Consider the following 1,153,433-nt stretch of genomic DNA (forward strand, 5'->3'; position numbering starts at 1 on the left):
GCCAAGGTGACAGAGAGCAAAAAAACAACCACATAGACAACTACTGAGACAGACAGACAGCAGTCAATGAGACAGACAGACAGTGTGCAAGCAGATACACACACACACAAAAAAAAAAAGACAGGGCGGCAGACATACACAAAGAGAGGAGGCAGAGAGAGAGAAAAAAAATAGATGTTTCACTTCAGTATTTTAAATTGTACCTATATCTATCTCCCACTCCCACAAAGCCCCTGGTACCTTCCATATCACAGGGAACTAAAACAGAATTGTCAAGCCCTGGAACGGAAATAGAAAAAATCGAAATCCCCCTCAGACAAACAATCCTGGCGAGACAACATCAAGTGCTATAACACAATACTAAAAAAAGCAAGAAAGAATTTCTATGGAGATAAAATCACCAGATCAAAAAATCAAAATAGTACTCTCTTCCACATCTGGCGAAACTTAACCTCAAAAAACGACTCCACCTCTCCCCTCCTTCCGCAAACGACTTAGCCAAATTTTTCAATGAAAAGATTTCCACCATAAGGAGCTCTTTCCCCTCAGCAGTCTCTTACAATTCTCTTCCTCCCAATGACTCAAACCCTATCCCAGCGGATAGATCCTGGACGACATTTGAACCCATATCTGAACCCCAGATCTCTAAACTCTGCCTCAGACTGAAATCCTGCAAATGCATCTTAGATCCTTTCCCATCCCACCTTTATGAAAACATTCCTGCACAGGCCATCTCCTCCCTTACGAGACTCATTAACTCTGCTCTACTATCAGGCTTGTTCTCCATAAAAATGGGCCACATTGCCTTGTTACCTATTCTGAAAAAAGCCGATCTCGACCCCTCCCTACCATCAAACTACCGTCCCATATCAAATATCCCTCTACTTACCAAACTTCTAGAAACCATAGTTGCTACCCAGCTCTCCTCCTATCTCGAGAGATTCTCCATTCTTCACCCCTACGAACATGGCTTCAGACCCTGCTTTAGCACTGAATCCCTCCTAGTTTCCCTAATTTCAAAGGTACAACAACTACACTCACGTAACAAATTCGCTGTCCTACTACAATTCGATCTTTCCGCTGCTTTTGATGTCGTCCATCACGACATACTACTTTACCAACTTTCCGAGATTGGAATCGACTCCACCGTCCTAATGTGGTTCTCAAACTTCTTACGCTCCCGTTCCTACACCGTCAACACAAATGACACCATGTCCACTCCTTGGACTCCATCTTGCGGTGTCCCTCAAGGATCACCCCTTTCCCCTATTCTCTTTAACATCTACATGTCCTCCCTGAAACTCTTTCAACTATCCCCCCTGGAAACAATCTACACTTATGCAGATGACATCCTTGTCCTCCTTGAGACTGACCAGAACCTCACCAACCTCCACGAAAACATTACAGCTTGCATAATGAGACTCCGTGCCTGGTCCCTCTCGGTACAGATGAAACTAAACGAATCTAAAACAAAACTACTCTGGCTCGGCCCAAAATTCGAACACCTGCCCACACTTTTCACACTACCCACAGGCGTTACACTACAGCTCGAGTTCTCATGCAAGGTCCTTGGTATCACTATCGATTCCTCTCTCTCCCTCAATGACCACCTCAACTCCTTGGCAAAATCATGCTTTTTCAGCCTTCACATGCTGAGGAAAGCTAGATCCTACTTCAGCCAACAACACTTTGCCATCCTTGTCCAATCCATCATCCTCTCCAAACTAGATTACTGCAACGCCATCTACTTAAATCTATCAAAAAAGTATTCTAAGACTCCAGCTAATCCAGAATACTGCAGCCAAACTGATCTTCTCAAAACGCAAGTCTGACCATGCCTCCCCACTCCTTGCCAAACTTCATTGGCTCCCAATAATCTCCAGAATCCATTTCAAATGTTCCTGCCTGGCTTTCAAGATCATTCACGGAATCCTGCCTCCTCTTATCCCACTGTCTTTCAACTCCTCCAGTCCCGACTCCTCCAGAACTGCCCAAAGGCTTAAACTAGCCTTCCCCTCTCCACGCGGCATCCACTATTCAGGCAAATTGGGAAAATCCCTTCTCTTCAAAATCACAGGTCTTTGGAATGACCTCACCACCCCGCTGCGGAACCTGAGCTCCCTTCAGTTATTCCGCAAACAACTGAAAACCTGGCTTTTCAGCAAATTGTAGCTCTATCCTTCCCCCCTTTCTCTTCCCCTTCTACACATAAGTTCATGTAATCCTTTTTCTTCTTCTCTACCCACTATTTTAAGTTCTTGTAAACCGTGTCGAGCTCCATTCTCATGGAGATGATGTGGTATATAAACTTAAGGTTTAGATTAGATTAGATTATATGCCCCAGTGTCAAACAGATCTGTGGAAAAAAATAGGAAATCAAAAAATTTCATAAGCCCACAACATGCAACAACAAATAGGAAAAACAGAACAACTTATAATACATAAACCATACAATGGATATTAAATTTCTCATGGTAAGTTTTCATTAAATTGTTTTAAATCTTAAGTCTGCACATATATTCTAGCACCTGTTAATCTAACGGGCTTAAACACTAGTAGTAATATATAATAATAAGAGAGCTGAATCAATCGGTTATGTCAAGAGTGGACTAAAGGGTGGAGGGTTCGGGTTCCCAGCATACATAGGTCAAATAACATGATGAGCTCTTGGGGCTCCAACAAGGAAAGCTGGGGAATGTGAAGAAAGTGGAGGAAATCCAGGCTTGCCAACTGGTATTGATTACAGGCAACAATTTAGTACATCAAAAATTGGAATTGAGAACTTTAACTGACATTTGAATTTAAGGTTTATTAATTTCTCCTAGTCATCTATGATTTCTGCACTTGATATTAATAAGTAGTTTGAGCAAATTCTTCAGATATCTAAAGACTCTTTTCCATCTTTTTACCAAATCTTTTCTGTATGGACACTGGAATGGAAGGGAGCCCAGAGAGTGGAAGGAGGGTTGAACTAGATAGTTTGGATATGATGGGTTTTTGGGTTTGTTTGTTTTTTTGCAAGGTTGTCAGTCTATTATTTCAACTAAGACTACCATAATTGTAATTTTCACCCTTGAGCTCAATAGAAATTGGATTCTTCATTTGTAGTTTTGATTTAAATATTATAGCTTATATGGCTTTAACGCAATTGTTTTTCCTAATTTTGCCCAGGGCCAGATGGAATAAATGCAAGGACCTTTTGGCCTAGTGTACTTATATGTTAGCTCTATGTGTAACGTATTTCCTGCAAGTTCCTAACAAATGTTTCATAAGATATCAAGGGACTAGTTATGTGTTTGTAGACCTATTACATTAATAGAATTTTCTGGTTGCTAGATTTGCACCAGTCCGCCTTGTTTTTTTCTCCCCCAGTGTGTGTACAGTGCTTTAATTAGGCTTCCTTAAAATGGAGTATCATTAATGCTTTCTTTTCCCTTTGTGGTATTTTCTTTGATGGAGAAATTATTCTCATTATTCTCTTTTTTTTTTCTTTTCTGATTTTTCCCCAGGCATTTCTGTATTGCGTTTCCTTTTACTACTGTACAGTGTTTATATAGCAAAACTAGAAAATGTATAGACAAGGGCAACAAAAATGTTAGAGGATGAGTTGGTTTTCCTATGAGAAAAGACTAAAGAATTTGGCTTTTCAGCTTGGAGAATAGATGGCTGAGGGGAGATATGATAGAGATATATAAAATACTGATTGGAGTGGAATGGACAGATGTAAATTGTTTGTATACTCTTTCCGAAAGTTTAAGGGACACACAATGAAACTAAAGACTCATTTCTATAGGAATCACTGATCAAGTTCTGGAATGGTTTCACTCTTATTTCTCAGATCACTCCTCCAAGGTCATCTTCAATAACACATCATCCGATTCTGACGCTAACAAACATGGTATACCGAAAGTTCCATCTTATCTCCCCTTCTATTCAACATTTAAAAACAGGAATTACTGGAGAGCAAATTGGAAGCAAAAGCCTAGAGGCAGTGTGGTGAGCCCCGAAGAGCACAAGACTCCCCTGGCCTAGAACAGGTGCATCACTGGAAGGTGAGAAGGATGCCATGGATGCTGCTGTGATTACATGCATAGACAGTTGTTTTAGATGGCAACTTCAGCTCAGAACATCGTTGCATGATTGGTATGGACAATGGTGAATGGGTTGGTGATGTGGTTCCCACAATGACGATCAAAGGTAGTGTCTCTTCTACTGGGATGGATCTGTGGTAACCTTTTTGAACAGGAAGATATAGAAGGCAGATGGACAAAATTGGCTGAAGCAATTGAATATTTTTACTGCTATAATTGTCAACTGCTTATGTTTGACTTATTCATGCTGTACGTTACATTAAGTGAATTCCTTCAAAAGGCGGTAAATAAATCCTAATAAATAATAGTAATATATAATAATAAGAGACCTGAATCAATGGATAATGTCAAGAGTGGACTAAAGGGTGGAGGGTTCGGGTTCCCAGCATACATAGGTCAAATAACATGATGAGTTCTTGGGGCTCCAACAAGGAAAGCTGGGGAATGTGAAGAAAGTGGAGGAAATCCAGGCTTGCCAACTGGTATTGATCAAAGGCAACAATTTAGTACATCAAAAATTGGAATTGAGAACTTTAACTGACATTTGAATTTAAGGTTTATTAATTTCTCCTAGTCATCTATGATTTCTGCACTTGATATTAATAAGTAGTTTGAGCAAATTCTTCAGATATCTAAAGACTCTTTTCCATCTTTTTACCAAATCTTTTCTGTGTGGACACTGGAATGGAAGGGAGCCCAGAGAGTGGAAGGAGGGTTGAACTAGATAGCTTGGATATGATGGGTTGATGATACTGGGTAATCTATTGGATTTTCGATTTACAGTATTTTTTTGCTCCTTAAGACGCACCTGACCATAAGACGCACCCACCTCTAGAGGAGGAAAAAACAAGAAAAAAAATTCTGAACCAAATGGTGTGCCCTGTACCCTGTCCCCCCTCTGGTGGTCTAGTAGTAGGCTGGGACAGGGTACAGGGCACATCTAGTGGTGGGCACATCAAATGGTAGGCATGTCTAGTGGCAGCCAGCCAGCCATCCAGCTCCCAAACCTCCAGCCAGTGCCAAGCCAGCCAGCCCCAAGGCAGCCAGCCAACCAGCCAACCCACCCCCAAGCCAGTCAGCCAACCAGCCAACCCCAAGCCAGCCATCCAGTCCCAGCCAGCCAGTCAGTCCCAAGCCAGCCAGCCAGCCCAAAGGCAACCAGCCAACCCACCCCAAGCCAGCCAGCCAGTCCCAAGCCAGCCAGCCATTCAGAGTGCAGGGAGGGACCACGCAGGCACGCAAAAAGCGCGTGCAAGCCTCCTGCACCACTGTGCTGCTGACGCTGCTAGAAGATATCAGAGGAATCCAGGCAGTAACGCGGAAATCACGCTGGACCGCTGGGATGATAAAAGGAGGTATGGGTTTTATTTGGGGGATTTTTACATTCGTTCCTTAAGACGTACCCTTATTTCCACCCCCTTTTTGGGGGTGGAAAAAGTGCGTCTTATGGAGTGAAAAACACGGTATGCTTCTGCTGATGATATCCAGCTTCTGCATCCATTAGATCCTGACAACCCCAATGGCATAATTAACATCAATTTGAAAATTGAAAAAATAAATCAAAAATGATAATATGCTGGCCCTGAATATTCTTAAGACTAAAACTATGGGCCTGTTTTACAAAGTCGCGCAGTAACAGCCCTGACGCCCATAGAAATTTATAAGGCTTTGGGGCTGTTGCCACGCAGCAGCACTAGTGCGGCTTTGTAAAAAAACAGGCCCTATGCTTTTTCCATGGAAAGATGGATTAACTTTTCCTCCCCTATCGGTCTCAAAGGCACTCCATCACAAATAGTTACATCCATTAAAATTCTAGGTGTCATTTTCGACTACAAGCTAACCTATCACTATCAGATCAGTGCTGTTTTAAAAACAGCTTTTATAGGGGGGGAAAACCAAGATGGCGACAGAGTAGTACGCGTTTTTTGTAAGTTGCTTAGAAGGTTTTTCCAATAGGTGATGTTGTTGTTTGTTTATATTCCGCCTTGAACTTAAGAAATAAGAATAGCCTTTCTGGGTTAGACCAATGGTCCATCAAGCCCAGTAGCCCATTCTCACAGTGGCCAATCCAGGTCTCTAGTACCTGGCCAAGACCCAAGGAGTAGCAACGTTCCATGCTATTGATCCAGGGCAAGCAGCGGCTTCCCCCATGTCATTCTTAATAACAGACTATGGACTTTTCCTCCAGGAAATTGTCCAAACCTTTCTTAAAACCATCTAAAATAATAACAAAATATACAGCACTTAAACCAAAATCCATCACATCCACGAAGCTGGATAGTTTCATATTCTTTTCCACACTATATATCAGTACACCAGGCACAGCATGATTTTAAAAGAAAATCCCAGATCAACCTGCATACATCAAGAGGCAAAGCAGGTGTCTTTTCAGCAATTTTTTTTTTTAATTCTTTATTGATTTTTAATCAAAAACAGTGTCATACAAATGAAAGAACAAAAGATATTCCACATATTCCACTATTATCTATACAGGTATATCATTCAATAATTTCATTTTCCTGCATATAATAATATCATAATATATCCTAATATACAATACAAATAAATAATAAAGTTACCCAAATATCACTATCAATATTTATTCCCCTCCCTCCAACCCCCCACCCCCCATGGATGTGTAAAGATAAATAAACCAAAGAAAAGAAGAGATATGATGAAAATATATTATTATGTTTTTACAAATTTAGTCAATGGGCTCCAAATTTTATTAAATACCTCATTAAAACCCCTACATTCTGCGTTAATTCATTCATATCTGTATGTAGTATACACATTCACCCACCAAAATGTATAATTAATTCTATCATGGTTTTTCCAATTACTTGTATTCAACTATACCTGTTAGGATCATAAATAGACGACTCTTATATTTATCTACAGTGGGTTTCACATGCAAAATTGTTCCACAAATTATAGCCTCATATGACATTGGAACATTTGAATCTAGTACTAAATTTATTTGTCCCCAAATTGACTTCCAATATATTAATATAAACAGACAAAAATACAACAGATGATCCAAAGTCCCTATACCAGTATGACAATGCCAGCATCTATTAGACTTAGAACTATCTATTTTATTTAATCGAACTGGGGTCCAGAAAATCCTATGTGACAAAAATAACCATGTTTGTCTCATAGATGCTGACGCTGTACATTTCAATCTCCATGTCCAAATTCATGGCCAACGAGACACAGAAATATACTGTTTTATCTCGATGCTCCAGATGTCTCTGAGACTATTTTTTGGCTTTTTATTCAAAAATCCAGAAATCAATTTGTACCACTGAGCAGCCTGATGACCTACTAAATCAGTTTGGTAGCAAAGGATTTGCAGGCTAAAATATGATTTAAAATTTTTCCATTCAGGGAACCCACTCTGAATAGCCTGCTTCAACTGCAACCACCTATATTGTTGAGATTTTAAAATTCCAAATGACTGCTGCAATTGTGAAAAATCAAGCAGATTTCCACTAGTCATCTAATGTCCGAATATCTGCCTGCATCCAATTCTTCCAAGCGATCCCAGCACCGCCTATTTGAATCTTTGAGTTTAAGCATAAGGACTGCAAAGTAGACTTTACAATGGGAACATCTGTTAACTTATCAATAAATTTAATTGTTTTCCATGTGTCCAATAAAATCACATTATCCTTAGCGTATCTAGGTATTTTAATACTTAATATATGAGACAGTATCAGCATTTTTTTTTTTTTAATTACCCCACCTTTCCTTGCTTCTTAATATAGGATGGAAGTTTATTTTATTCTTCAGGGGCAGAACAGGAGAAAACCCCTGTCCTGACTGCCTGCAATCTGACCTCTCTCCTTGCTGGTATCATCAGGTCACCCTGTGTTGAACAGCGTAATTGAATTAAGGAAATATATGAGGTTACACACTGGACCAGGTAACTAGGGGCACAACCCTGTATGCTCAGATAGGTCAAAAGTAAGAGTTTATATCTGGTCTGAAACTCAATTTTCCTTTTTAATATATGTTTATTGAGAATGGCAAATGGCCCAGACAAGAAAACACAATCGGCAAAGGAACAATACAAGAAGAGGGTAAATAACAATATAAGATCTAGCTGTTACAAACCTCCCCAGAAAGGGAGTCCAGCAGTGAGCAGGCCTTGTAGGGGTGGTATGCATGGGTGGATTGTTTGAGCTGGATGTAATATGCTTGCTCTTTGTCTGTTGTGTGGCTTGGGGTGTATGGAATTGAGCTTGTTTGTCTGTGGGCTGGTGGGTTTCCTAAAGCAAAAATGTTATGGCTGATGGTCTAGTGTGGAGATGTCCTGTTGTAGATCTGGGTTGGCTTGATGTTTCAATTTTCAACCAGTACAGCCAGGTTGTACTTTAGATGAAAAGAGGCTCTAGGCTATTCCACTTATGAGGCCCTTTCACCTCCCATTTTTAAGTTTGTAAATTACATGAGAGATAATAAAATACATCATTACTGTGATATATATCAATATGTTAAATGAAACATGTTGTTATTGGTACTAACCTTTATAAAAATTGTGACACGGATAATAAATAAAAAAAAGTCAAGAACACTTATTTGGACATTTATTCTCAGCACCATATATAGTACTTGTAACAATAACTAATCAAACATAACACACAACATTGCCCCTTCCTATGTCTATAGTGCCCCCAGTGCGTCCTTCCTCACCTCACCCCCCTCCGATGCCCGCCTTCCTCCCATCCCCCTTCCATTGAACACCCCCCATGCCATTCTGCCTGCCTGCCTTCCATTAAACCCCCCCACCCCCCTCCGATGCCATCCTGCCTGCCTCCCATCCCCCTTCCACTGAAACCCCCCACCCCACCCCACCCCCGATGCCAGTCTGTGCCGCCCTGTCCTGACGGATCCACGTTTTGCCTCTCTCCCCGCGGGGCTGGGCTTTGCCCAGCTGTTTCCGGACTGACGTCTTTCCCTCCCCGATCCTCCTCCCAGGGCGAGAAAAAGAAAGGGAGAAGCCGAGTTGGCACCCCGTTGCGGCCGGAGCCGGTTCCGATCCCGAAGCGTAGAATTTCTCCTTATTTTCAGTTCAGTGTTTTAGTGTTCACTGTTTTTAGAATAGTGTAATTTTAATTTTGCTAACAATTTGAATGTAGGCCCCTCTTGATCTTGAGGCCCTAGGCTGAAGCCTAGTTAGCCTATAGGAAAATCCGGCCCTGAGTACAGCTAATAATAGAACTCATTTCCTGATAAACAGTTCAGGGTGAAAATATCAAACAAAGAGAAACCAGAAAAGGTATTGGATATAATGAAACAAACTGGCTCCAATGAAAACAAGTCTGTAAAGTGTGACTCAATGTGGCTTGTAAAAAAGCTCAGAGATATGAAAGTCTGAAGGGAAGGCTGTTAAACCTCCCTGAGAAAAGAGTTCAACTTCCAGTCATAGCAGCTTGACAAGTCCATAGGGTACAGTTAAAGACTCAAAAAAACATGGCAGTTGGAAAGTTTGTCAGACGTCAGTCTTCAGAATCAAAAATCTAGATACAGCCGTGACATAACTGAACATCACGATATGTAAAAATATTCAACCAATGAAGAACTGCAGATTAACACCCATGCTTACATCCGTTACTCTCTGAAAACTATTGATATCAGGTCTCCTGAAGCAGAGATCGAAACGGGGCCGCGTTGGGACCCCCAAAGCAGTATACAGAGCTAAGTGACTATAATGGTGGCAGTTCTTATGTTAACCAAGCGAAGATATTCACCTCACAAAGTGGAAAGACTTTAAGAACTTTGATTTTTTAAACATGTTTTTTTGAGTCTTTAACTGTGCCCTATGGACTTGTCATGCTGCTATGACTGGAAGGTGAACTCTTTTCTCAGGGAGGTTTAACAGCCTTCCCTTCAGAGTTTCATATCTCTGAGCTTTTTTTATAAGCCACATTGGGTCACACTTTACAGACTTGTTTTCATTGAAGCCAGTTTGTTTCATTATAATAATAGAACTCAGACACATGATCATGGGGTTTTTTTTCAACCTAAACATAGTTTTAATGATAGAATTCTGGGCTACCTGTAAAGCAGTTAAGCTGAATAAAAGTTGAAACATATGCTTATGTTCTTATGTTTCTTTTATGTATTATATCTGGAGCAATAAAACACCCCTTTTTGCAAACCTACGTTATGAATTCTACCAGCTGCGTTATGAATTCTACAAGTATCGGAGCTAATACTGCCATGGCCGGCAATAAAAGAAAAACCTAACTCAGCTTTGTAAAAAAAAAAAAGGGGGGGAAAAAAAGTATTTAATAACCTTTGTATTTAATTTGGTGTGGGTCCCATTGACATCTTTTATTGTGTTCATATAGTTGTCATTTCTTTTCAAATGTTGTTTTATTTCCTTACACATCCAGGGTGGGAGGGGTGGGATAGTACAAATATTTTAATTAATACTAGGTTATCAGAAGATTATATGCATTGGTATTTTTGATTAATTAAGGGGGGAAATGATTGCTTTTGAATATTAGTAAGTTTAAAGTGCTGTTCTTGATGGTTATATGATCAGTTATATGTGTACTGCACTGTTTATTTTTGAAAATAAAGTTTATTTTAAAAAAAAAAAAAAGGGGGGGAGGGTAAACCTTTACTGTGGTCAGGTGTTGACTTGATTTATTTTCTGGAAAATTTCTGAAAACTTGACTGGTCCAGTGGCCTTCTCCCACTCCTCCCCGCACCCCCCTTCCCCACCTCTAGTTGTCCACTACCATGAGCAACAACTTCAACGTGCTCATTGTGACCATGTCATCTCTCCCGCTGACATCACTTCCAGGAAGTGACATCAGAGGGAGAGCACGTTGAAGTTCTTGTTGCTCGTGGCGGTCAGCAACTGGAGGTATGGAGGAAGGGAAGGAGTGGGGGGGGAGGGATGAGGGTGGGGGAGGGGTGCCACCGTCCTGGGCACCTCGCACCCTCGCTACGTCACTGTCTGGCTCTATGATTGCTGGGAACTCATTCAATTGAATCAAGAGAGGCCCTGTGAGAAGCTAATGGCTCCCAACAACAATAACAATAACAACAAAAAAGGTATTAGTGTTTATGTTTTAAGTTGGTTAATGATTTGTTATACAGAAGGATGCATTTTACTTGTTTACATTATAATTTGCATTAAATAGTGCATAAATGATTATCTTAAAAAAGACAATAAAAACCTAATTGAAAAGTAGTAGAGTTTTACAAACTGCACCAAGATTAGAAAACAACCAGTTAAAGAAAGAAGGAAAAGATATTCTTCCAAATTAAAGACAGTTAATATATCTAATACAGGGATAATGTCTGGGCTCTGAATTGTTATGTTCCCCTAATGGGATCAGGCAGAAGAATGACTCCATGTAATGATTCCCTGCTCTCTTCCTATTACAGTGCAATCTAAAGCGCCAGGAAAACAAAGGGCAAAAAACTTTTAAATTGTTTTCCTACCATTTCAAAAAGAATGTTTGTTTTGCTCTGGAAACTTCTGCTTGCTCCTTTGGGTTTGCTGTGCAGTTAGTGTTGCCTCCTACTATCGGGAATACAATGCAACAGCCTTCATTTGCATTTATCCAATCTTATTACCCCCCCTTTTTTTTTTTTTAATCTAGCTCCCCTCCCCCTCATGTAGCCCAGTTGCCGAGGTGACAATCCTTAACCAGGGGCCATAGGCTGAGACTCTCTCTATCCATATCTGCCCAGCACAATGCTGCCATGGAGTGATAACACTGGAGCCCCTCCAGGAAGTACTCAATGCTGCCTTTGCAGTGATTGCTAAATCCTTCCAAACCAAGGAGCAGGAAATAGATTTCCTGCAATGTAACATAGCTGCTGCTGAGAAATAGAACATAAGAACATAAGAATTGTCACTGCTGGATCAGACCAGTGGTCCATCATGCCCAGCAGTCCGCTCACGCGGTGGCCCTCTGGTCAAAGACAAGCACCCTAACCGAGACTAGCCCTAACAGCGCACGTTCTTGTTCAGCAGGAACTTGTCTAACTTTGTCTTGAATCCCTGGAGGGTGTTTTCCCCTATAACAGCCTCCGGAAGAGTGTTCCAGATTTCTACCACTCTCTAGATGAAGAAGAACTTCTTTACATTTGTACGGAATCTATCCCCTTTCAAATTTAGAGAGTGCCCTCTCGTTCTCCCTACCTTGGAGAGGGTGAACAACCTGTCCTTATCTACTAAGTCTATCCCCTTCAGTACCTTGAATGTTTCGATCATGTCCCTTCTCAATCTCCTCTGTTCGAGGGAGAAAAGGCCCAGTTTCTCTAATCTTTCGCTGACGGCAATTCCTCCAACCCCTTAACCATCTTAGTCGCTCTTCTCTGGCGTTGCACTTTTGAATAAAACTTAACCAATTTAGGTTTTTTTTGCTGTATAAATGACAGCAGATAAAGGCCTATCCAGTCTACCCATCCATGCCATCTACTATCCTTTCCTCTCCATTGGAGATTTTAAGTACTTACTCTAAGCTTGCTTGAATTTAAAAACAGCCTTCATCTCCAGTACTTCCACTGAGAGGCCCGTTGCCAAGAATTCATCACACATTCCATGAAGTATTTCCTCAGGTTATTCCTGATCTGTCCCCTTTCATCTTCATCCTAGGACCACAAATTCCAAAACATCCTTGTAAGCAAAAGAGGCACACCTTCTGTGCATTTATGGCATGGATGGAAGTATGTAAACATCTTAATTATGTCTCCCCCTTTCTTCCAGAGTCTACAAATTGAGATCTTTTAAATCTGTCCCCATATGCTCTGGATTGACAACCATCCTGTTTATATCTTTTGAAAGATGTGCTCTCCAGAAAGCACAGTTACTTACCGTAACAAGTGTTATCCAGGGACAGCAGGCAGATATTCTTAACGCATGGGTGACGTTACCGACGGAGCCCCGGTACGGACCTTTTTAACTAGAAAGTTCTAGTTGGCCGCACTGCGCATGCGCGAGTGCCTTCCCGCCCGATGGAGGAGAGCGTGGTCCCCAGTTAAGATAAGCCAGCTAAGAAGCCAACCCGGGGAGGAGGGTGGGACGTAAGAATATCTGCCTGCTGTCCCTGGATAACACCTGTTATGGTAAGTAACTGTGCTTTATCCCAGGACAAGCAGGCAGCTTATTCTTAACGCATGGGTGACCTCCAAGCTAACAGAGAGGGAGGAGGGATGGTTGGCCATTAGGAAAATAAATTTTGTAACACAGATTGACCGAAGTGTCCATCCCGTCTGGAGAAGGCATCCAGACAGTAGTGAGTAGTGAACGTGTGAACTGAGGGCCAAGTGGCAGCCTTGCAGATTTCCTCGATGGGCGTGGAACGGAGGAAAGCCACAGAAGCAGCCATAGCTCTGACCCTGTGGGCCGTGACAGCACCTTCCAGTGAGAGACCGGCCCGAGCATAACAGAACGCAATACAGGCAGCAAGTTGGAAAGCGTCCGTTTAGAGACAGGACGACCTAGACGGTTAGGATCGAAGGTCAGAAAGAGCTGAGGGGACGAGCGGTGAGCCCTGGTACGGTCAAGGTAGTATGCAAGGGCACGCTTACAATCCAGCGTGTGCAACGCCTGTTCCCCAGGATGAGAATGGGGTTTAGGGAAAAAGACAGGCAACACAATGGACTGGTTGAGATGAAAAGCCGAGACCACCTTGGGAAGGAATTTAGGATGGGTACGCAGAACCACCTTGTCATGGTGAAAAACAGTGAACGGTGGATCGGCGACCAGTGCATGCATCTCACTAACCCTCCTGGCAGAGGTGATGGCAATGAGGAAAAGCACCTTCCATGTTAGAAGTTTGAGCGAAGTTGTGGCAAGAGGCTCAAAAGGGGGTTTCATGAGGGCTGATAAAACCACATTCAGGTCCCAGACGACAGGAGGAGGCTTCAGAGGTGGTTTGACATTGAAGAGGCCTCTCATGAACCGGGAAACCAGTGGATGAGCCGTGAGAGGTTTTCCGAGGATAGGCTCATGAAACGCAGTGATGGCACTGAGGTGGACTCTGATTGAGGTAGACTTGAGGCCAGCATCGGACAGAGAGAGCAAATAGTCCAGTACAGGTTCCACCGCTAATGAGGTGGGATCGTGATGATGCAGTAGACACCAAGAGGAGAACCTGGTCCACTTCTGATGGTAACATTGGAGGGTGGCCGGTTTCCTGGAGGCATCCAAAATGCGACGGACAGGCTGAGACAGATTCTCTGGAGAGGTCAGCCCGAGAAAAACCAAGCTGTCAGGTGGAGTGAAGACAGATTGGGATGCAGTAGAGACTGACGTTGCTGCGTAAGTAGAGTAGGAAACACAGGAAGAGGAATGGGCTCCCTGGAGCTGAGCTTAAGCAGGAGGGAGAACCAGTGTTGGCGAGGCCACCGAGGAGCGATGAGAATCATGGTGGCCCTGTCCCTGCGGAGTTTGGATAACGTCCGCAACATCAGAGGTAGTGGAGGAAAGGCATAGAGGAACCGATCCGTCCAGGCGAGCAGGAATGCATCTGGGGTCAGACGATGAGGAGAGAAGAGTCTGGAACAGAACTGGGGCAGCTGATGGTTGTGAGGCGCTGCAAAGAGGTCCACCTGCGGAGTGCCCCAGCGAGCGAAGATGGAGTGGAGTGTTGAAGGGTCCAGAGTCCACTCGTGAGGTTGAAGGATGCGGCTGAGATTGTCGGCCAGGGAGTTCTGTTCGCCCTGGATATAGACAGCCTTGAGGAAGAGATTGCGGGCCATGGCCCAGGTCCAGATGCTGAGAGCCTCCTGACAAAGGAGGCGAGATCCGGTGCCGCCTTGCTTGTTTATGTAGTACATGGCGACTTGATTGTCTGTGCACAGGAGAAGAACCTGAGGGCAGAGAAGGTGCTGGAAGGCCTTGAGAGCATAGAACATGGCTCTGAGTTCCAGGAAATTGATGTGATGTTGACGCTCCTGTGAGGTCCAGAGTCCCTGGGTGCGTAGATCTCCCAGGTGAGCTCCCCACGCATAGGGGGAGGCATCCGTGGTTATGATCATGGAGTGAGGGGGTAGATGAAAGAGTAGACCCCTGGAAAGATTTGAGGAGTTCAACCACCATTGAAGAGATTGCTGAAGAGACGATGTCACAGAGATGGGATGAGAAAGAAGATACGTGGTCTGTGACCATTGGTTGGCAAGAGTCCATTGAGGTGTCCTGAGGTGGAGTCGCGCCAGAGGAAGCACATGGACCGTCGAGGCCATGTGGCCCAGGAGGACCATCATCTGTCGGGCAGGAATGGAGTGATGAAGGAGCACCTGACGACAGAGGTGGAGCAGGGTCCGTTGACGGTCGGAGGGGAGAAACGCCCTCATTAGTGTGGTGTCGAGAACTGCTCCAATGAACTGAAGTCGCTGTGTGGGAAGCAGATGCGACTTGGGGTAGTTGATCTCGAACCCCAGGAGATGGAGGAAAGAGATGGTGTGATGAGTGGCTTGTAGCATAAGTGGAGACATAGGTGCTTTCACTAACCAATCGTCCAAGTAGGGGAACACCTGGAGGTTGTGAGACCTGAGGGAGGCCGCCACCACAATAAGGCACTTGGTGAACACCCTGGGCGATGAAGCGAGGCCAAAAGGTAGCACGTTGTACTGATAGTGACGGTGCTGTATCTGAAACCGTAGGTAGCGACGTGAAGTCGGATTGATTGGGATGTGAGTGTAGGCCTCTTTGAGGTCCAGGGAACATAGCCAGTCGTGTTGAGAGAGAAGAGGGTAAAGCGTGGCAAGGGAGAGCATTTTGAACTTCTCCTTGACCAGACACTTGTTGAGGTCCCTGAGATCGAGGATGGGACGAAGGTCTCCTGTCTTCTTGGGAACCAGAAAGTAGCAGGAGTAGAATCCCTGACCCCTTTGGTCCGGAGGCACCTCTTCGATGGCATTGAGAAGAAGGAGGGATTGGACCTCCCTCAGGAGGAGGGGGGTTTGGGAGGAGTGAGAAGCAGACTCTATGGGAGGATTGTCTGGTGGAAGAGTCTGGAAGTTGAGAGAGTAGCCGTGGCGAATGATGTTGAGGACCCATTGGTCTGATGTGATGACCTCCCAACGGCTGAGGAAGATTTGGAGGCGACCTCCAATAGGCTGAGGAAGAGGCAATGATGATGGGAGACTGGCTATGCCCTGGAGGAAAAAGTCAAAAGGGCTGAGATGGTTTTGACGGAGGGAGAGGCTTGGCAGGTTGGTGAGACTGTGAGCAAGCCTGAGATTGATGCTGTTGATGAGGTCGGCGAGGCTGCTGTTGAGGCGGGTTGAGAGGTCTGGCCGAGAACCTGCGCTGGTAGGAAGATTGCTGTCTGTAGGTGCGAGCAGGTGGAGTCTTCTTTTTAGGTTTAATCAGAGTGTCCCACCTGGTCTCATGTGCTGAGAGTTTCTGGGTTGTTGAATCCAGGGACTCTCCGAAGAGTTCATCACCCAGACAAGGTGCGTTAGCCAGGCGGTCCTGGTGGTTAATGTCCAGGTCAGAGACTCTCAGCCATGCCAAACGTCGCATGGCCACCACCATGGCAGATGCGCGAGAGGTCAGCTCAAATGAGTCGTAGATGGAGCGAACCATGAATTTCCTGAGTTGGAGGAGGCTGGAAATATGTTGCTGGAAAAGAGGGACCTTATGTTTAGGAAGGTATTTCTGTAAGGAGGAGAGCTGTTGCACCAGATGCTTCATGTAGAAGGAGAAGTGGAAGGTGTAGTTGTTGGCTCTATTGGCTAACATAGCATTTTGGAAAAGGCGCTTACCAAATTTATCCATGGTTTTTCCCTCTCTGCCAGGAGGGGTGGAGGCATATATACTGGAACCCTGAGATTTTTTCAAAGTAGATTCCACCAGGAGGGACTCGTGGGGCAATTGAGGTTTATCAAATCCTGGGATTGGAATAACCCGGTACAAGCTATCCAATTTACGAGGGGCTCCAGGAACCGTGAGGGGAGCTTCCCAATTTTTATAGAAAGTTTCCCGTAAGATGTCGTGGACGGGCAACTTCAGAAATTCTTTGGGAGGTTGCTCAAAGTCTAGGGCATCGAGGAAAGCCTGAGACTTTTTAGAGTCGGACTCTAAGGGAATGGAAAGAGCTGCTGACATCTCCCTAAGGAATTTGGAGAAAGAGGATTGCTCTGGTTTGGAGACGGTGTCGGTCATGGAGGGTGCTTCATCGGTTGATGAAGCGTCCTCCTCGGTACCGTGAGGGGAGTCTTCCCACAAATCTGGGTCCCTAACGTCGGGGTGCGTACGTTTGGACATCGGTGTGGAGGGCTCGGCATGGCGGGTCTTTGAAAGAGATTTGCCTGAGCGCACCGAGGCGGTACCGGGTGAGGAAGACCGATGTCGTTCCTGGGACCGGACAGGGTCGGCAGCATCACGGGTACGTACTGTAGGTGTTTCTGCCAAGAGCACCGGCATGGAAGTATTAATCGGTACCAAGGGGGTCGACACCGATGGGACAGTGTGAGGCTCGGACCGGTCCTGTACCGGAAGGTGCGGTGCCAGCAACGCCGGCAACAGTTGTTGGAGCTGTTGTTGCAGCTGCTCCTGTAACTGTGTTTGGAGTATGGCCGCGATGCGGTCGTCCAGGGGAGGCACCGGTACCGCTTTTTTATTCTTCGGTACCATAGGTGCTGCTCTACGCTCCGGCGATGAGGAGGCCGATGATGAGGCACTCACCGAGATCAGAGCGGAGCGTTTGCGGGGCCGGTGTCGCAACCGTGGCAGGAGGGCGCTCAAGGGAAGTGGGAGGCTTCTTAGCCGGCTTACCTGGGCCCAATGACCCCGAGGAAGGGTCCGGTGGTGTCGGTGCCGACTTTTGTGGTGCCGTCGACGTCGCAGCCGGTTCCATGGCAGATCCGGTACCAAACAAAATATTTTGCTGGATCTGCCGATTTTTCAAAGTACGCTTTTTAAGCGTAGCACAGCGGGTGCAGGTGTCAGCCCGATGCTCTGGACCCAAGCACTGGAGGCACCAATTGTGTGGGTCGGTGAGGGAGATCGGGCGTGCACACCGCTGGCACTTCTTAAAACCCGGTTGAGGGGGCATGAAGGGAAACACGGCCTCCGCAAAATTGAATCCGGAGGCCTGTATGGTGGCAACAGGCTCCGCCGGGGCCGGCCTGAAAAAATAAAGAAAACTCGACGAGTTTTTTTTTTTAAACAAAAATAAAGGGAATCCGATAAGAAAAAAGGAAAAAAGAGAGAAAATACGCGAGCGGGAAGGCAAAAATTAGTTTTTCAACGGCCGTTGAAAACACATGCATCTTCTTCGCTCCGCGGAAACGAAGAAACTGGGGACCACGCTCTCCTCCGTCGGGCGGGAAGGCACTCGCGCATGCGCGGTGCGGCCAACTAGAACTTTCTAGTTAAAAAGGTCCGTACCGGGGCTCCGTCGGTGACGTCACCCATGCGTTAAGAATATGCTGCCTGCTTGTCCTGGGATAACTACAGTATACATAGTAGTCTAAATGACAACTCACCAGAGACTTACACAGAAGTATTACCACCTCCTTTATCCTTCTGGCCATTCGTCTCCCTATGCACCCAAGCATCCTTCTAGCTCTCATCATTGAATTTTCTACCTGTTTGGCAACCTTAATCTCATCACATATGATCACACACAAGTTCTGCTCCTCCTTCGTGTACAGAAGTACTTCATCCCCTAAACCATATTGTTCCTTCAGGATTTTGTATTCCAAATGTACAACCCTCTATTTTTTATTTTCATTAAATCTTAGCTGTCAGATTCTGGACCATTCTTCAAGCCTTACTAGGTCCCTTCTCGGGTTATCAACACTATTATGGGTGTCTATCCTATTCCAGATGTTGGTATCATCTGCAGAGGGGCAAACCTTACCAGACTGCCCTTCCACAATATAGCTTACAAAAATGTTAAAAAGAATCAGACCAAGAACAAAACCTTGTGGCATACTACTGGTAACATCCCTTTCCAAAGACTTGAGTTCCATTTACCACCTTCCACTAAATAAGTTCCTAACTCAGTCTGTCACTTTACGACCCACACCGAGGATTTATTTATAAGTCATTTATGCGCGTCAAAGGCTTTGCTAATATCTAAATGCACCACATCTGGTGCTTTCTCTCGGTCCAACTCACTGATCACCCAATCAAAGAAATTACTGTAATCAGATTTGTCTTTCAAGACCTGACTAGTGTTTTTTATGCCTTAAATTTTATTTTCAAAAGAACAAATGCTATATTAATTATTCTGCTAAAATGGTATGCTCAATGATAAATATTTGAATGACAGCCTCCAGGGTCAGGGCTCATTATAGACCTAAAATGTTTCCTCAGGGCTGTACCAAGGGCTTTCTGTGTGGTGTGGCAATACAGGGACCAAGTGAGTGGTGGTGGTGTCAATATTGCTTAAGATTGCTATACTAGGACAGAACAATGGTCCATCAAGCCTGTTTCCAACAGTGGCCAACCCAGGTCCCAAGTACCTAGCTGAAACTCAAAGAATAGCAACATTCCAGAACTCAGATTGTGATGTCATAATGCCTCATTCCACCAATGCCTAAGAGCAAAACTCAGGAGTGATGTCACAGTGACTTGATTGTTCTATACTTGGGCTCACCTAAGAACATAAGAGCTGCCTTAATGGGACAGAACGAAGGTCCATCAAGCCCAGTATCTTGTTTCCAACAGTGGCCAATCCAGGTCCCAAGTACCTATAATAATAATAATAATAATTATAAAAACAGTTTATATACCGCAGGACCGTGAAGTTCTATGCGGTTTACAATGATTAGAAATGTTACAGATTGAGTGAATAAACAAAGTACAGATTTAGCGACAGGTAGTTCTTGCGCTCGGTTGTTAAAGACTAAGATTGAATAGGCTGGTTTCCTAAGTATTTCAGGAATAGATGTGTTTTCAGGCGTTTCCTGAATTCTCCATAGGTAGTAGGCACAAGCAATTGTTCAAGGTCTTTACCCCATAATGCTGCTTGATGTGCGAGAAGGTGTTGATGATGACTTTTAAATTTACAACCTATCTATATCCCAAGTAGTAAAACATATTTTATGCTGCTTGTCCTAGGAATAAGCAATGGATTTCCCCAAGTCATCTCAATAATGGCCGATGGACTTCTCTTTAGGGAAATTATCCAAACCTTTTTTAAACCCCACTAAGCTAACTGATTTCACCACATTCTCCAGCAACAAATCCCAGAGTTTAGTTATACTTATAATAATAATTTATTTTTATATACCTCCAAACCATCAGTTCATGGCAGTTTACATAATGGAATTACACTAGGGAATAGAAATACAAAGTCATGAAACAATTTTTAAAATAGAAGAAAACACAATTGTGTGAAGCAATATTTTCTCCGGTTTGATTTAAATCTACTATCCATTAACTTCAATTAATGACAGAAGCATAGTGGGTAGGGAAGGAGTGTCAGAGAGCATGCCCTCTGTTTCCTAAACAGCCAGCAGCCAAAGGTCACTGGTTTAGCCAAGGTGAACCTCTACAGGCCCAACTGAACTAACAAGAAGGTGATACTTATGTTATATTAATGAGTCCTGCTAGGCCACTATGAAAGGCTGTTCTACTGATCTCTGCTCATGAAGTGGTTACAGTAGAAATTCAGAACCCGCAAGGCCTTCAGCCAGGTTACTGTCCATACAAGTACCTGGTGATCAGTACACTGTCTGGCTGATGTTCAAAACTATTTAACTGGCCAGGAGATGCGGATATTCAGTGGGAGATGGCTGGCTATCTCTTACTGAATATTTGTGGTTAGCAGCTAGCTGTTAATCAGCTATACCATCTGACAAAAGCTGGTTAGGCATGGATATTTAGTGCCAAACTGGCTAAGCTTAGTGAATAAATATATATAGTAGGTCTATCCTTAACCGTTAAGCACTTAACCAATTAGCGCTAAATATTGGCTTAACCAGTTAAATTGTAGAGATTATAAGTGAAACTGGATATTCAGTGCCAGTCACTGGAAATGGCTTGGCATTGAATATCAGGTTGAATGCCAGCAGCAGATAGTCAAATCACTGCCCGCCGGCAGCTGAATATCAGACCTGTATGCCCATCTATAACAACGTCTCTGAGCTGTCTGAACTACTGTATGGGCAGAGAGCAGCAAACTGGACACTTCCATCTGTGTTCAGAAAATATCCTGCAAGAACCCAGTTTCCTGGTCCCTGCTCCATTGGGCTGCCTCACATCCCTCTTCTCCCTTGAAAAGAGGAGATTGAGAGGGGACATGATCGAAACATTCAAGATAATGAAGGGAAAAGACTTAGTAGGTAAAGGCAGGTTGTTCACCCTCTCCAAAGTAGAGAGAATGAGAGGGCACTCTCTAAAGTTAAAAGGAGATAGATTCCATACATACGTTAAGGAAGTTCTTCTTCACCCAGAGAGTGGTAGAAATCTGGAACGCTCTTCCAGAGGCTGTTATAGGGGAAAACACCCTCCAGGGATTCAAGACAAAGTTAGACAAGTTCCTGATGAACCAGAACGTATGCAGGTGAGGCTAGACTCAATTAGGGCACTGGTCTTTGACCTAAGGGCCGCCATGGGAGTGGACTGCTGGGCACGATGGACCACTGGTCTGACCCAGCAGCGGCAATTCTTATGTTCTCTTCCTCTGGGCCACAGACTGACCAAACTGGCTTGAGTGCATGCTGCTAGATAAACTCCATCCTTCCATGCTTCAGGTCTGTAGTACCTAAAGATTGGAGGATGGCCATTGATGGGCCAATTTTTTAAAAAAGGTTCCAGGGAAGTGCTAGGAAATTACAGACCAGTAAGCTTGACTTCCATGCCAGGCAAATTAGTGGAAACAATTATAAAAAATTAAACTGTGGAACACATAGAAAAACATGATTTAATGGGACAGAATCAGCCTCACCAGATTGCTTGAATTCTTTGAAGGTATGAATAAACATGTGGATAAAGGTGAGCCGGTTGATGTAGTGTATCTACATTTTCAGAAAGCATTTGATAAAGTTCCTCATGAGAGGCTCCTGAGAAATTTAAAGAGTCATGGGATAGGAGGCAATGTTAAGTTGTGGATTAGTTGGGACCAGTGCTATTTAACTTATTTATAAATGATCTGGAAATTGGAACGATGAGTGAGATGATTAGTGCTGGCTTTTACTGAGTGGTGTTAGAACATTTTACCTGGTGAGGTAAATGCTCTGACTCTCATAGGAATTCAATGAGTGTCGGAGCTCTTACCTCACCAGCCCATGGTAAAATGCTCTAATGCCAATTAGTAAAAGGAGCCCAAAATTGGCAGATGACACTAAACTGTTCAAAGTTGTTAAAATACATACAGATTGTGGAAAAATTGCAGGCAGACCTTAGGATATTGAAAAACTGGGCGTCCAAATGGCAGATGAAATTTAATGTGGAAAAATGATGCACACTGGGAAAAATAACCCAAATCATAGTTACTAAATGCTAGGGTCTACCTTGGGGGTTAGTGCCCAAGAAAAAAGATCTGGGTCTCATTGTAGACAACATGATGAAACCTTCCACCCAATGTGCAGTGCTGGCCCAAAAAGATGCTGGGAATTATTTAAAAAGGGGTGGTTAACAAGACTAAGGGCAGGATTCACTAAAATCAGCAATCGTTGCTAAACCTGTTTTCAGACATGGACGGAGCCACTGCTTGCCCTGGATCAATAGCATGGAATGTTGCTATTCTTTGGGTTTTTGCCAGGTACTAGTGACCTGGATTGGCCACCATGAAGATGGGCTACTGGGCTAGATTGACCATTGGTCTGACCCAGTAAAGCTATTCTTATGTTCTGTCAGTTCCATCTTCCGAACCCCTTTGATGGTAGTGGCTCACCTCACCTTTCTCCTGACCTCTCTTTTTTGCAGGTTAGGCCCTCTCTCTCTTCGTGCTGCCTGGCTTTTTCTCTCAGCAAACAGAACCTGGCATGGCCAAGCTGGTTGCACCTGGAGTTCTTACTAATGTTACTATTTACTGGTCTATGTTTCACCACTGTGTCCACAAGGCTTTTTCCTGCCAGTTTTAAAAAGAGTAGTTCAGTAGGGACATGCATTCTTTAATCCACATTCAGTTCATTTGGTCAGCTTAAAAATTTTAGAGTGTGTAAACTCAATTGTGCACATGTACTCCGGTGAATTAATGTGTATACAATATGCTTGCATGCATTAAAAAGTTAATAAAGCGATGTTTGAAGCAAGCCATAAAATACCCCAAAATTGGAAAAACTTTTTTTAAAAAAAATTTCAAATGGAATAAAAATGTCTTGGCTGCACACATCCCAATATCTTAGGGAGCCCTTATAGAATTGTAGCTGTCTTGGACAGACTGAGAGAAACTCTGGGTAGTTGATGGAGGGCTGTTTTTTTTTCCACAAAATAGTTTATTTTTGCTATTGCTCCTTTGTTGCTTTACAATAGCTAATAATATATCTTTGTAAAGGTCCACAGAGGGTAAAAAACCAGCAGTGCATGGTTTGTTTCTCTACTTATAAACCATCATCAGAGCACTATAAAATAAATGAGGTTTAGATTAACAAGTAATAAAACCACAAATAACAAAGACCTTACAGTTACGTAAAGGCAACAGTAAGATACATACTGATAGGAAAGTCCCATAACTCTACTGAAAATATTACCACATGTATGCTGTATACATATACCAAAATAAACCAATTCTATAGAGCACAGTTTTTCAACCTAGTCCTGAAGCATTACCCAATTAGTTTGGTTTTCCGTACATCCACAAAGAATATGCATGATATGCATTTGCTAATATTCATCCATAAGAGTTGCTCAGACCAAATGGCCGCCTAGCCCAGTACAATACTCCTCTGAAATTTGCGGGGGCTTCCGTTCCAGGAAACCTCGTGAATTTTGAAAATATGCAAATATGGTTTTTATAGGCAGGAGAGGACAGCTGGGGTGCCGAGGCAGGAGAGAGCAGCTGGGGTGCCGGCGGGTGAAAAATCACTCGCGGTGTCTTCCAACCGCCTCTTCCTGTTGCTAAAGTCAGGCTACACCAATCAGGAGCTGCTTTGACATGCAGCTCCTGATTGGTGTAGCCTGAATTTAGTACAGGAAGAGGCGGTCAGAGAACACCGTGAATTAGTGAGTCCATGATTCGCGAACCGCGAATTTGAGGAGGAACACTGTATACTATTCTAAGGGTAGCCAATCCAAGTCACAAGTATCTGGCAGAATCCCAAAGTAGTAAAAAAAAAAAAAAAGGGCAGATCAGTTGGAAAAGTCCTTTAAACAGATATTTATTAAGGAACTATACTTAAAATAAACAGTAGCCCATCACGACCATGTTTTGCACCCTCCAGGAACTGTGTCAGGGGCTAGAAGAACTGTCAATAAACATATAGATAAAACAATGTTAATTTAAAAATCATGAAAACGTGCAAAAGTCTAAAACCATTAATTGCAAATATAAATAAATATTACCACAGACTAAACATATAAAGTTAAGAGCACCAAAAGTCAAATATAAAACATAGGGATAACCATATAACTATATAAAAGCAAATATATCGATAAAAGGAGGTAGAATAATCAATACATTCCCACTTCCTTTTATTGATATATCTGCTTTTATGTAGTTATATGGTTGTCCCTATTCCCCCCCGCGCTTTTTTTTTAAAAACTGTGATAGCGGTTTTTAGAGCACGCCAGCATGCTGAATGTTCTACGCTGCTCCTGACACTCATAGAATTCCTATGAGCATCGGGAGTAGTGCAGAGCATTCAACGCACTGGCCTGCGCTAACAACTGTTATTGCGGTTTTGTAAAAAAAAAAAAAAAAAAAAAAGGGGGGTATGTATTTGACTTTTCCAACTGATCGGCCTCTTGCGGATCAGCTGCCCTGATGCTTTTTTAGAATCCCAAAAGTGGCAAGGTTCCATGCTACTCAACCTCAGGAATTGTTAGCAGCTTTCCCCAGGACTACTTTAATAACAGTTTATGGATTTTTCCTCCAGGAATTTGTCCACACATTAATTGCTTTTGCCACTTGCTCCACCAATGACTTCCAGAGTTTAACTATATGTTGAGTGAAAAAAATTATTTCTCCTATTTGTTTTAAATGTGCTACTTTGTAACTTCCTGGAGTGTCCCCGAGTCTGTACTTTATGAAAGAGTAAACAATCGATTTATGCTTCCTTGTTCCACTCAGGATTTTAAGGACCTTTCTCTGCCACCTCTTCTCCAAGCTGAAAAGCCCTAACTAGCCTTTCCTCATATGAGTGTCGTTCCATCCCCTTAATAATTTTGGTTGCCCTTCTCTGAATCTTTTCAAGCTCCACTATATCTTTTTTGAAATGCAGCAATCAGAATTGCACACAATGCTCAAACTGTGATCTCACCATGGCATGATAGTCTCTGATTTATTCTCTATTCCTTTCCTAATAACTCCTAACATTCTGCTTGTGATTTTTGACTGCCATCACATGCTGAATGAAAGATTTCAATGCATTGGCCACAATGACATCTAGATCCTTTTTTCTAGGTGATAACTCAATGTTGCACCTAGGATCATGTACTTGTTTACATTAAATTTCATCTGTCATTTTTGGATGTCCAGCCTTCTGCCTTCCAAGGTCCTCATGCAATTTATCACAATCCTAATATGATTTAAATAATTGTTGAGGCCACGAGCACGCCACCACTAACATAGCAGTTGCTATGGAGTGAACCCAGCCGGCACAGGCTCCTCCCCTTCTCCCAGCACTCCCTGCCCTGAGGCAACATCAGTAGTAACATCAGTGGGGAATCCTGAGCTGGATTGGCTGAGTGTTGGAGAAGGGGTGGAGCAAGCCCCTGCTGGTGCGAACTTGACTTTAAAGAACCATCGGAGCTCAAGCTCACCCTCTTTTCTCCTGATGGCTTGATCTTTTAATAATTTTGTCTTCTCTGCAAATCTGATCACCTCACTCATTCCCATTTCCAGATAATTTAAACATAAGTTAGAAAGCACCAAACACAAATCCACTGAGTTCACACCAGACCTCCATATATCTTTCTGGCCCAGGTCACATAAATGTTGATGGTCCTTTTGTTTCCTCATATAGAAAAATAAAAAAACAACAACCCCAAAACAAATGTAAGACACACTGGTGCACAGCCTTAGCAGATGGATGCCATCTTGCATTTCACTAAGCCTAGTTGAGAAGATCTCACTTATATAATATCCTGTACAGAAAGTTCACCTTGCCCAGTGGTGTAAAGCTTGAAGCTGGAACTGGCCTAAGTGGATTGAAGGGAAAAGAAAGTGTCATTTCAGGTCTCTGTTCTGGCAAACAATACTGTGGATCAACTACAGAGCTTAGAAGTGACAACATCCAGTGGGGAGCAGCTCAACCAGTAAATTCTAGGTGCAGCTGGAGAATTAAGAATGAAGAACTGCTTTACTGCCTGTAATTCTAAGAAGCAATCTCTGATTTAGTTAAAACTATGCTCCTAGTAGTGAACTCTTTAACTTCTCAAGTTAAGGAATTGGAACAAAAATATCCCAACAAGAGAATGAGATATCAAAGATTATCTTTTGGGAAACCAAATGAGGAACTTCGCAATGTTCATTTATGCAATGCCAAGAGGTTTGAGTGGTACTGGTTAAAGATATATTTGGTGTTAGAACAAAATTGGAAACAATAGAAAATTATAGCAAAAGTATGAACAAGCTTTATTAACAGTTCTTGAATGTCAAGATTATCACTCAAGGAGATGGCTATGAGATATGCTTCTGATATGAACTGCCACCTATCTTGTTGGACTATTAATTACCATCTATACGATGTGGGTTTTCAGAGATGGAGAGATACAATGGATTATTTGGATTCAACTGTAGAATGTGTGACTCAGATTTATCCTGGGCAACACTGTTAGTTTCTTTTGTTGATAGCTTTGATAGAAACTGGATGCTTAAACAATAACAAGAGAGGGAAGCCATTTTTGATTTGATGTATTATTGATTTGATGGTATTTTTTGATGTGTGTGTCGAGAGACATAAAAGAGAGAAGCATTTTTTTTCTCTATCTTGGTGTTCTCCAACTTGAACATAAGAATAGCCTTACTGGGTCAGACCAATGGTCCATCAAAGCCCAGTAGCCCGTCCTCACAGTGGCCAATCCAGGTCACTAGTACCTGGCCAAAACCCAAGGTGTAGCACTATTCCATGCTATCAATACAGGGCAAGCAGTGGCTTTCCCCATGTCTATCTCAATAACAGACTATGGACTTTTCCTCCAGGAACTTGGTGAACATTCTTTTACAGGGGTGGACAATTAGTTTCCTTGAGGGTTACAACTCAGCTGACATTTATAGATTTCCACAATGAAAACGAATGAGATCTGTTTGCAAAGGTTAATATGAATTAAATTGATTTAATATGCACTGAAATTTTTAAGGCACATTAATGAACCTTATGTATGCTCTGAATGCACATCCCTACTAGCTAGAGTGCAGGAATGTGAGCTTAAGAAGCAATGGAGAGAGAGTGGGGGAGAGAGTGGCCTCCCCTCCAGCACTGTCAGTATTAACAGCTAGCACTTTCTCCCTTTCCTGTATCTACTCCCCCAGGATAAGCTTGCAAGGCACATAAGGCCATGCTTTCCTTTAGTTGGGAGCTGAGATCTTTCTTCCCCCCCTCCACAAAAACAATCTGTATATAAATTTCAATCACATGGCACCTTCCAGAGTCCATCAAGGTCAGAGATTCTTTGGCACACTGGGCACACAAGGCTGCAATCTGGCCAGACCTGGCCAAGATTGCTTAGCATTTCCTGTTCTGCCCTGCCCACCAACTAGCATACCTACTGAATGGATACTCTTAAGCACGGGACATTATTCTGAAAGACTGGCTGGGAGGTCTTTCACTGTTTTTCAATGACCTCACACCAACAACCCAATTACTGTAGAAAATATATATTTAATAATAATCAAAAGACAGCTTAGATTGAGATAGCATCCAATAGGATAGAATAACAGCAGTTGGGCCAAACAGAGGGGAAAACCAGAGTACCGGCACGTCTGTGCTCACCTATTCCGTTCTAGCTATACATAGGTCTCCTTGTTTTTTTTATGTCCTAGCCCTTAGCCTGGAAGACTGGGGCACTACCTAGCTACTGATTACACATTGCATAGCTATTAGTTACATAATTATATTATAATTAGTTATCATAATTTGAAATTCAATGATTGGCTGTTGTACAAATAACTGAATTATTACAAGGCTCCTCCTTGGTGTCAAATGTGACTTCCCTATTCCCCATGACAGTGCGTTCTTAGTACTAAAGGTCAATGATCCCTTGAACATGTGCCCCCTCTCTCCTCCACTGACCATTCCTTCTTCTGTTTTAGCTCCATTGCAATTGTCAGCAGTTCCAGAGTGTAATGCATGTCATGTTGACCTGTTATTGCGGCTTGGCTTGTAACCCACGCACTTCATGGAAATTCTCTCAATAGATTGTTGGTAATTGTCAGCATCAGCAAATATAACTGGTAGTTGTTAACCCATTTTTAAGTTTGGCCTGTTGTATTGTAGTTCAGGTATTGCAGATTTTATACAGTGAGCACCGTTCTTGTTCACTCTCTCTCAGTTCATAGCTGGTACCAGAGTTAGTCTTCATTAAGACGGAACTCTCTGCTGGGATTTTCTGGTTTCCTGGGTAAGTTGTGGGTAGGAAGACTAAGCACACAATTATTTTTCAAATGTTTGGGGATTTCCTAACCATTTTTTTTGAGGGGGGGGGGAATCAGTGGAACCGATAAAGTGTAGTTACTTACCTGTAACGTAGGTTCTCCGTGGACAGCAGGATAGTCAGCCTGCTGTCCACGGAGAACCTACGTTACAGGTAAGTAACTACACTCTCTCTGCTGGGATTTTCTGGTTTCCTGAGTAAGTTGTGAGTAGGAAGACTAAGCACACAATTATTTTTCAAATGTTTGGGGATTTCCTAACCATTTTTTTTGAGGGGGGGGGATCAGTGGAACCGATAAAGTGTAGTTACTTACCTGTAACGTAGGTTCTCCGTGGACAGCAGGTTAGTCAGCCTGCTGTCCACGGAGAACCTACGTTACAGGTAAGTAACTACATTCTCTCTGCTGGGATTTTCTGGTTTCCTGGGTAAGTTGTGGGTTGGAAGACTAAGCACACAATTATTTTTCAAATGTTTGGGGATTTCCTAAACATTTTTTTTGAGGGGGGGGGGGGAATCAGTGGAACCGATAACCACATTTTCTGTCTTTAATTCTCTCTTAAAAAAAAAAAAAAAAAATTTAGATTCTGCATATCCTTCAATTCTATGTGGATTACTAATTATTCAGGTACTAAAGCATTTTTCCCTAACTGTCCCGGTGGGCTCCCACTCTATCTAACGTACCTGGGGCCAAGGGGATTAAAGGCTCCTTTTACAAAGGTGCGCTAGCGGTTTTAGCGCATGCTAATGCCACGCGCGCTAGCTGCTACTGCCTCCTTTTAAGCAGGCGGTAATTTTTCAGCTAGCACGTGTGCTAAAAATGCTAGCGCACCTTCGTAAAAAGAGCCCTAAGTGACTTGCCTAGGGTCACAAGAAGCCGTGCAGGATTTGAACCCACAACCTCAGGGTGCTGAGGCTGAAGCTCTAACCACTGCACCACACACTGCCTGCCCCTCCCCCCCTTTTGCTGTTGCTGCCTTGCCACTTTCTTGGTTCCACTGGGACGTTCTGAATCCTATTTGGATACCTTGTGGTCTTTCTCCCATTTAGCTATTGTTGCTGCCGCCCCCTGTTCTTGCTGCCTACTGCTCTTTTGACTCACTGCTGTGCTGCGTTGTTGCTGCCTTGCTGCTATTGCAGGCTGACCTGCCCTTACTGCTTCACTTGGCTTCAAATGAGTGGTTTGCGGCTCAGGTATAACAAAGAAAGCATTACATAAACTTCTCTCCCCCTTCCATTCTCATACCTTGAGTTGTTTATGATACTGTGCTCTGATTTGTCCCTGTTTTGGTGTCCTACCTACCTAGGCAATACAGTATGGCGGAAAGTGTGCCTGATGCATGGCTCTGAAACACTAGCCTGGGGGAACAGGCAGTTTAGAACAGTCATTTTACCCTATCAGAAACATGCACAGTGAAAAATGGTTATAAAGCAGCTTGTGAAGGATCAGCAACATTATTCCTTTCATGAAGGATTGCAATAGATTTTGGTAGAAAGTGATCTGAAAAAACCTATGCATGGTCATTTTGAAGCCTTGACAATTGGTTCTCTTGCTTTTTTGTGTGCTGCCCAATGTTCCATACATGAGTGAGATAGGTCATGGGGATATTTATAATATTTCTTAAATAACGGCACATTTGCAAGGTCTGCAATTTATTGTTTCATTTAGCATAGGTCCTTTGGGAAGGGTGATGAGGGCTCATAAAATGTGTTGCACGTGTGCACCTCTTTAGTAAATAAAACTTAGATCTCAAGGGGGGTATGAAAAATGAATTATGCCCCGCTTGCCTGACTGAACATATCATGAGTTCGTGCAACAGGCTACAGTAAAAGAACAAATTCTTCTGCACGAATTTTAAAATCTAGTTTCTCACATTATAATTTGCAGTTCTATGTTAAAAAAAAAAAAAAAAAATGATTTCACACTCTGATACCATAACCGTGACGGTGGCAAGCCTATGTATGCTGTTATGTTTACCGTAGCAGGCGGTCAGGGGTTGTTTTGGGACCAGGTGCGTCAGAGGCAAACAGCAGCCCGGAACTCCACAAACGCGCGGCCAGGGTTCAGCGGGAGTCCGCGAGCGGCGCGCGCCGGCTCCTTAACATTCCATTCCACGTGTTGCATTGTTGTGGGCGCTACAGGTTGGGTTTTTTTTGTTGTTTTCTTGCCACCTGCGCTCCAGCTGCCGGGAGGTGCGCGTGGCGTCACTCGGGGAGGAGTGACCGGGTCGGCCGCCTGCTGCCATAGGAAAGGGCCTAGGCTTCCTCCCCACCCCCCTCAACTCCCTTCTGCAAGACCTCCCCTCCTCTCAGCGAGGAAATAGTCCGGGCTGGCAGAAAAAACTCGACGTGTCCGCCCAGGTGCTCCGACTTTTCTCTTCGCCTCGCCACAGAGAGAAGCCACTCTTCCAGCTGTCTTCTCCCCCCCCCCCCCAATAACCGAAACCCGGCTACAGCGGAAGAAATTGTCCCCCCCCCCCCCCGACTTTTCCTGAAGAAGAAGAAAGTGAAGCCCCTGACATGTTGGACCCGTCGTCCAGCGAAGAGGAGTCGGACGGGCTGGTGGAAGAGGAGCGGCGCGACGTGCTGGTGGCGGCGGCCGGGGGCTCGCAGAGGTCTTTGCCGCCCTCCGGCCGGGACTGCCGCGAGCAGGCGGGCAGACCGGCCAGCCCCAGCCCGTCGGTGGGCGGCGGCAGCAGCAGCGACGGCCGCGAGGAGCAGGAGCGCTTGCAGCGGGAGGAGAGGGAGCGCCGGGTCCGCCTGCAGCTCTATGTGTTCGCCATGAGGTGCATCGCCTATCCCTTCAACGCCAAGCAGCCCACGGACATGGCCCGCAGGCAGCAGAAGGTGAGTTCGGGCCACCTTTTTTTGCAGCGAGCGCCTGGCTTGTTTGGAGAGGGAGGGGGAGGGGGGGCGGTGACACCAGTTGCGCGGCAGCTGTTCGGTCAAAAAGACGTTCCGCCTGCTTTGGGGTTTTCTGCCTCGATTTTGCTGGGGAATCTTTCGGCTAGAGAGGTGCGCGTTTCGGAGGGGCTGCCCCTCCCCTCCTCGTAAGGAATGTACGCGGAGCTCTCGTTTGGAGTTTACGCGTCTCCTCTGTGCGAAAGTGGCGATAGGCTCATTGAGAACGTTTGTACATGCCGAGGGATCGCTCGCGTTCCACTCTGGAGGCGCAAAGAAATCAACAGGTCTCCCCCTCCCCCCCTAGTGGCGTTTGTTTCAGTGCTTTTAGCGCCACACACTTGAGAAAATCCGTTCGTTCAACAGGTTACATTTCTTTACTTAAATAAATAAGTTGAGGGAATCTATTGTGCGCTGTGCTGTGGTCCAACCGACACAGGTACCTGACTTACTGAGCAAACATTCCTATTGTGTGACTTGACAGAATGATCTGGAGGCCCCTCTGGCAGAGAATAATTGACCACATTTGCAATTTTCCAGAGCTTCCCTGCAGGAATTATTATTTAACGTGGGATCTGATAACGTGTTTTGGAACGGGTTCATAAATCTATCCAAATTAGTAAGGATCACGTGATGACACCATAGTGCTACATAGGTGCTGCAGAGGGAAACGTTTATCTTGTACAAAAGAAATCCAAAGTTGTGAGGTTTTGATTTTTTTTTTTTGGGGGTGTGGTTTATTTGAATGGAGGAGACAGCAAAAAGACAAGATATTGAAGGAGAACTTAAAAAAAAAAAATTCTGTATGCGATGTATCCAGGTATTACAGTGCTTGTATTTCTTTCTGCGGCGAATGCTGTTTAGATATTTGCTGTCAAGAGCAAAGTGGAAATGACCAATCAGATTGGTGCACAAAAAAGTGTCTTTCAACTCATCTGATAAATCATTTCCACTTTGCTCTTGCCTGTTTGATTTTGTGGAATTGCTTCCCCTGTTTTATTGTGTAGATATTTGCTGTGAAATTCCCTACTGTGCTTTAAAAAGAAACATTTCAATCTCCATAGCTAACTCCAAAGGGAGAGAGCATGACACGCTCAACAGACGACCACACCTTCTAGTTTTTAATTGTGAATTGGTGCTGGGTGTCATCAGGAAAACACTTTTTTAACACCTGCAGAGAAAGCTGAATATACACAAATGTGCTTCATATTTGCCATACAATACATATAAATATGAAAGAATACATATATATGTAATATGTAATATATGTAATACATATAAATATGAAAGAATGAATGTGGAATGCTTGGGTCTTAGCAATACATTTAATAAAGTATGGAGCCCATTGACTGCATTTGTAAACATACAATAATAGAGATATATCTTTTTATTTCTTAGATTTCCTGACACATCCAGGGTGGGGGGAGGGGAAAGTATTTGGAAGAGTTTAAAAATATTTAAATATAATATTGTAATAAATAATATGATTTAATATATTAATAATTGGGAGGTGGGGGGAAGAAATTGATGTTTTCTTTAATAATGTGTGTAATATGGTCTAATTTATGCAATCTGTTAAAGTTATATTAATTGTAATACACTGTCAAAGCTTGCAAATTAATAAAGAATTATTAAAAAAAAAAGGAAAACACTTTTTTTTCCTAGTAAAGATTTAAGTGCTACTGTATTGCTCTCTTATGGGCACTGCAGGCAGATGTGCCAGAAAGTCTGAAACAGGTTCTTAAGGCTACTTGCCCAGTCCATCGTTTCCTCCCCCAATAAATTGGGTCTAGATAAGTACAGAAACCTTGCCAGATTTCTGTGCGTGCTTTTCAATTTTTTTCTCATGTTGTCAAATGCAGAATTCCACATCAATTATTTTTCAAAATCAAATATAGCAATACCTAGCACAGTTGCTGAGGACATGAGATGGAAAATAGTGAAACGGGTCAAAGTGTTGTCACACATTTCCTATTTTCCAGTTGCTGTCAACTGTGCAGAAGTAGAAAGCATGTTGGACTTTGCAAAGATATTAGATGAAAAGATGTTACCTGGAATGCGATTGTAAGTAAGTGAATGATATATATATTTAGAGAGTCCACAATTAATGTTAGTACAGGTCATCTTGATCCTTAAGTACTTTGTGCTATTACCGTAGTTATCCCAAACAGGAGATCAGTTGAAAAGAAACGGGTTTTGCAGTTCATCAGAGAGGATTAACTAGAGTGAATGAATTAACGAACATTAGTATATGAAAAACTGGGCAAGACATTTGCCATAGATAAATGCAAGTGCAGGATCAGGATGTGATGAAATTTCACACAAAATTACTTGGGGGAGCTTAACAGAGCACAGTCTCAAACCAGGTAACTTCTGAACATCAGCCAAACTGTAGTGTGTAAAAAAAGAGAGGTTTTCAAAGCAAACAAACATCAGAAAGAAAAAAAAAGGCCTGTGTTCCATGCAAACATCGAGAAACTCCAAAGACAAAACAAAAGGCTCCTTTTACAAATGCGCGCTAGCGAGGTTAACGGGCGCAACTTATCACGCGTTAATCCCCGCGCTGGCCAAAAACTACCGCTCGCTTAAAAGGAGGCAGTAGCGGCTAGCGCATCCGGTGGTTTAGCGTGCGATATTACGCGCATTAAACCGCTAATGCGCGTTCGTAAAAGGAGCCCAAACTGGAACTGTCGCAGATGAAACAAATGAATGTAAAGTTTATTAGATATGTTTAAAACTTCTGAGGTTTTGGCATTAGTAATGGAAGAAGAGACAAAACTTTTTCAAAAAGAAGGAAGAGTAAAATGACCTTAGGATGGTCTCAAGAGCCAATCAAATCCTGTTAGATTATCTCTAGAGGACTGAAAATGCCAAAATGCTGCTGGTATTGTATACTAGAATTTTGACAAAGCTGCGGAAGTGAGGCTGCCGCGGTAAATACAAGGAAGCCCATTCAGTTCCTATTAACACAGCAGCGTTGCTACCGTGGCTTTGTGAGAGTAGCCCCTAGTGGTTAGAGCACCTGGGCTGACGACCAGGAAGCCCAGTGTTAATATTGGGCAAGTCGCATAACTTTATATTGCCTCAAGTACAGATTTTAGTGCTGAAGTGAGCAGTGCCAGCCCTCCAGTGCTGAAAGCTAATGGCATTCAAATTATCCACGCCTTCTACGAAACCGTGCTAGTGGTTTGTATCGCAGAGAGCTGCGCTGAATGGCCCACGCTCATTGAGTTCCTATGAGCATCGGGAGCAGTGCGGGCCATTCAGCGCGGCTTCCTGTCTCGAAGACGTTCACAGGCCGATAGAAAAATTAAAACCTGACAAATCACCGGGCCCAGATGGAATCCACCCTAGGGTACTAAAAGAACTGAAGGAGGAGATAGCGGAACTACTACAGCAAGTCTGTAATCTATCCCTAAAAACAGGCGTGATCCCGGAGGATTGGAAGATAGCCAATGTTACGCCAATCTTTTAAAAAGGGATCGAGAGGTAACCCGGGGAACTACAGACCGGCAAGTCTGACCTCGGTTCCTGGGAAAATGACGGAAGCGCTGATAAAAGAAAGCATCGAGGAACATCTAGAAAGGAATAAACTTATGATAACAAGCCAACATGGCTTCTGCAAGGGAAGATCGTGCCTGACGAACTTATTGCACTTCTTCGAAGAAATTAATAAACAGAGGAACAAAGGGGACCCCATAGACATCGTATATTTAGACTTCCAAAAAGCATTTGACAAGGTACCCCATGAATGCCTACTTCGGAAACTGAAGTACCATGGGGTAGAAGGAGACGTACACAGATGGATCAGGAATTGGTTGGCGGGTAGGAAGCAGAGGGTAGGAGTGAAGGGCCACTACTCGGACTGGAGGAGGGTCACGAGTGGTGTTCTGCAAGGGTTGGTGCTTGAACCGCTGCTGTTCAATGTATTTATAAATGATCTAGAAACAGGGACGAAGAGCGAAGTAATAAAATTTGCAGACGACACCAAACTATTTAATGGGGCTAGGACTAAAGAAGACTGCGAAGATTTACAAAGGGACCTGAACACGCTAGTGGAGTGGGCAACGAGATGGCAGATGAAGTTTAATGTAGAGAAATGTAAAGTCTTGCACGTAGGAAACAGAAACCCAAGGTACAGCTACACGATGGGAGGGCTGTTACTGAGTGAGAGTACCCAAGAAAGGGACTTGGGGGTAATAGTGGACAAGACCATGAAGACGTCAGCACAGTGCGCAGCGGCCGTTAAGAAAGCGAATAGAATGCTAGGTATAATCAAGAAGGATATTACAACCAGAACGAAAGAAGTTATCGTCCCGTTGTATCGGGCGATGGTGCACCCGCATCTGGAGTACTGCGTCCAATATTGGTCGCCGTACCTAAAGAAGGATATGGCAATACTCGAGAGGGTTCAGAAGAGAGTGACACGTTTGATAAAAGGTATGGAAAACCTTTCATACGCTGAAAGATTGGAGAAACTGAGGCTCTTTTCCCTGGAGAAGCGGAGATTTCATTGGAGAAGAGGAGACTTAGAGGGGATACGATAGAGACTTACAAAATCATGAAGGGCATAGAGAAAATGGAGAGGTACAGATTCTTCAAGCTTTCGAAAACTACAAGAACGAGAGGGCATTCAGAAAAATTAAAAGGGGACAGATTCAGAACCAATTTTAGGAAGTTCTTCTTCACCCAATAGATGGTGGACACCTGGAATGCGCTTCCAGATGGCGTGATAGGACAGGGTACGGTATTGGAGTTCAAGAAGGGATTGGACAATTTCCTGAAGGAAAAGGGGATAGAAGGGTATAGATAGAGAGTTACTATACTGGTGGGCTGCCGTGTGACCGAACTGCTGGGCATGACGGACCCCTGGTCTGTCCCAGCAGAGGCACTGCTTATGTTCTTAAACTGCTAGCACAGTTTCTTAAAAGAGGGGGGTATAGGTGCGTTTTAAAAACAAAATCAAGGGGGAGGAATATACTTGGTGCATGTGCAGATGAGATTTGCAGTAAGCGCAGTTCTTGTCCACGTGTGCCGGGCAAACCTGAAAGCCTTTTTAATTATAAGTTTTTCAATTATTTTTCTCACTTGAACAGCTTATAGTTAGGTGCTGAAAAAAGCACTAATGTTTGCTTTCACTTTCAGATATGTTCAGACGCGCCCACATTTGTGTTTCAGTACCGGTGCTTAGAGGCTTGCGCAGGCTTCCTTATGCTTCCAAAATAAATTAAAACTGCCAGATTCTAAACAAAAAAATCATAAGAAATCCTCTCAACCCCCCCTTCCCCCCCTTGCCAGCTACAAGTTAGTATTATTTTTCAGCAGTAAGAACAGGGTTTGCAGGTGTGCAGACTCTTATTTGTGTTGATTTACCACTTTTCCTTACCGGATCGAAGCGGTTTACAAACAAGTACAATAAATATACAGGAACTCCATTAAAGACGGGACAGACCTAACCCAAGAACTCATTCGATCTGGACAGACATATATCCCTGAACTGTAAAAGGAGCCCCTAGCCAACTGTTCAAAGTTGTTAAAACGCATGTAGATTGTGAAAAATTGCAGGCAGACCTTAGGAAACTGCAAGACTGGGCATCCAAATGACAGATGATTGCAAATGGAGAAATGCAAAGTGATGCACATTGGGAAGAATAACCCAAATCATCGGAAAGAAAAATCTGGGTGTCATTGTAGACAATACTTGCCAAATGTGTGCTGGTGGCCAAAAAAAGCCCAAAAGATGCTAGAAATTATTTTTAAAAAGGGATGGTAAGCAAGACTAAGAACCTTATAATGCTTTTGTATTGCTCCTTGGTGCGACCTCACCTTGAGTATTGAGTTCAATTTTGGTAGCCTTATTTCAAAAAAAGATATAGCAGAACTAGAAAAGATTCAAAGAAGAGGAACAAGGTTCAACATTGAGTTATCACCCAGATAAAGGATCAAGATGATAAAGGGGTTGGATCTCCTCTCGTATGAGGAAAGACTAGAGGTTAGGGCTCTTCAGCTTGTAAAAAAGATGGCTGATGGGAAATGTTTGAAGTCTACAAAATCCTGAGTGGTGTAGAATGGGTACAAGTGGATTGAATTTTTTTTTTTTTTTTACTCCCAATAAAATATTACAAAGACTAGGGGATACTCGAAGTTACAGGGAGATATTTTTAAAATCAATAAGAGGAAATATTTTTTTCACTCGGAGAAATAGTTAAGCTTTGGAATGCATTGTCAGAGGTTGTGGTAAGAGTGGTTAACATAGCAGGTTTAAAAAAAGGTTTGGACAAGTTCCCGGAGGAAAAGTCCATAGTCTACTATTGAGACAGACATGGGGGAAGCCACTGCTTGCCCTGAATTGGCAGCATGGAATGTTGCTACTATTTGGGGTTTTGCCAAGTACTTGTGATCTGGATTGACCACCCTGAATCTGGGATACTGGGCTTGATGGACCATTGGTCTGACCCAGTAAGGCTATTCTTATGTTAGATTCTCATTTATTCTAATACCTGATAGGGAAAGCGAACTACATCTAATCCTTTAAATATTCCCAAGCATGCTTCACATTTCCCACCCATTTATGGTCACAACAATCCAAAAGTCAATTTAAAAAGATGAGTCTTCAATAAAATCTTAAGCCTCCTCTATCATTGTATTTCTTCACCCGCTTCCCTTTCGGTTCTGATTTTGTTTTGTGATTTGTCTGTTATTGGTACAATCTCCCTGAATTTGGTGATGTATTATGTTTTTTTAGATTTATTCATCACTTTGTATTAAGATTAAGCAATTCAAATTTTAAATAAAATTTGAAAACTTGAAATTCTGATCTAATCTCTTTTGGTAGGTCATTCCTCATTGTGAGTGCTCACTCTCAGGTGATGGCCCATTGTACTTTTGAAAAGCGGGTCCTTGATAGTTTATAATCCTGCATAGATCTAAGGCAGGGGTAGGCAATTCCGGTCCTTGAGAGCCGGAGCCAGGTCAGGTTTTCAGGATATGCACAATGAATATGTAAGAGATGGATTTGCATGCACTGCCTCCTTGAGATGCAAATCTATCTCGTGCATATTTATTGTGGATATCCTGAAAACCTGACCTGGCTCCGGCTCTCGAGGACCGGAATTGCCTACCCCTGATCTAAGGCAATGAGTAGGTGTATAGAGCAATGTCAGCCTACTTAAGTATGTTTGCTCCTTTTCCCACAATGCTTTGTGAACAATACAAAGTAATTTAAATGTACTTCTAAAAGTGACCAATAGTCAATGATATTTCAAAGTGTAGAGATTTACTAATTGGACAACTAGATGTGCAAATACATAGGGCTCCTTTTATCAAGCCGCGCTAGCGGTTTAATGTGCGTAATAGCGCGCGTTAAATCGCCAGCCATGCTAGCCGCTACCGCCTCCCTTGAGCAGGCGGTAGTTTTTAGGCCAGCGCGGGGGTTAGCGCATGATGAAAAGTTGTGCGCGCTAACCCCACTAGTGCGGCTTGATAAAAGGAGCCCGTAGTATACATGAAATACTAACTAGGGAGAATTACATATAGTGGGGGTAATAGTGGACAAGACAATGAAGCCGTCGGCACAGTGCGCAGCGGCCTCTAAGAAGGCGAATACAATGCTAGGTATTATCAGGAAAGGTATTACAACCAGAATGAAAGAAGTTAGCCTGCCGTTGTATCGGGCGATGGTGTGCCCCCATCTGGAGTACTGTGTCCAATATTGGTCGCCGTACCTTAAGAAGGCGACACTCGAGAGGGTTCAGAAAAGAGCTACACGATTGATAAAAGGTATGGAAAACCTTTCATATGCTGAAAGATTGGAGAAACTGGAGCTCTTTTCCCTAGAGAAGCGGAGACTTAGAGGGGACATGATAGAGACCTACAAGATCATGAAGGGCATAGAGAAAGTAGAGAGGGACAGATTCTTCAAACTCTCGAAAACTACAAGATACAAGAGGGCATTCGGAAAAAAATGAGAGGGGACAGATTCAGAACCATTGCTAGAAAGTTCTTCTTCACCCAAAGGGTGGTGGACATCTGGAATGTGCTTCTGGAGGTTGTAATAGGACAGAGTACGGTATTGGGGTTCAAGAAGGGATTAGATAACTTCCTGAAGGAAAAGAGGATAGAAGGGTATAGTTAGAGGATCACTATACAGGTCTTGGACCTGATGGGCCGCCATGTGAGTGGACTGCTGGGCATGATGGACCTCTGGTCTGACCTAGCAGAGGCACTGCTTATGTTATTATGGTTCATTTATTTAAAGAGCTTTCAAAGTTTCTATCTTCCCCAACATGACATGAGGATAACATTTTTTTTCTCATTTGCTTCACAGAATATTTTTTTAGGTGCTAAATAGTATCTTATTATAGAGAGGAGCATGATTGTGGTGGGTCATATGAATTCTCTAAAAAAAAAAAAAAACCACCCCAACATCTCTCCCTGTTTTAATTTATTTTTAGGTAATCCATCAACTGCATCTGAGTACCTATCTATGATATGTCATATTTCATCTTGCTTAAGAATTTGTATCCTGATGCCCACTGCTGTATTCCCAGTCAGACACTGAAAGCATTCCTTCGCTATTTTTTCATCTATGTGGTGTCAGATATATACGAGGGTAAATCAAAAAAGTAAAGGCAAAATACATGTAATGGCTTTAATAGAAGCAACTATGTACAATTGAACATATCACTTTTCCAAATAGCCTCCCATGCAAGACGATCCATTTGTTGTATTGTTCAACTAGCTTCTGCATTCATGCAGAAAAGTTTTTTGGCTGTTTCTGAAGCCAGGTGAGCACTTCTTCCTTTACTTCATTATGCTTTGTCTTTTGCTCTCCGGGTTGCAGTGATGCATGCATGTCTTGCCGCTGTAGATAATTCTCTCCAGAATACTCGTATCTTCTTCATACTGTCTCAGGAGCTGGGTCGCAACCTCCACACGCTGTTGCTTGTGCAGATCAGTAAGCATTGTGTGCAGACTTTCCTGTAGCCTAAATCATCATGCATTATGGCAAATGCAGATCAAATAGCTGATATCCAAATCTGCAGCCAATTCAGACACCGTTATCTAATCAAGGTATCCACCCTGTCAATGTGCTCTTGTGTAGAGAGTGACACAGTAATGGTTACCACAGTAATTCCTGCAGGACTGGGAAACAGTTGTCCATTTTGCCTGGTATTACTGCGGTAACAGAAGACCAGTGGTCTCAATCTCAAACCCTTTGCAGGGCCACATTTTGGATTTGTAGGTACTTGGAGCGCCTCAGAAAAATAGTTAATGTCTTATTAAAGAAATGACAATTTTGCATGAAGTAAAACTTTTTATAGTTTATAAATCTTTCCTTTTGGCTAAGTAATATAATAAATCTTAATAATAATATTGTAATTTATAGCTAAAGAGACATATGATCAAGAAACTGTTTTATTTTACTTTTGTGATTATGATAAACATACCGAGGGCCTCAAAGTAGGACCTGACGGGCCGCATATGGCCCCCAGGCTGCGAGTTTGAGACCACTGCAGTAGACCATCCTATTATAGTGCCTTGGGATTGGGAACTGCTGCCATAGTAATACCGCAGCAATGGAGACCCAGAGAACCCTCCCCAAGCCTACCTTTTTAATGTCCCTAGTGGTCTAGTGGCTTCTTTCCTCCCTTCCTGCTCTGCCTGCCATCTGTCCATCCATCTCACCCTCCCGCCTAACTCCACGTGGTGCAACCCCGATGCCGAACCGGCACCACCTGTGCCTTACCTTATCATTCCTGGTGGTCTAGAGCAGTGTTCTTTAACCTTTTACACCTATAGACCGATGGAAATAAAATAATTATTTTGAGACCAGCGCCGGTCCATGGACTGGCGGATGAAGAACACTGGGCTAAATCGTTGGCCAGCCTTCACCCATCTCAGCTCAATCAACGCCCCAGACCCTGCCCCCATAATAGTACTAATTGTAACACTATTTTTTCCATTCATTTTTCTTATATACACACAATATACTTTTATATTAACAACATTACATTAGGGATTTCTATTCCGCCATTACCTTGCAGTTCAAGGCGGATTACAAAAGAATTATCCAAGATGTATTACAACAAGAACTTACAAAAAAAAAAAAAAAATTGGTCATTTTCAAAAAGAGTGAGAAATGGGTAAGGTTATTTGTTTGGGGTAGTTGGCTTTAGTGAGAGGTGGAGTTTGAGACTTGCAGTATTATTTCTTTTTTCAGAGTTTTCTTGAAGAGTATGGTCTTTATTTCTTTTCTAAAAGTCTTGTAGTCGAGGGATGCCGTCAGTAGATTGGCGATTTGGTTGTCTAGTTTGGCTGCTTGAGTGGCCAGGAGGCCATGATATAGATTTTTTCCGTTTGACCTCCTTAATTGGGGGGTATGAGAATGGGGTATGAGTTTTCCTATGTCTGGTTGCGGTGTTGTGGATGAGGCAGTTATTCAGGTAGTTTGGACTGTCTCCGTATAAAGTCTTAAATAGTAGGCAGTAGAATTTAAATTGTATTCTTGCTGGGATCGGAAGCCAGTGCGATTGGAGATATGCTTCTGTAATGTGATCATGTTTTTTTAATGAGTAGATGAGTTTTAGTGCTGAGTTTTGGATAGATTGTAGTTGTTTTGTTATGGTTGTAGGGCATGGGAGGTAGAGGATATTACAGTAGTCAAGTAGGCCTAGTATTAAGGACTGAACTATGAGCTAGAATTGAGTTTTCTCGAAGAATTTCCGAACTTGTCTTAAGTTTCTCATGACTAAGAATGACTTTTGTATTGTTTTATTGATTTGCGGTTGCATGGTGCAGCATCTGTCGATAGCAGTTTTAGGGTGGTTTGTATGGGGTAGTTGATTGCGTTGATTTCAATGTTGGTTATGGTTGGTATTTTGTTGTTTTCTAGGAGGATGAATTTCGTTTTATCTGGGTTCAATTTCAGTTTGTGATCTTTCATCCAAGTTGCTACTGATTTTAGTGTTTGGTATATTGTGTTCGTCATGGAGAGTTCAGGTTGATCGAAGGGTATGAGAATGGTAATGTCATCGGCATAGCTGTAGGAGATTATGCCTTGTTTGTCCAGGTGAGAGCTGAGGGAGGCTATATAGAGATTGAAGAGAGTTGGGGATAGAGGGGATCCTTGGGGAACTCCGCAGGGGTTTGACCAAGGTTCAGATTTTTGTTTTTCTGATTTTACTCTATAGGTTCTTGATTTAAGGAATCCTTCAAACCATGTGTATACTTTATCTGTGATACCTATTGTATCCAGGATTTGTAGTAGAATGTTATGGTCCACCAAGTTGAATGCAGCGGTAAGGTCTAGTTGTATGAGCATCATTTTTTTTTCCTGTGCTGAGATGTTGTCTGGCTGTGTCCAAGAGAGAGATCCTAGTAGTGTTTCTGTGCTGAAGTTGTTTCTGAAGCCGGATTGTGTGGGATGGAGTATGTTATGGTTTTCTAGTTAATTGGAGAGGAATTTGGCAACTAGTCCTTCTATTATTTTGACGTAGAGTGGAGTAGAGGCAGAGTAGTTGGCTGTTTGGTCTATCGGTCCTTTGGGATCTTTGAGGATCGGGGTGATGATGATTTCACTGAGGTTGGTAGGGTAGTGGCCGTTTATTAGCGAGATAAGAATTGCCGCTGCTGGGTCAAACCAGTGGTACATCATGCCCAGCAGTCTGCTCACTCGGCAGCCCTTAGGTCAAAGACCAGTGCTCTAAATGAGTCCAGCCTCACCTGTGTACGTTCAGTTTAGCAGGAACTTGACCAACTTTGTCTTGAATCCTTAGAGGGTGTTTTCCCCTATAATAGACTCCGGAAGAGCGTTCCAATTTTCTACCATTCTCTGGGTGAAGAAGAACTTCTTTATGTTTGTACGGAATCTGTCCCCTTTCAACTTTAGAGAGTGCACTCTCGTTCTCCCTACCTTGAAGAGGGTGAACAACCTGTCTTTATCTACTAAGTCTATTCCCTTCATTATCTTGAATGTTTCGATCATGTCCCATCTTTTCAAGGGAGAAGAGGCCCAGTTTCTCTTAATCTCTCGCTGCACGGCAACTCCTCCAACCCCTTAACCATTTTAGTCGTTCTTCTCTGGAACCTTTTGAGTAGTACCGTATCCTTGACCAGTGCTGGCCACAGTACTCCAGCTGAGTGCGCACCGTGGTCCGGTATAGCGATATGATAACCTTCTCCGATCTGTTCGTGATTCCCTTCTTTATCATTCCTAGCATTCTGTTGGCCCATTTTGCCGCCGCTGCGCATTGCGTGGACGGCTTCATTGACTTGTTGATCAGAAATCCCAAGTCTCTTTCCTGGAAAGGTCTCTCCAATTACCGCCCCAGCCATCCTGTATTCATGTTAGAGATTTTTGTTACTGACATGCATCACTTTACACTTATCCACGTTGAACCTCATTTGCATATAACAGAGGTGGCAGGAATGCAAATGTGCCTCATGCATATTCATTAGGGATATCTTGAAAATGTGACTGGCTGGGGGTCCCCCAGGATAGGTTTAAGAACAACTGTCCTAGCCTCACTCTCATGCCCTGAGTGATCCTTGAGCCCCAGTGGTCACAAATTCCATCCTTCAACAAAATAATATGCAATCTTTATTTTATTCACCTCCTTCTCGTTTTACCAGTTAGTGGCATGCAGAAAGGTAGAAAGAGTTACTACTAAAGCTACAGCTGTTCTTTAGGACAAGGCATGTGATGGCATAAACATCTGCTCCCTCTCTTCCTTTTCCTGGAAGATGGCCTGTTCTCCTTGGAGCAACGCAAGCAGCTGATTCTTCTCAGGGGTGAAATAATTGGATCAGTCCATTCTCTTGGCAGTGGAGGGGACGGGTATCAACCCAGGCTGACCAATCTCATTGGAAGTAGATTCTACCTGTGCAGCCACATTTTAATTCTTTGGGACCTGGATCCTGGTCTTGGGCAGTGCTTCACTGGTGATTGGGTCTGCTGGCTGTTTAGCTTTATTTATGTTCTGCTTCATTGCTTTGCTTCATAGGATGGAGTTAGTTCAGAGGGAGGCCACCAAAAAGGCCAGTAATACAGATGGAGAGGGATGTCAGATAAAGTTTGCGTAGCATAAAGGATGTTAGGAGAGACTTTATCAATGTTTATCTGGGTTAAGAACATAGGAATAACCTTACTGGGTCAGACCAATAGTCCATCAAGCCCAGTAGCCCGTTCTCATGGTGGCCAATCCAGGTCACTAGAACCTGGCTAAAACCCAAGGAGTAGCAACATTCCATGCTACCAATACAGGGCAAGCAGTGGCTTCCCCCATGTCTTTCTCCATAACAGACTATGGACTTTTCCTCCAGGAACTTGTCCAAACCTTTCTTAAAACAGCTACGCTATCCACTCTTACCACATCCTCTGGCAACGTGTTTCAGAGCTTAACTTATTCTCTGAGTGAAAAAAAAATTTCCTCCTATTGGTTTTAAAAAGTATTTCCCTGTAACTTCATTGAGTGTCCCCTAGTCTTTATAATTTTTGATGGAGTGAAAAATCGATCCACTTGTACCCATTCTACTCCACTCAGGATTTTGTAGACTTCAATCATCTCTCCCCTCAGCCGTCTCTTTTCCAAGCTGAGAAGCCCTAACCGTTTTAGTCTTTCCTCATGCGAGAGGAGTTCCATCCTCTTTACCATCTTGGTCGCTGTTCTATGATCCTTTTCTAGTGCCACTATATCTTTCTTGAGATAAGGAGACCAGAATTGAATGGAATACTCCAGATGAGGCTGCACCATGGAGCGATACAGGGGCATTATGACATTCTTAGTCTTGTTAACCATCCCTTTTTTAATAATTCCCAGCATCCTGTTTGCTTTTTTAGAAAGTGTCACATTGTTCAGGGAAGCTTCAGGAAAGCCCACGTCTCCCCATGGAACCTGCCACAGCTCTGATTATTTAGGTGGGAACAGCAGCCATTTTGCCACCAGTCAAAGGTGATGAAAACTGAATCTTCAACCAAAATTCGCTGCTCAGTTTTGGTCAGCCCCCCCAAACAGATAGCGCTCCCCCCAGCAGAGAGCCCTCTCCCAACCACAAACACCACCCGTAGGCCCTCCCGAAGCCTACCTTAAAAGCTCTGATGGTCTAGTGGCCTTGTTGGGGCAGGAGCAATCACTCCTACCCATGCAAAATGGCTGCCAAGACTACCATGGGAGTTTGCAGCAATCTTTTTCAGATTAGAATTAGCATGGGCAGAAGCAATCCCTAGTCACTCCTGCCTTTGCCGGCTCTAGTTTCAAAGTGGCTGCCATTTTGATTGAGGAGCTTTCATATTTGTTTATTTAGCTTGATGTACCACTAAGATCTAACAGGTCATAGCGATAAATTCCCATGCTCCTACCCACCAAAAGTACTGGCAGCAGACAGGCAGTGTAGTGCGTTCAAAGATAAGACCTATGCAAGAAAAAAGTTAGATCTGACCAGTCTTTCTCCATCTTCAAGGCAAAACTGTATTCATCTTGCCTTCCTAGGAATGACCAACCAATTACAGTAGACTCTCAGTTAACCAGCACCTATGGGGATTGATAAATGCTGGATAAATATAGTTTCTGGTTGCTTGAGAATTACTATTAAAAATAGGCCTAACTAATACTATACCATACTGTGCCATACCATAAACTGTTCCAGACAAACTACCGGTTATGTGGTAGGAAAAACGTGGGCATACTTAGGCGTGGTGTGCCAAGTGTACACTTAAATTTCCGCCAGAAATTGATTTTATTTTCATTTTTATTTTAAGTTTTTAAAGTATTCCTTAATTTTTTTTATTTTTTGATTGCTTAAGAGTTCTACTTAATTGAGTTCTGGTTAACAGTCTACTGTATATTCAATTTAATAAGCTCAAAAATGTGTTTCACAGCACATTACACTGGAACTTTCATCAGTATTTAATTTAAATTCATGAGTCAGAGATATCAGTTTAAAAAAAAAAAAGAAGGCAACATAAAAAATTCAGGAGTATTTGAATATTCAAAGTGACAACAGTAGATTGCGATGAAAATGTGAACAGATACTATTGAAAGAAAATAACAATGTCTACCTATCATGTAATCAAAGCCAGACAAAAAGCCTGTCAGCATATAAGTTTCTAGGAAGTGAATCAGACAGCACACAAGACCGAACAGTGTGATGACAAGTCGAATGCAGTATGTATTTCGGGCTTCAACATCAAAGAATGACAGCCTTTCATTCTCTAAATGTGTGACAGATGATTGCGTCCAAAAAAGATATTGTTAGCAGTTCTGCAGATTAAAATGTGCATTGGAAAACATTTTTTAACCTGCTTGTGAAGAGAATGCTATTATGATTCCACTGGAGATGGTAACAAAGTTGCTTGTGAAAGATCCCTACACTGACTTTAAGGGGGGATGGGGTGGGGGCAATAAGGCAAACGCTAAGAAAATGGGTGCTGACCACACCAATAGTGTTTGGTGCTGTGTTTTCCTAAGTAGAAACATGATGGCAGATAAAGGCCAAATGGCCCATCTAGTCTGCCCATCCGCAGTAACCATTATCTCTTTCTCTCTCCAAGAGATCCCATGCGCCTATCCCAGGCCCTTTTGAATTCAGACACAGTCTCTGTCTCCACCACCTCTTGCGGGAGACTGTTCCATGCATTTACCACCCTTTCTGTAAAAAAAAGTATTTCCTTAGGAGCCTATCATCTCTTAACTTCATCCTATGCCCTCTCATTGCAGAGTTTCCTTTCAAATGAAAGAGACTCGACTCATGCGCATTTACATTACGTACGTCTCTTATCGTATCGCCCCTCTCCCGCCTTTCCTCCAAAATATGCAGATTGAGAGGAACAGACTGGAGAGGAACAGAAGCAGAAGGGAACTGGGGAAGGTGGGTTGGAGAGGAACAGACGCTGAAGGGAACTGGGGAAGGTGGGGTGGAGAGGAACAGACGCTGAAGGGGGAACTGGGGAAGGTGTGCTGGGGAGGAACAGACGCTGAAGAGAACTGGGGAAGGTGTGCTGGGGAGGAACAGACGCTGAAGAGAACTGGGGAAGGTGTGCTGGGGAGGAACAGACGCTGAAGAGAACTGGGGAAGGTGGGGTAGAAAGGACCAGACGCTGAAGAGGGAACTGGGGAAGGTGGGCTGAAGAGGAACAGACGCTGAAGGGAACTAGGGAAGGTGGGCTGGAGAGGAACAGACGCTGAAGGGAACTGGGGAAGGTGGGCTGGAGAGGAACAGACGCTGAAGGGAACTGGGGAAAGTGGGCTGAAGAGGAACAGACGCTGAAGGGAACTGGGGAAGGTGGGCTGGAGAGGAACAGACGCTGAAGGGAACTGGGGAAGGTGGGGTGGAAAGGAACAGACGCTGAAGGGAACTGGGGAAGGTGGGCTGAAGAGGAACAGATGCTGAAGGGAACTGGGGAAGGTGGGGTGGAGAGGAACAGATGCTGAAGGGAACTGGGGAAGGTGGGGTGGAGAGGAACAAACGCTGAAGGGGGAACTGGGGAAGGTGTGCTGGGGAGGAACAGACGCTGAAGGGGGAACTGGGGAAGGTGTGCTGGGGAGGAACAGACGCTGAAGAGAACTGGGGTAGGTGGGGTGGGGAGGAACAGACGCTAAAGGGAAATGGGGAAGAGAGAGATTCCAGACTATGGGGGGAGTGAGGGAAGAAGATGGGTGGCAGACCAATTGGGGTGGGAGTGGAGGGAGAGATGGAAGGGAGAGGCACAGAAACAGAGCATATGGAAGAGACAAAGAAGGCAGACAGTGGATGGAAGAAAATGAATGAGGAGAAGATGAGGAAAACAAACCAGACAACAAAGGTAGAAAAAAAAATATTTATTTTATTTTTTTTTAACTTTAGGATAAAGTAGTATATTAGTTGTATTGATAAAAATTTATAAACAAAGCCCTGCCAGCTGAACATCACTTTCTCTAGTTCAGCAGCCAGAACTTTGATTTATAAGAAAGGAATAAGCTAAATATTGCAGTACTGAGGTTTGTATGGATGCTACGGGGATGGGGCGGGGACAGGGTCGGTGGTCACAGGGAAGGGGTAGTGGCACGGACAAATTTTCCCCCATGTCATTCTCTAATGCTAACCTTTAATGCTTCCTCAGACTTTGCATTTAAATGCGCTGTATGCTGATGTCTATGCAAGGCTTTGTGTACAATTAGCTTGCATGCAAACTTATTTATTTATTTTTTTGCCTTGTGCACCCACAAAATTGTGCATTAATGTAGAGTGTACTGGTGTGCAAAGCCTAACATACTTTTTCTGCATCAGCCCATAGATAGAGAGGGTTGCTCACTTCTATAGCATTTATATGTAGGCTGACGGTGGTATTTGCCTTCCAGTTCATTTTCATCATCTTTGGCTGGTGTTCACTTTCAGCCCAAGCTTTTGAGCTATCTCAGTCAATCTCTTGCCTTTCCATGCTTTTCTGACAGGCTGAAAGCAGACTGAAGTAATCGGCATAGTCCAGATTTTCCATAATGAGTTGGAGGGGGGAGGGGCACTGTGTTTTCTTTCTTAGTTTAGCCCTCGTCGGCAATGAAAAGAAATGGGTACAAAACATACTCTTGCCTGACTCATGTGATAAAGCTGAATTATTCTCGGAGATCATCCTTAACATGTAACTTTTGCATTCAGAGTGTCTATATAAGTTCTATACAATTCACCATCTTCTGAGGGATTCCATATGAAAAGCAGATTTTTACAAAAGATGTCGCCTGGCTTTTTAAAATCTATCAAATTGATGCACATAGTGGTTTTCCTTTTGGCTATCTGTTTAAATAGCATTGTATGTAGGTCTGAGGCAGAAACACTACAAATATTTTACACATTTAGCAGGTCATTATTCAAGTTTAGAGCTTATCAATCACAGTATTATACTCCTGGCAGATTTCTGTGCAAAAATTTTGAAAATTGTGCACAAAATATTTCAAAATTCTGCAAAGTTTATTTGTAGTGTTTTGTGTAGAATTCTCCTATCCTGAGGCCTGAAATTCCTTTTTGCCTTTTCCTCTCTTAGGTTCTATCCTCCTCAGTTTCTTTTCTCACTCCAATTGTGGTTCTGTCTCACTCTAAATCCCACGCCTCTCTCACTTGCACCCTGAAACCCCTCCTTGGCCCTCATAGTCTGGCATCTCTCTCTCTCCATTTCTCCACTGGCTAAGAATCTCTTCCTCCTTTCTGGTCACTCTTCTTCTCTCTACCACCCACCAGCCCCCCCCTTGCAGGTCCAGCATCCATGTCCCTTCACCCCACTCAGCACCTCTCTCGCTTGCACCCTGAATACCTTCCCACTCCCCATGGTCTGGTATCTCTCTCTACAATCGAGCATCTCTGCCTTCCCACCCCCCCTTTCTTGCCTGGGTTTCATTCTCAGTCCCTTCCTCTCTACTTACTGGTCCATCATGCATATCCCCTCTCCCTGCAGGTTTTAGCATCCATGTCGCCTTCTCCTCCCCATTTGCAGTCCAGCATCCATGTCCCCTCCTCTACCACTCCCATCTTGCAATCCAACCTCCATCTTTTCTTGACCCCTCTTTCCTCCCCCTGGGCCTAGCATCTATGTTTCCTTCTCTACAAATTGTAGTCTAGCGTCCCCTCCCCCTCCCGGGTCTGGCCTCTCTCCTAGTGACTGACTGACCACTCCATAAGGTCTAACATACCTGCGGGCCTCCTAGAGCAGCAGTAGCAGTGACAGCTGGCCAGCGGAGGCAGTGCTGTGAAGAGGCTGCTCACAGTTGCCCCTGCCAGTGCTTTCTCTCTGTTGTGCCATCCATCTACAGGAAGTGATGTGGCAGAGGAAGGGCCCTGGCTGCAAGTTCACAATGCTGCCTTTGTCTGCTGGCTGCTGCCACTGCTGCTTCTTTGGGAGGATGCAGATATGTCAGATCTCATGGCGGGTGGTCGATTTGAGGGAGTGAGTTTAGACCCGCTGGGGGAAGGGGGTCGGAAACAGGAGCAGAAGGGAAGGATTGTAGAGAATTTTGCATAGCATGTGCAAAAGTTTGCATGGTTATTCTGTGCTGCATAGTTGCACAGAATTCCGCCAGGAGTAGTGTTAGTAGAAAATACCGTACTTTTCGCTCTTGACCATAAGATGCACCTTATATTTAGAGGAGGAAACCCCCCCCAAAAAATATTCTGAACCAAATTGTGCCTCTGAACCCAGCCCCCTAGAAAAATAGACAAATATACTGCAACAGACAGATTTCGATCACTAAATTGAAATCCTACCTTTGTTGTCTAGTGATTTCTGGTTGCACTAGATAGTTCTTTCTTTCTTTTCTTCCTTACTTCCTCAGGCCCAACAATTGTCTCTTTCTATTCCTTCCCTCCCTCCCTCCTTCCTTCCTTCCTATGTTCTGAGTTCTTGCCCTTTCCCCCTCACTGCCTTCCAGCCTTTGTCCTTCCTCCCTCCCTCCTGCACCAAAGCCTGCCTGTCTTCCTCCCTGCCACGCCGATTCCTCTTCCCTGTTCTGCCGCTTGCCCACTGCTGCCGCAACTGCACAAAGCCTGCCTTCCTCCCTGGTCCGCCAACAGGCACTGCCACTGCTGCAGAACGATCCCTCCGAGCACCCCCAACCCTCCCTCCCCTGGAACCAGACTTTTTAGCAGGTGCCATAAGGAACACAAAAAAACCCTTCACCAAACCCTGGTAAACCCCAACCTACCAACACCCCATTACCCCAAATAACCAGAGGCTCACCTCCCAGGCCATGCCCCACCAGTGCCCGGAGCCCGCACTTGGTGCCCGCACCAAGCTCCCCCCCCACACAAACACATACACAGCCCCACTGAACTTGCCAGAGGGTCAGGCTGTCAAGATCCTTAAGGTCATACCGCAGGAAATGGAGCACTGCCGACGTCCCAGGAGCCCAAAAATCCCGTGAGAGATCCCTTGACTGAAGTCCAAACAGCCCGCTCCTCTGACCAAAATGAGGCACCTGCACTCCTGGACCGCAGTGCACTCAATGTGCACACCCAACACAGCCGACACGGCAAAGCGGCTGACTCCTGCTGCCACAACTCCACGAAGGGAAGGGTTGGCGGTGTGCAATCGGGCCTACAAGCCTTCCTCCAATGTCAATTCTGACGTCGGAGATAAGGTCTGGGCCTGCGATTGGCTGTCCCGGATCTTCTCTCAGATGTGAGAATTGACGTCAGGGCAAGACTTGTGGGCCCAATTGCACGCCACCGGCCCTTCTTTTCTCTGCGGCGGCGAGTGGGTAAGAGGGTGGTGAGCAGCAGGGGGGGGGGGGGTGACGAGCAGCAGCAGAATGCTGGGGCGGAGGTGTATTCGCTCCATAAGACGCACTCCCTTTTCCAACCCCTTTTTGGAGGTGAAAAAAGTGCGTCTTATGGAGTGAAAAATAAGGTAATTTAAGAAACAGTCCATTATTGAGGGAGAAGCATGCTTATAATACGATACACAGTAACTGATAAGCTTGCCCAGCTCCTTAGACCTGAAAGCAAGCAAAACAGGGGTAAAGCATGTTTCAGTACCCAGTCTTGAGCAATATAAAAAAATAGTTCTGAAAATGTTCAACTTGCAAGAAAAGATTTGCTCACTTTTTAAAGTGGGTGATTTGACATTCTGCTTTCTTGACGTTTTAAAGCAGTTTTATGCAGAATTATCACAAGCTTATAACCTCATTACTGTGTAATTAAGGACTTGAATAATGTTCACAGTTGACTGGGCCTGGATCAGTTATTAGTTATGTTAGAATTGCCATGTGTATGGGTAGATTCAAGGAAGAATGCCAAAATGTAGATGCCAGGATGACACCCACTAAATATGAATTCTATAATAGTAGATCTGCACAGAATTGCCATTATAGAATACTAGTGTGTGTCTGCAGTTTCACACCCAACTTTTAAGTGCAAGCATTTATGCCATGTCAAAGGATGTGCTCATGTATAACTCCTAATATTCCATAACTTGTGCACCTAACTCCTAGGCATACCCCTGACCTGCCTATGCCTCTCCCATGTCCATGCTCCCTAGAAGTTATGCACAATAGACTGTTGCTCCTGGCGGAATTCTGCACACCTGCACAATGCTGAATTTCCACAGAATTCCTGCACAGAATCTCGACTGTGTCTGGCATCTTTGGGTCATGGTATCGGCAGCAATTCCCATATGCTGCCTATCGCCAACCCAAAAGTCTCTCCATGGCAGGGGGAGACTTCTGGGTTAGTGGCAGGCAGCATGTGAGAGTCACTGCTGATACTATGACCTGAAGAAGCAAGCTTTAGAATACAGGGGAGAAGAGGAAAGAAAGTTGGTGTCAAAAGGGGAGAGGAGGGGTGAGAGGAAGGAATGTTGGTGGCACAGGGGGGAGGGGCGAAAGGAAGGAAAGTTGGTGGCACAGGGGGAGGGGAGGGGAAGAGGAAGGAAAGTTGATGTCACAGGGGGACAGTGAGAGGAAGGAAAGTTGGTGTCACGGGGAGGGAAGGGTAAGAGGAAGGAAAGTTGGTGGCACAGGGGGAGGAGAAGGAGACATGCATGGTGAGGGGAAGGGATGAAATTGCACATAATGGAGGTGAGGAAGGGAGAGATGGTGCATGGAGGGGGATAGAGAGATTTGGCACAAGGAAGGGAGAAAGAGAGGTGGTGGACATGAGGGTGGATGAGAAGGGAGGGAGAAGATACACAGGAGGTGGAGGGGAAGAAGGAGGGAGATGTTGTTGGATCCAGGAGCAGAATGGAGGGATGCCTGGCAATGGGAGTGAGGGAAGAGAATGGGAGAAATGCTGGACCATGGGGTACAGTGCCTCAGGGAAGAGATAGGGAGATTCAGGCTACGAGAGTGAGGAGGAAAGGAAGAGAGAACAGATGTTGGGCTATAAAGATGGAGGAAGAACATAAGATTGCCGCTGCAGGGTCAGACCAGTGGTCCATCATGCCCAGCAGTCCGCTCACGTGGCGGCCCTACGGTCAAAGACCGGTGCCCTAACTGAGACTAGCCCTACCTGCGCACGTTCTTGTTCAGCAGAAACTTGACTAACTTTGTCTTGAATCCCTGGAGGGTGTTTTCCCTTATGACAGATTCCGGAAGAGCGTACCAGTTTTCTACCACTCTCTGGGTGAAGAAGAACTTCCTTACGTTTGTACAGAATCTATCTCCTTTCAACTTTAGAGAGTGTCCTCTCGTTCTCCCTACCTTGGAGAGAGTGAACAAGCTGTCTTATCTACTAAGTCTATCCCCTTTAGTACCTTGAATGTTTCGATCATGTCCCCTTTCAATCTCCTCTGTTCGAGGGAGAAGAGGCCCAGTTTCTCTAATCTTTGCTGTATGGCAGCTCCTCCAACCCCTTAACCATCTTTGTCGCTCTTCTCTGGATCCTTTTGAGTAATACCGTGTCCTTCTTCATGTACGGCGACCAGTACTCTATGCAGTATTCCAGGTAAGGGCACACCATGACCTGGTACAGCGGCATGATAACCTTCTCCGATCTGTTCATGATCCCCTTCTTTAGCATTCCTAGCATTCTGTTCGCCCTTTTTGCCGCCGCCGCACATTGCGTGGACGGCTTCATCGACTTGTCGATCAGAACTCCCAAGTCCCTTCCTTGGGATGTCTTTACAAGTACTGCCCCTGACATCCTGTATTCGTGCAGGAGATTTTTGTTACCGACTTCTGAAAATGGTAGAACCCTGAGAGGAAGGAGAGGGTGGAAAGGAAACAGATGAGAGGATAGATATGGTAATGGAGGTACATTGAAGATGAAAGGGAATGGAGGGATGAGGAAGGTATGGGAGAGAAGATTGAAATTTGATAGGTAGCTGAAATGTGAAAAGGAGGAGAAGGGTAAAAAGCAGAAAAGAGCTAAAATGGAACGATCAATATGTCTGAGGCAGGTGTAGTGAGGTGCATCCGCTTCCGAGGTGCATGACCTTACATTTCTTCAATGCTAAGAAATGTAAGGTCATGCACCTCGGAAGCGGAAATCCATGCAGGACGTACTTCTTGAACGGAGAAACTTTAACTAGGACTTCAGCAGAACGAGATTTAGGAGTAATCATCAGTGCAGACATGAAAACTGCCAATCAAGTGGAGAAGGCTTCATCTAAGGCAAGGCAGATATTGGGTTGTATCAATAGAAGTTTTGTCAGCCGAAAGCCTGAAGTCATAATGCCGTTGTACAGGGCCATGGTGAGACCTCATCTGGAGTACTGTGTGCAATTCTGGAGGCCACATTACAGTAAAGATGTGCGCAGAATTGAATCGGTTCAACGGACGGCCACCAGGATGATCTCGGGGCTCAAGGGTCTCTCATACGAAGAGAGACTGAACAAATTGCAGCTCTACACTCTTGAGGAACGTAGGAAGAGGGGAGACATGATCGAAACATTTAAGTACCTCACGGGACGTGTCGAAGTGGAAGATGATATTTTCTTTCTCAAGGGACCCTCGGCCACAAGAGGGCACCCGCTCAAATTCAGGGGCGGAAAATTTCATGGTGACACCAGAAAGTATTTCTTCACAGAGAGAGTGGTTGATCATTGGAACAAGCTTCCAGTGCAGGTGATCGAGGCAGACAGCGTGCCAGACTTTAAGAATAAATGGGATACCCATGTGGGATCCCTACGAGGGTCAAGATAAGGAAATTGGGTCATTAGGGCATAGACAGGGGGTGGGTAAGTAGAGTGGGCAGACTTGATGGGCTGTAGCCCTTTTCTGCTGTCATCTTCTATGTTTCTATGAGAGGGTAAAAAAAACAATTGGATAGTAGCCATTTAAAGGAGAATTAGCAGATGACAGGAAAGCAGAAAAAAGAAACTGGAACCAACATGACTGAAAAATAAAGCATCCAGACAGCAAATGTAGAAGAAGAAAAATTATTTTTAATGTTTTAAATGGAATATGGATAATAATTAACAAAAATATTGTTTAAATTTTGAGAATTATTGTAGATTTTGCTAATTTTATGCACTAATATTTTAATCTTTTTGCGCAGAATTCTGCCAGGAGTAATGTATGCACAGCTTCTTTAATAGTGACTAAGGACAATTGTGCTTACAAATGCTAATTGGTGCCAATTAGCACCAATTAAATCCAATCATTAGCTGTTAACTCCAAATAACAGCCGAGCATGCAACTGACGTTTTGTATAAATTGTATTTGCAAATTTGCATTGTAAGCCTAAATGTGGGCGCACACATGTATAGAATTATGATGATAATGCGTGTGACAGTGCCTGTATGTTCCTAATACAGATTTGCTTCAATCATTCCTCAGGCTCTAGGTTAGTCAAAGATATGTGCTTCCAAACAGGGTCAACAGACAAGTGGATCTTGTCTTGAGAGGGATTTCTTTTAGGGTAGGGTTTCCAAACCTGTACAGGGGTGTCCCATACAGTCGGATTTTGAGGATGTCTTCTGTGAATATACATGAAATGAGGATGATGGCATTGGAGACCCAGAATGTGCAGACTTATCTCGTGCATATTAATTGTGGATATCTTGAAACTCTGATCAAGATTTGGTAGAGCAAATGCTACTTTTCATTCTTCTGGAGTCTCAAGGGTCAAAAGTAGCATTTGCTTTCTCAAACCTAAGTATAACTGTTAATTTCTATAAGTGCTACAAGACATACATAAACACATAAGGGACAGTCCCTGCTTTAAAGAGCTTAATTATGAAAACTAATGGAAAGCATATTTTTTGCGTTGGTGGACTTCGAATGTTTTAATGTGTCTTCTGAATGAATGCCATTTTTAATGGCATTCTATTTTCATTTTATTGAATTGAGCTTGCAACTAAGGCAGTAAATCAACTTTTAATAAACGTTAAACAAATAAGGGATTAGGGAGTTATACGTATTCATTGCTACAGTGAGAATGTTGCATGCATGCTTCAGATTTCACATTCAGTGCTGCCCCTGTTTCAGTGAAAGCCTCGGTTCTATGCCTTGTACGAGAATGTCATCATGGCTAAGCATTTTTGCTCTGTGAAGCTGGTTTGCTGCAAAGATATTAAAATTACCAGAGCTGTCATTAGTGGAGCTTTCAAGCTGAGGGAGTCGACATGATCTCCATCATGTTTTAGCTTCATCGCATGCCGTCATGCTCTGGTGGATCCTGCAGCCTTCTGTGCAGTGGTTAGTCACAGCTGTGCCAAAGGCAGAATAATTTATTTTCTGTGGATTAAGATCTACCACAATCGTCATGTGTCCACGGCTGTCATCTGGGTGATTGAATGCTAAATTTTCTGAAGCACCGTTGCTGTATTCCTGTTTTGATGGTGTGTTCGCAGATTCCATGCACTGGCAAGAGATACCTTTTCATTCTGAGCACAGCACGTTGGTATCCTTACTCGCTCACTGTGGTTACGGAAGTACACCTAACATCCAGCTACCTTCTGCCCAATTACTAGGTGTGTTTTTTTTTTGTTTTTTTTTGGGGGGGAGGGTTTAGTCCTTTCTGACACACTCAATGGCTCACTCTCTGGCTATGACAGCAACAAAGGTCTTGTTGGAAGACCTGGCCAAGTGTTCACTTGTGAAAGTGAAAATATTTGCAATAATCTGTTGTGTCTGATATATATATGAAAATGAGTCGGAAGCATTAGGAAATATTAAGACCCATTCCTCAGGTACTGTAGAACCACGTCCCACCTGTTAACAAGTATTTTTCCTAAGCAGGCTAACGTGCCAAATAAACGTCTAGGATTACTTCTGGGAAGAAGAATTTTGCCATTCCCATAGAAATACTATTAAACAGAAATCATCTGTGCTAATTTTATGAAGAATAGGAGAATGTATAACAGTGTACACTGTATTAGTTGTATATGCTTTCCTATTTAAACAGAAAGAAAGCAAAACAAAAGAATCTTCTTTGAAAAGTCATATGTTCTCCTTTAGATTATTTTTCTGCATTCAGGGTACTCTAAATCCGTGATTCCCAACCCTATCCTGGAGGACCACCAGGCCCATCGGGTTTTCGGGATAGCCCTAAGGAATATGCATGGAGCAGTTTTGCATGCCCGTCACACTTCCTTTATATGCAAATCTCTCTCATGCATATTCCTTAGGGCTAGCCTGAAAACCCGATGGGCCTGATGGTCCTCCAGGACAGGGTTGGGGACCACTGCTCTAAATGGGCAAAGAATAAAGCCATATTGTAAAAGAGCTGCAAGAGAAAAACATTAACTATTTGCATGTTTAAGACTTGTTTCCTTTCCTTGATTGTTGCTTAAAGTGCATTTATTTATTTATTGAATGTGTTTTCTATCCCGTTGTCCCCAAAGAACTCAGTACAGGTTACAGGTTAAACATATATAATTTCAGTACAAGTTTACGATACAAGTTTTTATCCTAACTTGACACATACTAGGGGTCTAATAATAATAATAATAATAATTTATATACCGCAGGACTGTGAAGTTCTATGCGGTTTACAATGATTAAAGATGTTACAGATTGAGTGGAATAAACAAAGTACAGACTTAGTGATTAACAGTTCTAGAGATCGTTTGTTGAGAACTAAGATTGTATAGGTTGGTTTCCTAAGTATTTCAGGAACAGATGTGTTTTAGGCGTTTCCTTAATTCCCTATAAGTAGTAGGCACGAGTAATTGTCGATCTTTACCCTATAGTGCTGTTTGATGTGAGAGAAGATGTTGGTGATGACTTTTAAATTTACAACCTCTAACCGGTGGAGAATCAAAGTTAGGGTGTGAGCTTCGCCTATGTCTGTTGGTTGTGAAAGAGAAAAGGTCTGTTATATATTTAGGGGCTGCCGCTAAGCCATAAAGTACCTTGAAACAAAAACAACCAAACTTGAATTTCACACGTGCCTCCATCGGCAGCCAGTGTAGAAGTCGATAGGATGGTGTTACTTGATCAAACTTCTTCAATCCACAAAGTAGTCTAACCGCTGCATTTTGTACCAGTTGCAATCGCTGCATATTCTTCTGGGGGAGTGCCAAGTAGGCGATGTTACAATAATCGAGTTGACTCAGTATAAGGGATTGTACCAGAATTCGAAATGATGAGACATCGAAGTAAGCTCTGATGGAACAAAGCTTCCAAAGGGTGAGAAAGATTTTTCTAATCAAGGAGTCTACCTGGTCTTTCATGGTCTAGTGTTACTCCCAGTACCTTCATAGTGGGTTGAATGGGTTAACTAAGGTTATTGATGCACATTGATGCTTTAGTGTCAAGTGGGTGTGGCGATGCTATGAAAAATTTTTTTTTCTGAGTTTAGTTTTAGTCTGAATTCAGTCATCCATTGCTCCATCCGATTTAGGAAATTGTCCAAACATTTCTTAAAACCAGCTATACTACAGTGTTCTCCCCAGCGCTTTTCAGCCGGGTGCTCCGCCCAGCAAATTTACATTACCGCCCGGCAGTCATCTGCCGAATCCTGCTGCCATCACTGCTTAACGCGCAGCCTGAAGAGCTGCCGAAAGACTCCCGCCGGACTTTAAACAAAACAAACCCCAGCAAGCGACTCGAACCCGGCTTCCCTCCGAAACCGGAAGTTACGTCGGGGAGGGGGGGGTAGGGAAGAGAAGCCGGAACTGACCATTAGAGCCCCAGAGCATGCGGGAGATAGGCCAGCCACATAGGGAAGCTTACTTGCTCTTGCTTACTTCGGGCCTTTCTCGCTGCCGGGTCCTGCCTACTTTCTGTTTCCGCGAAGGCAGGACCCAGCAACGAGAAAGGCCCGAAGTAAACAAGAGCAGCAAGTTGTAAGCTTCCCTCTGTCGCTGACCTTTGGGAGATAGGTCAGCGACGAAGGGAAACTTGCAACTTGCCTTTATCTGTAGCGAATCTTCCAGGTGTGTGAAACGGGAGGAGAAATGCTGCTTTACCCAATTAGAGGGGGAGGGGGAAAAGAAATGCTGGTGCTTCTGCTGTACCCAATTGGGGGGGGGGGGTTAAGAGAAATGCTGATGATGATGCTGCTGTACCCAATAGGGGGAGGGGGAAGAGTCATGCTGCTGCACCCAATTAGGGGGGAGGGTGAAAAGAAATGCTACTTCTGCTGTACCAAATTGGGGGGAGGAAAGAGAAATGCTGATGATACTGCTGTACCCAATGGGGGGAGGGGAAGAGAAATGCTGCTGCACCCAATTGGGGAGAGAGAGGGAAGGAGGGAGAAGGAAGATCAGGAAAAGGAGGAAAGAGATGCAAAGACCATGGGAGGGAGGGAAAGGAGATACCATACCATGGAGTGGAAGAGAGAGATATCAGGGCATATGGGGGGGAGAAAGCAGGGCCGGATTAAAGGATAGGCCCAGTAGGCACAGGCCTAGGGCCTGAAATGGTCAGGGGGGCCCGCCAGTGCTGTGCTTTGGGGCCTCACCCTTGCTGGATTCGCTAGCAGCAGCAGCAGCCTCATCATCATCCCGGGCGCCTCCCCAAACCCGTTCCGACCCTCCTATCTCTCCCTCCTTCCCTCATCAGTGACATGCCAGAGGGAATCACGGCAGGAGAAAGCACTGAAACAGCCTGCTTAGAGTAGAGCAGTGCTGTTTAGAGTCTCATGATGGGAGGGAGGGAGAGATAGGAGGGTCGTGGGGGGAGAAGAGTAGCAGTCTGCCCCGGGTGCTCGGCCTGGCGTCATGAACTTCTTTGGCTAGTAGCAGCATTTACAATTCACTGCTGTTGCCAGCTTCAGGCCTTCCTCTCTGCTGGGTCCTGCCTACTTCTGTTTCTATGAAGGCAGGACCCGACAGAGAAGAAGGCCCGAAGCTGGCAACAGCAGCAAATTGTGAATGCTGCTGCCTGAAGAAGTACATGACGCCAGGCCTTGGGTGACAGAAGGAGGAAAGGGAGCAGAGGGGGAGAGACTTGCTGCACACAACTGGAGGGAGAAAGAAGATGAGGGAGGGAATGAAACAAGATGCCAGGGATTGGAGGGAAGGAGGAAAGTATGCCAGACCAAGGGAAAAGGAAGGAGAAGATGTCAGAGCATGGAGGGGGAGGGAGAGATGGAAGAAAAGGAAAGAAGTGAGATGCCAGAGAATCAGGGAAGGGAAGATACCAGACTGTGGGGTGTGAAGGAAAGAAAGGAGAAGAGAAACTTGCCAGACCATAGGGGACGGGGTGTTGACAGAGAGAGAAAAATGGAGAGGTGGCAGAGCTGAAATCAATCATGTTCAAAGGAGAAGAGAAGGGGCACAGGATAGACAGTTTATTGAAGGAGCATAAAAAGAGGGAAGATGCCATATGGAACGGGGAGAGGGCGGACAGTGGATGGAAGGGGCTGATGCTGCATGGAAGAACGGACTAGAAAGAAGAGTGAAGACAAGATGATTAAAGCAGAAACGACAAAAGGTAGAAAAAATTTTTTTTGTTGCTTTACGTAGAATCAAGTAGTATTGTATCTATTGATTAAAGTTTATAAATAGGAAATGGAAATAAGGCAGTTTTTTGGGGACTAAACCCCTTTCCTCAGGTCAGGACAGGATACCATAACAGCAGGGGTGCCCAAATGGTCGAGCGCGATCGACCAGTAGATCGCAAAGACAATGTGAGTCGATCGCGTTGCCTTGGCAATCTTTTTCTTCCTGCCTCCCTGAGCCAGGCCAGGCACGTACAAGCGCCGGACTCACAAGACTTCACCTCCGACATCAATTCTGACGTCAGAGAGGAAGTTCTGGGCCAGCCAATCGCTGCCTGGCTGGCTTGGAACTTCCTCTCTGACGTAAGAATTGACATCAGAGGTGAAGTCTTGTGAGTCCAGCGCTTGTACATTCCTGGTCTGGCTCGTGGAAGCAGGGAGAAATCGGCATGGTGGCTTAGGGGGTAGGGAAAGAATCGGGGAAGTGGAGAAATTGGCGCGATGGCTTGGGGGGGCAGGGGGAGAGAGAAAGAAAGAGAGACAGAAAGAAAAGGGGAGGGGCAGAAAGAAAAAAATATTGGATTTACAGTCAGAAGAAGGAAGTGCAAAAAGAGACTCATGAAATCACCAGACAAAAAGGTAGGAAAAATGATTTTATTTTCAGTTTAGTGATCAAAATGTGTCTGTTTTAAGAATATATCTGCTGTCTATATTTTGCATTATGGCCCCCTTTTACTAAACCGTAATAGCGGTTTTTAGCGCAGGGAGCCTATGAGCATCAAGAGCAGCGCAGGGCATTCAGTGCATCTCCCTGCTCTAAAAACCAGTATTACAATTTAGTAAAAAGGGAGGGGGTATATTTGTCTATTTTTGTATAGTTGTTCCTGAGGTGACATTGCATAGAATCGTTTGCCTTGACCTCTTTGAAAACCCACGGAATATAAATGATAATTAACATTTTCTCTGCATACAGTATGCTTTGTGGGTTTTTTTTTAAATTTTATTGTTGGTAGATCATTTTGACTTGGTCATTTTAAAAGTAGCTCGCAAGCCCAAAAAGTGTGGACACCCCTGCTGTACAGTCATTTCTTGTATGACTGGATGAGCTATATTTATCTTTTTATTTTAGTTGTTTAAATTCATGCAGAAATAAATGGCTAGATTGAACCTAATGACTTCATTAATGCCTTTCCCTTTTTTAGACCTCTATACCATTTGAAAGAGGGCAAATACTTCTTAAATTTAGTAAAAATATTCTGGCACAAGTGTCAAACCTTAAAAAAGGAAGTCATATTGAGCAATGGAAAATAATAATAATAATTAACTAATAAAAATAGTATACATTTAGGGCTCCTTTTACTAAGTTCCGATAGTGGTTTTAGTGTGCGCTTAGCGCGCGGAGGAATTGCCATGCGCGCTAGATGCTAACGCCAGCATTGAGTTGGCGCTAGTTTTCCCACGTAGCGAAGGGGTTTGCGCGTGCTAAAAATGCTAGCGCACCTTAGTAAAAGAGGGGGTTAATTTTCCCCATCACCAAATTTCCCCATCCCGTCCCACCCGGCTACTTTATCATGCCACCCGGCTGGAAAAAATTTCTGGGGAGAACACTGTACTATCTGCTCTTACCACAACATAGAAACATACGTGGAGGTGAACCCAGTAAATAAAGGCCAAATGGCCCATCTAGTCTGCCCATCCACAGTAACCATTATCTCTTTCTCTCTCTCAGAGATCCAACGTGCCTATCCCAGGCACTCTTGAATTCAAACACAGACTCTGTTTCCACCACCTCTTCCGGGAGACTGTTCCATGCATCCTCTGGCAATGTGTTCCAAAGCTTAACTATTCTTTGATTGAAAAAAAAAAAAATTCCTTCTATTGGTTTTAAAAGCATATCCCTATAACTTCATTATCTTCTGTTTTGGACTATCTTTTGCACTTATCTAATTCTGGCCTCAAGTCTACATCTATCTGAGTCCATTTCAGTGCAATTGCGGCTTTCCATCAGCCTATTGAAGGGAAACCCCTCTCTGCTCATCTGGTGGTTTCCAGATTCATGAAAGGACTTTTCAATGTCAAACCTCCTCTCAAACCGCCTCCTGTGGTTTGGGACCTCAATGTTGTTCTTGCTCAACTGATGAAGCCTCCATTTGAACCAATTGATAAGGCTCATCTGAAGTATCTCATTTGGAAAGTGGTGTTTCTCATAGCCCTCACTTCTGCTCGACGAGTCAGTGAGCTGCAAGCTTTAGTTGCTGATCCACCTTTTACGGTGTTCCATCATGACAAGATGGTTCTTTGTACTCATCCTAAATTCCTCCCTAAAGTGGTCTCGGAATTTCATCTCAACCAGTCCATTTTTCTTCCAGTTTTTTTTCCAAAGCCTCATTCTCATCCTGGAGAAGTAGCTCTTCATACTCTGGACAGTAAAAGTGCTTTGGCCTTCTATTTGGAACACACTAAACCACACAGAACTGCTCCTCAACTTTTTGTCTCCTTCGATCCAAATAAGTTGGGACATCCTATCTCTAAGCGTACCATCTCCAACTGGATGCCTGCTTTTATCTCATTCTGCTTTGCCCAGGCTGGATTACTCCTACACAGTAGAGTCACAGCCCATAAAGTCAGAGCAATGGCAGCTTCAGTGGCTTTCCTCAGATCTACACCTATTGAGGAAATTTGTAAGGCTGCTACTTGGTCCTCGGTTCATACTAGAGGTCTGCACGGGAACGGGGATCGCGGGGATCCCGCGGGTCCCGCGGGGATCCCGCGGGTTCCCCCCCTGGCCCACGGGACTCCCACGGGGACGCCCCCTGGCCCACGGGACTCCCACGGGGATGCCCCCCTGACCCACGGGACTCCCACGGGGACGCCCCCTTGCCCACGGGACTCCCACGGGGATGAAAACAACCTACCTAAATTCTGGCGATGCAAGTCTGGCGTCGCGTCGGGAAATAGCCATGTTGAGCAGTGAGCTCAGCACGTACACAGATGAAAGCCTTGCTTGCTGATTGGTCCGGCGGCCCCGCCCCACCGTGCCGCCGGACCAATCAGCAAGCAAGGCTTTCATCTGTGTACGTGCTGAGCTCACTGCTCAGCATGGCTATTTCCCGACGCGGGCATTAGGCTGTTTTTTGTCATTTCGGGTGGGGGATGGTAGCGGCAGCAGCAGCCTGAAAAAGAAATCATCCTGGCCGGGTTCGGTGTCATGCTCCGGAGCTTCTACAGCCTTCCTATCTCCCTCTCCCTTCTACCTGCGGCTCTCTTCGGCAACTTAGCAGCAACGATCGACACAAGCTTCTGGCGTCGGGGCCTACCCTCTGCGAGTCCCGCTTGTTTCAACTTCCTTTTTCCACAAAGGTGGGACTCGTAGAGGGAAGGCCTCGATGTCGGCAGCTTGTCTTGATCACCGCTGCTGACGAGTTGCTTAAGAGAGCAGGGGGGTGTTGCCAGGTGCAGGTAGAAGGGAGAGGGCCAGATGCAGGACTCGTGGGTGAGGGAGGAGAAGAGAGAGGGGAGAGAAACAAAAGGAAATATTTCATACTGGGCTGGGCCGGAGTGGAGAGAGGGTGGAAAGATTCTGGCTACAGGGTGCATTAACAAAGGAAAAAGGGGGAAAGCTGAAAATGGAGATAGTGACACAAAGAAGAGAAAGGGTAAGCAGGACCTTCTGAATAAGGATAGAGATACAGAGGGGACATGAAGAGGAGGTGAAATAGAGACATAGAAGTAATGCTGAAAAAGTGTGTGTGGGGGGGGGGAGATAAAGACATTGAAAGGGCAAATGGTGAATATGGGGTAAAGACAAGGACAGAGACAAATGAAGATTCTGAAAAAGTGGTGAGATAGGGATATAGGTGAGATGGACACAAAGAAGGGTGATGCTGGAAAATAGGTGGAATGGTAATTCTGACAGACACAGAAGGGAAATGCTGGATCAAGGAGAGATGGGGCTCAGGCTGGATGGAATGAGGAGAAATGCCTTGTTGGCCCGGAACTTCCTCTCCTACGTCAGAATTGACGTCAGGGAGCGGAATGCTGGTCAGCGCGACGCTTCTGCAGGGAAAGCTTGGGACAGCGGTGGCTTGGGGACTATTCCCCGATGGCGGTGGCAGCAAACCGAGTGGCTTTGGGGGAGGGCACGGAGAAAGAAAGAAAGGGGGCAGACAGAGAGACAGAAAGAAGGGGGAACAGGGAGACAGAAAGAAAAAGTTGGGGGAGAGAATGAGGTCTGGAGGAGAGGAAACATACAGGAGGCTGAAAGAAAGGAAGAAAGATTGGATGCACAGTCAGAAGAAGAAAGTGCAACCAGAGACTCATGAAATCACCAAACAGCAAAGGTAGGAAAAATGATTTTATTTTCAATTTAGTGATCAAAATGTGTCTGTTTTGAGAATTTATATCTGTTGTCTATATTTTGCACTATGGCTCCCTTTTACTAAACCGCAATATTGTTTTTTAGCGCAGGGAGCCTATGAGCATTGAGAGCAGCGCGAGGCATTCAGCGTAACTCCCTGTGCTAAAACCTACTATTGTGGTTTAGTAAAAAGGGAGGGGGTGTATTTGTCTATTTTTGTATTTTGTTACCGAGGTGACATTGCATAGAGTCATCTGCCTTGGGAAATGTATATGGCAGATATCTTTGTTTTGTGTTCAAAAGAAAAGGAAATGCATTTCTGGTTTTATTTCTACAGTGTTGAAGTACTTGTTGGCCCTTGCTGTGACTGGTGGGGATCCCCAAGCACCGCCAGCAGAGGACCTCCTCTAGAGATGGTCAGAACTCCCCTCCACCAAGCGCAGCAGTCGCTGGCAGCATCCATGAGCCACTGAGGTGCCAGCATCTGTGACTCAGGGACGCTACTGCTGCCTGCCAAGCTTGGCAAAAGGGACCCCAGGCCAACTGCAAAGGAAGTCCTCAGCTGACAGTTTGTGGGTTCTCATCAGCTGAGTATTTATATTTTATATTTACATTAGAGGTTCTGGTAGAAACCCATTTACAAAGTATGTATTCTTCCCAATTAATATTTCCAAATTAATAGTCTCTTTGCTTATTTGTAAATGGGTCTCTACCAGAGCCTTTAATTCAGTAGCATAATTAAATAAAATAACTATTTCTGAAGTTTATAGGGAAGGATGGTGACGGAGGGGATTCCTCGCGGGGACGGGTGGGGACGGAGGGGATTCCTCGCGGGGACGGGTGGGGACGGAGGGGATTCCTCGCGGGGACGGGTGGGGACGGAGGGATTCCTCACGGGGACGGGTGGGGACGGAGGGATTCCTCACGGGGACGGGTGGGGATGGGTGGGATTTTGGCGGGGACGGGTGGGGACGGGTGGGATTTCTGTCCCCGCGCAACTCTCTAGTTCATACATTCATTTCTCACTATTGTCTGGATATTTTTTCCAGACGGGATGGACAGTTTGGCCAAACAGTATTACAAAATTTATTCTCCTAAATTGCCAACACTCCCACCATCCCATTCTGGTTAGCTTGGAGGTCACCCACATGTGAGAATAGGCTGCCTGCTTGTCCTGGGATAAAGCATACTTACTTACCATAACAGGTGTTATCCAGGGACAGCAGGCAGCTATTCTCACAACCCACCCACCTCCCCTGGTTGGCTTCTCTGCTAGCTATCTGAACTGAGGAGACGTGCCCTATGCTGGGCGGGAAGGCACTCGTGCATGCGCGGTGCGGTCGACTCAAAACTTCTGTTTTTTTCAAGCAAGTCTGCTTGTGAGGCATCTGCATCCGGGCTCCGTCGATGACATCACCCACATGTGAAAATAGCTGCCTGCTGTCCCTGGATAATACCTGTTACGGTAAGTAACTGTGCTTTCCCGCTAGCCGTACCTGCACACAGGCTGCAAAGCACTCCAAGTTCCTCCAACTCAGCTGCTGATCCTCGGTCCCCTTCTGTTTCATGGTGTTCTGCACCATCACGCCAGGGCTCCCGATCCAGCACGTGGCACATGTGGTGTTGGTGGGGGGCTATGCCCTTCCCCCACTCCTACCCATTAGCACTCCACCTCGATCCAGCATGTGGCATGTTGAACTTGTTCCAAATTGAAAGGGTTGCACTTAACTAGTACTGCGATGAAAAGGCCGAGCTGAACTGGGGGCTCTTAAACGGCCATGATGAATTGTCCCATTTCGATTCACATGCCCCTTTGTGATGATCTACTTCGGATACCACCTTTTATAGAGTTGCCTCCTACATTTCTCCATTAATACTGTTTCAAATGCCTCTGATGAATTTAATGATGGGATTGCCTCATCTAAATGGAAATATACTCAATCTAATTGCCGTCAACACCATTTCTGTCCCACTCACAGATACAAATCCAGTTTGTCCAAAGTCTAAAAAGCTCATTAACCTCCAGAAAAATTCCTACCTGCATATGAACTTTTCTCTTCACTCTCTAGTACCAGCTTCCGCTTCTCAAACTTTTAATTCTTGTGAAGCCTTGAAACACCAAATGCTTCTTCTGAAGCGATCCCCATCCTAATGTTTTACTACTCCTATTAATTTAACTTCGATGTTTTTAAACAACATTTCCCTCCCCAGCTTCCCTTTCGTTCCATGTATGTCAATGTGAATCTCTAGTATTTTTAATATTTGACAAAATATTGCTTTTATTTACCTATTTTAATTGTTTTCTACAATCTTTTCATATTGTACACCGTTTAGACACTTGTTTTGATAAACGGTATGTCAAAAATAAAGAAACTTGAAACTTGTCAATTTTCTTGGAGGGATTTCTTCTCCTTTTTTTTCAAAATGGGTGAAACAACTGTTTCCTTCAAATATTGAGGTACTCCCCTTACTGTAATGATACATTAAATCTAAAATCTTCCCCATTATACCTTTTGAATATAATTTAAATAATGCTTTAAGAATGGGATCTAATGAGAAGAGAAGAAATTAATTTAAGAGAAGAAATTAATATTGATAAATTTAAGACTAATTTAAAAACATTCCTTTTTAAAGATGCTTTTGAGCAATAATTCTTAATCTTGAACTTACTAATAAGGTTGTAATTGACCATCCATCTTAAATCCCTAACCTTGTGTTTTTACCTGACCACCTTTACTATAATAATTTGTAGTTCAAATCCCCTTTGCCTTTTGTTCTTGTTTAAGTTTGTATAGAGTCTAGTTTATTTTATTGTTTATGTTTAAATACTGTATTATTTTTAATATTGTAATTTTAATTGTTTTTTTTATGTATGTTCATCGCTTTGAAGTACGATTAAGCGATTAATCAAAAACTTTAATAAACTTGAAACTTGGTTTGTGATTTTACTAACTGAAGAAGCTATCCATTACAGTTGGATTAAATGTCTCTGATTTCTCACACTTCTCTTATATATTTTGAGAACATTACTTAATGTAATAAACTGGTATTCCAGTTCTTTGTTCACCTCAAGTTTCAGGTTTATTGGATACTTGAAATACCGTCTGTCAGGGTTTTACAATAAAATCACCAGGTGCCTCGAGCTGCGACCACTACGTTTAGTACGCCACAGCTCAAGAAAGTTTGCAGGACACTGCTCTATGGGGTCTATATTCAAAGCAGTTTAACCAGGCAGGAGAGCTTACAGCCCAGTTAATTGCATGTTCTACCTATCTGCAGCTATTCAGTGGCACTTAACCGATTAATGCCAGGGGCAGAGCTTGGGCAGAGCCAGCACTAAACAGCAAATAGGCTGTCTTAACTGTCTGCCAAGCTAACTGCTCACTGATCTGAAATCAGCTGGAATGTAAGGTGTGCGGGAACAGACTTAATGATCTCAATATATATATATATACTTTGGAGGAAAGACAGGAGAGGGGAGATATGATAGAGACGTTTAAATACCTACGTGGCATAAATATGCATGGGGGTAAGTATCTTTCAATTTAAAGGAGACTCCAGAATGAGAGGGCATAGAATGAGGTTAAGAGGTGATAGGGCCAGGAATAATCTAAAGAAATACTTTTTTTTTTTTTAACAGAAAGGGTGGTAGATACGTGGAGGTGAACCCAGTGGGGGTGGTAGAGATGAGGACTGTGTCTGAATTCAAGAAAGCTTTTGACAGTCATGTGGGATTTCTTAGGGAAAGGAGGGGATAATGGATACTACGGAAGGGCAGACTGGATGGGCCTGGTCTTGTTTCAATGTGGTTAACTTCGTCTGGCTGCTGTAACTAGATGTTCAGTGCTGGAGCCTGGACATGGCCCAGCATTGAATATCTGAGATCAATTCAAACCACGGCTGTCGATGGGTTAAAAACCACTACTGTTATGGGCTTGAATATACCCTTTATTTCTAGATTTCAACCAAATCATCTCCAATTTCTTTTTTTCTTTTTTTTTTTTTGCATTTTCAAAGCCTCAGTATGTTTGTTTGGTTCATGAGACAAACCACTTTTGTTCTTAATAGGGTCACCTCCTCCAGTATCTCTTCCATTCATTTATACTACTCCTTAGTTTGTTCCTCTACTTGTGCTGTCTTATCATATTTCCTCTTCTCTACCTAAAAGCATTTTGTGCCTCTCAGTTGGAGTAATTGTCTCTGATTTTTAAAGCATTGCTTTTTGTTACTTTTTCCATGGTGGAATTCAGTGTAAAAGCTTTTCAGTAACACAAAGTAATTAGTGCAGTATTGCCAGGATTCTATATCAGGGTCACCGTCTCTCACTGGGTCAATTTCTCTCCTCACTCCCCAACCTTTGCTCAGGGATGGCACAATTTAATATGATCCTTGTGTTTGCACTCAATCTGTTTCTAACCCCGTCAGTCATTTTAGGGCTCCATACCAAGGGCCCTATGCAAAACCATGTCAAAGGCTTTGCTGAAATCTGAGTACACCTGGCTCACTGTTAAGGCTTAGGGCTTATTTTCAAAGCACTTAGACATCTCAAAATGGCACCCCCACCCACCCAAACTGTCCATCTGCCTAAAATGTCCAAATTGTGATTTTGGAAAGGCAGAATTTGGACATCCTACACTGCAATTTATCCAGATAGCAAGGGGGCGTGTTATAGGCATGTTTTGCGTGGGATTAAGGAAGGCCCAAAATTGGGACATCCAACAGCAATAATCAAACTGAAAGAAACATCCAAGTCTAAATAGAAAGATGTTTTTATTTGGACAAATCCTCTAATACAGGGATCTCAAAGTCCCTCCTTGAGGGCTGCAATCCAGTCGGGTTTTCAGGATATGCATTGAAAGCAGTGCATGCATATAGATCTCATGCATATTCATTGGGGAAATCCTGAAAACCCGACTGGATTACGGCCCTCAAGGAGGGACTTTGAGACCCCTGCTCTAATAGCTGTTGTCCCCCTCCTCCTCCCTGGAAAAAGGACAGACAGGAAAAAAAGGCTTGATTACCTGAATAAATTCATGTAAACCGTTCTGAGTTCCCCTAGGAGAACGGTATAGAAAACTGAATAAATAAAATAAATACTTTTCTGGCTCTTGAGGGCTTGCAATCTGAGTTTATATATGAGGCAATGGAGGGTTTAGAGACTTGTCTAAGATCACAAGGTACTGTTGTAGGATTTAAACCAGGCTCCCCCCTGCTTCTCAGCTTAACACTCTAGCCACTAGGCTACTTCTTTTGGCTGACTTTGGTGCAAGTCAGTTTCTTGTATTTCAGCTACTCTAAATGGATCCTTCAGTGATGGTCTGGGGTTAGGAAAAAGAGAGAGAGAGAGAGGTAATATTTCAAATGACCTGGAAGAAGTAATTAAATTGTCTAACAAGTGAGTTTTGGTTATAGTAATAGACAGGCAACCTATATGCTTCATGTCTGCATGCCAGGGCTTGCAGGATGAAATCAGCCCAAGGAACTCGTTGTTACAGTGGTGATTAATCCTTCTTGACAGCCTGCTGATTTTCTTGCCTGCTTGCCTGTCATATTGCAAGAACTGAAGTGCAGTGTGCAGCAAAAGGGATTTTTAAAAATATTTTCTGCAAATTTCACCTTGTTAGAATAGATTCCTAAGCAAATTTGTGGAGGGAGTGGGTGGTTGGCAAGGACCATTCAATGCTCCTGTGCTAAATCAGCCTACACAAGCCCATAGAAGGGAGTGGTATCACTTGGGGATGTGAGCTAGAAGACTAGGGGGCAGTATCTGCAGCACTTGTGCCAAGGTCCCATGGTGAGTGAGGGTCAAGTGGATCGATTTTTCACTCTGTCAGAAATTACAAAGACTAGGGGACATTCGATGAAGTTACAAGGAACTACTTTTAAAACCAATAGGAGGAAATTTTTTTTTACTCAGAGAATAGTTAAGCTGGGGAACGCATTGTCAGAGGTTGTGGTAAGAGTGGATAGCGTAGCTGATTTTAAGAAAGGTTTGGACACTTTCCTGGAGGAAAAGTCCATAGTCGGTTATTGGGAAAGACATAGGGGAAGCTACTGCTTGCCCTGGATTGGTGGCATGGAATGTTGCTACTCCTTGGGTTTTGGCCCGGTACAAGTGACCTGGATTGGCCACCGTGAGAATGGGCTACCGGGCTTGATGAACCTTTGGTCTGATCCTGTAAGGCTATTCTTATGCTCTTAAGCAGGTGTTGCAGTACTGTATCCTGTTTGATCTTCACAGGACATGGAGCATGCTCAGTGCTGCAAGTCTCCATAGACGTTGTTGTCCTCTATTCAAACATCCCTTGTGTCTAAGGAAAACTATGGGTAGGGAGAAGAGGGGCTGCAAGGATTTAGAAGCACTGCACATACCTAGAAGTGTTGTGGTTTCACCCAGGCAACCTATGCTGCTTGCTATGGGGGAGGTAAGGAGGGGTGAAGGGAGGATTGATGTGGAAGGGAGAAGAAGTGGAGGAGGATGGAGGAGAGAGATGGGAAATGGAGAGGGTATGATAAATAGATTTGAAAAGGAGAGGATGAGAGAGAAGGAAATATGAAAGTAGAGTAAGAGAGGGTGGGTGTGAGGGTGATGGTGGAGGGGAAGGAGAGAGAGAGAGATAGGAGGTGAGTGTGAACGGAAATAGAAAGAGAGAATAGACAAGATGGAGGGGAGAAAGATGAGGGAAGGATGATGATGAGAGAAGGGGGTGGAGGAGAAGGAGGGCAATATTTTAAGAGGTAGGGAAGAGCAAACCCTCTCAGACTTTTCCTACACAAGCAGTCAGTACCTCAGGAGTTTTCCTCAGTACAAGAGCTCTGGCGGGAGAATCGGCATAGCCAAAAGCCTTGTTCTCGCTCCTCCCTTCTCTTTTATGCCAGGGTTTCTCAATTCAGCCCTGGAGTACCCCCTTGCCAGTCAAGTTTTCAAGATATCCACAATGAATATTCATGAAAGGAATTTGCATATAATAGAGGCAGTGCATGCAAATCAAGTTTATGCATATTCATTGTGGATATCCTGAAAACCTGACTGGCAAAGGGGTACTCCAGGACCGAGTTGAGAAGCTGTTTTATACTGTTCCCCCTTCCACTCATGCAAGGGGGCCTCTAACTCATCCCACAATGTTCTACTGTAGCAGAGGCATTCTCTTTTTTTTTTTGGTGGTGGGGGGGAGGGTGGTGTCACATGATTGAAGGGTCGTTTTCAGCCTGGGGAATTTACTCAACTAGCTATTAAGTTTTCTGGACAAATTCCTCTGAACACTGTCCTAATATTGCCTTCTCTCTGTCTATATTCTTTCACAAACCCAGAGAAAGTGAATTTCTTTTTTTAAATTTTGCTCCTTCTATTTGTGAAGTTTTTCTCGCACATAAAGCTTTGTAAATATATTTATTTATTTTATTTTTAGTATTTATATACCACTTATAGCCTAAGTGGTTTACATTCAGGTTTGAGTTTGTGTAGGTGTATGATTATGGTTTGGATAGAAGATTGGCCATATCTGGTGTGGTAATCTCGACATTACAGGTTCTGGTGTGAGTATCACTTTCATGGTTTGTGGGGTGATGGGGGTATTTAGAGAGCTTGATTATCAAGATGGGAGGGGTGGTTTGTGTCTTGTTTGGTTTCTTTTGGTTGTTACTTGTGTAGCTTGTTGTTTGGTGGGGTGGGGGAGGGGTTAAGATATTTTCTAGATGGGTTTTTAGGATATGTGGTCTGTCCATTCTTGATACAATGATTGTTTCCGGCACGATGTAACTCGGACGTGTGAAACAAATTTTTAGTTCTGCTTGTCCAAAAGCATAACTGTATCGCAGTTTGCCAGAAACACATCAGTTCCAACCCTTTGCAAAACTGCTCTCCTGCTTTCATTTTGATCTTGTATTCAGACAGAGAATAAATACAACATCTCAAGAACTTTATCTGCATATTTCCTCTAGGCAAACAAAATTTCTGTCATTATCTCAAGGAAAGTGGAGTTCATCCCGAAATCAGCACATTAAGATTTCAGTGCATCTGAATAGCCAGTGAAACTGTTATCTACTAGGAAGTGTAAGCAGAAATAATTCCTAGAAGCAAATATAGGATGTGTGTGTGCATCCTCTGTTTATCTCTAGGAGACTTGGAAGTGGATTCCTTATATTTTTTACCTGGTTAATCTGAGGTATTTACTGTGGCAGCTTGCCTGACTCTCTAACAAGGAGAGTGCTTTCATAGACTACATAATTAGCTCTGTTACTTGGGTTCTTTCATTCTTCCACCTTTAGCTGTGAGACATATTTTCATCATCACAGCGGAGCAGATGTAAAAAGACATGCTGCTTATGTTGCAAATAATATACTGTAGGCATTGAAGTTTGTTGGCTTTTTTTTGTATCTTCCTTCTGTGTATCCAGTTTAATGTAATATATGCAAGAAGAAAAATGGCAAATGTTTTATAGTTGAGCATTTCTGTAAGACACAGAATATAAAGGGTCAATTTGTGGCCAGCGCAAAGTTATCTACATCACTGTAGATCAGGAGTAGGGAACTCTAGTCCTCGAGAGCCATATTCCAGTCGGGGTTTCAGGATTTCCCCAATGAATATGCATGAGATCTATTTGCATGCACTGCTTTCAATGCATATTCATTGGGGAAATCCTGAAACCCTGACTGGAATACGGCTCTCGAGGACCGGAGTCCCTACCCCTGCTATAGCGTACTAGGGTTTTGTTGAAGGTTTTTGGCCTGTTTAGTAACTGCTTGTTTAAAAAACAGGTGTTGCCTCTTCCCTTTCAGTAAAATACAAATTAGAAAAAAAAGAAGTCTCTCTATTACCTCTGATATTCTAGTATTCAGAGGGAGAGAAGATTATAAACATAACTTCAGATGGTCCCTTTTTCCATCAATTCTTTGTGGACATCCCTGTCACTTTCAGGCAGATACTATCAAACTGAAAACATAGACTGGGACAGTTTAGGAAGCCTTATTATAGGTGGTATGCCCTTAAGAAAGGTCTTAGCTGTAGGAGAAAGCCTGCCATTGAATGACTGAGGTGTTTTTTTTTATAGACTTCACGTCTTTTATATATTTATTAAGTTTTCTATATTTTTCTCCCAAGGGAGCTCAGAACGGTTTACATGAATTTATTCAGGTACTCAAGCATTTTTCTCTGTCTGTCCTGGAGGGCTCACGATCTATCTAATGTACCTGGGTTAACAGGGGGTGGTGGAATTAAGTGGAATTGGCCACGGTCACAAGGAGCAGCGTGGATTTGAACCCACAACCTCCTGGTGCTGGGGCTGTAGCTTTAACCACTACGTCACACTCTCCCCTGCAGATATTCCTTTCATTCAGCAATTTCTTCTTGCTCATTTGGACTTTCAGGACTGAAATCTGGCACCACAAATCTTCACTCACAACTGTCCTGAGGATTTTTCCTATTTTATATCCTCTTCTTTGATACAGGTGTTGACATGACAATCCTTGGCTGAGATTCATGCATCAGGGCTCCTTCCAGAACTCTGTAATCAGGGGCATTAAATTCAGCAACTAGTTTAATTATGCTTCCTCTCCCCCTCCTACCCCCATCCAGGGCTGTGAAAGCTGGCTCTATATTAGAGATATGCATTTGTTTGAAATGAAATGGGAATTTCTCATATCATTTTGTGTGAGGGGTTTTGCCCAAAATGAGAGGATCTCCCCCATTTCCAGGTGTTTTACTGTCATAAATAGTGTGCACTAATAAACATTACTGCTTCCAAAAAGAAAATATTTAAAACATAAACTGAACAAAAAAACAACAACATGGAAAACAAAACAAAATGACAGTTTTGGTTAGCCTAGGTAGTAGAAAACATGAAGTGAGACTTGAACTGTTGTTCCTGTCACATAATAGCATGCCACTTCTGGGAGAATGGTCTGACTATGACCACCTTGGTAATAGGAATCCAGTGGTCACGTCGTGGGTGACTAGTTTCACATAAGGGATTGTAGCCCTGAAGAAACCCTCCCAGGGTGAAACATGTCGGCGCATTTATCCCTTAGAATGTGAATTATCTATTAAGTTTTACTGATTAAATGTGGACAAATGCAAAGTGATTCACATTGAGAAGAATAACCCAAATCATAGTTGCCAAATGCTAGGGTCCACCTTGGAAGTTAGCATCCAAGAAAAAAAAATCTGGATGTCATTGTAGACAATACGATGAAACCTTCCATCCAATGTGTGGCAGCAGCCAAAAAAGCAAACAAGATGCTAGGAATTATTAAAAAGGGATGGTTAACAAGACTAAGAATGTTATAATGCCTCTTTATCGCTCCATGGTGCGACCTTACCTGGATAATTGTATTAAATTCTGGTTGCCTTATCTCAAGAAAGATATAGCGACACTAGAAAAGGTTCAAACAAGAGCGACAAGATGATAAAGGGGATGGAACTCCTCTTGTATGAGGAAAGACTAAAAAGGGTTAGGGCTCTTCAGTTTGGAAAAGAGACAGCTAAGGAAGGATATGATTGAAGTCTACAAAATCCTGAGTAGTGTAAAATGGGCACAAGTGGATCACTATTTTACTCTTGACAAAAATTACAAAGACTAGGGAACACGTGATGAAGTTACAGGGAAATACCTTTAAAACCAATAGGAGGAAATATATTTTTCACTCAGAGAATAGTTAAGCTCTGGAGCGCTTTGCCAGAGGTTGTAGTAAGAGCGATTAACATAGCTGGTTTTTAGAAAGGTTTGGGCAATTTCCTGGAAGAAAAGTCCATAGTCTGTTATTGAGACAGACATTGGGGAAAGCCACTGTTTCTCCTGGATCGGTAGCATGGAATGTTGCTACTATTTGGGTTTTTGCCAGGTACTAGTGACTTGGTTTGTCCACCATGAGGATGGGCTACTGGGCCAGATGGAGCATTAGTCTGACTCAGTAAGGCTATTCTTTTGTTGCAGTGGTAAGTTTTGGGTTTGTATGGTTGTTTTTTTTGTTTGTTTGTTTGTTTTAAATTTTATTTCCATTTTCTTCTAGCATTTTCTAGTGGCTGAGAATGAAAGCAACTTCTCCAGGCTGTAGGGCCACCTTTTGACCAGGGGGTGTTGCAAAGCAGTATGAACTATTCTTTCCTTCTACCTTAGGGCCTGGAACATCATCGCTGTTACTTTCATTCCCAGCCAACTGAACAGGCTAGATCCACATAACTTTTACAATCTGTTCCTTCCATATAGAGATGCTAATTATTGGCCATTGGGTTAGTATAGATATTTCTGTAAACAATTTGTCCCCTATTAAAATGCTGGTCAGGTAAGTGTATTGGTTCTAGGCTGTGAAATCCTTGAAAGGGTGTTAGTCAAAGCCCCCCCCCCCTCCCCCCCTGTCTCCTGTGATTTTTGTGGCTTCAGATTCTTCCTGTAATGATTTTTCCTGTATAGTTCACAGGAGATGAAGCTGGGTCAAAAGACAGAAGCAGCTGCAGTATCAACTGTGCAACTCTGTGCAAACTGCTTGCTTACCCAGCTGTGATTTTAAAAGCAGCAGCAGCAATGCCTTCTATTGTTCGATATTGGATTTTTAACTATGCAGTGCAAAGTGCATCACCTTGCCACTCCGACCTTAGTCTATAGGAGAAGAGAAAGCACCAGGAGGCACTGCTGTTTTTAGGTTACTGAACACTGGAGATGGAGAGTCGAGAAGATATCGGCAGGAGGGAGATAATGAGGAAAGGAGGCGAAAGAGGATCTACAAGGAGATATTTTATTTAAGGGAGTAAAGGAATTGTAGGGGATTTGTTACGTGAGGGGATTCATGTGATTTTAGGTTGTGAGAGAGGGTATGAGTTATATGCCTGTGATTTATGGGCCGATGCCTGTGCTAAAGGCAATTTTGAGTAGTGTCGGCACTAGTGTGTCACCCAACACTCTAATGGTTTCAGTATGAGTTTTTCCCTTATTTGGTTATTAGATCACACCCAGTGCATCCCAGAATGCACTGGGCAGGGTGGGGGTGACACCATTTTGAGGATGCCGCCCAGGAGGTTTGGATGCCTACTCCCTAGTATTTGAAGGTTTGTTAGGGCTGTGGGGGTGGGCTAGGACCACTGCTAGGCCATCAGGGAGACCCCAAGGGGTAGCCAGGCCAGGCCAGGGGTACCACTGGATCACTAGGGCTTTGGCTTGGTTTTTAGGGTCTGGGTCTTTTGGACCATTAGGGTCTTTTGTGAGGTGGGGCCCATGAGGGGTCAACTGGACCACCAGGGAGTTTGTTTTTTTTAAAGGCGGGAAGGATGGTCTCCCGATGTTCGGGGGGAAGGAGAGGTAGAATTCAGACCTGATGTTCAGGGGGAATTTGGGCCAGGGCAGTGGTGTACCTAGCATATGTGACACCCGGGCCCATCATTTTTTGACCGCCCCCCCATCTATATGAAAAATATGATTTTTAGTAACAATCCACATATCGCACAACAAGTGTACCTAGGAAAAGGCAGCATCGTAAACACTGCAATGAGCACTAGAACACCAACACATACATTGTAAAACTAAACAAGCCAGATCCTGCACAGTCAATTGATCCTGTATAGTCGATGCTATCAGAAAGCCATGTCCTTTTCATACACACAGACAGATACACCCGCGCCCAATATGGAATAATCACAAACTAAAAATAGAAATATGTAGACAAAAGTTAAACTGAACTGCCAAGAAACCAGACTGCATACAATGCAACACCACAAAAACAGTAATACATGTCCTGTAATACTGTGCAAAATATAAAGACAGTAGATGTAAATTTGAAAAAACTGATACATAACAATCACCACTTTACAAATTAACAAATAAAAATAAAACAAATAATGAGAAATAAGAAAATACCATTTTATTGGACTAATCCCCGTAAGCTCGGTCTCCATCCCCACAAACTACCTGATTCCATCCACACAAGCCTTGAATTGTTTTATATTGAACTTATTATATTAAAGTATAAAAAGAAACAATATTCTGTCCAATTGTCAATTTATAAATCAGCGTCTTCTCCCCATTCTCTCTTCCCCCATTTCCCTTCAGCATCCTCAGCCCACTCTCTCTCCACTTTCCTTCAGCGCACGCACATAAAAACAAGCAAGTAATTTTATATAATTTTCATTCTATTCATTCATAGAAATTAAAGTCTAAATAATGCCAGTCACATAACAAAACATGATTTTACAAAAATAATTCCCTGCACAGTCAAGCCTGCAAGGATTACTAGATGTCTTTCAGCAGCTCCCCTCCCTCCCTCCCCCTTACCTTTGTGGCCAAGTCAAAATGATCTATCAACAATAAAATTTTAAAAACACAAAGCACACTGTATGCAGAGAAAATGTTAATTATTTATATTCCGCGGGTTTTCAAAGAGGTCAAGGCAGATGACTTTATGCAATGTCACCTCAGTAACAACTATACAAAAATAGACAAATATACCCCCTCCCTTTTTACTAAACCACGATAGCGTTTTTTAGCGCAGGGAGCTGTGCTAAAAGGCCCACGCCGCTCTCGACGCTCATAGGCTCCCTGCGCTAAAAACCGCTATTGCGGTTTAGTAAAAGGGAGCCATAGTGCAAAATATAGACAGCATATTTAAATTCTCAAAATGGACACATTTTGATCACTAAATAGAAAATAAAATAATTTTTCCTACCTTTGTTTGGTAATTTCATCAGTCTCTAGTTGCACTTTATTCTTCTGACTGCATCCAATAGTTCTTCCCTTCTTTCAGCCTCCTGTATGCTTCCTCTCCTCCAGACCTCATTCCCTTCCCCAACTTTTTCTTTGTTTCACCCTGCCCCCTTCTTTCTTTCTCTGTCCGTGCCCCATTTCTTTCTTTCATCCTGCCCCTTCTTTCTTTCTCTCGCCCCATGCCCCCTTTCTTTCTCTGTTTGTCTTTCTTTCTCTCTCTCTCTCCGTGCCCCATTTCTTTCTTTCACCCTGCCCCCTTCTTTCTCTCTTCCCATGCCCCCTTTCTTTCTCTGTTTGTCTTTCTCTCTCATTCTCTCCATGCCCCATTTCTTTCTTTCTTTCTCTCACCCTTCCCATGCTCCCTTTCTTTCTCTGTTTGTCTTTCTCTCTCACTCTGTCCGTGCCCCATTTCTTTCTTTCTTTCTCTCACCCTTCCCATGCTCCCTTTCTTTCTCTGTTTGTCTTTCTCTCTCTCACTCTGTCCGTGCCTCATTTCTTTCTTTCTTTCACCCTGCCCCCTTCTTTCTCTCTTCCCATTCCCCCTTTCTTTCTCTCTTTGTCTTTCTCTCTCTCTGTGCCCCATTTCTTTCTTTCACCCTGCCCCTTCTTTCTCTCTACCCATGCTGTCTTTCTCTCTCTCTCTGTGCCCCTTTCTTTCTTTCACCATGCCCCCTTCTTTCTTTCTCCACATGCCCCCTTTCTTTCTCTGTTTGTCTCTCTCTCTCTCTATGCCCCATTTCTTTCTTCTTTCACCCTGCTCCTTCTTTCTCTCTCCCCATGCCCCCTTTCTTTCTCTGTTTGTCTTTCTCTCTCTCTCTCTCCCCGTGCCCCATTTTTTTCTTTCTTTCTTTGTTTCACCCTGCCCCCTTTCTTTCTTTCTGGGTCCCTGTCTCCCCCCCTTTCTTTCTTTCTCCCTGCCCTCCCCCCACACCACCGCCATTGGGAAACATGCTGCCACCGCCGCCGGGGAAAGGCTGCCACTGGCCATCGGGAACAGGCCGGCGCAGAGTTCGCCCTGCTTCTCTTCCTCGCGGGGCCGACCAACTCTCACCGCCCGACGTCAATTCTAACATCGGAGAGGACGTTCCAGGCCAGCCAGGATTGATGTCGGGTGGCGAGAATTGGTCGGCCCGCGGGGAAGAGAAGCAGGGCGAACTCGGCGCCGGCTTGTTCCCGATAGCCAGTGGCAGCCTTTTCCCGGCGGCATCCAGCTGTGCACCCCTTTGGGGCGTGCACCCAGGGCGGACCACCCCCTCCGCTCCCCCCCCCTTAGTATGTCACTGGCCTGTGGCTTTTTTTTTTTTTTTTTTTTTAAATTGTCAGCATTCATATGGGCCTGAGTCAAACAATCACTGACAGGAAAATTAGCGCAGAATAGTCAGCAGCCAGTTAATACTATGATTTTAACGTGGCATTAATTTGCATGCTCTTTATTCTGAGCATGTCATGCTAATTTGGTTGCACAAGATTCACAGTAGAATTTGATTCAACTGCAAACCTATGAGCATCAACCCATTAGGGGGCTAAATTGAGGAGTGAGGCAGGGAAGTGAAGAAAGGGATTGGAAGGAGAATCCATGTAAATAAAGGCATTAGTGATGGGAAAACAGATGTAAGAAAGTGGATTTCCTCACATTCTTGATTATCCATTGCATTCTATGCCCTCCTTCCCACCCTCAGAAAAAGTGCAACATTAATTATCTAAATGAATTAAAAATGTCAGCAAATGGGTTTTATTTTTATAAAGTAAAAAAATGTAAATTATCCATTATATAATAAGCAACTTTATGCAAACTACCATTTAATATATGTTACCCATCTGTAAATTACAGATTATATGCTGATGATGTACAATTCCTTGTTTCAACAGAAAAATCAATGAATGATACTATTGATTTTATATCCTCTGTATGAGATTGATCAGTGCTTGGTAGAAAGCCAACCATACTTTATTGAAGATGAAAAAGACATTCTAATTTTTTCTTTTTTTTTCTACTTATACCATACCATGCATTTTTTTCTATACCACAAGTTTTGACAAGGATTCAATGTGGTTTACAACAAGATTTCTAATCAGTGGTCATGAACAATAAATCTCAGGTTTGAAGAAGTAGAAATGTCTACATTTTGAATTATAGGCGTGAAGAGAAGTTGTAATATATGTCCGGTTGATGCAGGTGTTGTGGGAGGCTATTCCAAATTTTGGGGTCTTGGAATGGAATGCAAAAATGGATTTGTATAACTTCTTTTGAGGTACACACGAAGGTAAAGGGAAAGCTAGCTTAAAGTGTTGCATCAATCTCAAGTTGAAAAAAGAGTTTGTAGATGAAAAAAGAGTTTGTAGACTGCCTCCCTGTAACTTCATTGATTGTCCCCTAGTCTTTGTAATTTCTGATAGAGCGAAAAATCGATCCACTTGACCCTCACTCACCATGGGACCTTGGCACAAGTGCTGCAGATACTGCCCCCTAGTCTTCCAGCTCACACCCAAGTGATACCACTCCCTTCTATGGGCTTGTGTAGGCTGATTTAGCACAGGAGTATTGTGTGGTCCTTGCCAACCACCCACTCCCTCCACAAATCTGCTTTTCAGTGTTGGTACAGTCTATTGTGCTCGCCCAGTTGGATTATTGTAATTCTGTTTATCTAAGTATCAAACAGGGTAGCTTAAGAAGACTCCAATTAATACAGAATATAGCAGCCAAACTCATCTTTGGGAAGATAAAGTATGATCATGTTTCCCCTCTGTTAAGAGAGCTTCATTGGCTCCCAATCCATTTTAGGATCCAGTTTAAATGTGCATATGTCGCTTTTAAACTTCTTTACAGAATATTCGGCCCTCTGGTCCCTTTATATTGGAATACCCTTAGATCTTGCTATTTGAGGAATACACAGAGATATAAACTATTGTTTCCTTCCTTTAAAGGAATTAAACTGAGTCAATCTTTTGCTTATAAACTGGTAACGCGGCAGAGTGAATTCACGGACGGACAAGGCCGAAGCAGCCTTTTTAGAGTGCTGCCGGCCCGACTGCTTAGGGAGGTGTGTACTAGGGCTCACTCGTGGTCTGTGGGGTTCAGATGGGGGTTCGGCTGCACGGCAGGTGTGGGTTGCGGTACTTGCCAAGAGTTCTGCTGCACAAGTGATAGGAGGGAGGGAAGGTTAACTTCTGGCAAATCCTAGGGCTTATTTTTGGGGTAGGGATTATATTAAGACTGATCCCGAAAATCCTGCTAGGGCTTATTTTGGGGGTAGGTCTTATTTTCTGGGAAACATGGTATCGCACAATCAACCCTAACTGACAAACATTCTACAGTACCTCTGTACAGAGATTGCATGTAGCCCAATGATCAGTCCAAGATTACACAAAACTTGATCCATGACGGAACCAATGATAGAGTTTGGTTGTCCATGTCAGCACTGCCGCCTCGGTCCATAGCCACGATGTCCACCGAGTTGTCCACAATGGGTTTCAAGACTGACTGTGTGGACACTTGTGGTCTAGTGAGCTCCCAATGAACAGTACAGTCTGTCATGAATACTCTTAATTGCCATGCCAAGCACAATTCACAGAGATCAAGAAAAAGGCAGTTACTAGTAGAACACTGCCAGATCTTTAATGTATTTGCAAGGATTTAACATAGTTGCAAAACTTCACTTGCTCCATGTATAGAACAGTCTTATTGTGTATCTTAATCTTCAAATGAGCTTTGTCTGTATTTTGCTCCAAGTTCCTAATGGTGGTTGTAGTGAAAAGAATCCTCTCTGCCTAGTTGATGTTTTGGCTAGGTTCTAGGACCACAAGAATTTCCATGTCATGGGTGCCTTAGCCACAATAGGCTGCTGATGCTTAGAAAATGCCAGCTCTCCCCCCTCTGTTTTGAGTGGAGCGCCAAAAACAACATTTTGCAACCGTGAGAGCAATCTCTGCCCTCTGCGCCTTCAACCACTCCCAAAATTTGTACATTATTTTCCCTATGATTGAAGAGGTCTTCAAAAACTCTTATAGGTTTTTGAATCACAGCCTTATACCCTGTAATTTGCAGTACAGCTTGCTCCAACTGTGTACTTCGAATGACTTGGTCCTTGATATATGACTGTGAAGATTGCAGTTGCATATTAAGGGTTTCCATCTCTTTTTGCACCCCTTGCTTAGCCTCTATTTGTCCTGCATCATAACCTTAAGAAAATGAAATTCTTGCTGCATGTTAAAATCTATAGGTTTTCTAAACATGGGCTTGACAAATCCCAGGTGCCAGGTTGCTATGGCTCCCCAAAATTGTACCCTGGTACCTTGAATTCAATACCTCTGAATTCTAGTGTTTGGGTTATCTTTTTATAATACAACAGGGCATGGATTTTTAAATTTCTGCTCTGTGATTCGGCTGTCCATGTCAGCTTGAGCCGAATGGTGCAGGAAGCTTGGGAGCCTCATAGGACTTATAACTGCAAGTCTAGTCCGAACTTGCTGTACTGCGTGGCTGGAATTTACATGAGAGCTGAATCACGACAGGTGCCTCTGAGCTGAGGGGAATAGGTAGCAGTGTTAGAGTAAGGGCTCAGGGGAGGTTGGGGGATGGCCACGTGCGAGTCAGAGACTGGGGAATGGCATGTTCAAGTGAGAGATTGGATGAAGGCTGGGGACAAGTATAGTACTCCCTTGATATATGCGGGTGTTCCGTTCAGCATGAGAAAGGGAAGAATTGACCATTCATCTTCTGCAGAGAAAGAGATTAAATGAATTCTATAAAATTGACTCCTAATGGTTTCTTATGGGCAACCTCTGTAAATGAGGTTTAGAAAACCTGTAGTTCTTTAACTGGCTTTTGAGTTCAAAACTCTTTAACTTTCAAGCAGTAAACCTCTTGTTCAAGTGCATCCGCTATACTGAACTGAATTCGCAGTCTGAATTATCTTTTGGGTTTGGTAGAGTCACTTGAGATACAAGAATGAGAACATTAAACAGGTTCAAAGAATATTAGAACTGTTTATCTCTGTGAACGTAGATTAGAAAACAAAGAAAGTAAGAAGAAAGGCATTTAGTTTCCTTTTTAGCCTGCATTAATAGCTATGATCTTCTCAAGAATGGCCCCTACTTTAATAAATGAATAAATTTAATTTTGCAACATAACTGAAGAAGCCAATTGGAATCTAAGATAATAATACCCTTAACGCACAAGCGCACTTCAATTTTTGTGACTCCGTGCGTCCGTCGCTCTGTGGTTGGCAGAGAAATGTTGCAGAGTTTGGCGCGTGTGCGGCGCATGTGCACATTGGGAGCCGACATCGGGGAGAGAAGGAGGCGGTGGCGGCGACCGAGCTACGGAGCTAGGGGAGTAAAGGCCACAACTACTGCCGCTCCGTGGTCGCACAGCCTTCTCCTCTGCCTCCACTCTTCCCTCTGGGTGAATTTCCGGGTCGAGGATGAGGATTTGTTGGAGGCTAGTGGCGCTGCCACAGAGGGGGTGGGATGGGCTGGGGGGGGCAGTCAAAGGAAGGGGAACGGGAGAGAGGGAAGGAAAGAGACAGACAAGACAGCGGCCAAGGAGAAAGAAAGAGATAGAAAGACAGACAGCGGCCAAACAGAGAGAGAGACAGAAAGACACACAGGCAGCGGCCAAGGAAAGAGAGAGAGAAAAAGACAAAAACATACTCAGACAGCAGCCAAGGAGAGAAAGAGATAGAAAGACAGACAGACACACAGACAGCGGCCAAGGAGATAGAGAGACAGACAGCAGCCAACGAGAGAGAAAGAGACAAAAAGACAGACAGACAGACAGCGGCCAATGAGAAAGAGACAGAAAGGCACATAAACAGTGGCCAAGGAGAAAGAGAGAGAAAAAGACAGAAACATACATAGACAGCAGCCAAGGAGAGAAAGAGATAGAAAGACAGACAGACACACAGACAACGGCCAATGAGAGAGAGAGAGAAAGAGACAGAAAGGCACATAAACAGTGGCCAAGGAGAAAGAGAGAAAAAGACAGAAACATACACAGACAGCAGCCAAGGAGAGAAAGAGATAGAAAGACAGACAGACTTAAAACCGCTTAGAACCTAACGGATATAGCGGTATACAAGAAATAAATTACATTACATTACATTACATTACATTACACACAGACAGCGGCCAAGGAGAGAGAGACAGAAAGACACACAGAAAGACAGGCAGACAGAAGCCAAGGAGAGAGAGAGAAAGAGACAGAAATCCTAAGTAGCAACATTCTAGAGCTCAGATTGTGATGTCATAATGCCTCATTCTACCAATTCCTAAGCTCTGTCCTCATCTGCACAAGCCTCAAACACTTTAAAATCCTAAGTAGCAACATTCTAGAGCTCAGATTGTGATGTCATAATGCCTCATTCCACCAATGCCTAAGCTCTGTCCTCATCTGCACAAGCCTCAAACACTTTAAAATCCTAAGTAGCAACATTCTAGAGCTCAGATTGTGATGTCATAATGCCTCGTTCAACCAATGCCTAAGCTCCGTCCTCATCTGCACAAGCCTCAAACACTTTAAAATCATAAGCGTTCAAGGCTTGTGTGGTTAAGGCAGAGCTTACTGGAATGGGGCATGGACAGCGACAAAACTCGCAGAAACGGGGAGGGGAAATTGAGTTCCTGTGGGGACAGGGACAAAATTGTCCCTCGTGTCATTCTCTAATCCAAACCCTAATCATACCCAGTTTTAGGTAGGCACATTGGACTAGGCACCAGCCACTTTGTGCTACGCACCTACCAAGGTGTGCACCTAACTTTCAATTAAATCCAATTAACATCAGTTATGAGTTAATTGCCAATTATCTGTGCCAATTAAGCTTGTTAATTGATCTAGCTTTAGGCGGACTTCATAGAATTTGGGGATTGGTGCCTAGCATCATAGAATTGCCCTGCATATTTTTCTTAGTGAAGTTGTAATATAACTGCACACTTATTTCTTATCTGTTAATCACCACACACATTCCACTGTAAAGTTTAAAGAGACTCTCCATTTGAGTGCATGTGTGTTGTGCTTTGTGTATTCACCACGCTAAGAAAATTATCATAGAAGTAATTTTAGGATTAATCTTTGATAACCTAAGGTTTTCCTTGATTGCTTTGTGGAACCTGGGGTTCCTTCTGAAATCTTAACGGTTGACTAATATTTTAATAGTGGTTTACGTATGTAGGCTTTCTCTTTCATCTTTCAACAAAGGCGATAACGAGACACCGTTAGACGCAATTAACTAGCCCTTTCTGATAAGATAATAACTTCTGATTAGGTATCCGCCTTGATGATAAACCTTCACTACGACGTCTTTCTAGATAACAGCTGACACTAATGGCTTTGCATCAGATAAGCCTAAGAATTCTCACAGTGATAATTTGAAAAGTATAGTTACTGTCCTTAGCACAGTTTTATTTAAAAGTTCATCAGTCTTTACATAGAAATAGAAAGCTGTAAAACTGTTAGTACAAATATGAAAATTTTTGTGTAACTGAGAAACCCAAAGAGCCTCTACAACAATGGTTCCCAACCTTGGGGGACCCCCAGCCAGTTGGGTTTTCAAGATATCCCTAATGAATATGCATGAGAGAGATTTGCATATAATGGAAGTGTGTTCCCGCTAAGCTGCGCTGGCGTGCGCTGGCGCACAAAATATTACATCGCAGCGCACAAGTTTCTCGTCACAGCGCACACACGCGTCGCAAAGGTAAGGGGAGGCTGGGGGAGGAATCGGACGTCGGGGTGGGGGTTTGGTTTCCGACCCTGGCGGTGGAGACATCTAACCTCGGCCTGCCCCGGAACTCTTACTGCAACAGTGACTTCCTGTTCCTGCCTAGACGGGCAGCTGCTGCAGTAAGAGTTCCGGGGCAGGCCGAGGTTAGACGTCTCCACTGATGGATACAGCGCCGCCGCTATAACATTTAAAATAATAGCGATCGGGGGGGGGGGGGGGGAAGGTGCGGGGAAGTCCGGAGCTGCAGGGCCGGCGTTAGAGGGAGTAAGAGTTGATGGTGCTGCAGGGTCCCGCGGGGGGAGGGAGGAAGAAAAAAGAGGAACCGAAGCATGGCAATTTTGGGGGAGCAGGTGTGGGGAAGTCCCGCGATGACTCGTCTGCTGGCTCTGCTCTGGAAGAAGTAAGTTACGTCGGAGGGGGTGGACCCGGCAGACACAATCATTGCGGGACTTTGCCGCAACTCCCTGTGTCTGCCGGGCCCACCCCCTCCAACGTAACTTACTTCTTCCAGAGCAGAGCCAGCAGACGAGTCATCGTGGGCCCTTCCAGCATGCAGCTGCTGAGTCCGCTCTAGAGCAAGTACGTCAGAGTGGGGTGGATTGGCAGCAGGCAGCTACAATCATCGCGGGACCTTGCTGCATGAAGGGAGAGAAAGGAGCAGGACTGCTGGAATGGAAGAGTGGTGGAGGGAAAGAAAGGGGGCAGGGTGGTATGGAAGGGTGGTGCTGATGGAATTGATGTACAGAGAAAGGAGAGAGACATAAGGGGGAAGGATATTGGAGGGAAAGAAAGGGGGAAGATGCTGATTGAAGAGGGGTGGATGGAGGGAGAAAGGGCAGACATTGGATGGTAGTGGGGAACCTATGCTGGATGGAAGTGCAGATGGGAGAGATAAGGGAGCAAATGCCAGAAGGAAATGGGAGGAGAGAAAGAGGGGAGCAGATGCTGGATGATAAGTGGACAGAGAGAGGAGAAGGTACTAGATGGAAGGGTTGGAGAAAGAGGGTATATGATGGAAGGAGGGGATAAATAAAAGGAGGACACATGATGGGGAGAAAAGGATTGAGTTAGGGAAACACTGGAGGGGTGAGGGAAAGAGGTGGCAAGCTTTAGGTAGACAGTAAAAAAGAACATTGATGAGAGAGTAGTAAGAACATAATCTAGACAGATGCAGAAAATAAATTGAAAAGGGAAATGAGGGAAAAAAGGGAAAGGGATTGCAGAGGAGAGGTGTGGGAGAGGGAAGGAGAGGAGAGAGATGCCAGACCAATGGGGGTGAAAGGAGAGATGGAAGGGGGAGGCATACAGTTTCTGGAAGGGGCATAGAAGGAGAGAAGATGCCATATAGGGGAAAAGAGACGGCAGACAGTGGATGGAAGGAAGAGAGTTACAAGAAGATGAGGAAAGCAGAAACCACAGAAGACAAAGGTAGAAAAAAATTTCTATTTATTTATTGCTTTAGGAGACATGTGTCACTGTTTCTGTGAAGCATTGTATGCAGAGTCCAGCTTCTTGCTGGTTCAATTTAACCTTTGTCTATGGGAGGGGTTAGTTTGTGATTACATATTCCATACTAGGCGAAGGTGTGTTCTGTGTGTTCGAAAGACATAGTTTTCTGTTAGGATTGACGGTGTAGGATTGATCTGTGTTGGTCTGGCTTGTTTAGTTTTACAATGGGTGTATTGATGTACTGTTCACTGCAATATGTAAGATGCTGCCTTTTCCTAGGTGACGTGTGACGTGTGGCTTGTTACTAAAAATCATGTTTTTCGTACAGATGGGGGGGGGGGGTGCCAAAAAATGATGGGCCCCGGGTGTTACATATGCTAGGTACACCACTGCATTATGTAAAGATACCAGAAAGCTGGAGAAGCAAAAACTTTAAGTAAATTGTTATTCTTCTAAGTTTTGAGTATTTAACCCTCCCACAATCTCATGGGCACTCATTTCAAGTTTCAAGTTTATTGAGATTTTGATTTAAACGCAATATCAAATATTTTCAATGTGTATAACAAAAATAAATTTTGGGAAATAAATAAAACCATTTGAACAATAAACATACAAACATATCCATAGATGATTAAAAATACATAAGGAGTACAAGGATAAACTACATTTGTTTACAAATGCGTCCTCCGTGCCTGCTCATAAATTTGTGGAATATGTAACTTGTCGCTCATGCATATTTTTTTTTGCACACACCTCATCAATCCTTAGAGGGAACATTGGAAGTGACAGGTATGCAAATCTCTCTCATGCATATTCATTAGGGATATCTTGGAAACCCGACTGGCTGGAGGTCCCTCAGGCCAGGGTGGGGAACCACTGCTCTACAATGAAAGCAGCAAAGCAGACAAAGGAGTCGTGAGGAAGAGATGTCAAATACTCGGCTGTGGGTTATTCAAGATACTCTTTATTGGGAGTGTGTGGTGCATTGGTTACCCATAACTCGCAGAATCTCTTATAAATTAGCATTACTAACTCATAAAATACTAACAAATAAATCACCCCCATTTCTAGAAAGATATTTGATTCCTTATGCTCCCAATAGATCTCTAAGATCAGAGGATAAAAACCTTTCAGTCCCTTCTCTAAGATTCATCAACACTAGGAGAAATACAATCTTTTCTGTCATGGCTCCGCAAACATGGAACTTGCTACCGACTTATATTAGGGGAGAAAAAATACTTAACAGGTTCAAAGGACTATTAAAAGCTGGTATTACAAGGACACATTCGAATCTTGAAATTCGAGTTTATACGGACACATTTGAACCCTGTTATCATCTGAGGCCACTTATTTCTAAGAAAAAAAAATTAATGGTTAACAATTCCCGTCCTTATTGTTCTAACCCTCGATGTTTCTCTTTATCTTAAATTTACTGTTGTTCAACCCGCCTACCCTATGATCGTCTGGTATTGTCTGAGTCTAGTGTGACTCTTGACAAAGGGTTTTATGCCAAAACACTGTCAGTGGAGTCAACGTCTGCATTTATCAATAAAAAGTATCCTGAATAATCCACGGCTGAGTATTTGACATCTCTTCCTCATGCCTTGTTGATTTGCCTTGCAGTATGTGTTGTACACCATTTAATTCAATTATACAATAGATTGTTTTGTATTGATTGAGGTCCATATTCAAGCTGCCAAGCAAGAGAATTTCAAATTTGCATTTTATCTGATATACCGCTTTCTGGAACAGACCATTAAAGGAGTTTACAATAACAAAAGATTAACCTCCTCTTTTTTTAAAGCTGTATTAGGCTTTTTTCCTCACCGGCCGCGGCGGTATTTCCTCTGACGCTCAAAGGAATTCTGTGAGTGTTGGAGCTCATACCACTGCAGCCGGCGATGAAAAAGCCCAACGCAGCTTCTTAAAAAGGGGGTAATGTAGTTAAAGGTAGAATAGATATAGGAGAGGGGGAAAGCATAGAAAAAGAGCACTGTGCAATACCTCCAACATGCCTTACATTATAATGCATTACTTTACAAGAATATTTATATTTTACCAGTGCCCAAAAAGAGTTCATGGCAGATTACAATAAAATAGTAGACTACTGGTAACAGATCCAGTTAAACAAAAAAAATAACAAATAGCAGATTACATATGAACTGAATGAATATGCTTTATGTATGTTTGTGTATGTGTGTGTGTATATATATATGTATGTGTATATATATAAAAATTTCATATAATCATTTTCTGCTTTTATTAGTGAAGGAAAATCATTTCAGATCAAAAAGGCCTGGTGAGAGAGAGGTATTTCAATGTCATAATTTGAGATTGAGGGGTGGTAAATTCAAGAGCAATGTTAGGAAATTCTACTTTACGGAGAGGGTGGTGGATGCCTGGAATGCGCTCCAGAGAGAGGTGATGGAGAGGAAAACGGTGACTAAGTTCAAAGAAGCGTGGGATGAACACAGAGGATCTAGAATCAAAAAATAATATTAAATATTGAATAAGGCCAGTACTGGGCAGACTTGCACGGTTTGTGTCTGTATATGGCCGTTTGGGGGAGGATGGGCTGGAGAGGGCTTCAATGGCTGGGAGGGTTTAGATGGGATGGAGTAGGTTTTAACGGAGTTTTCGGCAGTAGGAACCCAAGCACTGTACCGGGTAGAGATTTGGATTCTTGCCCAGAAATAGCTATGAAGAAAAAATTTAAATTGAATCAGGTTGGGCAGACTGGATGGACCATTCGGGTCTTTATCTGCCGTCATCTACTATGTTACTATCTAACTTTTTCAATAGACTTTGGAGATGGAAACTGGATAAAAAATTGACTGCAGAAATAATACCCTTATCTTCCCATCAATAAAATGATAAAATCCATCAGATGAGAAGGAGCTAAACCATACAGGATTTTAAAAACTAAAACACCAAGGCCTCCTTTTACAAAACTGCGATAGCAGTTTCTAGCGTGGGGAGCTGCGCTGAATGGCCCGTGCTGCTCCCGCCGCTCATTGAGTTCCTACGAGTGTCGAGAGCAGCGCGGCTCCCCACGCTAGAAACTGCTATTGCAGTTTCGTAAAAGAGGGGGTTAGTTTAAAATAAATTCTAGCTATCACTGGGAGGCAGTGCAATTTTACAATATAAGGCATCATTTGTTCCCAAAAACTTTACGAAAGAGGTAAATCTTGAGACATTTTAAATTGTTGCAGTGTGGGAATGAGGAATTATGCATATACGAGACAGAAGAGAAATTCTACAGGGTGAGATTAGTAACAAATAAATGCTTTATCTCTAAAGGTGTCTAGAAAGATCTGGCAGAAATTGCTGACTACACGAGGATTCTGTTGTAGGGAATGAAGCGTATGAGAAAGAAATAGTGGTTGACCTGCATGAAAGACTTTATGAACCAAAATCAAAATTTTATAGATTATATGAGATTCAACTGATAGCCAGTATTCTATTTTCAGAAGTGGAATGACACGGTTCAATTTCTGATCACAAGTGACAAGTTTTACTGCAGTGTTTTGTATAAGTTGAAGAGGCTTGATTGAGTTAACTGGACAATTTTATTTGATTAATTTCAGGATATTTGGTATCTGTGTATGCTGAATAAGCAGTCTAAAGCTAATTAAAGAAGGCTGTCTGGTTAACTTAAAAGCAAGCTGTTCGACTCAATAGAATTATTTGAATAACTTTGGCTAATCAATACTGCGTTCCACATGGGAAAGCCATTGCTTATCCATGGAAATAAGCTATAAAAAGAACTCTGTTCTGTCAAGCTCAACAGTCAGCATCAGTGTTTTTGAGCTCCTGATGCTGACAGTTCTGGGGTGCCATTATCAGTGGATCAGGGATGCTGGTGTTGATTGCCAAACTTGCTAAAAGGAAGTTCTTCAGCTGGTTGTACTAGGAAATTTTCACCCACTAAGGTACCGGAACTCAAGCAACCAGTAAAAAAACTAAAAATTAAAAAAAAAATCAAAGAAATACTGTAATACTTTAAATAAAAATAAAAATAAAATCAATTTCTGGCAGAAATTTAAGTGTAAACTTGGCACGCCACACCTGAGTATGCTCATGCATTGCTTACCATATGTGTGGTAGTTTTTTGGAACAGTTTATGGTAAGGCATAGTGTGGGGTATAGTATTAGTTAGGCCTGTTTTTAATACTCTCAAGCATCCAGAAACTACATTTATCCAGCATCTACCAATTAGTGCTGCCAGATTTCCGATTCAAATCGATTCACCTCGGGAGAATCGATTTGATTAAAAAAAAAAAAAAAGAAAAATCGGCCTAGCCGATCCTCTCCCCCTGTGCCTTCCCAAAGCAGAAGCGGCAGCACTGCCTCTTGCTGGCCTGCCGCTGCTGCTCCTGCTTGAGGGGGGAGGGTCAGTCGGGAAGAGCTGCAAAAATGCTGGTTCTACCTTGTTCCATGCTTTGGCGCTCTTTCCTGCATCCTCCGGCTTCTCCCCCCCCCCCCCCGGGCCTCCCACTCTTACCGCAGCCTGCAGAGAGGATCTCTGGTGCTCTAAGCAATTCTTGCAGGCTGCCACAGTCCTCAGAAGCACGTTCCTTCTGACGTGATCTTGCCCCTGATATCAGAGGGAATGTGCTTCTGAGGACTGTGGCAGCCTACAAGGATCGCGTAGAGCACCGGCGATCCTCTCCGCAGGCTGTGGTAAGAGTGGGAGGCCAGGGGGAAGCTGGCAGACCTTCAAAGAAGGGGGGCAGGCTAGGCCTTTGGGGGAGGGTGGCCCTGGTCTAGAAGTACATGGAGGGAGGGAAGGGAGAAGGGGAACTGCTGGAGAGGGGCAGCAATGAAGGGAAGGGGTACTGCTGGACAGTGGGGAGGTAAAAGGAAGGAAGAAAAGATGCTGCTGAACCTGGCAGAAAGGGAGGGAAAGGAAAGGTGCTACACACTGGAGGGGAGGGTGAGATGGTGCATGGGGAGTGAGCATGTTGGGTTGGGGGTGGGAAGGAGGGTTACCACTTGAGGGAAGAGGCAAGGACAGAGAGAGAAAGTGTGTAGGAAGCAGAAAGTATTGGACTCATGGAGAGGGTTAGATGGATGGGGAGGCAAAAAGAAGGGAAGGAGAAATGTTACACTGGGGAAGGAGGAAGAGATGTTTGATGAAAGAGTAGTTGAGAAAAGGAGAGATGGTGGATCTGGGGATGGTGGGGGTCCATCGCTGCAGCTACATGTATGGAGATGAAAAAAGGGAAGGTACCAGACCTCCGGGAGAGGGAAGGGAAACGGAAGGGGGGGGGGGGGGGACGGACAGATATGGAAGATGGATGGTTAGCACTAAGAAAGAAGGAGACCTTGGCAAGCAAGTTAGCAGAAGACAACCAGAGCCTGGGACAAACAAGATTTGAATAATGACCAGACAACAAAAGGTAGCAAAAATAATTTTATTTTTTGTTTTGTGATTAGACTATGTCAGATTTGAAATGTGTATCCTGCCAGAGCTGGTGTTAGACCGCAAATGTGAGCTAGGATTTAACAGAGAAAGGAAAAGCCTTTTTTGTTTGTGGGTAGGAGAGGGCAAAGGGGGTGAAGAGACTATAAAATAAACCCAGCAGGATGTTTGAAAAAAACACCCACTTGGGCAGGAAAATTGAATTGAATCGAAAATTCAGTTCAATAGGCTGAATCAAATCAAAATTTTTTTATCCTGAATCGGACAGCACTACTACCAATTCCCATGAATGCCGGTTAATTGAGAGTCTACTGTATTTTTGAGTTAGAAGGCACTGGGGGTGGAGCAAAGTGTGGATGGAAGGGCAGAGTGAAAATTTTGTGCCCATCTGTTTTTGGCCCAGGTCCACTCAAAATTATCTCTCTGGCTGTTCCAGTGTTTAGAACAGAGACAGATAGTATAAGTAAGTATAACTGGGTTTATTTGTAGACTTTGGATTAGAAGTAAACAGTTAAGTGCCAGGCAGGTTAAGGTCTCAAATATTCTTGCTGAAGGGTTTTAATTTTGTTTCCAGGAAGTCTGCAGCTCGCCTGGTATGTTCCTCCTTCTCTGCCTTTTCCATCTGCCTTATTGTTGCTGCTTCTTTATTTTTTATTGCCCTGTTGCTTCTTTTGAAGTAGAAACACCTCTCCCTGTGACTTGACAGATTTCTTTTTCCTTTTAACGTGTCTGTCTGCATTCATTGTGGTATGTTTTCTTGTAAGGAGGCCTTGTTCCTTTCTTCTCCCAGTCACTTATACAAATATGTTAGGCCAAAGAAGTGCATTAAAGTATGAGACAGTTTTTCTTTTTGGTGGGCGAGTTTATGTTTAAGCTATAGGTATGAGAAAATGAATACCGACATAGTAGGGCATTCTAAGATATTTAACTTAGTTTGGGGTCCATTAACTTCTTTTGTACAATTGTTATAGTTCTTTTATCCTTCTTTTTGTTGGTATAATTCAGACACATCCAGGGGTGGAGGGATATATCTTTAGTATGATTCCTTGATGTAATTGTGGGGTGGGGGGGGGGGGGGCTTACCGTATATTGTTGTATTACTACTGATTGAATTTAAGTGCTTATTTGTTATTGTTACTGATATGAACATTGTGTTGCATTTTTTTGTTAGTAATGGAAAATCAATAAAGATTAAAAAAAAAAGTATGAGACGGGAAAGGATGGTAGAGATTAATATTTGGTATGAATGGGCATACTGGATAGGCTACATGGCCAATCACAAAACAGAAGAGAAGACCAAGTCGTCAAGCTGAAGAGCACACTTTAGTGGGAACATATATGCAATGCAGAGGCTCATTTTTATTGTACATTGCATATATGTTCACATTAAAGTGTGATCTTCAGCTTGACGACTTGGTCTTCTCTGCTGTTTTGTACTTGGTTTGATTTTTGTGCTGAGTTTTCTTCTTTTTTGGCATTTAGGCTTTATGGTCTGCATCTGCTGTCGTCATCTATGTTTTTTTAATTTCCAGTCAAGTGAAGTTTGGGAATGACAGTTTAAGCTATCTTTACAACCAAGTTTGCATCACGTGGTGTAAATTAATTTCTCTCTTCTTGGGATTTTGCCAGGTACTTGTGACCTGGGTTGGCTACTGTTGGAAACAGGAAAAACGGGCTTGATAGATCTTCAAACTGTCCCAGCTCTAAGATCAATGGCACATTTTGCACAACAAATGTGAGGAGCCCAAGGTTTGTCTTGATCACCAATCTTGCAACTGAAGTACAGCTTATATGCTTTATTAACTAGTTGAGTCATGGTGCGTCTTTGAGACTTAAGCGTGTACTCGCCACAAATATAGCAGAATATATCACAGCAGTTGCAACATCGGCAAGACATTTCTACTGTCACAAATCGTCCTATAGCAATTAATAATTAACTGACATTAAATAAGTTACTTACATAGACAATACTATGCCTTGAAACATCAAAATACACCTGAACTGACAGACACGTAATGAAGATTATCCCTGTATGTGAACTGCTTTTATATAGCCTTTTCAGGCAGCATCCATCAAGCCCATGTACAAACATGCTTAGACTGCTTCATTTCCATGGACGTTATGCAACCTGCCCTGAATGTACGCCTGGAATGCCCACATTATATCTAGCAAGGTATAACGCTAGCAATCGGTCTATATTAAGAATTAGGCTAAGAATTAATTGCATTAGCCTGAAAGTATAATAATAAATTGTAAAAATGTACTTTTTTGTTAAAATGATACATGGTAATGCAATTTAAATGTGATTTTCATAATCAGCAGCCAAAAATCTGTAAGATGCACTCAAAAGTGTTGAAGAAGCAAAAACTTTGTTGTTCTGTGTATTTTGGAGTTCCTTTCTTCTTTTTTTAATCTTATCAAGTTTTGTAAACCACCGTAATCCATGTCAGCTTGGCAGTATTATCAAGTTTTAATAGTAAGAGGGCAATTTGTGTTACTGGGTACTTATTCTGAGAAGTTTCTCTTTATTATGTTTTATTAATACATTGAAATAATCAAGAACAGAAAGTGTGGAACCAGATCCTGGACTTCCAAGAGTAAAAATTGAATAGTTTATTGATGCCTTTACCAAATACAATATCAAAAATATTAAAAATATAATAAAAGCCAAACACAATACAGAAAGATGTAAAATGTGTTGTATATGGCTGTATTCTAGTGGTCTGACCCTACATGGGCCGTGTTTCGGCAGTATTCTGCCTTCCTCAGGGGTCCTTTGTACACAGCTAAAAAACAGCAGCATCACAGAAACATCTGGTGTCTTCTGGCCTAAAAGGGATGAGATCTGCAAAGGGACAGATAATGAGTGTTCCCCCGGTCATTCGCGGTCCCGGTCATTCATGGTATTTTCTGACTGCAAACCGCCAACAAGGAGAGGACAGCTGGAGAGGCAGGAGAGAGCAGCCAGAGCGCTGGCGAGTGCAGGAAATCACTCGCTGTATGCTCCAACCGCCTCTTCCTGCACTAAATCGGGCCTTACCAATCAGGAGCTGCTTTGACACGCAGCTCCTGTTTGGTAAGGCCCGACTTAGTACAGGAAGAGGTGGTTGGAGCATATGGTAAGTGATTTCCTGCACTCGCCGGCACTCCGGCTGCTCTCTCCTGCCTCTCCTGCTGCCCTCTCCAGTCTCCCCCACGAAAAACCGTATTTGCGGTTTTTCAAGATTCACGGGGGTTCCTGGAACGGAACCCCCGCGAATATCGGGGGAGTACTGTATTGCTCTAGACCTCTGTGGCTGAGAGTTGCATCTAGAAGGGAATTATGCCAGTTTCTGTCTTTTGAGCAGTGCTGGATCCCTTTTTTCTCTGGAAATAGGTTCTCTCCACTTCACTCCACTCTGTACCTTCTCCAGTAGTGGACTTAGGTTTTGCTGACTGTTGTTTCTTTCTATTTAGGGGCTTAGGGCTCCTTTTACAAAGCTGCGGTAGAGGTTTCTACCGTGGTCCAGTAAGGTAAATGCTCTGAAAGAATTCAAAACAAAAACAAACCAACCAAAAACAAAGATCTGAGACAAAGTTTACAAGTGAAAGTGACGAAGCCAAGAAACAGGCAATTTTGAGTTTGTTTTTCCAGGAATATGTCCAGTTTTGCTGCTTTAACAAACTGATAAGAAGCTTGGCCAAAGGATTTTGGATGCTGCTTAAAATGTATTTTTTTTTTTTTTTTTTTTAAATTTGTACATTTTAGATAAAGCGTCAAAGTAAACACATTGTCTTGTGGGAGGGAGACTTGGGGAGATTTTTTGTTCTGGGAAATATCCCAAGTTTTGTCTTCAGACTTGGCAGGTGGACAGGCTACAGTATATCTCAATTAGCGCCAGCACTGTATCGCATGCTCTTGGCTTTGAAGATAAGCTTCAAGGCTAAACAAGAGCTCCCTGAAAAAAAGAAAAAAAAAAAAAAAGAATTGATCCCTTCAGATAGGAAAGCACAGTCTTGCTTGTTTTGTTTACAATAAGCAGGGGAGTGTTGGCATTTTATAAATTAATGACTGTCGGTTTCATTGTTTGCCAGTAATAGCTGGCAATTGTACGGTGCTTAGCCGATGACACACAGCATTAGTTACCGTTTGTGATACATGTGAGAAATACACTGTCCAAGGGAGTAAATCAAATCTGTATATCGTTTGAATATTGCTACTTGTCTGAAAACAGATCCAGACATTTTTATTTTATGCCTTGTGTTTTTGCTCCCGCCCCCCCCCAACCAGCAGCTTTTCTTTGCTCCTGATCATGAACATTCTAACCCCTCCCCTATTTTCTAACCCCTCCCTCCCTAAATATGCTTAGCCTGTTCATTATAATGACAGTCCTCAGCTGGTGCTCCTGGAGCCCTGCAGTCATGGGATTAAGTATTAGAACTGTAAAGCATGTATTTTTTTCAGTCTCTACTGAATAGTACAGAGGTAACACATTTAGCTGCAAACCATAAAGTGTTCTGCAAAAATTAGCACTTTTCCCCTCCATCCTCTCCTTATTTCTCTTCGCTTTATACCTCCTTCCATGTCTTTCTCATCTTGCCCATCCTTTTCTCCCAACTTCCACCACAGGTAGGGTTACCAGATATCTGGATTTATCCAGACATGTCTTTTTTTTTTAGGTGTCCAGATGAGTTTTCAAAACCTGGCAGTTTGTCCGGGTTTTCAAAACCATTGAGCTCAGGGCCACGTCTGCAAGGCATCTGCGCGCGATGCAAATGACATCACATGCATGTGTGTGACATCATCATGTCACATCTGTGGCCCCGAAGACATGAGGTTTGTGTTTGGGCAGGGCTGTGGGCAGAATGGGGTGGGGCCATGCATCCTTTTAAAAAATTTTTTTTTAAGTACAAAATTTGGTAACCCTAACTACAGGCCAACCTCTTTCTTTTTTTTTTTTTTTTTTTTTTTATTATTTATAAATTTATTCATTTATTACAACAAGGCCACTCTCTTTCTCCCAGAGTACCTATAGGTCTTAGGGTTAGTCTCTCCCATTATTGAGCACAGCAAATTACCCCACCCTCCAGCCTACAGGCTTTGCCAGTACCTAGAGAGCAGTGTTCTCAAACTCAAAACCTTTGCAGGGCCACATTTTGGATTTGTTGGTACTTGTAGGGCCTCAGAAAAAAATAGTTAATGTCTTATTAAAGAAATGACAATTTTGCATGAGGTAAAACTCTTTATAGTTTATAAATCTTTCCGTTTGGCTACGTCTTAATGTAACCCCCTCCTTCTCAAACTGAGGTAAAAGGTATCCCTCTTGAAATAAGATTTATTTTGTGGTCGTGAACACCGAGGGTTAAATTGATACCTTTCCCCAGGAGAAAGAGTGAATTACATAAAAAAAATAATAATCAATGTAATAATAAAATGTAATATAACCTGGAAATAAAAATATTTATTAAACATATAATAAAATAAATATAAAGAAGCACTAAGGATTCAAAATTGAATATAGAAATAAAATTTAATAAACAAATGCTGTATATCAAATCTAAACAAAGAGATTCTACTTCCCCTCTGTAAAGTTCTTCTTGGAGGTTTTTCAGGTTAGGGTATTTTAGGCTTTATATCTTTTCTATATAGGGGTACCACGTTGGCACGCTGTTGCTAGCAGACTCTCTCTTCCTTTAATGGCATAAAGTTTATCCTGCAGCTGATAAGCATAGTCTCTAATAGACTCTCCTATTTTCTGCCGTCGTTCAAAAAATTCCTTAATTCTTAGGCCTAAGTGTACTCTGTCTCCATATACTTGTTGCAAAGTATCAAACAGCATTTCCAAAGTACCTCCCACCCGAGGTAATGAAAATTTAATTGTTTCTCTGACCTGGCCCTTAATACTGTATGTGTTTCACAGTATCAAATTGATCCTCTGGTGACACATGACAAATCCTAAGCGCTGTTCTTGTATTTTCTGTCCATTCTTCTATTTCTGGTTCTCCAGCTCCTCCAACTCCCCAAAAATCCTGTATTTTATTTTCATTTGGAATCATTAATTGATTTATCACTTGAGGAACACTCTGAGTACTGGTACTTGGATTTTTAGTTTGTTGCTGTAGCTTCCGTCCCATTTCTTGCAGTTGTTTTTGTAACTTAGCTACCTGTCTTTGCAATGGGTTATCCATGTTCTCTAAATTCATTGGGTTTTGATTCTGAAAACAAATTTAAGCAGCCAATACTCCACAAATATAAATACCACACTTTTCTCTAATTTCTGAAATTCAAAATATTCCCAAATATTAAAATTTTATACCATTAATCACAACAATGTACATGCCACATAGGTTCTTTTATAGATCTCAAGATTTTTAGGAATATGAACCCCAAAAATCTTGTTAGATGTCACAATCAAAAATCTATCCTGCAGTAGACTTCGCCATTTTAATGTAACCCCCTCCTTCTCAGACTGAGGTAAAAGGTATCCCTCTTGAAATAAGATTTGTTTTGTAGTTGTGCACACCGAGGGTTAAATTTATACCTTTCCCCAGGAGAAGGGGTGAATTACATAAACAAAATAATAATTTATAATAATATGGTATAATCTTGGAATAGGAGAACAAACAAAAACTGCAGACAATGTACACGATGCAGGCAAAAATTTATTATCCCAAAATAAAATGCAGTAATATAAAAACCTTATGACCCAACACGGTCCGTGTTTCGGACAAACACCTTCATCAGGGGTCCTAATAAATAAAATACAATACTGAAATAATATAAACAATATTGGCAATATTTAAAAACTTATAAACACTAAAAGAATATATGGTGATTAAAAAATAATAAAAATTATATAAAATAAACTAAAAGGATGGTGTTGTCATGCCATGCCTAAGAGAAGTGTGATGATGTGACAAAGAGAAGAGGAGATAAATACATGAAAAACATATTGAAAGTAATAGACATAAGTTAATAAAGCAAAATGATTTACTAAACACAAGGAAAGAAACGTGCAGTGAAACAAGGTTGATGAGAAATAAAAGTGAAAGTTAAAGGAAGAAAAACAGAAAGACGTGACACAGAGGCAAACAAATGAGTCACAGTTTACAAAAAGTGCTGGATTCGTAACATTGTTTTGTGATGAGAGGGCACCTACCATGGTAAATAAGGTATAAAGTATACCGCAAAAAATGAAGATAACTGTCATAAAAAACATAAAGACATCAAATAAAACCATAACATCATATAAAGACGTATAGAGGCATTGTATAAATATATGACTAATAGTTAAAAACTTACAATAAAATAAAACCATCCTGAAAAAAATGATGATGGGGGTGACAGCTATCATGAAAGGCATTAGACATAACAGTATATGAAAAGTGTAAATCTTGGAATAAAAATAGTTATTAAACATAAGAAAATAAATATAAAGAGGCACTAAGGATTCAAAATTGAATATAGAAATAAAATTTAATAAACAAATGCTGTAAATCAAATCTAAACAAAGAGATTCTACTTCCCCTCTATAAAGTTCTTCTTTTTCCTCAGATTTGGGTATTTGAAGCTTTATGTTCTTTCTATGTAGGGGTACCACGTAGGCGCGCTGTTGCTAGCAGAATCTCTTTTGCTGGAACCAACCTACTACTCTGACTTAAACAAACTAATAAGGGAAAACCCTATCCTAATCTAATAACCCCAAAATTTTCTAAAATAATTCCTAAGCTAGAAAAAAAACAGATAACTGATATTCCCTTTACTTTTCCCTCCCTATAATTTCCTATATCTCAAAACACAAATAAAACCCAATTCTCAATAGATTTTACAAAAAAAAAAATTCCAAAACAGTTTATCGACTTTTCACCAATATTCCCTCACAACATTACACAGAAATCTCACAGACTATTTCTAACACCCAATAGTCTCACAGATAAAACAATTCGCCAGAAAGAAATGTTGCAACCTTGGAAATTACCAGAATCTATGAATCAAACAACTTCAACCACAACCTACAATTCCTATTCAAAATTCAATAAAATCAACTATAATTACCTTCACAAGAGCCACACAAGCCAAAACACCTCCTCACAGAACCAAGTCACCCTCCCAACTGTCAAATCTAACAGTTAGAATATTCACCCAGCTGATGCTGATCTCTGCACGAGGATAGCAAACCTGTGCAAGAGATCAGCAACAACAAACCTCAAAATTACAGGAAAGCATGAAAGAAACAAACCAAACAATAAAATAAATAAAATAAACCAACATTCTTACCTGAAAGAAGATTTTCAAACTTTTAAAATCTTCTTAAAACTTATTTTTTTTCACTTCAAGAATGTCCAGCATGAGCCAGCTGACAGCTCGAGCCATCACCATGACAGCACTGATGCTGTCAGCTGCCCGCGTGCCACTTGCAACCAAAATAACAAACCGGAAGAAGAAATCTTCAGGAGAGGCTCTTCGAAGCCTCTCCCCATGGCCCAAACTTCCTCTGTTCTTCGGCGACACCGCCATTAAACGTTTAAAAGTTTAAGTAAAACAAAAAATTTGCCTGGGTGCATCTCGTGCCGGTCGCTGCACTGCGCATGCACCAGCACATGAGACGTCATCACCACGCAAGCGTGATGACGTCTTTCACATGTGCAGTGCCAGTGATCCGGCTCCAAACAACCCCTGACATCCTAACAGGCCCATACCGGCCCTACCTCCTCTTTGCGGCCCGACTCGCTGCAGAACAAAACCCCGGAGCTCTAAATTAAAGCTCCGGGACTTCTTCCTCTTCAGGCTGACTTTGGGCCCACCGTGCATGTGCAAATTTCATGATGTCATCACGCACGTGCATGATGACATCATACGCACATGTAGCACCCGGGAATCGGCTTCCCTCAGTCCTGGCTCCTCCTGCCCGACAATAAACAGGGCTGCAAGACCGGCAGCCCGAAACAGGCCTAAAACTTCTTGTTGGCCCAACACCTGCTACCAGCACCTGTCTGCAGGCCCGATGCAACCCAAATTTCGACAGCCACAATCGGGACCCTGAATGACTCACCCAATACATGGATCCGGTGCAATCCCGGATTCAAACTCCGGTTCCAAACCTCCCGGATCCCAGGTAAAATGTTTTAATTTTTAATTTAACCTGGTTACATTAATAATAATATTGTAATTTATAGCTAAAGAAACATATGATCAAGAAACTTTTATTTTACTTTTGTGGTTATGATAAACATACCGAGGGCCTCAAAATAGTACCTGGCGGGCCGCATGTGACCCCCGGGCCGTGAGTTTGAGACCACTGCTATAGAGTATGTGCAATTTAAATGCTCCCTGATGACCTTTGGCAAAGTAGTAGTGACAAGAGGGCTGCAATGTTATCTATACAAACATCAACCAGCAACTCCTGAGTAAAAAAGGAGTAAATCAAAAGACTTTTATGCTATTTTAATAGCAATAGGGAGGCAGTCTGTATTTGAATGAATAACTGAAAATAGCGGCTATGAATTCTGTCTGGGCCATAACTATTATAGGTGTATATTAAAAAAAAAACAACAAAATTCTGGACTGTATGTTGTCAAGGGGTGTTTCCATTGTCTGTCCTTTCACAAAAGAGTTTGTACATGGCCACACGTGACACGAAGATGCAAGTAGCATTGTGGTCAACCCTCTGCTAGCAGCAGTAGGATGTTTGTGGTAGGATGAGTTGGTAGAGCAGTGTGAAGCCAATCAACCACTAATGGTGGGTGGAGGGGGGGGAGAGGAGATGGTAAAGGAAAGAATCTCAGAGAGGTAAGTCAGCCAAAATGTGCCCAAATGCTGTTTATTTACTCTGCTTCATATACCACTCATGTTAAATAGGAGCTCAGAACAGTTTACATGAATTTATTCAGGTACTTCATCATTTTTCCCTGTCTGTCCTAGTGGGTTCACAATAGGTCTAATGCGGATGGGGCAATGTAATGTAATGTAATTTATTTCTTATATACCGCTACATCCGTTAGGTTCTAAGCGGTTTACAGAAAATATACATTAAGATTAGAAATAAGAAAGGTACTTGAAAATTTCCCTTACTGTCCCGAAGGCTCACAATCTAACTAAAGTACCTGGAGGGTAATAGAGAAGTGAAAAGTAGAGTTAGAGGAAAAATAAAAATAAAATAAACATTTTAACAAGACAGCATTGATCTAAATACTTTGGAAGGTAGAAGAGAGGAGAGAAAGGAATAGAAGCAGAAGGGGGAGCCGTTGAACAGTAGAATTCTGGAGAAATTTAAATGATAGAAATAGAACAAAACAAAGACAAAAGGCAGAACAATAGATAAGATTAAAGATAAATCATAAGCTGGAAAGAAAAATAAAATAAATGGGAGTGGGAAAAAAGTGACTTGCCCAGGGTCACAAGAAGCAGCATGGGTTTGAACCCACAATCTCAGGATGCTGAAGCGTGTAGCTTTAACCACTGCACCACACTCTCTTCTCTCTAAAGAGCATACAGTTTATAAATACAGTCAAAGGACATTTATTCATCAGAAGTATAGATAAAACAATAATACAGTAGACTTACCGTATTTTTCATTCCACAAGACGCACCTGGCCATAAGATGCACCCTAGATTTAGATGAGGAAAATAAGAAAAAACATTCTGAACCAAATTCTCCCTGCCAGGCTCTGCACCTAACCCCACACTTCTTGCCCAGGCTCTGCACCCTGTCTCCCTTTCCTGCCAGGCTCTGTACCCTGTCTCCCCTCTGGTGGTCTAGTGGTAGGCCGGGACAGGGCACAGATGTTAAGGCAGATGATTTTTTAAAATATGCAATGTCCACTTCAGTAACAACTATAGAAAAATAGACAAATATAGTGCAAAATATAGACAGCAGATATAAATTCTCAAAACTGACACATTCTGATCACTAAATTGAAAATAAAATCATTTTTCCTACTTTTATTGTCTGGTGATTTCTTTCCTTCCTCAGGCCCAATTGTTCCTTCCTCCCTCCCTCCTTCCTATGTCCCCCTCAATGCCTTCCAGCCTTTGTCCTCTTGCTCCCCCTCCCCCCCCCCCGGTTGTCTGGTGATTTATTTCTTTCCTTCCTCAGGGCAACAATTGTCCCTCCCTCCCTCCTGTTCCCCTCACTGTCTTCCACCTCTGTCCTTTTCTTCCCTCTCCCAAGCTGATTTAATTACCTCCCGCTGCTGCTGGGGAGTACACGTCGACGAAGCAGCAGCGGGAGGGGGGGTGTCAACTCCTGGCTCAGCAGCGCAGCACCTGGAACAAAAGGAATTCCTGGGAAGCCCAGAAGCCTTACCCCTGACGTCAATTCTGGCCCGGACCTTCTCGCCGACGTCAGAATTGATGTAAGGGGTAAAGCTTCTGGGCCAGTGGTGTGCAATCGCTGCACCCGCCTGGCCTTTCCCTTCTTCTACTTTTGGCGGCAGTGAGCAACCAGCGGCAGGCAAGGTAATGGGAGGGGGGGGAATTTGGGTATTCGCTCCATAGGACGCACTCTTTTTTTCCCACCCACTTTTTTTGGGGGGGAAAAGTGTGTCTTATGGAGCAAAAAATACAGTAGTTAACTGGCACCCATGGGGATTGATAGATGCTTGAGAGTTACTATTAAAAAAATAGGCCTGACTAATACTATATCCCATACTATGCCAAACCATAAACTGTTCCAGACAAACTACCGGACATGTGGTAGGCAAAATGTGAGCGTACTCAGTTGTGGCGTGCCAAGTTTACACTTAAATTTGTGCCAGAAATTGATTTTATTTTAATTTTTATTTAAAATATTACAGTATTTCTTAGATTTTTTTTTTCTGGTTGCTTGAGTTCCAGTTAACAGAGAGTCTACGATTCAGGCAAAATGTTACAATAAAAAAAGAAGCTGAAAAAAATTAATTACGGAAGACAACTATAGCTTCCAAGAGTGCCAGAATTAACATTAAATATCCTCCAAGTTCTTCGCCATAACTCATCCATAAGCTTCACAAAAAAGCCAGGTTTTAAGCACTAACTGTGACTCTGGCACATTCCTTTTAGCTTTAGTTTTTCCTTAGAGAGAATCCTATCCCAAATTAGTATTTATTAGAGAGTGTAATCTTTTTTTATATTATCATAAATAGAATTGTTTTCTTTCCTATATATTCACTAGTGACCTATTTTATTTTGGACTACTACACCAGCCTCTTTTTTTTTTTTTTTTCCTTCTCATTTTCAGTTATAATTTTACTTCATGGATTAATGGTTTGGTTTGTAATGTTTTCACTGGATTTTAAGTCTTGTTTGTCATAACTCTGGTGTTCCCTAGCCAGAAGAAATCTCTAAGAACAAGTGTCTGGAGGTAATACAGAGTATTGCAAACGTAATTTTAATTTCTTCCAGGTATACGAGTTCCTGGGAACTTTCGGAGAATTATGATCAAACAATAGAGTTCTTTCAGTTAAGAAGCTTTGGACTGTACGCATAATTATTCATTTGAAGCTGTAGGGGTAGAAATGAGTGGTAATTATGCTCTAGAATTGTAATTTGTACATTGTTTTCTGTGGAACTGTATTAATAAAATGATTCACACTCACTTGAGATGATCATGCCAAATTCCTTGGAGTAAACATTTGTTTTAATTAGAGAAATGTTACTTGATCATGTGTGCCTTGGCTAGCTATCAAACCAATTGATGGCAGGAGCAGAGGATATTCTAAATTTGATTTAAATTGCTGAAGTGATGTTGACCAAATGCTATCAACTGCATCAGAATTAGGCCTTCTTTTGCTGCTAATGCATATATGTAAATAACTAATCGAGAGGCTCTGTTGCACTAGTCCAGAGATGAGCATAGCTGAAAAAGAAAGATTATACTAGACTTCATTCTGATTTACCTGTATATACTCGAATATAAACCTATACATATAAACTGAGGTAAGCTTTTTTCCCTAAAAAGAAGGAAAAAAAAGGCCAGGTATAAACCAAACTAGTTTCAAGTATATTAAAAAAAAAATTTATACCGCTTGATCAAATTTCTAGGCGGTGTACAGAAATAAAAAGTATCTTAAAAACAAGTTAAAGTTAAGTTACTAAACAGAACCAGGTTAGGTTAGTAAACACATACAAACATATATACTAATTACACACAATTAGGAAAGAAGGGCGAGAACTACAATCTTTGAGAAAAAGAGCACAATTAAGGGAAAAACAATAGGTAAGGGTAAAAAGCTATAAAACTTGTTTTAGTCCTTAAAAGGACAGTTGTTATCCAAAAGCATCTTGGAACAAGAATGTTTTTAATTTTGCTTTAAATTGCTTTAGCACGGATTCGATTCGTAAATGATTAGGCAGCGAATTCCAGAGAGAAGGTGCAGTGACAGCGAAATTGTTGTATCTCAGCGTGTTGATTAATTTTTTTTTTTCCAATCCTTTATTCATTTTCAAACTAATAATAAGTGTGATAATATATCCAAACAAATAACCATAACTATATCACTTAATAATCAACAAAGATACATATGATATTCTCTTATCTCCCACCCTACCCACCCTTACCTATCATATAATCAATACTTATACAACATGTAACAATAAAAATACCCCCCTCCCTCTCCACAATTGATTAATTTTAATGATGGTACAACAAAGAGATTCTGTGATGTAGAACGAAGCGATTTAGTGGGACTATAAGGAATTGGGAGTCTATCAATGAACTCTGGTTGATTGTTTGAGCGAGTTGTAAAATTTTGTAGCTAACTTAACGGTAGTCTCACAAGGTTATTGTGAAAACTTGTGGCATCCATTCTGAGTAGTGAGACTTCATGGGGCAGGAGCATAGGAGGATTGCTCTTGCCTCGGCTTACCACTGGACCAGCAGAGTTTAAGGTAGATCTGGGCAGAGGCCTGAGATAGGTCTATGTTTATTTTATCATTCCCTCTGTGAGAATTTCCCTAACCCTTATTTATTCTGTTTGCCTTTCTTAATGACATTATAAGCTCTATTGAGCAGGGATTATTTCTTACATGTTTAATGTACAATGCTGTGTACTGTGCATCTAGCAGCACTATAGAAATTTTAAATTGTATGACTCGAATATAAACCGAGACCCCCATTTTTGAGCCATTTATTTTTGCCCCAAAATCTAGGTTTATATTCGAGTATATACAGTAGTTGAGGGTTTATTAAGGAAATAGCCAAGCTACAATAAGCTACTATAAAGCATACTCAACATACAAGGAAGGTTACATGATTCCTAACACTGAACTGGTCTTGCAGGCATAGAAGTGAGCAAGGCCAGGGTGGTTTGCCGTTCATGTAAAATGCAACTTGTATCCAGGGATATCTTAAATGCCATTGCAGTACTCTGTAACCGCTTGTAAAGAGGATCTCTTTTGGGACATAGGCGGTCACTGGGAAGGTGCCCCTTGGGAAAAACAGAGTGCAACAGGCAGATAGACAAGGGTGACCCAGTCGACATTGTATATCTGGATTTTCAGAAGGCGTTCAACAAGGTCCCGCACGAACGACTACTTTGAAAAATTGCGAGCCGTGGAATCGAGGGTGAAAATCTCATGTGGATTAAAAACAAGTTGACGGATAGGAAATGGAGAGTGGGGGTAAATGGACAATTCTCGGACTGGAAAAGCGTCACAAGTGGAGTGCCGAAGGGTTCGGTGCTTGGACCCGTGCTCTTCAACATATTTAGAAACGACCTGGAAATTGGTACAATGAGCAAGGTGATTAAATTTGCAGACGATATGAAGTTATTCAGAATAATGAAGACACAGAAGGATTGTGAAGACCTGCAATGTGACATAAACACGCTTGAGAAATGGATCGCAACATGGCAAATGAGGTTTAACGTGGATAAGCATAAGGCGATGCATGTCGGTAACAAAATCTTATACACGAATACAGGATGTCTGATGCAGTACTTAGAGAGACCCCCCCAGGAAAGAGACTTGGGAGTACTGGTCGACAAGTCAATGAGGCCATCCGCGCAATGTGCGGTAGCAGTGAAAAGGGCGAACAGAATGCTAGGAATGATTAAGAAGAGGATCACGAACAGATTGGAGAAGGTTATCATGAGGTTGTACTGTGCCATAGTATGCCCCCATCTGGAATACTGCATCCAGCACTGGTTGCCATACACGAAGAAGGACACAGTACTACTCGCAAGGGTCCAGAGAAGAGCGACTAAAATGGTTAAGGGGCTGGAGGAGTTGCCGTACAGTGAGAGATAGAGAAACTGGGCCTCTTCTCCCTTGAAAAGAGGAGACTGAGAGGGGACACGATCGAAACATTCAAGATAATGAAGGGAATAGACTTAGTAGATAAAGACAGGCTGTTCACCCTCTCCAAGGTAGAGAGAACGAGAGGGCACTCTCTAAAGTTAAAAGGGGATAGATCCGTACAAACGTAAGGAAGTTATTCTCCACCCAGAGAGTGGTAGAAAACTGGAACGCTCTTCCGGAGTCTGTTATAGGGGAAAACACTCTCCAGGGATTCAAGACAAAGTTAGACAAGTTCCTGCTGAACCAGAACGGGCTCAGGTAGGGCTAGTCTCAGTTAGGGCACTGGTTGGGAGCAGACTGCTGGGCATGATGGACCACTGGTCTGACCCAGCAGTGGCAATTTAAAAAAAAAAACTGAGTAAAAGGCGTGTTTTATTAGTACTATCGTTATTGCAAGGACCAAGTTTGAAACAGCACTAACCCCTGCACATGTACAAAGCAGGAATCCCAAACCAAACAAGACATAAGGGACATGAAAAACAGGACAAGACTGGAACAAGGATTTGGCATAGGAGCAGGAATGGAGCAAGAAGGCTGAACCTGACAAGAAGCTAGCCATGTGTCAGGATACAAGTCAGGAAATAGCCCAGAAGCAGAGTTGACAAGACTCCAGTTTTTTGGGTTGGCTCCAGCAGGGCCATTCAGGCAAGGCACACCCATTCAGTAGAGGACACAAAGACAGGAAGACAGTTCTCTTTCAACCAGAGGAAGAAAGACAGGAAAACAGCTCCTCTTATAGGAGCAGAGGCAAATGTCCAGCTGCAGCAGCCAAGTACAGCTCTCTACAGACCCTAACCCATTTACAGTGATATCTCTGGTTTCACCAGGGCTTATTGCAAGAAATCCACAGTAGCACATTTTACTTTTATTAATGCAACCAACAGATATTATATGCATTGCCTGCCAGCTGTGTGAAACCTAACAATTTTCTGAACAGTTTTGTGCCTCATCTATCATACAGCAGAATCTTTTCATCAGCATATAATAAGAGAAAGGGAATAACTTTTTTTTAACGCAGAATACAATATTTGGAGGGAGATATATTTCTGTGCCTACACGCTTTGAGTGCATTTATATTTTCAAAGTCTGTATTGTGGCAAATTGAAATGCTTTCATTGCAGAACTGGTAGTTCTCCTGCTGATATGCCAATATACCTTAAATAAAAAATGAACCACAGTGCGACTGATTGCGTGATTGTTTTAGTAGATTGTACAGTTATAATTGGTTCTTTGACAAATAACAATAGCTGATCAGATACAGCATTTTCTTACACGAGAACAATGGATTATAATAGATATAATATCACAGTCTAATAGAACAATTATTTTCACATGCCCAAATCAAAATCAGAAATAGTGTGGGAGATCTGTTACTAAAAATATTTTGCTGAAACAATAAGTGAGGAACCAGTTTTAAACTCATCACAGTTACCGGATGCTGGGGCCCACTTTGGGGGTTAGCTCCCAAGAAAAGGATCTGGGTTTCATCGTAGATGATATGATGAAACCTTCCGCCCAGTGTGAGGCGGCGCCAAAAAAAAGCAAACAGGATGTTAGGAATTATTAAAAAAGGGATGGTTTCCCTTCAGCGTCTTCTCCCCTCTCTCTCTTCCCCATTTCCCTTCAGCATCTTCTCCCCACTCTGTCTTCCTCATTTCCCTTCAGTGTCTGTTCCTCTCTTCCACCACCCTTCCCTCTCGCCACTTCACCACCCTTCGGCACCCTTTGCGCAGCCCCCTTCCCTCCTTCCTACTTACCCAAATCTATCTATCTCTCTCCCTCCCTCCCTTTTACCTTCGCGGCACGTTTTGAGTAACTTCTTCAAAGCTGTCGGAGCCTGCAAGCAGTAGTGTGTGTGTGTGGGGGGGGGGGCGGAAGCTTCTCTTCTGACAGTCATCTGGCACCTCTCCTCTTCCCCAGTGTACCACGGCACACTGGTGTGCGATACACTGCTCTAGACAAATGTATTATAAGTGGCTGCAATACTGGCAATGATCACAAGGTGTCAGTGCTCTTATATGATGAGAAGATACTGCCACCTTGGACAGTTGTGCATTTATAGTGCACAAGAAGCAATCATTTTTCAATGGGAAAGAAGTTATAGCACTGAGAACATGAAGATCCAAGGTGGTAGACTACAGAATGATGTTGGAAAATAATATTTTCAGTAAAATGATAGTAGATGTCTGGAACACTCACCCAGAAGAGTTGTGGAGAGACCGATGCTGGATAAGGGGTTCTTAAATTTTTTAGCTCCTGCACCTCTTTAATTGATCAATGAAACTTTCACATCTCCTTCCTAAACCACTTGTCCACTAGTGACCACTGATAGATACATAAGTCTCTATTAGCTACTAAAAGTAATAAATGCTAACATCTTTCTAAAATAACAGTAGTACACACTCATACTACTAGTAGGGTTACCATATTTTGTGAAAGAAAATTCTGGATGCATGGCCCCATCCCATTCTGCCCTGCCCTGTTCCGCCCCCAGCCCCATTCCCACAGCCTCATCTCGTCATTCCTGACCTCCAGGCTGGGTCTGGAAGGACTCTGAGCATAAATGAATGCATGTGACATCATCTGTGCGTGCTCAGAGGCCCTCCAGATGCAGCTGGAGCTTGGGACTTTCCAAAACCCAGACAAACTGCTGGGTTTTGGAAAGTCCATCCGGGCACCCGGAGAGCCCTTTTAAAAGAGGACATGTCTGAGTTTTCCCGGACATCTGGTAAGCCTAACTACTAGTACCGTATTTTTCGCTCCATAAGACGCACTTTTTTTTCCCCAAAACGTGGGTGGAAATAAGGGTGTGTCTTATGGAGCGAATACAACAAACCCCCCCCACCCCCACCGCGGTAACCCTGCCCCGCTTGACAGGATTGGGTTACCGCCGTTTTCCACTGCAGTTCTCCAAGTGCTTCTCAGCTCCACTTTCGCTTTCGCTGCTCGGCTCCGCCTCCCTCCCCGGCTGCTCTGGCACCAAGCTGCTGGTGAACTGCAGCCACCGGGGATTGAGCCGTGTCCCCGCTGATTCTCCCTTTGCAAGGGGGGAAGAAAACTTTTGCTTTCTGTCTCCAAGTGCTGCTCGACTCTTGCCTCCCTCCCCTGCTGCTCTGGCACCAAGCTGCTGGTGAACTGTAGCCACCTGGGACTGAGCTACATCCCCGCCGATCTCCCTGGCTAGGCAGTGTTCGTTTAAATGCTGCAAAAGCCTTCTCTCGTTTCTCTGTCACTACGGTAAGTTGCAAGGGGGGAAGAAAAACTTTTGCTGCCTGTCTTCCCCCTCCCCAAGTTACTTGAATGATGCTCTGTGCTGCATTTTGCTTTACTTTGACAGCATGCATATTGTTTATTAACTTTTGCCTTTGACCACTTTAGTTTTGATTTGTAGAGTGAGTTTGTGTTGCTGGGAGTGGTAAATGTGCTCTTGTTCTTTTTCTGGGCTGTGATCGGTGTAATATCTAACTTAAGATTATCGGTTGCTTCCTTTTTGCATTAAAGATACCAAAATGAAAGGATTTGGTAAATGGGGAGAGAAGAGATGTTGCTCTAAAGAGCCCAAATGATCTGTCTGAGATACAGTAGGTTATCACATTTTACAGTACATCTTAATAACCCTGTACTTTAAATTATGCCAAGTTTTCTGGAAGAAAGATAGAATAGGTTTTAAACACCTGCACTGCTAACTGCCTCTTTTACAAAGCTGCGCTAGCGGCTGCCGCCCCGAAGCCCTTCAAATCTCTATGGGCTTCAGGGCCATTAGCACAGAGCAGCCGCTAGCACGGCTTGGTAAAAGAGGCCGTAAATGGTTTTTGTTTTGTTTTAAAAATATAATGAATGTGGGACATTATCCTACAGTTTTACAATACTGAGTTCTATTTTATTTTTTTTTTTTTTTTTGGGGGGGGGCTGCTTGCTTTCTTGCTTGCCTGCCCTTTGCCCTGTCCCAGCCTACCACCAGACCACAAGAGGGGGAACAGGGCAGGGTAGTGGGACAGGGTACACCATTTGGTTCAGAATTTTTTTTTCTTGGTTTTTCCTCCTCTACAGGTCTTATAGAGCGAAAAATACAGTGACTGTTCTATTACTGCCTTCACACTGTCTAGACTAGATAGTCTCAATATATTGCCTCAGATTTCAAGACCTTTCTCTGCACCATTGTAACCTCTTTCCGTATTTCTTGGGTGTGTGGACACCACTGATTGAGATCCCTTGACAGAGATGATCCTTAGACTCAGAAGGAAGGAAGTAAAGGGCCTTCAGGAAGTAGCAGTTAACAACCCATTTACAACCTAAAACAAGAAACTACTTAGGAATGACCTGATCAGAGGAGCATTTGCAATCCTCAATGGTAGTGGTACAACTGAATAGGTTGAGTAAAGGATGGGGGAGAAGAAAAATTAAGTTAGGTATTCAGTATGTGAATTTGTGAACATATCTATCTCAAGTAGCAAATCACTGCTGGGCAGATTGCTTGGGCCATTTAGGTCTTTTTCTGTTACTATACTTGCATCATTTTCATGGCCAGTACAGTATTAGTTATGTTTTTGTTTACTTGTTATATAGTTTGGCCCGGATTCTCTAAACGGCACCGTTGGAAGCAGCCACCAAACGCATGTCAATCACACAGTGGCACAGTGTAGAGAATCGCGCCTCCTGCAAAGGTAGGCGCCAGAAATGTAGGCCAGGATTTTCAAGGCCTACATTTCTGGTGCCTACTTTTGACATGAATTGTGCATACCTAGGCATTTTATGGCACCAACGCCACTTCCGGCATTAGCCGTGTCTACAGTGGCATTAGATTTCATGAAGTGGCTCAGGAGATACCATTCTGGTAGCATTTTTTTAGGCGCTGATAGGCACCTTGAAATTTCTTTTAAGTCCTCTTTTAAATGGAATTTTGGACTTAACTTAGGTGCTGGTAGGGCGCCATTTAGAGAATATGGGTCTTTGTTTATATTTAGACTGGAAAGAGAGAAGGCAAGAAGGACCAAGTTAGAGGAATGTGAAAAACTCTTGAGTTCTTTTAAGATCCAGAAACCTGTGTTTGTTTTCTCTAAGTCTCATAAAATAGAGTGTTGAAGTACTTTACTGCTCTCTCATATTAAGCATTCCAGCAAATAAGGTTGTCAGCTGGGAGAACCATTTAAAGTGATATGCGGCCTGCAGGGGACTGTGAAAGAATGAAAGAATAGAATGGCCTTAAACCTTTCAATAAAATTGATGCATCAGGCAACACCTGGGTGGTATAAATCAAGCATAAGGGAATGAAACTTTGGCATCTCGACTTCTTTACCCATTCTTGGCCATAGTGCACAGTTGCTTCTGCAGTCCAAAAATATTGCAATTTTGGATAAGAGCAAAGACAAAGTTGCCTTGGGGGGGATGGGGAGGAAGAGGAGGACTTAGCAAGGGCTATCAACAGGGTCTGGTTTGCAGGATAAGCCACAATGAATATTCATCGGATGCATTTGCATATATATGCAACAAAGTCAATTTGTATAGCTTACAGACATGGAGGATGAGAATTGAGAAGCCTGTGGCTACTGGTAGTATGTTGGTGAATATTCTAGACACAACAAAACAAAATAAAGGGACAGTGAACAAAATAAAAATCCTTATAACCGAGAAGGTGCTCAGAACCAATAGATGGTAAGAAAATCACCAAACCGGGGACGAACCCCTGTAAGTGCTTTCAAGAGTCTATCATTACATCATCTTCAACCGGTAGAAAGGTTTTAAATAGTGTGTAATAATTGTATAATTTGAAGTGTCCATTCCTTAGTAAAACTATTTTCTTCAAAATAATAAAATGTGAGCTTATTTGAAAAACTTAACTTTAAGTGGTTAGGAAGTTGTCTCACTCCAGCGGGTCCTGTCGGGTCCTGACGCGTTTCGCCAGTGGCTTCTTCCTCACGCTGGTTGTAACAATGAGTCAAACTCCTTCCTCACTCTTCGCCCATAATTACTACACTTCCTTTTGCTTGAACTTTACCCAGTAGTTGCATTGGTGAATATTCTAGGACAGAGCTGCCCAGATCTGATCCTTGAGGGCTGCAAATTAGTTTATATTTGTTTGTTAGTGGCTTTAATCTACTACATTTTGTAATACAACATCATGCATGAGATATTTGCTTACTGTGGTAGCAAACCATCTAACATATCCCTTAACATATTTGTGAAAAATAAAATCTTGAAACCCATACTATTTTTTGGTCTTTGAGGTCTAAGGCTGGGTTTTACTAAATGGTGCTAGAGGTTTTTAGTGCGGGCTGGAGAGGTAAATGCTTCAGTGATCATGGGAATTCTATGAGCGTTGGAGCATTTATCTCGCTGGCCCACGCTAAAAACATCTTTTGCCATTTAGTAAAAGAAACCCTAAATTTGGAGATTCCTGTTCTGGTAACTTAAAGCATTCCATCTGTTTCTTAAATCTCTCCTCCTCTGTCTGTTTTGTAGAGGGGGGGGGTGAAACAGCCTAAAATAACCTTAATATTTATTATTTGTTCTTGGTAGATGTGACATGCACCTGGCCCTCTGTATATATGGGAAATTTAGAGAGCAACTTTTGTCTGTATATATGGGAAATTTAGAGAGCAACTTTTGAAAATCTCTGTGGGACTTCACGTTCTTTTCCAAATAGGAATTTCTCGTTCCAAATAGGAATTTCACGTTCTTTTCCAAATAGGAATTTCTCTTAGAAAATCTACTACTACTGCTACTATTAATTATTTCTATAGCGCTACCAAATGTACTCAGCGCTGTACAGAGTCACAAAGGAGACAGTCCCAGCTCGAAGGAGCTTACAATCTACACAAGATGGACAAACAGCCGGCTAGGGTAGTGGGGAGTAGGTTTATGGATTGAAGGCTACATTAAAAAGGTGGGTTTTCCAAATGGGAACGCTTTATGGAATTTATTTTAGAAATTATGGCTGACAAATAGATGTTAAATAATAATGGAGAAAGTGGAGAGCAACGAGATTACACTCCATTGCCAACTATACCGTCATGAATTCACCTTCTTGGTTCACCTTAGGTGCTGAATAATATCTCACTTGACTAGGCAAGAGATAGTCAGCTGCATGAACCTGGATATTCAGTACAGGTGTCTGGACATTATACAAATCTTGAACATGGACATTTCTATGCTGCCACAAAGACATCCGTGTTTGCAGGTACAGTCAGTATTTTTCTGTCCCTGGAGGGTTGACAATTTAGAATAAAATTTTCACGAAGAACTGAAGTGGGATTTGAACTTGTGTCCTTTGGTTCTCAGCTTGCTGCACTAACCATTAGGCTACTTCTCAACTCTGCATGGAGGTCTATTAAGAAATTAATTTTTAAAAATATTTTAATACCATGAATGCTCTTAGTTCCTGATCCTGTCTTAGAGGCCAGTATCCCTTGATGGTTTCAAATTGGGGTGGGGTGGGGGGTGGACAGCAACCAGTAGGGAATTATGGAGGTGACTTGCCTTAATCTCTTAGAAGACAGCTGCTCATTTGGAATGCCTTTCTGTAACCTGAATGGGCCAAGCACTAGGTTTTAAATAACAATGTTCATCTTTTTGGACATGGGCTGTCTTGAGTGAAATGATGTGGCAGCCGTGTTAGTCCACTCTTAAAGATAATATGTAGAAATAAAACAAAAAGAACCCAAGTGATACCTTTTTTTATTGAACTAACTAGAGCATGGTTAGATTAACTTTCGAAGTTAATCTGAAGAAGAAGGATTACCTTTGAAAGCTAATCTAACCATGCTCTAGTTAGTCCAATAAAAAACATATCACTTTGGATTATTTTTGTTTCGTTTTATTTCTACATATTACTTTTCCCTTCTTAAGAGAGATGTTTTCAGTAATTTACAGAACTTTATATAAGAAGGTTCCGTTCTCAGAGCCACTGGGAGAGCAATCTAGAGCAGTGGTTCCCAACCCTGTCCTGGAGGACCACCAGGCCAATCGGGTTTTCAGGATAGCCCTAATGAATAAGCATGGAGCCTCTCACTTCCATTATATGCAAATCTCTCTCATGCATATTCATTAGGGCTAGCCTGAAAACCCGATTGGCCTGGTGGTCCTCCAGGACAGGGTTGGGAACTACTGATCTAGAGTTTAACAGCTTGATATATCGCTTGACGTGAAATTTTCAAGCAGATAGAAATAAAATTTGCAAATCTTTTGAGACACGATTACTCTTTGACAATTCTAAAGCAGTCAAATCCTTCATGGGTGCCATCCTATTGAAGATTTGGAAGACAGCTGTACACATTTTAAATTTACATCAAGCATGAATTGGTATCCAGTGGAGTTTTGTGTGAAATAAGGGGTAAACCCCCCCCATAAATTTAGCTGCTATATTCTGCAGTAATTGAAGGCAATTTAAACAACCTTCAGAACAGCCAGCATTCAAAAGGTTGCCATAATCAAGGGAGGACAATATAATTGCCTGCACCAAGAGAGTCAGATGTTCAAGCAAAAAAAGAACATAAGAATTGCCGCTGCTGGGTAAGACCAGTGGTCCATCGTGCCCAGCAGTCCGTTCACGCAATAGCCTCCAGGTCAAAGACCAGTGCTCTAAATGAGTCCAGCCTCACCTGAGTACGTTCCAGTTTAGCAGGAACTTGTCCAACTTTGTCTTGAATCCCCCCAATAACAGACTCCGGAAGAGCATTCCAGTTTTCTACCACTCTCTGGGTGAAGAAGAATTTCCTTACGTTTGTATGGAATCTATCCCCTTTCAACTTTAGAGAGTGTCCTCTCGTTCTCCCTACCTTGGAGAGGGTGAACAATCTGTCATTGCTGTTGGCATCAAGGAACATGTTGAACATTTAAAAGGCACTTATTTTCCTGTTCGTCTACTACATTGTGTTGGTTCTTTTCTACACCCATGTCTGAAAGACCATCCAATTATCTTCCCATATAAAAACAAAGGCAGCCAAATCTTTGGGAAAGCTGTATAAAAACCAGATCGAAATGGAATACTTTATTTGTGATTTGCAAACAGCTGAACAGAGTACCTAATTCATCTCAATTTTTTCAGTCTATTAAATACCATTTGAACTAGTTTGTTTACTTGCTTTCTCATAGATAGCTGTAAGTCTAGAATAATTCCCAGAATTTGGAGTCTGCATGGCAGTCTCGGCGCTGACTTTGGTTAATTCCACATTAAGATAAGTGCTACCTTCTTTGTTTCTATTATGGTAACATCCTACATAAAAAAAACTTATGTTTTATATAACGCTCAAGGGCTAAGTTGAAGAGGTTTCACCACCATAAAGATTTATGAACATTCATATTAATGTTTAGATAGTAGCACACACTTTTGACTTGATTAAAAAACAGAGCACAGGATGCGGACCTAAAATGATATCTAGATCATGGTTCATAGACAAAAGCGCGTGATGACAACCCAGCGCAGACAACTGAGTGCAAGGCGGAAGCGCGCTGAAGAAAAACAGTATTTTAAGGGGCTCCGACGGGGGGTGTGAAGGGGAACCCCCCACTTTACTTAACAGAGACCTCCCCTCTGCAACATTAACAGGCTTTTAGTGTTGCAGAGGGGAGGTTTGTTGTCCATATGGGGTTCTGATTTAGAGGTAATATAATTGGAGTTTAACTGACCCTTTTCCTGAGAGTATATGTATTAGGGGGATGTAACCCCCCACATTCTGAAAACTTCACTTTTTCCCTAAAAAAGAGGGAAAAAGTTAAGTTTCCAGTAAATGAGGGGGGTTACAATCCCCCAAACCCCCCACAACGCCGGCGCGATCTCTGTTAAGTAAAGTGTGGGGGGGTTCCCCTCACACCCCCCTTCAGAGCCCCTTAAAATACTGTTTTTCTTCTGTGTGCTTCTGCCTTGCGCTCAGTTGTCTGCGCTGGGTTGTCGGCATGCCTTTGTTGTCGCACACTTTTGACCTGTCACCCTAGATCATAGGAGATCCTATGATCTGAGTTCTTCAAATTTATGACATGCTCAATCCCTATAGTATTTTCAATGTTTGCAAAATCAACGTATAGCATGTTAAGATTTTGATAAACATTTAAAGGATTTTTTTGAAAGGAACAATGTTCCGTGTATTATGATGGAAATCTGAGATATATTCACATATTTTCATGATCATCTTATTTCCCTTCTTTTTTCCTATAATGATTTTATATTAAGGGTGAGATGTTAGTTTGAGGGCCTATGTCTAACTATTCTATATATGGCATGTGCCTTATATAGAATTGAGCTAAGTGCCATTCTAGTTGGTCCATATATAGAATATGGCCCAAAGTGTACTTTTAATATATTTTCTGCCTGTTACCATGAGTTTGTTGTTTGTAGTAAGAATATAAATGTTTGATTTTTGAATTTTCATGGAATAAACCTATTTTTTAGATGCTAATTATTATTATTTTTACTTTTAGCTCAATAAGCAGCAACTACAGATAATAAAGGAACGATTTCAGGCCTTTTTGAATGGGGAGACACAAATTGTAGCAGATGAAGCTTTCTGCAATGCAGTTCGAAGTTACTATCAGGTGAGTTGGGTTTTGTTTTTTTTTAAATGAAGGCATGGTGTTCTTCCTTCTAACTTTGAGACACATTTGTGTTACATTTCAAGGTTTTAAATGCTCACAGTACACCTGTTATGCTGGGCTTTTTTTAAATTTAAATAATTTGAAAGCTGAAAATCCAGCCGCCTGAACAGAGGAGATAAACAGAATTGGAAAATATCCACTTGTTTAAAAGGACCCTGGCACAAAAGAAAAATTTGACACTTTTTTGATATGGCTGGCAATTGTTATCTTTTTCACCATATGTTTTAAGTGAATTCTTTAATAGCAGCTAAAACACTGGTTATTCTTTTGTGAGATTGCATTTACAAGGAACGTTTTCTAATCCCTTTTAATAAATTACTTTTCTGTGCAAACTTTGCAGTACATTAGGCATTATTCCCATAGTCAGATCAATTTAATCCTCTTTGAAAATGGTGCTAAAGTAGAATATGTTAATGTAATGATGTTCTTCATCCATGCTAGACCAGTCCGGACCAGTGAGAAATATACCCTTCTTCCAATAGGGAGTGACAGAGCAAATTGCTGGTTCCTCCACTATATATGCCAATGCATATATAGTCTGAAAGTATTTCTTCGTCTCTAGTAGACCAGGTAAAGAAAGAGAACTAAAAGCTCTGGTAGCTTTTGGTTTTGCTATTGGCTGCCTGTGGCTTGATCCTTTCACTGTCTTTGACAGATCCTTTCACTGTCTTCGACAGAAAACAATTCCAGCTCTTGGTCCAGTCCCTAGTCCTAGGTCTCCTTAACTCCTAGGTCCTTGACTCTGCTGGGTCCTGGCAGGACCCAGCAGAGACAAAGGCCTGATGCCAGCAGAGCAGTGAATTGTGAATGCTGCCACTTCTGGAAGAAGTTCACACACTGCACCTGGGGCACACTATTCCCCTCCCCCCCTTAGTATGCACTGCTGTTCTGGCCAGCTCCTCCTTCCCAGCCACACTTCTTTTCACAGATACGCAGTCATGGTTCCTACACATGGCCTGCGGCTGACCCGGAAGTCTTCCCTGTGACCTCAAACAGAAGGCTTCTGGGTCAGCTACGGGCGGCATGTAGGAGCCGCTGCTTGCAGCTTTGTGACGAGAAGTGCAGCTGGCCAGGATGAGGAAGGGAAAAAAACAAAAGGAATTGACCCCAAAATATTCACAAAGAAGAAAATCCAGAGAAAACCAAAAAAAAAACAACTCTGTGGAGTGACGATGTTCCTAAATGGACTCTATTTGAAAGTATCAAAGTTCCAAAGGTACACTAAAATCATCCACATAAAATAATTCCATCCACATAAAAGCCCTTTAAGGCTCTTATGTGGATGATTTACTTTTATGTGGATGGAATTATTTTATGTGGATGATTTTAGTGTACCTTTGGAACTTTGATACTTTCAAATAAAGTCCATTTAGGAACATCGTCACTCCACAGAGTTTTTTTTTGTTTTCTCAGGATGAGGAAGGGTGCATTGGGACACAAAAGGAGAGGTAGGATCCCGTTTCATAAGTATGAGTCCAATGTAAGTTGGACGTTTGTAACCCGGGGACTGCATGTTTATCAAATATGGAAAAAAAAGTTTTTGCAGTTTTCTAAAATTCTACTAATTAAAATGGTTTGATTTAATTTGCCTAAATGAATTGTTGAACGAAAATTCATGTAGATTATTAAAATGAGTTATTAGGTAAGGCGTATTTATACTAGAACAGTTTTATATTTTGTTGTATGCAGTTTATCCATTTCTGGTACTTAAGGTCAGATTCTATATATGGCACTCAAAATTGCACATGCAAATTTGGCATATGCCCAATTTGTGCATGCAATTCAATTGGTTAATGAGATAATTAGTGCTAATTGGGCCCTAACAATTTATGAACAGGCCAAGCAGTCACCTCCCATTACTTCGCCACCACCAGGTTCTTCTGTTCTTTTTTTCCTTCCTCCACCAGGTTCTTCTACACAGTTCACCACTCTATGCTTTCCTAAAAACACGACCAGGCTCCTCCGAACACACTTCTCTGGTTACTCTGACCACCAAAGATCACTCTAGACTTCACCAGACTCTCTGGTTATGACCGGGTATCTTCAACCTTTACACGGCTTCTGGTACCATTACCAGACCCTCTGCCGGTCACTCACCAGTCACCATCAGTCAAGGGTTTCTGTTTCTTCAGGCTGCTTCAAGTATCTTTACTAGTCTCTTCACTGGTTGCCAACAATCCCGACAGTCCTTCTGCCAGTCACCATCAGCCAGGATACCACTGGTCCCCCATGGACTTTCCTGTTACTGGTCACTCCCTGAGAACACTCCTGGTCACTCGGGCTCTACTTGAGGACTCTTGTTCACTCGAACACACTCCACCAATCACGGCCAGTCGTCAAGCTTGAGTACTCTCCAGTCACCCCAGTTCTATTGGTCACAGGCCAAAAGTCAGGCTTACCAAGGGTTAGGCTTTCACCAGCATTCCTCCCCTCACAAGTCACCTGAGCTCCAGAAGGAGTTCTTGCTTTCCCAGCTCTTTGTTCTGGAATTCTTGTTTTCAAATTCCTTTTTCACTCAGGGTGAATAGAGAGCTCCCAGTTGTCTTTGCAGCATATAAATTCATATGAGCTCCTTCTAATGCTGAAACTTCCCTCTGCTGGATGGTTATGGGATATACACCCTATCACATTTCCTTCCCCTCAAAACCGGGCATGTAAGGACAACATCCTGTGTCGACCAGTTCCTTGTCTTGAGAGGTTAGGTTTAGTAACCACTCTCTCAGGGTTTTGCCTGTTTGTCAGGTGATTGTAGTTTAAGCTCACAGAAAATAAAATCCTGCTTGTCCAGCACTGAATAAACCTCTTCAGGTATCTGATGAGGTGAAGCTAATTTTTCTTAGCCCACAGCCTCTCCCTTGCCTCCTCACGTGGGGGTGTTTGTTATTCTTCCTGGATTCCTCTTAGTTGGTTTTGGCAACCCACCACTGACACATATTGTAAATGTTCCTCTGGTCTTCTTTTCCTTCCATCAGCAACTTCTTTCTTGCCATCAAAGATTGCTCCTGTCTCCACCGGTACCTCTGGTCACCAGTGAGTCCTCTTCAACCCTCACAGGACTTCTGGCTTCTTTCAGTACCATTACCAGTCCCTCCACTGGTCACTCAATGGTCACCATCAGCCAGGAAACCATAGATACTGTTGTTACCAGTCACTCCGTGAGGATACTCCTGATCACTCTGTCTCCCTGAATATTCTCCTGGTCATTTGGACACCCTCCACCGGTCATGACTGGTTGTCAAGCTTGAGTACTCAAAGCTATATCAGTCACAGGCTGGTCAAGGTCAGGCTTACCGAAGGTTAGGCTTTTGTCAGTATTCTACCCCTGGCTCTTGCTTTTCCTAGGTCTTTGTTCTGGAACTCTTGTTTTCAAATTCCTTTTTCACTCAGGGTGAGTAGAGAGCTCCCAGGTGTCTTTGTAACATCTTTATTCAAATGAGCTCCTTCTTCTAAAGGGCTTCCGAACTTCAGGAAAGCAATTAAAAACGTACCTCTTCCCATAAATCCAATCACTCCCTTCCAACTATATGTATTCTAATGTATGCTGAACTAGATCCACTCTTGTTTGTTAACTGAAGATGTAAATAACCGTTTGTTAACTTAAAAAGACCAAATTATATACTAAACTTGACTGTATATCTGACGTTAGTGTACACATGTAAATTCATAATTTGTATGTCTATACATTATGTATGTCAACCTCGTTACCTGTTCTGAGCTCATTGGAGAGGGTGGGATATAAAACCAACCAAATAAATAAATAATGCTGAGACTTCCCTCTGCTGGCTGGTGACAGAATAAATACCCTGTCACACAATTATTATTTGCATTTTTTGGGGGATGTGTTTTTTTTCTAAAATGGTTCCAAGAGATAGACACACTGAGGACAAGCACATGTAAGAAATGGCCATTTTTGAAACAAAAAAGATAGACTTTTCCTGTTTTGGAAATGGTCATGTTCGCTGCTGGATTTTTGTGCGTGTTCCACAAAAGGTCTAGACTTTGATTTGGACATCATATCGAAATATCCCTCTATCAACTGGCTCACCATTATCAATCAGGATTTCCTTGGCTGAATCTGTGTTGATTCTGTCCCATTAACCGTGTTTGTCTGTGTGTTCGGTAATTATGTTTTACGATCATTTTGCCCAGACTTGTAGTAGGCATGTGTTTATATGCTTTTAGATTTTATGTAGGACTTTGGCGTTTCATATAGCTTGCACTCAAATTATGCATTGCTATTTATTAATTAGATACAATCTGCTACATTTGTCTGACAATACAAATGGTAATCCACTGCTTTTCTTAGCTAAAGGTATTTTTTCCACCCACTTCCATTCTGAATCTTCCCCTTAATAAATTCTTATTCCAGTCAAGCCATCCTGCTTTTTCATAAGTGGTATCATAGTAGTAATTTATATAACAACATCAGAGTACCCGGTATTGTACTAAATAATTCAGATGGTTGGGGAATCAAAATTTCTTCAAAGTCTCTTACCATATGTTCTTTCTCCCTTTTTCCCCACTAAATATCTCTTGCTTCTCACCATCTTCTCCTCTATTTTTGCCTAGCCCTCCCTGATGCAGCTGTCTCATTATTCTTCTCCCTGCACACTACCATGGGGCTATTTCTCACAGTTGCACCAGCTACAGTTACCCAGTTGCAGCAGGGAGACTTCTTGTCAATCCTGGTTTTGATCTTGCTTTTGATCTTGCATCCTAAAACAATGTCTTTTTTTTTTTTTTTTTTGTAGCCTTTGATTCTACTTTTTTTAAAATCAGAGCTGTATACCCATAATGCTTCAAGATGAGGTTGTCAGAAATCCAGAACTGGACTAATCATATGCTCTATGCTTAGAGCATGAGTCCACTGCTAATCCAAATCTGAATTCCAGGAGTCAAAAGCCACTGGCTTAAAGTGAGTGGATTTTCAGAACCCTATAGGCCAGTGGTTTTCAATGCAAGGTCTGCAGACAATAGCAGTCCTTAGAGACCTCTTGGTGGCTCCTGCCATCATTTTGGGGGTTTTTGTGTGTCTCTGCTCCCACTCTCCACAGATCTGCACCTTCAAAAAGATATAAAAAGGAACTGGACAACTTTTTGGGGGAAGAACAAGCTCTTCAGGAGGGACGGACAACACCTGAGCAAGGCAGGAACGAGACTGCTAGCAAACAACGTCAAGAGAGGAATTGAGCAGGCTTTAAACTGAGAAGAAGGGGAAAGCCGATAGTCGACCTGACGTCGACGGTTCGGACAAGAGTATCCAAAGAAGATACTGAGTGGGAAAAATGCTGGGAACAGGCAAGAGACGAACAACAGAAGCTGTTGACCAACAAAAAGGGCAAACAGATAAAATTAGAGGAACAGGAGAGATCAGGAAATCAGGTTGCAGACGAAAAAGATACACCAAAAAATGAGGAAGAAAGGAACAGAAAAGATACACCAAAAAATAAGGAAGAAAGGAACAGAAATGAGGGACTGGCAGCCCAAATAGGGGATGGTAAGAGGAGCAAAACACATGTAAAACCAGCAGAGAAAAGAAACGACCAGGACTTAAATTGCTTGTACGCTAATGCAAGGAGCCTAAAGTCCAAAATGGGAGAATTAAAAGCCATAGCCAAAAAAGAAAACCTAGACATCATTGGAATCACAGAAACATGGTGGAACGAGGATAACCAATGGGACGTAGTGCTACCAGGGTACAAACTCTATAGAAGAGACAGGACCCACAAGAAGGGTGGAGGAATAGCACTATACATAAGACACCATTCCCTCGTCCGGAGTGGATATAGAACCAAAGGCGGAAGGACTGGAGTCATTATGGGTCAAATTACCAGGAAAAAGTGGCTTTGACATAAGATTGGGTCTATACTATCGTCCACCTGGACAAACGGAAGCAAACGACAAAGATCTGGCAGCAGAATTGAGGCGGGAAGGCAAAAACAGGAATGTGACAGTAATGGGAGATTTTAACTGGAATATTGGAAACTCAAACTGTGCAAGGGAAACAGAATTCTTAGAGGCTGTGAGGCACTGCTTTATGGATCAGCTTGTCAAGGAACCAACAAGAGGATATGCCACTCTTGACCTAATCCTCAACGGAATAGGGGGACCTGCAAAAGAAGTGGAAGTAGTAGGGCCACTAGGAAACAGCGATCACAACATGATCCAGTACAAATTAGGAGTAAGTACAGCAAAAGGGAAGAAAACCACAGTGACAACATTCAACTTCAAGAAAGGGAACTATGATGCTATGCGAGCAATGGTAAGAAAAAAACTTAGAAACAGCTCAAGGAAAACAGAAACTGTAGAGCAAGCCTGGTCTCTATTCAAGGGCACAGTGCAAGAAGCACAACATATGTACATCCCCAGATTTAGACAAGGGTGCAAAAAAAAACCGAACAAAAGACCCCGCATGGATAAACAATGAGGTGAAGAAAGCGATAGGAGACAAGAAAAAATCATTCCGGAAATGGAAAAAGGACCAAACGGGGGAAAACTGGAATGAACACAGGAAACGCCAAAGAGAATGTCATCAAGTGGTTAGGAGAGCGAAAAGAGAATACGAAGAGAGACTGGCCAGGGAGGCAAAAAACTTCAAATCATTCTTCAGATATGTTAAGGGGAAGAAACCGGCGAGGGAGGAAGTAGGACCGTTGGATGATGGAGACAAAAAGGGAGTGATAAAGGAGCAAAAAGAGGTAGCCGACAGGTTAAACAAATTCTTCTCGTCAGTCTTCACAAGCGAGGACACAATCAGTGTACCGGAACCCGACGTGATCTTCCATGGTGACCAAGAAGAAAAACTGTCAGCAATAGAGGTGAGCCATGAAGATGTCCTCCAACAGATAGATAGATTGAAAAGCGACAAATCACCAGGCCCGGACGGAATCCACCCTAGGATACTAAAAGAACTAAGAAATGAGATAGCGGGATTACTCCAACGAGTTTGCAACCTATCCTTGAAAACTGGAGAGATTCTGGAGGACTGGAAGATAGCAAATGTTACACCTATCTTTAAAAAGGGGTCAAGAGGAGACCCGGGAAACTATAGGCCGGTAAGTTTGACATCGGTTCCAGGCAAGATGGTAGAAGCACTGATAAAGGACAGCATCTGTGAGCACATCGAAAAAAATGGGCTGATGAAAGCGAGCCAACATGGCTTCTGCAAGGAAAGATCGTGCCAAACAAACTTACTGCACTTCTTTGAGGGGGTAAACAGCCAGTTGGACAAAGGGGAACCTGTAGACATCATTTACCTTGACTTCCAAAAGGCCTTTGACAAGGTACCCCATGAGCGGCTACTTAGGAAGCTGTGAAACCACGGGGTGGAAGGGGACGTACACAGATGGATCAAACACTGGTTGACAGGCAGGAGACAGAGGGTTGGAGTGAAGGGTCACTACTTGGGCTGGAGGAAAGTCACGAGCGGAGATCCGCAGGGGTTTATACTTGGACCGCTGCTGTTCAATATATTTATTAATGACCTGGAAACGGGGACGAAATGTGAAGTTATAAAATTTGCAGACGACACTAAACTCTGTAGAAGGGTTAGAACTACGGAAGAGTGTGAGGACCTACAAAGGGACCTAAACAAACTGGAGGAGTGGGCGAATAAATGGCAGATGAAATTCAATGTAGGGAAATGCAAGGTCATGCATATAGGGAGAAAGAATCTGATGTTCAGTTACCAAATGGGCGGATTAGTATTAGAGGGAAGTAACCTTGAAAGAGATTTGGGTGTACTGGTGGATACAACAATGAAGTCAACGGCGCAATGCGCAGCAGCCGCGAAGAAGGCAAACAGAATGTTGGGTATTATTAAAAATGGTATTACGACCAGAACAAAAGAAGTCATCCTGCCGTTGTATCGGGCAATGGTGCGCCCGCACCTGGAATACTGTGTTCAGTATTGGTCACCTTACCTTAAGAAGGATATGGCAATACATGAGAGGGTCCAGAGGAGAGCGACACGAATGATTAAGGGCATGGAAAACCTTTCATACACTGAAAGATTGGAGAGGCTGGAGCTCTTCTCCCTGGAAAAGCGGAGACTCAGAGGAGACATGATAGAGACCTACAAGATCATGAAGGGCATAGAGAAAGTAGAGAGAGATAGATTCTTCAAATTTTCAAAACATAAAAGAACAAGAGGGCATTCGGAAAAATTGGAAGGGGATAGATTCAAAACAAATGCTAGGAAGTTTTTCTTTACTCAGCGGGTGGTGGACACCTGGAATGCGCTTCCAGAGGACGTAATAGGGCAGAGTACGGTACTGGGGTTTAAGAAAGGATTGGACAATTTCCTGTTGGAAAAGGGGATAGAGGGGTATAGATAGAGGATTACTGCACAGGTCCTGGACTTGTTGGGCCGCCGCATGAGCGGACTGCTGGGCACGATGGACCTCAGGTCTGACCCGGCAGAGGCATTGCTTATGTTCTTATGTTCTTATGGAGTCGGTCCAGAGAAAGGCTACTAAAATGATGCTTGGTTTTCGTCATAAGGCGTATGGGGACAGACTTAAAGATCTAGGTATGTATACTTTGGAGGAAAGTGGGAGAGGGGAGATAGGATAGAGATGTTTAAATACCTATGTGATGTAAAAGCGCATGAGTCGAGTTTCTCTCATTTGAAAGGAAGCTCTGGAATGAGAGGGCATAGGATGATGTTAAGCGGTGATAGGCTCCAGAGTAATCTAAGGAAATACTTTTTTATGGAAAGGGTGGTAGATGTGTGGAACAGTCTCCCAGAAGAGGTGGTGGAGACAGAGACTGTCTGATTTCAAAAGGGCCTGGGATAGGCATGTGGGATCTCTCGGAGAGAGAAAGAGATAATGGTTACTGCGGATGGGAAGCATTTGGCCTTTATCTGCCATCATGTTACAATGTTTCTATAACCATAAAGTTCTATGACATCACAATGCAGGTGTAAAGAGCCTTAGCCTGTAAGACGAGGAGATGCAAATGTTAAGAGCCTTAGCCAATAGGGAAAGAGATAATGGTTACTGCGGATGGGCAGACTAGATGGGCCATTTGGCCTTTTTCTGCCATCATGTTTCTATGATTTCTCCTACCTCCCCCCCCAACCAAGTGTTGTAAATTTGTGACTCTACGTCGAAGATTAAGGCAGTCTGACATTAGACAGCCGGGGGCCTTCTCTCACCTTCTCTGACAGCATCATCCCGTTGCCGTGCAGGCAGGACTGGTGAAAGGAAGGCTTCAGGACTGCCTGCTGTGGGTCTGCATTAATTGCCGATGAAGACCATGTGTTTACAGCACCGGGGGGGGGGGGGGGGGGGGAAGTTAGGAAAACCTGCCTGACCCAAGGGAGGAGAAATGGAAGGGGGGAAAGGCATAAGAGTGAAATGGTGGCTGAGATGTTTACTCAGGGGAGGGAATTATAGGGGGGGAGAGAGAGATGCTTGCTCTGGGGATGGGGGATAGTGGAGGGAGATAAGCTTGGAGAAGAAAGGATAGGGTGGAGAGAGAGGGATGCTTGTTCAGGGGAGGGGGATGGGCGAAAGATGCTTAATCAAGAGAGGGGGATAGGGGATTGAGAGATGCTTGCTGTGGGGGGGATAATAGAGAGGGATCTTTGATTAAGGGAGGAGGATATAGGGGGAGAGAGATGCTTGCTCTAGGGAGAGGGAATAGTGGAAAGAGAGAGAAAAAGGGGTGCTTGATCAGGAGAGGGAGATAGGGGAGAGAACTTAAGAATAGCCTTACTGGGTCAGACCAATGGTCCATCAAACCCAGTAGTCTGTTCTCACGGTGGCTAATCCAGGTCACTAGTACCTGGCCAAAACCCAAGGAGTAGCAATATTCCATGCTACTGATACAGGGCAAGCAGTGGCTTCCCCCATGCTTTCTCAATAACAGAGAGGGATGCTTGATCAGGGGAGGGGATATAGGGGGAAAAGGTGCTTGCTCTGGAGAAGGGGGATAGGGGAAAGATGATTGCTCGGGGGAGGGGGATAGGGAAGAGATATGCCTTTGGGGAGGGGGGATAGGGGAGAGAGATGCTCTGGGGAAGGGAGATAGGAGAGAGATATACATGCTCTGGGAAGAGAGGGATAGTGGGGGGTAGTGGAGAGAGAGAGAGAGCGAGATGCTTGCTTTGGGGAGGGGGATAGTGGGGAGAGAGATGCTTAGGGAAGGGGAGGATAGGGGAGATAGAGAGAGGGATGCTCAATCTGGGAAGGTGATAAGGGAGGGGGTTACAGGGGAGAGAAAGGGATGATTGATAAGGGGAGGGGAAAATGATAACCACGAGTTTGATTGATTACTGGAGTTACTGGAGTGATATCTATAGCCAAAACTTTGGATTAAGAGACTAAGCATTCATATTCACTAACTGTCTAGTCAGCTGACCATGGAAGTAGTCTCCGCACAGATACTGCTACAGACAGCATTTTTCTTCTAAATGCCAATGATTTCATCCCAAATCAAACATGCTGAATGTCAAATAATACCAATTCACCAAAATCATTCATTCAATGTATATCGGAGAAAAAGGACAAAAAAAACTCTTATCCTTCCCCCAAATATTTGTTCTGGTAAATGGAGAAAATAGATCTCAGTTTCTCCAGGGATATAGATCAACTAATATCTCCCGGATACATTCATTTTAGTTTTCTCTGGCATATATTGAGTGAATGTTTTTTGGTGAAATGATTTCATTTCTACATTTGAGCCGTCACCATGCTCTGTGAATGTGCCTGAGAATTTAGGGACAATTCCAAAAATAATTCTTCAGGAAATAACAAGGGATGGTGATCGAGGCATTAAAAGCAAAGATGACATATATTCTGGTTGCTGGTAATGAACATGACGTAACATAAAATTTATTTATTTATTTCGATTTTTATCCCATTCTCCCAGAAGCTCAGAACGGGTTACAAGTAGACATTCACAATCATTTGAAAACAGACTAGTCATGACAACAAATAAGTTACAGTAGACAATAACAGAGCTTATTCTAGAGAACAGACTGGTCATAGCGAAGAGTACTAGGAGAAGTATATTGAGAAGGCACTTTTTAATGGCCCGATTGGCGGAAGAGGAAGGTCTTTGGCTGCCGATGAAGGCACACGTAAAGTTCAAATTTGCCTGTTTCTGCTTTAAAGCATTACACGGACTTGCCCCCAAATACATTACTGACCTTTTCTCCTTCTCAACCAACAGACACAAGAGAAGTTCACATTCCAACTTCGTTTCCCCCCCAGTGAGAGGTTGCAAACTGAAAAAACACCATGAATTCCTTCTCTCACACCAAGCAGCATCATTGGGTAAAGGCCTAGAACAATTACTTTCGCCCTCTACTTATGAGGAATTTAGGAAACGTCTAAAAACACACCTGTTCCTAAAACATCTTGACAACTGATCCACTTATCTCTTTCCTCTCAATAGCGACCTACTGTCCTTTTGATCACTTTTCTCCTCAACAATGAATTTCCTGTCTAATTACTTCTCTTTCTTCTTCCCCTCTTGAAGTCAGTCAATTTGTACCTTTGCTTAATCTTTTGTAAACCGCATAGAACTTCACGGTATTGCGGTATATAAGCTGTTATTATTATTATTATTTACTGCTCTGCGGAAGGTCATTATGAGTCTAGCGATCTGATCTGTGTGGGTAGTCGGTTCCATAGCTGAGGTAGGAAACGGCTGTAGGATCGTTTGTACGCCGTACTCAATATATATCACAATACCTTGCCGATCAGTACGTTTAACAAAATAAGTGGTCCTTTTATTAAGGTACGCTCAACGGTTTAGTGCGCACCAAAGATTAGCGTATGCTAAATGCTAAGATGCCCTTAGGAATATAATGGATGTCTTAGTATTTAGTGCGTGCTAAATCGGTTAGCTCACCTTAATAAAAGGACTCCTAAAACAGGACCGAGTAATTCACAGCAAAATACAAATCGCCAATTTTCCAAAAATTTAACTTTATTAGGATTTTTATATACCGCCTATCAAGGTTATCTAAGTGGTTTTACAATCAGGTACTCAAGCATTTTCCCTATCTGTCCCGGTGGGCTCACAATCTATCTAACGTACCTGGGGCTATGGAGGATTAAGTGACTTGCCCAGGGTCACAAGGAGCAGCGTGGGGTTTGAACCCACAACCCCAGGGTGCTGAGGCGGTAGCTTCAACCACTGCGCCACACACTCCTCAATAAATTAGCTTTCAATATTCAAAATTTAGCTTTCAGTAATTTCCTAAAATGCAAATAAAAATTTGAATTATCTAATAATCGATGAAAGTCGGCATCCCAACTAGCTGCTTGAAGTGAAAGTAAACAGTGGAAGTATTGTTTAAATTAAAAGCCTTTTACAGAAGGAAATGCAAATAAAGTCCCGGTTATGCAACGAACGTCCAGATCTTGTAAAAGTAAAATGGTCAGCAAGGTAATTAGGTGTCCCCTGCTCAAAAAATTAGCGAAGACCACTCCTGTAGGATGTTATTATCCTAGCTCATGAAAACAAGTATATGTATGGTGGATTTGTGAATCAAATCAGAATTTTCAGGCTTGTAGCTCAGTGTTGCAAATCACTAGACATCACTGTCAAGTGAGGGTTGACAATCTTTTCTATTTTTATTTTTTTTTGGCTGGTGAGCTTTTTAAACTTTAGCTTGCTTGTTCACTTTTTACATTTACCTTACTGTAGCAACCTTATGTTTCTTTTGCCTGAGGGCAAAGGAGTAGTTTCCAGCATAGTTCCTCTTCACATGTACCACCTTCTCATCCGTTGTACAGTAGGATGCTAGGATCTGCAGTAGCTGTGTTCTGTATTTTTAAAATGCATTAGCTCCTTTCATCAAATTTGTAGCTATATCTTTTGACTGCAGATTATAAAGAGAGATTCCATTTTAATTCTCCATTTCCATTCTTAAGTCTGCCAGCACAAAGTGCTGTCATGCCCTAAGCCTATCTTCGTTGAGCTGCCATCTCCGCTTGATTTCTGAGGTCTGTACTAAATCCAGATTACTTGCAGGGAAGTGCACTTCTGTCATCTCAGACCCCTAACGGGCCTCTAATTCACATTCTGTGATAAAGAAGTCAATCATATTTAGGGAAGACTGTAGTCGGTGATAGTTTATATGTCAAATTACGACATCAGTGAATCATTGCTTTGGTACAGAACAAAAAAAAATAACCCGTACTGCCTGAAGGCTGAATTGCTTAACAAATATTTCTGTTTTGTGTTCACAGCTGAAGCACCAGGAGTGGGACAGCAAAAGACAAATGTGAATAGGGATGGATGATTGGTAGACCCTGATCGATTTTCAGAGGGTTGTGTTCGTGAGGAGTTAGCTAAATTAAGAGCAGTTGGAGCGATGGGGTCGGATGATGTATATCCAAGGATGCTGAAAACTTTGGGAAGTTGTGGTGGCTAACTGACATTTTCAGTGCTTCTCTTGAGTTGGGAGTGGTATTGGAGGACTGGAAAAGAGCAGATGGAGGTCCCTCTACACCAGGGGTGTCAAAGTCCCTCCTCAAGGGCCACAATCCAGTTGGGGTTTCAGGATTTCCCCAATGAATATGCATGAGCTCTATTTGCATGCACTGCTTTCTTGGTATGTAATAGATCACATGCATATTCATTGGGGAAATCCTGAAAACCTGACTGGATTGCTGCCCTCGAGGAGGGACTTTGACACCCCTGCTCTACACAAAAATGGAAGTAAATAAGAAGTAGAGAATTACAAGTCGGTAAGTCTGACTTCTGTGGTAAGCAAATTAATGGAAACACTTTTAAAACAGAGAATGGTGAAATTTCTGGAATCTGGTGGATTACAGGACCGGAGGCAACGTGGATTCACTAGAGGTAGGTCTTGTCAGACAAATCTGATCAGTTTCTTTGACCGTGTGACCAGATAACTGGATAGAGGGAGTGCGCTAGATGTGGTCTATTTAGATTTTAGCAAAGGCATTGACAGTGTTCCACATAGGTGTCTAATAAATGTGACGGGCTGGTTCAGGAACTGGTTGAGTGGAAGACAAGAGGGTAGTGGTCAAAGGAGGAAAGGGATGTTACCAGTGGTGTGCCTCATGGCTCTGTTCTTGGGCCTGATCTTTTTAACATTTTTATAAGCGATATTGCTGAAGAGCTGTTGGACAAGATTTGCCTCTTTGCGGAAAATATCAAAATCTGCAATAGAGTAAACACTCCGGATGGTGTGAATAATATGAAAAAGGACCTAGCAAAGCTTAAAGAATGGTCTGAAATTTGGCAGCTAAAATTTAATGCTGAGAAATGCAAGGTCATGGGTTTGGGCTGCAAAAACCCAAAGGAACAGTACAGTTTAGGGGTGAAGAACTTATGTACACGACAAAAGAGTAGGACTTGGGTGTGATTGTATGTGATGATCTTAAGGTGGCCAAACAGATTGAAAAGGTGATGGTGAAAGCTATAAAGAAGAGGTATTGCCAGTAGGAAAAAGGAGGTATTGATGCCTCTGTATAAGACTCTGGTGAGACCTCATTTAGAATTCTGGAGGCCGCACCTTCAAAAAGACATAAAAAGGATGAAGTCAGTCCAGAGGAAGACTACTAAAATGGTTTGTGGTCTTCTATCATAAGGCGTATGGGGACAGACTTAAAGATCTCAATATGTATACTTTGAAGGAAAGGTAGGAGAGGGGAGATATGATAGAGATGTTTAAATACCTACGTGGCATAAATGCGAATGAGTCGAGTCTCTTTCATTTGAAAGGAAGTTCTGTAATGAGAGAGTATAGGATGATGATAAGAGGTGATAGGCTCAGAAGTAATCTAAGGAAATACATTTGTACAGAAAGGGTGATAGAAGCATGGAACAGTCTCCTGGAAGAAGTGGTGGAGACAGAGACTGTCTGAATTCAAGAAGGCATGGGATAGGCACTTAGGATCTCTTAGAGAGCGAGGAAGAGATAATGGTTACTGTATATGGGCAGGCTGGATGGGCTATTTGGCCTTTTTCTGCCCTCAAGTTTCAATGTTAAAATAAATGTGTTTTATCCTCTGCATTCTTTTGTTCCAGATATTTTGGATTGTGGGCAAGATGGTTAGACAAAGAGCTGGAATTTGCTCCTTTGAAGGATCAGTTGACTGCTATGTCCTGTTTTAGAGGTCTAGTGAAAGGAAAGAACTTGGCTTTACATCCAAACATGGTACATTTTTCCCATGGGCTAAACTTATCAAGCTACTGCGTCATCTGTTGATTCCCCCCTGAGATTTAGCTTTAGTCATGTCTATCTTATTTCTTCCTCCATGTGAACCTCTGGATTCCGCAACTTTAAAAGTTATCACCCTTAAAACTGTTTTTCTTGTAGCTATTTGTTCAGCTAGTTGAATTTCAGAATTTCAAGACTTGTACTGCGGAGAACCTTTTTTGTCTGTAGGGAAGATAAGGTGGTACTTAGGCCACTAACATCCTTCTTGCCCAAAGTGGCATTCTCCTTCCTTCTGTATTTGGACGTTTTCTTTATCTGTTTTACAGGATCTTAAAAATGAGAGGAGTGCGGTAAGGCAGATCAAATTGAATGTTGAACTATCTGAAGAGTATAGAGGCTTAAGGGAATCGGATAAGCTCCCTATTCGTTTCGGTGGAACCTGGAAAGGAAATGGGATTTAATATACTGCCTTTCTGTGGGTACAATCAAGTAGTTTACGGTACATATTATATACAGATACTTTTTTTTTGTACCTGTGTCAATGGAGGGTAAGTGACTTGCCCAGAGTCACAGGGAGCTGTGGTGGGAATTGAACCCAGTTCCACAGGCCACTTTACTATCCATTAGGCTACTGCTAAAGAAAAGCAGCATTCAGATACTTGTGACCTGGATTGGCCACTTTTGGAAACAAGGATTCTGGGCTTGATGGACCATTGGTCTGATCCTGTATGCCTGTTCTCGTGTTTTTATGTGGCAATTACTCAGAGTTTAAAAGGCTGTTTTTTCTGCATATATTCTCTTTGGTTATCCAATCCCAGAAGTTTAATTAGTTCCTTCTTATGAAATTTGCAAAGTAACAATCTGGAAATCTGTCACTACACATTGGATGTTCAACCTCAAAGTGATGTGGCCTATGGGCCACAATGTTAGTGACAGGAATTTCAGTGTCCCACCCTTTGTAACTACTGCTTTGGTACCTTCTGTTGAAGATTTCCTGAAATTTACAGGTGTGATAGGTGTCACAGATGATATCAAAACTGAGATTGTGAATCGATCAAAATTAAGTGAATATATTAAAATTTAGGGAATTTAAAATGAGGTCTAGTGAAAAAGCCTGAGACATTGTAATTAAAGATTGATGTTTAAATTGCTGTATCTGCATTCTAGCTAAGTTAAGGAAGTTTAGTTTGACTCTGTGGCTCTTTAAGACAAGGGTAAATGTATGTACCATTGTTCATAAGGTTCTCAGAGGAGCAGGAAACTTGGGTTTTTTACAGAGAGAATCTGTTCCTTATAGATTAGAACATACCTTTTACTGACATGATTGGTGTCTGAAAAGGTCAGAGAACAAAAGTGACTCATTAATAAATGATACAAAGCTAAACTAGTTATTTAATATAATAAAACCCTAAGCGCGCATGCGCACTGTTACCTGCGTGTTCTGTTTTCCGTGAGCTGTAGGTCTCCGGCAGTTAGGAGTGCGCATGCGCGCTTAGGGTTCTGTTTTCTGTGCTGTTGTTCGGTCTGGCCTGTTCCCTGCTCGCCTTGCCGTACTGTATTTTTAAGTTGAAAGACGCGGCGGTGGTTTTTCCGTGCTGTTGCTCGTTCTGGCCTGCTCCCTGCTCGCCTTGCCGTATTGTATTTTTAAATTGAAAGACACAGCGGTGGCTCCTCTCACGATCCCTGCCTGCGTCGGTGTTGCACAAGGTTCTTAAGGGATGACATCATAGCTCAGTAATTCTCAGTCTCTCTCTGCTGGCAGGATAGCACAAACTTAAACGTCTGGAGGGACTCAAGGATAGAAAATTAGCAGGTATGAACTACTTTAATCTATTCTTTGAGCTGATTCGTGTGAAATGTATACAATTTGAGAATTTCAGATCTAGAGGTAGGCTCTTTACTGGCCAGGTTCATGTGTTACAGTTTACAGGACTTGTATTTTGTTAACACTGTAATGCCTCTGGACAATGTGAAAAATCTTTCTGAGGTTTCTTGTGAAATGTTATGAGCATGCAGAGAATTTGTTCAAGTATTACAAGCCTATTTGAAAGGCTTGCAGATATGTACTGATGCACAATCAGTGAGTTTAGCCAACACCCTATTAACTTTCATAGACAATATGGAGCAAAAGATATGAGAGCACACGAAATTGAGGAACTTGTGGAGTTCATTTTTGATTTAGGTTCCACAAAAATTATTAGCCGATGTTCTTCTTGCAATTCTGAGAAAGATACAAGCCAAATAGCTAAGATGGATTACTTGGAGGAACAGAATCACTTCATATTGCTGAAATTGATCAAGCCAGAGTAATGAGAAGGTAATTCTGTTTTAAAGAGTGCTCTTTATCTAGTCTGAATTATATGGACAGTCTGACTTAATTTGAATCATCTTTAATTATTTAGAAGTAACAGGGGGGCAATCCATTTCAGAGCTGGCTCAAATTACTGAGTAGAAAATTAAAATGTGAGACCTAGGAACACCTTCTAGAGATGATTGTTTGTTTTTCTGAGTGAAAATGGATGCTAATACTAAATGTGGATGAATGTTTATGATGAATAATTGATTGCACGCTTGTTAAATATTAAGGCAATATAACTGAAAGGTGAATAGCATATATTTAATGTATTTCTAAATACTTATTGAATTTGGGTTTACTATTAACCATAAGCTTTACATCAGTTTTCCTTTTTGGTGGGAGACACTTTGCCTTTATCTATATATATAAAATCGGAGGTATGTATGTGTGTATGTATGTATGTGCCGCAATCACGCAAAAACGGCTTGACCAATTTGAACAAAACTTGGTATGCAGATCCCTCACTACCTGGGGTGATATGTTCTGGGGGTCTCGTGGCCCACCTGCACACGTGGGCGGAGCTACAAACAGAAAATCAGATTTCACCCATTCATGTCAATGGAAAAAATGTAAAAAGCTGCCTTTCTCACAGTAATTCCAACTACCTGGGGTGATATGTTCTGGGGGTCTCGCGGCCCACCAGCACACGTGGGCGGAGCTACAAACATAACATCAGATTTCACCCATTCATGTCAATGGAACAAATGTAAAAAGCTGCCATTCTCGTAGTAATTCAAAACCGGCTTGACCGATTTGAACGAAACTTGGTATGCAGATCCCTCACTACCTGGGGTGATATGTTCTGGGGGTCTCGCGGCCCACCTGCACAAGTGGGCGGAGCTACAAACAGAGCATCAGATTTCACCCATTCATGTCAATGGAAAAAATGTAAAAAGCTGCCATTCTCTCAGTAATTCAAAAACGGCTTGACCGATTTGAACGCAACTTGGTATGCAGATCCCTCACTACCTGGGGTGATATGTTCTGGGGGTCTCGCTGCCCACCTGCACACGTTGGCGGAGCTACAAACAGAAAATCAGATTTCATCCATTCATGTAAATGGAAAGGATGTAAAAAGCTGCCATTCTCACCGTAATTCCAACTATAAAACACTTTCTATGACACTATAACCACTAGGGACATCGTTTCTATTCTACCACGGACACCATACATATAGAGTTTGTATGTTCTAACTGTGTTTGTAACTGTTTCCTTCATGCACCCCAGTTCATAATGTTATTACATTACATGAGTACTCACATATGCTGAACTAGGAACACAGGTTCCATTCTGAACCGGGAAACAACTGCATGGAGTTTCTTTTCAACCTGAGTTTCCACATATTGAGTTATTTAAATCAATACTGGAACTTTTGGATGCCACTTATTCCAACAGATCTTCATTTTCAGTTTAAGAGATTGTAAATTCCACTGAGACTTGCATTCTCTATCACAATCAACAAATCACAGGGACAGACTATTACATACTGTGGAGTGGATTTAAGATCCCCCTGTTTTTCCCATGGACAACTCTATGTTGCTTGCTCAAGGGTGGGTTCACCCAAGAATTTATATGTTCTTGCTCCTGGAGGTGAAACTAAAAATGTTGTTTATAATTAAGTTTTGTGTTAGTTGTATTGTATTCATTTTGTCAAATATTTCACATTATAATTTGAATATTGTACTTTTTATAAAGCTGTAAAAAAATAATTTCATTCACCACTATAAAGTATCTTTATTTGAATCCATTTACAGTGTTATTGCTATAATTAAATACCCGTGCAACGCCGGGCCATCAGCTAGTTATAGATATGAAAGAATTCTTGCAGAACAAAAAAGTGATTTCCTTAAGCAGATTTGGAGTCCGATGGATTTGTTCATTAAAAATATTTAAGTTTTAAATAGTCATTGAATTAAAGAAATTCCAATTCCTAGGGAGTTTCATTGTTTTATGCACATCCGGGTTTGGGTAGGGGGTAGTGAAAAGTATTCTTAATGGAATTTCTTTTATATGTTTTGTGAAATCATTTAATATTTAAGTGGTAAGAGTAATTTAGATAGGGGGAGGGAAGGGTAGGGTATATCTTATGGATTTATTTTTTAACAGTACTCAAGTGCTTTTCCATAATATTATTGCGTTAAGATTCTGTGACATTTGCTGCAATTTGTTTATAAAAATTAATAAAAAATATTCAAACAGTTTTCAAAGGGGAAAGCATATTTATATTTTTGCTTTGAAAACTAAAGTTGGAGAAACTTTACTAATTGAAGTTTTTCCCATGAATTTGTATGGGCTCGATCACAAAATATGTTTTTTGTACAATTTTTTTTAGGCCCATCCTGGGATTGCTCAAAGTCAATGAATATTAGCACCACCAAATTCTGGTTTTTTCCCCTTAAAATTGACTGATAATTTTGCACTAAACAACTGAAAATACTATCATTATGCTATGGACGTAGATTAAACGTGTAAATATAAATAAATCTGACATTAGAAATATGTGAAAGAATGCCACGCTCTTGGTATTACCAATGAATGGTTGGCAAAGCCAGTGGACAGGTGGCCTGAAGATCCAAACTTCCATACTGCTGAACAGTTTGTCAACACAGTGAAGGTGGTTAATGATACAGCTGAGTGAGGTGTTGAAACTGATAACTAGGCATCACCAAAGACCCAGTGCTTCGTGAGGCCTTGTTGGAAGGATTTGAACAGCATTGCAGGCTTTTATCATGACTATATCAAGAAGACATTCAATGCTTGAGTGTTTGGAAACACTATTGGTAGATGACTATAGCAAAGTGTACGCGTTTAGCTATTAGCGAAATATGTTTAATTGGTGTTAAATTCCACAATAAAGTGCAGATATAAAGTGCAGGTTCATTTAATAAAAATACTGCTAGATTTTTTTTTTTTGCATAAAATGTCTTTATCAATGTATCATTGCTGAGTGTGAAAACATAAAAGTTATAGCTATAATACAAAGATAGTTGCTCCATTAAGCAAAAATAATAGCAGATTTTAAGAAAAATGAGCTTTATATAATCAGTGGCTTTGAGTGACCCCAGGATGAGCTTTAAAAATTATTTTCTGATCAAGCACAATCAAATTAATGGGAAAAACTTCAATTCGCAGTTTTTCCAACTTTAGGTTTTTCTGGACAACCCTACTGCTTGGTGTATGTAATACCTGCGAACACTGTAGCTGCATTGCCCACGGATGCATTTTTTCATGGAAAATAATTCAGGTAGCATTAAAAATGCCATCTACATGATGTATTTCTAGCTCCTGAACCTAGCACATCTTCAGAAATGCCTTCTCTCAAAGCACTAACCCCCCTCCTTTACAAAGCCGTGCTAGCGTTTTTAGCGTTGGCCACCGCCGTAACAGCTCTGAAGCTCATAGAATTTCTATGAGCGTCCAAACTGTTACTGCTGCGGTTAGCGCTAAAAATGCTTTGTAAAGGAGGGGGGAAAATATCCACATTAAAGAAGAACACATGTATTTTCAGATGAATTGAGGGAAGGCAGTTTTTCAAACAGCTGATGAAGAAGAATTGTTAATAAGAGGCATAACACAATTTTGGCTAAATAATATGCCTTAAATGATTTGGGCCCTAGATATTTCTTTTTGTGGATTATTGGATTGAACTTTTAATAAAGCCTGCATCTTGATCATCTTCTCCACACTGTCTTTGGTTTTACCTTAAATGACAGAGTCATTATTTGGAAGCTTGATCTTTAGTGGTAATACCGCAAGACTACCTTTAGGAACTGATGGGTCACTTTGAACCAATGTATCTGCTGACAGGGCAGGAGCAAGTGTGGATTGCTCTTGTTCCACGTGCTAGAAACCAGGAAAATCCTCTGGTAAGTGCCTGGGATGGGGGGGGGGGAGTTAGGATATAACCCTTTATAGGTGCTGGGGTTAGAGCAAGGATGCTGAGGTAGGGCCCTGGAGGGTAAGAATGATGCTGAGATGGAGTTGGTGACTTATAAATGACCCCTTTAGAAGATAGTGGGCCTAACTTAAGTTTCCAAGTTAATTTATAATTTAATATACCGACCATGTACATCAGGGATCTCAAAGTCCCTCCTTGAGGGCCGCAATCCAGTTGGGTTTTCAGGATTTCCCCAATGAATATGCATTGAATGCAGTGCATGCACATAGATCTCATGCATATTCATTGGGGAAATCCTGAAAACCCGACTGGATTGCGGCCCTCAAGGAGGGATTTTGAGACCCCCTGATCTACATTTATCTGACCGGTTTACAAAGTGAAAAGTATAAAAAATAAATGTAAAGCGGGAAACAAGAAATATTAAACAAAATGAGGTCTAAGACTTTGACAAAGTGGACATGGTAGGAGCTGGAGGTGAGGAAGTGCTACTGCTCCATGCATTCTGCCATGCTTTCTTCTCTGTCTAACATCTAAATGTTAGGATGCTGAGCACTGCCTAAGCACTATTCTATAATGGGTGCCTAGGGGCTCCTTTTACGAAGGTGCGCTAGCGTTTTTAGCGCATGGACCGGATTAGCGCACGCTATAGCATGCGCTAGCCGAAAAACTACCGCCTGCTCAAGAGGAGGCGGTAGCGGCTAGCATGCATGGCATTTTAGCTTGCGCTATTCCGCGCATTAAGACACTAACGCGCCTTCTTTAAAAGAAGCCCTAAGTGTTTTAGAATCAGAGCCGATATAAGCACTTAACTGTAGGTGGATTTTATAGAATCAGGGCCATTGTGCCCATTACTAGCAGCATGTGTAATTCTCATATTGAGCTTTGGAAGTCCCTAAGTCAGCTGAGCAAACCTGACTAGCTCTTGCCCTGTGGGGGTTTCCTGCCAGCTCTTGACTGCAGATTGGTGTGGAGCTCCAAATTTTCTTTCCTTAGTACACTACCAGCTGCTCAGAGTTCCTCAAGGGTCCTTAAGCTTCGGTTTCTATCCCTCAGGAGTTATCTGTCCCTGAGGTTCAGGTCATTGAAGAGAAAGCAAATGAGAATTTTGGATTTGTGGCAGATCTCTGCCCATACTGCGCAGTTACGTAATTTTCATTCGTGTTACTGCAGCTAAATTTAATGATTTGGAGATTAGAGCTGCTGCTACTGAGGCTTGAATGTAATTTTGGGAAACTCAAATTGGTGTGCTTCAACAGGCTGGAACCTCAGCAATTAAGGATAATTTGAATATTCATTATAAGATGGAGATTCTTGAAAATCTTGCTTTAAGGGGAAAAACTTGCATTTTTTCGGAAATTTCCTATTCACTTTCTCCAGACTATCTGCTTAGGAAGCAATTTAAAGAGATTCTTGCTCTACCAATTCTGTTGTTGTTGAGATGTGTAATTAATACTATGTGTCAATGCAGTGCAGAAGGCAGGTGCGAGCTTTTTGCTTCCTGCCTTGTCCCGTGCTGAGGAAGGTCCCTGAGGGGAGGGAGCTGAAGAGAGATGTTAGCTTCGCCGGCTCGTTCCCAGTCCCGATGCGGTCGGCGGGAGCCCTCGCGTTTCAAGCAGCCACTGTGAAGAAAAAATGTCCATCGGCAGTGGCGATATTTAACCTCTGCACCGTCAGAGGTCCTTCTCCCTTTTGTACAGTGTCGCTGGAGCTGAAAACTTTTTTTTTTTTTCCCTGTGGCGATGTATTCTGCTGCCATACCCCTCCGGTGCCGAAAACAGGGAGCTGAAGAGACGTGCTTCAGCAACTCTTCCTCCGTGCCGGCGTGGAGCAGCGCTAAGGGTAAGCTTGTAGACAGCGGTGACTACATAGAGGGAGTCAGCTGAAGGAAAGGGCGGGAACCTGAAAGCTCCTGCCCTACAGTGCTGGACCGCCAAAGGAATTAAGGTGGGGGGGGGGAGGGGTATTCGCTCTCTATAAGACACACCCTTATTTCCAACCAATTTTTTTTTTTTAATTACGTCTTATAAAGCGAAAAATATGGTACTTTTGGAGTAAAATGGCTGATTTTTCTTTATATTTTTTAAAATTAACAGCCATGCACTAATTTTCCCATTAGAGCATGAACCCCTATGTCTACCTATTTTGTAAGCGGTAGGGATTCAGGCAGTAAACCTGCACTAATTAGGGGCATATTTTCAAAGCACTTACAAAGTTACTATGGAACTTTGTAAGTCTAAGGGCTCCTTTTACGTAGCCGTGTTAGCGGTTTAACGCGCGTAATAGCGTGCGCTAATTTGCCGGCCGCGCTAGCCGCTACTGCCTCTTCATGAGCAGGCGGTAGTTTTTCGGCTAGCGCGGGGGTTAGCGCTCGCTAAAAAGGTGCGTGCGCTAAAGCCGTTAACGCGGCTTCGTAAAAGGAGCCCTAAGTGCTTTTAAAATAAACCCCTAATTGATTAGTGCAGCTTTACTGCTTAAGTGCTTTAAAAATTAGCCCCTTAGCGTGCGCACATCCCAAAATTACTACAGGACATCTCATTGCCTCCCATGGTGAGCCATACGTTAGTTCTTATTGCAGCTTTGTGAAAAGGCCCTTTAAAGTCTGATATTCTTTTACTTTATACCGTTTTCTGGATTTCAAAGAAGGGTTCATTGTTTAAATTTTACTGCATGGTTTTTTTTTTGGGGGGAGGGGGTTGATTAGATGTTTTAATATCACTTGATCTTATTATTTATTTCCTAGATATTTCTTGTCCTCCTTGTAATTTGGGCTAATGTCTTTGTATTTTTTTTCTCTTCTATAGAATTGCCCAACGTAAATTTGGTGTCTTTGTGTCTTATTTTGAGTTGTAAAGACTTAACACAAACCAAAACTGCACAACATATTCACCATGGTCCTATCAAACCTACTGTACATATAGCAGAGTTTTTATTTTCTTTTGAAAATCCACATACTGTAGCTCAGCTTCACTCACAAGGCTTGTAGTAATTCATGTCACACCTTGAAATCTTGTGGAGGGTAGGTGTGAACCCCAGATGCTCTTGCCTTGTGGCTGGTCTGGGTACAAAATTGCAGCTCTAATGTAGAGGTCTAGCGCCCTTATTTGGTATCTTGATTCCCTAGTGGTAGCACCAGAAAACTACTGCCAGGGATCAAAGCTGCTATTTTGTACCCACAGTGCAACGGGGCAGGAATGCTTGGGGTTTGCTCCTGCCTCTCCACTAACCCAGCAAGGACCCTCGTTGAAGTGAGGATCTGTTTGTTTGTTTTTTTCCCCTCCTATGCAATAGTCCTATGCACCCGTGCTGTTGGCAACCATATCATAGTAACATAGTAGATGACGACAGATAAATAATAATAATAATAATAACTTTATTTTTGTATACCGCAATACCACAAAACAGTTCAGAGCGGTTTACAGGAGAAGAGACTGTACATATACAGCGAAGTTACAGAGTATCAGAAAAACAGTTCAGAGTAGTTTACAGGAGATAAGAGCTGTAATTATGCAATGAAGGTACAGAGAATTAGTTATCAAGTGTATGGTATAAACCAGTGGCCAATTACAGAATGATCCGATAACTGTTTCACGGGGGGGGGGGGGGTGCGAACAATAACCGTGGAAGAGGGGGGGAAGGGTAAGGAGGGAGGCGAGGTTGAGATTAGTAGTTTGGTTGGGAGGGCGGGAGTTAAAGGAATTTATCAAAGAGGTATGATTTGAGAGATTTCCTGAAGGACAGGTAGGTTGGGGCAAGAGAGATGAGGGTGGTCAAGCAATCATTCCATTTGCCTGCTTGGAAAGAGAGGGTTTTGTCCAAGAATCTTTTGTAGATGCATCCTTTTGGGGAGGGATAGGCAAACAGGTGGACATTGCGTGTTCGGTTAGATCCTGGGAAGACGAAGTGGTGTGACAGGTATATCGGGGCTGAGCCAGATAGGGTTTTGAAGCAGAGGCAGGCGAATTTGAAGATGACCCTTGCTTCAAACGGTAGCCAATGAAGTTTTCTATAGAAGGGGCTGATGTGGTCTGACTTTTTAAGCCCATAGATGAGGCGGACGGCGGTGTTCTGGATGAATCTTAGTCGTTTAATGGTTTTCTTGTAGGAGCCCAGGTATATGATGTTACAGTAGTCCAGGGTATTTAGGATTAGGGATTGGACCAGCAAACTGAAGGTGGGGAAATCAAAGTAATGTTTGATGGAACGGAGTTTCCAAAGGATGGAAAAGCATTTTTTGACCTGGGCATTGGTGTGATCTTCCAAAGTGAGGCATCGGTCCAAGATGACTACGAGAATTTTTATAGTGGAATTGATTGGATACGTTAGACCATTGAGATGCAGGGTGGTGGTCGTTAGTTTGTGGTTGGGACTTGCAAGGAAGAACTTGGTTTTTTCTGGGTTTAGTTTCAATTTGAAGCGTGTGGTCCAGTTTTCTACCATGGTGAGGATGGTTGAGATATATTGTTCTGTCTCATGTGACAGTGAGGTGATAGGTATGATGATTGTAATGTCATCTGTGTAGATATAGGATTTCAGGTTATGGTTCGATAACAAGTGTCCCAGTGATGCCATATAGACTTTGAATAGTGACGGGGATAGGGGGGAGCCTTGGGGAACTCCGCAGGGGTTGCTCCAGATATGGGAGAATGTTCCGTCGTTATGGACTTGGTAGGTTCGGTTTTTTAGGAAACCTGTGAGCCAGGTTAGTATTTGTCCGAAAATGCCAATGGAGTCGAGGCAACTAATCAGAATGTCATGGTCAACTAGGTCGAACGCACTGCTGAGGTCAAACTGGAGTAACAGTGTACTGTTTCCCAGTGAGAATAGTTGGAGGAGGTGATTGGTTAGTGAGGCAAGAACGGTTTCCGTACTGTAGTTAGTGCGGAATCCAGACTGGGAGTCGTGGAGGATGTTAAATTTCTCTAGGTGTGACTTGAGATTGTAATTTACAAGTCCTTCCATGATTTTAAGAAAAAGTGGGATATTGGCGATGGGTCTGTAGTTGGAGGCTACAGAGGGAGACTCTTTGGGGTTTTTGATTATTGGAGATACGAGGATGTGGCCAAGTTCCTTTGGGAAGTGGCTAGTAGACAGGCAGAAGGTGACCCAGTTGAAGAGTTCAGCTTTGAAGGGGAGGGGGGCAGTTTTCATGATGGATGGAGGGCAGTTATCTAGTAGGCAGTTTGATTTGGAATATTTTGAGTATAGCTTGAGAAATAGGTTCCATTCTGGGTTTTTGAAGTGAGACCTGGTCATGTCAGCAGGTGAGCCATCGTTTTCTGGAGAAGGTAGGTGGATATATGGGTAGGTGCTAGTTGTGATCGTTGTTTTCAAGTTAAGAATTTTGTTGGCGAAGTGGTCGGCTAGATTTGTCAGGGAGGGTGGTAGATCTGTGGGGGAGCTTTTATGTGGGGCGGTGTCAAATAAGGAGTTAACTAGTCTGAATAGTTTATTGGTGTTCAGGGATGGGGTGTTGATAGATTGGGAGTAGTGTTTGTGGCGCTTTTCTTTGATCATGGTCCATCTAGTCTGCCCAACCTGATTCAGTCTAAAAATTTGTTGTTTTTTTGTGTTTCCTCCTCTTCTTAGCTATCAATCCATTATATTCAAATCACATTCTTCAGATGTTAAGTGTTTCTGCATGAAATTATTTGATATCTTAATTACAATTGCCCAGAAGCTAATTCTTTCCAATTGGAAAGCCTCACATATTCTTAATACCAGTGTATGGTAGAATTCAATTCTTTTTCACCAGAGATGTGAAATGGCGATAGCAGAAAAACTGGGAACATCTAGAACAGTTCACAAATATTGGTCCCTTTTATCTATATTTTGTGACCTTTCTCTATCATCACAGAGTTAATTTTGTAGTTCTTCTGGGTTATACCAATCTTTCTCTATGAAATTTAAATTTTTCTTTTTATATGCACTGTGCTTCCATATTTTGTATTATTTATCGTAATATTTTCTCATACTGTATATAATGTTCAAATATGTTGTATTTTTTGTTCATATTTTTTCAATAAAATATCTTGGGGGGGGGAAGAATTAGCATGCAGTAAAGTACCTTATTTCAAATGCAATATGTAGTCTACACACATTCTTCACCCATAACCCAACAAATTCCTGCCCCATAACATGGCATGCAACTAGCACACAAGTTAACGCACACTGTCTTGCCTGTGAAATAAGTGATCTAATTCACACGCTAACTGCTTAGCAGTTAAGTAAACAGACAGCAAAATTCATTTAAGTTTAAGATCTTCATCTTTTATTTATAAACTGTTCTACGAAAACCAACAATTCCAAGTAGAGCTGTGTAAAGTTTATTTATTTTTAATGAAAATACTTTTAGAAAACAAAGCAGATGCGTTGCAAAAATTAAATGGTAAAAGCCTTGAGATCATTGTATTACACAGGGTTCAAAATTAAAAGTCAATCTTATGTCTTTCTAATGTCATGTAATGCCATGTGCTTTTGCAAAAAGTGTTATTTTTCATTCATTTCCTTCCTTCCTTTTGAAATAATTCAGCCAACCCTTTGACTAATTATATAATGTAGATTATTCTGTTCCACTGCTTACCTTCTTTCATCAGAGACAATATTATCTGATCCAGACTGTTCCATTGTTTCTAGTATTAAAAATATTTGACTTTTGAAGCTTAACTGAAGGATAGTTTTTTAGAATTGTATACTATTATTTATTTTTAGTATTTATATACCACATATAGGGCTCTTTTTACTAAGGTGCGCTAGCGTTTTTAGCGCACGCAGGAAATTACTGCGTGCTACACCGCACGCTATGCTTTTAGAACTAACGCCAGCTCAATGCTGGTGTTAAGGTCTAGTGCGCGCGGCAACGTAGCGCACGCTAAAGCCCTAGCACACCTTCATAAAAGGATCCCGTAGCCTAAGTGGTTCACATTCAGGTACTGAAGCATTTTTCCATATGTCCCAGTGGGCTTACACTCAATCTAATGTATCTGGGACAATGGGAGATTAAGTGACTTGCTCAGGATCACATGGAGCAGCGTGGGATTTGAACCCACAACCTCAGGGTGCTGAGACTGTAGCTCTAACCACTGCGCCACACGTTGGTAAAGCTGAAACCCTCATTGAGACATCTTCCATAAATATTATAAAGCAGTTTTTGAGCCCTTATAGTAAATTGTGTTGTGCTTTGGTCTCAATGTGCTATCAAGTGGATCTTTAACATGTTAGAAGTCTAAAACTAATGCTGCATCAAGAATGGGAATGCTCACTATTTTTTTATTGTAGGGTCTTCGTTAAATTCAGGCAATGTGACACTCCTATTTGTCAGTAGCAAGAAGTGGCACTGGAGACGTCACAACCAGCATGAGAGCTCAAGTCTTTTATTGAAGTAAAATCATTAAAAAAAATGTGAAATCCCAATCCTATTTGTGTCATTAGAGAACTAGCTCCCTGACCACTCTTATTTGTAGTAACCATGATGTAGCTGGGAGAGGGTTTTCCCCCCACAGGCAGCATTTCGCATTCAAGTATTTGTGCCTCAGAAGCAGCATGCTTGTGTGGCAGCCATGTTTCTCCCACGTGCAGTTTAAATGGATGGTGATTCTGACAGAAGTTGCTAAGAGGTGTTTTTGTTTTGGGAATCATCAAACTAATTCAGAACACCGTCATTTTTTTTTGCTATGGGGGTCTTTCCTTCCACCTCTTCTGTTTGTGAGAGCTCTGCAAAGAAGTTGCTTTCTTTTCAGTCCAGTAAGCCGAAGTCTGCAAAATTTGACTGGAGAGTGTTGAGCAATTGCTTTTAACTCCTGTGCCTCTTCTTCAGGTTTCTTTGCCTGCTCAGATTTTACAAGTAGAGCCTATCCATTACAATGGAAGCTTCTCCCCCAGCAGGCTATAAGAGATTTTTTTTTCCCCTCTGGAATGCATACTTCCTCTTCAGGAAGCCTTTCTTCTGTAATACTCTCAAGGTTTAGCAAGAAACATGAATCAGGGGAGTGTCCCATATTGTAGGACTCCTCTTTATCTAAGAGATCAAGACTTGGACTTCGAGGGCCTTAGACTCTTGTTCTCTCATGTCTGAAGATTTGGTTTCAGATGGATGTATAGTTAACCGGCACCCATGGAGATTGATAGATGCTGGATAAATGTAGTTTCTGGTTGCTTTTGCGTTACTACTAAAAGTAGGCCTAACCATATCATAAACTGTTCCAGACAAACTACCTGACATGTGGTAGACAAAGCGTGGGCGTACTCAGGTGCGGCGTGCCAAGTTTACACTTAAATTTCTGCCAGAAATTGATTCTATTTTCATTTTTATTTAAAGTATTACAGTATTTCTTAGATTTTTTTTCTGGTTGCTTGAGAGTTCTGGATAATTGAGTTCCGTTGACAGAGAGTCTACTGTAGTGTTATATAGCAAAAAGGGCTTTGAGTGAGCCTTTAGAGCAGGGGTGTCAAACTCAATCACGTCAGGAGCCGAAATCTGAAAAAAAGGCTAAGTCGCGGGCCAAATTTTTTATTAAGAGACTTAGGGGTCCTTTTATTAAGGTACGCTAACTGATTTAGCGCGCGCTAAATGCACACCTTAATAAAAGGACCCCTAAGTGACTAAAGCTTAGTTCCAGCAGAAATATAGGGTTACATTGTCTCCAACCCCTAAGTGACTAAGGCTTAGTTCTAGCAGAAATATAGGGTTACATTGTCTCCCAACACCGGCTCTGTGGTGTAAACAAAATAAATAGTGCAATCACAAAACAGAAAATAAAATTATTTTTTCTACCTTTTGTTGGTCCCAGGCTCTGGTTGTCTTCTGATAACTTGCTTGCCAGGGTCTCCTGCCCATTTGTCGTTTTCTTCTTTCTCCGTGCTAAACATCCATCTTCCATCTCTGTCCTCCCCTTCTGTTTCCCCCGTCCCCCGGAGGTCTGGCATCTTTCCTTTTTTTCATGTCCATATTTGCAGCTGCAGCTCCTGATTGGTGAGGCCCGACTTTAGTACAGGAAGAGGCGGTCGGAGCATACCTCGAGTGATTTTCTTCACTCGCCAGCGCTCCAGCTAGGGGGATGAGACAGGATTGCCCCTTATCGCCGTTGTTTGTGCTTACATTGGACCCCCTAATTCGGGATATTTATGCGATGCCATCTATAAAGGGAATTGACATCGGAGCTACCTCTTTTAAGTTATCGGCCTTTGCGGATGATATTTTAGTACATCTTACAGATCCTTTGCCTTCTTTGACAGCCTTACTGGACTTGATAAAAGAATATGGTGAATATGCAGGGTTTCGCTTAAATGTGGATAGATCGGAGGCATTAGCATCCTCTGCAGCGGTTCAGGCCCTATGGTGGAATGGATTTCCGTTGACATGGGCGCCTGGGCAGTTTGTGTATTTGGGGACTTTGATGACTATGCAGATTCCCCGTTTGTATCGTCTTAATGTGGCAAAGCTTCAGCAACAGACGGAACTCTTGCTGGAGACATGGAAGGCATTGCCCCTTTCTCTGTTGGGGTGCATTTGTTTGGTTAAGATGTTCATCTTTCCCAAATGGCTGTATGTTTTGCAGACTCTGCCGTTGTGCTTGCTAAAGAAAGATTTACACATTCTTTATAAAGGGGTTACTCGTTTTTGTTGGGCGGCTAAGACACCTAAATTGAAGGTGTCTCAGTTGTTGGGGAATTGGCATAGGGGAGGATTAGGATTACCGGATGTGCGGATTTATAATTATGCGTGTCTGCTTCATCATTTGGGAGATTGGGTGAATATGGCTAGCAATTATACCCCTCTTCTGATGGAATGTGAGTTTTTTGCTCCCTATGATGTGTTTGCATTACTGCATAGTTCTCGGAGGGCGCTGCCCCCTTCTATCATATCCAGTGTATTATTTAGCGCATTGCAAGTGGCTTGGTGTTGGCTTGTGCATGCCTTGGGAGGAGATCTGATAGTCACTGATCTCTTGCCCTTCAAGAGAATATCTGTCCTGAAGAGCAAAAGGAGTTACAAGTTTCGAACATATTTTGGGGGATGATGGGGAGCTGTTGGTATGTGCAGATTTACTAGCTAAGGTGGGGGAGACCTGGGGAGCGCAGTTTGCATGTCATCAAGTAAAACGCTATGTGAGATTCCTTGACAGAGCACAATTGAGTTTGCACTTGAGGGCCAGGCTGCAGGAGTTGTTTGCTCGAGAGGAGGGGACGTCTCTTACGGTCTCTAGCATTTATGCTAGTTTGCAAGATTTACATCCTGCCAGGGACTACCAGAGCATCAAGGGTAAATGGGAAAAGGAATTACAGATTAATCTGGGACATTGGGATGTAGCCCGTACTTTGAAGGCAACGCCTGGGGTGACCCCATGTGCTTGGTTGTGGGAAACGTATTATAGGGTGACCTTAAGTGCTTATTAAACTCATACACAGATGTATTATAGTGGAGGTCTTCCTACACCACTATGTCATAAGTGTGGCACGGGGTTCATACTTTGGGACATGCCTTTTGGTTCTGCCCCATTATTCAGCGCTTCTGGAGGCGTATAATCTCTTATATGTCAGAGTTAATTGGGAGAGTCTTACGTAGTACCCCGGACCACCTTGTGGTCATTTACCTAGGGGGCATCGAGCTTTGTGCAGGAAGATGAGTTTACTGGCCAAGAAATGTATTCTTCATTGCTGGATGGTTCCGGACCCTCCGGCATATTGGCATTGGCGGAACCAATTTCATCAGTTGGTCATTTGGGAGGCACAAGATACCGGAGGGTCTAGGAAACGAAAGATGTTATTTTTGAATATATGGGAGCCTTATCTGTAAGTCTTACATCCTAAGGGTTGCAGTGCAGTTTTAAGATGGGTGTCCTAATTTGTTAGTTAGTTGAGTTGGGAGAGTAATGGTGAGTACTGGTAGGCACATTTGAAGTGGACTCTGGAGATTATCGGGAGCCAGTAGAGCTTGGACAAAAGTGGTGAGACATGGTTGAATTTCCTTTTTGCGAAGATAAGCTTAGCAGCGGCATTTTGAATCCGCTGGAGTCTTTGAAGGTTTTTCTTTGTTAGGCTTAGGTAGACAGAGTTGCAATAGTCCAGTCTGGAAAGGATGGTGGATTGGACAAGGACGGCAAAGTATTTTTGATGGAAACAGGTTCTCACTTTCCTTAGCATGTGAAGGCTGAAGAAACATTTTTTTATTAGGGAGTTGAGGTGATCGTTGAAGGAAAGTGTAGAGTCAATGATGACTCCCAGAATTTTACTTGAGTATTCAAAATGCAGGGTGGGGCCAGAGGACAGTGGGATGGAGGTGGGCAGTTGGTCCAGTTTTGGGCCAAGCCAGAGAAGTTTTGTTTTGGATTCGTTCAGTTTCATCTGCACAGTGTGGGCCCGGGATTGAAGGTTCGATATACATGAGGATATGTTCGCAGAGAGGTTGGTGAGGTTCCGGTCGGTCTCGAGGAGAACAAAGATGTCATCTGCGTAAGTGTAAAGTGTTTCAAGTGGGGAGAGATGGAGGAGTTTAAGGGAGGACATGTAAATGTTGAAGAGGATAGGAGAGAGAGGTGAGCCTTATGGGACTCCACATATCAGGTTCCAGGGGGAGGAAGAAGTGCCCTTCATGTTGACTGTGTAAGAGCGGGAACATAAGAACTTCGAGAACCAGTCAAGGACTGTGGAGTTAATGCCTATCTCGGTGAATTGGTAAATTAGGATATCATGATGGATGACATCAAAAGCTGCAGAGAGGTCGAATTGAAGAAGGATGGCGAACTTGTTGCGAGAATGGAGATGTTGAACTTTTGAGATTAAGGAGGTCAGAAGGGATTCGGTGCTGAAGTTGGGACGGAAGCCGTATTGGTAGGGTAGAAGAATGGTGAATTTTTCAAGGTAGGAAGATAGTTGAGTGGATATGATGGATTCTAGCATCTTAGTAAGGAGAGGAATGTTTGCTATTGGACGGTAGCTGGATGGTGTGGAGGGGGTCTAGATCAGGTTTTTTCAGTAGTGGGGTTAAGGAGATATGGCCCATTTCTGGGGAGAATAGACCCGAATGGAGGGCGGAATTTATGAGAATGGTAAGAGATGAGATGGCCTGAGAGGGAGTGTTCTCGTAAAGGTAGGAGGGGAATGGATCCAAGGTACAGTTGCAGGATTTCAATTTGAGGCAGAGATTATGGACCAGGGATTCAGAAACTAGTTCGAAGGAAGACCAGGATCTGTCGGCTGGGATGTGGTAGGAGTCTATTGGGATAGGGTTGGGGTCGATTGGAATCAAAGATTTGTAGGAGATTGCAGGTGGGAAGGAGCGCCTCAAGGTGGAGACCTTATCGCTGAAGAACTTTGCTAGAGAATCGGCTGAGGGGGAGGAGAGGAGGATGGAGTCATTTTTGGAGGTTAAAGAACGCCAAATGTTAAATAATGTGCTACTCTGGTTGTTGGATTTAGAGATTTTGTCACCGTAGAAGTTTTTCCTTGCTTTTTTTAGAACAGTATTATAGAATTTAATATTGACTCTCCAGGAGTGTCTGTCTGTTGGGGATTTAGATTTTTTCCATTTTTGTTCCAGAGCTCGGCATTTCTGTTTCAGTTCTCTGTGGTATGGGAGGTACCAAGGGGCCTTACGGGAATAGGAAATGGTTTTAGTGGAGAAAGGGGCGAGGGAACGGAAGGTGGACTCGGAGAGGGCGACCCAGTTTTGCCAGTTAGTTTCTGGTTCTGCTGGTTTAGGGATGGGGGAAAATTTGTCAAGAAAATTGGTCCAGTACAGATTGCTCTAGATTTTTTTTCGGAAGGTAATAGAATTTGAGGTGTGGGATGGGGGCCCAAAATGTGACATGAAGATTGAGAGACAGAAAGCCCCTAGGAAGTGGTCGGACCAGGGGACGATTTCCCAGCGAATGTCGTTGATTGAGGTTTTGTGGGTAGTAAGATCTAGAAAATTGATGATGTCTAGTGTGTGGCCTTTTTTGTGGGTTGGGGAGAGTGTGGTGGGGGAAAGCCTAAAGAGGAGAGGAAGCTATTAAATTCAATTGCATCCTTGCTGGTGACATCATCAAGGTGGAGATTGATGTCTCTGATGATCAATAATCTTTGAAATTTGAGAAAGGCGTTTGTTCGGAGGAATTGTTCCAAGGGGTAGGTGGGCGGTATAGGAGCAGGATACCCAGTGGATGAGGGTGGAGTTCATCGTTAACTGAGGCTAACATGTATTCTAATGAGGAGAGGCTGCTAACATGTATTCTAATGAGGAGAGGCTGCCCTTTTCAAGGAGCTGGACATCGAAGAATGATTTGAAAAAGAAAGCCAGGCCGCCTCCTTTTCGGCTAGGTTTGGGAGAGAAGAGGCCTTGGTATCCGTGGGAGCAAAATTCGTTTTGAGTAAATTGGTCATCTTTTGTGATCCAAGATTCTGTGATGGAATCCGGGGTCTGAGTCCTCGAGTCCTTTAAGATTTTAATCTTATTACAAGCGGATCTGGCATTGCAATAAAGTGTCGGGACTGGGGTGAGAGAATCAGTGAGTGGGTGAGTGAAAACATTTTTTTTCTGCACCAGTTTTTAACAAATTCACAAGTGAGCTGCTCTGTGTAGTTTGGTGCCTTGGAAGTGTATTATTTATGAATTGAAATAAATGTTCATATGTAGCAGATTATGGACATGTTTTTATAAGGCTTGAACAATATTTCTATGTATAAATAGCTGGTTTACAGATGTAAATAGCCCTTTGCCTTTGGGTAGCAATTTTGGAAAAGCCGCTTCTTGCACCTGTAAACCCATAAAGTTTTGAAGGGTGCTTATGCTGGGCATGGTTTAGGTTGCTCCAGAAAGTATGTTGTATATATTCTAGTTTGTAATGAAACACATGCACTTCAAAAAATTGACCGAGGGCATTTGCATCTGCTCTGAGTCATGTTGTCACTTAACTGCTAGTTTGAACCTAGATTTATTAGGAATGATTGAAAGAGAGAGCAGGTGAACATATAAGGTTTTCTGAGCAGGCTCTCCCTTTTTTTTTTTTTTACTTTACAAAATATAGAGAACAAAAGGAAGGTAGCGTTGAATTTCTTATTTCTTTAACAAGGAGAGCGAAAGCCATGGCATGCTCTGCCTGACTGTTGTTAAAACGATCACTTCTAATAAATTAACCTGTCAACATTTGCATTTAAAGGTCTGTGTCAGATGAATTAATGTGCAGTGGTTGATTTATTTATTATAGATTAACATTCCTTCTGATGATAAAGACTTTAGAGAACTCATTTTGATACTGAGGCACTAAACCAGTCTGAGAGTAAGTTAAATGTTTCTAATGAAGTAATGAAGCGGTAATAAATTGGCAGATGGAAATTGGAAGATTGTAAACTAGGGAGAAGAAGGATTTGATGAAGTAACATAGGGAAGATTGGAGAAATTCCTAGGGGGGGAACAGATAACAAAAGAGAGCAAAGTAGAGAAACAGTTTGGAAAGATGCATCTACAAATGCTGATGTTCTTGAAGTCCAATCCACTGAGAGGGCACACAGTACCAGCAGCAAGCCCAAAGTCAGAGGCAAAGGACCGAGGTTCCACAACACAAAACACACTGAAAACTCCTGAACAGCGAAAACGGAAAGAAGAACGGGAGTTTTCTGTGTACTTGGGGGGGGGGGGGCAAAGCCATGCAGGAAGCATCGCAGGGCCAGGCTGGAGATCGAAAAGATCACTCCTGCCCTGCACCGCTGGCCGTGAGATTCCAGGAGGCAGCCGTCCGCCATCCAGCGAGGGAGGTAAGGGGGAGGGGGATGATTTTAAAAGCCAGTATAGGCCGCCCCAGTTATGCAAGCCGCACCCACTGGGAAATACGGTACACACAAGTAACATACAATAATGTATTTTTCCATTCAATGAAATTCATTCATTTAAACACCTCCCCATCCAATAATGTTAATATCTCCATAAAATAGTAATTCTTTCATTTAAACACCTCCACAAAAAGAGTTGTTTTAAGTATTTTCTTAAACTTATGTAGATCCAGAAGTGCTCTCAGTGGCCCTGTCAATTTATTCCATAATAACACCCCTGCTATGGAAATTGCAGATACCCTTGTACTTTCATAATGTACTTGTGAAAACTCGTTCAGTGACAATCATATTGCTCCTTCCGTCCTTAAGGATCTAGAGGGCCGATAGTGTCATTACTTGTGTTAAATATTGGGGAATATAGAGCAAGTGGGGAGTGGGATAGAACACATCAAACTTGAGACAAACAATCTTTTATTTCTTTAAACTCAAAATAAAATACATGCAAAAACACATGAATAAAAAGTCCTATAAATGTAATGTCCAATGCTGGGAATCCGAACTTTGAAAGTAAAACTGGTAACATGTTGGATTCTAAAACGTATGTAGGACTCGTAAAGAAGCCAAAAGCACAAAAACAGGGCACTCAAAGGTCTCTGGGGATTCCCAGCATTGGAGTGACACCTAGTGGACTAATAAGCACACCCCTGTGGCAGGCCTCTACCTGGAGGCCGAAACATGGACCGTGTCGGATCTTCAACTGGATCCTTCCACAATAAGGACATTACGTTTATAAGACTTTTTATTCAGGTGTTTTTGCATGTATTTTATTTTGAGTTTAAAGAAATAAAAGATTGTTTGTCTCAAAGTTGACGTTTTCTATCCCACTCCCCACTTGCTCTATTTTCGTTGGATTTTAAGTGGGGTTTCTGTTTCCTTTCCTTTGTTCCACAAATACCAGGGAATGCCATGGTGAATAACTTTAAACACCAAAACAAGAATTTTAAAGATAATTCAGAATTTAACAGTCAGCCAATGAAGTGGTTCTTAACTTTTAGTCACTCTTGCTCACTCACCCCCCCCAAATGACTCTTAACTGTTTGTACTCTATGTATTGTTTTGTATTTGTATTGTACTGATTTCATTTGTACGCTAACATCCTATGTATGGTCTTTAGATAATTTTTGTTAACTGCATCGAACCTCACGGTATATCACGGTATACAGATAACATTTTATGTTATGTTATATGTGCCAACTTTTCAAAACGATTTGGGGTATACAGCACAAGTTATACCTCCTGGACACAGTAAAAGAACTTGCTCAATATTGGGGGTGCTCAGCTGGCATTTATTATTTGCAAAGGTGAAATGGTTGCTTGATAATGCATAAATAAAATCTTTAAACAAATTCTGGTTTGTTCAAAGGAATATTTTTGGGAGAATTTGGAAAATAGGTTAACTATATCAGGGGACTTAACATTTTTTTGGTTCCTACACCTCTTTAACTGATCAATGAAATCCTCACACCCTCTTCCTAAACCATGTGTCCACTAGTGACAGTTACACATATTGCTAATGTCACTAAAATTACAGTAGTACACAGTTATACTACCAAGAACTATTCTAATAACTGCCTTTTCTCTGCCTAGAAAATTTCAATAAATTGCTTCATTTGAAGATCCTTCCATATACTATTTGACTGCCTCCTGGACCCCTTAGAAGTGCAGTTACCACTTTTTAAGAACCCTGATCTAGATCAATGGTAAGAATTAAAATTGGTGTCTTATTCTTTTTTAAAATTCCATTAACACTCAAATAAGTTATGGAGGCAAAGCAATCAAGGATTTTATGTTTTATATACTAGTAAGAATTCCAGACTTCCAGTCCAGCAGGGTTTCTTCCAAAATCCATACTGTTAGTTTCAACACATTTTACAAATTTCATCTTTTAACTAACGTGTCCCAAGATCCATAGGCAGGCAAAGGCCAGCAGAGACCATTTCCAGGATATTTAATTGCTGTAGTTTTACTAGGACAGTGAACGTGTCCTCTGATAACCTGACTAGTTCCGAACTGGAACACATTTAGACTTACAACTGAGATTAAACCTGCCCGGAGCTCTTTTTGAGTCCGGATAATTTGTCCATGCTCTTGTTCTCAAATTATTTTTTATTACTGTCATTCGTATAGCACCCCACCAGATGTGTGTGGTGCTTTACAGACACATTTATACTAGATAGTCTCTGCATCTTGACGCTTACAGACAAATAAAAACAGATGTATAACACAGACAGAACTTAGGAAAAGGGGAGGGAAAGTTTGTCTTTGAATTTAAAAGTGAGATCAGTTATAGTGATATCGCCTGAATATCTCAGGGCCGGGATACTGAGTCTGAATAGTGGTGAGCCCAATGGAAAAGTGAAGTTACTTACCTGTAACAGGTGTTATCCAAAGATATTAGGCAGATATTCTCATATGTGGATGATGTCTGTACGGAGAGTCTAAAAGTATACTGTCACTTTAAAAACTTCAAACATTTGAAGGCCATCCATACCGTGCATGTGTGAGTGCCTTCCTGCCCAATGCTGGCTCGCGGCTCTTTCAGTTCAGTAATAAAGCTAACAAGCCAACTAGGGAAGGTGGTAGGGTTGTGATAATATCTTCCTGTTGTCTTTGAATAATACCAGTTACAGGTAAGTAACTTCACTTTGTTTCATGACAAGCAGGCAGCATATTCTACATGTGGGACTCCCTAGCTGCCAGGATCATGCTTCTGAGAAGAGGGTTATTGACAATTACCATGAGCCTGGTAAAACCAACAGGGTTGGAGAGAAGTTGGCTTCTAAGTGGAAAATAAATTTTGTAGGATTGCTTGGCCAAACTGGCTATCTTGACTAGAATAATTTTCTAAACAGCATTGAGACAGGTATGTATTGAGGACCAGGAAGCTGTGTTACAAATGTCCTCAATAGGAATGAAACATAGATGGGCTATTGAAGTTGCTATTGCTCGAACTTTATGTGCAATGACATGTCCTTCTAGTGTCATCCCAGCCCAGTGTCTGCCAGAAATATGGAGATGGAGCTCCTGTCACTAAGAGAACTAAGTCTGTTCAGATCAAATGGCAGGAAGAGTTGAAGTCCTTTAAGATTTGGTCTGATTCATGGAACAGGCAAGAGCATATTTACAATATAATGTGTGGGGCGCTGCTTTACCAGGATGTGGTTCTGGATAGAAGACAGGAAGAAATATAGACTGATTCAGAAGGAATTCCAAGATGACTTTCGGAATGAATTTAGGATGACTGTGAAGAATCACTTTGTCAAGGTAAAATGTTGTATAAGATAGATCTGATATCACTGCTTGAAGTTCACTGACTATTCTTGCAGAAGTAAGAGCTATGAGGTAGACTACTTTCCAAGTGAGATGCTTGCGAGATGAAGTCAAGAGAAGGTTCAGATGAAGGCTTCATCAGAGTGGAAAGCACAATCTTAAGGTCCCAAGGAACCAAAGGAGCTTGATAGGTTTCTTGGTATGGTACAGGCCTTTCATGAATCTGATTACCAATGGATGTACAGACAATGCTTTTTTGTCTAGTGGTGCATGAAAAGTGCTAATAGCACTGAGATGAACTCTGACTGAAGTAGTTTTAAGACCAGAGTCAGAAAGGTGCAGAAGATAGTCCAGATCTGATGGGAGAGGACAAGAGTCTGGGTCTAGTGAGTATAGATTACTGTGTAGAAGGTTTTCTAGAAGCTTCAATGATGGCCGACACTGGTGCAGAAATTGCAAAAGCATCTACTCATTGGGAGATATCATGCTGTGAGTTTCAGAATGTAGGTTGGAATGCAGAAGAAAGCCCTTGTTCTGTGTCAGCAACATTGTAAAGATTGGTAATTTGATGGGTTCTTTTCTGTTAAGTTGTAACAGGAGAGTGAACCATGGTTGATGTGGCCACTGAGGTGCTATGAGGATTATGATGGCCTGATCTTGGCAAAATTTAAATAGAGTGTTCCCAAGTAAAGGAATTGGAGGGAAAGCATAAAAGGAACTTGTTTCTCCAGTCGAGGAGAAAGGCATCTGATTCCAGATGATTGGGAGTGCATAGTCTGGAACAGAAGAGATGAGGTCTCGTACCTAGTCAAGGAGAAAAAAAAAGCATTTCTCTCATACAAACGCACAGGGGAAAAAGAAGCTACCATTGAATACAGGACAAAGTCTGCAGCGGTCAAAACAGCAGTCAGGGAGGCCAAACTTCGAACGGAAGAAACTCTAGCGAAGAACATTAAGAAAGGGGACAAATCTTTCTTCAGATACATTAGCGACAGGAAAAAGAACGCAAACGGGATAGTACGCCTTAGAACGCCAAATGGGAATTATGCGGAAACAGATTCCGATAAAGCCAAAATACTGAATGATTACTTCTGTTCAGTCTTTACATGCGAGGCGCCGGGACAAGGGCCACAGCTGGAAGCAAAGCAAAGCATGGAAGACCCATTTCAGAATTTTGAGTTCACACCAGCTGATGTTTACAGAGAATTGTCAGGACTCAAGGTGAACAAAGCCATGGGACCGGACAATTTGCACCCAAGAGTGCTCAGAGAGCTATGCGATATTTTGGCGGAACCGTTAGCCGTACTCTTCAATCTCTCCCTGAGAACGGGGAGAGTCCCCCTAGACTGGAAAACTGCCAACGTTGTTCCTCTACACAAGAAGGGTTGCAGAGCAGAGGCTGCGAATTACAGACCAGTGAGCCTCACATCAATAGTGTGTAAACTCATGGAAACCCTACTTAAAGGCAAACTAGACACAATACTGGATGAGGGGAATCTGAGGGATCCCTGCCAACATGGATTCACTAGGGGCAGGTCATGCCAGTCCAATCTTATCAGCTTCTTTGACTGGGTGACAGGAAAGCTGGACTTGGGAGAGTCTCTGGACATAGTGTACTTGGATTTCAGTAAAGCCTTTGACAGTGTCCCACACCGTAGACTATTAAACAAGATGAAATCAATGGGGTTAGGTGAGAAACTAACTACATGGGTCAAGGAGTGGCTGAGTGGAAGACTTCAGAGGGTGGTGGTCAATGGCACCCTCTCTGAGACATCGGAAGTGACTAGCGGAGTGCCGCAGGGCTCAGTCCTGGGACCATCCCTTTTCAACATATTCATAAGGGACTTGACCCGAGGACTACAGGGTAAAGTAGCACTGTTTGCCGACGACGCCAAACTGTGTAATATAGTAGGTGAAAGCAATCTCAAAGATAGTATGATGCAGGATCTGATCACATTGGAAAACTGGTCCTCAACATGGCAGCTGGGCTTCAACGCTAAGAAGTGTAAGGTCATGCATCTCGGTAGCAGAAATCCATGCAGAACATACACCTTGAATGGAGAAACACTAGCTAAGACTTCAGAAGAACGGGACTTGGGAGTGATCATCAGCGCAGACATGAAGGCTGCCAAACAAGTAGAGAAGGCCTCATCCAAGGCAAGACAAATGATGGGATGTATCAATAGAAGCTTCGTCAGCCGCAAACCTGAAGTCATAATGCCACTCTACAGAACCATGGTGAGACCTCATCTGGAATACTGTGTGCAATTCTGGAGGCCACATTACCGGAAAGATGTGCTTCGAGCTGAGTCGGTCCAACGGATGGCCACTAGGAAGGTCGCTGGACTCAAGGGTCTCTCATACGAAGAAAGACTGGGCAAGCTGCAACTCTATACCCTAGAGGAGCGCAGGGAAAGGGGTGACATGATCGAGACATTCAAGTACGTCACAGGTCGTGTAGAGGTAGAAAACGATATATTCTTTCCCAAGGGACCCTCGGTCACAAGGGGGCACCCGCTCAAACTCAGAGGAGGGAAATTTAGTGGTGACATCAGGAAGTATTTCTTCACAGAAAGGGTGATAGATCACTGGAACAAACTTCCGGTGCAGGTGATCAAGGCCACCAGTGTGCTCGACTTTAAGAATAAATGGGACATCCACGTGGGATCCCTGCGACGGTCGAGTTAAGGAACTAAGTCATTAGCACTCAGACTTAATAGGGTGGGTAAATGGAGTGGGCAGACTTGATGGGCAGTGGCCCTTTTCTGCCGTCATCTTTCTATGTTTCTATGTTTCTATGTAAGAGGAAGCAAAGAGGTCTACTTCTGGTGTTCCCCAATCCGCACATATCTGATGTAGAGTGGTGGAATTAAACATCTACTCGTGTGGATGTAACATTTTACTCAATTTATCTGCCAAGATATTCTGTTTTCCTACCAGGTAGATTGTTTTCAGGAAAATGTTGAGTAGTCGCCCAGAACCAGATCTGCATGGCCTCCTTGTAAAGATGGTGAAAGCCTGACACCCCCCCCCTTGCTTGTTCACGTAGTACATGGCTACTTGGTTGTCTGTCCCACTTCAGCTCCTTGTGACTCTGGGTAAGTCACTAAACCCTCCATTGCCCCAGGTGCAAAACATGTAAACAGTGGCATGGTGGTTGGGGCTGTGGCCTCTGCGCCCTGGGGTTCTGGGTTTGGGCCCACATTGTTCCTTGTGACCTTGGGCAAGTCATTTAATCCCCCCATTGCCCCAGATACATTAGATAGATTGTGAGCCCACTGGGACAGACAGGGAAAAATGCCTGAGTACCTGAACAAATTCATGTAAACCATTCTGAGCTCCCTTGAGAGAATGGTCTAGAAAGTGGAATAAATAAATAAATTTAATTGTAACCATAAAAGGTGGTATATCAAATCCCATCACCTTTCCTTTCCCTTACGCAGGGGTGTCCAACCTGCGGCCCCGTGAACTATTTTGTGCGGCCCCGGTCGAGGGTGATGCAGTATTTTCCTCTGCTTCCCTGGGTGTTTACTGTCTTGCCGGCTCCTTCCTCTGTCTTGCTGCAGCGTTTCCGTGGCCCCAGAAACATTTTTTCGGCCAATGCAGCCCAGGAAAGCCAAAAGGCTGGACACCCCTGCCTTACAGTATCACATCATCCAGATTACAACCTCCAGAAACCTCCAGTTTTCTTCAGAACCAATATGGCTATTAGAAATCTACATTATTTTAATAATATAAGGGTTATCAATTTTGTAAACAATATATTGGAACAGAATTATTTAAGCCACAGGTACTACAGATCATCTGGTGAATTATTTTATAATAATAAGCCTACAAAACTTTCCAATAGCTGCTTTTCTTATGTAGGGGAGGGGGAAGAGATTTAGATTTAATTCAGTGGTCTCAAACCTAAACCTTTTTGCAGGGACATATTTTGGATTTGTAAGTACTTGGAAGGTCTCAGAAAAAAATAGTTAATGTCTTATTAAAGAAATGACAATTTTGCATGAGGTAAAACTCTATAGTTTATAAATCTTTCCTTTTGGCTAAGTCTTAATAATAATATTGTCATTTATAGCTAGAGTCATATGATCAAGAAACTGTTTTATTTTACTTTTGTGATTATGATAAACATACCAAGGGCCTCAAAATAGTACCTGGCGGGCTGCATGTGGCTCCCCGGGCCTCGGATTTGAGACCACTGATTTAACTCATACCTTTTTCAGTTCTACCTCAGGTAAATTATATTCAGATACGGCAGGTATTTTCCTGTCCCTTCTGACTGTTTGTTAATCAGATCTATAGTGAGACACTATTAAAATAAATTTTACAATTATTCTCTACCTTGGTTCCAACTTCATTTGAGATTTTAGACCAAAAGCATACTAACAGAGCTCAAATTGCACCCATATTTCAACTTTCCTTATTTTAGAGCACTATCAGCTCTAGGCTTTTTCAATAAACCATTGAGTAATTTCCCTTTTCAAGTCATCCAAGAAGCAATAAATACAGTTTGTAAACTCACAGCTTAAAGACAGTTCATGAGATCCTCTTTGCAAAAACCAACATTCACCTTTTTTTCACAGTTCCAAAAGACAGTTCATAAAATGTTCTTCACATGAAGCAGCAAAAGTCCTGGAACCCTCCATCTTACTCGTCTTTAGATGCTACGTCCCCAAAACCAAGTGACTACCTTATGTGGCTCTCAAGGTTGCTGGGAAATGTGATCTACTTCCTGTCTTCTGTCTTGATGAGCCTTCTGTTAAAAGCACAGTAGAACATCAGCTTTAAAGACCCCACAGGCTCCTTCTGATATGCCCATATATCACAGTATTTCTTTTGCTGGCCACTTTGAAATGCATCACACTGTGCAGAGCTTCTAGTTATAATAGTATAGAACTATCAATAATGAAACTAAAGCTTAATGTTTAACTCCTTACGAGCTGCAAGTGGTGTTAATATTCTATTGCATTATGGTTGGTGGAAATGGAAATGCATTTCACACCACAAAATGTATTTATGATTTGAAAATGTAAGCAGGGTTACAGGTTTATTTATTTGATAACCAATTAATTCACTATACAAGGACATATAAGTGGTGTACAATATATATTAAAAAAAAAAAAAAAAAACCACCCATAAGATATGAACACCATCAAATGAATAAAGGGCCTGATTATAGTAATAGTGCTTTAACTTAGGCCACCTAACTTACCCCCCTTTTTACAAAATCGTAGTGTAGTTTATAGCCCCAGCCATGGCGGTAACAATTCTAACGCTTATAGAATTCCTATGAGCGTCAGAGCTGTTACCGCTGCAGCAGGCACTAAAAACCACAGTACAATTTTGTGTAAAAAAAAAAAAAAAAGGGGGTGTTAATTGACTGTATCGTTTAAAATCAATTTAAGTCTATAAAAAAAAATGTTGGCACCCATAGGCGCCTACAAAAAAGGACACCATAATTGCATCTACAGAGGTGCTTAATAGCACCCAAGGTCATGGTAGGAGAGGTTTATGCTGAAAATGACCTCATATTCCTCTGTAGATGCAATTCACATCAAACAGAGGCGCTGGTAATTTAGGCCTGCAAAACCCTGTCCTAAATTGCCGGTGCCTATGTTACACGTAAGCCACGATTCTCTGCCTATGTGTTATTGGCGTGCTGCTGGGTATTGTTTTTTTGAGGTGCTGGCCGATGTAGGCCCTGCTACTAGAATCGGGCCCAAAGTGGATGTGTATATTTACTTATCTTTTGTAATTGCGATTGCTTTTATGTTTTTTTTTGTTTTTTTTGCATGTAGATTTTTCTCAAGAGCGATCGTGTTGCCAGAATGGTCCACAGCGGAGGGTGCTCTGCAAATGATTTCAGAGACGTTTTCAAGAAAAACATAGAAAAAAGAGTCCGAAGTTTACCAGAAATTGATGGATTAAGCAAAGAGACTGTTCTGAGCTCCTGGATAGCCAAGTATGATGCCATTTACAGAGGAGAAGAGGACCTGCGCAAACAACCGAACAGAATGGCATTAAGTGCTGTGTCGGAATTAATTCTTAGTAAAGACCAGCTTTATGAAATGTTTCAACAGATTCTGGGGATCAAAAAATTCGAACATCAGTTGCTTTATAATGCCTGTCAGGTAAGTTCTCCATTTCTCTAATATTTTCACAAACATTCATTTTTTTTTTTTTTTTTGGGGGGGGGCATTTATGAACAATTAGCATGTGGTAACATTAGCATATGCATGCGCATGCTATGTGAAATGGCTTAGCATGTGCTAAGCCATTTGTCATAGGACCCATGGGAATAAAATGTGTCCTGTGACAGATGATGTGGGCCAACTCCTTTATGTTTATAAGGATTAATTTTAACTAGAGTCTCTGAATGAAAGGTTTATTTCCAAAATCCACCACATCCATATTAGTTGCAGTAGTCTTAGATGGTTTTAGAAATATGCATTTCAATTGCCAGTTCCGTGTTTTGTATTTATTTGTATTTCTATTCCTGCACAAAATCAACCTATCTTCAAATAAGAAAATACTTTACTAGTCAATGGTGGCTAAATGTGGCTCATGAGTACCCTGACAGGTTGTGAAACTAGCCACACTAGCCACAACATAACACTTTCACCAAATATGGTGCAATAGATGGAAACTTCACTGTAATCTAACAATTGTAAACCAATCCAACTTGGTCTGCACAAGTTAATTGGAATTTAAATAAGGAGGAAAAAGCCTCTGAAAATGCAGCACAAGTCAGCCACTGCAGCGGCTCAAGGCCTGCCCCAACAAACTCTGTGCAATGCAAAGAATGATAAACTAGGTAGTTTTGTCTATTATCTATCTTATGCAGAGGATCGGCACACCAGTGATGGCCAGCGTTTCACAATTCCATGCTGCCTCGATGTAACTGCCAATCGATCCTCTTCAGGGAGCTCAAACATAATGTCTCTCCCTGCAGCATGGAACTATGAAACGCTGGCCATTGTTGGTGTGCCGATCCTCTGCATAAGATAAATATTTTTGCACTGTTTTCAGTTTGGATGAGAATTTAGTTCCTTTGGGAAGGATATTTTTTGAGGTCTTCCTTCCTCTAGTGGTCTTAAAGCGTTGGCATGTCCCACTTGTTTGGAGTGGTTCAACAGGATGATAAAAAAGGTGAATTTTATCCTTGCCCACCAATTTCATTTCTTTGATTGCTGCTATGTCAGTGCATCACCTGCCTGGGAAGATGAAGGCTAATCGGGACATACCCATCAGCTTCGTTCAGCAAGTTGACTTTGATCCCACTTGAGCAGATTGTTTCTCAACCCTGTTGAATTTGGGTTTGGTGAACGTTTCACAGATGTGTTTTATTCTTTTGTGTTTTGCTTTGTCAATACTATTATGGCAAGTTCCAGACCATTACCACTTGTTATACTGGTGATGTTATCACTAGAAATCAGGGTCCTCTACATCCATTTGCTTCTTAGGGAGCACAACTTGTTTGGACTGGTCTAGCAAGAATCAAGGAAGGAAATTAGCAGGTAAGAGAATGATTAAAAAAAAAAATGCATGCATGACCTAAAACAATAGATATTTTTAAAGCCTTTGTAATTTGTATCAATTTCCTCTTAATATTCAAGGGGAAAGTTATTTTGAATTTAAATGAAGATGAAAGTGTAAAGAGCCACTGTAGTGTGAACATAACATGTTCACTCTTGTAGTGTCCCATTTTTTTTTGTATGTTAATGATGATGGACAGGTGAAGAGGAGTCTGCATCGAAATTTATTCATGGAGCTTTTCTGCAGGCAGAATCTAAATGAGATCTTTAGACCTAAATGGGGAAAATGCAAAATCATTACACTTTTTTGAATTAATGAATGAGCAAAACATTTCTATTTACATGCTTGCACTAAGCAATTACATAATTAAAACTACTTTTTGCTTCCTGAAAATATGCATAAAGATATATACTCAGAAAGAAGAGTGGCTTAGAAATAAAACCCGGAGAAGTTACAATAGAGCAAAACATGTAGGCAGGTAGAATCTGCTAAAATTCTAGCTGGTTCTGCTTGTAACCTTAACAGAGGACCTAGGTGTCAGAATGGGGCAGTGATGCTATAAGGGGGAATGGGACTTGTATACCACCTTTTTGTGGTTACACATTCAAAGTGGTTTACATATATATACAGGTACAGTCAAACCTCGGTTTGCGAGTAACCCGGTTTGCGAGTGTTTTGCAAGACAAGCAAAACACTCAAGCAAACTGTGACTCGCAAACCGAGTGTTGCCTCGGTAAACGAGCACTTACGCGCCACTCGTGAGCCTCTGACGGTTGGTGTCTACTCTTCCTTTCTGTCTGCAGCAACTCTAGCCCGAGGCCGTGCTAACAGGGCACAGAAGGCAAAGGCTGCATAAGTGGAGACACCGGCACCATATCCGCCGCCGACTCAAACATTGCCGGAGTCTGAGAATGCCAGGGCAATTGCGCGGATGCCCGTCCTCCCGCACATGCGTCTATTCGGCTGCTTCCCTCCCAACTGCGGGGCACCAGCAACCGAAACCGAGCTCGGGGCCGCTGCTGTTTCACCATACGGGCAATCCTCCGCTCAACTCATTTTCCCGAAATCAGGCGGGCGTTGAGTTGCTAAAAAGGTGACTGCTGACTAGAAAGGACCCCGCTGGAGGACCTGTGGCTGTTAGAGGTGGAAACGATGGCAGCTGACTAGTGGGTGATGCTTGATGTAGGACTTCGCAGGTGACAGTGGTGCTCCCGATGCTGAAGGAGCTGGAAGTGAAGGAGGTGAGCCAGGCGATGAGGGAGGTAGAATAGTTGGTCTTCTCGTTTGTTCCGGCTCCTTTTGGCTTGGCTAAGGAATTGGGTTTAATGTCCTCTGAAGCTCCTTGTGACTCTGGGCAAAGTCACTTAACCCTCCCTCTTCTGCGTCTTACTTACTACCGGTACAAGTTTTGGGGATGTGGAACGAATCATCCGAGCTTCCATTGTTTGCTATGGGGAAATGTGCTTTGATATACGAGTACCTTGGATTACGAGCATGCTTCTGGAACGAATTATGCTCGCAAACCAAGGTCCCACTGTACTTATTTTATACCTGGGGCAATGGAGGATTAAGTGACTTGCCCAGAGTCGCAAGGGGCAGCACTGGAATTGATTCCACAACCTCAGAGTGCTGAGGCAACAGCTCTACCACTAGGCCACGCCTCACCTCTTGCTATAGACCTCTTGCAGCCAGCCATTGTGGGGCCTTGAACATGCACACGGTGGATAGAGAAGTGAGAAGAGGTGGGAGGTGGACAGGATGAGGGGTCCTCTTCAAGATGGTGCCCGGGGTGGACCGCCCCCCACCTTTACTACACCACTGAACAGATTGGCAAAATATTGATTCATTTTTGTCATATTTCTTTTTTGTCAGTCTCCATGTTAAAAAAAAAAACAACATAAAACAAAATCCATCTGGAGACCCTGCTCCCAAGAGAAACCAACAGAGATACAGTCCCAAGTGGGGTTCCAGACAAAAAGAACAAGAGGTAGCCTCCAGAACCTGACAAATTTAATTCTAACAAGTCTACTTCTCCAGTCTCACCTTGCTTACGATGTCTAGCCAGTGTGACCTCAATTAGCTGATGAATTTTTTTAACTAGAATTTCACGAGTTCCTGAATGTTGTGCTGAAAATTTATCGTTATAAATTAGGGGTAAGAGCTTGAAATGTATTTTTATTAGTTATTTGAAGTATAATTTCCTAAGGGGCATATATTTCATGTCTGTAGAGAACATCTTTTTCCTCTTCCCTCCTCTATTACTCGGAACTGTAAGTAGTTTTAACTTTTACTTCCAAACTGAACTAATATCGAAGTAGATCAGATGATGTCTTTAAACAATAATGATTTGCTTTGTGTTTGTTAACTGTGATAATGCATAATGAGGTTTATTTTATTTGGCAAAGAAATATTTTTAAAAAACTGTAATTAACCATCAATTAAGGTACTGTGAAGTGTTAACATTTTTAGATTGATAGCTGATTGTGGCAGCCAAAGAAATTTATTTGGCGGAAGTTATTACTGTGACATTCAAGATGCCATTTATCTACTGCAAACAACATTTGTTGGCATTAATTGCCTTAATTTCATTCCTCTGTTTTGGATTTAAAATTCAAAAGGCAGTGCAGTCTATAGTTCTTTGAGACAAACCTGAAAATTAAACTTATATTTCCAGTAAACTTATTTACTCAACATCCTATAGACAACAATTGAAAACGTGGCTTTTTCAAAAAATATTTAAGGTTGGACTGAATAAATGTGAATAATTACCTTTCAAGAAGTTTTTAGAGGACTTGTAATGGAATGTATAGAATTATTTGACTCTGTTCATAATTTAGGGGTCCTTTTATCAAGCCACGCTAACGGGGTTAGCGTGTCGGACATTTCATCACGCGCTAACCCCCGCGGCCGGCTAAAAAAACTAACGCCTGCTCAATGCGGCTAGCGCGGCAGGCGGTTTAAAGCGCGGTATTACACGCGTTAAATCCCTACCGCAGCTTGATAAAAGGACCCCTTAATTAATTTATTTTTTTATTCTGTGATCTGCCTTGAACTGAAAGGTAAAGCAGAATAGAAATGCATATGTAAATGTTAATCACATCAGAGTAGTTGGATGAAAGCCCTCAGTATTTACACTGATTTCTAGAATTAAATGTACATTAAGATAAAAGATGTCAAAGGTTAACTGCCTAGCTTTTTTAGGTGTAACTGGCTCTATCCCAGAGGATCCCTGTCAGCATAAACTCATCGAGCCAGTAGCCTGGTAATATTATCAGACTGGACTCTGTGGCATAGATGCACTAAAGAGGATTGGAAAGACGGTGTGGGACTCTCCGATCTGACTTTGGCCGATTCAAAAAGAGCTATTGATGCACTAAAAAGTTTGCTTGCAAATGATTCACACGGAGGTTCGTTGTAATCCCCATCTCTCTTGTCTGACTGATGGCTGTGAGAGTGACTCTCACATGTGCAGAGCTGGTAGGGAAAGCCTGAACAGCTGAGAGGAAGGGGAAGCCCCGAAAGCAGCCTCCTGCCACTCAGCTGTTCAGGGCAGGAAACTTTTTTTTTTTCTCTTTTTTGTAATGGACACAGATGCCATGGCGACTCCCCCCCCCCCCCCATGAGAGAAAATTGGCAGGAGGCCCCACCCGAACCATCCTCTACCCTCCCCCCCAAAAAGATAGGAGGGGATGCACCATTGCTTTGTCTACCAGTTAGGATTCATTAGGATGCTTTGCCACCGCCTAACTTTCAGCGGCCCTACGAGAATCAGAATCATAGGGCCGGATTCTGCAACCGATGCTGGTATTGGTCACCACCTCCAAAACTTATGCTGAAAGGCACGTGGGATCTCTTAGAGAGAGGAAGAGATAATGGTTACTGTGGATGGGCAGACTGGATGTGCCATTTGGCCTTTATCTGCCATCATGTTTCTATATACCAATGCTGGTTGCAGAATCGCCATGTGTAAAGTATGCGCCGGAAATGTAGGCCAAGGGGTTTACTGGCCTACATTTCTGGCACCTACTTTACACAAGAATCATGTCCATAGGGGCTCCTGCTGGCACCTAAGGTCACTTCTGGCACAAGCCATGCCCACTTTGACCGTAGGCGCCGGTGGCCTGTTCTGCAGGCATCTACATTTTTTTTTTTTTTAAATTAGTTTTTAATTGGTTTTAAACAACATGGTCAATTACCGCATTGTTTAATGCCAATTAAACCAATTAAGTTAGGCGGCAGTAGGACGCCTACCTCCACCTAATCTTTGGCATCTCTATGAGAATCGGGGCCATAATGTTTACAAAATAGTCTCAACATATGCATCCTCCCACACGGGAGGAGTGTGTGGCGCAGTGGTTGGATCTACAGCCTCAGCACTCTGGGGTTGTGGGTTCAAACCCCGCGCTGCTCCTTGTGACCCTGGGCAAGTCACTTATGTTTATTTTATTTTTATTTTTCCTCTAACTCTACTTTTCACTTCTCTATTACCCTCCAGGTACTTTAGTTAGATTGTGAGCCTTCGGGACAGTAAGGGAATTTTTCAAGTACCTTTCTTATTTCTAATCTTAATGTATATTTTCTGTAAACCGCTTAGAACCTAACGGATGTAGCGGTATATAAGAAATAAATTACATTACATTACATTACTTAGTCCTCCATAGCACCAGGTACGTTAGATAGATTGTGAGCCCACCAGGACAGATAGGGAAAATGCTTGAGTACCTGATTGTTAAACCGCTTAGATAACCTTGATAGGCGGTATATAAAAACCTAATAAACTTGAAACTTGAATCTTTGTACCTTCACAGCCTGGGGACCTGTTATAAAATCATCCTTTAAATTTACTAAAAATGAAGGCATTTTCTCATGTTCTGTGTAGCTCACCAGCTCACCTCTGATGCCCTCATTTCATTTTTGGTGTTCTTGAAGTTCATAATATGATGAGAAGGAGTCTGATGAGGAAATCTGAGAGAAGACAAAAGATGAACATCTTAAGATGAATAGAATCATCAAACAAAAGAGAAAGGACTGAAAGTCAGAGTTAACTTTTGCAGCTGGTGCTACAGTTCAAAATAAGCAGATGCAAAGTCATAACGTGGAGCAAGAAAAGACCATCGTAAACTTCAGGGGCATTATTTAGCCTGCAAGAGTAAAGATTTTTTTTTTTTTAAAGGCTGACTACAATGGGTTGAATTAGGCCCAGGTATTCAGTGCCGGGCCTAATAGTGGGTACTGGTAACACAAATTCAAGACTTTCACAGCTGCCAGAAGTTATCTCTGTCTGGCTGATCCTCGGTGCTGGTAGTTATCTGGGCATCAGCACTGAATATCAGTGGTGTTCACATAACTTCTGGCTCTGCCCTGGCACTAATTGGAGTGCCACAGCAGTTGGAGGAAATATTCAGTGGCACACTCTGATTAAATGCACCTGGCTGGTGGGCTTGGTTTTACCAGATAGGAGTCAAAGCCACAGATCAGCAGAAATTCAGCTCCTTGGCGCCCTGCTAGACCATTCTAGACCGATGGGTGGAGACTTGAAGATTCTGATGACATCATCAGTTTCACAGGTAGAACAGCCAGGAATATTCCTGGTGTTTCTCTGCATCCAGGAGATGGTACAGATCGACTAGTGCGGCAGGTGTTCTACTGAACAGGTCTCTTCACCAAGGTGCAGTCTATAGCTTGCAGCTTTTGGGGTTGAGCAGTGATGTAGGCATTGCTCCCCGGGACCTGTCCAGGTTCTGTTATCGGACAGAGGTATTTTTTCCCTCTGGAGCCTCAAGCTCTAGCCTACAGACTTCACTTGTGAAGCCAGTTGGCAGTGATCCTAAGGAGCTTGATCAGGTGAGGTGAGTCATATTGACCTTCCCTCTAACCAAACCCTGTTTTATCTTCTGGGACCCGCTCCTCACAAACCTAAAAAAAATAAAGAAAAACAACAAGGAGTTGAAGCAATGTATACTTTTTTTCAGCTTTGCCTGCCTGTTTCAAGTTAAAAAAATATAAAAATAAAAAGCAGAGTGTCACTTGTTAATTCAGTGGAACAGCATGCAGGGATATGACTTGGGTAAGCCTATGATAGGCTCCCAGACCTTTTCTAATTATTTTCTCCTCCATAGGGTTCTTTGATAGGCAACTGAGGCAGTGTTGATGCAAGGAGGCAGACTGTACGGGCCATGTGGGAGCCAGCATGTTAGTAATAAGGCCAGCTCCTACTACTCTGTTTGAGGGGGGGGGGGGGCAAGCAAATTTCTTCAGCAGCTAACCCCACAGTCCTCTTGGATGTAGTGAGACCACTTGGGGAAGTTGAGCAACAGGCTTCTGTGGCTCCTTTTGAGGAAACAATTTTAGTGGGAACTTTGACCATTTTGTTAGTGGAGCACTAGAATCAGTCCTCTGGGGCTGGATGCTCTCTACCTTCCCCTTGAGTCTCCATCTCCACCACCCCTCCCCAGTAGTAGGAAAAGTCCCTCTAGGGGCTTGAGGCCCCATTTGTTTCAGGCTCAAACCAGATGCATTTAAGGGTTCAGCTTTAGGGCCTTCAGGGGTCTCCCTAAAGACCAAGATATTCTTGAGGGAAGTCTGACCTTTTCTAGGGGCCCAGCCTATGTTTTTAGGTTGGCCAGGCTGCACAGTGAGGGCTTTAGCTATGAATAGCAACTAATCCTGCCTTTGTCCTCTGCAGAGTACATCTAGGGTGTAGATGACTTAGAGAATGATGGTTTCCTCTTGCAGGATGCCATTCTGCAAGGTGCAGAGCTGTCCTGTGGAGGATGAAAACTCTAGTGTTAGGATATTCCACAGGGAAGAGCTTACTTCTTAAACTGAGCAAGTCTCTTCAGATCTCTGCATTTCTGCACTCATCTGGGTGAAGTTAAGGATGGGAATCCTATTCTATAAGGTCTCTGTGAGCCTTCTAGGGCTTTCCTTTTTCATTGTGCCCTCTCCCAAATAGTATCAGTAGAGTGGAAGTTGCTGGATGGGGTTCTGAGGGCACTAAACTCATTTCTGCAGGAGGAGCACCACAGGTTTTCCTGCCTCCATATAGTAAATTCTCTGGTGATACCTAAAATGTCTATATGATGATATCCTTGACTGGAACGCATTGCCAGAGATTGTGGTAAGAGTGGATAGCATAGCTGGTTTTAAGAAAGGTTTGGACAAGTTCCTGGAGGAAAAGTCCATAGTCTGTTATTGAGAAAGACATGGGGGGAAGCCACTGCTTGCCCTGAATTGTTAGCATGGAATGTTGCTACTCTTTGAAATTATAGAATCTTGTTACTCTTTGGGATTCCAGAATCTTGCTTACTCTGAGATGCTGGAATGTTGCTACTCTTTGGGTCTTGGTCAGGTACTAATGATCTGGATTGGCCATCGTGAGAACAGGCTACTGGGCTTGATTGACCATTGTTCTTAGGGCATTGAAGTTATCTTTTCAAGAAGGTACGAGAAGGTTTGGGTTTTCCCTGATGTGGCTAAGGCCACACAGGTGATGCATGGACAGTTACTATTAGGGCATTCAGTTGTTTCTTTAACTTCTGTATTTAAATGCTTAGTAAACAAAATAAAGAAAAGAAAATAGCTTTCAATATTTCCAGACCTTCAGGAAGGTATCCCAATCATTGTATGAATTATCATGGATTTTCTTTTTCCAGAGAATGAAAAACCTGTTGATCAGTCTGAGTATAAGCATTTTTATCTAGAAATAAAAAATAATAATAATTTGTCAGAATTTGCAGACTTGTATGTCATTGATGTGGTGAATGCTGGCTAATATCTCATTTTAAAGTAATTAGGGTTTCTTCTGCTGATGTGTTTAATAAAGACTTCACGAAATCAGTGACAAGAACATTTGGAAGGTCAAATGAATTGTTCTTGCTCTGGTAGCTAACACAAGTATAAGCATCTTATGGAGCTTATTATCTTTGAAAGCTAAGTCTTGCTGAGTTTTTCAAATAAACAATAAAAGTTTCTGCATTTGCTATTTCTTGACACTTTAATTGCTAGATAATTTGCTGCATTGTTTTGGTCTGATCAAGAATGACATTCTGGAGAATAAAGGTCTTTCACTTATGGGCCTGTAGAATTCTATTTCATTAAAGTTGGACTTTTGCCCACTGTTTCTCCCAGTCACGATTTGTGAACATTTTCAGTGATTCTAATAACACTAACGGTGGTAGTCTGATAACTCTAATTGACATTTGCTTAAATATCGGCTATAATATAAGCTATATGAGGTTTTTATGCCGATGATGTGATTTACCCTCTCTAGTTATTTAATCTTCATTAATTGATCATCAGCTTGTATATTACACTTGTAAATAGTGGCGTTCCCAAGGGGTCTGTGCTCGGACTGCTGCTTATTAACATATTTATCAACGATCTAGAGGTGGGAATAACTAGTGAGATAATTAAATTTTCTGATGACACAAAGTTTTTAAATCGCAAGAAGATTTGTGAAAAATTGCAAGAGGACCTTGGGAGACTGGGCATCAAAATGGCAGATGACGTTTAGGGTTCCTTTTATGAAGGTGTGCTAGGGTTTTTAGCGCACACACAAAATTATTGTGCGGTAGCCGAAAATCTACTGCCTCTTAAAAAGGAGGTGGTAGCGGCTAGCGCGCTCGGGAATTTAACACGCGGTATTGCGCACGTTAAGGCCCTAGCACACCTTTGTAAAAGGAGCCCTTAATGTCGCTGCCCAGGAAAAGGATCTAGGTAACTTCATTGAGGATCCGTTGAAACCCTCAGCTCCAATGTGTGGTGGCAGCTAAGAAAGCAAGTAGGAATTATTAGGAAAGGAATGGAAAATAAACATGAAAATGTTATTAATGGCCATGTATTGCTCTATGGTATGGCCGCAACTCGAAAACTGTGTGCAATTCTATTCGCCTTATCTGAAAAAAGATATAGCAGAATTAGAAAAAGTACAGAGAAGGGCGATGAAAATGATAAAAGGGATGGTTCGACTTCCCTATGAGGAATAGCTAAAGTGACTAATGCTCTTCAGCTTGGAGAAGAAACGGCTCAGGTAAAATGGCAGAGGTCTATAAAATACTGAGTGGAGTGGAAAGGGTAGATGTGAATTGCTTGTTTACTCTTTCCAAAAATACTAGGACTAGCTACTAGGAAGCTACCAAGTAATAGAAATATTTCTTCACACATTGCTGGAGAATGTGATAGCTTAGCAGGGTTTAAAAAAGGTTTGGATAATTCCCTAAAAGAGATGTCCAAAGGCCATTATTGAGATGGCTTGGGGAAATCCAGTGCTTATTCCTAGGATAAGCAGCATAAAATCTGTTTTACTAATTGGGATCTAGCTAGGTACTTTGTACCTGGGTTGGCCAGTGTTGGAAACAGGATACTGGGATTGATGGGTCTTTGGTCTGTCCCAGTATGGCAATTCTTATGTGAGCCAAGTATAGGACAATCAAGCTATTGTGACATCACTGATGAGTTTCACTCTTAGGCATTGGTGGAATGAGGCTTTATGCCATCATAATCTCAGCTCTGGAATGTTGCTACTCTTTGGGTTCCTGCCAGGTATTGGGATCTGGGTTGGCCACTGCTGGAAACAGGACACTGGGCTTGATGGAACTTCGGTCTGTCCCAGTATGGCAATTCTTATGTTCTGATACAGTGAGTCCTCAAACCCGATTGACTTGGGTTGTGTATTATGTTATAACTATCCTATTAGCTATCCATCCTGAAGGAAACTCGAGTACTGAAATAGTTCAGTCTGGCAGGTGACCTATGAGGTTGGGTAGTCAGACAACGGCTGTACTAGTAATGCTAGCCTTTTAATATTATTTCAGAAGTTGAAAGGAGAGGTACGGGGTGTGAAATTTGTGTGTGTGTGTGGGGGGGAGGGGGGTTATATGATTGTCAACCAAAGCTGGTAGAATACAAAAAATGAAAACTTCAAAAACTCTGCCTGAAAGCTGAAATGTATCCACAGCAATGAGGCCAAGAATAATGAGGCTGATTGGTCTTTTCTGCCTTTATCTATTGTGCTGCTATGTGGCAGTATTGATCTTTTTGCTAATGGAAGAAAGAAGTTGATACCAACATAAAGCGAGATGAATTTTGATTTCAAATAAGCAGGAGAGTTGCAAAATCTCAGTAATACTTATTAAATGTATGTGGTTTAATCACATCTCTGGAGGTCATGGACCAATTGAGCAGGTGATAAGAGGACAGTTGCAGAATAGTGATCTTAATCTAATCAGGAGTCAGTGAGGAAAATCAGATAAATTACTTTCTGATGGCATCAAAACCAAAGGAGCATGAAATCATTTGGGAGGCGCATGCTATTAAGACATTGACTATATAATTTTGTGAAAAGTTGCTATCCAGAAAAGCTTCTTGCTTTGGTATTTTAAAGAAAAGTCAGTTGCAGTTGTGTCCAAAATATTAATTTTTATATTATCCCTGACAGTGGTAACTGACTCAATTTAAAAAAGAAACACTTAATTATTAAAGTGAGGCTTTTACACGGTGAATTCTGCGCAACAGCACAACGTAGAATTTGTACTGAATTCCCCACCTGTACAGAATTCTGTGCAGGAAGTGGCAATGGTTTGGCGGTTCTGCTTTCACCCCTACCGTGATCAAAAGGAGAAGGAGTATGGCTCACGTGTTGCATTTTGTTCTCGACTGTTCCTTTACACCATGAGGCTGTATGGAGGCTAGCGCAGTTCAAAAGATCAGTCAGGTCCAGGATGGCGAAAGAGGAAGATGTGGCTTAATATGCAGCCATGCACGGTTTCTTTCCGCACCGTTAGGGGAGGAAAAGGGGGTGGAAAAAGATGTGTGTGCCATAGGATCATAGGCATTGGGGGGACTTGGAGAAAGGTGAATAGTGTGTATATGTCACAAGAGCGGGGAGGGCTGAAGAAGGTGGATGAAATATACATGCAGTGGAGGGGGTTTCGATGGGATGTTATTTGCCATTCATGTGTGTGTGTGGGGGGGGGGTGGTGAGCAAAAGATGCAGGAAGAGAAACCTTGGAGCTAGAATTGGGGTCTTGCTGGGAAAATGAATTGGGGAGGTGGGGGACAGTAGGGAGCAGTGAATACAAAGGAGTTGGGGGGGAGAACTGCAAAAGGAAGGGAGCTGGTCAGGTGTGGGGAGAAAATGGATTGAACCTAAAGAAAGGGCTGAAAAGCTGTGGACTGATAGGGAAGGATACAAGTTAAGAGAGAATTGGAGAAGGTGGAACTTGAGGAGGGGAATAAAGCTGTGGTGCTGGTAAATTTGACACTTGGGGGTGGAGTCATCCCTTATTATTTAGCATTGCTAACTATAACATATGTGCCCTCGTGTTCTTCGTGCTTATTAAATGATCAAAGATTGGTTCCCCCCCCTCCAAGTACGCAAGATGGGAAGAGTTAAGAAATTCTGCTTGCTTTTTTCTTGCTCCCTACCTTATGGAATAGTCTGTTTTTATACTTAAAGAATGGAAAAAGGATCCAAATGAAAATAAGAAGAGACATAAGCACTTTCAAGTTAGATGCAAAGCATTGATAAAGAAAGTTAAACAAGAATATGAAGAACAACTTGCCAACCAGGCAAAAATAGTAACAATTTTTTTAGGTACACCAAAGCAGAAAACCTGTAAGGGAATCAGTGGGACCTTTGGATGATCAAGGAGTAAAAGGTGCGCTCAGGGAGGATAAAGTCATAGCGGGGAGACTGAATGAATTCTTTACTTTGGTCTTTACAGAAAAAGATGTAAGAAATCTACCTGAACTGGAAACGTTTTTCAAGAGTGATGAGGCGGAGGAATTGAACGAAATCTCTATGAATCTTGAAGACATATTAAGCCAAATTGACAAGTTAAAGAGTGATAAATCACCTGGACCGGATGGTATACATCCGAGGGTACTAAAAGAACTCAAACATGAAATTGCTGATCTGCTGTTAGTGATCTGTAACCTGTCATCAAAATTGTCTAGTACCTGAAGTTTGGAAGGTGGCCAATGTTACACCAATTTTTAAAAGGGTTCCAGGAGAGATTCGGGAAATTACAGACCAGTAAGCCTGACCTTGGTGCTGAGTAAAAAATTGTGGAACATAAAGACAAACATGATTTATTGAGACAGAGTCGTGATAGGTTCAGCTGAGGGAGGTCTTGCCTCACCAGTTTGCTTAACTTCTTTAAAGGTGTGAATAAACATGTGGATAAAGGCGAGCCGGTTGAAGTAGTACCTGAAAATTAGAGGGTGGCCAATGTTACGCTGATTTTTAAGAAGGGTTCCAGGGGAGATCTAGGAAATTATAGACTGGTAAGCATGACTTTACTGCTAGGCAAAATAGTGGAAATAATTATAAAATTTAAAATTGTGGAACACATAGACAAGGGGATAGAATCAGCATGGGTTCAGCCAAGGAAGGTCTTGCCTCGCCAATTTGCTTGACCTCCTTGAAAATGTGAATAAACATGTGGATAAAGATGAGCCAGTTGAGTAGTGGATCTAGATTTTCAGAGAGGTTTTGACAAAGTTTCTCATGAGACTCTTGAGAAAATTAAAAAGTCACAGGATAGGAGGCAATATTCAGTTGTGAATTAGGAATTGGTTATTGGGCAGAAAACAGAGGGTAGGGTTAAATGGCCATTTTTCTCAGTGGAAACTGGGAAATAGTGGAGTGCTGTAGGGATCTGTACTGGGATCCTATGCTATATAACTTATTTATATATGATCTGGAAATTGGAACGACAAATGAAGTGATTATTAATCCCCAAATGCATTACTCTGCATTTCTTTGCATTGAATTTTAGTTGCCATTCCTCTAACTTTTGCAGATCCTTTTTCATATTTTCCACTCCCTCTTCGGTGTCTACTCTGTTACAAATCTTGGTATCACCTGCAAAAAGGCACACTTTTCCTTCTAACCCTTCAGCAATGTCACTCACAAACATATTGAACAGGATTGGCCCCAGCACCGAACCCTGAGGGACTCCACTAGTCACCTTTCCTTCCTTCGAGCGACTTCCATTAACCACCACCCTCTGGCGTCTGTCCGACATCCAGTTTCTGACCCAGTTCACCACTTTGGGTCCTAACTTCAGCCCTTCAAGTTTGTTCAACAGCCTCCTATGAGGAACTGTATCAAAGGCTTTGCTGAAATCCAAGTAAATTACATCTAGCATATGTCCTCGATCCAGCTCTCTGGTCACCCAATCAAAAAATTCAATCAGGTTCGTTTGGCACGATTTACCTTTTGTAAAGCCATGTTGCCTCGGATCCTGTAACCCATTAGATACACTATCCTTTCTTTCAGCAACACTTCCATTATTTTTCCAACAACTGAAGTGAGGCTCACCGGCCTGTAGTTTCCTGCTTCATCCCTGTGACCACTTTTATGAATAATGACCACATCCGCTCTCCTCCAATCCCCAGGAATCACTCCCGTCTCCAGAGATTTGTTGAACAAGTCTTTAATAGGACTCGCCAGAACCTCTCTGAGCTCCCTTAGTATCCTGGGATGGATCCCGTCTGGTCCCATCGCTTTGTCCACCTTCAGTTTTTCAAGTTGCTCATAAACACCCTCCTCCGTGAACAGCGCAGAATCTACTCCATTTTCTCGTGTAACTTTGCCAGACAATCTCGGTCCTTCTCCAGGATTTTCTTCTGTGAACACAGAACAGAAGTATTTGTTTAGCACATTTGCTTTCTCCTCATCACTCTCCACATATTTGTTCCCAGCATCTTTTAGTCTAGCAATTCCATTTTTTATCTTCCTCCTTTCACTAATATATCTGAAAAAATTTTTATCTCCCTTTTTTACATTTTTAGCCATTTGTTCTTCCGCCTGTGCCTTCGCCAAACGTATCTCTCTCTTGGCTTCTTTCAGTTTCACTCTGTAGTCCTTTCTGCTCTCCTCTTCTTGGGTTTTTTTATATTTCATGAACGCCAACTCTTTCGCCTTTATTTTCTCAGCCACTAGGTTGGAGAACCATATCGGCTTCCTTTTTCTCTTGTTTTTATTGATTTTCTTCACATAAAGGTCCGTAGCCATTTTTATCGCTCCTTTCAGCTTAGACCACTGTCTTTCCACTTCTCTTATGTCCTCCCATCCTAACAGCTCTTTCTTCAGGTACTTTCCCATTGCATTAAAGTCCATACGTTTGAAATCTAGGACTTTAAGTATCGTGCGGCCGCTCTCCACTTTAGCCGTTATATCAAACCAAACCGTTTGATGATCGCTACTACCCAGGTGAGCACCCACTCGAACATTAGAGATACTCTCTCCATTTGTGAGAACCAGATCCAATATCGCTTTTTCCCTTGTGGGTTCCGTCACCATTTGTCTGAGCAGAGCCTCTTGAAAGGCATCCACAATCTCCCTACTTCTCTACATTACAATCCACACCATTTAGGGGGGAGAACTTCCCATGTATATCCCAAATGCACCGCTTATACAAATTGTAGTTATCCCCTTTTTCCTATTCGTCCAGTTAGTCAATTGAAGTATCTGTATTTTGTCATGTCTTACAGGATTACTTGTTTCCCCCTAATTTAACTATAAATCGCTTAGAATTTTATGTAAAGCGATTAATCAAATTTTGATAAACTTGAAACTCGGTATCCTGGAAATCATATTGATTTGATTTGGGAAGCCCTGCAGTGAATGACAGTCTGCTTAGCTTTTGCCATTTCTGCTTTTACTTTGTATAAACAGAAGAAGCTCGTGTTTTCTGTTTAAGCTTTCAGGCATGCTTTGTGCCCCGTCAGTATCAAAGATTAAGAGTGCAGATATAATTAAAATATAAATATTTCAGGAAGCGGTGGACTCCAAAAGGAAAACTAAGTCAAAGATGACAGTTCTTCAACTTGAAGCACTTTGTTACTCCTGTGGGAACAAATAATAATAAAAATTCCACACAAAACTTTTGAATATTCTGCATGCCTTCCTAGACTCTCACTGGCTACCTATGCAAGCACGAATTCAATTCAAATTCTACTGTCTCTTATTCAAAGCATTAAACAGCTCCGCCCCCCCCCCTATCTAAACAACCACCTAAACCAGATCCTCACCTCAAGACAAAGAAGAACTCCGAACCCTTTTGCCTTCCCTCCACTCAAGGGCACTCAGCGCAAAAAGATGTTTGATAACCTTCTGGCGACGCAAGCAGCAAAACTTAACCACTCCATCTCCAACCTGTTGACGGCAACGGGCGACTTTAAAACTTTTCGAAAAGAAATCAAAACCCTACTTTTCAAAAAATTTATCCAGATATCTTAACCCAACCCTTCCCCCTCCTCCTAGATAAATTCTCTCCCAAAAACCTCCACTTAAATAATCTCTTCCTCCCCAAAACACCAACCAAGAATTCAGATCCCTGAAATGTAACGTAATCTTATTTGTACTCTAACTGTAATCTATTTGTTATATCACACAGTAACGTACAGTCAATTCAATATCCAATTTGCAAGTTCTTCCGGAATTAATCCAGGTACCTCTCCTCCCTTGTAACCAAAAAAAACCAAAAAAAACCCCCCAAAACTGTTGTAACTTCACTGGAAATGTCCAGTTAGCTCTTTTGTAATCCGCCTTGAACTGCAAGGTATAGGCGGAATAGAGGTTCATAGACAGTAACGCGGAAGACAAAGGCGCGCGCCGACAACTGAGCGCAAGATGGAGGCGCGCGCCGAAAAAAGGACTGTTTTTAGGGGCTGTGACAGGGGGTTTTGTTGGGGAGCCCCCCCCCCACTTTACTTAATACATATCGTGGAGGCGTTGTGGGGGGTTTGGGGGGTTGTAACCCCCCACATTTTATTGAAAACGTAACTTTTTCCCTAAAAACAGGGAAAAAGTTAAGTTTTCTGTAAAATGTGGGGGGTTACAACCCCCCACAACGCCCCCACAATTCGGCGCGATCTGTATTAAGTAAAGTGGGGGGATTCCCCCCCACACCCCCCGTCGTAGCCCCTAAAAACAGTCTTTTTCTTCGGTGCGCGCCTCCGGTCTGCTCGTGTCTTTGTCCCAGCGCGCTTTTGACCTGACACCGGAATAGAAGTCCCTAATGTAATGTAATATAACATTTTAAATATGACACATAGTTTATTTGTAATATCATAAGGTCTGGTGCCACTCTGCCATAGGCCTGACCCTACTTTTCTTAGTTTTCTTCCTCTTTAGGCTCCACCATCACCAACTCTCTCTTTAACTTAACCTGAACTCCTTTCTAGGCCTGATTTTTTTTTTTTTCCTCCGTTCCTCCTGCCCAGCAGGTTCAATCCCCCAGCCTTTTCTGCCCCTTTTCTAAGGTAGAGGACCCTCTTTGTCTCGTAATCTTTCTTCCCCATCTCCAACTTTCTTCCTTCTTTCTGCTCCCTGCTCTCCATCCCTCCCTCCCTAACATCAGAAAGCACCCCATTTCTCTTTCTGCCCCTCCCCCCCTCAGCTATCACATTCTTTTTTTTCTCTCATATCTGATACCAGGGCACATAGACCCAACTTTTTCTCATTCCCATTCCTGCCCCAGAGCACACATTTCCAGCTCTCTCTCTCTCTCTCTCTCTCCTCCCCTTGCTACATGGCAAGAGGGGGCAGTGGCCACATGTTGGGCCATATTTTCATCTTCTGCCATCTGGGATGCTGTATAGCCATACAATTCAAATTAGTAATTGGATTTCAGATAGCAGAGGAGCATGGGATGGGGAAAGGGGCTCAATGCAAGCCACTACCAGTTTCTGATCCCTGTGCAAAACTCTGTTCAGCATGGAGGGGAATTCTCTGCCAATGTGCAATGTAGAATTGTAGCAGAATTCCCTGAGGAATTCTGATGGACAATTGGTGATTCAATCTGCTAAAAATAATATGTAGAAATAGAAATAAAACAACTAACTAGAGTATGGTTAGATTAGCTTTTTAAGGTAATTCTTCTTCTGAAGGATGCAGGACACCTGAGAGAATTTGGTTAAAATTCTGCATTGCACATTGGCATGGAACTCCCCTCCATGCTGCACAGAATTTTGCACAGGGACCAGAAACTGGTAGTGGCTTCTGAAGAAGAAGGATTACCTTCAAAAGCTAATCTAACCATACTCTAGTTCAGGGGTGTCAAAGTCCCTCCTCGAGGGCCGGAATCCAGTCGGGTTTTCTGGATTTCCCCAATGAATATGCATTGAAAGCAGTGCATGCAAATAGATCTCATGCAGATTCATTGGGGAAATCCTGAAAACCCGACTGGATTCTGGCCCTCGAGGACCGACTTTGACACCTGTGCTCTAGTTAGTGCCATAGGTGCCATTGACTTGTGATCGAGTACTAGCGACTTAATGAACATCAATAAAGTTTTCGTGGTGGAATACAGAAGTAGATTGCTGGGCCTTTCTTCTGTGCAGTATAAATTTAATGTTGTCATCCATTGTCACATCAAACGCGATCCTCTGCGTCTTAACACTGCCCATCTGCTACTGCCAAGATGAATTGGGTCATCGTTAAGTCTGACATCTTTTATGAAACCTGTCCGCCTTGGGAGGCCCTGCTGATAGTGAAACTACCAACGGCATGGTTTTCAGCTTTTCAGATACACATAAGCCCCAGTGGCACGACAAGCCTATGTGCCATGACTGTAAATAGTTCTTAAACTGATTCTCAGAAAAGGAATATATTTTTGATAATTGGAATTTTATGAGAGCTCTCGTGGGTACAAATTGTTAAATATTTGTTTGTTTCAAAGGCAATGATATATTAATTCAGTGGTTCTAAGTACCTTTCTTTGGGCTTTCTTCCTGATAGGTTGTACTCTAAGGTTGTGGGTTCAAACCCCATGCTACTCCTTATGACCTTTGCCCCAGGTACATTAGATAGAGTGTGAGCCTGCCAGGACAGAGAGGGAAAAATGCTTGGATATCTGAATGTAAAACCACTTAGACTATAAGTGGTATATAAATACTATAAATAAAATAAATATTTAAGAGTGACAAGATGATTAATGAATCTAAAAATTCTTCCAAATGCCTCTTCAAAATCTACAACTCACTAATCTCCACAAAAGGTATAACGGAAGGTCTAGCATCACAGCAACCAGACGTAGACAATCTAGCACATTACTTTCAAGAAAAAAGTCAGAATAGTGAGGACGTCATTCACACAAGACAAAGGAGATAACACAGACCATTACCCAACCAAAAACAACGGGGACGAAGTAATCCCAGCTGACAAATGCTGGTCAAAATTCACTGCGGTTAGCATACAAGAGATCTCAGACTGGCTGAAGAGAATATCCAGAAAATACTGCTACTTGGATAAATGTCCAGCTAGCCTGTTAACCCCTTTAACTTTCTGCTATGGTTGACAGACTTAATAAACAAATTCATAGAAAATGGGCTCTACCCCAAAACAATTTCAACCACAGCGTTGACACCCATATCCAAAGGCACAAACCTTGATCTGACCAAAGTAGAAATTTTTAGGCCAATAGCAGGGATTCCATGGCCTGCAAAACTAGAATTCTGTGTAATCACTCAACTAGCTAACTTCATAGACTAAACAGATGGATTTAAATCAATACCTCACAACTTTATTGAGCATGTCTTAATACCCTATGCTCCCACCTGATCACTCAGATCTAATAACCAACACTTGTTGGTCGTTCCTACTCTCTGAAATCTATCAGACCCCACAGGGGTCAGTGCTGGGACCGCTGCTGTTCAATATATTCATTAATGACCTGGAAACAGGGACGAAGTGCGAAGTTATAAAATTCACTGACGACACAAAACTCTCAAGTAGGGTCAGAACTGTTGAGGAATGCAAAGAACTGCAGAGTGACCTGAACAAACTGGGCAAAAAGATGGCAGATGAGCTTCAATGTAGAGAAATGTGAAGTCTTGCACATAGGGAAAAGGAACCAGATGTACAGCTGTATGATGGGAGGGAGGGTACTGGGGGAAGGCAACCTAGAAAAAGACTTGGGGGTATTGGTGGATACAACGATGAAGCCAGCGGTAAAATGTGCAGAGGCCTCAAAGAAAGCAAACAGAATGTTGGGCATTATCAAAAAAGGCATCACTACCAGAACGAAGGAAGTTATCCTGCTGCTGTATCGAGTGATGGTGCACCCGCATCTGGAGTACTGCGTCCAATACTGGTCGCCATACCTTAAGAAGAATATGGCGATACTCAAGAGGGTCCAGAGAAAAGCAACAAAGATGGTAAAGGGCATGGAAAACCTTTCATATGCTGAAAGGCTAGAGAAGCTGGGGCTCTTTACCCTGTAAAAGCGGAGACTTAGAGGGGACATGATAGATACTTATAAAATCGTGAAAGGCATAGAGAAGGTTGAGAGGGACAGATTCTTCAGACTAGCGGGGACATCAAAAACAAGAGGGCATTCAGAAAAACTGAAAGGAGACAGATTCAAAATGAATGCTAGGAAGTTCTTCTTCACTCAGTGGTGGACACCTGGAATGTGCTTCCAGGAGAGGTGATAGGAGAGGAGAGTACAATATTGGGTTTCAAAAAGGGATTGGATGACTTCCTGAAGGAGAAAGGGATTACAGGGTATAGATAGAGGGTTACTATACAGGTTACTTCAGGATTAGGGTATAAACAAATTAGGTGGACATGGACCTGGGGGGGGCCGCCGCGGGAGCGGACTGCTGGGCACGATGGACCCCTGGTATGACCTGGCAGAGGCAATGCTTATCAATACCTGAAGGCAATATATTTTTTCTGTCGTTGCTCCACAACTATGAAATTAATTACCAATACATATAAGGGAAGATCGTCTTATCAACAGTTTCAAAAGCAAGTTAAAATGTTTTCTTTTTAAAGATGCGTTTAACTGCTAATTTTTTCTCTCTTTTCTTAAAACATTAGTATCTTGTTAATATCAGCCAGACTGTTGGTGCTGCCATTCCCCTCCCTATCGTTCTTTCCCTTTTCGTCTTTCTTTCCTATCACATATTGTATTTCTGGTTCCTCTGGTTCTGTTCATGTCCCCCTGAATTGCAGAATGTTTTTAGACTTGTACATCGCTTTGCATTACGATTTAGCGATTCATCAAACTTAATAATACTTGAAACTTGATTTCACAAATCGCAACATGGCTTCAGGCCAAGGCACAGGACCGAATCCGTGTTGTTTGAATAAAATGAGAAATCAACTCAACAGAGATAAACAATCTATACTATTGCAATTTAATATCTCTGCAGCATTTGAAGCAGTAGACCACTCTCTTTTACGCCTCGGATTAAATGACCTAGGAGTATAAGGCATGATGTTACAATGGTTTTCACAGTTCTTAAGAAATAGAACATATTAAGTCTGGAAGGAAGACAAAAAAATCCCAATCGTGGAAGGCCAATTGGGGTGTCACCCAAGGCTCACCAATATCACCTGTGCTATTCAACATCTATCTAGGTGCACAGGGAAATAACCTACTCTTAACCCAGTTTTATGTCTTCTGCGCAGATGATATCTTCATTCTCTGTATAGCCAAAGAATCCTTCACTACGACCCTAGAGTACCAGATAACCACCGAATGATGATGAGAACAGGTTGAGGGGGCGGGGCTGGGGCATGATGTGGCGTAATGGGGCGGGGTTATGGATCCGGATTTTATTTAACTAAAATCTGGTAACCTTATATTGGACTAACATGGCTGCTAAAAACAAAACACTTTTTATAGCAACACTTGTATTCTCTTCCAGAAATGCCCTGTCCCTCAAAGAAATTATGAACTGGAATTAAAATTAACTAATTTTTTTTTCCTGTGTGTGGGGGGAATATATGTAGGCAGGCAATGGACTATAGAAAACAGAAAACATACCTTATTTTGTGTGGTGTTTTGTCTACCATAGTTGGACAATGCAGATGAGCAGGCAGCTCAGATCCGCCGGGAACTGGATGGCCGTTTGCAGCTGGCCGAACAGATGACAAAGGTAGGGCCATCTTCCATATCTGTATTCATTTCTGCAACAGTGGATTCTTTAAATGTTTATAACAGTGAAGCTACTGATGCTGTTAGCAGGGGAGGGAACATTTTCTGAAATATAAAAGTGCTACGTGATGCCCTAGTACATGTTTTGAAGTAACAAAGCTTCAACAAATGCTGTGTTAATATTTATCAAACTGAACCTTGCCTACTGTATGAAAGGAAATTCTACTACTAATGGGACTGTTCTTGTTCATTTTATGGTTTGATGTCACAGTCTACTTGGCAGGTAAATTGACTGATTGAGTCTACTGAGAACTTGCAGCCCGCGAACAGCTGTCTGTGTTCACAACTGTTCAAGTTGGAATTTGGAAGAGTAATATAGTGGAAGCTGTAGATAGCTTTATACATGTACTACTATTATTTCTATAGCGCTAACAGTCGCATGCAGCGCTGCACAGATCACAAAGAAGAAGAAAACAGTCCCTGCTCGAAAGAGCTTACAATCTAAACAGCCAAGGCAGACAAACAGGATGTCATGGATACAAGTAAGGGAAACTGTTAATCAGCTGGCTGGGTTGGAGAGCAGAGGAGTAGGGTTAAAGATTGAAAGCTATATCAAAAAGGGTGGGTATTCAGTCTGCTTTTAAACATGGGAAGGGAAGGGAATTGACGGACAAACTCGGGTAATTTATTCCAGGCACACCAGTTTTGCATTGCTGTTATTTTCATGTCTAATTGCTGCAGGATGCACAGATTCCGTGTGTTCCGGATGTGGTTTAGGTGAGAATATGCAAATATTGAAAATAAAATTCCCATCAGCTCTTGCACCTCTTCGGAGTCATGAATAAATGACAAGCAAAATACACATTCCCACCAGGATTTTAGAAAAGTAATTGATGAGACAATTGCGCTTAGAATTTTGGTGTGTTAAATGACCTTAAAAATATCTTTTAGAAGCTTATCTCCATAAGTGGCTGCTCATATAGAAATATAGAAACATGATGACAGATAAAGGCCAAATGGCCCATCTAGTCTACCCATCCACAGTAACCATTATCTCTCTCTCTCTCTCAGAGATCCCACGTGACTATCCCAGGCCCTTTTGAATTCAGACAGTCTCTGTTTCCACCACCTCTTCCAGGAGACTGTTCCACACATCTACCACCCTTTCTGTAAAATAGTATTTCCTCAGATTACTCTGGAGCCAATCACCTCTTAACTTGATCCTATGCCCTCTCATTGCAGAGTTTCCTTTCAAATGAAAGAGACTCGACTCATGCACATTTATATTACGTAGCTATTTATACGACTCTCAAGAACAAAAATAATAACAAAATATAATTAAAAAAATTAGAAAAATGATATTAGCCAAGTTGTGGAAGTACCCACTGAAAACCATTTACTTAAAGTGGAGAAAAATCCTCAGCCATAATATACAGATGGCAACCCAATGAGTTGGTGTTTCGTTTTTTGGGGTTTTTTAAAACATATTTTTATTGACAGTAAAAAAGTCACAACCATACAGAGTACAAGCTCAACATCAAAAATACAAAAATGATCAAATACAAGTGATAGTCGACAAGAATGGCAAGCCCATCAACATAACCCAGCCCAGTTCTCGAAAATACAGGAGAGCAAAAAATGCTATAATGCACCTTCTTGTCCTATTGAGTCCCCCCTAGCCAATGAGGTTTTTAGCCGTTCTAATTCTGTATCGTAGGCAAAAAAAACTCCACAATTATCAAAAATGTAATTTTCAAAACAGGGAAACATCCCACCTCTGTGTACAGGGAAAAAAGAAGAAGAGACAAAAATATAGTACAGTGGTACCTCGGTTTACGAGTGCACCGGTTTGTGAGTGTTTTCTAAGACGAGCAAAACATTTGCAAAATCGGCGCCTCGGAAACCGAGCACGCCTCGATTTGCGAGCGCCCCCCCCCCCCCGCGATCCGGCATCCCCACACGGTGACCTGAGGTCCCCCTAACCCACCCAAACCCTCTTCTTACTTTGGTGTAGCCTCCGCACTGGCATCGGCATGTCCTGTGCGTTGGTGCCAGTGCCCAAAGATCTGCCTCCTGTGCTGGGCCTTGAGCATGTGCGAGTTTCCATTATTTCCTATGGGGAAACTCGCTTTGATAAACGAGGATTTTGGATTACGAGAATGCTCCTATCCAAGGTAATGCTCGTAATCCAAGGTACCACTGTACTTAACAGATGATACATTACTCAGCCCAATGCAACAATGTTCCTGCTATAGCATACACAGCATTGGAGTGAAGATAAGAAAATCTAATTTCCAACAAGCCTTGTTTTGAAAATTACATTTTTGATAATTGTGGAGTTTTTTTGCCTATGATACAGAATTAGAAAGGCTAAAAAACTCATTGGGTTGCCATCTGTATATTATTTATGGTTGAAGCTTTTTCTCCACTTTAAGTAAATGTTTTTCAGTGGGTACTTCCACCACTTGGCTATTAACGTTTTTCTAATTGTCATATCTCCCCTCTCCCGCATTTCCTCCAAAGTATATAGATTGAGATCTTTAAGTCTGTCCCCATATGCCTTATCATGAAGACCACACAGCATTTTAGTAGCCTTCCTCTGGACCGACTCCATCCTTTTTATATCTTTTTGAAGGTGCGGCCTCCAGAATTGTACACAGTATTCTAAATAATAATAATAATAATAATAATAATAATAACTTTATTCTTCTATACCGCCAACAATCAAATAACTTCTAGGCGGTTTACACAGAAGAGAAACTGGTCAATCTGCGAAGTACAAAGTATTGAGAAAAGAAGTACAGCATGTTATCTAAAGTACAGGCAGATTAAAAGTATTGTTATAATGAGACTTCAGTTAAGAAATGAATTTATCAAATAGTGCAGTCTTAATCCCTTTTCGAAATGCAATGTAAGATTGCATGGTTCCGTTGAAATAATTGCCCAATCAGGATTGTTGTTTATTTGCATGGAATGCTAGCATTCTGTCAAAAAAAGACTTGTATTGACAGCCAATGATCCTGGGTTAGGTAAATAAATTGCAGTTCATGGTTATCCTGGTAGGGTTTAATAGCACGACAGGAGGTAACAGGTAATTAGGGGTCAGTCTCCAGACCAATTTAAAACAAATACAAGAGAACTTAAATATTACTCGTGTTTCTACTGGCAACCAGTGTAATAATGGATAATAGGGACTGACGTGATCATTTTTCCTCAGCCCAAATATCAGGAGACAGCCGTATTTTGCACTATTCTCAGTTTTCTCAATAGTTTCTTTGGTGCTCCCAGATATACTATGTTGCAATAGTCCAGTATAGTTAATACTAGTGCTTGCACCAATAGTCTAAAGGATGGAGGGTCAAAATAATTTTTTATGGTTTTTAATTTCCATAGGGCAAAAAAGCATTTTTTTTACCACTAGATTTGTGTGTTCTACCATTGTTAGGTGGGAGTCTAAAGTGACTCCTAAAATTTTGATCGTTTTTGAAATTGGGTAATCATGACCGTTTAAATCAGGGGTGTCCATCCTGTGGCCCGAGGGCCGCATACGGCCCCGTGAAGTATTTTTGTGTGGCCCTGGTCGAGGGCAATGCAGTGTTTTCCTCTGCTGCCCTCGGGTGTTTACCTTCTTGCCGGCTCCCTCCTCTGTCTTGCTGCAGCATTTGTGCGTTTGTGCGGCCCCAGAAACATTTTTTTCAGCCAATGCGGCCCAGGGAAGTCAAAAGGTTGGACACCCCTGGAAATGAAGCGATTGTTCAGTTATTTTATCGTTTGGACTTGCTAGAAAGATTTTTGTCTTTTCTGTATTTAATTTCAGTCTGAAATTGGTTGTCCATTGTTCTATTTCGGTCATAATTTGAGAGATTTGTTCTAAAATTTCGTTAGTTATGTTGTTTAGAGGAAGTAAAATGGAGATATCATCTGCATATATATAAAAGTATAAGTTCAACTTCTGTAGTAGATGTTAGGGATGAAATGTAGTCCTAGGGATGTAATGTAGATGTTAAACAATGTGGGAGATAACGGGGAACCTTGTGGTACCCCAGATGGATTGCTCCATGTATGAGAGTATTTTCCTTCGCTAATCACTCAATAGGTTCTTTTCATCAGGAAACCCTGAAACCAATTCCAGACTCTTCCCGAGAGTCCCATTGCATCCAGGCAATGAAGCATTGTTTCGTGGTCAACCAAATCGATGAGGTCTCACCAGAGTCTTATACAGAGGAATCAATACCTTCTTTTTCCTACTGACCATACCTAGCATCCTTCTAGCTTTTGCCGTCACCTTTTCAACCTGTTTGGCCACCTTAAGATCATCACATACAATCACACCCAAGTCCCACTCTTCCGTCGTGCACATAAGTTTTTCACCCCCTAAACTGTACCGTTCCTTCTGGTTTTTGTAGCCCAAATGCATGACCTTGCATTTCTTAGCATTAAATTTTAGCTGCCAAATTTCAGACCATTCTTCAAGCTTCGCCAGGTCTTTCTTCATGTTAATCACACCATCCGGCATGTCTACTCTATTGCAGATTTTGGTATCATCCGCAAAGAAGCAAATCTTACCTGATAGCTGTTCAGCAATATCATTTATAAAAATGTTAAAAAGAACAGACCCAAGAACAGAACCTTGAGGCACACCACTGGTAACATCCCTTTCCTCAAAGCGATCTCCATTGATCACTACCCTCTGTAGCCTTCCACTCAACCAGTTCCTGGCCCAGCCCGTCTCTTTGGGACCCATCCCAAGGGCACTCAGTTTATTTATTAGATGTCTGTGTGGAACACTGTCAAAGGCTTTGCTATAATCGAAATAGACCACATCTAGCACAAATCCTTTATCCAGTTATCTGGTCACGTAGTCAAAGAAACTGATCAGATTTTTCTGACAAGACCTACCTCTAGTGAATCCATGTTGCCTCCGTTCCTGTAATCCACCAGTTTTCAGAAATTTCACCAATCTCTGTTTTAAAAGCGTTTCCATTAATTTGCTTACCACAGAAGTTAGACTTACCGGCCTATAATTCCCTACTTCTTCCTTACTTCCACTTTTGTGGAGAGGGACTACACCCACCTTTCTCCAGTCCTCCGGTACCACTCCCGACTCTAGAGACTCATTGAAAAGAACAGTCAGCGGAGCTACCAGAACTTTCCTAAGTTCCTTCAGCTTTGTCTACTTTTATTTTAGCTGGCTCCTTATGAACAATAAACCTCCTTACGAACATATTACTCCTCCATCCCTATTCACGTTTTTCTTCTGTGATCCCGCTCCTGGCGTTCAGCCGTGAACACAGAACAGAATTAATTGTTAAGCAATTCGGCCTTTTCTTTATCAGCTTCTACATATTCTTCCTCTTCACCTTTGAGTCTCACACTTTTGCACTTCTCTCTATCACTAATATATCTAAAAAAATGTCTTATCTCCCCATTTTACCGTGTCAGCTATTTTTTCTTCCATTTTCATCTTTGCTTTCCTGACTACATGACCAGCCTCTCTTAAATTTTCCAGATATTTTTGCCTGTCTTCCTCTTTCTGCGATCTTTTGTAATTTATGAAAGCTAACCTTTTATTCATTACCTTCCCAGCTACTACTTTTGAGAACCAAAGTGGCCTTTTTTCCCTCTTACTTTTACTTACTTGCCTTTTCTGGTATATGTTTCCTATATGTTTAAGATGGGCACTTAACTCTTGTAAATGCTGGCGTGTGTACATACAAGGTGCTGAGAGATGCCACTCATTCTGTAAACATGTTTGGGGGTTTGTTTGTTTTTTTGCAAGTATCTTTATTGTATGCTAGAAGACCCACCTCTTCAAAATGGTGGACCTTCCTCTTCCCGATGCACCAGCATAGGAGAGGCCTTAGGCACCTGGGCCAATCAGAGCCTTAGGTATACTTCCTGGTGTATCCTGGGATGCAGAGGGAGTGGCCTAAGACTCCAATTGGTCAGATACCTAAAGCTTGCCATCTCAGCTGATCAGGGATTCCCTTGCCACGATCAGGCGTGATTTTGTAACCGGCGCTGGTTATAGAATCAGCGATGGGGGTGGGGGGGGTAAGGCTGTTTTTACAGGCGGAGGCAATTCTGTATAGGACGCTGGTGTGCGATTCTCAGCCGCTTCTTAGGCAGCTGCTGAGATTGGTGTGTCCTATATAGAATCTGCTCCTTAATTTTGGAAAGTCTGGTGCTTATATGTGTAAGATGTTAAATTGCTATTTACCTATGTAAGTTCTGCCACTCATTATTTCAACAGTTTTTCTCTAAAATGGCTGTTGGTGGATGTGCCGGCACTTACTCATGAATTTTTCCGGTGTCCTTACACTTTTTTTTTATAAACACAAAAGTGAGCCTTTTGTAAAATACTTGAGGAATTCTGGACTTCCCAATCCATTCCTATGTGCCTTATTCAAAACAGAGATTGTTTAGCATTTTATATAACATACAGTATACTTCAACAGTATCTGACCAGTAATTCTTGTAAATATTTCTTAAGCTGATTCTAAGAAAAGAAATATGTTTTTGATAATTTGAATTTTATGAACGCTCTCTTGGGTAAAATGGTTAAATATTTGTTTCAAATGGGAACGATTTATTAATTAAGTAGTTCTAAGTACCTTTTGGGGAGGTTTTCTCCCTGATAGGTTGTTTGTCAGGGCTGCTACTAATATGAAAATTACATTGGCTAAAATTAATATTCTTTCTGGAGATCTGAAATCCAGGCTTGATATAAGGAGCCTGGGGAGCAGAACTGAGAATTACTGTCTGGTTTCACTAAACAAAGCATAACTAAAAGGGGATTAATTTCACCTGCAGAAAATGAGAGAGAGCGAGAACAAATTTCTAAGCTCCCTAGATAGTGATGTTCCAAGTAGAATTGGGCATGAGTGTTCATCTCCCTTCATTTTTCTCTGTTTCTATGTAAATTCTGTATTTATCAAAATAGTACAGTCATCTCTTTGAGTACTAATTTTTTTTTAATGTGATTCAATATATTTTTATTGAGCACAAAAAAAACCAACAGTAAAAGCAGATACACCAAACACAGAAAGATAAGCTCAACTTTTTCCAAAAGCAACTAAGACCCCCATCCCCCCCACCTAAAGTCCTCCGAGTAGTCCCAGCAAAGAGGGTGCCAAAAGAAAGAGATACAAGAAACCAGGTAGGTACAAGTAGTCCCAGGACGAAGCCAAAGCAGCAGCATGAACCAGACTAACAGTTCAATATGCGGCTCCGGGCCACCGGCGTCATCGTATTCCAAAAGGGTTCCCAGGTTCTCTGACAGGTCCGTCCAATCAAAGAAGAAAGATCCAGTACTTCTCTGCGTTCCCACGTCATGAGCGTGATCAGCCTAGAACGCCAGAGGGTGTAATCGGGAGCCTCCACGTCCATCCATTTAAGCAAGATGCACTTAATAGCCATCAGTCCAGTCCAGCATAAGAAAGCTGCTGCTCCTGGTCGATGAGGGTGAAAATGAGGAGATACACCAAACAGCAGGAGAGGAGAACGCTGCACAGTAATGTTCCAGGTACAATCAACAAAATGAAAAATAGAGTCCCAAAAATATTGAACAGAAGGACAAGTCTAGAACATATGGCCTAATGTAGCTTCAGGAGCATTGCAACGAAGACAAGAAGCAGAGGGGCGAAGCCCTGCCAGATGGGCTCATGTGGGCGAGATATACAGGCGGAGTAATAATTTATAGTGTTGTTCCCAAAATACAGTGTATTTACAAAATACAGGCAGCTTTTTAATCACTTTCAATATCACATCATCAGGCAGAGCTACATTAAGATCACGGGCCCAAGCATCATGCAAGTGGAGAGTCAAGCAGGGGGGACTCATCCTTTAAGTGTTGAAATTTCAAAGGCACAGGCAGCTGTGAGCCAAAGGTAAAAGCAGTAGACAACAGCTGCTTACAGGAAGCCGTAAGGTTATAACGGGGTAAAGAGGAAATATAGTGATGAATCTGCATATAAGCAAAACCATCCATAGGAGGCAGAGAATATTCTTCGCTCAATTGGGCAAAGGACTTAATCCGTCCCTCATCATCCAATAAATGAAATAAGTAGTGAATCCCCCCTGCTTCCCACCGCAGAAAGCTGGCCCCATCCACCCCAGGCTGAAAGTTCTCATTAAGCCGGAGAGGCAAAAAAGGAGAGATAGTAGGACTTAGCAAATGAAATTTACAGACCCAGTGCCAGACCCGTCGCAGGGGGCCATGTAACAGGGCACTAGAGAGAGGCCTCCATTTAGAGAACAAAGCAGAATGGAGAAAAGCACTAAAGTGAGTAATAGTGAAACAGGAAAGCTCTAAGGAGGTATTAGTAAAAGTGGATGTACCACAAAAAAGGTCATTAATATGACGCATTCCACAGCCAATCGTCAGAAATTGGAGATTTAACAATCCTAAACCCCCTTTATACCATGGGGAAGCCGCTCATCGATAAGGTATACGAGCACGTTTGCCCGCCCAAAGAAACCGTTGCACCAGTCGTTCAAGCCTCTTTTCATCCTTTGGAGACAGAAAAAGAGGAAGAAACTGGAAGACGTATAACCAATGCGGAACAACAAGCATATTATAAAGACTCACCCACCCCAGAAACCTGCAACCAGGATCAAATCTGAAACAGAAACCCCCATACACACTACACACCAGACCAACCATATCACTCACTCACTCACTTAGCCGCCCAATAAAATCCCATGACAACAAAATATCTTAAGAAACAGTGAACAAGGGCGCAGCTTCTCTAAAAGACCTCCAGAGAGCGCCATAGCCCTCCCAATGGAGTGACTAAAGATGGATTCCAATCCCCACAAGCAGTCACCCCCCCAAACCCCCCCCCAACAATCAACATGCATGCGGTACCCGAACAGTCAGTCCCAAAACAATGCACTCTGAAACAGATCACAGATGCAATTAAATGACCTCTCGCAAGCAAATAGATACTCTCCCCCCAAGAAGAACCAGACCCCTACCAACCATACCCAAGCAATCAAACCCGAAATGCAACAAAAACCCCCACTTTCATTCCATATGCACTCGGAAAATAACAAACTGAAGATATTGGGTAGACAAGGACCCATAGGGAGGAGAACAACCAGCGATTAGACTCCAGAGGACTAGGCCATAAGAATCAAAACTGCCAGCCACAGTGTCATCAGAATCATGGTGCGGAGGAAGGACCAGGCAGAGCATCCAGGAAAGCCTGGGCATCCTCGACGGTAGCATAACTCTTCCACCTGGCGCTTGTCCAAATCTTCAGATGTACCGGATAGAGCAACATAAAACGCTGCATGCGATCAAAAAGAGCAGAGCACACCTGGAAAAATCGGCGCCGGCGTTCCTGTAAGGCTGGGGAATAATCCTGAAAGATCTTGATTGGAGATCCTTCATAGCAGAGAGTGTTGCGCATTTGCCTGTAGCGTCACATAAGTTCAGCTTTGTGGGCAGAGTTATGAACCTTCAAGAAGGTGACTTGGGCGCAGGTGTGGTTGTCCTGTCGCCGGCCTAAGCAGTGTGCTCTGTCCAGGTGCAGGGGCCCCATGCCATCTGACAGCGGAAATTCATTCTGGAGCCAAGACTCTAAGGTGGGTAAAAGACGCGAATCAGGAACCGCCTCAGGGAAGCCAAGCAGCCGTAAATTATCTCTCCGTGAACGGTTTTCCATATCCTCAATCTTGTCGGCCTGACGCTACAGCTGTTCCTTTAAAATTCTATCTACTTAAGCCTAACAAAGAAAAGCCTCCATAGACTCCAACTAGTCCAGAACATGGCGGCTAAGCATATCTTCTCAAAAAGTAAATTTGACCATGTCTCACCACTCCTGTCCAAGCTCCACTGGCTTCCTGTTATCTCCAGGGTCCACTTTAAATGTTCCTGCCTAACCTTCAAGATCCTACACGGCATCCTTCCTCCTTTTATTCCACTATCCTGGAATTCCTCAAATCCAATTTCCACCAGATCCACCCAAAAACTAAAATTATCCTTCCCCTCCTTAAAAGGCATATCCCATGTTGGTAAACTAGGGTCTTCCCTCCCCTGCAGAATCACTCAGCTCTGGAATAATCTTACTTCCCCTCTTCGTAACTTGAGTTCCCTTCAACTATTCCGTAAGCATCTGAAAACTTGGCTATTCTCCAAAATGTAACCTTCTTCCCCTCTCTGGTACTCTAAGCCCTAACCTCTCTTTATACTTATTTCTATAATTCCATTGGAGTTCCGTTCCATCCCAACTCCTGTAAACCGTGCCGAGCTCCACATTGTGGAGAAGATGCAATATATAAACCCAAGATTTAGTTTAGTTTAGTTTAAAAAGAAGAGATCCGCTGCTGAAGCAACGCCACCCTTGTCTCGAGTTCTCTGGTGCGCCTAGTAGTCTCTGTGAGTACAGCTTCTACAGAGGTAAGCTGCCCTCAAAGGTGCTCAAAACGGGAATCCAAGTCCCGCACCACGGACGCCGATAGCGCCTCGATGTGCACTTCCAATAGGGATCGTGTGGAACCCGACTCTGCCGCCGCCATCTTAGGATTGATTTTCGGAGGCTGTGCATCTCTTTCTTTTTCCTTTCTAGTCACCCTCCCAGTCATAGCCGGGCTGGTGTGCTGGACAAACCTGTCCATGCACGGCTCCTAGCCCAAGTGCTCTGTTCCAGATGCAAGTAAAGGCCAGGCAAGGCGGGAAAGGACCCGGGGCCCTGGAGTTTGAGCAAGGCATGTCTTGCTCTGCTCAGCACATCACGTGACTCCTAATTATTATTTTTTTTTAATATAAATCTTTAATTTTCAAATGTTAACAGTGCCATACAATGAATTTAAACATTAACACTACACAGAACGCACTTTAAATACAAAAATAATTAAAAACAATCATTTTCTCCCCCCCTCCTCTCCATAATTAATAGAAGAAGAAGTACATATTTAATTTTAATAATATAGATAATTAAGTATAGCAAACAATAATACTTCCCCTCCCCCCACTCACCCACCCTGGATGTGGAAGGAAGTCAAATAAAAGGAAAGGTACATGACAGTTATTGTGACTCAATAAATGCAGTCAATGGGCTCCACACCATTTTGAATGCATTACTATATCCCAAACATTCCGCGTTCATTCTTTCATACTTGTAACTGGAACATAGGTTTGCCCACCAGAAAGTGTAATTCAGTCGATCATAACTCTTCCAGTTACGTGTAACCATCTGGATGGCTATTCCCATCATTATCAAGAAATGCCGGCTTTTATGTCGATCCAAAGAAGGGTTAATATTCAAAGGAGGTTTAAATTATGGCTTTATAAGTCATTGGTAGCGATGATCCAAGTACAACATTGATTTGTTGCCAAACTGACTTCCAAAAATTAAGTATCAATGGACAAGAGAATAGATGATCCAACGTCCCTATATTAACATGACAATGCCAGCATCTATTAGACTTAGAACTGTCTATCTTTTGTAAACGAACTGGGGTCCAAAAAATCCTATACAACAAGAAAAAACAAGTTTGTCTCATAGATGCTAATAGAGTACTAATTAATTAAAACATCAAAAGAAAAAAATTAAAGCTAATGCTAGAAAATTAACTTTTTGGTGCAGAATTCCTTAGAAGTACATTACTAGTGTTCTTCATAGCTAAGGCTTCAGATGTTCAGCGATTTTTCATTGAACCAGGGGGAGTTTTGAGCTGCACGCTTTGCTATACTGTTTTGGTTTTGCCTGGGAGATTGCTTTTCAGATATTGGGCTCTGTTTCTCCTCTATTTTTATTTTCTCATCTGATCCCACACTCTCCTAGAAGAGAGCTGCGTTCCTCCAATCAATCCTTACTGACCATCCCATAAATTAGGCAGCTTTTTCTAGACATTTACAGAGATTCTAGTTTCTCTGTAATGGCTCTGGATTTCCCTTCTGCTATATCTGTGCACAGAAAAATTTCTTAAATCATATTTGAAAGCTTATTATTTCAAGCTGATGTTTGACCCTAGTTCTCTTAACACTTCAGTTTAGTTCTTCCTTTGCGTTCTTCTTCTCGCATTTTTTTCTTTCCCTATCCTCCTGTTCTTACCTCTTGATATCTAACCGTCCAATCGGATTGCACAATTTTTTTAAAAAAATGCTCCCCAGGCAGGCCGCCATAAATTGAAGGCGCCTCCGGTAGCCTAGGGAGGCCCGCAAAACTGCCTAAGCTCGCTTAAGGCTAGGCATAGCCTTAGGTGAACCTAGGCGGCTGTACGTGTCTCCCTAGGTCAGTGGGAGACGCGTACAATGTAGGCCAGTAAAATGCTGCTACACTTATCTTGACAAGGGATCTCCCTCCTGCGATGAGTATAGCAGCTGTGGCTGCCAGTAAATGGCTGCTACACTTATCTTGACAAGGGATCTCCCTCCTGCGATGAGTATAGCAGCTGTGGCTGCCAGTCCCCCCCCCCTGAATGATCGCGGCAGGAGGGAACCCAACTCCTTTTGCCCAAAGACCGACCCCCCCCCCTGAACGATCACAGCAGGAGGGAGCCCAACCTCTCCAGCCTGAAGACTGGACATGACCCCCCCCACCCCAAAGATCATGGCAGGAGGGAGCCCAATCCCTCCTTCCTGAAGGCCGCCCGCCTCCACCCGAAGGTCATGGCAGGAGGGAGCCCAACCCCTCCTGCCCGAAGACCCGAACCCCCCACCCTGAAGATCGCCGGCAGGAGAGTGCTCATTCCCCCTTGCCAGACCCCCCCAAAATTCCCCCTTCCTGAAGGTCACCGGCAGGAGGGTGCTCAATCCCTCCTGCCGGACCCCAACAAAACCACTCACCCCTCCCCAAAGATCGCTGGCAGGAGGGTGCCCAACCCTCCCAACGAAACCCCCCCAACCCTTCTCCCCAGACCACCCAACAAAACCCCCTCCCTGGAACCCCTTGAACATTGGCTGGATGGGTTTTTCCACCGGCCGGCAGGCCCGCCTCCGTCAAAATGAGGCGGGCCCGCCCCTCTCCAGCCCATCCCACCAGAGCCTAAGACCCCCTCCTATGGGCCCATGTACCTTTGATTTTTATCTATTGTTAACCACTTTGATTTGCCTTTTTTTGTTGTTGTTAATACTGGCGGTATATGAAATAAAATAACTGAAAACTGAAATGTGGCCAAAAATATGTATGGTTTTTACGATGCACAGACTTTTTTCCTGTTGTGAAAAAAGAAAGGAGTGTTCCTTTGGGAAAATAGCATATGCAGATGACATTTTGAAAATCTTATGTGGTATTTTCTCCCTCCTGGAAGCACAAACTAAAGAGCAGCCACAAGTTCACAGGTGGTTTTATCATCTACACTTTGCTCTGATTTTCAAAGGGGAGCTATGTGGTTTCCCTACATACATTCAAACTGCCTGTTGAACTCACATCTCTGTCAGCCATTTCAAAATTGCTCTGTACACAATCACCTGACTCCTTTTAAAGTTATGAAATGTGAAATAATATGTGACCTTTGTGTTTCAAATTTGTTTTCTAGGAAAGAAAGTTTCCAAAGTTTGTAGTGAAAGAAATGGAGAACATGTATATAGAAGAGCTTCGTTCTTCGGTGAACTTACTTATGGCCAATTTAGAAAGTCTTCCAGTGTCAAGAGGTGGCCCGGAATTTAAACTGCAGAAGTTAAAGCGGTCACAGAACTCTGCTTTCTTGGATATTGGAGATGAGAATGAGATTCAGTTATCAAAATCAGATGTGGTGTTGTCATTTACTTTAGAGGTAGGTGATGGCACCACTTGTATAGAATCCATTCTCAATTTACAAGTCTGATTTCATATGTCAGATTTCTGGAATATTTTTTTTTCCATATTTTTCTGGATCCATAAAGGGGAAGTGTCATCCGCCCATGGTTTCTAACATATACCTTAGTCAAAGATGAAATTAAAAGGTGTTTTTTTTTTTCTTTGCTATTGACATCTTTCAAAAAGTTGCTTTGTTTCTAATGCAATAGGTTTTCCTTGTGTCACCTAGGCATACGTGGATAGTGGATATACCCTACACATAAACAGTATAGGGCTCAAGAAAAATACATCTAAAAACCCGCCCAAGTCGGTACTTGGATGACTTAAAAGACAGGTCATTCAAGTGCCAATAATCGAAACCAAGTTTTTAGACACATCCAGAGACTTTTTAGGCCTCTGAATCCCAAGTGCACCCAGAGCTGAAAGGGGTGTTTTTGAAGGAATGGTTAGGGTGGGATGTGGGCTGACCTAGACTTAGTTGTACTGCTGGGATAATCGAAAGTTTGATGAGACTGCCAGATGGAACTTATATGTTCTTACTTAGGAGATCTAAAACCAGGTCTAATTGCCCAGAAGGTATCCAAAGTGACCAGATAAGCACTGCAGACACAAAGTACAGACCCCCCCCAACACACACACTCTCCCAGTGATCACTGATCCCTCCACACTGCCATAAAAATCGGAATAAAAACATACATACCTGCCTCCAGAACATCAGCACCTGGCATAGGAAAGCCTAGTAGAGCTGCACTAAGGTGGCTTAAGTAGTCTGGGGGGAGGGCTAGTGAACCATAGAGAGGAGGACCCAAGCCCATAAACCACTCTAAACACTGCATTCATGGTGAATAATGAGTGCCCACCAACCCCCCAGCCCTACTGTACTGCATTATAGGTGCCACCTGAAGCCATAAGAGCTATTGGGGTTGTTGACAGGTGTATAGTAGGTTTTGGGGGGGCTCACCTTGACCTATAAGGGAGTTCTGGTGAGATGTTTATGTGCACCCTTTTTGTGAAGTTCACAGCAGTGCCCTGTAAGGTGCCCCACTGCTCTCTTGCTATGTCTGGGTGGCCAGTCCATCACATTGATGGCCCCTCCCACATCCAAAAGGTCTTGTTCTGGGCGTTTGGGACTTGGACAAATATTTGGATGAGAATATGGTACTAGAGGTCTGGACGATCAAACACCTGGATGTACATTAAAACACCTGATAGAACATTTAAAAAATCTATATATATTTGGACGTACTTTTCGAGAATGGACATTTTTGTGCTGCTGACTTTGGGCGATTAGTGCCCTATGTCCAAATGGGACTTAGATGTTTCTTTTGATTATGCCCCTTCACGTATTAATTTGGAGCTAGTTGGGGACTGCTGTACCAGGAGACTGATAAGCAACTTCTCTCAGACTTTTTATTCAATTCACTCACTCAGTAAATACTACTACTGCATATCACTCACTCAGTAACTGAAATGTTACCACTACTTATCACTTGTATAGCTCTGAAAGGCGTACACAGCGCTGTACATTTTGATATTTATAGATGGTCCCTGCTTGGAATAGTTTACAATCTAACTTGGACAGACAGACATGACATATAGGGTTGGGGATTCAGAACCCAAGGCCAGAGGAGTTAGGAGTCGAAAGCACTCTCAAAGAGGTGGCCTTTTAACTGGGCCTTGAACACTGCCAGAGATTGAGCCTGCCAAAGGGATTCGGGCAGCTTGTTCCAAGCATAGAGTGCAGTAAGGCAAAAGGGACGGAGTCTGGAGTTAGCAGTTGAAGAGAAGGGCACAAATAGGAGGGACTTACCAGCCGAGCGGGGGAGATAAATAAAGAGAGATAGTCAGGGACAGCTGAGTGAGTGTATTTGTAGGTCAGTAAGAGGAGTTTGAATTGTATTCTGAAACAAATGATAAGCCAATGAAATGACTTTAGAAGAGGGGTAACGTGACTCAAAAGCTGCTGTTCTGAATCAACTATTTACTGCGTTCACTTTCTCATCAGTCACTGTGGCAGAAGCAGTAGGCACAATGACAAAAGCAAGAGTAGCAAGCGAAGTATAGAAAGTCACGTAGAAAAGTATAGAAAAGTCAACTTTACTTTCATAGAATAGTCCCAGACTCCTAATCTTACTTCCTAGTGTTGAGGGTAGCAGGTGGTACACATAGTTCATTTGGATTGGCTTAAGAACCCAGTTAATGATTGTCCCACATATTCTGTTTTCCTTTCCTGTCTCTTTCTTCCCGCTCATCTCCTTTCCTTCTTTGTTTTTCCCTTTTCCAGTATTGGACTCACAGACTGGAAAGAAACAAATTACTTGTTGGGGTAGAGATAGTGGATGTGATGCTATGTCCTGGGGGTCCCTAAAGGGTAGAGGATGCTCCTTGGTTTATCTAATATAATAAAAGCCTAAGCGCAAATGCACACTCTTACCAGCGTGTTCCGTTTTCCGTGCACTGTAGGTCCCCGCAGGTAGGAGTGCGCATGCGCGCTTACCACACGCATCTCTCTCTCTCTCCTGAGACGGATGTCGGCCGCGGCGGCTGTCGGCGTCTGCAGGCCGTGGCGGCTGTCGGCATCTGCATGCCGCGTGGCGGCTGTCGGCAGAGGGCACACACGAGGTAAGGGGTGCTGCTGGACAGGGGAAGAGATGGGGGGGAGAAAAAGGAAGGGAGGTCTACTGCTGGATGGGGGAACAGGAAAAAGGTGCTGATGGACAGGGGAAGAGATAGGGTGGGAAGAAAAAGGAAGAGAGGCCTACTGCTGGACAGGGGCATAGGAAAGAGGTGCTGTTGGAAAAGGGGGAGATTAAAAAAATGGAGAAGGGCTGCTGCTGGATAAGGGGAGCATGAAGGGGTGGTGGTGGACACAGGGAAGGTAAAAAGGAGGGAGAATGGGTGGACAGCCGAGGAAAAAGAAAGACAGAAATACAGAAAGCGGCTAAGGAGAGAGAAAGAAATAAAGACAGACACACACACATATATTCTAGCACCCGTTAATGTAACGGGCTATAAGACTAGTTTTTGAATTTTATACAATTGAAGACAGAGTGGAGTTTCTTCAGCTATAATCAGCTTGTGAAAGCAATAGAAGTCAAAACAATTCTGTTTTGATTTTTTAAAAAATTTGAGATGTTCTCAGATTAAACATAATAAAGAAAATGGTTGTTCCAGTTAACATGTATGTTAAAACTTTGACAAATCTTGTATACAGAATAAGTTAATGAGCGTGCACTAGCTTCCACTGAGTCTGCACTCATGTGCATTTTCCTCTGCATTAGCTAGGGATATGCGCAGGAAAAAAAAAAGATTGGGTCCATGTATAGATCATTTTCATTTTGCATTGGCTGGTTTTCATATTTTTACGATTCATTTCAGAAATGTATGTCAAATTTGATTAAAGCATATACCTTTTTTAATGTGCATATGGAATGCTTTAGTCAAGTGCATTCCGTGTTAGACTTTTTTGCCGTGTTAGATGTGCATTAGCATCTAACACCGCTTGTTAAAAGGACACCAAACTATTCTGAACTACTTGTGCAAACCCAAAGAACGTTCCTAGCATTTGCACTTGAGCATCATAATCAAATTGAAATCTTTTTCCAGGTTTCAAGGTTGTGCATTAGACTTTTGCAAGCAAGGTGGCTGAAATGAGGATAGATTTTATTGATTGGTGGGATGTGCTCAATGAAGGTGCATTGCTTATTTTTCATTGCCATGCTCCTGTTGCATACTTGAGTTTGAGTCGGCAGAATGAGCACAGGCAGTCAGACATTGCTCCTCAAAAGCCTTTCACTGCTCTATCATCCCCAAGTTTTCATTCACAATCTTTTACTCTGTTATCCTCCCACCTTCATTCCCTGAGTCATATCCTCCTTCTGCTTCTGCACTCTAAAGCAGTGTTTCTCGACTCAATCCTGGAGTACCCCCTTGCCAGTCAGGTTTTCAGGATATCCACAGGAGAAGGAGAGGGAATAATTTGGGAGGGGTTGGGGCATTGCTCCCCCCCAAAAATAAAAATAAAAAAATTTGCTTCAGCCAGATTATAAATTTTTTTTAGGGGGGGGAGTTTAGTTCCATCATCCCCGGACAATGCATCGCAGCCGTTTCTTTCATGGGACAATTCAACACTGAAACAGCCGCAATGAACTGGCTGCGATGAAATAGCCACAATGAATCGTTCTAGACCCCTTAGAATTACCCCCCATGATATTAAGGCATTTTGTAATGGTATTCATATGCGCTTTTGGAAGGTGCAGAGACGATCTGTAATGATATTGAAACAGGGCTGTGGCTGAGGGAGGTTCTAGATAACTAAGGGCATTTCCCTGCATATTTCCCTTTGAATATCAACCCAGTGTGTTTGTGTCTTAATAAGCAATGATGATCTTGCTAGTTTTTTACAGTGTTTAATTTATTAAAACTTAGATACTGCCCTAGGGTCCAAAAGTCAATTTTAAGATTTCTCTTTTTTTTTTTTGGGGGGGGGAGGGGGAAATTTTCTGAGATGTAGCATGTATAGCATTGTAATGTACTATATTCTGTTATTTAGATTGTTATCATGGAAGTACAAGGTTTAAAGTCGGTGGCACCCAATCGCATTGTTTACTGCACAATGGAAGTAGAGGGAGGTGAAAAACTGCAGACAGACCAAGCAGAAGCCTCGAGACCACAGTAAGTATTTTATTACCTTTTATTTCATTATTTTATCTGTCTGTTTATTTATAGGGGGGTGTTTCTTTTATCCAGATGATAATAAATTTGCTTATAAACAAGTTCAGTCTGGCCACCTCTGATGTACTCCCAGATTTGGAGAGGAGGTGGTCTATCATGGTCCTATGTGATAACATTACTGGAAATGAGATTGTGGTAGTTTTTTGTAGTGTGCTTTTTTTTAAATAATAAGAGAATAAGAACATAAGAATAGCCTTATTGAGTCAGACCAATGGTCCATCAAGCCTAGTAGCCCGTTCTCACGGTGGCCAATCCAGGTCACTAGTACCTGGCCAAAACCCAAGAAGTAGCAATATTCCATGCTACCGATACAGGGCAAGAAGTGGCTTCCCCATATCTTTCTCAATAACAGACTATGGACTTTTCCTCCAGGAACTTGTCCAAACCTTTCTTAAAACCAGCTACGCTATCCGCTCTTACCACATCCTCTGACAAATGCGTTCCAGAGCTTAACTATTTCTGAGTGAAAAAAAATGCCCTCCTATTGGTTTTAAAAGTATTTCATAAGAACATAAGAAGTTGCCTCCACCGGGTCAGACCAGAGGTCCATCGCGCCCAGCGGTCCGCACCCGCGGCGGCCCATCAGGTCCATGACCTGTCAAGTGGTTCCTGCCTCATCCTAAAAATCCTATCACTACTTCTATCCGTATCCCTCAATCCCCTTATCCTTCAGGAATTTATCCAAACCTTCTTTGAATCCCTGTAGTGTCTTCTGCCCTATCACAACCTCCGGTAGTTTGTTCCATGTGTCCACTACTCTCTGGGTGAAGAAGAACTTCCTGGCATTGGTTCTAAACCTGTCCCCTGTAACTTCATCGAGCGTCCCCATGTCTTTGTAATTTTTGACGGAGTGAAAAATCGATCCACTTGTACCCATTCTACTCCACTCAGGATTTTGTAGACTTCAATTGTATCTCCCTTCAGCTATCTCTTTTCTAAGCTGAAGAGCTCTAACTGTTTTAGTCTTTCCTCATATGAGAGGAGTTCCATCCCCTTTATCATCTTGGTCGCTCTTCTTTAAACCTTTTCTATATCTTTCTTGAGATAAGGAGACCAGAATTGAATGCAAAACTACAGATGAGGTCGCACCATGGAGCGATTCAGGGGCATTATAACATTCTTAATCTTGTTAACCATCCCTTTTTTTATTAATTTCTAGCATCCTGTTTGCTTTTTGGCAGCCGATGCACATTGTCTATGATGATACCCAGATCCTTTTCTTGGGCGCTAATCCCCAATATGCAGCGATTACGCATAATTCAGAATGCCGCGGTCAGATTGATTTTTAGACTGAAGAAGTATGACCATATAACGCCTTTTTTTTTTTTTCTTTCAAGAATTGCACTGGCTGCCGATGGAGGCGCGGGTGAAGTTTAAGTTTGTTTGTTTTTGTTATAGGGTTTTGTTTGGTCTTACCCCTAAATATTTAACTTATCTTTTTCTCTTGCCACTAATAAACATATGAGAAGCTCGCATTTGAACTTTGTCTTTCTGCCTATAAGTGGTTGTAAACTTAAAAAAAAAAATCACCAACATCTTTTGTCTTATCAGGTGGCTCTATGGGGTAAGGATTTGGATCGATTGATCATGACTTCCAGTTCCTACTTAGAATTTAAAACATAGCTATTCGCCAAATATTTGGATAACTAATTTTTTCATTCAATTGTACGTCTTATTTTTTGTAAACCACATAGAATTCGAAGTGAAAACCAAACATTTGCATAACATAACAATCGGCTTATCTAACGCAGGACCGTGAAAAGTGTAAAGCATTTTTACACATGGAAGCCAGCTGTGATAAAATGAAGCAGATGTATTGACACCCAAAACGTAATTCAGATTCTAGCGCTTGCTATTAGCCTAGCTGCACACAGCTGCTCCTAGGGGGCATAGTTTAGTTTATCAATTTACCCCCGCTTTTACAAAGCCCAATAGCGTGGGGCTGCTGCGGTAACTGCCCCAAAGCCCATAGGGATTTAAAGAGCTTTGGGGCTTTTGCCGTACAGCTTTGTAAAAGGTGGGGAGAGGCTAGTTTACTGATAATTCAAAATGGTTTACAAAAATAAAATATATTCATAGAAAACAGAATGGATCTAAAATGTGCAATAGGATAGATATGCATTCATCCCAAATTCTAAAAATTTACAGTGTACGACTGTACTTTATAAATTATGCAAAGAGTATCTGTATGCATAGTTTATAAAGTACAGATATGCATTATAACTATTCCCCTGGGAACAGCTGTACACAGCAAGCATGAAAATAAGCAGTAGAGATTGAATTACTTTAAAGGTGTGAATAACCCTACTCAACTTTATCATAGCTGTCTTCCATGTGGAAAATATGCATTAAAGTGTGCACTTTCCACCTTTTTAAAAAAAAAAATATTAATTTGAAGGCATTAGGCCTTTGATCTGCTGCTGGGGAGTGGAATTTCTATACCATCTACCCAGCACTCCCTGTTTCTCACCTTAACCCCCCTACCCTATTCCTGTGAAACTGTCATTACAATGCTTTTATATTTTACTTATAACACTGAGAACTGGAAAAAAAAACCCCACCAAAATGTTTTTTTTGTCGTATCTTCCACAGAACTTGGCCGAGTCTTATGAAATTTAGTGTGTCGTGTCCTGAATGAAGTTGATATAAAATGTTGTAAATATTTCCCACTGCACCACAACACTACCTTGTGAAAATGAATCGTTGCTGTGGGATACACGCAGAAGCAGACGACAGTTTGTAAACAGTCTCTGTAGCAGAACGTGACTTGGGGGTGATCATTAGCGAAGACATGAAGACTGCCAATCAAGTGGAGAAAGCTTCATCCAGGGCTAGACAAATCATGAGCTGTATCCATAGAAGTTTTGTCAGCCGTAAGCCCGAGGTCATAATGCCGTTGTACAGATCCATGGTGAGACCCCATCTGGAATACTGTGTACAATTCTGGAGGCCGCATTATCAAAAAGATGTGTGGAGAGTTGAGTCGGTTCAGCGAATGGCCACCAGGATGGTCTCAGGACTCAAGGATCTCCCATATGAGGAACGACTGGGTAAGTTGCAGCTGTACTCACTCAAGGAACGCAGAGAGAGGGGAGACATGATCGAGACGTTCAAATATGTCACAGGCCGTATCGAGGTGGAAGAGGATCTCTTTTTCCTTAAAGGACAACAAGAGGGCAACAAGAGGGCATCCGTTGAAAATCAGGGGTGGGAAATTTCATGGCGACACCAGAAAATATTTCTTCACCGAAAGGGTGGTTGATCGCTGGAATAATCTTCCACAACAGGTAATTGAGGCAAGCAGCGTGCCAAATTTTAAGAAAAGATGGGATTGGCATGTGGGATCTCTTCATGGAGGTAGTTAGGGGGTGGGCCATTAGTGTGGGCAGACTAGATGGGCCGTGGCCCTTTTCTGCCGTCATGTTCTATGTTTCTTTGTATCAAAATGGTTTTCACTGCAGAAGACCAAATTCTGATAAAGTACTGCTAAAAAGATTACAGCAGTCAAAGATTGTTGAAAGAGTTCCCACAGAAGGGTTGGAACAAAAACGGCCTTGACACGCTGCTACATAAGATCCGAGCAACGGGCGCTGTGGATGATGAGCCAGGCAGCGGACGACCTCGCTCAATTCGCACATAACGCAATGACGTACACGATCTTGCACTAAGCCAGGGGGATGGCGCAGCAAACACACCGACAAACTTGACAAATAGCAAGAGAATCGGGAATAAGCCAGGCAACTGTGCTTAGGATAATTCATGACAGTGTGAAATTAAAGTGTCTCAAAAAGCGCCGTGCCCAAGAGTTAATTTTACACAACAAAAACACGCGCCTGAAACGATGCAAGCAGCTTTTGACCAAGTACCCAGAGCAGTTCACAATGTATATTCACAAGGTAGTTTTGTGGTGGGAAATATTTACAACATTTTATATCAATTTCATTCAGGACATAGCACACTAAGGACTCCTTTTACTAAGGTGCGCTAGTGTTTTTAGCGCACGCAGGATTTTAGCGCGCGCTAAACCCGCGCTACGTGGCTAAGAACTAACGCCAGCTCAATGCTGGCGTTAGTGTCTAGTGCGCGCAGCATTGTAGTGCGCGCTATTCCAAGCGTTAATGCCCTAACGCAGCTTAGTAAAAGGAGCCCTAAATTTCATAAGAATTGGCCGAGTTTTGTGGAAGATAAGACAAAAAAGCATTTTGTCGTGGGGTTTTTTTCCCCCCCTGTTCACAGTGTATGTACTGATATTTATCAACATTTGCTTATTCATGATCTGAAAAAGAAGGGTTACCTTTGAAAGCTAATCAAAAAATGTATTAAGTTACCTCTTATTTCCTTACGTTTTATTCTATGTAGACATAATTTGTATAGAAATAAAAATCCAATGAAAAATATTAACAAATTAGAATGTAAAGGAGCATTTTGGAAAATCAAATCATTCTATTGCTTTTTTGCTGCTTCTGAAAAATCAGCTTTGCTGTAAATTCACTCGAGATATTTGAATCTTTTCTTGGTTAATATAGACTAGGCAGCCTTAATGGGGATCAGTGAGAGGGGTAGTAGAGAATCAATGCACAGTAGCCTGTGTTGACAAAATTCTGCCACCTGCTTGGGGTAAGTCATGGTAAAATATAGCACTGGCTGCTTTCAATTAATATTCGGTTCCTACCTTCGATAAACCAGCTGGTACGGGGAAAACATCACACTATCTATTTTGAAGCGGACATGCAGGAAGAAAAATCACCAGGTGTTTCCTTGATTTCTTTCATCTGCAGATTGTGTATTGATTTCAAAAGCTTGTTTCTTCTCTACTAAAATGCCTTTTAGGACCCTTTGGCAAAATGCTGTGACTTTAAACCAGCAGGTTGGTTTTGCTTTATTTTGTGTTGAGGGAAAAATGCTTTCAGGAAAATCTTATCTGGCTAAAAAATTGGATTATATTATTAAAGATATGCATGTTGGCATTGTGCAGTACAATAGCTTATGGCTTGGCATTACAAAATTCCCATGCAAAACCATTACAAACTGGTGAATTTGCCTCTGGTTTGGGGGAGTATAGCGTGCAAACAGAACAATTGCCCTGGACCCTGTTGCATAGTAGGGGGGGGGCAGACTGCCCAGGGCGCTAAAATGGTGGTGGCGCCGGCACCTATCCACACCCCCCATGACACGCTCGCGCCCTCCTTACCTGGTGCCCTCTGAAATCACTTCCGGGTCGCTGGGGCCAGGAAGTGACGTCAGAGCGAAAACCGGTGCGAGCAGCGGGCTGGAGAAGCTTCTCCCGCTGGTGATGATTTAAAGAAGCATGGTGTGGAAAGGGACGGCACAAGTGTGGTGTGGGCAGGAGGAACAGAAGGAGCAGGGGGCAGAAGGAACAGGGGGGTACCCTTGCTATGCCATTGCCTGGATCCTCATGTTGCATGTGCCCCCCCCCCAAGCCTGCCTGAAGCTGTAAAAGATACAGCCTGCTGGTGGAATTTCGGGCATGTTTAATACCAGCCCTATTGTCTTCAAGTATTGTTAGCTTATAATAATAATAAATAATTTTATTCTTATATCTCCAAACCATGAATGGTTCTAGGCGGTTCACAGCAGATAAGACTGAACATCCAGTGAATATTCAGTTCAAAAAGATATATCAATTTCTAGAATGTACACAATACATGTATTTAAAAGGATTAGGAAGCTTGGGTTACAAATTTGTCAAACAGTTGTGTCTTTAATAGTTGTCTAAAAAAAAAATAATAATAATAATAGGATGAGACTCCTGGCATGATTTTGCCAAACCAGAAGTTCATTTTGGCTGCCTGGAAAGAGAGAGTTCTCTCGAGAAATCTCTTCAAACAACACGATTTGACAGTAGGATATGTGAATAACTGGACTCTACGTGTGGACTTATTGGAGTGATTTAAAGAGAAATGGGAAACAAGGTAACCTGGGGACTACCGAAGATTGATTTGAAGCAAATACATGCAAATTTGAATAAAACTCTAGCCTCAGTCGGTAGCCAGTGTAATTTTTGGTAACAAGGACTAATATGCTCCCATTTTTTCAGACCGAATATCAGTCGGACAGCAGTGTTTTGAAGCACTCTTAGTTTTTTGAAGATTTTCTTATAGGCGTCCAGGTAGATTATATTACAGTAATCAAGAATACTCAGAATCAATGACTGAACTAACAAACGAAAGGAAGCTGTATCAAAATATTTCTTAATGGTTCGGAGTTTCCAAAGAACTGAGAAACATTTCCTGAGTAACAAACTTGTGTGTTGTTCTAAGGTAAGGTGTCTGTGATATTAGCAAAGTTGCTGTAAAATTTCTTAGAAATTGAAAACTATTCTAAAATGTATTTAAAGAAAATTCAAGTCTGAGAAAACTATTGCTGAAATGATGTCAATACCAAAGCAGATGAAATATGAATGAGGTGATTAAAAATAAAGGCACGTGCATTTAGAAAGAGAGAAGAAGACAACTGTGCCTGTGGGGGAAAAATGATGATGTAATAAATTGTAATAAATAAATTGTAATAAATAAAATAAATTGTAATAAATAAAAATAAAATACTATTGTGAGACTATAAGAGTCAATAAAATGGATTAGGTAGATCATAGCCCCTTCATTCAAAATATCTTGAAGATACTGAGGTATACCTGAAGTATATCTGTTTTGCTGCTTGGGCCACTTTTGGAAACAGGATACTGGGCTTGATGGACCTTCGGTCTGTCCCAGTATGACAATTCTTATGTCCTTATGTGAGCCAAGTATAGGACATTCAAGCCATTGTGACATCACTGATGAGTTTAACTCTTAGGCATTGGTGGAATAAGTCTTTATGACATCACAGTCCCAGCTCTGGAATGTTGCTATTATTTGGGTTCTGCCAGGTACTTGGGATCTAGATTGGCCACTGTTGGAAACAGGATACTGGGCTTGATGGACCTTTGGTCTGTCCCAGTATGGCAATCCTTAAGGTCTTACTGGAGCAGCTTCTAATCAATATTGCTTCTTTAAAAAAAAAAAAAAAAAACAACAACAAAAAAACAACAAGTATCATTATTTTCCATTGTCTGTCCCTGGGACGTTAGGCTGTATGACACAATAACAGTGTGAGGCACAGTGGTAAAAGCTACAGTCTCAGCACTCTGGGGTTGTGGGATCAAACCCAAGCTGCTCTCCTTGTGACCCTGGGCAAGTCACTTAATCCCCCCCATTGCCCCAGGTACATTAGGTAGATTCTGAGCCCTCTGGGACAGACAGGGAAAAATGCTTGAGTAAATTAATGCAAACCGTTCTGAGATCCCTTGGGAGAACGGAATAGAAAATTGAATAAATAAATAAATATAAGTGTTTGGACTCAGTTAAATGGAATCTACATAGACTAATGAGAAAACTGCAAGGGCAGTATGTTAAAAGGACTAAAATAGAAATTGTTTAACTAAAAATTGCAAAGTATGGCTACAAATGTTTATTTCGTATTGTTTAAAAAAATAAGTCCATTTTATGCATATTTTGAGTTTTTGAAAATTTTCTATTTTTTTTTTTTTCTTCACCGGGAACTTTATTCAAAATAAAGTAGATAAAAATTAATGGGTGTGAATGGGGAACATCCAGGGATGCTGTACTGTTTCTGTCTACCACTGAACATCATCGCAGGTACTCCATATGTTGGGAAATTGGGAAATATCATGGAAATATCATGGAAACTGGAATAGGGGTGTCCAACCTTAGCCCTTGCCAGGTCGGGTTTTAAGGATTTCCCAAATGAATATGGATGAGGTCTATTAGTATACAATGGATGAAGTTCATGCAATTAAATCTCATGCAAATTCATTGGTAAAATCCTGACTGGATTGCGGCCCTCGAGGACCGACGTTGGCCAACCCTGCCAAAGAGCAACCAGACCTACATTGAACTTTTTTTGTTGAACAGGCAAACAGCATAGCAGTCTGTTTCTTTCACAGACTTGGGGCTTAACCTGGCAACAGTCACGTTAACAATGGCTTCTCCTCTCTTCAGCAGGCCTATCCCGTCTTGCTTCTATAGCATAGATCTAGTTACATATGCATAAATCCAGGCTTGTCTCTAGTTAGAAAGCCCAGGTCTGAGTTTTCACAAATAATGAAATATACTGCTTACCTTTTCAGTCTTTTATTCCTTCTCTTGTAATCCCTTGCTATTTACTCTTTCTCCAAGGACAAGCAGGCATAATATCCTCACATTTGGGTGACGTCAACCACGGAACCCGGTATGGAGACTGCCATACTTTAGGCAGTGCCCGTACTGCATACATGCCAGTGCCCTCCCACCCATTGTCAGCTTGTGGGACCATCAGTTCTTAGTTTTCTGTGGAGCCGAGAATCTTTGTCTTTGGTTTCTCCTCAGTGCGTTCAACTTCAAACTTGTTTTTTGTTCCTTCCCAATATTAGTTTTTTGTCTTTTTCCACATAATTCTTCAACTTTATTGTTTTTCTGCACATTTCTCATGAGATTGGTTCAGTTTGGTCAATTTTTTGGCCTTTGAGCTACTTCAAGACCTTTATCACCTCATGCATTGTCGAAGATTCTTGTGCCCTTTGACTTCACTTTGGCCACTTTTCCTTCCATGCCAAAGAAAGTACCAAGTGGCTTCAAGAAATGTACTCAATGTAATCGGACCATTTCAAACTCTGATCCCTATAACTGGTGTGCCCTCTGTCTCCATATTCAAAAGAGGACACTGAAAACACGACAACTTTAGTGTGAAAAACTTTTTGTTTCAGCATCAACATCGAGCATGGCAGGAGATTCAGGAGTTGACACACAGCCTGCATCAACACCAGTGTTGGTATTGTCACTGCGTGTACTGATACCAAGTAGAGAGCATTGACCATCGAACTCTCTTTAGAGAACAGGACTCAACATCCTTTTCCTCCATGACTCATCATGTAAGAAAACTAAGAAGCACAAACATCCTTTCCTTCTAGGCATGGCACGACGTCGTCATATACATCCACCTCCTCAACCCATCGATGCAGATTATGCCTAAAGATTTAAAGTGACAGTGTACTTGGAAGCGTCTGTGGGTCTGGATTCTGTGGATAACGTCATGTGAGAATATATTCCTGCTGTCCTCGAAGAACATCTGCTATAGAAAAGTATCTTTGCAGATGCAAACCTTGCACCTGCACCTGCACTTTGCAGGTGCAGACCAGGTGCAAACCTTGGGAATAGGGCCACTTCTTGCTTCCCTGGGTCTCCTTCATAGGTATTACAACCCAACCAGCACATTGGGAAGATTCCATCACTCTTGGCTCTCCTCTAGGCCTCATTTCTCGAGGCCTTCCTGATTTCCTCTGCTTCAGGGCATTAAATAAACTCCTGGCCTGAGTCCTGCCCCTTTGACAAGTCAGGTTAGTGCCACCTGCTGTAAAGTGGCTTAACTGCAACATCAGTGAGGAAGTAATTTCAGGGACACCTACTATTATACCACTCACTGCCCTCATATGAGCTCTCTCTCGAGATCATGTTACACTTTAACCCCTAGTATCGTTGAGGTACTGCCACTTAAGTGTGTTTGGAATATTATTAAATAACCGTGCTCATTCTCATTGTAACTGCAGTTAAGACTTGTACCACTTTGTATATTAGTTTTCCTCTTGATGTAGCAAATTGCTTCCCTTCTCAAGTAAATCTCTTTGACATATGAAAAATAAATTGTGGTAGGCTGTATACACTCATTAACATTTAAATTCTAAAATAATAAGCTACAGTGTGTTTATCTCTAGCTTCCTGCTTTTTATTGCTTCAAAGTAGCCCACCTACCTAGCTAGTGACATTTCTGCCCAAGCCTAGTTAATAAAATCTTCAGAACCACATCCTACCCTACCATGCCACCAACAATTGCCACTGCTGTGCTGTACCAAGCTGAGCCTGACCTTGATACTGTGATTCCAGGGGGTTTAGTCTTTGCCTGCCATATTGACAATTTAACAGCTGACTATTCCATCGTTTTGCCTCTGTGACTAATTTTCCATGAGCCCCAACAATTTATGCATCCATTCCTACAAATTCTATGCATCTGAATTCTGTTAATTAATATTGCATTATATTAGTCCTGTGTCTGTTTTTGTTTTATTACAACACTTTCCAGGAATTCATAATAATTTCAAAATGTTAAATATTGGTGAAAAACAATAGGAATAATAGATGATGTCTGCAGAAAAGGAGCATTTGGTCAGTCCAGACTGGCTTGGTCACATGCCTGCCTTGAGCTGTCTTCCTGCCCTCCAGCACTAAGAACCCTTTGCATCTATCTCATGAATGCTTGAATTCTACCACTGTTTTGGCTGCTATAGTCTTCACTAGAAGTCTGTATACAGTACCCCCTCCAAATCCAAGGTTTCAGTACCATCGGATTCGGTTATTCATGATCTTTTTTTTTTTTTTTTTAAGAAACGCTGCATCCCTGACCTTACTTGGTGGTCTAGTGGCGATGCGGGGCAAGAGCGATCTTTGTACGCTCCTGCCCCGTGCAGAGCCATCATCAAAATGGCTGCTGTGAGTTCCTGTTGTTGTCTTGAGACTACAGAGGGAACTCACGGCAGCCATTTTGATGATGGCTCTGCACGGGCAGGAGTGTACGAAGATTGCTCTTGCCCCACATCACTGCTAGACCAGCAGGTAAGGTCTGGGGAAGGTCCGGGATGCGGGGGTGGGTTAGAGCAGGCCCTGAAAATTATCCGCAATATTTCAATATTCACGGGCCGGCTCTGCCCCTAACCCCTGTGAATATCGAGGGTCTGCTGTATTCACATTCTGATGTCACCTTGTGATGGAGTGTATCAACCTCTCCCTCTAGTGGACACTAACTGCAGAGTCAGAGAATTCCTCAGCAAGCCCTACCTCTCCCTCTAGGGGGGCACTTCCCTACAAGCATACCTGGAGGAAAAGGAAATAAACAGGAATAAAAAGGGCAGAGCAAGAGAGGAGGACATGTGCCTGTGCCCAGAGCAGGCCGTACCCCCAACCCCACCCCACCTTACTCCGCCACTGGTACCAACCCATACATTAGATGTCACTTCCCACCCAGATTTCACCCACTCCTGTGTTTAACCAGCTAATACAGATTTTGATCACAGCAGGTACCTTTTTAATGCAGAAGACATTACACGGGACTATGCTACTGTTTACCATTTATTTTATTTATTTAATTCGATTCTATTCCATTCTCCCGGGGGCTCAGAACAGGTTACAATTGACATTCACAAAAAATTACAGGATAAAGACATTCCTAGGAGAGACAGGAGAGAGACAAGGAGAGAGAGAAGGGGAGGGGGAGCATAAGAGGCAGGGAGGAGGAGGGGGACTGAGGAGGAGAGCAGGAAGTAGGCTGACCATTGGCACTGTTCAGGTGAAGAGATGGGTCTTCAGCGTTTTCCGGAAGGTCATCAGCGAGACTTGAGATCTTAGCTGGGTAGGCAACTGATTCCATTAGCTGCTTAACATAACCCCCCCCTTCCCTTTTACAAAACTGTAGTATGGTTTTTAACTCCGGCCGTGGCAGTAACAATACCAACGCACATAGAATTCCTATGAGCGTCGGAGCTGATAATGCCGCAGCCGGCGCTAAAAACCACACTATGGTTTTGTAAAAGGGCCCCATAGTTTTTAGAACAATTCTGTGATCTGTTGGCAAGAATAAAATGTAGTAGAATTATAGAATGCTGAAGCAGACTCTCCCTAAACGCATTGGTTATTTATGCTGTCTGAGGAGGGCTATAACATTAATAGATATGAATAATTTTTAGTCTGGCTTGTATGAGTTGCTTTTATTGCCCTTCCAATTTGACTATGGTGAAGGGCCGAAATAAGCAGCAGTTATCTGTTGTACAGTCAAGCTCACTGCATTGCTAATAAAATAGATATATTATTTCTGTTTATTTAGTTGGTATACATCATCTTAAAAGCCTACTTGAAAATTGGAATTTAAAGTAGTGATCCATATCAAATTATTATTTATTACTTTTAAACTATTAGTATTTTTGTGTTGCATCAAGATCTCATTTCCCCTAGAGCAGAGCTTCCAAACATGTCCTGGTGTGCCCTCCCCCCCTCTCCTCCACAGCCAGTGAAGAGTTTCAAGATAGCTGCCATGGATGTGCATGATTTAAATGTGCATATACTGAGTCTTTTATAAAGGCATATGTATCTTATGGATATCATATAGAAATAGATTGTGGGAAATAACTTTCTACAGCTAGATCTTCAGGGATGTTTACTAGGATGGTTGGAGGATACAATAGAACAATCTTTTGTCAAACAGCTCTCAATGTGCTACGTAGCAGCAAGATGTGAAATGGCATGTAATAAATCCAGTCTCCTGCTGCTCTAGAGCATTGGCGGGGAAGGATTCACTATTTACTTTCAATGGAATCTTATGCAAGGCGCAAGAAAAATGATAATTTCAGACACAATGGTAACAATTGTGTATATACAGTATATTTGTTTTATTAAATGAGGAGGATAAATAAAAGGTATAGAGAGGGGAGTTATCTTGGTGAGATAAATAGGATCTTTACAGTTTATTTGTACCCTTGGGGAGACTTTGGGGTTTGGAAACAGGAATGTACTGGGAAGTCTGCAATTGCAATTTGTTCACCATGTGCTGGTTTGAATTGTGATTTTAATGAGATCTACATTTGAAATTTTTTCTTGAAAACCTCAATAAAAAGTAAAATAAAAATGGAGAGAGAAAAAAAGATATTAATTAGATAAATGAAAAACTAGCTAATCGGCTATTTGCCCTTCACATGAGGGAGAATCAGGGTAAGACTTTCATGAAAATGTAGGTGAAGACCCCTATGAGACTCCCAGATGATATTTTTAAGAGAGACATTGTGCTATTGAATGTAGGTTTCTGAATAATGAAAAAAAAAACATCTCTCTCCCTGTCAGCAGAAACAATATGCTTATGTAAGAGGTTCATCTTTGCTCTAGTAGCTAGAAAATATTTGCTGACTGTAACAGCATTGGATATTTCAGGACTTCCCAAGAAGACAAACCCAAACAAGATGTCCTACCAATAGTTATCTGCACTGCTGACAGAGCAACAATGAAGCTCAGGAAGGAGGGGGCCCACTCTCGGAAATTATTGAACTTAGTATTAAGAATGCATTGTCAGGGGAAATAGAGAGGTCAAATTTGACACTAGGCGATATCATGCTTCAATATGGCTCTGAGATACGTACGCAGACTGTACAATCAATAGATATGATAGATGTGTCAACCCAATAGAAAGTGAGTATGTAATCTGTAACTAGGTAGTACTCTAGGCTACTGAACTAAAATATATAAGTAGCATACCAGTTGGCTTAAGCTTCAGGATAGATCCATATCAGAAACCGGCTACTCTGTATGTTATCCATTGGCTCAATCTGCTGTACTGTTGTTCCATGTAAGCTGACTTTTGTCACACGCTATTTCACAGATTCCCTCAACATCCGGTTACCAAAAACACAACATCAAATCAATTAAGAATTCTATGAGCATCTGAGCTTTTACCATAGTGGTCGGCGATTTAACAAAACCAAACCCTAACACGTCTTGATAAGAGGTCCTTAATTATTTAAAAACTTCATAATTGGCTTAAATGAAAATAAATTAGGTGGTAGGTGCTCACTAGTAAGTAAGCATGGTTAGGGACATGGGTGTGTTTTGCGTGTAGGCACTTAAAGAGTACTTATGTGTCAGTATTTAGGCCAAGAAAATCCTGGCATGAATATGGTGCACCTAAGATTCAGGTACCTATTTGTGTTTAAGTCAACTTTTAGGCACATTAGGCATGATTCTATAAATGGCACCTAACATGAGAATGAGAGGCGCTAAGTGCTACATTCCAAGGTGCCTATAATTTAGGTGCCAATTATAGAATTGGGGCCTAAGGCCTCACACATCAATCCAGTTGCTAATCAGCATGTGGTAATGTAGATGTGCAAACTGATTAGTGCAGAAATAAGAATATAAGAACATAAGAATAGCCTTACTGGGTCAGACCAATGGCCATCCAGCCCAGTATCCCATCTTTGCAGAGGCCAATCCAAGTCACAAGTACCTGGCAAAAACCCAAATAATATCAGCATTCCATGCTACTGTCCCATGTCTGTCTCAACGGCAGACTATGGACTTTTCCTCCAGAAATTTGTCCAAACCTTTTTTAAAATCAGCTACATTAACCGCTCTTACCACATCCTCTGCCAACACGTTCCAGAGCTTAACTATTTTCTGTACGAAAAAATATTTCCTCATATTGGTTTTAAAAGTATTACTCTGTAACTTCGAGTGTCCCCTAGTCTTTGTAAATCTAGATGTAGTAAAAAAAATCGATCCACTTACACCCGTTCTACACCACTCAGGATTTTGTAGATTTTGATCATATCTTCCCTCAGCCATCTCTTTTCCAAGCTAAAGAGCCCTAACCTCTTTAGTCTTTCCTTGTACGAGAGGAGTTCCATCCCTTTTATCATCTTGGTCGCTCTTCTTTGAACTTGTTCTAGTGCTGCTAAATCTTTTTTTAAATAAGGAGACCAGAACTTAACGCAATACTCAACTCAGACATGCCCTTTCTCAGAAAATATTAAATTTTCTAGCATGTGGTTTGTGCACATAGATCCAGAACTTACTGTAGGATACCTGATCATGTGCTGTGCTAAGCCATTATTTTAATTTATAGAAAATTAAATAATTAAACAGTCAAGAAAATTCTTGTACAGAAAAGCTCAACCCATACATAATATATTACAATACAGTTTATCAAGCCAAAGGTAAATGAAACATTATGAGTTTAAGCTAAAATCCACTATGTAGAAGAGAGTGGGTCAGAAAATTATATAAGAAAAATTGTTTTAATACCAATAATCAAAGGGATTATAAAGAAAGGTCAGTGAAGTCCTTCTAATTAAATCTCATATAGTACCTTCAACAACAGGAGACAAAGGAGGAGCAGGAATCAAAGACTTCTTTGCAATAAAAAAATGGTTAGATATATAAATACAGTATATAACGTACAGATTTGTACTTCACAGTGCATTTACAAGGAAATTTTAAGAAATACAATGTTTCTAACTGTAGGGTTACCAGATTTTCCCGAATTTTTTTTTTTTTTTTAAACTGCATCAAGATTTACAAAGACTAGGGGACACTCTATGAAGTTACAGAGTAATGCTTTTAAAACCAATAGGAAGACATATTTTTTCACTTGGAGAATAGTTAAGCTCTCGAGCGCATTGCCAGAAGATGTGATGAGAGTAGTTAATGTAGCTGTTTTTAAAAAAAAGGTTTGGACAAATTCCTGGAGGAAAAGTCCATAGTCTGCTGTTGAGACAGACATGGGACGGTAGCATAGAAAGCTGCTGTTATTTGGATTTTTGCCAGGTACTTGTGATGTAGATTGACCTCCGCGAAGACGGGATACTGGGTTAGATGGACCATTGGTCTGACCCATTAAGGCTGTTCTTATGTTCTTACGAACACCAGATCCCATGTTTTCAGTGACTGAGCTATATCCTCATTTGTGCTTACAGTAAGTGTGTACTAGCACCACCAGGGAATGCATCAGCTTATCTGCAGAACTACAGCTATATTGAATAAAGCATTGCCGAAACACTGCAATAAACTGGAGCAACATTTCACTCTGATTGGGAACTTGACAGTACAGCAGCCAGAAGTATTCCAGCCAGAGTAATAAAAGTGAAAACCAATAGAGCTGTAGAAACCTATTGGTTAATAGAATATGTGGGTCATTTACAGTCCCTGCACCTCAATTCCATTAGCTGGATCTCTAAGAGAATTTGATTGACTTCAGCAAACAGACATGAGTGGGAGGACATCTCAACAGCCTCCTGAAAACTTAACCCTTTGTGCAACTTATTAGCCTTAAAACGTAGGACGAATAGGGGTGGCAGCAGAAGCCATTACAACCATCTTAAATGCTGCTTGCCAAAGGTGGCTTCTACTGGTGGTCTACAGTTATTCAAGCATGCAATCTAAGGTACAAATTAAGTGACACCGGAGTGCATACCAGCTGACAGTCTTGACATGGATGTCAACTCTATTTTTTTGTCACCATCAAATTCAAACTGAAGGAGCAAAAGCCTCAGAGCATACTAGTGTGAGCACACTTTATATTTATTGAGATTTAAGATTCACCCAAAATGATTTACAATTGAATAGTATCATGTACTCTTAAGTATTTTTCCCTACCTGTCATGGCAGGTTCACAGTGTAACTGGGGTACCTGGGACAGTGGAGTGCTAAGTGACTTTCCCAGAGTCACAAGGAGCATAAGAACATAAGAATTGCTGCTGCTGGGTCAGACTAGTGGTCCATCGTGCCCATCAGTCCGCTCCCGCGGCGGCCCTTAAGTCAAAGACCATATAAGAACATAAGCAGTGCCTCTGCTGGGTCAGACCAGGGGTCCATCGTGCCCAGCAATCCGCTCACGCGGCGGCCCAACAGGTCCCGGACCTGTGCAGCAATCCTTTATCTATACCCCTCTATCCCCTTTTCCTTCAGAAAATTGACAATCGCTTCTTGAACCGCAGTACCGTACTCTGTCCTTTCACGCCCTCTTGAAGCGCATTCCAGGTGTCCACTAGAGAATGACACGGTGACAAAATTCATCACCGTTCCCGTCCCTGCAGATAACCACAGGAAACCATCTTCATGTCATTCTTTAAGGAAAGAGGGAAGAATCGGAGTATGAATGAGCACACCCACTGACCCTCAAGCTTTGCTTTGAAGAATGCTGGTGTAGAAGGACTGAGGTTGAAATAGACACTAGAAAATGACATAGGACTATTTCCCGCGGTTATCCGCGGGGACGGGAACGGTGATGAATTTTGTCATTGTGTCATTCTCTAGTGTCCACCACCCGTTAGGTGAAGAAGAACTTCCTAGCATTCATTTTGAATCTGTCCCCTTTCAAGTTTTCCGAATGCCCTCTCGTTTTTGTAGTATTCGAGAGTTTGAAGAATCTATCCCTCTCCACTTTCTCTATACCCTTCATGATCTTATAGGTCTCAATCATATCCCCTCTAAGTCTCTGCTTTTCCAGGGAAAAGAGCCCCAATTTCTCCAATCTTTCAGTGTATGAAAGGTTTTCCATACCTTTTATCAAACGTGTCGCTCACTTCTGAACCCTCTCGAGTATCGCCATATCCTTTTTAAGGTACAGTGACCAATATTGGACGCAGTACTCTAGATGCGGACGTACCATCACCCGATACAACGGCAGGATAACTTCTTCCATTCTGGTTGTAATACCTTTCTTGATTATACCTAGCATTCTATTCGCCTTCTTAGCGGCCGCTGCGCACTGCGCCAACGGCTCCATTTTCTCATCCACCATTACCCCCAAGTCCCTTTCTTGGGTACTCTCACCCAATAACAGCCCTCCCATCGTATAGTTGTACTTTGGGTTTCTACGTCGTACATGCAAGACTTTACATTTCTCTACATTAAACTTCATCTGCCATCTTGTCGCCCACTCCCCTAGTTTGTTCAGGTCCCTTTGTAAATCTTCACAGTCCTCTTTAGTCCTAACCCCACTAAATAGTTTGGTGTCGTCTGCAAATTTTATTATTTCGCACTTCGTCCCTGTTTCTAGATCATTTATGAATACATTGAATAGTAGCGGTCTGAGCACCGGCCCCTGCGGAACACCACTCGTGACCCTCCTCCAGTCCAAGTAGTGGCCCTTCACTCCTACCCTCTGCTTCCTACCCGCCAACCAATTCCTGATCCATCTATGTACGTCTCCTTCCACCCCATGGTTCTTTAGTTTCCGAAGTAGGCTTTCATGGGGTACCTTGCCAAAGGCTTTCTGGAAATCTAAGTATACAATGTCTATGGAGTCCCCTTTGTCCATCCGCTTTTTAATTCCTTCGAAAGAAGTGCAATACGTTCGTTAGGCACGATCTTCCCTTGCAGAAGCCATGTTGGCTTGTTATCAGAAGTTTATTTCTTTCTAGATGCTCATCGATGCTGTCCTTTATCAGTGCTTCCGCCATTTTCACCGGAATCAAGGTCAGACTTACCGGTCTGTAGTTTCCCGGGTCACCCTAGCCTTACCTGCTTACGTTCTGGTTTAGTAGGAATTTGTCTAACTTTGTCTTGAATCCCTGGAGGGTGTTTTCCCCTATAACAGACTCCGGAAGAGCATTCCGGTTTTCCACCACTCTCTGGGTGAAGAACTTCTTTACATTTGTACGGAATCTGTCCCCTTTTAACTTTAGAGAATGCCCTTTCGTTTTCTCTACCTTGGAGAGGGTGAACAACCTGTCTTTATTTACTAAGTCTATTCCCTTCATTATCTTGAACGTTTCGATCATGTCCCTTCTCAGTCTCCTCTTTTTAAGGGCGAAGAGGCCCAGTTTCTCTAATCTCTCACTGTACGACAACTCCTCCAGCCCCTTAACCATTTTAGTTGCTCTTCTCTGGACCCTTTCAAGTAGTACTGTGTCCTTCTTCAAGTACGGCGACCAGTGCTGGTCACAGTATTCCAGGTGAGAGCATACCATGGCCCAGTACAGCGGCATGATAACCTTCTCCAATCTATTCGTGACCCCCTTCTTAGTCATTCCTAGCATTCTGTTTGCCCTTTTCGATGACATATTATTTTTTGTAAAGGTTTAAAGAGCTACTTTTTTGATAAAAGCTATTCTTTTTTTTTTTTTTTAGTTCAAAGATTTTATTGATTTTAATATACAATAAGTACAAAAAGAGAAATGTTAACCAGGCAAGATACAGCCAAGTTGTACAAAGAACAAATAATCATACAATAATATTCATGTAATACTATTCTTGATATTTTATCTTTTTCTGCAATAATTTTTAAGTATATGTGTTCTACTTAGCATAGGGTTCTTGTTTTCCGCTCTGAATCTGAATTAAAAAATAGCATAATATAAGAAAATTTAAAAAGTCTAAATCTGTTTTACAATTCAGCTATCATTCACTGGGTTTTACTAAATGGCACTAGAGGTTTTTAGCTTGTGCTGGTGAAGCAAATGCTCCGACGCTCATACGAATTTTCTGAGCGTTGGAACATTTACCTCGCCGACCTGCACTAAAAACCATTTAGTAAAAGGAGACCATTATGTCCTCCTCAAAGTCTATATTGTTTTTAAATAAGTATAGTATACATAGTAATTCTTTATGCAAGTTATAAATCGGTAAAATTCTCAAAGCTTCCATACAATGAAAAATTAGACGGCAGATATAAAGCCTAAAAATAAATTGCTTTTGCCATCTATTAAATATGCAGTCTGACCTTTTGTTCATATTCAGCAATACAACTGAAAGTTTATGGGAAGGTATTTTTGCTCTGAATATTTAATGTTGTGTCTTGTGGTTCAGAGATGATTGAATGTCTTTGTGTTTGAGAAGAGAAGATCCCTGGTACTCCATTGGTGGCATACATAAAGGCGGTAGCTGGTGAAGATTTATCTTCAGGCAGCCTAATGTTCATAAATTTTAAATTGGTAGAAAGCTTAATGTTTGTTTGATCTAAAAATATTGAACACAATGCTTTTTTTTCTCTCTGGTCGCTGCATGAAGTTTGATCAGAAGACAACATTGCTGTTTGCTGAAGTTATATTTATTTCTAAAGCTGCTTAAACTAATGAGCAAATAAAGCTCAGGTTTTATTAAACAGAAAAAAAAAATAAAGGTTAATGAGCAATTGTACAAAATGATAAAATACATTTTTAATGGGCTAATTTTACACATTTTTTTCACCAGCTTTCTGAAGCTGAGCCCCCCTTCCTCGGGACTGAAAACAAGAATGAGCGACATTACCAGAAAATACAAGTGAATCGTGAAATGATCCTGAAAGCATCTAACATTTTAAGGCCAAAACCACATTAAGCACATGGCTGTGAGGTCTAGGAAACTGGGGATATCTATTGGAGTGACTTGCCTGATGCTGGCGTTAGCGTCTAGTGCGCGTGCTAAAACCACTAACGCAGCTTAGTAAAAGGAGCTCTTAGTAATAGCACTAGCACCAGATAAAGAATGGATAATGAGATTATTCTTTAAAAATAAATCTTTAAAGAATTCTTAGGACAAAAAATACTGATATTTCCTGATGTCTTTAAAGAAACTCAAAAAAGAAGGTGCCAATTTTTGTTAATGAGACCTGCAGTAACCTCAATTGGAGGAGTATTTTTCCTCAGATATCCATGCAAGTGCATAATTAGATATAAATCCTTCAAATATGTTTTCTTTGATTCATCGCAGTTGTTTTTCTATCTCTAAGATGCCTTGATAAAGAAGAAATTGCAACAATCTCTAATGACTAGAATTAGACCGGGGATCTCAAAGTCCCTCCTTGAGGGCCGCAATACAGTCGGGTTTTCAGGATTTCCCCCAATGAATATGTATTGAAAGCAGTGCATGCACATAGATCTCATGCATAAGTTATAAGTGTAGTGGGGAGGTTCCTTCCCACATTCCCCCTCAGGCGTAAAAGCGGTGGAACCGGAGGCATGCATTTGTCCTGCGTGCAGGTGTCTGCACGCGGTTGTTGGCGCACCAGCGTCCTGCGTGCTTTTAACGTGTTGCTGAAAAAAGTCTTGGCACTTGCAGTGAATAAAGTTTAAAAGCACCTGGTAACCGTAAGCGCATAATCAGTGCTCGGTGCAATAATATTTTAAGGTGTAAGAAATTTCTAATTTGTGTAAAGGCTTCATAAGGCCTGTGGTTTTACTAATTGAAACACCATTTCTTAATATATCTGCTGAGCTCTGGGAAGACATATTATGACGCACACAAAAAAAAAAAATATCCAACAGAATCTGCAGTAAACAAACAGCAAGCAAAAACCAACACAAAAACTGCAGACCATGTGCAAGATGCAGGCGCTGTTTATTACAATATTAATGCAGTATGGTGAATATACCACCTTATTACCAACCAGGGGACCCAACATGGTCTGTGTTTTGGACAACACCTTCCTCAGGGGTCCGTGGTGGATAAGGTATATACAGACTGCAATGAACGAATCAAACATTGATGCAACTTCTTCCCTTCTGTAGCATATCACCCCCTTTTTATGACAACTACTTTGCCATGAAAAGAATGAATTTCATATGTGTAAGTCACTTGCTACTATTTTTGATTGGTATATTAATATAAACCAGAATTTTTAAACTGAGCAAAATTTCAACTCATAATTTCAATTACTGGCACATAAGACGCACCCCATATTTTAAGTGTATTTTGAGGGGAAAAAAGTGTGTCCTATATGCCGGCAAATACAGTACTAGTTCTGTACAGCACTCCTGTTATAGAATTGGTACTCAGCATGCATCATCCTGGCACCTAAATTTCTTCACTATTTCTTAAAAATTCCCCCTTTGTGTTCCTCTCCTTTAAGCCCATCCTGTATCTGAAAATGGTGCTTTCCATTACCTAATTATTTATGTACTAGTTGTTTAGCCCGTTACATTAACGGGTGCTAGCAGCCCTTCTCCCTTACTTTTACCTCCTCCCTGTCCAGCAGCACCTCCACCCATTCCCTGCTCCCCCTATATAGCAGTAGCCCTTCTCCTTTTATCTCCCCCTGTTCGGCATCACCCCATTTCCAGCTCCCCATATCCAGCAGTAGCTCTTCTCCTTTGCAGGAGCCCTTCTCCCTTCCTTTTACCTCCCCCCCCCACCCCCCCCCCCCCCCCCCCCGTCTAGCAGCACCTCTTCCCTGCTTCCCCTATCCAGCAGTAGGCCTCCCTTCCTGTTACCTCCCCCCCTGTCCAGAATCACCTCTTCCCTGCTCCTCCTGTACTGCAGCACCCCCTTACCTGCTCCCCCTGTCCAGTCCGGTGATCTCCAGCCATCAGGCTGGCTCCTGCAGGGAGTCTAGTTCCTCTCCGGTCCCCGCCAGGCGTGCGAGCCTGCTCCGCCCCCTCCCGACCTGCCGATAGTATTTTAATTAGACCCAACGGTTCCTGTTGAGGGAAGCACTCCTCACCAGACTCAGCGGTGAACTCCAGCCATCGGGCCGACATCCGCCTTGTTTTTTGTTTTTTTTTAGTTGAAAGACGTGGCGGTGGCTCCTCTCATGATCCCCACCTGCGTCGGAAGTCCGACGCAGGCGGGGATCGTGAGAGCAGCCACCGCCGCGTCTTTCAAAGAATCGTAAGCCGCGCATGCGCACTTCCTATGTGTCGCTACAGCTCACGGAAAACCGGCACACACTTAGGAAGTGTGCATGCGCGGCTTACCATTTTATTATATTAGATTCATTCAGTTTTCTAGACTATTCTCCCAAGGGAGCTCAGAATAGTTTACATGGATTTATTAAGGTACTCAAGCATTTTTCCCTGTCTGTCCCGGTAATGTTATCTGGGGCAGTGGGGTGGGGGGGATTAAATGTCTTGTCCAGGGTCACAAGAAGCAGCATGGATTTGAACACACAACTTCAGGGTGCTGAGGCTGTAGCTTTAACCACTGAACTACACTCCCCCCCCCCATACACCTTATCAGAAAAGACATCATTGTACCATGAAGGAAAACTTCATAGGATGGTGATGTTTGTCTCCGTCATGTGGGAAGGTTTTAAAATTAAACAGAGGGTTGAAAATGCTTTTATTTTTGTGGTGGGTAGCCAGTTGCGGACATTCATATGTTTTAAAAAAATTTTTTAAATAGAGACAGACATAGAAATGCGAGTATGCAGCTAGTTTGGTGGGAAGGATTTGATATTAGATGATATAATTTGCTTCACATGATGCATAGACAGATTTCCCTTTGGCTATAAAATGTATGGATTTTAAGTGGCTGATATTGGATTTACTTCTGTGTTGCTCTTGATGCAAATTAATTAATGAGAATTGTATATTTTCCTGGGGCAACGACTGTGCGCTGAAAAACAGAGATCCATGATCGTGTTGCTGCGATTAAGACCTTGACACAAAGGACTCCTTTTACTATAGTGCGCTGGGGCTTTAACGCGCGGGATAGCGCGTGCTACATTGCCGCATGTGCTAGACCTTAACGCCAGCATTGAGCTGGTGTTAGTTTTAGAAGCGTAGCGCGCAGTAATTTCCTGCGTGCGCTAAAAACGCTAGCGCACCTTAGTAAAAGGAGCCCTAAGTATGTATCATTTATGTAAATAGATTTTCATACCAGAAAACCTTAAACCCAGCCGCCTCTCTGCTCTCTTCCCTTGTACTTCTTTAACGTTTGCGGCATGAGCAGCAACCCTAACCTGCTGCTCCCACCAGCGTCGGATCTTCCTGTACCCAAGCCTAGGAAGTGATATCGGGAACATTAAAGAAGTACTCAGAAGGGAAGGGGCACGCCCCCATCCGACGACACAGTTCGCTAGGTAACAATCCCCACGCATACGCAGACCATCTACTTTGCCTGTAGATGGTCTGCGCATGCTTACCAGAGCTGCCTGAGCGTGCGATGGGGTGGGGGTGCCCGCGAGCAGAGCAGGGAGGATTTTGAAATGGAAGTCTGTGCCGCCCCGACTCTCCTGTTCTCTGCCGCCTTCCCTGGAACACGCCGTAGTGCAGCCCCGCATTAACCCGCGGGCTCGCCCTGCAGAGAAGGCGGCAGAGAGCAGGAGAGTCGGGGCGGCAGAGATCAATCTAGGTGGCAGAGAGCGGGGGGAGTTTGGATTTCAGGGCTGCAGGACCAGAGTAGGGTGGAGATTTGGGGCAGAGAGCAGGGCGGCGAGAGGAGAAGTCGGGGTGGCAAGGCAGGAGACGTCGGGGCTGAAAGGCAGGAGAAGTCAGCAGAGAGCAGGAAAGGTCGTGAGCGACCGGTCCCCACCAGTTGCTTCTTTTTGGATTGGCCAGCCCAGTCGGTGTGGCTGAAAAAGTTTAGTGAATCGCGTCCTTCCTGCTTTGCATGCTGCTTATCCTCATGTGCGGTTCGGAATCGGATCGGCCACGAGGTTAGTGAATCGGGTTGGGGTCGCAAACCTATCGGTGCACGATCGATTTGCTTAGTGAATTTAGCCCTAGGTGTCTAACCTCTGGTGCTATTTATGGCATCTGGGCCCAATTTTTTAATCAAGCTGTATCCTTGTTTTTCGTTTTTTGTTTTTTTTTTAAACATCTTTGATGTCTTATCTATTGCAGATGGGGCACCCAAGGAGATTTCACTACCACACATCCTCGTCCTATTGTCAAAGTTAAACTGTTTACAGAGAGCACTGGTGTACTAGCGCTTGAAGATAAAGAGCTAGGAAGAGTAAGTATTATGATCAAATTGCAGCCTGCGAGTGCAGTGTACTCTGAATGTAAGAGTCAGAAATACAGTCATGGTTACGACTCTTATTTTAGAAACCCTGTTTGTGACTTGCTTGTGTAAATAACAACATATGGTTTATGGTTTATTAATCTTGATATGCTCTCTTTATGGGTGTATAATAAAAGTGGTTTACAATTTAAGCCCTCTTTTACTAAGCCGCGGTTGAGGTTTCTACCGTGGCCTGGGACAGGGCAGGAGAAGGTAGAGAGAGTAGGTGGCACTTCACCGTGCTGCCATCTTCAGGCTAGCAGTGGAGGTACGCTCCAGATGGTAGTCATCATCCCCTTCCAATGATGCAGCTCAGCTCCAAGAACCCTGACAGCAGTCCAAATTTGTATCTTCATCTCGGATTTTTTTATTTAAAATATAATCGGCTTAAAAGCCTAAGCGGTTCACAATAAAACATACATGATAATAAAACAAAACACAGCAATCAGAATAAGCAAAATCAATTTAAAAAAAATACGCAGCTAAGCTTATATTCGGGAAGCGAAAGTACGATCATGTTTCTCCTTTGTTGAGAAAGCTTCACTGGCTTCCAGTCCGCTTCAGGATTCAATTTAAATGTGCATGTATTATCTTTAAGCTTCTCTATGGAATATTTGATCCTTTAGTTCCCTTATATTGGAACCCCTTCAGATTTTGCCATTTGAGGAATACACAGAGATATAAACTATCTTTCCCTTCTTTTAAGGGTATTAAATCTATAGGAAAGCTTAGTCAATCCTTTGCCTTCAAGCTGGTAGAGATGTGGAATGGACTTCCTGACTCCATTAGAACGAATTACTGCAAAGTGTAAGGGTTTTAGTGAAGTTTTTATTAAAGTTTGGAGCCCATTGACTAAATTTGTAAAAATATAATAATATATATTTATTATATCTTTTCTTTGGTTCATTTATTTTACACATCCAGGGGGGTGGGGAGTAAATATTGATAGCGACATTTGGGTAACTTTATTCTTCATTTGTATTAGATATTAGGATATATTCTGCTATTATTATATGTAAAAAACTGAAATTATTGAATGATATTTATGTTACCTGTAAGGATTTTAGTGTAATGTATGTAATACATACTGTTCTGTCATTTGTATGACACTGTTTTTGATTAAAAATCAATAAAGAATTAAAAAAAAAAAAAAGACTAAGAGGCCAGCTACAACAATTTTGTAAAGCCCTGAAAACTCTGCTGTTTACACAAAACTTAAATGGCTAAACTATAGTATCAAAGAACTGACGATAATCCAACTTTTTTCCTCTATGTTCTCTTTTTTATGTACTCTAGTCTTAATTACATGTGAACCGAGTTGAGCTCCATTGGGAGATGACCCGGTATATAAATTGAAGACTATATTAGATTAGAATAGTTTAGATTCTATCCAATTTGATCTTAGTCTCTTCTCCAAGGTCTTACTTCACCATCACTTGACTATCGTGAAGTTTTTGTTTTTTTTAACCTCAACCAAAAGCTTTAACAAAGAAATGTGTTTTAAGTAATTTCCTAAATTGTAATATTTTTACAGAATCTGATTACTCCCGATATCTCATTCCATAAGATTGGGATTTTTTTTAGTTCTAATGTACTTTACTTTTTCTCTTTTTCATATATCTAACAACATACAGTATTCTGGTCTTAATGACCTACTTGGTCAATATAGCCATAGAGGGTTTAATTCCGTTCCATAAGTGGATGCTATCTATGGAGCCTGTTAGGTTTTGTTTGCAATAATTGTTAGCAATAGATGTTCTTCATGCAGGAATTACCCTTATACAATCCCTAAACAATAAACAGCTAGACCTGTTTAGCTGTCATGAATGGGAAATTTTATTATAGACAAAGCTACTCTCTTCTAATGCCAGGAGAGGAAAAGCAACCAAAATTCAACAGAACTAGAAACAGATGGAGAAGAAATACCTCAGTTAAAGCCATGAATGACTAGGAAACCACTGTTATAGCTAACAAGAAACTTGTCAATGCAAATACAGTGGACCCATAACGATTATAGGTCTAAGAAAAAAAAACCTCCATCTTTTTCCACAAAAACAGTTGATCAATTGATCTCTCCCCAAACATTAGTTAAACACAAAAAGTCAGATTGGAGAGGCACTGCTCCATAGAATATCCGGTCCAGGCACAGCAATCAACATTACAGAAAAAATGATCTTTTATATTTCTTAACTGCGCCTGCTGATATGAAATCCCAACAGGAGTACCCCATTTCGCTAATAGTCTCCTCAGGGGAAAAAACAGCAGTAAAACTCCATCGTTGCCCTTAAGCCTGGAATAAATTAACTGAGTTTGTTCACCAAGCCCCTTCCTCCATCTTTTTTATATAGCCTTCAGTCCATAACCCTACTCCCCCACTACTCAACCATTCCCCTTAATTGTATCCATGACATCCTGTTTATCTGTTTAGATTGTAAGCTCTTTCGAGCAGGGACTGCTTTCTTTGTGACTCCATACAGTGCTGTGTATGTCTGGTAGCGATATAGAAATAATTAATAGTAGTAGTTCCAATCTCTGAAATATAGCATTAGCTGTTTGCAGATTTCCGAGAGCTTCAGGTCTCAATTATTCTTCTTGTTAGTATATCATCTATTTGGCAGGGCTATGAACTAGGTGCTAGTATTTATGTGTGCACATAAATGTTAATTTTTTTTTATTTATTGGGACTTATTAGCTGCTTTTTTCATGATGAGATTCACCCAAAGCGATTTACAATATATTTATTCAATTTTTTTTCTATACCATTCTCCTAGGGGAGCTCAGAATGGTTTACATTAATTTGTTCAGGTACTCAATCATTTTCCCTGTCTGTCCTGGTGGACTCACAATCTATCTACTATACCTGGGGCAATGGGGGGGGGATTAAATGACTTGCCCAGGGTCACAAGGAGCAGTGTGGATTTGAACCCATAACCTCAGGTTGCTGAGGCTATGAGGGTCACAAGGAGCAGTGTGGGTTTGAACCCACAACCTCAGGTTTCTGAGGCTATGAAGGTCACAAGGAGTAGAGTGGGTTTGAACCCACAACCTCAGGTTGCTGAGGTTATGAGGGTCACAAGGAGTAGAGTGGGTTTGAACCCACAACCTCAGGTTGCTGAGGCTATGAGGGTCACAAGGAGCAGTGTGGGTTTGAACCCACAACCTCAGGTTGCTGAAGCCATGAGGGTCACAAGGAGCAGTGTGGGTTTGAACCCACAACCTCAGGTTGCTGAGGCTATGAGGGTCACAAGGAGCAGTGTGGGTTTGAACCCACAACCTCAGGTTGCTGAGGCTATGGCTTTAACCTATCTGTCCCCAGCAGGCTCAGAATCTAACTGTGATACCTGGGGCAATGGAGGGATCGAGTGACTGGCCCAGAGTCACAAGGAGCAGGCTGGGATTGAACTCACAACCTCAGAGTGCCGAGATAGCAGTTCTAACCCCTAGGAAACACCTCCACTCCATTTATGCTCATAAATGGTTACTGCGGATGGGCAGATTGGATGGGCCATGTGGCCTTTATCTGCCATCATGTTTCTATAATTCTGTAAGTGTGCACCTGTACATGCAAAAGCAAACATGCTGCCTAAGTGCTATTTGCAAGGTATTGAGCGTGGGCATGGGCTCCTATTTATGCATGTAACCTACAAATACTGTAAGTTGAGTGAGTTGCTGCCACCACACTTAGGTATTAAGTGTTAGGCATACAAATATCCAGCTATGCTAGTATTTTATAAAGGAATGTAGGCAATACATGCATGCCCTTTATGCACCTAAATCTAATCTCTCTGTTAAAAAATTGCCCCCTTCTGTGTTCAGCACACCTACCATCCTATGTAACTCAGCTCATTGCCCTTCTCAGCCCAGCTGCAAAAGGCATCCTATGTTGCAGGTTTCCTATTGAGATAAAGATTTCACTTCCCTGAAGCAAGCTATCAATTTTATAAGTGAATAGAGAAAATGGATTTCTTGTCCATCATGGAGGCCCTGATGGTCTACATTCTTATCTATCAAAGCCATCAAAGCCTTCAGATATGAAAGTTCCAGAAAGATTGTTATAACTTATTAACTTTGCCAAATAGCACGGAGAAAGTGGTTTTTGGTTTTGGGGGTTTTTTTTGAGGGGGGGGCGGATAAATGGTTATAGTTCCACTCCACATCTAATATGAAAGCTGAGCATAAAAAGCAGATCTATACAAGTTCTCTTCAGTCTCTACCTCGAGATCTGATTTGATTCCTCCTGCCAGTACTATACCGCAGTTAGTATGTAGAGGTCTTGCGTGTTATACTAATTTTTCAGACGTATCTTCTGCCATAAAAAGGCCCCAAAACACTCTTACATGTTGACATTGCAGATTTGTGCTGCCACTGGATCCTGATTAGCAAGGCTGACTCAGGGCAAGTCGTCATTGTTAAAACCAAATTCATGCATTATCTGATGCACCCCCCTTCCTGTAGCACTGAATGAGCAACAAAGCAACAGGTATGGATATCGTACTAGATGCTATAGTTGCATACCTGCATGCAGTGAAGGGTATCCTGTCATTCCTTGATTGAAACTTGAGCATGGCACCTCCATGGCTTTCTGATGGTGTATATCATCGTACTAGTTATGCTTGACTTAAAGAATCTAGAAAAATGCCCCGAACATCCCTTACTTTATATGCTTATTTTATTTTAGAAGTTCTATTTTTGTTTTAGACATCCGAAAAAATGGCATTTAGGCATCCATATCACATGGACGTTCAGATTGCAAAGGCTAGATATGGATGTCTAACACTGCATTACGTTCCTGCGGCAATGGAGAGTGGTATGAGTATGTGCTCGGTGGGGCTAGGGAGGGTTCAAAATATGGGCATCCAAGTCTAAAAAGATGAATGTCCATTTTTAGACCTGGTACATGTCATGCCAGGTTACAGAAAGGTGCTCTGATTGAACAGTTATCCACTGAATGGAGATGAAGAAAGTCACAGTAGGTATTTTTTCTATCCCTGGAATGCTCACAAATTAAAAGAAAAATATTGCAAAAGGTTGCAGTGGGACTTGAACCAGCCACCTCTGGATCTCTACGCTGGCCACAAGGACCCTCAGCCACAAGAGGGCATCCGCTCAAACTCAGGGGAGGGAAATTTTGTGGAGACGCCAGGAAGTACTTCTTCACGGAAAGAGTGATTGATCATTGGAACAAGCTTCCAGTGCAGGTGATCGAGGTCAGCAGCATCCCAGACTTTAAGAATAAATGGGATACCTATGTGGGATCCCTACGAGGGTCAAGTCAAGGAATAGGGTCACAAGGGTATAGACTTGAAAGAGCGGGTCAGTAGAGTGGCAGTATACTTAAGGGGGTCAGTAGACTTAAAGGGGTGGGTCAATAGAGTGGGCAGACTTGATGGGCTATAGCCCTTTTCTGCCGTCATCTTTCTATGTTTCTATGGCTTCAACAGGCTACTTTAAACCATGAGGCTACTCCTGGACATGGCTGGCTGTGTGGCCATTTCATTATAGGCCAATGACTTCAGCAGCTAACCTCAGGTAAATACTCCATAACCAGGAGGAATCACTTAGCCAACCTCTTCGTCAATCCTTATAGATTATGCTGTGTAAATTTACCTTTTTTTTTCCAAATTATTTAAATTTTCATAGCTTCCAACTATATTGTTCAGCTGATTGGTTGGTCATGTGGAATCAGCTGTTTGGATATTTAAACACTGAAAATACAAACTGTTGCCATCTTCATGATGAATGTTTATTGAAGGTATTCAGTGTGCAGATAAAGTATATTTCTTTGAGTTTGATTGGGTCAATGTTTTCAATAAACAATATCTTTTCTTAATAATGACAGGAATAGCAATGCAGATGATTACACGCAATTGGAAGAGTTATCATAAACTTAATTATATTTTTTGGTGGGCAAACTTATGTTGCAGTTACAAATATGAAAGAATGAATGCTGAATTTTGGGGATATAGTAATGCATTTAGAAGGGTGTGGAGCTTGTTGACATCATTTGTTGAATCACATTAGTTGTCATGTACCTTTTCTTTTTAGTTAATTCCTTACACATCCAGATGGTGGGAAGGCATTATTATTTCTTGTATTTAGTTTATTGAAATTCTATATGTGGTTATACTTTTATGGATGGGAGGAAGGGGGGAGAAAATGATTGATTTCAGAATGTTTGTATATTTAAAGTGCTTTTCCTGATTTGTTTATGTTTAAAATTTTTGCAATGCACAGTTAATATTTGAAAATTAATAAAGATTTAAACAAAAAACCACAACAAACAATATTTTATAAAGTCACATAGCTAACTATGTCTTTATAAAATGGGCTCAAAATAATCTCTCTCTCTCTCTCTCTCTCTCTCTCTCTCTCTCTCTCTCTCTCTCTCTCTCTCTCTCTCTCTCTCTCTCTCTCTCTCTCTCTCTCTCTCTCTATATATATATATGTATATATATATATATATATATATATATATATATATATATATATATTTAATTTTTTTTTTTTTTTTTTTTTTTTTTTTTTTCATGATGCTGACATACTTATGCTTCCTTAAACTTTTTTATTTTTTGCTTTAATTGGGCTTCCTACTATACAGAGAGATTCAAATGTGTTGCTGCTTAGTATCTGTATTTAGTATTGGTAAATGAGTTACAAAATATATGTTCATTGTGAGAGTATTCTGTTCATAATAAGATGGTTGCATCTTGTTTCCAGTAGGCATTGTGCCTGCAGAATTTTGAGTGTTGTAGGGTTCTAGCTGATGGCTTAATATGTTAAACTATTATTTCTTAGCTGTCTCTCCTACTTGTTCTTGTTGAACCATTAATCCTGTTTGAAATGACACATAAGGGAAACTTGTTAACCAATAATATGAAAATACTCATTTGTCAGAAAATAAATGAGTCTACATTAAAAGTACATCTGCAATGACAAGACGCAATCAAGGGGTCTATTAACATTGTCTTTGACTTTGATGGTTTATTTTTCAACTGGAGAAGAAAGTAAAGCCATTAGCCATTGTTAGCAGGTAGAAGGTTCTTGGTTTTGTGAGAAATAAAATATCTCGTCTTTGTCATTTACAGGTAATATTAACCCCAACATCCAATAGTTCAAAGTCACCTGAGTTGCATAAAATGGTAGTCCCTAAAAACAGCCAAGATTCTGATTTGAAAATCAGGTTGGCAGTGAGAATGGATAAGCCACCACACATGAAACACAGTGGGTAAGTTTGATGTTTATATTCTGTCCATAAGGTTTGTCTAATTGTTTGCTTTGTACTTTGCTCTGCACATTGAATTTGAAAATTTATAAAGTCCGAGGCAAGAAAAAGATGAATAACTTTTTGCTCCTGTTCATTTCAAAATAGCTGTGTGTATAGGAAAATAAAGCTTACTAAAAATCAGGCCGTTAAAGTAAAATCGATTTTATGATCAAACAATTTTTATTGATGCAAAAAACAAATATAATCACCAATGGCAAATTTGGGAATATAGCTAATACAAAGAACATCTAAAGTCCTGCATCAATTTTAAATTGTAACATCAGAAGACAGAATAATACAGAAATATTGACACTGCAAGAATGAAAACACAATAGTGAAAAGTACATAATATAACAACATTCCTATCCCCCCCCACAACCTCAAGAAATGTGAACAATAAAGAGATTAGGCCATGACTATACAAAAAGAATAAATAACTCTTTGATAAGCCCAACAGAGGAATAACCCAAAGGAACATTATAACACACCAGGACTCTGGATTATTATGAACCCCAGTGAAACCCCTTATTAAACCATTAATTCCCAGCCCTCCCAAACCCTCGCCCACCTACCCAAACCCACCTTCCCCCAGTCATGCAGTAAAAAAGAAAGAGAGAAGCATGAAAGTGTGTGTGCGTGCACCAGTCAGAACCACTATATCAAATCCCCCAATAGGAGGAACAGCCGCATCCCCCAAGCTATTGAGGAGAGAGCTGCGCACACTATGAGGCAGCAATTTGTATATAGGGGCCCCATACAGAATAAAAAAGTTTTGATTTCCTAAAAGTCAAATGAAGATCCCAGAATTCCCATAACAATAACTCATGAAGACGATTGCACCAATGCCAGAAGGAAGGAGAATGTCTCCTGTGTCCAATGTTGTAAGATGCACTTTCCCTACAATACAAGATTTGAGAACCCATCGATGAGGACCCTTACCCTGGACAGAGAAACCTGCCCCAGAAAAAGACCTAAGGGATGTAGCTGAAGTGGTTGCTGGAGGATATCTGCAAGATACCGAAAAAGAGCCCGCCAATGTTGAACAAGCTGGGGACAGGTCCAAAAAGAATGTATGAAAGTATTTGAGGCTTGATGACACCGATGACAAAGATCCGAGGAAATACCTCCCATCAAAAAGAGACCATGTTGGGAAACATAAGCACAACATAAGACACAATATTGGCACTCCCACAGAACCAACCCAGGAGGGAATAAACTGCAAGACTTGAAAGAAGTGTTCCTCTCAAATATCCTTAGCCAAATCTTTGCCCCATCGAGCTAAAATGGATGCAATCGATTTAGCTGGAAGACATTGCACCAACCTCAGGTGAAAATACGCAATAGACAGGAATTTCTCAGTATCAGGAGCAAAAAGATCATCCAAACGTTGAGCTACATCCATTGATAAGGAAGCAGCAGTCAATAACTTTACATAATGACTTAATTGCCCATAAGCAAAAAGCTTTCTCCATTTCCTCCCCTCCCCCCAAGACCTTCCAGGGAAGTCAAAGGTATCAGCCGACCCTTAGATGTAAGAAAATGCCTGAGCTGAACCAATCCCAAAGACCCCCATCTGCAGTAAGTAGAACTCCCCATCCCATTGCAAGGAATCCCCATTCCCTTTCAATGGCAAATAGCAAGTACAATGAGCACTAAAACGACCCCAACGAGCCAAGGCTTTCCATAAACTCCAGGCTGCCTGGAACAAGACAGAAGAATTAATATGTAGTGGTAGAGCTCCCGGTCGAGCATGGAGTACATAGAGGATGAAGAGTGGTGCACCAAATACATTCTATAGCAAAGGGAGTATGAATCTCCATAGAGTCGAACCAATCACCTAGATGTCTAAGAAGAGTGATATCGATTTTAAATATGATCTTGAAATGTTTGCTTGACGTTATCATTTGCTTACTGCCTAGAACTGGAGGTAGTGTGGGATATAAGTTGTAAATACATAATTTAAAAAAATATATTGGGACAATGTTTAATGGGTTTCTTCACATTTGTTTTAATATCTGAAGAAAATTAAAAAAAACTCCTACAGTTCACTCAGCCTGGTAGTGGGTGAAAGAAATTCCATTATAGCTAACAGTTTGTTTAAAGAGAGTATTTTGAAAATTGTTTAACAGATGTTTGTTTTGCTTTGCACCATAATTAGGAGGTGTGGTCTGTACCTATTTGACAGTGTGGTTGCTTGCAGTTAATGTTTTTTCATTCCTGCATGTGTGGTTCCATCCATTATAATTTGGTATCATCTTAATGATGCTGGCTTCTCAAATGTGATCTGTGGACCCCCAAAGCCTGTCAGGCTTCCAGGAATTTGAATATACTGTATTGGGTTTCCAGTTTTATATTAGTGCTAAGATGTCATTTATTTAAGCCAGAATTTGACCTGCCATGATTTGTTTGTGTCTCTCTGACACTTTTTCTTGATGCCCTTCTGTTTGTTTATTAGTTATATTTTTAATTGTATATGTTGTTTTGTTACCTGCCTTGGATAATGGTGGGCTATAAATGAAGAAATATAAAAATAAACATTCAAATTTATCCCATGTGTATTCATTATAGGTAGTTTTAAAACTCATCTGATTATGAGGTTACCAGGAAAGGCGTCTCACCTGCCCTTTATCCAAATTCTCCTCCTGAGCATGTATATTCTAAAGACACATACAAAGGATCTCTAATTAAAATAAACAAATGATATAAATTAAAGAACTAAGGCCGTACAGTTTGTGTTCCTTATATGGTGATTCAGTGTAGGACAGGCTGGGGAGGGCATCAGTGGGAAAACTCTACTAACTTGGAACATGAGGACATTAACTGGCCAGATTTTACAGTAGATATCATGCAAACAATGGGGTGGTTGGATAGGCTGGAGTGAGCTTACATGGCAACTTCAGCAGTTGGAACCTAGGACGTTACCAGGTGAACTTTAGTCTATGGCCCAGAAATATCAAGGAAGATGACTTAATCATGTATTTCTAATGAGAACAACTAATGAGCAGACTGGATGGACCATTCAGATCTTTATCTGATGTCATTTACTATGTTATTATGAGATGTTTAAATACAGTACCTCCAAGGCATAAATTCACAGGAGCCAAGTCTCTCTCAATTGAAAGGAAGCTCTGGAATGAGGGGGCATAAGGATGAAGGCTAAACAGGAGTAACCGGAGTAAATACTTCACAAAAGGGTGGTACGTAAATTTGTGGAGCAACCTCTCTGTGGAGGTGGTGGAGATGATGTATCTGAATCCAAGAAAGTTGGGAACAAGTACATAGGATCTCTAGGGGAGAGGAAGGGATGGTAGATGTTATAACTCACTATATAAAGGTCTGCTTCTATAAACTTCGCATCATCAGATCATTAATATCCATTCTAAATACTGATTCTATTACTATATTAACCCACTCTTTAGTAATTTCTCACTTAGACTACTGCAACTCGCTCCTCAATGGCCTTCCGCAAAAAGAATTACGACGCCTTCAACTGATACAAAATACCGCAATAAAACTTATCTACAAAAAAACCAAATACGATCATGTCACTCCTCTCTTAAAGGAAGCCCACTGGCTTCCAATTTCTTATCGTATCACTTACAAAATTATTCTACTCACTTTCAAAATCAAACTCTTACATCAACCTACATTCCTCGATAAACTTCTTATTCCTCAAAGTTCCACTCGTACATTAAGATCATCTGACCAAAAACTTCTCTATATTCCATCTCTTAAAGATTTTTATTATACTCGCAAAACAAACTTCGCTATAACAGCCCCTACCTTATGGAACTCACTTCCACAACACCTCCGCGACGAACAACAACTAGTCAAATTCAAGATCAATCTAAAGACTTTCTTATTTCGAGATGCTTTTAATCAAACCTAAAAGCATCTTCTCTCCCTTCCTTCGGCCAGCAAACTTCCATTATCTTAATGTTCCCCTCCCTTTTGTTCAATCCTCCCCCCCACTCTCTCCTTTTCATCTATACAATGTAACTTTTTCCCCTTCCACATTTACTGCCCTCACGCTCCAGTTCGTCAAGTCTTTGTCATTTATGTTTAACTTAAGACATCTTTTTGCACATACTGCTACATTTAACGCTTTTTTTATAATTTTATTGTAAACCGGCCAGACAATTGTTTGATGGTCGGGATATTAAAAACCAATAAACTTGGAAACTATATCCCCGATCACCGAATGGCCAACCATTAACAAAAAAGTTGAGATTATAACAGAAGTAAAAACAAGCAAATAAAAAAAGTCCTTTATGGTGTGGATGGGCTGACTGGATAGGCCAAGTGTTGATCTGCCTTCATTTTTCTGCATTTCTCTATGTAATTTCAAAAGAGGCGTTTTGCATGTGTATTTTCTAAAGGGAATTCACTAGGGAGTTTCCCTTTGGAAATGTGGTTGAAGTCCTTCATGTTCTTTTGGTATTAATGGCTCATTAAATACCTAATTTGGCATATTACATGTTATGACAAGGCATTAACACGCATTTAATCATGATGAAAACTCAAAATACTGTATTTCTGTTAACACAAGAAAATATGAATGGGTTGTATAAGCTCATTATTATTAAACTATTGCAAATTATATAATACTATGCAATTTGTTTTAATTTCTAATCCAAGAAATTATAATCAGATCTCAGGAAGGATAGTTAACCTTTTTTTTTTTTTTTTTTTGCATTATAATTTTTTATACCTTTTTTTGAAAGCACAACCAGCTAACACATCTATTGACTTCATCAGCCCTGACCCACTACTCTCCACCAACACCTCACCCAAAATAATTTTCTACCAACCCTGCGGGAGCACACTCCAACAAAGTCTGGAGACCTTCCTCCAAAGGTACCAATAGATTCTGAAATCTTATGTCTTCTGTCTTTCATGGAGCTATTTTAAAATGGCTTGGAGCTTCCACATTCTGCTATCCATCTACCCCAGTTTCCACCCTTTTCATGTAAAGGACCACAGTGTGAATACAAGAAAGATCTGAGAGCCACCAAAAAATCACTACATTTGATTTTTAACAGTGACAAATTCCATAAATAAGACACCTGAGTAACATACTTAAGAAATTGTTTGTAGTTACTATACCAAGTGGACAATATTGAAATTAATGTATTTACAGAATTTGAAGAGCATTTCAGCCCATTGTTTGAGGGCTGCAAAGGAGGACTTTAGGGGCCACGCATTGGAGACCACTAATCTACCCTCTCCAAAGTAGTGAAAATGGCCCCATGTACTCCAAAGCATCTAATGATGCCAATTGACATTCATGCGCTTCATGTGCAACTAAATGGAATGTTATACCATTTGATTCATTGGGGGTAAGTAGAACTCTTTACAACATGACTCAGCTTTCTACCTGTTGTAACACACTTTGGTTAGAGCTGTTGACTCAGCACCCTGAGCTTTCAGGTTCAATATTCAGCTGCTCCATGTGACTCTGGGCAAGTCACTTAACACTCCATTGTCCCAGGTACAAAATAAGTTCCTGTCTAAAATATATAAACCGCTTTGATTGTAACCACAGAAAAGGTGGTATATCTCAAGTCCCATCCCCTTTACCCTCTCTTGATAAAATAAACAATAATGGTTGTTCATTTCATCCACCTTTTTAACACCATTTCAGATAGGATAAAAGGGGGCTCCAGAGACTGGGAATTCCCCTCAAAGTTTCACAACCTCGGACTCCTTCAGATTTCCAGAAGTTGTGCTCATGTCAAAGAAGAGGGTGATTTACTCTGGGTATGAAAAGTCCTTTGTGGACTCAAGGTGGCATTACTGTGGTTGGTTACGTATTACAGGTGGCACAAACACATGCATTTCTGCTGTACATTATGCACATTATTGGTCCTGGTAAAACCAGGTTAATGTGGTATTTACTAAAGTCTTATTTATTTATTTTATTATTTATATATAGGGATACCAGATTTTCCATCTGGAAAACCCAGACCCCCTAGACCCGCCCCCCCAGTCCAGTTCCACCCATCTCTGCCCTGGTTCTGCCCTCAATCCCACCCTGGTCCCAGCCCCACCTCCAATCTCGCCCCCCCACGCTGCCTGCTCTCATTGGGCAAGACATCCACGCATGTGCGGATGCATCGTGATGATGTCATGCGCAAGTGTGTGTGCACGTGACATCATAGCGCTGTATGCGCAGACGTTCTGCTTCACGAAGGAAAGCTTTTTAAAAACCGGACAAAGTGCCGGGTTTTGAAAAGCTGTCCAGGAGGACATGTCCGGGGAAATCCGGACGTCTGGTAACCCTATTTATATACCACTTATGTCCTAAGTGGTTTACATTCAGGCACTTTATCATATTTCCCTATCTTTTCCTGGTGGGCTCAAGCTCTATCTAGTGTAGCTGGGGCAATGAAGGGATTAAGTGACTTGCCCAGGTTCCACAAGGAGCAGCGAGGGATTTGAACCCACAACCTCGGTGCTGAGGCTGTGGCTCTAACCCCAGCGCCACACACTCCCACAACCCAGTCTTGATGCCCTTTACTGAATACTGTGTTAAAAATGTGTTGATGCACGTTTTTAATATATAGTGTAGGACCTAAAAAGGGAGCAAGGTATGATGGTCTGGCCTATACTGTGATATGCAGGCTGTGCCTGCTAGGTCTGGCCCTAGAGTAAGACCCATTTCTAAAGCAGACCAAACTCAGCCTGGCCATGTTAAAACTCAGACTGTTAGGTTGCCTGATTTCCCTTCCTTTGCCAGTAGAGGGAGGCAGGGAGCCGAGCTACAGTTTTCCCCTCCCCCACGCAGTCCTAGAGTAACTAACAGGATATCCTCTGCACCTGGGAGTTTGGGGTGTGGCTGCAGGCTTCTAAACCTGCAGACTGATCTGTTAGAGAGGCAGAGGAAAAAGCAGAGGGAAGAGAAGCAGTTGCAGGAGGAGTCCTGGCAACAACGCTCAGGGCTGAGAGCTCCGAAGGGCAGTCCACAGCTAACAGGAGCCGGAGCAGAACTCTCTCCTTACCTGTCTGAAAATCCTCAAGACATGGAACTGGATCCGGAGCCTACTGCTGAGCTGCAGAACGGAGTCCAACCCATGGAAGTGCGCTGGTCCAAAGGCAAGTAGTGAAAACTGCCTATGTGGATTATTAATTCCTATGTTTTGTTTTTGGACTATTTTTGAAGTTGACAATTGATGACCCTGTTGAGTCTAAAGCAGGGTGGGAATATTTATAAGAACTGTGGAGGACTTTTGCTAATTGGGGTTTTTTTTTCTCTTTTTCCTTGTGGGAGTTGAACTGTTTCAAGCCAAGGAGGTGGGGTTTGCCCCGCGTTCAAAGAGGTGGGATTGAGGGCCTAATTGTGGCAATTGTATCACCAAGCGGAGCACACCACCTGGCCAGCATCGTTGCTGCTGGGAAGACCAGTGCCGTAGCACTGGATCAAGCCAGGCTCAACTACATAAAGGGAAGACTGTTTGATTATTGTTTTGTTTTTGAAACCTTCTAAGCTGGGACTACTAGTTTAATGTGGAGCACTAACAGCTTATGAATAAGGTTTGCATGTTGGTGAGTTTAGAACCACCTGAAGTTACCTGCAACCCAGAGACTGTGGAGTTATGCAAGGTTGATGTTTTGGGACTATGTTTATTTTTCAAGAATCCTGGCGAGTTGGTTTTTGTTCTATGATTGGTTTGTGGACAGATCAGTGAAGTAGCCTGTTTCTTTTGATTTAAGAAATAAATCCAGTCCTTTATTTGACAATTACTTACCTAGCGTGTTGGTGAATCCTTTCACTAAACCTTTATTTTCTTTTTCTTTCTTGTGCCGCCCGCTGCGACGCACAAGAGTACTTTTCCTTGTCCCGGTGGCCCGGGACCCATTGCCCTGAGGCTGCCGGTGACAATATATTCTGTTCAAGGCTTGGAAATTGGGAGGATTATAGATAACATGAGAGGAATCCACCACAGTAGAAGTAGTTTCTGAGATCTAAGGATTCTAGTAGTCCAACTGGTCAAAACTGGAACCCTGATAGTTTGTGTGGGAGAATGGGCACCATGAAAAACTGATTGTTTTCTACTTTGGTGGGTATGGCTCAGTGGCATAGTGACTCCACGTACATCTCCACACACATGGGGCTAGATTCACGAAGCCCACCGATCATGTCCCGACCACTTTGCGACCCTGACCCAATTCACTAACCTTCCCCCCCGTATCTGCACCTGATCCGATCTGCTCATGCAATTGAGGGGAAACGGCATGCAGAGTAGGAAGGGCCTCGATTCACGAAACAAATTCAGGCACACCGACTGGGCCGGCCGATCCAAAAGCAAGCGACGGCTGAGGACCAGTCGCTTGTGCAAAAACCCTGCTCTCTGCTGCCCTGCTCTCTGCCCTGACTCTCCTGCTCTTGCCGCCCCAACTCCGTGGGTTTAACCCGCGGGTTTAAAGCGGGGCTGCATTATGGCGTGTTCTGTTAAGTTCCAGAACACGCCGCAGTGCAGCCCCGCTTTAAACCCGCAGGTTAAAATTATGGGCTGGCAAGTAAAAAAAAATTGCACCGAGAGCAAAAAAAAACCAAAAACATGGAGAGAAAGCGCATGCGCAGACCATCTACAGGCAAAGAAGATGGTCTGTGCATGCATCAGGATCACTCTTCAGCGATTCGTGTGGTCGGTTAGGGGCGTCCCTCCGATCGACCTAATTTGTCTGCGGACGTATGGTGAATCGGGTGCCCGGCCACCTCACGGATCCAATTGCCATCGGATCCGTGAGGTTAGTGAATCTAAGCCTACGTTGCTACATCCTGCAGCAGACGTGTCTTCACCTATACAATTGTGCCTCGGAAACAGGATTGCCAATTGTCACCTATTTTCCCATAAATTGACACCCTGTTTTGCTGCTGGGAGAAGTGAGAATCTTGCTAGAGCAGGGGTGCCCACACTTTTTTGATTCGTGAGCTACTTTTAAAATGACCAAGTTAAAATGATCTACCAACAATAAAATTTTAAAAAAACACAACGCACACTGTACGCATAGAATTGTTAATTATCATTCCTATTCCGGGGTTTTTTCAAAGAGGTCAAAGCAGATGACTCTATGCACTGTCACCTCAGTAATAACCATACAAAAATAGACAAATACCCACCCCCCTCCCTTTTTACTAAACCACAATAGCAGTTTTTAGCGTAGGGAGCTGCGCTGAATGCCCAGTGCTGCTCTCAACGCTCATAGGCTCCCTGCGCTAAAAACCACTATTGCGATTTAGTAAAAGGGGACCATATTGTAAAATATAGACAGTAGATATAAATTCAGACACATTTTGATCACTAAATTTAAAATAAAATAATTTTTCCTACCTTGTCTGGTGATTTCATGAGTCTCTGGTTGCACTTTCTTCTTCTGACTGTGCATCCAATCTTTCTTTCATCCTGTATGCTTCCTCTCCTCCACACCTCATTCCCTCCCCCAACTTTTTCTTCCTCTCTCCCTGACCTTTCTTTCTTTCTCTCTTCATGCCCCCTTTCTTTTTTTCTGTTTCTCTTTTTTCTTTCTGTCTCCCTGCCTGCCCCCTTTCTTTCTCCTTGCCCTTCCCCAAGCCACTGCCACTGCCGCTGCCATCGGGGAACAGGACCCAAACTGCCACCAATGGATAGCAGGCCCCAAAGCCGATGCCGCCCCATGCTCTCCCTGCTTCGGGCCGACCAGCATTCCTCTCCCCGACGTCAATTCTGCCGTCGGAGAGGAAGTTCCACCCAGCCAGGCAGCGATTGGGTGGCCCGAACTTCCTCTCCGACGGCAGAATTGACGTCGGGGAGAGGAAGACTGATTGGCCTGATAGATCACCAAGGCAAAGTGAGTCCTGGGTGATCGACTCACTTTGCCTTGGCGAGCAACCCATCTATCGCGATCGACCTATTGGGCACCCCTGTGCTAGAGGATAATGCTGGGGCTACTTGCCATAGTATAAGGACTGAGATTAACTGTTAGGAGAGTGATTGACCAGTCAATAGTGGTTTACTGGTTGGTGATCACTGATTGTTAGGAAGTAACAGTGAGCTGAAGCCTTAGAACTAGAAAAGACCTTTTAAAATGTCTTGGATGGAGTAGCCTTACAATTTTTCAAGATCTCAGCTTACAGTTCGATGAACTTTAGAACTTAAGAATTGCCATACTGGGTCAGTCCAAAGGTCCATCAAGCCCAGTATCCTATTGTCAACAGTGGCCAATCCAGATCTCAAGTAGCAAAACAGATTCTATGCTGTTTATCCTAGGAATAAGCAGTGGATTTCCCCAAGCCATCTCAATAATGGCCTATGGACTTCTCTTTGAGGAAATTATCCAAACCTTTTTTAAACCCCGCTAAGCTAACCGATTTCACCATATTCTCCAGCAACAAATTCCAGAGTTTAATTACACGTTGAGTGAAAAAATATTTTCTCTGGTTTGTTTTAAATGTACTACCTTGCAGCTTCATCGCAGGCCCTCTAGTCCTGGTATTTTTGGAAAGAGTAAACAAGCGATTCACATTTACCCGTTCCACTCCACTCAGTATGTTATAGACCTCTAACATATTTCCCCTGAGCCTTCTCTTCTCCAGGCTGAAGAGCCCTAGCCTCTCCTCATAAGGAAGTAGTCCCATCACTTTTACCATTTATATTCCCATTCTCTATACCCTTTTCTAATTCCAAGATATCTTTTTTTGTGATGCAGCAGATATCATGCATTTAATTTGAGACTGCATTTATAATATGGTGCTTTCCAATAAGTTTCAAAGCAGATAACAGTTGGAATACAATTAATACCTCACAATTTGCCTCTTGAGATGTCATCTGAAGACATTCTTTGGGGGCTCAATAAATCATGCACTAAAGTGGTTTTTTTTTGGGGGGGGGCTATGTCTTTAAAAGGGTATCACAGATTTCCAGGACTTCTGTTGTTTAGGGGTAATATGGCTACCACTCCACACATTAGTTTGTTAATAATAGCACACATACATTTATTTTATTCTTGCTAGTTTTATAATTCAAATTCTAAGCTGTTTTATCCTCATTATAAGTTTGGTAGAGTGACTGAAAAGATCATTCTTGCAGTAATGAGTGTTTAGGTTAGACCAGTGGTCTCAAACTCAAACCCTTTGCAGGGCCACATTTTGGATTTGTGGGTACTTGGAGGGCCTCAGAAAAAATAGTTATTGTCTTATTAAAGAAATGACAATTTTGCATGAGATAAAACTCTTTATAGTTTATAAATCTTTCCTTTTGGTTACATTTTAATAATAATATTGTCATTTATAGCTAAAGAGACATATGATCAGGAAACTGTTTTATTTTACTTTTGTGATTATGATAAACATACCGAGGGCCTCAAAATAGTACCTGGTGGGCCGCATGTGGCCCCCGGGCTGCGAGTTTGAGACCACTGGGTTAGACAGTTTGGTAAGAATGTATAAGTTTGAAAGTGGTATATCATTTATCAGTTGTGCTTGCTCTAGGAGCCCATATTGAAAAATGAATCATTGATTAATGTTCTGTCATGCAGCCCTTCATCAACCAATAACTCTGCATGGTTTCCTATAATATTTTAATAAGCTGTGTGTATTTTATTAAAAACAGCAAGAAGTCTTCTCTGTCAGTCATACCAATCTGGTACTATTTTTAATAGTTATTTCAGGATAAATGGTTTTGCAGAGCTGATGTTTACTGCTGTAAAATGTAATTATGTCTTATCAGAAGCTTTAAAGGTAGACACTCAGGGGTTGATTCTATAAATGGCGCCTACATTGGCCGTTGCCGAGAAAAATGGCGCCAGCCACGTGTCGATCACACTTAGGCGCCGTTTACGGAATCGTGGCTAGAAGCACCTATGTAAAAACTTAGGCGCCTGAAATGCAGGCGAGGGTTTTAAAGAACTACATTTCAGGCACTTAAGTTTTTGGAGAATCTGGCTCAGCAGCGCCTAAGTCATGCTCCAGCCATAGAAACACCCACTTAAGAGTTAGGCGTCACTAAGCACCATGCGATAGGCACCTGTCTTTTATAGAATCAGGTGCCTATCGCCCAATTAAATTTCTTTTCACCAATTATTGAAGCTATTAAGGGTATTTCGACAATTAAGTTAAGTGCCTTTTATAAAATCAGCCCCTCCCAGTATTTTTTTTTCTTCTTCTTCTTCTGTCTATACCATACTTTCTACTAGGAGTATGTATTCATTAGCAAATATTGGCTTCCTCGGTGTAGCTTCAAAATTTTTACCCCCCCCCCCCCCATTACAAAACTGTACCTCAGATTTTAGCGCCGGCCGTGGCGGTAACAGCTCCAATGCTCATTGAATTCCTATGAACGTTGGCGCTGTTACCGCCATGGCCGGTGCGAAAATCTGCGCTACAGTTTTGTAAAAGGGAGGGTTAGTACACGATGAATTGATTTTAATACCTGCTAACCTATGAGTTAAGACACACATGATTGATTAACACACATTTCAATTTGTTCCTTATTATACAGAATGTGTGAAACAAGCTGAAAGCCCAACTGTCAGGAACATTTTAAAAAGGAACCAGAATTTTTTTTTTTTAATATTCTTTATTCATTTTGAAAACTTACAGCAAGCGTACAGGAATATATCATTAGTAACAACAATAACACTTGTAATTCTCATATAATTCTACAAACATAAAAATTATATCCCGTCCCACCCACCTTCTTTCAAATATTATAATCAATTATATCATAAATATAATATAAACACATAGTGAAATTTCCAGAAAAACTCCCTCCCACCCCCCAATGTGTACCGTATTTTCATGCATATACCGTGCACCCGTGTAAAACGCGCACACGGGTATAGCGCGCGGGAAACCTAAATATATGTAAACAAATTTTTATATAGCGCGCACACGCGTATACCGCGCATGCTGCTCCATGAATTTAAATCTCCTTCTGCTGTCCCGACTCTCCTCTCGCCGCCCTGCCCTCTGCCCCAAGTCTCCTCTGGTCCCGACTCTCCTTTCGCCGCCCTGCCCTCTGCCCTGAGTCTCCTCTGGTCCCGACTCTCCTTTCGCCCCCCTTGAAGGTCTGCCTGTCCCCCCTTGAAGTCCTGTCCCCCCTTGAAGTCCTGTCCCCACCCTGAAAGCCTGATGCCCCCCCGGCGTCCGATTCACCCCCACCCCCAACTCGCACCCCCACCCCAAAGGACCGCTCGCACTCCCACCCCGAAAGATTGCTCGCACCCCCACCCTGAAGGACCGCTCGCACCCCCCAACCTCCCCCCCGGCATGGAGAAGCTGCCTACCGTTGTTTCCCTGATGCCAGTGAGCCCTGCTGCTTCCTCTGCCGGTGGTCCTGCCCCTTCTCTGAGCCCTGCGCTGCTTCCTCTGCTGCAGTCCCGCCCCTTCTCTGATGTCAGAGAAAGGGCGGGACCGCCGGTAGAGGAAGCAGCGCAGGGCTCAGTGAAGGGGCGGGACCGCCAGCAGAGGAAGCAGCAGGGCTCACTAGCATCGGGAAACAACGGTAGGCAGCTTCTCTGTGCGTGGGGGGGTTGGGGGGGTGCGAGCGGTCTTTCTGGGTGATGAATCGGACGTCGGGGGGGGGGGGGTGGGAACTATGTAAAAAAAAAATTTGTACAACGCGCTCGCACATATAACGCGCATGGTTATACTCGGTTTGTAAAATCGTGTATAACGCGCGCGTTATATGCGTGAAAATACGGTACATATATTCATCCAAGGAAAATGATGTTTACTCCTTACAATATCATTCCAATGGCCCCCAGATCTTTATAAAATTATTATAGTTCCCTTTCTGTATTGCAATTGCTCTTTCTATCTTAAAAATATGGCATACCGAATTCCACCAAAATGTATAATTAAGATTAGTATAATTTTTCCAGTTATTGGTGATATGCTGAATAGAAACCCCAGTCAAGATTAATAATAGTTTGTTATTATGTGCTGATATTTGACTTTTTTTCCTCATAGTCATGCCAAACAGAATAGTATCATAGGATAATGCAACATGGTTTTTGCTTGTGCACATCCTTATGTCCTACCATATTCCAATCTCTCTTTCTTCCCCCAAGTTTTTCTGCTTTTAGAGTTTTACTGTAGTACAGAAATGTATAAAGCCCAAAATATCTTGTTTTTAAAATCACCTTAATTTTACTTGTATTCTAAATGCAATGAAAGCACACCCATGTCTGGAAATATGTTTATTGTGCAAAAATTTCAATAACATTTTGAAACTTAAAAAAAAAAGCAAGAACACTCGTGTGTAACAACTCAGAGACTAGTGGTTCCTTATAGACCAACAGAGGGACTAAAGCAATCCACTAAGCTGACCCTGGCCCAGATGTCATTAATTGACTATCATTAGCAAACAACTTTAAGAAGATCTATTTGAGGTTTTACTTTCCTCTACATTATGGATTTCCTCAGGTATTAAAACATTTGGGATGTGTAAAGACGGGTTGGGTGACAACCCTGTCAGTCAATGAATCAAAAAAGAGAAGATGTGTGTATTACATCAAATGATAGCCCTACTGAAACAGAATAAATGAATGGTGTTCTAGAAACCTTTAAAGGTACCGCTCCACTGAGCTGGGAAGAGGGATTTTTGGCAGGGAATAGAATGCTAGGTATAATCAAGAAGGGTATTACAACCAGAACGAAAGAAGTTATCCTGCTGTTGTATCGGGCGATGGTGCGCCCGCATCTGGAGTACTGCATCCAGTATTGGTCGCCGTACCTTAAGAAGGATATGGCGTTACTCGAGAGGGTTCAGAGGAGAGCGACATGTCTGATAAAAGGTATGGAAAACCTTTCATACGCTGAGAGATTGGAGAAGCTGGGTCTCTTTTCCCTGGAGAAGAAAAGACTTAGAGGGGATATGATAGAGACTTACAAGATCATGAAGGGCAAAGAGAGAGTGGAGAGGGACAGATTCTTCAAACTCTCGAAAAATAAAAGAACAAGAGGGCATTCGGAAAAGTTGAAAGGGGACAGATTCAAAACGAATGCTGGGAAGTTTTTCTTTACCCAACATGTGGTGGACACCTGGAATGCGCTAATAGGGAAGAGTACGGTACTGGGGTTTAAGAAAGGATTGGACAATTTCCTGCTGGAAAAGGGGATAGAGGGATATAGATAGAGGATTACTGCACAGGTCCTGGACCTGTTGAGCCGCCGCGTGAGCGGACTGCTGGGAACGATGGACCTCAGGTCTGACCCAGCGGAGGCATTGCTTTTGTTCTTATGTTCTTATTCCATTACCAGCTTCTCATCCTTACTTACATTCACTATTTTTCATTTTCTTTTCAGCTTTTTCTTGCTAATGCATTTTCAATAAATGGTCTTCCTATTTTTCACATTTATCTTCTCAGATTTTTTTTTTTCTACTCTCGTCGTCAACTGACCACTGGATTCTCATCTGCCTTCTTTTATTTACCCGTCACTTATGCATTCTCCCACATTGGAAGGAAATTTTCAAATGCATTTCCATGCACAAAATTGCCTTTTTTGAAAATTGCACATCCCTTATGCATGTAACCTTGTACACATAGGGAGTAATTTTATATGGGTATGTAAAATGCCAAAATTCTGCTTTTCTGTAAATATGCACATGTTCCTCTGCATGGAATTATATAATATTGCGACTGAACTACTGAGCTGGTCAATTTTATTTATTTTTCTCTTTCATTAAAATTGCATTGACTGTGGTTGGACTACCTGGTGCACTGTGTAATCATTTGAGTGCCTCAAGCCAAGTCACACTGTGCTTGTATCAGCCTACAATATATTTTTTTTTTTAGCACGGCAGAATGTTGAGCTCCCGCTGCTGACAATGTGGTAAAAAGGCATGGCTACGTGCCACTTAGTGCATGCACTTATGCAGAAGAAACGCTTTTCCAAGAGTCCAATTATTTGTGGTGCAGGGTCGAACAACTAGTAGTCAATCAAAGCCCCAGCACAATTCATAATCTTTTAAACTTTCAAACTTATGAGTGAAACCTTCACATTGTGAGTGAAACATTCACATATCACTTTCCAGCATTTAGAAATCCTCTGGGATTCAAACACAACCACCCATTTCTTCATTGGATTTTTGCTTTAACTGTGATTATAGCTGGGATAGCACCACCAGTCGGTGCTTATTCCCTGATATTCTCTGTTGGCCAGTTTCGCAATACTGGGTGCTGAAAATCCAGCATTTTTAAAATATGCTGACCGCCACAGCTTAGTATCAATTCTATACTTTCCTCCTGGTCATCCTTCACACAGCAGAGCATTGTTGGGAACTTATACAGAAGTGCTGTCTATGTACTATGCACTCTGTAAATCCTTAATAAGTGACCCGACAGCATAGGACCATGATTAGAGAACGTGTATCTCGCAGCTTGTTTGTGTTTTGATTTGTAGAACACAGGAGTCAGTAAATCTGTCTTTATCTTTGCATTTCTTGGCTATATTGAATTGTGCATTCTTTTGACTGGCACTGGCATTGTGGAACACAGTAAGTTACCCATCTCCTTAGGAGAAGAACTATCTTATAAAAGAATCAGAATAATTTTAAAAGCTCATTTATTACTTGTGCCTTTTCTGGGGCTCTAATATGAGACCAAAAGAAATTACTTGGAAGGAAGGTTTTCTATAATTCTTTACTATAGATTCTCATTATGAATGTGTTGGCAAGGATGTTTCTTATTTTAGCATTGTTTGTATATTTGATTCTTTTACTTTCCTCTTATGAAATAAGTTCCTTTCCTGCTTTTCATTGGATTCCATATAAACTCCGAGACCTATATTTTGGATTAGGCAGTATAACAAATTTCAATCCGCAGGAGTTTCGTCAGCCTGAGGTCATCATGCCGTTATACAGAACCATGGTGAGACCACATCTGGAATACTGTGTGCAATTCTGGAGGCCACATTACCGTAAAGATGTGCTAAGAGCAGAGTCAGTTCAGCGGATGGCCACCAGGATGGTCTCGGGGCTCAAGGATCTCTCATACGAAGAGAGGCTGAACAAGCTGCGGCTCTACTCTCTCGAGGAACGTAGGGAGAGGGGAGACATGATTGAGACATTTAAATACATCTCTGGACGTATCGAGGTGGAAGAAGATATTTTCCTCCTCCAGGGACCCTCAGCCACAAGAGGGCATCCGCTTAAACTCAGGGGCGGGAAATTTCATGGGGACACCAGAAAGTATTTCTTCACCGAAAGAGTGGTTGATCATTGGAACAAGCTTCCAATACAGGTAATCGAGGCCAACAGCGTGCCAGATTTTAAGGGTAAATGGGATGCCCATGTGGGATCCTTAAGAGGGTGGAGTTAAGGATGGGTCATTAGGAGAGGGATCTCCAGGAGAGCAGACTCAGGGGGGTGGGTCTGTAAAGTGGGCAGACTTGATGGGCTATGGCCCTTATCTGCCGTCATTTTTCTATGTTTCTATGATTTGATTAAATGCTTCACCATGTTAGCTCAGACAAGTACAGAGGGTATTTTTTCCAACCCTAGTGGGCTCACAGTCTAAATTTGTACTTGAAGCAATGGAAGGTGAAGTAACTTGTCTAAAATCACAAGGAGCCATAGTGAGATATGATGCTGATGGTTTCATTTGTATTTATAAGATTGGCTTTAAACTAATGGCGTAATTTTTCATGTTTGCACACAGTATTGATCTTGCTGAAATAGTAGAACCAAGATATCATATAGAGTACTAGCACCCTCTAGCTTCAAATGTTATTATATATGTCGACTGAAAATTGTACCAACAAATTCTTTTTCAGGCAGATGGCTGAATGTTCTCTCAGTGTTTCCGCAGCTGGCATTGTGCTTTTTGCAGGTTTCCGGGTCTTGCTGCGTCTTGTCAGGTAGAAACCGCCAAAATTCAAATTGATGGACTGCCCTGTTCCCAAACAGGTCAGTGAACCCACTATTTACAAAGACAAACTGCTGACTTCACAGCATACCCTGAAGAAAACCACAGCATGGCGGCTGAAACGTCAGTTTCTACTTGACAAGACGCAGCGAGACCCAGAAACCTGCAACAAGCACAATGCCAGCTGTGGAAACCCTGAAGAGAACATGTAACTAAGTTCCACAGGGAGAACATCTTTAAACCTACCAGAGACTTTTCCATTCTATAGAAAAAAGAGACCAACTGACTTTCACAACAAAATTCAAATTTCTAACCAACTGACTTTCCCGCCAAAATTCTAATTGGTGGACTACTCTGTTCCCAATCAGGGCAGTGAACCCACTATTTACAAAGACAAACTGCAGACCTCACAGCATACCCTGAAGAAAGACACAGCATGGTGGCAACTGCTTGAGTACCTGAATAAATGAATATAAACCGTTCTGAGTTCCCCTGAGAGAACGGTATAGAAAATTGAATGAATAAATAAATGAACATCGATTTCTACCTGACATGACGCAGCGAGATCCAGAAACCTGCAACAAGAACAATGCCAGCTGTGGAAACCCTGAGAGAACATGTAACCCAGTTCCGGGGAGAACATCTTTAAACCCACCAGAGACTTTTACATTCTATGGAAAAAGAGAGCAACTAACTTTCACAACAAAATTCAAATTTCTGACCAACTGACTTTTCCGCCAAAATTCAAATTGGTGGACTGCCCTGTTCCCAATTGAGTCAGTGAACCCACTATTTATGAAGACAAACTGCAGACCTCACAGCATACCCTGAAGAAAGCCACAGCATGGTGGCTGAAACATCAGTTTCTACCTGACAACATAGATCGAGACCTGGAAACCTTCATCCTCCTAGAAAACAACAAAAACCCAGCCTTGACTAACCTAGTAATTAACTCGATCTCATACCCCATTCAACCCAAAGTAAAACTCCTAGGAGTGCTGATAGACAGATGCTGTACCATGCAACCACAAATCAACAAAATAATAAAAACATCATTTGCAACTAAGAGAAACCTAAGACAAGTCCGAAAATTCTTCGACAGAAAACAATTCCAACTCATGGTTCAATCACTAATCCTAGGCCTAATAGACTACTGCAACATACTATATCTCCCCTGCCCTGCAACCACGATAAAATAACTACAAACAATACAAAATACAGCCCTAAGACTCATCTATTTGCTGAAAAAATACGATCACATCACAGAGGCATACCATGACTCACACTGGCTCCCAATACAAGCCAGAGTACACTTCAAATTCTACTGTCTACTATTTAAAGCTATAAATGGAGACAGCCCAACCTACTGGAACAATCGACTAATTCAATCTACCTCAACCAGACACAGGAGAACCCACACAATATTCATACTCCCGCCAACCAAAAACGTCAAACGAAGAAAATTGTATGACAACCTATTCTAATGTAATCCATCTTGAACCGCAAGGAATAGAAATCACTAATGTAATGTAATGTAATGTAAAACCTCCAACAAGCAGATGGCTAGATTATTGGCCCATCCTCTGATATCATGTAAAGGCAACTGGCTCCTGAAACTATACCATTTACCCTATATCAAAATCCAAAGGTAAAACGATTAGCCTGGAAGACGTTAAAATTTAATCAGCAAAAAGGGGTGGCCTAGAGAACTTTGTATAACTGAAGAGAGATCTTGGTCTTTGTATGCCTTTTCAAAGGCAAGTTACTTAACAGGTCCAATGGCTATTTCACTGTCCCTATAAGGCTTAGGATTTAATGAGTCCTTTTACTAAGTTGTGCTGTTCTAAGCTCTAGAGTGCACTTACCACAGCTTAAAATGGCTTTATTTATTTATTTCATTTTCTGTCCCGTTTTCTCCAAAGAGCTTTGAATGGGTTACAGGTTAAACATACATAATGTACAGTTTAAAGGTTACAATTTTCCATAGTTATAGCGCAGGATTTTTCAATACAGTTTTCCTAATGTGACATACAACCAGGTTACAGAACCAATATACATTTCTTTGTAATTCATCGGTCATGGGCAGGGGAGTTTGGTGAAGAGGCATGTTTTTATTGCTTTCCTAAAGTTGAGGAGTCCTGTGCTAAGTTCCAAAACTGCATGCTCCGCTCACCCACCAGAAGATATTTTTAAATTTTTCATTGGTGGGGGGCATGTCTGGTGGGTGGAGAATAGGCATTCCTTTGCTAATCAATTAGCAGGTCCACTTTACCATGCACTAACTGGTGGGTGCAGAATTATTGCATGAGCTCTTAGGACCTGATTCTATGAAAGATGTCTACAGTTTGGCTAGGCATGCCGATCTAGTTGCCTATCTAGGAGCCTAACTTAATTTTTTAATTGGCGCTCTTAATTGAAGTATGGCAAGTATGATGTAGGCATCTGCACCAAAGCGCCTAATTAAAAAGTGGGTGTGACTAGGGGTGGGGTTTGGCCTAATATACCAGTGTCTAAGTTTCAGATGCTTAGTGGTACTTAACTTGATTTAGGCGCTGCTAGGCATGATTCTATAAATGGTGATGAACGTTTGAATGACGTGGTAGGTGCTCTTTTCCTAGGTGCCTACTGATAGGCACCGTTTATAAATTTGGACCCCTCTCATGAGATCTCTTGTAGGAAGCTTCAGTTGCATACTTTTGCGCCTCCTCTCTTACCTCTGGACAGCCCTCCAATTCCTCAGTGTGTAACAAAGCAGACAGTCATTCCTGTAGAGGACACAAAAAAGGGAGGGGTACAGGAAAACTCCCTGAGAAACATGTCTAATCTGCTCATAGTATAAAACATCACAACAAATAATCAAACATTTGGCAAATAGAATAAACAATTGAGCAGTCGAACCATGAGAGCTCAGCCTGCACTGACAGTGTGGATCATATAACTGGTAGACCCCATGGAGTCTACCAAGGTGATATTCACAGATGGTATTCTTGCTAAGGTTGGACAAAAAAAAGAAGTCCAATTTATCGGTACTGATTGAGGTAGATAGCAGGTGAATCAGAATCTCCCAGGGCAGGCTTCAGGATTAGAGCATGTGTTCACAAGAAAGAAGATTAATGAGGTAAGAACCTAGTCTTTCCTTCATGTACAACCCCTCTCTATTCCTGAACTCTCGGAATGTAACAGAGTAGTCCCTCCAATATAGGGTGGGACCAATGAGCCTGCCAACAGGATCAAAAATGCAAATGCGGAATCCCACTTGGCCGCTACATCTATTCTATAAAACTTTGTGAATGTTTGCAAAGACCGAATGACGGCCATACAAATCTTTTCCGGGGAAACTGCTGAAGATTTTACTCATGAGGAAGCAATGCCTCACATGGAGTGGGCTTTCACCAAGATAGGAGGGCACTGTTCAGCTCTGATATAAGCTGAAGAAATGGCCATACAAATCTATATGGAAATTGATACCTTCGATGCCGGTCAGCCTTTTTGGACCACACCAACCAGTAGAAATAGATATCAGACACACAAAACTCATTTGTAACTTCCAAATATCTCAGCAAAAGCCTGCGCACGTCTAGAGATTTCAACACCCTTTCATGTTTCCTTGAACCCGAAGGCACGTATGCTGGCAGATGCACCTCCTGATGGATGTAGAAGCTTGAGACCACGTTTGGCAGGAAAGAGGAGACAATGCGCAGAGTCACACTAGAGTCCGTAATTCTAAGGAAGGAACCTCTACAGGACAAAGCCTGAAGCTTGGACACCCTCTGGGTGGAGGTAATGACCATCAACAAAACCATCTGGATAGCGAGATCTATTAAAGAAACGTAGACTCCATCCCTTTTATCGTGCTGTGCTGTATGCATGAAACAGACTTCTTGAGTCATTACATCAGGCTCCATCTTTTGCAGTATTCAAATCTAAGCTAAAAGCCCACTTTTCCGAGGCTGCTATCAACCCCTAACTCCCACTCGCCATAAAATTAATATGTCCTTCCTATCATTCTCTCTGCAAGGAACTCCCCTACCCCTATATGTGCTGTCTGTCTGTCCAAACTAGATTGTGAGCTCTTCATAGCAGGGACTGTCTATTACATGTCAAATGTACAGCGTTGTATATATCTTTCAGTACTTTCGAAGTGTTAAATAGTAGTAATAAGCAGGTGAAGGATAAATCCCTGGATGGGTGAAATAGTCCCTGACAGAGATGAGAAGATGGCACTCAAAAATGTGACTGCTTGCAACCTTCAACTCCCTTCCCCAACTGGGAGCCCATCCTAGCCTTCAACCCCATCTGGGATTTGCAGATGTAGGGAGCTTCTCCAATTTGTATCGACAACACCCCACTCAACGCTTACATCTGTGAAAATCTTAGGCGTGATTATTGACCACAAATTAAGTTACCAGAAACAAACCAGCACAGTGGTAAAATAACAGTTTTTACTGATGGAGAATGATCAGATCCCTGGCAAATTTCTTTGACATATCTTCCTTGAATATCCTGATTCACTCTCTTGTAATATCCAAACTTGACTACTGTAACTCTTTATATAAAGGTATTTTGCAGAAGGAACTCAGATGACTCCAAACAATCCAAAACACTGCTATCAAAATGATCACAAAATCCAGAAAATTTGACCACGTCACCCTCCTTTTGAAAAAAGCTCACTTGCTCCCAATTTTGTGTAGAATAACCTACAAAATAACTAGATGTCAAAATCTACTGCCCAAAGTCTACCATTTGTGCCCTCTTTAAAGGTAATTATCACACGTTGCATGACCATATTTTCAGTTGCTGCACCCCTTACCTGGAACTCTTTACCTATCCAGTTAAGGGAGGATAAAAACCTTAACGAATTGAAAGAAACACAAAAAACTTTCTATACAAAAACGCCTTTGAATTATAATAACAACGTCCCCTTCCTTTTGTTCTAACCATACAGTATATGTCCTCTTTTCTCTATTTATTGTAGTTCATCCCTCTTTCCTTTTGTTCCAAGTATGTCTTATTTTATTTGTTATATTTTTCATTTTTTAAAATTATGTCTTCCCCCATATTTTATTGTACATCACCTAGAAACTTTGATAAGCGATCAATCAAACTTTTAATAAACTTGAAACTTGATGAAGGTTTAGAATCCAGTCTCCTCATGACCAGCTGTCCTCGAGGGAGAGCTATGGATCAGACTGACTACTTTGAAGAATGTGGCAACACTTCAGTTTCTGATTTCAGGCTCCAGGGACAGCTGATTGACAGAGTGGTAGCCCCTTCATAGTTTAACTACTCCTATGTCTTTCATAACCCTTTGTTCAGGGAGCTAAACTCCTGGTAGGTCCCTGGGAGATGTTTCGCACTCACTGCTCCTCTATACCCTTAGCTGGGCTCCCTCCTGGAAGGAAAGACTTGGCTCCTTCATTGTAACTGGTTTTTTATACTTCCTTCCAAATCTGCAGTTTGAATCTTATTGGATCAGAATCTCTTGAGTGTACCACCTACTTTTATCCTTTGAAATTGGCAGTTATTTTCTTGAGCAAGGGCCAGCATACAAGCTACATTTCGATGAGGTTGAACTAAGTAGGGAACCTTCAATACTCAGTTACACTTTGTTGTCATATTTAACCACAAAATTGTGATAATTAGTGTTGAGTGGCAGTTGCCTGAACATATGGTCTCCTTGATTTCCGGGTCTTTCCAAACAGTAACCTATCGCCAACAGCCAGCTGCATGGTACTAACTGGTTTCTGGGAAGTTACCCTTTACAATGCATTTTCTTTTCATCTTTTATTTTCTCAGGTCGTAGCCTACAAGTACCAACTCAAGCCATGGCTTTGTGACATTGCTAGATCATGCTTCTACCATGTCATTGACATTTCCGAACCTGGGACCGCTACTTTTTAACATATGTATCAATGATCTAGAGATGGAAATAACTAATGAGATAGTTAAATTTGCCGATGACACAAAGTCATTCAAAGTTGCTAAATTGCAAGAGGATTCTGGAAAATTGCAAGAGGACCTTGTGAGACTGGAAGACTGGGCGTCAAAATGGCAGATGACGTTTAATGTGAGCAAAAGGATCTAGGTATCATTGTTGAGGATATATTGAAACCCTCAGCCCAATGTGCGGTGACTGCTAAGAAAGCAAATAGAATGTTAGGAATTATCAGGAAAGGAATGGAACACAAAGATGAAAATGTTATAATGCTCTTGTATTACTCTATGGTATGGCCGCATCTCGAATACTGTGTGCAGTTCTGGTCGCCGTGTTTCAAAAAAGATATAGCTGAATTAGAAAAGGTACAGAGAAGGGTGGCAAAAATGATAAAAGGGATGCAACGACTTCCCTATGAGGAGAGGCTAAAGCGGCTAGGGCTCTTCAGCTTGGAGAAGAGACGGCTCAGGGGTGATATGATAAGAGGTCTATAAAGTAATGAGTGGAATGGAAAGGATAGATGTGAGTCGCTTCTTCACTCTTTCCAAAAATACTAGGACTAGGGGACATGCGATGAAGCTACTAAATAGTAGATTTAAAATAAACCGGATAAAATAATTCTTCATACAACATTGCCAGAGAATGTGGTGAAATTAGCTTAGCGGGGTTTAAAAAAGGTTTGGCTAATTTCCTAAAAGACCATTATTGAGATGGATTGGGGAAATCCACTGCATGTTCCTAGGATAAGCAGCATAGAATCTGTTTGCTACTTGGGATCTAGCTAGGTACTTGGGTCCTGGGTTGGCTGCTGTTGGAAACAGGATACTGGGTTTGATGGCTCTTCGGTCTGTCCCAGTATGGCAATTCTTATGTTCTTAGAGTCCTCTAGACCAGTGATTCCCAACCCTGTCCTGGAGGAACACCAGGCCAATCGGGTTTTCAGGCTAGCCCTAATGAATATGCATGAGAGAGATTTGCATATGATGGAAGTGATAGGCATGCAAATTTGCTCCATGCATATTCATTAGGGCTAGCCTGAAAACCCAATTGGCCTGGTGTTCCTCCAGGACAGGGTTGGGAACCACTGCTTTAGACATATCATACGACCTTGATATATGCTATTGTTTTAGCCTCTTCCACCTGACTCTACCCTTTGTTCTAGATCTTTCTGTTGAAAAAGATTACTCCCCATATATTAATATTATCTTACAGGTGTGTGAATCTGTCATATCTGCTCTGTCACTCCACTCCTTTCATCCAGTGTGTACATATTTATCATTTTTCTTTTTCCTTCTTATACCGGCGCCTAAGTTTCAGCACTGTCTAGGGCATATCCCCCATATCAACAACAGTCATTCACGTTAAACGGGGGGGGGGGGAGGGAGAGAGAATCTAGATATGCTAAAAATATGACACATAAAATGAAAGCTTTAATGAAGACCCAAGTTTACACAGAAGATTGGTCTGCTAAGAAGACACAAAACCACTTCTCCCTTGGTCCTGTCCTCAGAGAACAGATTAGCACTATGAGTTCACTTTTAGTATTTTGTACAATAATTGCAAGTGAGGCGGCATGGGGGAATCTTAAGGAAACTAATAGCATGTCTCTGCCACTTCAATTGCCAAGAGAAGCATCGCTAATTAAGCTGTCGTTTTGCACTCATTTTGAAGTAATTAGTTGGAAATGTTTGTGAAAGCTGAGAGATAAGATTTAGATTGAAATCTACCCACTCACTCTTGGTGCTGTGTACATTAAAATAATGTATACTTAAGCAAAATAAATGATACAGCTAGCAGTGTCACTCTTCCTAATGGCACATGGTGTCAAATAGTGTCATTTCTGTTTTTTCCTTCCCTTTATACAACACAAATATCAGAATTAAGAATTGTTTTCAGTCTTAAAAGATTATGAAGATAATGTTCATGTTATTACCAACTTCTGCAGCCCAACCTTTTCCTATTATTCTCTGTCTTTAGAACATAAGAGCATAAGAATAGCCATACTAGCTCAGACCAATGGTCCATCTAGCCAGGTATACTGTTCCCTCAGTGGCCAATCCAGATTCTATAAATGGTGCCTAACTGTGCCTACACTGTAGGCAGTTGGCGTGGTTGTCAATCAATGGCTAGGTGCTGCTTATAGAATCCCACCTAGTAGCACTTAGGCGTGCTTAGGCATTGCTAAGCGTCCTAGATGTAGTATTTAAAGCAGGGGTGTCCAACCTGCAGCCCAAGGGCCGCATGCAGCCCCATGAAGTATTTTGTGCGGCTCCGGTCGAGGGCGATGCAGTGTTTTCCTCTGCTGCCCCCGGGTATTTACCGACCTGCCGGCTCCCTCCTCTGTTTTGCTGCAGCGTTTGCGTGGCCCCAGAAACATTTTTTTTCAGCCAATGCGGCCCAGGGAATCCAAAAGGTTGGACACCCCTGATTTAAAGGATCCACTGGCCCTGGTATCTGAGCCCCCTACCTGGAAACCTAAAGACTCTGGAAGCCCATTAGCCTTTTGCCATCATCCCCAAACATTGTGAAAGTGTACCTCATCTTCACCTCATGTACCTACACTTGCCCCCTAATGAAAGAAATAGAACTTAAAATCAATGTGCAATTAAACTCTGGAATTCATTGCCAGAGAATGTGGTGAAAGCAGATAGCTTAGCAGGGTTTAAAAAAGGTTTTGGTAATTTGCTGAAAGAAAAGTCCATAAGCCATCATCAAGATGGACTTGGGAAGATCCACTGCTTGTTTCTTTCTGATTTACTCTTCTGGGGATCTTGCCAGGTATCTGTGACCTGGATTAGCCACTGTTCGAAACAGGATACTGGGCAAGATGGACTTTTGGTCTGTCCCAGTATGGCAGTTCTTATGTTATCATTTGTTCTGTTCCCATTCACTTCCTAATGCATGTCCACTCCAGACTGTCGATGATTGAGCTAATAATACTTAACCTGTCTAAGGATGTCTTCTCTGGTATCCTCTTCTAACATGGTAGCTGTCCAGCTGATCTCAATGATGTCAACTTTGTGACTTTGTAGTCAAGAGCTGATACTGAATGGAGATTGACTTATTTGCTCTCAGGGGGAAGTTCTACAACCGTGCCTAACCTTAGGTGCTGGTAAATGCTCTACTGGCGCCTAAGTTAAGTGAAAAACATAATTTTAAATGGCATTTCACCACACTTTCAAAGCACCTACCAGTGCCTAACAAAAGGCACCGGAATTGCGCCTCTGGCCTAACACTGGAAGTGCTCTTAGGTTCCGGTAGGCACCACTGGAGGCTTGATTCACATCAAAGATAGGTGCTGGAAATATAGGCCTGGAAAACTCTTGCCAACATTTCCAGCGCCTGTCTTTGCCAAGGGATCCCAACAATTGGTAGGGCGACAATTGGTAGGATCTTCCTACCAATTGCCATACACAATTGTCCTACATCTACCAAATGTCCTATCCTGTCATAAATGTCAACATTCAAAATCTAAATAGTCCATGACTTGCCATCAGCTGATTACAGCAAGGGAATCCTCAGTAGCTGAGCCGTCAAGACTCCCCCTGCCGGCTCAGATGATTGGGGATTTCCCTGCCACCATTAGCTGATGGCAAGGTGTAGACTATTTACATTTTTAATTTTGACATTTCTGACAGGGTAGGACATTTGGTAGATGTAGGACGACAGTTGGTAGGAAGGATCCTACCAATTGTCATAGATCCCTTTGCCAGAGTTGCAATTCTCTAACCGGCACTGTCGAGGTGCTATTTCCTAACCGGTACTGTTGGCATCATTGACACGTGATTGGTGGCTATTTTTAAGGCAACCACCGACTTTGGTGCCAGTTAAAGAATCCAGGCCTCAGTGAATAAGAGAGTCCATGCTGCATCCCAGGAAGGTCAAGAGGGAGGCATCAGCAATCAGGCATCCCTTCTCCCCCCACCTCCACAGACTGGTGTGGCCATCAGGTATTTCCCTATGCATCTTGCTGCAGCCATAGCCTCTCAAGCCCGTTTTGTTATACCACTGCAAGCTTGCTGTTGAGTCCAAAATAAGCTTCCCCATTGATGTCTTTTATCCCACCAATACCTTTCAGTTCTAAGCGGTTTACAAAAGAATTGTCCTGGGCATTCCCAGGGAGATTACAAGGTTGATAGTTGGAAAATGCATTAGGGTCTGGGGAGTCGGGAAGGTTTAGTTAGATCAATAGACACATTTCTTGATTAGCATGGTTTTCAATTCTTTCCTGAAGGTTTTGTAGTTGGGCCTTGTGGTCATCATATTGGAGAGGTGGTGGTCTAGTCTTGCTGCTTGGGTTGCTAATAGTCCGTCGTATAGTTTTTTGCTTTGTATGCCTTTGACTTGGGGGGGGGGGGGGGTGTAAAGTGTGCCTTTGTTCTCCTGAAAATGATGTGAACTAAAAATTTTCTACAGGCACATCTCTAATGAAATACCTACTGTATCAGAATCTGTACCACTTTGATTGCTTTTGGATATGCAGGTACTATATAAAAAAAATGGAATGAATAAATATGTGCTAGTAGTACACTTTAACAAATAGGCCTATTCAGTATCATGTAATCTACGTTAAAATCTGCTGTTAGCGCAATCAATTTTTAACACAGCTTAATTAATTGTCCCCCAAGTAAGCATTTCAAAGATACCTGAGATTAAAAAACAATAATTCAGAAATCCTTGTTAAAATATGCTGTTAGTACAGTCACTTTTTAACACAGCTTAATTAATTGTCCTCTAAGTAAGCATTTCAAAGATACCTGAGATTTAAAATGCAATAATTTAGAAGTCCGATGCTTTGCAAGCAGATTCAGTTATTTCCCCGGAGAGCTCTTCGTGAATAATTTAGTACTGCAACTTCCTTTTCCTAAACATGGTCTGGTGTTGGAAACAGCCGATTTTTTTGAGGATCTTAACATGACATGTAGAAAGAGCTTCAGATTAAAGATGTTAACGATAAACATTGACAACGAACCCTGATGCATAAAAATTAAAATAGGTATTTTTTGGATAACACCTGAAAAACACCACCTCCCCTAGTATTCTTTCACACTTCGCGTGCCTTGTTTTGTATCCCCCCCCCACCCCACACACACCTCAGCTTTTAGCTTTTTCTTCACTGACGATTAACAAGTGTGCATATTTTAAATGGCATTTCGCTACACTTTCTTTTTTTTTTTTAATAAATCTTTATTGATTTTTAAACTTTGACAATGCAATACAATTATCTGAACATAAATATTTCATAAAACGCATTATTAAACATACAATTTATACTTAGAACAATCATTTTCCCCCCCTTACCAAGTTACTACAATAAGACAAATTATGTAATTATAATATTATAATTAAGTATTTTAATAAGCAAAATATATTTCCCCCCCCCCTCCCTCGCCTGGATGTGTAAGGAATTCTACCAACCTCAAAAAAAATATAAATAAATACATTACAATTATTATGATGTTACAAATATAGTCAGTGGACTCCACACTCTATTAAATGTACTGATAAACCCCAAACACTCTGCATTCATTTTTTTATATTTATACGTGGTACAAACATTTGTCCACCAAAACGTGTCATTTAGTCTGTCATACCTCTTCCAATTTCAAAGCGCCTACCAGCACTTAAACAAAACGCACCGGAATTGCGCCTCTGGAGGCACCCACGGGTACCTTATGCCACTCTAGGTGTGCCTAACATCGGAAGTAGGCACCTCTGGAGGCGTGATTCACGTCAAAGATAGGCGCTGGAAACGTAGGCCTGGAAAACCCTGGCCTACATTTCTGGCGGCATTTCACTACACTTTCAAATGTGCATATTTGATTCCAGCGAGTGTTTTCGCTCGCTGCCACCAGCCAAACTAGACCTGAATTTTCAATGTCTGGCTATGTCCAGACACAAGCATTGAACATCCAGTCCAGTGGCACTATCTGGAAGTTATATGGGTACATTCGATGTTCAGTTCCGCACCCGCATAAAAGGACATTTTTTTTTTTAAAAAAAAGGTCTAAGTCCGATTTGGATGCAAAAAAAAAATGGCCATTTTCGAAAGCCGAACTGCTTGATGTCCAAATATTTTTTTTTTCTTTTGTCGGCTACTTGGATGTCCAGACCGCAAAAATGTCCGTTATACTCTATTTTCGACCAATAAAATATCCAAGTTGGAAACATCCAAATGGTCTGTATTCGGGTGTGGGAGTGGCCAGTAATGTAATGGACTAGCCACCTAGACATACCAGCAGAGCAGTGTGGCACCTTAAAAGACACTGCTGTGAACTTCAAATAAATTTATGGTGAGCCTCCCCAAAACCCACTATACCCACTTGTCTACCATCTCAATAACCCTAATGGCTGCAGGTGCCACCTATATGGCATTAGAGTAGGGTTTGGGGTTTTTTTTTGATGGGCTTACAATTTCCACCATAAATTGTCTGGTTAGAGTGCCTTATAGTCTGGGTCCTCCTCTCTTTGGTTCACTAACCCATCCACCAGGTTATTTAAGATACCTGTGTGATACTCTAGTACAGTGGTTCCCAACCCTGTCCTGGGGGACCCCCCAGGTCAGTCAGGTTTTCAGGATAGCCCTAATGAATATGCATGAGAGCGATCTGCATATAATGGAGGTGCCAGGCATGCAAATCTGCTCCATGAATATTCATTAGGGCTATCCTGAAACCCCGACTGGCCTGGTGGTCTCCCAGGACAGGGTTGGGAACCACTGCTCTAGTAGACTTTCCCATAGCAAATGCTGCTGTTCTACAGACAGGTATGCATTTTTTCATTTGTGGGGTGAGAGGGGGGTCTGTGAGTGGGGGAGTGTTGGGGGGGTTCAATATTTAATCTTTCTAGTCGTCATCTGGTCAGTTTAGATAATGTTTTAGCACTTAGATGCTTCTAAACCAGCCCAAAACATCTAAGTTCTGTCTAGGACACGGGTGTCAAAGTCCCTCCTTGAGAGCCGCAATCCAGTCGGGTTTTCAGGATTTCCCCAATGAATATGCATGAGATCTATTTGCATGCACAGCTTTCATTGTATGCTAATAGATCTCATGCATATTCATAAGAACATAAGAATTGCCACTGCTGAGTCAGACCAGTGGTCCATCATGCCCAGCAGTCCGCTCACGCGGCGGCCCTCTGGTCCAAGACCAGCACCCTAACTGAGACTAGCCCCACCAGCGCACGTTCCTGTTCAGCAAAAACTTGTCTAACTTTGTCTTGAATCCCTGGAGGGTGTTTTCTCCTATAACAGCTTCCGGAAGAGCGCTCCAGCTTTCTACCACTCTCTGGGTGAAGAAGAACTTCCTTACGTTTGTACGGAATCTATCCCCTTTAAACTTTAGAGAGTGCCCTCTTGTTCTCCCTACCTTGGAGAGGGTGAACAACCTGTCCTTATCTACTAAGTCTATCCCCTTCAGTACCTTGAATGTTTCGATCATGTCCCCTCTTAATCTCCTCTGTGCGAGGGAGAAGAGGCCCAGCTTCTCTAATCTTTCACTGTACGGCAGCTCCTCCAGCCCCTTAACCATCTTAGTCGTTCTTCTCTGGACCCTTTCGAGTAGTACCGTGTCCTTCTTCATGTACGGAGACCAGTGCTGGACGCAGTGCTCCAGGTGAGGGCGTACCATGGCCCGGTACAGCGGCATGATAACCTTCTCTAATCTGTTCGTGATCCTCTTCTTTATCATTCCTAGCATTCTGTTTGCCCTTTTTGCTGCCACCGCACATTGTGTGGACGGCTTCATCAACTTGTCGATCAGAATGCCCAAGTCCCTTTCCTGGGAGGTCTCTCCAAGTACCGCCCCGGACATTCTGTGCATGAGATTTTTGTTACCAATATGCATCACTTTACACTTATTCACGTTGAACCTCATCTGCCATGTCGCCCATTCCTTGAGCTTGATTATGTCACATTGCAGATCTTCACAATCCCCCTGTGTCTTTACTTCTCTGAATAACTTCATATCATCCGTAAATTTAATCACCTCGCTCGTCGTACTTATGTCCAGATCATTTATAAAGATGTTAAAGAGCACGGGTCCAAGCACCAAGCCCTGCGGCATCCCACTGGTGACGCTCTTCCAGTCCGAGTATTGTCCATTTACCCACACTCTCTGTTTCCTATGCTCCAGCCAGTTTTTAATCCACATGAATATTTCACCCTCAATTCCATGGCTTGCAATTTTCCGAAGTAGTCGTTCTTGCGGAACCTTGTCAAACGCTTTTTGAAAATCCAGATATACAATGTCGACCGGATCGCCCTTGTCTATCTGTCTGTTTACTCCCTCAAAGAAGTGCAGCAAGTTCGTCAAACACGATCTGCCTTTGCTAAAACCGTGCTGACTGGTCCTCATCAGCCCGTGTCCGTCAAGGTGATCAATGATGCTGTCCTTTATCAGTGACTCTACCATCTTTCCCGGTATCGAGGTCAGACTCACCGGTCTGTAGTTCCCCAGATCTCCCCTCGAACCTTTCTTGAAGATCGGTGTAACATTCGCCACCTTCCAGTCTTCCGGAATTTTTCCCGATTTGATTGACAGATTGGCTATTAGTTGAAGCAGTTCAGCTATGGTCCCTTTCATTTTCCTTGATGACCCTCGGATGGATGCCATCCGGTCCCGGGGATTTATCGCTCTTAAGCCTATCAATTTGCCTACATACTTCCTCTAGACTGACCGTCAATCCTGTCAGCTTTCCATCTTCGTTTCCAGCATATAACCTGATGGGATCCGGTATGCTGTGTACATCTTCTTTGGTAAATACAGATGCAAAAAATGTGTTCAGTTTGTCAGCGATTGCTTTGTCCTCCTTTAACGCTCCCTTCATTCCATGGTCATCTAACGGTCCCACCACTTCCTTTACGGGTCATTTCCCTTCATTGGGGAAATCCTGAAAACCCAACTGGATTGTGGCCCTCGAGGAGGGACTTTGACACCTCCAATCTAGGATGTCTCAGCAAAGATTCCATTAGCTGTACACCGCATTGGGTGAATCGCTTCATAAAGGCAGTTAATAATAAATAAATAAATAAATAAAACCTTTTGAATATCTAGCCCACAGATTTGTGTACCCTTAAAGAACACTCAATTAGCTGGAAAATAAACACTTAAATTTGCTGTTCATAAGTGCTTAAGAAAAGACCTAATTCTATAGATGTACCTTTAAGGTGAATTAGTCGGAAATTTGTCATCGAAATAAGAACATGGGACATAAGAGTTACCATATTGGGGCAGACTGATGGTCTATCAAGATCAGTATCCTGTTTCCAACCCAGGCCACAATTACCTGGCAAGATCCCAAAGAGTAAAACAGATTAGAAAAGGTACAGAGAAGGATAACAAAAATGATAAAAGGGATTCAACGATTTCCCTATGAGGAAAGGCTAAAGTGGTTAGGGCTCTTCAGCTTGGAGAAGAGACGGCTCAGGGGTGATATGATAGAAGTCTATAAAATAATGAGTGGAGTGGAAAGGAAAGTGATGTGAATCACTTGTTCACTCTTTCCAAAAGTACTAGGACTAGGGGACATGCAATGAAGCTACTGAGTAGTAGATTTAAAACAAACCAGAGAAAATATTTCTTCACACAACATATAATTAAATTATGGAATTCGTTGCTAGAGAATGTGATGAAATCAGTTAGCTTAGCGGGGTTTAAAAAAGATTTGGATAATTTTCTATAAGAGGAGTCCATAGGCCATTATTGAGATGTCTTGGGGAAATCCACTGCTTATTCCTAGGATAAGCAACATAGAATCTCCTTTTGTTACTTGGGATCTAGCTAGGTGCTTGGGATCTGGGTTGGCCACTATTGACAACAGGATACTGGGCTTGATGGGCCTTCAGTCTGTCCCAGTATGGCAATTCTTATGTAATTCATTTAAATCCTCAGCATGGCTCATTAAGGGGTCCTTTTACTAAAGCTTTTTGTGTTCTAAATACTAAACTTCCATAGATATAAAATGGGTGTGCTAAGAATTAGTAAAATAACCCATAAATGCTTTATTTAAATTATAAGATGTATATTAGTACATTTTGTTTTCACAAGTTTTTTAAAAATTATTTTGGTTTACAAAAAACTGGCCTTAAATACCATCTTAAAATGTTTTTTTTTTTAGAGAGAATAATAAATAGCAGGCTGTCTTCATAATCTTCCTAGTGAGAAGAATTCCATCACTAAATTTACACCGATGTTGCTGTCATTCCCAGGCCTCGTTGACATTGATGTAATGAGTTTTAGCACTCCTGTTGATGCTGCAAGGCTGTGGTCTAGAACCATTCTTTTGACTGCTACGTTGGGATAAAATAAACGTGTTCTTTATTACCAGATTAATAATAATAAATAGATTAAACTTAACATTTCAATTTGTGAGAGCCCCACTAATCGAATGAAGGAAACATTTTTATTTTTAACCTTTGATTAAAGTAAGTGGCTGGTTAAAATTATAGATAGATTTCAGTGAGTGTTAATATTAATGAGTTGATTACAACTGTATCAGTCAGTTGAAATACAGCTTGTAAATTTAGCTAAACTGAATTGTTTATATTATTTCATAGGATAACATGCCTTCTTAATGTAAAATTAATCAGAGAAATGAACAGTACTGCATAGACCAGGGGTAAGCAATTCTGGTCCTCGAGAGCCACAGGCAGGTCAGGTTTTCAGAATATCCACAATAAATATGCATAAGATAGATTTGCATCTCAAGGAGGCAGCGCATGCAAATCCATCTCATACATATTCATTCTGGATATCCTGAACACCTGACCTACCTGTGATTCTCGAGGACCAGAATTGCCTACCCCTGGCATGGACCTATAGCTATATGAGGGATCTCAAAGTCCCTCCTTGAGAGCTGTATTCCAGTCGGGTTTTCAGGATTTCCCCAATGAATATGCATTGAAAGCAGTGCATGCACATAGATCTCATGCATATTCATTGGGGAAATCCTGAAAACCCGACTGGATTGCGGCTCTCAAGGAGGGACTTTGAGACCCCTGAGCTATATAGTTACACTCTGTGTAACTTGCCCACTTTACTCCTGCCAATGAGAGGAGATGTGGGCTGGGAGCACTTTTTGCCTCTCCATATTTGGGTCCTTTGTGGCCTCATCACTTAAAAAAGCCCTTGGTTTGGCTTTGGGGTAAAGCAAATAATATAAAGTCATATTTTTCCTTAGCTTTGTATTATTACCTTGTAGAACAATTTTGGTTTCTTTCCTCTTTGTGTTCTGACTTTACCTCTCGTAATTTTTAACTGTCGTATAAGGAGGTTTTAGTTGAGAAATACATCAGTTTCCTGTAGTGCCTCTCTTTTTAACATATATCTGAAAAAGTTCTTCAGGTGTCGTAGCAGCTTTGTCTTACTACTTTTAGAAGATATCTTTCAAAAGTTAGTTAGCCAAGTAAACGGGTTAGTTGGCAACTGCCCATCTTCTAGGCAGTTAAATATATATTTTGGAACAACATGCACACTTCTGTTAGTTCAGTAATTAAAAATTGCATTTCTCCCTCTTTCTCTTTCTCCTGCTTTACCTTTCTTTTTTCTTTTACTTCATCCTCACTTTCTTTTTTCTTTTACTTCATCCTCTCTGCTTATCTACCCTTTCTATTTCTTTTCTTAGCAGTTTCAAATACTCTGAATTCTTCTTAATAATTTGTTATATGCAAATGAATGCAATTACGGTTTCTTTTGTTTCTACATCACTATTTCTTATTCAATTTTCATGTACTTGAACTGCTTTCTGTATATTATTTATAATATTCAATAAAATTATTGAACTCAAAAAAAAAAAATTGCATTTCTGATCACTCGATTTTGAATCCCACTTTCCTGTCTAAGACTACCAAAATAATTGTCAAAAGTTTCAGCATTTTGTTGAGGAAACCAGTAATCTCCAGTATTGTTACTCTGTGTAAAAAAAAAATCAAGTACAGTGTGATCTTGTTATAACGGACTTCAAGGGACCTGGAAAAATGGTTCGTTATATCCAGAGTTGCATTTTTTAAAAACTTTATTTAAGGCAACATGAAACAACGTAAATCGATGAACAACAGTCACTGCACAAGCATATCGGCAACATCAATAACAAAACTCAGCAAAATATTGGTATGGCACGAAATGATTGCAAACCAGAACACTGTACTGGAAAGAAATATACTCTGTCATTTTTTTTTTCTGGGCTGCATTTTGATACTATATCAATGGCATGCCACGTGTCTTGTAGGCGGGGCCTGTATGTCCATTATAGCCAAATAAAACTACAGCTAAAAGCGGCTCTGGGGACCAAAATAGTTGTCCGTTATATCCGAAAGTCCATTATATGCGAGTCCGCTATATCCGATGATTTCTGTATGTTTATAATAGCGCTCGGCCGGGACCAACGGACCTTGTCTGCTATGGGTGAGGTTCCATTATAAGCGAGACCGTTATAACGAGATTATACTGTATCAAGCTTTTGGAACTCTTATTATTAAAGTTAAGATGTGAATATGATGATTTGAAATTCAGAAAATCGTTAACGTTTTGGTACTAACAATTATTTAATTTTTTGTTTCTAGTTTGATTTTTGGTGTGTTTACTCGTATCTATTTATGATATAAACAACATTCATTCTTTTGTGAACCATCCAGAGCTGTGAGGATGAGACAGTGTAGAAAATGTTTATTAGATGTTGTTATTAGTTGTTATTCAGATCAGTTTTTATTAGAGAGACTACTTTAACCTCTTTGTTCAGTATTATTCTAGCAGCCGTGGTTTGTGGAAGGACAGCCCTCCTAGAGACCCTGGATTTAAGCTAGGCATTTTGACTGAGTTGGTCTTCAGCTACTACTGCCTCGGCCCTCTGCCATTGACCTCCATAGAGAGGTACTTAACTAGTTTACCTCTTGGCTAGATTCCAGATCCTCCCAAGTATCCTTCAGCATTATGCTATCTGTGTATTTTCAGTCTAACCTGTGGGACATCCCAGAGATCAATCCTTGTGCTGATTTTGTTCAATATTTTCCTGAGCCCTCTAGCTGCTTTGATTCAAAGTCACAGTGTTGATGGGTGTTACTATGCCGATGATATCGAGCTGGTCTGTTATGTAGACCCTTAAAGACCTGGTTGTAATCCACTCGGCGCTTGTTCAGTTTTCCATTGCCTTTTGGATGGAAAATAATATGCTAAAGTTTAATCCAAACAAAATAAAATGTACAGCACTGCGAACACCTTTTCAGTGCTATAGAATTCATTAAAACCTTGTTTGTTATTTCTGGTGACTTTAGTCGTCTTTTCCCAGAGATGGTTACATATATTTAGACTTTTACTTTCAGTAACATTATAGTAATGGAGATTATACAATGGAGAAAAAGCAGAAAGGGGAAAATATGATACATACGTCCAAGGTGTAAATACACAGGAGTCCAGCTTTATCAATGGAAAGGAACCTCCGGAACGGGGAGTCATTGGATGAGGAGAAGAGGTCTAGGCTGAGGAGATATCTAAGGATATATTTCTATGCATGAAGGGTTTGTGGGTGCCTGAAAGAGACTCCAGAGGAGCTGATGGCATCAAGGACAGTATCAGAATTAAAGAAACCATGGGAGCAGTGGTGCAGCAAGGGTAAGTGGCCCCCCTCCCCCACCCTCTTCTCTGCCCTCTGCTTCTTCCCACCCCCCACTGCCATGCGCATGCCCCTCTTCCCTTCTCCCATACCTTTTTAATTTTCCAGGCGAGAGCATCGGCATGAACTTCCTGCCTGCGTCATGTCGGCCATCCCTCTGGGGCCCAGAAATGACATCGGAGAGAGGCAACACCGATGTGGGCAGCAAGTTCGTAATGCTGTTCGTGCATGAAAAATTAAAGAGATACGAAGGAAGGGAAGGGGAGTGCACACGCGGCAGGGGGGATTGGGAAGGAGCGGAGAGGACGGGTGCCTGTGCCTAGGGCAGACCACCCCCCACGCACCAGTGCATGGGAGGAGTGCCAGTGATCTCTGAGGGAGAGAAGAAGGGCACATTCTCTGGCAACAAATTCCAGAGTTTAATTGCATGTGTGAAGAAATATTTTCTCTGCTTTGTTTTAAATCATTTAGCTTAGTGGGGTTTAAAAAAGGTTTAGATAAATTCTTAAAAGGGAAATCCTAGACCATTATTGAGAGGGCTTGGGAAAATCCACTGCTTACTCTTAGGATAAGCTACATAAAATCTGTTTCATTACTTGGGATCTACTGTGTTTCCCTGAAAATAAGACAGACCCCGAAAATAGCCCTAGCAGGATTTTCGGGCTAGGTCATAATATAAGCCCTTCCCCCCAAATAAGCCTTAGTCCCAGGATTCGCCAGCAGTTTCCCTTTCCTTCCTCCCATCCCTTGTGCAGCAGAACCGTTGAGCGATCACTGTCCCACCCCACCGAGCACCTGCACCCGCTGTGCAGCCAAATCCCCATCCTTCCCTCCCTCCCATCGGAACCCCGCCGCGAGCCCTACTTACCTCCCTAAGCAGTGTTGGGCCGGCAAAACTCTACCACGGCAGAGTGAATTCATAAGCAGACAAGGCTGAAGCAGCCTATTTAGAGTGCTGCCGGCCTGACGCTGCTTAGGGAGGTAAGTAGGGCTCACCACGGGGTTCCGATAGGAGAGAAGGAAGGATGGGGATTTGGCTGCGTGGGGGGGGGGGGGGGCGGTGCTTGCTCAAGGGTCCTGCTGCACAAGGGATGGGAGGGAGGGAAGGGAAGCTGGGCAAGGGTCCTGCTGCAAGAGGGATGGGAGGGAAAGGAGGATAGAAGCTGGGCAAGAGTCCTGCAGCACGAAGGATGAGAGGGAGGGGAGGAAGGAAAGAGGAAGAATTGGGGTGAAGGAGAGGAAGGAAGAGATGATCATGTACATACCCCGAAAATAATTTTTGGGCCTAAAATTAATATAAGACACTGTTCTTATTTTCGGGGAAACATGGTAGCTAGGTACTTGGGACCTGGGTTGGCCACTGTTGAAAACAGGATACTGGGCTTGATGGACCTTTGGTCTATCCCAGTATGGCAATTCTTATGTGAGCCAAGTATAGGACAGTCAAATCATTGTGACTTCACTGATGAGTTTGACTCTTAGGCATTGGTGGAATGAGGCATTGTGACTTCACTGATGAGTTTGACTCTTAGGTATTGGTGGAATGAGGCTTTGTGACATCACAGTCCCAGCTCTGGAATGTTGCTACTACTGTATTTGGGTTCTGCCAGGTACTTGGGACCTGGGTTGGCCATTGTTGGAAACTGAATATTGGGGTTGATTGACCTATGGTCTGTCCTAGTATGGCAATTCTTATGTTCTTGGCTTGGCAGGCTGGATTAGTTTATATGGTCTTTTTTCTTCCATCATTTGTTGTGTTTCTATTTAAATTCTCATTAGAGGTATATGAATATTACAAATGCTAGCCCGATAAAGAATTGGGCCTGCTTATAGTATACAAAATATGCAGTACAGTGTGTAGAATGTTTTTTATTGTCTTGCACTGCACATTATTGCCCACTTGAGGGCAGTCTTGTTAACTGAAAGAGAAAGAAAGTCAACCTAAGCAAAAATGCTTTAAATTATAAATAAAAATAATATATAAATAAAAATATATAAATAAAAATAATGTTCTGTTAATTTCAAAAGATGACACTATAGCAATTTCAAATTAAATACTGTAACTGTCAAATCACTTTTTTTTCGTGCAGTTTTATATTTATGTAATTAAATTTTTTTTTTTATATCAGCCCAATGTTCTCTGAAAACTTTGGGCCAGATCCTGTAAACAGCATCTAAATCGGCAGCTGCCTACAAAAACAGCACCGGCTGCGTATCAGTCATGCTTAGGAGCCGTTTACAGAATCAAAGCTAACAGCACCTACCAGAAAGCTTAGACGTCTGCAATGTAGGCCTGGGTTTTGCTGGCTTACCGTATTTTCACGCATATAACGCGCGCGTTATACGTGGTTTTTACAAACCGCGCATAACCTTGCGCGTTGTACAAAATTTTTTTTACTTAGTCCCCCCCCCCCCCCGACGCCCCATTCATCACCCGGAAGGAGCGCTCACACTCCCACCCCCACCCGAAGGACCGCTCGCACCCCCACAGCCTCCCCCGTCCCCCATGGAGAAGCTGTCTACCTTGTTTCCGAATGCCAGCCCAGCTGCTTCCTCTGCCGGCGGTCCTGCCCCTTCTCAAAGCCCTGTGCTGCGCTGCTTCCTCTTCAGGCGGTCCCGCCCTTTCTCTGATGTCAGAGAAAGGGCGGGACCACCGGAAGAGGAAGCAGCGCAGCAGGGCTCAGAGAAGGGGCGGGACCGCCGGCAGAGGAAACAGCTGGGCTCGCTGGCATCCGGAAACAAGGTAGACAGGTTCTCCATGGGGGAGGTGGGGAGGCTGTGGGGGTGCGAGCGGTCCTTCGGGGTGGGAGTGCGAGCGTTCCTTCGGGGTGGGAGTGCGAGCGTTCCTTCGGGGTGGGGGTGCGAGCGTTCCTTCGGGGTGGGGGTGCGAGCGGTCCTTCGGGGTGGGGGTGCGAGCGGTCCTGCAGGGGGGTGAATCGGACGTCGGGGGGGGGGGGCATCAGGCTTTCAGGGTGGGAACAGGACTTCAAGGGGAAGAGGAGAATCGGGGCGGGCGAAAGGAGAGTCGGGGTGGCCAGAGGAGAGTCGGGGCGGGCGAAAGGAGAGTCGGGCAGCGATGGGAGAGTCGGGGCGGCATGCATGGTACACAGGTGTGCGCGGTATATAAAAATTTCTGTACATAAATTTGTGTTTTCCGCGCGCTATACCCGTGTCCGCGTTTTACACGGGTGCGCGTTATCTACGTGAAAATACGGTACATTGCAGATACTTAAGTTCTTTAGTAAATAGTGGTGCTTAAGTCCTTCCCCACCCCTAACCATGCTCACTTGGCATAAGGCACTGTTAGGCGACCTACTAGACACAACTACAACGCCTCCTGACACCTACTTTTTAATTTTTTAATTTTAATTGATTTTAAATGACGCGGTCAATTACCGTGCCAATTTAAAAAAATTTATTTAGTCAGTGGTAGGGTGCAGTTATTTGAGCACATAAAACACTACTATACAGACTTAAGTTGTTTATAAAATTTCCCTTATAGAGAGTAACACTATAAAAGGGGCACCTATGTTCAGGCGCATATTGTAGCTGGCAAATGGGTTGATCTATAGGCATTTACGTGAGTTTTTGCCACATAATTCATGATGGCAGATAAAGGCCAAGTGGCCCATCCAGTCTGCCCATCTGCAGCATCCACTATCTCCTCCTCTCATTATAGGCTAAGGCTCTTTACACCTTCATTGTGAGGTCATAGAGCATTATTGTTATAAGCTAAGGCTCGTAACACTTGCATTGTGAGGTCATAGAGCTTTATGGTTATAGAAAGATGATGGCAGATAAAGGTCAAATGGCCCATCCAGTCTGCCCATCTGCAGCATCCACTATCTCCTCCTCTCATTATAGGCTAAGGCTCTTTTCACCTTAATTGTGAGGTCATAGAGCATTATTGTTATAAGCTAAGGCTCGTAATACTTGCATTGTGAGGTCATAGAGCTTTATGGTTATAGAAAGATGATGGCAGATAAAGGCCAAATGGCCCATCCAGTCTACCCATCCGCAGCATCCACTGTCTCCTCCTCTCCCTAAGAGATCCCACGTGCCTGTCCCACACTTTCTTAAATTCAGACACAGTTTTTACTTCCACCACCTCTACCAGGAGACTATTCCACACATACTACTACTATTTATTATTTCTATAGCGCTGAAAGGCATACACAGCACTGTACATTTTAACATGCAATAGACAGTCCCTGCTCAGAAGTGCTTACAGTCTAATTTAGACAGGACATTTCAGGATTGGGGAGGTTATAGTGCGTATAGGTATCTGACAGCAGCAGGGTTGGGGAGGTATCTGACAACAGTGAGGGGGAGTTAAGAGTGGAAAGCAGTTTCAGAAAAGTGGGCCTTACTAGGGCACGGGCAGTGTGTCTGGGAGGGAATGCATGGATGGGAGAACATCGCAGAGGAGGAGACATAGGCATCCTGGGACTGTCTGCCAAGTCTCTTCCCTGAAGAAGCCCTTTCTGGAAACGTCAATCGCTCCTCCTAAACTTACTTGCTCCACTTCATCACTGACGCTGAAACCGTAGATTGAAGACAAAGTTTTATTTTATTTTTCTTTCCAGCTTATGATTTATCTTTAATCTTATCTATTGTTTTGCCTTTTGTCTTTGTTTTGTTCTATTTCTATCATTTAAATTTCTCCAGAATTCTACTGTTCAACGGCTCCCCCTTCTGCTTCTATTCCTTTCTCTCCTCTCTTCTCCCTTCCAAAGTATTTAGATCAATGCTGTCTTGTTAAAATGTTTATTTTATTTTTATTTTTCCTCTAATTCTACTTTTCACTTCTCTATTACCCTCCAGGTACTTTAGTTAGATTGTGAGCCTTCGGGACAGTAAGGGAATTTTTCAAGTACCTTTCTTATTTCTAATCTTAATGTATATTTTCTGTAAACCGCTTAGAACCTAACGGATGTAGCGGTATATAAGAAATAAATTACATTACATTACATTAACCTACACTTACATGACCCTTGTATATGTAAATTTATAGAATAGTAGCTCTTACTCATGAAAGCATGTCAGTGCAAGGGAGGTGTACATTGGGACGGAGCATAGGCAGAGCTTTTAATTAGGTGGATGGAAATATCCACAGCACAGCTCCGCCCCTCCCCCGATCCAGCAGGGTTCTATACCATACTAGATATCGGATCTGAGAATGGTGGCAGCTGACCGTTTATTGCAGCTGATGCACCGAGATGATAGTGGCGGTTGTCTGGCTGTTGCAGAGGTCATCTGACCCAAATGACATGCCTGCATTTTAGCATTGCATTGACTCTGATCTAAATGACTAGCCTGTATTTTGGCACTCATTACTACTTCCTGGGAAACCTCATGGCTGAAATATTGTGTGTTGGCTTGGCTGCATACGTCAGGGCTTAAGGAGCATACCAGCTTTCGCTCCTTGGCATATCGTCTTTATGAACTTCTAACATCAGATCCTATTGTCTGACTGGAAATTTCCTTTATTTTATTTTTATTTATTGTTTTCTCAGGTACTTTAGCTAGATTGTGAGCCTTCGGGACAGCTAGGGAAATCCAAAGTACCATTTTTATTTATTTTATTTTAATGTATCTTTAATATATCTTCATTGTAAACCGCTTTGAACCTCACGGTATAGCGGTATATAAGAAATAAAATCAAATCAAATATGGGAATCTCTCCTACAACTTATGTTTGTTGGTTTGTTTAATAGTTACTCTGGATACTTAAGTGTTGAGCCACTTCATTCCCTTCCTTTTGTTCCTGTTATGTCTAGTCTTTATTTTATTTTGCCATTCAGCTATTATGTTCCATATCGCATCCCCGTTTAGTATATGTCTTTGATGTCATTCTTTGGGAAGGTGATACAGCTTTGGCTGCTTGAAATGATTTCATGGGTGTCTGAGGTCTTCTCCCCTCTTTTTGTGCATAAACCTAAAGCCAGGAAATATAGCTATTTACTTAATTTATTGTACCACAGATGTGATTATTTGCCACAGGGGTGTACTTCAACTCTACTTTTGATGTTTATCTATTATTAAACTTAGCCATCTCTAAGTCGTATAACAGCCTTATTCTAGGCAGCATTGATGACTTGAACAGATTGTTACGCTCAGCTGATTGCGGCTCCGGAGCCACGATGAAGATGAGCCAGCAGTAGTAGCGGCATGAGAGCCAGCAAAACGTATGGAGCTGACAGAGAGGGATGGAGGGGAAGGAGCTATACCTAGTGATGTGCTCTTCTGAGCAGGCACTAGGCACAGTTCCTCCTCCCTTTACCGGGGTTGTTCCATATAAATAGCATGCATATAATTTGCATGCTATTGTGCTGAGCATCGCCCAGTTAAAAATATTGGCTCCCAAAATGGTATTTAATACCATGTTGTCTGAGCATTGAGAATAGGGTCCCAAGTGCAAATTCTACCCCCAGAACACACCCTAAATAGCTGGTTTTGAGTTTAGTGCTAGCAGGTTAAGTGCAATTGAGGTAACTGGCTAGGAACCAGTTCTGGACAGTTAAATCGCATTAAATATTGACCACATAGAATGCTAATCCTGTCTTTTGAGAACTATGTTATATGTGCTGCTCCCAGTAACCTTCCCTGCCAGTCGTAGGAAGCTCGCATACAAATAAAAATACATTTCCTGTAGTGTTTCCTGCTTTCTATTGGTACCCCAAAAGGCTGTCGTGCACTGAATTATATAAGGAACTTGTGTGGCTTACTAAAGGACCCAAGAGGGTTGTCAACCCTGCTGCTGGGACTAGGTAAAAAAAAGACCTCTTGGCTCGATAACACAAACCATGGCATCCATTCTGCCACCTTTTATGCCTTTATTTTCCTATGAGTCAGGCAACAAGCATGATGACAGCCTGTTAACAGAAAATAAAATCTTTGCTGTTCATTTGCAAACCCACTAGGTCTGAAGATCCTTTCAGAGGAAATTCCCCCATCCCCCCCACCCAAAAAGAATCTGCTCAAATCTAAATTCTTCTTTTAGAGATTCTTATTTGTCAGAACATCCATTGGAGGTGGGGTGATAGAGGGGATGAAGAGAGTACACTTTTTGGATGATTAAAATTATCCGACCTTCTTCCAGATATCACAGTTCACTCGCGGTAGTCCTAGCCTTCATTTGCTAACTGATTTAAAACCATACAGGGCAATTCTATTAATTGTTGCCTCAAAGCTGTGCAATTAGCCACAATTCCTTAAATCACGTCTTGATAGCAAGATTCAGTTACAGAATATTAGCGTAGGTCCATTGTTTAGATGTGCCTTCTTAAGCCATGTGAATGGCAGGTGTATTGTAAGGTGAATGGCAGGTGTATTGCGACATGCCTTGAAGCGCTAAGTGAGGTGCAAAATGTATGGTATTCTACAAACATGCACATAACTAGGAGAGATGCCCATGTCCCTCCCCCCCCCTCCTTCATGCAAAGATTCACCCAAAGCGGTTTTCTTTAAGTATTTTCCCTATCTGTCCTGGCAGGCTCAGAATCTAACTGGGGCAATGGAGGGTTAAGTTACTTGCCCCCCCCCCAAAATCAAAGGAGGAGGCTGGGATTGAACTCGCAACCTCGGGCTGCTGAGGCAGCAGCTGTAACCACTAGGCCACCGCTCTACCTTTCACACCCATTAGGTGCTAGCGCGTAGAATTGCCCAGAAGACACTTTGGTGCGCAGCTAGGTATTTGGAATTGATAGAAGAAATGATGGGGTTCAATATTCAAAATGATTTAAATGGCCCTGGATGTTTGAAATTGCTTGTCTGGGGCTCACCGGGCATATGCAACAGAACTTAACCAGAGAGGGTGGGGTGCAGTGGTTAGACCAACAGCCTCAGCACCCCGAGGTTGTGGGTTCAAATCCCATGCTGCTCCTTGTGACTTTGGGCAAGTCACTTAATCCCCCCATTGCCCCTGGTACATTAGGTAGCGTGTGAGCCCACTGGGACAGATAGGAAAAATGCTTGAGTACCTGAATGCAAACCAGTTAGGCTATAAGTGGTATAGAAATACTTAAATAATACTGTTGAATTAGTTTGTGGGCATTCCGGGGATGGAAGCAGCACTTAACCAGTTAAGCATGGATATTCAGAACATAACTGGATAAATCTCTTCATTGTAAACCGCCTAGAAGTCGCAAGATTGTTGGCGGTATATAAGAATAAAGTTATTATTATTATTATTAGTTATTATTAGAATACAATCCTAACGTTAATCAGTTTAACTTATCCGGTTAAATGCTGACTGTCGCACTTAACTGAATAAGTTCTACCTGGCCGTTTAAACCTGGATATTCAGTGCCACTGTCCTGACCTGGCCCGGCATTGTATACTCAAGGATAATACAGGCAGTAGCCATTAAAACACCGATCTCCCACCAGCTGAAATTTAGCCGACTTTTCCATTTGTAGCAAGAATATCGCTTGTAAGAAAAGCCTTTTAAGGAGCTCATTTTAGAAGCATGCACATCTGTAAATAGCAGCATGTAAACTGCCAATGCTATGGAATAAACTTTCTTGGCACCTCAGATTTTGTCCTGCATTGCAACAGTTTAAAAAATATTTAAAGACCCATTTGTTTCTGCAGACTTTTCCCTCTACGTAAATGATGATGTTTCAAGAGAGACAGGTGATATTTTCAGCATGTGATTTGGAAAGCAGATAAAATTGTTACTCATTTTGTGGGAAAATTTTTGTGTGTGTGTGTGGGGGGGTTGAAATCTTTTTTTTTTTTTTTTTTTTTTTTTTTAAATTTTGCATGTTTTTGATTTCGTAAGCTGCTTAGTTGTAGGAAAGATATAAGTTTTAAAAATAAATAGTAATTTCAGAAGGCTGTTTTTCTGCCCGTGTACAGTAGATAGCTGGGATGCTACAGTGTTAAAGGGCATGTGTTTATAAGTTTGGTTTTACCCTTGAATTCCCCAATTTGCAATGGGAATATGTATATGCCAAATAATTTAATTAGCTTTTGCACCTGCAGTGAAGTGAGTGCAAGATTTATAAAAGTACTCATTTTGATCAGGGCTTTATGGGGGTCTTTTACTAAGGGCCTCTTCTGCTAAACCGCGCTAGTGGTTTTAGCGCGGGGTGCCGTGTTGAATGGCCCGCGCTGCTCCCGACGCTCCTAAGAACTTTATGACTGTTGGGAGCAGCGCGGGCCATTCAGCGTGGCTCCCCGCGCTAAAACCACTAGCCGTGGTTTAGTAGAAGAGGGGGGCAAGGTGCGCTAGCCGATTCAGCACACGCTAAATGCTAACACACCCATTATATTCTATGGATGTGTTAGCATTTAGCACGCGCTAAATCAGCTAGCGCACCTTAATAAAGGACCCCCCATATGAGGAATTGAAGGGGTTTATCCCATATGTGCCATTGTTGACTTTTAAGCCTTTCAAGTTACAAAGAAAAACAAAACAACAAACCAAACAAACACTTTTTCAGCCTGACTTGTTAATTGGTGAAACTTGTATGTTTTTAAAATCGTGGAGGCTGCCAAGTGACGCAGCTTTTTTCTAAAAAGACATTTTCTCCTACCATGTGTATTTGCTGGCTTCCTATGTATTTTGCATATTTAATTTGAATTTCCCAGCCTAGCCATTTTATTTCCTCCCTCAATATTGTTTCTAAAATGGACCATCGCATCACTGCACTTTTTGTTTTAACTTGATATGTACTTTGGTGAAAAACATAATCACTAGGTGCTTTAATTTTTTATATTAAAAATATAGTGCAGCATATTATACATTCTGCCCAGATGTCTATGCGGTAAAATACAAGTTTCATCTTAAATGTCAAAGCTGTGCATCATACTTAGCCTCGTGCTCTGCAGATACCAATCTTGTGTAATAATACACATTGTCCAGTAGATGGCTCTAAAAGTCACAATATAAGCTGACCTCTATTTGCCAGTTTATGTGCATGCTATATATTGAGTGCAGATCTGGGTAGCTGCAAAGGATACTGCATATTGCTGAATTTGTGCATCCTACACCTTCCATATGCTGTTTAATTTATGAAGAGAGATGAAAGGTCATAGGCAGATTATTGTAGCTTATTTCTGGATATATTCTTGCAAAAGTTAACAACCATCAAATGAGGACTATGTTTAAAGAGGGGAATATGCTAGTTATTTATTTAATTTTTTTTTTTATTCCATTGTCCCCAAAGAGCTCTGAAAGGGTTACAGGTTAAACTTACATATTATATAGTTAACAGGTTACGATTTGCACTGGATTTGCCATAATTGCAGTACAAGTTTATGGTACAAGTTTTCATCTTTGTAATTCATCGGTCATGGGCAGGAGAGTTAGGTGAAGAGATATGTGTTTATTGCTTTCATAAAGTTGAGGAGTCCTTCAAGGGTTCTGATCTGTGGGGGCAGTCGATTCCAGAGGCTCGGTATGAACTGGGAGCACTATGCGACCTCAGTCCTACCTCTCATAGTTTTCTGGTTCTAATATGTAAAAACACACTTAGCACTATGAGTGCAATGCTATAACAGAGTAAAGAATGACACGGGGACAGATTTATCCCCGGCCCCTCAGGAACTCAATTTCCCTGTCCCCGTAAGTTATGTTGCTGTGCCATTCCTGTAAGCTCTGCCTGAACCGCACAAGCCTTGAACACTCATGATTTAGAGTTTGAGGCTTGTGCAGATGAGGATGGAGCTCAAGCATTGGTGGAATGAGGCATTATGACATCACAGTCTGAGCTCTAGAATGTTGCTACTTAAGATTTTAAAGTGTCTGAGGCTTGTGCAGATGAGGACAGAACTTAGGCATTGGTGGAATGAGGCATTATGACATCACAGTCTGAGCTCTAGAATGTTGCTACTTATGATTTTAAAATGCTTGAGGCTTGTGCAGATGAGGACGTTGCTTGCAGGAATGGGGCAGGGACAGAAAAAGAACCCATCGGGATGGGAAAATGAGTTCCCGCGAGGACATGGAAAAAATTGTCCCCATGTCTTTCTCTATAACAGAGCACTTACTTTCAGGTACCCAAAGTGTGTCCATGTGATAACACATTCTATAAAGAAGAAAAGGGCCTAGATTCTACAAAAGACTCTTATGGTTAGGTGCCTCGATTGGCATGCCCAGCCAATCTAGGCACCTAACTTAGGGCTCCTTTTACAAAGCCATGGTATAGGCTGCTGCTACGGTAAACACTCTTGACGCCAATAGAGATTGAATTGGCATAGAGTTCGCTATGTGGCAGCCACTACTGTGGCTGTGTGAAAAAAAAATAGCAGGGGGGATTAATTATTTAAAAAGCTTAATTGGTGTCAATAACAAGCAATTGGCACCTCATAATTGACTTAATTAAAATTAATTGGCTGGTTAGGCTTCTAAGGAAATGGTGCTTACCACATGTCATTCAAATGTAGGCGCTGTTTATAGAACCACGCCTACTGGTGCCTAAATAGTTAGGTGTCAGTATATTATTTGAAGAAGCAATGTAGGCCTCCTCCGGGCCTACCTTAGCCACTGGTGGTCCAGCGGGGTGAGTCAGGGCAGGAACTTGCGGCAGCCATTTTTTCATCGAGACTACACGGGCAGGAATGTAAGAGGATCACTTCTGCCCCATCTCACCCCACTGGACCACCTGTGGCTAAATTAAGCTGGGGGGGGGGGGTCTATGCTGCTTCTCTGCAACAGGGGGGGAGGGGGGGCTCTCAATGATTCTACTGCTGGCTGACAGCTGGTACAGGACCTAAAAACTCATCTCAGGGGAGGGAGGGATCATTCCTGACTCAGCTCCACCAGAATTTAAGGTGGACCCATGGAGAGGCCAGCACTGGGTTCGGGAGGGGGCAGGTGGGTGCACAGCTGGGCAGCAATTGTATGTAAACCATGGGTTTATATTCGAGTTAACATTTTCCTAAAAAAAAAAAAAAAAGGAGGTGGGGGGGAAATGTTATCTTGGTTTATATCTGAGAATATATGATATTTTGTAGGAAAGACAGGAGAGTGGAGATATGATAAAGACATTTAAATACCTATGTGGCATAAATATACATAAGGGCAAGAGGGCAATTTCTTCTTCACGGGGTAGAAGATGAAAAAAGCCCTTTCACTGGCAATGTGCAGACCTGCCTCTTAGCAGTTCTAGGAATAGACTGAGGGAAAAGGATGTGTGATGAAGCTTGTGTGGCAAAGAATCGTGAAAACACTGCCGCTGATCCAGAGGCATGGTGGTCGGTGTTTCTTCTGCGCCAGGAGCCAACGCTCGAAAACACACCCGCTGGAAGCGGGAAAGAGCATCAGCAGCGTCATTATGGTGGCCAGGCACATGCCTAGCGCCCAATTTCAAATTCATCTGCAGACGAACCAATGCCACCCACCAAACATAGCAACTCAACTGAAAGCGGGCAGCGCGCTCTCTGCTAGTTCACGGTCTGAGCTACCACAGAGTCATCAGAAAGCAAAATCACCCTCCCATGCTGCATATGCTCACCCCCACGATTCCAAGTGCCATCCATACCGGGAAAAATTCCAACACTACCACATTCGTATGTCATCCCATGCCCCCCCTCCCCCATCAATCCAGCCAACTTTGGACACACCAAGATCCCTGAAAATAAATGCTAAAACCAAAACCCCTGGCAGCATCAGTAAACAAACGCAGATCCGTAGCCGAAATGAGAGGTTGAGGCTGGACACGTTGAAAACCACCATGGGGCTGATGCTGGAGGACCTTTCCAGACCAGCACAAAGCTGATTTATTTTTAGAACCGCAATTCCTCCAAGGGGGTCTTTTTACTAAGGTGCGCTATCCATTTTAGCGTGCGCTAAACGCTAACGCGTCCGTTATAGTCTGTGGACACATTAGGGTTTTGCGCACGCTAAAACGTCCAGCGCGCCTTAGTAAAAAGGCCCCCCCCCCAAGCCGCTTGGACCTGAACATGAGTCAGTGACACCTAACAACATCAACAAAGCTGATCTTGTGTGCATATTTTGTAATATGGTATGTTGTATGATTTGATCTGTCCTTTGAGATCTTCAGATTCAGACTAGAGAATGACACGGTGACAAAATTCATCACCGTTCCCGTCCCCGCGGATAACCGCGGGAAATAACCCATGTCATTTTCTAGTGTCTATTTCAACCTCAGTCCTTCTACACCAGCATTCTTCAAAGCAAAGCTTGCGGGACAGTGGTTGTAGCCATTCATACTCTGATTCTTATGTGAGCCAAGGATAATGAAGCCATTGTGACATCACTGATGTGATTGGTTCTTAGGCACTGGTGGAATGAGGCATTATGACATCACAATATCTGCTCTGGATACCAGAGACTGTCATTCTGTAGTGTCTATTTCAACCTCAGTCCTTCTACGCCAGCATTCTTCAAAGCAAAGCTTGTGGGTCAGTGGTTGTGGCCATTCATACTCTGATTCTTATGTGAGCCAAGGATAATGAAGCCATTGTGACATCACTGATGTGATTGGTTCTTAGGCACTGGTGGAATGAGGCATTATGACATCACAATATCTGCTCTGGATACCAGAGACTGTCATTCTGTAGTGTCTGTTTCAACCTCAGTCCTTCTACACCAGCATTCTTCAAAGCAAAGCTTGTGGGTCAGTGGTTGTGGCCATTCATACTCTGATTCTTCCCTCTCTCCTTAAAGATTGACATGAAGATGGTTTCCCGCAGTTATCCGCGGGGACGGGAACGGTGATGAATTTTGTCACCGTGTCATTCTCTAATTCAGACATATCATCAGATCTGATTTAATTTAATTCATGAATTTCTATTTCACTTAGTGGCTCAAGGCAGAATACAAAAAAAACCAAGAAGTTAATAAAATCAGATCTAATCTAATCTAAACCTTAGGTTTGTATACCGCATCATCTCTACATTCTTAAAGCTCGACACGGTTAACAAGAGTTAGGGTAGAAAGGAACTCCAGTGGAGGGAAGAGGCAAAATCAAAAATATTAAAACAAGACAAAATGAATCATCATTAAAATACTTCCTGAAGAACCAAGTTTAAAACATATGGCAAAACTGTACGTACATGGTGAGTGAGAAGGAGTTCCACATCTCTGGCTTAATACCATCTCTACATCATATTTTTTTGGACATATGCAATGTAGAATTACTAACAGCGGGGAATGTAACTCTATATTGACTAGCCGAGCACAGCTGTCAGGATGGAACATACCAGGTTACTCAAGTACTCGTGTAATTAGGGACCAAACCATGTAATACCTTGAACAAAAAGAGCAGCAGCTCAAATTAAACCCTAGCCTTAATAGGCAAGCAAAGAAGTGAATTCAAATAAGGAGCTACCTCCCTATCTGGTCTTTGATCCTGTAAATATCAGCTTTGCTGCCAGGTGTTGTAAGCGTGAAATAAAATAGGATAAATTTAAAACATTTAAAAAAAAAGATCCTGGAATTATTCATATCCTCTACTTTTTTGTGTTCAATCTGTTTTATTGCTTTTTTTTATTTTAACATATGAAAAGAACATCAAAATATTTAAACAATAGGTTTACAGGAAGCAAATTTGCAGTAAAAGTAATACGTAACATAATTAGCTCCAGATTTTAGACCAATACACACAGCATGTAAGATATACATAGTATGTTACCCAGTCTTGTAGTAAGGATTGTGTTAAGGTAGATTAACTCAAGTGTGAGACATCGCCCAATAACCCCTGACCATACCTTATTAAATGATAGTAATATGTTTGTTTTTTTCCGCTACAGTTTTTTTTCCCGCTACTTTGATAAAATCTATAGGTGCACTAAGGGGAGAATTTATCAATGTGTGCTACCTTTAAGGCGGGTTATTTTACCACAAGTTGGTAAAAAGGGCCCCTTTGCATGACTTGTGGTAAAATAACCCATCTTAACAGTAGCACACGCTGATTAATTTCCCCCTAGGCTTCAAAGAGAAAAGTAAACATATTTTTGTTTAAAACTTGCTGCTGGTTTAAAATACTTGCAGGCTTTTGCATCTGCTTTGTGTGCAAATAGATTTTCTGTGCCAAATAGCGTGTGTAGACTTTAGGTTTTAGGATTCAGTTAGGTTCTGTCCTTTTTTTTGTTTTGTTTTGTTTTTTTCAATGTGCCTGTAGAAAATTGAAAACAGGAATTTTAATGCCCGTTTCGGAACTGATGGAGATACATCTAGGTCAGTGGTCTCAAACTCAAACCCTTTGCAGGGTTTTGGATTTGTAGGTACTTGGAGGGCCTCAGAAAAATGTCTTATTAAAGAAATGACAATTTTGCATGAAGTAAAACTCTTTATAGTTTATAAATCTTTCCTTTTGGTTAAGTCTTAATAATAATATTGTCAATTATAGCTAATTATATATTATCAAGAAACTTTTATTTTACTTTTGTGATTATGATAAAAATACTGAGGGCCTGGCGGGCCGCATGTGGCCCCCAGGCCGCGAGTTTGAGACCACTGATTTAGGTGAAAAGGTAGCGAGTAAGTTATGATGCGTTATGAAACGTATGAAAAACAATAATGGTCCCAATATTTATGGTGAAAGGCCTTAATTAAGGAAAATAAAGTCGTACTGCATGACCGTATAGTAGCAGCGATTCATTTGAACACAACTTTATTAATCCTTGTGAATTCGGCTGAAATTGGCAGAGGTTGTGCATCCTTGCTGAATCATGCTGCTTAGGTTGCTTGCCATTTCCCCCCCCCCCCCCCCTGAATTTCAAAGGTATTTCCTCAACATTGGCAAGTCTTATGTTTGATTTCTTTATCTGCCCTTGTATGTTGGAGGGTTTTTTTTTTTCGCTGTCTTACTGAAGAGAGAAGGGAGAGCTGAAATCAGTCCAAGAGCGTTTGCTGCTAGGCTTCTGATGACCCAGGCCTTATTTGTACTCTTGCTTTGGTTGCTTTTGTCATCCCTCGCTGAAGACATTTAAAAAAAAAAAAAGAGCCAAACCTTGTAGAGCTAAATGAAAGGAGGAATGCAGACTAAAGCAGGCTCCTTTTATGCAAGCAAAGGAGAATAAACCGATAACTGAAAGTGCCTGTGGGCATTTGATCCCTATTGGTTCTCACTTCGAAATGCTACGATGCCCACAGGTAGCCTGTATTGTTGTCAGTTAAATGGGATCATGAGTGTCTGAAAGGTGTTTGAGAATGAACTGAAAATCATTTTCACAAGTGGATGATTACTTCTGCCACATGTTAACCGAACTCCATCAGAATGGCCCAGATTTTGAGACCGCATTAATTGCTCTTTCAACCTTGACTGAGGTTCGTCTTTAAAGAAAGCCCTTTCCCGGACTAAGCTGCTACATGTATTGAATTTTCTCTCTTATTCCACCCCCCCCCCCCCCTATTGTCTGAGCTAAGTAAAGCCCTGTAAAAAGGAATAAAATAAATAATTTATCATTCAGGATGCAGATTGCTTCATTCCTTAGAATGAAAAGCCGGACTCAAAACTGGTCCATGCAAAACTAATAGCTGCCCTTTTCCTTTTTTTTTTTTTTTTGGGGGGGGGGGGGTAGTGAATAGTTCTAGCCTTCAATACACAATTATGTTTTTCAACTCTTCATTAGTGCTGATTTTTCATCTTGCAGTAGAATCATGAACTCTCACAGTTTGAGCTCAACGCAAATAAATTGCCATATTCTTTCTCTATGTCCTCATTATACCTTGAACGAAGCTATAGTATTTTTACCCAGTGCTTTGAGAATACTGTACAGAGAACAAAATATGTCTGCAGAAGTCCCTTATTTCTATGTCGTAGTAGAGACAGTAAAAGCATTGAATGCCAGACATGCATTTACCTAAGATATATCCCTAACTGCTCCAATAACATCGTTAAAGAAACTGTACTATTTTTACACGGGAAGGCATATTAATAGAAACTCTGAATTATGAATAAAAATGTCAACTGAGAGCATATTATTTTTCAGTAGAATAAGTGAGAGAGAAAAAGCTATTAAAGTGTCTTCCTTTTTCTGTTAAATTAGTTAAAGTGAATTGATACATTAAAGAAGTAATTTTTAAAAAGGGGATTTCTGCGAGCGCAAAACAGTTTTATAAATGTGTCTGAACTGTATGCATATAAGAAGAGATGTATACAAGCCTGTATGCACATAGGTTTATCCAACTGCATCTTGCACCTGCTGCTCGCACCAGCCTTGGCTCCGTTCTGACGTCGCGTCCTAGTCCCACAACCAGATGTGATGTCAGAAGGGAGCTGAGGCTGGTATGAGCAGCAGGTGGAAAATACTGCTTGCACCGCAAACATTTCAAAAGGTGCACTGGGGGGGGGGGGCAGAGGAGGGGTGCTGGCACCCCTCCTCCCCCAAAGACAGTGCCTGGGATAGTCTGCCCCCCCCGCCCCCTTACCATGCCACCGAATATGCAACAGAATAAATTTATAAACATCCAAACCTTATTTTGCTCTCATTTTGTTTTGTTACCATGCTCTCTCTCCCATCTCTGTATTTATAGTCATTACAGTAGGTCTCTCTCATTTTATGCTATGCTACCTCATTTTTTTTCCTCTGTCCCATTCCTCTTCTGGTCTCACGCTTTCTCTTCCTAATCCCCATAGCAGTAGTCTCCACAGGATTACCTAGAATTCATGCTACCAAATAAGGGAGTACGCTTTTATTTGGTAGCACTGACCCCTCGCAATAGAACCACAAAGTCCACTGATAGGGAGCTGAAACTGCATTTTAAGACCATGGAGATGCCTGTTAGGTGAGATGGGGGGGGGGGGGGGAGTGGAGAGGATTAGGTATGGGTACTTCCAAAGGGGTTTGGAGTGGGGGATTCTTTTGTCAAACATTATCCTCTTTAAATGGCTCTCTGGGAGTATCAGGCTACGTGTTAGCAGCCCGATAATGATGATACCTCTCAAGGTACTGTTAACTCTTCATGAGTAGCATAGTTTATGAGGTTTCATGCAAGTTGCATGATTGATTTTTGCTTAATAATGATCTAATCTGCATGCTTTGAATATCGTTATTAATGTGCACTGAACTTTAAAAAAAAAAATTCATTTGTTAAGGAAGGATAATGAACATTTTTGTCATTAACAATACATTATTTGGCAAATAATATGCATTATATCACTAACATGCTTTTAATCACTTCTTCGGTGGAGCTTCTGGAGCTTTGTTATTGCTTTGCTTTATCACCAGCCTCGTTCTGAGCCCCTGTCACTTCACCCCTCCTATATTTATTTGAATATTGTTACAAAATTTGAGCGTGACTAGTTGAACCAGTCAGAAAAGGCCTGCTGAAATGTATTTGCATGTTTATATTTCATTCACATAATCTTCACTAGTAGTTCAAGTTACGTTACATTCAGATACAGTAGATATTTTCCTAACTCTAGAGGGCTTGCAATCAGTTTGTACCTAAGGCAGTAGAGGGATGAATGACTTGCTCAAGATAACAAGGAGCAGTAGTGGAATTTAAATTAGACAATGACTCGGGGACAGATTTGACCTCATCCCCGCAGGAACTCAATTTCTCCATCCCATCCCCGTGAGTTTTGTTGCTGTCCTTGTCCCTGCCCCATTCATAAGAACATAAGAATAACCATACTTGATCAGACCAAGGGTCCAATGAGCCCTGTAGCCCATTCTCACGGTGGCCAATCCAGGTCACTAGTACCTGGCCAAAACCCAAGGAGTAGCAATATTTCATGCTACCAATCCAGGGCAATCAGTGGCTTCCCATGTCTTTCTCAATAACAGACTATGGACTTTTCCTCCAGGAACTTGTCCAAACCTTTCTTAAAATCAGCTACGCTGGTTACCACAACCTCTGGGAATGCGTTCCAGAGCTTAACTATTCTCTGAGTGAAAAAACATTTCCATCTATTGGTTTTAAAAGTATTTCCCTGTAACTTTATCGAGTGCCCTCTAGCCTTTGTAATTTTTGACAGAGTGAAAAATCGATCCACTTGTAATCATTCTACTTCACTCAGTAAAAGGAGCCCTTAGTAAATGAAAAATTTTTAACTTCTTGGCAGGCAAAGTGTGGCATAAATCTTTACATGTCATCAATTATCCTCCCTAGTAAGAAAAACAAAATGAAAACCTAAGATACTGTCTGTACAGATTTATCTTTTAGAAAACTTCGACTGGACTGGGTCTGAGAAGACATATTTATTGCTTGTATATGAGACAAGGCAATTTTAAAAATTGGCCTGAAAATTGGCCTAAAAATTTTAAAAATAGGCCTAAGCGCTAGGAATTGCTTCCTTTTGAATTGAGTCTATTTAGAGACATCGGGGAAAATCATCACTTGTTGGCCATAAATAGAGCTTGTTTTTTAGTAAAAGGCTTTTTAATTTTTTTCCAGGTCCTGCGCTCATTTTTCCATTAGGGGACAGTAAGAGGAAAATTTATTAATGTCTGCTACTATTAAGACGGGTTATTTTACCACACGTCATGCTATTTTAGCGCGAGATCTCACTGCATAAAATGGGCTTCTGTGCTGAAATAATCTATCTTAACGTGTCTTAACACATTAGGACATTGTGTTAAAATAGCACGATATGGTAAAAATAAGCCATGTTATCAATAGCACACGTTGATAAATTCTCCCCTAAGTGCTCCTGTGTTCAGTCGGCATTATATAGTAAACTCCTGATGATATGAACACGCTAGAATTAGGAGTAATCTAAGGAAATACTTTTTTTGTAACAGAAAGACTGGTAGATGAATGGAACAGTCTCCCGGTAGAGATGGTGGAGACAAAGAAAGCTTGGGACAGGCATGTGGGATTTCTTAGGGAGAGGAGGAGATAGTGGATGCTACAAATGGGCAGAATGGATGGGCTGTTTGGCCTTAATCTACCACCACGTTTCTATGTTCTAACACTTCTGTGGTGTCTGAAAAAAAAAAACCAAAAAACTATTGATTGTCTGAGGGAAGCAATCAAAAACAAGATCACTGTGCAATGAAATAGCACATGATATGTAATTATAAGGGGAGAATTCAGTAATGGGAGCCAGCCCACTAAGAAAGGATATGCTCCAACTGGAAGTATCTCAAATCAAGTACTCATAATTCAAGCACCCTATGAGTTCGCAGCCATACGTCATTTTATTCACCCCATTTTTTTTCTTATATATGTGCTGCTACAATCCCTAGCTTGATTTTTTTTTTTTTCTTTAAAAACTTAGACTCACAACAATGAAGCCAAGTTTATTTATTTATTTATATATTCATTTATTTAGCCCATCCTCCCAAAAGAGCCCAGCATGGGTTCCAAGAGTACATTCACAATATACAGTACTTGACATAAATGATCATACAGTTCTTGACGGACATAGCAGTTGATAATGCAGCATCTTTGTTACAGACATAACATAGACAATAGTACGGCTTCTGCGTTACAGGCCTAAACATGGTTGATAGTATAGTATCTGTGTTACAGTAGGTTGCACCCTTGAGTTATACTAGGAGTGGCATTTGAGTTATAATAGGTAGCACATTTAAATTATATTAGGAGTGGCCATTACGTTAGATATCTTATTTGAGTTATACTAGGAATAGTATTTGAGTTGCAGGAGGAAGCAATTTAAAGTTATACTAGGGGTTGCATTTGAGTTCCAACAGTCAGGTAGTGGAGGTACTAAGTCACTGAGATGCAGTCAATACGGCGCTGGGTTAGTAAAGAGGAAGGTTTTCATGGCCTTCCTGAAGGTCCATAGTCTGTCTAGCGATCTAATGGATGGGGGGGATGATGTGCCATAATCTAGGTATGAATTGCGAGTAGGAGTGTTTGCAGGCTATTTCAGTCTTGAGAGAGCAACCAGGCAGTAGGGTCAATCGTCTTTCTATTTGGGATCTCAGTAATCGGCTGGAGATGTAAATTTGTAGTTTTGACGGCATATAGTTTGGTATCATCGTGTGGAAGGTTTTGAAGGCAAAAACCAGAGCTGTGAAGTTTAGGATTTCAAACTATTTTAGCTATGTCTTTAGTTTTGATATCGGTTTATTAGATTGTGTGCTTTGGTTTTTTTTATTTGTGTGTTTTCACTATATTTCGGGTCGGTATTTTGGATTGTTCAGGAGTGTGATATACGAGTGGATTAATTCTTAGACACTATTTAAAAGCATTCAGATATTTCAATGGACTTGCATATCTAAATCCCTTAAAAATTTGAAGACTTAAAGAAAAGAATTTTAAAAAATAATCAAGCTAGAGATTATAGCAGCACATATATAGGGAAAAAAATGGGGTGAATAAAATGATGTATGGCTATGGACTCATAGAGTGCTTGAATTATGAGCACTTGATTTGCGATATTGCCAGTTGGAGCATATCCTTTCATAGTGGGCTGGCTCCCATTACTGAATTCTCCCCTTATAATTACATATCATGTGCTATTTTATTGCAAAGTGATCTTGTTTTGGATTGTTCCCCTCAGACAATCAATATTTTTCCTGCTGGTTTGTTCAGACATCTTATTTTACAATTTTGCTGGCAGTGTTTGGGTTTGGTTTTTTTTAAATTACAGTTTTGTGAAATATACTAACACTTCTATGCCCATGACATGCCCCCTCCTGAAAAATATTTTTAAAAATAAATAGCAATTAACATGCACTGACAGTCAACTTACCACGAAGCATTTTAATGTTTCTTTTTCCCCACCATGTAAAGTGCATATCGCTTAAAGTAATTCAGTAAAAAGGCCTCAATATATATTTTCTGCATTACTACGATGATAATGCCCATTAGTAAATCTAGCCCCTTGTGTATGTAAAATTTCAGTTTGGTAATTTAGAATAAAAATTACAAATGCAAAAAAGTACGACCCCGTAACACCCATTTTTCCCCCCAAATATATTTTATTGCTCAAATACACAACTAAATAGACAAAATTTGCCAACAATCTTCTGCCACAATACAGTGCAAGAGCAAGAAAAATGCAAACAGTTGAGCAAACAATTTCAATATTTTCTCCTTCCCCCCAACAATACATACGAACATAGCACTATGCGAACTTCAGCTCCAAACAGGACAGTCACAAATTCAGCAGTCGACTTCTAGCAGTAGATGTCAGGGAATTCCAAAATGGTTCCCACATACTTTGCAACCTTCTTCCCTGTGGAGTGTCTAAATTCGGAGCGCACAGTCTTTCCAATTGTAAATAATGGATGAGCAAAGCCCTCCACTGGGACAACGAAGAAGCTTCTGGGGTTAGCCACAGTAGCAAAATAGTCTTAACCCCCAGAAGAAATGCGATTTTATGAAAATCTCATAAGCCCTTAGGCACTGAAGCGACGATTGGGCATCTGGAAAACAAAATCAAAAGAGTCAGGGTACATCGCACCCGCCAAAGATCAGAAATCCTGCAAAATCCTCTTCCAGATATGATGTATAATCGGGCAGGAGTAGAGCATATGTCCCTAAGTTGCAGTATGATAATGACATTTCGGGCAATTCGAGTCCTGACAAATGGCCATTTTGTGAGCCCGGGCAGGCGAGGTATAAAGGTTCAAAGCCAATTTATAACAGATTTCCCATAGAGGAACGGACAAGTACTGGTAGGACATTACAATAAGATACCGTTGAAGCTGCCTCTTAGGCAATGACACTCCCAGGTCACTGGACCAATGGAGCGTCAGCCTAGAATAATCATATTCTGGCTGAAGGTCCTGTAAACTTCAATGATAAAACCATAATGGGATGTCAGACTGGGCCTCTAGGCAAAGGACTTCCTGGAACTGTAAGTCTTCTGTCCACGTGGCATGCGGCAAAGAATTGAGATAATGGTGAAGTTGCCAATATGCATAGATATCCAAGGATGGGAGCCCAAACTCAGTTTGAAGATAGACCCATCATCAGCAAGGGTATGAAACAAATAACAAAGGCCCCAGAGTTGTCAATGATGAAACATCAAGGAAGTTCTCCTGGATTCAAAGGCAGGATTACCACAAATGGAAAGACACCCCTTTTACAAAAAGCACATTGGCTACCGATCAGTCATAGAATCTTTTTAAGATCATATTATTATCATTCAAAGCACTATTATCAAAGGAGCCACAATTTATAAATAATCTGACTTATTCCTTGCATCCCGTCATGTGCACTTCATTCAGTGGACCAACATTTATTGACTGTTCCATCATTAAAGATAATAGGGTACGCGTCAAGACATTTTCTCGGTAATCGCTCTGAAGGTTTGGAATGTCCTGCCACTATACCTAAGGAAAGAAAAGAACATGGACCACTTCAAAAGCAACCTGAAATGTTTCCTATTTAAGGACGCTTACGATCTTTAAGTCTTTTTTGACACAAATTTTAATTTTATACATTAAATCTCCTCCTTACCATTTTTGCCTTAAAGGTTCCTTTTGTGCCAGTTATACTATGTCTCTGTGTTCTCTTAATATCTATAATTTGTTTTAAAATGTACCCTTTTTTTATTACATTACATAGATTCTTATACATCGCAACGACCTCACGGTTCTGTGCGGTTTACAAGTCAAGTATTACTAACAATGCAGTAGATCACAATCGATCATAAAGTTTACCAGAGATTATATTTCCAATTATCTAAAAGCTGAAATGTAATAAATACAGTAAATTAGTCATGTTTACCAAAAAGATATGTTTTTCAACATTTTTCTAAAGGCTGAATAAGATGTGAGAAATGATATATGAATACCAATTTCTTTTTCCCATAAGGCTGCCTGAAATGCCAACATTTTACCAAAGAAACATATCCCTTTACTGATGGAAAATCAAAGAGGTGTACTTTACGTAAATATTTCCTATTGACAAATTTGAAAGAATCAAAGAGATATCTAGGCAGCAATCCATTCAAAGCCTCAAAACATAAACAGCCTAATTTGAAAATCACTCTAGCCACAACTGTCAACCAATGCAATGTGTTCCCCCGCGAATTTGCAATTCCTGGACTCAGTTATTCATAGTATTTTCTGACTACCTCTTCCGGTCAGAAAATACAGGGAATGAGTCCGCAAATCAGCCTTCTGCATAGCCAGTTCCTCCTCCTCTCCCCCCCCCCCCCCACCTGTACAGCCAGTCAGCGTTCTGCACAGCCGATTCCTCCTCCTCTCCCCCCGGAGCATACCAGGTATGATTTACTGCGCCCCAGCTGCCCTTTCCTGCCTTTTTACAGACTCAAAACCGCACTTGCGGTTTTTTGAAATTTGCGGGGGTTCCTGGAATGGAGCCCCTGCAAATTTTGGGGGAGTACTATACTGCAAAACATGGTCTGTTCATTTCAATCCAAAGATCAACCTTACCGCAGTATTTTGGATGATCTGCATCCTTTTTATATTTTGCTTAGAGATCAAAAGATAAAGGTTATTACAATAATCCAGCAAACTCAGAATAAGAGATTGTACCGCCAGTCTAAATGCAGCGAAATCAAAATAAGGCTTTACCGTTCTTAATTTCCATAAAAGGAAATAAGATTTTTAAATCAGAGTTGTAATATGAAAATCAAAAGATAATTTACGATCAAGATGGACTCCCAAAATTTTTATAGTCGGTATGATGGAATAAATGTTACCGTTCAAATTTAGAGAGTCCTCCTTGATTGTATCAGATGGAAATGCCCCTCAAAATCTTGTCTTATCAGAGTTACGTTATAGCCTAAAGTCACTCATCCAGGCTTCCACAGCTTCAAGTACCGATTGAATAAGAGATAGTGTCATTTGAGAAAGCAGTCAGTGGAATGATTATTGTACTATCATCTGCGTAGCTATGCAACTTCACACCCTAAGAGGACATTCGTTAACTAATGTAGGAGACAAAGGTGAGTCTTGAGGGACTCCACATGCATTCTTCCATTTATGAGATAAAGAATTGTCTACATCAGGGGTCTCAAAGTCCCTCCTTGAAGGCCGCAATCCTTCAAGGAGGGACTTTGGGGTTTTCAGGATTTCCCCAATGAATATGCATGAAATCTATGTGCATGCACTGCTTTCAATGCATATTCATTGGGGAAATCCTGAAAACCCGACTGGATTGCGGCCTTCAAGGAGGGACTTTGAGATCCCTGGTCTACATGTACTTGATAAGAACGGCAAATCACTAAACCAGTTCCAACACATTACCTGACACTCTTATAGCTCCCAAACAGTGTAACAAAATTTGATGATCTTCTAGCAGATCAAAAGCACTACTGAGGTCAGATTCCATAATTAAAGCACTTGTGCCTACACTAAACAACTGGTAGAGATAGCCTAATAAAGAGGCTAACTCTGTCTCAGTACTATAATGGGGACATAACTCTGATTGTGTAAGATGTAAGATGTTAAAATGATCTAAATACTCATTAAGCGCTAAGTTCACTAGACCCTCAGTAAGTTTGGTTAGAAAAGGAATTCCTACAATTGGTCTATTGCTACTTACAAGTGATATGAGACTTTTATGATCTTTAATAATAATTGGAGTTATCATAATGTGACCCAAGCATGATGGAAATTTACCATGGTTCAATTGTGTATGAAATCAGGTGAATATTTCAGCCTTAAAATATGCAGGAGCTGATTTAAATAGACCTGCTGGGCAGCTATCTAATAAACAACAGAAGAAAACAATTCTAAATCGTTAAGATCTTTACCTTTCAAGGTGGCTCTAAAGTTTTGAATTTTATTGAAAAAACTAGTGTTTAAGCCCATTACATTCGTTACAGTAATGGGTGCCAGAATAGCTCCACCTATCCCTGGCCCAGACCCTGCCGCCCACTGATCCCAGTCCCAGCATCTCACCTTTCACCATTTCCTTAGTCCTCTGTACCCTTTTGGCCCTCATCGATCCTGTACTGCATTTATCACATTTTCAGTCCCAGCTCCAGTCCTTTTTTTATTTTTTATTTTTTTTGTAAATAATTTTTATTAACAAATGCAACACAGAAGATACAGAAATCCAACGGTACAAGGACACAAGGTCCAAAAAGAGGGAATATAAATCGAACTGTAAAACGAGCAGGCAATCACATAAAAGAAAAATGAGCCGGACGAGCTCTGTACCCTCCAGTCGCAATCCGCAAATTTTTGATTTAAATAAAGAACAGGAGCAACCCCCCCAATCATACCATAAATGCACTAACTCCAGACACTCCATACGATCCACAACAAACGCTCCACATACACCCCCTCACACACATACCAACACACACCTTTCATAGTGAACTGCACCAAAAGCCCCTAAACAGGAAGAAAGAGAGAAAGAGAGAAGAACGAGAAAAGAAAGAGAAAAAGAGAGGAGAAAGAGAAGGAACTGTGGATTCAAGAGGGAGTATCCAGCTGTGCCACCGATTCCCCAGGACATAGCAACAAGGCTGCCTTCCAGAACCCCACATAGCAGCGAAGGTCAATCCCCCCCCCCCCTTGGGAGTGCGATGAATTTCAAAGTGGGCTACCTGAGCAAGCCGATGTAGCCAATGATTAAAGGGAGCCGCCTGATCAGACACCCAATATTGCAAGAGGAGTTTTTTCACCAAGAGGAAGGCTAAATAAAGAAATTTCCGCTGAGGAAATGAAAAACCAGCCTCCTCCAACACTCTCTGGTCGCCCAATAAGAGCATGCCATAGTCACATGGAATAGGATGGTGCACAATTTGCTCCAAAAAAGGGAGAACCTTCAACCACAAATCAGTGGATGGGCATTCCAAAAAATGATGAACCAAGGTCCCAGCTGAGCGGCGACACCTAGTAAAGACAGCCCCCTCCCAGAGGCCCATAAGAGCCCCGTGCTGCCTAGAGATATACGCCCTGTGTAATATCCCCAGCTCCAGTCCTATCTATCCTTCCTTCCATTGCCTCCAAGGCCATTTTTCCTGTCCCTATATTCCACCCCCACCCAGCTTTTCTTCCTTTTTTACCAATTTCTCTGTTGTCTCTCCCTTGCCCTTCCCACGGTAATGCAACTGTCCCCCTCCCCATTCCAACATGTGCCACTTTAACCCTCTTCACCCAACCGCACCCCAACACCAGAGCCTGCACCAATTGAAACCCTACCCCCCAATGGTATCCTCAGACCTCTCTCTGTAACACCATGATATGACATGAACCCGCTTCATACTGAAAACTGAGTGAAGCTGTAAACAGGAAAACCCAGTTGGGGTCAGGAGTATAAGGAGGGCTGCCAGCAAGTAGGTAACAGCATTGACTCTTGCAAGTAGAGGTGGGGATAAAGGAGATTTGGCTAAGATATGGATTAGATTCCATATGGACAGGTGTGGGAAGAGGTGGGTGAAATCGCTTTCCCCCTTTAACTCTCAATTTCCAAGCACAGACAGCCTGGGTAGAATCCCATCCCGCATTCCCTCAGTTTTACCTTTTTACCTTTCTTTGCCTCATTTTCCGTGTTTGCTACCACAGGCCCCGGAGACATCACTGCGAGTAAGAAGGGGGACACTTTTTTCACCTTTACAAAGTCCTCCACACTGAGAATATGCCACACCCACTATAACGCGGCAGCCAGACCGGAGGAGCAGAAACTTTCTCTCCCATCCCTCCCCCCATCCGCTCCGCACACACGTCCCCTACAGCCCATACCACATCAACTCCAGTGGCCTACAGCCGCCGCGGCCGACATCGTCGCTCTCCACCAGCGATCCCAGCATCTTATTAAAGAGTGTCGAGCGGTGATGGAGGCGACGGGGAACGGAGAACAGGTTCAGGGCTGCCAGGGGGGGAGGGAAGAGGGGAGGAGTGAGCCTGGCTGAGACTGGCAGGAAGAGGAAGGCGGGGCAGGTGAGGCTATCAGGCAAGGGAGAGAGGGGATGCCAGGTGTGAGGCTGGGCAGTCAATGGAGATGGGGGGGGGGGGTCATGGTTGAGACGCAGGCAATGGGAGGAGAAAACAGCCGCTGTGGCCGACATCCGCCTCGGGGGAAAGAGAGACAGAGATTCACACGCATGCGCACTCCTATCTGCAGTGCCCTACAGCGCACGGAAAACGGAACACGCAGATGGGAGTGCGCATGCGCGAGTAGGCTTTTATTATATTAGATAATGAGCCAGTTCAGTAGACCTAGGACAATTATCTTGCGGAGCTTGTTTTAAATGAGTGACATCAAAAAGAGTATTGACTAGACTAAATAATTCCTTGGTATCCAGTGTTTTCATACCTATTTTGGAAGAATAATATTTACGTCTTTTATCTTTTTTTAAATTGTATTTCGCTTAGTAAATCAAGTTAAGCAATCAAATCAAATTTTAATAAAACTTTTGAGAGTGGTTTTAGTACGTAGTTTCATAAAATGTCTGCATGAAATCTTTTAACCATAGAAACAATAGTTATATGTGTACCATTCACTTTTCAGAGTGATTAGCTTTTTTATTTTTTTTTGTACACACATATCAACAGTCTAATGTGGCATAGATAAGAAATGACACATCCATGGTGCTGAAATCCCCCTTGCCTTTAGCGCTCCACTCTGCCACGCCAGAGCTCTTCATTATTTTTCGCAATGCCAGAAAATTAAATTTAGATTGTTGAAGGGGCAGTCTGTCTTCTCACACAAATTGTAGCTCTATCACCTTGGTCCCTTATCCCTGGAGATTTCAGAAGCTCAACAGGATCAGGCCTGGTCAATAAATGGATATGAAACTACCTAGAAAATACTGCATAGGACTAGAAGTCATGCTAGATCAGTAGGAAGCATTTTCCCACTGGGCCATTTCTTAATCTGTAGCTGTGCACAGATGTTTAGAGAGTAGAACTGCACAAGGTGCTGTCTTTCAGGTGAACGTTAAAGCAACACTTCATCTGTGATATAGTGCCTGGCCTTTTGATGTTGAGAGTAAACTTTCAATTAATGATTTTTTTGATTTTTTTTTTTTTTTTTATATCTTTATTCATTTTGAAACCCTAAATAAATGCAACATATTATACAATCATATTACATTATAAAAGCACTTAAATTCAATTAAAATTGTAATCTATGACAAATAGATATATCACCCCCCCCATACTCATATTCAAAAATTACACTCAAATTAAAGAATTAAAAATATTTTCCAACCCACCCACCTTGGACGTCCATGATCAAAGGGCAAAATCAACCATCACTCATTGCAAAATTTTGTCAATGGCTCCCAAATCTCCAGAAACTTCTTATAATGTCCCTGTTGTTAATGAGATGGCCAGTGGTGGTGGGCGCAGGTGAGATGTATTGGAAAAAGTATAAATGCTGCAATTTCTGTTTTCCATTTCCAATCTCTCTGGTTTTCCTTTTAGACTTCTGCGGGTGAAGTCGGTGAAAATGGAAATCTGGGAGAAGAAAGGGCATGTCATCCTCAGCCCCTCAAAGGCTTGATTAGCTGTGCTTTTTCCCTATGGACACAGAATTTTGAAAATGAGTCACATAATTGTTTTTATGAGCAGAAAGCCTGACTTTTGCAATTCTACTGAAAATATTCTGGGGAACTGGATTCCAATTCCCACTGCAACCTAATGGTAGTGGGCTGAAAACCTAGGAAACTGGGTTTGATTCCCACTGCAGCTACTTGTGTCCCTGGCCAAGTCACATTGCCCCAGGTACTTAACTTAGATTGTGAGCCCACTAAAGACACAAAAAGAACCTGAATATACTGTATGTAAACCGCTTTGACAGTGCCCACAGAAAGGCGGTGTATCAGATCCTTCACTTATAGAGATGTTGATCTTTCAGCACTGATGCAGCCCATCAGCGTATCCTACCACTAGGTAGATATTTAGGGGGGAAATTATCGACATGGGCTACCATTAGGACAGGTTATTTTACCACGATCCGTGCTATTTTAGCACAGATTCCATTTTATGCAATGAGACCTAGGGCTCCTTTTACTAAGGTGCGCTAGCGTTTTTAGCGCACGCACAAGATTAGCGCACGCCAGATGAAAAATTACCGCCTGCTTAAAAAGGAGGTGGTAGCGACTAGCGCGCGGGGCATTTTAGCGTGTGCTAAAACTGCTAGCGCATCTTTATAAAAGGAGGCCCTAGTTACCTAGCCCCTAGTTACCTAGTTTGGATTGGTTAAATATAAACTAAGATAACATTTCCCTCCCCCCCTTTTAAAGGGAAAAATGTTAACTCGAATATAAACCGAGGGTTTATATTCAGGTGCCACCCAGCTGTGCACCCACCTGCTCCCTCCCCCTCTCCCTAACCCAGCACTGGCCTCTCCACAGGTCCACCTTTAATCCTGGTGGTCCAGTGATGAGCTGATCCACGACGGGAGCAATCCCTCCCTTCCCCGAGGTGAGCTGTCGGGTCCTGTCCCAGCTGCCAGCCGGCTGTAGAATCACAGTGCGCTCCCTCCCTTCCCTCTTGTCTCTGAGAAGCAGCGTAGGCCTCCTCTCAAGCCTACCTTAGTCACTGGTGATCCAGTGAGGTGAGTCATAGCAGGAGCGATCCTCTTACACTCTTCCCCATATAGTCTCATTGGAAAAAAAAATGGCTGCCGTGAGTTCCCACGCAACCTTGCAAATTTCTTTTTATTTTATAAAAGGCCATTTACATGCTTATGTGGCCATAGGCACAGTTCAAGTATTGTTTAAGAATACTTTCATTATGTATGTTGCTATGTGGCCAATATGGGGGTAATTTTGTAAAGTAGGTGCTAACATTTATGCACCAGTTATTTGCATAAATATTCTGAATATAGCATATACCTGCATATGTTTTCACATACCATATACATGCTGGATATGACCCTGACTCTATAAAAAGTGCCCACCGTTAGACGCCTGGATCAGCTCCCCTAGCCAATCTAGGCGCCTATCTTAATTTTTTAATTGGTTCAGTCAGCCCTGTTAATTGGACAGTGCTATTAAAAGCCAATTTAAAAAAAATAATTTTCGGATAGGTGCCTAACTTGATAGGTGCCATGTAGGCATCTGTAGACATGAGGCACCTGACCGGTGCCTAGCCGAAAAATAGGCATGGTTAGGGGTAGAGTTTAGGCATGGATTGTCTTAGGCGCCGGTAAATTAGGCCAAGAAAACCATGGTCTAATATACTGGCACCTAATATGATACCTACTGGTGCGTAAGATCAGTTAGACACCGCTGTGTGCGATTCTACAAATAGCACCAACTGGCACCTAGCTGCTAGGTTTGTTTATAGAATCTGGCCCATATGCCTATGCACTATTCTATAACTATGTGAATATCTTGCATATTGCATGTTTTACAGGTAAGCTTGCACATGGGCACCTCTAGACAGAAGGTGCATAAGTTATATTCATATCACCAGCACTTAATGCACACCCTTCTGCCAACTCTGTGGATGGCCAATGTGTTCACACCTAAGTGTAGGTAACATAACATAAAATTTCTTATATACTGCCTCACGGTTCTGTGCGGTTAACAAAAATTAAAATACCAGTATACACGGCATAAACACAATTAAAATATTTACCAAATGGATTAGTCTTCATAAATTTTCTAAATGCAAAATAAGAAGTAGAGATAGAAAGATACATACTAATTTGTTTATCCCATAATGCTGCCTGATATGCTAAGATCTTACTAAAGAAGCGTTTATACACACATCCTTTTACAGAAGTAAAATCAAAGAGCCAAAGATCACGTAGATGTTTTCTATTGGCAAAATATAAAATGATCCATGAGATAACTGGGTAATAACCCGGTGAGAGCCTTGAAACAGAAACAGCCGAACTTAAAAATCACTCTTGCATAACATAATAACATATTTCTAGACCGCATAACCCTAAGTTCATTTCGGTTAACAAAAATTATGCTATGAGAAAATACAAAAATAATGTAATACACGGAGATTTAGTTAGCCAAAAATTTGGAGAAAAGAAAAGTCTTCAGAAGTTTTCTATAATATGTATAAGATGTAGATCTAATCAATAATGGTTAAAAATCTTTGTCGTAATAGGCTGCTTGATAAGAAAGGGAATGCCCATGATGTTTCTTACTCTTGGCAACCAGTGCAGCTTATGGTAATACTGCATCATGTGATCGGATTGTTTTAGTCCAAAAATCAAATGCACAGCAGTATTCTGGATAATCTGCAGCCTTTTTAGATTTTTCTTGGATATCGAAAGATAGAGCACATTACAATAATCCAATAGGCATCTATTTTCTTTAATATATAGGCGTTCTCTACCATGGTTAAATGTGTATATTTTGTAAATGTTTCATGATAATCCTAGTGCTAGGTTTCTGTGTGCTGATTCTAATTTTACCTCATTTAAACCCACTCCCCCCATTTCACTAAGCCGCTAAATGCTGTGAAACTCAAAGAATTCCTATGAGTGTTGGAGCATTTAGCGCTCTGGGCCTGCGGTAGAAACCTCTACCGCAGCTTAGTAAAAAGGGGGTGGGGAGATTATTGTATTTATGTTTATATTTGGTCAATTTACTATTATTATGTTTGGTGAATCTCTTCATAAAGGCAGTTAATAAAGCCCAATAAATAAATTTTAATTAATTACCCCCAAATATGTGTGTATCTTCTGTAGAAATTCGATACAGGAACTGAATTAGATTTAGAAATGGCATTGGGTAGCAAATGTTCCGAACTATAAAACGAATCATATCTACAAATATTCATGAACATAGATTGTGCTTTTCTTTCATAGGTATCTGTATGCTGTAGGACAGAAGGTTTGGAAACGATGGAAAAGGCGATACTTTGTTTTGGTCCAGGTTAGTATATTGATTTTATGATTTATACTGAAATTTATATCCTAGTTCAGACATGGGCAACTCCGGTCCTCGAGGGCTGGAATCCAATCGGGTTTTCAGGATTTCCCCAATGAATATGCATATAAGATCTATTTGCATGCACTGCTTTCAATGCATATTCATTGGGGAAATCCTGTCCTAGTTTCTGGCTTAACTCTAAAGTAGGTGACTTTGTTTTATTGAACTTTGATTAAATTAATTTCAGGAACTTTGGGCTGATATTGAACTGCAGTGGTTAGCAATTTGGTAAAAATTTCAGCTAATGTGGTTGAAGTGAAACCCAGTGTTAATAAACTACCAGCTGCTGCTGGTATTGAATATCTGGTTTCAGCACTGACCTGGATAATAGTTGGGATAGCCTTTTTGCTGTCCTAACTTTATTTGGATAGCTGTCAGATTAGCGTTCTATGAGAACATTGCATTGTGTAAGACGGGGAAGGGATTGTGTTACATGGGGAAGCTGCAGAGAACATCCATGATTCTGTTCAAGGGCAGGCGTATACATTTGGGGAAGTCTGTTTCTGCTGCACCTAAATTCATTATGCACACCTGTGGTTCTCTAGTTCAGGCCTTTCCTCTGTCAACCCAACCAGAAGGGCCAAGAACACCCAATGAGATTCAGTGGGTCTCTTCAATGGTGGAACCAGTGGGACGTAGGTTTTGCCTGTTTTACCAGCACTACATCCTCATCACCTCTAATCAATGGGATGCTGGAGGTAGTTCAGATGGGCTACACGCTGGCCTTCATCAGGGTCTCTAGGGGTTTGAGACCTGGTGCTCTGGCTGGAGGTATCCCCCTGGTGGGCAGATATTCCTCTCACCTTGTCATTTTTATAGGGCTTAATAAATAATAATCAAATGAGAGTAATCACATACAAAATTGTATTAAATTAAAAATCACAATTAGCACTCAAAAGTTAATCCTGCAACCTTTTGGAGATTGGATTTTTTTGAAGCAGTAAGGGTGGAAACTATATATTCAGTTGATATCAATGGTGATCAACACAAGACTGACATCTCAGATAAGATGTTATACTGTATTTATAGTCTCAATTTATGATCAGGTATGCTAAGATAAAATAGCTACAATAACTGATATGTGCAATGATTAGAAAAGAGTAACCAGAAATTTTAATTCAAAGGCACATTGTTTTCTGAGCATGTTCATCACGAATTATGGATGTTATTTCATTTTTATTTTTTCATTATAAGTTGACTATTATAATATATACAAAATTGAGGGTGGGGTGGGGGTTCATGAGGTAATTACCTGGATTATTTTTTTGTGCTATTCTTACAGGGTGCTTTGGATCCAGGCCTCGTGTTTAATTCACTAAAGGTCTAGGTGGCAGTACTCGCCTCATAGGCAAAGTTGGCAGGGCTTCTCTTGCAGCCCAGCCAAATGTTGTACTTGTTTTATGGACAGTTAAGTTGATTTGATCACCGCTGTGGGTGTTTTTGCCCCCAGTAGTGATGTCAATAGTGATGTGTTTTTGCCCCCAGTTTGGTGATGTCAGCTCTTACCAGGCTCCCCTTTTGAACCCGTTCAATGGCCTCTGTGAAAGATCTCACTGTTAAAATAGACCTTTTTTTGTGATGCTGTTTCACTTTGTACTGTTTCATCCTTTCTGCTGAGGATGGTTTCTATTTTTCATTTCATCAAAATGATTTTTTTGAGGTTCTCAGTGTCAGGACCATCAGACGCTCCATAAGCTGACTGTTCATAAAGTGCTTCTCTGCTCATCCTTTTTAAATGTCAGATCTTCTCTGCCTTCTTTTATGGACCTTGTGAGAGATGTCTGGCCTTGAAGTGTCTGATTGCATGCTGGATTAAATTGACTATTAGGTCAGCCTATAATCTTTAAGGCTTCAAGGTTCATTCTACTAAGTCACATGCTGTATTCTGGGCTGACTCCGGAACCAATGCCTTAGAAAGTGTTTATAGGGTTGCAACTTGGGTGTGATTGTATGTCAAACATTATAAGCTTGATGTTTGTGCTAGGCAGAACAGTGCCTTTCGTAGAGCAGTCCTGGAAGTTGTTGTCCTTCTCCCTCCCTGTAGGCTAAAAGCTGTGGTATGTCTCATAGGAGTGGACCGGTTTAGCAAGATGATAAGGAGTGTAAGGTGTGTTCTTAGTTTATTTCATTTCCTTGAGTTCTGCTAGACTTGTCCAGCACCTGCCCAAGAAAGCTGAGGTGTTCCATTGATTCCTGTGTCCTAAGTCTGCTACCAGTCTATGTTATAATTAGTTTTGCTGAGGTAGTGTTTGGAGTTCAGTTTGGTTCTCTTTGTTTTTCTGTTCTTAATTGTTTTTGTCTCTGTTGAGTGGCTTTGTGTTGTTGGCATTAGCGTACTGAAATTTGGATCATGTGTAAATCAGAAGGGGGTGTGGCCATGGACGGGTCACAGGTGTTAAAAGATGCAAGCACTATTACAAAACAGTGGGGATGCTTGCTCAATTTGCATGCCAGGATTTATACCTGATTTCAGCTCAAAGCTGATCTTGCGCCTGTTCTTAACATTTTTATAAATGATATTGCTGAAGGGTTGTTTGGTAAGATTTGCCTCTTTGCGGATGATGCCAAAATCTGCAATGGAGTAGACAAACCGGATGGTGTGAATAACATGAAGAAAGACCTGGCGAAGCTTGAAGAATGGTCTGAAATTTGGCAGCTAAAATTTAATGCTTAGAAATGCAAGGTCATGCATTTGGGCTGCAAAAACCCGAGGGAATGGTACAGTTTAGGGGGTGAAGAACTTATGTGCGTGCATGACAAAAGAGCGGAACTTTGGTGTGATTGTATGTGATGATCTTAAGGTGGCCAAATAGGTTGAAAAATTGACAGTGAAAGCTAGAAGGATGCTAGGTTGCATAGGGAGAGGTCTGGCCAGTAGGAAAAGGAGGTATTGATGCCCCTGTATAAGACTTTGGTGAGACCTCATTTAGAAAATTGTGTACAATTCTGGAGGCCGCACCTTCAAAAAGATATAAATAGGATGGAGTCGGTCCAGAGGAAGACTACCAAAATGGTGTGTGATCTTTGTGATAAGGCATATGGGGACAGACTTAAAATTGTTTAAACCTAAAATATGTAATGTCACTTCAGTAACAACTATACAAAAATAGACAAATATATCCCCTCCCCTTTTACTAAACCACAATAGCTGTTTTTAGCGCAGGGAGCTGCGCTGAATGCCCAGCGCTGCTCCTGATGCTCATAGGCTCCCTACTTTAAAAACTGCCATAGTGCAAAATATAGACAGCAGGTATAAATTCTCAAAACGGGCACATTTTGATCACTAAATTGAAAATAATATCATTTTTCCTACCTTTGTTGTCTGGTGATTTCATGAGTCTCTGGTTGCACTTCCTTCTGACTGTGCATCCAATATTTCTTCCCTTCTTTCTGCCTCCTGCATGTTTCCTCTCCTCCAGATCTCATTCCATTTCGCAACCAACATCTCTCTCTGTCTCTTCATGAGTCCAACTTTTTCTTCCTCTCTCCCTGTCTGCCCCCTGCCACCCGACACACTCCATTCCCTCCATTTTCTCTCTCCCTGCTCCCCAAGCCATCACCACCAATTTAAGCCTGCTTCCCTGATGCCGCAAAAGCCAGGCTTGTGCAAGCACCGGGCCCAGAAGCCTTCCCCCCCCCCTAACATCAATTCTGACATCGGAAAGAAAGTTTGGGGCCAGCCAGGCAGCGATTGACTTGTGGGCCTGGCGCTTGTGCAGTGGCTGCAGGCGCCTGGCTTTTGTGGCATCAGGGAAGCAAGGGAAGCAGGGAGAATGCAAAGGCAATATGAGTCTATCACGGAGCCCAGGATGGACGTCGCGATGGACTTGCATTGCCCTCGCGATTGTCTTTTTGGGCACTCTACCTGGTAGAGTGTATCTGGAGGGACAAAGGTGATAGATGGAGGGACAAGAGTGTTTCTGTGGAGGAACTTGGAAAAATGGAGCAGTATCTGAAAGAAGGGTATAGAAACTTAGTCAATGAGGGCAGATGATGGTTAGATAATGATCTTATGGCTTATCTGGCCTGCCAACTCATTCTTGTCTTGTTTTTTTGAATTCAGATAGTCTTTGCCTCCACAACCACCACTGAGTTTCAATTCCATGTATCCACCACCCTTTCTGGAAAGAATTATTTCCTCAGGTTGCTCAAGTTTGTCCCCTTTTACCATCATCCTATGCTTCCTCATTCCAGAAGCTTCCTTTCCATTATGTTTATGCTATTTTTTTTTTTTATTTGATATAGCACTTTTCCTCCACAGATATCAATGAGATTTACAATATATTGAATAGTAATCGGGTACTCTAAGCATTTTCCCTAGCTCCGGTTTCAAGTCTAGGCTAAAATTTCTTAATAATAATTTATATTCCTAATAATAATTTATATTCCGCATATCCTGCAATTCTGTGCGGATGAAGTGGTTTTCCCTAACTGTCCCGATAGGCTCCCACTCTATCTAATGTTCATGTATTCAAAGTTGTATTTAACTCCTAACTCCCATTCTGTTGTAAAGTACACATGTCTGTTCTGTGAGAATTTCCCTATCCCCTATTTGTCCTTTTTGTTTTTAAATAGATTGTAAGCTCTACTGAGCAGGGATTGTAGAAATGATAATTAGTAGTAGTAGTAATAGTATCTGTCCCAGCAGGCTCACAATCTAACTATACCTGGGGCAATGGAGGGTGAAGTGACTTGCCCAGGATCACGTTTATGCCACAGAGTTATCTAAATATTTCTTTCATATTTCTCACGTGTTTCTTCTAAAATGTTCCTATTGAGATCTATAAGTCTATCCCCATTCTCTTTATGATGAAGAGCACTGACCCTTTTAGTAGCTAAGGTACCCTCTGGAACAACTTCATTCTGTTTATATCCTTTAGATTGCGCACGGTATTATAAATAGGATTCCAACAGAGACTTATACAGAAACACTACTATATCTTTTGTTTTCCTGCTGCCCATTCCTCTCCGAATCCTTCTGTCTTTTGCTGTTGCCTTTTACCTGTTTGGCCACTTTAGGATCATCTGATTTGACCACCCCCACTCTTCTTTTATGTGCCAAAGCACTTTACCCTCTATATTGTACCACTCCCTTGGGTTTTTTGCAGCCCATATCAATCTTAGCTACCAAGTTTTAGACCACTCTTCAAGCTCCACTAGATCTCTCTTCCTGCTATGTATTCCATCCAAGATGCCTGCCCTATTGCAGATTTTGGAATCTTCCACAAAGAAGCAAATCTTACCTGACAGACCTTCTGCAATATCCCTCACAAAAATGTTAAAAGGAGTTGAGCTCAGGACCAATTCTTGTGGCAACACCACTAGTAACAACCTTTCCTCCCAAGTGAACTCCATTTACAACTACCTGTTGTTGCCTTCTACTCAACCAGTTTCCACCCCTTTTACTAAGCTGTGCTAAAAAGTGACCTGCACTATGACTAGAGTATAGGTTCCCGTGTGCTGAGGCAGTCGAGTGAATGTAAAATGACCACACAGTAATTTCCCAATTAGCATGTGGCCATTGGTGCAGGAACCCTTTACTAACACCTACAAGTTATTAACACCTCGTATTTTATAGACGGTATGAGCTCCTGTGCCAATTGCTCAGCATGTGATGATGTAGCTATGCTGACCGATTAATCCTAGGCATACCTACTCTCCACCCCAAAACACCCCATAACACTAAAAAATAATTAAAGTATTTTTTTAGGGCATGGGAAGCATTTGCAGATCTGAAAACTACTTCAGGGCACCTGAGCACGCCCCACAGTAGTGGATTTTAAACTGTGGCAAGCATGCATTAATGCTTACCACAGCTTAGTAAAAGGGTCCCTTGGTCAATTTAGGATCCATACATAGGGCACTCAGTTTATTAATGTCGTGTATGCAGAACTATGTTGAAGGCTTTGCTATAATTTAGGTACACTACATCTAGCACTATCCCTTGATCAAACTGTCTGGTCATCCAGTTTATTCCTGAACCATATCACAACTCAGGAATGCTTCACCTCAAAGTACGCTCCGGCTTTTTCTAAACTGACGGATGGCAGTTTTGGAAGTTTTGAAAACTAGCCTTCAAATGTTAATATTTTGAGCATATTTTTTTTTTTTTTTTTTAAAACCTAGATCAAATTATCCTAGAAGATTAAAAAAGAGAGAGTACAAGTATTAATTTTTTTACACTTTGCAATTTGAAATCTTTCCTTTAAGTTTAATTGGTAAACAAGAAGAAGAAAAAAAAAGAAATTTGCTGACTGAATTCTCATAAACGCTGCCAAATTAATCTAATACAAGGAAACAGAAGCCTACAGATAAATATAGAAAGTAAGTTGACTTTTTATGTTAGATGGGCAGTTTTTAAGTTGTTAATTTACTGACCATTATTCTTGCATTAGTTGTAGGGTATTAAGTAAACAAAAGATCATAACTATGACAGACTGTCCTGGCACGCTGAAGGTTGAGTGTTTCAGGAGAATTAACACCTCTCAATTTTCTTCTCTGGAAGATTGAAGTGTTACCCAGTGCACCAAGATATTTCATGGTACTCTAGTTTGTCCTTTCATTAGGGAATATGATAGTTAAGTAGAGAATCTGTACATGTCACCTCAAAATCATATCAAGCATAATGAACTTATAGGAGCCTAGACTAATGCGAAAACTTTACAGTAGTAATAGAAAAGTTACCTTCCTTGAAGAATTTGCCTTTTTTAAAATCTTTATTTCTTAGGTAATGTGCTTCTCGCCTCCTGCAGTGCAGTTAATCATCACTTTCATAAAATGGCATTTTATTGGCCCTAGGAATCAACCAGGCTGGAAGAAAATTCATCTCATGTTCATTATATTTTATTATTCTATCTTTCCATGGACATAGCATGGTTTTAACACTCTGCATGTTATGCACTGAGTCTGGTAAGAAGACAGCCTGAGAAGTTAGGTGTTGCTAACAATTTGAGAGCGCAAGGGGGGCATTCAGCTGGGTTGCTTGCCCACACCCCTGACCTCTTAAGTCCTGTCAATAGTGCCAGTCATAGAGTGATTACAGCTGGACTCTCCCATCCCAGGGTTTAAAGGAACTATTTTGTACAACTGTTTTTAAATTTAAAGTAAAAACATATTGTGTATCATTTAAAGTATAGAATCCAAGGTTGGTACTTGGATTGAATGTTGAGTTTTTAATACTTTCAGTAGATGAAAGCATAAGACCTCCATAACATAGAAACATAGAAACATGACAGCAGATAAAGGCCAAATGGCCCATCTAGTCTGCCCATCCACAATAGACATTATCTCTTTCTCTTTTTGAGAGAACCCACGTGCCTATCCCATGCCCTCTTGAATTCAGACACAGTCTCTGTTTCCACCACCTCTTCTATGAGACTGTTCTATGCATCTACTACCCTTTCCGTAAAAAAGTATTTCCTCAGATTACTCGGAGCCTGTCACTTCTTAACTTCATCCTATGCCCTCTCATTGCAGTGTTTCCTTTCAAATGGAAGAGACTCGACTCATGCACATTAATATTATGTAGGTATTTAAACGACTCTATCATATCTTCCCTTTCCAACCTTTCCTCCAAAGTATACAGATTGAGATCTTTAAGTCTGTCCACATAAACCTTATCACGAAGACCACACACCATTTTAAAAGCCTTCCTCTGGACCTACTCCATCCTTTTTATATCTTTTGGAATGTGCGGCCTCCAGAATTGTGCACAATATTCTAAATGAGGTCTCACCAGAAACTTATACAGAGGCATCATTACCTCCTTTTTCCTACTGGCCAGACCTCTCCCTATGCAACCTAGCATCCTTCTGGCTTTCACTGTCACCTTTTCAACCTGTTTTGCCACCTTAAGATCATCACATACAATCACACCCAAGTCTCGCTCTTCCGTCATGCACATAAGTTCTTCACCCCCTAAATTGTACCGTTCCTTCTTGTTTTTGCAGCCCAAATGCATGACCTTGCATTTCTTAGCATTAAATGTTAGCTGCAAAATTTCAGACCATTCTTCAAGCTTCACCAGGTCTTCATGTTATTCCGGTGTGTCTACTCTATTGCAGATTTTGGTATCATCCGCAAAGAGGCAAATCTTACCCAACAACCCTGCAGCAATATCATTTTAAAAAATGTTTAAAAAAACAGGCCCAAGAACAGAACCTTGAGGCACACCACTGGTAACATCCCTTTCCTCTGAGAGATCTCCATTGATCACTACCCTCTGTTGCCTTCCACTCAACCAGTTCCTGACCCAGCCCATCACTTTGTGATCCATCCAAAGGGCACTCAGATTATTTATTAGACATCTGTGTTGAACACTGTCAAAGGCTTTGCTAAAATTTAAATATACCATATCTAGCACACATCCTCTATCCAATTCTCTGGTCACCCAGTCAAAAAAATTGATCAGATTTGTCCGACAAGACCTACCTCTAGTAAATCCATGTTGCCGCCAGTCCTGAAATCCACAGGATTCCAGAAACTTGACCATTCTCTGTTTTAAAAGCGCTTCCATTAATTTGCTTACCACAGAAGTTAAACTTACCAGCCTGTAATTCCCTACTTCTTCCTTACTTCCACTTTTGTGGAGAGGGATCACATCCCTTCTCCAGCCCTTCTCCAGTTCTCCGGTACCACTCCCGACTCTAGAGACTCATTGAAAAGGTCAGTCAGTAGAGCTACCAGAACTTCCCTAAGTTCCTTCAGCACCCTTGGATGTACACCATCCGGGACCATCGCTTTGTCTACCTTTATTTTAGCTAGCTCCTCACGAACACAACCCTCTGAAGATCTACTAGCCCTAGTGTTCTTATATTTTGGGGGGATAATTGTGAGTAGCTTGTATGCAGGTATTGTTACTACACAAAAAGCCTTATTAACTTGTTGAGGTAGGAATTGGGACATCCATGATTCTCCATGTATTTTATAAAAGGTCTACCAAATTCTAGTAAAATAGGTGTATGGGTGTCAATAAATACAGGTGCATTTGCTGGAATATACAGCTGAAGCATCAACTTTAGAAAAAAAAAGAATGGGATTTCTTGGTGTCTTCCATGTGTAAATACTTCCAAGAAAATTCGACCATGTTTCTCCCTTACTGTACAAAGCACATTGGCTTCCAGCAGAACACAGAATCAGTTACAAAATCCTGCTATTAACATTTAAAACTCATCAAAATAATCAACCTGAATTTACAGACAGACCCCTTATTCCCTATAACTCCTCTAGAACTCTTCGCTCCATGACTCAGAATCTGCTCTCGGTTCCATCCCTCAAGCTTATAAACACAATGAGATCGAGAAGCCCTGAATATGTATACCCTAGAGCAGTGGTTCCCAACCCTGTCCTGGAGGACCACCAGGCCAATCGGGTTTTCAGGCTAGCCCTAATGAATATGCATGACAGAGATTTGCATATAATGGAAGTGATAGGCATGCATATCTGCTCCATGCATATTCATTAGGGCTAGCCTGAAAACCCGATTGGCCTGGTGGTCCTCCAGGACAGGGTTGGGAACCACTGCCCTAGAGGAAAGGAGGGACAGGGGAGATATGATTCAAACATTCAAATACTTGAAGGGTATTAACGTAGAACAAAATCTTTTCCAGAGAAAGGAAAATGGTAAAACCAGAGGACATAATTTGAGGTTTAGGGGTAGTAGATTCAAGAGCAATGTTAGGAAATTCTATTTTACGGAGAGGGTGATGGATGCCTGGAATGCGCTCCCGAGAGAGGTGATGGAGAGGAAAAATGTGACTGAGTTCAAAGAAGCGTGGGATGAACACAGAGGATCTAGAATCAGAAAATAATATTGAACTAAGGCCAGTACTGGGCAGACTTCCACGGTCTGTGTCTGTATATGGCCGTTTGGGGGAGGATGGGCTGGAGAGGGCTTCAAAGGCTGGGAGGGTGTAGATGGGTTGGAGTAGGTTTTGACGGAGATTTCGGCAGTTGGAACCCAAACACAGTACTGGGTAGAGCTTTGGATTCTTGCCCAGAAAGCCATTTTTGCAGCTGTCCTAAAAATGATCTTAGCATGCAGGAAAAACCCATGTAAGGGCATTCTAAGTTCACTTTCTACCACGGTTTAGTAAAAAGGCCTCTGTGTGCTCACTTGGGAGCACTGCTGAAAAAAGCTCTCTTTGAATAATGATAGCTGTTTCTCTGAACAGTGTTCTTCAGTGCTTGTCCTGGGGTCCAGTAAAGTCCCCATCATTCTGAGTTTTTCTCTTCTCTCTGCCTTTCTATCCAAGATCACAGGAAAAAGTGGGAAATGGATGCAGTGGCGTACCAAGGGAGGGGCGGTCTGCCCCGGGTGCCAGCCCTGAGAGGGGTGCTCCCGGCCTTGCCGTTCATTCCCCCCCCAACCCCGAAGGACTGCTCACCCCACTGACCTTCCTGCACCACCTATGAAGCAGCCGCAGCAGAATCGCGACGTCAGCGATCCCTGCGCTGCTTCCTTCGCCGCGGTCCCGCCCCTCCTCTGCCTTTTCTATTAACCAGGATGATAATTTAATTTAATCCAACTGTTTGATCTCCTAATTTAATTTGAATGAATATTTCTTGAAAAACCAACTTCCCTTGGAGGTGTAGGATTCTCTCTCCCTAGTTTGTGGACTATGAACTTAGTTAAATTTGTGAAATCTTTGATTTATAATTTATGTTTCTTCTTAAATGTTTATTTCTATTACATTGTTGTTTAACAATTTGTAAAACTATAAACAAATAAGATTTGGACAAATTCCTGGAGGAAAAGTCCATAATCTGTTATTAAGACATGGGGGAAGAGTCTGCTTGCCCTGGATCGGTAGCATGGAATGTTGCTACTCTTTGGGTTTTGACCAGGTATTAGTGTCCTGGATTGGCTACCATGAGAATGGGCTACTGGGCATGATGGACCATTGTTCTGACCCAGTTAGGCTATTCTTATGTTATGTTCTCATCTGTAGGGGCCTTTGTTTTCACTTCTTATTTTAATGTATTTTTTTTCTGGGAACTTATCAGTGTTTTTTATAATGGGAACAAAAATGGAAGAGAATTAATGTGTGTGGGATGAGGGGGTAACTAATTTCTTCAGCTAAATAATTCAATCCACTTCAAACAGACATAGGAGAACTCACGCACCATTCACACACCCTCCAACCAAAAATGTCAAAAGAAAAAAACTGTTCGACAACCTCCTAGCCATTCGAGCTGCAACACTCGACCCCCAACCCTACAACCAATTGACATCGACCACATACTGCAAAACCTTCAAAAAGAAATAAAAACCCTTCTATTCAAAAAACACATAAAACCGAACTAACACAATCAGAACTGTCCCAAGCATCACCTGCAACTACTCCATATGTACTTCTGATGTCATGACAATTCAGACATAATTTATGTTATGTTATGTTTGGAATATAAGAAAATTTTCACTGCCTGTTTCTATTCTGACCATTTATTCCGTTTCATAGTCATTACAAAAAATATTTTTTTACATGGGGGGGGTGTGTCAAAAAATGATGGGCCCCGGGTGCCACATACCCTAGGTACACCACTGAATGGGTGGGCACTGCAAGATGCATATGCTTGAAGGAATAGGCATTTGTCAGTAGAAGAAGAGAATGCATTTGGTGGGCTAATGGTGTATATGACATTTGATGCACACCAGTCAGAAGTGTTGTGGCTTTACATGGGAAGATATTTGATGGTTGTTAGCTCATTGGGATCCAAAATGTCCCCCAAAATTGGTGAAGGCTGCTGCTCTAAAGGGACAGAATAAATTAGCCTCTGAAACAAGACAACATATAAAATTTGTTAGACATATTCATATTAGCATGCATATCTTCTCATGTTAAAGCTAATATGGCATCTCTCTGACTATATTACTGTATGGAGACATCTTTTGCATTTGTTTCGTCCTAGTGGTCAATGCAAACAGCATGCACAATTTGTGCTAAACCAGGTGCTTCTTGCTCTCATGTCAGAAATAGAATGTAGAGGAGCGAGGCATCAAGCACGTGCACTCACCTGAGAGTTGGAGCAGGGTGGTTGGAGAAAATGAGTAAAGCACATCCACCTGAGCTGAAAAAAATTCATGGACAAGAAACTATCTTTGAAGTTAAATGGTGCAGACATGTCCAAGGAATCCTGGTGGGGGGGGGGGTGAGGGGGTGGGGGGGTTGATCCTTTCATGAATCTTGTAATAGATGAATGTGTAGAAATGGCACCAGGTGGACAGCAGCACAGCATTAGAATGGTGGTAATAAAAGAAATAGCATCATCATGCTAGAAGCCTTGGAACGAGTATAGTTGACACATCAACAAACTTGCAGGTTGAGCAGAAGGATCAAGGTTCAAGTTTTATTTAAAATTTGATTAATTGTTTAATCATACTTCAAAGTGATATACATAGTTAAAAGCTGTACATACCCGAGGTGTTTTCTTTTTATTAAAGCTTTTGATTAATAATAATAACAAAAAAGAAATAGATTGTAAGTCAAATTTTCATTGTTCCTAAAGGTAGTAATCCTTCAGTGTAGCATAACTCCCACTTATTTCAGAAGTAACCAGGTATATCTTAAGAGCTTTTCATAATTGTGCAAGCTGAGTTTGGGTGAATGAGGGGGGGGGGGGTTGGAACAATTATTTTCACGTTTTCCTACACCGCATAGTGGTGTTAAAAGAGGCTCAGTATAAAGTGGTGTGATCATTTTTTTACTTTAAGAGTAAATTTGGTCTGGACAACAATCCTTTCGTAAAATAGTTGGAAATCTCAATTTTGACCTAGATTTCCTAATTTAAAAAAACTGGTGCGTTCTAACAGTATTGAAGTGATGATAAAATAGAACTTGAAGTTGTGATATTGCAAAAGAAAGGGGAAATGAGTGGATTTGATGGGTCTCGCAGTCATTCTCACCTGCCATGTTCTATGTTTCTTGTATTTCATTGCATGGCAAATGCTAACTTATTAAAATAGGGCCTACTGTCTTTTGGTTTTATCCCTTGCTCTACCCTTCATTGTTTTCACTTTTGTCATTTTGATGTGTTTTATTCTTAATGTCTTTTCAGTCAAATTTTAAGTGTGGTGATAGTGGTGGTGGTGAGGGGGGGGGGGGGGGTCGTAATAACCTCACAAATTGAATCTGTGTGGTTTAACTCAACAGGTCTATCTACCGTGTGGCTCACTGGTAGAGCTGCTGCCTCTGCACCCAGAAATTGTGAGAACAAATCCCAGAGCTGCTCTTTGTGGCCCTGAACAATAGTAACTTAATCCTCCTATGCCTACCGCTTTGAATGTCCACTTTGCAATGCCAAAGCCACAAAAAGGTGGTATACAAGTCCCCACTCCCTTCCTCTCCCCTACTAAAGTAGGATTCATGCATTCCTCCTCCCCTATGCGTACGATGATGACCAAAGCTGCCACGTCTGAAAACTTTCACCCAAAACTGCAGCCAAAACTCATTGCTTGGTTTCGGCCAAAGTCAAAAAACAAAACTCAAATTTTGTTGTGTGAATGTGGCTGGTGAGGGCCACTGTGGATCATCAGTGCTTTGCACTCTGCATCCCTCTGCTGAATCCACAGTATCCAAGCTTAGACTATAATGATTAAAGAATATATTTACAATCGAGCAAGGTGGCTTTCATGGACCACAGCTGAAAGCTGAAACTAAAAACCACAGTGGCTGACTTTGAGTCACACTCAGAGTGACAGCTGACATCATAACTCCATAGAGAAGCTAATTCCCAAGGTCTTTTTTTTTTTTTTTATGTTGAAATATGTTTATTGGTTTTAACAAAGTTAACAGTAAATATCATTCCAAACAAGTAGAGTCCCCCTCCTCCCCCTCCCTGCCCTCTTCCCCCCCCCCCCAACCTCCTAAACGAACAAGATTCCATCCTCCATCAGTTCAATTATTACGGGTTCAATAGGTTACTTCGAGCTTTATGAGTCAGTGTTAACCAGAAAGGTTCCCAAATAGAACTAAATGTTCGTCCTGTGGGGGTATCCAATGAAGTCAAGGATAATCGCTCCATTGATGCTTGACGAAGCATCAAGATTCTCCAGAGTGATACTGTCGGCGGATCTGATGTTATCCAACAGTGTAATATTGTTTTCTTACCCAAAAGGAATGTTCGGGTCATAAAACCTCGAAATCCCTTCGGTGAGAACCGAGGAATGGAGTCCATTGAGAATAACAGTTCAGGACAATTAACATAGCCATGGTGCCACATGGAAGCGATGTGTTGTTGTAATTGTTTCCAGAAGCCCTGTACCAGGGGGCAAGTCCAAAATTGGTGTCCCAAAGAAGCTCCTGGTTGGGCACATTTAGCACACGTGTCCGTCGCACTGATTTTAGCACGATATAGATATGTCGGTGCTCTATAGAGTCGTAGGTAGAATTTATAATTCAATTCAATAAGGGTCACTTGTCCCGTTATTTTAAAGATTGCTTGAAGACCCTGTTGGATATGCTGTCCAGTCACCTCACAATGTATATCCCCTGACCAACGGGCTGCATAGTTGTCGTAGGAAATGGGCTCCAAACTCTCTCTCAAAAAACGTAAATGGAATTTCAATGGGATATGAGTCTGGGCCGTCAGGCATAGCGCTTCCGAGATAACTTCCTGACTATGACTTGTAAGTCCTGCCGGTGGTAGTGATTTAACATAAGATGTCATCTGTGCATAAGCTAACCAGTCCCTAGAAGTCCAGTTATATTCAGCCATCATAACAGTGAATGATGGCACCAGTCCCTGTGCTGTTATCACCTGTGAAATATATTGTAGGTGAGAAGTTCTCCACACCGAAGTAGGAAATCTCGAGGTCCCAGGTTGAAAATCATTGTTATCTATAAATGGCAAATATGCTGTGGCTGTAGGATTTATCTTTAATTGTCTGCATAAACGCCTCCACACCTGACGCAGCGGTTGATATAATAGTTTGCCAACTGGTGGTGGTCCCCCTGGAATACGTAAGGTGTGCAATAAGTAGCTGAAGTGGTATGGGTAGCATAATGCCAGTTCCGCAGGAGTAGCCGAAAAATGACTCGTCCCTCTGAACCAGTCATTCAAGTGGCGCATTTGGCACGCCTGAGAAAACATTCGGAGGTTATGCAGTCCCAATCCTCCCTGCTGTTTTGGCAACATCAGAATAGACAGGGAAATTCTTGCCTTTTTACCATTCCACAAGTATGATGCTAAACATTTCCTAATTTCTTTCTCATGTTTAGAGGACAACAAGAGTGGGAGCATTTGAAATATATATAGCCACTTGGGAAGCAACACCATGTTGTATAATGCAATTTTACCCATTAACGATATAGGAAAGTCCCTCCAAATTGACAATTTCTGTCTCGTAATAGTGATGAGCGGTAGGACATTCAAGGAATATAAACTAGCTAGATTCATAGGTATGTGTATTCCTAAATAAGACAGTGACGTGGTTGCCCATTGCAATGGAAACGGTCCCCTCCAATTATTTGGGACATCTCGGGATAAAGGAAGTACCAATGATTTTTGCAAATTGAGAACCATTCCTGAATATAGACTAAATTCATCCAGTATCGCTAAAGCTCTGGTCAGAGAGGCCTGGGGGTCCGCCAATGTCAGTAGCATGTCATCAGCATACGCTAGTACGCATAATTGAGAGTTCCCTTCCGGGAGGCCCTGCAAGCCATCATCCTTCTGCAGTGTTCTCAGAAATGGGTCTAAATATAGCAAGAATAACAAAGGGGAGAGAGGACTACCCTGCCTCGTTCCCCGTGCAATCGGGAACGGGGGAGTCCGTGTCCCGTTTACCAATATGCTAGCTGTGGGTGATGTGTATAATAACCTAATCATGTCGGAAAACCAACCTGTAATTCCCATATATGTTAACACTGAAAATAGGTATTTCCAGTTAACCTTGTCAAAGGCTTTAGCCGCGTCTAGGCTTACTAATATTCCCTCCTGTCCCTCTAGTTGAGCTCTGTGTACAGCCGTCAATAATCTCCGAACATTTAGGACCGAATGTCGTTGCTTTACAAAGCCTACCTGCTCTGGGACAATCAATTGGGGAAGCAGTGTCGCCAACCTATTGGACAATACTTTATCTAAAATTTTAATGTCTACATTTAGTAGGGATATTGGTCTGTATGATTCTATATCCGTTTCTCGTTTCCCAGGTTTCGGAATTAGTGTAATGTATGCATGATTGGATCCCTCCGGAAACGTTCCCCCCTCGTCTGCTGCGTGATAATACGCCTCTAATGGTCCACATAATTGCGATATGAGGAGTTTGTAAAACTCCGGAGTAAACCCATCCGGGCCCGGGGATGTTCTATTTTTTAGTTGTTTTATCGCTAGTTGTATTTCCTTCCCCTGGATAGGTCTATTTAGTGTGTCCCGCATAGTGGATGTCAATTTGGGCATCCCCGCATCCTCCAGAAAATCCACAGAGTCTGGTCCCCCAACATCCTCTACCGAGGAGTAAAATCTTTTATAATAACTAAAGAATTTTTCCGATATTTCCCCTGTTTTCGTCACTTTCGTGCCATCCGGCATATGTAGACAAGAAATATACCTATCTGGCCGTCTCAACTTAGTTAGAGAGGCAAGCAATCTGCCCTGTTTGTTCCCGTATCTATAGTATTTGTGTTGTAGGAAGTAGAGATGTTTTTTTGTGCGTTCATGAATCAAAGCGTTCAGTGCAATCTGTGCTGATGTCAATTGTTCATTTGAGCGGGGCGTCGGATGTGCTAGGTGTCGTTTTTTAAGAAGTAAGCATTGCCGTTCTAAATGTATGATGCCCTGTGCCAACCTCTTTCTGTGGGCCACTACATATGATATAATATCTCCTCTAAGGACTGATTTGGCCGCCTCCCAAAACAGAAGGGGTGTGTCTCTATGTTGAGCATTAAAGCGAAGATAATCTTCCCATTTTTCCATTAAATAATTTTTGAATTCTTGATTATCAATTAAATAAGAAGGGAACCGCCACCCTCCCAAATTCTGAGATATCCCAGTAAACAGATCCAACCATATCGGACAGTGGTCAGATATAGAGAGAGGACCAATTTCAGCTGTCTCAACATGAGAAAAGAAGGAAGTTGACGCTAATATGTAATCTATTCTGGAAAAAGATTGGTGGGCCCGAGATTGATGTGTAAAATCTTTCTCTCGAGGGTGCAATAACCTCCAGGGGTCCACCAAGTCTAGGGCGTCACACAAATAAGGTATGCCCCTGTGTGGTGCTGAAGAATGAGTCATTCCTGGTCCAGTACGGTCCTGCACCGGGTCCATGACCTGATTAAAATCCCCCAAAAGTAGCAATGATATTGTTGGGTCATGTTGGCCTAGTTTAACCAAACCTTGGAAAAATTTATGATCATACTGATTAGGGCCATATACCATCAGAAGGTGAAATTTCTGATCTGGTGTGGTCACCCTACAAAGCAAAGATCTCCCCATAGGGTCAGCATATATTTGTTCAACCTTCCCTTGAAATCCTCTACGCACCAGTAGTGCCACTCCTGCATGTTTATTAGGAGAGGAGGCCGAACAAATCTGTCCCACCCACCCTCGTTGTAATTTGGCATGTTCGGTCACAGTCAGCCGGGTTTCCTGAATACAAGCAAGATCTGCCTTGTGATGTTTCAATCTGGCAAGGATCTTAGTCCTTTTCATAGGTGATGTTATTCCCCCTACATTCCAGGACAATATTCTAAGCGTCCTACCGCTCATCATAACCTGAGGTACATGCATAACGCAACATTATTAACAGGAGAACCCCAGGCGCCCAGCCTACACCTGAGGGATCCTCAGTGCTCAGTCCTTTCCTGAACCCGCACAATGCGATGAATTCTCTTTGATATACTACATAAGAGGATGAATCTAACAATACATAACAATCAACATGTGTATTCTTCCCCTCCCTTACCAATATCCCCCCCACCTTCCCCTGAATCCCCTGTTCCTGAACTTCCCCCCCAATACAGAGACCCATCCTGTAGCACTAGGATACAGGAAGGCAGAGCACGTCTCTGATGCTTGGAAACTCGTCCCCCTCATTTAGTAAGCTGAAAAAGAATCAGTATGGGAGAAACAGCAAATGCATAGTTATACAGTGAGATATCATATAGAGTTCTGGTGAGCTTTCCATTAGTCAAGTTGTTGAAGGTCCTGGATTCCCCAGCCTATTTATGAATTCCCCTGCCAGTACGTCTGATTCAAACACATGCCATTTGCCTTCCAATTGGATTTTCAGTATAGCTGGATACAGAAAAAGGAATCGGTATTTAAGATCAGCCAACTTCCTGCACAGAGGGTAAAATACTTTCCTCTTTTCTGTCAAGGCAACAGAATAATCTTGTCCAATTCGAATGGGTATGGATTCATAATTCAAGGACTCCCTTTTTAGGCGAAATTCTTTAAGTATCTCCATTTTGTGCCTGTAGTTATGCAATTTTCCAATTACCACCCTTGGTCTTTGATCAGTTCCTGGTCTTGGTCCCACGCGGTGTACCCTTTCAAAGCGCACTGGGCCTATGTTAGCAGGCATTTGCATTTCACTAGCTAGCCATGTTTCCAACACATTTATAAGAGATGAATCTGCAATTGTCTCTGGGAACCCCATAAATCTTAAGTTCCCCCTACGAGACCTATTTTCTAGGTCCTCCAACTTAGCTTGTTGTTGGTCTATCTGTGTTTTCAGGCTGGCCAGGTCAGACGTTACACTGTGGGTTTCATCTTCCACTGCAGACACTCGTTCCTCCAGCTCAGTCACCCTCGCTGAGTGGTCCTCCATTATTCCTTCGAGTTTTGTAAGTTGGGCAGACAGTTGCTCCATGCTGGGGGATAATGCCTGGGTGACTATACTTTTCAGCTCCGCCAGCGTCTCTGGCGTGAATTGTCTCAGGACCCCGCATGCTGCTTCCGCCATTTTGTCCTCCGCAGGTTTGCCTCTCTCCTTGTCTTTCTTGGCCGATTTAGTGGACATGATTTGTTGCGGTTGTATAAGAAATCTGTCCATATACTTCTCCACTAGAAGCGCCGAGTTTTGTTTTAAGTGTATTTTCGCCGTTCGTCCCGTTTCGCGGCAAATGCGGGGAACGAGCTCCGGAGCTGGCTGAGCTGCGTGCACGCCGGCTCACGTCATCACGTGACTCCTCCTCCCAAGGTCTTTTTATTATCCCAAACTTACAGACTTAAATTCCTGCTAAAATTTTGTATCAAAAGCATTTATTTGGAGCACTCTATAGTCCATATAAATTATTGTGCAAGATCATCAGCATATTGCTTGCAATCAAACTACAAAAAAAAAAGGGGGGATACAAAGAGCAGCCCCTCCCCCAGGACCACCTTACAATCCCTGTGGTCTTGTGGTATAGTCAGTGGAGGTATCTGTCTTGACTAGATTGTAAGCTCTTTTGCGCAAGGATCGTCGTATATCTAGTAGTGCTATAGAAAGGATAAGTAGTAGTTGTAGCAATGCCCCAGTCATGGCAGCCATTTTGATAGCAGAGCCGGAATGGGGAAGAGTAACCGGGGATCGTTCCATCCTGAACTACAGTGCTAGATCACCAGAGATTGTAAGATGGACCCAAGGGGCCTATAGGTGGAGGAGAAGCAACTCTTCTTTGGAGGGGAGGAGAAAGGGATTCAAATGAGACAAAGCACAAATTTTTCAGCTTTCTCCAAAAACATGCGTAAATAGGTTTGAAAGTGGATAAGGACAGATTCTTCAAACTGTGGGGAACCACAAGCACTAGGGGTCACTCGGGGAAATTAATAGGGGACAGATTTAGAACAAATGCTAGGAAGTACTTTTTTACCCAGAGGGTGGTAGACACATGGAATGCTCTTCCAGAGGTTGTGATAGGCCAGAGCATAGTACAGGGGTTCAAGGAAGGTTTGGATAGGTTCCTAAAAGATAAGGGGATTGAGGGGTACAGATAGAACCAGAGGTAGGTTATAAAAATGGTCAGGAACCACTTCACAGGTCATGGACCTGATGGGCCGCCGCGGGAGCGGACCGCTGGGCACGATGGACCTCTGGTCTGACCCAGTGGAGGCAACTTCTTATGTTCTTACGTATGCATAGTTCTACCAATGATGATTGTTCTGTCCTATTTTATGACTTATATATTATATTTGACGGGCTGATTTCAAAGCACTTAGGTAACCAATGGCACTTTGTCTAAGGCCCTCTTTTACAAAGGCGCGCTAAGCGTTTTAACGCGCGCTAAATCAAGGCGTCCGTAGGATAACATGCACGCATTAGCATTTAGCGTGTGTTTAGCGCACACTAATATTTAGCGCGTGCCAAACAGCTTAGCACGCCTTTGTAAAAGAGGGGGGTAAATGCTTTGAAAATGAGCCCCTAAATCTTATTAGTACACATTTGTGTGTAAGTGACCTAGTTCACAGAAATTAATGAACTCTAATATTTTTATTTTCTGAATAAATTAAGTCAAGATGGAAAATTTGGAAAAATACAGAATCCTTCTTTTGAGGATGTGACTACTTAGTAAAAATTGCTAAATACTGTTTGTCCAAAGTATTATATTATATTTAAATAAAATTTGTATCTTCCCCCCCCCTCCCCTCTCCACCTCTAGATTTATTCATGGTGGATTACTGATTGCAAATGAGCAATTATTCTATTTGCATTTTCATGTCTTATTCTAAAGTAAAGTTAGGTTCTAAAATAACCAGTTTCCCATTTCTAAATCTATCTCCTTGTGTAGGTGAGCCAGTACACCTTTGCAATGTGCAGTTATCGAGAAAAGAAATCTGAGCCACAGGAGCTAATGCAACTCGAAGGATACACTGTGGATTATACAGATCCTCAGCCAGGTGAATATGAGGGGAAATTCTATAACTAACTAATTCTATATCTAAGCTCCTGCAGTTATGCACCCCTTGTGCATGTTAATACAGGAATAATTAGCATTTACAAGGGGGTGCTGAAAAGTTCTCAGCCTAACCAAGATGAGGATGACGTGGATACGGTTCAATCAATGATCTGAAACCATGTTATTGGGGAAATCCTGAAAACCCGACTGGATTGTGGCCCTCAAGGAGGGACTTTGAGATCCTATATATGCAACTGAGGTACTAACTTAGATTGTGAGTCCACTAGGGACAGGAAAAAACATAATGTGCGCTAATATTGGGTTATACAGTACTAGTATTCTATAATGACTCCTGATCTCCTGGGTGTCCTTATAGAATGTTTATTAAAACATTTGCTGTACCACCTTTAAAAAAAACATCAGAGTGATTTACAGACTAATGCCTTCTTTTACTAAGCCAGGTAGAGTTTCTACCGTGACCTGAAGCGCTAAATGCTCCGACATTGCTGCAACATTCATAGAATTCCTATGAGTGTCGGAGAATTTAGCGCTCTGGGCCATGGTAGAAACCTCTGTCGTTGCTTAGTAAAATGGGGTAAAACTGCAAAATTGACAATATAACAAGTACAAAAACATTTCTTTACGTACCTACTGGGGCATGTAAATGGAGGCATTCTGTTATAGAATTGCCCCAAAAATGCCTGGTGGTGGGAGAATCCACATAAGAGAAATTGTACTATACTCTCACCAGTCTTACTCCAGGATTGATATGTGATGGGTGGGCAAGGAAGAAATGTGAAAGTTACACAAGTGTGAACATGGGGAATTCTAATTTTGGATCATTCACCAGTTTCTTTTACTCTACTATGAGATGGGGAAGATGGTGTTTGAATGAGTTGGTTTTGCACAATTAAAAGATTCGGAGCTCTAGTGAAGAAAAATATAAATGAGCTACTGGAGAAGGATATTAAAATATAGCATGCAGAGAAAGCAACTTTGTGTGTGTATGTATGGGGAGGGTGGTCTTGCACAAGAAAATGGAAGAGAGGAAATAAAATCAAGGAACTAGATTTGATTAAAGAAAATGGGAGAATGCATGAAGTTCTCTAGGAAGTAGTACCTCTCAGAAAGTTATTTGGGTTGGAGCCCCACAATTAGAAACCTGTTTCTTCTGAGACTGTAATGGGCAGCCATAATCCCATCCTTCAGAGACCATGAGGGGGTTTACGTCAAGGAATTATTGTCTGGATGGGAACGTCTGGAAGGAGTAGAAATGCGGTGGACAAAACTGAAAGGAGCGATTGTAAGGGCAACAAACCTTTTTGTGAGGCAAGTAAATAATAGTAGGAGGAAAAGAAGGCCACTTTGGTACTCAAAAGTAGTAGCTGAGAAGGTAAGGAATAAGAGGTTAGCTTTCAAAAACTGCAAAATATAGCAGAAAGAGGAAGACAGGCAAAAATATCTGGAAAAGTTAAGAGAGGCTTGTCTTGTAGTCAGGAAAGCAAAGATGCAAATGGAAGAAAAAATAGCTGACACAGTAAAGCGAGAAGACAAGACATTTTTTAGATATATTAGTGATAGGAAGAAGTGCAAAAGTGGCATTGTGAGACTCAAAGGTGAAGGGGAGGAATATGTAGAAGCTGATAAAGAAAAGGCCGAATTGCTTAACAGATATTTCTGTTATGTTTTCACGGCTGAAGCACTGGGAGCGGGACCGCAGAAGACAAATGTGAATAGGTATGGAGGAGTAATAGACCCTGATCGATTTTCAGACAGTTGTGTTCGTGAGGAGCTAGCTAAAATAAAGACAAAGCAATGAGGCCGGATGGTGTACTTCCTAGAGTGCAGAAAGATCTTAGGAAAGTTCTGGTAGCTTCACTGATTGACCTTTTCAATGAGTCTCTAGAGTCAGGAGTGGTACCAGAGGAAGGGTGGATGTGGTCCCTCTCCACAAAACTGGAAGTAAGGCAGAAGTAGGGAATTACAGGCCAGTAATTCTGACTTCTGTGATGACCAAATTAATGGAAACACTTTTAAAACAGAGAATGGTCAAGTTTCTGGAATCCTGTAGATTACAGGACCAGAGGCAACATGGATTCACTAGAGGTAGGTCTTGTCAGACAAATCTGATCAATTTCTTTGACTGGGTGACCAGAGAATTGGATAGAGGATGTGCGCTAGATGCGGTATATTTAGATTTTAGCAAAGCCTTTGACAAGTTTTCCATACAGATATCTAATAAATAAACTGACCGCCCCTGGGATGGGTCCCAAAGTGCTCTAACCACTAGGCCACTCATCCACTTAATAATTAAATTGTACATGGAATTTGGGCATGTTCCCAAAGTTCTGTGTGCAGTTTTGAACACCATATATACAATTAGTGCCTGACCATGCTAACAGTTATTGGGATGGCTTGACATTTAGTATTCCTGTATTAACCGCATAGTGTAAAATGGAAAAGGCAATGAGCATGCACTGCACCTTACTGAATGTGACTATTAATACAGGAGATAATGTAGATCACTTAACTCTTCCTCAGTAGGTGACTTTAAGTGCATCAGCACTGTCTGCTATGCGCTTGACACATAAGTGTGTGTTGCCTCTGTGTTGTCTCTGGGCATGCCACCAACAGTTAACATTGAGCACTGCATGGTAACTGCAAAATTTTATTTAGTAAAAATACTCAAACAAAATTGTTGAATCATGCCCAATGAAAGGTCATACACTAGACTTACTTAACATCGAAAAATGCACGGAGAAAAAAAAGCCCCCCGGCTAACGTGACAGCACCATATATACAGTGCTATATAGCTATCATGAATACTATCGTTAGCATAAAAACAACCTCCACCAGCGTATGTTTTAAAGTTTCAAAGTGAAGAAGAAAACTTTTATGTGCATCATTGCTCAAACTTGTCTGGTGACACCGGCAACATCAACTTTTCTCCAAAAGTGCAATCTTCACAGCAAAAAACGGCTTTCGGTGTCCATTCAGTCCAACCGGTTCGCATCATCCAGGAGTACAGAACATCCCGAAAAGGGTTCCTTGTTTCGTCAAACTGTGGCTGCCCTCCCTCCCCCCCCTAAAAAAATTATCTGTGCGCTGACATTAATAGCTGCATAGAACACTGAAACCGTCTGCAGTTATGTATTTTTTTAAAAAGCCACTCAAATTTTCAGTTCTTATCTCAATACATCAATTCTGGAAACAGCACATGCATGCCATTCAGTTCTCTGATTTAGCCCAAAGGGCCACACAGTGTCAAGTTCAGAAATCCAGCACTGCTGTTTTTGTTGAAGCTTCCGCTTAATAAGGACATAAGAATAGCCTTACTGGGTCAGACCAATGATCCATCATGCCCAGTAGCCTGTTCTCATGGTGATCAATCTAGGTTACTAGTACCTGGCCAAAACCCAAGGAGTAGCATTATTCCATACTATCAAAGCAGTGGCTTCCCCCATGTCTTTCTCAATAACAGACTATGGACTTTTCCTCCAGGAACTTGTCCAAATCTTTCTTAAAACCTACTACGCTATCCGCTCTTACCACAACCTCTGGCAATGCGTTCCAGAGCTTAACTATTCTCTGAGTGAAAATTTTTTCCTGCTATTGGTTTTAAGAGTATTTCCCTGTAACTTCATCAAGTGTCCCCTAGTTTTTGTAATTTTTGACGGAGTGAAAAATCGATCCACTTGTACCTGTTCTACTCCCCTCAGCCGTTTCTTTTCCAAGCTGAAGAGCCCTAACCATTTTAGTCTTTCCTCATACAAGAGGAGTTCCATCCCCTTTACCATCTTGGTTGTTCTTCTTTGAACCTTTTCTAGTTCCACTATATCTTTCTTGAGATAAAGAGACCAGAATTGAATGCAATACTCCAGATGAGGTCGCACCATAGAACAATGCAGAGGGATAATAACATTCTTAGTCTTGTTAACCATCCCTTTTTTAATAATTCCTAGCATCCTGTTTGCTTTTTTGGCAACCGCTGCACATTGAGCGGAATGTTTCATTGTATTGTCTACTATGATACCCAGATTCTTTTCTTGAGTGCTAACCTCCAAGATGGACACTAGCATCCGGTAACTGTGATTCAGGTTATTCTTCCCAATGTGCATCACTTTGCATTTGTGCACATTAAATTTTATCTGCCATTTGGAAACCCAGTCTTCCAATTTCCTAAGGTCCGCCTGCAATTTTTCACAATCCGCATGTGTTTTAACAACTTTAAACAGTTTAGTGTCATCTGCAAATTTAATCACCTCACTTGTCATTCCAATTTACAGATCATTTATAAATAAGTTAAAAAGCACCGGTCCCGGTAAAGACCCCTGAGGCACTCCACTGAGAAAAATGACCATTTAACCCTACCCTCTTTTTTATATCTGATAAACAATTCCTAATCCACAACTGAACTTTGCCACCTATCCCATGACACTTAAATTTTCTCAGGAGCCTCTCGTGAGGAACTTTATCAAAAGCTTTCTGAAAATCTAGATACACTATATCAACTGGCTCACAATTATCCACATGTTTATTCACACCTTCAAAGAAGTCAAGCAAATTGATGAGGCAAGATCTCCCTCGACTGAACCCATGCTGACTCCGTCTCATTAAATCATATTTGTCTACGTCAGGGGTCCCCAAAGTCCCTCCTTGAGAGCTGAATCCAGTCGGGTTTTCAGGATTTCCCCAATGAATATGCATTGAAAGCAGAGCATGCACATAGATCTCATGCATATTCATTGGGGAAATCCTGAAAACCTGACTGGATTCGGCTCTCAAAGAAGGACTTTGGGGACCCCTGGTCTGCGTGTTCCACAATTTTATTTTTTATAATTGTTTCTACCATTTTGCCCAGCACTAAAGTGAGGCTTACCAGTCTGTAATTTCCCAGATCTCCCCTGGAGCCCTTTTTAAAAATTGGTGTAACATTGGCCACCCTCCAATCTTCAGGTACTACAGACGATCAATAAACAAACAACAACAACAAAAAAGCAGGCTTTGTGTAATCCCAGAGAACAGTTACAACATACAATACAGAGGTAAAGGACTTGAAAACAAAAACAGGATTCCTTGGGTCATAAATGAGGTTTATAACTTAGTTAATACAAAAAAAAAACATTCAATTGAATAAACTCCATTATGGTATCATTCTGGCCCCCACTGTGATTCATGATCTCCCTGCGTTTTTTGATGTTAAGTAAGTCTCTGGTGTATGACCTTTCATTGGACATGATTTAACAATTTTGTTTGAGCATTTTTGCTAAATTAAGTGAATTGTTATCCTCATTGTGGTTGTGTGAAACTGCAAAATGTTACCACAGTTTATTCAAAGAGCACTTAAGGAAGTTATCATGTTAAGTTGGTCAATTCTTTGAAACTTTGTACTCTGTAAATGTAAACATTTCTTAAGGGAGGGGGGGACATGAAATTGCCCCTCTAATGAAATTTTATATTCCAGGAGCTTTTTATTGAATTCACACATTTCTAGTTTGGTGTACAGCAGTATCTCGCAAACTTTTTCGAGCCGGGTCACACTAAACCTAGTGTCCCCGGCTCGAGACACCTGGAAGTGCACTGGCGTCCGTGTGATGACGTCATGCACATGCGTGAATTCGGTGCATGCACAAAGGCCCTTCAATCGGGCCTTGCGCCGAGAGGAGTGAAGAGCTGGAGAGAAGGGCCGGCAGAGAGAAGAGGTGCCAGTGTCGGGAGATTGCTTACAGGACGTGCCACTCTTCGCGAGAGGCACGTCCTGTAGACAGTCAGCTGGAGCCGGCATCTCTCCTCTTCCCCAGTGTACCGCAGCACACCTGAAATCTCAGGAGGCAAACTGTTTGCGATACACTGGTGTACAGCTTATGCCGCCTTAAGCAGTCTAGGATGTGACAGACCCATTGATGATGATCTGCCAGGTTTCACAGAGCATTAAGGGGCCTTTTTGTTAAGCAAAGTTAAAAGTTTACAGTTACTGTGGCTTAATGTATGACTTTACCACACAGTAACTGCAAATTTTAAGTGACACATAGTGGAAGTGTCTCTAGAATTTTCTTATTTAGGCCTGCGTTAATGTTCCCAATGGTACTTCCATCAGTTAACAAGGAAGCAGTAAGTGGTCCTTCATTAACTGCACGTTAGCCAGTTAGCATGTGGTAAGTGCAGTATGCTACCTGGATAATGCTGCCCATTTTCCATCCTTGCCGCACCCCTTAGGATAAGAGCCCTTAACCGCGTGGTAGCTGCTAGAATATGGGAAAACACATATCACAGTTGTATACTAGCAATTGCAACAGTAAAACGCACATTAAAGGCCCAGTTCTATAAAGGGTGCCTAAAACTTAGGTGCCGAATATTGTGGCACTTAGGTGCAATTCTATAAAGTTAGGCACACTTAATAGAATTGTACCTAAAGTGGACTTAGGCATTAATAGGCATCCTAATCTTAGGTGCACCATATTTATGGCAACGTTTTTATTTCAAGATGCATTCCACAGTTTCTAAATTTCTCATTCCCAAAGTCTGCCAACCGCTTTTAAGAAGCGACCCAATTCCTAATGTTACATCCCTTCTCCCTTCCTCTTCTTTGTACCAACAAGAACCGCTTTCTTTAAAGCGCCCCTCTCCATTATGTTTTATCCTTACCCCACTATCTCCATTTTCTTCTCAAATATGAAACTTCACCCTCCCTTCCCTCTTATCCTCACGGTCTAGTTCGTCTTGTGATGTTATATGTATATACACAATGCCTCTTTTTTTTATTTTTTATTTTTAGTTCTGATTAGTTTCTCTTTCTTTTAAACATATTGTTAACCTGCCAGATATTAACTTGATGGTTGGTATATCAAAATTAATAAAACTTGAAACTTAATTAATTTTTTTTTCCCTCTCTTTATTATTTTTAACAATGTAATTATTTACCCCCTCTTCTCCCGATACCCCCACTTTCATGTTTGTCTTTGTAAAACATCTTTAATGTTCACTCCTTCCCCTTCTATAAGTATTATTTTAATTTTTTATTTTATCTTAGCACTGTAAACCGGCTAGATACTTGTCGATAGTCGGTATATTAAAAATAATGAAACTTTTCATACTTCTAGATCAGCTTCTAGTCTACATAGTATATTCTTCCTTCTCCATAGAGCCCAATGGACTCCCCTCAAATCGCATAGGATCAATTCCTCTTTTCCACAATTCTGTTGGACCTGTAATTCTGAACCTGGATCCCTTTGGCACTTACTCTTTAGCTGCCCCTCTAGCAGTGCTTTCTGGAACTCTGTTTGGACTACGATTTCTTCCATCTTTCACATTAATATCTCCTTAACTTACCAGATGCTTTTATTGAAATCTTCTGCATTTGCTGACCAATTATCTATGGATGATGCTCACTTGCTGGATATACTTTTAACCTTGGCGTTGAAAACTCTTCTTGGCTCCTGGAAAGACTTATCTAAAGTTTCCCATTCCCAATGGTGGCATCTGATTTGCCTGACTTATAGGTATGAAGCGTACTTAGCCAAATCCTATAATTGCTACTCTCGTTTCCAGTATATTGGAACTCCCTCAAATTGTATTTACAAAGCTCCACTCTTTAATCTTTACTCTTCACTTTTGTTTTCTCCTCCATCCTTCTTTCTATTATGTTCTCTGTATTTTATTATTTGTATTCATGCTTTAGTGTATTTAGCCGATACGGCTCATTTTTTCGAAAGTTGCACTCTCGTTTTGTGCATTCATAATGGTTCTTATATATCTGTTTCTAGATTATGTACAAGTTTTGTACCGTACTGTGTGATCTTCAATATGCAGTTCATTTGTATGCATCTTGTTGTAATTTCAAAAATTTAATAAATATACATTGACTTAAAAAAAAAAATAATGAAACTTGAACTTGACCTAAATGAGTGTGCCTAAGTTATGACCTAGCTATACCTAAGCGTAAAACAGGCGCCTACATGTAAAACATGCCCACGATTTTCCACCTAACCACACCTACTTTCTGGTAGGTACCTACCTCAAAGTGGTAGACGCCTATCATCTCAATAAGTGCAATTGATGTCAATTACAAGTTGTTTATTGTCAATTATCGATGCCAATTAAGCTTAGGCACATAGCATTAGAAACATAGAAACATAGAAGATGATGGCAGAAAAGGGCTACAGCCCATCAAGTCTGCCCACTCTGCTTACCCACCCCCTGTCTATACCCTAATGACCCAATTTCCTTATCTTGACCCTCGTAGGGATCCCACATGGGTATCCCATTTATTCTTAAAGTCTGGCACGCTGTCTGCCTCGATCACCTGCACTGGAAGCTTGTTCCAATGATCAACCACTCTCTCTGTGAAGAAATACTTTCTGGTGTCACCATGAAATTTTCCGCCCCTGAGTTTGAGCGGGTGCCCTCTTGTGGCCGAGGGACCCTTGAGAAAGAAAATATCATCTTCCACTTCGACACGTCCCGTGAGGTACTTAAATGTTTCGATCATGTCTCCCCTCTCCCTACGTTCCTCAAGAATGTAGAGCTGCAATTTGTTCAGTCTCTCTTCGTACGAGAGACCCTTGAGCCCCGAGATCATCCTGGTGGCTGTCCGTTGAACCGATTCAATTCTGCGCACATCATTTATAGAATCTGAGCTTAAGCGCTTAACCCACTTTACTAAATGACCCCCAAGGTGTCATTTAGGTGCTCTGACACAATGTTCTAACATGCCACAAAAGTATGTTGTTCACCAGGTTTTGCAATGTACCTGGTAGATTCCTTCAATCATAAGGCATTATCAAATCTCAGTCTGTCTTAGGGGTCCTTTTACCTAGGTGCACTTATGGATTTGGCAGCACTAAAAGCCATGCAGCCCAATATATGCCTATGGGCTACATGGCATTTAGCACACACTAATTTTTAGCTCACCTCAGCAAAATAAGTCATTCGTCTGATTCAAACAGAAAGTTGACTGAAAAGAACATAACTGCACAGTTGAAATTTCAATATTTTTTTTTTCCAAGGACTATCTTCAGGAAGAAGCTCCTACTGATGTGTTTTTAAAAAAATAAATTTTATCTTCTGATACGAAGCATGTTCTTGATATGCTAATCAAGTAGTTAAACAATGAGCAATGCGAACGTTGACTCAAGAATGTTCCTGCCAGACAGAAGTGGCAGTTATTAATTTATATGTATGACCTGTTTTAAGTCAGAGGTAGTTATTCTCTCTCTATTTTTTTTGTTAATTAAGCTGTAATTTTGTGATGCGTTTTTATTAATTTAATTTAATTTAATTCTTATATACCGCTAATAACCGTGAGGTTTCTAAGCGGTTTACAAAAATGATGCATTAAAGATACAATAAATAAAAACTAAATAAATAAGATAGGTACTTGGAAATTCCCTAACTGTCCCAAAGGCTCACAATCTAACTAAAGTACCTGAAGAAACAGTATGAAAAATAAAAATAAAAAGACAGAGGTAGAGATAGAGATAGAAATGAAATATTCCAACAAGTAATGAATAAATATTAACTTATATCTGCAGGTTTTCAGGGTGGTCGAATGTTCTTCAATGCTGTGAAAGAAGGAGATACGGTCACATTTGCCAGTGATGATGAGCAAGATAGGACATTATGGGTACAGGCCATGTACAGAGCAACAGGCCAGTCATACAAGCCGATCCCTTCAAACAAAGCACAGAAGCTGAACCCTAAAGGAGCACATAACCAGATAGATGTGTCACAACTTTGTAAGGACTATTACATTATGCTTATTTTAAATATTACAACATTTATTAGTTGTTTTGTCAGTGAGTTTTAAAGTATTTGTCAAAAAAACGGGTTGCTTATTTCAAGAGGATTAGAATGTTGTAGATATAAATATATATCAACGCTGTCTTGCTGAGGGGGCCGGCCCTTCTTCACCCCCCCACGCCATGCTCGCGCCCTCCCTTCCCTGCCCCCCCCATTACCTATTTAAAAATCTGAGAGCAACTACTTCTAGCCTGCTGCTCGCGCTAACCTGGCTCCTTCTAAAATCACTTCCAGGTCGCGGGGCCAGGAAGTGACATCAGAGGGAAAGCCAGCGCAAGCAGCAGGCTGGAGAAGCTGCTTGCGCTAGTGAAGGGGGTGGGAAGGGAGGACACGAGTGTTGTGCAGGAGGAGGGGGTGGGGGGGCAGAGAGGAGAGCGCGTCCTCACTATGCAACTGTTTACAGAAATTCATGTATTGTAACGCCATCACAGAAGCTCAAGTAAACCACTCTGAATTGACTCCCCAGTCATTAGTAGCAGTATAGAAACTTTCAATAAACCATAAACAATTTAGATGCAACCACTTATACCAGCCCCATAGCTGGTATAAATGCCTGTGCCGAAGGTCTGTGGGAAAACATGTGTAAATTAGAGTACAGTAAAACTTGGATTGCGAGCATAATTCGTTCCAGAAACATGCTTGTAATCCATTAGCTCACAGTAGTAAAAGGAGCCTTAATAAACTGCATTAAGAGTTAGTGTATATTTGATGACAAACACAAAGGTCTCTCTATGGCAGTGGTTCCCAAACCTGTCCTGGAGGACCCCCAAGCCAGTCGGGTTTTCAAGATAGCCCTAATGAATATGCATGACAGAGATTTGCATATAATGGAGATGCCAGGAATGAAGATCTGCTCCATGTATATTTATTTAGGGCTATCTTGAAAACCCGACTGGCCTGGGGGTCCTCCAGGACAGGTTTGGGAACCACTGCTCTATGTGCTTAAATAGTATTACGCTGTTTTGAATAAAGGATGGAAAGCTTTTCATATTCCCTCTGATTCTCTATATCTTATATTCCACATCAAGGATAATGGGTATGTTTGCTAAAACTGTAGAATGATATTTATCTTTCATTACCAGCAAAATCTAATAATTTTAACATACAATACTAATCTAAATAGAATGGCTCAATAATAATTAAGCATAATTGATTCTATATGAAGTGCTTATAGGATAAAATTAGCAAGAAGTGGTAAAACTGTAAAAAGCTCATGCTTCATTGAAAATGGAATTACTACATTTGAAAACGTTATTAAATTGTATTTATTGTTATTCCCTGCTTACCTATAGCTGGAAAAGGTACGTGATTTCCATAATAAACTCTACTAATTTTCTAATGTGTAGTAAAATTATTAACACTTTGGGGCCCTTTTACTAAAATATGCTTGAAAACTGGGCTTAACACATTGTAACGCAGGATATTACTGCATGCTAGGCCCAGATTAAATGCAGCATCTTTTGGGGGCATGCCCTATATATTTTTTTAAATTGCAGGTTGTGGGTTGATATAAGCATTTGTACACAGTACTTGCAGGAAGTTAACATTGGACTACTTATCACCTCCTATTTATGTTGCTAGGTGCTTCTGTATTAACTTCATTAGCCGGTTAGCACACATCAGGGGCATAGCCAGCAGTCAGTTGTAGGATGGACTCACAGGTGCACAGGGGTTGGGGGAGGATCCATTTCCTCTTTGCTCTCTGACCACCTGCTTTAAAAATATGCTTGCTCTCTCCCCCTTCCTCCCTACTATGCAGGATTGGCATTTCTCTCTTGACATCTCCCACTCCCACACAAACACACTCCAGAGTCCCTACCAGCACAAGCAGTAAAACAGACTAGTAGCCAGTCCTGCCAGGGTCTTTCCTGTGTCGCATCTGCCCACAGGAAGTTTCATAATAAGAGGTGGGATGTGATTCAGGAAAGACCCCAGAAGGACTTGCTGCAGAAGTCATTTTCACCGCCTGTGCCAGAACTCTAGAGTTCCAGGGGGAGGGGGACGAGAGGGCACAGAGAGATGTTGAACCCATGTGTAGGGGTAGGGAGAGGAAGTCAATAAGGAAGAGTGATACCAGATAATGTTAATGCTCACATTCAAATCTCTTCTTTATAAAACTCCTGCTTTCATTTATAAATTATTAATTCCCTACACTTCTAATAGAACATTGAGATCTAATGAACAGCATTTGCTGACGATCCCGTCTCTTAAAATTATCAATACTAGACGGCAATTTATTTTTTCTATCACTGCCCCCCAAACATGGAATTCGCTTCCTATCTACTTGAGGGAAGAAAACAACTTGGAAAGATTCAAGAGTAAATTAAAGAGCTTTATTTTTAAAGATGCCTTTGATATTTAACAAGCTAGTTTCCTAGCCAATTTTAACCTTACTGTATAATCTTATTGTAGAATTTTAAATTCCCCTTTCCTCATGTACTCCCCCTGAATGTCTTGTTTTCTTTCAAATAACTTGTAGTTCTTTTCCCTTCCTCTCCTTGTGTTCTTAGTTTTGTCAAGTCTGTCTGTAGTCCTACTGGACTTAGCTTTTGTTAGTATTGTATTGTTTCCCAAACTTTGTAATTTTATTATCATGTACATCGCTTAGAATTATGATTAAGCGATTAATCAAAACCTCATTAAACTTGAAACTACCATGCCCACTCTCTGTCCGTACCATGCCCCCTCCGAGAATAATTCTGAAAACTTTATAACACATGGTTTAACATGAGGTAACAGGCTACTGCACAACCATTTAATGCATTTGTACAGTATAGCCTGTTACCACATGCATTGACCTCTGAATTCTATAAAAGAATCCTAAATTTGGATGCCCAAAATTGTGCGCAGATCCCAGGTCGGTGCCCAAAATAATTAGTTAATGGACTTCAGTGATTTAATTATTAGAGTTAACAAGCACTTAATTGACACTAATTATGATCTGTGTGCCAATCTGATTGTGCACTATTCTGTAACAGTGGATGCCTGAATTGGATTTCACACAACTCAAAAGGGGCTGTGGCCATGGAAGGGGGATCTTGCAAGGTATTTGTGACTTGGATTGGCCACTATTGGAAACAGGATACTGGGCTTGATGGACCTTCAGTCTGTCCCAGTATGGCAATTCTTATGTGAGCCAAGTATAGGACAATCAAGCCATTGTGACATCACTGATGAGTTTGACTCTTAGGCCTTGGTGGATTGAGGCTTTATGACATCATAGTCTCAACTCTGGAATGTTGCTATTATATGGGTTCTGTCAGGTACCTGGGTTGGCTACTGTTGGAAACAGGATACTGGGCTTGATGGACTCTATGGTCTGTCCCAGTATGGTAGCTCTTGTGTTTTTATGGGTGGGTCAGGGGCATTTACAAAAGATGAACGCAGTGCTACAGAATAGTGGGGGGCCAGCCCCAAATTGTGCTCATAAATACTCAAACCCAACATTGACCTATTTTATAAAGCACGCTCACCTAAGAGCACCCCCTATAGAATAACATTGGGCATCGATTTATTTTTTTTTTATGACTAATTTGTGGTGTCATTTATAGAATTTGTCCCCATATGTTTAATGCCATTTAGTAAAAGAGCCCCTTTTAAGTCAGTAGAAATATTGTCTTTTGTAATACATTTCTCTTTGTTTGCTTGAAAAGATAGAAATAATAGGCTTGATATTCAAATTCATTGGGCGCTAACTGAATGAGTGTTTTTCTGAAAATCTGCAACCTCCTATACAAATATCTTTTGTGTTATACTCATATAAGTCATTGTTGGAATCATTTTCAAAAGGTTTTTCAAATGTAAAGTCTGATTTATATTCAGAAAAATGCTCTTACAGAATTAGGTGACTGCATAAACTCAATATACATAGGCCCTCTTTTACAAAGGCGTGCTAAGCGTTTTAGCCCGGATTTAGCGCGTGCTAAATCAACGCGTGCGCTAACGCGGCCATAGGATGCACGCGTTAGCATTTAGCGCATTTTAAAAAGCTTAGTGCACCTTTGTAAAAGAGGGGGATAGTTGCACAGCAAGGGCCAGATTCTATAAAAGACGCCATGCCGCCGATTAGCTTAATTGCTTTAATCGGTGTGGTAATTGACCGTGCCATTAAAAAACAATTAAAAACTTGTTTAATTTTTAAAAAGCATGTGCCGGTAGCTGCCTATGAAGGTAGACATTGTAATCATGTCTAAGGAGGCGTCTAACAGTACCTAAGGTCAAAGTAGGCACATTCTTTGGATTAGATTCTATAAATGGTGCCTACATTGGCAGTCGCCTACAAAAACAGCGCCGGCAGCGTTGCTTAGGCGTCATTTAAATACTCGCCACTAATGGTGCCTACCAGAAAACGTAGGCATTTGCTACGTAGGCCAGGATTTTACTGACCTACATTGCAGACAAGTTCTTTTGGGAATCATGTCTTAACGGCACCCAAGGTCACCCAAGGTGGTTAGGGGTAGAGGTGACCTTGGGTGCCGTTAGACATGATTCCCAAAAGAACTTGTCTGCAATGTAGGTCAGTAAAACCCTGGCCTACGTTGCAAATGCCTACGTTTTCTGGTAGGCACCATTAGTGGCGATTATTTAAATGATGCCTAAGCAACGCTGCCGGCGCTGTTTTTGTAGGCGACTGCCAATGTAGGCACCATTTATAGAATCTAATCCAAAGAATGTGCCTTTTTTTATTGTAATCTATTCATAGATTTTCCTGGAATATACACCATCAATCCACAACGGCATATAATAAACTTCAAAGTGCCTAATTTCTAAGTGATCTTTTTTTCAGATAATACCTTTCTAAGTACCTCTATGGTCTTCAGTTCCAGCCAACTACCAGCCAAATTATTTGAAGGCTTGTTTCTGGCTTTTATTCATCATCAGACCTTAGTTTTTTTTTTAAAGTGCTTGTGCTCTATTTTCTATGTTTTGTGCAAATCGATAAAATTTTCCTATACAACTTTAAAACTTTTGTACTTAGCTTTAGCTATTTCTTCATTCTTTTTTTAAACTTCGGGAAGGACCTTAAGGTTCAACCAGTTTCGCCCAAAGGCTTTTTCAGGAACGGGACCCCCCTTTTGTTTTGCTCCACAGCATCCCGACGTGTGTTCTTCTATGCTAAGATCAGGAGGCACAGTTTGGACAAAGCAGCGGTGGAATCGTTATACATATGTCGAGCACTTGTGTACATCTGTACTTTTTTCAGAGCAGGGATAAATTTATATGTAGGTATTTTTTTGTGCTGGTTCTGCGTGTTTGTTTAATAAAAGCATCTAGGCACTTTTGGTGCCTTTATAAAATTGCTATCTACGTGGTCCATGTTATCTGTTTTAAATTGGGGCAGGATTTGGCGGGTGTTCTGGGATTGGATCTAAAGGTTATATGGAGAGTGACAAAATTCAGCCAATCTCTAATTTAGGGATCCTTTTACAAAGCTGCAGTAAAACTTGTCCTTAGTGTGCTCTTACATGGGCCTTTTCCATGCGCTAATGCCATTTTTACCCTGGCACTAAAAACCCCAGTTATCTATTATTATTTTTTCCACTAAAGGGCCATGCATTAATATTGCCATTGGCTTGCGGCCATTTTTAAAAACTAATCGCGGGAGCATTTACCACTTCCAGTTTTATAAGTAGTAAGGGCTCCTGCATTATTCCTGTGCTAACTGTTTAGCATATGGTAATTTAGATGTGATGTTTGTTTCAGGAATTGTGCACTCTCTGCTTGCCATGCCCCCATAAATATATATATATATATATATATATAAATTATTTAGCATGCACTTAGCACGCACATATTCAGAAACTACTGCATGATACGGTAGCAGATCCTACAGTAGGCCATTTTTCACTGGGATAGGCACAAGTTAGCACCTAACACAGTGTAGTGGAAGGTCCCCTTAGGGCAGGGGTGTCAAAGTCCCTCCTCGAGGGCCGCAATCCAGTCGGGTTTTCAGGATTTCCCCAATGAATATGCATGAAATCTATTAGCATACAATGAAAGCAGTGCATGCAAACAGATCTAATGCATATTCATTGGGGGAAATCCTGAAAACCCGACTGGATTGTGGCCCTCGAGGGAGTGGCTTTGATACCCCTGCCTTAGGGTAAGAATATGACTTGTTTATATAACCTCCTCCTTTAAAATGCCACGCAAGCGTTTTTAGCACCAGCCTTGACGGTAACAGCTCCTACGTTCATAGAATTCCTTTTTAAAAAGGGGGGGGGTTAAATTAATCATCCTACTGAATAATGACCCTGGCAATTTTATGAAAATACATAATACAGATTTTGCTTTCAGAATGTGTTAGCAAATCTGGAAATAGCAGACCCATTTTGATTTTGGAATTCAGAGAATTTTTATATTTATTTAAGAGAATGTGGTGATTATATTAGTAATACCAGTAATTGCAGATAATTTCAATTTTGGAATTCAGAAAATTATAACCATTTGAAAGAATGTGGCTACATTCTCAATCCCAGTAGTTATGCAGTATTGTAATACAGTATACTGTATATTTATTTATTAAATTTTTCTGTACCGTTCCCCCAAGGGAACTCAGAACAGTTTACCCCATCTGTCCTGGCAGGCTCACAATCTATCTACCGTATTTTCACGCATATAACGCGCGCGTTATACGCGTTTTTACCTACCGCGCATACCCCTCGCGCGTTATATGCGTGAGCGCGGTATACGAAAGTTTTCAAACATAGTTCCCACCCCGCCCGACGCCCGATTCACCCCCCCAGCAGGACCACTCGCACCCCCACCCCGAACGACCACTCGCACGCGCTCCCACCGCACCCGCATCCACGATCGGAGCAAGAGGGAGCCCAAGCCCTCTTGCCCGGCCGACTCCCGACGTCCGATACATCCCCCCCCCCCCGGCAGGACCACTCGCACCCCCACCCCGAAGGACCGCCGACTTCCCGACATATCGGGCCAGAAGGGAGCCCAAACCCTCCTGGCCACGGCGACCCCCTAACCCCACCCCCGCACTACATTACGGGCAGGAGGGATCCCAGGCCCTCCTGCCCTCGACGCAAACCCCCCTCCTCCCCAACGACCGTCCCCCCCCAAGAACCTCCGACCGCCCCCCCAGCCGACCCGCGACCCCCCTGGCCGACCCCACGACCCCCCCACCCCCCTTCCCCGTACCTTTGGAAGTTGGCCGGACAGACGGGAGCCAAACCCGCCTGTCCGGCAGGCAGCCAACGAAGGAATGAGGCCGGATTGGCCCATCCGTCCTAAAGCTCCGCCTACTGGTGGGGCCTAAGGCGCGTGGGCCAATCAGAATAGGCCCTGGAGCCTTAGGTCCCACCTGGGGGCGCGGCCTGAGGCACATGGTCGGGTTGGGCCCATGTGCCTCAGGCCGCGCCCCCAGGTGGGACCTAAGGCTCCAGGGCCTATTCTGATTGGCCCACGCGCCTTAGGCCCCACCAGTAGGCGGAGCTTTAGGACGGATGGGCCAATCCGGCCTCATTCCTTCGTTGGCTGCCTGCCGGACAGGCGGGTTTGGCTCCCGTCTGTCCGGCCAACTTCCAAAGGTACGGGGAAGGGGGGTGGGGGGGTCGTGGGGGTCGCCAGGGGGGTCGCGGGTCGGCTGGGGGAGCGGTCGGAGGTTCTTGGGGGGGGCGGTCGTTGGGGGGGAGGGGGGTTTGCGTCGAGGGCAGGAGGGCCTGGGATCCCTCCTGCCCGTAATGTAGTGCGGGGTGGGGTTAGGGGGTCGCCGTGGCCAGGAGGGTTTGGGCTCCCCTTCTGGCCCAACTACCAAAGGTACGGGGAAGGGGGGTGGGGGGGTCGCGGGGGGTCACCAGGGGGGGTCGCGGGTCAGCTGGGGGAGCGGTCGGAGGTTCTTGGGGGGGGCGGTCGTTGGGGGGGAGGGGGGTTTGCGTCGAGGGCAGGAGGGCCTGGGATCCCTCCTGCCCGTAATGTAGTGCGGGGTGGGGGTAGGGGGTCGCCGTGGCCAGGAGGGTTTGGGCTCCCTCCTGGCCCGATATTGTCGGGGAGTCGGCGGTCCTTCGGGGTGGGGGTGCGAATGGTCCTGCCGGGGGGGGGATGAATCGGACGTCGGGGGGGGGTGAACGGAGAGTCGGGACAGCGCACGGAGAGGCGGGGCAGTGCACGGAAGTCAGGGGGGTGAACGGAGAGTCGGGACAGCGCACGGAAAGTCAGGGCAGTGCACGGAAGTCAGGGGGGGTGAACGGAGAGTCGGGACAGCGCACGGAAAGTCAGGGCAGTGCATGGAAGTCAGGGGGGGGTGAACGGAGAGTCGGGACAGCGCACGGAGAGGCGGGGCAGTGCACGGAAGTCAGGGGGGTGAACGGAGAGTCGGGACAGCGCACGGAGAGGCGGGGCAGTGCACGGAAGTCAGGGGGGTGAACGGAGAGTCGGGCAGCATGCGCGGTATAATCGTGAGCGCGTTATACCAAAGTTTTTGTGCTTATCATCGTGATTTCTGCGCGCTATACACGTGTGCGCGTTTTATACGGGTGCGTGTTATTTGCGTGAAAATACGGTAATTACTGAAATGTCCTACTTTAATGGTTAGATTTTTTGTTTGTTTTTTTAGAGTGGGGGGGGTAAATATATATTTATTTACCAAGTGCAACAGCAAAAAATACATCAATGCTGAAAGTACAAACCCGGTACATCCAGGAAGGGGCCTGAGGCTCTGATTGGCCCATGTTGTTTGAGTCCCATAGGAGGGGCCTTAAACAGCCTGGGCCAATCGGATCCGCAGGCCCCTTCCCGGTGCATCCCAGAATGTACCGGAGAGGGGATGGCCCGCCATTTTGAAGAGACGGGCCTGCTGGCAGAAGGGAGTAGACATCCCTCCAGCCAGCCATCTAAGTAAAGTAAGGGGGAGAGAGCGGAGGGTCATAGGAAACACAGAGAGGGGGGAGGGGGGTTGTGTGGAAGCGTGAGAGAGTGGGTATCTCTCCCGCTGTCCAGGTGGGTGTTGTTTAGTGGCGGGTGGGCATCTCTCTCACTGCCATTGGGAGGAGGGTTGCTTGATTGTGGTGGCTCAATTTGTTGAGGTTTTTTGTTTTGCATTTATTTTGCGCATGTGCCCATTGCTTTCACCAGCGATGGACACATACAAATTTATCGAATCTTTGCTACTCTCCATCAACCTCATTAGAATGAGCATTTTTTGGAGAATGACACACTTTTTTAAAATCGCTGTGGCCCATCGGTTTTTAACACAAGTTTTTAGGAGTTTAGCCCTTAATTTTAGATTTTGGAAGCAAGTTTCAAACAGAGATAAAGCACAGTTGCCAATTCATTCACTCCTGCAGACTCCAGGCCCAGATGAGTAGTTAACTGGCACTTACATGTGCTTCAGACCAGATTGTAAATGCAATGGTCTAGATTTTTTTTTAAGTGTGCACATATTGCAGTCACAAAATTGAAAATATGCATGTATTTGCCTGGACCTCCTGAAACATGTCCTTTTGAAAACTGTGTACTCAGGTCATACTTGGATAAATAGTGGCTTTTCTTAAGTGTACATGCAAATGCCACACAAACCTTCTAAAATGACTAAACTAAACTAAACCTTGGGTTTATATACCGTACCATCTCCACGAATTCGGAGCTCGGCACGGTTTACAGGAAGAAGGATGAGAGAGGAACTACAGTGGAGAGATTAAAGAGTTAGGTGTAAAGGGGAAGGTGAGAGGCCTAAGAGGGGGGAAGTGTTACCGTTTTGAGAATAGCCAGGTTTTTAGGTGTTTGCGGAAGAGTTGGAGGGAGCTTGAGGTTCGGAGTAGGGAGGTGATTGTCATTACAGTAGATATTATACAATTTAGATTATGAATAGAAAATTATTTATTGAATAACATTATAATAACTGGAGAGAGTAGACTAAATAGTGATGTAAACATTTGGGGGACAATTTTATAAATATATTTTTGTGTGTAAAGGGGATTTTATAAAATTACCCAGGGGTTTTATGTGTAAAACTATGTGTGGTGTAAAGAAGGCACTTTTATGCAACCTGCCTATAGGCATGTTCTGGGGTGAAGTTTGGATGCAGTGTGTGGATGGAGTCATGATTTTTGCACCTGTTTATAATACTACACACATTCTTTACATGCAAACATTTTTGCCTAATCCTGAGCAATTACTTTGGGCTCCTTTTACTAAGGTGCGCTAAAGAAATTAGCACATACACAAAATTACCGCACGCTATGCTTCTAGAACTAACGCCAACTCAATGCTGGCGTTAAGGTCTAGCGCGCGTGGCAATTCAGCCCTTAAAGCCCTAACGCACCTTTGTAAAAGGAACCCTTTGTTCCTAGTATTTTATGAAGACAAATAAGTGCTTATATGCCCAGTGGCGTAGCGAGGGTACGAGGCGCCCGGGGTCATGACACCCCTCCCCCACCCTCTTCTCCCCCCACTTCCACACACTCCTTCCCTGCCCCCTCCTGCCGTGCGCAAACCGCTTCCCTTCCCCATACCTCTGTAACATTCCTGGTGCAAGCAGCAACTCCTCCCCAACCTGCTGTTGTGCCAGCGTCGGCTCTTCCTCTGATGTCACTTCCTAGGCCGCAGGAAGTGACTTCAGAGGAAGAGCAAACACTGGTGCAACAGCAGGTTGGGGGTGGCTGCTAGTGCCAGAAACTTTACAGAGGTACGGGGGAAGGGAAGTGACGCGCATGCGTGGCAGTGGGGAGTGGCAGGGAATGAGCAGGAGGGGGAGAGGAGGACGGGTACCTGCATCCTCACCAACACGGCACCTGGGGCGAACCACCCTCCCAGCCCCCCCCCCTTACTATGCCACTGTATGTGCCTTTCTGAAACAGGCTTTAAATAGGTGCCTACATGTCCTCCACACATACTGTAGGTGACCTGCTATTCCCCTCTCAAGACCCACATTTTTATAAGTAGCTTAATGCTTTGAAAGCTTATTTATGTTGTTAATATGACCATAAGAATAGCCATACTGGGTCAGACCAATGGTCCATCTAGCCCAGTATCCTGTTTTTATAGTGGCCAATCCAGGTCACAAGTACCTGTCAAAAAAAACAAATAGTAGCAACATTCCTTGCTACCGACCCCCAGGGTAACCTTCTTTAAAACCAGCTACGATAACCGTTGTTATCGCATCTCTGCGCAAAAAAAATATTCCTCCTATTGGTTTTAAAAGCATTTCCCTGTAACTTCGAGTGTCCCCTAGTCTTTATAATTTTTGATGGAGAAAGCAATTGATTCACTTGTACCTGTTCTAGGCCACTCAGGATTTTGTGGACTTCAATCGTATCTCCCCTCAGCTGTCTCTTTTCCAAGCTGAGAAGCCCTAACCTCTTTAGTTTTTCCTCATATGAAAGGAGTTCTATCCCTTTTGTCATCTTGGTCGCTCTTCTTTGAACCTTTTCTAATTCTGCCATATGTTTTTTGAGGTACAGCGACCAAAACAGAACACAATACTCAAGGTGAAGTCACACCATGGAGTGATACAGAGGCATTATAACACTTAAGTCTTATTTACCATCCCTTTTCTAATAATTCCCAGCATCTTGTTTGGTTTTTAGACCGCCACCACACATTGGGCATCAGGTTTCAGCGTATTATATACAATGACACCAAGATCTTTTTCTTGGGCGCTGACCCCTAAGGTGGGACCCTAGCATCTGGTAACTATGATTTGGGTTTTCTGTTGGCCCTAGAATTCAAATGATAGCGCAACATCAAACAGTTTGTTTCTGAATGGACATTTGAATGCTTGTACATATGACATATTGGACATATGAATGAAAACAAATTTATATCTAGTTGATGACGCGATGAGTGCAGTCGTCTTAAGGATAATTGAAGATTAGTATTCAGTCCTTCAGACTACTGCTTTAGAGATTGCTTTAGGAAATGTGTATAAATAAATCCTTGTACCTTGACCCATCAGTGTTTTGTCGAGCTATTTATATACTGCCTCCACCTTTGTGAAATCTGTCACATAGATATGACTCTTGCTTTGACAGTGCAAATCCAAGTGGTTCAAATTAGCCTGTGTGTCTTTTCAAGACATGATGCTGTAGATCTTTCAGCTTGAATTAAATAATTCTCCCATGCACCAATGCAGCTGAAAGTTGATCTTGACATGGATCAATATGGTCTGAGACTAGATTTCTCAGTCTGACTGATTATGTTAGCATCATGCCCACAGATCAGTATTGAGTTTTATTATGAACCTGACTGCATAATTGACTTTAATCAATAAGCTTTTGTCTTCTTTTCTTCAGACATTTTGCATTTGTATTATGCTGTCCCTCAAAATTACTTTTAAGATACAGTTAGGATGGTATACATTTAGTAAAGAGCATAAAAGGACCTATATTTGAATTTAAAGGAACAAAAGGGTCTAAGCCAGTATTTTTGCTACAAAAGCCAGTTTTTCGGTTCATAGTACATTGTTCATCCAACGTAGATTATAGGACATGACTAGCCCTTTTAGGCACTGTCAAGGTTTTTCTGTGTATACTTGGTAAATAATTCACATAGAGAGTTTTGTCAAAATGTACCATTAATAAAAGCAATCAGTAGAGCTCGTCTTTAGATAGAGCCGCAGGGTCTAAAGGCGTTGAAAGATGCATCTGTGAAGAACAATAAATATAGGTCTTTCATTGACATGCCACTTGAGATGGGGATGCTTGATACATATATGTAGACAAAAACACAGCTCCTCTTTTCTGTTTATTGCTGGAAGGATAAAGCTTATCTTTTCACGTGTTTTTGTTGTCACATTAAGGATTGTCTCATTAAAAGCTGAGCGTAGAACAAAGGCTGGAAATGACTCAAGTCAAGCTAAGTGCATTTTTGCTGCTGTTTGCTACCTGAAAAGAGGCAGTGCGATCTATTCTTATGAATGGATGGCTGGAGCTGCCTTGGACTTGTTCCTCAAAGGGGAGAAAAATAAAAATAAACATCAAGGTCTTAAATGTATTTATTTTATCCAGATAGATAAGAAGATGGCAGAAATGACTGATAAACTAAAATGCTTAAGCTTTTCAGGCAATAACAAAAGATGTTTTGTTCATGCCAACAGAATAGTCGGAATAAAATTGTTTATAATATAGTACTAGATCAGTTTGCCATCCTGCCAGGGCTGTGGAGTCGGTAGATAAATCCTACGACTCCTCAGTTTATGGTACCCACGACTCCGACTCCAGGTACCCACAATTGTCTCCGAGTCCGACTCCACAGCCCTGCATCCAGCTCTAATGAAAACTATTCTCCAAATAAAATTTTATTTGAAGACCAAGATTTATAATTAAGAGGAAAAATCTACCTGGTAGATTTCTTCTTATTTTTATATTTAAACTCTGGTACTTTTTATTAGATAAACATGGCTTTTCAGGCACTAACAGGTTTTTAACCACTTTTATTCATCTTAAATGAGGAAGTAATATGGCCACCTATTTCTTTTTTTAATTTTAAAGATCTTATTATATATAATATATATTATTGTCTATATTCTGCAAATGCATATATTATATCTGTATTTTTTTTTCTGACTTCATATAAACAGATGCAGATCGTGCTCAAAAACATGGCATGGATGAGTTTATTTCAGCTAATCCGTGCAGATTTGACCATGCTTCCCTCTTCAAAGTACTTCAGAGGCGCACCTTGGATCACAGGCTGAACGGTTCCTATTCTTGTCTGGTAAGTGCAAGCTGGAATAGAAAAAAAAATGAATAAGTGAGAAATAGTTGTTAAAAAGTGGTCTTTTCTTTCTGACTCTTAATAACTGTGCTTAGTGTTGGGATAAAGGGTAGCAATCGATTGGCTTCAAATTTGAAAATTATACACTTGAAGACTGCTGCTGTGCCACTCAATAGAGAAGTGAATAGACTCAAACTGACCCTGAGCTGTGGTTTATCAGCTCCTCTAGGGAGGGCTGAATAAAAACAGAAGGCTTTAATAAAGGTGGAAAGCTCTGTGAGAGGATTTGCTAACACCTGTACAGGCATTTTAAGGTATAGACTCTATTCTCCAGATGGCAGACATGATGTCATCTATCTTGTGCTCTTCGAAGAAAAACCTAAAAATAATTATGCCAAACCACATGAGAGAGAGAAAAATATAGATTTTGGTGTTTTGTTTTCGGCTGAAACAAGTTCCATGAAACTGGGATGCATATGATACGTGTGTAATTTGAATGCAGTTTACTGTGCGATGGAATGAGTAAATGGCTATTTAAATATATATTTTGTAGGCGCCTACCACAAAGATACATAAGAATGCTAGAGAATGGGAATTTGAACGGAGAAAAACAAGAAATTATTATTAAGGAAAATAATGCTAGTCAGCTAGTGAGGACATCTATTTTTCTATACTCCTTCTTTCTTTTCCTTCTCGAGCCGAGAAAGAGATAGGAAGGATGTCAGCTGGTAAGGCTCAAAGAAAACATATTGGATCCTATGTGGACTTGAGCTGAATTAAGTTTAATTAAGTATCTTTGAATTTATAATATTATTGTGATTTTATTTTTCTTGACTTAACAGCTTTCTGTACAAGTAAATCTTGAATTGTATTTTTGAAAATTGAATAAAGAAATAATAAATAAAAAAAAAAGAGAATGGGAATTTGAGCTAAATGAATGTTTGAGCTGTAGATTAAATTGTTGCCCATTTTCCACAATAAAAAGAGAGAGAGAGCATTGATATTGTTCTTATTAAGCGTCTGGGCTTTCTGCCCGTTGTTTCAGGTGGCCTGTGCTGATGTGTTACTGTGAGCACTTATGCAAGACATGTTAGTGGTATCGATGCACACGTCCTCTACAATTTTGATTTTCAGTCAGGTTTCTAAACAATTCACCAAAGATGAAACATTTGAGTTGTTTAATTTTATTTTATCCAATCTGCACTTGAAAGTTTTCATGCGAGTATTAATGGCCTTTAATGTTAATCAGTTTCCATCACATTATGAATGCCAATTCAGTGGTATCTTATAAATACAATTTAAAGGCTACTTTCTAATCTATACGTTGTAAAATTGCAAGAAAAGCTTGGAGGATAGATAATTGCCACTTGAAGGGTAGGTGCTTAGCTTTCCAGGGTCAAAAAAAAATCATTTCTTCTTAACAATGCACTAAGGCACTTAATATAACCTTGGAATAACTTTTAAAAGAATTTATGTGAAATATGCAATGCTAAAGCAACCATGACTTGATTACATGTCTAATCCGACTTCTTTTATTTTGGCTTTTTAATAAACTTATATTCATATAATACACAATTGTTTTGTTTTGGGTTTTTTTCTCCAGAAGCAAATGCTGGAAAAGCAATCAATTACTCATAAGCATTGCTCTTTCTTGTCAAAATCTAGCATGAGAGTAATTTATATAAAAATGTATCCTTATACCTTGGCGTAGTCCATTACATGATTTAATGTTGGCTTCCTATAAATGTTTCAGAGAATTTATAATAAAATAAGGGCTCCTTTTACAAAGGTGCGCTAGCGTTTTTAGCGTACGCACAAGATTAGCGCACGCTAGCTGAAAAATTACTGCCTGCTTAAAAGGAGGCAGTAGCAGCTAGCTTGTGCTTTGTAAAAGAAGCCCGAAACATAGAAACATAGAAGATGACGGCAGAAAAGGGCTACAGCCCATCAAGTCTGCCCACTCTGCTTACCCACCCCCCTGTCTATGCCCTAATGACCCAATTTCCTTATCTTGGCCCTCGTAGGGATCCCACATGGGTATCCCATTTATTCTTAAAGTCTGGCACGCTGTCTGCCTCGATCACCTGCACTGGAAATGTTTTATGATTTTGAAATATGAACAGCCTGAAGTCTTTCTGATGCTTAAAATTCGGGAAAATCATTAATGAACTAATCTAGCAGCTTTGAGATCTGCTGCATTTACTGAACTATAAAAAATAAATACCAGTAGACTAAATAAATAGCAGTTTAAAATATTACTCTATTTTTGTCTCTATATATATATTTAACTTACACTGAGTGCAATTCAGTTCTGCAGATGTGTGTATTACCCTCAGAAATAGGCTTTGATAAGAGTTATTATCCTATGTGCAAGTTTTAAGTACGTTCATAGAGACTACACTTCCTCCTCCGTATTCGCGGTGATAGGGGAACAGCATGGCCACGAATACACAAAAAACGCAAATAACTTTTTGTATGCTATTCGCAGGTTTTCTGTAAAAAAAAAAAAATTGAAAAGGCACAAAACCGCGAATAACCTGACCTGTTTCTGTGCGGCTGTAAAGGAAAGTGTGGGCCTGGGTCCTGAGAACCGCTTCCAGAACTACCAGGGCTACCACTGCGCGAGGGAGAGAGCAGTAACCTGCTGTGGTTTGGCGGGGGACTTCGGGATCAGACTGTGCGCTTGGCGCTGGCAAATGCCAGGTACAGAGTCAGCGCGTGCCCGCTGAGTTGCAGGGGCGTGCGCGCTCGGTGGCGGGCCGTGGCCTCTGGGAACAGCGCTGGATCCTGCAGGTTTTGGGCGATTCCTCCAATTTCCTGTGACATAAATTTGGGGGCGGAGACTACGTTCAAAAAACCATGAATAACTGAAACCGCGGATAATGAAATCGCGAATACGGAGGGGGGAAGTGTGTTTATACACATGATACGTTATCTGCATTTTGAAGAGCCATTCCTGGATATAGAGTAAACTTCCGCACATACTTTTGAAATTTCAGCAGCATGAAGCTAATTTTATAAAGGCTTTTTACACATGAATGACAGAAAGCTTGTGTTTTTCCTTTGTTTTGCTTTCCCTTAACAAATGTATTTCAATACCCTTCTTACCTTATGTAATGCAAATATGTATTTCCCAACGTAATTATTTATAGTTTGTACTGTTTGTTTTTATTGACTATCGTTTTAATATGTACATCGCTTTGAATTTGATTAAGCGATTAATTAAGAAAAATAATAAACTTGAAACTTTTTCTAAAATCCCCCTGTATGTAAAAGGATGTGCCATGACAAGAACATATGTACTTTTACTTGATGGAAATGTAGATGCATTCAGGGCCAGAGTTTGAGTCAGACACAGATAGTTGTGATTTATACACGTGGAATAAGTTTTTTTTTTAGAAAAGACGTACAAATTGAAATTGAGATATCCAGGCTGATTACATGGAACAGAAACATCCATTTTACACGCGTGAATGTCTAAACTGTCGATGGGGTCAACATGGTAGCATAAATGTATAGGAGCTGGTATATATACAAGCATGTTCCTCCTGCACATACATGTTTAGGTTCTGAAATATCAACTTACATGTGTATGTCGGCCATTTTAGAAATTTCCATATGTGGATGTGGGGGGCAGGACAAAAAACAATTGAGATTAACCCTCCATAGGGTGTTGCATAAAAGCAGCAACATTCATTTAGGTGTTCCCAAAAGCAGGTAGTGATGTCACTGGAATATGCAAATGCATTCCCCTTCTGTAACTGGTTAATATGTGAACTTCTTTTCAGCCCACCGTAGACATGCCCATAACATGCCCATGTCTTGTCCCTTGCCAAATTCATGTATTCAGATTTATGTTCTGGCTTTTGAAAATCGTGAGTAGACATGTATCCAAGTGCTGGTTTATGCATTGCTAAAATGTAAATAGTGCTTCGAAAATGACTACCATAGTTTATAAAATAAGTACATATGCAAGTGTAAATGTATGCAGGCTCATTTTACTTGCGATTTCTGCTAGTATTTTATAAAAACACATGGGTGCTTATGCATCTTTATAAAACCGATTTGAAATAGGTGCATACTTACTCTTCATTCAAAGACAACGGTTATAAAACTGCCCTCTATTCACATTTTACCTAATAAAAAATGTTCACTCAGGTATAAATGCGTGTGGTGTTCTCAAAGTGAGAGTGCATGCATGCTTTCACTTGAAAAGGTGAGATGGGTCATTCAGCTTGTGGTTGCAAAAAGCCGACTTCACTTGAAAATCCATTAGACTCTATGTAGTAAGAAGTACATAAATGCTTTGCACTAATAAGAATTGCTATACTGGGACACACCAAAGGTCCATCAAGCCCAGTATCCTGTTTTCAACAGTGGCCAATCTAGATCCCAAGTACCTAGCTAGATCCCATGTAGTAAAACAGATTTTATGCTGCTTATCCTAGAAATAAGCAGTGAATTTTCCCAAGCCATCTCAATAATGGCCTTTGGACTTCTCTTTTAGGAGATTATCCAGAACTTCTTTAAACCCTGCTAAGCTAGCTGATTTCACCACATTCTTCAGCAACGAATTACAGAGTTTAATTACAGTTATAAAATTATTCCTGTGTATAGAGCATACCTTACTTGCAGAAAAGGGATCTTATAAGTATGTGGCCGAGTATACATGTTTTAAGTGTGCATTCTGACAAGATTTATCCAAGATGATACATAGCACCCCTGACCTTGACTGATTTTCCAAAGACTATTTTTTTGAGGAACTAATTAAACTAAAGGTAGACAAAGTAATGGAGCCAAATCAGATACATCTGAAGTTACTAAAGGAACTTATGGAAAGTTCTGGTGGCTCTGCTCTCTTACCTTTCCAATGCTTTCTTAGAGTTGAGAGTAGTCCCGGACGATTGGAGAAAGGTGGATATAGTCCCTCTCCATAAAAGCAAAGGAGCAGTCCACTCATGGTGGGGGGGGGAGTTAGATCATATGGGATTGTGCCATTGGAGGCAAGAGAGGGGGGGATCAATTTTATACGGGGGCAGGAGGTTTGAAGAGTTGAGGGTGGAGCAGAAGGGAGGAAGGATCAGCTTTAGGTCACTACCCAGTAGTTATGCATGTGCCAGTCAGTATTCCATAGCTAACTGGGCACATTTAAGATTGTTTTTTATACAGTCCTACACGCTGGCACCTAAATAATCCCTTTCTGTTCCGCGACTTCAGCTCCACCACACCCGTCTCCTGTCCAGTTTTTAGAAGGTTGGTTAGCGCTGATATTTAACTGTGCTGCAGAATATTGGCGGCTAGCTCACTTGGCGCGATTTAAGTGAGCAGCAGCTTCTCCTGCCTTCTGGAGTTGCTTTGAATTTTGGGCCCTCAGTTTTCTATTATTTATATGTCACCTAATGGAGGAGGGAGAAGTCAGCAAAATAAATTAGAAGTTTATAATATATTCACACACTTGTGTTTGTACATAAAGGTGTTGAATTTATAGGAGTGCATCATAGGATTCATCTTCATGTCTTACATTATAAGCTGCTTGTCGTATGAGTAGAGAACACTCTGATGAGAAGTGCCTTGTGATGCTCCCTAGATGTAATTATTTCATGATAACCAACACCCCTGCTGTGTTCTAAGGATTGAGTGGAATGATTTTCTTCCTCTAGGTTCATCACATTTTCCATTTCTTATTAAATAATAGGTCTTATGAAATCTCTTCCCCCCCCCCAGCACTTTCTAGTATAAAAAGACTAAAACATGGCAAATCTGATGATTAATTGAAAAATGCTATGTTTTCCTGACCTGGATTTTTTTTCCTCGGCTATATGATACTGTTACACTTCCTATTTCCTCCTCTGTTTTCAGGAGCTATTTAAACACCTTTTAATTCGAGGCAGAAAATTTGACATGTTCCATTCTCTTAAGCAGGGGTACCCACACTTTTTTGGCTTGTGAGCTACTTTTAAAACGACCAAGTCAAAATGATCTACCAAGAATAAAATTATAAAAAAAATAACAAAGCACACTGTATGCAGAGAAAATGTTAATTATCATTTATATTCGGGGGGTTTTCAAAGAGATCAAGGCAGATGACTTTAAAATATGCAATGTCACCTCAGTAACAACTATACTAAACTGTGATAGCGGTTTTTAGCGCAGGGAGCAGCGCTAAATGCCCCGCGCTGTTCTCGACACTCATAGGCTCCCTGCACTAAAATCCGCTATCACAGTTTAGTAAAAGGGGCCATAGTGCAAAATAGAGAGAGCAGATATAAATTCTCAAAACGGACACATTTTGATCAATAAATTGAAAATAAAATAATTTTTCCTACCTTTGTTGTCTGGTGATTTCATGAGTCTCTGGTTGCACTTCCTTCTGACTGTGCATCCACTATTTCTTTCTTTCTGTCTCCTGCATATTTAATCTCCGGACCTCATCCCTTCCTCAACCAACATCTCTCTCTGTCCCTCCATGAATCCAACTTTTCTTCCTCTCTTCTTCACCCCTATTGGCAACAGTTCTTCCTCTCTCATCTCCTGGATCATGTGCAGCATTTTACACCACCCACCAGTCCCATTCCCTTTTCTCCTTTGATCACCCCTCTCCACCATATCTCTCCCTCATAATGGCAACTCCTTCCTCTTCCACCTCCTCTGACTCAGGGTGTCAAAATTTGATTTCTGCTATTTTTAATTCTTTGATTTTCCATTCCCAATGGTATGTGAATTGTTTCTTTCTTTATTGAGGACTATTCAAAAGTTTTATGTATTAAAATTTGCAAATGAGGTATTTCTTTATAATTGTAAACTGGGAAAACTTTTGTTTTGTTCAATGAGTTTATATTATTTAAATTATGATGAATGATTAAATAAAATAAATAAAAATAAATAAATACATTGAAAATAAAATCATTTTTTATACCTTTGTTGTCTGGTGATTTCATGAGTCTGGTTGCACTTTCTTCTTCTGACTGTCCAACTTTTTCTTCCTCTTCCCCTGCCTGCCCCCTGCCATACTCCATTCCCTCCCCCAACTTTTTCTTTCTCTCTCCCTGCCCCCTACCCTTTCTGTCTCCCTGTCTGTCTTTCTGTACCTGTCTGTCTTTCTGTCTGTTCTTTCTTTCTCCTCAAGCCACCGCCATCATCTGAGAACAGGCCACCAAGCCACGGTTGCTGCAGAGTTCACCCTGCTCTCTGATGCTGTAACAGGCCAGCAGCCTTCCTCCCGACGTCAATTCTGACATCGGAGAGGAAGTTCCGAGCCAGCCAGGCAACTATTGGCTGGTCCGGAATTTCCTCTCCGATGTCAAAATTGACGTTGTGGGGGGGGGGGGGGAGGGGTAAGGCAGGTGTGCCCGGCGGTTCTACAGTCTGGCCTGTTACAGTGTCAAGGAACGGGGAGAACGCAAAGGCAATGTGAGTCTATCGCGGAGCCCGGGATGGGCTCCACGATCGACTCGCGTTGCCTTTGCGATCTACTGGTCGATCGCGATCGACCTTTTGGTCACCCCTGCTGTAAAGCAAGCCTCATGTTTCCTTGCCCTTCCAAATGCAGCGACATCCCAGTCTCAACTTGAATGATTCAAATCTGCTTTAAGAAGTCTTATTTCCCTATCCAAACTTCCAGGTTTTCTTGTCAAAATGATGTAGTTTGCTACAGGTGAAGAATAGATTGTTTTAACCCTATTTAAATGATTTCCTGTTTCCTGAATAAGTCAACATGCATGATGGGGAAGACCGTTGTTTCTGAAAGTTTTGCAGTCAAAATAATGCTACTGATTGTGGCAGAATTGCAGAAGTGCCCATTTTACTTGGTGCATTTGATTAGAATTTGGAATCCAGGTCGGGATGTGCTCAGTTCAAGTGGCATTTTATAAAAATGTCTAAAGGACAAGCAGGAGAGCACATTTCTTTGCCAACAAGCACAGCAGGATCGGCTATTTTACTAATACACATATGGAAAAAATAAACAGCACAGACCAAGTGATTTCACAGTCCTCATGTGCCAGTGGCACTTCTTCTACATGTAGGTGTCCCATGTTACAAATCTACATATGTAAGTAGTGCCATTAAAATGCATTTATTTTCTTCATTTTAAAGGCACAAATAAAAGAGAGCGACCCTTAACCTCTGATGTAATGCGCAGGCATTTGCTGTTGCAGGACACTTCTTTGCGAAGCACAGTGAGAGATTTTTGAATTGGTTTTCTTATTTTTACTGGTATCATTTAATGTTTACACGCAGTGGCGTAGTAAGAGGCGTACGAGGGGGTGGTCCACCCTGGGCGCGGACTTCCTCGGGGTGCTGGCACCCCTCCTCCTCACTGCCCCCTTCCCACTCCTCCCCTGCCACATGCGCACACCCGCAGCTTTTTAATTTCAGCGCGAGCGGTGACAAACTTGCTGCTCGCATCGACTTAGGCGCTTTCTCCAACATCACTTTCGGGAGGAAGTGACATCAGAGAGAGCATTGAAGCTGATGCGGGCAGCAAGTTTGCTGCTCGCGCCAAAGTTTAAAAGGTGCAGGGAAAGGGCATGAGTGTGCGCAGCGGGTTGGGGGGAGAGGAGTGCTACTACCCCAGGCGCCAGTCACCCTCGCTACGCCATTGTTTACATCAGGGGTGTCCAATGTCGGTCCTCGAGGGCCGCAATCCAGTCGGGTTTTCAGGATTTCCCCCAATGAATATGCATTGAAAGCAGTGCATGCAAATAGATCTCATGCATATTCATTGGGGAAATCCTGAAAACCCGACTGGACTGCGGCCCTCGAGGACTGACATTGGACACCCCTGGTTTACATGATATAATCATTTCCAACTCCTGATGCAGGCGGGTGTCCGTGTCGAGTCTTGGTTTGAATAAATTTTGCATTGGGATAAAAAAGAGGCTTGGTTTGATTAAATTTTACATTGGCTGGAAGAAATTTTGTTGGACCCCTACTCCTTTGCTTTTTTGCTGGCTTAAATGAACACCATTTAAACATGCATGTTTGCATTTGAGCTGGTTTAAAATCCAATGGGGAAGCTTTTTTTCCTCATAAATATGTTCTCCCTTTGTAAAATGGAGATTATGGGGCTCATAATAAAAAAAAAAAAAAAGTCTAAAAAGTGGCCTAAATCGGTACTTGGATGATCAAAAAGCCAGTTCGTCCAAGTACCGATAATCAAAGCTGGTTGTAGACGTATCTAAAACCAGCTTAGGCCTTTCCCCTGCATCTAAATGCATAGAGTGAAAAGAGTCATTTTTAGAGGCGGGGAAAGGGCGGGAAGTGGGCCCACCTAGACTTAGTCGTACAGCAGGTATAACCAAAAGTTTGAACAGGTTGCCTAGTTGGCACTTATATACATTTTGTCTTAGAACAAGTCAAACAGGAATAAGTGCTGAAAAGGGGCCGCTGAGCTGATCGCGGATGCCTCATCTCCTCTGCTGTGATCCTCCCCCCAAAGTGCCGCGGTTCGGGGGGGGGGGGATCGCCCTTGCCGAGGAGAGATAGCCAATCTCTCCTGCTGATATGCGACCCCCCCCCCCCCGATCCAGGCAGGAGGTATCCCAACCCCCTCCTGCCCATAATGAACCCCGCCCCCCCCCCCGAAACCCCAATCGCCACCCCCGATTGGCCTCCTCCAACATGCGACTCCATGACACACCTCCGACACCTCCCTCCCTTACCTAAAATCATTTGGACGGATGGATGGGTCCCAAGCCCATCCGCCCAGCAGGCCCATGGGGCCTTAGGCACATGGGGCCAACCCCTCCTGTCCAGATTGGACCGGGGGGGTGGGGGGAGATCACCGGTGCAGGAGGGGTTGGTCTCCTTCCTGTCCGGATCGGGGGGTGGGGTCGCTGGGGCAGGAGGAGTTGGGCTCCCTCCTGCCCGGATCGGATCGGGGGTGGGGAGGGTCGCTGGGGCAGGAGGGGTTGGGCTCCCTCCAGATCGGATCAGTGGGAGGAGGCTGGATCGCAGCAGGAGAGATTGGGCATCTCTCCTGCAGCAATCGCGATCACCCCTCTACCCAAACTGCCACGAACTGCGGCAGGAGAGATTGGGCATCTCTCTTGCCACAGGTTGCGACAGTTCGGAGGTGGGCCAATCGCCATTGCGGCAGGGAAGATCAGCCATTTCTCCTAATTGTTAGCACACGCTAAAACGGCTACTGCACCTTAGTAAAAGGACTAATAAAAAATATTGTTGATAATTATTCTTTTATTACTCTTCCTTTTAAGGTTTGTTTATTTGTTTGTTTTATTCATTTATAACCCACTTTTTACAAAGTGGCTCATAATAATATTTCATACTGCAAAACAAATGTGTCTTCAGCAATTTCATGACAACACACAAATTTCCCTGCTGTCGTATATAAAATGGTATTCCATTCCATTCCTGAGGACCTAAGCAAGAGAACCTGCTAGTTCTAGAGCTCACCAGCCTCAGGCATTTAACCGGAGGAATGTACAGCTCTGCCTGATTTGCAGAACGTAATTTTAGTAAATGGGTCATAAGGTAGAATGGAACTCATCGAACTTTATTTATTGGGATTTAGTAACCGACTTTATGAAGAGATTCACCCAAGGCGGTGTACACCAGGGTTCTTACTGGTCACACTAGAACAGTGTCTCTCAAACCTTTTATAGATCTGGCATACTAAACGGAGCAAATGTTTTTCAGAGCACATTATAACTGAAATTATAAAATTGCAAAACCAACAAAAAATTAAATCTGAAAGTTATTTAAAGTTCTTTAAACTATGTATGGGTAATTGTAACAACGGTGAAACTAAAGTAGAGAGAATAGAATTGCTAATCAATGTGATGGATGTGCTTGTTTTTGATTGCAAATTAACGCAAAACGTATCTTGATAGTTGACAAGCAAACATGCATTTCATCATCCTCCCTCTACAGCCATTTTCTTTTTTGATTTAATTTCTGTTAGAGCTGAAAATCCAAGTTCACAAAGATAAGAAGATCCAAATGGTAATAAAAGCCTTGATTGCTTTGTTGCTCAAATTAGAATAACTACTGCATAAAAAATAAAATTACTTGCTGTTAGTTTTCAAGGACCAATCACATCAAAGAATGGTACTTGTCTGGGTTGTATCCTTACATACACAGATGTTCATAACATTGACAGACTCTTGAATACGTGACATACATGTCATCTATTCTAGTGTATACTTAGGAAGGGGGGATATATGTAATATGATGAGATATATTTGTTGTGCATTAATGTATATAATAAAATGAAAAAAGAGTTTGAGGAAGAAAGGGTGGGGGGAGGGATAAGTTAAAGTATGATTAATTGTATTATGGATGAGGGATGTCTAAGTATGTATATGTTTGGATAGATTATTTTATTGATATGGGAAGGGATGGGAGGTGGGTGGGGGGGGAATTAAAAAAAATATTGTTTAAGAATGTCAAGTGCGTTATGTGAATTAATTGTAATAATATTGTACACTTGTTGAGAGAAATAAAAAGGAATAAAGATTAAAAAATAAATAAATAAATAAAGTAAAATTCTGGAATCTCTTCAGGGCACACCTCTGTACCTTGGCACACAGTTTGAGATACACTGCGCTAGAAGCTCTCTTTCCCTGTGAGCTGCAGAGAGAGCAATGAAAACAGCTTGTATACATGGTAAATGCTAAAGTGGTGTGGCATGCTGAGGAGCATGAAAGGGAACTATTTGGGTGATTTTGTGTGCTGTCTGGATAGAGGTGCATATATCATCCCTTATAATAATAATAATTTATTTTTATATACTCCCTAACCAGCAGTTCATAGCGGTTTACACAATAGGTGCCTGGCATACAATATAATAATAACATCATACATAATAAAATTCTAAGTAACTAATTCAAGCATTAAAACTAATGAATAAAAAAAACCACAATATAAACTAAAATAAGTATAGATAAAAAGATTTAAAAGTACATTATAACTACATGATAATATGAAAATCAGTAATGTATATTATATTGTTTAAATAAGTGGGTTTTAAGATCTTTTTGAAAATGATAAGTAAGAAATGGAGAAACGAGAAGATTCAAACATGAATTCATTAATCCTGCTTGGAATGCTAAGGTCCTGCTCAAAAATTTTTTGTAACGACATGCATTTGCTGAAGGAAAATAAGACCAACCATATCTATGAATATTTTTCTTAGAAAAAAAAAACTAAAATGAGAAACATGGTAAGCCGGCACTAAGCCAAATAAAACTTTAAAACAAATGCATCCAAATTTAAATAACACCCTAGCCTCAAACGGTAGCCAATGAAGCTTTTGATAACATATACTGATATGATCATGTTTTTTCAGATTAAAAATCAAACGAATAGCTGTATTTTGTATGATTTTTAGTCGGCTAGTAGTTATTTTATACAATCCCAGATAAATAACATTACAATAATCCAATATTGAAAGGATTGAAGATTGAACCAGGATTTTAAATGATATAAAATCAAAATATTTCCTAATAGTACGCAGTTTCCAGAAGACAATAAAACATCTCTTAACCAGAGAATCTGTATGGCCCTAAAAAGATAAGCTCCTAAGAATCCATGGGCCTCTTTTACAAAAGCACGCTAAGCGTTTTAGCGTGGAATTTAGCGTGCGCTGAATCAATGCGTGCACTAACCGCTAACAGTAATTTAGAGTGTCCATAGGATAACATGCACGTGTTAGCGTTTAGCGCGTGATGATATTTAGCGCATTGCTAAGAAGCATAGCGCACCTTTGTAAAAGAGGGGGCTAGTTTTGGAGCAGTATGCTTTATGAAGCTTTGGTAAGGTCAGAATGGAGGATGAAAAAAAATTGGCAACTCTTAGTCACAGGTGATAAAGAGTATTTATTTCAAATTCCTTCTAACTCAGTATTGTCCAAGTTGCAGTCACTGAGTTCTCGTTTCCGATTCTCATATTTGGAGTGGCTGCTCTTAAGAATCCTCTAGATAAGTATGAGTCCAAATTACTCAAATGCTTTTTGCTTATTCCAATTAAAACAATATTACTAAAGTGGAGACCTTTGAGGTTGATAATCTATATTACATCTCAAGAGACTCCAAGGAAAAGGTAGATGAAGGTGGAATGGATAGAATAGTGTTACCTGATAGTTTGAATGTATCACAGTTTTTGGAGTCATCTAAAGACATAATTGATAAACGAGCAACTCTTCTCGTGACCTTTAAGACAGAGCTTGAAAAACAAGATATTTTGAAATTATATTTCCTGAAAAAACAAGAAATGTTTTGTGGTCAACGGGTGACAATTTTTCCAGATGTCTCTAGACAAACTCAGTTCAAGAGGAAACAGTTCCTTCAGCTAAAGCCAAAGGTTTTGGCAGTCGGAGCTACTTTCTTTTTGAAATTTCCATGTAAATACTTGATTTCATATGGAAGTGATAAATATGTGTTTTTTGATCCAGTCCAGGTGGAAGATTTTATTAAAGATAAACCTTTGTTGAAAGTTTAATTTCTAATATTGAGTTTACTTTTGGAGGATGATGTATAATATATATAAAAGCCATTTGCCTGTTCCCAGATAGTAAACAAAAAGATTTGATTTGATGTTTTATTTTAAAATACTGGCTACCAGCAATAATGTGGACTAGGATATGGTTGATTAGTTTCCTTATATATTTTTGTTGTTCCTTGTATGGAATTTACATTTGCAATTTTTGTGTCCATTCATGAATGTTTGTTACTAAGGTATTGTAATGAATAATCCAATAAATAAAGATTAAAAAAAAAAACCCCACGATATTGTCTAGCTGGAGAGACTTTTCCTCTCTTAATATTAATGTGTGGTGGAATACAGTCATTCTGTATTCTAAGTATGAACGCATTGCTGCTGAGAAAACTAATTCCTCTCATTCTTGCAGTAGAGTATGAGCATCTGTCTTGGCTTAGTGTAAACAAAGAGAGAGTTGACAATTTTAATATACCCTCTTTACTATTTGATTTGATGGCTTACCCTCTAATCCTTGCAAGAATGCACTTTATCAGTTTAATACTATGAGTGTCAGTTTGTAAATGACCAGTCTATTGCAAATCTACTTACATCATTGTTGTTGTCTAACTGCATGACACAGTTTACTGTTTGAGTGTTTTTATGTCTTTTTAAATTCAATAAAAAAAAGATTGAACCCACAAAAAAGGAGATGGGCATAAAATTCTAACAGGATATTAACTTCCTGTTTTTTTTATCAGACGGGTTTAAGAAAACTGTAAGATCAAGTGTCTAAATTGTCTGTCCTTTACTTTTTAGGGTTGGTTTAGCCCTGGCCAGGTGTTTGTGCTGGATGAATACTGTGCTCGTTACGGAGTCCGAGGCTGCCACCGACATCTTTCCTACCTTACAGAGTTAATGGAACATGCAGAAAGTGGTTCTGTGATTGATCCAACCCTCCTTCACTACAGCTTTGCCTTCTGTGCATCCCATGTTCATGGCAACAGGTACACAAATGTAAGGGAAAGGAAGTGCTCGGTAACGGAATTAATTATTTCTACTCTTACATGATGCTTTTGCCCAGGGTACCTTACATCCAGACCAAATTAAAATGATTGCAAAACAAAACAAGTACCTAACGATAAATACTCATACCTGTAAGCATCAGGACTTAAACCAGGAGCTGAAGAGAGAAAGTTTTGTTCTCTTCTATAACTCAATGAAAAGCACATTCCATAGACGAGAGGTTGGAATAAGGGTGTCAGGTCAAAGGCGCGCCCAGACAATTGAGCGCAGCGCGCGCCGCCGCACCACTCTAAATTACTGTTTTTAGTGCTCCAACGGGGGGGCGTGGGGGGAACCCCCCACTTTACTTAATAGACATTGCGCCACGTTGTGGGGGCGGTGTGGGGGGTTGTAACCCCCCACATTTTACTGAAAACTTCACTTTTTCCCTGTTTTTAGGGAAAAAGTTCAGTTTACAGTAAAATGTGGAGGGTTACAACCCCCCAAACCCCCCGTAACGCCGGCGCATTGTCTATTAAGTAAACTGGGGGGGTTCCCCAACAAAACTCCCCGTCGGAGCCCCTAAAAACTGTAATTTAGAGCGGTGCGGCGGCGCGCGCTTTTGTCTTTTGCGCCGTTGTCTATGAACCTGGAATAAGAGTTGCTTTGTGTGGGGAATACAGAGATGGGTAAGATTGCAAATAATAAAGAATACGAGACATGATTCTGTGCCTAGCTGAGTATATTATAGCTTTGGAAGAGCGGAGAATTTCCTTGTTACAGAAGTTAAGCATTGTCATTTGGAGATAGCCTAAAAACCTAGGGCTCCTTTTACTAAGGTGCGCAATGCTTTTTAATGCACGCTAAACGCTAACGCATGCATGTTAATCTATGGATGCGTTGGCGGTGAGCGCACACGTAGATGTAGCGTGCGCTGAAACGCTTAGCGCCTCTTAGTAAAACAGGGAGGCTAGTGGTTGTGTTTGTTCCTTGTAAAAGAAGAGACACACAATTCCCTTCCATCTCCCTTATACGTTGGGACTGGAAAGGGGAGCTCAGATAACAGTCCCAGCTCTAAGATGAGAGATGGTACCGTTGTAGTATTTTTGTGATCGCAGTGCTTATGTATTTATCAATCCACTGTGTATCGGCATTACTTAACAGTTTGCACAGTTTTTGCTTAAGATTTGTGACACCAAGATGCTTCAGAGTAGCAGTCAGGTCCCAGGTGACAGAGAAGCAGAATGTAGCTAGGTGTGCTGTCTCTTCTGTCACCCTTTTTCTGCCACCTCATCGAATCGAGGGTGTTTCAGAAAGGAGGCTGGAGGGGGAAGTTTATGTGGATGAGGTACTGGGGGAGTTGTTTGAAAGATGGGCTAAAGAAATAGGGTTCTGTGATTAGAGGATGGGGTTATATGTGGGGAATAGGCACCTGAAATGGTAATGGAAGGAGGACCAGGATGGCAAGAAGAATGCATAGCGGCAGGGATAGGGAGAGAAAGTTAGGTGGGGTTTTGAGAGGCTCTGGACTGGAACCATGGGATGGAGGGGGGAGAGGATATGAGAGAGAACAGAGTTAAAGCCAGGGGAAGGACAATTCCCCCTTTCTGTGGATTCTATATCTACTTCATCCAGTCTCGATATCGGAATCTGTTTTCCCCTCCTTCTCTCCCACCCATGATCATTTCACGTTACTGTACCCGTTCCTCCTCACTTTCCCCCATCTCTGAGGTGTTTCTCTTGTCCCTGCTTCAGTATCTGAAATTCTCCGTGCTTAAAATTTCCAAAGGAACCAAAGATTGGAAAATCATTTTTTTTTGTATGCAAACATAAGTTTATATGTAATATAGAACACAATTTATGCAAATATGATAACGAGATGCATAATTGCCTCAGAATTTCAGAGGCTGGCACAATGTTTTCCAATTCCTTTCTCAGAATCTGCTATAGCAAACTGGGGTTTGAGCGTGTCAGTAGCATGGGGAATTTGAATTTTTATATTAAAATCTTTATAAATTTATTAGTAAATATGTTGAATGTTTTAGTCCTCGTTCTCAATAGATTGGTAATTATGAAGTTGTCCAATTAGAGGCTTATTTGGAAGATTAATTGGTCTTGTGTATCTACTATACAGCTGGAGTGGTGGTCTGTAATTGTTATACTGTATAATCAAACTCCTGACTTCATGGAGGTGTGAAATCCCTTTCACAATAGAACTAAATCTGTATACTGGGTTTAATTAATTACTTGGAGTTTTTTTTTTTTTCTAAATCTGGGCAAAGTTCTGAAGCCACTGTTCTAGTATATGTGATTAAGCATCTGCTGTGTGCTGTCTTTGTTAAAATGTGTGTAATGAGAAGACTTTCCAGTTTTAAATCACACTTCACGTTAGTTTATGTATTTTAAGAAATTGATACTAGAACCTGGAACATAAAGAGTGTTTTCTTATGCTGGGATGAGCATATAAAACAGAACTTCCCAAGCTTGGGGCTGGGACCCCAAATGGAGGTCACAAAATCCACATTTGGGCTTGCAACCTGGGTTGGCTCTCCATAGGTGCATCATCATTCTACATTGCCAGGGAGTTGCACAATTTTATTTGGCCATGACCATGGGGGTCAGAGCCACAAAAAAAATTGATAAGCACTGATTTAAAAGGGCAATTCTATAATTGAGTGCCTGCAATTTCATGCACTTGAGTGCATAAGTGTACCTGCACTTTTTGCAAATAAGTAGCAGCAAAGCAGTTAAGCTTTATTTATTTCATATAACAGTTTTAGTGAATATGTTTTAGAAATGTTAATTTCTTTGATGCTCTCAGGCTCTGCCAGTGCTGGATCTGTGCAGTGGGCTGTGCCAGGAGTTGTATTAAGACCTGCACTAAAATATGACTGTTTGCTATCAGGCCGTTTCAGAGACTTTTCTATCTCTTAAATTTGTTTTATTTTAAATTTTCTATTTCTTTGATTTTTGATCTTGGAAATGTACTATATGTTGTTATTACTTATTTTTAGTTTGTCAGGTACTTTAACTAAATTGTAAGTCTTCGGGACAGATAGGGTAGTTTTTCTCAAGTACCTAATTTCATTTTAGTTTGATACATTGTAAATGACTTAAGTCAGTAAAATATAACCACTATTCTCTAAGGGGCATAGCATATAAGAACATAAAAAGCGCCATCTCCAGATCAGACCTTCGGTCCATCAAGTCCGGCGATCCGCACACGCGAAGGCCCAGCCAGGTGTACACCTGGCATAATTTTTAGTCACCCATATCCCTCTATGCCTCTCGTAAGGAGATGTGCATCTAGTTTGCTTTTAAATCCTAGGACGGTCGATTCTGCGATAACCTCCTCCGGGAGAGCATTCCAGGTGTCAACCACTCTTTGTGTGAAGCAGAACTTTCTGACATTTGTCCTGGACATAGTAACATAGTAGATGACGGCAGATAAAGACCCGAATGGTCCATCCAGTCTGCCCAACCTGATTCAATTTAAATTTTTTTTTTTTTCTTCTTCTTAGCTATTTCTGGGCGAGAATCCAAAGCTTTACCCGGTACTGTGCTTGGGTTCCAACTGCCAAAATCTCTGTTAAGACTTACTCCAGCCCATCTACACCCTCCCAGCCATTGAAGCCCTCCCCTGCCCATCCTCCACCAAACGGCCATACACAGACACAGACCATGCAAGTCTGCCCAGTAACTGGCCTAGTTCAATATTTAATATTATTTTCTGATTCTAAATCTTCTGTGTTCATCCCACGCTTCTTTGAACTCAGTCTTCTTTGACTTGTCCCCCCTTAGCTTCAGTCCATGTCCTCTTGTCCGTGTCACATTGGACATTGTAAATAATTTTTTTTCCTGCTCTATTTTGTCGATTCCTTTCAGTATTTTGAAGGTCTCGATCATATCCCCTCGCAGTCTCCTTTTCTCAAGGGAGTACAATCCCAATCTCTTAAGTCGTTCCTCATATTCCAGTTTCTCCATATCTTTTACTAGCTTCGTTGCTCGTCTCTGCACTCTCTCCAGCAGTTTTATATCCTTCTTTAGGTTGGGAGACCAGTGTTGGACACAGTATTCCAAGTGTGGTCTGACCATTGCTCTATAAAGCGGCATTATAACCCCCTCCGATCTACTCGTGATTCCCTTCTTTATCACACTTAACATTCTATTTGCTTTCTTTGCCGCCGCCGCACATTGTGCCGACGGTTTCAGTGTCCTATCTATCAGTACACCCAGGTCCTTTTCTTGTTCGCTCTTACTCAGAGTTACTCCTGACATTCTATACTCGTGTTCTTTGTTCTTTCTGCCTAAATGCATTACTTTGCACTTTTCCACATTAAACTTCATCTGCCATTTCTCCGCCCATTTCTCTAACTGACACAAGTCGCTTTGGAGTTCCTCGCTATCCTTCTGCGATCTGATTGTCCGGCATAGCTTTGTGTCATCTGCAAACTTGATGATCTCACTGGATATTCCTACCTCTAGGTCATTGATGAAAATATTAAATAAGATTGGCCCAAGTACCGAGCCCTGGGGTACACAGCTAGTCACTTTCTTCCAGTCTGAGAAATTCCTATTTATGCCCACTATCTGCTTTCTGTTCTCCAGCCATTTGCCTATCCATCTTTGTATATCCCCCTCTATTCCATGGCTTTATAGTTTCCTGAGAAGTCTTTCATGTGGAACCTTGTTGAACACTTTCTGGAAGTCCAAGTATATTATGTCCACTGGTTCTCCACTATCAATTTGTTTGTTCACGGTCTCAAAAAATTGAAGTAAATTCGTCAAACATGATTTCCCTTTCCTGAAACCATGTTGACTGGCTTTCATCAGGTCGTGTGTATCCAAGTGCCGGACTATGCTATCTTTAATCAGTGCTTCAACCATCTTTCCAGGGACAGACGTAAGACTCACAGGTCTGTAGTTGCCCGGTTCTCCTCTTGATCCTTTTTTGAAAATTGGCGTGACATTCGCTATCTTCCAGTCGTCCGGTATCTGTCCAGTTCTAATTGACAGGTTGGCAAGTTTTTGCAATAGTTCTCTGATTTCAACCTTCAGTTCTTTTAAGACTCTTGGGTGAAGTCCATCCGATCCAGGGGATTTGTCACTTTTAAGTTTGTATATCTGGGCCAAGTCCATTTCTACTGTGGTGAGGCTGTCTTCTATTTATCCTTTGAACACGTCCACTGCTTCTGGCATTGTTGCAGTGTCCTCCTTCGTAAAGACAGACGCAAAGAAGGAATTTAGTCTGTCTGCAATTTTTTTGTCTTCCTTGATGTACCCTTTTCTTCCCTGGTCGTCCAATGGTCCCACAGCTTCTTTGCGGGGTTTTTCCCTTTTAGCAGGTAACCATGGCTCACATGGGTGGAGTTTGGGTGGTAGTGCCAAGTACACAAGCAGTTTAATAGAATACTGTAATTTATATACTCCATTGCTGCAGTTAGGCACCCGCAATGATACCATGAATATGCCTAAATTTTAGTCACCCTGATGCTGGAATGAAATATAGGTACCCAGATGCCACTTTTGAATAGGCTCTCATCAAGTAGCATCAGGCATTTGTTTATACAAATGCCCTATTTACCTTCAGTTTGCACCATAAGTGCTGGTGAGCGAAGATACAATCAGGTGATGAGATCTAGGCAAATTAGTCTAGCCCCCTCTTTTACTACGGTGCGCTAACCGAATTAGCGCGCTCTAAACGCCAACGCGTGCATGTTAGTCTATGGACGCGTTAGCGTTTAGTGTGCGATAATTCGATTAGCGCGCACTAAATCAGTTTGCGTGCGCTAAATCGGTTGGTGCACCTTATTAAAAGAGAGGGGGTAGATCTTTGGATCCAAATGAACTGAAGGAGAGCTGCCAGATGTCTTCCCACGCAAAGCTGCAACATTACTGACTCCAGTATGTGTCAACCTACCAATCCACCTTCAAACATTTTATTGAGGGTATCCTCAAGGTGAGCATTCCCAGATGCATTCTTTTCATCTACTGAGAAATATGTACTTTGTTTTTCAAGTATGTAACTTCCCCCCCCCCCCATCCACTTTCCCCTTTCAGTTATGAGCTTGATTAGAGTGGCAAAGAGTAGCAGAAAAAAAGGCAGAATGATGATGAGGGCTGACCACAGATCTCCAAGGGCCCCGGGCCTTGCATTGAAGAGCACTGCCATAGGTGATAAAAGTTACAAGGGATATATGTTCCATTCTTTAAGAGGCTATTCACATAAGAAAGACTTGCCTTATCATATTCATAAGTCCATACTCTATTATTGAGACAGACGTGGGGGAAGCCACTGTTTGCCCTAGATCGGTAGCATGGAATTTATTTATTTTAAATATTTATAGACCACTTATAGACTAAGGGCTCCTTTTACGAAGGCGTTTTAGGGCCTTAACGCGTGGAATAGCGCGTGCTAAAATGCTAAGCACGCTAGCCGCTACTGCCTCCTCTTGAGCAGGCGGTAGTTTTTTAGCTAGCATGCGCTATAGCTCGCACTAATCCGGTGCGGGTGGTAAAAACGCTAGCGCACCTTCATAAAAGGAGCCCTAAGTGGTTTACATTTAGGTACTCAAGTATTTCTCCCTATCTGTCCCGGTGGACTCACAATCTGACTAAATGTTTGGGTTTTGGCCAGGTACTAGTGACCTGGATTGGCCACTGTGAAGACGGGCTACTGAGCTAGGTGGACCATTAGTCTGCCCCAGTAAGGTTATTCTTATGATGTTATGTTTTTATAACCAAACCCTGTGTATGTTGTTTACAATTTGTGCATGCCTTTTGATTTCTGGATAGGTTTGCTAATGTAACACTTTTAATATTAACATAGTAAAATGGTATGAGTAAATGATAGAAACATGATGGCAGATAAAAGGCAAATGGCCCTTCCAGTCTGCCCATCTGCAGCATCCACTATCTCCTCCTCTCCCTATTGGCTAAGGCTTTTAACATTTGCATCTCCTCTTCCTATAGGCTAAGGCTCTCTGCAACTGCATTGTGAGGTCATAGAGCTGCCCATCCGCAGTAACCATTATCTCTTTCTCTCTCTGAGAGATCCCACGTGCCTATCCCAGGCCCTCTTGAATTCAGACACAGTCTCTACCACCTCTAACAGCGGAAGCTGGAGCGGCCCGCTTCCCTAATGCATACACTTCCTAACCTTCAAATCCCTATCCAACCCCCAAAAAGACACGTAGACCTGAGTGGAGAAACCTGGCCGCAGCCCTGTTTATTGTAAAATAAACACATTTAAATAACATTTACATATAATAAACAACATATACAAACAGCATTAAATAACAGTTTATCTAATTAAACCAGCACAATGATATCATCATTGTGACTCTGATCCCGAGCTACCAACTCAGATGTAAATGGCCCCCGACCCTGCCGTCTAAGCAAGGGTCCGAGGGGTGGCATGTCCCCACATGCCCCATTATCCAGGGTCATCTGACCCACCAGGCACGGCTCCCAGCCAGCCCACCGCTCATCCCATGATGAAACCAGCCGCCAGTAGCTCGGGATACTACCAACAGAAACCCAACACTTCACCCCGTAGAACTAGCGGGCGGGAGGGCGGGAAAGCTGCCTCGGAGGACCGGAAACACTACCCTGCGGCCCCGACTCTGCCCTAACGGAGGTCATTCCCACGGCGGGAAAGACCTCCTCCCTTAGATTTTTGAATTCCCTGACTACCTAACCACCCCCCCCTAACGCTTATCCGAAGGGCGGCCCCGCGGGTCTCCCAGCTCCGCATTAGAGCCGCCCGTCGAGACAAGCTCTCGGGCTTTTTATTCCGGTAGACTGTTCCATGCATCTACCACCCTTTCTGTAAAAAAGTAATTCCTTAGATTACTCCGGAGCCTATCATCTCTTAAACTCATCTTATGCCCTCTAATTGCAGAGTTTCCTTTTAAATGAAAGAGACTTGACTCATGGACATTTATATTACGTAGATATTTAAACGTCTCTATATTGCCTCTCTTCCGCCTTTCCTCCAAAGCATACAGATTGAGTATGCTTTAAGTCTTTCCCTATACGCCTTATCACAAAGACCACACACCAGTTTAGTAGCCTTCCTCTGGACCAACTCCATTCTTTTTATATCTTTTTGAAGGTATGGCCTCCAGAATTGTACACAATATTCTAAATAAGGTCTCACCAGAGTCTTATACAGAGGCATCAACACCTCCTTTTTCCTACTGGTCATACCTCTCCCTAAGCAACCTTCTAGCTTTCGCCGTCACCTTTTCAACCTGTTTGGCCACCTTTAGATAAAGACCAGTATTGCCCAGAAATATAACCAGGGTTCTATCTGTAACTCTGTGTGGGTTACTCTCCCTTTATCTTTAGGGTTGTAACTGATACCCGGTGCAGTCTACCCGCTTTGCCTTTTGCTCTTCTGCCAAATTATTTTTATAGGAACTGAGAAGACCTGTAATAAGATTAAATATGCATTAATAATCTTTATAACACTGACTAGTCTAGATTCATGTTATAGCCTGTTCTCTTAAGCAACCATGTGTGCAAAAATTGCATTTTTTTAAACCATGCTGGTATTCTTACTGCTACTGAAAGATCTTAATCAGTTTGAACTTTTTTGAGGTGGTAACCAGCAAAGAATTTTCTTTTTTTTTTTTAATTTTAAAATAAATAATTTGTGAATGCCCAGTATTAAAAGGAGTTTGTCCATTCTCTTCATTTAGTAACTGCAAAGACATCATGAAACTAGTTTGTTGGCTATTACTCTGTATCATTCTAGAATATTTTGCACTGATTATATTTTTTTGGAAAGCCAGGAAGATCCCTCTACTATGTGCTAGGTGTTTTTACCCTCTGGACTCATGTTGGCTTGGCACTGAACCTTATTTTTGTACCACCATAGAAGAAATACTTGAAATAAGCAACGGCGACACCCTATCATACGCCAAGAATACAGAAATTAATGTAAGCAAAGTTGCCATAACAGTGCATCACTCCACAACAGTATAACACCTTCTGTTAGGTTTTGTTGGGAGAAGGCAGCCAGGAAAACTGCTTAAAACAGACAATAGCTTTTCTACCAGCCATACATAATCAAGTTGCTTTATAGATGTTCTTTTTTTTTTTTGCTAAAAGAACTTAATGGTATTATTTCTGAATAATGTAGGCGGTGCTCAGGATTCAGCATAAGAAAAAAATTGAAAACAATTTTGCATGCTTTGAATCGGCAGTAATGAAGCCCACAAATAAAAGCCCTCTGGTTAATTAATGCAGGATACGTTAAATTAATCCAGGATTCCAGTGTTTCAGCTCCAAGCAATTGAACCTTTCTCTTTTGATTGGTTGAAAATCCTGGATTAATAAAAACCATTTCCATATTAATTAATTGGTGTGCCAAATCTTGCCTTAAAAATGATGACTCACTGTGTAATCCCATACAAATGCGACTGTATAATTATAGATTTGAAGTAAGCCTAATTCTCTTTTTATAATTAAAGATCTGGGTTATTGTTTTTTAGTTCTTTTTTTTTTTTTTTTGTCTAGAGAAACTAAATTGCACATATCTGATGATTGCTTTGACAGTATTTAGTACTAAAACCAGGATTTTATTTCCCAAGGATAAAACAGGTTAACCACCTAAATGAAATTCAAGCTTGGGAAGAGGGGATCCAATACATTAATCGTAGCCAGATTACTTTAAATGTATTATCAAGACAAACCACAAAATAAACAAATAAATAAGATGGAATCCTAATAAGAAATATGAATGTGAAATGCAATTTCTGGAAAATAGACATACTTATTCCAACTCTACAGCTAGTGTAAGTGCCTGTAACTAATGGGGAAATTCTATAGCCAGTGCCATATGCAGTTCAATACCAGAGAAAGAGAAACAGCACTCTACACTTTGCAATCTAAAAAGAAAGCAGTGCAAATTTATGATAAAACTGCATTTTTTTTGTTCATGAAATTAAAAATAAAATTATTTTTTTCTACCTTTGTTGTATGGCCATTTTATTCATATTTTTCTCAGTTTCTGCTTTCTTCTATCTTAATTTTCTTTCCAGGGTCTGCAGCCTATCTGCCTCTTCTCTCATTCCTGTCTTTACTTTCTCTCTTACATTCATCTCTGACTTTAACCTTTTCCTTTCAGTTTTCTCTACCTGCTTATATTTTTCCAGGTTTTGGGGTTTGTTTGTTTTTTTTTTTTTGCTAACTCTTCCCTCTCCCTTCCAGCATCTTTTCTTTCTCTCTCATTCCCCCTTTATTTTCACTCTTCTAACCAGTATCTACTGCCTTGCCTCCTCCATCCAGCATATCCTCTCCCCTTTTTCCTCCAAATCCTCATTTCTCTCTCTCTCTCGGTCTCCACCTACATCCAAGATCTCTCCCCATCACCTTTTACCCTTTGCTTCTTCCAACAGAGTCGCGGGTCAGATGCAAAAACTCATGGTAACAATTTTTTTAGGTACATCAGAAGCAGAAAACCTGTGAGGGAATCCGTAGAACTGTCGGATGATCAAGGAGCAAAATGGGTCACTTAGGGAGGATAAGGTCATAGAAAAGAGACTGAAAGCGAAAAAACAGTGTGACAAGGCAGTAGCTGCTGCCAGAAGGATGCTGGGCTGTATAAATAGAGGCATAGCCAGTAGAAGGAAGAAGGTGTTGATGCCCCTGCACAAGTCTTTGGTAAGGCCCCACTTGGAGTACTGTGTTCAGTTTTGGAGACCTATATGGCAAAGGACATAAGAAGACTTGAAGCGGTCCAGAGGAGGGCGACGAAAATGATAGGAGGCTTGCGCCAGAAGACGTATGAGGAGAGACTGGAAGCCCTGAATATGTATACCCTAGAGCAGTGGTTCCCAACCCTGTCCTGGAGAAACACCAGGCCAATTGGGTTTTCAGGCTAGCCCTAATGAATATGCATGAAGCAAATTTGCATGCCTATCACTTCCATCATATGCAAATCTCTCTCATGCATATTCATTAGGGCTAGCCTGAAAACCCGATTGGCCTGGTGTTCCTCCAGGACAGGGTTGGGAATCACTGCCCTAGAGGAAAGGAGGGACAGGGGAGATATGATTCAGAAGTTCAAATGCTTGAAGGGTATTAACGTAGAACAAAATCTTTTCCAGAGAAAGGAAAATTGTAAAACCAGAGGACATAATTTGAGGTTGAGGGGTGGTAGATTCAGGGGCAATGTTAGGAAGTTCTACTTTACGGAGAGGGTGGTGGATGCCTGGAATGCGCTTCCGAGAGAGGTGGTGGAGAGTAAAACTGTGACTGAGTTCAAAGAAGCGTGGGATGAACACAGAGGATCTAGAATCAGAAAATAATATTTAATATTGAACTAAGGCCAGTACTGGGCAGACTTGCACGGTCTGTGTCTGTGTATGGCCATTTGGTGGGGGATGGGCTGGGGAGGGCTTCAATGGCTGGGAGGGTGTAGATGGGCTGAAGTAGGTTTTAACAGAGATTTCGGCAGTTGGAACCCAAGCAGTAGAGCTTTGGATTCTTGCCCAGAAATAGCTAAGAAAAAAAATTAAAAAATTGAAATTGAATCAGGTTGGGCAGACGGGATGGACCATTCGGGTCTTTATCTGCTGTCATCTACTATGTTACTATGAATGAATTCTTTGCTTCAGTCTTTAAGGAAGAAGATGTAAGAGATCTACCTGAATCAGAAGTGTCCCCTGGGTTTTGTACTTTTTGAAAGGGTGAAAAATCAATTGTTGGACAATTCTGATAAATTTCTTTGACCTGGTGACCAAAGAATTGGATAGAGGGAGAGCACTAGATGTAGAATATTTAGATTTTAGCAAAGCCTTTGACAATGTTCTACATGAGCGTCTAATAAATAAACTGAGTGTCCTCAGTATGGGCCCCAAAGTGATGGACTGGGTCAGGAACTGGTTGAGTGGAAAGTGACAGATGGTAATGGTCAATGGCGATCACTTTGAGGAAAGGAATGTTACAAGTGGTGTGCCTCAAGGTATGGTTCATGGGAATGTTTTTTGTTTTGTATTTTAACATTCTTTTAAGCAGTATTAATGAAAGTCTGACTGGTATGATTTGCCTCTTTGCAGATGATACCAAAATCTGCAATAGAGTATTGTGGAAAACATGATGAAGGACCTAGTGAAGCCTGAGGAATATTCTGAAATTTTGGTAGCTAGGATTTAATGCTAAGCAATGCAAGATCATTCATTCGGGCTGCAAAACCTTAAGGGAACGGTACAGTTTAGGGGGGGTGAGGAACTTTTGTGTATGAAAGAGGAGTGGGATTTGGGTATAATAATAGTATGTGATGATCACAAGGAAAGGCAGGAGAGGGGAGACAGACGTATATATACTAGTGTTTAAGCCCGTTACATTAACGGGTGCTAGAATATATGGCTGTCTGTCTTTCTTTCTTTATGTCTCTCTCCCTGCTCCTGTTTCTTTCTTCCTTTCTTTCTGTCTTTCTCCCTCCTGCAATTTTTTTTCTCTCTCTCCCTGGCACCCTTTGCCTGTCTGTCTTTATTTCTGTGTCTCTCTGGTCCCCTGTCTGTCTTTATTTCTGTCTGTCTCTCTCCCTAGCCTCCTTTGTCTGTCTGTATTTCTTTCTGTGTCTCCCCCCCCCCCTTTCCTTTGCAGAAGCAGCAGTGCTTTTTCCCTTCCCCTCCAGATCCCTGTGAAGTAGTAGCAGCATTTCCCCCCACCCACCCCCCATTCCCTTCTCTCCCCCCCCCACTTTCCTTTGCAGAAGCAGCAGCGGTATTTCTCTTTCCCTCCAGGTCCTTGCTGAAGCAGTAGCAGCATTTTCCCCCACCCCCATTCCCTTCTCTCCCCCCCACTTTATTTTGCAGAAGCAGCTGTGATATTTCCCTTCCCCTCCAGATCTCTGAGAAGTAGTAGCAGCATTTTCCCCCACCCACTCCCCATTCCCTTCTCTCCCCAACCACCACTTTCCTTTGCAGAAGCAGCAGCGGTTTTCCCTTCCCCTCCAGGTCCCTGCTGAGTAGTAGAAACATTTCCCCCCACCCCCCATTCCATTCTTACCTTGAGCTGCCCTGCTCCGTTCGGCCCCTCCCCCTTCCCTTCCCGTGTGCTGGCCTGCTGCGGCTGAAGGTTTTTTTCGGCGACTCCTCCTATTAAAACTCCCCCCCCTCCCGCAACCGCTCCTGTTCAAAGCGGCCTGCTGAGGTTCGCGGCCGCTGTAACGAACCTCGCAGGCCGCTCTCCAACTCGGTAGCATGTTCCCTCTGACGCGATTGCGTCAGAGGGAACGTGCTACCATGTGGAGAGCGGCCTGCGAGGTTCGTTACAGCGGCCGCGAACCTCAGCAGGCCGCTTTGAACAGGAGCGGTAGCGGCTGTTGCAGGAGGATTGGGGGGGGGGGGAATTCGTGAGCGGCGGCAGGACCATGAGGCGGGATTGAGTTTTTCGGCTTACCCTATCTGGGGAAACCGCCGTGCCAATTTCAAAGCAGCTGCTTTTAACATAGGCGTAGCTGAACTGTACCTGATGGAGGAAGGGAAGGAACGGTGGGGCAAATTTCGTCAACGGCAGTCCTTGTGCGGTTCGAGAGGGGGGGGGGGGTGGAGTCGGCGACTTGCAGCTTCGCGTGCCTCCCACCCCCCCTTCCCTCCGGCTCCGCCGCCGATAGTCTCCACCTGCATTGCCCCTGGCGCAGCACTCACCGGCCCGTCGGGCGGGGAACGGAGGAACAGGTTCAGGGCTGCCAGGGGGGGAGGATTGAGTCCGGCTGAGACTGGCAGGAAGAGGAAGGCAGAGCAGATGAGCCGGCACCGAAAAAAACTTTAAAGAGCCAGCCAGACCGTGAGTGCGAGCTGTTGTAAGTTTGCATGTGCACTCTTGCCGGCCACGGACATACGGATCACGGAAGCACGCGGATTAGACTGCGCATGCGCCGCCTACGGTTTTATTATATAGATATATATGGCATAAATACATATGAAAAATCAAAAAAATAACCAACAAATATTCAGAATAAAGCTGCTAATAGTGGAAGGAAACAGGCTGAAAGGCAAGTAACTAACATGGAGAAAAAGACCTCAGTGTTTCAAGGAAACAACCAAGAAACTATATGTTCAGTTATAAACTGCCATACAAAACACATCCCAGGTCAAAAAACTCCATAGAATAGATTCATAAAGATACAGTTTAAAATTCACAAGTTAAACTGCAAAAAAACAGCAAAAAACTGTAAAAACTTGCACTTATCTTCCATTCATCTCCCACAAGCAGTGGAAATAAATATCCGTTGCTCCAATACAGAACCAGACACACTTTTCAAAGAATGAATATTGGAGTATTGGAGCAACAGATATTTATTTCCACTGCTTGTGGGAGATGAATGGAAGATAAGTGCAAGTTTTTACAGTTTTTTGCTGTTTTTTTGCATTTTAACTTGTGTATTTTAAACTGTATCTTTATGAATCTTTTCCATGAAGTTTTTTGACCTGGGATGTGTTTTGTATGGCAGTTTATAACTGAACATATAGTTTCTTGGTTGTTTCCTTGAAACACTGAGGTCTTTTTCTCCATGTTAGTTACTTGCCTTTCAGCCTGTTTCCTTCCACTATTAGCAGCTTTATTCTGAATATTTGTTGGTTATTTTTTTTGATTTTTTTGGATATTCAGCTTGTATACTTTTTGATAAATACATATGACCCACAAAGAGGCAGAGATAGTCAAAAGGTTCAGAGAGTGATCGCTTAAGGCAAAATACCTGAAAGAACACAATGCAAAATAGTGCATGATAAACTTAAATCAGTGGTTCCCAACCCTGTCCTGGAGGAACACCAGGCCAATTGGGTTTTCAGGCTAGCCCTAATGAATATGCATGAAGCAAATTTGCATGCCTATCACTTCCATCATATGCAAATCTCTCTCATGCATATTCATTAGGGCTAGCCTGAAAACCCGATTGGCCTGGTGTTCCTCCAGGACAGGGTTGGGAATCACTGACTTAAATAATGTGACGGTTGTAAAGCTGGCTCAGACTCCCACAGTGACTTTGTAATCATGGGTTCCTGAAGAAGGGATTGTGTTCCCGAAACCAGGCTGGTTGGACCTGGTATTCTGTGGCGTTTTTGCCCTTTGGATGACTTTGTTACATCACACAGCTAAGTCCGATGCTTTTTTGATTTTTGGGGGGGGGAGTTGGCTGGGGGGGGTTCAGTGAGTGGTCGCTCAGTGGCTTTACCTGTTATTCACTTTTTGATTTGTGATTATTTCACTATTGATTATTGCACATACTAGGTGCCCAGTGATGGTGTGCGGGTGGAGGTATATTACCTCTACCTGAATCTGTGAAGCGTTGGAGTATTGTCTCCCTTCGCTGTTCCTTCACACTGAGGGCACCTTTACAACCGTCACATTATTTAAGTTTTTCACGCACTATTTTGCGTTGTGTTCTTTCAGGTATTTTGCCTTAAGCGATCACTCTCTGAACCTTTTGACTATCTCTGCCTCTTTGTTTAGGTTTGGTGGCAGTTTTGGGGCTTTTTTCTTGTGTATAAATACATATGAGGCAAGTCTTTTTTAGTTGAAAGGAAATTTCAGAATGAGAGGGCATAGGATGAAGTTAAGAGCTGATAGGGTTTAGGTGTAAGCTAAAGAAATATTTTTTTACAGAAAGGGTAGTAGATGTGTGGAACAGTCTTTTGGTATAGATGGTGGAGACAGACTGTGCCTGAATTTAAGAAAGCATGGGACAGGTATGTGGAATCTCTTAGGGAGAGGAGGAGATAGTGAATGCTGTGGCCTTTATCTGCCATCATGTTTCTGTTTCTCTATATTACTGAGCTATTTAATTAAACCTTGTTAAGGTACCATTAGACTAGTATAAAGAGCCTTAGGATTATATTGTGTGCTTTATTTAGTTTTTGATTCTTAGCAAGTAATGAAATGTAATAAGAGTCTGTAATAAATACTTGTCCTGTTAGCCTGATTAGAATAATTGAGAATAAATTCAGACTATAAATGAACACATGTGCTAGGGGTGGGCGGGAATGGGGGAGGCTGGGCTGGCAAGAAGGCTGAGCTAGGTCCTGTTGTACCTTCTAGTGCAGGGGTGTCGAAGTCCCTCCTCGAGGGCCGCAATCCAGTCGGGTTTTCAGGATTTCACCAGTGAGATCTTATTAGCTTACAATGAAAGCAGCGCATGCAAATAAATCTCATGCATATTCATTGGGGAAATCCTGAAAACCCGACTGGATTGCGGCCCTCGAGGAGGGACTTCGACACCCCTGTTCTAGAGGCTGTTAAACGCTGTAGCCTATGACAGTAAAGTTTCTCGCTCTACCAGAAAGTTCAAGTTTAAAACTATGGAGAAAAGGCTTTTATACTGTTGAAGCTATCTAATAAGTAAGGTTTGCTCTTTTACAATTTAAACTATCTTTATAAAGGAACCTACAATTTGTCTTTTATCTCAAAATGATTAAAGCATGGAGCAAAATAATGTTCACTTACCCAAAGTCATGTCCTCTTCTCCTCTCCTCCCAGAACTCCTCAGAAAGGTCACTGCTGGGATGTTTCTAACGGGGAGAATCTATATCCCATCCTCACACACATTAGTATCTTGTAGCCGTTAATTACCTGTCTTTTCAAATCTGAGCTCAAGGCAAGTTACATTGTTGTGCCCTGTAATTATTTCCTTGCTCAAGGGAGCTTACAGACTAAGTAGTACCTGGAGCGGTAAAGAGTGAAGCGACTTGCCTAAGGTCACCAGGAGTGTCGATGAGATTCGAACACTACTTTCCCTGACTTTTAACCTGCTGCGCTAAGCATTAAGCTACCCCCTAAGAGCATCTTGGTTCCATTTCCCCTGCCCGTTTCTGCAGCATACATACACACACACACAAGGATGGTTTGAAAAGTTCGGTAAAAAAAAGTAAGTTAAACAACATAATCTCCTTTGAGGGCTATACATTTAGTTCAGTGATTTTCCAGTTTATTCTTAAGCTATTTTTCCTACGATATGAAAAAACTGGAAACTCCCTAGACTGACCCCCTCCCCCCCCCCTTTTAAGAAGCCACATCGCAGCGGTAAAAGCTCCGATGTTCATGAAATTCCTATGAGTGTCGGAACTTTTATTGCCGTGGCTGGTGATAAAAAAAAATGCCAACGTGACTTCATAAAAAAGGGTGTATAGCCTGTGATGGAGAGTACATTGTTTAACTTGCATTTTTATCAAATATTTCAAGCCACCCTTATATATATATATATATATATATATATATATATATATATATATATATATATATATATATACACACACACCCACAGATTCACACCTGTATAAAATCTGTGAGTTAGACTTTGTTCATTTCCACATATAACAGATTTTGTTGGATTGATAACAAAACCCCAAAGCCTGAGTGAGCTGAGCTTTCCTGCCAATAGGCACAGGTAAGAGAGTAGGTAAAGTGAGAAGGGCATTGGATAAACTTTGGGCTAGATTCACTAAGGGCATGGATCCGATCCGTGTTCGGAGGGCAGATTCATGAATTGCCCTCATGCAAATGAGGGTGATCGGAATCACGCCCCCAACCGCCTGCCCAGATCGCTCTATAGCGATCCCAGCGCAAGCGCAGACCATGCGTAGAAGGTCTGCGCATGCGCTGGCCCTACGAGCCCGGCAGAGAATTATATTTTTTTAAACTGTTTTTAACTTCTTTTGCGAGTCCGTGGCTTTAACCTGCTTTAAGCCTGCGGGTTAAAACCATGGGCGTGCACTACGGGGAAGGGCAGGAGAGTCGGGGCGGCAGGAGAGATTCAGGGCGAGAACAGGGCGGCCAGTCGGGGCAGCAGGAGAGATTCGGGGTAAGAGCAGGAGATCGGGGCAAGCAGGAGATAGGGGCTGAGAGCAGAGAATCAGGGCGGCAGAAGGCAGGGCAGTCGGAAATGTCCTCAGTGACTGGTCCTCAGCAGTCGCTTATTTTTGGATCGGCCAGCCCAGTTGGTGTTGCTTTTTTATTTTAATGAATCGCTTCCTGCCTACATTTGAATACCATTCCCCCTCATTTGCATGCGTGGATCGGAGGATGATCAGGACAGGGGTTAATGAATCGGGTCGGAGGGAAATTGGGTCGTAAAGGGGTCGCTAAGTGGTCGAAAGTTGATCGGTGGACTTAGTGAATCTAGCCCTTAGAAGCTAGATCAGTGGTTCCTAAACCTATCCTGGAGGACCCCCATTGAGTCAGGCTTTTGGGGTATCTGCAATTAATATGCATATTGTGGCTTCAGTGCCTGTAACAAAAAGTTAAAACTGGTATGGAAGTAAGAGAAGACAAAAGAAAGAAGCCCAGAAGTCCAGAGACAGAACAGTCTTGCAGAAAAACGAAATGTAGGAGTGAAGGTGCTGAAAATAGAAATAGGAGAAAGGGGATGGCTGTACCAGCTCACTCCCCCCCTCCCCCCCCCCAATTTCAGCAGAGATCAGTCTGTAGTTAAAAATAATGCTGACAGATGTTTTAACATGTAGGATGCGGCGGTTCTCACATGAACATCTGGGATACTAGTGGATTAACTGATGTCGACAATCCCTTCTGGGATCCTATCATAGATGTAAGCAGCATTTATGAATATGTGTGCAGATAAAATTTCTTAGTGGGCATGCAAAATAGTATTGTGATATTTCATACCCTGGAGAGCAGTAGCACAAATGGGATTTAAGGTGATATATTTTTTTTATAAAACCAGTTTTAAAGACATTTGTCTCCTTGTCAGGGTTAAAAGGCACAGTGATGAGCATACTGAAGGAAAATAAGAGAAAATGTGACTTACAATAGAAATAATAGAAGAAAGAGTAGCAAAAAGGAGGGTGTTAAAACTGTTGAAGGTACAGGAGATTGAGGAAGTACTCAGATGCTAGGGAGTATAATAGATAGAGATAACCAAGCCAGCCAAGTACAAGAGTGAAAAAAAGGATTGGTATTGAGTGAAAAGTAAGTGATTCTATATATAAAAGTAAGTGTAAAGGTTACTGCACCCTAGTAAAAGGACCCCTAAATGTTTAAGGAAACCTGTGAAATCTCTTTCGTATGACAAATTTGGCTAAAGAAACCCAACCATGCAAGTTACATAATTCCATTTGTATTTCATCTGCGTCTGGCAGATTTTCTTTGTATAGCGGGTTGTAAATAAATTATTATTATTAAAAGGAATGCATTGTATCATTAGCCATCTTTATTATAAATATAATAAAGATGGTTGGGTTTCTTTAGCCAAATTTGTCATACGAAAGAGATTTCACAGGTTTCCTTAAACATTTAGGGGTCCTTTTACTAAGGCGCAGTAACCAATTTAGCACGCCCATAGAATATAATGGCACGTTAGCATGTAGCCCGTGCTAATCTTTAGCACATGCTAAATTGGTTAGCACGCCTTAGTCAAAGGACCCCTTAGTAAGGGAAAGAATTCACAAATAGAGGTTTCTCAAACAAATTTGTCATACAAATAAGATTTCCTAAACATTTGATAAGATAATTAATTCATAAATAGGGCACTTAAGATTTTGCTCCAGACACTAGCCTGATAAGCTAAAGTTTTGTCCAGGAATCTTTTTACAATACATCCTTTTAGTGTAGGAAAAGAGAATAGAGAAATTCTCCGCATGGGTCGAAGGTTTGTAGAGAATACAAAGTGGTCGACAAGATAAATGGGAGCAAGTTCTGCCAATGTTTTATAGCACAAATATTTAAGTTTGAAAATAATTCTGGCCTCCACTGGCAGCCAGTGTAATTTCCTGTAGTATGGGGTAACGTGATCTGATTTTTTTCAACCCAAATATCAAACATACTGCAGCATTTTGAATGATTTTCAATCTCCTGATAGTTTTTTTTGAATGATCCTAAATAAATGATGTTACAGTAGTCCAAAGATTGAACCAACAATCTAAAGGATGAAAAATCAAAATAAGGTTTTAATGTATGTAATTTCCTAAAAATATAGTAACATTTTTTAATCAAGATGTCAGTATGGGTTTCGAAAGTTAAAGACTGGTCTAATGTAATGCCTAGAATTTTTATTGTGGGACTGATAGTAGTTTGTTCCATTTATCAAAAGAGAAAATTCCGAGATTTTGTTAGATGGACTTGCAAGGAATATATTTGCTTTTTCTGAATTCAATTTAAGTTTGAAATCTTTAGCCCATTGTTCAATGAGATTGAATATAAATGTTATATAAACCTTTGTTTCTTATGAGAACGTGATAAAAGGAACAACGATTGTGATGTCGTAAGTGTAAATATGTGTTTGTAAGTTTATCTTAGATAGGTTTTTTTACCCCAGAGAGGCCATATAAAGGTTAACGAGAGGAGAGAGTGGCCACAGGGTTAGTCCACTTTTTGGAATATACTTCCTTACTAAAAACTTGATATGTGCGGTTTTTTAGGAAACTCTTGAACCAATTCAGAACTTGACCAGAAATTCCTATGGTGTCTAAGCATTCAAGCGAGATGTCATGATCAACCAAATCGAGTGCCCTGCTTAGATCAAATTGTAAAATCAGTGCATTCTTTCCCACAGTGAATAGTTGAAAGATATAGTAAATTAGTCTCTTGTATCTGTGTTTACTAAGGAGGAAAAACATTAAAAGAGTCTTCTATAGCTTGCTAAAAGTCTGGAGGAGACATATAGCCACCATCTGTGACATAACTTCCTGTTGGTGATGACATTGAAACTGCACCATACACTTGGACTCCAACGTTCCATCTTGCTTTTTCCTTTCTCAACATGGTGGCAGGAACAGGGTAGGAGAAGATGTTGGCCCATAGAGAAGAAGAGTAAGAAGGATTGGCAGCTCCTGTCTAATCAGAGAAGAGACAGGAGATGCTAGAGTTGGCCAGCAAGGGAGGGGGGGGGAATAAGGTTCTTGGCCACTTGGAGGGAGGAGAAAGTGTGGCAATCCTGGGTTACAAGGGGAATGAGAGAGCATGTGAAGATGTTGGGCTGTAAGACATTGTGAATGTCTTATTGTAAGCTGTTCTGAGTTTCTGGGAGGACGGGATAAAAATCTAAATAAATAAAAAGAGAATGTAGAGATCCTGGGCTGCAAGGAGGAGAGGTGTGGCATAGTAGTTAGAGCTACAGCCTCAGCACCCTGAGATTGTGAGTTCAAACCCCACGCTGCTCCCTGTGACCCTGGGCAAGTCACTTAATCCTCCACTGTCCCAGGTACAGTAGATAGACTGAGAGCCCACAAGGACAGACAGGGAAAAATGTTAGTTATCTGTATGTAAACCACTTTGAATGTGGTTGTATAACTACAATAAGGTGGTATACAAGTCCCAATCCCTTGTGTGTGGAGATGCTGGGCCATAAGATGAGGTCAGGGGATGGAGTTGAAAGATGCTGGCTAGAGAGGAGAAGAGGGAGAGAGGTACAAGGAGTCTTCAGAGATTTGCCACTGGTGGGTGGGCTTGAACCTGTCCTTGGCTACACCACTGGATGAAATGGGAAGGATGAGGCAGGGTTGGGGGGGCAACTTGAGAAAGAAGGACAATACTGGACATGATGGAACTATATGGGAAAGCCAATAGTGCATTGGTAAGCAGATAATGAATACAGGGTGTTGATTACAGAGGGTAGAAATGTAATAAGGAATGGGTGAAAGTCATAAGGAAAATAAGAAGGGAAATGGGAGAGCTTTAGAAAATGGGCTGGGTAAGAGATGAGAGAAAGAGATGGAAAGTTTGATAGGTAAAAAGTTGAAGTAGAGAAGGAGGGTAAAAAAGAGAGGCCAAAAAAAAATAAATAAATAGAAGAAGGAGATAAAAAGACAAAATCAATATACTCGCCACAAATACTTCCAGGAGAGTGAATCAAAAGATTAGTCAATATCAAAGTTAATCAGCCCTCCTTAGCATTTCAAGCGCAGAATCTCTTGAATAGCTGCTATCACACTTCGAACATTAACAATCACGTTTCTACCTAAAACAAATCCATTATTGAGATGGCTTGGGGAAATCCACTGCTTATTCCTAGGATAAGCAGCATAAAATCTGTTTTACCACTTAGAATCTAGCTGGGTACTTGGGACCTGGTTTGGCCACTGTTGGAAACAGGATGCTGGGCTCAATGGACCTTCGGTCTGTCCCAGTATGGCAACTCTTATGTTCATAGGTTAACTTGTTGCTCTCTCTACTCAAATTTATTAGTGATAACCGTAGCATAAATAGTTTTATCCACATCTATCAAAAAGATGGGTGTATAGAGGTCCACCAAAACAGGATCTTTCCTAGGCTCAAATATGACTGTTATTAAAACTTCATTAGAACGAAAGAAGTTATCCTGCCGTTGTATCGGGCAATGGTGCGCCCGCATTTGGAGTACTGCATCCAATATTGGTCACCGTACCTTAAGAAGGATATGGCGTTAGTCGAGAGGGTTCAGAGGAGAGCGACACGTCTGATAAAAGGTATAGAAAACCTGTCATACGCTGAAAGATTGGAGAAGCTGGGTCTCTTTTCCCTGGAGAAGAGGAGACTTAGAGGGGATATGATAGAGACTTATAAGATCATGAAGGGCATAGAGAGAGTAGAGAGGGACAGATTCTTCAAACTTTAGAATAATAAAAGAACAAGAGGGCATTCAGAAAAGGGGACAGATTCAAAACGAATACTAGGAAGTTCTTCTTTACCCAACGTGTGGTGGACACCTGGAAAGCGCTTCCAGAGGATGTTATAGGGCAGAGTACGGTACTGGGATTCAAGAAAGGATGGGACAATTTCCTGCTGGAAAAGGGGATAGAGGGGTATAGATAGAGGATTACTGCACAGGTCCTGGACCTGTTGGGCCACCACGTGAGCGGACTGCTGGGCACGATGGACCTCGGGTCTGACCCAGCAGAGGCATTTCTTATGTTCTAGACGAAGTAGGGATAGTCCCCTGTTCAGCGTAGTCCCCAAAGACTGTTGCCAATGGAGGGACAACACGGTACCCTAAAATGTTGTAAAAAGGGTCCTTCCATGACAAATTTTCCTGGATGGCCCAATAGAAAATTTTGCAGTGCTTTGCACACTTGATTAATCTTAAATTTGTGCAAACCCATTGTTTCAGTGCAGTCCAAATGAGTAGCATGGAATGGGAATCCTTTGTTATATATAATTGTATTTTTATGTTCAATATTTTTATTGGTTTTACAGAAGAAACAATAACAGGAAAAAGTTAGACAAACAGTATTAGGTATGACAAGCTTGAATATACATAAGGAAATGTAAGGATATATACACATATAATTGTATTTTTAATATACGTTGAACACGTCTTTGGTGTTTATGCGTTGCCTTGGCCTGTTTTGATTTAGCTCTCACCTTTTTTTGTTGCTAGGTCAAGGCAAGTTACATTTTGTGAGAAATTATTCTGAAATCGTCCAACTTTTCGTTTATGTTCTCTTTCCCAATTGTTTCAGCTTTTTTTTTTTTTTTTTAACCTAGCATTTTTCTCCTCCTCCTCTGTTTATTCCTGGGGGAATTCTCTGCAACTGCATAGTGCTAAATTTGCATAGAATATCCTTTTCGTGGATTCCACATGAAGCTCAGAAGTTGTCAGCACCCAACTGCCTGCGGTAGGAGGAAGTATCAGCCTTCACAACTAAAAGGAGGTAGCAGTAGCAAGACCACTAATAGACCCCCACTTTCTCCCACTTAATTTTCCTTTTTACTCATTTATCTGCTGATTTATGTTGGGAGATGTTCCAAATAATTTATCCAAACTGAGTAATCATAATGAAAGCTGAGAAGTAATCAAGACATGCAAAAACAGCTCAATTAACCTGACGCAAATGAAAGGTTATACTAACTGGCCTAAATAAATAGCAAAAGATAAAATTATAAAAATGCATGATTAATTATGGCCCTGTACACTTAACAGTTTAACTTAAGCAAATCTAATTTCATACTCACTAAAAATGCATTTAAAGTTTTAATTTGAAATGAGTGATCTGGTCTCCCATTTCATGAATTTCAAGAATATACTGCATTGAAATGATTTCTGTTCTGTGTGAATGAAATGGTGAGGGTGACTTGTTTAAACAAAATGTAATTTGAAATGAAATATGAACTGTCATTAACTTTGTATTATTTGTAGCAATTAATGAGTTGCAGAGGTTCATTGTATAACCTTTCTTTGCATATTTGCTTTATTCCAAGTGCCCCCTTCCACCTCCCAAAATAGGAATCTGATTTCAAAAAGCACTACCTTTGTGGGCTGTAATTTAGGTCACTTCATAAGCAGAAAAGAGTGAGTCGATGTCAAGAAAATTAATTTCAAATTATGTATTCACCAATACCGTATTTTCGCGGATATAACGCGCGCGTTATACGCGTTTTTACCTACCGCGCATACCCCTCGCGCGCTATATGCCTGAGCGCGGTATACAAAAGTTTTTAAACATAGTTCCCACCCCGCCCGACGCCCGATTCACCCCCCCAGCAGGACCGCTCGCACCCCCACCCCGAACGACCGCTCGCACGCGCTCCCACCCGCACCCGCATCCACGATCAGAGCAAGAGGGAGCCCAAGCCCTCTTGCCCGGCCGACTCCCCGATGTCCGATACATCCCCCCCCCCGGCAGGACCACTCGCACCCCCACCCCGAACGACCGCTCGCACGCGCTCCCACCCGCACCCGCATCCACGATCGGAGCAAGAGGGAGCCCAAGCCCTCTTGCCCGGCCGACTCCCCGACGTCCGATACATCCCCCCCCGGCAGGACCACTCGCACCCCCACCCCGAAGGACCGCCGACTTCCCGACAATATCGGGCCAGAAGGGAGCCCAAACCCTCCTGGCCACGGCGACCCCCTAACCCCACCCCGCACTACATTACGGGCAGGAGGGATCCCAGGCCCTCCTGCCCTCGACGCAAACCCCCCTCCCCCCCCAACGACCGCCCCCCCAGCCGACCCGCGACCCCCCTGGCCGACCCCCACGACCCCCCCACCCCCCTCCCCCGTACCTTTGGTAGTTGGCCGGACAGACGGGAGCCAAACCCGCCTGTCCAGCAGGCAGCCAACGAAGGAATGAGGCCGGATTGGCCCATCCGTCCTAAAGCTCCGCCTACTGGTGGGGCCTAAGGCGCGTGGGCCAATCAGAATAGGCCCTGGAGCCTTAGGTCCCACCTGGGGGCGCGGCCTGAGGCACAAGGGCCCAACCCGACCATGTGCCTCAGGCCGCGCCCCCAGGTGGGACCTAAGGCTCCAGGGCCTATTCTGATTGGCCCACGCGCCTTAGGCCCCACCAGTAGGCGGAGCTTTAGGACGGATGGGCCAATCCGGCCTCATTCCTTCGTTGGCTGCCTGCCGGACAGGCGGGTTTGGCTCCCGTCTGTCCGGCCAACTACCAAAGGTACGGGGAAGGGGGGTGTGGGGGTCGCGGGTCTGCTGGGGGGGCGGTCGGAGGTTCTTGGGGGGGGCGGTCGTTGGGGGGGAGGGGGGTTTGCGTCGAGGGCAGGAGGGCCTGGGATCCCTCCTGCCCGTAATGTAGTGCGGGGGGGGGTTAGGGGGTCGCCGTGGCCAGGAGGGTTTGGGCTCCCTTCTGGCCCAACTACACAAAGGTACGGGGAAGGCGGGTGGGGGTCGGCCAGGGGGGCCGCGGGTCGGCTGGGGGACGGGCGGAGGTTCTTGGGGGGGGGCGGGCGGTGGGGGGGGGGGGTTTGCGTCGAGGGCAGGAGGGCCTGGGATCCCTCCTGCCCGTAATGTAGTGCGGGGTGGGGTTAGGGGGTCGCCGTGGCCAGGAGGGTTTGGGCTCCCTTCTGGCCCAACTACACAAAGGTACGGGGAAGGCGGGTGGGGGTCGGCCAGGGGGGTCGCGGGTCGGCTGGGGGACGGGCGGAGGTTCTTGGGGGGGGGCGGTCGTTGGGGGGAGGGGGTTTGCGTCGAGGGCAGGAGGGCCTGGGATCCCTCCTGCCCGTAATGTAGTGCGGGGTGGGGTTAGGGGGTCGCCGTGGCCAGGAGGGTTTGGGCTCCCTCCTGGCCCGATATTGTTGGGGAGTCGGCGGTCCTTCGGGGTGGGGGTGCGAGTGGTCCTGCCGGGGGGGGGGATGTATCGGACGTCGGGGGGGGGCATCAGGCTTTCAGGATGGGGACAGACCTTCAAGGGGGGACAGGACTTCAAGGGGGGGACAGTGCACGGAAAGTCAGGGGGGGTGAACGGAGAGTCGGGACAGCGCACGGAAAGTCAGGGCGGGCGAAAGGAGCGTCGGGCATCATGCGCGGTATACCCGTGAGCGCGGTATACAAAAGTTTTTGTACATATCATCATGATTTCTGCGCGCTATACCCGTGTGCGCGTTTTACACGGGTGCGCGTTATATCCGCGAAAATACGGTATGTTGCACCCTAGAAAGGAAAGAAACAAGAGAAGATGGGATTTGGTTTCATATATTTGTTTGAAAGAGATTTGTCAAAATATAATCTAATCTAATCTAGTCTTCAGTTGATATACCGGGTCATCTCTCACCAGACCTCAACTCGGTTTACAAGTAGTCAGGAGGCCAGAATATACATAAAATAAGGAGAAGTAAGGATAGTAGAAATTCATTTAGTCTAACGTAAAAGTAGATCTTGCAGTGTTAGCGATTAGTAGAGTTTGCAGGTAAACTATTTAGGTATTGTGAGAATAGCAGGGTTTTTAAGGTTTTCTGAAACAATTTCAATTGGTCTATTCTAATAGAACCAGGAAGTCCGTTCCAAATCTCTACCAACTTGAAAGCATAGGACTGACAAAGTTTCCCAACTGATTTAATTCCCTTGAAAGAGAATATACATGCACAGTTTACATGTTTTTCACTCATTCCAAGTTTGTTGAAACACCTTTGCTTTTTTTCTTTATATACAACATTCATACTTCTATGTAAGCCCATCAGGAATGGTGTTCTGAAAACTTTCAGGTACTGCAGATATGATGATGTAGGATTTTGTGGTAATGATGAACATTTTTTGCTTGGCAAGAGATAACTTCCTTTCCTATAGGATGTAACATCTAAAATGTTTAGGTGAAAATAGTGTCCTTTCCTCCTTCCCAGTTGAAGGCCTGGGCAGCAGGTTCCCAACCCTGTCCTGTAGGGTTTTCAGGATTGCCCTAATGAATATGCATGAGAGAGCTCTGCATATAATGGAGGTGCCAGGCATGGAAATCTGCTCCATGCATATTCATTAGGGCTATCCTGAAAACCCAACTGGCCTGGGGGTCCTCCGGGACAGGGTTGGGAACCACTGATCTAGAACCTCTCATGAGCCTGATTTCACTAAACTTGTTTTCCCCATAGATGCAGAATGGGAGAAAAACCTTACTAAATCAGGTCAATAATCTGTGCTTCTGTTTATTTCTTCCCAGGGATATGTGTAGCAAAATCCTAGCACATAGGTACCTGAGGGGATACCATTACACACATCTACAAGTGTCTAAAATTTTGGAATCTGTGTATATGATATGTCATCATTGTTTCTGAATTGATGGACCCAGTTAGTCAAGTGACAGGGTTTCTGAAGGCAAGTGACTGTAGCCTTAGACCAGGTTGACAGATGTGCCATTATTCTGGTTCACCTTTCTCACTTGTCATTGCTAAAGCCCTGGCTTTTTCCTGTCATGTAGTTGACATGCCCCAGAGAGGTTTAATATGACAGCTATTTGCTCTACCACTATGGACCACTATATATTCTGACAACCCACCAGCATGGTGAAATTTACTCAGCTAGGGCCATCTTACATCTGTCAGCACACTTGAGTAAAGTGTTACAGCTTTCTTTAAAGGAGGAAAAAGTAAGTTTCTTCTTCCTTCACCTCAAACTGGTAAAACACTGTTGGGATATATAGTTCTACAGTTAATGGTAACTGATTGCCTGGCTGCCTTTATAGTAATTTATAAAGTTCACCTATCATCTCCTTTTTGACCTGGCAGGTTACAAATAAATGATTCAGTTTAAGGAGAAAACAAAATTGTTTTCTTTTGATTTCATGGGAGATTGTGTCATGACCAGAGGCAACATGCACCCAGTAGGCTTAACCTCCGCAGATAAGAGTTAAACCACATTAGTTTTGCCTGTTAACATGTCATGACCTACTTTGGTGCTTGGTCAATGTTATTTCATGGAGAAAATTCACTTTTGATTTGGGTTTAATGTTCTAAAACCAGTTTTTCAAAGGTTTTACTATTGTGGTTTTTTTTTAATGCTATTTTGAGTTTTAAAGTTAGGACAGCAGTATTGATTGTATTATTATTTTTGGTTTTTTTAAGATAAATTTACTTCTAGAGAATGTCAAAAGTTTGCCTATACAAAGGAAGCAAGACGTCCTCAATGTGCTCATAACATTATTTCACTAATTTTTGAACCTCTTAATCAGATGGCAGTTTTCAGCAGACCTACAAGTGTTTATTGAAAAAGAAACTTCCTGTCTACTAGAGAAATGTTTTTCCCTGCACACTTTGCAGGTACAAAGCTATTCAGGGAAAATAAGGAGAAAGCAGGCAAGAGCAGGGCAGTGGATCATCTTTCTGGGTGAAGGGGCCCAATAAACCAATCTATGGCCCTGTCCCCAGGCTTTCTAGTTGCTGATGTTGTTTAGGGACACGTATCAATGAGGCCCACCCCATTCCACTGCCAATGGGTATGAGGGACTTCAAAATAGAATTTCCATGCTTATTTTCAGCAGCCCAACTCTGCCCCTCACTTTCCCTGCAGGGAAAACTACCAAACATACTCAAATATAAGCTGACCCAAATATAAACTGAGGTAACCTTTTTCCCCCCCAAAGGAGGAAAAAATGTTGACTTGAATACAGACCAGGGGGATTAATATTCAAGTACCCTGCTCTGCACCCAGCCCTACTCTCTCCTCTGCCCTTCCAGGCTCTCTGCACACAGTCACCCCCTCTCTTCCTACCATGCCAGGCTCTGCACCTAGTTCCCCCTCCCTTCCTGCCCTGTCAAGCTCTACCCCCCCCCCCCATGATGTCTTGCAGGTATCTGCTGGGCCTGCCATAAGACCTAGTGGGCCAGGACAGGAGGCATCCCTCCCGCCTCTTGTCCCTGCTGATTGTGCCTTCCTTTACCTCTCTCCCACCTCCTCCACATACTTTTTATAATCCCCAGTGGTCCAGTGGTGAGCCGGAGCAGAAGCGGCCTTCCCGAGCTCCTGCCCCATGGAGAGCCGATTGGCTGCCACAAATTTAATGTAAGAGCTAAAGATGGACAGTGGGCACACAAAACTTAAAAAGTCCTGGATTTCAAGCATACTATAAAATGAGAGTATTTCTGAAGAAAGAACTGGTGGGTTGAGAGGATATAAGGGAAGTTGAAAAGCTGTGGTCCAAGCTGAAAGGAGCTATAAAAATGGCAACTGTAAGGAAAGTTAAGAAAAGCAAGAGGAAAAGGAAGCCATTGTAGTTTTCTAAACATGTGGCTGAAAAAATAAAGGCAAAAGAAAGAAGAAAGAAAGAGGCGGCATTCAAGACATACGAAGGAACTTAAGAAAAGTACAGAAAAAAATACTGGATAAAACTCAAAGAAGTGAAGAGAAAAATAGGATTGGTGAGAGTGCAGGTGGAATAAAAAATAGCTAGAGATGTAAAACGAGGAGACGACTTTTTTCAGGTTTATTGGAGAAAGGAGGAAGACTAGAAATGGAATTATGAGACTAAAAGATCTTGAGAATTGTTACATGGAAAGCGATGAGGAAAAAGTAGTTTTACTAAACAAATACTTTTGTTCTGTGCTCATGGTAGAAAAGTCTGGAGAAGGGCCGCCATTTGTTGGCCAAGTTATAAATGAGAATGGAGCGGATACCACATGGATGCCATTGGTGGAAAAAAGTGCTTATGAACAACTTGAAAAACTGAAGGTGGACAAAGCCATGGTACCAGATGGGATCCATGCCAGGATATTGGAGCTCAGAGAGGTTCTGGTGGGGACTCTTAAAGATTTGTTCAATAAATCCTTGGTGATGGGAGAGGTTCCATGGGATCAGAGAAGAGTGGATGTGGTCCTGCTTCACAAAAGTGGGCTCAGAGATGAAGTGGGACATTATAGGCTGGTAAGCCTCACTTTGGTTATTGGAAATATAATGGAAGCATTGATGAAGGAAAGGAGATAGATTTCCTAGAGTCTTGTAAGATCCGAGGTAGCATGGTTTTACTAAGGTAAATTGTGCCAAACGAATCTGATTGAATTCTTTGACTGGGTGACCAGAGAATTGGATTGAGTGTGTGTAATTTACTTAGATTTCAGCAAAGCTTTTGACACTGTTCCTTATAGGGCTGATGAAACCGGTTGACTGATAGGCGCCAGAGGGTGGTAGTTAATGGAATTTGCTTGGAGGAAGGACATTTGAGTAGTGGAGTGCCTCAAGGATTGGTGCTGGGGATGATTCTATTCAATACGTTTGTGAGTGATATTGGCCAAATGGCTTTAATTGAAGAACATGGGCCAGTACTAGGCAGACTTTCATGGTCTGTGCCCCTTATATAGCAGTTTGGCTTAGGCTGGGCTTGTTTCCAGCCCATGATTAACTCTGTCAGCAGGCCTCTTGCTGAACCCTCTGCCCCTTCTTGTTCCTTTCCTACCCTTTTGGTTTGTCCTCCGCCTCTTTTTTTTTTTTTTTTACCGTTCTTCCATATGTATCCATCTTTATCCTTTAGTATGTCCTTTTTATTTATCTCCCTTTTTATTTTTTATTTTTCTTATGTCATTACGTTTGAAGCATTTGTACAAATGTTTCCATTTTATGTAAACTGCCTGGGTCAGGATTTCCCCAATGAATATGCATGAGATCTATTTGCATGCACTGCTTTCAATGCATATTCACTGGGGAAATCCTGAAAACCCGACTGAATTCCAGCCCTCGAGGACTGGAGTTGTCCACCCCTGGCCTAGGTACATAGACAGTATATCAAATAGAATAAACTTGAAACTTCAGAATATGAGGAAGGTGCTCGGCAGATGTTTATGGTCTGTGTCCCGCAAATGATGTGATGGTTTGGATAGGCTGGAGTGAGCCTCGTCAGTAGTTCCAGGTCAACTTCTGCAGTCTAACACTCTATAATATCAAAGAAAAAAAGACGATTCAATTTAAAGCATGAATTTATGATGAGTGCAACTGTTGGGCAGACTGGATGGACCATTCAGATCTTTATCTGCCGTCATTTATTATGCTGCTATGTTGTTGTATTTTTTGTATTCATTCATTCAGAGTTGGTCCTCAAGGGCCGCAATCCAGTTGGGTTTTCAGGATTTCTCCAATGAATATGCATTGAAAGCAGCGAATGCAAATATATCTCATACATGTTCACTGAGGAAATTCTGAAAACCTGACTGGATTGCGGCCCTCGAGGACCGACTTTGATGCAAAGGATACATAATTTAACAGCTAAAAGCACATCCCTTTTTTGTGTCATAAGCAAAAATGTGTATATCCTTAACACAAACAAGCAAGAAAAGGTGTAAAATTTTATATAGATTTTAGCATTTCAGTTCTCTTTGAAGAGGCTCTTATAGCCCTCAAGAGTGCTCACAGAGCCCAGCAATCATTATGTCCCAGGTAATTGCAATAGCAGTTGCTCACTTGGTGCAGACATCATGCCAAGATCTCCATGAGAGGGACAAGAAAATCCCCCAAATGGTTCTTTGCCATTTGGCCTCTGTATTTATGTGATTGACTTTAATGTGTGTGATGAATGTTGCTACAATTTTCTGTAGATCCATCATCTGATATAATAAGACTTTTTTTCCAAACTTAGATCACAGCATATCATCAGCACCTGGCAACAGAGCTACTCAAATCTGTAGACACTAGTGGTTGACACTTAATCAGAAAGTCACCACAGTCTGTCTGTTGGTGTAACCCTTTTTGAACGTCTCTAGAAAGGTGAAGAATGAGCAATCTTACTTGCAAACTCTTTATAACTTGGTTTTTTTAAAAATAATTTATAATCCGGGATATTATAAGAAGTTTCTAAAGATTGAACTGGAAACACAAATTAGGAAACTACCAGACCCCCAAACCCTGTCCTTGCTTTCTCACTTCTAAACATTCACTGTAGCACTATAATTTCTGTTACTGCTGTAAGGAACCCTGGCTTAGAGCATCCTATAGAAATAATTAAAAAGTTGGACATCCAGACTTATTCACTGAAGTTTCTAAATCAGTAAGCTTTCACTGTTTCTATAAATTAGGCTGATTGTTCTTACTAATTTGTACGCTGTATGCATTTTAATTGATACTCCACAAATGTTACAGGCCTGATGGAATTGGAACTTTAACAGTTGAAGAGAAAGAAAGATTTGAAGAGATAAAAGGCAGAGTTTCTACCCTTCTAGAAAACCAGATAAGCCACTTCAGGTACATGTAATATTTATTCAACATCTACAGATTGCCAAAGAAAAACTGGGAGCCTGTGGAGCTACCTGGGATGTCCACAGATTGGCCACCAATTGCTTGCGGGAATTTGCAATTCTTAACGCCTTGCACTGTAGATCAATATAAAAGGGAAATCTGTTTGTACATACATTGATTTTTTCTTCTGTGATTTTAATTGATGAGAGGTGTACCATAGTGTGTATGCTTATGTATGTGTTTCCAGCTGCTGGATGGACAGCTCAGTGAAGGCAATAAATTTAAAAAAAAAAAAAAATTTGATCAGCAAATAATCACTCCAGTGTGCTATATTTTTTCTGGCTGTGCATTAAAGAGAATTGAGGAAGTATCACAGCTAAGACTGGATTTTATTTAAACATGAACTAAATAAAATGGAATGAATACTGATTATAGCTACGGTAATTTGTTCATTTTGTAAGGAGTTGCTGGGATATCTTTTGTCAATATTTGAATGAGTCCCTTACTAGATTAGAAGTCAGGAATTTTCCCTTGATTTCTGCTTAAATATTAATGCTTTGGCTTAGGACATAGGACATAATGCATTAATAGATTGCTATAGAAGATAGCTGTTATCGGTTATAATTCCCATTGTCCTGTAATTGTAACTTGCTTTCTGGTAGAATTATAATTCAGTCAAACAAAAATAGAAATGCATTGGGAACAGTTACAAAAAAATATCCCACACTAAAATCAGTGGTAAACTCACTTTAAACCTAAGGAAATGCAGTAAATACATTAACGTATGGATCTGGAATGGCCAAGTTGTTGCCCCTCCCCCCAGACACCCCGCCTCCCCATCACCCCCTTACCTTCTTGTTCATTCCTGCTTATCAAATCTCGTATGCCTTCAACAATAATGGAACCGATAAATAAACCACAGACACTTTATTGATGGTAATAACCAGGCCGCAGCTTTGTTTATTAACAATTGCTTTACCTCCCGAGCTGCAAAACATTGCAATTTGACAAACCAAAATTATATTCCACCTGACCCCGCCATTACATCAAGAGCCTAAGGGGTGGCATGGATCTCGATGCCCCTCTTCCGTGCCACGTGCCTAAAAGCATATTAGCTCCCCTGAGCTCACTTCCCCCGAACGGCGCATCCCTGGATGAGCCTGTGGGATAGGCATGTACCTCCATTCCAGGTCACATGACTCAAGATGTCACCACTCAGCTGATCACACTACCCCATAACTGCTCAGTTAGGGCTCTGGTCTTTGACCTGGGGGCCGCCGTGGGAGCGGACTGCTGGGCACAATGGACCACTGGTATGACCCAGCAGCGGCAAATTCTTATGTTCTTATGTTTTCTGATGAGCCAAACCTTGTAGCTCGGGATCACCGCCACAGGCCTGTAACCAATCAGACCCCCCCCCCCACCCCAAAACAAAGCTGCAGCCACATGCGCTCGAGGAACGGAAGTATCCCCATCCCATCACAGCAACTAATCAACACTCTAGGCAGTCTCCCCAACCGAAAGGGAGCTGCCAAACATGCCACCAACCGCAGGCAAGCACCCCCCTACCAAAGTGACCAAACTCAAGCCGCCCACTGTGAAATTACCGCCCACCGGTGTCTCCACCGAATCCCAGGCACGTCCCCTTGGACTCCCCGCTTCCCAGGACCCGGAAGAAGCGCTTACCTACCAGATTGGGCACCAGGATGGCCAGAAGTACATCCTGCCCTCCAGTACGAGGCCAGCCCCTGGTGCCCCAAGTATCAACCACCACCTTACTGCACAACCAACTTGCACTCTGACGTGCCTGCACCCCAGAAATCCCTCAGAAGGAACCGCCCAATGCCGCTTCACAAATAGTCCTCTCACCACCCAATCCCCCCAAATGCCCACCTATCCAAACGCCTACCGGAAAACCCTCACCTGAACACACAACACCCCGCAGGCATACCTGCCTACCATCCACGAGAGGAAAACACCCCGCCGCCCTACCACAAGAGCTTGCTACCAAGAAGGAGCCTCCAAAGCACCCACTCCAGGACCAGTCCAAACTGAGCTGTCCGAAACCCAGGCCCAGCCCACACCAGAGGACCCTAGCGGACAAGGCACAAACCGCATCACACGCCCGCGGGCCCCCACGAGCGAACATGCTGGGACCCACCCCCTGCCAAGGCGGACTAGGGGGCCCCCAAACAATGGCCATAACGCACCCCACCGCCAGACCAGCCATAGCACTCAAAGATATGCCCGAAACATGCTGACCCCCTCGCCCCCCCGCACACAAACTAAGGAACCCCTCGAGCCACTCCGCTAAGCCCATGCCGAGACAAACCAAGTCAGCATCTCTGGGACCACCCAACCACCAGAACAGCTCCACCCCATCCATCCAACACCTGACAGCCACACGAGGCACTGTCCCACAGGCTGACCAACATAGCAATCACGAATGACCGGCCGGAAGACACTGCAAAACGAAACCATGGATAAACCCCCTGCCATGTGCAGCCATCCCACCCCTTTCTTACTCGTAAGTGAGACACGAGGCATAAGGGGACCTAACTCGCACGCACCAGACAAGCGACTACCAGGGCACCGCACTGCCCTGGCCAAATACCCTCATCCCTGCCATCAACTACACACCCAAAGGCCGTTGAGAAAACTCCTTGCCCATGTCAGTCCCCTGTATCCTGAAAAAACCATCCAACTATTGTGCCAACCCAAAAAGACCGTGCCTCCGCCCCCCCCCCCCCCCGGCACAGCCCCCCAACCACAGCCCGGGCCCACACCAAACCACCCTGGTCCAGCCCTATGACACAGCCACATGCCACACCAGGCACATTGCATGCCGCCCGGAAACAAAAGGAGGGGGGCAGTTGTGAACCCGTGGTGTCCTGATAGCAGCCACGCAGCCTGCTCCAGCCCTTTAACCCCTGGCACCATGGGTCTGCCCCCGGATAACCGATATAACTACCCGGCCCCACCTTAAGACACCGCAGACCCCTCAGCCCTGCCAACCCATCGCAGCCACAGTACAGTCCCCTCATTCTGCAGCATGCCGGCCAACGTGGGGAAGGGGAGTCATGGGCTCGAGGCGTCATGAGAGCAACCCCACAACCCGCTACAGCTACCAGCATGCCCTCGTGCTGCCTGGTTCCCCCCCCCCCCCTCAAGAACCAGCACATCCAGCCACAGCCGCAGAACAGTCCCCACGCTCGGAGCATACCAGCCGGGGGGGGGGGGGGGGGGTTATGGACTCGAGGTGCCCTGACAGCAACCCCGCAGTTCACTCCAGCCACTGGCATGCCTCGCACAGCCTGGTACCCCCCAATAACTAACAGAAACACCCGGTCCTGCCACAACCAGCCACTGCTGCATCCACAGGACAGCCCCCATGTTCAATGGCATGCAACGAAGGGGGGGTGCAGGGGCCCATGGCACCCTACAATCAGCCATGCTCCCCCTCCCCCCTGAATGTCCACTAAACCACTGGACATGCGACAAAGCCAGAATCACCCTGCCCTGTCCCTGACAACCACAGACTCCCCTAGCCGACTCAAGACATCCCTGAACCACCCTGTCCAGCCCACAGACGTGGCATAGCATATCCCCAATCCCAACTCCCACCATTGACATGCCATCTGCCCTGCCGAATCCCACTCCCAGAGAACCACCAAAATCCCTACGGAGAGCCCAGCGAATCTCAGGGAAGAAGACTACTCCCTAGGCAACCTGAACTGACTGCAGTGGACTGTAGACACAACCCTAGAGGAGACTGAACGCCACCGTGAGCCCTGCTACACCCAGGGCAGGATTAATTTGTCGAGGGTCCTAGGCACACAAGTACACTGGGCCCCCTGCCCCGCCCCGCCCCACCATGAGCCCAGGCGGAAACAGGAAGCTGCGTCAGAGTGAAGCTTTGGGCAAGCAGCACCGCTTGCACATTTACAGTTCCCGTTGCCTTTCTTACCCCCGTTGCTTGCTTGTCTTACTTTCCATCGATGGGGTGGGGCCTGCGTTGCCGATTGGGGGGGCCCGCGTTGCCGATCAATGCTGGAGGGGCCCATCGCCGTTTGGAAAAAACAATGTTGATGCCCTCCTTCATCGGGCCCCCCTGACCATTTCAGGCCCTAGGCACGTGCCTACTTGGCCTATTAGTTAATCCTGCCCTGGCCACACCCGCCAAGGCCTAATGGCAATCCCAAGTTACCCAGCCGCTGTGCGGGGCCCCCCAGCCCCACACTTAACCTGAGTCAACCAACCTAGGCCTTCCCCGGAGGAACCCCGGACCTTCCAGACCCATCTCCCCAGGGATACTGCTGCACCTCCACATCGTGCCCCCATGGAGTCCACAGCACTACACCCCGTTCCTACTCCCCCTCTTGGAAGACCACAGAACTGTCCCGGTCCTACCTCCCCCAGGGAGACCACAAAAATGCCATGGATATGCCCCCCCCCAGGATGTCCGCCATACCCCCCAGTCCTGCCCCCCCCCCGGGAATCCACAGAACCGCCCTGGCCCTGCCCCCCCCCCCGGTAGCCCACTGAGCCATGCCCCCACCAAGCACATTTTGCTGCCGCAGAACAGCCCCCACATCCTGCGGCCAGCAGGCAAAAGGGCATGCCACCCTGTCCCTGCCAATCCTAGTACCTGAAGCAAGAATGGCACCATCCACAGCAACCATCATGTCAGCCTATCCCTGCAATATGCTGCTCTGTCCAGGGTCACTGGCACCAGCGGTTTCTGATATTCAGGGCCGTTGCCTGGCAGTGAATCAGTGAGGATCCACCGAGACTGCCGCAACCGGACCTGAAACAAAAAAACCAGAAAGAACAGCAGCAACTGGCCAGTAGTGCCCCAGACCTGCCCCCCGAGGACACACACCAGTTGGAACACCCTTGTCCCAGCTCTGGACTTACTGCTCCTCCCCCTTTCCTGGCCATCCCATGCTTCATCTGATCTCCCCACCCCTTTGAAATAGGAAATTGTGCTGAGGTATCCAGCCAGCAATGGAATCTGAAGATGGAAACAATACCATAAACCACAGAGCCACAGGTGCTTTCTCCCCCGCCCACCCTAGTGTCAACAACCCTATCAGGAAGGCCCCCACCGCTCCTGCCCCATTCTACACACAGCCCACAGATCCAACAATGCTTGTGTAGGAGCCACATGCAGTGATCTTCGCCGCAACCATTCGCCCGTCCCCCTTTTTTTTCCATACTTGAGCGAAAAGTCTGCCGCAGGGTCGTTCCCCCCTCCCCCCCGCCACGAGGCCCAAGAGCTGCTGGAGAGGCACACAAGGCAGCGGCCTCGCCCCTCCTCCACCCGGCTCCGCAACCCCGCACAGTGCAAACTGTGGCCAAAGAGCTCCTTTACTCCTGCTGCACAGTAATCCGTGACCCGATATGAAGGGCCTGGACACCACAACCACCCCTCAGCCGCCGCACACCCATGCGACCCTACACATGCGCCGCAGGCAATCGTGCATAATACTGCAGCCTACCAAGACAGCAGCATGAAAGGCACCCCGCCGCTGGGACCAGAAAGCCCCAGGGCTGCCAAAGAACCACACCCAGCTGCCCCACAATTCCCCCATAGCAAGCGTCCAAAGGGGAGCCACACCACAGAACCCCGCAGACTAATTACACAAAGGATCAGGACATGGTCGCACGCGCGAGCCCCTCAAAGCCACCACCCAACCGAGGACTCTGGCATCCCCCAACCCTGGGCAGATAACCTATGCACATCCCGAACCGCACACCTGGGAACGCAAGCCAAAGCCTCCGAACCCGTGACAACCAAAGAGATCCACAAATCCCAGTCATTTCCCTTTCCTCCTTTACCATAGTGTACTCCTGCCCACCAGACCTCCAAGTCAGCCAGAGTCCCCCCAAATAGACCAAGGCCTCGCACTCTCACCCATTGACCAACCCCACCAAAGCTGCCTCCGAGGGACAGGAAAGGACTCTGAACCTCAAAGGCACGTACTATATCCCTCTCCCATCATGCCCTGATTTTCCTCCACCATACCTCCTCCCCCTTTCCCTCTCACTTATGAGCTGCTTCTCCATGGGCGACCAACCTGGGCCATCCAGCCCATTGTTATAGTTGCCCATCGAGACCAGCTCTTTCGAGCTCTTTTTTTTTTAATGGAACAGGAGGAAAATTTTCAGAGCACAGTCCAGAACTTTTGCAATGTTCTCACAAACTTACTCTCCTAATTCCTATAAAACCTCCTTTCCTAATTCCTTTAAAAGTATATTGAGCAAGGATTTTGTAAATAAAGTCCTTTTAAATAAAAAAGAAACGTATCTGAGTTATTTGCAGGTTCTTGTTATGACTATAGAGACAACTCACACAAGCAACCTCTTTGGCCCAATATTCCTCATTAAAATTAATACCTGTATTATTTTTCTTAGCTCTAATGAGTAAATATTACATTTGGCATTACTGTTGTCCTGTATTTTCCAGGTCAGTGCAAAGTCTATGGCAAGAATTGCTTCAAATAGATTATCCTTTTGCTAAATATGGAATAATTGTACATGTTAATTAGAGTCCTGCTTTTGCCCATTTTGATTCAGGAACACATGCACATTACAAGTGTTACATTATTTACATATCATATGAAGTTAATAACACTTCAGAACATACCCAGTGGGACCTCTTGATCTGAAATCCTAAGTGTAATCTTTGGATCCGTGACATTCATTCATAAACTCTGTCACCTACAGGTTAATAGGAGTATAAAAAGGGAGAGATAATACAAGGATTATGCAAATATTGGAGAAGAATTAGGCAGGAGGAAAGAAATACAAAGGCCAAACTTGGATTTTATTTAAAATGGATTAAGGATAAAGAGGTACAAGCTGATTAAGTCTATTTTGCTAATTTGCTAATGCCCCCAAGGGGCTGCTGCTAACGCAACAGACCAGTAAATGAGAAAGCAGCACAGCAAAGCAGAAGGTAGTATACCAGAGCTACACATGCAGGCATACAGATTTATCTAACCTGGTTCTTCGAGCTTCAGATTGTTTAATCCTTTCATTAATGGCTAGGACTGTAGGAGACAATGAAGCCTATATATCCATATTAAATAAGCTAAAGTCCAGTTTATTATATATTTTTTAACCTTGTAAAAAATGGTCTGTCTTAGAGAAGACAATTATCTTTTTCTTTTAAGGAAGGCTCGAAGAGTGAAGACATTGATAGAAAACCAGGCTTTGCATATACAGGGTTTTTTTTGTTTTTTTTAAATCTGCCAAAGAAATGGCCTTGTAATATGAAAAGAGACTTGCTGTGTAACCAGCATACTCAAGATCCCTTATTCGCTTTTGTGGTTACTTCCCAAAGATTTCATTTTTATTGGTTGCAAGAATGTTAACACATTGCCTCATTTTGTTTCAAGGGCACTGAGACAATGTGATATCAAACAGCCCTTTAGAAATTGGGTTTTACATTTGTTTTGGGGGTTTTTGTTTGTTTGTTCTCCAAGGACAAGAAGGCATAATATTCTCACATGTAGGGGACATCTCCCATGGAACCTGGTACGGACACTACCAAGTCACTTTAAATTTTTTGGGCAGTGCCCCTACCACGTGCGTGCTGGTGCCCTCCCACCCGATGTTGGCTTGTGGGACCATCAGTTCTCAAGGCACCGAGAAGCTGTGTCTTTGGTTCTTTCTTCAGTGCATCAAACCTTTATCCTTATTTTATGCCTTCCTGTATTTACTTTTTATTAATTTCCTTATAGTTCATTGCTTTCATCATATTCCAGCATTTTACCTGACTTTGGTTCATTTTCATCAATTTTAATTTTTTGACTTTCAGGTTACTCCAGGCCCTGTTGTTCTCCTCTTGGGAGCATCAACTATTTTCAGTGTCCTAACTCATAGTTGAGCTCCCTGGGCTATTGAGCCCTTGGATTTTGCATTGGCCATTTTTCACTCCATGTCAAAAAGGGTACCGAATATCGGGACATTAGCTGTGTCCTCTGCCTCCATATACAAAAGAGGTCACTCAAAGCCCCAAATCATCAGTTCGAAAAACTTTTCGGTACAGCATCAGCATCGACATTGAGTATGGCGGGGGACTCGGAACCCGACACTCGATATTCTATGACTCAGTAATCAGCATCGGTGCCGAGGGCATCAACACAGCATCCAGAACGTCAAGCTCCTTACAAAGGCAAGACTACATTTGCTGTTTCTGATTTCATTCCCTTTCCCAGTGGATCTCGAGGCTATAGATGCAACACAAGAGGAATCCCTCACAAAATACGGCAGTGGGATATTATTTATCTTTGTAACACTACTGCTTACATCTACTAGCTGGAGTCCACAAGGTTAGTGCCCTGGGGCAATTCTACAGATATATTCTACCACCCTATATTGTGGAAAAGGAACATTATTAGGAGTAGAATGAAGGCAGGCAAAAAAAATTATATATTCATCAATGAAGTTAATCCACAGAACATATAAACAGATAAACAGTTGGTCTAAGTTGTAAACATATGAGTGGCTGCCCAAATTTCAAAGCAGCAGATATGATGAGTATAACTGGCACTGAAAATATACATAACTTTATAAAGCCAGTTATACCTTTACATTTTTGATTGCGGTCTCCCTGCTAAATGTTTGGCATAAGTATCAATTCTTAATCTTGATGTCCACTAAAAAATAATTGTCCTTTTCAGGCAGAAAGTTATTTTTTGTGGCATAAAGGAAAGACCTAAAGCACACCTATTGCATAGCAATAAAGCTAAAAAAAAAAAAAAAGACTGAAATTAGCAGCAGCAACTGGCAGAGGGTCTTGTATTGTTTCTGCTTTAAAGATAAAATAGATCATTTATGAATGGTGTGTACCATTTGCCTCTGTGGGTCTTGTAGTAGATACATCGCATTAGTCAATAGTCCACATTAGCCGTGAAGTTCAATGTGGCTTACAGTTGAAATGCAGTTTACAGACTGTAATAGTCAATCAAATGCTTCTAGCATAAAAGAAGAAGATAAAAATCAAAACATACTATGAGCATTTCAAAAACTTATAAAATAAAAAAAGTTTTCAGCTTTCTTGGGAACAGAATGTACCTTTCCTGACATCTATTTTCTAAACCGATTCCACTATTTGACAGCCTGATAGGCAAACAGAGCAGAATTAATAGCCTTATACCTTGTTACATGTAGGGAAATGAAGAATTAAAAACTCCCTAGACTGCGGTTAAGCATCCCATTTCAATATTAAACCCTGCATTTAACTTGGAGCAGCGGCATATAGAATTCAATGAACCAAAGAACAAATTTTTTTTTTTTAAAAAGACTGAGCTTCAACCGGCAACCAATGCAATCTAATCGATAGAGGTATTGCTCTCTCTAATATCTGACCCCCCCCCCAAAAAAAAAAAAAGCTGCCGTAGATACTTGAAAGTCACAAAAGGGTGCAACAAATGCCAATATTTCCAAGGAGCAGTGCTGCAGGAACGAAAATAATGTAATAATACATTTTTGAATTATGTAGTGTATCCTCAGAGTGAGGTAGTAAGCTCCGAGAAGCCAAGTTCAAATAAACACTGAAACTTCGATGCTTTACCGAACCCGGGATTTTCGGGTGTGAGAAACCGCTCACGTTTTTAGCCACCCATTAACAATAAGCTGGTGCCCCATTTTCAAATAATGGTAGTTTTACACTACAAACATTTTTGAATGCGTGTAAATCGCTGGGTCATGCTAAAAAGGCTGTAACTTTGCTGTGCTTAATTTATAACATTTTATTGAAGGAATCAAGTAAATACACAATAATATAATACAAAGAGATATTCATTACAATTAGATTCACAATTGTGATAATTCCATACCTATTTCTATCATTCCTCCAAAATATATTTCCATTTGACCTATTTGCTGTGCTTAAAGATAATCTCATTCCTCTCAGCACATTACTTTAGATAGTAACAACAAATAAAGCTGTAAAATCTCTCTGTGAAATTCCAAGCGGTTGCTGAGAAAATAGCAATAAACTCTAGGGGGGGTTACTTTTTTTGCCTCACCTTGTAAATACTTAGCACATAAACCAGGGGTGGGCAACTCCGGTCCTCGAGGGCCGGAATCAAGTCGGGTTTTCAGGATTTCCCCAAGGACTATGCATGAGATCTATTTGCATGCACTTCTTTCCTTGGGGAAATCCTGAAAACCAGACTGGATTCCGGAATTGCCCACCCCTGACATAAACGCTGAGCAGGCTCCTGATCTCCGCCCCCGCTCCACCCTCCCACCCCATCCCCAAGCCACTCTTCCATCCACACCATTAATTTTCTGTGCCGTTTTAACTAATTAACCTCCTTTTATACGAACAAGTAGCATGGAATTTAACACTGGCAGAAGCAGTAACTGCTCCGTTGCTCGTAGAATTCCTATGAGCGTCTGAGCAGTTGCCGGCGCGAAAACCCACAGTACGCATTTGTAAAAGGAGGGGTAAGTACAGTTTCATGCACAGCTGCAAATTAGTGTCAAATAGCGCCAACTAACTCCAATTATCAGCGCCAATTAGTGACTAATTTACCAATTAACCTATATGCATAACTGTCTGTTCAATAACTGTGCAATTAATTTGCGTGCTAAACATGAAAATGTGCATGCAGGATTATAGAATGAAGTATATTTGCAGTTAGCATGCATGCACTTAACAGTCTTCTATTTTGGAGGCCATAAGTGGATGCATTCTAACTGCGCACGTGACAGGACATTGTAAAGTACCATGCACTAAATTTACTGAGCAGTCCATGCTCATTCTTCACCCATAATCTGCCCGTTTCCTGCCTGTGACATGTGAATTAGCGCACGCTGTTATGCTTACTTGCTAACAGCTAACATGCTAATTCATGTGCTGGCCATGGCCAGATCAGGTTTTCTACAATGAGAATACTCATGAGATCTGTTTGCATGCAATGGAGGCAGTGCGTGCAGAGAGATCTCGTGCATATTATTGGGGAAATCCTGGAAACCCGACTGGATTGTGGCCCTCAAGGAGCAAGGTTGGACACCCCTATATGGTACACCGTCAATAGCATGCAGGACAATTGTGCCTCGACAATTCTGCTCCGCCAAATGCACGCACCAACAAGTGCACGTATGAAGGGATTGGGATTTTCGGGGCACAATTGTAAGTGTAGTGGGGGGGGGGTTTTTGCAGCAATCTTCAGATTGAGAGTGTGTCGACATCCCTCTGAAGGAGATCATGATTGTAGTTGGGGGGGGGTGTTTGCCCCACACACACCTTCAGCGGAAGAGCGGAAACGGGAAGGCTTCAGGAGGAGAGCGCGGCTTCAGGGGCATAAAAAGTACCAATCGGATCTAAAATCCGGCCATTTCCAACTTGGGCTTCGGTGTAACACATTTATAAGTTGGTCAAGGTCAGAATTTAGAAACAATTGATAATTTGTATGTCCCTGAAGCAGCCCTAAACGAAACATGATCATGTTGGGCATCTGTTTTTAACAAGCTGGAGCCATCGTAACGAGCAAAGAAACGTTTTGTTCTCGGCTTACTACTGTTTTCATTTATGCTTTTATGTACATTTATAACAGGGAGAGTTTACATTTCCCTTTGAAATTATATATTTTGTCTGATCATCTCATATTTATTTTGTATTGGTAGCTGTGTTTCATGATAAGACCCATTCTGTTTTGTTTTTATAACACTCTGAATGAAGCTTCTGTCATGAACCAGTACAAAGGCATAGACTGTGAATTGTGGGTACTTAAATGAATTTTTTTTTCTTTTTTAAAGATACTGTTTTCCTTTTGGGCGGCCTGAAGGTGCTTTAAAAGCCACATTGTCCTTACTTGAAAGGGTATGTTTTTTCTTTCTACTCTGGCATTCATTTTCTGTATTAATATTTTGATGTTAAACAAGATAGACTATCACAGTGTGTATCGTAAAGGGTTTGATATACTGCTATTCTGTGGTACAATCAAAGCGTTTTATATATATATATATTATAGAGGTTTTTTGGTCTGGAAAGATAGTAATCCAATAAGCAGTGATGTATCCTATAATCAGGGGTCTCAAAGTCCTTCCTTGAGGGCCGCAATCCAGTCGGGTTTTCAGGATTTCCCCAATGAATATGCATTGAAAGCAGTGCATGTACATAGAACTCATGCATATTCATTGGGGAAATCCTGAAAACCTGACTGGATTGCGGCCCTCAAGGAAGGACTTTGAGACCCCTGATTATAGGATACATCACTGCTTATTGGATTACTACCTTTCCGGACCAAAAAACCTCAGGAAAAAGTTCAAGTCAAAAAATGTGAATAGTTTAATGAATATATCTACAGTTAGCAGATACCAGGATCACAGCAACCATGCTGGCCCTTTAAATAGGTGTAACACACAAATCCTAGCTTTGCCAGGTGCTCTCCTGCCAAGGTGATAAATCTTTCTGCCGCAATATCGAGAATCCAGTTCAGAGCCAACTAATGAGGACTTTTCAATCAATTAATTATTATAAAGACTTAAACAAGTCTTTCTAGCCCATCCTGGTTCTTGCTGCTGCTGCTCCAAAATACAGTAGACTCTCAAGTAACCGGCACCCATGGGAATTGATAGATGCCGGATAAATGTAGTTTCTAGTTGTTTGAGAGTTGCTATTAAAATTAGGTCTAACTAATACTATACCCCATACTATGCCATACCATAAGCTGCTCCAGACAAACTACCGGACATGTGGTAGGCAAAGCGTGGGCGTACTCAGGTGTGGCGTGCCAAGTTTACACTTAAATTTCCACCAGAAATTGATTTTATTTTCATTTTTATTTAAAGTATTACAGTATTTCTTTGATTTTATTTGCTGGTTGCTTGAGAGTTCTGGTTAACAGAGAGTCTACTGTATTTCTTTTCAGCATCAAACAAAAGTGCTTTCCCTCAAGTGAACTTTATTCTTCTCAGAATGATAAGAACGAAACACTCCCCAAATGAGAGAGTTCATGCCGCTCTTCCTTTCATCCTGCCTGTGGAAGATAATTATCCAAGATGTTACTCCATGCAGGAGGTAATTAATTAGGCCCGGATTTTTATGCGCCCAAACTTAGTAAAAAAAAATGCCATTGGTTTTTTTATTTATTTAAAACATTTATAATCCTCTTTAAACCAAAGCAACTCACAATAAACATACATAGTATGGAATACATCACATTTCCACAATAATCTTAAAACAATAAAAAAACCTAAACCAGTAAAAACATAGAAGGCAAAGAAGAATACTACTCATGTCTTTATAAAGAGGAGGACGTTATCCAGATACCTGCAATTAGTCTAATCTTCTCATGTCAAGAAAATAACTTGTACAATGAGATGAGTTTTCAGTAATTTTTTAAACTGCAATAAATTTCCACAGAATCTCGGAATTCCTGACAAGGCATTCTACAAATCAGGCCTAGCAATGGAGAAACAAGATTTCCGTCAAAGCGCCTAAAAAATCAGCCCAGAATCATGCCTCCATAGTCTCTTTAAGCTGCCTAACACCACTGTGGGCTTGGCTAGTGCTGTAAGTGGCTTTAGGTGGCCTAAGACACCCATGGAAGCACAATTTACATAATAGGTAGGCACCAGAAATGTAGGCCAGGGAAACCTTGGCCTGTATTTGCATTGCCTACCTTTGCCGGAGGTGCATTTCTGTACCCGGCGCTATTGCGTGATTGACACGTGATTGGCGGCCGCCAACAGCAGCACTGGTTACAGAGTCCCAGGCCTTAGGGAACAACAGTTGTGTGTAGAGGCTGACTGAATGTCAATTTCATTTATGGATTCTACGCTGAAACCAGCTCGATATCCGGGTTTGGGTTTTGGTCACAAATGCCAGTGCATTTTCAGCTGAAAACAAAACTCTTCCTCCTCCCCCCACAATCACTCTTGTCTTGCCCCCCCCCCCCCCCCCATCCCTGGCCACCTATCCGTGCTTTGCCACATGCATGATAAAGTGGACACTTATCCTTGAAAGCTCATGCCTCTATATATTGGTTGGTCTATAAAGTGGCATCAACTTCTGTGTTGTTTTTCTTTCTACTTTCTTTTGGATCTAGAGCAAAGAGTGGAATAGTTCAGGGAGGGGTGGGAGCTAATACTTGAAATGTTTGAAATCAAGTAGGCAACCTCGCTGCTCAGTGGCAATGCTGTACGCTGCTATGCAGTAGACCTGGATTTGATTCCCAATCCTGGTTTATGTTCCTTAGACTAGCTGGAGATGCTATAGAACAGTGGTCTCAAACTCAAGCCCTATGCAGGGCCACATTTTGGATTTGTAGGTACTTGGAGGGCCCCAGAAAAAATAGTTAATGTCTTATTAAAGAAATGACAATTTTGCATGAGGTAAAACTCTTTATAGTTTATAAATCTGAACTTTTGGCTATGTCTTAATAATAATTGTAATTTATAGCTAAAGAGACATATGATCAAGAAACTGTTTTATTTTACTTTTGTGATTATGATAAACATACCGAGGGCCTCAAAATAGTACCTGTTGGGCCGCATGTGGCCCCCGGGCCGCGAGTTTGAGACCACTGCTATAGAAGCAGCATTTGCAGCCCTTCTCCCCACCCCCACTTATTTTCTAATCAAGCACAATCAAATTCATGGGAAAAACTTCGATTTGCACCGTTTTTCCAACTTTAGGTTTTTCTGGACAACCCCTAGTGTATGCATGTTTAAAAAAAGAGAAGCCAGTAAGTTAACTCTGTGGACTTGTTTCATGCATAGGTATTAATGAAAGATATTGCCACACCCATAGCGGCAGAAGAAGTGAAGAAAGTGGTTCGAAAGTGTCTGGAGAAGGCTGCCTTGATCAATTATACACGGCTTACAGAATATGCCAAAATAGAAGGTTGGTAGACTGAGAAACTGTTGAAGTGTCTTTTAAGAGCTAACAGTGCTTATTAACGGAATATTCCCTTTCCCTCTTCTGAACAAACTTGTGCCAGGGCAAGGGGAAATGTCTCATTAAAATCTCAGCTGGTGAACTGCACCGCTTTTCCCCTTTCTTATTCACTGCTTTAATATGCCTCCTGGGACCCCGCTTGAATGAAAGCCTCAAGATTAAGTTTTCCCTTGTCATTGCTTTTTTTCAGATCCAGTAAAGCAAAAGTTTTTCTTTTTTTTTCAAATAAGATTTCAATTAACATACTATTTTTTTTTTTTTTATATCTATAGTTTTTTGTTTTTTTTAATGTATCTTACAACTTCTTTTAGTTGTTCTAGCTGTTCCCTGATGCATTTCTGCTCATGGTGAGATTACTAAAACTGAGAAAATTATTTGTGATGAGGCTGTGAAATGTTAAATGAGGAGAAAACCTACTTGGTAACTCATAAATGCAGTAGCAAAAAATATCATGATGCAATAAATTTTAGTGTGCATGCTAAAATGGCAACCTATGCAGTAAGGTACATATTAAAGGTGCCCCCAAAAGCATTAGCATGAGTATGCATGTGCAAAGGAAGGAAATGGTATGTGCAAATGAGGGGTTACCAAGCTCTCTATATTAAATAGTATATGTTCTTAGCCTTTGTGCTATTTGAGGAAGCTCACTAACTGGTTGCTATTTAATGTCTGCTAGAATCTGGTGTTAATTTACTAATCTGAATATGTTATTTACCAAGGGCAAACTAAAAAGCATGGTCACACTGAATTGAGAAAACTCTTGAGGGAGCTCAGCTTGCTGGAAACAGAGGGCCTAGACTAGGGAATGATGTCCCCGTCCCCGCAGGAACTCAATTTCCCTGTCCCCGTGAGTTTTGTTGGTGTCAGGTCAAAAGCGCGCCGGGACAAAGGCACGCCCAGACAATTGAGCGCAGCGTGGAGGCGCGCCACGAAAATTACTGTTTTTACAGCTCCGACAGAGGGGGCATGGGGGGGAACCCCCCCACTTTACTTAATAGAGATCACGCTGCTTTGTGGGGGCGTTGTGGGGGGGTGTGGGGGTTGTAACCCCCCACATTTTACTGAAAACTTCACTTTTTCCCTGTTTTTAGGGAAAAAGTTAAGTTTACAGTAAAATGTGGAGGGTTACAACCCCCTAAACCCCCCACAACGCCGGCGCAATCTCTATTAAGTAAACTGGGGGGGCTCCCCAACAAAACCCCCCGTCGGAGCCCCTAAAAACTGTAATTTTCTTTGGCACGCGCTTCCATCTTGCGCTCAGTTGTTGGCGCGCGCCTTTGTCTTTCGCGGGGTTGTGTATGAACCAGTTTTGTCACTGTCGCTGTCACTATCCCTGTAAGCTCTGCCTTAACAGCCCAAGTCTCAAACACTTATGATTTTAAAGTTTTTGAGGCTTCTGCAGATGAGGACAGAGCTTGAAGGAACGGGGCAGGGATAGGAAAAGAGCTCGCCGGGATGGGAAAATGAATTCTCCCAGGGGCAGGGAAAATTTTGTCCCCGTGTCATTCTCTAGCCTAGACACTGAAGCCAGGGATAGGGGAAGAACTTGTTCAGTTTTATCTGTAGTCCCTTAGGAGTGAATACATTTATTGTTTTTTTCTCTTTACCAAAATAGAACACAGCTAGCATACATTTTTGACCAAGGCTAAAGTTTAAATAAGGACAGCGATTCCCAAATCTGTACTGGGGCTTCCCAGCCAGTTAGGGTTTCAGGATGTTGATATCCTAAAACCCTGTTGATGGAGAATATTCATGCCGTGGAGGCAGTATGTGCAAATCTCTGTCATGAACATTCGTTGTAGATATCCTAGAAACCTGAATAGCTGAGGAGTAGAGAATGACACGGTGACAAAATTCATCACCGTTCCCGTCCCCGCGGATAACCGCGGGAAATAATCCCATGTCATTTTTTAGTGTCTATTTCAACCTCAGTCCTTCTACACCAGCATTCTTCAAAGCAAAGCTTGAGGGTCAGTGGTTAGGCCATTAATACTCTGATTCTTCCCTCTCTCCTTAAAGAATGACATGAAGATTGTTTACTGCGGTTATCCGCGGGGACGGGAACGGTGATGAATTTTGTCACTGTGTCATTCTCTACTGAGGAACCCCTAGGACAGGTTTGGGAATCACTGGATTAGGATATGAATAGACAGGAGAAGAGATAGGGGTTTCCTCCCCCCCCCAAAAAAAAAATTAGAGAACAGCCAGGGTTTTAAGGAATAAGTCCTAGTTGGTGTCTTCAAAATTTGGCAGCTTAGACTTCTGCCAGTGTTTTACACAGTCATACCACAAATACATCTTCTCAAATAGAAATGTGATGCATCACAGAGACTCTTCAATCATTGTTCCATAGAGGCTTTTTGAATTAAAATGGAAATTGAAAAGCTCCATATTAGTGGCATAAATATTAGGATCGTTGCTATCATTGTGTGATTAGAACTGCCACCAAACAGTGCAGGCATTGAGAGGCTTCATCTTGACAACTTGTCCAGGAACCCCCCCCCCTCCACCTCAGATACTTAGAAGGGGGGGGTCTCGCTTCAAGGAAGTTCTTATGCAGCTAATAAGCATCTCAAATTCTTCCTCGCCCCAAAGTAATTGAAGACATCTTTCAAATGGTACAAACAAAGCATGGAAGACCTGGAGGAGAAAGAGAGAAGGAAGTGTCGGTATAGATTTCAAGACTTCAACTTCTGTGGAGTAAAGGAATGTGTTAGAAAAACATCCCAGGAAGTTCCATGTAGAAATAATGGAGTCTATTTTCTGACACATGCAGACAAACATGGAACCCCTCAGAAGTAACCCATCAGGATCTTAAAATGTTGTGTGGATTGGACACCAAACATACTAGTTAGATATTAGGTAGGGATATGCAGACATACACACACAAGCTTGACAGTTTTCAAAGCCACTTTCCCTTTGGAAGGAAAGATAACAAGAAGAAAATGTATAACTGTGAATTTAATAACATCAAAATACTTTTCTGCCTTTACGCTGGGTTTTACTAAACATATTACATATTACAAAATATTAGATATGGAAAATAGCTCCAGAAACAGCCACTTTTAACACTGTATACTCAATTTTCCATATGCATTATCTAGTCTAGTCAAGCTTACTCACAGACATTAGTTAACCAGCTTTGCAAGTCTTTACAAGAAACAAAAAGACCATTTTGTCACCATAGCAACCAATATTATATCACAGGAATAACAACATGAAAACTCCTTAGTGACCATTTTACTATCATTAATTATACTGTATTAAGGCAGAGATAACAAATATTATTTTTACTCTTTTTTTTGCTTACAAATACAGTATTCACCTTAATTTTTGTGGCTGGAAGTGTTTAAACCAGCTTGTCTCTCAAATAAAACAAAAGCATATTGCCTTTCATAAAGGCCTTTACACAATTATTTTTTATACTAAAAATAAAATTATAAAGTACCTTATCTAGATATATATATAGAGAGAGAGAGATGTATTTAAAATTTAGAAAAAACAGGACTTAAGAATCCTTTATCCTTCTTGTAAATAAACCTAACTGACAGTATAATTGATAGGACCAAATTGTCATTTGAGGTGTCTCTTGCTTTCACAGCTAGATAAGGTACTTGCAAGACTCGCAGGTAAAAAATGACTAAGATGGTCATTTTCTGACAGCATGTTGTGTCAGCTCAGCACTGGCTTATCCGTGCTAGACAGGCTAATGTTGGGTGGACGTCTAAGGTCTGTGCCCCAATTATGGCTAGAGAGGTTTGGAAGGGCTGAAGTTGAGCTTCAATGAAACTTTCAGTAGCTGGACAATAAGGATAGAGCTGGGCAGACTTCTACCGTCTGTGCCCTCAAAATGGCAAGGACAAATCAAGGTCAAGTATGTATAGCATCTTACTTATGCTATGAGTTTTATCTTCTTGGGCTGACTGGATGGACCAGACCATTCAAGTCTTTATCTGCCATCATCTGCTGCGTTAACTATGTTTTTCCTTAAAAAAAACAATCAGATTTTAACATTTTCATATGCTAGTTTTTGTCCACTGTGCTATTTCTCTTTGACTAGTGATTAAACGTGATCATACAGTTTTGTCAATAAACCTTCAGAAAATTAATGTCTTGCATCTGTATGTCATCTTTTGTTTACTTTATTTATTTTTCCCCCTTTAATCTCTTTCCTTCAATTTTAGCTTCTGCCGAAAAGGAAACAGGTGATTACATATACCTGTATGCATGGATGTAGTGTGGTTTTCATTGTGTTAAATTTACACTTTGGAGTGGGGGGAGGCAATTATATTAGACAGAGCCTATGTCAAAGTAACAAAAAAAGGTGGTTATTTTATTAAGGCAAAATGGAACCTACAAGCCCCAATAATGCACAGATTTACACCTGAAGATTGCAAAAAATATGTGAATGTATTCTGTGCATGTACCTGTTCATATTTTTTTAAAATATGCATGTATATCACAAGCCCAGTCCTGCTCCACCTGATTCAACCTTTGCTATCCGCATACAAGTAGTCACTGAGTTTCCAGCATATGTACTTATGTGCATATATGGGCATGCAGCTTTATAAAAGCCATTATCTACCTGATTTGACTTAACATATTTCCGCCTTAATGTCTACATTTTGGCTATAGCAACAGTACCCTTAAATTAGCATTTTGGGGGCACTGCATCTTTCCAGATCACTTGCCCTCTCATATATGTGTGTGAATTGTCAATCAGTGTAGTATACAAAGTGGTAAAGCTTCCACTGTGAATTAACAGTTCTCATTAAAAGTATAAATATGAATTCTGGTGAACTTGAAGTGATATGCAAAAACCATGAGACCATTATGCTTGGGATTTTTATCATAGCAACAAAAAAGCATTTCTACATGTAAAGTGGTGCTTTTTTATATGCAGAAATGGACTCTTATAAAATTGCCCAAACTGAGCAGAGGCATTTTCATGGGTGCAGTCTATTCTTATACTTACTATTGAACATCCACACCTAAAATAACCCAGAAAATGTGAGCATGAAGAGGAACATGTGCAAACATATTCATGTATAATCTGTTCTCTTTATTCACATGTTCCTGATGCATGATTTCACATAGCCGCAGTTGCATCAATTGCTATCAATGTTCCCCATTTGTGCAGCTGTATTTGCATATTCACAGAATGGATCTTTAAAAACAGCTTTCTTTGCTTTCACTTTCACTTTCACTTTGCAGTCAGGCTTTGCTTCCAGATATGGCCCACAGGCATCTGGAGAGTAAATTACAGGTACTTTGAGTGCTGTCCCATGCAAGAACCTAACTCTTTTTTCCCAATAGGATCTATTCTTCACTTTCTGTGGTTTTGAGGCACAACATGTACTGCTAGGTCCTAACCTCTATTTTCCCATAGACTCAGCATTTAGTTATTCACAATTTCGTGGTTGTGAACATTTTCGGGAACCATACTACCATGAGTAACGAGAACAGATTGTAATTCATTCCAATTTGAAAATTTGTGATAGCCCATTTCAGAAAAAGTATCCAGTACGATTTACGCATTTTCTTTCTTACAAATTTATTTTTAAAAACCCAATAAGATATGCAAATATATAAATATCTGCACACACAGCATCTGCTGCAACTCAGTTGATTTATTTATCATAATATTGGATATCATTTTTGGATCTGTATAACCCACTTTTTTGTTTTTAGTATGCTTATTTCATTATTTTGATTTTTACTGTGCCATATTTGGTGATTATACCTACTTTTCCATGAAGAGTTTTGGATATAAAGGAACAGTCTCCTAATAGTGGGAGTGAAGACAAAAACAGTAACAGAATTTAAGAAAGCATGGGATAAGAGTTGGTCATCTTTAATGTCAGATCAAGTGGGGTTTATGATATATATGGCCAAGGAAAGCAAAGTAGGTAGAATTAGGTAAGCAATAAAATTTCTTGGTCCTTCCCCACCCAAACCACTTTTCATAGTCAAACATATCATCTTCCCTTTTTCCCCAAAAAACTTACCTGCAGAGGTGAGTCCACAGAAGGGCCCAAATTTATTTATTTGAAGTTAGCTCCTGCCTTTTCACTAGTAGCTTGGGACAAATTACACCTACGTTAGAACATAAGAATTAGCGTATTAAGTCAGAATCGCCGAACATCCTTCTGGTGACAGTGGCCAATCCAAGTCGCAAGTACTGACAGGATCCCAAAAAGTAGCAAGATTCCTCAGGTCTTCCTTAATAGCGTATGGACTTTTCTTCCAGGAACTTGTCCAAATCTTTTTTTTTTTTTTTTTTTCACCCAGCTACACCAGCTGCTTTTATGAGTGCAACATCTACCAGTAACAAGTTCCAGCACTTAAATATGTTTTACATGAAAAAATATTTTCTACTATTTGTTTTAAATGTACTATTTTTATAACTTCATGCTTTCTGAGGACAGGCAGGCATAATATTCTCACTGAACCTGGTAAGGACAATGCAAAGTAAACTTATCACTTTAAATCTCTAGGCAGTGCTCATACTGCTTGCATGCTGGTGACATCCTAACTGACCAGTGGCTTGCGGGACCATCAGTTCTTAGTTTTCTACAACTGAGAAATGTTGTCTTTGCTTTCTCCTCAGCATGTCGAACGTAGATATATTTTTGTGCCTTTCTGTTTAATTTTATTGTAGTTTTCTTCTTAATTCTTTAGTTTTTCAGTCATTCCCTCAAATTTGGTTAAATTTTCTTCATATATTTTTATTTTTTTTTTGGCCTTCGGGCCACTTCGAGACTTTATTCACTCCAGGGAGCATTGATGGTTTTCAGTATTTATTTTTTTGTACTGGAGCTCCCTGAGCCATGATACTTTTGACATCATGTCGGCCATTTTTCTCTCCATGTCAGAAGGTACTAAACGACTTCAAGAAATATACTCATTGTAATCAGACCATTTCAGGCTCTGACCTCTAAAATTGGTGTGCTTAGTTTCTAGTCCTGACCATTGGGACATTCACTGTGACCTCTGTCTGCATATGCAAAAGAGGACACTTAAGCCTGACAAGTTATATGCTTAGCTTATCATGTAACCCAATAGCACGATAAGCTAAGTATGTCATTTATTTGAACACTTTTAAATAGAATAATCTCAAGGAAACTTCTAAAAAGAGACAGTGGATAAAAAAGTTTAAAAGTTTTTTAAAAAGTTTACTTAAATAATTTCAAAAAAAGAATGTGAGCCAATGAGGAATGAAAACACCGGTATTCCCACCAATATTGAACACTACTAAGGGTGGAGAAGGTATACTTGAGGCCACATTTTATTACATTTGAAATATATGAGAGTATGTTTAACAATTTGTAATTCTACGGAGGGGAACGTTGGATATTTTGGAGGTTGGGTAAAACATTGGAGAACAGTGCAAAATATAGACATCAGATATAAATTCTCCAAAACTGACACATTTCATTCAGTAAATTGAAAATAAAATCATATTCCCTATCTTTGTTGTTGTCTGGTGATCCAATCATCTTTTCCCACTTCTTTTTGTCTGTGTTCTTGCGTTTCCATGGCCTTCTTATCCATTTGCTGTTTTTCTCTCCTTCTTCACTTTCTGCCCTACATTCATCTTTGGTGTTAACTTTTAACATTCAACTTTCTTACATTTTTCTGCTTTCTTCTCAAAATCTACTTTTCCGTGTCTTCCCTTCCCATCTATCCATGTGTATCATCTTCTCTCTCTTTCTTCTCCCCTATTCCCATCTTTTCCATAAAAAGCATTTCTTCTGTCTCTCCTCCCTGCCACACTTATTGCTGTGCACCATCTCCTCCCTCTCTCTTCCCCCTTCCCCTCCATCCCTGTGCACCATCTTCTCCCTCTCTCTCCAGTGGTCTGACATCAGTCTTCCCTCTTATACCCTTATATGTTCTGGCATCTTTTTCCTCGCTCATTGTCTGGCATCTCTCTCCTTCCCTCCCTTTTCCCATGGTCTAATATCTCTCTCCTCTCCTTCCCATAGTCTGGTATCTCTTTCTTCTTCCTTTATCTGGTCTGGCATCTCAATTTTCCCTTCCAGTTGTCTGACAACTCTGTCCTTCCATCACCCTTCTCCAGAATTTGACATTTCTCACTTCTTTGAGTCATCCCTCCCAGTGTAATATTTTTCTTTCCCTCCTCCCCACCACTATCATGTCTAACAATTCTCCCTCTTCTTCCTTTCCCCATCTCTCTTTCCCTCCCACTCCATGCACCTATGCATAACAATTTTCTTTTTCTTTTTCTCTTCCCTTCCCCACTGGCAGCATCTCTCTTTCCCTCACTTCCCAGCATCCCAACCCCCTCCCAGCCTGTGCAACCTCTGTCCTTCCCTGTCTCCCCCCAGCCAGTGCAGAATCTGTCCTTCCAACCCCCTCCCAGCCCATGCAACATATGTCCTTCCCTGCCTTCCAACCTGCCCTCCCATGCCATATCTCTCCCTTTCCAACTATCCTATCCTCCTATTCTATACATCTCCCTCTACACCACCCCCAGGTCCACCTTCTCTGCCTTTCTCTTTCCATCTTCCCTTCAAGTATCTCATTCCCCTTTACTTCACAGCACCCCACCTCCAACTACTCTCTTTTTCTATCCCTCCAGACCATTGCCCACTAGTTTCCCATGTTTCTAGCCCTATAAGTCCTTCCCCTTCACTCCCCACCTGGCACATCTTTGCAACCCATTCTACTTAAAAAAAAAAAAAAAACTAGTTCTGTGGGCTTCCTGGTCTGGCATGTCCTCTCTCCCTTCACCTCTGCTCACGTTTTTGGTAAAGGGGAAAGCCGGCTGCAGCAATGATTCTGAAACACAGCCTGTGGCCTCCCTCCCCACATTCCTTGTGCCGCGGTCAGTTCAGGCTGAAAAAGGAAGTTGCCTCACTGGGGTGGAACGAAACGCAAGGAATACAGGGAGGGAGGCCGCAGGCTGCAGTTTCATTGTCAGTGTTGAAGGCAATGTTGGATTAGCACGCATAACTGCCCTGTTCACACACACCCTCCCTAACGCCGGCCCTGCTGCTCCAGACTTCCCCACACCTGCCCTCCCCCGGATCGCTATTGTTTTTAAATGTATGGCAGGCACGGCGCTGAATCCACCAGAGGAGACTTCTGCTGTCGTCCTGCCCCGGAACTCTTCATGCAGCAGCAGCAGCCGCCCGCCTAGGCGGGAATAGGAATTCGCTGCTGCATAAAGAGTTCCGGGGCAGGCCAACGACAGAAATCTCATCTGGTGGATGTTGTGCCGCGGCTGCTGGAACATTTAAAATAATAGCGATCCGGGGTGGGGGCAGGCAGGTGGGGGGAAGTCCGGAGCTGATGGTGCCGCAGGGGCCCGCTGGGGGGGAGGGAGGAAGGAAGGAAGAGGAGGAACCGAAGCATTGGCAATTTTTGGGGAGGCCATGGCCCCCTGTGGCCACCCCCATTCTGACGCCTATGAATTTGATTACAAATTAGGTATTTCTCTGGCATCTTAAGTGACCTGTCCAAAGTCAAAAGGAGCATTGCTGGGATTTGAACCCTGGTTTCTCTGATTCTCATCCTGTTTGTCAAACCACAAGACTACACCCCCACCCTTTGCTCCATCACAACGTGGATTTATATCTTTCAAAATATAATTTCCTTTATTTGCTGTGTAAGGGAAGCACAGCATTTATAGCATTACCCTCACACTTTGCAGCTAGAGAGACGTGCAACTGTTAAAACGAAGGTTTTTTTTCCCCCCAATTATTGACCTGTGGATTTTTTTTTTTTGCTTGTAGATCAAGTACATAGCTTGCTAATAATAGAACTTGTAGGAGAAAATTATACAAAAGATTCCTTAGAGATAAACTGCAAACTCCAAATGCTGTGTAAATCCTTATGAGCTGCGTTGTTGCCAGGTACAACACCCAGGTGCTTTCATTTTTACAGTGTCTCCATTGAGTTACATTCTAAGTACTTTCCCAGAGGATCTTGATTGCTTGCTTTGTGTAATTGTAGAAGCTTATCAATGCAACCAAGATTTTACAGGAGCAAAGTTTATATTTTTCATAAATCAAGTTTTTGCAGTCATCTGTTTTTTGTGTGTGTGTGGGGGGGGGTTTAACAGAGATTATGACATAACAATATTCAACCTGATATTCAAAGTCATGCATTCACCAGTGACTAGTGGATAGTTACCCCACTGACCATGTGTTTTAAGCCACTATAGGAGCAATCCTAGAACTGGATGCCTCCATTAGAAGCATATTCTCTAAAGCAGGGGTGTCCACCCTTTTGGCTTCCCTGGGCCGCATTGGCCAAAAAAAATGTTTCCTGAGGCCACACAAACGCTGCAGCAAGACAGAGGAGGGAGATGGCAAGACGGTAAACACCCGGGGGCAGCAGAGGAAAACACTGCATCGCCCTTGACCGGGGCTGCACAAATACTTCACGGGGCCACAGGTTGGACACCCCTGCTCTAAAGGAATCTAAGTACTTAGGTTCCATTATAGAATACTAGTATAACCAGCTCTCAACATGTCTAAAATTCTGGTTGCGCTGAGAACTTTTTAGCGGTCACTTGTATTCCCCTTTATGCATTTTTCTTGAGAGGTCTAAGAGAAGATGTACAATTCACCATAGTTATGATAAGTAATCCTTATTGAAAACTGTAGACTGCAGTCATGAATAAAACCTCATTAGCTATCCTTTGATCATTTTAATTCCACCTACCTAAACTTAATTTAATTTTTTTTTTTTTTTTTTTGCATATTTTTTTTTGGACTGAAAATGGCATATTTTGCTCTCTGGAGCAGTTCTGGTGACCTTGCTTATAGTTTAATGAGAGGGTTAATGCCTCTGAGCAATTTCTCATTATAAGTGACATCTCTCAAATTCAACCAAAATGTACCTGCTGTTATCACACTTTTTTTATTACTGTAAATTGTCATTTGAAATGGTAAATCATGAAGCTGCCATTTTGTTCTCCCTCTATCATTTTTGATCTTTATCTGACCTTTATTCTAATGAAAAATCATTTACTGCTTTTTCTTAAGGCATTCTATAAGGTGGCATTTACTTTTGATAATTGTTTCATGTTATGATCTTATTCACACTGTAAGGTTTCTGGAGAATTATACGGTCATAAAATAAGAATGCCCACAATTAGATAATCCAGGGACCAGTAAATCTCAGTGAAATATGGATGCCTCTTGCAAGCAAAGAAGCACTAAACATTTTACTCTAGTGACTAATTTTAATTTTTTTTTAAATAGCAAAATAAAGGGACCCTTTTACTAAGCAGGTTTTGTCATGTGTTAAATGTTAGTGTAGGCTTACACTAATGTCTAAATCACGTTAAAATTGCCAGCCAGGGATCGCTTCCATCCTAACACCTCAGGCGCACTGACATCCATCCACATGCAGAGCACCCCACACTTGGCCACCAACAGAGCAGTGTACAGAAAACGCCAGTGCTCCAAACCCAAGCCCTGATCTAGCACCTCCCCCTCACAGCCCAACACAAGGAGTAAATAAGGCCACTGAAAGGGCACACCCACTATGCGGGCCAGGAAACCCATTCCAATAAGTACCCAATATCGGACACTCTGTGAACATATGCAAAAGGGTGCCTTTCATAGGCTGACATTTAACACAGATATCCGAGTCCCAGAGACCCGTCCGTACCCCCCGGTCCCTGGTAAAATAAGTACAATGTAACAATTTGAACTGTATTTCCTGCAGTTGAGCGTTCCGGGCCCCCTTAGGTATTTCAGCTTAATAAAAATTATTTCAAACAAAAAAAAAAAAAATTGCCAGCATGGGGAAAAATCCATGCTAGCTGCTTAATGCAAGGAGGTGAGGTGGAGGAGTAGCTAATAGTGAGAACTAGCATGGCTGCGTTAATGACAGCTCAAGAGTTATCTTAAATAGAAAACCAAGGCCACAAACTTAGCTAGAGGTTCATCGTGTTAGTGGGGCAACAAGGTCTAAGCTACAAGGTATAATTTGGCAGTGAAGTAAGGAACAAAGCTGTAGGGATGAATGTTGACAGATAAGAACAGGAGCTAAATTGCAAACACTGAGCACAGTATACTGAGCTTTGAGCTAGATACTGAAGGGCCAAAAATGCACAAGGAACCAGATAAAAGGTGATTCTACAAATGGGCACCTGGGATTTTGTGTGCTTTGCACTCCATTATCTTCTATATGATAGTGCATAAGTTCAAAAGCACGTAGCTGTAAAGAGGACATAACATATGGGTGGGCCATGTGAGACTCATAAGCATGTCTCCATTTTATGCACATAACCTATAGAATACAGTAAGTTACATATGTTGTACTTACAGTAGGTGCACACATTTATGCCTGCCATTGACCTGGGTTAAATTTAGGTTCCTTTTTTGAATTGTATGGTTAGCTTTTTTGTGTAATTAGTAGAGTGGAGATTTTTTTTTGTATAAAGTTATATAGAAGAGTACTATTCCCAGAGATATATTTTTCCTAAATTTAGGTAAGCCTAATTTTTCTATAAGAGAATCTGGGCACCCAGATGATGTTATAGAAAAGGTGCTTCCTAATCTAATCTAATCTTCTATTTCTGCATCGCTCATACCTAGGCAGGTTCAAGGCGACTTATAGAGAGGGCAAGGATGGGGAAGAGGGGAGGGAGAAGAGAAGAGGTAGGTAGGAGGGGGATAGGGAGAGGGGTGGAGGGGAAGGAGAGAATACAGGTGATTAAGTGTCAAATAGATGAATTTTCAGTTTCTTCTGGAATATGGTGTGGTTAGGTTCTGTTCAGGTCATTTCTGTAAGGTCATTCCAAGTTTTTACTCCTAGAAAGGTGAGCATAGAGAGGAAAACACGTTTGTATTGAAGATTTTTTGTGGAAGGGAGATTTAAAAGTATTCTGTTCAGGGCTCTGCGGGAAGTAGGCCATGCCTTGGAGAAGAGCTGGATGAGAGGAGCCGCTGAGTTTCCGTAAAGTATGCGATGAATGATGCATGAAGTTTTGAAGGTTATTCGAGATGGAATGGGTAGCCAGTGCAGTTGCCTGGTGAAGGTTGTAATGGAGTCATATTTTCTCAGGTTGAAGATTAGTCTAACAGCAGTGTTTTGGATGAGTTGCATTTTGTGGATTAGAGTGGTGTTTATTCCCATGTAGATGCAGTTGCAGTAGTCAGTTGTGGTAGTATCATCAGTTGTACAATTAAGGCGAAGTGGTGTTGGTGAAAGTATGGACTGATTAATTTTAGTTGTCTCAAGGTGTAGAAAGATTTCTTTTGGAGACTGGAGATTTGTGGTTCCATGCTAAGTGTAGAGTCCAGTATGCAACTTAGGATTTTGGAGGATTCTTCTACAGGGAGGGTCTTGCCCGATCGAAGAGTGATGCTTGTTGGTGCCGTCTGTTGAGGTATGTAGAAATATAGAACTTTGGTTAAATAGTTGTGTTTAATTTTAGTTTGTTGGTAGTTGCCCAGATTTGGATTCTTTCAATATTCTGTGAGACTTTGTTGGTGATGTCCGAGTGATTGTTGGTTATGGGAATAAGGAGAAAAATGTTATCTTCGTAGGACAATATGCTTTCGTCTTCAAATTTGATGTTACCAAGAGAGCTCATGAAGAGGTTGAATAGGATGGGGGAGAGTGGAGATCCTCCAGAGGTTGGGGATCTCTCCGTTCATTTTGACTATGTATTCCCTGTTTTGTAGGAAATCTGAGAACCATCTTAGCACTGTGCCTGTTATGCCGATTTCTGACAGTTTTGTTAGTAGTAGGTAGTGGTCTACTGAATCAAAGGCTGCTGAGATGTCAAATTGGAGGAGTATTGCTTGACATCCTATACTGAGCAGTTGTTTGGTTTTTGTGATCAAAGTGAGGAGGAGAAGCTCTGCTGTGTTGTTGACAGAATCCGAATTGGGATGGGTGGAGGCATGAGTGTTGTTAGTACTGGGACATATAAATAGGGGTACCTTGTTATAGAATTGCCACCAGTGTGTTCTAAAGGGGCTGAGTGCAAAGGCTATAACCATGTGCCAATGAAATCCATGACTGAAGGTGTAGAAGGTGCAGGTTAGGGCAGTGTCTCAAAAACTTTGTGAAGCTGCGGCACACCAATTATGGTGGCCGCAGCTTGAGGGCATCCAGAAGTACGCGGACATCGATGTGATGATGTCATGTGCATGCGTGGCGGCGTCGCCTTGACGTCCTCGCATGCTTGAAAGCCGTGAGAGGCACATCCTCTCCTCCTCCCCAGCATCGTCACAGCACACCTGGAATCTAGTGTACCAATGGGGGGGGGGAGGTCTGCCCCGGGTGCACGGCCTAACGGGGTGCACAGCTGGCCACTCACCGGGGAATAGGCTACCGCCGGGGAAAGGCTGCTACTGCCGTCATCAGGAACAAGCCGGTGCCGAATTCTCCCTCCCTGCTTTTCTTCCCCGCGAGCCGACCAACTCTAGCCGTCCGACCGTCAATTCTGACATTGGAGAGTATATTCTAGAACAGCCAATCCTGCCTGGCTGGGCCGGAACGTCCTCTCGAAATTAGAATTGACTTCGGGCAGCGAGAGTTGGTCGGCCCGCGGGGAAGAGAAGCAGGGTGAACTCGGTGCTGGCCTGTTTCCGATGGCCAGTGGCAGCCTTTCCCCGGTGGTGGTGGTGGCAGCAGCATGCTTCCCAATGACGGTGGCATGGGGGAGGACAGGGAGAAAGAAAGAAAGGGGAGGGGGAGACAGGGAGCCAGAAAAAAAGAAAGGGGGGGACAGGGATCCAGAAAGAAAGAAAGGGGGCAGGGTGAAACAAAGAAAGAAAGAAAAAAAATGGGGCATGGGGAGAGAGAGAGAGAGAAAGACAGACGTAGAGAAAGAAAGGGGGCATGGAGAGAGAAAGAAAGAAGGGGGCAGGGTAAACGAAAGAACGAAATGGGGCTCAAAGAGAGAGAAAGACAGAAAGAAAGGGGGCATGGGGAGAGAGAAAGAAAGAAGGGGCAAGGTAAAAAAAAGAAATGGGGCACGGAGAGAGAGAGAAAGACAGACACAGAAAGAAAGGGGGCATGGAGAGAAAAAGAAAGAAGGGGACAGGATGAAACAAAGAAAAAGTTGGGGGAGGGAATGAGGTCTGGAGGAGAGGAAGCATACAGGAGGCTGAAAGAAGGGAAGAAATATTGGATGCACAGTCAGAAGAATAAAGTGCAACAACAGACTGATGAAATTACTAAACAAAGGTAGGAAAAATGATTTTATTTTCAATTTAGTGATCAAAATGTGTCCGTTTTAAGAATTTATATATGCTGTCTATATTTTGCACTATGGCCCCCTTTTACTAAACCGCAATAGCAGTTTTTAGCATAGGGAGCCTATGAGTGTCAAGAGCAGTGTGGGGCATTCAGCATGGCTCCCTGTGCTAAAAAACGTTATCGTGGTTTAGTAAAAAGGGAGGGGGTATATTTGTCTATTTTTGTATAGTTGTTACTGAGGTGACATTGCATAAAGTCATCTGCCTTGACTCTTTGAAAACCCGTGGAATATAAATGATAATTAACATTTTATCTGCGTACAGTGTGCTTTGTGTTTTAAAAATTTTATTGTTGGTAGATCATTTTGACTTGGCCACAAAGGTAAGGGGGTGGGGAGGGAGGGGAGCTGCTGAAATATATCTAGTAATCCTTGCAGGCTTGACTGTGCAGGGAACTATTTTTGTAAAATCATGTTTTGTTATGTGATTGGCATTATTTAGACTTTAATTTCTGTGAATGAATAGAAAGAAAATGATATAAAATTACTTGCTTATTTTTATGTGCATACGCTGAAGGAAAGTGGAGAGAGAGTGGGCTGAGGACGCTGAAGGGAAATGGGGAAGAGAGAGTGGGGAGAAGACGCTGATTTATAAATTGACAATTGTACAGAATATTATTTCTTTTTATACTTTAATATAATAAGTTCAATATAAAAAAATTCAAGGCTTGTGTGGATGGAATCAGGTGGTTTGCGGGGATGGGGACCAAGCTTAAGGGGATTAGTCCAAAAAAATGGTATTTTCTTATTTCTCATTATTTGTTTTATTTTTATTTGTTAATTTGTAAATTAACAAATTATGTATCAGTTTTTTCAAATTTACATCTGCTGTCTTTATATTTTGCACAGTATTAGAAGACATGTGTTACTGTTTCTGTGGTGTTGTGGTGATGCATTGTATGCAGGGTCTGGTTTCTTGGCGGTTCAGTTTAACTTTTGTCTACATATTTCTATTTTTAGTTTGTGATTATTCCATATTGGGCAAGGGTGTATCTGTCTGTGTGTATGAAAGGGACATGGCTTTCTGATAGCATCGACTGTACAGGATCAATTGACTGTGCAGGATCTGGCTTGTTTAGTTTTACAATGTATTTGTTGGTGTTCTAGAGCTCACTGCAGTGTTTAAGATGCTGCCTTTTCCTAGGTACACTCTTGTGCAATATGTGGATTGTTACTAAATATCATATTTTTCATATAGATGTGGGGGGTGTCAAAAAATAAGGAGCCCCGGGTGTCACATATGCTAGGTACGCCACTGGTATAGCATCATATTTTCATACAGAACAGCATGTTGTCCTTTAGCCAAAAGGAAACCTGATGTAGATCAGAGTTAAGCTTGGCCACATCCCTAGTGTTAGAAGAAAGGCTATTGGATAATCTGAATATTGTCTGCATAGCAATAAAGGCTGCAGCCCTGAGACTAAAATTAGGGTAATTAGTTTCAAGTTTATTAAAGTTTTGATTTGAACACAATATCAAGTAATTTCAATGCGTATAACAATAATAATTTGGGGGGACAAATAAAAACCATTTAAAACAATAAACGTACAATCTTATTCATAATTATTTAAAAATACATAAGGAATACAAGGATAAATTACATTTGATTAAAAATAAAAAATCCAAAGAGAAAAACATTTAGGGAAGAACAACATCAGGAGGGGTATTAAAAGATTTTTGGTGAAACTTGGTCTAAAAGTAATTGTTTGTTTGTTTTTTTTAATAAAAAAAGGCTTAATCTAAATGAGAATAGAAAAAAATCAAGAAAGATTGTCTGATCTAAGCTTCATATGCATCTTTATATAGATGGCTTTTTAGATTACTTTTAAATTTTTTTAAGGAAGTTTCAGCGCGCAGAAAAGTAGGAAGTTTGTTCCAAAGCTGGGGTCCCAAGATAGAAAAAGTTGTGGTTCTTCTAGTGCCAATTACTTTCAATGATGGAATGGTCAGCAAATATTGATCAACTGATCTAAGAGATATAGCTGGGGAATATGGTATTAAATATTGATATAAGAATATAGGTGTATTGGTTTTCTGAATTTTGAATGTTAACAATGCGATTTTATATATTATTCTGTGTGAAATCGGTAGCCAGTGTGCTTCTTGCAAAAGAGGAGTGACATGAACGTATTTTTTAGAATTAGTAATAATTTTTATTGCTGTGTTTTGTATGATTTGTAATCTTCGTATTTCTTTCTGTGTTATACCTTGGTATAGTGTGTTACAGTAATCCAGCCTAGAGATTATCAAAGAATGCATTAAGACATTAAGGGCTTTAGGTTCTAAAACTTTGGCTAAAGATCTAATAAGACGTAATTTATAAAAACAATTTTTAACTACAGAACTGATCTGATCATGGTAGGATAGCTCGCGGTCCAATAGTATTCCTAATATTTTAGTCGTCGTTACTTGTTGTAGTGGAAAGTTGTCCAAAAAAATTTGTGCTGCAAATGAGATGTCTTTTTTCCATGGCAAAGAACATTATTGAAGATTTAGATGGATTCAGGGCTAGCATATTGTCTTTTAACCATTGACTAATTTGTTTTAACTTATTATTTATGTTCGTTATCTCATTAGGATCCGCAGTATTTACTGGATGTAAAAGCTGGATATCATCAGCGTAAGCATAAACAGAAAATCCTATAGATTGGTTTAATGTGAGAAGTGGAGCAAGGAAGATATTGAATAAGAGAGGAGACAGGCTTGAACCTTGAGGGATACCATATGAATTTATATAATTACTTTATGATGTATCATTGAAAATAACTTTAGATGACCTGTCCTGAAAATATGACTTAAACCAATTTAAGACTTGGTCCGAAATACCAATTGCAGATAGTCTATTAAGGAGTAGATGGTGATCGATGGTATCAAATGCTGCCGATAGGTCAAGGGAAATCAAAAGGACCAATTTATGATGATCTAAATAATATTAAATGTTGGTTGTAAGACCTATCATTGAATATTCTGTTGAATAGTTGGCTCTAAAGCCTGTCTGGTTGGGATGTAGTGTGTGAGTTTTTTCAATGAAATTGCTTATATGGTTGAAAACAACTTTTTCTATTAACTTAGTGAGAAATTGAGTGAGAGACTGCACCTTTGATTTTGATACTTTGTAGCAATTGTTTGAGGACCTCTAAAGAAGGTATTTGAAAAGTGGTACATTTGGTAATGGGTAAAGTTGGAGTTGGTTCCAAATCTACATTATAGTTATTTTTTGGGTAAATGCTATCTCTAATTTTATGAATTTTGTTTACAAAGTAATTTGCTAGGGTTTGTGCTTTTGGTTTGTCTACTAATTCTGGGTTTTCTATTCTTTTTGGAACTGTAAGATTTTTAAAAATAGCGAAAAGGGCAGAAGAGTTTTTAGCGTTTTCAATCTTTTTAGAGTAGAAGGATGTTTTTGCTAAATTTATTTTGGTTTTATAATATGATAATTGATCTTTATATCTTTTCAAATTCTCTTGTGATTTGTTTCTTCTCCATTTCCATTCTAATGCCCTAAGTTGTTTTTTAATTAGATTAAGTTCTTCTGTGTACCAAGGGTTTCTTCTTTTCTTATGACTAATAGTTTTTGTACATAATTGGGCTAATTTTTCCATTAAGTCTTCCGTAGCTGTGGACCAAGCTTTAATTTGTTCACTGATTGGTAAAAGACAAAAGTTTTCTATTTTAGGGGTTGCAATGGAAATATTAAACAATGTGGGGGCAAGAGTGGATAATCTGTGTAGATTCAACAAGCTGCTACTTATCAGAATCATGAATTAAGAGTAAAAAGTTCCAACGAGACAAGGAGACGATGAGGTCATTTCTCATTCTTTAAGCATTCTGTTACGTATGACTGATTTGTACCTGCTTGTTAGCTACTTTGTAACTCTGCCATGATGCCTGTGAAAGGCTCTGCTTTGTAAATGAATAGTGTAAATAACCCCTTGTCCCTGTTGGCCTGTTTCTTCAAATGTTAGAGAAATCTTGAATGTATATTTCTGAGCATCCTATTCATGTAATAACATCTCAGGAATTTTCACCTTTTTATCCCACAAGATAAAGCTTAGCATTTCCACTAATGCTTTCTTTTTGTTCTTCTGAAGGTTTATAGATTTTTAACATTGGTTAACAATAACATAAATAAGATGGAGTCAGTCCAAAGGGCTGCTACAAAATTGGTTAGTGGTCTTTGTTATAAAGCGTATAGGGACAGATTTGAGACCTAAATATATATATATATTGTGGAAGAAAAGCAGGAGAAAGGGGATATGATAGGCATTTAAATATCTCCATGGCATTAATGTACAGTAGGTGAGCCTTTTTCAAATGAAGGAAAACTCTTAAATGAGAGGGCATAGGATGACGCTGTTGATCACCTCCTACTCCTTGATACGCTGTCCTCACTTAGATTTCAGGGCTCTGTTTTTTCTTGGTTTTCTTATCTCTCCCGTATGTTCTGGTGGATCCTCCTCCATTTCTATCCCATTATAGGTCAACGTACCTCAGAGCTCTGTCTGAGATGGTCCATTTGGCCTTTATCTGCCATCATGTTTCTATGTCTTGGGACCTCCTCTTTTTTCCATCTGTATTCATTCCCTTGGTGGTCCGATCTCCTCCCGTGGTTTTCAGTATCACCTTTATGCTGATGACTCCCAGATCTGTCTGTCAACTCCCGAAATTTCCAAGTCTCAGTCTACCTGTCTGACATTGCTGCCTAGATGTCTCACCTCCATTTAAAACTGAACGTGGCCAGACTGAGCTTCTTCTCTTTCCACCTAAACCCACCTCTCCTCTTCCCCCCATTCTCTGTTTATGTGGATAATATTCTCATCCTACCTGTCTCATCAGCTCACAACCTTGGGTTCATCTTTGACTCCTCTCTTTCTCTGCACAAATCCAACAGACCCCTAAAGTCTGTTTTTTTTTCTTCTTCTTCTTCTATAATATCAGCAAAATCCAACCTTTCCTTTCTGAGCACACTACCAGAACCCTTATCCACACCCTTATCACCTCTCACCTAGATTACTGCAACTTGCTTCTCACAGGTCTTCCACTAAACCACAGGTGTCAAAGTCGGTCCTCGAGGGCCAGAATCCAGTCGGGTTTTCAGGATTTCCCCAATGAATCTGCATGAGATCTATTTGCATGCACTGCTTTCAATGCATATTCATTGGGGAAATCCAGAAAACCCGACTGGATTCCGGCCCTCGAGGAGGGACTTTGACACCCCTGCACTAAACCATCTCTTTTCTTCAATCCGTTCAAAATTTTGCTGCAACACTTACTGTATATTCTGTCAGTGTCACTATGCTCACATTACCCCTCTCCTCTAGTCATTCAGTTGGCTCCCTATCCATTTCAACATACAGTTCAAGCTCCTCTTATTGACTTACAAGTGCATTCACTCTGCAGCTCCTCTGTATCTCTCCCTATACTCTTCCCTGGGAGCTCCATTCATCAGGTAAGTGTTTCTTATCTATACCCTTCTCTACTGCCAACTTCAGGCTCCATCCCTTCTGGCTTGCTGCACCTTGTGCCTGGAACAGACTATCTGAGTCAGTACGTCCAGCTCTGTCTCTAGTAGTGTTCAAATCTAGGCCAAAAGACCATTTTTCAAGGCTGCTTTTAACGTCTAACTCTTACCAACTTAATGGCTGATTCCTCTGTGACAAATTCCCTAACCCTTATTTGTTCCATTTGTCTGTTTTGATTAGATTGTAAGCTCTATCAAGCAGGGATTGTCTCTTACCTGTTTAATGTACAATGCTGCACACATCTGGCAGCACTATAGAAATTATTAATAGTTGTGAGAGATGATAGGCTCAGGAGTAATCTAAGGAAATACTTTTTTAGAGAAAGGGTGGTAGATGCATGGAATAGTCTCCCTGTAGAGGTGGTGGAGACAACAACTGTGTCTAAATTCAAGAGTGTATGGTACGGGCACGTAGGATCTCATAGGGAGAGAAGGAAATAGTGGATGGGCAGACTGGATGGTCAATTTGGCCTTTATCTGCTATCGTGTTTCTATGTTTCTAGTTCTTGTCTGTTTAATCACAAGTGAGTCGAGGGATAACCAGAAGTTTCTTTGTCAAAGAAATATTTGTGGCATGGGTTTCCTTAGCCTATTGACTAGAGCAGGGGTGCCCAATAGGTTGATCGCGATCGACCGGTAGATCGCCAAGGCAAAGTGAGTCGATCGCGGAGCCCATCGCTGGCTCTGTGATAGACTCACTTTGCCTTGGTGATCTACCGGGCCGATCAGCCTTCCTCTCCCCGACGTCAATTCTGCCATCGGAGAGAAAGTTCAGGCCAGCCAATCGCTGCCTGGCTGGGCCGGAACTTCCTCTCCGACGGCAGAATTGACGTCGGGGAGAGGAATGTTGATCGGCCCGATGCAGGGAAGCAGGGAGAGCTTGGGGCGGTGGCGGCTTTGGGGGCCTGTTCCCCGATGGCAGTGGCAGTGCTTGGGGAGGGCAGGGAGAAAGAAAGGGGGCAGGCAGGGAGACAGAAGGAAAGAAGGGAAACAGAAAAAAAGAAAGGGGGCATAAAGAGAGAAAAAAGAAAGGGAGGCAGGGAGAAAGAAAGGGCAGGGATAGAGGAAGAAAAAGTTGGGGGAGGGAATGAGGTCTTGAGGAGAGAAAGCATGCAGGCTGAAAGAAGGGAAGAAAGATTGGATGCACTGTCAGAAGAAGAAAGTGCAACCAGAGACTCATGAAATCACCAGACAGCAAAGGTAGGAAAAATGATTTTATTTTAAATTTAATGATCAAAATGTGTCTGAATTTTATATCTGCTGTCTATATTTTGCACTATGGCCCCCTTTTACTAAACCACAATAGCGGTTTTTAGCACAGGAAGTGAGAGCAGCGCTGGGCATTCAGCGCAGCTCTCTGCGCTAAAAACTGCTATTGTGGTTTAGTTAAAAAGGGAGGGGGGTGTAGTTGTCTATTTTTGTATGGTTGTTACTTAGGTGACAGTGCATAGAGTCATCTGCCTTGACCTCTTTGAAAAAACCCCGGAATAGGAATGATAATTGACATTTTCTCTGTGTACAGTGCGCTTTGTGTTTTTTTTTGTTTTTTTTTTGTTTTGTTTTTTGTTGGTAGATCATTTTGATTTGGTCATTTTAAAAGTAGCTCGCAAGCCCAAAAAGTGTAGGCACCCCTGGACTAGAGTAGGCTATTGCTCCTGCTGTTGTACTGTTTTAGTTATCTAGTAACCTGTTCAGTCATACCTTAAAGTTCAAAATTCTGGTGCAAGATAAAAATATAGAATTGCACCATTCTGTATTTCTGACCTGAAAAAGAAGGTGTTTCATTCAAAAGCTAATTAAAAAAATGTGGTGTTAATCCAACAAAAAATTTCTATTTAATACCATTCTAGTTAAATGATAACACATTCTATATTTTAATACTACTGGTAACCATCCCTCGGGTTCTATAAACATGCACATCCAACTATACTTAGTGCAGAAAATTGCATGCCCAAAGCACATAATAAAGTCAGTTGCATGCATAAATTAATTTAATAGCAAACTGATAATTGGTGTTAATGAGGAAAAAAAAGGCTAAAATGGTCTTAATTGGCATCTGTTATCAGTTATGCATACAACTGCCCTTAGACTGCATTCTACAGCAGTGATTCCCAACCCTGTCCTGGAGGGACCACCAGCCAGTCGGGTTTTCAGAATAACCCTAATGAACATGCATGAGAGAGAGTTGCATATAATGGAGGTGACAGACATGTAAATCTGCTCCATGCATATTCATTAGGGCTATCCTGAAAACCTGACTGGCTGGTGGTCCTCCAGGACAGGGTTGGGAATCCCTGTTCTACAGTAGAGCATTCATGCACAAATCCTGTTGAAACACCAACTGGGAGGGGGGAGGGGGTTAGGGGCGTGCCTATCAGTTACTTGCATTTATGCATTTGCGAGGGGCCCCTGAAAAGTTCTCAGCCCAACCAAGAAGAGAATGATGTGGAACCATAAAACTTAGAAGTTATTCCACACTTTTCTTGACACTTGTTGTTTCATTTCACATCAGTGAAACGAAGTGTCCAGAAAAATGTAGAATAATGTAATAACTTGTAAGTTTCATGGCGGTACATCATTCTCTCCTTGACTGGGCTGAGAACTTTTCAGCAGCCCCTCGTATTGTGATGTCATAATGCCTCATTCCACCATTGCCGAAGTGCCAATCCCATTGGTGATGTCACAATGGCATGGTTTCCCTATACTTGTGTCCATGTGCTAGATGCATTTGCCTCATTGAAATGAAAAGTGTCAAGAAGTGGGAGAGTGTGGCGCATTGGTTTAAAGCTACAGCCCCAGCACCCTGCGGTCGTGGGTTCAAACCCACACTGCTCCTTGTGACCCTGGGAAGTCACTTAATCCTACCATTGCCCCAGGTGCATTAGATAGATTGTGAGCCCGCCAGGACAGACAGGGAAAAATGTTTTGAGTACCTAAATGTAAACCGATCTGAGCTCCACTGGGAGGAGGGTATAGAAAATTGAATAAATAAATAAGAAAAGTATGGAATAACGTGTAAGTCTCATGGCTCCACATCATTCTCTTCTTGGTTGGGCTGAGAACTTTTCAGCGGCCCCTTGTAACTGCCTGCAGTTCGGCACAAGCACCTACACCAGCTTTTGACATGGCATAACTGCTCGTGCGTAAAGGTAGGCGCATATATACTGGCTTACGCTAGCATTCTGTAATGGCAATTGTATGCATAATTGTCGTTATAGAATCTGTGCATTGCATGTTGTATTCCAGCTCCTAAATTTAGGCTCACTGTCTTGACTCTACCCTATATTCTATGACATTGGAGCCAACTTTTCAAAATGATTGGAGGTGCTAAACTCAATGGAAATTACCCCTCCTTAGACACAGCCAAAAGGTTTACTCAATATTGGGGGTGCTCAAGCACCCATAGAGCTGACTCCTATGTTATTTAATATTTCTGGATGAAACAATTTATATATATATATATATATATTTTTTTTTTTTCTTCTCAAGAGATCTTGAGCCAAGCAACTCCCGCTAAAAAGTTGGAAGACATTCTTCATTTAGCTGAACTCTGCATGGAAGTATTGCAGCAGAATGAAGAGCACCATTCAGAGGTAAGAACTATTAGGCTAATGGGTCACTTGTCATTCCCAAGCCAGATTCTCCATGATGTGCAGTCGGGGAGCATTCTTGCCTGAGTTTTTGGATGTGTTTGAAGTGGCCCAAATTCACAGCGAAACGAACTTTCGGGGGACAGATATTCAAAGGCACTTGTACGTTTAGTTGGTAATTCTGTAAAGTCTTTGCATACAGTTAACATGTCGATTGCACACGTAACTCATTAGAATAATGTCATAGACCCATATATATATATGTGCACATACATGCTTATAGGCTGAAAATCCACCTAAGCTCTATTCTGTAAATGTGCATATATCTAACATAGCATGTATTTTCAGATAGAAACATAGAAAAAAATGACGGCAGAAAAGGGCCATAGCCCATCTAGTCTGCCCACACTAAAGATCCCCTTCCCTAAATTTATTCTCCCAGATATCCTATATCTCATCAAGTCTGCCTATTCTGATGACTCTCCCCCCACTATTACCCTCTTAGAGATCCCACATGCGCATCCCATTTATTCGTAAAATCTGGCACGCTGCTGGCCTTGACCACCTGCACAGGAAGTCTATTCCAATGATCAACCACTCTTTCGGTGAAGAAATACTTCCTGAAATCGCCATGAAATTTCCCGCCCCCGATTCTTAGCGGATGCCTCCTTGTGGCCGAGGGTCCTTTAAGAAAGAAAATATCATCTTCCTCCTCGATACGACCGGTGATATACTTAAATGTCTCAATCATGTCTCCCCTCTCCCTACGTTCCTCGAGAACGCCATTTATTCAGCCTCTCTTCGTATGAGAGATCCTTGAGCCCTGGGTGTAGGGACATCCCGATCCAGAATCGTACCCGGTGTGACATGTCCCAACCCTGGTCACCAGAGGGGAGATTACGGATGGGAAGCTATTTTTTTTGCACCCCGTCTCCCTTGTGCCCTGTCCAGCTGCACTGCGTAAGAGGAGTGCAAGTGGAACATAGGCAGAGTCTCACACTTGTGTAACTACTATAAATTACACACGTATCGTTGCAATTAAGTGCCCGCACCCCACCCTATGGCTGGTATATGTGCTCGTGCTTAATTTATAGGTGTGTATTTACTCGGTAATGCTAGCATTCTACAAAGGAAGTAGGCACATATGTTCCTTTATCGAATAGGCTCCTGCCAGGGCCCCCTGGGCACCTGTTTGTAAATGACTCAGTTATAGAATTACCTCTCTTGGTGATGGCCACTGAATCTTCAGGGTTCATAGACAACGGCGCAAAAGACAAAAGTGTGCGCCGACAATTGAGCGCAACCCGCGCCACTCTAAATTACAGTTTTTAGGTGCTCCGACGGGGGGTTTTGTTGGGGAACCCCCCCAGTTTACTTAATAGACATTGCGCCGGCGTTATGGGGGGGTTGGGGGGTTGTAACCCTCCACATTTTACTGTAAACTGAACTTTTTCCCTAAAAACAGGGAAAAAGTGAAGTTTTCAGTAAAATGTGGGGGTTACAACCCTCCCCCACAACGCCCCCACAACGCCGCGCAATGTCTATTAATTAAGTGGGGGGTTCCCCCCCCAGGCCCCCCCCCCGTCGGAGCACTAAAAACAGTAATTTAGAGCGGTGCGGCGGCGCATGCTGCGTTCAATTGTCTGGGCGCGCCTTTGTCCCGGCGCGCTTTTGACCTGACACCAATCTTCAGCAGCACTAATCAGAACCTTCTGCTGTGTATCATTATAATACCAGATTGGAGCGAAAGCATTCTCTCTCGCTTTATGGAAAGCAGTGATAGTCATACATTATCTGTATAGCTAATGAGCGTAAGTTAGAAAAGAACTGACAGTATTCTAAAAGCTTGGCATGTAACGGCTTGGCATGCCCTCTCCCCCCCCCCCCGTCTACACCCATCTCACAATTATTCTACATTGTTAGCGTTTTAAGTTCTTTATTGCATATCATCTAAGTAGTTGCATGTGTGACTTCCAAATTAGGTCCAGTTTGCGTCGATTATTGGTTGCTGGTGTCGGTTCCCACTTATTAAGTTGCACGCGCCGCGGTGATATTCTGTAACCGTGTGCGTGCAATTTTGAATGCCAAGTGCAAAAATGTGCTGGCGAGGAGGTTATAGAGCCAAGGGACTGAATATTGCTGCTCTCTATAGAGCTCAAACACTATAGGGGGCGGTTTCTATAACTTGATGCCTCAAATTTGCGGTAGGCGTTCTGATGCCATGTGCTCAGCACCAATTCTGTAAATGGCGTCGGTATGCCAAGAGGCCATTTTTGAACAGTAGCATGAGCACTGTTGCTATTTTATTTTGTCAAAGAAATTGCAACTCTTCTTCTCCATTATTTTCAGTTTATAAACCTCCCCGATTGTCTACATAAGGGAGATACTACTGCTGCTGTTATTAATTATTTCTAGAGCGCTACCAGACACACGCAGCGCCGCACAGAGTCACAAAGAAGAAGGAAACAGTCCCTGCTCAGAAGAGCTTACAATCTAAACGGCCATGACAGACAAACAGGATGTCATGGATACCGTTAAGGGGAAAGGTTAATCAGCTGGCTGGGTTGGAAGGCAGAGGAGTAGGGTTAAGGATTGAAGGTAGAGAAAGAAATGAATAAACAATAACCCCAAACTTGTGCACCTACACAACTAGGTGTTCTATTGAATATAAGTTGGAGAAATACCCTTTCCATACTCCACCAAAATGTACACCCCTTGTACTTGTGGACTAAGGCACTTACCCTCTGTTTTACTAAGGTGTGCTAAGCGGTTTAGCACGAGCTAAATCTACGCGCGAGCTAACCGCTAATGCATCTATAGACTAACATGCACGCGTTAGCGTTTAGTGCATGGTTAGCGTGTGCTAAAAAGCATAGTGCACCTTTGTAAAAGGAGCTCTAAGTCTAGTGGAATAATACAGGTAGGAGCCTATTATGCCACTTAGGCTGTCTTTTACTAAGCTGTGGTAAAGGTTTCTACCATGGCCCTGGGCGCTAAATGCTCTGATGCTTATAGAAATTCTATGAGCGACATAGCAGCGTCGGAGCATTTAGCTCTGGGCAACAGTATAAGCCTCTACCCAGTGGAGTAGTGAGAGTAGGGGGGCACCTGGGACGGTGGCACCCCCGTGCCCTCCTCTCTACCTCCCATGCCACACTTGCACCCTCTCTTTCCCCCGTACCGCTTTACATTTTCACCAGCACAAGCAGCTTCTCTAGCCTGCTGCCCACGTCGGCCTGGGATCCTCTCTGAAATCACTTCCTGGTTGCGGGGCCAGGAAGTGACATCAGAGGGAAATCCAATGCTGACACGAGCAGCAGACCGAAGAAGTTGCCCGCGCTGGCAATAATTTAAAGAGGTACTGGGGGGGATGGAAGGTGCTGGTGCTCCTACCAAGATGGCACCTGGGGTGGTGTCCCCCCCTCACTATGCCACTGCCTCTGCCATGGCTTAGTAAAAAGGGGAGTTAATGTGCATAAGGCACATGTAATTCCTGGTGCCTTGTTATGGAATTACCTTGCCCATATAGACAGATGTGTTTTCAGTTTATAGCTATGCTAAATATATGTGCATGGCTTAAAAATTCAAGTTAAAACCCTTTGGCTTTAAGAGTTGACCTATCAGTAGCCTATAAGAATATGTTTATAAAATGGCAACTGGTTGCCCTTGAATGGTTTCTGGTTGAAAATGAAACTTAAATGGTACGAATCAAAAACGTTGAGAGATACCTGTTTGTGACTGGAGTGATGAAATAGCATGGAAAAGCTCTGTAACCTAGTATAATTGAACAAACCCTTGTATCTTTCTAGCCAGCTGTTTCCCCTCTTGTTTTCAGGTAGAAGTTCACACTGAGCAACCCCACTGCATTGCAAATTGACCCAATTTTGTGAATATTCAACAGAAATTATTGGGCTAAATTTGCTCCGTCAAACTTTGTGCGAGTAGATTTAGGCCAAGCATTAGTGGAACAGAGCTGTCGGACACAAATCTCTCTCCAATTTAAAAAACCTGCACCGATGAGGCTCCAATGTTGCCCCTGTCTTACCCAGCTCTATTTGTGTAAGAGTGATTGCAGCTGTACAGATTTAGCCTGGGAAATGGAGAAAAGCTGGGTAATCTCTTTAACATTCTCTTAATACATACTGTATTTGTTTTCACATTGAATAAAAAGCAACAGACCTTTAATTACAGTTTGCATTTGAGATAATATTTGTTCTTTTACACCTCTACTAATTTTTTTATTTTTATAAATTATTAATTTTCAATTCGAGATCAGTGCATTAAATAGACACATGCAATTAACGTCATAGACAGCACTTGCAATCGATCAATGAATAAAACAAAATATATTACTCCCCCTCCCCACCCCCACCCTCCCTGGATGTGCAAATCAAATAGGAAATAAAGGCATAATCCAACTAATCAGAGTTCACAAAACTCGTCAATGAACCCCATGTTAATTTAAATAGTTTATTATGACACGATATTTCTGAATTCAGTTTTTCATATTTGATATTTTTAAGAAATATCTAGACTAGGGGCTCCTTTTACTAAGCTGCAGTAAGTGCCAGTGCATGATTACCACAATTTAAAAGGGCTTTCTAGGCGGTCGAGCTGAGGCATCCAGCGGTAAAAGCCCAATGTATGCAGACAAGCGGCACAGTAAAAAATGTTTCTTTATTTTTCTTGGGGGGGAGGGGACCTGTGTGGGATTGGAGAGTGGGTATAACAATACAACTCAGCCACACCACCACACGCGCTAACTGATTCGTGTGGGATTAGAATGTGAGCCATACCGCCTATAAAATTAGTGGCTCGCGTCAGTTTTTTTTTTTTGCTAAGGAATACAAGGGCCTGTGGAAGAGTTCCTTTTCCTGATGCAGCGTTAAGTCGCGAAATGAGAGGCCCTTGTTGAGGGATTAGAAGTCTCTGCCTGCTATTTACAAGTGAGGGATAATAATAATAATAATAATTTTATTCTTATATACTGCCATACCCAGCGAGTTCTAGGCGGTTTACATTAATTAGATTAGGATCCGCATAGACATGTAGATTTACAACAAATTTATCGGATTTACAATAAATTTAGCCAAACTTGGCAGATGAAGAAGGAAGATTTACAACAAATTTAGCCAAACTTGGCAGATGAAGAGAGAAGATTTACAACAAATTTATCAAATTTACAACAAATTTAGCCAAACTTGGCAGATGAAGAAGGAAGAGGGTAGAAGAAGCAGGGGGAGATAGGAGCTATCAAGAAGGAGGAGATGAGCCGAAGCTCAACTCTGCATAGGGGTCCTTATACTAAGGCGCGCTAACGATGGACGTGGTAGTATTTGGCGCGCCTTAGTAAAAGGGCCCCTATATTTGGTGCCATTTGGGATTATAAGCATGAGGACTGGAGCCTTCAGACATGGAGCTTGCAAGCTAAAGCTCCCTTAGCTATCATGACCAAATTAGTTCATTGGTAAGAACTTGTTTTTACAGGTTAAGATTGATTAGATCAATGTTTTTCAACCTTTTTACACCTATGGACCGGCAGAAATAAAAGAATTATTCTGTGGACCGGCATCGGTCCGTGGACCGGCGGTTGAAGAACACTGGGCTAAGTCGTGGGCCAGACCCCGCCCATCTCTACCCAATCTCCACCCCAGACTCCGCCCCCATAATAGTACCAATTGCACCTTGCACATCCCGTGCCTCATCTGGAAGCCTTCCCTCTGACGTTGCAACGTCAAGAGAGAAGGCTTCCGGTTCAGGCGCAGGATGCCCGTAGCAGCCACTGCCCATGGCTTTGTGCACTGAATCAGTTAGGAAGAGGGAGCTGGCTCAAAGATAACGCCGCATCGATCGCACCGTGGATCGGCGGTAGAAGAACACTGTTTTGGGCCTGATGCACGTGCTGGCCCTGTGGACCAGCAGGAAATTTCTATGGACCGGCACTGGTCCATGGACTGGTGGTTGAAGAACACTGGATTAGATCACTTTCTGCATTCCTCGACAAATCGTCACTAAATATCGTAATACATTCTTTAGTCATCTCTAAAATTGACTATTGTAACACGCTATACAAAGGGATTACCTTAGAAGAAACACGTAGACTACAGATTATCCAAAACACCACAATAAAAATTATCATGAATAGAAAAAAATTTGATCATTAACCCCATTGTTAAAGGAAAATCACTGGTTACCGGTAAACTACAGAATCACTTATAAAATTGCCTTACTGACACATAAGATATTAGTAAACAAAGCCCCAGTACTTTTAGAAAGATTTTTAATACCATACACTCCTGTAAGATCTCTTAGATCAGAAGAAAAATCGCTGCTGGTAACTTCCTCACTAAAAATTATTTATTTAAGGAGGGATTCGATCTTTTCTGTTACAGCTCCCCGAATTTGGAACTCTCTTCTTCTCAATATAAGAGAAGAAAAATGACCTACTGAATTTAAAGGCCTACTAAAAAGCTGGCTGTTTAAGGACGCCTTTAACTGACCCTTTTCATAATCACATTATCTCATTCCCTGGAATTTATCTGGACAAGGAACACTGTTAAGTAGAAATTAAGTGGGTACCGTTCCCCATCCTTTTGTTTCCTTACCCTTCCTTTTTATTTATTTTTGAATTGTATTTAATCCATTTTTCCCCCCTCCTCTTCATCAGTGTTTTTACGTCATAATTGTCTTTAATGTCCTGTTTGTTGGAAATTTTTTATTTTTTCTATTTTTAATTTTGTAAATTGCATTGGATTTGGATACTGAGATTATATCAAATACAGTGATACCTTGGATTACGAGCATAATCCGTTCCAGGAGCATGCTCGTAATCCAAAATGCTCGTTTATCAAAGCGAGTTTCCCCATAGGAAATAATGGAAACTCACTTTGATACGTTCCCACCCCCCCACCCCCCGAGGCCAGGGCGCTGCTCCCCCCCCACTCATGATCCGGCACCCCCCATGAGAACAGGCACCCCCCGCCCAACCAACTTTAACTCACATACCCCACCCCCCGTCTGGCACCGGCACGAGAACTGCTCCTCCCCGCTCGCAAAGCCCCCCCCCCCCCCGCTCGAATCGGCACCCCACCGCGAGAACAGGAACCCCCCGCCCGACCAACTTTAACTCACCCCCCATTTGGCACCGGCACGCAGCCCACAGGTGCCGGTGCCGCTTGAAGATCTTCTTCTTCCCAGTCTCTGCCGGCTTTGAGCATGCATCTGCGCATGCTCAAGCCCTTCTAATTCTCCCTCTTGCCGAGATTCTCGAGATTCTTGGCGAGAGGGAGAATTAGAAGGGCTTGAGCATGCGCAGATGCATGCTCAAAGCCGGCAGAGACTGGGAAGAAGATTTTCAAGCTGCACCGGCACTTGTGGGCTGCCTGCCGGTGCCAAAGGGGGGGGGTGAGTTAAAGTTGGTCGGGCAGGGGTTTCCTGTTCTCGCGGGTGGGGGGGGTGCCGATTCGAGCGGAAGGGGGCCCTTTGCGAGCAGGGGGAGCGATGCCGGTTATCAGGGGGTGCTCGCAAATCGAGTCAACACTCGGTTTGCGAGACACGTTTTGCGAGAATGTTTTGCTCGTCTTGCAAAACACTCGCAAACCGAGGTTTGACTGTATTTTTCAAGTTTATTTAACTTAGGCTTTTTTATCACCTGTGTCCGAGCTAATACTGCTGCAGCCAGCAATTAAAAAAAAAAATAAATAAAAAAAGCCTAATGCAGCTTTATAAAAGGGGAGTATGGTTCCCCCCCCCCCTTATTTTTTTGAACTATGAAAATAACATCTTTGGAACTGTTTCTAGCTACCTTCCTAGATTTATTCCTTTGGGGTGTGGTAGGGTTGGGTTTTTGTAGTACAGTCTTGTCTCACAGAGTGGAATTTTTTTTTTTAACTGTGCTATTTTTCCCATTTTAAGGAAGAAGCCAATGCTAAGAATAGGTCTATGTGGATTTAGGGCAGTTTTGGTGCTGCAAGTTGGAGACCGCTATTGAATGTTTGAAGCTTCTATTATTTAATAACTGGCGTTTAATAACTGCTTTGCACACCCCTTGGGAACTTTAGCAAACTGTTTGTATTTCGTTCTTAGTATAGGGTTTGCTTCCCCTGTTTGTGGAAATATTAGTGCATGGCCATGAATTTAGAAATGGAAAATCGGCCATTTTTCGGCTGCCGTAAAAAAAGTAGCCTTAACGCACAGCAAAAAAAACCCACATAAGGAATGCTAAGGCCTCACTTTTTACTGCAGCTTAGGGCTCCTTTTACTAAGCCGCGTTAGGGCTTTAACGCGCGGAATAGCGCACGCTGCATTGCCGGGCGTGCTAGACCTTAACGCCAGCATTGAGCTGGCGTTAGTTCTAGAAGCGTAGCGCGCGGTAATTTCCTGCGTGCGCAAAAAACGCTAGCACCCCTTAGTAAAAGGAGCCCTTAGTTAAAGGACCCCCTAGGTTAGATATACAGGTCTTCTCTTAAAAAAAAAATTGTGAAAGTGAGAACCTTACTTTTCTCAGGATTTTAGAAATTGGTATAGTTAGAAAGGGAAAAAAACCTTTATTTTGTGGATAGTTTCTCACTATCCCCCCTCTTTCACTAAGGCGCGCTAACTGATTTATCGTGCACTAAATGCTAATGCGTCCATAGAATATAATGGGCGCGCTAAATCGGCCAGCGCCCCTTACTAAAAGACCCCATGTGTGTTTCATTTGAAGTCCATCAAAAGAGGTTTTTTCCTTCAAGCACTTGTATAATTATCCAATAGGAAGAGGGTTAAAGGGCTCCTTTTATCAAGGTGCGGTAGGCGATTAATGCGCGTTCAACCGCCTGCCGTGCTAGTCGCTAACGCCTCCATTGACGAGGCATTCACTTTTTGGCTTGCCGCGGGGGTTAGCGCGTGATGTAATGTCCAACGCGCTAACCCCCGTAGCGCACCTTGATAAAAGGAGCCCAAAGTTGTTTCATTTCTACAGTTTTTATAGTTTATTGCAAAACCAGGGCATTTTTGCTTTGAAAAGTTTGAATATGAAGAGAGCGAGTCTACTTCTGCTTTAGATGCATGGAACTTTTTTGTATTTATTTTGCTTCCCAATTGAATTCAAACTACTGCTTGCATCAAGCACTCTTAGATTTGAAACCCATTGGTTATTGATGGTATATTAATAGAAAGCAGCCACACGGATTTTTTTCCTCTGCACTATTTCCATGGTGATTTGATAAGAGACGCATCAAATGGGAGCACATCTAATTTTAATGCTTCTGATCTCTGAAATGTTGAAAGATGCCAGATAGGGTTTTTGAAGAAGTCATAGAATAATTTATATGAAATATTGCACAGGGGCAAAACTGAGGTGTATAATACATATTGTTATAAATATGACACTTCAAAACATCTGCTTTTAGCTCACACAACAGAATCTAGTTTTTTAGCTCGCATCTGTCATGTGTGAACCTGCTACGGATATTTTATTTTAACGTGAAGAAACAGCTGTCTCAATAATGTGAAATGAATTCCCCAGAGGGTTATCTTCTATACCAGGATTATCACTGTAAATAATTATTTATTAATACTTTTTTTTTTTTTAAAGACTGATTTACTCATGCGGGGAAAGATGTGCTAGAGTTCAGAAATTTCTGTTTCTAATTGAAAATAAGGGCCAACTATCATCGCTGCCCTGAAATTACTTTCTTTAATGATTTTGTCTAAATATACTCTTGCTTCTTAAAGGGCTCCTTTTACGAAGGTGCGCTTGGGTTTTTAACGCACGTACCGGATTAGCGCACGCTAGCTGAAAAACTACCGTCTACTCAAGAGGAGGTGGTAGCAGTTAGCGCGCGTGGCATTTCACGCGTTAAGGCCCTAATGCGCCTTCATAAAAGGAGCCCATAGTGCGCTTAAACTCACTTATGGGGCTAATTTCATAAAGCATTTTGGATCCCTTATATATACCCTTAACACGCAAAAACAGGCTGCTGCACATATGCATTAAAGTGTTATGCTACATTTTGCCTGTTTTTATGCTGGGGTCAAATTATAAAAAAAAATATTTTGGGGAGAGGATATGACATGGGCAGAGAATGTCCATTTTGCATTAACCAGTTAGTGCATTATGATTAGCAGGCGCTAACTGGTTAACACAGGAGCAGTTAGCACCTCCTAAATACCGTGTTTCCCCGAAAATAAGACCTAGCATGATTTTCGGGGTAGGTCTTAATATAAGCCCTACTCCAAAAATAAGCCTTAGTCTCTGGATTCGCCAGCAGCAGTGCTTCCCCTCTCCCCCACTCCCCCTGCCTCCGCCCCTGCTGACTCCCATCTCTCCCTCCCATCCAAAACCCGCCGACCCTCCGACTGCGAGACCTACTACCTCCCTCCTCAGAGCAGCGTTGGCAGCACTCGAAACGGACTGCTTCACGGCCTTCTGCCGCCAGGGCATTCCTTCTGCCACATCACTGATGATGTCATCAACAATGCGGCGCTTGGAAGGCCCCGATGGGAGAAGGCCGTGAAGCAGCCTGTTTAGAGTGCTGCTGATGCTGCTCTGTGGAGGGAGGTATGTAGGTCTCGCGGTTGGCAGGGGACAGATGGGAGGGAGAGATGGAAGGATGGGACGGTCAGCAGGGGTTCGGCTGCGCGGTGGGGGGCTGCTTAAGGGTTCTGCTGCAGCTGCGTGGAAGGGAGGGATAGAAGCTGGGCAAGGGTTCTGCTGCACAGGGAGATGGGAGGGAGGGAGGGATAGAAAGATTCTGCAGAGGGAAGGCACAAGGGGATGGGTGAGAGGGGAGGAAAGATGCTGCGCATGGGGGGGAGGGGGGGAGAAAAGAAAGAGGAAGAATTGGGGTGGAGGAGAGGAAGGGAGAGATGATCATTGTACATGAAAAAAATAAGACCTACCCTGAAAATAAGACAGTGTCTTATATTAATTTTGGGCCCCAAAAACGCACAAGGTCTTATTTTCAGGGAAACACAGTAGGAAGGGCTAAGTAAGTATTCTTGCATTAAGATTTTGTAGGTCTTGCTCACTAATGTTGATATTAGGGTATGATCTGCAAAAATAAAAGGGTAAATGCCCTGGGGGGGAACCCCCCCAAAAAAAAAACACTAACTTGCAAATTTTAGCACATTTTAGTAAAAGGACCCCTTTGCTCATAAAGAGCATTTTTTCACACACAGAGAAAATAGCTATTATAACATTGTTTGGGCATGCATGTTCATAAAAAATATAACCATCACTGAAAGGTAACAGCAGATTTTTTTTTTTGCAGTCGGGCCCAGATTCTATAGGAGTCGCCTAAAGTGAGGCGCCTAGATCAACATGCCAAGGCCATCTAAGCATTTAACTTAGGGCCCCTTTTATCAAACTGCACTAGAGGTTTTTAGCATGGGTAAATGCTTCAACGCTCATAGAATTCCTATGAGCGTCAGAGCACTTACCTCACCACCCCACACTAAAAACCTCGAGTGCAGCTTGATAGTAATGATTTGAAAAGCTAAGGAAGTCCCTGATTGGCTCAGATGCCTCAGGCCCCTTCCATGATGCACCGGGGCGAGGACTAAGGCCCAGTGTCGTCGGAAGAAAGGAGGAGCAGGAGGTGTTTTGAGTACCTCTTGCACCCAACGTTTTTACCCTTAAGTGTTTTCTTTTCTCTCTATTAATTGGAGTTCCTATCCCTTCTTTCCCCTTGTTCCTGTTCGTCTTTGTCCTTGAATTGTTCTTTTCCCTTGGTCTGTTTTAGATTAAATTATACTTTTACTGGTATATTATTATGACTTGTTTGTACGCCGCCTAGAAGTCTCCAGTAGGCCGTATAGTAAATTTTAAATAAACTTGATGGGGGTGGGAAGGGGGGCCTCTGGAGGCAGGAGGGAGTGGACATCCCTCCTGCCTTTTTCTTCGTGGGAGGTGGGAGGTCTTGCAGGGCAGGAGGGAATGGGTATCCCTCCTGCTGTATTTTTCGGGGGAGGTGGAGAGTGAGCAGGCACTTTCATGGCAGGAGGGAGTGAGCATCCCTCCTGCCTTTTTCTTCAGGGGAGGGGGCATCCCTCTTGCCATTTTTTTTTTGGGGGGGGGGGATTCGGTGGCTCGGGGTGCTAGTGCAGGGGAGGGAGGCTTTTTTAATGGGACAGATGGTGTGTGTGTAAGTTGCGCAGAATATCTCTTCCTTTTTTTTTTTTTTTTTTAAAGCAGAAGCCGTGACAGGAGGCTGCTTTCACTGTCACTACTGTTAGGGCTCTGCACATGTATCAATCGCTCATTGAGCGATTGAGTCGGTGGATTTGCACGCAAATGATTTGCACCTCCATGGAAATCATTTGCATGCAAACTTATTAGTGAATCAATCGCTGTTGGAAAATCGGCCAACAGCGATTTGAGTTGCTGTTGTTTGTGAATCTAATCCAGGGGTGTCCAACCTGCGGCCCGAGGACCACATGCGGCCCCGTGAAGTATTTTGTGCGGCCCCGGTCGAGGGCGATGCGGTGTTTTCCTCCGCTGCCCCCGGGTGTTTACCGTCTTGCCGGCTCCCTCCTCTCTCTTGCTGCAGCGTTTGCACGTTTGTGCGGCCCCAGAAACATTTTTTTCGGCCAATGTGGCCCAGGGAAGCCAAAAGGTTGGACACCCCTGATCTAGTCCATAGAGTGGAGCAGGATCGAATCTGCAATGTATAACGTGTTACGTAATAAATATATGCAGGGTATGCAAACACATCTATACCTTCTGAGCAGGTGCGGATTTATGTGCTACTCAAGATCATTTGGGGAGCCTGTTTTATAAAGGCACATAGGTGTCTATGCTATTTTTATGAAATTAGCAAAAAAAAAACCCAAAACATGTTTTTCAAATATGTTTAGATACTCTCTTATATGAACCTATCCCCATATTGCCTTCTGACTTCTGTTTGGGTAGAAGACCATCTTAAAACTGACATTTTATTTATTCCTCCATAGCTGAAATAGAATATCTGAACCAAGGGGAAATCGTGCTCAGCAAACACACACACAAAAAAATCTTTCCAGATAAGCTGGCACAAAATAATTTCATCCGTCTTAGATTTTGCTGATATTAAAGAACTGATCACATGGTTTTTCACTTTGATAGAAGAGGAGGAAATAAAACTCTTGTTCTGTAACAAAACTGTGACATGAAATTTGTGTTATAACATCAAAACTTTTTTTTTTTTTTCCTTATTCTGCAACACTTACAAATTTATGGATTTCCCACAGGGAAGAGAGGTATGTTGTTCGCCATAAACAAAGCAGTCTTGCTTTTCCCCATTCGTAGCAGAGACCTGTCACTGTGCCTTCACCGGGTGGCATAAATTATTCTGATCATTTCTGGTTCATTTTGCCACATCTGTTTCTCTTGCTCAAGAAACTAAGAAATGCTTATTGTCTTTATTCAGATCATCATCATCATTTTCTTCCTTTTGTTACATTGAAACGCACTGAAACAAATATTGTTCTGTAAGGTTTGTTTTGCTGTACTACTTTGATTGTTAAAATGCAATTTTGTATCTTGTTAACTTTTTTTATTTGACAGTGCCATTCTTTCAGTTGTAATGGATTGTTCCCGCACGGGTCTGTAGGTATAAATTTTGACGGGGTTAGGGGGAGCTTTGGAAGCAGGGTTACCAATCACAGAAATACAAGGAATAGAGAATGACATAGGAATTAATTTTTTCCCCGTCCCCATGGGAACTCAATTTCCCCATCCTGTTCCCGCAAGTTTTGTCACTGTCCCTGCCCCATTCCTGTAAGCTCTGCCTTAACTGCACTTATTGTTTTAAAGTATTTGAGGTTTGTGCAGATGAGGACGGAGCTTAGGCATTGGTGGAATGAGGCATTATGACATCACAGTCTGAGCTCTAGAATGTTGCTACTTAGGATTTTAAAGTGTTTGAGGCTTGTGCAGATGAGGAGAGAGCTTGCAGGAATGGGGCAGGGACAGGAAAAGAATTCTCCGGAATGGAATGGGAAAATGGGAAAATAAGTTGCTGCAGGGATGGGGAAAAATTTATTCCCGTGTCATTCTCCAACAAGGAAAGGAATCTACGGAGAACAGTGCACTTTGAGGATGTATTTCAATATGATTTTTATGTGTGAATTGGTGGCCTGAAAATGTCTGCAGTGGGGGCAGGAATGGGGTTCTTGGAGTGCATACCTTTACATGCATTTAGATTTCCAGGAGATGATCTGAAAATAAAGGCCCAGATTCTAAAACCAGCACCGTTAGGAAGGCAGACTTTATAGAATCAGAGCCTGAGTGCATAGCTCGCACTTACATAAATACTCTATATAAGTGCACTTGTGCTAGTATTCAATAATAAATGCATTCAAATGGTGTTAAGAGATAGCTGCCCTTTTCTGAACTATCATAGTTATTCAGTGCATCTGTGCAGTCAACTTGGACATATTTTATTGTCTTGCTAAAAGGAAAGGTCTTCTTCCTCATTCTACTTACCGCCAAGCTTAGAATTAAGACATTCAAGAGGAAGAAAACCACATGAAGGGTCAGAACATTGGAGAAGAATCATGATTATTAAAATAATGAGAAGTCGAGGGTTGGATTGGAGAGGTCAAGTTCAGCCTCTCGTTCTTATGTACAGTTTATCTTTATACTTAGTTTTTGGAAGGAGAGGGGGAGGACTGGGGGGGGATAAAAGGTCAGTGAAAAGAGCAAGGGAGAGTTGTGTCTACTGAGTTTTTAATAACTTGGAGCAGATGGTGTTTAAATTGTACAGTTGTTTTGCTCTGTCTTAGAAGTCTGTACATCCTTAATTAACATTGTATCGCTTTCCTTGCATGAGATGTCTTTCTTCTGCTCACTCACAGTGCTTAGAGGTTTTGTTGTTTTGTTTTGGTTTTGTTTTTTTTTTGGGGGGGAGGGGAGAGAATTGAGAAAGGGCGTTTTAGGAATTGAGTTTATCCATACTGTGTTTTGTTAAAAGCACTTGGAATTGTTGTACATTTGAACTGAATGTTTATTGAAGTTCTTAATAGAACAGATTTAACATAAAATGATGGGAAATATTAATAACAATATTTGCTTTGGTTTAGCTCACACCTTTTGTATGTATCAGCTTTTATGTGAAGATTGGGGTATTCTATGAAGAGCTGATTGCATGATGTATGTTTTTATATTTTGTATATTAGTTGTACACTGATTTGGTTTATTTTTTATTTTTTTGGGAAATCATTTTTATTAGAAAGAGTTCAACAAGATAACAGGAACATTTCTCTGCTTACGTATGCTGGATGAGGCTAGTTTCCCTCTGATTCTCTACTGTAACTGTATCATCTCTGTGGACTTCTCCTGGGGTGCAGTTCTTGTTTATACTTCGCTGATTTGGTTTAAAGCGGTATATAGATTTTTAAATAACTAAAAAATAAAATAGTAGCTCGAGGTGAGTTAAGTTCTTGTACATAAGGTATTTCCTGTCCCCAGAGAGCTTACAATTTAAGTTTGGACCCGAGGCAATGGAGGGATAAGTGATTTGCCTGAGATCACAGGGAGCAGCAGTGGGATTTGAACCTGGCTTTGCTGGTTATCAGCCTGATGCTCTAACCATGAGGTTACGCCTCTACTTCATAGCACTTTCATACATCGCATTTCATACATCATACATGCTCACGCAGACTGCATTAGCACAAATGGCCTGACAGCACATGTTCAGTGGTTACCAGTAGACTACAGTTTCTGCTAATAACAATAAGATTATTATTAATATAAATGCAGGTAATGTAGATGGTGATTTACCCAAAATCACAAGTAGCTCTAGCATTTGAGTTTATATGAATTTGTCAAAAACATCAAAGACTCGTGATACGTGTTCCATATATGGTGGAGAGGTGAATATAGGACAATCACTATAAGTTAAGTGAGGTTCCTTAAAGTATATTTTAGATACATTTAAAAAGTAATAAACACATAAAAAAATACAGATTAAGCACTAATAAAGGCTGGACCGATGAAGATTATAAGCAACTGGCTGTGTTGGTCTGATTGTTTTCTGAAGGCCCATATTTGTAATGAAGATCCATAATGTATTGAAAGTTTGACATCATCAGTGAATACGAGTTTAGTTGGACTTTCAGCCTTGGTCATGATACTATAATAATAACATAGATGACAGAATATATGATTTAATTGATGATACAACAGTAGTATTTATATAATGTTTCATATATGTTGGAAACAGATTTGAACAAGTTAAAACCAAGTCTGAGAAAACTCCACTGGTTTCCTGTCAAATTTTGTATTGTTTTCAAGGTTCTGGTATTAACTTTTAAAGTAATTCGCTTTAAGATCCCTTAGGGCTCCTTTTACGAAAGTGCGCTAGGGCCTTAATGCGTGGAATAGCACATGCTAGCCGCTACCGCCTCTTCTTGAGCAGGCGGTAGTTTTTCAGCTAGCGTGCGCTGTAGCACGCACTAATCCAGTGCGTGCGCTAAAAACGCTAGCGCACCTCCGTAAAAGGAGCCTTTAGTATCTAACACAGTTGATGAGGCTTTGTCAACTGTCTAGCTGTGTTTCTCAAGTCGGTCCTGGAGTGGCTTCCTTGCCAGTCAGGTTTTCAGGATATCACAATGAATATGCATGGAAAAGATTTGCATAAAATGGAGGCATTGTATGCAAACCAATCTCATGCCTATTCATTATGGATATTCTGAAAACCTGACTGGCAAGGAGGCACTCCAGGACCGACTTGAGAAACATTGGTCTAGAGATCATTAAGATCAGAGGGAAAGTTACGACTATTACCAAGATGGATTAGCAAATGTGCATTACGCCAATATGAAAACAACTATAATATCAGTTGAAGGTGTTTTTATGTCTAGCAGGACAGCTGAGGTTGCTTTTTGATATTCGAAAATTCAAGAAACTATGAAAACAACTTTGTTAGTGGAGGCATTCTCTTGATTGACTTAGGATCTTGACTGAAGATGTTTCAGATATGTTTGTTACATAATGATTTTGACCGTGTTAGGTCCTGTATCCCTAGCGGACTAGGTCCTTTAAGGCTCTTATGTGGATGATTTATTTTTATGTGGATGAAATTATTTTATGTGGATGATTTCAGTGTACCTTTGGAACTTTGACACTTTCAAATAAAGTCCATTTAGAAACATCGTCACTCCACAGAGTTTTTTTGGTTTCAAAATAATGATTCATTACATGATGATTATGTGTGTATTTTTGTAAACCACTAAGGTCTAGGCGGGTTAGAAATGTAATAAATAAATAAAATAATTAAATGATCTGGCATTTCCACTGCACATGCTTGCTGCATGAATGATCAAGGCAGGCATGTTGGGATCTTGGATTTTCGAGTTATTCACCTTTCCAAATTCAACTTCAAGGTGAATAATAAAAAGACTCATAAAGGGTGTTTCCCCCTTTCTTTCATATCTTTATTGGCATTTTTCAAAAACCTTTCCTACCAACACTTTAAAAAATTAGGAGCTCCTTTTACAAACCCGCAGTAGCGGGTAATTGCTACGGTAATTGCTCCAACGCCCATAGGGATTTAATGGGCATCGGAGCATTTGCTGTATGGCAGCAGCTACTGCATTTTTGCAAAAGGGGGTGGTGGGTGGGAGGTAAAGTAATGAATATATAATTCAATTTTCAGATCATGGTATGGAGTGAAATACTAGTCTGGCCTTGTAAAGCAGAAATAATTTTCGATTAGCTGAGAAATCAGTGGAATGTATTTTTTTTTTCTCGTCATTCTCTTTGTTCTGAGAACATTTCAGAAGGCAAGAAGGCTCTTTTTCTGCAGCTTCCTAACAGTATGAGATTAAAATAACTGTAGTGTGCGTTTTTTTCTAAAGAATGTGCTTAGACCTTTCATGCCTGCTTTAGCGTCTGCTAGTTTAACAGCTGTATTCAACAGGACTGTATTCATTGTGAAAAAAAAAAAAGAAAATGGCCTTCACCACAAATATCGGTTCTTACTTTTTTTTTTTTTTTTTTTTATAATTCTTTTGGTTTTGTGTGATCACTTTAGTGATGTTTTTGTTTAATAAGAAATATTTCCTGATTATGTATTTTTTTCCTTTTGTGGGATGTTGACACGTTCTTTGTTAGCCTGATTATATAGGTTTCATTGTCACCTTTCCATATATGCGCGAATAACCCTTAGCCACGGAAAAGGGAGCAAAAAGTGTGGATATTACAGTCCCTCTAGGAGATGCTCATTTTGGGTGGCAAAACTTCTTGGTCTATAAATGTCTATTTATGTGCTTAATGCTGGGTGAGAGGAGGGTTAGTAAGATCATGCAGCATAAACACTCATGTTTTATGGCTGGGCTGAGGCGATGGTGCAAGATCGATCACAGTAGAATAAATATAATTGGGTGGGCTGGAGTCAGTATCCTAGTAAGCAGGTTAGCTTCAGAGATCAGGCAAATGAAATGTGATCTTTTACTTAACATTGATCACTTACAGGTCATTGACCTGGGGGGCCGCTGCGGGAGCGGACTGCTGGGCACGATGGACCTGTGGTCTGACTCAGCAGAGGCAGTGCTTATGTGCTTATGACGCTAATGCTTTTCTGTAATACAGCTTATTCTATAGCTGAGGGGTCAAATGCATATATTAAATGGGAGCAAGATGGGTCATATCTATCTTATTTGAATATTCTGATTTGTGCTTATTACATGCTTCATAAGTATTATGGCTCCCTTTTAGGACGTATTATATCTCTCTCATTTGAATTTCAGTGCTCTTAAGTATATATTTGAAATTGTTTTATGGTAATCCTATTATTAAGTTTCAATTTGCTGATTTTACTTCTACCTCATTCACTGTATTTATGTTTATATTTGGTCTTTTTAATATTGTTATGCTGTTAACAAAATTGTAAGTTTTATATTGAATTATAGCTGCTGTACACCATCTTGGTTTATAAAGGTGGTTAATAAATCCCAATAAATAAGTTGCATGCACAGTTGATCTTAGTTAGTATTCTATACCATGTGTGCACAAAATCCATAACGTGCAGTTTCAAGCAGGGCATGTGTGGCTTATGGGCATGCCCAGGCTATGCGTATACATGTTAACAGAATACTGTACATGCAATTATGCATCTAATTACATTTAAGTGTGAACATTTGCACCGGCCTTTGAGCATAAGTGCTTCCGCCTAAAATTAGGCACATCAACGCAGACTTACATGAGTGTCCTCACGGAACTGCTGTTATAAAATTAAGGTTTACTCCCGGATTCAATGCATGGTGTTCAAAGCTGTACATATAAATAAATTGAATAATGAGCTTTGAAACATCAGTAAATGGGTGCTAACTAATTATTTTTGTTAATTGGCACTTATTAAAATTGGAACATTCATCTGGACGCGAGCTACTCTATAAGTCACAGTGGTTAACTCCCATGGCACGCATCTGAAAAGGGGGCATGGCTGTGGGCATCTCTGGGGTATTCTGAAAAGTTGCATGTGGAATTACAAAATATTGACTAGCAGTTAGTCAATATTCTGTAATTCCACATGCAACTTGTCAGAATTCAGTATTTACACTGGGTTTTAGCAGTGACAGGTGTTAACTGCGAGAGGCTGTAAAAACTCGATTTCAAAATGACGTCATTCAGGAAGTGACCATTAAGATCTGTTTTAGCAAAATGTCATTTAGCAAAGAAAATTAAGTTGCAATTAAACTTTTAGCAACAAAATAAGGCATACGGTATAAAGCGGTTTGCAAAGGGAATTTCCTAATAAAGTTTGGACTAATGCATTTTCAAAGGTCATACTAAATGTTGAAACTATTTAAAGTTGTCCTGCTTTCTCCGGACGCCATATAGGTGATCTACCCAGATAGTGGCTGTATATTGCTCCTAGAGAATGACATGGGGAAAATCTTTTCCTCGTCCTCATGTGGAATCATTTTCCTATCCCATCCCCGCGAGTTCTTTTCCTGTCCCTGCCCCATTCTTGCAAGCTCTGTCCTCATCTGCACAAGCCTCAAACACTTTAAAGTCATAAGTAGCAACATTCTAGACTCAGATTGTGATGTCATAATGCTTCATTCCACCAATGCCTAAGCTCCGTCCTCATCTGCACAAGCCTCAAACACTTTAGAATAATAAGTAGCAACATTCTAGAGCTCAGATTGTGATGTCATAATGCCTCTTTCCACCAATGCCTAAGCTCTATCCTCATTTGCACAAGCCTCAAACACTTTAAAATCATACATGTTCAAGGTTTGTGTGGTTAGGACAGAGCTTACAGGAATGGGGCAAGGACGGTGACAAAACTCGCGGGGACGGGAAATTGAGTTCCTGCCGGGATGGGGAAAAATTTGTCCCCATGTCATTCTCTAATTTCTGCTACCCAGATAATACTGGGCATTCATCACAGTACAGGCAGTCCCCGGGATATGAATGAGTTACATTTTTAAAGCTGTTCTTAAGTCGGATTTGTATGTAACTCAGAACTTGTAGATTTTAAGATTCTTGCTGCTTACCTCTGCTCCCAGCTGACAAAAGGGCCAACTGTCCCTAGTACCAGTGATCCCTCTAAGGTAGAGTATACACAACCACAAGCTGTTCTTAATGTGGCCATGCATCATTCCTGAATCTGCTACAGGGAAAGTGAAAGGGATTAGGACTTGTATTCCGCCTTTTTGTAGTTTTACCACCACACTCAAAGCGGTTTATACACAGGTTCATCAAGCGTTTTCCATATCTGCCCCAATGAGCTCCCAATCTATTTAATGTACCTGGGGCAGTGGAGGATTAAGTGACTTGCCCAGGGTCACAGGGAGCAGCGCAGGGTTTGAACCCTCAACCTCAGGGTGCTGAGGCTGTAGCTCTAACCACTGCGCCACTGTGTAGGAGTCTGCGCCACTGGAAATACCGCTCGGTGAAATCAAATGAAGCCGCAACCGCGTCCTTAAGTACAAGTCATACTTAAGTTGGGCGTCCGTAACTTGGGGGACTGTCTGTATTCAAATTTTTGGCATCAGCCATTATCTGGGTGCTACCACTGAATATCTGGATGTTTTTTGCCTGCAGCGACTGTCATTTTTTTAAAAAAACGCTGGTCACAGCAGACTGAATATCAGGGATTTGTTCTCATAGCCATTATCGGTATAGCGCTGCCTTTTATGTATGTAAAGTTTGATATCTGCTGATCAGTCACATTTTTAAGGTGCTTATTTTGTTTGGAATCTTGATGGCAATTGGAAAAAAAAAAAAAAAAGACATGAAACGATGAAATCACTGCATGTATGGAATTTTCATTTGTACCGTTTTTAACTAATATACCTACATTGCATCATAGGCATTTGCTTGGTGGCCAGATTTAATGGCGGAACATGCAGAAATATTTTGGTCCCTCTTCTCTGTTGATATGGATGCAGCACTGGAAGCACAATCGCAAGATTCCTGGGATAGCTTTCCACTTTTCCAGCTTTTAAATAATTTCCTAAGGAATGACCGTAAGAATTTCCTTTTATAATTTTATCATCTAAATTGCATACGTAATCCCAGATGGTTTTTGTAATCACAGAACACGGAAGGAAAGTCATCAGCAGTGGCATAAGTTCAGATTCCAAACTTCTCATGTAGTGGAAGATCTAAGAATAGCTGGGGGCAGGAGTGGAGTTTGTTTATAAATATAACTTGATATGCTACTTTTTCTGGCTGTGCTCCTTCTCTTGACAATCCAGAAGTCCACTAGGAGTTGGGCTAGTCAGTCTACACGTTTTGCAGTGGCGTACTTGGGGGGGGGGTGGAGAGGGAGAGATCTGCCCAGGGTGGAGACCATAAGGAGGTGCTCCCGGGGTCGGCATTATTCAGGAACTTCACTGCTCTGCCAGCATCGGGCCTTCCTCTCTGCTGTGCCCTGCCTTGGCGGAAGAAGGAGGAAGGCCTGATAGCGGCAGAGCAACAAATTAAGGCTGCCAACAATGAGAGAACACTCTGAACAGGCTTCTTATGACCCACCAGGGCCTTCTCTTTGCTGCATCACTGATGATGCCACTGATGAAGTGGCAGGAAGAAGCCCTGGCGGAGCAGGCCACAAAGAATCTCATGGTGGGGATTGGTCGGGTCCAGAAGTGCTGCATAGGGGGATGGGAGGGAAGGATGGAAAACTGCTACACAGGGGGATAGGAGGGAGGAATGGAAAGCTGCTGTACGGAGGAGAGGAGAGAGGAAGCATTGTTGGACATGGTGTGGAGGAGAGGAAGGGGGTGCAAGAAAGAGGTAGAAAGGGGTGAGAGGGAGAAATCTTGCATATGGTGGAGAGAAAGAGAAATGTTGGCCATAGGGTGAAGGGCAGGGAGAGGTGGTGCATGGGGAGAGAGAAAGAAATGTTGCACATGATAATGGAGGGGAGGAAGAGAGAGTTGCTGCATGGAGAGGAATAGAGAGGTTTGACCCAGGGCACAAGGCAGGGAGAAAGAGATAGAAGATGGTACACAATGGGAAAGAAACAGAAATGTTGAACATGGCAGTGGAAAGAAGGTACAGAGATTGATGGTGAGCACAGAAAAAGAAGAAAACATCAAGTGGGCAGGAGATCCTGGTGAGAGAGTTAACAGAAGGCAAACAGAAACCAGAGCCTTGGACCAACATGATTTGAACAATAAAATGACCAGACAACAAAAGGTAGTAAAAAAAAATAATTTTATTTTCTATTTTGATATTACAATATGTCAGATTTGAAATGTGTTTCCTGGCAGAGCTGGTGTTAGACAACAAGCATGGGCTAGGACTTATCTTATTTACACCTCAGTGCCTGCATAGGGTTGAAGAGGTTGTAACCTTATGTAATGTTATGTTGTAGCATTGTGAATCTTAAACTATAACCTGTTCTGAGCTCTCTGGGAAGGATGGGATATAAAACTAAATAAATAAACAAAATTACTTAAAATATTTTTTATAATAATTTTATTTTTATATACCGCCCTACCATATAGTTCTAGGCAGTTCACATACATAAAAATTATACAATCAATGAATAAAATACAATTTGCTAAAATACTTTAAGATCCAATAAAACGTGCTAGCTATAAAATCAATGAACATTTACCTATCAATTCTGAAACATCAGTTTATAAATTTATCAAATAAATCAGTTATATTGGGAGGGGGGAGTAAAAAAAAAATGATCGGCCCTGGTTGTCACATTCCCTAGGTACTCCACTAACTTTCTGAATACATTATTCTTTCTCCTCTTCCTCACCCCCATAGCTTTTCCTGTTTCCTTATCCCACTCTATCAGATCCTTTGCTGGCCTTCACTCGGTTGTTCCTGGCTTAAGCACAAAGAGGGTCCAGTGGTCATGTACCATAGAGTTACTAAACCAGAGTCAGTATCCCACCGCTTGCCTTGGATCGGTAGCATGGAATGTTGCTACTCTCTGGGATTCTAGAATCTTGCCACTCTTTGGGGATTCTGAATGGAATGTTGCTACTATTTGGGGTTCTGGAATCTTGCTTACTCTGAGATAATGGAATATTGCTACTCCTTGGGTTTTGGCCAGGTACTAGTGACCTGGATTGGTCACTGAGAAAACGTGGTACTGGCCTTGATGGACCATTGGTCTGACCCAGGAAGGCTATTCTTATGATCTTTCAGAAGCAGTATTGAAAGAGAGCCAGCAATGGGGCCTGTGGCCAGAGTGTGCACTCGACCACCCTCCTCAGCCTCCCGCAGTGGTCTTCCTGTAACCTAGAAAACCCACGCAGGCCTGTGAGCATGTGTGCCCTCTCATAGTCTTTCTGCTAGCTTTCTCTCATTATTGCAGTAGAAATAGCACCATGGGAGAATCGGATCTGCTTCAGGGATTCCAGAGCAGAGAACCATTGGACCGCCCGTGCTGTGAGAGCTGCTTTGGCTAGGGTTACCAGGCGTCCGGGAAAACCCGGACATGTCCTCTTTTTAGTGGACATGTCCAGGCGCCCGGAGGGATTTCCAAAACCCAGGAGTTTGTCTGGGTTATGGAAATCCTGAGCTTGGAGGCCACATATGGAAGCCTTTGCGCAGCCGTCACCATGATGACATCATACGCGTGCGTGCATGGGTGTGATATCATTGTGTCGACGTCCCTGCATGCACGAAGACTTCCAAACGCGGCCTTTGAACTCGGGGAGCTTCGTGTGGGGGCAGGGCTAGGGAGGAATGGGGTGGAACCAGTGGCGGGATGAGGCGGGGCCAAGCATCCTCTTTTTTTCCAAAGAGGAAATCTGGCAGAATGTACAGCAGAAGTAATCAATCTTTAGGAGAACTATAAACACCTGTATTGTCTGAGAATATAGCAATGGGCTTGCCCAGCCAAAATACATTAAAGTTTTCTACTCACTGGTTGGGCTGCTGCCTCTGCACCCAGAGGTTGTGAGATCAAATCCCAGTGCTGCTCCTTGTGACCCCGTGCAAGTCACTTAATCCTCCAATGCCCACTTCTTTGAATGTCAGCTTTGAAAAGGTGACAAAAAGGTGGTATACAAGTCTCCTTTCCCTTACTGTCTGAGATTTTAGGCCAACTTGGTTCACAGACTCTCATGGGTGGGATATAGCTATACCGGCATACAACTCATTTCGTCAGGACAGAGAGGGAAAGTCAGGGAGAGGGGTGGCACTATACATTAAAGACGACATCAAAACTACCAGAATCACAGATGTGAAGTACACCGGGGAATCCCTCTGGGTGAACCTGGCTAGAGGCAGGGAAAAATGCCTGTATCTTGGTGTAGTATAAAGACCTCCAAGACAACTGGAAGACAAAGACTCCGAATTAATTGAAGACATAGAGAATATCACTCTTCGGGGAGACGCTGTTCTGCTAAGGGACTTCAACATGCCTGACACAGATTAGAACTCATACTCAGCAACAACCAGTGGCAGTTAACATCCATAAAGGGAGCACGACTCAAACAAATGGTATTGGAACCCACTAGGGCCCAGGCGATCCTGGACCTAGTACTCACCAACGGGGATAGCGTTTCGAAGGTCTCGGTAGGAGATATGCTAGCCTCCAGCGACCACAACATGGTGTGGTTCTACCTCAGGAAAGGTTTCCCTAGATCAAACACGAAAACAAAAGTACTCAACTTCCGAGGCACTGACTTCAAACGCATGGGAGATTTCGTCCATCAGACACTGTAGAACCAAGCTACGACCGATGATGTGGAAGCTATGTGGTCATCCCTGAAATCTACCATACATGAAGCGACAATCCTCTACATTAAATCAGTACACAAACGGCGGAGAAACAACAAACCCCAATGGTACTCCGCAGAAATCTCGCACCTCGTCAAGGAGAAGAAAAAAGCATTTATTTCCTACAAACGAACAAAGACTAGGGAAGCTAAACTAGAACATAGGGCGAGATCTGCAGCGGTCAAAACGGCAGTCAGGGAGGCCAAACTTCGAGTGGAAGAGACTCTGGCAAAGAACATGAAGAAAGGGAATAAATCCTTCTTCAGGTATATTAATGATAAGAAAAAGAACACAGACGGGATAGTACGCCTTAGAAAACCAGATGGAAACTGCACAGAATCAGATTCCGATAAAGCAGAACTACTGAATGAATACTTCTGCTCGGTCTTCACCTGCGAGGCACCGGGGCACGATCCGCAGTTGCAGGCAAGGCCCAGCGTGGAAGACCCGTTTCAGAATTTCGAATTCACACCTGGCGACGTCTACTATGAACTGGCAAGACTCCAGGTGAACAAAGCCATGGGACCGGACAATCTACACCCTAAGGTGCTCAGTGAGCTGCTTGATGTCCTGGCAGAACCGCTATCAGGACTCTTCAATCTCTCCCTAAGTTCGGGGAGAGCCCCCATAGACTGGAAAACAGCTAACGTCATTCCACTGCACAAAAAGGGTTGCAGGGCAGAGGCTGCAAACTACAGACCGGTGAGTCTCACATCAATAGTATGCAAATTCATGGAAACACTAATCAAACGTAAATTAGACGCAATCTTGGATGAGGAGAATCTACGGGATCCCAGTCAACACGGATTCACCAAGGGTAGGTCCTGCCAATCCAGTCTCATCAGGTTCTTTGACTGGGTAACAAAACAGCTAGACTTGGGAGAATCCATGGACGTCATATACCTAGACTTCAGCAAAGCTTTCGATAGTGTCCCGCATCACAGGTTGTTGAGCAAGATGAAATCAATGGGGCTGGGAGAAACACTAACTGCATGGGTCAATGACTAGCTGAGTGGCAGACTTCAGAGGGTCTTCAGTAGTTAATGGTACCCTCTCTAAAACATCGGAGGTGACCAGTGGAGTACCGCAGGGCTCAGTCTTGGGCCCGCTCCTTTTCAACATATTCATAGGGGACCTAACTAAGGGGCTTCAAGATAAGATAACGTTATTCGCTGACGACGCCAAACTATGCAATATAGTGAGAGACGGCAATTCACCTGATAGTATGACACAGGACCTACATTTGTTAGAGCTTTGGCAGCTGGGCTTCAATGCTAAGAAAGGCAAGATCATGCACCTCGGCAGCAGAAATCCGTGCAGAACTTACACCTTGAATGGTGAGACCTTAGCTAGAACTTCAACAGAACGAGACTTGGGAGTGATCATCAGCGCAGACATGAAAACTGCTGATCATGTGGAGAAGGCTTCATCTAAGGCAAGACAGTTGTTAGGTTGCATCCGCAGGAGTTTCGTCAGCCGGAAGCCTGAAGTCATAATGCCATTATACAGAACCATGGTGAGACCTCATTTGGAATACTGTGTGCAATTCTGGAGACCACACTACCGAAAAGATGTGCTGAGAGTAGAGTCGGTGCAACGGATGGCCACCTGGATGGTCTCGGAGCTCAAGGATCTATCATACGAGGAAAGGCTGAAAAATTTGCAGCAGTACTCACTCAAGGAACGTAGGGAGAGAGGAGACATGATCGAGACGTTTAAGTATATTACCGGCCTTATCGAGATGGAAGAAGAGATTCTCTTTCTCAAAGGACCCTCAGCCACAAGAGGGCATCCACTCAAACTCAGGGGCGGGAAATTTCATGGCGACACCAGGAAATATTTCTTCACCGAGAGAGTGGTTGATCCTTGGAACGAGCTCCCGGTGCAGGTGATCGAAGCAAACAGCGTGCAAGAATTTAAGAGCAAATGGGATGCCCATGTGGGATCCCTTAGAGGGTTAATCCAAGGGAACCTGTCACCAGGAGTGGGATCCCTAGGATAGTAGACTTGGGAGTGGGTCAGTAGAGTGGGCAGACCTGATGGGCTATGGCCCTTATCTGCCGTCATCTTCTATGTTTCTATAATCCAGTTGACCTGGAAAGTGAAATTCTGTGTCCTAGTGATTCTGTCATTGAGGATATCTTTCCCTCCCCACCCCCAACTCTTTTTTTTTTTTTTTTTTTTAAGTCAAAACCATCTTACACAATCTTTCTTCACTCCAAATATCAAAAATATTTTCTACAGTTGGACAAACATTATGTACCAGTCCAGAATTAATTGGACTGGGTTGCATACTTGAGATCCATATTGCATACTTGAGATTCATATTTTCCTCTTATCTATTTCTTGTGTAATAAGTTGTACCCTCACTTCTTGTATTCTGTAATTCGCTGATTGTCCAGCCCTCTTTGATGTCAATCGCCTAGAAGTCATCTGACTCTGGCGGTATAGAAGAATAAAGTTATTATTATTATTAACTCGAGTTATTCACTGAATTGATGTTTTGATTCCTGCCTGGTACTTTCATTGACCATATCCCAAAAACCTGATTAGCAAAGGTGTTCCCCAGGATAGATTTGGGAGCCATTGATATAAAATAGGAACAAAGCAAACGATTTTGCTTTGTTTGCTTTGCTTAATTCAATTGCAATTTTGGTTACAGTGTCCTTGAAGTTACATAAAATCATATTTTGATTTCTGGTGACTGCTAGATAACATTCTCAACCTAGCCAGTTAAATTTTCAGGATAGTTATAATGAATATGCATGAAATAAATTTGCTTATGGAGTAATTTTGTAAAGTATGTTCTGTGTTTAAAAAAAAAACATTTCTGCACACAGAGAGGCCAATGTAGTAAGCAGTGTGTTACCATGGGAACTCAAACTGAGATAGTGATGAGAAAGTCTGGGTTTGACTAAAATTGGTTAGGCAATTGAAGTCATATTTGAGGCCTCAAGATTTTCAGATAGCTGACCAATTAACACTTTTGAATCATTTGGACTACTGTAATGTGGTGTATTTAGGAGTGTCACAAAGAGTGCTAGTAATGCTTCAGCAGGCCCCAAACTGCAGCTACGGTGATAATACATAGTAGATGTGATAGAATGACTTCACTGTCACATGTCCTACATTGGCTCCCACTGAAGCTTAGAATTAAATTTAAATTTGTCTAACCTTCAAGGCCTTTCAAAATATTGGGCCAAAATAATTGAATGAAAGAGTGACTTGATGTGTTCCAGCAAGAGCCCATGGATTCTAGGGAGTCTCTTCATGAAATGATCTTCATTAGAACTAATTTTTCTGCAGCGGTTCTGGTAATCTGGAATGGCATTGACGTGTATTTGACTGTTTACAATTTGGGAGACAGGAAGAGTTGGGTTTTTTTTAAAGCCTACTTTAATACTAAGGGCTCCTTATACTAAGATGCAATAATGGAGTTAGCACATGCTTAGGCCCCGGATTCTATGAACGGCTTTGCGATCGGCAGCCGCCGACAAAAGCGGTGCTGATCTCATGTGTCAATCATCTGATGGCACCATGTATAGAATTGTGACTACGCCACAGATAGAAGCCGGATATGTAAGACAGGGTTTTCAAGGCCTATATTTCTAGTGCCTATCTGTGATGAGAATCACAACTACGGAGGTAGCTACTGATGCATAAGGGTACATCCAGCATTAACCACGCCTATTATACACCGGTAAGCGCCTCCGTAGTCGAGCTCAGGTGCCGTTTGTGGAGGCACCATCTTTTTTAATGGCATTTTAATTGTTTTTAAATGACGCAATCAATTCTCACGTCAATTAAGGGCAATTAAACCAATTAAAACCGGCACCTAACAGCATCTAACTAGTGGTACCGTTTATAGAATTTGGGTCTAAATGTTAAGATGCCCATTTTATTCCTATGAGCTTCTTAGCATAGTTAAGCTCTGGAACGCATTGCCAGAGGTTCTGGTAAGAGCAGATAACGTAGCTGGTTTTATGAAAAGTCCATAGTCTGTTGTTGAGAGAGATATGGGGGAAGCCACTGCTTGCCCTCAATCAGTAGCATGGAATGTTGCTACTCTTTGGGGTTCTGGAATCTTGCTTACTCTGAGATAATGGAATGTTGCTACTCTGGGTTTTGGCCAGGTACTAGGGATCTAGATTGGCCACCGTGAGGACAGACTACCGGGCTAGATGGACCATTGGTCTGACCCAGTAAGGCTATTCTTATGTTCTTTTGTGTACTAATGACTAGCATGCAAATAAATCCATTAGTGCACTTTATTAAAAGGAGCCCAGCTTTGTGAAAGATAGGCGCTGGAAATGTAGAACAGGGTTTTAAATGCCTATATGTCCAGCACCTATCTTTCACATGAATTGCAACTAAGGAGGCACTTTATGATGCCTTACGCCACTTACAATGTTAACCGCATCTGCAGCGGCATTAAGCATTGTAAAGTGCCTCCGTGGCTGCAATGAAGGCGCTGTTTTTCTAGGCAGCAACATTTTTCTTTCAATTATTTTAATCTTGTTTCCAGTGTGTCTTTCTAGACAAGCGGGTTATCTCTCCCAGGCCGCAAGCCTCTGCAGAAGGAATCCACTCCAGATTTTTTTTCCTCTAACCCTCCTAATTCACAGAGAGCTCTAATGCCATCTACAGTTTTTACTTCTGCATGCAAGCCAGAAGGAGTGTTTCTGTTCTGCTCTGTTTTTTCCTTTGACTTATTTTCAGATTTATTCATTTTTTTCATGCTTGTAGCTTACCTGTTTGTGGGTCTAATTCTACCTGCATGGAGAAAAAGCAGACGGTGGTCTACAGCTGTCAGGCCAATCCCTTGTGGTACCTTTTAGCACCTGCAGAAGCATTTTCGGAGCTCAGGGACGTTCCTGGTTAGCGTGTCTCACCTACTGCTTGGTAGGGGTTTGAGCGCAGGATGTCAAGCATTCGTAGGAAGCTCAGCAGTCTCACAGGGTGCCAGCTGCATTTTCACCTCCCCTCCTTCTGGTTGTGCATCCATCAGTCCACGGGGGTAGGGTTCAGTCAGACACCGTGTCTGATTGTCAGCTCAACAATTCAGCATTGTAGAGACAATCTGGATGAGGCAGTGATTTCTACTCCATTTCCAACTACTGTTCAGAGCTGAGGCAGGCCGCAGCACATTCTCAGCACAGATCACAGTGTGTAAGGCTGTTACAGTTTGTGAGATGAATCGAGGGGTGTCAGAAATTGCAATTTTCTGTGATCTGCTCTTGTTTCCCAATGTCCCTCCTTCCCAAAAGTCCTAATTTTGCTGGTTTTTGCATTTAATTTTGCTGTTTTTCCAATTTTTTTTGCATCAAAATCCTGATGGTAGCCATCTTGAATTTTAGCAGTCTAAATTTTCCTGCAGCTTCAAATCTGCAAGTTTTGCCTCAAAACCTATTGGGATGGAATCTTTGGGTTCTTTGACCAATAATCCATGCCAAGAATGCACAAATTGTATATCTCAGGTTTGTCCTTGTGCCACACGCTGTGCTGCACGTGTAGGAGAGGCGGGAGCATCTGGCTTAGCCTCTCCTTTGCGTTAATGGGCTGAGAAAAAGGCAGCTAGCCCGGTGGTTCAGGCAATTATCTTTTCTGGCCCTAGAGACAGTGTCCGTCCTGTGCGAAAGGGCGCAGAAGCCGCAAAGCCAAAGAGATGCAAATTGGTCATCTTTAGGTGACCCGGTGCTACCCGATACGCCTTTTTCTCTGAATTCATCAATTTAATGTGGAAAGCCTTTCAGGGGAGCTGTCCTTCCAAGGCAAAGGCGAGCTGCACTTCAGAGAACTCGGCACGGGAGGACTCGGCCCCTCTGAGTGCATTTACCCCCTCAGTCTTTCACTGCTCAATGCATCGGAGATGGTATGGATGGGGACAAGGATGATGATGGATCTCTCACTGTTCACTTATTGTCTCAGGTTGCACCTCGTGTTTTGGATGATGCAGGCCCGCAGTCTGGCGCTTTGGATCCTGGGAATGATCCCCCCACCCTGTGCATTTGTGTTTGTGTGTGTATATATATTTATTAAAAAAAAAAAACATTTATATCCCTGAAGACTTATTAAACCATTCTATGCACTAAGCCCCTTATATATATATATATATATATATTTATAATTTCATAGGTCATAGTAATAGATAATTGAGAGATTTCAGAATGAATAGCAACAAGAAGAGCACCGTATTCACTGAGTCTAATACCCCATTAATACTGAGAATGTATAGGAATAGTTCGTTCATGCCCAGCTTAATCTTCCTGGGTGTCTTTATTTCCTAGTTATTGTTTATATAGTATATTATGGAAAAATCAACGGCCTTCTTAATACCATAGGGTATATAACTATAAAACCAGAAACCATTGAATGTTTTAAAGTCCCCGCTGTGGTTTTTTATTTCCTGAAAGTCTTTTCATAACAAGTGACCATTCCTGACAAAGTGAACGCCATCTGGAAAATTGTGCAGATTTATTTCCTTCAGCCCCGTGGAGCAGGAAACCCTGGGCGCTACCTGACTTGTAGTCTGTGCAGGATGTGCGAGCAAGTGGCAAGTGACCATTCTTTTGGGAACGGCTTCCCCCGTGAAACGCATCTCGGCACTTATGCTTTAATTAACAGCCTTTTACACTGCTTGCGCATTAAAGCCAGCAGAAATAACACCCCTGCTTCTACCATAAATATCACAAACTCGGTTTAAATGGATAATAAAGGTTCAGACTGAACGCTAAATGTAAACCTATTTCTGAAGACTTTCACTCTTTTTAAAGATGGACATAAAATCCAAAGAGTGTGTGTGTGTGTGGGGAGGGGGGATGGATTGTGGCCTCATGAGGATAAAAAGGCTAGTGTTAATAATTAACACGGAGAGTGAAGTGAAGTTAAATTAGCCATAATAGAGCCCAGAGTGACTGGCAAAGTCAGCTCTCATTATCAGGAAAAAAAAACTCGAGAATTGAAGAGGTGGAATCCCCACTGGGTTATTCTCTCACCACAGCTTCATCAGATTATTTTTCAGATTTATTTTCAGATGAGGAACGGTTAGATCACCATATTGCCTATTAGGTTAATCTGCAAGCTTTAAAATTTGGAGGACTTCTGACATCTGGATGTTATTCTATCTCTAGTGCTGGGTAAGAGCTCTGAATCAGAGATGCAAGTACAGTATCTGTTTTCATGTACAGAACGTTGCAGACATAGGGAGCCCACAAGGAGGACAGAGAATATTTTTATTATTATTATTTTTTTATCTTTTCCATTACTTTATAAAACACAATGAAATTTACATTTGAAAAACATATCTCAAGGTAATATGCTTCATGCAGAAGGAAGGTTAATTATGTTTAACTCTTGATGCTTTTTAAGCCTTCTTTCTAGTACTTCATGAATTTGAAATGCTGCTGATTACCTTGATCCAAAGGACTGGTATTCCTTCCAGACCTATTGAAATTATCTGCTAGGTATGTTTCTTCCTCCCTGACCTAAATAACAAGGAACGCCAGAAGTACATACAAAAAGATCCCCCACAAATTGATTATTCATTTAAACATAGAAACATAGAAATAGACGGCAGATAAGGGCCATGGCCCATCTAGTCTGCCCACCCTAGTGACCTAGCCTACCTTTGCTTAGCGAATAGAACCCACGTGTCGATCCCATTTGGCCTTAAAATCAGGCACGCTGCTGGCCTCAATCACCTGCAGTGGAAGACTATTCCAACGATCAACCACCCTTTCAGTGAAAAAGAATTTCCTGGTGTCACCTCGTAGTTTCCCGCCTCTGATTTTCCACGGATGCCCTCTTGTTGCCGTGGGTCCCTTGAAAAAGAAGATATCTTCTTCCGCTTCTTCCGCAAAATGTTTGAAAAAAATCCCCCCCCCCCCCTCTTTTCACACATTATGTGACTTGCTTGCCATTTTGGCTAAAACCCAGTGCTTGGCTAATATCTAAGTAATCAGTTTGGGAGGATATCATCTGTCATGTGCTGCCTGGGGTAAGTAAGATATTTTTCCTGTATTTGTGGGTAAGTTCATCACGTATACAATTTGCATGGCGCTTCTTACCAGTCTGCTCAGGGCTTCCTGTGTATTTCCACAGTTTCATTTGTTTTCCTGTGGAAAGTTGGGGCTTCTCTTTCTATTGCCATTTTGTGCCATCTGCCTTCCTACAAAGTTGACTGAGCACTCAGGCAGAGTCTATGTACTTGGTGGTGTAGCCAATAGGAAGCCACAACGTCAGTGGAGAAACCAATAAAGAAGGCTTTTCCCTAGTAGAGGAACTAGTGGTTTAAAACAAGGTGGTCAAGTTTGAAGGCCAGAGAAGGAAGAGGGGGTTATTTCCTGTTTCATTTCATACAGCACCCCTTCTGTGAGTACTCAGGATGGTTTGCAAAACTACTACTTATAACATAATATATACTATATAGTCACAAATAAATATCAACAGCAGAGTAACATCTAGCCTATCCAGGAAAAACTGCATTAATCAGATGAAAATAAAATGGTCCTAGAATATCTTGTTGTAGAGCCATTGCTGTGACTCAGCCACAGATTCCAGAAAAGAGGGTTGTGTGGGGACAGAAATCCTGCCCATCCTCACCAGTATCCCGCCTGTCCCCGCCCATCCCTGCCAGAATTTCCTCTGTCCCCGTGAGAAACCTCCTCCGTCCCCGCCCAACCCCGTGAGGAATCCCCTCCATCCCCCCATAAAAAGCAGCAATTACTTCTGACAGTTTTGATTTTTTTTTTTTTTAAAGGCTTAGTTTATTTAAACCAACAATAAAATACAATATAAACAAATAACAGTGAACAGAGATAAGAGATGCATACATCACCGGAAAGAATTAGAATAGACAGGTCATGTGACTGTAGGGTCAACCATTTCTTGTTAAAAGAAATGAGTTAGATTTTTTGGCAATATAAAGCTCATATCTGTAGAGCAAACAAATCTGGTTTCACCATCTAGCATAGGTAACTTGTGAGAGGTTCTTCCAAGATCCACAAATGATTTTTTTTTTAAAATATAAATCTTTATTAATTTTCAAAACCAACACAAAGTGCCATGAATTATATAAACATTAATAATCAACATAAGCACTTAAATTCCATCAATAACAATACAGAAAAAAAACTGTTCCTCCCCTCCCTTCCATCAATTTAATCAAGAAATATACCCAAAAACAAACAATAATATCCCCCCACCCACCCACCCCGTCCTCGATATGTATAAAAATAAACAGAAAATTAAATAAAGACAATTATGTTGAAGTAACAAAGGATGTCAACGGGCCCCAAACCAAATTTTAAAAAATTGCTATGCTCCAACATATCTGCATTCATCTTTTCATATTTGTAACTTAAACATACTCTAGCCCAGTGGTTCCCAACCCTGTCCTGGAGGAACACCAGGCCAATTGGGTTTTCAGGCCTAATGAATATGCATGAAGAAAATTTGCATGCCTATCACTTCCATCATATTCAAATCTCTCTCATGCATATTCATTAGGACTAGCCTGAAAACCCGATTGGCCTGGTGTTCCTCCAGGACAGGGTTGGGAATCACTGCTCTAGCCCACCAAAACTGAAAGTTGAGGAGGTCGCAATTTTTCCAATTGCAGGTTACCATTTGCATAGCGATCCCTGTCATTATTAGGAAGAGCCTACCTTTGTAGCGATCCATGGGAGGCTTAATATGCAGCAATGTTCCACATATAATTGCCTCATACGTTAAAAGGATTGTTGATTCCAGTATGAGGTTAATCTGTCTTCCAGAAGCTGAGTATCAAAGGGCACAACAGATGATCCAGTGTCTAAATGACAATGCCACAAATGATTTTTAATGCAGCAATGAGTAAAGAATCAAACAATAAAGCATCAAAATCATTTAAACCAGAATTGAGAGAGGCACTTTTCAGGACAATGGTTGCATAAGAAAAATGTGCCAAAGCTGAACTGGAAACCCCAAAACAAACTCAGCAAGTACTTCATTTTGTATTAAACACAATTGGTGGCATAACCATGAGAGGGGTCTGGGCCTCCCACTTTGAACGTAGACCCCTCCCCTCAAAATGAATATCTCCTTTGCTGTAGCTGGTGGGACATTTTGTTTTTCCATCATCTTGGTCCCAGTTTTTGCTTTTGTTTATCTTCTACTAATTCTCTTTCCAAGCCTCGGGAACCCCGGTTCTATCCTCATGGGAGTCCTGTGAGTCTTGGGGGGAGGGGTTCCCCGTGGGAGTCCTGTAGACCTGGAGAGATCCCTGTGGGGGCCCGCAGGATTCCCGCAATCCCCGTTCCCGTGCAGACCTCTATTCCAGACCCAGAATGGTGTACTATATCAAAGCAGACTTCATATTTCCTCTTTACATACTTAAGAAATATAAATTTTAAACAAAGGGAAATAAGATTATCCCTTTTTATTGGACTAACAATACATTTTTTGAGTAACATTTGGAAGCCAGAGCCACCGTCCTCAAGAGTCAGCAGATGCAATGCAAAATGGCAGATTCTAGCAGAGCAGGAGGGCTCTAAGGAAGACCTTTGCTGTTCTGCAGTCTATCTCATAGGACCAGGGCTTTTTTTTTTCTTCATTTTATTCCATCATTTGCTTGAAACAACCAAAGTTGGGCTGTGTTGTGAATAGGAGGAGGACATTTAAAATATTGTAATTAGACAGATAGCTAAAAAATGAACGTGGCATTTATATCCAATATATCCAAGAATGATCTTTTCCCGTGGCAGAGAACCTATGACACGGGCAAGGGGGAGAGCAGGGGGCATCTAGATGTGCCTTTAACATAGCTTGAATTGATATGACATAAAATATCATTAACGTTCCTGTCATTCTACAAATAGAGGTATTTGTTTGATTAGGTTGAGCGCGTTAGCAGTTTATAATAAGACTTCCATTTTTTTTTTTTTTTTGTTCAAAGTGTTAATGTATTGTATTTCTTTTACACTTGCAAAATATCTTCATGCTTTTTTAGTGGAGGGTATTTATAGATAAGTTGAATGTTTAGAAGAACAGATATGCCAAGTTACATGTTTTAGGCTTCCATCTCCAGCTGATATACTGAAGAACTCTTCTTTCACACAGTGTATCCTGCTTCTGTTCCTTGCTTCCCCCCCCCCCCCATTCTAACAGTTCAGCATCGCTTCCTTTTTTTCCCTGCAGTCCTCCAAATTTGTAGTTGTCATCAGAAGCAGCAGCGGCAGAATCAGGCTGCTTCCAGCTGGCCCTAGAGCAGGGGTGGGCAACTCCGGTCCTCGAGGGCCGGAATCCAGTCGGGTCTTTGGGATTTCCCCAATGAATATGCATGAGATTTATTTGCATGCACTGCTTTCAATGCATATTCATTGGGGAAATCCTGAAAACCCGACTGGATTCTGGCCCTCGAGGACCGGAGTTGCCCAACTCTGCCCTAGAGCCTTCTCTCTACCACATACTGCCCACACAGAAATAGGAATTTGCTCAGAGGGTAGGACGTGGTAGAGGGAATGTCATGGTGCTGTTTGGAGGCATTCTGTCTTAATCACTGCTAGTGGTGAACCTGCCAATTTGGAGGATTGAAGGGAGAGGGAGGGAGAAATGCTGGAACCCACAGGGAGCAGAGAAGAGGAAAGGGAAGGGAGTAAGACAAATAAAGATAAAAATGTAGGACCTATACAGAAGCAGGGGGAGGGGAAAGGGAGAGACACCAGACTAGGGAGGGAGAGATGTTGAAGCCACTTAGGGATGGAGGGGTGCAGGTTTTGTAGTCTGTGGTCGAAGTCAGCAGGTTGGTGAGTTATATACTAAAACAGAACAAGAGAGGAATTTCAAAATCATTGCAAGTTGTAGGTGAATGGACTAGGGAGGGGAGGAAATGGAAGTACCAGAAATGATAGGGAAAAGGGGTATAAAGAGGAAAATGGACAGAAAACGCTGAAAGAGTGTTAGGAAAAAATACGGTGCCTCACACAACGAACTTAATTGGTTCCAGGAGCAAGTTTGTTATGCGAAAAGTTCGTTATGTGAAACGCGTTTTCCCATAACAATACATGTTAAAAAAAATAATTCGTTCTGTAGCATAAAATATGCTAAGATGACATAAAAAAAGATAAATTTTTTGTTATTATTTTTATTTAGATACATCTAAAAACATACATCTCCCTGTCCTTTTACTTCCACTATCTTCCTATCCCATCTCTATTCCCTTTTGTCCCTCTCCCCATGATCAATCATCTCACCACCTCTCTCTGCCCTCACCCTCAGGGTTCAAGATTGCTTCCACTCTTTTTCCTGTTGTTCTCTCTGCCTGTCACCCAATGATTTAGCATCCCTTCTGCCCTTGTCCAATATTTCCCCTTCTCTCCCTCCCTCTCATCCCCTGCTCCAACATGTGCTTTCAGCGGCCTTCTCCCCCCTTAAGCGTCTTTTCTTCTCCACTCCACCTTTCCTCCCTCCCTGCCTCCACCTTTGTGGCGCTTTTGCACCCGACCGACAACAGAACAGGCCCGGTCGGACAAATCTCCCTGTCCTGTAGCCGCGAATCTAAATTACCTTCTTACAGCAGCTGGATTATTGAAGCTGCTGTAAGAGGTAATTTAGATTCGCGGCTACAGGGCAGGGAGGTTTGTCGGCCGGGCCTGTTGTCGGTCGATCGGGGGACCTGACCAGCTGTGCACATTCTTCGGGGCGGACCGCCCCCTCCCCCCTCTTTCGTTCGCCATTGCCTTCTTCCTACCTGCCCTGCCGCAGCCGCACACAGCCGACCGGAAGTCTTCCTGATGTCAGCGCTGACGTCGGAGGAAGGGAGGGCTTTGCTTAAGCCCTCCCTCCGACGTCAGCGCTGACATCGGGAAGATTTCCGTTCGGCTGTGTGCTGCGACAGGGCAGGTAAGGAGAAGGAGACTACCCTCGCGGCTCGACCAACCCCGCTGCGATCCAACCCCGCAGGAACCCCGGAAGGATGCAGCTCGGGCGACTTCGTTGTGTGAAACGAAGTCCGTTGTACGAATCAAGACATAAAGTTCGTTGTGCGCAGCGTTCGCTGTGCGAGGCGGCCGTTATGCGAGGCACCACTGTACAAAGAAAAGAAACACTGGGACCAAAGTGAAAGGGGGGAAAAGCTACTCAAGACAACAAAGGTATAAATTATTTTCATTTGAATATATTTATTTAAAACATTTTTAATCTGCCTATATCCAAGGCGGTTCACGGTATTGCGTGTTTCAGGATTTGCACAATATAAAGATCCCATTCATCAGCAAAAAATCATAAGATTATACCATCTCAACCGCTCATTTACTACATTACTTCAATCAAGATGCATAAACCTAATAACCTGCAAAAAAAGATGATTTTCAGAAAGTAAAATATTAGCTCGAGAAGCAGAATATTAGCTTAAAAGACCTTGAACAAACAAATGGGCCTTGAACAACTTTCTAAATTGCAATAGATTTCTACATAACTGTAAGGGCTCCTTTTACTAAGCTGCACTAGCGGTTTTAGCGCGCACGCGCTAGACGCTAACGCCTCCATAGAGCCGGCGTTAGTTTTTCCACGTAGCGCAGGGGTTAGCGTGCGCTAATCTCCAGCATGCGCTAAAAACGCTACCGCAGCTTAGTAAAAGGAGCCCTAAGAACAGAAGAACACAGTACTGGACAAATGCATTCCACATAAATGGTCCATTTATAGAGAATATACTCTATTTAATGGAATATGCCTGCTTTTCGAAAAGTGTATCTCATGCCTTTGCAAGTCAATTTCCCTAATATTATAGCTGTATGTGCAGTATTCTGCTAGCATGTAGGGAGGGGGGTTCCCCAGAAATAAGAAGCAGTCCCATTTGTTCTGTTTTCTCACTGGGTGGTGTACTGATGTTTTAGGGCTTGGTGTAATATTTACAATGCTGCATTTTCACAGATAAGGGAGTTGCCCTTTGAGTCCTGGAAGTTAGCACCGTTATGGTATGGTGAGGTTCTGTGTGTTCTTTACACAAGTTTGTGCATAGTGTTTTACAGTGGAAGGACTGATGTTTTGGCCTTTCTGAAGTGACATAAAAAACTTTAATGTCTTTTTAGTTTGTAATAATACTAGAGGAGGCTTTAGAACATTTTGTAAGATCTGCTGTATGTTGAGGTGGTTGGTCTTTATACTGTAGCAGACTTGTAACTGATCAGTTTTACCTTATGAAGCACTGACTACTACAGGACCTTTAAATAAAGTTGAATTGTTTTCATAGATGTGTATGTGGTTTAGTGTTGTTAAGTGCTTGAAATAATTGAGTTCAAAATTTGTAAAGTGTCACCCATGGTGCAGAAATCTATTTTTAGGTGCACAAACATGAAGGCATTACTTGTCAATAAGAGTAGCCGGCAGCCCTTCCTCAGGCCTCAGTTCCTTCACCAATACACAAAATTTATACACAGAATGCACCACGAGAAAAACATCAATGATTGGCCTTCACTCTCACTCGTTAAAGTGGTAAATGTCACTCTCGCTCGTTAAGGTGGTAAATGTTTGGGATGGACCACCCTTGACACGGCTGAAAAAGCCAGGAACACTAGATAAAGCAGGAATATTAATTTTCTAGACAGCTCAGCTAAAACATGCAGAAACAATCATTCCCCTGTACTGTTCTGATTTTCTGTTTTTCTTGAGTGGATGTTAAATGTTTAAGGATTTTTCTAGTCTTTTCCACTGTGAGACTGAGCAGATGGAGCAGCATAGAAATGTAAGATAAAAATAAACAAACCTAAGTGAATCTGCTTGCTATTGCACTGCTCAGCATGAAGTGTGCAAAACAGGGGCATAGCCAGCCTTCAAATTTGGGGGCATCTAGGGGTGGACTGGAGGGTTAACACATTCCCCTCCCTCCCCCCCCCCCATACACTCTAAAGATATATATGCTAGCAGGAATGCCGAAGCCCTACAAGCTACTTCCTGAGCCTTTCCCCTCCTCCTGGCGCTGCTTCTTTAATGCACAAGTCAGAGACACGACTCCAGCCGCTTCCGGAACGTCTGGTGTATACTCTAATCCAGGGGTCCCCAAAGTCCCTCCTTGAGGGCCGAATCCAGTCGGGTTTTCAGGATTTCCCCAATGAATATGCATTGAAAGCAGTGCATGCACATAGATCTCATGCACATTCATTGGGGAAATCCTGAAAACCTGACTGGACTTTGGGGACCCCTGCTCTAATCTAAGCCAATACCGTATCATCTCCTGAAGTAGGGGCTCGATTTGGTTTACATAAGACTTCAATAAACAGGGAAATCAGTTTAACTAACTTGTGAATTACTAAACAAAAAAGACAATTAACACTCCTTAGTACCATTTCCAAAAAACTGTTGAAATAGCATTGTTTTCATCGATTTACAAAAAATCCGGAGAGAGAGCAAAGAGTTCTAATATAACTAGGAATTTCTTTCCAAATCGTTGTAAACCTAAACGAAAAGGAACGAGAGATATTACCAACAAGCTTTATCCCTTTCACTGAAGGAAATGAGAGTTTGTACTTTTAAGAATTCCTTGAAACAACAGACCGAAGAGAATTCCATGTTAGAGGGACTATAGGCAAAAATAGACCATGGATAATTTTGAATATCATACAAGTGCATTTAAATCAAATTCTAAGATGAACAGGGAGCCGGTGAAGATTTCTCAATAATGGAAATACATGATCAAATTTCCTTTTTCAGCAAGGACTTTACAGGAGAGATTACAGTAGTCGTTCTCCGTAATCTCATGTAGTCTAAAACGAAACCAAATTAAAATTGCAACCTCAGAACTTAATTGGCAGCAATTTCACAGGTATGTTTGTAAAATGGAATAGTTACACGTGGAAGTTGCGAAATCACCATTTCCACTGATGCGTCATTGCCTCCAGGTGGAAGCTATGGGGCTTGTGCCATTAATTTTTCTAAAGGATATATTTCTAAAATGGCTCTCCCGTTGTATGTGCTGACAAATTTATTAACTCTTGTAAGTATCGTAGAGCAGATCTTTTTCTAATGCGTCCGGAACTAAGCACTTCTCAACCTGGACATGTTAAGTCCAGTCTCTATGTAAAATGAGGCTCAACTTTTGCTTTGCCGCATATTCCCAGCATTCAGGGTGGTTTAGGATTGCTAGATATCCGTATCTACCATGTAGTTCATCTTTTCCATCTGACTCAGGATTGGATTGAAGATAGTGAGTTGTTTTGTAATCTGACCTTGGAAAAGTAGCTAAGCAAGCCCTATAGCTTGGCATATGTTTTGAATGCCCCACACTGCTTGTTTCCACCTTCTGTAAATCATAATTTGCTTTTCCATTTGGTATAGTGGGTACAGCGTCACATAAGATTATGGCGGTATAGAAAAATAAAGTTATTATTATTATAATTCAGTCTCTGGGAGGGAGAGGAAGATGGTATGGAATGGTGCATTTTATTCAGGTCTTAAAGATACTTGATTTCAGGAGTGGAGTAAGTAAGTTATCTGTTAGTTATAACATGTGCTTGATGAGAGAGCCACAGAGATCACCCTGAAGTGTTCGCCCTGAAGTCCCCAGGGTGCCAGGCTGGACTCGGTTCAAACCCCGCCTCCGATCCTCGGCAATGATAAAGTCTGCTGAATGTACTACTATCTCTACAGGGATCCCTGTCGTGGCTCAGCAGTCAGAGTGCTCGCCCTAAAAAGTCCCCAGGGTCCCAGGCTGGACCCGGTTCAAACCCTGGCTCCGCCAGTGAAATTCAAGGGGGTGGGAAAAAAAAAACAATCGCACCGGAGCCTCGGCAATAATAAAGTCTGCTGAATGTACTACCTCTACAGGGACCCCTGTTGTGGCTCAGCAGTCAGAGTGCTTTCCCTGAAGTCCCCAGGGTCCCAGGCTGGACCCAGTTCAAACCCCACCTCCGATCCTCAGCAATGATAAAGTCTGCTGAATGTACTACCTCTACAGGGACCCCTGCCATAGTTCAGCAGTCAGATGCTCGCCCTGAAGGTCCCAGGCTGGACCCGGTTCAAACCCCAGCTCCGCCAGTGAAATTCAAGGGGGTGAAAAAAAAACCAATCACCTCCGAGCCTCGGCAATGATAAAGTCCACTGAATGAATCTTTTGAAGTGTTGTCTAGCTAGACATGAGAACATAAGAATAGCCATACTGGGTCAGACCAATGGTATGTCTAGTCCAGTATCCTGTTCCAATAGTGGCCAATCCAGGTCCCGATTCCCCTCATTTGCATGCACAGATCGGGATTGGATCGGAGAAGAGGTTAGTGAATCAGTTCGGAGGGAAATCGGGTCACAAAAGGGCTCGCAAATCGATCGGTACACGATTGGTTTGCTTAGTGAATCTAGCCCTATGCATACAGAATTTGGGCCTTAGCACATGAATCAAATCAATGCAAAATAAATGGACATCAAAATGGACAGGGGGCTCTCTCTCAAATACTGTAGAATGAGTTCATTTATTGGCCAGTTAGGAAAGTGAGCTCATAGTAGTTGGAATGCCTTAGTGATGAGAAGACAGCCATTATGTGGTTTTCCAACCGATATTTTTACAGAAAAATCAAAATGCAGACTTTAAGGCAGAACTGTCAGTTATTACTGAAGAGACAGTTGCAGTCTTAGGACTATTGTCAGGCATCTCAGAAGCCTCCATGTCATTATGCATCTTAAAGATTCCTAAGTGTAATTTGGACAATATTCTTACAGTTACTATAAATTGACAGCATTTGATTTATGTGTGTGTATATGTACATATATATATATAGAGAGAGAGAGAGAGAGATTTATAGATTATTTATACAGTATATACAGAGAGATAGATAGATATAAATTAGAAGCAGTAAATCTTGTGGCAGAATTGATCTTTCAGACCCTTTCCTTCTGATTGTAATGTCTTTATCTATTTTCCACTGTAAAGCTGTTAATATACGGTAATAAATATCTCATATATAGTTAAACAAGAATATATACTTTATGTATAAACATTTAGCCTTATTCAAAATATGTTCCTTATTTTGTGCCTATGGAGAATAACAGTGGGAGCCAGAAAATTATTGTTTTGTGTAATTTCCCATGTCCTTTCCTGGAATTTTCATTTTATTCAGGTTTTTCTAGTCATTTTGTCATTACAGGAGCAATGCATTTAAGAGAATGCCCTCTTTCCTGAAAGTAGGTGCTTATGCGATGGTTTGCATGCATGAAGTATAGGGAAAGAATACAAACTCTTTCTAAAAGTGTGCCCTCTTTGCAAATAGTGTGCACTGTTATTGACAAATGAAAAAATCATAAGACGTCAAGATTTTTCCACTCATTTTCATTTACCACCCCTACTCCTTTTACAAAACTGCAGAAGCCACAGGCTGTCATGCTGATTTCTTTGGGCTGCTCCTGATGCTCATAGGAACTCTGAGTGTTGGGCACAGAGTATTCAGCGCACTGACCTGTGCTAAAAACCACTTCCATGGTTTTGTAAAAGGTGGAGGAGCGGAGGGCATTAATGGCATAGAAATATGTCATTGCCTATAACAGTCCAAAAATATTTTTATGGAGTAGATAGAATCTATTACTTCATGTTTTTTCCTTAATTGTTCTTTTCTTTTTTCTTTTTTTTTCCAAAATCTTTATTCATTTTTACATCTCACAACAAGTGTACAATAATAAAACAATTGATTCATATAGAACACTTGAAAATCTTTCTTATTATCAACATAAATGTATAAATTGAAGACCCTTCCCCCACCCTCCCTTTTCTTCAAAATCAATCAATCAATCAATCAATCATATTATACATATATTATGTTCAAAGATATTGCAGAATCAATAATAAATCTATACATCCCCCCTTCCCAATCTTATATCTACTTTAAGTGCAGAAAATGTGTCTAATCATTACAATATTCTGTCAATGGCCCCCAAATCTTTTTGAAATTATTATAGTTCCCCTTTTGTATGGCAATAATTCTTTCCATTTTATATATATGACAGAGCGAATTCCACCAATCAGGTGGAACTAAGTCTGGTGTAATCTTTCCAATTGCTAGTAATATGCTGAATGGCAACAATTGTTCTTTTCTTTTAAAAATTTTAGTTCTACCCTTTTCTCCTCCGTTTCCAAGTATGGTGTCTATAGTTAGTCCATTGTATGTCTCAATAGGTATAATTTTTTTATGTACATCGCTTTGAATTAATTATAAAAGCGTATTTTATCAAATTTTAATAAAACCTGAAACCTGAAAAACCTGTATTACTTTATCTGAAACACAGATGAGTTTAAATATGTTTTTTTTTTTTGTTTGTTTTGAAGCTCTTATGTGCAATGGAAAGTTTCATAAACATCTGCAGGATACGTTTGTTCCCCTGGTTATCCGCTATATTGACCTTATGGAGTCCTCAATTGCCCAGTCCATTCACAGAGGGCTTGAACAAGAGACCTGGCAGCCAGTCAAGTAAGTAAACTCTCCTCCTGACCATGATTCACTTGAGTGGGACAGAGAAAAGGTTTAACAAAATGGCTGACTGCATTTCTGTTGAAAGTCTAACTAATGCAATCATAGAGGTCACATGTGATAGCTTAACACTAGGGCTGTACTTCAATTAAAATTTTTAATCGGACAATTAAACACATAAAATGCTGACACATCCTAATTTGTATTGGCTCCATTTGTTTTTTTGTTTTAATTCCTTATGTTCCTGAAATGTTTGTTCTTTTCGCAGGAGCATCACCAACAGTCTTCCTAATGTACCTCTTCCAAAAGTTCCAAGTCTGACTCTTAATCTTCCACAGATACCTAGCTTTTCTGCACCATCCTGGATGGCTTCTTTATATGATTCCACGTGTGTATTCCTGACTGTGCTTCAGGTTGCATGCCAGCTCTGCATGACCCTGCCTGAAAACCTTTTCATGTTGTCGTTGGCTTGCCTAGTGATATTTGTTTTTACGTCTGGTCGTTTTAGTTGCCCCTATTTTTACAGTAAGGAGCCTTGTGGAAATGTAGTTGTGCTTTTCTAGTGTTTGCCGTTAGCACATTCATCGTCGTCGTTGTTGTTATCTGCAAGTACCACCAACCTACAGGTCTACAGGAGAACTGGTTGGTGCAGGCTTTGGATTTTCATGACTTTTTAGCATTCTGTATATTAAATGGATGGTGTGAAATGACTTAAGTTGGGTGAAATAAGTAAGATTTACAACCTGACAAAAGAAAAGGTTGACACAATAGGTTAGAAGATGCCATCACAACCCATTTACATTACAAGATATTGCACCTGGTGAAGCAGGATGAAATGCAAAAGTATTTATATCTGTTGTGCCTAATATTGCTGGCTTGGTTTCTATATACTTCTTATTTTTACCCATGGACAAGGATCTTAATGACTTGTGTCTTAGATAAGATGACAAGCAAATACTGCTTCGAGTGTATTCTCAAAAATAAGGCCACTGCAGGGAAAATTAGAAAATGACTACCCTTGTTAAATTTTTTCTTTTGGTTGTTTTACCAAATAGCAATGATTGGTTGTTACAAAGTTAACAGGGAGGAGGTTGATGACCTGAGTGGATATGGGTTCCATTATTCTACCAAAGGTTAGAATGAAAAGAGAAAGCTCCTGAAATAATGATGAACTCTTTAGCTTCCAATATCCAGATGTTGGAGGAGTGAGACAGATAGATAAGAGAGGTTCCCAGAGGCTTGAAGCAGGTGGACATCTTTGCTTTCAAGCCCAGTGAGAAGACTTGTCCTGAGCATCCTCATTATAGGGGGATGGGGTGAGACACATCTTGCCTTACAATGGTGCGGGTGCTAGGGCAGACTGAGAAGCTGGACCTAGCCAGCCGATTTTGGAGAGGCACCTTGAGCAAGGACCTAGCTAACATTGGTAGTTGTGTGTGTGTGAGAGGGGGGGAGGAAGATGAAGAAGATTGAGTGATAGGGGAACTTAACCGGAGGCAGAGTAATGTAAGCCTGAGTGGTATTAAAAGGTCTCCCACTGAATGTTTTTAAACTGTGTGCAGTGGAAAATTTGGCACATATTGGTTGGTCAAAATTTCTTTCATGGGCAGAAGTGCAAAAACTTACTTATCAGAGCACTTCCAAATCACATTTCTTGCTTCTCTTCAGAGAATTGTTCATTGAAAGCTTCTATACCGCTACTGACGACTGGTGAAGTCAATTCAGAGCAGTTTTCATGAGCTTCTGTAATGGTGTTACAATACATGAGCTTCTGTAAAGGTGTTATAATACAGAGTTAGTATTTTCTGAGATGCTTTTAAATACAGACAGCTTCCCCTCCAATCTCACCCTTTATTGGATCATTATTAATCATAATTTGAAGTCATTCTGCCTTTAGCGGGGTCATGTTCTAATAGTTTGTCACACATGGAGGGGGGAGCAACCCAAGCTAAATTGTTCAATTCTGTAGGATGGCTTTGTCAGAGTTCTCATTTTCTCCAGGATATGATTATTAGGTTTCATATTCAGTAGGTTTTGACCTGGAATCATAACACGGAGGTCCATGCCAACCCAACAAGCTCCAACTGAGCGTGGTGGGCATTTAGGGCGGTTTTCAATTATTTTTGTGCTAAGTGGCCTTCCTAGCTGTTGATGGCAGGGAGCTCATTGCTCTATACTTTAGGAAACTATGCATGGTTAGCTTTGTAATATTAAGTTTTACTAATGCTTTCCAGTAAAGAAAGCTGTGGCCATTTTATTCCAATTCACGGCAACAAATGTCATTCTCTGAACCAAGCATTGTTTAAGAGGGGGAGTTGCTATGTTGTATTTGGCTACCTTGGAGGTAGGAAGTGGTCTGAAATCCCCTGTTAGTGTCAATAACAAGTTTCATTCTGTTTCTTAGTCTTCCATACCCAGTGCTACCTTTGTGCATTTGCTTACAAAAAGTCACAGCAGATTTTAAACAAGGAGCGTCAGCCATTGGCAGTCGTTTGTGTTCAAGTTTAGTGATGGCTGGTCACATTCTAATTCTGCATCTCTTCTCATCCTTCAGATTCCCTAGCGGTAACTTTCTATGCGGTATCTCTTCCTTACCCAGCACTCCCTCCTCTTTTTAAGCGTGGTGCCTTGAGACCCAGATGATCATTCTTGCAATAGCTGTGGTCTCTTGGTATAGTGAGCCATCATCATAGTCAAAAAGTGTATAACACAATTCACAGTCACGGGCACCAGCTGGAAGAGGTCTTTCTCTATAGAGGTTATCACCATTGGACTGCTTGGCAGCGTGCCCAGAGATAAAGATACTTAAGGGACTGAATGGTAATGTTTTGATACAGGCACGAATGTCAGTAACAAATGAAAGTGGTTATAGTGCTGATGATTTAATAGTAGGAAGCGCTTTTCGTGTTTATGTAAGCAAAGAAATAAACTTACCCAGGACATTCTTAGATTTTCATTATATATTTAGGATATTTCTTAGTGTATAACTACTTGATTATGCAGTAAATGCCAACAGAGATCTAATTATTCTTTACCTATAGTTTATGAGTTATCCAAAGGGAGAGCATTTTTGGAAACTTTTTCTGTAAGGAAATAAAGGCTTTATTCACAGAAATTGACTGTTTATGCTTAAATTTCCCAGACTGTGAAGCAGTGTTCCTAGGAGTGGGATTGAAGGGGGGGGGGTTGCATTTATGTCCACATTTTTCAAAATATGCTTGTATTGCACATAAATTTACCTGCGGAATATATTCACATTCAGAAGGTGGTGTAAATGGGGCCATTTTCAGAACAGAAATCTTTGCATACTTTGGTTTTGAAAATCCACCAGTATTTATGCAGAGGAAAGTATGAGTGTTCTAATTATACAGTATATGTGCTTGAATGTAAAATGAGTTCCCTGAAATGTACAATATGTGTGCACATTTCTGTGAACAGTGACTCCCATTTTTGCTGTTTTGCAAGCGTTTATGTTACATTTCAGTACAGAGATTATGAGAAAACATGGAACATTTTAGCCATCTATATGAGTTTGCAGTAATTCCTCTTTAGTTGGAGAAATATGCTGTTTTCAGAAACTATGCTGAACAAATTGGAGTTTCCAGTGGCAGTGGTCTAATTAAAGCACATTTCAGCTGATTTATATTTTTAATATAGGCTCTAAATCAGGGGTGTCAAAGTCCCGCCTCGAGGACCGCAATCCAGTCGGGTTTTCAGGATTTCCACAATGAATATGCATGGGATCTATTTGCATGCACTGCTTTCATTGTATGCTAATAGATCTCATGCATATTCATTGGGGAAAACCCGACCGGATTGCAACCCTTGAGGAGGGACTTTGCCACCCCTGCTCCAAATAGTGTGAGACTAATGCATGCACTACAGTGGATTTCTTACAAGCCATTCATGGGGACCTAAGTAATAGTCTGAATTAAAATTGTAATGTATGCAAACTGCAGGTTGAAAGAAACAAGTGTATGTGCGCCTGTGTTAGTGAGTACTAACACCATTAATGCTTGTCAGTAATCAGGGGTTCTCAACCCAGTTCATGGGATGCACCTAGCTAATCTGGTTTGCAGGATATCCTCAATGAGACAGAGTTGCATGTACTGCCTCCATTGTATGCAAATCTATCTCATGCATATTCATTGTGGGTATCCTGAAAACCCGACTGGCTGGGTATGTCCCAAGGACTGGGTTGAGAAAGCCAGCATTGCTTAAATGACGATCAAATAACTTGCACTAGCAAGCACTAATACAGTGGCACGTGTTAGTAGCTTTAGCCATTAACTGGAAACCGCCAAATGACGTTCCTACTCCCATTTCACACCAAGCCACTGGAATCAACTGCCCCCATAGATCAGATCCCTTGAAGGACTCCTCAACTTTAGGAAAGCAATAAAAACATACCTCTTCACCTAACTCCCCTGCCCTTGACCGTTGGATTACAAAGCAATGCATATTGGTACCAGATCCCAGTGTGTGTCACGTTAGGAAAACTTGTATTGAAAAATCTTGCACTGTAACTATGGTAAATTTAACCTGTAAACTGTCTTAAGTGTGTAAAGTTCAGAAAAAACTTGTGCTATAAGGATTACTATGACAAATTATAACCTGTAAACTGTACGTTGTATATATTAGCATTAGACACCCCCCCCCTAGTATTTGTCAAATTAGGATTAAAAAACTTGTAAACTTGTACTGAAATTACACTTCCCCCTCCGTATTCGCAGCTTTGTTAACCGCAGTTTCGGTTATTCGCGGTTTTTCGTTCCCAGGCTCCGCCCCCAAATTTACATCATAGGAAATCGCTGCTCCCAGCATTGTACGGAGAAAATCGCTAGACTTGCAGGTCAGGTTATTCTTGGTTTTGTGTCTTTTTTTAGGCTTTTGTTTTGTTTTTTTTACAGAAAAAGCGCGAATAATATACGGAAAGTTATTCGCGGTTTTTCTGTATTCGCTGCCATGCTGTTCCCCTATCACTGTGAATGTGGAGGGGGAAGTGGCAAATCCCGTGCAAACTGTAACCTGTTAAATGTATATTATGTATATTTAACCTGTAACCCATTCTGATCTCTCTTGGGGAAACGGGATAGAAAATGAATTAAATAAATAATACAGAAATTCCTGTTGGGGGCAGAGACTGTCTTGCAGATAATGCGGAAGTCATCACAATGCAAGGTGTAGCTAACTGCATTCCACATAATTATCCATACCAGTAATGACTGTTGCTCCTTGTTAACTGCATGGCGGCCTTCACTAGAGTCCCGGGAATGCTTTCAACAGTTAACAGGGAGGTTTCACCCTAGCGCAATATTTCTCAACGTGTTCCCGGAGTACCCCTTTGCCGGTCAGGGTTTTCAGGATATCCACAATGAATATGCATGAAAGAAATTTGTATATAATGGAGGCAGTGTATGCAAATCAAGTTTATGCATTTTCATTGTGGATATCCTGAAAATCTGACTGGCAAGGGGGTATTCCAGGAATAGGGTTACGAGACGTCCGGATTTCCCCGGACATGTCCTTCTTTTGAGGATATGTCCGGGGGGGAGAGGGGTCTGGATGGCTTTTCAAAACCCGGCACTTTGGGTTTGGAAAGAAATTGCGTCGAACGCGGGTGCCTTCTCGCCTGATGAACAGGCAGCGGGGGCAGGGCTGGAGGCGTACCAGGGCGGGAATGGGTGGAACTGGCTGGGCCTGAGGTTGGTTCTAGAGGTCGGATTTTACTGACATAAAATCAGGAACGATTTAAGAAACAGTGCCCTAGCGCACACCTTAGCTTTGTTTACACATACCAGATGCAGACCCGTAGTGTGTCTTAGTATCGCGGCCCCATAGTACATTACCGCTGAATATTTAGAATTTAGTGTGCTATAAAGGTATTTACTCAATTAGATTCATAACTGTTCAGATCGCCTCTTAAATCCCACCTTCATGCATGGGTAGTTAGTCTTAGAGCCTAAAAGGAAATGTAGATTTCCATGCTTGCTTCAGGCTTCCGTAGTCTCTTTGTTACTGTGTTGTCAGTTGTTTTCACTGGTCTGTGTCTTTTAATGGTACATTTGGGGCATTGTATAGTAAGGTTTGGGAAATGTAAGAAGAGCAAAGTGCTCTGTGCAGTATCCAGTGTTTTTCTGTGATTGGTCCCTTGAGAAGTTAACTCAAAGGACATCTTGGCTAGACGTGAAGAGCTCTGTAAATTATTGGCAGATTTGAGTGAAGAAGGCATACAGGAGGGATGGCAGGGCTGGGACACCTTGTTGAGAAGAAAATGCTTTTAATTAGCCAAGATGGGAGTTTTTCTTCCAAAGTACTTAATTAATGTGCATTCTATATTTTCTCTTTCATTGCATTTAAAAATTTTCTGCTAATTTTTAAAGATGAATGTGGTGTCTGTGCCCATTGTACTTTTGAATTTTATTTTTCTGTTTACTTTATCAATTCAATAATTATTCCAGTCCAGGTACATATAAGGCATTTTAAAACTCATTAAAATCAATTTGTGCGTTTGAGCCAAAAGGTACTATTATGGAACTGACAAATTATATTGAGTACACTTTACCATATATCAGATTTGGAAGTGTCTTAAGTGCAGAGCAATGAAAAATCAAAGCTATCATACGTAGAGGTTTCCAAAGAGAAATGCTGTTCTACTAATTAGCTTGTCATGCTAGTGGAAAGAACAGTCTCCAAATTAATTTACAGTGTCATTAATCTGAAGTGCACTAAAGCAATAATTTTTATTTATTTATATTTTTTAGTTTTCAAATGTAACTACAAACATTATAATGATATGTCAATGTATAATATATCAAAGCAACAAAGCACACATTATAATATTATAATCATTATAAATGTAAATATTATAACAATACAATACTAAAATATAATCAACCCCCTCCCTCCCTCCTCTCTCCCAGAACTGCTAAAAAAAAAATTAATAAATAATGATCAAGGAGCAGAGCGTTTAGGGAAACAACATAAAACTCAGTACTATCTTCAGATTTACAAACATCGACAGCATTTTTATAACTTGCAACTAAATAAAAGGCTAAAAGCTTACTTTTCTAAGCAGAATATAAGAACATATACATTGCCCTACTGGGTCAGACTAAAGGTCCATCAAGCCCAGTATCCTGTTTTCAATAGTGGCCAACCCAGGTCACAGGTACCTGGCAAGATCCCAAGGAATAAAACAGATTTCATACTGCTTATCCTAGGAATAAGTAGTGGATTTCTCCAAGTCATCTCAATAATGACCTATGGACTTCTCTTTTAGGAAATTATCAAAACCTTTTTTTTTAAATATTTTTATTGAAAAAATTTGTATATTACAAATATACACTCCAAACAGAATAACAGTACAAAGTCAACAGTAGACAATGCAAGGACCTCCATGTGATCCTTCACGGAGGCCTAAAACACAAACAAACAAAACCTTTTTTAAACCCTGCTATGCTAACTGATTTTACCACATTCTCTGGCAACAAATTCCAGAGTTTAATTACATGTTGAGTAAAGAAATATTTTCTCTACTCAACATGTAATTAAAAAGTAATGTTTTAAATCTATTACTTAGTAGCTTCATCGCATGCCCCGTAGTCCTAGTAATTTTGGAAGCATCAAACAAACGATTCACATCTACCTTTTCCACTCCACTAAGTATTTTACAGACCTCTGTCATATCCCCCCTGAGCTGTCTCTTCTCCAAGCTGAAGAGCCCTAGCCACTTTAGCTTTTCCTCATAAGGAAGTCGTCCCATCTCTTTTATCATTTTTGCTGCTCTTCTCTATACCTTTTCTAATTCCGTTATATCTTTTTTGCGATATGGCAACCAGAATTGCACATAGTATTCGAGGTACGGACATCCTAAGAATGACACAAAGGCATTATAACATTTTCATCTCTGTTTTCCATTCTTTTCCTGATAATTTCTAACATTCTATTTGCTTTCTTAGCTGCCGTTGCACACTGAGCTGAGAGTTTCAGTGTATCCTCAATGATGACACCTAGTTCCTTTTCCTGGGCGGTGACTCGTAACATGGAACCCTGGATCACATAGCTATAGTTCAGGTTCCTCTTTCGCACATGCTTCACTTTGCACTTACTCAAACATCATGTGGCATTTTAATGCCCAGTCTCACAAGGTCCTTTTGCAATTTTTCACAATCCTCTTGTGATTTAACAACTTTGAACAACTTTGTGTCATCAGCAAATTTAATTATCTCACTAGTTATTCCTTTCTCTAGATCATTGATAAATATGTTAAAAAGCAGTGGTCCCAGCACAGACCCTAGGGAACCCCACTATTTACCCTTTTCCATTGAAAATATTGACCATTTAAACCTGCTCTTTGTTTTCTGTCTTTCAACCAGTTCTTAATCCATAAGAAGACATTACCTCCTATCCCATGACTTTCTAATTTCCTCAGAAGTCTTTCATGAGGTACTTTGTCAAATGTCTTTTGAAAATCAAAATATACAATATCAGCTGGCTCACCTTTATCCACATGTTTATTCACCCCATCAAAGAAATGTAGTAGATTGGGGAAGCAAGATTTCCCTTGACTAACTCCATGTTGGCTTTCTCTCATTATTCTAAGCTCATGCATATGTTCTGTCATTTTGTTCTTTATAAAAATCTCTATCATTTTCCCCAGCACCGACATCAGACTCACCAGTCTACAATTTCCTGGATAACCTCTGAAACCCTTTTTAAAAATTGGTGTCACTTTGGCCACCCTCCAGTCTTCTGTTACTATGCTGAATTTTAAAGATAAATTACAAATTACTAACAATAGCTCTGCAAGTTCATTTTTCAATTCTATCAGTACTCTGGAATGTATACCATCTGGTCCAGGTGATTTGCTACTGTTCAATTTGTCAAATTGACCCTTTACATCTTCCAGTGTTACAGAGATTTGTTTGAGTTTCTCTGATTCATCAGCATTGAATATCATTTCTGGCACCAGAATCTCCCCCACATCTTCCTCAGTGAAGACCGAAGCAAATAATTCATTAAATCTCTCCACTATGGCCTTGTCTTTTCTGATAGCCCCTTTTACCCCTTGGTTGTTTAGCGGTCCAATTGATTGTTCAAAGAAGAGTGACTAAGATGATAAAGGTGATGGAACTCCTCTCATATGAGGAAAGACTAAAAAGGTTAGGGCTCTTCAGCTTCGAAAAGAGATGGCTGAGGGGAGATATGATTGAACTCTACAAAATCCCGAGTGGAGTAGAACAGGAACACGTGGATCGATTTTTCACTCCATCAAAAATTACAAAGACTAGGGACACTTGCTGAAGTTACAGGGAAATACTTTTAAAACCAATAGGAGGAAATATTTTTTCACTCAGAGAATAGTTAAGCTGTGGAACGCATTGCCAGAGGTTGTGATAAGAGTGGATAGCGTAGCTGGTTTTAAGAAAGGTTTGGCCAATTTCCTGGAGGAAAAGTCCATAGTCCGTTATTGAGAAAGACATGAGAGAAGCCACTGCTTGCCCTGGATTAGTAGCATGGAATATTGCTACTCCTTAGGTTTTGGCCAGGTACTAGGGACCTGGATTGGCCACTGTGAAAACGGGCTACTGGGCTTGATGGACCTTTGGTCTGACCCAGTAACCAAACTAACTAGGTTAATTAATGCGTCTCTTCTCCCTTCTACCAACACATTAGCTCAATTTTTCACTTGTAAAAATACAGACTTTGAAAGCTGGTATTGTAGCAAATTCCTTTTGCCAGCAAACCACTTTAGCAGCTCCAAGATCAGCTTGGGATGCGTTTCAACATACCATCAAAAGACATCTCAAAAATACTTTCATAAATACACACAACATACTCCAAGTTGGACTTAATCCCTTCCTATTGATATAAACTATCCAGCCTTGAATTACTTTCCGTCACATCACCGCCTTACAGACTTCAGTCTTAAGGGAGGGCAAAATACCAGATCTCTTTAAAAAAAAGGCAATAATTCATCCAAATCTGAAGAAATGTACAACAGATACCACTGTCCCTTCTAACTACCACCCAATATCAAACTTGCTTTTCCTTGTTGAGGTAATCGAGAAAGTAATCTTTACTCAAACTTCAAAACCATCTAGAATCCGTGTTGATTTTTCACCCACATCAATCGGGTTTTAGTTCCAGCTACAGTATAGACACTGTCCTAACAACCATGATAAGAAACCACAAGAACAAGGGGACACTCGATGAAATTGAAGGGGGACAGGTTTAGAACAAACGCAAGGAAATTTTTTTTCACACAGAGGGTGGTGGACACATGGAACACCCTTCCGGAAGCCGTGATAGGAAATAGCACAGTACAGGGTTTCAAGGAAGACCTGGATAGGTTCCTGGAGGACAAAGGGATTGAGGGGTACAGATAAGAGCAGTGGAAGGTTTAGAGATAAGTGTAGAGGTAGGCATAAAATTAGTCAGGGACTGCTGCTCAGGCAATATGCCTGATGGGCCGCCGCGTGAGCGGACCGCTGGGCAGGATGGACCTCTGGTCTGCCCCGGCGGAGGCGACTACTTATGTTCTTATGTTCTTAAGTGAGGTCTATGGTGACCCGTCAAATGCGCGCAGGACAAATGTGCTGACAATTGCACCCCAACATGACAAATGTGCACACTTAATGGGCATTCTGCCCTGACGGGATACTATTTTGTCTTTTTGAGGGTTACAAAGTAACCTTCTTTGTGAGGGGGGGTGGGTGGACCTCCCTCCCCCCCCACCCACTAAACTTAAAATATTTATTTCCTATCTAGTGTTAGGGTTAGGTTTACAGCATGATTATGGGAACCCTTTTAGTGGCTATCTGGAAGGGGACGGGACCTGAGGAGTCTTAGCAAATCAGGGCTTTCCAGATATCCTTCACAGGCCGTAAATTTTGTCCCATGTACTCAATTGTCAGGGCACATTTGTCGGAGCGGAATTGTCCTGCGCGGATTTGTCGGTGTACCTAGGTCTACTCTACGGTAAACTTGATGAAGGTTATGTAGCATTGGCGGTCTTGTTAGACCTTTCAACTGCCTTTGATGCGATTGGTCATTCTCTCCTGCTCTCCCAATTGTCAGCGGTGGGGGTATACCTGGGACCTTACGGCGTTGAGTGAAAGCTTTTCTCTGTTCCAGAGGATCTTAAAGCCCTGAAGCAGCCTGTTCCCCTTGAAGGCCTGCCCCCCCTGAAGGCCTGTCCCCCCCTTGAAGGCCTGCACCCCCCCGAAGGCCTGCACCCCCCACCGAAGGCCTGTCCCCCCCTTGAAGGCCTGCCTGCCTGTTCCCTTTGAAGGCCTGCCCCCCCTTGAAGGCCTGCCCCCCCCCCCCCCCGAAGGCCTGTCCCCCCCTTGAAGGCCTGCACCCCCCCGAAGGCCTGCACCCCCCACCGAAGGCCTGTCCCCCCCTTGAAGGCCTGCCTGCCTGTTCCCTTTGAAGGCCTGCCCCCCCTTGAAGGCCTGCACCCCCCCCCCGAAGGCCTGTCCCCCCCTTGAAGGCCTGCACCCCCCCGAAGGCCTGCACCCCCCCCCGAAGGCCTGTCCCCCCCTTGAAGGCCTGCCTGCCTGTTCCCTTTGAAGGCCTGCCCCCCCTTGAAGGCCTGCACCCCCCCCCCCCCGAAGGCCTGCTCCCTCCCCGAAGACCTACACCCCCCTCGAAGGCCTGTCCCCCCCTTGAAGGCCTGCCTGCCTGTCCCCCCCCTTGAAGGCCTGTGCCCTCCCTTGAAGGCCTGTCCCCCCCGAAGGCCTGCAACCCCCCCGATGGCCTGTCACCCCCCCCGAAGGCCTGCCTGTCCCCCTGAAGGCCTGTCTCCCCCTCCTCCACAAGGTCTGCTTGCCCGCCCCACCCTGAATGCCTGCTGCCCCCCCCCCCCCCCCACTACCTCGAAGGACCGCTCGGCCCCACCACCATCACCACGAAGCACTGCTCATTCCTCCGCCCTCCCCGCTTCATTTCCCTGGGGAAACAGCCTACAGCAAGATCGCACGATGCCAGCGATCTTTGCTTGCTTCGGCTGTTTCCTCCGCCGCGGTCCCGCCCCTCCTCTGACATCAGAGGAGGGGTGGGACCATGGCGGAGGAAACAGCCGAAGCAGGCAAAGATCGCTGGCATCGCGATCTTGCTGCAGGCTGTTTCCAGACGCGACACCCGGCGTGGGGGGGGGGGGGAACCGGACCGGGAGCACCCCATCAGGGCTTGGCACCTGGGGCGGACCACGCCCCCCCTTGGTACGCCACTATTTGAAGCTTACGAGTAACTGTTTGTGATTGCTCTTTTGTAGGATCAGCAGCTCTGCCCAATATTAACATTTTTCAGCATATAAGCATTGTCTATGACTGCCATTTTTTTGTCTGCGGGTCTGAATATTATATGATGAAGGGTTTTTTGCCTATGATAGATGGCATGAAGCAGAACTGGAGAATCTCAGCTCACTTCATCAGGCACATTAGAAATGGTTCGGAGTGACTTTCTCTGTGATTATTAGTACATATGTGTATACAAATTTACTGGATTATGGTTTATTATCTTACAATTGTATCTATCTCCAGTCCTTCCTTAGTTTATATTATAACAGGTTTAGTACACAAAGGGTTCAATTCATAACTTTTGTAATTGATCATTTAAAGTTATTTCTACTGGCTGCCAGCCAGACTCGCTCATTTTTTTATTTTTACTTGCCACTGCTCTCATTTGGAGCTGAGTGTCGGAGTTTTTACTGCTGCGGCCGGCGCTAAAAGCCGCACTACAGTTTTATAAAAGAGGAGGAAGGGGGTAAATGAAAATATTTAGGTGTTTACATTGATTCAAACTTAACTTTCTCTGATCAGGTTTCCTTTGTGCAAGATTTATTGCTCTTCGAAAAATTAAATTAAATCCATCCAAGCATACCTAGATTTCAAGAGACTTCACGCTCTGATTAATACGTTTACATCAGGGGTGTCAAATGTCAGTCCTCGAGGGCCGCAATCCAGTCGGGTTTTCAGGATTTCCCCAATGAATATGCATGAGATCTATTAGCATACTATGAAAGCAGTGCATGCAAATAGATCTCATGCATATTCATTGGGGAAATCCTGAAAACCCGACTGGATTGCGGCCCTTGAGGACCGACATTTGACACCTCTGGTTTACAGGATAACACATTGACTATTGTAAAATAGTCTATTCTGAAATTTAAAAACAGCTGAATTAAAAAGACTCCAAACAATTCAGAACACCATGGCGTGATTACTCTGTAGTGCAGGCAGACATGACCGCGTATCTCTGTTATTGTCTAAACTCCATTGGATGCCTTGTCGAATACTGGGTGCAAATTAAAATCCTGATATTAACCTTTAATGCACAACCCACCAGTATCCCAGATTGCCTAGCTTCTCTTGCTGTTGCTTATATTGAACCATGCTCCCTCCGTTCCCTCAATGATCATAAGTTAGTATTGCCTGGTCCAAAGAAAGCCTACTGGGAATGCACCCAAAAAAATACTTTTTATTTTATAGCTCCATTCCTCTGGAGCTCATTACCAGGCTACCTTAAAGCAGAGACATATTGTTGAAAATTTTAAAATTAGACTTAAAACTTATTTCTTTAGCTTGGCATTCAGAGGAACCATGGGAAATAATACCTAGAGAATGAGATGGGGACAAACTTGTCCCCGTCCCCGCAGGAACGCAATTGTCCCTGTCCCTGCCCCATTCCTGCAAGCTCTGCCTTAACCGCACAAGCCTCAAACACTTACGGTATGATTTTAAAGTGTTTGAGGCTTGTGCAGATGAGTACAGAGCTGAGGCATTGGTGGAATGAGGCATTATGACATCAAAATCTGAGCTCTAGAATGTTGCTACTTATGATTTTAAAGTGTTTGAGGCTTGTGCAGATGAGGACGGAGCTTAGGCATTGGTGAAATGAGGGATTATGACATCACAATCTGAGCTCTAGAATGTTGCTACTTATGATTTTAGTGTTTGAGGCTTATGCAGATGAGGACGGAGCTTAGGAATTGGTGGAATGAGGCATTATGACATCACAATCTGAGCTCTAGAATGTTGCTACTTATGATTTTAAAGGGTCTGAGGCTTGTGCAGATGAGGACGGAGCTTGCAGGAATGGGGCAGGGACAGGAAAAGAACTTGCCAGACGGGAAAATGAGTTCCCGTGGGGATGGGTAAAAATTTTGTTCCTGTATCATTCTCTAGTAATACCCTCTCATAGGGGTTGCATGGGGTAATTCTGTACAAGAGTCAAAACAAGTAGATTGTTTAAATATAGTGTGCGTGTATGAAAGGACTCTTGCCTAGCACGACTTTGGCATTCTTTTCCATTAATTTTATTAATTTTATTATATTGTATTGTACTTCGCTTTGACTTGCTCTAGTAAAAAAGGTGAACCTAGCAAATTTTAATAAACGATAAATGAATAGTAGTGCAAGGATAAATCATACTGCCGTTTTAAGGAAATTGAAAGTAAGGGGCCCCAAATACATAATATAAAAACATCGGTTCTGAATCTCTTCTGGATACCGTTACAGAAAAGGATATAGTTATGAATAACAGTATTGTTTCAAAAGAAGATATATAGTTGCCATTTTTATTGAAAATTCCAAGTAGGAATTGTTGGATTTATCTCATTTCTTTTCAACGGTGGTTCAAGGTGAACTGCATTCAGCTACAGTTACTATGAACACACTAGAACCATTTGCATTATTATTTCTTCATTCAATAAAGCTTTCTTTAATAGATACCTACTAGCAAATGTGCCTTAGAAGATCTCACCGACATGAGCCTTTTCAAACTTAGGTGTCTTAAAAGAATAAACATAGAAACGATAGAATGATTTCTAAGTAAATTAATGGTAATTGAGGGTAATTTTATAACCGGGCACCAAAGTAAAAATTAAAAATTACATCTTTTATTTCTCTTTTTTAAAGGTATCCTACACAAATATATACTGCATGGAGGTAATGTTTAAAAGGATTTAACATGTATAAAGGACTTTTATAATGTTACCCCAAGGGTTATGCATATTAAAGTATGGGTGGTACCTGGAAGGTACTTTACATCAGGGCTGCTCAAGTCCGGTCCTTGAGATCTACTGGCAGGCCAGGTTTTCTGGATATCTGCAATGAATATGCATGAGAGAGATTTGCCTGCACTGCCTTTGTATGCAAATCTCTTTCATGCATGTTCCTTGTGGATATCCAGAAAACCTGGCCTGCCAGTAGATCTCGAGGACCGGACTTGGGCAGCCCTGCTTTACATGATCAATGTGTTTTCCTGTTCTGGGGAAGAATGCAGGTGTAAATATATCTGTAACTTCAGACTAAGTGCAATTTCTGCTACTTTACTAGCAGTATTTTATAAAGATAGATACCTGAGTTTGTCCGTCAAGCCCCCTTCCTTGTTTAAAAGCAGACTGAAAGCCCACCTTTTTTATTTAGCCTTCAATCCATAACCCTACTTCTCACTGGCCACCAACCCAGCCAGCAGATTAACCGTTTCCCCTTAACTGTATCCATGACATCCTGTTTGTCTGTCTTGGCTGTTTAGATTGTAAGCTCTATCGAGAAGGGACTGTTTCTTCTTCTTTGTGGCTCTGTGCAGTGCTGCAGTGAGTCTGGTAGTGCTAAAGAAATAACAGTAGTACGCTTCTCCCTCCGTATCCGCGGATTCGCTTATTCACGATTTTTCGGATGCTGACTCCGCCCCCCTAATTTTTGGGTTCATAGACAACGGCGCGAAAGACAAAAGCGCGCGCTGACAATTGAGCGCAGCGCGCACCGCCGCGCTGCTCTAAATTATAGTTTTTAGGAGCTCCGACGGGGGGTTTTGTTGGGGAACCCCCCCAGTTTACTTAATAGACATCGCGCCGGCGTTAGGGGGGTTTGGGGGGTTGTAACCCTCCACATTTTACTGTAAGCTGAACTTTTCCCCTAAAAACAGGGAAAAAGTGAAGTTTTCAGTAAAATGTGGGGGTTACAACCCCCCACAACGCGGCGCGATGTCTATTAAGTAAAGTGGGGGGGTTCCCCCCCACGCCCCCCCGTCGGAGCGCTAAAAACAGTAATTTAGAGTGATGTGGCGGCGCGTGCTGCGCTCAAATGTCTGGGCGCGCCTTTGTCCCGGCGCGCTTTTGACCTGACACCAATTTTTGTCACTGAACCCAGCGTTTCACATTGGAAATCGCTTCTCCCGGTGCTTCATGGAGGAAATCGCTGCTCCCGGCGTTGTACGGAGCAAATCGCAGGACGGGTTATTCACGGTTTATTATCTTTTTCAGGTCTATTTTACCGAAAAAGCCGCGAATAACATGCAAAAAGTTATTTGCGGTTTTTCGGTATTCACGGCTTTGTTCTGCCCGCATCCCCCATGAATATGGAGGGAGAAGTGTAGTAATCGTGTGAGGAGTTTCAGTCTTTGGGAAGCAGAGCTGAGATTGTGATGTCATAATGCCTCATTCCACCAATAAAAGCCAACCTCATCAGTGATATCACAGTGATTGTCCTGTACTCCCCTCTGCCCTCCAACCCAGCCAGCTGATTAACCATTCCCCTTAAATGACATCCTGTTTGTTTGTGTTGGCTGTTTAGATTGTAAGCTCTTTCATGCAGGGACTGTTTCTTCTTCTTTGTGACTCTCTGCAGTGCTGCTTGAGTCTGATAGTGCTATAAAAATAATAGTAGTAGTAGTTCTTAAATATAAACTGAACATGGTCTTCACACATAAGCAACCCCTTATAACATTATCTCCATGTGGGTATGTAAGTATTTTATACAACAGGTGCATACACAAGACTCTACTCAAACAGTGCCCCTTGGAATGTCTACATGCAATTTTTTGGTAGATAGATATTTGCACAATTTGATAAAAATGAATTTTCTATGCGTAAATCAGGCTGTACATGCAGAAAAGCCTTCATAAAAATATTCTCTTTTGTGGAAAAAAGAAACATAGAAACATGACAGCAGATGAAGGTCAAATGGCCCATCTAGTCTGCCCAGCCGCAGTAACCATTATCTCTTTCTCTCTCCGATAGATCCCACATGCCTATCCCAGGCCCTCTTGAATTCAGACACAGTCTCTGTTTCCACCACCTCTTCCAGGAGACTGTTCCATGCATCTACCACCCTTTCCGTAAAAAAGTATTTCCTCCGATTACTCCAGAGCCTATCACCTCTAAATTCATCCTATGCCCTCTCATTGCAGAGTTTCCTTTCAAATGAAAGAGACTCGACTCATGCACATTTATATTACGTAGATATTTAAACGTCTCTATGATATCGCCTCTCCCGCCTTTCCTCCAAAGTATACAGATTGAGGTCTTTAAATCCGCCCCATACACCTTATCACGAAGACCACACACCGACTCCATCCTTTTTATATCTTTTTGAAGGTGTGGCCTCCAGAATTGTACACAATATTCTCAATGAGGTCTCACCAGAGTCTTACACAGAGGCATTAATACCTCCTTTTTCCTACTGGCCATATCTCTCCCTATGCAACCTAGCATCCTTCTAGCTTTCGCCGTCACCTTTTCAACCTGTTTGGCCACCTTAAGATCATCACTAAATATGTCACAATGGACTAAGTCCTCAAACTTAGAAAGCAAACGGATTCAACAGGACTTATTACGAATAATTGTAGTCAAAAAATTCCCCGCTGAAATCTCTTTAGCTCTCAGATGCCTGAACTGATTATAAATCAGTCAAAGCAGGGAGATGGTATCTTTCATCGAGCTGAGAATTATTTAGGTGTTTTTTTTTTTGTAAAGTGCTCTGTGCTTAAATTAAATCTTAAAGTGCTAATATATAATGCAACTATGTGGCAAGAAGTCCAGCACTTATCTTTTTTGCTTTAATCTTTAGCCGGTGCTCCTGCTCAAAGGACGTAGCTGTTATAGCTGGTAGCCCTACGGGACCCGTTTCGCCTTTAAAACGGCTTCATCAGGGGTCGAATATTCAAGCTACGAAACAAGCAAAAAATGCTTATATTATATAATTTTTTTTTTTATTTTTTTTTATTATATTTTTATTATTTTCAACTTAAATTTCAAGTATTACACTTGTACAGAAAGCAAGAATAGAATGGATATCAAATACAATAGTAATATAATTCCTAAGTTAACAATTATACTATTTATGCTCAAGTCCACAAATTAAGATCCAAGAATTAAAGAAACTTGGCGAAGAAAAAAAAAAGAACAGTAATAATAACAGAAAACTGAGAGCTATAGCATTGAGATAGGGGTCACAATATCTAAATTATAGGGCTCAAAGATTGTTAACATTCAGACGAGACATAGCCACGAAGTTAGTCAGTTGTGATGGTTCAAAAAACACATATTTAAACGTACGATAATATACAATACACTTACACGGATGTCTCAAATAAAAAGTTGCCCCCAAAGATAAAACCCCAGGTTTCAAAAGAAGAAATTCACGGCGGCGCCTTTGCGTCTCCCGTGCCAGATCTGGGAACATTAATATTTTATAACCAAGAAAGCTTTTTTGTCTATTTTTAAAGTAAAGTTTTAACAACCATGTTTTGTCAATTGGCAAAGCTAAGGTGATAATCATAGTGGCTGGTGATGCTAAATCCTTCTCAGATGTTTCTAAAACCTGTGAAATATTTAAAGGTTCTTGATCTGAAGATTTTACTTTTGGTTGTTGATTTTGTTCTTTATCAGGCAAGTAATAAACCCTTGAAAATGGTGGTAATGAATCCTCGGATATCTCTAAATTTTCCATTAGATATCTCTTAAGCATATCTCTAGGAGTTACTAACTCGAGTTTTGGAAAATTAATTAACCTTAAATTATTGCTACGTGAGTTATTCTCAAGCATTTCAATCTTCTTCCTTAGGTTAATATTGTCTTTAACTAAGATCTCTTGAATTTGTTTCGATGATTCAATTTCTTTTTCTATTTTTTGAGTTGATGAATTAAAAGTATTTGTTTCTTCTCTTAAGTTCTTCAGTTCCTTATCATGTTCCTTAATTTTCTCTTCAATTTGTTGAAATGTAGGAGTTATATTTTTAACAAAACCAGCCATTAAGTCCCAAATAGAGTCTAAAGTCACTACTGCAGGTTTAATCAGTACAATTGGAGTTTGTGTAAGTGTATCTTTCATCGAGCTGAGAATTATTTAGGTGTTTTTTTTTTTTGTAAAGTGCTCTGTGCTTAAATTAAATCTTAAAGTGCTAATATATAATGCAACTATGTGGCAAGAAGTCCAGCACTTATCTTTTTTGCTTTAATCTTTAGCCGGTGCTCCTGCTCAAAGGACGTAGCTGTTATAGCTGGTAGCCCTACGGGACCCGTTTCGCCTTTAAAACGGCTTCATCAGGGGTCGAATATTCAAGCTACGAAACAAGCAAAAAATGCTTATATTATATAATTTTATAACTTATTATCATACAATTATTGTTACGTTAAACAAAGGATACTCATTGTGCAGCTAGCTTCAATTAAGAAGCAAAATGGCACTGGAGTATACCGAACGCCGAGCATGCGCTGTTATACTCTACTACTCTGATGTCATTCTTATTGGAGCACATGCGTATTCAACCAATGTATTAAAATATTTAAATAATCTTGTGAGACAATTCGGAAACTAAATTAATATTTAAAAAAAAAAAACAATTTATGTTACTAAAATAACTGCAATAAATAATGAATGATGAAGAAAAACTTTTCAAAAAACTTTTTCAAAAAAACGAGCACCAATCCACTGAAGTATTTAGACCCGTGGAGGGGCATAATCCAAAAAAATGTCTAAGTCCCCTTTTGGCCTAAGGCCTTAAACATTGAAAGAAGCAGGGAAAATGTCCATTATCAAAAAAACGGGGCCTTAAGCACATGGGCTGGGTTGGGTCCATGTGCTGAAGGCTCCGCCCACAGGAGGAGCCTAAGGCTCCTGGGCCTATTCTGGTTGGCCCAGGTGCCTCAGGCCCCACCTGTGGGCTGGGTTAGAGCTGCCTGGGCCAATCCGGCCCCATTCCTGCGTTGGCTGACCTGCCGGAGGTATGCGGAAGGGGGGGTGGGTTGGGGGGGTCGTGGGGTCGGTGGGTGGGTCACGGGTTGGCGGGGGGGGCGATCAGGGGTTCGGGGAGGGCAGTCATTGGGGGGTTTGTGTTGAGGGCAGGAGGGCCTGGGATCCCTCCTGCCCGTATTTTAAGGGGGGGTGGGGATTAGAGAGGGTCACGGGCCAGGAGGGATTGGGCTCCCTTCTGGTCCCAACGGATTCGGCCGGGGGGGGGGGGGATTGAGGATTGCGGGGCAGGAGGGCTTGGGCTCCCTCCTGCCCTGATCCTGTCGGGGAGTTCAGGGGTGCCTAGGGCAGGAGGGCTTGGGCTCCCTCCTGCCCCAATTCTGTTGGGAAGTTCGGGGGTGCCTGGGGCAGGAGGGCTTGGGCTCCCTCTTGCCCTGATCGTTGTCGGGGAGTCGGGATGCTGCCGGGGCAAGAGGGCTTGGGCTCCCTCTTGCCCTGATCGTTGTTGGTGAGGGGAAGGGTGGATCGCGGCAGGGGAGATGAGCCATCTCTCCTGCCGCAATCATTGCTGTAGGGGGTAGGCAGGTTGCTGGGGCCGCTGAGCTGATCGCAGCAGCCACGATCAACTCAGTGGCCCCTTTTTGGCACTTATACCTGTTTTGACTTGGTCTAAGTCAAAACGTATAAGTGCCAACTAGGCAACCTGCCTAAGGTTTTGGTTATACCTGCTGCACGCCTAGGTCTAGGTCGGCCCACCTCCCACCCACCGCCCGCCCTTTCCCCTCCTCTAAACATGCCTCTTTTCTCTCTGTGCATTTAGAGGTAGGGGAAAGGCCTAAGCTGGTTTTAGATACGTCTAAAACTAGCTTTGATTATGGGTACTTGGACGATCAGGCTTTTTGATCATCCATTTAGGCCACTTTTTAGACGTTTTTTTTCGTTTGATTATGAGCCCCATAGGTTTTAAGGTCCCTAGTTTATAAATCCAACGAGATTCTCTTTGATGTAAAAGTCGCTGTCTGTCACCTCCCCTGATGTTTAAAACTTCTTTATCAATACAAAAGCATTTCAGATCTGAAAATTTGTGCTTCTTCAAGATACAATGCTCTACTAAAGGGGTATTCCGTTTTTCACATTTTAAACTTGACTTATGTTCGGCCATTCTGGTTTTAAACGGTCTAGTTGACATTCCAACATACCATTTTTTACATGGACAGGAGATCACATAGATGATATGGTCAGACGTACAGGTTAAAAAATGTTTGATTTTATATGTCTTCCCATCAATCGGATTGACAAAATTCTTTCTGAGATATCGTGATTTGACAAATGTTGCATCTTCCACATTTAAAAAAAACCCTTGTGGTAAAATCTGAGTTTGTTTGTCCATATCGTAGATGGTAGGCGAAAGAATGTCTTTCAAGTTCCGATCGCGTGTAAAAGCTATACGTAAATGAGAGACTTCAAAAATGGAGTTGGTTTGTATAATTCTTCAATTCTCTCTTAGAATGTTGGCTATTTCATTTCCTTGCGCTGAATAACGAAGGACACACGTAAAGATATCATTGTTCTGGGCTTCTTCATTCTTTTCTCTTTTTTTGTAGTAACCAATCCCTTTGGTAATGTTTAGTGCGTTTCATGGCATTTTTTTTAAACGTTTAAAAAATGTTTACTTAAATAATTGCAAAAAAAGAATGTGAGCCAATGAGGAATGAAAACACTGGTATTCCCACCGATATTGAACTAAGGGTGAAGGAGGTGTACCTGAGGCCACATTTTGTTACATTTGAAATATATGAGAGTATGTTTAACAATTTGTAATTCTACGGAGGGGAACGCTGGATATTTTGGAGGTTGGGTAAAGTATAGGAGAGGCATGATATTCTGGGACATAAATTAGCTACAAGTCAGTTCTGATCATTTTATTTATTGTTATTATGTGCCTTTGTTCTTGTAACAATTGAATTCTAAAGTAGTTGTGCGATAATGACTTTGGAATATATTAAGTGGTGTTGGAGTGCATCAGCCCTTTTGCAGAGTATCACAACCCTCGTCGTTATTGCAATGTGTGGTAGTTGCATGAATGGATTTTTCCATTTATTGTCTCTCTTACTAATTGCAGATTACTAAAGTAGCCCCCAGCCAATGTAGCTGATTGCTGGAAATTGGAAAAAAAAGCTCTATACTGTAACGAAACTGAAATAGTGAGGACTAATTTTGTGGCAAGAAGAGATGATTGAATATCAAGAAGCTAAAATGCAGGACTCCCGGTCTGGCATTGTATACTACTCCCCTGAGATTTATTATAATAATGACTGACAAACTTCCTGGTACTTAATGCCTGATGGGAGGAATTAAGGGTTTACAAGTTTGCCTCAGGCTGTTAATTCACCAGTGCCCCAGATCTGAGTTGACTACTACTATTATAGATCTCCAATGAGGAAGTTATTTATTTTGGTTACTTAGACATCAAGAAAGCCCTCGGTATTTCATATCCAAACTTATAAAAATCGCACATGCATTTAACAATTCAAGCATTAAAAGTAAATTCAAATTAAATAAAACAGAAGAGAAAAAAAAAAGAATTAAGTGAGAACTTGGAAAAACAAATGAGTGTTAACTAGTTTTCTTGAAATATAGTCAGTCAGCACTAAGTTATGTGTATTTTTGGTTTTGCTCAGTTTCATTCCATTTTTAAATGCGCTGTTTTTAGTGTGCAGTAAATTGTCATGCACAAAACGAAATAGCTCCCTCTAATGCAAAACGGCATGCACCATTTCATGGTAATGCATGCCGTTTCAATTTTTTTTTTGCAAGCCAACATGAAAACAGTGTGTGATAAAACCAAGCTAGAGATGCTGGAAGGGCGAGGAAGCGAAATATGTTGTTTATGCAAATATGGGATCCATATTTGCAAGCCTTATATCCTAAAGGCCGTAGTGCAGTTTTAAGATGGGTGTCCTAACTGAGCTTTTATTTAATATGATTGAGATTGAGGTGGGGTAGAGAGTACCATTGGATGGGGAAGGGAAGGGAGGGTTTGGGGAGGGAAGGTAGAGGGTATTAAAAGATTCAAACGTGTAGTCGTACATAGATCAAGTGGGGTTTGATGGGGGATGAAGGCATTCTCTAGGTTTATATGGGATGTGGTCTGGGGATGCCTTCTCTCCTTTTTAATCGTCAAGTAATGAATAAGTAAGGGGAGTTAATTTGATATAATGTTTTATTTATAAATGTTTATTATATTATGTTTATCATATTATTTTATTTGATGCTTCATTATTGTACTAAGCGCCTTGGTGTTGTATGTGATATTGACTGCATCAATATGTTTATCTTATTATTGTATTTGATGCATCATTATTGTTCTACACGCTTTGATGTTGTATTTGTTGTTGTTTGCATCAATAAAAATTGTTTGAACCTAAAACCAAGGGGCCTTTATGCTAGGGCCTTAAACACTTAGGAGGGAATTCTGTAAATGGTGCCTGGACAAATCCGCTCCAAGCATGGTTCTAAAAAGAATGTTCCGTGCATACAATGTAGCACAGATTCCCACACCCAGCTCTGGGCATGAGGAATTATGCCTGCTGAAGCCTGGCGTAAAACCTGGTATTGTATAACATTGGGGTCCTTTTACTAAGGCACGCGCTAAACGCTAACGCGTCTATAGAATATAATGGATGTGTTAGCATTTAGCGCACAGTAATGTTTAGTGAGCGCTAAAACGGCTAGCATGCCTTAGTAAAAGGGGCCCATTGTGACTAAATATTCAGAACACCCATGGCCCTACCATTTTTTTGGGTTGTACATGAGATACTTTGGGCGCACCACATTTTAGAACAGTGCGCATGCAATTGCCTACCTAATCCAAATTAGGACCAATTAAGTGCCAATTAACTCTAATTAATACTAATAATTGGTTGTTAGCACCCAATTGACTAATTTATTAATGCTTGCATATGGCCTTTGTGTCCAAATTTGGATGCCTAATTTTGAATGACCTATTACATTACATTACATTACATTAGGGACTTCTATTCCGCCTATACCTTGCAGTTCAAGGCGGATTACAAAAGAGCTAACTGGACATTTCCAGTGAAGTTACAACAGTTTGGGGGGTTTTCGGGGTTTTTTTGGTTACAAGGGAGGAAAGGTACCTGGATTAATTCTGGAAGAACTTGCAAATTGGATATTAAATTGACTGTACTTTACTGTGTGATATAACAAATAGATTACAGTTAGAGTACAAATAAGACTACGTAACATTTCAGGGATCTGAATACTTGGTTGGTGTTTTGGGGGAGGAAGAGATTATTTAATCCAGAATCTGGAGGTTAATGCACGGTTAAAATTAATATGCAGAAATGAGCTACCATGCAACTGCATTAAGGGATTTTGTGATAGTTTCTGCACACCATCATAGGGTACACTAGTGTGCTCGTGATTATTAAGCGCACCCAAAAATTAAATAATGTGATATCAAGTGGTGCAACACACTTCCCCATTCCAAGCCTCCCCAAATGCAGTTATTACAAAATTGCCAAGGTGGCTTGAACACAAAGGCTTAGTGAAATCAAACGGGAGCCGCATTGCTCTACGGCAGCTCCTGATGGTTTGACCCAGCTTGGTATCCATTTCCATGCCTTGTGACGTGGAGGCTGGGGTGGAGAGACAGAGTGAAACACACCACTTTTAAAGTAGGCCTAATGACGTCAGGATTTAAATGGACCAGAGCAGAACTGCTTGGTGCACAGGTCCGAAAAACCTGGAGAAAGGCCAAAACAACCATCAATACAATGGACCCTCTCGAAGCTGTCCAAAGAATACTGGATATATAATCAGCAGGGGAATCTGATGAGCTCTAAAATTTCAGCAACTTTTGCTTAATAAATTAGCGTCAGGATCCTAAGGAAGGGGTTCTTTGTCCCTGAAACCAAGCCTGGCCGAAACGTCAGAGGACAGGAGCTGCCGTAGAGCAACATGGCTCCCAATTGATTTCACTACGCCTTCGTGATCAAGCGTGGACAAACATTAAACAAGCTAAGTACCACCTTGGCCATTTTGTAATAGCTTTATTTGGGGAGGCTTGGAATGGGGAAGAGTGTTACACCATTTGATATCACATTATTTAATTTTTGGGTACGTTTAATAATCACAAGCACACTAGTGTACCCTATAATGGTATGCAGTCAAATGATGATCTCGGAATATATACTTCCAGTGAAGACTGGCATTAGCCCAGGTGAGAATGCTGAAACACTGTCACTACCATGCCTATTTTGAATATATTTATTGAGGATCTTTCTCATCGTGTTAGCTCAGAGCCTGCAAGTTTAAGTTTCAAGTTTTTTGTGGATTTGATTAATCGCTTATTCAAAATTCTAAGCGATGTACAAAACAGAAAAAATACAAGTTTTTAGGGAAAACAAACCAAATAAATACGGCTGACCCGACAAGACATATAATACGAAAGGGAAAAAAGGGGAAAGAAATACAAGTTATTGATAGTAAATAAGACGAGTAAGGGAAAGAACACTGGGAGAGGGGAGAGAAGTGAACTTAAAATAAATTGGGAAATAAAATTCAGTTGATGCTCCTAATCTAATTTTCTAGTTGTCAAATGCATCTTTAAAAAGAAAGCATTTTAGCTTTGAATCTGTCTAGATTTTGATTCAAATAACTTGTTTGTTTTTTTTTATTTTCCATGATACCCATTTTTTGATCAAAAAGGTATCTGGAAGCAAGAGGTTAAGACTGGAATGGAGAGCTCCATTTATATAATACATGTGGTTGAATTTAGCTGGATGTCAACAAGATATATTATACCATACCATATAGTTTCTTATATCCCACAATTTTCAACAAGGAATCATTGCGGCTTATAATAAAATTGGGATAAGTTATTATATTAGCAATTAGTTTCTAGAGAGCATATTGGATATAAATCAGTCATTATCAGGGCAGGATTAACCAATAGGCCAAGTAGGCATGTGCCTAGGGCCCGAAATGGTCAGGGGGGCCCGATGAAGGAAGGCATCAACATTGTTTTTTCCAAACGGCGATGGGCCCCTCCAGCATCGATAGGCAACGTGGGCTCCCCCAATCAGCAACGCGGGCCCCACCCTGATTGGCAACGCAGCCCCCCCCCCCCATCGACGGAAAGTAAGACAAGCAAACAATGCGGGTAAGAAAGGCAACGGGAACTGTAATTGTGCAAGTGGTGCTGCTTGCCCAAAGCTTCCCTCTGACGCAGCTTCCTGTTTCCGCCTAGGTGCATGGTGGGGTGGGGTGGGGCGGGGCAGGGGGCCCAGTGTACTTGTGTGCCTAGGGGCCCTCGATGAATTAATCCTGCTCTGGTCATTATAAGAAGAGATAAGTCTTTAACATTTTCCTGATATCAGGCAAGTATACTACTGCATGTAAAAAAGCAAGAGCTGAAATCTAAAATATTGTAGCTATAGCTATCCATACCAACATAAAAATAGCCATCTGGGTCAAATCAGTGGTCTATCTATCCCACTGTCCTGTTTCCACAGTGGCCAATCCCGGTGACAAGTTCCTGGCAAGAACCCAAATAGTAGCAACATTCTATGCTACCAATCCCAGGGCAAGCAGTGGCTTCTCCTATATCTGTCTCAATAGCAGACAAGCTTGGCTAGCGGAATGATTCAAGGTTTGATTTTTGGTGGAATTCCCTTTAGGTGTTCCTGAAAAGACAGGGTTCAATCTGAAGACAGCCTGAAGAATTGGTCAATGGTTGTTATTTTACTCTCTGGCCACCCATGTAAATGCTATAATATTCTTCAGTGCTGGGACCATGAAAGTGACTGTATAGTGGAGTGTCTCTCAAACCCAGAAGTGCACGGACGTCACCGTGATGACATCACGCACCTGCGTGACATCATCACGTCTACGTCCACGCATGTGCCGAGGCCCTCCAGCTGGGCCCTGAGACGCCAGTAGGGGGTGCCAGCAGGGAAGAGGGCCAGAGAGGAGAGGCATTGGCGCCAGCTGATTGCCTACAGCAGTGTTTCTCAACTACTTCAAGCTAAGTATCCCCTAAGTCTAACAACTATCAACTGAGTACCCCAACCACAGACCTCCCTAGGCCCACCCAAGATCTGCCCCAGATCCCATCCCCTTTACTAGTTGTAATGCAATTTTTTTCCATTCATTTTTCATATACACACAATATACACAGCAGATATAAATTCTCAAAACTGACACATTTCAATCACTATATTGAAAATAAAATCATTTTACCTATCAGCGATCCTCTGCAGGCTGCTGTAATTAGCTTTAAAGGTGAGACCGGGAGGCCAGGGGGGGGAAGCCAGAGGACGCTAGAGAGAAGGGGGAAACATGAAGGCCTTCGGTGAATCGGGCAGCGCTGGCGCTGTACCGCGTAGGGAAGTCAGCTGGCAGGCGCCTCTTTTCCTCCTCATTGTGCCGCGGCACACTTCGAATCTCAGGAGGCCCACTGCCCACAGTTTGAGATACACTGGTATAGTGAATAGATTTGATGTGACTCCCCCTGTGTGATGCAACAATGTATCAGATTTATCATTATTCAGGCCCTGAAGCTTGAGTGGCAGATATCATTAGCAGACATTGTATATAAGTTGGAAAAGTTAAAGCCCCCACTGAGCCATATGGATGTCCATTGGTCAGTCTTCTCTATATGCTTATCGCCTAAATTATCGGTTACAGGGCAATATTTCAATGACTAAGTCATCAGCTTGGAAGTACTTTTGATTTTAGAACCAGGTCATTAGCACACAATGGTTATCTTCGGGGGGGGGGGGGGAAATCCGAAAGTTGTTCATTTTAGGTGGGAATGCTTGTTCAACTCTGAGGATGGTCTCTACTTTTAGGGACATCTGTTGTAGAATATGGCATGCAAGGATAGAAAGGAAGGGAGACCCTCACAAGGAATAAGAAAATCAGAGGTGTAGGGAGGGAAAGATGGAACTGTATGCAGAAGATAGGAGAAGAGAGAAGCATATTTGAATGAGGTGAGAAATGAAGACAGGAAGCAGGAATAGGGGGGGGTCAAAAGGATGGATAAAAAAGGGCTAGCGTTAGACTTGTTTGGACTTGGCACAGAAATTTGGAAGGGGGACCCAAAATAGTCCCATCAGGTTTGGGACACCCTGTGGCATGGGGGGGCTGAGGGGAATTGTCCTGGTTGCACCTCCCTAATGCTGACACTCACTCTAAAGGATAGGAGTAGATTATATCATCTGCCATCACTGGAAGAAGAGACCTATGTGCTTAAGGAAGTTTATGAAAAATAAGTCTACAAGGAATCCAAATACAGGACTCTGGTAATAGTAGTCATGGATGTTATTAAAAATGAGTTTTTAAAAGATCATTGTCATAACAAATAGTTTTTCTTTTCTTTTTAGCAACGGCTCATCAACTTCAGAAGATCTTTTTTGGAAGCTGGATGCACTGCAGATGTTTGTTTTTGATCTACATTGGCCAGAGGCAGAATTTGCGCACCATTTAGAGCAACGACTTAAACTGATGGCCAGTGATATGATAGAGGCATGTGTTAAAAGGTTAGATGTTTCATGAAACAGTTTTGAAGGATGCAGTGATATTATTTATATCCCACAATTTTCATGATGGATGCAATGATATTGTTTATGTTTTAATTAAGAAAGTTAGAAGTGATGAGGGCAAATCTTTAATTGGGCCCCCTATTTAGGGTGCCACTTGCACGCACAAATGTACAGGATATGCGCGCATTTGCGGATAAGTATACACTTTAACACAGGTAAGTGGCAGCGAAGTAGCTGAGTACCATACCAACGCTTGTATCCTGCAAATGTCAGCTAGGAATCATTGCGGCTTACGCAATATTAGAATTGCTACAGAGACATAGATATTATATAGAAATTGCATGGAAGATATGCAGGGAATAGGTCAGTGCATTGAGGGAAAAAAGGTGAGTTTTCAGCGTTCCTGAATTGGAAGTATGTGGGTGTTTGTCAAAGGCTGCCCAGGAGGTTGTTCCAAATTCTGAACCCCTGAAACTCGAAGGTGGTCTCAAAGAGAGCCTTTGAGCATGGCGGTCGAAGGTGGGTGGTAGTTTTCCATCGTTGGGTTGTCCTTCAGTTCTATTCTCAATGAGTGAGCATAAATGGAAGGGGCTTGTTCACATGGACAGAGCATGCAGGACGTAGTTGGTGCCACATGCAGTATATACAGAATACTGTAAATTATGCGTCCCCTTGCTGCATTTAGATGCACGGTTATGATAGGTCTATGGCTGGCGTAACTATGGGCACCTAGGATTTAGATGTCCCAAAACTGGTTTGCCCTAGTGTACTATAATAATAATTTTAATAATAATAATTTTATTTTTGTATACCGCCAAAGTAGTTCGAGGCGGTTTACAATCAGATGAGCTGGACATTCAGCGAAAAAATAAACAATGAAGTCATAGAATATATGAATATTTGTAGGGAGGAAGGGGAACAGAGGAAGTTTACAATGAGAAGAGCTGGAAGAAAGCGAGAAGAAAAAAAAAATAATGAAGTCTTAGAATATATGTGAGTAGAGTACAGGTAAAAGGTATTATGAGTTTTTGGTTACAAATCGGTTAAACAGGTTGGTTTTAACTAGTTTTCTGAAGTTGAGGTAGGATGAGGAGTGCTTGATGATGTTACCTAGCCCAGCCGTTCTGTTGACTTGCTTGGAAAGCAAGGGTTCTGTCAAGGAATCTTTTGTACCTGCAGGTTTTCATAGTAGGGTGGCTAAACATATGTATTCTGCGAGTAGGTCTGGTGGAAAAATCCAGTTTAAAATGGGAGACCAGGTATAGGGGGCGGAGTGAATCCAGTACAAGTAGCAGGAGCAGCAACAGAAGCTTTAGTACTCTCAGCGCTGCATATGTCTCTGAAGCATAGCACCTTTTTAAGGGAAATTATAACCAATATAATATATAAAAATTCTTTAGCATACAGGCAGTCCCCGAGTTACAGACACTCTACTTAAGTATGACTCATACTTAAGAACGTGGGTGCGCCTTCATTTGATGTCACTGAGCAGTATTTCCGGTGGCATAGACTTCTTCACTTCTCCTATAGCAGATTCAGGAATGATTCATGGCCATATTAAGAACAGCGTGTGGTTGTGCATGCTGTACCTTAGAGCAGTGATTCCGAACCCTGTCCTGGAGGAACACCAGGCCAATCGGGTTTTCAGGCTAGCCCTAATGAATATGCATGAGAGAGATTTGCATAAGATGGAAGTGATAGGCATGCAAATTTGCTTCATGCATATTCATTAGGGCTAGCCTGAAAACCCAATTGGCCTGGTGTTCCTCCAGGACAGGGTTGGGAACCACTGCCTTAGAGGGATCACTGGTAGGGACAGTTGGCCCTTTTGTCAGCTGGGAGCAGAGGTAAGCAGCAAGAATCTTAAAATCTACAAGTTCTGAGTTACATACAAATCCGACTTAAGAACAGCTTTAAAAATGTAACTCGTTCTTATCAAGCCATTGTGACATCAGTGATGAGGCTGGCTTTTAGGCATTGGTGGAATGTGGCCATTATGACATGACAATATCAGCTCTAGAATGTTGCTACGCCTTGGGATCTTGCCAGGCACTTGTGACCTGGGTTGTCCATTGTTGGAAACAGGATACTGGGCTTGACGGACCTTTGGTCTATCCCAATATGGCAGTTCTTATGTGAGCCAAGTATCAAACCATTGTGACATCACTGATGAGTTTGACTCTTAGGCATTGGTGGAATGAGGCTATTATGACATCACAGTCCCAGCTCTGGAATGTTGCTACTATTTGGGTTCTGCCAGGTTCTTGTGACCTGGGTTGGCCACTGTTTGAAACAGGATACTGGGCTTGAGGGACCTTCAGTCTGTCCCAGTATGGCAACTCTTATGTGAGTGAAGTACAGGCAGTTCCCAAGCTACAGATGCCCGACTCGTATTTAAGAACACAGTTGCGGCTTCATTTGATAGAAACATAGAGTATGACGGCAGAAGAGGGCCGGCGGCCCAACAAGTCTGCCCACTCAAGAACCCTCCCTCCCTGGAGTACTCATCTTTTATGCATAATTCTGTAGCGCCCCCCCCCCCACCTGTTTGTCCCATCGACTTTTGAAGTCGAGCACGCTACTAGCCTCGACTACTTGGCGTGGAAGTTTATTCCATCGATTAATCACCCGTTCGGTGAAGAAGTATTTCCTGATGTCACCATGAAATCTTCCCCCCCTTAAGTTTTAGCGGATGCCCTCTTGTTGCCGTGGGACCCGTAAGAAAAAATATTTCTTCTTCCACTTCAATGCGACCCGTGATGTATTTAAATGTTTCTATCATGTCCCCTCTTATAGAAACATAGAGTATGACAGCAGATGTCACTGAGCAGGATTTCCAGTGGCATAGACTGTAGCAGATTCAGGAATGATGTATGGCCATATTAAGAACAGTATGTGGTTGTGCATGCTGTACCTTAGAGAGAACACTGGTGTAAGGAAAGTTGCACCTTTTGTCAGCTGGGAGCAGAGGTAAACAGCAAGATGCTTAAAATCTACAAGTTCCGAGTTGCATACAAATCCGACTTAAGAACAGCTTTAAAAACGTAACTCGTTTTTAACTCAGGGACTGCCTGTATACAAACATACAGCAAAAGCATCCTTTGTGAACATTTTCATGAGAACTTCAACAGCGCTTAAGAAGGAAGTTCAGTAACAGGGCACCTATAAATAGGGGTCCTTTTACTACACCGTAGTAAGCTCTAGCCCGCGTTTATCACACATTAAAAAGGCTTACCACGGGACGAGCACTGGCATCCTGCAGCAAATGTGGTCAGTGTGCGCATGAACCACCACATGCTAAAATAATATTTTTAATTTTCTTGGAAGGGGGGTGGTGTTAGGGGGTGGAGAATGGGTGCGGCAGCGTTAATCAACATGTAAGGCATTGCCACCTTTTAACTGAATAGCGTGGGGGCCCTTACTGCCTAAGAAATAGGTGGTGGTAAGGGCTCATGCGGTAAGTTGTTTTGTTTTGTTTTTTAATGGCAGCGCACTAATGGCAAAATTAGCACTTGGCCATTAATTCAGAAAAAGGGAAAATCGGCCGTTTTATAGCCGTGGCCTTAGCTCGCAGGAAAGTCCCATGCAAAGAGCCTCCTAGGGTACTAGCATAACCACTTAGATTATGCGCCCATTGCACGAGCACTAATGCAGCCATAGAGCTGGTGTAAGTGCATGCTCCTAGATGCCGAAGATTGGCACACTAGCTGAGTGGCCCTTGCTCTGGCCATGTGTATACCCACCTGCAAAATAAAATGACATGTAGGTTTTTAGCATATTTGCAGAATAGTGCTTGGGCAGAAGCATAAGGTAAGAGTTCATATAATGACTTTATTTATGATCTTTGACATTTTGCTTTGGCTATATCTCACTGTGTCTTGTCTTGCAATACACCATAGACCAGGGGAGGGCAACTCCGGTCCTCGAGGGCCGGAATCCAGTTGGGTTTTCAGGATTTCCCTAGTGAATATGCATGCGATCTATTTGCATGCACTGCTTTCAGTGCATATTCATTGGGGAAATCCTGAAAACCCGACTGGATTCTGGCCCTCGAAGACCAGAGTTGCCTACCCCTTCCATAGACCCTATATAATGCGGGACTGCTTACAAACACGGTCAAGGGGTGGAACCCTTTTTTTCTTTTGGCTGTTATTTACTATTCTTTGGACCGGCATATAACATGGATTCACTTATAATGTGGTTAAATATCTTGGACATCAGAGTTATATGGGTTCCCTGGTATATCTATAAAGACTTTCTATAAGTAAAATGTTATGAGAGCGGGGGAATACACACAGCATTCATAGCTAATTTTTATGGCAGTATAATAAAATCAGTACAAATTACTGCTTTGTGGGCTACAATCATATTTCTTTCCTGAAAATATAGTTTGTGTATTGTATGACAGTGACATCAGTAGGGTTTTTTTTGCTGCTTAAGTCTCTGTAGGTAGAGAAACATAGAATGAACAGACAATAAATAGAGAGATGAATTTCCTTTTCACTGAGGCAGTGAAGCTCTTACCATTGACCTTTTCTGAAGCATATTGTTGAATGTTTCATATTTGCAACTAACAGGCATCTAACCCCTTGAACAAATCAATGTTCAACCTTGAGAAGCATATGAAAAAATCCACTGTCTTTGTACTGCTATATTGGACAGCAGGGTATTTTTGCTGTATAGTTCACAGTAAAGTGCTCTGAGCATTTGCACACCACACATCAGTTGTTTGGAATTTTGACTATTTTGTGTCTGCTAGGTTAACTTGCTTTTTTTTTTTTTTCCCCCCTGATAAATAGAACTCGAATTGCATTTGAACTCAAGCTGCAGAAGATGAGCAAATCAACAGACTTGCGCATACCTGCGTCCGTATGCACAATGCTTAATGTGTTAGTGGATGCCAAGAAGCAAAGTGCAAAACTCTGCATTCTTGATGGGGGACTAGAGGTAGGTGATGGACCCTAGGATAAATCAAGAGTCACTCTGGAAATATAATAAAACAAAACTTTTTTTAAAAAATTACATATTAAACCTTCTTTGGATCGACATAAAAGCCGGCTTTTCTTGATAATGACGGGAATAGCCATCCAGATGGTTACACGTAACTGGAAGAGTTATGATCGACTGAATTACACTTTCTGGTGGGCAAACCTATGTTCCAGTTACAAGTCTGAAAGAATGAACGCGGAATGTTTGGGATATAGTAACGCATTCAAAATGGTGTGGAGCCCATTGACTGCATTTGTTAAGTCGCAATAACTGTCATGTACCTTTCCTTTTATTTGACTTCCTTACACATCCAGGGTGGAGAATGTATTATTGTTTGCTATACTTAATTATCTATATTATTGAAATTAAATATGTACTTCTGTTAATTATGGGGAGGAGGGGGGGAGAAAATGATTGTTTTTGAATTATTTGTGTATTTAAAGTGCATTCTTTGTAGTGTTTATGTTTAAATTTATTGTATGGCACTGTTAACATTTGAAAATTAATAAAGATTTATATATAAAAAAAAAGAAAATGAAAAAAAGAAGCAAAGTGCAAAACTGCATTCTTGATGGAGGACTAGAGGTAGGTGATGGACTCTAGGATAAATCAAGAGTCACTCTGGAAACTTAGGGCTCCTTTTACGAAGCCGCATTAGCGGCTTTATCACACGCACCTTTTTAGTGCACGCTAACCCCCGCGCTAGCCAAAAAACTACCGCCTGCGAAAGAGCAGCCGGCAAATTAGTTCGCGCTATTACACATGTTAAACCGCTAATGCGGCTTCATAAAAGGAGCCCATAATAAAACAAAACTTTTTTTTAAATAAATTTTATTATTTTCCAATATGAACAGTGCAATATAAATATATACATCTGAAACATCAAATCATTACAAAGCACTTTTGAACTACAGAAATTAAGACATCATTACCCTCCAACCCTGTATAACTCAGAAATGTAAACATACATCAAATATATATGTGGTATCCCCCTTCCCCTCCCCCGGATATGTATGGGAACGAAACCTAATTTAAAAGAGATATGACATAAATAAATAACTACATATCTCAAATAGATGCAACAAAAGCTGCTAACAGGCCCCACACTAACTTAAATACCTTATTATTCCCCCAAAATTCTGCATTAATTTTTTCATATTTGTAACTAGAGCACAAATTTGCCCACCAAAAAGGAAAATTTAAAGTATCGAAACTCTTCCAATTTCTTGTTATCATTTGGATAATAAAACAAAACTTGATTTTAAAAAAATGTAAATTCTCTGTCGTAAAATGATTTTTTTAGCTGTAACTATAGTTCACTTTGTTCAGACAGCCTTAAAGAAATTATGACATTGCTAATTGCAAACTTTTCTATTGGGTTTATTTATCTTTTTAATCATTTGCCCACCTTCACTGTTGTGTTCTGTTTTGGGGGAGTTTTTTAGATTTATTTTTCTATGAGTTTTACATCCATGTGACTGCACTATTTCATATAATTACTGATGAATGATCTTAGAGGTCAATATTCAAACAATTTACTAGACTAAAAATGGGTTTTAGCTCAGTAAATCTTAGCCATTTAAAATTCACCCTTTACACCACTAAACTCAGGATCTCTTTGTTAAACTGTGCTAAGTTTTTGCAATTATCACATGAAAGGCATTAATATAGAACCAAATCTTTTCCAGAGAAGAAAAAATGGTAAAACTAGAGGGCATAATTTCATGTTACAGGGAGGAAGACTTAGGAGCAATGTTAGGAAATTCTTCTTAATGGAGAAGGTGGTAGATGCCTGGAATGCCCTCCCAAGGGAGGTGGTAGAGAGGAAAACAGTGATGGAATTTAAAAAAAAGCATGGCATAAAAATACAAGATCTCTAATTAGAAAATGAAGGATGTAAATTAAAGAACTAAGGTCGGTATTGGACAGATCTACATGGGCTGTGTCCCATATATGGTGATTTGGTGTAGGATGGGCTCAGGTGGGCATCAATGTGTGAACTCCACTAATATGGAACATGAAGATGTTGCTGGCCAGACTTTACGGTAGATATCCTGCAAACAACGGGATGGTTGGATAGGCTGGAGGGAGCTTGGACGGCAACTTCAGCATTTGGAACCTAGAACAGCACCAGACTTTACCATCTATGGCCTAAAAATATCAAAGAAGAGACAAAGTTAATCAAGTCATGTATTTTTTTAAATGAGTATCACTTATGGGCAGACTGGATGGACCATTCAGGTCTTTTATCTGCTCTATGTTACTATGTTAAATGCAAAAATTAACTCGTGGAAGATGCAAAGGCCATGCACCATCTGCATGCATTATCTGCTGGCAGCTAAAATTTAATGCTAAGAAATGCAAGGTCATGCATTTGGTCTGCAAAAACCCGAGGGAACAGTACAGTTTAGGGGGTGAAGAACTTAAGTGCACAACAAAAGAGCAGGACTTGGGTGCGATTGTATGCGATGATCTTAAGGTGGACAAAAAGGTTGAAAAGGTGACGGCGAAAGCTAGAAAGATGTTATGGTGCATAGGAAGAGGTATGTCCAGTAGAAAAAAAAAGATATATCGATGCCCCTGTATAAGACTCTAGTGAGACCTCATTTGGAATATTGTGTACAATTCTGGAGGCTTCACCTTCAAAAAGATATAAAAAGGATGGAGTCAGTCCAGAGGAAGGCTACTAGAATGGTCAGTGGTCTTCATCATAAGACAGACTTAAAGATCTCAATCTGTATACTTTGGAGGAAAGGAGGGATAGGGGAGATATGATAGACATTTAAATACCTATGTGATGTAAATGCGCACGAGTCAAGTCTCTTTCATTTGTGAAAGGAAGCTCTGGAATGAGAGGGCATAGGATGAAGTTAAGAGGTGATAGGCTCAGGAGTAATCTAAGGAAATATTTTTTTACAGTAAGGGTGGTAGATGTGTGGAACAGTCTCCCAAAAGAGGTGGTGGAGACAGAGACTTTGTCTGAATTCAAGAAAGCCTGGGATAGGTACGTGGGATCTCTTAGAGAGAGGAAGAGATAATGATTACTGCGGATGGGCAGACTGGATGGGCCATTTGGCCTTTATCTACAATCATAGAAACATAGAGCATGACGGCAGAAAAGGGCCAACGGCCCAACAAGTCTGCCCACTCAAGAACCCTCCCTCTCTTGAGAATCCATCTATTAAGCATTTCTTTTGAGCGACCCCACCTGTCTGTCCCATCATCCCTTGAAGTCGAGCGTGTTACTGGCCTCGACTAACTGTCATGGAAGACCATTCCATCGATCAATTACCCTTTCGGTGAAGAAGTATTTCCTGGTGTCCCCATGAAATCTTCCCCCTCTGAGCTTTAGCGGATGCTCTCTTGTCGCCGTTGGACCGGTAAGACAAAAGATTTCTTCCTCCACTTCAATGCGACCCGTGATGTATTTGAATGTTTCTATCATGTCCCCCCTTTCTCTGCACTCCTCGAGAGAATATAAGCGCAGTCTGCTCAGACGTTCCTCATATGGGAGATCTTTAAGTCCTGAGACCACCCTGGTGGCCATCCGCTGAATCGACTCCATTCTCTTCACATCCTTTTGATAATGTGGCCTCCAAAACTGAACACAGTACTCCAGGTGAGGTCTCACCATGGATCTGTATAATGGCAGTATAGCTTCAGACTAATAAAGCTCCTTCTGATGCAACCCAGCATTTGTCTAGCCTTTTTCTGAAGCTTTCTCCACCTGATTGGCAGCTTCTTGCAGTTACTACAGAGAAAGGTTCTTACAGTATTTTGATAATTAGCATGGATGTAATTAACTACTTCCTTTTATAGAGATAAGTACACTCATACTTACTGTAGATGGATGGAAAAGTACTATGCACTAGCTACAATGTGCACTCCTTACTTATTATATGCCTGTAAACACATCCAGCTACTGCTTCCTAAAATGGCATGCAGTTAGCACACAATTTAAAATAAGCTTTCATGCCAACACAGTTATACTTACTGCACTTGTGCACTAACAGAATGCACACTACTTCATGTACTTTAATAAACAAGGCCCCTTCCTTTGGGTTAAATCACTGTCTGTACAGATTTAGTTGCATAAGAAAGAGCCCTGCTAAGTTCATGTGGAAATTTCTAGTCAGAATTTCTGCAGACACATTAAGGAAGTGGTCTCAAACTCACGGCCCGGGGGCCACATGCGGCTCGCCATGTACTATTTTGCAGCTCGCGGCCTCTACTAGTGCTGCTCGGTCTTTGCAATGTCCTCTGGCTTCCCCCTGGCCTCCCACTCTTACCTTCAGATAATTACCGCGGCCTGCAGAGAGGATTGCCGATGCTGCAGCGATCCTTGCAGGCTGCCGTGGACCTCGGCAGCATGTTCCCTCTGCCGCAATCCTGCCCCTGATGTCAGAGGAGGGGTGGGACTGCGGCAGAGGGAGCGTGTTGCGGAGGCCGATGGCACCGGCGATCCTCTGCAAGCTGCAGTAATTAGCTGAAACTAAGACTGGGAGACCAGGGGGGAAGCTGGAGGACGCTGCAAAGAAGTGGAGAGCATTAAGGCCATCAGGGGAGAGGGGGGGGAGAAGATTTATAAACTATAAGGAGTTTTACCTCATGCAAAATTGTCATTTCCTTAATAAGACATTAACTATTTTTTCTGCGGCCCTCCAAATACCTACAAATCCAAAATGCGGCCCTGCAAAGGGTTTGAGTTTGAGACCACTGCATTAAGGGGATCTTGTACTACAGTAGGTTTTGTTCTTACTGTGTGTAAGTTGCAAGAACTAGTGCATGCTAAATGCGAAGCCAGTGTAACAAATGCAAGGGGGCGTGTCCTGCATTTACTGCACAGGAGGGTTGGGGATTAGACTGCAGGAGAGGATCAGATCAAGTGGGGTATCAGGTAGATGTGGTTTTTGACTACGAGAAAGGGGCTGAAGGGGATGGAAGGGGTGTCAGGGAGAGGCATCAGATGTGCAGGTCATAGGGTCACTACAAATGACTACAGTAGTGCAGGCTGCACTTAGTACTTTCCCTTCAGGTGAAGCTGGGTACAGCCATGCTATCAGCAGTCACGACAGCTAGTATGTGGTACTGATTAGAAAATGGCACGGGGGCACATTTTTCCCCCCGTCCCTGCGGGAACTCATTTTCCCATCCCGTCGAGTTCTTTTCCTGCCCTTGCCCAATCCTGCAAGCTCTGTCCTCATCAAGTGTGAAACACTTTAAAATCACAAGTTTCTGAAGCTTGTGCGGTTAAGGAAGAGCTTACAGTAATGGACAGGGACAGCGACAAAACTCATGGGGACGGGATGGGGAAATTAAGTTCTTGCTGGGGGGCAGGGAAAATTTGTCCCCATGTCGTTCACTAGTACTGACCCATGCAATAGTTGTCACATGCAGCCACTCCTCCAACCTAAGTCACTCCCACATTGGAAAGAATAATCTAATCATAGTTACCGAATGCTAGGGTCCACCTTGGGGGGGACAGTGCTCAAGAAAAAGATCTGGGTGTCATCATGGAGAATACACTAAAACCTTTCACCCCATGTGGGGTGGCCAAAAAAGCAAACAAGATGCTAGGAATTATTTTTAAAAAGGGATGGTAAACAAGACTAAGTGTTATAATGCCTCTGTACCACTCCATGATGCGACCTCACCTCCTGATGCATTCAGTTCTGGTCTCCTTATCTCAAAAAAGATAACGCGGCACTAGAAAATGTTCAAAGAAGAGCAACCAAGATGTTAAAGGGGATGGAACTCCTCTCGTATGAGGAAAGACTAAAGAAGTTAGGGCTCTTCGGCTTGGAAAAGAGATGGCTGAGGAGAGATATGATTGAAGTTTACAAAATCCTATGTGGTGTAGAATGGGTACAAGTGAATTGGGATTTTTTTTACTGCATCAAGATTTACAAGGACTAGGGGGACATTCGATGAAGTTACAGAGTAATACTTTTAAAACCCATAGGAGGAAATATTTTTTTACTCGGAGAATAGGTAAGCTCTGGAATGTGTTGCCAGAGGATGTGGTAAGAGCGGTTAATGTAGCTGGTTTTAAAAAAAAAAGGTTTGAACAAGTTCCTAGAGGAAAAGTCCACAGTCTGCTTTTGAGACAGACACGGGGGAAGCCACTGCTTACCCTGGATCAGTAGCATGGAATGTTGCTATTTGGGGTTTTTTCCAGGTACTTGTGACTTGGATTGGCCTCCATGAAGACAAAATACTGGGCTGGATGGACCACTGGTTATTCTTATGTTCCTTAAGTCCTTAGGTCATTATTGAGAGGCTTCGAGGAAATCCACTGTTTTACTTCCTAGAATAAGCAGCATAAAATCAGTTTTACTACTTGGAATCTAGCTAGGTGTTAGGGACCTGGGTTGGCCACCATTGGAAACAGGGTACTGGGCTTGATGGACCCTCGGTCTGTTCCAGTATGGCAATTCTTATGTCCTTATCCGCGTTAAGCAGCTGGTTTTAATATGCATTAGATCAGGGGTGTCAAAGTCCCTCCTCGAGGGCCGTAATCCAGTCGGGTTTTCAGGATTTCCCCAATGAATATGCATTGAAAGCAGTGCATGCACATAGATCTCATGCATATTCATTGGGGAAATCCTGAAAACCCGACTGGATTCCGGCCCTCGAGGACCGATGTTCACCAGGTCCATTTTTGATTTCTACCACACAGTAAAACTCATGCTAGCTACTTAACACAGCTTAGTAAAAGATCCCCTCAATTGGCCATGTGGCTGCACTATTAGCCAAATAAGCAGGTGCACCTCTGGGTCAATTTAACCGTTTGTATTGCCCTCTTAGTGAGTGTTTGAATATTGACCCCCCCTTGTGTACCTCAGATGACTGTGTTTTTTTCCTTACTTCTTTAGTTTACATGATATTTCACAGAGTTGTGTTTTTATTTCATTCTTTTCATTTTCGTCTCCCTGTCACCTATGTTTTTGGTTTTCCATGACACGGTCCAGATTACTAGGCAATGGGTAAGTGCCTTGTTTTTTTTTAGAAAGTATTTCCATTTGTTAATTATGAGCATAACAGCTTATGATATACTAAAGGCCGAATTCTGTAAACGGCGCTGTCCGGGTGCCAGTCACACTTTTAGGTATCATTCACAGAATCATGCCCAACGGTGCTTATCAAAAAACGTAGGCACTGGGTAATGTAGATCAGGGTTTTACTGGCCTACATTGGCAGGCACCTATGTTCTTTAAAGAATAGCCATGCAATAGCCGCCTACCTTGTATAGAATCGGGTAGGTGCCTATTGACCAATTTAAATTTGTTTTTTTGTCCAATTATGAGCTTGTTACGGTGGTTTGGGTAATTAAGATAGACACCTAACTTTAGGTGCCTCTTATAGAATCTGGCCCTAAGGGCCTACTTTGTATATGTCATTGAGGGAAGAATTGGAACATTTAGGTCTGGGAGTTCACAATTCCCCAGTATTTTACAAAAGGCTCTGCCGAGCAAGGAACCTTTTGTAAAATACATAAGAAACTGGCAAATACACGTGTATTTGTGGACATGGGCCCCGGGAGGAGCAATTTTGCAGACGTCTCTGCATATTTTATACCTCTTTCATAAAGTGAAGAATCCACCAAATAGAGCAATTTTATTAAAGCAGTGCTTGCTTACAGAGCAGGCGCAAAAGCCAAGGTTGAAATTCATTTGGCATATATCGGTGGTCTCCTACACATAGCCCCTGAAGTCCTCCATTGTGGCCCCTTCAAACAGTTGACTAAAATGCTCTTCAAATCCTGTAAATGCATTCATTTCAGTCTTACCGACTCGATATAGTAACTGCAAACAATTTCTTAAGTGTTAAAACAGCGGGATCCAGATAGGCTCACTTATTCCCTTTCAAACTCCCCCACCCCTACCCCCCAAAATCCCAACTCATATAACATCACCACGCAGACGCTTATTGGTGGAAACATAGCCGCAGCTCTGTTTATTGGTAATTAACATTTAATAAACAACCAACAGAACAATTGTCCCTAGCTACAAAATATCAAATTATAGCCTCTGACCCTACCATGTTAGCAAGGATCTGAGGGGTGGCATGTTCCCCACATGCCTCATTCACCAGGGTCATCTGATCCCCGGGCATGGGTCCCCTGCCATCCCTCTTTTTTTTTTCTCCCTCTTTATACTCACTTTTTGCCCCCTCCTGATGTGTTATCCATAAATGTTTCTCTATTTTCTTTAACGATTGTAGTTCATCCCTCTCTCCTTTTGTATCGGTACTAAATTTGTACGTATGTATATTATTATCTTGTAGTAGAATGTCTTATGATTTTCCCAAATTTTTTAACTTGTAATACGCATTGAAATATTTGACATTGCGAGTATAACAAATTTTAATAAAACTTGAAACTTCAATATCTCATTATAGTTTCTGATCTTTACAGATCCACTTAATTGTTAGTTTATATAGTTTTGCCATGCAGTTAAACTTTTTCTATTTAAAAAGTATTTATATGTCGCAAGTGGCTAAGTGGCTCACATCTGTAAACATTAAAAAAAACAAAAAAAACAACCAGTTATAGAATGACAACATAAAATTAGAAAAATAAAAACTAAAACCAAACAAAAGGTAAAAAAACAATGAATGGCATTAAGTGTAGCCCTTGTTATTGGAAGTTACTCTTGATCATCTTGGGAAAGGGGCAGGGACAGGCACACAAAAATCGCGGGGACGAGGAAATTCTCTAGTACGTTTTCCTCTTGCTAATATGGTGAATTGGCTTTCTGTTCAATTGTCTGGATGATTAGGAAATTAATTTTTAAGTTGGCCTTTTTTTTTTTTTAAGCATTCATAGGATTATTGTAAGGTTTAATTTCTGTCATCCTTCCTAAATTCAATTTTATACTGTATTCGACTTTTTAAAAAATGCATATGCTGCCAATATTTTAACTTGATGCTCATTCCTCCTTGTTTGTTTACAGCAGCATTACGATTATTGTTTGAAAATTGGTTCATAGATTTTTTTTATTTTATTTTTATTTTTTTTTCATTTTTAAAATTATTATTTTATTTTTATTTTTTTTCATTTTTAAAATTATTTTATTTTATTTTTATTTTTTTTCATTTTTAAAATTATTTTATTTAAAAGAAAATTAGCTTTTATAATAAATGCTTCAGCCTTGGGGAATGTTCTGGTAGCTGCCAAGTTTACGCACTGTTTGCCCTAACATCGTGCTTTTTGCGAGCAGCATTATGTTGGCTGTTCCAGGGAGCCTTGAACGTTCAGATAGTGTTGATCTTTACAAGTTGCATTTCCTCTGAAGTGGCTATTGAGAAACCGTCTGTGCTGTCGGATAAATGTTTCCAAGGAAAGAATTAATATTTAAATTGATGGTCCTCTGTGAGAGGGTGTAAACCTTGGCTCTCCTCAATGGAGCTCCATAGTGATTTCCAGAAGAGGTTAGGAGCAGGATCTTTCGAGGTTGTTCTAATGAGACTTATTTAAATACAATCTTTTTCAGGAAGACATCAAAAATCAAAAGATTTTAAAAAAATAAATAAATACTAACGAGCATGAGGGCTAGTTGATTAATCTTTTGATGAACTACTGATTTGTTACTATCTGTTCTTTATTGATCAGATTTTAATTTTGCCGTCACTTGACTATATTGTAAGAATTTGTATGAGCGTCTGTGTGAAGTGCTGATGGAAAAGTCCTTTTTAAGGTGAACAATTGTGAGCTCTTTTTTTTTTAATTTCTAGAGCACATTTAGAGTAACTTATGAATGTGAGTTGTCAGACATGAGATGTATTAATTAAATCTTTTTCCAGTCTTTTTACTTGTCCAGCTAGACCAACCCTTCAGAAGACCTACAGGGCCACCTTAATTATAGAAAAGACAAAAAAGTATCCTTCACATTCCTGTGCCTGAATAAGTGTAAGACCTCCATTCACTGAAATAATAACCCTATTAGCTGCTTAACTCAATGGCACATATGGGAAATTTTTCAACAGAGCAAATGAGAGGGGGTGATTGGGCAGATTTTTCTTAAGGTTTTGTTGTCCTGCTGTTTAAAATAACGATTTTAAATATTATCTGATCTGCAAGGTTTAAGAGTTCCTTTTATTTTCCACATTTGGGTTCACGTCTGTTCACTGTTTTCTTTGCTGTCTTTTAAAACACAGCAACACTATCATTCCAAAATAGACGACTTGATTGAGGAAACTGTTAAGGACGTCATTTCACTGCTAGTTGCAAAGGTAAGCAAACTGATTACTTGTGGCTGCAACAGACTCCAAACAATAGCAGATGTGGTTTCCTCCTTTGCCCCGTGCAGCAGGAATGCATGCCCAATTTAGACATAATTTATCTATATCACTGAAATTTCATAAATGCTTACTTAGAGAATGAGTTCTCTGAATTTTTTTTTTAATCTAAGTGGCCCTTTTACTGAGTAATTAGCAATTAAAAGCCAATTCTATTAACTGAGTGCATGCAATACTGTGTTCCTTGCACGTGTAAGTGCACTGTGCATTATTCTATAAGGGTGTGTAGAAGTTCTGGAGCACATAACTGCAAGGTGGCGTACCAGGAAAACAGGAGATACCAACTTCCCAACAAATGGAAAGTGGAAAACATATAGGTAGAGCATGAGAGGGGCCTGGTGAGGCTGTTACTTAATGCATGCAACTTACAGAAAATTGCACATTATACACTTTAGGTGCCACCAATTTTTTTTTATTTTTTTTTATACAAATTTAATAATTACAATATCAGATGATACCAAGAAAAAAAGGATTCTTACACAAAATTTTAACGTCACTTATACATACAATACAAAATTCCTTTTCAAGCCCACAACATGGGAAGACATGCTACATTTTCAACTAACAAAAATATGAAGAAAACTAAGAATTGGTTCTTGGTTCATATGAATCTTTAACCATTCCCTACTATTTGGGATTCTTACATCCTCCAATTTTCTCAGTAGTGAAACATTTTTTTTTAAAAAAGGAAAAAGAAACTCATTTCTGTTCTCGAGCTATTAGAAATTGTTGCAATTGAATGGGATCCCAAAATACATATTCAATGTCCTGTAATTTAACAAGACCTTTACATGGAAATTTTAGATAAAAAGATGCCTCAAGAGCTAAAGCTCTTCTTAATTTCAAAAATTCTTTCCTTCTTAATTGTGTAGCTTTTGAGACATCAGGAAAAATTCTAACCAAATCTCCACAAAATTTTGTCAACCTATTTTTAAAGTAAAGTTTCATTATTAGCATCTTATCTATCTCACTCATGCATGTTATTACCAAAGTGGACCTACTCTGGATCACATCCTGACTATCTTCCAAAAACTCTGTCAAATTTATTTCATTTGTGACCAGATGGTCCACCTCCTGGGCGGATTGTATTTTTCTTTGCTGAACGTAATAATAATTATTTGTTGGGAAATTTTCCGCATTGGGTAATCCCCAGTATTTCTTTAAAAAATTTCCTTAACAAATTTCAGGAGATAATAAATGAGTCACTGGGAAATTAACCAAGCGGAGATTCCTCGCTCTATGCACATTTTCCATCATTTCCATTTTTAGAATGTAACACCATAGAATCCTTAACAGCAGATACTGAGACAGCTTGCAGTGTATTACTTTGGGTTTCAACCGCACTTAATCTTTTATCCAAACAACTTAAATTGGAATCCACATTTTCAAACTTTTGAGACACAGACTGTGAATAATCCAATGTTTGTTTCACTGATTCTCTGAGAAACCCTTCAATTCTAGAAATGCCTAACCACAAATCTTTAAGGGTAATATCTTGTTTTTCCACTGCTAGTGGTTGATCCTCTACTTCACCTGAAAATTCAAGTGGTTTAGGTACAGTGGTGCCTCACACAACGAACTTAATTCGTTCCAGGAGCAAGTTTGTTATGCGAAAAGTTCGTTATGTGAAACGCGTTTTCCCATAACAATACATGTTAAAAAAAATAATTCGTTCTGCAGCATAAAATATGCTAAGATGACATAAAAAAAGATAAATTTGTCAAAATGGTGAAAATGGTGGTCTTGCTGAGGCCAAACTCTTTGACGAGGTCACACTGTTTTACTCCACATTCACTCCTTCTAATTATTTCCCGTTTCATTTTAACAGAAATCACCTTCCTGCTTTTTTTAGAAGCCATGATATATAAAAAAATATTGAGTTTATCTTAAAAGGACGACTGTATACAGTGAGAGAGGGCAGTTAAGCGCAGTGACTAACGACTGCCTGCAGTGCCTGCGCGGAAGGATGCAATACATCGGCAGCTCGGGCGACTTCGTTGTGTGAAACGAAGTTCGTTGTGTGAAGTTCGTTGTGTGAAACGAAGTTCGTTGTGTGAATCAAGACACGAAGTTCGTTGTGTGCAGCGTTCGTTGTGCGAGGCGTTCGTTATGCGAGGCACCACTGTATTTCAGTAAAGACTAATTTACTTGTCTGAGTAGAGGGTACCACATATTCAGTAGAAATAGCGGGGATAGTTTTCCCGCTATCACTTGATACCGGGTGAAGGGGGGAGTCTTTTCGCGGGGGCTCATTGATGCACCCGACATGGGAGAGTTCATATCAAGTGAAGGTTGTGGTGGATTTTCAGTAAATAATGTCAAATGCCTGTCCATGGGACCAGATACAGCAGGTGTTGAACTCTTAGGCTTAATTTCCCTTTTCCCCATGATAGGACAGATTAGTGTTATACGACCTGAATTCCTGCTCCCCGGCTCCTCATTGCTCCAAGGGGCTAATTCGTGCAACGACTGTTACGCAGCAGGAATGTGTAGGTTATGGGCAAGGGAATGGGCATGCACTCTCCATTGCAGTTAGTGCACTAGTACACTGTTGCAGTTAACTCAGATGCACCTGCCATCTCCTAAACAGAGCTGACCCAAGGAAATAGGGTGCCTTTCAGCAATGTGCCCCCCCTCAGGGATGGACGGTTCAAGGCCCAAGCCCCACATGTGCAAAATCTCTCCCTCCCTCCCCCCCTCCCCTTTTCCATGTCCAGAATCCTCCCTTCCCTACTGTCTTCTAGGTGTCCAAAATCTTCCGTAGGCATGGTTTGGCAGTGAGAGGGGGCAATGCCCTCCCCTATCCCCAGTGTTGCAGGCTAGCATTTGAGAAGGGAAGTCACATGAGCTCTAGACTGTCTAAAATTGAAAGTTGCTGCTTTGTTCTGTACTCTCCTGTTTACCCCCATGGCCCAGCATCATCCCTTCTCAAACCTCCATTCTTGCTGGGGGCCCTACAATGGGGCAACGATAGCAAAATTAAAAACGGTCATACTCGTATGTTCTTGGAGACTCTGCTTCACCCAGTGTCCTTTGAGGCAACACTGTTATGCTCACTTGTTCCTTCCCATCTCAGTTACCATAATGGTCTTCCTAACACACCCATCAGACGTCTCCAGACTGTCCAAAGTACCACAGTTCAACTACTCTCACCTGCCCAAAGGTCTGACCATATTACAAAGCCCCCCCCCTTTCTGGCATATCACCATTGACTCCCCGTTCCTTTTTTCATATTTGCGTATTAAGATCCGTATCTTAATACGCAAGGGCCAGGATTCTATAAACGGCACTGCGATTGGCAGCTGCCCACAAAAACGGCGCCGATCGTGCGTCAGTCACGTTGACTGCGACGTTTACAGAATTGGGGCTGTATCACGAATAGGCAGCAGAAAATGTAGACCAAGGTTTTCAAGGGTCCCTACATTTCCAGCGCCTATGAGTGATAAGAATCGCAACTAAGGAGGCGCCTACTGACACCTAGGGGTGCTTCCGGCGTCTACCATGCCTATTTTATCCTTAGGCGCCTCCAGCGCTATCTGTGGAGGCACCATCTTTTTTTTTTTTTAAGAGATTTTAATTGCTTTTAAACAATACAATCAATTATTGCGTTGATTAAAGGCAATTAAACCAATTAAAATGGGCACTATTAGGTACCTAACTAGCGGCACCATTTATAGAATTTGGGCCTGGGTGCTTCATGCTGAAATCCTCTCTTCTCTTCTTCCCCCTTTTCCCCCATCTGGCCCTTTATTCTCAGTTTTGATTCACTGTCTATCTTTCCCCTGTGCCCCTTGCTCCCCGCCGAGAGTCCACCCTGCCACTCAGCATTTTTCTATATTGCCCCTACCTTGTCAAATTCCTTTCCCATTAAACTCCTTTGCTGAATGGTCCTAAGGCCTCACTAAGGGCTCCTTTTCCGAAGGTGCACTAGCGTTTTTAGCGCACGCTGAAGATTAGCGCGCGCTAACCCCCGCGCTACACGAAAAATACCAGCGCAAGCTCTATGGAAGCGCGTGTAGCGCGCGCTAAGACCGCTGGCGCACCTTCATAAAAGGAGCCCTAAAGATCCACTTACTTTCCCTAGCTTTTTTTGAACATCTAGGAGTTGTGACAGACCAGCAGTGGTGCACAGTTAGCTAATAGTGTAAATAATTTTGTATTTTCTATATATTTTTTCTTGTCCTTCTCCTTTCTCCCCATTTTCCACTGTCTTTTTGACATTCCCCTCAAGTTAGAGGTTGCAAATTGAAAAAACACCACGAACACCTTTTCTCTCATCAAGCAGCCTTATGCGGTAAAGACCTAGATCAACTGCTTTCGCCTACTACCTACAGGGAATTTAGGAAGCGCCTAAAAACATACCTGTTCCTGAAATACCTAAACAATTGACTCGCTCTCCCCTCTCTCTCCCCAATAACGGTCCCCCCCCGACCTCCTACCCTTATCCCCTCTACCCTCCTTAGCCCACTTGAATTTCACGGTACTGTGATACATATAAACTGTTATCTTTATCATATCGTAATTTTTCGCTGTATTTTCTGAAATGTGCGGCTTATTCCAAACAGGTCCTCTCGGACATTGCCTACCAAACTGTATATCTTATACTCTTGCTCAACAAATTGTATTTCTATATCCGTGCTTTCTTAAAGTATCTGCTCTCTGTATTTCCTCTGACTATCTGCATATTGTAATTTGCTGAATGTCCAGCTCTCTTGACTGTAAACCGCCTAGAAGTCGCAAGATTGTGGCGGTATAGAAGAATAAAGTTATTATTATTATGTAGTTCTTTTCTTTTTCCTATGATTTCTATTATAAACTGATTTGATTATTCCTGAAAGGTTGTACCGTGTTTCCCAGAAAATAAGCCCTAGAATGATTTTGGGGTAGGTCTTAATATAAGCCGTACCCCCGAAAATAAGCCCTAGTTGTAGGCAGCTACGCTTCCCCCCCGAACCGCCCCTGCCGTGCAGCTGAACCGCTGACCCACCATCCATCCCTCCCAACCGATCCCCGCTGACCGTGACTTACCATCCGGCAGAGGAGCGTCAGGCCAGCAGAACTCACAGGCTGCTTCGCGGCCTTCTCGCTGGGGCCTTCTGTGTACTGATGACATCATCAGTAACACGGCACACAGAAGGTCCCAGCGAGAAGGCCGCGAAGTAGCTTTTGAGTCCTGCTGGCCCGACGCTTCTCTGCCGGAAGGTATTTAGGGTCGCAGTTAGCGGGGATCGGTTGGGAGGGAAGAATGGAGGTTTTGCGGGGGCGGCAACAGTTGCTCAAGGGTTTTGTACGAGGGATGGGAGGGAGAGAAGGATGGAAGCTGGGCAAAAAGTTCTGCTGCATAGGGGGATGGGAGGGATAGAAAGATGCTGCAGAGGGAAGGCACAAGGAGATGGGTGAGAGGGAAGGAAAGAAGTTGTACATGTGGGATGAAGGAAAGAGGAAGAATTGGGGTGAAGGAGAGGAAGGGAGAGATGATCATGTACATGAAAAAAATAGGCCCTACCCAAAAATAAGACCTAGTGCCTTTTTTGAGCCTCACGGTATATCAAATGCCTTGTTTTTGTTTGGGTGGGATACCACAGCATCAAGGATAGTAGAGTACTCATTACGGTGTTTAATTTTGCTGTTGCTGCCCTGCTGAGAAGGATCACCAGCAGAGACATGAGAGGGGAAGATGCTGGACCTGGTTGGGGGAGAGAGAGGAGGGCACTGGATCTGAGGTGGGAAAGAAGGGGGGCAGAGGGAGACATATTGGACCTGATGGGGATACAAGGGAAGGGGAAGGGAGAAATACTGGACCTTGGGGAAGGGAAGGGAGAGGGACTGGACCTCATGGTTGTGGCAGAGGAGAGAGAATGTACCAGTATGTTAGAATCTTCTTTTGCATTTCAAGGAGTGAAAATATGGAACCAGCTTCCTCTTCAGATTAGGCAAATTGGATCCTAGTATTATTTCAAGAAGACTTTTTTTTTAACTTGTTTATTCTCTAATATAACATAATGCCATTGCCATTGGTAGAACTGAAAGAATTTTTTAATATATATTTTTAGCATTCTGTAGAAATTTTCCTCTAATTGGAAGACTTCTTGTAATGTAATCTGCACTGAACCTTAGTGGAATAATGCAAAATATAAGACATTGTGTAGTATAGTATGACAAATTGAAGAACCACTGATTTAATTTATTTGTATCTATACTTTTTATGAAATACACGGTATTTTCCCATTAGAGAGAGGTTGTAGCTGTGAAAATCATTTCTCCATTCCCCCTCCCCCTCCCATGAGTTAACAGGGAGAATAAATCTAGTATATAATAGGTAACTATTATTTAATATTTTTGTACCATTTATAAGTAGCATTTGTCAAACAGATGTTTTGTTATGCTGTTTTCATTTGACAGTAAGTGTTAAAATGACTTGCGATATCATTAACCACTGTGAAAGCAACTGGCTCTGTAGAATGGGTCACATCTGTTTAACCAAAGAAGATCTGTTGTATTATTTTTAGTTACTGTTCCAGAACAATGCTTAAAAAGTATAAAATCAGTTTCAACATATTTTTATTATTTTCTGGAAGCTTGATGTGCAAATAAGTGTGTGTTTATGTAGGCACATGCAAAACAAGTGAAGCATCCAACTATGTTTAGAGCCTTGGGCCTAGTTGGGAGGGTGAAGCTGGCCACACACATTTCGTGAGTGGTTGCATGTCTGGACTTTACACTTCCTAGAAAGGCGAAGTAATAGGGAGGGGAAAGGATCTAATATAATAAAACGGTAAGCCGCACATGCGCACTTCCTATGCGTGCGTCCGTTTTCCGTGAGCTGTAGCGACCCATAGGAAGTGTGCATGCGCGGCTTAACGGTCTGGCCTCACAAGGCAAGACAAGTTCACATGCGCGCCCTTCCCTGCTCTCCACCTGTGGAGTGGCGGCTGCCGGCCGCTAGCACCCCCTGCCCTCTACGTCGCCTCCCGGCTCCAGCGGCGTAGGCAGCACTATAAACACGCTGCTTCGCGCCCTTCTCTGCCGATTTTCTCTGCCGCATCTCTGATGACATCATCGGAGACAGACACGGCAGAGGAAATCGCCAGTAGAAGGCCGCAAAGCAGCGTATTTAAAGTGCTGCCTACTCAGCTGGAGCCCCGAGGTTTGTCGGCGGTGGGAGGGTCAGGAGCAGGCCGGATCAACAACGGCAGTAAAAGAAGGGTGAGGGGCCGAACGGAGCAGGGAAGAGAAGGGAAAGGGGGAGTGGGGGAAAATGCTGCTACTGCTTCTACACAGGAAAGGGGGGGATAGGAGGGAAATGCTGTTGCTGCTGCATAGGGAAGTGGGATGGAAATGCTGCTGCACAGGGAAATGGGGAAAAATGACAGACAGACAGCGGGAGGGAGGGAGACAAAAAGAAAGAAAGACACAGGGGCAGGGAGAGGGACAGAAAGACAGACAGAGAAAGGGGGCCAGAGAGAGAGTCAGCGGGAGAAGGAAAGGGGGCTGCTTTGGGGGGAGGGGTGTGCTTGGGGCAAACAGCTTTGCTCTGGGGGGAATACAGAAGGGGCCATGGAGAGGCAGGGAGAGGGATAGGGGGCTGCTTTGGGGGGAGGGGTGTGCTGGGGGGAGACAGAAGGGGCCATGGAGAGATAGGGAAAGGGGGCTGCTTTGGGGGGAGGTGTGCTGGGGACAGACAGCTTTGCTCTGGGGGGGAAGACAGAAGAGGGCCATGGAGAGACATTTTGGGGGGAGGTGGGTGCTGGGGGCAGACAGCTTTGCTCGGGGGGGGAGGGGGAGACAGAAGGATACAGACAGCGGCCAAGGAGAGAGAGATAAAGAAACACAGACAGACAGACACATCTATTCTAGCACCTGTTAATGTAACGGGCTTAAAGACTAGTTTGTTTATAACTAACTCATGCCTTTTCAGTACTAGCTCAAGACAAGTTACATTCAGGTATATTAGGTAATTTTCTATGCGAAGGGCTAGATTCTCTAAGCCCCCTTACCTTTCCGGTCCGTGTCCGGGCTCCCGATTCACAATGTGTCCTCAAGCTAATTAGGCCGATCAGAGGCACGCCCCCAACCGACCACACAGATCGCAGAAGAGCAATCCTGACACATGCGCAGACCATCGTCTTTGCTTGTGGATGATCCGCGCATGCGCTCGCCTCCGTAACAACTTTTCTTTTTTAACTGGAACTCTCCTGCAGTTGCTGCCCCCGACTTCAGTGCAAGCCCCGCTTTAAACCCGCGAGCTAAAACCCTCTACTAAACAGCCGCTAATAAATTGGATTAAGCAGGAGCCACCACTTTTGGTATCAACCGTTGTAAAGTTTCATGCCCTGACTACCCGGTAGTATCCTGGCTTTTAGAAAATAACTTGTTTGCCCCGAAAATGGATTATTTTGGAAAAGCAGTAGCACAGTACCAACTCTGGGGTGGTGCCTTGCGAGGAACTACGGTTTCATTTTCTGGGCTAGATCTCATGCTTTCCAGGCTGGCCAGAGCTGGGGATGTTGTGCAGAGAGTGCTGACGACACCTGGATGTGTGGATTCTTACGAGCGGATCTTGGTGGGAACCGGGAACCAAACGTGTCCCCCCCCCCCCTCTTTCCCGGCTGCTATTGTCTCCAGCCACGCTAGTCACCCGGCGATGTTACTCCCTATACACAGGAGCAGTGTCCACTGTGCTTGGGGGTTGCTTTGGGGGAAGTAGATTTCATGGCTGCAGGGCGGTATGTGAAGCGATTTCAGACCTGCAGAACAGTCGGCAAGGACATGAGCGACTGGTCCTCACCAGTCGCTTCTTTCTTGATCAGCCAGCCCAGTCGGAGTTCCTTACTTTTTTTTGTGAATCGCTGCCTTCCCTACTTATGGATGTCCTTCCCCTCATTTGCATGCGCGGATCGGAATCGGATCGGGAGGCAGGTTAGTGAATCGGGTCCGGGTCGCTAAGTGGTTGGGACTTGATCGGTGAGCTTAGTGAATCTAGCCCCTAGAGTGCTTATGGCCTAATGCAGGATGCACTAAAAAGTTCTGTGTTAGTTTCACAATCTGCTTTCGCTAACCTCATGGTGGTAATTTTTTTGGTGGGAGGGGCATTTCAGAAAATGGACATGGATGTACTAATGAACTAGCGTGCTGATATTACTACTGTGCTAACTGGTTAGCCTGTCCATAATGTGGGAATCCTTAGGCCTGGATTATAATAATGGCATCCCGAAGTTAGCCGGTGGTAGGCGTCCTACCTCCGTCTAACCAATTAGGACGCCTACGTTGTAAGTCACTGTTTGCGTGCCTGTGGAAGTGCCTAGGCATGCCTAAGGACACCTGAGGCCGGCATGGGCATGGTTTATGCCAGAAGTGACCTTAAGCATCCTTAGGCAACCCTAGGCGCAAGTGAGGGCTTCAGGGACATTGTCGTACGACTTTGTAAAAGGAGGTGGAGGGGAGAGGGGTGTTAGTTGCTTAAGTTATTTCTCTGCCTAAGTGGTTTCATAATCTACGTAATACATGTCGTGGAGGTGATAGCATGGGCTTCAGAAAGAAGTGAAAGCTGTTACTGCTATTATGGTGACTCCAACTGGACAGAACACCAGCAGCACTAAAGTGTTTATTCTTAGAAGAGATCTTTCCATTTTTCAGTTGTTGAAGAAAATTGAATTGTTTAGGCAAACACATTTGGGAGGAAGGTTTTCAAATCTTGGAGAATTTTCCTTTTTTTTTAGTGAGGGGGATACAAAGGTACGATTATAAATTTTTCTGTTTGTCAGTTGGCCAGTCCATCAAGAGATAAAGTAGCTTGCCAGGGTCACTCGTAGTCCGTGCAGTCTTGAATTCTTTTTTCAAGGCATCTCCTCTCTCGTATTCTATTGTTCTAATTGGTGGATTACTACTGTTCCAAGACTGTCACTTGTTATGGAAGGCCCTTTACCTATGGTAATGTTTCTCCATGTTCTCATTCTCACACACTCTCCGTGCCTCCGTCAAAACTAATACAAACTTTGTCAGTCCTTCTTAACTTGCTGTATAGAGACAATGCAAATAATGAGGAAAGATTGCATCCTTTGGTTCACAAACTGCTTTATGGATGCAACTGTGGCAACCCTCCATAGGTGAAGGAGGCAGTTGGCTCAGTCTCACGACTGATAACAGCAGTTGAGGAGTTAACTGTTGAATATGTCTAGTTGATTTTATCCCCAGCCACTTAACAGCAATTTCACCCTTACCTTTCAAGTAGGAGAATGGTGGGAAAGAGGGCAAGACCAACAGGAGCTCCTTATTAAACCTTGGCAATACAGAAGTATGAGGTGAAAGAGTGACCTAGTGGCCAGAGGGGAAAAAAAGGAAGAACCAAGATCTCCACAAAACTTATAACAGAACCACAGAGAGTGGAGTCATAATTGTGTCAACTGTGGTGGTTTGACCACCACAGTTGACGCAATTAACACTTCTAATGGCTGGAGAAACAGGGTGTGAGCCAGGGAAGTTGGGGGTTTCAAATCCCAATTCTCACACACACTTCTTATGGCCTTAGGCAGACCACATCACCCTTTGTTGCTTCAGGTATGATTTATATTATGACTTATTTAAGGCAAGGAAATAACCCAGGTACCTGAAGGGGAGGGAAGGTATTTGGATTTACTGTAACTCGTGGGTTTTTTTCAGTAGTTGATCGAAGTGAGATACAGTGAGGTACAGTAGGTATATCCCTATCTCTTAAGGGTTTAAAGTCTTACCCCCTCATGCTATAACTTGGCATCTAATGATAGGTACCTAGTATAGGCACTGAATCGGAAGCCAAGGACAGACCTCAACGACAAGAGCAAAAGACACACAGCAAAGGAGTCGTGAGAATAAAATGTCAAGTAATCAGCCGAGGTTGAACGATACAACCTCGGCTGATTACTTGACATCTTATCCTCACAACTCCTTTGCTGTAGGTACCTAGTATACACATATTTTATAGAATAATAGCATGTATGGAAATCAGAGATGGTAATAATTGGCAGTTACCCATGTAAGTGCTAGGCAATATCCTATAACATTGGTGCCAAAGTTAATGTATAACTTGCAAGGGGTCATACATGTGGACAGAGCCAAGGGCATGTCACCAACTTATGGTGCTCTATCAGTTAAATGCCATATTTAGATGCACCAAGTTAGGCCAGCCATTGTCCTATTGTAAGTGAGTAGGTTACCAGAGAATTGGATAGAGGAAGTGCAATAGATGTGGTGTATTAGATTTTAGCAAAGCCTTTGACAGTGTTCCACATAGACATCTAATAAATAAACTGAGTGCCCTTGGCATGGGTCCCAGAGTGATGGGCTGGGTGAGGAACTGGTTGAATGGAAGACAACAGAGGGTAGTGATCAACGGAGATCGCTCTGAGGGAAAGGGATGTTACCAGTTGTGTGCCTCAAGGTTCTGTTCTTGGGCCTGTTATTTTTAACATTTTTATAAATGATATTGCTGAAGGTTGTCGGGTAAGATTTGACTCTTTGCGGATGATACCAAATTCTGCAATAGAGTAGACACACCGGATGTTGTGAATAACACGAAGAAAGCCCTGGCGAATCTTGAAGAATGGTCTGAAATTTGGCAGCTAAAATTTAATGCTTAGAAATGCAAGGTCATGCATTTGGGCTGCAAAAACCTGAGGGAATGGTACAGTTTAGGGGGTGAAGAACTTATGTGCACTACGGAATAGCGGGACTTGGGTGTGATTGTATGCGATGATCTTAAGGTGGCCTTTATCTGCCGTCATGTTTCTGTGTTTCTATGAGTGGCCTAAATTTTAACATGTCGAAATGGTTTTACATTAGTATTCCACAGCATAATGGCTTAGGTGCACCCTGAAATCGTTATATAATTGGTGCTAAACGCACCCACATTTTGGTGTCAAGTTATACAACTGCCCCCTAAGTTTGTACCTGAGGCAATGGGAGGGTGAGATATTTGCTCAAAATTACAAAGAACCTCAGTGAGGACTTGAACTCTGAGCTTTCCTGGCTCTCAGCCCATTAGGTCAGGTACGGAGCAATCAAATCCAAAACCTGAAGTCTTGAGATTCTAATCTAGCAAATAACAGCAGGAAAAGACCATGCAGCATATCTAGTCTGCCCACTTGTTTTGTCAGTAACATTAAGGATACAACCCAGATGTCAGCTGCCAAAAATGACTAATTATAGCTGCTTACTTCCTCCACGACAAATGATTATCCCTTGCCTTCCTCCATTTATTTTGCCTTTGATTTACCGTATTTTCACGCATATAACGCGCGCGTTATACACGATTTTACAAACCGTGCATAACCATGCGCGTTATATGTGTGAGCGCGTTGTACAAAAATTTTTTTTTTCATTCTGATCCGGCATCCCTGCTGCGAACCGGCATCCTCCCCCCCGCTCGTGTCACCCCCCTCCCCCGAGATCCTACATCCCCCCCAGCACCGCAAAGACATCTGTTACCCGATTGGGCACCGGCACTAGCACCAATGCACAGGACGTGCCAGTGCCCGAAGATCCTCCCTCTTTGGGCTGGGCTGGGCTGGGCAGTGCGAGGGAGATCCTCCTTCTTCCCTGTGCCGGGCTGGACTGGGCTTTGAGCATTTGCGCATGCTCAAAGCCTTCTGGTCTCGCTCTCTCCGAGATTCTCAGATTGAGAATCTCGGAAAGAGCGAGACCAGATTGAGACTCAGATTGAGAATCTCGGAGAGAACGAGACCAGAAGGCTTTGAGCATGCGCAAGTGCTCAAAACCCAGTCCAGCCCGGCACAGGGAAGAAGGAGGATCTCCCTCGCACCGCCCAGCCCAGCCCAGCCCAACGAGGGAGGATCTTTGGGCACTGGCACTGGCACGTCCTGTGCATTGGTGCTGGTGCCGGTGCCCAATCGGGTAAGAGATGTCTTTGCGGTGCTGGGGGGGATGTAGGATCGCGGGGGAGGGGGGGTGACGCGAACGGAGGGGGGGGAGGATGCCGGTTCGCAGGCCAGAGGCGGGAGGAGGTTTTAGCAGCATGCGCGGTATACGCGTGTGCGTGCTATATAGAATTGTTTTTACAGAAATGCTTTGGATCCGCGCGCTATACACGTATGCGCTTTATATGCGTGAAAATACGGTAAATGTGCATTTTTAAAGGTGGTTGGGGTGAATTTAGGGGGTTAGTAAAGTGACACTGCCCTCCCTCGACTTCTTTAACCATGTCTGCGTTATATATTTTCCATGCAGCTTGTTTCTGTGTTAGAAGGTTTACTATCTAAATTGTCAAGATACGATGAAGGCACTTTCTTCTCATCAATACTTTCTTTCACTGTAAGTATTATTACTGAACCAGCTTATTCGCATTAGAACCTTTGTTCTGAAGCAGTAACTGAATGATCACTATCCACTTGTGTCTTTTCTACTTTATAAAGGTAAAAGCTGCTGCCAAATATGTTGATGTTCCTGTAAGTATGGCTTTATAATCCTTCTTTCTTTCTAGTCTTTAAAATAATGTGTAAAAGCACCATGCAGTGTATCTATTTCACCATCTGCTTTCATTATGTCTCCAGTGTATTTTTTTTTTTTTTTTTAATGCTTATCACTTTGTACTGTATTCTGGTTTGCAACACACTTGGAGAACATTTGACTTTGGAGAGAATTTTAGCTAAGTTCCCGTGAACAAATGACTTTGTACTCTGGATAAAACTCAAGCAGAGTCCTCTTTTCTGTTGTGGTAGGGTTTAAGGACTTTAGAGGAAAGTCTCGCCATTTTGCCATGTTATCTAAATCAGGGCTTTTCAATCCTGTCTTGGGTACCTTACAACCATTCAGGACAGGAGAAGTTTAGGAGTCTATGCCACTGGAAATACTGCTCAGTGAAATCAAATGAAGCCAAAACCGCATTCTTAAATATGAGTCATACTTAGGTTGGATGTCTGTAACTTGGGGACTGCCTGTATTCCCGATATAACTATTAAAAATGGGTAAAGATGTAATAATTCTCCATGGGGGGACTAATTTATACTTTGTTTCTGGCTCATGTCTCCTACATAGTAGGGAGATAACACACCAGAGATGTTGGTCGGCCAGTGAGATAAGACCGATTGGTCTTTGCAGGTGCACATTCCCTCCCCCCACCTTCCCCTCCCCCCCCCCCCCCCCCCCGGTGACTTTGGTAGATCCAAGCCCACAACAGAGATTTCAGATTGGATCCTACTTTTGAATACAATTGCTGAAAGACAGCATGATATGTTTTATGATTTTGTTTAATGGCTGCTTACCTCTCTACATGCCTCTCTTGCATACTATACCAACTCTTGTATCCCGCAAATGTCAGCAAGGAATCATTGTGGCTTACACAATATTAGAATTACTATAGAGACATAGATATTACAAAGAAATTGCATGGAAAATATCATGCAAGGGAACTGCATGGAAATGAGTTAATGCATTGAGGAAAAAAGGTGAGTTTTAAGTGCTTTCCTGAATTTGGAAGTACAGTATGTGGGTGTTTGTCGAAGGCTGCCTTGGAGGTTGTTCCAGATTCTGGGCCCCTAAAACTCGAAGGTGGTCTCAAAAAGAGCCTTCCTTCGAACATGGCATGCAGACAGGGGAGGTAGTTTCCATCGTTGGATTGTCCTTGAGTGTGGAAGGATTGATCTTGACCTCTGTATTAATTTGTACTTACGAAAACACACAGAGCTCCCTTTACAAAGCCGCAGTAATAGCTGCTTCCACCGTAATCGCTCTGATGCTTATAGGGATTTAATGGGCATCAGAGCTTTTGCCATGCAGCAGCCACTACCGTGGCTTTGTACAACCAAATTTAAAGATTATTCGGGCCTCCATAGGTAGCCAATGTAATTTGCAGTAAAAAGGGGACACGTGATCACATTTTTTCAAACAAAAAATCAATCTCACCACTTTATTTTGTATAAGTCGCAATCTAGAGATGTTCCTTTTTACCCCTGCAAGATAAACTGTATTGTAGTAATCCAGGTGTCCCAGTATCAGTGATTGAACCAGGAGCTTAAATGTGGTGATATCAAAGTAAGCCCTAACTGTCCGCAGTTTCCATAAAGTATAAAAAGCCTTGCGGATTACTATATTAACTTGTTTCTGCATAGTTAAATTCTGATCCAGTGTGATTCCCAGTATTTTAATCGAAGAACAAACTGGATAATGTACAGTCTTAATTGTAATAGTTTTGACGGGCAGAAACAAAAAAGAATTGTTTTTTTCTGAATTCAGTAATAAAAAGAAATTTTTCATGTGGGCAACAAGTTCTAAAAACCAACAATTTTCCAGATTTGCAAGTATTTTTATGAGCAACCATGTAAAATCTGTGAGTGATGCTACTAGAATGTATGAACGATTGCTCATGTGCTTTGCTTAGAGGGAATGTAGCACACCACTTTATAGAATAATAATAATAATTTATTTCTTATATACCGCTATACCGTGAAGTTCGAAGCGGTTTACAATAAAGATACATTTGACAGTACATGGGATAGAAATGGTTTACAATAAAGATACATTTAGTCAATACGCTTAGAAAGTTGTGTAATTAGTTCTAATTAGTGGCAATTATTGCTTGTTGAGGTTTTTAAAAATCTTTATTTATAATAGTTTCACAACAAGAAACAAAGTATAGGGGCTGATTGCCATAGTCTTCATTGTTGGGTCACAGGGTGAGGAAGAACTTCATATGTTTCGTCTCGGCAGATGAGGAAGAAGTGTCTGTGAGAGTATGCCAGAGGTGTGAGATTGAATTTTGTGTTGTTATGCTTGCTATAACATTTCAAGAATTTCATTACTTCTCTTTCCAAGTTTAACACACAATTCAATCACACACCTCTGGTGTACTCTCACAGACACATCTTCCTCCTCTGCCATGACGAAACATAAGACATTCATCCTCTCGCTGTGCCCAACAATAAAGGATATGGCTGTCCAATTGCAGGTCCAGAAACGTCGAAGTATGAGCCACACAAAACCAGCACCAACATTCCTGCGTCTACTTCTTAGCAAGAGAACCAGAGGCAGTCTCATTACTTTTCAATCAGCCCTCGTAATTTTCAACATATTACAACAAAAGCAATAGATAAATATTCTAATCATACAAAAAAAAACTATCATCAAAGCCCAGATCAAGAGAACTGCATGAACATTTACAATTACTTGTTAATTGCCAAATTACCAGTGCTAATTAGATTGTTAAGCAATTAAGTTGCGCAAGCAAATTGGCAATGCGCACAGATTTGTGGTCGCAATATACAAAATCAGGCCCTTAGAGAGCTATAGACCATTTCCACACACAAAAACACTGTTGTTTGCCCTTAAATGGACTCCTATAAAATTTAGGGGCTGATATTCAAAAGGGTCTCCTGGTTGGTTAAACCCCGCAGAGCTAACCGGCAGCTGATATTCAAGGGGAACGTTATCAAAGATGGGCTATTTTGCCAAAAGTCGTGCTATGAGGTCCCATTTTATACAATAAGACTCTGTGCTAAAATGGCACAACTTGTGAAAAAAAAAACAACCTGACAATGCTAATAAACGTTGCCCCCACAGTGGCACTTAACCAGATAATGCCACTGAATATTCACCATTGCCCAGCCAACCCCTAACTGGGAGACGAGTAAGGTTGCAACAGGAACTTAGCATACTAGTGGCCATATTCAATGTGCTAACCAGCTAAGTAAGAATACAAAGTTAGGACAGCAAAACAGCAAATCGACCGCGATCGACGTATTGGGCACCCCTGCCTTAGATAATACCTAACAGTGTGTAGAGTGCAATCCAGCACACGCCTGTGCAGTTGGCATGCTCTGGGCCAGAGTTTGGGTGAAATGTGAGCAAGTATATTACGCGTTAACATTTAGGCCTTTTCTTCAGCAGGTGTTAAGTTTCAGTTCCCACAATCTAGGTGCTATTTCTGCAGAATTTGTGCTAGTATTGTATATTTTTTGATAAAATAAGCTAAAAATAGCTGCCTTTGTGGCCTCTTATAAAAGTAATCTTATAATGCTTGCTCATATTTATTCATTTGTATCTATATATAAGTATGTAGAAAGTAAAGTAAATGGCATGTTTTGTCTGAATGTAATCTATATCCATATGAGGAATGGACTCCTATTATTTTCTGAGAAATGTTCTATTCATTTGTTTCATTTCTATTTTATATATACGAAGTCTGTTCAAAAAGTTCCAGGACAGTTTGAATTGCGTACCAATGGGAAGTTCTTTTGAGATGCGCTAGGTCAGGGGTAGGCAATTCCGGTCCTCGAGAGCCGGAGCCAGGTCAGGTTTTCAGGATATCCACAATGAATATTTGCATGCACTGTCTCCTTGAGATGCAAATCTATCTCATGCATATTCATTGTGGATATCCTGAAAACCTGACCTGGCTCCGGCTGTCGAGGACCGGAATTGCCTACCCCTGCGCTAGGTGGATTTGAGTAGCCTGAAACCTCACGAGTAAACTCCTTTTTTTCCTTTTGTTGATATCTGTTTTCATGTCCAAACTACAGCAATTTTTGTGAAAGTGTGTTTTCGTGACCGGCTATTTTTCATCATGTGTAACCTCAATGAGTAGCGCCACAGCATGAAGTTCCATTTTAAATTGGGTAAGACCGCTACAGAAACTTATGAAATGTTGAAAGTGGCTTATGGGGAACATGTCATGAGTCATGGAAGGTGTTTTCAAAGGGTCAAAATTCCCAAATTTTGCACAAAAAAATGCAATGATAGTTCTTTTCCAGCTACCTTACTTTCTGGTCTTGGCCCCTGCTGACTTCTTCTTGTTTCCTAAACTTAAATCCATGCTGAAAGGAAAGCGAATTGACACTATTGAAGACATAAAGTAAAATTAGACGCAGCAACTTTTGGCGATTCCTGAAGATGCATTTAAGGACTGTTTCCAGAGATGGAAACGACGTTGGGAAAAGTGTATTTGTAGGGAAGGGGAGTACTTTGAAGAGGACCCAGTGGAATAAGTTGTAAGATCGTTTAATACATTTATATAGAATTAGTCCTGGAACTTTTTGAACAGACCTCATATATGTATACTAGTTGTTTAGCCCGTTACATTAACGGGTGCTAGCAGCCCTTCTCCCTTACTTTTACCTCCTCCCTGTCCAGCAGCACCCCCACCTATTCCCTGTTCCTCCTATATAGCAGTAGCCCTTCTCCTTTTATCTCCCCCCTGTTCAGCATCACCCCATTTCCAGCTCCCCATATCCAGCAGTAGCTCTTCTCCTTTGCAGGAGCCCTTCCTTTTACCCCCCCCCCCTCCCGTCTAGCAGCACCTCTTCCCTGCTTCCCCTATCCAGCAGTAGGCCTCCCTTCCTGTTACCTCCCCCCCCTGTCCAGAATCACCTCTTCCTTGCTCCTCCTGTACTGCAGCACCCCCTGACCTGCTCCCCCTGTCCAGTCCGGTGATCTCCAGCCATCAGGCTGGCTCCTGCAGGGAGTCTAGTTCCTGTCCGGTCCCCGCCAGGCGTGCGAGCCTGCTCCGCCCCCTCCCGACCTGCCGGGAGTATTTGAATTAGACCCGACGGTTCCTGTTGAGGGAAGCACTCCTCACCGGACTCAGCGGTGAACTCTAGCCATCGGGCCAACATCCGCCTTGTTTTTGGTTTTTTTTTAGTTGAAAGACGCGGCGGTGGCTCCTCTCATGATCCCCGCCTGCGTCGGAAGTCCGACGCAGGCGGGGATCGTGAAAGTAGCCACCGCCGCGTCTTTCAAAGAATCGTAAGCCGCGCATGCGCACTTCCTATGTGTTGCTACAGCTCACGGAAAACCGGCACACACTTAGGAAGTGCGCATGCGCGGCTTACCATTTTATTATACTAGATGGATAGAAATGACATCTTTGTCATTTCTATCCATATACAAAGGCAAAAGCATTGCTCATTATTTTGTTGTGGTTCAATGAACTTTTTTCTTCCTTGCCAAAGGGGGTTGTACTATCAAGTGGAGTCAGTTGTAATGAGCCTACTAGTTCATCTTTGATACGGGAATAGAGTATTTAAAATCAGGCCTTTCTTTGTTAAATAGGCACCATGACTGTGTTTTTTTTTTTTTAATTGTATTGTTAACCGCTAGTGAAAGGTTAAGCTCTTTTCCTGTATTTGAATCTGTTGCTGTGGGGGTAAAAAAAAAACCAACAAAAAAAGTGAATCTGGGCCCACCTTCCAGTGTCTGGTAAAAGCGAGAATTTGCACCTGGGGGATTAGATAGAGCAGCAGGAAGTAAGAGCATTTGCAGCATATAATTAACTAGGATTTTTTTTTTTTTTTTTTTAAACAGCTTGTTCATCTTGCCAGGTTAACTAGTGATTAACCCTAGGAAGAATCTACCGAAGCCTACACCCTTATTTTAACTCCTCTTGTCGGTGTATTCAGTTACTTGTGTAACCAATGGAGGTGGAATAGCCCCTGCTTTGAAGTATTTTATTTCCTGGTGTGTGACACATTGCTTTATTAATCAGACATCTTTGTCACGGCAAAAATATTCTTAACGCTTTACTCAATTTATTTATTTTTTTATGTAAGCAGGGTAGGTTTTGAGGTTGTCTTCTATGGAGATTTGTGAGCCTTTTCTTGATTCTACTTAGATCAAACACGTCCAACAGAGGTCACTTGAAAGTTACAAGTTTATTTCAATAATTTATTTCAATAAATATGGTAGATACACTTAATGGAAAAAAGTGTGGGCATCTCAAAGAAATATAATTCCACTTGGTAAATGTCACCAGCTGCTGCAGTGACTCTTCCTTGTGTGTAGTCTTTTAATGATTGTAGTCTCAAACCATAAGTTGCATGAAAATGTATTCACTAGCTGTGAAATTCCCATATGTCACTGTTTCTGGAATAGGTAAACATTTAGAAGATAAAAGCAAAGATGAAAAAGACAAAATGATTTTTTTTAACTTGCTTTAACCACTAATAAAAATAACACCTTATTTGAGAAGTTGAGATGCCAATCCTGTGAGGGAGTCAGTTGGACTATTAGATGGGCAAAGGTTTAATGAAGTGCTCAGGGATGATAATGCCATAGTGGAAAAACAAAATGGATTCTTTGCTTTGATCTTTGAGGAGAATATTGGGGTGAAACCCACAATGGAAAAAAAAATCTCTGATGGTGGTAATTCAGAGGAATTGAAGTAAATCACAATGAACTTCGAAGATGCAAAACTTCAAATTGACAAACTAAAGAGTAGCAAATCACCTGGAACAGATAGTATACTGTTAGGATTCTTAAAGAACTCAGATATAAAATTGCAGACCTATTTAGCAGCTGTCTGTAACCTATCTTTAAAATTGGATGCAGGATTGGAGGGTGGCTAATGTAATACCAAATTTTAAAGAGAGATCAATGGAAGGGGATCCAGGAAGCTATATATCATCAGTGCAGGCAAAATGGTAGATGCCACTCTGAAGAACAGAATTACTGAACATATACGTGGCTAAATGGGTCAAAGCCAACATAGATTTAGGAGAGGAAAGTCTTGCCTTACCAATCTGTTAGGACAAAGGCTAGAGGTTGGTGCTCTTCGTCATGGAGAAGAGATACCAGAAAGATCACAAGGCAAAGAACTACAGTATAGAATCATGATTGAGTTGGAATAGTTGTTCACTATCAAATAACTTTCAACAAAAGGGATGGAGGAAGAAAATTAAACTTCTATGAAAAAACAACTCCATTTGAATAGCTGCTCTGGCACAGCACAGAAAATCAATCTTTAATGGAGGAAAAAGCCTCGGATATGAAGAGAGCAATCACAATAGCTCAACTGGCTCAAAAAAAACTCCAGAACGTTGTGGAAAATAATTATCGAGGGTGATGTGACTAAACAAACACCAGTTGGTAGCCCCTTCCAACGGGGAACCCAAGTTTCACGGCTGCCTGCCGCTTCTTCAGGGCAATGGGACATAGGTGAATTGCTTCTGTTTGTCCCTCTTGAAGCTTCCAGAGCTTGCAGGCAGAGAGCAGAGACAGGAAAAGAATTCGCCGGGATGGGAAAATGAGTTCCCGTGGGGGGGACGGGGAGAAATTTGTCCCCATGACATTCTCTAATTGCAAAAATCTTTGGGCTCCCTTTACTAAGATGCATTAAACAGATTTACCATGTGCTAAATGATGAGAAGCCCCTTTTATTCCGGTGTGCTTCTTAGCCTTTAGTGCACACTAAGGGGGAAATTATGTAAACATAGAAACATAGAAGATGACGGCAGAAAAGGGCTACAGCCCATCAAGTCTGCCCACTCTGCTTACTCACCCCCTGTCTATACCCTAATGACCCAATTTTCTTATCTTGACCCTTGTAGGGATCCCACATGGGTATCCCATTTATTCTTAAAGTCTGGCACTCTATATGCCTCGATCACCTGCGCCCTATCTCTTGTGAATCACACTTAGGCACCTATTATAGAATCATGGCTAACTTAAAACTTAGGTGCCTGTAATGTAGGCCAGGTTTTTAAAGGCCCACATTATAGGTGCCTAAGTCCTTTAGAGCGGTGGTTCTTAAACCTGACCTAGGGTACCCCCAGACCGTTGGGTTTTCAAGGTGAGGCAGGGGGGCAGGTTTGCATGCCTGTCACCTCTATTATATGCAAATCTGCCTTGTGCATATTCATTAGGGATATCTTAAAAACCCAACTGACTGGGGGTCCCCGCAGGACAGGTTTAAGGAACACTGCTTTAGAGAATCGCACCTAGAGGCACCTAAGTCCTTCTCCACTCCTTAACACACCTATTTTGGAGCTAGGTGCCATGCAATAGGCACCTCTCTTTCGTCAAATCGTGCCTAAGATGATAGGTGCCTATTGCCCAATTCATTTTTTTTTTCAATTATAAGCTTGTTAGAGCTCATAATTGAAGTCCATTTACTAATTAAGTTAAGGTACCTATCTTTAGATGCCTCTTATAGAATTTCCCCCTTAATCGAATAGCACACCATAGTAAAAGGAGCCATGAATGCACTGGCGTAGCGAGAGTGGGAGGCGCCTGGGGTGGTGGCGCCCCTCTCGCCCTCTTTCCATCCCCTTGCTCCTTCCCCGCCCTCCCCCTGCCGCATGCACACCCCTTCCCCCGTATCTGTTTAGCTTCCACAGCATAAGCGACATCTCCAATTTTCTGCCTGCGCCAGCGTCAGCTCTTCCTCTAATGTCACTTCCTTGTTGCGGGACCCGGAAGTAAGGTCAGAGGGGAGCACCGCTGGTAAAAAGCTAGAGGTACGGTGGGGGGTGGGGGAGTGAAGGTGTGTGCGTGATGGGGTAGGAGTGGGAAGGAGCAGGGGTTGGAGATGAGAGGTGCCGGCACCCCCACCAAGAGAGCGCCCGGGGTAGACCGCCCCCTCCCTCCTTTACTACACCAGAATGATTTATACTGTTCTCTAATGAGGGAAAGGGAATACACATATAGAACACAGAAGAATCAATGGTCTCCTTATCTCAAGAAAGATATAGCGGCTCTAGAAAAGGTTCAAAGAAGAGCGACCAAGATGGTAAAGGGGATGGAACTCCTCTCGTATGAGGAAGGACTAAAACAGTTAGGGCTCTTCAGCTTGGAAAAGAGTTTGGTGAGGGGAGATATGATTGAAGTCTACAAAATTCTGAGTGGAGTAGAATGGGTACAAGTGAATCGATCTTTCACTCCGTCAAAAATTACAAGACTAGGGGAACACTCGATGAAGTTACAGGGAAATACTTTTTAAACCAATAGGAGGACTTTTTTTTCACTCAGAGAATAGTTAAGCTCTGGAACACATTGCCAGAGGTTGTGGTAAGAGCGGATAGTATAGCTGGTTTTAAGAAAGGTTTGGACAAGTTCCTGGAGGAAAAGTCCATAGTCTGTTATTGAGAAAGACATGGGGGAAGCCACTGCTTGCCCTGGATCGGTAGCATGGAATATTGCTACTCCTTGGGTTTTGGCCAGGTAATAGTGACCTGGATTGGCCACCGTGAGAACGGTCTACTGGGCTTGATGGACCATTGGTCTGACCCAGTAAGGCTATTCTTATGGTCTAAATTCTTATGAAAGGAGAAGGCAAGAAAACACAGATTCACAAGAGGAAAGCATAAAAAAGGAACGTCACAAAAGCCAGGTAAAAAGTGGCTTATTTAAATAGAAGTCCAGCCAAGTATAGTAGGGAAAGATGAGGGATTAAGGAATCATTTGTTCAGGAAGACTGCAGAGAAATAGTGATCAGCTGAAGGTTTTAATCTGAGGTAAACAGGAAGGTTAATGGATCTGATGGAAGGAAAAATTTGGGATAGTGTTCAGTCTGTTTTCCTGGGAGTTGTGTCTCAAAATGAGGTTTGGGGGTTTTTGTGGTCCCTGAGGTAGAATGGCAAAATACTGGCCATGGCTGGACCGGGACTGCATAATTTAAGAAGTGCTTGTGAAATAGCAGTGAAGATCCTTGATATTTTCCTCAGTCATTCGTTGTTTTGTCTCAAGCGTGTCCACTCTGCTTTGAAATTGTGTTAAGTCTGTTTTCATTGTGGAAATATCCTCCTTGATTTCTTCTGAGTCTTCCTTTTGTTACCTTACTTTTATTCCTTGGGAAAAAATGAATAAAAAATATTTAACTTAAGAAAAAAGCGCTTGTGAAAGTAAAAGTCAGCACAGCTTTGTCTCACATGGTTTCGTCTATGTACCAAACAACACAGACTTGCTAGAAAAGTAAAGCATGTTGGAATCTTGGTTGCTATAACTGGGACGCCAATGTGTATCTAGCAGACTCTACTGGAACCATACCTAGTATAGCATTCAGGTTATCTAAATATGCAGATTCATCCTTGACTAAATATATGTAACTATCTTTTGAATATTCATTGATGCAAAGCATTAATAAAGAAAGCTAATAAAGAATATGAAGAGAATCTCACAAGACGAGGTTTTGACCATCACCGTGTTGTTTACACCTCCAGAATAAATGAGGCTAAGGCAAATTTCTGGTATTGTGAGTGTTGAGATAAGAGGACAAGCGTTACCCTATTAAAGATGGACAGTTTCAGGAAGATGAAATGATTCTTAACCTTTAAAGCCAGATATAGCTGCAGATTTAGATGGATGAGTGCAGCAAAGTTAAAGGGTCATGGCTTTGATATATCACCTTTCAGCAAGAAAAAAAACCAAGTAGATTCACAGCACTGTTTCTGTTCCCAGGGCAAGGCCTGTGTTGCAGCAGTTAAAAGTTTGCCACTTTTTAGAACCTCCAAGTACTGGCCACTGCTGGGTACAGGATGTTGGGCTAGATCATGGGTAGACAATTCCGGTCCTCGAGAGCCGGAGCCAGGTCAGGTTTTCAGGATATCCACAATAAATATGCATGAGATAGATTTGCATCTCAAGGGGGCAGCGGATGCAAATCCATCTCATACATATTCGTTGTGGATATCCTGAAAACCTGATCTGCCTCCGGTTCTCAAGGACTGGAATTGCCTACCCCTGGGCTAGATGGACCCTTGGTCTGACCCAGTAGAACAATTCTTATATTCTTACAGTATGTTGTTAAGTTCCTGCTTTTTCAATGGAGCTGCTTGAATTAAAATAGCTCCTGATAATGTGCTGCAAAATATTTAAGGGAGCTTTTCTAGAAATTTTAAGGTGTGGAGGGGAATGGAAGAGAAAGATGGGTGAGGATGCCCTAAATTGTAAAGGAATTGGGACTTGTATAACCACCTTTTTGTAATTTTACAACCACACTCAAAGCGGTTTACATACAGGTACTTCAAGCATTTTCCCTATCTGTCCTGGTGGGCTCACAATTTATCTAATGTACCTGGGGCAGTGGGGGATTAAGTGATTTGTCCAAGGTCACAAGGAGCAGTGCAGGGTTTGAACCCACAGCTGCAGGGTGCTGAAGCTGTAGCTCTAACCACTGCACCACACTGTCCTGGGAGAACGGTATAGAAAATTGATTAAATAAATTTAGCATTAAATTTTGGATTGTCCTCATCTCCATCCCAGAATTCCTGTCCTTTAGATCAGTTCTGTTTAGGGTGAAGTGGAGATTCAAATTTGCCTTGCCCAAAAAGTTCCCTTGACTTTGAATCGAATCACTAGGAAATGCATCTTCTACCAGCAATTTAATAACTTAATTTGCAAAGACATGTAAAATAGAAAGTCAGCTCCGGCTCCAGAGGGAGTTTTTAATAGATATCTGAAAATAACGTTATATGATATATCTGCTGATAATTTGTCACACTTTTCTACATACGCGCAAGCCAGAAGTAAAACCATGTCATGCATTCACAGTTCTGAGTCTTTTGACACGGTGAGTCATAGATATCTGTTCTCTTGCTGTTTCTTCCCTGCAGAAACCCGGGATGGATCTGGCAGACACCTACATTATGTTTGTCCGTCAAAACCAGGATGTACTCCGAGAAAAGGTCAATGAGGAAATGTATATTGAAAAGTTGTTTGATGTAAGTAGCTACCCTTGCAAGGCATGCTGGCATCATGGTTATACAATGAAGGGATAAGTTGCATTTTGACTGTACTATGCATGCTTGTCTCTTGGCCATTCTTGCCTATTGTACTCAGTTTTGTTTCGTGTGCATGCAACTTAGTTGTTATCACGTATTTAGCCTCCTATAGGCCCTGATGGAGGCTTTCTTTTGCTGTGTTTCCTGCAAGCGTGCTGTCTGTTTGGGGTTGAGTAAATTTAAAAAGTTTGAATTCAAGATTCTTTTTTTTTTTTTTTAACCTATGTGCAAACCATTTCTTCATTTGTCTTTTCAACTTGTTTCTTTATTTACCCGTTGAGGTTTGATTTGTCCCATTTCCTCCCCCCCCATTTCTCTTTGTGGCTGGACAATTAGAACAGTATTGTAATGGGCATGCACACTACATCTGCCAAGGATTTTAAAACAAAACTTACATCATCTCTTGCGTTAGTTGATGAATACTTAGGATGCATGAGGTACTCACTGGAATCACCAGTAACTAGTTTGGGTATCATAATACAGTATATAAAAACAGAAGCTTTGCAAACCGAGTCAGACCAAAAGTCTATCAAACCCAAATATCCTGTTTCCAGCAGCGGCCATGAATGTAAGCCTATGAGATAATGTGACTGCATTATATCATGGGAATATGCAGTGTAACTATGAAGCATTTCAATTAAAGAAATGGTTTGGGGTTGGTTTGTTTTTCAAATATAACTTCCCATATTCTGGCTTCAGCAACTTTTTGTAAAACTTGGAATGAAGGGTAGATCTGTTAACTGTTACTTTTTCAATTGCTAAAAAAAAAAAAAAAGATTTATGCTCCAGGTCAGAATGATGTCTGAGGGCAAAAGCTTGACATGCTCTATGCACTTCGGTGGAAATCCCTGCAGAAAACCAGTGTGCACTTAGATGCAGCCGAGCGCGGCCCATTGCAATACCGATTCTACTGAGCCACGTTTGTTTCAGAGACGTTTGTGCATATCTTAGCTCCGTTCTGGCAGCCACCTTTAATTATGCAACTTACTGCAAATGTTTTCATAACAGCTCTTCTCAGCCCTTACTGTGACACGTTAGCTGCGGCAGTCACAGGAAGGTCCTGTAAACGTTGATTCTCGGCTGCAATTTGTAATGTCAGTGTTTTTGTTGTTTGTCAGAGTGGGCTTTCAAAATGAGACTTATCTCATATTATGCATTTGCGGCCTCTACCAGGCAGCTTTACAACAAAAGTATCATCTGTTTTTAATAAGCCAAGTGTTAATATGTGTGAAAAGAATGATTTTATAAAAGCTTTGATGCCCTGCAGGGGTAGAAAAATTATCATCCATCCAGCTGGCACTTTCATGAAATACTGAAACCATATTAGCAAGTTCTGCCTCAGTTTGGTATAGCACTGAATCTGCCAGCATATGTTTCGTTTTCAAGGGTTTCTTAGTTTGTTTTTGTCTGTATCATTCAGGAGGGTTAAGTTGAGCTTGTCGTCATGCATCTCAGGGGTCTCTTAGTCATTATATTCAACTCCTTGGTTCACTTCTTCATATATGGAAGATTTGCTTGTTAAAAGTACAATCAATTAATGATGCATGTATATCTTCATGCCATAAGTGGGGGGGTTTCTAATTTGTTTTTCTCTTTCAAGTAGATCAGAGATACACAAAAAAAAAAAAAAGGCATTGTTTAGATTTGTACACAGTGTTTTTTTTGTGTGTATCTGCCCTGAGTTAAAGAACATAATTGTATCATGTAGCATTTCTGTAGAAATACAGCGACTGGAGGATAATATAGAAAGCAGGCTTGCCCTTACTGCTTTATTTTCCATTGCATTTCTTCTGGAAACAGTTTTCATCTACTCACTTCTTGACCTCTTTGGGCTAAAATGAATTGTAAGACCTGACCCATGTGCTCAGGAAGGTCCCTTCTTGGCTTTTGATTAAGTTTCGGAACCAGTTCAATACCGTGGTTTTAATGATCTCGCCGGGTACACAAAAGTAATAACCATGGCTATAGCTGGAAGTTTAATTACTTGTTAATTTAAAAAAAATATTTGTATTACTCTGATATAGAAGTCACAAATCAGAGATTTCCACAGGAAAATAAAAGCCTAATTCCTTTTGTGGCTTAAATCTTTGCTGATCATTAACTTTTCTGACCTGTTTTACAAATATAGATAGGGCCCTTTACAAAGAGGAACTCTTTCTTCCATTGTGTGCCTGTGACAAAACACTTACATGAAAGCACCCGACAGTGCAGAAGCCGAGAAGCGTATCAAACTTACCATATCAAGAAAAGATACTCTAACTTGTAACAATCACTTTTTTAAAAAATAGACTATTCAGTGCATTAATAAAATTTGCAAAGAAAAAGTTCATAAACGGAAAATAACATTAAAATTGGCAAATATTTCGCACCAGCCTAAGTGAATATATCTAATGCTTTCTCTGTTTTTACGGCTAGAATTCAGTGTTCTCAATAAATCTAGTGTTGCTGTGATGCCATGGAAATAAATGTAATGTTATCCACAATTAGTTAGGTGAAGTAAACCTATCAATAATAGAAAAACCTTCACCTAATCTTCTCAGAAGACCTCAGGGACAGTGGCTTAGTAAAGGGGGAGAGGGCAGTCCGCCCCTTGGTGGGAGTGCCAGCACCTCTCCTCCTCTCTGACCCCTTGCATGTGTGCCTTCCCTTCCCTCCGACACCCCAGACACAAAGCACCCCCCACACATACACACACCTTCTGATCTCCCTGACCCCTCCCACAAAATCCTGGCAGTCTAGTGGTCTGGGGGGGATTGACCCTGGTTGTCTAGTGGGCTGGGACCCCCATATCGAGAACCCTCTGCCACCGCCCCCGTACCTTTCGTTGAAAATCACAAGGGATGCCCACTCCCACCATGAAGGTCTGGCTCTTCTTAATGGCAGCCCTCTCCCTCCTAGTGCATCCTGGATGCATTGAAAGGAGCCTAAGGTCCCGATTGGCTTAGGCGCCTAAGGCCCCACAGCCAATCGGAGCCTTAGGCTCCTCCTAGTGCATCACCTGAGCCAATCAGGAGCTTAGCCCCCCCCTCCCCGTGCATGCTGGTGATGCACAGGGAGGGGCCTTAGGTACCTGAGCCAATCAGGACCTTAGGCCCTTTCCAGTGCATCCAGGATCCACCAGGAGAGAGAAGGGCCATCAAGTTGGCAGGAGGTAGTGGGCATCCCTGCTGCCTGATTTTTGACAAATAGTAGAGAGGGGGGCGGTGTTGAGGGTGGAAGGTTCTTGAGCCTGAGGGGATCTGAACCAACCCTCCCCCAGCCCACTAGACCACCAGGATGTTCTGGGAGGGGGAGGGGTGATCAGAAGGCAGGGGGCACTTGGTGTCGGAGGGGGATGTCAGGAGGTTGTGGTGGCGGGGGGTGGATAAGTGCTCTTCTGCCCTGGGCACCCCCTACCTTCGCTATGCCATTACTCATGGGCTACCTTCAGACTATCCACAACTTTATAATAGTTATCAGATCACAATAGCCAGCCTCATCATTGGTCTCTAGGTTCTTGCAAAAAACTCAAAACATATTTTTTCATTCATCAATTTCAATTCATATCCAAATATTATTTTTCTTATAACTCTTTCTGCAATAGATCGTTTAAAGGGCATAACAAATTCTTTCAAGAAATACTCATCTTTCAACAAGCTTAGGAACCTGGAGACCCATGAAAAGGCTGGTTACTGTCATCTCGGTACAATTATAAAGTTGTAGATAGTCTGAGGGTAGCCCCTGAGGTCTTCTAAGAAGATTAGGTGAAGGTTTTTCTTTGATTGATATGGAAATAAATGTGACTTCTCTGATCCCATAGGGGTCGGTTCTATACCTGCGGGTCTTCATTTAGGCACCTGGAGGCAGCATGAAAGGAGTCTATTCTCTAATAAAACCTAGGGGCCTGGGTTCCATTATAAAATACCAGCATAATCTGGTGTCAGTAGGCCTAACATTTAGGACTTGAACTTCTGCCAGCCGTTGGCAGTTACCCATGTAATTTACAATGTTCTGTAAGATGGGCACTTTAAATTGGAAACCTTTTCATATTTTGCCCATGTTCTACACCCTTCCAAATATGAGTTATTTAAGGTAAGCGTACATTTGCAGAATGATACCTAAACACCCTTCTACCATTTACACAGGTTTGTGCACAAATTGCATTCTGTGAAGTGTGTAAACGCAGACATTTAAATTAGACCACCCAAACAAAACAAAAACTCCCACCAGAAATATTTAGAACTACCAAGCACACAAGCTACCAGGGCAGTGCTGCTTTCATAGCAAAACGAAAGAAAGGGCCTCAGTTATATAGGTGGGGGGTAACTCTCTCCACCATCCATCCATCACAGGCAGAAAAAAACTTTAATTGCAAAAAAGTAGCACATGAAATGATCTGTCACAAGCCCAGGCTTGTGCTACATGCATGCACAAAAAAGTAGCACATGAAATAGATAATTTCATGTGCTACATTTTTGTGCGTGGATTAGGAACGCGTTGCTCCTCTTGTTTTGGATTTAAACATAACGTATTTTTTTTGGACCATAAGACGCACTTTTTCCACCCCCGAAAAGGGTGGGTGTTTTATGGACCGAATACACCATGTGCCCCACCCCCCGGTACTTTTTTTAAGTGGCGGTGGTCCCGTGCAGTCTCCTGCTGGATGGCTGCCTCTTTGCAGAGCGACGCACAACGCAGGAGCGCAACCTTTGCGTTTCCTGCCTGGTCCCGCACCGCTCTGTGAGGGCTGCGATTGGGTGTGATTGAGTGGTTTAACGGCAGCCAAATTTTTTTTCTTGGTTTTTCCTCCTCTACAGGTGGGCACGTCTTATGGTATGGTGTGTCTTATGGTCCAAAAAATACGGTAAGTATATTTTGTACAGGATGCTTATAGTTTTTTCTGCCTATGATGGATGAATGGTGGAGTTTTTGTTTTGTTTGGAAGGTATTTATTAACTCCCAGCTTCTTTTTCAATATTATTGTAGACATTTAAATTAGAGAATTACCCTTCTAGACAGCAATTTTCAAAGGAGGGCTGACTGGAAAATGCCCTTCTTTCAATCTGGGCTGCCATAGCATGAGCACTTTTATCCAGCTTTGAAGGGAGACGTTACTGGGGGCTTGTTTTGGGTGGAATTGGAGAATAACATACCATAGAAGTTTTATCTGCAGAAGAAGGTAGAGGAGAGTTCGTGAGACTGTCATGGTTTCGAAAGGGAAATTGTGTGCATACTTTCGCTTTGAAAATGAGGTACAAAGTGTGCAGATACAGGGTAATGATTGAGTTTTGTGCCTGGACAGTTTGAAAGTTGCTACATACTTAGCATTGTGAAGGGGACTAAGGCTCTGATTGGCCCAGATGCCTAAAACCTCTCCTATGGGGCATTCGAGCCAATCAGAGCCTCAGGCCCCTCCCCAGTGCATCCCAAGATGCACCGGGGAGGGGAATTCCCATTTAGATGACCCAGGAGTGGGTCCGCATCACTCTTCAACTTTGAGGTAAGAGGGAGGGGGGGCGGCGGAGACAGCGGCAGGCAGGGTGGGGGTTACTTGCCAGCAGGGGAGAATGGGCATCTCTCCCGCTGTGGGGGTCAGGTCGGGTCAGGTAAGGGGGAGGGGGCAGTGGAAATGGTGGCAGGGGAATTTATTTGCCAGCGGGGGAGAGTGGGCATCTCTCCTGCTGCGGAGGGGGGGGGGGGGGTCGGTCAAGTTGGGGATTTGTGAAGCGGGAGAGTGTGGGCATCTCTTCCACAGGAGGAGAGGTTCTGGGTCAGGTCGCGTTGAGGATTTGTGCAATGGGAGAGTGTGGGCATTTCTCCTGCAGCAGGGGTGGGGGGTCGCTGGGGCAGGTTGCATTGGGGATTTGTGCAGTGGGAGAGAGTGGGCATCTCTCCCGCTGGGGGTGGGGTGGTGTCCAGGTCTGATTGCGTTGGGGATTTGTGCAGCAGGAGTGTTTAGGCATCTCTCCCGCTGCTGGGGGGGGCTTTTGGTTGTGTTTTGGGGTTGTTGTTTTTTTGTAACGTGTTTTTTTTCTGCGCATGTGACCATTGCTGTCACCAGCGATGGGCACGTGCAAATTTAGCAAATCTTCATCTGCTATCCGCCGACTTTATTTGCAAGCGGGTTTTTTTGAAAATGTATCGCTTTTTTAGATTCACTATCAAAACGGCTGCGTTAGCAGACCGTCGCTTTTTTTACGCGGGTTTTTGAAAATCCTGCTCTGTGTTTAACCTGAGCCCCAAATTAATAGCTCCCTTTAATGCAGGGGTTTGTGTACAATGGTGATAGTGCATGCAGATTTCTCTCACGTATATTATTTGTGGGTATCCTGAAAACCTGACTGGCTAGATGTGTTCTTAGGACTGGGTTGAGAACCCCTGTTCTAAAGCAACTTTTTGGCATTCCATGCTTTTTAAATTAGGAAGCCTTAGATAACCTTTCTGGCTCATGCCTAATTATTAAAAGAAAAATGTTTTCACTTAGTATTGCTCTTTCAAATAATGTTTTAAAGTAGCCCAAAATGGAACAATAAATCTAAAACGAATGACCTTTGAGTCCTTTTTGGTAGATACAGATTGGGAGAAATGCCACTGTGAACATTAGACTTACATATTTTCTACTACTATTAATTATTTCTTTAGCACTACCAGACGCAGACAGCACTGCACCGATTCGCAAAGAAGACAGTCCCTGCTCGAAAGAGCTTACAATCTAATCAGACAAGACAGACAAACAGGATGTCGTGGATACAATCTTCCTGTTTCAAAATAATGACATGAGTATTTAGGGGTCATTTAATGAGTAATGTGGCTTAGCATGTGTCACATATCTGCCACAGAGCGCAGTCAACCAATTGGGTTTGAAAATGATCCTGTAAGACCAGAGGCTACATATTTACTTCTGTGGGCATCACAATAACAATAGATTCATGAACTTTGCTTTAGAGATTTCTTAGGAGTTTATTATTAGTAACTGTGTAAAGTCTAGTAATTTAGTTTGAAGGTTCGAAGACATGATGAGAAGAGAAATAGGGATAAAAATGTGATTTTTTTTTTTTTAATTTCCTCCTTACATGCTTATAAGCAGTTTTATTGTAACATTGGGATCTTTTTACTAAGGCGTGCTAGCCATTTTAGTGCGCGGTAAATATTTGCGCACGCTAAAGCGTTCATAGGATATAATGGACGTGTTAGCTTTTAATGTGCGCTTTAACGGCTAGTGCGGCTTAATAAAAGGGCCCCAAAGTGCTGGAAAATTAGGTAAGTGGCAAAAGCACAGTAGCTTATCCAGTTAAAATTGTAGGTTGCTGTAATATTCCTTCTGATAAAAAAAAAAAAGTACATCACAGCAAAAAGAATTGTTGACCAATTCAGAACATAAGAAAAAAAAATATTAAAAATTATTCCCACTTTAAATGCAAACAGGCCTAACTTGGCTGAAGAAAAAAAAAATATTTTGAAGGGTGGGGAAAGCTCATACTTGCTGCTGCCTCTTTTACGTCGTGACGGGATAATCGCGCGCCGACAATTCGGCGCAAGACAGAAGCACGCGGGGGAAAAAAATAATTTTTAAAGAGCTCCGACGGGGGGTTGGGGTGGCATCCCCCCCCCCCACTTTGTTGGTTAGTGTTCACGCTGCTGTTGCAGGGGGGTGTGGGGGATGAAACCCCCCACATTATAGAGAAAACGGAACTTTTCCCAAAAAAAATCAGAAAAAGTTCAATTTTCTCTATAATGGAGGTTTCCAACCCCCCGAACCCCCCTCCAACAGCAGCGCGACACTAACCAATAAAGTGGAGGGGTTGCCACCCCAAACCCCCCGTTGGAGCTCTTTAAAAATTACTTTTTCCCCGCACGCTGGCGTCTTGCACCGAATTGTCGGCGCGCTGGCGTCTTGCGCGCTACTGACTATGAACCCTTTTACGTACTGGAGGCATCAATGACAGCAATTCATTATTCTGTGTAATTGCTTGACCCACCTGACCACCAAAATCAATTCAATTTTAATAGCACTACTTTTAAACCTTTGCTGGATAAATTGTGTCTGTAGTTACGCTTACAAAAAAACATGCTACTGAACAACTAAAAATTAAGCGAGGAAGTTCTAATTATATCTTCCAAAACACTGTCGGAAACTACCAGCAGCATCCAGAAAAGCACAAAACAAACAGATGGCAAAATAAAGTTCATGCAATACTTCCTGGTTAAATAAAACTTAGGGCTCCTTTTACTAAGCTGCGGTAGCGTTTTTTGTGCGTGCTAACCCCTGCACTACACGGAAAAGCTAACGCCAGCTCAATGGAGGTGTTAGCGTCTAGCGCGCATGGCATTGTAGCGCGCACTAAAACCACTTAGTTGTTAATGATAAGAGTCATGAATCCTGACTTGGCTCTGAGTATCTAGGATTTCTGCTTTAGTGGAAATCTGTACATTTTAATGTAATTTGGATCCAATTTGCTGAAGAATGCTTCCTCATAACCATCCTTCCTCCTCCTGCTGACAAAAAAAATCTCATTAAGGGCCAGATGTGCTAAAGAGGTTTTCTTATTTTCTGTTATAGGCAAAATGCTTAAGTGTAACTCAAAGAGACTACGAAGAAGCATGCAAATTTCTTTTATTTATTTATTTATTTAACAGTCTTATATCCTGCTTAAAATCTCTGTGGGTTACAATAAAATCAACGTAAAAACAAGCATAAACATAATATGAAATCAAACATCTTTCATTAACTATTCATTATTAGACAAACAGGTGGATGTCGTTTGTAATTAGCAGGGAACAACCTGCTCACCTCTGTGCCTTAAGATGGTGCTGTATGCTTTTATTACTGTTATGATCCAGTATGTATATTAATTATCTCAATCCAACCAAAGTTAAAAGTTAGAATGACAGGTAAGTTCTATGAAAGCAGACACAAACTTGAACGATGTCCTCCCCTCTCCTTTTTAGAAGCATTTCTATGTTTGCATGTGCTGATTAATTCTACGTTGTGTATTTTGAGAGTCCTGAAGGCTGTAGCATTTATTAGCGCTCCCTGTCCAGATAATGAATGGGTTTTGAAAGACTAGGACATTATGGATGTGTGTTGATAACATAGAAGCATTGAAGGGGCAGGGAGGGATTCCTGTTCTGCCTAATCGTTTCATGTCCTTTGAGGCATTCTCTCATCAGTTTCTAAACTCATAGGGAGTCTGGATATACTTAACATCCAAAGTGCTGGGCTGTTCTCTGGGCCAGCGAAACCTTAAAAACCTCGTAATCACAGTTTGCTTCAATTGCATTAACTGCTCAGTTGTTCCGTAACCCACCTTGACACTTGCTGGTAACTATTTCTGTGCAAAGAGCCCGACTGTGCTGTCCATTTTGGTCAAAAGATCACTGCTGACTTGAATGATAATTGCTTGTCCATGCCATGACTGTTGTTTTCCTTTTGCATCTGTAGAAAGGGATGGATGATATAAGTTCAGTGATGTACTTGAGGCTGTTTGAGGTAAAAGTGTCTTTATTTTTTTCCACTAAACATTATCACTTTGTGTATCTCATTGTGCCCTGGGGTTTGGGGGGAGATTGTGCATCTCATTTAGTTATGTTTGTCACCGTGTCTGCTGGTAGTAGTAGCTCATTTTGAAATATTCCTGTGAAAGCCGATGTGTATGTTTTCAGTGGTGTATGTGTGTGTTAACTCAGTTCCGTGCAGATATTAGAAACATTTGTAGGTGAGCAACAGCTTCAGGCATATGAGAACAACCAGTGTTTGCTGCAGAAGAGAAGGGAATTAGATTTTCATAAACAAAAAAAACATGTACACCTCTTGAGTTCTATTTACCGTTTTATATAGCAAATTACATATTCTGCAATTGGAAAAACACTGTATTAAAGAGAAGGAGAGATTAACTTTGGTGTAGCAAGATTGGGTTGAGTTCTCTATTTGATTGATGTATCTATTTAAAAAAAAAAAAAAAAAAAAAAGACTTAATTCCAAGGAAGCTAGCTAGCATTTCTCCTGTCTGTAGGCAGTGTCCTACCTACCATTTTTTTTAATAAACTTGGTTAAATTTGGTTTACAAATTGTGCAAACGTTGGAAAAAATACGCACTTACAAAATAGATAGCATATGTCATGCCATTCCCCCTGTGGGGGAAAAGTCAAATAATTTGACAGGCCTAAATCAAAATTTGATAAAAATGATTTGATAAAAATTTAAGAATCAGATTCACTAAGGGGCTTTTTTTGCTTATTGAGGGTAATTTTAAAACAGGTCATGTAGGTTGGAAGGCAAATAGGCATATATTTTGAAACTCATTTTTAAAGACACTGGTTTAGGTGCCAGTATGTGTCTCTCAAATACCCTCACAAAACCTGTTGAAATTATGGCTAAAAAGCTATCCGGTCTGTTTATATCATCCGGGGAGCTGTGTAAAAGAGAATGGCTGAAGAATGCACGTTTAACGCTTGTGTGGAGTTAGTGACTCTGCCTGCTCTCTGCCCAATCTACAACCCTGAACATGTGGCTCACGCCTCTTTTTATCATTTAACCTTTTATTTATTTTAAAATTTTCTACACCACCTAAGACCTAAGCTATTTACAACGTATCTTAGCCTTATAGGTTTAACATTTCATTTCTTTCTCCTTTTGAGACTGATTTACTAAACTTTGCCCTTACGGGGGCATATTCTTTATTCGGCACCCCAAAACCAGCGCCAACTAGAACGGCGCCTAGCGAAATTCTATCAAAAGATACGCACAACTTATAGACTAGTGCATGTCATAACATTTATTTATTTCTAAAGTTTCTAGACCGCCTATACTAAGGAGACCAGGCCTAAAACCTGTGCCTAACTCATGTGCGCATTGGGCATATTGTAGAACAATGTGCATAAATTTTAGGTACGCCCACAATCCATCCAGTCTCCTCCCCCTGGCCACACCCTCCTTTCAGATTCACACACTTAGAACTGACGCACAACACTTTTATAGCATGCACTTACCAAGCTGTGTGCATAATTTCTCAATTATGAGGAGTTAATTGACAACTAGCGCCACCTATTAGCTGTGATTTCAGCGGCAAGAGTAGTGCTGTGGAACAAAATGGCAGGAGATCACTTTCTGATATTTTACAATTTTTTAACGGTTTTGAAAATTACATTGTTTATAGAAGCTTTATATTAATGAATAATGCTGTAATGAATTTATAAGCTGTTGTTTTTTTATATATGCTGTGTGTTGTCTGACAATTCTGTATGTTTTTGTGAACCACTTAGGTTTAAAAATAATATAAATTAATCAAGAGTCCTTTTATTAAGGCGTGCTAACTGATTTAGCGCGCACTAAAGATTTGGGTGCGTTAAATGCTAAATTCTATGAGCACCTTAGCATTTAGCATTCTCTAATCGGTTAGTGCGCTTTACGAAAAGGACCCCTAAGTTCTGCACGCAAACTGGCTATGCACACCAATTTGTGCACACATTGTAAAGCGCTATATACATAATTTGAGGACATGTGCATATGTACGCTCATAGGCCTATAAATGTCAAAATTCCACCTAAGCTCTATTCTGCAAATACCTGTTTAACTTGCATACCGTGTATTTGCAAAGGGGGGGGGGGAGACATGGGCAGAGGCTTGGTAGGGCTGAAATTTATGCATCTGTTTTCAGAACACTGTTAAGTACGCACATATCAAGGACATTTAGGCATGAGCATTTATGTCAGCTCTGTGGGTGGCATAAGTACATTTATCTAACTTTTAGGCATGCATATGCTAGTATTCAAGTTTCAAGTTATATTATAATTTGATATGCCGCGTATCAAGCTTCTAAGTGGTATACGTTAAAAATATAAAATCGGGGGTACATAGACTATGACACATTGATGTACTGATATGAAAGGGGAAGAACTACATTTCAAAAAAGGACAGGAAGCCAATAAAGGCTAGTGCAATAGGAAGGGACCCATCTGTAAGAAACACAGGCTCCTTATCAGGGAGTGTGTGGTGCAGTGGGTAGAGCTTCAGTCTCAGCACCCTGAGGTTGTGGGTTTGAATCCTACACTGCTCCTTGTGACTCTGGGCAAGTCACTTAATCCCCACTGTTCCAAGTATGTTAGATATAGTGGGAGCCCACTGGGACAGTTAAGGAAAAATATTTGAGGACCTGAATAATTTATAATCAGCATTGAATTCTAGGATATGGAATATGAATTATATATATATATATATATATATATATATATATAAGAATTGTCCTATGCATATTTTTTTTTAACTGTAAACTAGTTTCTAGGCTTCATTTGGCCCCAGAATTCTCCTTTATTTCCCAAAGTTAAAAACTAATTTCTTCTTATTTTCCATGGCAATTAAGTTAGCAGCAGAGCTGTCATTACCTGAATGGTCTCTTGTTGCACCACAGTGTCCTGCCCTCTGCTGCTGATTGCTTTTTGCATTCTGTCATCCTCTGTTAGCACGGAGCCAATCAATCATTTCTCACCCAGGAACAATGTTCGGTAAGGGTTCACAGGCTATGCAGCTTGTTCACGCTGTCTGACTTGTCACTTATGATCATGTAAAGCTCCCAGATCTGCCAAAGATCTGTGTGTGCCTGCATTAACTTGTAAGGCCAGATTTATTATTTCTGCTAAAATGGAACCTACATGCTATTTCCTTACACTAGGGGTGTCCAACCTTTTGGCTTCCCCGGGCCGCATTGGCCAAAAAAAAAAATGTTTCTGGGGCCACGCAAACGCTGCAGCATGACAGAGGAGGGAGCCGGCAAGACAGTAAACACCTGGAGGCAGCAGAAAAAAACACTGCTTCGCCCTCGACCGGGGCCGCACAAAATACTTCACGGGGCCGCAGGTTGGACACCCCTGCCTTACACAATTTATTCATAGTGGCCCGAATTCTATAAATGGTAACGGGATCAGCAACCACCCACAAAAGCGGCACCAATTGTGTGTCAATCACATGACAATGCCATGTATAGAATTGCGGCCACATCGCAGATAGGTGTCGGAAATGTAGGCCAGGATTTTTGAAGGCCTACATTTCAGGCTCCTATCTATGACCAGAATCGCAACTATAGAGGTGCTCCTTTTACTAAGGTGCGCTAGCGTTTTTAGCACGCGCTAAAGATTAGCGCGCACAAACCATGCGCTAAATGAAAAATACTAACGCAAGCTCTATGGAGGCGTTGGCATTTAGCGCACGCTAAAACCGCGAGCGCACCTTAGTAGCCCTGAGAGTACTTCCGGCAATAACCATGCCTATTTTACCCTTTAGATGCTGGTAGGCTGCTCCATAGTCACGGTTACAGCACTATTTGTAGAGGCCCCATATTGGGGATTTTTTTTTTTTAAATGACAGTTTAATTGATTTTAAATGATGCAATCAATTACTGTATCGATTAAAGGCAATTAAACTAATTAAATTAGGCGGTGGTAGGATGGCTTCCACTACCTAACTTTTGGCGGCTGTTGTAGAATCTGGCTCATTGTGCCAAGAAATAAATTTTCCTATAATTTTTTTGAGAAAGTTAAGCTCCACAAAGGAAAATTTGGCAAGCTAAATTGTGTGCACAAAGCAATTTGAAATTATCTGATTTTTAAAATTTTTCAGTTTTGGGCAAAAGTCTTACAGCCATTTTTTAGCAAAAATGCTACTGTACTGATTTCCCCCCTCCCCCCCTATGGATTTCCATTTCAAAAGGCGTAGCAAATAAAAACACATTTCAAAACTGAACCTAAAATTTAAAACTCAACCTTTAAGAAATCAGTTTTGTCTCCATAACTATGAATATTTTAATAATCACTTACATTTTCCAAGTCTGGAAAAGATAATAGCCTAATCGGGGCTTCATGCACACGCGAACATCGATATGATGGCATCGCGCACGCACGTGACATCATGGCGACATCCATGCAATTCCGGGTGCCTCCAGCTGTAGCCACTACCTTTGGTGTGCCGCGGCTCAAGAAAGTTTGCGGGACATTGATCTAAGGCAGGGGTAGGGAACTCCGGTCCTCGAGAGCCATATTCCAGTCGGGTTTTCAGGATTTCCCCAATGAATATGCATTGAAAGCAGTGCACGCACATAGATCTCATGCTTATTCATTGGGGAAATCCTGAAAACCCGACTGGAATACGGCTCTTGAGGACCGGAGTTCCCTACCCCTGATCTAAGGGGTTCTTTTACTAAGCTGCAGTTAAAAGTGGATCTTTCCCAGATGCTAAAGCAATTTTACTGCAGCAGTAAAATGGCCCATTTCCTTTTTTTTTTTTTTTGTATTAATAGCCATGAGTTAATGTCACCATTGGCCTGCGACCATTAAAAAATAGTATTGCGTGAGAGCTTACCATCACCCATTTTGTAGGTGGTAAGAGCTCATGCGGTGGATAGTGCCTATAGATTTGGGAATTGCCTCAATGTATCCCATGGTAAGCCCTTCTAAACTAAGCTTGTACATGAGGCAGTAGAGGTGTTAAATGACTTGTCCAAGGTCACAAGTAGCCATAGTGGGAGTTGAACCGGGCTTCACTGGTTCTCAATATTCTTCTACCAGAGGACTAAGGAGAAAATGTCAGGTTCTTTCAACATGAAACAAATATGGAGGCTAATTCTATAACAGGGCACCTAGGATAAAAGGTAAGTGGGGACTTATTTCAAGCAAGTGGCATAAAAGAACACTTGCGTGTAAGGTGTGACCACTTATACCAGTCCTGTAGCTGGTATAAATGTTTGCACCTATATGTAAACCAGAACAGGCCTAAATTATAGAATACAATAACCTACACACACATTTGCATGATCCTTTCAAACTCAACAGATGCACACCCCCATTGGCAAAGTACATACCATCAAGATGTGGTGTGCACTTTTCTGCCAGATAGAGTCTATAAGGATTCATTTATTTTCTTTCTTGCCGCCTGAAACTAGGTGACTTCAGTGGCATAGTGAGGGTAGGAGGCGTCTGGGTGGTAGCGTTCCCCATCTTCTCCACTCCCTGCGCCTTCCCTCCCCCTCCCCAGTACCTCTTTAACTTCACCAGCATGAGCAGCCCATCCAACCTGCTGCCCGTGCCGATCTCGGCTCTCCCTCTGATGTCACTTCCTGGTCCCACAACCAGGAAATGACTTTAGAGGGCATATCGAGGCGGGCGCAAGCAGCAGGCTGGATAGGCTGATCATGCTGGCGAAGAGTTAGAGGTATGATGGGGGAAGGGAAAGTGTGCGTGTAGCAGGGAGGGGCAGAGAGGAGGAGAAGTACCAGCGCCCCCACCAAGACAGTGCCTGGGTCAATCCTCCCCTCATCCCCCCTTCCTATGTTACTGGGTGACTCCTTGTAGAATTACCCTATAAGGTGGAAGCTCTCAAGGATACTTTGAGGCCAAAAGTATTAATTAACCCTTGGATATTTTCATCTGTTTTCCTATGAAAGTTTGCTACAGGGCCATATTAAAAAAAAGGGCCTATACTGAAGTCATATTTGACCCAATAGTGTTTTAAATTTGAATACGAATAATCCAGGGCACTACAGTGCTAAATCCTACTAAAAATGAACACTTGATCTGATTTCATGTTGGTTTTTTTTGGGTGGTTATGTTAAATTGGTATTCAGCCAAATAGTAAAATATGCTAAAACTAATTGAGACGTCACCTTTTATAAACTAACCCACAAAGACTTTTTTCATAAGCTGACTTTCATACATTCATAATTAATGAACTGCTTTACATGTTATTGCATCTGAGAAGTTCATTCATTTTAAATTTGAATGCAATTTTTCATGCAGATTATAACTATTATTTTAGAAATAATGTCTGCATGTAAATAGCACCATATGTACATGTATATATTGCATGCATGTGTAAACACTGATTTCAGAAGGCTGCTGTTTACACATGGAGACTTCAAGGAGGTTCAGTATGGATAATATTAAAAGCTACATTCATTCCCCATTTTACAAAGGAAAGAATGACACAGTGACAGAATTTGTCGCCGTCCCCTCAGATAACTGGGAAACCATCCCATGTCATTCTTTAGTATCTATCTCATCCTCAGTCCTTCTACACCATCATTCTTCAATGCAAGGCTTGAGGGTCAGTGGCTGAGCCCATTCATACTCTGATTCTTATTTGAGCCAAGTATAGGATAATGAAGTCATTATGACATCACTAATGAGGTTGGCTCATAGGCATTGGAATGAGGCATTATGACATCACAATCTCAGTTATGGAATGTTGCTACTATTTGGGCTTCTGCCAGGTACTTGGGACCTGGGTTGGCCTCTGGAAACAGGATATTGGACTTGATGGACCTTCGGTCTGTCCCAGTATGGCAACGCTTATGGTGTTATATTCTAACCATCCCATGTCATTCTTTAGTGTCTATGTCAACCTCAGTCCTTCTACCCCAGCATTCTTCAATGTAAGGCTTGAGGGTCAGCAGTTGTGCCCATTCATACTCTGATTCTTATGTGAGCCAAGTATAGGATAATGAAGCCATTGTGACATCACTGATGAGGTTGGCTCATAGGCATTGGTGGAATGAGGCGGCATGACATCACAATATCTGCTCTGGATATCATTCTTTAGTGTCTATGTCTACCTCAGTCCGTCTACACCGGCATTCTTCAATGCAAGGCTTGAGGGTTTTGCCCATTCATACTCTGATTCTTCCTTCTCTCCTTAAAGAATAACATGGGGATGGTTTCCTGCGGGGACAGTGACAAATTCTCTACGATCACACTAGCTCCAAGGCAAGCAAAGACTTTTAAAAAAGCTCATTTAGGCCAGAACTTTACATGAGAGATTAGCCCTCTATTTCTTTTCCCCTCCAAAATGAAGCCAAGTCTAAATTGTGACCTAGCTATTTAATTGGTAGCACATACAGGTGTAGGTTTGTAAACTTGGACAGCTACATATGAAAGTTGCAAAATCTCAATGGCCACATTTAAGTGCCTATGCCACCATGTGGAAGCTGCCAGATTTGTGCCAATAATTTTTTTTCAAGTACGTACATTTATAAAAAGGCCATTCCCTTCTACACGTGCTTACAAATAAGCATGCAATCCTGCAGGTATATTAGAAAAGGCTCTGCACTGGCAGATCCTTTTCTGAGAATACCACCAGAATTAAAAACATCAGAACTTTTTTTTTTTTATTTTTAATTTATAGTTTCTATACAACCAAAAATGGTACAAGTAATACTGAAATACATATAGTTAGTCAATACTGACTGAAGAAGATATACAAAGCAATATACTAACTTATATAGTTACCTGCAAAACTGCTGGTATTCTGTACATTTACACACACATGGAGGATACCTAGTTATAGAATTGCTCTTTCAGTGTTTTTTCTGTAAGTGGCATTCACTGCTACATTTTACCCTTCAGGGTTTATACTGTAACGTTTAGTTTTACTCAGCTATACAAAGTAGGGTAAATATAGTCAATTAAAATTCATTAAAATACTGTACCAAGAATACCATAATATAAAATTAATTAACTAACAAAATCTATTTCATCTACATTTAAAATCTACAATAACATGTAATACAAAGTGCAAAATGCTACTAATAACAAAATCATAGGCCTCAAAACTTAATCATTAAGAACCTTGAAGACTGATTAATGGACTCTATTTTAAAGCTTTAGATAGTACCTGTAGCTTTCCCCAGCCTCTGATTTTGTTATTAGTAGCATTTTGCACTTTGTATTACATGTTAAAATTTTGTTAGTTTTTTAGGATATGAATTGAATTAAAGAAATCAATAAATTAAATATTTAATTAATTTTATGTTATGGTATTTTTGGTATAGAGGGGCATAATCGAAAGGGATGTCTAAGTCCATTTACGTCCATCTCGCAAGTCGTCCAAAGTTAAAAAGAGCCTAAGACACATTTTCGAAAGATATGTCCAACTTTTTTTACTTTCAAAAATCGTCTAATTATACGTCCAAGCCACTAAATTGTCTATCTTTATACCACATTTCCGTCCAAATCCAAAACGCCTAGAACAAGCTGTGTTGGGTGTGGGAGGGGTCTGCAAAGTGATGGACTGCACACCCAGACATGCCACCTAAATAGTGAACTTCACAAAAAGGGTGCCATGTCTTCTCCCTACAGCTCCCTTATAGGTGACGGTGAGCCCCCCAAACCACCTCCAGAATCCCCTAGACCCACTTATCTACCACCCCAATAGCCCATATGGCTGCAGGAGCCACTTATATGCCAGTAAGAAAGAGTTTTGGGGGTGTATAGGGCAGTGCACATGTTTCAGTATCAATGCAGTGATTACAGGGGCTTATGGGCATGGGTCCTCCTCTCTATGGGTCCCTAACCCACCCCCAAGACAACTTAAGCTGTTTCTGGGCTGGACGATTAGGCTTTCCTAAGCCAGGCGGCCAGGTAATGATGATCTGGAGGCTAAAATTTAAAGTTATGAATAAAATTTTATGGGGGTGGGGGTTGGTGATCACTAGGGTAGTGTGTGTTATGTTTGCAGTGCTTATCTGGTGAGTTTAGGTGGGTTTTTGTGACTTAGACCATGTTTTACATGGTCTAAGTCACACCGTCCAAGTTCCGTCTAGGCTCTGTTGTAAAACTTTCGGTTATACATGCTGTACGACTAAGTCTAAGCCGGCCCACGTCCCGCCCAACTCCCGCCTTCGTCACGCCTCCCGAAATGCCCCGTTTAGCTTTTGACATTGAGCGTTACTATGAAGGCCTAGGTCGTTTTTAAATACGTCCAAAACCCGGTTTTATTATCGGCGCTTGGACGTTTTTGAGAAATGTTCATCCAAGTGCCGACTTAGGCCGGTTTTTGGACGTTTTTCTCTTTCGATGATGAGCCCCATAGTGTTTAGTTTTATTTACAATTCTCAATTTGTATGATAAGTAATGCTTTATTTGTACAGTATAATTGTGCAAGGAAGGGCATTTTGAATCCCATACATGTGCAGAAGCATCCATGGCAGGTTAAGACTGAGCGAAAGGCGCTCATTTGAATCCTAACACTGCTCCGAGCTTGTAAAATGCAGTATTGGCATAGCTAATTACCAAGAAGGAACTGCACAGGGGAAGAGGCTCCCCCGACTTTTTGATAATTTGGAGTATATTTTTTAAATGCTCCCAGAAATGTGTGCTGGTGCTGCTTTCTCAAGAGTCTTGAAATGTGATCAGTGAACACAATTGTGATTTGGCAAGAGACCAGGAAGACACGTCTTTTGCATGATGCACCTGGACATGTGTGGCAAGATCGGTGGAATCAGCTAATTAACAACACAGGCTTAAACAGGCACCTCATCTGGCATTGTAGTTAACTTGTCTGTTGGTGCGCAGCAGGATCTGGTAGGGCTTCTTATTTTTCTGCCCTAATAGTCTGCTGCCCACCTAATTTTGCCTTATTGTCGGCCACTATTTACCACAGTTTGAGGCCCTCCCAGGAGGCTAAATTATTATCAAAGGATTAGGGAGATGTAGCCCTTGCAGCCCTGACATTTCTGATTTGCTTGTCTATGCCAGAACACTAATTAGGTGTGACTAATCAAGAAAAATGTTCCCTGCCATAGAAAACCATTTAAAAGAGCTGAGAAGTAGAAATGCAATTCAAAAGCCGAGCAGTGTTCGGATTTGCTGATGCTCTTTAAATTTCCACCAAAGCCTTAATTCACCTTTAATTGTACCCCCCCCAAAAAATAAAATAAAGAGTAATAATCATCCACTTGCAACCTGATCTGAGTTGTTAGCTTGAAATGAGATAAAATAGTTTCAAGCAGACAAAGCTAAAAGATTCAGATTTCCCAAAGAAAAGATAAAATAGGTTGTTTTCAGACATTGTGAATGAAGGTTGTAAATACGACAGTATGACTGTCTGGATCTTATATATATTATTATTATATTATTATTTTATTTTTTTTTAATTTTGTGTCACATTATTTTATTTAGCAAATAAAAAGGTGCACGGTACATTGCAAGCTGTGACAAAGGTGTCAGGTCAAAAGCGCGCCGGGACAAAGTTTCAAGTTTCACGGTTCATAGACAACCCCGCGAAAGACAAAGGCGCGTGCAGACAATTGAGCGCAGTGTGGAGGTGCGCGCCGCAGAAAATTACTGTTTTTAGGGCTCCGACGGGGGGTGGGGGAACCCCCCCACTTTACTTAATAGAGATCGCGCCGCGTTGTGGGGGATTTGGGGGGTTGTAACCCCCCACATTTTACTGAAAACTTCACTTTTTCCCTGTTTTTAGGAAAAAAGTTAAGTTTACAGTAAAATGTGGAGGGTTACAAACCCCCCACAACGCTGGCGCGATCTCTATTAAGTAAACTGGGGGGGCTCCCCAACAAAAACCCCCGTCGGAGCCCCTAAAAACTAATTTTCTTCAGCGCGCGCCTCCATCTTGCGCTCAGTTGTCGGCGCGTGCCTTTGTCTTTCGCAGGGTTGTCTATGAACTGTGACAAATAATGAAAAGACTAGCTGTTCACTGTAAAGAGAGAGAAGCAATAACAATATGGGGGGAGGGGTTTTTTTGGGGGGAAGGGGTTGTAGTTTTTGGTTTTGTTTTGATTTGGGTTGATTTCCTAGATTCCAAGCCCGTCAAGACCTGCTCCAGCCCTAATAGAGCGACAGCAGGGGTCAAAACGCTACGTGGCTGAGTTTTCACTTCCATGTAGAGTCAGATACAAGGGCCACCAGTATCTACTAGTCATCTGACCAAGATGTGAAAATCATGGCTCCCTCCAGCCTAGAGCAGTCCCTGCTGAGGGGACAGGGTCAGATCCTAGAATGAAATCTGGGCCTTGCGGCATGCAGCACTGCTCCCAATCCATCAATCTTTTTTCGGTTTTAACCATTTTCTTTGAGAGTTTCATAGATGGCGTCTTTAACTGAAATGGTACGAATGAAACTACAAGACAAAAAGAAGCAATTTGACCTTTCCTTCCCTTCCTCCGCCCTTGACTACAATAAAAGTCACTAGGAGGGTAATTGAATAGTAAGGCGCTTAGCCAGGAAAGGCAGATAGGTGCATATGTTGTGTCTATTTGTGCACTCGTGTGCCTTCAGAAAATTACCCCCAGGAAAGTAACTACACCTGCTCTTGGGCTGATTGTCACACTGTGTGCCTGTGACAGAACTGGCTCAGATGTGCACGTTTTATAGAATACTGACATAAGTACTAATCTCACCCCCGCTCTGCCTTTTCTCTTTCCCTGGGAACACCTACACACATATCTTATAAAAAGCAGGTGCCGTATTTCTGTGTATTTTTATGCACATTTACCAACAGAAATTTTTTATAAGTGCTCACATGAGCCTTTCAAAGGTGTTCTACACCAGTGTTTTTCAACCTTTTTGCACCTATGGATCGGCAAAAATAAAAGAATTATTCTGTGGACTGACGGTTGAAGAACTCTGGGCTAAGTCGTGGGCCAGACCACGCCCATCTCTACCCAATGTCCACCCCCAGACCCCGCCCCCATAATAGTACTAATTGCAACTTGCACATCCTGTACCTCATCTGGAAGCCTTCCCTCTGACGTTGCAACGTCAGAGCGAAGGCTTCCGGTTCAGGTGCAGGATGCCCATAGGAGCCACTGCCCGTGGCTTTGTGCACTGAATCAGTTAGGAAGAGGGAGCTGGCTCGCAGATAACGCCGCATCAATCGCACCGTGGACCGGCGGTTGAAGAACACTGTTTTGGGCCTGATGCACATGCTGGCACTGTGGACCGGCAGGAAATTTCTGTGGACCGGTGGTTGAAGAATACTGTTCTACATAATCAAGCCCCTTGTAAAATGAACCCCTAAATATAAAGCAACAAAATAACCCCATATGATCCTAATACGCTTTGTAGGTTCATGCATACAAGATTTCAAGTTCTCAAATTACATATGTGCCTCCAAGAGAAAAAAGCATGCAGTAATGATGCTATTATTGTCCAAATACAAAGGAATATACAGAGACCCAGGAAGACAGAAACTTTCCCAGCTACTCAGAGAGTCAGCGTCAGGAGCGAGTCTTGAGCTCATTCTGCAGGATTCATCCGTCTCTCACCTCTAGACCAAATCTCTCAAAACCAAGTTGAGATTTACTTTTCTCCAGATGATCTGGAGCCAGGACTTCAGTTTGCTTCCATTATTATTTCTTCTTCAGAAGAAATGTAAACAAATAAAAAAGAAAGACTATGGCCTCCTTTTACGAAACTGCGATAGCGGTTTCTAGCATGAGGAGCCGCGCTGAATGGCCCATGCTGCTCCCAACGCTCATTGAGTTCCTATGAATGTCGGGAGTAGCGCGGGCCATTCAGCGCGGCTCCCCGCGGTTAGAAACTGATATCGCAGTTTCGTAAAGGAGGGTATATATGAAAATATTGTTAATATTTCTTTAAAAATTAAGTCATGTTAATATTTTCATGTTTAAAATTGAATGTGAAAAATAATATGGATGGTATTCATCAGATGCACAGGGTTGGTTTGTTTTTCTCATTTAGGGGAAATGCTTAGCGCCAAGGCCCATAATATCACAAAGAAAAGTGACTGAAAGAACACAGACTCATGTTTACAATGTGTATACGGAATGTGCATTCATCAGGGCTTCAAACCGTTCCATTGCCATAGTCACATCTCAATCTCTGTCATGAGAATAAACATTTTCACCTCAGATTTCTTATAGTACGGAACATATACATATAAAAAGAATACATGTATTGTTTCTTTTAGTTAACTTGCAACATACAAACTGCTAGAATCACTAATATACGCTGTCTGTTAACATATTTTATTGCAGTAGGACCTAGTTAATAATAATTTTCATTAACTGCATTAGTAACTCTTAACTGCAAATTTGTTTATTAAAAGACCTTTTTACTAAAATACGCAAAGAAATAGGCTTAGGGCATTTTAAGATGGGGCACTCTCCTGTGTGCTAAGCCCATTTTTAACAAAGTCCCAAAATCGTCCTGTTTTTCTTTTTGCAGATCCCACACTAATTTTTCCATTAGCGTGCAAGACCTGCAAAAGTGTTAATGCAGGAGCACTTACTGTGCTAATGTGAAGGCACTAGCTGAATAGTGCTACGCCTTTTTCCCACTCTGACACACCCTTCCCCCCCAAAAAAAAAATTAAAGGTAGCATGCAGATAGTGCGTTGACAGGTAAATTACTGAAAAATGCTTCAACGTGTTTTGCAGTAAGGATTTTTCCCACGTTAACCTCCAAATTCTATAAAAAGCATAAAAATTGTGGCAATAATTTGGGCCTAGGCCACATTTGTATGAGCAATTTAATTGAACAGTGAGCCAATTAGCACTGATAAATGGAATTTTAATGAGCAATTATTAATGCTAATTGGTTTTAATTAGAATTTATGCGTGTGCATTTAGGCATGGGTCTAAACAAAGGGCTCAGAAATGGGAGGGTTATAGGTTGATCGGGAAAATTCCATGAATTTATCTATGTAGTTATAAGGGGAACTGTGGCTGATTTAGGCATGAGGATTTATGCCACATTTCAGTTGATATAAAATAGCAACACCTAAAGTAAGGCATATTTCCTGGCATTAAGCACTATTCTGTAAAGGGCACCTAACTTTGGCCCCCTTTTACAGTAAATGCCCCAAAGCACATAGGGATTTAAAGTGCTTTGGGGGCTTTTGCCGTGCGGCGTTCGCTTGAGACACTTTGTAAAAGGGGGCCTTTGAGCACCATTTATACAATAATGACGAGTACTGTTTGTTTCTTGGCACACACAAAGGGGTGCCAAAAAGTTCTGTGCCCAGCCAACCAACTTCCTAAATTCTGAGCATTACTTTGCCACTGTAGCTGAAAAGAGTGCCAATTTGCAGAAACAAAATTCTGTTTTGTTTTGTTTTACATCGTTTCAGATCATTGATTGAGCCATATCCACGTCATTCTCTTCTTGGTTGGGCTGAGAACCTTTCAGCATCCCCTCATAGTGTGAAGCGTTTCAGTGTCTGGTAATCAGAGCTGAGATTGTGATGTCATAATGCCTCATTCCACCAATAAGAACCAGCCTCATCAATGACGTCACAATGGCTTGATTGTCCTATACTTGGCTCACTTTTCAGCACCCTCTGGTAAGTAATAACAGTTCTCAGCCCAACCAACTTCCTAAATTCTGAGCGTTACTTTGCCACTGTAGCTGAAAAGAGTGTTACCTCATTTTGTTAAGTGCCAATTTGCAGAAACAAAATTATATGTTTTTTGACATTGTTTCAGATCATTAATTGAGCCATATCCACTTCATTCTCTTCTTGGTTGGGCTGAGAACTTTTCAGCGCCCCCTCGTATTTATTTATTGGGATTTATTAACTGCCTTTTCAAGAAGATATTCACCTAAAGTGGCTTATAATACTCTAAATAGTAATCAGGTACTCTTAAGTATTTTTCCCTATTAGCGCTTAATGCGGTTTAGTAAAAAGGCCTCTATATTCTTAGCAGTTCTGGGATAGGCAAGCCAAAAAAAAAAAGGAAATGTCAAGTGTTTTTCTAATGGAAAAGCTGTTTTATTTATGGAAATATCCCTTCATGAAATTACCTCATGGGATACATGCATAAAAGTATGTGCACTGGCAAGACAGGCATGTGCAGACATTCCTGGGGGGTGTAGTTTTGAGTGGAAGAGGAGCAAAGCTGCAGTGTTCATACAAATAAGCAAGTACACACATGTAAAGAGTACATATACACATTTGCACCCTCTCTGAGAGACGTGTACACCTTTGGGTTGCATCTGGGAGCCCATTTTATAAAGGCCCATGGACATCTGTGTTGCTTTTATAAAATAGGTGCCGTTTGGACTTCTCACATGCATGACCTGTTATAAAATGTGGCCCCGTATAAGTAGTGAAAAAGAGAAAAGCACGTTGAAAACAGAGCAAGTGGTGACCATAGAGAAAAAATAAAGAAAAGTAAAAATACCAAGCTTCCCCCCCCCTTCCTTATTATTGAAAATCAAATATTTATAAATTCACCCTACGTGTTGTAGCTAAGAAAATATCTTAAGAACCAAACCCTCGTAGAAGTCAATTGAGGCAAACACTTCATGGAAATTTTGAAAAATAAATATTTTTGTATCCCACAGAGTACAAACGTTCTGGTTAATTTATGGAATCAGAAAAAGGAAGTGGGGAGGAGACACTGGTCAGACCACTGTGTGAACAATTATATTTATTTTAATTATAGAATTTCAGCTAAAATTTGAACAGATATATACATCAATAAAACAAAACGTGGCAGGCATGTAAAGTCCTTTGTAATAGAGCATATACTGGACCCCAAAGTCCTTTATAACAGCATATGCTTTATTACAGGGGTGCCCAAAAGGTCGATCGCAAAGGCAATGCGAGTTGATCGCGGAGCCCATCCCTTTGCCTTTTCTCTGTTCCCTGACGCCACAACAGGCAAGCCAGCCTTCCCACTCCCCCCACCGTCGGACATCAATTCTGATGTCAGAGAGGAAGTTCCAGGCCAGCCAATTGCTGCCTGGCTGGCCTGGGACTTCCTCTCCGATGTCAGAATTGACATCGGGGGGGAATGCTGCTGGCCTGTTGCGGCATCGGGAAACAGAGAGAACTCTGCGGCAACTACTTAATAAACACGCACAAGTTGTGACATGCAAAATTTCTCAATCGTGTGGGCCTCCACTTCTAAAACTTGCTTCTTCCAGCTGTCCGGTCTTTTTCTGCAGCTTACATGACCGTGTCCTTACACTGCCTTCTATCCCCTTGACGTGACCCTAATCATGTTTCTGAGGAGTTATGAATTCATCCTGCACTTGGGAAAAAGTCTGAATTAAAAAGATAAACCTAAAAATCTTAATTGTGATTCGTCATGCTCCTTCAGTGACCGAATACTGAAAATGCAAAGTACAAAAAAAAAAAAAATTCCCTATTGAAAACACCTGCAACTGACTTATTTTATTTATTTAAAATTATTTATAACCTGCCTATCCCCAAATTTAAGCGGGGAACAGAGTCGCATACAAAGTCATGATAACAAGTACAACAAACAGATACTTTACAAGATAAAACAGCTCTAACTCATACTGTCGCATGGCTGGCACTTAAAAAGCGCTCAAGCAACACAGTTTTCACCCCACCCACCCCCCCTTTCTGAACTGCAAAAAAATATTTGATTGGCGCAATGTCGACGGTAAAGCGCCGGGCCCTGCACAGAGAACATGGATTTTACGGTTCCCTGTAAGCCTCACTCCAACTAACTTAGCAGCAAATTCGTAGGCTTCTCTTTGTAATATCTCTGAAAATGTGCCATTCGTTTTTCATCGTGAGGGGCTCGGTCATTCAGCCTTCGAAAAAGGATGACGCAAGCGCTAGTTCTAATGGGGTGGTAAAGATTGTGTGGTATGGGATCTGTCAAACAGAGTTTGGGACAAAGGCTACACATGAGAACAATCATAGTAATGGTAATATGTTTGTAATCTTTTTTTTTTCTTTTAACATTTTTATTATTTTATTTAGTTTCAATAGTGTAATACATTTAATCTTGATTGTATTACGTACCCCTAGATTCTAAATATGGGTGACCAAAGCTGAGCATTCAAATTTGGCCGCATGGCCAAATTGCGCATGCAACTTAATTGTTTAATGAGCCAGTCGACATCAATAATTGGCCACTGGCAATCAATTAGAATTTATATGCACGACTTTCTAAGCATATTCTATAATGTGGTGTGCGTAAGTTCTAATGTGTGGATCTAAAGGGGATGTGGCTGTGGGAGGGGCATGGCCGGGTCATGGGAGTTCGCATAAATTATACACACTCATAGACGATGCCCAATCTGCATAGAATTTAGGCACAGGCATTTACACCAGATTTTAGTCTAGAGAATGACACAGTGACAGAATTTGTCCCCGCCCCTATGGGAAACCAACCCCGTGTCATTCTTTAAGGAAAGAGAGAAGAATCAAGAGTATGGATGGACACAGCAAATGACCCTCAAACCTCATATTGAAGAATGCTGCTGTAGAAGGACTGCGGTTGAGAGAGGCACTAAAGAATGACACAAGATGGTTAGAACATAAGACCATAAGAATTGCCATACTGGGACAGACCAAAGGTTCATCAAGCCCAATATCCTGTTTCCAAAAGAGGCCAACCCAGGACCCAAGTATCTGGCAGAAACCCAAATAGTAGCAACATTCCAGAACTGAGATTGTCATAATGCCTCATTCCACCAATGCCTATGAGCCAACCTCATCAGTGATGTCACAATGGCTTCGGGGCAACTACTTGGCAGCTTGGCTTCAATGCTAAAAAATGCAAGATAATGCACCTGGGAAAGAGAAACCCGCGTAGAACTTATGTACTAAATGGTGAGACCTTGGTTAGGACCACAGCGGAACGCGATCTAGGAGTGATCATTAGCGAGGACATGAAGGTTGCCAATCAAGTGGAGAAGGCTTCTTCCAGGGCAAGACAAATGATGGGCTGTATCCGCAGAGGTTTCGTCAGCAGGAGACCTGAAGTTATGATGCCGTTGTACAGAGCCATGGTGAGGCCTCACTTAGAGTACTGCGTTCAGTTTTGGAGCCCTCACTACCGAAAGGACGTGCTGAGAATCGAGTCGGTACAGCGAACAGCCACCAGGATGGTCTTGGGGCTCAAGGATCTCACATATGAAGAAAGACTAAAGAAATTGCGGATATACTCACTTGAGAAAAGAAGAGAACGGGGAGATATGATTGAAACGTATAAGTATATCACGGGGCACATCAAGTCAGAAGATGATATCTTCCGGCTCATGGGACCCTCGACCACCAGAGGGCATCTGCTGAAAATCAGGGGAGGGAAATTTCATGGCGACTTCAGGAAGTATTTCTTCACCGAGAGAGTTGTGGATCATTGGAACAGACTCCCACTCCAGGTGATAAAGGCCAGCAGCGTGACGGATTTTAAGAGAAAATGGGATACTCACGTGGGATCTTAAAGGGAGTAAACTCAGGGGGGGGGGATACTTGGAATGGGCAGACTTGGTGGGCTATAGCCCTTTTCTGCAGCTTTTTCTATGTTTCTATGTTTCTATCCTATACTTGGATCAAATAAGAATCAGAGTATGAATGGGCTCAGCCACTGACCTTCAAGCCTTGCATTGAAGAATGATGGTGTAGAAGGACTGAGGTTGAGATCAACACTAAAGAATGACACGGGATGGTTTCCCGAGGTTATCCGCGGGGATGGGGACAAATTCTGTCACCATATCATTTCATCACACCTTAAGTTTTAGTTGTGGGGCCAGCCGCTATGCATATTCGCAGATGTCACGCGATGATGTCATCCTGTCGCATCCACACATGCGTGGATGTCCTCCTGCCTAATGAGAGCAGGCAGCGGGGGGTGGGACTAAGGCATAATGGGGTGGGGATAGGTGGAACTGGGGGTGGTTCTAGGGGGGTCTAGATTTTACTAAAGCTGTACTTCTGGCACTCTTAATGTGAAGTTCAAACTAAAAGCAGTGCCCTCTAAGGCAGGGGTCTCAAAGTCCCTCCTTGAGGGATGCAATCCAGTCGGGTTTTCAGGATTTCCCCAATAAATATGCATTGAAAGCAGTGCATGCACATAGATCTCATGCATATTCATTGGGGAAATCCTGAAAACCCAACTGGATTGCTGCCCTCAAGGAAGGACTTTGAGACCCCTGCTCTAAGGTGTCCTACTGCTCTGTTGGCAAGTCTGTGTGGCCAGTCCATCATGATGTCTAAATGGTCTGGATTTGGATGTTTTCAACTAGGGCGTTTCTATGGTCAAAAATGGGATAGAAAGTTAGGTATCCTAAGGGTTGGATGTCCTGTCAGCCTAGACATCCAACTAGGTGATTAAAAAAAATATATTTTTTTGGATGTCTAAAGGTTCAGTTTTTGAAAATGGGCGTTTCTGTGCTTCTGACTTTGGACGTTTAGCAAGAAACATCTAAATCCGACTTAGATATCATTTTCGAAAATGGCCCTCTTAAGCATGAAAATGGGTGCATTACTTATAGAATTAGAACGTAAAAGGGCAATTTTGTAACGGGGTGCTTAAAGTTGTTTAATATATAACTGTTAGAGGTTATAGAGACAGAGTGTTTTTCTTTAGTAATCCTGGGATTAATCAGTTGCTTTTTATTTACCAAGGCTGCCACTAATCTACTCAGGCAGCATTGGGTATTGTGTGATAAATTAGCTGGAATGTAATTCCATGTTCGCTTTCCACATGTCCAAAACCATCCTGAAGGAAGGACAAGGTGAGCATTAATATATGAAATATTTACAAAATGCGAACAGTTCCACAAAGCTAGTCCACTGTCAATGCAGTTTCTAGCACAACTTTTTACCCTAGCACATGACAGATTTTTATGATTTGCTACAATGGGGGTATAAATGGTCATGGCATCCCAGGATAATTTTTGGGCTACTTTTCCCCATGATGTAAACATGGTATATGATACTTCATCTTCAGTCATAAAATTAGTTAGTTGGGAAATATCTCCTATTCCCCCTGGTAGAAAACTATTCTATAAAGTAACATTCCTGAGCATTTTGATAACAATTCTATAAATCAGTGCCTCAGTCTAGGTACCCCAGTGCTAAGAGCTTAATGTCAATTCTATGGAACCAAGATTCCATTATAGAATACTGGCATAAATTAGCATTAGTTCTCTCATGTTTAGACACATCCTCGTACGCCAAGTGCATGTAGGGCCCGATTCTATAAATGGCACCTAAAACATAGGCGTCAAGTATTGTGGCGCTTAGGTGCGATTCTATAGGCCGGAAGCCTGAAACCATAATGCCATTATACAGAACCATGGTGAGACCTCATTTGGAATACTGTGTGCAATTTTGGAGGCCACACTACCGAAAAGATGTGCTGAGAGTAGAGTCGGTGCAACGGATGGCCACCAGGATGGTCTCAGGGCTCAAGGATCTATCGTACGAGGAAAGGCTGAAAAATTTGCAGCTGTACTCACTCGAGGAACGTAGGGAGAGAGGAGACATGATCGAGACGTTTAAGTATATTACCGGCCGTATCAAGATGGAAGAAGAGATTCTCTTTCTCAAAGGACCCTCAGCCACAAGAGGGCATCCGCTCAAACTCAGGGGCGGGAAATTTCATGGCGACACCAGGAAATATATCTTCAAACCGGTTGAGAGTGGTTGATCCTTAGAACGAGCTCCCGGTGCAGGTGATCGAGGCAAACAGCGTGCAAGAATTTAAGAGCAAATGGGATGCCCATGTGGGATCCCTTAGAGGGTTAAGCCAAGGGAACGTGTCACCGGGAGTGGGATCCCTAGGATAGTAGACTTGGGGGTGGGTCAGTAGAGTGGGCAGACCTGATGGGCTATGGCCCTTATCTGCCGTCATCTTCTATGTTTCTATAGGTACCTAGCAGTGCCTAAAGAGGTCCTAGATGGCAATAGGCAATAGGCCAGGGTTTTCTTGGCCTAAATATTGACACCTAAGTTCAAAACAGGCACCTGCATGTTAAACACACCAGTTATCTGCCCCCCAATCATGCCTACTTTCTGTTAGGCGCCATGAATTGGGCACCTACCAAGTTAGATGCCTACCATCCGATTAAGTGCAAATAACGTCAATTTCAAGTTGTTAATTTCCAATTATCGGTGCCAATTAAGCTTTTTAAATAAGTTAAGCACCTAAATGTGCTAGGTGCACTGATCTAGGTGCCTAACTTTAGGTGTTGTTTATAGAATCTGGTCCATAGTGCCTACCCTTCAGTCGTACTTTTGATACACCTAAGTGATGCCACTTTATAGGTACCACTTTATAGACTAGCCCCCTTAGCCATAGAGGTGGTGTGATAGCACCTAAGTGTTATAGATATCCAAACAACTTACAATAACTAGTTGATATATTGTGTTCATAAGTTTGAGCCCCGCCTATATGTATCCTCCCCCCCCACACACACACAACTTAAAAATATGTGCTATGTGGGTAGCAGGTATTTACACTATAACACTTAGCTGAATTTTTTCCAGTTGTGTACAAAGGGCTGAAATTTAAGTGCTATGTGCCAGTTCTATAATAGTGATATCTGTCTTTAGCTGCCATTTCAGATTACTAGTTTAAGTCTACTACTACTACTACTACTATTTATCACTTATATAGCGCTAAAAAGCGTACACAGCGCTTTACGTTTTGACATTTATAGACGGTCCCTGCTCAGAAGAGCTTACAATCTAACTTGGACAAACAGACATGACATATAGGGTTGGGGATGCAGAACCCAAGGTGAGAGGAGTTAGAAGTCAAAAGCACTCTTAAAAGAGGCGGGCTTTTAACTTGGCCTTCAACACTGCCAGAGACGGAGCCCGCCATAGGGATTCGGGCAGCATGTTCCAAGCAAATGGTGCAGCAAGGCAAAAGGGACGGAGTCTGGAGCTGACAGTTGAAGAAAAGGGCACAGATATAGTTCAGTGCCTAAATCTATGTGCAAGTACTTATGCCATGTCAATGGCTGGTGTAAATGTTTGCATTCCTATAACCCCTACTCTGTCTGTCTTGTTTGATTAATTGTGAGCTCATTTGAGCAGGGACTGTCTCCAGGACTGTAAACCACTGCGTTTATTTAGTAATGCTCTAGAAATAATTAGTAGTAGTTGTTACTCACATAACTGGCTTTATTCCATAACTTACTGCCTAATTGTTTGGCATGCCACTGACCAACCCATGCTCCCCTTGGAGTTGCACATTATTGAAATTAGACATTAAGGCCCAAATTCTGTATATGGTGTCCTAAGTTGCATGCACAGATCAGTGCGCAGAGCTGATTTGCATGTGCAACTTAATTGTTTAACAAGTCAGTTGGTACCAATTATTGGCAATTAACTAATACGTAATACACTAATAATTTTGTAGGCGCATTCTATAAAGCAGAGTGTATCACTTCTAGTGTGTCAATCTTACAAGGGGGTGTGGCCAGAGGTGGAGCATGGATGGATCATGGGCAAAGAGAGGATGCCTCAGTGCTAGAGGACCTGCTTGTCAGTAATTTTTCTGATTTTCACGAATTTTCCTGGGATATGCTTTCTAGCAGCACAACATTACTGGTTTAGATAAAATGATTTCACCGCAGCACCATCTGGCTAAATTTTGCACAATATGTACCTCAAAATTCATTATTTTTCCACATGTTTCTAGAACTACTTAAGTTCATACAAAATTATTCCTACAGTGCATCTTTGTTCCTACGGTTTCCATGCAGATGTTTGATGACTTTTCAGAGTGTTAAATATGTTTATTCAGATCCTTCTCAATTGAAGACCCTTTTGTTGGACAAGTAGGGGGAGCTGTGACACTTGAATCTTTAATTGTTCCTTTTTATTTTCTTGTTTCCCTTTTTTTGTTTCTGGTTTTCTTTTTTAATTTTCACAGAATGTGTTAGTCTTCTAATTATAATTATAGTGAACGTCAACTCTTTTGGAGAGTTTTGTGTACTCTTTCTTCATAATGAAGTTTAAGGACTAAATTAATTTAATTTCTTTTTATTTATGTGCAAGGTTGTCCATGGGTGGCAAGACTAGGCAGTCGCCTGAGGCAGCAAAGAGCAGCTGCAAAGCAAAATAATAGGTTCTGACAACCCCACAAACTCAAACAACTATCAGCACATATTATAATCTAAATTTTCATAGGATTTTTGTGTGATAATCATGTTTGTTGAGCTTAATTTAGCACAATCTTGGTAGGCTAAGGCCTGAACATTCACTGAAGGGTTGGCATAGCAAAAGCCAACCGAATTTCAGTTTTGGTTTTGGCTATAATGTCAAAACCAGATTGAAATCTAGGTTCAGCCATGCTTAGGGTTATCAAATTTTCCGGAGCTAAAATCCAGACCCATGGCCCCGCCCCCAGGACCACCCAGTACCACCAGGCCCCGCCCAGTTCCACCCAAGTCATGCCTCATTCCGCCTCAGCCCCACCCCCTCAACCTGTTCACTTGTCGGGAGGGCATTTGCGCATGCACTGGTGTGACGCGGCGATGTCACACTCATGCACACATGGGTGCATCACTGTGACCCGGAGAGCAAAAGACAAAGCATGGCTTTGGGAGCAGCGTAAAAACTTCTCTGCAGGAATGCAGAAGCCAGTTGAACGATGTAACAAATGCATTGGCTTGCATTGGAATTATGTGGAAAAGTGACATGTTCAATTGCTCACAGTTACGTCTATTAAAGCCGTTAACTGTATTTCGCCTTTACTTTTCGATTTATTCTTGTAAAAAGTAAAAGGAAAAAAGGGGAGTCTAGAAATATCCTTTTAGGTGGCAATTCTTTAATGGGGCAAAATATAATATAACAAAACAAAAATGCATTGGCAGTGCCCTGTATTTAACTCTCAAAGAACATTCACTGGTCACAAAAAGAAATAATAAATAAATAAACATGAGACACTTCAGTAAGGGCCTAAATTTAAGGCGAATAACTTTTTATGGCCCCAGGCAAAAAACTCATAGGTGACCAGCACCAGGTTTTGAATAAAAACCTAAATAAGTTCTGCCCCGTACATCATTTGGTCTCAGTCATCATAAATAATTAACTCAAAAACACTCAGTGAGAGGTTCTGAGAGGAAGATAGAGGGACAGAAAAAAAGTGGCTCAAAAGGCCCCGCCCATAAAGTGCATTCAAAACTATCACAAAGTGCAAAGTGCTAAAGTGAAAGGTATATAAAAAGATATAAGAAAACCTTTTTCATTCAAAAATTCATGTATAAATAAGTTCATATATAAATCTCAACATATAAAAAAAATCCCAAATCACAGTTCATAATCCATTCAATAAACTTATCAGAATCCCAACAGATAATTGTCCTGGTTCAAATCACAATTCATTTAGTCCGGCTCAGTTCCAACAAGTAATAATTCCAGTTCATATCACAGTTCATTCAGTCCATTCAATAGGCTTATCTGAGTCCCAACGGAGAGTTGTCTCGGCTCGACAGAGCTCCGTTTATCAAACTTCTTCAGGAGCTGAAACATCCAATTAAACACCAGTCGGAGACGTATCGCAGGGAAAATCTGCTGAATTAACAAAGGCTCCAACCTCCGGCAGAATAATGCCAAACTTTGTTACTGGAGCTATGGCGGCTGAGACGCCCTGGAAATCCCGCGAGAGCAGCTATAATATAATGTCATCTCGAAGCCCAGCTTTTGTTGTACAATACAAGCATAAACCTACATTGGCACATCTAAAAGTAGGCATGCCCGTTTATGCCAGGTCATTGGGAGGCTTAAATGGATGCAGCTAAGTTGCATACATAATGGAAAGATATGTCCAAGTTCTACCCATGCTTCGCCCATATGCATGTGACCCTTTGAATTGCATGATATAGTACTGATTGCACGGTGCATGTAAACTGCCATGGCCAAAGCATGTGTACATGTGGGCAGAGTTACAGAAGAAGGGCAATAAAAATAGCAAAACATACATTCCATAGAAAAAGGGGTAAAATGATGACAAAAGTTTTCAAAGGTGCTCACAGGTCGGGTCCCACTTGGTTTCCTTAGTTGTGGGTTGTCATTCCTGCTCTATTGCATCTCTCCTTTGGGTTCTCACTGGATCATGTGCTGTACCCTTCTTGGTCTCTCTGCTCCTCTCACGCCCTGTATTTGATGGGGACCTCAGTGACTCTGATATCCACCACCGCCATCACCACTTCTCAGTCTTTTAGTGCATTTAGTATGCAAGGCCAGAGAAAGACACTAGTTATCTCTCATTCACTTTCCTCCATGCAATCTAATCTTCGGTTTATATACCGGGTCATCTCCCAGTGGAGCTCGACTCAGTTCACATATAATTAAGACTAGAGTACATAGAAAGAGGAACATGAGAGAAGTAAGAGCTATAGTATTATCATTTCGTTAATATTGTAGTTAAGCCGTTTAAATATTGCGAGAACAACAAAGTTTTCAAGGCTTTACAAAATAGTTGTAGCTGGCCTGTCAGTCTAATAGAGTCAGGAAGTCCATTCCAGATCTCTACCAACTTGAAGGCAAAAGATTAACTAAGCTTCCCAGCAGACTTGATTCCCTTAAAGGAAGGGAAAGATAGCTTATATCTCTGTGTATTCCTTAAATGACAAGATCTAAAGGTATTCCAACATAAGGGGGACTAAAGGGTCAAATATTCCATAGAGAAGCTTGAAGATTATGTATGCAATCCTTCCACACATCAAGTCCTCCTAGCCCCCATAAAGACTTTTCACAGTCTAATACTCGAGACCCCTCTTTTGCTCAAGTTTAGCGGGATGCACCAGGAACCTGGAGTCCTACCTCCTATCAAACACGGAGTCATTGGTGTGGTCTCTCAAAACTCCTTGACTTCATTCTTCCACTTTCTGGATGTATATGGCGTCTAAAAAGATAGGCACCACTGAATGGTTGATTCCCATAGCCACTAATAAGCAGGCCTATCATTGGACATTTTGAATAACTTTTTGATTAGAGATTTTGGATAGTGTTTAGAGTTATTCTCTCTAGTTTGTTTGTAAAGTGCAAAATCCTACCACAATGTAGTAAACTGGCTCCTATAAGAAGTAATTTTAGTATATGAAAAGCAAACAAAACTATGAGGCCAATAGATGGCTAACTCCCACTGAATATCTAACTTAGCGGATTGACCGGTGATCGGCTATGTTGAGTAGCATAGCCGGTCACTGCCAATATTCATTGACTCGCTGGCTAAGTTTGCTAGTCAAATTGAGCCACTTAAAAGGGTGGTCTGTTGTTGGCCATTGAGACTTAGTTGGCTAGCCACTGAATATTGGCCTAGCTAGTCTCAACTGGCCAAAAGTAGACTTATTTATAGGTGCGCCTCAGACCATGGGAGATCACCAGCAAACTCCCATGATCTGAATATCAGTGGATTTGACTTTATTATGACACATTTCCAAGTTGTTGTTTTTTTCTATTACGTTTGTATAATGTTTTTTCTGTTGCTAACACATTGGCTTTTAACATTGCATTTTTCTGTTCCAGACTGGCATAATTGTTCTGCCAGGTAACATGGTGGGAGACTTGTTCTTCCTTTTAAATGTGTGATGCCTTAGAAGACAAAACAATTCATTTTATGTTCCTTTTTTTTTTTCAGTGGTCTGTACATGTTATACTTATGTACTATATTTTAATATCTTAGTACAATCAGTGTACGGCAAGCGAAAATCTACTGTGTCACTAACTGTTCTGAGCCTCCAGTAAAAACTTTCTTTCCCTCCATCAAAAAAAAGTTTATTTATTTTATTTAAAAGACTTATACAGTACTCCCCCGATATTCGCAGGGGTTCCATTTCAGGAACCCCCGCAAATCTTGAAAAACCGCAAATACGGTTTTCATGGGGGAGACTAGAGAGGGCAGCGGTAGAGGCAGGAGAGAGCAGCCAGAGCACTGGCGAGTGCAGGAAATCACTCGCTGTATGCTCCGACCGACTCTTCCTGCACTAAGTCAGGCCTTACCAATCAGGAGCTGTGTGTCAAAGCCCGGTGTATTTGCCCATTTACCCATCTACATTTGTATCGCAAAAGGGGAGGGGGTTTACATGCCCCAACTTATCGCTTCCAAAAATCATTCATGCAGCAGCATTCTGGATTACCTGCAGTGCCCTACAGTTAGAGGATCCTATCCCCTGGTACAGGGCATTGCAATAGTCAAATTTTTGTAATATCATACATTATGTATGCATATATAGTGTAGAGAGACACACACACACATATAAATATATATATAAATATAGCTTAACCCTTTCAGGACCATAAGGATCGTAGGCCAATTTTTGTGGTTTTGATGACATTTTTATGGTAAAAAGGGCTTGCAGATGCCAAAAAATTGATTTTTTTTGTGAAATATCATTATTTTTATTTTAAAAAATCACACTTCTGGCTTATGGACAGTGTGGCAAGTGAATCTTCTCGTCAATCTAGCAATGACACTAATGAATGAATGTCGGAACCAGTTTGTTTACATAAAGGCAGTATCATATGGAATCTGTACATATCAAATTTAGAACTGTAGACTATCCCAATCAAAATTTATAGGATTTTAAAGTTATGGGACAAATATGTCCCTTGGTCCTGAAAGGGTTAAGAGGCCTACGCACTATTCTGTACCTAGTTGCATATCCTCTATAACAGTGTCTCGCAAACTTCTGGAAGCCGTGGCACACTAAACTCTGTGCCGCAGCTGGAGGGCATCTGGAAGTGCTCGGACATCACTCGCATACATGACCTCATCTCATTACGTCCGTGCATGTGTGAAAGCCCTCCAGACGGGCCCTGAGTCGCCAGTGGAGGGTTACTGCAAGAGGAGAGGTGCCGACTGACTGCCACTCGCTGCGAGAAGCGCATCCCGTAAGCAGTCAGCTGGAGCCGGCACCTCTCCTCCTCACAGGCATCTCGCGGCACACAGTTTGCAATGCCCTGCTCTCATAGTGCTTAAGTGGAAAGTAGGCGTTTATACGAGCAGGAAGTTTATACCAGCTCATAGGCTGATGGAAGTGTTTGTGCCAAAATATATGGAACCTGTTACATTAGTATTCTATAAAATAAGTACCTTTATTCCTTTATAGAACATGATCCTATGAGGCACTGTGTTATAGAATTATCCCCTATAAGTATAAGTAGCACTGTCAATTATGTAAGTTTCTGGGTCTCTGCTTATAAGACATAGGACCCTGAATATTGGCACTATGCCCCGGATCCTATATATGGTGTTCAAAATTGCACATCAAAGTTTGGGTGTGCACCCAAATTCTGTGTGTAGTTCAACCGAATAATGAACCAATTAGTGGTAATAATCAGTTATCGGTGCTAGTTGGGAACCATAAGAATTTATTCATACATCCTGCTAGGCATATTCTATAAAGATGCGTGCGTAAATTCTAGTACTCGTGTCTGAAAAGGGGGCAAGGCCATTAGGGATTTACACCAGGTTGGTGTATCTCCTTGTGCCCAAAGTTAAGTGTGGATCCTGACCCACTATTCTATAAAGGACACTGATCCCAGAATGCCCAGTATTTCATCTTTTATAAAATCAATAAAATTCTTTGAACTAAAAAAAAGAATACCAATCAATGCAAATTTCTTTTGTGTAAAATTTTCAGTATCATTTATTAATCCAGCCCACAGTGGATTTATGCATCCATCACTATGGTACAGTGGTGTAGCAAAGGTAGGAGGCACCCGAGGCAGTGGTGTCCTCCTCTTTCCCCCCCCCCCCCCCCGTGCCAACTCCCTCCCCTATGCTCTCCCTTCCGAGCCCCGTACCTCTTTAAATCTTCACCACCACAAGCATCTTCTTTGGCCTCCTGCTCGTGTTGCCGTTGGCTTTCCCTCTGATGTCACTTCCTGACCCTGCGACCCAGAAGTGATTTCAGAGAAAACCAGGCCTACGCGAGCAGCAGACTACAGTGGTTGCTCGCACTGGTGAAAATCTTACAGAAGGACGGGGGCAGGGAAGAGAGGGCACGAGCCTGTCGTGTGGGAGCAGAGAAGTACTGGTGCCTCCATCGGGGCAATCCACCCCCTTACTACGTCACTGCTATGGTAGCAATTCTATAAGTGATGCCTTCTTTTAGGACCTCCAACACAGCATAGGGAGCATCTATTCTATAACACACATCTGGGCACCCAGATTCCATTATAAATACAAGCATATGCCAGCATCAGCATATGTAACATTTAGGTGCCTGCAGGTAGACCAGCCATAGATCCGGTGGAACTGTGAGCACATAAATGTGGGAAGGCCATGAGTAACTAATAGTGTTCTATAAGTTATATGCACAACTGGAGAGGCACACCAATGTCCTGCCCATGCTCCATCCTCTTGCATTTGCATACTATATAGCACTTAATGCTCATACATATAGAATAGGGCTTAGGGCCTTTACATGTGTGCTTTGTCTCCCTAAACTTACAAGGGCGAAAGGGTGCTTTCCCTTGAGCACTTGGCTATGGAATTGCCCTTCATGTATTAGCCCCGGATATTGAAAAGAAAGCAAAACGTGCAAAACGTGCAATACGTGCAAAACATATAACTGCTCTTTGAATATTGTCTCTGCATGGAATTCATGTGATTCAGATACAAGGCAATCAAGTTGCGAAAGCCTGACATACTTAGATACTGCATTTGAGCCTCATTGCTGGTGGCCAACAACTTGTTAGCTGCCATTGACTCATGTTTGAGTCTGGGCGACTTGATGAATTACAGATCTAAAAAGAAATCGGTTTTGTGCTAGTCCAGCATCATCCCCATGCTTGTTTTTAACATATCCAGCCATCTATGATTGCAGTTTTCCCTCTTCGCCTAAACTTCAAAAATAAGTCTAAATTTCTTGCTTTATGAAAACGTGTTATCTCAATGAATCAATCTCAAAATGCTATAGGTCTGGCAAAAAAGGGATTTCTGATTTTTTTATTTTTTTTTCATGCATGGGTTTTGTGTTTTTTTTTATTCCCAATGGTCAAGCAAATAAATGAAATTCCTTAACTACTTCTCTTTAACTTGAATGAAGAAAACACGGTATGTTGCTAAATCTCTTTTCACTGGCACTGCCGAGAAACAACTTTAATCCTTGTTAGAAAATTGCAGAGTCTGCGAGTGACAAAGAGCTCATGCTTGTTCTATTGTTGGCGCTCCGAGGCCTTGCGAGTGGACCCTTTACAGCTGCACGGCTCAGCTGTACTATTTAGGAGAGGAGTTTTGTCAATTTCTATTGACAATGGAGAGGGATTTTTTTTTTTCCACTGCCTGTAGCAGTGCTGAACACAGTAAGAGATCAATGCTAGCCATTCAGACTACAAGCCCTTTCATTGCTTTAGTTTGTTAATTCAAGACTAAAGGTCCACCGAGGGGATTTAGGGTGTTTAAGAAAGCTGATGAACTGTTTAAGAAAGCTGATGAACTGAGGGCGTTTATAGCCCTGGCGTGGTGATTTCCATAGACAGTGGCAACCATTGACACTGAGGGGTGTTGTGTCCTTGTTGACCTACTTGTTATTAAAAATGCACAAGTGCTGCACTTCTCAATATTCCAACCCTTTTTCGTTCAATACCACCTTCTGAGCCCTTCAGCTTGGTGGTTGCTCTAAAGATCGTCTTAGATAGGGTTTGAAAACTTCACCTTAAACACTAGATTAGACTGATGTTCTGTTTTCCGTGCTCCTGTTGATTTGTTGAACCTTCCCAGGGCTGGCAAGCAAGTATCAGCTTGATGGGGAGACTGGCCGCTAATATGATTTGCTTGTCTGCAGTCATGCACAATAAGTGTGAATAAATACAGGGGTCTCACAGAGTCAACCCCAGCCTTTCCTTTTATGGTTTTTTTTTTTTTCTACTTTTAAGAGAGGTGTCTTGGGAAAATGAAGCAAGTAATACATGCCCTTACAGGAGGTGGATGAGCCATGAATAAGAAAGCACAACAGCAAAAGAAAAGTAAAAAAAAAAGAAATCTGCTAGTTTTTGTTAAAAGTGGTTGGCAGCTGTCATGAACTGCCTGTAAAAATATATGTTTTCAGGCAGTGTAGTTTATTGTGCTAAAAGCCTGTCCACAATACAGATGTAGTCTTAAAAATTGACCCCCGATATTGAGATCACAGTGGTCAGCGTTCTTTTAAACGCCAGCTGTTTGTGTGTGAAAAAAAAATATGAAAAAAATGTGCACGGCCAGAGTACAGATATTCCTGTGGTACCAGTCGGCCGTTGCATTTTGAAATGGAAATTCTGCCTAGATTTTCTCTTTTACAATTCACTTGCAAGGCACAGGCCCTTTAAAAAAAAAAAAAATTAGCTACATGACCTGGGCAGTCCGTGGAAAAAAAAAAAAAAAAGGGAAGTGAAAATACGTGAGTATTACTATTACACTAACAGGCATAAATAATAAATTAAAAGGCGCGATGAAGAGAGGAGAAAAGATGCCATGTAGTCAACATGTACCAAGGCAGAACCACTCTTTATCATGACATAAATGCAGGAAAAGTGGCACAGTAATGAAGTAAGTAAGGCATCTGTGCCCCCAGGCAATAAGGCTCCTCCACCTCTTCCCCACCCCCCCACACACACACAATATTTGTTTCTGAAGCAGAAGGCGGCAGCAGCGGTTCCCTTCAGCTGTCTGCTGCCGAGCTAATGGTCTGCTCTCTGCTGCATCCCACCCTTGCCAAAGTTGGAAATTATATCAGAAGTGGCAGGGCAAGCTGAGAGCAGGCCGTGAGCTCGGCGGCAGACAACTGGTGGGAAGTGCTGGACCTTCGAGCACTGCCCGGTTGCCCGTATGGTCAGACCTCCCCCTTGTGTGACAGATGTAGCTCCAGTACGCCTAGTTTGCTGGCAACTTAGGGGTTGAGGACTGCCTGATGTATGTGAGGGATAGGTGTGTGGCCTGTAAATGTTGTCTTTTGTGTTCATGTAAAGAAGTGTTTTCATGGGACATATACCAGCCTTGTAGTTACAAGTTCCCTCAGTTAGTTTTATGATTGGTATAAGCATGTCGGTTGATATTCAAAACAATTTAGCTGGGCAGGAAAGGCTTCTCCCCAGATAAATTGCGGCGAGCAAGGCCATCCCTGGATTTTCAGCCACAGTGCTGCTAAAAATTCACCCACTGGTTAGTAATGGAGCAAAGTTGGGGATGGCCTAACCAGGCATGTAAGACCCAACAAAAGCCAGTACTAACTTTTGCCTGGTTAACTATGCAGGTAAAGCACCGAACATTGGCCATAGCCACATGACTTCTGGACACCACTAATTCAGCACTGGTGCCCGACTAGGTCCTGGCATTGAATATTCAAGTCTTAAGTTAGCTGGTAAGCATTAACAAAAACACCGATCGCTGCCAGTTGAATATGGACCCAATGATCTTCACCCCCATATTTGGAAGGGATGGAGATTTCCCCACTGATTTCAAAGGAGTTAGTGAAACAAACTCTTGCCGAGTATAGGACTGAAGCAGCATAGAGATCAAAATGCGGGCAGTTGATTTGGGCTTGATTCTTTTAAATCAGAGTTCTTCAAGCCCGTCCTATATGAAACAGCAGTCAATCAGGTTTTCAGGATATCCACAATGAATAGTTATGAAAGAGTTGCATACGGTACGCTGCTTTCACTGCATGCAAATTTATCTCATATTTATTCATTATAAATATCCTGAAAACCTGACTGGCTGCTTTAAATCTGCTGATATCATACTATCAGCATGCTCAATGCTGATTCCCTGCCTTTCTCTATAGGGCATCAATATATTAGAGTGGCTTTAGTTGCCCGCTAAAGGGTAAAGTGGCTCACCCAGAGGGAAATGAGGCCACTACTGCATTCTGCATGCTCAAATCATTGTGGCCCCAAAATGCTTCATTGTACACTGTGTTTGCCCTGTTCAGCCACTGTAGTAGCATTGAACTAAGTATTTTTTTAATACGCCACCTTGTTCAAATTGCTTTCTGTGCCAGTCCCCTTTTCAAAATCCTATGAATCGACCCGTGAAGGCCCACTTCATAGTCCTGGATTGCAAATCAGGTTAAAAACACTGCAAAGTGCAAATTTCTGCTTGCAACTACTTTATTACACTTTTAAATCAAAACAGTGAGTGCTAATTCACATAAGAAATGACCAGGTTAGATTGCTTGATTTCCAGGCAGAAAAAAAACCCACCCAACCCTGCTGTTCTCTTATCAAGAAATTATAGCATTATTGACTTTAAGTGCTACTCTGTGATCATTTGAAAGTGTTTCATTAGCACTCATTACCATGTCAGTTAAATGAATACTGCAGAGGGGCTTTTTTTTTTTATCCTTCTTTCCAGCAATGGTACAACAGCTCCATGAAAGTCATCTGTGTGTGGCTGGCTGACAGATTAGATCTCCAACTTCATGTCTACCAGCTGAAGACCCTCATCAAGATAGTGAAGGTAAACAAAGCATGTTTGTTTTTTGTGTTTGGTTTTTTTTTATTCAAAGCTCAATGTAACAGCGGGATATGTATTGGCCCGCTTACCCTCTATCACCCCCACCCCCATACCAACCCCCCACCAATAACCAAACCACACTATGCTTATGGATAAATAGCCGCAGCTCTGTTTATTAACAATCAATTAATTTAACACACTCACATAACAAAACAGTTTCCCGAGCTACACCTTAAACTATTACCAATAATATTCGGTCCCCGACCCTGCCATGCCAGCAAGGGTTTGGGGGGGTGGCATGTCCCAACATGCCCCTTTAACCAGAGACACCAGAACCTGGGCACGGCTCCCTGCCGGCCCCCTGCTCATCTCCTGATGAGCTCCACCATACAGTAACTCGGAATAACCGCAAATCCAAACTCAGCAACCTACCGAACCAGAAAAAGGGGTTGGGAGGGTGGGCAGGAGAAGCCGCCTTGGAGGACCCAAGAATACACCGGATCCTCCGAGATCCTGGCTTTATAGGCTCCGCCCGACCGTTGCCCCGCGCTTCACCTATCAGGAGGCTGCCCCACGGCGGGAAAAACTCACCCACCGATAAGCTGCCTCCTGCCCTCCTACATCCGCCCATTTGCGCAGCGCGCTCGTCTCCATGGGAGGCAATGAGGGCGCTCCATCCCTGCGTTACAGCCGCCCATAGAGACGAGGGCTCTCGGGCTCTCCTTTACTAGTGAAAGACATAAATAGATATCAAGGTGTAGTATAGGGAAGGCATAAAAGGGGAATGGTTCCCTTGCAAATACCATTGGCATGAGCTGAGGAGCACAAGGATATGTATTGCAAAAGGAGGAGTAAGGATCATGAGGACTTGGGACATATTTTGTAGTGCCAGTCTCAGCCATCCCTACTCTAAACATAAATGGCCGCGTAGGGCATGATGGTGTGCAGGGGCATAGCGAGGGTAAGTGGTGCCCCAACCCCCACCCTCTTCTCCGCCTCCCGCCTACTCCTTCCCGATCCCCCCTGCCGCGCTCGAGGCCCCCTTTCCTTCCCCCGTACCTTTTTAAGTTTCCAGGCGAGAGCAACGGCACGAACCTGCTGCCTGCGTCGTGTCGGCTATCCCTCTGACACCACTTCTTAGGTGCGGGGCCCAGAAGTGACGTCGGAGAGAGGCAACACCGACGCAGGCAGCAAGTTTGTAAGGCTGCTCATGCAGGAAAAATGAGAGAGTACAAGGGAAGGGGCACGCAGCCAGGGGGGCATGAAGGAGAGGGGCAGAGAGGAGGATGGGTGTCTGTACCCTTTACAAAGACCACACCCGTGGTGGACCACCACCACCCCCGCGTGCGTGTCCCCTTAACATGCTAGTGAAGGTGTGGACTTTACAGGTGGGCGTACACACTAGTTGAGTTGGCCCATATATTCGTAGATTATGAAATACCTTAATCTATGCAACAACATAGAATTATGAATCTTCATTTTCACTAGCTGTCAAGCAGATGGAAGTGACCATGCCTATATTCAAAGTGTGTTCTCTGCCATGTACATTAATAATTTATAAAGATAAATAGGCACTTTCTTAGTTTTATAAAATAACGTTGATTGACAGTGCCCTGTCAATATACCAGCATAGTAAAATAAATAAATAAATAAGAAGGGACATGGGACTGGAAGAGAAAAAGGGGGAGGGAAAGGTTCAGAGAGTGAGAGTCAGAGAGGGTTAGCCCAAGAGTATCTGACACCAGACCTCCTACCATGTACCTCCCTCCCACCACCCCAGGGCAACTCAAGGCCCTAACCTCCTTTTAAGGTACAGCACTTCGACTTCCCTTCCTCACCATGATATAACATCTCTTCCACCAAACCCTCACGGGTGACCAGCATATCCCCTTCCTCCAACCCTCCAAGGTGATCAGCATTTCCCCTTTAATCTCCCCCTCCCCCTTTATCTCCTTCCCTGCCCTACCTCCCCCTGGTGGCCAGCATATCTCCCATCCCCTCTCTATCCAACCCCCATCAAAGTGGCTAGCATCTTTCCTTCCCTCCCCACTTTGGAGCTGCAGTTGACACTTCCCTCCCTCTTCTCAGGCTGGGGCGAAGAAGGCAGAAGCAGCTTCGAGGATCTTACCTTACAAAAACTGGTGCAGATCCACTGTTGTGTAAGAAAAGACTAACGACAGATTGACACACAGAAAACCAACCAAAACTGACAGACCCTTTCATGCGTTTTGAGCTATACAGTATATGAAAATGTCTATTCAGTGGTTCTATAGCAGATTCAGCAGAGGTTTTAAAAAAATGGTCTCCATTCAGGAAGCCAGGAGAACATAACTGAATAGAATGAAGGCCTTGTGTATTTCATCAGTGGAAACTTCAAGTTATACTGTATGAAGTCCTGTATAAATCACAATATACAGTGCAGAGGATATGTTTGTGAATCCCCATGGATGGTCTGTGTTTCAGCACAATGTACATATTACTATTCATTTATTAGTGTGTGTATATATATATATATATATATATATATATATATATATATATATATATATATACACACATACTGTATATATAATCTAATATCTTTGTCTAAACCCTGATAAGAAAGATAAAGCTATTGACTAAATAATAAGGGATATATTTTGATTATTTATTCAGCTATAAGTTATTCTTGTGTTAAAAAGTATGTAAAGCCTTAATTAAGTAACTGATGACCTCTCCTTGAACTGCAATAACTTCAGCTAAACATTTTCTGTAACTGTTAATCAGTTGATCTCTCATATCACCACTGAGGAATTTTAGCCTATTCTGGCTTACTTTATGACATTTCAGGACTTCCTTACATGAACAACTTGCTTTAGGTCTTTCTTTAGCTTTCCAATAGGGGTTAAATCAAGACTTGGCCAATCCAGAATACAGAATTGCATCCTCTTTAGTTATTTTCTAGTAGATTTTTTTTTTGACTTTTCAAGGTCATTCTCTTGCTGCAGGACTGTAGCAATACAAAAGAGGTTTGGGCACAGAGCCTTAAGAGAGACGCAGCCTCTCAGGGTTGAAAGCAAAACAAAAACACTTTTATAATACTCAAAAGAAGGTTCCAGCCTGTTTCTTTCACAAGCTTGATGAAATGAGAACAAAACCAGCCTTTTGAATTCAAGGATAATCTCTCTGTGTCCTATCCCTGGTAGGGCCACAGTGTGTATTAGTCTTCAAGATATATCTAAATTATGCCTGGCTTTGAGGAATAAAGTTTCCACGTGGTTCCGAGATAAAACTTGGCCTACCTGAGTCAAGCTTTAGTTGCTTACACATATGTAATGAAAGCATATGCTGGAGGGCTGCTCTTGTCTTCCCTGGGCCTCACTGGCTTCGCTGAGGTCAGGAGTTTTATCTTGCCTGGACCACACCCTTCATGTTGTGCCCTCATTGAGCCAAACCCTCTCTGCTCTGTATTCTGGGATTAATGTGACTCTGTGATGGAGTGTTACTAAGAGGGAACTAAAGAAACTCTCTCACAGGGATCCCACTTTTGGCTTACCTTCAAATGGCATTCTCCTCTAGAATTTTCTGATGTAAAGCAGAATTTGTGGATTCAATGACAAGCCATCCAAATGCTATGCAGCAAAGCAGCCCTATACCATGGCATTTCCACTGCCATCATAGTTGGGAGGGGGGGGGGTTCATATTTTAGAAGGTAGTGTTTCATTTTTGCAGGCAAAAAATAGTTCTAGTTTTGACACATCTGCATAGAGAGCATTATTCCAGATCTCTTGTAGATCATCCGTGGGCTCTTTGGCAAACCTCAGATAGAGGGCAGCAAATTACTCCATGAATACCACTCCCACTCATTATTTTCCCGATGGTTGGTGCCTGATCCCTCGCATCACCCACAGCAAGAGAAGACTGCAGATCTCGAGATGGTCAGTCTGGGGTTCTTTATGGCTTTCTGGATGATTTGATTTATTTTTTTTTTTTTGCTGAGTAGAACCACTGTAGCCATTATCTTTTTCCATGTATAAACTGTCTTCACTATTCAGAACCACATTTGAGATGTTCCCAGTGACCATATTCCTTTGTGGAAGTTGTAAAGAAAAGCTACCATGAGAGAGCAACTATTTATTTCAAAAGAAAAGGCACATTGAACTGAGGGCCCTCATTTATTTACTATTTAATTATTTTGAGCACTTTACGGCATATTGTTCCTTCTATATTGCGATAAAGTCTTTTTTAATTTAGTGAAGGTTTTTTTATATCCACAGACTGACAGCATAGTAGCAGAAGACTGGAGGGTGGTCAACGTGATGTCAATTTTTAAAAAGGGTTCCAGAGGTGATCAGGGAAATTATAGGCCAGTGAATCTGATGTCAGTACCAGACAAAATGGTAAGAGACTATTATAAAGAACAAAATGACAAAAAATATACGCAAGCAGTTAAGCTCTGGAACGCATTGCCAGAGGTTGTGGTAGGAGCGGATAGCATAGCTGGTTTTAAGAAAGGTTTGGACAAGTTCCTGAAGGAAAAGTCCATAGTCTGTAATTGAGAAAGACATGGGGCAAGCCACTGCTTGCCCTGGATTGGGTAGCATGGAATATTGCTACTCTTTGGGGTTCTAGAATCTTGTTACTCTTTGGGATTCCGGAATCTTGCTATTCTTTGGGGTTCTATATGGAATATTGCTACTCCTTGGGTTTTGGCCAGGTACTAGTGACCTGGATTGGCCACCATGAGAACGAGCTACTGGGTTTGATGGACCATTGGTCTGACCCAGTAAGGCTATTCTTATGTTCTAAGCATGGATTAATGAGAGAAAGCCATCATGGTTTTAGTCAAAATCATGTCTCACCAATCTACTGCATTTCTATGAAGGGGTGAATGAACATGTGGATAAAGGTGAACCGGTTGATATTGTGTATTTGGATTTTCAAAAGGTATTGGACAAAGTACCTCATGAAATACTGCTGAGGAAATTAGAAAGTCATGAGATAGAAGGTAATGTCCTTTTATGGATTGAGAACTGGTTGAAAGAAAACAGAGTGGGTTTAAATGGTCAATATTCTCAATGGAGAAGGATAAATAGTCGGGTTCTTATAAACAATCAACCCAAAAACTGTGAACCTCTTAGTGAAAACAAAATAGCAGCATATATCACTTTGTTGAAGAAGGAAAAGCCTCGGAGCCCTGTTAGGGAAGGAACCCTCCTCTAACTAGAGAGGGTAAATAACGTCATCGGCACAAACCTCCTGTAAGCTTGTATTATATCTGGTATTTTAAATTCAAATATTAGTACCATATGTATTGTCCAATCAACACAGTTAGTGCTGTTAGCGATAGAAATATTTAACAATGGCAGTCCAAATTAGACTTAGTAGCGGTGAAAGTTATTAGCAATTAGTAATAGTAGTCCTCAGTGAACTCTTTAGGTGTATTCAGGCACAGGTTCCTGCCCCAACCAACGATGGCCAAAGCGTTTCGCCTTGTGGCTGCCTTAGGGATAGGGAGGGTAAAGCCTGCAAGAAAATAAAAGCCACATTATTGGCATGCCCAGTATTTTAAGGAAAACTGCAAAAACAAAATACCACTGATCTTCACTTACATTTAAATCGGCACAGTGTGCTCACAACGCCCACACAAAAGAGGCTGCTCAGTGTCTGACATGTTCATTTAAACACAACCTACCTCTGTCAGACATTCCTAACAAATGGAAACACAAAAGACACAGAACTCCCACAGTTTGAGGAACAAAATACAGATTCAAACATAGGATATCACCATATTAATCGCACTTACTATAACCCGTGTTGTTCTTAAAATGCAGAAAGAAGAAAAGACTTCTTTGTTCTGCCTCTGGTCTGGTTTCAAAGGGTTACTCCAAGATTTTTACAGTTGGTTGAATGTCCGACATCCATATATTCAATTTACAATGACGGCAGACCCTTTGAAGATCTCCTTTTTGGATGTGATGATTATTAAGCATGACCATTTTTTCTGAACTACTGTTTTCTGTAAAAGCACTGATAAAAAATAAGTTTCTAGATTTGCCCTAAAAAAGAGTTTCACAGGAAAACAGGAGATGCCAACTTCCCAAAAACTTGGAAAGCGGAGAACAGCGAAGGAGACTCTGGTGTTCAGTGCCTTTTATTGAATTTCAAGACTCGACACAATCGTGTTTCGGCCCAAAATGGCCTGCCTCAGGAGTCTGGATTCAAAATGTTGATAACTACGCTTTCTTTCTGAGTCAAAATTTTAAACCATGAAAAATAGCTCTACAGTTTTGTACACAATTTCTCCCTTGATAGGTCCATACACTTCATCTTCTCTTCCTGCAATGACTTTAACCCCTTTGAAAAGAATTCTTCTGTTTGACCTTCATACCAGGATGTCACAGGTTCCTTGACATCTTTACCACTTGAAAACCACTGTCCATGGAGAGATTTCTTCAAAACTTGGAAGCCAGGTCAGGACTGTAGGGTGGATGGTTTAGCTGATGAAACCCACATTCTTGGATGGCAGCCTGTGATTGTTGTGACATGTGCATTGTCGTGAAGCAGCAGCACTCCTGCTGTGAGTTTTCCTTGTCTTTTCTCCTTGATTGACTCTAACAAAGTGATCATTGTGTTGGCGTATCTCTCCCCGGTTATGGTTGTCTTCTGTTGCATGAACTCCAGAAGCAAAAATTGCCATGACTTTGTCTGCAGATTTTTCTGTCTTGAACCTTTTTGGGGTGAGGGATGACTTGTGTTTCCACTGCATTGACTCCATTTTGGACTCAGGATCTCTATGATAGACCCAAGTTTCATCTCCACTTTTCAGTGGTTCTCATCTTCACTATTCAGTGGTTCTATAGTAGACTCAGCAGAAGTTTTCAAAAATGGTCTCCATTCAGGAAGCCAGGAGAACATAACTGAATAGAATCAAGGTCTTGTGTATTTCATCAGTGGAAACTTCAAGTTATACTGTATGAAGTCCTGTATAAATCACAGTATACAGTGCAGAGGATATGTTTGTGAATCCCCATGGATGGTCTGTGTTTCAGCACAATGTACATATTACTCTCCTTACATGAAAAAAATTCACTTGATGTTCACGGAACATCTCCAAGTTTTCCTGACAGCACTGGAGCCTCATGGCCTTCTGACATGGCGTCAGAATTCTTAGAGCCCATCTTGCACTAACTTTGGACATGCCCAACTTTTCATGAATTATTTTCCAAACTGTACCTGCCGAGATGCTCATTTCTTCAGCTATTTGGGAAACCTAATTCGTCTTTCTGACAAAATTAAATCCTCAACTTTCTTGCACATTTCTGTGGAGGTTGCTTTCTTAGGCCATCCAGTGTGAGGATCATCTTCAATGGACTCTCTACCCCACTTAAACTGCTTGCTCCAAAATTTTACTTTGTAGGATGATGGGGCAGACTCCCCTTAAACTGCAGTCATGGATCTCCTTTGGTTTTTTCCCTTCTTTTGTGAGAAATTTTATCATGAACAGTGCTCCAAATCTAGCAGTTTCTTACTCGATCACAAGAGGACTCTCCTGACCTCTTGTCTCTTGGAATGTTAGACTCACACTGAGCACGAGTAATCTTGAGACATGTCACAACATGCACAGACTTGTTTCAACATACTTGCTACTTTATTTCATACTCGGGTAGATAAATTATTGAACACCCCTCATATGCCCAACTGTGAAATAGAAATATCAAGAATGAAAGCAGAAGTAATTGGCCAAGTTATTCAGTTAAATAAATTACTTTCAAAGTTGATTTAATGACTGTTTGCCTATGCACTAACAGGAGGAAAATAAAATAAAATATTAAGAGGCATTGAAGGGACCAGACAGAAAGACCCAGCCATACTAGAGGAAGAATACATTTCTTACCAACCACCAAGCTGTAACCAGAATCTCTGGGCAATCTAAAACAGTCCAGTTCAAGGTCTCTAAACTTGCAGCCACCAAAAAGCAGTCATCATAGCCATATGTGAAAGTGTTTTGGCACTGCTGGGAGACAAAAATAGCCAAAAATCCAGATTCTCTGTCCCGAATACAAAACTTCACAACGTATCTTATATAATGTCTAGAAGAGGTATACAGGCAGATTGATAGGCTAAAGAGCGATAAATCCCCGGGACTGAATGGCATCCATCCGAGGGTCATCAAGGAACTGAAAAGGAACTAAAGCTGAACTGCTTCAACTAATAGCCAACCTGTTGATCAAATCGGGAAAGATTCCGGAAGACTGGAAGGTGGCGAATGTTACGCCGATCTTCAGAAAGGGTTCGAGGAGAGATCCAGGAAACTACAGACCAGTGAGCCTGACCTCGGTACCGGGAAAGATGGTAGAAGTGCTGATAAAGGACCGCATCATTGATCGCCTTGACGGACATGGTCTAATGAGGACCAGCCAGCACGGTTTCAACAAAGGCAGATGTTGTCTGATGAACTTGCTGCACTTTGAGGGAGTAAACAGGCAGATAGACAAGGGCAACTCGGTCGACATTGTATATCTGGATTTTCAGAAGGCGTTCGACAAGGTTCCACATGAACTACTACTTCAGAAAATTGCGAGTCATGGAATCGAGGGTAAAATACTCACGTGGATTAAAAACTGGCTGGAGCATAGGAAACACAAAATGGGGGTAAATGGACAATACTCGGACTGGAAGAGCGTCACCAGTGGGGTGCCACAGGGCTCGGTGCTTGAACCGGTGCTCTTCAACATCTTTATACACGATCTGGACATTGGTACGACAAGTGAGGTAATTAAATTTGCGGACGATACGAAGTTATTTAGAGTAGTGAAGACACACGGGGATTGTGAAGATCTGCAAATTGTCATAATAAAGCTTGAGAAATGGGCATCGACATGGCAAATGAGGTTCAACGTGGATAAGTGTAATGTGATGCATATCGGTAACAAAAATCTCATGCACGAATACAGGATGTCCGGGGTGGTACTTGGAGAGACTTCCCAGGAAAGAGACTTGGGAGTTCTGATCGACAAGTCGATGAAGCTGTCCGCACAATGCGCTGCGACGGCGAAAAGGGCGAACAGAATGCTAGGAATGATTAAAAAGGGGATCACGAACAGATCGTAGAGGGTTATCATGCTGCTGTACCGGGTCATAGTGCGCCCTCACCTGGAGTACTGCATCCACCTCTGGTCGCCGTACATGAAGAAGGACACGGTACTACTCGAAAGGGTCCAGAGATGAGCGACTAAAATGGTTAAGGGGCTGGAGGAGTTGCCGTACAATGATTGTAGAAACTGGGCCTCTTCTCCCTTGAAAAGAGGAGACTGAGAGGGGACTTGATCGAAACGTTCAAAATACTGAAGGGAATAGACTTAGTAGATAAAGACAGACTGTTCACCCTCTCCAAGGTAGGGAGAATGTGAGGGCACTCTCTAAAGTTAAAAGAGGATATTTCCGTACAAACATAAGCAAATTCTTCTTCACCCAGAGAGTGATGGAAAACTGGAAAGCTCATCCGGAGTCTGTTATAGGGGAAAACACCCTCCAGGGTTTCAAGACAAAGTTGGACAAGTTCCTGCTAAACTGGAATGTACGCAGGTGAGGCTGGACTCATTTAGAGCACTGGTCTTTGACCTAAGGGCCGCCGCGTGAGCGGACTGCTGGGCAGGATGGACCACTGGTCTGACCCAGCAGCGGCAATACTTATGTTCTTATGTTACAAATCTGTGATTTCCATATGTACACCCAGGAAAATACATACAAGGTTTGTAGTAATATTATACTTAATTATCTCACCTACTGCCGTTAGAATCAGACTGTATCACTAATGAGCAGGGCAGGACTAATTCGTCGAGGGCCCCTAGGCACACAAGTACACTGGGCCCCCCTGCTCCGCCCCACCCCACCATGCGCCCAGGCGGAAACAGGAAGCTGCGTCAGAGGGAAGCTTTGAGCAAGTAGCACCGCTTGCACAATTACAGTTCCCGTTGCCTTTCTTACCCGTGTTGCTTGCTTGTCTTACTTTCCATTGATGGGGTGGGACCCACGGTGCCAATCGGGGGGCCCGGGTTGCCAATCGATGCTGGAGGGGCCCATCGCCGTTTGGAAAAAACAATGCTGATGCCCTCCTTCATCGGGCCCCCCCTGACCATTTTGGGCCCTAGGCACTTGGCCTATTGGTTAATCCTGCCCTGCTAATGAGTGGTATTCTCTGGAAGTGTACGATGCTTTTTTAAGGAACATTCCTTTGAGTGCCCAGGTTCACTGAGCACTGTCGTTTACTAAAATCATCTTTCTTTTGTAATAGAGCCAAACCATCTTTCTATTGGAATAGTATTCTTTGCGGTTAGGTGGGGGTGTGGGGGTGATTCAGTGGCGTTCCGACAGGAGAAATTGGGTACACTTCCTGCCGGGGGTTGCTTGGGGAGTTCCGGCACGCCTCCTGCCGGCGGATGCTTTGGGTGAGGGTGGGGGGGGGATGCTTCACGGGGGGGTAGCAGAAAGGAGCGGGGTTCAGGGGTTTTCTGCCACTGCAGTTGCTGCTGAGCTAATCGCGGCAGGGAGATTCCCTTGCCACGACCAGCTCAGCGGCGACATGATTCTCTAACCTGCGCCTGTGACATAGATGCCAGTTAGAAAATTTGGGGTGGTTAGACGGGGTTAGGCGTCTGTCCGTTAGGACAAACACGATTCCATAATGGACAAACACAATTCTTTAAAGGACGTCCATGTGCGATTCTGAAAAGCCGTTTAGGCAGCTGCTGAGACCGGGCGTCCTATATAGAATCAGGCCCTAAATGTGTGTTGAACTAGATCCTCTGTACAGTATATGCCAAATTAGGACGAACACATTGTACTATAAGCCTAGCAATTTGTATCCAAGTTGACCATAAAATATATTATGTATGTTAACCTGTAACACATACTGAGCTTGGAATATAAAATGACCAAACCGTTAAAAATATTTGTGACAGGGCAGCAGCATCAAACCGTTAATATTGCCAGATGCAATTTTCCAATGGCAGGTAGATACGACATCACACCATAGAATCTTTAACTGCCTGTCTCTTTAATAATTTAAAACTATAAATGGAGAAACGACCGCCTCATCCAAACCACCTCTACCAGGCATAGAAAAACACCCCCCCCCATTCACTTACCCCCCCAATCAAAGAAGTAAAACGGAAAAAAACTATACAACGGACTACTGGCCACTCAGGCAGTGAAGAAGACAACCAAGTCTCCAACCTATTGACAACAACCCCAGACTACAAGATGTTCAGAAAGGAAATAAAAACTATACTCTTCAAGAAATCCCTTAATAAAGCTTAATACCATGATAAAGCTTAACCCCCCTCCCTAACCCCAGATCCTACTTTTCCCTCCCTTGGAAACCTTCTCTGATCTAACGTTGTAACCCTTCTTCCATAACTCTTTTTGTAATCCGCTTTGAACCGAAAGGTAATGGCGGAATAGAAATCTGTAATGTAATAATGCAAAAAACTTCAATGTTCTGTGCCCGCAAGTTCATAAACTTGAACTATGCAAAAAAAAAATTTATGCTTTGGAAAATGAAACCTGATAACAATTTTCTCTTTTTGCCTGTCATGCAGAAATCCTTCCGAGACTTTCGGCTGCAGGGTGTACTGGAGGGAACTCTAAATAACAAAAACTATGAGACTGTCCATAGCCGTCTGACCGTTGAGGAGGCCACGGTTTCCGTTAGCGAGGGAGGAGGCCTTCAAGGCATCTCTTTGAGAGACAGTGATGAAGAGGAAGGATGAGATAAGAAATCACAAGGATCGCTTTCTACAGAGTGGCCTGGCAACCAGGAAACGTGTTAATAAGGAGAAGTTTGTTATTGTGCACTTTGATAGTTGTAACAGATGCTGTATGTCATTTTCGTTTGAAGAACACAAGTGTATTTTGTTTTAACCAGAATTTGTTTTAAAGAGAGAATTTAGATATGAGAGATTTAACGCTGGCATTACTTACAAAGCTGCACCTTAAGCATCTCATGCATGTAAAAAGGTAGGGGGAAGGGGGTTGCAAAGGGATATGGCACAAAGCACTGGTTTTTCATTGCATCTGCGAACAAACGAGCTGCTCATTGGCTTTCAAGTTGGTTCATAGACAAAACCGCGGAAGACAAGGCACGCGCCGACAACTGAGCGCAAGATGGTGGCGCGCGCCGAAGAAAATGACAGTTTTTAGGGGCTTCGACGGGGGTTTTTGTTGGGAAACCCCCCCACTTTACTTAATACAGATCGCGGCGGCGTTGTGGGTGGTTTGGGGGGTTGTAACCCCCCTCATTATACTGTAAACTTAACTTTTCTCTGTTTTTAGGGAAAAAGTGAAGTTTTCAGTAAAATGTGGGGGGTTACAACCCCCCAAACCCCTCACAACGCCCTGCGATATGTATAAAGTAAAGTGGGGGGGTTCCCCCACACACACCCCCATCGGAGCTCCTAAAAACTTATTTTCTTCGGCATGCACCTCCGCACTGCGCTCAGTTGTCGGCGCGCGGCTTTGTCTTCTGCGGTTTTGACCTGACACCTTTCAAGTTTGTATAAAGCCCTAGGAGTTTACCTTGAAAGCTCACCCATTTAATTCATTTACATTTTTAGTTTTACCTTGGACCACTCCAGCACAGAAGAAGTTATTCTTTGGAAGTTTGATAGATTTTTTTCTTATTTTAATAAATCTAAATTAGGGCATTTTACAGGAAGGAGGTGACAGGAAGTCTGCTTTGAACTCTGAAGGTGCATGGCCCCTGAATCTTGTGGCTCCATTTGTGAGTCAGATTAGGGGATTTTTATATCATTTTGTTAATATACATTTCTGGTGTAATTTCCAAGCCATGACAAGTCCTGTTCGTGTGTTAAGAATGTCAAATGATACATAAAGTCCGTCTTTGAAAATATCACTGTGTGCCAGACAGCCTATGTCAGACCTATTTCTCGTTTGTGTACAGAAGCTCATTTGTAATGTTTCCTTATTTGTATTTAATTTTATGCTTGTTCCATAACTTGTGCTGTCTTGGTTTCTTGCATTGTCCAGTCAGTATTGTACCGCACAGTTGACTTCTGGCATTGTCAGGCCACATGGAGAAGGCAGGGGTCTGGCTCTTTAGCTGCTGTGCAGTATGGTTTTTAATCATACCGAATAAAGTCGGATGCCAATAAACTTGCAAGCAATGCTGATTCTTTTCCAATAGTCAACTTCCAAGGAATATAAGACTCTTTTTATCTGTCGTATGCAGTCATGTATTTCTCCAAAGTCATACAAAATCTTACAATGAAAAAAAACCAAAAAACAACCTTCTGATATTTCAGGACACAAATGGCTGTGCAACTTTCATACAATGGAAACTACAATTTGATCATGGACAGTTGATCACTAAGGGGTAATTGTATAAGGGGTGCCTCCATATGGGTACCTTGAGGTCAAGTGTAAGATTCAAGGGCAAACTGACTATTGGAAAAATAAGAGCATGCCAGAGGGCCCACCTCAGCAGATGCCCCCTCTCCTCTACCTTACATCTAATTTAATCATGTTTGATGGATGGTTAGTGGCCCCGACCCTTATTGCCCGAGGGCCTAGATCACTGTCCACCCCTAGTAGGATCTTATTCAGTTATGGAACCCTTGCTCCATTATTTACTGGGCTTTATTAACCACCGTTTCATGAAGAAATTCACCCAAAGTAGTTTTGCAATACATTGAATAGTATTTTCTCTATCTGTCCTGGTAGGCGTATCACAGTCTAACTGTGGTTACTTGGGGCAATGGGGGGGGGGGGTTAAGTGGCTTGCCCAGAGTCACACGTGTAAAATATCATCACATGCATAAGTGAAAGCCCCACCCATGCCCCTCTCCTTTGTACACCCCCTTTGTAAGTTAAGCAGGTATTTGCAGAATAGCACATAGGGTGATTATTGTCCTTTACTTGAGTATGTTATTTCATGCAATTAACAATGTGAACATTCTGCACCTTTACATGCAAATGCATTTAAATGTAAGCGCCCAGGTGATAGAATGGCTCTTTATGCTCTTGAATTAAACTGGAGACCTCTTCTGCAAGGTTGCTATAGGACAGAAGTAGCACTGCCAGCCTTTGAACATCTGTTTGTTTGCTTTTTTTAACTGGCAATCTGCCAGACTTTTACTGGCAAGCTTTTTTTTTTTTTTCAGACACGTTTCACCATTGCCATTTTTTGCACAGCTGGGCATGCTATGCAGAGGTTCACCCCTTTAAGCACCCTGGGTTTTCCTCTGTCTGTACTGAGAATCTTTAAGATTTTATTCTGTCTAAGAACTGCTGTAACGGGGTTTCGCTCAGCTGTGGGGAAGGTCCTGTCATGATGGGAAAGGCCAGCAACTCTTCATCCTTTTTCAGCGTAGATCCGTTCTCCAGCCAGGCTGGGACTCACCTGGCTAGAACTATCCAAACACCAGCATTGGAACATGTTCTGAAGGTCTTTTAGTTTCATATACTATTTTTCATTCGGTGAGTGCTGCTGCAAGATCTCTTGCTTTCTGCAGCTCTGTACCTGTTTGCCGTCAAAGATGATTTGATGGGCCAGAAGGGAGGAGGATGCAGAGCCCCAGAATGGTGAAAACAGCAACTGAGATGAGATGTCGCCTGTTCTTGGAGGAATCTCGGGACCCCAGATGATAGCCATCGGAACTGGGGTTGATGGCTTGTAATTATTATGATCATTTAACATCAGATCTAAATGCTTTTTTGGAATATATTTTATTTTTATTTCTCTTTATACTTATTTTTATCTCTATTTTTTATTTAATTATTATTTTTAATTCTATCTTTAACTTATTTATTCATTACTTGTTAGAATATTCATTTCTATCTCTATCTCTGTCTTTATATTTTTATTTTTACTTTTCATAAATTGTTTCTTCAGGTACTTTAATTAGATTGTGAGCCTTTGGGACAGTTAGGGAATTTCCAAGTACCTATCTTATTTATTTTATTTATTGTATCTTTTAATGCATCATTTTTGTAAACCGCTTAGAAACCTCACGGTTATTAGCGGTATATAAAAATTAAATAAAATATATACACACACACAATATAATCGTATTAACAACACATAATGGTTAACCACAGAATTAAACTATACAAAGCACACTGTATGTTTCTCAATATTTATTCCTACCAGAACACAGATAACCCCATGCAAATACGGGCCCAAAATCTAAAAGTACTAATATATACAAACAAATCCTAAGGTGCAAAACTCTGCATGCAGGATAACCGCAGAGGAAAAGAAACAAATGCATTTCTTCCTGAACAGACAGCAGATGTAAATCAATCACTAAATTAATAAATAAAATAATTCCCCCTACCGTTGTTGTCTCCCTCCCTCCATGCTGTGCCTTGCCTTCTGGCCTGTCCCCAGTGTTATCTTCGGGCCGGCTCCCTCTTCCTCAGTGTTGCAGTGCACAAAGCCGTGGGCAGCGTCCAACGCCTCATCTGGAAGCCTTCCCTCTGACGTTGCGATGTCAGAGAGAAGGCTTCTGGTTCAGGCGCAGGACGTGCGTAGGAGCTTCTGCCCACAGATTTGGGCACTGCAGCACTGAGGAAGAGGGAGCCGACCCGAAGACAACGCCGCATCGATCGCACCGTGGACCGGAGGCTGAAGAGCACTGTCTGGGGCCCGATGCACGGGCCGGCCCTTTGGACCGTCAGGAAATTTCTGCGGATCAGCACCGGTCCATGGACCGGCCGTTGAAGAACACTGGGCTAGAAGACAGAGAATGTGACTGCAGGAGAGGCTTAAGGATGAAGAGTTTGCTTTAGGTACATGAGTCATTCTTAATTAGTCAGATCAGCCTGATCACTGATGAAGAAACTGTCCTCTGGGAGTCGAATGATGATCTTGGCTCTGATATTGATGATATTTTTTTGGTCTTAAATCAAAATGTCTCCTTGAAAAATGGGGTAATAGGCATTTGTATTCCACTTTTAGTTATCAGGTACAAAGACGTGTACATTAGTCTCAGCAGCCGCCTAAGCGGCTTTTGAGAATCGCACAGGGGCATCCTATACAGAATCGCCACCATGATTCCCTAACTGGCGTCCATGTCACAGATGCCATTTAGAGAATCGCGTTGCCGCTGAGCTGATCACAGCAAGAGAATCTCTGTGCTGCGATCAGCTGAGTGGCAGTGGCAGGGAACTTACCCCCCTCTCCCCCCCCCCCCGCAAAGTCAGACAGCAGGAGGGATGCCCACTCCCTCCTGCCACCTCCCCCAAAGCATCCCCCGGTAGGAGGAGTGCACAATTCCTCCTGCTGGAACACTCCAAGCAACCCCTGGCAGGAGGAGTGCCAGGGGATGCTTTGGGGGGGGGGGCAGGAGGGCATGTACATCCCTCCTGCCACCCAACTTTGTGGGAGGGGTGGGGGGGGGCAATTACGGCAGTGAGATTTCTTTGCTGCGATCAACATAGCGGCTACATCTATTTGAAATGTAGACTACATTTTAGGCGCTTGTTGCAGCCCTAGGTTGGGTTGATGTTATTGTGACGCATCTATGCATGCGCGGATGTCCTGTCTGACGAGAGCAGGCAGCGGGGGGCTGGGCTGGTGTGGGACTGGGGGGACGGGATCAGAGAGTGACAAGGCAGGGATGGGTGGAACTGGGCAGGCCTGGGGGCTAGTCTAGGGGTCCAGATTTTCCAGATGGAAAATCTGGTAACCCTAGCCCTAGGGAGACACATAGGACCGCCTAAGCTCACCCATGTCCACTTCTGGGTGAAACCACGCCTAGCCTTGGGTGAGCTTAAGCGTCCTTATGCATCTCCCTCAACCATGAAATGCCTACAGTGTAGGCAGCCTGCCTCGGGGTGGTTTTTTAAAAAAATATGCATCCCGATTGGTTAGACACCGGTAAGACACCTACCACCGCCTACAATCGGGATACCATTTACAGAATATGTCCCTAAAAGCTTCTTACAACATAAATGATATCTCTGGTAAGTGCCAGAGTGTATCAGCTGCTTCTTCAGTAGGGGGGGGGGGGGGATGATACATTTCATAATGCTGGTGCTGATGGATTGCTGATGCAGGGGTACTGGATGTCATTAAGGATTTGGGGTTGTGATCCTTGGGTTTGGGATGGTTTATCACATTTTTGGGGGTGGGGGTGGGACAGCAATCACAAGTGCTGCTTAACATAAATGCCTTGAAACAAAAATGTATAAAATGAAACTGAAACATAATGAAAACCTGCAATTGGCATATGAAACTAACCCAATAACTTTTTTATTCCTGCCCACCCTAAAATGCAATAGGCAATGGACAGCAAAAACCGTGATCCAAAATTTCAACAATGTCAAAGAAATAGAAAAGAGGTACAATCTTCCTTTCAATTAGTTAAACAGTTATGTAAGACACAAATTAGTAGATATATAAAAATGTATTTACATAAAATTAAAAACCTGGTTTTGTGCCTCAGGGGCACCAAACTGAAAACAAACATCAAATCATCTATTCAAACGGTATTTGATGATGTTTGACAAATGCTAGTTTTGAGATGCTCATTGGCCACAGCTGGATAGACGTAGAGCAGATAAGAAAAAAGTGAAATTCAAAACATTTAAAAGAAATGAGGAAGATTACAAGAGCTGCAGGTTAGAGATAGGCATCCAGAAATGTGGGGGTTTGCGTCATTTCTTGTTTCATTTACAGGAACTTTCAATTCATTTTTATTAGTCCATTTTGTCATTCATCAGTAATAGTGCATGGTCTGTGCGCTATGTGGAAAGAAGGTGCTCTCTTTTCCCAATACGGTACACTTTGCACACACAAGTTTGGGAATGCACAATATTTCACGCATGCATGGTGGTTCCAGTATTGGAAAAGAGTGCACCCCCTTTTGCACATAGTGTGTGCAATTTCCAAAATGTGAGTTTATTCTGCTCGTTTATATTTGGTAAGGACATGCAATGACATAGGATATGGTGCTGTAAATTATGGCCTTCCCTACTCCACATGTCCTAGGGCAGATCAGAGTCCTGGCATCAGGATAGTAATTGGTTCCCCAAATCCAACATATGTCGTCTTACAGTCTAAATAGAATATATGTAATACCCAAATACAGATGAAGGGGAAAACACCCTCCTGGGTTTCAAGACTAAGCTGGACAAGTTCCTGCTAAACTGGGACGTACACAGGTGAGGCTGGACTCATTCAGTTCACTGGTCTTTGACCTGGGGACCACTGGTCTGATCCAGCAGCAACAATTTTTATGTTCTTAAGCAAGTGAAGATGTAAATCAGAAATGGTGTAGGCAAGTAACTTTCCCAATATCTCCATCTTCTCCTACAATATCTCCATCAAACTCCAGATATATTTTTTTTTTAATTTGGTCGCCTTTGGATAAGACACATGACACGAGGCTTAATGAAGACGTCAGGGTGCTACACAGAAAGACAGAATTCCACTTTAACCCTTTCAGGACCATAAGGATCGTAGGCCAATTTTTGTGGTTTTGATGACATTTTTATGGTAAAAAGGGCTTGCAGATGCCAAAAAATTGATTTTTTTTGTGAAATATCATTATTATTATTTTTTTTAAATCACACTTCTGGCTTATGGACAGTGTGGCAAGTGAATCTTCTCGTCAATCTGGCAACGACGCTAATGAATGAATGTCGGAACCAGTTTGTTTACATAAAGGCAGTATCATATGGAATCCGTACATATCAAATTTAGAACTGTAGACTATCCCAATCAAAATTTATAGGATTTTAAAGTTATGGGACAAATATGTCCCTTGGTCCTGAAAGGGTTAAGCGACATGAGAGTACCAGAGGACCTCTGACATATTTCTCTCCATCATTAATTGAAGGTCTTCTGAAAACAAAGAATGTCCTCTGTCCCGACTGCTAAGTAAAATGATTTTAAGACAAGAGTAGACCTTTTCAGTTCACTAAGAAGCTCATAATTATTCTTGGGGGGGGGGGGGGTTGTTTGTTCATTTTCAAAAGAGTCTGCAAAGAGCTTCTGACATCTCAGCTAAGACTATCTTCAGTGAGTGCCCCCTTTAGCCTTGCAAACCCTTCTTCCATAAAGTCATTTTGAAATAGAGAAATTTGAACAAAAGATTAAAAGAATATACCTTGATTTCTCTCAAGATAAGTATAAAGCTATTGAGAGTCTGAGAAATATTGAGGGCATGATCATTAAAACAGCTGACAAGGGTGGCAGGACTATGATCCTTGATAAGAAGAACATAGGGACAATTACAAGACACATCTGCCCTTCAGATTAAAGGACTTTCAGCTCTTGCTGAAAAAGCAAGATTTCTTCTCTCCCCCCCCCAAAAGAAAAACCAAACAAATAGAAGTCCTTTGTGTACTTTAGAGTCCCTGGCACGCCAATTATTTGGATCCTATGAAAAATCCATAAATCCCTGACTTGGCTACCAAGCAGATAAATCATCCTTGACATAGATTTTTCGGGGGGGGGGGGGGGGTCACTATTTACTTGCTATCATAACCAAAGTCCTGGCTTGAAAACTAAGATTGGTGCAGACTGATACCAAGAACGAGATGGACAAAAAGGGAAAAAGGATAGAAAACTTTGGCAGCTAGGTTCAGAACAAATGCAAGGAAGTTTTTTTTCACCCAAAGGGTCGTGGACACTTGGAATGCGCTACCAGAGGAAGTGATAAGGCAGAGTACGGTACAAGGGTTCAAACAGGGATTGGACGGATTCCTGAGGGATAGGGGGATCGTGGGATACTGAGAGAGGTTCTGGGATGTAACACAGGTATAGAAAGCTAACCAGGAAATAAGTATAGAAATCCAACCAGGTCGTGGATGTGCAAGACCGGAGGGTTAGGACTTCGATGGGAAGATAGGACTCAATGGGAAACCAAGGTGGCAAGGGGGCCCCTTCTGGTGACTCAGACAGGCCGTGACCTGTTCGGGCCGCCGCGGGAGCGGACTGCTGGGCGGGATGGACCTATGGTCTGACCCGGCGGAGGCACTGCTTATGTTCTTATGCTTATGTTCTTATGTTCTTTCCACTGAAAGATGTTACATATATCTTGACTGTTACCTATAAGGATAAGGACATAAGAATAGTCTTACTGGGTCAGACCAATGGTCCATCAAGCCCAATAGCCTGTTCTCACGGTGGCCAATCCAGGTCTCTTGTACCTGGCCAAAACCCATGACCACATTGCAAATAGAAAACAATAAAACTGGCGTTAATTTATATGTTGTCTAACCCAAATTATATTAATTTATTCAGTTTACTATACTGTTCTTCCAAGGAAGCTCAGAACGGTTTACTGTATTTTTCGTTATATATGACGCATCCCCCTGTAGAGGAGGAAAAAAACAAGGAAGAAAAATTTCCTCCTCTACAGAGGGGTGCGTCTGGTGGTGGGAAGCCCGAAGGAGCCCGCCCACAGCCCCCCAGTACCTTTTTTAAGTTTTGGTGGTCCAGCGCACTCTCCGGCTGGACGACTGGCTTTGGTAGTAGAGCGGCGCAATGCAGGAGCACGACCTCTGCGCTTCCTGCCTGGTCCCGCGCCACTCAGCGATTAGGGGTAGAAAAAGTGTGTCTTACGGAGCGAAAAATATGGTACATGAATTTATTCAGGTATTCAAGCATTTTGCTTTACAAATTGCATCCCTTGCTTTAACACCTCACATTACATTCATGTTAGCTGCTAGTGCTCTTTAGCGGGGAAGTGATTTACTAAACTCTTAGCACTTGTCCATGGGTCTTAAGATGAGCTAACAAGTGCAAACAACACGTGAACTTTCCGCGCCAGAGCAGAAAGTGACACAAGAACAGACTGCACCGTCACAGAGGAGGAGTTGCTTTTCCAAAACTCTTCTAAGGCCCCGATTCACTAAAGTCAGCAATCTAAGTGGTAGAGAATGACACGGTGGCAGTTACCCGCGGGTAGCTGCAGGTAACCCACCAAAATGGGGGCGGGGAAGTGCTCACTGCGGGCACGGGGACAAGGTCATCCACCGCCCCGCAATTAAGAGAGGGAAGGCACGCGGCCCCCTCCATCCCTACCTACCTACAGCCAAATCTATCTCCCTCCCTCCCCCTTATCTTTGCGGCACTTTAATAAAGAAACTTACTGAAGCCGGCGAAGCCTGCCTGCCTGCAGTCGCGCCTGTGTAGGTGGAAGCTTCTCCTCTGACGCAACTTCCAGTTGCGTCAGAGGAGAAGCTTCTGCCCACACACACGCAACTGCAAGCACAGGCAAGCAGTCTCCGCCGGCTTCAGTACGTTTCTTTACTAAAGTGCCGTGAAGGTAAGGGGGAGGGAGGGAGATTCTCGGGCCGGTGAGGTGACGAGAGGGAAGGGTGGATGCGATGGGGACAGGGCGGTGAAGGGGACGGCGGGAACAGGGTGGTGAAGGGGACGGTGGTCCGGTGACAGGGCAGTAACGGGGACAGATTTTTTCCCCCCATGTCATTCTCTACTAAGTGGCTAGATCAGAAAAAAGGCTGTCATTAGCCATGATTCCTTAAATGGTGTTATTTTATTTTTGTAGGTGGCTGCCGATGTTAGCGCCGTTTTATAGAATCTGGCCCTTTGAGTCAAAAAACAGCACATAAGCTTCCTCCGGATGAAAAGATATCTGCTGCAAAATACAGTTGATGTCCAAATGCATAATGAACAACTAAATATTGCAATATACATATAGATAGATGTAGTTCTGTGATACTAGGAGTTTGACTTCTAAGGATAAATTTTCCAAAGATAAGCTGAGTAACAGTATATATGCCTAGGAAAAGGACACATGTTGCTAGACTGACCCAGTCCACATTAGTGGATTTTTACTTGCCTGGACGTTCTCTGTTCTTTTAGCTACACTAAAAATAGCACTGGGGTGGGGGAGGGTGAAAGACATGAAAAGGGGATTTCAGTTTTTTCAGCAGTGGTTAGAGCTACAGCCTCGGCACCCTGAGGTTGTGGGTTCAAATTCAGCACTGCTCCTTGTGACCCTGGGCAAATCACTTAATCCCCATTGCCCCAAGTACATTAGATAGAGTGGGAGCCCACCGGGACAGTTAGGGAAAAATGCTTGAGTACCTGAATAATTTGTAATCCGTATAGAATTGTAGGATATGCGGAATATAAATTATTAAATTTTTAAAAAGCATATTTTCATCATTAAAGCATACAGATCGGGCATATTTGTTGCGTGTGTTTGGTAACTTCCGTCTTATGGGACCCCTGAAGAAAACATCTAGATCAAAACATGGCCCGTGTTGGGTCCCATATTCTGTAAAAACTATGCAACAATTGGTTTGTTTGTTCAAAATAAGCTTTGCCTGCATCTTGCCCATCTGTCTGCAGGACCTCTCTTTGTCTGTGGTTCACCACATTTTTGCTGCAGATTGGTTGGATTTTCTTCTCTTCTCTTTGTTGCAATTTGACTTGAAATTATTTGCAATGATCTGAAAATACGATTCATAGACAAGTCGGCGAAAGACAAAGGCGCGTGCCGACTACTGAGCGCAAGATGGAGGCACGCGCCGAAGAAAATTACAGTTTTTAGGGGCTCCGACGGGGGGTTTTGTTGGTGAGCCCCCCCAGTTTACTTAATAGAGATCGCGCCGGCGTTGTGGGGGGTTTGGTGGGTTGTAACCCTCCACATTTTACTGTAAACTTAACTTTTTCCCTAAAAACAGGGAAAAAGTGAAGTTTTCAGTAAAATGTGGGGGGTTACAACCCCCCACACCCCCCACAACGTGGCACGATCTCCCCACCCACCCCTGTCGGAGCTGTAAAAACAGTAATTTTGTGCGGCGTGCGCCTCCGCGCTGCGCTCAATTGTCTGCGTGCGCCTTTGTCCCGGCACGCTTTTGACCTGACACCGAAAATACAATCTCCCCCAGATTCTTTATATGGCACTAAAAACCTGATGCAGAAATTTGGGTGCTCGCCCAACTTCCAGTTGCAATCTAATTGAATAACGAACCAATTAGCGCTAATAACTGGGCACTAATAATTATCCACTAATTGATTTCTTGCTAGGCATCTTCTATAAGGATGTGTGCATATATCCTAGTGCATGAATCTGAAAAGGAGGTGTTGGCATGGGAGGGCCATGGGGATTCCTGGAATTTGTGCCCACCGTTTCAATATGCCTGATCTGCACCTAATTTAGAAATAAAATAAGGCACTGGTCACATTTTCAGGCGCTCTGTACATAGTTCTAACCTCAACATGTTTCTGAGATATTATACTGTATTTATTACTTCTATATTTTACCAATCCTAAACAATCTTATCCTTGGAGGAACACAAGAATCATTAAAAATATATATAAACAGTAAAAGGTTGTATTTACAAGTGATTTTTCTGTAGAATCTTAGCTTGTCAGGTGTTTTTTGGGGACAAGAGTTTTAGCAAGTTCATATTAGGTTCCAGTTATCAAGTTTTTAGAAAGATATTGAAGTCATCTATTTGACAAATTTTATAAATGAGATTATAATTCACTGTGCATGTACACCTTTTTTCATTTCCTTTGTAAACTGCTTAGAACTGAAAGGTATTGCAGTATATAAATGGATTTTTTTATGTTATGCTATATACAAACATTATCTCCCTCTTTTACAAACGCATAGCGTGGGTTTTCGCGCCAGCAGCTGCGGTAACTGCTCCGACGCTCATAGGATTCCTATGAGCGTCAGAGCAGTTACCGCCGCAGCTGGCGTTAAAACCCGCGCTATGTGTTCGTAAAATATGAATTAATTAAATGAATAACTACAAAACTAGGCAAAAGCCTTTAAAAAATTAAAAAGGCTTTGATCTTCTACTGAAAAGTTGTTTGTTTGTTTTTTTTTTTTTTTTAAAAAGCTTCTTCCCAAAGAGGAACAGGAAAATAATTCCACAACACAAGGCCCACAACTGAAAAGACCCTCTGCCATGTTCCTTGTATTTATTGAAATAAAAGAGGCATAGAAGGGTTCGTTAATCTGAGTTCGTAGGTAACTCAGTCCTGAAATGGAATCTGAAGATGAAAGTTCTGTTCACAGCAGACTACAGTAAAGGATTCGCCACAGGGATGCTGATAAGCAGCATCTTTTCAGAACTGTTTTCACGGGTCTCCTTGGGATGCGTATTAATCTGTGTTTCTGCATCTGCACAGTCCAGTCTCACAAGAGAAACCTATAACTTGCCGTCTGTGCACGATTGATCTACATCAACAACTAAAAAGCCATGCTGAGAAGACATACCTGACACAAATCATCACACGGAAGCCTTAAAAATATGAAATCGGTAATCACTGAGAAAAAAAAAAAATATTTATTACAAGCACTGTTTATTTTTTCCCCCTCAGAGTGTTGATTCTGGCATAGATTTCCAGAGCTGGTGGCAGAAATCAAGTGACTCCACGCATTCAAGACATACATTTAGTCACGCTTGGCAGCTGGGGAATGAACTTCATACGAATTTGAGTCTTTTATTATTCTTCATGTATTTCTACCCTCTTTGATTCAAATGTTAAAGCTGACAGGAAAGGAAACTGGAACAACAACCTGGGAAGAGGACACTGGCTTGAAATGAGTCATCAGATATCACATTATGGCTTGCACTTGAAACACATTTGCTCTGCAGTGGTTCTTAAACCTGTCCTGGGGGACTCCCAGCCAGTTAGGTTGTCAGGATATCTCTATATACATGAGGCAGATTTGCATGCCTATCACTTCTATTACATGCAAATCTGCCTTGTGCATATTTATTAGGGATATCTTGAAAACCCAACTGACCCGGGGGTGGGGGGGGGACGACAGGTTTAAGAAATATTGCATGCCTACATGTGATGCACCCCTATATAGCAACTGCTTTCCTAGTTGGCTGTAATGTACCCTGGGAGTAGGGTTACAATATGGCTCCAGGAAAAGGAGGATGGATTAAGACATCCAGGTTTTCTTTCCATTGCTTTCAATGGAAGTAAAACCCAGATATCTCAATCTGTCCTCCTTCTTCTGGAGCCATATGGAAACCCTAGTATGAGGTGATGGGGTCAGGAAAGGATGGGAAGGGATGAAATTGGCCCCATGTCATCAGGGAAACTTGGATACTGGTATTTAGGTGCAGCTAAGGTTTGGATGCCTACCAGTGCCCATGGTCACTATAGGCGGTGCCTAACTTAAGATTAACATAGTGTCTTTATTTAGGTGTTCTTTATAGAATTTAAGAACATCCTGGGACAGACCAAAGTCCATCAAGCCTACTATCCTGTTTCCAACAGTGGCCAACCCAGGTCCCAAGACCCTGGCAGAACCCAAATAGTAGCAACATTCCAGAGCTGAGACTGTGATGTCATAATGCCTCATTCCACCAATGCCTAACAGTCAAACTCATCAGTGATGTCACAATGGCTTGATTGTCCTATACTTGGCTCACATAAGAACATAAGAATTGCCATACTGGGACAGACCGGAGGTCCATCAAGCCCAGTATCCTGTTTCCAACAGTGGCCAACCCAGGTCCCAAATACCTGGCAGAACCCAAATAGTAGCAACATTCCAGAGCTGAGACTGTGATGTCATAAAAGCCTCATTCCACCAATGCCTAAGAGTCAAATTCATCAGTGATGTCACAATGGCTTGATTGTCCTATACTTGGCTCACATAAGAATTGCCATACTGGGACAGACCGGAGGTCCATCAAGCCCAGTATCCTGTTTCCAACAGTGGCCAACCCAGGTCCCAAGAACCTAGCTAGATCCCAAGTAGTAAAACAGATTTTATGCTGCTTATCCAAGGAGTAAGCAGTGGATTTCCCCAGGCCATCTCTATAATGGCCTTATAGTGATTTTAAAGCAGTTGAAGTAGTGTGTCTGCTCATTATGCCCTGAGAAATGTCTGCCATCTTCCAAAAACCAGTGAAGAAATGTATTAGGTTAGTCCAATACAAAGACATCACCTTTTAATATTTATGTTAATGGATTGTTTTCCTGCAGGTACAGCATAAACACAATTCTGTGGGTGCAGTGGGTATGTGAGTACCCCCAAAATAGAGTAGACTCCTTCATCATGTCCATGCCGGCACCAGTCCTCCTCTCCACCCCGCCTCTTCCCAATCTTCCCCTCGCCATACGCCGACCCCCTTCCCATCCCCCCCCCCATGACTCTAGTTGTTCACTGCTCCGCGCAACCACGGCAACTTTCCCACCGATGTTACTTCCAGGTGCCAGGCATGGGAAGTGACGTCAGAGGAAGAGCAGATGGGGGTCACGAGGGGCACGAGGAAGTTCTTGTTGCCCGCGGCGGTGAACAACTAGAGGTACAGGGCATGGGAAAGGGGCGCATGCGCACAGCAGGGGGGAATTGGGGAAGGCGGGGGGACGGAGATGAGAGTGGGGGAGGGGTGCCACCACCCCAGGTGCCTCTCACCCTCGCAACGCCACTGCCCAGGGCAAATTCAAGAAAGGTCACCTAAAGTTAGGCACCAAGCATCAGTTCTAAATTGGCAGATCCGTGGGGAACTGCCATTACAGAATATTAGCCTAAGGCTGCATTTACTCTCCTGAGCATTTAGGCCAGCTCAAAAGCTGGTCTAAGTGCTCACACTTAATTGTAGGTAGTTAAGTGCCTAAATGCATATATTCTATAACATGTGGGTGAGTCCAGGGCACGACTTGACCCACCTATGCCCCTCCCAGATCCACACCCTCATTGCATTTGCAAGCTATGGATTTTGTGCCCAGTCTTCTCGCATTTTGTAGAATAAAGCCAGTTGCGTATCTAATCGATAATTGGTGCCAATTAGATCCAATGAACAATAGTTGGTGCCCCGCTGCCCACCCAGGCTAGGCTCTCCCTACAAGGCATAAGGGGAAACCGCTCCAGTCTTATTCTCTCGCACAAATGAAGATAAACAGTGAAAAGAGCCTTAGAATCAACAGAAGAAACTGGCAAAATGTTTTCCCAAATATTGCACAATTTCCATAGAATGGAAAAATTAATCATCTTTTTGTTCTATGGCCAGGCTGACAGTGCATCAAGGATCCCATCGCAGAGAAAATAACAGACTAGAATAAAGGGGACCTCACAGCATTCATGTCACCTCCGGTTTGCTCATCCCTTAAGCCCTTGTGTCTAGTTCAGGTCTACCTGCACTTTTGCTTGAACCAGAACACTTACTGGCAATAGTTACCAAGGGGTGCTGAAAAGTTCTCAGCCCAGTCCAGAAGAGAATGGAATGGTTATGATTGAATCAATGATCTATTCTAAAATGATGTCAAAACAGAATTTCATTTCTGCAAATTAGACACTTAAGGAAATAACACTCATTTCAGCTACAGTGGCAAAATAAGGCTCAGAATTTAGGAAGTTGGTTGGCTGGGCTGAGAACTTTTCAGCACCCCCTCATAAAAGTGAGCCAAATATAGGACAATCAAACCATTGTGACATCACTGACGAGGTCATCCCTTATTGGTGGAACCAGGCATTATGACATCACAATCTCAGCTCTGGAATGTTGCTATGAGAGGATGCTGAAAAGTTCTCAGGCCAACAACCATCTGAAAATGTCAAAACACAGAATTTTGTTTCTGCAAATTGGTACTTAATGAAATAAGATAATACTTTTCAGCTACAGTGGCAAAATAACGCTCAGAATTTAGGAAGTTGGTTGGCTGGGCTGAGAACTTTCAGGCTAAGGCGTCTGATATTTGAAAATCGCCTGAAATGATGTGTGTCCTCAACTTTTAAACACGGGAGGCTCTTTGTCATTTTGTAATTTCCATGAGGAACAATGGAGAGAAAGCGGGACACAAAAATCAAGACAGAACCAGATGACCATAGGCGCCCACAGGCAGAGAGAGAGAGGCAGACGTATGAGCGGACATAGAAACGCAGACCCGGTTAGAGAAGGAGACTAAGTGAGGAACAGACTGGAGAAAGAAGAAATAATGTCGAGTCAAGGCTATTTGGCCTTTCCTAAGGTCCTGAATGGAAAACTCTTTTCGGGAGGGATCTAGAAATGGTCCAAGGGCATGCATTAATAATCTGCAAAAATGATCCCGTTTCTGAATTCGTGCTTTAAAGAGCCTGGAATTATGCTGCATTCGGACAGACGAAATCCAAATCCGGAAACATTTTGCAGCAGTCGAGAGCATCTTTACTACTGTCCTACAACGAGAAGTGGACTGGAGCTGGACCAGTCTAACTGCGCTGCTTTCTGCTAAAGAGTAAAAGCCACGAGCCTAGGAATGACACCCCCAAATCCTGATTAGACCTAAGCAGTTTCGACAGTGCCCCGAAACAATTTGGGGATAAAGATGGAGGAAAGAATCCTTTGCATTTGGAGATTGCAAACCAAAATCAGTCTGGAAAAGCGACGACTCAGGGGAGACATGATAGAAACCTTCAAGATCATGAAGGGCATAGAAAAAGTGGATAGAGACAGATTTTTCAAACTAAGGGGAACCACAGGTACAAGGGGGCACTCGGAGAAATTGAAAGGGGAAAGGTTTAGAACAAACGCCAGGAAGTTCTTTTTCACCCAGAGGGTGGTGGATACATGGAACGCGCTGCCGGAGGATGTGATAGGCAGAAGTACGCTACAGGGCTTCAAAGAAGGTCTGGACAGGTACCTGGAGGACAAAGGGATTGAGGGGTACAGATAGGAGTAGAGGTAAGGTTATAGGGTCAGGATTAGAGGTAAATTACAAAATTAGTCAGAGACCACTGTTCAGGCAGTGGGCCTGATGGGCCGCCGCGGGAGCGGACCGCTGGGCAGGATGGACCTCTGGTCTGCCCCAGCGGAGGCAACTTCTTATGTTCTTATGTTCTTATGAACAAAAAAATAACTCAAACCTCTAGGAAGAAAAGCGAATATTCACAATCCATAACGGACACAGGGGCAGTTTGAGAAAGTTATTTGAAAATGTGGCTTCTACAATGAAAGTGTAAGTAAAAAAAAAAAATCAAATTAGAGAGGCAGTATGGAGTTGCAAGGGTGACGTCTTCCAAACGACATAATTTGCAAATGGCTCAACCTTTCCAGCTGCAACATCTGTTCAAAGCACAATTATTTTTCTCAAACCGCAAGAAAGTTTTTAATAATTCTAATACAAAGTTAGATGTGTCTTTGGCTCCTGGGCTGGCTATTTCGTTAATTGATCAAGTTTGCAGGTTACAGCACATCAATTTTTTTTAAAAAAAGATCTTCTGAGCCTAAAGAATTAAAAAAAATAATCCAGATTCTGCCTGGACTGGGTACCGATAAGTCCAATATACCAGGGGGGAGCTGAAAAGTTCTCAATCCACACAAGAAGAGAATGATTTGAAACAATGTAAAAACCACCAGAGCATTTCCCTTCTGCAAATTGGCACATAAAAAAAAACTAAGATAACACTCTTTTTCAGGATCAAAATAACGCGCAGAATTTAGGAAGTGGGTTGGTTGGGCCGAGAAAAACTATTCCGCACCCTGTCCTTGGTGCAACTGAACCTTTACTGGTTTTTAAGTTGTTTGCAGCATCAAGAGTATATTCCGTGTAAATATTTGCGCTCGAAATGCAATTCTAAAAGCCTTTAAAAATGTAATGTAGTTACAAAAATATCGATAATGAGTAGTTTATAACCATTCTTGCACGTTCAATGAAATTGTTTTCCAATGGCTTTGACTAAATTTGCATTTATTGGGGGGTGGGGGGGGGAGAGGCTATTAAAAGCTGTCACGTTTTCTCTGGAAGTATTTTTATATTTAGAAACAAAGTTTTTCCTCTCTCTCTCTCTCTTTTTTTTGTTTTTTGTTAAGGTACAAAGCTGGTTTCTGAACAGTGCTAGAGAGACAGCCCGGCAGAGGATGCCCGTGTGAATCCGATACCTGCAAAAGGCAGCAATTAAAGACTTAAAAAAAGATCCATCTGCCGCGCAGCTCCTCTGCCCTCTGCGAGCCAAGAGAAATTGAAAATAGAATGGATAAACGAAAGCAAGAGCAACAGACAGGTGGGGGCTGGGGCAGGGACAAAGACAGTGCGCGGTAAATCCCAGACAGAATTACAGGGGTTCTGCGTGTCGTGCCCTCTCATTTTCAAACAGTTGCGCTTCTTTCAAAGCCCCGTGCCCGCCGAGTTCCCCGTTACCTGCCAAATGCGCACTTTTGCAAGGCCGCAGCCTGCTCATTGCACCCTCGCCCTTATCCAATTTTCAGTCTTTCTTTGATCTCCAAAAGAGCAAAATATTTCCTCGTGCCGTCCATTTGCTATATAAGTGTAAAATCAGAACTTTTCCGCCTACCGCTCAAGTATGTCTAATTTTATTTACCCTAAGAATCTCTTTTCCGAGCGCGCTGGAAATACCTGTTAGTTTCTATTTGAGTGGCTGAGATCCTTAATAGGACTTCATTGCGAAGCAGAAATAGTCTCACCATGTGTGTGTGTGTGGGGGGGGGGGGGGCTCCTTCGCACACAAAAGCCCCCTCTTCATTCAAGGCTAATTCAAATAAATTTAGGCAGAGATTACAGAGCAGGGAACGAACTAAAGCTTCAATACCTCCCATTTAAGTCTCTCCTTTTGAATCTGGAGTTGGGGTTTTTTTTGCTATCCAGATAATTGCCAACAATCACCTTTTCAAATCCCCCCCCCCCTCAACTCTGTGATTTTTAACAGTGCTGAATTTTGAAGGATTATTTTTGCTCAGCCGTTCAGGGGCTCTGGTTAATCTTACATCATGTAGACATGGTCGAGCTTACCTGGACTTCAAAAGTTCCTTCCCAGCCTTGGTTCATTTTAGGAGGGCTGGATTTTGCTCAAGTATTTGGAAGGAGACAAGGGCCGCTCTCTATTCTGCTGGAAATCTTTTCAGGCCATTGCACGTCGTGGGTGGCTTCTTCCCCCCCCCCCCCCCCCCTTAAGCAAATCTGCTGGCAGTCTCTCGTCTCTCGGAGAGGTGATAGATCGGAGTCACCTGCGAATGAGGCTGAAGACCCCGCTTGCCTAGGGAAACATCCCCCTTCTCGCCACAGCTCACCCAGCAGAACTTCTGCCTTCAGCCTGGCAGCAGAGAATGCAACTGGGGAAGGGGGGGGGATGAATTAGGCTTTTCACCATTACAGCTAAGGCAACAATTGCATCACTCCATACACAGGAGGCAAGACACTTTCTGAATAAAAAGCTTTTAAGTTTAGGCCCAATGATCAGACCAGAATCAGGAGCCAAAGCCCCACTTGGGGCATGGGGGGCTCAGTGAGCCCATCTTAGAGTCTATGATACGTGGGTTGTTTTTTTGTTGTTTTTTTTTTTTATAATTCTGGGTCGATTTAAACTGTAAATCATTGATCTTAATACTTCTTTGCAAATCAAAGGTATCAGCTTTTCATAGGCAGGGGCCCTTTCTCCACAGCATCAGCAACCTGGGAGGGGGCGGGGCAGAGGTTGTTTTCTTTGCTCCCCTCCCCCTCTCCCCAAATCAAAACAAACCCCAAAAGGTGTTCCGCCGGCCTGTCTTTTGACCACTGTTTGCTCGGTTCCCAAGAAATGTCTTCCTTCTCGACCTGGAACGGTTCAGACCGCGGTATCTAGTGGGAAAAGGGGGTGGGTGGGTCGCAAATCCTGTCATTTTGCCCTCACATCCAGGGGGGTCAGCCCGTCTCTTGTTCCCCCCCCCTCCCCCCGTGTTTATCACTTTGTGCTACAATTTTACATGAGGTCGTTCAAAAGACCCCCCAAAAATGAAAAGTCATCTCCGATCTGCCGAACCACCGGAGCCAGACTGCCAATGTACAAAGAGAGCCGGAGAGAAGGAGACAGGGGGAGGGGAGGGAACCTCCTTCTCTGGGCGGGGGAGTCTTAAAGGACCAATAAAAAGTAGTCAGTTGCCGAAGGGGGGGGGGGAGAGAAAAAAAAAAGTTTCACTGTTGACTGTTGGAAACGAATTGAGCAATTATCTAGTTTACCTTCTCCTCTTGGAAGTTAACGATTGGCGAGATCTTGGCTGCGTTATTGACCCAACATTTCGCACTGAGCGGCGCCTACTAGAAATGAGCGCCGGCTGCGGCCAAGTCACCGCTAACGCGCCCTGTCAGCCGCTCGGGGCAGGCACCGCTCGGCTAAACTGCTAAGGGCGGGTGCGGGGAGCGGCGGGCAGAGATGGTGCCGGTGATCCCCCCGCCGGCGGATCGGTGAGAAAGGCGAGCAGCGGCGGAAGGGCCCCGCAGGGGCGACCGAAAGCCATGGACCATCGCTTCCTGTACGCCAAGGCCAAGCCCTCGGCCCCCGCGCCGGCCAGAGAAGGTCTGCCCGCCCGGAGCCCCGCCGTGGGCCCGCCCAAGCCCCTCGCCTTCTCCATCGAGAGGATCATGGCCAGGACCCCCGAACCCAAGGCCCTGCCCGGCCCGCCCAGGCCCGCCCTGCACCTGAGCGCCTCCTCCGTGCCGTGCATGATCCCCTTCGTGCCCGTCGCCCCCGCGGAGCCGAGGAAGGACCTGCCCTCGCCCTTCAGCTGCGGCGACCTCCTGAGCTGCGCGCTGTCCCTCAAGGCCGACCTGCCCCTGCAGCACTACAAGCTGGTCCGGCCTCGGGTGGTCAACCACTCGTGCTTCCACGCCATGGGGGCGGCTCTCTGCTACTTCAACCGGGGGGACGGCCCCTGCCCCCCGCCGGCCACCGTCAGCGTCCACCCGGTGGCCTCCTACTTCCTGGGCTCGCCCCTCCAGCCCCAGCCCAAAGCCTACCTGGCCGAGAGGAGCAAGCTGCTCGCCCCCTGCGCCGACAGGTACCCGCCGGGAGTGGGCCAAGGCCGGCTGCAGCACTACGTGAGAGACGGCGCTCACTTGCTCTCGGACAAGCTCGCCTTCAAGGCCTCTGCCCCCAGCAGCAAGCCCAAAGTGTTCACGTGTGAAGTGTGTGGCAAGGCAAGTATTTTCCTTGCCCTCATCTACTTGATCAATATCGCTCAATACATATAATTTGGGCCCAAAAAAGGAGGTGGGGGGGTCATTTGTAGGGCTTTTATGGTGGGTATTTATATCTGCTTGTGGATCTGGTTCTTAAAAGGTCAGAACTGAATGCATTTTTTTTTTTTGTCACAACCCAAAATGCTGTGAAATCAATTAAGTGCTCATTTAGGTATTTCTGTGATTATTCTTTCAAGGTGTTCAATGCGCATTATAATTTAACTCGTCATATGCCAGTGCACACCGGAGCCAGACCCTTTGTCTGCAAAGTTTGCGGCAAAGGCTTCAGACAGGCGAGCACGCTCTGCAGACACAAGATCATTCACACCCAGGTAAAACACCTTTTCCTTCTTTCTGGTTCCCCCCCCCCCCCTTTTCGCTCGCCGTTACCCGCCTTGCACACGGGAGCCTGGCTTGCGGAGGTTGCCAAGTTCAGTCTTTGCCGGCTTGTGCTCACTTTAATTCTGTATGTAGAAGTCTTATCCACACCAGGAATCCTGACTCGCAAAATCTTGCGCCTTAGGTTTTTACATCTTGCAGTGCACCTGGAGAAACTGTGTTTTTATTTTACCTTTTGTTTTTAACAGGAAAAACCACATAAATGTAGTCAGTGTGGCAAAGCTTTTAATAGAAGTTCTACTTTAAACACACACACCAGAATACACGCCGGCTACAAACCTTTTGTCTGTGAATTTTGTGGCAAAGGATTCCATCAAAAAGGTAAATTTTAAAAAACAGTTTTCCTCTCTCTTGTAACAAGCTGCTGCTTTCAATTCTAAGCAAATATAACAGCACTAGAATATTTTTTTAAAGCTGGGTAGATTAAAAAAAAAAATTTTTTAAGATAAATTAAAATAGACTAACGCAATAAAACGCAGAATCTACGTTAGAACTGTACGTGGGGCAGAGAAATTTTGTTTTAGAATGAATCTAACTTTTCCGCCGTGCAGGTGTTTGGCGACGATTCCTTTTGTAGCAATAAAATCCTGTCGACGTTCTTAAAATAGAGCCATGTTTTAAACAAATGTGTGTATTTCTACACAATCTTTATATTTAGTATCACAAAAATATTTATTGTTTAAACTGTGTATTTAATTAAATTTTTGTAGTGTGTGTTTAGAAGGGGGGAGGCAAATGCCCAAGAGCCTGGAAAACACTAGATTCTATTAAATTACACTGATTGTTTTAAACTTTCTTTACTTTCGAACACACACAAAATCTGCATTGCCAAATATAGGTTATTTTCATGGGAGGAGGGAGAGGGGTCGTCTTTTCTCTTTTCTTGCTTAACGGTGATATTATCTTTTATTTCCTAAGGAAACTACAAGAACCACAAGCTAACACACAGCGGGGAGAAACAGTTCAAGTGTACCATTTGCAATAAGGCTTTCCATCAGGTGTACAACCTCACTTTTCACATGCACACCCACAACGACAAGAAGCCCTTCACCTGCCCCACCTGTGGCAAAGGCTTCTGCAGGAACTTCGATCTGAAAAAACACGTGCGCAAGCTGCACGACAGTGGATCAGGGCTGCAGGGGGGCCCGCACAGGGGTCAGGGGGAGCCCCGCGAGCCTGAAGATTCAATGCCCTCCCCCTGCAGAGCACAAAGCGCCGGACCCTGATGGTTGCATTTTTCAGAGCTGAGTATAATCCGGTCAGCGTCCAGAAGATCAAGGGATTGATGATCCGGGGAGAAAAGGAAGGGGGTCCCGCGTTCTGGACTGCCGCATGGCCTGGCTTCCTCTCCTTTCACAGCCAGTTTACTAGACATATCCTTCCTTTGCATGCACCTTTAACAGCTTGATTTTTTTTGGGGGGGGGGGATTTTTTAGGGTTTTTTTTGTGCTTGATGTGTAGTGTGGTCTTTACAACTATTCACATTCTATCATTAGACTTTCAATTTTGTTTTATGTTATTTTGTTTTCAAGGGTATTGATTATGATTATTTAGCAAAGTTACAATTTTTCACCTTTAGTTAGAAGTGTTATGTATATATACACTTCTAACTAAAGAAAACTGTAAGATGAAATTTTCTGTTATATTTATTGGGGTACGTATTATCCCTTCCAGAATGCTGCACCACTTTAAATATATTTGACTGTGTGTGTGTATATATATATGTATGTGTGTGTGTGTGTGTGTATATATATGTATGTATGTGTGTGTGTGTGTATATGTATATGTGTGTATGTATATGTGTATATATATGTATATATATGTATATATATGTGTGTGTATATATATATATATATATATATGTATATATATGTATGTTTTATTTTCCGTTGTGTCCATTTAGGCCTGTCTCGGTATTGGCCGTTTAATTTTCGTTCTCCTTTGGTTAGTTCCTGGTGTTCTTTTGGTGGACAGAACTTGTTCTTATATGTACAGATTTTACACTTCCCTTTCTCCTTGCACGTGAAAATGAATTGTGTTTACTGTGGTGCACACAAATGTTCGGAATATGCTAATTTAATTATTGGACTATGTAGATAATGTAAATTATTCATCCTAAATAGTAATCTTGTTGATAGTATTGTTGAATCCACGTTGTTTTCAGCTACGTTTTATAAATGAACAGCTTCCTGATAACTGGGTTCACTTCGGAAACATAATTATTAAATCTGAATTCAAGCCGGCAAAATGGATGAAAACACAAATATAACCGGTGCCAGGTCCTTGAAGTGAAGAAAGTGTTAACCAGCAATCTGCTGTGTACTCTATCAATGGTGTATCAGCAAGTATCTCCTGTTTTCTTGCCAAAACACTGAAACAACTGTTAAAGGCTTTAATTAAGAGGGGTAATTAGTTCAGATTTATCAAAGACTGCTTGTTATACCATTAGCTTGCTCTTCAAATGCTGCCAGATGAGACCTAACTTAGAACCAAACACACTTTCCAGACTGAAAAACAGAAAATAAAAGCGCTGGGCAGGGAGAGAAGCTCTACTCGAAGAATTTATGTGATATTTCATTTGTCTTCAGCAATCTTGGAGATACAAATTTCGATCAAGTGAATTCTCTTTTTTTTTTTCTGTAAAATAAAGCGAAAGCAACCAAAATAGTTACCGCCTACCAGCTCGGCTAATGACTGGTTATGAAAGGGTAATTAGAGGTTCTTCAGGAGCTAATTTTATTATCAAGCAAAACCCCCCTTTCAAATTTTTACAAACTCGCAAGTGAAACGCTCTCTCTGTCCAAGCCGTGCAATATGTTTGGGGTTGTTTTTTTGTTTTTAAATGAAAATGTATTTTCGAGACAAAGAAAGTGGCAGAAAAAAACTGTGGTATTTTCAACTGGGAATGAAATGAAGCAACGCACACATACTGTACCTAGACCAGGTAAAGAAATTACTTGAAAATAAAATATATAGAATGGATTGAACCTCCACGACTTACCTATAGGTTTATGACTCAAGGAAAGTATTTACTGATCTGTCAAGGAACGCATGTGTGAATAAATGTATCTCTGTAATTTAACTTATTTATTTAATCCGATTGCGCCGTGAAAATGATTTGACTATTTTACAATTCGACTGACAATGTAGGACAAATCTAAACAAGGAACGTTTTTTTTTGTGCACGAAGTGAAATGACTTACTGTATAACCAGATTATAAGATGTTCAAATCCATTTATTTGTAAAACAATAATAATAAAAAAAAATGTAATAAAGTTAATGGGATACTTAATTTCCAGGGAATGTTAAAAGATACAAAACTAAAAAAAAACAAAAAACCAACCCAACAAAAAAACTATCGTAATTGTTCAAATGGACCTTTGTAAACCATAAGTATTCTCTTGTGATGTGCTATCAGCTGCTTAAGTCCCTCCTTCCTGTTAGGCGGTTGGTGTATACAGGGAGATGGCCTTTTCCCACAGGAGTTGTGATTATTACCTGTTTGTTAGAAGTCTTGGTCGGGTATACAGAATGCAGGTGTTTTGTGTGTGTCTGTGTTCTCCAATGAGTGTGAAGTTAGAATATAATCATAGATTTACTTGGGGGCATCAGTAAAGCTGTGATTGTGAGTCACCTATATATTTGGAACGCGGGCGCCCAGCTGGAATGCCATATTTTTGTCGGTTCAGCAATTTTTATTCCTTTTGAGAAGACGGTGGCACGTCTTTCGACGAACACGCCTCTGTTTCTAGAAATCCTGAGTTTAAAACGGCTTTCGGAATCTAGTGAAACGTTTGGCGACATTTTATAACTTACACAAATCCATCTTTGATTTTTTTTATAGTTACGCGCTTTCATTCAATGGGGTGGGGGGGAGGGGAGACTGTATGTAAAACGAATGAGTAGTTGTATTATCTGGAAATTAAAATGGGGGAAAAAGTCCAATTAGCGATTCTAGACTTGAAAGTCTTTTATGCGGTACAAAGGTCTTAGCTCCGACTTCAATGCTTTATGAATGAGCTCCCACTGATTGGAAGTGTGAATGCTAAGAGGACAGTGAGACTGCTGCAGATCTTGCCAGGAGACTAAAGGCTTTAGAAGGGAGTGAATGTGTTTTAGGGAGTTTGGTTGTAACTACTTTTAGTGGGGGAACCCTGCAGATGGATATGGATAGATAGCTACAGAGATGCACACGAATAAGAAAAAGAATTTGAGAAAGCAGAAGAGAACGCTGAAAAGTTCTCGGCCCAATCAAGAAGAGAATGAGATGGAGCCATGAAACTTGTTATTCCACACTTTTATAGCACTAAAATGAAAAGTGTCGAGAAAAGTGTAGCTCCACCTCATTCTCTTCTTAGGTGGGATGAGAACTTTTCAGCAGCCCCTGGTATTGTGATGTCATAATGCCTCGTTCCACCAATGCCTAGGAGCCAACCTCATTGGTGATGTCACAATGGCTTGGTTTCCCTACACTTGGGCCCATTTACTAGATGCATTTGTCTCATTAAAATGAAAAGTGTCAAAGTGTGGGATAACTTGTAAGTTTCATGACTCCACCTCATTCTCTTTTTGGTTGGGCTGAGAACTTTTCAGTGGCCCTTGGTGGCGAGATAAGGAGGAGACACAACAGAGGAAATATATTTTAATTGCGCAGGGCAGCGCTCGAAAGAATGGTCAAGAAAGATTTTATGTTCTGTTTTTTACACTTGGGTACAGTTCTTGGTACCAGTTGTCGACTTCGTCTACGGTACGATTGGTGTTGGTTTGCTTTGTTTCCAGAAGTTGAGGGACTTGCCTAAGTATGAAGGATAGGAGCTCAGAAGAAGGTGCCTTATTTGTAAGAAACTCTTATTTATTTATGAATCTAGATTCCGTTAAAAAAAAAAAAAAGACATTACAAAATAATAATACACTTCAAAGTAGGGAAGGGATTGGGCCTTGTGTACCGCCTTTTTGTAGTTCTACAACCACACTCAAAGCGATTTATAGACAGGCGCTTCAAGCATTTTCCTTGTCTGTCCCCGTGGGCTCACAATCTATCTAACGACCTGGGGCAGTGGGTTTGAACTCACACTCGCCTCGATATGAGGGGTCACTGAAAAGTTCTCAGCCCGACCAACAAAGTTGGGGCATAGATTCTCTTAACTGGCACCAGGTGCCAGTAGGTGCCCAAGCTCAGAAAAAAAAAAATGCTATTCAAACAATGTTTTTAACTGAGTTTCAAGGGGCCTACTGGTGCCAAAACAAAATTGGCACTGGAATTGCACCTTATGGTGCACCTAACGCCACTATAGGCTTGGCTAATGCAGGAAGTGGCATTAAGTGGCCTAAAGCTCCTCTGCCAAAGATAGGCGCCAGAAATGTAGGCCCGGAAAACCCTAGCCTATATTTCTGTCACCCATCTTTCCCAGAGGTGCTATTCTCTATATGGGCGCCATCACGTGATTGACACACGATCTGCGGCCACCGATGTCGGCAGCATATAGAGAATCCATCAGAAAAATATGGAATGAAAAAAGTGTAACATCGCTGGCCTAAGTGTATAGCCCTCGATGGAAACAGCCCCAATGTGGCTGGTTGAACGGAGAACTTTTCAGCTGCTCCTTGTATGAATCCATAAATCCAACTCTATAATATCTTATTGACTAATGCAATCTGACGTAAATCTACCATTAGTTTGTAGAGCACATCACTAGAATCCAGGGTTCAAGAACTGCATCCAAAGAAAATGGTACAGTCCCCCGTACACCCCCCCCCCCCCACACACACACATACAGAAATAAATCTTCATGCCACTTGGTGTCCATCCTCCCCAAGTAGGCAATTCCTCTGTTCAGAGACATCCAGATCCAGTACGCATGTTCTGAGGCGAGAGCAGGTTTGTGCAGCGGTCCTATTTCTGCCACTTGGAAGATCACGCTGCCGCTATCTCCCTTTACTGGTTAGTGAGCCTTTCCCCACATCATCGTTTCATTAAATACTGTGGGCTGAAGTTGGAAGCTAGTAAGAGAGATCGTGTTTACAAAATCAATGGGGGCAGTTAAGGAGCTAAGTTTCCAAATAGTCAATCCAGCCAGGCACTTTTAATTGATTTATTTGTTCATTTCTATAGCCTGTCCTCCCCAGAAACCTAGAACGGGTTACAATAAAATTAGGTACTTAGAACTTCCCCGAAGGTCTCACAATCTAGCCCAAGTACCCGAGAAAACAATTATTAAATAGTAAAGATATAGCAATTAAAATATTAAAAAGGTGTACACATTCTACCATTTCCCCCTTTATCTGCATATACTCGTACTTAAACCTGATCTAATTAATCATTGCTATGTATCTTCCCCCCCCCCCCCACCACCCCTTTCCATGTGTGTAAAAGTCATGGATGAGTATCTTCAACTGCCAGGATATGTGACGGGCTATTGATGACCTTGAAAAAATGCTTAACCTTTGAACACTTGCATTCATAGGCACCAACTTTGCCAACCACAACAGCTAGCAACCCTCCCTGGACAATAACGAACGAGCTTGCTCAATTTGGGAGCTGCTCTGCACCCCTTGGCATCCACATAACTAGCTCCTTTGCTTGCGTTCTGCCTAAAATTGGCTGACCGTAAATTAAATAGTTTATCTGATAAAACAGATAATATGTAAAAACAAACCTACAAAGCCTGCTTCCTGCGAAACGTGTCTCCCATTTATATTTTTATTCTGAAAACTTGCTTTTGGTTTCCACCTCCCACTTCCTTCCCAATTACTTAGTGAGAGTAACCACAATAGCAAAAAGCAAAAATCCTTTGTCTTCTCTTTTTGAATTTTAAGGCACATATTAGAGTTTAAGGGCTCCTTTTACAAAGGAGCGCTAGGGCCTTAACACGCAGAATAGCACACGCTAAAATGCCACGAGCGCTAGCCGCTACCACCTCGTTTTGAGCAGGCGGTAGATTTTTGGCTAGCGGCGCTATAGCGCGCACTAATCCGGTGCATGCGGTAAAACCTGTAGCGCACCTTCGTAAAAGGAGCCCTAAATGTTTTTGGGTTTTTTTCTAAAACTCCGTGTGTTCTGCTTTCAGTCTTTCAATCAATTACATGATATTTTGTCAGAACTCCATGCATACCCCACAAAGAGTGAGCCCTGGAATAAACAGTTAAGGAGGACCACAACATTGATATCCCTATTTAAGACAATTACAATTTAAGAAATAAGATAGACAGTATTTGTTACTTCATAATATTTCACTATGTTGACTTCCATAGAATGAAAATTCAAAGATACCAGGGGCTGCTGAAAAGTTCTCACCTAACCAAAAATCTAATCAAAATTCTATATGGTATTTTTTTCTTCTTTGGTCCCTGTTTCATTTAATTCACACGAAATCTCTAATTCTAGGAGCTCTCAGAAATATAAACTTGGCTTTCCCATTGTTAAAGGAATAAAAACTATGGCCAATTTATGTCGATCATTTTCGTTTTTATTCGTAAAAGTTTGGAATGACCTTCCTTCTATAATTAGAGTTCTCGCTCATCTACCCACTTTTCGTAAAGCATTGAAGACGCATTTATTTCAGAAATTTACTAGTGATTCTTCTTTTTCAATCAACCATAAAAGATGAAACAATTTTGGCCTAAAAGATATAGTTTCTGTTCTAATCTCTTGTATAATTTATTAATATCTTGTTAACCGAGTCGAGTCCTCCTGTTGGGATGACTCGGTAAATAAAATCAAAGATTAGGTTACATATGAGGGGTCACTGAAAAGTTCTCATCCAACCAAGAAGAGAATGAAGTGGAGCCATGAAATTTACAAGTTATTCCACACTTTTTTTTTGCTACTTTTCGTTTCAATGATATGAAATAAAACGAAAAGTGTCAAGAAAGTGTGGAATAACTTGTAAATTTTCCTGGCTCCACTTCATTATCTTCTTGGTTGGATGAGAACTTTTCAGCAGACCCTGCTATTCTTTTAGAAGATGTTTCCCCCTAATAGTATATAGGCTCAAGTCCCAGGCGAACAAAATTGGTGCACCTGAAATGGGCAAGATCGTTAAAAATTCAGATGTTTTTCCAAGTTTCAGATATCGTACATTTTAGTTGATAGAAGATGATATTGATACATAATCTCACCTCTTCTGTTTGCGGTATTTGAGAGTGTGTGGTTAAAAAGTCAATGGATATGAGGGAGAATGAAGAGCTTGATTAAAACTCCCTACAGGTATCACATTAAGGCACACATAAAGAATGGCAAACACAGAATACAGAGACAGTAGGAAAATGCACAGAGATCAGTTTAATAAGGGAGGGGTTAGAACTCCCTCCCCAAATGAGCAAATGAAGAACCACTGTTGAAAACAGGATATTGGGCTTGATGGATCTTGGTCTGTCCTAGTAAGACCATTCTTTAATGTTCAATAATTTTTATTGCGTTTTAAAAATAAAACATACGTAACAAAAATCTTATAAAGAATATCATCTCAACTCAGTTAATACATTGTAGATGATTCTTATGTTATAGCAATCCTAAAGTACTTTTAAAAAAACAACCCACAAACAAACCCTCGGTTCTCCTGTACAAAAACATAGGCGTTCTAGAAGAGTACCCATTGGCTAATGAGTTTGGCTGATTGGTCTACACATGTCTAAAAGCACCTTTTTTAATACTTCCAAAATTTTCTGCAAGGGCAGGTCTGATATACAGTAGATTGAATCGTTAGACCTTTTATGTCTACACATTTCTGTGTGTGCAATTTTCAGTTGTAGCAGTTAATATTAACTGCTCTGGAGGATAACATTGCACGTTGCAGAAAAAAAAAGGGAACCTAAGAGGTTCACTCCCCTTACAACGCCCATACCTCTTCCTTTTAAAATAATAGACCAAACTAATTTCTGCTACACATTTGTGTAGACAATATAGCAAAGACTCCCACTATAGTTTGGTCTATATGCATATACTGTTAAACCATGCAGCTAGGAACCATTAAATACCAACTTTAATTAGGCTTAATCACTGAGGCTGCACCTTGATGCAATTAGAACGCTTTTAATTGTGCCTCTGCTCTTTCTAAGCAGTCCGGCCCCTTTTAATCAAGCAGACAAGTGGAGTGTAAGGGCAGAAATAGCAGAAGGATCTCCGCTTTCAATCTATTCTGGCATTCCTAGAGCCTGGAGGTCACTTAAGTCAGCTTAGTATCCTGAGAGAGCCTGTCGACCACAAGTTGGCATGGAAAAGAGCAGTTATCTATTTTCTTTTTAGATACAACCCTGGGAATTCTAGATCTAGTACTGCGGTCACCCGGAAATGAACACACGCCAGCAGGAAGGGGTAAAACGCGGATCTAAGTGAGCTCCGCATTTTACCCCTTTCCCATGCCAGCCATTAACGCTATCCCTGCTTCAATTTTTCTGGAATATAATGAGGGCTCTTTTTGTACTTCTGGTTAAAGCTCCTCTACTAAACCCATCCAGGAGTTATAAACCCAGTGAAGAGGGAGAATGAGGAGCTTGATTAAAACGCCCTACAGGTGGACCCTTTTTTATACTGAAGAGATCAGTTTAATAGGGGAGGTAGAACGCCCTCACGGCTGGCAACGGGATACTGGGGCACGGTGGGCTTTCGGCCCGCGCCAAGAACTGGTCGGGTTCCAGCTTCCCCTCCATACCGCCATGTCGTAAGCACAGAAGCGTCCTGCAGGTTGGCAGAAATGGCAGTGCCTGACCTTCTCTAACTTAAAGTGACAACCGTCTCCTGTTTACAGTTAATGCGCAGTAAAACGTCTCCGAGGTGGCTTCTGTAATAATCCTAAAACAGTCTATTTCAAAATTCAAATGGATCTTGCAATTGATAATAGGTTAGAAATTCGAAAAACAGAGGAAAAAAAGAAGGCAAATCATTCTCAGCAAGAGACCTGTAGTGGCCACTTATAAACAAAGTTGAGCCGTTCGGATTTTTTTTTTTTCTCATAATGCCTTCAGTTTCTCCTAAGCATGTGGTTTAGACCTATCTAGGAAGGGGTGCTGAAAAGTTCTCAGCCCAACCAACCAACTTCCTAAATTCTGAGCACTATTTTGCCACTATAGCTGAAAAAAAAGGTGTTATCTTATTTCATTCAGTGACAATTTGTAGAAACAAAATCCTATGTTGTTTTTTTTAACCATATTCACGTCATTCTCTTCTTGGTTGGGCTGAGAACTTCATAGAGTGAAGGGTTTCAGTCTCTGGTAACCAGAGCTGAGATTATGATGTCATATTGCCTCATTCCACCAATAAGAGCCGACCACATCAGTGATGTCACAATGGCTTGATTGCCCTATACTTGGCTCACTTTTATTACATAGAAAGGGGTGCTGAAAAGTTCTCAGCCCAACCAACCAACTTCCTAAATTCTGAGCACTATTTTGCCATTATAGCTGAAAAGAGTGTTATCTTATTTCTTTTAAGTGCCAATTTGCAGAAACCAAATTCTTTTTGTTTGTTTTGGGGTTGGTTTTTTTGTGTTTTTTTTTAGTGTTTGAGATCATTGCTTGAACTATATCCACCTCATTCTCTTCTTGGTTGGGATGAGAATTTTTCAGCACCCCCTTGAATGTAGACATATCAAACTGACATTTCTCCTGATGCTAGAAAAAGTCATTTTTAGGCTGGGGTTTTTTTTCCCGATAGTATAAGATGCATGCTTATATGTGTATGCACTTCTCCCTCTGTATTCGCTGTGATAGGAGATTAACAGAACCGCAAATACAGAAAGACGGTGAATAACTTTTTCATATGCTGTAATGTAATGTAATGTAATGTAATTTATTTCTTATATACCGCTACATCCGTTAGGTTCTAAGCGGTTTGAAGAAAATATACATTAAGATTATAAATGAGAAGTAAGAAGGTACTTAAAAAATTCCCTTACTGTCCCGAAGGCTCACAATCTAACTAAAGTACCTGGAAATTAATAAAGAAGAGAAAATAAAGATGGTTGAAAAAAGAAAAATTCTATGTGAATTTATAGGATGGAAATTAAGCTGTTTGCTATTTTCTATTAAAAACCATCATGAATATGGTGAAACCGCAAATAGCATGGTGGGAGACCTGGCCTGTTCCTGAAGGAGAGGCAAAACCGGTGAAGAAAGTGCTGGGAATCAGCGATTTCTCTATGCAAGCTGAAGTAATTTGGGGAGAGGAGCCAGCAAGCTAGAAACCATGAATGCTGAAACTGCAAATACAGAGGGAGAAGTTTATAAGTATTATATACATATATATTTTGGGTGGGGGTGGGATGATTCAGAACTCCGTGCAGACATATGACAGTGAGAGTATGCTAGTACACATCGGAAATTCCTTTTCATTTAATTTAATTCAATGGATATTTGGTAGATTTTTTTTTCTGTGACATCAGGGAGATCCCACGGCTGCGTCAGGGCAAGTCAACACAATTAAAGCATCTATTGTTACAATGTCAAAGCAAAGTCTGTGCTTTTCTGTGAAGACCTGCGTAGAGCACACAAAGGTCAGTAATAACTTCAGGTGCGGGAGAGCAGGGCGGAGAAATTGTATCTGTTCACCATCATGTGAAGAATACAGCAAGTTCATAAGTGCTACAAACTTGCTAGAAGAAAACAGAAACGTATAAATATAAGTCCCCTCAGTGGGTTTTCATGACGTCTAGGCCTTTTCCTTCTTTCCTTTGAATTCCCTCCCGGTACACCGACAAATGCAGGCAGGAGAATGGCACCCTGTCTCTTTAAAATCTCCTTATACCTAAGTTTTGTATCTCGATCTTCTTTCAGAATTTTTTGGGAGGGTTGAATGCATAATTAACACTTTTGCTTTGGAATCTATCTAACAGGGATCTTATACCAATTAATGCTACAGATGTCTGAGAGCCTACTTGACTCAGTATTTGTACCATAGTAACTTATTTACCTGGCTAACAGAAAGCCTATATCAAAATGGCTTAAATTATTACAAATTTAAATCCGGTGCTGGGGATATTTCAATTATTTAATTGTGTTTTGACGTTTATGGTTCTTTTTCTGTACAAGTCTGGTTGTTACCAAAGATGGTGTGTCCTAAGATTACTCAGGTTCAACTGGTTTGATGTCTCGATAGAGTCAGCCAAAAGCACTTTCTTTGGCTCGTGAGGCAGATACCATTTTAGAGGCCAACTGAATTTCAGCTTGGTTATAGCTTCATCTCCAAAACAAACCCAAAATCCAGGTTCAACCATGTTTTAGTTTTGGCCAAAAATTCCAGTGCATTTTTGGCTAAAACCATAATTCGCCCCTCCCCATGTCTTCAAAATAACCACTTTCTGCCTGCACCATCTCCCAACACCTGAAGGCCCTCCCTGGGCCTATCTTTAGAAGTTCTGTTGGCCTAGTGACTTCTTCAGGGCAGGTGTGATCCCAGTCAAAATGGTTGCCATGACTTCCTACAGTAGCAGGAGGTTGAGGAAGTCATTTTGAGATTTGAACCGGTATGGGCAGGAGCAAAGTGGCTGCCAAGATCTCCTGTGACAGTTCTGGCAGGCATCAGCAGAAACAGGAGCAACTGTGCGTTGCTCCTCCCCCAAGGAGGCCACTAAATCACCAGAGTTTCTAAATGTGGTCTGGTGGATGGCTCATGGGACCTGTTCTCTGATGGGTGGATGGCGCAGGAGAGCCCATTCTGTACTGGGTGGGCAGGGGTGATGATTTCAATTTTGACTGAAACCAAGCTGCAGATTTTGGCTGCAGCTTTGGTTGTAATGGAAAAGCCCGGTTTCAGTCACCCTCTAATATCCCGCTCACCAAGATGAAGCACACCATTCCCTTCCTTCCCAACATTTTTGGCAAATCCTGATTTATAGACAGTTTCAAAGAGGGGAGGTTAAAATTTTATTGCAACAAATTTATTTATATTAAGGCCTCTATACTACACCCATGCAATTTAGAGTGGTTCACAGCACAAAAAATGTAAATACGTACAGTTGCTTAAACAATTAAGTAGCCTAATTAAGTTGCTTGCCAGTAACAAATGTTTTCCTTAGACAGCAGAGCTGATAAGATATACAAGTGAGCAGTGGCGTAGCAAAGGTAGGTGGTGCCCCCCCATGACCTCTTCCCCACTCCCATTACACTCAGGCCCTCCCTTCCCACCCCCCGGACCTCTTCAAATATTCGCCAGTGTGAGCAGCTTCTTTGGCCTGCTGTTTGCGTTGGCTTTCCCTCTGATGTCACTTTCTGGCCCCACGACCCGGAAGTGATTTCAGAGGCAGTCAGGTTGCTCGCACCGGTGAAGATTTTAAAGAGGAATGGGGGGAAGCAGGGAAGGGGGGCATGACCATAGCAAGGGGGGGGGCAGAAAGCTGCCAGCGCCCACACCAAGATGACACCTGGGACAGTCAGCCCCCTCAAGTGAGTGACATCGTCTAACTACACATATAATAAAGAGTGGAATTGTCCTAATCAGACGACTACTTTTAAAATGACCAAGTTAAAATGATCTACCAACAATAAAAATACTAAACATATACCCCCTCTTTTACTACGGTGCGCTAGCCGATTTAACGCATGCCTTAGTAAAAGACCCCCTGTATTTATTTGTTCTATATACTGTGTGCACCTCTTCTGTCCTCCAGACCTCGTTCCATTCCCCAACCAACATCTCTCTCTCTCCCTCCAGGAGTCCAACTTTTCTTTCTCTCTCCTTCACCCCTATTGGCAACATGTCTCCCTCTCTCCCCCTTCTCTGTTATGATTGTGCATCTCTCTGTTCTTCCTCAGGGTCTATTCCCCCTCTGTCTGTACCTTCCATAGTCCAACATCTAACCCCCTCTCTTCTGTCTCCCCTTTCTTTCAGGTTTCTCCTCTCTTATCTTCCTTCTGCCAACATTTTGAGTCCTCCCACCTTTGGTTCAGGTCTTTGTCTCTCTCACTCTGTCTTCCCCCTCCCCGGGGCCTGGCATCTCTCTTTCCTCGGTTCAGGGTTTTTCCCCTCGCTAACCCCTCTAGTAGTCCAGGATCTACCCTGTCTTCCCCCTCCCTTTTGGTTCAAGGCTTTTGGTTTAAGGCTGTTTTTCCCCTCCCCTTCTTAAGGTCCTTTTGTCTCCCCCCCCAGATTCAGCATCTCTAAAGCAACCCCCATCCCACTGGGGCCCTCGCGATGGGCACAGCCTTACCTCAGACCTCTTGATTGCAACTGTCCTCGTCTCCGTTCTTCCCTCTGGGCCTATCACAGTTGAAAGTTAATTACGGCAGCCTGCAGAGCAAACATAGCAGGCTTGCCGTCAGCCGCTGTAGCACGTTCTCTCTGCCACGGTCCCACACCTCCTCTAACATCAGGGACGGAACCACGGCAGAGGGAACGTGCTACAGAGGCTCTGCAGGCTGCCATAATTAACTTTCAACTGTGATAGGTCCAGAGGGAAGAGCGGAGGACGCTGAGGGGGAACCGTGTCATCCGAGTGCACAGCGCCTGGCTAAAATTTTTTAAAGACGCTAGGTAGAACACTGGCTTAGCGATCTACCGGCATTGCCTTTGCGATCAACCGGTAGATCACGATCGCCATTTTGGGCACCCCTGCAGTAGATAGATACAAACATTCCCTTTATAGATAGAAACATAGAAGATGACAGCAGAAAAGGGCTATAGCCCATCTAGTCTGCCCACTTTAACAACCCCACCCCCTGAATTTACCCCCTAGAGATACCACGTGTGTATCCCCTCTACATTTTATTACCTCCCTAGAGATCCCACATGTGTATCCCATTTCCTTTTAAAATCCGGCACGCTGCTGGCCTGAATCACCTGAAGCGGAAGTTCATTCCAACGATCGACCACTCTTTCAGTGAAGAAGAACTTCCTGGTGTCACCATGAAATTTCCCACCCCTGATTTTCAGCGGATGTCCTCTTGTGGCCGAGGGACCTTTAAAAAAGAAGATATCATCCTCCACCTCAATACGGCCGGTGATATATTTAAACGTCTCTATCATGTCTCCTCTCTCTCTACGTTCTTCGAGTGAGTATAGCTGCAATTTATTCAGCCTTCCCTCATACGGGAGGTCTTTGAGTCCCGAGACCATCCTGGTGGCCATTCTCTGAACCGACTCAACTCTCAGTACATCTTTTTGGTAATGTGGCCTCCAGAATTGAAGCAAATTTGCATGCCTATCACTTCCATCATTTGCAAATCTCTCTCATGCATATTCATTAGGGCTAGCCTGAAAACTCGATTGGCCTGGTGTTCCTCCAGGACAGGGTTGGGAATCACTGCACTAGACAATACATGTTTTGTGAACTTGACCCTCTGTGTCTTTACTCCAAAATGGCACCATGGTGGCTTGCGGAAACATAAATAAATTGTTGTCCCACAGACGCTGAGGTCTCTGTTTCCTCTCATAAATAAAATGTACCAGTGTTCTCCTGTACCCACTTATCTGCAATGCTTTCTTGAGTGTTGTGTTTACTGTTATAACATCTGTGGTTTCATCACAGTCTTGACTTGTTATTGGTCACTAGCACAGAGTTCTGGGATGAGAAAACTGTGTTTGATTAAGAAGGAAATGAAAATGCTACCTGGCAACGTGTAATTTTCTGCCTTCTGCACTCAAAAACGAAAAGGTCTATGTATTTAGCATGACCCTTTGAACACTTAACAATGATTTTATTATACATAACTACACTTTAAACTCTCCTTGAATCTCTACAGAAACAGTTTCTGAAAGAAAATCACACATAATGAAAATCAGATTGCATGTTGATGTTATGTTCAAAACCTGTCTTGCACCCACAACAGACTGTATAAAGTAGCTGGTGGCCACGGTACTTTCCCAAGTGTCCACCAGAGGGAGTTATAGCTCTCCCGAACAGGAAACAGTTCTGCTATTCCAGGGCTCAAATTAGTTTGTGAACTGAGTTTTACCATTCTGTGAACATAGAATTATGGTTGATGTCCCTGTACAGGTCATTGGTGAGGCCCCACTTGGAGTATTGTGTTCAATTTTTGAGACCATATCTGGCAAAGGACATAAAAGGACTTGATGCGGTCCAGAAGAAGGCGACAAAAATGGTAGGAGGTTTGTATCAGATGATGAGGAGAGACTGGAAGCCCTGAATATGTATACCCTTGAGGAAAGAAGGGACAGGGGAGATATGATTTAGACGTTCAAATACTTCAAAGGTATTAATGTAGAACAAAATCTATGCCAGAGAAAGGAAAATGGTAAAAACCAGAGGGCATAATATGGGGGTTGAGAGGTGGTAGATTCATGAGTAATGTTAGGAAATTCTTCTTTATGGAGAGGGTGGTTGATGCGTGGAATGCTCCCCCGAGGGAGGTGGTGGAGAGGAAAAGAGTGACAGAGTCCAACCAAACATGGGATGAACACAGGGGATCTCTAATCAGAAAATAATGGGTATCCATTGAAGGAACTAAGGCTTGCACGGTCTGTGTCCCGTATATGGACATTCAGTTGAGGACGGGCTGGGGAGGGTTTTGATGGTTGAGATGGTTAATATGGGCTGGAGTGAGCTTGGAGGGAGACTTAAGTAGATGGAACCTAAGCATACTGCTGGGCAGGCCTCTGGGTTTCTGGCCCAGCCATATCTAAGAAAAAGGACCATTTAAACTAATAATTATGTATTGTTGGGCAGACTGGATGGACCACTCGGTTCCTTATCTGCTGTCATTTACTATGGGCTAGATTCACTAAGCAAACCGATCGTGTACCAATCGGTTTGCGAGCCCTTTGCGACCCGATTTCCCTCCTGTAGTATTCCCTAATCTGTTTTGCGATCCGATTCCGATCCGCACATGCCAATGAGGGAGACTGCCTGCAAAGTAGGCAGGGACGCGATTCACTAAACAAATTTGCCGATTCAACTGTGCTGGCCGATCAACCCAAAAAGCGACTGCTGAGGACCAGTCGCTGAAGCCCTTTCCGACTGCCTTCTGCCGCCCTGCTCTTAGCCCTGTCGGCCCCGATCTCCTGTTTCCCTGATCTGCCTGCCTGCCCTGACTGTAGCTGCCATGATCGCCTGCCTGCCCCGACTCTCCCACCCTTTCCCGCAGTGTAAGGCTCTGGTTTTAACCCGCAGGCTTTAAGCGGGTTAAAACCACGGGCTGTAAAAAAAAGTTTTAAAAAAGAAAAAAAAAAAGTGCCGGGCTGGAGGTCCAGCGCATGCGCAGATGGGGGCGTTCCTCCAATCGCCCCCCCATCTTCATGTTGCAGTTTGGTGAATTCGTCGGAGCTGCCCGGATCGGGCCCCCTATGTTACTATGTTACATCTCTAACAGTAGTACAGATATCAACTAAAAGAAAAATCCCAGGATGGGAGGGGCTTAGATGGAATACAACAAGGGGTCTTCACAGTGGATAATGCACAAAAGATAACCCAACTCCCAACACCACATTTACACCAGAGAAAGCCAGAAAGGTGGAATTGCAAGCATGTTTATTAACAGCTGGATCTGGAAAGGCCCAGCAGTCTTCTCTTCCACTCCCCCACACCTATTCCCCCCCCCCCCCCGAAGTCCCCTACCTTAAAAATATCCTTGATAAATCACACATTTTGGAAAAACCGAGTCGCAGCTCTGTTTATTGTAGCAACAAATAACATAGAGCAGGATTCACTAAAGTCCCGAAATCTATCCGATTCGTGTCCTATCTGTTTCCGAGCCATTGTAGCCAATCGATTCAGTAAAGCTTATCCATGCAAATGATCCAATTGTAAACACGCCGCTATTAGCGCAGAAACATCGATCGACGCGCATGCGTACTGTATCCTTGTTGGTTTTGAAGCACATAACGCATTCGCTAGCTCTTCAGGACGTGACAATCTAGCTGAAAGGAAGGGGGAAGGGATAGCTGGCCCTTAAAAGTTATATTTGATTTTGGATTTTTTTTTATTTGGCATTGATATTTGAAATGTACAATGTGCAAGGAGAGCACGGGGTTAATCCATGATTTTCTCGCAATGCGCATTACAAATCCGAGATTCGCTCCCGCGCTTGCTATGCGCATTCCAAAAAAATAAAAAAAATATTTCTAATGCTTATGTATATGAAAGTTTACATATATTTGAAAGTTTAGATATATTTTAGATTTTTTGGAGGGGAAGATACATATTTTTAATGGCGTTCTTAACATGCACGCATCAGTTGCTAGGCAGAAAGAGTCGGCGAGGATTTAAATGACTGGTCCTCAGCAGTCGTAACTTCTTGGACAGGAAAGGCCAGTCAGTTTGGATGAAATGGTTTCATAAATTGACGCATTAAGAAATTTACATGCCTTTTTACTCATTTGCATGTGCAGATCGGATCGGGTGTGGATGGGATCTGGAGGAAGTCGAGCCAGAGTCAGAAAGTGAGCGCAAACCGATCGGTACACGATCGGTTTGCTTAGTGAATCTAGACCCTAGTGTTATAAACAACCATCAAGCTACCAATCCATAACATATAAACAGCTTTTTGGCCCCGTGACCCCGCCCCTGTCAAGCAAGGGTCTGCGGGGTGGCAGGTGCCGCCCTGCCTCTTTGTCCGGGTCACCAGCCCACCTGGGTACCCGCTTCCGAACCAGCTGCCCTCCTGCCGCTCATCTCCGAATGAGCCCCGGCTTTTGATAGCTCGAACCCCGCCTGTGACTCATGAACTCCCTACCTGGGAATCAGCCACCCCTCAAAGGGAGGGAGGGCGGGAAAGCCGGCGCCGAGGACCAGAAGAGACTACTCGATGGCTGCCAACTATATATGGACCCGGCCCGGGTCCCGCCACAACCAATCACTAACTCTAGCCGCGGCGGGACACGTTCAATCTGATTCCTACTCCCCATTCTTCCCCTCCCCCTCCCCCTCCCCGTCAAGAGCTTATCCCGACGGGTCGACACACAGGCCTTCCAGCCCTGTGTTACCTGCACCCATCGAGACTCGCTTTCAGGCTAACTTTGATTTAAGCATTTATACACCACTTATAGCCTAACTGTATTCACTTATGATTCAAGATGGGAATCTGAAATCTCAGGGTCCGCCACCCCCACCCCCACATTCCTCTTATAACCCAGCCGCCGTTACAGCAGCCCTAGGTTTTGAGGCTCCTTTCAGCACCCGGTACACAGAAAAGTTGGCTTAAAAATCGCTTCAACTTGAAGCAGCTTTCGGTGTCTTCTAAAACCTAAGGCATTCTGAATTCTGGTCTTGTATCTGTATAGTCTTGAAAGAACGCCTGTAAATTGTACACACTCCTGCAGGTAAACGATCAAGGTAGTTTATATAAACGAGATTTAGGATCGTGCAAAGAAATCTACAATGAGGCCATAGGGGATGGCGCTCGGACGGCGTGAGCAAAGTGTCGTGAATACACTCGGTAAAGAAATGACAATGGCCCCCCTGTGGAGACAGCCAGGTGCTGTGGCAGGTCACCTGCTGGCTCGGCCAAATCAGAGAGCGCTTCCAGAGAAACAATGGGAACGATTCACAGCTGGAATGCAGACGCTCTGCAGCCAGAGGTGACACATCTGGGAAAGAGAAATGAGCTGCCTGGCTGGGGCACCGTGCTCGCAGGCAAATCAGGCTGGTTTCCAGAAGAGCTCTGCTCGGGCTTGGAGAAGCAGGAGCCATCCCTGGCATCATTTATTTCCCCTCACTTACAGTTAATAGTTCAGCTTCTGATTGTATGTTTTGTATTCTTATTACAGGTATTTTGTTAGTCACTTGGGAATCTTCGGCCCAGTGTTCAAAGAAGCGTTCACCTTTGGCTGCTGCTAGCTGGAAGTAAAAGTTTCCTTTTTGTGGACTTTCAAGAACACCATAGGTTATCTGAAGTTAGGGCACAGCGAAAAAGCCGTCCCAAATTAACCAGATTAGCTCCACTTATCACAACCGAATATCACGTTATCACATACTCCTGGATTCTATAAAGTTGCACCCCTAAATTTCCAACTAGCACATATATTTGAGGATGCAAGTTACAGAATAGTGTCAGTTGTGTTCCTAATTAAATTGTTAAATTAGGCACTAGTTGACCTTAAGAAGCAATAATAACCCTTAAATGGAGTCCTCCAGCTGTAGTGCTGCCAGTGGGGGGTGCTGTTTTTTTTTCAGTTGCTAGGGAACAGGCAGCTTTCCTGAAGTCCTAGAGAGCTTGCCTGTCCCTCACTATTGAAAGTGTGATGGTGGGACAGTATCCCTCACTGGCAGAACTGTAGGTGGAGGACACCCACTCAGCTTTGAGGGAACATTGGTCATAGATAGAGTGGAGTAGAGAATGACACGGGAACAAATTTGTACCCAACCCATTCCCGCAAGTTTTGTCACTGTCCCTATCCCTGTAAGCTCTGCCTTAACCATACAAGCCTCAAAAACTTATTATTTTAAAGTGTTTGAGGCTTGTGCAGGTGAGGACAGAGCTGGGGCAAGAGCAGGAAAAGAACTCACTGGGTCGGGATGCGAAAATGAATACCCACGGGGACGGGGAAAAAATCTGTCTCTATGTCATTCTCTAGAGTGGAGCAGCGGTGTAACCATAGGCATGTCTGGCTCAATCAGTTTGGTTTTAAGCCTGGCCGCCCAGTAGCTAAAGGCTGCTGGCAGCGGTTTGTATACCCTGCCGGCAGCTGACCCGGAAACCTTCCCTCTGACATGTTTATGTTTTGCATCAGAGGGAAGGCTTCTGGGTCAGCCACTGGCAGCATGTAGGAACCACTGCCTGTGACTTGAAGAAATGGTACACAGGATGGGGGGAGGGAGGGATGAGGAGAGAATTTGCAGCATGGGCTGGGGAGTGGGAAAGGAGGGAGAGAGAGAATTTGCAGCATGGGCTGGGGAAGTGGGAAGGGAGGGAGAGATTCTGTTGTATGGGGTGGGGGAGGGGGAGAGAGTCTGCTGCACGGAAATGAGTCTTCAAGCACAGCATCAGCATTTCAATTATCTTCAGACAATTAATGTATTTCCTGAAGAAGGGTTTTTTCCCTCCTAAAACCAAGCTGGGTTGAACCAGAAGTGCCAGCAGCGATGGCCCTCCGAGCATACCATTGGTAACATGGCGGCTGCCCGGAGGGAGCCCGGCCTTTGCTCCGCCCCACTTCCCGACTCTCCTCTGATTACTCTGACATCATCTGCATCCTCATTGAGTGGGTCGGGAGAAAGGGGGTGGAGCTTCCTGCCTGTGGGAAGATTCAAATATTGAACACTGGGGAGCATGGGCCCCTTTTCTTTGAGCTCCCGGCATTCAGATTGTTCCCGCCTATCTCTTATGTTTCTTTTGCAGCAGTAGTTAGGAATTTATGTTGGTAAGAAATGTGCCATTAACCTGTACTCTCTGATTGTGCATGGCAGGGTCAGGTATGTAGTGTTAAGAAGAAGTGTGCCAAAATGTTGTACTCTTTCTGCTGATATTGTCACAACGGCGGATGCACCTGAGCCCTGAAAATTCTGGCCAAATTTGAGACTGGACTCTCGCAGAGAGAGCATCTACGCCTAGTTGACATGTCCGCCTTGCTGGCTTGCATGGTAGGTGGACTGATGGAGGGATGCAGTGGCCTTGCTGGAAAGGAGTATGGCAGGTCACGGAAGGGGCTAACGCGCATGCTCCCTCACTGGAGGGCAGGGTGGGGAGCGAATCCTAGCGAGGGCTTATGGCTCGGGTGTTTCCTAGGGTGTTATTTCATGCATATCTTTAATAAAGTTGTGGCCTTTTATTCCCAAAAACTGTCTCTGTGACTTTTTCTTAAATGTCAGGGGCTGGGCAGACGAGGAGGTGCAGCCTGCCTATGTTATCTGTGAACATCATTATTGGTCATAAAACCGGGGAGGGGAGGGGAGGGGAGGTGGAAGCCTCAGTTAGCCAGGGGAGGTTACTGGGTGGAACTGCTCCAGAACTTTCCAAACTCGGCATAGAAGCAGTTTCGCTAGGAGTGAGCGGGGAGGAATGGAACTGCCTGAACTCAAAGCCAGAGGGAAGGAACAGCCTGTGGAATTGAGGGAAGCCTGGGACCTTGAAGGTGACAATAGCTCTTTGAGATACGCACTTACTCCCCCTCTTTTATGAAACTGCTATCGCAGTTTTGCGCGGGGAGCCGCGCTAAATGGCCTGTGTTGCTCCTAAACTAAACTAAACTAAGCCTTAGGTTTATATACCGCATCTTCTCCACTGAAGTGGAGCTCGACACGGTTTACATAGAGCTCATTGAGTGTTGGGAGTCGTGCGGGCCATTCAGCGCGGCTCCCCACGCTAGAAACTGCCATCGCAGTTTCGTAAAAGGAGACCTTAGAATTAACATACTGATTGAATAAGCAAAGTCAAGCTTACAACACCGAATAAGCACAAAAGGTTATTCTCTGAAAGATGATTTGCTATTTTGCTTCATTTATTTCCTCTGTACATATTTTTTAATTATTTCTATTTAATGTTTCCTTTATTTTAACCTCTTCTTTTGGGCCATTAAAAACTGCCTCCTCAATATACTTCTCCTAGTACTCTTCGCTACGACCAGTCTGGTCTCTAGAATAAATTCCGTTATTGTCTACTGTAACTTATTTGTTGTCATGACTAGTCTGTTTTCAAACGATTGTGAATGTCTACTTGTAACCCGTTCTGAGCTTCTGGGAGAATGGGATAGAAATCAAAATAAATAAATATACCCTCTTAATTGTTTGGATTAGTAGAAAAGAATATATTATATGATATACGTGATTACATATGATATGGTAAGGGTGGGAGGGGGGATACATCTCATTAATTTAAAATGATTGTAACAGAAATTCAAGTGATGTTTGTAAGTTTAAATGTTATTTCCAATTACACTTGTTGTAAGTTGTAAAAATGAATAAAGAATTAAAAAAAAAAAAAAAGGCTAGAAAATAGTCTATACGAGGGGGCCGATGAAACGTTCTCAGCCCAACCGTTGAGGGCTATACACTTAGTCCAGCGATTTTCCACTTTTTTATTCTGTCGAAAAAATACGGCATGAATAAAGTGGAAAATTGCTGAACTAAGGGCTCCTTTTACAAAGCCGCGCTAGGGCCTCAATGTGTGGAATAGCGCGCGCCAGATTGTCGTGCTCACTAGCCACTACCGCCTCCTTTTGAGCAAGCAGTAGATTTCCGGCTAGCGTGCGCTAATCCAGTGCTTGCGACAAAACCGCTAGTGCAGCTTTGTAAAAGGACCCCTAAGTGTATAGCCCTCAACGGAGACTGCCCCAACGTTGTTGGTTGGGCTGAGAACTTTTCGGCAGCCTCTTGTAACAGGCCATGGTCACAGATTTAATATTGCCTTGCATTGCCTTTCGGTGGTACAACCAAATGGTTTACATTATATGCAGGTACTTTCTCTATTCTTTGTGGACTCACAATCTAAGTTAAGTACCCGGGGCACTGGAGAGTTAAGTGACTTGCCCAGAGTCACACTGAGCTGCAGTGGGAATTGAAACCAGCTCAAAAAAATTAACAAAAGTCAGTAATCCTATTTAAAGGAGAGGAAAGGATCTCGGCCACCCTACAGCCTATCCTATTGGATAATTAAGTCTGAAAAAACACTCCTTATGTGGGCCCTTTAGGTTGTCTATATTAGTGGTTCCCAACCCTGTCCTGGAGGACCACCAGGCCAATCGGGTTTTCAGGCTAGCCCTAATGAATATACATGGAGCAGATTTGCATGCCTGTCACTTCCATTATATGCGAATCTCTCTCATGCATATTCATTAGGGCTAGCCTGAAAACCCGAATGGCCTGGTGGTTCTCCAGGACAGGGTTGGGAACCACTTATATAGATATAGATATAATTTTTTTGATTAATTTTATATATTTTTTTCTCAACCTGGCCTTGATATAAATCAATGTCAATAACTGTACCCATATCAAAATCAGCAAAAGGTACAAAAAAAGCCACTTAGCTTAGAGTGAAAATCATACCCACTAAATCAGTGATTCCCAACCCTGTCCTGGAGGAACACCAGGCCAATCGGGTTTTCAGGCTAGCCCTAATGAATATGCATGAGAGAGATTTGCATATGATGGAAGTGATAGGCATGCAAATTTGCTTCATGCATATTCATTAGGGCTAGCCTGAAAACCCAATTGGCCTGGTGTTCCTCCAGGACAGGGTTGGGAACCACTGCACTAAATGACGGACAAATAATGACTGGTCCGTCTTCCCCTGACGGACAAATAATGACTGGTCCGTCTCCCCTAAAGGGCCCATATAAGGAGTGGTTTTTGAGGATCGCTGAAAGACACTGGAACCTTATTTAAGCAGACTTAAGAGTTGCTGAGATCCTTTAAATAGGATTACTGACTTTTGTAAGAGACCAATTTTTTTTTTTTTTTTGGGGGGGGGGTTATTGCACATTTTCCTACCTATTGGTAATTGAAACCAGCTCCCCAGTTCTCACTGCACTTATCTCTGCTTTTTGATGCTGGCCTATGGTTAACAAAGACCACTATATGGCCCAAAGATCAGGCGTGTTGCCTCTCAGCACATCTGAGCCCTGACTCCTCAGTGGACTTCTATATGTCTGCTTGAACACAATATACAGTGGGATCATCCTAGTGTCAAGTGCATAAAACCATTTTTGATTACTTCCATACATCAAGGGTCATTGGCGGTATTTTTACTTTTACTCTGCTCACATATTCTTTCTTGAAAGACGCTAGGCTTTCAAAAGATTAATAACATTTCTTTATAACATATCGGGTCTGTCTGACAAACTTCACTGCCATTGTCGTTTGCTAGAGAGTCATGTCTACTTCTTCACTGTCAAATTACACTTTCTTTGTACGAGGGCTAACTCGTATTTCTCAAGGGTCAAAAAAAAAAAAAAAAGAAGAGACTGCTCCCATGTAAGAGCTGAGTTGCTATGGCACTATTCATCCCGTGGCGTAAATCTTACAGCGCTGGATAACCCTGCTCTTGAGCTGCAGGTTGATGAGACCAGTAGGCTTAGATGAGACCAGTAGGCTTCTTGAGGCTTTGACGCACGAGGTAACATCTCCTTTAGAGCACTTAAGTGCAACAGTGTTACAACAAAGCTCAACTTTGTTTTGTTGACCCAGCTCATTGCAGACAGAAACGATGTATTCTGCACCGACATGTGACCGAAGAACACTTCCAGCAAGGGTAATGAACGGGGAATCAAATTAGTGATTCATTGAGGGCTGCCACTGACAACTTGAAAACCGTTAGCAAGTCCAGCTACTCAAGTGGCTCCATGAGTCAAAGGGACCAAACTTTATAACCAGCCTTGTCCCTTGCTTGCATAGATTTTATTTAATGTCTCAGAGTGTGGCACAGGGGATGGGACTGCAGCCTTGGCATCCGAGGTTGTGGGTTTGAGCCTGCGCTGCTCCTTGTGACCCTGGGCAGGTCACTTGGTCCCCCATTGCCCCAGGTATATTAGATAGTTTGTCAGCCCACTGGGACTGACAGGAAAAAATGATTGAATAGCTTAATAAATTCATTAAAAACTGTTCTGAGCTCCCCTGGGAGAATGGTATAGCAAATTGAATAAATAAATGTTCAGATCAGTCTTTAATCTCATTTAAATGTTCTGTATGTGAAAGAGGACTACCATGTACTCTTTATGTTCAGACAGTGGAACATTCTGGAGTCCTAGCCTCTCTAGAACTGTTAGTCATTAATCTCTAACTTTGTTAGTGCTACTCAATTTATAGCATTTTTAATCATTGTAAACCGCATAGAACTTCACGGTCCTGCGGTATATAAACTGTTATTATTATTATTACTTTGCCTTACAATGTAAAGCTTGGATGTTGGGTCTACTCGTCAGTCACAGGTCAGGAGATACTTTTGTAGGAAAGGATATAAGGTCCTATATTTAGGGACAGGGTCTTCTTGGGGGTAGTTCTCAAAAGGCCAGGATGATCTGTGCTAAGTGCAAATTCTATGTTAGCAAAGACTCCAGAACATAAGAATACTGGGTCAAACCAATGGTCCATCAAGCCCAGGAGACCATTCTCCCGGTGGCCAATCCAGGTAACTACCAGTATCTAGCCAAAACCCAAAGAGTAGCAACATTCCATGCTACTGCTCCAGGGCAAACAGTGACTTGCCCCAGATCTTTCTCAATAACAGACTATAGACTTCCCCCCCAGGAAATTGTCCAAACCCTTCTTAAAACCAGCTACGCTATCTGCAATTCGTTCCAGAGATTAACTATTCTCTGAGTGAAAAAATATTTCCTCCTATTGGTTTTAAAAGTATTTCCCTGTAACTTCATCGAGTATCCCCTAGTCTTTGTAATTTTTGACAGAGTGAAAAGTTGATCCCCTTGTATCCGTTCTGCACCACTCAGGATTTTGTAGACTTCAATCATATCTCCACTTAGGTGTCTCTTTTCCAAGCTGAAGAGCCCTAACCTTTTTTGCCCGTCCTCATTTGAGAGGAGTTCCATCCCCTTTATCTTGGTCGCTCTTCTTTGAACCTTTTCTAGTGCCGCTATATCTTTCTTGAGATAAGGAGACCAGAATTGAATGCAATACTCTAGGTGAGGTCGCACCATGGATCGATTCAGAGGCATTATAACATTCTTAGTCTTGTTAATCATCCCTTTTTAAAAATAATTCCTAGCAACTTGTCTGATTTTTTTTGGCCACTGCCGCACATTGGGTGGAAGGTTTCATCGTATTGTATACGACACCCAGATCCTTTTCTTGGTATAGGAAATGGGACTTGTATACTGCTTTTTCTGTGTGTGGTTTACATCAAGTTTCAAGTTTAATATTTTTCTTGATTGATCGCTTAATCAAATTCTAAGCGATGAACATATTAAAATATAGTCAAATAGAGACAAAACATTACAAACTTTAAATAATAACATTGGGTAGATAACTAATACATTATACTCATTACATAAGGTAAGATAGGGGTTTGAAATACAATTAATAAAGAAAAGCAAAACAAAGGAAAAATACAATAGGGAAATAAATAACCACAGAGCATAATACAATAAAATTAAATTGCTGGTTTAAGAACTGTTTAATTAAATATTAAAAGCATCTTTAAAAAGAAATGTTTTTAGATTACTTTTAAATTTTCCCAGGTCCTGCTCATTCTGTAAATAAATTGGGAGAGCGTTCCAGGTTTGAGGAGCAGTTACCGAAAAAATAAACTGACGTCTAGTATTAATAACCTTAAGTGATGGAATGGTCAACAAATTTTGCTCATTAAATCTCAAGGTTCTGCTTGGATGATATGGTATTAATTGTTTAAATATATTTTAGATAGGTACTTATTTTTTTACCTGGGGCAATGAAATGTTAAGGGACTTGCCCAGAGTCACAAGGAGCTAAGGTGGGAATCAAACTCACAACTTCAGGAGACAGAGGCAGCCACTCTAATCACTAGGCCACTCCTCCACCTCCCATCACTGACTCTAGCAACAGTGTTTTGAGCCACTAGTAACATTTTTAAAAGATTTTTGGGTAACTCAACCAACAAACCATTACAATAGTCAATGTATGGGGTGATGATACTCTGGGTTACCATCTGAAAATTACCGTGACACAACAAATCTTTTAGCTGTCTCAAGAGCTTCACTTTTAAAAAGACATCTTTATTTTCTACACATGGAATTTCAAAGTGAGGGAAGAATCTAAAATCACTCCTAACTCCATCTTTATTAGAGCCATGATTGCTACAAGACACATGGGTAATTTTGTTTCTCTTTAAAATACGCTACAATGCTTCTTGATCTCCTAATCTAAGTGACGCCATACACTTTGCAATTTTAATAGTAAGAATTTAGAAAAGTGATCTAGTGAAGTGGGTTTATTTTTGGTACAAAATTAAGCAGATTCAAATGGTACAAAATGCAGCAGCAAGATTTCTAATGGGAAAATCAAGGCCGATGAGGGCCACCCTGCTACTGAAAGAGCTACATTGGCTCCTGACTGGAAGCAGGGTGAAATTCAAGATCTTGCTGCTGACACACAAATCATTCATCCCTCAGAACTGCAATATCTAGCAGCCAGAATACATCACCACACAATAGCCTGATCACGACGCTCGAGTCAAAATCACCTGCTGGAAATTCCCTCCTTCTGAGACATCAAATACAAAAATCTCAGGAAAAGAATGTTCTCAGTGATGGCTTCAAGGTGATGGAACGCCCTTCCGAAGGAACTAAAACTAGAAAAGGACACTGGGAAGTTCAAAAAAGAGATAAACACCATCCTCTTCACAGACTACTTTAGTCAATAATACAACATAGAAGAGAAATTGGCTAGTCCTTTCTAGGAACACGAGAGGATGAACACAGTAGGGAGTCCCAGAATTATAGAAGATAAGAAAGGCAAAGAAAAGACAACTAGACTAATCTGGAAATTAGTATTTCCAAGATGAACAAAGAACACGATACAGATACTAAATGAGCAAAAACATAGGAGTAGTATGAACACAGTACAAAATACTAATCTAAAATAATAAAGCCCTAAGCGCGCATGCGCACTCCCACCTGCGTGCTCCCGTTTTCCGTGTGCTGTAGGGCACTGCAGGTAGGAGTGCGCATGCGCGAGAATCCCCCGAGGCAGATGTTGGCCACTGCAGGCCGCGGCGGAAGATGGCTGAAGCCTGGCTGGAGGAGGACGAAGAGGAGCTGCGAGAGCTCCGCAGAGGCAGGAGGTGAGGAGAGAGAGACAGATGGATTAGAAGGACAGAGAGGCTACTAGGGGGACCAGGAGAGATGGTAGGGGATAGGGAGAGATAGACTTCAGGGAGTGTGGAGGGGGCAGGAGAGAGAGATGGTCTTGGGGAAGGAGAGAGGGGGACAGGAAAGATGGCAAAAGAGGTGAAACAGGGTCAGAGAGAGATGGTAGAGGGTGTGAAAGGGGGAAAGGGAGAGATGGAAATGGTAGGACCACTGCTGCTTTGATGCACTGAGGGAGGAAAGGTTGGTACGTCAGGACTGCTGCTGCCACCTCGGGTAAGTAAAGACCCTGTCAGGAGGGCCAAAAAGGTAGAAAGGAAATAGTGAAAGATGAGGTGGTGGGACTGGGATCAGTGGGAGGCAGGGTCCGGGCATGATAGAGGCGGGGCATGGGTGGGGTCAGAGTCAGAGTCAAGGTCAGGGTGGGGCTATTCTAGCACCTGTTACTGTAACGAATGTAATGGGCTAAAACACTAGTATATGGTATATATGTGTATGTATAGTGCTCCCCCGTGAATTTGCGGTCCTGGTCATTCATGGTATTTTCCGACCGTGAATGACCAGGCAGCCAGAGCGCCGGCAAGTGAAAGAAATCACTCGCAGTATGCTCCGACCGCCCCTTCCTGTACTAAAGTCGGGCCTCACCAATCAGGAGCTGCTTTGACACGCAGGGGTCCTTTTATCAAGCCATGCTAGCGGGGTTAGCGTGTCGGACATTTCATCACGCGCTAACTCCTGCGGCCGTCTAAAAAAACTAACGCCAGCTCAATGCAGGCGTTAGCGGCTAGCGCGGCAGACGGTTTAACGCGCGGTATTATGCGTGTTACATCCTTACTGCAGCTTGATAAAAGGACCCCTTAGTCATCCTGCAGGGATAACTGAATGTTTTATGAGACTTCCTGGATGAAACTTATACGTTGTGACTTAGATGATGTAAAAACAGGTATAAGTGCCCAAAAGGTATCCAAAATGACCAGATAACCACTGCAGAGACAAGGTACAGACCCCCCACACACTCCCCCAGTATTCACTGACTTCCTCACACCCTCGCAAAGATCGACATAAAAATGTACATACCTGTCTCCAGAACATCAGTACCTAGTATAGAAAAGCCTAATATGTATGTCACCAGACTATCTTTACCCCAACTTCAACCTGAACTATAATAATAAGAGCTCCCGCAGAATAACTATGTTCGCTTTTCCCTCACTGAAATCGTGTCATCTTAAAAGATTCCTCGAACGAACCTTCTCTTTTCAAGCGGCCAAACTAAATTCATGGCTCGCCCAAATTATACTTGACGCCTCTTCATACCTCCACTTAAAAAAAAAGCTCAAAACTCTACTTTTCAATGAACCAAATCCCCCCACCCCTCTAAGATTGTTGCTCCCCCCTTTCATCTAATATGCTTTGTCCCCCCTTCTCAGAAATTCAATTATATTTGCTTACAGTACATACTGTATGTGCTCTGTATTTAGCCCTTCCCTCACCCAAATTGTCAATGTAAACTAGTTTGACCCTATGATTGCCTTGTTATGTTCTTTTTTCAATCGCACTGTATGTAATTCATCTATCTGTTGTGAACCGCCTAGAACTCCCTGGGTATGGTGGTATACAAAATAAATTATTATTATTATTATTATTAATAGAGCTGCACACAGGTCTCTTAAATAGCCTGGGGCTAGTGAACCATAGAGAGGAGGACTCGGGCCCATAAGTCACTCTAACCACTACATTACCAAAAAAAAACCCCTCCCAAAACCTATTGTACTGTCATATAGGTGTCACCTGCAGCCATAAGGGCTATTGGGGTTGTAGACAGGTGGGTATAGTGGGTTATAGAGGCATTCTGGGGGCTCAGCATAACTTATAAGGGAGTTCTGGTGAGATATTTCTATGGCTCTGTTGCCATGTCTGGATGGCCAGTCCTTCACAAGGCTGGCCCCTCCCATGTCCAAATGGTCTTGCTCTGGGCGTTTGGAAATTGGCCGAAATTTTGGTCAAGAATGTGGTATTAAGATAGGCATACTGGTGGTCTGGATGAACAATAGCCTGGACATTCAGATAGACGATTTAAAAAAAAATAAAAATTTTTACATGTATTTTTTGAGAATACTGGGCGCCTAGAGCTATACATCACAATTGGACTTAGACGTGTGTTTTGATTATGCCCCTCCACATGATCATGATATATATAGATGCAAATAAGTAGGATGATTATGATTTAATTATTGTCGGTATCGAAAACCATCTCATAAAACACTAACTCTGTATTATTGTAACATCTTTACAGAAGCCCATGCATTGATTATGGTTTATAATGTCAATATTGATAACCTTCCCAGAATACGCTAACTTGGTATTGTAACACCATCACAAAAGCTCATGTAAACTGCTCTGCATTGACGTCTCAGTCATTAGTAGAGGTAGAGAACCTTTCAATAAATGATAAACAATTTGCAGCTTAGTGAAAACAGTGAGGTCAGACATCCTGTGTGGCGGGGATTAAGCAAAAGAGTTGTTTAATGGGAATGGAGAGGAATTTTATTTGATGTGGCTAGCGTCGGTGCAGGGTGTTTTCTGCAAGAGTAAAACTGATTTCAGGATCATAATTAAAGAACACAATGCACCATGAAATCATCCCAGTTTCCAGGGTTGCCTGTTCAAAGGCCCACCTGGGCGTGAGCAAATGCTACCTGGAAACACATGAGCTAGAACATGGCCTTAAGGAACACACAGTCTGAACTAATAAAATCCTACTTATGACTCCTGTTTTATCAAGTTAGTACGTATATCATTATTTAATTGTATTTAAGATATGGGGGGGGCGGGTCTGGGATGTGGAGAGTGGGCATGCTCAGCGCTAATTGATTAGTGCATCTACATTGTCGCATGCTACCCAATTAGTGCATACTTAGGGGCTGAGTCTACAAACGGAATCCCGACTGAAGGTGGTGGAAGACATCCTACCACCGTTTCACCAGCCAATCAGGGAATAAAAAAAAAATCCATTCTGCAAAGGACGCCTACAATATAGGTGTCTGACTTGCGCCTATGGAGTTGTTCAGGCATGCCTAGCAAAGCCCAAGGCTGTCATGGGCATGGTTTCCACCAGAAGCGGCCTAGGGCGTCCATAAGCATCCCAATGCATCTCCGTAGGCATGAGCCAGATGCCTTAAACGTAGGCCGGTAAAATTCTGGCCTTTATTTAAGGCGTCTGTTAGAAAAAAAATGTGATTCTCTAAAGGACGCTGTTGTGTGATTGACACACAATCGGTGGCTGCCAAGATCAGCGTCCTTTAGAAAATCAGGTCCTTATTCCAGCAATTTTCCACTTTTTTTATTCTGTAATATTCCATGAATAAAAAAAAGTAGAATATAACCCCCCCCCTTTTTCAAAACCACCGTGTGGTTTTTAGCGCCGGCTAGGGCAGTAACATCGCCGACGCTCATTGGTAGGGTTACCAGATTTTTCTTCGGGAAAATCCAGACCCATGGCCACTCTCCTATGATCGCCCAGTTCCGCCTCTGCCTGCCCCACCCAAGATGGCATCTGCGCATGTACAAACACGACAGTGACATCACTGCTTGCGTCCATGCATGCCCGTTTCTGACGCGATTATGTCAGGAAACTTTTCAAAACCTGGACAAAGTGCCGAGTTTTGAAAAGCCAAGGAAATCCGGACGTCTGGTAAGCCTACTCATAGGAATTCTATGAGCATTAGAGCTAAAATCCACGCTATGGTTTTATAAAAAGGATGGTGGGTGGGAGGGGGGTAAGTGTATAGCCCTTGATGAAGACTGTCCCAGCTTTCTTGGTAGGGCTGAGAACCACGTACCACTGCTGGAAAATGGAGAATTTTCCTAATTAATGGCTATACACTAATTTGGCATTAGTGCATTGCCACTAAAAAGATTAGTGTGTGAGTATTATTTTGCGTGAGGTAAGGGCTCACAAGCTAATTCTGCGCTAATCAGTTAGCGTGCAGTAATGTAGATTCACTGATTAGCGCAGAAACGCTCACTCTCCACCCTCATATATTCCCCAGAAAAATTTAAAAATAGTTTATAGCACGTGGTTTGCGTGTGCAGATCTAAAACTTACTAGGATGCCTGGACAAATAAACCATTTTAAGCTGCGGTATGCTCTGTATCCATCATTCAAATGTTGTACCAATGTTAACTGAAAATTAATTTAAAAAAAAAATGGTTTTAATGCAACTTATGTTTGATAAATCAAACAGCGTTAAAAAGTGGCCTTAGTATGTCTTAAGTGGATCATTTCCATGTGCTAAGGCTATTTTTACTGCTGGGATAAAATGGTCAATATTTCTATTGTCAGAATTAATGGTCATGTGATAACACACTAATTTTCCCATTAGTGCATGAGCCTCTACCAACACCATTATGTAGAATATATGGTAAGGGCTATGTGAAATAAACAATGATTAGGACAGAACATGCCCACTCTTCACCCGCAGCACTAATAAATTATGACAGTCAAAATGCACTATTAGATGGTCTTTATCTGCTTAGTTATTCTATTCACATTGCTAAGAATACATGTGAGCTGCCAGACACAGAATGTGAGATTTCTCTTTGTCCAGGACAGTCTTTTGGCTTTGGGTTAATATCTGTTTATTTTAACAGAAAATGCAACAAATAAAAATCTGGATTCCAGTCTTCAAATGCCTAAAAATATGTCTGTTTACACAGAAAGACATATATAGTCCTTCCTTACCCATGATTAGGTATCATTTCTCTTTCTTTGAAACAAATGTCCTTATCAGTCAAACAACCATGACCTGCATTGAACAAACTTTTGCAATCAAAATGCCATTAGCTTATCAGGTCATAGAGACCAAGTTTACAGGAGGGAAACTTTATGATCAATCAAAACTTACTTTCCAAAGCAGTGCGGTATTTGAAGTACCCAATTCTAATCACTGAAAATCAGTGCAGCCACTATGAGGCTGTCAGAAATCCAGGACTGGAATAAAAACTCCCTTCCTGGTATTAGGTAACTTGGCAACTCTGTTAGCTCATTCTGGCCGAGTGCCTTTGTGGAATGAGATTACTGAGACCTCATATGCTGTATTCTGGCCTGACAAACTGTCATATGAACCTGAAGTATGCTGTGCATTATATGGGATTTCCAGAACTGGTCCTGGGTGTGTGATTTCACAGTGGGTGAATCTGCCTGTGGGTGACTCAGTCCCTAAGAATACTTTGCTGGGTTGACACCAGCAGTTGACAGTGTGCTCCATTTGGCTGACTTGTATCCCCTCCATAGTTATTACAGTATAATCTCTTTTTAACGGAATTCAAGGGACCTGGAAAAACAGTCCGTTATATCCAGAGTTGCATTTTTTAAAACTTTATTTAGGTAAACTGAAACAATGTACAATCAATGAACAACAGTCACTCCACAAGCATATCAGCAACAATAATAACAAAACTCAGCACGAAATGATTGCAAAACCAGAACACTAAAAGATGTTCTAAAGCATTTTGTCGTACTGTACTGGAAAGAAAAATACTGTCATTTTCTTCTGGGCTGCATTTTGATACTATATCACCGGCTTGCCATGCACCTTGTAGACGGAGCCTGCATGTCTGTTCTAGCCGAACAAAACTACAGCTAAAAGCGGCTCTGGGGACCAAATTGTTTGTCCGTTATATCCGAAAGTCCATTATATGCGAGTCCGCCATATGCGATGATTTTCTGCATGTTTATAAAGGCGCACGGCCGGGACTAGTGGACCTCAACCACTATAGATGAGGTTCCGTTATAACGAAATACTGTACTGTACTTCCTCTTGGGATCTATACAGTACCGTATTTCCTCATGTATAGGCCGCAGCTTCCTAATAGGGGGCGGCCTATATAAAGACATCGTAGATCAGCTGCCCTATTGCTGAGACCAGTGGCGTACCAAGGGGGGGGCGGTGCGCCCCGGGTGCCAGCCCTAAGGGGGTGCTCCCGGCCTTGCCGTTCAGTCCCCCCCACCCCCGAAGGACCGCTCGCCCCACTGACCTTCCTGCACCACCTGTGAAGCAGCCCGCAGCAGGATCGCGAAGTCAGCGTCAGCGATCCCTGCGCTGCGATCCCGCCCCTCCTCTAATGTCAGAGGAGGGGCGGGACCGTGGCGCAGGAAGCAGCGCAGGGATCGCTGACGCTGACTTCGCGATCCTGCTGCGGCTGCTTCATAGGTGGTGCGGGGAGGCCAGGGGGGCGAGCGGTCCTTCGGGGTGGGTCGGGGCATCAGGCCTTCAGGGTGGGGCGGGCGGGCAGGCAGGCAGGCTTTCAAGGGGGAGGGGGTAACAGGCAGGCAGGCAGGCCTTCAAGGGGGGACAGGCCTTCGGGGGGGGTGCAGACCTTCAAGGGGTGCAGGCCTTCAAGGGGGGGCAGGCAGGCCTTCAGGGGGGGTGCAGGCCTTCGGGGGGGTGTAGGCCTTTGGGGGGTGCAGACCTTCAAGGGGGTGCAGGCCTTCAAGGGGGGGGGACAGGCCTTCAAAGGGGGAAAGGCAGGCAGGCCTTCAAGGGGGGGGACAGGCCTACAAGGGGGTGGGACAGGCCTTCAAGGGGGGGACAGGCCTTCGGGGGGGGGTGCAGACCTTCAAGGGGGGGTGCAGGCCTTCAAGGGGGGGTGCAGGCCTTCAAGGGGGAGACAGGCCTTCAAGGGGGGGAAAGGCAGGCAGGCCTTCAAGGGGGGACAGGCCTACAAGGGGGGGACAAGGCCTACAAGGAGGTGGGTCAGGCCTTCAAGGAGGGGACAGGCCTTCGGGGGGGGGGGTGCAGACCTTCAAGGGAGTGCAGGCCTTCGGGGGGGGGGGTGCAGGCCTTCAAGGGGGGACAGGCCTTCAAGGGGGGGAAAGGCAGGCAGGCAGGCCTTCAAGGGGAGACAGGCCTACAAGGGGGGGGAGAAGCAACAAAGGGGGTGGGACAGGCCTTCAAGTGTGGGACAGGCCTTCGGGGGGGTGCAGGCCTTCGGGGGGTGCAGACCTTCAAGGGGGGGGACAGGCAGGCAGGCCTTCAAGGGGGGGGACAGGCCTTCAAGGGGGGTGCAGGCCTTCAAGGGGGGACAGGCAGACCTTTAAGGGGGGACAGGCCTTTGGGGGGGACCATGATTTAGAAGTACATGGAGGGAAGGGGGTGTTCAAAGAGACGTGCATATGCCAAACTTTGGGGGGGGGAAGAAATAATGGGTCTGAAAATAGAGGAGAGGGAGAGAGATGATGGACCATGGGATTTAGGGAGGGAAGGAACAGAAAGGGAGAGAAATTGGACACAAGGGATGGTGTGGAGGAGGGATAGAGATACTGGATAGGAGGGTAATTAGGAAAAGAAAGGGAGAGATGGTGGACTCTGGGATGGTGGGGAAGGAGGGAGAGATGCCGGATGAAAGGGTATTTAAGAAAAGGTGGATCTGTGGAGGGAGATGAAAAAAAGGAAAGATACCAGACTTCCTGGGAAGGGAAGGGAAATGGAAAGGGAGGACAGAGTTGGCAGATGAATGGTTAGCATGCAGAAAGAAGGAGACCCTGGCAAGCAAGTTATCAGAAGAAAACCAGAGCCTTGGACCAACAAGATTTGAAATATAACCAGACAACAAAAGGTAGAAAAATTAATTTTATTTTCTGTTTTGTGATTATAATATGTCAGATTTGAAATGTGTATCCTGCCAGAGCTGGTGTTGGACTGCAAACGTGAGCTAGGATTTAACAGAGAGAGGAAAAGTCCTTTTTGTTTCTTTATTTTATTTACACCACAGCGCCAGTGTGGTTAGGAGAAGCCAAAGGGGGTGAAAAAGCTATAAAACCCACCAGGAGTTTTGAAAAAAATCACCCAACTGGGCAGGAAAATCGAATTGAAAAACCAATTCAATAGGGCTGAATCGAATCAAAAATTTTTTTCCTGTATCTGGCAGCATTAGTTTGCGCTACTGTCTTAGACTTTAGGACCTGGGATTGGGGAGAGATGGCATCCTCAGTACTTTATAATGCAAGTGAAACGAGGATTTGGTCAGACTTTTGAAGGGTCTGCAGAAAAAAAATATTGTATAGGCCGGGGACATGAGACAGCAGGAAATGGGAACTTTTCTTCCTTCTATTTTTGTGAATGGAAAGGCTGAGGATGTCAGAGAGTTCAGTTAAAATATGTGCTTTATAAGAAAATATAATAATGTGTTTTATAAAGTTTATAGCATAGCTGGCCTACCCAGTGAGGTGTTCCTAGTGGTGATGGTGGCAGCGTGTCAATGTGTTGAGAGGAAGAGGTGGTCTGGGAAATTCTGCTGAGCAAACTCCGGGCCCATTTCCACCCCCCAGTTAGTCCACTCCACTCAACTGGTTCACACACTGAGTGGGTCTTTGGATGTTGTTTTGGGATCTCTTCCAGTGGTTTATCTCCTTCTGGTCCAAGGAAGGAAACTTTGTTATCCTTAGCATTGACCTACAGAATATGTTTGTAACAGCGCTGCTTGTGTGGCATTAGGCTATGTAGTGATCGAAAGAAAAAAACAGACCTTTGCACATTTTTGCACTATATGGTGGGTGTATGAGGAGATTCACATTTCCTGCACAGCTAAGTCCATGTGAAGTTACCTTGTGCTGTATTTGACATCTAGCAAGGTCTCTGTTTGAAAGGAAAGATCTAAACTTAAAAATGAAGTGGCCAGAAGTTATGGTAAAAGCAGATAGTGTAGTTGGTTTTAAGAAAGATTTGGACAAATTCCTGGAGGAAAAGTCCATAATCTTTTATTAAGACATGGGGGAAGTGTCTGCTTGCCCTGGATCGGTAGTATGGAATGTTGCTACTCTTTGGGTTTTTACCAGGTATTAGTGTCCTGGATTGGCTACCATGAGAATGGGCTACTGGGCATGATGGACCATTGGTCTGACCCAGTTAGGCTATTCTTATGTTATGTTCTCATCTGTAGGGGCCTTTGTTTTCACTTCTTATTTTAATGTATTTTTTTTCTGGGAACTTATCAGTGTTTTTTATAATGGGAACAAAAATGGAAGAGAATTAATGTGTGTGGGATGAGGGGGTAACTAATTTCTTCAGCTAAATAATTCAATCCACTTCAAACAGACATAGGAGAACTCACGCACCATTCACACCCCCCCAACCAAAAACGTCAAAAGAAAAAAACTGTTCAACAACCTCCTAGCCATTCGAGCTGCAACACTCGACCCCCAACTCTACAACCAAATGACATCGACCACAGACTGCAAAACCTTCAAAAAGAAATAAAAACCCTTCTATTCAAAAAACACTTAAAACCGAACTAACACAATCAGAACTGTCCCAAGCATCACCTGCAACTACTCCATATGTACTTCTGATGTCATGACACTTCAGACATAATTTATGTTATGTTATGTTTGGAATATAAGAAAATTTTCACTGCCTGTTTCTATTCTGACCATTTATTCTGTTTTTATCAAGCCGCGCTAGCGGGGTTAACGCGCGTGACGTTTCATCACACGCTAAAAACTACCGTCTGCTCAAGGGAGGCGGTAGCAGCTAGCACGGCCAGAAGTTTTAACGCGCGCTATTAAGTGCGTTGAGCCGCCAGCGCGGCTTGATAAAAGGAGCCCTAAAAGTTTTGCTACTTTTAGATTCAGGGTAGGGAGGGCAAAAGCATTAGGATCCGTCAGAGCCATAACCTATGCTGAGACTAAAAGTGTCACAGACCTCAGATTTTTAAGGACGTGCGGTTTTAGATCCGTGTTTTACCCCTTCCCTGATTTGCTTGCTATTAGGGCTGACCATTAAGGAAGCTCTTGTTTTGCCTCGTTTCCGCGGTGCTCGCCTGCAACGTCCAGGAGGAGAGGGAAATTTGAAAAGGGGGAGATACCAGATTGCAGGGGTGGGGGTGCCAATGCAAAGGTTGGCTCAGAGGCCACAGTCCTTTGAGCCGGCCCTGCCCCCCTTCAACGCTGCTTCTCTTCTGGAGGGGGCAACCGGAGACGTTAGCTAGTCCCCTAAGGCCTGCATCGGGCCACGAGCTTTCCCTTCGCCGCATTCAGCGGGAAATGACGTCAGCTGCCCCCCTCCAAGACGAGCGAGGCGCCGCGTTTAAAAGGTAGACGGGGTGGGGCGGTTAGAGAGTGGGAGGAGCTGCCGGACCATGGGGGAGGGGTGCTCGAGTGAGGGAGAGCTGCCGGGCTGAGCGATCGCAACGGCAGGGGTGGGGCTGGCAGATCGTATGAGAGGCAGCTGAGAGAAAGAGGGGGGGGGATGGCTCGGCCCGGGATGGAGTTGAGTCGAGCGGTAGAAGAGGGATTAAGAGGAGTTGGGAGACAGCCGCTGCGGGGGAGGCGGACCTTCGGCGCCCTGAGCCGGTGCTCCCCCCCCCCCGGTCTGTGACTTGAGCCGGCCCTACCCATGTCCACTGTGGAGGGTCGCGCGATTGCCTAAGTGATGGATGGGCGGAGCCAGCGAGCGTGCCGAGATCCCAGCCAGCCGAGCCCTAACCTTGCGATGGAGCGGGAGGGAAGGTGTTGCCTAGAGGAGGCCCCTGATTGGCTGCGGCTGGGAGCCCCGCCTGACTGTTCGGAGCCCTGCGCGCGCGGCGCCTCCCGGCTTTCTTGTCCTTGTCCTCGCGGCGAGAAGGGGCCGCTTCCCGGTTAAGGTTTCGGCGCTGCCGGCTTTGCCTTTGCCGCAAAAGGTTGGTTGGGTTCGGGAGTGTCTGGGTTGTCGCCGTGAACTCGAAATCGATGCCGGGTAAAGGCTCCGGGGCCTAAACGTAGCTCCGGCTTTACGCTGGGTATCATCGGAGTATCCAAAAATCTGTAAGGTTTGTCAAGGCAGCCGCCTTAGGGCGTGGCCACCGATCCGTCTAAGAGACAGCACCTCCCCAGTCCTTATCAGATTCAGAGGCGGCAGAACATCTTTTTGCTTGGGAGGACTAAAAAAATTAAGTAGAAACCGGGTGACATTAGATAGACTCTATGGACAGGTAGGGAAAATGCTTGAGTACCTGATTTGTAACCCGTTCTGAGCACCTTTGGGTGGATGGGCTAAAAAAAAAAAAATCATCAAATTAATAAATAAACCCGGGCAGGCAGAGGCATGTTGGGACCTGTTTCTGGGTCTGATTTTGGGTCTGGATGGGGCCGAGTAAGCGTAGTCTCTCTCTTCTTTGCCCCCCCAAACCCCTATCTCCCGGGTTGCTGATTTAGGGGCATGGCCCAGTGGCTAGAACCAATTTAGGGACTGGTTTAGGATGCTGAAAGTTTGTGTCACTGGCTCAGCTATTCTCAGTAATGCAGCATCTTTTAAAAAGGTGAAAATGGTCCCCAAGTGGTTTTGATGCCCTAGGGGGCAGATGCTGAATCTGTGAGCTGGCTCAGCACATGCTTTCTACTTGTGAAATTAGTGAGCAAAAAATACTATATGTGCTGTAAGCAATGAACTGTGGGGTAAAGTTTGATAAACTCCCAAATTACAGTTACATTAAAATCACAGCAGTGATCCACAAAATGTCCCTGTTTCTGGCAGTGCGTGAGTGGTGATTGGCTCACACACTATCAGGAATAGGGTCTTTAAAAGAAAGAAAAGCTTCTAGAAAAATCCCTGGTAGTCTAGTAGCCCTCTTATTCCACTCCTCTGGGGGCCATTTTCTGCATGGGTTCCCAAGAGCCCTGGAAGTTCAGTAGCATCTCCCTCCCTGATTGGATCCTTGCCCCCGTAACTAAAATAAAAATCCATGATAGTCTAGTGTCCTCTTCCTCATCTGACCCAACCCCACTACTTCCACTTAAAAAAATAAATTCTTTGCTATCTAGTGGGCCCTCTCCATCCCCCAATCCCCATTCAACTGCCTTAAATAAATTACATTTCTGGGGTCTAGGCTTTTTTCCCATCTCACCATGGCCCCTCTGCAACCCCTTCCCCCAGGCAGTAACAGAGGCAGGAGTGATGTCCACTTACTCCTGCCTCTGGCTTTCATCTTAATAAATGTCAGTGCCTAGCCCGCGTGGAGTATTATGAGATATACTGGGCAGGGTTGGTCTGGCAAATATAGAAATTTTTTCGTTGTTTGGTAGTTTCTCAGACTACCAAGTAAGGAGAAAATGACATTATATTTTAGGATGCACTAGGTGGGGATCAAATGCTACAATTTTCAAAGATGGCAAGAGCAAGTGGGCATTGGTTCTGTTTCAAAGGTATGGGGGGGGGTCTAGGGGTGCTACTAGACTAGGAAATTTTAGTTTGGGGGAAGGTGACAGAAGGGTGCAAATAGGTACCAGATATATTTTTAATTAGAGGGAAGGGGGGGGGTGTCAGGTCAAGGTGGGTGTGGAGAGGGTGCTGTTAGACAACGTTTAGTTGATGGAACGGGAGAGCATGTTGGGTTGTGGGAGGTGCTGCTGGACACGAGGGAATACATTTTAATATCGAAGGCAGGTGGGTTGGGAGGGCAAGAGAGACTGGGGGGGGAGAGAGACTCTTTGCTACTTCAGACATGGTGGTAGGTTTCTCGCATTGTGTCCATGCAGAAATCATCAGCCCAGAACTCTGCTTTGCTGTGGGGGTTGCTAATAGGCTGTACAACATGCCTTTTAATATGGTGTGTGCTGATTCTACCACAGGAGTTAATCTTCAGTGCAGAAACCCTTTTGTATATACCATGTGTCCGTTAATGAGCACATAAACTGCTTGTTAACTGCGCTGCAGCTCATGGCAGTTTTCTGTATCATCCCATAGGTGAACTGCAGCTGTTCTCCTTCACCTCCGGTTTCACCCCTGGGATGGCTTAATGCCCTACTCCATAGTCCTGCATCTCTCCTTCCCATGTGCCAGATGCTAACATCTTCTCTTCCTTTCCCTATACTGCTCCCTTTCCATTGGCAAGCATTTCCCTCTTTTGTTTTGCAGCCTGTACTGTGCCTATTGATACCCTACCTCTGCCTGGGTTAAGAATGCAAAACCTCAGTATGGTGTTGAGCTTCCAGTAGCCAATCGAGGTCACAAGTACCTGGCAAGATCCTAAAAGAAATGAAACAGATTTTATGCTGCTTTATCCTAGAAATAAATAGTGGATTTTCACCAAATCCTTCTTAATAATGGTATATGGAATTTTTTATTTTAGGAAATTATCCAGACCTTTTTAAACCCTGCTAAGCTAACTGTTTTAACCACATTCTCTGGCAACAAGTTACAGAGTTGAATTGCACGTTGAGTAAAAGAGATTAGAGAAAATATTTCTTCAGATTTTGCTATTCAGTAGCTTCATTGCTTTGCCTTAGTCCTTCTAGTTTTAGAATGAGTAAACAAGTGATTCACATCTACCCCGTTCTTCTTCACTCAGTATTTTATAGACTTCTATCATATCTTGCCTTAGCCATCTGTGTAATTTCTTTGCCGCTGTTGCACTCCAAGAAGAGGGTTTCAGTGTATAATCGACAATTATACCTAGTCTTTTTTTCCTGGGTAGTGACTCCTAATGTGGAACCTTGTTTCATATAGCTATAGTTTGGGTTCCTCTTTCCTATATGCATTACTTTGCCCTTACATTAAATATGATCTGCCATCCGGATGCCCGGTCTCTAAATCTCATAAGGTCCTCTTGCAATTTTTTTTTTTTTTTTTACAATCCTCTTGTGATTTAACAACTTTGAATAACTTTGTGTCATCAGGAAATTTAGGGCCCCCTTTTATCAAGCTGCATTAGCGGTTTTTAGCGTGGGCCGGCGAGGTAGATGCTTTGACGCTTATAGGAATTCTGTGAATGTTGGAGCATTTACCACGCCAGCCAGTGTAGTTTGAAAAAAAAGGTGGGTTTAATTACCTCACCTGTTATTCCCATTTCTAAATCATAGCAGCAGAGTAACCAAGTGCTGTTTCATTCTCAGGAGACTTGTGAAATCCTATTTATTTTATCTCTTATCTGTTAAGAAATTAGGCTATATTTAAAATGTTGATTTAGGCAGTAGATTTATTTGGTGATGTTGTAATTATTGAGATTCTAACCCAATTTTGTTTGTTTTTTGGTATCCACCTTGAGCCATATCTTGGTTAAGCAGAAAAAGTGTCTAGACTAGATTTAGAAATACTGTATATTAAAAAGCACAGATAGGAACCCCATTATTTATTCTATTTCACTGAGCCAACTCATAATGATTTAATCTGAGTTTTCTGAAAAAAACAAATGTTTTTAAGACCCTGCATAAATTTTGTAGAGGTTTTGTGTTGAAAAGAATCTGGTAATGAGTTTGGGGCAGTTATGCTAAAAATTGTCTCTCTAAACTAGGGATTCTCAACCCAATCCTCAGGATAGCCACAATGAATATGCGTGAGATACATTTCTATGCATTACTTTTCTTGTTTGCAAATCTGTCACATGCATATTCATAGTGGCTATACTGAAAACCTGACTGGCTAGGTATGTCCTGAGGACTGGATTGAGAACCCCTGGTCTAAATGGATCTAAATTAATAATTTGAAAAGAGTATTACAAGTAAAGACCTTTGAGAAGATGTTATGATCCTAGATGGAGTATAATGACTCACTGATTTAAACAGAATAAGTGATTGACCTGCTTGATAGCTTTATTAACATTTAAAATTAATCTTATAAACAAGCCTTGATGATGCAAGTAACTGGTGCTTGGCTTTCAGAAGCGGTGTCACATGTTCAAATGCACACAAACCAGTTAAACATCTGCCCCCTCCTTTACTAATGCGTAGCGCGGGTTTTAGTTCTGGCTGCGGCGGTAACTGCTCCGACGCGCATAGAATTCCTATGAGCGTCGGAGCACTTACCTCCGCTGCCGGGGCTAAAACCCACGCTATGTGTTGATATATGAGGGTAAATCAAAAAGTAAAGGCAAAAAAAAAATTTAACGGCTTTAATAGAAGTAACTGTGATCAAATGAACATGTCACTTTTCCACTTAGTCCCCATGCAAGACGACAAATTTGTTGAATCGTTCAACTAGGTTCTGCATTCCTGCAGAGAAGAAGTGTTTAGACTGCTCTCGAAACCACATCTTTTTCTTCATCATCAGAGGTGAATCTGCGGCCTCTATGTCTCCTTCAGCGAATTGAAGATGTGATAATTGCTAGGTGACAGATCCTGGCTGTAAGGAGGATGTGGAAGACGTTCAAACCCAAGCTGTCGCATTGTCTCTTCTGTCGCTGCTGCTTTATGAGGACGTACATTGTCATGGTGCAAGACTGCTTTAGACAACATTCCTCTTCTTTTGCTGCAAATTACAGGTTCATTTCACAGCAATGCACAGTAATTTTCACTGTTTGCACGTGTGCTTGGAAGTGTACCAGAATAGGCCCCTTCACGTCCCAAAAAAGGTTAACATGATTTTTGGGAGGAGGGCTGACGTTTGAATTTCTTCTTCACAGGAGAAGATGGATGTCTCCACGCCATGCTTTGTTTTTTGCTCTCTAGGTCATAATGTTGCATCCATGTATCGTCGCCGGTGACAGTTCTCTCCAGAGTACTCAGATCTTCTTCATACCTTCTCAGGAACAATCTCCACACGCTGTTTGTGCAGATCAGTAAGCTGTTTGGGAACCCGTCGTGCACAGACTTTCCTGTATCCCATATCTTCATGCATTATGGCAAATCCAGATGCATAGCTGATATCCAAATTTGCAGCCAATTGAGACACCATTATCCATTTGCCTTCTGTAATCAAAGCATCCGCCCTATCAATGTGCTCTTGTGTGTGCGATGTTGATGGGTGACCAGAACGACCTTTGTCTGTTACTCATTTTGCTTTAAACCATTTTACCCACCCATAAACCTTTCGTTGATTCCTGGTGCTACGTTCATACTGAGTCAATATCCAACGGTGAATTTCAACAGGTTTCACTTCCTCTATCCAAAGAAAGCACACTACTACACGTTGTTCTTCGATGGTGCAATCTTGCAATGGAGCGTCCATGTTTCTGACTTTACAGCTGGCACACGACTAAAAGCTGAGCGCTGCACTGTGTGTGGATGAACTATCCAACAGGCAATGTACGAGTACATATGTTGCATTTCGCTAACTCTGTCCCGGTTAACACATAATTTGACAATTGCCTTTAATTTTTGATTGACCCTCGTGTTTTGAATGACCTATAAGTATTGAAGATCTAAGATCTGTATATCTTGCTGAAGAGCCATCACGATAGTCTAATGCAGTGCTTTCAAAGTCGGTCCTGGAGTACCCCCTTCCAGTCAGGTTTTTCAAAATGGTTGCATTGAATATGCAACCATTCATAAATAGACTTCTAATCCCCTACACACCCTCAAGATTACTCTGATCCCAACATCTACTGGCAGTTCCTTCATTACTAAGTCAAAAATAGTTGGTGATGAGGAAAACACTCTGAAAAAATGCAGGGCTGAGAGGTCAAACTCGATAACAATATGATACTAGAACCAAGACTTCTCAGAGTAAATGTCCAAAATAGAAGTTAGATGAAATTCAAATACAATAAAGTAAATGCATTTATACATACACTCAGATATGTGTAATCCGACCAAGAGCCATGGCTTCTATAGCCGAACCCACCGTCCCATCACTGTGTATGACTATAATGCTGGTGATATTGAGGTGCTTCTTAAATAATAAAAGTATTTTTCAATGGCAATAAAAGGAAAAACAATTCCTACTTAACTTAAAGGAGTGTTGGTAGGTCCCGACATAGACCATGTTTCGAGGGTCTTTTTCAAGGAACCCAGAAGAGGTGTTGGTAGTTTCAAATGCCAAGGAAATAATTGCTCGGTGATGTAGACGAGAAAAGTTATACATAAGTTGAAAAAGTCGCCAGCATTATAGTCATACACAGTGATGGGATGGTGGGTTCGGCTATAGGAGCCACGGCTCTTGGTTGGATTACACATATCTGAGTGTATGTATAAATGCATTTACTTTATTGTATTTGAATTTCATCTAACTTCTATTTTGGATATTTACTCTGAGAAGTCTTGGTTCTAGTATCATACAATTCCTTCATTACGCCACATAAATTATGACACAACCTGATCTTGTATCTTTTCAGTAACTGCTCCCCAACTTTAGAATTGTATCCCAATCCATATAAGAGAAGAACCCCCACTAGACCGCTTTAAATCAAAGTTGAAGACATTCTTATTCAAGTATGCCTTCGATGTATGAACCCTTATCTCTAAAGTTTCTCTCAGACAGGATCCCTCCCTATTGTACTTGCTTTAAGTGTCTCACTGTCCTATCTACTGATGGAGTTCTCTCCCCCAACCACATGTCCCTTGTACAACATCGGTCTAGAACTACGAGTATGTGTATCATCCCTGATTTAATATTTTTGTACCCCGCTTAAAAGTATGATAAGCGAAATAAACAAATTTTAAATAAACATGGAAACTTGGAGGTAGTGCATTCAAATCAATCTCATGCATCTTCATTGTGGATATCCTGAAAACCTGACTGGCAAGGAGGTACTACTCCAGGATCAACTTGGGAAACTGGTCCAATGGTCTCACTACTAAGGAATGGATAAGTGTAGCAGTAGATATTTTGTTATCAGTGGGCATTGAGAATGTAGTATATGAAGAGTAGAGTAACATTTTTATTACGTAGAGTGGAAATATGAGATCTGAAATTTAATTTTAATGAAGCAAACCACTGTGATTATGCATCCTGGTGCAGTCTGTGGAATTGAATCCTTCGGCTTTTACAGTATTTAATTTGTTTGTTACCTTGTAAGCCAATTTGCTATAAGCTGAAGTTTTTGGTTTAAGAGTAGAATTTCTTGAGGACAGTATATACCAGGGATCTCAAAGTCCCTCCTTGAGGGACGCAATCCAGTGGGGTTTTCAGGATTTCCCCAATGAATATGCATGAGATCTATGTACTTGCATTGCTTTCAATGCATATTCATTGGGGAAATCCTGAAAACCCGACTGGATTGCGGCCCTCAAGGAGGGACTTTGAGATCCCTGGTATATACAGTATCTAAAGTTGCCAGTATAAATGGAGTGAGGTCTAGACCAGGGGTGTCAAAGTCCCTCCTCGAGGGCCGTAATCCAGTCGGGTTTTCAGGATTTCCCCAATGAATATGCATTGAAAGCAGTGCATGCACATAGATCTCATGCATATTCATTGGGGAAATCCTGAAAACCCGACTGGATTCCGGCCCTCGAGGACCGACTTTGACACCTGTGGTCTAGACCCTGAATAAGTAAAGCCAAAGGAGTCCTGAAAATGTTAAAGTAACAGTGGTATCAAAAGTGAGCCCTGGGTATAAGTAAAACCCGGATGTCTCGATCCATCCTCTTTTTTTCTGGAGGCATATGGTAACCCTAGCTGGGGAACTCCACATTTCAGGGGAAAATGAGTAGATAGCAGTCCTGGATTAACCACTAAGCAAAATAAGCACATGCTTAGGGCACCAAGGGGCACTCCAGCCATCATGCCCTTAACTCTTTCACTGCCGCCTGCCACACCCACTGTCCAACATGAATTTCAGTGTTTTTCTAATCATTATAAATATATATGATGATTTGTTTCATATAATAATGATATTTCTCAGCACTCTATTGAATCTTAATGTCTTTTCAGATAAGCAATGGAAGGGCCGAGATGCACTGTTGTTGGGCTAGGCCAGGGGTGGGCAACTCCGGTCCTCAAGGGCTGGAATCCAGTTGGGTTTTCAGGATTTCCCCAATGAATATGCATGAGATCTATTTGCGTGCACTGCTTTCAATGCATATTCATTGGGGAAATCCTGAAAACCCAACTGGATTCCAGCCCTCGAGGACCGGAGTTGCCCACCCCTGGGCTAGGCTTAGGGCATCAGTTGGACTTAATCCAGCCCTGGTGGATAGCGAGTCGCCCCACTTGACTGAAAATGTATGGCCATTCAGATAATAGCAAAACCAGTTAAGAACAATGCCTTTTAATCCAGTGGAAGCCGGTCTCTCCTGAAGGAGCTCATGATTAACCATTTTGGCTCCCTTTGCTTTTGAGTGACTGTCTAGTTCACTGATTCTCAACCCTGTCCTGGAGGACCCCCCCCAGGCCAATCAGGTTTTCAGGCTAGCCCTAATGAATATGCATGAGAGAGATTTGCATATAGTGGAAGTGACGGGCATGCAAATCTCCTCCATGCATATTCATTAGGGCTAGCCTGAAAACCCGATTGGCTTGGGGGGTTCTCCAGGACAGGGTTGGGCACCACTGGTCTAGTTGGCTCATGCCTGGTGCTAATTTCATTATGGAATGTGAAGGAGACCAAAACTGATAACTATGCACACAAATCTTCTAGAGATACAGCATGTTATATTGCCTGATTTTCTTTGTTCTCCTTAGGCTTAACCATGCTCCATTTGCTCAGACTTCGAGGTGGGACACTAAGATTCCCTCTTACAAGGCATACTCATTTTAAAGCTGTGCTTGCAGTCAGGAGAGAGGATATCAATGCCTGGGAAAGAAGAGCACCCCTCGCACCAAAACACGTCAAAGAGCTGACGCATCTGGGTTACAAAGTCCTAGTACAACCGTCAAACCGAAGAGCCATCCATGAAAAGGTTATTTATTTTATTGTTAATTTAGTGTGTACTTCTGCATAGTTGAAGGTCAAGATATGTTGTGATTTGTAGTCAAGTGTAATATGAGTGATATAGACTGCTTCCCAGTTATAGTATATGCAAAAAAAACATTACTGTGATAAGAAAAAGAAATGGTAACAGGCTTTGGATTGCACATCCTAGTTTTAGAGGAATTCAGTTTGTGAGCGGTGCTAACCTGGAAATGCATTAAGCAATATGTATTTAGAAATGAAAGATATGTCCTTTGGAACTACTTACTCTCGCTCTGTAGTGGTAAGACTACAGCTAGCGAGGAAGGGACACAGGTCAAACTGCTGCAAGGACAATCATTTTATTGAAATATCAACAAATTTCAAATTAAAAGGACACATATATGCATAAAATGTGACAGGCATTAAAAAAAGTCCTTTGTAATGACCCCAACCCGGACTCAGCAGTGACTTTTGAGTTCTTGCAACGTTTTTTTCAAGATTGCATTTGTTTGAAAATTTGTGCCAGGCACTAGGAATTGTTTAGTACGTACTGCAAGTCATGATTTTGGCTTGATTTTTCTTGCAATTTGGCGGAATTTACTGGGCTACTCTTTACACCCCTGAGAAAGGCTCGTTTGGCCGAAACACAGAACATGTTGGGGTTCATTACAAAGGATTTTTTTATGCATGTCACATTTTATGCATATATGTGTCCTTTTAATTTGAAATTTGTTGATATTTCAGTAAACTGTCCTTGCAGCGGTTTGATCTGTGACCCTTCCCCACTTCTTTCTCTGTCCCCATAGTTTACACATGGGGTTGTGATTTTCCTTTGTATTGTATGAAGACTACAGCTTGCAACACAACCTTTTTCTACTTTGTTACCAGAACAGTCCAGAAATCTTTTCCAGCAGTGTCAAGTGTCTTTTTTTTTACTTTTGGGATATTTCTAATGAATTTGCATGTTTTGCTATAATTGGCACAGTATGAGCAAATAGAGCCCATATTCTTAATGAATATGTGTGAGGGACCACTGAAACATGCTCAGCCCAACCACAAAGAGAATGATGTGGCGTCTTGAAAAGAGTTATTCCACACTTTTCTTGACACTTTCGTTTCATTTCATGTCACTGAAATGAAAAGTGTCAAGAAAAGTGTAGAATAACTTGTAAGTTTCGTGGCTCCACATCATTCTCTTCTCAGTTGGGCTGAGAACCTTTCAGCGGCCCCCTTGTATTCTAAATCCTAGACCAGTTTGTGGTTTTGAGGACAGGAGCTGAACCACCTATAGACCTTTTTCTCATCCTCTAGTCGTCTTTTTGTAGAGGACTCCAGATGGAGCACTGCCCTCTGACCTTACTCTGGCCCTTTTCAAGCTCGCTGCGAGATTGAAAAAGAATAAAATAATAACGGGGTTCGCTCAGAGCTAAACCACCTCCCTCAGGACCACGGAGGTTCAAAAGGAAGGCTGCAGCTCTACTCAAACACTGGTATCACTCTATATAAAAACTCCACCACGCTGTTAATAGTGGAGAAAGAAGCCATGAAATCAAATTCATGAAAATCAAACATGTGAAAAATTCTCAACAGTTCTTATTCTTAGACTCTTGAAACATCCCTGGTGTTGCATTTAAGTTCAAACTCCAATACTGCTGTAAATTCTGTGGATTAACCCTTTCCTATCGTAATAAATTTTACGGTACGCTGGTTCCAATCGTAATTATTTTAACAAAGTTTTGTATTATTCCCCGTTATCATTTACGGCTATTGTAAACATAATGTAAATAAGTCATAAGTCTGTAAATTCAAATATTTTGTGTTCCTGGCTCTTTATTAGTCCACACAGACTGTTTATCCATTGTCTATGTCATTTTTGGAATGTCCCGTCATCCGGGACACACGACAGGAAAAGGTTAAATCTTTACAGAGAAAAGTGATACTGCATTTAAGAACATAAGAATTGCCAGTGGTCCATCGTGCCCAGCAGTCCGCTCCCACGGCGGCCCTTAGGTCAAAGACCAGTGTCCTAACTGAGTCTAGCCTTACCTGCGTACGTTCTGGTTCAGCAGGAACTTATCTAACTTTGTCTTAAATCCCTGGAGGGTGTTTTCCCCTATAACAGCCTCCAGAAGAGCGTTCTAGTTTTCTACCACTCTCTGGGTGAAGAAGAACTTCCTTATCCGGAATCTATCCTCTTTTAACTTTAGAGAGTTCCCTCTCGTTCTCTCCACCTTGGAGAGAGTGACCAACCTGTCTTTATCTACTAAGTCTATTCCCTTCATTATTTTGAATGTTTCGATCATGTCCCCTCTCAGTCTCCTCTTTTCAAGGGAGAAGAGGCCCAGTTTCTCTAATCTCTTTGATATAGAAGTGCTGTGAAATTGTCTCAACGCTGCAGCAGCTGGTGCATTTTTTGTTTTTGTGTTTATTGGCAGACCTTATTGTCACTTAGGGCCCCTTTTACAAAGCTGCGGTAGCAATTGTCCTGTGGGAAATGCATCGAAGCCCCTAGGAATTGAACGGGCCTCGGTGTGTTTGTTGTGGAAAAATCGCTACTGTGGCTTTGCATTCCTGATTCAGTATTCCTTCTCTGCTTTTGGAATTTTTCAAGTTTTTGATTTTCATGAATTTGAAATTGGTGTTTTTTTCGCTACTGTCAACAGCGTGGTGGAGATTGTCTTCTTTTTTTGCTATAGGGTGATACCGGTGGTTGAGTGTAACTGTAGCCTCCCATTTGAATGTCTGTGGTCCTGGGGAAAGTGTTTAACGCTGAGGTACGAAAGTTAAGAAAAGGAATCCCAACAAGTCTTTAGTGAATGTCGAACAACAAGGAGCAAGAAAAGAACTGCAGAGCTGATGTACTTGATGCAGGCACTTTATTCAGTCAATAAAATGTTGCATGATAATAATCCACCTTCGCTCTAGAGCAGGGGTGTCAAACTCGATCACATTAAGGGGCCGAAATCCAAAACACAGGCTAAGTTGTGGGCCAGACCCTGCCCAATCTCCGCCCCAGACCCCGCCCCCATAATAATACTAATTATAACACAATTTTTTCCATTCATTTTTCTTATATACACGCACAATATAATCTTATTAGCACATAACGGTAATGGTTAACCACAAAATTAAACTACACAAAACACACTATATGCTTCTCAAAATTCATTCCTACCAGAACACTGATAACCCTTATGCAAATAGGGGACCAAAAACTAAAAGTACTAATATGTTAAAAAAAAAACACCCTAAGATTCAAGATTCTGCATGCAATACAACCCCCAAAGAAAAAGAAACAAATGTATTTCTTCCTGAGCAGTGCAAAAGATAGACAGCAGATTAAAATGCTCAAAATTGACACAATTCAAAAACTAACTTGAAAATAAAACCATTCCCCCTATCTTTGTTGTCTCCCTCCCTCCATGCTATGCCTCCCTCCAGCGGGTGTCTAACCTTCTGGCCGGCTCCAACCTGGCCGTTTTATGCGGCCCGCGGTTCCATGCCCCCCCCAGTGTCATCTTGTGGCCGGCTCCCACAGCCGTAGTGTGCAAGGAGTCGTGTTGAGCGGCTCCTTGTGCGTCCTGCACCTGAACTGGAAGCCTTCTCTCTGACGTCGCAGCGTCAGAGGGAATGTTTCTGGATGAGGTGTGGGATGCGCAAGAAGATGCTGCATGCGGCTCTATGCACATTACGACTGTGAAGAGGAGGGAGCCGGCCACAAGGTAAAACTGGGGGCATCAGACCGCGGGCCAGATTTGGCCCGGGGGCCTTGAGTTTGACACCTGTGCTCTAGAGAAATGGGGACCCGACACAGTCCATGTTTCGATTAAAACATCTTCCTCAGGGGCCTATGGTTTTCTTTTTAGAAGCGGAGCATAACAGGTGTGCAGGTGAATCTAGTACCTGTTTAGAAAATCACAAAAGGGTTGTCACCATAGTGAAAATCGTCTCGTACGGTGACAACCCTTTTGTGATTTTCTAAACAGGCACTAGATTGCTTGCTGTATGCGAGAGACACTTTTCGCTGTACATGAAAAAAGACATAGTACTACTCGAAAGGGTCCAGAGAAGAGCAACAAAAATGGTTAAGGGACTGGAAGAGTTTCCGTACAATGAGAGGCTAGAGAAGCTGGGCCTCTTCTCCCTTAAGAAGAGGAGACTGAGAGGGGACATGATCGAAACGTTCAAGATATTGAAGGGAATTGACTTAGTAGAGAAAGAGAGATTGTTCACCCTCTCCAAGGTGGAGAGAACGAGAGGGCACTCTCTAAAATTAAAAGGGAATAGATTCTGTACAAATGTAAGGAAGTTCTTCACCCAGAGAGTGGTAGAGATTGGGAATGCTTTTCCAGAGGGGAAAGCACCCTTCAGGGATTCAAGAAAAGGTTGGATAAGTTCCTGCTGGAACAGAACATATTCAGGTAAGGCTAGACTCAAATAGGGCACTGGCCTTTGACCTAAGGGCCGCTGCGTGAGTGGACTGATGGGCACGATGGACCACTGGTCTGACCTAGCAGCAGCAAATCTTATGTTCTTGTGTTCTTATAATGTTGTTATGTAATTTGCTGTTGGCTTTCTATTTTCAATAAAATTTGTCAATTACCCCCCCCAAAAACAGGCACTAGGTTCTTTTGCATGCTTGTTGCGCTCCGCTTTGTTCTTTCTAAAAAGAAAACCTTGGACCCCTGAGGAAGACGTTTTAATCGAAACACGGACTGTGTTGGGTCCTCGTTTCTCTAGAGCAGTGTATCGCAAACTGTGTGCCTCCTGAGGTTTCAGGTGTGCCGCAACACACTGGGTTCAGGTTTCAGGTTTTTATTAAAATTTGATTCTGTCGCTTATCAAGTTACTAAGCGAGTCATCCACGCCGGCTGACTGCCTCTCGCGGCAAGAGATATGTCCTGTAGCAAGGCAGCCAGCGCAGATGACTCTCTTCCTGGCCGGCGTCTCTTCCTCTCTCCCTGCATCTCCTGGATCCCTTCACCGAAGCGGGTCGCAGCCAGATGGGCCTCCGCACATGCGTGGATGCCGACGCAACGATGTCGCACATGCGCGTGACGTCCGCACACTTCTGGGTGCCTTCTGGCCGGGGCACTGGATTTTGTGTGCCGCAGGCCGGAAAGTATGTGAGACATTACTGTAGAGCAAAGGTGGATTATTATCATGCAACGTTTTATTGACTGAATAAAGCACCTGCATCAAGTCCATCGGCTCTGCAGTTCTTTTCCTGCTCCTTGTTGTTTAACTCTGAGGTAGAGGTCTGCACGGGAACGGGGATCGCGGAAATCCCGCGGGTCCCGCAGGAATCCCCCCCCTAACCCAAGGGACTCCCACTGGGACCCCCCTCTAGCCAACGGGACTCCCACGGGGATGAAAGGCGTTGGAAGCTGGGTTCGTCCATATAATATAATGGACACGTCAGCCTTAGTAAAAGAGGGGGTTTATAAGTTAATTACTTGAACATAAAACAAATAAAGGGTTCCACCAAAGAGATTCCACAAGGAAAACAGCAGCGCAAACACAAAAGAAACTGTGGAATTGATGATCCTGTCGGAAGTAATTGCTGCTTTTTATGGGGACTGATGGGGATGGAGGTAATTCCTTGCGGGGATGGGTGGGGACGGAGAGGATCCGGGTGGGGATGGAGAGGATCCTGGCGGGGACGGGTGGGGATGGAGATGATCCTGGTGGGGACGAAGAGGATCCTGGCGGGTCCGGGCAGGGATGGGTGGGATTTCTGTCCCCGTGCAACTCTCTACTCTGATGTACACCCAATCTCATTCTTTTTTCAATCTAGCAGTGACGGTGCAGTAAGACAGGATCGGCATTTTTGCTTTTTGTTTTCTGGTGACATCTATCTTCTCTGTAGCTATCTCTTTTTTGTATTATATATTTTTATAACCTCAACCATGAGGACATACTTTTTTTTTTCCTTTTAATACGAATTTAGTGCCATTTTATTTAAAGCCGTATTTACAAAATAAAGTTCTAAACGTGAATTTGGCTATTACTGAATTCCTGTTTCGTAAGGGTTTGCCAGTTTTTAAAATGAATTAGGTAGCTCTCCAGACAGCAGATGTGAGCCTATTGACATTTGCAGTGTCCCGAGAGAACAGATATAGAGTTCATGAAGGCAGAAAGACCTTTGTTACTGTGGAAGGAAAACAAATCCTGTCATTTTCTATCTATCATGCGTTAAAAAGGCTTTTTGTACTTGCATCTGGCTGTTTTATGGTTTTGAAAAAGTTGCAAACTTGCTCCCCTCCCCCAAAAAAATACAAACAAAAAACCTCACATGGGTGCTGTGGAAATCAAGCAGTGAAACAGACTTTAGGTTTTTCATAATCTTTTCTATGTACTGGTGATTTTGTAGGACTACATCAAAGCCGGCGGTGTTATACAGGAGGACATTTCTCAGGCTTCTCTGATCGTGGGAGTTAAGAGACCTCCGGAGGACAAACTGATACCAAAAAAGACTTATGCATTCTTCTCGCATACTATCAAAGCCCAAGAAGCAAACATGTCCCTCCTGGATGAGATTCTTAAGCAGGTCTGCAATAACTGTACAATTGTCACCTTTGCCCTTTTCGAGCAATATAGAATTTGATACGTTCAGAGATCATGTTTTATCCTTGATACCTACATCCAAGTTTATTAAAATGCCACTTCTAAAATTCAAAAAAAATCTGTGGTTTTTTCACTCCTATCATGCTTATTATAAAGTTGTTTCGTTTTCTTTAGGAAATCAGACTGATCGATTATGAAAAAATGGTGGATCATAAGGGCCTCAGAGTTGTAGCCTTTGGACAGTGGGCTGGTGTTGCAGGTAATGTGCTGTGTTAGACGCCAGAAAAGAATTGATGAAGAGGGGTCCTGATAGCTGAGTCTCCAAGCATTGGGGGAGATGTTCCTCTACTTTGTACTCCTCTCTTCCCCCCCTTGAACTTATCCAGCAGTAAATACTGCCTTGTGTAGGAGATGTATGGACATGAAAGGCTCAAAGGCCTCGATTTCTAAAAATGGTGCTGTAAGTTAGGCGGTGGTTGGCACCCTACTGTCGCCAGCGTTGAAGAACAGGAACCATGTTTCCGGCTGCAGGCCGGGCGCGTGCTGGGTCCTGTATCGCTTTGCCGTTGGCCTGCAGCTGCAAACATGGCTCCTGCTCTTTAACGCTGGCAGCGTGATTCGATGAGGCCACCACCGGTGAGGGAGGGAGGGTGGAGGGGGGATGATTTTTAAATGTAGTATAGGCTGGCAAGTTACTGGTAGGTAAGCCACGGCTACAAAAATGGGGCCGGCTTATGTCCCAGTTTTTTAAACTCGTCTAGGCCTTTTTTGTGGCCTATACAGGGGGGCGGCCTATATGTGGGGAAATATGGTAGTATAATTTGGTTACTTATTCTTGGAGGGTGGGCAAGGACAAGTGTCATACTGGTGGGAAGGGACTAAGGGCAAGGAAATCCTACTGGTGGGGAGAGGTGGGGGATCACATCAGCATCAGTTGTCATAAAATTTGAACGCCATCCTCTCATACCCATTGGGATTGTGTTCTATTCCCCCTTAGCTAACATTTTTCACTCAAGTGGCCTAATTGGATTTCTTTGTGCATCTAGGCATTTGCACATGTGTTGTGTTTGTGTGTGTGTATTACAGTATATATTCGGAGACATCTTTAATACACTTTTATGTTCTTAATGCTAAACATTTTGTGCCTTTTTGAGATAGGAATGATCAACATTTTGCACGGCCTGGGATTACGATTTCTTGCACTAGGGCATCATACGCCCTTTATGGTAAGAACCTAGAAAACAGCGTTAAAATGATTGGCAGCCACTTTCTTTACAGCTCTTACAAAAGTTCTGTGTCTGCTTCCAGCACATCGGAATGTCACATAACTACAGAAACAGCAGCCAGGCTGTCCAGGCAGTGCGAGATGCTGGTTATGAGATTTCTCTGGGTCTGATGCCAAAGTCTATCGGGCCTCTCACCTTCGTGTTCACCGGAACCGGCAATGTCTCTAAGGTGAGAATCACTATATGTAGCTTCAATTCTAATTTGCAGAAAACCTGTTATTTCTTTTTTTTATCAGATACTTCATAAAATTAAGAGCTTTGGAGAATTAAATTAGACTTGAAGAATTCCCCTAAAATCGCTGATCCCTTCATACTGGGGGCACATCATGTTTCTCATTTCAAGTTGAACTGGTAATACTAATGTTCCTTGCAGATATACAAAACATTCTGGGTTTCTGTCTTACCAGTTTATTTTGCATATTTTCACCCCTCTCTGTTCTACCTTAACTCCAGCAGTGAAACATTGTGTGTAAAACAGAAGGGAAATAGGTAGCCTGAGAGACTGAAGCGGGGGATGGATGGGGGGAGAGGGGGACAGTAATACGTTTCTCTATCATAGATGTCAGACTAGGGCCCTGACCCAAGCCCTACCAAAATATTCTGTCATACATGGCTCCCTTCCTCTGTGGTCTGGAATCTCTCTATTCCCTTTTCTTTCCCTCCCTCCTGCATTCTGGCATCTCCCACTTTCCTGCCACCCATGCCTCTCCACATTTGTTATGGCTGGCAGCAACAGCTCTAAATGCACTCATGTTTTAGCTTCTCTCCAGACTGGCACAGTTCATTGATGGGTAATAGCTCACCATGACCAGCAGGTGGAGACTGAGACAAATTTTGGCTGTAGTACAAGTAGCTGTGCAGCCCCCTAACGTAACCAGTCTGTTCTGATCAACCTAAGGTGAATTCGCTGGTAGCCCAAGTTACCAAGCAGACCTCATTACCCAGTGAAGAGGATGTGATGTTATATAAATCTGTTTATTGAAAATTTTTTGTAAAACAACAACCAGTCACAATACAGAGTCAGCAAACATGCTGTACATAACAATGGATAGACGACCTCTACCCACAACCCCTCCCGATCCCCACCGGAGTAGAACAACTTGAACACGGATTACAATAGTATCAGACCAAGAGAAACCAAGTAGCAAATGTGGAGCATAATAGGTAATAGAAGCTGTAGAAACCATCAAATAGTCTGCTGTCCAATTTGTGAGTCCCGTCCCTCATGCCCCCACCCACACCGAACCCTTTAAAAGGGGAACCAAGAGAGGAATACAGAAAAACACAGAATCCAAGTTCAACACAAGAAGTTGTGAGTTAAAGGACACATTTGGATGTGGTCCTTAAGAGGCAGTTTGAAGTATTAGCCCTTGGGCTTAAAGCTGCGGCGGTGATTTTATTCATAGCGCGTGCTTGCCATACTTGGTTTATCCATCCTCCTAACTGGTTTTATCGTGAGTGAATTATGTGGTGGATACTCTTTAAGACATTATTAGGGTCTTGAGCAAAGTTTCTGCCTTTTCTATCTCCACCTGCCGAATGTTCTGGATCAGGCAGTGGGCAGGAGATTCAGCCTTTCAAAGGACAGATGCTTTTTGGTAAGGGCCTCAATGACCTTATGGCTAGTGTGCATGATCGTTGTCCAAAAACCTTACTGGATAGTAGATCTCTTGCTACTCGAAGATCTTGGTGAGGGAGTTTTCAAGGCTCTCGAAGATTTCACTCATATTCAGGTGGTTCTGCCCCCCAGAGACCTTTTTTAGGGGTTTAGACAGCGATCTAGTGGGATCTGGTGATTACAAAGTCTCTGGATCTTGCTCGGCCACAGCCTCAAGAAAACACAATGACGTCAGGTCAGTGGCCATGCCTCGCCAGATAAGGGGAAGGCTGTTGGAGTATATGGAGTTCCAGGAGCAAATATGCTTGGATTTCTGGGTTCTAGAGATCATTCGAGAGGGTTACAAGATCAAGTTCTCTAGGGAAATGTTAAAAAATACTTCTTGGAGATTTTCTCAGTTTCAGAAGAATTAATTCCACCATTTACACAAGTATTTTACCTGCCTGATAGAAAATTGGATCAGCAATTGATCAACGAGGGACAACAGGAATCAAAATTGGACATTACTACATTATTGGAAAGTTCAATGAAAGAATTAGTTAAACCTGCGACATTACTGGTAACAGTTGTATTGATGCCAGACAAGAACTGGATTATGAAAATGTTCTTTAAAAATAGAACTAAAGAGTTCCTGGGTCAGAAAGTACAAATTTTCTCTGATGTTACCAAAGAGACTCAAAAACGAAGAAAGCAGTTTTTGTTATTAAAATCTGGTGTAATTTCAGTGGGAGGGAAATTTTTCCTTAGATTTCCTTGCAAATGTATTGTTCATTATGGTTCTGATAAATATGTTTTCTTTGATCCGACACACCTAACCAAATTTGTGGCATTGAAACGTCTTGAGAAAGGTGAAAAAATAGAAGTAACAACAGAAATACATGATTAGCTCCCCGCGATTTCATCCATTTAGATTTTCTTAAGTATAAGATTAATCTTATGATCTTTTTGTTTTAATCCACCCTATTGAAGTCTAGGATCCAATTATTGTGGACTAGAGATTGTCTTTATAAGGAGAAGATGTTATGATATTTAATATCTTCTATATCATATTGTAATTTGTTTTCTTTTTCTTTATGTATATTTAAAACAATCTTACTGTACAAGATGTTTATGCTTGGGAATAATGTATAAAATTATAAATAAATAATAAAAAAAAAAACAAAAAAAAACAAGATCAAGTTCTCTCACCTTCTCTCTGATCTTTTTAGAGATTTGCCGGCTGGCCAACCAGAAAAGTTGAGCAGAGTATGAGGCTCTTGGATATTTGTGCCATAGAGCCCGTACCGGACAAAGAATCGGGCTTGGGTAGATACTCAATTTACTTTATAGTGCCCAAGAAAGGCTCAGACAATTGGAAATGAATACTGGATCTGAAATCAGTCAATGCAGTGCTTGAAAGTGCCTTGTTTCTACATGGAAGACCATTCAGTCGGTCATTGTGGCGGTGGCACCGGGGAAATTTGTAGCCTCCTTGGATTTGATGGAAGTCTACCTTCATATTCCCATCTTTCCAGCCCACAGGAAGTACTTAAGATTTCATGTCTTCGAGCAACATTTCCAGTTTTCTGCAGTGCTGTTTGAATTAGCCATGGCGCCACACACCTTTACAAGGTGATGGTAGTGGCGGTCACTCATCTCTGCAAGACGGGGATCCAGGTGCGCCCATACTTGGATGACTGACTTATTCGAGCCCCAACCAAAGAGGAAAGAGAACAGGTGGTGATGCAAGTGGTCCATCTTTTGGAGGATCTGGGCTGGATAGTCAAGTTCAAGAAGAGTTGTGTGGCTCCAGACCAATGACTGGAGTACATGGGAGTTTGGTTCGACACGACAGTGGGCCGTGTTTTTCTACCAGATTTGCACAAACAGAAGCTCCAGCAGCAAATAACTGAGCTGCTGGCAAGGCTGGAACATACTGCATGGCATTGCCTCCAGGTTATGAGGTCAGTGGCAGCGACCATAGAGCTGGCACCATGGGTGAAGGCTCATTTTCGTCCCCTGCAGGACTCTTCCAATGGCTGTCTCAGTCAGACTCGCTCCAGCAGTCACTTCTGTGACAGGCAGAGGCGAGAAGCAGTTTGTGAAGGTGGCTTCAGCCAGTCTCTCTCTCAAAGGGCATGCTACTCCGCATAGACTCCTGGGTCATCCTAATGACAGACGCCAGCCTTTACAGCTGGAGCGGTCATTGCAGCAAGCATCTGGTGAAGGACTGCTGGTCTCCCCCTCAGAGAAAATGGTCCATCAATCGCCTGAAGCTGTGAGCTATTCGGCTGATGTTGTAGATGATGGCAGCTTCCTTGGAAGGGAAGGTGGTCGGAATCTTTAGGACAACCCTACAGCAGTGGTTTATGTCAGCTGATGGGGGGGGGGGCACCAAGAGAGCTTCGTTAGGGTTAGAGGCTTATCTCCTGTTTCGATGGGTGGAGGCTTTATCTGCAGGCGATATCTGCAGCCCATGTAGTGGGAGTGGAGAACGTTCAAGCCTATTTCTTCAGCTGGCAGATGCTGGACCCGGAGGTGTTCGACTGTATTGCTCGACAGTGGGATTGCCTGCGGATGGACCTCATGGACTCAGCAGCGAACAAAAAAGTGGATCTCTTCTACAGCTGAAGATTTGAGCCTGGGAGTGCAGAGTTGGGATGCATTAGTTCAATCTTGGCTGAGGACAGGGCTCTTGTATGCATTTCCCCCGTGTCCCATGATAGGGCGGGTCATTCTCAGGATTGTGAGTCACGGGCCTGATGGTTCTTGTGGCTCCTGACTGTACCTTGGTACACAAACGTGGTTCGGCTGCAAAGGGACAAGAGTCTCAGGTTGCCAGTCAGCATGGATCTGTTGACTCGGGGCCTAGTACCCATAGAAAATCTGGAATATTATGGGCTTATGGCATGGCTCTTGAGCAGGCAGCCCTAGAGAGGAAAGGTTACTTAGAGGTGGTCATAGCTGCTCTCCTTAAAGCTATAAAGCCTTCAACCGTCGCAACCTGTGCTAAGGCCTGGAAACAGTTTCAGCACTGGTGTGCCTTGAAAGCTCCAATTTTGGAGATTCTCACATTCTTACAGGCAGGCCTTGAGAAAGGCCTGGCATTTACTTTGTTGAATTAGAGCTTTTGGGTACAAGGTCTTTCACATCCAGATGTAGCAAGATTCTTAAAGGGGGCTCTTCGATTGCCCTTCCCATCATGGAGTCTCAATTTGGTCCTTAAATGACTCAGTAAGAGGCTTCTCTTCTGGACCTCATGGTCCAGACGATGTTTCTGATAGCTATTACGTCTGCAAGAAGAGTCTTGGAGTTGCAGGCTCTCTCATGTATGGAGTCTTTCCACAAGATTATGGAAGCAGGGCTTTCTTTATGTACAGTTTTGTCATTTTTGCCAAAGGTTGTTTCGGCCTTCCATGCCAACCAAGAAGTCTTATTATCCATGTTTCCTTCCATGGGGTCAAAGAAAAAGGATCAGGCGATGAAACTGGACATTCGGAGAGCTTTTCTCCGTAATCTGGAGGTGACTGATGACTTTTGGGTCTTGTATTACCTTTTTGTGCTCACTAGAAGGCCAAGTATGGTAAGATGGTGTCTAAAGCCTCTAATTCCAGATGGATCAAACTAGCAATCTTGGCATATATTGACTGGTAAACAGCCACTGATTTTGGTGCGAACATGTTATACTAGAAGTATAGCTTCTTCATAGGTGGAGTGTTGGGCAGTCTTGCCCGAGGAGATTTGTAGGGCAGCCACATGGTCCACTCTTCAAACTTTCACCATGTTTTATAAAGTGGACGTAGCAGCCAGAAAGGATGCTGCCTTTAGGTCCTGCGTACTGAAGGCAGACATACGGGTTCTGTCCTAGATTAAGGGGACTGCTTTGGTACTTCCTTACCATTCAGGACTACTAGACACATTGCACTAGCAAGAAAGATTAGGTTCTTACTTTGATGATCTTTCTTGTAGATGTGCCTAGTAGTCCTGAGGCCCCACTCTATTATTGTTTTGAGCCTGCTTTCTGTCTGAGTTAGATGTGTGTTGAGACTGGAAAATGCTTCTGCCACTCAGCTTAAACCCCCCCCCCCCCCAGGTATTTTTGCCTGATAAATGGCTGTGCGTAAGAAGAATGTTGGTGCTGGTTGCACCCAGAAACAGAATGGAGTCTCAATTTCTGATTGTGGTTGCACACCATTTCTGTTTAGATCTTTAACTTTGGGCTCTTTTTACTAAACCATGGAAGAGCTTCTCACTGCAGGCTGGTGATGTAAATGCTTCGATGCTCATTCTATTCCTATGAGCGTCGAAGCATTTACCTTACTGGCCTGCGGTAAGAAGCTCTTCTGCAGTTTAGTAAAACCCCACACTTGCTTGTTATACTTGTTACAGAGCAGAACAGAATTGGACTGTTGGGGATATTCCCCGTACCCCTCCTCCTTCTTCTTTCTCCCTTTAAGAGTATTTTGCACTGCTTTGGGACAGACTGAGGGAGCATGGAACAGCCCTCTGGGAAGGAGGCAGAGTTGAAAGATGTGTGACATCCTTCTGCAGCAAATTGCGGGTTCAGGGACAAAACCCTACTGTTTAAGACTACTAGACACATCTACAAGAAAAAGATTATTGAGATGATAACCTAATCTTTCTACATAAATGGCCACCTAATTGCCCTCTTAAATCAGGTGCTTTGTTATAAAATTACCTTCTATATGCACGCTACCTTGGTTTTAACATGAGGCTATTCTCATCTATAGGGTGCCCAAGAAATGTTTAACGAGCTGCCGTGTGAGTTTGTGGAACCGCATGAGCTGAAGGAAGTTTCCAAGACTGGAGGTGAGAATGAGCATCTGGTCTAACTAGATGATGGGCCAACACAAGGGTCCTTCTTCAAATAGACTTACCTAATGTTGTTTCTTACAGACCTAAGGAAAGTGTATGCTACAGTTTTAAGTCGCCATCACCATCTTGTGAGGAAGACGGATGGGGTGTATGATCCTCTAGAATATGACAGGCATCCGGAGCTTTACACGTCTCGATTTAATACTGATGTAAGAATTTAGGAAGTTCTTGCCTTGTTGCTATTCTTCCTTTGCTGTATAATCTTGTTAAACTGTAGGGCACATTGGAAGCTTTTCTTTATGGGTTGTAGTGTTCCAAAACTGATCTCATGCAGTTCCAGTGTTAGGAGCATTTATAAATTGGTGGTTTTTAAAAAAAAAAAAAATTCTCATTAAATATGTTTGTAGAAAACATGTTCTCAGATGTGGCTGTTCATCCTGATTTTTTTTGGTTGGTTGATCACATACGAAATAAGCCACGCTAAAGCATCTGTGCACTTTGCATCTGTTGTTTGCAGATGCAAAGTGCACAGATATAAGGAGGGTGGTAGGAGAAGGGGCAAAATATGGTAAAAATATCTTCAAATACGTATGTGGCTGATTTCCTTCCTCAACCTAAACGTACCCTCCTTTCCAGGAATAACTTTGATTTTCCTGTGATTGAAAATATGCATGTTATGGTACCCTCTGTAGACTTTTTGAATTGCATTTAATTGCAAAATATTCCTTTTTGAGAGCATAGGAGCCTGCTCTATTGGTATTTGAACCCCACCCCCCTTAATATTGAGCGAACTTCTTGACTTTGACCAGGGACGGGTAGTTTCCATTGAGTTTAGCACCCCCAGTTGTTTGAAAAGTTGGCTCCTATGTTTGAGAGGACTGTTTTTACTAGGGTAAATTGCTTTTGAAAATGGCCCTCTTCAGTTTCTGTAGTGATGGAACATTTCTGTATTGTTTATGGTAGAATATTGTAGTTTGGTTAAAGGGAATATAGGAAGAAAACCAAAAAAGGAGAAAGGTCCCACATGAAGGGAATACCAAAAGGGTGGACCAATAAAAAAAAAATAATAATGGAACCTGTTGAACTTTGTTTTATCGGTTCTTACCCCTATTTATTTTTATTGGTCTACCCTTGCTTCCTTGTCTAAAGGTAATATGGGTGCAGATGCCTATAATGTATGGCAACAGGGTAAAGGAGACCGATGTGGGCAGTCTAGCTTCAAAAGTCGCTCATTTACAAATAAGCAAAAGACTGCTAGCTTCAATTACTAAAGAAGTTTTCTGCTTTTCAGATTGCGCCTTATACTACTTGTTTAATAAATGGAATATACTGGGACCCCCATACCCCTCGTTTGCTAAACAGACAGGATGCCCAGCGGCTGTTGGCCCCGTTGAAACCCTCTCCTTTGGCCACTGAGGGTTGTCCAGAATTACCGCACAAGTAAGATGCTTATAACTTGCATGTTAAGTTCTGCTCCTTGAGGAAGTTGATCTCTTAAGGCTGTGGTTTTCATGAATTTTTTTAAGCTGGGGCCACTGTGGATTCTAATGAGCTAAAGGGGAGCTGCTAAATATTTTCCATTGGAGGGGGGGAGGTTATCCCTACAACCCACCTTCAGACTTCATGGGGGAGTATTCTCAAGGTTGTGACCATTTCCAAATGTATTCCTTGTCTATTGAGAAATGCCTTGTCCTTGAAACACCATCTGCTTTCTCCTTTCTGTCCTGAGCCCTGGGTAGAGAGGCAGAGTAGCAGTAGAAAAGACAACCAGAAAGGCAATAATGGCCACCAAAAAGTACAAGAATAAGTTCTTTACACTTTTTCAGGGAGATAAAGCTCGTGAGTAGCATTGCATCCCAATTAAGAGAGCTCCTTTGTATATAGCACAGTATGGGGGCAATTCTATATCGAGCACCTAAAGTTAGTGTACATTGTCCCAGCACCTAAGCGTGAATTCCTTAATGGCGATTGCGTGCGCAGTTGCTGTTTAAGAATACTAGCAAAATTCCACTTTTGGAGTATTGTGTTCAGTTTTGGAGACCGTATCTGGCGAAGGACATAAGAAGACTTGAAGCGGTCCAGAGGAGAGCGACGAAAATGATAGGAGGTTTGCACCAAAAGATGTATGAGGAGAGACTGCAAGCCCTGAATATGTATACCCTAGAGCAGGGGTGTCAAAGTCCCTCCTGGAGGGCCGCAATCCAGTAGGGTTTTCAGGATTTCCCCAATGAATATGCATGAGATCTATTAGCATTCAATGAAAGCAGTGCATGCAAATAGATCTCTTGCATATTCGTTGAGGAAATCCTGAAAACCCAACTGGATTGCGGCCCTCGAGGAGGGACTTTGACATCCCTGCCCTAGAGGAAAGGAGGGACAGGGGAGATATGATTCAAATGTTCAAATACTTGAAAGGTATCAACGTAGAACAAAATCTTTTGAAGAGAAAGGAAAATGGTAAAACCAGAGGGCATAATTTGAGGCTGAGGGGTGGGAGACTCAAGAGCAATGTAAGAAAATTCTTCTTTACGGAGAGGGTGGTGGATGCCTGGAATGTGCTCCCGAGAGAGGTGGTGGAGATGAAAACGGTGACGGAGTTCAAAAAAGCATGGGATGTACACACAGGATCTAGAATCGGAAAACAATTGTAAATATTGAAGAACTAAGGCCAGTACTGGGGAGACTTGCATGATCTGTGTCTGTGTATGGCCATTTGGTTGATGATGGGCTGGGAGGGTGTAGATGGACTGGAGTGACCTTTGACGGAGACTTCAGTAGTTGGAACCTAAGCACCTGGGCAAAGCTTTGGATTCTTGCCCAGAAATAGCTAAGAAGAGAAAAATTTTTTTAATTAAATCAGGTTGGGCAAACTGGATGGACCATTCGGGTCTTTATCTACAGTCATCTACTATGTTACTATGTTCCCATGAATATTTGTGTCAGCTCAATGGCTGTCGTAAATGGCTGCTCCTAATTGTAGGCAGGTAGGCGCATAAATGCTAGTATTCTATAACCTACCCACGAAAATGCTGGATACCCCTCCAATGTCCATGCTCTCTTGCAAGTTGCAAGCAATGGATTTTGTAGGCGCAACTTAAGAAAAGTGAGTACTGGCAGTTAGGCATACAACAGCTAATTAGTACCAATTAAGACTAATTATGGCCAATAATTGGCCATTAATGCCAGTTAGAATCTAATGATTAAAATTATGCACACAATTGGCCTGTTGGCTTTCAGGACACCTGCCCCATTCTGAGGGTGACCTTCTCTTGTTTGGCTGCATGATCACTCCAGTTCAAACGTATGGTTAAAGCTACAGCATCAGCACCCTGAGGTTGTGATCCTGGGCAAGTCACTTAATCCTCCAGGCACATTAGGTAGATTATGAGCCCGCTGGGACAGACGGGGAAAAATGTTTGAGTACATGAATAAATTCATGTAAACCGTTCTGAGCTCCCCTGGGAGTATAGAAAACTGAACAAATAGTATGAAAAGTTTCTGGTAACCAGAGCTGATACTATGATGTCACAATGCCTCATTCCTCCAATAAGAGCCAACCTCATCAGTGATGTCACAATGGCTTGATTGTCCTTTACTTGACTCACATCTAATACATTTTGATTTCCAGAGTGGTGCAGTGGTTAAAGCTACAGCCTCAGCACCCTGGGGTTATGGGTTCAAATCCCACGCTACTCCTTGTGACCCTAGGTAAGTCACTTAATCTCCCCATTGCCCCAGGTACATTAGATAGATTGTGAGCCCACTGGGACAGACAGGGAAAAACTGTTCTGAGCTCCCCTGGGAGAATGGTATAGAACAGGGGTCTCCAATTTTTTTGCCATGAGGGCCACATTGGGTACTTCAGCACTTTTCAGCGGGCCGTAGTAAAAAAAAAAAAAAAAGATAGATAACTCTAGATACGAGTTTTATTGAAAGCACAAAATTTTATAAACTAATTTCAGAGTATGTGAGATTAAATTATCGTATGTTAATGACACAAACAGTACCAGCAAATTTTCATCACAAATTATAATAAAACCATTTTATGTGAATGATGGAACTGTTTTTGTGTTTAAAAAATCTTATTAAACTGAGGTTCGAATTTTGAAATGCTATTTATAAGTAGCAACTTCAAATCTTCATTAGATAATTTGCCCTGTATTTTGACTTAACACTGTCGATCGAGGCTGAACAAGTTCGAAGAAATGCCACGAAGTATACAATTACAATTCAGTATTAAATAAAGTTGTGAATAATATTAATATTAACATAATATGGAATATCAATATATTTTGAACACAATTTTAATTAATGCATTTGAATCTTATCAACACCCCGTGTTTTTGTTGTTTTTTTGTGGATTCTCATTGGAAAATTAGTCCATTTGGTGCATTTCCACACAATTCTTCTGCGCCGTACTTTGGCCCTGGTATTGAACACTGAATAGATAAATAAATAAATCTTGGTATAGATTTTTGACTCAAGTATCCTTTGATCCTTGTCACTGTGTAGGTCCTGTTTCTTGACCTTACAACAGCTATATACAGTAAGGGGGCTGTTCTATAGAAATACATTGCACACACTAATTCTTTCTCTGTTTATGACTAAGATGGATTACTGAAACATCATTTATGCTGGAATTTCACAGACACTGATTTGCACATTACAAACTATGCGGAACTGTGCTATTCACCTAATATGTCACGTGAGCAAGGTTTACTCATATTTCACCACTTCCGAAAGATTACCATTGACTCCCGATTGAACGACAAATCAAATTTTAAAATCCTTTTTCTGGCATTCAAAGCTTTCCATTAGGTTTGCCCGAATGTTTCCATTGCCTAATTCTCCTGTATGCTCCTCTCTGTATGCTTCAGTCTATCGATGACCACCGGCTAGTTTTGCCATCACCCCGATATGCACACTTGGGAGTCCACACAATGCTTTCTTTTTCATAGCTCCAGCATTATGTACCTCACTATCTTTGACAATCCATAGTGATTCTTCCTTGAAAAAGGGGACTGACGGAGGGGTCTTGCAGGGTCTGACTGTTGTACTTCCTGGAATCTCCGTATTAATTCCCTTTTGGGTTTGTATATTATGGCCCGCATTCTGTAACCAGCGCCATTGTCGGCGGCTGCCTTAAAAAGTGGCCGCCAATCGCATGTCAATCAGGTGATGGCACCGGGTGCAGAATCGTGCCTCTGGCAAAGGTAGGCGCCTACCTATGATGGGAATTGCCCCTCCCTAGGTGCAGTGTATCGCAAAGGACTGCGTCGCTTCCCCTGTTGCACAGGGCAGCATTACGACTTGTTTCAAAGACCAGCACTCTGCCACTTGGACAGGAGAGTAGAAGTTTGAATGTTTTGCCTCAGTTCTGAATAGGGGACTTTTGTAAATTTGCACTGATTTATCACCCCCTACAAATAGAGTAACACGATTTGCTATTTCCCAACTGCACAATCTTTCTAAATTCTCCAATACACCTAAATAAAGTACCTTAGCAAAATCTACTTCCCTATCCCTCACCCTGATGGTGACATTGAACGTTCAGATTTGTTCAGACATCACCTTTAACCGATTTTGCAATGGCCTGATAGAGGGAAAAGAGCTTTGAATAGCAGCAAAACACTTCAACAAAAATAAATGTGTTAAGTTACTTTAGTAGGGAATATGACGAAACCACCTATAGCTTGTTTGTTCATCTTTTACCCTTACTGCATAACCTTTAGGAATGTTCAAATGTGTTTATCAATTTGCATTTAAAAAAATTTTTCTGGAAATTCACAATAACAATCCATATCTGTGGTTACAGTCAAAGTAGTATACATATTATGTACAGGCATTTATTTTGTACCTGGGCAATGAAAGGTTAAGTGACTTGCCCAGAGTCACAAGGAGCTGCAGTAGGAATCAAACCCAGTTCCCCTGATTCTCATGCCACTGCACTAGCCATTAGACTACTTCTCCTCTCCAATAATGGTTGTGCTTGCAGATATTTAATTTTTTTTCTTCTTTTAATTTTCCAGGTTTGTGGCAATATGTGATATTTCAGCCGACACAGGCGGCTCAATTGAGTTTATGACGGAGTGCACCAGCATTGATCAGCCGTTCTGTATGTATGATGCAGACCAGCACATCATCCATGATAGGTGAGAGATGCCTTGCTTGCCCTGGACCTTTTTATTTCCTCTTTGGAGATTGAAAATCCATAATTATAGGGGGCAATTTGCAGTAGAAAACAGAAAAGGCGACCAGGTGGTACTCAGTATCTTTATTCTATGAAGACTCGACACGTATGTGTTTTGGCCCGAAGGCCTGCCTCAGGAGTCTTAATGCTTTGATCAGTACAGTATATGTCGACTGTTCTATCTTATAAAATTATAATGATTGAGTCATTCACCAAACACTTCAATTGGAATGATCACTAAAAAATGTATCCATGATGTGGAGATTAACCCAGAATAAAGATATTGAGTACCACCTGGTCGCCTTTTCTGTTTTCTTCAAGTATCTGCCTTGATAAGGTAGAATCTCCTGTTTGTTTCAATTTGCAGTAGCTCAGCTCACTACAAAGTCCTTAGGTTCTTTTTGAAAATTAACTGCAAGGTCCACAGTTATAAATCATATCTGCATCGTCCTTTGTTACTCACACTCTTTGGAACACCTTGCCCACCTCACTCCACACTGAACAATCATGCCAAAAGTTTATAGCACAATTGAAGGCTCACCTACTTTCCAGTTTTTTTCAAAGATTGCTGCTGCAGTCAGTGTCTGGATGTACGAGGAGTGACAATTAAGTTTGTGAACTCATCCTACCAAATAACACTACTGTCACCTTCGAAGGACTTCCCTTGGGAAGCTATGCACCGACGACAGCCCCTAGTCCACCCTTCAAAGCATTTTTGAAACTCTTTTTTTTTTTCTGCAATGCCCATCAGAGCTGTCGTCACATTACCCTTGATGTCATCAAAATGTCTTCCTTTCAATATTTCCTTTTATCTTTTGGTAAAGAAAAAAGTCATGGGGGGGGGGCCAGATCAGGTGACTAGGGAGGGTGTTCCAGTACTGTTGCAGTAGAAAACAGAAAAGGCGACCAAGGTGGTACTCAGTATCTTTATTCTATGAAGACTCGACAAAAAGGGCATAGGTAATGAAACAATAGGATGGGAAAAGGTTACCCGCTCAATTTTCACTTAACAGCACTTTTAGGGTTCCTTTTACTAAGGTGCGCCAGCATTTTTAGCGCACGCAGGATATTACCGTGCGCTACGCGGCTAGAACTAATGCCGGCTCGATACTGGTGTTAAAGTCTTGCGCGCGGCAATTCAGCGCGTGCTATTCCGCACGTTAATGGCCTAACGCACCTTAGTAAAAGGAGCCCTTAGTCCGCTAAAGAGTATCCTGATTATATAGAATTCAAATAACTCAGTCCTTAAAAAGCCAGCTTTTCAGGAGACTTTTAAACTAACAATATAAGGGAAGAAAAATTACTTACTATTTCCCTATAAAAGCATAATATCTAGTACCTGATAAGCACAAGCATAGTTTCCCCTTTGAAAATTAGGTATCAAGACCAAGGACACAGAAGTATCTGAACAGCATGTGCTTTTACTGCGGGTGGATGAATGGGAAGAAAAGAGTACATGTGAATAATTGAAAATACAATTATAAGGGTTCTTCAAAAAGTTTCCGCACTTTCATATTTTTGCGAGAAATTGTTGGGGCGAGAGAAGTGGTAAGAAGGCACACAGTATTCCAAATGAGGTCTCACCATGGTTCTGTATAATGGCATTATGACTTCAGGCTTCCGGCTGACGAAACTCCTGCGGACAGTTGTTAGGTTGCATCCGCAGGAGTTTCGTCAGCCGGAAGCCTGAAGTATGCCATTATACAGAACCATGGTGAGACCTCATTTGGAATTCTGTGTGCAATTCTGGAGTCCACACTAACCGAAAAGATGTGCTGAGAGTAGAGTCAGTGCAACGGATGGCCACCAGGATGGTCTCGGGGCTCAAGGATCTATCGTACGAGGAAAGGCTGAAAAATTTGCGGCTGTACTCACTCGATGAACGTAGGGAGAGAGGAGACATGATCGAGACATTTAAGTATATTACCGGCCGTATGGAGATGGAAGAAGAGATTCTCATTCTCAAAGGACCCTCAGCCACAAGAGGGCATCCGCTCAAACTCAGGGGCGGGAAATTTCATGGCGACACCAGGAAATATTTCTTCACCGAGAGAGTGGTTGATCCTTGGAACGAGCTCCCGGTGCAGGTGATCGAGGCAAACAGCGTGCAAGAATTTAAGAGCAAATGGGATGCCCATGTGGGACCACTTAGAGGGTTAAGCCAAGGGAACCTGTCACCAGGAGTGGGATCCCTAGGATAGTAGACTTGAGGGTGGGTCAGTAGAGTGGGCAGACCTGATGGGCTATGGCCCTTATCTGCTGTCATCTTCTATGTTTCTATGTCATAGAATGTCATGTGACTAGTCAGTCAGTCAAGCCGGCTCACTTTGCAAGTAGTGATATAATTTGCTTTTGAGACATTTATGTTTTAATATGTTTATTAAGATTTTCAATAAAGTGCCAAAAACATCATAAAACAGTGCAATCCAAAGACTTTTACATGTGCACAGATCAAAGCCCCCCCTTCCCCGCATATCATTAATAACAGTGTCCAACAATCCAGCATGTGGCATGAGACCCCCCTTCACAAATTCAATAGACGATCACGGGCCTGGGGTGTTAGGTCCATCCAAAAGTGCTCCCAAATCAAACTGAAGTGGTGACCCGGGGCCTTATCAAGGTCACATAGTAACATAGTAACATAGTAACATAGTAGATGACGGCAGATAAAGACCCGAATGGTCCATCCAGTCTGCCCAACCTGATTCAATTTAAATTTTTTTTTTTTTTTCCTTCTTAGCTATTTCTGGGCGAGAATCCAAAGCTCTACCCGGTACTGTGCCTGAGTTCCAACTGCCAAAATCTCCGTCAAGACCCACTCCAGCCCATCTACACCCTCCCAGCCATTGAAGCCCTCCCCAGCCCATCCTCCACCAAACGGCCATACACAGACACAGACCGTGCAAGTCTGCCCAGTTACTGGCCTAGTTCAATATTTAATATTATTTTCTGATTCTAAATCCTCTGTGTTCATCCCACGCTTCTTTGAACTCAGTCACAGTTTTACTCTCCACCACCTCTCTCGGGAGCGCATTCCAGGCATCCACCACCCTCTCCGTAAAGTAGAATTTCCTAACATTGCCCCTGAATCTACCACCCCTCAACCTCAAATTATGTCCTCTGGTTTTACCATTTTCCTTTCTCTGGAAAAGATTTTGTTCTACGTTAATACCCTTTAAGTATTTGAACGTCTGAATCATATCTCCCCTGTCTCTCCTTTCCTCTAGGGTATACATATTCAGGTCTTCCAGTCTCTCCTCATACGTCTTCTGGCGCAAGCCTCCTATCATTTTCGTCGCCCTCCTCTGGACCGCCTCAAGTCTTCTTACGTCTTTCGCCAGATACGGTCTCCAAAACTGAACACAATACTCCAAGTGGGGCCTCACCAATGACCTGTACAGGGGCATCAACACCTTCTTCCTTCTACTGACTACGCCTCTCTTTATACAGCCCAGAATCCTTCTGGCAGCAGCCACTGCCTTATCACACTGTTTTTTCGCCTTTAGATCTTCGGACACTATCACCCCAAGGTCCCTCTCTCCGTCCGTGCATATCAGCTTCTCTCCTCCCAGCATATACGGTTCCTTCCTATTATTAATCCCCAAATGCATTACTCTGCATTTCTTTGCATTGAATTTTAGTTGCCAGGCATTAGACCATTCCTCTAACTTTTGCAGATCCTTTTTCATATTTTCCACTCCCTCTTCGGTGTCTACTCTGTTACAAATCTTGGTATCATCTGCAAAAAGGCACACTTTTCCTTCTAGCCCTTCAGCAATGTCACTTACATACATATTGAACAGGATTGGCCCCAGCACCGAACCCTGAGGGACTCCACTAGTCACCTTTCCTTCCTTCGAGCGACTTCCATTAACCACCACCCTCTGGCGTCTGTCCGATAGCCAGTTTCTGACCCAGTTCACCACTTTGGGTCCTAACTTCAGCCCTTCAAGTTTGTTCAACAGCCTCCTATGAGGAACTGTATCAAAGGCTTTGCTGAAATCCAAGTAAATTACATCTAGCATATGTCCTTGATCCAGCTCTCTGGTCACCCAATCAAAAAATTCAATCAGGTTCGTTTGGCACGATTTACCTTTTGTAAAGCCATGTTGCCTCGGATCCTGTAACCCATTAGATTCAAGGAAATACACTATCCTTTCTTTCAGCAACACTTCCATTATTTTTCCAACAACTGAAGTGAGGCTCACCGGCCTGTAGTTTCCTGCTTCATCCCTGTGACCACTTTTATGAATAGGGACCACATCCGCTCTCCTCCAATCCCCAGGAATCACTCCCGTCTCCAGAGATTTGTTGAACAAGTCTTTAATAGGACTCGCCAGAACCTCTCTGAGTTCCCTTAGTATCCTGGGATGGATCCCGTCTGGTCCCATCGCTTTGTCCACCTTCAGTTTTTCAAGTTGCTCATAAACACCCTCCTCCGTGAACGGCGCAGAATCTACTCCATTTTCTCGTGTAACTTTGCCGGACAATCTCGGTCCTTCTCCAGGATTTTCTTCTGTGAACACAGAACAGAAGTATTTGTTTAGCACATTTGCTTTCTCCTCATCACTCTCCACATATTTGTTCCCAGCATCTTTTAGCCTAGCAATTCCATTTTTTATCTTCCTCCTTTCACTAATATATCTGAAAAAATTTTTATCTCCCTTTTTTACATTTTTAGCCATTTGTTCTTCCGCCTGTGCCTTCGCTAAACGTATCTCTCTCTTGGCTTCTTTCAGTTTCACCCTGTAGTCCTTTCTGCTCTCCTCTTCTTGGGTTTTTTTATATTTCATGAACGCCAACTCTTTCGCCTTTATTTTCTCAGCCACTAGGTTGGAGAACCATATCGGCTTCCTTTTTCTCTTGTTTTTATTGATTTTCTTCACATAAAGGTCCGTAGCCATTTTTATCGCTCCTTTCAGCTTAGACCACTGTCTTTCCACTTCTCTTATGTCCTCCCATCCTAACAGCTCTTTCTTCAGGTACTTTCCCATTGCATTAAAGTCCGTACGTTTGAAATCTAGGACTTTAAGTATCGTGCGGCCGCTCTCCACTTTAGCCGTTATATCAAGCCAAACCGTTTGATGATCGCTACTACCCAGGTGAGCACCCACTCGAACATTAGATATACTCTCTCCATTTGTGAGGACCAGATCCAATATCGCTTTTTCCCTTGTGGGTTCCGTCACCATTTGTCTGAGCAGAGCCTCTTGAAAGGCATCCACAATCTCCCTACTTCTTTCCGATTCCGCAGTCGGAACATTCCAGTCCGCATCCGGCAGGTTGAAATCTCCCAACAGCAGAACCTCCTCTTTCCTTCCAAACTTTTGGATATCCACAATCAGATCCTTATCAATTTGCTGCGATTGAGTCGGAGGTCTGTAGACTACACCCACGTAGATAGAAGTTCCATCTTCTCTTTTCAGAGCAATCCATATCGCTTCTTCCTCTCCCCAGGTCCCTTGCATTTCGGTCGCTTGGATATTGATCTTTACATAGAGAGCTACTCCTCCACCTTTATGACCATCTCTGTCCTTCCTAAAAAGATTATATCCCGGTATGTTTGCATCCCATCCATGTGATTCACTGAACCATGTCTCTGTGATAGCAACAATATCTAGATCTGCCTCTAATATTAGGGCTTGCAGATCATGAACTTTGTTGCTTAGACTGCGAGCATTTGTGGTCATCACTTTCCAGCTATTTTTCAGCGATAATCTCCTTTTTCGTATGGATTTTTGTGTCGTTTCACTTTCCGCTGCAATACTAAGAAATGAGTTGCTGATATTGCTTTTGTTGCAGCCTTTACTACTATCACATCTTTTCTTTTGCCGGGGGTGGTCTCTACATACACCACCCCCACCTTCTAGTTTAAATGCCTAGAAAAATATTGTCTAAATTTCTCTGCAAGGTTTCTTTTTCCTGCTGTAGTAATATGTAGCCCATCAGTGCAATATAGCTTCTTGTCCTTCCATGTATTTCCCCATCCTCCTATGTACCTGAAGCCTTCTTGATGACACCAGGCTCTGAGCCATCTATTAAAGTCCTCTGTGTTTTTCATTCTTTGCTCTCCTTTTCCATATGCAGGCAGTATTTCAGAAAAAGCTAAAGTCTTTACAAAAGGTTTCACGCCCTCACCAAGCTCCCGAAAAGCTTTCTGTGCTGCAAGTGTGGAGTTGTTGGCCAGGTCATTTGTTCCCAGATGGATAACAACATCAGTGTTAAAATCCTTAGTTTCTTCCTTAATTATAGTCAGTATTTGCCTGGAACTCCTGGTAGCTGAGGATCCTGGAAGACATTTCACTATTTTGGAGTCACCAGCCAGTCTACGCTCCAAAGAAGCGTGTACAATCATTAAAGATCTCCATTGGCTGTAAGTAGGCAGGTCCCGGGACAACCAATTGGTCAAAATGGCTTTCTTTCCTAGAAGCTCAACTTTTGAGACATTTAATAAATAGTGTTTAAACAAATAAAAGTGCAGAGACATCTTGAAGATCCTGTCTAAGCGTTTACACAGCTGGTATTGTGCTTGTTGCAGGTTTCCGGGTCTTGCTGCATCTTTGTCAGGTAGAAACTGACATTTCAGCCACCATGCTGTGGCTTTCTTCAGGGTATGCTCTGAAGTCTGCAGTGTTACTTTGGAAATGGTGGGTTCACTGACCTGATTGGGAACAGGGGCAGTCCACCAGTTTGAATTTTGGCGGGAAAGTTAGTTGGTCAGAAATTTGAGTTTTGTTGTGAAAGTCCATAGACTGGAAAAAGTCTATGGTAGGTTTAAAGATGTTCTCCCTTTGGAGCTGGGTTAGATGTTCTCTCAGGGTTTTCGCAGTTGCAGGTTTCCAGGTCTCACTGCATCTTTGTCAGGTAGAAACTGACATTTCAGCCACCATGCTGTGGCTTTCATCAGGGTATGCTCTGAAGTCTGCAGTGTGACTTTGGAAATAATGGGTTCAATGACCTATTAGACTTCTTATAAATTCTACTCATCAGGATCTTGTTATTCCACTGTTCTGTAATTGTCATTGACTTCCAATTTGTTTCCATATTCAGTTTAAGGTATTACCTATGGCCGATAAGGTGCTTTATTATAAAGAACCATCTTATCTTGCTTCTTGGTTGTCCCAACTAGAGCCCTCAGATCTTTAAATGATGGCAGACTAAAGTATATTTGGAAGACTTTCATCATTGAGACCTAATTCTGTCTATAAATCCCCGGTCGACGTGTACTGTTCCATCGCCACTCTTTTTGGATTTTGCTCATTTCCCTTGGATTTTGTCTCCTTGTTTTCCTTGTGTGGGCCGACTAAACTTTTCTTCCTTAAGACTCGCACAGCAACTTGCTTTCTTTTGTGTAACGCCTACTTTATGCAGTTTACCTCATTCCTTTTGCACTGAGCTTTCTTTTCCTAGATTTACAGTAGCTCTTAAAACGTATTTGTTTCAATTAGCTTTTCCGAACTAAAATACCTAAGAGACACTTGTGGTGCACCTTTTGGCCGATGACATGGTGATTTGCTGGAACTTTTATGCCTCCTTGTTTTTACTGTCCTTTAGCTTTAATTTGTAACAGTTTCTATTTCTCTTTATTGATGTTTAGATTGAGTGCATTTTTAGTTTTGTGAACCGCATTGCTGTGCTTACATGAAATAGCAGCATATTAAGCTAAATAAACCATACACATGTGGAGATTCACAGCATATTGAAATTTCAAGATGGCATGATTTGGATATACTTTTCTGTGAAAAATTGTTTTACGCTTCTGGTTTGACACTTGAAGGGCAGTAAATGCTACAAACAAACATTAAAAAATATATATATAAACACTTATCATTGCTAGCATTCAAATGCCATAAAAGTCTTGTTCAATAAAGGGATACATTCTGAATATAATATAGCATGTCTTAGTCAGAAAAAGCCTGGCTAAATTAATGTCTTCAATCTTGCAAAAGATTAATTGTGATGTAATTACCAACAATTCATGAGGTAATGAATTCCATAATTCTGGTCCCGATACAGAAAAAAAAATACTTTCATGTAAACCTGCATGATGGACCTGTCTAAATGAAGGAATATCCAAAAGACTCTTGTTTATAGAGTACAACTGGTGAGTTGGCCTATAAATACTTAATGAAGAAACAATAATTAAAGCAATACTTATTCAATGCCTTATGGCTCAAACACAAGATCCTAAAATAGCATGTTGCAATAATCAAAAGAAGGCAATAAATAAATAATTTAAAAAAAAGAAGGCAACACTTTGATCTACTGTTTGGAAATTAGACACAATCAATAATCCTTTTAAAAAAAACCCAATCTAATGGTTTCTTTTAAAAGAGACTCAAAGGAAAGTATAGAATCAAATTGTGCTCCCAAATTGTGTATCTCAGATAGAACAGGAATAGAAATTCCATCAAACAATACTACATCATGAAGCAAATATGTGATAACCACAAAATGGAAAAAAAAAAAGATTATGGCCTCACTACTTATTTGCCTGCACATTCATATTTAAGTTTGTAAAAATGGGTCAGCTACACAAGAGAGTGGTACCACATAAGTGTGAAAGTTGCAGAATCACTGCTTCCTAGAGATAAATCCAGAACTTGTGGGTTGTGTGTGTTGACCAGCAGATGGAGACAGAGAAAGAAAGAAGTTCAGGATCTGTCTCTCTAAGGGTATCATGCATTGCTGGAGCACTCAGTATTTCTCTGACTCCAGCAGATGCTTCTGGGCTCCTGGACTTCAAAGGCTTTTATTGGCTCCTGTAATCTTAGTGGGTTAAGTTGAATTTCAGGATAAAGCTACATCACAAAGTTTGTGACTGAGTACTTGCTGATGGGTAAGCCTCCTTTTTTCCTGTCGCTCCCCCTTTCCCCAGGAAGGGTTCTTGGGGATTGAGATGCCTCGGTTTTAAGATATGGTCTGAGGCCAGTGCCTGGTCTAGTTTTTTTTACTACAGTCCAATTGAGCAAGGAATGTTGTTACTATTTGGATTTTTGCCAGGCACTTGTGACCTGGATTGACATCGTGAAGACAGGATACTGGGCTAGATTGACCATTGGTCTCACCTAGTAAGGCTATTCTTATGTTCTTGTGGAGATGGATTGAACCTGAGGACAATAACTCAGAGGTGTCAAGCGTCTGGTGTTTTCATATTCATCTTTGGGAACAGCAAGTATACTTGATTTTCCTTTTCTGTCTGGGTGTAAATGAGCTGCTTGATGAAGAAAGTTGCACAAGGGGCTCTACATTTCAGATTGGTGCCAATATCTTTTAGGAGATTGTGGCCCAGCAAGAAACCTCTAGCAGCAGGCCACTCTCAATACCTCACTGGGCTTTCAGCTCACAGAATCCCCTGGATTTTACCTCTCTCTAAATTAACTGTATTCCTTCTCACAGAGTAGTTGGCGTTTAATCTCTCAAAATCAGTGGTGCTTCTCTTCTTATATTCAGCTGGCCTCGTCGAAATGAGGCGGGCCCGCCCCTTCCTAGCCCATCCCGCGAAGCCTAAGGCCTGATTGGCCCAGGCTCTAGAAGCCTGGACCAATCAGGCCTTAGGCATAGCGGGTCCGCCCATCCCCACTAAGCCTAAGGCCTGATTGGCCCAGGCTTCTAGAGGACATGGAATGAAGCTAGTTCAGGACAAATATCAGGAAATTCTGCTTCACGCAGAGAGTGGTTGACACCTGGAATGCTCTCCCAGAGGAGGTTATTGCGGAATCGACCATCCTAGGATTCAAAAGCAAACTAGATGCACATCTCCTTATGAGAGGCATGGAGGGATATGGGTGACTAAAATTACGCCAGGTGTACACCTGGCAGGGCCTCCGCATGTGCGGATCACCGGACTTGATGGACCGAAGGTCTGATCCAGAGATGGCGCTTCTTATGTTCTTAGGTATTTTACAAAATGCTTCACATTCAGCAGAACCTTTTGTAAAATACCACTGGAGCTGACCTAGACATCTCAAATCCAATCTGTGTTCTATGGAAAATGAAACTTCAGGTGTCTTTATGCAGGTTTTATAATTGTGGTTAAAATGCATCCCTCTATATTTACAGTACACCTGCCTAGAATCGAGTATAAATGTACATGAGTGAGGTATACAAATAGGTGTGTATAACCTACACACGTAATTTGTATTTCCACCTGCTCCTGAACATAACCTACAATGCATGTCATTAAAGTATATTATACCTTCTTGTCACTGCATACTTTTGGAGGCATAACACGTGAGGTAATTTTATAAAATCTCTTTTCCTGAGGTAAAGCAAGGTTATGAGCAGACAAAATTTTAGGCAGTTGTAGATAGTCAAAATGACTTTGCTAAATCTATAAATATCAGTAAAGCTGTAATTTGGGGCCTTTATACATTAAAGCATTAATGTATGAACACGTTTTGCAAAAACATTTAGAACAGGGCAAAAATGCCAGCATTTATGCAATATTTAGCATGGGAATCCTGTAGTGAAAGCTTTGCAAAAGGTAATAAATATTTTGTGTTGAGTCCATTTAAATTTCTCATTAATGAGCTGCTACGATTCAAATTTCTGCAAAGCAGCTTGTTGAGGAGAGGCTTTGTTCTCTCCCCCTTCCCCCAAATAAAGCTCAGAGATTTTGCTAGAACACATGAAAAGCCCCCCTTTGCATAATAAAGAAGAAAGATTAAATTTTCTGGAACAAAAATGGATTTACCAATTAAATTCTGTAGAACCGTTTGGTTTAAATTTAGAATTAGAGTGGCTTACTCTTATATAATATTTAGCCTGGGAGTCTATGGTGTAATTGTCCTTTAGAAACAAGAGGAAAAGAATATATAAAGAATATTACCCTTTGGGATATTTGGTAAAACAATCTCCTCCCCCGGATAAGGTAGTGATGGTCTCTCCAAGTGTGAGGTCATCATCATCATAATAATAACAACAGTTTATATACCGCAATACCGTGAAGTTCTATGCGGTTTACAAAAGATTTAGAGGCTGGGGGATATAAATAAGAGGAGTGAAAAAGACGCGGCCATCTTTGTTTAAGGGACTTGGTGGTTGTATGAGATGGTGAAAGCTTGGTGAATATTGAAAAAACTTTTGACAAGTGTGAGTCTATAGAAAGGGAAGTGACATCCGTTTCACATTTTCAATATATAGAGTTTTGCTTGCACAAGAGCGATTATATAAAGATATAGTGCTAATCTTCAAACCCCTTTGCATAATGGCATAGAATTAAAAGGCCTACTAGCCCAAATCAGATTACACAGCCTTTCTTGGGGCCCCTACTCAAAATAGCTGCCAGAGGTATTGAGTGAATGGAAATTGCTTCTTCCCACAGCACCTCAGCTGTTTTGGTGAGTCATGGCCTCAGGGGAGGGGTATGAGGGGGGTCCCTGGTGCTCAATTATATTTTTAATAGGAATTGAGAGAGAGGACTGTAACTTATGGGTCTTCATGCTTTTGCCTGAATTGGGGCTAAACATGGGCTGGAAGGGCTGCTAGACTCGGGGAGGGAAGGGGTGGGGGGGAACCAAGGAGTCAAAGTTATAGGCCAGCCCCTTTTAATTCTTAAGTTGCCACCGTGCAAAAAAAAAGTATTTAAAATGGAATACAAAAGAAACATTTGCAGTATTAATTATTTAGCTAAGGAGGTTGCAGATGAACCAGAAGCTCATGTGCATCCTGTGTCTAGATTTGCAAAAATAGACACTAATCCTCAAAACATTTTTGCAGGATTCATGTCTTTTATTTTCAGACATGAAGAAAATCTTGTGAACTAATATGGCCTTCATTTTTTCCAGTGTTGAAGGCTGCGGCATTCTGATGTGCTCAATTGACAACTTGCCGGCACAGCTTCCAATAGAAGCTACAGAATACTTTGGGGATTTGCTTTTCCCTTACATTGAAGAGATGGTAAGGGTTGTGCATGCAGTGAAGATCCTAAAACCTATTAGACTACACTTTGTAAACATTCCTGAATCGCGTAAAAGTCTCAAGTAATATTTAGAGAGCATATATATATATTTTTTAAATCTTTGTAGAAGATATTTGAATTAGCTTGGGAGCGTTTTAGGCCATATGCTTAAAGAATTGCTTCTCTGCATGACTTCTTTTTTAAAGCACTTCTGAATTTCTGGACTAGAGGCTATTATGAATTGCAGCCTGTTTGCAGCGAAGCAGGATTTTTGGGTGCAGCTGTTTTGGCACTGCCGTTTGGATACCACAGTTAAGACATCAGACTTTTGGCTGCAGGATTTTTTGGCACCCAAATGATAGTGTAAGTTTCTAAGTTTATTTAAAATTTTCTATCCCACCCTAGGGGGGAAGCCTCTTTCTACTTTTCCTCCACACCGACTTAAGGTACTCATCTGCAAAGGCTGCTCACTGATTTGGGGGGGGGGGGTCCTTGGAGCAGAAAGATAATGTGGGCTGCCTGAGGCAATGCCTGTGTGGGAGGATGATTTTTCAGAAAGCCTTTTCAGTCCTCTCTCACAGGCATCTTTGAAGGGGGGGGGCAGTCCATATCTCTATTCTGCTCCAAGGAACTCCAGCTGAAGCAGCAAGCAGCCACCGGCTCTGCTTTCTGCCAGCCAGTACTAAAGGCCAGTATGGGGGAGTAGAAAGAGGAATTTTTGATGATTTTGTTGGAGGGTCTAAAAGTCCAGCACTTAAATGGCAGTCCTCAAATAGTGGTGCCAATATGATGGAACCCAAAGTTCACTTACCCTATTTTCAGTCATTGCTGTTTGTGTTCTCCTCTAATGTACTTATCAGCATATAGCATAGTACGTTAGCTGGCTTATTGCATGCGATTTTTTGATATCTCTAAATACTATGCTTCAGTTTTTGAGAACTGAAGTTTTTGTTCCAGGGATGCCTTACTCTGTTTTCTGTCCGTCACTGGTCTGTTCTTTGTTTGTAACTGCTCTTAGGTTTTACAACCATTAGATTGCTGCAGTACTTGGCTCTCTTTTTTTCCCTAATGATTACCCACATGACCTGAATTCCCTCGCTGGCCAAAGGCTGCAAGGGAGTTCTCCGCAGAAACTGAACCACTCAGTGCTACTCTGGAACCTGCACATATAAAGGGCAACTCTGTAATTGTAACTGGGTGTGTGCCGTTATGCTTACCTTGCACATGTAAGTGCTGAGATAATTGGCACTTACACATTAGAGAGTTGCATGGGAATGAGGATTGTAAGCATCCTGTTTGGGGATGGAAGAAGTTGCTGCAGGATTCCCATGGCAGTATAGTCAAAATCTCTGGCGACTTCAGATTGAGGCTTGGAATACATTGAGGGAAACAACTGGATACCAGAATGAGGCTTGGAACACATGGAGAGAGGCAATTGGAGCAGCAAATGAGGCTTGGAATGCTGACTAAGACTTGGAACACTTAGGGTGCCAAACTAACGGAAAAAATAGTGTTTAAGCAACTCTCTGACTTTTTTTAAAAACCAATGCGCTCCACCCCAATCAAACAGGCTTCCATATTAACCATTCCACGGAACTATCTCTCGTTGGTCTCACCACTACCATAATCACCGTAAATCTGTTCTCCTTGTATCCCTTGACCTCTCAGCAGCCTTCGACACAATCGATCACACCCTCCTCCTCCATTGCCTCAAAAAGATTGGAATCTCAGGTCACGCCCTCCTCTGGTTCTCATCCTATTTTACAGATTGGAACTTCAAAGTTCATTCTAATGGTTCTTCTTCTTCTTAAATCTCCTAAACCTATGGTGTCCCACAGGGTTCTAGTCTCTCTCCCCTGCTTTTTAATATCTTCCTAGCTCCACTTCTAACCTTAGCACAATCTGTAGGTTTTACTACTTTTGCCTACGCCGATGACATCCAACTTTTGCACCCCGTCAACCCTTCAGATACTAGCAACATTCAAGAAATAAATATCAAACTTGACAAAATCAGTCACTGGCTTCGATCTAACCATTTATCTCTCAATATTGACAAATCCCATGGTATTCTCTTTTCAGCTAAAAATCATGAATCTTTAAAAGGACCTAATTGCATTGACACTAAACAAATTCCAATTGAACCTAAAGTAAAATTATTAGGAATTATCCTAGATAAAGACCTCACCTTTCATGATCAGATAGGTGCAGTTACCCAAAAATGCTTCTATAAACTCCGACTAATTCGCTCTAGATTCAAATGGTTTTATTGATGCAAACATCATCAAATACAACATCAAGGCACTGATTACAACAATAATGCATCAAATATAATAAAATAATATACATAATAAAATAAACATATTCCATTATCAATAAACCCCCACTTTATCTATATGTGACTATGTGTTTGAACCTTTCAATAACCTCTAACACCCCTCTCCACACACTCCCCACCCCACCCAATGGTACTCTCTACCTTACCTTATCAAAACATACCAGTATTATTTTCATTCAATTAAATAAAAGCCCAATTAAGAGACCCAACTTAAAACCGCACTACGGCCCTTAGGATGTAAATCTTGCAAATATAAATTCCAGGTTTGTAGAAACAACATCTTTCGCTTTCTAGTAAATCCAGCATCTCTAGCTTCCCAAATAGCTAACTGATGTAATTGGTTCCACCAATGCCAAAACCTTGGAGGGTCATGGATCGTCCAATATTGAAGTATACATTTTCTAGCCAATAGACTCATTTTTGCTCTATATCCTCTCTTTTCGAACCAGCCTCTATTCAAACCCTAGTTCACTCTCTGATTATTTTCCACATAGATTACTGCAACTCCTTATACTATGGAATCACGCAAAAAAGAAATCTGCCGACTACAGTTGATTCAAAATACTGCCATTAAACTTATCCATAACACAAAAAAATACGATCACGTCGCCCCGTTGCTACTTGAGGCACATTGGCTCCCTGTTTCACATTGAATTACTTATAAAATTCTCCTCTTGGTATTTAAGATTAAACTCACTCACTCCCCATCTTTTCTTGATTAAGTATCTCATTCTTTATGCCTCTCCCCGGGCTCTGAGATCCGCTGATCTTAACCTACTGACTGTTCCATCTCTCAAAGATCTTTTCTACACTCGAAACTTTTATCTTATCTGTCACAGCCCCCTCCCTCTGGAACTCAATCCCATCTCATCTTCGATTGGAAAACTTACTCGACAAATTCAAAACCAAACTAAAAACTTTTTTATTTGAAGATGCATACCAAAATTCTGGATAAGATTCTTTTTCTTCCTATTTTTAATTGTTCAAAGCAACCGCTTTTAAGAAGCGACCTCTCTCCCCTCTCCTTTTTGTTCTCTTCCTTCCCACCTCCCTTTTATTTTTATTTTGACTTCGATGTAATTTTGAATCTTCCCCTCCCCCAGTGCCTATTGTACCTACTTTGTCCATAGCTTTGTCTTTGGTTTTTATGTTCCCCTGTTTTTATTTTTTTTATTGCATTTTTTTAAATCTAATTTTAGGAATTGTAAACCGTCCAGATATTTGTTTGATAGTCGGTATATCAAATTGTAAATAAACTCGGAAACTTAGGGTTACCAGATTAAAAAAAACAACAACTGAAAGAGGACTTATCCTAGGACAAGCAGGCAGGTATTCTCACTAGTGGGTGATGTCATCCGACAGAGCCCCGATACGGACGTCTCACAAGCATGTCTTGCTTGAAGAAACTCAGACGTTTCGAGATGCCCGCACCGCGCATGCGCCAGTGCCTTCCCGCCCGATGGTCCGGACGTGTCTCCTCAGTTCATTTTCTTCCGCGGAGCTGAGAAGTTCAACTTCAATTCTGCGCCCATTGAATCTGTTTTTGCCTTCTTTATTCCTGCGGGTTGGGGTCTTTTGGCTCTCCCGTGCGTTTGTTTCCTTCTTTGGTTTCTTTTTATTCAAAAAAAAAAATTTTCCTTCCGACACCGGGTCAGCCGCGTGGCAGAGGCCCCGCGCCTTTGACCTTGCGGCGGAGCTTTTCCGGCCTATGTCCCGACCGATCACCGGTTTTAAAAAGTGTAGCAAGTGCCAGCGTGCGATTTCGCTCACGGACCCTCATCGACGCTGCCTCCAGTGTCTGGGTCCGGATCACTTTCCGAAATCGTGCCGGCCTTGCTCCAATTTGACGGCGCGAGCGTTTAAGCGCCGCTGCCTGCTGTGGGAGTCCATGTTTAAGATGGAAGCTTCGTTGGACCCTATCGCTTCGACATCGACTGGTGCTTCGACTTCGTCGACAAAGCCCTCTGCCTCCCCAGCTGCTTCTGGCCTTTTGAAACCAGCATTGTTCACACCGGTTTCGGCCTTGTCATCGGCGCCGGTGCCTTCCTCTGTCCCCTCGGATCAGGTACCGACACCCATTGTTCCACCGGTGGTGCTTAAGGTGCCGAAGGCTGGCAAGCAGAAGCACGCTGCATCGAAGGAGCGCGGAGACCATGCGGAAGGGTCCCCGTTTGGTGCGGATCCCTCCATATCGGCTTCGTTGAAGTCCCTCCTGGAGGCTCAGTTTGTGGAACTCATGACCACCATGGGTCCCCGGCTGATTGCCTCGATCCAGGGTGATCTCCCAGTTCCGGTCCCGTGGGGCGGGCCGCCCCCTCCTCCCCCGCGCCGCACGACCTCGTTGCTCGGCGAGGAGGAGCGGCGGGCGGTGTCCAGCTCCTCGAGGCGGCCCTCGGTTAGTGGCATGCCTCCCTTGGAGCCGATTCCATCGAAGAAGGCCCCTCTTGGGGATATGCCTCCCTTGGAACCGATTCCCTCGAGAAAAGCCTCCCTTAGTGACTTACCTCCCTTGGAGCCTATTACTCCACCCCATGACTCAGTGTGGCATCCACCTTCGAGGCCTCCCAGTCCTGGGCATAGCAGGAAGCAGGACGAGTTCTTCCGGACCCCCTATCAAGCCTGGGCGGCTTCTGGGGAGGCGCCGACTCTTCTGCCTCTTCGATCGACAGCATCGAGTCCTATCTGCTCCTTGGAGGCTTCTGGGGACCAGTATTCTCTCAGACCCCGTCCCCGTCCAGGCATCGAGAAGGGCATCGATCCAGGCACTCTTCGAGGCATTCGTCTCGACATTCGACAGTCTCGCCTCAGAAGAAGTTACCCCGGATGGGAAATTCTGCTTCGGCTGGGTCTCCTCCTCCAGGCCTGGAGTTCGAGGACCCCGAGGTTTTTTATTCCCCCTGTTGCTCACAGGCCTCGATGGAGCCCGAAGCCTCGACTTCTTCTAGTCCTTCGCGAAGACCGGCACTAGCGGACCAGCTGTCCTTTTCCTCGTTTCTCAGACAGATGGCGGATGACATGGACATGACATTACCCTCGACGCTGGGTCTCAATACTCAAAGGAGTACCTCGATACCATGCACTTGCCTCGCCCTCCGGCCGAGTCCTTGCGCCTCCCATTGCACAAGCTCCTCGACCAAACCTTCATGAGGTGTTTTGAGTCTCCTTAATTGGCTGGCGGACAGGAAACAGAGGGTAGGAGTAAAGGGGCACTACTCTGACTGGATAGGGGTCACAAGTGGTGTTCCGCAAGGGTCAGTGCTGGGACCGCTGCTGTTCAATATATTTATTAATGATCTAGAAATGGGGACAAAGTGCGAAGTTATCAAGTTCGCGGATGACACAAAACTCTCCAGCAGGGTCAGAACTGTTGAGGAATGCAAAGAACTGCAGAGCGACCTGAACAAACTGAGTGAGTGGGCAAAAAAATGGCAGATGAGCTTCAATGTGGAGAAATGTAAGGTCTTGCACATAGGGAAAGGAAACTCCATGTACAGCTACACGATGGGAGGGAGGGTACTCGGGAAAGGCAGCCAAGAAAAAGATCTGGGGGTATTGGTAGATAACACAATGAAGCCGGCGGCACAATGTGCAGCGGCCTCAAAAAAAGCGAACAGAATGTTGGGCATTATCAAGAAAGGTATCACTACCAGAACGAAGGAAGTTATCCTGCCACTGTATCGAGCAATGGTGCGCCCACATCTGGAATACTGCGTCCAATACTGGTCGCCATACCTCAAGAAGGACATGGCAATACTCGAGAGGGTCCAGAGGAGGGCAACGAGGATGATAAAGGGTATGGAGAACCTTTCATATGCCGAACGGTTGGACAGGCTGGGGCTCTTTACCCTGGAGAAGCGGAGACTGAGAGGGGACATGATAGAAACTTATAAAATCATGAAAGGCATAGAGAAGGTGGAGAGGGACAGATTCTTTAGACTAGCAGGGGCAACTAAAACAAGAGGTCATTCAGAAAAACTGAGAGGAGACAGATTCATAACGAATGCAAGGAGGTTCTTCTTCACTCAGAGGGTGGTGGACACCTGGAACGCGCTTCCCGGAGAGGTGATAAGACAGAGTACAATTCTGGGGTTCAAAAAGGGACTGGATGACTTCCTGGAAGAGAAGGGGATTACAGGGTACAGATAGAGTTACCTTACAGGACATTGAGCGAATGGGGTATGGATATTTTAGGTTAGGTAGGGAACACTTCCAGGTCATGGACCTGGGGGGCCGCCGCGGGAGCGGACTGCCGGGCACGATGGACCCCTGGTCTGACCCAGCAGAGGCAATGCTTATGTTCTTATGTTCTTATGATCCCTGCGGTCCCTGGAAAGTTGGATTCTCGGTACCGCACGGTGCATCATAAGGGCTTCAAGGGACCTCAGCTTTCTCATCAGTCCCTCTTGGTCGAATCCTCGCTCAAGCGATCTCATCCAGGCCAGGTGTATGCTTCGGTGCCTCCGCGAGGCACGAGGGCAGAACCATGGATAAGTTTGGACGACGCATATATCAGAATTCTATGATGGCGTCCCGAGTCCTGAACTATAATTTCCACTTTGCCACCTATTTGGAATTTTTTCTGCCTGTGCTTCGAAAATTTACGCCCTACATCGAGTCCCAGGCTCGGTTTGAGTTTGAGGAAGTGGTTGCTTCACTGTCCCAGCTTCGTCTTCAGTTGATGCAATCGGCCTATGATGCTTTCGAGCTCTCAGCCAGAGCAGCGGCCTGCTCAGTGGCGATGCGCCGTTTGGCCTGGTTGCGGAGCATTGACATGGACCCGAATCTTCAGGACCGCCTGGCGAACGTCCCGTGTGCTGGGGCGGATCTTTTCGACGAATCCATCGAGACAGTCACGAAGAAATTGTCTGATCATGAGAAGTCCTTCCAGTCCATTCTTAGGCCGAAGCCTAAGCCTCTGCAGTCTCGACCCTCTCGACCGCCATTGATCTATCAGCGGCGTTATCAGCCGAGGCAAGCTCCACCTGCGAGGCAACCTGCGAAGCGGCAGGCCCCTCAGAAGGCTCAGCAAAAGTCTCCGGCGTCTGCTGTCCCTAAGGCTCCTCAGCCTTTTTGACTGTCTCGGCGAGGGCATAACCAGTCTCGTCCTGCCTCCCCCTGCTTTTCCCATCGGAGGGCGCATCCATCATTTTTATCATCGTTGGGAGGCCATAACCACCGACCTCTGGGTCCTTGCTATCATCAGGGAGGGATACTCTCTTCATTTCCATCGGGTCCCTCCGGACCACCCTCCAAGAGAGTATCCTTCCAACTTGACTCAGACCGACCTTCTTCTTCAGGAAGCTCAGGCTTTGCTCCGGCTCCGGGCCGTCGAGCCGGTCCCTGTGGACCAACACAACCAGGGGTTTTACTCCCGGTACTTCCTTGTTCCGAAGAAGACGGGCGACCTGCGACCCATTCTGGACCTCAGGGTCCTCAACAAATTCCTAGTCAAAGAGAGGTTCCGCATGCTGACCCTTTCTTCTCTCTACCCCCTCCTCGAGCAGAACGACTGGTTATGCTCTCTAGATCTCAAGGAGGCCTACACTCACATTCCCATTCATCCGGCCTCTCTCAAGTTCCTCAGATTTCGGGTGGGACATCTGCATCTGCAGTATCGAGTGCTTCCCTTCGGCCTGTCCTCATCTCCCAGAGTCTTCACGAAGTGTCTGGTGGTGGTGGCCGCTGCACTCCGGAACCGGGGTCTTCAAGTATTTCCCTACCTCGACGACTGGCTCATCAAGGCTCCCTCGGCCTCGGGGTCGTCTCGGCGACCCTATCCACGATTCTGTTCCTGCAGAGTTTGGGATTCGAGATCAACTTTCCCAAATCTCATCTACAGCCTTCACAGTCACTCCCCTTCATCGGGGCGGTCCTGGATACCATACGTCTAAGAGCATTCCTTCTTCCCCAGCGCCTGGATGCTCTTCTTCGTCTCTGCCAGTCTGTGTCTTCTCGCCAGTCCATCTCAGCGAGACACATGATGGTCCTCCTGGGCCACATGGCCTCTACAGTTCATGTGACGCCATTTGCCAGACTCCATCTCAGAATTCCTCAGTGGACCCTGGCGTCTCAATGGACTCAGTTGTCGGATCCGTTGACTCGACACATCCTCGTCACTCCTGCTCTTCGGCAGTCTCTACTTTGGTGGATGACCTCTTCCAATCTATCCAGAGGTTTCCTGTTTCACACTCCTCCCCACCAGAAGGTTCTCACAACCGATTCCTCGACCTATGCTTGGGGAGCACATCTGGATGGTCTTCACACTCAGGGGTTCTGGACCAGTGCGGACCGCCTCCATCAAATCAATCTGCTGGAGCTCAGAGCCATCTTCAATGCTCTTCAAGCTTTTCAACATCTGCTTCACGACATGGTGGTCCTCATTCGCACAGACAATCAGGTCGCCATGTATTATGTCAACAAGCAGGGGGGCACGGGCTCGGCCTCCCTCTGCCAGGAAGCTCTCAGAGTCTGGGATTGGGCGGTTCGCCACAACGCCTTCCTCAAAGCTGTCTACATTCAGGGGAAGGACAATGTCCTGGCGGACAACCTGAGTCGTCTACTCCAGCCGCACGAATGGACACTCCATTCCACGCCCCTTCATCAGATCTTTGCTCAGTGGGGGACACCTCAGTTAGATCTCTTTGCGGCTCCCCACAACTTCAAGCTGCTTCAATTTTGCTCCAGGATCTACACTCCTCATCGCCTCGAGGCGGACGCTTTTCTGCTGGATTGGGGGAATCGCTTTCTGTATGCGTTTCCTCCATTTCCTCTCATTCAAAAGACTCTGGTCAAGCTGAGATCCGACCATGCCACCATGATCCTGATAGCTCCTCGGTGGCCCAGACAACCTTGGTTCTCCCTTCTGCTTCAACTCAGCAGCAGGGAGCCGGTGCTTCTTCCAGTGTTTCCTTCTCTACTTACTCAACATCAAGGTTCACTTCTTCATCCCAACCTGCAGTCTCTCCACCTGACAGCTTGGTTCCTCTCAACGTTAACTCCTCACCAGTTTTCCCAGGCAGTGAGGGATGTCTTGGAGGCTTCCAGGAAGCCTGCTACTCGTCAATGCTACTCCCAAAAATGGACTAGATTTTCTTCATGATGTATTTCCAACTCTAAGGAGCCTCAGCGAGCCTCCCTATCCTCTGTGTTGGACTATCTTCTACACCTGTCTCAGTCTGGTCTCAAGTCGACATCTATTCGAGTCCACCTGAGTGCTATTGCGGCTTTCCATCAGCCTCTACAGGGGAAACCCCTCTCGGCTCATCCTGTGGTTTCCAGATTTATGAAAGGACTTTTTCATGTCAATCCTCCTCTCAAACCGCCTCCAGTGGTTTGGGATCTCAATGTTGTCCTTTCTCGGCTTATGAAACCTCCTTTTGAGCCTCTCAAAAAGGCTCCGCTAAAGTTTCTCACTTGGAAAGTGGTTTTTCTGGTGGCCCTCACATCTGCTCGCAGGGTCAGTGAGCTTCAGGCCTTGGTGGCGGATCCACCTTTCACAGTATTTCATCATGACAAGGTGGTCCTCCGAACTCATCCGAAATTCTTGCCTAAAGTGGTCTCTGAATTTCATCTCAACCAGTCCATTGTACTTCCAGTGTTTTTTCCTAAGCCTCATTCTCATCCTGGAGAATCAGCTCTTCATACTCTCGACTGTAAACATGATTTGGCTTTCTACCTGGATCGCACCAAACCACACAGAACTGCTCCTCAACTTTTCGTTTCCTTTGATCCAAACAAGTTGGGACAACCTGTATCGAAGTGCACCATCTCCAACTGGATGGCAGCTTGTATCTCTTTCTGCTATGCCAAGGCTGGATTACCCCTTCCCTGTAAGGTCACAGCCCATAAAGTCAGAGCAATGGCGGCCTCTGTAGCCTTCCTCAGATCGACACCGATTGAGGAGATTTGTAAGGCTGCCACTTGGTCCTCGGTTCATACATTCACCTCTCATTATTGTCTGGATACTTTCTCCAGAAGGGATGGACAGTTTGGCCAAACAGTGTTACAAAATTTATTCTCCTAAGTTGCCAACTCTCCCACCATCCCATTGAGGTTAGCTTGGAGGTCACCCACTAGTGAGAATACCTGTCTGCTTGTCCTGGGATAAAGCAATGTTACTTACCGTAACAGTTGTTATCCAGGGACAGCAGGCAGCTATTCTCACGTCCCACCCACCTCCCCTGGGTTGGCTTCTCTGCTAGCTACCTGAACTGAGGAGATACGCCCGGACCATCGGGCGGGAAGGCACTGGCGCATGCGCGGTGCGGGCATCTCAAAACTTCTGAGTTTCTTCAAGCAAGACATGCTTGTGAGACGTCCGTATCGGGGCTCTGTCGGATGACATCACCCACTAGTGAGAATAGCTGCCTGCTGTCCTTGGATAACAACTGTTACGGTAAGTAACATTGCTTTATGGCCCTGCCCTGTTCCGCCCATAACCCCACACAAACCTTGACTCTTTGGGCCACATCTGGAAGGCATCTACGCATGCGTGAATCAATGGGATGATGCCATGTGTGACATCATCATTTCACCTCTGCGCATGCGCAGATGCCCTCCAAATGCGGCCCTGAGCTCAGTGGTTTTCAAAACCCAGTCAAACTGCTGGGTTTTGAAAATCCATCCGGGTGCCTGGACAGTCCTCTAAACCGTGGCATAGCGAGGGTGAGCGACACATGGGGAGGGGGGTGGCACCCCTCCCCCCCGGCCACGTGCGCACCCCCCTTCCCTGTACCTTTTCAACTTCGGCGCGAACAGCCACCAAGTTGCTGCCCGTGTTGGCGCGCTCTGTGATGACACTTCCTAGGCGGGGTCACAGAAGTGACATCAGAGAGAGCACCGACACTTGGTGGCTGCTTGTGCCAAAGATTAAAAAAAAAAAGTACAAGGGAGAGAGAAGGGGTGCGCATGTTTTCTGGGGGAGGAGTGGGAAAGGAGGAGGTGGAGAGGAGGGGTGCCAGCGCCCTGAGCAAGAAGGTGCCCAGGGTGGACAAGCCCCCACCTCTCTTTACTATGCCAAAGCCTATAAAAAGAAATTTTGTTTCTGTGCAACTCTCTTACATGAAGCGTATAGATGCCTTAGCACATAATTTCAAGGGGGCATAGCAGGAAGGGACATGGCTGTGTATAACTCAGAGAATACCATGTTACATATTAAGGCTGCTGCACTCGGGCACACCCATTTATCCCTCCCACTGGCATGGCGTAAGTGGGCATGCCTAAATGTAGGTGCGCCAGGGCCAGCTGACCTTAGAATTCTGTAATGGAATCTTTGTGTCCGGACGCCAGCCAGTATAGAATTAGCACGTAGCATTAAGGTGCTCAGTTATAGAACTTGCAGTGTTCAAGTTCTCTGATCGCCGTATCCTAGCGGACACTTCAAGGACGTTTACAGCCAGAGCTGGCATTAAGGAGTGGCAGCCGGGGCACTTGCTTTGAAAATCACCAGAGGTGACCATCACCACACCAGAGGTGAAAATCACCAGGGGTGACCATCATCACACTGCACCACCAGTAGTGGTGCAGTGTGATGATGGTCTGTGGAGGCCCCTAACAAATTCTGTTCTGGCCCCAGCGTGTCAAATCCTGGGTGAATAGAACTGGCCCAAACCGAAATGATGATTTAGCCATATTAATGAAGTGCTTCCTAATAACTTAATATGGTTTTTTTAAGGATGTGCTTATTTGGTTTGATATTAGTTTTCTAAATTTATCCACAAATACGAAACTATTACTTTTAAGACTGAGAGCATATGGCACTGTTTTTTTGTAGTCTTGGTATTCAAAAGGATTTAACTGGGTAAGAGAGACTCATGCCCAGTTAAACTACATTGAGAGAGCTGGGAAGGAATATTCAGAGCTACTTAACTAAGTAGTGCTATGAATATCTCCTCTCCCTCTAACACAGCACTGTGCAGGTAGTGCTAGGGCAGACTGCAAGTTATACAGGCCTCAGCAATATTCAGTACCAGCGCCTGAATAGCCAACTGGGCAAGTAGGATCGCTTATTTATTTATTTAGATTTTTATCCCGTCCTCCCAATAGCTCAGAACGGTTTACAAGTAAACATTCACAATGGAGTGAATTGGACATACAAGATTATACAGTAGATTTAAATACTTGGACATACGAGACTGAGCAGCAGTTTAAATATAGGGACTATACAGCAAATTAAGAACAGTAGTTTAAATATAAGTAGTTTAGTTTAGATACGAGTTATTTGAGTATAGGCTGAGAGTGGACTATACAGAAATTTAGGCAGAAGATTAGAATGGAGAAAGAAGGGTAGAGGTGGGGTTTAAGGGGTTGGGTGTAGACTGAAGGGACCTTTAGTTGAAGAGGAGGGTCTTTACCATTTTCCAGAATGTCATTAGTGAGTTCTGTAGTCTTAGATAGTGGTCCTAACTTTGCCAGCGTTTGCATAGCCAACTGGGCAAGTAGGATCCCTTAGATAATAGTCCTAACTTTGCCAGGGCCTGCATAGCCAACTGGGCAAGTAGGATCCCTTAGATAGGGGTCTTAACTTTGCCTAGTTTAGCTATGTGGGTATACGACTGAGTATCAGCCGTACTTGGAAAACTTCCCAAGTATCACCATACTATCGCTATTAATTATTTCTGTAGCGCTACCAGATGTACGCAGTGCTGTACAGAGTCACAAAGAAGAAAACAGTCCCTGCTTGAAAGAGCTTACAATCTAAACGGCCAAGACAGACCATTCACCCACATGTTCAGTGCCGTTCCCGGACATGACTCGGCATTGAATATCAGATTTTAAAAAAACGCTCACTGCTGTCAGCCGAATATTGACCAGAGGTTTATTTATCTCTTCTCAATCCTCCTCTGCCGCCTCCTCACATAAGCAGATTTCACTTGCTTCTGTTATTGTCTGCGTACGGTAGGTGCTGCTTCTGCCTTACTGGCAGCACAGCTAACTGGAGAAAAAAACCCACTGACTCGCAGAGGCGTCTGCAGTAGCGTATTGTCGGTGTGTCTGTAATGTAGAAACAGTCCTTTACCAGACTGTTCAGTCCTCTTTAAAAAAAAAAAAGTCAAGGCTTTTTATTGTCAGCTGGCTTTTATTGCGGCAGCATGACTTTATCTTATGATTTGATTGCTTATTTTTTTGCATCCTGTGTTTAGTCTACTGAGAACAAGATATTCCTGTAAGCAGATTATACATTTTAGAATAAAATAAGATAGGGCTTATGAAATCTCAAATAGTGCATGCTGTTGAATGCATTTCAGTCTTCGTATTCTGAGTGGAGCGTTTTTTCACCAATATCACTTTTCTGTTTTGGTTCAATCTGTTATCCTGGCCCATCTGGATTATTGCAATGCAATGCACGTGGATTTATCTAAGATCAACTTGCAAAGACTCCAGCTGATACAGAACACCGCCGCCAGGCTAATCTTTGGAAAGAGTAAATTCGACCATGTGTCCTCATTACTTGGAGAATTACATTGGCTCCCAGTCTACCTTAGGATTCATTTCAAATGCGTTTGCATTGCGTTTAAGATCTTATTTGATCTTTTTACCCCTCTTGTTCCCTTAGATTGGAATGTGCAAAGATCCTCATCTTGCCAGAAGCTCTCAAAAATTGAAACTTTCCTTTCCCTCTTTTAAGGGTAAAATTAAATCCATTAGGGAATTTTAGCCATTCTTTTTCATTCAAATTAACAGAACTTTGGAACAGCTCGCCACTTCCATTATGGAGTTTAAGCCCCTTTTTACCATTTCAGAAAGCCCTGAAGACATTCTTGTTCACTAAATATTTTGAAAATCTATCATATATAACCTTTCCTTAATTTGATCATTTTTTTCTTTTCTTTTGTTCATTTACGCATTCTTTTTTGTTTTTTTATTTTTAATTAATTATTATTGAAATAATTTACAAGCAATAAAACTTGTGTAGGCAAAATGAGAAGAAACAAATAAGATCACAACATAGATATTATTAAAGATAAAAGAACCCCCCGCCACCAAAAAAAAAAAAGAGTCCTTTTCTTTTCTTCTTTTTTTTCCTCCTCTTAGACCTCTACATTAGAGAATGACACAGTGTCAAAATTCATCACCGTTCCCGTCCCCGCGGATAACCACGGGAAACCATCTTCATGTCATTCTTTAAGGAGAGAGGAAAGAATCAGAGTATAATTGGGCATAACCACTGACCCACAAGCTTTGCTTTGAAGACTGCTGGTGTAGAAGGACCGAGGTTGAAATAGACACTAGAACAGTGTTCTTCAACCTTTTTACACCCGTGGACCGGCAGAAAAAAAATAATTATTTTGTGGACCGGCAAACTACTAGGACTAAAATTTAAAAATCCCGTTTCCGCCCCATCTCCGCGAGCTCGGTCCCCACAAATCATCTGATCCCATCCACACAAGCCTCAGTTATGATTTTATATTGAATGTATTTTATTAAAGTATAAAAAGAAACAATATTCTGTAGAATTGTCATTTTATAAATACAAATAATTCAGAGCAAGGATCAACAAAACCCCTGTCTCCCCTCCCCTTCACATATATCCCCTCTACTATCAAGAAAACTGAACAAGCCAAATTATTACAGAATGCTACACAGAAATATCATGCTAACAGAATACTGAAGTAACACATGACAGGAATAGTTTTAGGGGAGTGCAACTAGGGCAACTGCCCCCTGGTCAGAGAGCGCCCTAAGCCAGCTGAAAGCTAAAGAAGCACTGCCTGGGTTTTGCAGTCCCCAGTTATGTCTAACACCAGCTCTAGCAGGATATATATTTCAAATCTGATATATTCTAATCACAAAATAGAAATAAAATTATTTTTTCTACCTTTTGTCGTCTCTGGTTTCTGCTTTCAATCTTTTTTTCACTCTCTTCCTTCCAGCGTATGCCCTCTCTGTCTCTTCAATCCAGCATCTGCCCCTTCCATCCACTATCTGTCCTCTCCCCCTTCCATATGGTATCTGTCTTCTTTCTATGTCCCTCTCCCCTTTCCATCCAGCTTGTGCCCCTCTCTCCTATTTACATGATTCATTCCAGCTTCACTGCTCTCTTCATTTTTATCTCTCCTACACCAGATCTATCATCGTTGTCCCTCTGCTTATTTTTCTGCTGACCCCTTCCTATCATCAATCTCTCTACTTTCTCATGCCTGTGTCTCCCCTTCCCCTCCTCTAATCTCTCTGCCAGCTGTTTCCTTCCTTTTTTCATTCTCCCTTCCCTCCTCCTCCTGTCCAGCAGTAACTCTCTTCCCTTCCTCCCCTCCCAGCAGCATCTCTCCATCTCCCTCTTCAGTAGCAGCTGTCCCTTTTTTTTCCTTGCCCAGCAGCTTCCCAGATTCCTTTCCCTCCTCCCCTCCCAGAAACATCTCTCCTTCTCCCTCTCCAGTAGCAGCTGTACCTTTTTTTCCTTGCCCAGCAGCTTCCCAGATTCCTTTCCCTCCTCCCCTCCCAGAAGCATCTCTCCTTCTTCTCCCTCTCCAGTAGCAGCTGTCCCTTTTTTTATCTTGCCCAGCAGCTTCCCAGATTCCTTTCCCTCCTCCCCTCCCAGAAGCATCTCTCCTTCTTCTTCTCCCTGTCCAGTAGCAGCTGTCCCTTTTTTTCCTTGCCCAGCAGCTTCCCAGATTCCTTTCCCTCCTCCCCTCCCAGAAGCATCTCTCCTTCTTCTCCCTATCCAGTAGCAGCTGTCCCTTTTTTTCCTTGCCCAGCAGCTTCCCAGATTCCTTTCCCTCCTCCCCTCCCAGAAGCATCTCTCCTTCTTCTCCCTCTCCAGTAGCAGCTGTCCCTTTTTTTATCTTGCCCAGCAGCTTCCCAGATTCCTTTCCCTCCTCCCCTCCCAGAAGCATCTCTCCTTCTTCTTCTCCCTGTCCAGTAGCAGCTGTCCCTTTTTTTATCTTGCCCAGCAGCTTCCCAGATTCCTTTCCCTCCTCCCCTCCCAGAAGCATCTCTCCTTCTTCTCCCTATCCAGTAGCAGCTGTCCCTTTTTTTCCTTGCCCAGCAGCTTCCCAGATTCCTTTCCCTCCTCCCCTCCCAGAAGCATCTCTCCTTCTTCTCCCTCTCCAGTAGCAGCTGTCCCTTTTTTCCCCTGCCCAGCAGCTTCCCAGACTGATAGTGGTTTTCTCCCCTCCCAGCAGCTCTTCTTACTTCCCAGTGCAGCGATTCACGAAGGCAGCCTCGGGTCCTTTGTTGGGTCGCGCCGCCTCTGAGGAAAGAGGAAGTTGCATCATCAGAGGCAGCCGGACTCAGCAAAAGCCCCGAGGCTGCCTTCGTGAATCGCTGCGCTGGGAAGTAAAGGAAAGCTGCAGAGAGGGGAGAAAGCCACTGTCGGAGGCTCCCCAAGATCTCTCCGGCCCAGCGCACGCTTCCGATGCTGATCTTGCCGGTCCTGCGCGGACCGGCAGGAAGTTCAAATGAGTCAATCTTGCCGGTCCTGCGCGGACCGGCAAAAATTTCCTGCGGACCGGTACCGGTCCGCGGACCGGCGGTTGAAGAACTGTGCACTAGAAAATGACATGGGATTATTTCCCGCAGTTATCCGCGGGGTCGGGAACGGTGATGAATTTTGTCACCATGTCATTCTCTACTCTACATTTGAAGGGGGAGAGGTTTTAATACTTGGGACCTAAAATATTAAAGCGACAAAAACAAAAAAAGGTAAAGGCTTAACGGCTTACAATGGTCCCTTATATTTATCAATTACATCCCTTAATTACCCTCTGGTGATTTTCTTTAAGTCCAGGAAAGCTCTCAAATGGTCTGGGACAAGAAAAACATATTTTGTTCCTAAATATTTAATGAGGCATTTACATGGATACTTCAGCTGAAACCCAGCACCAATTTCTTTAGCATCTTGCCTCATTACTAGGAATAGTTTTCTTCTTTCTTGAGTCTTACGCATTCTTTTCTTATTGTTAATCGAGTCGAGCTCCTACTGGTGATGACCCAGCCTACAAATCTAAGCTTTAGTTTAGTTTATTTACCACATTTATAGTCCAATGAGAACATGTTAAGTGATCATAATGATTTATTTATATACTAGTCTTTAAGCCTGTTACATTAACAGGTGCTAGAATAGGGGGGCGTGGCTTAGCGTGCACACAAAATGGTCGTGTGATCGCAGCGCTCCTCTTACCTGGGCAACCGTTGAATAAATAAAGATCTCCTTTTAAACTGTTTTCGGCTGAAAACATCGGAGAGGACAGCGGGAGCATGGCGAGCACCCGACAGAGTAAGAGTGAAACCGGAGGGGCTGTGAAAAGGCAGAAGCAGGATCAAATTACCCCGAGTAAGGTTCCGCTTCCTGCTGATGTATCAGAGGAGTTAAGCAAAGCTGAAGTTATGGGGGAACTGAGGCAAATCAAACAAATGCTGACAGAGACTGTGAGTAATATGGCAGAACTGAAGGAAGAAATCCTGAATATACACAGACAAATGGAAGTAGCTAATAAAAGAACAACAGAGTTAGAAGTTAAAATGGAGAGCTTAGAATGTGAAGGAAAAAGATGCAAAAATGACAGTTTGGAAATAATTCAATTGAAAAGTCAGCTGGAAGATTACGAAAACCGTGGAAGAAGAAAGAATATAAAACTTTTTGGAATACAGGAAAATTTGGAAGGGAAAAATGCAATACAGTTTTTAGAAAATTTAATTCCTAGATTATTGCAGTTGGATTTCAAATAGCCTTTGGAAATAGAACGGGCGCACAGGATTCCAATAAAGAGTCTGGAAAATCAAGGGAGACCAAGACCATTAATATTCAAGATGTTAAGATACCAGCAAGCAATAGAAATTTTAAATGCTGCCAAAAAAGATAAAAACTTAAACTATAAAGGATCCAAAATATGGTTTTTACCAGACTTTGCTAAAAATACAGCAAATATTAGGAAGAAATTCCTTGATCTGAGATCTCAATTAAAGGAAAAAGGATATAAGTATGGGTTATATTACCCAGCAAAAATGAGGGTATCTTGTGGGGATAAATCTTTGTATTTTGTTGATCCGGAAAAACTAAAGACCTTTCTTTCAAAATCAGAACCTATGTCATTTTAGCACAATGGGTGTTGAAATGAAGGGATAAATACTAAGACTGGATTGGTGGATATTGAACAAAAAATTAAATATAAAGAACTATGAGACTTTTGTTTGTTGGAAAAAGAAGAATATGCAACAAAGAACAGGAAATAAAAATGGACAAGTGAAAAAGAAAATAAAAGAATGTAAAGAAGAAAGAAGGATAGACTGGAAAGACATTAAAGTGAAGTTATTAGACTGAACTTTTAGGAGACTGAAAGATGGATGGTTGGAGTAAAGAATGAACAAGAAGGATTAAAGGACTGGACACATTAACACAAAAGGAAAAGTGAAGACTGAATAGGAAAATAAATAGATGTGAAGAAGAAGAAAGCAGGACTGATAGACTAAAAGGATATTATAAAAAAAAAAAAAATGAATGACAATTGGCAGTCAAAAGTCTTTAAGAGTGGATGGATGGAGATAAGAAATAAATATGAAAGTTCAGTTTATTTAATAAGTCAGAAAAGGAGAAAGTAAAGAATGAAAGGACAATAAGGAAAAGATTGCAGAATGGACTAATGATAGAAAGGACAAGTTATATGATATTTAAATGCAAGTAAAGGAAAGGAAAATGAATAATATAAAAGATACATAAGAATTTATTGGTAGCTGAAGGAATGTAAAGATTGATGTTGTGATAATATAGTTTTAAAAAGATTGGATTTAATTTGGAGAAGAGGAAATATAAAAAGGGGGGGAAAAAATTATTTTGAAAATGAAATACAAATGTTTAAATACAAATAGAGGATAAAAACTTATAAAATTGAAGTTTTTTTTTTTAACAGAAATATATGAAGAGATGGATATTTGTTGTTGGATATTTAAAGGAGGATAGGAGAAGATGGATTAGATAATATAAGAGATAGGAAAATGATACTTTTTATTAAATATATGACTATGATAGAATTTTCTTGAATGAAATAAAATGTTGGGGGAATGAATTAGAGATTGGTGAAATGATAAAAATGCATTAATGGAATGTTAGGAAAGAAATATGGTTATGTGACTAAAGGTTAAATAATAGATAGAGAAATTAATTACTTTAAAATGGAAAAAAAAAAAAAAAAGAAAAAAGGTTTTATGATTAGAAGAGAGATATAATTAGATATATTGTGGAGAGGTAGTGAGTTTGTCTCAATAAAGGATAAAGGGGTTATTAATAAATATTGGTTGCCTGGGGGGGAGGGGGGAAGTTGGGATTACTGTCCAATGTGTGTCCTTAAGCAGTCATTATATTGGGGAGGGAGGGGTGGGAAGAAGGTGGGTATTAAAAATATTACTAGGATGATTAAGGAAAAGATTAATAAGGGATTAGGTAATTTGGAGGTAAGAATGTGTGCCATGGGGAGAAGTTTTTTAGATCTTAGTTATGGAAGAAAGGAAGAGGAAGATTATGATAAGGAGTATAAAATATATTATGTCTTTTAAGATATTTTCTATTAATGTCAATAGCCTAAATCATGTAATCAAAAGGAAAAAGGTATTATCATTTTTAAAGAAGCAAAACGCGGATGTTTATTGTCTGCAGGAGACCCATCTTAATATAAAGGAATCACAGAAACTAACGGGTGGGTGGGTGAAAGAATGTTTTTTTGCTCCAGCTGAGGGTAAAAAAGCAGGAGTAGCAGTTCTTATAAATAAAAAGTGTATGGCCAATTTTAAGATAGTAAATTCGGACCCACATGGAAGATGGCTACATGTTGATATAAGTATGGGAAATAATGCCCTGACGTTGTTCAATATATATGCCCCTAATTCGAATCAATCAGAATTCTTTAAAAAATTGCAGAGTATGTTGTTACCACTGGCTGCTTCTAATTTAGTGGTGGCTGGAGATTTTAATGCTGTAATGGATCCATTAATGGATAAAAAACCAGGTAAAAGTATAAAATCTTTAGGTTTAGATAATTTGGTTCAATCATGTGATTTGAAGGATATATGGCGTATTCTTCATTTTAATGATCAGGAATTTTCATTTTGTTCACAGGTTCATAAATCATTTTCAAGAATAGATTATATTTTTATTTCATCACATAACATGCAGCAAGTGATTAAGGCTTCCATTGATCCCATTATCATTTCGGATCATGCGGGAGTATGGATAGATTTACAATTAGATCAATTAGAAAATAGAAGACCTCTTTGGAGATTTGATAATGCATTGCTTGTGGATGGAAAATTTTTGGAAAATTTTAAAACACAAATTAGTGATTTCTTTCAAATTAATTTAGTGGAAGATACATCTATTGAAAATGTATGGGACACTTTTAAAGCGACTATGAGAGGTCATATTATATCATATTCGGCTTTTGTTAGGAAACAGATTAAAAAACAGTATATAGAGTTAGAAAAAGAAATTAAAATACTAGAAACTAAATTGGTAAGCAAATGGGAACATGATGTATTACAAGCTCTTTTGAAAGCAAAAGGTAAATATAACGAATTAGCTTCAAAAATGATAAGAAGAGACTTGTTTTCCAAACAGACAATGTATTATGGAAATTCTAATAAGGCGGGAAGATTATTGGCAAATTATCTTAAAGCAAAAAAAAGAAGAACTAACATTAATGGGATAAAAGATGATAATGGTATAATAACCAATTAAACGGATATAATTTTAAAGCAATTTCTAAAATTTTATAAGGACCTGTATTCTTCCGAGCCTTATTTGGAGAGGCAAAAAGATGTAAAAATTTTTTAGATTTAATTATTGGACCTAAGGTTCCTGATCATATAAAACGGAGTTTAGAATTTCAGGGGTGTCAAAGTCGATCCTCGAGGGCCGCAATCCAGTCGGGTTTTCAAGATTTCCCCAATGAATATGCATGAGATCTATGTGCATGCACTGCTTTCAATGCATATTCATTGGGGAAATTCTGAAAACCCGACTGGATTGCGGCCCTCGAGGACCGACTTCGACACCTGTGGTTTAGATGAACCTATATCATTAAAAGAATTAGAAACAGCGTTGAGATCTCTTAGAGTTGGATCCGCTCCAGGTGGTGATGGTTATACAGTAGAATTTTATAAAACATTTCAAAATGTCCTTTCCCCATATTTACTAAATTTATATCAGACACAACTTATAAAAGGTGATATTAAAGGTACTATGGCTGAATCAATAGTAATTGTTTTGCCTAAGCCAAATAAAGATCCTACTTTGGTTTCAGACTACAGGCCTATATCTTTAATAAATGTGGATAATAAACTTTTGGCGAAAATTTTGGCTTTGAGATTAGCCAAAGCTCTCCCACATATTATAGACACGCATCAGACGGGTTTCGTTGCTAAAAGACATTCCTCTAATAACTCTAGATTATTGTTTCATATGTTAAATTTATAAAAAAAAATGGATGAACCGGCTTTTACAGTTTCCTTGGATGCAGAAAAAGCGTTTGATAGGGTAGAATGGAATTTTATGTATCAGGCTTTAGAATGGTTTGGTATAGGTTCTGGATTTATACAAATGGTAAAAACATTGTATAGCTTCCCGATTGCAAGATTAAATATTAATAATATGATATCTGATGGTTTTCAATTGCAGAGGGGAGTTAGACAAGGTTGTCCTTTATCTCCTTTGTTATTTGATGTTGTATTAGAACCCTTATTGTTAGCAATACAGCAAGCAAGGGGGATATAGGGTATATAAAATTTCGGCTTATGCGGATGATATTTTACTTTATTTGAGGAATCCAGAGTCTACCTTATCTTGTCTATTGGAATTAATTGATATGTTTGGCAAAATTTCAGATTATAAAATTAACTGGAGTAAGTCTGAACTTATACCTTTAAATGTTCATTGTGTAAAAGGATTATTTGACGTTTTTCCGTTCATATGGAAAGAAGAAGGATTTAAATATCTTGGCATTCAAGTTAAAAATACAATTGAAGATACAGTAAAAGAAAATGAAAAATTTGTATTGAAAAGAGTTACAGAGTTATGTGAGCAATGGAATCCGTTACATCTTTCTTGGTGGGGGAGAGTTCAAACTATTAAAATGATGATCTTGCCTGTAGTTTGCTACCAAATGAGTATGATACCTATTTATTTTCAGGGGTCCTTTTATAAAAAGCTTAATAGCATTTTAACGAAATTTCTTTGGCTTGGTAAAACGCATAGAATAGCTTTGGTATCTTTGCAAAAATCAATTAAGGAGGGAGGGGTAAATTTTCCAAATTTTTATAGGTACCATCAAGCCTATATTTTACGTCAGGGTATGTATTGGATCCTCCCAGAACTGATAGATAATGCAACGGATTGGTTATATTTGGAATGGCGCCTTATGTTTCCCCTAAATTTAGTTCATCTTCCAAGTAGCCTAGAAGATACAGAGAAAATAAGATATTAAAGGATACTTGGAAAACGTTGAGATTTATTAGTAAATTAACACCTGTCCCAATAAACAAGTCAACTAATCAGTCTTTATGGATAAACTCCAAGATTAAAATTGGCGGAGCTCAAATCCTTTCGAAGGAATGGATTATTGCAGGCATTAGATCTCTGAATGATGTTATTTCGGAAGGTAAACTGCTGGAATTTTCACAATTGCAACATAGATTTGGTCTTAGTAAAAAACAAAGTTTTAAATGGTTGCAATTGAAGCAGGCCATTCAGGTTGGGTTCCCTGAATGGAAAACATTGAATAATCAATATAGTTTAGAGTTCTTATGCTTCCAAGCAGACTTCCTAGGGCATCAAGCCGCATTGTGGTATAAATTAATATCTGGATATTTGAATAAAAAACCAAAAAATGGTCTAAGAGACATTTGGAGCATTGAGATTAAGCATCAAATTACTGCATCTCAATGGCCACTAATTTGGTCTTGGAGAATGAGATGTACAGTGTCAGCATCTATGAGACAAACTTGGTTCTTTTTATTACATAGAGCTTTTTGGACCCCTACACGTTTGCAAAAATTAGATAGTTCTAAGTCCAATAAATGCTGGCACTGTAATCTGGAACCTGGGACGTTGGATCATTTACTATATCATTGTCCCTACATTAAAAGTTTTTGGAATGCAATTTGGCCACAAATTAATAAATTGATGGAAAATCATGTAGCAATATCATATGATACAGTGTTATTTGGAATGATGATGAGAAAAAAAAGTCAAATTTCACCAGAAAATAACAAGCTTTTACTAGTCATGACAGGGGTTGCCATTCAGCATATAACCAATAACTGGAAGAATCATAGTAACCTTAATTATACATTTTGGTGGAATACAATTTGTCATATATTCAAAATGGAAAGAGTAATAGCAATACAAAGAGGGACATATCCTAAATTTATAAAAATATGGGGGCCATTGACAAAGTATTGTACTGAATGAATAATAGGATTTATCTTCTTCTTTTTCTTGTCTTCTTTATGGCACACATGGAGGGGGGGGTAGTGAAAATAATTTTACATAACATGTTATAAATATGGTATACAATATGTATAAGGTGATTGGAAAGTACTTGAAGGGTGGGGGGTGGGAGAGGGGATAAAAAAATTTGTTCAGAATATTATGTAAGATATAAAAGTGATATTGTGTATTCATTAGTTGTAACTCAATATTTTGTACACTTCATGTAAAATATGAAAATGAATAAAGAATTATAAAAAAAACAAAAAAACAGGTGCTAGAATAGATGTGTCTGTCTGTCTCTTTCTTTATCTCTCTCTCCTTGGCCGCTGTCTGTATCCTTCTGTCCCCCCCCCCCTGAGCAAAGCTGTCTGCCCCCAGGACACACCTCCCCCCCCAAAGCAGCCACCTTTCCCTCTCCCTAACTGTCTCTCCATGGCCCTCTTCTGTCTCCCCCCCCCCTGAGCAAAGCTGTCTGTCCCCAGCACACCTCCCCCCAAAGCATCCCCCTTTCCCTCTCCCTATCTCTCCATGGCCCCTTCTGCCTCCCCCCAGCACACCCCTCCCCCCAAAGCAGCCCCCTTTCCCTCTCCCTATCTCTCCATGGCCCCTTCTGCCTCCCCCCAGCACACCCCTCCCCCCAAAGCAGCTCCCTTTCCCTTTCCCCCTGGCTCTTGGTATTGATTCCCTTCTTACCCTCCCAACATCCAGGCATCTTCTGGCCTGCTCCTCTTCACCAAAGCAGCCTGCAATCGTGGTGGACGGCTTTAGCGAACCTCGCAGGCTGCTCTCCAACTCGGTAGCATGTTCCCTCTGACGCGATCCCGTGCGTCAGAGGGAGCGTGCTACTGAGCCTGGAGAGCGGCCTGCGAGGTTCTTTAAAGCCGGCCACGATCGCAGGCTGCTATGAAGAGGAGGATCAGCGGCAGCGGCAGTGTCGGCGGCAGCGGCGAGTGAGGGCGAGAGGTGACACGGCGACTCCTTCTTCTGCAGGTGGAGAGCGGCTTGCGAGGTTCGCTACAGCGGCTGGTGAACCTCAGCAGGCTGCTTTGAAGAGGAGCGAGAGGGAGGAGTCGCTGGTATCTTTGGCGCAGGCGCCCTGAGGTCTGGCACAGAAGCACACCTCAGGGCGCCAGCGCTCATGAATTTTTAAGAGCGCTTGCGCCTCTAGCATTTTATTATTATTGATATATCAGCACTCATGGGGAGGTGAGATTATATTGGAGTGTCTGGGGAATGTCAGGATATAGATTGTATTGTTCTACTGTGCACAGATATGGATGGATGATGGTAACCTATAGGGAATGTGAGGATTTTAAAAAAAAATCTTGATTAAAAAAATAAATAAATATAAGCTATTGATTTGAAGAGAGTGCACTTCTAATTAAGCAAGCATTCATTCAGAATCTTCCTATAATTGGAGTCTTTTTTAATATATATCTACAGCTGTTATCAGATGCAACACTGCCTTTGGAAAAACAGAATTTTTCCCTTGTAGTAGGGGGGTGGGATTGTGCTATTGTATTATTTTAAATAAGTGTAGATTATTGAAAGAGTATATACATAGTGATTAATCAATGGGTGGGTGGGATAAAATGATTGATTTTCTTGACTTGTTATATGTTCTTTTACCTGTGTATTGCACTGTTAGTATTTAAAAATTAATAAAGATTTATAAAAAAAAAAAAAAGCAAGCATTCGTTCAGAATCTTCCTGTAATTGAGGTCTTTTTTTAATATATATCTACAGCTGTTATCAGATGCAACATTGCCTTTGGAAAAACAGAATTTTTCCCCTGTAGTACGAAATGTAAGTTAACACAAATACTTCCTTTTTTTTTTAAATTAACTCCTTCAAGTATATAAAGCCAACATGCATAGTAAATTGAGTTCTTGTTCTGTCTCTTGTAGGCTGTGATTGCATCAAATGGTTCATTGATGCCCAAATACAAATACATCCAAAAACTGAGGGAGAGCAGGTATGGTATGATTTCTAACCCTGTTTCTCAAGTCTGGGGTCGTTTTTATTTATTTTTTAATCTCAAAGTACTTTTAAATCTGCTTTTTAGTCCTGAACTGGTTTTCATTTTGGGTGATGGCCGTTGACTTTGCTCCGTAGACTGTTGGGCTTCTGTAAGCTGCTTTTCCTCCTGGGCACATAGGTGTTTGTGCGTCTCAGCATAGAAGCTGAATGTTAAGATATTGTACTGACAAGCAAAGAAAACCTTGGAAAGCATCAGTTGTTTGACACATTCACATTTCCACTTCTCATATTTCATAAACTTGTCTGTGATGCTCGGCAATCAGGATCAGATTTTGCTGACGACGTGTAGCTTTTCTCTTGTTGGTTTAAGTAAAGGGAATCAGAAAATATTACAGTTAACTAGTTTTTAAGCCCTTTACATTAACGGGTGCTAGAATAGATGTCTGCCTGTCTTTTTTTCTTTTCTTTCTTTCTCTCCCCTTGGCTTTCTTTCCTTCTTTCCTTCCTTCGCTGTCCACCACCACCCTTGCCTGCTCCCCCTGTCCAGCAGTAGGCCTTCTCCCTTCCTTCCATGTTCACCTCTTCCCTGCTCCCCCTGTCCAGCAATAGGCCTTCTCCCTTTCTTCCAGGTTCGGCTTCTTTCCCCAACGCCATAGACTCAACGACCGTCGGGTCCATCGGGACCCGATTAACCACCTGATCCCTCGCACGGGTGCAAACGCCGATGCTCAGAGCCAAACCGCCACTGCCGCTGAAATTGCCCCATGCTCCTAAAATAGAATTCGGCACGGAGGGACACATCACACTGTCAGGGAACATGCCGTCCTAAGTGTGCATGCACGCTTAGAATTTTATTATAGAGGTTTTAGAACACTGAAGCATGACTAATTTTTGAAAGCACAAGGAGAAAAGCACAAAACCAGCCTCGATAAAATCAATATCAAAACACACAAAGAGACAAGTGAGATGTCCGAGAACAACCAAATGAGACTCGAGAAAAGCACAAAACCAGCCTCAATAAAATCAATACCAAAACACACAAAAAAAGAGACAAGTGAGATGTCCGAGAACAACCAAATGAGACTTGTTTATTAGTCCAACGAATAGAAACACTCATCTGTAGTGGTCCCCCCCAGTTTCGGCACAAGCCTTCCTCAGGGGATTAGTGAGGTACTTGTTAACATTGGCGTGTTGTACTATAGAGCAAAACCAAAGTGGTCCTAGTTGAGACCAATATAGATGAGTATTTCTTTTGGTTGGACTAATAAATGTGTCTCATAACCAATTTTGGGAAAGTCAAAATTCGAGCACGTTACTCCATTGTTTAAGAAGTTACACTGGCTCCAGTTTTGATACAGAGTTCAATTTAAATGTGCTTGTATTGTTTATAAAATTATTCATGGATTGTTTGACTCTCTGATACCCTTTACCTTAAACTCTTCAAACATTTTGGGTTGTAGAACTATTCATTTTACATAAGTCAGGGGTGTCCAATGTCGGTCCTCGAGGGCCGCAATCCAGTCGGGTTTTCAGGATTTCCCCAATGAATATGTATGAGATCTATTAGCATACAATGAAAGCAGTGCATGCAAATAGATCTCATGTATATTCATTGGGGAAATCCTGAAAACCCGACTGGATTGCGGCCCTCGAGGACCGACATTGGACACCCCTGACATAAGTCATCTTTTCCTTCGGTCAAAGGTTTTCGATCAACTGGCAAAATTGCACTATGGAATGACCTTCCCATTCAAATACAATCATGGTTGTCTGTAACATTTTAAAAACTACGATGTTTCAACGTTTTTTAGAATATAATTCCTAATGATCTGTCTTAAAATCGACATATCTTTGTAAACATATTTTTGTTGTAAACCAAGTCAAGCCCTATATCTTTAGGGATCATCCGGTACATAAATCTAAGATTTAGATTAGATTAGTAAGGTGCTGTAAGCAATTTCAACAATGGTTGAGTGGCCATAAATACAAGATTGCTTTAGGACCTGGATTGGACATTTTTCTATCATGCCAATTAGATTTCTTTTCCGGTTTTTGATGCGTTGCAAAAGACTTGCCCAAAGTTGAGGTCCATCAGTGTCAATAACTTTGGTAGATATAAGATGTGGCTGTATCTCTAGGTGGTCTTAAACATGCATTTCATCCTCTTTGGCTAATTGTTTTGTTGGCTCAAGAGAGGCCGGAGGTATTAAAATGTTGTCCCATTTTGTATCTGGGAGATAATGTTTAGTAAATCTGGCTAACTAAGGGCTCCTTTTACGAAGCCGCATTAGCAGTTTAACGTGCATAATAGTGCGCGCTAATTTGCCGGCCTTGCTAGCCGCTACCGCCTCCTCTTGAGCAGGCGGTAGTTTTTCAGCTAGCCGCGGGGGTTAGCGCGCGCTATAAAGGTGCGTGCGATAAATCCCGCTGACGCGGCTTCGCAACAGGAGCCCTAAAAGAAGCCAGGCTGTTACAGTGAGAAATCTGCCTCCACTAATGGCTTCGTTTTCTCATGGTTCACTTCAGCCCCTGGGCATTTTTGCATGTGTATCGTTAATGCCGAGAATGTGCCTTTCCAAGAATCCTCCCTTTAAAAGGATTTCACTGTTACCTATCATTTGAATTTCCCATTCAAGTCTTGATCTTCCCTTTTAAAAGCAGGTAGACTTTATTGCACAATGCATGGTTTGTCTTTTAGAATTTTGAGAAGTTGCTGTGTTGACCTTTTTGCTAGATGACGAAATCTCGGGCCGTTTTACATTTTCAGCGTATGCTTTGTTTATATTGATGAACGTGATTATCTTTCATTCACACAGGATGCCTTTGTGTTCACACCAGCAAAAGTTCAGTCATCTTTTAGATCTAATTGGGCTGCAGTTCGTACCACTGTGCTGCTCATCCATAGGAAACAGAAAAAAAATTAAGGCTCTTTTCCCCTTGGTAATAGAAACCCAGGGTTGAATGCGGAGGACAAGCTGTGGGAATAAATTAGGAGAGTAGTGTTAACACAATGAAAGATTTGTACTTAACCCAACATGCTGAAGTTCAAGTCTGGAATACTGCTGATCATTTCAGTGTTGTTTGAAATCCCACTTATCTTGGTGATATATAAGCGATATACAATGAGCTGAAACAGGTAGTGAATGCAATAAAATAGCTAGGGTCCATATATGATATGATATAACTTTAAGGAGCACCAAAAGGCAATAGAGAAACTAGGGAGAACCCTGAGAGGCAGAAGGTATGTGGTAATGATCAAGCTTACTCTCTGGGTCACATCAGCCCCATTCCATAACAAAACATAACTTTATTTTTCTATACCGCCTTAATCAAAAGAATTCTAGGCGGTTTCCACAAAAGAGGAAAACTGGACAATCGGTGAAACACAAAATAGTAATGGTAAGAATATAGCCTATTATTTAAAAAGACATTAAAAATTTAAATGAAAACAGTAAAATTATTGTGTTAAGAATAAAAGCACAATTAAGAGAGAAATTTATCAAACAATACTGTCTTAATTTCTTTTCTGAAAGCGCCATAGGACAGCATGGCTCCGCTGATATAGTTACCCAACCAGGACTGTTGTTTGCTTGCTTGAAATGCAAGCATCCTGTCTAAATAAGACCTAAGTTTACAGCCTAAAATCTTCGGGTATGCAAATAGGTTACAATTCCTGGTTATCCTCACGGGGTTATGTAGCACGAAATGAGATAGTAGGTAGGTAGGTGACAATCCCCAAACTGACTTAAAACAGAGGCATGAAAATTTAGACATTGCTCCTGCCTCCACTGGTAACCAGTGCAATAATTGGAAGTAAGGACTGATATGATCGCTGTTCTTCAGGCCAAATATCAAGCCTGGTCACCAAAACGGGTCCAAGCAGAGTTCAGGACTGAAATGCAAGGGTGAAATAATGAGTTTAAAGGCCTGCGTTGAATCTTTTATGAGAATAATCAAGGTGGAGATCGGTGGATAATTGCTATGTTTGGTAGTAAACAGGCCCATGCTTCAGCCTAAAGGGAGGAATCTCCAATAGCTCAATATCCCCTAATGAGGGTAATTTTATAACAAAATTTCTACTTCAAGAGGTGTCTACTTAGATGCTGTTTTTTTAAAGATAAATAAGTGACTTAATTGATACCGTGGATGCTGCTCCTAGCTTTGTCTTTCTGGGGCAATTATTTCCCCTAGAGACCTGCTGGTTTGCTGTCTCCCTTAGGAAAGTTTCTCAGTATAGAACCTTCTGGGTGCATAAGGAAGAGAAGTAAGGATAGCGATCAACCTGCCCCAGTAAGAAAAGGAATGGGCTCTTTGGAGGGGATGCCAAGAGGGTAGAGCTTTGCGAAAACAAGTGTGGTTGGAAGGAGGGAGTCGGCCACAGAAGGTAAACACCCACAGGAGGGAGGGAGGCATGAATTTGAGACACAGCACAGAGGGAGGGAAGGACAATGAGAGGCGCGTTGGGATAAAGAAGGGAGGAAGAGAGGTGCGTTGAGACACGGAAGGGAGGAAGAGGGGCACATTGGCACTGGCAGACCCCGGTTTTTAAGTACAAGTCCGACGTAAGTCGGATGTTCTTAACCCAGGGACTGCTTGTACTTTCTTTATAAATATCCATGTAAATGTTTAATTTCATATGAAAATACCAAATGTAATTTTTATGATCCTGCACAATTGGAAGCATTTATTTTGGCTAGACAAGGACAGACTTAATTTTTTTTTCTCTTTCAGGAAGTGTATTGATAGCTAGGTTTATGAAACCCAGGCAAGTAGCGAGGATTAATTCTCTTGTTATTATTTTCATCTTATAGCGAATATATTTTGCATACTTCCTCATCCTCTCCAGTTATAGGGACAAAAAGTAATAAAGATGTGTTAGATTATTAGGTTTGTCGAGTGTTTTAGATTGATTGTTTCTTTTCTACTTATTATGTTGAATATAAAATAATGACAATAAAATGGAAAAAAAAAAAATATATATCCTCCTAAATGTGTTAGTGTTTTTGTTTTTTTTTTAAATTTTGATGGTAAATTCTTACTACCAGTTGAAGAAGGTGTTGAAAGCCCTTCGCTTGATAGAAAGAGGCTTGACGCCAAAGTCGGCCTGTAGGATAGGATGTAAAAGTGCACAGGTGCAGCTGAGTAAATATAGAACTTGATCTTTTCCCAGCAAAGAGTGCCTGTTCCAGCTTCTTCCCTTCCCCCCACCTACCTCTGGGCCCTGCTCTATTTTTAATCGCCTGGGTCATGAAGAATATCTCTTGCCATGATGACGTGGGAGGAGGTGGGCCTGCTGCTTGCGTGTGTACACTAAAGTCTCCATATCCAAGCTCCGAAGAGCTGTGCTAAGTAAATGTTTTCTCTCGGATCAGACTTCAGCTCTTTGGGGAAGGTCCTAAGCGTGAGATTTATGTGAATAAATCCTGTTTTTACTAGAGTTTATATAGGATATATTATTGTTCATGGATATATCGTAATTGTAGGGAGTATGCTCAGCTGATGACCATGGGTACGAAGAAGAAGATCTTAGTGCTTGGATCTGGCTACGTTTCTGGACCTGTGATTAGTTTCCTTACCAGAGATCCCAATGTTGAGATCACAGTAGGTACGTTGGCTCGTTTACATTTGTTATTTCAGAAGTTTGTTTCAAATTTAATATATGAATCCTAATGAAATAAAAACAATCAATAATAATAAAAGGCTAAGCGCGCATGCGCTTTTCAAAAATCGTGATTCCTGGTGGCGTGAGGCGTGCTTCTTTGCCAGTCCTCACGGCGCCTGCGTGTGACTGTGCAGAAGACACCAGCGAAGGGGCCATGGAGAGATAGGGAGAGGAAAAGGGGGCTGCTTTGGGGGAAGGGGTGTGCTGGGGGAGACAGAAGGGGCCATGGAGAGATAGAGAGAGGGAAAGGGGGCTGCTTTGGGGGGAGGTGTGCTGGGGACAGACAGCTTTGCTCTGGGGACGTCGACAGAAGAGGACCATGGAGAGACAGTTAGGGATAGGGAAAGGGGGCTGCCTTGGGGGGGAGGTGTGTCCTGGGGGCAGACAGCTTTGCTCGGGGGGGGGGAGACACAGAAGGATATAGACAGCGGCCAAGGAGAGAGAGATAAAGAAACACAGACAGACAGACAGATCTATTCTAGCACCCGTTAATGTAACGGGCTTAAAGACTAGTTCTATATATACTTACTGAATTATAGTTACACTAGTCTTTAACTCCGTTACATTAACGGTGCTAGAATAGATGTGGCCGCTTTCTGTCTGTCTGTCTTTCTTTCTTTTTCTCTCTTTCCTAGGCTGTCCACCACCACCCCTTGCCTGCTCCCCCTGTCCAGCAGCACCTCTTCCCTGCTCCCCTTGTCCAGCAGTAGGCCTTCTCCCTTCCTTTTACCTCCCCCTCTGTCTTGCAGCACATCTTCTCTGCTCCCCATGTCCAGCAGTAGGCCTCCCTGACTCCCCTCAGAGTTCATGTTCCTGCCACCAGTGCCGCTGCTCCTCTTCCTCCGACACCCGTCGCTTCGTGGCAATTTCCCGGTCGCACTCCCCTCAGAGTTCCTGCTCCTGCCACCAGTGCCGCTTCTCCTCCGCCGCCACCCGTCGGCCCGCGCCACTTCTGTCGCTGCTGCCCCTCTGCGCTCCAGAGGCCCCGGCCATTTCCTCCCAAGTTAATAGAACCCTAAGCATGTATGCGCACTCCTACCTGCCACGGACCTACGGATCACGAATCACGCTGGTAGGAGTGCGCATGTGCGCTTAGGGTTTTATTATTAGTGATTATGAGTAGAGATGGACAAATATTATCATAGTGTTTTATTTAATATTTTAGGCTCTATTGTTATGAAACTTTTTTCTTGTGTGAAGAATGGTTTGCACATTTGAAAATGGCTATTACAAAATTGAGCAGGGGAAGGAATCGGTACACAAAGTAGGTTGCGATGAAAGAAAGCAGCTATGTTTATGTGGTTTACGCGTAGGCATCTGTGGGATTTTTGTGTGGGCAGAATGGATGAACTGGCCTTGATGAATTCAATTCGGTGTTTAGGTGAGCAATGCTCCCTCAATCCCTCCCAAAAAATTAGACTTCCAAGCGTCGTCCCCGGAGTGGCAGGGCCAGGAAGCAGGCGGTGATGGCTGATGGGGAGCCCAGGTACCGGGGAGGGGCTAGGGCATCTCTGTGGCAGTGGCTGGCAGGGAGCCCAGGCACTGGGAAGGCAAAAATGCCACTAGAGCTTTCAGCTGCTTAGTACAGGGGAGGGGGCTGGGGTTGGGGCATCTCTGTGCCGCCTGAAGCCCAGCCTCCCCATAATGGGACGATTCATCGTGGCCGTTTCATCACTGAAATGTCCCGCAATGAAACGACTATGATGAATCGTCCCGTTCCAGGCAGAGCTGGGACGGAGCAATCATAGTCTGGTATTAGGATATTGACAGTAAAGAATTGCATGGGGATAGAAATGTCACCCGTCCCTCCCCGTCCCCGCAAGTAATATCCTGCCCATCTCCACCATATCCCATAACCTACAGAAGTAGTTACTGCTTTTATAGCTTTTATTGCATTTTAATGAAAATACAAACCAGAAACAAACGTCCGCCTAAACCAGCAGGGTTGTTGATGGGCAGAGCAGCTCTTGTTCTTCTTTATAAACATCACTGATTTCCTGTCGAACAACGGCTTAATTTTTAAGGCACTTACTCTTACTTTTAAAGCTTTCAGAAGGGATCTCCCCCTCTAGCTGTCCAACCTGGTATTCCATATTTCCCCGTTAGACCACCGTCTACTTCTTCCCAGCCCTAGAAATGCTCAGCAATAATCTAGTAGACAGACAAAGAGTATTTCTTTTCTTTGGAATTCTCTCTCTCTTCAAATCAAGCCAGAACTCTTTCAAGAATCTCTTCCCTGAAAACATGGCTTTTTCATAATGCTTTGTTGCTCATTGATTGATCTTCCACTACTATCACTGTTTTCCTAATCTTCTCCCTTCCCCTAGCCTGAATTCTATATTAATCTGTGTGTATGGTTTCTGTCCTATCTGATACTGTAATTCCTTTCCTGTGCTAAATTGATGTTTTGATGAAACGGAGACAAATTTTTCCCCGTCCCTGTGGGAACTCATTTTCCCGTCCTGGCAAGTTCTTTTCCTGTCCCTACCCCATTCCTGCAAACTCTGTCCTCATCTGTGTAAGCCTCAAACACTAAAATCCTAAGTAGCAACATTCTAGAGCTCAGATTGTGATGTCATAATGCCTCATTCCACCAATGCCTAAGCTCCGTCCTCATCTGCACAAGCCTCAAACACTTTAAAATCCTAAGTAGCAACATTCTAGAGCTCAAATTGTGATGTCATAATGCCTCATTCCACCAGTGCCTAAGCTCCGTCCTCATCTGCACAAGCCTCAAACACTTTAAAATCCTAAGTAGCAACATTCTAGAGCTCAAATTGTGATGTCATAATGCCTCATTCCACCAATGCCTAAGCTCCGTCCTCATCTGCACAAGCCTCAAACACTTTAAAATCCTAAGTAGCAACATTCTAGAGCTCAAATTGTGATGTCATAATGCCTCATTCCACCAATGCCTAAGCTCCGTCCTCATCTGTGCAAGCCTCAAACACTTTAAAATCCTAAGTAGCAACATTCTAGAGCTCAAATTGTGATGTCATAATGCCTCATTCCACCAAATATTTGTCCCCGTGTCATTCTCCAGTTTTGATGCGTACACTGCTTTGGTCTGCTAGTTAGTAAAGATGGTTTATCAAGCTCTAATAAATCAATCCCCCATCCCCTCCCCTCTCCTTGCCTCCTCTTCTGCAGCACATGAGCACAGCCATGCTCCCTCTCCCCAATCCTCCCCCCCCCCTTGACTGCAGGAGGGGGGTTGGGGAAAATCTGGATATGTCCTCCTTTTTAAAGGACTGTCTGGGTGCTTGGACGGATTTCCAAAACCTGCCAGTTTGTCTGGGTTTTGGAAGGCCCCAAGCTCAGGGCCACGTCTGGAGAGCCACTGACATGACATCACACCGGCACATGCTCGGAGGCTCTCCAGACGTGGCCCGGACTCGGGGAAGAAAAGACGAGGTTTGTGTGGGAGCAGGACTGGAGGTGGGATAGGGTAAGGCCATGTGTCCTCTTTTTTATTTTTTTTGGGGGGGGGGGAGAGGGGTGCAAACAAATCTGTTTACCCTAGGTTGTGGGGTGGATGGCTGTGCTCATGCTCAAAGTAGACTGCAGGAGAGGGGAGCATTGCAGGGCTCACTGCAACCCCCTAATACCCGATCCCCTTGTCTGCAGTACCTACCTACAAACTCCTTTGCTTGCTTCCTGCTAGAAGATGGCGCTGCATCAGGGGGTGGGACTAGGAGGTCCCCAATTGCCAGTCATTACATACGCATACTGTTCCTTTTGTGTGTGGTTATGCTAATCAGGGAGGTGGAGGCACTGGTGGCAGTGACACAAGGAGTCCCGGAGATATGCCCTATTGTACACTTCTGCAGGAGTCCCTCAGGAGCTGCGTCCATTCCCGTGGCATTCCCATGGACCTGGAGGGGAGCCCCATTAACCCCATTCCCATGCAGCTCTCTGACTGGCAAGTGAAGGGACTGCTATTTTCAAAGGCATAAGATGGTGCATTTGCAACTTGGTAATTTAGATTTAACAATTAAGAACATAAACTGACAATTGTGTTTTATTAATGTAAGGATATGTCTCTGGGTTGAGCGGGTACTAAATATTTTAACTAAATAAAATGAAATATATGCATGCTGTTAATAATATATAGAAAAGGTGAAATTCATATTATAAATTTTCAAACATTTTGATATTTGTATGAAAATTGCAGCATCTGTGGCAAAGGACCAAGTTGAACATCTGGCGAAAAAATATCACAACACCATTCCTCTCTCCATGGATGTGCTTAAGCAAGATGAAAAACTGTCGGTGCTCATAAAGAAGCATGAGCTGGTAGTCAGGTGAGAAACGGGCCTGGTCGTATTCATTACCATTGGCTTTTATTACCTTTTGAGATTCAGGATGCCCTTCAGTTACCAGGAAGCAGGCCCTATACTGAACTACAATTGCCCTCTGTGTGACTCATGGGTGCCCCTCCTCCCCACACCCTGTCCTGGATGCTTTGTCACCATCAATAAGAGGAGACAGTGCACCCCTCCATATTTTGTGTCTTATGAGGCTACGCTGCTTGGAAATGTGCATATGTATACAGACACAAATATTGTGTGTGTGTGTGTGTATTGTGAAGCTTGAAGAGTGGTCTGAAATTTGGCAGCTAAAATTTAATGCTAAGAAATACAAGGTGATGCATTTGGGCTGCAAAAACCCGAGGAAACAGTACAGTTTAGGGGGTGAAGAACTTATTTGCATGACACAAGAGTGGGACTTGGGTGTGATTGTATGTGATGATCTTAAGGTGGCCAAACAGGTTGAAAAGGTGACGGTGACAGCTAGAAGGATTTCTAGGGTGCATAGGGAGAGGTCTGGCCAGTAGGAAAAAGGATACATTGATGCCCCTGTATAAGACTTTGGTGAGACCTCATTTAGAATATCGTGTACAATTCTGGAGGCTTCACCTTCAAAAAGATATTAAAAGGATGGAGTCGGTCCAGAGAGAGGCTACTAAAATGGTGTGTGGTCTTCGTCATACGTCTTATGGGGACAGACTTAAATATCTCAATATGTATACTTTGGAGAAAAGGCGGGAGAAGGGGATACGATAGAAACGTTTAAATACCTACGTGGCATAAATGCACATGAATCGAATATTTCATTTGAAAGGAATCTGGATTGAGAGGGCTTAGGATGAAGTTAAGAGGCGATAGGCTCTGGAGCAATCTAAGGAAATACTTTTATACAGAAAGGGTGGTAGATGCGTGGAACATCCTCTCGGAAGAGGTGGTAGAGACTGAGACTGTGTCTGAATTCAAGAAAGCCTGGGATAGGCACGTGGGATCTTAGAGATAATGGTTACTGTGGGTGGGCAGACTGGATGGGCCATTTGGCCTTTATCTGCCGTCATGTTTCTATCTGTATATGCATTCTGAAGAGTACAGTATATAATAACATTCCCAGTTGTACCAATTTTGTGGTTTTTGTTTTTTAGCTTACTGCCTAATTCAGCACATCCTTTGGTAGCTAAGAAGTGTATTGCCAATAAGGTGAATCTCGTCACGGCTAGCTATCTAACACCTGCTATGAGAGAACTACAAAGAAGGTACGATTAAGGAGCTTAAAATAATTTGCTACATGTGTTTTGTGTGTTCTTTCTTTCGTCCCGTTTCCTGTCTGAAAATTCTTGTCTCTAATAAAAAGGCGTTTGTGCTTGATGGTCTGTTGGCGCTTCGAGTGATGAAAATAAATTTCTGTGAACTGAGAGCTAGACGCACTAAAGTCAGCGATCGTCTAACGATCATCGCTAAACCAGTTTTGACTAGTTTAGCAAAAATCACATTTGCCAACCCGATGCAGAAAATGGTTCACCACGTGGTTTTCTGCATGATCGCATATTCTCTGAACCGAACATGCAAATAAGCTGATTAATTTTGAAATGCCATGTAAACTAGCAAAAGATTGATGCTCTAACATGGCTTCTTGATGCACAAAAATAAGTGATCACTCTTAGCGATCTGAAAAAAAGCGAATGGTCCAATCGCTTACCTGTCAAACTAGTTTTTTAAATGAGCACAGATACTGTGTGTGTGTTACAAATGCACAATATCTGCCCCATTAAAAAAAGAAAAGAACCCCATTCTCCCCACTGTTGATGGCCATCCCTGACATCCCCCTATGAACCGGCACTGGGGACCTCCCCCCCCTCTCCCCCTCCCCCCACACCAGCAAAAATTTGCAGGAGGGATACCCAGCCCCTCCAACTATGCCCCCGCCCACCCATGAGAAAAAATTGGCAGGAGGGATGCCCACTCCCTCCTGCAAACGGAGGCCAGCCCCCCATGCCAGGCGCCACCCCTCCCAAACCGTCTCCTCCCCCCCAAAAGTAGGAGGGATGCCCATTTCCTCCTGCCACTGGTTGCTCTCCTGAGCCTCCCCCATCCCCCACCAGTACCTTTGTTTGAAGAGAGCAGGAGGGAGTCTCGGTCCTTCCCCTCATTGGTGCATTATGTGATGCATGGGGAGGGGCCTATGGCCCTGATTGGCTCAGATGCCTAAAGCCCCTCCCAAAGAGGCCTGCCGTGGGGGAGGGTATTCGGTCCCCCGTGATGGTCCATTGGGGGGATGTTGGGTAGGGCCATCATTGGGGAGAGGAGGAGGAGCTTTTTTTTTAATGAGACAAATATTGTGCGTGTGTAACACGCCCACAACATCTGTGTCCATTAAGAAAAAAAAAGGTTTCCTGCCCCGAACTGCCGAGTGGCAGGAGGCTTCCCCTGCCGGTTATGCGCATGTGTGAGAGTCGTTCTCACAGTGATCAATTAGATGGGAGAGAAGAGGTTACCACGAACCTCCGCGCAAATCATTTGCATGCAAAATTTTTTTAGTGCATCAATAGCTCTTTTAGAATCAGCCAAAAATCGGATTGGAGCGGACCCTCTTGGTCTTAAGTACATAAGTACATAAGTAGTCGCCTCCGCCGGGGCAGACCAGAGGTCCATCCTGCCCAGCGGTCCGCTCACGCGGCGGCCCATCAGGCATATTGCCTGAGCAGCAGTCCCTGACTAATTTTATGCCTACCTCTACACTTATCTCTAAACCTTCCACTGCTCTTATCTGTACCCCTCAATCCCTTTGTCCTCCAGGAACCTATCCAGGTCTTCCTTGAAACCCTGTACTGTGCTATTTCCTATCACGGCTTCAGGAAGGGTGTTCCATGTGTCCACCACCCTCTGTGTGAAAAAGAATTTCCTTGCGTTTGTTCTAAACCTGTCCCCCTTCAATTTCATCGAGTGACCCCTTGTTCTTGTGGTTTCTTTCAAATTGAAAAATCTATCCATGTCAACCTTTTCGATGCCCCTCAGGATCTTGAAGGTCTCTATCATATCTCCTCTGAGTCTCCGCTTTTCCAGGGAGAACAACCCCAGCTTCTTCAGTCTGTCAGTGTATGTAAGGTTTTCCATACCCTTAATCAGTTTAGTTGCTCTTCTCTGGACTCCCTCAAGCATTGCCATGTCCTTTTTGAGGTACGGTGACCAGTACTGTACACAGTATTCCAGATGCGGGCGCACCATAGCCCGGTACAGTGGCAGGATGACTTCCTTCGTTCTGGTCGTGATACCCTTCTTAATGATACCTAACATTTGGTTTGCTTTCCTCGAGGCTGTGGTGCACTGTGCCGATGCCTTCAATGTCGTGTCTACCATCACTCCCAGGTCTCTTTCCAGCTTACTGACCCCATGAATAAGTGGAGAGAGCATGCAGAGCTTGGCTCATAGAATTTGTTTCCATCTCTCTGCATATGTGTGTGTATCTATGTTGTCTGTGTGTGTCCCTGTCTTGAAGGGATGGGAGTGGGACGGTTTAAATGGAGTAGTTCCCAAACGTTCCATTGATTTTGAAAGAAGAAGAAGAAGAAACCAAGTGACGTATCTTAACGGTTAGATGTCATTATCAACATTTGTTTTCAAAGATGGGTTTTGCAGTTTAACGACAGGGTGCCACTTGTCCTTGAGGTGACAAATATTGCCATTTTTCACCATTAGGAAGGAGGCAGTACATACGAGAGCAGTTTGAAAAGTTTGATAAAAAACAAGTTAAACAAATATTTCTTAAAATTTGACAAGACCTAATTTTTCCAACAGGATGGAGAAACTGGAAACACGCTGGACTAAGGACTCCTTTTACGAAGTCGCGTTAGTGGTTTAACGTGCGCTAATTTGCCAGCCGCGCTAGCCGCTACCACCTCCTCTTGAGCAGGCGGTAGTTTTTCGGCTAGCACGCACTAAAAATGTGCGTGTGATAAATCCGCTAACGCGGCTTCGTAAAAGGGAGCCCTAAGGGTACAGACTGTGATGGAGACTATGTTGAGAAATATAACTATTTAAAAATAATATATATGTGTTTGTGGTTATTTTTTTAATGAACTTTTCAAACCACCCTCGTATAGCAACCATAAGCAAACTACATGGTTCAGTCATGTGGAGAATAATGCTAAAACAAGGCACCTTCTAAAGCCACTGGTTTTGGCACTCTTGCTCCCCCCCCCCCCCAGCATCCCCATACCTGATTGAGAATTGACTTGGTGATCTGGGTGGCAGCATATTATACTGTCACTGAGCTACCAGCTGGCTCAGTTGAACTTTTTGAAAATATTTTACATGTTTTAAATTCTTTTATCACCTGTCTGATATGATAAAGCGTAGTTGCTGCTGCTTTAAGAATCCTACTTCTACCATTTATCATGCAGTGCTATACATTTAACATTCAATAGATGGTCCCTTCTCAGAAGAGCTTACAATCTAATTTGGACAGCCAGACAGGACATCTCAGGATTGGGGAGTTTCTGTTAGAAGGAATGATTCAATGGGTCTGGGTATCTGAGAGTGAGTGGGAGGTGGGAGTTGAAAGGAGTTTCAAAAAAGTGGGCTTTTGGCTTGGATTTGAAGACTGCGCAAGACGGAGCATGACGTATTGACTCTGGTAGCCTGTTCCAGAATACGGCAAGAAAGAAGGGACAGAAAACTGTTTTCCGCCTCCGTCACTTCATGTTTTCCTGCATATACTTGGTTACCCTAGTTTCTTCTTTCTAGAATTACCTCCATTTTGTCTTATTTTTAACTTTTAAAGAGAAATAGTCTTGCTCGTTCTGTCTTCACGTTACCACCTCATTCCTTGTATTCTTTGGGTTAAGCTTACCGACGTGTTCCTGTTTAACCAGTTTTATTGACGCATGAAGTAGGTAATTTTCTTAGAGGCTCTGACTTTGGAGACGCCTTATCCTTTGGCTCTGTATCTGGACTTCAAGTATTTGTTCTTCAGGCAACAGGCAATAGCCCCGCTGTGTCACAGGAGGCTGCTAGCCTCAATATGTTGTAATATAATTTCTTTTTTTTTTTTTTTTTGCTTAATGATCATATGATGACTTTTATATTTTCTGTTTTTAATTTATTCTTCTTTCTTTTGTTTGCTTTATGATTATTGTGCATGCAAAATCCTGTTATTGTCTCTGCTCCATTCATTGTGGTTGGAAGAATACGTTCAATAAGAAAATATACATTTATGGCACTTTGTAAAACTAAGGAATTGTATTTTGTGGAGGTAATTTGTAAACCATCTGCAAGCTAATTTTCAAAGGGCCAGTGTGGGAATGCAGTGCTTTGCACCTGATTTGACCCCACCCTTAATTTCAGAGTTGAAAATAACACAAAGGGCCGACTATCTTCTCCGCTCCCCGTCCCTTCACTTCATCTTTAACTTCCCTGGCACTTCTCCAACTTGCTGCCCACACCGGTGAAGAGAGAAGTATGGGGTGGGGAAGTGAAAGGTGCGCACAGTGGGGGAGGGGTGAGAAGGAACGGGCTGCAGAGAGGCGGTGCCGGCACCCCCACCAAGACGGCGCCCATGTGGTCTGCCTCCCACCCTCCCTTACTGCGCCACTGCTGACCATAAACAGGGATAGGTGCACAGGGCATCGTGCTTAACTGAATCTACATTGCAGCTGGTGACCAAGAGCCAGATACACTAAAGTCTGCGATCGTCTAATGATCGTCGCTAAACTGGTTTTGACTGGTTTAGCTTTGATTGGATTTGCTGACCTGATGCACAAAATGGCTCACTGCGTGTTTTTTGTCTGATCTGACTCAGCCATGTATGCAAATAAGCTCTTTAATATTAAAACGCCATGCAAACTAGCCGAGCGATTGATGCACAAAAAAAAGTGATAGCTTTTAGCGAACCGAAAAAAGCGGCTGGTCAAGACCAGTCACTTACCTGTCCTACCGATACAAATGAATATACAGTGGTAATTCGTTCCAGAAGCATGCTCGTAAACCAAAATACTCGTATATCAAAGTGAGTTTCCCTATAGGAACTAAGGGAAACTCGCTTGATTCGTTCCCAACCTCCCCCATTCCCCGAGGCCAGCGGCGCTGCCCTACCCCCCCCAAGAACCGGCATTGCTTCCCCCGCTCATGAAGGCTCCCTCCCTGCGTGATCCACATCCCCCCCACTTGTTTCACCCCCCCCCCCCGCAATCCGGCAACCTCCGCTCGCGTCACACCCCCTCCCCGCTGCGATACGGCATCAAAAAGGCACCCACCCACCCGATCACATTTCTTACCCCCCATTCGGGAGATCCTTGAGTCCTGAGACCATCCTGGTGGCCATCTGCGCATGCTCAAGGCCTTCGTGTTCCCGAAGGCCTTGAGCATGCACAGATGCTCAAGGCCCAGCGCGAAGGAGGCAGATCTTCGGGCATCGGCACTGGCATGTCCTGTGCATTGGTGCCGGTGCCAAATGGGGGGTAAGAAATGTGATCGGGTGGGTGAGTGGGTGCCTTTTTGATGCCGGATCGCGGTGGGGAGGGGGTGCGACATGAGCGGAGGGTGCCGGATCGTGGGGGAGGGCGCTCGTAAATCGAGGCACGCTCGGTTTCCGAGGCGCTTATTTTGCAAATGTTTTGCTTGTCTTGCAAAACACTCGCAAACCGGTGCACTCGCAAACCGAGGTGCCACTGTATTTATAACTTGCTAATCTATTTAGAACCGTGGAAGTGGGTAAATATAAGTATAAATAAATAAATAGAAATGCCATACCTTTTCTTTTTTTTAATAGGCACGGATGCTGTATGTGTTATGCACGTACAATATCTGTTCCATTTAAAAAAAAAAAAAAAAAAAAGCGAGCCGAGCCGCCAACGACAACCATGGGTCCCTGAACCCCCCGAAACCGCAAAAAAACCCGTGCTAGCCAAAATTGAAAGGAGAGTTGCTCTCTCCCTCCTGCTTCCTGCCATTGGCTTGACTGAGTCCCTTGGGAGGGGCCTTAGGCCCCTCTCCGTGCATCACATGATGCACAGGGGAGGGTAAGGCCCGTCATTTTGGACTGGCAGGCCTCAGAGCTGGAGGGACCGAGTGTTCCTCCTTCTCTTAACTTCTGCCTAAGGTATGGGGGTGGAGGGTTCAGGGGAGCATCTGGAGGTGGGTGCCTCTTTTTTTTTTGGGGGGGGAGGGAAGGGGGAGAGGGTAGGGGATGGTTCATGGAGGGCCTCTGGCGTGAGTGGGCCTCCGGCGTGAGTGGGCCTCCGTTGGCAGGAGAGAATGGGCATCCTTCCTGTCTCTTGAGGGGACGGCTGTCATCGTTGGGGGGGGAATGGGGACCCACAATTGTCATTGGGGAGTTGCAATGACTGTGTTCGGGAAGGGGGGGCCCGGCACATTTTTTTAAAAAATGGAGACGGATATTGTGTATGAGTAACATGCACAACATCTGTGTTCATTAAAAGGAAAAAAAAAAAGATTTCCTACTCCAAACAACTGAGTGATAGGAGACTGCTTCACCCTGATGGCTCTGCGCATGGATGAGAGAGACAGGAATTATGGCGAACCTCCGCACAAATCATTTGCATGCAAACTTGTTTGTGCATCAATCGCTCTTTTGCAATCTGCTAAAAATTGGATTGCAGCGGACCCATGCGGTATACTGACAGACTGAAAAAGCTGGGGCTTTTCTCCCTGGAAAAGCGACGACTTAGAGGAGTCATGATAGAAACCTTCAAGATCCTGAAGGGCATAGAAAAAGTGGACAGGGACAGATTTTTCAAACTATGGGGAACCACAAGTACAAGGGGGCACTCAGAGAAATTGAAAGGGGAAAGGTTTAGAACAAACGCCAGGAAGTTCTTTTTCACCCAGAGGGTGGTGGATACATGGAACGCGCTACCGGAGGATGTGATAAGCAGAAGCACGATACAGGGCTTCAAAGAAGGACTGGACAGGTACCTGGAGGACAAAGGGATTGAGGGGTACAGATAGGAGTAGAGGTAAGGTTATAGGGATAGGATTGAGGTAATTTACAAAATTAGTCAGAGACCACTGTTAAGGCAGTGGGCCTGATGGGCCGCCGCAGGAGCGGACCGCTGGATGAGATGGACCTCTGCTCTGCCTCAGCAGAGGCAACTTCTTATGTTCTTATAACTGACCCTGTTTAGTGCATCTGGCTCTAAAGGTTTAAAGCTTCTTTTCCATCTCCCTCCCTTTCCCTCTTGGTAATTGTGCTTCTCAGAAATAACTCTCTATTCTCCTTCCTGACACCTCATTTGAAACCTTAAGTATTGGGGGAGGGGGGAGGCATCAAATTGGTCTGCACAGAGTCCCACAATTGCTATAGCCTGGTAAAACATCATCCCTTAATAGGGGAGGGAGTGTTTTCAAAGAGCATTTTCCAATGATTGCCAATAGTTTGGGACACAGTAATTTATTTAAATTGGTTTGGGGCCCATTGACATCTTACATTTCTTCACTATAGTAGGTCTTTGATTAGGAGCCAGTTTTTGTTTGTTTTCATATACATCCAGGGGATGGGGGTTTTTGTTCTTTGAGTATTTACACTTGGGGGTGGGTGGGAGGATGGAAGGATATTATTAATTAGAATAGGGTAAGGTTTTTGCGATAATCTATGTTTTTGTGTTTCATTGAATAATCATTGGGTGGGTGGAAGAAAATGGTTGGTTATAAATACTTCTAAGTTGAATGTGCTTTTATTGTATTATTATATGTTACATTTTTGTGTATTGCACTATTGAAGTTTGGAAAATCAATAAAGAATTTAAAAACCAAAAGAGCATTTTCCATGAGGAAGTTTGAATTACTTAAACACCTGGGAATTACCCTGTGTAGTCATCCGGCAAGTAATGTCTGAAATGACTGTTTAGCACTCGTCTGATTGCTTACGTAGCATTTTGTGAAACTGTTCTAGTGCGGAAGAAGCTGGTGTCATTATTGTTGGTGAAATGGGTTTGGATCCAGGCCTCGACCACATGTTGGCAATGGAATGCTTTGATAAGGCAAGAGAAGTCGGAGCAAAGGTAAACCAATCTGGGACAACCTCAGTGCAGTACCACATTATTTCCACAGAGGTCCACATGGGACTGTAAATTCTGGGCCTAGCTTTTAACTACAGTAGCCAGCGGTTAACATGAAACTGGGTATTCAGCGCCAATGCCTGGATACCACCTGATGCTGATCCAGAAATGATGTTCAGTTACTTGCAATATTTGGATCGCTAACTGGACATCAAAGTTTTGTTCAACCTTTTATTATGGCACAACAAAGGAGTCGTGAGGATGAGATGTCAATAATTCAGCCAGGGGTGTAAATAACTTTATTGATAGTAGCACTGCGAGGACTCAAAGACTCGACACTGAGAGTGTTTCGGCATCTATGCCTTTGTCAAGAGTATTTAGAAGGAAACACTACACATACACTAAAATATAGCAATCCAAAATCATCACACCTTTAACTGTTGACACAAAAAGAAAAAAAGGCCCTTAACAATTCTTTCAGCAAATACTCATCAGCTGTAGTCAAGGGAAAGCTAGACAGTTTCAGAGGAATAATTATCATACCGTATTAGAAATAAGCATCAACAAATAGCTTAGTCTTGAGCAGTTTAAAAAAAACTGAAATGTTCCACACATAATCTTATTTGACCGGATAAGTTGTTCCAATTAGCTGTGTGCTAACAAGATAAGGCTTTGAATCTCTCTCTCTCTCTCTCTCTCTCTCTCTTCTTCTCCTCTCCTCTCTCTTCTTCTCTCTCTTTCTCTCTCTCTCTCTTCTTCTCTCTCTCTCTCTTCTTCTCTCCTCTTCTCTCCTCTCTCCTCTTCTCTCTCTCTTCTTCTCTCTCTCTCTCTCCTCTCTCCTCTTCTCTCTCTCTCTCCTCTTCTCTCTCTCTCTCTTCTTCTCTCCTCTCTCCTCTTCTCTCTCTCTCTCTTCTTTCTCTCTCTCTCTTCTTTCTCTCTCTCTCTTCTTTCTCTCTCTTCTTCTTCTTTCTCTCTCTTCTTCTTCTTTCTCTCTCTTCTTCTTCTTTCTCTCTCTTCTTCTTCTTTCTCTCTCTCGCTCTCTTCTTCTTCTCTCTCTCTCTCGCTCTCTTCTTCTTCTCTCTCTCGCTCTCTTCTTCTCTCTCGCTCTCTTCTCTCTCTCTCTCGCTCTCTTCTTCTTCTCTCTCGCTCTCGCTCTCTTCTTCTTCTCTCTCGCTCTCTTCTTCTTCTCTCTCTCTCTCTTCTTCTCTCTCTCTCTATATATTATATATAATACCTTAGTTAAAACATACTCCAATTTAGTCTTTATAATAATGATTATGTAAAATCCAACCATGATATCTAAACGTACAGATGAGGATAAGGATTTCTTTAATTCTAAATAGCGTCTATTTGTTTTTATTTCTCATGCTTTAACTAGATACAAAGATTTCAAATATTGCTATCGCTCATTTGTGTTTGCAATTGCAGGCTTTGGTGATGGCAGTTACTAGTTTAATACATTTTGTTTTGTTTTTGCCTTTTACATTGCTCTTTGTAGGAGAAAGTTTAATGAATGCAGCAACTGCCTCTCCAATTTGAGCCTTTGGGTTTAAAAGCGTCTTGTATAATAGGAAAAAAAAATATGGTAAATGCCTTCCAGGACAAATCACAAAACTTAAAGCATTTTGGGTGCTCACACATCACTGCAGGATTCGAGGGCAGTGAGCACAATTTTGAGGCAACACACGGTCAATAATAGATTAAAAAATAAGACTGATTTTATCTGTGTTTTGTTGCTTCTATTTCTTTGATGTGTTTCCATAATAGATTTCCACTGGTGTGCTTTTCATTGCAGGTGGAGTCCTATGTCTCTTTCTGTGGAGGGCTGCCTTCTCCAGAATTTTCTGACAATCCTATACGATACAAATTTAGCTGGAATCCTTTGGGAGTTCTGTGGAATACTGTTCAGCCTGCCACATATTTGAAAAATGGACAGGTAAATCTTTTTGTTGTTGTTGTTGTTTTTAAACATATTTGAGTTTTAGGGGACCCCCCGTGCTGTCGCCAGTGGCCTTATTTGCACGTTTACAATGGGACAGAGTCTGCTATATTGCATTATGGGATGACGTATAGGAACCCAGAATATGGATATGCTACGATACCGTGGAACCTCTTAGATCTTCTTTTTAACACAGATGCACATACTCAACTTCCTTGATCCCCTGTTCTGTTCTTTCCTGTCCCGAGTCCACCCAATTCCACTTCACCATTCCCTACCACTTAAAATTGGAAGGACTTGTAATGATTCGTGGTAGTAGGGAGGTCGTGGCTTTATTAATATTCCAAATACATTTAACACAGCCAGATAATACAAAGTGTGCACATAATCTGTATGTCTGTTCAGAAGTCCAGCAGCACATAAGGAGATAATTTATCCACTTGTTATGCCTAACATTCAGTGACCCGCATGTGTGTAAGTAGAAATGCTGCAAGTGCAATCCTGAAACGTAAGCACAGAACTTACCTGTTTAGATATATGCTAGATGTAATTTACTTAGATTTCAACAAAGCCTTTGATACAGTTCCTCATAGGAGGCTGTTGAACAAACTTGAAGGGCTGAAGTTAGGACCCAAAGTGGTGAACTGGGTTAGAAACTGGCTGTCGGGCAGATGCCAGAGGGTGGTGGTTAATGGAAGTCGCTCGGAGGAAGGAAAGGTGAGTAGTGGAGTCCCTCAGGGTTCGGTGCTGGGGCTTATCCTGTTCAATATGTTTGTTAGTGACATTGCTGAAGGGTTAGAAGGAAAAGTGTGCCTTTTTGTAGATGATACCAAAATTTGTAACAGAGTAGACACCGAAGAGGGAGTGGAAAATATGAAAAAGGATCTGCAAAAGTTAGAGGAATGGTCTAATGCCTGGCAACTAAAATTCAATGCAAAGAAATGTAGAGTAATGCATTTAGGGATTAATAATAGGAAGGAACCCTATATGTTGGGAGGAGAGAAACTGATATGCACGGACGGGGAGAGGGACCTTGGGGTGATAGTGTCCGAAGATCTAAAGGCGAAAAAACAGTGTGACAAGGCAGTGGCTGCTGCCAGAAGGATGCTGGGCTGTATAAATAGAGGCGTATCCAGTAGAAGGAAGAAGGTGTTGATGCCCCTGTACAGGTCATTGGTAAGGCCCAACTTGGAGTATTGTGTTCAGTTTTGGAGACCGTATCTGGTGAAGGACATAAGAAGACTTAAAGCGGTCCAGAGAAGGGCGACAAAAATGATAGGAGGCCTGCACCAGAAGACGTATGAGGAGAGACTGGAAGCCCTGAATATGTATACCCTAGAGGAAAGGAGGGACAGGGGAGATATGATTCAGACGTTCAAATACTTGAAGGGTATTAACGTAGAACAAAATATTTTCCAGAGAAAGGAAAATGGTAAAACCAGAGGACATAATTTGAGGTTGAGGAGTGGTAGATTCAAGAGCAATGTTAGGAAATTCTACTTTATGGAGAGGATGCCTGGAATGTGCTCCCGAGAGAGGTGGTGGAGAGTAAAACCGTGACTGAGTTCAAAGAAGCGTGGGATGAACACAGAGGATCTAGAATCAGAAAATAATATTAATATTAAATATTTAACTGGGCAGACTTGTACTGTCTGTGTATGGCCGTTTGGTGGGGGATGGGCTGGGGAGGGCTTCAGTGGCTGGGAGGGTGTAGATGGGCTGGAGTAGGTTTTAACGGAGATTTCGGCAGTTGGAACCCAAGCACAGTACTGGGTAGAGCTTTGGATTTTTGCCCAGAAATAGCTAAGAAAAAAAATTAAAAAATTTAAATTGAATCAGGTTGGGCAGACTGGATGGACCATTCGGGTCTTTATCTGCTGTCATCTACTATGTTACTACGTTAAACTAGGACTGCTGTTTCTACAGTCTTCTTTTTTATAAAATTCTCCAGAAAGCAGCTAGTGAGAACTTCTCACCCTGCACCTGTAATGTCCTTTTTCTTAATTGGCTAGACACCAAGTTATCTGGCTAAGTTTACCCATTAACTGGCACAGAATATGCAGAAATATGCAGTTTAGCATCCAGTGCTTCAAGTTCTTTTGATGATCGTATGGAAAAGAGGACACTTAAAGCTCAACATTTTGGTTCAAAATTGACATCAAGTATGGCAGGAGATTCGGGACCCAACTCGCAGCCTGCATTGACACCACATGCACGGAAGCCACATAGAGATGTTTCTCCATGCTTTACCCATTGGAGAGATAGCATGTAAGAATGCTAAGAAGCATAAATATTCTTCCCCTTCTAGGTATGGCATGGCATAATCCCTGGCATCTATCTCCTTGATGCAAAGTAAGTGTCAACACACCATACATCACTCTCCATCACTTCAGATCGGATTACATCTCCTCCCAGATGTGCCTCAACATCGTGGTCTTCCATGCCCAGACAGTATGCTTCTCAGAATGCTTCCATGCTAATGTCTCTTCCATTGCAGACGCTGACTCTCCAGTAGGAGATCTGGGCTATGCTCAAATAAGAGATTTTGAAGCTACTGTAGATGCAGTCTAAACAGGCTTTAAAGGTGTCCATGCCTGCCTCAGCCCACACTGAAGATGTGTTGAGGCATCGATCAAGGATGAGGTTATGCACCCCTGCTCAACATTGAGCATTGGGGTCCGCATGGACCCATTCACTTCATGCGTTATCAGCAGAGGACTTGTCTCCTGGGTCAAAGCATTGACTCCTGCCTCAATGCTCCTCTTGACGCCCACTCCCAGATTCTCCTAGAAGAGAGTATTTTGAGGTGACTGACTCAGATAAACCACTGATGAGGATCTGCAAAATTTGTCAGTAGAAGATTCCTATGGCATACCTTCTGATCTTTCTCCTCAAAGGTGTAAGTCTCCACCAGTGAGCATATCCTTTATGAGCTTTATAAGGTAAATGGGTCAAGTTCCTCCCATTAAAATGGAGAGAAGAAGAACCTCACTCGGATCTTTTTGAGCTTCTGGATTATGAATCGCCACCAATTGACTATATCAAGGTGCCTTTAAATAGGGTCTTAAGATACCCTATTTAAGAACTGGAAGACGCCTCTATCATTCCAGGTAGCTTCTAAAAAAATTGCACAATATACAGAATACAAAAGTGTCTAGAGCATGCGTGTGATGTCATCATTGCCATAGCCGCGCACTTCCACGTGCCTCGAGCCACGGCCACTACCTTTAGTGTGCCGCAGCTTGAGAAAGTTTGCGGGACACTGCTCTAATTAAAGCCAACTTTCCCTCCATCTCTGTAGGGTTTCACCAGGCTTCTGTGTATTCAATGTTTAACCTCTTCCAGAGGCATGATTCTGGCAGCTTAGGAGTCCTCCATGTTAGAATATTATGCTTGCTTGTCCTTGGAGAAAGCAAAGATACTTACCTGTGGTAGGTGTTCTCTGAGGACAGCAGGCATATATTCTCACAACCCACTCACCTCCCCTAGTTGGCTTCTTAGCTTTATTTAATGAACTGATATTCCTGCAAGCCGATATTGGGCAGGAAGGCGCAGGCATGCACACAGTAAGGTCACTGCCTAAAGATTTTAAATAACAGTGCACTTGGTAATGTCCATACCAGGTTCCGTGGATGACATCAGCCATATGTGAGAACATCTACTACAGGTAAGTAACAGTAGTGAGAGGTAAGTATTTTTGTTTTTCTTGTGTGAATTCTTACCTCCCTCCCTCCATCCTTCTCTCTTCTCTATGTTCTCTAGCATTGCAATCTCGGCTACAAACTTTCCCCTTCAAGGCTTTGGTTTAAGTGAGGCATTCTGAACAATAGCTGTGAAATTGCTTTTTTACACAGCAATTAACCACTTTTCTCAAATCTTGGTTTTTATTATTTTTAGGTTGTAACCATTCCGGCCGGAGGATCCCTGCTTGATTCTGTTACTATCATGGATTGTTTCCCAGGACTAAATTTGGAGGGTTTTCCGAACAGGGATAGTACAAAGTATGCTGAACCATATGGTATTCAGTCAGCTCACACCCTGATAAGAGGCACTTTAAGATACAAGGTAAGCTCTTTGGCATCTACAAATATTACACTGATATGGCATGGGCGAGTGTGTTGCAGTGGTTAAAACTACAGCCTCAGCACCCTGAGGTTGTGGGTTCAAACCCACGCTACTCCTTGTGACCCTGGGCAAGTCACTTAATCCCCCATCGCCTCAGTTATATTAGATAGATTGTGAATCTGGTGGGATAAACAGAGAAAAATGCTCAAGTACCTGAATAAATTCATGTAAACTGTTCTGAGCTCCCTTGGGAGAACGGTATAGAAAACTGAATAAATAAATAGTGTGAAAAGTTTCAGCCTCTGCTAACCAGAGCTGGTATTGTGACATCATAATGTCTCATTCCACCAATGCCTAAGAGCCAACCTCATCAGTGATGTCACAATGGCTTCATTGTCCTACACTTGGCTCACTTTTGCCCATTTTGATTTCTAGAGTGGTGCAGTGGTTAAAGCTACAGCTTCAGTACCACAAGGTTGTGGGTTCAAACCCACACTCACTGCTCCTTGTGACCTTAGGAAAGCCACTTAATCCCCCCCATTGCTCCAGGTACATTAGATAGATTGTGAGCCCACTGGGACAGACAGGGAAAAATGCTTGAGTACCTGAATAAATTCATGTAAACCCTTCTGAGCTCCCCTGGGAGAACGGTATAGAAAACTGAATAAATAAAAATGAAATATCCAGTGATTTGCTTTCTATCATCTCCCATATTTAAGAAGCTCAGATATCTCTAATTTAACATAGGAAGGCTTTATAGCCTACTTTCCAAAGTAGGCTATAAAGTGTACTCGGGGCATGTTGGAGGATGCATGAGGCTCTGACGGGGACTTTTTTTTTTTGTTTGTTTCAGTTGACTTTAATTTATAACATTTTATTGAAGGAATCAAATAAATATATAATAATATAATACAATAAGATATTCATTACAATTATATTCACAATTCTAATTTTTCCATACATATTTCTATCATTCTTCCAAAATATATTTCCATATGACCTATTTCCTACCTCTATACATTCCCCTTATTCCTTCCCCCTTCCCTTTTGCACTTAATGTGTGTGACTCAGAAAGCCGACTCTTTTTAATTTTGAATTGAATTTCTTCTTCCTGTTATTTTCACTTGTACTTCCTAGTGTAGTGATTTTTCATCCTTGCTTTCTCTAGTTCAGAAATATTTCCCTTTACTCCTTTTAATTTTGATTTTGGTAGGGCTAGGTCTGTGCCTCACACCCTCCTTTCCCCCCTGCTTCTGTCAGGAAAGCAGATTTTACAAAAGAATACTATAGAGCAGCAATGTTTCTCTTGAACTGTACCCTCACTTTGACCTAGGCCATGGGAAGGCAATTACAGCCCTCGAGAGCCGGAACCAGGTCAGGTTTTCAGGATATCCACAATGAATATGTATGAGATAAATTTGCATGCACTGCCTCCTTGAGATGTAAATATATCTCATTCATGTTTATTGTGGATATCCTGAAAACCTGACCTGGCAGCGGCTCTTAAGGACCAGAATTGCCTACCCCTGACCGAGGCCTTTATGAGACGAGCAGGATAAGGCATAGGTGACATCATCACATGATGGTGCCCACTCAGACCTCTAGAGCAGTGGTTCTCAATTCAGTCCTTGGGTCACACGTAGCCAGTCATTTTCAGGTTATCCAGGGTACAAGTGGATCAATTTTTCACTCTTGTCAAAAATTACCAAGACTAGGGGGCACTCAATGAAGTTACAGGAAAATACTTTTAAAACCAATAGGAGAAAATTTTTTTTCACTCAGAGAATAGTTAAGCTCTGGAATGCGTTGCCAGAGGAGTGGTAAGAGCAGATAGCGTAGCTGGTTTTAAGGAAGGTTTGGACAAGTTCCTGGAGGAAAAGTCCATAGTCTGTTATTGAGAAAGACATGGGGGAAGCCACTGCTTTGGTTTGCTACATGGAAGATGCTGTTTCTTCTTTTCGATGCCTTGGCCTGATACACTGGTGAACTTCAGACTTAGGTCCACTACCTACCATACACCCAGTTATTTCACAATAGTCATGAGAGCTCATCTGTATTTTCTACTCAAGGTTGACACACATAAAACACTTCACACCCTGGACTGCTTATGGGTGCCCCCTCACTACATCTAATGAACTGCACCATCCCGAAAGGCTTCTCAACTCTTCATAACCTAGGATACCAGTTATCCCAGTGCCACAGTCCTAGGAGGAGGATGTCCTTATGGACACTGAGTTTTTTATTACAAGAAAGCTCACATTGAGCTTTCTGTTAGGGTCATGGCCTTTGTCCACTCGATCACATTCATATGCTCAAAGATGCCTGTAAAGCAGCCATGCAGTCCTCCATTCTCACTTTCATTGGCCAGTATTCTTTGGACCACCCGATGGGCACAGACTGAAGTATTTTGAGCTAGCTTATCTGTTCTCTCAAAGTCCCTGGTCTTTGACTAGATTGTGAAGAAACTTTTGTGTAATTTTATTTAGCATTTTTGTCATATTTGTGTTGACAAAAATAAAATTAGGTGTTCCGTTCTTCCAGTAGCCGCCTTTTTGGAACTGCAATAGGGTGCAGAGATATCTGAATGTAGGACTCCATGTGCCCTTGAAACCTTAGCTTGTGGCTTTCTCATCCTGCTTGTCCATGGAGAATGTGGAGTTGCCTATCTGTAGCAGGGGTTTCTCTTTGTAGATAGTGGCATAAGCCAGTCAAGCATTCCCTCCTACCTTTCCCTCTGGTTGAAGCAGCCAATATCTTAACATTTACTCTTCAGCTAGAGAAAAGACTGGCAAAAGTAGCAGTTGCCTCTAGAATACGCACTGGCACATGCTCGGTCTTCTAGATTTTCCAGGCCTTTAGAGGAGCAGGATCAATTGGCCACCTATGAATGGCTGCTTAACCTATCATCCATGGAGAACCCCTGTTATAGGTAAGCAACTGCTGTTTTTGTATTGTCTGTGCCAAATGTCCTATGAGCAGCTTTTCAGGTTATGAAAGATGCAAATGTTAACTGATGTTGAGCCCAATTCAAGTGTGTGGGGTTTTTTTTTTTTAACCTCTATTAAACAGTCATATGCAGTCATATGCCAAGAGTTTAGTCATCTGGGACCATGTGATCAGATAATTTAAGTTTTCTCCGATGGCTAAACATGAATGCTTTTTGCAATTCTTTGATTTTGTACATTATTTTGAATGGAGTCGTTTGAGATAGCTGGTGTGTATTAAACATTTCCTGCCTCGTAACCTCCTTTTTATAAGTTGGGGTAGAATTTTCCTTTCTTGGTTATGATAATTTCAATGAAAATAGGAGTTTAAATAGTTAAATGCCTCTATAAAAATTAAGGGTATGGTCATCCCTTATTGATTACCAAAATTTTATGTTGTTATGTAATGCAATTCTTTCTCCTCAATGATGTAGGCTTGATGGAATTTCTGATTTTCTACGACTATTTTAAGTTGTATTAAGAAAAATGATATTTCTATATTTTTTTTGTATAAATTTCCATATCCTATATACTTGTTTGGATACGTTTACTAATTTTAATTACCCACCCCCCCAAAAAAAATAATTTCCTGCCTTCTCTTTCAAGTGTTTAACGTATCTTTTCTTTTTTATAGGGGTTTGCTAGAGCCATGAGTGGATTTGTTAAATTGGGATTAATTAATGCAGATCCTTGTCCAATACTTGGTTTAAATGCTCCACCTATAACCTGGGTAAGTCTATATACAAGCCTCCCAGCTTGTACAGTTTCTAGAAATAGTTAGTCAACACCTTGCTGTTTTTATTCCTAGAAAATCATGTCCCCAGTTAGTTGCTACTGAAGCTGACCTTCTAGGGCAGGGATAGGCAACTCCGGTCCTCGAGGGCCAGAATCCAGTTGGGTTTTCAGGATTTCCCCAATGACTATGCATTGAAAGCAATGCATGCAAATAGATCTCATGCATAGTCATTGGGGAAATCCTGAAAACCCAACTGAATTCCAGCCCTCAAGGACCAGAATCCTGAAAACCTAACTGGATTCCAGCTTTCGAGGACCGGAGTTGCTCACCCACCCCTGTTCACATTGTAATATATTCCCTAGAGATGAGAATGGAGATTTTCTAGTGCAAGAACTGATGCCTCCAATGCGTCATTTTCTAACCTTTGACTCGAAAGCGATTAAATGCAACAGGCTGCAGCCTGATGAGCAACTTGTTGCACAGGAGCAATTGCTTAATTGTCCTTGAGAATGCCTTTTATTTATTGACCCTTTTGTGCCCATAACATTCAATTAGTCTACAGCAGTGTCTCGCAAACTTTCCGGCCGGCAGCACACTAAATCCAGTGCCCCGGCCCAAAGGCACCCGAAAGAGCACGGACGTCGACGCGATGATGCCGTGCACCTATGTGACGTCATCGCATTGAGGTTCACACATGCGCGGAGGCCCATATGGCCGCGCTTCGGTGGAGGGATCCTGGAGGTGGGGGCAGAGGAGGAGAGACGCCGGCCGGGTGGAGAGTCATCTGTGCCGGTTGACTTCCTACAGGATGTGCCTCTCGCGGCGAGAGGCACATCCTGTAGGCAGTCAGCCTGCACGGACGGCTCTTCTCCTCACCAGTGTGTTGCGGCACACCTGAAATCTCAGGAGGCACGCAGTTTGCGATACACTGCTTTATGGTAATGATTAATTTTAGAAAGTCATTTTTGTGTGCATTTGCGGATTACTACTGAATTCTGTATATGGTACTGAAAAATTGGTGTTGATGAAAATTATTCTAGAAACAGTGTACGGAGTTGGGCGCTGTTTTATAGAATAGCATTTGGTGGATCTGCAGTTGATTTTGGATGCGAGAATCGATTCCAACTAAAACCTGATGTAACATGGATCTCCCTCCTTCGCAAACTCCAGGAGCGCCCTTAATTTAATTTCCATGACCGTGCCTCTTTTTTTTTTTTAATCTGAGTGCAAATTTTACATGTTATCTAAGCACCTAAAGATGGGTGTAGAAATTTAAATTAATGCCAATTGGTGCTAATAATTGGTTAGCACTTGGCTAATTGGCTCGTCAATTAAATTCCACGTGCAAATAGAGTGTGTGCCCATATTTATGTGTGCCATTTTGAGCACTATACGAGGTCTGACAAGTTCATGAACTTGCCACCATGCGCTTACGTTGACAACAGTGTACAAATGGCTAAGTAAGGTTTCATAACCTTGGTGTATCGGTATCTCACAGCTGTGCTCGTATTGATGTGTGTCAATGTCTCGCTGAGTTTTGCATGTTTTTGTATGCTGTTGTGAGAATGTTGCAACGAGCAAACATTAAATTTCTTGTTAAAACTTGGCAAGAGTGGAAGTGAAATCAGGGATTATGGGGATAATGTCATGAAGAAAACGGCAGTATAGAAATGGATTAAATGTTTTTCTGAGAGGAGAGAAAGCATTGCAAACATTTGTTGCATTGGGCGTCAAAATCATCGGCTGGCTGTGAGAAGCATAGCAGACCAAGTAAACATCAATAGAGAAGCAGTTGGGAAAATCTTAACTGAAAATCTTGGCATGAGAAAAGTGTGTGCAAAAATGGTCCCTCGTGGTTCTTGCATCACGACAATGCACCAACTCGCACTTCACCATCTGTGAGGGAGTTTTTAGCCATTAAACAAATAACTGTATTGGAACACCCTCTCTACTCATCTGATATGGCTCCCAATGACTTTTTTCTTTACCCAAAGATAAAAGAAATATTGAAAGGAAGATAGTTGCTTTGAAGGGTGGACTAGACGCTGGCATCAGCGCATAGCTTTCCAAGGGGAGTACTTCGAAGGTGACCATAGTGATATTCAGCAATGATGAATGTAGCACTTTTTCTAGGATGAGTTCATGAACTTAATTGTCAGAGTTGTATAGTTATTTAATTCGTCTTCCATCTCGTTGTTCCCAAAGAGCTCAGAACGGGTTACAGGTTAAATATACATCATTTCAGCACAAGTTTACGATACAAGTGAAAATATGCCTAATGGCAAGATCATGTGCACTGTATCTGCATTCGGGATAAGAATGAAGCAAAAATAGAAAAGCAAATCTCCACAGCAATATGAAAACACAGTGAGGTGAGACAGCCAAGGGGTAAGTTTGCAGGAGCTTTGTTGAAATTTGGTCCAAAGATTGGAGTATTTTTTGCCCTAAGATTTATCTATTCATTGAAAAATACGACCACATCACAGAAGCATACCACGACTCACACTGGCTCCCAATACAAGCCAGAGTACACGTCAAATTCCACTGCCTACTATTGAAAGCTATAAACGGAGACAGCCCTACCTGCTGGAACAATCGACTGACTCAATCCACCTCAACCAGACACAGGAAAATCCACACAATATTCACACACCCGCCAACCAAAAATGTCAAATGAAGAAAAACGTATGAAAACCTACTGGCCACCAGAGCAGCGAAACTGGACCGACAACTCACCAATCTGCTGACTTCGACCACAGACTACAAAACCTTCAAAAAAGAAACAAAAACCCTACTCTTCAAAAAAATACATAAAATCAATGTAACACAACCAAACATGTTCCGAACTCCTCCTGCAATTCCCTACTCCTTAGCAGATTAGAAAATGTTCAAACTATTCCTAAAGAATTTCTTAATATCTTAACAATTCTTCTGTAGTCCGCCTTGAACCGCAAGGTAAAGGTGGAATAGAAATCACTAATGTAATGTAATTTTTTTTTTTTCTTGGTTTTTGGATTGCACCCAAACACACGCTCAATTTTTCTGGACGCCTAATGCAAGCATATCACCAAAACACACCATGTTAGGTCACTGGATACTTTCTGTTGCAAGGCTGTGGCCAGTAAGGTTTATTCTGTTCCTTGCGTGCTTGTGGAGTTTGGGCAAAGCATGGGCAGAGTTGCGATTTATGCCCATATTTTGTAAAATACACACATGTATTTCCACCTCAAGCCAATGTAAATACGCATGGGTTCACTTTACCCATGATTTCTGCAGGATTTATGATGGTATTTTATAAAGGCATATATGTGTTTAAAATAGGCTGAAAAATAGGCACCTCTTTGCCCTTTTAATCCAGGTGACTACTCATAAAATTCCCCTCTTCTTCTTTGTAATAGAAAGAGCTGCTGTGCAACATTCTTAGAATTGAAACTTCTTCCAACCAGGACCACCTTAAAGAAGTTGTCCGTACTGTTTTGGACGAAGATGATATACAGTTAGAAGCAGTGCAATGGTAAGAATTGCTAGTTCGTCATACCTATCCCTTCTTTTATGTGATCTGTGTGTAGTTTAGTTTATGAAGCATTAGATTTATTAGCTTAGATTACTGCAATTCGCTTCTGCTCAGCCATCTCCCTCCCTTTCATTCATTCCATAATTCGGCTGCATGACTCATATTCCGTGAGAGCCGCTATACTCGCGTTACCCCTTTCCTAATATAATAATAATAATAATTTATTTTCTTATATACCACCCAACCAGATGTTCCGGATGGTTCACAGCAAGAGACCTCAGACATATCAGTGAAGACACAAAATACAGCAGAATTCAGTGGAATACAATACAATGCAATGCAATATAATACAATGTAAAATCATCGCATAAATTTACCAAACAAATAGGTTTTCATCGATTTTCTGAACTCATAATAAAATTGGGATTGGGCAATTAGAGAACACATCCAAGAGTTCATTTTCCCCGCTTGGAAAGCCAGAGTTTTGTCTAGAAAACTTTTAAAACGACAGCCTTTCAGAGGGGGGTACATAAACATGCCCGAGTTTCTTGGGCTCTTATTTGATATGAATAATTTTAGTTGGGTGGATAAGTATGATGGTAGTAGCCCTAAGAGTGCTTTATAACAAATGCAGCCAAATTTAAAAATAACTCTAGCTTCGAAAGGGAGCCAATGAAGTTGCACTAAAAAGGGTCAAATTTCTTTAATCCAAAGATCAGACGCATTTTGAACCAGGTGAAGTCTTAGCAATATTTTCTTGGTTGACTGTAGGTATGTGATATTGCAGTAGTCTAAGGTAGATAGGATGGTGGATTGAACTAATATCCTAGAGGACACCATGTCAAAATATTTTTTAATGGTTCTTAGTTTCCATAAAATAGCGAAGCATTTTTTAGTCAGTTGGTCGGTGTGTTTCTCAAGCGTTAGGTATCGGTCTAGAGCAGGGGTCTCAAAGTCCCTCCTTGAAGGCCGCAATCCAGTCGGGTTTTCAGGATTTCCCCAATGAATATGCATTGAAAGCAGTGCATGCACATAGATCTCATGCATATTCATTGGGGAAATCCTGAAAACCCGACTGGATTGCGGCTCTCAAGGAGGGACTTTGAGATCCCTGGTCTAGAGTAACTCCCAAGATTTTGTTGTGACTTACTATGTTGAATTTTTGATCATTGAGTTGAATGGAAGTTTCCCTGACTTTATCACTTCATTAGTTTCTCATCCGTTTCCGAATACAATTCAAACTCCTCTTACTGTTCAACAAATGCATTCACTCAGCCGCCCCTCATTATCTCTCTTCACGTCTCTCCCCCCTATTTCCCTCCCCCAGCAAACTCTGCTCAGCTGGTAAGTCCCTCCTATTTGTGCCCTTCTCTTCCTCTGTCAACTCCAGACTCCGTCCTTTCTGTCTTGCTGCACCGTATGCCTGGAACAAACTGCCTGAATCCCTACGACAGGCTTTGTCTCTGGCAGCGTTTAAGTCCAAGTTAACAGCTCACCTCTTTGAGACTGCTTTCAACTCCTAACTCTCCTCCTTCGGTTCTGCATCCCCAACCCTCTATGTCATGTCTGTCTGTCCAAGTTAGGTTGTAAGCTCTTCAGAGCAGGGACTGTCTATTTAATGTCAAAATGTACAGCGCTGCATATGCCCTTCAGAGCTATAGTAGTAGTAATTTATTTACTGCCTTTCAAGTAAAATCAAAGAATTACAGGAAATAAATAATATCAATAGGAAGAGGAAAATCAAAAGAGGCGAGTTAGGTCCAACTGTATTTTACAAAGTACAGATGTAAATCAGAACAACGAAAGAAAGTGTAAATTTGTGTCAACATTTGTCTGGACTGGATCTGAGTGTTTTGTTTTTTTTTTTAAATTGAAGCACATATAGGTGTCTATATAGAGCAGTGGTCTCAAACTCAAACCCTTTGCAGGGCCACATTTTGGATTTGTAGGTACTTGGAGGGCCTCAGAAAAAATAGTTATTGTCTTATTAAAGAAATGACAATTTTGCATGAGATAAAACTCTTTATAGTTTATAAATCTTTCCTTTTGGCTAAGTCTTAATAATAATATTGTAATTTATAGCTAGAGAGACATATGATCAAGAAACTGTTTTAATTTACTTTTGTGATTATGATAAACATACCGAGGGCCTCAAAATAGGAGCTGGTGGGCCGCAAGTTTGAGACCACTGATATAGAGTAAGCTTAAAATTGTTGCCTTTCTGGACTACTCACATAGGTGTTAGAAGTCTTCAGAAGTTTAGCTTAATGCAGACGTCAGCACTTCTTGTACTAAATAGTATGAGTCATCAGCAGTTTGGGCGTACTGCTTTAACTATAGAACTCAAATCCTATAATAGGCCTTTTTAATTTGTATGTCTGATGGATAGAATAGATAATAAACAGCAGAGGCAGGGGGCAAAATAAAGGTGCAGTCTAGCCTAAGGAGCTTAGGCCCATGAATGGAGATGAATTAGAACAAGGGAAGGAGCATTCAGGCTGCAAGACACCATTATAGAAAATAGAGTATTGCATTTTGTGAAACAGGAAATGTAAGCAACCTAATCTTTTCTCTGTGAAAGTTTGTTTCTGCAAGGAAAGACTCATCTGGCATGATGGAGATAATTGGTTTAGCTCAGTTTGGTTTGTAGTAGCATAATTAGAAATGGTATGTATTAAATTATCAGTGTGGGTAATCTATAAAAAAGATTTGATGCCCTTAATTCTTTACATTGATTTCACCAAACTTTTTTTCCTGAAAGAAATGAGGCTTATCAATGTAATAATCCTTATGTCAGTACACTGTTATCCTCTCGAGTGTGAAGTGACCAGGCTGAGAAAATATTCCAGAGTTCGACAGAATAGCCAGTACAGTAAAACCTTGGTTTGCGAGCATAATTCATTTCAGATGCATGCTTGTAATCCAAAGCACTCGTATATCAAAGCGAATTTCCCCATAGGAAATAAAGAAAACTCATTCGTTCCACAACCCAAAAACTTTAATACAAAATACGTACTTGTTTTGAAAGATCTCGCTCATTTGGAACAGTCACTACACTCCTCCAGCGTCAGAGAGAGAAGAACCATCGGCTCAGTTGTGAAGTGTGTATACTGTATGTACTTGTATTGCAAGACATTGCTTGTATGTCAAGTTAAAATTTAATAAAATGTTTTGCTTGTCTTGCAAAACACTTGCAAACCAAGTTACTTGCAATCCAAGGTTTTACTGTACTGCTTTTAATAATTTAATAAATTTATTTCTGTTTAAGTAACCAAAATGTCATCTTTTGGTTGGCATACTCAAACTCAATTTCACTTTCCCAAATGATGCTGAACTGTATTAACCCTTTAATTGGCAGATGGTGAAACGGCTGCTTTACGTGAGTTGATGTTGAACGAGAGCAGCCGTGCCAAGTAGCAGGCATTTGGAGTTTCAGATCTCCCATAAGAGCTGTAGAAGACACATGTTAACTTCTGAGCAACAATGCCAAATAATGGGTTAAGGATTGTTTTCTTAAAAGTTGTGCTTGTAAAGATTATGGTACACATTTTTAATTGGGGTTGCGTGCAGTGTTCTGGGGTTTGTTTGGGTTTTTTTTAGCAATTTTGCTAAATCCACAGTAACGTAGTTTTCAAAATCCAAAATGTTTGTTGTCCCCAGGTTAGGGTTACTTGAAGATGAACCGGTACCTCTGTCAGACTCTATCGTAGATGCCCTTGCAAAACACATGGAGATGAAGCTTTCTTATGGTGGGTGAAAAAATTCTTGCGTTGCATGTACAGAATAATTGAGTGTGTCTCGGGGCAGCCTTCCAGCATTTGCAGCGTTTTGGTTGTCATAAACTTGCTCTTTGCTCTTTCTTGTTTTCAGTGCATTCATAATCCATTGGCAACAGCAGTCAAAATGTATTTTGTTCCTGGCCAACTCTGCCAATCAGTTGGACTTAAGCAACCAAGACAAGTTTCAGAATTCTTGCCTAGAGACAAAATACTATGGGAATGACTAATAAAAGCCAGTAACAAGATCCAGGCACTTTTGCAATCTGTCATTAGGAAGTAGGAGAGTATTTAATATGGTTCCATGGATTACACCTCTTCAGTCAACTGCTTGTGGGTTGTTGTTGACCATTAGGTCCCCAGATCCTGCCTTTCAGAACTATTAAATGGGTTTGAGCATAGCTCTAGGAAACAATTTGATTTAAGATGGTGTCTTACCACTAAATCTCCCAAAGGATTCGAAGTGGTTTACAAAACAATTAAATTGACTTAAGCAATGGCCAAAAATCTAATCAGGTACTTTGACTTTCCCTCTCTGTGCCAACAGGCTCACAATTTAACTATAGTAGCCTTGAAAGAAATAATTACTTACATTTATCTATATAAAGAGAAGAAAGAGGGTAAAGATAATACAATAAATTCAGTACTATTGGTACGTAAAAGGCACCTAATGAGAACAAAAAACTGTGGATGAGGATGTTCTGAAAGATGATTTATTTATTACTCTTCACATATGTGTCCTACCAGACCCTACATGGTCCGAGTTTCGGCGAACACGCCTTCCTCAGATAAAAAATGTGGACAAAAAACAATATACATGCCTTTGAACAAGTCGCCAAGATGACTGTTGTGCAGATGGAGCAGTGCGAAAAAACGCACAACAGAAGGGAAAACTTCAGTATCAAAGAACCCAAAAGAAAAATCCTAAAAATAAAAGCAGGAAAAAACAATACCAAATTAAACAAGCTCAACAAAAATAAAGCAAAAAGAAAATAACAATAAACCCCAATCATTCTCACCACCCTCAGTCTTATTCAGTGTCCCTAATCGAGCCAGGCCATTACCACAAAAGCGACTCCGCCACTTCAATTTCCCTTCTCCTAAAAGGCTGGAACCAAACGTTTCAGCTCTGCCAGTCCGCTCTGAGATCGAAGAACGAAAAGGGATGGACAGTCCTCCCATGGGACTCCAGAAGAATAAAGAAGAAACAAGTCTGATCCATGTTAATGTGTGAATCCAGACATGTTAGTAGCACATGGGGGCTAACGATCCAGAAAATCATTCTCTGTAAACAATTGTAAGCCCTAAAATATATCACCATGACATTGGGTTTCTCTTCATTCCAGGACTGTGTGGTACCGGGTATTTACAAAAAAAAAAAAAATTATTTTGAACGTGCATAATCGATTTTGTTGGGTTTTTTTTTCATTCAGAATTCGTGATGACTAACTTTCTAACAGCGAACAAAGGAAAAACCTGCAGGAATGGTGTACAAGATGCCAAGTCTTTAATAAACAAACATAGATATGAACATAAAACAGTTTGTATCCAAATTATGGCCCAAGCAGCTTATTTTAAGGAATTAGAAAAACTGGGACCGTTTGAACTATACCTTTAGTGGGAGTCTCTGTGTCACGTCTTTAAAATGGAAGGTAGCATGGCTATACAACAGGGACATTATAAGAAGGTTCGTAAGATTTGGGAGCCATTGACAAAATTTTGCAATGAGTGATGGTTGATTTTGCCCTTTAGAACCATAGAAACAGACGGCAGATAAGGGCCACGGCCCATCAAGTCTGCCCACCCCAATAACCCTCCCCTACCTTTCCCTGTGAAGAGATCCCACGTGACGATCCCATTTTGTCTTAAAATCAGGCACGCTGCTGGCCTCAATTACCTGTAGCGGAAGATTATTCCAACGATCAACCACCCTTTCAGTGAAGAAGTATTTCCTGGTGTCACCGTGTAGTTTCCCGCCCCTGATTTTCCACAGATGCCCTCTTGTTGCCATGGGGCCTTTGAAAAAGAAGATATCCTCTTCCACCTCGATACGGCCCGTGAGATATTTGAACGTCTTGATCATGTCTCCCCTTTCTCTGCGTTCCTCAAGTGAATACAGCTGCAATTTATTCAGCCGTTCCTCATACGGGAGATCCTTGAGTCACGAAACCATCCGGGTGGCCATTCGCTGGACCGACTCAAGTCTCAGCACATCTTTGCGGTAATGCGGCCTTTGGAATTGTACACAGTATTCCAGATGGGGTCTCACCATGGATCTATACAAAGGCATAATGACTTCGGGCTTACGGCTGACGAAACTCCTACATATACAACCTATGATTTGTCTAGCCTTAGATGAAGCTTTCTCCACTTGCTTGGCAGTCTTCATGTCCTCACTGATGATCACCCCTAAGTCACGTTCTGCTACAGTCCTCGCTAGGATCTCACCATTAAGGGTGCAAGTCTTGCATGCACGTCCAGGGAGGGTTGGAAAATATTTTTAATTCCTTAATTTGAGAGTAATCTTTGAATATGAGTATGGGGGGGGGGGGTGATATATCTATTTGTAATAGATTACAATTTTAATTGAATTTAAGTGCTTTTATGGTGTAATATGATTGTATTATATATTGCACTTATTTATAGCTTCAAAATGAATAAAGATTTTTTAAAAAAAATTATGGTCCAAGAAGGTTGATGAATCGGAACCCGACATGATCCGTGTTTCGAAGAAACACTCCTTCCTCAGGGGTCTGATTTCGTCAATGACTAAACTGGGTTAGCTCCTACGCTGTGGGCTCCTTTTACGAAGGTGCGCTAAGCGTTTTAGCGCATGCACCGGATTACCGTGCGCTAGCCGAAAATCTACCACCCGCTCAAAAGGAGGCGGTAGCGGCTAGCGTGCGCTATTCCGCGCATTAAGGCCCTAGCGCGACTTTGTAAAAGGAACCCTGTATGTTTGTTTAGTCATTGACGAAATCAGACCCCTGAAGAAGGAGTGTTTCTTCGAAACACGGAACGTGTCGGGTCCCGATTCATCAACCTTCTTGGAATATAATTTGGATACAAACTTTTATGTTCATATCTATGTTTGCTTATTAAAGACTTGGCATCTTGTACACCATTCCTGCAGTTTTTTCTCTTTGTTCGCTGTCTGACATATTTCTGCAGTTGTGTTGCATTTTTCGCTTGTGTTTGACTAACTTTCTAACACTTACCTAACTATATATACTGTTGCTTAAGCTAAAATTACATGATGATCTTGTTCAAAGAGTGAATTTCTGTTTTATTTTAAATCAGAAACCACAATAGCTTGGGACACCAGGCCGCAAAGTGATATAAAATTTTATCTAATCATTTAAATAAGAAACCTAAAAATGGATTAAGGGATATTTGTAGCATTGAGATTAAGCATCAGATTAGTGCATCTCAATGGCCACGTATTTGGTCTTGGAGAATTAAAGGTACGATGTCGGCATCTATTAGGCAAACATGGTTCTTTTTGTTGCATAGAGCATTCTGGACCCCTACTAGATTACACAAATTAGATTGCTCTAAGTCTAATAGATATTGGCATTGTAAAATTGAAGTTGGAACTTTGGATCATCTTTTATTTTATTGTCCATATATTCAGGCATTTTGGGTATCAATCTGGGATCAAGTTAACCTAATGATGGAAAATCATGTGGCATTGTCCTATGATACGGTTATTTTTGGTATGTGTATGAGAGCTAAATGCCAAATATCTGCAGCAAATAATAAGCTTCTGATGATTCTTACTGGTGTGGGGATCCAGCAAATAACGTTTAATTGGAAAAATTGTTCTAGACTAAACTACAGCTTCTGGTGGAACTCAGTTTGTCATCTGTACAAAATGGAAAGACTACTTGCAGTACAAAAGGGATGTTTTAAAAGGTTCCAGGATGTGTGGAGGCCAATAATAGATTATTATAATGATTAAGGTTAATTTATTATTCTTTTTCCTTATGTGACAATTTGAAGGAGTGGGAGGGGGGTTATGATAACTTAAATAAATATTTGCATATTTTATCTGAATAATACACATAGGAAGTATAATATATATGTATAGATATGAAAGGGGGTGGGGAAAAATTTTTTTTGAAATATATTGTTATGAAATTTCAAGTGATAATGTAATATGTTGAGCTATATTTATTGCAAAAGAAACTCGGATATGTGAAATATCAATAATATAATGTGCCACACTTTCACAAGAAATGTATAAATGTCATAAATAAGTGTAGGCAGTGCTGCTTTAGTTCAAGGAGGTGTATGTTTCAAAAAACGGAGGAAAAAGCCTCAGGCAAATGCCCTCCCACCACCACAATGGTGGAAAAAGGTGGTTGGGTGGTAATCTTCATTGGCAGAAAACCTCCATTGCACTCCCTGTTGAATAAACTATAAGCAGGGCTGTCTATGCAATCGATAGATGAAAAAACTTTCAACTTATCTATCTATGATCGGTACACCGACGATGGCCAGCGTTTCACCAACTTGCTGCCTCAGGGTGTAAGAATCCGATCAACTAGGGCCAGAAAGAGAAAATTAAATCAAAAACTGGACTTATGCATAACTTCAAACATATTTAAAGAAGCCACTCTGACATACCTTTTAACCGGGACGTGAAGAACGTCTCCTCTGATCAAAAAGATGGCCACATCACGACTGTACGGGGTTAAAAGCTCCCGGGAGGTGACGTCAAAACCCAGAAGTGGTTGTTCAGTAAAAATGCTGACTAAATCCTTGAACTAAAGCAGCACTGCCTACACTTATTTATGACATTTATACATTTCTTGTGAAAGTGTGGCACATTATATGAGCTATATTTATTGTACACTTGATGTATATGATAAAAGGAATAAAGATTTGGGAAAAAAAAAGAAACCACAATAGCCGTTCAGTGTATCAGTTGTGCAAAACATTTGACATCGCATGGCTTCCTAATGTCTCTCTAAATAGAAGCTTATTTTCTCTTTCTTTAGGTGCTGGAGAGAGAGACATGATAGTAATGAGAAATGACTTTGGCATCAGGCATCCGTCAGGTCACTTGGAATCCAAAAGCATTAGCCTGATTGTGTATGGCGATGTGAATGGATATTCAGCAATGGCTAAAACAGTGGGTTACCCCACGGCCATTGTTGCAAAGATGGTACTGGACGGTGAGTGCGTTGTTTGTGATCCCAGGTTATTCGCAGTTAGGCAACTCAGCGCTTCCATCCTGTCTGCCATGCTAGTAAGACGTTTAGAGCTGGAATTTTCAAGGGTTGTATTTGGTGCTGCTTTTAAAATAAGCCCCTTTTGAGACATTGGGATGTTGCCTGTACTTTAATGTAATGTCACCCCAGGTGACATTACATTACATAAGAACATAAGCAGTGCCTCCGCTGGGTCAGACCAGAGGTCCATCGTGCCCAGCAGTCCGCACACACGGTGGCCCATCAGGTCCAGGACCTGAACTGTAATCCTCTATCTATACCCCTCTATCCCCTTTTCCAACAGGAAATTGTCCAATCCTTTCTTGAAGCCCAGTACCGTACTCTGCCCAATTACATCCTCTGGAAGCGCATTCCAGGTGTCCACCACACGTTGGGTAAAGAAGAACTTCCTAGCATTCGTTCTGAATCTGTCCCCTTTCAACTTTTCCGAGTGCCCTCTTGTTCTTTTATTATTCGAAAGTTTGAAGAATCTGTCCCTCTCCACTCTCTCTTTGCCCTTCATGATCTTGTAAGTCTCTATCATATCCCCTCTAAGTCTCCTCTTCTCCAGGGAAAAGAGTCTCAGTTTTTCTAATCTCTCAGCGTATGAAAGGTTTTCTATCCCTTTTATTAGACGTGTCGCTCTTCTCTGAACCCTCTCGAGTAACGCCATATCTTTCTTAAGGTACGGCGACCAATATTGGACGCAGTACTCCAGATGAGGACGCACCATCGCCCGATACAACGGCAGGATAACTTCTTTTGTTCTGGTTGTAATACCCTTCTTGATTATGCCTAGCATTCTATTACATTACATTAGTGACTTCTATTCCACCTATACCTTGCAGTTCAAGGCGGATTACAAAAGAGCTGACTGGACATTTCCAATGAAGTTACAATAGTTGGTTTGTTTGTTTTTTTGGGATAGTAAGAGGACTGTACATTTCTAGATAATAATTCAAATAGGTTACAGTTAGGTTACAAATAAGATTACATTACATTTCAGGGATCTGTATTCTTGGTTGGTGTTTTGAGGAGGAAGAGATTACCTAAGTGGAGGCTTTGGGAGGGGAATTTATCTGGGAGGAGGGGGAAGGGGGGTGTTAAGATAACTGGATACATTTTTTGAAAAGTAGGGTTTTGATTTCTTTTCGAAATGTTTAGAGGTCGCCCGTTGCCGTCAGCAGGTTGGAGATGGAGTGGTTAAGTTTTGCTGCTTGCATCGCAAGAAGGTTGTCAAACATCTTCTTGAGCTGAGTGCCCTTGAGCGGAGGGAAGGCAAAAGGGGTCAGGGTTCTTCTTTGTCTTGTGGTGAGGATCTGATTTAAGCGGTTGTTTAGGTAGGAGGGTGCAGAGCCGTTTAATGCTTTGAATAATAGACAGTAGAATTTGAATTGAATTTGTGCCATCTGTTCAAGAATTGCAATCTGTTTTAAAGCCGCGAACACTTGAACACAAAAGCAGTTGATCAAGTTACCTGGATTTTATTGTCTCAGGCGTGCTCTTTTTGGGACCTAGCTGTATTTGCCCGAAATTTTGCTAAAAAAGTTATAATGAGCATATTTGTCCTTTTCTTTGCAGGTGAAATTGATGCCAGAGGCCTGGTAATTCCCATGACTAAGGATATATATGGACCGATGCTTGAACGCATTCGAGAAGAAGGCATTTTATATAATACAAAGAGCACATTCTCAGTTTAACTGCAGTCAACAGAATGTGTGATTTATGTACTTGAAAATAGTAAGAGATGGAGTATTTTTCTATTCAATGTTTTTCAGCGAGGATCATGTTGCAAAGCAAATGGCGGTTTGCCTCTAAATTTTCAGCTAAATTGAGTGAATCATTTTACAGATTTAATTTTAACGCTTTGGATTGGCAATGCATTTGGCGTCTTGAAAACTGGGAAGCTCTCCTGAAAGAGCTATAGTCTTGGCATCCTGGAGCTTAATTGGCTTTGCCTGGTGGGGGTAACCGGAATCCCTTATTTGTAGCTGTTTGCTCCGTGGATCAGGTGGTGGAGAATGGCAGCTGGTCTGGAACGAAGCCAACCACTGGACATCCGTTGACCGATCCAAGATAATCTTATATTGCTGGGGAAAAAATCTTGCCGCCAAAGACCTAATTAATTTGGAAGATAGCTTGTATGCTCCTCTGACTGACGAATAGCCCTCTAGATTGATTGTCAATATTGAAACTGCTATGTATTGCTTTACAAGGGATGTGTTTTGTGTGACTAAACTAATATGAGCCGTAAGGCTGAAATGTGCTGATGTTGAAGCTAAGCAGTAATGCCGAACTGTGCGCTATAATAGCTGCTGTACTTTTTCAAGGACCTTGCTGCCTACTCTTCATGTTCACGTTGGACTCTTGCTGAGGTTCACATCCCACGTACTTTTGTACTGCAAAATATTTTTGCTTGAACATTATTTCTTTTTAGTTCAAGAAACTTTTATGCACTAACGGCATTTATTGAAGGACTGACTTGAGTGGTTAGAGCCAGTTCAGATCTTTCCAGCAAATAATCTAATATGCATTTAATTATGTTACATGTTTTACTGTTTCATCTACTGTGCTACATAATTTGAACCTATATTAAGGGACCCATGCATTGAAATGTGTAAAAATCACCCAGGGTACAAGCTGTCCATTCTGCACCTTGAAAACCCCTGTGGCAATCAGTTCAAATAAGAATATGAAATTTGGTTCCCCTCTCCCTCTCTGATCTACCCAGTTACCTCCCTTCAATAGAAGTAAGTGCCTCAGTTTTTCCCCTGCCCACCAACCCCCCTCCTACATCTCCAATATCCTTTTTTTTTTTTTCCTCCTGTAGGTATTTTTTCTATCTTTTTCCTTCCAGATGTCCTAGACAAGAATATGAGAGGAGAGAGCATTGCCATTTCTTATCATCCTGATCTTTTGTGGCAGGAGCTGGGTCTGTGCATGTAGGCCTCTTACCTATGACAGAGGTGGAGGGTGGAGGTATAATGACTTGATATCATTTTTTGGGGGGGTGGGAGAGGACCTGATCTAAAGATCATCACTTGACTAATTTAGCGACCGATCGTATTTGCCAACTAATTGCTAAAACGGTTCATCGTGTGGTTTTCCATGTGGTCGTACATTCCCTGATTCTGGCATGCAAATGACGTTGTTAATATTAAAACCAGACATCCGATCGATGTCCTAAACTTGCATGCCAGAATCGGGTCGGTTCTAAGCCGACAGGTCTCTAGTCCTGTTGGTAACTGTGTTACCGATAGGTCTGATTGTTTGGTGGGGGGTGGGTTTCCTATGGGCACAGATGTGACCATAAAAAAAAATGCTGTACCAATGATCTCTGGCCCCCTCCCCTGACAAATGACTCCAGTATGAAAAAAATTGGCAGGATGGATGCCCACCTGGTCCCCCAAACCTCCCCTGTACCTTAAAAATAGATGGCAGCAGGAGGGATGCCCTGTCCCTCCTGCTCCAGGCCTGCCACTTCAAAATAGCAGGCCTTCCCTTTCCCGGTGCATCCTGGGATGCATGGGGAGGGATCTTAGGCGTCTGACCCAATCAGGGCTCTGGGCTTCTCCCTCTGTATCCCAGGATACAGAGGGAAGAGCCTAAGGCCCTGATTGGCTTGACTCAGCGACTCGTACAGCCTTAGCGACTGTGTTTAGTGCATCTAATCCTCAGCACCATCATGATAACTTTAACACCCGGCCCAGGGTGGGAGTTAAATTTTAGGCTTGAGTAGGCTCATGGTAAATGCATTGTTTTCCTGATGCTTAAAATATTCTCTCATTTTACAGGCAGAAAGTTTAACTTGTACCTACTGATATACTGGAATTGAGCTAGTGTATATGTTAGGTCTTGAGAAGTATAACCTAAACTTCTAGATGTACATTAAGCTGTACTGTGCAGGTCTAAAAATAATATACAGTGGTACCTTGGATTACGAGCATAATCCGTTCCAGGAGCATGCTCGTAATCCAAAATGCTCATTTATCAAAGCGAGTTTCCCCATAGGAAATAATGGAAACTCGCTTTGATAGGTTCACGTTGGACGTGAACTCTCAGGCCTTGAGCATGCGCACATGCTCAAGGCCCAGCACCGGAGGCAGATCTTCAGGCACCGGCACAGCACAGGACACGCTGGTGCCGGTGCGGAGGCTACATCAAAGTAAGAAGAGGGTTCGGGTGGGTTGGGGGGACCTCAGGTCACGGTGGGGGGGTGCCCGATGGCGGCAGGGGGAGTGCCCGATGGCGGCGGGGGGGTGCCGGATTGCGGGGGGGGAGGGAGGGTGCCGGTTCGCAGGGGGGGCGCTCGCAAATCGAGGCACGCTCGGTTTACGAGGCACCAAGTTTGCAAATGTTTTGCTCGTCTTGCAAAACACTCGCAAACCGGTGCACTCGTAAACCGAGGTACCACTGTAGTTACGTACAGCCATAAAAGCTGTATGGACCAAACACTGTAATCTAGTGCAGGTTGAAATATGGTGAGGGCATAGTTTTACTCTTAAATCTAAATTAATATTATTTTAAATTTTGTTCAGTAGTTTAAGAGTAAACATGGCCTTAGAACTGTATAACCTAAGTGTGCTGAAATTGAGGATCTTTTAAGCTGGAGTGTTTGTGCAAAACCTATTCTTTGTTCTGAGCATGACTTTGGTCTTTTAATCTCCTGGCTGACTGTGAATAACTTTTAAAGAGAGAACCTGCCCTTTTATATCTGTTTTGCCCAAAAATATGCCTTGTTGTTTGCACTTTGACATTCTGGTACATGTGGAGAGACTTCAATTGCATTAGGGATCATCAGTGATCTTCCCTTCCCCGTCCCCAGAATATGTGAAGATGGTAAAAATGGGTGCAATCAGACTATGGTTAAAGAAGTTACAATGACCTGATTGTAAGACTATGAGGGGTGGGGGGTGAGAAGGTCAAATGAGTAAGAGTAAAGAGACAATGAGCTAAATCCAAGTAGATTAGGTAGCATGACTCAGCAGTTGCAAGGGGTTCGAAATCCTTTCTGCTCTTAGAGCATTTTCTGTTCATTCCACTCTTGGTTCACTTGGTCCATCATCCACCCATGTTAGTCTTTTCAATAGCAGCATGACAGCAGCTCCTCTAGGTCCATTCTTTTAGCTATGTAAATGGTTCTTTTACGTGGTGGTCAGTACACCATGTGACCATATGGAAAGTCCCAAAATTTCATGCACAGGTGGCTCAGGGCACATGCCTTCTCTGCACAACTTCTCTAAGGAGGGGAAAAATACACAACAGCAGCGACTCGTTATTGGCTAGTTTATGCTATACCCCTTCTGCTTAGCATACGATTGGTGGATACATGATCATGCCAATCTTTACCCAGAACCTCTTGCAGGTCTAGGTTACTTTACTCCTCACATCTAGGCATGTCATGGCACTGATAAATCTGTTCTTCAGCCCTGTTGTTTTCTGCATGATCATCCATATTTGGGTCCAACTTAAACATTTTCATTTAGCAGATAACAAGCCAAAGGGTTTTGACTAATCTGAAAAACAACCGAATTAAGCAACTCAGGCCTGTCAGCCATTTGCAGTGGGAGACAATTTTCCCCTTGTCTTCCATTTTAAAGTTAGCATCTCTGTCTCTAATCCTGTTATCCCCAATTCATAAAGATAAAATAATATACTTAGTTCCTTACAGTAGAACAGAATTAAATCCATTTTGTTCATGGTTGCCTTTTCGCTAAAAACATATAGGCAAATTTAAGAAAACACTCGGGGGGGGGGGGGAGTTCTGTGTCTGGTTTGATATACAACTGGAAGTTTTTCACACGCAAAATTCATTTCAGATTGCCATCAAAATGAAGTATTTCTGGAACATAAGCTGCTGGTTATTTTTTTTATTATTCAAAAGTGAAATGCATAATTTATATAAATACATTGTCAAAAATTTGGTTTTGTAATTTGACACAATGCACCTTTATAAATGCTTCTGAAACTTGTACCTTTGTATTTAAGCACATGGTGGTAGCTTAGCATTCTGTAAGGGCATTTTACAGTAGTCTAATACTTCTGGGATATCTACAAATCAGAATCAATATTTTTGACAGATGTTGATTGACTTATTTATTGACTATAAAAATATGGAAGGCCTAGCTGTCAAAAATTGTTCATATAGAAGAAAAATTGACGCCTTCAAGCTGTTGTGCTGGAGAAGACGTCTACAAATCCCATGGACAGCTAGGATCACCAACAAGGATGTTCTTGATCATATAAACCCAGAGTTGTCCCTGGAAGGCAAGATTGCCAGACAGAAACTGACCTATTTTGGACATGTGATGAGGGCGAATTTACTAGATAAGGAGGTGCTACTCGGAATGGTCAGTGGTACAAGAAAACAGGGGAGACCAAAGGCCTGTTGGCTGGATACTATCAAGAATGACATTGGAATGAACATCAAGCAATTGAAAGAAGCCATGGAAAACAGGGAAGCATAGTGAGGACTGGCCTACAGCGTATCCAAGGGTCGGACACGACTGAATGGATAGTAATACTAGTAGTGTACTTTGTACAATGTCTTATTCAGTTTCTTTAAAAATTGTGAAGAATTTTGGTTTGATTTAGTCGCTATATATACTGTCTAGCACAACTAAAGCATCAAAACGGTTTACAATAATATTATAAGCACAAGCATAATTGAAACTATTACCCAGTGTCCTACATCAAGCAATAAGAAAAAAAAGTATTCAATGATTTTTAAATCAGCAATAAGCATCTAGTCATCAGTTTAACTAAAAACCAAAACAGTGAAGAAAACAACCGTCAACCACATCAACTCTAGCTGTGCTCAAAAAGCCAAGTTTTTAAAACTTTTTGATACTGGTGCCACACAAATCATACAGTACTGCATTCCCTAAGGATGGTCCAGTGTAACAAATTGATGACAGATCTAACACTATGTAATGACATTTGAAGCTAAAATTGATGAGAAGAATGCAGTGTTAGTGAAAGAACATATTCACCTAGTTTACACTGAATTGTGGAATGAACAATATAACATGGATAGTAAGGAGAGTCGTAATGCTATGGGTAACAGCTACACTTCTCCCTCTGTATTCGCTTTGATAGGGAATTAACAGAGCCGTGAATACAGAAAAACCGTGAATAACTTTATAGTCTTCCACTTCAGGTGATTGAGGCCAGCTGTGTGCCTGATTTTAAGGCCAAATGGGATCGACACGTGGGATCTATTCACAAGGTAAAGGTAGGGGAGGGTCATTAGGGTGGGCAGACTGGATGGGCCGCGGCCCTTATCTGCCGTCTATTTCTATGTTTCTATGCTTCTATAAGTTATTCGCTGTTTCTATTAAAAACCATCGTGAATATGGTGAAACCGCAAATAACATGGTGGAAGACTTGGCCTGTTCTTGAAGGAGAGGCAAAACCCGGTGAAGAAAGTGCTGAAAATCGGCGATTTTCTCTGTAAACGCTTGGAATCAGCGATTTCTCTATGCAAACTGATGTAATTTGGGGGGGGGGGGGGGGAGGATCCAGCAAGCCAAAAACTGAATAATCAAAACCACGAATAGGGAGGGAGAAGTGTATTTATTGAGGTCTTTTATATAGTTAATGAGTGGATTTGATCATGAGGGTTGCAATTAGATGATTATTATTATATTTGGGGTGGGTCCAATGGATGTGATGATATAATTAGTATAATAATAATTGTACAATGAGCTGTTTTTAGAATAGTAGACTGCTATAGCACTTCGGGTTTTAGCAGTATATTAAGTATTAAAATCAAATTGATAAATAAAGGGAAGCTTCCATGTAGACACAATAGCTTAAATGGAATGTGTGCAGCAATCTGGAGCCAATGTAGCATAATAGGTGTCAATGTTAAATAATCAAATTGTTTTCAACCTGGCTGCCTTATTTTGAACAAGTTGCAAATCTTTTTAAGCTCCTTGAATTACAATAGTGGCCGTCACTTGAACCACTTCCATCAGATTTGCGAGAGTAAAGAATGGTTTCATTTGAGAAATCCTTCTAAGATGATGGGCGCTCTTATGTTCTTGTTTTTCTTTCAGAAGATAATCCTAAGTGTCTTATCACAGTGAAACCCCAAAGTCACTATTTCTTTGTGTATTTGAATTGAGCTTCCCTGTACAAAAGGTTAAATTGTCAGTGGATTATCTCTCCTAGCTATCCACATTGCTGAGGGTATACAGTACTCCCCCACGAATTTGCAAATCAGGATTTGCGGGTTTTCCCTCCGTAGGAAGCCTTTCCTAGAAGATGCTTCACAGGCTTGTGATGTTCTTTACTGGGTACGAGTAAAGTCTATAACAAATTGTGGCATGGGATGGACGCTCTCCTGAGGGTTTTCCAAGGACTGGTCATGCGCCCTTCTCCGGTGTGACTCCTGCCATCTCTACTGCGACTTCCTGTTTCCGGTGGAGTGAGACGCGGCTAAGGGAAGGGAACGACATTGTATATATTTGTGGTTTTTCACAATCCGTGGTCACTCCAGGTACGTAACCCCCATGAATTTCGGGGGAGTAGTGTATATAGATTTAAGAGGGCCAGTGCAACCAGTGCTTGAGTGTTTTTAAGTCTCATTAAATTGAACCATAACTTTCAGCTGATCAGTACTTTTTATGCAAAATGAATATCGGCACAAAAGCGAAACTAAATCACAATCCTCTAAAAATCTTAGCATAATACAAAATAGAACTAAGATCCCCCCTCCAGCCAAGAAGAAAATCAACTAAAAGTCAATCTTTATCTTTCATAGCTGGATGGTATCAAAAGTAGTCGTTAGAATGAGTGGTGTAGTAAGAGGGGTGCGGTCCGCCTCGGGCGCAATCTTCCTAAGGATGCGGCACCCCTTCCCCGGTACCTTTTTTACTTCCCCAGCACAAGGTTGCTGCCTGCGTCGGCATCGACGCCCTCTCTGACATCACTTCCGGGATCCCCGCCTAGTAAGTGACGTCAAAGAGCGCACTGTTACCGACATGGGCATGCTGCTCGCGCCGATGAAGTTAAGCTATGGGGAAAGGAAAGGGGGAGGGGCACTGTTCACCCTTTCTGTCGCACTGGTTAGAACTTAAATCTAGTGAACCCAGATGGGCCTCATAGCTCTGATTTGCCTTGACCTATGTCCTGTGCAGAACGCTTTCTATGCTATGGTATTGCTACTTAATGATAATTTGACAGGGATATGGTATCCATTTCCCTAACTGATAAATTAGAAATAGGCTGAAAGTTGAATTTGGGATCTGGTATTGCTTCCTTTGGCTAAGAGTCCAACCAGAGGAAGAGTGGAACCTTATATTTTTCATGCTTATGTCTGACTGACTGACTGACTGACTGAATTATAGTTTTAATTTTAGTGTTTATCTGTTTTTGTTGTGTCATAAATAAAAGTTAAAAAAAAAATGAATATTGAGTATCCCTATTCTTTCCTTTCTTCAAGATTGGGCTAATAGCTTTCTTCAGCATACTAGGTGTCACCTCATTTCAAATAAATCAAGAAAGATGGGTAAATATCTCAGCAAATGTAACTAAATAAGAAACGGGGTCCTGAACTAACCAGGCTGCTGGCTCCCCCTCCCCTCCTCTCTCTACGCCCCCTCACCTGCCTCTTCAAATGCCCATAAATTTTGGCCCTGTAACTTTACTGTGAATGTCAATTGGAACCCGTTCTGAGCTCCCGGGAGAATGGGATAGAAATCTAAATAAATAAATAAAGATTTCAGTATTTGTTTTACCTTGAGATAAGAGACCAGTCTGACAGGCAGGACAACTATCCACTCCCATAATAGCAAGAGGAGGAGCTAATTCATGATGCATTTTATCTAACACCACAAGTGGGGTGGGGGCTTCTGATAATATAATGTAACTAAAGTAGGCTATCTGATCTTAGAGCTTTGGGGGCTGATATCCCCCCCACACACACACATACACACCATGTACCATGAAGGTGAAAAAATCAGCATGAAAGATGCCCACTCTCTCCTGCTTCTTCAAAATGGCAGCCCTGCCCCTGCTGGTGCATCATGGGAGGGACCTAAAGCGGTTTTGGGGAGTCCCGCTGGCTGCAGCGATCAGCTCAGCCATCAGGGCAGGGAGAGCAGCAGCAAGAGTTTGAGGCTCAGCGAGGCAGGAGGAGCTGTGCTCGTGATTGCTCTTCTGAGCAAGCGCCAGGTATAGTTCCTTCCCCTTTTACCAGCGATGCTTTGCAGGAATAGCATGCACATAATTTGCATGCTATTGTGCTGAGTATTAGAAAATGACACGGGGAGCGATCCCCGCGGGGAACCGCGGCGTGTCTGCAGTTTGGCTGCGGGCTATGGAGACTCCATAGCCAAATCACTGCAGACACGGGGCAAAAGTTTTCACTGCCCGCAAAAACGGTGAAAAGATTTGTCCCCGCAGGCAAATGTATCCCCTTCTACATACCGCGATTTACCGGGTCTTCACCGTGTGTTCGGTTCACTTCGGGACAGGTGTCTGATTTTTTTCCGGCGACCATGCTTGTCGGCCATGTGGTCTCCTCCAACTCGTCTCTCTCCACCTGACTTGCACGTTGCCTGACTCCGCCCCCTTCAATATTCTGGCTCCTCATTAGTCAGTTCTTTCCTGCTCAAGAAGGGGACCAATCGCTACTGCCACACATGATATTTAATGGGTTGCAGTAGCGATTGGAAATCGGAGGATTTCGGAGCTGAGAGGCAAGCCCAGGATTTTTTTTGGAGTCGCTGCCTGGATTGGAGAGGAGTCACTGCTTCAGACTTGGAGGAGCTGAAATTTCATTGAAAACTTCGGCGCTACAAGTAGAGGTAAGGTGCACACTTTCCTACTACTTGCCTGCCCAGGGTTGGCGGCGGCGGCAGGGGTGGGGGGGGGGATTCTTTGACCGGTTGGAGACGGGAGTCTGGCTGAACTGGGAGCTGGTTCTTTTTTTTTTTTAATCTGAGTACTAGTATAGTAGTGTGCTGTGTCCATTTCCATGGGTTACTGAATCCTATTCCTGAACATGTGCTGCAAGAATGGAGGAATCCAGCACATGTTCAATATGTAACCCATGGGAATACGTTAATAAAGATAAGTATATAAAATCATACCTGTTTGAGGCTTTTATGCATGCTGCGGTGACGGTGACGGGGCGGTGAATGGGATGGCAGTGGCAGTGACGGGGCGGTGAAGGGAACGGCGGTGACGGGGCGGTGCAGAGGATGGTGGGACGGGGCGGTGACGGGGACAGATTTTTTCCCCGTGTCATTCTCTACTGAGTATCGCCAGTAAACCCTCCCCTCCAAAAAAAAAAAAAAAAAATCTCTATCACCACAGTATTTTTTACCTTGTTATCAGAGCTTTGTGCTTCCTGCCCTCGGTGCTTAATGCCTCGACCCTTAAAAGAATTTCCTTCCAGGTTGCATTGTTCAACTGTGAAGCGTGCAGATTACAACCAAGCATGTATAACTTAGGACAGTGGTCTCTTAACATGCAGCCCCTGAAGTCATCTACTGCGGCCCCCAAACAGTTGGCTGAAATGCTCTTTCAAATCCTTTAAATGCTTTAATTTCAATCTGTCCACTTGATATATTAGCTGCAGAAAACCTATTAAGTGCGTAGCCGTTTCATTTATGGAATTTGCTACTGTTAACAATCCAAGATCAAGAATATGTTTTAAAAGCTCATTTTGTGCTGTAGAATCCATGTTAGAATTAATTTTTTAAATACCCAGTCTGAACAAGCAGGTCATGGCGGTTTACAAAATTAGTAGTATGCGTAAGCTTAAAATCTTTTCATGGCCCCCAGAGCTTTCTTGTATCCATGGTGCAGCTCTTTTCATGAAAAATGCTGAAGACAACGGAGCTAAGAATATCGAGATCCTAATACCCCTATCCAGTGGCGTACCTAGGGTATGTGGCACCGGGGGCCCATCATTTTTTGACACCCCCCCCTATGTAAAAAAATATTTTTTGCAATGGCCATGAAACAGAATAAATGGTCAGAATAGAAACAGGCAGTGAAAATTTTCTTATATTCCAAACATAACATAACATAAATTATGTCTGAATTGTCATGACATCAGAAGTACATATGGAGTAGTTGCAGGTGATGCTTGGGACAGTTCTGATTGTGTTAGTTCGGTTTTATGTGTTTTTTGAATAGAAGGGTTTTTATTTCTTTTTGAAGGTTTTGCAGTATGTGGTCGATGTCAATTGGTTGTAGGGTTGGGGGTCGAGTGTTGCAGCTCGAATGGCTAGGAGGTTGTCGAACAGTTTTTTTCTTTTGAGGTTTTTGGTTGGAGGGTGTGTGAATGGTGCGTGAGTTCTCCTATGTCTGTTTGAAGTGGATTGAATTATTTAGCTGAAGAAATTAGTTACCCCCTCATCCCACACACATTAATTCTCTTCCATTTTTGTTCCCATTATAAAAAACACTGATAAGTTCCCAGAAAAAAAATACATTAAAATAAGAAGTGAAAACAAAGGCCCCTACAGATGAGAACATAACATAAGAATAGCCTAACTGGGTCAGACCAATGGTCCATCATGCCCAGTAGCCCATTCTCATGGTAGCCAATCCAGGACACTAATACCTGGTCAAAACCCAAAGAGTAGCAACATTCCATGCTACCGATCCAGGGCAAGCAGACACTTCCCCCATGTCTTAATAAAAGATTATGGACTTTTCCTCCAGGAATTTGTCCAAATCTTTCTTAAAACCAGCTACACTATCTGCTTTTACCATAACTTCTGGCCACTTCATTTTTAAGTTTAGATCTTTCCTTTCAAACAGAGACCTTGCTAGATGTCAAATACAGCACAAGGTAACTTCACATGGACTTAGCTGTGCAGGAAATGTGAATCTCCTCATACACCCACCATATAGTGCAAAAATGTGCAAAGGTCTGTTTTTTTCTTTCGATCACTACATAGCCTAATGCCACACAAGCAGCGCTGTTACAAACATATTCTGTAGGTCAATGCTAAGGATAACAAAGTTTCCTTCCTTGGACCAGAAGGAGATACTGATAAACCACTGGAAGAGATCCCAAAACAACACCCAAAGACCCACTCAGTGTGTGAACCAGTTGAGTGGAGTGGACTAACTGGGGGGTGGAAATGGGCCCGGAGTTTGCTCAGCAGAATTTCCCAGACCACCTCTTCCTCTCAACACATTGACACGCTGCCACCATCACCACTAGGAACACCTCACTGGGTAGGCCAGCTATGCTATAAACTTTATAAAACACATTATTATATTTTCTTATAAAACACATATTTTAACTGAACTCTCTGACATCCTCAGCCTTTTCCATTCACAAAAATAGAAGGAAGAAAAGTTCCCATTTCCTGCTGTCTCATGTCCCCGGCCTATACAATATTTTTTTTCTGCAGACCCTTCAAAAGTCTGACCAAATCCTCGTTTCACTTGCATTATAAAGTACTGAGGATGCCATCTCTCCCCAATCCCAGGTCCTAATGTCTAAGACAGTAGCGCAAACTAATGCTGCCAGATTCAGGAAAAAAAATTTTGATTCAATTCAGCCTATTGAATTGGTTTTTCAATTCGATTTTCCTGCCCAGTTGGGTGATTTTTTTCAAAACTCCTGGTGGGTTTTATAGCTTTTTCACCCCCTTTGGCTTCTCCTAACCACACTGGCGCTGTGGTGTAAATAAAATAAAGAAACAAAAAGGACTTTTCCTCTCTCTTTTAAATCCTAGCTCACGTTTGCAGTCCAACACCAGCTCTGGCAGGATACACATTTCAAATCTGACATATTATAATCACAAAACAGAAAATAAAATTAATTTTTCTACCTTTTGTTGTCTGGTTATATTTCAAATCTTGTTGGTCCAAGGCTCTGGTTTTCTTCTGATAACTTGCTTGCCAGGGTCTCCTTCTTTCTGCATGCTAACCATCCATCTGCCAACTCTGTCCTCCCTTTCCATTTCCCTTCCCTTCCTAGGAAGTCTGGTATCTTTCCTTTTTTTCATCTCCCTCCACAGATCCACCTTTTCTTAAATACCCTTTCATCCGGCATCTCTCCCTCCTTCCCCACCACCCCAGAGTCCACCATCTCTCCCTTTCTTTTCCTAATTACCCTCCTATCCAGTATCTCTATCCCTCCTCCACACCATCCCTTGTGTCCAATTTCTCTCCCTTTCTGTTCCTTCCCTCCCTAAATCCCATGGTCCATCATCTCTCTCCCTCTCCTCTATTTTCAGACCCATTATTTCTTTCCCCCCCCCCCCAAAGTTTGGCATATGCACGTCTCTTTGAACACCCCTTCCCTCCGTGTACTTCTAAATCATGGTCCCCCCCAAAGGCCTGTCCCCCCTTAAAGGTCTGCCTGTCCCCCCTTAAAGGTCTGCCTGTCCCCCCTTGAAGGCCTGCACCCCCACTTGAAGGCCTGTCCCATCCCCTTGTAGGCCTGTCCCCCCCTTGAAGGTCTGCACCCCCCGAAGGCCTGCACCCCCCCGAAGGCCTGTCCCCCACTTGAAGGCCTGCACCCCCCCGAAGGCCTGTCCCCCCCCCTTGAAGGCCTGTCCCACCCCCTTGTAGGCCTGTCCCCCCCTTGAAGGCCTGCCTGCCTTTCCCCCCTTGAAGGCCTGTCCCCCCCCTTGAAGGCCTGCACCCCCTTGAAGGCCTGCATCCCCCCCCAAAGGCCTACACCCCCCCAAGGCCTGCCTGCCCCCCCTTTAAGGCCTGCACCCCTTGAAGGTCTGCACCCCCCCCGAAGGCCTGTCTCCCCTTGAAGGCCTGCCTGCCTGCCTGTCACCCCCTCCCCCTTGAAAGCCTGCCTGCCTGCCTGCCCGCCCGCCCCACCCTGAAGGCCTGATGCCCCGACCCACCCCGAAGGACCGCTCGCCCCCCTGGCCTCTCCGCACCACCTATGAAGCAGCCGCAGCAGGATCGCGAAGTCAGCGTCAGCAATCCCTGCGCTGCTTAGGCGCTGCTTCCTGCGCCATGGTCCCGCCCCCTCCTCTGACGTCAGAGGAGGGGCGGGATTGCGGCGCAGGAAGCAGCGCCTAAGCAGCGCAGGGATCGCTGACGCTGACTTCGCGATCCTGCTGCGGGCTGCTTCACAGGTGGTGCAGGAAGGTCAGTGGGGCGAGCGGTCCTTCGGGGGTGGGGGGGACTGAACGGCAAGGCCGGGAGCACCCCCTTAGGGCTGGCACCCGGGGCGCACCGCCCCCCCCCCCCCCCCCCCCCCCGCGGTACGCCACTGCCCCTATCTGAAAGCAATGCATACAATTGTAAGCTTAATAAAATATTCCACAGGTAGTCGGTGCTATGCATTCAATACTGGGGGTCATATTATCCCATATTGAAAATCTTACCACCACCTGTCCAATTTCTTTCTGTTCCAGCCGTAACAAATGTGCATACGGAACTTCTAAGATAAATAATGAATTACAGTGATGAATTAAAATGAGCATAGTTTTATTTTCCATAAAATGTTAAAATTACATGCCTGAAACGTGAGTTATCACTGTAAGGTACAGATAAAAGATGGGGTGAATTGTTAAAATAAAAGCAGACACGGTGTCCTCATAGCAGTGCGGTTACACATAACTAGAAAACGGACTCTGTAGTAAAATATAAAACTCTACAATTATAAATATAAATTTGGTCCATGTGAAATCACTATAACAGTATTTACAATAAGTGTTATGTCATTTCTAACGTCGGTATCTACTGCAGTCCTGAAATGTTTAATACGACAGAACAATGTTTTATTTACATTCTTCCATTTTTAACAGTTAATCTTCTAGCAAGCTTAAGGTTTCCTACAAATATCACAATTAAAAATCTTGACGTTAAGAACCACGTTAAGAATCTTGACGTTAGCCACAGTGGAGGGATCTCCTGACATCCATCAATTCAAGGTTAGAAACCTGGTCAAAGAGGGAAGCTAATACTGAACACATACTAGAGTTGACATTCATAGAAACAGTGTGAAAGTCTATAGCATAAAGTTCAATCAAGTTAGTCCAGATTTAACAAATGGGGTTTAACAAATGACGTCTCTGAAAAGGCACACATTGTTAACGATGTAAGTTCAGCTGTAAAATTCATGTGCGACAGGAAAGATCGTCTTGAGGGCTGTAAACAGATTGTACATCAACTGGACACACAGTTCCCTCAAACTGAACACCCTTCCCCCCCCCCCCCCCCCAAACAAAAAAATCTCTGACCCATAAAAAGCTCCAGGAATCCATTCTTGTTAAACCAAAGATTCTAAGCTCTCTGCAGGGTTCCCATCTGGTAGGTTTGTGCCGTTGATCTCAACGGAAGTGGAAGGGTTTTCCTCTTGTCTACTGCTGACCAGGCTGAGCATGGCCTTGTACAAGAACTGGTACTGGTCCTTGGAGAAAAGAAAAGGATGTGATTATTTCAGTCTATCTGAATTGGTAGCCAGCAAGAGCAAATTTCATTGTAAACTTTTGCCTCCTTTTATGGGTGAAAGGAAGATGGTTATGGAGTGTACAGCGTAGACTCGATTCTGCCACATTACTGGTTTGTGTGAAAAAAAATCAATTCACAGAGATACTCGGCATTAGCAGTGAACATAAAAATTTGCATTTTGTAGTGAAACAAAGACCTGAAGAGGTGCTATGTGTTTCAGCCACGTAAACATGTGTAACCATGTTTACGTGGCTTATATGCCCAGTCCAAGCTCTGCCGTAGAATATTCTGCTTCATTTCCATCCCTCCTACACTCATTACTTTTCTGATTTATTTATTGGGATTTATTAACTGCCTTTATGAAGAGATTCACCTAAGGTGTACAAATGGATATCCATTCTCACCAGGCCTACCCACACATCTAGAATAAGTAGGTAAGGGTATTATGAAATGATGTAATGGCTGGTTCCTAGTGGGAAAGGCAGCGAGTTTAAGAGAGGTGAAAGGCAACATGTAGGACATTAAAAAAAGGTAATAAAGGAGGCAAGAAGCAGATGTGTGGAGAAAGGAATAAGGTGTTAGGACAGGTTAAAAAAAGACAGAGATAGAACCAGCAGGCATAGCAAGGAAAGGAGGTGCCTGGCATCACCATGCCAAGCCATGTGCCCCCCCCCCCCCTCAAACCATGTGGCAACATCACTACCACACTCTTCCCTGCCATGCTTGTCTCTACCCCTGCATTCTCTGTACCACTTCAAATCTTGGCTGGCAGCAAGCTGCATCTCTTACCTATTGCTTGTGGTAGCCTCAGCTCTCCCTATGATGTCACTTCCTGATCCTGTGACCAGGATTACTAAAACTGGGCTACATTTTTATTACATTTATTTAAATTCATTATACAATTGATTAAATGGTCTCTGCCAGTGAAATGGTTCTTATTTACTGTCAATGATATATTTACTGTACGCTGAACCCATCATACTGTGCTTTGGGATGAATGTAGTTGTGGAAGAGGGTACCATTGTGATGTCACAATAACATTATATCACATCACCATAAACTTGAGCAAAAGGAAAAGTTGAAGAGTGAGGAAGAAAAGGTGTGCCCAAACAAAAATGTCTTGTGTGATAAAACCAGGCTATGATAAGGGGAGAAGAGAGGGAGTTGATATTATTTCTAGAACTGTGGATATTGTCATAATTGCTGTTAATTAATGTATTTCTACTGTAATCTACGTTGTTCTCTTTTTAACACAAAATCCCAATCACATGCAATAAATAAGTTATCATATAAGTGCTATCCTGTAGTTCCTGGGGAGACAGTAGTTGGGCTATATTGTTTACCCACAGCCTTTTTTTGTATTTTTGGATAGATACTGTTGGACCTTCTTCTTGTTAACTACTGTGGCAAGCAGATAAGTTCCTCCAAAATTCCTTAATTAAGAGTGCAGTGCAACAGATAGTATTTTTAAAGAATAACTTACAAGGTCCGTAAAGACCCCCGGCCTCATTAGATTGATCATCTTGGCCACATGATAAACATCTATGGAGCCTTCGTTTTCCAGCTGCTGCATGAGTGAAAAGAGTGCACAGAATGTCCCAGCCGTCACCCCTCCAAGCCTTTGAAGAACATAAACAGAATGGCATGAGCAGTCTCAAATGAGAAAAGGCTTACAGTCCCTGATAAATGTCGATTCCAACCATATAGTGGTAAAGAGCTAAGTCTTTTCTGAAACCTCATATTGTTTAACTCCAAACTGAGTTCCCCAGGAAGTGAGTTCTGAATTGTCAGGGTGCCACTTGATGACAGAAGCCAAAACTCAGGGGTCCCCAACCTCAGTCACTCAAGATCACAATCCTTTCAGGTTTTTTGGGATTCCCACATAGAGTATACACAATTTCTATTTGCATATTATGGAGAACCAGACATAAGAAACTACTCAATTGCTTGGACGCCATGGGCATTTCTGGTAAAGTGTATTGATGGTTTCAAGGGAGGGTTTTTTTTGTTTTTTTTGCAATTGCGTATATATCAAGTGTATTTGGATAATATACTTTCTGATAGATGGAATAACCCATATGATGTCCTCCAGGGTTCCACTCTCTCCCTTTTAGAGAAGACAGAGGTTATGTTGGTGGGTAAATCTGATCGGGAGAGATGGCCAAAAGAACTAAAAGTGGTAGATGAGGTATTGCAAGTGAGGGAATCAATGACAATTTTGGGAGGGAGATTGGACCCTGGGCTTACAATGAACTGTCAAGTGACAAAAACAATACAAATATGCTTCACTCAGATACATTTATTGTATCGTGTGAAACCAATGCTTTCATCGCTTGATTTCTTGTCATGGTTGGACTACTGCAATAACCAAATAACCATTGCGGGTGGTACAGAACTTCGTGACTAGATTGATAACAGGAACATCAAGAAATGAGCACATTACACCATATCTTCGACAACTTCTCTGGTTGCTAGTTGTATTTAGAATCCAATAGAAAGTAATTATGATCTGTCACTAATTTCTATATGGTTTGATTCCAGAATTCTTTAAGAGTAAGATGTCTAGTTATCAACCAACAAGATCACTGCGTTTGGAAAAGTCTGCATTGTTGAAAATAAATGTCAACCCAAAATATGCGGAAACCAATGCAATGACCTTTTCGTGTGCAGGGGTAAAACTATGGAATGCCTTTGTCAGCCAAATTCGGAAATGCAGTGATAGCTCATTTAGAAAACTGTTAAAACACAATTATTTGTTGATGCATTTGTCTGAGTACTGATTGTTGTTAAAATTAATGCTTTCTGTTTCTACTTGTTTTAACATTTTATGTATGTAATCATTTTGTAAACCGTTTTGATATAAAATGGTATAGAAATTTTTAAAATAAATAAAATAATAAATAAATTTTGAATGTCTACTTGGCTTCTTTAGGGACTAGCTCAGTGTATCGCAAACTGTGTACCTCCTGAGATTTCTGGTGTGCTGCGACACACTGGCGAGGAGGAAAGTCGTGGCGAGAGGCATGTCCTGTAGGAAGTCAGCCGGCGCAGCTGACTCTCCTCCTTGCCGGCGTCTCTCCTTTTCTCCCCGCACCTCCTGGATCCCTGTAATGGCGGGGTCAGGACCAGATGGGCCTTCGTGCATGCGTAGATGTTGACGCGATGATGTCATGCATGCACGTGATGTCATCGCATTGATTTCCGGGTGCCTTCTGGCCGGGGCACTGGATTTAGTGTGCCACCGGCTGGAAAAGTTTGCGAGACACTGGTCTAGATTAACAGCTCCACATTTTTCCACTGAAACTGGGAGAGGGGAGAAGGACCCAACACGGCTGGAATTCCTGATACCACATGGACGAGATTCTCCAGGAAAAAGGAAACAATTACAACCATAATTACACAATGTTTGTTTAAAAAAAAATACATACTCATCGTGAATAATCATTGGCCCATCTCTGCTGATTGCTTCTTCCCGGATGACACTTATAAGTTCGAATGTTTTACTGATGGGACTATCTGGATTTGGCCATTTTGGACACTGAAAATGCCTTACTTCAAGCACATAATCATCCTGTAGGAACAAAAAAGGGAACGCAGGAAACTTGAGATGAATCACCATGGGTTGCAGGGACTATTCTTTTTCTTCTCCACAGACATAGCCTAGAGAGAAGAGAGCCCTGGACAACCATGTCCTCTCTTTTCACTGCCAGAGCAAGAAGAAACTGGATTTGTCAGGAAGGCTTGTCATGAGCCAGATAACCCAGTAGTGTACCAAAATGTTCTCTCCCTCCTCACTTTCCCCTGAGCCCTGTAGTAAGTTCTCCTCCCATAGTGTTACTGCTATACTTTTTGAAGTTGTACACCAACATATTTTTCTAGAGGTTACTTTTTGAGACACTAACTCAGTTGCCATCAATCATGCATTGTTTTGCATCCAAATGTAATTTTTCTCTATTCTATGCAGTAGCATAATAAGGGGGGGGGGAGGGATGGACCGCCCTGGGTGCCGGCACCTCTTCGTTCCCTCCACGCCATGTTTGTGTCCTCCTTCCTCCCTGTACCTATTTAAATGTTCGCCTGCGCGAGCAAATTTTCGGGCCTGTTGCTCCCGCCGGCCTAGCTGCCCTCTAAAATCACTTCCAGGTTGCGGGACCAGGAAGTGACGTCAGAGGCCAAGCTAAAGCCGGCGTGAGCAACAGGCCAGAGAAGCTGCTTGCGTTGGTGAAAATTTAAAGAGGTACAGTGGGGAGAATGGAGGATGAAGAAGGAACGGGGGCGGTGGAGAGAATGCATGAGGGAGCACCTTTGCCCCTCGTATGGCCACTGATTCTCGGGGGGGGGGGGGTCATTTTAAGCAAATTTTACTTTGGGTAGAAGACTATTTAAATCACTATAAGCTACTAGATAGTTATAATTTTGTCTATAGTAGTGTGCATTTAATTTATGAATTTTGATTGAAACTTTTCATTGTTACCCAACCATAACAATGTCTTTTAAAATAGAAGCTGCTATATCAAATGGAACTATACAGTTCTGGTCAACAAACATATCAGGGGTAGTCAAATGGGTCCACAAGCCAGTCGGGTTTTCAGGATATCCCTAATAAATATGCAAGCAAGAGATTTGCATGCCTGTCACCCCCATTATATGGAAATATCTCTCATGCATATTCATTAGGGATATCCTGACAACTCGACTGGCCTGTGGATCCATTTGATTAGCACTGACACATACCATTAATCTATTTTACACTCATAACGGATTTGGTCTGATAGCAAATGTGAAATAGGCCCTGGAATCAGTGGGAGTTTCTTACCTGTGTAGCCTCTAAAATAAAGTCTTGAATGATGAGCTTTTCCTCGTTTGAGAGACACATGTGGTCTTCACCTATCATAGTGACTGTGAAGGTCTCGCAATTTATTGGCTCATCTTTGTTCGGCCAGTACACAAACTCATCTTCGGCCTGTAAAGAAAAGTTTCTATTAACTTTCTCTGCATCCATGAGTTTTAGCTTTCTCACAAATATAAATACAGAAGGGATAGACACTTGCAAATAAGAATTTAGGTGTACTGATTTTTGATTAGGTTTTATTGATTTTTTGATCTAGCTTTCATAGTTTACATGTCTTTTTTTTTTTTTAATACAATGCAATACTTTTCCTAATCTTGTTCTGCATTGTGGCATATAAGTCATTCCATGCCACTGGACAAAAGCACACAACTTATTCTGACCAAATCTTACCATGTTTTGGTTATCGGGAAGCATAATTATGAGTTGGGCATTGTGGTCCCATATCATTCTCCAGAAATCCTTGATGGTATGCAACAAAGGATGCTGGGTAACAATGTATTCACTGCTTTGATGATATCCCTATAAAAAAAATTCAAAGCATGACTTTTTTAATTAGTAATTTTGCTTATAAATAACAACTAGGGAATAGCTGGTTGGGGGTCTCAGTCAAGGCCAACAGCGGGAGGTTCGCTTCGTTGTGCTGCCGGCTGCCTGAAGATTTTAAATTACAGTGGCGGGGAGGTGGGTGGGTCATACTAGCTTTGGTGACAACTTAAGTAGTCAGGAAGAACAATCTCAGTACAGAAGGAAAATAACATATTGCCCTGTACATCTCGATATGGTTAATGCATGAGAGTAAAGGGCGCAGGTTGCTATATCCACATAACTTGTGACGAGAACATTCGGGACCTGTGAGGAAGACCTTTTTGGTCAAAACACGGACCGTGTTGGGTCCTCTTCATCAACCATAATTGCGGATGTATTTCAGTATTTTTAAACAGAATTTTGTGTTCTAATAAAAGCCTACACAGCAACATTGGATTCCACAGTCTTTTTTTGTTTTGGGTTTTTCATCTTGTTAGTATCATAATATCGCAGAAAAAGCCCGTAGACAGTTTGCTGGCACAGATTTAAAATAACAGATTTTCTGGCCAATGTATGAAAATATGTCTATTAATGACCCTTCTTTTCATTCACCGATTGATTCTGTGGTTCATTCTTTCATCAGTGCCAACTGCTTGTGATTTCCTGTTGAGCCAATCTAGAGTGCCTGAGTGGTCTATAAACAGAGAAGTCAGGGTTCAAATCCCCCCATAATTCCTAATAAAGGGTATGGAACTTATCTCGTATGAGGAAAGACACGCAGCTCCTGACTGGATAAGGCCCGACTTCGTACAGGATGGGGCGGTCGGAGTGAACTGCGAGTGATTTCCTGCACTCGCGGTGCTCCGGCTGCCCTCCTGCTGCCCTCTCCCGGCTCCCCCCTAAAAAAATCGTATTTGCGGTTTTTCGAGATTTGCGGGGGTTCCTGGAATGGAACCCCCGCAAATCTCAGGGGAGCACTGTACAACCAAACGTACGTCAATTAAAAAAATATGTTGCAGAGAAAGTTTAGGGGGTCATTAAAAACTAGAGGGGGGCAGGGAGACTCTGCTTGAAGGGGATAGGAGTGGAGGCAGGATGGTGCAGGTTGACGGGGTGTCTGTTGCCTTGTCTGGTGATAAACCTTTTTGGATGCAACTGAACCCTGATTACGAAATAGTGAAGATCTCTGGTTTACAGAGTCACCACAGCCCTCCATCACCCTTAATACTTCCCTCTATATGTAAACCAAACAGGTTTGAATTCTGGCACTGCTCTGGTTAAATCTGTACCTGGAAATGTTATGTCTTCTTCTCCCCACTATAACAGATCAATAGAATAGTACAGTTATGAATGGATAGTGAATTTTAGCATCTGGTTATCCAACTTACCATGATATACGAAGCATTGATATAGTCACTGCCTTCACCAGCCAAGGAGGAAAGCCCTACTCGGGATCTTTCCACTGGAAAAAAGAATGTTCATTTATGAATTGACACCATTTTTTTTGTTTTTCTTAAATCTTTATTGATTTTCATATATCAACAGTGCAATACAGAAGTATATAAACATATAATAAATCACGAAAAGCACATTTAGTCAACAAAAACATAAATACATAGATTCTTTCAATAACCTTTCCCTATTTAAAGTAGTAACGTAATCCCACTCTCGTCCCACCCACCTGGATGTATGTATTCAAAGGGCTAAAATTAAAATAAAAGTATCCCTCCCCCCACCCTCCCTCTTCCCTGGAAATAAACAAAAAATTAAAGACAAAAGACAACTATAATGAAGTTCTTTGTTCTGATTTCACGGTTCATAGTCTGTCGTGCGACGACAATCCAGCGCTGACAATTCGGCGCAAGACAGAAGCGCGCCGCGGAAAAACTTAATTTTAAAGAGCTCCAAAGCGGGGTGTGAGTGGGGAACCCCCCCACTTTACTGCATAGTGTTTGTGCTGCTGTTGGGGGGGGGGGGACAGAACCCTGCATTATAGAAAAAACTGAACTTTTTCTGATTTTTTTCAGGAAAAGTTCCTTTTTCTCTATAATGTGGGGGGTTGCACCCCCCACACCCCCTAACGGGAGCATGAACACAATGCAGTAAAATGGTGGGCTTCCCCCCACACCCCCGTCAGAGCTCTTTAAAACAAAGTTTTCCTGCGGCACACTTCTTTCTTGCGCCGAATTGTCAGCGCTGTATATCAAGTTAAAATTTATTAAAATGTGTCTACACCAAGATGCCTACTTGAAAAGTAGGCATGGTTAGGGGAAGAGTTTGGGAGTGGAATGAGTTAGGCTCCAGTAGGCGCCTACCTGACAGTATTTTAGGCCACGAAAACCCTGGCCTAACATACTAGTGCCTAAGTTTTTGAGGCCTACTAGCGCCTAATTTGAGTTAGATGCCACTAGGCGCGACTCTATAAATGGCGCCTAACTTTGAATGACATGCAGTAGTTGCCACTTCCCCAGGCGCCTACCAATTTAGGCTCTATTTACAGAATCAGGGCCCGAGAGCCAATTCTATGACATCTTTGCGCCAGGATGCCTTTATAGAATATGAGCATAAGTCACACGTGATGAGCAAGTTACACGTGATGATTTATGCTAGGTCAATGGGTGCAATGCGTGTAACTAATAGTGTTGTATTGTAGGGTCATGAAATGGTTAACTGTTGTTTAAAATATTGCTCTGGCCTACATAGCTGAAAACAGTGTACAATCTACTGACCTCATCTGCCTAAAATGTATGGCCCTACCTTACAACATTGTAAGCTAAATAGATAAGAGTTTGAGCCATGATGTACCCTGCCCTCCTGTACATGTAACATTTAGAACTGTAAGATTTAGATAAGCAGAGAAATGAGCTAGTTTCCTATAGGACTATAAGTTGTAGCCCTGAACCTATCAGAAGTGCTGGCTTAGGACCAATAATAATTGTAGAAAAGTTATAGAAGTAACAAATGAGAAGTTGTAGTTTTTGCATGTATTAGTTTGCATATGTTTAGTGAAAAGGGCATAAAAGTCCATGCATTTCCTGATTCTAACACTCTAGTAAGCAGGCTGTTCACTGTACTAGAGTCCGGCATGCTGTAATAAACCTCTTGTACTTTCTTCACGCCTCTGACTTTGTGTGTCCAAGTGACCTTTCAGTATAAGTTAGGTGCATAAGGCACATAAACTACATGCATCTGGTCATACAATTGCCCTAAAAATACCTCATCGGAGACAGCTATTACATATTCAGGTTTTAACAAGCCTCTGAGAAACAGGGGATGTGGAGAATCTACCATACTATGAGTGCTACGGGACTAGCCAAGTCTCCTTTGCATACGGCACTACTTCATTTACATTTCAGCACATACATGTTAATGTGATGAGGGCAAAGATAAGAGGGAAGAAGAGGGTTTTCAGGATATAAGGAAGTAGGAATCCAAGGGTTAGACAATAGATCACTTACAGGTCATGGACCTGATGGGCCGCCGCGGGAGCGGACCGCTGGGCTCGATGGACCCTTGGTCTGACCCAGCGGAGGCAAATTCTTATGTTCTTATGTACATTAAAACCTAGCTGTATCGCCCTTAACACGATTAGACTCTGCTGCCTAGATTAGTACCATTTTACAGAACTATTTTTATATGGAACACAGAAGATTTAGAATCAGAAAATAATATTAAATATTGAACTAGGCCAGTTACTGGGCAGACTTGCACGGTCTGTGTCTGTGTATGGCCGTTTGGTGGAGGATGGGCAGGGGAGGGCTTCAATGGCTGGGAGGGTGTAGATGGGCTGGAGTAAGTCTTAACAGAGATTTTGGCAGTTGGAACCCAAGCACAGTACCGGGTAAAGCTTTGGATTCTTGCCCTGAAATAGCTAAGAAGAAAAATTACAAAAAATAAAATTAAAAAAAAAAAATTTAAATTGAATCAGGTTGGGCAGACTGGATGGACCATTCGGGTCTTTATCTGCCGTCATCTACTATGGAAAGAAAATGAAAGGAATGTTCTGGAAAGTAAGATCCAAATGAAGATAAAAATTATACAGAAAACTAATTTGTTTTTTTTTAGCTGTTGCTGCTCCTAAGACAGGAAAAAATTATATCAAACATGCATTCTATAGTTATCTATTTTTTTTCTTAAGACTGCAACCAGTCAATGATCATCTTACCAGGAATGATGGCCGAAGTTCGGTTCTTTTCCCTGTTATGTTGCTTCAGAGCAGTTGAATAATCAGATTGAAGTACATTGGCCTGGCTTAGCAGCTGAAACAGTGAAACAGAGCAAGTAGAGACCACATTTGTCTAATCTAATCTAAGACAAAAGTTTCTATACCGTGAAATTCAAAAGGTCCTATGTGGTTTACATTATTATTGACTTACTATACGGAAAGTAGATCAAAAGATACAGTGAATATAACTTAATAAAAAATAAAATACTTAACATAAATAACTTTAAACTCCATAAAAAAATATAGGCCCTCTTTTAACTAAGCCGTGGTAGAGATTTCTACCTGGAGCACTATATGCATCAACGTTGCTCTGATGTTCATAGGAATTCTATGAGCACTGGAGCAGTGTTGGACCATTTAGTGCTCCAAAATCTCTACTAGAGAATGACACAGGGACAAATTTGTCCCCATCCCCACAGGAACTCAATTTCGCCATCCCGTGCCCGCGAGTTTTGTTGTTGTCCTTGGCCTTGCTCCATTCCTGTAAGCTCTGCCTTAACCGCACATGCCTCGAACACTTATGATTTTAAAGAGTTTGAGACTTGTGCAGATGAGGATAGAGCTTGCAGAAATGGGGCAGGGACAGGAAATGAACTCACGGGTTCAGGACAGGACAGGAAAATGAGTTCCTGTGGGGATGGGGAAAAATTGTCCCTGTGTCATTCTCTAATCTCTATCATGGCTTAATAAAAGAGGGCCCATAATTCATTGCTAAAGTAAATTAACAACTATGACAAAATAAAACATAGTTTAAAAAAAAAAAATCCAAAACAAACTTCAAAAAGAGAATTCATTCTAAATATAAGGGGCAAACCATTCCATACAGAAACGGAAAAGGAAAAAGAAAAAGAAAATAGGAAAAGAAGCCTTCCAATGTTTGCTGTATCTCAAACTAACAAGCGAAGGTTATAAAAAAGCTAAATCTTTTGTTTAGAATGACAAGTATTATTTAAGGAGAAAAAAAAAGAAAAATTCTATAGCTTCTTCAAGTGATCAGGAACAAAGCCATAAACTAGTTTATCCTCTATAATAAAACCCTAAGCGCGCATGCGCACTTACAACTCCGTGATCCCTGACAGCATGATTTGAGACTCCGTGGCCATGTTCGATTTTCAGCATATGCAGCGTGTTGCGGCTTGCGGCATGTGCGGTGGCTTGCGATGCCTGCGGCGGTGAGAGCAACGGCAGAAGGGTGTTCTTCGAGGTACTGTGAGACGTCCGGCTGCTACTGCTGCACAGGGAAGTGGAGGGGGAGAGGGAAAAGGGGCTGCTTTGGGGGGGGGCAGGGGTGTGCTGGGGGGCAGGCAGCAATTTTGGTTTGCTCAGGGGGGGGGCAGGGGGCCAGGAAGAGAGACAGACAGAAAACGGCCAAGGAGAGAGAGAGACAGAAAGAAAGAAAGACAGACAGACAGCGGCTAAGGAGAGAGAGAGACAGAAAGAAAGAAAGACAGACAGAAAACGGCCAAGGAGAGAGAGAGACAGAAAGAAAGAAAGACAGACAGACAGTGGCTAAGGAGAGAGAGAGACAGAAAAAAAGAAAGACAGACAGACACATCTATTCTAGCACCCGTTAATGTAACGGGCTTAAAGACTAGTGAATAACAAAGTACTTTGAACTGCACTCTTGCAGATACAAGAAGTCAATTAAATGTTTTCAGCAGTGAGGATGCTTTATCATACTAGAACAATGAAAAACCATTCTTGCTGCCGTATTTTGAAGCATTTCTAGTTTGATCATTAACTTCTGTGGGATGCTGCAGTAAAATGTGTTACAATAGAGTCTAAGCTGGATAATATCATTGCACTACTAGAGAAAAATGCTTGTCATAGAAGTTAGAGCATATCTTAACTGTTCAAGTTTTAAAATAATATGTTCTTAATTCGATTATTAATAGAGTCTCAAAAGACAAAGTTGAATCCAATATGAATCCTAATACTCGGGATGGTTGAACTACATGTAATAAGAACTCACTTTCTAGTGCAGGGGTCGGCAGCCTTTTTAAAGCAAAAAACCAATTTATCCGGAATGTTTGACCCAAGGTTTACAAAGAGTCGCAAGGTGTAGCTTCTCTTCCCTCCAACCTCTTACAGGTCTCTGCACCTCTCATCCTTCCCTCTCCTGCCTCTCCCTGCCAACCCAAAGCCAAGGTTCTCTCCCCTGTCCAGGCCCCGATTCTTTAATTTCCCTTCCAACCCCACAATTCCCACCCTTGGCCTACTGAGGTACCTGGTGGTCCAGCGGGGGTCTTTGTGGCAGGAGCACAGCCCTCTCACTCTTCCCTCTTCCGGGCTGCTTTCTAAAATGTCTGTAGCGACCTCTCACAGCAGCTCGCGGTACTACAGGAAATGCCGCGAGTAGCTGGAAGAGGTCACGGCAGCTATTTTAGAAGGCAGCTGCGAGTAGGCAGGAGCGAGAGGGCCTTGCTCCTGCCACAAAGACCCCCCGCTGGACCACCAGGTACCTCGGTAGGCGTAAGGGGGTGGGGATCATGGGGTTGAGAGGGCGATTAAAGAGTCAGGGCCTGGAGAGCCACAGGTTGCCGACCTTTGCTCTAGAAGAACAGAAGAAGGAATATCCATTACAGCATTACTAAACCAAAACATTATTGCGCTTACGTGTTCAGTACCACTGCGCAGAAAATAATAACCCCCCTCCCCTCCTTGCAGCCCTTATTGTTCCATTAGGGTGCATTGTGTATACAGTACAACCGCTCATCTCTATGTGAAATACAAAGCCTTTCGGCAATCGCAGGAATAGCTGCGACCAAAGTACTTCTCTTTGAGGACTGTCTCAGTGCTTAGAATCTCTGATCTGCAAATTCAGAGGCACAAAAGGTATTCAAAAAGCCAATGAAAATCGCCTGTTTTCATTCTGTCTGATTCTTCTCTAGTTATCCCCACTTCTTCTGTAATGACTTGTTCATCTACCTGGGGGCTGGAACACATAAGGCTCCATCTGTGAGATTCTAGGTCCCCTTGAGTGACGCACTCTGGCAGTCTGTATGTGAGAACACACTTTGAGGATATGCAATTTACCTTAAAAGAAACCTTTTTTTTTCTTTATTGCAAAGGCTGTGTGTTCTTTTTTATTGAATTTCCAAGTTTTAAAAAATATATTAGAGAATATACTAGAGTGCCAAGAATATGGATCTAATTATGCTTTCTATCCAAGGTCACAGTCACACGAGCACTGCCATGTTGCTGTAGTGATGGTCTGAATGATTCTAACTACAGACAATAAGCTAGAATACAATATCTTTCACCTATGTATAAGATTAATGTTTACTAAAAGGTTTTACAAACTGGAAGAACCGATCATCTAAATGGATGCAATGGTATAAGTGCAAATAGTGGCAGTAAGAGTAAATACTAATGGTATAAGCACTGTTTCTTCTAAGCTGAGCAGGAATTCTCCAACTGCATTGCAGCCAGTGGGGGATTGGTTCTTCAGGATTGTTTTCAATCACTAGGGACAGGCAGCTTCCCTGGAGTCCTGCAGAGCTTGCCTGTCCCTCACTATTGAAAATGTGATAGTGAAACAGCACCACCCACTGGCAGGCCTGTATGTGGAGTTCTCCCAGTCAGCTTAGTGGGAACAGCGGGTATAAGCATAGGCATCAGAATAGTGGGCCACAGGGCCCCCCCCCAAATTGGCGTGTATGGGAGCGATTCTTTCTACTGTCCCATGGGAATGGTAAAAAGTTTTGCTCCCATACCTCCCTCCCTCCCTGATGCTGGCATCCCTTCTAAGAGAGCGAGACAATCCCTCCACAGGCTTGCTCGACAGTGCTGTGGCATTACCTCTGTTGGGCTTCTCTTCATGATGCAACTTCCTGTCTTTGTGAAAAGAGGAATTTTTTTATCATACAGAGGGGCCTGGCAAGGACCGTCGAAGGAAGGCTGCAAGGAGCGTCGAGCAGGCCTGTGTAGGCATCTGCTCACCCTCCTAGAAGAGTTGTACCAGTAGCAGGGAGAGGAGGGAGGGAGGTATGGTGCTGTGTTTGACATGCAGGAAGCAGGCTGGAGCCATCGGACCAACGAGGGGGTGGAGAGGGTGAAGCTGGAGCTATCAGACCTGAGGGGAAAGGGGAGGGAATACAAGGCACAGCAGAGAGATGCTGGGGATGGAGGAAAGGGTACAATAGGAGGGCTGGAGCTGGAGGGAAGGGCACAGAAGGGGTGCTGGAAGAAAGGGCACAGGATGGGGGCTGGAGCTGGAGAGAAGGGTACAGGAAGAGAGGCTGGAGCAGTAGGGAAGGGCACAGGAGGGGCGATGGAAGAGGATGGAGCTGGAGGGAAGGGCAAAGGAGGGGGGCTGGAGCTGGAGGGAAGGGCACAGGAGGGGGGCTAGAGCTGGAGAATGTGAGAGAATAGGAGCATAGAAGGGAGATGCTGGATTTGGGGGGCATAGAGACATAGAGGAGTGATGCAGGACATAGAGTAATGATGATAAATGCAGGGAAATAGACACAGGGAAGATGCTAGACAGGGAAATATAGGGGACATAGAAAAGGGAAAGATAGGTATACAAATATGGAAGATGGATGGTGAGCAAAGAGAAAGAAGAAATGTCAAATGAGCAGGAGACCCTGGCGAGTGAGATAAGAGAAGACATGACCAACATGACTTGAAAAATAAAAAGATCAACAACAAAAGGTAGAAAAATAATTTTGATTAGAATATATGAGAATTGAAAAGTTTATCCTGCCAGTGCTGGTGTTAGACATGGCTAGGGCCCAGAGTAAAAATTTGAGATGGAGACTCCAAAGATCATTATTGGCCCATGCAATCTTCCGCTTCCAGCAGGCTTAGGGCTCTCTTTAAGCAGGGGGGCAATTACCCTAATTGCACTTCTTGGCCTAACACCACCCCTGGCATGTGCAATCTTTATATTTTGCACAGTATAGGAGGAAATGGATCTTTCTATTTCTTTGGTGTTGTACTACGTGAAAGGTGTGGTTTCTTGGGATTTGGTTTTAATTTATGTTTATCATTTTTGGTGTACTATTATGAATTTGGCTTTTGTGTTCTGTGGAGCCTGGGTGGGGGTCTGGGGTGTAGCGTGGGTGGGGGTCTATCTCAGAGCTTTTGGGCATCTCTGAAGCAGGTATACACATATCTGCCCTGATGAGATGTATATTTTGCACGTTGCACAGTGGGGGGGAGGGGGAAATCTATAAATGGTGCCTAAAAAAATCAGTGTTGAAAAAATAGCACTTAGGGCTAATCTATAAACTGCGATTACAGTTAGGTGCAGTTTATAGAATAGCGCCTAGCTCCATTTACATTAATGAAAATTTGATGTAAATCCCCGCCCGTAATGAGTCACGGGTCCCCCTAATTCTAAACCAATGTGCATAAATTGTAAGAACGCCTCTGATCCACCCATGACTCTCCCATGGCCACACCCCCTTTTCAGATCCATGCACTGGAATTTATAGAATACACCTACGAACATAAGAATAGCCTTTCTGGGTGTGACCAATAGTTAATCTAGCCCAGTAGCCCATCCTTACGATGACCAATCTAGGTCACCAGTACCTGGCAAAACCCCCCAAAATAGTAAAAATTTCATGCTACTGACCCCAGTAAAAGTGCACGTAAATTCTAATTATTGCCAATTATTGCTAATTGCTTTTTATTGAAAAAATATCTGCGCTAATTATTATTATTTATGGACTTTATTGAATTGGCTCGTTATTCTACTAAGCTGACTGCAGAGACAAATTTGCAAGCGCAACTCAAAGTACCACATGTAGAATCTAGGGGCCGAATGTGTAAATCTTAAACTCTGCTTGCAAAGGACTACCGTATTTTCACATAGATAACGCGCACCTGTGTAAAACGCGCACACGGGTATAGCACGCGGAAAACACAAATTTATGTACAGAAATTTTTATATACCGCGCACACCCGTATACCGCGCATGCTGCCCGACTCTCCTTTCGCCCGCCCCGACTCTCCTCTGGAGACCCCGACTCTCTTTTCGCCCGCCCCGACTCTCCTTTCCCCCTTGAAGTCTTATCCCTACCCTGAAAGCCTGATGCCCCCCCGACGTCCAATTCACCCCCCCGCAGGACCGCTCGCACCCCCACCCCGAAGGACTGCTCGCACGCACCCGCACTCCCACCCTGAAGGAGTGCTCGCACTCCCACCCCGAAGGACCACTCCCACCCCCACCCGAAGGACCGCTCGCACCCCCACAGCCTCCCCCCCTCCCCCATGGAGAAGCTGTCTACCTTGTTTCCGGATGCCAGCGAGCCCAGCTGTTTCCTCTGCCGGCGGTCCCACCCCTTCTCAAAGCCCTGTGCTGCGCTGCTTCCTCTTCCGGCGGTCCCGCCCTTTCTCTGACATCAGAGAAAGGGCGGGACCGCCTGAAGAGGAAGCAGCGCAGGGCTTTGAGAAGGGGCAGGACCGCCGGCAGAGGAAACAGCTGGGCTGGCATCCGGAAACAAGGTAGACAGCTTCTCTATGGGGGAGGGGGGGAGGCTGTGGGGGTGCGAGCGGTCCTTCGGGTGGGGGTGCGAGCGGTCCTTCGGGGTGGGAGTGCGAGCGCTCCTTCCGGGTGATGAATCGGGCGTCGGGGGGGGGAACTATGTAAAAAAAATTTTGTACAACGTGCTCACACGTATAACGCGCAAGGTTATGCACGGTTTGTAAAAAACACATATAACGCGCGCGTTATATGCGTGAAAATACGGTACTGCCAACACATAGCTTTCTGGGCTAAATTCTATATATGCGTTATTCTATAAGCCCTCTTTTACTAAGGTGCGCTAACCGATTTACTCACGCTAATCGAATTAGCGCGTGCTAAACACTAACGTGTCCGTAGACTAACATGCACGTGTTAGCGTTTAGCATGAGCTAAATCGATTAGCGCACACTAATTGGTTAGCACAGCTTAGTAAAAGAGGGCCTTAAAGTTAGGTGTGGTTTATGGAATAGTGCTTATGCCTGGGAACAACGCCTAAATTTAGGCATGGCCATTTGCACCAAAGAAAAACATGATGCAAATGCCTGTAGAGTCTGATTCTCGAAATGTGTGTCTTGATTGCAGGTGGCGGTAGGAATCCTACCGCCGTCTGGCAGCCAATCGGGACACGTGTTTGATTTTTTTTTTTAATTGTGCCATGAAGGACACCTAGATTTTAGGCGTCTGTAGCGCATCTACAGAAAACACGTAGGTATGCGTAAGCATGCCAAAGGTGGGGCATGGGCATGGTTTTGCCCAGAAGTGGCCTTGGGCGTGCTTAAGGGTTCCTACGTATCTCCATAGGCATGAGACAGGCGCCTTAAATGTAAGCCTTCAAAATGCTGGCCTAGATTTAAGGCATCTGTAGACGCAATTCTCTTTAGGACGCCGATGCGTGATTAACATGCGATTGGCGTCCTAAAGAGAATTAAGCCCATATTCTATAATTACGTGCGTAACTTAAAGTAACATCAGGAAGTATTTCTTCATGACATCAGGAAGTATTTCTTCACAGAAAGAGTGGTTGACCGTTGGAATGAGCTTCCAGCGCAGGTGATCGAGGCCAGCAGCGTGCTGGACTTTAAGAATAAATGGGATACCTATGTGGAATTCCTACGAGGGTCGAACTGGAATATCGGTCGCCAGGTATAGACTTAAGAGGATAGGTCAGTAGGGTGGGAAGACTTGATGGGCTATAGCCCTTTTCTGCCATCATCTTCTATGTTTCTATGTTTCTATATCTTCAATTCACCCATTTCCGTGCCACCTTTTTTGACTTGCATGTAAATTTGGGTGCAGATCCCATGCATAAATTTGCATGCATATCTTTTAATTGATTTTAATTAGCACCAATAATTACATGTTAAAAAGCCAATTACTGGAGCTAATTGGCTTGTTATTCAATTAAATTGCAACTTTTAGCACTTTTATAGAATTTGGAAGTCTATGTAGGTCCAGTTCTTCACTTTGGAGATGGCTTTTTCCACTTGCAGAACTTGGTTGTCCACTTGGAAAGCCTTTCTACAATGACCTCCTTTGTTTACAAGCAGACGCTGGCAGCTTACCTTGAACTGCTTTTCCAGTCTTGTCCTTCCCGAAGGTCCAGGAGTCAGAAGTGCATTAACATAGGTGTGTATGTGACTGTCAGGCACCTCTGTTTCTTTGCTGAGTATCGCCTCAACCAGTGCGTCATGAATAAAGATGTACTGTTCCTGGAAAAGTGGCAATAGGACGCAATCATGAGACTTTGAATTTCCAGTTTGCTTTTTCGGTTTCAGCTCAAGGTCATTTACAATTTCAAGTGCAATAAATGCCTGTTCGCAGACAGCATACAATCGAAGCGCGTGACAGAGGAAATGTTATGTTATGTTACCTATTCAGTTCAAGGTCGGATTACATTACAAGAGGTTGGGTCAGTTACCCAGGAAGTTACAATGGACAGTTTGACACGGATATTCAGTAGAGTTGCTAGTATAGGAAGATCAGTATGGGAGATAAAAAGGCCAATCCTAGTTACATTAATGGTCACTTTTGCTCTTGAGACTGATCATAACCTAATATTACGTTTATATTTTTTTGATGTATGATGAGCAGTTCCTGGTAACAAGTATTTAAATTTTTAATAATTTTTTCTTTTTAAAAAAAAATATTTTATTAATTTTCCAAAAAACTTTACAGTGCAATATACATATTAGCAACCAGAGAATAAAGCACAGAATGCACATTCAACTTATAAATATACACATACAGTATCTTTATCCCACCCACCCTTCTATTAAATAATCAGTAAATCAATAATACATATTTTTACTTTCAAAATCCTTATCTTATATAATAATAAAGTATTCCCTCCCTCCACCCACCCACCCTGGATGTGAATAGAAGTACACCAAATTAAAAAAAAAAACAACAATCCAGTTATACTGCATTCATAAAAGATGTCAATGGTTCCCAAACCAATTTAAATATATCACCATGTCCTAATAACTTTATTAATAATAATAATAATTTTTCTAATGTATTAACCTGATTGATGATCAAATTTTATGGTATGGTTTTTGTAACTATTTAAAATGTTTGTTTGTCTAACCTTTATGACTGTGATTATGTAATATGAATAAAGAATTGGCTAAACAGTCCTCGTCCCTTGAAGGAGATGTGAAGGCTCAAAACTTGAATAATGGACATCAGTATGAGCCTTTATAAATGGACGAGGGACTATAGGCTCGGGCAGTGCCTCATAGATGTCTAGCACCGGACTTAGTGAGGGTTGCCCCATACATCATATAGTCCATATAAATGTTAACACTCAATCAGTGTAAATGAAAGATAATCAATGCCTTATTCACTTTACCATCAAGGGGGAGGACTGAATACAAAAATAATAAAAAAATGTGAAGAAAATAGGTGAGAAAATAAAAAATAAAAATAAAAAAATCTTAAGCTAATGTCAATAAACTCCCTCAAACCCCAAAATGTATGTGAAAAGGCTAAAGTGCAAGTGCTTAGAAAAAGTTCATATTGTGATACTATAAAATTCCCTATTATAAAAGTTGAATATTACAAATCTTAGATGTTAAAAAAGCCATTAGTCCAAATTTATAACAAACTGCAAACATAATTTAGTCCATAGAGAAAAATTCACGTGAAGGTAAAAAATGTGTGGAAAAAAAATCAATCGATAAAAATACAGTTCATAAATATAAAGTTCATAGAACTATTTGTATTGTGAAAAGCTTATCAAAAAATTGTTTGATACAAAAGAATACTTAGCTGCGTCTTGTTAAACCACATGTGATTATGTAAACCATAGAGATAACATACGGTATATAAATTTTTAAATAAATAAAATAATGCAAATAGAAGGTAAGAATTTCTGATGTTTAAAGCAAGGCCCTCTTTTACAAAGGCGCGCTAAGACTTTTAGTGTGGATTTAGCGCATGCTAAATAAACGTGTGTGCTAACTGCTAACGCGTCCGTAGAATAACATGCACGCATTAGCGTTTAGCGCGCGTTTTAGATTCAAACAGTTTTATTGATGCAAACATCATCAGATACAACAAATACAACAACAAAGCACAACAATAATGCATCAAATATAATAGCGTGCAATATTTAGCGTGCGCTAAGAAGCTTAGCGCACCTTTGTAAAAGAGGGGGCAACAGTTCTTGTCCTATGAGCATCCTTTCTGTTGAAATATCCCTGTAATTGTTAAGACATTATTTTGATCCTAAGCAACTTTAAGAAGTTTTGAACGACAGGGAAGGGTACTAGGATAGGATCTCATAATTGAAAAGCTATTCTGCTGTTTACTTGGCTGAAGGAATACTTGCAAGGGGTCTCTCACTTGGTTAAATATATTTATGTTCCTTTTTAGTTTCTTATTCTTAACCCTGTTTATTCAGGACTAGTCTTTAAGCCCATTACATTAACGGGTGCTAGAATAGATGTGTCTTTCTCTCTCTCTCTCTCCTTGGCTGCTTTCTGTCTGTCTTTCTTTCTTTCTGTCTCTTTTTCCTCCGCTGTCCACCACCACCCCTTGCCAGCTCCCCCTGTCCAGCAGTAGCCCTTCTCCGTTCCTTTTATGTCCCCCCGTGTTCAGCAGCACCTCTTCTGTGCTCCTCCTGTCCCTTTTCCCTGCTCCCCAGTCCATCAGCACCTCTTCCGTGCTCCCCCTGTCCCTCTTCCCTGCTCCCCAGTCCATCAGCACCTCTTTTGTGCTCCCCCTGTCCCTCTTCCCTTCCCCCGGTCCATCAGCACCTCTTCCGTGCTCCCCCTGTCCCTCTTCCCTGCTCCCCGGTCCATCATAGAAACATAGAAACATAGAAACATAGAAACATCAGCGCCCCTTACCTTATCCCCCTGTCCAGCATGTTCGTTTGCAGCCTCTTTCCCGTTCCCCGTCCATCAGCACCTCTTCCGTGCTCCCCCTGTCCCTCTTCCCTGCTCCCTGGCCCATCAGCACCTCTTTCGTGCTCCCCCTGTCCCTCTTCCCTGCTCCCCGGCCCATCCTCGCCCCTTACCTGCTCCCCCTGTCCAGCATGTTCGTTTGCAGCCTGGTGAGGATAGCGGCCAGCTGTAGCGAACCTCGCAGGCCGCTATGCACCTCAGTAGCAAGTTCCTTCTGACTTGATCGCATACGTCAGAGGAAACGTGCTACTGAGGTGCTGAGCGGCCTGTGAAGTTTGTTACAGGCGGCCGCTATTCTCACCAGGCTCCTTTGAAGAGCGGCGTCGGCAGCGGTATTGGGCGGCGATGATGCGGCTCTGGCGCTGCTGGGAGAGAGCTTGCCTGCAGCTTCCTCCAGCAGCAGTGGTTGGTGAGTGAGGGCGGGAGGAGGGGAGTGGCCAGAGTGTTCCCTGCCGCCGGGTTCTAAAATGGAACACGGCCACGGATCACACACCACGGCGGCAGGGAACACAAAATCCTTAGGGTTTTATATAGGATGAACAATTTGTAATTTTTTGTGGTTGGTCTATATGTGTTTTTGTCTAATTTATTATGATTAAAAATGTGATAAATTAAAAAAGGACAATTCTATAACTAGGTGATTGTATGTTATGTGCTCCTGCCTCCTTCAAAACAGGAGGTTAAGGTGCTGGGAGCTGGCAGGCCTTGAGCATGTGCAGATTCTCAAGGCCTCCACAGCAGCTGACCACAATGCTGTCGGTATTAGGGTTAACAGATTTTCCAAATGGAAAATTTGGACCCCTAGACCAGCCCCAAGCCCACCGAGTTCCACCCATCCGCGCCCCGTTATGCCCCAGTCCTGCCCTAGCCCCGCCCCCACTGCCTGCTCTCATCAGGCAAGAGGGTATCCGCACATGTGCGGATGCAACGTGATGATGTCATGCACGTGATGTCATTGCGTGGCATGCACGGATGCCGTCCTGCCCGATGGCAATTGGTTGGACCTTTTCAAAACCCGGACAAAGTGGCGGATTTTCAAAAGCCGTCTGGACCCCCGGACATGTCCCCAAAAGGAGGACATGTCCATGGAAATCCGGACATCTGGTAATCCTAGTCGGTATCAGCGAAGAGAGTCACAGTACCACCCCAGACTTGTGATCCAGGGGATGCTGCGGAGTGAAGGACTTTGCTCCTCTTTCCAATAGTTCCAGCCACAGGAGGAAAGGGCAAAAATGCTGGATACCATGGGGGAGGGTTGAAGGGAAAAATGGAAGACACCATGGGGGAGAGGAGGGGAGATGGAAGAAATGAAGGACTCCATAGGGGAGGGTTGAAGGGAAAAATGGAAGACACCATGGGGGAGGGGAGGGGAGGGGAGATGGAAGAAATGAAGGTCCCCATAGGTGAGGGTTGAAGGGAGAAATGGAAGACACCATGGGGGAGGGGAGAAGGGAGAAATGCAGGACCCCATATGTGAGGGTTGAAGGGAGAAATGGAAGACACCATGGGGAGGAGAGATGGGAGAAATGCAGGACCCCATAGGGGAGGGTTGAAGGGAGAAATGGAAGACACCATGGGGGAGGGGAGATGGGAGAAATGCAGGACCCCATAGGTGAGGGTTGAAGGGAGAAATGGAAGACACCATGGGGGAGGGGAGATGGGAGAAATGCAGGACCCCATAGGGGAGGGTTGAAGGGAGAAATGGAAGACACCATGGGGGAGGGGAGATGAGAGATGAGAGAAATGCAGGATGCCACGGGGGAGGGAGGAAGGGAGAAATGGAAGACACCATGGGGGAGGGGAGATGGGAGAAATGCAGAATGCCACGGGGGAGGGAGGAAGGGAGAAATGGAAGACACCATGGGGGAGGAGAGATGGGAGAAATGCAGGACCCCATAGGGGAGGGTTGAAGGGAGAAATGGAAGACACCATGGGGGAGGGGAGATGGGAGAAATGCAGGACCCCATAGGTGAGGGTTGAAGGGAGAAATGGAAGACACCATGGGGGAGGGGAGATGGGAGAAATGCAGGACCCCATAGGTGAGGGTTGAAGGGAGAAATGGAAGACACCATGGGGGAGGAGAGATGGGAGAAATGCAGGACCCCATAGGGGAGGGTTGAAGGGAGAAATGGAAGACACCATGGGGGAGGGGAGATGGGAGAAATGCAGGACCCCATAGGTGAGGGTTGAAGGGAGAAATGGAAGACACCATGGGGGAGGGGAGATGGGAGAAATGAAGGATCCCATAGGGGAGGGTTGAAGGGAGAAATGGAAGACACCATGGGGGAGGGGAGATGGGAGAAATGCAGGATGCCACGGGGGAGAGAGGAAGGGAGAAATGTAGGATACCATGGGGGAGGGGAGATGGGAGAAATGAAAGACACCATGGGAGAGGGGAGAAGGAGCGGAACACTTGAATATATTTTATAGTCGTTTTAACAGTTTTCCCCCATTTTTGGGAGGGAAAGCTGTTATCTCAGTTTATATTTGGAAAGGTTTATATTATAGTATATATGATAACGTGTACAAAAATATGAACACTTAGGTTATATAACTGAGAGAAAACCAGCTTTATACAAATAAACACATTTAAATATTATTAATAGCTTATATAATTCTCTGTTTTAATGTTTCTATTCTTACCTCTGTTTGTACCAAGTAGTTTCTTTGTGTACGAATGTGTTTTAAGAAGCCAAATATGTTGACAGTCCCTTCATGTCGAATCTGTTGCAACATGCTGTCTAGAACAATGTAAGTACCTGTTCTTCCAACACCAGCGCTGCAGAGGAGAAAAGACATAAAAACATGAGCTATACTGAATCCACACTTCTGAACTGGGCTCTTCACAGCTGGGAGAGTGATATGGGTTTAGGATAGAGAATTTCAGGAGGTTCAAATAAGGTTCCATGAAAAGAACCTCCACAATCAACCACTGTTTCCCATGCTTCTCAATGTGATGGCAGTGACCTTTCACTTAATACAGTATGGTGTACCCCATGACATGGATGAATGGTCAAAGCCACCATACGGTATGTGGCAACAGCCATAGGCATCACTCGTGCTACGCTGGATCAACGGAGACTGGAGTAGGCCTGGGGGGAAGAGGTATGTCATTGCTAAACCTGTCATAGAGCAAATTTTGCTCATTCCTAGCCACTAATATGGCTGGTACCACATGATCGAAACAGTCAAGGTTCTGAAGTGGATAAACTTAGTAGATAAGGACAGGTTGTTCACCCTCTCCAAGGTAGGGAGAACGAGAGGACACTCTCTAAAATTGAAAGGGGATAGATTCCGTACGAACATAAGGAAGTTCTTCTTCACCCAGAGAGTGGTAGAAAACTGGAATGCTCTTCTGGAATCTGTCATAGGGGAAAACACCCTCCAATGATTCAAGACAAAGTTAGACAACTTCCTGGTGAACAAGAGCGTACGCTGGTAGGGCTAGTCTCAGTTAGGGCACTGGTTTTTGACCTGGGGGCCACTGCGGGAGCGGACTGCTGGACATGATGGACCACTGGTCTGACCCAGCAGTGGCAATTCTTGTTCTTATATATGTGCTTTCACTTTTGTTTTCTACATTTTGAGTGTCGCTGCTTTGCTTTGCTAAGAACTCTTTCACATCGGTGCATTTGAAGGTTCCAAACAAGTGTCCCCTGAGGAAGGGGTCTTCAATACGCTGAAACTAGGATCCTTGGTGGGACCACATTTTGAATAAAGATTTTATCACTGGTTGGAAAGACATCTCCCTTGCCTTTTGTAAGACCTTATATGTGCTTTGGCATACTCATGTTTTACACCTTAAAACAGATGCATGCTCTTGCAGTGCTATGAAGTTACTAAACAGTTCACCTGCAATGAACCACCACGGGACCCATGGAACTGCGTTTAGCAGAAGATGCTTTCCGTACAAATGTGAGCACCGGGAGCGTATATTCTGGAACACCCATGTCAGGCCACTGGGTGTAGTGGTACTGGGTAACTACACGCTCACTAAGTCTTCCTTTCTGGGAGCCCTTCAATAAGAGAAACAAGACATTACAGACTAATTAATTAATTAAACAGCAAACAAAGCGCTCATAAGTCAACTAAACAAACATGAGTGGAGCCTATTTATCATATGCAATGTCACAACTCAACAACAGTTCAATATAAGATTAAAAAAAAAAAAAAATCCAAATACACTTTTCTTAATTCTGAATTGTCTGACAATGTACAAAGAACAACAGAAAATGTATTTGCATTTTATTTTCTTTAGGTTATGTGATGACTGCATTCTATACCTGATTCCGATGTAAATATACGTAATGGCCTTAGGCCTAGATTCACTAAAACTAACCGATCTGGGCAATCTGTGGCCGAGTCTTGCCAGGCGACCGATTCACTACAGAGTCCTCATGCAAATGAAGTGATCGGACGCACGCCCCCTTAGCGACCCCACGGATCACTGCAGAGCAATCCAGACGCATGCACAGGTCATCCTCTTTGCCTGTAGATGTGATCCGCGCATGCGCCTGCTCTCCGCACAAGTTTGAGGTCAAAACGAAAGGGGGTGGGGGGGGTGGGGTGGCTGCACTGGCTGGCCCCACGAGAATCATTTCAATGGAACTGAACATGTTTTGCAGAACACGCCATAGTGCAGCCCCGCTTTAAACCAGCGGGTTAAAACCATGGGCTTGCAGAGAGGCAGGGCGGCAGATAGCAGGGCACTTATTGCACTAGGGAGATGTTTTATTTTGACGGTTTTATTTTTGATACTGGGATTTCAGGGCTGCAAGGCTGGGATTTCAGCACGGCAAAGAGCAGGACAGTCGGCAAGGACGTGAGCGAATGGTCCTCAGCAGTCGCTTCTTTTTGGATAGGCAAGCCCAATCGGTGTTCCATTTTCTGTTTAGTGAATCGCTGCCTTCCTACTTATGCATGCCATTTCCTCTCATTTACATGTGCGGATCGTATCGGGTGCAGATCGTATTGAGCAGGTTAGTGAATCGGGTCAGGGTCGGAGAAGGCTCGCAAATTGGTTGGGACACGATCGGTGAGCTTAGTGAATCTAGGCCTTAATTAACTGTTACCTCTCTGAAAGTCCGATCTAAATTTCCAAAAAGAAAATACAGCTTTTGAAAAATAATCAGGGATTCTAAACCTTGAATTAGAGATGGAGGTTTCTGGCCAACACTTTGGAAAAACTGACCACTGCACCAATGATTTTATGGTGAGAATAGTACAAGGGAGCTTCAAAACAATCCAAGAACGTAAAAACCTTTGAAATCAAAGTGATAAGGTAGTTTGACACCTACCAGACTGGACTTAACAGAGATCTGGACTTTCTTTCCCATTATAAAGACATTTAAAACTGCTCTTCCACCATTTCTGTCTCCTGCCCGCCCACCTACCCACCCATCCCTCCCTCTTCCTAATCCTAAAATACTTTCATATTTTCCTCATATATACTGATATTTGTCTACATTTGCTTTTTTCTGATCTGAAGAAGGGTTACCTTCAAAAGCTCATCATAAAATGCATTGGGTTTCTTTATATTAACAAAGAAAATGTAGAAACAAACACAAATAAGAAGCATAAGTGACTTCAAACATAATCAATGAAAATAAATCCAAAAGTAGGTCTTAATATATTTGTAAAGAGTCACAAAGAATTCTGTTATAAAAATGAATTGGGTATTGTGTAGGGATTACCACCCAGTGCAACAGATGGTGATAGAGACTGGTGTCCCGTGCAATAGATGGGCGTGTGACACGTGGTGTGCAAGCATTGATGGGATGTGGAGATACAAAAAGCACCTAAAGTCTCTATGGCTTGATTTTAATTCATGCTTGTTTCCCAAGAAAATGGCATAGAGGTGCTTGACAATTTTTCATAGTGAAAAGTTGACATTTCCATTGTCAAGAGCAGGAGCGAGAGAGAATCACTCCTGCCCCAATGTTCCCGGTAAACCACCATGGAAGCACGGTAAGCCCAGGGCTCCTACCGCTGGGCCCAGGAGGGTGGTGGGTCATGCTTCTTTGGGGTGGGGAAGTTGCCGGGTCAGCGGCTGATGGCAGGAGAACTGCCGGTGTGGTGCGGGCGAAAGAGGGACACCACCAGGAGGGAGAGTAGGAATTACATTACATTACATTAGTGACTTCTATTCCGCCTGTATCTTGCAGTTCTAGGCGGATTATAACAGAAGAAAACTGGACATTTCCAGGAAAAATTACACACTAGGGGCTGGTTACATAGTTGAGTCTTAGAGGAGAGGTTACAAGATGGGTAGCGAGCAGAGGAGAAATTACAATATGAGTAGAAATCAGGAGACAACTGGCCGTTTATAAAATTATTACAATTTAGGGGCTGGTTTCGTAGTTGAAACATTGTGGAGAAAATGCAAGAAGAGTGTCAAATTGAGGGGGAGTTATTTTGAGGGCGGGGGAAGGACATGGGGAGAGTTAGGATAGCTGGATGTGTTTTTTGAATAGCCGGGTTTTGATTGCCTTTCAAAATGATTTGTAGTCACTTGTTGCTGTCAGCAAGTTAGTGATGAAGGGGTCTAGTTTCGCTGCCTGCATCACTAGTAGGTTATTATACATCTTCATGTGTTGAGTACCTTTGAGTGGGGGGAGGGGGGGTAGGAAAATGGGGTCAGAGTTCTTTGCCTTGTTGTAAGGTTCCGGTTTAGGCGATTGCCCAGGGGATGCCCAGGGGATGTAGGGGAAGGATGACAGAATATAATCTCTTGGTTTATATTCGATTTACCATTTTTCCCCTATAAAGGGGGGTAAAATGGTATCTCGGCTTATACTCGGATGGGTTTATATTCGAGTATATACAGTACGCAATTATAAAACACACAATAGAGACATTCATCAAATTATAGCACCTACGAATCAGTTCACTGAGGCAATAATTCAAAGAGCCACGGTCATCTGACAAAACAGATGAGGCCTCAACGGTTTCTTAAAAGTGCAGAGGTCTTGCTGTTGTTCCAACAAGGGCAACCTGTTCCATTTCAAAGGACCAGCATATGAACAGGAAGTATTTGCATGTGCATCTGTGAATGCATGTACGTGCCTCTGCATGTGCTTGTGCGTTTCTGAATGTTAGTGTCTATCTGTATGTATGTGTATCAGCTGTGCGCATCTGTCTCCTTGTGTGCATGTATACCTACATGTCTGTGTGTCTGCGTTATTTTTGTGTATGTCTACGATTATGAGATGAAAGGAGAGGGGAAGAAAAATTTGAACAAAGCAATTCCCCCTCTTTTGCTAAGGTGCGCTAATCGAATTAGCACGCGCTAAACGCTAACTCGTCCATAAACTAACATGCACGCGTTAGCGTTTAGCGCGCACTAATTTGATTAGCGCACCTCAATAAAAGAAGGCCTCAGTGTATCAATGTTTCTCTAAGGCAACTGCTGAATCTGCCTCTCCCACCGAAACATATAGGGTCATTTTGGGGAGTGGGGTGGGGGGGTCTTAGTTTCTCATGTCAGACCTATTTTTGAAATGTGCCTTTTCCGCAGTTTTAGGCCCTCTTTTACTAAGGTGCGCTACGCGTTTTAGCTAAATCAACACGTGCATTACCCGCTAACACGTCCATAGGACAATATGCACGCATTAGCGTTTAGCGCGTGCTTAGCGCACGCTAATATTTATCGCGCGCTAAAAAGCATAGCACACCTTAGTACAACAGGGGGTTAGTTCTATTCCTTACAGTTTCTGAACAGTTATTTTGTCCCCAGATAGATAGACAGATAGACAGACATTTTCAATCTCTTATGCATAATTTTCTTTCCAAAAACAGCACAAAAAATATATAACCCTATGGACAATGTTGAAGCCAATAAAGTGAAAACCAAAAAAACTCTGTGGAGTGACGATGTTCCTAAATGGACTTTATTTGAAAGTGTCAAAGTTCCAAAGGTACACTGAAATCATCCACATAAAATAATTCCATCCACATAAAAGTAAATCATCCACATAAGAGCCTTAAAGGACCTAGTCCGCTAGGGATACAGGACCCAACACGGTCCGCGTTTTGACAAAAAGTCTTCTTCAGGGGTCCCTGGAGGTCCTATAAAGGTGAATACGTGGGAAACAATTGTGGAGTAAGCCAGAAGTGAGACACTCCCCCAGGGACCCCTGAAGAAGACTTTTTGTCAAAACGCGGACCGTGTTGGGTCCTGTATCCCTAGCGGACTAGGTCCTTTAGGGCTTTTATGTGGATGTTTTACTTTTATGTGGATGGAATTATTTTATGTGGATGAAATTATTTGATGTGGATGATTTCAGTGTACCTTTGGAACTTTGACACTTTCAAATAAAGTCCATTTAGGAACATCATCACTCCACAGAGTTTTTTGGGTTTTCTCTGGATTTTCTTCTCTGTGGATATTTTGGGGTCAATTCCTTTTGTTTTTTGCTTGAAGCCAATAAAGTCCAATCACAAATGCAACCTATAATTGGTTAACACTCTTAATCCCTTAGGGAGAATGGTTTGAACTAGGAAAATGCAATAATTAATGAAGTTCTTTAAATAATGGACATCAGTATGAGCCCTTGGTATACAAGCGAGGGAATATGGGCTCGGGTAGTACCTCATAGGTGACCAGCACCAGACATAAGTCTAAATGAGAACTGCCCCATACATTCTTTAGTCCTTTTTGATATTATCAATCTAATCACAATCCCATTTAAATCATAGTCAAACATGTCCAACATTTACTAGGTGACCAGGTTTTACACGTTGAATGTACAGTGCTGCTTATGCCTTTCAGCGCTATAGAAATGATAAACAGTAGTACTAGACCAGGGGTGTCAAAGTCCCTCCTTGAGGGCCGCAATCCAGTCGGGTTTTCAGGATTTTCCCACTGAAAATGCATGAGATCTATTTGCATGCACTGCTTTCACTGTATGCTAATAGATCTCATGCATATTCAGTGGGGAAATCCTGAAAACCCGACTGGATTGCGGCCCTCGAGGAGGGACTTTGACACCCCTATACTAGACCAAGTTGATCAGAACAACAGACAATTTCCTTCCAAAGTGCTTCTCTGTAATGCTACCAACCTTTTTGATTTTAGTGTTTCTGATGGTCAAGGTTCGTACAGTATAATAGGCGAGTACATATGTGTTCTTATGAGTGACCAAAAATGCTCCGTACTCTTCGCTGCTGTCTGTGGGCCAGTACTGATCACACTTTCTCTGCAATAAAGGACAAAGCAGCATGTCACACAACCTTACAACTCCATGCAGTCAAGCGTTAGTTCAGCCAGCAGGCTCATTTTGCCATAGGCACAGAGCCAGAAGTTACAAGCTTTTGGGAAAGCGCTTTTGCGCTGTGACGTTCTCAAGGGCTGGAAGGACAACGTGTCACGTTGCCAGTGGAGAAAACCTCAGCGCGACCACCTTGGCAAATTGACAGCATGCTACAGGACTTCTGGAAGTCTACAACTGTCGGCGCTGTCAGCACAACTACCACAGGGAATTTGACGGTCAGCATCCTGAGATCAGGAACGGGCACAAGAAGAATGTAAATTCTGCTATTTTCAGGCTCTTCTAAATTGTTCTTTTTTCACGTGCTTTCATAATATTTTGATTAAGCCCAAGGCTATCTATACACAGGGATATGCAATGGAGGGGACTGAAATGCAGAGCTCTGGGAGAGCAGGATAGAACACTTCCAATTTTAAAGCAAAACCATTCTAGGAAATTCCAGAAAGACCTGGAATTTCATAAAATATTTCCATAATTTCTCAGTGGTTCCAATTATGCTGATTATCTTTTAATTATGTTTTGCAGTTGATAGGGATGTGCCTTTGTTAGCACACATTCAGTTCATTATATAGAAACATGATGGCATATAAAGACCAAATGGCCCATCCAGTCTGCCCATCCGCAGTAACCATTATCTCTTCCTCTCTCTAAGAGATCCCCACGTGCCTATCCCACGCTTTCTTGAATTCACACACAGTCTCTGTCTCCACCACCTCTTCCGGGAGACTGTTCCACACACCTACCACCCTTTCTGTAAAAAAGTATTTCCTGAGCCTATCAACTCTTTAACTTCATCCTATGACCTCTCATTCCAGAGCTTTCTTTCAAATGAAAGAGACTCAACTCATGCGCATTTTTGCCATGTAAGTACTTAAACGTCTCTATCATATCTCCCTTCTCCTTCCTTTCCTTCAGAGTATTCATATTGATCTTTAAGTCTGTCCTTATATGCCTTATGATGAAGACTACGCATCATTTTAGTAGCCTTCCTCTGGACCGACTCCATCCTTTTTATATCTTTTTGAAGGTGCGGTCTCCAGAATTGCACACAATATTCTAAATGAGGTCTCGCCAGGGTCTTATACAGGGGGCATTAATACCTCCTTTTTCCTATTGGCCATACCTCTTCCTGTGCACCCTTGCATCCTTCTAGCTTTCACCGTCACCTTTTCAACCTATTTGGCCACCTTAAGATCATCACACACAATCGCACCCAAGTCCCGCTCTTCTATCACCCCCTAAACTGTACCATTCCTTCGGGTTATTGCAGCCCAAATGCATGACCTTCCATTTCTTAACATTAAATTTTAGTTGCCAAATTTCAGACCATTCTTCAAGCTTCACTAGGTCTTTGTGTTATTCACACCATCCGGGATGTTTACTCTATTGCAGATTTTGGTATCATCCACAAAGAGGCAAATCATACCCCACAACCTTTCAGCAATATCGCTTATAAAAATGTTAAAAAGGACAGGCCCAAGAACAGAATTTTGAGGCACACCACTGGTAAAATCCCTTTCCTCAGAGTGATCTCTGCTTGATCAACTTAGGGGGAATTCTACAGGATGAGGCCTAGAGTTTTTGATGTTTTCTCAGCCACTGTTTAGATTAGAAGTTCAATGTGAAATTTTATAACTTTGTTGTTACTATCTACATTTATGTGCTGAGTGGAATGAGTTTATTTTAAACAGGTTAATTCTTTTTTAGTATGACCACCCAATAGATGACAGCAGATAAAGACCTGAATGGTCCATCCAGTCTGCCCAACCTGATTCAATTTAAATTTTTAAATTTTTTTTTCTTAGCTATTTCTAGGCAAGAATCCCAAGCTCTACCCGGTACTGTGCTTGGGTTCCAACTGCCGAAATCTCCGTTTAAACCTACTCCAGCCCATCTACACCCTCCCAGCCAATGAAGCCCTCCCCAGCCCATCCCCCACCAAACGGCCATATACAGACACAGACCGTGCAAATCTGCCCAGGTACCAGCTTACTGTTAATGACATCTCAGTGATGTAGACTTTTGTCTGGGGAGCACAAGCTCCACCCAAAGCCGCAAATAATCGCTGAACTCAAGGAAGAGCTGCAGATGATCTGGGACAGTTTGCCACAGGGACCAATCATGTTTAGAACTTGCCAAATCAACTGAAGGCCTCTGTTGAAGCTGGGGACGGATACTTTAAGCATTCATAATCACTATGAAATTCTAATACATTTTTATTTTACCGTATTTTAGCTCAAACATTTTTAACATGCAAAAATTGCTAAGAACATAAGAATAGCCTTACAGGGTCAGACCAATGGTCCATCAAGCCCAGAAGCCCGTTCTCACGGTGGCCAATCCAAGTCACTAGTACCTGGCCAAAACCCAAGGTGTAGCAATATTCCATGCTACCGATCCAGGGCAAGTGGTGACTTCCCCCATGTCTTTCTCAATAACAGACTATGGACTTTTCCTCCAGGAACTTGTCTAAACCTTCCTTAAAACCAGCTACGCTATCTGCTCTTACCACATCCTCTGGCAACACGTTCCAAAGCTTAACTATTCTCTGAGTGATAAAAAAATTTCCTCCTATTGGTTTTAAAAGTATGTAATGTTAAAATGTCAGTAACATCAACATAGCTTATGATGGTTAACCCCCCCCCCCTTTACAAAATCATAGCGTGGTTTTAAGCGCCCACTGTGGCGGTAACAGCGCCGATGCTCATAGGAATTCTAAAAACTGCACTACAGTTTTGTAAAAGGGAGGTACATGTTGTTTAATAGTAATATATTAAGAGGCTCATAATTGAAACTTAAACATACCTAAAATCCCACCCAAGTCGTCACAGAGAGAACCTATATTCTCTAATGGCATCTGGGCACCCAAATTCCATTATAGAATCCTAACATAATCTGCTATCGGTACACCTTTTATTTATGTCTTAGACCTGGTGTAACTGTGGTCGTGCAAATTTTGCGCAGATGCACCTCATTTACAGTACTGCTAAGTTATGCGTGTTTGTGTGACTGTCTCAGCAAACATGTCAGACACAGAGATATTCTTACCCTTCCTTTTTCAACAAGGTTCGTTATCATTACAACAACTTCCACATTGTGTTCCCATATCATTCTCCAAAAATCTTCTGCGGTTGACTTCAATGGACCTTGAGCAGCAATGTAAGCCTTAGGTCGGTTGTAGCCCTAAATGAAACCGTAAGAATCATATATAGGAAATGCAGATATATTAGTTTTTAAAAGGACACATTGAGGCTGATATTCAAAGGTTTAGGCTCCTAACTTTGAGATTGGACTTAGAGAAAAAAAATTATCACCGTTCCCACCCTGTCCCCGTGAGCTCGTCCCTGTCCCGTCCCCGCGAGCTCAATCCCCATCCCTGCCCCGTCTCCGCGAACTCAGTCCCTGTCTCTGCCCTGCAAACTGTCAGATCCTACCCACACAAGCCTCAAATAGTTATTATTTTATACTGAACTTATTTTATTAAAGTATAAAAAGAGACTATTCTGTACAATTGTCATTTTATAAACACAAATAATACAGAGCAAGGATCAACAAAACCCCTGTCTCCCCTCTCTTTCACAAATATTCCCTCCACTATTGTGAAAACTGAACAAACCAAATTACTACAGAATGCTACATAGAAAAATTAAGCTAACAGAATACTTCAGTCACACATGACAGGAATAGTGTTAGGGGAGAACAACTAGAGGAACTGTCCCCTGGTCAGAGAGAGAGACCTAAGCCAGCTGGAAGCTAAAGAAGCACAGCCTGGGCTTTGCGGTTCCCAGTTATGTCTAATACCAGTTCTACGTGGTTTACAAAAGATTATAATCTAAAAACAATTTAAGGATGACAAAAAAAAAATAAAAAAATTATTTGAGCAAGTATTTTGAAAAGAGATAAGTTTTCAGTTGAGCTCTGAAATATTTATAAGAACAAGCTCCAAGCAATAACAATCGAAATTCTCTGTCATGTGAAGCTGCTTGGAATGCTAAAGTATGGTCCAGAAATTCCTTACTTTTATAGTCCTGTACTGACGGAAAGGTGAATAGGGCATGAGACTTTCTACTATTTTTATACAATGCTAGAGAGAATTATGAACCATATAAAACGGAGCAGTACCATACATAACCTTATAGCAAAAGGGCCAAAAGGTACCCCCATGTGACCAGATGATCACTAGAGGGATGAAAATATGCCACCACACACTCCCCCAGTGGTCACTAATCCCCTCTCACCCCCAAATACCTGCATAAAACAGTGCATATCTATTTCTATGACAGCTGCAGATACTATGGCCAGTCTTAGTAGAGCTGTAAGCAGGTCTCTGGAGTAGCCTGGTGGGCAGTGCAATGGACTGCAGAGAAGGGGACCCAGGCCCATATGACACCCTAACTAGCATAATTGTGGTGGAAAGTGTGAGGCCACCAAAAACCCACTGTACTACCATATAGGTGACAACTGCAGGTATAAGGGTTATTGGAATAGTAGATAGGTGGATTCTGTAGGTTTTGGAGGAGATATGTACCTGGCACCCTTAATATGCTGGCATGTCTATGTGACAAGTCCATTGAAAATGCTGGCCCCTCCTACAATGCAAATGGATTGTTTTGGACTTTTTTTCAATAATGGAAAAAAAAAATTAGGCATCTAGCTGGGCAATTAAAAAAAAAAAAAAAAAAAAAAAAGAGGAGACATCTTGTGGGTTTGAAAATGGACATTTTCTCCACCTGACTTTTGGACGTTTTTCTCAAAATGTCCAAAGTTGGACTTAGACATCCTATTGTAAATGTCACTCCATCACGGTTCATAGGTTTGGCTGAAAATACGGGACAAATTTAGGCATCCAATTTAGGAGATCCTTTTTAAAAAAAATATATATATTGGCTTCGCTGTTCAAATAAAGCAATCACGTTTCAGCAACATGAATCTATCTGAAACACTAAAAATGAAACTTACGTCGATGTAGTTTGCATTAATATAATCAGAAATGCGTCCATCTTTTTCGGCAAGCTGTGAAAGTTTAACTCTGCTGTGATCATCTGTAACAAAACAAGAGGCACAGAGTCAGACTGTGTAGACGGCAAATTCAAATGGTTTGATTTTAGCTGTGAGATTTGGAAGACATGCAGAGTGAAAGAGCGCTTAGCCAAGGTTGAAATCACCTGCAAATTTATGGACTACTTGCTTTAATTATGTATATACTAGTATTTTAGCCTGTTACATTAACGGGTGCTAGAATATATGTCTGTCTGTCTTTATTTCTGTCGCTCTCTTTTCTTCCCGCTGTCTTTCTTTCTGTCTGTCTCTCTCCCTGGCCCTCTTTGTCTGTCTGTCTTTCTGTGTCTCTCCCTGCTCCTGTGTCTTTCTTCTTTTCTTTCTGTCTCCCTTCCTCCCGCTGTCTGTCTTTCTTTCTATCTATCTGTCTACATCTATCTACGTCTCCTCTCTCGATCCCCGCCAGAGTCGGAAGTCTTCTCCGACTCTGGTGAGGTTCGATAGAGGAGCCGCGGTGGGGGCTTTGAACAAAAAAAAATGAACTTTGTCTGGCCGGAGCTGGCAAGCCCGCTGCGAGACAGAGAGATGCGTGGTAAGCACGCATGCGCACTCTGCCGGCCACGGAACTACAGATCAGGCAACATGGTGTTAAGAGTGCGCATGTGCGCTTAGCGTTTTATTATTATAGATGGCAATACAAGTCTATAACTATGCAGTGGGTCGCTCCCTTTTATTGCAATGGCTGAAAAGTTCTCATTTGCAACTTGCCCTTTCTGGCTCTCTCTGTTGTCTTCAGGACACAGCACTAGTGCGGGAGAGGGGAGATGTGGGAAATTGATTGGCATTGTAATAGTTCTTTTTTCTACTACTAGGGAACAATAATATTGTATAATTGTGATAATTACATTACATTACATTAGTGATTTCTATTCCGCCTTTACCTTGCAGTTCAAGGCGGTATAATTGAATAGCTACACATATGTCACAATATTGTGAATTTTATAATATACATTAAAATGTTCTTTTAAATAGTGCTCAGACCCACAACCTTCAGTGTTCGAGTGTATAAAACAAAACACAGGTTGCCTTCAGACTATCATAGCACCATTTATGTCTTATACCACCATATGTTATAATAAAGCAATCTTATGACTAATATTTTTAAGAACTTATCTTTTCTGGTGGTAATGTCACATGACAGGCAGCGCAGCGTTATAAAGTACTCATGCGTCCTATTCCAAGAGGCCTACAAGGCTTTCTTCAAAGAACAATTTTATCAGGTTTAAAAGTCATACTTTATCTTTGGATTGGACCTTTAAGACCAAAATATAGTCATTGGCGTTCTAGAATGTTACACATTTTAACAATAGAAAGTATGCAATTATCAGAATGGAACACTAGACAGGGAAGACAATTTTTTACTATTTGGCAACCTTATTTAGATACATTAACACCACACACTCACAGCCGTATATTATTTAATATGTAATTACAGTTCTAAAATGGGGGAAAAAGGGGAAGGAATTGAGTATGTTTGTTTTTAATGATAATGTTTATTGTATATTAACTCTGTAAATTTTGTTTTTCTTCTTGTTGTATTTGAAAATATTTTTTTACTCTTTTGTTTATATTTGAAATGTAATAAATATGATTTACATTAAATACCTATATAATATAAATGTGCATGAGTCGAGTCTCTTTCATTTGAAAGGAAACTCTGCAATGAGAGGGCATAGGATGAAGTTAAGAGGTGATAGGCTCCGGAGTAATCTGAGGAGATACTTTTTTTACGGAAAGGGTGGTAGATGCGTGGAACAGTCTCCCGGAAGAGGTGGTGGAGACACTGTGTCTGAATTCCAAAGGGCCTGGGCAAGTGGGATCTCTCAGAGAGAGAAAGAGATAATGGTTATTGTGGATGGGCAGCTCTATGACCTCACAATGCAGTTGCAAAGAGCCTTAGCCTATAGGAAGAGGAGATGCAAATGTTAAGAGCCTTAGCCAATAGGGAGAGGAGGAGATAGTGGATGCTGCAGATGGGCAGACTGGAAGGGCCATTTGCCCTTTATCTGCCATCATGTTTCTATGTTTCTAAAACAGGTGATTTTCAAAACTATATAGGGGGAAATTCTATGCACAATGCCGAATGTTAGATTGCAATTCAACCACCCTGGTAACAAATCCTTTACCCCACAATAATTCAATGTATTATCAGCTTTTCTTTCACAGGGTACAAAATAATCATAGTCTTAAGATCTTCAACAATGGTTTGTCAACCTTATTATGGGCTTCAGCGGCAACACTTGATGCTCAAATGCTTTCATAGCACCAAGATTTAAACACCCACCTCCTCATTAGCCCTTCTCAACTCTTATTATATATAAGCATTTGATTACTTAGCCATTTAAACAAATTATAGCATAATTAGGACTTATCTTAAAGGTTTTATTTGTCCATTGGCCAACATGTTTCGCCAAAAAAACGTTTTTTTCAAGAACTTCCCCTACAGACATAAAACATCATATTACCTTTCTAATCACCATTTCTTTCACATACACTCAAATTCCATTCAGCCTCTCACCTACTCCTTCTGCCACACACCATTAACTGCCCCTACTTGATGACATCACTCTACCACTAAGCTTAGTAGGAAATAAGTTTGAGAGGGGATTCCATAACCATTTTGTGTCCGGAAAAGCTGGGGAAGTTAATGGTGTGCGGCAGGAGTACATGAGAGGCTGAATGGGACTTGAGTGTATGTGAAAAAAATGGCAATTAGAAAGATAATATGATTAGAAAGATAATCTGATGATAATCTGATTAGATAATATGATGATAATAGATATATGATGATAATAGATAATATGATATGATGATAGTATGATTGATAATAGATTGATGATAGATTGATAATATGATAAATGATTGATTATATGATAATATAAAATGATAAAATGATAATTGATAAAATGATTGATGATTGATAATATGATAAATGTTATGATATGACTGATAATATGATAAATTGATAATATGATTGATAATAGATTGATGATAATAGATAATATGATGATAATATGATTAGAAAGATAATATGATGATAATATGATGTAGGAGGAAGTCCTTGAAAAAGCCGTTTTCTTCAGCGAAACATGTTGGATGTATATTCTCTGGCCGACCTGAAAAGTAGGCGTGGCCAGGGGGAAGAGAATAGGCGTGGTTGAGTTAGATTTCGCTAGGTGTCCAAGATAGGCACCAGCACACTAGGCCTAATATAGCGGGGCCTACCTTTAGGATGCCAAATTCTATAAATGGCACCTAGTGGTTGATTGACAACCGCTCTGAGCAGTGCCTACAATGTAGTTGCCGCTAGGCGCTGTTTATAGAATCTGGCCCTTTGTCACCTGGAACTATCCTATCGCTAGGAAAGAAAACCACTTCCATACTTACAAGCAACAATATTTATGTAGCGATTCTTATTCTTGTTGTCTGGATGGTTAGAGATGTCTGATGTAATGCCTAGGTCAACAGTGGAGCTCTGAATTTCCTATAGGTTGATAAGATAAATATTACTACTGTTTCTAGCAATAATAAATCTGCAGCGTTCTATGCATTGTAAGATGTGTACATATATTCTACAGAATTAAAATGTACTCTAGCACCTAAAGACTACTTCTCTACCAAAAATGCAGTGAAATATTGCCTTACCTGATAAAACTTTTTCATTGTCTAATGAGGGAATGAATACAGAGAGAGCACATAAATTTCACAGCACACAACCAATGGGAAATGCATTTAGTTCACATGCGTATGAAAATCATTCGAGATCGTGCAGTAATAAATACGAGAAGAAACAAAAATGGATGTTAAGAACTCCCATTAGATCTCATGCAAACAGAAGAATATTGGATTTGGAGCATGCAGGTTGAAAGAGGACTCATGCTATAAAGCTGCTTATTATCATCACATGAACTTGTTACTGATGAAAAAACAATGAAAATGCTTGTCACTGATTTGTAGAAAAGTTAATATGCCAGAATTTGGCACTTGAGACAGATATTATCTGAAAGGTACGCCGTCAATAGCGTGCAGGACATTGGCATGCTGACAATCCCACCCTGACAAATGCGCACCCCCATGAACCCTCTCAGAGCGCAAATGGGAAGGCAAAACGTTATCCTGTGCGCAAATATCAGGCTGGGTTTGTCAGCGTGTCAATGTCCTGTGTGCATTTGATGGGTCACCCATATGATACTTTTGCTTTTTTTTTTTTTTTTTTAATAACTCTGTAATGAATTAGTTCAAGACACAGGTGTTCTCTATGGAAGATAAACTAATTTAAAAAAATGTAAATTGAAAATTGAAATGTTTTTCTAATACCAAAGTTAGAGCAAGAAGTGGAGAGAGATTTCCATTCAGCCATTAGTTTTTATATTACTTGAGTATCAGATGCATATTTCACATTATTGTCTGTAGAGGTCATTGAAATCAAGCTCACCCTTGCCACGTTTTGGGACAGAATCAGCAGGAAGTGATCAGCTTTTCGCTGACAGCCACTGGCGTTAAACCAGGAAATCCAATGACAGGCCACATCTGGCATTGCCATTGAAGTTCCAAGTTTGCAGAGCTGGCTAAAGCATAGTGGTTAGAGCTGAGGTTGTGAGTTCAAACTAAAGAATGACACAGGGACAAACTTTTTCCCATCCCCGAAGGAAATCATTTTCCTGTACCGTCCCCGTGAATTCTTTTCCTGTCCCTGCACCATTCCTGCATGCTCCGTCCTCATCTGCACAAACCTCAAACACTTTAAAATCATAAGTAGCAACATTTCTAGAGTTCAGATTGTGATGTCATAATGCCTCATTCCACCAATGACTAAGCTCCGTCCTCATCTGCATAAGCCTCAAACACTAAAATCATAAGTAGCAACATTCTAGAGCTCAGATTGATGTCATAATGCCTCATTCCACCAGTGCCTAAACTCTGTCCTCATCTTCACAAGCCTCAAAAACTCTGTCCTCATCTTCACAAGCCTCAAACACTTTAAAATCATAAGTAGCAACATTCCAGAGCTTAGCTTGTGATGTCATAATGCCTCATTCCACCAATGCCTAAGCTCCGTCCTCATCTGCACAAGCCTCAAACACTTTAAAATCATAAGTGTTCAAAGCTTGTGCAGTTAAGGCAGAGCTTACAGGAACGGGGCAGGGACAGGGACACAACTCAAGGGAAAATGGGGAAATTGAATTCCTGCGGGGACGGGCACAAATTTGACCCCCATGTCATTCTCTAGTTCAAACCCTGGGCTTCTTGACCTTGGGCAAGTCACTTAATCCTCCATTGCCCCAGGTACCCACTGGGACAGATAGGGAAAATGCTTGACGTGCCTGTATGTAAACCGCTTTGAGTGTGGTTGTAAAACTACAAAAAGGCAGTAAACAAATTCTAATCCCTATCCCTAAAGTGTGATATTCAGCACTTAACTGGCTACACTTATCACATAAAGATAGGAGCAACTTTTAAATTGGCTGGTTACATTCTGAATATCAGCACTTAACCAGCTAAGTGCTGACTCCTCCTCCAGAACGCCTCCCAAAAAAGCCGGTTTCAGATTGGCACTAACCAATTATTTCGGCAGCATTAACACTTAAGTGCCGCCGAAAATGAGCAGTTAGCCCTGAACAGGCAGCTTAATCTGAGTGAAGGAGTGGCCTCGGCACCCTGAGGTTGTGAGTTCAATCCCAGCCTATTCCCCATAACTCTGAGCATCACTAAACCCTCCATTATCCCAGGCACCATAGACTGTTAGTTTCCCAGGACAAATAGAGAAAAATGCTAAAAGAGTACCTGATTCCTGCTTTGGGTGAATCTCTTCATAAAAGGCAGTTAATAAATCTTAATAAATAAGCCAGCCAGTCTGGCCAGTTAAATCACTTTTGAATACTGACCCCTTTGGAGGCAATTCCATAATTGGTCACCTTTAATGAGGCCCACAGTAGGATCCCTTTTCTATAACAGAATCTAGTGGCTGGGAGTGCAACGCCATGGCTTTTGGGTTTATGGTGGAGAACGACACGGTGATAAAATTCATCACGTTCCCATCCCTGCGGATAACCGTGGGAAACCATCCCCATGTCATTCTTTAAGGAGAGAGGGAAGAATCAGTAGGAATGGGCAAAACCACTGACCCTCAAGCCTTGCATTGAAGCATGCTGCTTTAGAAAGACCAAGGCTGAGATAGACACTAAAAAAAAGGCACAGGATGCCATACTGGGACAGACTGAAGGTCCATCAAGCCCAGTCCATCAAGCCTTGCATTAAAGAACGCTGGTGTAGAAGGACTGAGGTTGAGACAAGGATCCTGTTTCCAACACAGACCAACCGAGGTCCCAAGTACCTACCAGAAACCCAAAGAGTAGCAACATTCTAGAGTTCAAATTGTGATGTCATAATGCCTCATTCCACCAATGCTTATGAGCCAACCTCATCAGTGATGCCACAATGGGTTCATTATCCTACACTTGGCTCACATAAGAATCAGAGTATGAATGGGCTCAGCCACTGACCCTCAAGCCTTGCATTGAAGAATGCTGGTGTAGAAGGACTGAGGTTGAGATAGACACTAAAGAATGACAGTCTCTGGTATCCAGAGCAGATATTTTGATGTCATAATGTCTCATTTCACCAATAAGAGCCAAGCTTATCAGTGATGTCACAATGGCTTCATTATCCTATACTTGGCTCACATGAGAATCAGAGTATGAATGGGCTCAGCCACTGACCCTCAAACCTTGCATTGAAGAATGCTGGTGTAGAAGGACTGAGGTTGAGATAGACACTAAAGAATGACAGTCTTTGGTATCCAGAGCAGATATTGTTGATGTCATAATGCCACATTCCACCAATGACTCAGAGCCAATCACATCACTGATATCACAATGGGTTCATTATCCTATATTTGGCTCACATAAGAATCAGAGTATGAATGGGCTCAGCCACTGACTCTCAAGCCTTGCATTGAAGAACGCTGGTGTAGAAGGACTGAGGTTGAGACAGACACTAGAGAATGACATGGGAAGGTTTCCCACGGTTATCCACAGGGACAGGAACGGGGATGAATTTTGTCACCGTATCAGTATGGGGCTCTGGATGGAGTGTCCAGGGCATGCAGAACACACTTCCTGCATTTACCACACAGATTTTGCACATATATCCTCTGTTATGTTTTGCAGTTAACATAGGGTTAGTGTAAACAGCTATCAGATAGTTACTGATCTTTTTTTTTTATTTTTTATAGGACGCCCTGGATGTCCTAGGTAACTGGTCTAACTCCTGACCTCTTTTTGGACCCGGTTGTTCTTTCCCCTTCTGTTATATTTTAAGCCCACCCAAATTCCTCTGGAAACACACCCAGACCACGCTCCCTTGCCAGATGCCCATTCTGCAGCCTCGGGACTTAGGTTATGTTATGCTAATCAGGCTTTCTATTCCACCTTTACCTATTAAGTTCAACGCCAGATTACATCACAAGAGGTTGGGTCAGTTACCATGGACAGTTTGACTTGGACATTCAATAGAGTTGATAGTGCAGGTAGATCATAACGAAGTCAAACAGAGAAAGCGATATAATCTCATGCGGTTAAACAACTTTTGAAACCAAACTTAGATGATTTTTAAATGCAGAACTTCCTGTATTATCCTATGATACTTTTTTATTCGGTACTTCTATGAGAGTTAAGAGTCAAATATTATCTAATAATAATAAACTTTTACTCATTATGACAGGAGTTGCCCTACAACATATTACAAAAAATTGGGATCGGCTAAGTTATAGTTTTTGGTGGAATTCTTTATGTCATATATTTAAAATGGAACGTGTAATAGCTATACAACAGGGACACTTAAAGAAATTTAGGGATGTTTGGGAGCCATTAACAAAATATTGTAAAGATTGAATAATATTTTTCCGTTTGAATATATACATCCAGGGTGGGGGTAGGGGGGTGGGATTCTTTCTGGATTCTTATGTGGAGATAAGTGTTGGGTTGGGAGGGGGGTGGGGTATTTGCTATGAATGAATCCTGTAAGAATATTAAGTGATGTCACAGTGTAAATTGAATGTATATTGTATCACAGTTATTGAAAGTTTTAAAATTAAATAAAGATTAAAAAAAAAAAAAAAAGAACTTCCTGTACTTATTTTCTAGCCTTTAAAGAATTTATTACACGACATAAGAAAGATGTGAACACAAAAGCCTGCATATTTTTCTTCCTAACTCTTCAGAATATAACATTGAGAGAAAGCCCTGCAGCAGGACAGAAAAATGACTATTAACAGTCACAGAGCTAGGAGAAAAGTTTCTTGTTTGTCTGTTTGGTTTTTATTTATCTATTTTTTTTTTTTTTTTTTGTAGACCAGGCATGTGTATAATATGCTTAAGCGGTATATCAAATGTTAACAAAGCATAAACATAAAACATGTCCACTGGAATGGAGAAAACCAATTCTTTAAGATCTTTGTTTACAGATTTGACTGTACTGTATCACCAGGGGCCGCTGAAAAGTTCTCCGCCCAACCAACAAAGTTGGGGGCAAGTCTCCATCGAGGGCTATACACTTACCCCCTCTTTTACTAAGGTGCGCTAACCGATTAGCGTGCGCTAAATGCCAACGCGTCCATAGACTAACATGCACGTGTTAGCGATTAGCGCACGCTAAATCGATTAGCACGTGCTAATCGGTTAGCGCACCTTAGCAAAAGAGGAGGTTAGTGTAGCGATTTTCCACATTTTGTCGTTTCATCAGAAAAAATATGGAGTGAAGAAAGTGGAAAATCGCTGGATTGAGACCTGGATTCTCTATATGGTGCCGATATCGGTGTCCACCTAAAAAGCGGCCACCGATCATGGGTCAGCCATGTGGCAGCGTTGTATAGAGAATCGTACCTCCGGGAAAGATAGGTGCCAGAAATGTAGGCCGGGGTTTTTCAGGCCTACATATCTGGCGCCTATCTATGTTGTGAATTGCGCCTACTTAGACGCTATAGGCTGCTTAACGCCACTTCCTACAGTGTTATTAAGTGGCCTAAAACATAGGCGTTTGAATGGGGGAGGCCACAAGGGGCCATGGCCTCCCCCAAAATTCTCAGTCGGTTATTTTTTGTCTTCTTCTTCTTCCATTTTTGCCAGTCCTTCTCCCGGGTGGCTTGTTTAAATCCCGTCGGGAGTCTACCGCACAGCCACCGCACAGCGTCAGACAGCAGGCCTGCCCCGGAACCCTTCATTCTACTTCCGGGACAGGCCTTGTGGAAGCTGCACGCTGCCGGGAGGAGGTGGGTGGGAGACTCGGGAGCTCCTGGGCTCCTCCAAACAAAGCGGCATTCCGCTGCCTATGGCCTAAAGCACCCACAGAGGTACGATTCTGGTGCCGATTTTTTAGGCAGCAGTAGGCTCCTTGAAACTCACCCCCTCTTTTACAAAGGTGCGCTAAGCTTTTTAGCATGCGCTAAATATTAGCGTGCGCTAAACGCTAACACGTGCATGTTATCCTAAGGATGCATTAGCGGTTAGCGCACACGTTGATTTGGTGCACGCTAAATCCACGCTAAAATGCTTAGCGCGCCTTTGTAAAAGAGGGCCTCAGTTAAAAACGTTGTTTGAATTGCATTTTTTTTTACTGAGCTTGGACACCAACTGCTGCCTAAAAAAAAATCGGTGCCAGTTAGAGGATCCGTGCCTGAGTGTACAGGGCCTCGACGGAGTCAGCCCCAGCTTTGTTGGTTGGTTTGACAACTTTTCAGCCGCCCCTTGCATATATTATATCGCTTACTGAGTATTTATCATTACTAAAAACAAATGCCGTTGAATCATACCTCAAATTCTTCAGTAAACCCATTCCTAGAATGCAAATCGCTAACGTGTTTCGGAAAGTACTTCAGAGGAATGGCGCCAATGTCATCTTAAAAGAGAAAGAAAAGGGCAGGGTAAAACAAGGACATATGGACATGGTGATGGAATTTACAAAAGACATTAATAATGCCTGAAAGTGATTTGCCTTTCGATCAAATTACATCTTATACCAATGTGTATTTTTGCTTTGCACCCAATTAGCTGTGTTACTTTTATTACGAGAAACAAGTTTCCAAGTTGATTTAATCTTTGATATACTGTTTATCAAAACATACCTAAAAGGTTTACAGTGATCAAATATTATTAAAATAAAATAAAAGTAGAAAATAAAAATAGAGGGGGGCGATAAAACATGTAGAGTTACAGGTACAAAAAGGACTAAGAGGGAAGGGTGAGATATTAAGGCCATCTTTTACTAAGGTGCGCTACACACACTAATTGGTTAGCGCCCCTTAGTAAAAGAAGGGGTAAATACGGTGGTAGTAATTTTAAAATGGCAAATAAAGGTGAAACACATTCCAATAAAGGGCACCTAAATCAGAGCCTGCCCGAAAAAAGCATATCCTGTGTCTACCGAAACTGAATCTGAAATTGGCCACTTGGTTTCAGCAGAAACTGAAGCCGTAAACAAAACTGGCTGCCCTCCGCAGCCCCCACCCAACCAAAAAAAGCCCCCTCCCTGACCCACCCACTGGTGGCAGCCCCTTCCTAGGCCTACCTTGTTGGCGGATAGGGCTCAGGAGTGTCCCCACCGGATCCTGCGCACAGCTGGCTGCAGGTCAAAATGGCTGCCAAGACATGTCATTTATAGGACATAGAGTGAGATTTGTTTGTATGAGATTATTTTGTCTTTGCAAAATATTTATGCTTAGAATTGATTTACAGATGCTAAGCTTGTGCCCCTGATGCAGGCGTGTGCTGAAACATGGCCGAGTTGAGCAATCCTTACATCCAGGGCCAGTAAACAGCATCCTGTGCTAAATGCTAAATCTATAAAGGTCATTTACTGATAATCAACCTTTATAGAACATGCTTAGCGTGGATTCCTGCACCCAACTTTGGGTAGGAGCACTTAGGCCTGCTGAAACCTGGTGTAAATCCTCGTGCCTGATTGGTGGTAGCTGGGCGTGTAAATCCAAGTATTCTATACCATGGCGCCTAATTTCTGGGAATTCTCCTGTCCCACCCGTGCCCCATTTTGAGTTGTGTGCTATGGAATTTATGTGGACATAAGGCAGTTTTTTAAAAATTTATTTAAAATATTTATATCCCGCATGGCCTAAAATCTGTGCCACTTAAGAGCCAAGTTACTCCAATTAACTCTAATAATTATTAGCACCTAATCGACTAATTGCAACCCCCTCCCCCTTTAACAAAACTGCACAAGAGGTTTTTAGTGCCGGCCAGCGCACTGAATGCTCTGCGCAGCTCTGACAGTCATAGAGTTCCTATCAGCGTCGGAGCAGCACACAGCATTCAGTGCGCCAGCAGGCGTTAAAAAGCTGTTGCACAGTTTTGTAAAAGGGGGAGTAGTTTAGGTGAACATCTGAGATCCGTACCCACATTTGGGCGTATAACTCTGGGGGACCTATATACGAGGGACCTTCAAAACATTTCCGCACTTTTATTTTGTAAACGCTATCTATTAAATGTTACAAAAAGCAAATTACATCACTTTTCCACATAATCACCCGCTTTTGCGAAATATTTTCCCAGTGTCCTACTAACTTACCCTCTTACCACTTCTCCTGCCCACAAAAATATGAAAGCGCAGAAACGTTCTGAAGAACCCTCGTAGAATTCGAGGGCAAGTGAATGAACTTATCTTTAATAAAGGGATTATCATCATACTGCTGCTACTTGCATGTTTTTTTTATCCAACTTGTGATCCTCTTTCATAGAATGAAAACCAGGAGGAACTAATGTTGTTCCACAACACAGAGGACTGGATATATCTATTATTATAGGTGATTTCATAAAAGCAATGACATGCAATCAAACTGAAATAAAAGTAATTTTTAAAAAGTTAAAGATAGTCATTGGTGAAGTTTCTGTGCTTAATTTTTTTGGGGGGTGGGCATATTAATGGTGGGGGGAGGGGAACCAATTCAGTAACCGCACCTACAACGTTTGAGGTCCACCATCCTATGATGATAATTTATCCTTTGGAGGGTTTATGGTGTTTTAGGAAGCCCTGCTGAATTTCATTGGTCTCAAAGGTCAATCTGCCTTTCTAGAAATTGTAAAGTGTGTTTACAGATAACTTGAATGAACAGAATCCCACAAAATGACTGATGCAACATGGCTGCACCACTTCATATCACGCTGTGTGGGGAAAACGTAATAATTCTATCTACAGCCGAGGAAGGAAGAAGTGTGAAAAAGGAATGCTTCACTTATCAGCTAATCTAAAGATCTGCTGGATAGCTTAATAAAAAGTCTTTCGTGTGAATCATTAAAATCTAGTGAAAGGATTTATAGATAGGTAATAGAAGTAGCCATTACCATAATGATCTCTAGGAGAAGTGAGGAAGCAGGCTGGTCTTCCAGAAAATAATGTGAAATAAATGATTCATTTATCATGCACTTCTGTAGCTATGGCATGGAATATTAAGATGAAAAGTAGCATTGTTGGCAAATAATTCATGAGGTGTGAACCAGCCAGTGTGCTCACTTCTCAGTGGTGAAGCTATTAGCAAAGGCCCCAGTTTTCCACTATTAAGTGGTCAGGACAAGAGCCACATAACTTCTGTCTTGTTAAAGAATAATAGAAAAACAAGGGGCCTTCCATCAACCTGCCTAATGGGCCAACTCCTACCAACTCCAATTCGGCCTAATGGGCCGACTCCTACCAACTCCAATTCGGGCGCCAGGCTGCCTCTGTTTGAAACCAAACCTTTCCATATCTTCCAGCTAAGCCCTCCCTCTGCATCAGGTACCTCACTGCTTCTTCTTCATACTAGCGATATAGCCATAGGGGAGGGGGGCCCAAGGAGACTAAGGTCCCCTCAAAATTGCGACACCATCTGTCACTATGACCGGTGGGATCCCTATGTGCATAAACTGAGCAATAGGGGGCTGGTGTAGCGGTATTACGAAAAGTGTTGCCAATTGTGAGCCTTGAGAGTTTATGGCCACTGGAGGAAGACCTCTCCAGCTGGCAAGACTTGGCAATTTACAGGTATTTACAGTTTGAGTTGAGGGTCATGGGAGGTGAACTGCATAAGATAGGACTGCATTTTATGTGGTCCTATTTATGCAATTACCTTAGGTAGTTAAGTTGCTAGGTGCCATTGAGTTGAATTGTCAATCATCTGCCAGGTGCTGTTTATAGAATCACGCCTAACGGCGCCTAAGCGCTCTTAAACACCAGTAGGCGTTGAGTCCTTAGGCGCACTGCCATTTAGGCCAGGCGCCGTTTATAGAATATGGGCCTAACTGGTTACGTTAGCCCTGGCCGTTGGCTACTAGCCATTTACATCGCTTTCAATACTGACTTCCCAGCTTTTATTTAAATGCCACAGCTAGTGTTTCAGAGCAAAACATTTACAGACTGTGGAAATTAAATAATGACCAGTATGAATTAAGTTGGTGGTAACAGACCTTACCAAAGCAGGACTTTCTACACACTGGCAAGCCTTGTCTTTCCAGAGGTGACTTATTTCGGTGATTTCATTTCCTGTTCATAAATTCCAAGAGAGGCAGGATATTCATTCACACCAGCAGCTCACAACCCAGCTGGAAGCTTAGTTCTACAAAATCCTTACAATTCCAGCTGAGAATATACTGTATAAACAAAGTCATCTGACCCGTTAATCATTTCCTAAAGGGCAAATTTATTTAAACAGGTCTGTCTCTAAAACACAGAGATTCCACATATGCTCTGTGTCTTTTTACTAAATATAAGTATATTCCTATTTCACAATTCATACATTATTCTTTGACAAGAAAACATCAATTGCATTTCAGCAGCAACCGCTATTTACATCAACAGATGTTCACTATTTCGGCTACCTAATATTTTTAGGCTTCAGGTAACAAGAATTTGTTGATATTTGATTAGGATCCATCTGTTCAGCCTCATAGAAGAGTGGACCTGAATATTAAACCTGAATTAGCCAGTCAAGCATAGGAAAAGCAGCACATATACTGTATGGCCTGGATTCTGTAACCGGTGGCCACGTCGGTGGCCGCCTTAAAAGCGGCCGCCGATCGCCTGTCAATCATTTTAGGGCGTCAGTTAAAGAATCGCGGCTTTGGGGAGTCCGTGTCGCTCAGCTGATAGGGAGGGGGGGATTCCCCTTGCTGCGATCAGCTGAGCAGCTGTGGCAGGGAACCCCCGAATCCCCCCCCACACTGTCCGCGGCAGGAGGGATGCCCACTCCCTCCTGTAGGCACGTGGCAGGAGGGGGTGAGGAACAAGCAGTTAGGTTGGGGGGAGGGCGGAGAAGAGGGCGGGGAGGAGCACCACAGCCCCAGGTGCCCCTCACCCTTCCGACGCCACTGATAGGAACTATTACTGCATGATAGTGCATGCTAATTTGTGCATGGGCTGCATTGCACATGGGGCAGGTTATTTACACAAGGGAATAGAACTACAATCTGAACCCTTGAAACATGTGCTCTCCGCCAGCCGCCGCAGTCCAGCCAGACGAGGACCCTAGTAGAACAATTTACCTGAAACTGGAAAGGTGGGCGCTAGAGGGGCAGAAATGACCCTAGGCGAAGCATTGTCTTCCAAATAGAAATGCGCCGTTTGAAAGCACTTCCTGGAAAAGAAAAAACAAACCAACCTGTCAGCCGGCAAATACTTAATATTCAGACACACTGCGGGCAGAGAATTTTCTAAGAGCTATTTGCTGCAGAGGGAACACCGATCCTAGCACTTTACAATTATGACTGAGGCACTAAGGGATCCCTTTACAAAGGTGCGTTAGGGCCTTAACGCGCGGAATAGCGCACGCTGGCCGCTACCGCTTCCTTTTAAGCAGGCGGTAGATTTTCGGCTAGCACGCGCTAATCTTCTGCATGTGCTAAAACCAGTAACACACCTTCGTAAAAGACGCCTGTAAAAGATAAACTGTAAGAATTTAAAGACATGGTTTAATACAGGTTATTCCTCTATGTCTCAGTATGCAAGAGAACCAGAAATTCACATTGTTTTTTTTTTTTTACCTGTACAGGATACAGAAAATAGAGCAGCTCTCGGACATGCTGGACAGAAGTGGCCCAACCGTTATGACTCAATTTGTTGCACTTTGAAGCTGAATTCAGCTCATTTCCCCCAACTAATTACTCTCATCCAGGGCATATGTCCTATTTTCTCTCTCTCTCTCTTTCTCTCTTCCTAGGTGCCGATTCCAAAGAGGAATGCTTCCCACAAGCACTTGTCCTGCTCCACATGCGGGGGAAGTTTTGATTGCTATAAAAGCTGCATAGTGTGTCCAGCAGGAAATTAAATACTTATACTGGTATCATTTGTGACAGGGGTGGACCTGGGGATGGGGGAAGCAGTCCCGCATGTTAGTCGACACACTGAGACGCACCTCACGCTGTGGGAACATGGGCAACTGTAGGCAGGGCGGTTCTGAAGCCGACAGATGCTCGTCCCAGGGTCCAAGGGTTTAAGAACAAATATTATTCGAGGCAACCTGGGGCTGCTGCTTTCAGAGTTCTCTCTTTTGCATTCTGCAGGGGTCGCAAAGGTAAGGGTAGCATCTGGGCCCTGCAGCTCCATAAAGTATTGGAAAAAAAACCCTTAAAAAACCAACTGCTGCCTTGTAGAATCTGGAAAACATCTCAGAGCCACTCAAGCAAAACAAAACTCTGGTGCGGGTCATTTCATTTATTTGCAATATTATTCACATCTGAGCAACTTCAAATAGAGATGTTTGAAAATATTCATCTCATTTTCTTTCCGTGTGGCGCCATTCAATTAGAAGCTTGGTCTAGAACAGCTGCCGGCTCCTCGGGCCTTTTCGGTAGCTGCAGCATTATTACACTGAGTTCTGGTATCCTGCTATAAATTGTATCAAATTCCTTCTACTACATCATCCGCAGATTTTGCCTCATGATAGTAAAAGCAAGGGTCTATGTTCTTAAACGTTATTTCACATGTTCTATTTCTGTACTGTGGGGAACAATATACTGGGGCACTATCATTTATCAGATTAATGAAAAGGTGAGTCACCTATGAAGAATCCAAACTTATTTAATATAGGAAAGGCAATAAAACGTTTTTCATTTCATTGTCTATAAAGTTAAAAGAAAATCTCCCAAATGCTCTACATGGTTGGCTTTAGCTTCCAATCCTTGAAGGTTGGAAACTGGTTTCGCTTTCAGCATATCCAGCAGTTATACGCATATTTGCATACACTTTCGCTATGAATTATACAAATATGCATAGTTGGTTACCCTGGATAAATCTGCCCTTTAAATAAACCAATGGGGTTGTGTATGCCTGCTTTATAGGTATTCTCTTTGGAGAAAGAAAGCAAAGAATGCAAAATGGCCAGTAAATCTGACTGACACCCATACCGTCCATAAATGCGCTGAGGGACTTCGATGAAACATGCTGTTGTTCTCATAAGGACAAACTGAAACTGTGTCCCTCCAGCAGCTGCTACTTTAAGAGTATTTCTATAAACCAGGCACTAACATTGCAGAGTGTGTTACATGAATAAATGGTTAAAATGCTAGCACCTGTGTGTGTAAACACCAAACATCACACTTAAGCCCTATTCTGAAATATCTGCCATCTTGAATAGTGTGTATGCGCAAGGGGGGTGGAGCAGGAACAGGATATAGGCGGGGCCAGTAGCGGGGAGCGGACCATCTCGGGCACCATCATGGTAGGAGCACCGGCACCTCTCTGCCTCCCCCATGCCACGCTGGTGCCCTCCCTTCCCCGCCTACCTGTACCTCTTTAAAATCTTCGCCAGTGCAAGCGACCACTCTAGCCTGCTGCTTGCACCGGCCGGGCTCCCTATGAAATCACTTCCGGGTCACGGGGCCAGGAAGTGACGTCGGAGGGAAAGCCAGTGCGAGCAGCAGGCCGGAGAAGCTGCTCGTGCGGGTGAAGATTTAAAAGTAAGTTATGGAGGGAGGTGGGGGGTGGGTCAGTTAGCCCTAAAGTTATTTGTGAATATTTCTTATTTACAGGCCAGTTGTGCCCCTAAACCCGGCAAATATGATGGGGAAAGTGCTTAGAATAGTGCTTAGAGTCGCTTTTTCAGAGCCCATTTTGTTTTTAGCATCATCTATAGAACTCCCCCAAAGCAGCTCACTAACCAAGTAAGTTGTGTATGCACCTGAGAAGCCCATCCAAATTCGGGTATCATATACAGAATCCTGGGGATAGTGTGCAAAGTTGTGCATGCAAGTTATAGATTGAGGTCAGTTGCATATGTAATTAAATGTAATAATGAGCTGATAATTGATATAAACTAGCAATAATTGGTACTGCGTAGTGTTGATTGGTGCTAATGTGCAACTGATCTTAGGGCAGGATTCACTAAAGTCCCGAAATCTATCCTATTCGTGTCCTATCCGTTTCCGAGTCATTGTAGCCGATCGATTCAGTAAAGCATGTCCATGCAAATGATCCAATCGTAAAATGCCGCTATTAGCGCTGAAACATCGATCGACGCCCGTGCGCACTGTATCCTTGTTGGTTTTGAAGCTGATAACGCATGCACTAGCTCTTTTGGACTTCACTGTGTAGAAATGGGGCGTGATTTAATCACGGTTTAATCTAGCTGGGGGAGGGATAGCTAGCCCTTAAAAGTTATATTTAATTTAGGATTTTTTTTTTTGTTATTTGGCATTGATATTTGAAATGTACAATGCGCAAGGAGAGCACAGGGTTAATCCGCGATTTTCTCGCCATGCGCATTACAAAGCCGAGATTCACTCCCGCGCTCGCTATGCACATTCCAAAAAAAATAAAAAATATATTTCTAATGCTTATGTACATGAAAGTTTACATATATTTAAAAGTTTAGATATATTTTGGATTTTTATAGGGGAAGATATATATTTTTAATGGCGTTCTTAACATGCACGCGTCAATTGCTAGGCAGAAATAGCCGGCGAGGATGTAAACAACTGGTCCTCAGCAGTCGTAACTTTTTGGACAGAAAAGGCCAGTCGTTTTGGACGAAATGGTTTCATGATTCGATGTGTTAAGAAATTTACATGCCTTTTTACTCATTGGCATGCGCAGATCGGATCGGATGTAGATGGGGTCTGGAGGAAGGTTAGTGAATCAAGTCGGAAAGTGAGCGCAAACCGAGCAGTACACGATTGGTTTGCTTAGTGAATCTAGCTCTTAGAATGCAATTCTACAAAATGTGAACGCAAAATCTGTGGCGCACAGCTGCAAGGCGGTGTGGACAAGGGAGCGTCTAGAGTGGCTCATGGGTGTGCTAGCACTTGCATGCACAAATGATAAAATACATCCAGTACGACATCTAACTGCCTACAATTAGGTGCGAACACTTAGATCAGCTTTGGAGATGGCCAAAGTACTAATGTCTAAAGTTAGGTGTGTAAATGCAGACTAACACTAGTATTCTGCAATCAGTGCCGTAGCAAGTGGGGCAGGGGTATAGATTGTCTTGGGTGCCAGAACCTCTCCTCTCCACCCACCCACCTTTTCAAATCTTTGCTGGCATCAAGCTGCATCTCCTACCCCACTGCTCGTGCTAGCCTCAGCTCTCCCTTCTGATGTCAGTTCCTGGTCAAAGGACCAGGAAGTGACATCAGAGGCAGAGCTGAGGCCAGTGCGAGCAACAGGAATGAGATGTTGCTTGCTGCTAGTAAAGACTTGAAGAGGATGCGGGGGGGGGGGGGTGTAATGGAGAAGAGTGCTGGGGGGACCCAGGCGCCTCCTTCTCTCGCTACGCCACTGTTTACAATGGCAATTCCACATGGAACTGCCATTATAGAACTGATGCTTAGCAACCAAATGTTTGGTGCCTAACTTTAGGCAACCTATCTTGAATTTACCCAAAGGGGATTAGGGAATTAGCTATTATAAGAATGGGGATGCACATAAAGTTGGGCTTTTAGCCTAGAATTATTTGAATAGGATCAGAAAGTGAACATGATGCACCAACTCAGGCAATCTATGCCAAGCATTTGGTGCAACAATTTGGAGCTCCCGGGGACGGGCATATGGAGGGATAAGATAGAAGAGATGTTGCTGAACTGCAAAATGAATACAACTTGTGAGTCAGTTCTATGGTGAGTGTTCATACTAAATTTGAGAGACTGAGGCCAAACTCTATATATGCTGGCTTGGAAGCGAGGCTCATTACTGTCATAGTATGCGCAAAACTAATCCATTGCCCCGGTCAGTATGTAAAGCTCAAGTGTACAGTAGGAAAATCAATGCAGAGTAGGAATTCTGTGTGGTCCTCAGGACACACCCAACCAGTCAGGTTTTCAGGATATCTACAATGCATATGCATGAGAGATTAGCATGCAGTGGAGGCAGTGCGTGAAAATGCATTGTGGGTATCCTGAAAACAAGACTGATTGATTGGGTGTGTTCTGAAGGCTGGGTTGAGAACTTCTGATGTAGAGAGATTAACACTGTTTAGCACTGTAGCTCTTTTCAATAAGTTAAAAAGCATACATGTTGGACTAAATTCTGTATATGTAGGGTTATCAGATTTTTTGCAATAAAAATCCGGCCCCCATGACCCCGCCTGGCCCCACCCGAGTCAAACCCCCAGCCCCCCCATCCCCTCAACCAGTTCGCTTGTGGGGAGAGCATCTGCGCATGTGTGGTGTGATACAATGCCGGCCCGATGTCGCTGCTAGCTGGAAGCTTTTCACAACCCAGACACAATGCTGTCCTGGAAAAGGAGAACATCTGGGGAAATCAGGACATCTGGTAACCCTATGTATATGGTGCTAAACAATTGAGTGCCGTTCTATAAATGGTGCTCCAAGTTGGGCATCATTTCTAGAACGGTGTTTGGCACCAACTAAAACCAGCGGTCTCAAACACGCGGCCCACGGGCCGCATATGGCTCTCCAGGTTTTATTTGCGGCCCATGGTCTGGACGCGATCAACAGCATTTCTCTTCCCCTTTCCCTTCCTTTTGGAGCAGCAGCGTGTCTGGCCGGCTCGTTCCGTTCAAAGCCGCGGGTTGGCGGCTCCTCGCGCTATCCACTCCTGCATCGGAAGCCTCTCTGACGTCACAACATCAGAGAGGCTTCAGACGCAGGCGCAGATCTCGCAAGGAGCCGCCACCCGCGGCTTTGAATGGAACGAGCCGGCCAGACACGCTGATGCTCCACAAGGAAGAGAACGGAAGGGGAGGGGAAAGAGAAATGATTCTGCTACATAGGAAAAGGGGGACCCTAGGGAAATGCTGCTGCTGCTGCTGTACAGGGAAAGGGAGAGGGAGGGAAAGGGGAAGAGAAATGCCTGTCCTGCACAGGAAAGGGGGGGAAGGGAAATGCTGCTTCTGTTGCTGCTGCACCCAATTGGGGAAAGAGAGGGAAGGAAGGAGAAGGGAGAGGAGAGGAACAAGAGAAGAAGCCAAGTTCATGGGAGGGAGGGAAGGAAAGGAGATATCAGACTATGGAGGGGGAGGGAGAGATGCCAGGGCATGGGGGAAGGGAAGGAGACTGATGCCAGACCAGGGGAAAGGAAGGAAGGAGGGAGGGAGAGAAAGGAAGGAAAGAGATGCCAGACCATGGAAATAGGACGGAAGAAGAGAAGGTAGGGACATGGAAAGGAAGGGAAGGTAAGACATGGAAACATAGATTTTGAAAAGAAAGCAAGAAAATTGAACATTAAGTTAATGCCAAAGATGGATGCAAGGCAGAAAGTGAAGATGGAGAGAAAAACAGTCAAAGGACAAGAAAACATAGTTGAAAGCACAGAAAAACAAAGTCACCAGACAACAAAGGTAGGGAAAATGATTTTATTTTCAATATAGTGATTGAAATGTGCCAGTTTTGAGAAAGAAAAGATATTAAACTTTAAATGTGAGTGCTGCAGAAAAAATAGGGTACTTGGAGGGTCGCAGAAAAAATAGTTAATGTCTTATTAAAGAAATGACAATTTTGCATGAGGTAAAACTCTTTATAGTTTATATATCTTTCCTTTTAACTGTTAAAGGAAAGTTTTATAAACTATAAAGAGTTTTACCTCATGCAAAATTGTCATTTCTTTAATAAGATATTAACTATTTTTTCTGCGGCCCTCCAAGTACCTACAAATCCAAAATGTGGTCCCGCAAAGGTTTGAGTTTGAGACCACTGAACTAAAACCTTGTGCAAATCATGTGCCTATATTAGGCATGGATCAGCTTAATTCTGTAACATTAAATGCAAATTCCAGGAACGCTCCTCCCATGGCCACACCCTCTTTGGAATCCACATGTAAACATCTATGCATGCATCTTTATAGAATAGCAACTAAAAGATGCATGCATATATTATAAGTATTGCTGATTTGTGCCACAAATTATTACTTGCACATAATTATTAACATTAGTGCTAATTGGCTCATTATGCAATTAAACATAATGGGGCATGTGTCATATTTGTGCACAAAATTCTTCATGTCATTTATAGAATTAGGTGATTTTTGATTTGATGGCAGCCGTTTTTGCACAAAAATCCTAACGGTGGTAGCTACATTTTTCTTCTGTCTCCCATAAATTTGTTGTACTGTAAAACATACAGGATTAGAATGCTATTTTTTTTACTTTTATCTACCAGTGATATGAGGGTTAAATAAGGCGTTTAATAGCAAAATATCTTGATGTCTGAAATATCCAACTAACTAGGGGCCATATTTGCTATCCTGTGGTAAAACCGCACATTGGTATTTTATAGTGAGAAAATTTACCACAGGATTCAATTACCAACACTACCAACCTCATTACCACGAGTAAGTGAGTCATTTTGTAAATTTGTTTTTGTATTGCTCCACTCAGGAATATGTTCCCAGCCATAATACTGCTACCATAGCAGGTCCCAAGTTGGGCCTATTTACTTAGAAAGGGCCAGATGTGTGGTAAAAAAAAGATGGCACACCACTGCCTGACACCTAGCTAGAATCTTGTGGTACTATTGTGAGGGATCAGGCTGCCGAAAAGGAAACCCTTCCTTTTTCTTTTTTCAACAGGGCGGCTGCTCTAACTTGCTCCTCAGAAGCATCAGGTCTTGCTAACATTCATTGAATAACACATAATAATGAGCTGTTTTGCATTCACTTGCATGAATCACAGCATTATTATTTAATGAACACTGCCATAAAAAATGCTCCACATTAAACTGTATTATTTGCACATAATGTCCATTATTGCCAATTAACACATTAATTGGTAGAACGTGTGCTATTAACATAATATAGCTTAAGTAGACAGAGGCTTACTGCAGCTGAATTTATGGAAGAACTGAAAAAAGTGATATAAAATAGATGGCGACTTTGTGATTTCCTAGAAACTGCTGACTTCTGCTGCTAGTAATGAAGTTTTCTGGTAGAATACCATATTTCATTTTGAAAACTAATCGATTTTATCTCACGCAAACAAAAATGGTAAGACACGGAATACAATTTTTCGCTTCAGCAGTAATTAGAAAGACTAAGAACTGCATAGATGTAACAAAATTCGACAGTCAGGGGTTTGGCCTCTTGCCATTTTTTCCATTAACCACCCTACATTGCCTTTAGGGTTACGGGAGAAACCTTCGCCGAGTCTCAGGTACTTTATTAACCCTTTCAGCTCAAGCCTCTTGACTTTCTTTCACCTCCTTCCCAAAAATTCATTCTACATGCGTCTGGAGTGGACTCAGCACAAACTTGTACTTGTGTTTTATTTAAGGTTTTTTTTTTTTTGGGGGGGGGTCTGAAACCTTTCTCCTGCTCCTTTTCAGCTCATTCAGGGCTGCGATCTTGCATCATAAGTTGAGGATTCCCTTCTCCCACTCCACTTCCCTATAGCCATCACAGAAATTGCCCTTTGCCAGGTGATTTACACCACACCCAGCAGGACTGGTGCAAGAGTATTGGGTGCCCTAGGCACACCTTCAGTCATATACCCCATTTAATTATCTTCCAGGCCCCTAATATTTCCCATCCCATCTACCCCCCACACCCCTCCCAAAAAAAAAATTAAAAAGATGCATGCTTATGGGTAAATGAGCTATACGAAAACTGTCTAAAAACAAATGTTGTTCCTGTATTATAGTAACCAGTAGTCAATGCAGGAGATCTGGAATTAGAGCATTTTATAAAGATTCAGTTGAAGCAGAACCTGTGTTAAATTCCCCTTACCAGAACAGGTCCCAAATCAGGGGGCTACAGCTAAATAATTGTTAGTACACAACTTTAACACCTTCAAATTAAAGTGGACAAATATAAAACCTGATGGCAGATAAAGGCCAAATGGCCCATCCAGTCTGTCTATCAGCAGCATCCACTATCTCCTCCTCTTCCCAAGAGATCCCATGTGTCTGTTCCTCGCTTTCTTGAATTCAGATACAGTCTTTGTCTGCACAACCTCTACTGGTAGACTATTCCACACATGTACCATCATTTCTGTAAAAAAGTATTTCCTTAGATAACACCTGAGCCCATCACCTCTTAACTTCATCTTAAGCCCTTTCACCCTGGAGTTTCTTTTCAATTGAAAGAGACTGGCCTTATGCTTGTCTGTGTTACAAAGGTATTTAAATGCTGGTATCATATCTCCCCTCTCCCACCTTTCCTCAAAAGTATACATATTAAGATCTTTAAGTTTGTCCCCATACGCCTTATGACGAAAACTACCAACCATTTTAGTAGCCTTCTTCTGGACTGACTCCATCCTGTTTATATCTTTTTGAAGGAGCAGTCTCCAGAATTGTACACAATATTCTAAAGTAAATGAGATCTCACCAGAGTCTTATATAGGGGCATCAATACCTCCTTTTACTTACTGGCCTTACCTCTCCTTCCAGCTTTTGCCGTCACCTTTTCAACCTCTTTGGCCACCTTAAGATCATCACATATTATCACTCCCAAGTCCCGCTCCTCTTTCATGCACAAAGGTTCTTCACCCCCTAAACTGTACCATTTCCATGGGTTTTTGCAGCCCAAATACATGGCCTTACATTTTTTTGCATTAAATCTTAGCTGCCAAATTTCAGACCCTTCTTCAAGTTTTGCTAGGTCATTCCTCATGTTATTCACACCATAAGAACATAAGAATAGCCTTACTGGGTCAGAACAATGGTCCATCAAGCCCAGTAGCTCATTCTCATGATGGCCAATCCAGGTCACTAGTACCTGGCAAAAACTGAATGAACAGCAACATTCCATGCTACCGATCCAGGGCAAACAGTGGCTTCTCCCATGTCTTTCTCAATAACAGACTATGGACTGTTCCTCCAGGAAATTGTCTACTCTGTTGCAGATTTTGGTATCATCCACAAAGAGGCAAATCTTACCTGACAGCCCTTCAGCAATATCCCTTGCAAAAATCGTAAAAAGAACAGGCCCAAGAACCTTGAAGCATACCATCGGTAACATCTCTTTCCTCAGAGCAATTTCCATTGACCACTACCTTCTGTTGCCTTCCACTCAACCAGTTCCTCATCCAGTCTATCACTTTGGGGCCCATACTAAGAGAGCTCTGTTTATTTATTAGATGCTAAAATCTAAATAAACCACATCTAGCACTTTCCCTCTATCCAATTCTCTGGTCACCCAATCAAAGAAATTGATCAGATTTGTCTGACAAGACCTGCCTCTAGTAAACCCATGTTGCCTCAGGTCTATAATCCACTGGATTCTAGAAACTTCACTATTCTCTGTTTTAAAAGCATTTCCATTTTACTTACCACAGAAGTCAGATTTACCAGCCTATAGTTTCCTAGTTCTTCCTTCCACTTTTGTGGAGAGGGACCATATCTACCCTTGGCTATTTTTTTTCTTCCATTTGTATCTTTGCTTTCCTGACTACTTGCCCAGCCTCTCTTAACTTTTACAGATATTTTTGCTTGTCTTCCTCTTTCTGAGGTCTTTTGTGGTTTATGAAAGCCTAACCTCTTTTTCCTTACCTTCTCAGCTGCTACTTTTGAGAACCAAAACGGCCTTCTTTTCCTTTTACTTACCTTCCTTACAAAATGATTTCTTGCCCCAATAGCCCCTTTCAGTTTTTTTTTCCCACCGATTTTCCTACTTCTTCCAGATATTCCCATCCAGACAACTTGTAGGTGTGTCTCAAGGACTGGATAGAGAACCTCTAAAGTTATTTGTGTATGATCAGCACTGGTATTTGGACAGCTGCTACTGCTGAAAATACATATTACTTTACACGAATGCTATCTACTTAAAAGTTATATGTAGCCGGCTGTTGAATATTTGCCTCAGAGTATCCTTTAATGGAAAGAAATGCAAATCAAGTATTGAGCACTTCAGTTCAAAATGACAGCGAAAAAACTTTTTCCACTTCAATGAAACCATGAGGGGTAACCTATATAAACAAAAGCATGGAGAATGACCATTAGGGATGGGCTGTCATTTGTAATGAGATACTATGTCATTGCATGTCATTAACAAAAGTGAGCCCCAAAAAACATATTTTAGGCCCTATATTCAGCCAGCAGCAATCAATATTTTGCTGACTGCCACCGGCATTATACCCATGTCCAGGCTCCGGCACTGAATTTCTGGGTACATTTGTACCTGCTTAGGTACAAATGCAGCTAAAGATACACATAGGTGTATATTTTATAACCTATATGTATATGTTGTAGTTTCCCTGTTCACTGCCCCTGAACATGCTTCCATGTAGATTATGTAGAAGTATGCACCTCTTTGTCACCATGCTTATGCTTGCACCTTGAGGCGTAATTGTGTAAATGGTGCTGAAAACTCTGTCCATCATCAAGAACCACTAGGAATGAGATCATGAGACATCCTGTTACCTCGTTTGGATGAGCTTCCAAAGAAAGACTGAATGGAATCTGTAGCTGAAGATAAGTGAGGGGAAAGGGTCTAGATGAAGACATGGAAAAGGGGTACATGAGAGAGAGAAAGAGATTAGGTGAAACCTTTGGGGAGGGGTACATAGGAGAGAGAAACAGAGAGGGTGAAAGCTGGGGGTACACGAGATAAAGAGACTGGGTGAAAGTTGGGGGTACAAGAGAGAAAGAGACAGGGTAAAAATTGGGGGTACAAGAGAGAAAGAGACGAGTGAAAGCTGGGGATACATAAGAGAAAGAGATTGGGTGAAAGCTGGGGGTACACGAGAGAAAAAGACAGGGTGATAGTTGGGGTACACAAGAGAAAGAGACGAGTGAAAGCTGGGGATACACGAGAGAAAGAAACTGGATGAAAGTTGGGGGTATATGAGAGAGAGACAAGGCAAAGGCTAGGGGGGATACATGAGAAAGAAAAAAAGTTGAAAGTGGCATTGCAGAGAGAGAGTCAGTATTATATGTGCTTGCATGGATGTCTCGGCCCTCTGAATCCTACAAAATATTAAATGTGGCTCCCGATTAAAAAAAAAAAAAAGGTTGGAAAAGCCTGCTGTAGTTTGTAAATGAAAACTTTCTGCTGAAATTTTTGTTCTTCTTGATTTTGATCTGTGGTTTATTTCTTGTCTTGCCGACTTTGCTTTGCTGTGCGAGTATTATTACTTGGTTATAATTGCTGAACTCCATAAAAATTAAAATGAAAAAAATGACATCTCATCCCTAGCTCAAGGAGTCCCAAGGTTTGCTCAAGCCCGACCACGAACTGGCAGTCTGCTGCCTAGTTCTTGCCACATTTAAATATGCTTTCAGTTTTTCAGTTCACATTACAAAATTACCAATCCAGTCAAAGGTGTAAATTAAATAATAATTTTTATATTGTTGATTGATAGGGGCTTACAGCTGTGAGTTTAAAACAGTCAACACTCTTTTTCATTTTAATTGAGTGATAATTAGCACCAGATATGGTTATCAGCACTTAACACATAGTCGTGAAAATGTTCACCTTATCTACGGAACAGATGGAATGCCTATGAGAAATCTCATTTAGGTATAGAGGAGTAGGCTTTGAATTTTAATCCCAGATGTTTTAGGTTGCAATTTTCTCTGAGGTTATAACTCAACTTGTGAAAAGATACAACGTTCAGCCAGGGTAACAGACGGAATCCAGCTAAAGTTTTACAGCATTGCTAATTTGAAGAAGTTTAGGAAGTTTAATTAAAAAAAAAAAAAAAAAAATAGTTCCTTTGGAAGCGTAAAATAGGTACGAGGAAAAGAAGAATTTATACACAAACATGAATTTCCATTTGCTTTACGTGTACACACAACATTGGGTTTTCTGCCGGCTGTGAGCATGCCACGTGATAGAGCGTGAAAGGATGTGGCGGCCACATTATGGGGACGGTGCTTTAAAATAAGCCCTAACATTTACCCATGCACTATTTTCCTATAGGGGCAATTCAATCACTGAAGAAGGACACGCTACTACTCGAAAGGGTCCAGAGAAGAGCGACTAAGATGGTTAAGGAAACGTCAATCGCTCCTCCTAAACTTACTTGCTCCACTTCATCACTGACGCTGAAACCGTGGATTGAAGACAAAGTTTTATTTTATTTTTCTTTCCAGCTTATGATTTATCTTTAATCTTATCTATTGTTTTGCCTTTTGTTTTTGTTTTGTTCTATTTCTATCATTTAAATTTCCCCCTTCTGCTTCTATTCCTTTCTCTCCTCTCTTCTACCTTCCAAAGTATTTAGATCAATGCTGTCTTGTTAAAATGTTTATTTTATTTTTATTTTTCCTCTAACTCTACTTTTCACTTCTCTATTACCCTCCAGGTACTTTAGTTAGATTGTGAGCCTTCGGGACAGTAAGGGAATTTTCCAAGTACCTTTCTTATTTCTAATCTTAATGTATATTTTCTGTAAACCGCTTAGAACCTAACGGATGTAGCGGTATATAAGAAATAAATTACATTACATTACATTAAGGGGCTGGAGGAGTTGCTGTACAGCGAAAGATTAGAGAAACTGGGCCTCTTCTCCCTCGAACAGAGGAGATTGAGAGGGGACATGATCGAAACATTCAAGATACTGAAGGGAATAAGGACAGGTCGTTCTCCAAGGTAGGGAGAACGAGAGGGCACTCTCTAAAATTGAAAGGGGATAGATTCTCTACGAACATAAGGAAGTTCTTCTTCACCCAGAGAGCGGTAGACAAACGGAACGCTCTTCCGGAGTCTGTCATAGGGGAAAACACCCTCCAGGGATTCAAGACAAAGTTAGACAATTTCTTGCTGAACCAGAACGTGAACAAGTAGGGCTAGTCTCATTAGGGCGCTGGTCTTTGACCAAAGAGCCGCCGCGTGAGCGGACTGCTTGGCACAATGGACCACTGGTCTGACTCAGCAGCGGCAATTCTTATGTTCTTATGGGTGTCCACATTTTTGTTCCACTTTAGTGTGTAAATGTATAGAATGCTGTCACCTTTGAAGGTAAGCGTTTCAAGTTTAGAGTTTATTTTCTCTTTGATATACCGCCTATCTCAAAGTCTAAGTGATTTACAATTCAGTTTATAAGTATAAAATAAAGGTAATAAAAACAGAGACCACAACCCCCCCCCAAAAAAAAAACAAACAAACAATAGCAACACGAGAATAAGACTTGATATGTAAGGAGGGAAAGTAATGAAATTACAATTTAAAAAAAGGATGACACAAGGGGAGATAGGATAACAAAAATCTCACTTGTGTGTGAGAGGGAAATCTCAGTTTATATCTCGTAAGCGTCTTTGAACAGAAATGTTTTAAGATTTGATTTGAATTTGGATAGACAATCTTCCTGTCTAAGATTAGTCAGAAGGGCATTCCATAAAGTTGGAGCCACAACCGAAAATATGGTTATATGCGTGGGGTCATAAACGATATGACAGACCGATGGAATTTAAAGCAGGTTTTGTTGAGTGGATCGAAGTAATCTTGAAGTTGGGTAAGGAAGTAACGACCTATCAATAAATGCCAGGGAATGTACTAATTTTGTTTTGAAAGTAATATTTTAAATGTAATGCGATGAGAAATAGGAAGCCAATGTGCATCTTTTAGAAGAGGTGTAACAGTAAATAAACCGAGCGTTATTCTGAAGGGTGTGAGTATGTGGTATAGTGCAAACATTCAAGGAGCCTTCAAGTAGGGGGGAGCTGCCAGTTACATGATTAACCTACAGAACACTGTAAATTATAAGAGCATAAGACTGGTTATGGTTCGGAAATTATAACACCTTACCTTACATCAGGGTGTCAAAGTCCCTCCTCGAGGGCCGCAATCCAGTTGGGTTTTCAAGATTTCCCCAATGAATATGCATGAGATCTATTTGCATGCACTGCTTTCATTGTATGCTACTAGATCTCATGCATATTCATAGGGGAAATCCTGAAAACCCGACTGGATTGTGGCTCTCGAGGAGAGACTTTGACACCCCTGCCTTACACAGACCTCATACTGACAACTGGCAACTGGAACTGTCCTCAAAGGTCCTAGGTGTGATCCTCAACTCAAGTGTGATCCTCAAAAGTCCTAGGTGTGATCCTCAACTCAGATCTCACCTGCATAGACCAGGAAATTTTTCTTCAGGCTCAGGCAGTTGAGAGCAATCAGATCACTGCTGAGCCAATCTAACTTCAGAACAATCACTCAGGCGGTCCTCCTCCCCTACCTAGACTACTGCAACTCCTTATATGCAGGTACTGTAGAATAGGATTGCAAAAGATTACAACTGCTCCAGAACACAGCAGCAAGACTGATTTTCCAACAGGGCAAATATGAAGGCGTCTCGCCACTTCTGAAGGAGTTATACTGGCTCCCTGTGAAGAGAAGAATACAGTACAAGACAGCCTGCATGGTACACATAGCCATCTACGGGGAAAAGTCCATAGGACTTGTCACAGACATCACAGTCAAACACTCCTTCCTCAAGGCAAGAACACTCCAACGGTACAAACTGGCCTTCCCCCCTCCCCCTTCAGACGTATGTAGGAAGAAGCTACCAGGGACCCAGGACATGGAATGGTCTTCCCGTTCACCTGCGACAACAATGCCAGTACAAAACCTTCAGAAAGTATCTTAAGATCCATCTTTTCTTCTTGGACCTAAAGTGAAATCCCAGGAGCCAACCTCCTGCTCTTTCCTAAATCTTGTTGCAACCCTTTGATTCCCCCAATTCTACATCCAATGTACATGTCCTGATTTTAAATCTTGTTGCGGTACAGAAGAAAATGTATAGTATGGTATGGATAGATCGCAGATCCATCAAGCCAAGTATCCTGTTTTCAAACAGTGGCCAATAAAGGTCACAAGTACCTGGTAAGATCCCAAAGAGTAAAACTGATTTTATGTTGACTATTCTAGGAATAAACAGTGGATTTCCCAAGATCCATCCTAATAATGGCTTATAGACCTTTCTTTTAAGGAAATTATCCAAACTTTTTTTAACCCTTGCTAAGATGCTTTCAAAACATTCTCTGGCAATGGATTCCAGAGTTTAACTACACGATGGTTTGTTTTAAATCTACTACTTAGTAGCTCCATTGCATGCCCCCTTGCCCTACTATTTTTGGAAAGAGTAAATGAGTGATTCACATACCCATTCCATTACACTCAGTATTTTATAGACCTCTGTCATATCTCCCCTGAGCTGTCTCTTCTAGCTGAAGAGCCCTAGCCACTTTAGTCTTTCCTCACAGGGAAGTTATCCCATTCCTGCTGCATTTGTGTGACTGCAATGACGCCAGGTCTATGGGTGACATAAACAGCAGCCATATAATTCTAGGTGTGCTGATGCCAGGTTATACTAATATTCTGTAAGAGAATTTAGGTGCCCAGATACCATAATAGAATAGCTTCTCACGGTGCGGAAAAGGAGGTCCCATCCCCCAAATTCTATATATGATGCTCAAAATTGGGAATGCAAATTTGGATGCATGCTTAATTTGTGCATGTAATTGGCAAACTAACCAATTAGCATCAATAATCAAGTGCTAATAATCATTAATAGCACTGATTGCCAACAATTTGAATTTATGTGTGCATCTACGCGCGGATCCGAAAAGGGAGCATGGCCACGGAAGGGATATGGGCAGGTAAGGACACTTCTAGAATTTTCTGTGCACTCATAGAATACTGCAGATCCACGCCTAATTTAGGTGTGAGGATTTGCACCAGGTTTCAGTTGTACATCCTTGTGCCCAATTTTGGGCTTGGATCCCGGAGCTAAACGGCACCCAACTTTGTGTGCCTATAGACAGGCGTCACTAGGTGGCCTGATCTTGAAAGCCTAGCGACATCTAACTAAAATCCGCATTCATCCCAAATTATGTTAATTAGCTTAAATGGCATGGTCATTAACCACGCTGTTGACAAAAACTTTTTAAAAATTAACTAATTAAGAGCTCCACAATGCCTAAATCCAGGCGTTCTCTGGCGTCTAATGATGCTCACCAGAAAAGTAGGTGTGGTTAGGGGCGGGGAATAATGGTAAACTTAGGCATCATTAGGCATGATTAGGCCCTGTAAAACCTGGTCTAATGTACTAGCGCCTATCCAACAGCGCCTAGCGATGCCTAAGTCCAATTAGACCCCACTAGGCATGATTCTACAAGCGGCGCCTAGTAGATGATTGGCAACCATGTGGAGTGGCACCTACAACATAGGCACACTTAAGTGCCATTTATAGAATTTGGCCCTTAGTGCTTACATAAATATATATAGTTTTTGACATTCAAATTTGGGTGCCATTTACTAAATTTAGTCCGATATTTCTCTATATAGCGCTTCATATATCAGGCTTTATGAAATTATGATAATAATAGTGATAATAATTAACTGTGCAGTAAAATGAACTGCAGCATAGCTTACAACTAAGGTAATCTGGACATTTCCCCATAGACACAAATGGGGAGAGACCCTTTGGTACACCCGACTCAGGCCCTGATGCTCAAAAGCTAGTCTTACTTGCAAAGCAGTTCAGTCTCTGATGCACGAAAGGGTTCTCAGGGGCTTTTACCAACTGCAATAGCAGCCACCGAGAACCCTATGCAAATGCATTACAAGGAGCTCATTAGTAAAGCACAGCAGGGAATGCCCACTTCTTACTGTGCAAAAATTTCTGGTAGGTCTGGAGCCGTGGATAGCTTCGGCAGGAGCATTCTGGGCCTATTTTTGTGCTTATGTGCGTGCGTGTCCCATGTCTAATAGCTGCGCCCCGACCATAGGTACGGGACAAACATGCACAACAGCTGCGTCCAAATCGCAATGTGACAAAAAAAAAATAATTCTTTTACTTCTGCTCTAGCAAAGAGCTTGGGGTGTAACTACAGTGTTGTTTCTTTATTATCCTCGCTGCTGTTTGCTCAAAGTTGAGCTCTGGCCATCTTCAGTCCTGCACTGTACTGGGCCAGATCACAAGAGCTATGCCCAATGATCACCTCTTGTGCGCGGGCACCAGGCACGGTGACAGGTCAAAAGCGTGCGCCGACAAAGGCGCGCCGACAACCCAGCGCAGACAACTGAGCGCAAGGCGGAAGCACGCCAAAGAAAAACAGTATTTTAAAGGGCTCTGACGGGGGGTGTGGGCGGGGGGAACCCCCCCACTTTACTTAACAGAGATCGCGCCGGCGTTGTGGGGAGTTTGGGGGATTGTGATCCCCCACATTATACTGAAAACTTCACTTTTTCCCTATAAAAGAGGGGAAAAGTTAAGTTTCCAGTAAATGAGGGGGGTTACAACCCCCCAAAACGCCGGCGCGTTCTCTATTAAGTAAAGTGTGGAGGGGTTCCCCACCAACACCCCCCGTCGGAGCCCCTTAAAATACTGTTTTTATTCGGCGCGCTTCTGCCTTGCGCTCAGTTGTCTGCGCTGGGTTGTCGGCGCGCCTTTGTCGTCACGCGCTTTTGTCTATGAACCACCAGGCACAGCTCCTCCTCCCTTTCACCGGGGTACTCAGCATAAATAGCGTGTTTGGGAAAACCACAAATAACCACTTACCTCCAGTAGATGAGAATGCCCACTAGGACCACTAAGCAGATAAAGGTCAGGGCAGACACGACCACGAGAGGTATAAATGTCTTCTTCTCTGATTCCAGACCTTCTGCTAGACCAACACGAGACTCATGGCTACTATTACTTGCCTCTGTAGTCAGAGAGAATGGACATTATCTGTAGTTCAACTTTCACCAACACACTACATAACTGAACTGTAAGAACGACTCTCAGCAAAATGACTTACCTTTCTAGCATTTACTGTATACTGCGGAAAATATATGCATTCATTTGTAAACCAGTTTAAAGGAATTAAGCAGACAGAGAGAAAAGTCAAAGGTTGGAGAATAGGCAGCAGAGAAACACACACATTTTGTTCAATAATTGACAGTTGCAAATCCTTACTAACTAGAACGATTTCTAAATGAATGCATTACATTTGATTTATTATATATTGCTTCTGGTTGAAGTGGTTTACATTCAGGTACTCTTAAGTATTTCTCCCTATCTGTCCTGGTGGGCTCACAATTTAACTAGGGTACCTGGGGCAACAGAAGGTTAAGTGACTTGCCCAGGGTCACAAGGAGCAGCAAGGGGATTGAACCCCCAACCTCAGGGTGCTGAGGCTGGAGTTCGAACCACTAGGCCACTCTTCACATCACATCTATCAGTACAGTAAACGTGTGATATACGAACTAGACTAATTCTACTTTGTGAATTATGCATAAAGCAGTTCATTGGAAACATTCACTGCAGGAGAACAGTGGAACTGTTGGTAGAAATGTTCACTGGGAAGAAAGGGTAAAAGGGATAGGACGTAATATACTGTGCTGTACTGCTTTTTCTGCGTGGTTTACAGAGTCAAAGTTTACATGGCGCAACAAAGTGTTGAGTGGACTTGCTCAGAGTCACAAGGAACAGCAGGGGGAATTAAACTGACAACCTCAGGGTGCTGAGGCAACTGCTCTAATCATTCCTCTAGACTAGGGTTGTCAAAGTCCCTCCTCCAGGGCCGTGATCCAGTCGGGTTTTCAGGATTTCCCTCAATGAATATGCATGAGATCTATTTGCATGCACTGCTTTCATTGTATGCTAATAGACCTCATGCATATTCATTGGGGAAATCCTGAAAACCCGACTAGATTGCAGCCCTCAGGGAGGGACTTTGACACCCCTGCTCTAGACAGAGTGCTCCCTAATAACCCAGCCAGTCGCACTGACTCTTACTGCTTTGATCTGGACAAAACTGTACATCCTAGGCTGAATTTTTCATCTCTAACATGAAGGGATTGACATTCGAAGCAATTTAACTGGCCAGAAACAGCTGACTGCCAGTTCAAGGCTCTCCACTGATATTCAGTGACACTTAACTGGTTGATGCCCCTTAATATCATGTCGAACCACTAAACTGAGAGCCGGCTATTTTGTGGGGTAATCTGTGAGCGGAGTTAGCACTTAACCATCTAGGTTTAGCAGTCAAACTGGACTGCATAAAAGTAGGTCCTATCTTTATGGTGCTTAGAGAGTTAAATGAAAAATATAGCATTTAAGCAAATAAGAAATAGCCAGTTGCTTAAATCCAGATTTTCAATGCTGTTGCCTAGATATGAGGTCTGTTCAAAAAGTTCCAGGACAGTTTGAAGTGCACGCCAATGGCAAGTTCTTTTGAGATGCACTAGGCAGTGTTGAGTAGCTTGAAACCTCATGAGTAACCTTCTTTTTTCCGTTTGTTGATATCTGTTTTCGTCTTTGAGCTACAGCAGTTTTTGTATAAGTGTGTTTTCTGATCAGCTATGTTTTAATATGCGACCTCAATGAACAATGCTACAGTGTGAAGTTCTGTTTTAAACTGGGTAAGACCATTCCGAAACTTATGAAATGTTGACAGTGGCTTATGAGGAGCATGTCATGAGCCTTGGAAGGTGGTTTGAATGGTATTCATGCTTCAAAAGTGGTTGTGAATCAGTGGAAGACGATTCACTAACTGGAAGACCATCAACGTCAACTGATGATGATCATGTTCATCAAGTGAGGGTTCTTGTGTGCGCTAATCGATGATTGTTAGAGAATTGGCAGAGGAATGCAACATCTCCATTGGTTCATATGACAACGTTCTAACAGAGAAGTTGAGGATGTCTTGTGTTGTGGCAAAGTTTGTTTCAAGGTTGATGAACAACAAGAAGAACCGCATAATATGTAATGATCGTTCTTCTTTAGCCATCCTACTCTCCTGACTTGGCCCCTGCTGACTCCTTGTTTCCTAAACTTAAATCCACGCTGAAAGGACAGCAATTCAGCACCATTGAATACATAAAGCAAAATTCAATGCAGCAACTTTTGGCTATTCCTGAAGATGCATTTAAGGACTGTTTGCAGAAGTGGAAACAACACTGGGAAAAGTGTATATGTAGGGAAGATGAGTACTTTGAAGGGTACTCAATGGAATAAGTCCTGGAACTTTTTGAACAGACCTCGTATGGCGTGTCGTTGAATATTCTGGAATAACGCTAGTGAGGGCTAAACCCCCCCCCCAACTCACCTCCACTAGTTGAATATTGAAAAGGAAAGTATCTAATACCTACCTTTTCCTACTACTGCTTTAAGATTACTAGGTAGTTACGAAATACTTATAAGATTTGGCCTGATGGCCAGTAAAAACAGGACTGAAAGGGAATCAGGTTGGGGGACGAACAAGGGAAGACTAAGAGGATATCATCCACGTAGATAAAGAATTTGATATTGAAGGAATCTATCAGCAAGGCTAGAGGGCTAACAAAGATGCTAAAGAAAAGGGTGAAAAGTAAAGAACCCTGTGAGATCCCACATGCAGTGGCATAGAAGGGGGAGCAGTCTGCCCTAGGCGCCGTCTTGGTGAGGGCGCCGATACCCGTCCTCATCTCCGCCCACACTGTACCTCTATCTTTTTGTCGGAGCGAGCAGCAACCCTAACCTGCTGTTCACGCCAGCGTCGGGTCCCACACCTAGGAAGTGATGTTAGAGGGAGAACCAACGTGGGCCGTGAGTTGGTGATGCTGCTCGCGTCAGGGAAATTAAAAGAAGCACGAGGTAAGTAAGGGGTGCGCACGTGCAGCAGGGAGGGCAAGGGGGAGGGGCGGAGAGGAGAGCAGAGGAGGGTCACCACCACCCCGGGTGCCCCTCACCCTCGCTACGCCACTGCCCACATGCAAGCTTGAAGTCAGCTGAGAAATTTCACTGGTGTGTGACTGAAAAGGAGCGACCTGTGAGAAAAGAAGAATAGTCTGAACCTGAAATACCAATTTCTGACTTGGACAGTAGCAATTTATGATCTACTGCAGACATGTCAAACTCTAACCCGCGGTGTAATAAAATTTGGCCTGTCAGACCATTTCAAATTTGCACTTAAGCTAGCCGGCCGATACAGGCGCCTCATCAGCTGTAGGTTCACGCGGTTTCCTGGTCTCACATTAAAGCAGCCTGCAGAGGATCGCTGGTCAGCTGTACTTATCCTAGCAGGCTGTCGTAGCCTCAGCAGCACATTCCCTCTGCTGCGGTCCCATACGTCAGAGGAGAGGCGGGTTTGCGGCAGAGGGAACGTGCTGCGGAGGCCGATGGCAGCTTGCTAGGATCGCTACAGCTGACCTGTGATCCTCTGCAAGCTGCTTTAACGTGAGACCGGGAAGCCGGGATGGAGGGAGGGAAGGAACAGAGGACCAAATCTCAGGCCAAAAGGAAAGATGCCAGACCTCTGAGGGAGGGAAGGGAAAAGGAAAGAAGGAGACCCTGGCAAATGAGTTATCAGAAGACAACCAGAGCCTGGGACCACAGCATGATTTGAATAATGACCAGACAACAAAAGGTAGAAAAAATAATTTTTTTTTCTGTTTTGTGATTACAATATGTCAGATTTGAAATGTGTATCCTGCCAGAGCTGTAGACAGCAGGTGTGAACTAGGACCTAAAAGAGAGAGGAAAAGTCTTTTTTATTAATTTTGTTTACATCAAAGAGCCGGCATGGGGTTGGAGAGGTTGTATAACCCTATACTTCAACTAAGACTAAGGGGTCCTTTTATTATGGTGCGCATTTAGCGCGCGCTAAATCGGTTAGCATACCTTAATAAAAAAAAACCCTAAGTATCTTAATAGAAAATTCGGCCCGCGACAGCCTATGTTTTAGATTTCGGCCCCTTATGTGATTGAGTTTGACACCCCTGATCTACTAGGTCGAATGCAGCCAACAGATCCAGTTAAGCCATCAATGCAACATGTTCTGAGTCTAGAGTAGAGTGCATCCCACTCAGCAGTGCAACAGCAACAATTTCTGTTCTGTGGTATGGCCAAAAAAAATGGCCTGCCAGGGATGGAGAATCAAAGATTGCTCAATATGTAATGTAATGTAATGTAATTTATTTCTTGTATACTGCTACATCCGTTAGGTTCTAAGCGGTTTTAAGAAAATATACATTTAAAATTGAAAGTAAGAAGTAAGAAAGGTGCTTAATAAATAATAAATTAATAAATATGAGTTGCGAGTTGCTGAAGAACCAGTTTTTCAAGTATTTTAGATAGGAAATTAAGATTAGAAACTAGACCATAGCTGGTGGTTAATGTAGGATCTAGTGAGGGGCTCTTAAGAAGTGGATAAACAGAGGCTTTCTTCTATTCTGCTGGAACAATACCTAAGGAGAAACTGTCAGAGATAGTGAACAAATAAAGTGCACTAGGTCTTGAGTTGGTGTTTTTAGCCATGAAACTGGAAAAATGTTTAATGAGCAAAAAGTGGAGTTCAGGAGTCCTACGGCAGTTATAAGGGAGGTCACTGACAGGCGTTCAAAGGAAGCCCAGCGAAAGGAGCCTGAAAGGCTTGAGAGTTGATCTGCTAGATCAGATATGGGGTGAGATTGGATCTAGATCTGAGAGGCTGTATAATCTGTCAAGGTTTTTCTTAATTGTAAGACCTTCTGCAATTTTTCCGAATGCCCTCTTGTTCTTATATGTTTTGAAAGTTTGAAGAATCTATCCCTCTCTACTTTCTCTATGCCCTAATTTTGTTTTGATACCTATTAAGTTTGGAGGATTTTGGCTTCCAATATGCATAGAAATTGCCCAGGTATTCAATGCCGCGTGAACAGTGGCGAAGTGAGGGCAGGAGGTGCCTGGGACGACGGTGCCCCCCCCCCCCCTCTGCCTTCCTGTCCAACCCCTCCTGTGCCAACCTCCCTCCAAGCTCTCATCTCTGCTCTCCCCCCACCACAGCTCCTTCCGCGCCCTCCCTTCCCACCCCGTATCTCTTAAAATCTCCTCCAGCGCAAGCAGCTTCTCCAGCTTACTGCTCGCGCTGGTTTTTCCCTCCGACATCATTTCCTGGCCTCGCAACCCATGATTTCCGAGGGAGCCAGGCCAGCGCAAGCAGCAGGCTAGAGCAGTTGCTCACGCTGTCGAAGATTTTAAAGAGGCACAAGCGTGGCGCCCCACAAGATGGCACACGGGGCAGTCCGTCCCCCCTTACTATACCACTTCATGTGAATAATGGATAGACAATACAAGACTCAGGTGCTCTGGGCCTTTAATACATTCCTAGCTGCATCTTCCCTCCACAAGTGCATATGTTCCTCTGCTTTCAGCACAGCTGAGGTCTTCCCGCTGAAGGAGATGGACCAGAACTAGCTTAAAAGCCCAGACCAAATGCACCATAGATCCCTGTTTTCCCCCTGGGGCTGAGTGCTCCTCCAGAGTAGTGCATAGAGACTGGAGCTGAAGACAAACACCGCAAGACTAATCCCTAATCCCAATTCTCTGTAGCAATTCACTCTACTATTCAATTCCTCTGGAAATGGCCAGATAACTTCTTTTGTAACTGCAAGGTATTGGCGGAATAGAAATCACTAATGTAATGTAATGTTATGTTATTTTCACGCCAACATACGGCTCTGACCTGTCACACTGATTTCTAATTCATTCTTACTGTGCAGTTTGAAGGCAATTCTTAACAGTATCCATATTTAGGTTAGGAAAGCAGGTATTTATTTTCTTTTACTGATTGCTGGCTTAACAGGTAAAATATGCACCTATAATTCAGGCACAAACACTTACACCAGTCATGGAAATTAAACACAGGGCTAAACATGTGTACATTATACAGTAGTATCTATAATTGAAGGGCTTATTTCCCAAACCTGCTAAATCCAGATTATTAGTTGCACAGGATAAAAGGGATGGGACAACTTCCCTATGAGGAAAAGTTAAAGCGACTAGGGCTCATCAGCTTGGAGAAGAGACAGTTCAGGGGTGATATAATAGAGGTCTTTAAAATACTGAATGGAGTGGAGAGAGTAGATGTGAATCGCTTGTTTACTCTTTCCAAAAATACTAGGACTAGGGTGCATGCGATGAAGCTACTAAATAGTAGATTTAAAACAACCCCGAGAAAATATTTCTTCAGATAAAGTGTAAACTCTGGCATTTGTTGCCGGAGAATGTGGTGAAATCAGTAAGCCTAGCAGGGTTTAAAAAAGGTTTGGATAATTTTCTAAAAGAGAAGTCCATAGACCATTATTGAGATAGCTTGGGGGAAATCCACTGCTTATTCCTAGGATAAGCAGCATAAAATCTTGGGATCTAGCTAGGTACTTGGGACCTGGGATGGACCACTGTTGGAAACAGGATGCGGGGCTTGATGGACCTTCAGTCTGTCCCAGTATGACAATTCTTATGTGAGCCAAGTATAGGACAATCAAGCCATTGTGACATCACTGATGAGGTTGCTCTTAGGCATTGGTGGAATGAGGCTTTATGACATCATAGTCTTAGCTCTGGAATGTTGCTACTATTTGGGTTCTGCCAAGTACTTGGGACCTGGGTTGGCCACTGTTGGAAACAGGGTGCTGGGCTTGATGAACCTTTGGTCTGTCCCAGTATGGCAATTCTTATGTTCTCATGGACTTAGAGGGTTTGGGAAATAAGCCCTTCAATGCTCCACCCAGACTCCGTCCATCGATGCCGATGTTATTGCATTGTTACAGAATAGCTTGAATTTTGGCATTTATGTGCATTTGTGCATACATATGCATATGTTATGTGCATAATGTAATAGACAAATCAACCGCTAACTGGCCCGAATAACCAATTATTAGTCATAATTGGTGTTAACTGGGGTTGATCAGCATTAATTTGCAGTTACACCCGTAAATGAAATCGGTATTTGATAACCTCAGCATGCAAATTATATAAAGCGTAACTGCTAGGGGTGTGTGGATGTGGGAGGGATATAAGGTTAGGGGCGTGTCCAGAATTTACAAGATAAGATTATTGAATACTATAAATTACATGGTAACTGGCAGTATTTAGGTGCAAGCATTTGAACCCGGTTTTGACCGCCTTAGGCATAAGTGATTGCGCTTCAAGTTAGGCGTTATAACTGCAGACTTAAACTAGTATTCTGTAATGGTAATTATGCGTGTAATTACTGATCTAGAATTTGCACTTATAGACTGCATCATTGCGGTAATTTGTAGAGCATGACTCTCTACTCCTAAGGTCAGTTATTTAGTGCATAGCACAATTTACAGTCTATTCCAAATGGATATGTAATAACGGCCTCAGCCATGGTCGTTACATGGCCGCTCACAAACATAATGACCCGAACCAACTTTCAAACAAAATTAAACTATATAAAATTAATTATCTAAACTGAATCAATTACCATATGAGCGATGGTTTTTTTTGTGCTATATACTCAATCTTTCTTCACTCTTTGGACGTTAAGTACGATTAAGTCTTTTTTTTTGAGTCCCACTGCATTTAGAATTCTGGTCCAATCTCTGGTACTTAGTATACCGGACTACTGTAATTCAGTTCATTTGGCAGGTCTTCAGTCAAATTTGCATAGATTGCACAAAATCCTGAAAGCGGCTGTGCGTCTAATTTTTGATTTGAAAAAAATCGGATCATGTTACTCTGTACTACAGACAACTCCATTGGTTGCCTTTTGAGGCCAGGGTTTGGTTTAAATTTTGGACGCTCTGTTATAACGCCATATATGGTCAGGCATCTGGTTATTTGCTAAAACAATTTACATTTTTTTTATGGCGGTTCGTCCACTAAGGATAACCTCATTGTTTTTCTTCCCTCCAGTACGAGGAAGTCTTTACAAGAAGTTTTTGCATCGAACAATTGCATATCAGGCTGCTAGTTGGGATACTGTGTATTTTGATTGCTTCTTCGATTTCATGAATGCATTTCCGAAAACTATTAAAGACATCTCTTTTTGTAAAATTCTTAGGAAAGTAAGGAAGAAGATATCTCTCTTGCATTTCACTGTGATGTACAGTCTCTTGATGATGAAAACCACATCGATATGGAAGGTATTGCGTCTAGAAATGTATTTTAATGTAACGTAATGTAAATGCATTGCTACTACTGGGATCAAAAATTATTGGTTTTTAGAACTTGTTGCTCACACTAAAGAATTTGCACGTGCCTGGCCACGCCCTAGAGGGAACATTGCCCATGTGGTGCCTACTATACTTTCTTGTTTCTTTTTGACGCTGTACAGTACTGCACACTTCTGGTAGCGCTATAGAAATAATTAATAGTATAGAATACTAGTGTAACAGGTGAAATATATACAAGCTCTTGCACCTAGGTTAAGTGAAAAAAAATGCCATTTAAAACACTATTTAAAAAAATGTCAAGGCGCCCACTGGCGGCTGCAAAAGCAGCACCAGAATCATGCCTCTAGGGGTGCCCTACTGGCGCCTAATGCTACTATAGGTGTGGCTAACACCAGATGTGGCATTAAGCGCCGGTGAGCACCTCCGGAGGCACGATTCACGATTCAAATGTAGGTGCCAGAAATGTAGGCCTGGAAAACACTGGCCTACGTTTCCGGTGCTCACTTTGGCTGGATTCTTTAAAGGGCGTCATGGCGTGCTTGACACCTGATCGGCGGTTGCTTTCAAGTTGGCCAATTCGAGAAACCGGGCCTATTTGCATAAATTACAGTAGTCTCTCCTTCTGTTTTACTAAAGGTGCACTAAGCGTTTTAGCGTGCGTTTAGCGCGCACTAAATCTACCCGCGCGCTAACCACTAAAGCGTCCATAGACTAACATGCATGCATTAGCGTTTAGCGCGTGGCTAGTGCGCACTAATATTTAGAATGCGCTAAAAAGCATAGCACGCCTTAGTAAATGGATGCCCTGTAAGTTACATTTGTAAATTGATTCTGCCCTTGCCGTGCACCGACTCCTCTATGCCCATATGTCAAAAATCTAGTACATAAAGACAGGCACGTATTTACAGAATAGGTGAATGTTGGCATTTACTTGTGTATGGTACACACACATGCATGTAAATATCATTATTTATTTATTTAGATTTTTATCCCGTCCTCCCAATAGCTCAGAACGGTTTACAAATAAACATACACAGTGGGGAGTAACTAGACATATAAGTAGTACAACAGGTTTAGGGATTGGATTTATAGTTTTTGGAGAGAATTAAATACAGGGAGAGTAAGCAGAAAGAGAGAAGGGGGAAATACAGTAGTTTAGTTTAAGGAAAGTTATAAGCATTTAGGTACAATTTGTTAGTGGATAGAGTAAGAGAGGGTCATACTGTAATTTCGGGAAGGTGATAGGAGAGTGGAGGGTGGGGCCTAAGGGGGGGAGAAGACAGAGGAGATCTTTAGTTGAAATCATTCACATGCGTCTTTGATGCATAAATGTTAGCATTCTCTTTCAAGAATTAACCCCAATAGGCCCTAATAACTGATTTAAAAGAATCTTAAATGAGCTTAGCATCTGATCAAATACAGAAGTGCTATTGCTTTTCTTCACTTCAAAATAAGAATAGGAATAGCCCAGTATCTCAAGGGCAGTCCAGTGCCATGCAGAGGAGCTAGGTTCAATTCTTGGGTTAGGTCTTCCTACCCTCAGGTTGGTCGGTCAGAGATGGGAATAATGTAACAGCAGCACTCGTAGGACCCCCAGGGAGAGGAAGCCCCAGTCAGCATGCTATAGCGATACATAGCGGTGGGATTTAGGGACATGGCTGCAGGGTTCGGGAAAGAACTCTGGCGCAAGGCCCCTGGCCAAAGATTGCCATTGCAATGATTTGGAAAAGGAATAAAATAGGAGAAAATGAATCCCTGGATAGCTGTGAAAACTCAAGGTCCTGGATGACAGATAAGGTTCTGATCAAGTTTCAAGTTTATTAACTTTTTAATATACCGACCATCACCAAGTATCTGGCCGGTTCACAGTACAATTTATAAAAAGGAAAGCAAAGATAATATTTAAAATATAAAATGTGGTGAGTAAACATTAAAGACATAATTGACTAACATGAAAGTGAGGATATGAGGGGAAGGGGAGGGAAAGTTACATATTCTGGAGAAGAGAGGGAAATAGTGGGGGTAGGGAAACACATATTGGGTAGGATCGCTTTAATTAAAGCGGTTGGCTAGATAAGTTAAAACGAATCGGTTGAAAAGGAAAAAATGATAGGAAAAAAGAGTGGAATAGAGGAGATAAAGGTAGGCAAAGATTGAAAAAGTGGGGTAAGTAAAAAAGAGAATTTAGGGGATAGAGAAAAGAGATAAAAAAAAAACCAAAAACAAAAGGAGGAATTAAGAACTAATAAAAGCATTGCGGAATAAGAATGTCTTCAGATTGGTCTTGAAATTATCTAGATGTTGTTCTTCTCTAAGTTCTTGTGGTAAAGCATTCCATAGTGTTGGAGCGACAACTGTAAAGTTTGTTTTTCGGGTATAATAGAATTCTTTGATTGAAGGAATTTGTAGAAGTTTTTGGTCTGCTGATCTCAGAGCACGTGGAGAGTGTCTGATCAAATCAGACACCTCAGTGAGGGTCAGGAATCTGCCGCAACCACCTCTATAACTCAAAAACTGGTTCATGGTACTGGCATGGATCCATCAAAGCAAGAGAACCATTGGCTAATCAAGCCTTCATCAGAGCTGAGTTCATGAACATCTTTAAAATCAGAAAATAAACTGAATATATTAAGTTCTCTTAATTACTACTAATTATTTCTATAGCACTACCAGAGCACGCAGCGCTATACAGAGTCACAAAGAAGAAGAAAACAGTCCCTGCTCAAAAGAGCAAACAGCCAAGACAGACAAACAGGATGTAATGGATACAGTTAAGGGGAACGGTTAATCAGCTGGCTGGTTTGGAGGGCAGAGGGGAGTACAGGACAATCACGACATTGTGACATCACGCCATTGTGATGAGGTTAGCTCTTATTGGTGGAATGAGGCATTATGACATCACAATCTCAGTTCTTCTTCCCAAAGACTGAAACTCTTCACACTACTACTACCACTACTATGAATTATTTCTATAGCGCTACCAGACTTACGCAGGGCTGTACAGAGTCACAAAGACAGTCCCTGCTCGAAAGAGCTTACAATCTAAACAGCCAAGACAGACAAACAGGATGTCATTGATACATTTAAGGGGAATGGTTAATCAGCTGACTGGGTTGGAGGGCAGAGGAGCAGGGTTAAGGATTGAAGGCTATATCAAAAAGGTGGGTTTTCAGTCTGCTTTTAAACAAGGTAAGATAAGGGGCTTGACTATGCTGGGATGTACAGTATCCAACACAGAAATGAGAGGAAATGCCTGCCCCCTTCCTCAAAATGAACTCCAGCCTATGCATTTGGTGTACATGATTTGAATAATGACACATGCATGCATTTATTACATAGTGTGTATTTTACAGAGAGGCACACACATAAATGGAGCTCCTCTAGATCTTTCACTTACATGCATACATTATAGAATAAGTTACGTATGTATCTCTGACACTTACACTAGTTCTAACACACCTAAATTATACGCATATATCTAACCTGTTACACTAGCTTTCTAAAAAGGAAAGTAAACACCTACTTCTCTAGAACAGGCTCCAATCAGACACCCTCTAAGGGTAGTCTTACAGAATGCTCTCCACACATAATAGCTTTCTATAAAGGAAAGTGGGCACCTACTGTACTTCTCTAAAACAGGCTCCAATCAGACGCCCTCTAGGGGTAGTCTTAGAGAACTGCTCTCCACACATACTAGCTTAATAGTGCATGTAAAACCAGAATAAAAGCAAATGAAATTAAAATGCATATTTCTAACCATAACAACAGCAACAGACAAAATATGTACAGCTTCTTGCATTTACTGTGCATTGCTAAATCACATTTTGAAAAAATCTGAGGAGCCTGCCTCCTGAAATGTAGCTTTTTTTTCTTTACATACATTAAAATGAGTAATTGATGTGCTTGGTCACTCTTTGGATGGGAAGTAAATTACTTTGCCCTATAACCTACAACTGCTGGCAGCTGGAAATGTAATATCTAAAAAAAAAGTTGGATACGTGTGGTAAGCTACATAAGGTGGTACAGACCCAAATACCGTATTTCAATTAATGAACACCAATTTTGCATCTTAGGGAGACAGAGGTCAAATATTTTAATTAGCAAACTCAATGCAGTACAGAATTAGCACAGTTTGTTGCATTCCAGGTACAAAATGCAGCTATCTGTCCTTTAATGGCATAAATGCATAATACATTTTTAGAAAATATGATATCTACTGTCCTAATTAGAATGCAAATAGAACAAGAGACTCCTGACAGAACTCCGCCCCCTTTCCCTCTGAAAACAACTGAAAAATAATGTATTGGACGACAGTGATCAGAGTACGTCGGGATGCTGAATGGTAATTTGATTCTACTATGGTAATGAGTCAAATAATATATTATACATATTATTCATTTTTTCACCCTGTCAAGTTGTTGCTGCTGTACATTATTAACAAATAAAACAAATTAGCAAAAACTATATGTGGTTCGCAATATACAAAGGCAACATGAACTAGCTCATAGCTTGTTTAACGAAACTTTGCATTTTGCTTGTCATCTTTACTCCATGAACAAAGTTTGAATTAGATGTGTTTAATCCAGAAAGTCACCTAAAAGTATACAAAATGGGATTGCAAATCTTGCTTTCTCCAGTGTCTAGATATCTGGCTAACTGGTAGTCTGTAGCAAAGGCAGCAGAACGAGGTGGGCCACTGGGTCCATGGCCCCTTCAAAATATTTTCCATCACAGCATAAGCAACTTGAGAGCTTGGGGTTAGGGCTAGAAATTGGGTTGTTTGGCTCCTAAAAGCATGCCACTGCCCCTGTTCTGAAGCATACCATACTGATCCATTTTTAGTTTAAATACACGTTGGGCCTGAGGTACTCTGCAGTTCTCCCTTAGACACAAAAGACTTCATTCCCTAAATTTCTTTTCTCATAAACACAGACTGGTAGAAAGGTCTTGATGAATCAGGGCCAAAATAATTCATGAAAGCATGGGACAGGCACGTGGGATCTCTTAGAGAGAGGAGGTGATAGTAGATGATGCAGATGGGCAGACTGAATGGGCCATTTGGCTATTATCTGCCGTCATGTTTCTCTGTTTCTAATCCTTCAGTCCTCAAGTCTCCAAACAGTGTAGGTTTTCTTAGCTAAGACTGCCCTCTAGAGGTAATTTAAACAAGCCTATGTGAAGAACACTGGCTTGTAGAAAACACCTTCTCTACTACAGAACAACTCAAGAATATTAGCAAACTTGCTAGTTTTTCTTTTCTTTTGAGTTCAATTTTCTTGCAATAAAACAAAGAAAGACAAAGAGAAATTTCTCAGATGTAGATATTAGGTTTTGTATGCCACAGTCATCTTTTGCATACAAAACCTTACCAGACGAGCATAGGATGCTCCATTGTCGCCAACAGAGAAGGACTGAAATATGTTCTAATGAGCTAAAATCATGCTAAAGATGTTGCATGGAGTTGCTTATCTTCAAGATGCTTGAAAATTGGAAGCAAATAAATAGAGCTCGTAATAAAGCACAATTTACTAACACTCTCTTTTGTAACTCTTGAAATCATGTAGACAATACTTTGAAATGCCAAGGAACAAGGCAAAATTAAGAACTGGAATAAAAGCTTATAATCGTTTTCTGTTTCACAGCACAAAGTAGGAACTGCAGGTTTGACTTATAGAAGATGGACCAGTTATGAGGAGCTCAACAGTTGACATCTCCATTTTCAAACGTCTGCTAAATTCCTTCTACATCTCTACCACATTTTCATTCCACGGAATTAGACCTTGCTTCTCTTTGTATCTTGTCATACAGTATCCCTTCAACATACTTACACATTTGGGATTTTAAATACATAATTAACAGAAACACATTCATGACTACATGGAAGAGGCATTTATAACCCTTAAACTGAACCAAAACTAACCTGCCTCGGATACGTTGAATACTGGTGAATGGCCACTAGTGACAGATGCTGATGAAGAATGTGCTGATCCAGGAGTTAATACTGCTGTACCTGCATCAACGGCAACCTCAGAGTCTCTCTCGTTAATGTCGGAAAAATTGAAATCTGTCGACGTGTCATTATCATTAGGGCTATCTGAGGTGCCTTGACCAGAACCACTCTCTTCATCGCTCGTAAAAACAGCCCAGGAATTGGCGTCATATTGCCTTGGCCATGGGTCGCTAATAGTCTGAATAGGGTTTTCATAAACAGCTGGGTTGGTATGCTTCAAAGGTGACCCACTTGAGGTGAATGGTGGTGTTGTTGCACGGTTATTTCTGCTCGTGTCTGGGGATATCTGATTGTCTGATGCAACAGTTACTGGTGTCTCTCGTTCTTCTGATTTCTCAAAAGGTGTATTTAAGATTAGGGTGCTCTCATCTTTCTTGGGATTTACCTGTGTGTTAGGCACATCTATTGTACGCTCCTTTGGTTTTGTGTGTGGTGTGGAAGTGGTACCACTTATGGGAAACCCATTATTAAATATAGAATGTAACAAGTGTGCATCAGAATTCATACTGGCTGAGGTGCCAGAGAATGCTTTGGAAGTTACCGGCAACATGGGAATGGTACTACTGCCCTCACTGCTTGGAGAAACAGCTGCAACAGAAACATACATATTTGGTAAACGAGAAGCATCATCAACAGCCTCCCTACTCTCAGAAAAAACTGCAGACACAGGTACAGGCATCTCCTCAACAGCTGAACTTGACAGAAGAAAGGAAGCATCACTTTTGTGGAAAGCACTGGCCGAAATACTGGCAGCTAAAGTATTTGGCAGCAAGACTGAGGCAATGGCATGCATCGTTTTAGCAAGAAAAGCAGGCGCGATTTTAACACCGGTAGCTTGGGTGATGACATCATTAAGGTACAATGAAGGCGCAATCTGTCCTAACTCTTCATCATTAATGGAAGGGGACCCAAATTCCTCCTTTGCATGCAAAACAGGGGATCCTTGACGTGAAACTGGGGGGGTTTCAGATGTATGGGACAACTTAGTCACAACCGGTGGTGCAGACGAAGAATGCAACATTGTATAATTTGCAGTGGATTCTAGCACCATTGTAAGTGATATTTGGTCAATGTTAGCATTATCTTCAGAAGCTTCAGATGTCCTATTCAATAACAGATCACTCAACACCGTTGGAATAGTCTTAAGCAGTGGGCCAACACTGGAAGACTGCAACAATGAGTCATTACTTAGTACAGCTGAGGTCTCAGAAAAGAATTTCATAGTTGACAGAGCTAGCATGTTGGTAGAAGCAGATGCAGACACAACTTGGTTTGAAATTGCAGTAAGCACAGGTTTAAGCAACATATCACCAAAGGTTAGCGACACAGCATGCAAAGGCTGAGCTGATAACTGCTTTGCTGACATTGCGATACTCCCATGATCGAGAACAGGAGCAGAAACATTAGGCAGTGGGAGGGTTCCCTTTGCTTTAGTACCAGAAAGAGGGATTTCATGCAAGGGTGGACTGGGCTTAAAAATATTTGTTTTCAAGGCAGGTGAAGGAGATTGAGCCGGCCCTCTCTTTTCAAAATGATTCACATCTCTAAACAAGGAGTCAATTTGTAGATCTGTCTCATCTCCGTATGGATTGGTATGAAGAGGCTTATTTATTTCTCTAACTATGGATGCTTGATGCACATCTTCATCTACAGAAATGGATGAAGAACCTTTTAGTGCTTTAGTTCTAAGGTCATCTGCGTCAGGCAAAAGGAACCCACTGCCAGAGTACACTTCAAACACATCCTCATCATTAGATACAGTACGTGTAGGTTCAAGCAGAGAATGAGCTTGTGATATTACAGTGTTATAGCTGCTAAACAGAGTGCCTTTGTGAAATTCACCAGCAGAATCATGCACAAATATTGCAGAGTTGGAAGCAGCAGCAAAGCTGTGAGGGGATGCCACATTACTAGACAAAGCATAGACAGGCTCAGACACTGTAGAAAGTGCATGCATCTTTAAATCAAAGTGGGGCGATTCAGCTTGAGCAGCTGGGTGAATTTTATTAAAGATGCCAGACTCCTGACCAAATATCAACGTCTCGGAAGCAGCAGGAGTGGTCTGATGTGATGTAACATCAGAGTATCGAGCTTGACTTGGCTGAATTAAAGTGTGCGGTTCAGCCAACGCCAAAGAAGTATGAGGGGACACCTGGTCGCTTGCAAAAGTTGAAGGAACTTGCAAAAGCATTTCTGAAACTGTGTGCAGGTGAGGAAACATTTTACTATTGGAGGAAGCAGAGGACAATAGAAGCAAAGGGACGTCATCAGTGGAAGACAGGGTGGGTTCATATGACACATCAACACTGGGAAATACAGGAGTGGCATGCAGGTTCACATCAATACCTGAAGCAGCAGGGATTCTTTTGAGGATGTGAGTGTCAGACAATAAAGGGGTGACTAGAGGAAACATTTCACTAGAGTAGGAAGGTTGAAGAGGTATCTCACCATGAAATATTGGCTGAGTTGTCTGAGAGAGTACCTCATTGGCAGCAGGCACAGAGCTGTTTTGTCCAGAGCCTGGAGAGGTAGAATGAGCTGATAACGCAGTAGAAGAAAAATCTGACGTAGAATAATTAGCAATATCTACATCAACCCCTGAAGTATTTTCCGACCCCAGTTGATCATGGAAAGAAGATTTTGTAGCTGACACCGATCCCTCAGTATGAAGATCAGTATAACTAGTCTGATGTAACTGCTCATTATTCGTTGCACCCAAAAATCTAGCTGCAGAATTAGTCGTACTGTGAGGTGTTGGCTTTCCACTCGCATGTGTCTCCGTCCATGCCTCTTCCTCGGTAGATGATGTAAAAGCTTCAGATGTATTTTTAGCATGACCCTGGTAGACCACATCATTTGAATTTGATTCAGGACTTCTTGAAGGCAGAGCATCTCCTAGGGATGCTTTCTGTTGAACAAACGGTGTTGAAACAGTGGTGGAAGCGGAAACCGACAAGCCATTGTAATCTTGCTCTGTTTGACTGCTCACTTTTGTCAGTTGTGTTTTTGTTACAAAAGTTGAATATGAATCTTCTTCATGAATGCCTTTGGTTGAGTCAGAAATATTTGCCTGCTGGAATTCAACAGCAATTTCAAAATCCTTTGTTGTAGAAACAGAGGTTAATTCCAAGACCTGAGGTGGTAGTATGGTCTGTGCAGTATTTCCCTGTACAGGCCCAGAAGTTGTAGACTGTGAGGTTGGATGGAGAAATACTTCGAAAACATTCTCCTGTCCATGCGAATCTTTGTTTCTTGAATACGCATTAGAAGTAGCAGCAGCATTCAGCGTTGTCCCCATCTTGTTCTGGATATAATTCAATGTGGTCGTTTTCATGTCCTCTTTCCATATTTGGTTTATGGCACTATTAGTGCTGGGAAAGGTTTCAGCATTTTCATCCTCTTCCTCCAGCTCTTCCTCCTTTGGGAAATGGAAACAGCACATTCTAAATTTATTACAAAGGCTAGTTAACATAATTAACGGGGAAGTTATCAACGTGAGCTACCATTAAGATGTGCTATTTCACTGTTAACCCCAGTTATTAGTAACTAGGTCTCATCCTGAGTTAAAATAACACATTAGTGGTAAAGTAACACATCTTAACAGTAGTAGCTCACATTGATCATTCCCCCCCACCCTTAGGGCTAGATGCACTAAAGATACCGACTCGATTGCTGTTGGCCGATTCTCTGGCCAATTTTCCAGCAGCGATCGATGCGCTATCAAGTTTGCATTCAAATGATTTGCATGGAGGTGCAAATCACTTGTATGCAAATGCGACCGATCAATCGCTCAGTGAGCGAGTGACACAGGCGCAGAGCCCTAACAGCAGTGACAGGGGAAGCAGCCTCCTGTCACTATTGTTAGGGCTTCTTTTTTTAAAAAAAAAATGGCACAGATGCTGTGTATGTATTACACATGCACAATCTGTCCCATTAAAAAAAAAAGAAAAGAAAAAAGGCACCCCCCAGCCATTGTTCCCCTCCCCCGAACCCCCCAAAAATGGCAGGAGGAATGTCCTCTCCCTCCAGCCACCGGATGTCCCCCCTACCCCGAATCTCCCCCCCCAACCTCCCACATACCTTTTTAAAATGTTGGAAGCAGGAAGCCTGCTCTCAGGCTCCTGCTTTGGGCCCGCCTATCTAAATGACGGGCCTTCCCCTCCCCAGTGCATCATGTGATGCATGGGGAAGGGCCAAAGGCCCTGATTGCTTTAGACACCTAAGGCCCCCTTTTTTTTTTTTTTTTTTTGGAAAAGCCAAGTGATATTAGTGTATTAATTGCTTGGCTATTTTGCATGGGGTTTTAGCTAATTTGCATGGCTGGATCGGAAAATGAGCGATCGAGGGGAAAACCACATGGTGGTCCGTTTTGTGCATCGAGTCGGTAACAGCGATCTTCACTAAAGCTGTGAAAACAGGTTTAGTGATGATCACTGCTTTAGTGCATCTAGCCCAGACATGGGCAACTCTGGTCCTCGAAGGCCGGAATCCAATCGGGTTTTCAGGATATCCCCAATGAATATGCATGAGATCTATTTGCATGCACTGCTTTCAAAGCATATTAATTGGGGAAATCCTGAAAACCCAATTCTGGCCCTCAAGGACCGGAGTTGCCCATGTCTGATCTAGCCCTGGTAAGCAGAGCCAATATTGTGATATCATAATGTCTCATTCAACCAATGGCTAAGAACCAATCTCATCAGTGATGTCACAATGACTTTATTGCCCTATACTTGGCTCACTTTTACTACATATAGTAATAATTTTGATTTCTAGAGACATTTCTTATTTCTTTAATTAAGGGGAGAAGTTACTAACGTGCGCTACTACTAAGATGGCTTATTTTACTGTTGACCCTAGTTATTAGTAATTTTGTCTCATTATCTAAAATGGGAGCTGTGATAAAATAACCCATTTTAATGATAGCCCATGTTGACACCTTCCCCCCCTTGGTGTGAAGAATGAAGAGTGTTAGTCTCCGGTAACCAGAGCTGATATAGTGATGTCATAATGCCTCATTCCACCAATGCCTATAAGCCAACCTCATTAGTGATGTCACAATGGCTTGAATGCCTTATACTTGACTCACTTTTATTACATAAAGCAATGATTTCAATTTCTAGCAACATTTCTATTTTTTTTTAAATTAAGGTGGGAAGTTATCAAGATAGGCTATTATTAAGATATGATATTTTACTGTTAACCCCAGTTAGTAGTAACCAGATCTTACTGGATAAAATGGGAGATGTGCCAACTAGCACAAGTTAATAGTAAAATGCACTTTAACAGTAGACCGCGTTGATTACTAAAAAAACAGAAAAAAGCATGAAAACTAAATTGCTTGCCAGAGGCTCTGATTGGCCTAGGTGGGTCAGATGGGAGGGACCTTAGCATTTCATTTTTACGATAGGGAATTTTGACCATTGTTGCGTAGTGCTTGTTCTTACAAACACTTTAGAACTCAAATGAAAACTTATCTTTTTTCAAAGTACCTGGCAAATTAAGCTAAATGATTCCTATGTTATGTTATTATTAATCTTTTGTTAACCGCGTTGAACTTACAGTTATGTTATGTTATCGGGGATAAATTCCCCTGCTACGATCAGCTTAAGGCAGCTGTGGCCTAGCTTTAAGATCCTGCGGCCTAGATAGGCGGCTGAAATGTAGGATGGGGTTTTCCGGGCCTATTTTTCTGCCGCTTACCTTGACATGAATTATGACTAGGTAGCCGCTTTAGCCCACCTAATGACTCTTCTGATGTTGTTTACCGAATAGGCTTCAAAAAACAAAAACTATAAACTCTTAGAATTGATGAGTTTAATAACTTTTGAAATAATATATTTATTTATATATTTATGAACTTGAGAATTGATTGTTCTTACACAGATTTTGGAGATTTTTTGTTATTGAATTTTTTGGGGGGGGTTTTAAACACATATTTTTTCCTTTTTCCCACACTGGATGCACATTTGCACTTTATATTTATTTATTGATCACTTATTAAATGCTTTTAAAAACATAAGGGTATTATGATGTACAGGGCAGGGTTTATTTAGACCCTTGGGTCTGGTGCCAGTCACCCATGAATACCTGCCTGGGGCTTTTGGTCACTCGTAGGGATAATTGAGCCCATACTGAAACCCCTTTATTTAATGATTGAACTTGCAGTGCAACCGCCATCTTAGTGTTGGATTTATAAAGGAAAATCATACCGATTTTTTGGACTTCTGATGTTGGCCATGCCTACTTTGGGGTTCTGCGGCTACCTAGTCACGATTCCTGCGCCTTTTATTTAGGTGTGAATAGGCGCTTAAACCTTGCTGGGTTTTTGCCACTTTTAATGGCATTTTTCAATGAACTTAGGCCCTGGCAGGGTACTTACCGATACCTACATTTAGGTGCCGGTTTTAGAATGTTCCCTTTAGGATTTCAGCCTTTCGAATATTGGGTCCCAAGCCCCAAATGCTTTGGCTTGTGCACACCCTAATTTTAGCCTGTTGATCTTTATTTCCGTGCATTCAAATGAACTAACGTGACGAGCGCATGGCGACATATGTTCCTTAAGTGTTCATGTGATGCAATCTCAAGCCACTACATTGTTCCTAATACCCAAATCTGGAAAAACTTTACATTTCATGATATTATTACTTGGAATTTTCATTTATACCTCTAATGATTCTTCGGTTTCAGTTAAATCAGGAAAGAGGTCAATATCTAGGGGGAAAAAAAAAAAAGATCCAGTGTATTATGAAGGTTTCCAGGAGATACATGAAAACAAATACAAACCATAACTGTATAATTATAGACATAGAGAACAGCATGTTTAGGTGTTCAAATAGGATCTTACATAATTGCCTGGGGTTATATGTGCCTAGAATGTAGGTACACAGACACTGCGGGGTGGGGGATGATTCGGTCAGTCTCTAAGGGCTCCTTTTACGACGACGCGTTAGCAGTTTAACGCGTGCTAATTTGTCGGCTGCGCTAACCGCTAACGCCTCCTCTAGAGCAGGCGGTAGTTTTTCGGTTAGCGTGCGTTAAAAAGGTGCGTGCGCTAAAGCTGCTAACGCGGCTTCGTAAAAGGAGCCCTTAATTTCTAGAGCCAAAATCTTTGAAAATATTGGGTCACTCATTTATCATTGCAAAACTGGATTACTGCAACAGCCTCAGACAGAATTGAGACTCCTTCAGATAATTAAAAATGCTGAAATCAAATTAATAACAAAAACTAGGAAATATGACCATGTGACCCCTTTACTTCGGAATGCCCATTGGTTACCAATCAAAGAATTTCTTATAAAATTTCATTAATAACGTTTAAAACGATTCATTCAAAATCACCTCAATTCATTGATAAATAACTCATTCCATACGAGCCATTCCGGACTCTTAGATCTTCTGACCACAAATTGTTACAGTCCCCTCCCTTCGAATAATTGGAACAAAAAGGCACGGCATTTTTTCAGTAGTGGCCCCACAACTTTGGAATACCCTACCAGCTTCCGTAAGGGAGGAGAGCAACCTTGACCATTTCAAGGGCCTACTTAAGAGTCATCTATTCAAAGAAGCCTTCAACATATGATCTAATTGTTCATATCATTCTTCCAGTTCACCCCAAGAAACAAGTAGCAATGTTCCCTTTTGTTTGTTCCTTATTTGGCTTTCTTTCCTATACAACTTTTTCACTGAAAGGGTGGTTGATCGCTGGAATAGTCTTCCACTTCAGGTTATTGAGGCCAACAGCGTGTCTGATTTTAAGGCCAAATGGGATAGACACGTGGGATCTATTCACAGAGAAAGTTAGGGGAGGGTCATTGGGGTGGGCAGACTAGATGGACCGTGGCCCTTATCTGCCGTCTATTTCTATGTTTCTATGTTTCTAACTTGTAGTTCCACCCAGCTTCCTTTTGTTTCCTGTGTCAAATATTGTCGCCTATTAGTCCCCATTTATTTGATGTTGTTTCTCTTAAATTCTTTTTAATTCCCCTGTTAATCACATTGTTTTTATCTTATTATAATTTTGGTTTTCTTTCCCCTATATATTTTAACTTGTATTTCGCTTAGAAATTGGATAAGCGACTGAATCAAATTTTAATAAAAACTTGAAAACTTAAGAGTGTGCCTATACTGAACCACCCAGAAGGCAACAATTTGGTACCTATTCTATAAAGCAGGGGTGTCCAACCTCGGTCCTCCAGAGCTGCAATCCAGTTGGGCTTTCAGGATTACCCCAATGAATACGTGCGAGACCTATTTGCAATCACTGTCTCCACTGTATGCAAATAGATGTCAAGCATATTCATTGCGGCAACCCTGAAAACCCAAACTAGCAAGGGGGGCTGCAATCCAGTTGGGTTTTCAGGATTTCCCCAATGAATATGCATAAGATCTATTTGCATACACTGCCTCTACTGTATGCAAATAGATTTCATGCATATTCATTATGGCAATCCTGAAAACCCGTCATAGCGAGGGTGGAACGCCTTGCTATAATGGAAAGTAGGCACCTACTTTTCATTATAGAACACTAGTGTAACCAGTGAAATATGCAATTATAATTTAGGCATGAGCACATCCACCCAACGTAGAACTGATGTTACTGCTCATGCCTAAATGCTGGAGCTGGAGTACAGTTGCAAGGTGCACATATACTTTATTTTATAACTGTACACCTTAGCAATTACATATGTAAGTGCACACTTACCTGTGCAAATGCAAGAAGGGCACCTAAGCACTATTCTTTAACAGAGCCCAGGGCTAGGGTTACCATTTTTTGGGCCGCAAAAATCCGGACATATGACCCTGCCCTGTTCTGCCTCTGGCCCTGCCCAGTTTCACCTTCAACTCTGCTCCGTTCTGCCCCAGTCCCTCCCAGTTCAGCCTCCAAGCCCCGTCCCCACAAACCTTCTCTCTTCTTCCTCGACAAGCTCTGGCCACGTCTGGAGGGCCTGGAGCATGCGCAGATATATGTGAGCAACTTTGAAAGAGACCTGGGGGTGATGGTGGACACAACATTGAAAGCATCAGCACAATGTGCGACAGCCTCAAAGAAAGTGAACAGAATGTTGGGTATCATTAAAAAGGGTATCACGACCAGGACGAAGGAAGTCATCATGCCGCTATATCGTGCAATGGTGCGCCCACATCTGGAGTACTGTGTCCAGTACTGGTCACCGTACCTCAAGAAGGACATGGCAGTACTTGAGGGGGTCCAGAGGAGAGCAACTAAACTGGTAAATGGTATGGAAAACTTTTCATATGCTGACAGGTTGAAAATGCTGAGGCTGTTCTCCCTGGAAAAGCGGAGACTTAGAGGAGACATGATAGAAACCTTCAAAATCCTGAGGGGCATAGAGAAGGTGGACAGGGACAGATTCTTCAAACTGTGGGGAACCACAAGTACAAGGGGTCACTCGGAGAAATTGAGAGGGGACAGGTTTAGAACAAATTTGAGGAAGTTCTTTTTTACCCAGAGGGTGGTGGACACATGGAACGCGCTTCCGGAGGTTGTGATAGGCGAGAGCACACTACAGGGTTTCAAGGAAGGTTTAGATAGGTTCCTAAAGGATGAGGGGATTGAGGGTTACAGATAGATGTAGAGGTAGGTTACAGAAATGGTCAGGAACCACATCACAGGTCACAGACCTGATGGGCCACCGCGGGAGCGGACCGCTGGACGCGATGGACCTCTGGTCTGACCCAGTGGTGGCAACTTCTTATGTTCTTATCCATGCATGCTCAGATGCCCTCCAGATGTGGCCGGGAGCTTGTTGGGTGTTTTCCAAAACTTGGACAAACTGCCGGGTTTTGTAAAGTCCATCTGGGACACCGGACAGTTCTCTAAAAAGAGGACATGTCCGGGTTTTCTTGGACATCTGGTAACCCTAGACAGGACTCCTACTTACATGGGTAATTTACAGGAAAGTGTAGGTTACATACATCTTGAAAATCCCTTCTGAATTTGTATGCTCTTGTCAGCACATCTGAAGAGTATCTCTGAGTGACCTTTTGAGGAGTATTCAGACCTCACTAGATACTCTAAAGCAGCGGTCTCAAACACGCGGCCCACGGGCCACATGTGGCTCTCCAGGTTTTATTTGCGGCCTGCGGTCTGGACGCGATCATTCTCTTCGTTTTGGAGCAGCAGCGTGTCTGGCTGGCTCGTTCCGTTCAAAGCCACGGGTTGGCGGCTCCTTGCGCTATCCACGGAAGAGCCGGCCAGACACGCTGCTGCTCCAGTGGCGTACCAAGGGGGGGGGGCGGTCCACTGTTCTCCCTAGAGTGTGGCTCGCGGCTCGTCTAGAGCAGTGGTGCCCGACCTGCTTCCCTTCCCTTCTCACCGCTGCCATCGGGGAACAGGCCGGCACCGTGTTCTTTGATCTCCCTGCTTCTCTTCCGCCCGACGTCAATTCTGACGCCGAGAGGACGTTCTGGCTAGCCAATCGCTGCCTGGCTGCCCGGAACGTCCTTTCCGATGTTAGAATTGACGTCGGGCGGCGAGAGTTGGTCGGCCCCGTGGAGAAGAGAAGCAGGGAGATCTCGGCCTGTTCCTGATGGCGGCAGCAGCAGCAGCCTATTCCCCGGCGGCGGTGGCATGGGGGAGGGCAGGAAGGAAGAAAGAAAGAAAGGGGGGGGAACAGGGAGCCAGAAACAAAGCAAAAAATGGGACACGGAATCAGAGAAAGACAGACATAGAGAAAGAAAGAAAAAGTTGGGGGAGGGAATGAGGTCTGGAGGAGAGGAAGCATACAGGAGGCTGAAAGAAGGGAAGAAATATTGGATGCACAGTCAGAAGAATAAAGTGCAACCAGAGACTGATGAAATTACCAAACAAAGGTAGGAAAATGATTTTATTTTCAATTTAGTGATTGAAATGTGCCAGTTTTGAGAAAGAAAAGATATTGAACTTTAAATGTGAGTGCTGCAGAAAAAAATAGAGTACTTGGAGGGCCGCAGAAAAAATAGTTAATGTCTTATTAAAGAAATGACAATTTTGCATGAGGTAAAACTCTTTATAGTTTATATATCTTTCCTTTTAACTGTTAAAGGAAAGTTTTATAAACTATAAAGAGTTTAACCTCATGCAAAATTGTCATTTCTTTAATAAGACATTAACTATTTTTTCTGCGGCCCTCCAAGTACCTACAAATCCAAAATGTGGCCCAGCAAAGGGTTTGAGTTTGAGACCACTGCTCTAAAGTGCTGTGGTTTAGTCAGCCAAGGCCAAGATTATATCCATGAACAGCAGTACATTTAAGTTCAGAATTGATGGGGACTCTTTCTACTTAAACCTTATTAATAAAGAGCCCTATCTAACATGGGGTATTTTTATTTGTAAAATCTTTATTGAAAGTAACACTAACTCATTTACCTGCTACAGCTACAAAAAAATGAAGACAATACCCATCTCCCTCTGTATTCGCGGTGACTGGGAATGAACTGACCCGCGAATACGGAAAAACCGTGAATAACTTTCTCATATGTTAGTCGCGGTTTTCTGTTAAAAAGCCTCGAGAATATGATAAAAACCACAAATAATATATGAGAAAGTTATTCGCCTCCTCCCCCCGCCTGCCCGGAAAAACCGCAAATAACTTAAAGGCAACAGTGCATCCCCCCCCCAAGCTTTGTCCCTTATGGTCTGCTGCGAAGCGCAAGCTCCTCTGTCGCACCGCGCCTTTTCAAAAGACATCTGTAGCCGTCGGAGCGATAGCGAGGGGTGGTGAGGCGGAAGCTGCGGCGGCGGCAGCTGACGGAGTTCTTTTGGTTCTACATTCTCCCTTCCGGTCGTTGTTGAGTGCAGGAGCTAGGAGAGAGAGGAGGGTAAAAACTGTGGTTTGTTGTCGGAGCGATAGCAAGGGATTGGGGGGGGGGGAGCAAGCTGGAAGCGGCAGCGGCTGACAGGGTTCTTGTGGAGAGAAGGGTAAAACTGTGGTTCGTTCTTCTTAGCAACAAGATAAGAAAGACATTCTGTAAGTGAAACTTCATGGGGAAAAGGGCCCGCTCGGCAATGCTGCACACTGAAGGATGTGCTGGGACGACGTCATTCTGGGGGAGGAGCCAGCATGGTAAAAATCGCAAATAACTGAAATCGTGAGTGATAAAACTGCAAATACGGAGGGAGAGCTGTAATATGAACAGCACTAAAAAAACATAGCTGACAGTGCGGAGGTAACTGATTCACCACTCTTAAACCTTATTGTAACTCTGTATGCGTTTAGTAAAAGGGTGTTGCCATGGTTTGGCGTATATCTGCCATCGCAGGACCATTTTATTTGCGCATGCTGGCTTCTTTGCTCTCCTATGTATTCCTGAAGTCTCTCCTCAAAAAAATTTTGCGAACCCCTGAAGAAGGTGCTACATTATGTCAAAATGCTAGTGTTTTGTTGATGCTATAATACAGGGGTAGGGAACTCCGGTCCTCGAGAGCCGTATTCCAGTTGGGTTTTCAGGATTTCAAGTTTCTAGTTTAATGGTTTTTTTGATTAATCGCTTAATCATATTTCTAAGCGATGAACAATTTAAAATTACAATTAATGGGAGACAATACAATACAAAACTATATAAAATAACATTAGGGATTAAAAGTTTAACTTAACAAACCCATATACACAAGGAAAGAGGGGAGGTGAAATACAAAATCAATATAGAAAAGTAGAACGTAAAGGGAAAAGTACAAAAAGGGAAACAAATAAAAGATATACAGTGGTGCCTCGCATAACGGACGCCTCGCACAGCGAACGCTGCGCATAACGAACTTTTTGTCTTGCTCCCTATAACGAACTTCGTTTCACACAACGAAGTCGCCCGAGGGGCCCGGGGGGGGGGGCGGAACTACTCTCGCCGAAGCCGGGAACAGCAGCACCCTCCTGTCTGAATGCAGTGTTCCATCATCTCCCTCCACCTTACCTTAGATGCCGAGTTTTCCGGCTTTCTTTTTCGGCCAGCCACACACTTTCAAAGAGCAGCACATGCGCGCATGCTCTGTTGTTCAATCTTCTCCTCTGACGCAACCGGAAACCGGAAGTTGCAGGAGAAGAGAACATTGATCAACTTCAGCAGCTGCGCGTGCACAGCTTTTTGAAAGCGTGCGGCTGGGTGAAAAAGAAAGCTAGCAAACTCTGCATATAAGGTGAGGTGGAGGGAGGGAAATGTAGGGCTGCAGAACGAATTATTTTCTTTTACATGTATTCTTATGGGAAAACAGGGCTGCAGAACGAATTATTTTGTTTTACATGTATTCTTATGGGAAAACGCGTTTCACACAACGAACGTTTCACATAACAAACTTGCTCCTGGAACGGATTAAGTTCGTTGTGTGAGGCACCACTGTAATATGATACAGTAAAAATAATTTGACCTATGGACTGTTTAGTTAATTACTAAAGGCATCTCTAAAAAGAAATGTTTTTAAATTACTTTTGAATTTCTCCAGATTCTGCTCTTCTCTTAAATAAATTGGAAGGGCGTTCCAAGTCTGAGGTGCGGTAACAGAGAAAATAAATTGCCGTCTTGTGTTAATAACCTTAAGAGTCGGAATAGTTAGTAAATTCTGTTCGTTGGATCTCAGAATTCTATTTGGGGAATAAGGGATTAGTAATTTATATATAAATGCTGGGGTTTTATTAAGGAGAGATTTGAAAGTGAGTAGGCATAGTTTGTATGTTATCCGGTGGGTAACTGGAAGCCAGTGCGCATTTTTTTAGAAGGGGTGTTACATGATCAAACTTCCTAGTTTTAGTTATAAGCTTAATGGAAGCATTTTGAATGATCTGTAGACGTTTTATTTCATTCAAAGAGATTCCCTTAAAAGAGCGTTACAGTAATCGATTTTAGAGATCACCAAGGAGTGAATAAGAATATTAAGTGATTTTGAACATAGAAATTTTGAAATTGATCAAATTTTTCGTAGTCTATAAAAGGTTGTTTTAATAATGTTACTAATATGATCATGGAATTTCAGTTTATCATCAAAGATCACCCCTAAAATTTTTATATTGCTAACTAATTGCAAGGGGACATTTTTTATACAAATGGGAGCAGCAAGGGAAGAACTGTCTTTCCAGGGGAAAAGCAACACATTAGTTTTTTTAATGTTAAGAGCCAATCTGTTTGAGTCCAGCCAATGAATATGCATTGAAAGTAGTGCATGCAAATAGATCTCATGCATATTCATTGGGGAAATCCTGAAAACCCGACTGGAATAGGGCTCTCGAGGACCGGAGTTCCCTACCCCTGCAATAACAGATAAAAGTAGTACCATGGCCCCGATTCTATTAACGGCACAAAGGAATGTGGCGTGTAGCTAGGGTTACCCGACGTCCGGTTTTCCTCGGACATGTCCTCCTTTTGAGGACATGTCTGGGGGACCGGACGGCGTTTCAAAACCCAGCACTTTGCCCGGGTTTTGAAAAGCCTCCTCTAAATCGCGTTGGGCAGGAGGAAATCCGCCCATGCGCCAATGTCACGCGATGACGTCAGGTGCAAATACGCACGACGTCATGACGTAGCACCCACGCACGAGCAGGTGATTTAAGCACCCAGGCGCTGTTTCTGACCAGTCGGCCCGCTTTGACTGTCAACTCCTTACTCTCTGAAAATGCCTGCATACTTTGAAATACGCAGGCAACTTGAAAAATTGCTCCAAGGGTGGATGTTCCCGTGTGCGGCACCCTGTCAGCGGCCAATTCACCAGTGGAGCGGAGAAGTAACCTAGCTGTTAGGCTGGCCAGGATTCAAACCCACGTCTCTCACGAATGATCCTTGGGCAACCTGCTTCACCCTCTACTACCTCAAGTACAAACTCAGGGCCTCGTTTACGAAACTGTTAACGTGCCCCCCCCCCCCTGAGAATACCGGAGAACATGCTAAATTGCATTCCTGTTTGCAACTCACCTTACGCTTTTTCCCCACACACAGAGAATGGGAGTGTAGAAAATATTGATTCAGAGATACTCCGACTGCTCAGTGCGGCGAGTCACTTCGTCGATGCTGCTGGCCTTGGTATCTTTAGTAAGTATGAGTGTCACCAAAAGCAGCTGAGTTATCGAATATGAAGTTCTGCTCGTATAAAACCAACTTGCACCAATGTTCTGCTCCATCAATGTAATTTCCATGAGTTGTTTTATGCCCTGGCATGTAAATATTAGTAATAATCCAATGCAGCTAGAGCTTCCTCAATATCAGGTGACCGAGTTTGGCAATGTGTGCGCCATCCTTGATATACCATAGATCCTGGTCTACTGCTATATAAAGTGCATCAGGCCTAGTTCTGCAAAGCAGTGCAGGCAGCGCAAGCAAGCAAAGCAAGCTACTGGCTTAGAGAAGCCAATTGCGTGAGCAATCGATGTGAAATAGTTGATGCAAGGCTCGTTAATTTTGCGGCTGAAAGAAGAAGCAGGAAAGAAGCCCCCCCTCACCACCACCATTTTTGACAGGCAGTCAAGGATTTTAGCCGAGAGCTTTTAAAATTCAATGTAGTCACGTATCATGAGCACACAACATGAATTCGTCGCATTCAGGTCGGCAAAGCTGTTCACGGCTCAGCTAAGAAAGTGTTTAGAAAATGAGAGCAATGCAGTTTGGGGAGCACCCAAAATACGAGGGAAATTTGATCCTGGTGGAAGGAAGGTAGTGCTGAGCAATGCATAAATTTCGCCTAGTCCCACTTAGGGTTACCAAATGTCGGGGAAAACATGGACATGTCTTCTTTTTAAAGGACTGTCTGGGTGTCCGGATGGACTTTCCAAATCCCGGTAGTTTGTCTGGGTTTTGGAAAGCCCTGACCTCCCGGCTGAGTCTGGAGGGCCCCTGGGCATGCGCGGACGACGTCACGCGTATCCGTGCATGCTCGAAGACCCTCCAGACGTGGCCTGGAGGTCGAAAAACGAAGATGAGGCTTTGCGGGGGGTGGGACTAGAGGCGGAATGGGGCAGGGGCCGGAGGAAAAACAGGGCATGGCTAGGGGCAGAACAGGGTGGAGCCATTACTCCCACTGGAAAGAAAGCACCAGTTAACATATGAACTAGGCACCAACCAAAATGTCACACGGACAATCAGGAAATCTCCCTTTCAGGATCCTTCCATTAAGTACATAAGTACATAAGTAGTCGCCTCCGCCGGGGCAGACCAGAGGTCCATCCTGCCCAGCGGTCCGCTCACGCGGCGGCCCATCAGGCATATTGCCTGAGCAGCAGTCCCTGACTAATTTTATACCTACCTCTACACTTATCTCTAAACCTTTCACTGCTCTTATCTGTACCCCTCAATCCCTTTGTCCTCCAGGAACCTATCCAGGTCTTCTTTGAAACCCTGTACTGTGCTATTTCCTATCACGGCTTCCGGAAGGGTGTTCCATGTGTCCACCACCCTCTGTGTGAAAAAGAATTTCCTTGCGTTTGTTCTAAACCTGTCCCCCTTCAATTTCATCGAGTGACCCCTTGTTCTTGTGGTTTCTTTCAAATTGAAAAATCTGTCCATGTCAACCTTTTCGATGCCCCTCAGGATCTTGAAGGTCTCTATCATATCTCCTCTGAGTCTCCGCTTTTCTAGGGAGAACAGCCCCAGCTTCTTCAGTCTGTCAGTGTATGTAAGGTAGAACCTGACTGAAAATCATCCCACTTAGAGGGTCACATGTGCTAAACACTATCTGCCTGATAGTCAACGCTATTATAGATTGGTAACGGGCATTCCTAGGGTTTTCCTAGGTATTGATTGGCTCAGGCACTGACAGAAAAGTAAGGTTTGACAGCTCAGACTTCCCCCCCCAGACCATCCCTACACAAATTAAAATAATAAACATAAAACAAAAAACAAAAACAAATTGAAGATAGGCAGAAGAGACACCTGCTCTTTCCTGCGAGTCGCACAATCACCCGACACTACCCTCCCCCCCCCCCCAGTGGGAGAGATGCCCACTCCCTTCCGTCAACAAGTAGCAGCCCTCTGCCACCACCTCCCGGCAGTGGGAGAGATGCCCACTCCCTCCTGCCGCCTATGTCATGTGACCCCCCCACCCAACACCCCCAAGAGATGCCCACTCCCTCCCGCTGCCACGCAACCTCCCTGACACTCCCCCTATGCCTCGGATGACCCTGTCCCCTCCCCTTACCTTATTTATGATGGCTGACTGGAGGGATGCCTACTCCCTGTGGCCAGCAGGCCCACCTCTTCAAAATGGCAGGCTTTCCCCTTCCTGGTGCATAGGAGGGGCCTTAAACAACCTGGGCCAATTAGAGCCTGCAGGCTGGAGGAAGTAGGCATTCATCTGGCAAGTCATTGTAAGGTAAGGGGGAGGGGCATTGTTGGAGGAATGGGGGAGGTGTTGCTTGGTGGTGGGAGGGAATAGGCATCTCTTCCGCTGCCAGGGGGTGTCAAGTTGGGGTCACTTGGCATCAGCGGAGGGAGGGGATAGGCATCTCTCCCTTTGCCAGGAGGTGTTGGGTGTGTTGCTTGGTGGCAGGAGAGAGTGGGCATCTCTCCCGCTGCTGGGTGGTGTTCAGGGGGAGGGGGGGGTTATCGTTGCTTGGTGGCGGGAGGGAGTGGACATCTCTCCTGCTCCCACTGTCTCAGGTGAAGGGTTGCTTGACTTCGGCAGCTTGTTTTGTTTTGGGGTTTTTTGGGGGGAGGGGAGGTTGAATTTATTCTGCACAGGTACCCATCGCTATCACCAGTGATGGGCACATGCAGATTTACAGAATCTTCACTAATCTCCACCAACCTCCTTTGCATGAGCGTTATTTGGAGAATGACTCGCTTTTTTAAAATCACTACTATAATGGCTGTGACAGTGGCCCGTCGATTTTTAACGCAGATTTTTGAGAATCTAGCCCTCAGTCCACAATGAACATGCATAAACTTGATTTGTATATACTGCCTCCATTATATGCAAATTTATTTCATGCATTTTCATTGTGGATATCCTGAAAACCTAAATGGCAAGAGGGAACGCCAGGACTGAGTTGAGAGACACTGATCTAGACCAGGGTTTCTAACTTTACTGCTCCTTTACAAAAAAAAAAAAAAAAATGGCCAAACTGCCAGCAGTACATCAAATAATATGGATTAGATTTTGTCACAGCAAACTCCCATGTCCTCTTCCCCCTCCCCCAGCACATTTGAAAAATATCTTATGAACTAAAGAATGTGACTACAAGGATTTAAAAACTCCAGTCATCAAAGCTAAGAATTTTTAAACGGTTTGCAAACTACTTTGCAGAGGATACTTCTGTTCCTAAGCTAGCACGTACCTGGATCATCCGGGGGCATGTCAACAATCACTTGGTCACTGTGTTTTCCATACAGGCCATTAGTGCACAATGCTACAATCTGAAGAACGTAGCTTGTATTGGGCAGCATGTTATTCAGAATAGCTCCCTACAAGAAAGACCAGCAAAAGATAACTCAAAAGGTAGGAACAATGCCCACTCACTCCTGCCTCTGGCACCGTCATCTTGAAAAAATGGCAGCACCCTGCCCTGCATGGTGCATCCTGGAGATGCACCAGGCCAGATCAGTCTGCACTAGTGCTGCCCGATTCACCAGTTCACTTCGGTGAATCGACCTGACATACCTCCGAGGCCTCCTAAAACAGCAGCGGTTTAAATAGGCTGCTTCGTAGCCTTCCCCACTGGGGTCTTCCCTCTGCCGTGTCACTGATGACATCATCACTGATATGACAGAGGGAAGCCCTAGCGGGGCAAGTCACGAAACAGCCCATTTAGAGCGCTGCCGCCACTGCTGCTTTAGGAGGTCTCAGAGGTATTAAACAAAAAATAAAATGGAGAGCTGCAACCAATAAACAACGGGATTCAAAAGTAAATCTCAAAGATAAGAAAAAGAAATCCCTGAAGGGTATATACCACAGAACAATACTATAATATCAGAGCAATGTGCTCAAATTACAAAGTTAGAAATATTATACATATTCATTAATTTAAAATTTGCAAAAATGTCACAAAATTTTCATAGAATAGCACACACAGAACACCATACAAACACTACAAACAAACCAGACAAGGTATAACAACATATAACAAGCACTATCAAACCAAGCTGGAAAAGGCCTCACAAAAAATCATACAATGATATATAAATATAGCTGTGTTCAAAAGTTCATAAATCACTTAGCTTGAAAATTCGAAGTCTTCCTGGAACAAGCAAGATGATTGTGGGCCATCCAGAAAGGAAAAAATCAAAAAAACAACATCCCAAACAGATTAGAGTTCAAATCCAACCTCCATATCACAAAGTGAGGAAGTGTGAGGAGATGTTAGAAGATTGGTTGCCTGTTATGGCATTTCACCTCTGCTTGTGAAGACTTTGAAAATGCTCTCTGTCCTCTTGGTTTGAGACTTTTTTGATTATCTAACTTATTATACTGTTTACTGACAGCACGTTTGCACTTGCACCTGCACTTTGTGATAAGGAGGTTGGATTTGAACTCTAATCTGTAATTTGAGTACATTGCTCTGATATTATAGTATTGTTCTGTGGTATATATCCTTCAGGGATTTTTTTTTTCTTATCTTTGAGGTCTCAGAGGTATGTCAGGTTTCACAGTGAGAGGATCGGTGTGGTGCTGCTGTTCAGGGGGATGGGAGGGGAGGAAAGATGCTGCACATGGGGGGGGTAAAGGAGAGAGGAAGAACTCTGGTGGAGAAGAGGAAGGGAGAGATGAAACAAAGAGGTAGAAAGGGATGAGAGGGAGAAATCCTTCATATGGTGGAGGGGAGGGAGACATGCATGGAGAAGAGAGAGGGAGAAATGTTGGACAAAGGGTGGAGGGCAGGGAGAGATGGTACATGGGGAGAGAGAAAGAAATGTTGTACATGATAAAGGAGGGGAAGAAAGTAGAGATGCTGCATGGAGGGGAATAGAAAGGTTAGACCTAGGGCATTTTTATTTTCTATTTTGCGATTACAATATGTCAGATTTGAACTGTATTAGACAGTGAGCGTGAGCTAGGACCTATGAGAGAGATAAAAAGTATTTTTCATTTTGTTTACACCATAGCACCAGCGTGGGGTCGGAGAGGGCAAAGGGGGCTGGGTGGAAAGATTAAACCTGCCAGGATGTTTAAAAAAACACAAAACAAAAAAACATTGGTCAGGAATAGTGAATCAAAGGGGTTAAATTTTATATATTATTGTTAAATTATGATAGAAATTCAAGTGAGGTATCTAATTTCAATTGTTAATTTATTGATACACTTGATGTAAGATGTAAAAATGAATAAAGAGTTAAAAAAAAAAAAAAAGAATTGAATAATCGATTCAATAGGCTGAATCGAATCGAAAAAGTTTTCCCTGAAGCGTACACTGCTAACCCACAGTATAACAGTGGTAATCGTGCACAAAATTTTCAGCATCGGCCCTTCTGTGATTACTGCTTCTTTGGCATCCCCAGCCCTGGCTAACCCAAAGAGCCACCATGTGGACGACAGTTCTAATACCTTCTAAAGCAGTGGTTCCCCAATCCTGTCCTGGGGGACCCCCAGCCAGTCGGGTTTTCAAGATATCTCTAATGAATACGCATGAGAGATGTGCGTATAATAGAAGTAATGAGAAAAGCAAAAACACCAATTGAATGTTATAATACCCAAAAAGCTAGAAAGACATTCAAATAAGTTTTTTCATAGAATAGAAGTGACAGGTATGCAAATCTCTCTCATGCATATTCATTAGGGATAGCTTGAAAACCCAACTGGCTGGCGGACTGTAAAGCAACAAAATTAACTGACAAATAAAACAGACTTTCAGCACTTTAAAAGCCATGCCTTCAGTGTCAACGGAGCTCATTACCTATGATGGCACAATGAATAATGAAGTGTTAAAGCCCGTTAAGCTCTTTACTTCACACTGAGCTTTTCTATTCAAAAAAAAAATCTGAAACGGAGAAGGTCCTGCTGTGCCAAATTAGTCACTTGTCCTTCTCTGCCCTTTATTGTACTTATAATATCATAAACGTTACATATCCAATACTCTGTGTGAAGGCACCCACTGAAATCTTACAAACAGCACTATTTTACGACACTAGCAATCTCGTTCATTAAAAAAAAGAAGGAATGTACAGTTACCAAGTCCTGATACCCATCTGTTAGAAACTCGTGCTTGGTCTGGTCCTCTCCATCCAGCTGCTGATAAAAGACCGCATATTTCTCAATCATTGCCTCGTACACGATGCGTGGTCTGTCCCATGTGACCAGAAGGCTTGTGTAATTCTTTGGATCCGCTTGGACATTTTCTGGTTCTGTGCTGCAGACTTAAAGGACACACAGCGCAGTTTAAACTGATTGGCAATAAGAATCCAGGTCTCTTCCACTCTAGCATTTGTAGGTAGCTGGACCAGTTCTATAGAATGCGCTACCCTTGGCATTTCAATCCATCGTGCTTCTAGGAAGTTTCAGGAAATAGCTGAAGGTATACTTCTTTCAAAGTATACTTTGGAGGAAAGGCAGGAGAGGGAAGATGTGATAAGAGATGTTTAATTAACTATGAGGCATAAATGCACATGAGGCGAGTCTCTTTCATTTGAAAGGAAAGCTCTGGAATGAGAGGGCATAGGATGGCGATAGGCTCAGGAGTAATCTAAGAAATACTTTTTTACAGAAACGGTGGTAGATGCGTGGAGTAGTCTCCTGGTAAGAGGTAGTGGAGTCAAAGACTGTGTCTGAATTCAAGAAAGCGTGGACAGGCACATAGGATATCTTAGGGAGAAGAAGAGAAGAGGAGATAGTGGATGCTGTGGATGGGCAGACTGGATGGGCCATTAGACCTTTGTCTGCCGTCATGTGTCTTAGATATAGTCCGGCACCCTGGTTTTGACTTCCCTACGAGTCCTGCTTACTTGTAATTGGTTTTTAGAATTGTGCAGACACTTCAGCTTTTAAGTGTGTATTTCCAGCACTAGATTGACACCTAGTGGACCTATAAACCACACCCCTGAGGCAGGCCTCCATCAGGAGGCCGAAACATAGACCGTGCCGGGTCATTGATTACAATACACCAACACAGGACATTCTGTTTATTGGACTTTTTCACGTGGTTTAATATGTATTATGGTTTTAAGCTTAAAAATACAAATAAAGGTTGTCTACCTCAAAGTTGACGTTGTCTATCCCACTTCCCACTTGTTCTTTCCCTATTTGACATTTTGTAGCTTATCATATTCTGAGGACATGGGACATTCTCTTTTTTTTTCCACTTATATATTCTGATATTTGTCATTATTTGCTCATTTCTGACCTGAAGAAGGTATTGCCTTCAAAAGCTAATCAAAAATGTATTAAGTCAGTCCAATAAAAAAGGTATCATCTTATTTTATCTTTTTGTTCTGTTTTATTTCTATTTTATTACATTTAAAAGTGGACTAATATGGCTACCATGCCATTTTATCGAACTATGAGTAGGTAATTCTACAAAGAAGGACTCATGATAAAGGTGCCAGAAAAGCATGTAAATGATCTGAATACTGGTATATACCGTATTTTCACGCATATAACGCGCGCGTTATACGCGTTTTTACCTACCGCGCATACCCCTCACGCGTTATATGCGTGAGCGCGGTATACAAAAGTTTTAAAACATAGTTCCCACCCCGCCCGACGCCCGATTCACCCCCCCAGCAGGACCGCTTGCACCCCCACCCCGAACGACCGCTCGCACGCGCTCCCACCCGCACCCGCATCCACGATCGGAGCAAGAGGGAGCCCAAGCCCTCTTGCCCGGCCGACTCCCCGACGTCCGATACATCCCCCCCCCGGCAGGACCACTCGCACCCCCACCCCGAAGGACCGCCGACTTCCCGACAATATCGGGCCAGAAGGGAGCCCAAACCCTCCTGGCCACGGCGACCCCCTAACCCCACCCCGCACTACATTACGGGCAGGAGGGATCCCAGGCCCTCCTGCCCTCGACGCAAACCCCCCTCCCTCCAACGACCGCCCCCCCCCAAGAACATCCGACCGCCCCCCCCAGCCGACCCGCGACCCCCCTGGCGACCCCCACGACCCCCCCACCCCCCTTCCCCGTACCTTTGGTAGTTGGGCCAGAAGGGAGCCCAAACCCTCCTGGCCACGGCGACCCCCTAACCCCACCCCGCACTACATTACGGGCAGGAGGGATCCCAGGCCCTCCTGCCCTCGACGCAAACCCCCCTCCCCCCCAACGACCGCCCCCCCCCAAGAACCTCCGACCGCCCCCCAGCCGACCCGCGACCCCCCTGGCGACCCCCACGACCCCCATGGGCCCAACCCGACCATGTGCCTCAGGCCGCGCCCCCAGGTGGGACCTAAGGCTCCAGGGCCTATTCTGATTGGCCCACGCGCCTTAGGCCCCACCAGTAGGCGGAGCTTTAGGATGGATGGGCCAATCCGGCCTCATTCCTTCGTTGGCTGCCTGCCGGACAGGCGGGTTTGGCTCCCGTCTGTCCGGCCAACTACCAAAGGTACGGGGAAGGGGGGTGGGGGGGTCGTGGGGGTCGCCAGGGGGGTCGCGGGTCGGCTCGGGGGGCGGTCGGAGGTTCTTGGGGGGGGCTGTCGTTGGGGGGGGGGGGGGTTTGCGTCGAGGGCAGGAGGGCCTGGGATCCCTCCTGCCCGTAATGTAGTGCGGGGTGGGGTTAGGGGGTCGCCGTGGCCAGGAGGGTTTGGGCTCCCTTCTGGCCCAACTACCAAAGGTACAGGGAAGGGGGGTGGGGGGGTCGTGGGGGTCGCGGGTCGGCTGGGGGGCGGTCGGAGGTGCTTGGGGGGGGCGGTCGTTGGGGGGAGGGGGGTTTGCGTCGAGGGCAGGAGGGCCTGGGATCCCTCCTGCCCGTAATGTAGTGCGGGGTGGGGTTAGGGGGTCGCCGTGGCCAGGAGGATTTGGGCTCCCTCCTGGCCCGATATTGTTGGGGAGTCGGCGGTTCTTCGGGGGGGAGGGATGTATCGGACGTCGGGGGGGGGCATCAGGCTTTCAGGATGGGGACAGACCTTCAAGGGGGGACAGTGCACGGAAGTCAGGGGGGGTGAACGGAGAGTCAGGACAGCGCACGGAAAGTCAGGGCGGGCGAAAGGAGCGTCGGGCAGCATGCGCGGAATACCCGTGAGCGCGGTATACCAAAGTTTTTGTACATATTATCGTGATTTCTGCGCGCTATACCCGTGTGCGCGTTTTATACGGGTGCGCGTTATTTGCGTGAAAATACGGTATATATATACATGAGGGTCATTTTATAAATAATGCACACTATTTAAAAAAAAATTTACATGTTTTATTTTTTTCCAAGTATTTCTTTACAAACCTTCAATATAGTCTCCCTGCATTGCAATGACCGAGTCCCAACTTTCGGGAAGCTTCGTTATTCCATCCAAGACACCATTTTAGTTCAGTTGACGAATGGCTCGGGTACCGGCGGAAGAAAGTTCTTCCAGAGATGCAAAACGATGTCCACGCATAGGTTGTTTTAACTTTGGAAAAAGGTCGAAGTCTGGTGGACTCATGTCTGGACTGTAGGGAGCATGAACCTCCCAGCCGCACTTACGTAGTTTCTCAATGATGACATTCCCTATGTGAGGGCGAGTGTTGTCGTCAAGAATGCAAGAGCAACTGAAGTTGGGTTTTGCGCATTTTTCTGCGCATTTTTTGCCAAAAAATCACAATAATACACTGCTGTGACACTTCTTCCTCAAGGAACTTGTCTGTGATGATGATGCCTTCAAGATCATAAGCAAAAATCATCATTTGATTGACTTTTGATTGAGCTCATCAAAATTTTTTTGGTCGTGGGGAAGATGGAGCTCTCCACTCATCATTGAAAAACTACACGAATACGGCTGGGAGATGTTACCTCATGCTTCCTACAGTCCAGACATGAGTCCACCAGACTTCGACCTTTTTGCAAAGTTGAAACAACCTATGCGTGGACATTTTTTTGCATCTCTGAAAGAGCTTTCTTCCACCGGTACCTGAGCCATTGGGCAACTGAACAAAATGGTGTCTTGGATGGAATAATGAAGCTTCCCAGACGTTGGGACTTGGTCATTGCAAAGCAGGGAAACTATATTGAAGGATTGTACAGAAATACTTGGAAAAAAAAATAAAACATAAATTTAAAAAATAGTGTGCATTATTTATGAAATGAAATGCATTTATAACCACATAATGATGATATTTCAGCTACGTACTATTCTATAACCTGACCCCTAAATGTGATGGTGTGCAGCTTGCAGATAGGCATACACACACTTGCATGCATAAATTATAGAACACTGCCATTTACATGTAATCTAGATGCAAGAATTTACACAGCTCTATGACTAGTTTAAATGCTCGCTCCAATCACCTCTTAACTTCATCCTAGGCCCTCTCATTCTGGAGTTTCCTTTCAATTGAAAGAGACTCACCTCGTGCACTAATTTGGTATTCACTAAATTCTTTTTAAAACTCCGGCTTTCATTTACAAGTTACTAATTCCATACACTTCCAATAGAACATTAAGATCTGCTGAACAGCATTTGCTGACGATTCCTTCCCTTAGAATTACTAATACTAGAGGACAATTGATCTTTTCAGTCACGGCCCCCCAAACTTGGAATTCTCTCCCTAGCCACTTAAGGGAAGAACCTAATATGGAAAAATCCAAGGGTAAACTAAAGAGCTTTCTGTTTAAAGATGCCTTTGTAAATTAATCATTTAGTCTTCTATCTAATTTTATTTTTTCTCTATAATTTTATTGAAGTAATTTTTATCTTCCCTCTCCTTATGTATCTCCCTTATTTGTTTCTATAACTTTTAAACAAATTGTAACTCTTATCCATCTCCTCCCTTATGTTCCTAGTTTCGTTAAATTTGTCAATAGTCTCGTTAGTCTTAGTTTTGTTATTTACTGTATTATTCCCCTTATTTTGTAATTTTATTATTATGTACATCGCTTAGAATTTAGAATAAGCGATTAATCAAATTATTATTAAACTTGAAACTTGATATCAACTATCATACAGTACTTGATACTATCATGCTGAGATCATTTATTTCATTCTCAGAACGCCACCCTGTCTACCCTACAGGTCTAAATGAGACGAGTGACTGGATCACTCTAGCTCAGGGGTAGGGAACTCCGGTCCTCGAGAGCCGTATGCCAGTAGGGTTTTCAGGATTTCCCCAATGAATATGCATTGAAAGCAGTACATGCAAATAGATCTCATGCATATTCATTGGGGAAATCCTGAAAACCCGACTGGAATACGGCTCTCGAGGACCGGAGTTCCCTACCCCTGCTCTAGCTGAATGAATGTGTTAACCCCTTAAGTTTTCTTCCCGTGTTTGAATGAGTCAGCTGTGGATAACGTCAAGGGGGTTATGTCATGTCTGAGACGCCACGGCCATTTTGTAATGGAAGCTGGTCGCTATGCTAGGGAAGTGAATACACTTATGCAATTGGTAAGAGATTTTCACCGTCTGGTTATGATTTGGGCAGTGAGTATTGGGTTCAGTTCTCCTTAATGACACGTTTATCCTTTATTGAAGTTGCAGCACCAACCCCTATCCTGAGGAAGATTCGAAACGCGTTGGTGGGGACTAGAGCAACAACATCATTAAGCTAAGTTAAATACTATTAGCATTAAGAACAGAAGAGAATTTGAAATGAAATGAAAAGGAGAATTCAGTATTTATTATGAAATTAAGACAAAATTATATAAAACAAACAAACAAAAAGTTTAAAAGTAAATCTATATCACAAAATTGGGTAGAATCAACGAAGAGTGCTGCCACACTGTTCCTGACTAGACAGGGTGGCGTTCTGAGAATTCCTATTGTGATATAAAATAAATTATCTCAACATTATAGTATCAATTACTGTATGTAGGTGCTTAAACGTCTCTACCATATCTCCCCTCTCCCGCCTTTCCTCCAACGTATACAGATTGAGATCTTTAACTCTGTCCTCGTAAGCTTATTGTGTTACCCATATTCGTCTTTCTCTCCTATTACAATTGTAGTTCTTCCCCTCTTCCCATTTGTTGCAGTTCGTCATATTATGGTTTTTGTCTCAATTATACCCCCCCAAGTTTTTATAATTTTATTTTTTTAATGTATTGTACACTGCTTAGACAATCTTTAAAGTGGTATATCAAATGTTTAAGAAACTTGAACGAACTTGAAACATAGACCATTTTAGTTGCCTTCTCTGGACCGACTCCATCCTGTTTATATCTTTTTGAAAGTGCAGACCTCAAAGCTACTTATATGGGTCAAATATTCAGCATAAGGGGATTCTACTTATGATCTTCATCAAATGTAGTGTATATTATATGATAATAATAAAATAATAACAACTTTATTTTTGTATACCACAATACCACAAACAGTTCAGAGCGGTTTACAGTGTAAGAGACTGTGCATATACAGCAAAGATACAATGTAAGGGAATGCACTATGCAGTTGAGAGCAATTTACAGTGCAGGGGACTGTACATATTAAGCAAGGGTGTTAATACAGTGGAAAATAAAGCAGATTTACAATGCAGGAGACTGTACATATACAGCAGAGATATTTATACAGTGAGAATACGGTGATGTAAAAATTATGAGGAAGAATGCTATGTTGGGGACGTAGGCCAGATACTAAAGACACTTATCAAATTACACAAAGCTAAACAGGGTGACACTTTTGACTTTGCAAGACTAGAGCACTGTATCAATGACTTTATGGTGGAAATTTTAAGAAAACCCAGGAACATAAGACTTTTGAAGTTAAAAGTGATTAAATATTTTCACACCCACCAAAAAGAGTTTCGCAAAAATTTGGTTTTATCTATCATACTATAAACCATAAAATGAAACTGCTTTGTCACCCTCTGGTCACCCATTCATCTCTCCCTGTTTCTCACCCCACTCCCCACTCAGTTAGAGTTACGTTATTAAATTTGATATACCACCATTTTTAACAAAAAAAAGGTCAAATCAAAGTGGGCAAAAACAGTGGGCAATATTTAAAATAAAAACATAACAAGGGGAGTGAACACAAACAAATTAGCCAAACTAAATACATGAGGACAAAAAGGGCAGGAAAAGTTTACAATATCTTAAGGGAAAAACAGGCAGAATAGGAACAAGAGGGCAGGATGCAGAAAGAATAGAAAAAAAAGGAAAGGAAAGATAAGCGTAAGAGGGAGACTACCTGGTCACAAGTAATATGAAAAAAGTTACAAGGAAATTAACTACCTAGTTGAAGTTATTAAGATTGTCACTGGAACACTTATGTTTCACATATACACTGTATATTCTAATATTTGTCATCATATGCTCATTTCTAATCTTATGAAAAAGGTATTGCCTTCAAAGGCTAATCAAAAAATGTATGAAGTTAGCCCAATACATAGTAACATAGTAACATAGTAGATGACGGCAGATAAAGACCCGAATGGTCCATCCAGTCTGCCCAACCTGATTCAATTTAAATTTTTTTTTTTTAAATTTTTTCTTCTTAGCTATTTCTGGGCAAGAATCCAAAGCTTTACCCGGTACTGTGCTTGGGTTCCAACCGCCGAAATCTCTGTTAAGACTTACTCCAGCCCATCTACACCCTCCCAGCCACTGAAGCCCTCCCCTGCCCATCCTCCACCAAACGGCCATACACAGACACAGACCGTGCAAGTCTGCCCAGTAACTGGCCTACAAAATGTATCATCTTATTTTCTTTTTTTCATTCTATTTGTGCCTCAAAATTTAAATGCATCTACGAGGGGCCACTGAAAAGCTCTCGGCCCAACCAGCAAAGTTGGGGTTGTCTCCATTGAGCGATTTCCTACTTTTTTTAATTCCGTCGGAAAAATACGGAATGAAAAAAAAGTGGCACATCACCAGACTAAATGTATAGCCCTCGATGGAGACTGCCCCAACTTTTCGGCGGCCCCCTCATATATGAGCTGCTTTTTTGCATTCTACGAGCAGTTGGTGTTTAATAAGCACCTGGTTCGTGAATTTCTTCCTTCCCTGTGTACGAGGAGAACACTTGTCCAAAGAACTTGTCCTGCTGCTCCCGGAAGGTGTTCTGCAGGTAATCCATCACCATGACATAGCGAGAGGTCTGCATTGTAAGCACCTCGCAAAATAATTCCAGCTGCAATGCAAACAGTCAACACCATCAGAAAGAAGTTTCTTTTACAGTAAAGTCTGCACAATATGCTTGAAACAAAGCATCAGAAGGTCAATCGGGAAGCTTATATGCTGTACAGTGAAAAATACTTCCCCGTCTTTTTCAACAATAAGGACATAAGGACTGTTCCTAAAGTATCTAGACAACTGACCCACTCATCTTCTTTCTCCTCCATAGTGATTCCTCTGTCCTATTAATCTCTTTCTCCTCAACAACGCATTTCTGGTCCTATTAACTCTCCTCTTCCCCCCTCTTAAATTCAATCAATTTGTACCTCACTTAATCTATTGTAAACCGCATAGAACTTAACGGTATTGCGGTATATAAACTGTTATTATTATTATTATTATAAGGGTAAGGGGAAGTTAATAAAATTGAGCCTATGCTCAGCGAAAAGGAAGGTACTTATCTTGACACTATGTTACAAAGAAAAACAGGCAGCTCTGCAGTGGCGTAGCAAGGGGGGTGGACTATCCCAGCTCCGACTTAGCGGGGGCACCAGCACCTCTCCTCTTCCCTACTGCCCTGACATTGCCATGCCCCCTACCTCTTCACATCTTCACTGGTAACGAGCAGGCTCTCCTATACAATGCTCATGCCAGCCTTGTCCCTCATCTCTGAGGTCACTTCCTGTTTGCGGGCCCAGAAAGTGGCATCGGAAGAAAGGCTCAGCTGGTGCGGGCAGTGGGTATTTTAAGTCTGCTCACTGCTGACATAGATGTGAAGAAGTAAGGGGGTGCTGTAGTTACGTCACCCCTCAAAAAACCATTGATGGATCCTAACTGCCCCTTCATTGATGGATCCTAACTGCTCCCTCCTCACCTTCTTATCCAAGCTACTTGAATGTGCTGTTTACCGCCGCTGTATTGACTTCTTTTCATTTCGAGTTATTCTTGACCCATTTCAATCAAGCTTTTGCCCTCTCCATTCTACAAAAACTGTCCTTGCTAAAGTCTCCAATGACCTGCTTCTAGCCAAATCCAAAGGCCTCTACTCTGTCCTCATCCTCCTTGATCTATCAGCATCATTTGACACTGTAGATCACCGCCTACTCATTAATAAGCTGTTTTCGCTTAGATTCCAGGGCTCTGTTAGCTCGTGGTTTTCTTCCTATCTCTCCCATCGCACTTTTAGTGTATGCTCTGGAGGATCCTCTTTCATAGTAACATAGTAGATGACAGCAGATAAAGACCCGAATGGTCCATCCAGTCTGCCCAACCTGATTCAATTTAAATTTTTTTAATTTTTTCTTCTTAGCTATTTCTGGGCAAGAATCCAAAGCTCTACCCAGTACTGTGCTTGGGTTTCAACTGCCGAAATCTCCGTCAAAACCTACTCCAGCCCATCTACACCCTCCCAGCCATTGAAGCCCTCTCCAGCCCATCCTCCCCCAAACGGCCATATACAGACACAGACCGTGCAAGTCTGCCCAGTACTGGCCTTAGTTGGCATACCTCAGGACTCAGTCCTGGGACCTCTTCTTTTTTCACCTATGCTTCTTTCCTTGGCACTCTAATCTCCTCCCACAGCTTCCAGTACCATCGCTATGTTGATGACTCGCAAATTTACCTCTCTATGCCCAAAATTTCTATGAGAATCCAGGCCAGAGTCTCTATCTGCCTAGCCGACATTACTACCTGGATGGCTTGCCATCATAAAAAATTAAACATGGCCAAGGCTGAACTCCTTATCTATTCAATATCTTCATAAGTGACTTGGCAGAAGGGCTCCGAGGTAAAATAACATTATTCGCCGATGACACCAAGCTAAGCAATGTAGTGGGAAAAAGCACAACGGACAAAAACTCAATGCTCGACAACATGATGCATGATCTACTCCTACTGGAGCGCTGGTCTAGGACCTGGCAACTCAGTTTCAATGCCAAAAAATGCAAAGTTATGCACCTGGGTAGCCAAAATCCATGCAGGACTTATACCCTTAATGGTGAGATCCTAACAATAACGGTAGCAGAGCGAGACTTAGGGGTGATCGTCAGTGAGGACATGAAGGCTGCCAATCAAGTGGAGAAAGCTTCATCCAAGGCAAGACAAATCATGGGTTGCATACGCAGGGGTTTCGTCAGCCGTAAACCGGAGGTCATTATGCCATTGTATAGATCCATGGTGAGGCCCCCACCTGGAATACTGTGTGCAATTCTGGAGGCCGCATTATCGCAAGAATGTGCTGAGGATGGAGTCGGTCCAGAGAATGGCCACCCGGATGGTCTCAGGACTCAAGGATCTCCCGTACGAGGAACGGTTAGAAAAATTACAGCTATATTCGCTCAAGGAGCGCAGAGAGAGGGGAAACATGATCGAGACGTTCAAATATCTCACGGGCCGCATCGAGGCAGAGGAAGATGTCTTCTTTTTCAAGGGTCCCTCGGCAACAAGAGGGCATCCGTGGAAAATCAGGGGCGGGAAACTGCGAGGTGACACCAGGAAGTTCTTTTTTACTGAAAGGATAGTTGATCGCTGGAATAGTCTTCCACTTCAGGTGATTGAGGCCAGCTGCGTGCCCGATTTTAAGGCCAAATGGGATCGACACGTGGGATCTATTCACAAGGTAAAGGTAGGGAAGGGTCATTAGGGTGGGCAGACTAGATGGGCCGTGGCCCTTATCTGCCATCTATTTCTATGTTTCTATGTTTATCCTCCTTTTTTTTTTTTAAATCGTATTTTTATTAACAGTGGAAACACACCGCCCAACAGGGCAGAACAACAAACTTCTGTAAGTCAAAAGCAGTCCAATACAAGTGGAGTGTCAGAACAGAAACAAAGCCTCCCCCGGGTATCCCCCCTCACAGGTACAATATGCATATAAGCAAAAGAAACATTGATGGTAGCGGGGGGCAAAGGCAGTTAAGGACAACAAAGATGAATAGGCCGCCCATCTTGGACAGCGATCTCCCACCGTGTTTTTGTATATACCCTATGGATATCCCACAAAACCACACAAGGCTCAGAATACCATTCACATACAACAACATCCACACCATACAAACCTTCCACTCATATCCCCAGACATCTCCCTTCCCTCCCCCCACCTACCCCCCCTCCCCCCCCAGGACACCAAAGAATAGCAGAGAAAGAAAATGAAGGTTAGGGGTATATCAAGGGCCCAGCCGAGGTAGCGCAGAATAAAACCAAGCTAAGTTAAGCGAGCTCCAGTTCCCCCTCCTGTTCTCGTGATGGCAACAGGTCCCGAAGCCTCACCCATAAGCCAACGTAGCTGCCTCTCCCCTTCCTCCATCCTCTATTTTGGTGGATAACTCTCTCATCCTTTATCTCGTCAGCTTGCATCCTCGGGGGTCATCTTTTAATTGTCTCTTTCCTTCTCTGCTTATATACAGCAGACCACCAAAACCTTTTGCTTCTTTCTATACAATGTCATTATAATCCGGAATTTCCTTTCTGAGCATGCTGCCAAGAACCTCATCCACGCTCTTGTCATCTCTTGCCTGGATTCCTGCAACTTGCCTCTCGCAGATTTTCTGCTCCAGCCATCTCTCTCCCCTTCAACCTGTTTAGAATTCTGCTGCACACCTCGTATTCCGCCAGGGCCATTATGCTCACGTCATCCCTCTCCTCAAGTCGTTTCATTGGCTCCCTGTACGCTTCCAACTCTTCTTCACTCTGTGGCTTCTCAATATCTCTCCTCTCGTCTCTCTCCCTAGGCTCTGCCCTGGGAACTCCGTTTGTTGGGCAAGTCTCTCTTGTTCGTACCCCTCTCCTCTACTGCCAACTGCCAACTCCATCTCTTCTGCCTTGCTGTGCCGTATGCCTGGAACAACCTGCCTGACTCAATACGTTGGGCTCTTTCTCTGGCGGTATTCAAATCCAGCCTGAAACCCCACTTTTTCGAAGCTGAGTTTAAGTCCTAACCTTACCAACTGGTAAAGCACCGTATTTGTTTATCATTCCCTCCGTAGTCCTCTACTCTCTCTACCCCTTCATCCCTTTCTATGTCCCTACATGAGCAGCTTACATTAATTCACCATTTTGTCCATTGTGTCTGTCAGAATTAGATTGTGAGCTCTTTTGAGCAGAGACTGACTCTTTTTTTGAGTTCAAACATTCTTTATTAAAGAATTTTAGAAAAATACAAACAGAAACAGGAAAAAAAAAAAAAAAAAAAAACTAAACTAAACAATACAATAGTGATACAATAACATCAACACAGTACCTGGAATCTAAGAATCACAGAAAACAAAGTATCCAGCTATCAAAAACAATAAAAAGAAAACAAAATAAAAAGTATGTCTCATGATGTCAAATAGTGCTGAAAACATGATCATACACGTAAAACTTTGTGATGACGAACAGTAAATAAAGTACCGTATTTTCATGCATATACCACGCACCCGTGTAAAACGCGCACACGGGTATAGCGCGCGGGAAACCAAAATTTATGTAAACAAATTAATATATAGCGCGCACACGCGTATACCACGCATGCTGCTCCTTGAATTAAAACCTCCTTCTGCCATCCCGACTCTCCTCTCGCAGCTCTGCCCGAATCGCAGCCCTGCTCCTGCCTTGACGTCCCGACTCTCCTCTCGCCGCCCTGCCCTCTGCCCCGACTCTGCCTGTCCCCACTTAAAGGTCTGCCTGTCCCCCTTGAAGTCCTGTCCCCCCTTAAAGGTCTGTCTGTCCCCACCCTGAAAGCCTGATGCCCCACCCCGAAGGACCGCTGGCCCCCCCCCCCACCCTGAAGGACCGCTCGCACCCCCACCCTGAGGGACCGCTCGCACCCCCACCCTGAAGGACCATTCGCACCCCCCCCGACATCCAATTCATCCCCCCCCCCCCGCATGGAGAAGCAGCCTACCATTGGTTTCCGATGCGTGAGCCCTGCTGCTTCCTTTGCCAGTGGTCCCGCCCCTTCTCTGAGCCCTGCGCTGCTTCCTCTGCCGCGGTACCGCCCTTTCTCTGACATCAAAGGAAGCAGCAGGGCTCACTGGCATCGGGAACCAACGGTAGGCTGCTTCTCCGTGCAGGGGGGGGCTGGGGGATGAATCGGACGTCGGGGGGGGGTGCGAGCGGTCCTTCAGGGTGGGGGTGCTAGCGGTCCTTCAGGGTGGGGCATCAGGCTTTCAGGGCTGGGGGCTGAATCGGACGTCGGAGGGGGAGGGAACCAGGAAAAGAAATTGTACAACGCTCTCACACATAACGCGCACGGTTATGCTCGGTTTGTAAAATCATGTATAACGCACACGTTATATGCGTGAAAATACGGTACTAGCCAACTCAAATTTATGAGTCAGACAGACCAAATTCCACCACATGGAAACATGTAGGTCACATTGAACCTTCCAATTTTTAAGGATCACTTTAAGAGCCTTGCGTGTTTAATATACAGCATAGCATGTGTCTGGTAGCGCTATAGAACTGAAAAAAATAGTAGCAGTAGATGTAGGGACCGTAGAGAAGAGAATGGGGGAGCACGGTGATATCGGGGTGGAGGGAAGAGCGCATTGGGGGGGGGCACACAGGGCTGCACCTCTGCTCTGGGCTCCAGATTCTCTTGCTACACCACTGTACCTCTGTACAACTGTATTCAATAAAGAGACATAAATACAAAAAAAAAACACACAAAAAAACCCTAGCAGAAATCCAGCAGCAATAGCACCTGTTTTCAAGACACGGATGTTATAAGTTTTTGAGAGCTGGTGTAAATATTAATACTGATTTTTACATGCATACACGCATATTTTATACATTATGTGACCCTCCCTATGTTCTTAAGCGCCGCCCTTGTGCATGTCGACTATAAACATACATGCTGGCTTGCACTGCAAGCATTTTTAGGCATGGCTTAAAACCGTGCTTTAGACGCCACAACTTTAGAAAATCACCTTCGCTGTGCGCATTTCCCAAGCTCGTGTCCCAGATGAGTTAAAACCTTTTACCTGGCTTTCTGAAATGGCAACGGTGTCCTGAAAAACAATCCATTCCACCATTTCTGTGCAAGGCGGGGTGGTCAGAGAACCGTTGTAAGTGAAGTATTTGTCTGTGTAGCTTGGCAGGAGATTCAGCAGCACGAATGGCTCTAACACAGCTTGTTTTCCTGAAAAGCAGGATTATTAATAGGTTAATGAAAGGGTACTGAATAATTAAAATCCAGGCAAGACATGCGCACAAAACAGATTCATGGAGAGCCACACGTTGAAGTGCATTTGTCGGTTTTGCTGTTTTGAGTTTCTGTTACGAGGCACGTTGTACTTGTGAGCTGGACTGTTTGTGGTCCTTTTTTTTGTTTCTTTGCTACTGATTTTAGAAACATAGAAACATGACGCCAGATAAAGGCCAAATGGCTCATCTAGTCTGCCCATCCACAGTAACCATTATCTCTCTCTCTATTGGCTCTCTCTATTAACATTTGCATCTCCTCGTCTTATGGGCTAAGGCTTTTTACACCTACATTGTGATGTCATAGAACTTTATGGTTATAGAAACATTGTAACTTATGAGGTATCACCCAAAGTGGCTCAAAGGATTCAACCTATTCTATATGCATAAACATACCACTTATTAGGGACTAACATCAGCTATTATAGTGTCTTATAAGAGCTAAACTCAGGAAAAGGCCTCAGAATCGGAGCCTACGCACAGTCCTGATCACAGACTGAGGTTGTCAGCGTAGTTTTTTTAGCTCCTTAGCTCCAGTCGTAGGCCAAAAAAACCTGAGAATGTGTATTAATATTTTTTTAAATAATTTTTATAAATATTTTTAAGGTTTAAATAAGAATGTAGAGTGGCAGCATTTCTATTAAATCTGTTAAAACTGACTAGGAAATGGCTAGATAAACAACTAGCTAATACTGTAGTTCCCTTAAGGGTTAATGTCGGAAAAATGACTTCAGCACGTACTACAACGTTCATAGTCAGCACGTTATTATGTGAGTATCAAATGTATGCCGGTGCCATCTTGTCCCGGTTTGAAAAACTTCTGGCGGCTGTGAACAGTAAGTTATATTCTGCTACCTTGGAATTAAGAAATGACATCAGACATAGATAACTTTTCTTTTAACTCTTTCAATTATATTATAGATGCTGTAATGCTTTTGCCGTTGGCCCTGAAGCAGTGGAAAAAGTAGTGTATCCACGAAACGGCAGTGGCAACAATCTAACAGCAAACAATGAATCATTTGAAGCTGAGGCAATACTGAAGCACATGAAAGAAGATTGAGATAAGTGCTCAGTTGCTAGTTTTTTTCAAAACTAAGGAATAGTTGCATCTACTAGAATAAGATTCAGTCACTCAGAATATTAAAAGTATTTAAAAATATTTATAAAAATTATTTAAAAAATATTAATACACATTCTCAGGTTTTTTTGGCCTATGACTGGAGCTAAGGAGCTAAAAAAACTACGCTGACAACCTCAGTCTGTGATCAGGACTGTGCGTAGGCTCCGATTCTGAGGCCTTTTCCTGAGTTTAGCTCTTATAAGACACTATAAAAGCTGATGGTAGTCCCTAATAAGTGGTATGTTTATGCATATAGAAACATTGTAACATGATGGCAGATAAAGGCCAAATGGCCCATCTAGTCTGCCCATCTGCAGTAACCATTATCTCCTCTTTTCCCTATTGGCTAAGGCTCTTAACATTTGCATCTCCTCTTCCTATAGGCTAAGGCACTGTGCACCTGCATTGTGAGGTCACAGAGCTGCCCATCCGCAGTAACCATTATCTCTTTCTCTCTCCGAGAGATCCCACGTGCCTATCCCAGTCCCTTTTGAAATCAGACACAGTCTCTGTCTCCACCACCTCTTCTGGGAGACTGTTCCAGGCATCTACCAACCTTTCCATAAAAAAGTATTTCCTCAGATTACTCCGAAGCCTATCGCCTCTTAACTTCATGCTATGCCTTCTCATTGTAGAGTTTCCTTTCAAATGAAAGAGACTCGACTCATGTGCATTTACATCACTCAGGTATTTAAACGTCTCTATCATATCTCCCCTTTCCCGCCTTTCCTCCAAAGTATAACGATTGAGATCTTTAAGTCTGTCCCCATACGCCTTATCACAAAGACCACACACCATTTTAGTAGCCTTCCTCTGGACCGACTCCATCCTTTTTATATCTTTTTGAAAGTGTGGCCTCCAGAATTGTATACTATATTCTAAATGAGGTCTCACCGGAGTCTTATACAGAGGTATCAATTTTATGTTCTCATTGTAATGTTCATTTTGGATTCTAAAAAAGAAGGTTTTCTGAGACTTTCACTTCTGTGAGCTGACGTTGTAAGATTTGTCTGGGTAAATTCAAGAGTTGCTTGAAAAAACCTCGGTTCTAATCTAATCTAAACTTTCGGTTTATATACTGGATCATCCTCTAAACCAGTGATTCCCAACCCTGTCCTGGAGGAACACCAGGCCAATCGGGTTTTCAGGCTAGCCCTAATGAATATGCATGAGAGAGATTTGCATATGATGGAAGTGATAGGCATGCAAATTTGCTTCATGCATATTCATTAGGGCTAGCCTGAAAACCCAATTGGCCTGGTGTTCCTCCAGGACAGGGTTGGGAACCACTGCTCTAAACAATAGAGGCTCGACTCGGTTTATATGAGAAGAGGTTTTTTTTAAAGTTCCAATCTGTTTATTAAAAAAAACACACAGGTACAGAAAACATACATTAACTTGTACAATTCACAAAAGACAAGGTGAATATGTAATACAATATATCTGGTTCCTCAGGTGAAATAATTTATGTAACTATTTTTTTTTTTTAATCTTTATTGATTTTCAAATATTGACAGTGCAATACACATGTAACTGAACATATAACAATCAAGAAAAACACTTTAAACTTACAAATATTCAAAAGCAATCATTCCCCCTTTAATTAAACTAAAATACCAATGCATATAATCTTTCAATAACCTAATTTTAATTAAAATAGTAGAGCATTCCCACCCTGGATGTGTAAGAAAATCAAACAAAAATTAAAGAGAAATGACAATTATACAGAAGCAATAAAAGATGCCAATGGGCCCCACATCAACTTAAATACATTACTATGCCCCAAAATTTCAGCATTCATTTTTTCTTTAGGTGTTTTGTAAAAGAGTAAAAAGAGAAAATGGTTCTGATCCCAACTGGTCGTTCATTCCAGACAGAAATAAGGGTAAATGCAAAGGAGCGAGAGACATAGCCTAGTACTTTTATTCCCTTAATTGAGGGAAAAGAAAGTTTGTACAAATGAACAGTTCTTGATCTTATGGTACATTGAGCGTTAAAAGAAATGGAGACTAGAGGGAAGAATATTCCGTTCAAAATTTTGAAAACTATGCTTGCACATTTAAATTGGATTCTGAGGTGGACTGGCAACCGATGAAGAGCCTTCAGCAATCGTTCTGTCTGCAGACCAGTTAAACACTATTTACATTTGTTTAAGATTTAGCTTAGTTTGTTCACATTTAGCTCAAGACGAGTTATATTCAAGGGCACTCGGTATTTCCCTTTCTCTGGAAGGCTCAATCTATGACTGTACCAAAGGTAATAAAAGGGTTAAGTGATTTTATCCAAGATCTCAAAGGGAGATTTGAACCCTGGCTCATTCCAGGCTCTTAGTCAGCTGCTCTAATCGCTAGGCTCCTCCTCTACTTCTTTGCCTGAATAAATCATTATCTGGACAAAATTTAACCAGTTGTGATGCTGGAGGCATACTAAGGACACAACTAGACTTTAGCTGGTTAACTGGTTAAGACTGGTAAAAAAAAACGCCTCTCCTAAAGTTAGCTGGTAAACTTTAACTAGATATGTTCATCAGATGGACTTAACTAGTTCTGGTACTCAAAGTTTACTTTACTGTATTACATTGCCCACCTCTGAATATCAGCGGGATGTAATTTTCTTTAAATCAATCCCCACACCCATTAATAATTTTTAATATAATAATTTTAATCTTTTTATATTATCAATTTTATTGTAAACTGTTTAGATATGTCAGACTGACGGTATATCAAGAAACTAATAAACTTGGAACTTGAAACACAGAAACAAGGTGACAGACGAAGGCCAAATGGCTCGTCCAGTCTGTCCATTCGCACTATCCCCTATCTCCTCCTCTTCCCGTCCCACACTTTCTTGAATACCGACACATTCTGTGTTTCTGCCACCTCTATCAGGAAGAATATTCCATGCATCTACCACCCTTTCTGTAAAGATGTACCGTATTTGCCGGCGTATAGGTCGCAGCGGCGTATAAGATGCACCCGCTTTTTTATACACATTTTTAAGAAAAAAAAAAAATAATTTTCTACATTTTTTTCATGAATTTCTGTTTGGTTTATGATTGTGGATGTTTTAACACGTTTATTTCTGGGCTTTTGATATTTGTACTTTTTTATGTATATTTTTCGTAATTTAAATTATGCATGTTTTAAGCTGTTCTGTCCCATTTTACATTTTTTTGAATAATTTGAATGTTTTTATTGATATGTTATTTATATCATTCTTCTAAGTTATGTTTTCATTCCTGTTTAGTCTCTATTCATCCCCTGATGAAGGTATCTATAGATACGCCTATGCATTCCCCCCCGGAAGGTCCCTCCTCTCAGAAACCGCCCGCAAACGCTCCTACAGCCACTTCATTCCCCAACTCTGGGACCAACTCCCCCCTCAACTCAGACTACAGAACTCACTAATGACATTCTGGAAAATGGTAAAGACCCTCCTTTTCAACTAAAGGACACCCTCAATTTACACCCAACCCCCTTAAACCCCACCTCTACCCTTCTTTCTCCATTCTAATCTTCTGCCTAAATTTCTATATAGTCCACTCTCAGCCTATACTCAAATAACTTGTGTCTAATCTAAACTAAACTACTTATATTTAAACTACTGTTCTTAATTTGCTGTATAGTCCCTATATTTACACTGCTGCACAGTTTCGTATGTCCAAGTATTTAAATCTACTGTATAATCTTGTATGTCCAATTCACTCCATTGTGAATGTTTACTTGTAAACCGTTCTGAGCTACTGGGAGGACGGGATAAAAATCTAAATAAATAAATAAATGCCGAAACCGGGATCCTAGTTGGGACACCCTAGGCATTCCTAGACCTAACCAACTTATACATCGTAGGGCTCCTTTTACGAAGCTGCTAACCCCCCGCACTAGTCGAAAAACTACCGCCTGCTCAAGAGGAGGTGGTAGCGGCTCGCGCGGCCGGCAAATTAGCGCACGCTATTACGCGCATTAAACCGCTAACGCGGCTTCGTAAAAGGAGCCCATAGACTTTGAAAATTAACCTTCTGAAACATAGTCTTATTCTTTATGGTTTTTATTTTGTTAAGTTAATTATTGTAAACTGAGTCGAGCTTTCTTGGACTGATGTCTCGGTATATAAAGCCTAGCATTAGATTAGATTAGATTAGATTCATGAGACTTTATACTCAAGATGGACACTTAGATATGGGGCTCCTTTTATAAAGGTGCGCTAGCGTTTTTAGTGCGCGCACAAAATTAGTGTGCGCTAGCCGATAAATTGCTGCTTGATTAAAAGGAGGCGGTAGCGGCCATTTTAGCGCACCTTTGTAAAAGGAGCCCACAGACGTTATTTATAGTATATGATTTGCAAAATAAAGTAACAGTTTGGTTGAATATCTGACATCTCATTTGCCTCTTTCCATTGTATGTTTGTGCTATTTCTGAGGCAACATAGTAACACAGTAGATGACGGCAGATAAAGACCCCAATGGTCCATCCAGTCCGCCCTACCCGATTCAATTTAAATTTTTAAATTTTTTTCTTCTTAGCTATTTCTGGGCAAGAATCCAAAGCTCTACCCAATACTGTGCTTGGGTTCCAACTGCCGAAATCTCTGTTAAAACCTACTCCAGCCCATCTACACCCTCCCAGCCACTGAAGCCCTCCCCTGCCCATCCTCCCCCAAACGGCCATATACAGACACAGACCGTGCAAGTCTGCCCAGTACTGGCCTTAGTTCAAATTCAATATTATTTTCTGGTTCTAGATCCTCTGTGTTCATCCCACGCTTCTTTGAACTCAGTCACCGTTTTCCTCTCCACCACCTCTCTCGGGAGCGCATTCCAGGCATCCACCGCCCTCTCCGTAAAGTAGAATTTCCTAACATTGCTCTTACCCCCCTCTTGTACACTTTATAAACTGCCAGAAAAGCATTTATTTATACACATATAGATCAAGCTGGTGATGATGTAATGGAGACATCTGCAACCTTGGACTCACCTAAACGGGTAACTTTATTTATTGCATTCATAATTGCAATATAATTCAAATTATCTTCCACATCAATCTGTTAAAGAAAGAGAAAAATAGATTTATATTTTAAGATATGAAGGTTCATTTTATATAGATAGGAACTGAGACATCCAGGTTGGGACAGTCACATTTCCCCTGGTATTTTACAAAAGGCTCTCTCAAATGCAGTCTTTTGGAAAACACTATAATGACTTGCAAGAATGCACATTATTTATCAGCACATCCAGTAAGAGCTGCACGTGGAGAATAAAAATCCTCCTGCTCATCCCAGGTTTTTATGGGCCTGATATTCAGAGAGATTTAAGAGGGCCAGAGAAAAATGTTCCAGTTTCTATGAATCATCAGCAATGAATACCATTTCTGGTACCAAGATTTCCCCCACATCTTCCTCGGTGAAGACTGAAGCAAAGAATTAATTGAATCTCTCTGCTGTAGCCAGTGGTGTAGTAAGGGTAGGAGGTGCCTGGGGCAGTGGCGCCCCACCCTACGCCTCACACTCCGTGCCCCCGCTCCTTGCACATCCCACACTCCTTCCCGCCCATTCCACACTTGCGCTATCCATCCCGCTGCACCTCTTAATCTTCGCCAGCACGAGTGGCTTCTGCAGCATGCTCCTCGTGCCAGCGTTGGATTTCCCCTCTGACATCGCTTCCTGGCCCCATGACCCGGAAGTGATTCAGAGGGGAATCAGGCTGGCATGAGCAACAGGCAGAAGTTGCTTGCTCTAGCAAAGATAATACAGAGGTGCGGGGTGGGGGAAGGGATGGGATGGCATAAGCAGAGCAGGGTGTGGTGGGGCGGGGTGGAGAGGTACCAGCGCCCTCACCGATTTGGTGTGCGGGGAAATCCACACCCCTTGCACCCCCTTTACTATTCCACTGGCTATAGCCTTGTCTTTCTTGAGTACCCCTTTTACCCTTCTATCATCTAGCGGTCCAACTGATAATCTAAAAATGTTTTTACTAGGTGTTTTTCTCTATGACGCAACCTTCTTTTCAAGGTCTCTCTTGGCCTCCCTTATCAGCCCCTTGCATTTGACTTGCCATTCCTTATGTTGTTTCCTCCTATTTTCAGTCGGATTCTTCTTCCACTTTCTGAAGGATTTTCTTTTACCTCTAATAGCTACAGTCACCTCATTCATTACCCATGCTGGCTGCTATTTGGTCTTCCTTTCTCCTTTTTTTAATACATGGAATATTTCTGATCTGGGCTTCCAGAATGATATTTTTACTAAAGGTTAGTGCGCACTAATGGATATTGGCATGCGCTAAGTGCTGCACAGCCAATTGTATTCTTATGAGTTGTATGGCACTTACTGAATGCTAATGTCTGTTAGTGCGTTCTAGGCTTTAGTAAACATGACCCTAACCTTTCCCAAGATGAGACAAAAATAGCAATAACTCGATGATATCAAAGTCCAGAGCAGATGCAGAAGATATACCCTGGGGCTTTGGATGGTAATTGAAAGCAGTGTGAAAGAGGTAGTACATTTATGCATATTTGGGAGACATACACCAACATTCAGACATTTTGGATGCAGATTATTATTTTTTTTTTTTAAAGAAGTTTTTAGTAGAACTCAGGAGTAATACAACAAGCCAGAAAAAGCTCACAATGGTAGAAAAACAAAATGAAAATAAGAGCCAAAATGACTCCCAAGTTAACAAGATCCAACAAATACGGATAACAAACTTCCAATATTTATGCAAAAAAAATTTTTGTTTTATGCTGTAAGGAAAAGTCTCACCCACAACCCACCCTGATCCACACAAACACAGCAGTATTAGTAACAGTGCACCAAAACACAAGGCATTAATTAAGCACAAGCAATATAAGCAAGTTGCAACATAACTCAGGTATCATAAGCTAACAGAAAAGGAGCCCATATAGACTCCCATTTAGCATAAGTATTCTTACGGTGGATGCAGACTATTGAGTTCCTGCAGGTTAAAAGGGAGAATCCCACAATTCATAATTGGAGAAATAGATTTGGAATAACTATTGAGGTGGAGTCATGGGGGAGGGAAGAGGGAAGAAGGAAGAAGGACAATGGACAGAGGCACTTAGGGTGAGTGGGGGGGAGGGGTAAGAATTGATTGGAATCAGCTGCCTGAAGACACAACTGGTGGTTGTCTGCAGTGGTATAGTAAGGGGGGAGCAAGAGGAGAGCAGACCACCCTGGGCACATCTTGATGGGTGGCACCGGCACCTCTCCACTTCCCAATCCATGCTTGCGCCCTCCCTTCCTGCCCCCTCCCGTACTTCTTTAAATCATTGCCAACGTGAGCAACTTTTCTAAACTAAACCTTAAGCTTATATATCGCATATTCTATATAAATATAGAGCTCGACATGGTTTACAAAAATTAAAAGGGAAGTACAGTGGGAGCTTGTGGTAGGGGGAAGCGGAAATTTACATTTTTGAAAATAGCCAAGTTTTCTGGCCTGCTGCTCACATCAGCCTTGGTTCCCTCTGAGATCACTTCCTGGTCAAGGGGCCAGGAAGTGACATCAGAGGGAAAGCCAATGCCGGCGTGAGCAGCAGGCCAGAGAAGCTGCTCATGCTGGCAAGATTTAAAGAGACACAGGGAGGAGGAAGGGAGGAGTAGCGGAAGCAGCGGGGGTGAGGGTGGGCAGAGAGGAGGGTCCTACCCTCGCTACGCCACTGATTGTCTGTGACTGACAATGGGGAAGATGTAGGGGTACTGATAACAAGGAAGAATGGGAGGAGGTGGAATGTGGAAGGGAAGGGGATAAAGGGTATGGTTAGAGGTAGGGAAAGAACGATGTTTATGTTGATGGTATAAGTTCAAGATTGATGGTATGTTCAAGGTTGATGGTATAAGTTCTTGAATGTACATTTTTATTTGATAAATGTAAGTGTGAAGCTTTTAATTCAATAAAAATGATTGAAACAAACAAAAATTAACCTGAAAGGCTTCAAAAGGAAACCAGCTTAATCACTATTGTTCGTTTAACAATAGAGCATTTTCTGTAAATGGCATATAGGCAAAAAGAAGAAAGCATTCATGATTTAGTACAGCCGGGATTTCATTTTATGGAAGTCATGTTTCACTGGACTAACAGACAGAATAGATACCTCAAATAAAATGGATAAGGCTTTTAACTTCCCGTGTCCTTTTGCTGCATCGTTAAAACTTTCAAACAGATCTGCATCGTAGCAGAAGATCTGCATCTGGAAACAGAATAAGCAGATGTTTGTTATAGACAAAATTAATCATGAATAGAAGAAAATTTTACAGAATAGCAGGTCAAAAAGCTGCAATCGAGACTCTTCAAACCTCAACACCTGCAACCTGACATGCCTGAATAATTTGTCAGAAACTGCTGGAAAAATGCTTACTGTGAATCCTCTTTTATAGGTCATCTGAAACTGTCATCTTCACTACTGTCTATTAACCATGGGGCCCTTTTAAAGAAATGGGCTTAGCGTGTCATTTCACAAGATTTGTGGTATTGCTCTTGATACAATCACATAGCAGAGTGGTGGACAATCAGAATGTCAAAATGGGACACTAAGGGGACGCCAAAAGTTATGAGTAAGGGATAGACCCACTAAGCAAAGACGACAGGCTCAAATACAGGATTCAAAGAAATCATATATTAAAAATAACAAGGAGTCTGTCAAGATGCAGGCAGATTCCTGGCCGTTATATCTCAAGTCACGTAGAAAATGGCCGAGAAAATAATTTTGAAAATTTTATACGACCCATGTGTAGGTATCCTCTAGGATGGAGTTTTGTCTTGATGAGGGTGAAGCTGTTATTTACACAGCCATACGTTTTTTTTCAGCTGCAAATGGGTGCACCTTCAGTCTAGATGTCATTTCTGCCACTTTGCCCCCTAGTATTTTATAAAGACGGAGAGGTTTTCTCCGACTTCAGTATTACACTTCCCCCTCCCCATTCGCGGTTTCGGCAATCGCGATTTCACATATTCGCGATTTTTTGGGGAGGGGGGAAAAAAAGAAAAAAAACACCCCACAGTTTAGCCTTCCCCCCCTCCGGCGTCCCGGCCTTACCTGGTGGTCTAGCGGGCTTTCGGGGCAGGAATGATCTTCCTACACTCCTGCCCCGTGTAGATCGCCAATAGGAAATTGCTGTGGGGAGTTCCCGTCGTAGTCTCTAGAGACTACGGGAACTCACGGCAGCTATTTCCTATTGGCAATCTGCACAGGGCAGGAGCATAGGAAGATCGCTCCTGCCCCGAAAGCCCGCTAGACCACCAGGTAAGGCCGGGATGCCGGGTGGAAGGCAGGAGGGAGGCGGGGGTGGGACAGAGCCGGACCAGAAGATATTCGCGGTATTTCACCATTCGCGGTCCGGCTCTGCCCCTATCCCCTGCAAATCCGGAGGGAGAAATGTATAATGATGTTCCAGGGAACACAGGCCCTTCCGATCTCTGACAGATTTTCTATTACTTGATAGGTTAGGGTTGGGTAGGGTTTGGAGGGGGGGCGATGAGGGAATGGGTTTGGAAATGGAATATAAAAAATGTTGAACTATATTGCTGTTTTTCTTGTGTTTATTATGATGTTCAATAAAAAACTTGTAAAACACTAAAGATAAGTGAAGGGGCATTTTCGATAGAGCGTCTAAGTCCAACTTTGGACGTATCCCGCAACATCTCTGGCTGTTACTTCTAGAAGAATTTTATGAATTCAAACCAGAAAGCATGTCTGATGCATGTTAAAAAATAACATAAAAATATAAACATTAATCTATAAATTCTAAATGCTGATCAATTCAATAAGTTACAGTTAAGCTTAATACCTCTAAAGGGAACTTCCGGCCTTCTAAGCTATGTTCAGATCCATCGGATGAAGCATTGCATTTCCCCCAGTGAAATGTTATCTTGCTTGCTTTGTACACCGAGTCTAAGGCACCTCCACTTATGTAGTAGTCATCCATTAGACTAATTTCCACTGAAAAGAAAAAGCAATGCAAAATAATAGTCTGCCAGGCGACTGTGAATTTCAGCTGGTTGCACAGTGGAAGATCTTTGCATACGTTGAAAGATATCCTAACCACAGTTTCCAACAAAGGCATCGTCAACCCAGATAATTTATCTTTCAGCATACATAAAGAAATTCAAAGACGTCAGTATCCATTTGGGACCTGATCATCTAAAATCACATAAGTAAGTAATCTGTAAATGTGATCTTAAAAATCAAATTGCATGCCCAGAACTATTTTAAAAGGCAAACAGAAGGAGCAAAGATAGAACTTCTTCTGAGTGACAACAGACAATGGGCATAATACAATAGGAATGCATTTGGCCCCCCCCCCAAAAAAAAATGTAAGTTTGTTTTCAGATTTTCCAAAATTTTCTTAATTTTCCGGTGTTGTTGTTACGGGTTTATTTCACAAATTCATTTTTCAGGCACACATTGGGCTCCTTTTACTATGGTGTGCTAGCGGTTTTAGCGCGTGCACTAGACGCTAACGCCTCCATAGAGCTTGCGTTAGTATTTTCCGTGTAGCGTGGGGTTTGCACGCGCCAATCTTCAGCGCACGCTAAAAACGCGAGCGCACCTTAGTAAAAGGAGCCCATTGTCTCCCTCATTCTTCAACTATGGAAGTGCATTTTTGAAAGGGCATCCAAGTCAGAATAGAGACATCCAGCCCATAACATCCAAAATTAGGGTTACCAGGCGTCCGTGAAAACCCTGACATGTCCTCTTTTTAGAGGACTGCCGGGTTCCCGGATGGACTTTCCAAAACCCGGCAGTTTGTTCGGGTTTTGGAAATCCCTGAGCTCCGGCCGCGTCTGGAGAGCCTTCAGAAAAAGATGTGGCTTTTGGGGGCGGGGCTAGAGACGGAATAGGGTGGGGCTGGAGGCGGGATGGGGAAGATTGGAGACGGAACAGGGCTGGACTGGGGGGAGAATGGGGCAGGGCTACACGCCTGGGTTTCTCCTTCTTCAAATATGGTAACCCTATCCAAACTAGATGTCCATCTCAATGTATTTTCCAAAGGGAAATTTGTCAGGATTTCCTGTTCAAAAATACGTAAGATGTGCATCCGTGTGCTGAGGACATCCAACACCTAGGAGCCAGTTCTGTGGGTGATTGAGTACACCTAATATTGAACAAACTCCTTGCTGAAATCCTTTAGTGCTGTTTAGTAAAAAGAGCCCATAGAATTTTGAGGGCCACTAACTTCTGTTTTTCCATGTGTCCTTTCTGTTATTTTTCAACGGACTCAATTTTAATTCCTACTTATCCTCTTGGTCTGTAGGAGGCCATTCAAACATAAGAACATTTACATAGGTTTGCCCTCACAGTACCTGTTTTGCCAGTATTGTTGATGAAAGTTTTGCCCGATGATTCCTTCTGCCAGCCCTGAAAGTTAAGTTTGTTCAGATTCACGTTCACTTGGGTGAGACTCTCGTCGATGTTGATGGGGGACTGTCTGGCACCATTGCACGCTGGGTATTTCTTCCCCCAGTTCTTCTGGCTCAGAGTTCCTATAATAAGAAGAACATGCACAAGGTGAACAAATATTATACACATGCCATTGTAGAGCTTTTTCCAAATGTGAGGGATGAGTTCGAACACGTCCTCTGTTCTATGTTACGATGAAGTGAAGCTGGAGATGAAAAGGGTAATCTTCAGTGCATTGATGAGCGTAATCCCATTTGCCCAGACAGAAAACCTGCCTCCTCTTCAAGGGGGTAATTTCAGAAAGCTTTTTCCATGTCTCATTGAAAATTAAATTATTATTGCCCAAGAAACCAATTAAGGCAAATCAGAATAAATTGCTCCTCATCATGACAGGAGTAGCCATGCAGCTGATAATGAAAAATTGGAAAAGTTGGGATAACTTAAATTATAGTTTCTTTCTTTTTTTTTAATAATCTTTATTCATTTTAAAATAATTTCAATAAGTGAAGAACAATAAATAAAACATTTACACTATAGACATCACTTAAAATATTACAATATTCTTACAGACCAATAACCCTCCCACCCGAATTATTCTTTATCATTCAAGAATCTATAAATCTATCATAATTCCGTAATTCCTTCTATATTTTAAAATTATATTTTTTAAATTATAGTTTCTGGTGGGAATCCGTATGTTAGATTTAAAAGTTTGAAAACATTAATTCCATACAGAGGGAACACCAAAGCAAATTCAAGGAAATTTGGGGCCCGTTAACAAAATATTGTAAGTTATGAATTATTAATATCACATCCAGGAGGGGAGGGGAGGGTTTAATAACTATATTATTTGTTGGAATAGATTGCAGTATGTTATATTACTTGATTGTTCATCTGTTTGCACTATGTATTTGATTTAAAAATGAATAAAGAATAAAAAAAAAAGAAAGAAAGAAAATTTAAGCACATTCTTCCCACAAGGCAGTGGAGGAGAAAGGTACAGCTAAGAGCAGCTTATCTGAGGAACGGAATTCTCCGGGAGGTGTATAGTTTCAAGTTTATTAAAATTTTGATTTACACACAATATCAAATATTTTCAATGCGTATTACAAAAATTAAAATTGGGGGAAATAAATAAATTATTTAAACAATAGACATAAAGACATATCCATAGACAGTAAAGAATACATAAGGATTACTGGGATAAAATTACATTTGTTTAAATAAAAAAAAAAAAAAAAAAAACAATTTAGGGAGGAACAACATCAGGAAAGGTATAGATAGGGGAAGAAAGGGAAAAAAAAGATTATCTAATTTACGAATCAAATGCATCTTTATAAAGGTAACTTTTTAAGTTCTTTTTAAATTTTTCTAGAGAGGTTTTCAGCGCGTAGAAAAAGCACAGTTACTTACCGTAACAGGTGTTATCCAGGGACAGCAGGCATATATTCTCACATGTGGGTGACGTCATCTACGGAGCCCCAGCGCGGACAGCTTTTCAAGCAAACTTGCTAGAAGTTTCAAGTTTGCACACTGCACCACGCATGTGCATGCCTTCTTGCCCACTAGAGGGCGCATCCCACCTCGTGGTCCTCAGTTCCATAACTAGCAAAGAAGCCATCCCCGGGGAGGCGGGCGGGTTGTGAGAATATATGCCTGCTGTCCCTGGATAACACCTGTTACGGTAAGTAACTGTGCTTTATCCCAGGACAAGCAGGCATGATATTCTCACATGTGGGTGACCTCCAAGCCAACCAAAAAAGGGCAGGTGGGAGGATGGCAATTCAGGAAAACAGATTACGCAACACCAACTGGCCAAACCGGCCGTCACTCCTGGATAAAGTGTCCAGACAGTAATGAGAGGTGAACATATGCACCGAAGACCAAGTGGCAGCTTTACATATTTCCTCCATAGGAGTGGATCGGAGGAAAGCCACCGAAGCTGCCATCGCTCGGACCTTATGCCCCGTGACTCGACCCGGGGGCGGAAGTCCAGCCTGAGAATAGCAAAAAGAAATGCAAGCAGCTAACCAGTTAGACAGAGTGCGCTTGGAAACAGGATGTCCTAATCGATTAGGATCGAAGGACAAAAACAATTGAGGAACCTTCCGATGAGACCTGGTGCGTTGAAGATAATATGCCAACGCCCTCTTACAGTCAAGCATGTGAAGCGCCGTCTCGCCAGGATGGGAGTGGGGCTTTGGAAAGAACACAGGAAGGACAATGGACTGATTGAGGTGGAAATCAGAAACAACTTTAGGTAAAAACTTAGGATGGGTGCGGAGAACCACCTTGTCATGATGAAAGACAGTGAAACCAAGGCTTGCAACTCCCCAATCCGCCTAGCGGAGGTGAGGGCAATCAAAAACATCACCTTCCAAGTCAGAAATTTCAAGAGAGACTTGTTGAGTGGCTCAAAAGGGGGTTTCATCAGTTGAGCTAAAACCACATTCAAATCCCACACGACTGAAGGAGGCTTAAGAGGGGGACAAACCCTGAGTAACCCTTTCATGAAGCGTGTCACCAAAGGATGGAGCGACAGGGGACGCCCATCCAGATGTTGATGGAAAGCAGAAATAGCACTAAGATGAACCCGCACCGAAATGGTTTTCAGGCCAGAGTGCGACAGATGAAATAAATAGTCCAAGACCGAGGACACCGGAACCGACACCGGATCCAGGTGAAAAGACGAACACCAGGTGGAAAACCTGGTCCATTTCTGCGAATAACAAAGCCTCGTCGAGAGCTTGCGTGAGGCTTCCAACACCTCCCTCACCGATTGAGACAGATCAGGCGAAATTAGGGAGCAAGAAACCAAGCTGTCAGGTGTAATGACTGAAGATTGGGATGTAACATGGATCCTTGACTCTGAGACAGCAGAGAAGGAAACACAGGCAGAAGAAGAGGCTCCCTGGCACTGAGCTGAAGCAGCAGGGAGAACCAGTGCTGACGCGGCCACCGAGGAGCAATGAGAATCATCGTGGCAGCGGACGATTTGAGATGTACTAACGTTCGCATGATCAGGGGAAAGGGAGGGAACGCATACAGGAACCTCCCTTCCCAATCGAGAAGAAAGGCATCGGCCTCCAGACGGTCCCGGGAGTACATCCGAGAACAATACAGGGGCAGTTTGCGGGTCTCCGGAGAGGCAAACAGATCCACCTGCGGCGTTCCCCAGCGAGCAAAAATCTCGCGCAGAACTCCGGAGTGTAGAGTCCACTCGTGCGGTTGCAGAAGTCGACTGAGTTTGTCCGCCAGACAGTTCAGTTCTCCCTGGATGTAGACCGCCCGAAGGAAGATGTTCCGGGAGACCGCCCACTCCCAAAGGCGAAGAGCCTCCGAGCAGAGGGGTCAAGAACCCGTGCCACCCTGCTTGTTCACATAGTACATCGCCACTTGATTGTCCGTGCGGACGAGGACAACCTGATTCTGCAATATGTGAACGAATGCTCGAAGTGCTAGAAAGATGGCCCGAAGTTCTAGCACGTTGATGTGACACCGACGGTCCTCGGCAGACCACAGGCCCTGCGTGCGAAGACCGTCGAGGTGGGCTCCCCACGCGTACTCCGAGGAGTCTGTGGTCAGAACCTTGCGAAAAGGAGGGGTGAGAAACAGCAAACCCTTGGACAGATTTGAAGAGTCTGTCCACCAACACAGCGATTTCCGCAAACGCGGAGTCACCGCAACGAGGCGAGACGCTGGATCGTACTCTTGACGCCACTGGGAAGCGAGGGTCCACTGAGGAATCCTCAAGTGCAGTCTTGCAAACGGAGTGACGTGGACCGTCGAAGCCATATGACCGAGCAGCATCATCATGCGCTGGGCCGACACCACCGACAGTTGAGAGACCTGACGGCCCATCCGCACCAAGGCTTCCAACCGCTGGGGCGGGAGATAGGAGCGCAGGTGCACCGTGTCCAGCACCGCGCCTATAAATTGAAGAGACTGAGCCGGGCACAACTGTGATTTTGGAAAGTTTATCTCGAACCCGAGGCTCTGCAGGAAGGCAATAGACTGTCGGGTCGCTGAGATAACCCCCTCCCTGGTCGGGGCTTTGATGAGCCAATCGTCCAGGTAAGGGAACACATGAAGCCCACGAGACCTCAGGGCTGACGCAACCACCACCATGCACTTCGTGAAGACTCGTGGGGACGCGGCCAGGCCGAAGGGCAGGACCCTGTACTGGAGGTGCAGGTCCCCCACCTGGAATCGTAAAAATCTTCGGAAGGCGGGATACACCGGAACATGGGTGTATGCTTCCTTCAAGTCGAGGGAGCACATCCAGTCCCCTTCCTCCAAGAGAGGATATAAAACCGGGAGAGATAGCATTCGAAACTTCTCCCGGACCAGGAATTTGTTGAGCTTCCTGAGGTCCAGTATGGGGCGCAGGTCCCCGGTCTTTTTTGGGACCAAAAAGTAACGGGAGTAAAACCCCGTACCCCGCTGGTCCTTGGGGACCGGTTCGACCGCCCGAAGCACCAAAAGGGCCCTGGCCTCGGCCAGAAGGGTCGGCAGCTGCGATCGGTTGCAAGAGGCTAGATTCGGGGGATTGTCCGGTGGCGAGGACACAAAGTTGAGCGAGTAGCCCTCGGAGACGGTCCGGAGCACCCAAGCGTCTGAGGTTATCTCGGTCCATGCCATCCGGAAGAACCGAAGACGCCCCCCGATGGGAAGGGGTTCCTGAGATTTCGCGGAGGGGAACCCGCCCCGTCCGCCCAGCCCGTCAAAAGGAAGGCGCGGGTTTAGAAGGACCCTGCGCCGGGGCTTGGGTTTGTCCCCCTCTGCCTCGCTGAGATGGACGCCTCGGAGGTGGCCTCCAAAAAGCCGGAGTCGATTTCTGAGGATATCGACGCGGCGGAGGACGGAAAGGTTTCTGCGGTGGGGGTCTAGGTTTGGGGCGGACCAGGGATGCTAACGAGCGCTCCTGCTCCGACAAGCGCTTGGTCGCCGCATCTAAGGACTCGTCAAATAACTCGGACCCCACACAAGGCAAGTCTGCAAGACGTTCCTGCAGGTTTGGGTCCATATCGAGGGTGCGAAGCCAGGCCAGGCGGCGCATGGCCACTGCGAAGGCCGACACCCTCGAAACCAGCTCAAATGCGTCGTACACCGCATGAAATAGGTACAACCGCAATTGAGACAGGTTGGACATAAATTTATCAAATCCTGCTCTTAGGGGGTCCGGTAAGGAGTCTCGGTATTGAGGAAGGTCCTTCACCATGCCACGCAAATAGGAGGAAAAGGTGAAGGCATAATTTAGAACCCTGGTGGCCATCAGGGAATTTGAATAGAGGCGACGGCCAAACTTATCCAGGGTCCGCCCCTCCCTGCCGGGTGGAACCGCCGCGGAAACCCGTGAGGGCTGTGATTTCTTTAGGGCAGACTCCACCAGAAGAGACTGGTGGGAGAGCTGCGCCTTTTCGAACCCTTTAGGGGGCACCGTCCTATACTTGGCTTCCATTTTAGAAGGCACCGACGTGACTGTAAGAGGGTTCGACAAATTCTTCAACCAGGTCTGCAGAAGGACTCTGTTGAGGGGGAGCCTAGGCACCTCTCTAGGAGGAGTGGGAAGGTCCTGCTCCTCCAAAAATTCTTTGGAATATTGCGAACCGACCATAAGGTCTAACCCCAGGGCTCGGGCCATGTCCTGAACAAAAGTTGTAAATGAGGACGGTCTGGCCGGGGGAGACGGGGTTCTCGACCTCCCCACCGAGGAGAGGGGAGAGGCCTCATGGGAATAATGAGGATCCCTGACCGACCCCGAGTCCCAGGATCCTCTCTCCAAGGCTCTCGAGGGGGAAGGAGAAGTTTTCCGCCTCGCAGAACCCTTGGGTGAGGACCCCGGGGTCCGGGGGACACTCTCCCACTTCCTCGGCGAGGCGGCACGGGAAGACTTCCCATGAGGTGATCGGAGGAGCCTCGGATTGTCGAGGCGCAACTCCGACACCTGAAGCGCCTCGCCCCCGAGCGGCGAGGAACGACCGTGCCTCCGAGGCGAGCCGCGCGGGCGCTTCGGCTTCCTCGATCGGCGCCCCGTCCGAGGTCGCGTCGAGGGCGAGGCGTCCCGGGAAGACCCCGAGGAAGAGGAGGAAATACGGCGCACTCTGCGCAACTTTTCCTTGGGCCGCACACTCCGCTCAGGCGGCCCCCCCAAGGTCGAGGTCGAGGGCAGGGTCGGGGCTGAGGTTAAGGGGGCCACAATACCCGAGACCGAGGCCACCGAGGCCGGGGCTCCCGAGGTCGAGGGCGCCGAGGCCGGGGCCTCCGAGGGCGAGGGCGCCCCGGCCGAGGCCTGCGAGGTCGAGGCCGCCGGAACCGCAGCTCGCTGCAACACTTCCAAGGCCCCCGACAGCTCCGATGAAATCAGGGCTCGAAGGAGGTCCTGAAAGGTCGGGATCCCCACGAAGGTTGGGAGTTCCGGGTCCGGAGCACACTCCCTGGAGGGCGACCTCGGTCTCGAGTATTCCCTCGGGGTGTGCGAAGTCGAGGTCCGAGGCGGGGCCGGGGTCGACCCACCCGCCTTAGCCGGAGTAGAGGATGGCTTCTTTGCTGAAGGGGATGGAACAGAGGACTTACCCGAAGCCGGCTTTCCCGAGGACGCCTTCGAAGCCGAGGGCCGAGGCGAAGCCGAGGCCCCCGAGGACGCCGAGGCCGAGGTCAAGGCCGGGGCCGAGGCCGAGGCCTTAGGCGGCGCGTCCACTGCAAACAATTCCGCCATTCTGGCCTTACGGCGACGGAGGGCTCTGTTTTGAAAAGTAGCGCAGCGATCACACGAAGCTGTCGGATGATCGGGCCCAAGACAAACAATGCACCACCGGTGAGGGTCAGTGATGGAAAGCAACCTCTCACACCGGCTGCACTTTTTGAATCCCGTAACAGGACGGGACATCAACGAAAAAGAAGGCCGGGAACGACCGACGTCCCGCGGCCACGGCTGCCGGGAGCCCCCGGAGCCTAACGAAAAGTAAAATATTTTTTTTTTTTTTTTTTTTTAAACGAAAGAAACAAAAGAAAGGAGCACCGCGAATCGATCAAAAGACAAAAAAACAACGAAACGCGGCAGCTAGAAAGGCAATACAACTGGAGCTCAAATCCACAGGGCTTTCTGGCTCCGCGGAAAAAATTGAACTGAGGACCACGAGGTTGGATGCGCCCTCTAGTGGGCAAGAAGGCATGCACATGCGTGGTGCAGTGTGCAAACTTGAAACTTCTAGCAAGTTTGCTTGAAAAGCTGTCCGCGCTGGGGCTCCGTAGATGACGTCACCCACATGTGAGAATATCATGCCTGCTTGTCCTGGGATAAATAGGAAGTTTGTATAAGGAGAGAGGAGAGATACTGAGGGCACTATTTTAGATAAACTTGTCTGCTGCCTCTCCAGCTTCAGATGGACAGAGATCTATGTGGGCTTCACTGCTGTACCCCGAGAGAATGGACTACTACTAGCTACAATAAGATCCCCTTCATTAATCTCCCCTAAAGGCAAAGTTGAACTGAAGCTCTGATTGTGTTTTTTGTCTGCTGAAGTCAAGCTGTTTTATTTGCTGCCGTAAAAGACCGTATAAAACAAACCTGCTGTCTGAACCACTTACTAGCCTACTCCACTTATCTTTTTCTCTTCTTTGGCTGATTTTATTGCTGGCTCCCACTTACCCTTTGCATTAATCCTCTGGACTCACTTCCTTCCAGCTGCAGAGCACTCATAATATTCCTCACCAGTGATAGCAATTTAAAGCACAAGTATAAGGCTAATTAACTCTTAAAGCAGGTCCATTATTGACTGCCAAGTGGAAAATAGCTGAAAAGTATACTACTGCTACTATTTTTCATTTCTGTAGTGCTGAAAAACATACACAGCACTATACATTTAACATTCAATAGACTGTCCAAGCTCAGAAGAGCTTACAATCTAATTTGGACAGACAGGACATCTGAGGGTTGGGGAGTTTCTGGCAGAAGGAATGATACAATGGGTATAAGTATCTGAAAGTGAATTGAAAGGAGCTTCAGAAAAGTGGGCTTTTACTTGGATTTGAAGACTGGCAGCCTGTTCCAGGCATACAATAAAGAAGGGACGGAGTCTGGAGGTGGAGGAGAAGGATACAGATAAGAGGGACTTACCTGGGGGGGGAGCATAGGAGGAGATAAGTGAGGAGAGATATTGAGGGGCTACAGAGTGCGTGCACTTGTAACTCAGTAAGAGGAGTATGAACTCTATTTGAAAATGGATGGGGAGCCAATGAAGTGACTTGAGGACAGGGGTAATGTGAGCGTGGCGGCTCTCACGGAATACGAGTCGTGCAGCAGCACTTTGAACAGATTGAAGGGGTGAGAGATGGATGAGCAGGAGACCTGAGAGAAGTACGTTGCAGTAGTCTATGCCTGAGGTGATGAGAGCATGGATGAGTGTTTTGGTAGTATGCTCGGAGGGGAGAAGTCACATTTTGGTAATATTATAGAGGAGGAAGCAACAGGTTTTAGTGGTTTGCTGGATATAAGCGGACAAGATGAGAGGGGAGTCAAAGATCACTTCGAGGTTGCGAGCTGATGAGACAGGGAGGAGGAGAGTGTTATCTACAGAAACAGAGAATGGCTGGAGGGGAAGGTGAGGTTAGGCGGAAAGATAAGGAGTTCGGTTTAAGCCATATTCAGTTTTAGATGGCGTTGAGACATCCTAGCGGCAATGTCGGACAGGCAAGCTGAGATTCTGGCCTGAGTTCCTGTAGAGATATCTGGTGTGGAGAGGTAGATCTGGGAGTCATCAGCATAGAGGTGATATTGAAAACCACCTAGAGAGCGGGTATAAATGGATAAGAGGAGAGGGCCCAGGACAGAGCCTTGGCACACCGATAGACAGTGGGATAGTAGTGACCCTGATGTCATAAAAATCAGAGTAAAAATGCATACTAAATTTAAGCATGAACTTGTTTTCTCATGCTTTAAAGAAAACTTGTTTACATGTGATGTGGAAGGGGCATTTTCAATACGTTGTCTAAATCTGATTTGGGATGGAATCGTCCAACAATCCAGAAAAGAAAAAGGCCATTTTCAAACTAGGAAAATGTTCAACTTTTTGTTTTAAAAATGACCATTTCCTAGATGTGTTTGTCCTCAATGTGTCTATCTTTTTGAACCATTTTTGGAAAAAAAAAAAAAAAATACCCATCCAAATGAAAAACACAAAAATCAGTCATTGGCATGTAGAAGGGGCCAGCATTCTTTACAGACTGTGCTCACAGACCTCCCAGTAGAGCAGTAGGGCATCCTAGGGGCAACGCAGTGAACTTCACACAAAAGGTCCCAGGCATAAATCTCACCAAACCTCCTTATGTTGTATCGTGAGCCCTCTAAAACTCATCCAAAATCTACTGTACTCAACTGTATACCACCCCAATAACTCTTATGCCTTTTCATAGAGAAGGTTTGGGGTGGGTTTTGGAGGGTTCACACTTTCCATTACATGTGTATTATTAGTTAGAGTGGGATATGGGTCTGGGATCCTTCTCTGCAGTCCACTGCACTGACCACTAGGTTACTCCAGAGACCTGCTTGCTGCTCTATTAGGACTGGCTATACATTTGAAGCTAACATACAGGCTGAAATATACTGTTTTATTCACACCTTTGGGGTGGGGGGTGGGAGAGGCCATACTTTCATGCTTCCAGTGGTCATCTGATCAGTTTGGTCACCTTTTTAGCACTTATTTGTTATACCGTACTGTTTCTTATAGCCTGCAGTAGTGCTGTCCGATTCATGATTCGAATCGGTTCACTGATTCACTTCGGGTGAATCGATTCGAATCGATTAAAAAAAAAAATCGGCTTCCCGATTTGGCTGACCCTCCCCCCTGGCTTCCTAAAGCAGGAGTGGCAGCGCTGCTCTTGCTGGCCGGCCGCTGCTGCACCTGCTTTAGAGGGCGAGGGGGGAGGATCAGTCGGGAAGTGCTGCTGTCGGCTCCCCCCCTCGGCATCCAGTTTCCCCTCCCCCCCAGCATCCGGCTTCCACCCCCCTGGCCTCCCGCTTCCTCCCCTGGCCTCCCCCCACTGTTTCCTTCGAGGAACTGCCTGCAAACAAGATCACGGTGCTAGCGATCTTTGTACTTCTTCGGAGCTGTTTCCTCTGCCGCGGTCCCGCCCCTCCTCTGACGTCCACCCTAAGTTATTAATGACAAGCTGGCAAGAAGATATAGTCTTACTTCCTATAGGCTCCAGCTTTGCTGCTAGCCATTGCCGCCCAATAATAGCTCCAAGCTATTAGGAAGGATGGGCTTTAGAAACCTTTAGAAGAGGGTGTGGTGCCGTGGTTAGAGCTACAGCCTCGGCTCCCTGAGGTTGTGGGTTCAAATCCCGCACTGCTCCTTCTAGCAAGTCACTTAATTCCCATTGCCCCAGGTACATTAGATAGAGTGGGAGCCCACTGGGGTAGTTAGGGAAAAATGCTTGAGTACCTGAATAATTTGTAATCCGCATAGAATTGTAGGATATGCAGAATATAAATTATTTAAAGTAAAGATCCTGAATGAAGGAGGGGAGATTTTTGGGTTGTGGGGAAATGCATTTCATTTCATATTTTAACACAGTGGTTTTCAACCCAGTCCACAGGGCATATCCAGCCAGTTCAGTTTTCAAACAATCTACAATGAATATGTATGAGATAGATCTGCATACAAACATAGAAACATAGAAGATGACGGCAGAAAAGGGCTACAGCCCATCAAGTCTGCCCACTCTGCTTACCCACCCCCTGTCTATGCCCTAATGACCCAATTTCCTTATCTTGACCCTCGTAGGGATCCCACATGGGTATCCCATTTATTCTTAAAGTCTGGCACGCTGTCTGCCTCGGTCACCTGCACTGGAAGCTTGTTCCAATGATCAACACTCTCTCCTCCTCTCCCTATTGGCTAAGGCTCTTAACATTTGCATCTCCTCTTCCTATAGGCTAAGGCTCTTTACACCTGCATTGTGATGTCATAGAACTTTCTGATTATAGAAACATAGAAACATGATGGCAGATAAAGGCCAAATGACCCATCATAGAAACATAGAAACATAGAAGATGACGGCAGAAAAGGGCTACAGACCATCAAGTCTGCCCACTCTGCTTACCCACCCCCTGTCTATGCCCTAATGACCCAATTTCCTTATCTTGACCCTCGTAGGGATCCCACATGGGTATCCCATTTATTCTTAAAGTCTGGCACGCTGTCTGCCTCGATCACCTGCACTGGAAGCTTGTTCCAATGATCAACCACTCTCTCTGTGAAGAAATACTTTCTGGTGTCGCCATGAAATTTTCCACCCCTGAGTTTGGCAGTGCATGGATATCCTGAAAACCTGACTGGGTAAGTTAAATTCAGGTGCACTAGGTATTTTTCTGTTTCTGGAGGGCTCACTTTGTATCCGAGGCAATTGAGGGTGACGTGGCTTGCCCAATATCACCAGCAAAGCTAGTTAGATTTGATCCTGGCTCCCCTGGTTCTCAGCCCCATTGCTCTAACCACTAGGCACCCTGCTCCAGGTTAAAAATGTCCCCCTCTTAAGTCCCCCTTCTTCTTCTCCCTCATCTTTCTCTCCTCAGACAGTCACAGGTAATTGGATAAAGAGCCTTACACAACTCCCTGTTAGCAGATTAAAGGAATGAGTTGATCACCCTTGCTGAAATAAATTCTGTATGAATAATAAAACTCCAGTGGCTGAACCATGGTGAAAATCCATATCCAGCTGTCTTCAAACAACTAAATTAGAAGCCTGAGTGCAGTGACAATTAGAAAATCACTCACTTCTGGCAGGAAATTGATATAGTAATTGCAAAATGTATTCAGCTATCGAGTAACCAAATGAAATTGTACACTGCTAAATGCAGTCTATTAAGAGGGATCACCTTGTAAATGACTTGAGAAAATTTTATAGTAGCTAGAATTATTTCTTAGGCCTGACGGAATCTACATTGGCCGCAGAATTATGGATTTTGAAAGGAGGCCAAAATTTACAGGCATCGGGGAAGATTACAAGTTTTCAAAGCAGTCCAGTGTTTGCAAGAAACCGCTCCGGCTATAAAGGGCATGAAAAATTAAACACCCAAAATCTAGGCACTAAATTCGGATTCTACAAGTGGCACTGTTGGAAAGGCGCCAGTAGGCGCTCTACTAGTGCCCAAGTTAATTGATTTAATTGGCTATTAATGGGGTGGCAATTGACTGCTCTGTTAAAAAAAACAATTGAAATCAAATTAGACGGAAAAAAGCATGCGCAATGAGGCGCCTACAGACCACAACGCCAGAACTGTGTCTATGCATCTACCTAACGGTGCTGAAATTCAAAAAGAGGCATGGCTATGGGCGGGGTTGGTCTTTGGCACCGCTAAGTGTGATTCTACGTTGAAGGTAGGCCTTTGAAACCCTGGCCTACATTTCCAGCGCCTACCTTCGACTCAGGCTGCGATTCTGAAAATGGCGCTATAATCTGAGTGAGTTTTTTTTTTTAAGATGCCTGCCGATTACAGCATGACTTTCAGAATCCGGGCCTAAGCTAATATTTTAAACAGCAAATCTATGTGCCTTATCCATTATAGAATACTAGCGTAACTTAGAAATAAGCCATGCTAAATGTAGGCTCCGCCTACACTTAACGCCTGCTCTATGGCAGATGCAAATGGGAGTTCTTGAATGCAGCGGTTAGCACGCCCACGTCTAGGGTTACCAGACATCCAAATTTACCCAGACATGTCCTCTTTTCAGAGGACTGTCCGGTCGGCTTTTCAAAACCCGGCACTTTCCTGGTAAGATCGAGGCCGAGTCTGGAGCGCATCTGCGCAGGCGACGCGGTGATGTCACACGCATGCATGCAACGTCATCACGTCGCTTCTGTGCATGGGGTTGCACAGGATTTGCATGGGGTTGGGGGCGGTATGGGACAGGGTGGAAGAGGGCGGACCCGGGGGCAGAAGAAGGCGGGCCTAAGGGCGAAATGGGGCGGGGCCACACGTCCTCTTTTACCAGATGCAAAATCTGGTTACCCCGCCCATGCCCTTCCTATGTAAATACCCCATTTACAGTTATGCGCTAGTGCACTTAGGTAACCAGTTATAGAATAGCACCTCGGAACGTACCTGCCGTTCCACCCCTGTTTTGGCACTTAAAGTCCATTAATTTCCATTGGAGCAACTAATTTTTGAAGGCCTGCACAGAATTAGGGGAATGAGACATCGCAAGTGGGAAATGAAGGATGTGGCAATTGTGTTGCCTGCTCTGTCTGAGCTTATGGTGGAATGCTCTTTATGCTACGTATAGAAGGTACGATTTTTGTTAGAGAAGGGGGCATGGGGATGACGGCAGGGGAAGTAAGTCTGCATAGATGCCAGCTTTGTCGGTATTTGCACATACCCAGTATTGAGAAAACACCTTCACAATGTCCAAAAAGTGTATAGTTTATTTTCCAATATTCATGCTAGATTTTTTTTTATTTTGGGGGGGAACTTTATTTAGTTTTTAATGCCAACAAAAAGTGCAATACAATTTATGTACAAATAATGATAATCAACCAAGTACTTATAATCAATCAGTATCTCAAAGGAACACGACGAAAGAAACTATATGACAGCCTTTTAGCGACACAGGCAGCAAAGATCGATACTACCATCACCAATCTACTGACCAAATCAATAGACATTAAAGCATTCCGAAAAGAAATCAAAACTCATCTCTTCAAAAAACACTTCCCATCATCATAACCTCACAAAAGAATTAGAAAATACTCTCATGACTACCCAAACACCACCACCAGCAACACCCGAATCCGGACAGTATTATCTCTACTCGTCTAAACAACAGAATCCGGACAATATTATCTCTATTCGCCTAAACAACCTATCATTATCTACTATATACTACCAATTTATCCTGGAAAAGTCCAGAACAACAATTGTAACTTAACGCATTCTTGATTATATGTACTGCAATGCTACTGGAAATGTCCAGTCTTCTAACTTGTAATCCGCTTAGAACCGCAAGGCACAAGCGGAATAGAAATCACTAATGTAATGTAATGTAATGTAATGTAAAAAATCCCTCCCCCATCCATCATTACCATCAGGAATAATATCAATTTAATTTCATGTCAACAAGGGATAAATGATATGCTCTTTTTTCCTACAAATTTCTCTCTACCAGCAGCTTACAAATACTGTTTGGGCTGTTTACCTTCTACTTTTTCCAGACTGCTCTTCAGTTTCTTTCTACACTCTCTTCTATGCTGTAGACTAGTGCTGTCTGATTCAGGGGAAAAAAATTTCGATTCGATTCAGCCTATTGACTTGGTTTTTCGATTCAATTTTCCTGTCGAATTGGGTGTTTTTTTTAAAACATTCTGGTGGGTTTATTTTATAGCCTCTTCACCCCCTTTACCTTCTCCTAACAACACTGGCGCTGTGGTTTAAATAAAATAAACAAACAAAAAAGACTTTTCCTCTCTGTTAAATCCTAGCTCACATTTGCGGTATAACACCAGCTCTGGCAGGATACACGTTTCAAATCTGACATATTGTTATCACAAAAACAGAATATAAAATTAGTTTTTCTACCTTTTGTTGTTTGATCATTATTCAAATCTGGTTGTCTTTTGATAACTTGCTTACCAGGGTCTCCTTCTTTCTTGTTTCTCTGTGCTAACCATCCATCTGCCATCTCAGTCCTCCCCTTCCATTTCCCTTCCCTGGAGGTCTGGCATCTTTCTTTTTTTTTCATCTCCATCCACAGATCCACCTTTTCTTAACTACCCTTTCATCCAGCATCTCTCCCTCCTTCCCCACCACCCCAGGGTCCACCATCTCTCCCTTTCTTTTCCCAACTACCCTCCTATCCAGTATCTCTAACCCCCCTGCACACCATCCCTTGTGTACAACTTCTCTCCCTTTCTGTTCCTTCCCTCCCTAAATCCCATTGTCCATCATCTCTCTCCCTCTCCTCTATTTTTAGACCCATTATTTCTTCCCCCCCAAAGTCCGGCATATGCACGTCTCTTTGAAACTCCCTTCCCTCCCTCCCTCCGTGTACTTCTACACCAGGGCCCCCCCCCTCCCCTGAAGGTCTGTTCCCCTCCCCCCCGAAGGCCTGCACCCCAACCCTGAAGGCCTGTCCCTCCTTGAAGACCTGTCCCCCCCATTAAAGGCTTGTCCCCCCCCCCTTGAAGGCTTGTCCCTTCTGAAGGCCTATGCCACCATCCCTGGCCTGGCCCCCCCTTGAAGACTTGTCCCTCCTGAAGGCCTGCCTGTCCCCCCTGAAGGCCTATGCCACCATCCCTGGCCTGTCCCCCCTTTGAAAGCCTGTCTCCCCCTTAAAGGCCTGTCCCCCCCTTAAAGGCTTGTCCCCCCTGAAGGCCTGCCTGTCCCCCCTGAAGGCCTATGCCACCATCCCTGGCCTTTCCCCCCTATGAAGGCCTGTCACCCCCTTAAAGGCCTGTCCCCCCTTTGAAGGCCTGCACCCCCCCTTGAAGGCCTGGACCCTCCCAAGGCCTGTACCCTAAAGGCCTGTCCCACCCCGAAGGACTATGCACCTTCCCCCCCCCCCCCCGAGAAGGCTTCCGTGTTCCCCCTGGCCTCCCTGCACCATTTACCTTATAAGTGAAACCTGCAGAGCAGATCACGGTTATAGTGTCTTTGCAAACTGCTTTGAGCTGTTTCCTCTGCTGCGGTCCCGCCCCTCCTCTGACATCAGAGGCAGGATCGCAGCGGAGGAAACAGCCTCGAAGCAGTTTGCAAAGACGCTAGTACTGCGATCTGCTCTGCAGGCTTCACCTATATGGTAAACGGTGCAGGGAGGCCAGGGGTGAAGCTGTACGCCAGGATCGGACGCCGGGGTGGAACTGGACACCAGGGGGGGGAAAGCTGACAGCAGCACTTCCCGACTGACCTTCCTTTCTCGCCCTCTAAAGCAGGTGCGGCAGCGGCTGACCAGCAAGAGCAGCGCTGCCGCTCCTGCTTTAGGGGGTGAAGGGGGAGGGTCCAAATCGGGAAGCCGATTTTTTGGTGTTTTAAATCGATTTGAATCGATTCACCCGAAGTGAATCGGTGAACCGATTCGAATGGTGAATCGGGCAGCACTACCGTAGACTAGTGGTCTCAAACTTGCGGCCCGCCAGGTCCTATTTTGAGGCCCTCGGCATGTTTATCATAATCACAAAAGTAAAATAAAAGTTTCTTGATCATATGTCTCTTTAGCTATAAATTACGATATTATTATTTAGACTTAGCCAAAAGGAAAGATTTATAAACTATAAAGAGTTTTACCTCATGCTAAATTGTCATTTCTTTAATAAGACATTAACTATTTTTTCCTGAGGCCTTCCAAGTACCTACAAATCCAAAATGCGGCCCTGCAAAGGGTTTGTATTTGAGACCACTGGTGTAGACTCTTTTAAGGGAGGTGGGGTGGGGGAGGGGAGAGGACTCCAGCTTACCTTTTTCCTCATTTTGTGTTGCATAGACAATCAAAAGAAACTAGAAACTTCTACTTATTTGCATATCCAAAAATTAATGGGTGTAGATATAAGACCACCATAGACAGGACCCTAGCGTTTCAAGCTGGTAGGCAACAATCTTGGTTAGGTAAATGTATTCAGGAAGCTATGTTATCCTATTGCAGGTTTCGGAAATTAATTAAGACCACTTTATTCGATAAGTTTATTACTTAGTGACTTTTATTATTAAAATTCTATTTTACAAATATTTGTATTTTTTACTGTATTATTGTATTTCACTGATTGTCCAGCTCTCTTTAGTGTAAACCGCCTAGAACTTTTGGTTAGGGCGGTATAAAAGAATAACGTTATTATCATTATTATCTTATACAGGAACTTAGCAAGGAAAATGAATAATTACTAGATGACGAGTATGAGACTGCTAGGCTGACTGGATGGACTGTACAGATCTTTTTATCTGCCGTCATTTACTATGTTACTATGTACTGAAGCATTCTGCATCTTCATGTTACACTTCAACAAATGGCACTCTGTTGCCGTAAATAGCCCAACGGTGAGAACGGAATGTAAGAACCAATATTTTCAAGTAAAATATGTATCAGGGTGACTAAAGAACATAAGAAGTTGCCTCCGCTGAGGCAGACCAGAGGTCCATCTCGCCCAGCGGTCCGCTCCCGCGGCGGCCCATCAGGCCCATTGCCTGAGCAGTGGTCCCAGACTATCCCTATGACCTACCTCTACTCCTATCTGTACCCCTCAATTCCTTTATCCTCTAGGAACCTATCCAAACCTTCTTTGAAGCCTTGTAACGTGCTCCGGCCTATCACAGCCTCCGGAAGCGCGTTCCATGTATCCACCACCCTCTGGGTGAAAAAGAACTTTCTGGCATTTGTTTTAAACCTGTCCCCTTTTAATTTCTCCGAGTGCCCCCTTGTACTTGTGGTTCCCCATAATCTGAAAAATCTGTCCCTGTCTACCTTTTCTATACCTTTCAGGATCTTGAAGGTTTCTATCATGTCTCCTCTAAGTCTCCGCTTTTCCAGGGAGAACAGCCCCAGCTTTTTCAGTCTGTCAGTATATGAGAGGTTTTCCATACCCCTTATCAGTTTAGTTGCTCTTCTCTGGACTCCCTCAAGTACCGCCATGTCCTTCTTGAGGTACGGCGACCAGTACTGGACACAGTATTCCAGGTGCGGTCGCACCTTTGCACGATACAGTGGCAGGATGACCTCCTTTGTCCTGGTCGTGATACCCTTCTTAATGATACCCAACATTTTGTTTGCTTTTCTTGAGGCTGTGGCGCACTGTGCCGACACCTTCAAAGATGTGTCTACCATCACTCCCAGGTCTCTTTCAAGGTTACTTGAAGTATTTGGAAGGAAAAGACTGATTTCTCCAATCCATCTTCCCCGCTGTAAACATCACAGTTTGTGATAATGCCTTATCAGCAGAATCGTGATAGTATAAGTGTGCATCAGTAAATATTACATTACATTGTGGCGGAAAGAGGGAGGGGGGAAGGACAGTAAGTTTGAAGTTAGGGCTGTTTCAGGAATTTCTTGAAGAATGTAGTTTTTATTTCTTTTCTGAAGTTATGGATGTTTCAGGAATTTCTTGAAGAGTATAGTTTTTATTTCTTTTCTGAACGTCTTGTAGTCTGGTGTCATTATCAGTAGATTGGAGATTTGGTTATCTAGTTTAGCTGCATAAGTTAGCAATCGCGTAGCCTATACCCCTCCCCTCCTGCCCACACCTGTCGTCCAAGGATTTGTTAATTTAATCTGTCACCCTTGATTTCAGGGTCAGAGGGCCCCGAAGATAAATCTTCCACCCAACCTCTCACTGATATGAAACTCCATTCTATTAGAGGGTACAAAGGAAGTGACAGATGGTGTGCATCCTCGCCTCTTTCCCCTCAACTTTTCCACATAAAGAGACAACAGGGAACTACACCTAAGTATACAAGCATTCGAATGGACTAATTATTTTTCATCACCTTTTCATTAAATGCAAAAAAAAAAAAAAGGGGGAGCTGGGAATATCCATGAAACATACAGAAACAGAATTCTCTCATAAAGGGCTCCTTTTACAAAGCTGCAGGTGCGGTTTGCACTACGGGCCAGCGAGGTAAATGCTCTGACACTTGTAGGAATTCTATGCGCGTCTGAGTATTTACCTCGGCGTCTCTTTCTAAAAACCAGCAAAGGTTTGCTCCATGGATGACTCTGCAGCCTTCTTTAGTGCTCTCTGAAATTCTCACTGCCACCCCCTCCTCCCACACACGTTTTTCTCCTGTCTGATATAAAGCACCGATCCAATCAATCATTACAGGCAGATTTATATTGGACGCCTCGATTCAGGGGCTACAATGAGGCACACTTAGCACCAATTCTATAACACAGCTTAGGCACACCTAAGTAGATAGAATTCTTTTTTTTTTTTTTTAATTCTAGTAGATAGAATTCTAATGCAAACCTACACTGGCACGCCACAATTTAGGCCCAACCCCTTAGGCCATGTAAACAACAGGTGTAAATGTTCACACCTAAGTGCACCATAGCATACCCCCGTGAATTCGCGGTCCGCGATTCGCAGACTCAGTAATTCACGTTTTTTTCTGTGCTAGCGTTGCCGCTTTCCCCTCCCCGTGGTCCACCATCGCTTCCTGGTCTCCTTCCCGGACCACCGAACACGATCCGCCAGCTCTCCTTCAGACACCCTCTTCCTTCACCACCCACCTCATACCTGAGCTTTCCCATCAATAATCCCACAGCACTCCTTCTCCGGTGCCTGTCCCCTCTGACACAACAGTTGTCCCGCCTTGCTGGAAACAGGAAGCAACCTCGGAAGAGGGCGGGGCCCCAGAGAAGGGAATGATGCGGGTGATCTCAAGATGAGAAAGTACTGTACAGGGTAATTTACAGTATTCGCGGTTTTTCAAAATATTATCAAGGGCTATTATCTGTGTCACTTGGTATTGTTTGCTCTGAATACCTACATGAACATACCCCTCAGCCCTTTCTTCCATCTCTGTAAAAATCCAAGGAAATAATTACCAGGCAAAAAAATTTATAGTTTAAACATTCAAGGCCTCGGAAGTTCTTGGTATTCTACTAACTGGAAGGATACCAACCAAGAATCTCCCCGAATTACAAGTGACTGGCTATTTTATTGGGTTTATGACATCACTAAATTCATTATTAAACATACGTGGTTAAAACATCTTTCAATTAAATTGCAATTGCTTCATTAAGGTCCAATGATAAATTGCATACTAGAGCAATGTTCTTTTGGTTACTTTCAAGTCACATGGTTTCTTGTTAATCTTATTTCATTAGTAATTTCCCTAGGAACAATAATGACTTAATTATCACATGCTATTTAATTTCATCCATATTAACAATAGAGGGGGTGCTCTATTTCAGTACATTGCACATCTTGTAACAACATGTTCATTTAGGGCATACTGACCTTAGGCACTTTCTCTATTCTGTTAATGGAACAGGATGTAGCCGGGTCAAACATCTAACCAAGCAATATTCTTTCTACTGTAACTCTGAAGCATTTCTATATCCTTCAACTTCATCTTTTATATATATATTATGACAAACCCAGCACCAGCACTAGCCCAGTCCCTGATAGGATTAAGTGCAGAAGAATGGACCAGATTGATTCTGGCGCTCAACTTGAGGCTGACCTCCCTTGCCCCTATAATCAAAGTGATAGTGAGCTGGAACAGAGGCAGGCAGGTTGGCAACAGCAGCTTCTGGGCTTTAGAACAGCTAAAGAAGCCACAAGGAAAGTAGCTGCAGTTGAAAAACCCAGGCAGAGGAAAACTGCTGTAGAGCCAAAACCCATCCCCCGCTACAGGCTGAAGGGGATTGGCTCTGGTCTGTTTAAAAGCAGGCAGAGACAAACAGGAGGAGGAGGAGCGAGTGACGAGGGCGAGTCACTCCCACAGCCCAAGGCAGGAGAGGAGCTGTGGAACAGGGCAGCAGAGGAAAACGAGCTGGATTATCCCATGCAGGATTTGGAGGAAGTCTTAACCCCTTCAAACTATCCAGTGCCAGACCAGGTAGAAGGCATGGAGATAGAAATAGCTGGCCCTAGGGTAGAAGGCCAGTTAGAAGGTATGGAATTCTGAATGAAAGAATGCAGCAACAGGGAAACTGTTTGTGCTATGTGTTTTCTTTTTGCATATTGTTTTTTTTTCTCTCTCTGTTGCCCAAGTTAAACCTGAAGAAGGGGATATATATATTGAGCTGTATAAGCATAGGAAGTTGGAGAATAATACTTGCCTGAAGTCTGAATCAAGTTATGCATTCAAAGACAAGTTTGTGAACCAGATGCAGGCTGAACTGTTTAAAGTGCTGTTGGAACTGTAGGAAAGTTACTGTGACTCCCGTTGCAGGGAGCTAATTAGATTAACCGTCTCAGCTGTGTGATTTGTGCCTGCACGTAGGAGCTGAGAGAGAAGCTGTGCTGCTAACAGAGTGTGCTGTGACGATTTTTGCCTACTGAGTTCTTGTCTGCTTGAAAATGTACTGTAAGTTTGATTTTTGCCAATTTACTATTTTTGTTCAATGACCTGCAAAGTGATATTGTTTTGCTTGTTGCATATCTTTTGACCTGGAGGTCAGAATAAACCACTTATGTTTTCCTAAAGAACTCGTTTGCTTGGTGATATAGTGAAACCTTGTACTTCCCCTATATCTCGAGGGGCCTAGACCGTTGTCTGGGGCCGCCTAAAAATCCTGGAGGTACCCCTAGTTAAAGGGGACGCGCCCGAAGCAGTGTGTTTGTCACACGCCAGCCCTGGACTGCAAGGGGGTTTGTGACAGTTTGGTATCAGGAGTGCGGTCTGTTACCTCTTCAGGTGAAGATTGGGGAGTGCAAAGGTGGAAAATTTTTTTTTTGTTTTTACTCTCTACTATTGTTTGGTTCATCGGAACCAGGATTATAAATGCTGGTGAATGAAAGCGGCTTGAACATTCCAAGGATATCGGTTCCAGCGTCCGGAGTTTGGCGGCTGCAGGAAGGGTGGATAGCAGACCGGGGGTCAAGGCCATCGTCCTGAGCTGGCGAGGAACAAAAGGGGGACCAATAGGTCTCTGAAGAAGGGTGGTGCACCCTGTAATGAGCACGCAGGCGATGATGCATCAGTACCTCTGGTAAGCATATACAACAGAGGGGCTGGTAAAGATAGTTTCGGGGAGAAAGAACTGTGTGGTATCGCACTTGGAGTGTGTGTTTTTTCTTTTTTTTTTTACAGAGTCAGCATGGAGCCGGCGGCATTAGCAGTGGTTGCGGGAGAACGTCAGAGGCAGAATGAGGACTTAAAGAAGGTCCTGGAGACTAGCCAAGGACTATGGCAAGCAAGCCAGGAGGCTAGTGAACGTCATCACAGTGACTTTATGCGAGCCATGGAGCAGCAGTCTCAATTAATGGCGCAGCTATTGAAGCCTACGACTGGTGGACAGATGCATATACCGGTATTGGGGACTGGGGGTAATCTACCTGTGGTAGGGCAAAACTCTCTAGGTTTATTGAATTTGAACAAAATAACACCACAGGATGCCCCAGATGATTTTTTAAACTCTTTTGAGAGGGTTGCTGCTGCAGCAGGTTGGCCTCCAGAGCAGTGGGCGGTGCGCCTTCTGCCATGTTTGGCTGGCGAGACCCTTGCGGCTTTTCAGACCATTGCTGCGGATCAGGCCAGTAGTTACCCAGCTGTGAAAGCGCATATCCTGGATTTTCTGGGATATACAAGAGAGTATTACAGGCAAACCTTTCGTGCTCTCCAGTTAAAGGTAAAAGAGAGACCTAAGGCACTGTTACAACGCCTAACGAAAGCTGCGGAGAGATGGTTACAGCCTTTCTTGGCAGACCCACGAGCTATGTTTGCTGAGTTAGTCAGGGAACAATTCCTAGAGGCTCTGCCCCAGAACATAAAGGGGTGGATCCAGAAGCAGGGATGCCAGGATCTGACACAGTCACTATCTGTGGCAGAAGCCTATCTGGATGCCCAGGGACTTCCCGAGAAACCAGGCCCAAGTTATAGACCCCAGACACAGTTCCAGAGGGACACTACACTTCAGGCTCCTACTATTAATAACATACCACCCAGGAACCCTCAGAAGCGAGTACAGAAACCCTTTAACCCTGCTCCCATCGTTTGCTTCAGGTGTGGGGGAAAAGGTCACCGACAGGGGGAGTGTGTTGAAAGAAAAGGTTTTACGGTAACCTGTGACCTGGAAAAGGGTAAGATTACACCAGGGGGGAGATATCTGGTGGTGGTATCAATAGGGGGCAAAGACATGGAGGCCTTACTTGATACAGGGGCGGACCAGTCAATGTTAGCCCACCGGTGCTGGAACACAGTATTCCCTAGGGAAAAGGGGCATGATTTTGTAGGGAGAGTAAGAATCAAATGTATCCATGGGGATAGTAAACAATACCCATTGAGACCTACCACAGTTAGGTATAAAGATAGAGTGTATCAAACTTCCTTTGCGTTAGTGCCAGAGGCACCGTATGATGTTATACTGGGGAAGGATTGGAAAGGGTTCCCGGTAGCATTACAGGAAAAACAGTGTCTAGTTAACACAAGAGCACAGGGATCCTCTAACCATGAACCTGAAGGGACATTAGGCAGGATATTTCCTTTTGCAGGAGAAGCCTTTCAGGAATATGAACAAAGGCAGGGGCGTAGGACACGGGCCCAGAACAAAAGACAACAGCAAGGGAGAAGTAGAGCCATGAAGCGGGCAGGGGAAACCAGGGAAGTCCCGTGGCTCCCCAAGGATGTTATGGATGCTTTTCCTACATTTCGGGAGGAGCAGAAAACCGATCCAACCCTGGGAGAAGAATGGCAGAGAGTAGGAAAGGGGTGTATAGAGGGTAAACGCTGGATCGAGAAACAGGGCTTGCTGTATAAAGAAGGCCCGGGTGACCTAGAAGGGGAAATGGTACAACAATTATTGATTCCCCAAGGGTTTAGAAGACTGATACTTAGGTTAGCCCATGATCACCCGTTATCGGGTCATAAAGGCACAGAAGCCACTATTAAACAGATAGAAAGACGGTTTTTTTGGCCGGGATTAAGGCAGGCTGTGATAAATTTTTGTCAGTCCTGTTCCACGTGCCAAAAACTGTCTTTGGCGAAACCGGCCAGAGCACCCCTCATTCCTGTACCGGTGGTAGAGGAACCATTACGGCGGTTGGCCATGGATATTGTGGGACCATTGGAGAAAACACCTAGGGGATATAATTTCATGTTGGTAGTAATGGATGTAGCCACACGGTTCCCTTGGGCTTTTCCATTAAAGAAGGCCACATCTACCAGTATTATGAAAGAACTGTTAGGGTTGTTTTGTATGGTAGGGTTTCCCCGGGAGATTCTTACAGACCAGGGTAGCAATTTTTTATCTAGTGAAATGAGGTTGTTTTATGAGGGATTTGGCATCCGTCATATTAAAACGTCTGCCTACCACCCTCAAGCTAATGGTATGGTGGAACGTTTTAATCAGACAATTAAGCAAATGCTGAAAAAGGGCATAGAAGGAGATTCTAAGAACTGGGATATGTTTATTCCTTTTGCACTCTTTGCAGCGCGAGAGAAGGTGCAGGATTCTCTGGGACTTAGTCCGTACGAACTATTGTTTGGGAAACCACCTAGGGGGGTGCTGGATATGTTGAAAGAGAAGTGGGTGTTTCCCGAGGACTCGGGGAGTAACGTAATAACATATTTAGCTCAGCTTAAGGATAGGTTACGGAGGTCCCTGGAACTCGGAAGAGGGAATTTGGAGTGGAGTCAAAGACAGCAAAAAACTTATTATGACAGAAGGGCAAAGGAACGGGAATTACAGATAGGTGATCGAGTCCTTATATTAATACCCACAGACACTCACAAATTCTTGGCACAATGGAAGGGCCCAGCCACCATTGTGGAAAGGATAGGGGAGGTGGACTATCGGGTCAAGGATGATAAGGGGAGACTGCAGACCTATCATGTCAACCTATTGAAACCATGGAAAGATCGGGAGGTGTTGGCTTTGGTAGCACAACAAGGGCAGGAAGATGACCTAGGACCTCAGGTTACGGACTTCAAGGCTGAGGGGGAAGTGAATGTAGGAACTGCCCTCACACAAGTACAGGTCCATCAGGTGAAGGAAGTAGTCCGACAGTTTGGGGATGTGTTCTCTTCTGTGCCAGGGAAAACGGGGGTAGTATCCCATGATATTATAACAGTACCAGGGAAGGTGGTACGGGTACGCCCCTATAGGCTGTCAGAGGAAAAGAAAGCTCTGGTAGAGGAGTTGGTACAAGAGATGCTAACTTTAGGGGTTATAGAGACCTCGCAAAGCCCATGGTGTAGCCCCATTGTTATTGTGCCTAAAGCTGATGGGACACCACGTTTTTGTATTGACTTTCGCCAGGTAAACGAGGTGTCGCAGTTTGATGCATTCCCAATGCCAAGGGTGGATGAATTACTGGATAGATTAGGATCAGCCCAGTTTTTAACTACCATTGACCTTACAAAAGGCTACTGGCAAATACCACTGACCGAATCGGCTAAACCTAAAACAGCGTTCAGCACGCCACGGGGCCTATTTCAATTTAGGCGCATGCCATTTGGCTTACATGGGGCGGCGGCTACATGCCAGCGCCTAGTCCGCGAGGTGCTACGGGATCACCATGGGTACGCGGACGCTTACATCGACGACATAGTGATCCATTCAGGTACATGGGAACAGCATGTGCAACACCTTAAAGCTGTCCTGGAAGCTCTGAGGGGGGCCGGTCTCACAATAAATCCCAAAAAATGTTTCATTGGTCAACAAGAGGTAAAGTACTTGGGATATATTGTGGGAAAGGGGCAGATAAAGCCTATAGTGGATAAGGTGCAATGCATTCGGGGATACCCGGCTCCTAACAACAAAAAACAACTCAGGGCTTTCTTAGGACTGGTAGGATACTACAGGAGGTTTATCCCTCACTTTTCGTCCCAGGCAGGACCCTTGACTGACATGTTGAAGAAAGGGAAACCAGAGACACTGGGTTGGGACAATATGAGTAGGCAGGCTTTTCAAAGATTAAGGGCTAGTTTGTGTGAAAGGCCCGTGCTCAAAGCTATTGATTTTGACCTACCATTGATTTTACAAACTGATGCCTCAGGCACAGGCTTAGGAGCAGTCCTAAGTCAAGAAAGCCAAGGGTTAGAACATCCCATTCTGTACTTGAGTCGGAAGCTCCATCCTAATGAACAAAATTATGCAACGGTGGAACAGGAATGCCTAGCGGTAAAATGGGCTGTTCAGACTCTTGAGCATTATTTACAGGACAGGGAGTTTACGCTAGTGACTGACCACGCAGCCTTGAAATGGTTAAATACCATGCGGAACAATAACGCTAGACTTACACGATGGTATTTAGCCCTTCAGGTGTTCAAATTTAAGGTGGTGCATCGGCCAGGTAAACTTAACACCAATGTAGATATTCTGTCACGTATGCCTGAGAATATAGGGACTCCTCCGGGTACAAGTGAGGGTCATCCTTTAAGGGTGGGGGAATGTGACAAACCCAGCACCAGCACTAGCCCAGTCCCTGATAGGATTAAGTGCAGAAGAATGGACCAGATTGATTCTGGCGCTCAACTTGAGGCTGACCTCCCTTGCCCCTATAATCAAAGTGATAGTGAGCTGGAACAGAGGCAGGCAGGTTGGCAACAGCAGCTTCTGGGCTTTAGAACAGCTAAAGAAGCCACAAGGAAAGTAGCTGCAGTTGAAAAACCCAGGCAGAGGAAAACTGCTGTAGAGCCAAAACCCATCCCCCGCTACAGGCTGAAGGGGATTGGCTCTGGTCTGTTTAAAAGCAGGCAGAGACAAACAGGAGGAGGAGGAGCGAGTGACGAGGGCGAGTCACTCCCACAGCCCAAGGCAGGAGAGGAGCTGTGGAACAGGGCAGCAGAGGAAAACGAGCTGGATTATCCCATGCAGGATTTGGAGGAAGTCTTAACCCCTTCAAACTATCCAGTGCCAGACCAGGTAGAAGGCATGGAGATAGAAATAGCTGGCCCTAGGGTAGAAGGCCAGTTAGAAGGTATGGAATTCTGAATGAAAGAATGCAGCAACAGGGAAACTGTTTGTGCTATGTGTTTTCTTTTTGCATATTGTTTTTTTTTCTCTCTCTGTTGCCCAAGTTAAACCTGAAGAAGGGGATATATATATTGAGCTGTATAAGCATAGGAAGTTGGAGAATAATACTTGCCTGAAGTCTGAATCAAGTTATGCATTCAAAGACAAGTTTGTGAACCAGATGCAGGCTGAACTGTTTAAAGTGCTGTTGGAACTGTAGGAAAGTTACTGTGACTCCCGTTGCAGGGAGCTAATTAGATTAACCGTCTCAGCTGTGTGATTTGTGCCTGCACGTAGGAGCTGAGAGAGAAGCTGTGCTGCTAACAGAGTGTGCTGTGACGATTTTTCCCAACTGAGTTCTTGTCTGCTTGAAAATGTACTGTAAGTTTGATTTTTGCCAATTTACTATTTTTGTTCAATGACCTGCAAAGTGATATTGTTTTGCTTGTTGCATATCTTTTGACCTGGAGGTCAGAATAAACCACTTATGTTTTCCTAAAGAACTCGTTTGCTTGGTGATATAGTGAAACCTTGTACTTCCCCTATATCTCGAGGGGCCTAGACCGTTGTCTGGGGCCGCCTAAAAATCCTGGAGGTACCCCTAGTTAAAGGGGACGCGCCCGAAGCAGTGTGTTTGTCACACGCCAGCCCTGGACTGCAAGGGGGTTTGTGACAATATATATATATACACATACTGGTGTCTTTTCAGTTTTCCCAGGCAAGGGGTATCCCCCTTATATCCTGCTTAATACTATTATTGCCATCAGTGTCACATCCATGGTCTGCACATGCTTCTCCCATGTTTACGTCCACCTAGAGCCTAGTGATCACACATGAAAATGCCAATTAAAGGGACCTTTGACGTGCAAAAGTGGTGTGCAGCTCTAGGCACAAGCTTATAGACTTTCCTGATTCTGTCTAAACCCTTCTATGCAAAGGGTGGCTAAGCCAATCTCCCAGCTCACTCTCCCCTTCTATCACTGAAGCTACACTGCCTTTCATTAAACCCAAGGCCTACTTTTTTAAACTTCTCATCTTTAAAGCTATCTGTCTCGTGATTCCTCTCACTGGATATTACATTCACTTCCAAAGCTCTCCGAAATCAGTCTCTGGTCATCCCTTATGACTATCAAACATCCCCTCATTAGCGTATAGCCTCTTTATTAGCACCCTGACACAGTAATCATTTGCCATCCAATAGCCAAATGGTTCTCTTTTTGACTTGGTTTCACTTCTAGCGTAAAGCCCATCTGTTCAAGGGAGGTGTACGAGCTGTTGAACAACAAGTCTGCCTCTAGTCTATATTCATCCTGCTTTCATTGTTTGCAATTTATGTGCCATTTAAGCTGGTTTAGGGAGCTATAAAAATGTCAAAATAAATAATGTGAGAAGGAAGAAAAGAAGGGCAGTCAGAAAGAGCCAATCAACAACCTGCACACGGTATTTCAATATAATGTCCACTGGTTTAAACTATGTAATATGCACAACTTTCAACTGCATATTTATAGGAATTGATGGGATAAAAATGCTTACAGGGGCATAGCCAGACACCCAATTTTGGGTGGGCCTGAACCCACGTTAGGTGGGCATATCTCTCCCTCTCTTGTCCAAGGCAATCCAGCTCTTGGTCTTGGCACTCTGGTGTCTCAAGCCGCCCCTCTGGCACTCCGGCTGTGGTGAAAAGGGTGAACAGAATGCTAGGAATGATTAAGAAGGGGATCACAAACAGATTGGAGAAAGTTATCATGCCACTGTACTGCGCCATGGTACTTGCCCCCACATGGAATACTGCTTCCAGCACTGGTCGTCGTACATGAAGAAGGACATGGTACTACTCAAGAGGGTCCAGAGAAGAGCAACTAAAATGGTTAAGGGAATGGAGGAGTTGCCATACAGTGAGAGATTAAAGTAACTGGACCTCTTCTCCCTTGAAAAGAGGCGACTGAGAAGGGACATGATCAGAACATTCAAAATAATGAAGGGAATAGACTTACTAGATAAATACAGGTTGTTCTCCCTCTCCAAGGTAGAGAGAACGAGAGGGCACTCTCTAAAGTTAAAAGGGGATAGATTCCGTACAAATGTAAGGAAGTTCTTCTTCACCCAGAGAGTGCTAGAAAACTGGAACACTCTTACGAAGGCTGTTATAGGGGAAAACACCCTCCAGGGATTCAAGACAAAGTTAGACAAGTTCCTGTTGAACTGGAACGAATGCAGGTAAGGTTAATTTCAGTTAGGGCACTGGTCTTTGACCTAAGGGCTGTCGCGTGAGCGGACTGCTGGGCACGATGGACCACTGGTCTGACCCAGAAGCGGCAATTCCTATGTTCAAGCCACCTCTATTTCACCCAGGCAAGTTGCCCACCCCCTCTGGCACTCCAGTGTCTCAAGACCGCTGCCATACACATTTTAGAGAGCCAGTCTTCACCGGTAGCATGAAGCTCATAATTGAAGCCAATTTACTCATTCAGATAGGTACCTATTTATTTAGTCACCTAACATTAAGCACCTTTTACAGAATTTGCCCCTTTAAGAACTAATCTTAGGATTCTGGATGAGATCAGTAGCTAATGCTCTTGCTTCAATAGTGGAGTATCGTGATCCCATTTATATGCTCCTAATGTTAGTTTAACCACCAAGTTTTGAATCAACTGAAGAATATCAAACCGATTGAGATCCTGGAAAAGTGAATTACAGTAGTCCAGTTGCTTCATTATAAGGGAGCAGACTAGGTGCATAAGGATTTTTTTTTTTTTTTTTTTTTAAATCAAGGGGAGATCATATGAAACAAAGTATCATGAGCTTGAAAAAAGATTTTTTTTCACTAGAGATTAAATATATTGTTAATAAGATAGTTTATTGTCTAGGATTACCCCTAGTATTTTCTGTGATTCTGAAAATTCTATCATTGGATTGGATAGTTGGAGTGGAATGGAGAGTTTGCTACAGTAGAATCTCAGTTATTCAGCATCCATGTAGCCTTTCCTCTGACACGTCACTTCCGACTCAGCAGAGAAAAGGCCCTGCCAGAGCTGGCCATGAGCAGCCTGTTTTGAGGCTGCCTCCTGCTGACCGGCTGCACTCGGGTAAGGAAGGGCGAGAAGGAGGGAGGGAGCGAGGGATTTTGCGGCTCTGAACCACCACCTGCTTCTGCCACTTCCGGGCTTGAGGGAAGGAGGGAGGGAGTATTTGCGGCTCAGGACTCTGTCACTGGTGTTTCGGGAGACTTTTTTTTTTCTTCACTGGCAATTTTTTGCCGGTTGCATGCGAGTCCCAGTTAACTGAGACCTGGTTAACCGAAACTCTACTGTTTATGCTTTGGTTTTATCAGGATTCAGTTTGAATTTGTTGCATTGTGAAATGTGAATATGTATGATATGTTGTTTATTGCTAAGATCTCATATGTATTGGTGGGATCAAAAGTTATCAGTATTTGTTTATCATCTGCGTACACGAATGATGACAAATCTATTGTCCAATGAAAATGAATTTCCAGGTGCCTCCTCCTGACCTCTTAAATCCTGCAATTCTGTTGCTTTAGCATGAACTTTAACCTATAAAGCCACTCCTTCTTCCTGAATAGATTGCAGCCCAGTATAATGATATGCCAGTCATGGTCTCTATGACGACCACCAAATCTAAATCAGCCTCTAGCCCTAGAGCTTTATTTTCTATACTAAGGGCATTAGTATACACAATGTTTCAGACGCTGTCCTTTTTCTCCATTTCTATAGACGTATTCAACATTTATTTTCGTGGCGGTTTTGTTCACTTCAAAGCACAGAAGAAACACGCATAGAAAAGTTTCCAACCTGAAGCTTGTAAAACCTCACACCTAGTGATAATGCACAAAAGGGAGAACTTGCAAGAACAGCAAGGTTATAACCGTTTTATATAGCTTCATGACACAGCTGAAGGATAAGCATACAACTTATGTTGAAATGTAATTTACATCTGAAATGTTAACATCTCAAGCTCTTATTTCTGTCTTTTTCAAATATGAGCACAGCACAGCCAACTGGAAACTCCCTATCTGGACCCGAAAGGATCAAATACAGCAGCACAGCTGGAATTTACATGACTCTATGCAGTAAAGCAGTGGCGGCCATTGTTCTCCCGTGTTCCTATGGCAGCAGTGGAATGGCAAAAATCAGCCAATCATGTCGACTCCAGCTATCCTTTCAAGCCCCCCAGACTCCCACATCTAAATGAGTCATTCTCCCTTTCATTCAAATGTGCTGGTTTCAAAAAAATATTACAATAAAGTCCAAAACAATGATCTGATTTAAATTCTAAGGTTGGCACTTTCTCTCTTTTTTTTAAATTCAAAGTCCAACTATAGTGCCATGTTTGTGAAACTTGATTTCATTTCAAGTTTGTTGAGGATCTGGGTGGACACTAATGCAGCAACTGGGTGACATCAATTTCTTTAAGCTTCTGCATGACTTATTCCGTTGGATTTAGCTCATACTTCCAGCACGACCGGGCCGGCGTGGGAGCCCTGCTCCGCCCCCCCGATCCCGCAGGAGGACAAATTCATTAAAAAGACACAGCGCCAACGGCGCGCCGCCGTTCGGCGTGCCGACGAAGGCGCACGACAAAGGCGCCTGCGCCTTAGTGAGCGCCTTCGTGGAGCACCTGAGAGGAGCACCTGCGGACCTTGGAACCGGGAACACCAACGCCCCAAAGACCACTCCACAGGACCTCCTGCCGGCCTCCAATATAAGGTAAGGAGCGAGAGATCCCCGCTCCTCCCCCCCTCCCAGCACGAAAAAACCAGCCACTCCCGATCCAGCCGGGACTCTAAGGGAGAACCATTCCTTCTACCTAACACTCCGAACCAGACATCAAAAATGAAGCTCTCCCTGCATACACACACACTAGCCACCCTTTTGATAATCCTCCTCATTTCTAGTTGGAAAGCAGCAGCAAACAACTTACCCACCACAACCACATCCTCCAGTACAACCAACTTCCAACTTCCCAACAGAAGAATACTCACATCAAGAAACTCGAACCACCACGCCAGCACTCAACACTCCATCACTGTTACCTGGAGAAGAAGATCAACACTTCCTAAAACAAAATCTCATCCAACTCCCACAACACTCATATACCCAGAAACAACTTACATTCCCCAGACCGACACGACCTCCCTTACATGTGCCTATGTTAACATCAGAGCACTAGGACCCAAAACAGAAAACATAAAAAATTGGATAAAAACAGAAAAACTTGACTGCCTATTCCTCACTGAAACCTGGTTAACCTCAGACACAGACCCTAGAATAAAAGAAGTATGCCCGCCGGGATACAAAATAACAGTAACCTGCAGAGAAAAAAAAAGAGGAGGAGGACTAGCAATAATAATTAAGAACTCCCTAACTCTAAACATACTTGAAAAAACATCCACTCCGCAAATGGATTTCCTAGCGTGTCAACTCACAAACCCAACACTAAAAAACTCACTAAACTGCTTACTCTGCTACATAACACCAGGAAACTGGACCACAGTGAGACCTGAATTTGAAAACTTCATCTACCAAAACTCATTAACAGCAGAATATAACCTCATCCTAGGAGACCTAAACCTACACCTAGAAGACACAACCTCCACACCAGCAAATAACTGTCTATCCTTCCTCAATGCCTTATCCTTCCAGATCCTAAACCCACAAACCACCCATGAAAAAGGTCATCAACTGGACATTGCTGCATTCATGTCTCACCAACCATCCAATCCAGCAATCCAAACTCCTAACGGAACATGGTCCCCATCCCTATGGTCAGACCACTACACATACAACTTCAACATCAATTGGACCAAGACCAAACACACACCTCAATCAAAAAAAACCACATATACCACACGCAAACATATCGACCCAACCATTTTTTGGTCAAATGTAGACGAAACTATCCAAGACTGCGACCCAAAAAACTTCATCTCCCACTGGAAAAATGTATCCACCAACATCCTTGATGATCTGGCCCCCCTACAAACCAAAACCAGAACCAGTAGGAAATCAGACCAATGGTTTGATAATGAATTACTCCAACTCAAAAGACAGTGTAGAAGATTAGAAAGAAAATGGAGAAAAAAGAACCAAGATCAAACAAAAACCGACTGGAAAAAAATCAACAAACAATACAAAAATCTACTAAGGGATAAGAGGAAAAGCTACTATACTAATCTCATAGGCACGGAAACCCAAGATTCCAAAAAAATATTCCAAATCCTGAAAGAATTAACAGACACCAAACCATACACTACCACCACGAACACCCCTCCACCATCACCCACCCTCTTAGCAGAACACTTCAAGAACAAAATTACCAACACCAGAGCCACTCTCATCCTTAACCCATCCCATCAAAACCCAATCACAATCCACCCTACAGGAAAAGAGGCAACCGCAGCAGACAGAATTTGGACTCAATTCCCCAACATACAATGGTCAGAATTCAACAAATTCTACAAAAAATACAGCCATGCCTCCTGTGACCTCAACCATTGCCCCTCATATCTCCTTACCACCTCTAGTGTAAAATTCCGCACCATAACTCTACAATGGATTCAATTCACGCTCACAGAAGGCACATTCCCTGCTGACCTCAGCGAAATCGTCATCACCCCAATCCAAAAAGACCCAAAAGCACCACAAAACCACCCATCTAACTTTAGACCTATAGCCTCAATTCCGCTATATGTCAAAATTATAGAAGGCCTAGTAGCCAAACTCCTCACCGATTACATAGATGACCACAACCTACTCCACCCCATGCAATCAGGCTTCAGAACAAACTTCAGTACAGAGACACTACTAGGCTCCCTTATGGATACCATCAGACAACAACTTAGTACAGGGAAAAAAATGCTTCTCATACAACTGGACCTAACTGCGGCATTCGACTTAGTGGACCACAACATCCTTCTACAGATCTTAGATGCAATAGGCATCTCAGATAAAGTATACTCTTGGTTTGAAGGATTCCTAAAACTCAGAACCTACAGTGTAAAATCAAACAAAGAAAAGTCAGAATCCTGGTCAAACCCCTGCGGCGTACCACAAGGATCTCCACTATCCCCTACCCTCTTCAATCTCTACACTGCTTCTCTAGGAACGCATCTGGACAATCTGGGCATAACCACCTATAGTTATGCGGATGACATCACCATCCTCATCCCATACGATCATTCTAAACCTACCATGACAGACAAACTTCACCAAACACTTGAAACAGTCACAACCTGGATGAAAAATCACAAACTTAAACTCAACCAAGACAAAACCAAATTCATCCTCCTCGAAAATGACAAGGTCCAAACCACAACCAACCTAGATATAAACGCAATCAAATATCCCATCCAAACCACCATAAAACTACTTGGCATGACCATAGACAGATGCTGCACTATGCAACCGCAAATAAATAAAACAATTCAGAAATCATTCGCAGTCATGAGAAATCTGAGACAAGTCCGAAAATTCTTTGAAAGAACACAATTCCAACTTATAGTACAATCCCTAATACTAGGTATATTGGACTACTGTAACATCCTCTTCCTTCCTTGCCCTGCAACTACGATAAGACAACTCCAAACAATCCAAAATACAGCTTTGAGACTCATCTACTCATTGAAAAAACATGACCACATCACTGAAGCCTTCATCAACTCACATTGGCTTCCAATCCAAGAAAGAATCCAATTCAAATTCTACTGCATATTATTCAAAACCCTACACGGAGACAGCCCATCATACCTGAACAATCGCCTCATCCAAGCACCCACTACCAGACACAGAAAAACGCACTCCCCATTCATACCCCCCCCAATCAAGGAAGTAAAAAGAACAAAACTACACGACGGCCTCCTAGCCACTCAAGCCGCAAGGCTGGACAACCAGATCTCCAACCTTCTGATGACCACCCCAGACTATAGGACGTTCAGAAAAGAAATAAAAACCACACTTTTCAAGAAATTCCTGAAGCAGCAATAACACCACCACCAGTAACTCTAAAACTGACATTTGATCTACCCATTACTGCACTAATAATAACAAAAGAATCCCCACTATGACCACCTATTAACTCTCTTACAAACCACCTCACCCTCAACAACCCGCTAAATGTTTATAAGATCTACAACTTACCTCTCTAGCTAATCATTGTAACTCTGTTTTTTTTAAATTAACCTTTTGTAATCCGCCTTGAACCGCAAGGTAATGGCGGAATAGAAATCCCTAATGTAATGTAATGTAATGTAATGTAATACCTTTTTCACTACTAGCTCAAGGTGACTTACATTCAGGTTTACTTGTACCTGAGTCAATGGAAAGTTAGGTGACTTGCCCTAAACCACAAGGGACAGCATTGGGTTTTTGAACTTGTCTCCCCTTGATTTCAAGTGCAATGCTCTAACCCAGTGTATCACAAACTGTGTGCCTCCTGAAATTTCAGGAGGAGAGGAACTGGCGCTGGCCGATTGCCTACAGGATGCACCTCTCGCGGTGAGAGGCGCATCATGTAGGCAATCAGCCGCACGTCTTCCCTGCTAGCACCCCCCACTGGCAGCTCAGGGCCCATGCACGGACGTCGACACGATGACATCATGCATGCATGCAACATCATCTTGTTGGCGTCCACGCACTTATGATGCCTCAAGCCGCGGCCACTACATTTAGTGTGCTGCATCTCGACAGAGTTTGCGGGACACTGCTCTAACCACTAGGCTACTCCATGTTGAATGAAGTACCGTATATACTTGAATATAAACTGACCCAAAGGAAGAAAAAAGGTCGACTCAAATATAAAACTGGTGGGGTTTAAATTAAAGTGCAGAGCCCTGCCCTGTCAGGTTCTGCACCCAGTCCCCCTTCCTCCCCGTCCTGCCAGGATCTGCATCGAGCCCCCTCCCCCTGCTGGTCTCTGCACCCAGCCCCCCTCCTTCCCTGCCCTGAAAGGTTCTGTATCCTTCCTGTCCACCAGGTCTGCCGTAATTCCTGGTGGTCCAGCGGTGGGCCGAGACAGGAGGGTTCCCTCCCGCCTTCTGTCCTAGCCGACTCTCAGAAGTTTTTCCTCCTTCCATCGTCCCCCGCATACCTTGTGAATCCCTGGTGGTCCAGCGGTGAACTGCAATTGGAGCAACTTTCCTTCGCTGGTGCCCATGCAGAGATGCTAGCTGATTGGGTGCCATGAGATCTCACGGCAGCCAATCAGCTAGTGCCTCTGCATGGGTAGGAGCGATCTTCCTTATTTAACTATTTAGAATGAACTATTTATTAAAACAAGACGTAATATTAAGACAAGACAGATAGGGAAAATGCTTGAGTACCTGAATGTAAACCATTAGGCTACAAGTGGTATATAAATACTAAAAATAAATATATAAATAAATATTAAACAGAGATAAAACCCGACATGGGCTGCATCAGGGAGTAAAAAGTTGCTATAAACAGTAAATCAGTGTTATCATAGGCATACATCTGGTCACCATTCTGGTTATCTATTTATATAATACTCCAAAGAGCGTATCACAGGTCTCTCTATTGGAATATTGTGATGCGCTCTATAGAGTGTTACACTAATAACCCAGAATGATGATCAGCATTGCACTTTTGAAAAACTGAACAGTGAGTTTGATGAAATGCCGATAATTCAAACGTTGATACATTGGCACAAACATTTGCACCAGCTCTGTGGCAGGTGCCAGCAGTCATGCCTAAAATATAGGCATGCATTTGACGTGCTATGCTAATATTCTATAAGGAAAAGCAGACACATATTTTTCTTTCCGGAATATACCATATATACTCGAATATAAACTGACCCGAATATAATCCAAGGTAAACTTTTCCCCCCAAAAAATGTTGACTCGAATATAAACCGGGGGGAGGGGGTGTTAATATTTAAGTGTACTGCCTTGCCTTGCCAGGTTCTGCACTCTATCCCCCACCCTCCCTCCCGATGCCTTGCAGGCCTCAACTGGGCCTGCTGTAAGTCCTGGTGGGCCAGGACATCAGGGATCCCTCCTGCCTCCTAAGGAGATTACAAACTGTTCAAAATATGCAGTTAGAGTTATATTCTTGATTCCCAAATATGAAAGGATTACACCTTACTTTGTTCAATTATACTGGTTTTCAATTTCTGCTAGGTTTATCTTATAAGCTCTTTGTATTGGTTTTTAATATTTTACATGGTTTCTTCTTATTTGCTGGTTTTAGTTTCCTTAATGATTGGTAGATAGGGTCATATACAACGAAATCAATTCTGTTTACAATTTCCATCACCTAAATAAATTAAGCTATTCTGTCAACTTAGAGCTTCTTTTAGTTATCAAGCTCCGACTATTTGGAATAAACTTCTCACCGTTAGATCAGAAATTAATTATTTAGTTTTTAAAAAGCTTTTAAAACCAGTTTTAGTCAAGAAATTTTTGAACTGTCTTTATGATTTTTTCAATATTGCCTGTTTAACTGGGTTTGTTTCCAGTCATCTGCTTTATTGTAATCCACCTGGGACTCATAAGGGCTATAGGGTTATATAAAAAACTTTGTAATGTAATGGAAAGTAATTCTAAGAATTTTTCCTACCTCCCGCCTCCCCCATGTACCTTTACAATCCCCGGTGGTCCGGCGGTGAACCACGGGAGGAGCGACCTTCCTTCGCTCCTGCCCGTGCAGAGCCATAAGCTGATTGACTGCCGCAAGGTCTCGTGGTCCTGCAAGAATTAGTGACAGCCAATCAGCTAGCAGCTCTGCAAGGGCAGACGCGAAGGAAGGTCGTTGTTGCTGCTGCGGTTCACCATTGACCCACCAGAGATTCTAAAAGTATGTGGGGGAGGCGGGAGGGAGGTAAAAATTCTTAGTATTGGCTGGGGCAGGAGGTGAGAGGAATCCTTGCTTCCTGGACCACCAGGGATTTAAAACATACACTGGGGAGGGGGAGGGGGGTAAAAGTTATTAGAGTCGGCCAGAACAGGAGATGGAAGAGATCCCTCCAGTCCTGGCCCACCAGGTGTCATGGCAGGCCCAGCAGAGGTCTGCAACAGGTTTGGGAGGGGGGCGAGTCAGCATTGACCCAAATATAAACCGAGACCCCCATTTTTGAGCTGGCCCAAAAATCTTGCTTATATTTGAGTATAACTTCGTTAGAAAAACATACAGGGACTCATATGTAAATACTAGTCAGTAAATTGAATAGAATAATAGATGAGAGACTGACTATAATGGTACTATATACCAGTGGGAAGAGAGCAAATGACTCTTAAAAATGCTCAGAGAAGTGAAACTCTGAAGGGGAGGTGGATACCTTCCCTTGGGACAAGAGTTTGCCGTCCACTCATTGCATTTTACTTTGTGAAACTTCACTTTCTGGCCACTGGTAAAATTATGAACTGTTTAAATGATTAAATCGACAAAAACTTTGTTCAAAAATGTTATACAAAAGACTCTTGCTCATTGGAAACTGTACACTTATCTGTGCAAGCTTTTTTTTTAAAAGTTTGTGGTTGTAAAGGCTCTTAGGACTTAGGGGTCTCAACGCGGCCCCGTTTCGAATATTCTGCTTCAGGAGACCCGATGCTACACACTGTAAAACCTCTGTTGTAACCACATTTCTTTCCAAGAGATGATCGTTTGTGAACTTCAAAAACTTCACAAACGATCATCTCTTGGAAAGAAATGTGGTTACAACAGAGGTTTTACAGTGTGTAGCATCGGGTCTCCTGAAGCAGAATATTCGAAACGGGGCCGCGTTGAGACCCCTAAGAGCCTTTACAACCACAAACTTTAAAAAAAAAAGCTTGCACAGATAAGTGTACAGTTTCCAATGAGCAAGAGTCTTTTGTATAACATTTTTGAACAAAGTTTTTGTCGATTTAATCATTTAAACAGTTCATAATTTTACCAGTGGCCAGAAAGTGAAGTTTCACAAAGTAAAATGCAATGAGTGGACGGCAAACTCTTGTCCCAAGGGAAGGTATCCACCTCCCCTTCAGAGTTTCACTTCTCTGAGCGTTTTTAAGAGTCATTTGCTCTCTTCCCACTGGTATATAGTACCATTATAGTCAGTCTCTCATCTATTATTATTATTATTATTATATTTGAGTATATGCAGGACTCCAAAGAGGCATGTTCTTGGTATGAAAAAAATAGGAACACTGTCACAGAATCACCCTCCGTGACGCTCAATTTGTGTGGTCCAGATATATGTTTAGCAACTGAATAATATCACTTAGACACTCTAAGCAGGGGTAGGGAACTCAAGTCCTCGAGAGCCGTATTCCAGTTGGGTTTTTAGGATTTCCCCAAATAATATGCATGAGATCTATTTGCATGCACTGCTTTCAATGCATATTCATTGGGGAAATCCTGAAAACCCGACTGGAATACGGCTCTCGAGGACTGGAGTTCCCTACCCCTGCTCTAAGGCTAACGCGTGCATGTTAGTCTATGGAAGTGTTAGCGTTTAGCGTGCGCTAATTTGATTAGCATACACGCTAATCGGTTAGCACACCTTAGTGAAAGAGGGGGTAAGTTACACATTTAAATAGTGTCATCTTCAGAATGCTACAATTCCCGTTAGCTTATCAGAGAAGTAATTTTGCTCATATAACAATCTACACGGCCAAAATGATCCATTCAAGTGGCTCAAAACGTATTATTTTGAAAGCCATAACCCTTCATTCACCTGTTTCAATATTCTCATTGTTTGAATCCTTCCCACAATGAATGAAATGTCTTAATCTCTTATCTAATATAATAAAACGCTAGGCCGCGCATGCGCAGTTCCATCGCGTGGGTCCGTTTTCCGTGCGGCTGTCGACCCGTGGTGTTTTTTGCTCTGCCCTGCTCCTTGCCTGAAGTCCTCTCTCCTCCCCCGAGGCGGATGTCGGACGCGGCGCCTGTCAGCCGTGCTGTTCTTCGGACTGCCCTGCTCCTTGCCTTACTATATTTTTAAGTTGAAAGACGAGGCAGTGGCAGTGGAAATCCGACGCAGGTGGGGATCATGAGAGGAGCCACCGCCGCGTCTTTCAACTACAAAAAAAAAAATACTCGCTTTTAAAATCTTCAGGCGCGAGCGGCGGCTTGCCACACGCGCCCCAACTTCCCAACGCCAAGCGCCCTTTTAAAATCTTCAGGTGCGAGCAGCGGCTTGCCGCACACGCCCTGACCGCCAAACACCCCTGCCGGCATCTATTTTTCTCCTCCTCCTCCTTCTCGCATGCTCACAGCGTTTAAATGAAAAGCGCTGCGCTGTGCTGCTACTGGCCTCACCATCTCCTCTCCACTACGGCCCGCCCTCTCACAACTTCCTCTTTCTGCTAGGGTTGGCCGCACTGTAGAGAAGACACCGAGGCCAGCAACAGCGCGGTGGAGCGCTTTTCTGTGAGGCAAGTAAATTTCTGTGGGACATATGCACAGGGGGAGCAGGAAATGAATGCTGCTGGACGGGGGAGGGAAAAGTTAGGGAACAGGGGGAGCAGGCAAGGGGTGGGTGCACAGGGAAGAGGGGGAATGCTGCTGCTACACAGGGAAAGGGGGAATGCTGCTGCACAGAGAAGGAGGGAATGCTGCTGCTGTACAGGGAAGTGTGGGTGAATGCTGCTGTACAGGGAAGGGGGGAGAATGCTGTTGCTGCTACACAGAAGGGGGAATGCTGCTGTTGCTGCACAGGAAAGTGGGGGAGGGGAGGAAAGGGAAAGGGGGCCAGGGAGCAATCTTGGTTTGCTTTGGGGGGAGACAAAAGGGGGCCATGGAGTGAGACAGAAAGATAGGCAGGCAGCGCATGAGAATGAAAAACAGACACACAGAAAGACAGCAGGCAGGGAGAGAAACAGAAAGAAAGAAACACAGACAGGCAAAGGGGGCCAGGAAGAGAAACAGACAGAAAGAAAGACAGACAGTGGGAGGGAGAGAGACAAAGAAAGGAAGAAAGAGACAGGGGCAGGGAGAGACACAGAAAGAAAGACATATAGACATATTCTAGCACCTGTTAATGTAACGGGCTTAATGACTAGTCTGTTAAATAATAGGACAGAATAGTTTTGAACAGGCTGTAAGCTCTGTAGTTCAGGGACCAATTCTTATGTGTTTCTGTACAGCATATGTCTAGTGGAGTTATAGAAATGGAAAAAGTGGTGGTAATAACAATAAGATGGGATAATATGTTTAGGGGCGAAGGGGAAGGAATTTGATATACTGCTTTTCTGTGGGCTCACAATCTATTGTGTTTTTGTTTCTTTTATGTATAGGAGGCTCTCCTATAACTGGCCCATATCTAGATATGCCCTATACAATAATATATATCCTTGTTTAGGGCACAGCTAAGCATGGGTTGCCTACAACAGAGCCCCCTAGAAGGCAGCTGAACCTCTGCATCACAGGTTCAAGACCGGCTTGTGCCTGTTAACTATTAAAACTGTCAATAAAATTGCAAGTTCTATGTTTATTTATGTATTTTAAAACACTTGTAGCTTGCATATCAACCATCTATGCGGATAAGAAAACATTATAGTACTCCCCCGAAATTCGCAGGGGTCACGTTCTTGAAATGCCCGCAAATTTGGAAAAGCCGCGAATATCGGGCGTGGTTTAAAGCATTAGCAGCCAGTTGTCCCGCAGGAAGCGCTTGCAGTTGCATCCCCTCGTCGCGGCCCCTCTCTGACTCCGGCCCACCCTCTCACCTCGCACGGGGCTCAGCTGTCATTCGCGGTTCTCCTTCCATCAGGATTGGTTGGGGAGATGTGAACTTTCCAGCTATTGGCTGCTCCGTGGAGAAAAACCGCGAATCACTGAATCTGCAAATTCGGAACCACGAATTCACGGGGGTGTACTGGTCATACATAATAAAACAGAATGTAGCAGATTATTAAAATAACAGCATACAATAAACAACTTACACGTGTGCCTTCAAATAAAAAACCAAGCAATTACAAGATTACACAGTAACCAAATTTAAACAGGCAAGTCAGAAAAAATAGGCTTTCAAACTTTTCCGAAATGCCAAAAAATCAGAGGTCAGATGGATAGAATCTGGAACCGAGTTCCATAGTAGCGGTCTGGCTACGTGGAACATACGTGATCGATTTGCAACTTTGGTGACAGAACGAAGAGTGGGAACTGCCAAAAAAAAAGCTCTGTCTTGTGATGTCAAAGAACGAGAAGGCAGATACGTCTGCAGCGGAGAAGCAATCACTTCGGGCAACAGATCCTGGACAGATTTGAATACCAAGGTTAGAAGCTTAAATTGTATTCTTCAAACAACCGGCAAGCCGTGAAGGTCGGCCAGCACAGGAGTAACATGGGAATAAAGGGGCAATCTAGCTATTACTTGCTGCATACCGCCTTGGGCAAATCTCTCTCCATAAAGGCAGTTAGTTGTGCTATTTTATGCAATGAGACCCTGTATTAAATTAACTATCAATTGAATGCACTGCCTGGCGCTCTTAGGTGCGTCCACTTAAACCATCCATTGACCTGGCATAAGAGGTCGACTTGCCAAAGTGGCTTTATGTCAGTATTCTATAATGGCTTAGGCATGCCCAGATTAGAGGTCTGCAAGGGAACGGGGATTACGGGAATCCCGCGAGTCCCGTGGGGGTCCTGCGGGAATCCCCCCCAACCCACGGGACTCCCACGGGGACCCCCATCTGGCCCACGGGACTCCCATGGGGACCCCCCTCTGGCCCTCGGGGCTCCCACAGGGATGGAAGGCTTTGGAAGCAGGGTTCGTCAATATAATATAATGGACACGTGAGCCTTAGTAAAAGAGGGGGGTTTATAAGTTAATTACCTGAACAGAAAATAAAAAAGGGTTCCAACAAAGAGATTCCACAAGGAAAACAGCAGCGCAAACACAAAAGAAACTGTGGAATTGATGATCCTGTCAGAAGTAATTGCTGCTTTTTATGGGGACGGGTGGGGATGGAGGTAATTCCTTGTGGGGATGGATGGGGACGGAGAGGATCCGGGTGGGGACGGAGAGGATCCTGGCAGGGACGGGTGGGATTTCTGTCCCCATGCAACTCTCTAGCCCAGATGCCATTCTAGAACTGATGCTCAGTGGGCACCACTGTGGCACCTAAAGGATTGGGACTTGCACACTGCCTTTTTATAGTTTTACAATTGCATTCAAAGTGGTTTACTCACAGGTACATCAAACATTTTCCTTATCTGATCTGGTAGGCTCACAATCTATCTAATGTACCTGGGGCAGTGGGGGATTAAGTGACTTGCCCAAGGTCACAAGGAGAAGTGCAGGGCTTGACCCCCAACCTCAGGGTGCTGAGGCTGCAGCTCTAACCACTACATCACACTCTCCTCCAATAGAATAACAGAAGTGAGCCAAGTATAGAACAATGAAGCCATTGTGACATCACTGATGAGGTTGGCTCTTAGGTATTGGTAGAAGGAGGCATCATGACATCAGGTAAAGGGATTGGAACTTGCATCCACCTTTATGTAGATTTACAACCACACTCAAAACAGTTTATATACAGGTACTTCAAGCATTTTCCCTAACTGTCCTGGTAGGCTCACAATCTATCTAACGTACCTGGGGCAGTGGGGGATTAAGTGACTTGCCCAAGGTCACAAGGAGAAGTGCAGGGCTTGAACCCCCAACCTCAGGGTGCTGAGGCTGTAGCTTTAACCACTTCCTCGCACTGTCCTCCCTCATTACACCTCATTCTGGCACCTAATTTGAGGGCCAAAGTGAGAGTGTTGCACCATATCAAGCAGGCGATTTTATAACTGTGAGTTATTTATGATACAGTAATGCTACATTATGTAATAAGATCTGCAAGCAGAGAGACACCCAAATCAATTACACAGAGCTTTTTAACTACTGCATGTAATTAGTGAAAGGATCAGCAGTTTCACAGCTGCACTAAAAGCATTATCTGTGATTATTCTGCACTGCATCATAAGAATCAATAAGGTTCTGTTTCTGGGAAAATCTAAATTTCTCTTGGTGCACGTTTGTTTCACTATTATCTTCTAATTTTGGCTCATGGAGATGCCATACCAACGCTAACTTCATGCAGACATAAAATCCCCTTGCAACGGATAAAACAGGCCATTCATACAAGTTGCTATGGGATCAGAGAGAATGTCCTCTGATTAAAAAACAAAAAATAGGAAAAAAATTCAACCAAAAGGTTTTTTTAAAAAAAATAATAGAGAATGGCTAACAGCATGTCCCACATGATCAGCGCTGGGACCAGTCCCGCTTCAATAGATCCACAGTCTGACAAAAAGAAGCAAACAACGAGATGGCAAAGCTTGCAAACTTTTTCAGTATAACCACAAACTAGAAACGACTGCAAAGTGTTCCAAGGGGATTTCATAAAACGGAGAGAGCAGGCAGTAAAGTGCCAGATAAATTTCAACAATATTAATAAGTGCAAAATAATGCACGTTAGAAAAGGAGTCGCCTTAACTTCCCTTTTTGGTGGGCAAACTTATGCTCCAGCTACAAATATAGTAAAATACATAGTAGATGACGGCATATAAAGACCCGAATGGTCCATCCAGTCTGCCCAACCTGATTCAATTTAAATTTTTTTTTTTTTAATTTTTTCTTCTTAGCTATTTCTGGGCAAGAATCCAAAGCTTTACCCGGTACTGTGCTTGGGTTCCAACTGCCGAAATCTCTGTTAAGACTTACTCCAGCCCATCTACACCCTCCCAGCCATTGAAGCCCTCCCCTGCCCATCCTCCACCAAATGGCCATACACAGACACAGACCGTGCAAGTCTGCCCAGTAACTGGCCTAGTTCAATATTTAATATTATTTTCTGATTCTAAATCTTCTGTGTTCATCCCACGCTTCTTTGAACTCAGTCACAGTTTTACTCTCCACCACCTCTCTCGGGAGCGCATTCCAGGCATCCACTACCCTCTCCGTAAAGTAGAATTTCCTAACGTTGCCCCTGAATCTACCACCCCTCAATCTCAAATTATGTCCTCTGGTTTTACCATTTTCCTTTCTCTGGAAAAGATTTTGTTCTACGTTAATACCCTTCAAGTATTTGAACGTCTGAATCATATCTCTCTTGTCTCTCCTTTAGGGTATACATATTCAGGGCTTCCAGTCTCTCCTCATACGTCTTCTGGCGCAAGCCTCCTATCATTTTCGTCGCCCTCCTCTGGACCGCCTCAAGTCTTCTTACGTCTTTCGCCAGATACGGTCTCCAATCGCCAGATACGGTCTCCAATGAAAAAATGAATGCTGAGGTATTGGAGCATAGTAATGTATTTAACTTGGTGTGGGGCCCATTGGCATCATTTATTGCTTCTATATAGTTGTCATTTCTCTTTAATTTTTGTCTGATTTCCTTACACGTCCAGGGTGGGAGAAAGGGGGTTAGGAATGTATTACTACTTTAAATAAGAATGGGTTATTGGAAGGATACTTGCATTTATATTATTAAGTAAAGGGGGTGGGGAAAAAGATTACTTTCGAATATTTGTAAGTTTAAAATGCTTTTCTTGATTTGTTAAACATTCAGATTCAGATGTATTGCACTGTTACTACTTGAAAATCAATAAAGATTTATAAAAAAAAAAAAAAAGAAAAGAAAAGGAGTCCTAACTTGCACAATAGGCTCTAATTTGGTTATTCTACTCTGGGAACACTGTGGATAGTTCTCTAAAACAAAGTTATGGTCAAGCGAGCTAATAGAATAGAAGATGCCATTATGCCAACAGCTTAAGTAATATTTGTACTTCGCATCTCAAAAATGATATGGTACGCCTGGGAAAGGTAGGGAGAAGAGCAATGCGGAGAAAAAAAACAGAAGCTATTTACTAAACTGAAATTCTTAGTAGCAGCTAACATTTATACACATAAATGCTTGGAATGCTTATGTGCACATATACATATTAACAGAATATTTTAGAAGGCGGTGGGACTTCACAATAAGTTTGCTGTATCATGACTTCATTATTTCGGCGTTCGTCACAGCAGGTTTCCATTTTCATTTGGTTCAGAGGATACAACACTTCTTCATTTAACGGGAAAAGTTAGCCCGAGAGCAAGTCTGGACGGGCGCATGTGGCACAGGGCTGGAAGGATCGGTGCCTAAATTTTTTTTGTGCAAATCAAAAAAGGTGGTGCAGAAATGTTCAGGTCATAGGTGGATCAGGGGTGTTACCCTTATTTATTTGCGTAATCCGTGGGCATTTGCATCATGTTTTCCTTGGTGAAAGTGGCTGCGCTTAAATTTAGTTGTGGTTCCCAGGGCGGCTTATAGAACTGATTTTATGAATGCCATATATAGAATTTTGCCCATTACGTCTAAGGCAGGGGTAGGGCACTCCGGTCCTCGAGAGCCGTATTCCAGTCGGGTTTTCAGGATTTCCCCAGTGAATATGCATGAGATCTATTTGCATGCACTGCTTTCAATGCATATTCATTGGGGAAATCCTGAAAACCCGACTGGAATACGGCTCTCGAGGACCGGAGTTCCCTACCCCTGGTCTAAGGGGTTGGAGAGGCAACAGGACTCCGGATAGTTGCACGAGGAGGACTCTGGATAGGTACACGTGGGGAGAGGAAGGACTCCGGATGGTTTGAGCTGCTGTAGGATTACTAGAGTCCAGTTTCCCCAGAAAAAGTTGTTAAATTGAAGATCTTCCCGGACTTCCAATATAGTACTCAAAAAGAGGACATGGCTGGGGAAATCCAGACACCTGGTAACCCTAGAGTGTCCTGATAGTGTATGTAGGCATATTTCATCTTGGAAGCGTAGCGTTCTCTTTGGGGTGTAGAGAGGAAGTTTGTCTGAGAAGCATTTGGGTGTCATGTTGTAGAGGGAGTTATATGCCAACACTAGGCCTTTGAAAATGCAGTGTTTGTTTACGGGCAGCCAGTAGGCCTATATCAGTGCTGGAGAGACTGGGTCATGGGCTTGTAGGCTTTTCAGTAGTTTTAGGGCTGCATTTTGAACTTGCTCCGGCTTCATGCTACCTCTCTCCCTCCCTTCCCTTCACTACCATGTCCAATATTTGTTCCTATCACATCCCTTTCCATCCCCATGCAGAATCTGTCCCACCCTTCCCCTCTACTACCATGTCCAGCATTTCTCCCTCCCTTATTTCTCTCCCCCCATGCATCTCTTCCTCCCTCTTTTCCACTACCTTGCCAAACAATTCTCCTTCTCCCTCCCAATGCACAGCATCCCTTTCTCTCTCTCTCTCCATCACACCTCCATTCCCAACAATTCTGCCTTTTTCTTCCCTTCCCTTTGTGCACCATCTCTCCCTCTCCTCCACCCTATTTTCTAACAGTTCTCCTCCCCCCACCCTCACACCTGCCATGAAGCATTTCTCACTTCCTCTCTCTCCCCTCTCCTTCCCTTAACAGGCAGATGTCTTGAAGGCTGCAGCCAGCAGTTCCAACATTCTGCTGGCAGCTAACCCAGAAGCCTTCTCTCTGAAGCGCTAACATGTCAGAGGGAAGGTTTATGTGTCAGCCGTCAGCAAAGTGTCAGAACCACTGCCTACAGACAAGTGCAGTTGCGCTGTAACTGAAGGAAGGAGGAGGAGGCGATACTCGGACAACTCTAGGCGGTAAATTCCCATGGGAACCCCACAGGAAGTACTTCCATCCCCGTGGGGTTGCCATTGACTTGGCGTAACTGTTGGCACCTAACTTTAGGGGTGCCAATGCTGACTTATGCTAGTATTCTATAAAGGCATCTTGGCGTTAAGATGCTATTACAAAATTGGTGCTAAGCTCATGGCATTAGGGTACCTAAATCTTGGTGTCAATTTATAGAATGGCCCTTTTTATCTTCTATTGCCTCAGACAAGCTCCCTGGAGCAAGAACATATGAATAACCTTACTAGGACAGACCAATGCTTCATCTAGCCCAGTAGCCCGTCCTCACGGTGGCAAAATCAGGTCATGGTGGTCAATCCAGGCCAATCTAATACCTGGCAAAAACCCAAACAGTAGCAACATTCCATGCAGAATCCCAAAGAACAGGAAGATTCCAGATAGAATCTCAAACAATAATAAGGTTCCATGTAGAATCCCAGAGTAGCAACATTCCACGCTACTGATCCAGGGCAAGCGGTGGCTTCTCCTATGTCTTTCTCAATAACGGACTATGGATTTTTCCTCCAGAAACTTGTCCAAACCTTTCTTATAACCTGCTACGCTATCCGCTCTTACCACAACCTCTGACAATGCATTCCAGAGCTTAACTATTGCACCTCGTACTTATCACTATTGTGAAGTGCTGTGTATGTCCAGTGGCGCTATAAAAATGATAAGCATTATTATTTGCATTCATTTATAAAAACTTTCTTGAACACTATTCAGACCATAATCACCTATCGAGCTGGTATACGATGCAAAATTGCAAAACAAATCACAAGACGGAACACAAAACAAAAACGGCAAACACGAAAAAAAGCACAAGAAACAGAGCAGACCAAAAGAAATAAAACCAGCCACTTGAATCATCACCACACAAAGAACTGACTATTGCATGCATTTGCTTCATTATCCCGTTTCCTTTCCTCGTGCAGCAGCAAAGATATGCAAATGTGGACAGTATAATTGGTCTAGCCCAGGGGTAGGCAATTCCGGTCCTCGAGAGCCACAGGCAGGTCAGGTTTTCAGGATATCCACAATGAATATGTATGAGGTGGATTTGCATGCACTACCTCCTTGAGATGCAGATCTATCTCGTGCATATTTATTGTGAATATCCCGAAAACCTGACCTGCCTGTGGCTCTCGAGGACCGGAATTGCCTACCCCTGGTCTAGCCTGCTAAGTCAGTTCCCGAACAACTGCAATTGAGTCTCAAAGCATGAGAGGCCCAGGCCACCGGCAGCAGGTTCAGAGCAAATCGAGACGCTTCATTCTGCAGACTTTGGCTGTTTCGCCAGAGAGGCAGCATGCCAACCGCACCCATCTTCTCAATCCCAACAGTATGTCTCTGGAACATTGACAACATGCTATTGGCAGCAAGGAAGTTTTTCCTGGCATCCAGTGCCATGTCCTCTCTTCTCCATATGTACAGTGCTGGAAGTAGCTTCCAGAATGGCTTCTACAGGAACAGAAAACAAAATTCCCCCAAAACAGGGGTCTGCATGAAGAGGCAGATGCTATAGCAAACTTTGCGAAGCCGTGGCACATTGAACGTTGGTGGCTGCAGCTCGAGGGAATCCGGAAGTGCATGGACGTTGATGTGAGGACATCACGTGCATATGTGATGTCATCTTGTCGACGTCTGCGCATGCACAAAGGCCCTCCAGATGGGGCCCTGAGCCGCCAGTGGGGAGTACTGGAAGGGAAGAGGCGCTGAGAGAAGGAGAGGAGCTGGGGCCGGCTGACTGCCTACCGGTAGTGTCTCTCGCTGCGAGAGGCACATCCTATAGGCAGTCAGCTGTCTCCAGTGCCTCTCCTCCTCCCCGGCATCTCGCGGCACACTGAACAATATATTGAGCAATGAAATGTCACGCTAAAATCATGGAACATGCTAACCTGGAAGAATTATATTTTCACAGAAAATACAATTGTAGTGCTCAGTCGAGAATGACATGGTGACAGAATTCATCACCATTTCCATCCCCGCGGATAACCGCAGGAAACCATCATCATGTCATTCTTTAAGGAGAGAGAGAATAAGAGTATGAATGAGCAAAACCACTGACCCTCATGCCTTCCATTGAAGAATGGTGCTGTAGGACAAGGTTGACATAGACATTAAAGAATGACACGGGATGGTTAGAACATAAGACCATAAGCGTTGCCATATTGGGACAGACTGAAGGTCCATCAAGCCCAGGATCCTGTTTCCAACAGAGGCCAACCCAGGTCCCAAGTACCTGGCAGAAGCCCCAAATAGTAGCAACATTCCAGAGCTGAGTTTGTGATGTCATAATTCCTCATTCCACCAATGCCTAAGAGCCAACCTCATCAGTGATGTCACAATGGGTTCATTATCCTATACTTGGCTCACATAAGAATCAGAGTATGAATGGGCTCAGCCACTGACCCTCAAACTTGCACTGAAGAATGCTTGTGTAGAAGGACTGAGGTTGAGAGACACTAAAGAATGACAGTCTCTGGTATCCAGAGCATATATTGTGATGTCATAATGCCTCATTCCACCAATGCCTTTGAGCCAACCTCATCAGTGATGTCACAATGACTTCATTATCCTATACTTGGCTCAGATAAGAATCAGAGTATGAATGGGCTCAGCCACTGACCTTCAAGCCTTGCATTGAAGAATGCTGGTGTAGAAGGACTGAGGCTGAGATAGACACTAAAGAATGACACAGGATGGTTAGAACATAAGACCATAAGCGTTGCCATACTGGGACAGACTGAAGGTCCATCAAGCCCAGGATCCTGTTTCCAACAGAGGCCAACCCAGGTCCCATGTACCCGGTAGAAGCTCAAATAGTAGCAAAATTCCAGAGCTGAGATTGTGATGTCATAATGTCTCATTTCACCAATAAGAGTCAAGCTTATCAGTGATGTCACAATGACTTCATTATCCTATACTTGGCTCAGATAAGAATCAGAGTATGAATGGGCACAGCCACTGACCTTCAAGCCTTGCATTGAAGAATGCTGGTGTAGAAGGACTGAGGTTGAGATAGACATAAAAGAATGACACGGGATAGTTTCCCACGGTTATCCACAGGGATGGTGATGAATTCTGTCACCGTGTCATTCTCTAGTGCTCAGTTCAACATCTATGTGGATGACCTGCAGCTCTCTCACCCACTGAGCCAGATTCACCATTTTGCTGTTACTGGTTTACTAGGAGACCCATCAAACCAGAGAGTAACATAATAGACTTTAATCACTTCTACAGTATCACAGAATGTGGGCCCTTCATGTATTGCAATCAGAAAAAAAAAATTATTTTCACAGCATGTGTTAAAATTACTCATATTTTCCCTCAGCAGTTTCCTCCGCTCAGTTGGAATCTGCCTTTATTGGCCTACAACAATGTGGGTTTTCATCTGCTATTACTTGTTTTTTTCCTCTTTTATATTCTTAAATTTTATTTTGCTTATGCAAAATAAGCAACTATTAAAAAAAGACCGAAAGAAATTCCAATTCAGAAAGCCTCTTATGCTCACAATACTGCTGATCTGCAATCATTTTGACAGAACTGACGTTTCTCCAGATGTTGTAATTAAATTACAGTTCTGGATGAAAACTTGCATCATTAAATGTGCCCCTACTGTACTGCAGATGTGTGTACTTCCATGAAATTAATTTTGGTATAACGGTGCCTTAAAAAACTTTAATAGCAAACAAAAATTCCTAGAAAAACATATAGCCATGAGAAAGGTTATAAATCAAAGCATAATCAACAAAACCACACTCAACGTCACTAAACAAGCTGCAATATCCCCCAAAATCAAACATCGTAACTTTGAAATAAGAGGACCTTCATACAAGAACGACAATCAGGCTCTGATTTTCACCCGAGATTAACTCTACCTTATGATTTAATCATCGGTCCCCATATAAATCGTAACGGCATAGTTTGTGTAACCAAGTACATAATACCGAGCTCCTTTCCACTCCCCAATACCACTTCCCAATACCTTCCCAATTCCCCAAAGCAACCTCATCCACTCTTTATCTCCTCTAGAAATAACCAGATAACTGCTTCTTGTAATACGTTTTTTGTAATTCTTTTGTAATCCACCTTGAAACGCAAGGCAATGGCTGAATAGAAATCTCTAATGTAATGTAATATAATTTAAAGGTGCAAATATAAATAATTCATATCCGGCCATACCATGTTGCCGTTGCTGCTTAGGAATGATATGTAAGAACTAGAGAATGACACGGTGGCGGTGACCCGCGGGTAACCCGCCAAAACGGTGACCCAAAAAAATGGTCCCCGCAAGTTCGGGGACAAGGCCATTCACCGCCCCGAGGAGCGGTGAATGGTAGCACGGGGCGGTGAACAATCTTGAACGCGCGGTGACCGAGCGTTCAAACCGGCAGCCCACTCACTCCCGCCGGCCGTCCATGTATCTCCCTCCCTCCTTTTCCATTACCTTTTCTTCTTAAAATGGCGATTTCTATAAGGCTACGAGCCGGAGCCTTGAAGTCGCGTTGCATTGCCTGCTGGTAAAAGTCTCCTCTGATGCAACTTCCTGTTTCCGGTTCCATCGGAGGAGACTTCTAGCAGGCAACCCGACGCGACTTCAAGGCTCCGGCTGTAATACAGCTCGTAGCCTTATAGAAATCGCCATTTTAAGAAGAAAAGGTAAGGGAAAAGGAGGGAAATGCAAGGCTGGCCGGCGGGAGGGAGCTGCTGGACCGCGTGAAGGGTGCTGGGGGTGGGGGGATGGAGAGGAGAAGACGCTGAAGATGGGAATGGGGCCAGGGCGGTGAAAGAGACAGGGTGGTGAAAGTGACGGGGTGGTGAAGGGGACGGCAGAGACGGGGACGGGGCAGTGAAAGGGACAGCGGGGACGGGGTGGTGCAGAAGATGGTGGTCCAGGGACGGGGCGGTGACGGGGACAGAATTTTTCCCCGTGTCATTCTCTAGTAAGAACATATACAGTTTACAGCAATGAGACAATACAGACGACAGCAATTTAGAAAATGTTCAGTTGATGCCCGCTAATGAGAGCTTTGCAAGAGAGAGAGCAAGATTCAGACTCAAGTGAACGCAATTAGCATTTTCTTTCTTACGCAATCGCAGTGAGTCAGCAGAGGGTTCTGTTTTCTTCTCTTTACTACAGGCTCCTTTTACGAAGGTGCGCCAACCTTTTTAGCGCACGCACCAGGATTAGTGCGCGCTAGCTGAAAAATCTACCGCCTGCTTCAAAGGAGGCTAGCGCGTGCGCCAATTTAGCGTGTTAAGGCCCTAGTGCACCTTCGTAAAAAGGAGCCCTAAATGCGCTCCTTCAAAGAGAAAGGGGAACTTCCTCCTAGTATATTGTTTACTTTATATTTCAGGGTGGTCCCCTTGAACCTAGCTAGGCATAGAGCGATCCAGAAATTAAAGATTAGATTAGAAGAGATGGGGAGAATTATTTGGTTAATACAGAACCTGGTTACGATGCTTAAAACTCTGTTAAAGCATCCCCTGGAATAATTAATCTTGACACCTGTAACCTATTCTGAGCTCTTTTGGGAGAATGGAATAAAATTTTTTAAAATAAATAAATAAATAAATAAACCCATTGCCACCTTTCCTCCTAGAACCAATTGCAAAGGCCAGCTACAATCATCTTCTTGCAGTCAGCTCACTTCACTAGCAAAGGGTATTACCGTATTTTCACCCATATACCGCGCACCCATGTAAAACGCGCACACGGGTATAGCGCGCGGGGAACACAAATTTATGTAAAAAAAATTTAATATAGCGCACACACGCGTATACCGCGCATGCTAAAACCTACCGCCTACTCCGAACCAGCATCCTCCCCCCCGCTCGCTTACCCGAGAGAGCATTTTTTTTTTTCATTCGAATCCGGCATTCCCCCTGCGAACCGGCATCCTCCCCCCCCCGCTCGCATCACCCCCCTCCCCCGCGATCCTACATCCCCCCCAGCACCGCAAAGACAACTCTTACCCGATTGGGCACCGGCACCGGCATCAGCACCAATGCACAGGATGTGCCAGTGCCCGAAGATCCTCCCTCGTTGGTTTGGCTGGGCTGGGCTGGGCTAGGCGGTGCGAGAGAGATCCTCCTTCTTCCTGTGCCAGGCTGGACTAGGCTTTGAGCATTTGCGCATGCTCAAAGCCTTCTGGTCTCGCTCTCGGATTGCGGGGGAGGGGGGGTGATGCGAGCGGGGGGGGGGGGAGGATGCCGGTTCGCAGGGGGAATACCGGATTCGAATGGAAAAAAAACATGTGTACAACGCACTCACACGTATAACGCGCATGGTTATGCACGGTTTGTAAATTTGTGTATAACGCGCGTGTTATATGCGTGAAAATACGATACACTAATTTGAGGAAGGGATCCACACTAAGGTTACCATACGTCCGGGTTTACCTGGACAATCGCACTCCATCACCAGACTATAAGTGTTCCAACCAATAACTTCCCTGTAATCTTCTGGATATGACCAGAATCTCTTCCTTTTGTAATCCGCCTAGAACCGCAAGATACTGACGGAATAAAAGAAACTAATGTAATGTAATGCGATGTCCTCTTTTTAGAGGACTGTCCAGGTGTCTGGGTGTTTTTCTAAAACCCAGCAGTTTGTCATCATGTCTGCACATGCTCGGAGGCCCTCCAGACGCGGCACCGAGCTCAGGCAGAGCCGGGGCCTTTCCTGCCATTTCCAGCCAGCACCAAATGAGGCAACAGTGGCTCGCAAAAGGAGCTCCTACTCCTGAACAACTGGTACTCGCGGTGGGACTGCAATTGATGTGGCTCCCATCCGCAGGTGACCCCCCCACCCCCACCCATTGCCACCAGAGCGGTACCATCCCGCAGAGGGGGGAGCAAGGGACGAAGGTAAGGTAAGGAGACAAGGTTTGTGTGGGGCGGGGATGGGGGGGTCCTCTTTTTTCACGTACAAAATATGGAAACCCTAATCCACACTATGAGGGGCCACTGAAAAGTTCTCAGCCCAACCAAAAACAGAATGATGTGGAGCCGTGAAACTTACAAGTTATTCCACGCTTTTCTTGCCACTTTTTATTTCAATGATATGACATGAAATTAAAAGTGTCAAAGAAAAGTGTGGAATAACTTTTAAGTTTCATGGCTCAACATCATTCTCATTGGGCTGAGATCTTTTCAGTGGCCCCTCGTATTATGATGTCATAATGCCTTATTCCATCAATGCCTAAGAGCCAAGCTCATCGGTGACGTCACAATGGTTTGGTTTCCCTATACCTGTGCCCATTGACTAGATGCATTCACCTCATTGAAACGAAAAGTGTCAAGAACAGTGTGGAATAACTTGTAAGTTTCATGGCTCCACATCATTCTCTTCTTGGTTGGGCTGAGATCTTTCCAGCAGCCCCTCGGAATGGAAACTAATTAACAATGGTCGTGCATGGCTGAGAAATTGCAAGACAGAGATGTGTGAATTCTTAGGAGAAAGATAAGTCATAGAGAAGTCATTCTGAATAACTTGCTCAGTTGCAAAGTGCACATATCTTGTAGCTAATTTTCATAGGAAAACTACTTGGGTTCTTTGAGAATTAGCTGAAAGGACTGACAAATGGCAGGCATACTTTGCAATTCCTATTCTGCAAGTGGCCAATGAGGAGCACCCAACTGAAAATATCAACTTACACATGTTGTCTATACTCCCAAAACTAAATGCACCTTTGGAAAGATTAATTTTAAAGGGGTAAATATTCAACCTGCTGCCATTTCCAGGCACTTGCACTGAATATCTAGGCATATGCAGCCAACCAACATTTAAGTGGTTAAGGGCTCATTTTCAAAGCACTTAGAATGCAGCACATAAGATAAACCTCATAAAGACAGGACTGCATTTTATGTGGTCCTATTTATGAAGTTAAGAACTGAAAATCAGCACTTAATTCTGCTCCTGAACCCTCTGTTTCCTCTAAGCTGAGCGGGAGTCCTCCACCTACAGTCTTACCAGTAGGGGATGCTGTTTCACCATCACATTTTCAATAGTGAGAGACAGGCAAATCCCTACAATACTCCAGGGATCCTTTTCCTAGTGATTGAAAACAATATTGAAGCACCACCTCCTACTGGTAGCAATGCAGTTGGAGGGCACCCACTCAGTGTAGAGGGAACAGTGCCCAAATCGTCAACAAATTAGCTGGTTTTGACTTAGGTGCTACCCACGGATATTCAGTGGCGCTCTTCCTGTAGTGCCTGCCTCTTTCGGATGCCATGGTACATCCGCCATGTTGGAGTCTGCCTTTCACTGCCTCACCTCACAGACTCACTGTGGCTGTGCAAAATATTACCATGGCGGGAGAGACTGGGCAGGCCTGAGAATCTCAATGAGCTTGCGAACCCGGCATGGGATAGACTTGTCGATAAAGTGCAGTCTGGAGCTGCAGAGTTATGGTGCATCACAGCTCTGTGGCTGTCTGTTTCAAGCTCTCCCAGTCTCTCCCATTGTGGTAAATCATCAGCACAGCTGCAATGAGCCTGTAATGTGAGCCAGTGAAAGGCAGAGCCGAGATTGGTGACGGGATTCTTGAGAGAAGGTCTGAAGGATGAGGTTCACTACTGGGAAAGCTCTTCAAATTCATCATTCAGGGAGACAGAGCTGGAACTTGATGGCCAATCAGGAGCACTTCCTTGTAAAAGTGCTCCTGATTGGCCATCAAGTTCCAGCTCTGTCTCTTTGACTGGTGGATGTGCAGAGCTCTCCCATGTGAGCGGCAATCAGTGACTGGTGCACTGTGGGATGAAGGAAGGTGTGCGGCAGCACAGATATGCAGCTTAGAGAGAACATTGGTTGTAGTAATAGGGAGATTCCCTTGCCACGATCAGTTCAGCGGCTGCGTCTATTTGAAATGTAGGTCAGCATTTTGATGACCTACATTTCAGGTACCTATTGCGGCCCTAGGGAGACACCTAGAGCTGCCTAAGGCCACTTCCGGGTGAAACCACACCCATGTCTAAACTTGGGCAAGCTTAAGTGGTACTAAGCACCTTCTGAGGCTCGCAAAAGCACTTACAATGTATGTAAGCAGCCTGCCTCCAGGTATTTTTTTTTTATACATTCATCTCGATTGGCTGGTTAAACTGTGGTAAGATGCCTACCACCGCCTACAATTGGGACGCCACTTATAGAATTTGCACCTTACTGTACCATAGTATAATAAAGGAGATCATTTTCAGTAGCTGATGTTATTGTGACTTAAGTAGTTACTGTTTTACCCATGGACTTTCTAGTCATTTCATACCACCTCCAGGAGTCAGGCTGCCATAGTTTCATAATGATTAATATCAAAAGGAAGATACTGCTTCCAAAGCAAATCCTTCTATGCTAGTAGCAGAACTATATACTACAGTACTCTCTTGCACTAGGACAGTTGTCGGCAACCTTTTTACAGCAAAGAGACAATTTATCCAAAATGTTTGACCGAAGATTAACAAAGAGCCGCAAGGTGTAGCTTCTGTCCCCTCCAACCCCTCTCAGGTCTCTCTACTTCTCCCCTTACTCCCTCCCCCAAACCATAGCCAACGTTCTCTCCCCTCTCCAGGCTCTGACTCTTTTAATCTCCCTACCAATCCTACAATTCTCCCCCCCCACCCCCCTGGTCCTACTGAGGTACCTGGAGGTTCTGTGGGAGTCTTTGTGGCAGGAGCATGGCCCTCTCACTCATGGCTGCCTTCTAAAATGACTGCCGCGACCTCTCGTGACAGTTCGCAGTACTATAGAAAATGCAGCTACGAGAGGTCGTGGTAGCTATTTTAGAAGGCAGCCGTGAGGAGGCAGGAGCAATAGGACTGTACTCCTGCCACAAAGACTCCCACTGGACCACCAGGTACCTCGGTAGTTTCGGGTGGGGGTGGGGAGGATTGTGGGGTTGGGGGAGAGAGATTAAAGGGTCGGGTCCTGGAGAGTAGCAGTCACGTGCAAGAAATGCCGCAAGTGGCTCGCGACCCACAGGTTGCCGACCCCTGCACTAGAAAATTTATCATCATGCCATAATTATGCAGGCTACTTAGATGAAAAATCACGAGACGATACTTGCCTGTGTAGGACCAATCAGTTTCATCAGTGAATTTCTGGTGTTGTGTATAGTATCCATATGCCAAATCTATAAGACAAAAATATGTAATTAGTAATAAAGTCCCAAGAATGCAAGAAATAAAACAAATACCACATGTAAACCTGAGGATATACATTTATTTATTTAGATTTCTATCCCATCCTCCTAACAGCTCAGAACGGGTTACAAAAGGACATTCATAGTGGCTCCCAAACCAGTCCTGTGGGACCCCCAGGCAGGTTAGTTTCAGGAAGTCTGCAATGAATATTCATGAGACAGATCTGAATGCCTTGCTTTTGGTGCATGCGAACTTCTTTCATGCACACTTAATGTGGAGGATATCCTGCAAACTTGATTGGCTGGGGGTTTGGGAACCATGGACATAGCTTCAAAGATAAATCCCACCTTTCAGAGTATTCACATCCCACCTAGTGTGTCAGGGAATCTGATGTGGGTAAAATTAATTAATTAAATTTGTATTTTGTTTACATATTTTGGGTCCTGATATTATTAGGAAGCTGCTACAATAAACTTTGCACTAAAAACACTTAGGGGCTCATAATCGAAAGAGAAAAACGTCCAAAAACCGGCCTAAGTCGGCACTTGGATGAACATTTCTCAAAAACATCCAAGCGCCAATAATAAAATCGGGTTTTGGACGTATTTAAAAACAACCTAGGCCTTCATAGTGCTGCTCAATGTCCAAAGCTAAATGGGGCATTTCGGGAGGTGTGTCGAGGGCGGGAGTTGGGCGGAACGTGGGCTGGCTTAGACTTAGTCGTACAGCATGTATAACCGAAAGTTTAACAACAGAGCCTAGACGGAACTTGGATGTTGTGACTTAGACCATGGTCTAAGTCACAAAACATGGTCTAAGTCACAAAAACCCACCTAAACTCACCAGATAAGCACTGAAAACACATAACACAGACCCCCACACACTACCCCAGTGATCACCAACCTCCCCCCCCATAAAAATTTTATTCACAACTTTAAATTTTAGCCTCCAGACCATCATCACCTGGCCGCCTGGCATAGAAAAGCCTAGTTGTCCAGCCCAGAGGCAGCTTAAGTCATCTTGGGGGTGGGTTAGGGACCCATAGAGAGGAGGATCCATGCCCATAAGCCCCTGTAATCACTGGATTGATATGAAACATGTGCACTGCCCTATACACCTCCAAAACCCTTTCTTACTGGCATATCAGTAGCTCCTGCAGCCATAAGAGCTATTGGGGTGGTACATAAGTGGGTCTAGAGGGTTCTGGAGGTGGTTTGGGGGGCTCACCATGACCTATAAGGGAGCTGTAGTGAGGAGAAGCCATGGCACCCTTTTTGTGAAGTTCACAGCAGTGCCCTGTAAGGTACCCCACTATTTAGGTGGCATGTCTGGGTGTGCAGTCCATCATTTTGCAGACCCCTCCCACGTCCAACAGGGCTTGTTCTAGGCGTTTTGGACTTGGACGGAATGTTGGATGGAAATGTGGTATAAAGATAGACGATTTAGTGGCTTGGACGATCAGATCGGCAGGATGTATAATTAGACGATTTTCGAAAGTAAAAAAACAGTTGGACGTATCTTTCGAAAATGTGTCTTAGGCTCTTTTTAACTTTGGACGACTTGCGATATGGACATAAACGGACTTAGATGTCCCTTTCGATTATGCCCCTCCACGCATGCATGTTGGTAAAAATTCATCAATCGTACTACAGTGGAACTTAGCATGCTATATAATAAATGTTATTGAGTGCATGATAAAAAATTATCCTTAACAGTGTGTGCACAGTATTACTATGCAAATTAACATTTGTGGATGCAGCGAATGGGCAGACTGGATGGACCATTTGGCCTTTATCTACCAGCATGTTTCTATGTTAACCATCCTAAAGAGAAAAGGCCAGAAATCTGGGCAGACTCCCCCCCCCCTCCCTCACTGAGGCACATCTACAACCTCCTTCACTCCAACACATCAAGATCTACCACTCTGCACAGCAAGACTCCCACAATTCACCTTAAATTAACCCACCAGTGGTCAAACTCCCCGTCATCTTTTCCTCTGTAAAGGTCATCTAGTGACTTCATTTGCATATTAGCAGCTATATTGTCAGGAGGATTTTTGTGAAGTGATAGTGAAGATCTTCTAAACTGATGACTTTCTGAACAGATAAGAAAGCACTCTGGAGGAAAACCTTTAGGACTTGGAAGGTCTAGCCTTAGGGGGACTGACTTAAGGAGGACACGGATGTTGGATGATGCCAGGGTGTGCTAAGGGATGAAATATCTCATGCTAACAGACTTTTCAATTCTGGCCAGTCACCAAGGGAGATTTGTTTTGGCGATCTGAACATCCCACATTGAACACCTGGGCTGAGCAGATGTTAAATGAGGTGCTTTAGCAGGCTCCACAGAAGTGGCCTAGTGGTTAGAGCAGTTCTCTCAGCACCCTGAGGTTGTGAGTTTGATTCCAACTGCAGCTCCTTGTGGCTCTTGGCAAGTCATATAGTAACATAACATAGTAACATTGTAGATGATGGCAGATAAAGACCCAAATGGTCCATCTAGTCTGCCCAACCTGATTCAATCTAAAAATTTGTTGGGGTTCTTTTTTTTCTTCTTCTTAGCTATTTCTGGGCAAGAATCCAGAGCTCTGCCCGGTACTGTTTTTAGGTTCCAACTACTGAAGTCTCCGTCAAAGCTCACTCCAGTCCATCTACACCCTCCCAGCCGTTGAAGCCCTCCCCAGCCCACCCTCCACCCAATGGCCATATACAGACACAGACCATGCAAGTCTGCCCAGTACTAGCCTTAGTTCTTCAATATTTACTATCCTTTCTGATTCTAGATCCTCTGTGTTCATCCCATGCTTTTTTAACTCCGTCACCGTTTTCATCTCCACCACCTCTCTCGGGAGCGCATTCCAGCATCCACCACCCTCTCCGTAAGGAAGAATTTTTTTACATTGCTCTTGAGTCTCGCACCCCTCAACCTCAAATTATGTCCTCTGATTTTGCCATTTTCCTTTCTCTGGAAAGACTTTATTGCCCCAGGTTCAAAATAAGTACCTGTCTAAAATATGCAAAGGGCTTTGATTGCAACCACACAGAAAAAGCAATATATGAAGTCCCATCCCCTTTACCTTAAAGAACATTCATGCATCTGTTGAAATGGACCCTGGTCTTCCAAACCTTATGCCTCAATAAATTGGTTAATCTATAAGATGCCACCTGCCTCTGGTATTTTTGGCCACCACTGTGATAGTTTATACCACGTTATGGTTTATTTATTTACCTTTAAACCAACTAAAATCTTATTTGTATATACAGTATACTCTCATGTAGATATCACACATTTTAGCTATTCACGCTAACATTTTAGCAGGCGCAACAAGCCACTATTGTACATGTTAAAATTGTGTTCACTTGTAAGTTAACCTTTATTCAATAGAGTCCAAGTTAAATAGTAACATAGTAGATGACGGCAGATAAAGACCCGAATGGTCCATCCAGTCTGCCCAACCTGATTCAATTTAAATTTTTAAATTTTTCTTCTTAGCTATTTCTGGGCAAGAATCCAAAGCTTTACCCTGTACTGTGCTTGGGTTCCAACTGCCGAAAGTTCTTGTTAATGGTGCCCACATAATCTCAGGCTCCTCCCCAGTAGGTTCACCAGCTGTCCGGATTTACCCGGACATGTACACGTTTTAGAGAGCTGTCTGAGTATCCGGACTGGTTTTCAAAACCCGACAGTTTGTCTAAAAAAAAAAAAAAAACCCCAACCATAACAAACCTAGAAATAGACTCCATCACATACTCCATGCAACCCAACCTAAAACTGCTGGGAATAATGATAGACAACTTCAAATCAGCAAAACGATCCAGAAGGCATTCGTAACCTAAGGCAAATCTGAAAATACTTCAACAACGAACAATTCAAACTCTTGGTACAAGCGCTAATCCTAGGACTCCTGGACTACTGTCATGCCCAAGCAACATGCTAAAACAATTACAAACAGTCCAAAATACAGCTCTTAGACTGATTTACTTGCTGAAAAAATATGACCACATCACCACCGCTTTCCGAGATTCACACTGGCTCCCAGTCCAAGATCCATTAAAGCTTATTTCGATACGTCGGCATTTAGAACCCTGGTCCAATCCCTTGTACTAAGTCAACTTGACTACTGTAACATCGCCTACTTAGCTATTTCCCAAAAAAAAATGTGATGTGTATAACTAATGCAAAATGCAGGGGTCAAATTAATCTTCGGACTAAAGAAATTCGATCATGTATCACCCTACTACCGGCAGTTACATTGGCTACCGATGGAAGCACGCATAAAGTTTAAATTCGCCTGCTTCTGCTTTAAAGCGCTAAATGGACTTGCCCCTAAATACATAATTGACCTTTTCTCCTTCTCTGCCAACAGACACAAGAGAAGCTCTCATTCCTACTTCCCCCAGTTAGAGGTTGTAAACTGAAAAAACACCATGAACACCTTCTTTCACATCAAGCAGCATTGTGGGGTAAAGACCTAGATCAACTGCTTTCGCCCACTACTTATGAGGAATTCAGAAAATGTCTAAAAACTCAACTGTTCCTAAAGTATCTAGACAACTGACCCACTCATCTTCTTTCTCCTCCATAGTGATTCCTCTGTCCTATTAATCTCTTTCTCCTCAACAACGCATTCTGGTCCTATTAACTCTCCTCTTCCCCCCTCTTAAATTCAATCAATTTGTACCTCGCTTAATCTATTGTAAACCGCATCGAACTTAACAGTATTGCGGTATATAAACTGTTATTATTATTATTATTATTAATACAAATTCTACTGCACCCTATTCAAAGCCCTAAATGGAAACGGACCAAGCTATCTGAGCAACCACCTAATCAGGAAAAACACATCTAGACCAAAGAGAACTCCTGCAAATTTCACACACCCCACCCAAATCAAAGGTATACAAAGCAAAAAAATATATGACGGACTATTAGCCACCAGAGCAGCGAAACTAGACCGCCACCTCTCCAATCTGCTGACTATGACGCCCAACTGCAAAACATTCAAGAAACAACTTAAAGCTTTTCTAGTCAAGAAATTTTTCAAATGATCTAACTAAACCTGATTGATCCTCCACAGACCCCGACGCATACTACATCTATTAACCATGTATATTCTCCCTGGAAATGCCCAGGCCAACTCTTGTGTAAACCGCCTAGAACTGAAAGGTATGGGCGGGATAGAAGACACTAACGTAATGCAATGTACCAATTATTGCCTATACAGGCAGTTCCCGAGTTACAGACACCCGACTTAAGTACGACTCGTATTTAAGAACGCGGTTGAGGCTTCATTTGATGTCACTGAGCAGTATTTCCGGTGGCATAGACTCCTACACTTCTCCTGCAGCAGATTCAGGAATGATGCAGGGCCACATTAAGAACAGTGCATGCTGTACCTTAGAGGCAACACTGGTAGGGACAGTTGGCTTTTTTTTTTTGGCTGGGAGCAGAGGTAAGCAGCAAGAACCCAAAAATCTATAAGTTCCGAGCTACATACAATTCCGACTTAAGAACAGCTTTGAAAATATAACTCGTTCTTAACCCGGGGATCTGCCTGTATGTAATTGGTCTTCACTGGTATTAGTTAGCAGTTATGCACATAATTGGTCTAAGTTGGCGTGCTGCAAATTGCACACACAAAATCCACTATGCTCAACTGCAAGAGAGGCACGGATCTGGGCGGGACAAAGGCGGGTCAGGTACTTATCTAGCACTTACATGTGCTCGCAGAATGAGTTATGCACCTATCGGCCTACAGTTAAATGTGGCCATGTACCCCAGCCATGAGTCAGCATAAGTCTCATGCCTAAAGTTAAGCGCATATCTGTGGAATTACGCTAGTATTCTAGAATGGTAATTGCACGCACAATTATCCTTACAGAATTCATGCTTAGCGCATATCATCCAACATCTAACTTTAGGTTTCCTGTAGCGAATTACCCCTATATGGTCTGAAGAAGAACGACCATTTAAGCCCATATTATCGATTATTGTATTGGCTAGCATTGGAAGCAAGAATACTATTTAAGTTTTCTTGTATTTGTTTCAAGCTGATTTCAGGAGTCTCCAATTTATTTGTCCCCTCGCTTTGAATTTTATAGACCATCAAGGACTACAAGACGTTCCAGCTTATTTACTTATCCTAAGCCAAATGGTGTGAGATATAAGACCTTTTTTGAAAGGACCCTAGAGTTTCAGGCAGGCAAACTACAATGTTGGCTCAAAGAATGTCTTTATCAAGCCATGTCTTACTGTTCTTTTCGAAAATTAGTAAAGTCTGCTTTGTTTGACAAATTTATCACATAATTAGGCCTTTTTAACATTGTAATTACTTTTCTAATTTTAATTCTAGTTTTATCTTATGATATGTATGTACTTCGCTGATTGTTCAGTTTCTTACGGTGTAAACCGCCTAGAACTCTTGGGTAATGGTGGTATAAAAGAATAAATTTATTATTATTATTATTATATGCTTTCCGAGAAGGCTTGCATTCTTCCAGTATCACTGTTTCTGCCAGTGTGGTTTAGTGGTTAGACTACTACTATGAATAATTTCTATAGTGCTGAAAGGTGTACGCAGCGCTGTACATCTAATAAGCAATAGACGGCCCCTACTCAGAAAAGTTTACAATCTAATTTGGACAGACAGGACATATAGGGTTGGGGAGTTTCTTGCAAAGAGAATGATAGGATTCTCAGCACCCTGAGGTTGTGGGTTCGAATCCTGCATTGCTCCTTCTGACCCTGGGCAATCCTCCACTGCCCCAGGTACATTAGATAGATTGTGAGCCCACTGGGACAGAAAGGGAAAAAATGCTTGAGTACCTGAATAAATTCACGTAAACCGTTCTGAGCTCCCCTGGGAGAACGGTATAGAAAACTGAATAAATAGTATGAAAAGTTTCTGGTAACCAGAGCTGATACTGTGATGTCACAATGCCTCATTCCTCCAATAAGAGCTAACCTCATCAGTGATGTCACAATGGCTTGATTGTCCTTTACTTGACTCACTTCTAATACATTTCGATTTCCAGAATGGTGCAGTGGTTAAAGCTACAGCCTCAGCACCCTGGGGTTGTGGGTTCAAACCTATGCTGCTCCTTGTGACCCTGGGCAAGTCACTTAATCCCTCCATTGCCCCAGGTACATTAGAAAGATTGTGAGCCCACTGGGACAGACAGGGAAAATGCTTGAAGTACCTGGATATAAACTACTTTGAGTGTGGTTGTAACTACAAAAAGGCAGTATATAAGTCCCAATCCTCTCCCACCCCCTACCAAACCAAATAGCTTTTTCTTTAAAATAAATAAATAGCAACCCTGGTTCCCAGGTGTCAGCAACTGGAAATTCTTTTTTTCATGTATTGTTCTCCCAATTGTTACTTCGAACAATCACTCGGGCTTTCATATGCTAAATAACCATGGATCTGGCGTGAGAGAATACCGCTACTTTCTTAATTCCATTTGAGATTTAATGGCCAGGGTATGATACGTTCAATGAATAAGAAAGAAAGGAACGCAGAAAGCCTTCCTGTGGGGCCCTGCATATGCGCTAAACCTGTGAAGCGTGTGTGAAAAGCCGAGGGCATTTGGGCCTCATGCGCCATTTTTCACTTCCAGTATGCTTTAGAGGGTTGTCCAGGAAAGTATGGCTTCCAGCCCAAAACCTGTTTTGTTACTAAAATCTCACTTGTCTCTGACTTGTTTTCATTTTCCTTTTTTATTCAAAATTTTAAAATGCAGTGTTCAAACGAGGGGGGGGGGGGAAATCATTACAGCACTGCCTTTGAGAACAGACTGATTGCTGGCTCGGAGAAGGACGACCCTCTATGTATTACACAGACCTGTCCTTTGTACACTGTTTGGCGGATGCAGTGGTAGACTGTATCCTTCTATTCTAAAAAGCTCTTTCGTAAACTCTAGCTGTACACTAGATCCTCGAAGCCAGCAAGGAATTTCATTGCATGAACTTGCATTACTGCCAGAATGTCAACATTGGGGGTCGACATTGTGCTGGTACTGGAACTGGCTTAATTAAACGCCAACTGCAGTGTTTAACAAATTCAGTGCCAGTATCTGTGGTCGCCACACTGGCATTATCCATTTTGTTTATGCCTAAATGACATGCATAAGTTTTCTAGATATCACCAACCATGCTCCTTTTCTAACCTGACCCATAAATATAAACTTGCACTCTAAATCACAGAACCTATAAACACTAATACTTAAACTACATAATAAAAAATTTTTTGTGCCTAAAGTGCTTAGGCCAGTGGTTCTTAACCTGGGTTCGACCGAACCCCAGGGGTTTGGTGAGTCAGTCTCGCGGGTTCGGTGGAGGTCAAAACACACCTCCGACTCATATAGTGCTTCGGTCACGTTCAATCATCTATCAGTTATTCAGTGATTTTGATCAAGACTGATCGTGTACTCGGTTTCTTGATCTATCAATCAACAGCAGACGTCACACTGATTTGCAGTAAATTTCATTATTATGTTATTATTATTCGAAATATAGGAGAACTTTTTTGTTTTCAAAATTGATATTATTTTTTCCCTCACTGTATACCTATTTTTTGAATTTGTACAAATCATATTTTATTTTTCCAATAAAGAAGGGTTCGGTGAACACGCATATGAAACTGGTGGGGTTCAGTACCTCCAACAAGGTTAAGAACCACTGGCTTAGGCCCATGTGCTCAATAAGCTCGAGCAAAGGTAGCAACGGGACTATCCTAGCACTTTGTAAGTCCCGTACCGCCAGTGTGGTAAAAGCTGAAACTCGGTCTCCCAGAGTGCAACGCGTCTGATAAAGGGGATGGAAAACCTTTCATACGCTGAGAGATTGGAGAAACTGGGTCTCTTTTTCCTGGAGAAGAGGAGACTTAGAGGGGATATGATAGAGACTTACAAGATCATGAAGGGCATAGAGAGAGTAGAGAGGGACAGATTCTTCAAACTTTCGAAAAATAGGAGGACAAGAGGGCATTCGGAAAAGTTGAAAGGGGACAGATTCAAAACGAATGCCAGGAAGTTCTTCTTTACCCAACGTGTGGTGGACACCTGGAATGCGCTTCCAGAGGGAGTAATAGGGCAGAGTACGGTACTGGGGTTCAAGAAAGGATTGGACAATTTCCTGCTGGAAAGGGGGATAGAAGGGTATAAATAGAGGATCACTGCACAGGTCCAGGACCTGTTGGGCCGCCGCGTGAGCGGACTGCTGGGCACGATGGACCTCAGGTCTGACCCAGCGGAGGCATTGCTTATGTTCTTATGTTCTTATGGAAGAGGAGGAGATAGTGGATGGTGCGGATGGACCATTTGGCCTTTATCTGCCATCATGTTTCTAGGTTTCTATAACCATAAAGCTCTATGACATCACAATGCAGGTGCAAAGAGCCTTAGCCTATAGGAAGAGGAGATGCAAATGTTAAGAGCCTTAGCCAATGAGATTCCAGAGGGAGTAATAGGGCAGAGTACGGTACTGGGGTTCAAGAAAGGATTGGACAATTTCCTGCTGGAAAGGGGGATAAAAGGGTATAAATAGAGGATCACTGCACAGGTCCTGGATCTGTTGGGCCGCCGCGTGAGCGGACTGCTGGGCACGATGGACCTCAGGTCTGACCCAGCGGAGGCTTATGTTCTTATGAACCCTTGTGAAATAACTAATAATACCAAACATCGACCCCCCCTCTGGGATTTTGGGAAGCAGTTTCTGTTTGGTATTATTAGTTATTTCACAAGGGTTCGTTGCAATCTGGGAGACCGCCGAATGTTACAAAGTTTCAGCTTTTACCACACTAACCCCCTGTTTTACTAAGGTGCCCTAAGCGTTTTAGCACACGTTTAGCGCACGATAAATCTACGCGTGCGTTAACCGCCAACGTGTCCACAGACTAACATGTTTAGCGTGTGGTTAGCGCACGCTAGAAAGCGTAGCGCATCTTAGTAAAAGGAGCCGTAAGCTAAGTATAAAACATTTTCTTTGATATTTTCTGGCGGTACGGGACTTATAAAGTGCTAGGATGGTCCCGTTGCTACCTTTGCTCGAACTTATTGAGCACGTGGGTAAGGTCTGAGCACTTTATGCACAAAAAAGTTTTATTATGTAGTTTAAGTGTTGCCCCCTCTTTTACAAACGTGCGCTAAGCTTTTTAGCGCACGCTAAACATGCGCTAAACACTAACGTGTGCATGTTATCCTATGGACGCACTGGCAGTTAGCGCACACATTGATTTAGCGCGCACTAAATCTACGCTAAAACGCTTAGCGCACCTTTGTAAAAGAGGGCCTTAGGGCTCCTTTTACCAAGGCGCGCTACGGGGGTTAGCGCGTTGGACATTTCATCATGTGCTAACCCTCGTGGCAAGCCAAAAAACTAACGCCTCATCAATGGAGGCAATAGCGACTAGCGCGGCAGGCGGTTGAACGCGCGGTATTCCACGTGTTAACCGCGTACCGCACCTTGGTAAAAGGAGCCCTTCTGTGATTTAGAGTGCAAGTTTATATTTGTGGCTCAGGTTAGAACAGTGCTTAGCACTCATTTTTTCGGCACCCTCAATTTGTGTGACATTTACTCAGTTTAGCCCTATATGTTCATCAGTTGCCCTGCATATCATCCTGAGTTGGAACAAATATCTCTCTGAAAAATATCATTGGTTAGTAGCATTGAGAACAGAATGAGACTATTATGGAAATACATCATATGAAGGGATGCGCACTAGAACTTTGGCTACAGAATGTGCTTACAGTTTATGTGGAGGGGCATTTTCGATATGATCTCTAAATCCAAATTTAGACATTTTGCGGAACACGCACAAAAATCCAGTAGAAAATATGACCGTTTTCAAAACGTCTATCTTGTTTTTTCAAAAATGTGCTTTTTTGCATGGAATGTTGCTACTCTTTGGGTTTTGGCCAGGTACTAGTGACCTGGATTGGCCACAGTGAGGATGGGCTACCGGGCTAGATGGACCATTGGTCTGCCCAAGTATGGCCGTTCTTATGTTCTTACGTGAGCCAAGTATAGGGCAATCAAGCCATTGTAACATCACTGATGAGGTTGGCTCTGAGGCAATGTGGAATGAGGCATTATGACATCACAATCTCAGCTCTGGAATGTTGCTCTCATTGGGGTTCTGGAATGTTGCTATTCTTTGAGATGCTGGAATATTGCTACTCCTTGGGGTTTGGCCAGGCACTAGTGACCTGGATTGGCCACCGTGAGAATTGACTACTGGGCTTGATGGACTGTATCCTTTTATTCTAAAAGAGCTCTTTCGTAAACTCTAGCTGTACAGTAGATCCTCGAAGCCAGCAAGGAATTTCATTGCATGAACTTGCATTACTGCCAGAATGTCAACATTGGGGGTCGACATTGTGCTGGTACTGGAACTGGCTTAGTTAACGCCAACTGCAGTGTTTAACAAATTCAGTGCCAGTATCTGTGGTCGCCACACTGGCATTATCCATTTTGTTTATGCCTAAATGACATGCATAAGTTTTCTATATATCACCAACTTTGCTCCTTTTCTAACCTGACCCATAAATATAAACTTGCACTCTAAATCACAGAACCTATAAACACTAATACTTAAACTTAAACTACTTAAACTGGTCTGACCCAGTATGGCTATTCTTATGCTCTTAAAGGACAATTAAGCCACTGTAACATCACTGATGATTTTGGCTCTCAGGCACTGTGGAATGAGGCATTATGACATCACAATCTCAGCTCTGGAATGTTGCTATTCTTTGAGATGCTGGAATGTTGCTCTCATTGGGTTTTGGCCAGGTACTAGTGACCTGGATTGGCCACCGTGAGAACAGGGTACTAGGCTCGATGGACCTTTGGTCAGACCCAGTAAGGCTATTCTTATGATCTTCATCTACCCTCTGTGAATCTATCTTTTTGAACCGTTTTTGGGGGGAAAAAACCCCCAAAAACAACACATCCAAAAGAAAAATATAGAAACCCAGCCACTGGGATGTAGGAGGGGCCAGTTTTTGTAATAGACTGGCCCCAAAGACACCCCAGCAGAGTAGTGGGGCATTTCAGGGGGCACTGCAGTGGACTTCACATAATAGGTCCCGGGTGCACATTTCACCATAACCCCGTTATAGTGTATGGTGAGCCCCCCAAATCCCATTGAAAATCTACTGGTCCCAACTGCCTTATGCCTGCAGGTATCACCTATTTGTAGGTACAGTGGGATTTGAGATTTTGGAAGGCTCACAGATTACACCATAAGTGTAGTAGATAGAGTGGGATATGGTTGACTACATCACCCGCTAGGCTACTCCAGAAACTTGCTCGCTGCCCTACAAAGACTGACCATGATATCTGAAGCTATCATACAGGCAGATATGGACTATTTCATTCACATCTTTGCGGGGTGGCAGAGGGGTCAGTGACTACTGGTGAAGTGTGTGTGTGGGGGAGGGGAGTCATGTTTATATCCCTCCAGTGGTCACCTAGTCAGTTTGGGTACCTTATTGCCACTTATTCTTTACTAGTTTTTTAGCCCGTTACATTAACGGGTGCTAGAATTACCTCCCCCCTGTGCAGCAGCACCCCTTACCTGATCCCCCCTGTCTAGTAGTACCTCTTCTCCCTGCCAGGGCAGACTCAAAAGAGGAGCTCCGCCCCCTTCCAGCAGTCTTGCTGAAGATTTTGATGCAGGCACGTGGTGGTCTGTTGGCGGGCCGGGCTGCTGTGTTCTTGGCCGAGGAACCTTTCCTGCGGGGACAGTGGGCGCCTCGTCTCTGGCCAGCGAGCTCATCATGCACATCTTCTTCTCCCAGACTGGCTGCGCGCCTCAGCCACCTGTTTGCGCCGGCGCGAGCACCTCTTCTACCCAGCGCAAGCATCTCTTCCACCCTGCATTCTTGTGCCGCCGCGGCCAACATCCGACTCGGGCCGCCGCGGTCGACATCCGTCTCGGGGGGGGAGGAAGAGAGAGAGCGGAGAGGCGGCAACGGCAAAGTTACTGTAAGGGAACGCAAGGGAACGACGGCGGCGGGGACGGCCAACTTACAGGAAGGGAGGGAACGCTGGCGGAGATCGTGCGACTAGCCACCACTGCGTCTTTCAACAGGACAGACCGTAAGCCACGCATGCGCACTTCCTATGTGTCGCTACAGCTCACGGAAAACCGGCGCACACATAGGAAGTGTGCATGCACGGCCTAGTGTTTTATTATATTAGATTAAAACAGGTGTGGCCCTAAACATCCAAATTGTGCCCTGGCTATATTCTTAAATGTTTGATTAGGGCAAAAACGAACAAACATCCAAGTCATAGGTCAGCCCTAGTCCCGCCCACACCACGCCTCTAACACACCCCCTTGCGATCTAGATGAACCACTGACCAACAGCATAGAAATCCATCTAGAAAATAGGTTTTGAAAATAGTGAATTGGAAGGGTTAGGGGAGAAAAACATCCATCTGCCACTTTAAGCGACTTTTGGGATGTTTTTCTTTTTTGAAAATGAACATAAGAACAGTAGCCCGTTCTCACGGTGGCCAATCCAGGTCACAAGAACCTAGCCACAGCCATAAGGGCTATTGGGGTGGTAGATAAGTGGGTCTAGGGGATTCTGGAGGTGGTTTGGGGGGCTCACCGTCACTTATAAGTGAGCTGTAGTGAGGAGAAGCCAAGACACCCTTTATGTGAAGTTCACAGCAGTGCCCTTTAAGGTACCCCACTATTTAGGTGCCATGTCTGGGTGTTCAGTCCATCACTTTGCAGACCCCTCCCACGTCCAACAGGAATTGTTCTAGGCATTTTGGACTTGGACGGAAATGTGGTATAAAGATGGAGGATTTAGCGGCTTGGACGATCAGATCGGCAGGATGTATAATTAGACGATTTTCGAAAGTAAAAAAAAGTTGGACGTCTCTTTCGAAAATGTGTCTTAAGCTCTTTTTAACTTTGGACGACTTGCAAGATGGACGTAAACGGACTTAGACGTCCCATTCAATTATGCCCCTCCACGTGTTCATCCCACACTTTTTTGAACTCCGTCACCGTTTTCCTCTCCACCACCTCTCTCCGGAGCACATTCCATGCATTCACCACCCTCTCCATAAAGAAGAATTTCCTTACTTTGCTCTTGAGTCTACCACCCCTTGACCTCAAATTATGTCCTTTGGTTTTACCATTTTCCTTTCTCTGGAAAAGATTTTGTTCTATGTTAATACCCTTCAAGTATTTGAACTTCTGAATCATATCTCCCCTGTCCCTCCTTTCCTCTAAGGCACAGGTGTCAAAGTCGGTTCTTAAGGGCCACAATCCAGTTAGGTTTTCAGGATTTCCCCAATAAATATGCATGAGATCTATTAGCATACAATGAAAGCAGTACATGCAAATAGATCTCATGCATATTTATTGGGGAAATCCTGAAAACCCGACTGGATCGCAGCCCTCAAGGACCGACTTTGACACCCCTGCTCTAAGGTATACATATTCAGGGCTTCCAGTCTCTCCTCATACGTCTTTTGGCGCAAACCTCCTATCATTTTCGTCGCCCTCCTCTGGACCGCTTCAAGCCTTTTTGTGTCCTTCGCCAGATACGGTCTCCAAAACTGAACACGTTCCTTTTCCAACAATCAGCAGCTCTCTACGAAACAGTTGAAAACAAGGTGCGGTGCAAAGAAATATAACAGAGGGAGATAATGATAATATCCTCTGTTCTGTGAGTGGAGCAATAATGCTTGCATACTCTTTTTTTTTTTTTTTTTCTGTGCTGAGGGCTCCTTTTAACAAACCGCAGTAGAGCTCTTTACCGCGGGCCAGCGAGGTAAATGCTCCGACGTTCATTCAATTGCTATGAGCATTGGAGCATTTATCTCGCCGGCCCGCGGTCAAAAGCTCTACTGCGGTTTGTGTCTTTGTAAAACGCTTTGTATTCTGAAAAGCGTTCAATCAAATATTTTAATAAACTTGAAACTTGAAACTTAAAAGGAGTCCTAAGCACTTTATAGACTGAAGCAAAACCGAAGAAAGCAAGACTCAATTTTCCACTGTTCTTTGTTAGAACCATGCTTATGTATTAGACAGAAAGGTTAACAGCTCTAGAGAAAACAGCCCTTTTGTACTTTCAATTTTATACCTCACAAAACTTAATCAGGCGGCTTTATAGTGCATAAGAAATTGCACAGCGTTAAATGCTGATAGTTTGCAGATAGACAAAGGCCACTAAGTGAGCAGTTCGGAGTGTAACTGTTTACTGAAGTACTCGCACAGCACTTGAAAGAAAACAAAAAACTGTACGTGCTATGCTTTTAAAGATGTGTGCTATGGATTTGCAATATTTACATACTCTTCTCCCTCCGTATTCGCCGTGATAGGGGATTAATAGACCCGCAAATAACTTTTTCATATGTTATTCACTGTTTCCTATTAAAAACCCTTGTGAATATGGTGAAGCCGCGAATAACATGGTGGAAGACCTGACCTGTTCCCGATTGAGAGGCAAAACACGGTGAAGAAAGTGCCAGGAATCTGCAATTTTCTCTGTAAATGTTTGGAATCAGCAATTTCTCTATGTAAGCTGATGTAATTGGGGGGAGGGGGGGAGGAGCCAGCAAGCTAAAAACCGCGAATAATCGAAACTGCGTTTGCTGAAACCGCGAATACAGAGGGAGAAGTGTACATACATTCCTATAAATTCTCGCTTAATCCTTTTACTAGGCTGTGACAAAAACTGGCCTTAGTGTGCCCTGTGCCCTTCTGTGGGTTTTTCCCTCACACTAAGGTCATTTTTGCTGCAGCCATAAAATGGCCAATTTTCTTTTTTTTTTTAAATGAATGACCGTGCAGTAATATTAACTCTACTTTACTGTTGAAAAGGACTGAAACCACAGAGAGAGTGAATAACAGTCTATCTGCAACGGTAGCAGGTGGAGAAAAAAGTCTCAGAATAAAGTGACAAGTCATAACCATAAGTAGTATAACGCTTATGTCAAATCCTTTTAGTATTTTAAAAGTCTCTATCATGTCCCCTCGCAGTCTTCTCTTCTCGAGGGTGAACAATCCCAGTTTTCCGAGGCGTTCTTTGTAGCTCAAATTCTCGATACCTTTAACTAGCTTCGTGGCTCACCTTTGCACCCTCTCCAGTAGGGTTATATCCTTCTTTAGGTAGGGAGACCAGTTTAGGTAGTCATTGGCATAAAAAAACTCCAACCTGTATGACCAAACCTTGCAGCAAATTTACTCACAACTGGACCAAGTGGTTCCCAACCCTGTCCTGGAGGACCGCCAGCCAGTCAGGTTTTCAAGATAGCCCTAATGAATATGCATAGGGCAGACTTGCATGCCTGTCACCTCCATTATATGTAAATCTGTCTCGTGCATATTTATTAGAGCTATCCCAAAAACCTGACTGACTGATGGTCCTCCAGGACAAAATTGAGAACCTCTGCACTAGAGGTCACTTATCTGGTAGGGTCCTGTAAATCCGGTGACAAAACCGCGCCAACAATCCCGCCCAGGACTTATGCGCTCTGCCTTAAAACACTTCTTGTTAGCGCTCTGAGGGGGGGGGTGTATGTGGGGAAACCCCCACTAAACTTACAACTGCCGAATACCCCACTAATGAGACCCAAACCCTGATGAATAAAAAGTTGAAAAGTGCTATAAAATCCTTGCATGGTTGTCGCTACATTATTTTGAAATTATTATCTTTGCTGGAAACTTTTCACTACAAGTTGAGGAGATGGTTAGTGCAATGAACAGAGAGCTGGCAAAGCCAGGGTTCAAATCTTGTTGACATTCCTTGTGACCTTGGCAATTCAATTCACACTCCATTGCCTCAGATACAAACTTAAGCCTAGAGCATATAAGAACATAAGAAGTTGCCACCACTGGGTCAGACCAGAGGTCCATCACGCCCAGCGGTCCGCTCCCGCGGCAGCCCATCAGGTCTGTGACCTGTGAAGTGGTTCCTAACCATTTCTGTAACCTACCTCTACATCTATCTGTAACCCTCAATCCCCTCATCCTTTAGGAACCTATCTAAACCTTCCTTTTTTTTTTTTTTTTTTTTCATAAGCAATGCCTCTGCCGAGTCAGACCTGAGGTCCATCGTGCCCAGCAGTCCGCTCACGCGGTGGCCCAACAGGTCCAGGACCTGTGCAGTAATCCTCTATCTATACCCCTCTATCCCCTTTTCCAACAGGAAATTGTCCAATCCTTTCTTAAACCCCAGTACCGTACTCTGCCCTATTATGTCCTCTGGAAGCGCATTCCAGGTGTCCACCACCCGCTGAGTAAAGAAAAACTTCCTAGCATTTGTTTTGAATCTATCCTCTTCCAATTTTTCCGAATGCCCTCTTGTTCTTTTATGTTTTGAAAATCTGAAGAATCTATCTCTCTCTACTTTCTCTACGCCCTTCATGATCTTGTAGGTTTCTATCATGTCTCCTCTGAGTCTCCGCTTTTCCAGTGAGAAGAGCTCCAGCCTCTCCAATCTTTCAGTGTATGAAAGGTTTTCCATGCCCTTAATCATTCGTGTCGCTCTCCTCTGGACCCTCTCAAGTATTGCCATATCCTTCTTAAGGTACGGTGACCAATATTGAACACAGTACTCCAGGTGCGGGCACACCATTGCCCGATACAACGGCAGGATGACCTCTTTTGTTCTGGTCGTAATACCATTTTTAATAATACCCAACATTCTGTTTGCCTTCGTCGCGGCTGCTGCGCATTGCGCCGTTGGCTTCATTGTTGTATCCACCAGTACACCCAAATCTCTTTCAAGGTTACTTCCCTCTAATACTAATCCCCCCATTTGGTAGCTGTACATCGGGTTCTTTCTCCCTATATGCATGACCTTGCATTTCCCTACATTGAATTTCATCTGCCATTTATTTGCCCACTCCTCCAGTTTGTTTAGGTCCCTTTGTAGGTCCTCACACTCTTCCGTAGTTCTAACCCTTCTACAGAGTTTAGTGTCGTCTGCAAATTTTATAGTAGTGCTCTGGCCTATCACAACCTCCGGAAGCGCGTTTCCACCACCCTCTGGGTAAAAAAGAACTTCCTCGAATTTGTTCTAAACCTGTCCCCTCTCAATTTCTCCGAGTGACCCCTTGTACTTGTGGTTCCCCACAGTCTGAAGAATATGCTGCCATTAATTCATAGTAGCAGTGTATCGGTCCCACTACATAAACTTGGACCTGCATTAACATGCAGTAGTGTCTTTTCATAAATCCAGTCATTAGATTTCTCTGGTGACAGAGAAATACAATCTTGAAATGCAAGTTGGCTTCAGTTATTAATTAAAAAGGTATGAGCTAACTTCAAAGAGACCGCAAAATGCTGTCCTAGCATACATCTGAAGAAAGAGCCCGTGCTGTGTGGCTTCAAAGATTCATGTACAACAAAACTTTTTTGTTAGTTTTTCAAAAGAGGTTACAATGTGCAAAGACTCCCGTTTTTTCCAATATAGCTCCTAGAATTGAACAGTATATGCAATATGGTTGGACAATGAAAGGTGAAGACAACGGAGAGGTATCTTTACAAGTATTAAATTCAGAGACATGGAAGTTAAATACTAGGGAGAGATATGACACTTGAAAATTTTCATGTTATGCTGTTTGCCATATCGATTCTGGGAAAATTTGTTTCTTTCTGGGGGAGGGTGGTGTGTATGGAGTATTGCATTCAATTCTGGTCACCGTGTCACAAAAAAAGATATCCCGGAATTAGAAAAGATTCAAAGAAAAGTAACCAAGATGATAAAGGGGATGGAACTCCTATCATATGAGGAAAGACTAGAGAGGTTTGGACTCTTTAGCTTGGAAAAGAGATGGCTGAGGGGAGATATGATTGAAGTCTACAAAATTCTGAGTGGAGTAGAACGTGTACAAGTGGATCGATTTTTCACTCCGTCAAAAATTACAAAGATTAGGGGACACTTGATGAAATTACAAGGAAATACTTTTAAAACCAATAGGAAAAAATATTTTTTCACTCAGTGAATAGTTAAGCTCTGGAACATATCGCCAGAGGACAGGGCCGGTGTTAGTGCTGCCCGATTCAGGGAAAAAAAATTTGATTCGATTCAGCCTATTGAATTGGTTTTTCGATTCGATTCGATTTTCCAGCCCAATTGGGTGTTTTTTTTCAAACATCCTCATGGGTTTATTTTATAGCCTCTTCACCACCTTTGCCTTCTCCTAACCACACTGGTGCTATGGTGTAAACAAAATAAACAAACAAAAAAGACTTTTCCTCTCTCTGTTAAATCCTAGCTCACATTTGCGGTCTAACACCAACTCTGGCAGGATACACATTTCAAATCTGACATATTGTAATAACAAAACAGAAAATAAAATTAGCTTTTCTACCTTTTGATGTCTGGTCATTATTCAAATTTTGTTGGTCTCAGGCTCTGGTTGTCTTCTGATAAATTGCTTGCCAGGGTCTCCTTCTTTCTCCCTGCTAACCATCCATCTTCTATCTCTGTCCCCCCTTCCATTTCCCTTCCCTCCCCTGGAGGTCTGGCATCTTTCCTTTTTTTCGTCTCCCTCCACAGATCCACCTTTTCTCAACTACCCTTTCATCCAGCATCTCTCCCTCCTTCCCCACCACTCCAGGATCCACCATCTCTCCCTTTCTTTTCCCAACTACCTTCCTATCCAGTATCTCTATACCCCTCCCTCCACACCATTCCTTGTGTCTAACTTCTCTCCCTTTCTGTTCCTTCCCTCCCTAAATCCCATTATCCATCATCTCTCTCCATCTCCTCTATTTCAGACCCATTTCTTCCTCCCCAAAGTCCAGCATATGCATATCTCTTTGAACCCCCCCTTCCCTCCCTCCGTGTACTTCTACGCCAGGGCCCCCTCACCTGAAAGTCTGTCACCCCTAAAGGCCTGTTTCCCCCTTGAAGGCTTGTCCCCCCTTAAAGGCTTGTCCCCCCCTTAAAGGCCTGTCCCCACCTTAAAGGTCTGCATCCCACCCCTGAAGGCCTGCCTGTCCCCCCTAAAGGCCTGTTCCTCCCTTGAAGGCCTATCCCCCTGAAGGCCTGTCCCTCCCTTAAAAGCCTGCATCCCACCCCTGAAGGCCTGCCTGCCTGACCCACCCCCCACCCCGAAGAACTGCTCACTTCCCCTCCCCGGCCTCCCCGCACTGTTTATCTTTGAGGAACAGCCTGGAAACAAGATCGCAGTGCTAGCAATCTTTGTACGGCTTCGGAGCTGTTTCCTCCGTCGCGGTCCTGCCCCTCCTCTGATGTCATCCTAGTGCCACGATTCCACTATAGAATACTAGCTTAAGAACATAAGAATAGCCTTACTGGGTCAGACCAATGGTCCATCAAGCCCAGCAGTCCGTTCTCTCAGTGGCCAATCCAGGTCCCTAGTACCCGTCCAAAACCCAAGAAGTAGCAACATTCCATGCAGAATCCACAAAGGGTAGCATGATTCCAGAATCCCAAGGAGTAGCAACATTCCAGGCTACTGATCCAGGGCAAGCAGTGGCTTCCCCCATGTCTTTCTCAATAATAGATTATGGACTTTTCCTCCAGAAAATTGTCCAAACCTTTCTTAAAACCAGCTACGCTATCCGCTCTTACCACAACCTCTGGCAATGTGTTCCAGAGCTTAACTATTCTTTGAGTGAAAAAAAAATGTCCTCCTATTGTTTTTAAAAATATTTCCCTGTAATTTCATCGAGTGTCCCCCTAGTCTCTGTAATTTTTGACGGAGTGAAAAAATCGATCCACTTGTACCCATTCTACTCCACTCAGGATTTTGTAGATGTCAATCTTAAGTTGTCATTGGTATGCCCATGCTTAGCACTCCATAATTGCGCCAATCGATATGGAACTGATAGTGTTCTATAAACTATGGGTCAATTTTCAGCCAGCAGAGCTCAGCATTTTGCTGACCATTGCCGGGCCCGCCCACTTATGCTTTGAGAAAAAGAAAGAAAGCCACAAAAGAATGGAGACCCCATGATCAGTCACAAACAGCAGGCAAAAAGTAGAGTCATAAGAATAGCCCCACTGGGTTTGACCTATGGTCCATCAAACCTAGTAGCCCGTTCTCACGGTGGCTAATCCAGGTCACTAGTACCTGGCCAAAACCCAAGGTGTAGCAATATTCCTTGCTACTGATCCAGGGCAAGCAGTGGCTTCCCCCATGTCTTCCTCAATAACAGACTATGAACTTTTCCTCCAGGAACTTGTCCATACCTTTCTTAAAACCAGCTACGCTCTCTACTCTTACCACCAGAGCTTAACTATTCTCTGAGTGAAAAAAAATTTCCTCCAATTGGTTTTAAAAGTATTTCCCTGTAACTTCATCAAGTGTCCCCTAGTCTTTGTAATTTTTGACAGTGCGAAAAATCGATCCACTTATATCCGTTCTACTCCACTCAGGATTTTGTAGACTTTGATCATATCTCCCCTCAGCCGTTTCTTTTCCAAGCTGAAGAGCCCTAACCATTTTAGTCTTTCCTCATACAAGAGGTTCAAGACAATGATCCTGAAATATTAAACCAGGTTTATTCAATAAGGGATAAAAAATGGCTTGACACCAAGTTGTGTTTCAGCGGTTCAACCGCCTGCCTTAGGAGTCAAAATATCTCAGTACATAAAGTGGAAATGCCAATGATCAGAAGTTGATCAAAACAGCATAATACCGTACTTCCATTACATATGTTGTACACATGATGTGGAAAGTTTGGTCTTGGGGGGGAAGGGGCCCTCCACCTCCTAGGGCTTCACTGACAAATAGAAATAAAGGTGTGAACTCAGCCATCAATTCCAATGTGAAGACAAGGGATCGAACCGGCCTGATACTGCACCGCTGACAGTTACCGAGCCCGAGCATAACAAGAGCAAAAGAGTGGCTGTTGACACCTTCCCTCCCCCGCAGGAACTGAGGACAGGGCACCTATGCTCTGCTCATCTGTATGTCCCCCTGAAGTTAAACTCTATCGAACTTAGGAGCCCATCAATTAATGAAGCCTTTGATGAACATCTTCCTCTAAGCACCAACTTATAGAATGGTCCCAGAATTAATTTGTTTGCATAAATTATAGAATCATTCCTTAGCACTGATAAAACATACAATAACTGTCAGCAATCTATATTTAATGCCAGGGTCCCGCAAACGTTTTGACATAAGAACATAAGAACATAAGCAGTGCCTCTGCCGGGTCAGACCACAGGTCCATCCTGCCCAGCAGTCCGCTCCCGCGACGGCCCAAACAGGTCAAGACCTGTCTGAATCATCAGAAGGGGCTCCCTTGCCACCTTGGTTTCCCATTTAAGTCCTGCCTTCCTATCGAAGTCCTAGCCCTCCGGTTTTGCACATGCACGACCTGGTTGGTTTATACTCATTTCCTGGTTAACTTCCTATACTTGTGTTACATCCCAGCTCCTCCCTCAGTATCCCACGATCCCTTTATCCCTCAGGAATCCATCCAATCCCTGTTTGAATCCTTGTACCGTACTCTGCCTGATCACTTCCTTCGGTAGCGCATTCTAAGTGTCCACGACCCTTTGGGTGAAAAAAAACTTCCTTGCATTTGTTTTGAACCTGTCTCCCTTCAGTTTCTCAGAATGCCCCCTCGTATTTGCTGTCCCCTTCAGTCTGAAGAATCTGTCCCTATCCACCCTCTCTATGCCCCTCATGATCTTGAAGGTCTCTATCATATCTCCCCTGAGTCTCCTTTTCTCCAGAGAGAAGAGCCCCAGCCTATTCAGCCTCTCGGCGTATGAGCAGTGTTCCAGCCCTCTTACCATTTTCGTTGCTCTCCTTTGGACTCTCTCAAGTACCGCCATGTCCTTCTTGAGGTGCGGCGACCAATACTGAACGCAGTATTCTAAATGTGGACGCACCATCGCTCGATATAATGGCATGATGACTTCCCGTGTTCTAGTTGCTATGCCCTTCTTTATGATTCCCAGCATCCTGTTGGCTTTTTTCGAGGCTGCTGCGCACTGTGCAGATGGCTTCAGTGATGCATCCACCAGTACACCCAAGTCTCTCTCGAGTCTGCTGTCTCCCAACAATACCCCCCCCAATTTGTAGTTGAACAACGGGTTCTTTTTCCCTATATGCATGACCTTGCATTTGTCCACGTTGAAGCGCATTTGCCATTTGTTTGCCCAGTCTTCCAGCTTGTCCAGGTCCCTTTGCATGTCCTCACACTCCTCCCTGGTCCTAACTCTGCCGCACAGTTTGTTATCGTCTGCGAATTTTATAACCTCACATTTTGCCTCCTTTTCCAGGTCATTGATGAATATGTTAAAGAGTAAAGGCCCCAGCACCGATCCCTGTGGCACACCGCTCGTGACTCCCCGCCAGTCAGAGTATTGACCCTTTACTCCAACCCTCTGCAGTCTACCCGACAACCAGTGCTTGATCCATCTGTGCACATCCCCTCCCACCCCGTGGTTCCACAGCTTCTTAAGTAGCCTTTCATGTGGCACCTTGTCGAAAGCCTTTTGAAAGTCGAGGTAAATGATGTCTATGGGCTCCCCATTGTCCACCCGACTGCTTATTCCCTCAAAGAAGTACAGAAGGTTCATTAGGCACGACCTTCCCTTACAGAATCCATGCTGGCTTGTTCTCAGTAGGCCATTCCTCTCGATGTGCTCGCAAATGTTGTCCTTGATCATAGCTTCCACCATCTTCCCTATTATTGAAGTCAGGCTCACCGGCCTGTAGTTCCCGGGGTCACCCCTCGATCCCTTCTTGAATATGGGTGTGACATTTGCCAATTTCCAGTCCTCTGGTACCTCACCAGTTTTCAAGGATAGGTTGCAAACATGTTGGATTGTGCCCGCTATCTCCTGTCTTAGTTCTTTCAGAACCCTTGGGTGGATCCCATCCGGGCCTGGTGTTTTGCCGCATTTTAACCTGTCTATCTGTTTGAGGACATCCTCCCTACTTACCTCTATGTGCTCTAATTTTTCAGCCTGTTCCCCACTCATGAGCTCCTCTGAGTCTGGTATATTAGATATGTCTTCGCTCGTGAAGACCGATGAGAAGAACGTGTTCAACCTCTCAGCTACCTCGGTACATTAAACTCGGTGCCGCCGATGGAGGCCATCTGGAAGTGTACGGATGTTGACGTGATGGCGTCACGTGCATGCGTAGAGTCATCACGTTGATGTCCGCGAATGCGCGGAGGCCCTCCAGCTGCGGCCCTGAGTCTATTCCTACACCGGTATGGGTTATTGACAGAGGAGAAGTGTGGGAAGAGGAAGAAAGATGCTGGTCCTCCTCGCCGTCATCTCGCGGCACTCCGGGAATCTGCTGCGGCACCAGGTTCTAGAATGAGGAAGAAAGGTCTATTCAGCAAACCTGACCAACATCGTTCAGAGGTAATTTTTCCAAATCTTGAAATTGGGTGAATTGACTGTTCTGAGAAATATCCAGAGGAAAGCAACCAACACAGGGGGGAGGAAGGATGTGAGTGAGCTTTGACGGAGACTTCGGCAGTTGGAACCCCAGCACAGTACCGGATAGAGCTTTGGATTCTTGCCTAGAAATAGCTAAGAAGAAAATAAATTTAAATTGAATCAGGTTGGGCAGACTGAATGGACCATTCGGGTCTTTATCTGCCGTCATCTACTATGTTGCTATATTATGCTGTGTAATTTAACTTATGAGGAATAAGGCAAGAGAGAGAGAAAGATTCTTACTTCCCCCTGGCTCAGCTGAATAGTGCGTGTAGAGCGCTTTGACAGCTGCTGGTGCTTACTATTCATTTATTCAGGTCGTTCGGTGAAGTTGCCATTCAGAGCCAGGTTCAGACCAAGGATTTGAAATCAATTCTGCACAGGGATTGGCCGTTTTGTTTGGTGAAGTGAATAAATGAATACTAAGTGCCATGAGCTGTCAAAGCTCTCAGCAGCTGAACCAAGGGGCGGTGAGACCTTTTTTTTTTTCACTCCTGGCATGGCTTGCGTAAGGTGATGGGGTGGGGAGGAGGTTCAGCAGGAGGCACGGTGTGGGGAGCTGCTGTCTCTCATTAACATTTTGAAAGCATAGAAGGTAGATAGAGCGGAAAATTCCCCTCCATCCCCCAGGACATGCTTCTTTTTTTTTTTTAACTATGAGAGACAGATGGTGGGTTGGGCAGCTAAATTTAGGACCGATCTAAGAGTACCTGCATGTGGCTGCCCAAGTCCGATACAGTATCTGGTGCTGAAAATCAGGGCTCAAGCACCGATGTTTCTCACCCTAACCTGGCTCTGCCTCTTTCAGGGTCCTCCATGTAGGAGCCTTTCGATTTAAGGCACCTAAATTTAGAATGAAATCTTTTTTATTAGCCAACAAAAATGCCCTGAACAGTACAAAAGACACACAAAAAAGGGCAAACCAAACAAAGAGTTATAATCCCACCCCATCCCACCAAGCCCAAATACTGCAACATATAAAAAAAAAAATCACAATCCCAAGAAGGTATATACAGACAAGTGTCAAAACAGTAAACAACCAACCAAGTAGCCAAAATCCCCCCCCCCCCAATCACAGCCAATCACAAGTTTGGGAACATAGGACCAACAGAAAAACTGAAAGTCCAGGTGGGGGTCTCCACCGATCCAAAAACACTAGTGCAGGGGATACCAAAGGCAAAGACAAGTGCCACCAAAATCAAGAGATCCAGATAGAAAAAGGGACTTGGGCAGCCCTAAAGAGACACATCCCCTAACGTGTTCAAAAGATGACTACGTGCTCTCTGGGGCAGGGACTGCAAATATGGATTCCAGATAAGTAAGAAAAGCTTCCGCCGTTTAAATGTATGGCGCGCATCTTGCACATCCCAAGCAATCAGTCTAGCAATATGAGCTCGCCAAGCCCAGTAAGAAGGGGCAGAGGAAGTGGTCCAAACCTGCAGAATCACTTTGCAGCCCAAGAGACACACTATTTGAATCCAAGCGAGGGTTCCCTGCCCAGGGAGAGTAAAGGTCTCTGAAAAACCCAACAAAAAAAGAATGGGATCGCAAGATGTCACCCGCCCCAACACACGGCGCATATTTGCGCAAACTCTTTTCCAAAAAAAACATGCACCATTGGGCGGGTCCAAAAAACATGAAGAAAATTAGCACAAACGTCGCTAGCCAAAAAGCCCATATGATGAAGCTGCACGGGAGTGATATAAGCCCAATTAAGGAAGCGATAATGACATTCGCTGTAAGGCACCTAAATTTAAAGCATAGGGGGTAATTGTATAACTGGGCACAAGTTAGGTCCCTAGATGTAGCAGGCTGAGCACTAAGGCCCTGATTCAATAAGAGATGCTAAAATTAAGCGCCCAGATCGGAATGCCTAGCCCAGGGGTGTCCAACTTTTTGGATTTCCCTGGGCCGCATTGGCCAAAAAAAAATGTTTCTGGGGCTGCACAAACGCTTCAGCAAGACAGAGTAGGGAGCCGGGAAGACAGTAAACACTCAGAGGCATCAGAGGAAAACACTGTATTGCCCTCTACCAGGGCCGCACAAAATACTTCACTGGGCCGCATGCAGCCCTCGGGCCGCAGGTTGGACACCCCTGGCCTAGCCAAATAGGTGCCTAACAATGATTTAAAAAGCACCTACATAGGCGTGATTCACGTTCAAGGTAGGTCTTGAAAACCCCGACTTACATTTCCGGCGCTTATCTTTGCCAGAGGCGCGATTCTCTAAACGGCACCGTCACACGATTGCAGGCCGCTGTTAAGGCAGCCGCCAACAGTGGCGCCATTTAAAGAATCCAGGCCATAATTTCTTTGAAGCAGCTGTCCATATGACAAGAAAAGTGGTTCTGTGTTCTTGCAATCGCTATATATTTGAGCATATCATTCCGAAAGGACTCTAAATCTATTCCTGTTTGTGTATCTTTCGAAAATAATAATAAAAACATCTATGTTTAAAAAATTGGTTTTGAAAAGAAATGATGTTACTTTCTGAAAATATATTTCACGGTCTCCTCGTCTTCCCAACCCAACACAAGTCAATGCAAAGATTTCCAGGTTGCTTCAAATAAAAGTTTTAAAGATAATATGCGCCATTCAATTTCATGGCAAAGCACGTACATAAAACATACCATAAAGAAGAGTGCTGAGCAGAGCTGATTTATTACATGTTGCAGTAATTGTGTTATTCCCCACTGAAAATAACAAGGTGTTCTACGTCAATAAATCTAGAGCAAATATTGTATCAAGCCTTTCAGCCTGTTGTCTTACGAGGTAGACAAGATTATGTTTCTAATAGCTTGATTATGTTTCTAATAGCCTCAATTAGACAACTGTGCCACATGTGTCCTGTTTCCAGAAATATATTTTTGCCACGTTGGCCACCATGGTACTAAAAATGACCCAATAAATAACTGTGATGAAAGAGTATTATGTGAAAGATGCTTGGTAATTTACAGAATGGAATGCTGCTATTTTGGGCTTCCCGGGTGTTGGTCTGAATTGCGAGAAATTACAGTAGGCTCTATTATCAAACAGCAATGTCAACTCATACCATAAGCAGCGGAAAACTTTTTTGTTTGGGGAGAGGGCTCAAAAGCTCCGTCCTAGCCCCAGCAGGATCCTGTGGCACAGCCTTTCCTCTCCAGCTAATAACTCCCCCCCTACCACCTTCTCCGGTCAATGTAATTTTAAATCTTCTGGCTGTCGCTGCACAGCATCAGTGAGCAGGCTTCGTTCTGCAGCAACGTTGCACGGTGGTTGCCGGAAAATCTAAAATTACAGCGACCGGGAGGAGATGGGTGGGGGAGAAGAGCCATAACTGACTCAGATTGCCAATTTGGGGGTAGGCATCCTTCCTGCCGCGGGTTGTTTCGGGGGTTCCGGCAGGAGGGAATGGACATCCCTCCTGCCGCGGACAGTGTGAGGGGGGTGAGGGGGTGGCGGCGGGAGGGTGTGGGCATCCCTCCTGCTGTCCAACTTGCGGTGGGGTTCGGGGATTCCCTGCTGCTGCCGCTCAGCTGATCGCAGCAGGGAGATTTCCTTGCCACAATCAGCTCAGCAGCAACACAATTCTCTAAACGGTGCCTGTGGCATGGATGCCGGTTAGAGAATCGGGATGGTTAGATGGGGTTAACAGACAGATACGATTCTGTATAGGACACCCATGTGCGATTCTCAAAAGCTGCTAAGGTGCCTGCTGAGACCAGATGTCCTATACAGAATCAGGCCCAAAAGCCGTGCTGGCTAGGATGCAGGCTATCAAAATTTATTACATTCTTTGATAACTGTTCGTATACTTTGAGTTCTAATAGTTTAGCAAACCATGGAATATCAGTTATTGGCCGATAATTATCAGCTTTAGTAATTTAATAATAATTTTTATTTTTATATACCGCCTAACCTGCAGTTCAAAGCGGTTTACACAATACGTACTCAGCATACAATAATAACATCATACATAATAAAATTCTAAGTAACTAATACAAGCATTAAAACTAACAAATAAGGAAAACACAATATAACTAAAATAAGCATAGGTAAAAAGATTAAAAGTACATTATAACTACAGTATGTTATATTGTTTAAATAAATGGGTTTTAAGATCTTTTCAAACTTGATAGTAAGTAAGAAATGGAGAAACAAGAAGATTCAAACATGAATTCATTAATCCTGCTTGAAATGCTAAGGTCCTATCCAAAAAATTTTTGTAACGACATGCGTTTGCTGAAGGAAAATAAAACCAACCAGATCTACGATTTCTTAGAAATAAAAAAACTAAAATGAGAAACATGGTAAGCCGGTGCTAAGCCAAATAAAACTTTAAAACAAATGCATCCAAATTTAAATAACACCCTAGCCTCGAACAGTAGCCAGTGAAGCTTTTGATAATATACACCAGGGGTAGGGAACTCCGGTCCTCGAGAGCCGTATTCCAGTCGGGTTTTCAGGATTTCCCCAATGAATAGGCATTGAAAGCAGTGCATGCAAATAGATCTCATGCATATTCATTGGGGAAATCCTGAAAACCCGACTGGAATACGGCTCTCGAGGACTAGAGTTCCCTACCCCTGATATACACTGATATGATCGTGTTTTTTTCAGATTAAAAATCAAACGAATAGCTGTATTTTGTAGGATTTTTAGTCGGCTAGTAGTTATTTTATACGATCCCAGATATATAACATTACAATAATCCAATATTGAAAGGACTGAAGATTGAATCAGGATTTTAAATTATATAAAATCAAAATATTTCCTAATAGTATGCAGTTTCCAGAGGACAATAAAACATCTCTTAACCAGAGAATCTGTTAAGTATCTGTAGTAAGATCTAAAACTGCTGATTTGGGAATTTGAGTAATAGCAATCTCTTAGATACCTGCAGGGTAATGCCCTGCTTCTAAAGCCGAATTTACGAAGGTAGCTAATCAAGAAATGACTTTGATTGAAATTGATTTTAGCAGATAAGAAGGCCATACGTCCAGGTTGCATTATTTTTTACAGAATTTCTTTAATGAGCTTCTTACAGAAGTGAGAGAGGCCTGATTAAATTTGTCCCAAAGTCTGTCACAAGACAAACGGTTTGCAGTCGACTTCAGAAAAGGGCCATATTTCAAGAAGCAATTAGATTTTACGAGAACAGTTTCTCTTATTTTACTGACTTTGGATTGAAAGAAATCAGCTAACTCCATAGATGTTGGTTGGAAATTTTCACTAATTGTAATTAGCTGGCTTACGGTAGTTAAGTTAATAAAAATTAAAAATAAGGTTTTGGATGAGTTACCTGCCTCTTTAATCAGACGTACATAATACGCCCTTTTTGATTCCTCAATGGCTTTTTTGTACTTTATAAATTGAGCACGCCACTCAGTATAGTAGTGTCTCTCAAAATTTTTTAGTTCTGGCACATTAAATGAAGCAAATGTTTTTTGTGGCTCATTACCGTATTTCCCCCATGTATAGCCTCTATTGATATAAAATTAAGCTAATTTATTCTGTAGTAATGACAACATTAGTACACAGTCATTAATAATAATAATAGTTTATTCTTATATACCGCCAAACCATCAGTTCATGGCGGTTTACACAATAATAATTACACTAATCAATTAGAAATACAAAGCCATGCAACAATTATTATAAATTAAAATAACACAGTTCAGAATAAAATCCTAGATAGCAAAATACAGGCCTATAAAAACTTATAAAAGATAGTAATTACACAATACGACTTGATTATACTAAAATAAATAAAAATAGTCTGTAGAATTGTTTAAATGAATGATCATAAGATAGTAGAAACTGACTATAATAACAAAGTTAAAAATAAAATCAATAATGTGTTTTGTATTGTTTAAATAAATAAGTTTTAAGATCTTTCCGAAATTGATAATAAGTAAGGGATGGGGAAATGAGAGCATTCAAACAAACGGAAAAAATAAAAAAAATGCGAGTTTTTATGGCCACGATAAAAATGGCCTTACAATATAAGAACATAAGAATTGCTGCTGCTGGGTCAGACCAGTGGTCCATTGTGCTCAGTAGTCCGCTCATGCAACGGCCCCCAGGTCAAAGACCAGTGCTCTAAATGAGTCCAGCCTCACCTGTGTATGTTCCAGTTTAGCAGGAACTTGTCCAACTTTGTCTTGAATCCCTGGAGGGTGTTTTCCCCTATAACAGACTCCGGAAGAGCATTCCAGTTTTCTACCACTCTCTAGGGTGAAGAAGAACTTCCTTACGTTTGTACGGAATCTATCCCCTTTTAACTTTAGAGAGTGCCCTCTCGTTCTCCCTACCTTGAAGATGGTGAATAATCTTAAGCAGCAATTCCTCCCCTCCCCAATTTCCACACATATCAAATGCCCTCCTTATCCAGCATTTCTCCCTTCTTCCTTTTTCTCTCCTTCCCTCCCGCCCCCTCTCACCCCCCAGTTCCACCACATCTAGCATCCCCCTCCCTTCCTTTAAAAATCAGCTGCTCCAAGGGGTCCCCATGGGCAAGGATGTCATTCCCTTCTCCCCACCCTGTTGCAAAGCCTCCCTCAGCTTTTTAAAATTCAAAGGGTTCGCTGGCGCCACAGCGATTCTCAAGCGCTGCTTGCGGCTTCCTCGGCGCCGTTCATCCGCCGCAGTCTGCCCCCTCTGCCACAAATTCCTTTTTCTGCAGCAGAGGAACAGCACTTAGCTACTCCTGTTCTATCGGTATTAGTTTATTGGCTCGATTAACAGCTAACCCAGCTTAGTAAATTTTCAGCTTTACAAATCCTTTGTTTCTGATCTCCGGGGCTTAGGAAATGAACTGTAAAACACTTTTGAAAATTGCTGATGATAATATGAAAGGCAGCCTATCAAAAACAATAAACGTTCAACTTTATATAAGAACACAATCATTATTTTGTTTTTTACAGACATTAAAGTCATTTTGAAGGCAATTTAGGAAGTCATTTTACCTGAGGAAATAGCTTCTGAAAATTGCCCAGGCTTGATGTGGATGAAAGCCCTTGACAGATCATCAGGTAAGGAGGAGGGGGTTAGGTTGAGGAGGAAGAGAAATAATGTAGAAATTCCATTTTCAAATCAGAAAAAAATAACTCCACAGAAAAAGTCTCTGAGGACACTTTTTCCCAGGGTGATTTTCAAAGGCAAAATATACTTGTCGTTTCCCTTAGAGAGCCGGAGCACAGTCCCCTGATAAAAGTACTTGAGCAATTTACATCAATGCAGACACCTTCGAAAATTTCCCTTTACAATTAAATTTGTGCCATTCAATCTCATTTGTTAGGAATCTAGAACTGAACTAATGTATACCAGTGCAAACACCTTTGATACCATCTCTGTCTACTGGAAAAGATATGGGCCTCTTATCCTGTAAATCGCCTTGAACCTTTACTGGATAAGTGCGATTAAGAAATCCTGATTAGATTAGATAATGTTCCCTTAAGCCACATGGGTCAAACACGAGGCCCGCGGGCCGAATCCAGCCCGCCTGGCCATTTTATGTGGCTCACGGTCACTGTGTGCCTGACAATTCACTCTCCATGAACCTCATTGAGTCCCGACTCCCTCATCTACCACCTCCCCGCCGCTGAAATTTAAAATCTTTGGCCAGCTGATGTGAATACAGCCTCCCGATGTCGCCCTGCCCCGGAAGTGTTCTTTCTGCAGCGTCCTGCCTACGCGGGAAGAGAAAGTGCTGCAGAAAGAACACTTCCGGGGCAGGGTGACGGCAGGAGGCTGGCTTCGCGTCGGCTGCCCGAAGATTTTTAAATTTCAGCGGCGGGGAGGGTGGTAGGTGGGGGAGTCAGGAACTGGGGACTGTCATATCGTAGGATCCAGCTGAGAGGGTAGGGCTGGGGTTGGGAAGGAAGGAAGGACATGCTGCATGGGGAGGGGGGTTGGGAAAGCAAGAAGGATAGATGCTGCATGGGCTGGGAGGGGGTTGGAAAGAACAGAGGCTGCATGGGCTGGGAGTTAGGAAGGGAAGAAAACAGAGATGCCGCCAGTGGGTGAAGGAAGAGAAAAAGAACATTCTTGGACATAGGTGTGTGGAGTGGGAGGGAAAGAGAGATGGTATACATGTGGAAGAGAGAGAATTGTTGGACATGATAGTGGTAGAGAGGAGGGAGGGAGAAATGTTACATTAGGAGAGAGGAGAGATGACTCAAAGAAGGGAGAGATGTCAGATTTTGGAGAAGGGTGATGGAAGGAGGGAAGAGAGAGAGATGTAAGACCACTGGAAAAAATGGTATTACAATTAGTACTATTATGGGGGCAGGGTCTGGGGTAGAGATTTCGGCTCCCCCCCCCCACCCAAATAAAAAAGTGTTCCGCTGCCTATGCCTAGAATGACTTTGAATAAAGTTGGGATTAAGTATGGTAACATCTATGAGGAAAAAATAACCAGGTGACTCGCTGGAATGGTGTCTCAGGGTGAGGAAGGATCTATACTTCTACTAAGACTAAGTATCTTAAAAAAAATTTGGCCCACGATTTAGCCTGTGTTTTAGATTTTGGCCTCATAATGTAATTGAGTTTGACACCCCTGCCTTAAGCCTCTGGCAGTGCCAAGCCCAAATGCACTTAAGCCAGCAATCATCGCTAAACCTGTTTTAACAGCTTTAGCAACGATCACATTTGCTGACCTGATGCAGAAAACTGCTCACTGCATGGTTTACTGCACGATCGCTCATTCCCCGATCCGACCATGCAAATAATATTGCCATTTCATTAATATTGAAATGGAACATAAACTAGTAGAGCGATTGATGCTCTAACAAGGCTTCCTGATGCACTAAAAAGAGTGATCGCTTTTAGCGATCGAAAAAAAAGCGATTGGCTAAGACCAGCCGCTTACCTGTCTAACCTTTTTTTTAATGGGCAAAGATGCTGTGCATGTTACACGTACACAATATCTGCCCCATAATATAAAAGGAAAAAAAAACACTCCCCCCTCCCACCGATGATGGCCCTCCATGACAAACTGGCACCTGGAAACGACCCCCTCACAACAGCTAACTGGCAGGAGAGATGATCACTCCCTCCCAGTATGAGAGAAAATTGGCAGAAGGGAAGCCCAACCCCTCCTGCCAACAAAGCCCCCCCAAACATCCCCTATCGAACCCCTTCCCCCCTAAAAAAGGCAGGAGGATTGCCCACACTCTCCTGCCACCAGATGCTCCCCAGACCCCCCCCCCCACCTAACTTTTCTGTTAGACACAGGAGGGAAGCACGATGCCTCTACCTTCATGGTCCACCAATCCAAAATGGTGAGACTTCCCTCCCTGGTGTATCGTGTGGTGCTCGAGGATGGGCAAAAGGCCCTGATTGGCTCAGATGCCTAAGGCCCCTCCATTGTCAGGTGGGAGTGGGCTTCCTATAAAGAGGACATGTCTGGGTAAATCCAGACATTTGGTAACCTTATCCTAGTGCACGATTCAAAGGGGTTGTGGCCATGAGAGTGTCAAGGGCATTCTTAAATGTTGCACACGGGTTATAGAATAGCTCTATTTCCGCCCCAAAATACCTGGACTTGGGTGCCGGAATTTATTCCAGGTTTCAGCTGGCATAAATTCCAGCACCCAACTTTTGGCATGGAAATGGCTTCTAAGCACCGTTCCACAAAAAGGGCTGAAATCTTGGCAACCATTTATGGAATGCCCTCCATAGCAAACGCTCTTTCCCAATACTTGTACTAATAACAGCAAAGAATAGGGTTGCCAGACGTCCGGAAAACCCGGACATGTCCTCCCTGAGCATGTGCGGATGACGTCACACACATCCGCACATGCTCCAGGCCAGGGGTAGGGAACTCCGGTCCTCGAGAGCTGTATTCCAGTCGGGTTTTCAAGATTTCCCCAATGACTATGCATTGAAAGCAGTGCATGCACATAGATCTCATACATATTCATTGGGGAAATCCTGAAAATCCGACTGGAGGACCGGAGTTCCCTACCCCTGCTCCAGGCTCTCCAGAAACGACCAGAGCACATTGCAGAAGAGAGACTTGCTGGGGACGGGGCCTGGTGGTGGGGGTGGGGTTATGTGTCCGGGGTTTTCCTTTGCAAAATATGGTAACCTTAGCAAAGAATATTCATTTCAAACAACAACCCAGCCTTGTTAATTATGCACTCTTTGGAGGACCCCCCCCCCCCCAAAAAAAATAAAAAAAAACCCAACCCAAAACCCCAAAAACCTTTCTATGATTTGTTTTAAATTAAAGAATGACACGGTGACAAAATTCATCACCGTTCCCGTTCCTGCGGATAACCGTGGGAAATAATCCCATGTCATTTTTTAGTGTCTATTTCAACCTCAGTCCTTCTACACCAGCATTCTTCAAAGCAAAGCTTGCGGGACAGTGGTTGTAGCCATTCATAGTCTGATTCTTATGTGAGCCAAGGATAATGAAGCCATTGTGACATCACTGATGTGATTGGCTCTTAGGCACTGGTGGAATGAGGCATTATGACATCACAATATCTGCTCTGGATACCAGAGATTGTCATTCTGTAGTGTCTATCTCAACCTCAGTCCTTCTACACCGGCATTCTTCAAAGCAAAGCTTGCGGGTCAGTGGTTGTGGCCATTCATACTCTGATTCTTCCCTCTCTCCTTAAAGAATGACATGAAGATGGTTTCCCGCGGTTATCCGCGGGGACGGGAACGGTGATGAATTTTGTCACCGTGTCATTCTCTATTTTCAATCTCCTGGTTATTACTCTCCTGGTTTGCCCTCTTTTGTATTGTTTGAAAGGTTAAACCACCATTCCACTTCACTCATCTATAATAATAAAACGCTAAGCGCGCATGCGCACTCTCACCGTGCACTTCCCTGATCCCTGTTCTGTTACGCTGTGCCGGCAAGAGTGCGCATGCACGCTTACTATGTCACACATGGCAACTCGGCGTTTAAGATCAGGAAAAGCGAAGGGCCAGACACGGTGGAAGAACAGCAGCAGCCCCCGAAGCTCCTCACCAGTCCAATCCCTCTCCAACCTCTCCTTCCTCACCAACGCCGAAGAAGCTGCAGCTGGGACAGTCGGGGCCTCCCCCGGCGCGCCCAACCCGCCCAGGCCCCGCTCCCTCTCGCAGCGCTGGCGGCGGCGGCTGACGGGAGGAGGGCTCCGAGCCGCTGAAGACTGTCCCCAAAACACCGGCGGAGAGTCGGGCACTGCCCCCACTCAGGGCTGGCGACCTGAACATGTTCCGGGCTGCGGCTGGAACCTTCACCAACGCCGAAGAAGCTGCAGCTGGGGCAGTCGGGGCCTCCCCTGCCGCGCCCAACACGCCCAGGCCCCGCTCCCTCTCGCGCTCCAAGCACTCACTCCAGGTAGCTTAGAGGAATGGCTGGAGGGTGTCATGCTAGTGCTGCAGGTGAAAGGGGGCTGCTTTTGTTGGAGAGATGTGCTGGGGGGCAGACAGCTTTGCTCGGGGGGGGGGAGAAGACAGAAGGGGGACACGGAAAAACAGTCAGGGCGACGGATAGAGGGTTGCTTTGGAGAGAGGGGTGTGCGGGGGGCAGACAGCTTTGCTCGGGGGGGAAGACAGAAGGGGGCCACGGAAAAACAGTCAGGGTGAGGGAAAGAGGGTTGCTTTGGAGGGAGGGGTGTGCTGGGGGGCAGACAGCTTTGTTCGGGGGGGAAGGAAGACAGAAGGGGGCCTTGGAAAAACAGTCAGGGAGAGGGAAAGAGGGTTGCTTTGGAGGGAGGGGTGTGCTGGGGGGCAGACAGCTTTGCTCGGGGGGGGAAGACAGAAGGGGGCCACGGAAAAACAGTCAGCGAGAGGGAAAAAGGATTGCTTTGGAGGGAGGGGTGTGCTCGGGGCAGACAACTTTGCTCGGGGGGGGGGAGACAGAAGGGGGTCACGGAAAAACAGTCAGGGAGACAGAACGGGGCCACGGAAAAACAGACAGCGTCCAAGGAGAGAGAAACAAATAAAAATAGACAGACAGACAGCAGCCAAGGGGAGAGAGAGAAAGAAAGAAAGACAGACACACATCTATTCTAGCACCCGTTAATGTAACGGACTTAAAGACTAGTGTCTTTATAAACCTTTTTCAGTCTCCTCTTGGCTGTCTTTTCTCCAAGCTGACGAGCCTTAACCTGTTTAGACTTTCCTCATCAGGGAAGTAGTCTATCATCTTTATCATTTTCGCTGTCTGTCTCTGCACCTTTTCTAGTTTCGTTATAATCTTTTTGGAATAGGGCAACCCATAACTGCAAGTAATACTCAAGATGCATGTGGTAACGCGCGCAAGCCGCAGGCTTGAATTTCTCACATAGGCTGGCAGACAAGGGGCAAGAGAAACCAAAAGACCTTCTTTATTATTAACATAACTTGCACTAGGACAGTAGCACCAATGTTTCTTTATAAATAAACAGAAATCTGTCCGACTAGGGCTGACTCCAGCCACACCCCAAACACACTTCAATACTTTCTTCGCCAGTCAAAAACAGTCCCACCCAGACTTGCCTTCAGTACGTGTCTTAATATCTGGGTAAAACAGTAAGAGTCTTCCTGCCTTAATAGTCTCTCCCCATACACCTGAGTCACCCTACTTCCCTGGTCAAGTCTCTTCAGGTACTATGGCTCATCCTTCCATAGGAATCCTCTTGACTCAGGACCTCCCTCCTGGAAGCTTGTACATTTGGGACCTCCCTGTCCTGTCCTGCCAGAGGGTTTTACAGCCTGCTCCCTACTGAGCAGTGTTGCTAGATACTTATTTATAATCCCGCCCAATCACCTTGAAAAGGCAGCCCAAAAATAGCCCAATGTACGGGGGGGGGGGGGGGGGGGGTGCTGAAAAGTTCTCAGCTCAACTAATTTCATTTGGAACAGTCTCTATCGCGGGCTGTACATGTAGCCCCAGCGAGTTTCCACGTCTTTTATTCAGTACTTTTCCGACAGAACAAAAAAAGTGGAAACTCGCTGTACTACGTGTATAGCCCTAGATCAGGAGTAGGCAATTCCGGTCCGCGAGAGCCGGAGCCAGGTCAGGTTTTCAGGCTCTCCACAATGAATATGTATGAGATGGATTTGCATGCCCTGCCTCCTTGAGATGCAAATCTATCTCATGCATATTTATTGTGGATATCCTGAAAACCCGACCTGGCTCCGGCTCTCGAGGACCGGAATTGCCTACCCCTGCCCTAGATGGAGGCTGCCCCAACTTTGTTGGATGGGCTGAGAACTTTGGGCTCCTTTTACTAAGCTGCGATAGCGTTTTTTTAGCGCTCGCATAACTCACGCTACACGGCTATCCTGTAGCTCAATGTTGGCGTTAAGGTCTAGTGTGCGCATGCTAAAACCGCTATCACAGCTTAGTAAAAGGAGCCCTTTATCTCTTTGTTGTGTTTCTCTTTTGCACAATCTGAACGTGCTGCTTGGGTGCATCTGGGATATTTACTTCCTGTCATGTTGAAAGTCAGCAAGCAATTTTTTGGAGGAGGTTGGCACCTTCTTTAAATTTTGTTACTTCTAAATACCGTATCCTACATAATAAAACCCTAGAGCGCGCTTGCGATCTTGAAAAATCGTGATCCCTGGCGCCGTGTTTTCTGATCCGTGGCTGCATTCCATTTTAGAACGCGGCCAGAGATCACTCTGGCCACTCCTCTCCTCACTCACCAACCCGAAGCAAGCTCCTCACCAACCGGAAGCAAGCACCTCACCTCCCGCCCTCGCTCACTGCTGCTGCTGCCGCTGCCGCTGCCGCTGATCCTTCTCTTCGGGGCAGCCTGCGATCATGGCCGGCTTTGGCAGGTCTCGCGGGCCGCTTTCCGGCCTCGGTGGCACGTTCCCTCTGACGCACGGGATCGCGTCGGGAGGGATCGTGCTTCCGGGTTGGGGAGCGGCCTGTGAGGTTCGCTGGGGCCGGCCACCACGATCGCGGCCTGGAGCAGGCCAGAAGACACTGGGATGCAGGGAGGGTAAGCAGGGGAATCAATACAGGGGGCCAGAGGGAGAGGGAAAGGGGGCTTCTTTGGGGGAGGGGTGTGCTGGAGGGAGACAGAAGGGGCCATGGAGAGATAGGGAGAGGGAATGGGGGCTGCTTTGGGAGGGAGGTGTGCTGGGGCAGACAGTTTTGCTCTGGGGGGAACATAGAAAGGACCATGGAGAGACAGGGAGAGGGAAAGGGGGCTGCTTTGGGGGGAGGTGTGCTGGGGACAGACAGTTTTGCACTGGGGGAAGACAGAAGGGGCCATGGAGAGACAGTTAGGGAGAAAGGGGGCTGCTTTGGGGGGGGAGGGGTGTGCTGGAGGCAGACAGCTTTGCTCGGGGTGGGGTGGGGGGAGACAGAAGGACACAGACAGCAGCCAAGGAGAGAGAAATAAAGAAACACAGACAGAAAGACACACATATATTCTAGCACCCGTTAATGTAACGGGCTTAACGACTAGTACAGTATATTCAAATATAAACCAAGGTATCATTTTATCCCCCCCAAAAGGGAGAACAGGTTGATTTGAATATAAACCGAGGTTAGAAATTTGGATCATCCTGATGAGCCAATCTATAAAGACTGTTCACCCATCAGCTATCTTGTAAGTTGTTTCCTCTTTTTGAGGAGCTGGATCGGCAGAGCCTATAGCAACATAGCAAAAGGGAAGGCCCTCGTGGTTTCTGGCTTCATCATTGCCAGACGGTTTAGTAGCGACTGAAGGCAGGGCTGATTGCAATCAGGATGCGCCACCGACTCCTCACTCCCTCCCTCCTCCCGGCGGCCGGCAAACAGCACGGACGACTGGGAGGAATCAACTGACTGTCTCACATGTTGGGCCTGCCCCCTGACCCGTAACTCCATTCCCCACAGCTAGACACCCCCCCCCCCAAGTTTAAATTTTAAACCGGTTAGAGAAGTACTCATGTATAGATGCAGATATAAACCGAGACCCCCATTTTTGGGCCATTTTTTGGTCCAAAAATCTCGGTTTATATTTGAGTATATATGGATACTTTAAATGCCCTCCAGACTAGCAAGCAGATACAAGTGAATTAATTATGTATCAGAAAGATTCTATTTAGCCAACAAAACCCAAATGTCATCACAACATTTTAAAATTTTATATGGGCAACAGTGACACATTGCAGCTACAGGCTTTCAAATGGGTCCCAAGATATTTTACACAGATGATAAAATAGTTTCCAACCTTTGTCGTCACCGGCTTGATTTTATCTTTTATCTTTATTAAAAATTACTGCTTACACTAATAAATGTCAGTTCAAAGTGGTTTACAGCTCACTGCCCTTTTTCATTCTCTGCTCTTGATCCTGTTCAATGGCCCTGTGCACCATTTGCGAATGCAGTAAGCAGTATCATCAGCTCGCTGGGGTTGGTACCACTCCGAGAGAATGGCACGGGGACAAATTTTTCCCCCGTCCCACAGGAGCTCAATTTTCCCGACCTGTCCCAGCAAGTTTTGTCGCTGTCCCTGCCCCATTCCATGCCTTAATCGCACAAGCCTTGAACACTTATGATTTTAAAGTATTTGAGGCTTGTGCAGATGAAGACGGAGCTTGCAGGAATGGGGCAGAGACAGGAAAAAAAATCACGGGAATGGTGCGGGAAAATGAGTTCCTGTGTCATTCTCTACTTGGGAGAACAGTATAGAAAATTGAATAAATAAATAGTGTGAAAAGTTTCAGCCTCTGCTAACCAGAGCTGGTATTGTGACATCATAATGCCTGATTCCACCAATGCCTAAGAGCCAACCTCATCAGTGATGTCACAATGGCTTGATTGTCTTATACTTGGCTCACTTTTACTACATTTTGATTTCTAGAGTGGTGTAGTGTAGAGATTGACACAGGAACAAATTTTTCTCTGTTCCCGCAGGAACTCAATTTTCCCATCCCTGCAAGTTTCGTCCTTGTCCCTGCCCCATTCCTGTAAGCTCTGCCTTAACCGCACAAGTCTCGAACACATGATTTTAAAGTGTTTGAGGCTTGTGCAGATGAGGATGGAGCTTGCAAGAATGGGACAGGGACAGGGACAGGGACAGGAAAATAATTAGTGGGAAAATGAGTTCCTGCGGGGACAGGGAAAAATTTGTGTCCTCTCACTCCTACTGCTGGGATCATTTTAAACAACCTCCCGGGCCTAAACTAAACTAAACTAAACCTTGAGTTTATATACCGCATCTTCTCCACAACGTAAGCTCGGCACGGTTTACAGGAATTGGGAAAGAATGGAACTCCAATGGAATTATAGAAATAAGTATGAAGAGAGGTTAGAGGGCTTAGTGTACCATAGAGGGAAAGAAAAGTTACATTTTAGAGAATAACCAAGTTTTCAGATGCTTACGGAATAGTTGAAGGGAGTTCAAGTTACGAAGTGGGGAGGTAAGATTATTCCAGAGCTCCGTGATTCTGAAGGGGAGGGAAGACCCTAGTTTACCAACATGGGATTTGCCTTTTAAAGAGGGGAAGGATAATTTTAGTTTTTGGGCGGATCTAGTGGAATTTGGATTTGAGGAATTCCAGGATAATGGAATAAAAGGAGGGAGGATGCCGTGTAGGATCTTGAAGGTTAAGCAGGCACATTTAAAGTGGACCCTGGAGATTACAGGAAGCCAGTGGAGCTTGGACAGGAGTGGTGAGACATGGTCAAATTTACTTTTTGAGAAGATAAGCTTAGCAGCGGTATTCTGGATTAGTTGGAGTCTATGGAGGCTTTTCTTTGTTAGGCTTAAGTAGATAGAATTGCAATAGTCCAATCTGGAAAGGATGGTAGATTGGACGAGGACGGCAAAGTGTTTTTGATGGAAGCAGGACCTTACTTTCCTCAGCATGTGAAGGCTGAAAAAGCATTTTTTTATCAAGGAGTTGAGGTGGTCGTTGAAGGATAGTGAAGAATCAATGGTGATGCCCAGAACTTTGCTACAGAACTCCAACTGTAGTGAGGGCCTGGTGGTGCTGACCACTCGTCCACCAACTCAGCAGAAAAATGTTGCCAACCCCTCAGAGCTGTCATCCTCTGTACGTGCACCACTTGCACAGTGGGACATCCTGGCCATGCTTCTTAATTTGCATCAGTCCAGCATGCAACACTAATACCTATGCACAAAAATAAATTCTGGATTCCAAAGGGAGCTGCAGTCTATGCCACCTGACATTCAAAGAGATTTAACCAGGCCACCTCTATCCTCCTCCTTATCCATTGCAGCCTTCTCCTCTGCCAGAAACTACTCCTCTGGTGATTCTCTGGACCAGACCAACAGGGAGCCCTAAGGTAAGTCAGCCCAGCCCTCAGTTAAATTAGTCTTCTGAGACAAGCTCTCCAATTTGTCAGAATATACGTATCGACCCCCCTACCCCACCACCCCATTTCTGATGCAGGTTTAAAAGTTTACACACATGAAAGAGACCATATAGATCAGGTCATGAAGAAATATTATCAATACACGTGTATAAACTATTCCCAAAATTGCTTAAACCCCTGAACACTGTTAACTGAATTTAAGTTATGCATTCTGCAACAACCATCCATTGCCCAGAACTCATAAACCATCCTTTATTCTCTAAGGGGTCTTTTTATTAAGGTGCGCTAACCAATTTAGCGCACACTAAAGATTAGCGAAAGCTATTATATCCTATGGGTGCCTTAGCATGTGCTAAGCTGGTTAGCGCACCTTAATAAAAGGACCCCTAAATTAAAAATGAAAGATAAAGGAACTATAACATTAAGATTAACATAACATAATACCGTGCTTCTTAACTGCGTAACCCTAAGTTCTACGCGGTTTACAAAAGATTATAAACTAAAGACAATTTAAGAATGACAGAAAGAAATTAATTAACCAAGTATTTTGAAAAGAGATAAGTTTTCAGTTGAGCTCTGAACTATTTATAAGAACAAGCTCCAAGCAATAACAATCGAAATTCTCTGTCGTGTGAAGCTGCTTGGAATGCTAAAGCATGGTCCAGAAATTTCTTGCTTTTACAGCCCTGTACTGACGGAAAGGTAAACAGGGCATGAGATTTTCTACTATTTTTATACGATGCTAGAGAGAATCTATTACATTATAAAACGGAGCGGTATCATACATAACCTTATAGCAGAAGCAACCAACATGAGCCTCCATTGGCAGCCAATGCAACTTGCAATAGAATGGAGTCACATGATCATATTTTTTTAAGACCGTCGATCATTCTAACCGCTGTATTCTGAATCAGTATAAGCCTAACCATGTCTTTCTTGGGGATTGTTAAACATTGTATACCTCAATGAAGTGACCGATTTTTCCTTCATGGTTCAGAAAGAAACAAAGTTGAAAAGCTTTCTTTATAAAGCTTCTGATCTCCCCTGTGCGTGTCAAATTTGTATACCGACAGCCTTTTGAACTCTACAGAATAAAGCCAGTCCTTACAACAACTCCATAAGCTCATGCATCTTAAGCACCCAGGTCACAATCCCACCTCCCCACTGGGCCTCTCCGTGCTGATCTCCCATTTTGTAATCTCCAATGTTCTTTTTAGTTTGGCTACGTGTAAAAACAGTCCCAGATCCATGTATAACACATCTTCCTCCATAGCCTTTTCTTCATGTATGATAAAAGGCACCTCTACACCAAGGTCTTTCCTACGTAATAAAAATCCAATCTTCAAAGTTATGTCCTTTTGCTTTCTATGAAAACATAACACCTAAGAAATGCTTTGTAATTTTCTTGGTGCAAACACGACCCTAGATATAATGAGGTTTGTGCTCTTAATTACCAGCATGAGAGAAAATAGTAAAGTACTAGGCATTCACAGGTATTTTTCTAAGCATATCTGATCACAGGAGGAGGGGAAGGGAGTAATCAAGTAGTTATAGCAATGAGCTGAACTCCAGGAACAGCCAGATTTCAAGTCCCTCTCTACCACTGATAGAAGAAGTGATAAGCAGGAGCACGCTACAGGGCTTCAAAGAAGGTTTGGATAGGTACCTAGAGGACAATGGGATTGAGGGGTACAGATAGGAATAGAGGTAGGTTATAAGGATAGGATTAGAGGAAAGTTACAAAATTAGTCTGGGACCACTGTTCAGGCGATAGGCCTGATGGGCCGCCGCGTGAGCGGACCGCTGGGCAAGATGGACCTCTGTCTGTCCCAGCGGAGGCACCTTCTTATGTTCTTATCTTCAGTCACCTTGAGCAAGTCACTCTAACTCCCACCGTAATCGCCTTTGAGCAGATACTTATCAAATCCAAATACCTAGCACCATCACACTGTGCTTGTCATATAGCATTACAAAAATTGCAAGTGTTATCTGTTGTACCCACCTCTCCACTTCCCTCATTCTCTTTCTCTGTGGACTCATTTTTCCTGTTTTGTCTGCTTGTACTCTCTGGGTCATCTTTGACTCCTCTCTCTCCTTCACTGCCCGGATGCAACATATTGCTAAAACCTGACGCTTCTTCCTCTATAATATTGCTAAAATCCGACCCTTCCTCTCTGAGCACACTACCAAAACGCTTGTCCACGACCTCATCACTCTAGCCCAGGGGTGTCGAATCTTTTGGCTTCCCTGGGCCGCACTGGCCGAAAAAAAAGTTTCTGGGGCCACGCAAACGCTGCAGTAAGACAGAGGAGGGAGCCTGCGAGACGGTAAACACCCGGGGGCAGAAGAGGAAACCACTGCATCGCCCTCGACCGGGGCTGCACAGAATACTTCACGGGGCCGCATGGTTGGACAGCCCTGCTCTAGCCCCTAATCAGATACCTTTAAAGGACTTGCACCCACTGCAAATCCACACATCTCACATCAACCGTCCTCATTCTGCTTACTGGAAAATACATGTAGACAGCCTGCAAAAGAAGACTTTAAGTTACACACTTCTGTTGCAAACTACAGAAATAAGCTAGAGTACCAGGTCTTTCCTCTCCAGAAAGCACTACATCGCCTCTGCTTTTTTCATTGTTACAAAAAATGAAAACACTGGAGAAATTCTGCTGTCTGGAGGCTGTGGCTAACGCACAGCAAGAGCGACAGCGAGAGCACTGGAAAAAGCTTTCATATCCATTTTCTATTAATTCACGTGCTGCTAATTGGGAGGACAAACGTGATGCCCAGATGTCCAGCTCAAGGAATCAAAGCATCCAACCATCTAGGATGTTCAGATTTACGGCTGTGCCTGCAATTGCAACACGTCGAGCTTTTACGCTATCACGGCATTACACACGCCACCAGAAAACAATGTAATTATGTGCAATCTTGCCTTGATCTCGTTTTCCATTTGATACCATAATAGATCAGATCAATTCTGAGAGTCCCATTCCATTTTTTCCTTACGTGCCTCTAGGCTCTGAATTTTCAACTGGTTTTTTGTTTTCCCTGTGCATGTGCAGAACTTGAACGATCTCTCTCTCTTTCTCCCCCGCTTTCTCTCTCTCTCTCTCTCTCTCTCGTCTCTCCATCCCTTTCTCTCTCTCCCCTACTTATTTGCACACATAATACCTGTATCGTGTTCTATGTTCATCTTAGATTTAGTGCCGGGTTTTGAAAGGCCATCTAGACCCCCTCCCCCAGACATGTCCTCAAAAGGAGGACATATCCGGGGAAATCTAGACATCTAGTAACCCTACTTTGGATACCTTTTTGACACTTATGCCTGTTTTTACATTGTCTAATTCACAACATTTAAGTTTCATCCAGGATGTCTAGTAAAACATTTGATTATCGCTGTAGGATGACTAAGGGCTCCTTTTACGAAGGTGCGCTAGGGCCTTAACGCACGGAATAGCACGCGCTAAACTGCCGCGTGCGCTAGCCGCTACCGCCTCCTTTTAAGCAGGCAGTAATAATTTTGCTAGCGCGCGCTATAGCAAGCAATAGTTTTGTGCATGCGCTAAAACCGCTAGCGCACCTTAGTAAAAGGAGCCCTATGTCTACATCAGCCCCATCCCGCCCACGTACTGCCCTAACCACTCCTCTAGATATGCCCCTTTTAGCTTTGGGTGCACCGCGGGATTTAGAGACCTAAAAAGTCTCAGCACGTCCAGAAAATTGGTTTGATTATCGGCACTTTGGCAATCTGTCTTTTAGGTCGTCCAAGTGCTGACTTGGCTGGGTTTTTAGACATGTTTAAGCTTTGATTATGAGCCCCCCTAATTTTTATACGTCGTCTAGACAATCGGGTTTTAGGCGAGAGTTAGACATCCAAATAATGTCCTTAATGGTATAATATTTTATTATGACGTTATTAGAATTTGGGGGAGGCCATGGCTCCCTGTGGCCTCCCCCGGTTCGACGCCTATGTATGAGGCTGATATTCTAACCATTTCGCCCAGTTCGGGATCCCTGGAAGAAGTTTGGTATTGTAACGGGATCTGTATTGGCACTTTGGAAAGTTTCCCCTGATAAGAGTCGATAAGAGTCGAAGGGAAGGTAAAAAAAAAGATTGATAACGCAGATGCGCGGCAGTAAATGATCCATATTAACTCTGTGATTACCAGTTAGCATGCAGTAAGAGTAGCTCGTTAACAGCAAATGCCTTAAGAACATAAGAATTGCCGCTGCTGGGTCAGACCAGTGATCCATTGCACCCAGCAGTCCGTTCACATGGCGGCCCCCAGGTCAAAGACCTGTGCCCTAACCGAGACCAGCCCTACCTGCATTCGTTCCGGTTCAGCAGGAACTTGTCCAACCTTGTCTTGAATCCCTGGAGCATGTTTTCCCTTATAACAGACTCCAGAAGAGCATTCCAGTTCTCCATCACTCTCTGGGTGATGAAGAACTTCCTTACGTTCGTACGGAATCTATCCCCTTTTAACTTCAGAGAGTGCCCTCTCATTCTCTCTACCTTGGAGAGGGTGAACAACCTGTCTTTATCTTGAATGTTTCGATCATGTCTCCTCTCAGTCTCCTCTTTTCAAGGGAGAAAAGACCCAGCTTCCCTAATCTCTCACTGTACGGCAACTCCTCCAACCCCTTAACCATTTTAGTCGCTCTTCTCTGGACATTTTAGCACCGTGTCCTTCTTCATGTACGGCGACCAGTGCTGGATGCAGTATTCCAGGTGAAGGCGTACCATAGCCTGGTACAGAGGCATGATAACCTTCTCTGATCTGTTCGTGATCCCCTTCTTAATCATTCCTAGCATTCTGTTTGCCCTTTTTGCTGCCGCTGCACATTGCGCAGACGATTTCATTGACTTGTCGACCAGTACTCCCAGGTCTCTTTCCTGGGGGGTCTCTCCAAGTACCGCCCCAGACATCTTGTATTCGTGTATGGGATTTTTGATATCGACATGCATTACTTTACACTTATCCACGATGAACCTCATTTGCCATGTCGCTGCCCATTTCTCAAGCGTGGCTATGTCGCGTAGCAGATCTTCACAATCCCCCTGCGTCTTCACTACTCTGAATAACTTTGTATCGTCTGCAAATTTAATCACCTCACTCGTCGTAACCATTTCCAGATCATTTATGAATATGTTGAAGAGCACGCTCTACACCCATGCCACACCCTCTGACACAGAAATTCAGAAACATTAAATAATGGTCTGTAACTGGCAAACTACCGCAAAATATCTCAATGTAGTAGTCTGTTTCAGTGCATTAAGCACCCATTGCGCTTAAAACATTTTAGAAGAAGGACCCCCTAGAAGTCAGATTGAAGATCCTATATTCAGCCAAATTTAGAAACCTAGAGCGTTAATATCAGCCAGAAGCATCAGCATTATCCTTGGAAATTCAATGCAGGGCCATGTCCAGGATCCAGCATTGAATTTCTAGGTTTACAGACCGGCTACACCACAGCCAGTTAAGTGGGATTTTCAGCACTTTACCAGCTCTGGCGCACTTTTATGCAATCCAACTCATGCGATGATCTTGCTCGGTTAAGTGCCGAACATCATCACTTAACCAGCAAATGCCGACTTCACCCCAGAATGCCCCCAAGAGACAGCCAGTTTTGCAGTAGGCGGCAACCAATCATTTTTGACTGCACTAACTGGTTAAGTGCCACTGAAAATCAGCAGTTAACCCTAAACAGGCAAATTTAACTGGCCTACAAAATTTTTGGCTCACAAAATCGTTTTGAATAACCGGACAACAAATTTTTTCAAAAGGTTTGCATCCTTAAAAACAAACTGGTGATTATGATAGACCCCTTCAAAATAAACACAAATATAACTTCCCACTGACTGTATCACATAGGGATTTTGAGAAACACGATGGTATCTTTAATTGACTATAACATGTTTTAATGCACAAAGTTCCCGATATGCTGTGATAGTTCGCCGTGGCTAAAAGTGTTTTCCTGCTGATTTTCATTTGTACTCAGTGTCTGGTGCATCTCGTTGCAGTGTCCAATAACAGTCAGCCAGCATTGATGAATTCCAGTTGCCCTGATCTCTTTTTTCCATAGTGGCAATGTCCTGGTGAAATTTTTCGCCATGTTCGTTGCTGACTGCACCAAGATTTGCGGGGAAGAAGTCCACGTGTGAATGTGGGAAGTGCATCTTCAGTGACATGTTGCACTCCATGGTTTTGTGTGCTCTAAGAAGTTTGTTAACCAGTTGAATATAGTTTGGTGCTCTGTAACTGCCAAGAAAATGCTCAACGACATCCTTCAATGCTTTCCAGGCGATTTTCTCTAGCCCGACTAACAGATCTTCAAATCAGATCTCTTGTCAGTGAGGACGTGTCTGATCTGTGGACCGACAAAAATGCCTTCCTTAATCTTGGCATCAGTTATTTTGGGAAACATCTGTCTTAACCCCCAGAGACCCAAATATAGAAAAAAACGTAAAAAAATTTTTTCGAACGTTCACATGTTGTTATAGGAGGCTTGTGATCCCTAAATCAGTGTTTTTTTTTTTTATTTTGACATTTTAGTAACTTTTGGGGAGGATGTTGTAAAATTGCAACGCTGGGCCTGTAAGGTAGCAGAATTTCAATAGTGTCACTCTCTCTCTGAACACATGTAAGGAATAATTAAAAGTTTATTTGTACTTTACAGCTTATAAAGACCCACCTAAGTTTATGTATATACACAACAACAATAGTATAATAAAGAAAAAAGTAATTTTTATTATCAATTTAATACAAAAAATGAGTATCATATAAAAACGCAAATTTTTCCCTGTGAAGCGCCCATTGACTTAAGAACATAAGAACATAAGCAGTGCCTCCGCTGGGTCAGACCTCAGGTCCATCTTGCCCAGCAGTCCGCTCTCGCGGCGGCCCGAACAGGTCACGGCCTGTCTGAGACACCAGAAGGGGCCCCCTTGCCACCTTGGTTTCCCATTGAGTTTTATCTTCCCATCGAAGTCCTAACCCTCCGGTCTTGCACATGCACGACCTGGTCGGATTTCTATACTTATTACTTGGTTTGCTTTCTATACCTGTGTTACATCCCAGCACCTCTCTCAGTATCCCACGATCCCCCTATCCCTCAGGAATCCGTCCAATCCCTGTTTGAATCCCTGTACCGTACTCTGCCTGATCACTTCCTCCGGTAGCGCATTCCAAGTGTCCACGACCCTTTGGGTGAAGAAAAACTTCCTTGCATTTGTTCTGAACCTATCTCCCTTCAGTTTCTCCGAATGCCCCCTCGTGCCTGTTGACCCCTTCAGCCTGAAGAATCTGTCCCTATCCACCCTCTCTATGCCCCTCATGATCTTGAAGGTCTCTATCATATCTCCCCTGAGCCTCCTTTTTTCCAGAGAGAAGAGCCCCAGCCTATCCAACCTCTCGGCATATGGGCAGTGTTCCAGCCCTCTTACCAGTTTCGTTGCTCTCCTTTGGACTCTCTCAAGCACTGCCATGTCCTTCTTGAGGTACGGCGACTAGTATTGAACGCAGTATTCCAGATGTGGACGCACCATAGCTCTATACAATGGCATGATGACTTCCCGCGTCCTGGTTGTTATGCCCCTCTTTATGATGCCCAGCATTCTGTTGGCTTTTTTCGAGGCTGATGCGCACTGTGCAGATGGCTTCAGTGATGCATCTACCAGCACACCCAAGTCTCTCTCAAGACTGCTGTCTCCCAATAATGCCCCCCCCAATTTGTATTTGAACAGCGGGTTCTTTTTACCTATATGCATGACCTTGCATTTTTCCACGTTAAAGCGCATTTGCCATTTGTTTGCCCAGTCTTCCAGCTTGTCCAGGTCCCTTTGCAGGTCCTCACACTCCTCCCTAGACCTAACTCTGCCGCACAGTTTGGTATCGTCTGCAAATTTTATAACCTCGCACTTTGCCTCTTTTTCCAGGTCATTGATAAATATGTTGAAGAGTAACGGCCCCAGCACCGATCCCTGTGGCACACCGCTCGTGACTCCCCGCCAGTCAGAGTATTGTCCCTTTACTCCGACCCTCTGCAGTCTACCCGACAACCAGTGCTCGATCCATCTGTGCACATCCCCTCCCACCCCGTGGTTCCACAGTTTCCTAAGCAGCCTTTCATGTGGCACCTTGTCGAAAGCCTTTTGAAAATCAAGGTAAATGATGTCTATAGGTTCCCCATTGTCCACCCGACTGCTTATTCCCTCAAAGAAGTGCAGAAGGTTCGTTAAGCATGACCTTCCCTTACAGAATCCATGCTGGCTTGTTCTCAGTAGGCCATATCTCTCGATATGCTCGCAAATACCATCCTTGATCATAGCTTCCACCATCTTCCCTATAATTGAAGTCAGGCTCACCGGCCTGTAGTTTCCGGGGTCACCCCTCGATCCCTTCTTGAAGATAGGTGTGACATTCGCCAATTTCCAGTCCTCTGGTACCTCTCCAGTTTTCAAGGATAGGTTGCAAACATGCTGGATTGTGCCCGCTATTTCTTGTCTTAGTTCTTTCAGAACCCTTGGGTGGATCCCGTCCGGGCCCGGCGATTTGCCGCATTTTAACCTGTCTATCTGCTTGAGGACATCCTCCTTACTTACCTCTATGTGTTCTAATTTTTCAGCCTGTTCCCCACTCATGAGCTCCTCTGAGTCTGGTATATTAGATGTGTCTTCTCTCGTGAAAACCGACGAGAAGAACGTGTTCAACCTCTCAGCTACCTCTTTATCCTCCTTGATCACTCCCTTCCTATCCCCATCGTCCAACGGCCCCACCTCCTCTCTCGCTGGTCGCTTCCCCTTTACGTAACTGAAGAATGCCTTGAAGTTTTTCGCCTCCCTGGCCAGCCCCTCTTCATATTTCCCTTTTGCTTTTCTAACCTCTCGGTGGCATTCCATTTGGCATTTCTATCAGCGGTAATCAAGAAATTTCGTGTTTTTGCACAAAAAATTTCATGTTAGCGCAAATCTTTTGGCAGTTTTGTCCCAGCGTTGAATCTTCTCCACTGGTTGTGGGCCAGCAAAGGAAGACACAAGTGTAACCTGTCTGTTGTCAAACCATTTCACAGCACAAATGTTGTGATTTGACTCCACTCTGACATCAAAGCTTCCTCTTCCCTTTTTCTTCAAGCTTTTCTCATCCTCAAGATTACAGTTTGGAAGGCGCACTTGTCTGGCTGTTCCTGTGTAATGAATTCCACAATCCAGCAGCCTAACTATCAATGGGATGCTGGTGAAAAAGTTGTCTGCATAGATCTTGTAGTTGTGACTATGTGGAAGTGTGGAAGCAAGTTTCATCACAACATCCCCTGATAGTCCAAGTTCAGATCTTGCCCGTATTCCATTCACACTGCCTTGGTACACATCAAAATCACAAAGTATACCAGAGATTCCAGTCCTTGCCCACAGCTTGAACCCCCATGGGTTTGGCTTGCCACGCATGTACTGTTTGATGCTGCTGAATTTCCCCCTGAAAGGGATCATCATTTCATCAACAGAGTTATGTTCTTCAGGGACCACTTTTAGGCATTTCTCTCTGAAAGCATCAAGCCATGGTCTGAGTTTCCAGAGTTTGTCACTTTTTTGTTCCATCTCAGACACGGTTAGATTGTTCACAAAATGTAATGATGTCAACAGAGACTGGAATCTGTTTTGTGACATTACATCAGCGACAGGACTGTATCTTGTGTCTGCTTCCCAGTACATACGGACTCCAGGCATTTGGACAAGACCCATCTTCAGATACATGCCAATCATCTGCTCTATTTCCTTTGTGTTTGTGTTTATAGATGATCCTTTCTTCTGAAAACTGTACTGATTTGTGTTATCTGCCAGAGCGTTGATCATATCTTCTGTCACAAACTTCTGAAAGTACTCCAGTGGTGTGCAGAGGGAATGGACATCATTACTGACATCCTGACCAGAAAAATCAGTACTGGGAGAGATGAAATTCTTTTTCAGCCATCGATATCTGTCACGGGGCCCAGTCTTAGCATCAGGATGTTCTGCCTCTGTTGGGATGATTTGAACATCAGAAGTTAGGTGGTCATCGGGTAATTTATTTTCCTTGTCCACTTCACCGATAACTCCATATTCCACAACTTCTATCAAGTAGACCTATTGTTCAATTAGACATGCAAACACTTTAATCCTCACCTCCTGGAGATTTATCACCTTCTCAAGTTTAAAGTGCAGACAAAACCTTGCTATCACTTTGACCCACTGTTGTAAAATTACAACATAGAAATAACCAGCTCTAAATCTCTTAAAATCAGTATATTCAATGATGTCATAAAATCGGCATGATCTACACATATTAATGATCACATAAAAAAATATTTCAAGCTTTTTACTTACTTTAGTCCTGATGTATCCCGTCCAAAACAACAAGATGATATACTCCAAAGCAGGCAACAGGGTTGTATGACTTCATGGCCAGATAAACAGACCTATTTACACATTCAACCATCCAATGGTGTTGCAGAACTGAACAATAGGTTCTATTAGTAATGTACATGAAGTTTTAAAAAGAAAAAAAATGGGGGAGGGTTTATTTTGTAGCCTTAAATGTGATGTTGTAATATTACAACACTGGGTCTCAGGGGAGTGCAGACAAAACCTTGCTATCACTTTGACCCACTGTTGTAAAATTACAACATAGAAATAACCAGCTCTAAATCTCTTAAAATCAGTATATTCAATGATGTCATAAAATCTGCATGATCTACACATATTAATGATCACATAAAAAAATATTTCAAGCTTTTTACTTACTTTAGTCCTGATGTATCCCATCCAAAACAACAAGATGATATACTCCAAAGCAGGCAACAGGGTTGTATGACTTCATGGCCAGATAAACAGACCTATTTACACATTCTACCATCCAATGGTGTTGCAGAACTGAACAATAGGTTCTATTAGTAATGTACATGAAGTTTTAAAAAGAAAAAAAATGGGGGAGGGTTTATTTTGTAGCCTTAAATGTGATGTTGTAATATTACAACACTGGGTCTCTGGGTGTGAAAACCTTTGCCTTCCTTGTTCATCGCTTTTACAAAATTTTTCATCAATCCACGTTTTATGTGAAGAGGAGGCAAAAATATCTTTGTCAGGTCAACAAGTGGTTCATGTACCACATTTTTCTGTCCTGGAACCAAATTTACGGAATGGCCAGTTCTATTGAATGAAATGCAACTCCTTAGCAAGACTGTCCCATTCACAAATAAAACAACAGTAGTTGGTATATCCAAGCTGCATTCCAAGTAGCAGAGCTACTACTTTAAGATCACCATAGATCAGTGGTCTCAAACTCAAACCCTTTGCGGGGCCACATTTTGGATTTGTAGGTACTTGGAAGGCCACAGAAAAAATAGTTAATGTCTTATTAAAGAAATGACAATTTTGCATGAGGTAAAACTCTTTATAGTTTATAAAACTTTCCTTTAACAGTTAAAAGGAAAGATATATAAACTATGAAGAGTTTTACCTTATGCAAAATTGTCATTTCTTTAATAAGAAATTAACTATTTTTTCTGCGGCCCTCCAAGTACCCTATTTTTTCTGCAGCCCTCACATTTAAAGTTTAATATCTTTTCTTTCTCAAAACTGACACATTTCAATCACTATATTGAAAATAAAATCATTTTCCCTACCTTTGTTGGCTGGTGACTTTATTTTTCTGTGCTTTTAACTATGTTTCCAGGGCCTTCTTGTCCTTTAACTGTTTTTCTCTCCGTCTTCACTTTCTGCCTTGCATCCATCTTTGGCATTAACTTAATATTCAAATTTTCTGCTTTCTTTTCAAAATCTACGTTTCCATGTCTTACCTTTCCTTCTATCTCTCTCTTCTTCCATCCCTATTTCCATGGTCTGACATCTCTTTCCTTCCTTTTCTCCCTCCCTCCTTCTTTCCTTTTCCCTAGTCTTGCATCTGTCTCCTTCCCTCCCCCCTTACCCTGGCATCTCTCCCTCCCCCTCTATGGTCTGATATCTCCTTTCCTTCCCTTCCTCCCATGAACTTGGCATCTCTTGTTCCTCTCCTCTCCCTTGTTTTCCTTCTCCTTCCTTCCCTCTTTTTCCCCAATTGGGTGCAGCAGCAACAAAAGCAGCATTTCCCTTCCCCCTTTCCTGTGCAGGAGAGGCATTTCTCTTCCCCTTCCCTCCCTCTCCCTTTCCCTATGCAGCAGCAGCAGCAGAAGCAGTATTTCCCTCCCCTCCTTTCCTGTGCAGGAGAGGCATTTCTCTTCCCCCTTCCCTCCCTCTCCCTTTCCCTGTGCAGCAGCAGCATTTCCCTAGGGTCCTCCTTTCCATATGCAGCAGAGCATTTCTCTTTCCCCTCCCCTTCGGTTCCCTTCCTTGTGTAGCAGCAGCGTGTCTGGCCGGCTCCCAATCGATCGTTCCGTTCAAAGCCGTGGGTGGCAGCTCCTCGCGAGATCCGCACCTGCGTCAGAAGCCTCTCTGATGTTGTGACGTCAGAGAGGCTTCCGATGCAGGAGTGGATAGTGCAAGGAGCCGCCACCCGCGGCTTTGTACGGATCAATCGACTTGAGCCGGCCAGACACGCTGCTGCTCCACAAGGGAAGGGGGAAGAGAAATGCGCGAGGAGCTGCCGCCACTTTACAGTTGATCATCGCGTCCAGACCATGGGCCGCAAAATAGCACCTGGAGAGCCACATGCGGCTCACGGGCCGTGTGTCTGAGACCGCTGCCGTAGATGTTCTGGGTATACTTTGTGTACTGGATAAGCTTTAACAGCAGTTCCATGCTTTCATATGCTTTTATATAGCCTTTTCAGGCAGCATCCATCAAGCCCATGTACAAGCATGCACAGGCATGCCCAGACTGCTTCATTTCCATGGACGTCATGCAATCTGCCCTGAATGTACACCTGGACATGCCCACACTATATCCAGCAAGGCACAGTATTAGCAATAGGCCTATATTAAGCATTAGGCTATGAATTAATTGCATTAGCCTGAAAGTATAACAATAAATTGTAAAAATGTACTTTTTTGATAATGATATGTAATTTTAAATGTAATTTTAATGATATGTAATTTTAAATGTTATTTTGTGATCAGCAGCCAAAAATCTGTACGATACACTCAAAAGTGTTAAAGAAGCAAAAGCTTTGTTCTCCAGTGAAGCATCCCTCACAATTTGGGGTGAATATACATTACAAGATATTTTAAGTACTTTAAAATTAGACTGCTCAGTATTTTCAGAATTTGGTTGCACGATGCCCTGAGAGCCAGCATGTCTGGTGCATCAAAAAAAGTATGTACTGGGAATCCACTATTTCTGACACCTCCATCTCTTCACCACTATCCCGATAATAATAACAATTATTTAAAAAAAAAAAACAAAAAACCCTATGTGCCAGGGAAAACTGCCAATCCAAACAAGTAAAACAGAGAATTTACCAGCCTCTTTTCATACTGTGAACCACAAACCACTACAAACAAGAATCTGGTGGCTAAATTGCCAAGTTTTAGATGGAATAATATAGATGGCGGAAAAAGACCTCAGACACCCAGAGATCTGGCACATACATTACACCTTTTCATATGGGTTGCTCTGTTTTCTGATCTAAAATGCCTCTGCATGAAAATTAATTTTTACTTCTTTTTAAATTCTTTTTTTTCTTTTTTTTTAATCTGTAGTGCCGTCACCATTCAATCTATCATTTTTACAACTGATTTGAATAAAAGGGAGCTAATTGAGCACTTAACTTTCGAGCCCAACACTTTTGGGGACACTTTCACCTTGTGGCCTTCTCAGGGGCTCAGCAGCTATTTCAACTGATTTCTGGATAAGCAGTCTCCGAGCAGCTATCCCCATTATAATAATAATCATTACAAATTTTTAAAAAAGCTATGGGCTCCTTTTATCAAGCTGCGCTAACGGGGTTAACCCGCGCGACTTTTCATCACGTGTTAACCCCCGCGCTGGCCAAAAACTACCGCCTGCTCAAGAGGAGGTGGTAGCGGCTAGCGCGTCCAGCGGTTTAGCGTGCGCTATTACACGCGCTAAACCGCTAGTGCGGCTTGATAAAAGGAGCCCTATATGTCAAAGAAATTTGCCAGTCCCACCCCCCCCCGACTCGGCATTTTGAAACTGTAAGCAGAAGAACCACCAGTCTTTGCATCATCCCCTCTCCTTCCCCCCTCCCCCACTAGTCCCACCTCTACCTTTCCCAAGCAAAGCAGGGACATAATAACAAGAAAATCCATAGTGAGTCAGCTTATTTCCAGGGATTAGCTAGCTAATCTAATCTAATCTAATCCTTGGGTTTGTATACCGCATCATCTCCACGTTCGTAGAGCTCGACACGGTTTACAGTAGGAGAAATAGGAAGGAAATACATTTTTTAGCAACTTTTCCTCCAGTAACTTGTTCAAACCTCTTGAATTCTGCCATGCCAACCACCTTGACCACATCTCCAGGAACATATTCAACAGCTTAGTTGTGCATTGTCCCCCCAAATTCTGTATACGGCGCCTGAAGCTGTGCACTAAATTTAACCTGGTGTCTCAAACCAGCGCATTAAAAGCTGCCACCGATCGCGAGTCAATCACACATCGACACCGATTTCAGAATTGCACTGACATGAAAAATAGGCGCCAGAAATGTAGGCCAGGGTTTCTGGGCCTACATTTCTAGTGTCTATTTTGCATGAATCATGCCTATGTAGGTACTTTAGGCTATCTAATGCCACTCCGGGCATTAGCCACACTTATTTGGCATTCGGCGGCCTAAAGAGCCTATGTAGACAGGATTCCGGCACCAATTTTCCAGGCGCTGATATGCACCTCAAATTTCGGTTAAAAATGCCATTTGGATGGCATTTTTAAGAACATAAGAATTGCCATACTGGGACAGACTGAAGGTCCATCAAGCCCAGTTTCCTGGTTCCAACCGTGGCCAACCCTGGTCCCAAGTACCTGGCAGAACCCAAGTAGTAGCAACATTCCAAAGCTGATATTGTGATGTCATAATGCCTCATTCCACCAATGCTTAAGAGCCAAACTAATGAGTGATGTCACAATGGCTTGATTGTCCTATACTTGGCTCACATAAGATCATAAGAATTGCTATGCTGGGACAGACCAAAGGTCCGTCAAGACCAGAATTCTGTTTCCAACAATGGCCAACCCTGGTCCCAAGTACCTAGCTAGATCCCAAGTAGTAAAACAGATTTTATGCTGCTTATCCTAGGAATAAGCAGGGAATTTCCCCAAGCCATCTCAATAATGGCCTATGGACTTCTCTTTTAGGAAATTATCCAAACTTTTTTCAAAGCCCTCTAAGCTAACTGATTTCACCATATTCTCAGGCAACAAATTCCAGAGTTTAATTACACGTTGTGTGAAGAAATGTTTTAAATCTACTACTTAGTAGCTTCATTGCATGTCCCCTAGTCCTAGTACTTTTGAAAAGAATGAACAAGTGATTCACATCTACCCTTTCCACTCCACTCAGTATTTTATAGACCTCTATCATATCACGCCCGATCCGTCTCTTCTCCAGGCTGAAGAGCCCTAGCTGCTTTAGTCTCTTCTCATAGGGAAGTCATCCCATCCCTTTTATCATTTTTGTCGCCCTTTTCTAATTCCGCTGTATCATTTTTGAGCTATGGCAGTATTCGAGGTGCGGCCGTACCATAGAATGATACAAGGGCATTATAACATTTTCATCTTTGTTTTCCGTTCCTTTCCTGATATTTCCTAACATTCTATTTGCTTTCTTAGCAGCCGCCACACATGGAGCCTACCAGTGCCTAGAACATCGGCGCTGGTTCATGAATCTGGGCTTCAAGTTGTGCGTACATCAGTGTGTGTAGCCGATGTGTGTAATTGATTAATTGGCTTACTTGGTGCCAGTAATTGGCAATTGATACCTTGTAAGTTATGCTAATTGGCATTAATTAAAAGTTGCACGCACAACTTGGAAAGAATGATTCTATAAAAAGTATGCGCCAGTTGCAGTGTGTGAATTTAAGGGACATGGCTAGGGGAAATCTGGGGGCAGATCTTGGGCGTTCCTATAAGTTATGTGCACTGTATAGAATATGCCCAATGGTTACATAGTTTAGGCGTAGTCATTTAGGCCTGGCTTTAGCTGGCCTAAATGGATACACCTAACTTATCCAATGCACACAGGCATTAAGCGTGATTTTATAAAAGATATGCGCACCTTGTACAATCACACTATGCACCATTCTAGTTGGCGTTGATTTTTTAGGCACCATATAAACAATCAGGCCCTGGGTGAAACCCCCTCCCCCCCCCCCCCCAACTTTTCTATGATTTGCTTTCAGTCTGCTGGTCATTGGTTTCATGGAATGTTCAGAAGGTTGAACATACTCTACTCTATAGAACAGTGTCCCACAAATTTTTCAGCTGGCAGCACACTAAACCGTGCCCTGGGCAAAAGGCACCTGGAAGTGCGCAGACATCGACACGATGGCATCACATGCATGCGTGCCATCATCACGTTGACCTCTGCGCATGCTTGGAGGCCCATCTGGCCACTACCCTGAACTTGTCACTTTGATGGGGGATCCTGGAGAAGGGGAGGTGCGGGGAGAGGAGGAGAGACACCAGCGAGGGGGAGAGTCATTGGCACGTCCTATAAGTAGTCAGCCGGTGCTTCTCCTCCTTACCAGCGTCTCGTCGGGGCACACAGTTTGCGATACACTGCTATAGACAGTAAGTTATATTAATTCAGTAGGCTACAACCAAATATAACAAAATTCATTTTTAGATCCTTCTAGAGAAATAATGCTACACTACCTGTGGTATGTTATGGTAGAGGTGGATCTGGCAGTTGATTTGCTGGAGTAACACAACATTTCCTAAAACATCTGCCTTGCCCTTAAGAGAGAACTTTATGCACCTACCCTACAAGATCTGACTTGAAGGGCCCAAAGGCACTGCAAGGTAGTGCTTTATTCTTAATAAGTAATAATGAGATCGCGTGACGTGTTGACTGATTTTAGGAAGGTTATGTTTTTGCAAGATATATCATGCACAGAGAACTCTTCAAAGAAAACCAGACGTGTTACATGATCAAAGTGATCCGTCACAGAACAGAGATGGCAATTCAGATTCTTATTCAATAGGAATCCAAGTTTCAAGTTTCCAAGTTTATTAAGGATTTTTTATACCACATTATCATAGATTTCAAGGTGGATGTACAATAAAATCAAAGGGAGAACACAAAATAAGCCTAGAGAGGCTAAACTAACTGAACATCTAACAAGACAATAAGATAGACGAAACAGAATTAAACGAACTGGAACAAGAGGGGGAGGGAAGAACGACAATATAATGAAAGGAAAGGGGGAAAACACAAAGGGAAGGGAAAACAACAAATCCGTCCAAAAGTATGGACTAAGTAAAGTTTAAAATATCCTTACGAGGACAGTTAAACTTGGAATCCCATATGAGAAGGGTTTGCTTCTTTTTATGCCCATGAACCACCATGGAATAAAGTCCATTGAGGAACAATAATGAGGGCTGTTGTTGATATAGTGAAAGCAACAAAGAAAATCATTGCATCTTCCAATGAACACTGTATTTAGCACCCATCAGTCTTTTCCTGTACCATTTTAACTTCTATTCCTGACCACAATTATGCTCTTTTTGATAAACGTTCCAGAAGAAGTTCATGTAGTATTCCCAAAACAAAAAAACTGAGCCTGAGATATCCACAGAGAAGAAAATCCAAGAGAAACCAAATAAACACTGTGGAGTGACAATGTTCCTGAAATGGACTTTATTGAAAATTAATTTTCAATAAAGTCCATTTCAGGAACATAGTCACTCCACGGTGTTTTTGGGTTTCTCATGTAGCATTCCCACCAACTTTTATAACCAAGTTAAACATGAAAAAAGAAGTCTACTCAAATTAAAGAGCCATGGAAAGGGAAAACTTATTATGAAATAAGACCTGATTTGGCTACTGTTTGAAATAGGATACTGGGCTTGATGGACCGTCACTCTGTCCCCAATATGGCAACTCTTATGTTCTTATGAAGTTTGCTCAAAAGTTCCAAGCAAGACAAATGAAGGACTTTGGTGATCTCAGTTCAAAGATAGACATGATAATATCTAACTCATGAGACAGGTTAATGAAAGGCTAAACTTAGGACCAGCCTTATGCAGAGGTAACAGAGGCAGCTGCACAGAAGTCCACGCTCTTAGTGGCCCCGTGCTTAACTAAGGCAACTTTGTAACTGGCAGCTGACCAAAAGTTAAAGCTTTCCATTTCAATCTCCCTCTCTGTCTCCTTGTTTCTCCCTCCCCTTCCCCTTGGTAATTGTGTTCCTCATCACTAGGGTTACCATATGGTTCCAGAAAAAGGAGGACGGATTGAGACATCCGGGTTTTACTTCCATTGCTTTCAATGGAAGTAAAACCTAGATGTCTCAGTGTCCTACTTATTCCATTGCTTTTGCTGGAAATAAAACCCGGATGTCTCAATCCGTCCTCCTTTTTCTGGAGCCATATGGTAACCCTACTCATCACTCACCACAGGCAAGCTAGCTCCTCCCTCTTAACCCCCCCCCCCTTGGCCTTTAGTTTCATGCTTCTCAAAAAGACAGCACCTTTTCGACTTCACCTCCTCACAGGATCGGTCTTAAATAAATACATAATTCCATGATACCTCATTTGAAATCTTTAGCCCTGGGTGAGGAGGGGGGAGGGCAGCATCAATTTGGTCCACAAAGTGCTGCACATTGACTAAAGCCAGCCCTGGCTGAATTATTCCCCTCTGCTATTCTTTTCTGGGGCAGAACGTCTCTGCTCCTTTCCTGAGGAAGACAAACCCAGAGCTGCAGTTTTCCCTAAAGGGGTTTCTGCATACTCTTGAGCACTGCTTCCTCGAAGCTGAGCTGGAGATCTCCATGTACAGTCCTGCCAGTAGGTGGCGCTGTTTCGCTATCACATGTTCAATAGCGAGAGACAGGCAAGCTCTGCAGGACTCCAAGGAACCTGTTTTGTCTCTAGATACTGAAAAAAACAATATTGAAGTACAACCCCTTACTGTTAGCAATGTGGTTGGAAGGCTTCCACTCATCTTAGAGAGAACAGTGTCCTTGATTAGCAGAAGTCACTTATTGCATTCCCAGCTGGGAGGTACAAGTATATAGCACTCCTCATGTTAAATAAGAAAGGATAAAGGGCCCTTACGCTAGGATATTAAAAAAAAAGAGAAGAAAAAGTCGCTGTCTAATATAAAAGCCATCCTGCTGCAGAACAGCTAGATTAAGTGATGGCTGCTAGGATACCCTCAGATTCATGAACCTCTTTCACCACACTTTTTCCACTTGGTTTTAGCCTAGTCTGGAAATGGTGATTCTTGAGTATAAGATGACATCCCAGATTTAGATTTCAGCCAAAGTGGTTTCTCCAGCATGAATCAGAGCGATTCAAACCCTAATGTCTATTGTCCATTCAGCTCTCCAGTTAACGGGCAGTGAAAGTAGGAAGGCTACAGACTTTTTAACTACCGATTGATCATTCTTGTGAAACCCAGGTCACTGAGTACCTTAATAATTTAATTGTGTTTAGATTTCAATTCAGTCTCAGATGGCAAATGGATTTTTGTAGCCTCAGAGATTTTCCCAGTCTTTGCCAGCAAAATATATATGGAAAAGCTGGTCCCTGGTCATATCAGGTGTATTATGTGCAGTGCATATACATATAATTTCCCCTGTGGGAGAAGATACTGAAATGAATTGATGTCACAGGAGTTTAAAACCCTGTGAGTGGGGGAGATTTAGCTCACTTCATAAGTCGCTTGTGTTCATGCAGCCACAGAGTTTTCAGGAACGATATGAGTTACTCTATATGTTTTGAGATTTTTATTCTATTTTGCGCCATAAAGGAGCTTCAGCGCCATCTAGAGGATTTTCATCTGAGCCCCTGAGGCAGGCTTTGGTTCAGAAGCCGAAACACAGATTGTGTTGGGACTGGAAGGATGTTTGAAGAAAGACTGATTATCATATATGTTTAATATTTCAATAGATGATTGTATTGAATCAACTTACTTTTATTTCAGGTTGACGTGTACTGTCCTTCTCCCCACTTTTTGTTGTTGCTTTATTTACCATGGGGTGTTTGGCCTTGTTTTTTGGATTGTACTTTTGCAGAAAGCACTGCACCTCTACATCATTAGCAGAAGACATGCTGAAACTTGTGAACAGCAATGTTTCTTAGCTCTAAATTTTGCCTTGAAGCCATGGGCAAGAGAAAAGGTCACTCCTGAATAGTACTGGATGCAGTCTCATCTGTTTCTGTGCTAGGTCCGATGAATAGATTTGTTACCCACAGCTGGGTCATGACAAATGCTTTGGAGAGACGGTCACTTGAGGAAATACTGACACAAGAAGAGGCAGCATCCACTCTAAGCCCCAAGGAAAGGAGGCAACCTCTGTCCCTACTCGTGGCTTTCGCCACGCAGAGAGACGGTGAAGAGGGTCCTTGTCCACAAGGCAATGAGCAAGCCTGTCCATGAACTGCTGATTATTTGCTGCCACCCTCCACAATTTTGGAGGCTTTGTCACCTGCAGTAGTGGAAGTGCTTCCTAGCCACTTGCTTGAGATTTGGGAGCCTTTTCACTGGAGAAGCCTGCAATTGTGACCTTGGAATCATTGGGCCCGATTCACTCAACTCACCGACGGGTTCATTGTTGGCCAATTTTCTGGCCGATTTTTGCCGAGCGACTGATACACAACTGAGTTTACATGCAAATAATCTGATCGGACGCACCCCCAACCCAAGTACCTGAGTCACCGAGTTAATCCCACCCTTTAATGAAATTCTATAATGGAAAATATTAAGAGATTAGACTTAAAATAAGGCATTCTCATTAAGTCACAGCAGGGCCTAGCTTTTGCCATGTTCAGTTTCACTACAATTTGGTATTTTTCTCATCTCTGCTGATTTCAAAGAAGGATTTACTATTTGTGTAATAGATAGCCAGTACACCGAAAGATAACAAATTGCCCAAGGGAAATGCACTGTGCTGTCAGTTCCTGGAAGTTCCACTATACATCACAAATGGTTCTTATATTTATTTTGAAAGAGGAAACTGAATGGCCTCCCGTATAGTGTTTGTTTGATGACTATGGAGTACTTGAATGATGGTTATTTTCAAGGAGCATGGGTTGATTTCATGAAGAACTGCCTGGGCTAATGGAACCTAATTTGCAAAGAGAAAAACCATGGCACGCAATAGCAAATCAAGCACAGTGCCATGGCGCACTTAATAAAAAAATCAGATATGTGAATGCTAAACGATAACTTAGAGGGGCATTCTTGATATAACGAAAATCCAGTGCCAAGCATGCCCATTCTCAAAACTGCAAAATGCCTATTTTGTTTATTTAAAAATAGCCATTTTTCAGATGTGCCTGTCTATTTGGATCATTTTTGAAAAACGAACCCCCCCCCAAAAAAAAACCTCAAAACCCCAAAACATGTCTAAAAGAAAAGCACACAAAACAAGCCATTGGGATGTAGGAGGAGCCAGCATTTGTAGTAAACTGGTCACACAAATATCCAAGCAGAACCGTGTTGCACCTCAAAGGTCACTGCAGTGAACTTCTCATAAAAGGTCCCAGGTGTACATTTCACCATAACCCCCTTGTGGTGAGCCTTCTAAAACCCATCCATAACCTACTCAATTCAACTATATACAACAGCAATAGCCCTTATGCCTACAGGTGGGTTCGCATGCTCTACCACAAATACATATAGGTCAAGACCGCTATTTATGTGAGCACTGGCACTCAGTATCAGTGGTGCTGGAATAACTCCTGGCTTTACCTCTGCTCGACCTTTTGACTGTCCTGGGACACTTTAGTTAGAAAATCATTTATTTGTTAGACCCTTCTTTTACCAACAACACTATAGAACACTTGTACAATCAACTATTCTGTCCTCACTGGACTACTGCAACACACCACTCTCAGAATCTCTGAGAAATTAATTAAAAAAAAACAATCCAGCAGGTACAAAATAAGGCAACAAGACTGATTGTCTACAAATGAAGATCCGATCATGTCAGACCGTTATTTATGGCGTTACACTGGCTCCTGATAGAAAAACGGTTGAGTTCAAGCTATGCTGTATGGCATTTAAGATCCTACATGGAGATGCTCCCGACAGCTCTAAGATTCACTGAACTATTAGGCAAATCGCTAAGACACCGCACCTCTGACCTTCCATCCATGAAAGGTATAAAATGCAAAAAAACAAAAACCTACTGAGAAATCTTTAAAATATGTGATCATAGGAGCCTGGAACTCAATTCCTATGGAGATCCAAGTTCCGCAAATATCTGAAGACGTGGCTCTTCAAATCTCTATGATGGACCCAATGTGATCTAGATCACACCCTTAGAGACCACTAGGTACAATACTAATGATGCCTACAACCCACTACCTCTGAAAATGTTATTTGTAAATCGAAGCTTACTGAAATATCTGTTTAAAGATGTACTTAGTTTCTTATCGTTTATTGTACTGTCGGTATAATCAATGTTTTATCAGTTGCTATATATAAGCTCTTTGTAATGGTTGGTATGTATACAAGTCTAGATAAAGTGTAGACAATCTGTAACCCACTTAGAACTCTGCTGAGAGGATTCGGCAGGATATAAGCCATATAACATAATATAATATAACAATTCTCTACAGGTCACCTAAAGTAAGGTGTCGTGATGATGTGCACTAAGCACACATTCTATAATGTTAGTTAAGTTATTGATTTTGTGCAACTGCTAATTAATGCCAATTAATACCTATTATAGTCACTAATTGGATGTTAAAGCCAATTAGCAGCTAATTACTACATTAAGTTATGCTTGTAACTGACAATATTCTATAATGTGAATTTTGCAGGCTAAATGTAAAGACGACTGTGCAAGTTTATAGGATTAGAGGGTAATTGCATAGTGCAATGGCTGTGCAGATATTCACTAGCATTCTCGGGTTAAGTGCCACTGAATATCTCCCCTGGAACTGGTCAGAAGGAGTTAATTGGGCAGGAGCTGCTCCAACCTGGTTAACGCTGTCACAGCCGTCCTTAGGCCGGAGCGTGTTTGGGTGGCACGTGACATTATTGTTGCGCACCTCTTGGGGGTGTACTGGAGTTCTGGAGACTAAGGAGCATAAATATTAACACCATATAGGTATTGGAGCTGAATAAGAAGCATGCTTTATTAATAAACAGTTCAAATTCCACCAGGCTTTGGTTTCTCAGTCTCTAAGATGACAGTTCTATGCATGGAATCAAAACAAAAGCAAAAATACAGTGTCAGAATGCTCCCAACATATAAGATTCACAGTAATGGTTCAAGCTTAAAGAAATCAAATGACACCAGTAAACAGCGTTCCAGGACTCTTCTGCGCCTTAGCAAATCCTTGTGATATTCTGCGTAGCTTCACAGCATGTCACGTGCAGAAATTAAAAAATCCCAAACCAAGTTAAGCTCTTGAGCAAACAAACCAAACAGCATCCTGGTTCTCCCTGCTCTGCAGCATAAGGTAACAGTCCATTACAGCCTTCATAACAAAAACAAAAGCAAAACTTTTCCTCAACCATTTCCACCGTTGTGTTCCACTGCACAACCCACTCCCAGTGGCAAGCACTGGACTGTTTACTTGCTGGACAGAGAATGCTGCTTTGTATGTTGGAATTTTTATAAAAATGTCCCACGTTCCCACCTCAGCAGAATACAAAGCATTTTCCCCAGGCAAATCCCCTGGGATCTTGTCTGGGCACTTCCCCCACTTGCAGGAGGAACAAAAATAGATGGCAGCAAAAAACAAACAAACAAAAAAAAACCCTAAAATCTTCAACTGCCATAGGCAGACTTCACTAGCAAACGATTCTGAACAGCAAACAGTCTCTAGTTCAAGTAAATAGTATCTTGCAGAGGTTACCAGCAGAAAAACACAGTGTATGAACAAACTAACTTCTCCACAAACTTTCCTCCTGTTTTGTAATAAGTGATAATTTCCACTTGCTTTAAGAGCTCAGCAAATCTCCATTTCACGCTGCTCTGCATTGGGCTGGTCTGAGTAGGGCTGTACCTCCATGAACTGGCTCTGTAAGCTGTCCAAGCTTGTAGCTTCTGCATCTGCTTCTTGCAGATCCATGGATTCTGGTAGTTCACCTTCTACTGGACCACTCAGCCCTGAGGTTCCTCTGCCATGCTTCTGGGTTTCTCCCACCATCTGGGACACTCTACCTCCCTCTAAGAGTGCAGCCCTCATGTTTAAGAATCAGGTGCCCCGCCCCCAACCCCCTGGTGTGGAAGTTTGACTGGGGCTCTGTAATGCCTTTCCTGGTACATAAAGGGCCAATCCCTAGAAGGACGTGTGCCCTGTGTGACACGGCTATCTGCACTCTTACTCCCTCTGGTGGTTTTAGACTGAACAACATCAGTTTTAACAATTCCTGTTTTTCACTGTGGGGTATGGCTCGGGTCAGCTTCAGATAGCTCAGTCATAGGCATCAGAACAGGGGGGGGGGCCACAGAGGCCGTGGCCTCCCCCAAAATTTGCACTGGCTCTGCTCCCTGTCCTGCCATACCTCCTCTGACGATCCCTGGTGGTCCGGAGGTGCAGCGGGCAGGAGCGAGCTTTCTGCGCTCCTGCCCCACTGCTAACTCAGTCAGTAGCAGCTGCGCGGGATCGTGTTTCTTCTGCCGCTCAGTGGCAACAAGCAGGAGTGCGCTTTAGCGCTCCTGCTCGGCGCTGAGTGGCTTCTTGACTTATGAATCACGTGAGCCAGTCAAGTAGCCGCTCAGCGCCGAGGAAGTCAGTCAATTATGCTAACACAGAATTCCAACAGTTTCTCAGGCCAGGGTATTCTGGCTTTGGAGGACACCGCATGAGGACTTCCAGCTCTGGGATCTCTGACCACTCTTCCAAAGACCTGTTTTTCAAGAACTGTGAGAACCAGTTGAGGACTATACCATGAAATGGGTATACATGGTACAGTCCTCAACTGGTTCTCACAATTCCTTTTCAATCTTCTCAATGAATATGCCGGAAGATGTTTAACTCTACTTTCAAGTTTCCTGGGCCATACATCTGGAAAAGTCTACCAACTCATCTGCGGCAGATTCCCACACAATGTATTTTCAGGAAAAGACTAACGACATACCCTGCGGTTGTGGGTTCAAATCCATACTGCTCCCTGTGACCCTGGGCAAGTCACTTAAGGGCAAATTCTATAAGAAGCTTCCAAAAGTTAGGTGCCTAATTAGGCACTTTTAAAGCGCAATTCAAGCAAACTTGGGCGTTGTTTAGTGAATCGCATTGAGCGGCACCTATTTTGGAGGTGTCCCATACATAGGCCAGCTCTAGGCACAACTAACAGTCATGCGCCCAGGCGAGCGTTTATGCACACTTAAGAGCAGGGATTCTGTAAGAAGGCGCTTAACACGAAGCCACGCCCACCATGCATAACACCTATTTTTTTGAAGGCCGCCTAAATTTTTAAAGGCGCCTTGTTACAGAATGGCGCTTTCTCGATAGGCGCCTATGTTTCAAACAGTGCTGATTAAAAAGCTTAATTGAGCTTGTTCTTCAATTTAGATAGGCGCCTCTGAAATAGGTGCCCAACTTTAGGCGCTAGTTACAGAATTTGGGCCTTAATCCCCCCCCCCATTACCCCAGGTACATTAGAAAGAATTGTGAGCCCACTGTGGTAAATACAGTAAATCCTAATAAATAAAACAATAGAAGACTGTAGTATTTTGACCAATAAATTATCCATGAAACAGAGCTACGGAAAATATTCACCCTGGCAAACATTTGTGTCGACTCGGCCACTCCCTTCATTATATTACGAACTCACTCCAGATTCCAGGATGGGTTGGCTCAGCCCCAGCTTTACCTATCTGCATGCACAGACTTGTGATTTTGATTTATCACGGACTATAATCAAGAAAGCAGAATTACACGTCCCTGCGTGCAATGCAGTAAAATAAGGAAGGAGTCAACTCGCCTTGAACAAATGGAGCCAGCTGCCAAAAAAACATTACAGATGTGACATGCTTGTTTTAGCACCTACTGCTACAACTAACGTCTTAGCTGAACTTTATTTTTAGTTAATATATACCCCTGGTATTCAGACCACAGGAGTTAGCCGGGCTGTCTCCTGCGGTCAACGCTGAGCCTGGATATTTAGTGCCAGGTTGTTTCCAGTGACCGTCAATGAATATCTGGTGTATTTTGGGCCGCTATAAACTTAGGCCCTCCTTTACAAAGGCGCGCTAAGCGTTTTAGCGTAGATTTAGCGCACGCTAAATCAACGCGTGCGCTAACCGCTAACGCGACCATAGGATAACCTGCACGCATTAGCGTTTAGCGCATGTTTAGCACGCGCTAATATTTGGCGTGCGCTAAAAAGCTTAGCGCACCTTTGGATACACAATATTAAGCACTGGCTGGCTAAATTTATAGCGGATAAAGATAGACCAGCTATTTAAACAGCCCAATCTAATCTAATCTAATCTAATCCTTAGATTAGCTGCTTAGTGCTAATATTCAGTGGCCATCTTGCGCTTAACGCTATTTAACTGGCCAGGAGCCATTCTTGATTGGTTAAATAGCGCTACATATCAGGCAGAAAAGGTTCAGCAGACAGAGATGTGAATTCATCAATTTGTTTAGGCACCTTAAAAATTTTAGTGCAAGCAAAATTGATTTAATGTATATTATTCTACAAATTAACACATGTACAATCATGCACAAATTAGAAAGCTCTAAAAAGTTTCTTTTTATAAATACAAGTGTATGAAACACACTGAAAACCCATCTGAAAATCAGGAAGAAAAGTCAACTGATCTTTAAAATGTTTTCCCCTGGTGCATCCCTATTTGTAAATGGTCCAAGTTATCAGCAGCATGCTGATTGTGTCTTCCTGCATATATGAATTTGCACTACTGAATCCCTATTGATTTCCATACAAAAATGCAAAAGGTATAGAGAAGGATGCTATATTGGAGAAACAAGCCAGATGCTAAAGACTAATTTACACAGATATCATTAGCAATTGCAGAACCAACCAGGAAATCACCTCCGCGGGGCAACATTTCAGAAAACCAGGACACTGTATCATTGATTTTATGGTGAGAATATTAAAAGACAATCCAGGAATGCCAGACCTTTGAGATCAAAATGATAAAACGTTTTGAAACCCACCAGACAGGACTTAACAAAGATATTTCATTGGGTTTGGGGGGGTTTAGTATGATTCTTTCAATAAAAAAGTTATAAACTAAATTTGGGGGGGGGGAGAGGTCAATAGGAAAAGGGAAGGGGGGTAGGAATTAGGGGCAGGGTATTGAGAGATGTAATGGGTATTTTGGAAATATATTTTGAAGAAATGAAAGATATTTGATGGAAATTAATATGATGAATTTTAATTTAATGACTATTTTATTATATTATAATATTGTATATTTACTGATTTATTCAATAAAAATGTTATAAATTAAAAAAAAAAAAAAGATATTGGCTTTCTCTCGCATTACAAAACAAAATTTTTATTGCTCTGACATCTTCATATCACACTTCCTTATTTCCCTGTCTCCCATCCTCCCCTCCCTCTTCCTATAAGACTGGCATTTGAATACTTTGATGTTATAGTCATATATTGATAACTGTTTTCATTTGCATACCTTGTATTTGAAGAAGGATTACCTTGAAAAGCTAATCTAACCATGCTCTAGTTCAGGGGTGGGCAATTCCAGTCCTCGAGAGCCAGAGTCAGGTCAGGTTTTCAGGATATCCACAATGAATATGTATGAAATGGATCTGCATGCGCTGCCTCCTTGAGATGCAAATCTATCTCATGCATATTTATTGTGGATATCCTGAAAACCCGACCTGGCTCCGGCTCTTGAGCATCGGAATTGCCTACTCCTGCTCTAGTTAGTCCAATATATAAGGTATCACTTGGATTCTTTTTGTTTGTTTTATTTCTTTTTATTTCTACATATTATCATACAAAAATGAAAATTACAAGGCTACACACGCAATGGTACAAAACCAGGATTGGATTAATCTGTTCCTGATGACCTTGAACCAATTGGGCCCTCTTTTACTAAGGTGCACTAACCGATTAGCGCGCGCTAATCGATTTAGCGCACGCCAAATGCTAACGCGTGCATGTTAGTCCATGGACGCGTTAGCGTTTAGCACACGCTAATCGCCGACGGCACAGTGCGCAGCGGCCGCTAACAGAGCGAATAGAATGCTAGGTATAATCAAGAAGGGTATTTCAACCAGAACGAAAGAAGTTATCCTGCCGTTGTATCGGGCGATGGTGCGCCCGCATCTGGAGTACTGCGTCCAATATTGGTCGCCGTACCTTAAGAAGGATATGGCGTTACTCGAGAGGGTTCAGAGGAGAGCGACACATCTGATAAAAGGGATGGAAAACCTTTCATACGCTGAGAGATTGGAGAAACGGAGTCTCTTTTCCCTGGAGAAGAGGAGACTTAGAGGGGATATGATAGAGACTTACAAGATCATGAAGGGCATAGAGAGAGTAGAGAGGGACAGATTCTTCAAACTTTTGAAAAATAAGAGAACAAGAGGGCATTCGGAAAAGTTGAAAGGGGACAGATTCAAAATGAATGCTAGGAAGTTCTTCTTTACCCAACGTGTGGTGGACACCTGGAATGCGCTTCCAGAGGACGTAATAGGGAAGAGTACGGTACTGGGGTTTAAGAAAGGATTGGACAATTTCCTGCTGGAAAAGGGGATAGAGGAGTTTAGATAGAGGATTACTGCACAGGTCCTGGACTTGTTGGGCCGCCGCATGAGCGGACTGCTGGGCACGATGGACCTCAGGTCTGACCCAGCGGAGACATTGCTTATGTTCTTATGAATAGCGCACCTTAGTAAAAGAGGGAGGTTGGTAACTTTAAAACTTGCGAGTGCATTTTAAAAACCAAAACAACTCTGTTTATTAAAGTTTTTCTCCAATTCTTTCTTTGGAAAAATGTCCTTTAATACGGCAGTCGTTGATAATAACATAACGGTAACATTAATAATGATCAGAGAGGTTTTATTCAATGAAGGATGCAGAGATGTATGCAAGTGTATAAAGTAAATCTATCACAAGGGCTTAGGAACATTATTTCTACTGTTTTATATAACTCCCTTCCTTAACCCTTTAATTGGCAGATGGTGAAACTGCTGCTTTACGTAACTTGATGTTGATCGAGAGCAACAGTGCCCAGTAATAGCCATTTGGAGATGCAAATCTTCCCATTAGAGCAATAGAAGACACATGTTGCTTCTAATCTAATCTAATCTAATCTAATCCTTAGGTTTGTATAACGCATCATCTCCACGTTCGTAGAGCTCGACGCGGTGTACAGTAGGAGAAATAGGAAGGAACTACAACAGAGGGTGAGAGGTAGAAGTGTGAAGAAAATTTAGAGGACTTGGGATGCCAAGATATAAGAGCTTCCTTGATTCCTAAATTGGAGGGAGACTTACATTTTTTGAGAAAAGCCAGGTTTTCAGATGTTTGCGGAAAACTTGGAGAGAGCTCAAGTTTCGAAGAGGGGAGGTAAGGTTGTTCCAGAGCTCAGTGATTGGGAGGTCCCTAGCTTTCCTGTGTGGGAAATGCCTTTTAGCGAGGGGAAGGATAGTTTTAATTTGTGGGAGGATCTGGTGGTATTAGCTTCTGAACAACAATGCCAAATAAAGGGTTAAATATTAAAATATAATTCTCATGTATAACTAAAGAGATACAGTATATGTTCAGACTAGAGGTCTGCACGGGAACAGGGTTCGCGGGAATCCCGTGGGTCCCGCAGGGGTCCCGTGGGAATTCCCCCTAACCCACGGGACTCCCACAGGGATGGAAGGTTTTGGAAGCAGGGTTCGTCCATATAATATAATGGACACGTCAGCCTTAGTAAAAGAGGGGGTTTATAAGTTAATTATCTGAACAGAAAACAAAAAAAGGGTTCCACCAAAGAGATTCCACAAGGAAAACAGCAGCGCAAGCACAAAAGAAACTGTGGAATTGATGATCCGTTCAGAAGTAATTGCTGCTTTTTATGGGTACGGGCGGATATGGAGGTAATTCCTTGCGGGGACGGGTGGGGACGGAGAGGATCCTGGCGGGAACGGGTGGAGACGGAGAGGATCCTGGCGGGAACGGAGAGGATCCTGGCGGGGACGGGTGGAGATAGGTGGGATTTCTGTCCCCATGCAACTCTCTAGCTCAGACTTCAGTTCAGCAAAATACCCAAGCTAAATTAGATAGCCATATATTTGGCGCTATTCAATCTGTGATATTTGTTCTCAAACTGCATAGATACTCGGATTAATTTGGTAGATGGGGAATATTTTGATCCTGGCTGAAGGGGAGGTGTGGGGACAGTATCTGATGATACAACAAACCTCTCTTCTGAGTATAATCTTCAGGCTCTCAAGTTTAGCCCCTCTTACTAAGGAGTGCTAACCGAATTAGCGTGCGCTAAACGCTAACGTGGGCATATACTAACATGCATGCGTTAGCGTGTAGCACGCACTAAATTGGTTAGTGCGTGCTAATCGGTTAGCGCACCTTAGTAAAAGAGGGCCTTACCCCCCTCTTTCACAAAGGTGCGCTATGCTTTTTAGCGCGCATTAAATATTATCACGTGCTAAACGCGCGCTACGTTATCCTATGGACGCGTTAGCACTTAGCGCACATGTTGATTCAGCGCGCGCTAAATCCGCGCTAACACGCTTAGCGCACCTTTGTAAAAGAGGGCCTTAGTCTCCTGAGGAGAAGAGAAAGTTATAGCTCCTTATCTTTCCACCTAAACCAGTGGTCTCAAACTTGTGGCCCGGGGGCCACATGCGGCCCGCCAGGTCCTATTTTGAGGCCCTCGGTATGTTTATCATTATCACAAAAGTAAAATAAAACCATTTCTTGATCATATGTCTCTTTAGCTATAAATGACAATATTATTATTAAGACTTAGCCAAAAGGAAAGATTTATAAACTATAAAGAGTTTTTCCTCATGCAAAATTGTTATTTCTTTAATAAGACATTAACTATTTTTTCTGAGGCCCTCCAAGTACCTACAAGTCCAATATGTGGCCCTGCAAAGGGTTTGAGTTTGAGACCACTGACCTAAATCTACCTCCCCCTTCCCCCATTCTCTTTTTCTGTGGACAACACTCTCCTCCTCCCTGTCTTGTCAGCTCACAACCTCAGGGTCCCCTTTGACTCCTCTCTCTCCTGCTCTGCTCAGATCCAACAAACCAACTAAAGCCTGTCATTTCTTCCTCTATAATTTTACCAAAATCTGACCTCTACTTTCTGAGCACACTACCAAAACCCTCATTCACACTCTCATCACCTCTTGCTTAGATTACTGCAACTTGCTTCTCTCAGGTCTTCCACTCAACCACCTCTCTCCCTTTCAATCCATTTAAAATTCTGCTGCACGACTTATAGTCCACCAGAACCGCCACGCTAACATTATCCCTCTCCTCAAGTCACTTCATTGGATCCCCATCCATTTCCAAATACAGTTTAGACTCCTTTTACTGACTTACAAAGTGCACTGACTCTGCAATCCCCCAATTTCTCTCCTCACTTATCTCCCCACTATGCTCCCCCTCTGTGAACTCCGTTCCCCTTCTCCTTCACTGCTAACTCCAGACTCCATCCCTTCTATGTTGCTACACCTCATGCCTGGAACAGACTGCCTGAGTCATTACATTACAATGTACTTGTTAACTGAATTACCAAAAGTGCTATGCGGTTTACAAAAAAATATTAATTATAACATATTACATAGAAAGAATGAATTAATTAGTCAAATATTTAGGGAAAAAATAGGTTTTCAATTTTTTCCTGAAATGTTTGCAAGAATCAGCGGAAAGCAGCAATGAATGAAATTCCTTTTCATGAGAAGCTGCCTGGAATGCTAGAACACGATTAAGGAATTTCTTACTTTTACAGGCGGGAAATTAAACAAAGTATGTGCTTTTCTACTATTTTTATGTATGGCTATAATAAAGCTATCAGTCAGATAGATTGGGGCTGAGCCATAAAGAACCTTATAACAAAAACAGCCCAGCTTAAACAAAATCCGAGCCTCCACAGGCAACCAATGAAGTCATTATGTTAGACTGAATACAAGCTTAAAGCCTACTTTTTCGAAGATGCTTTCAACTCCTAACTCCCACTCACCATAAGATACCTATGTCTATCCTAATATTCTCTCTGCAAGAAACTCCCCAGCTCCTATATCTCCTTTCTGTCCGTCCAAATTAGATTTTAAGCTTTTTGGTGCAGGGACCGTCTATTACATGTTGAATGTACAGTGCTGAGTACACCTTTCAGCGCTATAGAAATGATATAGTAGCAGTAGTATATTAGCCCAGAGCCCAGACTGCAAACATGCACAAGATACTGGAAAATATAGAGAAGTTTTTCAAATGGCACACACAAAAAAACTTCTAAATCCGAACAGCAGAAAATTAAAAGGAGACAGGATACAATACCTTCAAACTAGATAAAATGATTCAAAAACATAAAACTGGTTTGGCTTTGTCCCGAATAGATGGGGAAACATCAATTGCTCTAAAATTTAAATAAGTTACTCCTACCTCAGCATTATGTCTAGCATATTCCTAATTGATTTAAATTTTTTCTCTCGCTTATTTGTAATCTTGGATCCAAATTGGAGGACTTGAGTTGAGTTAGTCAAATCTATTATTTCCTTGTTTTGTTTTAAGGAATATCAAGGTGTAAATGTTTTATTCTTTGAGAAATTAACATCCTGTCTAACCAACTTTCTGTACAAGTGTATACTTGATATGTAATTTGAAAATTTATAAATAAATAAAGAACCCCTCCCCCCATAAAACTGGTCTCTTCTAATAACAGAAAGTAACCAGATACAGTAGGTGGGGGTTCCCCCTCCTACTCACTTGTATTTAAGTTAAATATCATTGACCACAAAAGGTTAGACCCAAAGGAAAATTAGACAAAATCACGTTTCTCCAATGGCACTAAAGGAGTCTTTTGAAATCTATCAACCCAGAAAATGTTTGAGATCTGAAAATAGTATGAAGTTAAGTTTGGAGGGTTGGATGTTAGTCTCTCGTTAAGATTGGGGCAACATTGGGACACTGGATCATCTGTTGTTCTATTGTCCTTTGATACTCAACTTTTGGAAGTCAATATGGGGACAGATTAATAACATACTGGAATCATCCATTCCATTGACATAAGAGGTAGTTATATGCGGAACTTTGCTGCATATTAAGCCCCTATGGACTGCTATAAATGCCGGCTTTTCTTAATTATGACAGGGATAGCCATGCAAATGGTAACTCGCAATTGGAAAAATTGTGATCGACTTAATTTTCCTTTTTTGGTGGGCGAATTTATGTTTAACCTATAGGTATAAGAAAATGAATACTGACATGTTATGGCATTCTAAGATTTTTAACTTAGTTTGGGGTCCATTGACGTCTTTTGTAACATTGCTATAGTTCTCTTTATCCTTCTTATTGATGATATAATTTAGACACATCCAGGGGGGGAGGGAGGGAGGGGTTTATCTTTAGTATGATTCTTTGATGTAAATGTTGGTTGGGTGGGGGGTTTATAGTATTGCATTGCTACTGATTGAATTTAAATGCTTAATTGTTATTATTACTGATGAATATTGTATTGCACTTTTTGTTAAGTTATGGAAAATCAATAAAGATTAAAAAAAAAAAAAAAAAAAAAGATTGGGGCAACAATGCTGTCTGTAGCAGGTGCCAAGCTCTGGAATGTGCTGCCTGGTATTCTGCGATTCTGTTATGGGAGACACTCTCTAAAGTAAAAAGGGGATAGATTCCGTACAAACATAAGGAAGTTCTTCTTCACCCAGAGAGTGGTAAAAAAATCTGGAACGCTCTTTTGGAGGCTGTTATAGGGGAAAACACCCTCCAGGGATTCAAGACAAGGTTAGACAACGTACGCAGGTAAGGCTAGACTCAAACAGGGCACTGGTCTTTGACTGCTGGGCGCGATGGACCACTGGTCTGACTCAGCAGCATCAATTCTTATATTCTTTAAGAAAATGTTGAAAATGCAATTATTTGTCAACTAGTCTTTAAGCCCGTTACATTAACGGGTGCTAGAATAGATGTGTCTGTCTGTCTGTGTTTCTTTATCTCGCTCTCCTTGGCCGCTGTCTGTATCCTTCTGTCTCCCCCCTCTCCCCCCCGAGCAAAGCTGTGTGCCCCCCCAAATGTCTCTCCATGGCCCTCTTCTGTCTTCCCCCCCGAGCAAAACTGTCTGTCCCCCTTTCCCTATCTCTCCATGGCCCCTTCTGTCTCCCCCCAGCACACCCCTCCCCCCAAAGCATCCCCCTATCCCTCTCCCTGTCTCTCCATGGCCCCTTCTGTCTTCCACCCCCAGAGCAAAGCTGTTTGCCCCAAGCACACCCCTCCCCCCAAAGCAGCCCCCTTTCCCTCTCTGGCTCACTCTCTCTCTGGCCCCCTTTCTCTGTCTGTCTTTCTGACCCTCTCCCTGCCCCTGTGTCTTTCTTTCTTTCTGTCTCCCTCCCTCCCGCTGTCTGTCTGTCATTTTTCCCCATTTCCCTGTGCAGCAGCATTTCCATCCCAGTTCCCTATGCAGCAGCAACAGCATTTCCCTCCTATCCCCCCCCCTTTCCTGTGTAGAAGCAGTAGCAGCATTTTCCCCCACTCCCCCTTTCCCTTTTCTTACCTTATCTTCCCTGCTCCGTTCAGCCCCTCCCCCTTCTTTTACTGCCATTGTCGATCCGGTCTGCTCCTGACCCTCCCACCGCCGACAAACCTCGGGGCTCCAGCCGCGTAGACAGCACTATAAACACGCTGCTTCGCGCCCTTCTCTGCCGATTTCCTCTGCCGCGTCTGTCTCCGATGATGTCATCAGAGACGCGGCAGAGGAAATCGGCAGAGAAGGGCGCGAAGCAGCGTGTTTATAGTGCTGCCTACGCCGCTGGAGCCGGTGCTGCTGCTGCTGGAGTCCGGGGCATTTGGATTAAGGGGACGTATACCTCGGGCTTGATCCGCGCCACCGCGGCGTCTGACCCGGGAGCTGGTTCCCGACCCAACCACTGCCTCCTTGAAAACCCTGAGAGCGGGGAGACTGGCCGCCACTTCCGCCTAATTGCCTAGGTCTCTGTCCGTATGGCGGTGTGACAAGGCTCCCAAAACCCCGTCCCGGTGGCGGCATGGAGCTGGAAGAGCCCCCTCCCGCATAGGGTGATGGAGGGCTGCGAAAACCGCCCGGGCCACCGTTGCTGCTGCCGCCGAGATAAGGGGAATTGGGGGAGCGGTTGGTCTGCCTATACATTTCCTATACCGCTTACAAAGGCCGAGAAGAGTCCGTTGGAGGGCAGGGGGCGCTAGCGGCCGGCAGCGGTGGAGATCAGGGAAGAGCGCGCATGGCACTTGTCTTGCCTTGCGTGAGGCCAGACCGTAAGCCGCGCATGCGCACTTCCTATGTGTACTACAGCTCACGGAAAACGGACGCACGCATAGGAAGTGCGCATGCGCGGCTTACCGTTTTATTATATTAGATGCTTTCATGTGCTAATGCTATTTTCTGTTAATGCTTTCCCGTCCTGTAAATGTTTTTATGGGATTTTGTCTTTCCATCTTGTAGGATGAATTTAAAAGAAGGTTTTAATAATCGTTAGTTAATGTTTTATTGTGTTTGTCTTACTTAAACATGTTTAGCATTTTTAATTTGTATGCATGTAATTTTGTAAACTGCAAAGTTTTTATGCGGTATATAAATTTTTAAATAAATAATTTTTTAAAAGCCAACAAAAATCAACATGGTTATGTTTTGGTACCATTTAAAAAAAAAAATCAGTTTATTGAGTTCTTGTCAATTGTGTATCTACTGTAAGTGTTACAATTGTACTTTGGAAGTTAGGCACTTTGCTCTTTTTGCATAACCCACTGCACCATCCACTAACTGAATACATGTGAACCCACAAGGCTGAATGCAATGATAGAATGGACAGTTTATTTCAACTAATTTGGTTAATTACCTTATGTTGATGTCATGATGTTATGACATCGTTAACCACGTGTTATAACCTACACCAGACGCCATGGAGTCATTCTGGATAAGATATTATAGTGGAAGGGTTAATTTAGAACAGGGGTCTCAAAGTCCCTCCTTGAGGGCCACAATCCAGTCGGGTTTTTAGGATTTCCCCAATGAATATGCATTGAAAGGACTGCATGCACGTAGATCTCATGCATATTCATTGCCTTGATAAAAGGAGCCCTGAGTTCAGTTGGATATTCTGCGGATAAGTGTCTTTCCTTTCTCAATATATGCACTGTGGGAAAATGTTTTTGAATTTTATATGAATGACTGCTTTAACTATTAAGTGAATGGTCTTTTGCGTTATTTGGACCATTTATTGGAATGGCACTTTTCTGACGTGGGATATGTTTTCTATTTCAACTTTAATTTGAAACAGATTAGTCCTTGGGATATTAGTTTTAATCTACGTATATCCCTGGTGACACTGAGGTCTTTTCTCCTTTATTGTGCATAATTAAGCCACATAGAGATCTAAGTCCTTAGGTTAAAATTTTCAATTATTGAATGGTTTTTGATGATTACTTAACAAAATTACCGTATATCCCCCAGATTCTACATATGATGTGCAGATTTGGATATCAAGATGCATGCACAACTAAATTGACTTGAGCCAATAATGAGCAATAATTGGCTGTTAACTACCATTTATTTATTTTATTATTATTATAAACTAAACTAAACTAAACCTTAGGTTTGTATACCGCATCTTCTCCACGATCGTAGAGCTCGGCACGGTTTACAGGACTAAGATAGAATGGAACTCCAAAGGATGGTTGTGGATTAAGAGTAAAGGAGGAATAGAGGGTTTTAGGGTACCAGAGAGGGGGGAGGAGTTACATTTTTGAGAAAAGCCAAGTTTTCAGATGTTTTCAGAAGAGTTGGAGGGAGCTCGAATTTCGGAGAGGGAATGTAAGGTTGTTCCAGAGCTCGGTGATTCTAAAGGGGAGAGATGTCCCTAGTTTTATTATTTAACCCCTTTACACCTAAGCCATTAATTTGCACCATGTAGGATTTGTGAATGCTCCTGACTAACTTGGCACCCCATCACTCAACTCAAAAGGGGCGTGGCCATGAGAACAGCGTGGGCGTGGCAGTGGCATCCTCAAAAATTGTGCACAACCAACTTGGGTGCCAACATTTACACCAGGTTTCAGCAGGCTTAAGTTTGGTGCCCAAAGTAGAGCATGACACGGGAACATATTTTCCCCCCGTCCCCGCGGGAACTCATTTTCCCATCCTCACGAGTTCTTTTCCTGTCCCTGCCCCATTCCTGAAAGCTCTGTCCTCATCTGCACAAGCCTCAACCACTTTAGAATAATAAGTAGCAACATTCTAGAGCTCAGATTGTGATGTCATAATGCCTCATTCCACCAATGCCTAAGCTCTATCCTCATTTGCACAAGCCTCAAACACTTTAAAATCTTAAGTGTTTGAGGCTTGTGTGGTGAAGGCAGAGCTTACAGGAATGGACACGGATAGGGACAGTGACAAAACTCGCGGTGACGGGATGGGGGAAAATGAATTACTACTGGGACAAATTTGTCCCCGTGTCATTCTCTAGCCCACAGTCAGGGCTAGATGTGAAAAAGGGCACACACCCTTTATAGAATCATGTTTAGCACCGATCTTTTCTGATGCCCATTATTAAGCACTATTTGTAGAATCTGGCCCTTTGCCCCCAGAAAGTGGTGATCCCACAAAAGCACTGGTGAGCCCAGTGAACCCTTTCACAGAAATATACGGTTCCTTCCCCACCCTCTTTAGCCCAAAATGACCCTACATATAACCTTTGATGTGACTAATTGGGGATTGATAATTCTTCATTTAAAATGAAAAAAGGCAGCAATTACTTCCATGCCTTTTGCAGATTTAATTAGTACAAGAAAATCGGCTTAAGTTAGGGGAGGGCAACCTCAGTCTTCCAGAATTGCAACCCAGTCACGTTTTCAGGATTTCTCCGGCGAATATGCAGGAGATCTTGCAAAGCAGAGATCCTGAAAACCCAGTGGAGTTGCAGCCCTCCAGGACTGAGCTTGTCCACCCCTAAGTGAATTCACCATTATGTCACCCTTTTAATATTCTGAAAGCATGTTTCTGCATCTCCTTGAACAAAAGTATCCCCATGGGGGGGAGGGAGAGAGAGAGAGAGAGAGTTTTACTAGCAGACTTTTAAGCTATATTTGTTACTAATCAGGCAGAATTTCGTTTCACTGTGCTGAGCAGCATGGAAGGGAGTAGTGAATGCCTCCATCTGCCCCAGAATCTATCCTAGAATGCATTTAATGCTAAATGTGCTTCTCTTATGTTGGATCTATCTGTCTATTCTCTCAGAATCTGCCTTTGGGTTCAGATGGCCAAGAAGCATATGCGAGAGTACACACCAGCTTCTTGACGTCAGCGTGACAAATGACACCGATTTGCACCGAGTTCCTTTGCATTAACGCAGCCCGTCTGGCATTGATTTGCACACAATGCATTGATGCTCTACGAAGCTCGTATCGTGGCTTCAATGAAAGTGGTAGGGTGCAGCGTGCAGGCAAAATGCTCTGCCTCCGGCTTTCCCTCATCATGAAGGATAAATCTCTATCAGCCAGCACCGAATTTGGGGGGGGGGGGGAGTGAAAGGTGCGGGTTTCGATGCAATCAATGGCCGAGGGCGGTTGCAAGAGAGGGGGGGGGAGGGCAGACGCCCCCGGGGCTCTCGGCATCTCCAGATGCCCGGTTCATGAAGTCAACATGGCATGTTCAGCACATATATGTGGCCGCTCATGCATGTGCAAAAGGCAGCGCGCTTTGCGACCTGAAGATCGCTGCATGCAAAAAGTGACTTCACTCACCCACTTGACAGATGAAGAAGAGCTGGATGCCAGCGAGGAAGCCCGGCGGAATGGACATTTCGCAATCTTTTCCTTTGCTCCTCGGCGGCGGCGGCGGTTCCCCTTCAGGGCTGGCTCGCGGTTCTCGCTGCGACGGGTCGTTCTGGGCACAGACTCGGGCGGTAGTCCATGGGCATCCAGCAGCAGGGCTCGAGCGCCGGCGAAAGGCTTCTCCGGGCTCCTCGCGCGCGCCGGAGCCTGCGCGCGCGCCCAGCTGCCTCGGGCTCGACTCTCCCTGCACGCTCGCGCGGCAGCGGCGGCGCTCGAGTGCGCTCAGGGAAGTGGCCACGTGCGTGCGAAAGGGGCAGCTGCCCTGGCCTGGAGGGACAATGGGGCTCTGCCCACATGACTTTTTTTTTTTTTTTTTGCCAGTCAGTGTCCTGGCCCTCCTCTCCCCTCCCAGGCGGCTGCAGGGGACGGGAGGGTGGAGGTGAGTCTGGAGCAGAGAGCCGCAAAGAAGAGCCAGTCTGCGAATTGAACCCGGCCCCCCCCCCTCCCCCCTCCTGTTTCAGGGACTGGAGAGGAGGAGGGAGCAAAAGATACTAAAAAAAATAGGCAAGAGTTCTTCAGATGGCACGCACAAATAAAGAGGAAGATTTGATTCCAGAGAGAGATGACCCAAATAGAGAAGGTAAACCGATTCAAAAACATAAAACCGGCAGGTAAAGGTTCCCCTCCTACTTTCTTGTATTCAGGTTAAGTACCTGTGCTCACAAAGGAATAGGTGGAGAATGGGACAAAACAAAAAGAACCAACATGGAGATGTTATGGGGCCACCATTTATTTTCAATCACAGTTTATCCAGTCATTAGTTTGTGTATCTACCTTAAGTACTAGTGCTATAACTTTGGAGCTCTGCTCTTTTTTAATAACTCACTGCACCATCCGCTAATTAAAATAAGAAGAGAAGAAACCCCTACAATAGTTGAACTTAAAATTCAAGACTATGCACTTCCAAAAGCAGTACTAAATTGCACAGGTGAACCTAGTGGACACGTTAAAAGAACAAAAATCACAGTTCCTTCTCTGTGTAAACCAAATGTTTTCAGTTCTCTTTACATATACAGTATAAGAATGCAAAACCTAAATGTAACTCCCCCCCCCCCCAGTCCGAATGCCACTTCCCAACCCTCCTTGCCCCCAAATGACCCTTTATAGAGTCCTTGATAGGGCAGCAGCAAGTGCTTCATTAGAAGTAGAGGCAGCCAACACACATCATGTCTCTGACAGCACACAGACACACAACCTCCAGCAAAACATTACAGTAAGAAACTTGAGCTCTGGCTGTGGGCAACACAAGTCCCTAACAAACATCAACAATTCCTGGGAGCACCAGCCCTCCATTATCCTGATCTCTGCCCCACTATTAGCCAGCTGGGACATGTCATCTTCTACGGATGTGTAGCAACCTGCCATCATGGTGTCCAGCTAGGTTGTGTGTTGGAAGCAGTGGTGTATGGTCAGGACCTTCAGGGGATTCAATGAATCCCCAGCTCTACAGCCTGGTTCTTTTTTTGCTTACTTTTAGCTTGATGAAGTTCGATTGGTTGTGCAAAAAGTAAACCTAAAGGAAAAAAAGTAGGACTCACCCAAGCCTCTGGCAGTACTGCTCTGAATTTAATTGGTTGAGTAGCTTCAACCTGCTGCCTATTGAACCAATCAAATTCAGAGAAGGGCCCTCAGGGGGTTGGGTGAATCCCCTGAAGGCCGTGTAGAGGCTCAGCATTAAAAATAGTTTTCACAACAACCTCTACCCACCCATCCCTAGGCTCAAATTTCTCTTAAATTACCCTTCACATATCTCCAGCTGATCTTAAGTACAATCTCCACAAGCCAGAAACACCCTAACCCCCCAAACCCTCTCACTAGATCTGGAAACTCACCCTTTTCCCCACACTTGAAGAGATACTGAGGGAGTATTTGCTCTGCTAAGAAGAAAAAACATCCATTGGAATATCTTGCCTGCTGACATTCAAAATTGGGAAAGCTGAACTTGGGTTTCAGTAGATTATATCATTATAGTTCTCATTTTTAGCTCAGCAAAATCAGTTAGGCAATGGTGTAGCCTTTAGAGTCGGGTAAGATTTGCCTCTTTGCAGATGATACCAAAATCTGCAATAAAGTAGACACCCTGGTTGGTGTGAATAACATGAAGAAAGACCTGGCAAAGTTGAAGGTTGGTTGTTGGGTCTGAGCTTTTCACATATACACATATTTATTTATTTATTTAAGAAGTTATATTTAGTAAAAAAAAAAAAAAAAAAAATCAAAGGTGATTTGTTAGTTAAAGTTGAAGAATGGTCTGAAATTTGGTAGCTAAAATTTAACTCTTAAGAAATGCAAGGTCATGCATTTGGGATGCAAAAACCCAAGGGAAGGTTGTGAAAAACTTATGTGCACGACAGAAGAGTGGGACTTGGGTGTGATTGTATGTGATGATCTTAAGGTGACCAAACAGGTTGAAAAAGTGACAGTGAAAGCTAGAAGGATGTTAGGGCGCATAGGGAGAGCTATGGCCAGTAGAAAAAAGGAGTTGTTGATACCCCTGTGTAAGACTTTGGTGAGACCTCATTTAGAATATTGCGTACAATTCTGGAGACCGTACTTTCAAAAAGATATAAAAGGATGGAGTCGGTCCAGAGGAAGGCTACTAAAATGGTGCATGGTCTTCATCATAAGACATATGGAAAGATCTCAATATGTATACTTTGGAGGAAAGGATGGAGAGGGGAGATATGATAGAGATGTTTCAATACCTACATAGCGTAAATGCTCATGAGTCGAGTCTCTTTCATTTGAAAGGACACTCTGGAATGAGAGGGCATAGGCTCCGGAGTAATCTAAGGAAATACTTTTGTACAGAAAGGGTGGTAGATGCATGGAACAGTCTCCCGGAAGAGGTGGTGGAGACAGAGACTGTGTCTGAATTCAAGAAGTCGTGGGATAGGCATGTGGGATCTCTCAGAAAGAGGAAGAGATATATAAGAGCAAGGATTGGATTGGAATGGTTACTGCGGATGGGCAGACTGGATGGGCCATTTGGCCTTTATTTGCCATCATGTTTCTGTGTCTTCAGCAACTATATGATTCAGCCCACACCCGCCTTAGTTTATAGCTAGGTGATTCCAGTCAGCCGAAATAAGAGTGACAGGGTGCTGGCAACATTCTCTACTTCTAAATTTCCCGCATGAAGGATAGATCTCAGCCAGCCAGCATTGAAGTTGGAAAGCGAAAGATACCGGTTTCGATGCAATCAACAGCCGAGTCTGGCTGCCAGAGGGGGCAGACACCCCAGAGGCTCTTGGTTCGAGCACTGGCATCTTTCTCACAGCCATCCACTTTGCTGAGGTGACCAGTGACATTTCTTATCATCAAACATCAGTGAATATTAGGGAGGTGTTCCTGATCCCCAGCGCATTAAGTCGAAAATATTGCATGGCGAGATAATAACATAGAAACATTAGTACATGACAGCACATCCAGTCAGCCTAAGATGGTGGCAAGAGCCGCAGCTGCCACACCATGCAGGTTACACTCCATCCCATAACAATCTAACGTAACAAAACACTCCCCCCCCTCTTTTACAAAGGTGTGCTAAGCTTTTTAGTGTGCGCTAAATATTAGAACGTACTAAACGCTAACGCGTGCATGTTATCCTATGGACGCATTAGCAGTTAGCGCACACGTTAATTTAGCGCATGCAAAATCCGCGCTAAAACGCTTAGCGTGCCTTTGTAAAAGAGGGCCAAAATTTCTTACCTAGCGGTTCTGTGCAGTTAACAGAAATTAAAATACAAGTATACATGGTATAAACACAATTAATTCATTAAAATATTTGTTAAATAGATCAGTCTTCATAAATTTTCTAAATGCCAAGTAGGGAGTAGAGATAGAAAGATACATACTAATTTGTTTATCCCATAATGCTGCCTGATATGCTAAGATCTTACTAAAGAAGCATTTATACACACATCCTGGCATAACAAATAAGGTAAGTCACACAATCATAGAAGAGTGGCTTTATAATTTTGTATAGTTCCATTTATCATCAGTATTTGAATAAACCAGTAATCAAACAATGCCGCAACCTGACATTTTACGCATTATCAACCCTCAGGTGCATGGGACACAAACAAATCCACACTTGTTCTTGATCTAGTCCTGTTATCACTGGCAAAGTAAGGGAGGGGCAGACCATCCCTGGCACTGGTATCTCTTCAAATCGTCACCAGCCACAAGCAGCATCTCTTACCCACTGCTTGCTCTAGCCTCATCCTTCTCTCTGACATCACTTCCTGCTCGCAGGGACCTGGAAGTGACATCACTTCCTGCTCGCAGTGACTTGGAAGTGGTGTCAGAGGGAAGGTTGAGGCTGGCATGAGCAGTGTGTAAGAGCTGCTGCTTGTGGCCGGTGAAGATTTGAAGAGGTATGTGGGAGGGGGGTGCAGGGGCACAGGTAATGCTGAGTGCCTCTGTCCAGCACACAAGCTTCCCTTACCACATCGCTGCCTGTTATCCTCGAGTCACAATAGGAATGCCTTGACTTGGATCATTTTTGTGGTGGCGGCAGAGCAAAACAATTACAGTTCACAGCAGGAAGTGAATTGAAAACTGTAACAGTGATACATCTTCTACTTTTCTTCTTTTCACCCTTTGTATGCGCCTGGACAAGGTTAATGAAGGAAGATACCTGTCATAGCACCCTGAAGTCTGGCAAGTATTAAATAAGCCCTATCTTTTTACACCCAGCACTGCAATAGAGTGAGTCTTTATCTCTCAAAAGCTGAGCTGTGTCAGCTCCAGCTAGAACTTGCATGGAAGACCACCTGAGAAGACTTGGCCAAAGGCGCTGTCCTGTGCCGATTGCTTGATCCAGGCAGCAGTGTGCAGTAAGACTATTAAGAGAGGGCAGTGTAGCTGCGTTACGAGGCAGACTTTAAGAGAACTTACGTCGCTGCCATAGCTCTGATTTGGTGAGTCGACCTTGGAGCTGAGAAGACTGCCCTCTCGTTTATAGCGGAATTGTATCAATGAAGTGAGCCAGTACATTAACGTCCTTATTGCAACTGGCATTCCAGGTCTATTTGAATCGAAGGAAAAGAAAAGTCGGGTACATTTTTTTTCAAACGATTCAGTTCTTTTCAAGTAACGGGCGAGAGCTCATCCTTAGCATACTGGACTACTGCAATATCATTTACTTGAGCTCCACAAAAAAAACCATCAGGAGACTCAAAATGATCCAGAACACCGCTGTCCGCCTCATATTCGGCCTGAAAAAATGGGAACACATCACCCCTTTCTACCACAAACTCCATTGGCTACCATTAGAATCCAGAGCCTTATTCAAATTCACCTGCTTCTGCTATAAAACAGTATTTGGTTTACCCCCAAGCTACATCATCCCTCACTTCGCCCTGAATCACAGCATCAAGGACTCCCGGAGAACCCAACTCTTCGCCTACCCCTCCCTAAAACTTTGCCACGCTAAAAAAATTCCTCGACAAAACCTTCACCTTCCAAGCCACCAAGCTAAACCCATGGTTATCCCAAATGGCCCTCAAGGCCCCCAACTACCTCAGCTTTAGAAAACTACTCAAAACCCGCCTCTTCCAAGACCAGGATCCTAATGCCCCTTCCTAACTAAACAACCCCTCTCCCCTCTACTTCCTCTCCCCCCCCCCCCCCCGGCAACTTTGATCAATTTGATATTGAACCGCTTGTAACCACGCTCAATTGATGTAAACCACTTGTAACTCTGTTTAATTGATGTGAACCGCCTAGAACTCTTCTGGGTATGGCGGTATACAAAAATAAAGTTATTATTATTTTCAGTCTAGGGTACTGAGGGCTTTCTCACAAGGATTTGAATTGTGCTTTGGCCAGAAGGTAACAAGTGCCATTTCATCATTTAGGTGAAAAGCTTTTGGCAAGAATTTTGGGGCGTGTCCAACAGCAACTTTCTCTTGGATGGTCTGTCACACAAAATGAGACCATCTTACTCTCCTGTTTAAGCGACATCATTGACTTAGAACGCCTTCTTGTATTCAGTGTAGGATCATTATGATAGTCCACAAGGCCATAAATTTCAGTTAGCATCTCTGTTGACTCTTTTTTTTTCTTCCCTTCGGTCTTCAGCAGGACTTCGATTTGTTATTTCCCCCACCGACTGCTGCTCACCTTAAGACCACTCGCCATGGAGCATTTTTCTTCTTTGTGGTAGAACTCACTCCCTATTCAATTCCAACTTGAATACTCTTATGCTAAGGCCCTCTTTTACAAAGGCGCGCTAAGCGTTTTAGCGCAGATTTAGTGCACGCTGAATCAACGTGTGCGCTAACCGCTAGTGCGTCCATAGGATAGCATGCACGTGGTAGTGTTTAGCGCACGCTAAAAAGCTTAGCGCCCCTTTGTAAAAGAGGGGGTAAGTTTAGGGTAGCCCTGAAGATCCATCTGTTTTCTCTGACACAAGAACATAAGAATTGCCATACTGGGGACAGACCGAAGGTCCATCAAGCCCAGTATCCTCCTGTTTCCAACAGTGGCCAATCCGGGTCCCAAGTACCTAGCTGGATACCAAGTAGCAAAACAGATTCTATGCTGCTTATCCTAGGACTAAGTAGTGGATTCCCCCAAGCCATCTTAATAATAGTCTATGGATTTCTCTTTTAGGAAATTATCCAAACCTTTTTTAAACCCCGCTAAGCTAATTCATTTCACCACATTCTCGTTAGCGTCTAGCGCGTGCGGCAATTTAGTGTGCGTTTAGCGCACGCTAAAACCGCTATCGCAGCTTAGTAAAAGAAGCCCTAAGCGTTTTAGCGCCCTAAGCGTTTTAGCTCAATCAAAAGAGAGGGGTCAATATTCCCCTCTCTTTTGATTGAGCTGCAGTAAATTCCCACACTTGAATCTCTAAATTATCCATTCTGGACCTGGCAGTGCATTGTAGCTTGATGCTAGGATCAGTTGTAAAACCTTGAGTCCCCAAGTCTTTCTTAACACCCAAGAGACCCTGGTGAATAATTACTTAAGTCCGCCTAAGGCGGATACTCACTCTCCCTCTCTCCCTCTCAGTTCTTACTCTCTGCTTCACTCCCTGTGTAATTAACAACACTTTGGAATAAAATATGCATTACAGGCACCATCTAAAGTGAAATTATTTATTTTCCATGGTTAGTAGCTCTCTAGCTTGCAAACTGAATAAAGACCAACATCCATCAAGTTCCACCATTGTGTCTCCTCCAGGAAAACATAATTGATTTGGTTCTTTTCAATGAGTTTGTCATCAAAATGCACTACCTTATTCATCAAATCAGTGAAAGAAATGTCAGGATAATTACCAGACAAAGATGAACAAACCACAGAGTCTTTAGAGTCTGATGCATTGCCAGAAAATCAGCTTTCTACGTCTCCTTAGCTTTTATTTCTATTACATTACTGCACCCCACAATCTCTTAACTCTAAGGCAGCATAACTACTGTATGACACTGAGAAGTGCCTTCTGTTGATGTTCTACTCTCCACTTAAATATGGAACTACCGTTTTCGTGTCTGTCCTCACAAGACGCCATTAATATCTATGGGATCTATTCACCAAGCTAGACAGGTCTTGCATTTGGGCTGCAAAAACCCGAAGGAACGGTACAGTTTAGTGGGGTGAAGAACTTATGTGCACAATAGAAGAGCAGGACTTGGGTACGATTGTATGTGATGATCTAAAGGTGGCCAAACAAGCTGAAAAAGTGACGGCGAAAGCTAGAAGGATGCTAGGATGCAAAGGGAGAGGTATGGCCAGTAGGAAAAAGGAGGTATTGGTGCCCCTGTATAAGACTCTGGTGAGACCTCATTGAGAATATTGTGTACAATTCTGAAGGCCACACCTTCAAAAAGATATAAAAAGGATGGAGTCTGTCCAGAGGAAGCCTACTAAAATGGTCAGAGGTTTTCATGATAAGGCAAATGGGGACAGACTTAAATATCTTAATATGTATACTTTGGAGGAAAGGTGGGAGAGGGGAGATATGATAGAGACGTTTAAATACCTATATGGCGTAAATGCATATGAGTCAAGTCTCTTTCATTTGAAAGGAAGGTCTGGAATGAGAAGGCATAGGATGATGTTAAGAGGTTATAGGCTCAAGAAATACTTTTTTACAGAAAGGGTGGTAGATCCATGGAACAGTCTCACGGAGTAAGTAGTGGAGACTGAATTCAAGAAGGCGTGGGATAGGCATGTGAGATCTCTTAGAGAGAGAAAGAGATAATGGTTACTGTGGATGGGCTGACTAGATGGGCCATCATGTTTCTAGATAAGTAAGATTGTAATAAATTGATGGGTGGATAAGACTAGAATAAATACACGGATTAGAATAAGTAGATAAATGATCAGGATTAAGATAAGATAAATAAAACTGGAATGGAAAATTAGGGGCCAGTTCTATAAAGGCATCATAGAATACTAGCATAAAGCCATCTTTCTGCCCGTGTCAGCTCTCCCTTTGAGGTCATTTCCTAGGTGCGGGACCTGGAAGTGACATCAGAGGGAGAGCCGATGCTGGCGCGAGAAGCAGGTTGGAGTTGCTGCTCGCACCAACGAAGAGCTAGGAGGTAGGTTGGGGGGAAGTGAGGGGGGAGGGGAGAGTGGGAAAGAGGGGGGAAGGATGTGGGCATTCCTTCTGTCATTTTCAGATCGGTTTGCAGTGCCAGTGCTGGTTCATTGGGAAGGGCTGTCATTGGTGGGTGGGGGTCCTTTTTTTCTTTTTAATGGGGCAAATATTGTGTGTGTAACACGCATAGCATCTGTGCCCATTAAAAAAACAAAACAAAAAAGGTTTCCTGCCCCAAATCATTTGCATGCAAACATTTTAGTGCATCAATAACTCTTTTTGAATCGGCCAAAAAATCAGATCGGAGCAGACCCACACGGTCTTACCGATCCTCTTAGTGCATCTAGGCCTGGGTTAGGAACTGGTTGAGTGAAAGGCTACACAAGGTAGTGGTAAATGGAGCTCACACTGTGGAAAAGGGATGTTACCAGCAGTGTGCTGCAAAGATCGGATCTTGGACCTGTTCTTTTTAACATTTTTGTAAGTGGTACTGCTGAAGGGCTGTTTGGTAAGGTTTGCCTCTTTGCAGATTATACCAAAACCTGCAATACTGTAGACACCCTTGACGGTGTGAATAACACGAGGAAGGACCTAGTGAAGTTTGCAGAATGGTCCAGAATTTGGCAATTAAGATTTAATGCTAGGAAGTACAGGGTCATGCAATTAGGCTGCAGAAACCCGAGGGAACGGTACAGTATATGGGGTGAAGAACTTTTGCACACTTTAGAGTAGTGAGACTTGGGTGTGATCGTATATGATGATCTTAAGGTAGTCAAACAGGTTGAAAAAGCAATGCAAATGTTAGAAGGATACTTGGGTGCATAGGGGGAGGAATGGCCGGTAGGAAAAAAAAGGCAATGATGCCCCTGTATAAGACTCTGATGGGGCCTCATTTAGAATATTGTGTACAATTCTGGAGACTACACCTTCAAAAAGATATTTTAAAAAAAAGTATGGAGATGGTCTAGAGCGGGGATCTCAAAGTCCCTCCTTGAGGGCCGCAATCCAGTCGGGTTTTCAGGATTTCCCCAATGAATATGCATTGATAGCAGTGCATGTACATAGATTTCATGCACATTCATTGGGGAAATCCTGAAAACCTGACTGGATTGCGGCCCTCAAGGAGGGACTTTGAGACCCCTGGTCTAGAGGAAGGCTACCAAAATGGTCAGAGGTCGTCTTCATCATAAAACTTATGAGGACAGACTTAAAGATCTCAATATGTATACTTTGGAGGAAAGGCAGGTAAAGGGAGATATGATAGGTGTTTACATGCCCTAAGTGGCAGAAACTGGCACGAGGCAAGACTCTTGCAATTGAAAGGAAGCACTGGAATGAGGAGGCAAAGACTGAAGGTAAAAGGGGATAGACTCAGAAGTAACCTCAGAAAATACTTTTTCACAAAGGTAGTGAATGCATTGGCAGGCCTCCCAGATGAGGTGGCGGAGAGGAAAAATGTATTTAAATTTAAGAAAGCCTGGGTCAGGTACATTGGATCCCTAAGGGAGAGGAAAGGATAGTAGGTGGTATGAATAGGTAGGCTAGATGGGCCACATGCTTTCGTGTCTCTCTGTTTCTATGCAACATTTTCTCCAGAAGTGGGAAATGCCTCAAACTGACCTTTTTGTTTACAAAAATAACACAGAACTCCATCTTTTATTGTTCGGTTATTCATTCCTCTATATGACTAGTTCCAAATGTCTTGGTGATTCCGTAGACTTTGTTGTTCCTCTCATACCAAGAGTTCTGCATTGCACCGTGATTCTAATAGTGCTCTCTTGGCATCAATAGAATCAGTTCCCCCTTCTCAAGAATCTAACAGTTCTAGTTCCTCACAAGCTATTCCAATTCCCATTGCTGATAGCTCAACACCAAGGCCAGTTTTTCCATTCAGGTTTGAGGTCTCTGTCCCTTACAACTAGTTTCTACTCGGTGTTCTGCAGCCTCTCCAGGACATTCTCACAGTGGCCCAGAAACCTGCCACTACATTTACAAATGCTTTCAGGTGAAAGATAAGAACATAAGAATTGCCACTGCTGGGTCAGACCAGTGGTCCATCGTGCCCAGCAGTCCGCTCACGCGGCGGCCCTCTGGTCAAAGACCAGCGCCCTAACTGAGACTAGCCCTACCTGCGTATGTTCCGGTTCAGCAGGAACTTGTCTAACTTTGTCTTGAATCCCTGGAGGGTGTTTACCCCTATGACAGACTCCGGAAGAGCGTTCCAGTTTCCCACCACTCTCTGGGTGAAGAAGAACTTCCTTACGTTTGTACAGAATCTATTCCCTTTCAATTTTAGAGAGTGCCTTCTCATTTGCCCTATCTTGGAGAGGGTGAAGAACCTGTCCTTATCTACTAAGTCTATTCCCTTCAGTACCTTGAATGTTTCGATCATGGTCCCTCTCAATCTCCTCTGTTCGAGGGAGAAGAGACCCAGTTTCTCTAATATTTCGCTGTACGACAGCTCCTCCAACCCCTTAACCATCTTAGTCGCTCTTCTCTTGACCCTTTCGAGTAGTACTGTGTCCTTCTTCATATATGGCAACCAGATTTCCAATCTGGTGTTATACAAACCAATGCAACTCAATTACATGTTCTCCTATTACTATATTACAATATCTATATCACTTGTGATATTGTCTCAGTGTTTGAACCTCCTCTGTCAAAAACACTGTTCTGGAGTCATTTTCTCCTCTCTCCTCTTTGTATCTGTCTTTCGTTCTCTTCTTTTTTTAACCTTCCTTCTTATTTTCTCCCCTCTTTCTTTACCTTCCCTTTTGATTGTTCTCATATCATATTTGTGTCGGATGGTTCGGAGAGTTGATCTATAATGTGTCTGAGGTTAATGTTTTTATATTGCTCCGTCCATATTGTTGTTACGTTTTTCTCATGATTTTGGTTTTGTATTTTGACAAAATCTTTAATAAAATTTCATGGTAAAAAAAAACCCAAAACACTACTCTGACATTGTAACGAAGGGTAGTATCAAAGGTACATTAGATAAATTGTGGGAAAAATGCTCAAGTCCCTGGATAAATTCATGTAAACTATTCTGAGTTCCCCTGGGAGAACGGAATGGAAAATTGAATAAATAAAGTTTCAAATACACATAAACATAAATCTCAGTGATTTGTCTCATTATCAAACTCTTGTAGATAACCTTTCAGCATCACAATTGCATATAATTGAAGGGCTTAATTCCAAAACCTGCTAAGTCCACATTAGTTAAATTGGATTTAGAGGGTTTTGGAAATAAGACCTTCAAGTACTCATTCCAAGAAAGGTCTGCTTTAATGTAAAGACTCCACTACAAAAGCCCTCTGCTCGTCGAGAGCTAAATTAAGTGCTCTCTTCACTTACAAAGACTCTTTTTGAACTTCTGAAAGTTGCATCTCCTAAGTATTGAGCTATAAAGTACTTTTCCTAATAGCCATTATTTCAGCTGAGAGAGAAAGTGAACTTCAGGCACTGGTCACATACAAACCTCACATGCAATTCCATCATCAAAAGGTTCATGTTTAGGGCTCAATTTGTAGATAAAAAAGGAACTGGAACTGTGGAGCCAGGAGAGGCTTGGGTGGGGCAGGAGCAACAGAAGGGTCTGGAGTAGGAACTGCTCTCTGCTCTGCTCCAGTCATAAGAACAGCCTTACTGGGTCAGACCAATGGTCCGTCAAGCCCAGTAGCCCGTTCTCACGGTGGCCAATCCAGGTCACTAGTACCTGGCCAAAACCCAAAGAGTACCAACATTCCATTATCTCAGAGTAAGCAAGATTCCGGAACCCTAAAGAGTAGCAAGATTCTAGAATCCCAAGGTGTAGCAACATTCCATGCTACCAATCCAGGGCAAGCAATGGCTTCCCCGTGTCTTTCTCAATAACAGACTATGGACTTTTCCTCCAGGAACTTGTTCAAACCTTTCTTAAAACCAGCTGCGCTATCCGCTCTTACCACAACCGCTGGCAACGCGTTCCAGAGCTTAACTATTCTCTGAGTGAAAAAATACTTCCTATTGGTTTTAAAAGTATTTCCCTGCAACTTCATCAAGTGTCCCCTAGCCTTTGTTAGAATTTATTGTGGCAAGGGAAAGTCCTATAGTAGTCAATCTTCCCACAGATGTACCTTAACCAGCTTAGTCGTAGGCCAATTGAACGAACACCTTCTATGATGTGAAGTTAATTTTCTAATTTTTCGTACTTATTTGTTTGTAGAGTTATATTTCTTATATGGCTTCACTCTTAAATTGTGGCCTAAAGATAAAGTGCTCCTTTTACGAAGGTGCGCTAGCATTTTTAGCATACGCACCGGATTATCGCATGCTATAGCACGCACTAGCCAAAAAACTACCACCTGCTCAAGAAGAGGCGGTAGCGGCTAACACGCGTGGCATTTTAGCGCTTGCTATTCTGTGCGATAAGGCCCTAGCGCGCCTTCGTAAAAGGAGCCCAAAGTCAGGCTTGAAACAGGTCTAGACTAAACCATCTCAATTTTAGCACCAGACATTTTGGTTTGGTTCCATTATGACAGAAAAGCATCTAAACTTTGGTAACGCTCAAATCTGGCCCAAAGCATGTCTCTAGCATGTCCCTTGAAATCTGGACAAACTGAGGAGAAAAATGTCTCAAATCAGAGTTTCAAAAATTGCAACTTAAAATTTTTGGCAAGAAAAATGTCCTTCCGCATTTTATGATGCTTCTCAGATTTTTTTTTTTTTTTTTTTTTTAAATGAGCACCATGTGTCTCTATAAAATTTGGCCAAACTAAGGGCTCCTTTTACTAAGCTGCGGTAGTGTTTTTAGCGCGTGCTGCAAATTAGTGCGCGCTAACTCACACACGGAAAAACTAACGCCAGCTCAATGGAGGCGTTGGCGTCTAGCGCACGCAGCATTTGTTGAGCACACTAAAACTGCTAGCGCAGCTTAGTAAAAGGAGCCCTAAGCACTTTTTTTTGCCCTCTAGACTAGGTACCCTGCTATAAAAAGTAGTTTCTCTGCTTTTTTCCTTTAGGGGACCAACATCACCCGGACAACTTCACATGCCTAAAAAGTGTTTGTCCAAAATAGCTCATTAAGGCCCTCTTTTACTAAGCCGTGGTAGATTTCCACCGCAGCCCCGGGGTGCTAAATGCTCCGACACTCAGCGGAGCATTTAGCGCCCTGGGCCGCAGTAGAAACCTCTACCGTGGCCTAGTAAAAATAGGAGGGTTGGGTGAATAAATGTCCAGTTTTTGCCTTATCAGCCGCATTCTATATCTCGCTTGGAATAGAACACATTTGTATTCACTGGCTGTCCTGAACAGCTATTCTCCTTGTCCTCCATGCCAGTCTTCGAATGGGTGAATCGGGTCCTACGCTTTCAGTCAGCAGATATTAGTTACCGAGGAAAAAAAATATGCATGAAAGACGTGGATCTTTGTGAAGAGGAGCTATAATCGAACAAAACTGGCATTCTTCTTCCTGCTTCACGTCTATTGTGACCAAAAAGCAGCACTTGGAAAAACAAAAAAAGCTTAATCAGGTTTGAGAGGCTGCATTATGGTACCGCATCTGTTCATTTTTTTTTTTCCTGTGGAGGCATGATGCTCATTGTCAATTGTTATGGCGGAGGAAAAAGGAGGAAGTAAGCAGATGGAACAAGTGTTAGGTACCCTGACCGTTCTTTTTTTTTTTTTTTAACATGAAATTTTATTGAAAGTTTTCATCAAAGTACAAAAAGGAAAACAAAAATTTTTCCAATAGGAATGGAGAAAGATTAATACAATTGCATTGAAATAAGAGACAAACAAATCAAATTCTCCAAACTATACAATATAACCATTTTGTAAGAACACTAGTAACAGGAGAATAATGAAGCCCCCCTTAATTATTCTCCTCTTATTAGGGGGGGGGGAAGGGGGAGGACTATAAAGAGTGGAAAAGAAGGGGAAAAAGTAAGGTGAGAAGGAAAGAGGTTCCTCAGAGGCCAAAGAAAAGAGAAAAAAGATAAAAATGGGATAAACGAAAATAATTGCAGACAGAGTTATGAGGAGTTGCAAAGTTAGAGAGAGTCCAAATAGGTTTCGAAAATGGCCCTCTTTGTAGTAATTTTGTTTTTCAGAGGTGCGGATATAGAAATTAATATTTTGCATCTATGTATCCCGACAGTTCTATCTCATGTGCATGCTGAGTCTGGAGAATCCGTTCTAGTGTTTTGATTCACCCTGAAATGCGACTGCAAAGATGGAGAAAACAATGATATTAAGAAACCACGATTTCCAACAACCATTTTTTATTGTTTTTATGAGGTCAGGGTTGGAAAAATTATTATATTTTTTAATTTAAATCTCGGATCTGGTTAGGAGGAAGACAGAATTGTTGTGGAGAGAGTCGCCTGCAAGAGGTTTCTGTGAGATTTAATGTAAATGAAGGGAATGGAGAAGTTTATTTAAATAAGTAAAATCAATCAACCAGACCTGAGTACAGAGCTGGTCTGTTCCCGTTTTTCGGGATGTGAAAGCTAACCAGAAGGCAAGACCGAGGCTTTTGAATGGCTCCACTGTTTCCCACTGAAATAAAAATAGACCAATAAACAGATAACAACAAACAATGGATGAGGATAAAGATAAAATGCTCTTGGAAAAATTTTAATGCTAAATATTCTAGTATCCATGTATTGTCATCTTTTGTTCATTCTGCATGCTATGTAACTAACTACAAGCTCATCGCCATTTTCCAAAGCAGGTGCAATCTTATGGAATACCTTACCAGGCAGTTGGGTCATTTTCGTTATTTGCTTAAAACACAGTTATTAATGCAAGCATTTATGTGATGAAGAGGTGTAACTGTTAGCTAATGTGAAGAGTTGAGACTGTTTTATATCTATTGCACTTTGTAATCAACTTTTGTATGTAGATTTGTAACTCGCTTGGGTTTTAGGCAGGAAAGAAAATTTTAAAATATATAATCTGAAGAAAGAGGTTTTGGCATCTAAGGTTTATAAGAGGTCGCTATTCAAAGCAGTTTAAATGGCAGGAGAGGATATTGGCTGGAGCTAACCGCGGATATGCAGTGGCACTTAACTGATTCAGGGAAGGGCTTCAATGGCTAGGAGGGTGTAGATGGGCTGGAGTAAGTCTTAACAGAGATTTCGGCAGTTGAAACCCAAGCACAGTACCGGGTAAAGCTTTGGATTCTTGCCCAGAAATAGCTAAGAAGAAAAAATTAAAAAAAAAAAAAAAATTTAAATTAAATCAGGTTGGGCAGACTGGATGGACCATTTGGGTCTTTATCTGCCGTCATCTACTATGTTACTATGATTCGTGCTGAGAGAAGATGACTGAGGGACTGGGAGAGGGCCTGGAAGAAAGAGTAGCTGGAGGGCCTGGTTGATCCTGGAGTCTAGGAGGAGCTCAGGCTTGACAACCGGCGGTGGGACTAGTGAACTGTCCAGGACCCTTGGGGACCCAAGAGGCTAGGGAGTGCAGGGACCGGCAATGGCCCCACAAGAAGAGCCAGAGGAGTCCAAGGCATGAGGGGATATGGCAAGTGATGATAGGTGGAAGGACCAGTGGGACTGGTGGCAACCGGTGGAGAGACCGGTAATGGCACTGGAAGTTGCCAGAGGAGCCCAAGAGGAGGCAGCCTGATAGATCTAGAAGAACATTGACCAAAGGTCTGGCGAGCAGAGCCGGTGGTGACCAATGGAGACCAATAATGGCACTGGAAACTGTCTGTAAAACCCGGAGGGCCAATGAGGGTCAGGAGGTCCTGAAGGAGAAGAATGGAGTCTAGGGAGGACCTGGTGATGAGGAAGAAGATCTAGAGCAGTGGTTCCCAAACCTGTCCTGGGGGACCCCCAGCCAGTCAGGTTTTCAAGATATCCCTAATGAATATGCATGAGAGAGATTTGCATATAATGGAAGTGACAGGTATGCAAATCTCTCTCATACCTGACTGGCCGGGGGTTCCCCAGGACAAGTTTGGGAACCACTGATCTAGAGGGACTTAGTCAGAAGTTTACTATTCGTGTTTTAATTGAATGGGTGTTCTTGTTTCAACAGTACCTGGGAAGTGGAGAGGTGACGGGTGTTGACCACTCAACCCGATCACATGATCACACAGGTCTAGTTACTGTACATATGTGTATATGCCAAATATGAACTTATACACTTCTCAGTAAACAGTACATATTTACAAGGTGGGTGTGCACAGGGATGGAGCCTGGGAGGATCTCACGTTTGTATCTCCATCACTTAGGTGCACTTGCTCACACCAGCCAAACAAGTGACATAAGTGCTCACACCTAAATAATGAGCACGAGTCTGACCTATTATGCTAGTATTTTATAAAGGAAAGGAGGCAACTATTTTTCTATATAGAATATGCGTCTTATCAGGCATCTTTATATATATATATATGCACCCATTTATAGAATTACTCACAATATAGGTTACGAAAGCGTAGGTGCCAGAATGCAGGCAAAATGCTTAGGGCCAAGCATTATTTTCTATCGGCATCCGTGTACGTCTATATTTATACACCAGCATTTCGGCCCAACCACTCATGCGTTGACTACGGCAGGTGTAAATGTGCATGCAAGATGTTAACCCATTATGGGCAGGATTCAGTAAATGGCGGCCAAAGATAGGCTCCAATAAGATCGGTGCTATGCGCCAGTTCTATTCAGGTTGTTTATGGCTAAGCAACATTTTTACAAAGGTGCGCTAAGCATTTTAGCGCGCATTTAGCACGCGCCAAATCAACGCCTGCGCTAACCGCTAATGTGTCCATAGGATAACATGCACACGTTAGCGTTTAGCGCATGTTTAGCGTGCGATAATATTTACTGCGCACTAAAAAGCATAGCGCACCTTAGTAAAAGAGGGGGTTAGTGTGGATTCCTGCATGAACTGTGGGCACAAAGACTTACGTCTGCTGAAACCTGGTAGAAATCCTAATTTCTAGGAATGCCCCTGACCAGCCCATTCCCCTCCCATGGCCAAACGCCCTATGAAATTTGGGCACGCATGTTATCGAAAAGGACATAGAGCAGGTGAACGATTAACACCAAAGTATTGCCAACCAAGTGCCAATTTACTCCAGTTAATTCCAATAATTCATCTTAATGACTAATTGACTAATTAGTTGACATGCACATAGTGGCGTAGTAAGGGAGCAGGGGGCAGTCTGCTCTGGGCACCGTCTTGGAGGGCATCTTGGTGGGGGCGCCAGCCCTCCTCCTCCTCTCTGCTCCCCCTACCACGCAGGTGCCTTCACTTCCCCCACCGCACCTCTAGCTCTTCGCCGGCACGAGCAGCAACACTCACGCCAGCATCAGCTCTCCCTCTGATGTCACTTCCAGGTCCCGCACCCAGGACGTGATATCAGAGGGAGAGCCGACGCTGGCACGGGCAGCAGATTGGTGACACTGCTCACACCGAGAAAGTTCAAGAGGCACGGGGGAAAAGGAAGGGGTGTGCGCGCGCGGCAAGGGTGGATGGGGAAGGAGCGGAGGAGGGTGGAGCAGAGGGTGGGGGAGGGGCACCACCGTCCCGGGAGCCTCTCGCCCTCGCTACACCACTGCATGCACATCTGGGATATATGCCCAAATTTAGGCATTTAACTTTGGGTAACCTATACAGAGTCCAGGGGTCGTGTGTAGCTTACAATATTCTATAAGCTTCACATGTATAGTGTTCCCCCATGAATTTACAGTTCACAAATCGCGGACTCGCTAATTTGCGGTCTGCTCCGACCGCCTCTTCCTGTAGTAAAGTCGGGCTGCACCAATCAGGAGCTGTGTGTTAATGCAGCTCCTGATTGGTGTAGCCCGACTTTACTACAGGAAGAGGCAGTTGGAGCAGACCACGAGTGATTGTTTCACCTGCCGGCACTCCAGCTGCCCTCTCCTGCCTCTCCAGCTGCCCTCTCCTGCCTCCCCTGCCTTTTGACGGGCGAAAAACTGCATTTGCTGTTTTTTTTAATTCGCGGGAGTTCCTGGAATGGAACCCCTGCGAATTTCGGGGGAGTACTGTAAATGTGCAACCTACCCATGCCTTTCTCATGATGCCTCTCTTGGCATTTAGGTGCTGCCTTGTACTTTGGGCATTCATTCAGTCGCGTACTAAGGGTGAGTGGCGCCCCTCTCCGCCCCCTACCACGCTCGCACCACATTCCCTTTCCCCATACTTTTTAAACTTCTCTGGTGCAGGCAGCACACTGCCCACGTCGGTGTCGGCTCCTAAGCGCGGGTCCTGGATGTGACATCAGGGAGAGCACCAAAAAGGTACAGGCGAAGGCAAGAAATATGCACAGCAAGGAGAGGAGCGGGGAGTGAGCGAGTGAGCAAGGGGGTGGGGGCGGAGTGGAGGAGAGGCGCCGCCATGTCCTTAGGAAGACCATGCATGGGGCGAACCGCACCCCTCTTACCACGCCATTGCATTCATTTTTGCGCAGCATTTTGTAGAATTAGGGTTAAATGCCTGTAGCTGACTAGATTTTAATATGCATTTTAGCTTCAATATTGTTTTAAGCTTTAAATAAGTTAACATCGTATTTCTGGTAAATCTATTTTTAATATTGCAAAGGACTTCCTCAAAAGTTGATTGCTTATCTGTTTTCTAAATTCTGTGTGCCAGAAGGGAATCTTGACGTGTAGCACTTTGTATGACTCATACTGGGGCACTCAGCATGACTTTATTGGATCAGATCAAGCATGAATCAGCTGTTGATGAAACTCAAGGCCCCCCCCCAAAAAAATTTTTTCTTCCTGCGAATCAGCACTTGCCTAGTACCACCCAGGCAGCTTTTCAGAGCATCAAACCCACAGCCTCCTGCTATTCAGCACTGGGTTCAGTGCCATGACAACAGATGCAATTGATGGCTTCAGGAGAGAAAGAAGCAATTTCTATCTTACTGTTCCATTTAATGAGGATCGTGGAGCTAGAAGTTCTGCAGAGAAATAATAAAGGTATGCACAGAACAAACTTTTGCTTTCTGCCATTAAGGGGTGAAGTTATCAACATGAGCCACCCTTAAGATGTGGTAGTTTATTTGCTAACCCCAGTTATTAGAAACTAGGTCTCATTGCATAAAAATGATACTTGTGCTAAAATAGCTTAGGTTAGGGGTAAAATAACATCTTAATAGTAGCCACATTGATAATTCCCCCCTAAGTATGAAGAGTTTCAGTCTCTGGTAACCAGAGCTGATATTGTGATGTCATAATGGCTCATTCCACAAATGCCTAAGAGCTAACCTCATCAGTGATGTCATAGTGGCTTGTCTGCCTCATACTTGGCTCACTTATATTACATGGAGCAGTGATATCAATTTCTAGAGATTGGATTTATTGTATTTGATACACCTCTTGTACATGAGTATTTAGCGGTTTATAATACTAATACATTAGAAATGAAGGTTACATTTTCAGTCATTAGAAAATGTTCCCTCTCTGTCCCAGTGGGCTCACTATCTAATTATAGTATCTATGTAAGAAATATTTAAATACATGCTAGAGACATATGAAGAGAAGAAAGAGGTGAACTGTGAGTACTATAGGCATACAGAAAGACAACATAAGACTATGCAGACATACGCTGACTATGGCAAGCAATTGCATATGAAAAGGCTCTCTTTCTAGTTGATCGGTAGCATGGAATATTGCTACTCCTTGGGTTTTGGCCAGGTACTGGAATGGCCACCATGAGAACGGGCTACTGGGCTTGATGGACCATTGGTCTGACCCAGTAAGGCCATTCTTATGTTTTTTATTGTTGTTTTATATCTCTCAGGCCTGGGATTTCAAATCGGTCATGTTGAGATGATCTTCTAGTTCTATTAGGTTGATATCTGGCTAGTTTATTGTACAGATACTCTGGAAGATGAAGATGCCAGGCTTTGAAGACTAGACAAAGCAGCTTAAATTCAATTTGTTTGTTTATCGGCAGCCAGTGTAGTTTGAATAGTACTGGCGTAATGTGGTCAGTACTGCATGTGTCCGTTAGAAGCTTGGCCGCAGTGTTTTGGATTAGCTGTAGGCAGGAGAGGGTGGATATGCTTGACCCTAAAAATAATGTGTTACAGTAATGTAGCTGACTAGTAATGAAAGAATGAATTAGTTTTGTTAGATTATCTGCAGTCAGCACAGATTTTAATTGCTGCAGTAGTTTTAGGTGGTAGATGCACATTTTTACTACGTGGCTTATTTGAGGTCTGAAGCTTAACTCCCAGTGTCAGGATTTTGCACTTAAGTTGGGTTTGCCAGTGAGTGCTGGAAAAATACGTAGGGCGGATTGGCTGCGTGATAGCCACATAGCTGTGGATTTGTCTGCGTTTACAATAAGATTGCTGTCTGCTAGCCACATTTTAGGATCCTTCAACTTTCTGTTGAAGTCAGAAATGACTTCTTCTTGGTTTTTACCCACAAATATTAACAATTGTATATCATCTGCAAAGATGTAGAATTTGATGTTCCGGGACTCTAATAATTTTCTAAAGGGACCAGATACAAATGGAATTACCAAAAAAGAGTTAAAATGTCTACCAATAGTCCAGAACACAGCAGTAAAAGTCATCTATAAGGCCAAAATTCGACCACGTAACTCCTCTTCTGATAAAAGCCCATTGGCTTCCCATCCATCACCGTATCATCTATAAAACTCTATTATTGCCTTTTAAAACAAGAAACACTGGACAGCCAGAAGTCATTAATAAATTTTTGATACCATACACTACATCACGTTTTCTTCGTTCCTCGGAGCAAAATTTATTAGCAATCCCAACCTTGAACCATATTAACACTAGAAGAAACACTATCTTTTCAGTAGTTGCCCCTACCCTTTGGAATTCGGCACCAAATGCTCTAAGAGAGATAACCAATCTTGAGAAATTTAAATCTTTTCTAAAAACATTCCTTTTCAAAGATGCCTTTCAAGTGTAAATGTCCTTTTAAGGATTCTAAAATTTTTTTATCTTTTATAAGTCCGCTCATACTGGGCTTACTTGTTTTTAATCCCGCCCTTTTGTTTATACCGTTATATCTTACTTTTCTTTAATCATTGTAGTTCTCCCCTTTTTTTCCACTTGTACCCGTTTGTCTAATCGTGTATGTCATTGTTTTGTCTAATCTTGTATGTTTATTTTGTTAAAGTTATGTATAATTGTATTTATTTGTTTTTACCCTATTTTAAAATGTATAACCAGCTTGAAATAAATGATAAGGTGGAATATCAAATTTTTAATAAACTTGAAACTTGGAAAAGTGTTGGTATTAATAAGTTGCACCAAATCTCTGTTATGGTAAGTTCTCCAGAGACAGGGAAATACTGTACCTGAGTGTGCACCACCTCAATAGCCCCCAGGCTTGCAGGTGTCTAATAGCTATGCAAAATCATCACATGAAACTCCCCACAGAAAACAATTGAACTCCTGGCATAAAGCAATTTACTAAGATACTATCAGTCAGCACACCAAAGTAAAGGCCTCAGTTACATAGGAGGGGAAAAACCTCCCAACCATCCATACCTCATAGGCAGAAAAAACTTTCATTGCCACTACTGTATCAAATATAGTGTTTGAGAAAAATGTGAGAGAGAAATCACAATTCGAAATTCAACTGTGCAAACAGAAGCTGCAAGTTCAGAAAAACTGTGTGTAGCCAGCCTACGATCGTTTCGTAGCTCACAAGCTACTTCAGGGCTACCAAGGCTCACGTAGTAGGAAACCTGAAAACCAAAAAAAAACCCAAAACAAAGGATGTACATCTCTGGTTCTGAAGGGCTCACAATTTAAAAGTCACAAGGGGGAGGGAGGAAAGTTGAAGTGGGATTTGAACCTCGGTTCTCTAATTTACAGTTTACTGCATGGACCACTAGGCTACCCTTCAGACCTGCTTACTAGTATGTTCAGAATGCCTATAATATCTTCTGTTGTCTGGAAACCTTATTTCCGGGAAGGAGTAAGACGAGGACCTCGCGGATCTAAACCCGCACATCCTTAAAAATCTGAGGTCCATGAATATATCCTGATGTAGCTAAGACTACACAAGAACGGAGGAAAGAATTTCTTGCAATGCGACAACAGACTATAAATATTGGAGCAACATTTTTATTGGTGTATCCCTGCAAATGCCTGGTTAGGTACTTAGGTGTTAAATATGTTTTTTTCTCTCCTAACCATCTGAAGGAATTTCTAGATGTTAAGCAGATCATTAAGGATTAAAGATTAAGGGATAATAATAGTAATGGGCGCTAGATACATTATGCCTTTCTTCTTTGTACTATTCCTCTAAATTTCTCTCTAATTTTAGTTTTGGTCACCCCCTGTTTATTGTGGTCTAAGAAGGGGTTTATCATTATGATGATTGTTGTAAAAGTATTATTGTGTTAAAATTTTCTTCCCTGTACTCAATGTAACAAGAATTAATTCTTGTAAAATAAGACTGTATAATTATAAATAAAAAATTAAAAAAAAAAAAAAAAAATCTGAGGTCCGTGCCACTTTTAGTCTCAGCATAGGTTATGGGGCTCATAATCGAAAGAGAAAAAAGTCCAAAAACTGGCCTAAGTCGGCACTTGGATGAACATTTCTCAAAAACGTCCAAGCGCCAATAATAAAACCGGGTTTTGGATGAATTTCTAAATGAACTAGGCCTTCATAGTGCCGCTCAACGTCCAAAGCTAAACGGGGCGTTTCAAGAGGCGTGTCGAGGGTGGGAGTTGGGCGGGACGTGGGCCGGCTTAGACTTAGTCGTACAGCATGTATAACCGAAAGTTTAACAACAGAGCCTAGACGGAACTTGGACATTGTGACTTAGACCATGTAAAACATGGTCTAAGTCACAAAACCCACCTAAGCTCACCAGATAAGCACTGAAAACACATAACACAGACCCACACATACTACTCCAGTGATCACCAACCCCCCCCCCCCCACCCCATAAAAGTTTTATTCACAACTTTAAATTTCAGCCTCCAGACCATCATCGCCTGGCCGCCTGGCATAGGAAAGCCTAGTTGTCCAACCCAGAGGCAGCTTAAGTCATCTTGGGGGTGGGTTAGGGACCCATAGAGAGGAGGACCCATGCCCATAAGCCCCTGTAATCACTGCATTGATACTGAAACATGTGCACTGCCCTATATACCCCCCAAACCCTTTTTTACTGGCATATAAGTGGCTCCTGCAGCCATAAGGGCTATTGGGGTGGTAGATAAATGGGTCTAGGGGATTCTGGAGGTGGTTTGGGGGGCTCACTATGACCTATAAGGGAACTGTAGTGAGGAGAAGCCATGGCACCCTTTTTGTGAAGTTCACAGCAGTGCCCTGTAAGGTACCCCACTATTTAGGTGGCATGTCTGGATGTGCAATCCATCACTTTACAGACCCCTCCCACATCCAACAGGGCTTGTTCTAGGCGTTTTGAACTTGGACGGTAGGTTGGATGGAAATGTGGTATAAAGATAGACGATTTAGTGGCTTGGACGATCAGATTGGTGGGACATATAATTAGACGATTTTCGAAAGTAAAAAAAAAGTTGGACATATCTTTCGAAAATGTGTCTTAGGCTCTTTTTAACTTTGGATGACTTGCGAAATGGACGTAAACAGACTTAGACGTCCCTTTCGATTATGCCCCTCCACGGCTCTGACAGACCTCTATGACAATTTAGCTTTTCCCTCCTTTTAATGAGACTAAAAGTGGCACGGATCTCAGGGCAAAATTTTGCCACTTTTAGTCTCAGCATAGGCAGGGAGAAGCATAAGGGTCCATCAGAGCTAAAGTGTCATGGAGATCTGTCAAAGCCATAACCTATGCTGAGACTAAAAGTAGCAGGGTGCTGGGTTAGTCTATTTTGTATTCTGGTTCTACTTTGTTGTTATTCCACGGTTGCCTGTACTTTGTAGGTTGCTTTTCTGTTTGAAAATAAAAATTGATTACACATAAAAAGATTTTTAAGAACATGTAGGTTCAGATCCACGAGATCCGTAAGGTTTGAGTTTTACCCCTTCCCCTTATTTCCCTTTCCAGTGTCACTTTCAGAGATGAGAGAAGAGGACAGCAACCAGTGAGGGATTCATGAAGGGTCATGCCTTAAACCAGGGGTGCCCACACTTTTTGGGCTTGCGAGCTACTTTTAAAATGACCAAGTCAAAATGATCTACCAAAAATAAAATAAAATAAAAAACACAACGCACACTGTACGCATAGAAAATGTTAATTATCATTCCTATTCCAAGGTTTTTCAAAGAGGTCAAAGCAGATGACTCTATGCACTATCACCTCAGTAACAACCATACAAAAATAGACAAATATACCCCCCTCCCTTTTTACTAAACCACGATAGCAGTTTTTAGAGTGCAGGGAGCTGCGCAGAATGCCCAGCACTGCTCTCGACGCTCATAGGCTCCCTGCGCTAAAAAAACTCTATTGCGGTTTAGTAAAAGGGGACCTTAGTGTAAAATATAGACAGCAGATATAAATTCAGACACATTTTGATCACTAAATTTAAAATAAAATCATTTTTCCTACCTTGTCTGGTGATTTCATGAGTCTCTGGTTGCACTTTCTTCTTCTGACTGTGCATCCAATCTTTCTTCCCTTCTTTTAGCCTGTATGCTTCCTCTCCTCCAGACCTCGTTCCCTCCCCCAACTTTTCCTTCCTCTCTCCCTGCCCTTTCTTTCTCTCTGCCTCCCTTTCTTTTTTTTCTGTTTCTCTTCTTTCCTTCTGTCTCCCTGCCTGCCCTTTTTCTTTCTTTCTCCCTGCCCTCCCCCAAGCCACTGCCATCGGGGACCAGGACCCAAACTGCCACCAATAACAGGCCCCAAACCGCCACCAATAACAGGCCCCAAACCGCCACCAATAACAGGCCCTAAAGCCGACGCCGCCCCAACCTCTCCCTGCTTCGGCCACCCAGCATCGCGATCGAGCTGTTGGGGGAAATGCTGCCGGGTCCTGCCTTCGCGGAAACAGAAAGTAGGCAGGACCCGACAGCAAGAAGAGCAAATGCTTCACTAACCTGGCTCCCGCCTTAGCCCATAGCGAACGCTTGCTTCAGGGCTCTCAACATGTGCGTGCCGGCTTCCCTTCTCCCCCCGGACATAACTTCCGGTTTCGGAGGGAAGAGAATGGAAGCCGGCACGCACACGTTAGAGTCACGGAGCATAAGTTCGCTACGGGCTGAAATCTCCAAGCCGTGTTTTTTTGTTTGTTTTTTTTAATGTTCAGCGGCGGCGGCAGCAGCAGATGACAGCTGGGCGGACCACCAAGCTAAAAGGCCCTAGAGAGAACACTGGAGAGGAAGGCTGATCGGCCCGGTAGATCAGGACAGCAACATGTCTATCACGGAGCCCGGGATGGGCTCCGCGATCGACTCGCGTTGCCTTCCTGAGCTACTGGTCGATCGCGATCGACGTGTTGGGCACCCCTGCCTTAAACGCTCCAGTGGTCAATCAGAGCACTTTTTCTTGTCTTGATTATTGCAATGTTATTTACCTCAGTATCACAAAAACTTGTCTTCATAGATTGCAACTGATTCAAAATACTGCTGCAAAATTGATCTTTGGGAAACATAAATTTGATCACGTGACTCCGTTGCTCCAGAGTCTCCATTGGCTCCGGTTTATTTTAGAGTTCAATTTAAATGTGCTTGTACTGTATCTTTACTCCTCTCCTTCCTTTATCTTGGAATGTTTATAGATTTTCCTTTGCAAGAGGTAATCAACAATTTAAATTATCTCTTCCTTCCAAGAAAGGGATAAAAGGAGTCAAGATTTTCACTCAATCGTTGATTTTTAAGCTTTCTCAACTTTGGAATGATCTCCCACTCTTTTTAGGGAGTTCCGGTTCACTTCAACTTTTTTGTGAATCTTTAAAAACCATTTTATTTGCTAAACACTTTGAAAATTAATCTCCCGAAACTTAGTCTCATTCCTCATGGTTTTTATTTGTTAAGTTAACTATTGTAAACCGAGTTGAGCTTTCTTGGATTGATGTCTCGGTATATAAAACCAAGCCTTAGATTAGATTAGACTTTCTTTGGCCAGGGGAGTTGTACTTGCAATGTTAAAAATCACTCCTGCACTAGGTGCATTTTCTCTCAGAACTATTCCTTGGAACTGGAAGAGCAAGTCCAGCACTTTATTACTCTGAAAAGCAGAAAATGGTGACGGAAGCAAGGACTGAAGTCAAAAAAGGCTCAATATATGGTGCTCTTTTAGTGCCCTTGAATCAACAACCCCATTTGCATTGGGTGTTCATAGCTTTTGTTCTTTCTGCTCTAAAGTAGCATCTTGCAAATTTAATCTCATTCTGGGAATGACCTTCTTAAGTGCTGGGTCTGTCTATGGCTTTTCCTAATCTTTTCAGCAGCCTGAGGTATTTTATAATATGCTGTGTTTGAATTTAAAATCCAATCAAAACTGTATATAAAAAGTTCATAAAACTAATTAGATGAATCTGCAGAAATGTTTGTAGGCACAGTGACTTAAAAGGCAAAACTCTTTTAACTCTTTGGCTGAAGCCTGTTTTCAAAAACTTGATTTTGTTGACTGCAGCATCATGGGAAAATATTTGACATTTAGGGCTCCTTTAACGCACGGAATAGACACACACGCACACGCTAGACCTTAACGCCAGCATTGAGCTGGCGTTAGTTTTAGATGCATAGCGCGTGCTAAAATGCATGTGCTAAAAACGCTAACCCAACTTAGTAAAAGGAGTCCTTAGACTGCCCTGTAATGCAGAGAATCTAGGTTTGGACCAGTCAGGACTGGGCTTGCTACAGAGATGGTGCACTCCAGTTGCAGGACAGTGATTTCCACTATTTTTGTTTTTTTTTGTAGGGATCATGTTGGCAAAAAAATCTCTTTAGTGTAAAAGCCAAGATTCTTGATGGACAAAGCAGGGGGGAGGGGGGCCCCTTTCATGCTACAATGACACAACTATCCTGAGAGATTCCCTCTCTGATAAAGTCAACCTGATTGCTCACGTACATTCAATCTTGTGCAACTAAAATAAAGACTAGCCCCTTCCCCCTCCCCATTTATTTTCTCTTTTTCCCAAGTCCATCTTCCTCACATATTCTCTGTCCCTGCTCCCCGTCTTCTCTTCCCAATATACTCTCCTCCAATTCTATACCAGTCCTGAAAATGAGGGTACAAGGAGGGGGGGGGAAGGAATCTGAGAAGCAACATCAAGAAATACTTTTTCACAGTGATGGTGTTGGATACTTAGCATGCTCTTCTGCGGGAGGTGGTGAGGATGAAAATGGTGACAGACATCTGGGAAGAGGATGGAATGAAAGTGTAGAGAATTTCCACTCAAAGCCAAATATAATTGACTCATATGCTCAAAAAAAGAGAGAACAGTGGGGGGACTTGTATGAAGCACTAGGTACAACCCTAACACAAAGTTTGGACAGTAACCTGCATGCAGCAGCAGGTATAAAAATCTGGCCACTTTTCTGAGCAGACTGGATGGACCACGCTGGTTTTTATCTGCCATCATTTATGATTGCCATCCACTAGTCAGTCTTCGTCATCCTGTCTCCACTTCCAGCCCCCTCTCCTCCAGTTTTTGAATCCTCCTATATTTTCTCCATAGGTTTGTTGGCAGTGCCACCTCCGCTTTCTATGACTCTCCAGCACGTTTGAGCTGCTAAATATCCTGCACTGCTCTCAATCTGATGAGAATGGTGAAGGAGTTTAGATAATAAGCGGATCAAATGTATAGAAAGTTGAATGGTGCAGAGAGTAGGGAAAAAATACGGATGTAGTGCTACAGCAAAATTTGGAGGGGGGAAAGAGTCAGGGGGCCAAACTGGTGGCTACAACTGCTCCCCGGGGCTTGCAAAAAAGGCACTGCTCTAGGAGGAAAGATCCGGTAATATCTGTGGCAGCTTCTGTACCAGAGAAGGTGATGGGGTTTGCCCAGCCATGCCAGCTGGGAAGGGAGATTGGCAGCGATAGGAGAGAAAGAAAAATACACTAAAAATATCCTTTGTGGTTTTTCTGAATGAAACATTTCATTGAATGTCAAGATACTAATAGAATTAGTTACAGACAATTTTAGGAGATGGTATTACACCCAGGCTTGTGCCATTCATGGGTTCACAGATCAGCTGTAATAGAAATCGCCGACTCTGCTCATGTGATGGTTATTATGCTCCAGTGAGTTTGAGACCATTAAAATGGCAAGAATGTTATTTACGTGGGGCTTTTTTTTTAAAAAAAATATATTTATTGAGGAACTATGCACAGAAGCAATATAAAAGGTCATACAAGAAGATACAAGGAATAAAGCATCCAAACCACAGGGGGCATCAAAAACTCACCCTAAGAGTAGGAAAAGAAGCCTCTAAGCAAGTTCCAATATAGAATTTATCCCCTCCCCACCCTAGCCCACCTCCCTACGTGGGGTTTTAACAGTGCGGATTTTAAATGCTGATACCAGTGATCCGGGCTGCTGTCACAAATTGTTTAGTGTCATAATTTTTAATAAAAGGTACAGAATATTTCTATCCAATTGTTTACAGCTTTCTGGTATCATTATTCAGTACCTAGGGGCAATGAAGTGCTAGAAATGTCCCACAAAGATTTGGTGAGGCACTTAAGTTTCATAAAATAATCAGCTGAAAGAACTTAAGGCTTGAATATTTAGAAGGGCATTTAATCTGATGCTGTAACCATGAGCTTAACAGGGTTAAGTGTAAATGTTGAGTTCAGGGGATTTGTTTTAACCTGGTGTCAATGTCTGCATCTCAGAGTGGGGGAGGGGGGAGGAGAATGGGAATTATTATTTTATAGATATTTAACTGTTTACATTGTAATCTCATTTCAAACATGTCTGATGAAGTGTGTAATCAAATAAAATAAATGAAATAAACTCCTAGAAGCATCCTCTGGCATATCGCTGGTTAGGACAGATTCATCAGGGTGTTATGAAGCCTGAAAGCTAAGTAATTGTGATTACACAGTTGCTCCTCATGGGCAGATTCTTCAAAATATCAAAAATAGCAGAAAATGCAAATTTTTTTCCTTTTTATTTTTTGCTATTTTTCCTACTTTTGAGAGGGGGAGGGGTGAAGAGGGACTATTTTCCAGGCCAAATCATTTTACACTGAATCTAATCAGGTGGCATTGTCCTCCTGGGTTGCAAGACAGGTACCAAAGCCGCCTCACTCAAAGACAGACGTGACATTTTCTAAAAGAAAAAATGCCTTTTATGGTTTCAGTAAAAAATGGCCTTAGTGTGCTGGAAAGACCCATTTAAGGGCAATTCGTACCACAGCTTAGTAAAAGGACTCCATGTGCCTTTTTCAGTATAGTTCATCCAGGACGTACCGTTGTTCTGTTCATTAAACTTTCCTTGTGTGTATAGTTATTTGTATCTTTGTTTAGATTTGTTTTTAACAGTTTGTTTGGTTTTATTGTAAACTCCCTTGATTTTTATATTTTGGAAGGTGGTATCACAAATACATAAACCTTAGTATTCTATAACCTGTGTGTGTAACTCATACGCATGACCGACCCACCAATGCCTCTCCCATGGCCATGCCCCCAGCTTAAGTGCTTGGCCTTGTTAGACCATTACTATAGATGTAAGCTACAACTAAGGGGCCTTTTTACTAAAGGGTGTTAAACCCTTAACACAAGGTTAGTGTGTGGAGACATGAGTTAAAGCATTTTGCAGTATTTTGCCTGTTAGTGCATAGTAGCCTACATGTTATTGATTTTTTAGAAATATTTTTGGGAGGGGGTGTGTCATAGGCAGAGACTGAGTGTTCCCATGCGATCTGGCTGACACATTATAACTGGCATGCATTAATTGGATAATTCAGTGTTAACATGGGAGTAGTTAGTGTCTCATAAATAGGAGGTGGTAAGTGCTCCCTCATTAATTTTTTGCAGTGTGTTGATGGGAACTTTAGTGTATGTCCTACAAATTAAAAAAAAAAATCCTTTGAAAAGTGCTGCATTAAAATCTGGGCTTGGTATGCAAGAAGGTTCTGTATTAAAGCATGTTAAGTCCAGATTTTACCATCCTTTAGTTAAAAAAGGCCCCTAAGTAAATAAAATAATCAGATTTCCCTTTAATTCACCATTTCTGAGAGAAGAACTGGACATAGAGAATAAGAAAGCACAAGACCTAGGTGGGAGTTCAGGAAAACAGGAGCATTTCTGCAGGGCGTCCCCATTGGTTTATCTCCTGGCTTACATTTCTAATCTCATTTTCTGATAGTCAAAAATCACTTATTTGAAGTTATAGCCAAAATCTCTTCTTACTGCAGAATAATAGTCTGTTAAGAAACTTGGAATCACACACTGGCCTCTGTACACCCCAGGTCTGTTTCTCACCCCTTGCCGTGTTTAAGGCCCCCTTTTAGCAAGCTACATTAGGGTTGTGTTTTTTTTTTTTTTTAAATCACAGACTACTGTGGTACAAGCTCATAGAATTCCTGAGTGTCGGAACTTTTACCACAAAAATCTGCAATTTAAAAAAAAACCCTAAAGCAGCTTGAGAAAAGGGGGCTTAAATTAGCAAAAGCATGACTAGCGAAGTCACTAATTCCAACAACCAAGGCAGTAGCAAAAGCCACACAGGTTAGATGGAAGTATGTTTTAAGTGCATATACTTTGCATTAGTTAACTTCCAGTGGGAGACAAACGCAGTTGTTTCCCCTTGAAAATTGACCGCAATATTGTAAAGAATCCAGGCAACTCAAAATTGACCCCACTGTGTCCAGTTTCCTTATATTATTTTTACAGCATGCTAAGCCACATAAGGAATAAGTGATGTTGTTTTTGTTTGTTGCAGTTTTATGTCAGACATCACCTCTATGATTCCTCTGCAGCAGACAGTGTGCCGATGGTTAAGAATATTATATGGATATAGTTCCCTCTCTTGGGAATCAGCATTGATTTCTTAGTCTATGAGATATGGAGCTCTAAGACCGAGAATGTGCGCCATTTTTTAATTTACTTCATGAGGGGGGTCAGTTTTAGCTGACTGCACTAACAGCATGCCATACCATGTTCTTAGCAATCGATATTCTCCTGACTCTTATGCCTTTCCAGAAGCTATAATGTTTTCCATTCCCGCTGTCCACCAAATAAATGGAGATGTGATTATTAGTAGATAAAGACAGGTTGTTCACCCTCTCCGAGGTAGGGAGAACAAGAGGGCACTCTCTAAAGTTAAAAGAGGATAGATTCCGTACAAACATAAGGAAGTTCTTCACCCAGAGAGTGGTGGAAAACTGGAACGCTCTTCCGGAGGATGTTATAGGGGAAAACAGCCTTCAGGGATTCAAGACAAAGTTAGACAAGTTCCTGCTGAACCGGAACGTACGCAGGTAGGGCTGGTCTCAGTCAGGGCACTGGTCTTTGACCTAGGGCCGCCATGGGAGCGGACTGCTGGGCACGATGGACCACTGGTCTGATCCAGCAGCGATAATTCTTATGTTCTTATGAATTACGGTTCATTTTTTAAAAACTGATGTCTCTGTCTGTTGTATTGTGCTTTAAAACTACAAACATCACAATATAATCAATATTAATTTTAATAAATAAATGAATAGTGCTCAGACCCACAACCATCAGTGTTTAAATACAATCAAATACACAACACTAGGTGCCATTAAACCATCATAACACTATTCTTGTCTATGCCACCGATTAAATTTTCCATATATTTTATTAATACAATAAACTTATCTTTTTTTGGTGTTAGTTCTATGTTGATGGTCACCTAATCGGCAACTAGGAGTTGCAAAGTGCTTGTGCATAATCAAAAAGACTTTTGGAAGCATGAAACACAAGTCCTCTCTCCAACTCGAGTTTCGCATAGCATGTGATTCCTCAGGAAGGGATTATCTATCGAATCATAAATACAATTGTTACCTAAATATCATCATAAAAACATTTATACACTGACATTTATTAACACATTTCAAATATTCCTTAAAATATCTACCATGTAATACCTTAATTCAGCTTCCATGGACGAACTTCATCCAACCAGCTCCGCCAGAGCAATCCACTAACAATCCTCACAAAGTTGATTCATCGTCATCATTGCTAAACTCCTCCCTTTATCCAATAAGATCTCCTGATCACTACAGCCAATCGGGGTGAGTCGGTAGTTCTACAGCTGGAACCAATCAATTTCGTTATTGAGTCATCTATGATTGCTGGAACTCATGGGCAAAGGTAATGATGTCCTTTTGGTGCTCCTGGATCTCGGCACAACATTCAACACTATTGACCATCCTCTCCTCATAGATTGCCTCTCTGAAATTGGAATCCAAGACACTGTGCTACGATGATTTACCTCCTTCCTGAATAACAGATCCCAAAGTGTTCTGCTCAATGATGCACTATCAAAACCAAAACTGATCAAATATGGTGTTCCGCAGGGGGCTCTGCTCTCCCCCTTATTAGTCAATCTCTACCTTAGACCTGTCCTAGACATAACCCGCAAATATCAAATACAGATTCACTCCTTTGCGGATGACATCTAACTGTACCTACCACTAGGAGAAGCCCTTGATGCCCAGATTGCAAAACTCCTAAACTGCCTCTCGGAAATCAAAAACTGGAGGTCCATCAATAAACCACAACTAAATGCTAAATGCTTCCAAGACTGAACTCCTTTGGATCCGCAAAGAACACTGTGACCATGCCTGTCCCTCGCTGAGCTGGGACTCGACTACCATAACTGCAAAAGACCACGTGCTTAGCCTAGGAATACTCCTTGACAGCAACCTGTTGCTGTCCGATCATATCTCTGTCCATGTGTGTCAAATTAGGATAAAACTTGTACTGAAAACCCTGTGCTATAAGGATAACTACAGCAAATTGTAACCAGCAAACTGTATATTATGCATACATTGTTTAAGAAACTCCACTTCCAAAAAAGTGCATGAAACCTCCCTTATAGAATGTTACAAGGGGTGCAGCGTCATTACTGAGACCTGGAACGTGTCGCTGTATCGATTTTGGACACCGCTTTTGAAATACCCCTGACGCAGCAAATCACGAAACGGGGATTTCCCTGTCAGGTGTTTGTGGACTATAGCCTCTGCCTGAGGGTGTGATAAAGATTGCGCTGGTGAAAGCCCCGGTGGAGAGCCAGATAAGTCTGAATCTTTAATGCAGCTACAGCTACAGTATCGCTCATTTGCCATGTATGGAGTTGTTTTCTATGTATTGTGTCACCATGGAGAAGCTTTGCAAGGACTACAGGGACACGACGGACTACACCTGACCAGAAGAGGAAAGAATGTTCTTGGACACCGTCTAGCCCGCCTTCTTCACAGGGCTTTAAACTAGGTAAGTCGGGGGAGGGTACAGGCACATACAACATACCTGGCGAACTAAACTGCCAATACTTTTTTGGGGCTGAGGAAAGTAGTCACCGTAATTCTGGGTCAGGGGCGAGTACGAAAACTTTCGAATCGGGGGTATGTTCATATGACAATTATGGGTCACATTGTAATTTTGAGTCTAGAGGGAGCACACATTGTAATTCTGGGTCCAAGGGGAGTACACATTGTAGTTATGAGTCTAGGGAGAATACAAGAACACATTGTAGTTATGAGTCTAGGGAGAATACAAACAATGCTAAAGATGTTCAAGTAGCTCAAGCAGGAACATCCCCACTGAGACGTAACAAAAATACAACATGGAGGGCTATGTACGTCAACGCACACAGTTTGGGAAACAAGATCCTAGAATTAGAAACGGAAATAAGGAATGCCGACCTGGATGTGGTGGCAATATCTGAGACCTGGCTCACAGACTCCCACGGGTGGGACATGGTCTTACCGGGTTACAACTTGCTTCGCCGGGACAGGGAGGGCAGAATAGGGGGAGGTGTAGCATTATATACTAAAGATGACATTATGGTCACAAGAATCTCAGATGTCCAGTACACTGAGGAATCCCTTTGGGTTAATTTGGCCAGAGGGAAGGACAAATGCTTGTATCTTGGCGTAATTTACAGACCCCCAAGACAACATGATGACCTGGATATGGAAATAATTAGTGATATAGAAAATATCACCTTGCGTGGGGACACAGTAGTGTTAGGTGACTTCAACATGCCTGATGTGGATTGGGATACACTTACCTCTGCCTCCGGCAGCAGCAGGAGGCTATTAAACTCTATGAAAGGAGCTGGTCTCAAGCAACTGGTGTTGGACCCAACAAGGGATCAGGCAATACTGGACCTACTACTTACCAATGGAGAAAGTGTCACAGAGGTCTCGGTGGGCGACACATTGGCCTCCAGTGACCACAACATGGTATGGTTCAATCTTAGGAAAGGTTTCACTAAATCTACCACATTGACCAAGGTCCTCCAATTCAAGGATACAAACTTCAAAGAAATGGGAGACTTCGTTCACCAGGCGCTACAAGGAAAAGCAGAAACCGATAGTGTGGAAGAAATGTGGTCGACTTTGAAAACCACCATACAGGAAGCGACAAACCGCTATGTTAAATTAGTAAGTAAACGGCGAAGGAACAATAAGCCGAAGTGGTTCACTGCGGAGATCTCAGCCCTTATCAAGTAGAAGAAAAAAGCATTCATCTCTTACAAACAATCAGGGAAACAGGTCTCTAGAGCAGACTACTTGACCAAATCAAAAGCCGTCAAAACGGCAGTCAGGGAGGCTAAGTTTCACATGGAGGAGTCTCTGGCAAAAAACATCAAGAAGGGAGATAAATCCTTCTTTAGGTATATCAGTGACAGAAGTAAAAACTCAGGCGGGATTGTACGTCTTAGGAAACCAGATGGAGACTATGTGGAAAAGGATTCAGAAAAAGCCCAACTATTAAATGAATACTTCAGCTCAGTCTTCACCCAAGAAGCGCCAGGACTTGGCCCTCAGCTACAGACAAGGGTTGACTCAGTTGACCCGTTTAGTAACTTCGAGTTTACGCCCAACAGTGTCTACAGTGAGCTATCAAGGCTCAAGGTTAACAAGGCAATGGGGCCTGACAACCTACACCCCAGGGTGCTAAGGGAGCTGTGTGATGTCCTGGCGGAGCCACTGTCCAAGCTCTTCAACCTCTCCCTTAGGAAAGGCAGCGTCCCGTCGGACTGGAGGATGGCTAACGTCATTCCACTCCACAAGAAAGGCTCCAAGATGGAGACAGCAAACTACAGACCGGTGAGTCAAACATCGATAGTAAGCAAACTAATGGAAACTCTAATAAAACACCAATTGGATAAGATCCTGGATGAGGAGAATCTACGGGATCCCCGTCAACATGGATTTACAAAAAGGATATCGTGCCAATCCAACCTGATCAGCTTCTTTGACTGGGTGACGGGGAAGCTAGATATTGGGGAGTCCCTGGACATCGTGTACCTGGACTTTAGCAAAGCATTCGATAGCGTACCACACCGCAGGTTGCTGAGCAAGATGAGTTCTATAGGATTAGGTGACACATTGACGAAATGGGTTGGGAACTGGCTTGGAGGTAGGCTTCAAAGGGTGGTGGTGAATGGCACACCCTCTGAAATGACGGAGGTGATCAGTGGAGTGCCGCAGGGCTCGGTCTTGGGCCCAATCCTATTCAACATCTTTATAAGGGACTTGGCAGAAGGGCTTCGGGGTAAAATAACATTATTCGCCGATGACGCCAAACTAAGTAATGTAGTGGGCAAATGCACAATAGTTGATGTTTCAATGCCCGACAACATGATGCACGACCTACTCCTACTGGAGCGCTGGTCTAGGTCCTGGCAACTCAACTTCAATGCCAAAAAATGCAAAGTTATGCACCTGGGCAACCAAAATCCATGCAAGACTTACACCCTAAATGGAGAGATCCTAACAAGAACTGAAGCAGAACGTGACCTAGGGGTGATCGTCAGTGAGGACATGAAGGCTGCCAATCAAGTGGAGCAAGCTTCATCCAAAGCAAGACAAGTCATAGGTTGCATACGCAGGGGTTTCGTCAGCCGAAAGCCAGAAGTCATTATGCCGCTGTATAGATCCATGGTGAGGCCCCATCTGGAATACTGTATGCAATTCTGGAGGCCGCATTATCGCAAGGATGTGCTGAGACTGGAGTCGGTTCAGAGAATGGCCACCCGGATGGTCTCGGGACTCAAGGATCTCCCATACGAGGAACGGCTAAACAAATTGCAGCTATACTCACTCGAGGAGCGCAGAGAGAGGGGGGACATGATCGAGACGTTCAAGTATCTCTCGGGCCGCATAGAGATGGAGGAAGATATCTTCCTTTTCAAGGGTCCCACGACAACAAGAGGGCATCCGTGGAAAATTAGGGGAGGGAAACTACGAGCTGATACCAGGAAATTCTTTTTCATAGAAAGGGTGGTTGATCGCTGGAATAGTCTTCCAATGCATGTGATCGAGGCCAGCAGCGTGCCTGATTTTAAGGCCAAATGGGATCGTCACATGGGATCTATTCACAGGGCGAAGGTAGGGGAGGGATCTATTCATAGGGCGAAGGTAGGGGAGGGACATTAAGGTGGGCAGACTAGATGGGCCTTGGCCCTTATCTGCCATCTATTTCTATGTTTCTATGATGTATTTGAATTCATTGTGAGACTGTATGGTGTGTTACACTGAACATTATATAAGGGAGGTTTCATGCACTTTTTTGGAAGTGGAGTTTTTTAAACCCTATGAAGACTAACTGAGGTTTTTTTCTCCACTGTTTTCTTGTTCTCCTGGGGCTGTATTAGCCTGTGTAATTAATTCTATGTGAGCACTAGGGTATCCTCCTGCTCATTGCTTAGTTTGAAGCATTTTTGATTGTTTTGCTTCACCCAAATTTGATATTGTGGTACAGTAACATAAACCACTCTGCTTCACTTTTCCTGGTTCTCTACATCTCTCTGGGGCTCCTTCTTCCGTCTCATCTTCTGTTTTTTTCTGTTGGAATATATAAATGGTATTCTTTTTCCCTTACGTGCTTTAGTTTAGATTGTGAGATCGTTCGGGACAGAGAGTGAACTCTAAAATGCCTAATGTATTAGTTTTGCAAAGCGCTTAATACTCATGTACAAGCGTTATATCAAATATCATAAATACAATACATTACTATACCCCATACTATGCCATATCATAAACTGTTCCAGACAAACTACTGGACATGTGGTAGGCAAAGCATGGGCATACTCAGGTGTGGTGTGCCAAGTTTACATTTAGATTTCTGCCAGAAATTGATTTTATTTTCATTTTTATTTAAAGTACTGCAGCATTTCTTTGATTTTTTTTTTTTTTTTTTTGCTGGCTGCTTGGGTTCTGGTTAACAGAGAGTCTACTGTATTTCTGATAATGTATCATGTTAGTTCTATTACTAGGTTTAATTTTATTTCAATCTTTGTATCTGACTTTCACTGATGGTGTCTATCACTGGTTTGTTGTTCTGCTGTTGTCATCAATAAAAAATTGTTTACAGTTAATTCGCCATCTTCAAGTCCTCATCAGTAATGCAGCAGAGTGAATTCGCAGGCGGACAAGGCCGAAGCAGCCTGTTTACAGTGCTGTCGGCCCGACGCTGCTTAGGGAGGTATGTAGGGCTCACTTGCGGTCAGCGGGGTTCGGATGAGAGGGAGGGAAGGATGGGAGTTCGGCTGTGGGGAGGCGGGTGTTCGGGGGTGGGGGGATGCTCACTCAAGGGTTCTGCTGCACAAGAGATGGGAGGGAAGGGAAGCTGGGCAAGGGTCCTGCTGCATGAGGGAGGGGAGGAAAGATGCTGCACATGGGGGGGAGAAAAAGGAAAGAGAAGAGGAAGAATTGGGGTGAAGGAGAGGAAGGGAGAGATGATCATGTACATGCCCCGAAAATAAGACCTAGTGCATTTTTTGGGCCTAAAATTAATATAGATGTAGTGCGTTTTTTGGGCCTAAAATTAATATAAGACACTGTCTTATTTTCGGGGAAGCACAGTATTTTCTTCTTCAACTGCCTTGCTATTCAGTCACCATATATGATGAGAAAATAGAAATTGGTTTTTATTTGGTTTTTAAATGTTAATATGTTTTATTAGAAATTTTATGTATGTTTGCTGCTGGAAACCGCTTAGATAATAAGCGGTCTATAAATGTTTTAAATAAATAAAATAAATACTTCTCTACTGTATGTTGTAATTTCCTGTCACATGTTTTAAACTAACCATTAAATAAAATTGCAATTAGCAAAGTACCAGCTCTGTACAAGGAAAGGGCCATTGTTTTGCCTAGCAACTGCCAAGTGGCCTACCATTAAGCAGTTACCTGTAGGCTGAGTATTAATTTGACAGTTGGTAATAATGTTGTTTAAGCGGATTCCATTTATTGAAGGCCCCATGAGTGAAATTGGCATAGCTAAGCTGACTAAATACTCTGAAATTGGCATAACTAAGCTGTCTAAAGCTATGTTTCCCAATTGCATTCTATGAGCCTAGGTCAGTGCAAAGCATTTTCTTGCTAAAGAGAAGAGAATTTCAATATTACAGCCATGCCCTATAAACAAATTTTGCATCTTTTGATAGTTTGAACTGGCTAACTGAATCTACCAATAGTGTCTGGGTAAATTTTCCAAGAATATGGCAATAGGAGCAAAGTCTTTAGAAACATTGGAAAGAAATAATTTTGAAGGGTGAAATGAGGGGAGGAGAGGGAAGATAGCACTGGCTTTGTAGTGCAGGCTGTAGCACTGTGATGCAAAGGATACGAGTTCTGATCTTCCATCAGTAATGTAATGTAATGTAATTTATTTCTTATATACCGCTACATCCGTTAGGTTCTAAGCGGTTTACAGAAAATATACATTAAGATTAGAAATAAGAAAGGTACTTGAAAAATTCCCTTACTGTCCCGAAGGCTCACAATCTAACTAAAGTACCTGGAGGGTAATAGAGAAGTGAAAAGTAGAGTTAGAGGAAAAATAAAAATAAAATAAACATTTTAACAAGACAGCATTGATCTAAATACTTTGGAAGGTAGAAGAGAGGAGAGAAAGGAATAGAAGCAGAAGGGGGAGCCGTTGAACAGTAGAATTCTGGAGAAATTTAAATGATAGAAATAGAACAAAACAAAGACAAAAGGCAAAACAATAGATAAGATTAAAGTAGAGCCTTTCTGTGCTGCAACAGGATGTGGCCCAGCTGAAGGAGGGAGGAAAGGTGGTCAGGCTGCTCGAGCATACTGCCTAAGGATGATGTGCTGGCAGCTATAGCTAGGGATGAAAGACAAGTATAAATGGCAGAAGAGACATTGTGGCCCTGATTCTATAAACAGCGTCTAACTCTTAGGCCCCGCTAGGTGTTGAATCTTTAGGCAGTTTGTCCAGGTTTTGGAAGTGAGAAATGAAAATACTAATGTGAGAAATGAAAATACTAATATTTTCTAATGGTGTTAATTATTGCAGAATAACACAGAGAGGTGAACACTTAATTGTATAACACTTGCATATAATCAGGTATGGTTAAATAACTACTATAAAGATATTACTTGTATATATAATTCTAATAAGGCAGGGGGGGTCAATAAAGAGGTAATATTAATAAGAATATATTAATAAAATGGTAATAGAAAACTAAATGAAATACAGTGGAACCTTGGTTTACAAGCATAATTTGTTCCAGAAGCATGCTCGTAAGCCAAATTACTCGTATATCAAAGCGAGTTTCCCCATAGGAAATAAGGGAAACTCGCTTGATACGTTCAGTTTCCCCATAGGAAATAAGGGAAACTCGCTTGATATGTTCCCCCCCCCAAAGGCCAGTGACGCTGCTCCACCCCCTCCATCCCCCCGAGAACCGGCATCGCACCCCCCCCCCACTAGTGAAACCCCTTATCTGGCACGCAGCACACAGGATGTGACGGTGACGGTGAAATAAATTCCTGCTTCTTGCTTGGGCCTTGAGCTCAAGGCCTTCTGGTTCTCGCTCTCTCTGATGCTGTTCGGGCGGGGGGGGTGCCAGTTCGCGTGGGGGGAGCGTTCGCGAGTGGTAGGTGAGCGATGCCGTATCTCGGGGGGGGGGAGAGGGGAGGGTGCAGGCAAAACGAGTCAACGCTCAGTTTGCGAGACAAGATTTGCTAGAATGTTTTGCTCGTCTTGCAAAACACTTGCAAACCGCGTTACTCGCAAACCGAGGTTTGACTGTACTGGTAAAATTCCAAGAGTTTGTAACATTGTGCAGTAAGAAGTACTGCAGACTCAAAAAATGGGAAGGGGGCATTCCTGGGACACTGTATACAATGCCTACAGTCAAATGAACATTGTATCGAAGTATCAGCAGAATTTACCTTAAGGACTATTGTTTAAAAAGATGGTCTCAGCATGTCATGTGAGGGGCGAGTATGTGAAAGGAGAGAACAGTGCCCAAACATGGGCAGCTCTAAATATGGCCAGGGTCTGAAAAATAATGGGTGGGAGATAGGAAATAGGTGGGAAGGATTTGAGAGTTTGTGAACTGTACTGCTCTACCCAATGAGCAGACAGCAGGACAAACTAAAGATTGTACAGACTATATATTCAATGAATGTACTATGCCAGGTGTGTCCATCTTGCCAATTTCTGTGCAAAGGGCATCCATTATGGGCCCAAAATGTAAATACTGGATCCAGCACTGGACATGGTACTACTCGAAAGGGTCCAGAGAAGAGCGACTAAAATGGTTAAGGGGCTGGAGGAGTTGCCGTACAGGGAAAGATTAGGAAAACTTGGCCTCTTCTCCCTCGAACAGAGGAGATTGAGAGGGGGACATGATCAAAACATTCAAAATACAGACAGGTTGTTCACCCTCTCCAAGGTAGGGAAAACGAGAGGGCACTCTCTAAAATTGAAAGGGGATAGATTCCGTACAAACGTAAGGAAGTTCTTCTTTACCCAGAGAGTGGTAGAGAACTGGAACGCTCTTCCAGAGTCTGTCATAGGGGAAAACACCCTCCAGGGATACAAGACAAAGTTAGACAAGTTCCTGCTGAACCAGAACGTACGCAGGTAGGGCTAGTCTCAGGGCACTGGTCTTTGACCAGAGGGCTGCCGCGTGAGCGGACTGCGGCAATTCTTATGTTCTTATGTACTCAAAGTCTCTCACTCATCTTGTGGGCAGTGCCTTTTCTCACACCAGTCCCGCGTCTGGAGGTTGTCTACATATGTAGGGATGTTGATACGATGATGTCATATGCATGTGTGCATATGCAGATGTCCTCCAGATGCAGTCATATCTCAGGGAGGTTTGTGTGAAGGCAGAACGGTGGGTAGAAAGGGGCAGAGCTGGAGGCAGAAAGGGGCAGGGTTGGGGGTAGGACTAAGTGTCCTCTTTTTTAATAGAGGAAATATGGCAACTCTAGGTTGGGGGTTTCTTTTGGGACCTATTCTCTTTAGTGGGGTCAGGGAGGGGGGGCACTGAATCAGGGGATAGTTGACCTTTGATTGGGGGGGGTGGAGTCTAGGCAGTGCTGCCATTTACCCAGGCATCGGCGATATTTAGTGCCAATGCCCAGATGGCTAACTGGACAAAGATAGGACTGCTTTATATGCGGTCCTATCTCCCTGTTTAACTATCCGGACACCAGCACTGCTCAGACTCCACCCTCAGAATGGCCTTCAATTGCTCACATTCAGATAGTACATTTAGTGGTGATATCCAGTTGCACTATCTAGCTAAATCCTACCCACTCAAGTCATTTTGAATATTGACCCCCCCCCCTATTTTTACCTTTAGATGAATGCCAGATCTCATTCGTTTTCCCTGGAATGAATGTAAAGTGCATCGTGTTTTGCATTTTAAAGGCCTTTGAGGTGAACTAAACAACAAGGTGGTTTGAAATGCATTTTAGTCCAATTGGAGGGACAATTAGCCTGGAAGCCAATTTCCATTAATTGCCAATAGAAGTGAAAGTAGTATCTGACACAGGCTCTCCACAGGGGTCAGAAAGCTTATACAATAAAACCAATATATTGGCCCACAAAAAGGAACACCTTTTTTTTCTGCTTTCTGTAGAGTAGTGTATCATCACCAAGCCCTGCTGGCTCTACCTAACTTCTGTGGTATGCAGCAGCGCAGTTGATTTGACAGGGGTTGCCATGGCAACCTGTGCAGCTCCACTTGCCTCACAAGAGCAGATTGCCTGTTGCCATGGTGACCCCTGGTAAATCGTGGGCTGCTGTGGATTGCTGAAGGGCATAGTAAAGATCCAGCATGGTAGCAGATTCCAAAAGATTGAGTGCAAAGGCTTCTTAAAGCTTCTTGTAAAAGCAGAAAATGACTTTTGCACTTAAAGATAGTGTTGCTCATACTTTGGGATGACATATGTAAACTCATTGGCCCTTCCCCAGAGATGCTCTTATCATCTTTGCTGAGCCCACCAAGGACCCATGTGCTTCTCCAGAAAATGTCTTGGCTGTTTGGGGAGGGAGAAGTTGAAGGGTACTTGGCACTTGGGTTCATTGTCATAGGCTTTTGAAGGTGCAGGGCGTTTTGGTGGCATCTTAGGGCTTTCTCCAGTCCATGAAACACTCGAGATAGCTACACTCTGGCTACTTTCAAACCTTCCGCCAAACCTTTTCAGTCATCCTGATTGGCCACTGCGCTTCCAAACATTCTGTATATGTAAATTTAGCTCTCAAGGGATGATTGAAGCATGGGATCCCTATACAGTATGGTTCGGGCTCTCAAAGCTAATACAAATGGCATTGATGCTACAATTCAGACTTGTAAAACCTTCCTTGCCACCATGAAGAAACAACGACCGTACAGTACATAAAGAAGAGCGAGGCAGCGATCGGGAGTAAAGTATCAGTAAGTTTCTTTAACGACAGTAAGAAATAAGAGGTAAGAAATAGAATTATTGTACAGTATATTGTTCTAAATAAATTATTGTCGAGAAAATACAGGAAAAAACCCGCGATTGATGGGGGGAGAAATTTGCGGAGGAAAAAACTGCAAATGACTGGAGGTGCGACTGAAACGCAACTAAGCGGGGGTTTATTTTATAGTCAAAGGGCTCCTTTTACTAAGGTGCGCTAGCATTTATAGTGCATGCAGCAGATTAGCGCGTGCTAACCCCGCACTACGCGGCTAGAACTAACGCCAGCTCAATGCTGGCATTAGCATCTTGCACACACGGCATTGTAGCACGCGCTATTCCATGCATTAATACCCTAACTCAGCGTAGTAAAAGGAGCCCAAAGTGAGGAAAGGATTGATGGATGTAATCGAAAGCTTTTTCTAAAATTTGGTTATGCACTTCGCAGGTTACCATGTAAAAATGTTAAGTTATGGACTTTTACATCGTTGCATCATGGTACGTTGTGGACTTTGCACAGTTAACAGACTTAAGCCACTGTCTTCTCTTTCAAGCTCTTCCAATTGCTGAAGTCGGCTCCTCCTGGGATGAAAAGGAATATTTTGCTCTCTTCTCACATCTTCTGTCTGGTCTTCTGAGGGCTGCCTATTGTACAAACACAACAGTTTCCTTAGCAGTGCAGTGTGTTAAGACGCTAAAGGCACCCCTTTTTTATGGAAGGTTGGGGAGGGGATTTTCTGTGCATCATGGTGGAAGGGATAATCTAATCCTCTTTGCTGGTACATCTGTTCTGGCGGGTTTTGCTCTACCAGTTTAAAGGCATCCCGTTAATTAAAGATCTTTTTCTTTTCACTTTTATTCAGCTGGTGAAATGTGACCAGCATTTACAAAAAATGCTTCAGCCCACTTTAGACAAGAATATCTAACAGAAAGGTTTGCACTTTGATTTGTTGTCTGGATTCTGCTTGCTGTTCTACGGCTTCCCCCCTTTGCCTCCCCCCCCCCCCCAGCTAGGGGACGCTCCCCTTTGGCAAACTGCAGGGCATTCAGAAAAACTCTTACAAAAATACAAAGCATTCAGCTCTTGTTCAGCAACAAAATCTTCTTTGTTCACGCAGCAGCTCAATTAAGGAAAGGAAGCCAGTTTTAGGCAGGTTTCTATGGTCGATAACACAAAGGCATCTATCTGTATGCCAGCTTTCTAGCATACAAGCAGAGAGGATTCTGAGATCATCTTCTGCTGAACGTAGCAGCTGCAATGGAGGCTCATAAAAAATGATCAACTCTTTAATACAGTGTGGTCATTTTTCCCAGCAGACTTATTTCCTAAAAAAATGCAGAATTTTGCATGGATGCTCAGTGACTGCTATGGGGAACTGACTGTTCCAGATCTGTATTGCCTTTTGATGCTTGCTGTACTAATGGTGCAATGGTTAGACACCAGGCTGGCCCCCTCTTAAACCAGGAAGTGATGCTTGGTTGCCTGCCTGATCTCTGGGGTTTCTAATGTTGTTGATTAAGGAATTTGGTTACTTTATTTGATGAAGTTTAACTATGGTCTGGCCACCCGAGATTATTATCTCATAGTAGGTGGCCAGCCTATTAATATATGCCAATTGCATTATATACCACCTTAACATCAGGTAATTAATTCTTTAGGTAAAATTTTTTTTAAAAAATGTTCTGATGTTTATATTGATTTTCGGTCTCTGCATGCTTCTGTTTTCTTGTAAGAAATGCAACTAACAGCAAAACAAGGAATGCTTTAGGATTGGAAAATTTTATGTGCCTTTAAAATGCGTGCTGTATTGACTTTCTTTGCATTACATCCCTAAATTAGGGGCCCTTTTTACGGAAGTGTAGTAAGTTTTTGCACTTAGGCCCTGATTCTGTAAAGTCCACCTAAAGTCAGGAGCCAATATCGACGTCTAAGTTTAACTTAATCGTGATCAGTAGGCTTAATCAGTGCCGATATTGGCATCCCATGCCTCGTAATTGGCTTTAATTGGGCTTAACTGAAAGTTAGGCGCCTAACTCGAAAAACTCGATTCTGTAAAAAGTAGGTGTCTAGCCCAAAATGCATATACTGAAAGTGGGTGTGGTTAGGGGGCAGATCATGGGCGTGCTTTCACGTTAGACGCCTCTTTTTGAATTAGGTGCCACTAGGTGCCAATATCAATGCCAAACTTTTGGCAAACTTTATAGAATCAGGGCCTTAATGCACTTCAACAGCAAATGTTAACAGGCAGTGCAAAGCCGGTACAGTATCTTGGGGGGAGGGGAGTGTGCAGCATGTCTTCTGCAGTTGCTGCACAAAGAAGACCTTTACTGCATGTTAAGCCATTGCAATTAGCACAGACAGTGGCAGAGCAAGGGTAGGAGGCACCTGGGGCAGTGACACCACCTTGTGCCCTCCTCTCTGCCCCTCCCCAGCTCCTTCTATGCCATCCCCCACTCCTACCACACCCCCACATCACACTTGTGCTCTGCCTTTCCACCTCCGTACCTCTTTAAGTCTTCACTAGTGCGAGTAGCTTCTCCAGCCTGCTGCTCGTGCTGGTATTGGCTTTCCCTCTGATGTCATTTCCTGGCCCTGCGACCCGGAAGTGATTTCAGAAAGCCAGGCCAGCATGAGCAGCAGGCCAGAGTGACAAAGATTTAAAGAGGTACAGAGGGGGTGGAGAGGGCGCGAGCATGGCATGGGGGGCAGAGAGGTGCCTGTGCCCCTGCCAAGACGGCTCTTGGGGCAGTCTCCTCCCCCGCCCTCTTACTACACCACTAAGCACAGATGCACTTAATTGCTCTTGAGGAGATGGTAATGGTCAGATTCCATATATGGTGCTGAAAATTCAGCACAAATAAAATTTGGCACTCAACACTATTCTATAAAGGGCTCTTCAGGATGAACACCCTTTATAGACCAGCATTGAGTGCCAAATTTGACATTGAACTTTGGGTACAAGGACTTATGTCAGCTGAAACCCGGTGTAAATTCAATCATGCATATCAGACATGTATTCCCGCTATTCTGTACCACTGCCCACATCTTTTGTGAATGCCCCTGATCCACACTTGCCCCTCCCCTGGCCACATCCACTTTTGAGTAGGCACATGATTCAATTTAGACTCCCATTGTTACAGAAACGCACATAGACAGATTGACACCCAAATCTTAATTGGCTCCAAGTGCTTGTTAGCTCCGAAATCATTAGAGCCCGTAGACTAATTATTTTGGGCGCCACTTTGGGGACTTTTATAGAATCCAGCTGCACTAACTGCAGAAGTGACAGTACACGGTGTGTTTTGCCTACTAACTGCAATGTGCAGCCCACACCCATTCTCCACCCAGAACCTGCCCCTTGACATGGCATGCAGTTTATTTATTTATTAAAAGAATTTATATCCCACCACATCTCAGTTCTGAGCGGGTTACATAAGAACATAAGAAGTTGCCTCCACTGGGTCAGACCAGAGGTCCATCATGCCCAGCGGTCCGCTCCCGCGGCGGCCCATCAGGTCCACGTCCTGTGACGTGGTTTCTGACTACTCCTGTAACCTACCTCCCCCTCTATCTGTACCCCTCAATCCCTTTTTCTTTTAGGAACCTATCTAGACCCTCCTTGAACCCCTGTAGCGTCCTCTGGCTTATCACAGCCTCCGGGAGCGCATTCCATGTGTCCACCACCCTCTGAGTGAAAAAGAACTTCATAGCATTTGTTCTAAACCTGTCCTTTTTCAATTTCTCCGAGTGCCCCCTTGTACTTGTGGCTCCCCACAGCCTGAAGAATTTGTCCCTGTCCACCTTCTCTGTGCCCTTCATGATTTTGAAGGTTTCTATCATGTCTCCTCTAAGTCTCCGCTTTTCCAGGCATACATAATGAAACAGTGACAAAAAAACAATAAATAAGAAGAAAAATCCTTATACAATTTACTTTCACCTGTCATAAACTCAATTCCTGTAAACAAAAATACAGTAAAATTAAACAATTTTTAAAAACCCTGCCTGCAATACATGAAGTAACTTGCTTATATACTTTCTCTCAAACGGTATAGTTTCCACTCCTTTTCTAAATTGCATCACATTTCAGGATTGCTTAATTTCAACAGGCAATGAATTCCATGACACAACTCCCTGAACTGACATTATAGACCGACGCGGTCTTACTGATCTTGTCAAATTCAATGACGGCACTTCAAGATCCGTTTGATTCTCAGAACGCAAAGCCTTCTTGGGTTGAGAAGGGCAAAGCAAAGTGTTCAAAACTACTGGACTTTTATTGATCAAAACTAATGGCCTCTTCTACCAATCTGCGCTAGCAGGTTGTAAACTAAACTAAACCTTAGGTTTGTATACCGCGCCATCTCCACAAGCGAAGAGTTCGGCACAGGTTACAGGGTTGTAGATCGATGAGCCGCACTGAATGGCCCACGCTGAATGGCCCACGCTGCTTCCGACGCTCATAGAGTTCCTATGAGTGTCGGGAGCAGCGTGGGCCATTCAGTGTGGCTCTCTTCGCTAAATCTGTCAGCACAGTTTGATAGAAGAGGCCCAAAGGGCTCCTTTTACGAAGGCACGTTAGGGCCTTAATGCGCAGAATAGCGCGCGCTAAACTGCCGCTACCACTCCTCATGAACAGGTGGTAGTTTTTCGGCTAGCGTGCGCTATAGCACACGCTAATCTGGTGTGTGCACTAAAAATGAAAGCGCACCTTCGTAAAAGGAGCCCAAAATCTTTTAGGCTCTGATTCTATAAAAGGCATCTAAAGTTAGTTGCCTAGATCGGGGCGCCTAGCCGATCCCAATGCCTAGCGTAACCCCTCTTTTACGAGCGCACAGTGCGGGTTGTAGCTCCGGCAGTGGTGGTAACTGCTCGGACGTTCATAGGAATTCTATGAGTGTCGGAGCAGTTACCGCTGCTGCTGGCGCTAAAACCAGTGTACTATGCGTTCGTAAAACAGGGGGTTCATTTTTTTCAATTGTCTTAATTGGTGCTGATAAAACTGAAAGCGCCATTAAAACTAATTAAAAATTAATTTGCTGGTGCAGGCGCCTACCACTTTGCCGTAGGCGTCTACACCGAGGTGCATACCAGAGCCTACTGGCAGGTAGGCATTGTTAGGGGAAGATTTGGTGCGGAGTTTGGGCATGAATTGATTTAGGCACGGTTTGAGTTGGGAGCCAGTACTTTAAGCTAAGAAAACCCTTGCTTAATATACCAGCGCCACTTGAAGCGATTCTACGAACGGTACCTAACTTTGATTGACATGCAGTAGGTGCTGCTTTTCTAGGCGTCTTAGATGCCGTTTATAGAATCTGGTTTTTAATGTGGGAATTAGTGCATATGGTCAAGTAACAGTTACTGCACTTGTACAGAAACAGTACTTGCTAATTTGCATGTCCACTGCTTGACACACTTTTGTAAAAGGGCCCCTAGAAATTTTTTGTTATTTTAACTGGTGTGAGGAGAGCAAGAAATCTAGTGATGAATATTTGGTGGAATGCCATTCACGGAAACTATTCATACTTTGATGTATATAGTGAAAGCAACTTACACCGTAGATTGAAAATGCCAGTGGGCGCCATTTATTATTCATAACCAGATGACATCTGAGACCTGCAGCTTGGGAACAATTAAGTAATTAGATAACATGGCACAGTCTTTAATGAAGCTTATCATGTTACAATTAATAGGGGAGGAAAGGTCACCTCAGTTGTGAATGATGCATGTGACATTTATCCCAGGATTTAATTAACATCTGCTTGAATATCCGTGCTTCCAACACATTCCAAAAATAATAGGGCAGAAGTAGTTGACTTCCAAAATAAGGGCATTTTTTAGATAGCTGGATAAAAAGGGTCAGTGGGGGGGGGAGGGGGAGCTTTTCTGAGAAATGATTTTATATTGCCTAGGTAGTGCTCTTCAGGCAAATGTAACCAAGTTAGGCTACACAAATGCCATAAAATTATTTGGATAAATTTATTCACATAGCTGCATAGGTTCCCCTCAATATTCCGATAAAACGATCTGGGTAATTTATTTGAATTAGTTTCCCATTCTGGGCCTCACTGAATGTTGATCTTGAGGCCATCAATCTCGTTATTGGTTCTTTTGACTCAGACTCATCTGTTTGTATAGATATTTAGGGCATTTGCTGTTGCCCTATCCAAATTGTAGAGGTATTTTTGGAAAAAGTGAGTCATAGACCTGTAAAGAAATAATGGCAGCATTTAACTTCCCTTTTTATCAATTTTCAAACATTAGATGGATAGCATGAGGCTGAAAATCCCTCTAACTGGCCTGACACTACCTTTATAATGAAGGGATGGAGGAACGAGAGAGACACCTAAAAAATTATCTGGCACTAAAAATTGATCTATCAATCGGTATTTAAATATCCCTTACCAAATAAATAAGCCAAAGCCCAAATAAATTTTTATGTAGAGAGGTTGACCTCAGCAGCTCTTCTCTGAACAATAATCTCTGTTCAAGAGATGTAAGAGTCAACCTTGTCATAGGTCAACAAGGTTCCTTCAGTTATTTTCAGAATCTTTTAAATCTTCAGGCATTAGACATATCAGTCTTTCAAAAACTTCTTCAAATTCTTGTATTGTCTTATTTAGTACTTAAACAATAAATAATACTCATCTTTGACAACAGTCTTGGAGACCTTCGACATTCATGTTTCACAAAACTACTGTTTCAAGAAATGTCCCCTAAAAATCAGGACAAAGATAATCTTTACCACACAACAAACAAGGGGCACGTTCACCGTTTCATCTTTCTTCTTAGTCAATATGGCATCCGGTAGGGCATATGTATCTATGGATTGCTCCTCTCCACTAATGGCTACCAGTAGACCCTAGTAAGGGGAAGTGAGTGGATGGGGAGCATGGTGGTCTTGTATTGTTATTAGGAAGAGGGGTTAGGAGGATCATGTATCACAAGGAAGGATCAATGGAATTTGCATTGGGGGAGCAAATGTCTGTGTTGGATGTTATAAGTGTAGATATAGCATTCATACATATAAAGGCCTTATGTATAGGTTTCTAAAATTGCTGATCCAACCCTGTGGGCCAGAAATTACATGTCCTTTTATGTATTTTACAAAAGGCTTCACACTCAGGGGTACCTTTGTAAAATACTAGGGTCATTGAGCACATATCAACCTCGACATCTCAATTCCGATTTTAATGACCTTTCTAAAACTGACCTTCAAGTCTAAACCTTTGGCAGTTAGTTACTGCTAGGGCAGTAACTAACTGCACAAAGTCCATATCAGAATATAAGGAGTTTGACTAAAAAAATAAGACATGAGAATGCCTATCAGAATTTAAACAAAACGCACACTCTTTTAATCATCTATTGAAGGTGGAAAAAAGTACACAATTTTTGAATATTTTGGATGCCTCTATTAACAAACCCAAGATGCTATTTCAGTTTCTTCAGAAATTTAGTAATCTCTCAAAAAAGATCCAACTATCTGTTTTGCCTGCTGCTAACTCTTTAGCTCAATTATTTGTGAGCAAAATTTGTACCTTACAAAGCTCGTTTCCATTATCTTCTGCTGTTATGCCTTCCAATGAGACAATCCTGAATCTTTCTTTCTTTATGTCTATGTGACTTATTTTCACACTTGCTTCTTTAACTTCATTCACGTTGGCCATACAGCATGTGGGTATGACCTCCTGTCACCTGGACCCAATGCCTTCTTTCTGGATCACAGTTCACAAACACAGGTTGATGGTGCTTGCCTTTGCATTGGTTAATCAAAGCCTCACCCGTAGGGTGGTTCCAGGTAGCTAGATAAAGGCATGGGTAACACCTATTTAAAAAAAAAAGTCATTTGACCCTACCCAGCCTGCCAATTTTCATCTGGTTTCGAAGATCTGTTTCATCTCATAGATTGCTGAAAAAAATATTTACATCCAATTACTGGATTTTATCACTAAAACTAAGATTCTATATCTCTATCAGTTAGATTTTAGACACATCATAGTACAGAAACTACACTCACATCAGTTTTAAGCATAGAACTCTGGATAATGGTCACTTAATTCTTACAGTTTTGTTGTATCTGTCAGATATTTTAACTCTTCTTGACAATTTAAATCTCCAGCCTTTGTTAACCTGTCCTACTCATAAAGCAGGGCATATCTTAGATATGGTATTTATTCCAAAACTATTAAAAGACCAATTCCAAGTTAAAACTTATACACAACTTCCTTGGGCTGATCATTCTCTTATTACCTTTTCATATTCCACTAGTCTTTAAGCCCGTTACATTAACGGGTGCTAGAATAGATGTATGTGTCTGTCTGTCTATGTTTATTTGTTTTTCTCTCCTTAGATGCTGGCTGTCTCTCCTTGGACGCTGCCTGAATGTCTTCCTTTCTGTCTGTCTCACTGGCCCCCTGTGTGTCATTGTTTGTGTCTGTGTCCTTGTGTCATTCCCCCCCCCCCCCCAGAGCAAAGCTGTCTGGCCCCAACATACCCCTTCCCCCAAAGCAGCCCCCTTTCCCTCTCCCTGACCCCCTTGTGTCTTCCCCCTACCCCCCCCCCCCAGCAAAGCCATCTGCCCCCCAGCACACCTCTCCAACAAAAGCATCCCCCTGTACCTGCAGCACTGGCACGACACCCTTCAGCCAATTGTGAGAGCTCAGAGCGCAAGAGGGAGCGGGGCCTGCAGCTTCTTCGGCCTCGGTGAGGAAGGAGAGGTTGGCCCAACTCTCCGCAGGGGCTTTGGGACAGTCTTCTGCGTCTCGAAGCCCTCCTCCCAGCAGCCACTTCCAGCAGCACTCCGTACTGCCTTCCTTCCGCTGCCCAGAGTAGATGTCTGTACGTGTAGGTTTTTTAAATTTGTCTCTCTCTCTATGGACGCTGTCTGTCTGTCATTCTTTGTGTCTGTGTCTCTCCCTGGTCCCTTGTCTGTCCGTCTTTCTTTCTTTCTGTCTGTCTCCCTGGCCCCCCTGCTTGCCAAAGCAGCTCCCTTTCCCTCTCCCCCTGTTCTGCAATGCCTACCTGCTCCATGGCCCCCTTTTGTTCCTCCCCCCCCCCATGATTGCTGTCTGCACTCAGCACAACCCTCCCACCAAAACAGCCCCCTTTCCTGCCTGCTCCATGGCCCTTCTTTTTCCTCTTCCCCTCCAGTTCTTCTCCTCCAGCACACCCCTCCCCCCAAAGCAGCCCCCTTTCCTGCCTGCTCCATGGCCCTTCTTTTTCCTCTTCCCCTCCAGCACACCCCTCCCCCCAAAGCATCCCCCTTTCCTGCCTGCTCCATGGCCCTTCTTTTTCCTCTTCCCCTCCAGCACACCCCTCCCCCCAAAGCAGCCCCCTTTCCTGCCTGCTCCATGGCCCTTCTTTTTCCTCTTCCCCTCCAGCACACCCCTCCCCCCAAAGCAGCCCCCTTTCCTGCCTGCTCCATGGCCCTTCTTTTTCCTCTTCCCCTCCCTCCATCCATGGTTCCTGTCACCGCTGCCATTCATATTTAAAACGGCCTGCTGAGGTTCACGGCCGGCTGTAGCGAACCTCGCAGGCCGCTGTCCACCTCAGTAGCATGTTCCCTCTGACGCGATCGCAGACCTCAGCAGGCTGTTTTAAATAGGAATGGCAGCGGTGACTGGAGGGAGGGGAAGAACAGAAGCGGTAGCGGTTGTTGCGGGAGCGGGGGAGTCGGCGACGTGCAGGCCGCTGTGAACAGGAGCGGCAGCGGCGGCAAGACCATGAGCCCTCCTCCCGCCATCCGCTGCTCCTGTCGGCCGCCTCAAGCCGCGGTCAAGGCTGGGGACTCGCACATGCGCACTCCTGCGGCCACAGACCTACAGCGCACAGAACACGCAAAAAGGAGTGCGCATGCACGGCTAGCTCTTTATTATATAGGATTATACCTAGTGTTTTTACCTTAATTTCCAAGGTAATAACTTCTCACAACCATTCTAAACTGGATGCAGTTTCTATTTCTTCTAACTTTGTTTCCAGTCTAACAAAATTATCAGAATCATCTATTGATGAGAAAGTTGCCTCTTGGAAAGCTTCCATTATCAGACTCTTGGATTCTGTAGCTCCCATTATCACCTTCACTATTTCCCCATGTAAACAAAGAAATCCCTGGTACAGTCCTCAACTTACCCTTATTAAAAACAATTGAGATCGCTAGAAAGAAAATGGAGGCATAATAAGACTCTACAAAATCTAAATAAATTTAAGGATCAAGCTTCATATTACAAAGCTGAAATAATTAAATCTAAAAAGAATTACTATTCTAAACAAATAAAAAAAGCTAAAAATTCATCTGTATTATATGCCATAGTGAAAAAATTGACCACACAGCAGAAAGAGTCACAATTATCTATGCAATTACCTTCCGCCCAATCCATTGCTTCTTATTTCACTACAAAAGTTCAAAATATCAGAAGTTGCATTTCTAAAGAAAATGCCGCCAGCTCTCTTTGTTCAGATGACTCTGCTATAAACTCGTCATTTAATTCTGTGGAAATTTCAAACCTTCCTCGGTCTAAATGTTCAAGATTTAACATACCCACCCTTCAAGACCTACAGAGAACCTTAAACACACTAAACATAAAAGGTACTAATTCAGAGATTATTCCTCAGTTTTTTTCTGAAACAATTTTTTTCACTTTTTGGTTCAGATATTCTAAATCTGATATGTTCTAGCTTAACTACAGGAACATTTCCAAAAGCATGGAAAGCAGCAATCATTTTCCCAATAATTAAAGATTATAAAATTAGTGCTCTTGAAGTTTCAAACTACCGACCTATTTCAAATACACCATTCCTGGCTAAGCTTACTGAAAAAAATAGTCTTCCGTCAAATCTCAGACTTTGTTGAGCAAACAAATGTACTACATCCACATCTTTACCATCTCGATCATCACCAGTCTGTTTTACTCATTTCCTTAGATCTATCATCTGCATTTGATACCATTGATCATAAGCTTCTACTGGCCTGACTGAAGGACATCAGAATCATAGATCAGGTCTTGGACTGGTTCTCATCTTTTTTTACAGATCGTTCTTCTAAGGTAGTTTTTAATAAAACTACATCAGAACCGTTTTCATCAGATTACGGTATCCCACAGGGTTCAATTTTATCTCCCTTAATTTTTAACATTTTTCTTGTACCCCTTTTAACATTGGGGCAATCCATTGGCTTTACAATGTTTGCCTATGCAGATGATGTGCAATTAATTCATCCAATAGATTTTAGTGACTTAACTGAAATAAATATCATCAATAAAAAATTGGAAAAAATCAATGCTTGGTTAGACCTACATATGCTCTCTTTGAACATTGAAAAGTCTAAATTAATGATCTTTCCTAACAAAGATGGAATTTCTATTATCTCCCATTACATTCAAAACTCAACCTCTTCAAGTTGTGTCATCCTTAAAATTACTTGGCATTACTTTCGACAGTAAACTCAATTATCATCTCCATATCAGTACAGTTGTTCAGCGCTGTTTTCACTGGCTAAGAATGATTAGATCTATATCCAAAGTGTTAGAGCCTACTTCCCTAAATATTTTGATCCATTCCTTGTGATTTCCTGCATTGATTACTGTAATGCGCTCTATAAGGGCATAACCAAAAGAGAAATAAGAAGACTCCAAATTATACAGAACACTGCAGTGAAGATCATATTCAATTCAAATAAATTTGATCATGTTACTCCCCTCCTTTATAAAGCACATTGGCTTCTGGTTGAACATAGAATCACTTATAAAATTATTTTACTGACTTATAAAACTAGACAAAATAGTCAACCAGAATTTATCAATTCCCTATAGTTCATCTAAGATCTGTGTCTAAAAATTTGCTATCTGTCCCATCTTTGAAGTTTATTAATACAATGAGGTCAACCATCTTTTCTGTCACTGCGCCATCTCTTTGGAACAATATTCCTGTCTACTTACAGGAAGAGTCAAATCTTAATCATTTTAAAACAAAACTAAAAACATTTCTTTTCCTTGATGCTTTCGAGACCTAAATGCCCTTTATAGGGCTACGTAGTTTTAATTAATTATTATTATTTTTTAATTTAGTTTTTTGTTTTTGTTTTACACCCTCCCTTTTGTTCTTTCCCTATATGTTCTCTTTCTTACTTGATAAATTGTAGTTCTGTCCTTTCTCCCTCTTGTTTCTGTTTGTCTTTGAATTGTTTTTTATGTTTTGAATTATGACTGTTGTTTCCAAAGGATGTATAATCACCCCATATATGTTTTTAACATAATGTTCACCGCCTAGAACAGTGGTTCTTAACCTTGTTGGAGGTACTGAACCCCACCAGTTTCTTATGCGTGTTCACTGAACCCTTCTTTATTACCTTAGTTTTGCCAGAGCTAGACTAGAATTACTCAACTTGGCATTGCAAATTATGCAATTAGGACGCTGACTCCCATTACGTTCCGTTATACATGTGAATCCATATTGTACATATTCGTCCGACCACTTTCATATTTTGCTCGACATAGTTAGTAAGGGATTAAAATATTAAGATAGGTATCACACAACGTACCATCACAACAGTTACAATTTGACTACTGTGCGCATCAAATCCACTGCAGCACAGATAGGCCAAGCGATGTTGCGTGATCACCTGCAGCCAATTATGGACAAACGGGGTGTATCATCACGAATCATAAGTGCTTCGGTCACGTTCAATCATCTATCAGTTAAATCACAAATTTTGATCAGGAATTGATTGATGTATATAAGGCGTTAGTTACAGATTGATAGATCAAGAAACCGAGTACACGATCAGTCTTGATCAAAATCACTGAATAACTGATGGATGATTGAACGTGACCGAAGCGCTATATGAGTCGGAGGTGTGTTTTGACCTCCGTCGAACCCGCGAGACTGACTCACCGAACCCCTGGGGTTCGGTCGAACCCAGGTTAAGAACCACTGTCCTAGAAGGTTGACTTGGACGGTTTATAACATTTCTGAATAAACTTGAAACCTGTATTCGACATGATTGATCATACTCTTCTTCGCAACAGACTCATTCAAATAGGTGTTTCCAGCACAGTGCTCAATTGGTTTTCATCTTTTTTCTCCCAAAGGTCATTCTGGCACCAAGCAGTCTCCAGACTATCCTTTGGAGTGTGGAGTTCCGCAGGGCTTGGCTTTCACCATTACTGTTTAATATATTTATCTGTCCCCTAGCAGCTCTAATCCAATCATTCAACATCCGTTCTATATCCAAGTCCCTGTCAAGCTCATTTAGCATCCACCAGACATTCTGCCTTCTACTTTTTGGCTCCAACTCTTTGGAATGCTCTCCCCAATTTTATCAGAGCAAAATCGTTTCCCCACTTTAAAACACACTTTTTCTCCCATATGAACAATCCTAGTTGAGAGCAGGGCGCCCAAGAGGGACAAATTATAAGTTGACAAGCGACTTTTAACTTTATTTTAGGATTGATTGAATGAATGTATGCATGTTTTCTGGTCTTTCCTTTATGACACTGGTGTTCCTTTCTTTTCATGGCTTGTTTTTACAGACTTATGTTCACAGCTTAGGTCCTTAATTGGTAAAGGCAGCATATCAAAATCAATAAGTAATAATAATAATAGCATCACCTTGGAATGTAAGGACAATGCCAGGTGGACTTCTACAGTCTATGTCCCAGAAATGGCAAAAAAAGACCAGGATCAAGTATTTTATACCGCATTCATTATTGGTTTAACCATGAATTGATAATGAGTGTGAATATTGGGAAATTCAAGTCTTTATCGGCCGTCAACTACTATGTTATTAGAAAGCAAGTCCAGGAAGTCCTGATTTGCCCTACTAGGACAGGGGTAGGCAATTCCGGTCCTCGAGAGCCGGAGCCTGGTCAGGTTTTCAGGATATCCACAATGAATATATATGAGATGGATTTGCATACACTGCCTCCTTGAGAGGCAAATCTATCTCATGCATATTTATTGTGGATATCCTGAAAACCTGACCTGGCTCCAGCTCTCGAGGACCGGGATTGCCTACCCCTGTACTAGGAGCACTCTGTTGGAAGTTCTGATCCCCAATAATCACCTGGTCCCCCTAAAATGCACCCTATCAAATCTTATCATTGCATGGTAGATAATAACCACCATGACATGAAGGATCAGACTGCTGTCTTGAGAAATAAGAAAGATCGTCTTTGTTATTAACTATTACCCAGCATCTTCTCTATTTAATGTACGGTTTTATCCTAAAGAATCTCTTTTTGTGGACCTTAACTTCTTACTTATCTAAATGACAGTTTGATAGCCCATTCATAAAGGAGATAAATGATTGATGTCGCATCCCAAAAAGGGCAAAAACAACACCGAAGTGTTTGAACTCATTAAACGCAAAGAACAAGAGAGACCTTTGTAGCATGATAAGAAAGAAATTGCTGTGCAAATTGTTTTCAAATGCTTTTTGAGCATGGTTGAAAGAGAAATGATTCTGTGCCTGTGTCTGGAAATGCGATATATATTTTGGGCCAGCTGTATGGTGCTTTAGTTCAAAAGAAACAAAATAGGAAAAACCCTTTAGTATACCTGTTCTTTCTTTTCATAACCTTATATCTAATATGCTTCAGATATTGTAAAATATCTTTCACAAATGATTCAGCAATTGTCCAAGACAATCTCTATCAGTACATGCAGGCCGCCACATTGTATCTTTGCTGCTTCTTCCTGCAACAATGTAATCTTCTTGGGAACTGTAGTGTAACCTTATAACAGCGGGATCTAGATTAGAGAGTTGCGCGGGGACAGAAATCCCACCCATCCCCGCCCGTCCCCGCCAGGATCCTCTCCGTCCCCACCCATCCCCGCAAGGAATTACCTCCATCCCCGCCCGTCCCCATAAAAAGCAGCAATTACTTCTGACAGGATCATCAATTCCACAGTTTCTTTTGCTGTTTTCCTTGTGGAATCTCTTTGGTGGAACCCTTTCTTTGTTTTCTGTTCAGGTAATTAACTTATAAACCCCCTCTTTTACTAAGGCTGATGTGCCCATTATATTATACGGACGAACCCTGCTTCCAAAGCCTTCCATCCCCGTGGGAGTCCCGTTGGCTAGAGAGGGGGGTCCCCGTGGGAGTCCCATGGGCCAGAGGGGGGTCCCCGTGAGAGTCCCGTGGGTTAGGGGGGATTCCCGCGGGACCCCCGCAATCCCCGTTCCTGTGCAGACCTCTAATCTAGATAAGCCCGACTGTCCACCCATATATCCCCCACCTACCCTCATAACCTTCCTCCACCCCCTCATTATCACAAACACACTACAATCTATTTGATGGTAAAAATTAGCCGCAGCTCAGTTTGTTAACAACAGCTTTAACAGATCATAAGTTAATTAAGAGCAAACCAAAGAGCTCCTCCTGAGCTACCAAAATATACATTGTTTCAGTGCCCTCAAAACCCCACCATCTCAGCAAGGATCAGAGGGGTGGCATGATCCACACGTCCCTTTACCCGGGTCACCTGACCCACCGAGCAAGGCTCCCCGCCAGCCCACCGCTCATCGCCGAATGAGCCCCATGACCTATCAGCTCGGGAGATCTGCACCCCCGAGCTACCATCACCAGTCAAGAAAAAAAGGCAGGCGGGAGGGAAAATCCACCCTGGAGGACCTCGGAAGGAGCCGAGTCCTCCCATGTCCTGCCTCTTAACACCTCGCCTGCCCCGCCCCTCACTGCCTCCCCAATCAGCTTAAACCTGTTATTCCTAACCGGCCCTCTCACCCAATCCTCTCCCCTAGCTTCTTTCCTTCCTAACCCTTGCCTCCACCCCCTCCCCACTGATGCGGGCCCTACCAGCCCATGTTATATTCCGCCCATCGACACAAGGTCTCGGGCTTCCTTTAATGTAGGTATTATATCTTTGTACTGTACTGATTTTCCCTCTGAAACAATGCACGCTTGCTTCTCTGCATTGTAAATTTCCCCATATTGCTACAAGGGCCTCTTCCGCCTGTAAATCGCCTTGACATCGTACTGGAAAGGTGCGATTAAGAAGTCCTGATTAGATTATCTTTATAGCGTTATCAGATGCACGCAGTCATGTACATTAAGCATCAAAGAGATGGTCCCTGCTCAAAAGCGCTTACAATCTAATTATGACAGGGTTTGCAATGAAACGATCTGAACAGAGAGGATTGGGTTAGCTTATAAAACAGATTAAAAAAAAAAAAAATCTGGCACTAAGCAATTTCGTGTATGGTAGATAAAATAACATGATACAGATAGTGCAACAGAAAATAAGAGTTCTGTTGAACCTCAGAAGATCTTCTGTCTAATGAATAAAGGGGCAGCTTAGGACGTAAGTTGCACAGCAGGAAGATGAGAGATTGTAGCAAAGGCTGTGATTAGCATTGTAGGACCTTTGTTCAGCAGAAAGGCATGCTTTGCTTTTCCTCTGTAATTTCTACATTATCAAAGAGCTGGTTTATTATCTGTTGAAGCAAACCCCTAAATACATATGAAAGCCAAGTTTAAAAAATTGGCGGTAGGAATTGCGAATCACAGAGGAGGTGATCTTGTCTGGCACACCCCCACCTGTATTTTTGGTGCAGTGCCCATGTGTGTAGTGAAATGGCGGCTGGGCAGTGGCAAAGCAGGTGGAAGGATTTGCACCTTAAAAAAATTTTTTTTTTAAATGGAATGTTAAGCCTGATATTCAGAAGCACATCTGAATAAATGTACCTGCTCTCCACATAAGAGGGACTGGATGGGGCTGATCCAATGATTTTCAGTGGCATTACAAGCAGGTCAGAGGCAGAGTGTAGGCAGTCCATGAATTTATCCATATAGCGGCTGTGTTCAGTCCACTAGGCAGATAAGTTATCTAGGTTGAAGGAAATATTTTTTCACTCAAAGAAAGGTTAAGCTCTGGAACTCTTTACCAGAGAATGTGGTAACATCGGTTAGCGCAGTGGTCTCAAACGCAAACCCTTTGCAGGGGCGCATTTTGGATTTGTAGGTACTTGGAGGGCAGCAGAAAAAATAGTTGATGTCTTATTAAAGAAATGACAATTTTGCATAAGGTAAAACTCATTATAGTTTATAAATCTTCCCCCTTCCCCCCCCCCCCCAAAGGCCTGCATGTTCCCCACTGGCCTCCCAGTCTTAGTTTCAGCTAATTACCACAGACTGCAGAGAGGATCGCCGGTGCTGTAGCGTTCCTTGCAGGCTGCCATCGGCCTCCGCAGCATGTTCCCTCTGCCGTGGTCCTGGCCCCTCCTTTGACATCAGAGACAGGATCGCAGCAGAGGGAACATGCTGCTGAGGACCACGGCAGCCTGCAAGGATCACTACAGCGCCGGTGATCCTCTCTGCAGGCTGCAGTAATTATCTGAAGGTAAGAGTGGGAGGCCAGGGGGAAGCCAGAGGATGCTGCATAGTACCTAATGGGCCGCATGTGGCCCCGGGATGCGAGTTAGCGTATCTGGGTTTAAATAAGATTTGGAAAGTTTCTGGAGGAAATGCGGGTTTTTGCCTGTCAAAAGGCAGGGGAGGCAGGAGAGAGCGGCTGGAGCACCAGCGGGTGAAGAAAATCACTCGTGGTCTGCTCCGACTGCCTCTTCCTGTAGTAAAGTTGGGCTACACCAATCGGGAGCTGCTTTGACACGCAGCTCCTGATTGGTGTAGCCCGACTTTACTACAGGAAGAGGCGGTCGGAGCAGACCGCGAATGAGTGAGTCCGCAATTCGTGAACCGCAAAATCACGGGGGAACACTGTACTTCCATTGAAAGCAATGGAAGTAAAACCTGGATGTCTCAGTCTGTCCTCCTTTTTCGTTTCGCCAAATTTCTTTATTATGTTGCTTGTGTGGTAGCAGTGCAGATATAGTTCGGGTTGTCTCTCCTCCTCATCTAGTTCTATTTCTTGGGGTTTTGGGAGATTTTTCTTTTTTCAATTGTCACTCCTCTCCCATTTTTTTTCAGGTTCTATTTATACTCCTTTTTCCTGAGCCATTTGATAACCCTAGCTATAGAAGACTAAGTGCCTCTTCTACTATACCGTGCTAGCGGTTTTAGCCTGGGGAGCTGCGCTGAATGGCCCGCGCTGCTCCTGATGCTCATAGAGTTTTCAATGTATTGGAGGGTGAGGTTTCCTCCCGACACCCCCCCCCCCCCCAATAGAGAAAGCTGCCAGCTACTACTTATTGCACATAGTAGACTAACACATACGAACATAAGCAATGCCTCTCCTGGGTCAGACTTGAGCTTACCTACTTGTTTCAAAATTAAATTGACAACATTATGCATAGTAGAAGCCTCCCCTCCCCCACCCCCACGCTCACCAGTCTCAAAGAAAATAATGGGCAAAAAAATGATAGGAAGAAATGAATATTTTCCTCTACTGTATCATATCCTCGCATCTTCCATCTCATCATTTCCTCCAAAGACGCAGAGCTCTCTGTATCAACTATTTCTGTATGCATCAATGCACCCTCTCTCCCTTAGGGGCAGCAGCAAATGAAATTTCAAGAAAGCTTGCGTTTTTCTCAACACATGAAGTAGCCCAAGGAAAGGGCACTGGTTTCAAATAATGCCTCTTTGGTGCAATAGATATTCAAATGGATTTTTTTTATTTTTTTAACTCACCATCCCTCTTCCCTTCTTTTGTGTGTGCCCGTTGATTATTTATGAGCTAGCTACAGAGCAATGTATCAGAATGAATGTCAGCTAGCTGAAAAGCTCATCGGCGAGATGCTCTTTTTGATCCGTTCCTCTTGATCCAGTACGGAAATGTTTGATGTTGCTGATATGTGAAAGAAAACGCTGTCCTGGTGTCTTCCTTTCAAGAGACAGCCCTGAGAAGATTCTGGAAATTCTGCAAAAAATGACAGAATCTCAGGGATTATATTGTAGATAATGTAACATATAAAATGGCTGACTTTAGCTTTTTTTTTTTTTTTACATTATGTTCAAAAACATATGTACCATTGTAAAAAGACTTCCAGGATTTGGCGTTGGAGACATAATATACATAGCCTATATTTGTTTGGTTTCCTGCCTCCCAAACATTTCACTGTGGGCTGATTTTTTAGCCAATTTCTAAATGGCGATCAATGTTCAAACGGCTTCCCATGTAAATGAGTTTTGCAGAGGGCAGTCATAATCTCATCTGATCGCTTGCTTAGAAACTGGCTCTCTAATACATGTACAAAGCCAGTTTTGTGAAGCCCGAACACCTGAGCGGCAGGGGAAGCCCCAAATCAGCCTCCTGCCACTCAGCTGTTCGGAGCTTTTTTTATTTTTTATTTTTTAATGGCACAGATGTTGCGTGTATGTTACACACGCACAATACCTGCTCCTTTATATAAAAAAAAAGGTCTAGGGTGTCTGAGCCAATCAGGGCCTTAGGCTCCTCCCAGTGTATCCCGTGATGCATTGGGAAGGGGAAGGCCCACCATTTTGGAGTGGCAGGGCAGCAAGCAGGAGGGTTTGGGCATTCCTCCTGCTGTTTGCTTCATGTTGAGCAGTGGTCTCAAACTCAAACCCTTTGCAGGGCCACAGTTGGATTTGTAGGTACATGGAGGGCCACAGAAAAAAAAGTTAATGTCTTATTATAGAAATGACAATTTTGCATGAGGTAAAACTCTTTATAGTTTATAAATCTTCCCCCCCAAAGGCCTGCATGTCCCCCCCCCCCTTCTTTGCAGCGTCCTCCAACTTCTCCCCTAGCCTCCCGGTCTTAGTTTCAGCTAATTACCATGCCTGCAGAGAGGATCGCCGGTGCTGTAACATTCCTTGCAGGCTGCCATCGGCCTCCGCAGCACATTCCCTCTGCCGCGGTCCCGCCCCTCCTCTGACATCAGGGGCAGGATCGCGGCAGAGGGAACATGATGCTGAGGATGACGGCAGCCTGCAAGGATCGCTACAGCACTGGCAATCTTCTCTGCATGCTGCAGTAATTATCTGAAGGTAAGAGCTGGAGGCCAGGGGGGAAGCCAGAGGACCCTGCAAAGAGCGGGCAGCACTTGTACAGACTGCGGGCCGCAAAATAGTACCTGGCGGGCTGCTTGTGGCCCCCGGGCCGCGAGTTTGAGACCATTGATGTAGAGGTATAGGGGTGGTTCAGGAAGGGAAGGGGGGCATCTAGTGGCAGAAGGAAGTGGGCATCCCTTCTGCTGATTTTTTGTAAATTACAGTGAGTAGGGAAGGGGAGGGGGTTTCTGGTAGTGGGGGTCAGTTCAGCTCCGTTGGGGAGGGGGTGTCACAGCAGGAGGGAGTGGGCATTCTTCCTGCTTCTATTCTTGTTCTGCGGGTCATCAGGGGGGCCATAATCAGGGGGGGCAGTAGCTCTACTTTTTTGTGGCAGATATTGTGTGTGTGTTTGTGTGTGTTACACACACAACATCTGTGCCCATAGAAAAAAAAAATGTCAGACCTGTCGTTTTTTCGGGATGGTAGTAGCAATCCACCTATGGCATTGCAATGTTAGGCCATCGATCGGATGGCTCCTTTTAATATTAATGACCTCATTTTAATAGTAATGAGCTTGTTTGCATGCCAGAACCAGAGAATGTGCGAACGCCCGGAAAACCATGTGATGGGCCATTTTGAACACTAGGTCGGTAAATTTGGTCGGCTGCTAAGTCAAACTGGTTTAGCGACCATTGGTGCATAGTCGGACCATTTAGTGCATATAGGCCCAGGACAGATACAAATGTATACTCGTATCATGCATTTCCACTTTGGATAGCTTCCTTGAGGAAGCATGAACACTAAGACGTGAACCATTTTTTCAGGGCCAGGAACTATGTTCCCTCTAAGCTGAGCATGTGAGCAATTGCTCATACATTCTGGGAGTGTCGCTCACCAAACTACTTGCAAATCTGGAAAATTGTTGGGGTTTAAAAATAAAAAAATCTTTATTCATTTTCATTCTAAAAACAGTGCATACAAAAACTGCATAACAAGTTACCTGAGAAAACAGCACTTCAGTGAAATACGTAAGAAAAATTTTCATCCCTCTCCCCCCCCCCCCCCTGAGTTCAGTATATTCAAGATACTCATACAATACTAACAACTCATAAATAAACAAGTCCCTATACATTATCCTTCTCCCTCCCACCCACCATCTTCCCTGGATGTATAAAGTATAACCAAAAGTAAAGGGAAAAACCATTCAATTAGAATCAATAAAATTGGTCAATGGACCCCATGTCAGATTAAACCACATAATATTACCGCTTTGTTCAGACATCATTTTCTTGTAACGATAACACAAGCATATCGAATTCCATCAAAAAGTGAAATTTAAGCGGTCACAATTCTTCCAGTTTTTCGTAATCATTTGCATGGCTACCCCAGTCATTATCTAAACAGAAAAAGATGTTCTGTAGCGATTAACTCTTATTTCCATGGTATCTGGAGTTGTGAGGGGATTCAGGCCTTTTGGAAGGCGCTGGCTTCTTTCTTACAGGACCTAGTGCAGGTTCCTGTACCTTTCTCAGTGCTTTCTATGTTGTTTGCCCAGTTTTCCTTACTCTCTGTGTATACTTCTTCAGAAAAACTATTTCTTAGTAAATGTTTTATGTTTAAATCTTGGGGAAGAAATGTATCTTATGTTGCTGGCTCTCTTCTGAACCCCCCTCCTTTTGGCATTGGAGGAATCGACTTCATGAACTTATGGGCTGGGAGGCCCGTTTGGCCTGCTCTTCTCGTCGGCGGAGCAGAGACTTTGTCAACACTTGGACTCCATACTTGAACATCTTGTCCCCTGAGAGTCGTAGCCGTATCCTGAATAGACTCCAACTATAATTGGGTTTACCTGTTTGATATTGGTCTTTCCCTGTTTGGGAGTTGTACCGTCTCTCTTGGTGGGAGGGGAAGGGGGTATGTGGGGTTCTTTCTGCAGGACTGGGGTGTTGCTTCTGATCGTGGAGGACATCAGAGTTCAATCCTCCACGGTTGTTGGTTGATATTGTAAACCATGGTTTCAACTATTGTTGTACCTGCTGTTTTCACTGTTTAATAAAATAGATTTAAATTAAAAAAGAAAAAGAAAATTGTTGGGTTTTTGGGTTTTTTTAAGAACTCGTCGCTCACACGAGAAAAAATTTGTGCACGCTTGGACAATCCTTGGAGGGACTTTTCAGATGTGCTATATTACCACAAAGGAAAAGGAACAGCAACCCCACATAAAATCCAACAAAGAAAAAGCGAGTGGGATAGAACACGTCAACCTTGAGACAAGCAGTCTTTTATTTATATAAATTCAAAATAAATTCAGAAACGCATGAATAAAACCACATGTATAAAAAGTCCTATAAATGTGGTCCTTATGTATTACCACAGCCATTTTCATTGCCTACTACAACCACTATTTATTATTTCTATAGCGCTGAAAGGCATAAGCAGCGCTGCACATTCTAACACACAATAGACAGTCCCTGCTCCAAAGAGCTTACAATCTGTAGAAGAATCCACTGTGACGGCAGACAATTTGGCTGATTTTTTTTAATTCAAAAGTACAAAAATTAAGGTACTCCCTAGTGGGCTCTTTAGACTGTCCCTGGGATTTTACCATTATTCGGGACCCAGATGCCCCCAAAGTTGATATGAGCTGGTCCAATTTTTCTAAGACGGATTGGCAAACATTTAATAAGCTCTACAACAAGTATGTTAAATCACACTGTAGATTGGACAGTTGCCCTCCAAACGTGATGAAAGTGGTCCCGATTAATTTCAAAGCTAATTTGCTAGTCTGGGTCAACCTTCAATTATCTTTAGGAAAGTTCCCAGAAGACCAGGGCCAAATCGTGATAACACTATTAAAAAGAACAACAAAGAATCATCAAGTAATATATCCAATTTTAGACCTATTCCAAGCATTCCGCTGGTCACTAAGCTAATGGAGGGGTTGGTAAACGCTGAACTAACTACCTATTTAGATAGTTCTGATATACTGCACAATAACCAATCAGGTTTTAGATCTGGCTTCAGCGCAGAAATAGGCATGGCCTCATTACTAAACTACTTACATTCTCTTTTTAGTCAAGGCACTAGCGCTATGATCTTGCAGTTGGATCTAAACTGCGCCTTTGACCTGGTAGATCATACCATTCTACTGGATAGTCTAGAATCCATTGGCACTACAGGAAATGTTTTTTGATTGGTTCCAGGGATTCCTAAGCAAATGATCATATCAGGTATTCAAGGATGACAATCTATCTTACAGCTGGAACAACATTTGTGGGGTACCTCAGGGTTCCCCCCCTATCCCCAACCTTGTTTAATATTTATCTCATTTCACTGGGCAATCTGCTGCAAAGCCTAAAGCTCAACTTTTATATTTATGCAGACGACATCACTGTTGTGATCCCATCATGGCTTTGGCGGTATATAAGAATAAAATTATTTGTTTGTTGTCAGATTTCATTAATCTTCTAGCTAACATCTTAAATCAAATCGAGCTCTGGATGATTGCTTTTAAACTAAAATTAAACACTGAAAAAACTAAAAAAATTTTAGCAACTCCCAATGAAAGGATAAAAGAAGATTCGATTCAAGTGAGTGGAAGAGGATACAAAATTGAACAATCCATAAAAATACTAGGTGTAACTCTTGACAAACAACTGACCCTGGAAAAACACAGATCTATTTTTCAATAAATGTATTTCAGTCTTATGGAAGCTTCGTACCATTAAGAAATTTTTTGATGAGCCTTCTTTACGTCTACTGGTACAAACATTCATTTTGAGTATCTTGGATTATTATAATATTATATATTTAGGGGCTTATAAAAAAAACACTCAAAAAACTAAGACTTATCCAGAACACCGCGGTTCACCTCATCTATGGTCTACAAAAATGGGAGCACGTTACCCCTTACTATCAAAAACTTCATTGGGTACCGGTGGAGTCTAGAATCCTGTTCAAATTTTCCTGCATTAGTTACAAAGCAGTTTTTGGGATGCTACCTGATTACTTTGCCTCTCAGTTTTCTTTGAATAATTCTAATAAGAGTACTCGCAGAATAAACCTATTCAATTACCCTTCTTTTAAATCATGCCAATACAAGAAGTTTTTTTATAGAATTTTATCATTCCAGGCCGCCAAACTGAATACATAGCTAGGAAAATTAATATTAGAGGCCACTTCTTACTTTGATTTTAGAAAATCATTAGAAACACACTTAGTTTCGCCATTGCCTAATCTATCACAAATTCTTATCAATTTTTTATATCCTAACTTCTTTATTGTCTTAACTTTTTATTGATTTTATCAGATGTATTATTTCCTTGATTGTTCTTATTGTATTAAGATATTGACTGTTTATTCTGTATTTTAGATTGACTGTATGTATTTTTTGTTGTGAACCGCTTCGAACTTCTGGTATAGCGATATACAATAAATAAATTATTATTATTATTATTAATAAAGTGGGTCTAGGTATCTGATGGCAGTGAGTGGGAGTTAAGAGTTGAAAGCAGTTTCAAAAAGTGGGCCTTTAGCATGGATTTGAACACTGCCAGGGATGGAGCACGACGTATTGATTCAGGCAGTCTGTTCCAGGCATATGGCACCGCAAGAAAGAAGGGATGGAATCTGGAGTTGGCAGTGGAAGAGAAGGATACAGATAAGAGGGGCTTGCCCAACGAGCGGAGATTACAGAGGGAGCATAGGGGAAGATAAGCAAGGAGAGATATCGGGGGGCAATCAGACAAAAGTTATTAGTATAGTGGCATTATACTCTACCGTAAGCCTAATGAGGTGTGACCATAATGCTAGCGCAGGGACCCTGCAGACTGATTAGTCAAGTGATTCAGAAAACTGAGCATTCATGGCTAGGAAATGTCTGCTGCACCCAGCAACCTCATCTTTTTGAAATAAAAGGGGAAATATCTGGGATCTTAGATCTTCTTCATGATTTGATGACCGATAACAATAACAATAATAGTTTCAAGGTCAACCCTTTCCTATTTGCTAATGTCCTGAGCAATTAAAAACTGTGACATTTCTGTACCTATGAAGGCTGTGATTAATGTCCCTGGTGGATTTTGTAGAGAAGCAAATATATCCCCCCCCCCCCTTTTACAAAAGCGCGGAAGAGGTTTTTAGCGCCAGCTAGTGCGCTGAATGCTCTGCGTTGCTCTGATGCGCATAGGAACTCTGTGACCATCAGAGAAGTGCAGAGCATTCAGTGTTACGGCCGGCGCTAAAAACAACCTCTTCCCCGCTTTTGTGAAAGGGAGGGATAGAGAGAAAAATAAATAAAAATGAACAAGACCGAGAGGCTCCATTTTCTTACAGATTTAGATAGTCCTCTAAAGTTTTAACAGTCTTCATATGTAGTTGCTTCCAAGAGGGCTGAGAACCAGGATTCAAGTTCCTCTTCTTTTGACAGTGTTCTGACTTTGCCCTTTATTGTCCACAGGGCTGGTGTAAGAGTATTGGGATGGAGGTTTGCCTAAGCTACCCTACATCCCAACCCCTGATATGTTTATAAATTTAACAATTACAGTCATCCCACCACCACCCCTCCTACAACAGTCCTGTAAAAATGTATGACAGGACCTCAAATTTTTAAATATTAAACTTTGCTTTGTATGTGTGTTCATGAGAGCGTGTTAAAGAGATTGCTAAAAAGTTGGGAAGATTTGGTAAGGTTCAACTGGTAAAAATACGAGAGTTCCTAAGCGGTTGTACATATTTGCTGTTAGAGGCACTCTAGAGTAGGGTGGTCAACTCTGTTAGGTAGTTGGGGGCATTCCCTCTAGGGATCTTAAAGGCAGTGATGCCTAATTTAAACTTGAACCTTATGGTTATGGGCAGCCAATGTAGTTTCATGTAGTTCGGCTGTGGGTGTTCCAATTTCTAGAGTCTGTATACAAGTCTTACCGCTGCATTTTGAGCTATTCGTAGATGCAATAGCAATGTTTTAGAGCAAAGAATTAGTGTTTTATTACAGTAGTCTAGTCAAAATAGGATTAAGAATCCCACAAATATTTGGAACGACTCTATTTTGAAGTATTTTCTGATGGATCTTAGCTTTCTCAACACAAAGAAAGATTGTTTTTATTGCGTGGCTTTTCATGGATAGATGGCTATCAATTTCTGCTCCTAAGATTCGAGATTGTAGTTCTAATGGATAGTCTGTGTCGTCTACTGTGATCCTTCGAGTGTAGCGTGGGTCAGTTGAGGATACTAGCCAAAAGAATTTGGTTTTGTCCTTATGTAGTTTGAGGCAGTGGATTAAGGTCCAGTTTTCTATAATGTGGACACATTTTTAAACACATTTTATATATAACACTTCTCAGCACCTAAGTGGATGTGGTAAGAGCGGATAGCGTAGCTGGTTTTAAGAAAGGTTTGGATAAGTTCCTGGAGGAAAAGTCCATAGTCTGTTATTGAGAAAGACAAGGGGGAAGCCACTACTTGCCCTGTATTGGTAGCATGGAATATTGCTACACCTTGGGTTTTGGCCAGGTACTAGTGACCTGGATTGGCCACCTTGAGAATGGGCTGCTGGGCTTGATGGACCATTGGTCTGATCCAGTAAGGCTTTGCAGTTTAGGAGCTGATCGAAGGCAGGAGAGGGCAGCTGGGGCACCGGCGGGTGCTGAAAATCATTTTCAGTATTTTCCAACCGCCTCTTCCTGGTACTAAAGTCAAGCTACACCAATCAGGAGCTGCTTTGACATGCCAGATAGCGTGTCAAAGCAGCTCCTGACTGGTGTAGCCTGACTTCAGTACCAGGAAGAGGTGGTGGGAAAATACCGCGTATTACTGAGTCTGTGATTCGCGAACCGTGAAATCGCGGGGGTTTACTGTATTATGCAGAAATCACTTGATTGCATATAAAAACCAAGGGAACCAAACTCATTGGAATTCACTGTGAAGTGTGATTGTAGGGGATGGAAGTGGGGTTTGCATGGTGTCAGGTCAAAAGCGCGCCGGGACAAAGGCGTGCGCAGACAATTGAGTGCAGCACGGAGGTGCGCGCCACAGAAAATTACTGTTTTTAGGGCTCCGACGGGGGGTGTGTGGGAGGAATCCCCCCACTTTACTTAATAGAGATTGCGCCGCATTGTGGGGGCGTTGTGGGGGGTTTGGGGGCTTGTAACCCCCCACATTTTACTGAAAACTTCACTTTTCCCCTGTTTTTAGGGAAAAAGTTAAGTTTACAGTAAAATGTGGAGGGTTACAACCCCCCAAACCCCCCATAATGCCGGCGCCATCTCTATTAAGTAAACTGGGGGGCTCCCCAACAAAACCCCCCGTCGGAGCCCCTAAAAACTGTAATTTTCTTCAGCACGCGCCTTTGTCTTTCGCGGGGTTGTCTATGAACCGTTTGCATAGAGAGGAGAGCATGTAGAGTATGACTCGTGGTATTATTTCTGTTTGTGTGTGTGTGTGTGAGTGTGTGTGTTTGTGTGTGTGCATACACATGTGTGTGCAATGTGTATATCTGTTTGTGTCTCTGTACATATGTGTGTTGGTGTTGGTTTGTATGAGCATCTGCATGTCTGTGTATACTTGTATGCGTGCGTTTCTGCATTAGCTCTTTCTGTGTCTATGACCAGGAAAGGAGAGGTGAAAGAAGGCATTCTTTTGATAGAAAATTGCTTCTTTCAACCTGCCTGACTACAATCTTTCAATGCTTCATTGTTTTCAGGCTGCAGCGGTTGGAACTTTTTTGCCCTTAGATAGATTGGACTCTTCTGAGAATAAAAATAGGCCAATCTGCCTTTTTTCCTGGGTTCTCCCTCCAGACCAAATTTGGTCCCATTCTGTTAGCACTTGGAAAGCTATTTTGCTCCCCCATAGATGGACAGACATTCTCGACCCCTTATGTATCATTTTTTTTTTTCCAAAATTCATTTTTACATTGGAAAGAATAACAACATGGATTAAGGGGACAGTTTTGGTAAGTCACAATGTTCCAAATTACACAGGTATTTTTATACCTGTAGATCTTGTGGCTAATTTGAAAACTGTCTACACATGTAATATTTTCAATGCACATGCTACATAAATAATTTTTCATTAGGTTGGGGTGAGGGAAAAGTGGAGTGCCAGTCCTTCAACCTGGCCTTAGTAGAGTCAATAGGGAACAGAAGTCTAACAGCCAGTTTCCTGTTTCAGATGCGATGTACATAAAAACATAAGAGCTGCCATATTGGGACAGAATGAAAGTCCATCAAGCCAAGTATCCTGTTTCCAACAGTGGCCAACCCAGGTCCCAAGTACCTGGCAGAACCCAAATAGTAGCAACATTCCAGAGCTGAGACTGTGATGTCATAAAGCCTCATTCCACCAATGCCTAAGAGTCAAACTCATCAATGATGTCACAATGGTTTGATTGTCCTGTACTTGACTGACATAAGAACTGAGATACTGAAGGTCCATCAAGCCCAGTATCCTGTTTCCAACAGTGGCCAACCCAGGTCCCAAGTACCTGGCAGGACCCAAATTGTAGTAACATTCCAGAGCTGAGACTGTGATGTCATAAAGCCTCATTCCACCGATGCCTAAGAGTCAAACTCGTCAGTGATGTCACAATGGCTTGATTGTTCTATGCTTGGCTCACATAAGAACATAAGAATTGCCATATTGGGATAAACCAAAAGATCCATCAAATCCAGAATACTGTTTCCAACAGTAGCCAACCCAGATCCTAAATACCTAGCTAGATCCCAAGTAGTAAAACAGAGTTTAGTCTGCTTATTCCAGGAATAAGCAGTGGATTTCCCCGAGCCATCTCAATAATGACTTATGGACTTCTCTTTTAGTAAATTATCCAAACCTTTTTTAAACCTTGCTAAGCTAACTGATTTCACCAATGAATTCAAGAGTTTAATTACACATTGTGTGAAGAAATATTTTCTTTGGTCTGTTTTTGGAGACAGTAAACAAGTGAGTCACATCTACCCTTTCCATTCTATCATATAACCCCTGAGCTGTCTCTTTTCCAAGCTGAAGAGCCCTAGCCGCTGTAACCTGTCCTCATAGGGAAGTTGTCCCTTCTCTTTTATTATTTTTGTTGCCCTTTTCTGTACCCTTTCTAATTCCGCTACAACTTTTTTTGAGGTATGGTGATCAGAATGGCACACAATATTTGAGATGTGGTCGTCCGATAGAGTGATACAAGGGCATTTTTTTTTGTGTGGCAAAGTTTGTTTATTGTGAGCTTCTATCCCGCTACTAATGACTGGGGAGTCAACACATGAGCTTCTGTAGCGGTGTTACAATACAATACTAGCATAATTATGCCATCATTAGTCATCTTACTTATGTTACCAGCACATTTATGTTGTAACAATTTTTATTGATTTACAATTCGAGCAAAATCCAACAATCACAAAAGGATCCGAGGATTAACCAGAAATACAAAAAGTCCTGAAACAACCGGCAACACCGCTCGCTCATCCCGCCCACCAACCTCACTCTCAACCACCCTCCAACCCAAGACCAAGGGCATTTTAACATTTTCATCTTTGTTTTCCATTCCTTTCCTTATAATTCCTAATATTTCATTTGCTTTCTTAACTGTTGCCACCACACATTGAGCTGAGGGTTTCAACGTATCCTCAGTGATGACACCTAGATCCTTTCCCTGGCCAGTGGCTCCTAACACAGAACCCAGTATCACGTAGCTATAGTTCGGGTTCCTTTTTCCCACATGCATCACTTTGCACTTGATCACATTAAGGGCTCTTTTTACTAAGCTGCATTAGCGGTTTTAGTGCGCGCTTAGCACGCGCTTCAATGCCAAGCGCGCTAGACGCTAATGCCCCCATTGAGCTGGCGTTAGTTTTTCCACGTTGCGTGGGGGTTAGCGCACGCTAATCTGCAGTGCGCGCTATAAACACCACCGCAGCTTAGTAAAAGGAACCCGAAATGTCATCCTCACGCCCAGTCTCCCAGTCTCACAAGGTCCTCTTGCCTCTTTGGTGGGGAGAGGTATCTGCTTATGACGGGGAGTTTCATATTTAAGGAATCACGAAATTAGAAGTGCATGTTACATGTTTCTCCTAAGTAAACACTGTGGAAAAAGAGAAGGAAGTTATTGTGAGATATTGAAGATACACCTTGAATTATTCAGATCTTTTGAAGAAGTGCCAGATTTTCTTACACTCACTATATATAATTCATTCGTGTACTACTCTGGAAAGCTCCATGAAGGGACTGTAACATCATTTGCAGTTAGCTTATACTACTTGGAATGAAAATTACCTGGATCATATGTTTCTTTTGGCTTTTATCACAGAACAATGCTTTATGCAAAGGAACTAAAGCTAAAGACTGCAAGCACTTACAGATCATTCAGAATACAGCTATCAAATTAATCACAGGACCTGCCACTTCTTAAAACAGCCCACTGATTACCCTTCTCCTATCATCCTAAAATCCTACTTTTATTTCTGCAGGATTTGCAGCATTGGGGAACCATCGTATCTTTCTAAGCATCTGACTCCTTACTGCCCCTGCAGGGCACTGAGGTCCTCGCAACAAAATCGACTCATCGTTGTCCCTTCCGTCAGAGAGTCTCCACGAGCAGTAGACGCACCTGTCACACCTGGAAATCCCACAGTTTCTCAGCAAGAGATAATATATTAGACGCCGCATGAAGCCTGATATTTTCTGTACAAGCTCACAAACTTTGGAACGTGCTTCCCCACTTCTTAGATGTCACACATCCCTGCAAAAGTTCAAAGTTGATCTCAAAGCATTGTTAGTTCTTGATGCCTATTTTGGACTCTTCCACCTGCGGTTGGTTGGATGCGGGACCTGAACCCGGTGCTATCCAAAGTGTTCTTCCCTCGCCCTCTCTGTCCTAGTAGCGTGGTTCTACCTACTTTCCCTCGCTGTCTTTGTGGTCTGTGCACACTTCCCCTCCCCCCATCCCTTTAGATTTTAAGCTGCTCAGACATTCCCATCGACGGGCAGGATAACAAGTCTTTTTAATAAACTTGAAACTGGAACATGAACATATTGTTAAAGCTTTTGAACAATGACACCTCCTTTTTATGTGTTGTTTTTCCATCCAGGACTGTGCTCGAACAGGACAGACTCTGCAGTTAAGATGGTATCATGTTGTGTGAAACATCTGCTCCAGACCAAGGATGCAGTATTACTCCAGAGATTCACTTCTTACTTCACTTAACAACGCTTTGCATATGGAATTCATTTTTTTCCACACTTGCTTAGACCAAATGCATACACCAAAAACAAGAAGGAAACTGCGGATGGAAATGTACAAGGACGGGAATCTTTATTTACAAAAACAAACAAACATATAAATTTGTAATCCTTTGAAAATGACTCTCAAATACATGGAATGCGGACCCTACACCAGTGTTCTTCAACCTTTTGACACCTATGGACCGGCAGAAATAAAATAATTATTTTGTGGACCGGCACCAGTCTGCAGACCGGCAGTTGAAAAACATTGAACTAAGTCGTGAGCCAGACCCTGCCTAACTCCACCCAATCTCTGCCTCAGACCCCGCCCCATAATAGTACTAATTGTAACACCATTTTTTCCATTCATTTTTATATATACACACACACACATATAATGGTTAACCACAAAATTAAACTACACAAAGAACACTATATGCTTCTCAATACTCATTCCTACCAGAACACAGATACCCCCATGCAAATAAGGGTCCAAAAACTAAAAGTATTAATATATACAAAACAAACCCTAAGATACAAGACTCTGCATGCAGTACAACCCCAGAGGAAAAGAAACAAATGCATTTCTTCCTGAACAGACAGCAGATGTAAATCAATCACTAAATTAATAAATAAAATAATTCCCCCTACCGTTGTTGTCTCCCTCCCTCCATGCTGTGCCTTATCTTCTGGCCTGCCCCTGGTGTTAACTTCGGGCCAGCTCCCTCTTCCTCAGTGCTGCAGTGCAGAAAGCCGTAGGCAGCGTCCCACGCCTCATCTGGAAGCCTTCCCTCTGACATTGCGACGTTAGAGAGAAGGCTTCCGGTTCAGGCGCAGGACGCACATAGGACCCTCTGCAGCACTGAGGAAAAGGGAGCCAACCCGAAGACAACGCTGCATCGATCGCATCGTGGACCAAAGGCTGAAGAGCACTGTCTGGGGCCCGATGCACGTGGCGGTCCTGCATACCGGCAGGAAATTTCTGCGGACCAGCACCAGTCCATGGACCGGCCGTTGAAGAACACCGCCCTACACGGTCCATGTTTCAGAGAAGCACTCCTTCCTCAGTGGTCCGAGATGTCCAAGCTATCACATGTAGAGAGTGATGCGAAAAACAACTCAGTGCGTCAGCTCAGAAGGAGGTGTTTTTGCATCAGTTTTGAACATTTTTATGACTATACTAACTTTATAGCCCGTTACATTAACGGTGCTAGAATGTATGTGTGTGTCTGTCTTTATTTTTTTCTCTCTCTGTCTCCTTAGCCGCTTTCTGTATTTATGTCTTTCTTTGTTTTGGCTGTCCATCACCACCCCTTGCGTGCTCTCCCTGTCCATTCTCCCTTCCTTTTACCTCCCCTTATCCAGCAGCAGCCCTTCTCCCTTGTTTACCTCCCCCCTGTCCATCAGCACCTCTTCCTGCTCCCCCTGTCCAGCAGTATGCCTCCCTTCCTTTCCCCCCCATCCATCAGCACCTCTTCCTGCTCCCCCTGTCCAGCAGTAGGCCTCCTTTTTTCCCCCCCTATCCATCAGCACCTCTTCCTGCTCCCCCTACTCCCCCTGTCTAGCAGTAGGCCTCCCTTCTTTTTTCCCCCCTGTCAATCAGCACCTCTTCCTGATCCCCCTGTCCAGCAGTAGGCCTCCCTTCCTTCCTTTCCCCCCACCCCCTGTCCATCAGCACCTCTTCCTGATCCCCCTGTCCAGCAGTAGGCTTTCCTTCCTTTTTCCCCCCTGTCCATTAGCACCTCTTCCTGCTCCCCTTGTGCAGCAGTAGGCCTCCCTTCCTTTCCCCAACCCCCACCAAAGCAGAATCTCCCCTCTGTCTATCCCCCCAACAGTCCAGCATCTCCCATCAATCCATCCTCACCTCTGTCTTCCGTTCACGAGGTCCAGCTCCGGCGCATTGCTCACGCACAGCAGCGGGAGCAGCACCACCAGCAGCAGTGCCGCCATCGGGAGCCCTTCTCGAGGGAGCGGGACAGGCTGCTGAGGAGCTTCGGGGGCTGCTGAGACAGCAGAGACGGAGCAGCCGAGCTGAACTGGCGTCCCCCACCCCTCCCCGGTGCCAGCGACGCTCTCCCTCTCAGCGAGCCGGGCTGTAAAAAAAGGAGACTGTGACGTATAAGCGCGCATGCGCACTCATGCCGTCGTGATGGAACAGGGAACACACGGCGCGAGTGCGCATGCGCGCTTAACATTTTATTATTATTGATGATTACTACATTGTTTTTCACATCACTCTCTACATGTAATAGATTGGGCATCTCGGACCCCTGAGGAAGGAGTGCTTCTCTGAAACACGAACCATGTAGGGTCTGCATTCCATGTATATAAGAGTCATTTTCAAAAAATTACAAATTTATATGGTTTTTATAATAAAGATTCCCGTCCTTGTACATTTCCATCTGCAGTTTCTTTCTTGTTTTTGGTGTTTGTTTATTACTGTAGATTCATTGGATTTTTCTTTGTTTTGCTAAACCAAATGCATATTCATACAAGGGGATCTACTTTAACATATGAGCACCATGATAAGACTCAGACACTGATGTAGTAAGAGGGGTGCAGGGGGGGCAGTCCGCCCAAGGCACAGTCTTTGTAAAGGACGCCGGCCCCCTTCCTCCTCTCTGGCCCCTCTTTCCCGACCACCCTCCTGCCGCACAGGTGCACCCCTTCCTTCGTACCTCTTTCGTTTTTCCTGCGTGAGCAGCATTACGAACTCGCTGCCCGAGTTGGGTCATCTCTCTCTGATGTCACTTCCAGGCCCCGCGCCCAAGACGTGACATCAAAGGGATAACTGACACGACGCAGGCAGCAAGGTTGTGCTGTTGCTCTCGCCTGGAAAATTAAAAAGGTACGGGGGAAGGGAAGGAGATGTGTGCTTGGCGGCGGGGGGGTGGGGGGAGGTCAGGAAGGAGCCGGGGGCAGAGAAGAGGGTGGAGTGTGGTGCCACTTACTCTTGCTACACCACTGGACCCAGAAAACATGTTTTCTGTGGGTAGTTCATTAGCCCTCATGATTGGAAATGACTGTTTTTAGTAGTGTCTCTCAAACTGTGCCACAAGAGATTTTATTTTGGTTTTTAAAAATTCCCTTCATAAGTATACATTAGAATAGATGACATGTATGTTGAATACATAAGAGTCTGTCAATGTTATGAGTGTCTGTGTGCACAAGGATATAAATGCCCAGGCAAGCATCATTCTTTGACGTGATTGGTCCCTGAAAACTTACGACAAGTAATTTTAGTTTTATTATTTATGCAGTAGTTATCCTAACCTGGGCAACAAAGCAATCAAGGCTTTGATACCATGTGGATCTTCTTATCCTTGCAAACTTGGATTTTCAGCTCTGACAGAAATTGAATCGAGAAAAAGAGAACAACGGCAGATGGTGATGAAATGTGTGTTTGTTTGTCGACTATCGAGCCGCGTTTTGAGTTAATTTGCACTCAAAAACAAGCACATCCATTGCATTGATTATTAATTCTATTCTATCTATTTTAGTTTCACTGTTGTTACAATTACCCATGCAGAGCTCAAAGAACTTTAAATAAATAACTCTCAAATTTAATTTTTTGTTGGTTTTGCAATTTTATAATTTCAACTGTAATGTGCCATGAAAACCATTTGCTCCATTTAGTGTACTGGAGCTAAACAAACAAAAAAAATTCTGAGAGACACTGGTTTATAGAAACAGTAGCCTGCACTATAAGTGCACTTGCAGTAAAGCGACATGATTTGCCAGTGCAGTTTGTATTGTTTAATATTCTATACAGTCAGTGGTGAAGTGAGGGTGAGAGGCGCCTACGGCAGTGTCACCCCCCCCCACCCACATCTCTACCCTCCCACTGCACGTGCCCCTCCCTGCTTCTTCCCTGAACCCATCTGCTGCACATGCCCCCCCCCCCCGCTCCTTCCCCAATCCCATCTGCTGCGTGTGCCCCCCTGGTCCTTCCATGATCCTGCCTGCCACACATACACCCCCTGCTCCCGCCTGCCACGCTTACACCCCCGCTCCTTCCCCAGTCCTACCTGCTGTGCTTGCTCCTTGCTCCTTCCCCAATCCTGCCTGTTGCATGTGCACCCCCTGCTCCCACACCGATCCCACCTGCCTGCTGCATATGTACCCCCTGCTCCTTCTTTGATCCCACCTGCCATGCGTACCCCTCCCTGCTTATTCCCTGAACCCATCTGCTGCACGTGCCCCCCCTTCTCCTTCCCCAATCCCACCTGCTGCGTGTGCCCTCTGCGCCTTCCCTGCTCCTGCCTGCCGCAGTGCACCCCTGATCCTTCCCCAATCCTGCCTGCTGCATGTGCACCCCCTGCTCCCGCCTGCCATGTGTGCCCCCTGTTCCTTCCCCGATCCCGCCTGCTATGAATGCCTCCTGCTCCTTTCCCGATCCCGCTTGCCACCCGTGCCCCCCACAACAGGATACCTAACTGTATACAGTGGCATAATAAGGGGGGGGGTCCACCCTGGGCACCATGTTAGTGGGGGTGCTGGCATCCCTCCTACGCTCCACCCCATGCCTCTTCTCATTCCTCCCCTCCATGCACGCGTCCCCCTTCTCTTCCCCCATACCTCTAGATGAAGTTGTTGCTCACAGCAGTCAACAATGTGCTCCTCGCAACCCCATCGGCTCTCCCTTAGACATCACTTCCTACGCACGGCACCCAGAAGTGGCATCAGCGGGAGAGCTGACGGGGTCACAAAGAGCACGTTGTTGACTGCCGGTGACCGGCGCGAACAACAACGTCAACCAGAGGTATGGGAGAAGGGAAAGGGGACGCGTGCATGGAGGGGAGGAATGAGAAGAGGCATGGGGTGGAGAGTAGGAGGGGTGCCAGCACCCCCACTAACATGGTGCCCAGGGTGGACCCCCCCCTTATTATGCCAGTGTACACAGTTAGGTATCCTGTTGTGTGTTTGAGTAGATAAGAGGTTATTATGCAGAAAAGAGCTTACATGTAGCACATGTAGAGATCATAAGAGGATAAAATCCCAATGGGAAGGGAAGTATGTCAAAGCTTGCATCAGGATAAGAGCGACAGTGTGCTCATGTTCAAGTTTAATGTATGCTAGAATCTGTTGAGGCGATTCTTCCAGCTTACCTAGTCTCCCAGTTCTCTCTCAATGGTTCCAACAAGAGCACTCGCAGAACAAACCTATTCAATTACCCCTCCCTGAAACCTTACCAATACAAGTTTCAAGTTTATTTCAAGTTTATTTATTATTTGATTAATCGCCTATTCCAAATACTAAGCGATGTACAAATTGGTAAAATAAATTGTCTAAAATATACATAAAATAGACTATATAATTAACAAGGGGATAAATCACAAAACAAACTAATTAAGATAAGACAAGAATACAATAGGACAGGTGGGATAGAAATACAATCTTAGATAGGAAAGGAATCAACAATTAAAGGTAAAACACAACAGGAATAGGAGGACAAATAAATAGGTAAAAATAAAAGTAGACAAAAGAGCAATTGACGAAAGAGCAAATTAACATTTCAATTAAGTATTGAACGCATCTTTAAAAAGAAAGCTCTAAGTTGGCTCTTAAATTTTTCCAAATTCTTCTCCTCTCTTAAGTATAGCGGGAGTGAATTCCATGTCTGAGGCGCCGCAACAGTAAAAATAAATTGCCTTCGAGTATTGATAATTTTGAGAGTGGGGATGACCAACAAAAGTTGGTCGTTTGATCTTAAAAATTTGGGAGAATTATAAGGTATCAAGTTTCTAGATAGAATGTTATCATTCCAAGCAGCTAGACTGAACACATGGCTTGGAAAACCCATACTTATGGCCACTACATACGCTGACTTTAGAAAATCCCTGAAAACTCGATTGTTTAAAAAATTCTAAATTCCCAACCCACCTCATCCTCTACGGCCCTCTTCTCTACCTCGCCACCATCCAAATTCAAGATTCGAGGCTACTCTCTCTCCACCTTGTATCCCATGTACTGACGAAATGTATCTTTATCATAAACCGCCTGTATCCCATCTACTGACAAAATGTATCTTTATTGTAAACCGCTTTGAACTTCACGGTATAGCGGTATATAAGAAATAAAATTATTATTTATAGAAAGCAAACGCTGCAAACCTCACCATCTGTGACAGAAACAATACCACTGGCCCTCTAAATGTCTTCAAAAGACCAGCTTCTCTCAAAAATACTAGTATTTATAACCACAGTGACCTCACCAACTTCTCCTCCCAGTGCGGACAGCCAGCTGCAGATTCATTCCTCTTTCTATTATATCCCATACACAGGCCAAAAATACCTCGCTTAAAAAAAAAAAAATCACGCAAAATAGGTCAACAGCAATGGAAACAGATGGGGGCTCATACTGTAATTACTGGGATGATTCATGATGCATATCACATATCTAGAACTGTTTTTTTTTAGTTCAAAATAAACTACATCTTCAGGCATGCAATAGGGTCAAACTAGGTCTAGTTCAGCCTGTCTGTTTTTTGTTTGTTTTTTTAATTCTTTATTAATTTTCAAGCTTTGACAGTGTATTACAATTAATGTAACTTTAACAAATTGCATAAAATACACCATATTACACACATTATTAAAGAAAACATCCATTTTCCCCCTCCTCCCAATTATTAATATATTAAATCATATTATATATTACAATATTATATTTAAATATTATAAAACTCTTCCAAATACTTTCCCCTCCCCTCCCCTCCCCCCGCTCTGGATGTGTCAGGAAATCTAAGAAATAAAAGATATATCTCTATTATTGTATGTTAACAAATGCAGTCAGTGGGCTCCATACTTTATTAAATGTATCGCTAAGACCCACGCATTCCGCATTCATTCTTTCATATTTATATGTATTACACACACTTGCCCACCAGAATGTGTAGTTAAGTCTGTCATAACATTTCCAGTTCCTTGTGATCATTTGGATGGCTTTTCCTGTCATGATCAATAAAAGACGGCTCTTGTATTTATCCAAAACAGGCTTTACCTGTAACAACGTACCACAAATTATGGGTTTCATAAGATAAAGGAATAGATGATTCAAGAATAATATGTATCTATCCCCAAATTGACCTCCAGAAATTAAGTATTAGTGGACAAAAATATAACATATGATCAAGAGTCCCTATATTAATATGACAATGCCAGCATCTATTAGACTTAGAATTATCTATTTTTTGTAATATAATTGGAGTCCAAAAAATCCTATGTAATAAAAATAACCATGTTTGTCTCATAGATGCTGATGCTGTACATTTAGTTAGATCTAGTTCAGCCTGTCTGTTTTGACAAGAAGCTACGGCACTTGTTTTCAAAAGAGAAAAAAACCCCAAAAAAACAAAACATCTAAGTCAGTGGTCCCCAACCCTGTCCTGGAGGACCACCAACCAACCGGGTTTTCCCGATAGCCCTAATGAATATGCATGAGAGAGATTTACATATAGTGGAGGAGGTGACAGGCATTCAAATCTGCTCCATGCATACTCATTAGGGCTATCCTGAAAACCAGACTGTCTGGTGGTCCTCCAGGACAGGGTTGGGGACCACTGATCTAAGTCACAAACAGTGGTGCAGTGAGGGTGAGAGGCGCCCTTCCCCCCTCATCTCTACCCTCCCGCTCCTTCCCCGATCCCCCTGCCGCACACCCCCCCTTCCCCTTCCCCCGTATCTCTAGTTGTTCACTGCCACACGTAACAATGTCAACGTGCTCCTCGCGACCCCTGCAGCTCTTCCTCTGATGTCACTTCCTATGCCCGGAAGAAACATCTCTTCTGTAAGATGAAATATGAGACTTGATTTATAGTTTTTTTGATGCGAGACGCTGGTAGCCTCTTTGCAATTTTAGGAGGCTTTACATTATTATTATTATTATCATGTTATATCGGTGTTTGATTTGTTGTATTGTATGTGATTCTGTTTGTGTATGTACTTTACTGTGAATGCCTTGCTGAAAAGAAACATTTGGAGAGTGTGGGTTCGTAATTAGAGAATGGCACAGGGACAAATTTGTCCCCATCCCCGCAGGAACTCATTTTCCCTGTCCTGTCCCCGTGAGTTTTGTCCCTGTTCCTGTTTTATTCCTGTAAGCTCTGCCTTAACCGCACAAGTTTCGAACACATATGATTTTAAAGTGTTTGACGCTTAGGCATTGGTGGAATGAAGCATTATGACATCACAATCTGAGCTCTAGAATGTTGCTACTTATGATTTTAAAGTGGTTGAGGCTTGTGCAGATGAGGACAGAGCTTAGGCATTGGTGGAATGAGGCATTATGGCATCACAATCTGAGCTCTAGAATGTTGATACTTAGGATTTTAAAGTGTGAGGCTTGTGCAGATGAGGATAGAGCTTAGGCATTGGTGGAATGAGGCATTATGACATCACAATCTGAGCTTTAGAATGTTGCTACTTAGGATTTTAAAGTGTTTGAGGCTTGTGCAGACGAGGACGGAGTTTAGGCATTGGTGGAATGAGACATTATGACATCACAATCTGAGCTCTAGAATGTTGCTACTTAAGATTTTAAAGTGTTTGAGGCTTGTGCAGATGAGGACAGAGCTTAGGCATTGGTGGAATGAGGCATTATGACATCACAATCTGAGCTCTAGAATGTTGCTACTTATGATTTTAAAGTGGTTGAGGCTTGTGCAGATGAGGACAGAGCTTAGGCATTGGTGGAATGAGGCATTATGACATCACAATCTGAGCTCTAGAATGTTGATACTTAGGATTTTAAAGTGTTTGAGGCTTGTGCAGACGAGGACGGAGTTTAGGCATTGGTGGAATGAGACATTATGACATCACAATCTGAGCTCTAGAATGTTGCTACTTAAGATTTTAAAGTGTTTGAGGCTTTGATGAGGACGGAACTTGCAGGAATGGGGCAGATGAGGACGGAACTTGCAGGAATGGGGCAGGGACAGGAAAATAACTCACTGGGATGGGAAAATGAGTTGCTGCAGGGACGGGGAAAAATTTGTCCCTGTGTCATTCTCTATTTGGAATGGATAAGTGAAGGGGAGATCATTCCAAAGTTTGGATGCGATGTAAAAGAAAGCAGATAATCTAGTAGAATCGTAGTGGGCTTGTTTGGGGATTGGGGAGAGCAAGGCAGTTGGCATCAAGGAAGTGAAGGGCTCTCATGGGAGTGCAGGGAATAATCAAAGAGGACAGATATGGGGGTGCATATTAGAGAATGACACGGGGAAAAAATCTGTCCCCGTCACTGCACCGTCCCCGGCCCACCATCCTCTGCACCGCCCCGTCACCGCCGTTCCCTTCACCGCCCCGTCACCGTCACCGCCATCCCTTTCACCGCCCCGTCACCGCCACTGCCATCCCATTCACCGCCCCGTCACCATCCCTGCAGCATCCATATAAGCCTTAGTACTGCAATATTTAGCTTTTTCCTTTCTTATAAATCAAAGTTCCTGCTGCTGAACTAGAGAAAGAGATGTTCAGCAGGCAGGGCTTTGTTTATAAATTTTTATCAACAAAACTAATATACTACTTTATCCTAAAGCAAAAAATAAATAAATAAATATAATTTTTTTTCCCTACCTTTGTTGTCTGGTTTCTGCTTTCCACATCTTCTCATTCAATTCCTTCCATCCACTGTGTGTCTTCTCTCTGCGTCTTCCATTTGCTGTTACTGTGCCTCTCCCTTCACCCCCTCCCACAATTGGTCTAGCACCCATCTTCTTCCCTCCGCTCCCCCATAGTCTGGCATCTGTCTTCTTCCCTTCCAGCGTCTTCTCCCCACTCTGCCTTCCACATTTACCTTCAGGGTTTGTTCCTCTCTACCCTCTTTCAATGTCTGTTCTATTCCTTTCCACCACCACCCTTCCCTCCCTCCTTTACCATCTGTTCCTTTCTACCACCCTTCTTTCATATCTTCTATCAGTCCCCCCACCATCACTAGCAGTCTCTCTTCTCCCTTACCATGAGCAAATAGAACTTCTGAAAATTGTATTGCTGAGGCATTATTTCTAGTACGCCTTTTTTTCCAGATGGATAATGACATCAATTTTATAATTCTTATTGTCTGCTCTGATTTCATTCACAATTTGGTTTGTGTTTTGTACCTGAGGATTCCATGAGGCATTTAACCTTTTCCTATCTCTTCTGTGATTTCAAGTTGATTCCTTCAATAATGGAGTCTCAAGGCAGTAGCAGTTTTCTGTTTTGGGCTCTTTTGACATTGTGGGATTTCTTGTACATTTGGTGCTGGTCTTCTTTGATAAGGTCACTTCCGAATCTATTTCCAAGGAAGAGAAACTTTTTCCGTTTCACCCCCTCCTTCCTTGTGTGAGCCGGAACACGCAGTCCCCGCTGCCCCCACCCGCACACCGGCTCGATCGTTTAACCAGCTTCCTCTCTCCAGCTCTCCTTAGTTTGCCGGCTTTCTTTTTCGGCGATCGGCACGCTTTCAAAGAGCCGCGCATGCGCGGCTGCTCAAAGTTCAATCTTCAGCTCTGCTGCAACTTCCTGTTTCTGGTTTGGTCAGAGCAGAAGATTGAATACTGAGCAGCCGCGCATGCGCGGCTCTTTTGAACGCGTTCCGGTCGCCGAAAAAGAAAGCCGGCAAACTAAGGTGAGGTGGAGAGAGGAAGCTGGTTAAACGATCGAGCCGGCGTGCGGGTGGACGAGTGGGGCTGCGGGGACCGCACGATCCTTTATGCCTCACTGCGGTGACAAGACCATTCACCGCTCCACGGGGCGGTGATGGCCTTGTCCCCGTCCCCGCAGAGGCTGCTAATTTTCATTCCCCATTTTTGGCGGGTTACCTGCGGCTAAACGCGGTAGCCGCGGGTAAACTGCCACCGTGTCATTCTCTAGTGCATATCATAGCATATGGGGACTGGATCTGGATCTACTCTCTTCTATTACTATGTTATTTTAATGCTTTTTGTTGTGACATGATCCATGATGACTCACTACTACCGCTTTTCCCCCCAAAATAAGACCAGGTTTTATATTAACTTTTGTTCCAAAAGATGCATTAGGGCTTATTTTCAAGGGATGTCTTATGTTTTCATGTCGGGGTGGAGCCGGGGAGTGTCTGGGGGATGTTGGGGTGGAGTCGAGGAGCGTTTGGTGGGGTTCAGGGGATGATGGGGCCAGCGGTAGGAGGAAGTGGGCATCCCTCCTGCCTTGGACTGTATCAGGAGAATTCACCGTTGTGGCAGGAGGAATTTGGGCACTCCTGCAGACATTCGGGAGGGGGGGGGTGGACTTCGGGGGTCAATCTTAACTGGGGCTTATTTTAGGGATAGGGCTTATATTACGAGCATTTGAAAAATCATGCTAGGGCTTATTTTCTGGTTATGTCTTATTTTCGGGTAAAGATGGTATTGATCAGATTGCACCGAGTGATATTACAGAGATAGTTTATCATGGCAGACTCACAATTGCCAACTGCCATCTGGCTGTTTTATCATATTAAAGATGTTGCGATTAATGTTCCTGGCATGTAGCAGCATGTTTTAAATGTTGCAATATTATCAAAAGCAGGTGGGCAGGAAATAATAATGGCATTAAAGCAGACACACTGCCAATTGAGAACCTAAAAACATAAGAATTACCATACTGGGACAGACCGAAGCCCAGTATCCTGTTTCCAACAGTGGCCAACCCAGGTCCCAATTACCTGACAGAATCCAAATAATAGCAAAATTCCAGAGCTGAGATTACGATGTCATAAAGCCTCATTCCACCAATGCCTAAGAGTCAAACTCATCAGTGATGTCACAATGGTTTGATTGTCCTATGCTTGGCTCACATAAGAACATAAGAACTGCCATATTGGGATAGACCAAAGGTCCGTCAAGCTCAGTATCCTGTTTCCAACAGTGGCCAACCCAGGTCCCAAGTACCTGGCAGAACCCAAATAGTAGCAACATTCCAGAGCTGAGACTGTGATGTCATTAAAGCCTCATTCCACCAATGCCTAAGAGTCAAACTCATCAGTGATGTCACAATGGTTTGATTGTCCTATGCTTGGCTCACATAAGAATTACCATACTGGGACAGATTGAAGGTCTATCAAGCTCAGTATCCTGTTTCCAACAGTGGTCAACCCAGGACCCCAAGTATCTAGCTAGATCCCAAGTAGCAAAACAGATTCTATGCTACTTAGTGGATTCCCCCAAACCATCTCATTAATGGCCTATGGACTTTTTAAGGAAATTATCCAAACCTTTCTTAAACTCCGCTAAGCTAACTGATTTCACCATATTTTGTATAATGAGAGGCAGTTTGCATTGGCTGCAGAATTATGTTTCTTAATAAGACAGTTTACCTGAGTAAGGGGTCTATCCATAACAATTATTAATTATACAGACTAGTGTATACTCTGCAAATAACGTGTGCAGGAGTAAATCATCACACATGCATTAATTATTCGGGAAAGAGTGTGCACTATTTGCAAAGAGAATGCATGCTTAAAAATATTGACCTTGATTTTCAGAATGTGAAAGCTATCATCAAAAAAAAAAATCTTTTTCCTCTATCACATCACACCCGGGCAAGGGGAGGGAAGAATGGCAGCTTTCCCAGAGTCCTTTTAAAAGCAGCCGAAGGGCTATAGAATTCCTAACGTTCTTTGTGGACTTAACCCCATTCTTGGCCTTATTTACTTTTTAGGAGAATTCGTTTAGGCACCCAGTGAAAACTGGCGCCTAAATCCGAGGAGAGCCATCTTAGTAATTTAAACATCTAGGTATCAGCATTCAAAGTGATTTAACCAGGCAGGAGAGACTCCTGCCTGGTTAAATCACTTGTACAGGGTTAACTGCTGATACTCGACTGGATACTGCTGCCAAATATAACCACTTAAGCCAAAACCAGCTATGTTGAGGTGCTCCGGGGATAGTCAGAGTGCAGTTGGTACATTTAATCTAATCTAGTCTTTGATTTTTTATACCGATTCATCCCAACTAAAGGGCTCAACTTGGTTAAGAAAACATACAAGAGATTAGAGCACAAACTATCTTTCATACCAAGAAATTCTATCTTTTATGGTTAATTATTTGGAGAAGAAGAGCCATTAATAAATTTCTGAAATAAATACGTCTTCAATGCTTTACGAAGAATGGATAAGTGAGAGAGAACTCTAACTATAGATGGAAGGTCATTCCAAATTTTTACAAATAAAAAAGAAAATGATCAACAGAAATTGGCCAAAGTTTTTATTCTCTTAACAGTGGGAAAGCCAAGTTTGAATTTCTGAGAACTCCTAGAGGTTGAGATTTCTTGTGAGTTAAACAAAACAGAGACCAAAGGAGAAAAAATTCCATATAGGATTTTGAAAATTACAGTTGCACACTTAAATTAGATCCTCTATTAAACAGGAAGCCAGTGAAGGGATCTCAATAAAGGTGTAACATGATCATATTTATGTTTACCATATATCAATTTGGCTGCAGTATTCTGGGTAAGTTGCAGCCTCTTCAAATTGCATTTACTTAAACAAACGTAAAATGTGTTGCCAGTCCAACTGAGATAGAATAATAGCCCGAACCATAACTGTAAAATGATGCTGAAAAAAAGATGACATTTATGGCTAAATGCTGGAACCAGCCAAATCAGACCAAATAAAACACAGTCCTATCTATGACCTGGTTAAGGGATAAATATTGGCTTTGGATTTAGATTACTGCAACTCTCTACTCTCAGGTCTTCCACTCTGCCATCTTTCTCCCCTTTAATCCGTCTAGAATTTGGCTGCACGATTCATATTCCGTGAGAGCCGCTATACTCATGTTACCCCTCTCCTAAAGTCACTTCATTGGCTTCCCATTTCTTTCAGAATACAATTCAAACTCCTCTTACTGACCTACAAATGCATTCACTCGGCTGCCCCTCACTACCGCCCTTCACTTATCTTCCCCTATGTCCCCCCCCCCCCCCCCCAAGCTCTGCTCAACTGGTAAGAACTTAAGAACATAAGAATTGCCGCTGAAGGGTCAGACCAGTGGTCCACAGTGCCCAGCAGTTCGCTCACACAGCGGCCCTCTGGTCAAAGACCAGAGCCCTAACTGAGACTAGCCCTACCTACGTACTTTCCGGTTCAGCAGAAACTTGCCTAACTTTGTCTTGAATCCCCTTGTGTTCCCCTATGACAGACTCCGGAAGAGCGTTCCAGTTTTCCACCACTCTCTGGGTGAAGAAGAACTTCCTTACGTTCGTATGGAATCTATCTCCTTTTAACTTTAGAGAGTGCCCTCTCTTTTTCCCTACCTTGGAGAGGGTGAACAACCTGTCCTTATCTACTAAGTCTATTCCCTTCAGTACCTTGAATGTTTCCATCATGTCCCCTCTCAAGGGTCAAGATAAGGAAATTGGGTCATTAGGGCATAGACAGGGGGTCATTAGGGCATAGACAGGGGGTGGGTAAGCAGAGTGGGCAGACTTGATGGGCTGTAGCCCTTTTCTGCCGTCATCTTCTATGTTTCTATATGTTTCTAATCTCCTCTGTTCGAGGGAGAAGAGGCCCAGTTTCTCTAATCTTTCGCTGTATGGCTGCTCCTCCAACCCCGTAACCATCTTAGGGCCTGTTTTACAAAGCCGCGCTAGCGGCTGCAGCGCGGTAACGGCCCCGAAGCCCATAGAGATTTAAAGGGCTTCGGGGCTGTTGCCGTACGACATCCGCTAGCGTGGCTTTGTAAAACAGGCCTTTAGTCGCTCTTCCTATCTGTGCTCTTCTCTTCCTCTGCCAACTCCAGAGTCCGTCCCTTCTCTCTTGCTGTGCCGTATGCCTGGAACAAACTGCCTGAATCCCTATGGCAGACTTTGTCTCTGGCAGTGTTTAAGTCTAAATTAAAAGCTCACCCTTCAGTACTATAGAAGTGTTAAATAGTAGTAACTGGGTCCATGCAGGCTGGTCGCATATTCCTAAATATGGCCCAGTATTGAATATTGAGGCAAAAAGCCGATGGGAGATAAAAGAACCGCTCACCGCCACTGACGGAATATTTACCCCCTAATTCCTAAAGCCACGCATCGAAACCCTTTGAAAATTTGAGCCAAACGCAATGGCAGCTAGTTGAATAGCTTTGACATCATTCATTAAGAGCACGAACGCCTCCGATACTTTTTCATAGCATTTCTAAAATAATAGCAAATAGTAATTTCGCATTTCAACACACCGTTTCAAGTATATGACCACGACTGGTATGGGAAATTTGAGCTACAAAGAACGCCTCAGAAAACTGAGCTTGTTCACTCTAGAGAAAAGAAGAATGTGTGGAGATATGATAGAGACGTTTAAAATACTAAAAGGACTAGATAAAATCCAGCAAGATGCATCGTTATTTACGTTGTCAAATGTGACTCGGACGAGAGGTCATGTACTGAAGTTGAGAGGCGACAGGCCCAGGACAAATGTCAGGAAGTTCTGTTTTGCACAGCGAGTGGTAGACGCTTGGAACGCTCTCCCGGAGGACGTTGTGACGGAGACCTCCTTTATAGGATTCAAGGGCAAGTTGGATGCATAACTCCTTGCAAATCACATTGAGGGATACAGGTAAACAAGGTCTCATTATGAAGCACCTAGTTGGGCCTCCGCGTGTGCGGATCACCGGACTGGATGGACCAAGGGTCTGATTCGGTGAAGGCATTTCTTATGTTCTTATGACTGATAAAATATCTGTTGCCACTTGATTCATTATGGTAGTAAAAAGATTCCAGCCAATGTCAAGAAAAACAGCGGCTTCTGAACCGGAGTCAAGCATAGAAACGTGACGGCAGATAAATGCCAAATGGCCCATCTAGTCTGCCCGTCCGCAGTAACCGTTATCTCTTTCTCGCTCTGAGAGATCCCACGTGAAGTCAGACACAGTCTCTGGTTTCCAGCACCTCTTCTGGGAGTCTGAAATCTTTGCCGTATAAAAATAATTGCGCAGGAAGGTTCTGCTACGAAAGACTGGGAACCATGAAGAGAGAACAAGAATTCTATAAATCTTCCAGCGGGAATAAAAACATCCATTATGAAAGATTTTTGGCTCCCTATCCTAAATAATATCTGAAATGGTGCCAAACTCAGCAAGGAATTTGTTTAATTACTTACTCAAGGGAAATGATATCACAACTTTTTTTTTTTTTTTTTAAATTAATTAATACTCTGACACCTAGGTTGTATAACAGGGCACCTGCTAGGAGCTATTCTAGGAAGGACAATGTACCTACTCACAAGGCTGGCAAAGCAATGGATGTTTGGACGCAATTGGGGTTTCAGTGCTAGACCATCCACCCTACTCACCAGATCGGTGTCAGGACAAAGGCGCGCGCAGACAACTGAGCGCAACGCGGAGGCGTGCGCCGAAGAAAGTGACTGTTTTAAAGGGTTCCGACGGGGGGTGTTGGGGGGAACCCCCTCACTTTACTTAATACAGATTGCGCCGCATTGTGGGGGCGTTGGGGGGGGTTTGGGGGGTTGTAACTCCCCACATTTTACTGAAAACTTCACTTTTTCCCTAAAAATCATTGAAACGGTTAAGTTTCCAGTATAAGGAGGGCGGTTACAACCCCCCACAACGCTGCCGCGATCTGTATTAAGTAGAGATATGTGCTAGAGCAGTGTTCTTCAACCACCGGTCCATGGACCAGTGCCGGTCCACAGAAATTTCCTGATGGTCCACAGAGCCAGCACGTGCATCAGGCCCAAAACAGTGTTCTTCAACCGCCGGTCCACGGTGCGATCAATGCGGTGTTATCTTCGAGCCAGCAACCTCTTCCTAACTGATTCGGTGCACAAAGCCACGGGCAGTGGCTCCTACGCACATCCTGCGCCTGAACCGGTAGCCTTCGCTCTGACGTTGCAAAGTCAGAGGGAAGGCTTCCAGATGAGGCACGGGACGTGCAAGGTGCAATTAGTACTATTATAGGGGTGGGGTCTGGGGTGGAGATTGGGTAGAGATGGGCGGGGTCTGGCCCACGACTTAGCCCAGTGTTCTTCAACCGCCGGTCCACGGAATAATTCTTTTATTTCTGCTGGTCCATAGGTGTAAAAAGGTTGAAAAACACTGTGCTAGAGGATAGAGGTTTGACTATGAGTTAAAAGAGCTCTAGAGAAGCAAGTTCTAATTCCCTCAATCCACTTAAGTGATCATTTGGCTCTTAGATGTAAACAGCCCTGTTCACAAAAATGTGCTAACACATAAACATGCGAAAATGTCCATTATCTATCTAGCTTCCATTATTGCTAATGTGTCCTATTCATTAATAATACACATGTTCCATGTTTAATGAGGTAATGCATTTTTGTGAACAGGGCTGAAAGCGAGGCAGTCCTGCTTTTAAAGACACGGGGCTCTTTTTATTAAGCCTCGCTAGCGGGGTTAACGCACCTGACTTTTCATCACGCGCTAACCCCCCGCGCCACTGGCCTAAAAACTACCGCCTGCTCAAGAGGAGGCAGAAGCGGCTAGCGCGGCCGGCGGTTTAGCGCGCGGCAAACCACTAACGCGCCTTTATAAAAGGAGCCCATAGTAAGAATCAATTATACGAGGGAGATATTTATCCAGTTTTGTTTTCGACTTTACCTTTTCAGAGGCCGTTTGTATTCACATTCTTTATGTCACATGGAAAATCCCCCTCCCCCCCCCCAAATCGGTGAATTACAGGTTCAAAACCCATGCCTGGCCAGAAATTTTACCCTAGAACTTGGATCACATCACTTGTTAATGGCTCTGCGTTTTTTTGTTGGGTTTTGAGTTTTTTTTTTTTAAATAGAAAGCATCTTGGGAGTTACACAGTATGATTAAAAAAAAAAAAAAAAATGAAACAAAATATGAAACGCCAGGACCGACCCATCTGCTCATTATTATTTTAAGCCAAGTGATCATCTTTTCTTTTGCTAATGACACTGTGTTTGAGCCTAAGAAAATCACTTTCGCTCCATGTGTCTCAGTGCACCCAAATGTAACTGCAATACCATCAACATTTTTATTTTGCCTCTCTTTCCTCATAAACTTTCATTTCAACCACACTCCCCCCCTCCCCCCCCCCCCCCCGGCACTCCGCTCATTGGATAAGTCTCCTTTATCTTCTTATCCTCTACAGCAGGGGTGTCCAACCTGCGGCCCCGTGAAGTATTTTGTGCGGCCCTGGTCGAGGGCGATGCAGTGTTTTCCTCTGCTGCCCCTGAGTGTTTACTGTCTTGCTGGCTCCCACCTCTGTCTTGCTGCAGTGTTTTCACGTTTGTGCGGCCTCAGAAACATTTTTTTTTGGCTAATACGGCCCAGGGAAGCCAAAAGGTTGGACACCCCTGCTCTACAGCCAACTTCAGACTCCGTCCCTTCTACTCTGCTGCACCGCATGCCTGGAACAAACTGCCTGACTCAGTACGTCAAGCTCCGTCTCTGGCAGTATTCAAATACAGCAGGGGTAGGGAACTCCGGTCCTCGAGAGCCGTATTCCAGTCGGGTTTTCAGGATTTCCCCAATGACTATGCATTGAAAGCAGTGCATGCAAATAGATCTCATGCATATTCATTGAGGAAATCCTGAAAACCCGACTGGAATACGGCTTCCGAGGACCGGAATTCCCTACCCCTGAAATACAAAGTCATTGCCCACCTCTTTACAGCTGTTTTCTATTCAAAATTCCAACCCACCATCTAAGCATCAATATCTGTCTTATCATTCCTTCTTTAATTCCCCCACCTGAGCACAGTGTGTTGATGCACCTTCTTGTCCAGTTTGTCAGTCCTGACTAGATTGTAAGCTCTTTTGAGCAGGGACCGTCTCTTCGGTGTTTTGATGTCCAGCGCTAGCGTATATCTAGTAGCGCTATAGAAATGATTAGGAGTTGTAATAGATCAGGATAATGTTTAGTCTCTAATACTTGGTTTTTGCTCTACAGAAAACTGTTAAGACGTATCATCCCTTCGGAAGTTTCTAATCTGAGACATTTTATTGAAATTGCCAACAGTATATTAAATGCAATGCACAAGGCCAGGACATTCAAATTACCTGCATTGTAAAATAAGTTGTCATGGGAGCTTCAGCGCTCATAGAATTCTTAAGAGCATCCAAGCTATTATCGCTGTGGCTAGCGCTAAAAACACTAGCGCGGCTCTGTGAAGGAGGGGGTAAAGTTCTTACCTGCTCCATAGAAACAGTTTTAAAACATGGGGAAGGGTCAATATTCAGCATAAGTTGACCAGTAGAAGAGGTTCCTACCCCGCTAACTAGTGCCAATCGA

General features: G+C 42.8%; 4 protein-coding genes and 1 pseudogene across 18 annotated transcripts; 4 read left to right on the forward strand and 1 right to left on the reverse strand.

Moving 5' to 3' along the window:
* Positions 1 to 30,810: 30,810 nt before the first annotated feature.
* Positions 30,811 to 606,804, forward strand: CADPS2 (calcium dependent secretion activator 2). 10 transcript variants are annotated; one of them, XM_033958189.1, is made up of 30 exons: positions 30,813 to 31,629; positions 119,282 to 119,395; positions 164,740 to 165,072; positions 187,298 to 187,378; positions 200,866 to 201,102; positions 205,678 to 205,799; positions 229,987 to 230,098; positions 237,232 to 237,371; positions 307,349 to 307,415; positions 328,187 to 328,295; positions 337,825 to 338,028; positions 351,624 to 351,760; positions 366,017 to 366,204; positions 398,430 to 398,531; positions 410,304 to 410,367; positions 413,271 to 413,394; positions 437,715 to 437,818; positions 459,103 to 459,259; positions 482,266 to 482,407; positions 510,801 to 510,956; positions 515,759 to 515,906; positions 522,920 to 522,934; positions 526,107 to 526,181; positions 539,469 to 539,552; positions 539,654 to 539,686; positions 551,558 to 551,665; positions 561,147 to 561,194; positions 594,511 to 594,615; positions 598,869 to 598,991; positions 606,195 to 606,804. In XM_033958189.1, exons 1-30 carry the CDS (start codon positions 31,303 to 31,305, stop codon positions 606,363 to 606,365), a joined length of 3,930 nt encoding a protein of 1,309 aa, XP_033814080.1. In that variant the 5' UTR covers positions 30,813 to 31,302; the 3' UTR covers positions 606,366 to 606,804. The 10 variants fall into 10 exon arrangements, with proteins under 10 accessions (XP_033814081.1, XP_033814083.1, XP_033814080.1 ...); XM_033958197.1 differs by lacking the exon at positions 30,813 to 31,629 and adding an exon at positions 116,026 to 116,045; XM_033958198.1 differs by lacking the exon at positions 30,813 to 31,629 and adding an exon at positions 157,256 to 157,368 and having other exon boundaries at positions 119,283 to 119,395.
* Positions 319,518 to 319,769, forward strand: LOC117366620 (annotated as a pseudogene).
* A 19,650-nt stretch (positions 606,805 to 626,454) lies between the features above and the next one.
* On the forward strand, positions 626,455 to 631,641 carry FEZF1 (FEZ family zinc finger 1). Its single transcript, XM_033957837.1, has 4 exons — positions 626,455 to 627,466; positions 627,706 to 627,840; positions 628,096 to 628,228; positions 628,826 to 631,641. Exons 1-4 carry the CDS (start codon positions 626,786 to 626,788, stop codon positions 629,131 to 629,133), a joined length of 1,257 nt encoding a protein of 418 aa, XP_033813728.1. The 5' UTR covers positions 626,455 to 626,785; the 3' UTR covers positions 629,134 to 631,641.
* A 35,058-nt stretch (positions 631,642 to 666,699) lies between these two features.
* Positions 666,700 to 779,400, forward strand: AASS (aminoadipate-semialdehyde synthase). Of its 4 annotated transcripts, XM_033959459.1 has the most exons (25): positions 666,700 to 667,203; positions 669,417 to 669,607; positions 675,837 to 676,054; positions 682,421 to 682,597; positions 682,789 to 682,873; positions 683,773 to 683,840; positions 683,923 to 684,069; positions 690,249 to 690,327; positions 690,415 to 690,542; positions 691,625 to 691,773; positions 696,363 to 696,485; positions 708,313 to 708,424; positions 733,922 to 733,981; positions 734,083 to 734,150; positions 739,639 to 739,760; positions 743,992 to 744,121; positions 745,267 to 745,377; positions 753,030 to 753,138; positions 754,931 to 755,071; positions 758,972 to 759,139; positions 762,758 to 762,853; positions 766,258 to 766,373; positions 770,034 to 770,122; positions 775,153 to 775,329; positions 776,947 to 779,400. In XM_033959459.1, exons 3-25 carry the CDS (start codon positions 675,845 to 675,847, stop codon positions 777,063 to 777,065), a joined length of 2,784 nt encoding a protein of 927 aa, XP_033815350.1. In that variant the 5' UTR covers positions 666,700 to 667,203; positions 669,417 to 669,607; positions 675,837 to 675,844; the 3' UTR covers positions 777,066 to 779,400. The 4 variants fall into 4 exon arrangements, with proteins under 4 accessions (XP_033815350.1, XP_033815349.1, XP_033815352.1 ...); XM_033959458.1 differs by lacking the exon at positions 669,417 to 669,607; XM_033959461.1 differs by lacking the exons at positions 666,700 to 667,203; positions 669,417 to 669,607 and adding an exon at positions 667,218 to 667,494.
* Positions 779,401 to 790,779: 11,379 nt separating this feature from the next.
* Positions 790,780 to 1,060,055, reverse strand: PTPRZ1 (protein tyrosine phosphatase receptor type Z1). 3 transcript variants are annotated; one of them, XM_033958763.1, is made up of 31 exons: positions 1,059,681 to 1,060,054; positions 978,908 to 978,973; positions 921,528 to 921,707; positions 920,012 to 920,163; positions 918,319 to 918,414; positions 915,187 to 915,253; positions 908,874 to 909,031; positions 902,776 to 902,926; positions 894,907 to 895,091; positions 892,079 to 892,205; positions 880,498 to 880,544; positions 876,279 to 877,248; positions 873,741 to 874,418; positions 859,455 to 859,599; positions 841,105 to 841,196; positions 836,391 to 836,476; positions 830,228 to 830,248; positions 829,970 to 830,066; positions 826,484 to 826,566; positions 824,573 to 824,707; positions 821,318 to 821,452; positions 816,108 to 816,271; positions 814,899 to 815,034; positions 809,409 to 809,555; positions 801,309 to 801,402; positions 798,532 to 798,605; positions 797,009 to 797,137; positions 796,583 to 796,729; positions 795,195 to 795,337; positions 793,250 to 793,385; positions 790,780 to 791,725 (listed from the first exon to the last, which is right to left on the reverse strand). In XM_033958763.1, the coding sequence occupies exons 1-31, from the start codon at positions 1,059,736 to 1,059,738 to the stop codon at positions 791,585 to 791,587; spliced, it is 5,040 nt and encodes a 1,679-aa protein (XP_033814654.1). In that variant the 5' UTR covers positions 1,059,739 to 1,060,054; the 3' UTR covers positions 790,780 to 791,584. The 3 variants fall into 3 exon arrangements, with proteins under 3 accessions (XP_033814654.1, XP_033814655.1, XP_033814656.1); XM_033958764.1 differs by lacking the exon at positions 830,228 to 830,248 and having other exon boundaries at positions 1,059,681 to 1,060,055; XM_033958765.1 differs by lacking the exon at positions 873,741 to 874,418.
* Positions 1,060,056 to 1,153,433: the final 93,378 nt, after the last annotated feature.

This window comes from Geotrypetes seraphini, chromosome 9 (assembly GCF_902459505.1).
Source record: "Geotrypetes seraphini chromosome 9, aGeoSer1.1, whole genome shotgun sequence".
NCBI lineage: Eukaryota > Metazoa > Chordata > Amphibia > Gymnophiona > Dermophiidae > Geotrypetes > Geotrypetes seraphini.

What these genes read in the sequence shown, in the direction of transcription:
- CADPS2 (XM_033958189.1), top strand. Translation starts at nt 31,303, where the DNA reads ATGTTGGACCCGTCGTCCAGCGAAGAGGAGTCGGACGGGCTGGTGGAA. An exon ending in CATCAATACTTTCTTTCACT is followed by an intron (nt 539,553 to 539,653) that starts GTAAGTATTATT and finishes TACTTTATAAAG; the next exon opens with GTAAAAGCTGCTGCCAAATA. An exon ending in TGTACTTGAGGCTGTTTGAG is followed by an intron (nt 561,195 to 594,510) that starts GTAAAAGTGTCT and finishes CCTTCTTTCCAG; the next exon opens with CAATGGTACAACAGCTCCAT.
- FEZF1 (XM_033957837.1), top strand. Translation starts at nt 626,786, where the DNA reads ATGGACCATCGCTTCCTGTACGCCAAGGCCAAGCCCTCGGCCCCCGCG. An exon ending in CGTGTGAAGTGTGTGGCAAG is followed by an intron (nt 627,467 to 627,705) that starts GCAAGTATTTTC and finishes TATTCTTTCAAG; the next exon opens with GTGTTCAATGCGCATTATAA. An exon ending in CAAAGGATTCCATCAAAAAG is followed by an intron (nt 628,229 to 628,825) that starts GTAAATTTTAAA and finishes TTATTTCCTAAG; the next exon opens with GAAACTACAAGAACCACAAG.
- AASS (XM_033959459.1), top strand. Translation starts at nt 675,845, where the DNA reads ATGCTCCATTTGCTCAGACTTCGAGGTGGGACACTAAGATTCCCTCTT. An exon ending in TGGATGAGATTCTTAAGCAG is followed by an intron (nt 682,598 to 682,788) that starts GTCTGCAATAAC and finishes CGTTTTCTTTAG; the next exon opens with GAAATCAGACTGATCGATTA. An exon ending in GAGGCACTTTAAGATACAAG is followed by an intron (nt 759,140 to 762,757) that starts GTAAGCTCTTTG and finishes TCTTTTTTATAG; the next exon opens with GGGTTTGCTAGAGCCATGAG.
- PTPRZ1 (XM_033958763.1), bottom strand. Translation starts at nt 1,059,738, where the DNA reads ATGTCCATTCCGCCGGGCTTCCTCGCTGGCATCCAGCTCTTCTTCATC. An exon ending in GCCGGAAGTTCCCTTTAGAG is followed by an intron (nt 918,415 to 920,011) that starts GTATTAAGCTTA and finishes TTCTGTTTCCAG; the next exon opens with ATGCAGATCTTCTGCTACGA. An exon ending in GCCCACCTTTCCAGTTTCAG is followed by an intron (nt 836,477 to 841,104) that starts GTAAATTGTTCT and finishes TTCTCTTTTAAG; the next exon opens with ATGACATTGGCGCCATTCCT.